This window comes from Canis aureus, chromosome 10 (assembly GCF_053574225.1).
Source record: "Canis aureus isolate CA01 chromosome 10, VMU_Caureus_v.1.0, whole genome shotgun sequence".
NCBI classification, from domain to species: Eukaryota; Metazoa; Chordata; class Mammalia; order Carnivora; family Canidae; genus Canis; species Canis aureus.
The window spans coordinates 20,829,695-21,772,415 of record NC_135620.1 but is presented as its reverse complement, the minus strand read 5'-3'; the positions used below and the strand labels follow the sequence as shown (position 1 = coordinate 21,772,415).

At 37.9% G+C, this 942,721-nt stretch overlaps 8 protein-coding genes, 2 long non-coding RNA genes, 2 other non-coding genes and 4 pseudogenes across 52 annotated transcripts; 9 read left to right on the top strand and 7 right to left on the bottom strand.

Moving 5' to 3' along the window:
• The first annotated feature begins 35,065 nt into the window (after window positions 1–35,065).
• ACSL6 (acyl-CoA synthetase long chain family member 6) lies at window positions 35,066–92,749 on the top strand. Of its 6 annotated transcripts, XM_077911583.1 has the most exons (22): window positions 35,066–35,203; window positions 36,532–36,642; window positions 52,273–52,493; window positions 54,646–54,760; window positions 55,452–55,516; window positions 55,795–55,896; window positions 56,405–56,504; window positions 57,057–57,235; window positions 58,257–58,289; window positions 59,638–59,689; window positions 67,659–67,732; window positions 69,297–69,374; window positions 70,781–70,915; window positions 71,323–71,457; window positions 72,500–72,595; window positions 73,828–73,900; window positions 75,878–75,966; window positions 76,962–77,078; window positions 79,975–80,118; window positions 81,314–81,415; window positions 82,500–82,571; window positions 92,281–92,749. In XM_077911583.1, exons 3-22 carry the CDS (start codon window positions 52,299–52,301, stop codon window positions 92,416–92,418), a joined length of 2,094 nt encoding a protein of 697 aa, XP_077767709.1. In that variant the 5' UTR covers window positions 35,066–35,203; window positions 36,532–36,642; window positions 52,273–52,298; the 3' UTR covers window positions 92,419–92,749. The 6 variants fall into 6 exon arrangements, with proteins under 6 accessions (XP_077767709.1, XP_077767707.1, XP_077767708.1 ...); XM_077911581.1 differs by lacking the exons at window positions 36,532–36,642; window positions 69,297–69,374 and adding an exon at window positions 69,432–69,509 and having other exon boundaries at window positions 35,073–35,203; XM_077911582.1 differs by lacking the exon at window positions 36,532–36,642 and having other exon boundaries at window positions 35,073–35,203; window positions 69,318–69,374.
• A 5,405-nt stretch (window positions 92,750–98,154) lies between these two features.
• Window positions 98,155–175,656, top strand: MEIKIN (meiotic kinetochore factor). 6 transcript variants are annotated; one of them, XM_077911578.1, is made up of 15 exons: window positions 98,155–98,422; window positions 98,764–98,858; window positions 99,881–99,968; window positions 100,528–100,615; window positions 102,301–102,361; window positions 110,737–110,871; window positions 117,404–117,523; window positions 125,878–125,917; window positions 133,891–133,955; window positions 137,502–137,572; window positions 152,750–152,914; window positions 154,934–155,014; window positions 157,194–157,313; window positions 166,251–166,374; window positions 175,331–175,656. In XM_077911578.1, the coding sequence occupies exons 3-15, from the start codon at window positions 99,895–99,897 to the stop codon at window positions 175,360–175,362; spliced, it is 1,176 nt and encodes a 391-aa protein (XP_077767704.1). In that variant the 5' UTR covers window positions 98,155–98,422; window positions 98,764–98,858; window positions 99,881–99,894; the 3' UTR covers window positions 175,363–175,656. The 6 variants fall into 6 exon arrangements, 3 of the variants coding, with proteins under 3 accessions (XP_077767704.1, XP_077767705.1, XP_077767703.1); XR_013387620.1 differs by lacking the exons at window positions 98,155–98,422; window positions 98,764–98,858; window positions 175,331–175,656 and adding exons at window positions 99,412–99,775; window positions 156,152–156,281; window positions 156,674–156,731 and having other exon boundaries at window positions 157,210–157,313; XR_013387621.1 differs by lacking the exons at window positions 98,155–98,422; window positions 98,764–98,858; window positions 175,331–175,656 and adding exons at window positions 99,413–99,775; window positions 156,152–156,281; window positions 156,674–156,731 and having other exon boundaries at window positions 166,251–166,269.
• Window positions 175,657–185,281: 9,625 nt separating this feature from the next.
• FNIP1 (folliculin interacting protein 1) lies at window positions 185,282–340,663 on the top strand. 7 transcript variants are annotated; one of them, XM_077911561.1, is made up of 19 exons: window positions 185,283–185,477; window positions 256,908–257,034; window positions 274,912–275,046; window positions 278,007–278,107; window positions 278,523–278,597; window positions 283,974–284,065; window positions 289,609–289,692; window positions 290,844–290,915; window positions 295,767–295,902; window positions 297,737–297,938; window positions 302,650–302,735; window positions 313,148–313,294; window positions 314,157–314,326; window positions 317,229–318,654; window positions 319,679–319,847; window positions 330,274–330,471; window positions 334,863–334,978; window positions 337,354–337,439; window positions 340,477–340,663. In XM_077911561.1, the coding sequence occupies exons 1-18, from the start codon at window positions 185,386–185,388 to the stop codon at window positions 337,430–337,432; spliced, it is 3,507 nt and encodes a 1,168-aa protein (XP_077767687.1). In that variant the 5' UTR covers window positions 185,283–185,385; the 3' UTR covers window positions 337,433–337,439; window positions 340,477–340,663. The 7 variants fall into 7 exon arrangements, with proteins under 7 accessions (XP_077767692.1, XP_077767687.1, XP_077767686.1 ...); XM_077911560.1 differs by lacking the exon at window positions 340,477–340,663 and having other exon boundaries at window positions 337,354–340,131; XM_077911564.1 differs by lacking the exons at window positions 185,283–185,477; window positions 340,477–340,663 and adding an exon at window positions 236,899–236,992 and having other exon boundaries at window positions 337,354–340,131.
• Window positions 244,266–244,848, bottom strand: LOC144322057 (ATP synthase F(0) complex subunit f, mitochondrial pseudogene; annotated as a pseudogene).
• On the bottom strand, window positions 319,685–346,003 carry LOC144322062 (uncharacterized). Of its 3 annotated transcripts, none has more exons than XR_013387617.1 (4): window positions 345,573–346,003; window positions 345,016–345,247; window positions 323,764–323,966; window positions 319,685–320,636 (listed from the first exon to the last, which is right to left on the bottom strand). It is a non-coding gene; the product is annotated as an uncharacterized LOC144322062 (long non-coding RNA). The 3 variants fall into 3 exon arrangements; XR_013387618.1 differs by having other exon boundaries at window positions 345,031–345,247; window positions 345,573–346,002; XR_013387619.1 differs by lacking the exons at window positions 345,016–345,247; window positions 345,573–346,003 and adding an exon at window positions 337,176–342,440.
• Window position 346,004: 1 nt separating this feature from the next.
• RAPGEF6 (Rap guanine nucleotide exchange factor 6) lies at window positions 346,005–536,313 on the top strand. Of its 10 annotated transcripts, none has more exons than XM_077911553.1 (29): window positions 346,005–346,298; window positions 374,370–374,440; window positions 375,617–375,673; window positions 380,062–380,145; window positions 397,847–397,916; window positions 418,936–419,079; window positions 445,442–445,573; window positions 452,289–452,466; window positions 454,501–454,637; window positions 456,835–456,993; window positions 457,595–457,747; window positions 462,175–462,339; window positions 465,954–466,061; window positions 468,295–468,498; window positions 471,352–471,460; window positions 479,617–479,857; window positions 486,465–486,622; window positions 494,141–494,381; window positions 496,374–496,757; window positions 504,817–505,028; window positions 509,015–509,138; window positions 511,480–511,503; window positions 515,056–515,276; window positions 519,612–519,803; window positions 522,192–522,326; window positions 527,369–527,483; window positions 529,288–529,790; window positions 531,751–532,065; window positions 532,777–536,313. In XM_077911553.1, exons 1-29 carry the CDS (start codon window positions 346,230–346,232, stop codon window positions 532,800–532,802), a joined length of 4,731 nt encoding a protein of 1,576 aa, XP_077767679.1. In that variant the 5' UTR covers window positions 346,005–346,229; the 3' UTR covers window positions 532,803–536,313. The 10 variants fall into 10 exon arrangements, with proteins under 10 accessions (XP_077767679.1, XP_077767675.1, XP_077767680.1 ...); XM_077911549.1 differs by having other exon boundaries at window positions 527,255–527,483; XM_077911551.1 differs by having other exon boundaries at window positions 346,016–346,164; window positions 527,255–527,483.
• A 147-nt stretch (window positions 536,314–536,460) lies between these two features.
• Window positions 536,461–555,549, top strand: LOC144322060 (uncharacterized). 2 transcript variants are annotated; one of them, XM_077911568.1, is made up of 7 exons: window positions 536,461–540,331; window positions 540,767–540,830; window positions 550,589–550,748; window positions 551,045–551,071; window positions 551,159–551,261; window positions 552,667–552,843; window positions 552,930–555,549. In XM_077911568.1, exons 1-5 carry the CDS (start codon window positions 540,288–540,290, stop codon window positions 551,227–551,229), a joined length of 366 nt encoding a protein of 121 aa, XP_077767694.1. In that variant the 5' UTR covers window positions 536,461–540,287; the 3' UTR covers window positions 551,230–551,261; window positions 552,667–552,843; window positions 552,930–555,549. The 2 variants fall into 2 exon arrangements, 1 of the variants encoding a protein (XP_077767694.1); XR_013387616.1 differs by lacking the exon at window positions 536,461–540,331 and having other exon boundaries at window positions 540,338–540,830; window positions 542,811–550,748; window positions 551,045–551,261.
• Window positions 553,394–666,044, bottom strand: CDC42SE2 (CDC42 small effector 2). Of its 7 annotated transcripts, XM_077911572.1 has the most exons (7): window positions 665,889–666,043; window positions 628,682–628,853; window positions 623,125–623,271; window positions 587,984–588,325; window positions 559,718–559,819; window positions 556,158–556,267; window positions 553,394–555,764 (listed from the first exon to the last, which is right to left on the bottom strand). In XM_077911572.1, the coding sequence occupies exons 4-6, from the start codon at window positions 588,035–588,037 to the stop codon at window positions 556,169–556,171; spliced, it is 255 nt and encodes an 84-aa protein (XP_077767698.1). In that variant the 5' UTR covers window positions 588,038–588,325; window positions 623,125–623,271; window positions 628,682–628,853; window positions 665,889–666,043; the 3' UTR covers window positions 553,394–555,764; window positions 556,158–556,168. The 7 variants fall into 7 exon arrangements, with proteins under 7 accessions (XP_077767698.1, XP_077767696.1, XP_077767695.1 ...); XM_077911570.1 differs by lacking the exon at window positions 623,125–623,271 and having other exon boundaries at window positions 553,394–555,841; window positions 665,889–666,044; XM_077911569.1 differs by lacking the exon at window positions 623,125–623,271.
• On the bottom strand, window positions 571,089–571,193 carry LOC144322897 (U6 spliceosomal RNA). Its single transcript, XR_013388494.1, has one exon. It is a non-coding gene; the product is annotated as a U6 spliceosomal RNA (small nuclear RNA).
• Window positions 621,307–666,564, top strand: LOC144322817 (plakophilin-4-like; annotated as a pseudogene).
• Window positions 666,565–670,046: 3,482 nt separating this feature from the next.
• Window positions 670,047–676,622, bottom strand: LOC144322056 (uncharacterized). Its single transcript, XR_013387615.1, has 2 exons — window positions 675,692–676,622; window positions 670,047–672,111 (listed from the first exon to the last, which is right to left on the bottom strand). It is a non-coding gene; the product is annotated as an uncharacterized LOC144322056 (long non-coding RNA).
• Window positions 676,623–718,744: 42,122 nt separating this feature from the next.
• On the bottom strand, window positions 718,745–746,817 carry LYRM7 (LYR motif containing 7). 6 transcript variants are annotated; one of them, XR_013387613.1, is made up of 6 exons: window positions 746,472–746,817; window positions 738,544–738,616; window positions 736,366–736,436; window positions 732,057–732,138; window positions 723,476–723,640; window positions 718,745–722,881 (listed from the first exon to the last, which is right to left on the bottom strand). XR_013387613.1 is itself a non-coding variant. In XM_077911544.1 (5 exons), exons 1-5 carry the CDS (start codon window positions 746,511–746,513, stop codon window positions 722,811–722,813), a joined length of 336 nt encoding a protein of 111 aa, XP_077767670.1. In that variant the 5' UTR covers window positions 746,514–746,698; the 3' UTR covers window positions 721,689–722,810. The 6 variants fall into 6 exon arrangements, 5 of the variants coding, with proteins under 5 accessions (XP_077767670.1, XP_077767669.1, XP_077767672.1 ...); XM_077911544.1 differs by lacking the exon at window positions 723,476–723,640 and having other exon boundaries at window positions 721,689–722,881; window positions 736,366–736,433; window positions 746,472–746,698; XM_077911543.1 differs by lacking the exon at window positions 723,476–723,640 and having other exon boundaries at window positions 721,689–722,881; window positions 746,472–746,697.
• Window positions 746,818–751,476: 4,659 nt separating this feature from the next.
• On the top strand, window positions 751,477–755,734 carry HINT1 (histidine triad nucleotide binding protein 1). Its single transcript, XM_077911542.1, has 3 exons — window positions 751,477–751,688; window positions 753,701–753,805; window positions 755,415–755,734. Exons 1-3 carry the CDS (start codon window positions 751,578–751,580, stop codon window positions 755,577–755,579), a joined length of 381 nt encoding a protein of 126 aa, XP_077767668.1. The 5' UTR covers window positions 751,477–751,577; the 3' UTR covers window positions 755,580–755,734.
• Window positions 755,735–769,405: 13,671 nt separating this feature from the next.
• Window positions 769,406–781,003, top strand: LOC144322055 (TAR DNA-binding protein 43-like; annotated as a pseudogene). The gene is made up of 3 exons (XR_013387614.1): window positions 769,406–769,862; window positions 771,034–778,551; window positions 778,739–781,003. The product of XR_013387614.1 is annotated as a TAR DNA-binding protein 43-like (transcript).
• Window positions 774,227–774,307, bottom strand: LOC144322852 (small nucleolar RNA SNORD107). Its single transcript, XR_013388466.1, has one exon. It is a non-coding gene; the product is annotated as a small nucleolar RNA SNORD107 (small nucleolar RNA).
• A 1,624-nt stretch (window positions 781,004–782,627) lies between the features above and the next one.
• Window positions 782,628–783,602, top strand: LOC144321608 (glyceraldehyde-3-phosphate dehydrogenase pseudogene; annotated as a pseudogene).
• The last annotated feature ends 159,119 nt before the right edge of the window (window positions 783,603–942,721 follow it).

The window sequence follows — 942,721 nt, the reverse complement described above, 5'->3', positions numbered from 1 at the left end:
TTCTCTTTTTCTTTCTTTCTTTCTTTCTTTTTCTTTCTTTCTTTCTTCTTTCTTTTTTTTTTCTTTCTTTCCTTTTTTTAAGACTTTACTTATTTATTCATGAGAGACACAGAGAGAGAGGTAGAAACACAGGCTGAGGGAGAAGCAAGCTCCCTATGGGAGCCTGATGTGGGACTCAATCCCAGGATCCCGGGATCCCAACCTGAGCCAAAAGGCAGATGCTCAACCACTGAGCCATCCAAGTGCCTCTCTAATGATTGTTTTCTTAACTGAAATTGCCTTAGGTCCTCACTTTGAAACATCTAGTCTGTATTTGTATGCCAGTGTTCATACAGCTGTCTTAGTCCATATAGGCTGCTATAAAAAACTACTATAGGTTCTGTGGCTTAGAAAGCACAGAAATTTATTTCTCACAGTTCTGGAGGCTGGGCAGTCCAATATCAGGATGCTGACAGATTCAGTATCAGATGAGGGACTCTTTCCTTGTTCATAGATGGCTATCTTTTCACTCTAACTTCACTTGCAAGAAGAGGCAAGAGAGTGCTCTGGGGCCTCTTTTATAAGGGCACTAATCCCATTCATGAGAGGTGTGCCTTCATAACCAGCACTTCCCAAAAGCCCCACTTCTAGATCCCCAGTAGGCTGGCAGTCAGATTTCAATGTATGAATGTTGGAGAGATGAAAACATTCAGTCTACAACAGCAGCATTATTTACAGTAGCTAGAGCAGCCCAATTGTCCATCAACAGCTAGATGGATAGATGAAATACAGCCTCTACATACAGTGGAATATTGTTGATATGAGAAGGAGAAAGGGGAAAGAAGGGGATTCTGATACATGCTGCCATATGGATGAACCTTGAAGACATTGTGCTAAGCGAAAAGAACCAGAGACAAAAGGTAAATATTGCACTCTACTTACAGAAGATATTTCTAGTAATAAAATTTTTTAGAAGATTTTTATTTATTTAGAGGGAGAGAGAAAAAGAGAGCATGTATGCACATGAACAATGGGGAGAGGGGCAGAGGGAGAGGGACAAGCAGACACCCCACTGAGTGCAGAGCCTGCTGTGGGGCTCCATCTCACAACCCTGAGATCATAACCTGAGCTGAAATCAGGAGTCAGATGCTTAACCAACTGAGCCATCCAAGTGCCCCAATAGTTATCAAATTAGTAGAGACAGAAAATATAAAGATAGTTGCCAGTAGTTGTGGATAGGGGAGAATGGGGCATATTGTTTAATGGATACAGAGCTTCATTTTGAGATGATGAAAAAATTCTGGAGATGGGTGGGGTGACGGTTGCACTATATGAATGTACTTAATGCCACTATACTGTACCTTAATAGATGGTTAAGATGATAAATTTCATGTTATATATATTTTACTGTAATAAAAAAAAAAGTCTAGTCTGGGTATTTTTTCAGTAGAGCCTGAGAGTCTTCCTGAGTCTTCCATCGCCCAGATTTGCCCAATGCCAGGACATTCTCCACCCTGATCCCTCATCCTTCCTCAGTTTGGGGCCCCTTGGTCTCTTAGCAGCCGGGTAAATGACCCTTTATTTTAAGACTCGGTTCCTGACCACTCCATTGTGCAGCTCTCTGAGCTTCCTTACCCACCCAAAGGGCACTGCTTACCTTTTAGTATAAGAACTTGTTTATGAGAGCATGTGGACCCATGGAAATGGTAAGGCCACATCAGCTTCCTCCCTGTGCCCTAGGAGGCCTATATAGGAAATAGGGGAATGGTCTGGAAGTCCTGGAAGAATGAGCATTCTGAGCTTAGACACTTGGCATAGGCAATCAGGGTAGCAAGCAGAGGGAAGCACCAAATGAAGGTGGCTCTAGCGGTTGGCAGTCTATTGCTCATAGTGGGATCTGGCACAGCCCCAGGTTTCCCTTGCAAATTTCTACTCTACATTTGACATATGGGAATGTCAGGTAAGTAAATTTAGATCTCCCACAGATTACTCTCAGGGTGGGAGGAAGAGAGGCTGGTGGAAAAGACTGCGGTTTTGCCATCTTGCCAAACTCTCTCACTCTGAAAATTTTTCCAGTTCTTTTTGTTTTTCTGGTATTTGAAATGCAAGAAATTTCAATTATTTTATTGTATTTTTTATATCTAAAAATGGAATGTAGAGCACACATACAGAAAAGGGTATAAAACGTGTATAACGTTTAACAAATAATTATAAAGCAGTCACCCATATCACCAGCGCTCGTCAAATGAAATAACATTGCCCAAACTCCAAAATTCTCCCCACATTTGCCTTCTGATCATGGTTTCCTCCCTTTTGGGGATGAAAACTGATTAGCCTATCTCTCTTTTTAAAATAATGTATTTATTTATTCACGAGAGACAGAGGGAAAGGCAGAGACATAGACAGAGGGAGAAACAGGCCCCTGCAGGCATCCTGATGTAGGACATGATCCCAGGACCCCAGGATCTTGACCTGAACTGAAGGCAGATGCTCAACTGCCCAGGCGTCTCTGATTAGCCTATCTTATGATGATCGGTTTCTTGGTTTTCTTTTAGCTTTGTCAACTTCAAATGCATTTCTAAACAATATAATTTAGCTTTGGCTGCTTTTAAACATTAAGTGAATGGAGTTGAGTTGTTTCCAGTTTTTATTGCAAATGAATCTGCTGCAAATATTATCCTGGAGCACATACACATGTACTTATTAGGCAGAATAGATGAACTCCCAACACCACCACCACCAAGATGTCCATGTCCTAATCCCTGGAACCTGTGAATTTGTTATCTTACTTTTGCAGAGATGATTAAGGATTTTGAGATGTGAAGATTATCCTGGATTATCTGAGTAGGCCCAATGAAATCATCAGGGTTATAACAGGGATTCAGGAGGGTAAGATACAGGGAAGGAGAGGAGATAGTGGAAGCAGAAGTCAGAGAAAGAGAGATGGATTTGAAAAGCCTTCCTCAGTGGCCTTAAAGATAGATGAAGTAGTCATAGGCAAAATGCCTGTGGGACTCAGTGGTTGAGCCTTTGGCTTAGGTCATGATCCCAGGGTCTGGGATTGAGTACTGCATCAGGCTCCTTGCAGGGAGCCTGCTTCTCCCTTACCTGTTTTTCTACCTCTCTCTCTTTCTTTCTCTGTCTCTCTCTCTCATGAATAAATAAATAGAATCTTAAAAAAAAAAAAAAAAAGAAGTCATAGGCAAGGAATACAGGAGGCCTCTAGAAGCTGAAAAAGTTGAAGAAACAGATTCTTCCAGAAAGAATGCAGCCCTACAGTACATTGATTTCAAGACTTCTCACCTCTAGGACTGTCAACTAATAAAATCTATGTAACTTTAAACCATAAAGTGTGTGGTTATATATGTGTATACACACACCCAGGAGTGGAATTGCTGGGTCTCAGAATATATTCAACTTCACCGATAATGATAAATAAGTAATTTCACAATGTCATACAATTTACATTCCCACCAGCAGTATTTGAGAATTCCTGCTGCTCCACATCCATGCCAACATGTGATATTGTCTGAAATTGTCAGGCTTTGTGAAGTTGTACCAATCTGAGAGACATCAATACCATCTTACTGTGGTTTAAATTTGCCTTGTCCCAATTGCTAATGAAGGTGAGAAACTTTTCATGTTTATTGACCTTTTGGATTCTTTGTATTATAAAGTGCCTATTGAACATTTTGCCCATTTTTTTCCTGGGACTTTCTACAATTTTCTTATTTGCCGGATTTCTTCAAATATCCTGGATACTGGGATGCCTGAGTGGCACAACAGTTGAGCGTCTACCATTGGCTCAGGGTGTGATCCCAGGATCCGGGATTGAGTCCCACATTGGGCTCCCTGCAGGCAGCCTGCTTCTCCCTCTGCCTGTGTCTCTGCCTCTCTCTCTCTCTCTCTCTGTGTGACTATCATAAATAAATAAAAAAAATTTTTTTAAAAAGAATCTTTAAAAAAAAAAAAAAAAAATAAATATCCTGCATACTAAAGCTTTGTGGATTATACATGTTGCAAATATCTTCTCTCACTCTGTTTTGTATCTCATCACTCCATGGTATCTTTTGAAGAACCAAAGTTCTTTGTTTTTTGTTTTTTTTTAATTTATGATAGTCACAGAGAGAGAGAGAGAGAGGCAGAGACACAGGCAGAAGGAGAAGCAGGCTCCATGCACCGGGAGCCCGACGTGGGATTCGATCCCGGGTCTCCAGGATCGCGCCCTGGGCCAAAGGCAGGCGCTAAACCACTGCGCCACCCAGGGATCCCAGTTCTTTGTTTTTATGCACACATCTTCCTCAACCTACGATGGGGTTATGTCCCAATAAACCCATAATAAATTGAAAATATCATAAGTTGAAAATGCATTTAATACACCTAACCTACTAAATGTTGCAGCTTTGCCTAGCCTACCTTAAACATGCTCAAAACACGTTAACATACAGTTAGGCAAAATCATCTAACAAAAAGCCTATCTTATAAAAGCCTATCTTATAATAAAGTGTTGAATATCTCACATAATTTATTGAATACTGTACTGAAAATGAAAAACAAAATGGCAATATGTGTATTAGTTGTTTACCCTTGTGATAGGGTAGCTGAGGAGCTGCCACTCCCCAGCATCAGGGGAGTGTATCCTGCTGTACATCACTATCCTGGGAAAAGATAAAAAATCAAAATTTGAAGTATGATTTCTACTGAGTGCATATCACGTTCCCACCATCATAATGTGGAGAAATCACAAGTCAAACTATTGCAAATTCGAGACTGTAGTCAAATCTTTTCTTTATGGGTAATGGTCTTTGCATCTTTGGGAATTCCTTCCTTTCTTACCTCAAGGCCCTGAGATTTTCTTGTATACTATGTAAGAACTTTCTAATTTTTCTTTCCACATTGATCTCTTCCTGGGTGCTCTCTGCTATTCCATTGGTCTATTTGTCTCCTCTTGCCCCAATATCACACTGTCTTAAATATTATGACTTTATAATACATCTTGGTATCTGGTAAGAACAAGTTCTTCCTCTTGTCTTTTCCTTAAGAGAGTCTTGGCTATTCTTTATCCACATCAATTTTAAATTGGCTTGTCAATTTTTCCTGCCACCCGCACCGCACAACCAAAAATGCTGGAACTTTAGGATTGCATTAATTCTATAAATCAACTTAAGTAAAGTGGCATCCTTAAAGATATAGAGACTTCTAATCTGTGAATATAGTATATCTATTTTTATTTCGTCACTATCTTTCAGTAAAATTTAAAATTTTCTCAGTAGAAAACTTACACAACTTTTGTTAAATTTAGTCCTAGGAATTTAGTATTTTGGTGTAGTATTAAAAATGATATCTTTTTAAAAAATTATATTAATGTATTTTTCTTGTATAGAGAAAATATGATTGATTTTTATAGATTAATTTTGTCTCTAGAAAATTTGAAAATTCTATCAGTATTAAAACTTTATAGCTTTTATTGGATTTTTAAAAATATTTTATTTATTTATTTGACAGCAAGAAAGAGAACAAGAAGGAAAGCAGCAAGCAGAGGGAGAAGGAGAAGCAGACTCCATGTTGAGCAGGGAGCCCATTGTGGGACTTGATCTCCAGACCTGGGGATCATGACCTGAGCGGAAGACAGATGCTTAACTGACTGAGCCACCCAGGTACTCTGCTCTTACTGGATTTTGCATATATACAAGTTTACCATCTGTGAATAGGGACATTTTGTTGCTACTTACTTTTATGTCTTCTATTTTTATTTGTTTACTGTGCAGGCTAGGACACTCTGTACAATGTTAAATAGAAGCAATGATAGGCATCATTGTGTTTTACAGATATGAAAAGGAAAGATTTCATCGTTCTACCATTGAGTATGTAGTTTCCTTTCAGTATACAGCAGTTATCATTATCAGATTAAGAAAGTTTCCTTGTATTCCTAGGTTTGCTGAGAGTTTTTATCATGAAGTGGATTTTATCAAATAAAGTTTTCCACATATTTTGAGATGAACATTTGTATTTTCTCTTTTAATCTATGCAGTGAATCACATTAATTTACTTTCTAATTTTTTTAAAGATTTTATTTATTTATTCATGAGAGACACAGAGAGAGGTAGAGATAGGCAGAGGAAGAAGTAGGCTCCATGCAGGAACCTGATGCGGAACTCGATCCCAGAACTCCGGGACCATGTCCTGAGCCGAAGACAGATGCTCAACCGTGGAGCCATCCAGGCATCCCTACCTTCTAATGTTAAAATAATTCATATTCCAGGGATGCCTGGGTGGCTTTGTGGTTGAGCATCTGACTTCGGCTCAAGGCATCCCCAGAGTCCTAGAATGAAGTCCTGTATCTGGCTCCCCTCAGGGAGTCTGCTTCCTCTGCCTATGTCTCTGCCTCTCATGAATAAATTAAAAAAAGAATTCATATTCTAGTCAAACCCAACATGGTCTTCATATATTCTTACCATTTTTATATATTGTTAGTATATCCTAATTTTTTATTTTTATTTTATTTTGTTTTTTTTTTTTTTTTAGGATTTTTGCCTCTATGTTTAAGAGTGAGATTTAAGGAAATGTATGTCCTGATTTGCCTGGGATAACCTTGGTACCATTATTGATAGTATTGCCTTTCACTCTCAAAAGTGCCTGTTCTGGATGATAAAGGAAATGATCAGTCTAGTGAGAATGACTCTGATACTGCCTTCTCATACTGTCTGGTTTTGGTATCACAGCAGTGTTTCCTCATTTTATATTTTCTGTAAGATTTTGTTTAAGATTGGAACTCTGTCTTTCTTGAATGTTTGGTAGAATTCACTGCTGAAGCCATTTGGGGTCAGAGATTTCTTACTGAATCTGTTATTTTATTCTTTTTTAAGATTTTATTTATTTATTTATTTGAGAGAGAGAGAGAGCACAAACGAAAGGAAGGGTAGAGGGAGACAGAGAAGCAGACTCCCTGCTGAGTGGGGAGCACAACTCAGGACTTGATCCCAGGAACCTGAGATTCCTGGGGCCTGAGCTGAAGTCAGATGCTTAATCAGCTGAGCCACCTGAGTACCCCTGAATCTTTTATAGGTTATAGAATTATTAATGTTTTCTATTTCTCCTTGAGTCAATTTTGAGGTTAAAATTTTATGCTAATTTGTCAACTTTTTCTAAATTTTGTTAACATATGGCTTTTCAAAATATGTCCTTATCTTTTTAATGTCTGCAGCATCAGTAGCCCTGATGTTGGTTATTAATTCTTTTCTCTACTTTCTTAACTATCTCACTAAAGTTTGTGAATTGTTTTAGCCTTTTCAAAAAACCAGCTTTGAGTTTTGTTAATCCTTTCTATTGTATGCTCATTTTCTGTTTCATTACTGTTTGCTCTCTACTATTTCCTTTCATGCATTTTCTTCAGGTTATTTTGCCATTCTTTGTTGAACTTCTTGAGATGGATGCTTTACTTGCTATTTGTTGCTCTTTAATCTTTTCTAATATGTGTACTAAGGCCCTAAACCAGAACTTTTTGTTTGTTTGTTTGTTTGTTTGTTTGTTTTTGGTTTTTTCTTGATTTTATTTTATTTTTTATTTATTTTTTATTCCTGTTCAATTTGCCAACATATAGAATAACACCCAGTGCTCATCCCATCAAGTGCCACCCTCAGTGCCCAGTCACCCTCACCCCCCACCCACCTCCCTTTCTACTACCCCTAGCTTGTTTCCCAGAGTTAGGAGTCTCTCATGTTCTGTCTCCCTTTCTGATATTTCCCACTCATTTTTTTCTCCTTTCCCCTTTATTCCCTTTCACTATTTTTTATATTCCCCAAATGAATGAGACCATATAATGTTTGTCCTTCTCCGATTGACTTATTTCATTCAGCATAATACCCTCCAGTTCCATCCACGTCGAAGCAAATGGTGGGTATTTGTCGTTTCTAATGGCTGAGTAATATTCCATTGTATACATAGACCACATCTTCTTTATCCATTCATCTTTCGATGGACACCGAGGCTCCTTCCACAGTTTGGCTATTGTGGACATTGCTGCTAGAAACATCGGGGTACAGGTGTCCCGGCGTTTCATTGCATCTGTATCTTTGGGGTAAATCCCCAGCAGTGCAATTGCTGGGTCTTAGGGCAGGTCTATTTTTATCTCTTTGAGGAACCTCTACACAGTTTTCCAGAGTGGCTGCACCAGTTCACATTCCCACCAACAGTGCAAGAGGGTTCCCCTTTCTCCACATCCTCTCCAACATTTGTTGTTTCTTGCCTTGTTAATTTTCCCCATTCTCACTGGTGTGAGGTGGTATCTCATTGTGGTTTTGATTTGTATTTGCCTGATGGCAAGTGATGTGGAGCATTTTCTCATGTGCTTGTTGGCCATGTGTATGTCTTCCTCTGTGAGATTTCTGTTCATGTCTTTTGCCTATTTCATGATTGGATTGTTTGTTTCTTTGGTGTTGAGTTTAAGAAGTTCTTTATAGATCTTGGAAACTAGCCCTTTATCTGATAGGTCATTTGCAAATATCTTCTCCCATTCTGTAGGTTGTCTTTTAGTTTTGTTGACTGTTTCTTTTGCTGTGCAAAAGCTTTTTATCTTGATGGAGTCCCAATAGTTCATTATTGCTTTTGTTTCTCTTGCCTTCATGGATGTATCTTGCGAGAAGTTACTGTGGCCAAGTTCAAAAAGGCTGTTGCTTGTGTTCTTCTCTAGGAATTTGATGGAATCTCGTCTCACATTAAGATCTTTCATCCATTTTGAGTTTATCTTTGTGTCTGGTGTAAGAGAGTGGTCTAGTTTCTTTCTTCTGCATGTGGCTGTCCAATTTTCCCAGCACCATTTATTGAAGAGACTGTCCTTTTTCCAGTGGATAGTCTTTCTTCTTTTGTCGAATATTAGTTGACCATAAAGTTGAGGATCCACTTCTGGATTCTCTATTCTGTTCCATTGATCTATGTGTCTGTTTTTGTGTCAGTACCACACTGTCTTGATGACCACAGCTTTGTAGTACAACCTGAAATCTGGCATTGTGATGCCCCCAGCTCTGGTTTTCTTTTTTCATATTCCCCTGGCTATTTGGGGTCTTTTCTGATTCCACACAAATCTTAAGATGATTTGTTCCAACTCTCTGAAGAAAGTCCATGGAGTTTTGATAGAGATTGCATTAAACGTGTAAATTGCCCTGGGTAACATTGACATTTTCACAATATTAATTCTTCCAATTCATGAGCATGGAATATTTTTCCATCTCTTTGTGTCTTCCTCAATTTCTTTCAGAAGTGTTCTGTAGTTTTTAGGGTATAGGGTCTTTGGTTAGGTTTATTCCTAGGTATCTTATGCTTTTGGGTGCAATTGTAAATGGGATTGATTCCTTAATTTCTCTTTCTTCAGTCTCATTGTTAGTGTATAGAAATGCCACTGACTTCTGGACATTGATTTTGTATCCTGCCATACTGCCAAATTGCTGTATGAGTTCTAGCAATATTGGGGTGGAATCTTTTGAGTTTTCCATGTACAGTATCATGTCATCTGCAAAGAGGGAGAGTTTGACTTCTTCTTTGCCAATTTGAATGCCTTTTATTTCTTTTTTGTTGTCTGATTGCTGAGGCTAAGACTTCTAATACTATGTTGAATAGCAGTGGTGAGAGTGGACATCCCTGTCTTGTTCCTGATCTTAGGGGAAAGGCTCTCAGTGTTTCCCCATTGAGAATGATATTTGCTGTGGGCTTTTCGTAGATGGCTTTTAAGATGTTGAGGAATGTTCCCTCTATCCCTACACTCTGAAGAGTTTTGACCAGGAATGGATACTGTATTTTGTCAAATGCTTTCTCTGCATCTATTGAGAGGATCATATGGTTCTTGTTTTTTCTCTCGCTGATATGATGAATCACATTCATTGTTTTACGAGTGTTGAACCAGCCTTGCATCCCGGGGATAAATCCCACTTGGTCATGGTGAATAATCTTCTTAATGTATTGTTGGATCCTATTGGCTAGTATCTTGTTGAGAATTTTTGCATCCATGTTCATCAGGGATATTGGTCTATAATTCTCCTTTTTGGTGGGGTCTTTGTCTGGTTTTGGAATTAAGGTGATGCTGGCCTCGTAGAACGAGTTTGGAAGTATTCCATCTCTTTCTATCTTTCTGAACAGCTTTAGTAGAATAGGTATGATTTCTTCTTTAAACGTTTGATAGAATTCCCCCGGGAAGCCATCTGGCCCTAGACTTTTGTATGTTGAGAGGTTTTTGATGACTGCTTCAATTTCCTCCCTGGTTATTGGCCTGTTCAGGTTTTCTATGTCTTCCTGTTCCAGTTTTGGTAGTTTGTGGTTTTCCAGAAATGCGTCCATGTCTTCTAGATTGCCTAATTTATTGGCGTGTAGCTGCTCATAATATGTTTTTAAAATTGTTTGTATTTCCTTGGTGTTGGTAGTGATCTCTCCTTTCTCATTCATGATTTTATTAATTTGAGTCTTTTCTCTCTTCTTTTTAATAAGGCTGGCTAATGGTTTATCTATCTTACTAATTCTTTCAAAGAACCAACTCCTGGTTTTGTTGATCTGTTCTACAGTTCTTCTGGTCTCTATTTCATTGAGTTCTGCTCAAATCTTTATTAACTCTCTTCTTCTGCTGGCTGTAGGATCTATTTGCTGTTTTTTCTCTAGCTCCTTTACGTGCATGGTTAGCTTTTGTATTTGAGTTCTTTCCAGTTTTTGGATGGATGCTTGTATTGCAATGTATTTCCCCCTCAGGACTGCTTTTGCCTTAGCCCAAAGATTTTGAATGGTTGTATCTTCATTCTCATTAATTTCCATGAATCTTTTTAATTCTTCTCTAATTTCCTTGTTGATCCTTTCATCTTTTAGCAGGATGGTCCTTAACCTCCACGTGTTTGAAATCCTCCGAAACTTCTTCTTGTGATTTAGTTCTAATTTCTAAGCATTATGGTCTGAAAATACACAGGGGATGATCCCAGTCTTTTGGTATCAGTTAAGACCTGATTTGTGACCCAGTATGTAGTCTATTCTGGAGAAAGTTCCATGTGCACTTGAGAAGTATGTGTATTCAGTTGCGTTTGGATGTAAAGTTCTATAAATATCTGTGAAATCCATCTGGTCCAGTGTATCATTTAAAGCTCTTGTTTCTTTGGAGATGTTATGCTTAGAAGACCTGTCAATTGTAGAAAGTGCTACATTGAAGTCACCAAGTATAAGTGTATTATTATCTAAGTATGTCTTGACTTTGGTTATTAATTGATTGATATACTTGGCAGCTCCCACATTCGGGTCATATATATTGATGATTGTTAAGGTCTCTTGTTGGATAGATCCTTTAAGTATGAGATAGTGTCCCTCTTCATCTCTCACTACAGTCTTTGGGATAAACTTCAGTTTATCTGATATAAGGATGGCTACCCCTGCTTTCTTTTGAGGACCATTTGAATGGTAAATGGTTCTCCAACCTTTTATTTTCAGGCTATAGGTGTCCTTATGTCTAAAATGAGTCTCTTGTAGACAGCAAATAGAAGGGTCTTGCCTTTTTATCCAGTCTGAAACCCTGCGCCTTTTGATGGGGTCATTATGCCCATTCACATTCAGAGTTACTATTGAAAGATATGAGTTTAGTGTCATCAGGATACCTATTCAGTCCCTGTTTTTGTGGATTGTTCCATTGGACTTCCTCTTTCTTTTACAGAGTCCCCCTTAAAATTTCTTGCAGAGCTGGCTTCGTGGTCACATATTCTTTCTTTTTCTGCCTATCTTGGAAGCTCTTTATCTCATCTTCTATTCTGAATGAGAGCCTTGCTGGATAAAGTATTCTTGGCTGCATGTTCTTCTCATTTAGGACCCTGAATATATCCTTTCTGGCCTGCCAGGTCTCTGTGGAGAGGTCTGCTGTTAATCTAATATTTCTCCCCATAAAAGTTAGAGATTTCTTGTCTCTTGCTGCCTTAAGGATCTTCTCTTTATCTTTGGAATTTGCAAGCTTCACTATTAAATGTCGAGTTGTTGAGTGGTTTTTATTGATTTTAGGGGGGATCTCTCTATCTCCTGGATCTGAATGCCTGTTTCCCTTCCCAAGTTAGGGAATTTCTCAGCTATGATTTGTTCAAATACACTTTCTGGTCCTCTGTCCCTCTCGGTGCCCTCTGGAACCCCAATTAAATGTAGATTTTTCCTTCTGAGGCTGTCATTTATTTCCCTTAACCTATCCTCATGATCTTTTAATTGTTTTTCTCTTTTTTCCTCAGTTTCCCTCTTTGCCATCAACTTGTCTTCTATGTCACTCACTGGTTCTTCTACTTTGTTAACCCTCGTCTTAGGACCTCCAGTTTGGATTTCATCTCATTTAATTGATTTTTAATTTCTGCCTGATTAAATCTAAATTATGCAGTCATGAAGTCTCTTGAGTCCTTTATGCTTTTTTCTAGAGCCACCAGTAGCTTTATAATTGTGCTTCTGAATTGGCTTTTTGACATTGAATTGGAATCCAAATTTTGTAATTCTGTGGGAGAGAGGACTGTTTCTGATTCTTTCTTTTCAGGTAAATTTTTCCTTCTAGTCATTTTGCTCAGTGCAGAGTGGCCAAAAACAAGTTGTATTGGGAAAAGGGGAAAAAAGAGATAAGAGAAAGAAGAAAAGAAAAAAGAAAAAAAAGAAGAAAAAAAAAGAGAAGAGAAGGAAAAAAAGGGGGGGAGCAAACAGAAAACAAGGGGGGAGTATCCTCTGATTCTGTATACTGTAAATCCCTCGTCTTCCCCTGGAACTTTCCAGTGCTGCTTGGTCAATAATTTGTTTTTCCCCTGTCGGTCTAGCTGGTCTTCTGGGGGAGGGGCCTGCTATGCTGATTCTCAGGTGTGAGCACTTGGGGGCGCTGCTCAGCCCCCTGCCTGGTGTATGGCTCAGTGGGAGCTGTTTTTCTTGTGAGGCCACTATGAAGCTCAGCGGGGTTTTTTTTATCCTGTGAGGCTTCAAGAGGAACAACAACAGTGGCGGTGGCCAGCTCTCCAGCCCTAGAGTCAGCTCCTGCAGTAACTACCGGAGCTCTCAGTCTGCAGGGGCCTGGATGCTCCGGGGGCGAGTGCCTCCCCAATCTGCACAGCTCGGGGCCGCCTGGCGGCAGGAGCGTCTTTGCTGTCCTGTGCCCTCCTGGATTCTGCCTGTCCCTGGGGGAGCGCCGGATCTTGGGCTGTGCCCCCAGCGCCCTGGGCTCCCGGGCCTGAGCTGTTGGAATCGCGTTCCCAGCTGCGCAGCCCCCTCCGCGGGGAGCCGCCGCCGGAGCCGCCCCGGAGCTGCTCCTGGGTCCAGCCCCACACGCGCTGCAGCCCTTTAGGGAGCTCGGCCGCAGGGTGTGGCACGCTCTCCCTGGGGCGCAGGTCTTCTGTTAGTGTCCCTGGGAGTCTGAGGGCATCCCCTTCTGTCCTGGGATCCTGCTCCAACTCCCTGCGAGCACCTGTCCATCCGGGAAAGATCGGTGAAGCTCCTGCTTCTCTAGGGAGGGGGCTCTCCTGTCCTGGGGGCGCTTGCCCCGGCCTTAGCCCGGCTCCTCGCGGGGCCCCTCCCCCTTGGCTGCCTTTTGTTTCTTTAATTCTTTTTTCCCCGTCTTCCTACCTTGATAGAAGCGTGAACTCTTCTCACTGTAGCATTCCAGCTGTTCTTTCTTTAAATCTTAAGCCGAATTTGTAGGTTTTCAGGATGATTTGAAAGTTATCTAGGTAAGTTGGTGGGGACAGGTGACTTGGGAACCCTACTCCTCCGCCTTCCTGCCCCGCCTTCTCTAAACCAGAACTTTTCCTGTGAAAGACCAAATAGTAAGTATAGTTGGCTCGGCATATTTCTTTCAGAGCTACTTGATTCTGCCATTATAGCACAAAAGCAGCAACAGGCAATAAATAAACAAATGGAAACAACTATGTTCCAATAAAACTTTATTTACAAAATTAGGCTGTGGGCTGCTTTTGGCTTGTGGGCTGGACTTTGTCAACCCCTGCTGTAAACTGCTCCATGTACTGCTTTAGCAACATCTCATAAATTTTTATATGATATTTTGTTACTCAGTTCAAATATTTTATTTCTATTCTGAATTCCTTGACATGGGGGTTATTTTTGAAGTGTATTTCTTAATGCCCAGGTATTTAAGGATTTCTAGTTTTCCTTCTCTTTTTTTGTGCTACTAACTTCTTAATTGTAGTCAGAGAATATGCTATCAGTGCTGTGCAATAGAAATATAACGCAAGACACATAATTTAAAATTTTCTAGAAATCACATTTTAAGAAGTAAAAAGAAGCACATGGAGATTAATATTTTATTTAGCCTTTTATATCCAAAATAGTATTCTTTTAACATATAATCAATATAAAAATTATTATGCCATATTTCAGTCTTCAAAATATTGTGTGTATTTTATATGAGCAGCACATCTTAATTAGGACTAGCCACCCACTTCAAGTGCTCAGCATATGCCTAGTAGCTACCATATTAGGCAGTGTTGTTTTAGATGATGTCATCCTTGGAAATTTGTTAAGACTTACTTTTTGATCTAGTATATGGTCAGTTTTTATAAATGTCCTATGTATATTTGAAAATAATCTGTATTACAGTTATTGAGTATAGCATTTTGTATAAAATGCATTTATCAAAATATTCACTTGTCAGATTTCTCACTACGTTATTCAAATCTGTATCTTTACTGAATTTTTTGAATTTTTGGAATTCTTCTTATGTTATTTGGTCAGTCACAGAGTGGAATGTGAAAATTTTCCACCATCATTGTGAATTTGTCTAATTATCCTTGCAGTTCTGTCAGTTTTTCTTTACATACTTGGAGATAATGCATGTAATACTTAAACTGAATCTTCTTAATAGTCCCATTTTTGTAAAGTGACAATGAGCATTAAAAATTCTTTTGTTTCTAGAAGGATAAACTTTCTAGAAGGATAAACTTCAAGTCTATTTTGTCTTACTTTACTTTCTTTTGGTGACTGCTTGCATGGTGTATCTTTCTCCAGTCTTTTACTTCCAACTTCTCGTAGGTTTTAGGTGTTTCTCATCCTGTTTTTTAATTCAGTCTGATAATCTTTATCTTTTGCCTGGAGTCTTGTTCTTTATTTGAATGTGACATTACTGTTATATTTTGAATAAACTTACTATCTTATAGAATGACTTCCATTTTTCCTGCCTATTCTGTTTCTTTTTGTTGTTGTTATTTTGGGTTAGTTAGTTTTTACAATTTTTTATGTGTTCGTTTTAATGATTTTCTCCTCCTTCACTAGTTTGGAAGACTCTAGCTAAACCAGAAAAGGGAGTAGCCTTCTATACTAAGATCCCTTAAATCCTCTGGCCAAATCCAAGGAAGGGACAGGACTTTGGCTCCCATTTTCCTAAGGATCCTGACTCTCCTCTTGGCTGACCCTATTCCAGATACTCCGTCCCACCAGTGAGCAAATGGACCTTCATCAAGTTGGACAAGAGATTTGGTCCTAAGTCTCTTGCAATCACTTCCGGTGTCCTGAATCTGTTACGAGTCTAGGCTTTTGAAAGCTGAGTTCTCAAACAGCCTTTTCTGCCTTTTGAAGTTAACATCCTTCCCTGGAAAGTCCTCTATGCTTCATATTCCAGCTGCAGGAATTGAGAACAGCTTATGAGGCAAAGAATTTGCCAGGATTCTTTTAGTATTTCCCAATATTTTCCTTTTATGTAATTGTCATCCAATCTTCGATCCTTGGCTTCTTGGTAATTAAAAAAGTTGATATGGACAGCAAGAGTCCAAGGACCACAAGTGACAAGGAAGGTGGTTGAGATCTGGGTGGCAGTTCTGTTCTCTCCCCCTTTACTTTTGCTCTAGTGTGGGCTGCCAGCCTAGTATCCAAGGTATGGCCCTCAAGGGGACACTGCTGGAGCCCTTCCTCTAATTGAAGCACAGGGGCATTTAGTTTTAGGAGGCACATACCCCTGGGATCTCAGTGAATCCTTTTAGAATCCATAGCCTGTCACAGCCACATTGCTAGTCCTTAACCTCCTAGGGACAAGCCTTCCTGATTATCCTCCAGACAACTTTTTCTAGCCTCTATAACTGTTCCTTTGCCTCTGTCTGTGCCCAAAACAGCCTTCCTTAGGCTTAGTCTTGGAACTCTACTACTTAGACCAGGATGGCTGCCATCTCACAAGCTCTTTTAACCCTCTCTAAGCCAACATCTCTTGTAGATGCTCCATAAGACCTGAAGCTTATGTCACTATAAGCCAGATCATCCTCCTCTGGAAGAGCCTTCTCTTCCCAGTGTTTCCATCCCAGTGACTGACTGGTACCCCAATCCACCCAGACATCCAAGCCAGGTGGTCATCCTCACCTCCCTGTGCTCCTCACCTGCACATTGCCCACTCATGTCCAGGCTTGCCCTCAGTACTGTAGAGGAATCTCTTCCTGCCCCTTCCCCCTGCTCCTTTCCTATGACCTCTCACCTGATGTCTGCACAGCCCCTTCCCTAGAGTCCTGTGCTCCAGTCCTGCCCAGCCAATTACTCCTCTACCCAGAAACCAGATGCTGTCTTTCTAAAATTTAAATCTAGTCATTTCGGTCCCCTAACCCCTCAAACTTCTTCAGAGTTTCTCTGTCGCCTGGTGTTCAAGGTCTGGTTTCTCATTCCTGCAGCCTCGTTGCCAGTCACTCCCCATAGCCTTGTACCCTGGGTTCACCCAGGCTGAACAGGTCATGCCCTTTCTCTCCCTTCTAGGCCTCTACACAAGTTGTTCTTTCACTCCAGAATGCTGGCACCCTCCTCTTCCACTTCCACACACCCCCTCTTTTCTCTCCTTGGGCTTCAGCTCAGACATCTTCCTCTGAAAAACCTCCACAGCTGAGTCAGACACCTGCTCTGGGCTCAGACTGCCTTTGTGCTTCCCCAGTGGACTGAAGACTCTCCTCCTCCCCTTTTAATTGCTGTTGCCACGCCTTTCTCATGATACCATGAGGACTGTGTCTTAGTTCCTTTTATAATCTCAGCACCTAGTTCGATGCCTAGATGATAGCAATCTTGCCATAAATGCTTGTTGAGTGACTGAATGATTGAATCTCTCCTTTCATTTCTCTCTCTCTGGCCTTCCTCCCTCTCTCCATCCCTTCCTTCTCCTGTGACTTGTTCAGTCATGTCCTTCACTCATTTTTCCATTAAGGTATCAAGTATTTTCCTAACAAGAGTCTTCTATATATTAAGATTAGTAGCACTTGCTCATATTTGTGGAAAATATTTTCTCTAGCACATTACTTGTTATTATAACTCATGGTGGTTTTCACACAGAGAAGTTTTAAATATGAATGCTAACAAATATACTGGCCTGTTCCAAGTTACTTTTTGAGGGGATAACAAATAGGAGGGGATATAAGGAAGCCTTCTGGCATACTGGAAATGTGCCAGGTCCTGATCTGAGTGTTACGAACTCAAGTTTATGCATGTATAAAAATTTACCGAATTGGACACATCATACCTGTGCATGTTACTATGTATATGATATACTTCTGTAAAAAGTTTTTAAAAATCCATATTCCTTTTGTGTTTTCTTTCACCAATTTTTAAAAAGTTTTCTTGAGATATAACTGAAGTATAATAAATGGCACATTTTAAAATTGTACAATTTGGTAAGTTTTTAAAAATGTATACAAGCATAAGACTATCACTACAATCAAGATAGTGAAGTCATGCATAACCACCCAAAATTTCCTCATACTCCTCTCCAGTCAATTCTTCCTACCCCTTCACCATGCTGCTTTACATTTCCTAGAATTTCATATAAATGGAATCATACAGTTTGTACTCTTTTTTATCTGGCTTCTTCTAGTGGGTGTAATAATTTTGAGATTAATCAAAATATGTTGGTGCATGTTTCAATAGTTCCTTATTTTTTGTTGCTGAGTAGTATTTCATTGTGTGGCCCATTCCCAATTTGCGTAACCATTTATCTATCAATGGAAATGGGGGGTGTTTCCAGTTTGGGGCTTCTACAAATAAATCTATTAATTCAGTACAAGTCTTTAAATGGACATACACTTTGATTTCTCTTGGATAAGTTCTTCCAATGATTTTTTTCTTAGAAAATCCTCTCCTACCTAATGAGAGGAAAGTATTTAAATTTTTCTTCTGTTTTGTTTTGTTTTTTTACATTTAACATTTTTTTAAAAGATTTTATTTATTTATTCATGAGAGACACAGAGAGGCAGAGACGTAGGCAGAGGGGGAAGCAGGCTCCCTGTGGGGATATGATGTGGGATTCAATCCCAAGACCCCAAGATCACACCCTGAGCTGAAGGCAGATGCTCAATCAATGGGCCACTCAGGCATTACACTTAAAATTTTTTTTAATTTAAAAAATTATACTTAACTTAAAAATTTTTTTTAATTTATTCATTTAGGACAGAGAGAGATGGAGAGAGAGAGAGAGAGAGAGAGAGAGAGCACAAGCAGGGGGAGAGGCAGAGGGAGAAGCAGACTCCCCACTAAATAGGGAGCCCAATGTGGGGCTCAATACCAGGACTCCAGGATCATGACCTGAGCCAAAGGCAGACGTTTAACCATCTGAGCCACACAGGGGCCCCTACACTTAACTAATTAGCTGGATTTAATTTTGTTGTGTAGCATGAGGTAGGGATTTTAACTGACTTTTCCTTTTTTCTAAATAGCCATTTTCTCCATCACCATCTAATGAAGAATTGGTCCCCGCCTCCTTGATTTGTAATCTCCCTCCCCCACTATAGTTTTAGAAATTGAGACAATTGCAGGAAATACCCCCTACCCACAAACACTCAGGTTCCAACAATATCCCTCAATTATTTCCTAGTGCTTCCAGAGCAGTATCCTGTGGTCACACACAGCTCAAGCTGATGCCCACACACTTGCTCGGAGGTTAGAATCACTCACATTCCAATACAATTGTCCAATGATGGTTGGCAGGAGATTTTGGCAGTATCTGTCCCATTCGTGCAGTGATCCAGGCATTAACAGAGTGGGTAGCCAGGAGTCACCCACAGCGAGGAGGGCAAAGCCAACCCAAGTGCCACACTTTCAGCCAAAACCTCTTCTCACTCTACTTTATTGAATGAGGCCAGCAAGAAAGCTTAGTTGTAGATGATGAAAGCCTTGAATGCTAGGCCAAGGGCTGTAATTTATTCATGCCAGTTCTGTACAGAATCCTATGCTGAATGCTGAGTGTAGAAAGATGATTTATTTTCAGACCCTGCCCTCAAGAAGTTCACCAAAAAGTAAGCAGACAGTTATTATTCATTCATTTGTTCATTCATTGAACTAATATTTATTGATCTCCCACTAATTGCCAGGGACTGTTCTAAGGGCTTAGGATACATAATGAAAAAACAGCCAATAATCCTTGCCTTTGCAAGCTCAGAGAGAGAAAGAGGGACAATACAAAAATTAAGCCCTAATAAAAAACATGATATTGTACATTAGAAGGTGATAAATGTTTTGGAAAAAGTAGAGCAAATTAAGGGAATCAAGAACGTTGAGAAGAGGAAGGAGGGATTTCACACATGGTAGTCAATGTGGCTCTCTAGGAAGTTGGTGGCAGCCTCCTTGAGAAGTATAGGGCACTTCAGAGACTGTGGGAGCAGAGAAGGGTACCCTCCACCCAGCCAATGAGGGTTTATGAAGGGCTTCCAGGAGGAGAGTCTCATGAACTGACTTTTGAAGAATAAGCTGAGAATTTTGCTGAGAGAAGACAATAAAGGGAGGTGTTCCAGCATGGGCAACAGCCTAGAAGTATAAGAGAGAATGACTTCATGGAGACTACCAGACAGGTGACTTTGGTGAGAGAGTGTGAAGAAGAGGTGTCTATCCTGGAGCCAGTGAGAGTGAGGATCATAGCCCAAGGATGTTGGACCACAGATGGTCATCTGTACCCTTTGCCCAGCAGATCATTGAGATTTTCCAGAACGTGGAGCTGGAGTCATAAGGGTACTCTGCCCTGCCTAAATGGAGTACAGGTCTGCGCAGTGCTGTCTGGTCCATCCAGAGCCAGATCTGCCCCTCCTCAGAACAGCAAGCTGGCTGCCACTAAGCATGCCTCCAGATCATAGAGCACCTATCTTGTGAGAGCCTGGGAGTGAAGACAGTGTGCCTAGCCCTGTGTCTCTGAAGCCAAGCCTAGTCTGGCAGGGCAGTCACTAAGACAGTGGCTGTGGCTTCTGATCTCAGAAGGAGGCAGGAAGCTGTGGCCAAGGCTTCAACAACAACGTATGCTCATCTAAAAGGAGAAAGGAAGTGTATGCCAGGAAATGTGTACAGTCCTCCCTCTCCAGCTTGGGCCTGAATGGCCTCAGTCCAGCGAAGTCCTGGATCTGACCCAAGTCCCACGATGGCAGCAATGCCCACTCTTTCTCAGATGGCATCTTCTGCCCATGGAGCTGCAGTGGTCAATGTGGTTGCTGGCACCCGGACCTTGGGCCCCACCCAACACATGCAGAATCTGTGACCAAAGGCCTCAGGATGACTTGAGACCTCCCCCCCACACACATCACCCCCCAACCTCTCTGACTTGGGACTTCCCATGACTGAAGCCACAGAGGTTTCTTGGGCTCTTTTTCTCTGACACTTTTTCCATAGTGCAACAGGGAGCCCTGGTTCCTGAAAGCTTCACAGATTCTCTTCTGCATTCTCTCATCTGCTTCCAAATCACCGTTCCATCCAGAGGCCTGACAGAGAACTCTGGCCTTCTACTGAAGTGAGGCAGACCATCCCACGTGAGTGACGCTTGACTATCTTGTGCTTCTGTGATGGCCACACGTGTTGCTGGAATTCATGCTCTATCCAAATGCAATGAATGTTAGGTCTTATGACACACCAATGAGCAAGACTGGGTCTGCCCTTAAGGAGCTCCCAGGAAGGGAACAGAGATGAACAATTAAGGAATGAACACAAACAGGATAATTGCAGACAGTGATAAGTGTTATTCATAAAATAAAACAAGGAACTATGATCAAGTTTGACTGGGTGGGCATCATGAGACTGGATCCTCCAATAAGGCTTCCTTGAAAAGGGACATCTGAGTTTCAGACATAAGTGACAAGAGACAGATAACTTTAGGAAGAATGCAGGTACAAAAGAGCAGTTGCCAAGGCCTTTCACAGGTTTCAGGGAATCTTTAAGGAAGAGGAGACCAGTGTAGGTGGGGAGGGGACAGTGGAAGGAAAAGATTCAGAAAAGTAGGCAGGGCTGGATCACATATAGCCTTAGACCTGGATTCTATTCCAAGTTGAAGGATTTTAAGGCAAGCTAATGACATGATCTAATTTAGATTTTTCAAAAATTAGTCTGGCTGCTGTGACAGAGTGGACAGCAATGGGTCAAGAGTAGGCATGGATGGGCTCCATATGTAATTTGAAAGTAGAGCTGAAAGAAGTTGCTGACAGGATATGGGATGTGAGAGTATTAAAGGAGTCAGAGATGAGCTGAAGGATTTTGGCCAAGATGCTAAATGGAATGGGTTCCATTAACTGCACTAGAGAAGACCATGGGAAAGCAGGTTGATAGTGTGGGGGGAATGTGAGAGTTCTGTTTCCTCTTATATGGATCATGATGCTCCAATTGCCAAATAATAGAAAGTACATGTAAAACTGGCTTAAACACCAAGGGAAAGGTATTGACTCTGACGATGGAAAGTCCAGAATTTAGGCATGGTTTGATCAAAGCTTCTCCATGGGTCCTCAAATCTTGCTTTTTCTCAATCTGGCTCCCCTCGGTGGAGCAAAATAGCTTCATTGATTTCATTCCTGACACCCACCAGAAGAAGCTTCTGCTCAACCACTAAACAAAAGTCTTGAACTTCTTCTGTTCAGTTTGACTGGACCAATTTAAATCACCAATCAGTATGGCAAATAGAGATGGCATTATACTAATCTTCTTTGGCAATCAGAGACTACCTCTGCAGCTATGGGTAGGTAAGAAGGATCTGCTTACGAAAACAACGGGAATGGACTGGATGCCGAGAAAGCAGCCCTAACATCCACACTGGTGGTGTGGACCCACCACTGGGTCACTGGTGATGCCACTTAGGTGTCCAGTGGGAGCTACGGGGCGGGGGTGGGAGGCTGGATGTAGGAGTCTGAAGCTCAGCAGACAGATCAAACTGTGAAATGAACATTTAGTTGTCACTGGTGTATAGGTAGTACTCACAGCATGAGGCTGAAAGAGGACATATGAGGAGTCAGTGTAAATGGTGACCTGCAGATTCACCCCTGGGGCCCTGCAATATTTGGAGGTAGGACTGCGACTAAAGAGAAGCCATCAAAGGAGTATACAACGGTAAGATGAAGTGGAAAGAAAGCCTAGGGAGCATGTTGTCATGGAAGAGAAAGAGAAAAACGTTTCCTTTCAGCTAAGTTGAAACTGATGAGTGAAAAAAGTAAGACAAGGACAAGGATGTGGATTCTGGGCTCAGCAACACACTGTGACTACCCACAGCCACCTCTTGTTTGCAGCCCAGTCTGGCCCAGGGAAGGACACAGTGTGGAGAAGAGGAAGAAGCCCATTCATTGTGGGATCAGCACAGACAGGAAGTCCTGTGCACTAAGCAAAGTGATTGATGGGAGAATGGGCAGCAGTGGGTTTGGGGCTGGACGGGAATGGAAGTGAAGGATAAAGGACAGTAGAGTGCCAAGAGCTGGCATAGTGGGAAGAACAGCACAAATGCCAGAAAGTCAGGTGTTTGTGTAAGATGTGTGAGGCTAATGGCGATGGAAGAGGAGTCACAGAAGCTATTGACTGGAAGGAGAGGGCTGGAACAGGGTCCCAACAGTCCAGGTCACCCTTGGAGGCTACCCTAGAATGATGGTGGGACCTGGCCTAGGAGAAGCCTTATAAGCTGGGGCCAACCCATTGCACATGTCATGATCATGTTTTGAAGGATTAACCTCCTTTTGAGCCGTTTTGTTTCTTAGCTGGTGCCACAACGAGAAAACACCAAACTCCAGCCCAGAGCTCTATCCACACCAGTGAAAGCAGCCTCATGAGGGATGGCCAGCATGCACAGACCACCTCTGTAATTCCTAAGGGCAAGATCTGGACTTGGCTGGACTGATTGTTGAGGGTGGGATGAGGGGGTCCAGCTCATGGATGGAAAGGGATCTCAGCCACCCACTGCCTGGAAGGGATCACAATGACAACGTTTGATGAATAAAAGTGAACAACAAGTGGTCAAATAATTAATGATCAAGTCTGAAACCCAATTTCCAAGAAGGCAGCAGAGGTTTAAAAAAAAAAAAAAAAAGCCAGATAGGGAGGATTGAGTCAAGGCAGTGAGCAACCTGTCTATGTGTCCTGGATGTTCAGGGGAGGCCTGGGTCTCAGTGGTGCCTGGTGATGAAAGGACACTGACTCATGGGAAAGAAGCTGTAATCAGGACCAGTATGATTCTGTGGGGGAGGATAGTAGAGTAAGACTTTTAAGATGTTCCTTTGCCTGGACTTTTCTTTCCTCCCACTGCTCATTCTGTGTTATCTGGATTCTACATGCATTTCTGCTGATGAAACCCTCCCCACTGCCCCTCATCTCCATCCCCACAACAGCCAGCCCCCCACCCCCACACCAGCCTATCTTGTCCACAGCGCCAGATGATGTGTCTACGACTAATTCCAGTTTTGAAAAGCCACCCACTACATAGGTCTCCACTTGAATTCTTTGAAAAAATATGACAGTTAAGGTTTGTTTGGGTTTTTTTCTAGCTACAAATGTGGTATGTGTTCATTACAAAAAGTCTGGAAAACTCAGAAAAGCACCAAGAAAGAGAACAAAAACAAACCTCAATCCCAAATTCAGAGGCAATCCCTTACTTTGTATCTTTCCTGACATCCTTCTAACTACATCTTCTTTTTGTTAATTGGAATCATATCTTATGTTCCAGTTTATAGATTTTGTAAGGGAGCATAAGCTTCTATGAGAGTATGAGTTTTATCTTTGTTCACTAGTATGTGGTAGCCACTCCATAAATATTTGTCATTAGAGTGAATTTCCTGATTCGTTTTCAGTTAATGCGATGTAAACATTTTATGGCATCATTATGTATCCTCTTATGCCATTATGTTTAATGGCTGGAAAATATTTTGTGCTATGTGTATACAATAATTGATTATCTAACCTACTACTGTTAGATATTGAAGTTGCCTCGAATTTTTTATACTATACATAACATCATGCTGAACATCTTTGAATATTCATATATAGCTATTTCTGCACATTATTTTCTGATGATAAATTCCTAGAAGTAGAATTGTGGATTGAATGTGATTTACTTAAAATTTCTACATTTTGCCAAATTGCCCTCCCATCCAAAACAGGCTGATCCAAATCCATGTCCTAAACTCTTTCCAGAACTAAGTTTGAGGACACCAAAGCAGGAGTACAGATCAGCATGCATGCCTGTCCTCAGAGGGATATGAATGCTCTTCCTCAGCAAGATTATTTGCTCTTGTCTTGGAAAGACAAGTCTGCTCTTAATGCATAGATGTTCAGGGTGAAACAAGAGGGACAGGACCTCCTGGCTAGGGACCATGGAAACAGGTCTCCTGGGAGGAACACAAACCTGGTGGAACAGAGAACATGTGGAGGGAGTTGGGAGTTAATATGGCAGGAGGCTCAGCAGAAGCAGGCATTGGGTGCTTGCGGCTGGGTCGAGGCCCTGAACGTCGTGCTCTAGCTGGAGGACTCACCCATGAGGAACATGGGAATGAGAATGTTAGGACCTGAGGAAAAGGGGCGGGGTGGTGCTGAATGTGTGTGTATGTTGGGGGCAGGGTCCTGGGAATGGGTCCAGAGGGAGCAGAGGTCCCAGGAAGGAGGACCTGTCTCCCCAATGATCTTGTCTCCCTTCAATTGCTCTCTCACCACCTGAAGAAATCCTTCCTGATCTTTCCTAAATTAGGCAGAGTTTAGAGGTCCATTCTCCCTGCTTCCAAAAGGCTCATGCTGACTCTGACATAAACCCTGTGGTACATTGTTTCCAATTCTCCACCACGACTCATCCTATCTGTGTTTACATCTGCTTAATGATTTCTCTTTCTAAAATTCTACACCACCAAACTTTCCTTGACTGTCTCCTGAATGCCAAATGGCTGAGCATGATGGCAGCACACATGCTAAGGGGAAGGGGTGATGCTGACCTGGGTGGAGGGAGTGGCAGTGTGCAACATCCCCAGGTGTTGGTGGCTGAGTCCCCCGCCTCATTCTTTACCCCAAGGTCTGTGAGAATTCACCTTGTGAAACTCCTCTTCATCACACGCTTGGCCCAGCAGCTCCATCCTGGGTGTTTCACATCTCGTTATCTTTTCCTCTTTTGGGAACTTTCATTCTATAGATTTAAAATAGTTTTTAAAGATTTTATTTATTTATATTCATTCATTCATTCATTCATTCATTCATTCATTCATTCATGAGAGACACACACAGAGAAAGAGAGAGGCAGAGACACAGGCAGAGGGAGAAGCAGGCTCCATCCAGGGAGTCCAGTGTGGGACTCGATTCCAGGACCCCAGGATCATGGCCTGAGCCAATGTCAGGCGCTAAACCGCTGAGCCACCCAAGGATCCCCGATTCAAAATATTTTTGAGGGACGCTTGGGTGGCTCAGTCGGTTAAGAGTCTGCCTTCAGCTCAAGTCATGATCTCAGGGTCCTGGGATTGAGCCCTACATGGGGCTCCCTGCTCAGTGAGCAGTCTGCTTCTCCCTCTCCCTCTGCTCCCCACCCCTCCCACCCTTACTGGTGTGCACGGAGGCATACCCTCTCTCTCTTTCAAATAAATACATAAAATCTTTAACATGAATAAAAAATATTTTAAAAAATTATTTTGAATGGGGTTGGAATTGTACAGCACATGTATGCAGGATGCCCTGGTATTTTGGGTGAATTCCCTGCTGCTCTGTCATCATGGAGAGCTGAGTTAGTGGTTGGCCCTGGTATTTCTACAATGTAGGGGATATTCTCTTTCCTTCCATCTGGGGTTTGCCCAGACATAAACCACATCACGGCTTTAGGGGTGAGAGCAACGCCTGTGATTACTGGGGTTGCTGAGGTTACACTTGCCATCTTTTCCCACTGAAAAATATATTGACTCCTGAATTCAAATTTCCTCTTTCCAAGAACTTACCTTTTTCCTTATTTTACATTAAAAAACACCCCTCTATTCCTAATTTTAAGATGTGTAATTCTTGTGGATTCCTCTTTCTTTAGGTGACTTTTGCCAATTTTCCTGTTTGTAAGTATAATGTACAGAACACAGGTGTGGGCGCTGAATGGCTTTGAATTCAAATCTCAGGCTGCCTTGGATTGTAGGTAAGTTACTTCAGCTCCCTAAGCTTCGATATCTTCATCTACAAAACCAACTGTATTAGCACAGGGGACTGCAAGGGTCACTGGGAAGTGCCTCACATGTTTCAAATGCAGGGGTGCAGCTGGGCTTACAGGGGGCACTGAAATCAGGGATGCAGGTAGAGCCAGAAATTAGGGCCACTGAAAACTCCAGCTCCATCACTGACAGGCTGGAAATCTTTACCTGGGATTTGTTTTGAGATGCAACACGGTTGGTTCTTCTAGTCTGCTATCTTATACTGAATCTCCCCACCCTCACTGGCCCCTCGGAGAACTCAACAGTGAATTCCTTTCTGCTGTTTTGGGCACATTTGCTTCATTTTTCACATTCTCTACAGAATGTGTGGCTTTGCAGAGAAGGACTAAAATTCCAATCCCAAACTCCCAGGGAAGAACTAGGATGGGTCCAGCTATTAGACCAGTTACCAGTGACCAGGGAACAGAGTCACATTGTATGAACTTGGTAGCCCCTGTTGTAAAGTAGTAGATGGAATGAAGGATATAATGAGAGCAATATTTTCTAAAGAACCTGGTGCAGGGATAATCCCAACATCCTTGTATTTTAGAGTTGGAGCAGAACTTGAGCTCATGATGCAATTGCACCTGGATGACACTCAACACATCTCTGGGTACTGCCCCTGCCTGCTTGTTCCGCATCAGCCTGGCACCCTGCAGCTAGGGTCTATCTTAGTGAAAAGTCAAATAATGTATTTAATCTGTCTGTTAAAATTTCATCTAGGATTCTTGTGCCTATATTTATATCTGACAGTGGCCTATTTTTAGTTTAAAATTTTTTAAAATTTTATTTATTTGACAGAGAGAGAGAGAGAGAAAACAAGTGGGAGAACAGCAGAGGGAAAGGAAGAAGCAGGCTCCTCAAGGAGCAGGGAGCCTGATGCAGGGCTCAATCCGAGGCCCCCTGGATCGTGGCCCAAGCCAAAGGCAAACACTTAACAAAGTGAGCTACCCAGGCACACCTATTTTTAGTTGTTTAAAATCAAGTTTTGGAATTCTGTCTATATTTACCTCATAAATTGAAGTGGGTGACAAATAATATTTTTATATAGTTCCAAATAATTTATATAATATACTGATTACTTATATTATCAAATTTAAAAAAAATTCTTGCCAGTGGGTAATGGATGATACATTAGCCTGGGAGTTAGAATGCCTCATGTTTGGTTTGGTCCTCATCTTAATTTTCTGTGTGACTGTAAGCAAGTCCTTGTGCCTCCCTGGGCCTCTACAGGACAGCTGGCTCAAATGTCTTGGGCCCTCACCCAGCTGGCCTTTCTGTCTTTTGCGGGGAGGGTTGTTTTCTTTTGGCAGGGGCCACTGGCACCTTTCTGGCACCCTCTAGCAGATTTCTAGCCAGTGGTTTTCCTCACACCTTTGAAGAGCTTTGTGTTGTGTTCTTGGTTTTCTCCTGGCCCTGACAATGCACACCCCACCACCACCCCCCACCCCTGCCAAAGCACTGTTTTTGTTTTCCTTGGATCTGAGCTCACGTGGTCAATGACTGAAGCATTGATTTTTTTGGTTCCCTATGATGAGCTCTGAGATGGGAAGCATCCTGCTTGCCTCCAGGAGTGCACCATCCTCTTCTGGAAATTTGCATCCCTTTGGACTTCCCTGGTACCTGGCCCCTCTTTGATGACATCTTCTCCTTCCACAACCTCTAAAAGAGTCTGCTTCTGCCTGCCTCCTCTTCCTCTATAACATCTTCTTGGGCTGATATGAGCCTCTGAAGGTCCTCATGGCCACCTCCAACCCTGATCTCCCTCCCCTGCCCCAGCTTAGTGTCGACTTCTAATGGCTGCCAGAGAAAAGGAAGCCAGGAGCATATGCCTACTGACCCCAAGGTCAGGAGGTGAGGAGTCTTACAGCACTGACTCTCTCCTCACATCCTGTGGTTCCTGTCATTTGGGAGGAACATCCTTCTGATTTATCTAAAGATCTTCCCATGGCCTGCTTTCATTCTCTAGTCTCCCAGCCCTTTCTGAACTGAGAGAGGGCTCTGGCAATGGCTTCTTCTTATATTAGATTTTTCCTTGTTACAAAAATGTCTATTCATTGTAGAAAATTTGGAAAATACAGATGAATTCAAAGAAAAGACCGTATAATCCCACCACACAGCAATAACAACTATTAATCTTTTTTCCCATTTTTTCTATGAATTTATAAATGCTTTCAAACATAAATGGAATTGTACTGAATATAATGTTTTTATAAACTTCATTCTTCAGTTGGCCACATGCCATGAGCATCACTCTGTGTCATTGTGCAGTGTTCTGCATTATCATTTTTATGGGCAGCAGTGCATATATATCATCTTATAGATGTACACAAACGAATTCAGCTTTGTGATTGAATACTTGGGCAGTTTCCAATCTGGCACTGTTGTAAATAATATTGCAACAACAATCCTTGTGAACAAATAATTCCTCATTTTTCCCCTTTGTCCTAATTCCTAGGCAACCCGCTGGTGGTGGTCAGAGGTTAAGAGTTTTTGAGGTTTGTGACACAACTTGCCAAACTGCCTTTCAGAAGGAGACCTTCAGACGATCATATTTTCTCCTGATCTCTATTTTCTTTTTATTATTGAGATTATCATGTGTGGCCAGTGGGCTGAGCTGCCTAGAGAGTCACCAGGAAGAAAGGTCTGAATTCTTGTTATGTGGAAATAGTGAAGGGAACAGGGGGAGATCCTTCCAGATGAGTGAGGTAGAGCTTATGGAATACTGGTTTTCTGAGAGCCCCTGTGACGTGACTAGGTGAGGGGACTCCACCAGTTTTTGGCAGAAGCACACAAGAAAAGGGATGGTGACCTTCAGGCAGTAGCTCACTAATAATGGCCAGCTCTGCAGAGAAGGGCAGTGTTTCTTCTTTCTTCAATTCCCTGACTATGTCCTTTGCTTATTTGTCTTTTTCTTCTTGATTTAGGTAACATGTCAAAACCTTTTCCTGTTGCCTGTGGTATAAATATTATTTTGCAAGTTATCTATTTATCTGTTAGATTTTTTAATGGTGGTTTTTAAGATGCAGACATTTAAAATTTGCATGTAGCCAGATCTTCAAATCTATCAGTGTTTTCCTTCGTGGTTTCTGCCTTTTTTCTTGTACTTAAAGAGATTTCTCCTACCCCCCAGATGGTGTAAACCATTCATTTATATTTCCTTCAAATTTTTTTGTTTGCTTTATCTTCAATCTTAAAAATGTGATTTATTTCCCATCAAATCCTGACCTTGTGTGAGTGAGAAACACAGTTGTCTCCTCAGGATCTGGCGCTAGTGGCTTGATTAGCCCTGACTTCCAGGCGTATGACTCAAGACAAATTCCAAGGCCCTCATCTTTGTCCTTCTATGACTCTGGGGAAATCCCAGGATCCCTCTAGTCATTTAATTGGCCTTTTTAAAAGTAAAGAATATGGTTGCTTGTGTCTGTCTAGTTGGCTTATCAGAGAACTTTCAATCAAAAGAAAGCTTCCCAAATAAGTGAGTTAATTAATGTCTGAAAGCTAGACAGTGGGATTTCCATGGTGCAAGTGCACCCCACGTGGGCAGGGACTTTTTTGTTTGTTTACTGCTATGTCCCCAGTACCTATACAATGCCTTGCACATAGTGGGGCTCAACATATACTTGTTAACTGAATAAATGTGTGAATGATTATCATGTATCCATTTTTTATATTTAAAGAATAACATGGAGAAGATACTCATGTGGTTAAGTTTAAAAAAGAAACATATGGTACTGAATAAACTGTATCTATCATTCATTCATTTAACAAATATTTATTGACCTCTGCTATGAGGGGAAAAGGCAGGACTGATATAAAGATTAAGTGACTTAACATACTGTATCAGTCTTCTAGATATTCCATAACAAAATACCACAAACTGAGTGGCTTAAACAACAGAAATTTATTTTCTCACAGCTCTGGAGGCTGGAAGTCCAAGATCATGATGTCGGCAGGGTTGGTATCTGGTGAAGAGACCTCTCTAATTGGCTTGTAGATGGCTTTCTTCTTACTGCATCCTCAACACAATCTTTCTCTGTGTGTGTTCCCTTCTGATGTCTCTTTGTCTTCTTATAAGGACACTAGACCTATTAGATCGGAACTCCACCCTTATAACCTCATTTAACCTTAATTATTTCCTTAAAGGACCTGTCTCCAAATACAATCACATTGAAGGTTAGGGCTTCAACATAGAAATTGGGGATTTGGAGGATACAATTCAGCCTGTAACATATATGTAAAATACTTATAAAAAAATGCCTGGTTGGGGGTGTCTGACTGGCTTATTCAGTAGAACTTAGCACTCTTGATCTCAGAGTTGAGTTTGAGTCCCACGTTGGGTGTAGACTACTTAAAAATAAAATCTTTAAAAAACGAAAAAAAGGGATCCCTGGGTGGCGCAGTGGTTTGGCGCCTGCCTTTGGCCCAGGGCGCGATCCTGGAGACCCGGGATCGAGTCCCACGTCAGGCTCCCAGTGCATGGAGCCTGCTTCTCCCTCTGCCTGTGTCTCTGCCCCTCTCTCTCTCAATCTGTGTGACTATCATAAATAAATAAAAATTAAAAAAAAATAAAAATAAAAATAAAAAACGAAAAAAAGAATGCCTGAAACATAATAAGCACTATATGAATATTTGATATTATTATTACTATTATTATTATTAGGAAATACACAAAACCACATTGGTCATTATCCTCAGGGAATGAGATTACAAATGATGTTAGTTTATTCTTTTCTGTATTTTCTAAAATTTCTACATTGAACAGTTTTATTAATCTGGTGGAGGGACTACTACTATTCAATAAAAGACATGGGTTGAAGCTTGTTTGTAGTTCTACAACTATTTTATCATATAGTCCAAGCCTTTGATCCGGATAGAGTTTCAAGTTCTGGCTCAGCTTTTGAGAATTGTAATTGTCAGAGTGAAGAGAAACAAAAATCAGGCTCAGCTTCCCACAGGCCCTCCAGCTAGAGCTTTTCATTTCCTCATGTATGCAGGGATAGGAGTGTGGGAACATCATGCTGTAAGGTCTAGAAAGATCTTTAGCAGTGGGATAGTCAGTAGGTCAGTCTGAGTTCTTGACTATTCAAGCAACAAAATCCATATTGACTATTTTAAGCAGAAAAAGAACACATTAAAGAATGTTAGGTAGCTCACAGAATTTGGGGGAAGCTTCAAGAAAAAGAGTCAGATTCCTCAGTTTAATTGGCCTACATATAGGACTTCCTCTTGCTTATTGCTGGCTTTTGAATCCAAAGCTTTACAAGGGTATATATCTCATTGTCATGGTCTAAGTCACTTATCTACCCTTTCCTGCAAAGGAGGCTAAAAAAGAGCCTTTTTTGGATTCTACCTTGGGGAAGAGGTACTTACTATGTGGGAGACTATCAAAATAAAAAGAGAGTGTTAATGGGATCCCTGGGTGGCGCAGCGGTTTGGCGCCTGCCTTTGGCCCAGGGCGTGATCCTGGAGACCCGGGATCGAATCCCACGCCGGGCTCCCGGTGCATGGAGCCTGCTTCTCCCTCTGCCTGTGTCTCTGCCCCTCTCTCTCTCTCTCTGTGTGACTATCATGAATAAATAAAAATTAAAAAAAAGAGAGAGTGTTAAAAAATGTTGGAGATTAAAAAACAAAAACAGAGGGTCCATTACTGTCAGAGAAGCATGGCTCAGATGTCCCAGCTTCAGGAAAACCCGAGCTCAGAGTGGCTGAGCCCACCCTTCACTTGCTCTTAGGGCCACTTCAGGCTAGCCACAGAGTGTTGGGCACTGGGCCTCACAGACCAGATGGTAGCCATTTGTGATGATAAAGAGGCAACAGAGTCATGGCTAGTTAGTCCTGAAGCTCAGAAACCTCTACATAAGCCATTCTTTGTGCCAAGGGACACAGAGAGGGACAAAAGCTTGCCCAAGGCTGCACAGCATGACAGAACTACAGCCAAGACTGGGAATGGTGTCTTTTGCTCCACTTTGGTGCCTGGCAAGATTTAAGGCCCCACTCAAATAATTCCTCCTTCAGGATGTCTCCCCTGGGTTAGGCTAGGATCAAATGTGTGTCTTCCTACTCACCTCCTGTACTGCTTATTACCCCTGTTTCCTATTTGCCTTTTTCCTCCTTGGTTCCCAGCAGGGGGCCAAACATGTTAGTGAACATTAGCTGAATGAGTGAATGAATGAAAGAATGAAAGAATGGGAGTCTAAAGGTCAGAACTGCTGTATGACCTGAGGCAGATGTTCTGTTCACTAGTCATAGGTCTCCTAGTCTATTGAAGAAGATAATGTTCTCTGCATTCTCTGGACCAGGGTTTGAAAACTTGATCAGAATCCTACCTGCCTGCTCTTTCAGAGGTGTTGAGTCAAGAGGAGACAGATGTGAACAGAATTGGCCACTAATGTGACTGATCTTGCTAAGAAAGAAGTCCAAGGGCCCTCCGGCCTGGCCTATGTATCTCTGGGCCCTGGGTCCCCTCTTGTTGGGTTCCATGTCTGCCATAACCACGCAGTCTGGATGCCTTACAGTCGCAATTGCTGAGGCCTAATGAAGGTCCATAAATGGACACCCACAGAGGTGGAAAGAAGCCTCTGGAGCCAAGGATAGAAAAGAGAAAGTCCCTATAGCCAGAGGTAGGAATAGGCCCAAAGAGGAAGGATACCTGGCCCATGATCCCACAGCCAGGCCCACATACTCAGGGAGTAGGGGGAAGTAAGCCATGCTCAAAGAAAACAGAAAACTACTCAGTTAAGCTGTAATTTATCACAGCTACAGCTCTTTTTTTTTTTTTAATCGAATTATTCACAAGTAGCAGAGACATCTGTAGGAAGAGTAACTGGATGCAACATCCTGCAGGAGGCCAGGCTAAATGTGTCCCATGACATCACTCTGGAGAGGAGGCTGCCAGGAGCCACGCAAGGGCCTGGAGCATTTCTGCACCTGAGTGTTATAGAGGACGGCAGGGCCTGGGGCTAGCAGCATGGTTTCTGGGCCACCTGCTCCATGGAGAAATTCTTTGTTGGCCCTCTGCCCTATGGAGAGATTGTCTGCCCATCTCTCTAGACTAATCTGATCTGGAAAGATACCTTCTTTCTGCCCAGCCTTCTGGTTTCCCCTGGGTCTCCTTTTGAGAACCAGTAGGTCTTCAGTTAACCTGCTGCCAGTGGGAGTTGGTGGGGTGGGGGGGATTCTGACAGACAAACATGTGACACCCTTTTGGAGGAGCCTTCCAAGCCTGGAGCATGAGAGATTCCATCAAAGTCCCTGCTAGGCTGTGCCTGAGTTCTGGCAGGAGCATCTCTCCCAAAGAGTCCAAATCCTGCGATGGGAAAGAAGGTGGAAGGTCCTATTGTAAACATGGGAAATGTCTCAGAGGCACACGTCTGCACGTCTGCACCTACAGGATGTATATGGATAGGGCAGGGCACACATATGCCATATACTAGTACTGCAGGCACAAGCCCCGGCAGAAACTCACACCCTAACTGCTAAGTTGTTGAGCACATGTCCACAAAGGGAAGGTGGTCTCTGGTGGGTCTGAATAGACCTTTGGCTCTTCCACTCTCTGTTCTCTGGTTTCCTACTCTTTTCTTCCTGGGTCTGCTAGTGCCTGGCCTGGGAGAGTTGCATAGACTCTTGGTTGGGCTGCTTGAGCGCTGTCCTCGGTGCTGGATGCCTGGTGGGACATAGGCAACCCAGGCGAGGGTGTTGGGAGGAAGTGACCTTGAAATCCCACTAGGGCCCACCAGGAGATCTACATTTATTCTACACTTATTCTTTTGGAAGAATGTACAACTGGGCTTTCTCCTTCCATCCCAGACACTGAAACAGAAAGTGTCCAACCGCTCAGCCAGCAGTGTGGCCATATGCGGTTGTGGGTGGCTGCGTAGCCATTCACTGTAGCTATGAGGGGCTTCTTAAGGCCTCGTGTGCTACAAATAGCTATGCATCTAGACCGTGATGGCCCGTGTCCTCAAGAAACACCTGTGATTCCAAGTGGCCTCATGTGGGAGGCTGTGACTACACGGAGCCTCCTGTGACCTTGGTGGCCTCAGATCCAACTTTCCCAGAAGGGGAGATCTGAGGTCTGGGGTCCCCAGGGAATGTGGGCACTCATCCTGCTTGGTAGTCCGTTTGTTTGCCAGGGCCTCCACAGACCCTCACCACTTCTCTCCTCACTGTGCTGCGGACTTGGCACCCAGAGGCTCCCGGTGGCTGCAAACGTGGGTCCTAGGGGTGTCCGCGTCACCGAGAACCGGCCCGCAGACACGTGTGCCTCCTAGACCCGGGGCTCGCCGCGCCCCGCCCCCCGCCCCCCGCCCCCGGCCTGCCCGGCGGTCAAAGGCAGGGTCACGCGGGGCGAGGGGCGCGCAGCGGAGGGGTGGGCGCGGCGCCGCGTCCCCGCGCGTCTCGGTCTCGGTGCGCCCCCCTCCTGCCCGTTTCCCCAGAACGCCGGGTCCTGACGTTGGGGCGGGGGCGCCGCGGGAGGCGGGTCGGCGCGGCGCCGGCCCCTCCCCCCGGCCTCGGCGGTTCCGACGCGGCTCGCAGCGCGGGGGCCCCGGACCGGGCGGGCTGCGCGGCTGGCGCGGGGCTCGGGTGCGAGGCGCGCGCCGCGCCCTCCCCCTCCTGCCCGGACTCCGCAGCGGCGCGGGGCGGGGGGGCGCTGCGGAGCGGGCGGCGGCGGCGGCGGCGGGCGGGGGCTAAAAATACCCGGCGGCGGCGGCGCGGCGACTGCTGGGGCTGCGGGGTGCGGGCGCGGGTGCGGGCGCGGGCGCGGGCGCGGGTGCGGGCCGGGGGGCCGTGCGGGCCAGGCCGAGCCCCGCTGACCGACATGCTGACCTTCTTCCTCGTCTCTGGGGGGTCCCTCTGGCTGTTCGCGGGTAAGTGCCCGTCCTGTCCTCGTCCCGGACTCCCCTCCCCGGCGCGCCGTGGGGTCTCGGCCCGGGTGGAAAAGAGCCCCCCGGTCCCCGCAAAGCCTCCAGCCCTGGCCCCCCCGGAGGAGCAGCTCGGTGTGCGGGAATGAGGGGCCTTGCTCTCAGGACCCCACGACCACCTAGCTCCGGTTCTCGCACCCTCGCCCCTGGGAGCCAGCACCGTCCCAACAGTGATCAGACTAGGCCGAGCCCACCCGTCCCCCAAAGGACGGACATGGTGCATCCTTGTCCATCCATCCCCAGTATCCAGAAACGTAGGGTGTTGGTCCCGGACGATCTGCTGCGGGTCCGAGGCGTAACCAGTACTGACCTGGGGCTTCCTGTCAGGGGTCTCCTCAAGACCCCTCACTGCCCACCCTTGAGCCAGAAATTTTCACCAGGTTTCTGTAAAAAGGTGTTCACCTGACTCCTTAGCTCTGCACAGTGCTTGTGTCCCCACTGCTCCCAGCCTGCTCCCCTCCCCCTCGCGGGAGTCAGCGACTCGCCCCTGCATTCTCTTAGGGCGCTATGGGGACCCTCTCTGAATCCCCGCCCAGCACTCCTCCCTCCTCCTCCCCAGCCACACACACACACACACACACACACACACACACACCTGGGGTCTCACCACAGGCCCATTCATCGACCAGTTCTGCTGCCTGCACCAGCCAGTCCCCTCTGAGAGACTCGGGTTCCTCCAGGGTATAATACCACTAAAGGGTCTCCACTTCCGGCTGCCCATGTGCAGATTTAAGGCTGATAAGGTATGTGAAATGTTTCGGAACCTTAAACCGGCCTCCAAAGGGCCCTAGTCCAGAGCAAAGACTATGAATGTTAATGTTTATAATTATTTCACATTCAAACTGCAGCATCAGAGAAAGTAATAAGGGTTCTTTTTGAGCCAAAGAGGGGAAGCCGACCCTTTTGAGATCCTTACCTGAAACTTTAAATATATTATTCAAAATTCACAGCAAATAGTAGGAGTTTCGTGGTGCTTTCCCTTTCTAACTGAGGTTCAGAGGTTAATTGACTTGCCCAGTGTGACATGGGTAGTATCTGGCAGAGTGGGATCTAATGTGAGGTTTTAATTGATCAATCATTGCTAAGTGCATGGGGGTATCAGGCCTGAACCTTGAGAATTGGTGGGCCAGGTAATCACCATCACCACCACCACCACCACCACCACCACCACCACCCCTACCTCCAACGCCCCCCTCCCCACACTGCCCTGAGTTGGGCCACAGGGACACTTCCCCTGAGCAGGGGAGTGAGTGAGGCCTCTCTAATCCCTTCAGCTCCCTAAGCTCCTTCTGTCTGCTGGTGTCTGAGGACAGGCTGTGCAGGGCCACTCTGGGCCTGACGTGCTCATCCAGCAGGCAAGATCTGGACTAGAGCTGGGATCACAGGTAAGAGGCAGAAGTTACCAAAATAATGATAAGGTTGATGATGGTGATAGGAACAGCCCCCATTTATTGGGTGGTGGTCTCAGGGCCTTTCCCTAGTGCCAGGACGCTTTGCTCTACCTGTAGTCAGCCCTCACCTGGCCATGGGTCCAAGGGCAGCTCTTTGGAACCCTGGAACCTTGGTCTTCTGCAGCTACAGGGAGTTAGTTGTCTGGAGACTGCAGGGCCACATGTGCCAGGCATAATCAGCAGCCTTTGAGAAAAAGCCTCTCACAGTATTGGGTCCTTGTCTGAAATTGGGCTTTGGCAGACCCTGACTCAAAGTGGCCTTCTGTCCTGCTTCCTTGTGGAACAATTCCCAAAGTGATCATATGCCTCCCCGAATGGGATGGTACAGAGGCCTTGGAGTGGTCAGGGAAGGAGACTCTTGGTGCAGGTGGCAGCTGTTTCCATACAGGGCAAGCTTCTCAGTGCAAATAGGAAATTACTCAAAGATGCCACACTTAGTGCAAAAGTTAGAGACTGAGTAGTGATCATTTGATGGAATACCCCATACATGTATGGGGGCATTCCCAGATTGTGTGTCCACCTTGTTTGGGACTTTGCCCAGACCTCAGCCTTTCTCTGGGGAGAAAGAGAACCCTAGGCTAAGACTGACAACACATTCGGCCTGGTAATTTCCAGGGTCCCTAGGCAGCTGTCAGATAAATACCTTTGGCTCAGCTAGAAACAGGACATGGCCCTCAAGGTGATGTCACTCTTTAGTAGAGTTATGTGCTTTTCCCACCCATTCTGGCCTTAAGGAGACAAGGGCTGCCCCGCAAGGGACTGCCGGGAGAGGTTGATATGAAGGGTAGGAGGAAGCTACCTGGAGGAAGAACTGTCTGTCTGGGGGAGGTAGCCATGTGCTCTGAGCCCTAGAAGAACAAGAGCTGCATCTGTCCTATTCCCCACTGAAGAGGCCATCACTGAATCCTGGGCCAACCCAGATTCCACCTGTGTGCTGCATAGTAAGCAAAGGAACAAAGAAAATAGATCTGAGTCAGATGCTGAACCTGGCCTGGGGAAAATATGGTTGGTCTCAGTGCCATGAGCATTCAGAGGACTGTGGGAGCAATGGACTGGCACTCCTGCCTGGCCATATGGCACCGTAGGGCAAAGTAGAAAGAGGCACTGCCCTTAGTGGATGAATTTCTGAAAGGGCGTCGTTCCTTGAGGGTTGGACAGCCCCATGACCTTGGACAATATCCATTCTGCTCAACCATATACCTGACCATTGGTGTCATCTTGATAAGGTTTCTGCAGCATACAGGGATGTTTGTCAGAAGCAGATAGGCCAAACTCCAGGTAGAGAAAGTCAGGCCAGAAAAGGTGTACAGGATGAATTGTGGGGAGTGGGTCTTCAGAGTCTTGTGCTCCTGGAGCCTAGGTTGTGGGAGAAGGATGGAGTCTGGATAGCAGAGGATTCTGGAGGAAAGGGTGTTCTGCAGAGGAGCTCTCCGTTTACCTGCAGTAGCCAGGCTGCGCCAGCAGGGGGAGACTGGTAGAGCGCAGAGAGGCTGTTGATGTTTTGGATAAGATTTAGATGTGCCTGTGGTCGAGGCTGGGCTCCTGGAAGGGAAAGTAGGAGGCCCAAGCTGTGACCCTGGGGAATGGGAGCTGGCCCGGGTGGCAGAGACTGGTGTGGCAGCCATCTGGCTGTAAGTGTCTTGAGACAGGTGCAGACTTGTACAGCCTGGTTTAGTTCAGCCCTGTCAAATCTTCACCTGATTCCAGGCTCCCATTAGGGTGGAAGACTAGTGTGAGATCTGGAGCCATTTCAGGGGACCCAAGAAAGCACTTATGGTCCTGACACATTGTGGAGCTGCAGGCAGAACACCTGAGGGCATGCCTTACAAAAGAAAATTTAGATTTGTACCTAGTGCACTGCCCCATGGGAGAATTCTGACCTCAGCACCTTATCTTCTTCCCCAGCCTGTGGTAGGGTACTTGGGTCCTACCAGTGACAGCACACAGACACCAGAGGGCGTCAGAACCTGGCCATTGAGCTATCTGGCTGGTTTTCTGTCCCACGTGATTATAAGGGCTCTTAGGTTGACCTTCAGAAGACTGACTTAGGCTTGGCTACAGGCCCCAATGGGACCCAGGGCTGTCCCATACACATAGCAAGCAGGATAAGTGAGCATAAGGTTCTGACTTGTTTGCAAAAAGGCAAAAATTACTGGTGTTTGTGTAGCACAGCTGTACTTTGTAATTAGCCATGTAATTAGCCTGGTACATAGTAGGCGCTCAAATATTCATTGAATGAACTACTGTGGGAGGGGGGTTGTTTTAAGGGCGGGGGGAATCTTGTTATAAATGTACTGATTTGACTGCTGTTTCTCTGAGCACCTACCAGGCCAAGCACAATATTCTACAATTCCCTAAGCTTTCATTTAATCTTTCCCACAACACTGTGGTGCTGTTAATGATCCCCATTTAATAGATGAGTCATTGAGACTCAGGGATGTTCAGAGGGAAAGCAGCTCCTAAGAGTTATGAGCCAGACCATGCTCTCAGACTTTCAGTCCAGGGAGGGACCACCAGTATGAGCAGCCAGGGCCTGAGCCCTCCAGCAGGCTTGTCAGTGGGCACAAGCAAGGGAGTGGTCTTTTCAAATGGAGAGGGTTTAAAGAGAGGACAGGCATAAAGTGCCAAGGGCAGGGCTAGCACACAGGAAGGGTCCTCTTAATTGTTAACTTGAGCTAGGTTTTCCTTAAAGTAGCTTCAGGGTTCTGACATGCAGAAAGGGAGTAGGGAAACAAGGCATTCCAGGCAGAAGGACCAGTATAAGGAACGATTGGTTGTAGGAGTGAAGGAAATCTAGAGACACTCTGCTTGACCAGTGAGGTCACCAGGGCTGGATTCTGCAGGCCCTAGGATACCAGCCCGGGCAGCCTGGGCTTTGTTCCATCTAGTGGCTACGTCAAAGAAACAGCCCAAACTGGGCATGTGGGTGACCAAGGTGACACTACCCCTATGCTCCATATACCACATGCATTGCCTAGTGGCACCTTATCCACTGACTGCAGTTGTTGGCTTCCTATACTGTGATCTCCTAGAGGGCGGGACCAGAGTTTCTCCCATGTGCTCCCCAGTCCAGGCCAGGCACAGTGTGTACCAGTATTTATTGCATAAATTAATGAAATGAAGAATTCTGTGAGAACAATTTATTTTAATAATGATGTGTTTTATAAGCTGTTTTCTTATAAAAAGCTAATCACAAATTGATTAGCAAATAACAGAATTTGAATGTGCTCCTACTAGATGCCAGGCTCTATGGCCAGCTGGGGGTGATGGCAATGTGGTAGATGCAGTGTGTGTGTTGGGGGGGAAGCAGATGTGAACTCCTTGCAGGCAGGACAGGTTATGCCTTCCCTGGGGAACCTTAGTGCTAAGACCCCAGAACAGAAGGAGGTACTCCAAAAGTATTTGCTGAAAGAAGAAGGAAAGCAAGAAGGAAAGAAGATGAAACCCATCACTACTGGTGATTGGTTTTGTAGAAGATATTCTATTCTGGGGGCAAGGTCCTTTTGTATCCTTAGAGCTCCGGTAGGCTGGGAGCTCTGGCCTAGCAGAGCAGGGAGCAGGTCCCAGCCTGAGTCCCCAGCTCACTGGATGGGCCGGTGTGATGACCCCATTTTCTGCCTTGGTCTGACCAGAGTCCTCACTACTCACTCATTGAGCCTCACGGGTGCCACTTTGGGCCGTTAGGGTGTCCTTCAGGATGCCCAGGCTGGTCTCCCACCATTGTTTGCCTGCTCTGGAAGCCAGTAGTGGGTGAGTCATTCCCAGAATTGGTTCCTTTTTGTGGCTTCTGATTCGTTTGAGGCTTGGGGGTTTGTGACAGGCAGAAGTAGAAAGATGGGAAGTGGGTTGGGACAAATTCTGAACCAAGCTGAGCTGTGTGTTCTGAGGGAAGTTACTATCCTAGAGCCTGTAATCTCAGAGCCTGAAGGATTTTGAATCCCAAGAAGTCCCACCTGTGCTTACTCACCTGCTCTGCCTGGAGACATCTTTCCTCTCCCGACAGCTAGTCCAGGCATTTAGCTGGGAGTGTCTGTGGAGAATCGAGAAAGCTAGCCTCTGATTTCCTATCTGCCCATTCAGGCCTGCGTTCTGAGAGAGCTATCTTCTGAGGGCTTTAGAGCAAGAAGCGAGGTCAGGATGGTGCCAGTGAGGGAATAGTCAGCATCTCCACTTTCTGACCCCGGGATAAGCAAATCCGAATGATACCCATTGGAGCCAGGAACAGACCCAGTGATAGACGGCTGTTGGAGAGAAGGGAGATGACAGGCAGGCCCAGGTGGAATGGGCAGCTCTGGGGCCAAGATCATTAACCGACCCCAGGAACCCTGCCCTGTTCCCAGCACACAGTATCTGCCTGGACCACCAGCACAGCAGGTGGATCTCAAGGAACCAAACAGGACTCAGCCCTAATACAAAGCCCTGTGTTTCCCTCCAACTTGTGGATTGTTGTTGGGGCTGAGTATCTCCAATCAGACGCCTGACCTCTGCCTTAGCCTTGGCTATAGACCACTGTAGGCTGTGACTGCAGATCCTGTCAAGTAGGTAGAAGGGTCACTGGGAGGGACAGTGAGGTCAATCAGAGATTGGATGGCAAGGCGACACAGCAAGGACAGTCAGAGGTCAGGGAAGGTAGTTGGAGGTGGGGCGGCAGGGTGGAATACGGGCCTCCCAGGGAGATTAGATAGGGAGGTTAGCTGGCCAGAGGCTGGATATTGAGGCTCCAGAGGCCAGTGAGAGGAAGGCAGTTACCAACATGGAGAGGAGGGCCTCACTGAGACCCATCTTAGCCTGCAGTGACCCCTGAACTTTGGAAGGAGCCATGCTTCTGGCACCTCTGCTATGGTCCCTAGAAGTGGGACTGTCTGAAGCCACTAACCCCAGGACCCTGCTTAGTGTCTGGCAAACTTCAGTGTTAATGGTGATAGTAACTTCCAGCAGATGATTTGGATGTGGCTCTCTAGGGGACACCCTCAGCTCACCCATACTTAGCACCCCTCCCTCCCTGCCTGCAGGCTCTCTCCACAAGCCTTGCTGTACCTGGAGTGGTAGAAAGAAAGGGAGGACAGAGCTTCTGGCCAGCGAGCTGGTGGGAGGTGGGGGTATGTATGTCCCTGATCTCCTTACCACAGGTCTGATATCAGGAGAGGCTGTGACCCGGGAAGCACCCTTTCCATCTGTACTGAGGTGTCCTTTTGCCTCCCCTTCCTCCTCCTCCTCCTCTGCATCCTGTTCCTCCCAGAAGGAACTCCATTAAACACTCTCAGACATGCCTTGGCTGTCTGGGTGCACCCTGTAGCCCCAGTCTATAGAAGGGAGACCTGTGGTGGGACCAGCAGTGGATGCTCATCCAAGATGGGCATTTTCTTTGGGCTGAGAAGCTGACTGGGCCTGTTTCCCTTGGATAGCAGGGAATCTGCAGAGCATCCTCTAGACCTCCGATTGGTTCTGAATCAGTTCCTGAACTGGTTTTGTTCTAGCTTTCTCCTCAGGCTAAACCATCATGTGTGTGTTTGAGATCTCCCAGTGTCACTATCTCCAGTTAATGGGAGTCTGAGTAGCATCCATACTTCATAGGGTACAAGATCTGTGCTGTAGATAAAAGACAACTTTTGGTGATGTTCAGGTGTCAGAAAAGCAGCATTTCTGGTCTCTGGAAGTCTGAACAAAATTGAAGTCTGATCTTGTCGTGGGGCCTGCTTTGAGGATGGAATCCAAACCCTGGAGTGTCCCAGAAGCTTGTGATTTCGCACACTGGGTCTGGGTTACCAGGAACCCCACCCACAGCTTGAGGGCGCTTTTAGCAGCAGCAGCAGCAGCACCAACACCCTGCAAGCCAGGCTGAGGATGCTCGCGGTCTCCGTTCTTACAAGCCCTCTCTGTGTGCTGCAAGGTCTTTTGTTTACCATCACATTTTTCTTCCTTTTTCTTTCTCCATATTTAACCACCATCAACACCATGAGAATTACCAGCGGTGTTCCCTCATATTTAAAAGATGGTGACCTCAGACCCAGCCATTTCTATTTTGGCAACGGGCAGAAAACCAGCAGAGCCTCAGAATCACTGGGTTGATCACTATCAACCAGTTCCACTTCTTGATACCACCCACCCTGACCTGACATACTGTTCTCCTGGGGGCCACAGAGGCCTCTGGCTCCTTCTGGAAAGGTGGTGGGTTCAGGAAGAATCCAAGTGATGGGTGCTCTCGGTGGGTCAGTGTGAACAACGTCCAACAGCCTTGCCAGGCCAGCCAGGACCTCGTTTTGCTTGAGTCTGAAAGAGATTTTTGTTTTCTGGTGAGAACAGCCCCAGTCTGGCGCCGGAGCCAGCAGCAGGAATACAAACCCTTTCATGTGACAGCCCCAGAGTGGAAAGATACAGCACCAGGCCCTCCCCTGCACTCCTCGGGAGGCGGGTATTTGCATATTCCCCATTCATCCTGGCCTTGAAAAGGAGGCCTGAGTTCTCAATGCTCCCTGCCCAGCTGAGGGCTGGGCTGCTTGAGCCTGGCATTAACCCTGTGGACACCATAGCCCCTCATGGGCCAGAGAACAGGACTTGGCAGGTGCAGGGCAGCAAGAGACAGCTGCTGTGTGGCCCTGGCCTCCAGAGGGATGATTCGGGAGGTGGCAGGGTCCCACTGACAAGCATGGCCTTCTGCTGAACTGAGTGAAACTCAGATTTGTTTCTTTTTGTGGCATTCAGAAAAGGAACATTGTCAGAGTACAAGGAAGCCAGGAAATTAAGCTGTTTATCAAATTTTCCAGAAAATTTACCTCTAACCAAAAGCCAAACTTTCTTCTCTGCTCATTGTCTATCCTGTGGGGGGGAAGAAAACAAAAACAAAAACAAAAAAACATAAAAAAAAACAAACAGTGGCACTTAGAATGGTTGGGAGGGAGACTTGTGGGCTCCTGGCTGTAGCCCCAGTCCCTTGGTTAGGGATCTAGAGGCACAGCTTGCCCAGGGCACTTTTGCTTCTTAAAACCCCAGGTGCTAGGAGCTGGTGGGTTCTTGTAGCCTATGGCTGTGACCCCGAAGGCACGAGGCCTATACACAGTCCCATGACAGTCTTTTCTCTTCAGCAGCCACGTGCTGTCCCTCCAGCCTCAGCTCACTGCCCCTTTCCTCAATGCAGCCAGACTCCTGCCTCTTTCCTAAGAGCCTCAACATCTTACAAGTTCTTCCTACGGCTTACCAACCCACTTCCATCACTGTGTCCCCTTCTCAGAACACTCCTTCCCATCCGATTCTGCTTCCCTCCTTGCTCCGCATCCCTGTCTCAGGATGCATCTTGGGTTCTGTCTTTTGTGTGTTTGTTTTTCTTGGGCAAGGTGTCCTCGGATGCTCCAGAGTGAACAGGCAGGCAAGCAAAACCCTCTCTTTTTCCCCCTACCTCCATGACCACAACCATATCTTAGCAGGACCCACATCTGGTGCAGCAGCCGCCGCAGTGAGCTCTAAGACCCTGGTCCTGCCAGGAGTGGCCTGTAGGCCCTTGGGCTTGAGCCTGTAAGTTTTGCTGTGTGTTCTCAGTTGGGGCTGGTGACGGAAACAAATCACTGGTTCTGAGGCCAGGACACTGACAGTCCTAAAACGTACTGGCTGGGAGGGGAAAGGATCAAGTTGCAGCCACAGGATTTGGCTCCCTGCACAGTGGGGCCTGGCCAGGGGTGTCCCTCTGTTCTTGTGGCACTGGTGACCCTCACCAGCATCCCCAAGTCCTCCTGCTGTCCTCGGACTTGGTGAAAGGAAGGACAGTGAGCCTCATCCTCACCATCACCCTGGCTGTTGCATTCTGTAAATATTGCCAAAGGGAGTGCTGCCTCTGATGCACCTCTTTGCTCTGAAATTTTAGTTGGGCCTGATTTGTGGTGAGGACAACATTTATCTCCAAGCTTATGAAAGACACTGTGTTTCTGTTTGCTCCTCTGTCCTCAAGGTTACTTGTATTTTTAAAGTTCCTGAAAGTGTCCTTTGAGCCTGGCTTCCCAGTGTTATCAGGAGTGTGGGCCCATGTTCCCTGACTGGGGCTTTGGGTGAGTAGGGTTCTTTAGAGGTGCTGGTGTGGTAGGGGGGTAAGCAGGGAGGTATCAGAGGGCAGTGAGGCTGCTTCCTGGATGAAACGAATTACTAAAGGGAGGCATGTGCAGGGTGAGTCCAGGCTAGTTGGTACAGGTGGCCCTGTACAGGGTTCAGGCACAGCCAACCGTAGGTGGGCTTTTCCACATTGAAGAGGCTTAATTGAACTCTCAGAGCGATCGTCAGGCTTCTTGGGGAAGCTCGGCAGGTGAGTCGCTGTGTAACCCAGCAACCTGCATCCCAGCCTCTCAGGGGATGTGCCGTGGGTCTCACCTGGCAGTTCCCCAGTTGGGGAGGCCCTAGGCCCCATGTCTGCCCCAATCATCTGTGGTTCTGTGACTAATTAAAACCCAAGAGGACGGTGGAAAGAAAACCTCTCTCTCACAGTAGAGACGAGCATGATTATCGGTGAGCATGGGGTGGATAGTGGACCAGTGGTGGGCTGCCGTGTTTGCGTGTCTACATGTCAGGGTCACACAGGGATGATGATGAGAGCTGGCCTTTTCTTGACCTAGGGACCGAGCCACACCCTTCCCGGGACAGAGTGGCTGCTGAGGCTCTGTGTCCCCGGCACCCTGTGTGGTTTTCCATCAGCCAGGATCTTGGTTGTGGCTGTTGAATTTCCTGCTCTAAAAGCTGCCCTGAGAAGCAATAAAGGAAGATTTTTGTCTTATTTTAAAACATTTCTGAAGATGCCTAGGGAAAAGTAAGGGTCCTGCCAAGAAGGAAGAGGTAGGAGCTTTGTGAGCTGGAGGTGGGTCCTTAGGCATTCGTGTATTTTAAAGCCTCCTTGGGTGGATTGGAGGAGGCTATGGCCCCGGGGCCCAGGTAAGCTCCTGCTAAATTCCAGGAAAGGGCTGCTGAGGCAGGAAGCTCTCCTCCTGGCCTGCCCCCAGGTGAGGAGCTGAGCAGGCGAGGCTACATACATCAGCCCCAGGGAAAGTATTGAAAGGCCTCTTGGGCTCCAGACTCGCCAAGCAGGTTGTGCACATGACCCCTTAAGAGGGAGTCAGAGCCCTGGACTGTGGTGTGGGACAGTCCTGCTGCTGAGGAGGTAGGTCGGATTTGGGCGGATGGTGGCCCCGGTATTGGCCAACTTGGAAGCACCAGTTGTGGGTAGGGCCTGGAGGGTGGTTAGCTGACTACTGTGGCCTGGATTTGCGTTTTACTCTTCAGTAGTGGCCACCATGTTCTCACTGTGTGCTCAGCCACATGCTGGTCACAAAAATAGGAGTATGACATGGCCATATCTGATGCCCACCCCCACGCCTTATCCTCTGGAGACAGACCTTGCAGGAGTGAGGCCCTGGGAATTCCTGGGACCTCTGATCTTGGTATATCTCCCAGAGGTGCTAAGAGAGTTCAGAGCTCAGCTTTGATCCCAACAGGCCAGGATGTGGATTCTGGGTTCAAGATGGCCAGTCTCTGGTAAGCCAGGAAACAGTATCTCTAACGGCAGACATTAGGGACGGGCTGGTGTGCTAGCCTAGGGTCTTACAGGGGAGACAAGCCAATGTCTTCCACCTGCCAACCCTGATCCTTATTCTGGAGTGTCCAGAGCATCTCTAAGCAGATGTTTTATCGGGGACTGTGTCCAGTTTCCTTCCTCTCCCCAAGTAGACAGGTTGTGACCTTGTGGTGAGGAGTCGAGGGGTAGAGGCAGCCCCTGAGAGGGGGGTACAGGTGGAGTCTCCTGGGCCTCCAAATGCCTTGCTCAAGCCAGAGAGCTGGCATCCCTACCCCCACTCCCTACTACTTCCTACCACTTCCACCACTCACGCCTGCTGCAGGTCCCCAGCCCCTGCCTGAAGCTCTGGCTTCTCATCGGTGTCGCAGATGGACGTGTAAAGAGGCTTTGTCCTTAAGCAACCCATTTGGCAAACCCTGTCCTGAAATGAAGACAGGATGGGGGTGGGGGGAGAAGCAGCGAACGGAGCTCGGAGCTCCGCGGCCGGCAGAGTGGGGGTTAAGGCGGGTTGCTGGCTCTAAGCTGATCTGAGCCAGAGCTACCCCGCGTGCAGATGGAGGGGGGGCCGGCAACTCCTCATAGAGCTGTTCTGTGCTCAGGTCCTGGCCAGACCTGCTCCCACGGCCGCCAGGGAGCCTCCGCCACCTCCGCTAACGCCTCCACCGCCACCCGGCTTCTCGGAGCAGGCGGCTGTTGCCATCCGCTGTCCCCAGGGGCAGACTTGGGGCAGGGCCTTCGCCACTTTTGTGCTTTGCTCAAGATGTGGTAAGCTCTCTCCCTGAGCCCCACACGCCCTTTATAAAGGGAGGCTGGTACTGGTGGGGTCAGTTCAGCCGCCTCCCCAGTGCCAGGAGCCCTCTGGAAAGGTAGGGTGTCACTGCATGTACTTTGGCAAGTGAACTTTGAGCCCTTTTGGCTGGCAAAGAGATGGAGTAACTGCTTTAGCTAACTACCGCCTACCGAGTGTTTCACTTACTGTGTGATTGGCACCACATTCTCTGTCCATGAGCTTCTTGGAGGAGAGGCCCAGAGGGGTAAAGTGACTTGTCCAAGGTCATACGGCTCTCAAGAGTCTGAGTCAAGATTGACACCAGGTCAATGCAGCACCAGAACTCACCTTTGGGCCCTCTCCCTAGCTTCTTTGCTGGGGACCCTGGTCCCTGGGAGAGGGGGTGATTTTCTTTTTGAAGCTTATCATTGGGAGTTGAGGATGGTCTTTAATGATCTGGTGGCTTGCCTTGCACCTGCCTACCATTTCTGAACTCCTCAGAGATTTTCAGAGACTCAGAACCTCACTGCAAGAAGCCCCACCCCGCTCCAGGCTGATATACAAGGAACCTGGGTGATTTTAAACGACGGTAAGGATCTGAGGGTCGTGGAGTCTTCTGGTACCAGCAGGATGAGTTGGACTTTTGTCCTAAGGTAGTACGGAGCTAGATAAGGTCTTTGTGTAGTTGCATGACATGGTCATGTCTGTGTGCCAGGAAAATAACCTTGGTATCAGCGTAAGCACCAGTTAGTGCAGAGATGCCAGTGAGGAGGCGGGTGTGGGAGATTGGACTGCACCTGGTGGTGGCTGGACCAGGCTGGGAGCTGTGGGGGTGAAGAGGAATAGTTTCTTTTGAGAGATATTTAGGAGGTGGCCCTTGCAGAGCCATCTAGCTAGGTTGTGAAGGTCTAAGGCGCTGCGGTTAGGAGGCTGGGTCAGCAGAGTGTTCTTGGAGCCAAGCTCCAGGCCTGTGCTCTGGGGCTCTACCTCCGCCACCCTGCTACCGTGGTGCCAGTGTGCTTCCCGCCAGGGTCTCTTTCCTCCCATTCTCTCCCTTCTTACGCTCTGACAGCTCTGCCTCTCATCAACTACCTTCCCTGTGTGCCCTGACTCAGTGGAAGACATAGTATGGTGGGGGAACCCCAGGCTCCTAGCCTGTACCACCAGGTGGTATTCTGAACTGTTCTGTGTGGGAGGAGAAAAAGGCAAGGGATATGCCAGAGGAGAGACTAGTTCGGCTGAGGGTGGCGTCCTCCTTCGAGGTGGATATTTACAAACACTGCAGCTCACTTGGCAACAGGGCACCACTGATCCCCTTGGGCACTGCCCACCCCCCCCACCCATGTCCCATGCCACTGCAACCAGGAGAGCCCCCTGGGGCTTGGGAGGAGGCAGCTATTGGTGGCACCCCAGGGACCCCTGAGCATCACCCTAGTTCAACAGAGAGGGAGTGAAGGTCAAAGTAGGCCAAGGCCCTGGGAAATAATGAAGTGAGACCAGACTCCCAGGCCTAGGCTCTACTTTGCCCCTTGCCAAGGGTTTGGTGGCCTCGGTTGGCTCTCAGGCCCATGTCCTCAGAAGACCTGAGTTTGTAGCTCTGCCCTGCAGTGGCTCCCAGGTCTGAAGGGAACCTCGGGGTATATGCAGGCAGCCCTGACTATGTCTGAGAAGACTGGCAAGATAGAGGCGTGATGCAGCATACTACTGATTCTTTTGGTTGCTGCCCACTAGGCAGAGGTGCAGGCCCAACCTGAGGGGAAGAATAGTCAAGCCCTTTCTGGAGAGAATGAGCCAGCCAGACAAGTGGGCTTTCTGGAGAGAAGGAGCCAGCCAGGAGAAGTTGGTGAGAGGGAGCCCACCCCTAGGATGTACATGGGGAAAAACAAGTGACAGGCCTGATGCTACATCATGGGCTCTGGTGGACAGCCCAGTGTCGGCAGGGGTGGGGTGGTGGTAGGTAGTAGGTGAGGTAGTGGTTTGGGAGGCTGCAGTCTGGGGTCTGGATTCTGCTCTCTGACTTGCTCCCAGTGTACCTGTGACTGGCAGGTACCTTCCTCAGTGGAGTCTGTGTTTCCACCTTGCAAGGGCTTCCCAGACACCAGGAATTGAGGAAGTTGAGACGGACCAGTTCTGTTCCTCCCTCTCCTGGGCACTATGATGCTTTGGTGACTTCTGAGAGCTCATGTACCTAGTAAACCAGCCTCTCAGACTTGTGGCACTGACCTTTGTACAAGATTTCCTGGGCTCGGACTTAATTTCCTGAGTGGAATTTCAGCTGGTGAAGTGCTCCCTGCTCTCTCTCTCTCTCTCTCTCAGCTCTAGCCTTTGTGTGATTCTTCCCTCTGCTCAGGACACTCCTTTCCTCTTTGTCTTCTGTCTCAGCATCAGTATGACTCCCTGCCAGCAGCCTGTCCTGACTCCCCATACCTGAGTCAGGTACCTTCTTCTGCTCCCCATGCTTGATCACAGCCCAGACCGCACAGCACAGCACTGCCCCCTCCTTCATGTGTCTTTTTCATGGGACTGAGGGCAGACCCTCATCTGGCTTATCCCAGGGGCCAGCCCTGGGCCAGACGAGAGCAGTGACCATGTGAGGGTTTGCCCAGTGAATGGGGTTTGGGTAGGTGGATGGATGGCTTGACCCTTCTGGGCTGTGCTCTGTGAAAAACCCAGCACTGCAGCAAAGGCTGCAAATGGCCATGCTCTGCTGCAGGGTAGCACCCAGGAGCAACTGCCAAGGGCTAGGGACTGCTGGTAGTGACGTATCTTTCCAGGGTTCTCTCTAAAATTTTTGGGACCATATAGCCGAGCTCTTGGGCTTGTCAGAGGCTTCTCAGCCCATTGACTCAGTTCAGCCCATTAGAGGAAACATCAGGAGCCCACCCCAAAGACTGATGAGTATATCTGGATTTTCTATTATGTGTATACAAAGTCATTTACCTGATAGACACGGCGGTGACTTGGTCTCCATATCTGCGGCTGAGGGAAATAAATGTCCCAAGGAAGCTAGCTGGTGGCCTGCTGGGGGTCTTCCCCAGAGTGGTTTTCATTGGTGAATTCACTGGGGTCCATAGTTGGGCCTCTTCTCTGCTGGTACCTTAATGTGATCGGTATGCCAGGAGTGATTTGTTCCTATGGGATGGCCTCAAAACTGATCTAGCTCAAGGAGGCTGCCAGTAAAACTGGGTCTCCAGCTCAGGAACTCAGTGAAAATGATCAGGCTGGCTGGGGGCTTACTTTCTCTGCTCCCCAGGGAGCACCCAGAGTCTATGGGTGGTTCATGAGTGTTACCAGGATTCAGACAGCAAGTTGTGCCACTCCCCAGGGACCACCTTTGCCTGGTGCTTAGACTTGCCTGGACTGAGCAGCCTCCCCGGTCTGACAGCACCTCTTAGCTATCTGTTTAATCGTGGCATGCCTCTGTGCCAGCCAGATACAGTATGAGTACATGGCTGAGTGATACTATCCCCACTCTAAAGATAGACAAGGGGAGGTCCAGAGAGATGGGTTATGTGCAACCTTGTGTAGTTTATAGGTAAAGGAGAAGGAATTTGAACCAATATTTGCCTGTTTTCTCTGCAATGACTTTGCACATCACTGACCTCATCTCTGGTGTGGTGCTATTACAGTTTAGTACAAATATTATTGTCAGAATTTCAGTAGATGTCTCCTCTCTCAGAGGTCAGGCAATTGCTGCTTGGTTCATCTCCTGTGGCTGTAGAGTGGCTGCTGTTGGGATTCTCACTGTTTTCCAAGAAGGGAAACCACAACCATGCTTCCAAAGGTAGAAGGCCAGTAAGGAGAGCAGCTGTAGATAGTGCAGGGCAGCTGGGAGCCTACCCAGCCCCTCATCAGGCTGGCAGACCTGGAGATGTTATGTGGCGCTGGTAGCCTCAGATCCTAGTGGGCAGTGACTCTGAGGAAGCCGTAGTGAGGATAAATCATCCAATGCCTGGTCAGTCTTGGGAGAAGTACAGACCCCTGAGCCCAGCTGGCCCTGTCTGCCCTGCTAACACTGTTTCACTTAGCGGCCATCAGGAGGACGTGGTAGCCCCTGGGACCTACTCTCTGAACCAAAGTTAGTCACTAGTGCTTCCTACAGAAATGCTTCCCCTGCCCACCCTAGGGCATCCACTCTGTCTCCTCATAGGCTCACTGTGTCCACTTGGGCTGTGGTAGGCAAGCACAGCACCCTGAGTACACACAGCACTCTGCTGAGCCCTTTCTCTCTGCACTTTGGTTCCTTTCCCTTCCCATCAGTTTAACACGTGCTCCTTATGCTGCTTCTGTTTGTTCGGGACATTAGCAGACGGGTTCACAGGGAAGACAGCTTAGGGCCCAGTTCATGATGGGGCTACCCGTGCTTCTTGGTACTTGGTCAGTGGCAGTGCGGAGCTACAGTGCACAGCGGTCAGCAATCTGGGACCAGGGAGCTGTATTTGACCTCACTCCCGTTGCTGTTGGTAACCCTGCTGTTCCCTCAGAAAGTTGGCCCCAGCATCACCTCTGGCCCTGGCAAAACTTTGGCTCCAACTTTTCTTTAAGGAGAGCCTGTGGTAGATCAGGATGTGGACCTGGGGGACCCCTGCTGTATCACTCACTGGACCCTTGCCAGATAGATCACCGCCCTCATATCATGAGGGCCAGAGGTGTCTGTCAGGATGGGTTGGGGGCTCCACTCTCCTTCCCTTCTCTGTCTCCCTCATGGTTGGAGCCTGGGGCCAGGAGCTTTGAGATGGAGTGGGGGGACCAGGCACCCCTTCACCCCACTCATTCTGGTCACTGTGCTCTTCATACTCTGGGAGCAAAGATAAGCCAAATGGTATGACTACATAGGAGAGGCAGAGCACCCTGACCCTGGGGCTCAGGAGGCTTTACGTACAGAGCTGTCAGAGCACATGCTGACCTCTGCAAGATACGGAAGCATCTGTCAGTCATGGCCTGGGGCCTGAGCCTGTGGGTCTCAGGAAAACTGGTTGGATGTCTGACTGTCAAATGTGACTCCTAAGCGCTCTGGCCTGTCACCTGGAAAGGCCCTTCTAGGAGGCCAGCTTCTGGGATATGCTGTGTTGCACCAGGAGATGGTACACCCCAGCTAGCCCAGGGCCTGCCCAACAGTGTATTTGGCCAGGGCTTGGCCAAGGTCACGGTGTCGCTTGTGATCCAAGATAGATGGAACGACAGGGGAGGGACTCCTCCCTAGTCTGCCATCAGCTCTTCTCTCTCACCTGCCTCTTGTTTCCTACAGAGTTCATCCTCTCACTTCTGGAGAAAATGCAGACACAGGAGATCTTGAGGTTGCTGCGGCTGCCCGAGCTGGGTGACTTGGGCCAATTTTTCCGCAGCCTCTCAGCCACTACCCTCGTGAGTGTGGGTGCGCTGGCTGCCATCCTCGCCTACTGGTTCACTCACCGGCCAAAGGCCTTACAACCACCATGCAACCTCCTGATGCAGTCAGAGGAAGTGGAGGTGAGCAGTGTGGAAGCAGCAGGGCTGTGGGACGTAGTGGACAGAGGCATCTTGAAGGTAGAAGCCAAACTTGTAGCTGATTTGACCTCAAATGGTGCAGAGAACTCGTTTTCCCCTGGCAGCTAGCAGTAAGCACCCCACCACCACCACCACCACCGCCGCCACCAGGGGCCTTGAACAGGGTCTCCTACAAGATGCTCCTCTGGCTTTCCTAGGAACTGAGCCCTGGGCAGAGCCTGACCGTGGCCTTACACCAGACCTCTAGTTTGCCAACTTCTTGGGAAGCCTTAGATCATTGGTTCCTCAGTAGAAAACCTAAGGTTCTCAGGGGGCTGCCAGGTAACTCCCCTCTTGGTCTCCCTGTGCCCACTCTGGGCTCATCCTGTGCCCAGCCTTGGTCTACAGCTGGGACTCAGAGCTGAGCCTGCCCCATGGCCCCGTCTTCCCAGAGCACATGAACTTACAGGGAGGGTAACCTAGAAGAAGAGGTGCTGTGGCCCAGCCTGGACAAGGGCATCCCAGGCTAACTCTAGAAGGACTAGTGAGATTTCTTTTTTTCTTAAGCTTATGAAATTTAAAAATTGTCTTTTTCTTAAACTTTATTCATTTTGAATATATGCATGCTTCAGAAGAATAAAAGGTCACAGACTGAAAAGCTTCTACCTTCTTCCCCTTGCCTGCAAGTTTTCTGTCCTAGAGAACCGTCCATGAGCAAATGGATAGTATCTGCCCCCCCACCCTTTTCTTCTTCTTCTTTTTTTTTTTTTTTAAGATTTTATGTATTTCTTTGGGGGGGTGCAAGGCAGAGGCAAGGGGAGAGAGACTCTCGAGCATACTCCCCGCTGAGCATGGAGCCCTTTAGGAGGGCTCGATCTCACAAGATCACAACCTGAGCCCAAATCAAGAGTCAGATGCTTAACCCCCTGAGCTACCCAGGTGTCCTTGCCCCTCTTTCTAAATGCTGTCATGCTGCACACACAGTTCGGCATCCTGTTTTTTTGTTATTGATGGTGCATCTTGGCAACCATGAGCATACCAGACTTTTGCCTGGTAGGAGAGGATGCAGGTCTAGATAGGATGAGCATCTTCAGGGCACTTTTCCAGTAATGATGTGTGCAAAGGTGGGGGTATGTAAAATTGTACCTGGTGGCTTTGGGAAATGGTGATTCACATGGGGTGTCTAGATGGCAGAAGGGATACCCATGGGCTAGCAGAGTGGTTTCCAGAATGGCCTTTGGTGACCAGCAGCCCTGAAGGGCTGGCCATGCCTTTTACCAGTTATATGGTCCTTGGCAGTTTCTTAACTCTCTGAGCCTCAGTTGTTCTCAACTGCCAGGTGGGTAATAAAAAGAGCACCCATTTCCTAAGGTTGTGGTAGGGATTTGGTAAGATGACACAGAGAAAGTACTAGACTGTTTTGGTAAACTTATAATTATAACTCACTTGAAGAGGCTAATAAAGACAAAGGTCCATGGGCCAGGACCCTGGAGAAGGGCAGCATGGATTTATTTTGGGTTTTTAGTAGTATAGAGACACAGTGCCAATTTGTGCTATGGAAGGATCAAGTGGCATGGGCAAGAGCGTGCCTAGACAGGTATCTTCAGCCAGTACACACACTAATTCATGCTATTATGTGAATGATGGTTGACACCCAAATGATTCTTAACCTAGGGGCACAGCAGCAGCAGCAAATGAGATGAAAGCCACCTTGGCAGGCTGATCCTGATGCCAGAGGGTAGCCTGACTGTAGCCAACACTCCCCATTCCATTGAATGAGTGAACCAGAGGTGCATATGAACAGTAACTAAAATTCTGTACATTTTGTGTGTGCTAACCTGGTGTTGAGGTACTGTGTGCCTATATGGGAGATCAGTGTACTGGGCTGTGTGTGTGAGCCAACTGTGTTTGAGTGTGGGTGCATACAGGCCTAGTGTAGACAAGCTGGCTGTATGTGAACATGTGTAGAGGTTGTGTGTGTACAGTCCAGGTGTTATGTATAGGCTGTGTATGAATGCATACAGAGCATGTCACAGCCCCAGCCATGTGGCCCTGGTGTGCATCCAAGCTATGTGCAGCCTGATGCATCCTGGTGCCCTCTCCTGATGCCTCTGCCTGCCTCAGCCAGCTTCCCTGGCCTGTGCTTGGCTCGTAGGACAGTGGTGGGGCCCGGCGATCTGTGATCGGGGATGGCCCTCAATTGCTCACCCACTACTATGATGATGCCAGAACCATGTACCAGGTGTTCCGCCGTGGGCTTAGCATCTCAGGTGAGAGGGACTGTGGGGATGTGGAGGCACTGTGGCAGGGAGTGATCGGGTGCAAAGGTAGTGGTGGGCAAACAAGGCACCAGGGGCCTGGGAGGTGAGTGGTGCCCAGGATCAGAGGAGAAAAGCCACTCTTGGCCCTTCTCTCACCCCATCAGATAAATAGCTGCATTATGTGGCCAAAAGGCTGACCTCAGCTTTGTTCTAGAACTTCAGACTGCCTGACCTTAAGCTGTCTCTCAGCCCATACTTTATATCTCCTGTGGGCAGCCCCTGATAAACCTCAAACTGTCAGGCCACTGGTTGGCATGATTCAGAACCTGAGCCTCTAAGATGTCTGGGTGAGACAGTGTATGGGGCAAAAGAAAATGGTTCCAGAGAGACAATTTTCTGCTTCTGCCTCATGGCCAGGTCTCTGTGTCCTCTTGGGGCTGCATCACACAGGTCATGGTGGGAACTGGTAATGTGTCATCCCACATTTCTGGGCCTCCCTAATTCCTGAGTATGTGTCATGCTTGTGTACTTTAGGCCTTCTTGGGCTTCTGCAGGTTACACAGGCAGCTAAGGGGCAGTTCACTTGACTCATGGGCTACCTCACAGCATGGGATGTCCATTCAGGAGTCTGATGAGCAGGTGCAGGTGACACCCCACCCTACCATCTTCCCTGGTACAAGGCCTGCTTATCTCTCTGCAGGGAATGGACCCTGTCTTGGCTTCAGGAAGCCCAAACAACCTTATCAGTGGCTGTCCTACCAGGAGGTGAGTGATGGAGGACAGGCCCCACCCTGTCGACTCATGTAGATCTGGCCCTTGGGGGCTTGTGGGTACAAGCCCCCAAGGGCCCCCTGAGGTCTCAGAGGGTCATTTTTTCTTTGCCTGGCCTCTTTGCCAGACTCCCGGCAGCAACCTCATAGGGCTTCCAGCAGACCTGGGCAGAGACTTGGGGAGGTCTCAGACCTGTAGGAATCCACACCTGGGGATCTCCCTCCCCTGCCAAAAGTCCTTGCTTTCTATCACTTCCTCATGTCTGTGTGCAGGTGGCCGACAGGGCTGAATTTCTAGGGTCTGGACTTCTCCAACACAATTGTAAACCGTGTACGGATCAGTTTATTGGCGTTTTTGCACAAAATCGGCCAGAGGTAAGCATCTGCCTTAAAGTTTTGGAGGTATCAGTGGAGTAGGGGGATTGAATATCATAAAACAGCCCTGCTCCCACTGTTTGTAGGGCCTGGGATAAGAGGAAAAATGGATCTAGTTAGTCCATGCCACCCCTCATTCGCTTGGCTTTGCCCCTAATCAGGAGTGGAAATCCCAGCCAAGCTCCATCCATACCACCCAGTCCCACAAAAAGCTGTGTTCTGAGCCATGGGGGAAGAATGACCCAGGGCAGAAGGCCATGCAAGCCTATTATATACACTTGGGCTGTTTGGAGTCCTAGAATTCCTTGGGGATATGCATGATCCAAAGGTTGTGGGTAAGCAGGCACAACTAGTTAGCCTCATGGATTCCTTGCCACACAGAGAGGGCCAGAACAGAACCTTCTCAGTAGGACCCAGAACAAGTTCCCTGGTTGCCTGGGCATAAGGGCAGTATAGCCCTCCTATCTGCTCTGTGCTCTCCCAACCCCAGACCTGTGTGTCTCCACAGTGGATCATTGCAGAGCTTGCCTGCTACACGTATTCTATGGTGGTGGTCCCACTCTATGACACCCTGGGCCCTGGTGCTATCCGCTACATCATCAGCACAGGTGAGCCACCACTGCCCCCTCTTGCCACTGGCAGCCAGCCCCTAGAATCCCCTCCCCTCCCCCCATCAGGTTATACTAATTGTCTGACACTAGTAAGTACTTCACTTCCATCCTCAAAGAACGTTCTCCACTTTGGCCCTTGAGGTAGCTTTCCCTGGTTGGACTTCCCAGAAAGACACCTTACACAGGGCCTGGCTACTATGAAGGGGCTACCAGTCCCCACATGGGCTTCCAAGTCTCTGAGGCTTAGTATAGCTGGGGGCAGTTGCCTGAGGTGGGGGTGCAGCAAATATCTCAAGCAGATCTGAGATTATGGAGCCTGATCCTGGAGCAAAGGAATGCTTGGAATCTGCTCTAGGAAATTCCCTGGTCTTTTGCCCTTGGTTTCTCCCAAGTTCCCTGCTCTTTCCTCTCTATACAGCACTCCATATGGCCCACATGGCCTCTCTTATGCATTTTTATACACAAGCTTTGGCACACACAGTCCATAGTTCTGCTGCCTGGCACATGTACCCACAGTCACAGCCTGACTTTCCCTGATGGTCCCTTCAGCTGACATCAGCACCGTGGTGGTGGATAAACCTCAGAAGGCCGTGCTTCTGCTAGAACATGTGGAGAGGAAGGAGACTCCGGGGCTCAAGCTCATCATCATCATGGAACCGTTCGAGGAGGCTCTGAAAGAAAGAGGGCAGGAGTGCGGGGTGATCATTAAGTCCATGCAAGCTGTGGAGGTGAGGATCTGCTCCTGGGCTATTTACTGGGCCACAGCTACTTGGGCCAATGAGCCAGAGCTGCTGGTTATCTGCCCCTCTCATGCCCTGGGGTGGATGTCTTAGGCCATCAGAGTTCTTCAGGGTCAAAACAGAGCAAGCTTCACAAGGGCTGGCAGAGGGTGGTAGAGTTGGTGCTCATAGGCATCCTCTCAGCCACAGGCTCAGTTTGTTGGCCCAGCTAATGACACAGCTCCAACACGTGGGTGATGGTACCAGCCTGCCCCAGAGTTATGTCGTGTCTGGGGCTTCCTTTTTTCCATCTAACCATCAGCCTGTCTGAACCTGAGGACTATAGAGATGAGGTCCCAGAGTCTTTGAGAGGTTCTTCCAATGTGTCTGAGACTCCCAGCGGCCAGCAGAACCAGTTTTTCTGTGTGTGACCTCTCTGGAGGTGTGGGTTTGATGGCAGCTTGCCTGCTGGAGTGACACAGGCCATCCTGGCCTCCCAGAACTCACACTCTGCTCAGTAGCAGTTGACCCCAACCATACCTTACTGGATGTAGGCCCCTGGGCTCTCCATTTGTCCTCCTACATGCCTGTACATTTCTAACTATGCTTGTAATGCCTGTATACTTGTACCCTTTCATGGCTTTTGGGGCCTCATATACAGTGGCAACTCCCATCTGCCCCTCTAGCCCTGACCATTTATCTAGAAGTCCAGGTCACCCAGCCACTCTGTCCAGGTGGGCACCTCAAGCTGTCTCCCCAACTATGCATGTGCACAGTGCCTAGGCTTGCCCTGGGCCTTGAGCACCTTGGCTGTAATGTGCAGGATGGCCTAGGCCTGGATGTGTATTTGAGGAGACCACTCAGGTGGTTTCTCCACATGGGCTATGTCTGAATAGGGAATCCTGAACTCTAGGCTGGGTACAAGGGCAGGGCATAGTATGCTGAGTTTATTTTGATTTTTTTAGGTTTTTTGCTTGTGTTGATTGATAAGAGCTTTTGAGCATTTAAAAATAGGATTTTTCTCTTCCAGGAATGTGGCCAACAGAATCATCATGCTCCTGTGGTAAGCTCATCTGCCAGTGGGTCTTTCTTGAGCAAGATGCTGAGCAGGGCTTATCCTCATAGACTCCCTGCCAGGGGCTTGATAGGAGGTCAGAGCAGCCCCCTTGTGTTAATAAGCAGCCACTGTGAGCAGCTTGGGAAATGTACCAGGACTTCTCCGGGGGGGGGGGGGGGGGGGGGGCGGGGAGGGTATGGGGAGTGGTCTAGAAAGGGGCCTGCAACAAGAGTCTGACATTTAGGAGTGAGAAAAAAGGGAGCCAATCCTGGCCAGTCTAGGTTCTCTAGGAAGGCTTCTTTGGGAAGGCTTCTTTTTTTCTCTGAAGGTAGTGAACTCTGTCAGGATGGGGTGAGCAGAAGCAGCAACACAACCAGAAATGAACTCTGGGGCTGAGTGGCCTTTTGATGTCTGCTGTCTTTGTTCATCTCTGCTCTGTGAATTTTTCTGTGTGTCACCCCAAAGTGATACTGCCTGGGCTTAAGTCACCAGTGACAGTCACTGGCCCTGGGAGGGCCCTGTGGGGGTTTTAAGCTTGCTTACAAGGCTTCTCGCCTCCAGCTCAGTTCTTCCCACTCTTCTTACCTGTCCCTGAGCTTTGTCCTACGTAGGCCGGCCCTTCACGGGTAGCCCTGGAATGTACCCACCTCCTCCATACAAGGCCTTAGAGCACTATTCTCCGACTCCTTGGCATGCTCTTGCTTCTTTGACCTCTGCCAATGGCCAGGCTAGTTCCTCTCCCAGAGCCCACCCTCCATTTATCTGGAGAGATCTGGCCTGTCCCTCATTCTCAGCTCATGTCACCTCCTCTGCATATAAGCAGACACGATAGGTTCCTCCCAGTGACCCCAGGACTGTGTGCCCAGTGCCAGGGGCAAGGGCCTGACGCAGAGCAGTCTTGGTGACACAGTGGGAAGCTCAGTTCCTGGGCCATGTGTTCTCCTCCCAAGCCTAACCCCAGACATTTGGAAGAAAGTGGGAAGGAAGGGTGGAACCAGATCACATCCACTAGAAAGGTGTGGTCTCTTTTAGAGGCCTGAATGTGGCCACTACAGCCTGATCCCATCTAGAATTCAGCTCAGATTCAAGTTGAGGAAGCAGCAGAACCAGGTAAGAGGTTAGTGGGACAGATGGATGTCCAGGCGTCCAGTAGGTCTCTTCAGCCTCTTTCCCCCTTTCCTGGGGACTTGCCAGCCCGCCTCTCTGACTGCAGCACACAGGGGTGTGCACATGTACCCACACAGACCCCCATACCTACACATGGCCAGTGGGGCTAGTAGAGGGGCCCAGGGCTCTTGGGCCCTGGCTGGCCATACTGGGTCTATTTAACGCACACTTCTTCTCAACTCTGCAGCCCCCGAAGCCCAGCGACCTCTCCATTGTGTGTTTTACAAGCGGCACAACAGGTGAGCACAGGCACCCAGATCATCAGCCAGGGCCACCTACAGCCTTTTCCCCACAGCCTTGGTGGGGCAGATGCAGGGGTCTCTGGTGCACTCCATAGCCTGGGCTGAGCCTTGTCCTGTGCTTGGCTACAGATGACGGGCCCCTCCTGCTGCCCCCAGTGCTCGGCAGGAGGCAGTACAGGTGGCTGGACATGGATGGACAGTGTGGACCGGGAGGTACAAGGTGGGGATGCCATCCCCCAGCGCTGGAGCCACAGAAGAGCTGGGTAGCTGAGTTCCATCACTCCCCTCTGAGAGGCAGCTCTCACCCCTCCACTTCCTGCCTCTGCCTGGCCTTTGTGTCGGGGACTAGGGAACAAGTGTGGGATTTGGTGTCCGAGAGCCTCAAAGTCCCACTTCCACCACTGGCTGGGCAGCTACAAGCCAGTCATTTAACCTCGTTGCCACCCACTCTGCCCAGCTCCTCGCCTTGTAATGAGGGTGGTTAAAAGTGCTGAATAGGAGAGGGGATGGCGTGTGAAAAGGTGGTGCCAAAGCTCTGCAGCATGGGGCTGGTTTGCCATGGACATGGCTGTCAGGACAGGGATAAGCAGAAATAACACCACCCCGTGCCTGGTGCTGACAGAGAGTATACATAGTGATGTTTGCAGGGACAGCCAAGGCAGGCTGCCTGGGGCAGGCTGGGGGGCAAGAAGCACACGAGGAACACAGTCAGGGCCATGGCACTTCACAGCCTGCAGTGCCCTGCTCACCCAGTCACTGAGCTGCTAGGGCCTCAGCACCACCTGTGAGGCATGCAGATGTGGGGGCTGGTCCTGTGTGGATGCCACTAGTAGGTGATGGTAGGGGATTTGTGCCCTAGTCCCACAATGCCCAGCCCAGTGCTCTTCCCATGCTAATGCTCCATCTCATCTGCTGACTTGGAAAGTTGCTTGTCTTTTCCCTAAATGGTCAAGGAATTTTCAGCCTTCTTTTTCCAGACTGAGGACTGGCCTGCCTTGATGTTAGCTCTTGGTGGGGCTTACAGCAAACCAGGGCTTCCCATGCTTCCCGCAGACTTAGCCTCTTAGTCATTTGGCAGATCCTGACCAGCCCCACAAGCAGGACTCTCCATGAGGACGGATCATGATAAACATGACCTTATTGGATCAAGATGGATTTTTACCATTAACTAAGTGGGTTTGAGGGTTTCCCCCCACATTGCTAATTTTTGTCAGAAAATAAATAGCATAGCTCTTGCTCCCCAGGAGCTGACATCTAGATTCAACCTGGAATTCAGAAATGCCCTTCAGGTTTACATTGTTTTTTGTCATGAGTTTCATGATGTAAAACTTTGGTGACCTGTCTCTCCAAGGCTGGGGAACAGGTTACTACTGTGGCCTTTAGCTTTGGACCTGTGCCCTTGGAGCACTCCCCTAGGCTTTTAACGAGTCACTTGATGTTGCCCCCATATCTGGAAAAGAACTTCACAGTGCAGAAATGTGCTGTCACCCAGCTGGAGAGGGCAGGCCTCATGTCTAGTGCTTTTCCAGACCATGAAATCACAATTGGAAGCTAAGCCATCCTGCCCAGGCTCTGTGTGGTGGAAGTTGTGGGACGTACAGAACCTGACCAATGAGTGGTGATTTAGTGCCCGAGCTTTCCGTTCTAGAGGTGTTGCTGGTGCCAGGGCAGAACTGGAGGATGTAGTGTACCTCTTATCACCCTGCCCGGCTGTACTTGGATTTCCCTTGCATTAGCCTGAGCTGTGCTTCTGGTAGCCATCCTGTTGTCAAGCACATCAGCCCTACATGTCCTTGGCATCACAGCCTGCATACAGCTTCCTTTCCATACTGAGTGTCCTGGCTCCCAGCTTCATCAAGAGCCATACTGTTCTTTCAGTGAGGAAAGATGGAAAATATGATCTAAACCTGATATTTGGTTCAGGATTCTGGTGGAATCATTCTGGGAAGATTTTTTTGTTGGTATGTGATGGAAACATCTGTGGAAATTCCTAGAATAAGCCAGTGCTTTGGAGCCTATAGTCAGGCCAACAAGGTCCTGGACGAGGTGAGAGCTTGGGGTTTGTCTATACTCAGGGATGGCTACTGGATGGTTATGTGATTCGTTATTCCAAATTCATAAAATGACTTTCAGCTGGACTGGAGTCTGACACCCCCTCCTCCCAAAAAAGACAACTTGTGGGTATAACATAGTCCAGTTAAGGAAATCTGGCCTCAGGAATGATAATTAAGACCTGTCCTATGAGTATATGTACTCTGTCTTCCCAGAGAAGAAAATACAGTGGTCTCAATCTATGTTTTTAGCATTCTTTTTCTAATTTATATAGATTGACTCATTCAGCTTATTTATGGAGCATCCACTATGCATCAGACCTAGTGCTGGGGGCTGAGGTCACAGGGATGGATAAGCCAGAGCCCTGTTTTCTTGAGCTCACAGCTCACATCACCAAGCAGTTCAGTAAAATTTGGTCACTGTCTCGAGGGTCTGCATCCCAGGGTGCATGGAGCACTGGGCCACCAAGAGGTCAGAAGAGCAAAACAGAAAGGATTCTCAGAGGAAGTCCATCTGAGCAGAGTCTTGAAAGAGTGGTAGCTGGAGGAGAATAGAAGGAAGGGCACTCTCAGGGGGAACAGCATATGCAGAGGATTGGCTGCAAGAAAGAAAATGTTGCTTTGAGAGAGAGCTGACTGAGGGACTGGTAGTCTGGGGACAGGATCTGGAAACACTGGCAGGGGAGGAGTGATAGGGGCAGGAGTTTCACATGGAGACAGCTGGAGATGCTAGAGCAGAATAGAATCTGTCAGCATTGTCCAGTGGCTAAGCTGTTGCCCATAGGATGTTGCTGGTGCTCTTGGCAAAGGCTAATCATAGAGTGGAGGCTGGATGCAGAGGCTGATGCAGTGGAATGAGCAGTGAATGGGAGGTGAGGTTGTGATTTCAACAGGTGTGGACAATTCCTTCAGTTTGGTGGCCATGTCACCAAAAGACATGCTGACACTCACTTGGGCACTTTATTATATGTATGTTAGGCTGTAAGAGACAGTTTAAGTAAAAAAAACAGATTAGCTCCGAAGAAACAATAGAGCAAGAGTGGAGCTGACAGAGGCTTGGAGGGGATGAGGCTCATGTTATTTTCCTGGAAACCCCTGAAAGTGTTCTGTGGCATCGAGAAAAAGCCACTGGAGACAGAGGAAAGGGAGGTGCTGTTCAGTGGAGCCGAGCCCCCAAAGCTTTGGTTTATTTATTTTTTAAGATTTTATTTATTTATTCATGAGAGACACAGAGTGAGAGGCAGAGACACAGGTAGAGGGAGAAACAGACTCCCTGCAAGGAGCCTGATGTGGGACTTGATCCCAGGACCCCGTGTCACGACCTGAGCCGAAGGCAGACGCTCAACCTCTGAGCCACCCAGGTGTCCTACAAAGCTTTGGTTTAGATTAGAGGAGAGAGGAGGCTTCCAGGTACCACTAGGAAAAAGACGTGTCCTGTCTGGAGAAGAAGGGGAGGAAGTATAGGGGGAGGCGTCTCGTCTCTGCTGATTGGGGACACCCATCAAAACTCAGCCATCTGCAGTCCATTAGCTGAGTATGTAGATACCCATCAGCCTTATGTCTGTGGCTGCTCAGAGGTGGGATCTTGGGAAAATGTTCTCCTTGACGTGTTCGCTTTACACCATTCAGTTCAGGACTTATACGACCATATGCATCATACTGACAAAATCTCAGTATTCCTGCTGTGCAGCTTTAGGAGAATTTCTTGACCTCTCTTAAGCCCCCACTTCCTTGGATATTAGATGAAGCTAGCTGATACCTGTAGCATGGGCTATTTTAAGAAATAACTGAGCTGCCATGCATGAGATGCCCACCTAGCACAGTGCCCACATTCGTGGGTGTTCAGTAACTGGCTGCTATTAGAGATATTATTTGTATTCCTACCAGCTCTCAAGTCTGATTGTTTAAAAAAAATTTTTTTTAATGCTGGATATGGGGTTGATGAAAGTAAGACTCAATCCTAAAAGAAGATTTGGGACCCTCTAGCAGGGAGATGAATACTCTGCCTTAGAAAGCTCCCAGAGCATTTCTGTCACTGGCGTCTTTTGTAACCCATCTTTGTGTGAAAGTGGAAACAAGCAGCCAGAGGAACCTCCAGCCAGAGGGCCCGGCACTGCTCCCAGCTCCACTCCCACCCACCCCTGTAGGAGAAACCTTGAGCTTAGCTTCACTCCCATTAACTATTCTCACTTGGAGCCAGTGTCCATCCAGTGTAGACCTTCAGCCAGTGAAATGCCTTTCTGCACATCAGCCACGGATGGCCAGCCCAGGAATGTTGGCTAAAGCCCAAATGACAGTTGCAGAACCTGAAACGAAGAGGTTTTTATCCTTTCAGCAGCTGGAGGGAGGACAAATGGGAGGATGGCCAGCCTATGAGTAGAAGGTAGTAGGCCTCATGCTGCTGAGATGTCGGGGCCCAGGCAGCTGCACCTCCAGCCCATGTTGCACCAGAAGAGGAGAAAGCCAGAGCAAACATTGGTTCTTTAACTTTGCCATGGATCTAGTGAGAAATGCTTACCTGTTCCTCCATATGAGGAGCTTGGAAATTTTTCCATATCACATTTGAAAGAAATACTGCTAGAAGCTTGCACTTGTCCTGGAATCAGAGAAGCAAGTAGAACTTTCCAAAGGCTTACTTACCCCCCACCTCAGACCTTGCATCTTCTCCCAGGATTTGTTGTCCACATGTGCTTCTCCTTCATCCTTTGGGACTGCATCAAGGGCTGACTTGAGGAAATCATTTGAACATTTCTGGGAACATTTTAAAATTCTGTAACTCATTGGAAGTTTATAAAACCTCACTCATACATGTAAGAAAGCTGGAGGAGGACAAAAAACAGCAGAGCGAGAAGGGACAGGCAGACTGCCTGGCCTGCAGCCAGCCCTAGCTGGGGACACAGCAAAGTGGACCAACTTGCACTTTCGACCTACACCTGCAGTTCTGAGTTCAGGCTGTCTATGACCCCCGTGAAACTTACCTGGTGGTGACCAGAAAAGGCGTGAGGTGCCTGTGTTTTCATCCTGGGGGCAGAAAAAGAGCTACTACCCCCCCCTACTGAGCAACTTTAAAGGCACAGATGGAGCTAAAGGTTTGTTTCTAAAAGGTGTAAACTTTTCTCATCATTTTGGAGAGGAAAAAGATTTGTCCAAGCAGACCTGAGTGACTGCTACCCTTATATGTGTTGTGGACTGAACTGAATGGAGGCTTCAGACAATTTTCATTAATGAAGACAACTTTCTCTTGAGGTTCTCAGCCATCCACTCTGAGGTTGTATTAGACATGAGCAAGTCAGCCAGCTTAGCAGATCTAAAGCTCTATAGCATTGGATCATATTTTGTGGGAGCTCTGATTTCATACCTAGCATTTTGGAGGTATTCCTTAGAAGTTTCCAGAACTTGAGAATCCAGAGGTAAGGATCTCCAGGTGATACTCTAAGGATAGTTCATGAGCCCAGAGACTCTGTGGGACTTATACACGAGGGATCGTTCAGGGACACTTCTTAATATGGGCTTGGGTTTGAGGAAGGATGCTGGGATGAAAGGATGACCAGCAGAGGTGCAATGGGTCTTCTTCATTAAAAGAAGAAGGATATTTTAACAGCTACCTATTCAAACCCTGTAACCCTCTGTGTCCCCAAAATCCTCCGTGCAGTCTGCAGTATGGCTGTGTGTGCCAGAGCACTCGTTAAAACCCCCGCCCATTACATACCTGGGTCAGACTGAGATGGGCCCGTCCTGATGCCCCTGCATCTGACAGAATTTTTCTGCCCCGAATGAAAACAGGCACCTCACTTACCTTTTCTGATCACTGCCAGGTCAATTCCCCCTCTAGGGGTGGAGCGGGCTGTGTGTGTGTGTGTGAGGGGGGGGGGGACGTCCCTAAGTCACAGACAGCCTGATCTCAGAACTGCAGGTCCAAAGCACAAGTGGGTCCACTTCGCTGCCATTTCTTGGGCCCCAGCTAGGGCTGGCTGCAGGCGGGGCGGGGTGGGGCAGGCTGCCTGTCCCCTCTCCCTCTGCTGTTTCTCCTCCTCCAGCTCTGAGGCTTTTGGTTCACTCCCACCAGGTGGAAGTGGGGAGGGAGAAAAAGGAAGTGGGAAAGATGAAACCGAGAGATGGCCACTTACAGGAGTTCTCTTGATTATCTGCTCCCTCCTCCCCTTCAGCTTCTGCCTGTGGTGTTCCCAGCTGCTTCCCCGAGTCAGGGGGACACTGACCTGTGGACAAGACGCCTTTTTTTTTCCTGTTAAATTTTATTTAAATTCAGTTTGCCAACACAAAGTACAGCACCCAATGCTCATCTCATTGTGTGCCTTCCTTAATGCCCATCACTCAGTTACCCCATCCCTCCAACCCACTCCCCTTCTGCAACCCTTTGTTTCCCAGAGTTAGGAATCTAATGGTTTTCTTTCTTTTAATCCACCATTCCCACCACCACCCTCTCAGATTGATATTCCCTCTGCACACTCCATATCCAGTCCCTGGGATTTATTATTTATTTGTAGGTACAGTTTTCACATTTCTCACTGGTACCCTCAGCTGCAGGAAACAGATCAAACTTTGAGTTAGCTTGGGTTTTGGGCCCCGAAAGAAGATCCCTCATTCCTCCCCACTTTGACAGGGTCTAGAACTGTGTAGCTCTTTCTGAAGAAATTCTTCTCACAAATCCACTTCTTCCCATCTCTCCTCCTCTTCCTATCCCCCTCCCCTCCCTTCTCCCCCTCCTCAACTCCTCCCTCTCTTCCTCTTCCTCCTTCTCCCTCTTCTTCTTTTCCTCCTTCTTTTCCCTCTCCTCCTCCTCCTCCTTCTTCATTGAACTAAAATTCACCTGGCATAAAATTAAACATTTTAAAGTGAACAATGTGGTAGCATGTACTACAATGCTCTCTTTATCTCTGTTCACTTAGACCTTCTATCACCTCTTTCTGGGTAAGGATTGCAAAGTTAACATATTAGTGTATTTAATATATACCGGGTAAATTCTGCTCATGGCCTGGCCCCTCACGTTTGGAGTTTCACAAATGTTTTATCTGCTGTCTTAGTCGAATCTTCTAATTTAACATCTTTTGCACATGGATTATATCCTTAGACCTTCTGAAAGCCAATGAGGTAGGCATTGTCCTTATTTTACAGGTAAGTGAACAGAGAGGACAGATGGCTTCCCTGTGCTATGCTGGCAGTGACAGGCAAGGCCAGGAGTTGAAGCCAGTTAGTTGTGTCCAGCACATGTTGTGTCCACCCTGACATGAAATGGTGACTAGCTGGCCTCCCTCCCAACCCACTGTGTCCTGGGTCCCCATCTAGCTTCTGTCTTCTGAGTCATTCTAGCAGACTTGGGGTTACTACAAGCAGTAGTGAAAGGTCTTATCAAGACAAAGTGAGAATATCCGTGTCCTGTCTTTGCCGATGAGCTGGCAGGAGGGGCTGCCCCTGTGCTCTGCTCCTCTAGCCTGGCCTGAGCCTAGGGCCTTTCCTGGTGCTGCGTGCAGCAAGGAAGTCCTCTGCCAGCACAGCACAGATGGCTGCTGGATTCTGGGGACTAGACCCACTCAGCCCAGAAAGCAGCACAGGGTACTCAGTATCTGAGGAGACTAGAGCCTGTGCTTCCCCAAGAGGCAGAAGAGGGGAAGGCACAGGCCACAAGTAGCCAGCCTGTCAAGCCTTGGGACAGCCTGGCTGTGTGACTGTCACCTGTCTTCTGGTCCTAAGCTGCTGGGACCTCAAGGTGGGCTTTGAGGGTCTATAGGATGAACGTCTCTGACACAGTATTCATTGTCTAAGACTCTAAAGTGGCTGCAGAGGAAGGCCAGAGGCTTGGATGGGCAGTACAGAGTGGGACTGTCAACTTGGACAGTCTTCTCAAGGAGTGGCCCTTGAGCTTCCAACTAATTTGCCTTTTTGTTTTCTCTTTTCAGGGAACCCAAAAGGTGCGATGCTTACCCATGGGAACGTGGTGGCTGATTTCTCAGGCTTTCTGAAAGTGACAGAGGTGAATAAAGTAGACTCACTAAAGCAGGTGTCTCTTGAGGATACTCTCAAGCCTCAGAGGCTTTTTATTTGTTTTCTTTATATCCCCCCTCCCCAATGTAATCTGAGCTGCCTTTCCCAGGCAGGAGTTTCTGTTGTCATTAGAGCAACACTTTAACCCCCCCCAAACTCTGAAATGATCCATACCTCATAAATAGCCAATTTGAGTTTTAAGAGTGCTAAGATCCCAGAAAGAGAAACATGTGAACCTATTTTTCATTTTTAACTGCAAAAAAGTGAGCTTTCTGTGGTTTTATGTATACCTTTATTTAGAAAGTGATCCTTAATAACTTGTTTTTCAAATAGGCCAGGCTTTAATTCAGTCATTTTGTGTTTAAGGACTACTAGAGTCTGAGAAACAACGGCAACTGCTAATTTGTAAGACTGTACTTTAAAAGGTAAATCTAAAGTAAAAACAAACAAACAAAAAACCCTTAATATCTTGGCTTGACAAAAGCATGTTAGCATTTTATAACTGGCTAAGAAGGAAGGACATTTTTCCTCAAGTGGTGAGTATCCATAAGTCCTGCAAGTTTCCTTCAGGAGAACGGAATGTTCCTTTTCATGTAAGTTAGGCTTTTTCTCCACTGTGGAGAAAGATCATCCTCCACATTCATGCCTGATGGCATTATGGAGTATATGCCCCCGAGTACTGGTAGATTCTGGTAAAAGACTCTGAGAGACTGTTGTGGCTGAACCTAGTCAGGAGCCATAAGCCAGGTTCCTGGGGCTTGTCCAGGCTCGTTCAAAAGCCAGCCCAGGAGGACGAAGGCTCTGTGAAGGGGTCAGGGGCAGGGAAGTCCCATAATGCAGAGCCCCTGAGTGCTGGCCTTGTGCACATCCCCCTGGCCAGAGCAGCCTCTGTCCCTGAGGTCAGTCCCTTCTGTGTATAGTGGGCTGGGGGGCACAGCAGGCCTTCCTCTGAGCCTCCCCCACGGGCCCTGTCCCCAGGCCATGGCTTGTGAGGCCTGGCTCTGCCATCTGTTTGTCTGGGACTCATACCCCAGCCACAACTGGTGTAGACCTAGGGTTCCCTGGGTCCCTTTTCTGGAACAAGGACCAGAAAGTGCCAACGAGCCGAGACCCTCAAACTCCCTGCCCAGGTGGCCCAGGAAGATGGCGAAGTGGGGCCTGGCCCCCCGAGGAGACTTCCCTGCGGAGCTGGGCTCTGCTGGTTTATGTGTGCTTCACTGGGCTTTTTGCTTCTGCAGATAACCTAGACCTACTGGCTGCGCCCTAACACTCCGCCTCCTACGCTGCCCTGTCTCTCTCTCCCTCTTTTCTTCCTGCGTCTTTCATATACCTCTCCCTCTCCCTCTCCCTCTCTCTCTCTCTCACACACACACTTTTTCTCTCTCTTTCATCTCGCCCCTCTCTCTGCCCCCTTCCCTCCACCCCCCTTGCCCCCCTCCCCCTCTTCCTATTTGCCCCTCCAGGACCATTTTCTCTGTATTGTTTTATGACTCTCTTGTCGTCTTCCTGTCAGTGTTTCTTTCCTTTCTGTCTCCCATGCCCGTCACCTGCAGAAAGTGATCTTTCCGAGACAGGACGATGTGCTCATCTCCTTCCTGCCTCTGGCTCACATGTTTGAGAGAGTAATCCAGGTAAGACGCCCACCTGACTGACCGGGCCTTGCCTGGGCTCCTTCTGTTTTCTTACAGAGTCAGTGGGCTCCCACTTGTGCGGATGTGCACATTTCCTATTTGCCTTTAGCACACATGTTTGAGCGAATGGTGCAGGTAAGGCCCGGCTCCAGGGAGGCACAATCTGTGCCCAGAACCCAGGACCCTAGCAGGGTGTCACTTGTCACTGGTGCCATGAAGTAGAACTAAACTGCCCTGTCCTCAGAAGGTACCACAGGGGTCAGGGGACCTTGGCCACCGGACTTGTCCCTTCTGGTATGACTCCAGGGAAGACCCCAGGCCTGCCTTGTCTTACCTGTGGATATGCCTCAGCTGACAGAGGCCCCAGCAGATGGCCTCTGCTCAGAGAGGATTTACTATTCACACTCTGTGCAGTATGATGGCCAAGACACTTATATACCATAACTTCCAAAACTCATGAACTCCTGGAGAGGAAAACAAGACAGTGAAGTTGGGGGATCCAACTGTCATGACTCCTCACTCCGGCTATGGGACTGGCGTTATGATTGGCCCTGAGACCGGCCTTGTGGGAGGTGGGGGTGGGGGTGGGGGTGGTCCACATAAGGTTGTGGGAACAAAGAATTTTCCACGCATGTGTCACTCAAGGACCAGCCTGTGAATGAGCCGTGTCTTCTAAGCCTCTCCCGTCTCACTTGGGGGAGAGCTGGTATATTAGGGCATGCTTTCCAGCTTTTCAGACCTGGATTAGAATGCCATAGTTCATTACTATGAGCTAGTTTTGTGACTCTGGGCAAGTCCCTTTACCTCTCTGAGTTTTGCATTCCTCGCCTGTGAAATGGAGATATAAATGCTGCCTCACTCGTAGAGTTGCTGTGAACATTAAAGAAAAGAGCATGTTTTCAGCCCCTGGCATATTCCTAAACCCACTAAGAATCAGCCCGGCCCCCCCTTTGGCCCTCCATCAAGTAACACCCACAGCCAACATAAACAGTGTCTGATAGTACTCATGGGCACTGTACAGCCTTCCAGGTATCCCTGAGGGAAATCCACAGACCTGGAGTGGACCCATCGATAGGGTGCGGTACAGCTCAAAGACCTGAGTTCCCAGGGAGGTCCTTGCCCAGGGCTTGGGAATTGAGTGTGAGGGAGTAGGCTCCACTTAGCCTTGCTGCTCTGCATCTTCCAAAGACTCAGGATTCCCCTCTGTCTCTTGCTACTTCACCCCCATGCCGAGTGGGTCTTAATGGGAAGGGAGAGCATCTCAGATGGTATTCTTGAGTGTCTCATGGCAGCAGCCAGAGCTGGGTTAGGGGGTTATGGGTGCCCTCCATGTAGGGCAGAGCTTTGGACTACAACCAGGAGTGACTACCCTGAGGGACTTCTCTCTTCCTGTCCTCTCCCTCCAGTCTGTTGTCTACTGCCATGGGGGACGTGTCGGCTTCTTCCAGGGAGACATCCGTCTCCTCTCAGATGACATGAAGGCTCTGTGCCCCACTATCTTCCCTGTGGTCCCTCGATTGCTGAACCGGATGTATGACAAGGTAAGCCCTATAGGGAGTCTCTGGCCAGACTAAGCTGCTGTGCATCTGCTTGTCTGGACAGGATCTGGAGCCCCAGGCAGGCTTTCCATGCTTCCTGGGGCATGAGGTCCTAGAATTTGCCTCTTCTCTTCCTTCACTCTCACCTTCCTTCTCCTGTTTTCTTCCAATTCTCTAAAACCTTATTTAAGGAGATTTTTCTTCAGGAATGTCTATCCCCACAATGTGACCAGATGCTGATTAACCTTTAGCTGGGTGTCGCATACCCACTGACCTCCCGCAGAGGCAAAATGGAGCATGGCTTCTCTGTTGGTCAGGCTTGCCTTCTTCGTGGGTTAGGTGGGCGAGGAGTGTCTGTCTAAAGGTAGTACACACAGGCCTGACAGCTGCTTCTTACTTCTGTTCCTCAGATCTTCAGCCAGGCAGACACACGACTAAAGCGCTGGCTCCTGGAGTTTGCAGCAAAACGTAAGCAGGCTGAGGTCCGGAGTGGAATCATCAGGAATGATAGTATCTGGGATGAACTCTTCTTTAATAAGATTCAGGTAAGAAAATGAACAAGTGACACCCAGGTGGTCTTAGGGAAGAATTTGGGAGGCTTATTCCAGTGGCCTGTAATCTTATAAAATAACTCATTTGCTCATGAAATCAAAGCTTAAGCTACCATTGAAGTATTAAAGGACTCCTTTTTATTATTTGGGTGTGTGTGATATTTGCCAAAAAGCAACCAGCAAGGACTCCTGGAAAGTAGGCCCCCTGGCCTCCACAGGCAACTTTGCCCTTTAGTGGCCAGGTCCATCAGGTATTCCTATGGCCTGAAGGTTCTCTTGCCCCTCCCTGTAGCCTTGGCTATGCTGGCTTTCCAACAGCACTAGGTTCTACCCAGTGTCCAAGAATCTTCCTTTCCTTTCCTATTTCCTATTCCTTCAACCCCTCCTGGACTGGGCCAATCATGAATTACTCACTGCTGTATCCCCATATAAGTTTTCAGGCTCTACAAATACCCAAGGAATTTGTAGCTAATTAGTAGCATTACTCGTTTTTTTCTTACTACTCTATTTTTAGCTAAGACAATTAATATTTAAACTCCCTTGGCTCAACTTACAGAAACAAAGTGTTTAAAGAATCCGTTGTCCTCTGCAGTGCATAGTAAACAGAGTAGAGCATGGTATTGATTTAAAAATGAGAAAAGGCTGTGCCATTACAATGGAAGTGGGAAGAAATTGTCCTAAGTAATTGTTTTGGCTACTTGCAAATGATGGGAGAGTGAGGAAAAAGCTGTGTACTTTAAAGAAGGGAAAGCCAAAGTTATAGAATAGTACGCAGATTAATGGTACTTACCTCCAAAGACACAGAGGAGTTGGCCATATTGCGGGTCAAGTTGCAAAGCTGATTGGATTGATTCATTTGAAAGGAGATAAGATTCCTTCAGCTCATGTGGTATGCAGCCTCAGACCTTCTCTTTTATCCCTACCGTATGGCCAGGTAAAGTCCAACTGTTGAATGTTGACCTTGGATAGGGCCTACATGGGCTATACGCCATCTCCAGCAGCACAAACTGTGGCAGATTCTTTTCTCTTCCCACAGGCCAGTCTTGGAGGATGCGTGAGGATGATTGTCACCGGAGCAGCCCCTGCATCACCGACAGTCCTGGGATTCCTCCGGGCTGCTCTAGGATGCCAGGTAAAGTCTCCATGTGGCTTTCCGTAGGGGCAATGGGATGTGTGTCAGGGCAGAGCCCATTACAGTCTCTACTGGAGAAAGATCCTGGGGGCAGGAATTGAGTGGGACAAAAGCTCCCTCCTCTGAGGATGAAAAAGGCTCAGAGTCAGTGAAAGCCAAGATGCTCTTGTGACATTCTGCAAAGTCCAAGTGTACCCACTCTGAGAAAAAGGGTAGTTAAACTATATATGGATCATCATTGTGCTAGAGAACCCATACTGCACTTGAGCCAGCATCTCTGCATTCTCCAACCTGCAAAATATCTCCCAACCCAGGGATCCCTGAGTGGCGCAGCAGTATGGCGCCTGCCTTTGGCCCAGGGCGCGATCCTGGAGACCCTGGATCGAATCCCACGTCGAGCTCCCGGTGCATGGAGCCTGCTTCTCCCTCTGCCTGTGTCTCTGCCCCCCTCTCTCTCTCTGTGACTATCATAAATAAATAAAAATTAAAAAAAAATATCTCCCAATCCAGAAAAGGAGCCGTCGAGATGGGGGATGAACTCCATTGGTGTTTTGTTATTTGATTAAATAGGTTTTGTCATCTCTAAAATATTCATTCCTTCATTTATCCATTCAATTAATATTTATTAAATTCCTGCATACGCAGGGCTATGACTCATATATTTTATGCAAAGTAGGTGTATCTGTTTCATAAATGTGCATGCTTAAGTTTATATACCTTAGAAACCAGTGCTCCTTTCACTGTCATCCTATTCTGTACCAACATAGTCCGACCACTCCTAAAGTCAGACTCTCACACATGGTGTATTCCTACAAGCACATGGGGCTCTAGAAAGGAATATTTTACAGAGCCAAAGGGAAACGTACAGTAAGTTTTAAAATACTTGTCTTAAAAAAATAAAATAAAATACTTCTCTTTCATAATGTTATCCAAATGAAAAATAAAGTCAGTAGTTGAAAATAGGTCAGAAATCTTCACCCCCAAACCAAATAACCTTCTCTACTAAGTGTCTGCAAAAAAAATAGCCCTTCTTCCAAGCCAAGGAACCACACGTGTTGTCTGCATTCAATTTCCCCTAGAGGAGCTTCCCTCCCCGCACCCCCCCCACCCCCACCACACTCCCCAGCGTGGAACAGCCACATGCTCCATGGGAGGTTCACTGGCTGCAAAGGGCAGCCAGTCAGATGTAGGAGCACATATACTTACAGTGTAGTTTTGTTTTTTGTTTGAAGGTTTATGAAGGTTATGGCCAAACTGAGTGCACCGCTGGATGTACCTTCACCACACCTGGGGATTGGACCTCAGGTAGGATGGGCTAGAGATCATGTGGGAAAGACTCATGCTGATCTCAAACTTCCTTACAGAAAGCTAACTTATGTGGGCACTTAGGAAAATAGTGACAGAAAAGAAAGAAAAACACTGATGGTGGTTATGTCTGGGTCGTGGCATACTGGGTGTTGTTCTCTTTGGTACATATTCTTTTCCAAATATATTTAGTATTTTCCCACTTCTTTTATAGATAACTAGAAGTCATTAAAAAAGAAGCAATAGATCACAGTATATAATTCCAGGTAGAAAAATGCTTTTAATACCAGTAAATAACAGCATGTTGGATTTTGTAGATGGGAACCTATTTTAGAATAAAGGGAGCAGCCATGAATTGGATATGATTTAGGAAAGAAGGGCAAGTTCATAGTGACCGAGCACTATTTCTTAAAGGGCCATTTCTGAGATTCTTTGGGGTCTCCTATAATGTTAATGTCTAAAAGGCAACAGCATCCTCAGGAAGGAGCAGCTCCTTTCCATGCCCTCATTCTGAACAGACTCATCTTCCAGGGCAAGGAGGAAGCAATATGTAGCCCCTGTATTGTCCATCACCAAATTTAGACCAGGCACTGGAAGAATCTAAAAAACACTGAGCAAAATCCTTCAGGATACCAACTTCCTCTGTGAGTCTGGGGCCACTCTTCAACCTCAAATTTGCTCAACTACACACTAGAAAACTCAAGGTGATGCATGTGGAAAAGAAATATGCATAGTAATGCAATACTATTTTCAGTATATTGAGGCAGTCAGCAGAAACATGATAGGTGGATTCCAAATTGGAATCATATTTGATCACATCAAAGACAGAAGCATTTTTCTCTGAGGTTTATCTCTCCAAATTCTAGCTAAATTAAACCTCTCTTGTATATAGATTCTTTGATGTCTCTGTCTCTCAAAAATTTACTACAAAAATGATATTCTGAAGTCCTGGATCAGTAACTTTTTTCTTACTGCTGCCATCATATTTACTGACCACTCAATACGTATCCCCATCTTTCTGGGTACTTTCTTCCCTCTTATTGTCATCTTCCTCATTTTCCTATGTAAGATTTTTGAGATTTTGCCTTTTTAAGTCATCCTTATCATCAAACTTGCAAAATATGTTGCATATGAGAGGATAGATTTTTTTGTACAATATTATAAAAGTTGGCAGCCTCTTGTTGAAAAAGAAACCAGTGTCACAACCTCAGTTTTCATCTGCATGGCTCACTTTTCTTTCAGGACCTTGGCCAGCACCTACTTAACCATCTTCCACCTCGCTAGTGAATTGTGCTAACAACCATAATTTCTATAAAATGACTTAGATGTAATTGTGCAGTTGGATTATATATGAGCAGGAATATATGAAGTCATATTTTTCAGGGACGAGTTATCTCATCCTTGTCTTCTATTTCTTTTTTACTCTTAAGTATAGTATGTGGACTAGAAGCATCAGTATCTCCTGGGTGTCTGTAAGACATGTAGACTCTCAGGCCTCATCAGAAATCTAAATCTTAACAAGATTTCTAGGTGGTTACTATGCACATTAGCCAACATTCTGGTGACTGGCAGAAAAGTAATGATGACAGTATTTTATGATCCAAATCAAGGGTCTGACAGAGGGGGAAAAGCATTTAATATGGACTCTATTGTAAAAAGAATCCTGATTTTGCGATTGATGTGGGTATGAACCAACCCCTCCCCCCAGCTCCTGCAGACTTTGTGCAGGGTGCTGGGCCAGGAGTGCCTGTTTAGCTTTTAAAAGAATCAGATGCAAAACAAAGGCCCAGCAGAGGTTGGCCTGACTTTTCTCCAGAACTTTTTTTCAAATCATCAGTGCTTGCTTGTGACAAATGCCTGTCTAAAGGTATACTGCTCCCCTTCTGTATTGTTCCCCCATTTTTATATGGCCTGGAACAGTTTAGTGCTGAAATTGATCTGAACACTGACAAATGCCATATTGTTTTGGTGTTCTAGGGCATGTAGGGGCACCTCTGCCCTGCAATCATATCAAGCTCATCGATGTTGAGGAACTGAACTATTGGACCTGCAAAGGAGAGGGAGAGGTAAATTTAGAAACATAGCCATTTATGCCTCTGGATGCCACATATAGTGAGTAAAAGAAAACAAAAAACAAACAAACAAAAAAAGAAAATGGAATTGTTTTCCTTTCACCCTCCATGTAAAGTCACTTTAGATTACTGATTAATTTGACTCCATTGAATTCAGAATTTCCTCTCTTGCTTATGAAGCAACTGACCCCCAGGGTTTGAACAGGGCTAGTCTAAATCAAGATTTGAAATTCCCAAATTTCTGTAGCGGCACCTGGGTGCCTCTGTCGGTTAAGTGTCCAACTCCTGATTTTGGCTCAGTTTATGATCTCAGGGCCCTGAGATTGAGCCCTGAATTGGGCTCTGTGCTCAGTGGGGAGTCTGCTTGAGATTCTCTCTCCCTCTCTGTCTGCCCTTCCCCCCACTCATGCTCTCTAAAATAAATAAATCTTTAAAAAAAAAAAAGAAATTTCCAAACTTTAAATTTAAAAAATCCATTTTTTCCCCTAACTGACGTGGCCTGTTAACTTTCCTGTGTCTCAGCAAAAATGGGACCATTTGCAACCCGGCCAGAAGGGGGAGATAGAGCTGGCCTATACCTGTTCACTCCATGAGAATAGATGGGCAAGTGACTGCCTTGTCATGAAGCAGGGGGCTCGAGCATCCCTGGTGGAATCAACCAGCCGTCAGTAACCGAGGAGACCCCATCCAGTGTCACAAAGCAGCACACGCTGAAGGGAGGGGGAAGGCAGGAGGCTAGGGGGTGAGGTGGGGTAGAGGGGCAGGACAGGGAGAAAACATGGAAGACAGATGATGCTATTTGAGGGAAGTGGGAGACCATTCAGTCTGCTGGTGGCTGTTCCTGTGCTCTTTCTCCATCCTAGCTGTTTCCACAGTGAACTTCCTGGGGGATAGGATACCTTATCCTATACAGACCTCATGACAGCCCTACTGTTGAGTGAGATTCCTCATGCTATGGGCTGACAAAAACCTGGTGTTTGTCCCTACAGATATGTGTGAGAGGACCAAATGTGTTCAAAGGTTACTTGAAAGATCCAGACAGGACAAAGGAAGCCCTGGACAGCGACGGCTGGCTTCACACTGGGGACATTGGCAAGTGGCTGCCAGTACGTACGTTTGCAGCTGTGGCTCTCCACACACTCTCGAGATGGGAGGGTGTAAAATCTGACTCACTTCTGAGGCAAAATTTTCCTCCCTATCTTCCCTGATAATTAGCCATTCAGGAACAACTGCAGAGGGATAGGGAGGTCCTTCCTTATTTTGTCCCCAAAGCATTCTTGTCCATCCTTCTGATAAAGGTGATAGAGATCTTTATGCGGGGACAGAGCTGGAGTGTGAGACCCACTCCCGACCTGACCTGTTTTCCGATAGAGATCTGTCAGTGCTGTGGAATCGAATGGGTGGAGTGCAAGGTACAGGAAGTTCATAGCCCTGGGGGATCTGAGAATGGCAGGGCCTAGGGACCCAAAGACACTGGCCCCTAACTGAGAGTTGACATTGAGCAGTGGGAAAAGCTTGAAGCCAGCTAGGAGGGTGTCTGAGTTCCTTTGGCTCTGCCAGCAGTTGCTTTGAGTCCTTGTCCAAAGCCTCATACGTCTTTGGGGCTCCGTTTTTACTTTCTTGTAGAGTAAGAGAGTAAGGCTATGTGATATCCTTTGGCTGTGGCTCCCAGCTTTTAACCAGACCGTGTTATTGTGCCTCACTCTGTCACTTGTAAAATGGGGATGATAACACTGATTACCTCTATGGTTGTTTGGAAGAATAAATGAGTTATACCTGTAAAGTGCTTGGCACAATGCCTGGCACACGGGATATGCTTAGATAAAAACTATGACCAGAAAATGGCTCTGTTGCTGGAACCAAGAGCCCCTTGCCTGATGCAGCCCACCCCAGGAACTTCCCTGTGTCTTTGTGAAGTTGCTAAGGTTTAGGGTGGCCATTGTGAAATGTAGAGTTTATTAGGCATGTGAATGATGCTGAACCTTCCAGAGGTCCTATGGACTGGTGAGCTGGTTCACCCCTGCTTGAATCTGTGTCCCTCCTTGAGAAGCCCTCATTCCTGTAGCAGGAATCCCTGGTATATGCCCTAGGCCAGGGACTCTGCTCAGGAAAGAGATACCAATGTGATGTCCAATGTGATGGGCGTAAGTGGAGGGCCACGCTTGCCTGGTGAGAGGCAGAGGAAGACAGGCACCTACAGGAGACTTAGGATGTGAGTCATGTTCCAAAGGGAGAGGAGAGAGTGGGAAGTGTGGTCAGGACAGGAGTAATAGCACATGCTGAGTAGAGAGAAAGAGGTGTGAGGTAGGCTGTTCTCCCTTGAGGCTCCCAGGTGTGGAGGAGGGAGGCGTGCGAGGCAGCAGGCCCTGCAGGCTGGCAGAAGGCAGATTGTCCCCTGAAGCCCAAGCTCAGAGCCCCTCACTGGTGTAGGCCCCTTCCAAGCCTCTGTGCTTCATTTTTCTTAAAGAGGGAGGGCCTCCAAATTGAAAAAGCTTGAAGTTCCATAGAACCTTCAATCTGGTACTAAATCCTGATAACTTGAGTGCAACCAGCCACCTTGCAGGATGTTGGGAGAAGCAAGTAAACTAATTCTTATGGAGATGTAGTGCTGTGCTTACACTAAGAGCCTAAGACAGCAGCAAGTGATCTGTAGGCATCCATTTTTTTTTTAACTGATAATTTTTTGAAATAGTATTAGGTTGATTAGGGAAAGATATACACTTCTGATCTAGAAACACCTAATTCAAGTCCTGGTTCCCCTGCCTTCTAGTATGTGGCTTTCTAGGAATTAATCAGATGCTCTAATCCTCATTTTCATCTTCTGTGGAATGGAGGTGATGACACCCAGCTCAGAGGGTACCATGAGGGTCAAAAAGATGCCAGTGTGGGGAAAGTGCCTGAGGTCCAGCCTGGGTTTTGAACAAAGCAGGGCTTATTCATTTTTCTTTTCTGGAGACTTTGCTCTACTTTGGCCAATCACATAGATGGAGAAGGGACAGAGTGTATGCAGAAGCCTGGTCAGGAAGTGGTTTTGATGGTTGAAGGAGGTGGGTGTGGGAGGGTTTTTTGTTTGAGGACAATGAGCTTGACTGCTAGAAGTTCCAGGAGAAGAAAACAGCAAGGTCATCTCCAAGTTTGTGGCTTGTGGGGCTGGGACAGGTGTGAGGAGGCCTGTGATGGGCTTCCTTAGTGGCCTGTTGCATCCTGTAGGGCAAACAATCTGGTTTCTGAAGCATTCTGACTGTTAGGTTCTGAATATGGAATTCAGTGAAGAGGTTTGGCTGGAAGCTTAGGCAGACATGGAAGTGACCAATGAAGAAATAAATGGAGGCTATTTCAAGGAACATTATCAGTGGAGGTGAAGAAAGTGCAACATTCAAGGGTTGAGCCAAAGGAGACACACCAGGTCCCCTGAGAAACTCAAAAAAACTTAAACGGAGTCAGGGAGATGTGTGTGGGGGTGGTTCTAGAGGCCAGGAATACAAGCACACACTGCCCAAGGGGTGGCCTGCCTGCCCCAGAGGTCCTGGAGCAGTGAGGACTCCTAATGCCATCTGGTCTGTGAGGTGGGCGTCATTGGGGGCCTCTGCCAAGGTGTGCTGTATGCTGGGGGATGGAGAGGCCACTCTTTGGGAGTGGAGGCAGTAGCTGGCTAGAGAGGCTTAGCATTGTTTAACAGAGTAAATTTGAAGATGGTGGTGAGAAAAGGGACAGCTGGAGTAAGGGCCTGGGTAAGAGGGGAACCAGGACTTCTGAGGAGGAGGACCCCTGTTTCTGGGCATGAGGGTGTCAGCTGTGGGAGCAGGTAAACGCCAAGGAGAGATGACAGTGGGCACTCCAGGTCCAGCAGATCTTCGAGCTGTCAACCTCAGTGCAGGGCGGCCCGCTCCGGCCATGCAGAGGCTAAGAACAGCCTCTGCAGCTGAGGAACAAATCCAGGTGGGGTTTGCCGAGTGGGACAGGGCAGGGGTCTTTTCATGAAGCTGCTGTCTCCCTCCACAGGCAGGAACTCTTAAAATTATCGATCGGAAAAAGCACATATTTAAACTCGCTCAGGGAGAATATATTGCACCCGAGAAGATTGAAAACATCTACATACGGAGTGAGCCCGTGGCACAAGTCTATGTCCATGGGAACAGCCTAAAGGTGAGTGTCCTGTGCTTCAGCCCTTCTGCACATATTGGGCCTGCTGAAAAATCTAGAGTTATTTGGGAATCATTTCCTGAGTATTTGGTATTTGATTGTAGTGGTAAAAATGAATCTCCATTCAGACACCGATATTCTTCTGCATATTAGATCATGAGGGAAAATGCCTTTAGAAGGAGAAATCTTACATGCTTATAGTTTGGTAAATTGCAGTTAGGTAAATAAGTTGCTTAAAGTAGTGATAATGAACATTCTCACTACTTTTAACTTAGGCTGTACCTACTACCAAGAGGGATTTGAGGTAAGATGCTAAAGCAAGATTCAGGGTTTCTGCTATTTGGATTTTGAAACATTTAAATAAACTCTACAGATAAATGGGTACAGTATTCCAAGTAATGGTACTGATGATAACATAGCTTAACATATATATATTATATGTTAAACTAGTAATATTAAGTTAATATGTTAGCATAGTTTAGGATTAAATTATTGGAGAGGATTTATATTTATTCTGCTTTCAACATCATTAAGACTTGAAGTCAGCAAGATCACTGTGAATATATTCTGTGCTGTCATTGCACTCATTAAGCAAATATTATTAGATTTTTTAAAAGATATATTTATTTATTCATGAGAGACACAGAGAGGCAGAGACACAGGAAGAGGGAGAAGCAGGCTCCCCGCAGGGAGCCCAGTGTGGGATCCCGGATCCCAGGATCACACCCTGAGCCGAAGGCAGACACTCAACCGCTGAGCCACGTACGCATCCCGTATTAAATTTTTCTTTTAAAAATGCTTTAAAATTTTTAAATAGACTTCTTCATGAATGGGGACCATCTTAATATGCAATTTCAAAATGGTCTGGGAAACCTTGAGAAATATATGTGTTTGGGTTCATTGAGTGTCTTAAAGGTGTACTCATTTAAGATTGACATGAGAACCAAACTTTACTGATTCTTTACTTCCTTAAGCTTACCCTTTATTAATTTTCTTTTATGAAGTTGAGGAAATATACCAGAAAACAGTCAAGAATGTATGCTATATTGATGGAAATGTTTCATAACATAAGCATATACTTATTTTTAGAAAAGGATGGAGTCTGAGAATACCAGGAGATTATTTTTAATGCTGGACCACAAATAACCACTTTAAAAGCTTTTGTCTTGACTGTGTTTTCCTTTGGTTGGGATTGCAGGCCTATTTGGTGGGTATTGTTGTGCCTGACCCTGAGGTCATGCCCACATGGGCCCAGAAGAGAGGAATTGAAGGCTCATACACAGAGCTCTGTGCGAATAAGGTACCTTGGTTACTGGACTTCCTATGATACTGTGTAATGGGAGGGCAGAGACACAGTAAAGCAGTGGAACTTGAACATGTAGGGAAATATATTTTTTTAAGATTTTATTTATTCCTGAGAGACACACAGAGAGAGGCAGAGACATAGGCAGAGGGAGAAGCAGGTTCCCTATGGGGACCCAGATACAGAACTGAATCCCAGGGCCCTGGGATCACACCCTGAGCTGAAGGCAGACGCCCAACTGCTAAGCCACCCAGGCATACCTGTAGGGAAATTTCTAACGTTATTTTATAATGGTAGAAATCCTGAACTAGAGATTTGTCTTTTTGTTATTGTTGTTGAAGGAATGCAGATATCTCCTTAGGAATTTTGATGAACTATTGAATCACAGAAAGTTTGTCCAGCCCTGCTATCCTACAGCTTGCTATAGAGTCCAGAGAGGGTGGTGGCATACCCAAGGCCACACGGCTGACACCAGTTGGTTAACAGCAGTGTCAGGTGTGAGTATAGGCCTTCTGACACATCGATCTCATTCTTTCCAAATATGAGGTGGCTTTTATATATACTGGACTTAAATAGTCATGGAATTGAAAAAAATAACTCAATTCTTCCTACTTAGAGCTTTAGCCACTCACATCTGCCTGAAACTTTTCAGGCAGGTGTAGGTTCCTTTGGAACAGATCTCTGCAGTCTGGCTCAACATCACCTTCTCCAGGCACATGGTTCATTTTTCAGCAGCATCCATGGACCCTAGCTCCTCTGGGGGTGACAGGGTCCCTGGGACTCTAACCAGAGTCCCAAATATAGTGTTAGTGTTAGGCTGACCAGAAAGCCACTTTAAAAAGTAAAATAGTCCCTTAGCCTGTTCATGGTCACTCCTTTGGCCATTCCTGGCACACACTTACCTAATGAGAGGTGGTGACAGTGTGCTGCCAGGGAGTGTCAGCCCCAGTGAGGGGAGTGGGGGTTGGGGTGGATGTTGGCACGACCACCAGTTGTACTTTGCTCAAAACTCACTGTTTCCTCTACTTCCATTTTGAAATGTGTTTTTGCCTTGTAATTTTTCCTATATGGTTCAATTCAGGAGCTGAAAAAAGCCATTTTGGAAGATATGGTGAGGTTAGGAAAAGAGAGCGGACTCCATTCATTTGAACAGGTAACTATTACTTTCCCCATACTTGTTACAACCCCTTGTGAGTGACAAAAATTAAACTCACCCATGGTGACCCTGACCTAGATTCTCCACCCTCCATGCTGCGGCCAGCGGACAGCCTGTGTACTGACAGACCCCTGAAGGCCTGTTCCAAGCTGACTTTGCAGCAGCCTGCCTGTATCCTGAACTAAAATAGGTCGTATGTTGAGTGAGACTGTGTTGTCCTCGTAATCACAGACGTTCATAAAGCTGAAATACTACCCTAGCTGTCACAAGCAGAGTATGTACACAAGCTGCCTGCAATACTCAAGACTAGTGTCCTCTCTTATTTTTATTTTTATGGGAACTGTCTTCTTGGCTGCAGCAGGCAAGCTTACTTGCTAGGACATCGGAAAGATCGTGCTCCTTGGGCCAGTGATCTGTCAGCCCAGCATGTCTACCACAAAGAGGAGGAAACACAGAATGTATTATATGACACAGCAAGCAGTTCTCTAAGGCTTTTTGTCTTTTCAAGTTTGGGGTTCCTACTGTAATTGAGTTCATAAGCACACTTGGTCCTACCTACCTACACCATTTATATGTCCTCTTTAGTCAAAAACTCAAAAAAAGGAAAATTCTTCAAGTAGAGAAATAACAACACTCTGATTTTCTAAAATTTCTAGCCTGTCTTTAACTTAATGGCTTTTAATAAAATTGTGTTTCTCCAGTAGGGTTCCCAAATATAGTGTTAGTGTTAGGGATCTACAGGGTTTCTGAGAATTTTAAATTTTGTATGTTCACTTTGATGATAACCTAAAAACATTTTAAAACCAGTTTCAAATTTAAACTCTTAAAGCATTTGCAATTAAAAACCATTTCCACAGATTCAGACTTTAATTTCTTAAGTTTCAAACTGATGAAATCTAAACATAGTTTCAGAATTGTTTTCTTTTGAGATCATATTTTGAGATTATATTTTGAGATATATTTTGAGATTATATTAATCTAGTTTGAGAAGCACTGCTTTACCCTTATCTGTCAGCATTTACAGCACAGAAGGCTTGGATGAACAAAATCTTCATCATAAAAAAATTATAAAATCAGAGGCATTCAAGCAAATTATATTTATCTTTCTGAATGAAAGGTCATTCCTGGCATAATAATTCAAATTTCTAGGGCAGCCCCGGTGGCACAGCGGTTTAGCGCCACCTGCAGCCCGGGGCGTGATCTGGAGACCCTGGATCGAGTCCCACGTCAGGCTCTCTGCATGGAGCCTGCTTCTCTCTCTGCCTGTGTCTCTGCCTCTCTCTCTCTCTGCATCTCTATGAATAAATAAATAAAATCTTTAAAAAAAAAAAATTCAAATTTCTAAATTTGCCAGGACTGACTTCATTGTCCTTCCATTAAGGGGAGCTGTGTGACTGGATCATATGATGATGATGTAGACCCAGTGGTCCAAGACATTTGTTCTGGGCCTGCGTGTTCCTCTGAATGGGGAGCCATAAGGGCACTAAGTGCATTGCTTAAGCCGATTAGTTCCAGCCAATACCTTGTGATTCCCAGGGGTGGCACGCCTCCTGCTGGGTTCGGGAGGCATGACCTGCCCCAGAACCTGGAAAATCTTCACATTTAGATTCTTCTTCATGGAAAAGACCATCAACTCATAAGATTACTCTGAAAGGGGGCCTTTGGTAAAGTTTCAGGTGTTAACCAGTGCTCAGATTAGACCTTGACTGAGTGGAGAGGTGTTCTTGTCTTCCCATACCCCTTAAGCAGTTTCTGCGCTAATAATCTGCCCTCACCATGGTAACCTGAAATATAGGGAAGCCATGCAGGTATCCCAAAGGACTGAGTTGTTGTTGTTTTTTAAAGATTTAAATTATTTATTTGAGAGAGAGAGAGAGAGAGTGCACACAGGCAGGGGGAGCAGCAGGCAGAGGGAGAGGGAGCAGCAGGTTCCCACTGAGCAGGGAGCCCCATGCCTTGAGATGGGTGTGCTCCCGGTTGTGTTCCAAAGATCAACATAGATTATTTGAATTAATCTACAATCCATTGTCAGCCTGTCCTTTTCTCTTTTCCTGAAAAATGAGCCATTAGTTAAGGTTTAACACTAATTTTCTGAAAACCATGCAAACACAAATAGATAATCTAAGCCTGAGGCTTAAACCATTCACCAGAAGCTTTAGGAGTTCAGGTTTACTGGTCAGGGTTGAATTTGAATTAACATTTAAATTAGTCTTCAAAAAATTAATATAATTTAATGTCCATTAACCAATCATTGTTAATTTATAGAGATCTTTGAAAGGTAAATTTGAATGAGTAGATAGGAAACATTTAAAATAACTCTATCAATAATTAAAATACGTAAGTACCTGGGAAGTTTTTGAGCATACTTAGCCATGATTTAACCATTTTCTTGATATTTATATAAGCTTTATTAGTTTGTATAGACAATACAAAGTGAATTTTGACACTTGATAGATTATTTAAATTCTGATGCAAAACTCTCAGTAAAAATGTTATTGTGTTTCTGTCACTGAAATGAATACTTACCTAACCAGTTTGCCTTAAAATCAGAAAGGGGAAAAAAAAATTGAGCATTTCCCTAATTCAAGTGTTGTTGTTTTTTTTTTTTTACTTTACCTCTAATGTCCTAATTATTCTTTCTGTGTTTATTATCTTCAAGCAATTGTGTTTCATTCAGTAGTACCATTGAAATTTAAAATATTATGTTTCTTCAAAATTATGAAGAGTTTTGTGCTTTAATGAGTTGGCATAAATTGACACTTTTGAAGTATTTTACTCCAACACAATATTTAAATGTTACAGTATTTCTAAACAAACAAACAAACAAACAAAAAAAACCCTGGAATCACTTTTCCATGATAAGAGTATAGTTTCAGAAAGGAAGCTAACATTTAACATTTCCTTCTTTCCTTAACAGAAAGTTTGGTTATGGGAGCACCTGTGTGGCTCAGTCAGTTGAGCAGCTGACTCTTGGTTTTGGCTCAGATCATGATCTCAGGGTCCTGGGATCAAGCCTTGAGCTCAGCAGGAATCTGCTTGGGAACTCTCTCCCTTTCTCTTTGCCCCTCCCCCCACTCACGTGTGTGCACATGCACATCCTCTCTCTCAAATAAATGGATAAATCATTAAAACTTTTTTTTTTTTTTTTGCCCATTTCAAATTGGGAAACGAGTTTCACATTGTGTTAGATGTATAGAGAGAAGATTCTCATTCCTTTTTTCTTTTTTTTTTTCACAAATTGACAGTTTGTTTTTATTAGAAAATACATAAAGAAATGAAAATTGGTTTTAATATTGGTTTACTTTTTTAAAAAAACTGTAAGTTTGGGACCCACAGTTAAGGTCGGTATTAAAGAACTGGTTTGATTCATTTTCCCCCCACTTACTGACTAGATTTTTAGCCACTCAGGCTGTATCTATAGGTATTTTCCTGGAAGAATTCAAACAGACCCAGAGCTGTAGGTCAGACTGGAGCAGGGACTGGCAGCCTGGCAGCAGAGCCACTCTAATGCACTCACTAAGAGTGTTAAAGATAAGCTGGGTGCCAAATGCCTTGGCTTCCTGTAAAGTTGTATTTAGGGATTGATACTCCCTCTCCTCAAACTGAGACTATTTTGTAGTGAGCCACGCCAAATGCAAATGCCCCAGTCAGCCTTTAGGCTTGCTGTGAAATCTACCCCTTGGTTCAGTCCCTTATTCCTAAAATCAGGGCATTTTCTTTTATTGTCTACTAAGCATCTAAATAGCATTACATAGCTCTCCCTATGAGATTTATCTTCCCTGTTGTTTATTGTCTGTAGCTTCTAAATTTTCAGAGGTGCTCACCCTAAGTCCCTATACTGAACATATATCTCATCCCAGTTACAGTGTTCTGCACCAGCTGTGAGGTGCTCAGATGAGTTGAAACCCAGGCTGCACAGATACCGCAGATATTATATATCTTGGCATTTGCTCCTCCTTTTAAAATTATATTGTTTTATTCATTTACAAAAGAAGGTTGGAGAGATCATTTGCACTTACCCAAAGTCTTTACATGATACCATTTCTATCAGAAGAGAATTAAAAAAAAAAGTTAAGGAAACTACGATAATAAACATGAGTTAGTTACTAAGTTAATTCACAGTATCTAAGATTAAGTTTGATTCAGATTGTGTTCATATTTTCTTCAAGCTAATTAGTTTTGTTGTCACGTGGTGATTTCCAAATTTCTTTAAGCAGCACAACTTAGATGGTGTCTTATCTGAAAAGACCAGCTCATGCAAACATCAGAGCACTGCTGTGCCAGTCGGATAGGGACTTGAACCAGAGCTTCTATTCCCCCTCCCAACCCAACCACCTCACTTCATCCCTCCTCCTCCACTCCACCTCTGCTTCTCCCCAACTTCATCCCATCCCCACCTATCTACATCCACCTCCACCACCACACCACCCCTAGCAGAACCCCTACTTCTCAGTGTACTGTGTCTGTGAATGTCTCCCTTGGGACCAGTTTCCAGTGAGTTTTGTTTAAATAGAATGGTTTGTGTTTAATAAGAACAAATTAGGAAAGAAAGAATATTTCAGAGGGTCCAAAAAAGGGCAGTCCTATTCCTTACCAAATCCTTGCTTCTTTGAATATCAAGAACACTGAATTTTCAAACAAAACATTTTTTTACAAGAAACTTAACTAATTTTGAAACATTTGACAGTACCTCTTTTTAGCCAAGAGCCTCAGATTTCCAGCTATTTTAATCCCTTGTGTGTGAAGTAGAAATCCCTTGTGTGTGAAGTAAAGTTGAGGCAGCTACCTATCATGCTAGCTCTAGTTTTAGCCTAACATTCCCTCCTCAACTCTCCCTTACACACTCAAATCCCTTAAAGTGTTGTTCTTTTAGAGCAAAGTGAGTCCTTCATCGGAACAAAATCTAAGAATCAGAGTGAACCTGATTTATTAATGTTGTGCTCATTTGAAAACTTTCACATTTTTAAATTACAAGCATGGGTTTAAAAATGCCAGAAGTTGTGAGAATTTTTCTTTAAGGATTTTTAGGAAATTGATAGTATAGCTGTTTTAGGAGTCTTCCTTGTATATTGAGTTTTCTATCTGAATAATGCAGTTTTCTCAGCAAAGAATTCTTTGCCATCTCAAAAGGCCCACCTCCCAGGACACAGGACTGTTAACATCAGAGATTTTGAAAACAATCATGGACATACTCAACATTTTGCAACTATTTGCATACACTGAATTTTTTTCTTTTTTCTTTTTTTTATTGTGGTAATATACACATAAGATTTAACAGCTTACCCGTTTTAAGTGTACAAGTCTAGTACTATTAGATATATTTGTAATGTACAGTCATCACTACCATCCATCTCCATAACTCTTCTCATCTTGTAAAACCGAAACTACCTGTTAAACAATAACTCCCAATTTTTCCCACACTACCCTAGCCTCTGGCAACCACCATTTTACTTTCTGTCTCTATGACTTTGATTATTCTAAGTACTTCATATAAGTGGAATCATACCATATTTATCTTTTTGTGACTGGCTTATTTCACTTAGCATAATTTTGTAGCACATATCAGAACTTCCTTCCTTTTTAGAGCAAATAATATTCCACTGTATGCCTATAACCACATTTTGCTTATCTATCTGTCAGGGGACATTTGGATTGCTTCCATGTTTTAGCTACTATGAATAATGCTGCTATGGATGTGGATGTACCAGTAGCTTTTCCATATCTTGCTTTCAATTCTTTTGGGTATATACCCAGGAGTGGAATTGCTGGGTCATGTGGTAATTCTATTTTCTATTTTTTGAGCAACTTCCATATTGTTTTCCACAGTGACCACACCATTTTATATTCCCATCAACGGTGTGCAAAGGTTCAAATTTCTCCACATCTGTTACTTTCTGTTTTTTTGGATAATAGCTATCCTAAGGGTATTGAGGTGGTACATAAATTGATTTTTGAAATAAGTCATTTCCTGATTGTGCCCGATTTTATGAACAGTTCTTTTTTTTTTTTTTTAAGATTTAATTTATTTATTCATGAGAGACAGAGAGAGAGGCAGAGACATAGAGGGAGAAGCAGGCTTCTCGCTAGGAGCCTGATGAGGGACTCAATCCCTGGACCTGGGATCACGCCCTGAGCTGCAGGCAGAAGCTCAACCCCTGAGCCACCCCCATCCCTAAGGAACAGTTCTTATATGACAGTAGCATCTAACAGAGTGACCTCTCATTTTTGTTCTCCTGGCTTTTGTAACCCACACTCCAATTCCTTTCTACTCATCATGTCGCTCCTCTGTCTCAAGCCCAGGCTGCTGCTCTGTCCTACATACTGATAACTGATATCCAGTATCCAAAAACCACTTGGTTGTCTCAGAAGCATTCCAGACTTTAACACAAATACTTGATCTTCCCTCCTCCAAAGAATTATCTCGTTCCTCCAGTTTTTCTTCTCAAGCAGAAACCTAGAGTCATTATTATTTCTCTTTCTTTACCACTTACCCAAGTAAATTGCAAGTCCTGTCCTTTCTCTCCTCAAAATCTGTTTTTATCTCCACAGCCAACTTTTATAGCCCAGGTCACTCTTATTCTTGCCTTTTGGCTGGTCTTACAGTTTCCACTTTTACCTCACTTCAGTCCACCATTAGCACAATAGTTTTTCTAAAGAGCCATTCTTTCTCTCACTCCTTAAAACTGTTGAAAGAATCATGTCCAAACTCCCTTCTTTGGTGTATTAACCTTTATAACTTGGCCCTAGTGTATCTCTCCAGCCCGATTGTCTTCTTCTTCTCCACCTGTATCATTTGCTTCAGCCTACACATGGAATGCCCCAAATGTGCTTTGGCACCTGTAGCTTCTACCTAGAGCACCCTACTTTCCTTGGGCTACGTAGCAACCACTCCTTTTTCCCCTTGCTATCTTCATTGGGCTAAAGCTGACTTATCCTTCAGAGTCAACTCAGGCATCTCTTTTCAATGAACCCTCCCCAAGTCTGGGTTGGGTGCTATATCAGAAATGCATTCAGCTCTAACAGAAAAGCCACAATGTCTTAAACACTTGGGTGTGTTTTTGTATTTTTTCTCACATAAGAGTGATGATAGGTGGTCCAAGGAAGGTGCAGGTCCTCAGAGACCTAGGCTCTACCTGTCTTTCCACTCTCCTTTCTTGGTATGTTGACTTATCATAGGGTGGCTTCTACAGCTTTAGACATTGTCCATATTTAAGGAAGGAAAAAAGGAGAGTGGTGGAGATGGCTATGGCTGAACCTTTTATTAGGAAAGCAAAAAGTTTCCTTTCTCACTAGCCAAAAATAGATCTCATGGCTGTCCCCTAGATGCCAGGGTGGCTGGGAAATTAGGGAAGGTGATTGTCATGGTTGACTTAGATGCTTTTGGCCCCAAACAAAATTAGAGTTTCATTAGCATGGAAAAAGTCAAGATTGGGTATTGGCAGGGCAACCGATTCTGCCTGAGAAAGGTGGCCTTCTCTGTGCTTGTCCCTATAGTAGCAATATCATACTGTCACCACAATGTCATATAGCAGTATTTATCATTAGATTATAAATTCATGTGGCTAGTAACTGTGTCTTATTATTCTTTTATCCCTAATGCCTGACACATACCTAATACAAAGGAGTTGCTCAATAAATGTCAATTACAGAAAACAACAAATGAACGTATATGTGTATTTAACATATATGTTTTGAATTAATTTTCTAAATGTCTATGACAGTCGACCATTGAACAACACAAGTTTGAACTGGAGGGGTCCACTTAGATGTGGCTTTTTTTTCTTCCAATAAATATAGTATAGTACTGTAAATGTGTTTTCTCTTCCTTATGTTTTTTTTTCTTTTTTTCTTATGATTTTCTTTCTAACATTTTCTTTTCTTTAGCTTACCTCATTGTAAGAATATGGTGTATAATATGTGTAACATATAAAATATGTGTTAACCAACCATTTATGTCATCGATAAAGCTTCCAATCAGTATAGGCTATTAATAGTTAGGTTTTGGGGGGTCAAAAGTTAAACATGAATTTTCATTTGTGCAGGGGGTCAGCTACCCTAACCCCATTGTTGTTCAAGGGTCAGCGGTACAAACCTAGGGAGCACTTAGGATTTGGTACACTTCTTGCTGGGCTTCTCTTCCACAAGATTCTGAGAGGTTTGTTGTTTCAGTTTCAAAATTTCATTTTGGACTTTGAATAACATGCATGTAAGGACAAATGACATGAATGTTTAGCAAATGGTATTTGTAGTCCCATTGTGTGTCTGTGCTTCAGGTCCATGACAATTTTATTTTTTAGAACTGTGATAAAAAATTTTTATTAGAAAGTCTACCGCAGCAATTCATAACCCTATTTGCTATCTAATGATTTGGGTCTATTATCTTAATAAGAATCACTTAATTTAGACCCAGCTATCAGTCAGGACACAATTTCTTGGAAGCAGTATCATTCAAGGATTAAGCTCAAGCCCAGATCACAAAATTATCATGGAACTGTCAGTGACCCTTGATGGAACATTACGTGGTACAAGTCTACCCAGGCCCTCCTAGTTAGTTCACCTGTCTCTGGCCCTAATTCAGCAATGCAAAGGGACTTTGCACAAGGAGGCCTAGGATCTGTCTCATAGGAATAGAAAGTATGCAACTCTAAACCTAATCCCTCCATGCATGCCTCCTCCCAGTAGATATGATAAAATGCCATGGCAGGACTTTTTTTTTTTTTTTTTTAAGTATAGACTCATCATGTCCCCCCAAGACTTTATATTCGTCCTGTGAATTGCATCACCCCTCATGTATCCATCCAGATCAGAAATCCGGGAGTCCTGGAGGCTGCTTTCCTCTTTACTACCTCTTGCCCACTGAATGGTTCTTCGAGCTGCTTGCTTGTGTCTGTCTCTGTCACTGCTCTAAGCATAGTTAGGTCCTTATCTTGTCTCCCATGGATTGACTAGATCCCTCAGATTGGTTTCCCTGTTTCTTACCTTCATGTTCTCAAAAACCATTTTCACATTTCTCTTGGAGAGGTCTTTCTAAAATGTATATTCAGCCATATCAGTGCCATCTCTAAAAACCTTTAGTGCCTTCCTACTGACTCTAGCACGAAGTTGGGGCTCCTCTATAAACTGTCATATTACCCACTTCAGCTGTATCTCTTACCCCCTTTTCCTCCTACTTCATATAGCTACATCCAGAAACCACTTAGATTTCCTTTCTCACTCCCATAGCTTTGTTGTTGGGGTTGCTTCTGCCTAGAATGCCCTCCACCACCCACCTTGCCTCCTTTGCTGGTTAACTCTCACTCATTCTTTAACATTCATCTACTTTGGGAAGGCTTCCCTGACCACTCCTCCTTCGCCCCCACTGGTGCGTTTGGCACCTGTCACTCTGTGCCTGCCCTGCTGGATGCCAGTGTGCACCCATTAAGGGCAAGGACACTCATGATTCTTCTTTGTGTCCTCAGCCTGGCACAGAATAAGCAGCCAGTTCATTTCTGTTGACTGGCTAAATGAAGAAATAGGAAGGGAAAGAGGTGGCTTGCAGATGTGTTAAATAGGTTGAAATGTTATTAACATAATTTTGACTTTTTAAATGAGCATAGTGTTTTTGTATCAATATATCTATTCTTGTATGCCTGTTTACTTTTATCATGTGTGCTATAAATGCTATGTTATATTCCTGATAAAGACATATTCTGCATTTGGTTTTTAGGTTAAAGCCATTCACATCCACTCTGACATGTTCTCAGTTCAGAATGGCTTGCTGACACCAACACTAAAGGCTAAGAGACCTGAGCTGAGAGAGTACTTCAAAAAACAAATAGAAGAGCTTTACTCAATCTCCATGTGAAGTTCAAGGAAAGTTCTTCTCAGTATAATGGACTGTGTAGCAATATTATAGTTACTCTTGAAAGTAATGAATCAGAATGATGCAGCCGAAAACGAATAAGCACGTGACCTTATGATTGAGCCTTTTCCTGTCCCAAGAGGTCTTTAACAATATTTTCTCTATCATCACTGAGTACACTTTATTTTTATTAAAATGATATTGTAACAAGCTGCTAAAAATATCACAAATGGCAATGTAAAAATCAAGACTTTTCTCAAGGACTGTGTACCACTAAAAGTAATATATTCTCAATGTTCACAGAACTCCTATTAAACATAAAGGAAAAATATAACTGATATATTGTACTTAATTATTTGTGGAATAGTAACCAGATACAGCAACTATCTAGGCAATGTGGACTACCTCATTCAATAACTGTCAGAATCACAGTTAAATCAGACTTAAAAAATTAAAACCATGTGTACACAATCATGCTAAAACGAGACATAATGAATGCACATTCTACATAACTTCAGATTCCTTATACATGACAATTCTTACTGGTGTAAACAAGTTTTCCCTCTCATTTATACTTTTATTCATGAAAAATGCAAAGTCAGATATTCTTGAAACAAATGTCTTATTTACAATAACATTTTACAGTGATCTTTCAATACATTTTTTCATTTATTAAGCTCATTAAAATATTCAGGAACTACCCAGAAAAAAAAAAGTATGACTTCAAGGATACTATGTGTATATCCATGGACTTCTTACACATGAATTCTAAAAGATGTCTGTCGACTGTACAATGAATAGACCTTTGGGGAAGACTTGGGAAAAGAAACCCAGAAGTATTTCTCAGGATAGGCAGCAATTAATGTACCTATGTTCCTTGCTGGGTTCTTCAGGCCTTCCATTCTCAATAAGTCCATGCCAGGCCTGGAAAACCCAATATGGCTATAGTCCTGAACAATGGGAAGAGGCGATGTTATTTCCAAAGAAAATAGTTTTTCAACAACTTAATTTTGAAGAACCTCTTCAAAATACCCTTAGAAAACTTAAGTTCATCATAGATAGATAAATATCTCATAGTGTATAATTCCATTCATAAAATCTTTAAATGGCTTCTAAGCTTAACCATGGAAACCTCCTTTCTTGCATTATGTATTTCGATACTTCTTGCACCTGAGTGCCAACAGTTTCATATAACTAAAGCCCAGCATGGACAGCAGTTAGGTTCCAAGCTATAGACTGTGCATCTGCAGAAGGAACTATCCCTAGACAAGTGTTTTCTTCTATAGAGACAGGACTCTGCAAGCAGACGTGGGAGTAGTGTTCACAGTCCAGAAGTTCCTCTCTGCTGGAGCAAATCCAAGCTGTAAATAAATGCTATTGGTTAAAAAAAAAATAAAAAGCATTATCACACAGGCCGATGGTGAATTTGAATAAGTGATTATACACTTATATTTCAGTCTTGGCAAAAATGGATCACACCTTCATTTGATGCATTTATCCAATTTTTACATATTCCTTTGGCATATTCTTTCTGCAGACCTTCTACTTACACTTATAAATCTGACTTTGAGTATATGTGCTAGTCTTTGCATATTAACTTTTAAAGGCAGTTCTGAAAATAACAAATTAAAAAAATGTCCAAGGCCATGTCTATACGGCACTAATTTTTTATGTTTAGTGTCTGACTAATTAAAAGAGAAAATCATTACCTGAATTACTCATACTATTTTAAATAAGGCAAATAGCTTCACATCTGAAAAAAATGAAGCTGCTTCCCATTTTCTTTCTACTCAACCAAAATTTCATAATTGTTGTTCGTTTCCAAAAGGATTTTGGACAATGTAACATAAGCAAATAATTTAAAACTTACATTGATTCTATTTATACCTCACTGTCTGTAGTTAGATATGATTGATTATAGACAGCTTAAGCATTTCTTCTTTTTCTCACTTTAAAGATCTTCATGTGTCTTCTGGCCTTCCTGATCTGTGTGAAAAGCATCACACTTGGGCCAATAAATAGGTTACAGCAGATGTGCTGAAAAAAGTAGACAGTGGGCGCTAAATATACTGCAGGTACATTTATCTATTCCTCTGTTTAACTCTGCTGAATTTTTTAATAAAGGAGAAATAAAACAATATATGTTAATGGAAAAATCCCTTTTGCTTCAGATTTCTCAACTTCATTTTGGGGGGAAATTTTTGTATTTCTCTTCAATGAATATGGGAAAAGGTTATGTCCTTAACATGTTCACATATACAGTAGACATCAGATTGGATATAAATCTAGAGGTATAACAGAGATCAATTATAGAAAACATGTTCTTTGGCCTTTTATCTGTTTTTCATTCAAATGTAAATTGATAATATAATTAGTAAGATAAATTAGGAATTTTCACATTTTACAAACTAATCCTGTGTATTTTTTAAAATAGAATATATGCCAATTTTTTTTCCTTTTCCATAAAAGACATCTTTATATTGTGATTCCCCTCCAGTGAGAGAAAATGAGGTATGGTGTGGAGGTCTAGTTCCACATTTTAGGAACTCACAAACTCACAAGTCCGAGGAATAAACATACCGTGTCTCCCTCATATATGCTAGTCAAACTTTCATTCTAAATTTAAGTAAAACTGGATGCATGAGGAAAAATAGAATTTCCCATTGCAATTTTTATAGTCAGGTAATGTTTCAGCAACTTGAAGGTAGCACTTAATTTGGTTGTATTACCCATCAATGAACTGATCATCTTTTATTTTTTCTGCAGTAAAGAAAATGAATTATTCTTTATTTTCCAAATGTATAAAGCACAAAGTGATATAATTATTTAGAATACAAAATACTATGAAATGAATGTAAACAATGGAAAAATGTATTTTTTGCATGAAAACAGATTGCTTACAAACTTGCTTAATATCTCAGGAAAAAAAAGAATGAATAACCATATATAAGATTGATACATTGATATTGATAAATTGATAAATTATATGTTGAACTAAGTTGCTATATTTTCTTGCCTGTTTTTATTTTAAGGAAGCATAAACATGAAAAGGAAAACAATCCTGATAGTCTGAATTTTTTAAGTATGGGCACAGTCCTTTCTGTGATTCTACAATTAACGGCAGGAAGAATGGGATTAACATTCAAGCGAGGACAAAGCCCTAAATGAGGAACTCTTGACTTAGAACAATGAATGGTTATAACCTAGAGGCAATAGATAAATACCTGGAATATAAGCATTTCTAAACCTTGTCCCAAACTGAAAAGGTTTTGATGAGGTTGACAGTGGCTTCTAGGCATTCATTTGACTAATTTTCCTTATTAAGTCATTGCAACAATTGCATGGGGTGGGAGTTGGGGAAGGAAATTGATATTTTTTGAAGAATTGCTTATCCTACTTTCAATTTCTAAAAACTGAGGAGATTAAAATATTACCTTTTAAATACGCATTAAAGTATCTTAACTGTAATTATATTTTTAGTTGCTTTGTTATAATAGCATGCCTATCAAATATAAAATGCATTTATGAAAACTTTTGTAAAAAATAAAGATTTTTCATTTCTCAAAGTTGCTTATAATTACTATTTTATATATTTATATAGCATAATCCCCTGATGTTAGTATATTAGTCATCATTGATCATAGTGCCGATGGTAAATATTATGTCCAGCTTTCTCACACTAGTCAGCATACTCTGCATCCTTTGTAGGGATCCCCAAACTCCAAAGATTTACAGTCCCCACCCAGAGATGCTCTCCTTTGCTTTGCACATTTGCTTTTATCACGTGTCCTGGATTTAAGTCATTTTTATACTTTTGAAAGAATAACTGTATTCAAATTTTCCATTGTGATGCCCCTGAAATAGTATTTCTATAATGTCTTCTACCCATATCCAAGCTAATGGTCAGACTTTCTTAAAATGGTCCATTCTGCCATGCTAAGTGACGCAGGTTCTTTCTTTGTATATTTGCTGTCACCCACGCCTTCGTTCTCACAGCTGTTAGTAGAGTTGGGGCAACTCTCATCTCTGGTCCGGAATATTACCATCCTTTCTTAATTAGTCTTCTCGTTTCCACCGCAGCTTTCTTAAATTTCACCATCCACATTTTAGTCAGTGTGATCTTTCTAAATTGAAAATTTGGTCATGCCGCTTTCCTGATTAGTATTCCTTCAATGACTTCCCCATAGTTCTCAGGATGAAGTTCAAACTCCCTGGTTCAGCGCACAAGGCCTCGCATCTTCTCCTGCCCTTCCCCCACGGAGCCTTGGCTCCAGTCATACCATCTACTTTATGCAGTCCCCTAAAAGCATCACGCTTTTCTGTGCCTCCACATGGCACATATGGTCCCCTTTTCATAGAATGCCATAGCCTTTTAACTCCCTGCTAACTTCTATCATGCCGGTCTTATAACAGCTCAACTATCCTTTTGTCTTAGAAGATTCCCTCTGCCACACCCCCACTCAACTGAGTAGCTTGAGATTGTAGCCTCAGCGCAGAAGGTCTGGTCTATAAGTGGATGCTCAAGAAATATCCATTTAATGAAAAATCCCCTTGGCTCTTTTTCATGTATTCATGCATGATGTTCATGTCCATTATGATTGCACTTCCTGAAAATACATTTCATCTATCATTGTGGTTGTTTGTTTCATTCTTGTCAAATAAGCAAAACTAAACTGGTTTTTCAATTGCACCTTGAAACCTGTGGACAGTACCACAAATAAAACTGATCAGTGGGTTGGATCACTCCATAAGAAAGCCTACGGAAAGATTTCTTCTGGGCTCCAAGGAATCCTAAAGCCACAAGCTGGCTGTTTTCAAAAAAAACTTTCTTGAGAAATCTCTTCAAAATTTGGAATTTGTTTTCCCATGGAAATTAGTAACTGCATTAACTGCTCCAAACCTAGTCAAACCAATCACATGACTGAACTGAAACAGTGATAACAGAATTCTGAGTGTAGATATGGAAGGAGTGCCAAGGGAAGTGGGAGAGGTTCAATTTAACACTCTTGGATACTTGCACTGGCATTTGTGGATTTGGGGACAGAATGTGGGGAGACAAAGAGATAACTGAATTGAGATGTGTCTGCCCTACCTCATCCTTTTGTAAGGGACACATCTTCCCTTTTATAGGCTGGTTCTGGGTGAAGTTTTAAACAGACCAAATCTGTCTGTAGTCTCTTTCATTCCCTTGCTACTAAGGGGTTCAAACTCCTTTCCTTGTCCTCCCTACCCCCTCCCCAGCTATGTGTTAGGAGGAACAGGGTCATGACAAACACACTAGCCAAAAGCCCAGAGAGATTCATACCACCTATGCCAATCATCTGTCATAAGGAGCCTCCTCCCTAGGCTGTGGTTCTCTCAGCTGCAAAATGAAGAGGCAACTAGATTATCTCCAAGGACCTCTTTTGTTTCAAGAAATCATTCCAGTTTTGAAACCCTATGCATCAACTCCCATAAATCTTTACTTGATGGCATTTCAGTAAATGCAGATCAGTAGAGTGAGACAGACCTGTAGGGCATAGGGTCACCAAAGCACAGATCAGCTTTTGCTTTAAGCTGCTTTCTTTTTTCATTGTTTCTTCCATTTCTAGGTGTAGGGCATGGAAGGACCCAGACCTCCCACAGTAGAGTGAGACAGACCTGTAGGGCATAGGGTCACCAAAGCACAGATCAGCTTTTGCTTTAAGCTGCTTTCCTTTTTCATTGTTTCTTCCATTTCTAGGTGTAGGGCATGGAAGGACCCAGACCTCCCACAGGTCATTTAAGAACTCCAAGTTTTTTTCACAACAGCCCCTCAAAGGGAAAAAGGAGAGCCTGGAGACCTGACTTGTAAACTAGAGACTGTCTGTGAGCATATTATGGATGTGACTCAAGAAAAGGAGGTTGAAATATGATAATTGCTTTGCACTGCAACACCACTATGAGATCCTAGACCGGAGGACTGTTTCTAACACACCTCTGTATCCCCAGGACCTACCACAACGTCTAATACAGAGTAAGGTGCTGGGTAAGTATTGATGCAGGGATTCAAAGCATTATATCTAATTAGGTAAGGATAATCACCTTCTGCTCTTTACAAAGCTAAGTTTTAATGATTAATTACATATTGAATCAACTGTCATGACTTTCTATGAGCATATTGTAAATTTAAAAAAATCCAGAGTGATTTCATTATGAAAATATTGTGGCTGCATGTGTGCTATAGTCACACATACAATAGTGGAATATCACAAAAAAAGTCCTTTAAGTTTTTGTAATTTTATTTCTACAAATGTATTTTTTTAATGTTGTGAAATGTCATTTTTAAAAATAGGAAAATGGTTATTATGTGCACAATATGTTTATCAGATGCAGCCAGATGGTTCATCCAGGGTGTATGGAGAGAGCGAGGCCATTCCTACTTCCCTGCAATGAGGCAGAGCAAACTAGCTGAGCCCCAAGAGGTAAGAAATTCTCTCCCTTGGTCATAAGGCTGCCCCGATGTCCAGGAGATAGCTCCTGGGCAGGGGCTAAGGGATTCTGCTTTCCTTAAAAAGAAATATCGTGGAACCAAGATCTTTGAATGCTCAGCGCCCCCCTCCCGTCGTATATTGGTGGCCCTGCGACTGAAGCTGATTGCTCAGGATATTCCCCATTGGACTAATGTGCTTTCGTTCCCGGCTGACCTTTGGGCACTGAGTCCGGTGACAGCCTCCATCCTTCTCCCCAGTCCCTCTCCCTCGGCTCGAGGCCCTACACTGCAATGTTACGAGGGGCCGGGCCACCACTAGCGTACGCGTGACGGGCCCATCACACTAAGGAAAGAATGAGAAAGGAGCAACCTTCTGGAGAATTAAATGGCTTCTCCGCACACGCTTCCCTTCCACACAGAGAGGACGGAGCCTGCGCCCCTGGTCCTGCAACCACTCGAGCCCACCCTCAAACCCCCGAACGCCGCGTCTCCGAGGGGGCGGGGCGGCCTCCAGGGGGGCGGAGTCTCCTCCTCGTTACGCCGTTTCCCAGAAGCCATCGCGCGGTTTGGTAGCGATTAAAAAAAGGGCGGGAGTCCTGCGAGCGGCTTCAGTCAGTCGGGCACCGGCGCTGTGGGCTCTCTGCCTCTCCTATTGCTCCGCAGGCAGCGACACTGCCTGGACGGTGGCGCACTCTGACTGTAGCTCGTGTCCTCAGGAAGGCGAAGGGACAGGCTGTGGGGGGCCAAGGTCCCGAGGCCTTGGGGGCGAGGTGGCAATGTGGTCGCTGCAGGTCTATACCCGCAAGAAGCGGGCCGGCCAGAGGCTCAACCTAACCCCAACACCGGACCAAGGCCCCACCGCGAAGGCAGAGCCTCCCCCGGTTCCAGGCAGAAGGCACTCCGCGCGCCGTAAGCCCCAGCTGGGAGGCCGGTGACGAGGTCTTGGCCCACAGACACTCAAGGGCGGCAAGCGCGCCTCCAGGCTTTGCCCTGAAATATGTCGTCTTTTCTCAGGCCTGAAGGGGAAAATGCACCGTTTGCAGAAGATCTCGGAGAAGGCCGAGTGCAGTGGGCGGGGAGGTGGCGGCCCTAGGCCGTGGAGGTGCGTAGCCGCTAGTGCCAGGCCCAGGCCTTCTGCCTCCTCGAAACTTACGTCCTCATTTTCTGCCTGGAGCCTCTCATTCTAAGAGTCAAGGAAGAAGATAGGTGGAACGCTCTTGACGAGTTGGCTCCTCTCAGAACATAGACCCAGAAATTATTTGAGACAGAAGGCGAGCGAGAGAGCAGGCCCAGGGAGAGCGAATCCCAAGCCGACGCCCTGGGGAATGCGGCTTGATCTCAGGACCTCATGAGATCACGACCTCAGCCGAAATCTCTAGTGGGAGCTCAACTGACTGAGCCACCCAGGTGCCCTCGGAAAGATTTATTAATTTTTCTTAAGAGCAGTTTTGCCAAGTTACTTAAAAGCAAGTGAGATAAAACCTTCAGGAAAGCATTCATACCATCAGCAAGTACTGGGTACAAGTTAGTCCACTGGGGTCTTTACTTTTTCTTAATGATGTCCCCAAATAGCCTTTAAGGTTCCAGTGTGAACTGTGAACAGAGACGCGGAGAGCCAAGTCCACACCATGAAAAATTAATTGTGTTGTTTGTTTGCCTAGCACTCCGTTAGGAGTTACAGGACAGAAAAGCCTGCAAGAAAATATCACTAATGAAGAGCCCGCGGATGAGAAGACTGCACTATTGAGTGTATGTATGTTCCTTGTATGGACCTTTGATATACGTAAAGCAGAGACCAACCGGTAACCAATGTGCCTTCAAATTAAAGTACAATAAGGTTTTTGTTCATAAAGACTACATAGCTTCCTAGCGTTTTTATAAACGTTGGTGTTTTCTCTTTAGATAGGGCCTTGAATTTCTGATTCTGTGGATTCATAGCCATATATATACATATATATATATTTCTTTTTTAGTTTCCCTCGACAAAAATTTGAGAAATGCCCATTAGTGACTAATTTTCTATGAAACAGGTATATTTAAGTTTTCTTGGTAACTCCCCAATGTTTAATAGCACTTAAACCATTTAAAAACCATTTTCATTCTCATTTGACTTTCCATTAACAACTAGAAACTGTTTATTATCATCAGAATATTATAGAACTTCCTGGTCTACTGTATGTAATATGGATTCCATATAATATTTTAAAGATATATAGCAGTAGTTTGGAGAAACTCAGATTTTAAAAATTGCTTGTGACTCATCTATCATTAGCATTAAATAGTCGTGTTCCAGTGCTTTAGCTTACATATCTCTCTAAAACATGTGTTTTGGGGGTGGGCAGTTCCAACAAAAGGCATTTATTCAAAAGGATTTTACTCCAGATTTTTAACAGTGTTAAGTGTTCCTTGTAGATGATTCAGAATATGCAAAAAAAAAAAAAAAAGTTTAAAAAGTTTCTTCTAGTTTTTATGTATTTCTTTACATTGCTTTTTTCTGTGCCTTTTTTTCAATTTAGAAAATTTTATCTTTATTGTATATTCCTCTAACATTAAATGGTCTTCAAAAATATGATTTTTAATGTCTGCATAGTGCTTTTTGTCTTAAAGATAGATATACGGTAATTTATATAACTATTTTCCTGGGGTTGGAGGATTGAGATTGTTTCCCAGGTTTTGCCATTTTAGATATCAGTGGACATTGTACCACAGAAGTTTTTGTGTACCTTAAAATTGTTATCCTAAGGCAAATAACTTTGTAGTGAATCAGGGGTTGGATCGTGTTTAAAGTTTCTGATTTGTGTTGGCCACTTGGCACCATTTTACCTGATACTTAAAAAATACATATATTTGAAAGATGAAAAGTAGCCTGTTATTTGATATTTCATTTCTCTGAATGTTAGTAAACACTTCCTTCCCTCATTTTATTAGCCATTTGTTTCTTTTTCTGTGAACTGCTTATTCATTATATGTTGAAGATAATTACTCTTTTACACACATGTATAACGAATATTTTTATATTTTTGTGTTTGCCTTTGATCATATTTCTGGTATTTTAGACTTATCAGTCTTGTGATTTCTTTTGCTTTCATATTTAGAGAAAGAAAAGCCCTTTTTACCTAGGAGATCAGAAGAATATTCACTTTTAACTTCTGGTTGCTGGTTTATCCCACAGTAGGTAGTTGATAGCATATTGCTGACTCTGTAGATATGTCCACATTATTATATTTTAGTATTTACTTTTTAATTTAATATTAAATATCAGATCATGTCTGTGATCAGTAGGCTGAAAGAATCTATTGCATATGAAACTGACACACAAAGTTGATATTAGTTTTTCTCTATCAAAATAACCAAATCAACATGATAAAACAGTATAATATGAAAATATTCAGTCCCATAATTTGTGTTATATTTTTAATTCTTATTTCCCTTAGGAGTCAGTGCCTGATGACCTCCAGGTTGACAGTAGTTCATCCAATAGTGAGCTAATATCAGGTAAGACTGTCAGATGTGAACTCCCTCAGCTTTGTTTCTTACAAATATAAGCGTCCATCTAGATTTTTGCCTCATCTTCCCATCTCAGTGGAAGAGGGGTCTTTCTTCTAGTTCAAGGTGAATCCTTCTGCCTTTACAATGGACCTCATCCTCAAAGCCTTCAAGAACACACCAGTAAATCAAAATTGAGATAAATACTACAAAAGAGATTGAGTTGAGTATAACTAATTGGGTTTAATTGGAGAATTTAGAGAAGGCTTCCATGAGAGAACAGCAAATGAATTGAGATAGGAAGAAAAGGAGAAAATACCTTGCAAATTAACTGAGTTAAGAACCATCCAGACAGAGGGAACGGCATGTGCAAAGACCCTAATATGGGACTAAGACTTATGTGTTCAGTGAACTGAAAGAAAGCCAGTGTGGCTGTGGTACAGAGAGGAGGGGGAAATGCCAAAGATATTGGTGTTTGTATTTGGAGCAGCAAGAAGCCACTGAAGTCTTTTACTTAGGAAAATATATGATCACCTTGGCTGTGGTGTGGAAAGAAGCATGAATGGATGCAAATAGACCAGATGGGAGGTTATTACAGTAGTTTAGGGGAGAATTGATGGCACTTTGTACTAAAATAAGACATAGGATATATATGGAAAGAAGTGGGCATAGCTCATGACTATTTTAGGAACTGAAACTGCCAGAATATGGCAAATGAAGAATGAAGGAGATGGAGGGATCAAAATCAAAGAGATCTGTTTCAGGCTTGTGTAACTGGATGTAAGGTGGTATCATTTAAAAAAAAAAATCTTGCTTGAGGGAAGGATCATAAGTTATGTCTTTAATATATTATGAGTACTTTTAAGATGACTAAGTAGAATGCCAAATAGGCAGTTGGATATGGAGGGCTGCTGATAGAAATTTATGAGCCATTTACATATTGGTGTAATTGAAGTTATATTTAAAAACAAGAAAGGATTCCATCAGCACACCAGAAATACTGAGGGATTCTTAAAACCAGATGAAATCAGGGATCCCTGGGTGGCTTGGCGGTTTAGTGCTGCCTTCGGTCCAGGGCGTGATCCTGGGGACTTGGGATCAAGTCCCTCATCAGGCTCCCTGCCGGGAGCCTGCTTCTCCCTCTGCCTGTATCTCTGTCTCTCTCTGTGTCTCTCATGAATAAATAAATAAAATCTAAAAAAAAAACCCAGATGAGATCAGATTGCTGAATATTTGAAGAGCAGAGAAAAACCACTGCGGAGTTAAGAATAGCTCTAGAGACATTTGAAACAGTTGTTCAATAAATACAAACACACACACACACACTCCATACACATGCACACACAAACTACTATAATAAAAGGACCCTGAAGGAATTGTCAAGGTTATGAATTAAACACTACATTCTGCCACTACGTGGCCTGGTTCCTTCTCATCCCTTTCTTACATTGGAAATGTTGACAGCTACAATACTTGCTGCCAGGATAAACCCTGGGAACTACTCCTAAACAAAGTGAACTAAGGGTTTGGCTCATAAGTGTCGATTTTGGGGCTGGAGTGAGAAGCAGAAGAGAGTCTGAAGTAGATACAGATTGCCACAAGGGTAGCAGAGGGAGAAAAAGGTAAAAGAGATAGATTATGCTTATGCTTGTTAACCCCAGGATAGAGATATAGTATGGCTCTCTGAAGTGGGATTTCTGATAATGGAATCTTGTAGTATATACATTAGCCAATTAGGACAGTGCCCCAAGTAACCTACAGTACTCAGAAAATACAAGAAGATATCATCATGCAGAACATAGGTTCTCAGAATGTCTCATCACTCTTCTAAAAATCTCCAGAAGTAGGCTGCTGTTTCAGAATTTATATGCACTGCTATACAAGTAAAGCTTCTTAAGTAGAGAACAACCAGGAGCAGCCAAACCTTTGAATAAAGCAGTGGCATGGAAGAGAGGCAACAAATGGAGCAAACAATAACAAATGGAGAAATAGTGAAAAACTTTAAATATCTCTTTAAAGACAAGAGGCCACTGGATCTATAATATAACTGTCTGCTTTAACAAAAATTATAGTCCCCAGAAACTAAAAATATCATCAAATTTAAAACCTCATTAAATGATCTGAATGTTAAAATGAGTTCAGCTCAAAATCAAATTAAATAGCTAGAAAATAGAATATAGGAACATTTCTTAGAATATAGTACAAAAGAATAAGAGATGTGCTCAACAAATGTGTCTCCTGCCCTCTCCCCTCTTTACCTGTTTAACTTCTACTTGTTCTTTAAGAAAAAAAAATCAGATGCTCTCTCTACTGGGAAGTTCTCCTAAGCAGAGTTTTCTCTTCCTACATGAATTTGTTCTTTCCTGGGAATTCTGTGGTACTCTTCGTATACTTCTGTTAGGACTCAAAACAACAGTATTATTGCTTTTGTTACTCTTGGCTCTACAGCCATTGAGAATAAGCCTTACCTTTTATGCCCATGTTTGGGACATGATATAATTTCAAATGCTTGTTGAATGAGTTTTATATGCTGTTTAGAGAAAATAACCTATTTAACCATAATTATTATTTTCTTAAATTATAGTTTAAATACATAATATATGTCCTTGGTTACTAGATTTATCAAGTTGATGTGTAAAAGATAGAAGGAAATAGAAAATGGACTGTGTCCAATTTGCAAACTGGTTGTATTCTAAGGTGTCATTTGTTGATTGATATTTGAAACCTGGAATTCTTTTTTTCCCATAATAAAATGTAGATGATTAGGTTTTTAAAAGCCTACAGAATTCCATTTAATATGTAAGTAACTGTTTTAATTCTGCCTTGGAATGTAATAATTTTGCAACATGATGAAAATTAATTCAGGACTTTATATTTAGGATGGAAGATTGAACATAGACATTTACTTCTCCCTTTTGAAACATCACTAAATTATCAATTAAAGGATAAAAAGAGCATGAAGCCACAAGGTAGAGAAAAAGAGAAGACACCTTGGCTGACAAGAAGTAACCAACAAAATTTAGAATATGGAAGGTAGATGAGTAAGTTATATTTGGCCTAACAGAAAAAAGAAAAGAAAAGAAAGAAGAGGAAGAAAGAAAGAAAGAAAAGAAAAGAAAAGAAAAGAAAAGAAAAGAAAAGAAAAGAAAAAAAATTGAAAGCTAGATGACTAGAGTAAGGACCAGCAAAGAAATAAACTGATTGAGGCTATAGTTTCAGGAATTAGAGTCATCATACATTCCTGAAGAAATGAGTACAGATAGTGTTGAAAATAGGAGGATTTTTGGAAGTCTTTAAATTAATGATTAGATGCTCTGATCCCTTCCCCAACACTGTGTTGTCAAGCAACGACTTTTTCCCACGCTGGCAGTCCAGATACTTTGAAGCAGAGGATCTGGACTCAGCACTGCTGTATTGATAAGTAGAAGGGTGCAGAGGTGAGGGAAGGGAATTAAGTTTGTATACCTGGGTAACTTTCAGGCCCCTTATCCCACCTTACCCCACTCAGGAAAATACTCCCCAACTAGGAGAGTGGAGGATTCTCTTTTGTAGTCTTCTCTGCACAGAAGGAGACCTATATTCTAGCAGTAATGCCCTGCTCCCTATCTAAATACCCATCAGTGAAGCCCAATATTTCCTAAACCCCACTCATGAATTTAGAATTTCCAATTGCTGTTTAGTGCCTCATTCTTGAACATTCAAGAATTACAGGGCATTTAATGAAAGCTTTTAAATGATCATTAAATAAATGATACCTAAACAAAAGAAGCTTGAAGGACATAGACATTGCAAAGAAACGAAAAATTTTAAAAACCATGTTTTCATTATCCTCGGGATAATAAAATAATAATAATCCTGAACATAATGAAACTATGTATCCATGAAATGAGTACAAGGTACTATGAAAAGGAGCACTTAGAGAACAGAACGTATTCTTAAAAAATAAAAATACGAAGTCAGAAATAAAACATTCTAGGATGTTTAGGATTGAATGATGAATTTAAGGAAATATTCCAAAAATTGAATAAACATTAAAAGATAAAAATAATGGCAGTGGTGACATAATTCTGTGAGTATACTAAAAATAGCTAAATTGTATACTTTAAAAGGTGGAGATTTATGGAATATGAATTGTATTGTATGCAATGTATTATATGCTGTTTTAAAAAGAAAAATGAGTTCAGACATTCTAACATCTGAGAAATTGTAGTTCTAGACATTATAAACAGAAAGGAAATTATTAAACACATAAAGCTAGAAATTTTTCTAGAATAAAAAATGATCATGCGTATATATAACAAAAGAACCTATCAACTGCCCATTACAACGAATGAAAAAAGACCCATATCAAGGCACAATACAATGTGACTTAAAATCCTCAGGATAAAGAGAGAAATCCTTCAGTCTTCCAGAAAAAAAATTGTTGATTACAAATAAACAATGAACAATATGAATAACATTGAGTTTCTAAAAGCAACTCCAGAAGCTAGAACATGGTAGGAAAATGCATTTAAAACTCTGAAGCAAACTGATTTCAGAGATAGAATGGATCTGCAGCCAAAATTTGGTTCATATTTCAAGATTGGTGATGTCATCCATATAAGCAAGAGGGTAGGGAAAGGTTTGTTGCTCATATAATGAAGCTTTCTAAAGAGAAGAGCATCTCTTGAATAGGACTGAAAATGGCTTGAGAGAGCAGGGAGAAGAAACCGGGTGGGGTAGGGGGTGGTTAAGTGGAGCCAGAATGAGGTTTCCTAGACATGGTTTTTACCTTGTAGCCATTGCCAAAAGATGGAATATCAGGACTTTCTTATCAGCTTGCCCAGATGTGGGACAGAAGGGGAAGAGACAGCAGTGAAGTTTAAATTTGTTAAATATTATAAAATGGGATAATTTTGTTTTATTTTTATTTTTTTATTTTATTTTATTTTTTTTAATTTATTTTTTATTGGTGTTCAATTTACTAACATACAGAATAACCCCCAGTGCCCGTCACCCATTCACTCCCACCCCCTGCCCTCCTCCCCTTCTACCACCCCTAGTTCGTTTCCCAGAGTTAGCAGTCTTTACGTTCTGTCTCCCTTTCTGATATTTCCCACACATTTCTTCCCCCTTCCCTTATATTCCCTTTCACTATTATTTATATTCCCCAAATGAATGAGAACATATAATGTTTGTCCTTCTCCGACTGGCTTACTTCACTCAGCGATAATTTGTTTTAATACATTAATCTAGAATACTCTGCCAAAACACTCGAGTGTGAAGATAGTATAAAGACATTTTTAGACAGATCTTCTACCTTTTCCCAGGAAACAAAGGAGATACTCCAACAAAACTAGAGAAGAAATAAGAAATTAGAGTATCTTGAAATCAGAGGCTCCAATACAAGCAATATGTGAAAGAATTTCTTAGGCTAATTCCAAGAAGACACTTGTGCAGCTCATCTAGAGGACAAGAAGTCTGAATTTGAGCAAGCATATTGAGATCTCCAATAGCAATACTTCTTTAGAAAAAAAGAAGGAAAGAAGAGAAAGAGGGAATGAGAATTTGAAGAAAGAAGAAAAAAAAGGAACTGATAACTTGGAATTTTTATTGAGAAGAGATCGATACTTTAGCAAGTATTTGGGATAAAATTCTGATAGGTACTTGGAAAACTAATTTTAAAATGGGATAATCAATAACTGAAATAAACCAACTTGTAGCAAAAAGGTCTGAATATAGCTCATAGTACATAGCTTAGGTATAAATTATTTGAGCATTCATAATAATAGAATTGCTGAATAAATTTTAATTTAGAAATATAAAGGGGGGTATTAGAAGAAACAATAAAGTTGAAAGTAGTTGTTTCTGTATATTAGGGAATTATTGGGGTGGTATTAGACAAGATGTTGCTGTTTTTATTACCAGCCTTGTAGAACAATTTGATTTTATAAAAGTATATAGTATAATTTGATATAAATATAACTTTATTTTTTGTATATTTTTTATTGGAGTTTGATTTGCCAACATATAGCATAACACCCAGTGCTCATCCCGTCAATTACCCCCCTCAGTGCCCGTCATCCAGTCACCCTAACCCCCTCGCCCACCTCCCCTTCCACTACACCTTGCTTGTTTCCCAGAGTTAGGAATCTCTCATGTTCTGTCACCCTCTCTGATATTTCCCACTCATTTTCTCTCCTTTCCCCTTTAATCTCTTTCACTATATTTTATATGCCCTGAATGAATGAGACCATATAATGTGGTATGAATATAACTTTAAATGCATTTACATTTCTAACTTGTGGCTCTAGGAACAACCTTCCACTGCTATAATCATGAATATTTATTTATTCTTTTCTCTACCCTACTATCCAGATGGTGAGTATGGGATTTTCCTAATTTCCTTTTTTAAAAAAATTTTATTTATTTAGTCATGAGAGAGAGAGAGAGAGAGAGAGGCAGAGACACAGGCAGAGGGAGAAGCAGGCTCCATGCAGGGAGCTTGATGTGGGACTCGATCCTGGATCCCCAGGATCAGGCCCTGGGCTGAAGGCAGCGCTAAATCACTGAGCCACCCGGACTGCCCAATTTTCCTAATTTCTGAGCCTGACTTGAATTCTGGGATTTGGTGTAAGGGATGGCTCTACAGTAGTGTGTGGTATTCATGGAATTTTGAAAGCTAGAAGGCAAGAGAGATGTAACCACACATGGTGGTGGGAGGATGAAAAAGTGAGAAGACTAAAAAGTAGTAAGGACGAGGCCAAGACACTGTAGGGTGCTTGGAGTAGGGGAAGGAAAAGAACTCAGAGGGATAACCTACCTCTGACATCTGATGTGGTGAAGAGGAGGTTAGATTGGGTTAATCAATTTAAGTGCTGAGTGGTGGCTAGAAGATGAGGCCAGATAGGAAATCATTGTCAACTTTAAGGATAGGATTGGAGTGGAAGAGAAAGATGGGGTGAGGTCAGAGTGAGAAGGACAGAGTTGTGCCTCAGGTAGGTAATGGATGAGGAGAGATAGGCTGTAAGTCAGCCCCTGGGCAGGAGAAATAAATTTATCAGAGTCATGCTCTCCTTTTATCCCTTAACCCCCACCCTGTCAATTTTTATTTAGTGTTAACATATATTTTTTCAGTTGAAAGTGTTTAATAAATGCTGACTGGAGCAGGCTATGTTTTCCCTTTTCTTATTAAACCTGTTTCTTAACTTTTGGTATTAATTTCTATCCCTGTCATTTATTTGAAAGTTCTTCACTGTAGTTCATTCTCAGAGGGATAACTTTCGGACCCCTTAGTCTGAGAGATTCTCTGTTCAAATATTTTGCCTCTTATTGAGAGGTTTTTTTATTATTATTATTGAATTTTCAGGGTTATTTATTTATTTAATTTATGATAGTCACACAGAGAGAGAGAGAGAGAGGCAGAGACACAGGCAGAGGGAGAAGCAGGCTCCATGCACCGGGAGCCAGACGTGGGATTCGATCCCGGGTCTCCAGGATCGCGCCCTGGGCCAAAGGCAGGTGCCATACCCCTGCGCCACCCAGGGATCCCTCAGGGTTATTTATATTCTAGATGCCAACCCATTTGCAAATATTTTCTCTTAATCTGTGGCTTATCCTTTCATCTTAACAGTGTCTTTCAAAATGAAGTTTTAAAATTTGATCAAGTCTAATTATCACTACTATTATATTATGAATCATCCTCTTAGTATTATAAGAAATCTTTGCCTACCTCAGTGTCGTGAAGATTTTCTCCTTTTTTTTCCTAGGACCTTTGTAGTTTTATGATTTACATTTATGTCAATGACTCATTTAGAGTTAATTTTTTATGTGATGGAAGATATGAGTGCAAATTTTTTGTTTTGCGTTTGCATAATAGATATGTAGTTGCTTCAAGATAATTTGTTTAAAACAGTGTCCTTTCTCCACTGAATTGCCTTTGCATCTTGGTAAAAAAATCAGTTGCTCATATAAGTTTGAGGGCTATTTCTGGGCTTTCTCTTGAATTCCTTTGATCTATTTGTCTATGTTTAAACTCGTTTTTTAAATGGAATAACTAGAAGACTTTTTCTTCTTAGCTAGTTAGTTTACTATTAGTGGGTTACTTATATATAAAACTTGAGTTTGGGGGTAAAAAATCACAATTGAACCAAAGAAGGGAAGGAATAAATTACAAACTTAGGAAAGCAATGGAAAAAGATTATAATGCTTCCTTTACATCAAAATCAGAATTATTTTCTAAGGTTGAAGTTACAGTGGTATATAGTAGTATGCGTTTTCAGTTGTTTGTATAAATAGTTTTACATTCTCTCTATATAACTGCATGTATGTTACTACAAATAGGAATTTCTAGGATTTTGAATCTGTTTACTATTGAAACATTTCACTTTCTGTTTATTCTATAGGACTAACTTCGCAGCATATTTCTAGTTCTTTTCCAAGCTATTCATTGACAGACTCTTACACAGAATACAAGAGTTTTGAAGAGAGTTTAAGTAGTTTTCCATCACCTGAACTCTTCAGAGGATCAGATTATTTAGGTAAGAAAATAATTTCAACCTAAAGCTGACTCATATAGAAATTGTTCCTTTTTCCACAAATCCTCCAATGAGTAATGTTCCTTTTGAGAAGGTGTGCTTGTTTTCTTCACCAAAACCTCCTCCCCTGCCCATTACTATACTCTGTGCTTAATCACATAGGACTATACATCAAAAGCTACCAGAGAGATCCCTGGGTGGCGCAGCGGTTTGGCGCCTGCCTTTGGCCCAGGGTGCGATCCTGGAGTCCCGGATCGAATCCCGCGTCGGGCTCCCAGCATGGAGCCTGCTTCTCCCTCTGCCTGTGTGTGTCTTTCTCTCTCTCTTTTTAATTTTTATTTATTTATGATAGTCACAGAGAGAGAGAGAGAGAGAGAGAGAGAGGCAGAGACACAGGCAGAGGGAGAAGCAGGCTCCATGCTGGGAGCCCGATGCGGGACTCGATCCCGGGACTCCAGGATCGCGCCCTGGGCCAAAGGCAGGCGCCAAACCGCTGCGCCACCCAGGGATCCCTTTCTCTCTCTCTCTATGTCTATCATGAATAAATAAAAGATAAAAATAAATAAAAGCTACCAGATAAGAAAAGGATGAAGATATTAGGAGAATGCCCCAGAAACAAGCCAGTTTGCATGATAGTATCCCAGAGATGCTCACGATTTGGCTGTACTGATACTTGTAAAAAGATATGTCTGAAATGTGAAAGATGTATTGACTACTTTTTACTCAAATTAAACATGGAGATTTATTCTTTGGGATGTTTTAAAACACAGGAACTCTGGACTGTAGGATACTAGGCACTGTTAATAGCAAGGATATGTGATATTTTGAAACAAAAGAGTTTGAAGAAACAAACTCTTAACTATAGAGAATAAACTGATGGTTACCAGAGGGAAGGTGGGTGGGTGGATGGGTTAAATAGGTGATGGGGATTAAGGAGTGCACTTGTCCTGATGAGCACCAGGTATTTGAAATAAAAGCTTGAAGAAAAAAATAATAAAAAAATAAATTAAAAAAAAAAAAGAGAGTTTCCTAGACAAACAAAAGGTGAAGAATTTAATTACTAGACCCACCTTACAAAAAAAAAATTGGTAAAGGGAGTTCTTCAAGTTGAAACAAAGGACTAAATAGCAACACAAAACATATGAAAGTATAAAACTTACCAATAAGTTTATAGACAAGTACAAAATACCTAATACTGCAACAGTGGTATTTAAATCACTTAATTCCAGAATAAAAGTTAAAAGACTAAAGTATTAAAACAACTATAATAGAAATATGTTAATGGATACACAATATAAAAAGATGTAAATTATAACATTAGTAACAAAGTGTGTAAAGGGAGAAGTAAAAGTATAGAGTTTTTGTATATGATTGAAGTTTCTATGAGCTTAAAATACATTGTTAAAATTTTATATAAGCACCATGGTAACTATATAGAAGATAATTATAGAAGATATACAAAAGATTGGGGTGCCTGGGTGGTGCAGTTAGTTGGTTAAGCATCTGACTCTTGATTTCAGCTTAGGTCATGATCTCAGGGTCCTGAGATCAAGCCCCACATTGGGCTTTGTACTGAGCACGGGGTCTGTTTTCTGTGCCCTTTCTCCCCTGCTGTCTCTAAAAAATAAATTAATTAAAAAAAAACACAAAAGAGAAATAGGAATAAAAGCCTATCAGTATCAAAAGAAATAAATGAAACACAAAGGAAGATGACGAGAGGAAAAGGGCAATAGAACTAAAAGATAGGAAATAATTAACAAAATAGTAATAGTCTTTCCCTATCAGCAATTAGTTTAAATGTGAATGGTTTAAATTCCCCAAAGACAACGAATGGCTGAGTGGATTAAAAAAAACAAGGTCCAACTATATGCTGTCTATAAAAGACTCCTTTTACATTGCAGGACAAATGTAGTCTGAAAATGGAGCAATGGGAAAAGCTATAATGTGCAAATGGTAACCAAAAGAGAGCAGAATTGGTTCTATTTATATCAGATAAAACAGACTTTAAGTCAAAAACTATCATAATAGACAAACACGTATAATGATGAAAGGGTCAATTAATCTGGAACATATAATGATAATAAATAAGCATGCACTTGACATCAGAGTACCTGACATATCAACACTGATAGACCTAAAGTCAGAAATAGGCATCCATATGGTAATGGAGGATTCATTACTCCCACTTTCAATAATGAATAGAACATCCACACAAAAAATCAACAATTTTTGATTTCAAAATATATTGCAAAGCTACAGTAATTATAACAATATGGTACTGACATTAAGATAGACCTATAGATGAATAGAATGAAGAGCCCAGAAATGAATCCATGCTTATGTGGACACTTGATTTTAGATAAGAGTGGCAAGGATAAACAATGGGGAAGGAGTAGTCTCTTCGATAAAGTGGGAAAACTGGACTTCCACATATGAAAGGATGAAATCAAACCATTATGTTACATTATACAGAAAAACTAACCTAAATGGATTAAAGACTTAAACATAAGACCAGAAACCTTAAAACCCCTGGAAGAAAACACAGGGGGAAATCTTGATGATAGTGGTCTTGACAGTCATTTCTTGGATATGACACCAAAAGCAGTCAGCAAAACCTAAAATAGTTAATTAAGTGGGAGTACATAAAACTAAGATGTTGCACAGAAAAAAAAAAAAAAACAGAGCAAAAAGGCAAAGTACAAAAAGGGAGAAATATTTGCAAACCACATATCTGATAAGAGATTGATATTTAAAATGTAAAAGAAACCCCTGCAACTTAGTAGGAAAAAACCACGAATAACCCAATTTCATAATGGACTGAAGGACTTGAACAGATATTTCCCCCAAAGGAGACATACAAATGGCCAACAGATACATGAAAAGATGCTCATCATCACTAATTTTCTGGAGTATGCAAATTAAAACCACAATGAGATCTCACAATTGTTAGGATGATAATAAAAAAAGGTAAGTATTGACAAGAGTGGATAAATTAGAAACCTTGTACACCGTTGTTGGGATTGTAAATGGTGTAGCTATTATGAAAAACTGTTTGGTGGTTCCTCAAAAAATTTAAAAAATAGAGCTACAATATGATACACCAATCCTACTTCTGGTTATTTATCCCAAGAAATTGCCATCAGGGTCTTAGGTGTTTGCACTCCTATGTCTATTGCAGCATTATTCACAGTAGCCAAATGTGGAAATAATCAATGTGTTCAGTGTGTGATGAATGGATAAAGTAAATATAGTATATACATATGATGGAATAGTATTCAACCTTCAGAAAAAGTGAAATCCTGCCATATGCCGCAACATGGACGAATCTTGAGAATGTTATGCTAAGTGAAATAAGCCAGTCACAGAAAGATAAACACTGTACCATTCCACTTGCATGAGATGTCTAAAATAGTCAAATTCGTAGTAGAGTGTAGACTGTTTGTTGGTTGTCAGGACCTAGGGTGAGATGGATACGGGAAATTGCTATTCAACAGGTATCAGGTGTCAGTTTTGTTAGGTGAATAGATTCTAGAAACTTCCTATACATACTATGTTATATAGTTAACAATATTCAATTATAAACTTACAAATTTGAGAGGGTAGATTCCTGTTGAGTGGTCCTACCATAATAAAATTAAAAATTAAAAAATAAGAAAAGGAAGCAAGCAGAAATAGAAACACAAGGAGGAAAAAAATATTGAAAAAATAGTCAATTGACGTAGAATATATATTGTATCTGTTAAAAAAATAGAATGCTATAAAAAGGGGATATTCAGATAGCAAATGCAATAGCAGTGAAAAACTCAGTAGAAGGATTAGAAGTTAGGGTTTAGAAGAAAAAAGTCAGAAGGAAAATGAAGAAAATTGGTCTCAATTTGAGGGAAAAATCAGAGGAGGAGTATATGAAATCCAATATTAAATAAAAGGAGTTTTAGATAAGGATAATGAAATAAACAAAGGGAAGAAAATTATCAATGTTATAATTCAAAAATATTTCCTAGAGCTAAAGAGTATGATTTCTGCATTAAAAGGGCCATAGTGTGCCTAGCGTAGTAGATGAAAAACACCAATATAGAGCATTATGCAACTTTAGAAGACCGGAGAATGGAATTAAAATAATTGATTTAGGGATCCCTGGGTGGCGCAGCGGTTTGGCGCCTGCCTTTGGCCCAGGGCACAATCCTGGAGACCCGGGATGGAATCCTACGTCGGGCTCCCGGTGCATGGAGCCTGCTGCTTCTCCCTCTGCCTGTGTCTCTGCCTCTCTCTCTCTCTCTCTCTCTGTGTGACTATCATAAATAAATAAAATTTAAAAAAAAGAATGGATTTATAGAATTTGGTAGAGTTTGGGATTAAATAGGTGAAAAATACAGAGAAAACTAAAGCAGAAAAGACTTACTGACTTCGTGGGGGATAAATGGTTGTCATGGTATACCACAAGAGTAAAAAGCATTTTTATAGCAATTTATTATCATAATGTCTATACTGAATATTGATTTAACTAGATATTCAATATAATAATATCATACCAATGGGAATTGTGGAAAGGGGGACGGAGATGTTAGAATAACCTCATTGTAAAGGATCTATACCCTAAAAACTATAGAACACTTCTGAAAAAAATTGAGGAAGACACAAAGAGATGAAAAAATATTCCATGCTCATGGATTAGGAGACAATATTGTGAAAATGTCAATGTTACCCAGGGCAATTTACACGTTTAATGCAATCCCTATCAAAATACCATGGACTTTCTTCAGAGAGTTAGAACAAATTATTTTAAGATTTGTGTGGAATCAGAAAAGACCCCGAATAGCCAGGGGAATTTTAAAAAAGAAAACCGTAGCTGGGGGCATCACAATGCCAGATTTCAGGTTCTACTACAAAGCTGTGGTCATCAAAACAGTGTGATACTGGCACAAAAACAGACACATAGATCAATGGAACAGAATAGAGAATCCAGAAGTGGATCCTCAACTTTATGGTCAACTAATATTCGATAAAGGAAGAAAGACTATCCACTGGAAGAAAGACAGTCTCTTCAATAAATGGTGCTGGGAAAATTGGACATCCACATGCAGAAGAATGAAACTAGACCACTCTCTTTCACCATACACAAAGATAAACTCAAAATGGATGAAAGATCTAAATGTGAGACAAGATTCCATCAAAATCATAGAGGAGAACACAGGCAACACCCTTTTTGAACTCAGCCACAATAACTTCTTGCAAGATACATCCACAAAGGCAAAAGAAAGAAAAGCAAAAATGAACTATTGGGACTCCATCAAGATAAGAAGCTTTTTCACAGCAAAGGATACAGTCAACAAAACTCAAAGACAACCTACAGAATGGGAGAAGATATTTGCAAATGACGTATCAGATAAAGGGCTAGTTTCCAAGATCTATAAAGAACTTATTAAACTCAACACCAAAGAAACAAACAATCCAATCATGAAATGGGCAAAAGACATGAAGAGAAATCTCACAGAGGAAGACATAGACATGGCCAACAAGCACATGAGAAAATGCTCTGCATCACTTGCCATCAGGGAAATACAAATCAAAACTACAATGAGATACCACCTCAAACCAGTGAGAATGGGGAAAATTAACAAGGCAGGAAACCACAAATGTTGGAGAGGATGCGGAGAAAAGGGAACCCTCTTGCACTGTTGGTGGGAATGTGAACTGGTGCAGCCACTCTGGAAAACTGTGTGGAGGTTTCTCAAAGAGTAAAAAATAGACCTGCCCCACGACCCAGCAATTGCACTGTTGGGGATTTACCCCAAAGATACAGATGCAATGAAACGCAGGGACACCTGCACCCCGATGTTTCTAGCAGCAATGTCCGCAATAGCCAAACTGTGGAAGGAGCCTCGGTGTTCATTGAAAGATGAATGGATAAAGAAGATGTGGTTTATGTATACAATGGAATATTACTCAGCTATTAGAAATGACAAATACCCACCAATTACTTCAACGTGGATGGAACTGGAGGGTATTATGCTGAGTTAAATAAGTCAATTGGAGAAGGACAAACATTATATGGTCTCATTCATTTGGGGAATATAAATGATAGTGAAAGGGAATAGAAGGGAAGGAAGAAGAAATGGGTAGGAAGTATCAGAAAGGGAGACAGAACATGAAGACTCCTAACTCTGGGAAATGAACTAGGGGTGGTGGAAGGGGAGGAGGGCGGGAGGTGAGGGTGAATGGGTGACGGGCACTGAGGGAGGCACTTGACGGGATGAGCACTGGATGTTATTCTGTCTGACCGTTAGGTTAATAATTTTTATGGGGCAAGAATCTAGGAAAGAAAGTAGTTTAGAGCCCTGAAATAGGTCAAAGATTATTTACTGTCCTAAATGCCATCAAGTCTTGTCTTTTTTATCTGTTTTACCCAAATTCCTTAATTACTACAGCTTGGTATGAGGACCTAAGCTGTTATGGGGACTTAAGTTGGGCCTGGGGGATGTAACCTCCTACTTATGTGCTATTAAAAGTTGTGTGCCATTCCTCCCTGCTATTTTAGATTGGGAATGTCCCAAGTTGGAAGAACACATGCGATGCAAGAATTCCACTCTTCTGGATACCAGTAAAGCAGTAGCAATAGAGAAGGTACCACAGTTTTCAAACCTCTCTGCAATTTTAGGTGAGTTTTCACAATCTTTTTTTCTCATGTCACAGGGGAAACACCTCATCTATGTTGGAAAAAACAAAGTAATTTTTAAAATGATTTATAAGCGAAGTTCATCAATTAGGATTACATTGGCTATGAATAATATTTGATTAGTAGCAGCTCAAGCACATATAGGTCTCCTTTCTTAAAACTTTTATTTTGAACTAATTTTAGACTTGCATAAAAGATGCAAAAATAGTATGGAGAGTTCCTATGTGTCTCTCACCCAGCCTTCCCTAATGCTTGTCTTATATAACATTATTAGTACAATGATCAGAATCAGAAAATGAACAATGGTATAAAACTACTAATTAAATTGCAGACCTTATTCACATTTTACCAGCTTTTCTACCGGTCTCTTATCTTGCATTTCAGGATCCAACATTGCATTTGATTGTTATTTCTCCTTTAATCTACTATAATCTGTAACAGTTTCTCAGTCTTTCTTTGTCTTTCATAGTCTTGATACTTTTGAAGATTACTGATCAGTTATTTTGTACAATGTCCCTCAATTTGAATTTGTCTCATGTTTTCTCATGATTGGAATGAATTTATTCAATTTTTTTGAGAATGCTGCAGAAATGATGTTATGCCCTTTTTAGTACATTGTATGAAGTTCTTGATGTCAGTATATCTTATTACTGGTGATATTAAACTTTGTCATTTGATTAACATGGTATCTGTGGGTTTTTTGCATGGTTTAAGTTACTAGTTTCCCCTTGTCTTAATAAATATATGGAATGATAGTTTGAGACCCTGTAAATCCTGTTTCTCCCCAACTTTCATTCACTGGTAGTCATCAGAGGGCTTTGACTTTGACATTTATTACTCTGGCGTTTCCCTAATGGTGATTTTCTATTTCATACTTTGCTGCTACATTTATTGGAATGCTGCTGTAAAAGAACTGTCCTGTTTCTGCCACTTATTTTTTTCAGTTGTTTATATCAGTATGAAGTCATGAATATCTATTTTATGTGTTAAAATCCAATACTTTCATTTTTTATTTACTTATTTATATAACTTTAGTATACACAAAAAGAAGTTCCAGAATTATTAACTCAGATCCCTTTGAGAAATACATTTAGCAAATAAATTACATTTATGTACAGTTCTGCTTATTACTATTACTATTATCAATCAAAATGCTGTTTTTCATAGTTATATAAGTTAGTTCTTTTCTTCCCCTTCCCTTACAATGCAGTTAGTATTCACTTGGAATATACTCAGATTCATCTGTTAGTGTTTGATTCAGTATTTGTTTCCCTAACCTGTTTGGATTTTTGTTTGTTTGTTTGTTTCCTTATTCAGGGAGAAGGTGCTATGTGAAGGTGTGTGAAACATTGTTATGGTTCTGAGAATCAAAGCTATAAGAAATACATTGCTTTTTTAAAAAAATCACTTCCTCTTTCCTAGTACCCTGATATTATTCCCCTCTTTTTTCTACCCCTTTCCCACTCAACTCTTATAAGTAACTAGTCTCTTTAGATTATGTTTTTTTCTTCTATATTCTATGATATATTTTCTTATATCCTCTTCTTTCTTGCTTATAGATACTCTTTTTGTTTTTCTCCACATAATATAATAGTATATACTAGAAATAACTCTGGCTGGTTTTATAGAGATCTTCCTCATGTATTTTTTATTTTCTTTGTGTGTGTGTGTGTGTGTGTGTGGGTGTGTGTGTGAATTTTCTTTTCATACTTTTTCCCCAATTTTATCTGTTTATCACCTTTACCCTCCATTTCTAGATTCATTAGATATTAAGAATATTAGCCTTTCCCTAAATGCCCTAATCAAAATACACAGGGTGACAGGATGGAATTTAAAAAAAAGACCTATCCATATGCTGCCTATAAGAGACTCATCTCCTATCTAAAGATGCAAACAGACTGAAAATGAAAGGATGGAGAAACACTTACATGCACATAGAAGTGAAAAAAAGGGCCGAGGTAGCTATGCTTATATCAGACAAAATAGATATAAAACAAAGACTGTAATAAGAAAGGTATTACATAATGATAAAGGGATCAATCCAATGAGAGAATATAACAGTTGTAAATATCCATGCACCCAGTATTGGAACATCTAAATACATAAAGCAAATATTAATGGACATAAAGAGAGAAACTGATGGTAACACAATAGTAGTATGGGATTTTAACACCCCACTTACCTCAGTGGATAAATCATCCAGGCAGAAAATCAATAAGGAAACAGTGTCTTTGAATGACACATTATACCAGATGGACATAACAGATATATACAAAAACATTTCATCCAAACAGCAAAATATGCATTCTTTTGAAGTATACATGGAATGTTCTTTGGGATAGATTGCATGGTAGACCAGAAAGCAAGTCTTAGTAAATTTAAGAAGATTGAAATTATACCATGTGTCTTTCCTGACCACAATATAAAACTAGAAATGAATCACAAGAAAAATAAACTGGAAAAAGACAAACATGTGGAGACTAAACAGCATAATACAAAACAGCCAATGAGTCAAAGAGAAGTCAAAGGGGAAATCAAAAATTACATGGAGATATGAGAAAATGAAAACATAAAAGTCCAAAACCTTTAAGACAAGCAGTTCTAAGAGGGAAATATATAGTGATACAGATCTACTTCAAGAAGCAAGAAAAAGCTCCAATAAATTAGCTTTACCTTAAACCTAAAATAATTAACAAAAGAATAAACAAAGCCCAAGGAGAGTAGAAAGAAGGAAAAAATGGAGTTCAGAGCAGAAATAAATGTTATACAGATGAAAACAAAAACATAAAACCAATAGAACAGATCAATAAAAGCAGGAGCTGGTTCTTTGAAAAGAAACAAAATTCATAAGCCCTTAGCCAGATTCATCAAGAAAAAAAGAGAAATGACTCATAAATAAAATCAGAAATGAAAGAGAACAACTGACACCAGAAATTTAAAGATTATAAGAGAACATGTGAAAAATCATGCCAAAAGATTGGACATCCTAGAAGAAATGGGTAAATTCCCAGAAACATATAATCTTCCAAAGTGAATCAGAAAGAAATAGAAAATCTTAACAGACCAATTTCTAGTAACAAAATTGAATCATTACTTTAAACTACGAAAAAATAGAAGTCTATGACTGGATGGATTCACAGGTAACTTCTACCCAACATTTTAAGAAGAGTTAATACTTATTCTTCCCAAACTATTCCAAAAAAATAGAGGAAGAAAAGCTCCCAAATTCATTCCACAAGGCCAGTATTACCATGATACCAAAACCAGACAAATTCACAAAAAAGAAAGGAAGGGAGGAGGGAAGGAAAGAGGAAAGGAAGAAGGGAAAAGAAAAGAAGGATGGAAACTATAGGTCAAAATCCTGGATGAACATAGTTGCAAAAATCACCAATAAAATATTAGCAAACCACGTTCAACAATACATTGAAAGGATCACTCACTGTTTCCAAATGGGATTTATTCTGGGGATGCAGGATGGTTCAGTATTTGCAAATCAATCAACATGATAAACCATATCAACAAAATATAAGATAAAAATCATATGATTACCTCAGTACATGCAGAAAAAACATTAACAAAATTCAACATCAATTCATGTTAAAAAGGGAACATACCTCAACATAATAAAGGCCATCTATGAAAAAAAAAGTCAATATCATATTCAATGGTGAAAAACTGAGAGCTTTTCCTCTGAGACCAGGAACAAGACAAGGATGTCCTTTCTTAATACTTTTCTAGTACTACAGCATAGTTCTAGATAGACATCCTAGCCACAGCAATCAAACAAGAAAAATAAATGAGGCATCAATATCAGTAAGAAAGAAATTAAACTGTCATTATTTGCAGATGACATGATACTGTACATAGAAGACCCTAAAGACCTTACCAAAAAACTATTAGAAGTAATAAATAAATGCAATAAAGTTTAAGGATACAAATTAATACCCAGAAACCAATAACATTTCTATACACTGATAATGAAGTAGCTGAAAGAGAAAATAAGAAAAAAAAAAACTCTATAATCACACAAAAAAGAATAAAATACCCAGGAATAAACTTAACCAAGGAGATGAAAGACATGTATTCTGAAAACTATAAAACATTGATGAAAAAAATTAAAGGTGACACAAACAAATGGGAAGATATTCCATGCTCATGGATTGGAAGAATTAATATTTTTAAAATGCCCATACTTGCAAATACAATCTAAATAGTCAATGCAGTCCCTATCAAAATACCAATAGCATTTTTCACAGAATTAGAACAAATAATCTTAAAATTTGTGTGGAAGCACAAAAGACCCCAAATAGCTAAAACAATATTGAGAAAGCAAAGCTGGAGGTGTTATACTTCCAGACTTCAAGATATACTACAAAACTATAGTCAAAATGGCATGGTTCTGGCACAAAAACAGATACATAGATCAGTGGAACAGAATAAAGAGCCCAGAAATAAACCCATGCTTATATAGTCACTTAATCTGTGACAGAGGAGGCAAGAATATACGATAGAGAAAAGACCACCTCTTCAATAAATGATGCTGGGAAAACTGGACAGCTACATGCAGAAGAATGAAACTGAACCACTTTCTTATATCATACACAAAATAAACTCAAAATGGATTATGGACCAGGGGTCCCTGGGTGGCTCAGCGGTTTAGTGCCTGCCTTCGGCCCTGGGCGTGATCCTGGAGTCCCGGGATTGAGTCCCACATCAGGCTTCCTGCATGGAGCCTGCTTCTCCCTCTGCCTGTGTCTCTGCCTCTCTCTCTCTCTCTCTCTCTCTGTCTGTCTTTCATGAATGAATACATAAATAAAATATTTAAAAAAATGGATTGTGGACCTAATGTGAGACCTGAAACCATAGGAGAGAATACAGGCAGTACTTTCTCTTACTTCAGCCATAGCAGCATTTTTCTAGATATGCCCCCTGAGAAAAGGGAAACAAAAGCAAAATTAAACTATTGGAACTACATTAAAAAGCTTTTGTACAGTGAAGGGAACCATAAATAAAACAAAAAGGCAACCTATTGAATGGGAGAAGCTATTTGCAAATGATATATCTAATAAGGAGTTAATATCCAAAATATATAAAGAATTTATACGACTCAACATTAAAATTCCAAACAATCCAATTTTAAAAATGGACAGAGTAGCTGAATAGACATGTTTCCAAAGAAGACATACAGATGGCCCACAGACAAATGAAAAGATTCTCCACATCACTAATCATCAGGGAAATGGTAATCAATAGCACACATACTTGTCAGAATGACTAAAATAAAAAGACAAGAAAGAACAGTTGTTGCCAAGGATATGGGGAAAAAGGAACAGTCATAAATACAAATCAAAACCACAATGTGATACCACCTCACACTGGAAAGAATGGCCAAAATTAACAACTCCGGAAACAATGGAGGTTGGGAAGTATGTGGAGAAAGGGGAACCCTCTCACATTGTTGGTAGGAATGCAAACTAGTGTAGCTACTCTGGAAGATAGTATGGAGGTTCTTCAAAAAGTTAAAAATAGAGCTACCCTACAACCCAAAAATTGCACTACGAGGTATTTATCCAAAGGATACAAACATTGTGATTGAAAGGGGCACATGAATCACAATATTTATAGCAGCCATGTCCATAATAGCCAAACTATGGAATGAGCCCAGATGTCCAAGGACAGATGAATGGATAAGGAGAGGTGGTATCTCTCTCTCTCTCTCTCTCTCTCTGTGTGTGTGTCTCTCTCTCTCTCTCTCTCTCTCTCTCACACACACACAGGAATATTATTCAGCCATCAAAAATAATGAAATCTTGCCATTTGCCACAATGTGGAAAGAACTAGAGAGTATAATGCTAAGCAAAATAAGTCAGAGAAAGATAAATACCATATGATTTCACTTATTGTGAAATTTAAGAAACAAAACAGGTAAACGTAGGGGAAGAGAAGGAAAAATCTAAAGTTCAGGAAACAAACTGAGGGTTGCTGGAGGATGGGTGGGTATTGTATGGAACTGATGAATCACTAAATTCTTTTTTTTTTACGATTTTATTTATTTATTCATGAGAGAGACAGAGAGAAAGAGAGGCAGAGACACAGGCAGAGGGAGAAGCAGGCTCCTCGCAGGGAGCCCGATGTGGGACTCGATCCTCGGTCTCCAGGGTCACACCCTGGGCCAAAGGTGGTGCTAAACCACTGAGCCACCTGGGCTGCCCAAATCACTAAATTCTGTCTCTGAAACTAGTAATACAGTATATGTTAAATTGAATTTAAATACAAAAATTTTTAAAGATTTTATTTGACAGAAAGAGAGAGAGAAGGCACAAGCAAGGGCAAGGGGCAGAGGGAGTAGCAGGATCTCCACTGAGCAGGGAACCCAACATAGGACTCAATCCCAGGACCCTAGGATTATGACTGGAGCTGAAGGCAGATGCTAACTGACTAAGCCACTCAGGTTCCCCTTAAATACAAAATTGTTTTTTAAAAAATGACTCATCCATTTTTTAAAAAAGATTTTATTTATTTATTCATGAGTGACACAGAGAGAAAGAGGCAGAGACATAGGCAGAGAGAGAAGCAGGCTCCCTCTAGGGAGCCTGATACAGGACTTGATCTCAGAACCCCAGGATCATGCCCTGAGCCGAAAGCAGATGCTCAACCACTGAGCCACCCAGGCCTCCCTCTTATCCACTTTTGATGGGAATGTGAATTGGTATCGCCACTGTGGAAAATAGTGTGGATATGCCTCAAAAAATTAAAAATAGAAATACCATATGATCCAATAATTCCCCTAGTGGGTATTTACCCACAGATAATAAAAACACTGATTTGAAAAGATATATGTAGCCCTATGTATTGCAGCATATTTACAATAGCCAAGATATGGAAGCAATCTAAGTATACACTGATGGATGAATGGATAAGGAAGATATGGTGTGTACACACACACACACACACACACACACATATACACATGAATATTATGCAGCCATGTGAAAGGTTGAGATCTTGCCATTTGCGATAACATGAATGGACATAGCAGGTCATATGCTGAGGGAATAGGTGAGATTGAGAAAGACAAAAACAATATGATTTCACATGTGTGGAATCTAAAAAAAAAAAAAGCAAATAAAAAAAAACAAAATACAGGGGCACCTGGCTGACTCAGTTGGAAGAGCATGCAACTCTTGATCTCAGAGAGTCATGAGCTTGAGCACCATGTTGGGTATAGAGATTACTTAAATAAATGAAACTTAAATTTTAAAACAAAAAACAGAATCAGACCTGTAAATACAGAGAACAAACTAATGGTTCCCAGAGGGAAAGGGGATAGGGGTGTGGGAAAATGGGTGAAGAGGAGTAGGAAACACAAGCTTCCAGTTATGGAATGAATAAGTCAAGGGAATAAAAATCACAGCATAGGAAATAATAATCAATGGTATTGTAATAGCATTGTGTGGTGACAAATGGTAGCTATGCTTGTGGTGAGCATAATATAATGTATAGAGAACTGAAGTCATTATGTTGTACACATAAAACTAATTTAATATGTGTTACCTATACTCAATCCAAAAAAAATTTACATCAGAAGAAAAAGCAAGAGACTATTATCAGCAAAAGCAGAGAGTAGATGTTGTTCACTCCTTTATATTTTGGGAACCTCCTTTTCAGGGAAATGCTTCTCCATGATTAGTAGATACCATTCACTTCACTTCTTTTTAACTGTAAAATTCTAATTAAACACAAGCAGAGTTCTGTGGGGATTAGAGTCATAACTTCTTCAGAAGACTATTCTCATGGTTCTTAAGTAATATCATAGTGAACCTAGACAGCAAATGTTAACTAGTAGGCATTTTCTTGGCTAAGCAGTCTACTAATATGCATATCTATATACTTGGTACCGGATTAAGAATCATGAGATCTGAGTTTAGGTTCCAAGTATGCAGCTGTTAGTTTTATAATTCAACCAGTTATTTTTTTCACATATGTAGCTATGTAGCATATGAATAGTAAATTGTTATATTCGCCTCACATGCCTGTTTTAAGAATCAAGTAAAAGATTGGAAAGCATTTCAAAAATTATAACTAACTATAAATATAGGCTGATAGATTCCTGCATCTCTTAAAATTTCCTAATAATTTTGTTTTATTTTGGTAACTTTGAGAATACTTCTACCTAATTTAAGTGGTGCATAAAAGCAATATAAAACAATAAAATTATAGAAAATAAATTGCATTATCACCACATATTTTAGAGAAAAATATTTCTTTTTTCCTAATTTTGGCCTCTGGTCTGTGTTTGAATTGTATTTCTAATAGATAGTTTTTTTCTTTCCTAGGTACCTCTTCAGGAGACTCTCAAAAATGCCATAGAGAAATGTAAGAACTAATATTTTAAAGTTATGCTTTTCAAAACCCCGTGTTCTAATAGTTATGTAGCTAGAATGATTGTTAGCCCACAAATTCATGTGTTCATTTATTCATTGTTGGTTGAGGAATCATTTTGTGGCCAACATATTCTAATTGCTAGTGATATATTGTAATGAACGAAATTGATTAAAAACAAAATCTCTGCCTTCATCAAGTCCACATTCTAATTGGAAGGGGTGGACAATAAATAAAACAAAATCTCTGCCTTCATCAAGTCCACATTCCATTTGGAAGGGTGGACAATAAATAAGTGAGTAAATTTATAGTATTCTGTATGGTAATGAATGTTATGGAAAAAAGCAAGATGGGGGCAAGAGAGTATTGGAATGGAGGTTCACTATTTTAAGTAGTGTGGTCAGTGAGGTCATAATTGAAATTTGAGCAGAGACTTAAAGAAGGAGACAGAGCAAGATATGTGACTCACAGGAGAAAAAAAAAGTATTCCAGGTAGAGGGAATGGCTGGAGCAAGGCCCTGAAGCAAGAATGCCTAGATTCTAGGAGTGGAGTGTGGGAAGAGGAGAAAGGAGAAGTGACAGAAGAACCAGAGGACATATCACAGAAGATATTCCAGGTGAATATGAGTGGATTGGAAAGCCTTTAAAGATTTAGAAGGGTGACGATATAACTTAGGTTTTAAAAGAATCACCCTGGCTACTGTGTTGAGAATAGATTATGAAGAGACAAGGCGTTAGGGAAATTGTAGGAGACTATTGTCCTAATATTGGACCAGAGTGGTAAGAGTAAAGGTAGAGAGATCAGATTTTGGATATATTTTGAAAGCAGGACTAACAGGATGGATTCTTATTCACTGATGGACTGAATGAGCATGAAAGTAGTCAAGACTGATTCCACAGTTTTGGCTTGAGCAACTAGAAGGATGGTGTTGCCATATATTAAGATGAGAGAAATTGAGAAATATTATGGGGCAAAGATCAAGAATTTGGATTGGGGCATGTAGACTGAAGGTTGAGGCATATGTGAGAGAGAGAGTATCTTAATTGAAGGAGATGGTCACAGTCTGGATCATGAATGGTCTTAAGGGCTGGCATTCTTATTTTCTTGAATGTGATGAGAGTCTGAAAGATTTTCAGTAGGACTATAAAATATAACAAAAATTTAAAACATTTTAATATTCAAAATTTGAAAGAAATTTGCAAAAAATTCATACAAGTTTAAGAGCAAAGTCAGGAGACACCATCAAGAAAATGAAAAGACAATCCATAGAATGGGATAAAATATTTGCAGATTATATATCTGACAGGGACTTGTATCCAGAATATGTAAAGAATTCTTAACAACCCATAATAAAAGGAAAAATAATTCAATTTAAAAATGAGCAAAGGATCCAAACAGGCATTTCTCCATAGAAGATATGTAAGTGACCAATGAACACATGAAACGATGCTCATATCATTATCCATTAGGGAGATGCAAGTCAACTTGAATGAGAATCACTTCACACCCACTAGGATGGCTATAATTAAAAATACTGGTAATAACTGTCATGTGAGGCATGGAAAAATTGAGACTCCAGTACATTGCTGGTGGAAATTTAAAATGAAGGTGCTTTGAAAAATAGTTTGGCAGTCCCACATAATGTTACATGTGACCCAGCAATCAACTCCTGGGTATGCATACCTGAGAAAAATAGAAATGCATGTCCACACAAAAACTTGTGCATGAATGTTGACTGAAACTTTACTCATGATAGCCAAAAAAGTAGTAACAGTCCAAATGTCCATCTACTAATGAATGGACAAATAAAATGTGGTATATCTATATGGAATATTATTCCATAATAAAAAATTAAATTCTGATATATGCTACAATGTGGATGAACCCTGGACATATTCTAAATGAAAGAAGCTGGTCACATAAGATCACATATTTTATGGTTGTGTCTGTGTGAGGTATCCGGAATAGATAAATCTGAACAGACAGCAGGTTAGTGATTGCTTAAGACTAGGGTGGTTGGGGAGAAATAAGAACTGACTGCTTGATGGGTACAGGGTTTCTTTTTGAGGTGATGAAATTGTTCTAAAATTAATTGTGATGACAGTTACACAACTCTCTGAATATACTAAAAGCCATTGAATGTACACTTTATATGGGTTAATTGTGTGATATGTGAATTATATCAGTAAAACTTAAGAAAGTTTTTTTTTTTTTTTAATTTTATTTATTTATGATAGTCACAGAGAGAGAGAGAGAGAGAGAGGCAGAGACACAGGCAGAGGGAGAAGCAGGCTCCATGCACCGGGAGCCTGATGTGGGATTTGATCCCAGGTCTCCAGGATCGCGCCCTGGGCCAAAGGCAGGCGCCAAACCACTGCGCCACCCAGGGATCCCCAAAACTTAAGAAAGTTATGACTAAGGAAACCAAAGAAATATAATTTTTAATAGAAAATATAGGCAGGAAAGATAATAGACCAAAAATAAATAAGCCATGAGGGTAAAAGAATATTTTGCTCTCAGCTTTTTGAGATAGAAGGATAGATTTTTTGTCTGTCAAATAATCATCTGCAAGTCTTACTCTCTTATAAATTGATTTTTCTCACCAGCGTTAAATAGTAGATGGTACAATATGTTATCTTCCTTGGTGGGGATTAATGGTTTAGGTATTCTGTGCTGATGAGTTTGTGGGGGTAAGGATTGCTATACTTTTGAATGTAGATTTCTATAGAACTTATACATTGTCCAACTAAAATTCTTGCCTGTTACCCACCTCTTCACAGACATATACATGATAATATTTCTTAGAATAATCACTTTTGCAACAAAGAAAAAGATGGATTGGAAGAAGTGATTAGGTTGAAGGAATGTCTATTGTAGCATTTCAAGTGAGGCATAATTAGGACCTGAACTTTATCAGCAAGGACAGCAAAAAGGAAAAACTTCAGAACAATTCAGAAGGGATAATCAGTAATTTTTCATGTTTATTTGTTAAGGGAGGTAGAGTCCAACTCAGCCCCCAGCCCTCTGATTTGAGAAACTGGATGAATGATGACTAATTTGTTGGACGAAGGTACAAATAGAAAAGCAGGAGTGAGTTGGGGTGACAGATAATTCTAGTTTGGAAAACAATGAAATACCTACAGCACTTTGAAGAGGATATATCAGGTGCGTAGTTGGATATTCCAGCCTAGATAGCAAGGGAAAGATCCTGGACTGAAGGGATAGTTGTCACCCTAGGAAATGTGTAGAGTGAGAAAAGAATACCATTAGTGTGAAAGCCTCCTTATAAATATGCTTGTGTCTAAGAGGTAAAAAAAATTTCTGAAGCAAAGGAAATCTCTTAAAGGCATACCTCATTTTATTTGTACTTTATTGTGCTTCACTGATTTTGAGTTTTGTTTTGTTTGTTTTTTTTACAAATTGAAGGTAACAGTGAAAATTCTGAAGGTAAATCATTAATGTCAGTAGAGAGAAATGATGATTGATGATTTTTAAATCCCTTTAACAATCTGCAATGCAATATATTCTTAAGAAGGAAGGAGAAATGTTTGGATAATAATGACACCGTTTTTGAACAGCTGTTAACTATTAGCTTTTTTGACATTCTCTTTAATTAGCACATTCACAAAATTAAAATCCTATAATTTTGACATAGTATCTAATAAAGAAAGGGAGTTTTGTTTATATTGTTGAAAGATGCATGTAAACGCTGTTCAATGAGTATTGCCTATATATTGCATGGAGCAAATGTAATACAGTACTTGATTATGTGTATCTAATCTTATTTCCTGTCTCCCTTAAATGTTGCACTATCTTTAAAAAATAAAATGTACCAGTTGGATATGCAAAGAAAATATAGTTCATCTTTTTCTTTCCCTTTCTTTCTTTCTTTCTTTCTTTCTTTCTTTCTTCTTTCTTTCTTCTTTCTTTTCTTCTTTCTTTCTTTCTTTCTTTCTTTCTTTCTTTCTTTCTTTCTTTCTTTCTTTCTTTCTATTTTTAAAGTATTTATTTATTGATTTAGATATATTTATTTAAGAGTGAGAGCACAAACAGGGGGAAGAGCAGAGGGAGGGGTAAACAAACAGATTCTCCACTGAGTGGGGAGCCTGACATGGCGCTCAATCCCAGGACCCTAAGATCATGACCTGGGCTGAAATCAAGGGTAGGACACTTAACAGACTGAGCCCCTTACAGTTTTTACTTAAATTCCAGTTAGTGGGGAATCCCTGGGTGGCTCAGCGGTTTAGCGCCTGCCTTCGGTCCAGGGCGTGATCCTGGAGTCCTGGGATCAAGTCCCACATCAGGCTGCCTGCACGGGGCCTGCTTCTGCCTCTGCCTGTATCTCTCTCTCTCTCTCTCTGTCTCTCATGAATAAATAAATAAAATCTTTAAAAAAATAAAATTAATTCCAGTTAGTGAACATAGAGTGTAATATTACTTTTGTGTGTAATTTATTTATTTTTTTAAAATAACTGACCTCAGCTTCTCATAGGGTCTCCTCTCTGTTCTCTCCTATTTAGCTGGGAAATGATGAGTTAAACTTATTAATGCCATCTATTTACTTCCAGTTCAGAGTCTCTTTTGGGTGAATGCTAAATTTTACAGTTTTTCTCTCCATTTCATATTCCTGAGGATGGCATATAAGTAGATTATCATACCTCTTGATTTGCCTGGGACAGTCCTGGTATGTGTCTATTGTTCTGATATAAATTTTAGTAGAACTCCCTTTTATTCTTGGAAAGGTGCCTATATGGATAAATGGTCACCCTAAATATAGGTGTATAGTAATAGGAGTAAGCTAGAACTGGGGGAGGGGTGAAGTTGGGGCTTTGAGTTTGTCTGGGATCTAAAAGTTGTCTTTGGACTTGTACTAATTTATGCTGCAGGTTTAAAGACTGGTTCTATACCTAGGCTGGACTCTGCTAATAAAGCCTTTGGTAAACTTATAGCCTTATTTAGGGCCTGAGATCCTCCATTGCTGATTTTTTCTCACCTTAGCTTTTGTTGCTACCCAAAACTCCTTGAGTGTCATTGAAGTCCTCCATGCAGACTTTGACTTGATTACCTTTCTGCAACCTTTGTGGTAGAGTCACCAGCAGAGCAGCCCTATGCCAGGTATTTTGGTTCTAATTTGAGCACCTTCTGCATTGCCCTAGGTATTTGGAACCTTGAGAACTCATTCACAATCTACAGGAATTAAGGGACTCTCAAGGAGGGCTAACTGAGGTCTCCTCTCTGAGTAGTCCAGACTCTTATTTTGATGTTGCGTTTCCACCCTGTGTGGATATTTCTACCTAGAGTGAGTTTGGCACATGCCCCCTCTGCTTTTGGCTTTCTCTGCACTTCTTCTAATGTCATTTTCCTACCTAGTACCCCCACCTCCAGATTTAGGACTTGATGGAGAAGTCACTTCCCTCTGTCAAACTGCTTATTTCCCAAGGCTCTGTCCCCTTTTTCTTAGTAATAATCCTCTAGTATGGAAGGCATGGAGCAGGAATCTATGTTTGGTCACATCCTGAATTTTTTCTACATTCTGTAGCTAATAGTAAAACTCTGTGTTTTTCATCTACATGTTAAGAGGAACTCTAGGAATGTAGTAGGATGCTACATGTGCCTTTCAGGTAGCCTTAGAGTTTGAACTGTGATGAAAATAGATGAAAACAAAATAAAATGACAATTACTCCCATCCCCATCAGTGTAGATTTATCTATGTGCAGTTTGTAAAAGGTGGGATCAAAAATCAATTCCTCATGGTTTTGCTCATCACCAAGCTCCAAACTATATAGAAAATAGCTAAGAATGTGCTGAAGGGATGAAATGACCAAACATATATTTCTTTGATAAGAATTATTGGTATTATACGCAAGGAGAGGGGTTGGCTTATTCCTTCACCTCAACATAAAAGAGGAAGCTCCAAGAGAACCATTTGAGAAGTTTGACATATGTTTCCTAGAACTTGGTTTCTAACTCTGAAAAGTCTAAAGGCAAGATCAGTTAGCAGTCTGTTAGATGCTTTGGAATGGGTGAATAAAGAGGAAGCTAGATGTACTTTCGGAGTTTGGGACAACAAAATTTGTGCATAATACCTATAGGTCAGGTATAGATCCCACACAAGAGGGTCAGTTATGGATCATCTTGGAAAGGATCATGCCCAGTATGACTTCTTGCAAAGGACAAGGTAAACTCAATTGAAAGAGGCTGAAAGTTCTATCATCAAATTCAAAAACTGAGATCATAAATAGCAGCAAGTGAGAGAGCCCCAAGCGTAGGTAAACCTTATCACTGAATCCTTCAAAATACTTCAGATTTGAAAGTCAACATTTTGTTATCTGTCACACCCAGAAAGTAACCAATGGCATCTTATAATAGTATCAGTCAAGATAAAGAAAGATTCTTTCTGTCCCTTTTTATAATTCCTTTCCCCTATTCCAATGGCAGAAGATCCCAAAGAGTAGTTATCAAACTGGGGAGGAAAAAGAACAAGAAATGAAGAAGAAACCAATCATGGCTGATTTCCTCACTGCAGCTTTTGAGTCTAACTCTGTCCTAAGTTGAGAAAAGGAAGAAATTTAAATCAGATAATAAGAGTTTGGTGTTGCGGTATTATGCTGGGCTCTTTATTACCCCAAAATGACTGTTAACAGAAATGATGGAATACACCGAAAAGTTCATTCAAGGGTAAGAAAATACTATTTTTGGCAGGGCGAATTTAGAGAGGAATTAGGAAAGAATAAAATTGGTTTTTGCTTACTGAATTCAATTGTTCAATAAATCAGCAAAGGAATTTAGAAAATCTTCTCACATTTGACTTTCAACGCCATTGTCTTGGTAGGGACTCAGAAATCTCATTTTAGTTGTCAAAGGCTGAGCTTTGACCCTTTTGTATTCTTCTTGTAATTCTCTAATACACATTTCAGTAGAATTGGGGGTGGTGTCATTCGTAAAAGAGAAAAGGATAGGGCTGTCTGGGTGGCTCAGTCAGTTAAGGGGTTAAGGGTCTGCCTTCAGCTCAGGTCATGATCCCAGTGTCCTGAGACTGAGCCCTGTGTCGGGCTCCCTGCTGAGCAGGGAGTCTGCTTCTTCCCCTCTCTCTCTTCCTGCCCCTCCCCCTACTCATGCTCACACTCTCTCAAATAAATAAATAAAATCTTTAGATCCTGGAGACCTGGGATCGAATCCCACATCAGGCTCCCAGTGCATGGAGCCTGCTTCTCCCTCTGCCTGTGTCTCTGCTTCTCTCTCTCTCTCTCTGTGACTATCATAAAAAATAAATAAATAAATAAATAAATAAAATAAATAAATAAATAAATAAATAAATAAATAAAATCTTTAAAAAAGAGAGAAAAGGATATTAATTTTTTAAAAGTATTATCTTTCATGTTACTTGAAATCATGACCACAACCCTAGGAAACAAGATTGCCATTCTTTTTACATGAATGAGGCAACCAAGAATCAGGTCAGGTTGAGTGAATCTTCCAAGGCCACTCAAGTGTGAGTAGCAGAACTGGACTTTTTTTTTTTTTTTTTTTAATTTATGATAGTCACACACAGAGAGAGAGAGAGAGAGGCAGTGACATAGGCAGAGGGAGAAGCAGGCTCCATGCACCGGGAGCCCGACGTGGGATTCGATCCCGGGTCTCCAGGATCGTGCCCTGGGCCAAAGGCAGGTGCCAAACCGCCGCACCACCCAAGGATCCCAGAACTGGACTTTAAACCCAGGTCGGTCTGATTGTAAACATATACCTTGTCCTCTATATGTATTGTTTCACACTGAAAAATGTATGAATATATTGCCTTTTATTATTAAACTATTTTTTCATATACGTATGGAAACTTTTTTTAATGAGTTACATTTTTCCTGCAGGATATTTGATAGCTTATAAATGCTTTTATAAGTATTATTTGAGGATTCTCAAAAGTTACTGGAAGATTAAGAGAATAACCATTAATTTGTTCTTGTTATAGAGCGATGACATTAGCAGACCAAAATATATCTCCAAAACCAAAGAATACTTCACATTCAGAATCAGGTAATAAATAGTGAAACTAATCATTTTCATAATTCTGTATTTCTTTATTTTTGTGACAGTGCAGTATATTTTGAGAAAATTGGTAGCCCGGGAAATTGAGCGCTTTTTAGCTTGGTTGTATTTTAAGAATTGAAGATATGTGAAGTTAGAATGCGGGTCTTAGCTATCCCTACAATACCCATCATTAATTCATTTCATAAACATTTACTGAGTATACACTCTGTATTAGGCATTGTTATATATACTGGTGAGAAGTAATATAAATTCCTTGCCTCCCAAGTTTCTGTTGTGGGAAAAGTATAATTAATAAATAAATATATTGGAATTATGTGTAATGATTAAAAATAAAAGGGTCAACACAATGCCTTGCATTATAGACACTCAATAATTTAGTTTATTATTAGGATAACTTAGCCAAACATTTCCAACCTTATTAATCCATGTTATATCTCAGATTCCTATTTTTATTTCCCAAATCAAGTTTTATAGCATCTGTTTTTGGGTAAACTGGAAGAATGACTGGTTTTACTCTTAATAGATATTTTAATATAAACTTTAGAAAGTTTTTTTTTGCATAATCTTCACTTTAAGAAATTATCTTAATGAGTATTTCCCTACATACCGGGTCTTATGTTAGGAATTCTAAGTAAAAATGATTAAAATAATTGCTATTCTGAGGTAAATTAAATAAGTGATAAAAACTAAACTTGTAAAAGCACACATCTTTTTAAGGAGCGGCTAGCATCTACTACTCTGGAGGGTGAACATTAGAAGGGAGATTTGTTTTATAGCAAGAGTAAAGGGCATTTGTGAACAAGAGGAGAGGTTATGAAAAGAAAAGTGGTAAGGGTACTAAAAACAATCATGATTTTACTTAGGTCTTGCCCAATAAAAAGTTGCTTTGGCTGTAGAAAATATTATTTATAAGGCCTGATAGTAAGGGAGAATAGTGATTCTGGAATTATGTATGCTTTTGTATTATTTTTATGTGGTTGATTGACTTGAAATTTAAAATTAAATCACATCTTGCTCAGGAGGTATTTTTTACCTCCTTAATTCAACAAATCCCTCTTTATTCCAGTTGTGTGTCACGTTCTTTACTAAATGTTAAAAAATAGTCTAATCATACAAACAAATAAGAAATTACTTTTCAGGTACCTCCTGCTCCTTTTCAATCTTATCTACCACTATTAGCAATTACATAGGGGAGTTCTTCAAGGCTGGTTCCTAGATTTAAATCTTTTTAAAATTTACTCCCAGGAATCTCTGGGTGGCTCAGCGGTTTAGCGCCTGCCTTCGGCCCAGGACGTGATCCTGGAGTCCTGGGATCAAGTCCCACATCAGGCCCCCTGCATAGAGCCTGCTTCTCTCTCAGCCTGTGTCTCTGCCTCTCTCTCTCTCTGTGTGTCTTTCATGAATAAATAAAATCTTAAAAAAAATTTACTCCCTGATATGTATAGTGTCCTACAAAAAGCAAAGTTTCCAAGTTTTCTCTCAATGCAGACTCTTCTCTGAGACTACAACCCTTATATGCAGCTGCTGTCTCAACATCTCCTCTTGGTTGTTTCAGAGACACCTCATCACACCATTCATTAATTCCATTCATTCAACAAGTATTTATTAATCACCTATAGTGTGACATAAAGTATTTTAGTTGCTGGGGAAAATGACAGAGTCATTACCCTAACAGAGTTATGTTATAGTAGAGAAAGAAAGACACTAAACAGTTAAACAAATACATATACAACAACATCAGAAATATGAGTATTGGGGATCCCTGGGTGGTGCAGCGGTTTATCGCCTGCCTTTGGCCCAGGGCGCGATCCTGGAGACCCGGGATCGAGTCCCACGTCGGGCTCCCGGTGCATGGAGCCTGCTTCTCCCTCTGCCTGTGTCTCTGCCTCTCTCTCTCTCTCTCTCTCTCTCTCTCTCTCTCTGTGTGACTATCATAAATAAATAAAAATTAAAAAAAAAAAAAGAAATATGAGTATTGAAGGAAGGTAAAGTGGGTAAAAACAGAGTGTGACTATGGATGCTATTTTAGACAAGGTAATAGGATAGGCCTTTCTGAGATTACATTTGTATAGAGCTTGAATGAAGTGAGAGAGTGGGTCATGTGAAAATCTGTGACAGACCATGCTGGGCAAAGGGAACAACAAGAGAAAAGGCCAGGAGATGGGAAAGAGCTCTGCGTGTTTGAAGAATAGAAAAGAGATTAGTATGACTGGAGCAAAATGAGTAAAAAAAAAAAAAAAAAAAAAAAGACTACATTTGTGTTTAGGGGGTAATCAAGTGGTATAATGTAGTCTCCTATGCTATCATAAGAAGTAGGGATTTTATTCTAAGTGTGACAAGAAACACATCTCAGAGCAAAGGGATAACTTAATTAGATACATATTTTAGAATTATCACTGTGGCTACCATATGGAGAATAGACGAAGAGGGCAAGTGAAAGCAGAGACCCTGTTAAACTATTGTGGTGGTCAGGAAATAGTATATGAGAGTAAAGTGGTAGCAGTTGTCTGATTTGGAATACAACTTAAAGCAGATGTGCCGGGATTTTCTGATGATGCTGGATATTGGATAAAAGAGAAAAATGGAAGTCAAAGATGAGTCTAAAATAATTGGTTTAAGCAAGTGGATGAATGTTGGTATTTCTTGCAATAGGAACACTAGAGTACAGAGCAAGTTGGGAGAATGATTAAGAGAATTTGGTTTCAACATTAATAGCTGAATTGAAAAGCTATTGAAATAATTCAAAGGGAATTCTCATGTTGACTTAAAGCAAGGTACCAGTGTTAAAAATAAAGAAAAGCCAAATTTGTGGTATTTAGTAACATTGGCACATAGCAGACTAGATATTAGTTGCTTGGATAGAGCCTGGAGAGTGAAAAAAAAAAAAGAGTCAGGACTGAAGAGGAGCCATAGAAGGGACCAGAGGGGAAAATGTTCATGTTTGTTGTACTAGTGTCCAGTAAGTTAGGACAAAAGGTTTTGTTCATAATGGTGGGCCCTGAAACTAGATTGCTATGGGTCTGGGAATAAACAGGAGGAGAGGAAGTTATGTTAGTATATGTGGACAGCTCTTTGAAGAAACATGCCTATGGAGAAGAGGGAGAGAGAGGATGTAGCAGGAAGGCGTATGGGATGCAGATAAAGTTTTTGATAAGATAAAGGAGTTCTGACCATATTGTATATACTGATCGAAATTTTGCAGTATAAAGGGAGAGCCTGAAAATATAGGAGAGTGGAAATGGAAGGATAATTAATGAAGAATTTTAATCACATGCAACTATCTGTGCTAATTAAAAAGTAAATATTTGACATAGAGCTTATTTACTCCTGTGAAACTTGGAGCTCTTGTAAAGCTCTGTCTATAGCAACAGGTTATTCAAGACATATATGTTTTTCTTCTAAAACTATTTCAAAGACACAGTCATTAAAATCAGGGTGAGTTTTTTTTCCCAAATTTGAGTTCTGTTTTCTGTACTTGTAGTTAATGGAGGTTAGATAATTAAAATATTGAAACATCTTTTTTCTTTACAGATAATGCAGCTTGTGAAGTTTTACTTGCTGAGAAAACTTATCCTTCAGCCCCTGAAAAAACAAAGAAAAAAGCAAGTGTTGAAGTGGAATAACTACATAAATCATAAATTTCATTAATACAGGACATATTTTAACCAACAATTTTATAGGAATTATTTTCCAGCTATTTGAGTCAATAATTTCAAACAGTTTTTAGATTTACTAATTATATTATATTACTGTTGCATGAATATATACTCTATATAAGTTTAATGAAAGAGAATTAAAGTTTACAGTTTTTCCAAATTCCTTTTGGATAATTGGATGTCTATTAAACATTAATTTAAGGTAAAAATAAGACACTTGCTATGTAACCAGAGCAGTGTTTTATACTGAGGAGAATTTGTGATTTAATACTTTAGACCTAGAATCTAGAGGTCTTTGGGGAAAAATTTGAGCTTTATTTTGTATGTACCAGGAGCTACTCTTTGAGTAACTAGTCAATGCTAACCATTATTCTAAGCACTTTTTATAAATTATATCTTTTCCTTATAGCATTCCTACCAGCTGAATTTTGGGTTTGCTTTGCTTTGTTTTCACCTACTTTAGAGCTGAAAAAAATGAGATTTAGATATTAATTAGTATATTTGAGGAGTTTGTGGCCAGTGTTTCTGGATCAAATGCCTGTATTCTTTCCACTACACTTTACTGTCATTATATACATTGGGTAAAAAAAAATTGAAAAGGTCTAGAATCCAGTAGGAAGTTTCAGATATTTTAGGTGCAAGATTGTGGTGGCTTTGACGAAGATTTTTTGTAGGAGAGATGGTAAATATGCATGAATTCAAAGTAATTCTGCCTGTAGAGTCCATCAATTAGAGATAGAAGATGTAGCAGTGAGATGTCAAAAAAGACTTCTGAGTTTCTGTCTTAAGCAGCTTTGGTGGGTAAAAGTGCTATTTAGAGTGATAGGAGAGGCAGGAGGTCTGAGAGTATACAAAAATGAAAATGGTGGAAGAACTATTGGCTATAAATCTGCAAATTAAGGACACCTGGGTGGCTCAGTGGTTGAGCATCTGCTTTTGACTTAGGGCGTGATCCCTAGGTCTGGGATCGAGTCCCGTATTGGGCTTCTGTAGAGAGCCTGCTTCTCCCTCTGGCTACGTCTCTGCCACTCTCTCTCTGTCTCTTGTGAATAAATAAATAAAATCTAAAATAAAAATCTGCAAATTAGGAAAGCAGAAGAGGAGTATACAGTGTTAACAGATACTTTTAAGTTTATAGAAATACATGAAAGCACCAGAGAAAGAATGAGTATCTACAGAGTGAGGAAGAGAAAAGGGTCCAGGATCATTCCTTGGAATACTCTATATTCAGGTAGAAAAGAGTGGACAGAGAAAAGGAGGAAAATAAACAGAATGTAGTATCATAGAAGCCAAGAGACAAGAACATTTACTTCTAAAAGGGGGAGTGGTTAACAATCCTGAATGTTGCTTGGAATCCCAGTGTTATAAAGAACTTTGCAAAATTGGAGGGCATCCAATTTCTGGTCTAGCATGTAAGGAACTTAGAAGTCACCACTCTGGCCTAACAAGTAAAAATCTGAACATAGGGGCACCTGGGTGGTACACTTGGTTGAGTGTCTGACTTTTGGTTTCAGCTTGGGTAGTGATCTTGGGATTGTGGATCAGCCCTGATTTGGGCTCTGGGATCCATGTGATGTCTGCTTGATATTCTCTCTCCCTCTGCTCTCATCCTCTGTTTGCATACTCTCTCTCTAAAATAAATGAATACATCTTAAAAAAAAAAAAAACCTGAACAAAGTTAAAAACCAACAAGACTTTCTAGATATGTCAGATAAAAAAAGGTCATAGGTCACAGTGCTGAACTAATACTTGGAAAAACAGACAGGTGGATACAGAGAATCATTACTTATCAGAGCCAAAACACTTGAACAAAAACCTCCCAGAGAACCAGCGCTGGGATGGGAAAGCCAGTGCTGGTGTGTTTGATGAGTTGCTGGAGGCTCAGTGAGGACACCACTCAGGGTTAAAAACAAGACAGACACAGTCATCAGGGGGCCTTGACACTTTTGTGAGTTTTTTATCTTTAGGAAGGACCTTTACCAGATCTCACAGTCATGTCTGAGAAAAATCCCCTTATGCTTTTGGTAGTGGGAAGGGGAAAAGAACTGTTCTGAAATATACTAGAATATTCTGTTCTTAACAAAGTCTTCCCTCAGAAGAAAATGTTTCACTAGAGTCTAACTTGTTGGGGTTTTAGTAGAGTCTAACCTACCTTGGGGAAGGGAAATATTCAACTTCAGCCACCTCTGTTTTTTCAAATGAGGAAAGGAAAATACTCTGATTCCAGCTCCCTCTAGCCTTACACATGGGGGAATGGAAATACCCATATACAGCTCTGTCTAGTTGTCCTGTCCCACCTAAGGAGGTGTGTGGACTAGGAAATACTGCTGAATTTTACCTTCCAACGGCACAGGCTCAACAAAAAAGACCTAATCATAGCACTATGACTTACACCTTGCCAATATATTACTAATGGCCGGTTCAGCACAGTTCCCATTACCCAGTACATCTTGTCTACCTTTTAGTAAAAAATTACAAGGCTTATTAAAAGGCAAGAAACACAGTTTGAGGAGACTGAATAGATATCGGAACCAGAGTCAAATGTGATGGTAGTATTAGAATGATCAAACCAGAATTTTAAATAACTATTATTTTTTATAAAGATCTTAATTATTTGAGAGAGAGAGAGAACATGAGCAGGGGGAGGGGCATAGGGAGAGAGAGAGAAGCAGACTCCCTGCTGACCAGGAAGCCCAATGCAGGGATCTATCCCAGGACCCTGAGATGATGACCTGAGCCAAAGGCAGATGCTCAACCAACTGAGCCACCCAGGTGCCCTTAAATAACTATTATTAATATGCTAAATGCATTATAGGAAAAAGTAGACAACATGCAAGAACAAGTAGATAATATAGACAGAGAATTGAAAATTCTTAGAAAGATAAAAAAAGAAATGCTAGAGATAAAAAATACTATAGCAAGAATGAAGAATGCCTTTGATGGATTTATTAGTAGACTGGACATAGCTGAAGAAAGAATACCTGAGTTTGAGGATATGACACTAGAAGCTTCCAAATCTGAAAAGCAAAGAGAAAAAAGACTGAAAAAAAGAGAACAGAATATTAAAAAAATGTGGAACAACTACAAAAAGTATGACATACACATAATTGAAATTCCAGAAAGAGAAGAAATAGAGAAAGGAACAGAAACAATGTTTGAAGCAATAATGACTGAGAATTTCCTAAAATTAATGTTAGATACCAAACAATGGATTCAGGAAATTCAGAGAACACCAAGCAGGATAAATGCTTTCAAAACTATACCTAGATTTATCATATTCAAACATAAAGAAAAAAATCTTGAAAGAAGCCAGAGGGAAAAAAACACCTTGTTTATAGAAATAGAGCAGAGGTAAAAATTACAGATCTCTCCATAGAAACCATCATGCAAGAAGAGTGAAGAGAAATATTTAAAGTCCTGAGAGAAGAACCCACCAATGTAGAATTCTATACCCATGAAATTGTGAAGTAGAATTAATGACTTTCTAATGTGAACAAAAATTATAATTTGTTGCCAGTAGGCTTGCCTTTAAAAAATATTAAAGGAAGTTTTTCAGGGAGAAGGAAAATAACATGTCAGTATAGGTTTAACTATCTTAATAAATGTAGCACTGTGGTACATTATGTTAAATAAGGGAGGTTGTACATGTAGGGTCAAGTGCTATATGGGAACTCTACATTTTGCTCAATTTTGCTGTGAAACTCAAACTTCTATTAAAGAATTCATTAAATTTTAAAAAGTCAGTTGCATTCAGAGTCAAGAAGGAAACCGACTTTAGTAAGAATTTTAGTGGACTGCTGAGAGGCAAGCCAGATTGGAATAGATTGAAAAGTTAACAGAAAAGAAGGAAATATAAAATATAAAAAGAACTAAATTTGGATACCAACTACATAAAACATATGTGGAGATGGGGAGTAAATATGTAGGACATTTTTATGCAATTGAAATTATCACCTTAAAATAGACCATCCTAACTATTTTGAAAGCCCTATGGCAATCCAAAGCACAAGTCTTAAAGAGACGTACACATGGTAAAGAGAAAAAAGGCAAAGCACACCACTACAAAAAAAAAAAAAAAATCAATTCACAAAGACAGCAAGAAAGGAAGATAAGAATAAAGCATGTACAGAACAACCAGAAAGCAATTAAAAAATGATGATAGTCCTTACTATCAATAAGTTCTTATCTATCAAGAATTACTTTAAGTTAAATGATTTAAATTTGCCATTTAAAAGACAAAAAGTGGGAGAATAAGAAAATAGCCCAACTATATGCCTATATGCTGCCTACAAGAGATTCATTTAAGTTTTGTTTTATTTTGTGAGCAGCAGCCTTGAACTCATGATGTTGAGATCAAGAATCATACACTTAACCAACTGAGCCACCCTGGTGTCTTATAGATTTGCTTAAGGTTTAAAGACAATTAAGCTAAAAGTGAAGGTATGGAAAAAATTATTCCATGGTAGTGGAAAATAGAAGAGATAGATCAGGAGTAGTTATACTTAATATATCAGACAAAATAGGTTTTAAGTTAAAAGCTATAATAAGAGACAATGTTATTACATAATGATAAAGGGGCCAATTCATCAACAGGGTATAACAGTTGTAAATATATAAACATCCAATACCGAAGCACCTAAATATATTAAATAGTCATTAACAAGTCTGAAGGCAGAAATAGACAACAGTGCAATAGTAGTAGAATACTTTAATACCTTACTATTCAACAATACATAGAATATCCATACAGAAAATCATCGAGGAGATAATGGATTTGAACAATTTAGACCAAGTGGACCTAACACACATATAACGAACGTTTCATTCAACAACAGTGGAATCCACATTCTTGTCAGTGTACATGGAACATGCTCCAGGATAGATCACATGTTGCATCACCAAACAAGTTTTAACAAAGTTAAGAAGATTGAAATTATGTCATGTATCTTTTCTGACATATGGTGTGATAATAGAAATTTATAACAAGGAAAGGAGAAAAATTCACAAATACGTGAAAATTAAACAGTACATTTGTGAACAACTAATGAGTCAAAGAAGAAATCAAGAGCTATCAAAAAAAAATCTTGAGACAAATGAAAATGGAAATACAACATACCAAAACTTATGGGATGCTGCAAAAGTAACCTAAGAGGGAACTTTGTTGTGACAAATATCCATATTAAGAAAAATTTAGGATCTCAAACATGCAACCTAACCTTATATGGGAAGGAATTAGAAAAAGAACAAAGTCCAAAGCAGAAGAAAACAAGAATAAGAAATAAATGAAATAGAGATTAAAAAGACAAAAAGAATCATTAACAAAACTAAGAGTTGGGGTTTTTTTTATTCATAAATTTATTTTTTATTGGTGTTCAATTTGCCAACATATAGAATAACACCCAGTGCTCATCCCGTCAAGTGCCCACCTCAGTAAGAGTTGGTTTTATTAAAAGATAAACAATTGAAAAACTTTTATCTAGTCTAAAAAAGAAAGAATTGGCTCATTAACAAAATTATAAATGAAAGAGGAGACATTATGGTTCATACCACAGAAATACAAAGAAACATATCAGGCTACTATAAATAATTATATACCAACAAATTAGACAACTTAGAAGATATGGATAAATTCCTAGAAACAGAAACTTACCAAGACTAAATCATGAAGTAATAGAAAATTTGAACAGACAATAAAAAGCAAGGAAATTGAATCAGTAATAATAAACCACCCAGCAAATAAAAGGGACCAGATGACTTCGCTGGTGAAGTCTACCAAATGTTTAAAGAAGAATTAATTCCAATCCTTCTTTAACTTTTCTAAGAAATTGAAGAGGAAGGAACACTTCCAAACTCATTTTACAAGGCCAGAATTACTGTGACGCCAAATCCAGGCAACAACACTGAAAGAAGGACACCTTGGTGGCTCTGTGGTTGAGCGTCTGCCTTCGGCTCAGGTCATGATCCTTGAGTCCTGGGATCGAGTCCTGCATCGGACTCCCTGCATGGAGCCTGCTTCTCCCTCTCTGTCTGTGTCTCTGCCTCATTCTCTCTCTCTCTCTTTGAGTCTTTCATGAATAAATAAATAAAATTTTAAAAAAACACTGAAAGAAAAGAAAATCACAGACCAATATCCCTAATAAACAATAGATGTAAATATCCTCAACAAAATACTAGCAAACCAAATTCAAGAGCATGATGAAAAGATTATATGCCATGATCAAATAGGATTTATCCCTGAGATACAAGGATAGTTCAACATAAAGTCAATTAATATAATAACCCACATTAACAGAATGAAGGATAAAAATCATATGATCATTTCAATAGGTGCAGAAGAGCATTGGACAAAGTTCATCCTTTCATGATAGAACTGTTCAACATATTGGGTGTAGAAGGAATGTACATCAACATAATAAAGCCTATATATGACAAGTGTACGGCTTACATCATACTCAACAGTGAAAAGCTGAAAACCATTTGCCTAAGATTAGGAATAAGAAAAGATGTTCACTTTTGCCACTTCTATTCAACATGGTACTTACTGCAAGTTTAACCGGAGCAATTAGGTAATTGCTCTGAGAGAAATAAAAATCATCCATATAAGAAATGAAGAAACAAAATTATCTGTTTGTAGATGGCATGATCTTGTTTAATGAAAACCCTAAAGGCTTCACTGAAAAACTGCCAGAATAAATAAATTTAGTAAAGTTCTAGAATACAAAATCAACATACAAAAATCTGTTGTGTTTCTATACACTAGCATGAAACTGTTTGAAACAAATTATGAAGCAATTCTGTGAGATAAGAGAAAAAATATACATTGGTTTCTGTCCCCATTTCCTGGCATAGGGCTCTTAAACACTTGTAATTTCCTAAGTGATAAGAACACCAGGAGCATCTCTTGTTTTATTATTTAGTGTTTTTTGCCTCATCCCTCACACAGGGCTCCTAAAATCCTTCCAATTCCTAATTGATAAGAATACTAGAGGATCTTTTTGGGGTACCTGGGTGGCACAGTCCGTTTGGTGCCCACTCTTGGTTTTGGCTCAGGTCTTGATCTTGGGATTGTGAGATCAAGCCCCACATCAGCTCCATGCTCAGTGTGAAGTCTGCTTGGGACTCTCTGTCCCTGCCTGCTCTCTCTCTCTCTCTTTAATAAATAAATAAATCTTTAAAAAAATACTAGAGGATCTTTTGGTCATGCAACAACTCTGAGTGGACTCCTAGTTGGCTCCTGGGTAGAGGTTGGTCATCAGAAAGATCAAGCCATAATTAGATGCTTGAAAATTTCAACCCAGCCACCCCCTTCTCTAAAGAGGGGAAAGGGACTGGGATAAAGTTAGTTACTGATTATGCCTACATGAGGAAACCTCCATACAAATTCCAATAATAGGGGATTTAGAGAGCTTCTAGATTGAGGAACACAACCATTTTGGGAGGGTGACAGAGCAGAACTCCATGGTGGCAAATGTTCCTAACTCAAGACCCTCGCAAACCTCATTCTATGTATCCTTTATCATATCCTTTAATAAATTAGTAAATGTAAGTAAGTGTTTCCCTGGGCTATATGAGCTGTTCTAGCAAATTATTTGAACCTGAGGATGGGGTGATGGAGGCTTCCAATTTTTAGCAAATTGTACAGAAGTTGAGGATAATCTAGGGACCTACTACTTGTGATTGGCATCTGAAGCAGGGTGGGAGCAGTCTTGTGGGACTGAACCCCTAACCTATGGGATCTGACCCCATCTCCAGGTAGACAGTGTTAGAGTTGAGTTGAATTGTAGGACACCTAGCTGGTGTTGCCGAAATTTTCTGGTTGTGGGGAAACTGCCAAACACATTTAGTAACCAGAAGTACTGAAGTGTGAGTAGTAAAGGACACTCACAAGAGAAAAATTCACCAGAGGGAAGACTGTGGTTTTTCCTTTAAAACTCCCATCCAGAATCTCATCAAAAACAGTAAAATACTTAGATATAAATTTAACCAAGAAGATAAAAGACCTGTATACTGTAAACTCTAATCATTGATGAAAGAATTGAGGAAGATACAAATAAATGGAAAGATATCCCACGTTTTTAGATTGGATGAATTAATATTATGAAAATGTCCATCCTACTCAAAGCAATCTACAGAGCCAGTGTAATCTCTTTCAAAGTTCCAATCACATTTTTCTCAGAAATAGAAAAAGAATCCTAAAATTTGTATGGAACCACATAAGACTCTAAATAGCCAAACCAATCTTGAGAAAGAACAAAGCTGAAAAGTATCACATTTCTTGGTTTCAAAATATGTTTCAGAGCTGCAGAAATGGAAACATATGGTACTGGCATAAAAAGAGGCACTTAGACCAGTAGAACAGAATAGAGAGAACAGAAATAAATCCATGTGTATACAGCCAACTGATTTTTGACAAAGGAGCCAAGAACACAAACTGGGGAAGGGATAATTTCTTCAATAAATGCTAATGGGAAAGTTGGATATCTAAATGCAAAAAAATGATACAGGACCCCATTTTTATACCACTCAAAAAATTAAGTCAAAATGGATTAAGAACTTAAATGTAAGATCTGAAACCATAAAACTCCTAGAAGAAAACATAGGGAGAATCCTTCTTGACATTGGTCTTGGCAATGATTTCTTTGATAAGATACCAAAAGAACATGCAAGAAGAACTAAAATAAACAAGTGAGACTACATTAAACTAAAGAGCTTCTGCATAGCAAAGGAATTAATTATTAAGTTGAAAAAGCAAGCTACAAAATGGAAGAAAATATTTGTAAATCACTTATCTTATAAGGAGTTAATATTCAAAATAGTTAAAGAACCTGCCTGTACAACTCAGTGCCAAAAGAAGCAAATAATACCATTAAAAAACAGGCAAAATGCCTGAATAGACAGTCTCCTGAAGAAGATTTACACACTGTCAAAAAGTACATGAAAAGGTGCAGAATATCATTAGTAATCAGACAAATGCAAATGCAAACCACAAATGACACCTGTAAAGATAACTACTATCAGAAAGACAAGAGATAACAGATGTTGGCAAAGATGTGCAGAAAAGGGAATCCTTAAATACTGTTAGTGGACTGTAAATTGGTACAAATATTATGGAGAACCATATGGTGTCTCCTCAAAAAAAAAAAAAAAAAATAGAACTACCATGTGATCCTGTAGTCTTACTTCCAAAGGAAAAAGGAAATGAAATCAGTATCTCAAGCAGATAGATATCTGCTTTCCCATGTTTACTACAGCATTATTCACAATAACCAAAATATGGAAACAGCCTAAATGTCCTTCAATGGATGAATGGATAAAGAAAGTATGGTATAGATATAGATAAAGATAATGGAATATTAAGTCACAAAGAAGAGAATCTTCCATTTACAACCACAAATATGAACCTGGAGGACATTATGTTAAATGAAATAAACCAGAGAAAGACAAATATTGCATGGCATCACTTATATGTGTAATCCTAAAAAACAAAAGACAAAACAAAGCCAATTTCATAGAAACAGGGAATAGAAAATAGAATGGTAGTTGCCAGGGTCTTGGGGTCTTGGGAAGTGGAGAGATGTAGGTCAAAAAGTACAAATTTTCAAAAAAAAACAACAAATTTTCTGTTATAAGGAAAATAAGTTCTGAAGATCTAAAATGTACAGCATTGTGATGATAACAATACAGTATTATATACTTGAAAGTTACTGAGAGTAGATCTTAAGCTTTCTCGCCATATACACACAAAACTAATATGTCAGATGGTAGATATGTTAATTATCTTGGTTTTGATTATCATTTGGCATTTTTATGTATATCATATCATTACTTTTACACTTAAAATATATACAATTATATTTGTCAATTTTCCCTCAATAAAGGTGGGGGAAAAGAAAGTGAGGAAGTAATGACTATACATAGAGCTTGACTCTGAAACGAAATTAAGAAAAAGCACAATAACTAGAAGGAGAGGCAGGGTCAGAGGAAATATTTTTTGCGTGTTTTAAATACAGAATATACTAAATCATTTTTTAGGGCTAATGGAATAATGGAAGTGAGGAAGAGGGGATAGCTGAATGTAACCCACTAGGCAACTGGAGCTCCTGCAACCTAGAGATCTAGTTGAAATTGACCTTAATTTCACTTCTTTTGCCTAAAACAATAAAACATCTTCCCCATACATTCTGTTTATTTTTTCCATGCTTCTTCACTTTGTCTAAGTGACTCCTAGTTAGCCGTTAGTTACACTTCCCTTTCCTGCTTATGTGCAAACTTCCTCAGTTTCACTCTCCATGAATTCATGTACACATGTACAACACACACACACACACACACACACACACACACAGATGTCTATACAAATCAAGGATCCTGTAATTTAAATATGTCGCATCTTGCAGTTAATGTCATTTCTTATGCGCTTGTATGACCTGTTTCTTCTCAAAAGCTGTGTTTCTAGCAAGTATTTCTTCCTGACTAGTTTTATCATCTTCAGGATGCTGGTGTGTAAGAACTTCCCTATATTTCTCCAGACAAGATATACAAATGGCTAATAAGCACATGAAAAGATGCTTAGTATTATTTGTCATTAGGGAAATGCAAATCAAAACCGTAATGAGATATTACTTCATATCCATTATGACTATAATTGACAGGATAGACAGTAACAAATTATAATAATAACAACTATTGCATCCTACAACTTCCATGAACCTTGAAAACAAAACTAGTCAGAAAAGACCACGTATTATATAATTCCAGGGTAGGCAAATAAAGAAAAACACAGATTAGTGGTTATGTAAGTCTGCTGGGGTGAAATTGAGATTTACTTCTACAGGTTATGAAGTTTCTTTTAGAGGGAACAAAATATTCTAAAATTAGGCTGTGGTGGAGGAGGAGTTAAGATGGCAGAGGATTAGGGGGACTCTAACCTTGTCTTGTTCCTCTAATATAGCTAGGTAGTTATCAAATGTTTCTGAGCACCCAAGAAATCAGTCCTTCAAGAACAAAACCTGCAAGTCTACAAGTAGGAAAGCGACCACTCTTCATGTTCATGGATTGGGAAAACACACATTGTTTAAATGTGTATATCACCCAAAGGAATCTACACATTTACTCCAATCCCTATCAATATACCACCAGCATTTTTCACAGAGCTAGAACAATCCTAAAATATGTATGGAACTGCAAAAGTCCTGGAATAGCCAAAGCAATTCTGAAAAAGAAAAACAGGGATCCCTGCGTGGCTCAGCGGTTGGGCACCTGCCTTTGACTCAGGTTGTGATCCCAGGATCCGGGATCAGGTCCTGCATCGGGCTCCCTGTGAGGAGCCTGCTTCTCCCTCTGCCTATGTCTCTGCCTCTCTCTCTCAGTCTGTGTCTCTCATGAATAAATAAATAAAATCTTAAAAAAAAAAAAAGAAAAACATCATGGAGGCATCATGATTCTATATTTTAAGCTGTATTAGAAAGCTGTAGTCATAAAGACAGTATGGTACTGGCACAAAAACAGACATATAGATGAATAGAAGAGAATAGAGAACTCAGAAATGGATCCACAACTATATGGTCAACTAATCTTCAACAAAGCAGGAAAGAATATCCAATGGAAACAAGACAGTCTCTTCAACAAATGGTGTTGGGAAGACAAGACAGTGACATGCAAAAGAATGAAACTGGACCACTTTTTTACACTATACAGAAAAATAAATTCAAAATGGATGAAAGACCTAAATGTGAGATAGGAAAGCATCAAAATCCTAGAGGAGAACACAGGCAGAAATCTCTTTGAGCTTGGCTGTAGTAGCAACTTCTTACTTGAGTTCACTGGAGGCAAGGGAAACAAAAGCAAAAATGAACTATTGGGACTTCATCAAGGTAAAAAGCTTTTGCACAGCGGGGTTTAAAAAATGGGAAAAGATATTTGCAAATGACATATCTTATAAAGGGTTAGTATCCAAAATCTATAAAGAACTTATTAAACACCCAGAAAACAAATAATCCAATTAAGAAATGGGCAAAAGACATGAATAGACACTTTTCCAAAGAAGACATCCAGGTGGCTGATAGACACAGGAAAAGACACTCAACATCACTCATCATCAGGGAAATACAAATCAAAACCATGATGAGATATCATCTGACACCTGTCAGAATGGCTAAAATTAGTACAAGAAACAACAGGTGTTGGCAAGGATGCAAAGAAAGGGGAATCCTTGTGCACTGTTCATGGGAATGCAAACTGGTGCAGCCACACTGGACAACAGTTTGAAGGTTCCTAAAAAAGTTAAAAGTAGAACTACTCAATGATCCAGCAAGTGCATTACCAGGTATTTTCCCAGAGGATACAAAAATACAGATTTAAGGGAGTACGTGCACTCCAGTGTTTTTAGCAGTGTTATCAACAAGTCAAATTATGGAAAGAGACTAAACATCCATCGACTGATGAATGCATAAAGAAGATTTGGTACACACACACACGCACACACAAAATGGAATATTAGCCATCATAAAGGATGAAATCTTGCCATTTGCAATCACATGGATGGAACTAGAGTGTATCATGCTAAACAAAATAAGTCAGGGAAAGAAATACTATATGATCTCACTCATATGTGGAATTTAAGTAAGAAATCAGATGAATATATGGGAAGGGGGAAACGAAGAAAAAAGGAGAGAAGGAAACAAGCTGTTAGTGACTCTTAACAATAGAGAACAAACAGAGGGTTGATGGAGGGAAGGGGTGGAGGATGGGCTAGATGTCTGATGGGTATTAAAGAGGGCACTTCTTTTGATGAGCACTGGGTGATATAGGTAATTGATGAATCGTGGAATTCTACTCCAGAAACCAATATTGCATTGTATGTTAACTAGAATTTAAATAAAAAAGATAAATAAAAATTAAAAATGAATATACTAAAAACTGTTGAATTTTACTTTTAAAAATGGGTGAGCTTTATGGTATGTGAATTATATCTCAATAAAGCAGTTTAAGAAAATCTCAACAAATTCCATATACTATTATGTGGAAGAGGGAAGTCTTTGAAAAGATGAGGAAAGATGGGATCCAAAATACAAGGACTTTTTAAAGGACTGGCCTTTAAAAGAGGAGTGATTGGGACGCCTGGATGGCTTAGCAATTGCCCTTTGGCTCAGGGCATGATCCTGGAGTCTTAGGATCCTGGAGTCTGAGTCCCACATCGAGCTCCCTGCACGGAGCCTACTTCTCCTCCCTCTGCCTATGTCTCTGCCTCTCTGTGTCTCTTGTGAATAAATAAATAAAGTCTTTAAAAAAAGTAAAAGAGGAGTGATATTACCATTGTGCTGTATTTGTAAATGTAGTGGTAGCACATGACTTTGTGCTTAGAAGGATCTCACACTTCATTTAATGCTCTTCTGTTGCCTTGACAGTTTTTTTTTTGCCTTGACAGTTTTAATAGTTTTTTATTTTATTTTATTTTTATTTTTATTTTTATTTTCTTTTTAGTTTTTAGTTTTTTTTTTTTTTTAAACAAAAGGCCCCACATTTTTAGTTTGTACCAGGCACCCAAAATTGAGTCCTAAGTGGTCACATCTGTTTGATTGCTTCTATTGTTGTGGGGCAGTGTGAGGTAAGACTGTCAGTTGAGAATGGTAGAGGGAAGGAGGCTAGAGGTTTAAGGAAAATGGGATGAGAATGAAATAATCATGAGAAGCTAGAGAAGTGTAGAAGAATTGCCACTCTGTGGTTGCTCCTTTTGAGTTTGTGGTGACTTTGATATGCCTGACTGCATGATTTTCCCAGCACTTAGTTGCAGTGGACATATAGAGGATATTGATATGAGGAGTCATCTGGCATTGGGGATTTGTCAGACACCTGTGATAGAAGGAGAAAGAGATAATGACAATGATGGATGGTGGTAGATGAGGAAGGAATTACAGGAGAAGGATAATGTATGAAGATAAATGGTAGGCTCAGTCAGTTGGAGATTTCATTGAGGGATGAGTTTAGATCATGAATATAATTGAACAGGGATTGGAAGGATATAAGAAACTATCCAGATTAGTGATTCTGTAATTTCTGTTGATGATAAAAAGCTATATTGATTACAGAGTGACTAAAATCCCATGAGGGGAAAATGTTATTGAAAATGCAGAAGTCAAGCAACTAGTCCAGTTGGCTAGATGGATTATCAACTTGTGTAATGAAATTACTGAGCATAATGACAGGAGTGAGAGAAATAGCTGTGTGCAAGGCACACATGAGAGAAATGGACCAGTAGATGCCCATAAGTACTTTGCTCTTTGCTGTATACCTTTACTCTTTTCTTTGCTTAGAATGAACCTGATAGTTCCTTGGCTGGCTGCCTCCCTTCCTTCCTTCTATCCTTCTTTCCTTCTTTTCCTTCCTTCCTCTACCTCCCTTCTTTCTACCTTCTCTTTATACCCTCAGCCGCAACTCAAAATACTGTCATTCTTTCAGGACTCAACTCAAATCACGTCTTCTCAGTTATATTGAATATATGTAAACTGGGAATACTATTATAAATACATCTCAGAAGCCCTGAGCAAGGTACATAGGACAAGTAGTCACTCAGCAGTCTGCAATTTTCAGTGCAGGGATTAATTGGTAAAGCAGCACACTTTCTTGTAGTTGCAGCTTCCCAATGTCTTAGAGAGTACTTTTGGTCTCTTAAATGAAGATTATTACATAATAAATACATTTACAAATGTATTTGCAAATGTATTTGATGTTTTTTTCTAAAATTTAGTTTTAACTAATGACAGATAGATCTCTATCAAATTTTTTTACAGAACACTGGGAGATACTACTTTAAACGTGGTAGGGAAATTTTTTGAGTTGTGTGTATTTTAAGTTGTTTTGTCTTTCAATAGATTTTATTTTTTAATGTATAGAAAGCCTTACGTTTTTTACAAAAATATTTATCTTTAAGTTGAAAACTTTTTCAAGTTGAGGGAATAATGATAGAATTATATATATAAATTTATATGTGTATATGATTTATATATGCCCTATTTTAATTATAATTATAACATTTTTATCACAATAAAATAAGACATCTGAGAAGTGCAACAAATGTTTTTATAGTATTGTAGAGTGCATTTCATGATTATGAATTTATTTCAGCCTGAAAAAGGTCCTGAACCTAGAGATACAAATTTTCAAACAAAGTTAAGTTTTCATCATCTAAAAATCAAGATTCCTTCATCTCACCAGAGGTCTGTTATTGAAACCAACGCAGGTAGATCAATTACCAAAGTTCCATTTTCTCAACCCCTGGAACCTGCATTGGTAAGCACTGACCTTCTATTAACTAATTCTTGATGAGCCTATATCAAGAAAATGTACTTATTGGGAAGATATAGATATACATAACTTCTTAACAAATCAAGGAAAAAATGCAGAGAACTTTATATTTACAGCTGTATACAGGCAGATTATTTTTAATGGATTGTCAGTTAACAACTGTGTCTCTTGGGATCACTGGGGAGAAGATATTCAGACAGAATTGAGTTCAAGTAGTATACTGGAGGGACTAATACCAGAGAAAGGAACAAGAAGAAAGCAGCATTGGGCAGGAATAGTCTCAGCCCTTTGCCAAAAGCACTCCCACTGTGAGATCTGGAGCAAAGATGATCCATTACAGGATTCTTACATTGATTCCTATGCTCAAACGTTGGCTGAGGGTTGCCTAGAAGATGATGGCCTCAACCTGAAAGCTGAAGCAGATTCCAGAAAAGCTGCAATGCGGGGCAGGGGCTAGGGGGTGGAGGGGGCAAGTAGCTGTCAGCTAACAGCAGCTTCTTTGTTCAAGGAGGTCTGACCAGAGCACCTCCATGGCAGCCACAATGGTAAATAATAGCAATCACTGTGTATCTCCTACTCTATAGGCACCGTAGGTTCTCTTTACATATATTATTTGTAATCTTTGGACAATAATCCCTAGGGGTAGAATAATCCCCATTGTTCAGATGAAGAAGTTAAAAGATTAAATAACTAATATATTAGACAGCTGACATATTCAGTGTACTAGGTAAATATACCCATAACATTTTTTTTGATACAAATTTTCCTAATAATCCCATATTACATCTTGAACAAACAACTAGTTTAAGAGACATTAAGCTGGAAAGGAAAGGAAATGTGAAAGAAATGAAGAAAGAAAGAAAAAAGAAACCTAACATAAACTTTCCTATGATGTTGAAGTTCTGAGTTTTGTTCCAAAGTTGCCAGCATATAATAAATACCTATTCAAAGAGATTTATCAGAGGGACTGGTTGTTTCTTGGAATCTAAAAGTTGAAGAGACCGCTGATTTCTAGAAATAGTTATCTGTCTTCTCTCTTTTTGAGTATCTCCGTCACTCTGTTTCACTGCTCTGCCTGTTTGACTTGTTCTCTGATTTTTGTCTCTCTGCCTCAAGCTCTGTCTCTCTTCTGTCTTGATCTCCATCTTTCCTTCTCTGTCTTTGTTTCTCTGCCAGTCTCTTTCTGTTCATAGTCTGTTGGTCTCCATCGTCTCCATCTGTCTTCTCCTTTCTTCTCTCTTGTCAGTCTTTCTCTCTTTTGTCTCCTTATCCTCCCTCTCTCCCTTTCTTTCTGTTTCCTTCCTTTCTCCCTTCCCCTTCCCTCCCTCTAACTTTTAGGTTTCTGATCCTGTCTTTCTCTTGCTCTCTCACTCTTTCTTGATCCATCTGTCTCTCTCTCTGCCTCTTTGCATCTTCAAGAAATAGAAAATGAATGTTGGCAAAATGAATTTAAATAAAAAAATTAAAAAAAATTAAAAAAAATAGAAAATGAATCTTTATAATTTCTCTAACTTTGATATTGCATAAATGGAAGTATATATATTTAAATGTATGTATTTTAAACCAATTACCCTTATTATATATGTTTTAACAGCTTCACAAATAACTTAAAATCCCTTTCCATAAAAAGTATAATAATATATTAGCAATTAAACAAATGCTAAAATTAAAATACTTTTCTTAATAGTTAAGAAAGATAATTGAAGCACCATTTCCTAGTTCAAAACTTTAATTAGCTTATCTTACTATTAAGAGTGATTTCACCCAAAGTATTCTTGTATAATTCTTGTGCTATGCAGAACTCTTAGGAGTTGCTTGACCTAGCTCAAGCCAGAAAATTCTTTAGATACTTGTCTAATGATTTAAAATTTAATTGGCACATTAAAATTGTATTAGTATGGCACATTATGACCTAGTCTACTAATTTGATGTTGTGTTTTTACTGTATTGAATTAGTTTATTTATTTCTGCTATTGAATCCCCTATTTCACAAAACATTGATAGAGAACAAATTCTAGTACTCCTGGTAAGAAAAGCAGAGGCCTCTTAACAAGTACTCCATCTTCGAAAACTGCTGGTTTGGTGGTAAGTATTAGCCTTTGGTACTTGTAGCATCTATGTTTTGGTTCCCCCTCCTCCTTGTTATTCTGTTTCTATCACACCAGGGGAATATTCTACAAAGGGAATAATGTCTGTGTTTTTCTGTTGTATAGACATGCTTTCATTGGAAGTACTCTATATATTGCTGTACATTAAAGAAAGAGTAGAATACTGCAGTACCAACCAGGGTTTGGTTTGTTTGGTTTCATTCATTTGTTGTTGTTGTTGTTGTTGTTGTGGCAAAATGTATGTGATGTAAAATACACCATTTTTAACAGTGTTTTTGGTTTTTTTTGAGAGAAAGTGCATGTGCGCAAGTGGGGTGGGGGAGGGGTAGAGAGAGAGGAAGAGAGAATCTTAAGCAGGCTCTGCTCTCAATGCAGAGCCTGACTTGGGGCTCCATCTCGCAACCGTGGGATCGTGACCTGAGCCAAAATCAAGAATGGGACACTTAACCTACTGAGATATCCAGGCTCCCCTAAAATTTACCATTTTAACTCTTTTGTACTGTACAGTTCAAGTACATTCACATGTTATGGAACCATCACTTTTTTTTTTTTTTTAAGAGTTAAGTTGGTTTGGTTTTATTTATTTATTTATTTATTTATTTATTTATTTATTTATTTATTTATTTATTTTAAAAATAAATTTATTTTTTATTGGTGTTCAATTTGCTAACATATAGAATAACACCCAGTGCTCATCCCGTCAAGTGCCCACCTCAGTGCCCTGCCGAATTTCTTGCAAAGTTTTTCTTCTTGCAAAACTGAAACTCTATACAATTAAACACTAAGTCCCCATTTCTCCATACCTCAGTCCTTATCAACTACAATTCTACCTTCCTCTTGTGAATCTGGCTGCTTTAGATACTTCATATAAATAGAATCATACAGTATTTGTCCTTTTGTGATAGATTTCTTTTAGCATAGTGTCTTCATGCTGTAGCATGTGTCAGAATTTTTTTCCTTTTCAAAGGCTGAATATATTTCATTGTGTGTATATATATTTTTTATCTATTCATCTGTCTGTCGACATTTGGGTTACTTCCACCTTTTGGCCAGTGCAAAAAATGCTGCTTTGTAATGGTTTAAATATTTCTCACCCAACCAGAATTCTTCTTAGGTTCAAGTAAACAAAAGGAATACAACTCACAAGCAGGGCAGAAACAGGTGTTCCTCTTCAGTGGGATTAGTCTTCACAGAAGTCCATGGAGCAGTTTATTTAGCAGCTAGATATAAGAAGATGAGGTCCAGTATCCTTTGTAATAGCACACAGACATAGTTTCCAGGGTCCCCACAAGAGACTCTCCAAATTATAAGTCAGGGAAATCCAAACTATGGTGCTTTTTGTAGAGTTTATTTACATATAGCGTGTTTATCATTGATTCATAGTGCATTTATAGTTCTTCCTAGTCTACCTAGAGTTTATCATTCAGACATCATTTTTACCACTAGCAATGTTGGCATTGTTAACTTTATCAGGTTCCTAGTGAAAAAGAGAATGAGAATTAACCAAAGATCTGTTTTTCAAGCTGGGAAAAAGGGTTCTTTACAAGTTTCCTTATTCTGGCTATTTCATATAAATGGAATTGTATAATACATGGCCTTTGTGTCTGGCTTCTTTCACTTAACAATGTTTTCAAAGTTCATCCATTTTATAATATGTACTTTCTCGCTTATTTATGGCTGAATAATATCCCATGGTAAGGATATACCATATTTTGTTTCCTGATTTATCAGTTTGGGGGCATTTGAAAGAATAATATTGCTATGAATGTTCATGTACAAGTTTTTGTGTGAATATGTGTTTTCATTTGTATTGGGTATATGCCTAGAAGAGGAAGTAGAATTGCTGAGTCACATGGTAACTGCATGTTTAACACTTTTTTTGTAGTGGGCTTTTAAAAAACAACTTTATTGAAATGTAATTAACATACCATACAATTCACCTATTTAGAGTGTGAAGTTCGGTGTTTTTTAGTATATTCACTATTATGTGTAACCATCACCACAGTCAATTTTAGATCTTTTTATCACCTCAGAAAGAAACTCTGAACTTTTTTGCAAGAAAATGCTTCTAATGAGATAGTATTTCAACTTTAATTATGTAAAAATAATTGTTTCTGCCACATTTGACTTCTATAAGAGTAACATTTTTTTTATAGATTGATTTGTCCTCAGTGCAGAAAGCATCTTTTGAAGAACTACTTCCAAATGTCAGCAATTATGTTAATTCAAATGAAATTGTTCCTGTTTCAAATTTGCAAGAAAACTCTTCAAATGAGGTATTTTCTATTTCTTCTTTAATTACTAACATAAATGATTACTGTTATATTAAATACTTTGTGTATGGGATACTTTAAGAAGTCTGTAATTTGAGGCTGACATCATCCACATGAGGAGGCAGCCATCAGTTCAATTCTAAATAAAGGCTATTAGGCTGCCACAGCCTGAACACTACATTGTCAGGACTTGGGGCTATGTTTTTTTAATTTTATTTATTTATTTGAGAGAGAGATTGAGAGAACAAGCAGGATAAGGGGTAGAGGGAGAAACAGACTCTTGACTGAGCAGGGAGCCTGACGCACACAGGACTCGATTCCAGGACTCGATCATGACCTGAGCCAAAGGCAGACAGTTAACTGACTGAGCCACCCAGATGCCCCAGAACTTGAGGCTATTAAACAACTAGAGGAAACATTGTTAGCCTCCTTTGATCCAAAACTCTGTTTTCATCTGTATATTTAAATTGTGATCACCAATTTCATTGTTAGGATAAATACATGGAAGTACATTGCTCGATTAAAAAAGAAGAAATAAAATTCATAAAACTAAGAGCCATAGAGGATGAGCAGTAAAAGAGAGAACAGGAAGTGGGGTGGAAAGAAAGAAAGAGCCAGAAAGATGGGTTGTGGGAGCAGAGAGAGTAACAGAAGGATAGAGTAAAAGAAAAAGGCATAACTTGAGGGAGTTGCCATACCTCCAGCAAGTAATATGTTTGACATCAGCTGGGTTTCCTAGAATTCAACACAATTCTGACACTATCTAACTGAAGATAGCATCAGATTCCACAGGTAAAGGGCTAGTTCCACAAGACCATCCTCCACTTCAGATTCCACTTGCACATTTAAATTGTTACCTTTACTTCTGACTAACTGCCTATAAATCAGAGGTTCCCATGATCCCCTGTTTGGATTCTATTTGTTTATTAGAGAACTCAGAAAACCTTTTACTTACTATATTACTGGTATATTATAAAAAATAGAACTCAGGAATAGCCACATGAAAGAGATGTATAGGGCAAGGTATAAAGAAAGGGCAAAGAGCTTTCATGCTTTCTTGCAGGTAACCATTCTCCTTGAATCTCCTTGTTTTCATCAACCCAGATACTCTCTGAACCCTATTCTTTTGGGATTTTATGGAAGCTTTGTAACCAAACTAACATAGGTTCTCTTCTTGAAAGTCACATGTAGAAACTATACCAGGTAGAGTTGTCCCACAAAGAAAACTATTTGCAGCGAATAAGGAGATTGTGAAGTATAACTTACAAAGCTGTGACTCCCCAGCAAGGGTGAATGGGTTAATTTTATTTAGGGTTAGGATGAATATTTAGATAGGAGAGTCTTGTCATCATATGTAGAGGGAGGCACAAGGTGGCACATGTGGCTTAAGGGGACATGCCTATATATACATTGTATGTTATGTAAATGAGGCTAGTGCTCCTCCTTGGGCAGGGATTTTAGCATTATAACGAGGTAAAGGTAACTGTCCATCATTACATTGGTCATTCCACAGTTTATCTGTGTAGACATGAGTCATGAAGGGAGCTAAGCCCAAACTGGTCTGGGTGGCTTGGGCCATGGAAGCTTTTCTTCCAGGCAGTCATTATTGTTGGAGGGGTAGTTTGGGTTTCCATCTCAGGATCCTGTGCCCCTTAGGTCTTTGCCTGGGTTAAGAGATAAACTGGAAAAAGAGCTTAAGGAAGAATGTGAAACAAAGGTTGGTGACTACAAGCAGGTGGGCAGTAAAGGTCGTGTCTTGGAGTCTAGCTGGTGACAGCTTTATTACATAGGTACAGTTGATTAAATCATTGGCCATTGGCAACTGAGTAAGTCTCTGGCCCCTCTACCCTACCTGGAGGTTATGAGGTTGGCCTGAAAGTTTCAATCCTCTAATCCAGGATTGATTCGCCTAGCAACCAATCCCCACCCTTAGGTGCATTCCAAAAGTTCTATCACATTAACAGAAACACCTTTATTGCTCTTATCACTTAGGAAATTCCCAGGGTTTTAGGAGCTCCGTGCTGTCAATGGAAGTGAAAACAAAATCTATTTTTCTTATTAAAAATCACAATATCAGGGCCCTGGATGACTGATTCAGTTGAGTGGCTGACTCTTGATTTCAGCTTGGGTCCTGAGATCAGGCTCTGTATTGGGCTTAAGCTCAGTGGGGAGTCTGCTGGAGATTCTCTCTCTCTCTTTCTCCCCCACCCCTGGCTCATGCTCTCCCTCTCTCAAATAAAAATAGATGAATAAATCTTTTTTTAAAAATCACGATATCACAAGGTCAGTCTAACAGGAATCTCCTTACATTTGATGTCTTCTCATAGTAATTTTTAACCATTGAGACCTCCATTCTTTTCATCTGCTGTAAATCCCTAGCTGTATTTGCTGTATTTGGATTTGAGCCCAATTTCTCTCCCCTATTATAATACCCTATTATAGTGTCTTTTTAAAAAAAGTATGGTTGACATGCAATCTTACATTAGTTTCAGCTATAACAACATAATGAATGAACTCTATTGCAAAATTTTGAATAAAATCTTACTGTATAATTTCTTCTTTAACTGTATGGATGTATATTTCCTTTCTTATTGGGTAATGTGCCTAGGATATTTCCAAACTGTTTTCTAAAGTGGTATTACCATTTTACATTTCCACCAACAATATTTGAGACTTGTAGTTTCTCTACATCAACATTTCATCTGCATTTAGTTTGGTCAATCTTTTAATGTGAACCTTTAGTTAAATTAATCTTAACCTTTAGTATGGTCAGTCTTTTAACTTTAACCTCTCCAATTAGTATAAAGTGATATTTTACCGTGGTTTTAATTTGCATTTCCCTAATGACCAATAATGTTGATCACATTTTTATGTGCTTATTTGTCATCTATATATTTACTTTGGTGACATACCTGTTCATATCTTTTGCACATTAAAAAAATGATTTTCTTATTTGTAGAATTTGAAGTGTTCCTTATATATTCTTGATGTAAATCCTTTATCTGATATATGCTTTGAAAGATATTCTCCCAGTCCATACCTTGTCTTTTTATCCATTCCACTTTTTTTTAAAGATTTTATTTTTAAAGATTTTATTTATTTGTTTGTTTGAGAGAGAGACAGAGATAGTGACAGAGATAGCAAGAGAGAGAGGACAAGCAGGGAGGAGAGGGAGAAGCAGGCTCCCCACTGATCAGGGAGCCTGATGCAGAGCTCGATCTCAAGACCTTGGGATCATGATCTGAGCCAAAGGCAGATATGTAACCAACTGAGCCACCCAGGTGCCCCTCCACTATCTTTTTTTTTTTTAAATGAAAAAGCAGACTTTTTGTGTTTTTTACATATCATAAGATTCACCCATTTCAAGTTTACAGTTCTGTGATTCTTAGTATATTTATGGCGTAGTGCAACAATTACATATGTCAGTTTTAGAACACTTCAAATCCTTCACACTTATTTACAGTTAAGCCCTGTTCTCATGCTCAGTATTTAGGCAAATACTAATCTACTTTCTGTGTCTAGAGTAAACTTTCCTGGACATTTGTTATAAATGGAATCATATAAGATGTAGTTTCTTGCAAAAGAGCGTCCCTTAAGGAACATAATTTTTAACTTTGATGAAGTCCAACTTGTCAATTTTTTCGTTTATTTTTTTTTTTTATGAGTATGCCTTTGTTGTCATATCTAAGAAATCTTTGCCTAAACCAGTGTCACAGAGATTTTTTCCTAGGTTTTCTTCTGGAAGTTTTAAAGTTTTACACTAATGCCTTTGAGTTAATTTTTTGCTTATGGTGTGAGGTACAGATTCAAGTTTGTTTATGTATTTGCATACAGACATTCAATTATTCTAACAACATTTGTTGAGTATTCTTTTTCCACTATATTGCCTTTCCACATTTGTTGAAAAATGGTTATCCATGGATTTGTATGAGTTTGTATGAGATTATACTGTTGTCTATCTTTGTGTAAGTCCCACAGAGCATTGGATAATGAGGTACTATAATAATTCTTGAAATTAATGTTAGCCTCTAACTTTGTTCTTCTTTTTCAATTGTTTTGGTTACTTTAGGTCCTTTGCTTGTCTATATGAATTTTAGAATCAGCTTGTTGATTTCTACCAAAACAAAAAAAAATCCTGTGGAATTCTGATTAGAATTGCCTTGAATCTACAGATTAATTTGGGGATAATTGATATCATGGCAATATTGAATCTTCCAACTCAAGAACAATGTATAGCCATCCATTTTTTAGGACTTCTTTAATTAATTTCTCTCCAAATTATTCTGTAATTTTTACTGTTTTGGTCTTTATTCCTACTTGATGTCATTATTTCCTACCCGATGACAGTATTTTATATTTTTGATACTATTATAAATGGTATTCTTTTTCAATATCTGACTATTAATTCCTAGCATATAGAAATACTTTGTGTGTGTATGTACTGATCATTATTATTAGTCTGTTTGGGTCGCGATAATAAGATACCATAGACTGGGCGGCTTAAACAACAGAAATTTATTTTGTCACAATCCTGGAGTCTGGAAAGTCCAAGACCAAGATGTTAACTTATAACTTATGCAAGTCCTGGAAAGGCTTTCTTCTGACTTGTAGATGTTCATCTTCTTGCTATGATTTCACATGGCCTTTCTCTCTGTGTGTGAAGTTTAAAAGAGCTCTTATATCTCTTCCTCCTCTTAAAAGGGCACCAGCACTCTCAGATTAGGACTTTGCCCTTCTTAATTCAATTAACCTTTATCACCTTCTCACAGAGCCTATCTCTAAAATCAGTTTCATTGGGAATTAGGGATTCAACATATGAGTTTTGTGGGGACAGAAACATTCCACTCATAACAAGTGTACTGCAAAGTTGCTAAACTTAATTATTATTTCTAGTAGTTCTCACCCCTACAAGTTTCCATGATGCCATAGGCAATTATGTTGTCTGTGGGGGAAAAAAGGATTTTTTAAATTATTTATTTATTTATTTATTATTTATTTATTATAGTCACACAGAGAGAGAGAGAGAGAGGCAGAGACATAGGCAGAGGGAGAAGCAGGCTCCATGCACCGGGAGCCGGACGTGGGATTTGATACCGGGTCTCCAGGATCGCGCCCTGGGCCAAAGGCAGGCGCTAAACTGCTGCGCCACCCAGGGATCCCCGAAAAAAGGATTTTTTAAAAGATTTTATTTATTTAATTATTTTAGAGAAATGGAGACAAAGAGTAGGGAGAGGTGCAGTGGGAAAGGGAGAGAATCTCAAGCAGACTCTGTGATCAGCGTGGAGCCCAGCACAGGGCTCAATCTCACCACTCTGTGATCATGGCTTCAGCCAAGATCAAGAGTTGGACCCTTAACCACTTGAGCCACCCAGGCACCCCTACCTCTGCCTTTTAATCTGGATGCTTTTTTTTTTTTCTTGCCTAATTTCACTGACTAGGTTTTCCTGTCCAATGCTGGGAGATAGTGGGGAGAGCAGAAACCCTTGTCTTGTTTCTATGCTTTAGTGGGGAGCATTCAGTAGTTCACCATTAAATATGATCTTAGCTATAAGGTTTTCTTAGGATGAGGAGGTTCCCATCTATTCCTATTACGCTTAAAAGTTTTTATCAGGAATGGATGTTGGATTTTTGCTGAATGCACTTTTTGTAACTATTGAGGTGGTAATAGGATTTTTCTTTTCTTTAAAAAAAAAAAAGATTTTATTTATTTATTCATGAGAGACACACAGAGAGAAAGAAGCAGAGACACAGGCAAAGAGAACCAGGCTCCATGCAGGGAGCCCGAAATGGGACTCAATCCTGGGTCTCCAGGATCACACCCTGGACTAACGGCAGTGCTAAACTGCTAAGCCACCCGGGCTGCCCAGGATTTTTCTTTTTTAGTTTGTTAATATGGCGAATTGATGATGATTATGAATTGAATATAATATGCTGATTTATGTTCTAATGTTAAATCAACTCTGCATCCCAGGATAAATCCCACTTAGTTAAGGTGTATTTTTCTTTTTATGTATTGATGTATTTGATTTGCTAAAAATATTTTAGAATTTTTCCATCAGTGTTCATGAGAGTCTGTAGTTCTATCTATCTATCTATCTATCTATCTATCTATCTATCTAATATTTAACATGCTGAGTTTAGCATGAGAGTAATGCTAGCCTCATAGAACAAGTTGGGAAGTACTCCTTCATCTTCAATTTTCTGGAAAAGAATTAGTATTATTTCTGCCTTAAATGTTTAGTGAAGCCATCTAGGCCTGGAGTTCTCTCTTTTGGAAGGAAGTAAGCTGCAGTTAAAAATCTCTTTAGGGCTATTCAGCTTACCTATTTCTTCTTGAGTGAGCTTTGTTAGTTTGTGTATTTCAAGAAAGTTGTCCGTTTTCTATTAGTTGTCAAATTTATTGCCAAATGTTGTTTATATTATTCCCTGATTATACTTTTAATATGTTGGTATCTGTAGTGATATAGCCTTTCTCATTCCTGATATTGGTAATTTGTGTCTTCTTTTTTCTTTCCACATTAATCTGGCTAGAAGTTTGTTTTCATTGATTTTTATCTATTGTTTTTCTTTTCTTTTTTTTTTTTTTAAGATTTTGCTTATTTAGTTATTTAGAGAGAGCATGAGCAGGGAGAGCGGCTGAGGGAGAGAGAAAGAGAGCATCTCAAACTGACTCCATGCTGAGTGCAGAGCCCAATGTGGGGCTTGATCTCATGACCCTGCAATCATGACTTGAGCTGAAATCAAGAGTCAGATGCTTAACCAGGTGCCCCGCTTTATTGTTTTTCTATTTTATATTTCATTGATTTTTGCTTTCATATTATTTTCTTTTGTCTGCTTATTTTGGGTTTAAATTTGGTTTTGTTACTTTTACTTTCTTAATGTGGAAGCTGAGTTCTTTTCTACGGTAGATACTTAATGTTACTTATTCTCTTCAACTACTGCTTTAGCAGCATCCCAAAAGTTTTTATATGCTGTAGTTTCATTTTCATGCAGTTTAAATACTTTCCACTTGCCATATCTGTTTATTCTTGGATCCATGGCCTTTGGAAGTATGCTATTTTTTGTCTACATATTTGGAAAATTTTCAGAGATCTTTCAGTTACTAATTGCTAAATTTAATCCCATTGCAGTCTAAGACCATTCTTTGTATGCTTTGTATGTATGCCTTTATTGAGATATGTTTTATAATCTATTTGGTTTATTTTGGTATATGCTCTACAACACTTGAGAATAATGCATATTCTTTTTTTAGTAGAATGATCTACAGTATCAGTTGCATCAGGTTGAGTGGTAGTACTGTTCAAATCAATTGTACCTTTGCTGATTTTTTGCCTATTTATTCTATCAATTATTAAGAGGTATTAAAATATTAGACTATGATGGTGGATTTGTCTATTTTTCCTTTTATTTCTACCCTTTTTGTTTTATATATTTTGAGGCTGTATTACTAGGTATGTAAACAATTAAAATTGCTTATGGTTGTTAGGTTTTCTTGATTAATTCACCCTTTTATCATTATGAAGGATCTTCTTTATTCCTGGTAATATTCTTTGCATATAAATCTACTTTTTCTGATATTAATATAGCTATTATATCTAGCTTTCTTTTGACTGTCGTTAACATGGTATATATATATATATATATATATATATATATATATATATATATTTGTATACGTTTACTTTTCCTTAAAAAATGTTTTTTTAATTTTTAAATAAGTTTCAGGTTTGCAGCAAAATTGAGAGACATGCAGAGATTTCTTATATATCACTGCTTCAATACATACATAGCCACCACCATTATCAACCATGTACCAAGTGACATTTTTTTTAATCCAAGGATGAATCTACATTGGCATATTATAATCACCCACAGTCCATAGTTTAACTTAGGTTCCACTCTTGGTGTTGTGCATTCTATGAGTTTGAATAAAGGTTTACTATTGTCAGTATTTTAGATATTGGCCATTCTAATAGGTGTGTGGTAGTATCTAATTGCTGTTTTAATTAGCGTCTCCCTGATGAGGAAATATGATATGGAACATCCTTTAATATGCTTACTTGCCATCTGTACATCTTTGGTAGATTCTCCCAAGAAAACTCTGGTTCTGTTCAGAAGAACAGAAATGATGCTGGGCAGGAAAATAGCAGATGCCCACCACAGAAAATGATATAAATTTTATAGTAGAAGTTGTTTCTATATAGGCTTTACTTACAATGGGAAGAGCCCTTGGTAAATACATATGTCTATTTCTGAGTTCTAAGAAACTAGATATGTCACTTTTGGAAAATACACTATTTCTTTATTCTAGAGTCTTTCTGTTTAATGGGCAGTTTTCAAAATTAATTGAGTTGGGGGCAGCCTTGGTGGCACAGCGGTTTAGCGCCGCCTGCAGCCCGGGGTATCGAGTCCCACATCGAGTTCCCTGCGTGGAGCCTGCTTCTCCCTCTGCCTGTGTCTCTGCCTCTCTCTCTCTCTGTGTCTCTATGAGTAAATAAATAAAAACCTTTTTAAAAAAATTCATTGAGTTGGGAAATCAAGGAATCTAGTATTTGGCTCAGAATTAAAATAAATTTGTGTGTTAATTCAGTAAATCATGTAAATTTGCTCTCTTGCACTTTGGAGTGCTTGAATCTCAACTCTATCATTACTTTCTCTGTGTCCTTTGATAAGGTATGTAAATTCTCTGAACCTACATTTCCTCATTTTACAAGTGAGGATGATATAATCTGCTGTTTCTGGTTCTTGTGAGTATTAAATAAGCAAATGCTTAAAAACCAATTCATGAATGTCTAGAGTGGAGTAAGCATTTCACAAATGCTTCCTATCATTAATTTGTATGAAATATGGATGTTGAAACGATTTGCTTTGAAATAAAACAATGTATACCTATAGTACCTAAAAGAATTATGCACTATCTGCTTTTTTTTCTTTTTTTAGTTTCCTTCAAATACATCAGAAATGTGTTGTATTATTAGAGCAACACCAGGAACTAGACAAGTGAAAAGTAAAGATGTTATTGTAAAGAAGAAGAAATATTCTCCACCTAAAGATATTCCCCAAGGTACTATTGTGTGAATGATATAAAACATTTTTTCATTGTAAATTCTTTATGCACACAGGAATTACACTTATAAACTGTATTCTAAAAGTTCTTGTACAAAGTGAAAATGGTAAAATTACAAAAAGTTTGGTGAGATTTTAGAACTTGAGTAAAATATTTTTTTGAATGTCAGATATTTAATCTTGAAAAATTAGCTTATGCCATTGATTGAAATGGATTTATCTAGGATTACTTTTTCTTACAACTGTTTGAAATTTAGTGTTGTTGGGTCTCACTTTTAGTGAAAAGTGAAAATACTTTGTGAAAATTCTTTGTGAAAATACTTTTCAAATATTTTTGTGTTCACTTATCATTGGTTGAGAACTTCCTCTGTAAAAGGTACTGAGAGCTAAATATCTTATTATATCTCATTTATTTCTTACTATGGCTTTATAATAGTCAGATGTGTACTATTACCCTCATTTTATATGTGAAGAATCCGTGGCTTAAAGTGGTATGCAATTTGTCTAAGATCATACTGCTGGTAGTTGCAAGGAATTCAATCTTTCAAGGCTTTTAAACTCCAAGTTTATATTTTTCTGTTCTCCTAACTGTATATCAGACAGGATGTCTGATTAGTCATTGGAGCCTGGGAACTTTTATGAGTAAGAAAGCAGTTAAACAATAGAAATTTAATGGATTATGTACAACTTCAGTCCAACTAAACTGTCTTTTGCTCCTTGTCCCCATTTCTGCCACAGAGCCTTCCCTCAGCATTCCTTAAGTTCACAGAGGTCTTCTCTTTTTCCCTAAGTTCCTTGAATACTTTATTCAGTGCTACTCATTTGAGACTTACTAACATATTACCACGTCACATAGTTCACAATGCTAATTTTCCTATTCTTCAGGTTAGGAAATTTTCAAAGACAGAAACCACATAATAGATTTTGTTTTAATCTGTGTCTCTGATGACATTAGAATGATGATAAGGAATAGTAGATGCCATGTCAGTTAGGGTTTTCCCAAAGAAGCAGAAGATTAGAATATATCTGCACATATATATATATATATATATATATATATATATATTCATATATATACACATATACATATGTGTTATTTTAAGGAATTGACTTAGGCAGTTGTAGAGTCTGGCTGAAAACTGTAGGGTGGGTTAGAAAGTCTTGAGTAGGAGCTGATGATGCAGTCCTTAGGAATTTCTTTTTTCTCAGAGAAACCTCAGTTTTGCTCTTAAGGCCTTTTAACTGATTGGATGAGGTCTACCTAATTTCCTTTACTTAAAGTCCATTATTATAGATGTTAACCTTATCTACAAATTACCCTCACAGCAACACCAAAATTAATATTTAATTTAATTGGTTAATATAGCCTAACCAAGTTGACACATACAATTAACTATCACAGTCTACTTCATGTCAACTTTGTAATCATATACCTCTCCTTAAACCATATTTAATCTGTAATAAAGTAACAAAGTCATACTTCTCCCTAACATAATGCAGTTGTCCTACAAACAACCCAAAATGTGTCAATTCCTTTCCTAGAAGAGGATGCAAAATCCTTGGGTAGTGTTTACTCCTCTTCTTGATATCCTGTAACTCAAGTACTATAACATAGAGTTAACTTTTAATACATTTTATGTTAGACGATATAGGAATAAGATAGGGAAGAAAACAAAGATATTTTCTTAAACAACTTAGGTGGACATAACTGTTATTTATAATTCTTCCTCCACTAGCATTTCACATTTCCTCTTCCCTCAGCAAGCACCTCAGCTGGTCATAGTTCTTAAAGTAGTGGGGTAATATAAAACTCATTTAGTAGGGTCTGGGCCATTAGTCCTGCTTGGATAAAGTTGTTGTAATTTTCCATTGACCTTAATCACAGGGCATGGTAAGAGATGCCTTAAAGAATCTCCTGTATTCCAGACTTACTCTTCCTTGCCTCCATTGTGGAGGAAATTTCACTTTAGTGGTCAGGATCATTCACCCTGGCTAGCACAGTAATTCCCTTCTTTGCTTGTTGATTCAGAGGCCAAAGGAGCCCAAAGCAGCCAGATGGCAATCTTAGCTTCCAGTTTAATGGAATCATTGTTGTGTCTCGTGGTGAAAGCATCCCTCCCTTTGGAACTAAGACCTCTAGGCCAGCAGAGCATGGTCTGTCATGGGAGCAGGAAGCAGAAAATTTTGCTAGTGGGCTCTAAGGGTAATATTGAGTGATCTCACTTCTACCTCCATTTCTTGGTTCCTGGACCTATGAATCCTGGCTGTGGGAGAAATAGCACCATATATTAGATGCTGATTCAGAGCATATACAACATTCTGGAAAATCTTGTCTCAGCCCTGCAAAATATTGCTGCCTAAAGGTTACTTCAACTGAGTCTTCAAAAGGCCATTCCAGGGATCCCTGGGTGGCGCAGTGGTTTGGTGCCTGCCTTTGGCCCAGGGCGCGATCCTGGAAACCCGGGATCAAATCCTACATTGGGCTCCCGGTGCATGGAGCCTGCTTCTCCCTCTGCCTGTGTCTCTGCCTCTCTCTCTCTCTCTGTGACTATCATAAATAAATAAAAATTTAAAAAAAAATTCAAAAGGCCATTCCACTAGTCTGTCAAGCCAACTGCTTCAAGATGGTGGGGGACATGGAAAGACCAGTAAATTCCATGAGCTTGGGCCTTTTGCCATACTTCTTGTGCTGTGAAGTGAGTTCTTTGATCAAAACAATGCTATGTGGGGTACCATGATGGTGGATAAAGTATTTTTTCAGTCCTTGGATGGTTGTTTTGGCAGTAGCATTGCATGCAGGACAGGCAAATTCATATCCAGAATAAGTGTCTATTCCAGTAAGAATAAAATGCTGTGCCTTCAGTAATGGAAATGGTTCAAGGTAATCAACCTGCCACCCAGTAGCTGGTTGATCACTGCAGTGAATGGTGCCATGGTGCCATACTGTGGATTCATTGTTAATCTCTGCTGCTAACAATTGAATATTCATCAGTGGCTATAGCCAAGTTAATATCAGTGAGTTTCTGGGCCCATGAATAACCACCATCCCTGCCACCATGGCCACTTTGTTTTTTAGTTTATTGGGTGATGACGGAGGTGGCTAGAGAAAGAGGCTGACTGGTATCCACAGAGTGGTTCATCTTATGATTCTTAAAGTCTTTGTCTGCTGAGATCACCCTTTGGTAGTATTCATAGGGGACACATATACCTACCTTCATGTTTTTGCCCATTAAGAGAGGTCTATCCACATACTTCTCTAAATTTCCTTGTCATCAGTTTTCCAAGCATGTCCCTTTTAGGTCCCTAACTATCCCGCCAAACTATTGGCCATAATCTGTGAATCAGTATATAACCATATATCTGGCTATTTCTCCTTCCAACAGAGTGAATAGTGAGATGTATTTCTTGAAGTTCTACCCACTGGAAAGATTTACCTTCACCAATTTCCTTCAGGGATGTCCCAGAAAGGAACTATAGGTCCTATAGATGACCCTTTTAGGTGTTGTCTGCATATCATGCAGAACCATCTGTAACCAAGTCTGAGGGTTTTTTCTCTCAATCAGCGGGTTGTGGAGAACTCCCCATGATGCCAAAAGTGCAGGCCGGGAGACAGAAGATAGCATAACAGCAGTGGCAACCATGGGCATTTGGGCCATTTCCTCATCTAACTTACTTGTGCCTTTGGGGCTTGAGCTCAATTTCATATATATACCATTTCTATTTGACAATGCAGTGCTGTTCTGCACAGCCAGCTTTGTGGCTCGATATATCAGACTATGTATAATTCATGGTGGCCAGCTCAGCTCTCATTTTAACTTGGCATCCCATGGTTAAGTATTCAGGCTCTACTAAGGCCCAGTAGCAGACCAAAAGCTGTTTTGTAAAAAGGAAAGTAGTTATTAACAGAAAATGCTAGAGATTTTCTCCAAAATCTTAAGGACTTGTGCTGTGATTCACCTACAATATCCAAACATGTTTCACTAACCCTTCAGGCACCATTGGATTTGCCTGATATTATGGTACAAGTGGCAGAGCATCTTGCATAGTAGCCTGGATCTATTGTAAAACCTTCTTTTATTCTGAGGCTCCCTCAAAACCAGTAGCTTTCAGGCTCTTAGTAAATGGGTTGGAGTAGTACACTTAAATGAGAAATATGTTGACTCTAAAAGCTAAAAAGGCTTACTAGGCATTGTGCCTCTTTTTTTTTTTTTTTTTTTTTTTTTTGGTTGTAGGAGGACCCAGATTCAACAACTTATTCTTTACCTTAGGAAGTTTATCTCTCATATCACTGGGCCCCTAGACATTTAACTGAGGTGGAAAGAGACCCAGCTATTCCATTTCCCTAGGCCAAGGAGACCCAGCAATTCACTCCCAAGAGTACATCCAACTGAAATATGTACATATGTTCATCAAAAGATGTTTGCTAGAATGTTCATAGCAGGGTTTAGATAATAGCCCTAAACAAGAAATAATCCAAATGCCCATCAGCAGTTGAATGGATTAATAAACTGTGGTACCTTCATTTGTTGGGAGTGCTATACAGCAGTGAGAATAAAAAATATGCAGTTACATGCAACAGTATTGATAAATCTCACATAAGGAGTCAGACACAGTAGAGTACATTTAGCATTACTTATGTTTAGTACAAAGCTAGGCAAAACTAAACTATGATGAAAATCACCATTGTGGGCTATTAACTAGAAAGCGTTATGAAAGGAAGTTCTAGGGTATCATTAGTGTTCTGTTTCATTATCTGAATGCTGGTTACATGGGTATAGTAAGTCTGTGAAAACCCATCAAGCTTTACAGTACATATATGCATACTTTCTTCGTAAATGCTATACTTCAATAAAAAGTTAAAAATAAAAATAGAGAAACTTCTCTTAATTTGATCTTTTTGGCCAGCCATATTAATTTATGACATGAGGTAATGTCACAATTCTGGGTGTAAGAATGCAACAAATCAAAACTAAAATGAGTCTGGAAAGTTTTCCTGAAAGTTTAGACTGAAATTTTTAGTTTAATTCGGAGACCCCTCTGAAGAATGTTGAACCAATTATGCCACCTCCTGGCTTCTTTCAAGACTCTCACCTCATTTGGCAGCCTCTTCATTTAAGTAATTCCCTTTCAACTTCTGGCCACTTGTCTCTGCCTTTCCTTTAGTAAAAATAGCAAAGCCCCAAGCTAACTAGTGATCCTGTTATTTTAAACATGTAACAGCCTATTTTTAGTCCTGGCATTTAACATTTAGCTAGTTTGGCAGTTATCTAATCAGGACTGCAGGATGAAGCTCCCTTTTGATGACCTAGGACCCCTGTTCATTATGATGCTTGTTTATTAATAATGCTGATTTGAGAAAAAATGTGGTAAAAATGAACTACTAGAAGAGTCCAAAAGAGATGTGGTATGGGTAAGTAGAAGTTTGAGAACAGTGACAGCCCAACGAAAGAGGCCTTAGAAAACATCCAGTCCACAGTTTCTCAATGTGTGGTCCTCTGACCACCTACACCAGAATTATTGTAGACCTGACAAATTACATTCCCTAGAGCTATGGCACAGGGATCTGCAATTTGAAGAACTCTCACAGTGATTCCAATAAGCACTAAAATTTCAAAGCCATTTATTTTTTTAAAAAAGATTTTATTAATTTATTCATTCATGAGAGACGGAGAGAGAGAGAGAGACAGAGGCAGAGGCACAGGCAGAAGGAGAAGCAGGCTCCATGTGGGACTCGATCCCGAGTCTCCAGGACCATGCCCTGGGCCCAAGGCAGGCACTAAACTGCTGAGCCACCCAGGGATCTCATCAAAGCCATTCAATGAGCTAGTCTATTTTGTTCATTTTACATAATAAAAATGACCTAGCCAGATCAATAAATGACTCATCCGAATTAACACAACTTATTACTGGTAGAATCAGAATTAGAACTTAGCTTTCTTGGTTTGCAATATTTTGGCTGGGTAGTTGTCAAACAAGGCATGGGGAGTGGAGTAGGTAAGTCTGAGTTTCTCAGCTCATCCATACAGAGTAGTTTTGCTTCTCTTTGTTTTATACATTGAACTTCTGTATTCTATTTAAAGAGAGACTTTTTTTGTTTGTTTGTTTTTGGCTGAGAAGAAGCTTGGGAAATCATTTCTTTGTACTTCTTACAATTACAGCAAGAGATGTCTAATACATTATTACTTCTATTTGGCCAACAAGCTTGTATTACACACTGTGCTATTAGCTGCAGATAGGAGTACAGCCTCAGCCCTCCAGGGCTTACAGCCTAGTGATGAGACAGATCTCACAGTCTTCTGTCCAACATGATAAAACTGGAACAAGGCACTGCAGGAATCCAGGAGGGGATACTTTTAACTTTGCTTTGGAAGACTTCGAAACTAACAGTACCTTTTGGAAAATCAGACAAAACTTGAAGCTATCCTTATAATAAGGTTTTTTTATTTCTCTTTTATTTTGATCTTTAGAATGCATGATGAATAATGTGTTAAAAGTTCATATCTCAAGCTTGTAGTACAATAAGAGCCTTTAACTGGATACACATACATCTTTAGTGAGAAATTTGAGTTTTTAGATAATAAGATCAGGCAGAAATATGACAAATGAGATGGAAAAGGGTTTGAGTATCCTAGGAATGGTAGTAGAAATCACTTAAGAGTAAGACATCCCTAAGTTCAAAACCTAGCTCTGTCACATGAGTAAGTTTCTTAAATTCTCTGACCTTTAGCCTCCTATCTGTAAAATTGGCATAATAGTAGTACTTATCTCAGAGAGTTGTTGTAAGGATTAGAGGTAATCTATGTAAGGCATCTGAAATCTAATAGTCACTCATTATGCAAGAAGTATTACTTATTTCTGTAGACTAGGTTAATTCCTCAAGACTAAGTTTTTCTTTTTCTCTTTGGAAATTATTCTTTATTAAATTGGAAAAAGCCTTAAATATATGGTATGGTTGTTATATTTGATGATACATTTGGTTGTGCCATCATGTGTAAAGAATATAGCAGGTAATTGGGCAGCCCCGGTGGCTCAGCGGTTTAGCACTGCCTTCATTTAGCCCAGGGTCTGATCCTGGAGACCTGGGATCGAGTCCCACGTTGGACTCCCTGCATTGAGCCTGCTTCTCCCTCTGCTTGTGTCTCTGCCTCTCACGCTCTCTCGCTCTCTCTCTGTGTCTCATGAATAAATAAATAAAATCTTAAAAAAATGAAAGTAGTTATGCTTGGCTGGAGTGGAGATTGGACTCTGAGAATTGAGTCTTGAGTAGTTGTCAGAGGACAAACTGTGGAGAGCCTCCTATGTCACACTGACTTTTGACTTTTCTGGTCAAATTGATTTTTAATTAATTCATTCTGGTTAGAAGTTTTTCAATGACTTGAAAAGAAAGTGAGCTTAGAAATAGAAAGATTGGGTGGGAGCTTTACAAAAGTCCTGAAGAACAGAGTTGAGAGTATCTGAGTGTATCTCAAAGTGTAGTGCTCAAACCAGCTAGGTAATTTATAAATAATGCATTGGTTCAGTGATCTGATTCAGTACTTCTGAGGTTTGAGAAGCAGTTTAAACTAAAAATGTGTATTGGTATAATTGCCAGGGCTTAGTGACTGATTAGGTACTGGTCCAGGGTGGTGAGAGAAAAGGACAGTTAAAGGATGACTCCTATCTCTCCACTATTGTAAAGTTTCAGGAATGATATGTTCTAGGTGATGTCCATCCTTGGATAATGTGTGAAGCCTGAGTAGGGGTAGGTGAGACTAAGTAGTTGAGTGGGCCAATTACCAACTTGGGAAGTTACTACAAACTGGTATGGAGCAGATTACTGGGGCCAGTTTTCAAAGTTTTTAATAAATGAGCAGATACTGTCTGAGGTCAGTAAAGAAAACAATAGGGAAGAGTAGAGGGTAGAACAGGCAGTGCTTCCCAAATTTTAATGTGCTTGTGAATTGCTTGTAGACCTTGTTAAAGTGGAGATTTGATTCATTGGATCTAGAATGGAGAGACCAACATTCTACTTTTCTTTTAATTTCTTTTTTTTTAATTTACTCATGAGAGACACAGAGAGAGAGAGAGGCAGAGACACAGGCAGAGAGAGAAACGGGCTTCACGCAGGGAGCCCGATGTGGGACTTGATCCCGGGTCTCCAGGATCATGCCCTGGACTAAAGGCGGCACTAAACCACTGAGCCACCCCAGCTGCCCCAGATTCTACATTTCTAATGAATGTGATGATGAAATTATTGGTCCATGGACCACAGTTTGAACAGTTGAAGATAGAAGTCTCTGGTATTCAAACTTATCTGCATATCAGACTTTCCTGGATATTTGAGTCCTTTGTCAAGAGATTCTAATCTAATTGGTATGAAGTTTGACCTGTATGAAGGTACAATGAAGTTTTAGAATGATTGATAAAGGCCAGGGGCTGAAGTATGTCATAGTATGAAAGTGGCAGTGGGAATAGATAAAACTGGCTCCACTTGGAGTCTCCTGGAACCAAATGTTAGGGGCAAAGTCCTCAGAATCCTGTATTGGGAAGAACCTGGGTTTAGCTACAGCAAAGAGTAGGAGAATACAAAGGAAGGGTGGGTAGGAAAATGTGGGAGGCTTCTTCCTGAGTAGTGGCTGAGGATGAGAAGCACAACTGGGTTACATGGCTGGAGTTAGAGGCCTTGTTAAGGCCACTGACGGCCATCTTTGCTGGGCTTCCTATTGGAATGTTATTGAGTAGGTCTTTTTGTGTCTTCAAAGAGATATTCTCAGCATGTCCAGGAAGGAGTGAGCCAGCTATTCCCTTTTTAAAAATTATTTTTTAATGGCCTCTGGATTTCTAAGGCTTGACAGGATGAAACTAGATTGGCTGGGTGTCACGAGTTCTTGCCCCCAAGGATTGGTTATTAATAATTATTGGACACCTTCTTGTGATGTATCTGAAATAATCTATTGTTATATATTTTTCTCCAGATATTATAATAAAAACAAATGGCAGAATGTAGCAGCCATCTGAATTTTCACCACTTTGAAGATCTGCATGAATGTGAAGTCAAAGTCCATAAAACAGAATATCTGCCTAAAAGTAGAGTAATTCAAAGATCAAAATTCTCTTAATTATTTGTGATATATTCTGGTGATGGAATTCTACTGAGATTACTTTTAATCAGTAAAGAAACATTCTTCTGAATGCCTCTTCAATATATGTATTTGTACTGTAAAATAAGAACAAATAACTTGTATACTAAACAGATGATTTCAGCTATTTATAGAGAGCAAAATACCAGGTTACTATGTAACTTCCTTTGTATTTTTTTCCCCAAAGTTTGTCCTCTGTATGCAGTAAAAGTAGTAAAGTTTTTGAAGTACTAAAAATGAAAATGCTTATATTACGAGCTATTTTTAACAGAACTTAATTGAAACCACATGAGTGAGAGACCTAATTCCAGGTCTGGCTGAAAGAAACTCTATACTCAAGTTTGCTGAAGCAGGGAATGTGGAATATGGACAATCAATCATACACTAAGTTTTTGATATATCACCTCATCCTCAAACCTCCTTTAGCTAATACTGTCTGTAAGATTCTGTGCGTTTGTGTGTGTGTGATATTATTTGTTACAGCATCTCCACACTGCCCTTTCTAAAAAGAAGCAGTCCTGTTGTCAGTGAACATAGTACAGTCATAAAACTGTTGGTAAAATTTTAGTTCTTGATCATTTACTAATATTATCCTACATAAAAGTAAATAAGATTACATTTTTCAAAGCTGCTTCAATAAGAAAGAAAATTTTAAAATCGATGAACCAATTTGAGTTTATGTAGACTATTTAGCATTCATTTTTAAAGAGGGGTTCCATGAATATATTTTTATAAATGATTTGATAAGGTCTTTAACAGACCTATTTGTGATTTCTATTTCACATTTCCATCTAGAGGTGAACTACAGGAAAGTTGTTAGGAAATGTTGAAGAGACCATTAAAGATGAATGCTAAAACCAAATTTAGATCTGAATTTTTAAATTTATTTTTACTTTTTAAAAGATTTTATTTATTTATTCATGAGAAACACACAGACACAGGCAGAGGGAGAAGCAGGCTCCATGTAGGGAGCCCGACGTGGGACTCGATCCCAGGTCTCCAGGATCAGGCCCTGGGCTGAAGGCAGCGCTAAACCACCAAGCCACCCAGGCTGCCCATTGTGATGGTTTTAAAAGCAGAAATATGACAAGCAGTGTGGGGAAGAAGAAATGAAATAAAAGGCCTATTCTCTACTTTCAAGGAGTTTATCATCCAAGTGGGAAGTGAGAGAACAAATTACTTGATAGTTTCTAATCAGGTGGTGGGTTCCTGTGAGAAAGAATGACACCTGATTCTTAGGCTGGACCTGATAGGGCTGGGGGAAATAAATACTTATTACTTCATATCGCTGATAAGGAACATAGAGCTATCTCAGAAAGTGATAAATACTAAGACCAGGCTGATGTGATTTAGAAAGTGACAGAGCCTGGATTTGAAGGCAAGACTATTTAAGCCCAAATTTTTTTTTTTTTTTTTTTTTTTTTTTAATCAGCTAGAGCATAGGGAAAAGTGGGAGGGGAAAAGGAGTTGCAACTGGCATTTAGGAGGCTTAGGGGTAGAGGGTATGAGTTCAATTATGATTAAGAGGAAGGAAAGTAAAATAAGCTTGATGGCTATCTAGAAGGCATGAGAAGTCCAAAGAAGATTACTGCTGGCCAATCCTATGAGAAGGTTGTACTCTTAATTTCCTATCTGTGGGGAGGCCTCAGAGATCTTTCAGTGAAACTCCCTAGAAGAGCATCAAAGAAAGAGTTCTTTTCTTCTGGAGAGAGGGTGTTCATAGTTTTCATCACATTTTCAAAGTGTCTTAAAAAAAAAAAAGTGTCTGTGATCTAAAAACGGTTAACAATGGGACTGGACCCCTTTACTTCAATATATAACTGATTAATTTTTAAGCATTTAAAAATTTCAAATTATACTTCATGAAAAAAATTTCAGGTCATATGTACCCAGAAAATCCAGTTGCAAATGCATGAAGGGGCAGACGTGATGTCATTTCCATTTAAAAATTTGTAACTGGAGTGTTTTTTCACCTCTCCAAGGAATAATTCATCATGGTTTGTTCAGTTGTGAATAGCCTCTTTATCTCATATCACGTTTATATGAAGGTATAAGACTTTCAGATCAAAGTGATCTACAATCTCTTCTACTCTAATGTTGATTTCTAACCTGTATTTTAAAATGTTGACCCATCTTACAGCTTAAATCCTCCCTTGACTCCATATATTCTTCAATGTACCCATTCTTCACTCTTTTACACCCAGATTTCCTAAAAAGAGTGCTGTCTACTTTTGCACTAGTCCCTCACTCCTCAGCCCTTCCTCCTCCTCCACCTACTCCCAACACACACGCAGTCTGGCTTCAGCTCTGGTTCTCCACTGACACTGCTCCACTCAAGGTTACCGCCAATCTCCTTGATGCTAATCTAAGGGGTATTTTTCAGTTCTCATCTTACCCAACCTCTCTCTCCCAGATAATGATATTGCAGACTATTGCTCTCTTCTTGAAAGCCTCCAGTAAGGAATGACCTCTTGGAAACATTACTCTCCAGGCTTTCATCCAATCTCCAGCTCTTTCTCTTCCATTTCTTCTGAAGGCTCTTTCTCCTCTGTCCAGTCTTTAAATTTTGGTGCTTCCTGGTGTCCTCTCTAGGGCCTCTTCTCATGTTACATAGTTTCCCTGAGTGATCTCATCTCTCTCTGACTTCAGTTAGAGACCCCAGTGCAGTTGACCCCAAGCTTTTGTAACTGCCATGGATTTATGTAGTGGACATAAGTGGTGGTCATCTCTGCATCTGTCCCCCAGGAGACTAGTTGTCTTTCTTTGTATTCCCATAGCATTCTGTACTTGCCTACATCATAGTATTTATCATAATGTTAATTATAATTATTACAATTAATTGCCTATCACATTCTTTTTTTTTCTTCCTAGACTGTCAGGTCCTTGAGTGAAGGAACTACACTTGTTCATTATTGTGTTTCAATTTCCTTCTGCCTCCATATTAATTGGGTTTTGAATTTCTAAGCCATATGATTTAGGTGGGATTGATCCCATCCTTAGTTCCAGGGGTGGGCCATAAATAGTTTTAATAAATTTTGTTTTGTTTTGTTTTAATAAATTAACATATCTCTCCCAACTCTGGCACAATGATTGGCTTAGGAATGAGGCCAAGGCCTAATATGATCCTATTGCTATAAAGCTTAGAGATTTTTTCTGGGACAGATTTTTCCTTTTTCTCTTGGATTTTTATCCAAACAGATTTTACCAGAAAGGAAAGTTGCTGGCAGCCACCTGTGTCCACAAATGGAGACCTGGGAATGGAGTTCATGCAGCCAAATTAGAACTGTATTAGAGAAACTGGATTCTCGATATCGTTGCAGTCCCTGGATGCATCTGTGTCTGAATTTTCCATCTACTTTAGGTCCAGTTCTGAGAGCTAATCAGTTTCTTTTTAGAACTATGCTAGTTTAGTTTGGTTTTCTATCATGTGTAACATAGAACATCCTGACTGATGAACTAAACCAAGGCCTGCCTAGACTTCTAGATTGGTATAGCCAGATGCTTACTTGTCATTACTAGGTTCTCATGGCATCTCCTTTTCAACACAACCTAACAAGAAGTTATTTTCCCCATTAAATAGTTCTTCCATTTTCTGTTTCAGTGTTAGATATTTTCAGCCATCCATGTTACTTGAGCCAGAAATTTGGCTATCATCCGTGACTCCTTCCTTTCTCTTATTTTCTCATAGGCAGTCATTCATGGAGTCCTGTTGGTTCTGAATCCCAAACAGCCCTCAGTATTTTCTACTTCTCTCTATTCCTTTGGCTTTTCTCTGAATTCATGCCAGTATTTTCCTCTGTGGTTTGGTGTAACAACCTTACCACTAGATTCTCAACTTTTATTCTTTTGTACCCTATACTTAATTTTCCACAATGCATCCAGAAGGAGCTTTCTAAAATGTTCATCTCATCATGTTTTCTGCTGAAAATCCAATATGTTCTGAATAAAGTATGATCTTTTAAATTTATTTTACATAGTTTTCTTATTTTAGTTCAATGTTACCACTAGATTATATTATAGGTCACTGAATTTTTATACTTTCTCTTGCCTCCAGCCTTGCATGTGCTCTTCCATCTGCCTGAAACACAACTCCTCTGCCCACATCCTCTTTTCTTCAGCTTCTCCTATTTTTATTTTTAATCCCTATTCATTACTTCCTTCAGAAAACTCTCCTTAATTCCCCCAAAAGGCTAATATTTCTCTTTGTATCCCCATGGTATCCTGTAATTGGCCACTTCATAGCATTTGTCACAGTGCACTAAAATTGCCTGTCAAAACTCTTTTTTTTTTTTTTTACCCCTAGGCTGTAAGTTCTTCAAGTGTAAAAATCACATCTTGTTCTTCAGTGTATTTCTAAGTTCTAGCATAGCTGCCAGACACATTAAATATATTCAGTATTTGAAAAATATTTGTTGAAAAAATGTTATTCATACAAGTGTGTCATTATATAAAAGACCTTCTTTTGTATACATCTAATAGAATTCAAGGTGAGGATTTCAAACCAATTTATTTTATATTGAAGGTAAAAGTTTGAGTTCTTAAAACCACTTCTCGCAATGTATAATAACTTTTTGTCTACTTGCTGGTTTCTTAAGGGCCAGGCTATACCTGTCTTATTTGTTATTGAACTCTTAGCACCTAGAGCATAGTGAGTACTTGATATCACCATCTCTCTCTCTTTTTTTGAGATTATATATATCTATATGTGTGTGTGTGTGTGTGTATAATATATATTTATTTATATTTGGGACAGAGAGAGAGCACAAGCAGGGGGAGGAACAGAGGGGAAGGGAAAAGGAGGGGGAAAGAATCTCAAGCAGACTGCATGCTGAGGATGGAGCCCAATGTGGGGCTCAATCTCATGACTCTAAGATCATGACCTGAGCTGAAATCAAGAGTCAGGCACTTAACTGACTGAGCCACCCAGGTGCCCCTTCTTCTTTTGATTAATTGTTAGCATACAAAATTCTCTAATATCTTCCATTTTTTTAAAAAAGAAAAAACCAATTTTTACCTCCTCCCATCTCCTTTTACCCCTCATTTCTCTGTTCTGTATCTCAACAAAGCAGAGGTATTGTCTCTCCTTGCTTTACCACTTCCTTTCTACCTTTTTTGTTTTTAAACACACTCCTTTCAGGTTTTGCTCACATGACTCCACTGAAACTACTCTGTCAAGGTGTCCAGGTTGGGAAATCTAATGGACACTTAGATTTTCAGCAACATTCAACACAGTTGACCCTTCCTCCTTTTGGGCATGTTTTCTTCTCTCCTTATTCTTCTTTGCTGGATCCTTTTCTTCAAGACCTACAAGTGTTGTCCCTGTTGAGTCTTAGTCCTGGACCCCCTTCTACACGTACACATTCTCCCTAGGTAAACTCATCCATTCCATTCTTTCCAGTGCCTCCAAAATTTATCATTCCAGTCCTGTCTTCTCCCCATATGTTCTACTCAGGATCTCTACATGGATATCTAGAAGACAATTAAAACTCAATATATCCATTCTTAATATGCTTGATTTTCTTTTTCTAACCTGTATTTTCCCTGGTCATTCTATTGGGAAATGACTTCCATTTAGATGCTTAAGGGAAAAACCAAGAAATTAATCCTTGGTTTTTCTTTCCTTCACTTCTATCACAAGTCCTGTTGGCTGTAACTCCAGAATAACTCCAGTTAGCCATCATTCACTTTCACTGAAAATACACAATAGCCTCCTATATAGTTTCTCTGCTTCCATTCTCATTCTTTATAATCCTTTCTCCTCAAAGCAAGCCGGAGTAATCTTCCAGAGTCATTAATGCAGCATGTCCCTCTCCTGTTTTAAACTCCTGCAGTAACTCCCATCACATTTAATTTAACTGCTTTGTTGTGATTTACAAGGTACCTACATAATGTGGCTCTTTGTGTCTTTGTAACCACCTCTCAAACATCTTCCTCTTCCCAGAGTGCACTCAGCTTCTCTGGTCTCTTTCTTATTCTTCAAACAACTCAAACCCATTTCTGCCTCAGAGCCTTTGTACTTTTTCTTCTCTTTGCCGGAATGTTCATTACCTTCTTTGCACAGCTGTTTCCTTTTCATTGTTTAGACCTCAGTTTAAATCCCACATCTTTGGAGAGGACTTCCTGACCACTGTATCTATATTTGGCTCCCTCCAGATGCCTGCTATCAACTATTTTATTCCTAGCTCCTAGCACAATATGCACACATATCCTTTATTTTGCCTGTCCCACTGAGAACAGGAGTAGGGACTTCTGTTCAGCCCTATGTCCTCAGCTCCTGCAACAGAATCTGAGACCTTGGAGGTCCTCAAGAAATATTGGTTGAATAAATGAATGTTTAGGTTTTCTGGTGTCTTAAACTATTGCCATTCCTTTATTGTATAGTAGTAAATCATCAGTTGGTTTAAGAGTTTTTTAAAAATGAGGTACCAGGGTATCTGGGTGGTTCAGTAGGTTAAGTGCCTGCCTTTGCCTTAGGTCGTGATCCCAGAGTCCTGGGATCAAGCCCCACATCAGGCTCTCTGCTTATCTGGGAGTCTGCTTCTCCCTTTCTCTCTGCTCCTCCCCTTGCTTATGCTCTCTCTCTCTCTCGAATAAATAAAAAATCTTAAAAACAACAACAAAACTGAGGTACCCTGAGTCCATCAGTTTTACTTGACCATCTAGATTCTGAATGTTTTATTCTGTGACATTCTCAGTGAAAATTTAATTTGTTTCAGGAAAATTCAGCACAATCGAGACATGCTTACTAACAGGTGCTTAAGGGAGCAAAATTTGTTTTTTTTTTTTTTTGCCACTTTTTCCATATCTGTAACCAGAAGAGAGTGCCCTTCCTTGTCTTTTATATTATTGGAAGCAGGTGGACACAGACCCATAGGCTGTTGGAGTTTTGGAGAGGCTCAATCACCTACTTGAGTGAAAGTGCAGGGCTTATGCCTAATCTAACACAATATTTACACATTCATACAATATTAACCAAACAGATAACAATAACTTTATTTCTCACATTTCCTCCTTGCTGACTCCCTAAAGTAAAAGAGGCTACTTTAAGATACCTCAGTCTCTTTGTGGGAAGAGGTAGTGTTAAGTAAAAGAGAAAAAAGACAATGTACACTGTTACTGAATTTGAAATTATTTTCAATGTGGTCTGCATAATTAAGTATAGTTACATGTCTTCTTTTATAACAAACCTATATCATTTCAGTCTTATTCTGTAATTTGAATATTACCCTGCAACATAAAGGAAATACTGTAAATTTTTTTCTGTACATTCAAGAATAAGGCTAAATGAGGCTACAGAAATGAAGTTATTACATATTAGAGAATACTAAAACAAAGTATCTCTTATGCAAGCAGTAATGTTCTTTCCCTTACTATTAATATCTATAATTATCTTGTGAAGTAACTTTTTCCCAAGATGAAACCACACCATGTTATTGTATTTAGAAACTTACTTCTGAGGGGACAAGGAAATACTATTCTCTGTGCCAGCCATGGACCAGCTATGAGTCTTCAGTGTCAATGGTTCTATATACATTTGAGCCTATTTCCACTTGAGCTCATTTAGTGTACTTGCTATTATAAAAGCAAAATAAAATGTCCCCAAATGAGTGATTAATTGACTTATAGGATGTGCATTTTCTCACTTTTAAAAATTGCACTGACTTCATTTTTTGTTTACAAAAATTTTATTCCTTGTTCACATTTTTTGGGGAGTGGGGTGGGAAATACAGTTAATCTTTGAGAAACATAAGTTTGAACTGTGCAGTTCCTCTTGTATGTAAATTTTTACAGTTCAGTACTATAGATGTATTTCCCTTATGATTTTAGTATTTTTTTTCTCTAGCTTACTTTATCATAAGAAACACTATATAATACATGCTTTGTGTTAGTCGACTGTTTATGTTATTGATAAGGCTTATATTTAACTAGCTATTAGTAGTTAAGTTTTTTTTTTTGGGGGGGGGTCTAAGTTATACTTGAATTTTTGACCTTACGGGGGTTGGGGCTCCTTGTGCCCACCTTGCTGAAGTGTCAACTGTATACATAGTTCCTTTTATCTTATTAGAAATCTTTCTCTGTTTGGTGCCAGAATCCAGAGGATTATCTTTACACGTGACATAGTCCTGCTGTTTTGTATTGCCTAGTAAGTTCCGGAGTTTGGGAAATGTACAGAGGAGCTTTGAATGAATCTTAACCTGACAACCTCAAACGTCACTTTCTCAGAGAGACCTACCCCATTCCCTCATCTCATTGCTTAATTCATTCAGAAGCTAGTCCTAAAATTACCTTGTTTACTTATTTATTATCTCCTTATATGGAAAGTTAGCTTTGATTTGTGCTTACTTTGAATCCCCAGCACCTGGACCAAAGGCACTTAAGCATTTGCCGAATTAATAAATTAATTTCTTGGGGTACCTAGGTGGCTCAGGTCCTGATCTCAAGGTCCTGGGATTAAGCCCCATTGGGCTCTTGGCCCAGCAGGTAGTCTGCTTCTCATCTCTGCCTCTCCCCTACTCAAATAAATACATAGATAAAATCTTGAAAAAATAAATTTCTTAATCGTCTATAAGTAGTGCTTTAAAAAATCTGACCTCATCAAGTTGGGTGAAACTTACCATGTTGGTTGCTGAAATTCTCAGATACACAGTCTATTTGTTTTCTCTTTTCTGTATTACACCACTTATTTTAAAGTTTAAACTCTAGCTTCAAATTAGTGTGGGTCAGTAGCCACTCAAGGAAAATAGAATTTGGTTTGTCTGCCTAATTAAATGAAAATTTCAAAATTAAAAAAAAAAATTTCCTGACATCCATATATGCCGAGAATTTTATCCCCCGATAACAAATTCCTAATTCTGTAGGGGGAGTGTGTGAATAAATGGTGAAAATTTACAACATCACTTTGATGGGAACCCTGATAAAATTGGGGGTCCTGGGTTTACTAAGACTGTAAAATCATTTTTGAGCAATGTTTTTTTTTCTTTTTTTCCTTTGGAAAGCAGTCTTCCTCGTATCAGACCCGTTTGTTTACAGTTCCATTGTCGAATTCCTCTCTCCCTGTACACCCAGACGTTGAGATACAGCTTAAGTGTTAAATCTAAACCCCCTATCCTCAGTTCTCAGAAAAGGCCAATTTCTGTTGTCGGGGCTCGAGGAGCCAGTGGCAAACACTGAAGGCGGCGGCCCGAAGTCCCCAGCCCAGGCCTTCCCTGCCGGAGCGCAGAGCAGTGGCGAGTGCCTGGGCCGGGCTCTGCACCCGCCCCGCGCCGTCCAGCCCCGCGCCGTCCAGCCCCGCGCCCGCATCCGTGGCGGCCCGCACTGAGCGCGGCCTTAGGTCTGCTGGGGGCGGGGCTCGGCCCTGCGCCCGCCGAGGGGATGGCGGGGACGGCCGGCTGCCAGTGGAGCCCTGAGCATCTCTTTGTCGTGGGTGCAGGAAGACGGACGAAGCCGCCTGCATTCCTGCAAAGTACCGGGCGTCGTTCCCGCGCCACCACGCTGTAGCCTCGGATAGCAGCAGACAACGTCACGAAGAACTGCGACCCCAGCGCGCTGCCCCCCTCCGCTTCCCAGCCACCTCGCCTCCCCCCGCCTTCTTTCCGCGCACACCCCGCCCCGTGAGCTGCCACGTGAGGGAATCCACTAGTCAGCCTATGGGGGCCGGCTCCGCCCTCCGCCCCCGCCTTGCCCCCGCTCCGCGCGCCGCCACGTGATGCGGCTCACGGCCAGCCAATGGGCGCCGGCCTTGCCTCGCGCCCCGCCCCGCGCGCCGTGGCCGTTTGAAGTGACTAATTTCTGTCATATGACTGAGGCGCTCATGGGGGTGGCGGGGCGGCTCTAGGAGCGGGGGCCTAGCAAGCGCCCAAAGGAGCGAGCCTGGTCTGGCCGTGGTCAGCATGGCCCCTACGCTGTTCCAGAAGCTCTTCAGCAAGAGGAGCGGGCTGGGCGCGCCCGGTCGGGACGCGCGGGACCCGGACTGCGCGTTCAGGTAGGGCGCCGCGGGGCGGCGGGGCGGCGGGGCGCGGCGGCGGGGCGGGGGGAGGTGCGCGGAGCCGAGGGCCTTGTGGGCTCCGGGCTCCAGATGTGCAGGGGCCTCGGGTGTGGTGCCCGCGCGGCAGCGCAGCGCAGGACCGGGACCTCGGGACCTGGGCCTCGGCGGGGAGGGGCTGGGCAGCGGGGGACCTGCGCTGGAGGCTGGAGCGCCGCCTCCTCGCCCCACTACCCCCATCCCTGCAGCGGCCCCTTCCCCCTCCTCGCCGTCGGTTTGTTTACGTCCTGCCCCGCTGCCACGCGCGGCTTTGCCTTCCCCCGAGCCCCGCGGCCTGAGCTGGGGTCCACACGCCTTCCTGGCAGCGAGTAGAGTTGCGAGCGGGCTGCCTTGGACCTCAGCCCCGGTCCTGGAGAGGGGCCCAGAAGTTCTCCCCTCTTCCCTGAGACCCGTCGCCCTCCGGGTGCTCCCTTCCAGCTCGCTTGCTGTCGTGGGGGGAGAGCTGCACGTTTTGGCCAACCTTCGGAGGGTGGAAGACTGGAGGAGCGAGTAGGCAAGGTGCCGTTCTTTCAGGTTTCTTGGAAGCTAATATTGGAGGTGTGCAGTTACCGGAGCGAGCGGTCTTACTGAGAAAGGCGAAACCCAAGAGGTTATGGTTACTACCGACTAGACTGGAGCAGGACCGAACCAAACGGAACACGGCCTTAGAATTGACCATTGGAATCCTCCCGTTACAACTGTTACCAGAAGGGAGTCTCTAAAAATTGAAAACGATAGCACAACAGGCTTTATTAATTTTTGTTTGCGGTACCTGTTGCTGGTAGAAAAACTTAGAATTGTAAGAAAATGTAGTAGAACCATGAATTTAAGGTGGATTTAGTCGCCAAAACGCATTTGAACAAGAGATGATGTCTTTCACATAGCTCTCATACTTGCTGCGGTGTGGAAACTTGTATATATAACTAGGCTAAATGTCACATATCACTCAAACCTGGTAGGAGCCCAGTTCAGTAGTAGTAGGAAAAAATGAGAGTCTGTTAAATTTTGCAACAGGCAAAAGTTTGAAATGACTGTGCCACACTGGTAAAAGGTTTTCATATTCTTAAAATTATTCACTCTCTCTCCGTAATGCAGGTCATATTACTAAACATTCAATAATACATGTGGAATCGCAGTGGTAAGTGGAGAGAAAACTGGCGATTAGAGGAAGAAAAATCTCACTGTAAACATCTTGGAAAGATGTTTAGTAAAACAGATTTTCTAGGTTTAGGTCTTTTCCCCTGGGAAATAAATGTCTTGCTATGCTCATCTAACGATGACTTTTAAAAAAAAATATTTCTTTACTGATTTTCTTCTGAAAAATGAAAGTGTAGTCTGGATAATACTACATTGAGACATCCAGTAAATCCAGAGTCAGTAGAAAGCAGGTTTAGGATATTGAAAAGGTGACATTTGATTAGGCTTTCTATTTCTGGGCAAAGATGGACTTTGAGGTACTCAAGTTTCCAAGGGTCTCAAGTCGCTCATATGAGAAAACATTTTCATGTCTGTTTTTTTAAAATGTAAAGCCTACTATATTGTTGTGTAACACTATTTTAGAGTTGTCAAAACACTTTCTCATTAGTTATCGCATGTGGTATTTCGCAACCTTGAGAGATAGAGCAAGTAGCAGTGTAGATAACTATTTGATCCTTTTTCCAGTGGAAGTAAGAATTATGTATAAGCCCAGTAAGTGCAGTACCATTTAGAAGTGATTGCTTAAAAAAAAAAAAATGATTAAAAAAAAAAATGGGGATCCCTGGGTGGCGCAGTGGTTTAGCGCCTGCCTTTGGCCCAGGGCGCGATCCTGGAGACCCGGGATCGAATCCCATGTCGGGCTCCCAGTGCATGGAGCCTGCTTCTCCCTCTGCCTGTGTCTCTGCCTCTCTCTCTCTCTCTGTGTGTGACTATCATAAAAAAAAAAAAAGAAAAAAATGTGTACAAATGTACATGTGAGAAAATGAAAACCGATTAACATCATGCAGCTAGTAATTTGCAAATCTTGGTAACTCAGGTATTTTTTTTTTTAAACTTCATTGAGGTATAATTTACATACAATAAAATTAAGCCATTATAAGTGCATAGTTCTGTGAATTTTGTTATATGTGTATACAGTTTTGTACTCACCACCCCAGTGAAGTTTTAGAACACTTACCCCCACAAGAACTTGTTTTATTTATTTACTCATTCATTCATTCATTCATTCATGAGAGACAGAGAGGCAGAGACACAGGCAGAGGGAGAAGCAGGCTCCACGCAGGGAGCCTGATGCGGGACTCGATCCTGGGCCCAAGGCAGGTGCTAAACCGCTGAGCCACCCAGGTATCCCAAGAACTTGTTTTAAAACACAGCATTCCCCCAGAAGCTTCCTTAAGCCCCTCTGTAGTCAGTTCTTCACCCATTTCACTGAGGGCGGGCACCAATCTGCTCTAATGACTGAACTTTTGACTTTTCTAGTATTTCCTATAGATGTTATCATATTGTTTATAGTCTTTTCCATCTGGCTTATCACTCAGAGTGACAATTTTTGAGATTTATCTAAGTTGCGCTTACCAGTAATCCCTTCCATTTTACTGCTGAGTAGATGCCCTTGTATGGGTATACCACAACTTCTTTATCCATTCATTACCAATCAGTAGACATTTGAGTGTTCTTAGATTTGGGTAATGATGAACAATGGTGCTGTGAACATTTGTGTACAAATCTTTATGCAGATATGTGTTTTCATTTTCTTCAGTGGTTACCTAGGAGTGAGATTGCTGGGTCACATGGTAAGTATATGCTTAGCTTAAAAAAAAAATTGCCCAACTTTTCTGAAGTAGTTGTACCATTTTGTATTCCCATGAGCACTGTCTGAAGGGTACAGTTGCTCCGTATCCTCTCCAATACCTGGTATCTGTTAGTCTATTTTTTTAATAAAGATTTTTTTTTGATATTGTGAAGAACACCTAACAACATTTACCATGTTGAACGTTTTTGAGTCTTTTGGATTATAGCCATTCTAGTGGATATAGTGGAATCTTACCATGTGTGTAGATTTTTTAGATTTATTTTAGAAAGAGAGCACGCATGAGCGGGTAGGGGTGGAGAGAGGGGGAGAGAGAATCCCAAGCAGATTCTGCACTGAACATGGAGCTGGATACAGGGCTGGATATCACGACACCAAGATCATGACCTGAGCTGAAACTGAGAGCCCATTGTTTAACAGACTAAGCTACACAGGCACACCTCTTATTATGATTTTAATTTGTATTTCCCTAATAACAAATGATGTAACTGGTTTTAGAGTTGATTAAAATTTCATTCCAGTGTACCATGCTCTCCTTTCTAGAATCCTTTTTTGGTTTGCTTTGGTTTTAGTCAGTTTAAGTTGTTAAATCTGACTTGGACATGGCCATTGGCAACTCCTAGCTGGGTGTCTAAGAGTCAGTTCCTAGAGTTAGCACTATATACAGGCCCAGTGATAATAAGTCACAGTAGGGCTCTAGAGTAGGAGAGACTTTTGATACGAATGAAGCTTTAGAAGCCTTAAAATAATGTCTTTCTTGGTTACCCCATTGGAAAAGAAGGTCAGGAATCACCCCCTTCCCTTCAGTTTTCACTTTTAAGACCGTTACCATCTAGATTTCTGTGTGCTTGTCTAACCTAAGCTTCTTGAACTGGAGATGAATATGAAGGATATCACAGGGGGTATCATTTCAGTAATTTATAGAATTAAAACAGTAATTTGTTTTCATATTTTTGAGGATTTGGGAAAGAAGGTGCTTTCTAGAAGAACATACTGTTTTATGTTTTCTCTATCAGGCTATTTTGGAAGAAAGAATTAAGTGTAAGTCCAGTAACTGCAATACATATAAAATGATTGCTTTAAAAATAAAATTCTTGGGGAAAAGTTTAATTTGATGAAGAAGTTTGTTTTAGAGTTAAATGTCTATAGGACATAATTCATGTTTTGTTAAAAAGATGCTGTATGTTTGTTTTATTCATAATGCACGAGCATTTGCTTTTACTGTCTGTACCAGAAATTCTTACCCTGTTGTAACAAACTCTTAATTGTTTTTTTTTCTGTTACTTTTGTCTTGCTCCAAATTATTATCAACTTTATCCTTTTAAAAAAAGTGAATTCTGATTATGATCAGCATGCAAAATGGTATAGAATTTAATATATGCATTACAGAGTAATTTTAAGGATTCAGAGAGAAATCATGTTAAGTACTTAATGCAGTGCTTAGCATATGGCATTCAGGAACCAAAAGTTGTACTATGATGATTCCATGCCTATGTGTAAAACCATTTTGTTTAGGCCCAAACTCCTTAAAGTGCTACTGTATTGTGTGGCTTTTGCAAAGTGTCTAGCCTTTTCCTTTCTTTTTAAATTAGTATAAGGGCATTTCTGAAAACAGAGCTATTATTCTATTATTATACTTAACAGAAATTCCTTAAGATCATTTTAGACTATATTAATATTTTCTCAGTTGTTTCAAGATGTCTTTTTATACCAGATTTGTTGACTTAGAGTCTTTGGGGGGGGGGGGGCGCGAGGAGGAAAGAGAGAATGGTAGGGGAGGAGGGATTAGGGAAGGAGCAGAGGGAGAGAATCTTAAGCAGGCTGCATTCCTGGCATGGAGCCTGACATGGGGCTCCAGCTCATGACCCTGAGATCATGATCTGAGCTGAAATCAAGGGTCAGATGCTTAACACCCTGAGCCACCCAGGAGCCCAGGTTTGAATTAGAGTCTTTAAAGAGTCTGCATATTATATTTGTGATTATGTTGCTTAAGTAATTTTTATTCTGTAACAGTTTCTCTCCCCCACCCTCCTTTAAAATATGACTTCTTGTTGAAACTGGGTTATTTTCTTTACAAATTTCTCACATTCTTTATGCGGTTATTTGCTTCATAATGGTTTCTAATTCAGTGCTTCCCAGTATTCTGTGTTTTATTTTTATTTTTATTTATTTATTTATTTTTATTTTTATTTTTTTGTATTCTGTGTTTTAACAAGCCTTGTCTAGGTTATTCTAATGCTCAAGTTTGAGAACCAGTCCTATAACTTACTCTATTTCCAGAAAGTTGGTAGTTATTGTATTAGATTCAGGTTTAGGTTTTTTTTGTTTTTTTTTTTTTGATAAAAATATCCCATAGATATTTGTTGTATATATCCTACCCATTAGAGTTACATGGTGTCTCGTTCTCCCTGTAGTGATGCTAGGTTTGGTAACTTGTATCAGCTTTATTCTTATAAGATTACCCTTTCCCTAATGGCGTAAGCATGTTTTGTTGATTATTGTCTGAATCCATTATTTTGTTAGGGGTTGTAAAATACTAATATTCTGGTTGTTTAATTCTTCCTGCATTTATTTCCTGGAAGGAATTTTTCTTACCACCCATTTGGCTACTCTTTGCTATAGGAAATGTAGCATATAAGTTTCATTGTTTACCTTTGTAGTGTGTCAGAATATTTTATAATGAGTTGTTTAGTGAGGGTTTTCACTTTGTCATTTTTTAGTATCATCACAAGCTTCTGGATTTTAATGTGTTTTAATACATTATAGTCAAATTGTCCCATGTTTGGCCAGTAGAAGACTTTTCAAGTTGATATTTGTGGCATTGTGACATGATCTCTTTAATCTTTGATAACTTCTGCTTTCTTTTGGCCTTTTATTAATCCTCTCTTTCTCTTCTATGATTTTATTGCCCTGGACATGGTTTAGATTCTGTGATGTGCCATGCTGTGCTGTTCTCTGTTCTTGGCATAGTCTTCTGTACTTTTTTGGTTTAGCTTTCTGTAGTGATCATCTGGACTTATTCTAATTATCTTTCCTCCAGGAAGCCTTTTTTTATTTCTCTCAGAGTGAGTTAGGTTTCACTGCACTGGAATTTTCTTCCATAGCTTGATGCATTTCCTTCTGTGACATCTATTACAGTTATCATTATTTGTCCATATCTCTCTTCTTTGCTTGCTTGAGTTCTCTTTAACTTCAAGGTGGATTTTGGAGTTAGAACCCAGTAGATCCACCTGTTGGATTGTTTGCAGGAAATGGATATGTAGGTTTCTAGCTGAAACTAGATAGATGCCATTTTTTTGAGGGAGAGAATATAAGACTGAAAACATGTCTTGACTAGCCTAACAAAAGTAGCAGCCTTCTCTTCTGTTCTGTATCACACACGTTTTATATTCTTCATAGCTCATTTTATAATTTACCATCTGTCTCCCCCAAGTTCACATTGTGCCGGTATACTGTGCAGTGCCTGAACATATGCTCAGTAAATATTTATAGAATGAATATATGAAATAATTTCAAGCACAGAGGGAGAGAGTCAAAAAGTTCTCTTTTGGGATTTGGTCTAGATTTATTTGCTAGTTAGAGATACCCACTTAGAGATGTCCAGTTGATGGTTTAACAAAGTAAATGTAGATTTCATAGCTGAGGTTGATTCACAGTAGAGTTGGGACTGGAGATAGCTTATGGTCAGTATTAAAACTAAGGGAAGGGATGAGATCAGTCTAAGAAAAGGTGTATATAGGGTATTGGAAAGAACAAGGCTTTGCTCTGAGGAAACTTAAAATGTACAGATGTAGGACAGGAAAGTCTAAAAAGAAGAAAATGGCAAGAGAAACACTGGGAAAGCCAGGGATGTGTGGTGTTAGGAAAGTTCCAAAGGGAAAGTGTTTAAAAAATGATGGTGTAATTAACTGTTTTCTGTATGCTGGTTGCTGACAGGTCTTGTGAGATGACAGAAAAGTACCTATTGATTTGTCAAGTTGGAGATAAGTAGTAACCTTAATTTGTATGTTAGTGTGTATATGTGGGGGGGGGGCATGTTTAGGGGAGAACATGAGATAGATGTGGAATAAATGCGAGGTGATAAATGGCTTCACTGCTAAAGCTCTTTTTTCCCCATAGGAGAAATAGTGTGTAGTACTGTGTTATTTTTTCACTTTCAGTATTCTGATTCTTTATCACATTTTACAATTCTGAAGTTCTTTTTTCTCCTTAAAGATTTTATCTCAGTGGTTCAGTTGGTTAAGTGTCTGTCTTCAGCTCAGGTTATGATCCTGGGGTCCTGGAATTGAGCCTCATGTTGGGCTCCCTGCTCACTTGGCAGGGAGACTGCTTCTCCCTCTCCCTCTGCCTGCTTCTCCTCTTGCTTGTGCCCTCTCTCTGCCAAATAAACATGTAAAAAAAAAAAAAAAAAGATTTTATCCATTCATTTTGAGAGAGAGAGAGCATACAAGCGTGAGTGCAAGTAGGGGGTCGGGCAGAGGAAGACAGGAAGAGAGTCCCCCATCTAGACTCCACACTGAGTGCAGAGCCCAACATGGGGCTCAATCCCAGAACCCTGAGATCATGACCCAAGCTGAAATCAAGAGTCAGATGCTTGACTGACTGGGCCACCCAGGGGCCCCAAGCTTCTGAATTTCTTAAGCTGGCTTTTTAATATTTTCAATGTTGGTAAGGATTGTATTTCAGAAATTTTGTTTTTTCAGTGTTAATTTTAAAGATTTATTGCATTCTCAAGGACATTTTTTATTTAAAAATACCACCTCTTCTTTAACTCTATATTAGAAATAGTAGAAGGTTCTAATATTTTTTTTACAGAGAGTTCTGAGGAATCATATTTTTCTTATTAAAGTGAAAAGCTGAGAATTGTAAGTAATTGCATATTAATGCTTTTTGGTAGCAGTGTTTGGTCCTAAGAGTCTGATTTTGCAGTAAGAAATGCAAATATGTTTTATTGTTAATTTGTTTTGCTTTTCTATCTCTAAGTAGTATTAGATTTGTGTTTCAGAACCACGTTTATTTAAAGAAAATAGGTGACTGAAAAATATAACTTTAATATTTATAAAACTTGGACTTCAAAGGGACAGTTTAAGATAGGTGTAGTAAGATCCTGAACTCATCTTCTCTTATGGACACAACAAATCTGCAGCTACAATTGGAATAATTTCCTCTGAAAAAGTTCTGAAGACTACATGAACAGTGCCTCCACAACAAAGGAAAAAAGGACCACATTGAGACAAGGAGAAACAGGGCTATTCTCTTGCCAGAAACTGCACCTAGGTATGGTGACCCACAATCAGGAGGGATCTTAAAAATCTTTCCCCTGAGGAGCAAGACTTTTGTGCCCTACATCAGGTACCGTAACCCTTGGATCCTGCACCATAGAAACAAGCCCCCAGTATGTAAGACCAGTGGGGCCTATGTTCAGGAGAACCAAAGAATGGAGAACCTGCTCTTCAAGGGCATGTGCGCAGACTTACTTGCCCTAGGACCTAGCAAAAAATGAACAGATTGAAAAGTGCCTAGATCATATATGAAGGAGAAAGCCTTAATGTTTAATCTTAAAAGGACCACCAGAAAGACAGGGACCTGTTGAGACTCTCTGGGAACACAATTGCTGGTGGGGGCTACTTTTGTCCTCTACCTTGCTCATGCCAGCACTGGTGGGCACCATTTTGGCAATTTCCTTCTAACGTGCTAGCACAGGGTGGTGCACCCCACTCCCATGTGCCATGTCACAGCCAGCCTCTAAGCATCTTTCACCCCCTTGAGCTGCAGTTACATTACAGCTGGTTGGAAAAGTACCCTGCCCCTCTGTGCCATAGCCAGCTGAGCAAGTGCACCTCAGTCCCCACATTGCAGCTGCAGCTTTGTCATAGCTGGCTGTTTTGCTCAGCCCACACTAGGGGTGCCCGTTGAGTGCCTAGCTCTGGTTGCTGGGAGATTGTACTTCAGGGCCCCACGGGTCATCTACAAAAGGCCACTCACTCCTTCAAGACTTTGAGAGGTAGCTGTTTTGCTGAATACAATGAAATAAACAGAACCAGGTAAAATGAGTAGATTTAAAAATATGTTCTAAACAAAAGAACAAGATAAAACCTCAGGAAAACACTTCACTGGACTCCATGTTTAGTGTGGAGCCAACTAAAACAACAAAAAGGATTTCACTGAAATGGAGGTGAGTAATCTGGAGGTTCAAAGTAATGGTTATAAAGATGCTCACTGAAGTCAGGAAGGAAATGAATGCAGTGAGAACTTAAAAAAATGGAGAAAACATAAAGTACCAAATGGAAGTCACAGAGTTGAAGAATACAGTAACTGAACTGGAAAATATATTAGAGGGTTTCAGTGGCAGACTGTATGAAGCAGAAGAATGGGTCAGTGAACTGGAAGACCAAGCAATGAAACTCACCTAGACAGCAGCAAAAATAATTTTAAAAAGGAAAGATTGCTTAAGGACTTTTGTGTCAACATCAAGCAGGATAACATCCACATTATGGGGGTCCTAGAAGGAGAGGGAGAGAAAGGGGCAAAAAACTTACTTGAAGAAATAATGATGAAAACTTCCTTAGTGTTGGAAAGGAAACAGCTATCCAGGTCCAGGAATCCTAGAGAGTTCCAAGTAAGATAAAGAGACACACCAAAACACATTATAATTAAAATGTCAAAATTTAAAAATACTTTAAAGCAGCAAGAGAAAACAACTTTTTATATACAAGGGAAACCCCGTAACACTATTAGCAGATTTTTCAGCAGAACTTTCTAGGCCAGAAGAGAGTAATGTGACATATTCAAAAGTACTGAAAGGAATAAACTTGCAACCAAGAATACTCTACCTGGCAAGTTATCTTTTAGAATAGTAATTTTTCAGATAAGGAAAAACTAATGCAGTTCATCACCACTAAATCAACTCTGCAAGACATATTGGAGGAATTTCTTTAAGCTGACAATGGCACTAATTAATGATAAAAAAAAAGCATAGCAAAGTAAAAATCTTACTGGAAAAGGTAAATATACAGTAAAGGTAGTGGTTTAATCACTTATAAAAGCATGAAAGTCAAGAGACAAAACTAAAACTACAATAACTTACCTAAAGATTAAAGTAAAAATATATAAACTACAACACCCAAAACAAAACATTGTGGGGAGAATAAAATGTATAGTTTTGGAATATATCAACTTAAAATAGACTTATATTCAGAGGATGTTATATGTGAACCTCATGGTAACCACAAAGCAAAACTTATAGTAAAATACAAAATAAAATGAAAAAGGAGTCTAAACATAACACTAAAGAAAGTTATCAAGAAAGTTACCACAAGTGAAGAGGAAAAGAGGAGAAAGGAACAGAGGGGAACTACAAAATAGCCAAAAAACAATTAATGAAATGGCAACAAGCCACATACCTATTAGTAATTTCTTTAAATGTAAATGAACTAATTCTCCAGTCAGAACACAGAGTGACTGAATGGATTTTAAAAAAAGGACTTATCTGTATGCTGCCTATAACAGACTCACTTCAGAATAAGGATACACACAGACTGTGAGTAGAGGGATGCAAAAGATATTCCTGCAAATGGAAATGAAAAGAAAGCTGATGTACATATACTCTTACCAAAGTGGATTTTAAAACAAGAATGTAATAGGAATGCCTGGGTGGCTCAGTTGGTTGTCTGCCTTCAGCTTGGGTCATGATCCCTAGGTTCTAGGATTGAGTCCCACGTCTGGCTCCTTGCTCATTGGGGAGCCTGCTTCTCCCTCCGCCTGCTGACCTCCCTGCTTGTGTGCTCGTGTGCCCGCGCGCTGTCTCTCTCAAGTAAATAAATAATGTAATAGTAGACAAAGAAGGGCAATACATGTTAAAGTGGTCAATTTATGAAGAAGACAGAGCGTTTGTAATATATATGCACTTAGCTTAGAAGCCCTAAAATATATATCGCAAATATTGAATGACCTAATGAGAGAAATTGACAATACAATAATAGTAGGAGATGTTAATACCTCACTCACATCAGTGGATAGGTCAGACAAAATAGGGAAACATTGGTCTTAAATGATACATTAGACCAGATAGACTTAAGAGAGATAAAGAGAACATTTCATCCAAAAGTAGCAGAATACATATTCTTCTCCGGTCCATATGAAACATTGTCTGGGATAGATCACATTAGGCCACAAAACAATTCTCAATGAGTTTAAGAAGATTGAAAGCTTATCAACTTTTTTCCAACCACAGTATAAAACCAGAAATCAATTACAGGAAGAAAAATGGAAAAACCACAAAATGTGGAGGTTAAACAGCATGCCACTCAATAGCCAGTTGGTCATTGAGGAAATCAGAGAAGAAATGAAAGAATGTCTAGAAACAAATGAAAACACAAATTATATACCAAAATATTTGGGATGCAACAAAAGTGGTTATAGAAGGGAAGTTTATGGCAATAAAGCTCATGTTTCTACCTCAAGAAACATGAAAAATCTTAAACCATCTAATTTTACACCTAAACAAAGTAGGAGAAAAAGAATGTGATACCCAATTTAGTAGAAGGAAGGAAATAAAGATCTGAGTGGAAATCGAGGAAATAGAGGCAAAAAGACAATAGAAAAAAATCAGTGATACTAAAGAGCTGGTTCTTTGGAAAGATAAAAATGACAAACCTTTAGCTAGACTCACTAAGAAAAAGAGAGAGTGCTCACATGAATAAAAAAAAAATGAGATGTGGGATCCCTGGGTGGCGCAGCGGTTTGGCGCCTGCCTTTGGCCCAGGGCACGATCCTGGAGACCCGGGATCGAATCCCACGTTGGGCTCCCGGTGCACGGAGCCTGCTTCTCCCTCTGCCTGTGTCTCTGCCTCTCTCTCTCTCTCTCTGTGACTCTCATAAAAAAAAAAAAAAATGAGATGTTACAACTGATAATACAGAATACAAAAAAATCATAAAAGGCTACTATGAACAATTATATACCAATGAGTCAAACAAGCTAGAAGAAGTGGAGAAATTCCTAGAAGTATACAAACTTCAGGACTGATTCATGAATAAATAGACAAGCTGAATAGACTCATTGATAGTTAAGGACATTGAATCAGTAATCAAAAACCTACCAACAAACAAAAGTCCAGGATCAGACAGCTTTACCTGAATTCTAGCTAACTTTATAGGTTTTAATATCTGTCTTTCTTAAATGATTCTAAAATGATGAAGTGGAGGGAATGCTTCCAAACTCATTTTATGAAGCCAGCTCACCCTCATACCAAACCAGAGAAAGATACCACAGAAAAAGAAAATTACAGGCCAGTATCCTCAGCAAAAAATTAGCAAACTAAATTCAGCAATATATAAAAAGAATCATACACCATGATCAAGTGGGATTTATTCTAGGAATGCAAGGATAGTTCAGCATCTGCAAATTTATCAACATAATAACAAAATGAAAGATAAAAATGTCATTTCAATAGATGCAGGGGAAAAAATCGATAGATTTTAACATCCATTTGATGAAAACTCAGCAAATTGGGTATGGAGAGAATATACCTCACCAGAACAAAGGTCATATATGACAAACTCACAGCTAATACCATATCCAGTGGCAAAAAGCTGAGAGTCTTTCCTGTAAGATCAGGACCAAGACAATGATACCCGTTCTCCACAGTTTTATTTAACGTAGTATTGGAAGGCCTACACATAATAATTAGTCAAAAAAGAAATTATGTATACACAAATTGGAAAGGAATAAGTAAAATTGTCACTATTTGCAGATGGCTTATATTATATATAGAAAATCATAAAGATTTTACCAAAAAAAGTTAATAAATGAATTCAGTAGAGTTGTAGGATACAAAATTAATATGCAATCTATTGCATTTTATTTTATTTTTTCTATTGCATTTTATACACTAATAATGAGCTATCAGAAAGAAAAATTAGATAATCCATTTACAGTTGCATCAAAAAAGGGATCCCTGGGTGGCGCAGCGGTTTGGCGCCTGCCTTTGGCCCAGGGCGCGATCCTGGAGACCCGGGATCGAATCCCACGTCAGGCTCCCGGTGCATGGAGCCTGCTTCTCCCTCTGCCTGTGTCTCTGCCTCTCTCTCTCTCACTGTGTGCCTATCATAAATAAATAAAAAAATTAAAAAAAAAAAACAGTTGCATCAAAAAAGAATAAAATACCTAGGAATAAATTTAACCAAGGTGGTGAAAGCCCTATACCCTGAAAACTATAAGGCACTGATGAAAGAAATTAAAGAAGATGTAAGTAAATGGGAAGATATTCCATGCTCCATGGATTAGAATTAATATTGCTAAAATATCCATACTACCCTAAGTAATCTATGGATTTGATACAGTCTCTACCAAAATACAAGCGGCATTTTTCATACAACTGGAACAAATAATTCTGAAAATTGTATGGAACCATAAAAGACCCCTAACAGCCAAAGCAATCTTGGGAAAGGAGAAAGCTAGAAGCATCACACTCCCTGATTTCAAACAATATTACAAAGCTTTTGTAATCAAAACAGTATAGTATCAGCATGAAAACAGACACATAGATCAATGGAGCAGAATAGAAATTTCAGAAATAATCCCACACATATATGGCCAATTAATTTACAAAAGGGCAGGAATATGCAATGGGGAAAAGACAGTCTCTTCAATAAATGGTGGTGGGAAAACTGTGCAGCTACAAGCAAAAGAATAAAACTGGACCACGGTCTTACACCACCTACAAAATTTAACTGAAAATGTATTAAAGACTTAAATGTAAAACCTGAAACCATAAAACTCCTAGCAGAAGACTGATGGTAAGCTTCTTGACTTTGATTGTAGCAGTGCCTTTTGGGATCCGACTCCAAGGGCAAGGGCTATAAAAGCAAAAGTAATCAAATGGTACTACATCAAACTAAAAAGCTTTTTTAAAAAAAAAATTTTTTTTCTGTGTGATTATCATAAATAAATAAAAAAAATATTTTTATTATTCATGAGAGAGACAGAGAGAGGCAGAGACACAGGCAGAGGAAGAAGCAGGCTCCATGCAGGGAACCTGATGTGGGATTCAATCCATCCTGGGACTCCAGGATCACGCCCTTGGCCAAAGACAGGCGCTGAACTGCTGAGCCACCCAGGGATCCCCAAACTAAAAAGCTTTTGCACAGAGAAGGAAACTTTATACAATGAAAAGGCAACCTACAGAATGGAAGAAGATACAGATATTCAATAGGGGTTAATACCAAAAACATATAAAGTACTCATACAGCTCAACACCAAAAAAACCCCCCAAACAATCCAGTTTAAGGATCTGCATAGGCACTTTCCTAAAGAAGATATGCACATGGCAAACAGGCATATAAAAAGATGCTTAACGTCACTCAGTAATACTTGGGAAATGCTAATCAAAACCATGGTGAGTGGGGTGCCTGGGTGACTTACTTGGTTAAGCACTGACTCTTGATTTTGGCTCAGGTTGTGATCTCAGGATCATGAGATCAAGTCCTGTGTCAGGCTCCACACTGAGCATGGAGCCTGCATAAGGTTCTCTGTCTCCTCCCACTCTCACATACATACTCACTCTCTCTGTCTCCAAAAAAACAAAACAAAGCAAAGAAACCATACTGAGGTGTCACCTCACACCTGTCAGAATGACTGTTCTAAAATAAAGATAAGAGTATCGGAGAGGATGTGGAGAAAAGAGAATCCTTGTGCATTGTTGGAATGTAAATTAGTACAATCACTAAGGAAAACAGTGTAGAGGTTTCTCAAAAGATCAGAAAATAAAAACACTAATTTGAAAAGATACATATACCCCTGTTTCCACTGCAGCATTATTTACAGTAGTGAAGGTTTGAAAACAAATAGTGTCTTTCGGTAGCTGAATGGATAAAGATGGGTGTGTGTGTGGGCATGTGTGCATGCGTGTATGGTGGAATCTGTACCCATAAAAAATAATGCAGTTTTGCTATTTGCAACAACCCTGATGGACTTTCAGAGTACACTGCTATGTGAAATAAGTTAGGTAGGGAAAGACAAATACTACATGGTTTCACTTGTAAATTGAATCTAAAAAACAAATACAAACCAAACAAAACAAAACCAAACCCAGATTCATAGATAAAGAGAACAGAGTAGTGATTGCCAGAGGGAAGGGGGGTTGAGAGCATGAAGCAAAATGTGTGAAGAGGAACAAGAGGTATAAACTTCTAGTTATAAAATAAGTAATGGGAATGTTATGTACAGTGTGGGAAATATATCCAATAATATTGTATTCACTTTGTATGGTGACAGATGGTAACAACTTATGGCAGTGATCAGTTTGCAGGGTGTAAAAATTTCAAGTCACTGTTGAGCATAGGAAACTGATACAATATTGTATGTCAGTTATACTTCAAGAATAAAAAAGCATGGTTAAGCTGTGGGACAAACTCCGGTAACTTAATAGATGGTAAGTGAAGTCTGATAAGGAAATGGGAGGATATTTGAAACACTTATGGTCAAAAAATTTTCCAGATTTGATTAAAAGTAGAAACGCAAAGGTCCAAGAATTTAAACAAACATAAGCATGGGAAACATGAAGAGAAGTACATGAAGGTACATGATAATAGAATTATTCAAAGTTATTGGAAAAGAGGGGCACCTGGGTGGCTCACTTGAGTAAGCAGCTGCCTTTGACTCAGGTCATGATCTCAGCGTCCTGGGATAAAGCCCAGCATCGGGCTCCCTACTCAGTGGGGAGTCTGCTTCTCTCTATTCTCTAGGCCTGCACTTGTGCTCGCTCTCTATCTCAAATAAATAAAATCTTTAAAAAAATGAAGTTAGTGAAAAGGAAATTCTAAAACCAGAGATAGGAGAAGGATAACAACAGATTTCTTATAAGAACCATTGTGAGCCAAAAGAGATGGGGCAATATCTTTAAAGTACTGAAAGAAGAGAACTGCCAACCCGTAATTCTATACCCAGCAAAATTATTTTCCAAAATGAAAGTAAAGAGCTTTTCAGACAAACAAAAGCTGAAAGAATTCAATACAGCCAGGTCTCACATATAAGAAATAGGAAAGAAAACCATTCTAGCATAAAGGAAATGATATCATAAAGAAGCTAAGATCTGCACAAAAAAAGAGCTTATATAAAAGATAATTGTTTAAAACAAAAATAATCACAATATATAATAGGGGCTGTAACATAGAAATAAAAATGTATAACAACAATAGTTCCAAGGCCTGGAGAGGAGAAAGGAAATATATTGTTTTAAACTTCTTATACCATATTTAAAATGGTATCATTTCAAATGGAGGTAGACTATAATAATGTGATGATGCGTACTACAAATCCTTTTGAAACCCTATTTGCAGGAGTGCCTGGGTGGCACAGTCAGTTAAGCATCTGACTCTTGCTTTCAGCTCAGGTCATGATCTCATGATGTCAAACTCCACATCAGGCTCTGTGCTCGGTGAGGACTTGATGTTCTCTCTCCCTCTCTCCCCGTCCCCCACTCAATGTGCATGTACACTCTCACTCTCTAAAGAATTTTTTTAAAAGATTTTATTTATTCATGAGAGACAGAGAGAGAGAGGGAGAGAGACAGGCAGAGGGAGAAGCAGGCTCCATGCAGGGAGCCCGATGTGGGATTCTATCCTGGGTCTCCAGGATCAGGCCTTGGGCTGAAGGTGGCGCTAAACTGCTGAGCCACCTGGGCTGCCCTAAAATAAAGAAATTTTAAAGAAAAAGAAACCGGGATCCCTGGGTGGCGCAGCGGTTTGGCGCCTGCCTTTGGCCCAGGGCGTGATCCTGGAGACCCGGGATCGAATCCCACGTCGGGCTCCCGGCATGGAGCCTGCTTCTCCCTCTGCCTGTGTCTCTGCCTCTCTCTCTCTCTGTGTGACTATCATAAATAAATAAAAATTTATTAAAAAAAAATAAAGAAAAAGAAACCCTATTTGCAAGACTAAAACAATGAAATAATTAAAGAGATATAGTGAATAAGCCAACAGAGATAAAGAGAATTATCAAGGGGTACAGGGAAACTTTTGGGCATGATGGCATGATGTATATGTTTATAATGTTGATTTGTATGGTTAATTTCATGGTGTATTTATGTGCCAAAACTTAGCAGCTTGGCTGGCTTTCTCAGAAACGCGTGCAACTCTTGATTTTGGGGATGTGAGTTTGAGCCCCTTGTTGGATGTAGAGATTATTTAAAAAAAAAAAAAACTTAAAAAAATTATCACACTGTCACTTTAATATGTATAGCTTGTTGTATCTCAATTATATCTCTGTAAAGCTGTTTAAAAGGCAGTAGAACACCATGAAGAGAGTTGGAGAGCCAATGGAACAAAATGAGATCTATCATAGTATCTTTATAGAACTAATAAATCATAAAATACTAAGAACAAAAAAAGACTTGGATTCCATTTCTTATTGATATAGTAATTATTGTTTTAAATTCTTCTGACTTGATCTTTTAGGAAAGTCTTGTATAAAAAAACCCCAATGTAAAATGTAGCAGAATCTCTTTTATTTAAAGAAGTCCTAAACCATCTTCACATGATCTTCTGTTACTGGTATCACCATTCTTTCTCTTAGTCTACCAAATTGAAAATCAGAGAATCATGCTTTACTCTTTTCTGTGTCTGATTGCTATGTTTGGTTAAGTCCTTTTTATTCAAATTCTGCAGTATTGTTCTGCATTTTCCATGGTCATCATCTCAGACCTTTAATGCTTTTCAGAAAGACTTGCTAGAACTGCCCTTTTTTTGTATTGCCTTCTGTGCCATTCTGCTACATTGATTTTCCTAAACCATAATTCTGATCAAATCACTCAGTAATTTTCATTGTCTCCCTGTTGCTTACTTAATAGGGGATTGTTCTGTGCCAACTACTGTTTTAGTATTAATTCTCACATTAGTTTTATAAAGTAGGTCTGATTATTCCTATTTTATAGATGAGGTAATGAAGGCACAGAGAAATGAAAAAACCTTGCCCCAGGTCACACAGTAAGTGATGAAATTAATATTTGAATTCAGACATGTGAATTCCACTGCCTCTATTTTTAACGAAGTTAAAACTCCTCAACTTGGCATATACAGTCTATTCTTGAGTTAGAGCTTGGATCTGAGTTCAGATTCCTGCCCCAGTGGTTTTTGTGTATATAATATTGAGAAGAGTTAAAGGTGGGGTGTGTGTGCACATGTCTGAGTTGGAGAGTGAATGGTACAGAGATAACCCCAGATTCCATGGCACCTATGGTATTAGAGTTGTTTTGAGGGTGAAATGGCATGAGAGGCACTCAAATGTTAGAATTCTTTCCCACACCTCCTCACCCTTCAGTTTCTCCTTCTAGTCTTTGTAATTTTTTCCTCTTGCTGTAGGTTCCAAATTAGATTGCTTGATATTTCCTGAGAATAATCTGGTTCGTGTGTTTGGACATTACTTAGAGTAATAAAACTATAATATAATTGTCTTGAAAGCTCCGGTAGAACCTGTATGTTTCCTATCAGGACAGTAATTTTCTTGTGTTGTGATTGCTGGTTTATGTATATATATTCTTCACTAGAATGTAAGTTCAGTAAAGGTACAACTTTTGCCTGACTTGTTGAGTGCTCTGTTCCTGGTGCTTGGCTAATGGAAGACATTCAATAAATATTTGATGAGTAAACAAATGAATAAAAATAGTCACTGAGTTGAAAGAATTCTAATTCATTTAACACATATTTCTGTTTTGGGTTATTTATCTAAAGTAGTCATACATCTAATGAGTAATGGCAGGTTTTTCTCTGAGATCAATGTTTACCAATTTAAAGGAAAATTTCATTGTTTTGACTTTTTTTTAAAACAATTTGTTATTTTTTATTCTTTTGTTTTTTTAGTGGCAGAAATGGTCTGATTTTCAAGAAATAGGTTAGATCCATTTATTTCTTTAACACCTCATACTTTGCCCCCTTGCCACTTAACACATTCATAATATGTAAGTGTGTGCATGTGGGTGTGCAGAGGTTTTCCCTGACATAACTCACTATTTAAAAGTGATGGCTTTTTTGTTTCAATTTTTAAAACTTTACCCAAAACATGATTTTAAAGTTAAAACTATAAAATGAAGTCATCTATATAATTCTAGTCTCCATTCCTATCTCTTTTTTCTATTTTATTCCTTCTATATAGCCATTTTATATAGTTTTCATTTCATTCCATTATTTCTTTTTGAAAATGTTAGTTAACGTATATGTATATATAATATCTTCTCATTCTTCTGAAAAAGATTTGTGCTATTACACGCTATTTGGCACCTTTTTTCATTTGGAAATCACTGTATATTGCTTTACAGAGATCTTCTTCATTCTTTTTAACAGCTGTGGTGTAATCTATTGAATATGTATAATGGTTTATTTAACCAATCTCCCATTGATGAATGTTTGGATTGTTTCCCATCCTTAACTGTTAGAAATAATACTGCAGTGAATGGCCATTTACATATTTTCCCTCCTGAATACCTCCCGGTTATCATACCCATAATTTATTTTTTTATTTTTAAAGATTTTATTTATTTATTCATAGAGACACAGGCAGAGGGAGAAGCAGGCTCCATGCAGGGAGCCCGACGTGGGACTTGATCCTGGGTCTCCGGGATCACGCCCTGGACCGAAGGCGGCGCTAAACCGCTGAGCCACCCGGGCTGCCCCCATACCCATAATTTAATGGTACTTTTCAGTAGCAGCATATTTTAAATAGTTCTTAGAATTATATTTGGGTTTTTATTTTACTTTTGTGTTGTAAAGCTTAAGCTAACATAATGTAATATGTGCAACATCATGAAAACTGAATATTGTAGAGGTGATTACTTTGATAAGGTTCGGGGTCTTTTAGGTGTAGAATTTAGAGGGGTTATAATTGGCAAATTCAACTGACAGTAGGAGGCTCCAAACAGTTGAGTTTTCTTTTAATTTATCCCATTGCTGTCATCTTGTTCCTCCACTTTTAAAAGTACAATGTACTGAAGTTTAACATGTATACAGAAAAATCTGTAGATCATAAAACAACTCAGTAAGTTTTCTCAAAGTGACTACACTTCTCTAACCGTCAAGGTGCAAAAACAGAATTTTACCAGTATCCTAGAAGCCTGCTTCACTCCCCCCTTACTTTTTTTGAGGTTAACCACTATCCTGACTTCTAATATTGTAGATTAGTTTTTTCTGTTTAACTTTATGAAATACAGCCATGTTGTACTCACAAATCTTGTGCCTGGCTTGTGTTAGATTTATTTAATAATTTTGTTGCATGTGGCAGTAGTTGTTGCTGTGTAGTATTTCATTGTGTGAGTATGCAATAATTGATTTGTCCATTCTCTTATTGATAGGGAATTGTTTCCAACCAAAGGGTTGTTTCTAATTTTTTACTTCTAAGAATAATGCTGCTATGATTATTCTTCTGTATGTTTTTTGGTGTACAGATGCTGAATACCTTAACTAATAGTTTCTCTTCAGCATTTTTGTGTGTGGAGTATAATTTTTTTTTTTAAGATTTTATATATTTATTCATGAGAGAGACAGAGAGAGAGAGGCACAGACACAGGCAGAGGGATAAGCAGACTCCATGCGGGGAGCCCTACGTGGGACTCAATCCCGGGTCTTCAGGACCACACTCCGGGCTGAAGGCGGCACTAAACCGCCGAGCCACCCGGGCTGCCCCTAAATTTTATAACATTACCCAGATTACACAGATTGCATTCCTGAATGTGTTATGTCACACAAATTGCACAGATGTCAGAATTGCATATTTAACCCCAATATAATTGTGCAATATATTTATCCTCTAACACATAGTGGATATAGATGAAACCAGGCATTTTCATGTAAAATATGCAAAGTACACCAGTGATACCAGTTTTGCTGATGGCAGCAAGTACTGCAGTTATGCAGATATGCCATTTTAATAAAGTATTTGTTTAAAAGATTGTATTTTTTTATTTGAGGGAGAGAGAGCCGCGTGCACAAGCAGGGAGAGCAATAGAGGGAGAGGGAGAAGCAGGCTCCCTGCCGAGCATCCCGAAGCAAACCTTGATCTCAGGACCCCAGGACTTTGATCTGACGAGAATGCAGACACTTAACTGACTTAGCCACCCAGGCACCCCCAGATATGCCATTTTATTATTTTATTATTATTTTCTAAAAGATTTTATTTACTTATTAATGAGAGACACACAGAGAGAGGCAGAGACATAGGCAGAGGGAGTAGCAGGCTCCCTGTGGGAAGCAGGGATGTGGGACTCGATCCCAGGACCCCGGGATCACGACCTGAGCCAGAGGCAGATGCTTAACCACTGAGCCACCCAAGTACTCTTATTTTTATTTTCTTTTTAGGATCTAAATTTTTTGAGAGAGGGAGGGAGAGCAAGTACAAGTAGATGAGGGGCACTGAAGGAGAGGAAGGAGCAGGCTCCCTGCTGAGAAGGGAGCCCGACATGGGGCTTGATCCCAGGACTTTGGGATCATGTCCTGAGCTGAAGGCAGATGCTTAACCAACTGAGCCACCCAGGCGCCCCAGATAACCCCATCTTAAAAGCAGTATGTTAAACCTCCTGTATACAAAGATGAAGAAAATAGCTGTCAGGGAACTCACAACCTAATAGATGAAGTATGATGTGAAAACAACTTCTTTTGCATTGTGTTGCAGTCATTCAAATGTCTTAAAGAATGTGTGAAGTACTATAGTAACTAGAAGCAGGATAGATTTCCTTTAGCTGGAGGATTTAGATAAATACAGTTAGGGAAAGGATTCCAGGTAATATAAACAACATGAGCAGAGAGTCCCAAAGCTAGAAGATCACAAGTATATTCAAGGGACTTGGAGGAGTACAGGTTTGCTTGACCATAGGTTTATGAAAAGTAAATTAGGTCCAGATAATAAAAAATGCAATATCAAGAATTATTGTAAACGTTGAAAGCCCCTGAAATTTAAGGAGTGATGTTGATGTTTGAATGCTTGAAGTGGTTCTTGGTACCATAACTGTGATCTTGAATTTTATTTTATTTTTATTTTTTAAAGATTTTATTTATTCATGAGAGGCACAGAGAGAGAGAGAGGCAGAGACACAGGCAGAGGGAGAAGCAGGCTCCATGCAGGGAGCCTGATGCAGGACTCAATCCCGGGACTCCAGGATCACACCCTGGGCTGAAGGCAGGCGCTAAACCACTGAGCCACCCAGGGATCCCAGATCTTGAATTTTAGAAGCATTTAATAAAACTGGTTAATACAGGCTGTTTCATATCACCCATTTCTTATACCTGCATCCAGCAAATTTGTCTGCTTTTTAAACCACGTAACAGCTTCATTGATAGAAGACTCACATACCATACAATTCAGCCATTTACAGTATTTAATTCAGTTAGTTTTTTCACAAAAGTGCATGAGCATCACCACAATCAATTTTAGAACATTTTCATCATCTAAAAAGAAACCCTGTACCCATTAGAGTAACTCTCAGTTACCCCACCCTCTATCACCCACCTTCTTGAAGCCTTAGACAACCATTAATCTACTTTTTGTCTCTATAGAATTGCCTGTTCTGGACATTTCTCATAAATGCAGTCATGCAGTATGTGGTCTCTTGTGACAGTCTTCTTTGACTAGCATAATATTTTCAAAGTTCGTCCATGTTGTAGCATGAATCAGTACTTCATTCCCTTTTATTGATGAACAATATTTCATCATATGGATGTAACAATTTATCCATTCATTGGTTAATGGGTATTTGGGTGGTTTCCACTTTTTAGCTGGCTATTATGAGTAATTTTCTATATTTTTTTATTTTTTTATTATTTTTTTATGAGTAATTTTCCTGTGAGCTTTTGTGTATAAGTTTTGGTGTGAACATGTTTTTATTTCACTTGGGTATATATTAGGAATGAAATTTTTGGGTCATACGGTAGGTAAGTCCATGTTTAAAATTTTAAAGAATGGCCATCCTGTTTTCCATAGAACCCACTGATACATCTCTGTGGTGCTGTGAGACAAAGTAACTTTAACCTAAAATCAGTATCTATTAAAACTTGTTTGACATTGAAAGCAAAATATATATGTTCTTTAGACAAACAAAAAGTGAGGGAATATCACTAATAAAGAATGTTATCAGGACAAGAATATATGGAGCAAGAAATGAACAGCAGCATAAAACGGTACACATGGGTAAATCTACGCAGTTTTTGGCAGTATAAAAACAACAAACATATTGGACATAGAGCTCAAATACTGGAAAGTAGTGCCATGAGTGAAGGGGGTTTTTTGGTTGAGATAGAGCAAATGAAGTTCAGTTAAAATATTCTAAGGTTCTTTTATCTTTTTTATGCATATATAAAATTTATATGAAATTCTGAAAAATGTAAACTAGTCCCAAGTGACAAGAAGCAGAACAGCTGCCTGGAAATGGGGTGTGGGGGCAGTGTGGGTTGGGGAGGACAGAGGTAGAGAAGGATTATAAACGGAAGTGAAGAAACATTTGGACCTAATGTGATGAATTCACAATTATATACATACATCAAAACCTACTAGATTTTATACTTTAAATAGGTACAGTTTAGATATATCAGTTGTACTTCAGTAATGCTTTTTTTGATCTTCAAGAAAAATGTCCTGTTTCTTTTGAAATAATTTTCTGTTCACATGGTTTTCAGCAGTATTTACGTTTTAAACATACAGTGTTATATTTTTTTATTTATTTATGATAGTCACACAGAGAGAGAGAGGCAGAGACACAGGCAGAGGGAGAAGCAGGCTCCATGCACCGGGAGCCTGAAGTGGGACTTGATCCCGGGTCTCCAGGACCGTGCCCTGGGCCAAAGGCAGGCGCTAAACCGCTGCGCCACCCAGGGATCCCCATACAGTGTTATATTAGTTTCAGATGTACATATAGTAATTTGACAGTTCCATATGTCATCCTGTGCTCATCACAGGTGCACTTCTTAACTTAATCCCCATCACTTATTTTAACCCATCCCACCAACCCCCTCCCCTCTGTTAGTCATCAGATTGTTTTCTGTGTTCTTTATAAGAATTTGTTCCTTGCTTTGACTCTGGTTTTTCCCTTGTTTTGTTTCTGAAATTCTCCTTGAGTGAAATCATATGGTATTTGTCTTTGTCTGACTTACTTCACTTAGTATTATATGTTCTAACTCCATGTCGTTGCAAATGGCAAGATTTCATTCTTTTTTTTTTTTTGTGACTGAATGATGATACTCCATTGTTTACATATATCACATTTTTTTAATCCATTCATTTATCAGTGGACACTTGGGTTGCTTCCATATCTTGGCTATTGTAAGTAATGGTGCTCTAAACACAGGGGTACAGGGGATCCCTGGGTGGCTCAGGGGTTTAGCACCTGCCTTTGGCCAAGGGCACGATCCTGGAGTCCCGGGATCGAGTTCCGCTCGGGCTTCCGGCATGGAGCCTGCTTCTCTCTTCTCCTGTGTCTCTGCCCGCCCCCCTCTAGTCTATTATAAATAAATAAATCTTTAAAAAATAAAACATAAAAAAAAAACACAGGGGTACATGTATCCTTTTGAATTAATATGTTTTTTATTCTTTGGGTAAATGGCCAGTAGTGCAATTGCGGGATCATAGGGTAGTTCTGTTTTTATTTATAAATTTTTATTTTAGAGAGAAGGCATGAGCAAAATAGGGAGGAGAAGAAGAGGAGAGGAGAGAGAAAATCTTAAGTGCTCTGAGCCCACTGTCTCACCACCTTGAGATCATGACCTGAGCCGAAATCAAGAATCAGTTGCTTAACCAACTAAGCCACTTAGGCGCCTCTCTATTTTTAACTTTTTGAGGAACCTCCATACTGTTTTCCAGAGTGGCTGCACCACTTTGCATTCACACCAACAGTGCAAGAGGGTTTCTGTATAATTTTCCACATCCTGGCCAACACTTTCTGTTTCTTGTATTGTTGATTTTAGCCATTCTGACAGTTGTGAGGTGATACCTCATTGTGGCTTTGATTTTTATTTCCATAATGATGAGTGATGTTGAGCATCTTTTCATGTGTCTGTTGGCCATCTGGATGTCTTTTTTGGAAAAATGCTGATTGATGTCTTTTTGCCCATTTTTAAATTGGATTATTAATTTTTGGAGTTTTATAACCTCTTCATGTATTTTGGATGTTAAGCCTTTATTGGATTTGTCATTTACATATATCTTCTCCCATTCTGTAGGTTGCCTTTTTTGTTGTTTCCTTCACTGTGCAGAAGATTTTTGTTTTGATGTAGTGCCAATAGTTTATTTTTGTTTTTCTTCCCCTTGCCTCAGGAGACCTATCTAGAAAGAAGTTGCTATAGCTAATGTCAAAGAATTTACTGCCTGTGTTCTTTTCTAGGACTTTTATGATTTCAGGTCTCCCATTTAGGTCTTTAATCCATTTTGAGTGTGTTTTTGTGTATGATTTAAGAAAGTGGTCCAGTTTCATTCTTTTCCATGTTACTGTCCAGTTTTCTCGACACCATTTGTTGAAGAGACTGTCTTTTCCCCACTGGATATTCTTTCCTGCTTTGTTCAAGATTAATTGACTATATAATCATGGATTTATTTCTGTCCTCTGTTCTTTTCCATTGATCTATATGTCTCTTTTTGTGCCAGTACCATAGTGTTTTGATTATTACCACTTTGTAATATAACTTGAAATCTGGAATTGTGATGCTTCCAGCTTTGCTTTTCTTTTTCAAGGTTGCTGTGGCTATTTGGAGTCTTCTGTGGTTCCATACAAATTTTAGGGTTGATTGTTCTAGTTCTGTGAAAAATGCTGTTGGTTATTTTGATAGGGATTGCATTAAATCTATAGATTGCTTTGAGTAGTGTAGACATTTTAATATTTATTCTTTCAGTTCATGGACATGAAATGTCTTTCCATTTCTTTGTGTCATCTTGAATTTCTTTCATCAGTTTTTTTTTTTCATCAGTTTTTTATAGTTTTTGTTGTACAGATCTTTCACCTCTTTGGTTAGATTTATTTCTAGGTATCTTATTATTTTGAGTGCAGTTGCAAATCAGATTGTTTTCCTAATTTCTCTTAATGCTGCTTCATTAATGGTGTATAGAAATACAATAGATGTCCATATATTGATTTTGTATACCGTGACTTTACTGAATTTGTTTATCAGTTATAGCAGTTTTCTGGTGGAATTTTTAGGTTTTTTTATGTAGTAGTATCATGTCATCTGCAAATGGTCTGAGTTTTACTTCTTCCTTACTAGTTTGGGTTCCTTTTATTTCCTTTTGTTGTCTAATTGCTGTAGCTAGGATTTCTAGTACTGTGTTGAATAAATGTGAGAGTGGACATCCTTGTCTTGTTCCTGACATTAAGGAAAATACCTAATTTTTTCCCCATTAAGGATAATATTAGCCCTGGGTTTTTCATAGATGGCCTTTATTATGTTGAGGTATTTTCCCTCTGAACCTATTTTGTTGAGGGTTTTTATCTTAAATGGATGTTGTACTTTGTTAAATGCTTTTTCTGCCTGTATTGAAATGATCAAATGGTATTTATTTATTATTATTTTTGAAGATTTTCATTTATTTATTTATGAGAAACACACAAAGAGAGAGGCAGAGACACAGGCAGAGGGAGAAGCAGGCTCCATGCAGGGAGCCCGACATGGGACTCAATCCCAGGTCTCCAGGATCACACCCTGGGCTGAAGGCAGCGCTAAACTGCTGAGCCACCTGGGCTGCCCTAAATGGTTTTTATTCTTCTCCTATATTGAAATGATATATCACGCCGATTGATTTGCAAATACTGAACCATCCTTGCAACTCAGGAATAAATCCCACTTAATTGTAATGATTTTTTAAATGTATTATTGATTTAGTTTGCTAGTATTTTATTGAGAGTTTTTGCATCCATGTTCATCAGGGATATTGGTGTGTAATTTTCATTTTTAATGATGTCTTTATCTGGTTTTAGTATCAGGATAAGGCTGACTTCATAGAATGGATTTGGATGTTTTCCTTCCTCTTCCTTTTTTGGAATAGTTTAAGAAGAATGAGGTATTCAGTCTTCTTAATAGCCATTTGGTCCTAGACATTTCTTTGTTGATATTGACTCATTTGTTTTCTGGCATCAGTCTGTTCAAATTTTCTGTTTCCTACTATTTCAGTTTTGGTAGTTTACATGTTTCTAGGAATTTATCCATTTCTTTTAGATTGTTCCACTTATTGGCATAGGGCTTTTCACCATATTCTCTTACGATTGTTTGTATTTCTGTAGTGTTGGTTGTTATTTCTCCTCTCTCATTTGTGATTTTATTGACTCCTTTCTCTTTTTTTTCCTGATAAGTCTGGCCAGAGGTTTATCAGTTTTCTTGATTTTTCTTTTTTTTTCAAGGAACCAGCTCCTCATTTCATTGATCTGTTGTATTGTTATACTAGTTTCTATATTATTTATTTCTGCTCTCATCTTTATTATTTCTTTCCTTCTGGTTTTAGGTTTGGTTTTTAAGATTTTATTTCTTTATTTGAGAGACAGAGAGAGAAAGGGAGAGAGAGCATGATGGGGTGCGGGAGGGACAGAGAAAGAGAGAGAAGCAGACTCCTTGTTGAGCAGGGAGCCCCATATGGGACTGGATTTTAGGACCCTGGGATCATGACCTAAGCTGAAGGCAGACACTTAACTGACTGAGCCACCCAGATGCTTCTGGATTTAGGTTTGTTTGTTATTTTTCTAGCTCCTTTAGGTCTGAGATTAAGTTGTTTACTTGAGATTTTTCTTGCTTCCTAATGTAGGCCTGTATTGCTATCAACTGCCCTCTTAGAACCACTTTTTCTGTGTTGTGGAGGTTTTGGAACTGTTGTATTTTTATTTTATTTGTTTCCTTTAATTTTTAATTTTTTCTTTGATTTCTCGGTAGGCCCATTCAGTAGCATGTTCTTTAATCTCTGAGTGGTTTTGATCTTTGTAGATTTTTTTCTTGTAGATGACTTCTAGTTTCATAGCATTGTGGTCAGAAAATATGCACAGTATGATTTCAGTCTTCTTGAATTTGTTTTGGGGGCTAATATGTGCTCTATTCTGGAGAATGTTCCACGTGCACTTGAAAAGAATGTGTATTCTGCAGTTTTAGAATGGACGGTTTTGAAGATATTTGTTAAATTTATCTGTTCCAGTGTATCATTCAAAGCCCTTGTTTCCTTGTTGATGTTTTCTTCAGATGATCTATTGATGTAAGTGGGGTGTTAAAGTCCCCTATTAGTGTATTATTATCAGTTAATTCCTGTATTTTTGTTATTAACTGTTTTATGTATTTAGGTGCTCCTGTGTTAGGTGCATAAATATTTACAGTTGTTAGATCTTTTTGTTGGATTGTCTCACTTCTTATATAGTATTCTTCTTTGTTACTTGTTACAGTCTTTTTTGGGGGGTGGATTAGGCGGCGGGGGGAGAGAGAGAGAGAGAGAGAGAGAGAGAATGAATCTTAATCAGGCTTCATAGCCAGCACGGAGCCCACTGTGGGGCTTGATGTTGCAACCCTGAGATCATGATCTGAGCTGAAATCAAGAGTCAGACACTTAACTGACTGAGCCATTGAAGCTCCTCATCATCTTTGTTTTAAAGTCTATTTTGTTTGATACAGTTATTGCTACTCTGATTTTCTTTTGACATCCATTTCTGTGATGTTTGTCTCCTCTCACTTTGTCTCCATCCTCTCACTTTTCACCAGCAATTTAGATCTAAAATGGGTCTCTTGTAGGCAGCATGTAGATGGTCTTGTTTTTTTTTAATCCATTCAGTCACCCTTTGTCTTTTGATGGGAACATATGGTCCATTTACATTCAAAGTAATTATTGCTAGATATGCATTTATTGCCACTTTATTACTTGTTTTGTGGTCGTTTCTGTAGATACTCTCTTATCCTTTCTTGTCTTTCTCATGGTTTGCTGATTTTCTTTAGTGATACATTTTGATTCCTTTCTCTTCTTTGCATACTTATTAATGGTTTTTGATACATGGTTACCATTAGATTTTTATATCATTTCTTCTGTATATAATAGTCTAAATTAAGTTGATGGTCCTTTAAGTTTTAACCCATTCTTTTCTCCCCACGGTTTAGATATATGTTATTTTATATCTTTTTTTTTTTGTTGTTGTTCTTGACTGATTCTTTACAGAAATAGTCAATTTTTAAAAAGATTTATTAAGAGAATGAGAGCATGCACACACAGGTGGAAGGGGCAGAGGGTGAGGGAGAGAATCTTAAAGAGACTCCACACTGACTGTGGAGCTCAACCCAGGGCTCAAGTCTCAGGACCCTGAGATCATGATCCTGAGCCAAAACTGAGAGTCATACACTTAATTGAATGTACCACCCAGGGACCCCCAGAAATAGTAATTTTTAATGTGTTTTTAGAGGTGTTTCCTCTGTGTTGTCACTTTTGGTCTCTCCTTTCCATTCAAAGAATCCCTTTTAGTATTTATGGTTGGGTTGTCATGAAGTACTTTAGTTTTTGTCTGTGAAACTCTTTATCTCTTGTTCTATTCTGAATGATATAGCCTTGCTAGATAGAATATTCTTAGCTGCAGATTTTTCCCATTTGGCTCTTTAAATATGTCATGTCCCTTCTGGCTTGCCAAGTTTCTGTTGAAAAATCTCCTGCTTGTCTTACGGGTTTTCTCTTGTAAGTTAAGGACTTCTTTTGCTGCTTTAAAATTTTTTTCTTTATCGCTATATTTTGCAAACTTACTTAAAATATGTCTTGGTGTGGGTCTCCTTTTGTTGATTCTGTTGAGAGTTCTCTGTGTCTCCTGTATCTGGATCTGTTTTCTTCTCCAAATTAGGGAAGTTTTCAGCTTTTATCTCTTCAAATACATTTTCTGCCCCCCTTTCTCTTCTGGGACTTCTATAATATGAATGTTATAACATTTGATGCCGTCACTGAGTTCCCTAAGTCTGTTCTCATTTTGCATAATTCTTTTCTTTCCCTTTTGTTTAGATTACTTTCCATTACCTTGTCTTCTTGGTTACTAATTTGTTCTGCTTCTTTAATCCTGCTGTTCATTCCATCAAGTGTTTTTCTAATTTCATTTATTGTGCCCCCTATCTCTACCTGTTATTCCTTATCTCTGTGTTAAGAGTCTCAGTCATGTGTTCCATTCTTTTCTGAAGTCCAGTGAGTATCCTTATGATCATTGCTTTAAATACTTTATCAGGCTTGTTACTTATATCTATTTCACTTAGATCTCTGGCTGTGGCCTTGTTCTGTTCTTTCATTTGGAATAAAGTTCTGTCTCCTCATTTTGTCTCTATTTTTCTGTGTTAGGAAAGTCAGCTGTTTCTTCTGCTCTTGAAAGTAATAAGTTTATGATGAAGAGGTCCTGGAGTACCCAGCAGTGCAGTGTCCCTTGTTTAATAGAACCTGGCCCTTCAGGAGAGTGTCCTATGTTTGTTGCTTACCCCCTGCTGTTGTGTTCCAGTCACTTTTCCTTTCAGTGCACTCATTTGCACTGACTCTCTGGCTGTTTTGGGCATTGCTTGCTTTCTGTGGTATTAGTGGTATCTAGGCAGGTCAGCTTTGGGGTAGCATGCTCATCAGGGAACTTGGGAGCAGGGCATCAGTGTTAGCAAAATTTACATTGGTCCACTAGTGTTATGCCGGATCTCCTGAAGTACTGCAGCAGCTGGGAGCACTATGCCAGGGTGACCAGGGGTATGTGGTTGGGCAAGACACTGGAGGGTGGTGGGGTGCACACAACTAGGGGCTGTGCCCCAGCAGGCTTGGAGGGGCACCCCTGTGGCTTTAACAAAATTTTCCCTGAGTCCAGGGCTGAGGCCGCCCAGGCTTGGAGTGGGTGGGTGAGTTCTCTAGAGAACTCAATGAGCATGGTGCACAGCTAGCAGGTTAGGTAGCAAGTGTCTGAGCAGCCCTGTCTCCTGCAGATGTTTCTATGCGTATATTATGGGTCAGAGGAGGAAAATGGCATTTGCCAGCTCCCTTGTTTTCAGAGAAGTCCCTACCACACTCAGAAATCTGTGAACAGATCCATCTCCTGTTTGCCTCCAGTATTGTGTAAACTGCCATTTTTATGTTGCCTCTCTGCATAGGCTGCTGTCTCTTTAAGGGTGATGGCTGGGCTATCACTTGCCCTCCCAGGTGGCCCAATGCTGAGTCACCTGACCTCTAGAGCTCCAGGTTCCAAGCCTCACTGGTTTTACAAACTCACAGAATTCAGCTCCTCTTGTTTTTAAAGCCAAACATTATGGAGATTAATTCCTGTGTGAGCTCCCTGGTGTGAGGGCCCATTTCTCTGCCCTCTTTGCTCCTGCAGCTCCCTGCCTCTTTTGGGCAGTAGCCTTCCTCTGCCTTTCTGATCTTCCTAAACTTTCAGATGCAGCTTCTTCTCTATATTTAGTTGTGGAGTTTGTTCTGCTAGTCTTCCATTGGTCTCTGGTTTATTGATTTGGATGTGGATGGTATCTAGTTGAAAATGTGGGGGAGGGTGAGCTCAGGGTCCTCCTACTTAGCCATTTTCCCAGGTCCCCTTTCTAAATTTTTTTTTTTAATCTTTTGAGAATGAAGTTGTTAACTTACATGTTAAATTGCAAGGTTACATACCTAAATGAATAGAAGTAGAGTATGTAATTTCCAAATTATATGGGAGGAAATGGAATATACAAAGAAAATTAAAAATGTAAGAAAGGGTAGGAAAAACAAGTTACAGAACAAGCATAAAGCAAAAAGAATAATGTAGTGGAAATAAATTCCAGCATATTATAAAGACTACATTGGGTGTTTGAGTGGCTCAGTGGTTGAGTGTCTGCCTTTGGCCCAGGGTGTGGTCCTGGGGTCCTGGGATCAAGTCCCATCTTGAGCTCTCCTCGAGGAGACTGCTTCATCCTCTGCCTATGTTTCTGCCTCTCTCTCTGTGCCTTTCACTAATAAATAAATAAAATCTTAAAAAAAAAATAAAAAGACCATGTTAAGCAGAAGTAGACTAATGCAGGGAAGACAAAAAATTTGTTGGACTGGAAAAAAAAATCAAAATCTAGCTTTATACTGCTGTTTAAAAAGCATAAGCCCAAGATACACAAATATAGAAAGATTGAAAGCAAAAGGATAGAAAAAGATAGCTAGACAAATAAAAGAAAGCTGGTTAGCTGCAGCCATATCAGATAAAATAGACACAAAAGTTACTAATGATAAATGTAATGATATAAAAGGTTAACTCACCAGGAAGATATGATATATTTATGAAAATATGTGAAGAAGAAATGTCAAGGAGAAATGGACACAAATCTTATAGTAGGAAAGATCTTTTATAGTAGGTGATTTGTAGTTACTGAAGGACAAGTAGCAGAAAAAAAAAAGTAAAAAAGATTTTGGTGGCATCTGACTGGGGTAGTTAGTGGACCATGCAACTCTTAATCTCTGGGTTGGTAGTTTGAGACCCACATTGGGAGTAGAGATTACTTTAAAATCTTAAAAAAAAGATTTTGAAAACAGAGTCAACATGAAACTAACAATTAGGGTAAAGACATTTTTTTCCCCCGAAAAATTGTAGAACAGTTATGGAAACAACTTATGAGTCAGGGTAAAGAAATCCTAAATGGAATTTTAAAATAATTAAAACTGAATGATAATACCATATTACAAAATTTGGATGTAGCTAAAGCCTTACTGACAGTAAATTTATAATATTTGCATAAGAGAAGAAGTAATGATTCAAAGTGTGAGTTAAGTGTTCTACTTAAGGAGTTAGAAAAGAGAAAACAATAAACTTGATAAAGAAATAATAAAGAGCCAAATTAATCAAATAGAAAACAAATGTACAATGAGAAAAAAGACTGAAAGTTTTTTGAAATAGGCAAAACCTGCTAAAAATAAAAAAGAAATGAGGCATAGATAAATAATTCTAAGAATAATAAATGGAGCCTATCTATAGATAGGTGGAGATAAGTGGAGATGATAAGTTAATAGAGTATTATTAATTTTTAGAGCAAAGCAGTATAGTGCTTTATGATGTTCCAGGCAGTATAAGGACTTCAGATGTATTACTTCATTTAATTGTCAAAACAGCTCTATGAGGTAACATCATCCTTCTTTTATAGTTGAGAAAACTGACACACCAGGAGGTTAGATAATTTGCTCAAAACCTAATAGTTGACAAGAGAATTAAGAACCCAGACTATATAACCTGATGCGTCTCTGTTGTTTGGTGGTGAGACCTGCGAGAAGTAATTAGATCTTTGTGTCTAAGTTCCATTATCTGTTAAATGTAGCTAATACTTCACTAATACTAGAATATTAGTATTTATATAGGAGTATAAATTGGACAACTTTGGAAACCAATATGGTATTGCTTAATAAAGCAGAAAATACGTTATGACCGAGCAGTTCCATTCTGTGACAGATTCATTTACTTCTCTCAAAATTTATATACCCTTCCATGTTTCACAGCTCTTGTAGTAGTCAGGGCCATTAGACTATCGTAGCCAATTTGGTGTAAATAGTATTTACTTGTGTAATTTCTGTCCTGAAGGTTGAGGATGGTGTAAGTCCATACTATCACCTGCCATGGAAACAAATAGCCCATTTCCCTAAACTCTCTCTCTTGGGAGGAGGCTTCCCTAGAGAGCATATCAGCTCATAGTGGATGTTAAGCCAGAAAAAACTTATTTATATGTTATATTTATAAGCATAAGTGAGCAGGGGATGGACATATACATGCATGTTAAGAGGAACTGGAATAATAAAGTTTCTGGGATGTAGTGTGGATGCTGCAGAGTAGGAGAGTCCTTGTTTCTAGGAAGAGTCATAGACCAGTCAAGTGGCTGTGAGAATGATTTTGGCAGATAAGCAATTTCTTCTTTTCAGATTAATTGGTTGGGAGCCTGTCATTTAAGGTTTGAATTTATATTTACTTTTGGTAATTAAAAGGTAGAAATTTAGTTTCTAATTTTATGATCTATAGTTTTTTGTTTTGTTTTGTTTTGTTTTACGTTGATATTGGATTTGTGAGAGCCAGCATGCTTTACAAAATGCAGAGAAAGTACACAAAGCAACATAACTAAGTCAGTAGATTTCCACTGTGAATGTTTATATTATTGATGTTTCCTATACTTTGCCTTGATATGCTTGCATTAAGATACCAATTTTTTAGGTTATGTCCAAATTAAATCTGACGTCTAGTAGCAAGTATTCAGCTCTAGCTATTCATCAGGGAAGTTTTATAAAATTCTGATGTCAAGGTCCTCCTCCATACCAGTGTTTTTATCCTAATGTACAGCTGGGGTTGAAAATCGGTGGACAAGAAAAAAAGATAGGGATGCCTGGGTGGCTCAGTGGTTGAGCATCTGCCTTTGGCTCAGGTTGTGATTCCAGGGTTCTGGGATCAAGTTCTCATCAGGCTCTCTGCAGGGAGCCTGCTTCTCCTTCTGCCTGTGTCTCTGCCTTTCTGTGTCTCTCATGAATAAATAAATAAAACCTTAAAAAAAAAGATAAGAAAGGTAGGTGTTACTGGCTCGATACTTCTGGACTATAGGGTCCAGTGATGGTAATATACACCTTAGAAAAACAACCAGAAAAAAAAAAAGGTAAAAAGAAAAATAATTGATCATGTCTGAGTAAGTATAGACTTACTTAATTGGTCAAATCCATATTCTAGAGTAATTCCAGATTTAAGTCATGCTGCCATTATAGAAAATTAGCATTGTTTTTGATTCTTTTTCTTTTCAAGGAAATATTTTTGGTGCTGACAACCTTTTTAATGAATTAGCCACTTTGATGTTTTATTCTTAAAATTAATTTTTCCTTTTACATCAACTGTATTGAAATATTCAGTAAAATGCACCATTATAAGTATGTCTTTATTAGTCATTCCTTTCTATTGTCTGTATTTTTCTAGTGCTTGACATCTAGGGCCTTCTTGAACTAGGAGAGACTGACCTTCCCAGGGCTAGCTAATTCCTAGAGATAGCAAAGGATTCCCCTTCTAGCAGTGCATCTTTCATGTGCAAACCAACCAATCCAGAGCCTGCCCTAACTGCCTCCTTTGTTTAGCTGTCATACTCCTGGGCCACCAGTCCCCTGGTCTAATCACCCCAGCGATACCAGTCAGTTAGGAGTAGTTCCTATACTGTGGAGACCACTGAAATAATTCAGATGAGCCAAACCTGAACCCATTTACCTTGCTTATCCCATCTTGCCCACCTTCTCCCTGGTGAAAACCACAATAAAGATCTTGGCACATTTTTCTCTCTCTCCCTCTGCCTGCTGACCATCCTGGTGCTTCCCTGTTGGGCCTCATGTGGTGTGGCATGCCTCCTGTTTTTAGGGAACTGTGAGTATAAACTTATTCCTTCATGACAGTCATTACCATGTCAGTATCTTACTATATATCTAATGAAAACAAATCCTGGGTTCATTTTAAAATAGCATGGTTCTGAGTTTTGACAAATGTAGGTGTGTGTAACAACTATTATCAAGGTGTAGAACTTTGTGTCACTCTTAAAAGTTCCCTTGTATCCCTTTATAGTCAGTAACCCACCCTCACTTCTCCCAACACCCCAATTTCTGTTATGCTTTCTGTCACCATAGGTCAGTTTTGCCTCTTCTAAAATTTCATCTGAATGACATTCTACAGTATGTGCTTTTTTTTTTGTATCTGGTTTCTTTCACTCAGCAGAATGTTTCTTAGATTAATCCCGTGTTCCTGCTTGTTTAAGTTGATCATCAATTTTCATTGAAGACCAGTATTGTGTTATATTGATATAGTAAAATTTGTTTACCCATAAGGCAATTGATAGATTTTAGATTATTTTCACTTTGGGGGAATGTTTGTATAAAGCTTCTATAACCATTCATGTGTTGATCTTTCTTTGAACATGTTTTCATTTCTGTTGGGTAGATATCTAGGAGTAGAATTGTTGGGCTGTAAGCAAGTATATGTTTAACTTTATAAGAAATTGCCAAACTATGCTCCAAAATGGTTGGACCATTTTACTCACTTTTACTCACTCACTCACTCATTTTACTCATTTTGCTCACCAGCAGTGTGTGACGATATCTTTATAACCAACACTTGCTATCATTTTATTTAAATTTCAGTAATTCTGGTGATGTGTACTGGCATCTCATTAGTTAATTTGTGTTTCCCTCATTCCTAGTGATATTGAGCAATTCTTTTGAGCTTATTGGCTATTTATGTATCTTCTTTTCTAAAGTGTCCAAATATTTGCCTATTTTAAAATTGGATAATTTGCCTCTGATTATGGGTTGTAAGACTTCTTTATATACCCTGGATAAAAGTTCTTTGTTAGATATATACATTGCTAATTTTCTCCAGACTCTGGGTTGGTTCTTTTTTTCTTTTTTTTTTTTAAATTTATTTTTTATTGGTGTTCAATTTACTAACATACAGAATAACCCCCAGTGCCCGTCACCCATTCACTCCCACCCCCCGCCCTCCGGGTTGGTTCTATATTAATGGTGTCTCTCAAAGATCAGAAATCTGTAATTTGATGAAGTATAGTTTATGATATTTTAAATTTTTTATGGCTGTGTGTGTGTTGTAAGACATTTTTGCCCTCCTCTAAGATTAAAAAATGTTCTGATTTGTTTGGTAGAGATTTTATAATTTTTAAGCTTTCATGTTTAACTTTATGATTCATTTTGAGTTAGTTTTTATATACAGAGTGAGATAGGGTGGAGCTTTATTCTAAAGACTAGTTTATTGGAGCACCTGGATGGCTCAGCGGTTGAGCATCTACCTTTGGCTCCAGTCATGATCCCAGAGTCCTGGGATTGAGTCGTGCATCAGGCTCCTCTCAGGGAGCCTGCCTCTCCCTTTGCCTATGTCTCTGCCCCTCTCTGCGTCTCTCCTGAATAGATAAATCTTGGGGAAAAAAAAAAAAGAAAACCGAAGACTAGTATATCTAGCACCATTTGTTTAGATGTTATCTTTTGAGTTTTGTCTAATTAGAATGTGTTTATCATAAATAAATAAAAATTAAAAAAAAATGATACAAATATGAAAAATACAACTTGCTCAAGATCAGTACAACTGGTAATTGGTAGTGCTAGGACTTGGGATTATCAGATTTAAAGGAAGAAATTTTTCAGAGAAATATTTACCAACATGATAAGAATTTTAACTGATTTATAGTAGAAAAAGATTTAAAAGTTTTTTTTTTTTTTTTTTTTTTTTTTTATTCATGATAGGCACACAGAGAGAGAGAGAGAGGCAGAGACATAGGCAGAGGGAGAAGCAGGCTCCATGCACCGGGAGCCTGACGCGGGATTCGATCCCGGGTCTCCAGGATCGCGCCCTGGGCCAAAGGCAGGCGCTAAACTGCTGCGCCACCCAGGGATCCCCCAAAAGGTTTTATATTTAGAATTTACATACAGTAAAATTCCCTTTTTGTAATGCACAGTCCTATGAGGTTTTTTTAAATGAAATTTTTATTGAAGAATAGTATATTTAAGAGAAGTTACATATAAACTTGTATTATCACCATCATGCTGCTTATGTATGAAGCTTCATATATATGTTTTTATGTGTATAATTTATTGAGGTGAAATTAATATAAAATTAGCCATTTTAAAGTGAACAATTCGGTGGAATTTAGTACATTCATAGGGTTGTGCAACCACTACCTTTATCTATTTATAGCTAGTTCTAAAACATTTCCACGAGTCCAAGGTAAACTTACCTCTTATCCTGTAAGCAAGCAGTTTCTCCTTCCTTTCCCTCTTAATCCCTTGCAGCCTCCAATTTGTATTTGTTCTCTGTGGATTTATCTCTTTTGGATATCTCATATAAATAGAATCATATAATAATATGACATTTGATATCTGCCTTCTTTCGCTTAGCATAAAGTTTCCAAGGTTTATCCATGTTGTATGTTTCTGTATTCCATTCCTTTCTATGGCTGAATAATCTTCCATTGTATTTATATGCCATGATTTATTTATTCATTCACTCATTGATGGACATTTGGACTGTTTTCCATTTATTAACTACAGTAAATATATTTTGCTGCTAAGAACATGCATATACATATACTTACTTTCATTCCTAACACATGACTAGGATATTACAGCTGCCACCACTGATACTGAACAATCTCAATGACTCTAGAATTCCCTCATGCTACCTTTCTGTAGTCAGACTCTTTTCTTCCCCCAACTGCTGGCAACCGCTTATCACTTATCTATCTGGCTTTATAGCAGTGAGATATTTAAGTTGTATCTCAACTATGTAGTCTGGCTTTCTTAAAGTATAGAATAGATTTTTCATGAGTTAAGTTTTTAGAATTAGAGAAAGTGTTTTAGAAGTCAGTAATTAGCAATATCTTATATGTATTTCCTAAGTTCAGTTTCTCCAACTTGCTAATTATGATAATTCTTATTTACCTACACAGCACAGATAACTGTCAAAAATATTATCTTACAGTATTTTATGAATTGAACATGCAGTTATTAGATTAGTTTTTTTAAATAAATTTTTTATTTGTTTACAAAAGATGTGTTGGGATTTTACATTTTCTTCCTGCCAAAATCTTCACTGAATTATATACTGGTATGTTTACATGTTGATTTTAAAAGCTCAGAGGAAAGATTATTCAGCTTTCTGAAAACATAGCATGCACAATAAAATAACTGTTTGCCAGGAAAAAAAAATCCCTGTTGTCTTCTAGTACCAGTTGGTATTACGTAGGTTTGTTTCGTGTTTCATATCTTATTTATAGTAGTTTGGAACTAGAAACTAGATACTAAGCAAACACTGATGTACACTGAAGCTTAACTATGCATTGGAGTGTTTCTTTGATCATATATATCGGTTTTTACTTGTGCGTATAATTCGAAACTCAGAACTTCTGAGAAACTGGCAACTTGCTTGAGTCCAGTCCATGTCTATGTTAAAGACAGGAATTATTAATTAACTTATTAATGTTACAAAGCTTTTATAAATATCATCTGAATAACTGTATTTAGATATGTTATATAATAAGTTACAAATTAATAGGTATTTAGTGATTATCTCTAGAGAGAGCATGAAGAAACATTTATTAGTATTGTTTGTTGGGCTGTAGAAACTTTCCAGACTCCTTCTCTCAAGAAAAGAGCTTTTGTTGGGAGGAATTTCAAATCCGATGACTATGTTTCTTAAAATACTTCAGATATACACTAAACATTCTAGGCCTCTAAGAAGTTGCAAGTCTTGAATATCATATTACTAGATAATTTTAATTGTGTATTTATTGTTTTCTTGGTATTGTCTAACCTTGCTTACCTCTCATATGCAGACCTATGCTTTGGGATCGCTTTGTTTTATACTGGGAGTGACCTTTAGTAGTTGGCTTGATTACTTTTTCATAATAACAAAGAGCCTTTGTAAATAAATTTTCCAAAATCTTACAGAACCGGGATGCCTGGGTGGCTCAGTGGTTGAGCATCTTGCCTTCGGCTAGGACATTACCCTAGTCTGGGGATCGGAGTTTTGCATCCCACATTGGGCTTCCTGCAGGAGGCGTGCTTCTCCCTCTGTCTGTGTCTCTGCCTCTCTCCCTATGTGTCTCATGAATAAATAAATATAATCTTAAAAAAAATTGTACAGAACATAGTGGAAAAGTATGAAATGAAAAAAACAGGCATCAGTGTTGTGACTTTTGAGTGTTGATTTTAGGATGTAAGGGCAGTGTGGTTGTGACATCTGTTACCACATTGATCACCAGGTTTGATTTGGTGATCTGGCAGGCTGCAGTGTCCTCTTCTTGCCTTAAGTCTGTTCCTTCTGTATCCTTATCACAGCTGCATGGTTGGTTGAAAAGGATGACCTTCCTGGATAGAGAATGATTGGTCTTTCTTTGGTCAAGATTATACAAGTAGCTGCTCTTCCCTGCTGGAACCTCCAAATAAGCTCCTAAAGTTAGAGCTCTTAAAAATTCATCACCCACAGGGTGCCTGAGTGGGTCATTTGGTTAAGATTCAACTCTTGGGATCCCTGGGTGGCGCAGCGGTTCGGCGCCTGCCTTTGGCCCAGGGCGTGATCCTGGAGACCCGGGATCGAATCCCACGTCGGGCTCCTGGTGCATGGAGCCTGCTTCTCCCTCTGCCTGTGTCTCTGCCTCTCTCTCTCTCTCTCTCTCTCTCTCTCTGTGACTATCATAAATAAAAATTAAAAAAAAAAAAAAAAGATTCAACTCTTGATTTTGGCTCAGGTCATGATCTCAGGATGAGATCCAGCCTCCTATGGGGCTGTGCACAGGAGTGTGGGGCCTGCTTGAGATTCTCTCGCCTTCACTCTTCCTCTGCCACCCTCTTCATGTGAGCATGTGCTCGCGCTCTCTCTCTCAGAAAAAAAAAAAGGAAATCCATCACCCAAGACTAGCTAAATGTGTTGCTCATTTAGTGGCAACTTAAGATGCTATATCTGATACATTGCCTTTATACTATTTAGAAAATACAGACTGTTTTAAAAATGAAAAGGAGTTAAAAAATTGGCTTCAAACACATATTCATTTAGTAAGCACATTTTTGATTTTGTTGTTGTTGCTTTTATGCTGGATACCTGATGAGTCTTTGGAAAAGAGTCACATCCTGTAAGGCAGCCTTAGCCTTTTGTAGCCTGCCTGATAAAGTTCAGAGATCTTTTTTTTTTTCAGAGAAATGTTTATAAAACCTTAAAATTTGTAGGATTTTGAAGGAAACTCATTACTTTGAAATAGTTGTCAAGATGCTAAGTTTGTAATATGGAAGCATGTACTATGTATTAACTTATTAAATATTAAGAATTGGTGAATCTAATAAGTATTATAATTTTGAAGTAATGATGAGCATAAACTTTTTTTCTAGAATATCTGCATCAACTGTGTAGTCTGATGAAACTATGATTCCTAACAGTGACCAAAGTTATAGGAACTGCTAATACTACTGAGATTTGTTGCCTACGTCTTAGCTGAAAAATGTGGTTGGTAAAAGTGAATATATCATTTTTTCCCCTATCCAAGTTCATTTTCCACACTGAACCATAGACCCCATGTTGGTCCTTAGACTTGACTGTAAACTCTCTTTTAGGATATGTGAGACTGGCACTTAAATAGTTGGTTATAGCTGAAGTCTGAGCAGAGATTTCATCTCTTTCATTTTTGCATTTTCATAATTCCACAATGCCTGGTAGACAGTAAGCAGATGAGATTCATTTATGTTACTGCCTTTATCAGTAATTTGTTTTTGTTGCTGTGTAGTATTCCATTGTATGAAGGTTTTTAAAAATAAATATATTTGGGCTCCAAATCCTGAATTCAGAAATATAATCAGGAAATGGTATCGTGTTAGAAATTGGATGTGATGAATGTTGTTGAATAGAGTGCAAGAATGACAGTGTCAGACGTTGTGCACAGGTTGAATGCAGCGTTAAGAAGCTGTGTTAGGTAACTTTTTCAGCTTTTGTTTAGAAGGGAGGAAAATGTGCCAGGAACCTGGAGATTTTTAGAGATAAATGAGTGGAAGAAACATTGGAGTTGTAAGAAACAGGCAAGATTGAACCAGAAACCAGAAGGGATGAGATCAACTTCGTAGATTTGGAAATGGAGAGGAGCACTTTTCCCTTTAAGGTAAAATGGAGGTATATGTGTGATATGTTAGTTCTCTTGTAGGTAAATCTGAGGATGATGGAGGAATGGTTATCTTAAAAAATTAGTGAACATTGATGTGAAAGGAAATGAGGAGTCATTGATGGTTTTGTAGTAGTGGGATGGCCTGATGAAGCATTACATTCCTAGAAAGTGAGTCTGGAATGAGTTGGAATAAGAGAGCCTTAAGTTGAAAAGATGGTTATATTTACTTAAAATGATTTGAGGGCTTGAACTTCAGGATTGTCATGAGAAATGGTAGTGATATGACAGATATATGTTTTGTGGTTCAGAGGTTATTTTGGCAGTTAGCAATTTAAACTATTAGCTAAAAAATTATATTAAAAAGATTGAATAACCTAATGGAATTGGTGTTATTGAGATGTTTAATTTTCTGTTTCTGCTTTTATTATATGTGCCTGTAGAATCACTACTATGATTCTGAATTAACTTTTTTAGTTCTTGTGAAATTTTCTCTGAATAACCTATAATACGTAGACTTCTCTAAAACCTATTTCTGTATTTTAGACTACCTCCCAATTTTCAGGTGTTAATTTAGGCTGATAGTGAAAAAAGATACCTTATAATTTTCCTTTTTCGGAATTCAGAATACATTAATATGTTGATTAAGCAGTGTTTGCTTTCTTTCAGATAACTTCTTGATTCTCATATTCCAGAAGCATTTTGTGAATTAAATAATCATTTTCAAAACATTGGCCTTCAGGTTGATTATTAAATATATAAAATACTTGAAGGCTGGTTGTAAACTTCTTTTCCTTCTGTAACTTAGAAGCTTAAGTTACTGGCAAGTCACTAGCTAAAAACAGGGACGTTTGTAGGCTGTCTGGATATTTTGTTCAGTTTTTCATATCCTCAAGAAAACTGAGATTATTTTCACTTAAAAATAGATCAATTTATTAATATGGAGATCATTTCAGAAGGGAAAAAAGATTTTACTCTAGAAGCTGTCAGTTCTCTGCTGCTGATTTTCCAAATTATATCTCTCTTCTTTTTTTTTTTTTATTTTTTATTTTTTTATGATAGTCACACAGAGAGAGAGAGAGAGAGAGGCAGAGACATAGGCAGAGGGAGAAGCAGGCTCCATGCACCGGGAGCCCAACGTGGGATTCGATCCCTGGTCTCCAGGATCGCGCCCTGGGCCAAAGGCAGGCGCCAAACCGCTGCGCCACCCAGGGATCCCTATATCTCTCTTCTGACTTTTCAGCAGGCACACACATTTTAACTTCCTTTGGGACATCTTCATCTTGACATCCCTCCAGTGCATTAGGATAATTATAAAATCAAATAGTTGAGGCTTCTTATTTCCAAGCTAGATTATTTTGAGGAATAGTTTGCTCTGCTCTAGTACTATATTTAATTATTTACTAAATCTTTTTCATTTTTGCTTTTTAAAATCCTTTTACCACCCTTGCCATTTTCACCATCCTAGGCCTAGTACCAGTAGTTTCAGGTTGGTTCTTTCTGTTACATTTTTAATTGCACCTAAATTGTGTTACTCCTTTGCTAAAGAATGTGTGATATTTCTGGGTTTTGTGTTTTCTAGTTTTTATCGCTCATATCTGAAAGCTTTAGAATTCTTATATGTAAGAATTTTAGTGGGTGAATTTTACCTTTCCATCCTTATTTTCTGAATCATATACCACCCTTGGTATTAGTAAGCCTGTGAACCTGCTTCTTCTATTTTACTCATTCTATAAGTTCTAGTCAATGTTATGCTTGTCTCCTCAAGTATATGGATTTACTTTTTTAGGTTTTTATTTATTTATTTTTGAGAGCGAGCGAGAGAGAGCATGAGTGGAAGTGAGGAGAAGCAGATTCCCCCCTGATGGGGGAGCCCAACTTGAGGCTCGATCTCAGGATCCTGGGATCATGACTTGAACCAAAAGAAGATGTTTAACCATCTGAGTCACTCAGGCACCCCTCAAGTATATGAATTTCTAAAGAATTTAGAATATGCTTAGTGTTGTGCCTAGTACAAAATAGGTCTGTAATGTTAGGTGTTTTCAGTGAGTAAAATGCAGTTTAGCAATTAATGATAGCTACCTTTTATTGTATATTTACAGTATCCCAGGAATTTTGCCAATGCGTTGTACTAAATTAAGCTTTTGTAAATCCTTACTATTGTATGAAATAAGTATTGTTATTTACATTGATAATTGTAATATTTACCAATACGATAATAAATGACAGAACTGGGATTTTTGTATCTTGGTCTCTACTTTAAGTTTTTAAATTATTTTTTGTTTTTTAAAGATTTATTTATTCATGAGAGACACACACGAGAGAGGCAGAGACACAGGCAGAGGGAGAAGGAGGCTCCCACAGGGAACCCAATATGGGACTCCATCCCGGGACTCTTGGGCTCATGCCCTGAGTTGAAGGCAGATGCTCAACCGCTAAGCCACCCAGCCATCTCTGGTCTCTACTTTTAAAGTCACTTAATTACTATACTGTGCTCCTTCCCATAAAGTGTATTTATTTTAATTTATGTGTTTAAGATTTCTAAATTTATATTAAGCATCCTAAGACTATCTCATTTTTAATGCATGGTTATAAATATGATACTTGCTCTGTAAATTTATGTTCCTGCAGTATAATGTAGTGGTCTGTCCTATTCATTGCACTGTTAATAAAAAGTCTGGTTGATCAAAGGTCAGAGGGAAGTGTATAAATTCCAAGTTGAAGATGGTCTCCTATGGACTATGACCTCAGAAAGGGAAAACAGTTTACCTAAGAAGTGAGACTCAAACCCAGACTGATGTAGCTATGTATCAGGGTACAAACTCAGCTTTGTAACAGAGACTGCAAGATACAATAAAATAAGATAAAACCTTTTCTCTTATATTTAAAAAAAAGTTGGTAGGTAATTCTTGGCAAGTAAATAGTGTAGTTGCATGAAATCATCTAGTGTTGCATACTGATAGGTCAGCTAGGATAGCTCTGCCATCCTTAACATGTGGCTTCCCTTCCTGAGTCCAAAGAGACTGTGCTAGTTATTGTTATTTCCTAGCTATCAGGAAAGGGGTAAGGAGAGAAGGAAAAGCATTTTGTATTTCCAAAGATGACCTAGAAATTGCACATGCCAGTTCCTGTTATATTCCACTAACTTGAATATAGTAATATGACCACACTTATATATGCAATGGAAATTGGGAAATAAGTCTCTAGGTAGGTAGCCATGTACCCCAGAAAACTCTAGGAGTTTTGTAATTAATAGGAAGGGAGAAGGCAAATTCCAGGGAACAGTTGGTAGTCTTAACCATAGTCTTAGTTTAATTTTCAATTTGAATGGCTGCAGAGATTTTGGGATATAATGAATTCTTAATGCTGTATGATAACAATGATAGTACTAAATGTGGAATGTTTACTACATAATGAGTAAGAGATAAATTAGAGGTGTGCTTTGCAACAGCAGTGATTCATTAAGTCACTTTACAGTTTCTATTTTCCTAAGCAAGTATCTTTAATTGAGAAGTAAGTTTATGGTGGGGATTCAGGATTGGGAAATAACCAAGATAGAAGTTTGGAATTTGGGAAAAGGTAGTAGTAAAGGGAACATTGAAGTGCTTGGCTACAGAGAGTCTAGCTCAGCTAGAAGGCATGTGCACTAGAACTAGTACAGTAGAACTAGAGGCCATATGACTTTGACCCCTTCCTTCCCAGTATGATCATGGAGAATATAGCCAGTCTATATTATTTTTACAATGATTATTCTCCTCTTTGAGGATATAGAGTTGAGAGGAATAGTGAATACATTACTACATGAAATAACTGTCTATTCAGAGTGAGAATTGAGCAAGTAGGCACTAGAAGGGATATTTTTATTTCATTTTGATAAAGAAACCTACTAAGATCCTATGTAGTTTTGTTAGCATTAAACTGATACCAAGATAAGTGTCATCAGAGTTCCTGCAAAAATTAGTTTCAACTTATTGGTAAGCTACTAAATGTCATCTGTGGTGCTAGACACTAGAATACACCTGTGTATGAGAGAAGTTTGGTCCCATTGTCACACAGCTTATGGTCCAGTAGAAATGGGAGATAATAAATAGATAATTACAACAGTAGTCTGTTGAGCACCAGGATAGGAGATGTACAGTGGGGTAGTTTAGGGCTTTTTATTGGGGAAAAGAGAGAGAAATATGCTATAGAGGATTATCCCTCTTCGGCTACATTGTGGAGAGTAGATTGGAGGGGAGCAGGAGAGGTTGTGAGACTAATTTAAGTAGTTAAATATGGTAGCCCATACAAGGATGATGGCAGTGTGGTCATGCTGATAGTCTGACAGATATTTTGGTAGTAGAATAAATAGTGACTTGGTGACTTCTAGATTTTTGGTTTGAGCTATCAAACTTTTCTCTGGCTGGTTCTTCAGTGCAAAAATGGATCAAGTCCTGGTGTAAGATTATGATGTTTCTGAAGGTATTTTGTATTCTTTGGACAAGAGAGGATCCAAAACCTCGGGAGTCAAAGAGGTGCTTATTGAAATGAATGCAAAGTTTTGGTACAGACTAGAGGTAAGGAATGTAGTTGGAAAAAAAGTGTTTCCCTTCCTTTCTCTAGTTCCTAGTTTTGTTTTCTAGGGGTTGTTTCTTAGAATATTACTAATCTGTCTTTGTGTTAAGTTTCTTATTTATCTTACTTGAAAATCTTTTTTACTTTGAAGTATATATGAGAATATTATGGTATTCACTCTGATGGTATACATACTGTTTTGAACCTTGTTTTTCTTCATGAAGTAATAATCTTGGAGATCTTTGTGTAGCTCTATCTCATCCTTTTACAGGCTTGCACAGTATTCTATATAAATGTAATTTATATATCAAGAGTTTATCAAGTCTCCTATTAGTGAGCATTTGGTTGTTTTAGTTTTCACCCCTTTGATACATTTAATGCTGAAGTAAATGGCTTGTATTATATAGGATTATAATTAACCTAGATTTGTATCATAGGCCTATCATGAATGAGCTCTGAAAGCTTAGATCTGTTAGACCTTGTGAAATCATTCAGTTTAGTTTTGTGTGTGTATGCAGGCTTCTAACTTAATCAAAGATTTTTTTTAATTAATTATTTTTTCATTTGAGTGTAGTTGACACAATGTGTTAGTTTCAGGTGTATAACATGGTGATTTGACATTGTTTTTTGTTTTTGTTTTTGTTTTTTTAAAGTAGGGCAGCCAGTATGGAGCCCAGTGCAGGGCTTGAACTCATGACCCTGAGATCAAGATGTAAGCTGAGACTGAGAGTTGGATGTTTAACCGACTGAACCACCTAGGCAGCCCTCAATATCTTTGTACATTATTGCTGTGCTGTAGGTTCCCAGTAAAATTGAGCAGATTTTAAAATAGAGATTGCCCATATATCCTTTGACCCCACAGATGAAAGATGGATTTTAAAAGTTTCTGCCTAATGAATTGTGGAGGAATTGCTAGTGTGCCAACACAATTGCTAGTGTATATATCTCAACAAGTACCAGGATTATTGGAATTAAGTATTACAATTAAAATAAAGGTTATAGTTTTTAAAACTGGGACAAGAAGGCAATGTACTTGGAAGAGACAGGTAATTCCAGCAGCATTGTCAGTAATTCACCAAATTTTTATTGAGTTCTGGGTATGTGTGACAGACACACTGTTTTAAGTGTTAAAGAGATAAAACACAATGCCTGTACTAAACATAGAGGTAAGTCCTGTCTTACAGATGAGAAATCTGAGTCAGACTAGAGAAGTTAAGGCATTTTTCTAAAATCACATTCAGTCTTTATGTGGCAGAATTAAGTTTTAAATCTAATTTAGGCTGATTCAGAGCCCATTCTTTTGTTTTGGTCATGTTGGGTATGGGGAATGATTCTTGATCTTTTAGCATATTGTCCATTAGGTTGTGGATTAATAGCCTTTTGTATTAAGGCATTTCTGTTACTGCAGTAGTCATATCAGCATAATACACAGATGCACTCTTTACCTCTTCTGAAAGAACATGTTGATATGTGTTAAAATACAAACCCAGTGAAAGACTCAGTTTTTAAAGCAAGTTGAAATGTCTCTGTTTCAGAACCAAACCAAGTAATGTGACGTGGTAGTTTTATTGAAGTATGTAAATAAATACATTTTTATTTTTACATTTTAATATGTTTGTATAACATAAATATAATTTTTTAAGTTCAAAGGTTGTATTTTGTGCTACACTTGTCTGTGGGAGTTCATTACAGAGTTCAGATTAGTGAGCCAGTTTACATATGACTGCTGTGGGTCCTATGATCATCAGGGCTTGTTGCTTTTCCAGTTGCTTGTCATCTGGGTAGACTACAAGCTTGCTGTGGCTTCCAAGAATGTGTGTGTGTGTACTTGTCTGAAATGGCAGAGTTGGGACACAGTGAAGTTGAGAAAGGAGCTCTTCTGTTTTCTTGCTTATTAGATGAACCTAAGTTCCTTATAGATGGGGATTGTTGAATTGCTGAAATGTAGCCATGGTTCCCTCTGTGCAGACTAGCCATTGTTGAGTTAAAGTGTCCTTAAAAAAAATTGGGATTCCTAGTCTGCAGTAGCTACTAGGGCAGTTTAGGTTGATTTTCTTAGGTTGATTTTCTTTAAAAAATATATTTATAGTAGAAGAGATAAAGGAAATGTAGTCATAATTGGCTTCAGTAAAAATTCCAAAGTCTTCAGTGAAACAAAAGAATAGGATTCTGCTTGTGAAATGGTAGGACTGAATAGACGGAGCCTTTTGTAAAAAATAGATTTTGTCACGGGCAGTAATTTCCCAAAGGCTCCCAGTCTCCCATGGTTCCGTTGCTAGGATTAAGCCTTTTTCATTGCAGCATGGAGAGGCTTTTATTTGAATTAAATTCAGACTTCTTGGTATGTCACCTGACAGTCTTGTGGTTTCAGATGAATATGATTCATTGCTATTATTAACCTGAGTTGGCAGTTGTGTGTAACTGGAGTTTTTAGGGATTTTGAAAAGTGGAGCTGCATTAAGACAACTAGAGATGCCACTAATGTACAGTTTAACTCAAGATGTTATTTTCAAATGTTGTTAACATCAGATTCAGCCCAAATGTAGTTATAAATTTGGTGATAAGTTTGCTTTACAATATCTGAAACAAAAATTTAAATGGTGAGACTTTTAGATATACTTATTTTTGAAAAGTAGTTTAAAGTTGCAATGATAAATTAGAAGGACTTCTGAGAATGTTTTAAGCAAGCGATAATCATTAGTTTAAACGTGTAATTTCTAAATACTGTGTATTAGTCATTAGTGTTGTGTCTTATTCTGTTTCTGTCATTCACTGTTCTTCTTTCTCATGTTTACATAAGAACACTGCACATATTTGGAAAGCAGTGGGCTTTTGTGTTTGTATCTCACATACACATTCATAAGTAAAATTTACATTAAAAACGACATTATTTTAGTTTGTTGATCAAAATATAATTATTTTTATAGTTAATGTTATTCTTTAATGACATGGGGCTGAATTTTTCTGGTAACATTTTTGATGCTTTCTGAACATCTTAACTATGTGTCCCAATTAGTCATTTATAGTTTGAATTAAATAATCTGAATTAGCAGTGACTTTAGACTAAGGTACTTTGTTCTTGTATTTTAAGTAAATCCCACTGTGGAGTCTAAAAATATTTTTTCAATGTGTGTAACCCAGTGGAACAATTTGGATGGATACTGGCCCTTCGAATTGTTTTAACATTCTTCTAGGGTTCCATTGCAATTTCTTTCTATATACCTAAGTTCTTAGGCATATAGAATTAATGTCTGAAAGTTAAAGACTATATAGGTCAGGTGTATTTCAATTAGGTGTGTGTGATGCTGAAAAATACTAAGCAACTATGGTAGTAGATACGATACGTGATATCCTCTCATGGTTTAGAAATTTATCTTACTGATGTTCTAGTTCAACAAGAATTCATATGGTAGATTATTAATTTTTGAAAATACTTTTTGTAAAATTTTAACTTCATACATATGCCTTTATATATGTTAAATTAGGGGATAGGTATAAATAGATTTGGTTGGTATAAATAGGGGATAAGTATAAATAGACTTGGTTGGTATAAATAGGGGATAAGTATAAATAGATTTAATGTTGGTAACAGTTTATATTTTGCTTTATATTGTTTTCTTTTGTGAAATATCTAGTTTGATTAAATGGTGATATTACTACAGCCAAGTAGCTGATTATACTTGTGTTTAAAATGTAAATGACAGTCATTAGGGTTTCATCAGTATTCTGGATATAATGGAGTTCAGTATGACTAAAGATAAACAGGCTAAAGGTTATCTAGTGTTATATTTAGTTTATTAATATGTAGCTGGAGAAAAAGAATTGGATAAAACAGCTTATATAAAAATCAAGACTTTTTGGATAGGAAAAGGCCTAAACTAATAACACATTTCTTTGGAACTGAGATTAACAAATAAATCATGGGATTATTTTTCTGTCAGGTTAGAGAATTTTCTCTCCTTGGAGAGAGAAATAATTAGAAATATGTAACTTCCTGGGTGAAATGGGTGATGGGCATTAAGGAATGCGATTGTGGTGAACACTGGTGATATATGGAATTGTTGAATCACTTTCTTGTCCACCTGAAACTAGTATAACACTGTGGGTTAAGTATATTGGAATTTAAAAAAGACAGAGAGAGAGAGACATATAAGCTTCCTGAATTAAAATGATAACCTCATTCACTCATTCAGGAAATTAATTGAGGTTCCATTATATTCCTTATCTTTCTTAGTTGCTTCTTTTAGTATTTAGTAAGATACTGAAACATGAAATACCAAAACAAAATATAAACTAAAATTTGTGGTGAAAAAGTTGTCAATCTGGGAGGAATTTCCATTATTTACAAAACCAGTTTGAATTCTTTTGAAAAGGAAAATTAGTACCATAATGGTACCTTGTCACCGATGATCCTGTTTGCTAAAGAAAAATTTATTTTAAGCAGTTCTTTAATGAGTGACTCCTAGCAGAAATGCAGTGATACTCTGAATAGTGGTCTGTATTTTATCTTAATTATTTTTTGTATTTTAAAAACTTCCTACAATGTAATTTTCACATGTATTTTATGGTTCCCATATATTTTATACATGATTCCTCTAATTTTGTATATATCTTTACACTAGGTCTTTCAAACCCTGAGTTGTAGTAGTTATTGAATTAGGTCCTTGACTTTATAAAAACATATTTTATAAACTGAGTAAATAATTGATGAATATGTAGTTCTCTTTTTCACAAGTATATAGAGGTTCTTTTGATTAATACTGTATTGAATTCATAGTAGCGTTCAGTCATATTTTCTGTTACTGGTTACCACATTTTTCTAAATATTAAAAAGGTGTCCTTTTACTAGAAATTATTGGGAATTGCTGATACAGCCCATATGTTCTCTTTTGTCTGATACAGTTGGGATTTCCAGCTTAATAGAAAAAGTTAATTGAAATGAGGAACTTAAAAAATTGTACATGTTGTTACATTTTATTTTTAGCTTAAGACCTAAATATGCACTCAATTGCTGTTTCTTTCCTGGTCACTGTGTTTTAGAGGGAATGGTGAATATTATGTCATTATGTCATACCAGGAAATTTTTCTAAAGCACAGTCTGTCTATAGGTTTTTAAAATACTCAGATTACTTGCCCCATGTACAGGATATATTTCTCCAATTGAATGTGGTGCTTTTAGCTGTTATGCTTTGGGGTTCTATTGGTGACCTCTTCTTGGCGTGTTGTTATGTTGAGAAGGCTTTCTGCTTATCTTTTGGAGCCTAATCTAGCATTCTTCTCTCTCTACTGCCTTGCCTTCATCCTTTACTTTCTTCTTCTTTTTTTTAATTTAACCAAACTCAATGTTTTCTAGTACTGGGGGCAGTTTCTAGTACTGGGGGCAGTTTCTACATGCATAGGTTTTGAAATTTGGCTGCCCTCTCTCTCTATTTCTTGCAGGAGCATAAGATTTTTATTGTTTCCCAGTATTAGTTTGCATCACCTTGCATGCTTCCATTTCAGTGAGATGACATTGATGTGAATAAGGCTCAAGAAAGAACAACTAATATAGTACCAGGTATATAGTAGTCATTGCAAATAATTATTCCATAAATGAATTTAAAATCTTCATGTTTGGTAAATATACTCTACACTAAGAGATTATCTCAGATCTTTGTTGCTAACTAAGTAAAAGTGAAAAATGTCTGGATGATCAATTGAAAGTAGGAGTAAAGGAAGAGAAGAGGTCTGTTCATGTTTCTCTACAAGTCTATGAAACTCAATTCTTGAGGCGAAAGAATTGGTTAAATAGAAAAAAAAAGGTGAGTTATTTAGGTATTACATTTAAGTGTGACAATCATTAAATGTGTTGAAATACAAACTAGCATTTAGTCTTGTGCTTCTCAACCTTTTGTATTTTCCTTTTTTTACATTATTGTACCCCTACGAAGCCTTTTTTGGACATCTTTTTCCTTAATTGCCATCTCATCAAATGAAGTTTTAATACCACAGATATACTTGGTATTTGCTTGTATATTGTGGCCCTTTGAAAGGCCACATCCATTGTAATATCTAATATTGTTTTGTCTCCTTCCCCCAACCCTCTTTGGAAGCCATCTTGCTCTCATTGAGAATATATGATTTACCCCTGATTTAAAAGCCAGTAATGGGACGCCTGGGTGGCTTAGCAGTTGGGCACCTCCTTTCATGCCCAGGGAGTGATCCTAGAGTCCCGGGATCGAGTCCCACATCAGGCTTCCTGCATGGAGCCTGCTTCTCTCTCTGCCTGTGTCTCTGCCTATCTCTCTCTCTCTCTGTCTCTCATGAATAAATAAATAAAATCTTAAAAAAAAAAAAAAAAAAAAAGCCAGTAATGTGTTACAGGAATTTACATGGTCTCTGAACTGCAGTGTCAGTGTGTTAAGGGAAGTGTCTATTCCAGTATGTTTATTTTCTATTAGCATTCTTTGAAGGTATCAGATAAAAAACATGCAGAGCAGATAAGCTGACATAAACTATAAATAACATCTGTGTAGAGTTAAAATAGTTTATGGTTCATCACTGAGTATTCTTACTAATGTATATATTTTTTAAAGGTTTCATTTATTTATTTGAGAGAAGGAGAGAGAGCGACAGAGCATGAGCAGGGAGGAATGGGAGAAACAGGCTTCCTGTTTAGCAGGGAGCCTGTCTTGGAGCTCAGGGCTCGATCCCAGGACCTTGAGATTATGACCTGAGCTGAAGGCAGATGCTTTACTGTGACTGAGCCACCCAGCTGTCTCCTTACTAATGTGTAAGTTAATATTAAGCTGACCAAGTAGCTTAATACTAAGGAAGGTTTGCTGTAGTATATAATTTTTGTGAATGGTGATGCTGTCCTTACCACTGTTAATGATTTGGCTTAGTTATGTCCTCAATTTTGACAAAAAGAGGCAACCCAATGAAGTAGAAAGCATGGTGGATTAGATATCAGAAGATTAGGTTTTGGTATAATAATGCATTATGCTATACTTTTTGTGTGCTGAGTGAAAAGTGAATACCAGTGGAAAATAGAGATGGGAGTGAAAGAAAGAGGCACAATCAACCAGCCTAACCAGAACATTGACTTTAGGTAGGTCATTTTTGCTTTTCTTTCTCTTCTTTCATTTGAAAAATGAATAAATTTAGGGTTATTATTACCATTTAAAATTGCCTATTAAAGGAGTCACTTGGGATTATTCTTGTTGTTTAATATCATGTTCCCTAGTATACTTCTTTTTTCCCTAGATTTTATTAATTTATTTGAGAGAGAGACAGAACACAAGTGGGGGGAGGAGCAGAAGGAGAGGGAGAAGCAGACTCCATGCTGAGTGGGGAACCTGATGTGGGGCTGTATCCCAGGATGGTGAGATCATGACCTGAGCCGTTAACTGACTCAGCCACCCAGGCACAACTTCAAGTATATTTCAAACAGAATTAGTTTGTTAGGCAACTTTTTGCTAACAGATTTATCTAGTAAATTTCAATTAATTGTGTCTTTAAGTTTCAAGATTCACAACTTTTTTCCATGGCAAGATAAAGGGAATCAAAGCTTTATCAGTAACCTCCCTCCATTTTAGAGATACTCCTCAGAAGTATAGATCCCTTCCCAGATAACTTTTTTTTTTTTAAAGATTTTATTTATTCATTCATGAGAGACACACAGAGAGAGAGAGAGAGAGGCAGAGACACAGCAGAGGGAGAAGCAGGCTCCATGCAGGGAGCCCGATGTGGGACTAGATCCCAGGTCTCCAGGATCACGCCCTGGGCCAAAGGCAGGTGCCAAACTGCTGAGCCACCCGGGCTGCCCCCCAGATAACTTTTGACTAGCTTTTTCTTCTTTTTTTCTTTCTTCCTTTTCCTTTTTCCTTTTTCCTTTTTCTTTTTCTTTTTCTTTTTCTTTTTCTTTTTCTAACGGTGATTGGTGGTAAGAACCTCTCTAGTCAGACCAAGTCAACTTCACACACGATTTCTATTTAAATATAAAGCTGTGTTGTTCTGTCTCTGTTCTTAATAAGGCATATCCCACAATCTGAGCCCTGCAAGTCTTGAGCCTTCTTTATGTCTCCAACCTTGCCTTCTCCATCTAATAATGCTTATGGTGCCTTTTCTCTGCACAATTTAGAATTCCTTATGTTTTCACTTTCTTCACAATTTTCCACCTTTCTGCCTTTACAGTCCATAATTCCTTCTTTTGCCCTTTCAGTACAGTATGCTGCTTTTTCCACGCTCTACTGCACACTAACTGTAGAAACTTGGCCCCTACTATTGCTTGGAGACTGTTCTTGCCTCTCATTAAAACCTCTTCTGAGGCCTTTGCCATAGTACAACAGTTTGCTCTATTTTTTTGTTGCCATCCACTGAGGATCTTCTACCAGATGGTTCCCTAGTATTCTTGAAGAACTTTGACATTTAGGTGATAGTGTTTCTTTCCAGATTATTTTGTATCACCATCTTATGCAACCCACACATCTAACATTCTGACTTCACAGTGCCTTCTCTTGCTCTCTACCTTGATCTGTTCTTGACTAGACCTTGAGTCTAACTATGAGCTCACTCTGCTCTCTTTCTGGGATCCTCCCATTCTGACCATAACTTCATATCCTTTGATCTTTCATATAAACTTGATCTCTAACTTAAGATGTCTGTTTTTTTGTTTTTTCCCCCTTCCTTTTCTCCCATCACCTCCATTCTGACCGTGTTTCCTGTGCTAGTAAGTCCAGACCTTCTTTCTTGATATCACTCTTGACAGCCTTGTTCCTATTTTTCTATTGCAGTTACTCAGAAAATCTCCTCTTAAATACACTGTCTACTTTTGTCCCTTCCAGGCCTAGCCTCCCTTGTGATAGTACAGAAAATCAGTCCTATCACAGATTGATGATTTTCATCCCGGCTGGCTTGACAGTACTTTAGCTTATGCTTTCCCTCAGGTTAGCATCTTCCCACATTGTCTTTGATGACTCTGTCAGACCTTTATCTCTCACAACCAACTTGTACCTGAGTTCAGGTCATACATTTCATATATATTTAGGTAGTACATGCTTGATTTCTACTTTTTAGAAAAAATAGAAGTGATCAAGTGTAAGGTGCTAAGGCACCTGCCTTAGCAAGTGCATTTCATAGTTCGTTAGCCTTTCCCAGGGTACTGTGTCCTAACTTGTCTGGGCTCTTAGTCCAACAATTCTTTTTGGTTGTTTTATACTGTTTCTCTGACACTTTCCCATCAGTTTATAAATAGATACATTTAAGTATATGCCCTTTTTTGGATAGATAGGTAGATAAATGAAAGGATATATACATATAAAAATATGTATGAAGATATATCTGTATATCTTTTATCTGTGTATGCTTTTCTTTTTCCTTTAGAGAAAGCTTCCTGTAGCTTCTTCTACCTGTCTGGGATGACCATAGACCTTGGTTGTCCAAGAAAATTTCAATTTACCCCTGTGTGTTTAGGGTCCCCCTTTACTTTCAAAACTCTGCAATGTAGATGGATTATATGATCACATTGTTTCTTTCTTTTTTTTTTTTTTTTGATCACATTATTTCTTTTTCTCCCCATTTCACAGGGAAATTTTTCCAAATAGCACTGTTTCACTCTCTCAGCTCTTTTCCCTTCATTCCATTGCCATTGCCTCTGAAATGGTTCTTGCAAGAGTACCAAGGATTGCCACATTGTCAAATCCCTTGGACACTTTTAGTGTTTATAAATTTTGGCTTTTGGCACTGCACAGTATTCCTTTCTTCATTTTTTCTTGCTTACCTTTTTTTTACTTATTTTTATTATTCTTTTATTTTTTAAAGATTTTTTATTTATTCATAAGAGACAGAGAGAGAGAGAGACAGAGAGAGAGAGGCAGAGACATAGGCAGACTGAGGAGCCAGCTCCATGCAGGGAGCCTGACATGGGACTCGATCCCGGATCTCCAGGATCAGGCCCTGGGCTGAAGGCGGCACTAAACCACTGAGCCACTGGGGCTGCCCTTTTACTTATTTTTAAAAAAGTCTTCCTTGACTTTTGAAGTAACATTTTACCATAGGTTTTCTCTTTTCTTTCTTATGGTCTATCTCTACTAATCTTCCTTGGTTTCTCTGTTTCTTTTCTCTCTGTCCTGGAAATATTACCATGTCCTAAGATTCTAGTTTATTGGTTCTTCACTTTGTTTTCTTTTCTTTTTTTTTTTTTTTTAAGATTTGATTTATTTATTTGAGAGAGAGAGAGAGAGCCAGCATGAGTGTGAGGGGCAGAGGGAGAGGGAGAAAGAGAGAATCCTAAGCTGACTCCATGTAGAGCTTGAAGGCCAACATGGGGCTCAACCCCAGGACCCTGAGATCATGACCTGAGCCGAAAACAAGAGTTGGAGTCCAGCCGACTGTGCCACCCAGCACCCCTCTTTTCTCTCTTTATCTGTTTTCCATGAATGATTTCACTGCCAACTATGTGTCAATAACTCTGTGTCTAATAACTCTACTCTCAACTTTTCTCATGTGCTGCAGACAAATTTTTCATCAATCTTTAGGATATTTTTCTGCAGCTGTGTTTCAGGCCCCTTAAACTGTTAACACCCCTATCTCAAATTTGCTTCCCTCCTTTATTCTCTACCTTGGTTAATGGTATATATTTTCATTATATTGGAAAGCTGGGAGTCTGCCATCCTCTTCCCTCATTCCCAGTATACAGTCTCTCAGATGCTCTCTCTCTCTTGTAAGTAATATCTAGCTCTGTCCCGTTCTTTCTGTTTTCAGAGCTGTTCTTTGGTTCAGTTTATAACATTATTCTTACCTCTGAACTTCCCACTCTTGTCGCTCCTCCAAATTTCTGTCAACATGATTTTCTAAAATGCGTAAATGATCTTGTCACCTATTGTTCAACACTCTTGTTTACTGATTACCTGAATGAATGATGATGTTCCTTTGTGTTTGTGCCAAATGCTTTTGAGTTTTGATCTGGCACCAGCCTGCCTTTGTAACTCTGCTTGTTACTTCACTGCACACTCCTGAGCTGGAGTCAGTAAGAATTACAACACATGCTGTTTTCTTCTTTTGGGGAAGAGAATGATTGGCTTTAAGTAGTACTTCCTGCTTAATTAATAGTACAGAATAAGCATTAAAATCCTGGGCTCTAGAGACATATAATCTGGAATCTAAACCCAGCTTCGCCATTTTTGGTAGGTAGCACTGTTATTTTGGGCAGGTTTACTTAATCTCTCCCCGTCTTAGTTTTCTCACCTATGAAAGAGAAATGGAGTTGTTACGAAGATCAGATGAATTAATATTTTGAAGAATAAATGAATCAACACATATAAGCGAGTGCACTTAGAACAGTAACTGGTACACAATAGATAATGTGTATTAACTTTTGTTATTTATCGTGTATCATTTATTATTACTCCTTAGTGAATCCTTATAGACCTCCCTCTGTAAACCTCCTGTTTAGATTGTGTTATTTGGCCATAGTCTATATCACATTGAGAAATTGCTTATTTTCTATTAGACTCAGTCTTCTCATGGCATAGTGCTGTTTTCTTTTCATGCTGAATGAATGCTTTTAAGTCAGAGAATATATAGATAAAGAGTGTGATGACAGAAATATTCCCAACACCTGGCATTGTGCTTTGAGTGTGGTAAATGTTTAATATGTTTTAATGAGATGTCTATAATCTAAATACATAGTTTGTTTACATGCAGTGTTATTTTTTCCCTACAGTTCTCTCCTTTTTAATTTTAAAGATTTTATTTATTTATTCATGAGAGACACAGAGAGAGAGAGAAGCGGAGAACACAGGCAGAGGGAGAAGCAGGCTCCATGCAGGGAGCCTGATGTGGGACTCCATTCCTGGTCTCTAGGATCACACCCCAGGCTGAAGGCGGCGCTAAACCGCTGAGCCACTGGGGCTGCCCTCCTTTTTAATTTTTAAATTTATTTTTGTTATTTTTAAATGGTCTCCTTTTTAAAAATTGAGGAACAATTTACATAAAATGCATATTTGAAGTGTACAATTTAATGAATTTTGAAAAATGTATACATACACCAATTTAACTAAAACCCAATAAAGATCCAGAATATTTCAGTTACTCCAGAAATTTCCTTTATACATGTTCCTAGTCCATTCCCCTCACCTCTGACTAATCACTGTTTTGATTTCTATCAGCATAGAAAGTTTTACCTGTTCTAGAACTACATATACATGAAATTAATGATGTGTAAGCTTTTGTGTTTGGATTTTTTTTCTCTTAAGATTTTCGAGTTCATCTTTGTTATTGTGTTTTCAGTAGTTCATTCCTTGAAATTTTTTAGTTGTAGTTCGGTATTGAAGTGTATATAGTTTATCTATTCTCCCATTAATGGACATTTAAGCTGTCCCAATTTTTTTCCTTTGATGAATAAAGCTGGAGAAGACATTTCTATGAATATTTATTTATTTATTTCTGTTGTCAGCTATCTATGAGAATAATTGCTGGGTCATAGCTGCCAAATAATTTTACAAAATGATTGTATTCCTTTTACACTCCTACCATCAATGTATGAGAATTCCAAGTGCTTCATATTCTTGCCATCAACTGGTGTATTCTTTTAAATTTTAGTTATTATAGTGGTTGTGGAAGGGTTTTAATTTGCATTTCTCTGATGGTTGATACTGATAGCATCTTTTCCTTGTGCTTTTGATCATTTATTATTCACTTATATCCATATGTGAAATGCTCCTGTCTTTTAATCACATTTTAAAATTGCATTATTTTTTTGCTTTGTAGGAGTTCTTTGTACAGGCTGTTTACAAATCCTTTTGTCAGTTATATATGTTTCAGATATTTTTTCCAGTTTTTGGCTGGCCTTTTTTTTTTTTTTTAAAGACCTTTTCTTTTATTATTTATTTATTTATTTTTTACCAGTCAACTTTTATTGGATATTAATTGTGAATTAAGCAATGGAAGGATTCAAGGATGTCAGGCAAAAGTCATGGTCAGGAATGCCAAATGTGCTTCCACGCTGGGCCCTCTTCAGTGGTACTTGCGTAGCCGTTCATGTTTGAGCTCCTTGTAAGAATGACAGTAGTTGAAAAGCACATAAGCAGCCAGCACCATAGAAATCCCAGCAACGCCCCCTTTCTTCACATTGATATACTTGTTGTAATACCGGTAGTAACCTCTTTGAAATGCTCCAGCAATGCCCTTAGGGGTGAAATCCTGCATCAGTATCCAGCCTGGCAGCTCTCCTAGTTTCACCTCCATGAGCTTCTTTTCCTTCACTGGTACGGGCGAAGCCATCTTGGAGTCCTGGGTGTCCGCTCTCGACCTTTTCTTTTATATACAGGTTTTAAATTGTGATATAGTTCAGTGTACCAATTTTTTTCTTTTATGATTAGTAACTTTTGTGTCTTATTTAAGAAATCTTTGTATACCACAAGGTTGCATAGAGATACTCTCCTACTTTTTTGTAGAAACTTTAGGATTTAATTTTTACATACAATCTTACTTTGAATTAAAGAGAATGCTTTACAAATGTTTAAATCTGGACACCTGGGTGGCTCAGTGGGTTGCCTTCAGCTCAGGGCATGATCCCTGGGTCCCAGGATCGAGTCCCTAATTGGGCTTCCCATGGGGAGCCTGCTTTTCCCTCTGTGTATGTCTCTTCTCTGCCTCTCTCTCTGTGTCTCTCATGAATAAATAAATAAAATCTTTATAAAAAAAAAGGACAAAACAAAAAACCCCAAATGCTTAAATAACTATGGGAGAAACATGCTATAAAATTCACCTTTTTAAAATTTCCAACTCAGTGGTTTTTCAGTAGAGTCACAAAATTCTGCAGCCATCACCACAGCCTAATTCCAGAACGTTTTATCACCCTTAAAAGAAACCCAGTACTTACTGCTGTAAATGCCCTCTCCAATTTCCCAGCCTCTCCTGGGCAGCCACTAATTTGCTTTCTGTCACAATGGATTTGTTTATTCCGGATAGGTCATATAAATGGGGTCATATGGTAATGTGTTGTTTTGTATCTGGCTTTTTTCACTTAGCATTATGTTGTCAGAGTTCATCCGTGTTGTAGTTTCTATCCTTTTCATAGCCATATAATATTTGCTTTATGGCTTTATATATATATATATATATGTGTATATAATGTAAACCCAAAAATTAAGTAACCAGCTTTTTTTTTGGTATTTTTTTTTTTTTTTATTGGAGTTCGATTTGCCAACATATAGCATAACACCCAGTGCTCATCCCGTCAAGTGCCCCCTTCGGTGCCTGTTATGCAGTCACTCCAATCCCCCACTACCTCCTTTTTCCACCACCCCTTGTTCTTTTCCCAGAGTTAGGTGTCTCTCATGTTCTGTCACCCTCACTGATATTTCCCACTCATTTTCTCTGCTTTCCCCTCTATTCCCTTTCACTATTTTTTATATTCCCCAAATGAATGAGATCATATAATGTTTGTACTTCAGCATGATGCCTCCAGTTCCATCCACATTGAAGCAAATGGTGAGTATTTCCATTGTATACATACACCACAGCTTCTTTATCCATTCATCTTTTGATGGACACCGAGGCTCCTTCCACAGTTTGGCTATTGTGGACATTGCTCCTGTCAACATCGGGGTGCAGGTGTCCTACCGTTTCACTGCATCTGATCTTTGGGGTAAATCTCCAACAGTGCAATTGCTGGGATGTAGGGCAGTTCTATTTTTAACTCTTTGAGGAACCTCCACAGTTTTCCAGAGTGGCTGTACAAGTTCACATTCCTACCAACAGTGCAAGAGGGTTCTTCCCCTTTCTCCACATCCTCTCCAACATTTGTTGTTTCCCGTCTTGTTAATTTTCACCATTCTTACTGGTGTGAGATGGTATCTCATTGTGGTTTTGATTTGTATTTCCCTGATGGCAAGGGATGCGGAGCATTTTCTCATGTGCTTGTTGGCCGTGTCTATGTCTTCCTCTGTGAAATTTTTGTTCGTCTTTTGCCCATTTCATGATTGGATTGTTTGATTCTTTGCTGTTGAGTTTAATAAGTTCTTTATAGATCTTGGATACTAGCCCTTTATCTGATATGCCATTTGCAAATATCTTTTCCCATTCTGTAGGTTGTCTTTTAGTTTTGTTGACTGTTGCTTTTGCTATGCAGGAGCTTTTTATCTTAAGTCTCAATAGTTCATTTTTGCTTTTGTTTCCCTTGCCTTCATAGATGTTTTTTGCAAGAAGTTGCTGTGGCCAAGTTCAAAAAGGGTGTTGCCTGTGTTCTCCTCTAGGATTTTGATGGATTCTTGTCTTACATTAGGTCTTTCATCCATTTTGAGTTTATCTTTGTGTTTGGTGTAAGAGAATGGTCTAGTTTCATTCTTCTGCATGTGACTGTCCAATTTTCCCAGGACCATTTATTGAAGAGACTGTCCTTTTTACAGTGGATAGTCTTTCCTACTTTGTCGAATATTAGTTGACAATAGAGTTGAGGGGCCATTTCTGGGTTCTCTCTTCTGTTCCATTGATCTGTGTGTCTGTTTTTGTGCCAGTACCACACTGTCTTGATGATCACAGCTTTGTAGTACAACTTGAAATCTGGCATTGTGATGCCCCCGGCTCTGGTTTTCTTTTTCAATATTCCCCTGGCTATTCAGGGTCTTTTCTGATTCCACACAAATCGTAAAATAATTTGTTCCAATTCTCTGAACAAAGTCCATGGTATTTTGATAGAGATTGCATTAAATGTGTAAATTGCCCTGGGTAGCATTGACATTTTCATAATATTCTTCCAATCCATGAGCATGGAATATTTTTCCATCTCTTTGTGTCTTCCTCAATTTCTTTCAGAAGTGTTCTGTAGTTTTTAGGGTATAGATCCTTTACCTCTTTTAGGTTTATTGCTAGGTATCTTATGCTTTTGGGTGCAACTGTAAATGGAATTGACTCCTTAATTTCTCTTTCTTCAGTCTCATTGTTAGTGTGTAGAAATGCCACTGATTTCTGTGCATTGATTTTGTATCCTGCCACACTGCTGAATTGCTGTATGAGTTCTAGCAATCTTGGGGTGGAGTCTTTTGGGTTTTCTATGTAGAGTATCATGTCATCTGCAAAGAGGGAGAGTTTGACCTCTTCTTTGCCAATTTGAATGCCTTTATTTCTTTTTGTTGCCTGATTGCTGAGGCTGGCACTTCTAATACAATGTTGAATAGCAGTGGTGAGAGTGGATATCCATGTCGTGTTCCTGATCTTAGAGGAAAGGCTCCCAGTGCTTCCCCATTGAGAATGATATTTGCTGTGGGCTTTTCATAGATGGTTTTTAAGATGATGTGGAATGTTTCTTCTGTCCCTACACTCTGAATAGTTTTGATCAGGAATGGATACTGTATTTTGTTAAATGCTTTCTCTGCATCTGTTGAGAAGATCATATGGTTCTTGTTTTTTCTCTTGTTGGTGTGATCTATCACGTTGATTGCTTTACAGGTGTTGAACCAGCCTTGTATCCTGGGGCTAAATCCCACTTGCTCATGGTGAATAATCTTCTTAATGTATACTATTGGATCCTCTTGGCTAGTATCTTGTTTAGAATTTTTGCATCTTTGTTCATCAGGGATATTGGCCTATAATTCTCCTTTTTGGTGGAGACTTTGTCTGGTTCTGGAATTGAGGTGATTGTTTCTTCTTTAAATGATTAATAGAATTCCCCTGCGAAGCCATCTGGCCCTGGACTTTTGTGTCTTGGGAGGTTTTTGATGACTGCTTCAATTTCCTCCCTGGTGTTTGGTCTGTTCAGATTTTCTGTTTCTTCCTGTTCCAGTTTTGGTAGTTTGTGGTTTTCCAGAAATCTGTCAATTTTCCTAATTTATTGGCATAGAGTGCTCATAATATGTTTTTAAAATCGTTTGTATTTCCTTGGTATTGGTTGTGATCTCTCCTTTTTTCATTCGTGATTTTATTAATTAGAGTCTTTTCTCTTTTGTTTTTAATAAGGGTGGCTAATGGTTTATCTATCTTATTCTTTCAAAGAACCAACTCCTGGTTTTGTTGATCTGTTCTACAGTTCTGGTCTCTATTTCATTGAGTTCTGCTCGAATCTTTATTAACCCTCTTCTTCTGTTTGGTGTAGGTTTTATTTGCTGTTCTTTCTCCAGTTCCTTTAGGTGCGAGGTTCGCTTGTGTATTTGAGTTTTTTCCAATTTTTTGAGGGATGCTTGTATTGCAATGTATTTCCTTCTTAGGACTGCTTTTGCTGTATCCCAAAGATTTTGAACGGTTGTATCTTCATTCTCATTAGTTTCCATGAATCTTTTTAATTCTTCTCTAATTTCCTGGTTGACTCTTTCATTTTTTAGCAGGATGCTCTTTAACCTCCACGTGTTTGAGTTTCTTCCATATTTCTTCTTGTGACTGAGTTCCAAGTTCCAAAGCATTATGGTCTGGAAATATGCAGGGGACAATCCCAGTCTTTTGGTATCAGTTGAGACCTGATTTGTGACCCAGGTTGTGGTCTATTCTGGAGAAAGTTCCATGTGCACTTGAGAAGAATGTGTATTCAGTTGCGTTCGGATGTAAAGTTCTGTAAATATATGTGAAAACCATTTGGTCCAGTGTATCATTTAAAGGTCTTGTTTCTTTGGTGATGTTGTGCTTAGAAGATCTGTCATTTGCAGAAAGCTCCGTGTTGAAGTCTCCCAGTATTAGTGTATTATTATCTAAGTATGTCTTTACTTTGGTTATTGATTGATTGATATATTTGACAGTTCCCACATTAGGGGCATAAATATTCATGATTGTTAGGTCCTCTTGTTGGATAGATCCTTTAAGTATGATATAGTGTCCCTCTTCTTCTCTTACTACAGTCTTTGGCATAAACTTTAATTTATCTGATACGAGGATTGCTATCCCTGCTTTCTTTTGAGGACCATTTGAGTGGTAAATGGTTCTCCAACCTTTCATTTTCAGGCTGGAGGTGTCCTTAGGTCTAAAATGAGTCTCTTGTAGACAGCAAATAGATGGGTCTTGCTTTTTTTATCCAGTCTGAAACCCTGCGCCTTTTGATGGGGTCATTAAGTCCACTCACGTTCAGAATTAACTATTGAAAGATATGAATTTAGTGTCATCGTAATTCCTATTCAGTCCCTGTTTTTGTGGATTATTTTTTTGGACTTCCTCTTTTTTTACAGAGACCCCCTTAATATTTCTTGCAAAGCTGGTTTGGTGGTCACATATTCTTTCAGTTTCTTCCTATCTTGGAAGCTCTTTATCTCTCCTTCTCTTCTGAATGAGCCTTGCTAGATAGAATATTCTTGGCTGCATGTTCTTCTCATTTAGGACCCTGAATATATCCTGCCAGCCCTTTCTGGCCTGCCAGGTCTCTGTGGAGAGGTCTGCTGTTAATCTAATATTTCTCCCCATATAAGTTAGGGATCTCTTGTCTCTTGCTGCTTTAAGGATTTTCTGTGTCTCTTTGGAATTTGCAAGTTTCATTATTAAATGTCCAGGTGTTGAACGGTTTTTATTGATTTTAGCGGGGGACCTCTGTATCTCCTGGATCTCAGTATCTGTTTCCCTCCCCAAATTAGGGAAGTTCTCAGCTGTGATTTGTTCAACTATGCTTTCTGGTCCTCTGTCCTCTCGGCACCCTCTGGAACCCCAATTAAATGTAGATTTTCCCTTCTGAGACTGTCATTTATTTCTCTTAACCTTTCCTCATGGTCTTTTAATTGTTTTTCTCTTTTTTCCTCAGCTTCTTTCCTTGCCATCAACTTGTCTTCTATGTTACTCATTCTTTCTTCTTCCTCATTAACCCTCATCATTAGGACCTCCGGTTTGGATTGCTTCTCATTTAATTGATTTTTAATTTCAGCCTGATTAGATCAAAATTCTGTAGTCATGAAGTCTCTTGAATCCTTTATGTTTTCCAGAGCTACCAGTAGCTTTATAATTGTGCTTCTGAATTGGCTTTCTGACATCGAATTGTAATCCAAATTCTGTAACTCTGTGGGAGAGAGTACTGTTTCTGATTCTTTGTTTTGTGGTGAGTCTTTCTAGTCATTTTTCTCAGTGCAGAGTGGCTAAAGACAAGTTGTACTGGAAAAAGGAAAGAAAAAGAAAAAACAGGGGTATTCTTTCTATATACTGTAAATCCCTTGACTTCCCTTGGAGCTTTCCAGTGCTGCTGGGTCAAGAACTTGCTCTTTTCCCCGTCCTTCCAGCTGGTCTTTGGGGCAGGGGCTTGCTGTGCTGATTCTCAGGTGTGTGTACCTGGGGGAGCTCTCCCGCCCCCTGCCAGGTGCATGGCTCAGTGGGAGCTGTTTTCCCCGTGAGGCCCCTGTTCCATGGCGTCCCTGCTCCGTCCCAGGCACAGGGTGACACCAGGAGAAACAACCGCACTGGCGGGGGACCAGCCTTCCAGCTCTAGAGTCAGCTCCTGCAGTATCTACCACAGCTCCCTGTCAGCACTGGCCTGGATGCTCCGGGGGCGGAGGGCACTTACCTGCACAGCTTGGGGGTGCCGGTGGTGGCAGGAGCATCCTCGTCCTAGCTGTCCTGGGCCCTCCCCTCCTCCCTGTCCCGGGGGGGAGCGCAGGATCCTGGGGTGTGTCCCCGGCGCCCTGGGCTCCGGGGCCTGCACTGCTGGAATCATGCTCCCGGGCCGCAGCTCCCGAAGGCGGCAGGGCGCAGCCCCCTCTGCCTAGAACCCCTGCCTGACCGACCAGCTTCTCCCCGCTGGGCGCACTCCAGCCCTTTAACCAAGCTCGGCCCACCGGGGTGTGGGGCGCTCTCCCCCCACGTGCACGTCCTCTGCTTCTCCGGACTGGCTTTCCTGTCCTGGGGGCCTGTTTCTCCGGGACTCCTCCTCCACTTGATTCTTTTTTATTGTTTTCCACCTCCCTACCTTGTTTGAAGTGCAAACTCTTCTCTCCGTAGCGTTCCAGCTGTTCTCTCTTTAAATCTCAGGTCAGATTCGTAGGTTTTCAGGATTGTTTGAAAGTTACCTAGGGAAGTTGGTGGGGACAGGTGACTTGGGGACCCTACTCCTCTGCCATCTTGCCCCGCCCCCGTCTTTATATTTTTTTTTGCCATTTTTTAAAATTTATTCATCAGTTGATGGACATGCATTTTTAGTTTTTTAAGTAAAGTTTACTTGTTTCATATTGTGGACTGTGATAATTCAATTTATATACTCATGAAACAATTTGTCTAGTTCCTGTAGTGTTAACCTTTATTTGGGGTTATATAGTTTTACTTCTTTAATGTACTCAGATCTAGGAATTCAAAGAGGAGTAAGCTTTGCCTACTTTCTTTATAGTGGAAGAAACTGGCATGTAAACAGATAAAGTACAGTGTGAAAAATATTATTAGATTTAGAATGTAAAGTAAGTCTAATCTCAGAAGTGAGCAACTAACTCCTGGCAGAATTAAAGGCTTCCACGGAGGTGAGATTTAAACTAGATCTTTAAGAATGAATAGGAGTTTTGCCATGGTGTTTGGGGCTATTTTGGTAGAAGTATTAGCTTGTACAAAGGTGTAGAATTGTGAAATTGTCTACTATATCTTTGCATCTTTGAGAAGATCACTGTGTTGATATTATAGGTAATGTGACATAAGCTGGAAAGGTAGATTAGGGCTGAATTGTGAATATTTCTGCTTTGATGCAAAAGGATTTAGCTGTTACTCTTTGTGTCTTGGCGATCACAGGGTGTTGGATGAATGAGATGACAGCCACTACTTGCTCAATGTCCGTTGAAATACATCACATCCAGCAGATCCTATGTTTTCAGGTTTTTTTTTTCTTTTTTGGAAAATTTTGTGCAATCAATGCACAAAATGAATATACCTCACTCACACACCATCCCCTTCCTACCATATCTCACACAGTTTATTGATTCCCTATTTTGCTTGCTTTATTTTATCAGCTATTTTTCTGGAATTATCATGTCTGTTTATTTCTTACCTTTACTACTAGTGTTTCTTGCTTCCAGAGGAGGTTTTTACTTATCTTGTCCTAAGCAGTGCTTGGCACATAGTAGGTATTTATCTGTATTGAATAAATGAATAAAGAAACTATTCTGCTTCTAATCTCTTAAATCTTGTATTCTACTTATGGTTATGATTTTATCTTTCTTATCTCCCTGCCTCCCCACTATAGCTCTTCATGTTATTTCAGCACTTTGACCTCACTGCTTCCATTGTCTTCTGATCTGCTACCTTCCCCCCTTCACTTTCTCACCTGAATAGCTTAGATACTGCTGTCATTCCAGCTGTATTTTTGTCAGTCTTTTTGCTTTATTTCCAAGACTCCCATTTGCTTTTGTCCCATCTCCCTATCAAAATCCTTACCTTGGAAGAAAGGGGAACCCTCTTGCACTGTTGGTGGGAATGCAAGATGGTACAGCCACTCTGGAAAACAGTGTGGAGGTTCCTTAAGAAGTAAAAAATAGAGCTACCCCATGACCCAGGAATTGCACTACTGGGTATTTACCCCAAAGACACAGATGTAGTAAAACATCTGCACGCCAGTATTTACAGCAGCAATGTCCACAGTAGCCAAAGTGTGGAAGGAGCTATGATGTCCTTTGACAGATGAATGGATAAAGAAGATGTGGTATATATATATATATTTACTCAGCCATCAGAAAGGACGAATACCCACCATTTGCTTTGATGTGGATGGAACTGGAGGACATTATGCTGAGTGAAATAAGTCAATCAGAGAAAGACAATCATGTGGTTTCACTCATAAGTGGAATATAAGAAATAGTGAAAGGGACTATACAGGAAAGGAAGGGAACTGAGAGGGGAAAAATTAGACAAACCATGAGACTTCTAACTCTGGGAAACAAAGGGTTGCAGAAGGGGAGAAGGTTGGGGGGCTGGAGTGACTGAGTGATGGGCACTAAGGAGGGCACTTGATGGGATGAGCACTGGGTGTTATATGTTGGATCGTTGAATTTAAATAAATATTTAAAAGAAATAAAATATACGGGCAGCCCTGGTAGCTCAGCGGTTTGGCGCAGCCTACAGCCCAGGGTGTGATCCTGGAGACCTGGGATCGAGTCCCACATCAGGCTCCCTGCGTGGAGCCTGCTTCTCCCTCTGCCTGGGTCTCTGCCTCTCTCTCTCTCTGTGTATCTCTCATGAATAAATAAATAAAATCCTTTTTAAAAAAAGAAATAAAATATACAAAATGAAAAGAATAAAAAAACAGCAAAAAGTAAAATCCTTACCTTGGTTCAGTCTGTTCCAAGTTCAAGAGTGGGAGTGTTCGCTAGAGCAAATAACCTAACTGTGTAGTTTGTGGCAGGTACATGTTTATAGTCTTTTAAACCTTTAGACTTCCAGCATCACCCAGAAACCTTATGTTTCCTAGTCAGTGTATTTTTCCCCTTACCACTGTTCTTTTTTACTCTCTACTATTCCCCATTTTACAACCTTTCCTTCATTTCTCTCAATCTACTTTAAGGGCTTTTAGAATGAATTTTCTCAGTATTTTACCTTAATATCTACACCTCCTTCTGTATCCATGTCCATCTTTGCCTCATTTCTTTCCATCCTAGTGCAGGGATTGTCCTCTCTTTTCTTTGGAGACTTATCCTTTCACCTGTACTCTATAGCTATCCAACTCCACTTCTTCAGAGGCTTTGCTTTGTCCTTCACCATCTCCCTTCTTCAAAATCTTTGTCATCAATATGTAAATATATTCAGATGTATCCTTTTTTTTTAAAGTAGAAAACTATTTAATAAAAACTGCAAGTAATTTTTAAAAACATGAGGTAGAAGCAACAATTTTAACATATTTAACATTCATTTAAACAAAGAAAAAACAACTTTGAAAGAGATGACCCCTCCCAAAGACTGATACACTGAGGTAAAATTGGTCAGGAAGGGAGGGAGGGAGGGAAGGAGTGAGGAAGGGAGGAAAAGAGAAGGAAGGAAGGAAGGAAAGAAGGGAGGGAAAGATGAAAGAGAGAGAGAGAGAGAGAGAAAGAAAGAAAGAAAGAAAGAAAGAAAGAAAGAAAGAAAGAAAGATAGATGTATCCTTTTTAATAAAATAGCTGTCACTCCATGATTCCTTTCTTTCCTTGACACTTACCTTAAATTCACTATTTTCTCTGTTCCCATTCACTCTTCAATCCTCTGCAGTCTGACCCGTTGTATTTTTTTATTCCTTAGAAGTGTCCTTGCCATGGTCACCAATGATTTCTTTGTTTCTGAAACTAGTGGATGCTTCTTAGTGACTGCCATGGTATTTCTTTCTCCCTAAAATGCTCGTCTTTCTGGTTTCTATAAGACCTCTTTCCTAGTTTTCATTCTATGTTGGTGTATTCTTTTATAGTTTCCTTCACATAATGGCAAACTACAGTTCAGTAAATCAATTCCTAACACAGACATTTACTAAAAATTAGACGGGAGAAAACTAGGATGGTATTTACTGTCAAGAATTTGGGATGAAGGGGGCACCTGGGTGGCACAGTGGTTGAGCATCTGCCTTTGACTCAGATTGCGATCCGGGGGTCCTGGGATCGAGTCCTACATCAGGTTCCCTGCAGGGAGCCTGCTTCTCCCTCTGCCTGTGTTCTGCCTCTCTCTCTGTATCTTTCATGAATAAATAAATAAAATCCAAAAAAAAAATTTGGAATGAAGATGTTTTATGTTGCCAGTTATGGGGTGAGATGCACCGATGAAGTTAGGTTTAAGATTCTCTTAAGGAGATGAAGGAACCCAATCAAGAGTTGTAAGTGATGGATTGTGGGCAGCCCCGGTGGCCCAGCAGTTTAGCGCCGCCTTTGGCCGGGGGTGTGATCATGGAGACCTGGGATCGAATCCCACATCAGGCTCCCGACATGGAGCCTACTTCTCCCTCTGCCTGTGTCTCTGCCTCTCTCTCTCTCTCTCTCTCTCTCTCTCTCTCTCTTTCTCTGTGTGTGTCTGTCATGAATAAATAAATAAAATCTTAAAAAAAAATAAGTGATGGATTGTGAGGAGTTGACCATTCATCCTGGCATAACTAATCCAAACAGCTTCTTTTATGGCCGTTGTCCTATTTGTTAACACCTGTCCAATCAGTTGTAGTCTATTCAGCTCACTAAGTTAGTATCTCCAGCTGTAAGTTCATTGTTCTCTCTATTTCTCTCTTCACTTATCTGACTCACTTCATTAATTTTTTAATTGTGACAATGCATATATAAAAGTACATAAAACAACTGCAGTGGCTTTTTTTTGTACTCTAAAGTAAATATTGATTTAAGCATGGTCCAGTCTAAAAATAGAACACAATTAGTGCCCCCAGTCTATCTACTATATTCCCTCCTTTATTTATTTATTTATTTATTCATTCATTCATTCATTTATTTATGATAGTCATGGGGGGGGGGGGCAGAGACACAGGCAGAGAGAGAAGCAGGCTCCATGCACCGGGAGCCTGACGTGGGATTCGATCCCGGGTCTCCAGGATCGCGCCCTGGGCCAAAGGCAGGCGCTAAACCGCTGCGCCACCCAGGGATCCCCTATTCCCTCCTGATTATACCACTACCACCTCTAACCTTATCCCCAGAGATAACCACTCTCCAGACTTTTGAAGCCATCACTTCGTTTGTTTTCCTTAGAGTTTTAAAAACTAAATATGCATCTCTGCCTAAAACTTTACATGATTTAAACCTTTGTATAAATAGAAAAATACAGTAACTCTGTGTTCATGTGTGTATTGTGTGTATGGGAGTATGACATTGTCTGATTTCTTTTGTTCAGGGTCAGTCTGTGTTTTGCCTATAGTTGAAGTTCATTCATTGTATTTGTTGTGTCTGAATATATGTATTTGTAAGTTTGAATATACCATAATATATTTATCCATTCTACTCTTAATGGACCATTTGTATTATTTCCATAGCAGTACTTCTATGAAGATTCTTGTATAATGGAATGGAATGGAAATGCTGGTAAAACTTAAAATCAGTTATATTAGATTTTGTCTATTTATTATATATATTACAAAAATACTATTCTCTAAGGAAGTTGAGCCAGTTTTTACTCACACTAGCTTTATATGAGAATGTCTACTGCTTTTGGTCATCACTTTTTTTTTTTTTTACTTGTTTTCATTTTATAAGTACTTAGCTGCTATTAATCTGAAACTCTGTTTTTACATTTCCATATAAAGAATAAAAATAAAACTTTAAACATATGGATTAACGTTATGCCATCTGGGTTCATGCCATGAAGCAATGTGTATTTTCATTATATTAAATATAGTCATATATTTTTGTTAGGTTAACCATTTTTAAAGTCATATGGGATGACTATATTGTATACGCTTGCTGCAACTTTTATTTTTACTTTTCAATCTACAATATCATTGCTGTATGAGTTTTTAGTCTTAAACGATGGTATTTAATAAAAAGTACTTCTATATATAGTCTTTAGAAATTATACAACTTAGGGTTTTATAATACAAGTTTTTTTTTCTAGCAATTTATGTGGAATATTTATTAGAGTAACTAATGGACCTTTATTTTTCTTTAAAGTTGGCCTTTGTCAGAGTTTGATCCAAGCCAAATTCGACTGATTGTATATCAAGACTGTGAAAGACGAGGGAGAAATGTCTTGTTTGACTCCAGTGTTAAGAGAAAAAGTGAGGACATATCAGTATCGGTGAGCATCATTATTGATTTGGTTGAAATTTAATGTCAAATATTTTAATTTGAGAAAGAATGAATAGATTTGAATTATAGCACTTTTGTTTGTCAGTACGAAACATCTTTATCATGTTTTTAATATTTAGAGCCTTGATTTTGAAAAAATTTAAAGGAAAAAACATTTGCTTTATATATTATCATTCTAGCACCAGAGAGCATTTTGTTTTCATGTTTATTTTCCTACATAATTGTATTATGAGATATGACTAGAGTTCTAGAGATCCTTATGGAGGATATAGTCCAAACCTCTCATCTTACAGTTGTGAGAAATGTGACTAGTTAGAGAGATGAAATTATTTGTGTGAAAGGGGCAAAGCAAGTTAAATCTCTTAGTCCTTCTGCTTTACAGTGTACAAAGAGCATCTATTTTGTTAACTTCCAGTGTTATATTTTGACTAGTTTATTAATAGTGCATGGTCATTCGCTTGGTTGTCCAAGTTAATGTTAACCTTAAAATAAACATGCCAGTTATTTTACCAGCCAAAGATGGGTTTATCTGGGAATAAAAAAGAATTGCAATTGGGGACAAACAAGCTTGGCAAAACCATAAACTAGTCTGAGAAACAAAGGAGAGGCATGCTTTTTTAAGGAGAAAAAGAGTAAGTTGAGTAGGTTGTTAGGAACTAAAAATCCAAGGGTAAACTTGAAGTGTCATGGTTTCTCATTGGTGGAGCTGCTGAGGGTGGGTATGAACTGAGAGAGATGAAAAAAGTGTTCTTCAGCTGGAGTGGTAGAGTGGTATCCACATGTCTGTGTAAGGTGAATCTGTTTCTTCCTGTTGGGTCTACAGTTAGTTAAGAGTGGTGGGGCATGAGAGCTACCCTTGCAGAATCTCCTGACTCCATTTTAGAGAGGTTTCCCATTACTAACTTTCACAAAAACCTAAGTGATGGTCATTACCTTTGCTTCTGCTACTGTTATTATATTTTCTGGCATAAAAACTCATTCCTTTATCTCTAATCTGGAAACAGAAGCTTGGAATCATGTTTTCTTCCTTTCAGTAAATTAATAATTTTCAATAACATTTGGTGAACAATTGAAAACACAGTACTTTAGGAAAGCTTTTCCTGCCAATAGAATTGTCTGTTGAAGGAAACATATATTTATTTTTTGAGCTTGAAGAGTTTGTATTTGAGATTTTGTGTTCTTAAATAGTTTTGATATATTGGGCATAATCTGTTGTTTTATTTCTAATTGCATCCTCAGCATCCACTATGGTGGTATATAATAGGTACTTGACTAATTTTTGAGTTAATTTGATTGCCAAGTTTTACAGTATCCCTTCTAATTACGAATACATTTCTCAGTTTTCTGGAGATGGGGCTCTGTTTAGATTTCTTATCCATTTTTTGGATACTTTTTTCAATCTGGTTAGGAAGAAGCACTGCAGGATGTTCTTAAAGTGTTTGTACAAATAACTAAGTATCTACAAGTACTAGGCCCTTGGAAATGTAACCATCTGTGTCCTTCTGTTGCCTACAATAAGATCCCCTTTTTAAAGGAGTTAAATGTTGAACAAAAAAGTACGCAAATAAATAATACCAAGTTACGATTAAAGGCTGTCAATGAAACACAAAAATGTGGGACACTTTGGTGGCTCAGTGGTTGAATGACTCAGGGCATGAGGGGATTAAGTCTCACATCAGGCTCCCTGTGGGGAGCCTGCTTCTCCCTCCCTCATGTCTCTGCCTCTCTCTCTTTGTCTCTCATGAATAAATAAAATCTTAAAAAAAAACAATTCTGTGGTGAATTACGTGAATGCTTTGCTTTTGTGTTAGAAATTAAAGTACTTTGTGTGCCTAATACTGTCCTATAATACCAAAATGAAACTATATTGGTCACTGTATAGCTTTTCAGAACATGTATGTACCAGCTCTATTATATTTAATGAAAAATAACTGTTTAACTATAAAACCTGATTAAGGATAGCCCTTGTGGCTCAGCGGTTTAACGCCACCTTCAATCCAGGGCCTGATTCTGGAGACCTGGGATCGAGTCCCGCATCCGGCTTCCTGCATGGAGCCTGCTTCTCCTTCTGCCTGTGTCTCTGCCTCTCTCTCTCTGTGTCTCTCATGAATAAATACATAAAATCTTTAAAAAAAATAAAATAAAACCTGATTAAAGTGAATACATTCAATGATTTTATTAAAATAACTTCCCTTGTTTGTAAAAATATATTTTTATTTTTTTACATTTAGTCCTCAGAGCTTACTCATTTTATAGCTGAACTGTAAAAATTACTGAGATGTTGTTTCTTTAAACATGGATGTAGCCAGATGTATTCTCTGTGATTTTATCACATGATACTATCCTTATCCTGGACATTGTTTTTGTTTTAATGATAATGTAATTCTATTTCATGGGTTCCTGGTGAAGTTATATGATCATTCACATACTTCAGCCTTCATATATTACATACAAGTATAAATTTGAACATCAGTAAATTCAAATAACTTTGGAAAGGTGAATACAAAGTATAATATGTGAGTTTTATACACTATGAAACATTGAACAAGTGCTAATAGTTGAATCTTAATTATGATACCCAATTTGGAACATTGGATTTCAGGTAATTGGAGCTGCATAAAAGTTAATATATGGAAATCAGTAAGCTCAATATATACTTAAAGCTTTCAACTAGACGATATGAAGAAAGCTAAGACTTTATTTAAAATAGCAATTTGAAAAAGTGCTTTTATATATAATGTTTAAAAGAACTATGTTTCCAGAACTTTAAAAGTCACCAAAAGTACATGAAATCTTTTTTCCCCCCAAAAGCACATAAAATCTTAATCGAGCAAAAGGAGAGTCAAAATATTTTCTTGGATAATACTGTCCTAAAGTTGTTCATTCTAAGTTGCTTTATAGAATAATGCAATCCCAATAAAAAATGACACTCATTATTTTGTTTTTGGTTTAAAAACAGTGTGTGGAAGTAGATAGCCGAACTTGAAGTTCAAATGGAAAAAAATGAGAAATCACTGGTTGGAAAACTGAAAGAGGACAATGAGGTCCTATCAGAGTTGCTAAAATACTGTAAAGTTTCAGTAATTAAAACTGTGTTATTGACACATAAATAGATAAAAATGATTAACAAGAGTAAAATAAGGAATCAGAAATAGATCCATGTACACACAGGAATTTAGTGTATGCTAAAGACATCATCTTAAATCAATAAAGATTAATAAAATGGTACTGAGACAACTATTTAAAGATAAATCTGGATTTATATATCAAGTATATTTGACATAATAATGTAGAAAGTAAAGCTACAACATTACCCAAGAAACATGAATGAGTTCCTATATATATTTGTGGAGAAGATGTTTCTAGCTATGATTTAAAATCTAGGAGCCATAAAGTTAAAAGACTTTTAAATTTGACAACCAAACCAAACAAATCTCTAATAAACTCTTGTGGTAAACAAAACAAAACAAAATAAAAAAACAAACACCACCATCATAAAGTGTTCTTAGGAGTCAAGTTAGGAGAACCAGTTAGGAAATTGGGTGAAGGATGAGAACACTCACATTCACATTCAGAAGGCCATTACACATTTATTTTTTTTTTTTTTTTATTTTTTATTTTTTTCTTTATTTATTTATGATAGTCACACAGAGAGAGAGAGAGAGAGGCAGAGGGAGAAGCAGGCTCCATGCACCGGGAGCCCGACGTGGGATTCGATCCCGGGTCTCCAGGATCGCGCCCTGGGCCAAAGGCAGGCGCCAAACCGCTGCGCCACCCAGGGATCCCGGCCATTACACATTTAATAGGATTCATGTTCTCATTCCTAATAAAGGGAATGAAAATTAAAACTATACTGAGATTTTATTCTTTCCTTTTAGATTGGAAAAAACTCAAATGTCTAATGATAATACTTTGCTATTAAACTGAGTGAAATGGTAGTCTCCATGGGGGTTAATCTGGCAGTGACTACCAAAATTATATATATTTTTGTGTTTTTTGTTTGTTCTATTTATATCTGATTGACTCCCTACTACACATAAAGGATTTAAATTGCCTTACAAAATCTCTAAAATACAAGAGTAAATCTTAAATAGGTAAGGAAAATAAGTTGAAGAGTCCTTACGATGAAGTTTATTAATTTTGGAGGTTTTTTCCTTTTTTTTTTTTTTAAAGATTTGTTTTTTTATTTTAGAGAGAGAGAGAGAGCAAGAGAGTGCAAGAGAGTGCTGGTGGGGGGAAGTGCAGAGGGAGAGGAAGAGACGATCCCAAGCCCACTCACCACTGAGTGGGGCTTGGTCTCACACTCTGAAAGATTACAACCTGAGTTGAAACCAAGAGTCAGATGCTTAACTGACTGAGCCACCCAGGCTCCCCTTATTGTTTTTATATTATCATCATAACATCAGGTAATTAATGTTCATAGTAGGTAAAACTCAGTGATTCAATCAGGATGAAGAAACAGTTCCTAAAATAGTAATTTCTTGTATGAAGATAAGGTATTGCGCAATAGTAGCAACTTTTCCCCCCAGCTGTATTGAAGTACAGTAGACATATAACATTGTGTAAATTTAAGGTATACAATATAGTTATTTTATCTATGTATATATGGAAAAGGGATTACCACAATATAGTGATCACATCTATCAAGTCACAAAGTCATAATTTTTCTGTATGTTTTTGATGAGAATTTTTATTTTATTTATTTATTTTTAAAGATTTATTTATTTGTTTTTAGAGAGAGAGAGAGATACTCAGAGAGCCAGGGGTGGAAAGAGGCAGAGGGAGAGGAAAAGAATCTCTAGCAGACTGCCCACTGAGCAAGGAGCCCGATTCAGGGCTTGATCCCACAACTCTTAGGTCATGACTTGAGCCAAAATCAAGAGTCCAGTGCTTAGCCAGCTAAGCCACCCAGGCACCCCTATTATGAGAACATTTAAAATCTACTCTCTTGGCAACTTTGATGCTGTTAACTGTAGTCACCATGCTGTGCATTACATCCTCAGAACTTACTCATCCTATAGATGGAAGCTTGTACAAAGTTCCAGCTTGGAATCTCTGCATACTGTGGTAAGAATAATACCTACCTCAAAGGATTTTTTTGCAGGAAAATAAGGCAGGGTGTGTAAGACCCCAAACAGCATCAGGCAAATTGTAGGTTCTTAGGCAATATCATCGCCTTTCTTATTTAGTGCTGTTCACAGAAGAATAGAGCTAACTAAAATTCACATCATGAGAATGAACAGGATTTTAGACTTGGAAGAAATCCTACTGATGGTTCCATCCAGTGAATCTTGTATGTGTGACATTGGCCTGGAGCACTTGTTAAAAATATGATTTTGGGTCCTCATCCCCAGAGAGTCTTTCAGTATAGTTAACATATGGTGTCGTATTAGTTTCAAGTGTACAAAATAGTTATTCACCAATTCTCTACATTACTCAGTCCTCATCATGATAAATATATTTTTAATCCCCTTCATTTATTTCACCCGTTCCCCTGACCTCCCTTCTGGTGATAGTGTGCTCTGTAGTTTAGACTCTGCTTTTTGATTTGTCTGTTTTTTTTTTCTTTACTCATTAGTTTTTTTCTTAAGTTCCACATATGAGTGAAGTCATATGGTATTTGTCTCTGACTTATTTCACTTAGCATTATACTCTGTAGCTCCAGTGTTGCAAGATTTCATTCTTTTTTATGGCTCAGTAATATTGCATTAGCTGTGTGTGTGTGTGTGTGTGTGTGTGTGTGTATTCTCCTCACATCTTCTTTATCAATTCACCTATCAGTTGTCCATTGGATACTGGGCTGCTTCCATAATTTGGCTATTATAAATAATGCTGCAGTAAACATAGGGGTACATACATCTTTTTGAGTTACTATTTTGTATTTTTTGATTAAAAAATGGTGGTGGTGGAGTTACTGGATCATATGATAATTCTATTTTTAATTTTTTGGGGAACCTCCATACTCTTTTCCACCATGGATGTACTAGTTGACATTCCCACCAACAGTGCACAAGGTTCCCTTTCTTGACATCTTTGCCAACAGTTGTTTTTTGGTGTTTTTGATTTTAGCCATTTCGACATGTGTGAAAGATATCTCAATATGCTTTTAATTTGCATTTCCCTGATGATTAGCAACGTGGAACATCTTTTCATGTCTTTTAGCCATCTGTATCTCTTCTCTGGAGAACTGTCTTTTCATGTATTCTGCTGATTTTTAACTGAATTATTTGTGCTTTTTGTGTGTGTGTGTTGAGCTGTATATGTTCTTTGTATATTTTGAATACTAGCCCTTTGTCAATTGTATCATTGGCAAGTATCTTCTCCCATTCAATAGGCTGGTTTTAAATTTTAATTGTTTCCTTTGCTGTGCAGATTTTTAGTTTGATATAATCACAGTACTTTATTTTTGCTTTTTTTTATCCCTTTGCCTTAGGAGACATATCTAGGAAAATGTTGCTACGGTTCATGTCAGAGAGATTTACTGCCTAAACTCTCTTCTAGGATTTTTATGACTTCAAGTCTTATATTGGTATCTTTAATCCATTTTGAGTTTATTTTTGTGTATTGTATAAGAAAGTGGTCTAGTTTTATTCTTTTGCCTATAGCTGTCCAATTTTCCCAACACTATTTGTTGAAGAGACTTTTTCCCATTGTTTATTTTTGCATCCTTTGTTGAAGATTAAACAACCGTATCATTGTGAGCTTATTTCTGGCCTCTCTGTTCTGTTCCATTGATCTATGTGTCTGTTTTTGTGCCAGTACCATACTGTTTTGAATATTAAAGTTTTGGAGTGGATGTTAAAATCTGAGATTGTGATACCTTCAGTTTTGTGTTTCTTTTTCAAGATTGCTTTGGAAATTTGGGGTCTTTGGGGTTCCATACAAATTTTAGGATTGTTCTAGTTCTGTGAAAAATACTGTTGATATTTTGATAGGGATTGTATTAAATCTGTAGATTGCTTTGGGTAGTATGGATCTTTTAACAATATTTGTTCTTACAATCCGTGAGCACAGAATATCTTTCCATTTGTTTGTGTCCTCTTCGATATCTTTAATCATTGTGTCAGTTTTCACAGGTCTTTTACCTCCTTGGTGAAGTTTATTCTTAGGTATTTTATCCTTTTTGGTGTAATTGTAAATGGGATTTTTTCTTTTGGTTGCTTTATTATTAGTGTATAGAGATACAGTGAATTTCTGTATATTGATTTTGTGTCCTGCAGCTTTACTGAATTCGATTATCAGTGCTAGTAGTTTTTTTTTGCGAGGCTTTAGGGTTTTCTATATATATAGTATCATGTCACCTGCAGTTACTGAAAGTTTTATTTCTTCCTTATCAGTTTGGATGCTGTTCATTTCTTTTTGTTGTCTCCTGTGGCTAGGACTTCCAGTGTGTTGAATAATAGTGGTGAGAGTGGACATCCTTGTCTTGTTCCTGATCTTAGGGAAAAAGCTCTCAGGTTTTTACCATTGAGCGTGCTGTTAGTTGTGGATTTTTCATATATAGCTTTTATTATGTTGGGCTATGTTTCCGTTAAATCTACCTTGTTGAGGGTTTTTATCATTAATCGATATTGTACTTTGTCAAATGCTTTTTCTGCATCTCTTGAAATCATCATAGGGTTTTAATCCTTTCTCTTGCTAATGTGATATGTCGTGTTGGTTGATTTGTGAATATTAAACCACCTTTGCAACCCAGTTGATTGTGGTGAATAACCTTTTTACTGTATTGTTGAATTTGGTTTGCTAGTATTTAATTGAGAATTTCTGCGTCTATGTTCATCAGGAATGTTGGCCAGTTATTTTCTCCTTTTTAGTGGTGTCTTTATGTAGCCTTGGTATCAGGGTAATGCTGGCCTCATAAATGAATCTGGAAACTTTCCTTCCTCTTATTTTTTGTAATAGTTTAAGAATGGATATTAACTCTTCTATAAATATTTGGTGGAATTCTTCTTTGAAGTCATCTGGCCCTGGACTTTTGTTTATTTGGAGATTTTTGAATACTGATTCAATTTTGTTGCTCGTATTGGTCTATTCAAATTTTCTATTTCTTTCAGATTCAGTTTTGGGAGATTATATGTACCTATGGATTTTTCCATTTCTTCTAAGGTGTCTAGTTTTTGTTGGTATGTAATTTTTCATAATCTCTTATAATTGTTTATATTTCTGTCATTTGGTCATTTCTCTTTTTTCTTTTTTCAAACTTCAAATATAGAATATTTATTTATTTATTTATTTTTTTTTTAATTTATTTTTTATTGGTGTTCAATTTACCAACATACAATAACCCCCAGTGCCCGTCACCCATTCACTCCCACCCCCCGCCCTCCTCCCCTTCTACCACCCCTAGTTCGTTTCCCAGAGTTAGCAGTCTTTATGTTCTGTCTCCCTTTCTGATATTTCCCACACATTTCTTCTCCCTTCCCTTCTATTCCCTTTCACTATTATTTATATTCCCCAAATGAATGAGAACATAAAATGTTTGTCCTTCTCTGACTGACTTACTTCACTCAGCATAATACCCTCCAGTTCCATCCACGTTGAAGCAAATGGTGGGTATTTGTCATTTCTAATAGCTGAGTAATATTCCATTGTATACATAAACCACATCTTCTTTATCCATTCATCTTTCAATGGACACCGAGGCTCCTTCCACAGTTTGGCTATTGTGGACATTGCTGCTAGAAACATCGGGGTGCAGGTGTCCCGGCGTTTCATTGCATCTGTATCTTTGGGGTAAATCCCCAACAGTGCAATTGCTGGGTCGTAGGGCAGGTCTATTTTTAACTCTTTGAGGAACCTCCACACAGTTTTCCAGAGTGGCTGCACCAGTTCACATTCCCACCAACAGTGTAAGAGGGTTCCCTTTTCTCCGCATCCTCTCCAACATTTGTGGTTTCCTGCCTTGTTAATTTGCCCCATTCTCACTGGTGTGAGGTGGTATCTCATTGTGGTTTTGATTTGTATTTCCCTGATGGCAAGTTATGCAGAGCATTTTCTCATGTGCATGTTGGCCATGTCTATGTCTTCCTCTGTGAGATTTCTCTTCATGTCTTTTGCCCATTTCATGATGGGATTGTTTGTTTCTTTGGTGTTGAGTTTAAGAAGTTCTTTATAGATCTTGGAAACTAGCCCTTTTTCTGATATGTCATTTGCAAATATCTTCTCCCATTCTGTAGGTTGTCTTTGAGTTTTGTTGACTGTATCCTTTGCTGTGCAAAAGCTTCTTATCTTGATGAAGTCCCAATAGTTCATTTTTGCTTTTGTTTCTTTTGCCTTCGTGGATGTATCTTGCAAGAAGTTTCTGTGACCGAGTTCAAAAAGGGTGTTGCCTGTGTTCTCCTCTAGGATTTTGATGGACTCTTGTCTCACATTTAGATCTTTCATCCATTTTGAGTTTATCTTTGTGTATGGTGAAAGAGAGTGGTCTAGTTTCATTCTTCTGCATGTGGATGTCCAATTTTCCCAGCACCATTTATTGAAGAGACTGTCTTTCTTCCAATAGATAGTCTTTCCTCCTTTATTGAATATTAGTTGACCATAAAGTTCAGGGTCCACTTCTGGGTTCTCTTTCTGTTCCATTGATCTATGTGTCTGTTTTTGTGCCAGTACCACACTGTCTTGATGACCACAGCTTTGTAGTACAACCTGAAATCTGGCATTGTGATGCCCCCAGCTACGGTTTTCTTTTTTAAAATTCCCCTGGCTATTCGGGTCTTTTCTGATTCCACACAAATCTTAAAATAATTTGTTGTAACTTGCTGAAGAAAGTCCATGGTATTTTGATAGGGATTGCATTAAACGTGTAAATTGCCCTGGGTAACATTGACATTTTCACAATATTAATTCTGCCAATTCATGAGCATGGAATATTTTTCCATCTCTCTGTGTCTTCCTCAATTTCTTTCAGAAGTGTTCTATAGTTTTGAGGGTATAGATCCTTTACCTCTTTGGTTAGGTTTAAACCTAGGTATCTTATGCTTTTGGGTGCAATTGTAAATGGGATTGACTCCTTAATTTCTCTTTCTTCAGTCTCATTGTTAGTGTATAGAAATGCCACTGATTTCTGGGCATTGATTTTGTATCCTGCCACGCTACCAAATTGCTGTATGAGTTCTAGCAATCTTGGGGTGGCGTCTTTTGGGTTTTCTATGTAGAGTATCATGTCATCAACGAAGAGGGAGAGTTTGACTTCTTCTTTGCCATTTTGAATGCCTTTAATGTCTTTTTGTTGTCTGATTGCTGAGGCTAGGACTTCCAGTACTATGTTGAATAGTAGTGGTGAGAGTGGACATCCCTGTCTTGTTCCTGATCTTAGGGGAAAGGCTCCCAGTGCTTCCCCATTGAGAATGATATTTGCTGTGGGCTTTTCGTAGATGGCTTTTAAGATGTTGAGGAATGTTCCCTCTATCCCTATACTCTGAAGAGTTTTGATCAGGAATGGATGCTGTATTTTGTCAAATGCTTTCTCTGCATCTAATGAGAGGATTATATGGTTCTTGATTTTTCTCTTGCTGATATGATGAATCACATTGATTGTTTTACGGGTATTGACATTTTTCTTTTTTTATTTATGGTTTTGTTTGAGTTCTCTCTCTGTCTTTGATGAGTTTGGCCAAGGGTTATCAATTTCTTGATTTTTTTTCAAATAAGCAGCTCATGGTTTCATTGACGTGTTCTGTTGTTTTTTCAATTTCTATTTCGTTTATTCTCTGATCTTTTTTATTTCCTTTCTTTTACTGGTTTCTTCTAGCTCTTTTTAGATATTAGGTTCGATTGTTTATTTGAGATTTTTCTACTTGTGGTAGGCCCATATTCTTATAAACTTCCTTCCTTCTTAGAACCTCTTCTGCTGCATCCCAAAGGTTTAGACCATTGTGTTTTCATTTTTATTTGTCTCCATGTATTTTTCATTTTCTCTTTGATTTTTCAGTTGATCCATTCATTGTTTAGTGACATGTTATTTAACCTCCATGTATTTGTGTTCTTTCCAGATTTTTTTTTTTTGTCATTGATTTCTAGTTTCATAGTGTTGTGATCTGAAAAGATGCATGGTAATGTCTCTCATCTTTTTGAATTTGTTGATACTTGTTTTGTCATCTAATGTACAATCTCTTTTGGAGAATGTTCCATGTACAGTTGAAAAGAATGTGTATTCTACTGTTTTAAGATGGAATATTCTAAATACATCTGTTACATTTCTCTGGTCCATTGTGTCATTCAAAGCCACTGTTTCCATGCTGATTTTCTGTCTGGTTGATCTGTCCATTGATGTAAGTGGGGCATTAAAGTCCCTTACTCTTATTGTATTACTGTGTTACTTTCCTTATATGCCTGTTATTAGCTGCTTTATGTATTTGGATGCTCCCATATTGGGTGCATACATATTTATAATTATTATATCTTTTTGTTAGATTCTCTTTTTTATTATATAGTGTCCTTCTTTGTCTCTTGTTACAGTGTTTGCTTTAACATCTATTTTGTCTGATATTAAGTATTGCTATACCAGGGGACAGGGGATACTGGCCTTCTCCAGTTGATTTTGTTGGGGTTCTCTGTGCCTCCTAGATCTGGATTTCCATTTCCTTCCCTAGATTTGGGGATTTTTCAGCTATTATTTCTTCAAATTTTCTACATCTTTTTCTCTTTCTTCTCCTTCTGGGATCCCTATAATGTAAATGTTATTATGCTTGATGGTATTTCTGAGTTCCCTCAGTTTATTTTAATTTATAATTATTTTTTTCTCTCTCCTGTTCAGCTTAATTGCTTTCCATTATTCTGTCTTCCAGGTCATCCATCTGTTTTTCCATTTCCTCTACTCTGTTCTTCCATCTGGTTTGTTTTTAATTTCAGTTATTGATTTCTTCATTTTTGATTGGTTCTTTTTATGTTTTTAGTCTCTTTGTCAGGAGTGTCACTAAGGTCCTCTATTCTTTTCTCAAGTTCAATGAGTATTTGTATAACCATTACTTGAAATTTTCTTTCAGGCATGTTATTTATCTCCATTATTTTAGGTGCCTTGCTGTGATTTTTTTTTTTCCTCTTCCTTCATTTGGCATATTTCTCTGTCTCTTCATTGTCTCTGTTTTTATGTGTTAGGGAAGTCAGCTATGTCTCCTGCTCTTGAAAGTAGTGGCCTTAATGAAGAAGAGGTCCTGGAGTATCCTGGAGTGCAATGCCCCTTGTTCACCAGAACCTGGAGCTTCAGGGATGTTTCCTATGTGCATTGCATGTACTCCATTGTTGTGGCTGAACCGCATTTGCCTTTAGTCCAGTTGTGTACTATGACTCTCTTTGCCTGTTGTTGGCAGAGTTTGGTTCCTGTGTTAGTGGGCCAACCTGAGGCTGCTATGTGCGTGATGAGTCAGACCAGCCATTTTCTGGAGATGTGGTAGCGTGGAACTGCAAGGGTGCTTTGCCTCTGCCATCGTCAGAAGCTAACGTCGGTGGATGGGGCCTGCAGTCAGACCGGATGTCTGCCCTCTGCCCACTGCTGGTACCTCAGTTGAACTGATGTGTATGGTTGTCTTAACCTCTCTCTTTGTAGGAATCACTTTGAAGTGATCCTGGCCCCTATTAAGGCCGCTTGCATATTGCCAGGTTTGTGCACCACTTTGGATGTGCTCTGGCCAAGGGAATATTGGAGGAGGCAGGTCTGCAGGAGAAAGCAAGGGCAGGTTTCCTGCTAGTAGCCAGGTTTGGATAGGTCTGTGGTGTGTGTGTGGGGATCTGAAACCAGGTCTGGTTGGAGAGGGGCATGTACGGAGGAGAACACAGGGGTGGGGTGCTGTCTTATGAGTTGCAGTTTGTTGGCCCTGGGCTATTTCCCCCAGGTGTCTGCATGTCTAAGCTGGGGGGCGAAGGGGGGCAGTGATGCTGGAATGGCGCCTGCCAGCTCCTTTGTTCCTGGAGAAGTCTTCCAGGGAATCCTTGCCCCTCCCACACATGCTCTGAGATTAGTAAACAACTCTCCCTCCCATCTACCCTAGGCATTTTTTAGACTGCTGTATCTCCATGTGTGTGGTGCTGTTTCTTTAAGAGCAGAGGCTCAGTTTCCTCTGCCCTTCACTCTCCCAGAGCTGAGCCTGCTGAATTTTGAAGTTCTAGGTGTGAGGTTCCACTGACTATAGTAATCTGCGAGATTAGGTCACTGGTTTTTAAAAGCCAAATATTATGGAGACTTGTCTTCCTGTGCGGGCTCCCTGTGCTTGGGGTGCCACACCTAAAGGTCTTTTTTTCTTATACCTCTTTGAGCCCACAGTGTCCCTCCTTCATGTGGACAGTCCTGTGGTCCATACTATATAAGTGCTGATTATTTATTTGAATTTCAGTTGTGGTATAGAATCATGAAATAACATAGGAACATGAAATAACAGTTATGTACCCCCATATCTTCCCTCCTCCCATCCGCTTCCCCTTTCAGAAAATTTAGTCCTAAAACCATTTGGTAGGGCTGAACACTAATGTCAGTTGTTGGAGGTATGGTGGCCCAGAGTAGAGTATTGAGCTCAAGTAAGTTGAAGAGGGCATCTCCATAAGGTGCTACTTGATACAGGATTGGATAGGGAAGATACCCATCTTGGCTGTCTGAGCCAGAGGAAAATGTCCAAGCACGTGAGGGAGTGAATATGAAGAACTGGTTTCATATGAGGCACTTGATTAAATAAATATATAGAAAGGATAATGAGAGGCATGTTTTTTTGAATCTTAGAAAAGGGAGTTGTCAAAGGAACACAAAAGCCAGCTTGAAGGGGCTGTCACTGGCTTAATAGGGAAAACTCTAGCATAAAAACAAATAATGATAGCAACAGATTATAACCTGTTGAATGAAATAGGCAACCATGAGTTTATATAAACAAATTGAAATTTTGATGAGAAAAAGTATATATAAGGCATATAAACAGCATATGAATTTCACAATCCTCTCCCTAACCAAAATATTATTAATGACGAAGAAGAGTTTGTTTACAGTGATCACTAGATACTGATCACTAGTATCAAGAATATTATCATTAATGGGCATTGAGATCATATGTCACATGAAAAGTGGCTGTGTTGTGGTTGTGTTGAGAATGTCCTTGTTTGTAGGAACTACACATTTCAGGTATTGATATTTTAAGAGTTCATAGTACATCAGGTAGTCAACTTCCATTTGGTTCAGAAAAAAAATTTTAGAACAAAAGTTGCAAATTGTGATTATGTGTAAAAAAGTTAATAAAAATTATAATCCATTTATAGAAAGCCAGGTTTTTTTCAGTGATATTTATAGCTTATTTTTATGCATTATTAGAGTGTGTTGTTTTTGTGGGTTAAGTATGGCATCATTCCTTTAGGAATGAAAGTAAGATAAAGAAGGAAAACAGAGTCCTTTTTGTTCTACAGTGGTGCTCATAGAAGGCCTGTCTACCTGAAAGTTACTGATTGTGCCCTGTCCCCTCATAAGACCATATTTCACTGAAGTTGTTGCTGTTTGGATTCAGAAAAGCCTTGACTTCAGAATGGGAGAGAGAAAAGACACTGGACAGCTGGGGAGTTGGTAGGAGAGAAGAAGGGTGTGTGTGCGTGTGTATGTGTAGTAAGAACTTTTATGTACACTTTTATGGACATGTTTATGCTTTAGTCCTGAAACTGATGTATGTTTGTCCCTTTCCTTCCTATAGCAAATTGCTTCATGGTTCAGAGATGGATATACAGAATTCCCTCAGCCTGGAATATCTTTCTAGCCCTCCTACTTTTCTTTTCACCTTAACTCCTTTGCTTTTTTCTTTTTTTTGTAGTCCCAGCTTAGATGTCACTTCCTTGGTCTCCCTAGACTAAGTTCTCTCTTGAGTGGTTCAATTAAACATCATTGATCCTTAACCTCTTCATTTTTTTAATATGGGGATAATAATAATACTTCATTGAATTGTGAGAAGTAAAGGAGTAACTATATGTAAAATGGAATAGTACCTGAGTAAATAGTAAGTGCTATATGAGTTAGCTGTTGCTAGCATAATTGGACATATTTGTAATGTATATTTCATTATACATATTTGTCTAATTATTTGTTGAATGTCTCTTCCTCCCATAGAGATTGTTAGTTCCATGAGGAAAAAGACTATTTCATTCAACTCTGTTTCTTAGTTACTGATACACATAGTACTGATACACATAGTACCACGCTTTGTTAACTTACAAAATGGTGGTCTACAATAGGGGATAATTCAGGCCCACTGAGTTTGGGTTTTTCCCCCAGTTTTATGGAGAAATAATTGATATTGCTCCATAGGTTTTAAATGCACAGCCTTATGGTTTTATTTACATATACTGTGAAGTTATTATCACCATAGGTTCAGCTAACATTTATCTTCTCATATAAATAGAATAAAAAGAAAAGGAAAAAATTGTTTATGATGAAAACTGTTAGAATTTACTCTCTTTAACAACTTTCCTACGCTATCATATGGCATTGTTATCTATAGTTATTGTGTCGTACATTACTATCCTTTAGTACTTATTTATCTTATTACTGGATATTTGTACTCTTTTTTTTTTAAGATTTTATTTATTTACTCATGAGAGAGAGAGAGAGAGGCAGAGACACAGGCAGAGGGAGAAAAGCAGGCTCCGTGCAGGGAGCCTGATGTGGGACTAGATCCTGGGTCTCCAGGATCACGCCCTGGACTGAAGGCGGCGCTAAACCGCTGAGCCACCTGGGCTGCCCATATTTGTACCCTTTGACCATCTTTCTCCAATTCCCCTCCCCCTGCTCTCCACTTCTGGTAACCACAAGTCTGAACAATATTTGTTTCTCTCTGTCTGAGGTTTTGATTAGCATAATGCCTTCAGGGTCTGTCCATCCTGTTACAAATGGTAGGATTTCCTCATTTTTTTACAGCTGAATAATACTATGTGTGTATATATATATATATATATCACAACTGTTTTATCCATTTATATGTTCAGATAAGAACTTAGGTTCTTTCTATGTCTTGACTATTGTAAATAATGCCATGAACATGGGGATGCAGATGTATTTTTCAATGAGTGTTTTTATTTCCTCTGAATGTGTATTCCCAGATATGGAATTACTGGATTGTAATGTAGTTCAAGTTTTAATTTTTGGAGGATCTTCCATGCCATTTTTCATAGTGCTGTACCAATTTACAATAGTGCACAAAGTATCCCTTTTCTCCACATCCATGCCAGTATTTGTTATCTCTTGATTTATTGATGATGACCATTCTAATAGGCATGAAGTGATATCTCATTGTGGTTTTAGTTTCCATTTCCCTAATTATTAGTAATACTGAGTGTCTTTCATGTAAACCCAGCTAGGTTTTGCCTTTTAGTATATTATAGAACCTACTAGTTCTTATAACCTTGGTGAAGTTACTTAACCTCTCTAGGCTTCAGGTTTCTTATCAGTTAAACTGGGTTATAATATCTACTATCCTGAGTTTTATAGAAAATCTGCTTAAAGGCCTATCATTTTGATGGTGATCATTAAGTGGAAATTTATTAAGTTGTGGCCACAAATATCAGTACTAAGAATATAAATATTTTTAATAAATCTCTAAATGAATTAATATAAATGGAAATATCTAGTAAGATTCCTGACTCCAAAGTAGGCATTGAGTTATTTCAGTAGGCATTCAGTAAGCATGTGCTAGTTCTAGACACTGTGTAGGGCACTTTATTTATTTATTTATATGTAAGTATGTAATGAGAATACACACACACACACATACATGTCCTTTAAGTGTCACAAATACTCTATACTCATTAGGTAGGGTTTTTGTCTCCATTAAATACATAAGCTTAGAGAGGTCAGGTAAATTCCTAGGAGCCAGGATTTAAATACGTGTCTATTTAGTTGTAAAGTCCTTCTTTTTAGTTTATCATGCTGTCTCTTTACATTTTTGGTTAGAGATAATTTTGGAATTATCATGTGTTCTCTTTTACAATGCCATTGGTGATGGTGGCAAGTATAAAATTAATTGGTCTTCAAAAATTGTGATTTTAGTCAGATTACTACTACTGAAAACCTACCTGAGTTCTTTTTATGTGGAAGAGTGTATATACTCGTAACTGTGATAAAGCACCGGAATACTTTTAGGAGTATCAGAGTCTTTGGTGGATTGCATCTTTAATAATTGTGAGCAGTGGAAGCTTTAGAACCTTTTGGGGAATAAGAGGAAAGCAAGACTTTAAAGAAAAAGGAATAGAAATACATGATTCTTTCATACTACACTTTTGTACAACCTTCTGGTCCTAAACTCAGCTATTACTAAAAATTTAACTGTTCAATACATTAATACATTCTTATCTCAAAACAATAAACATATGTTCATATATGTTAAGACACCCCACACACATTTAGTAAAATATGAAAGCTTCATTTGCATTTCTTCTCCCATCCCTACATCTCTCCATAGAAGTTTTTTTTCATAAAAATGTGTTACTTAATGTTAACTTGTAATGAGTGTATTATTATATTTAAATGAATTAATGTTTTAAAGTTTCTCAGTTTTAATTTCTTATTTGGAAAAATATTGATATAATTCACACAAAGACCTGAATGTGGTTTGAGACCAAATAATTCCAAAACTGCTACAGTATATTAAGTCACTAGTAATGAATATTGTACGCCATAATAATGTAGAAAAACCATCACTTGATAATGTTGGTGAGAAGAGCACAATATAACATCCACAAGAATAGAAAACAGTCCTGGAGAAAATGCAGTAAAATGCACTCACTCTATCAAATCACTCTATTTTGAGTTATTTCATACTTGGCTTTTTCAAAAGTTTTTAATACTATAATTAAACTTATATATGATGAAAAGTGTATTAAAATATGAACGGGCATAATATCTCTATTTCAGAAACTCTGTAGTGATGCTCAAGTAAAAGTCTTTGGGAAATGCTGCCAACTGAAACCTGGAGGAGACAGTTCTTCCTCATTGGATAGTTCTATGACTTCATCTTCTGATGTAAAAGACCAGTGTCCTAAGTACCAAGTAAGATCATTGATGTCATTTATTTTTCATTCATTCACAAATATCTTTGAGTACCTACAGTGTGTTGTGTACTATCCTAGAGACTGAGGATACAACAGGAGCTAGTCTTTATCCTCCTGGGGAGGCAGGTAGTTAAACAAGTAAGTTGATACATTTTGATAAATCTTAGGAGAAGTTCAGAGAACTATAGCATAGATAGCAAGGAGAAATTTCTCCCTTTCCCAATTCAGATTTTTGGGGCTACCAGAATAATTAATTTTAGATAATTTTAAATTATTGAAATATGAATATAAACATAAAATAATACAATTTGGCTGTAGTGTGAAATTAAAGTATGATTGGAAGTATACACATGCAGAAATGGGCATTTATTTATATTTTTCAGAAGTAATGTGACCCTTCTTTTTAAAATACAAAATTAAACAAATTAGTACTTAATGGGAACTTCTGTATAAACTTGTTATATTTTATGTAAGATTGTTTTCAGACAATGTCATCTATATGAATTTATTTGTCTCATCCAGCTTGCATGAATGAATCACAAGTATTTTATATTTAGCAATACCAACATAGAATTCTGGGCCTTTAAATTATTTGTAATTAGGTAATTACGTTTGGATGGGAAGAGACCCTTCTATCATGTCAATGTGACAGTGTATGTGAAAGATCTCCAAAGTTTTTCAAAATCTAGATACTACTAGACTTTTCTCCTGTCTTCCCCGTTTCTCCTCCAGCTTAAGCATGATACTTTAGTAAATTCCTAATAGTGTTATGCTGTGTGACTTCATCATATTTATACCAGTTTGGATGTTTGCTGATTTGATGAATTGTGTAAACTTGTATTTCAATATGGTCCTGGAAATACGCTTTTTTTTTTTAGCAAGAGACATTGAATTATTATAGCATATAGTTCACTACACTTGATAAAATGTGATTTCGGATAGCTAGAACATGATCTTTGATTTATACAGATTATTACAGATTAATAGCATCCAGCAATAAGTAATTTTTAAAAATTGGCCTTTTATATAAGGGCCTTATAAGGCATAAAGGTAATAATAGCACTTTTTAAATGAGAACTTTTATTACAGATTATGTCACATTAAAATATATAACATGCTAGTGACATGATAATTATTTCATATGTATTAGAGCAGGCAAGGAGAATCTTTACTGGCAAACTATATGGTTTTATATAATTCAAATACCAATTTATTTTTACTGTATTTTGCTTCCTGAGAGCTTGTTTCTAGTTTTTGTAGTAAAATCTATAAATTCTGTGATACTTAAATTCATAATAATTTTGAAGATAGGCATTGATCTTTTTAAAAAAACAACAAACCTTCACACTTCATCGCTAAAAAAATTATTTGGCACTGTTTCTAAAATGTTGTTCTTAGTACCCAAACCTTTGTGTTTTGAAATAAAAATTTTATCTTAACCAGATACATGGATGAGTTCTTTCAGTAACTAGGTATATAAAAGGTGATTTTTGTCTTAAACACTAGCTTTGTGTCTTTATTAAAACAAAATAAAGACTACATGGCACCTTAAGAGAGAAAAAATAATATGTAAATGAGTATATATAAAAACTAATACAAAATAGTTCTGTATAATGAAATAGATTGCTATTTGAAGATGCTGAAGAGAGATAACAAAGGTAAATGTAGGTTTTTTCTAGCCCAGGTGGGCAATAAATAAGCAGAAGAGTGGAAAAATCCCATAAAAATAAAAATAGTATGCAGATGTATTCCCTGGCCTCCCATGTAAAATGGAGGTCTTCATCACTTTATTGTTATCACCAGAACAGTCTTTTTTAAAGTATTTTTTTTAAACTCCTACTAATTTTTTTTTTATGATGGAATGGCTTAGTGAAATTCGCGAATAATACTCAATTACTGACTTCTATAGTTTAGGTCCTATTCCTCATCACTTATTGTATAACTGTGTAAATTAGGAATCGCTATTCCTAGGGATTATTTTGTTCTTGTGACAAGAAGTCTGAAAGGCCCTCTGAGTATGAGACATGGGCCTCGAGATGGCTTTAGAACCCAAGGCATCCTTATCTTTCTACTTAGCCAGAGTTAATGTGTAATCTCATTGACTGGGCTTTTGTTGAATGCATATAAACACATGAATTCTGAAAGCTGCTACTCCAACCATTAGTTTAACCCTTTGGATGTAGAAACCAACTGTCAATTCGTCTACAAGGGAGGCTATGAAATCCACTTTTTTATTGTTGTTGTTAGGTACATTGTTGCCCTGAAACATATGAGACCTCAAAAAATAAGGAATAAGATATATTGTGGGTAGTTAGTGTTATTGATCACAGTATCTAATTAGTAAGTAAATGTATGAGTTCAATTTCACCCTTTTTTCTGACTCCTAAATGATGACAAAGAGGAATGGAAAGGAATAACTTCTAATTGGATTTCTTTGAGAACAAGACATTCTAATGTTTTAAATAAGTCCTTATAAAAAATAGCAAAATAAATTACCGTGTTTGTAGATAGCTCTTTTGCACAGTAGGAGCGGTAAAAGCTGTACTGCATGTTCACTGAATTGAATTTCTTATTTTCTGTCCTGGAAAAACATTGCATATGTATGCACGAGATGTAGTTAACAGTCAGTGTTCATTTAGGCATTAAGCATTATTATAGTAGCAAAAACCTGGAAGTAACCTAAATGTCCATTAGTAAGGGAAACTGTAATTTTCATACTGTAGAATACTATGCAGCTCTTCAAAAGGAGTCTTTGTATAACGATATGGTTAAGTCTGTAACACATTGTGCAATGAAGAAACTCAAGCTATAGAACATTGTATACAATGTAGAATCACTTTTTTAAAGAGTATATAGAATTATAAAGAATAACTACAGCAAAGGAATTTTCAGTAGAACTCAGGATTTGAAATAGGTTGTAAATTCTGCAGTTCTATTAATGTTACAATTATTTTTTAGGGTTCTCGGTGCTCTTCTGATGCCAATATGCTTGGAGAGATGATGTTTGGCTCTGTAGCAATGAGCTACAAAGGGTCCACCTTAAAAATTCATCAGATCCGGTGAGGGCTTTTCTGATTTTTCATAATCCATTTTAGAACATGTAATTTTTGAAGATGAGAGAATTCCCTGTAGTCTTCACATAGATTGAACATGTCAGACTTACAGTGTTTTATGGGGTTCATGCTGCTTCATGACTGTTGTAACTATGGAGTGAAATCTCTGTGATTTATGTCTTTTTGTGGGGGAGAGGGGCATAGAGAGAGGGGGAGAGAGAATCTTCAGCAGACTCCATACCATAGCATGAAGCCTGACACGGAGCTCAATCTCCCAACCCTGAGACCATGACCATAGCCGAAATCAGAAGTCAGATACTTAACTGACTAAGCCACCCAAGTGTCCCTAATTTGTAATAAATTGAGAAGTTCCTTGTGTTTTAGTTTTGATCTCTCTCTGTCCATTTCTTTTCCTTTGTAGTTCCCCTCCACAACTTATGCTCAGCAAAGTTTTTACTGCACGAACTGGCAGCAGTATCTGTGGAAGTCTCAATACGTAAGTGATTATGAATGCTGAGAAAAATGTATTATTTAGGACATGCAAAGCATGAAAACTAACAAACTATTCTCAGGGTTGCAGTTTCAATTGAATTTTCTTCCATTGCTTAAATCTGAAAGTTTGTGGAGGCTAGACTTTTTTCTTTTAGCTTTATTGAGATATAATTGACATGCAACACTGTAAATTTAATGTGAGCAACACATTTATTTAATATGTTGCAAAATGATTACCACCATATAATTAGCTAACTAATACCTCCATCTTGTCAAAATTATCGTTTCTCTTTTGTGGTAAGATCAGCTAAGATTTACTCTCTTAGCAACATTTTTTTTTTAAGATTTTATTTATTTATTCATGAGCGACACAGAGAGAAAAGCAGAGACACAGGCAGAGGGAGAAGCAGGCTCCATGCAGGAAGCCTGATGTGGGACTCGATTCCAGGACTCCAGGATCACGCCCTGGGCCGAAGGCAGTCGCCAAACCGCTAAGCCACCCAGGGATCCCCATCTCAGCAACTTTCAAGTATATAAAATAACAGTATTATTAGCTATCGATAGCATGCTATACATTAGATCCCAGAACTTACTAATTTTATAACTGAAGTTTATACACTTTGACTGTTACCTCCCCATTTCCCCTACTCTCAGCCCCTGGTAACCACCACCCTGCTTTCTGTTTTTCTATGTTCAATTTTTTATATTACACATGTGAGTGATACTATACAGTATTTATATTTCTCTGACTTATTTCACTTAGCATGATGCCCTTAATGTTCATTCAGGTTGTCTCAAATGGCAGGATTTCCTTTTCTCATGGCTGTGTGTGTGTGTATGACATTTTTATCCATTCATCTTTTGATAGACATTTAGTTTGTCTCCATTTATTGACAGTTGTCACTAATGCTATAGTGAACACCTGAGTGCAGATATCTCTATGAGATCCTTATTTCAGTTCCTTTGGATATATATCTAGAAGTGGGATTCCTGGATCATATGGTAGTTTCTATTTTTAATTTTTTGAAGAACCTTCATACTGTTTTCACAGTGGCTGTATCAATTTATATTCCCACCAGCAGTGCCCAAGGTTTCCTTCTTCTCCATACCCTGTCCACCACTTGATATCATTTCTTGTCTTTTTGATGTTAACTATTAAAAAAGGTGTGAAGTAATACCTTTTTGTGGTATGATTTGCATTTCCCTGATGATTAGTGATGTTGAGCATCTTTTCATGTACCTCTTGGTCATTTGCATATCTTCTTTGGAAAATTGTCTATTCAGTTCTTCTGAATATTCAGAAGTATTAATTTTTTTAGATTTTTTTTTGCCGTTGATTTTTGTGGATTATTTATATATTTTGGATATTAACCCTTCATCAGATAAAGGATTTGCATTTTTTTTACCATTCCATAGATTGCTTTTTCATTTTGTCAGTTATTTGCAGTATAGAAGCTTTTTGTGTGATGTATTCCCATTTACTTATTTTTGCTTTTGTTGCTTGTGCTGTTTATGTCATATGTAGAAATTGTTGCTATGACCAGTGTCAAAGAGCTTTCCCTTATGGTTTCTTCTAGAAGATACGCAGTTTTGGAGTCTTTTGTTTATGTCTTTAATCAATTTTGAGTTCATTTTTGTGAGTGGTATAAGATAATTTAAATTTCATTCATCTGCATGTGGTTATTCAGTTTTTCTGTCATAATTTTTTGAAGGTACTATCTTTTCCCTGTTAAATGTTCTTGGGTCCCTTATCAAATACTAGTTGACTGTATATGCAGGGTTTTTTTCCTGGGCTCTTGATTCTGTTCCATTGGTTTGTGTGTCTATTTTTATGCCAGTACTATACTGTTTTGATTACCTGAACTTTGTAGTATAGTTTGAAATCAAAAAGTGTGATCTCTCCAGCTTTGTTCTTTTTGTCAGGATTGCTTTGGCTATTCAGAGTCTTTTTGTAGCTTCATACAGATTTTAGGATTTTTTTCTTATTTCTATGAAGAATGCCATTGGAACTTTGATAAGAATTGCATTGAATCTATAGATGACTTTGGGTAATATGAACATTTTAACAATATTTGTTCTTTCAACCTCTTTTTGGAGGATTTTTTTCGTGGAAAGATGTTGTATTTTGTCCTATGCTTTTTTGCATCTATTGACATGATGGTATGATTTTTATCTTTCATTCTTTTAATGTGGTAATTATCATTTATTGCTTGCATCCTTGCATCCCAGTGATAAATCTTACTTGATCATATTAAATGATCCTTTTAATATTCTTTTGAATTTGGTTTGCTAATATTTTGTGGAGAATCTTTGCATTTATAATAATCAGGAGAAGTGGTGAAAATTTTCTTGGTGTCAGGGCAATGCTGGCTTTGTAAGATGTGTTTTGTAGTGTTCCTTCTTTTATTTATTGAACAGTTTGAGTAGAATTGGCATTAATTCTTCTTTAAATATTTGGTAGAATCTACCAAGGAAACCATCTGGTCCCTTTGGCTTTTCTGTGTTGGGAGGTTTTCTTTTTTCTTTTCTTTTCTTTTCTTTTCTTTTCTTTTCTTTTCTTTTCTTTTCTTTTCTTTTCTTTTCTTTTCTTTTCTTTTTTCTTTTCTTTTCTTTCTTTCTTTTTTTTTTTCTTAAGAGTTTATTCATGAGAGACACACAGAGAGAGGTGGAGACATAGGCAGAGGGAGAAGCAGGCTCCCTGTGGGAAGCCCGATACGGAACTCGATCTCAGGACCCCAGGATCACGCTCTGAACCAAAGGCAGATGCTCAACCGCTGAGCCACCCAGGCGTCCCAGCGTTGGGAGGTTTTTGATTAATGATTCATTCTCCTTACTTATTATTGGTCTGTTTCGATTTTTTATTTCTTTATGACTCATTCCTGGTAGGTTGTATGTTTCTAGGAATTTATCCCTTTCTTATAGGTTATCCACTTTATTGCTGTATAACTGCATATAGTAGTGTAATATAAAGTTTTAATTTCACTCATTTGCATGTGGTTATCCAGTTTTCCTATCATCATTTATTCCTAAAATGTTCCATGCACACTTGAGAAGAATGGCATTCTGCTGCTGTTGGATCTATCTATCTGTTAATTCCATTTGGCCTAAGGTATGGTTCAAGTTCAACATTTCTTTGTTGACTTCCTGTCTGGTTGATCTATTCATTGTTGGAAGTAGAGTATTAAAGTCCCAGGGACGCCTGGGTGGCTCAGCGGTTGAGTGTCTGCCTTTGGCTCAGGGTGTGATACTGGAGTCTGGGATTGAGTCCCATATTGGGCTTCCTGCATGGAGCCTGCTTCTCCCTCTGTCTATGTCTCTGCCTCTTTCTCTTTTTCCATGTCTCTCATGAATAAATAAAATCTTTTAAAAAACAACAAAAAAATAAAGCCCTTTACTAATTATCGCAGTCTTGTCTCTTTAGATCCGTTAGTTATTTGCTTAACATGTTTAGGTGCTCTAATGTTGAGTGCATTTGTATTTATGCTATATCTTCTTGATGAATTGCTCCTCTTTTGTATGACCATTTCTGTCTCTTGTTACTATTTTTGGCTTGAAGTCCATTTTTTCTGATATAAGTGTAGCTTTCTTTGCTCTTTTTCGATTTCCACTTATATGGATTCTTTTCCTATCCCTTCACATTGAGCCTATATGCGTTCTCAAAGCTGAAGTGAGTCTCTTGTAGGCAGCATATTGTTGGGTGTTATTTTTTTAATTCATTCAGCCACTTTGTGTTTGGAGTCCAGATTACTTCTCATTTGAGTTTAGTTGAAGAATAGGGAATGTGCTTTCTCTTTCCTAATTTGCTTCTAGAAGCTATAGCTAGAAGTAAAATGTTGAGAACATTCCCATGTTAAGATGAGATACTTATTTTACATTTTGTAGTGCCATGCCAAGTTAGCATCTATATATGTGCTCTTCAGTTTTCAGATCACTTCAGAATTAACTCTACAGGGCAGCCCGGGTGGCTCAGTGGTTTAGCGCTGCATTCAGTCCAGGATGTGATCCTGGAGACCCGGGATTGAATCCCGCGTCGGGCTCCCTGAATGGAGCCTGCTTCTCCCTCTGCCTGTGTCTGTGCCTCTCTCTCTCTCTCTCTCTATGTCTCTCATGAATAAATAAATAAAATCTTTTTTTTTTTAAATAAATAAAATCTTAAAAAAAAATTTACCTTTGCAGTCAGGAGTAGTCTAGATCACCCATCGTGGGGCATAAGAATACCCCAAGGTATTAATGCCAAGATTAGAAAAGTGAAGCTGAAACAAAGGCAGGCCTGATAATTGGAATCCGGTGCTACATGCCGGAACCTAGTAAATGAAAGACTGAGGCTAGGGTGAGGTGTTAGTGGATTCCAGCGATGGATTCTGCAGGGACCAGATTAGAATGCCAGCTAGCCAGAATCTCTGGGGTTACCCAAAGTCAAAAGCAGCAGGAGGTAGCAAGGAGCCTACTCAAAACTAGAAAAATTCTCAAAAGTTCCATTAATTGTAAATGCTCCAAGAAGACCTCTCAGGAGTTCTATTAGCTGAGGTTCTAATACTTGTAGCTGCTTATTAACTTTTCTGTTAGGAAGGAAGAAAAGGGAGAGATGTTTTTTCCACAGTGTTAGAGATGCTTAAAATATACTGACGCTAAAAGTGCTAATTTTTAAGAGTTTAATACTAAAGTAGAAATTAGAGATCCTCACGTTGGAATCACTGATTTTACCTCGGATCCTTTCAGTTTCTTCATCTTTTCTAAATTTTTTATAGGTTCTTAAAATCCCTAGGAAGGATACTTTGTACTAAGAACATAAAGTAGTTTAATTTTTGTTATTCAGATAATTTACTAACAGGAGTGATCATTTATAATGTGTGAACAAATGACACTATTTTGATATTTGGTTGATTTTTGTTCTTCTCTTTTCTTTTCTTTTCTCCTTTTCTTTTCTTTTTTCTTTTTTTTTCTTCTTTTTTCCCTGCTAGAAGTTTAGAAAATAACATCAGGTCCAAAATATGAGGGAAAAGCTTTACAATTTAAACTAGGGTCAGTAATTCTGTAAAGGTCTAGATAGTAAATAATTTTGGCTTTGTGGGCCAGACAATATGGTTTCTCAGCTGTAGCATTAAAGCAGCCATATGCAGTACATATGTGAAAGGGCATATCTATGTTCCATTAAAACTTTATTTATAAAAACAGGCAGCAGGCTATATTTAGCCCTCCAAGTGTAGTTTACCAACCTCTTATTTAAAAGATTAGGTAGTTTATGGTACTAACAAGAATACTTAAAACTTAAAAAAAAAAAAAAGCTGTTTTACACTTAAGATTTCATTGAGATATGCAAAGAGTTGCCAAAAAGAGCATAAGATGAATTTGCAATTTATTGTTTCTTTTCCTCCTTTAGGCTTCAAGACAGTCTTGAATTCATCAATCAGGACAACAGTACATTAAAGGCTGATAATAACACAGTTATTAATGGACTACTTGGAAATATAGGTAAATGGTTCCTTTGGTTTTATAAGTTTTAAATAGGTTAACAGTATAACAAAGATTTGCAGTTCTTTCTTAATAATATAGATCTTTTATAAGACCACAGATTTTGACATACTAGAAGTAGAAAAGGGATTTAAATTGGAAGTATGTATAATGTTTATATTATTTGAAAAACATAATTTTTGTATATTTGAACATAATATTCATTTTTGTATCTGAAAAAGAACTGCTGAAGATATATCTGGTTTGTTTTTTGTTTTTAACTTTATGCATCTTTAAAAGGCTCATTGATATAAAAAGTCCTTCTCAGCTTTTTACAATATTTCAGCTGAGGAAGACCGGTATTACACTTTTTCCTTTGTCTCTTCCCTAACCATAAAAGTAATTTTAAAATGGTGCTCATTTTTGTGACCTGAATTCAGATAGATGAGCAGATACTCAGATTTGATGTTCTTTAAAATAGTCATTAAAATAACAGCTTATTTAGTAATTTGAATAGTTGATTGTTACTATTTAAGTTCAACTTCTGAAATGACAAACTGTTCCTAAAATTTCTGGTCATTTGTTTTACCCTACAAAGTTCAACTGAATTGTTGCTTCCATGTTCCTGGTGTGTAAATAACTATAGCATGCCAGAATGTGGACAGGAATTAGACTAGGATAAATATTTCTTTTATTCTTTATTTAGTGAGAATTTTCATTTGGAATTGATTTGAATAAATATTAGTTAAATATATAAGTAGGAAACAGTTTTTCTTCCAGCTTGAATCATATTGTATTCTATTATTTTTTATAGTTCATGTTTATTCAAACAAGCAACCATTTATTCAGCAAGTAGTGTGGGCTAGTTATAGTGTCAGGCATGTAATTTTAAAAGTTTGCACATTTGGGGTACCTGGGTGGCTCAGTTGGTTAAGTGAAATCAAGTGACTCTTGATTTGTGGCTCAGGTCATGATCTCAGGGATGTGAGATCAAGCCCCGTGTCAGGCTCTGTGCTCAGTGGTGAATTTGCTTGAGATTCTTTCTTTCCCTCTGTCCTTCCCCCTACTTTTAGATTCTCTCTCTCTCTCTCTGTCTCTCTCTCTCTCTCTCAAAATAAATAAATTAAAAAAAAAAGAAAGTTTGCACATTTTTTAGAAAAATTAGAGGGGTTCTGCTTTTTCTTAACTCACTTGATTATTTCATTGGTTTAATGAAGTAAAAATGTGACAGGGAGACAACTGAATCTTTTCAGATTCTCCTGAAAGATTTTCTGAATCTTCTGAAAAGATTCACTTGTCTCTTTTTCCGTTATAATGTGATACTTTTCAAAGCTCAATAAGTTAATTAAAAGCTATTTATTTTAATAATACAAATCCATTATCGCTTATAACAGTAAATCACCTTATGGATGCTAGGTATACCCATCTTTGTTTTAATATAGGTTAGGAAGTGAATCCATTTAACAAAGTATAGACTTAAATAATGAGTGGCTTTTACTTGTATGTTTGTAATTGTGAATCAAGGATATTTGAGTACCATTTCTTATTTTCTTTACATTTCCAATTTATCAGCAAATACTTACCAAGTACGTGTTGTATGCTAAGCACTCTGCTAGGCCCTGAGGGTACATGCAGTGGTAAACCAGACACATTTCCTGCCTCAATAGATTTATAGTTAGTGGGAGTCATACAAATAATGCAACAATTACAGTAGAGTGCAGTTAATGTTAAAGAGCATGGTGTGATACAAATGAGGAAGAGTACCTAATTCAGTCCTAGAGAGTCTCAGACTTTCTTAAAGAAGGGAAGCCTAATCTTGAAGGATTAGCCCTGTGTTTGGGGACTAGAAATGTTTTAGGAAAAAGCAGTAGTATGTGCACAGACCTAGGAGTTAAGAGATCATAGCATGAGTAAATAATGTGAATAAATCAGCGTTGATGGAGTCAAGAATAGGAGTAATGAAAGTTAAAAGAAATGAAAAAGTTTGTGGGAGGTTGATGACAAAGGGCACCTTGGGCCATAGTGAGGAATTTGAACTTAGGCTTTAAGAAGTTGGGTAGTAATGAGGGTGTGTTAGTTTGGGTCCTTTACCTGTTTTTTAACAGGTGCCAAGACAGGATTAAATATGCAAGGATATTATTAGGGGAAATGACTGTGTGAGAGAAAATGAGGAGGAAACTGGGAAAGGTCATGAGAGCCCTCAGATTGTGTTGCAAGTCTGACCCCAAATGAAAGAGAAAAATAGAAAATTGAATGGAAGTGTCCTTTCCTATCATGCAACCCATGGAAGGTTTGATAAGGCCACTGACAAGTCCTTAGGTCAAAGTATGTTGTCACAGGTGAGCCGTATGTTGCCAGAAATGTACCTGACTTACTCTTCTGGCTACGTTCAGTCACTGGTTAGGAACTCTGCCTATGGGATATGTGGCCTTAGAAAACATCACATGTCAGAAAACAGCAATTTGAGGTATGTAGTCAATTACAGTCCTTATAGCTGGAGATCTTTGCAGTGCATTCTGAAGGCCACACAGAGGAGTTGTCAGAATATAGAAATATGATCAGATTAGATTTTTATCTGCAGAATTATGTTTTGATTGCAATGGGAAAGGATTCAAGTAAACCAGTAGGATCGAGGAAAAGATCTCTGTTAGAAGGCTGCTGGTGGTAATTCGCATGACAGGTAATGGAGACCTAGAGCTGGATTGTGTCAAGGGTAGAGAGCTGTTGAGAGGTTCATTATGGGAAATAGAGTGGATGGGACTTTGTAATTAGATGAAAGAAGGGAGGAAAAAGGAGGAAATAAGTGTGTCCCTTTGCTGTCTGGTTGTATAATTGCTTGGATATTGGTGCCATCCATTGGGAGGAGCAGAAGAAATTAGGAATTGGTGATTTGGGGTTTATGTATGTTAGAATGGAAGTATTGGTTGGTTATTCAAGTAAAGATATCCATTATAGTTAGTAGATATAGGGGTAGGTGCTACAACATAAAAATTAGTGAACATATAATAATTTCAAAGCAACATAGGGTTATTTTTTTCCAGTCATGTGAAGTTTAAAAAGTGTTTCCTCGTTGATTAACAGTTTTTCTCCAAGCACTGTTTCAGAGGTCCAATTTCCTTCCTTCTTGAAGTTCTACCTTCTTCATTATGTGGTTTCCAAGGTTGAGCTCAGCTGCATGAAGCCAGTGAAAAGGAATTGAGTATGGAAAAGTCGCATCCATTTCATAACCAACCTTAATACATCAGTTTTATTCACATTCCATTAGTGGTAACTAGTCACATGGCTTTACCTATATATAAGGAGATTTGAGAAATAAGATCCCTAGATGGGCAGCTTCCTAGAAACTACTTGATAAAATAGAAGGGAGAATACAGTTGTTAGTTAGCTGTATCTATGTGGATTTGTAAAGCATTAGCATGTAAATGATAAGTGAAAGCTTAAGAATGAATGAGATGACCTAGGAAATGTTAAAGAGTGAGAAAGATTGTTGAGGATAAAATCCTGGGGAATGATGGTTTAAAGATGGAAAGAGTAGGTGAAGAGAAACACATATAGAGCATTAAGGAAAAAAACCTTAGTGTATAATATTTGGAAACTGGGGAAATGTTCAAAGGCAATTTAGTCAGCGTCAAATATGCGATAAAGTAATATAAAATAGTATGGACTGCATTAACCTGTAGGAAGGCTTTTGGTAGCTTACGTGAACAATTTCATGGAGATAATAGAAGCCACAGTTGAGGAGAGCTCTGCTCAGAGGTCAGTCTTTTTTTCCAGGATTTAAGCAGCAGTTCTTTCTGCCTCAGAAAAGAGACCAGAAAAGTTCTCTAAGTTTTATACACTTAGAAATTATGGAGGACCACAGAGAACTTTTGTTTATGTGTATTACCTTTATTGATATATACTGTATTAAAATTTAAAACAAAAAAATTAAAAATATTTATTCCTTAAAATATAACACAACCTTTTTCATGTTAGTATAAATAACATGCTATGAAATGACTACTATTCTCCAAGACGAGAACTTAATGAAGAAGAGTGACGTTGTTTTACATTTTTGCAAAACACATTAATTTATGGCTTAGTAGACTACAACTCAATTCTTATATCTACTTCTGTGTTTATTCTCTTGTAATAAGTTGTTTTGATTAAATTTATTAAGAAAATAGAATATTACACAGATCTCTGAAAGGCTTGCAAGAACCCCGAGGAATCTTTAGAATACATTTTAATTATTGAACTATGTAGGATTAAGTATATGGAAAGAATAGTTTTGACTGTGCTTTCTTTATAATAATTTTTTTAGAGAGAGTAGGGGACGGGCAGGGAGAGAAACAGTCTTAAGAGGCTTAATCTCAGGGTTTTAAGATAGAGTTCTGTATTGGGCTGCCTGCTGAGGATGGAGTCTCTTAAGATGAACATAAAATGACCTGAGTTGAAATAAAGAGTTGGAGGTTTAAATGACTGAGTCATCCAGGTGCCGCTAGCTTTGTTTATGTTTAAATGTTGATGAATAGGAGGTTATAAGGAGGGGTAAAGTTAGAGATAGAAGTGGTAAAGTGAGATTTTTGAAGGTCCTAACTGACATAAAAGAATTAGGTTTGGGAAGGAGGGAGGAGCCGCTCAGCATTTTTCACTGAGTAGGTTCCTAGGACATACTAAGGCTTGAATATTGTTACCTGTTATTACTCTGCCAGGAAGGAGGCAGGTGGGCCCGAATGTGATTTAGTTTGGAGACAAGGTGCTAGGAAATGGAGAGTTCCTAACTGGTAAATTATATGTGTGTGCACACATGTATATGTGGGAGACAGTTACATCCTGAGAATAAGGAAGGAGATGGGTAGGGAAGGAATTTAAAGAGGGTAGGTAAGTTTTGAAGTAACTAGAGAGAATTGAATAAAGAGCTGAAGAGGTAAAACATGGAAGGATTGCTGCAAATGCAGTATAATTCTAGAAATTCTTGTTACAGAAAGATATCCATTAACAATCTGAAAAATATATTTTAAAACAGAAAGCCCCCTATTCTATCTTAGGTAACTTCCTAGGTGACTCTTTAGGCTATCTTGATGAAGTGTAACAGGCAACTCAGCTTCTTGCTTTCTCTCATTCTCTCTCTCTCTCTCTCTCTTTCTCTCTTGTGCTCTCTCGTGCACACTCTCTCCCTCAAATAAATAAATAAAATAGTTTTTAAAAACTCTTTTTAAAGGATCAATTTATTTGGCAAATGTCAAATAAATTTTGTGCTTTTTTGAATCTTTAAAAGCATTGTTTTATGTTAGAAAGGATTAAAACTTTTACCTTGTATAGTGGAAGGGTTTTTTTATAATTATATAAATATTTATTAGTAAATAGGCATGAAATTGTTGTTTGACATAAGCTATCCCCAGAGAGAAACCATCCTGTTTCAAAGAAGAGAAACCAGCTTGAATTATTCTTACTTAGTTTAAAAGTTCCATCAGTATCTGTTGGTCTGCATTTGTGCTGCCTAAGCTCACCCTTTATTCCAGACTCTTTGTGGCTTCTCTAACAGCCCTCTTTCATATATATTTTACATTTTTGCCATGTAGGTCTATCACAGTTCTGCAGCCCCAGGCGGGCATTCTCTGAACAGGGTCCGCTCCGCCTGATCAGGAGCGCCTCTTTCTTTGCAGGTTTGCGATGTGCTGTGTGGGTAGACTAGTTGGTGTGCTCCAGTGGCTAGAATCTGTAGTTAAGCCGTGGAAACAAGAGAGTAGATATAAATGTATTTGGGGAGGGTGTAGTTAAGAAAACATTACTTAGCAAGTGTAAGAACTGAATTCCTGTCTACTGAGTTATGTTCTTCAACATTTCCAGAAATTTTCATTTATCAGTAGAATTGATATTTTCATGAAATTTCAGTTTGTTACTTATTTCATTATGTAATAACTTAACTTTAGAATCTTAACCCAAATTTTAGTATGAACATTATTTCTTTAAATACCAGCTAGAATTTCTCATGGGACACTCTCTTGTTTCCATGGCTAAGTAGAGTTTGTACTTAGTTCACCAATTGAAGAAAATATCCTATCTTATTATTTTAAAATTTCTGATCTGTGTTATTTCATAAGAATGATTTCTTTTGGAGCTAAGATTTAGATGAACAAGCACCATTATATTGATCTGTAAAAGTCATATGTGAGTATGTTTGTTTATATCATTTAATTTATGATTGTAGAATATGTTTATGCCTCTGTATCCAGGGAGTTGTATCTATCTTATTGTTTTAATTAATATTTATTTTTCTTACAAATGTGAGATCGGAACAATACATATTTATTAGAGAAAATTTGAAAAATGGGCAAAAAGTATGTATTAGCCATTTGGGTCATCTAGAATTAACCTTTCTAAAAAATAATTTAATTGGCATCATACTGTTCAAACTGTTTTCTTAAAATTTTTATTGTGAAGAGTTTTTAAACCTATGTTATTGGCAGAATAGTAAAGTGAACCATCATATACCCGTTATTTACTTCCAGGAATCATTCTTACTGTTTAGTATAGCATGCTTTTTAGTCATTTAGTAATGTATTTTGAGTATCTTCCTTTTAGCCATCCCTTGCTTCTTTAGATATTATATTTTCACATTATATGTCAATCTTCACATAGCTCTCAAAGCTTGTTCAACTGAGTAATAGCTCTTGGTGTTGGGTTTGTGCCATGCTATTGAAAAAAATAAAGGAATGCAATGAGATGAGCATGATTTCATTTGCAATGTAACAGAAGAAACGTCACCCTGAATAGCATTATATGTTATAACTGACAATTTTGTCTTAATTCACAGTTCACAGCAACCCAATGGACATGCCTGGAAGAGACCTGAATGAGGACAGAGACAGTGGAATAGCACGCTCTGGTAATGTCAGGTTTATGTATTAATCTAGTTTTCTTATGAGATCACTGTTAGCCAACAATGATTTTTATTTTTTCCTTTATCATCCAATTTCATGTACACAGTTTTTTAGTGTTGATGTTATTAGCCTTATAAGAGAATTATATCAACAGAGAGAAATAGTTCAAATTTAAAATTTTCATATTTACTGTTACATGTGCCTAGTGGAACATGGCCTAGATGAGTGCACATTGGCTTAGACTTAGCCAATACAAGAAAAAAATATTGCTCAAGAGACTGCTTAAATGGCACAGTAAAAAAAAAAAAAAAAAAAAAAAAGGAAAGAAAACCCCCACATTTGCTTATATCTGCTTACTCTTAACTAGAGTTTTTAGTTGTCAGACTGTCGCTTGCCCAGAAAAACCTAGGCATTTTGAACCAATGCCATTCATATTGTTTTCAAATATGGGCTCCCAAAATTTGTCTAACAAACCTTTATTGAAATGTGTGAGAGATTAAAGAAAAAGAAAAGCCCACATTTTACATTCAAGCAGAGAGTCTACAGAGGAAACAGTCGGGAAAATTGTCCTGCATCATATGATGTGTTCTCTGATAGAAATGTGGAGAGAGGTTTAGGGAAAGAAAACCTAACTTAGCTTGGGCCAGGAACAGGGGCCAGTAGTACTTTACAAGGGATAAGACTTGAGTTGTGTTTTAAGAAGTCAGTAGGAGTTATCCAGGTGAAAGCATGGAAGAAGGGCCTTCCAGTATAAAGAAAATGTATTTCTTAGGACTCAGAGATAGCATAAACGAAAGGAGTATCTTAGGCTTGTATTATTGTTACGTATGAGAAACTTTATCCACTGTGGTTTATCCATATGAATTGTCACATTATATGGCTCTGGTGTCTAAATTGTTTATAATTCATTTTTGAGTATTGATGGGAAGTCCCAATTTATCAGTATTGTAATCCGTACGTATGCATTAGAATAACAAGAGGTTTCAAAATAAAAGTTTCACATGCCTGAAATGTACTCCAAGACTGTCATGTAGTCTAGGGAAAGGCTGATGAAACTATTTGAAAACAAAACAAAATGAAAAATTTAATACCTCGTTCTGATGGACAGTTAGAATTGAGAACCAGCTCTCTAATATGAAAAATCTTGATCTTTCAAATAATCTCACCCTTCTTTTCTAACTGAATTTTTTATTCTTGTTCTTAGGATAATCTAGTGTATATTTCTTTTATTACTTGTTGCTTCTATGTAACCTAGGGATTTAGTTTTCTCTTCTGTGACAGGAATCTAGTTATTATTTCAGATTTCAGAGGTGATAAATTCATATCTATACTTCACTTTCTTTAGGTATAAATTGAAGGACCTGACTGCATTGATCTGTAAGGCTTTTTTAAGCCATTAAATTCATATACTCCTTTTAAATTAATTGTGTATTTTCTTCTTTTTTCCAGTAGGGTTATTTTTAATACCAGAATTTGTTACCACATAGTTTTTCCAAATTTAGATTAACATTTGAGTTTTCATTGAAAATTACACCCAGGTTAGTTATACATATCTAGTCTTAGACTACAAAGTTTTACAGTAGTTACTTATAATATTGAGAAAAATGTGGTCTTTTTAAGGAAGTAGTTTAGAATTAATTCATTGATGTTAATTAATTAATTGATATTAGTGATAGTTGTATGGCACATAAAGCTCTTCCCTTTATTACTGAATTTGTTAGCGAGAATTGAATAGATCTTCATAATGACAGTCTCTTAGTTCTCACTCCTGATGTCCAAAATCATGTGATACGTATCTTTTTATAGATGATAATAATGCTTCCCTGTTTTTGATTACATCACAAATTTTTGGTATATGGTTGTAATCAGAAAGATGGAAATATTGCCAAACAAAAGCAAACCCTTAATGTCTTTTCCTCTCTAGATCCAGTACAGAAAAGGAGAGGATTCCTAGTCTGAGGAAAAACAAAGGGTTGTAGCTTTTGACACTCCAGGCAAGAGTTTCTGGAGAGAGGGGTTTTGGGAAGAGAATAATCCTCACAATTAGGGGATTGCAGCAATTATAATCATAATGGGTTCTAATGGAATGTGTCTGTCACCCCTTAGAGTTCTCCAGAGAGCAATCTATAGGATTTTCTCTTTTTGGAGCTCAGTAGGTATAATCATGATTATTACTGAAAGTGATTAAACATTCAGAGGCTTGACTACCTATGCAGAAGCAATTCATGATTACAGTTTACCCTTCAATAACCCAGGGGTTGGGGCGCAAACCTCCCCTCACCCTGGGCAGTAAGAAAAATCTGTATGTAACTTTTGACTCCCTAAAAACTCAACTACTAATAGCCTACAGTTGACAGGAAGCCTTACTCATAGCAAGAACAGTTGATTAACATATATTTTATATATGAATTGTATACTGTATTTTTGCAATAAAATAAGCAAAAAATGTTAGGAAAATCATAAGAAGATAAAATACATTTACAATGCTATACTGTATTTATCAAAGAAAAACATATAAGTGGATCTGCAGATTTCAAACTCTTGTTCAAGGGTCAGTGGTACTTTTATTCTTTTTATTGAAGCATAGTTGTAAATATAGTTGTTTACACACAGTGTTACATCTGTTTTATTTTATTTTTTTATTTTTTTATTTTTTAATTTTATTTATTTATGATAGTCACAGAGAGAGAGAGAGAGGCAGAGACACAGGCAGAGGGAGAAGCAGGCTCCATGCACCCGGAGCCTGACGTGGGATTCGATCCCGGGTCTCCAGGATCGCGCCCTGGGCCAAAGGCAGGCGCCAAACCGCTGCGCCACCCAGGGATCCCTACATCTGTTTTAGATGTAAACATAGTGACTTGACAAATTCTATACATTATGCTATGTGTTCCAGAAGTGTAGCTACTACCATCTACCACCATACAACACTTTTACAGTACCACTGACTCTTTATACTGTCTTTTTTATCCCTGTGACTTACTCATTCCATAACTGGAAACTTGTATCTCCTGCTCCCCCTCACCCATTTTTGCCCTTCCCATCAAACTCTGTCCTCTTTGGCAACCATCAGTTTGATCTCTGTGTTAATGAATCTTTTTCTTTCTGTTGGTTTTGTTTTTTAGATTCCACATATAAGTGAAATTGTATGGTATTTGTCTTTCTCTGTCTGGCTTACTGTACTTGGCACCATATCCTTAGGTCCGTCCATGTTGTCTCAGATGACAAGATCTCATTCTTTTATATGTTTGAATAATATTGTATACATCTTCCTTATTTGTTCATCTATCAGTAGACATTTCAGTTGCTTCCATTTCTTGCCTCTTTGTAAGTAATGCTGTAGTAAACTTAGGAGTACATTTATCTTTTTAGATGAGTGTTCTTGTTTTCTTTGAGTGAATAGCCAGTAGTGGAATTATTGGGTCATGTGATATTTCTGTTTTTAGTTTTTGGAGGAACCTCCATACTATACTAATTTGCATAGTGGCTTTCCATAGTAGCTGTACTAGTTTGCATTCCCACCAACAGTGTGTGAGGGTTCCTTTCTCTTCATATCCTTCTCAATACTCTTTTTGTTTTTTTTGATTCTACCATTGTGAAAGGTGTAAGATGTGCTTTTAAATGACATGTTTACATGACATTCAAACACTTATTTTCAAATATAGCTTCCGTTCTTAAAATATAGCTGTTGCATTAAAACGGAATCTCATCAGTCCAGCAACTGTACTACTGTTTACTCCAAGAATAGAGAAGTACTAATTCAGAGAGATACATGCACATTTATATAGTTTACAGTACATGTTTATAGCAGCATTATCTACAATAACCAAATTATGGAAATAGCCCAAGTATCCATCAGCTGATGAGTGGGTCAAGATTTGGTATGTTTATATAATGGAATAGTACTCAGCCATAAAAAGAATGAAGTCGTCTTCCATTTGCAACAAGATAGAACCAGAGTATTAAGCTAATAAGCAAAATAAGACAGTGAGAGAAAGACAAACACCATATGATTTCACTCATGTGGAATTAAGGAAACAAAACAAACGAGCAAGGGGGAGAAAAGGGAGAGAAGCAAACCAAGAAACACACTCTTGAGAACTGATGATTACCAGAAGGGAGGGGGGTGGGTGGGATGGGTTAAATAGGCAATGGGGATTATTAAGGCATTCATTTGTTATGAGCAAGGGATGTTTTGTGAAAGCTCTGAATGACTATATTGTGCACCTGAAACTAATATTACACTGTATGTTAACTAACTGGAATTTAAAGACAAACTTAACATTTTTTTTAAAAAACCTGAATCACATCATATATCTTTTAAAGACTAAGTGTTCAACTAAGCTAGGGGCAATCTCATGGCCAAAGAGATAATGCTTTGTTTCAAATTAGCCCTTTCTTCTGAAGTGGGGGTTAGGGTAAGAATATAAAAAGGGGAATGTCTACAAGTCTCTTGCCAATGCACTGTTAGTATATGATTTTTCTCCTCTGGGACTTTGCTCCAGCAATGATGTTAAGTTTTTAAATGAAAATTTTAGAAGCTCATGAAGCAAAATGGAAAATTTGAGTCACTACTGTTAAATTTCTTAAAGAGAAATTTATCTTGGGGTGCCTAGGTGGCTAAGTTGGTTAAGTGCCTGCCTTTGGCTCAGGTCAAGATCTCAGGGTTCTGGGATCAAGCCCTGCAGGGGGGCTCCCTGCTCTGTGAGAAGCCTCATTCTCTTTCTCCCTCTTCCTCTCCCTCCCTCTTGCTATCTCTCTCTCTCTCAAATAAAATCTTAAAAAAAGAAATTTATCTTTATGCTTATTGACATATTTTTAAATGCTTACATATACTTGCATTTATTTCGACTTGACAGCATCTCTCAGCAGTTTGCTTATTACGCCGTTTCCCTCTCCAAACTCCTCACTTACCCGAAGTTGTGCCAGCAGTTACCAGCGACGTTGGCGACGCAGCCAAACAACAAGTTTGGAGAATGGGGTATTTCCAAGATGGTAAGTTGGAACCTTCACTTTATAATAAAATTGAATGGTTCCCTTAAACACAATTCTGAATGATTTTTTTAGAGCCTTGGGCTTGTATTTCTGTGTATTTTAAGTCTTGAAACTTTTTAAATGTGTTACATTTTAAAAATTATTGGTAGTTTTAGCCAATATTAGACGTACAGTTCAGTGGCATTAGAAGTACCTTCCCATTGTTATGCAACCATCATCATTATGCATGTCCAGAACTTTTTTATCTCCCCAAACTGAAGCTATATCCGTTAAACAGTAACTCCCCATTCCTACCCTTAGTTCCTGGCATTCACCATTCAAAAAAATTTTCTTTTGTCTCTCTGAATTTGACTACTCTAGAAACCTCATCTAGGTGGAATCCTACAATATTTGTCCTTTTACGTGTAGCTTATTTCATTTAGCAGGTCTTTAAGGTCCATCCATGTCATAGCATGTATCAGGATTTTATCCCTTTTTAGGGTTGAATGATATTCCATTTTATGTATATGTCACATTTTGTTTTTCCACTTATCTGTTGATGGACATTTGGAGTGCTTTGACCTTTTGGCTTTTGCAAATAATGCTCATGTCTACATAGATGTAAAAATACCCTGTTTGAGTTCCTCCTTTCAATTTTTTTGGGTATATACCCAGAAGTGGAATCGCTGAATGATATGGTAATTTTGTGATTAAGTTTTTCAGCACATTCCAAACTGTTTTTTACAGTGGCTGTTTCATTTTTACATTCTTAACAGAAATGCACAAGAATTCTCATTTCTCCACCTTCTTTCCAACAGTAATTTTCTGGTTTTTAAATTTTTTTAATTTTTTTATTTTTTATAATAGCCATCCTACTGGGTGTGAAGTATTGTCTCATTGTGCTTTTGATTTGCATTTTCCGAATGGCTAGTGATACTATGTTTTTATGTGCTGTTCGCCATGTGTCTATATAATAGTTTTGCCCATTTTTTATTTAGATTTTTTTTTTGTTGTTGTTGATGTAAAGGAGTTCCTTATATATTTGATGTATTAATCCTGTACCACATATGCTTGGCAGTATTTTTTCCCATTCCATGTGTGGCCTTTTCATTCTGTTGACAGTGTTCTTTGATACACAACAGTTTTTAATTTTATGTAGTCCAGTTTATCTCTTTTTTCTTTTGTTATCTGTACTTTTGGGTGTCATATCCAGGAAACCATTGCTAAATTCAGTGTTTTTTCCTAAAAGTTTTATAGTTTTATTTAACTCTTTTGTGCAGGTGTTTGATTAATATACTGCATGTTTTGTTATTTCAGTTTTTCATGTTTGTAATTAGGCAAGTTAATTCATTCTTGAAAGATTTTTTTTTTTAAGCCTGTGTTAAGCAACTATAGATAATGAAGCTTCTTGTTCCTCTTTTACGTACTCCCTTTAGTCTTTGATTTTTTTTTTTTTTTAAGTCTTTGCTTTTTAAAACTTTACTTCTGGAATCAGAAGAAGAGATACAAGTAGATCATATAACAATAAATTCTAACAGACTCATCTGTAAATCTTAAAATTCAGACATTTTTAGATTGGTTATGATTTGGAGGTTATCTCTTTTTTCAGTGACTTCTAATTGAACAAAAATGTTCGCAATCTGACTCTGTTAAAATTTCTTATAGAAATGTGAGCATGAAGGAATAGCTAGTAGATTTCTCAAAGAGCTAAGAGTTGATACACTTTTTTAGATTTACTTGATAAAACAGGAAAAGATCTTTAATTAGTTTACATTTAATTAGCAAGGAGGTTAAATTGTGAATTTAATTATTTTTGTGTTTTTTTTTTTAATTTAAAAAAACATTTATTTTTAAGGTCTATAGAAGAAAGCTTTAATCTGTCAGATGAAAGCTGTGGCCCTAACCCAGGAATTGTGAGGAAAAAGAAGATTGCAATTGGGGTAATCTTTTCATTATCCAAAGATGAAGATGAAAATAACAAATTTAATGAATTCTTTTTTTCACATTTTCCTCTCTTTGAAAGCCACATGAACAAACTAAAGAGTGCAATAGAACAGGTAAGCACAGTCATGTTGTGGATTTATGTCTTTTATTTTCCTCTGAGTCTTACCTAGTCTCCTACTTTAATATCATGTTTATTCATTTGGCAGAAAAATTAACAGCCACAGTGCAAGTACCCTGCAAAGTGTTCTGGAGATGGAAAATAGACTTCAGCTCTTTTTAAGGAGCTTACTACCTAATAAATGTTATAAAGTCATTCATCATTCATTCAATAAATGTCTGAGGGCCTATAATGTGGCAAGCACTAATCTAGCAACTGAGGATAATATGCAAAAAAAACAGCATTCTGGATATCATGAGACAGCAAATGACTAAATGAATATATAAGGTTGGGCAGCCCGGGTGGCGCAGCGGTTTAGCGCCACCTTCCGCCCAGGGCGTGATCCTGGGGACCCGGGATTGAGTCCCACGTCAGGCTCCCCGCATGGAGCCTGCTTCTCCCTCCGCCTGTGTCTCTGCCTCTCTCTCTGTCTCTCATGAATAAATTAATAAAATCTTTAAAAAAAAAATAAAGAATATAGAAGGTGGTTTTTTTTTTAATTTTTTTTTTGAGAGAGAACAAGTATGCATGCCAAACAGGGAGGGGGCAGAGGGAGAAGGAGAGAGAGAATCTTAAGCAGGCTCCATGTCCAGTGTAGTGCCCGAACTAAGGCTCTGTCTCATGACCCTGAGGTCATTACCTCAGCCACAATCAAGAGTCAGACACTTAACCTATTAAGCCAACCAGGCACCCCAAATATATGATTTTTGATTATGGTAAATGCTGTGGGGAAAAATAAAACAGATTTATAAGGAATGCTGAAGTTACTGCTAATATTTATTGTCTAGCCATGAAGGCTTCTGATAAAATGACGTTTGATACAGAATATGGAGGAAGTGAGCCACAACTATATGAGGGAAAAATTCTCCAGGTAGGGGCAAAGACCTTGTGTTAGGAGTAACCCTGATGCTTGAGCAAAGTAAGGAAACCAAAGGGCTGGGTTAGAAGTAACTTCAGATTATGTAAGGACTTTTAGGATACCATTGTAAGAGCACTAGCATTTACTCTTAAGAAAAATGGGAAATCATTGGAGAGTTTCAAGCAGAGGAATGACATTATTTATGAGGATCAATCTTTCTGCTTGTGAAGAACAGATTTCTAGGGGCAAAGGTGGATGTTATGGGAACCAGTTAGGAGGCTGTGGTGTAGTGATTCAGTGAGAGATGGTGGCTGGCTACTCAAACCAACTTATTTTGGAAGTGATGAGCAATGGTTAGATTGTGGATATGTTTTGAAAATAGAGCTAATGAGATTAGTTGATGGACTGAATTGGGGTGTATGAGAAAGAGAACAGTACAAGTAGGCTTGAAATTTTTCACTTGAGTACTTAGAAGGATAGAGTTGCCAGTACTGAAATGGGAAAGATTAAGATGGAATATGTTCGGTGGAGGAAAGTCTGGTGTTTGTTTGAAATGCCTCTTGGACATTGATAAGTGGGTTATGTGAGTCTAGAGTTTAGGGGAAAGGTCCAGATTAGGTAGTCATCAGCATATTGATGGTATTAGAGCCTTGAAACTGAGAGAAGAAAGGAGAGGAGATCCTAGGCTTGATTTGTGGAGCATTTCAGCAGTTAAAATTTGAAGAGTTAAGGAAGAACTGCAGAGGGAAGTGAGATTTGGCCATTCAAGTAAAAGGAAAAACAAGATAGGATACTTTTTTAAGGGGAGCCAAGTGAAGGAAGCGTTTTAAGAAGGTAGGAGTGTTAAGTTGTGTCTCATGTTGCTGATAGTATATAAAATAAATTTATATACAAGAAAGAAAATTGTGAATATAAGATAGAACATAGAACAACTGAAAAAGGGGTGCATGTATGGCTCAGTTGGTTAAGTGTCTGCCTTCTGCATAGATCATGATCCCAGGATCCTAGGATCGAGCCTTGTGTTGGAGCAGGGGGCCGCCTTCTCCCTCTCTCACTCTCCCTGCTTATGCTTGCTCTCTCTCTGTGTCAAGTAAATATTAAGTAAAATCTTAAAAAAAAAAGAAAAGAAAAAAGATAAGCAAAGTTCATAGGAAAGGAAAATGACTTCCTTTTGAGAAGATGTTTCATTTGGACTGCATCTTAAAGGGGTATATAGGATTTTTTAAATACAAAGCTTTGAAAATTGGATATAGCAAGAAACTAGAAAAATTGATATACTTCCCACCCAAAAATAACTGTAACATTTTGCTGAAAGTCTTTCCAGGTCTTTTCCTTTGTATATTGTATTTTCACTTGATTGGAATTGTTTTGTGTCCATATTATTTTAATTATATGCCTATTTTAAAAAATTCATCATTGCAACATACAGATTTCTAGGGTCATTGTAAATTGTTCTTAAATATATTTGAGAGGATTTTCTCAAATCAGGTAACAGTTTTCCTATTAGGTCATTTTTACATTTTCACTATTATAGCTACACTATAGTTAAGATCCTGGTGAATTTTCCATATTATTTTTTAGAAAAGATTCCCAGGAAGTTAAAGTAATGAATCAGTGGGGTAAAATCTTAATCCCTTTGACAGTATATGGAAGGGAAAGGATACAAGAGGGGGGTAGTGGGTGGTATGGCTGGCAGAATTAATGGGAACTAGACCACAAAGAATCTAGAATGCTTGCCAGAAGTTTTGAGTTTGTTGTTAAAACTGTCTCCGAATTGTGCTTTAGGAAGACTAATATAGCAGTACATTTTTTAGAAGACAGTGGAATAGGAGGCTAGAGAGAGGAAGACCAATTTGAATGATCTAGAAAGCAGAGGATAAGTCAGCAGTGACTGAGGCTCATCCACCTCTAGAGAATACACTGATGTTTGTTATTCACATTAAATCCATCAGAGGACAAATAGATCATTAGCAATGCGTTTTTACCAAACAAATGAGTGAAGGCCATTTTCACTTACTTTTTCAGAAGTTAGAACTTGTTGACGTTTTCTTCAGTTGGCTGCTGTTCCTTTTTGTAATCTGATATTGTCAAAGTCAATACACATAATGTTTAGCTGCCACTGAACTGACCTTTTGAGTTACGGGGAGAATTTTTTGAAATATTGTATAAGACTTGAAATATTCAGGGATCCCTGGGTGGCGCAGCGATTTAGCGCCTGCCTTTGGCCCAGGGTGCGATCCTGGAGACCCGGGATCGAATCCCACGTCGGGCTCCTCCCGGTGCATGGAGCCTGCTTCTCCCTCTGCCTGTGTCTCTGACTCTCTCTCTCTCACTGTGTGCCTATCATAAAAAAAAAAAAAAAAAAAAAGACTTGAAATATTCAGGCATAAAACTCATACTACTTTTTAAATGTTTTAATTCTTTGACATTTTATTTTATTTTATTTATTTTTTAAAAAGATTTTATTTATTCATGAGAGACACAGAGAGAGAGAGAGAGAGGCAGAGACACAAGCAGAGGGAGAGCAGGCTCCATGCAGGGAGCCCAATGAGGGACTCGATTCTGGGATTCTAGGATCATGCACTGGGCCAAAGGCAGGCGCTAAACCGCTGAGCCAGCCACCCAGGGATCCCCCCATCTTTGACATTTTATAACCTAAAAGCATACATTGCAGTACTTAGAGTTGTTTGGATATTTGTTCAATAAGTTTAACATCTCGTTTTTTATTATAGCTGAAAGATAAAGCTTAATGAATGAATACCTTTATATAAATAAATGGGACTTAATTTAAAAAGTTTTATAGCTGTTAATTAATGATGAAATATAGTAAATACCAGACCACCCAAAGAAGTTTTCTTTTAGGGCCAGTTTTCACAGTTATCACTTATTTGTTGTTTTTGTTGTTGTTGTTTTAATCAAAATAAATGGATTTTATTTCTGGGTGCCTTGGGAATTATTTTGAAGCGTGTGCTACCTTTTGAGACTTATACTCTAAATTTAATTTTTTACTGCTGGTAAAATTAAGAATAGTGTTTAATTCTAGCTAAAGAATATTCACTTTTTTAATAAATTGGGAATCTCAACAGTTTGTAAAAACAAAATAAGTTTCATTTTTACCTTATGAAGCTGTTGGATGTGCATGAACATGAATTCTGGCCTTAAAGTCTGACTTCTTATATGTATATTTAAAATATTTTTAATTACATAAGGAATACAGAAGTCCATTCTCTTTGAAAAAGTCTAAAAAACTACAAAGTTCTTTTTGACATTCATAATGCTAATCCTGATTCCCTTTTTTCTGCCTAAACCAAGGCCTCTCAACCTTGGCTAAATATGTTTTTAGGAAAGCAAATATTATTAATAACTTGAGATATCTTTCCTTAGAATCCTTATGTTTTAGATTTTAAAAAATGTTTACTTGACAAGGCTTACTTGACTTCATCTGTGAAATACTGGAGGAAGCCATGAGCTGTTATTACTGAGATATCATTGTGTCTTGCTCTGTATGTGTAAAAAAAAAAACAAAACAAGTTTTACGTAACCCAGAAACTCTCGACATCAGTTTATTTTTGTGTTGATATTGTCATTTGACAGTTACAGTAAGAGATTTAACATTTGAAAAATTTGGATTTTGTTATAATTGTTAATGATAAAAAATGCAAAGAAGAAAGCCACTATAAATATAATGTGCTGCCTTTATATGATGGTAGAATGTTGTAGAAAAAAGTGACTTTGTCTTTCACTTTTTTTCTTCCTTTTTTTTTTGTCTGTGATCATTGTAAGAGTTAACTATTTCTTTGCTTTAAAGGCTATGAAAATGAGCCGGAGATCAGCTGATGCCAGTCAGAGGAGTTTGGCATATAATCGAATAGTTGATGCCCTAAATGAATTCAGGTACATATTCTCCAGCTTTTCATGATTTAGACTTGTCTCCAGTGTGCACAGGAAGATTTATTTATTTTCTTTAGCTTACTCTAATAAAATTTAATTCTTAAAATTTCCTGTCCCATGGTCAAAAGAGGGTGTAATTCAGTAGACCACTTCTATGTTATTAAATATTGAATGTCCTAGGGACCCAGGCACATTGGGGATTCATCAGTGGTATGGTTTTTAGTACCAAACCATTACAGAAGCAAATATGACTAGAGGAGGTCTTGTTTCCCCAGAAACGTGCTTTGTCCTCTCTCTTGGGCTCCTAGAGACTGGTTAAGTGCACTAATTAAGGTTTATTATTACCTGTAGTTTATGTATCTCATTTTTAGAAAAACAGATTACGTATTTGTTTACTGACAACTGTGTGGTCACATATTGGGGCAGGGATCTTCCTGTTTGGTTTAAATGGATTATTATGTTTTGAAGTGAGAGCCTGCTTTAGCTTGTGCTGTTTGAGGATTATTACATTGAAACTTTAGGGATGTCATACACACATACACACATTCACACACATACCGACACACATACCTTTTGTTAATGGAGATAACTATGGAGTGGTGTATTTAGTAAATTTGACAGAGAAAACTCATGTATGTTTTCAACTTTGCTTATTTTTTATTTTTGTTTTTCTTATATTGTGTTAAAAGTAAACCACAGTGAAAGTAAACCTGGTGTCTTTTTTACCTTCTCTAAAAACGAGAGACTTCATTGCCTCAACAATAGTCTATGTAATTTTTGAAATTGAGTTATAGGTAAGCATTAAATGGAAATTGCATGGTAAAGATAACCAATATGGAGTGTTCTGTCATGTTTTTAATTTATTTAAATTTAAAGAGTTTACTTTATAGCTGTTGTGTAATAGTCATCCACTGAACTCAATTATGGAGAAAGATGAAATTTACTGAAATTTACTAGTCCTTCATCTTTTATTTATAATTATTAGGATAAAAGGCATTAAAAGTAAGCTTAAAAATCTTCCATTTTTGTTCATTAAACTCATGTTTAGGGGAAATTTAAAGAAAAACAAATTAGAGAAAAATTTCAACCTATATTCTCTCTTTTTTTTGTCTTGAAAGGGGGAAATAATTTGTACAAATGAAAATTATATTGAAGCTGATACTTCTATTATTTTTATATGTTAGCATATTAACTTCAGGCCTTTCCTAAGTTACTGAATGAAGCATGCTAACAAATACTATAATAAAGTATTAACATTTTGTAGTTGTAAAGAAACCCCATATAACATTAACTGGAACATCTTAATCATTAACTATACAGTTCAATGGTGTTAAGTATGTATAGCAAAACTCTAGAACTTTTGCATCTTACAACACTGAAACTATATACACTAAACACTAATTCAGTAATATATTTTTAATCAGTGTGTTTCTTTAGTTCATTGGCATCTTTGCTCTTTATATATGAACTATATGTAGAATTATTTATAATTTTATTTGTTCATACCTGTATCTTGAGAATTCAGATTATTATATTTGAGGTGCCATTTATAATTAAATCAGAGCATAATAATGTTTCTTACAGATGAAGTAAATGGAAAATAAAAATGTATTCCCTCAGCATTTCTAGAGGCAATTTAGAACAATTTTTTTAAGATTAATTTTTTTTTAAAGAGAAGTCACATGCATGTGTGTATATATGCAATTGGGAGGAGGGGCAGAGGGAGAGGGATAGAGAGAATTTCAAGCAGACTCTGTGCTGAGCACCGAGCCAGACACAGGGCTTGATCTCACCACTCTGAGATCATGACCGGAGTCAAAATCAAGAGTCAGATACTTCACTGAGCAGCCCCACGTGCCCCTAGATTAATTCTTAAAGTTAAGTAAGAGCCTACAAACTTTGTTCTTTCCTTTCAATGTTCTGTTGGTTATTCTGGGTCTTTCGCCTCTTCATATAAAAGTCAGAATAATTTTGTTGATATCTGCAAAGTAACTTGTTATTTTGATTGAGATTGTATTGAATTTCTAGATCGTATTGGGAAAAATTGGCATCTTAGTGACAGTGAGTCTTCTATCCATGAAGATGAAATATCTCTCTGTTTATTTAGATATTCTTTCTTAGAGTTTGGTAGGCCCTTTAGATCTTGTACTTTTGAGAGGAAGAGGAGAGGGACAGTGGGAGAGAGAGAATCTTAAGCTCCACACCCAGTGCCTATCCTGATGTGGGGCTTGATCTCATGACCCTGAGATCATGACCTGAGCCAGTATCAAGAATTGGATGCTTAGGGATGCCTGTGTGGCTCAGTGGTTGAGTGTCTGCCTTTGGCTCAGGGCATGATCCCAGAGTCCCGGGATGGAGTCCGGCATCGGGCTTCCTGCATGGAGCTGCTTCTCCCTCTGCCTATTCATATCTCTGCCCCTCTCTGTGTCTCTCAAGAATAAATAAATAAAATCTTCAAAAAAAAAAAAAATTGGATGCTTAACTGGCTGAACCAACCAGGCACCCCAGATCTTGTATATTTTAAAATATTAATACCTAAATATTTCAGGGTGGGGGATTTTTTGATATTTATCTTGGTTGGTGCTTCATAGGCTTCTTGAATCTTTGGTTTGTTTGCTGTTATTATTTGTTCAAAATTCTCAGTCATTATCCTATATTTTATCTGTTTCTCTGTTCATTTGGTATTTCCATTATATGTATGGGAAATTGTAATTTTCCCACAATTCTTTGATATTCTGTTCCAATTTTTTTCATCCTTTATTCTCTTTGCTTTTTAATTTGGGAAATTCCCACTGACATATATTTAAACTCAGTGATTTTTTCCCTCAGATGTGTTCTGTCTGCTGATGAGCCTATGGAGGACATATTTCATTCCTGTTACAGTGTTTTTGATTTCCAACATTCTCTTTGGAGTCAGTTTCCATCTCTTTGCTCTTTCATGTTATCTACTTTATTCATAAGAGCCATTTACATAATAATCATGATTATTTTCAGTTCCCTGATAATAACAAAATCTGTACATTAGATCTGAGTTTGATTCTGATGCTTTCTTTGTCTCTTCAGACTGTGTTTTTGTCTTTTAGCAATTTTTTGTTGAAATGGTCTGGTGGTGAGGTGGTGGGAATGGGGGAGGAAGTGTTCTATAATTTTGTGATTAAATATTCTTTTTAGTGAGCTTGAATTCCTGGGTTTTGACCTTCAGAAGTGTTTCTTGGCCTTTATTTTGTTCTTCATGGATGAGTGAGGAAGGCTAGTAGCAATTGGAGTTGTCTAATTGCCCGTTTCTTAGGTCAGACAAGACTAGTTTATATGGACTTGGACCCTTGGAGAGTAGATGTTTGTTTTGGAGGATGCCCTAGGTGCACTTAAGAATTGTTATGCTTCCTCTATCTGAAACACAAAAGGATGTTTCTTTGATCTTCATTATGGAAATCTGATGGTATGGCCTGATTCTGAAAATGTGGCAGTCTTCCTAAGACTGACACCCAAGGAGTTTTTTAATCACTCAGTGGTAGTTCATATTCATTGTGACACCAATTAGTCAATTGCTATTTAAGCATTCCTACCAGTTATTGGCCCTAGAAGCATCTGCTTCAGGAAAGGTGGTCTCAGCTGTGATTGTTGTTTAGTTTTCAGGGTGATGATTTATCCTCTGACCTAAATTTTGTGAAAAGTCATTGATTTTCAATTTGTTCAGCCTTTTTCTTGTGAGGATTAAAGTGATGACTTCCAAGCTCTTTACTCAGATATTTTTTAATCAATATTTTTATGTAAAAACATGCTGAATTGAAATATAATTGCAAAACCTCATTTGGTTAATACTCAAATTGATTTAGTTAAAACTCAAATTGAATTTATTTGGAACTTAAATTACATTAAAAACCTCTGATTAAAAAAGAAAAATATGGTGGCTTAGCTAATAACTAGACAAACGTAACAAGAACTGTTTCCCAAACTCCTAGATTTCAAATCAGTAGGTCTAGAGCCTAGCATTTTTATTTCACAGTCTCTTTGGGAATTACTTGTTGAAACTGTTTTTAAGGAGAAAAATGACCAAACCTCTACCACTACAATGCTAGTTACATTTGCAGTCCTGCATTGTACAGTTGCAGCTGTACAACCCTGAGAGAGGATGTCAGAGTTAACGTTTGAGAATATTTTTACTTTGAAATAAAGAGGTTCTGGGCTTGGAAATTCTTGAGAGAGAATGGGAGAAGTTCTTTTTTTTTTTTTTTTTTTTGGGGGGGGGGGAGGGGGAGAAGTTCTTATGCTTTATTGAAACCAAGACATGTTGAACCTAATACCATAATTTAAAACATTATTAGCTGGGTATAATGGTTATTTATGTATTTCTCATGGTTTACGACAGTTTTGACCTTCATACATTCTCTTGTAGCCCAGTCATTTCTATTTACATAGTTGGAAAATTTTACTTTACATAATTTGGAAAAAAGAATTCTAGAGTGATTTCTCTGAGAAACCTATAAAATATGCCTTTGTCATGGATATAAGTGGTTTTTGAAAAGTATGAAAAGTTTTCATCTTTCGAATTTCTAAATGTAATCTGTAGTTGCTTTAAAGTTCAACCAAGGATTCTTAAGAGTTCTGCTTTTCCTGAAGTGGATAATAAAACTTTAAGAGAAATGTGTTAAAAAAAAAAAATGTGTTACGAATGATTGGGTATTTTGTTAATAATTCTTAAAAGTTTTATTTTATTCAAATCATTCTGTTGAGTTTAGACTGTAATTATTACAAATATATGTTTGAACAATTCTTTTTGCTTACATGCCTAAAAGAATCTTGCTGTATTCTGAGTTTATCACATTTTGCAGTATTACAAAGTAGTGAGTCTTTGCCCTTGTACTTGGAACAGTTATTTACATTAATGGATTGATGGTTTCTTCTACAGTCACTAGCTTTGTGGAAAAAGGCCAAGAGTCCCTATTTGAGGTCTGAGGAAACTGTCATTATAGACCTAGCTGAAGTTATCAGAATAGTAAAGATTGTCAGAAAATTAATTCCTAATAGAATGCTGATCTTGCTCTTACGTTATAAAGTTTTTTTTTAAATTTTACTTATTTATTCATAGAGAGAGAGAGAGAGAGAGAGAGAGAGAGAGAGAGGGACAGAGACACAGGCAGAGGGAGAAGCAGGCTCTATACAAGGAGCCCGACGTGGGACTCGATCCTCGGTCTCCAGGATCACGCCCTGGGCTGAAGGCGGCGCTAAACTGCTGAGCCACCCAGGCTGCCCCGGTTATAAAGTTTTTATTCAAAAGAATTTTGAATACCTATGAGTTAATTGGTTTGTTATTAGAGAATATATATGGCTTAGCATTAGAATTTTAGTATTGCCTAGAATTTACAATATGTATGAGTCATAAAATCATTGAAAATGCATGTCATGTTTGTGTACCTTTTCTTTTTTGTTAGATTTTTTTAAAATTTTATTTATTTATTCATGAGAGACACAGAGAAAGAGGCAGAGGGACAGAGGTAAAGGGAGAAGCAGGCTTCCTGCGGGGAGCCTGATGTGGGACTCGATCTCGGGACCCCAGGATCACACCCTGGGCTGAAGGCAGGCTCTCAATTGCTGAGCCACCCAGGCGTCCCTTTTTATTACTTTCTTTCACTTCAGTCATTGTACAAATATGAAAGGCCTATGTAAGTCAGTTAAACATTGTTACAAATTCTTAAGAATACTTTATAAGGGGCGCATGAGTGGCTCAGGTGTTTTCTGACTTCAGGTCATGATATCAGGGTCTTGGGATCCGGCTCCGTGTTAAGCTCCATGCTTAGCAGGAAGTCTGCTTCTCCCTTGCCTCCTGCTTCCCCCTCAAATAAATAAAACTTAAAGTACTTTATAAGCTTCTAAATTTTTATTAAGAAGTTTGTCAGAAGTACTTTTTTTAAGAAGTACTTTAATATATATGTTTAATTTTCATTAATTGTGAATTCACGTACTTGCTGAAATTTATTTATAGCCTCATATTATACTCACAGTGCTTTTATGATCAATTGTAACATGTGCAAACCTTAGCTGTGATGTAGCTAAGCAAAGTCATTGATTTTCAATTTGTTCAGCCTTTTTCTTGTGAGGATTAAAGTGATGACTTCCAAGCTCTTTACAAGTCAGCTGGAATTGGATGTTCAGTGAAAAATTTGAGTAGCATGATAACATTCCTTAATGAGGTTGAAAAAGACAGTGATTTGCCTTTTTGTTTCAGCTCTTATTCTGTAAACACATACCCTACTTGACATCTTTTTAGAGGCAGTTTTGTGGTTTGTCTTTTTTTTTTTTTTTTTTTTTTTGGCATTTTGTGCTTTTTGTTAGTGATTTTGCTGTTAAAAATCACCCCCAGTGCACACCTGGGTGGCTCAGTGGTTGTATATCTTTGGCTTGGGTTGTGGTCTCAGTGTCCTGGAATCAAGTCCTGTATCAGGCTGCCCACGGGGGGCCTGCTTCTCCTACTGCCTGTGTCTGCCTTTCTTTCTGTGGCTCTCATGAATAAATGAGTAAAGGCTTTTTTAAAAACATAAGTAAAAATAAAAGAATCCCCAGTGATTTGGCAGTATACTGCTGAAATGCTGTAATATTCCAAAGTACAAGCAAGCCATAATGTGCCCTCAGAGAAAATACATGTAAGGTTCATGCAGGCATGAGTCATAGTGCTATTGGCTATGAATTCAGTGTTAATGAATCAGTAGTGTACTACATAAGGTGTCTTTAAACAGAAACTCACAATAAAACAAGGTTATGTATTGAAAGGCTGACAGAAATGTTGATGAGAGACTCACAGGAACCTAACCATAGGTTAGGAACCCTAGGAACCCTAGGAACATGATTCAGTGTTCGCTAATTCTTTGCGTCAGCTTTGTAGAACCTTACTGTAAATAATGAAAATCTGTCATACTAAATTTTTAAATTATTATTAAAAATTAGCAATTGTATCATTTTTAAAGTATGTGATTATCTGAGACCAGATGAATAAATGAGTTTGGGGTAGTTGAGAGGAGGAAGGAAATGATTCACATGCATGCAGAAACCATGAAACTAGAGAAACAGGAAGCATGTTTAATTAGGAGCCATCTGGCAAAGATGAGGTTCTTGGACTCTAACTTCATGCATATCAAAGAAAACTAAATCAGGTCCACTGTTCTCTTCCAACTAAAGGAATCTTTCATTCTTTAGGGTCAGTCAGGAACAATAAAGGGATGACTAAAAATTCATATTTACCATGAATTAGGGAATAATCATTAGGGGAGAAGAGAGCCCTGTTAGTTCTATATTGCTAATGACAACGTAAAATTGTATATGATGAGAAGCATTATTGCATAATTAATTTCTTTACCTTCTTTGCATTTGATACTCTGAGGTCATATACATAGCCTTAGACACCAAAACTCTAAAGCTAATGTCTTCAGCTGACCACTATACTAATGATAGTGAATTGTCTCTGACCCATGACACATGAACTTGTAGTAGTCACAAATATACTTAAGAAATTCATGAAAAACTAATTGATCAGCTCATTCATTCATGTATATGGTGTTTCTTTTAATCCGAAAAGTACATTTACATACATGGTTAAGAAACAAAACGTGCCAAGAAATCTAATAACGAAAAGAAGTGAACTCCATCCTATCACTCTCGTCCCTGTTCTTATTTCCCAAGAATATTGTTTTAACTCTTACCTATTTCTTTTGTTATGTATCTGCACATTATTAAGCAGTATACTTAATGCAGCTATTTCTTGATTTATCAATTTTGGAGCATATTTATCTCCTGCCGTGAGTTTATACCTGCCCATTGGTCCTTGAACTTTAGTATAGCTAAACTTTAGTATAGCTCTAGCACTAGCTTGTCTTTCAGTTCTGGTAAATTTTCTGCTTTCTCTGATTCTCTGTTTTTCTCTGTCCTCTCTCTCTTGAATTCTTTTTGTTAGTAACTGGCATTTCTTGATTGATCTTTTATGTCTCTTTCATGTTTTCCCTTTTCCTGAATGTATTATTTACTATTTTCTCTGGAGTCATTTTGTATATTTGTGTGTTTCTGTTTTTCTCTTTGTGTGCCTCTGTCCTTGAAGGTATTATGGGTTGCCTATCCATAGTTGAGGGCAAAGCACTAAAATACAGGTTGGGAGTTCCGTGCATAATTAGGCACAAACTGGAGAACTTCACTTAGTGCTTAGAACTCACTTAGAACTTCACTTTCCTAAAGTGAAGGACAATGTTTCTCAATCTGTTTTCATTATCACTTCTTGAAAAGGCATATTTAAGACATTTTTTTTCCTCCTCATTGCCGTCCCTTCTTCCCATAACATTTTAAAGCCACAACATTTATTGTATATGTTTATGTATTGTGAAAGATTCAAATACCAGAAAGGGTTTGGGCAATGTTACTTCTTTGGACTAGTCAGTTACTACATCTGCTCTTCTGTCTATAGTCATTCTTTGGGAAAATAGGGTATAGAAGAGGGTCACCAACCATTTACAGATCTTGAATTAGTCTCCCAGTTTATAGTCCTGTTTAACTACTGCCCTCAACTTTTCCAGGCCCTTGTGAGTCCTGGGCGTCTTTTTCAGATTAGCTCCTTTATGTACATGTCCCCTACCTTGAACACTATAAACCCATATGTTTATCTACCTTACCACTTCACTTAACATTCCTCTCTATGCTTTGGGTTGCAGAATTTTATTAAGTCTATAATTTGAATTTTAAGTAAGATTACTCTCCATTTTTATTTGTTATAGTAATTTGTTTTCAAATCCTTCGCCAATGTTCATTTGAAACATCAGAACTGAAAGGTATAACACTGGTGATTGCTTTTCCATCTTATCTGGACATGTTTAATAGACTTTAGCATTTAGCATTTTCACATATTCCTAGTTGATATTCAGATCACATCTTCCTCTGTAAATTCCTTTACCTCTTTCCATTTATTTTAAATAAATTTAAATAAAATTTCCATTTTATTTTAAAGTTCTCAACTGTGATATTATGTCCTACCAAGAACTTTTTAATGTCATCTGTGTCACTTTTCTCCCTTATATTGTGTTCATACTGGGTCAAGGTTCAATAAAACTTGTACAGGCAAGAGAATTCTTTTCCTTTTTTTGGATTCTAGGTGTTAGAGAATTATGCTGAAGTAGGTATTAGAGCTTGCAGAGATCTCAGAGAACTTCTAGAGCTATACTTTCTAAGATAGTAGCCATTGGCCACATGTGGGTACTTAATTTAAATAAAAATAAATAAAATTTAAAATTGAATTCATCAGTCAAACGGACCACATTTCATGTGAAGGCTAGGGGATGCCATCTTGGATAGTGTAGATAGAGAGTATTCCCATCTTTGCCAGAAGTTTTGTCATATAGCACTGTTCTAGAGAGTAGAAAGTACAGCACCATTCTGTATCTTCCAAGAGATCAGCTAGTTTCTTAAGACTCAACTTTGTAGGAGTTGCTTAATCTAGTGAGTGTATAGGACTTGGCTGAATAGATATTAATGTAGAAGGAAAATGATTGATATCTTAAAGATATCCTTGAAGCCTTAAGGAGAGAATGCAAGTCATGGGACTAGCTATTGTCTAAGTAAATGCAAGAGACAGCCAGGAAATCATCATCATAATTGTGCAATAATGCTCTCTTGTGTTGATTCAAGGAAAAATTTCAGGAGGTTGAAAGTCATAAAATACAGTATGCAGATTTAGTATCCTCATCATCCTTTAGAAATTTACTAAAGAGTCTCAACATAGTCAACAAAATGATGCTGATAAACTATTGTTTTGAGTGAGTATATGGATAAGCTATTATCTAAATCAGAATATTTTTCTTTTCTAGGTTGTTGATAATTTACATTATATTTAAGTATGTCATACCTTAGAAATGTAGAGCAGGAAAGGCTTTAGAAATTATCCAGTCCTATGCTTTCATTTTACAGGTGGAGGAAACTGATGCTTAAAATAGGGAAGTGGGCAGCCCGGGTGGCTCAGCGGTTTAGCACCGCCTTCAGCCCAGGGTGTGATCCTGGAGACCCCGGATCAAGTCCCACAACGGGCTCCCTGCATGGAGCCTGCTTCTCCCTCTGCCTGTATCTCTGCCTCTGTGTGTGTGTGTGTCTCTCATGAATAAATAAAATCTTTAAAAAATAAAAATAAAAACTAAAATAGGGAGGTAATTTACCCCAGGGCACACAATCTTTGAGAGTAGAGCCAGCACCAGAAGCAACATATTTTGAGTTCATGTGCAGACTATTTCCTGTGGTACTATGCTGGTGACAAAGAAGGAATGACTTTGATTCAGTGTGTCCTTTTGAAAGCTTGAATAATCTCTGTGAGGCCCAAGCTGGTAACATAAAATTTAAGAGTATGTAATTCTGGGAACTATGAATTTAATAATGGGTTTTCTTCTTTTTAGAACAACAATTTGTAATCTTTACACAATGCCACGAATTGGAGAGCCTGTCTGGCTTACAATGATGTCGGGGACTCCAGAAAAGAACCAGCTTTGTCATCGTTTCATGAAGGAGTTCACTTTTCTAATGGAAAATGCTTCCAAAAATCAGTATGGCTTTCTCTTTATATCTTAGATATATTATTATTTATTATAACTTGATACCTAGATTGTGATCAAACCCAATTATAAAAGCTAAATAATCAACTGTTTTCTTTGGAATTATTTTATATTATTAATAACCAAAACAGAATTCTGAAGGATGTTTAAGAGAAAGGACATGGAAGAAGGCCACAGAAAATAGTAAAATGAATGAAATGAATGAAAAACAGCCAAAAGGTCTTTATGTGTTAAGTTAAAATTCCTGACAACTTAGAGAACTCTCTGAGCCTTCCCATTTTTTGAATTGTTTCTACTTACACAGTTTCATTCTATAGAAAATGAGTTAAAAAAAAAAAGGGCCAGGATTTCAATGATACATATTTAATGTGATATTTTATCATACTGTTACTTGTAACCATTTATCAAATTCCTAGAATCTAGATGAGTAATTTAGATGTTTTCTTCTTTTTGATGGTAGACAAAGCTTGCTAAATACTTTCCTTCAATTTCCCATTCAGTAATTTGGAAATGTATAGACCTATTGGTTGACTCATTAATTTTTCAGATTAAACGCTGAAGAGAAACCAGTTTTTCAAGTAAAATGTTATTTTTGTTTTGTAATTATGATCAGATATAGCTCTGTGTGAATACTATTTTTATTTTAAAGATTCCTTTTTAACTCTCACCCAACTGCAAACTTCATTTTCATCCAGCTGATATGCCTGTCTTTTATTCTTTCCTTTCCTTTCCTTTTCAAATGCTCTTTGGCCACATGAGAGTATGTACTCTCTTTGCTCTATTCTGTTGCTGCATTTTACATTAGATTTAATGAAGACAGACTAGAATCTGATAGGATGTGTTTTGTTTTCAGATTCCTGCCAGCACTCATTACTGCAGTTCTGACCAATCATCTTGCCTGGGTTCCAACGGTCATGCCAAATGGACAGCCACCTATAAAAATATTTTTAGAAAAGCATTCCTCCCAGAGTGTGGACATGTTAGCAAAAACTCATCCGTATAACCCACTTTGGGCACAACTAGGTATGTAGTCTGAAAACCCTTACATTATGCATGGCACTTAGACTTTTCTATAACTATGCGGATTATTTTATAGCAAAAACATAAATAAAATGTTTTGCCTCCTCCATTTTTTTTAAGGATTTTATTTATTTATTAATGAGAGACACAGAGAGAAAGGCAGAGACATAGGCAGAGGGAGAAGCAGACTCCCCGCTGGGAGCCTGATGTAGGGCTCGATTCCAGGACCCCAGGATCACATCCTGAGCCAAAGGCAGACCAGTGAACCATCCAGGTGCCCCTTTCTCCATTCTAAAGCACTTCTTCTTTCCTTGTCCTTTTCATGTCTGCTGAATTGTAAAATCTCCATCTTAAGTCTAATACCAATTTCTTATAGCTACAGAACTTGAATTAGAGCAAGAGAAGCAGGATCATGACTGGTTTTCTTATAACATCAGTCTTCAGGGTGTTTTATGTTATGTACTTTGCCTAGAAAGAATGAATCAAAGTTACCTATGATAGCTAGAATAAATTTGGTTAACTGAGAAGCAGTCATTGAGGTTTCTGTGTGCCACTTCTATTTGTTGAGTAATTTTGGACAATGTTTCCCTAGTGTGAGACCCCATTAAATAAATGGGTAACCAAGGAGAAAGGGGTAGTTTATAAGTTGACAATCATTAAGAAGGCATTATAGCATGGTGCTTAAAAGTTTAGGATGTAAGTCAGGCAGACCACATATGGGTCACAGTCTGTTTATAAATTAGGGATAATTGTATATATAGTACATACCTCATAAAGTTGTGACAGTTAAATGAGAAAATACTTGTAAAGTGCTTAGAACAGTGTCTGGTAAATGTGACTGCTATTATTCCTACTCTTACTCTATTGCTGTTAGGTCATGGAGGAGGAGTCCAAAGAGAACATTTTGATGACTTGATAGAAACTCCCCTTAGGTTGTGCTGATGAGTGAGCTTGCCAGGCAGGTTGTCATGTAGCTTATTCATGTAACTTCCCTCCCTTTCTCTTTCTCTTCTTTCTCCATCCTTCCTTTACTTTCTGCTACTTAATCGAGGAGTAACTGACACATAGCAAACACATATATAAAGTATACAATTTTGTAAGTATTAATATTTATGTCAAAACATAAATACCTCTGAAACCATCACCAAAATCAAGGTGATAAACATTCTCATCAGTTCCAAAAGTTTCCTCATGCCCTTCTATAATCCCTCCTTCCTGTTCTCCTCACTCTGCCTGTTCATGTTCCACTGCTCCCACATACACAGCCAGCCACTGGGTGGCTCAGTAGGTTAAGTGTCTGCCTTTGGCTCAGGTCATGATCTTGGAGTCCTGGGATTGAGCCTCTTGTTGGGCTCCCTGCTTAGCACAGAATCTGCTTTTCCCTCTCCCTCGGCCCCTGCCTTCCTGCTCATATGCGTCTGTGCATGCTCTCTCTCTTTCTCTCTCTCAAATAAATAAAAATCTTTAAAAAAAAAAAAAAGGTAGTTTATTACTAATGGTAATAAATACGAGGACAATAATGATAATTCAAAAAGGAACTGTAAGAGAAATGGTAAAATTAATGAAATTTCAGTTAGGGAAGCTTACTTTTTCTCAAGGGAGGATGCTTAAGTCGGAAGACTTGGACTGACAGAGAATCAGAGGAGAAGGCAAGTATGTAGCATGAGGAAAGGTGCCTAGGTGTTAAAAGTGCTGAGTAGATTCAGTGTTCCAGTTTAAGTAGTCTGCTTTATGTGGGACTTTTTGCAAATAATGGTGAAAAAGTGTAATTATAAGAAGATAAACCTGGAAAAATAAAGTGGAACCAGTCAGGAAAGACTCACTTGCCATGCCAAAGCAGTTCAGTTTATTTGTTAATTCATGAGAACCTTAGCAGTAGTTTTGAACAGTGGCATGATAGCAATAGAGCCATTGTATTAATCAGAGAAGAATTGTCATAATACTGTTTATAGCATATATTTACCTGAGATCTTTTTATGTTTGTTCCTTTAAAAAGTGTAGGAGTTATGCTTTAAAGTATGTATACAGACAATTTAACTAAAAATTAGATTTAAATTAATGATGTATTCTCTATTTTAAGAGTACTTTGGCACCTGTTTCTTCATCTGATTTAAGCTATAGCATAAATACAGAAATTACATTGATAACTCTTAGGTCCCCCCCCCCCCCTTTTGTAATGGCTGTTTGCACCTGGTGTGGATACAGAAGTGAAAATGAATCATGTGGCTGAATGTGTTGCCCTTTCTCTTCCTCTTAGGATAGATCTCACTCTTCCTTTCCTTTGTGGTTTTTTATAAGTACGCAATCCTCTAGGAATTAGAAGGGGACATAGACTTTTAAAAACATGGGAGCTAGTTTGGGGTCCTGGGTAGGGCAACAACAGTTAAGCTTTAGGGATGTGATTCACATCAAGAAAGGTTAGGTGTGTGATGTGACTACTCCAGTTCTGCTCCATTCTACCATAACCCCCTTCTCTCCTTGCCCCCCAATAGATATTATGCTTTCTCTTCTCTGCATAGAATCCTTCTGAGCATAATCCTTTAGATAGTACTTTTCTGCCCCAGTGAAGTGCTCTGCATGAGGCCTGGCACAGAGAATGTTCTTGGTCAATGTGACTTTCACAATTGACTCTCCGGTTGAGATTTCAGAACCACAGGAGCTGTTTAAAGAGGAAACTAGAAAGTCCCTCTATTCACTTTTCTCTTTGGTTAACACCATTTATCTGATCTTATCCTCCTGAATTGTCCTCATCTTATCCTCCTGAATTATATCTATCACCTATTAAAGAACTAAGAGTAAAACCTGAACTAGCAATCTTGCTATAAGAGTAGGTATCTGATCATTGAAATAGCCTGCTTGGCTACATGAGGAGAGGATGTGTCCATTAACTGTTTTTCCATTGCAGGGGACTTGTATGGCGCTATTGGTTCTCCTGTACGATTAGCGAGGACTGTGGTGGTTGGCAAACGACAAGACATGGTCCAGAGGCTGCTTTATTTTCTTACTTATTTTATAAGATGCTCTGAACTTCAAGAAACTCATCTTTTAGAAAATGGAGAAGATGAAGCCATCGTTATGCCAGGCACAGTAATTACTACAACTTTAGAGAAAGGTGAAATCGAAGAATCTGAGTATGTGCTTATCACAATGCATAGAAACAAAAGCAGTTTGCTTTTTAAAGACCCAGAAGAAACAAGGACTCCTAACTGTAACTGTAAATATTGCAGTCGTCCACTCCTTGGGCAAAATATAGAGAATGTTTCACAACAAGAGAGAGAAGATATTCAAAACAGCTCTAAGGAGCTGCTAGGAATTTCAGATGAGTGTCAAATGATTTCTCCCTCTGACTGCCAAGATGAAAATGCTGTTGATGTTAAACAGTTCAGAGATAAATTAAGAACTTGCCTTGACACTAAGTTAGAGACAGTTGTTTGCACAGGATCTGCTCCAGTAGACAAATGTGCCTTGTCAAAATCAGGCTTAGAGCCAGCAGAGGAAACATGGCATAGTGAGGAATTGCTGAGTTCAGGTAATCACACAGGCAAAGTGTTGAGATCCACAGGAATGGTTGTGGAAAAAAAACCTCCAGATAAGCTTGTGACTGCTGCGTTTTCTTGTGAAGCATCACAGACAAAGGTTACCTTCCTGATTGGAGATTCTATGTCACCTGACTCCGATACTGAACTCAGGAGTCAGGCTGTGGTGGATCAGATTACCAGGCACCACACCAAACCACTGAAGGAAGGAGGGGCTAATGATCAGCAGCATCAAGAAACTAAACAAACAACTGTTAAGGACCAATCCGGAGAGTCTGATATACCAAACATGGTTTCTGGAGAGACCTGTGAACTTCCCTGTTGGAATCATTCAGATCCAGAAAGCATGAGCTTATTTGATGAATATTTTAATGATGATTCAATTGAAACCAGGACTATTGATGATATTATTGCAGTTAAAACAAGTACAGACATTAAGGAACACTGCTGTATGTTAGAATTTTCAAAAGGATTGTGTACAAAAAATAGCCAACAGAACAGTGAATTTTGTAAATGTGTAGAAAAAGTTCACCAGGATTCATGTAAAACCTGCTTTCCTCAGCAGGACCAAAGAGATACACTCTCCATTCTTGTCCCCCATGGGGATAAAGAGAGTTCAGAGAAAAAAATTGCTGTAGGAACTGAATGGGACATTCCAAGAAATGAAAGTTCAGATAGTGCCCTTGGGGATAGTGAAAGTGAAGATACAGGTCATGATATGACTAGACAAGTAAGCAGTTACTATGGAGGAGAGCAAGAAGATTGGGCAGAAGAGGATGAGATACCTTTTCCTGGGTAAGTAGAAGTTTTAACTTTAATAGACCCTGTATAAACATGTACCATTCTTCTGTTTAGATGGTCTCTGGAGGTTGGTGATAACTAATATGAAAGAAGAAATTATTGTCCTGGACAGATTCTCTTCTATTACTGTGTGCTCTTAATGATAAAAAAAACTTAAAAGTTAAGCTCCATAGGCACCCCAGAAAGGCTCTGTGAAGGCATTAAAGAAAAGTATGTATGTAGGAAATTCCTTACTGCTTAGGAGTTCTCAGGTCATTTAGGAGTGAATTTGCGCCCAGGTATGGACCTGTGCTGAGCTCAACAACTAGAGAAAGGTAATCACGCAGAAGGTGGGAAATGGCTGTTAGAAGTGAATTTGGCCAAGACTAAAAGGAAAACAGGAAATATATATACTCTAGGTCAAGTACAAGATTCATATGAGAAATGTTATATTCCAAGCTTTGGGTTTGTGATGAATTTAATATTTAACTACTTTGTTTTGGATGATGGTTTTCATTTTCTGATTGTATTAAGAATATAATACATACACAAGGGATAGCATTCTTTTTTTTTTTTTTTTTTTAAGATTTTATTTATTCATGAGAGACACTGAGAGGGAGAGAGAGAGAGGCAGAGACACAGGCAGAGGGAGAAGCAGGCTCCATGCAGGGAGCCCGATGTCTTCAGGATCAGGCCTTGGGCTGAAGGCGGCGCTAAACCGCTGAGCCACCGGGGCTGCCCATTCTTAACGTCTGTTATGAAAGATTTATACTCATATTACATAGTTGTTCATCCACCCTCTTTTCTGGATAAGATGGAGTGTTTTATGGTTTGTTTTTTTCTTTTTTTTTTTTTTTTTGTTTTATGGTTTGATTGGTTACTTAGGCCAGTTTTTACTTAAGGATGATTGTACCCTGAGGATATTTTACAGAAAATGATGATACTAGAAATATAGACTAGTAGAGTCCAAAAATTTTTTTATTGATAAAATATGTTTATTACTGATTGGGTATGCATTCTTTTGGGACTTTTTTTCCAGGTCAAAGTTAATTGAAGTGAGTGCTGTTCAGCCCAACATTGCCAACTTTGGGAGGTCCTTGTTGGGTGGCTACTGCTCCTCTTATGTGCCTGACTTTGTTCTTCAAGGAATTGGGAGTGATGAGAGGCTCCGTCAGTGTCTGGTATCAGATTTGTCTCATGCTGTGCAGGTGAGTTGCCTTCACTGCTATTGAATTTATTTAGAATAAACTTTGTTAACTGGTAGAACTCCCAAGTTACCTTATATTTTTGGTTATACTTCAAACACAGTCATTGTTCTCTGAATCTTGTCACTTTTGCACTTGCATGAGTGGTACCTGTCACCATGAAAGCAAGTAGAGAGTTTCAGGAATCTGTGCAATCAGAAATCTGAAATACAGAACTTACTGTGCATATTCATAGATGTTCATTATTAGATCATTTATATCAAAAAAATTGCAAGTGCTTAAATGTGAATGCAATTATTTTCTCTATTGCATTTTCAGATGGTTCATTGCTTATATATAGAAGTACAATAGCTTTTTGTATATTGATCTTATATTCTTCTACCTTGCTGAGCTTTCTTTTTTATTTATTTTAGAGAGAGAGAGGGAGCATGTAGGGGAGGGGCAGAGGGAGGGGGAAAAAGAGTCTTAAGCAGACTCTGTACTGAGTGTAGAGTCTGACTCGGGGCTCTGTCTCATGACCCTTAGATCAAGACCTGAGCCAGTACCGAAAGTCAGATACTTAACTGTGCCACCTAGGTGCCCCAACCTTGCTTTTATTAGTTCTTGTAGGTTTTCTTGGTGTAAATTCCTTAAGTTTTTCTACATACAGGTTCATGTCATTGATGAATAGATAGTCTTCTATCTTCCTTTCTAGTGTGGATGCCTTTTGTCTTTCTTGCCTGGTTGTATGGGCTAGAATGTTCAGTACAGTGTTGCATAGAAATGCTGATAGTGGACATCCTTGTCTTCTTCCTGATATTAGGAGAAAACATTGACTCTCATTATTAAGTATGTTGTTAGCTGCGGGGTTCTTATAGATGTCCTTTATCAAATGGAGAAAGTTTCCTTCTTTGTTGCCTCCACTTTTAAATCATGAATGGATGTGGCATTTTGTCTTAATATTTTTTCTGTACCTATTGATATGATCATTTGGGTTTTCTTCCTTAATCTGTTAATGTGTTAGATTATATTAGATATGGTAGATTTTTAGATGTTAACCGACTCTTGTATTCCTAGGGAAAAAAATTGCACTTGATCATGGTATATGGGTTTTTTTATATATTACTAGATGTGATTTGCTAATATTTTGTTATGAATTTTAGAATCTGTATTCAAAGGGATATTAGTCTTTAGTTTTCTTGTGATATGTTTGTCTGTCTTTAATAGTAGAATAATACTTTCCTCATAGAATGAAATGTGATTCATTCTCTATTTTCTGGAAGAGTTTCTGGAAGATTAGTATTATTTTTTTCTCCAAATGTTTGATACAATTTGCCTGTGAAGTCATTTGGACCTGGACTTTTAAAAAGAGTATTTTAAATTGGTGATTCAATTTCTTATTCTAGATTTATTCCAATTTTCTATTTCTTCTGAGTCAATTTTGATTATTTTCATCTTTCTAGGAATTAGTTTCATTTAAGTGACCTCATTTATTTGTTGGAATAAAATGGTTCATGGCATACATTTATAATCGTTTTAATTGCTATAAGTTCACTGGTTATGTCCCCTCTTTCATTCCTGATTATTGTAATCTGTGTTTTTTCTTTTTTCCCCAACCTTCTAAAAATGGGATATTCCAAAGAAGAAGTAATTCAAGGCTTGACTTCATTAAAGTTATTTTTGGCACATAGGCATCAAAGATGAGTAGTCTGTGGCCCATGGGATCAATACCTGCTTTTTGTAAATTCATTTTTATTGGAACATGATTACCCACTTATTTATGTACTTTGTGACTGTTCAGGAGCCAAATTGAGTTATTGAGACAGAAACCTTATAGCCCCTAGGCCTAAAATATTTTCTCTATAGCTCTTTATAGAAGAAGTTTGCTGATTCCTGTCCTAGCTGAAGGTGTGTTAGTTTTATCTTTTCAAGGAAACAACTTTTGTTTTCACTGATTTTATCTATTTTTCTGTCTTTCATTAATTTCTATTCTCGTCTTTATTATTTCTTCCATGGGATGTAGTTTGCTCTTTTTTGCTAAGGTGGAAGATTAGCTTTTTAATTTGAAGTATTTTTTTCTTTTTACATTAGGCATTTAGCTCTAAATTGTCCTCTAAGCACTGCTTTCACTGAAGCTCATACATTTTAATCTTTTGATTTCATTTTCATTCACTTTATAATATTTTCTAATTTCCCTTGCCATTTCTTTGACCCATGGGTTATATAGAATTATGTTTTTGATCTCCAAATATTAGTGGAATTCTTAAATTTCCTTTTCTTGATTTCTGAATTAGTTTCATTGTGGTCAGAGAACAGACTTTGTATAATTTTAGTCCTTTTAAATTTATTGAGTCTTGTTCTATGGCTTAGCATGTGGTGTGTCCTGGAGAATGTTCTGTGTGCAGTTGAAAAAAATAGTCAGCTGTTGTTGGGCAGAATGTACTATAGATGTCAGGTTGAGTTGGTTGATAGCCTTTAGGTTCCCATGTTCATGCCGATTGTTCTGTGTAGTTGTTCCATGGTTTATTGAGCACGGAGTATTGAAGTTTCCAGCTTTTCTTGAATTTTCTGGTTTTTCCTTCATTTCCATGTGTCATTCTAATAATTTTTTTTCAACAAAACCTTCCCTTTTCTTTCTGTAACAACAGTTACATTAAAAAGGAATGGAGAAAGCCAACTGGGAAATCATTGGTGAGAAAATATGGCTCAGTGAGCAAGCAGTCTCTTAATTATTAGTCAGAAAGGTTAAAAGCTCCTGTGTTTGATCTTAAGTTGTGAAGTCTGGTGTTTTGTTTTATAGTAGGGAAATTATGAAAAATCTAAATAAAAACAAAGTTTGAAAGAAAACTTATCAAAACTCAAGTTCTTTACTTTCAAAAGCCATTTTGCTCAATCCTTTAACACCAATCAGATAAATGCTTACTGACATAGTGTATTCTGATACTCTAATAGTCCAAGAGATATATAGATGAAAAAGAAATAGCTTCCGATCTGGAGTTATTTACTTGGTAATGGAGGAAGTAAGGGAAGTATATGGATAAATGTAATACACATAAAAAACTAAATGCCTGAGGAAGATACTAATAAGTAATGCTTCACAGGAAAGAATTTATATCAGTTAATGGTATTTGTCCTTCAGAGTACAGCAGCTTTTTCTATATTTTTCAGTTCTGTCCTCCCAGTGCCTAACAGAGTACTCTCAGTAAGTATTTTTTGAAATATTTGGCTAGGAAATCCGATGTGCGTTCTTAAAATGCTTTGTATTCTCTTGTTTTCCTTTATGTCTGACCTCAGTCTTTCAGTCTCTTTTTTCCCTCCATCTATACCCATTAGCACACACACTGTGTTCTTTGATGTTGTCTCTAGAAGCCGGGAATTGGAAGGGGTAACTGTCTCCTATTGAAGACAAAACATTTCAGTTTTGAAAATTTTAACCTTAGGAGTAGGAGGAATAGTAATAATAATAATCATTTAGTTTTTATTATAGCATTAATGTTTGCCAGGTGCTTAAACATAATGCTTCACTTAATTTTATGGTGCTTATTACTGTCATTCCTGTATTTCAGATGTAGCACAGAGAAGTGTTTGAAGTTATATTAGATAGGGAATGGCAGAGCTAGAAATCAATACTGATCTACCTCTTCCTCAGTGATGCTCTTAAGCTTCTGTGCTTAATATATTCAAAACATTGTCCCTAAAACATACTGTCTCTAAAACAGATGAACAAAGGTCAATACAAATAAAATAGCAAAATTGGCATTAAAGAGCTTATAAGACTTTTATATTAGTGGTCCTACTTCTCTTGCTCTTAGAATCATTCCACTATGGCAAAAAGTAAGAGCTTTCTGTCTTCTCTGTGTTTTAGTAGCTGGGTTTCTAGTCTTTCCCTCTTATATTTTCATTTAATTATATAAAATATTTTATTATCAAAGATGCTTACAGAAAATTTTGAAGAAGTGAAAACTAAAATACCAAACTTGGGACATCTGGGTGGCTCAGCGGTTGAGTGTCTGTCTTCGGCTCAGGGTGTGATCCCGGGATCCGGAATTGAGTCCCACATCGGGCTCCCTGCATGGAGCCTGCTTCTCTCTCTGTGTCTCTGCCTTTCTCTTTCTGTGTCTCTCATGAATAAATAGGTAAAATCTTAAAAAAAAAAAGATCAAATTTCATCTTAGCTTTAACAGGTTGGATTTTTATCATTCATTTTTCTCTTTCAGTTATAAAGTTTATATTTAATGGTTTTAATTATTGTGTGCTTATAATGTCCCACATTATATTAAACATGAGAACTATTTCTTATACACCTACATGGAAAACCATGTAGGAGCTTTTTAATAAATAAATCATTAGCACAGTACTTTCTTAAAAAAATACAGTCTTATTCTTCTGAACTGTATTAGTAGAGTGTCTTTTCTTTTTCTCCTCAGTTTCTAAGAAAGTGGTATTTTTCTTATTACCAAATTAAATATATATTTACTATAGAAATACTGAAATATGTAGAAAGCTAAGCACAAGTTTTCCCAACTCTAACATTCATTGGTAGCCATTCTTAATATAAAACCTCTTCCAGTCATTATGCAGTATGTGGCATCTGATAAAACCCAGACTTAGCCACTTCCTGTATATCCTAAGATATTTAACCTTGGTGTCCTTGGCTGTAATGAAAGTGATATTAATGTTATACCAGAGTTATACTGTGTGGTGTCTTGTACATATTAGGTACTCTCTGTCTTAAATCTTGTCATCATTCTTATTCTATGTTTTTATGTATATATAGGTATGTATGTGTGTATATACACACTTCATATACATATATAACTGGGACCTTTTGTGTGTGTGTGTGTGTGTATATATGCACATTTTTTACAGATATACATTTTTTCCTGTGTACATATGTATATATAGGGTTTTTTTTTTTTTTTTTTTTTTTTTTTTTAAAGATTTTATTTATTTATTCATGATAGTCACACAGAGGGAGACAGAGAGGCAGAGACACAGGCAGAGGGAGAAGCAGGCTCCATGCATCGGGAGCCCGACGTGGGACTCGATCCGGGGTCTCCAGGATCATGCCCCGGGCCAAAGGCAGGCGCCAAACCGCTGCGCCACCCAGGGATCCCTGTATATATAGGGTTTTGATAATTTTTTCCACACTTTGTTTTTATGTAGATTCGCCATATAGTCTGCTATAGAGAACACTATAATTTATATTTTTATGTATAAATATGTATTTTATGTTACACATGTATATGAAATGTATGTATATGTAGCCACTGTGTGTGTGTGTGTGTGTGTATGTGTATTTTTATATATGGTATTATCTTTGATGTTTTGAATTCTGCTTTTATTACCTAACAGTTGATTTCAGGGAATTTCCCCATATCATTAACATACTTTGTAAACATTGTAATGTTTATTCGTTACTCCATGGTTTTGTCATAGGCTTAGGTTTTTTAACCTTTCTCCTATTGCTCAACTCTTTTCCCCCAGTTTTATTTTGATATATAATTGATATATTAATCATGTTGTACTCCTTCAACTAATATATTACATATGTATATATTGCAAATGACTACTATGGTAAGTTTAGTTACCATCCATCACCTCATATGGTTACACATTTTTTTCATCACTTCATATGGTTACACATTTTTTTCTTGTGATGAAAACTTTTTTAAAAAGATTTATTTATTTATTACAGAGTGTGTACACGAGTGGGGGGGAGGGACAGTGGGAGAGGAAGAGAGAGAATCTTCAGCAGACTCCCACTGACTGAGGAACCCAACATGGGGCTGGATCTCGAAGACCCTGAAATGATCAACTGAGCTGAAATCAAGAGTCTGATGCTTAACTGACTGAGCCACCCAGGCATTCCTCTTGTGATGAGAACTTTTAAGATCTATTCCCTTAGCAACTTTCAGATATACAATACAATGTTAAGTATAGTCTCCATGCTGTACATGTCCAGAACTTCCTTAAAGCTGGAAGTTTGTACCTTTTGACCAGCTTCACCCATTTCTTCCATCTGCATCGCTCCTACCCCTCTCACCCACCAATCTGTTCTCTGTTTCTGTGAGTTTGGATTTTTTAGATTCTCTGTGTGTAAGATAGTACAGTATTTGCTTTTCTCTGTCTCACTTCACTTAGCATAATGCCTTTAAGGTTCATATGTATTGTTGCAAATGGCAGGATTTCCATCTTTCTCATGGCTGAATACTATTTGTGTGTGTGTGTGTGTATCACATCTTTATTCATTGATGGAAAGTTTGGTGTGTCTTTCTGGCTGTTGTGAATAATGGTACAATGGACATGGGAGTGCAGATACTTCTTTGATAGCCTGTTTTCATATCTACTGAATATATGTATACCTAGAAGTGATATTGCTGGAGGATATGGTAGTTCTGTTTTTAATTTTTTGGGAACCTCCATACCGTTCTCCATAGTGGCTGCACCAATTTACATTCCCACCAGCAGTGCACAAGTGTTCTCTTTCTTCACACCCTCTCCAGTACTTGTTATCCTCTTGTCTTGATAACAACCATCCTGTCAGGTGTGAAGTGATACCTCATGTGGCTTAGATTTGCATTTCCCTCATAATGAGTGATGTTGAGTACTTTTTATGTCCATTTTGGTTAAATGCAGGTCTTCTTTGGAAAAAAATGTTCAGTTTCTCTGCCCATTTTTTAAATCAAATTATTAGCCCCCCCCCTTGCTGTTGAGATATATGAATTCCTTATGTATTTTGGATATTAACCTTTCAGCTGATAAATGGTTTGCAAATATTTTCCCCCATTCGGTAGGCTGCTTTTTCATTTTGCTGTTGGTTTCTTTTGCTGTGCAAGAGCATTTTAGTCTAGTTTGCTTTCATTGTCTTTGCTTTTGGTGTCAAATCTAAAAAATCATTGTCAAGACTAATACCAGAGATCTTACTCTGATATTTTTATGCTTTTGGGTTTTATGTTCAAGGCTTTAATCAGTTTCAGTTGAATTTTGTGTATGGTGTACAGTACGGATCTACATTCATCCTTTGGCCTATGGCTGTCTAATTTTTTCCAGCACCATCTATTGAAGAGACTATCCTTTCTCCATCCTATATTCTTGGCTCCTTTGTTATATGTTAATAGAGCACTAAGCATGAGTTTATTTCTGGGTTCTCTGTTTTTTATTGCTCATCTTTTTCTTTCTTTTACTGTCGATATTGATACTTCTGTGTTTTAAGAACATAGGACAATTTTTTTAGGCTAGATCACCAGAAATGGGGTTGTTGGCCAGTGTTAAAGGCTAGGATTATTTTCATATTCTTGATGTATGTTTGTTAGTTTCTTCTCCAAAAGGCAATGCCAATTTGAACAGCAGTTTGCAGTATCTTTAAGGCCTGTTCCCTCTGCTACATTGAGGGTCTCATTATAATTTTGAAAGGTGATTGAAGAAACTTGCTAGTTTTGTAGAGAGTACACTGAAATTGATTTGGAACATTTTTAGTTCAAATGTGCAGTTTACGAGGCCATGTTTGAATACCTAGCAGGCAATTGAAAAATCAGGTTTTGTTATGAGATGGAGATATGGAAGTATCTGATAGAGAAAAGATTAGAGATTTTATGTATTGACATTCTGGAAATGCCTGAGAGAGAAAAAAGGCTGGTAAGATTGTGGATGAATTTGTATTATAGAAGTCATGAAACTCAGAAAAGAAGGTTAAGAAAAATAAAGCATTGTATTTATTGTTTCTTACATAAATTACTTCCATTTTATGACTAGGAATTATCTAAGGCTGGATACAAAGATTGTGGGAGAAGCTACTACAAGGTCTTACTTGAGAATATACTATCATCTGCTGTAGGCTTTCTTTTCCAGAAGTTGATGATGAAGGGAAAGACTGGGATTGTCTAAATTGAAATTTTATCAGATAAGGACATTGCATATGACAGTCCACTAAGTGAAAATGAGCAATAAAAATGAATGGTATTGCCCTCCACTTTGTTTTTTAAACAACTTCTAAAGTGATTTTGATTTGAATTATTTCTGATCATAAGCTTGGTATTTAGGCTCTTCTCACTTGGAAAGCTACTGACTTGGAACCATTTTTCTTTCCTTTACCAAAACATAGTTTTTGTAAGTTTTGGTTAGATAAACCATTTAACAAACCAACAAAAGAGAGAGGCAAACCAAGAAATAGATTCAATAGAACAAACTGATGGTTACTGGAAGGGAAGTAGGCAGAGGTGGGAGGATGAAATAGGTGATGAGGAATAAGGAGGGCAAGTGTTGTGATGAGCATCAGGTGCTGCATGGAAGTGTCGAATCACTAAATTCCACACTTGAAACTAATACTACACTGTATGTTAACTAACGAATTTAAATAAAAACTTGTGGTGGGGGAAGAAAAATCTTAGCCACATGCCTTTTGATTGAAGGGCTATAAAGTTAATTTCTAAAGTGGTTTGTAACCTTTTTAAACAAGGTATATTTTGTAGCTGCTTCCTCATTATCTGTTTAGGCATTTCCTTGTGAAGATAATGGTTGTACCTCCCCCCCAATCATAATTTTCATCTCCTAAAGATGCCCACTGCTTGTGAAAGTATCTGCCTTTAACAGTTTGTTACTCCATTTTGGTTATTTGAGCATGCTTCTTGCCTTATTTTTCTTTTATAACTGTAGAAATACATTAAAATATATTAACTGTTACCTTGTTTCTTAAAAATGCAAGGAATACCTTACATCTTTAGATGTATGTAACATTTCCAAAATTATATTTCAGTAATTAAGTTGATTAATTAAAACATGTTATATTCTTGGTAAGAGTTGAATAAGAAATATTTGAGTACTATTTTATAAAAACAAATATAAAGTTCAGAGTTTCATGGAAAGTTTTCGCAGTGTGTCTTTCCAAGCCATTCTCCTCTTCCCCACTTCTCAGTATCACATTTCACTAATTTAGTCATAGGCATTTACTTATGTCTCTGAGTCTTCTCATGATATTCTCACTTACAGAATTATCCATATTCCTCTTTTGTTTTGCACCAGCAGTCCAATCCATACTTAAATTTATAGCCCTGTGTCAGTTCTACTGTGAAACTCCCAATCACACAAAACCCATTATTGTCCTCTTCTGCTACCCCAGCACTTGATGCCTGTTTTGTCTGTTAAACATATGTCTTTTTATAGCCATTTGTATTTATTTTTATCTCCCATACAGGACTGTGAACTCCATTGTCTTTGTTTACTTAGCTTCAAGCCAAAAGCCTTATTCATAGTGGTTGTTCATTTACTGGGCAAAGGGATATCCTTTGGGCATGCCAAACCTGGGTTTACCAGGGAGCAAACATTCTTTGTTATAAAATTGTACTAACAGTACAACTTTGAAAGAAAAAAGGCCATTGGGTTCATGTATTTCAAATACTAGGTTTTTTAAAGGTTTTATTTATTTATTAATGAGAGACAGGTAGAGAGAGGCAGAGACATAGAGGGAGAAGCAGGCTCCCTCCGGGGAGCCTGATGTGGGACTTGAACCCAGAACCCCGGGATCATGCCCCAAGCCAAAGGCAGACACTCAACCACTGAGCCACTCAGGCGTCAGTAAATTCATTGAATGATCAAAAGACTGGTGACAATTAACTTCTGGATTAAAGAATACAGAGTTCTGCAAACTGATGGCTGTCAGAATGGAGGCGGGAGGTGAGGGATGGGTAAAATAGGTAATGGGGATTAAGGAGTGCATTTGCTGTGATGAGCCCCAGGTAATGTATGGAATTGTTGAATTACTATATCATATACCTGAAACTAATATTACACTGTATGTTAACTTACTGAATTTAAACAAAAACTTTTTAAAAAGAGTTCTGGGGATACCTGGGTGGCTCATTGTTGAGCATCTGCCTTCGGCTCGGCCTGATCCCAGATCCAGGATTGAGTCCCGCATCGGGCTCCCTGCATGGAGCCTGCTTCTCCCTCTGCCTGTGTCTCTGCCTCTTTCTGTGTGCATATCTCATGAATAAATAAATCTTTAAAAAATTAAAAACAAAAAGAGTTCTGGTAATGAATCTCTACAGTGATTATTTCTTTCTTTTTTTTTTTTTTTTGAGATTTACTTATTTGAAAGAAAGAGAGTGAGGGGGGCAGAGGGAAAAGAGAGAGAATCTCAAGTAGACTCCCTGCTGAGCATGGAGCCCAGCTGAGTCTTGATCTCATGAGCCTGAGATCATGACCTGTGTTGGATGCTTAACTAACTGAACCACCCAGATTCCCCTAGGGATGGTTTCTATAAGATGTCTCAGGGTATTTGTTACTGAGCTAATTAAATATTCCATTTTCCACTGTTAAGAATTCTTTGGCAATAGCTGTCAGAATTTAATATTCTTTTATTCTGTTTTTGATATCTCTTCCTTGCCTTATTTTCATTAACATTTATTTGAAAACTTCATTTGCTCATTATAAGATGAATTCTTCTTTCCAGCATCCAGTGTTGGATGAACCAATAGCAGAAGCTGTCTGTATTATAGCAGATATGGATAAATGGACTGTTCAAGTGGCCAGTAGCCAGAGACGGATGACAGATAATAAATTGGGAAAGGAAGTATTGGTTTCCAGTCTTGTGTCCAACCTGCTTCATTCCACTCTTCAGCTTTATAAACATAACTTGTCTCCAAATTTTGTAAGTATGTATAAGGCTTGAATTATTTAGCACTCTGAGAGCTGACAATTTTATTTAGTATATGCCTACATTGAATACTGCTGTTAGCTTCATCACTGTTTCTTGGAAAAAAGTGGTTATAGACTGAAGGTTTGTGTTCCTTTAAAATCCATGTGTTGATGCCCTAACACTCAGTATGATGGTATTTCGAGATGGGCCTTTGGCAGATAATTAGGGTTAGATGAGGTGACGAGGGTGAAGCCCTTATGCTGGGATTCATGACCTTCTATGAAAAGGGAACACAAGCAGAGGCAGTCATCTCTGTGCCCAGGTGAGCTCTCGCCAGAACTGGACTATGCTAGCACCCTGACCTTTATACTTCCAATCTCCAGAACTATGAGAAAATAATTCTCTTTTTTTAAGTCATTTAATCTGTGCCATTTTATAATGGCAGCCCAACCTGACTAAGACAGAGGGGGATCTCTACATGTCTATTTATTGTATGGTTTCAGCAGCTAGAATTTAGTGCCTGACTAGTTTAATGTAAGATATAGACATGTAGTGTCCTCACGTTTTGTGCAGAATGCCAGTGCTTTCTAGAGCCTCATTGTCATGTCAGGACTTTGAATGATCCCTCTTCATAATACTGAATAACTTCTTACTGAAGACACTATTTTCCAACTTTCAAATTTCTTTTTTTTTTTTCTTGTTAGGACAGATACAATACAGCTTATTTAAAAACCTCTGTAGAGCAACATGATAAAGTCCACATTTCACAAAACCACAGCTAACATTATTCTCATTGGTGAAATATTAAAAGTTTTACCCTTATGATCATGGACAAGACATGGGTAGCCCACTGTCACCACTTCTAGTCAACATAATACTGGAAAGCCCTAGTCAGAGCAGTTTCACCACTTCTATTCAACCTAATACTGGAAAGCCCTAGTCAGAGCAGTTGAGCAAGAAAAAGAAATGAAAGGCATCCAAATTGGAAAGGAAGAAGTAAAATTATCCCTGCAGATGATATAATCTTTAATGTAGAAAACTTAAAGATTCCACAAAAAAAAACTGTTAGAGCTAAAAATGAGCAAAATAATTGCAAGATACAAAATCAGTGTGCAAATATAGTTCGATTTACATACACTATGTATGTACAGTAGACTGTACTGTATTGTGAGTCTGAGCCTGTATAGCAATGAACAGTCTAAAATGGAAGTTAAGAAAGCAATTAAAATAGCATCAAAAGAATAAATTACTTAGTAATAAATTAGACCATGCACAAAAGACTTGTATACTGAAAACTAGAAAACATCGCTGAGAGAAATTAAAGAAATGGAAAGACATTTTGTGTTCATAGATTGGAAGACCCAATATTATTAAGATCACAGTACTATTCAAAGTAATCTACAGGTTCAATGCAATCCTTATAAAAAATCCCAATGACTTCCTTTTTTTATTTTTATTTTTATTTATTTTTTTTAAATTTTTTTTTTTGAAGAAATAGATGCATCCTAAAAATTTGCATGAACTCTCAAGGCACCTGAAGAGCCAAAATAATCTTTAAAAAAAGAACAAAGATGGAGGACTCACACCTCCCAGTTTCAAAACTCATTACAAAGTGATAGTAATCAAAACAGTGTGACACTGGCATAAGGACAAACATATAGGCCAATAGAATTTAATAGTCCAAAAATAAACCCTTACTTATATGGCCATTTGGTTTTAGACAAGGGAAACAGGACCATTCAAAGAGGAAAGGGACCTTTGCAATAAATCATGCTGAGAAAATTGGATATCCACATGGCAAGTACCCTTACCTTATGCCTTGTACAGAAATGAACTCAAACTTGAATCTGACTTAAATCGAAACCTAAGTGCTTAAACTATCTGTAAAACTGTTCAAAGAAAACATAGGGGATAATCTTTATGGCATTTGATTTGGCAAATATTTCTTGGATTTAACACCAAAAGCATAGGCAACAAAAGTAAGAGGTAGATACATGGGATTTTGTCAAATTGAAATCTTTGTTTACCAAAAGACACCATCAAATGAAAAGACAATATGCAGAGCAGGAGAAAATATTTGTAAATCATATATCTTCAGAGATTGATATCCAGAGTAACAAAGAAAAACTCAGTTTAAAAATAGGCAAATAGGGCAGCCTGGATGGCTCAGCGGTTCAGCGCTGCCTTCAGCCCATGGCCTGATCTGGAGACCTGGGATCAAGTCTCATGTCAGGCTCCCTGCATGGAGCCTGCTTCTCCCTCTGCCTGTGTTTCTGCCTCTCTCTCTCTCTCTCTCTCTCTCTCGTGTGTGTGTGTCTCATGAGTAAATAAATAAATCTTTTAAAAAAATTAAAGAATAAAAATAGGCAAATAGACATTTCTCTAAAGAAGATGCATAAATGGTCATTGAGCATATGAAATGATCTTTAGGAAAGTACAAATTAAAACCAAAGTAAGATACTCCTTCACACTCATAGTGTGGCTATGATCAAAAACATAAAAGCATCAAGTATCCTAAATGTGGAGAAATTGGAACCCTTGTACGTCACTGGTGGGAATGTAAAATGCCCCAGCTGCTGTGGAAAACACCTTGGCAGTTCCTCAAGAAGGTTAACATTGTATTTGTCCTGTAATCCAGAAGTTCTGCCTTTGAGGTTTTACTCAAAACATTTGAAAGCAGGGACTCAAATAATTGTACCATCATGTTTACGGCAGCATTATTTACAATAGCCAAAAGTTGAAACAACTTGGGTCCATTAACAAATGAATGGATAAGCAGAATGTGTATTAATACATAGAATGGAATATTTCAGCCATGAAAAGGAATGACATTCTGATACAATATGGATGAACCTTGAATACATTATGCTAAGTAGAATAAGTAGAAAGGACAGATTAATTACAGGATTCTACTTAAATGAGGTATCTAGAATAGGCAAATTCAGAGAGAGAGAGGAAGTAGAGATTACCAAGGGCTTGGGGGAGGAGGGTATGAGGATTTATTATATAATGGGTACAGAGTTAATGTTCAAGAAAATGAAAAAAGTTCTGGACATGGAAAGCGATGATGGTTATACAACACTGTGACTGTACTTAATGCCACTGAATTGTATACTTAAAAATGGGTAATATGGGACATCCCCTATGTGGCTCAGTTAGGTGTCCGACTCTTGATCACATCTCAGGTCTTGATCTCAGGGTCGTGAGTGCATGCCGTGTGGTGGATAATATGGTAAATTCACAAATATATGTAAATTACATACAAAGTTTGTGTGTTTGTGTGTGTGTATTATATACATACATAGTTTCTATTTTGTTTTGCCAAGAAGAAAGTGGGTTTTTATTAGCAGTTTGGTTTTTTGTTTTTTTTTTTTTTTAAGTAAGCTCCATGTCTAATTGAGGCTTAGACTCACAGCCCTGAGTACTAGAGTCCCACACAGTACCAACTGTGCCATCCAGGTTACCCCTATTAGTAGTTTTAATAGTTGAATTTCATTGGAAAGGAACACCCTGCAAGAATTTAGTGCTTTAACACACCTGAAATTCATATTTTTTCCTCAAATGTATAGTTTCAATTCACATGCAAAACCACCTGTTTTATTAAATTGAGCAACTTAGTTGATAATAAATGAAGTGTATATATTTTAGTTTTTGATGTTCTAGCCTAAAAATGTCTTTTTTCTAGTAAGGACTACTGAGCATTCTCTGTGGGCTACTGCCAACTTTTTTCTTTAACTCTCCATGGGATAATAACTCTCCATGGGATAATGTATTTCCTATAGACATACATTTGAAATGCATCAATTTATGAGTGTTACATTTATCAAATTTGGAATAAAAACATCTTCTAAGTCCTGGAAATGTGTAGTGGTGGGATCCCTGTGTGGCGCAGCGGTTTGGCGCCTGCTTTTGGCCCAGGGCGCAATCCTGGAGACCTGGGATCAAGTCCCACATCGGGCTTCCAGCGCATGGAGCCTGCTTCTCCCTCTGCCTGTGTCTCTGCCTCTCTCGCTCTCTCTCTCTCTCTCTCTGTGACTATCATTAAAAAAAAAAAAAAATGTGTAGTGGTGATAATTTCATATCTTTTTAAATGTACTTAATGCTTCTCACTTTCACACTTAAAAATGGTAGAATGGTAAATTTTATGTTATGTTTAATTTACTGCATTTAAACAAAAACTCTATAGGATCTAAATCTATAGGATCTAAACTCTATAGGATGAATTAGAGAAAAATTTACACTCCTTTTAGCTAAAATTATGTGCTTTAAAAATGTGCTCCAAGTTTTAATTTATATAGGAGTAACTAAACTGAATTGTCATAAACATGTTGCTTTGGAATTTGCCATCACTTTGAATTAGAAAATGTTTTCTGACCTGATCTTTGTTTCCCCCTTAACTGCAGTGTGTAATGCATCTAGAAGACCGATTACAGGAGTTATACTTCAAGAGCAAAATGCTATCTGAGTACCTGAGGGGACAGATGCGTGTTCACGTCAAGGAACTAGGAGTGGTTCTAGGGTATGTTTATGGTTTCTTTTTGGCTGTGTTTTCTCATTGCACTTTCTTTAGGCAAAGAATATTCCCCAGAATTGCCTTTTTTCCTTTAAAGTCCTTTTCCTATTAGAAATTGGATACTGTTGTCAGTTGGGTTGCTCTATACCATATAAAAGCAGATTCCTAGCTTCCACTGATCTGAAAAGCATCATCTCTTGTACTATTACAATAAGTTGAGAAACTTGTAATTTACAAATATTGTAAACTCATCATTTCCAGCATCTGCCCTGCCATCCAGATGAGCTGATTGAAGTAACACTATTCTGTGGGTGGTAGTACATTACCTACATATTATTACTCCTACCCCATTATCTTTATACCCCATTATCTTTATACCATGTCTGTCTATTTTGCAGTTATCCCTGGGAAGAATATACTTTTCTAAAATGCTAACTGAAGGAGGAACAGGAAATTAGTGGGAGACATTGTCTAGCCTTTTTCATCATATTCTGTAGTCACTTTGCCTGTATTCTATGGCTACTTCCTGTGCATGTGTGTATGTATGTGTGTGAATTATTTCCTGAAATCCTAATTGCACAAATTAAAACAAACTAAAAATCTTTGAAATTAAGCTTTTTAGAAGGGAGAGCCAACATCAAGTAGCAACTGTGTGTCAGAAACCAAATTAAATATTACTATTTAATATTATTTCTTATCTTGATTGGAATAGATGATTCTGTGTCATGCCTTTATTTTTTTATTTTTTATGCCTTTATTTTTAAAAAATTTAAACTAGTTTTTAATGTAGTTTGCATATAACCAAATTTTACAGTACATTTTGGCATAAAATGAAAATTGTCAGTGACTTTTCCCCAACTTCTGACTCTCACCCAAACACAATTAATGGATTGTGTCTTCTTACAGAATTTTTAAATATATAGGATAAAAAGTATAATTTGGTTTACTTTCTGTATATCATCATGCAACTTGCCTTTTAATATATTGTGAATGTTTGTTCATATAAGTAAAAACTGATTTATCTCCATACTTTTAATGGTTGTATAGCATTTCATTATGTGGTAGAATTTAGATTATTTTCAGGTTTTGTACTGTTACAAATCAATGCTAGAATGAATATAAATCTTTGCAGTTTGTAGGATAAATTCTTAAAATTTTTTAGTTAAAGGATAGATGTATTAAATTTTTGATGGATATTGTTATTGTGATAGGTAAAACTAAATAAAGGTCATCAGAAAAGTATCAGAATAAATTCTCACAGACAATAGGAAGCATATTCTTCCTACTGCTGGCTATTGCCAGAGTTTTCCATCTTTGTCAAGCTACTAGCTGAAAAAAATATATAATATGATTTTATTCAGATTAATTCTCTGTGAATGAGTCTACATAACTTTTTTTTTTTTTTTAACATAACCTTTTCTATGTTTTTGGCCACTTTTTTCCCTATAAAAAGGGAAAGGATGTATTTTTTAAGAAGCTCCCCACCCCCCAAAAAAAAGCTTCCCTTACTTCTTCCTAGTACTTTTTTTTTTTTTTTTTAAGATTTTATTTATTTGAGAAAGAGCAAGAAAGTGAGCACATGTGAGCAGAGGAAGGGGCATAGGGAGAAGGAGAGAATCTCAAGCAGTATCCACTTGTTCTGAGTGCAAAGCCCAATGTGGGGCTTGATCTCATGACCCTGAAATTATAACCAGAGCTGAAACCAAGAGTTGGACACTTCACTGACTGAGCCACCCAGGCACCCCTAGGTACTTCTATAAAAACTTTTTTTTTTAAAGTACGTTGGGGATCTTTTTTTTTTTTTTTTTAAGATTTTGTTTATTCATGAGAGACACAGAGAGAGAGAGAGGCAGAGAGAGAGAGAGAGGCAGAGACACACAGGCAGAGGGAGAAACGGGCTCCATGCAGGGAGCCCGACGTGGGACTTGATCCCAGGTCTCTAGAATCACACGCTGGGCTGGAGGTGGCTCTAAACCACTGAGCCACTGGGGCTGCCCTATAAAAACATTTATATCCAAAACAGTATAGGTGGACACAGTCACTCTATTATTATACTTTGTTGTATTTGTTAGATACTATCCCTTGCCCTAATGCCTAGTCTATTAGATCAGTGAGATGCCTTCCTACATCCATGACTTGTTACTTACTCTTGGGTTTCAGTAGCTTCTGTTTAAAAAAATCTTTTGTTCTAGTTTTTACTTACTGAAACATTTCCAGTTTGTGTAATCTTCAACTCTCTTCTTACCCTTTCTTTTCCTTTTCGCCAAAGTGGCCTAGGTTCTTGAATGCTGAAACATGGTACATAGATAGCAGTCATTGCCTGTAAGACACATGTCCTGGTACAGAGAGCCTAAACTGAGATTTTTTTTTCTTTATTTCAGGATTGAATCCAGTGATCTTCCTCTTCTGGCTGCTGTAGCAAGCACTCATTCTCCATATGTTGCTCAGATACTCCTTTAACATAAAGGTTGTTAGGAATTAACTTCAGTATAAAGTTAAATAGAAACCAAGGAAGCAGATACAACATTTGTTTATGGCAGTTTTTTGTTTTTTTGTTTTTTTTTCCCTGTTAGACTTCCATCTGAATGAGTCAAATGCCTGGGTATCCTGTGTTGCAGTACATATTGTGTGATCATTGGATTATTCTTCCTTTTGGCTGGACTTTGGGTGGTGGTGTATTTTAAACCAAGTTAAACGAAAACAGCATAAATAATTTTGAGGGAAAGCATTTGAAAAAGCCAAAGTGTAGAAATTTCTAAATGAATAACATCAAGGAATTTCATATGATCACTCCCGTGTTGCCACACTCATAAATAGCAATGGATGTCTCCAATTAAATGGCTCAGAAATAGTCATTTCATTAGTTTTAATTCCTTATTTCTAAGGTATAGATAGATCTATAAAAGCTTATTTGTTCTTTTGTTTTTCAATTCAAAATAGCTAATTTTGGGGGTATTTCTTAAAGTATTTTAAACAGCCTGTTAATTATAATAAATCCAGAATAATGAGTGTAAATGTGTGTATGTTATCCATCCAAGTGTACATATGTATCTATTTTTTAAAAAAGCAGAGGTAAGAAATACAAGATTGATTGGTAAACTTGCCTTTTTTAAAAATAATATTTTCAACTAGTATCAATTGTAAATAGTGTTTAAATGTTACTCTGTGGTGAATTTTCTGTTCATACACCCTAAAATAAACTAAAGCCGATCTTTTTTTAAGGCTGAGGAATGTAGATTCCCCAAATAAGAATACAACTTTATACTATTTGTTTTGTTTATAAGTATAAGCTAATTCTTATAAATGTTAATATTTACATATTTGCATCTAATTTAATAAATGAAAATTAGGATTAAAAATTACACCAAAGCATTGGGAAAAATAATACTATTTTCTTTAAAAGTGCTCAGGTAGCCAAGGCCTTTGCTTTCAGTATCAGCCCTTCTTAAACCCACAGGAACTGAATATTTTTCTCAGTCCTTCATAATTTCAGTTTACACTAATAGAGCTCGTTAACTCTTAAAATTCTTCTCTTTTAATAGTCTGTCCCTTCCAAAATCTAATTTTTTCAAATATTTTCACTTTTCAATTGTTAATGTTTTTGTATATATTGCCGAGTGTTGCTTATGAGAAAGGCTAATATGGAACCAAACTCTTGTAAGTAATGTAAATAGAAAGATAGGTAGATAAAGTTTTCAATATACTCTACTACCTCAGTTTACTTGAATACTACATTATAGTTTATTCTTATCTGATCTAAGATATGTTTAATGCTAGAAGTGAAATTGGTTTCTGCTTTCATGGACTATTTTCATCATAATTGATTAGCTTAAAAAACCCACTTGCTTATTCTCTTACTAAGTACAATTACTGTATGATATATTCATTCTTGCTGTTTGAATTTTCAGTAATTAAGGAAAATTCCTGTGGTTCGTTTAGTCTTTGGCCTTGAATTTATAGTGTTGGGTCACATTTTGCCTTGTTCTTTATGTATTCAAGAAATCTCCAACTAGGCAAGAAATGGTTGTTTTGATGGAGTGTAAACCTGAAATTGTTGTGCCTGCAATCACTTGCCCCTGTGTCCTATCAGCTGATCCCAGTTAGTACTTGAGTCTCCTATGGATGACTTGCTGCCAAAGAGTGTTTATGATTCTGTTTTCTTTGGCTTAATTTCCGTATTCCATTAATTATTGAAATTCTTCCCTCTTATTGCTTGGAGTTCTATGAATCAATCTCTTTGGCAGAATTCGGAATATAGGCAGATTCATATGTGGGCCATTGTACATTATTTTTTTATTGTAGTTCAGAATGATATGTAGCAGGTAGATAATGTCTGTTTTTGCTTGTTTCCTTAATTAATCATCAAACTATTCACAGTCCTGTTTGAAATCTCTTAATTATCATTTAGGAAATCTAGCCTTCAATAAATGGATGGCCCATGCTACTGTTCTTTTTAAAGCTAAGCTTTGCTCAGAAGGAAGAGGCCTATAGTTTCTCATAGAATCATTAATCCTTATAGGATTCCTGAGTTTTATAATTCCTAACCCACTGTAATTTCTACCTTCATCATAGTCTTGTTTTTCTTACACAAAGCCCAAGGAATGAGCTGCTACTTCTTTAAAGTGTGATCATTATGATGAATGTGAAGAGTTTTGGCCTGTTCAAAATAATTTTTTCAACTTCTTATGGTACAGATAGATGTGTTACATATTTTAAAAACCTGTTTATTGCAATAGGAAAAAAACCTGTTGCAACAGGACATGAAAAAGGGATATTTTACATTATAGATTTAAAACTAATTTTTCCTTGTATATAAACTAATTGGTTTGATTTGAAATATTCCTGGCTTTTATTAATATGTCTTAATTTTGAGTTTGAAAATGTTAAGTGCAATAAACATTCTAGCACAGATTTCATTTTGTTGCAATTGGCATACACTGGGGATGATCACTTTTAAAAAAAAGTAGGCATACACAATGCCTACTTCTGGTGGATGTCTTATGAGATTGTTCTGCTTTCTCTAAGTTATTTAGATGGTGGGATATGTAAAATGTACATACTTGTTCCTTGTTCTGTATACATTTCTCAAATGTACACCTGTATTATAATAACCTCCCAGTTCTAGGGGAAATTTGTGCAATAAATACACGTCAATTTGATGGACGATATTGGTCTTTTATTTCATATTTGATCAGGTATATTCAATATTGTAGACTCTGGTGTCTGTTGACTTGTATTCTTTTCACAAGTGTGGCACTTCTAGATATGTGACTTTGCTCATAATGTCATTCTTTAATCCCAAATTTCTTTACTGGTATTTAGTAGAATCTGCTTTCTGAAGCGGTTGTGCGAATCAAGTGAAATAATCAAATTTTATCAATTTATCTCAATGCATTCTTGGCTGCTGCTATTATTGAGTAAACTGTCCAGCCTCCCCACTATTCTCCCAGTGGTTGTGGGGAGAATTTAACATTATGTTTTCTTTTTCTTTTTCTTTTTTTAAGGTTTTATTTATTCGTGAAAGACACAGACAGGCAAAAACATAGTATGCAGAGGGAGAAGCAGGCTCCCTGTGGGGAGCCCAATGTGAAACTTGATCCCAGGACCTCAGGATCACACCCTGAGCTGAAAGGTGCTAAACAATTGAGCCACCCAGGCGTCCCTAACATTATGTTCTTATAAATGAAAGTATAGTCATAAAAAATATACTGGTATGTTATTTTTGACCTGTTCTTCATGATGACAAACAGAAAATTTCTTTAACTGCTTTTTTGAAAACAAAATCATTTAAAACCTAGAAGCCATGTAAACCTATTAAAAACATTGTATCCAATACAGATTACCACTGAGTTTATAATTAAACATCCCCCCGCCCCCCCCAAAAATTGGCCAATTGGTTTGTATTCTAATCCTGGTTTGTTCACTGATTTGCATGTGCCTTTGAGCATGTCTGTCCTCTTCATCTTCATTATAGGGTAAGTAAGCTCTTTCATCAGCCTAGAGAGCCTGCTCTGCAGCCGTGATTCAGCCCTGAGTAGGCTGTTGGGATGCTGCCTTATCTTACTCAGGCCAGTTGATTTGGGCAGAGTTAATGTCGGGGGGCAGAATTAGACCAGTGGATTTTTGTAGTGACGATGGTCTTATTTTATATTTATCACTCTTACATTAGACAAAAGAAAATAAGTGCACTATTTTAAAGCAGAGAGGAAGTATCCAGTATTTGGGAAGCATCCATCAGATATTTTAGAGGTTTATAATTGGTATCTGTGTCACTTTGTGCTATTCCCGCATATAAATTTAGAGAAAATTTAATAAATTTAGAGAAATCTTTCTGAGAACCATAGAGGAATGATTTTGGCAGTAAGAATCTGAAACATGGAATCTAATCTGAGATCATACAGTCTTTCTTATGAGGGTTCATTTTGTTTCTCAGACCAGAGTGGTTTCCACCCAGTATGTGGTGACAAATGTATTGTAAAAGATTATCTGTATTCATTTGCTTTTGCCAATGTAGAATGTAGAGTGGAATGACACGTGGGACAAAACCTGAGGTGAAGGTGCAGTGGGAGCTGAAGAATTGTAGCTTTGAGTAGGAAGGACTTAGCTAAAAAGGCAAAGGTTGGAGAATGTAGTGCTTCTTATCCTTGCTTTGGAGTGTAAACCATGGACTTGGTTATGTTTGTTCTAGGTTTAACCTTTCAAATGCATCCACCAACCAAAAGAAAAAAATATAAGCAGCCCAAAAGATATTTTTAAAGAATATGTGAAATTCCCACCCATTATTTGTCAGGAGAACTTTGGTGATTGTCTTCAAGCATAGGCTGAGCTTCCCCAACTTCCACTGCCTCCTGAATCTTGGTCCCTTGTAATTCTTTTAAAAGGGACTGATCAGTGTGAGACTAGATCAGTCCCTTCATTAGATTACAGACAGGTCTCTGGGTTAACACTGATCAGATCTCCGATAAATCTGCATTTACTCTAAGGAGCAGACTACGTTGAAGAGGCTTGAGCTTCCTTATTTCCAACTGACTTTTTAAATAACAGTCCAAAATAGGTCTCTCTATTCACCTCAGTGCTCATATTCAGATTCTTGGTAAAGGCAACATTACCTAAATGGTCTCAAGGGGACTCACATTTTTGAAATGTGTAGGTATAAGGGAGATGCTATTTTCTCAAGAAATTTGGGATGCTGCTTTTGTATCACAGCCCAGCACTCACAAGTCCGTATCCTTCACTGTGTGAAGGGACTGGAATTAAGTCTGGTAAGACTAGTCCAGAACCTGAGTTAGTAGTTTTTAAACTACTAAAAACTAAAAGTAGTTTTTAAACCTGATTGCATATTAGAAACACCTACGTAGCTTTTTTTTTTTTTTTTTTAACCTACGTAGCTTTTGAGAAATACTAATTCCTAGACACCTCCCCCTCAGATTCTGATTTAACAACTATAATTGCCTTTATGAATTTAGGCCAGAACATGGGTTGTTTCCCACCCACCCCCCCTCTGGTAGTGACTCAATTTCCCAGCATACTCCAAATCTTAAGTCTTTACTTCATTCCAGGTGCTATTAAAACCAGTGCTCTTTACTCCCATATTTTTGTTGGTTTGCTTTTTTTGTTTTGTTAAGATAGCCATTATGAGTGTCTGCCTAATAAGGTTTTGGTTTTGCATAAAACATTTACCTCTTTCTTTGCCATTAGACAAGTCAAGTGCTTATCTTTTTTTTTTTATACATCAAAATCCCCTCTTCATTACTTAATCCTTAGATAGTTCCATTTGTTCATTCAACAGACTCATTGAAAACCTGTTATATGCTGGACACAAGTCTGAGTGCCAGCGACATGCCAGTAAATAATACAAACCTTCTTCTGTGTCCTTAGGGAGTTTACTTATTTCCCACTAGTTGGGTAGAGAGATGAAAATATGGAGTCAGGGGCGCCTGGGTGGCTCATTGGTTTGGCGCCGCCTTCGGCCCAGGGTGTGATCCTGGAGTCCTGGGACCAAGTCCCATGTCAGGCTCCCTGCATGGAGCCTGCTTCTCCCTCTGCCTGTGTCTCTGCCTCTGTCTCTCATGAATAAATAAATAAATAATCTTTAATAAAAAATATGGAGTCAGGTTGTGGTAAGTATAATGAAGAAAATAAGAGAGTAGGGAGTTAAGCCATATATATATTTATATATTTTTAAAGATTTAATCATGTTTTGTTTTTCCTAGAATTTAATAGACTACTTGCATTCAGAACCATTATTTTTCCTTTCAGATACCAGCTAGTCCTGGTGAATCCTTAGAGGTTGCCTTTTCTCTGAAAAGTTACTAGAGTTTTCATTGTCTATTCACTTTTTTCAGCATACTAGAGCACAATACAGAGTAGTAAGGACAAGAAAGATTTTGAAAATGCGCTTACGTTCATCTTTGTATAGTTATCATGGACATTTATTGTTTTTACTATTGCTGTCTTAGGATAAAAGCCTAATAGGTTATTTTTGTGTAATTTTTGCCATGAAATATATACACAAAAATCAATATACAGTAATGCAACCATAACTTAGGTCAAGAAGATTATTTTTAGTAACCTAGAAGTCCCTTACTCCATGTGCCCTGTCCTGATCATAATAGTCTCATCATTTTTTGTAACTACCAACATGATTTTTGTGAACATCTCCCTTTTTCTTTATAATTTTATCTGTCTATGCATCCTTGTGTGACATAATTTAATTTTGCCTGTATTTGAGCTCTAGGTTTTAGTTATACTTCATATTTTGTTTTTTTTTTTCTCTCAACATTATGGTGGAGATTCTATCCACTGAATCTAATGATACCATAATACACTTATTCTATTATTGATGGGCATTGGTGTTATTTTTAGTTTTTGGCTAATATGAACAATGAACATTTTTGTTCATCTTTTCTGGTGTACATGGGTATTCTTCAGCACATATTATCAAGCACTGGACTTACTGTGAAAGGGTATGTTTCAGTGTTACTAGAAGATTTTTCTGCCAAAGCAGTTTCCTAGTTTACACATAACCTGCAGTTTGACAGTTCTTGCTCCACATTTTCAAGAATGCCTAAATGTGTTTCTACAAGTTACTAATGAAAAAAAATTAGGGGTTAAAAAAATACTTTCTAGTTCTTCAAACGTTTATTTCAGCTTTAGAGAAATTACTTTTCAGAGGTAAAGTGTGCCTGCGTTGTGCAGACAACAGCCAAAGTACTTCACATAAATTATCTCATATAAGCAATGGGTCCTTTACTATTCCCATTTTACTGATAAACTGAATTTAAGAGATATTAACTTAAAGTGGTTTCCTTTTTTTTTTTTTTTTAAGATTTTATTTATTCATGAGAGAGAGGCAGAGACACAGGCAGAGGGAGAAGCAGGCTGCATGTGGGGAGCCTGATGCAGGACTTGATCCCGGGACCTGGGGATCACACTCTGAGCCAAAGGCAGATCTCAACCACTGAGCCAACCAGGTGCCCCACTTCAAGTGGTTTAAATAGAAATAGCCTATTAAAGACAAATTCAGATGTTTATCCTAACGTCTAAGCTCATGGTTATCATACTTTAATTCCTTTACCTTCTTTCAAATATGTGGCCCTAGAAACTGATCCTTGAAGAATGGAAGGGCTAACCTTTGTGAGTCTAGGCAGACCTTTGGCAGCATGTTTATATAGACACAACATGACGAAAATGGGTCATTGCAATTCCTTGGGATCTCTCTACAATTAATTTCCAGGATGGCTGAGCCACAACTTCCCTGGTTTGGTTTTTGGCCTATACTCAAAAAAGAGATGTGCTAATGGTATGTTGTAAACTACAAGTTTGAGCAAGCCCAACGACCAACAGAAAACAAAGCTATTATTTAATATCAGCCATCGTTACCAAGTCCCAGAAATACCAATGTTGCAGCCTGAATTCTCCTTTTCCTTTTGTTACTCTCAAATACAATTCTTATCACGTCATTAAAAAACTGATAATCATAAAACACTGAGTTCTTTAGTGAACTATGGTAATTGCTGTGAGAAATACTAAGATATACCTACATGTGGTATACAGACCTCAGGACGCTTAAAATCCAGTGAAAATATGTCGATGATGGCTAAGAAGAATTTTGAGACCAGTGCAGCCAAAAGAACAGTGAAAAACACTATTGATGAACGACGGATTCTGGAATTCCGTCAGTCGTCTCACAGTGAAAACCTCATTTGCAGGTGCTGGCTAGCCTCAAGGGTGGTCTTTCTTTTTCTTACCAAGGGACCAGTAAATAAATGGAAACTGTTGGGAAAACAGGCTAGTATGTAAATGCAGTGCGGAATTGATCACTCCTGAGTCTAGGGGGCCCTATATCCTCCCGACACCCGCCCCCTCGCCCCTAGGAAAGGGCTGCCCTGGGTACGGGTTCCGCGCACGCAGTACACACGTGACTTCGCGGGCCAGCACTCACTGGGAGCTGGCCGCAGGACCAGCGCCCGCCAACCCCTGCTCAAGGCCACGAGACTTCGAATTTCTCTGCCCTGATCTCCGGACGTCCATAATGGTCCGTTAAAGTACTTCCTGACGGCCTCCTCCCACAAGATTCGTTTTATTGAAAGAAACGCACGGAAGAGAGTGAACGAACTTCCTTGTTCGCCGAACTGCAGTGGAGACTTCTGCGCTTACTCCAAGGGAGGGGCGTCGGCGTTGCAGAACTGGAGTTTGGCCCGGGGCGTGGCCACGCCCTGAGCTTCCGGATTGAGGCACAAACAAAACCCTCCCCCCCAGAGCGTTTACCCTGACGGTTCTGCCCCAACAGCCTACTTTTGCTCAGTCCCTCACAGCTAGTTTCCGGCCCTTGCACCGGAAGTTGGAATGGCCGTAACCGCAAATCCGAGGCGGATGTCGTGACGGGTTTAGGTAAGATCTCGCGACGTGTCTTCAAATCTCACGAAGAGGAGTCGAAAGAGGCCTAACTGCACCGCCCCAGTTTTTACGTCACCGCGGAGGCACGCCCTTGGGCGCTCGTTTGCGTGCTCTCCCTGCTGCGCACGCGCACTGCTCCTCCTTCCGCCCCCGTGCGGGCTTCCCTCTGGCCAGTCGCGCGTGGGCTGAGGCCCTGGGCGGGCGTTGCGAAGGCTTGTTTCCTCGAACACTGACCCCGGGACAGTCCGGAGTTCTCTACCTCGGGCGTGGAGAGTACAGTCCCCCTACTTAAGGTGAATGTGCCGTCTCGTGGACTGCTAAGGGCAGGCTGGGGAGCACGGGGGCCGGGGCCGCGGCCATGAACTCACCCGTGGACCCCGGCGCTAGGCAGGCGCTGAAGAAGAAGCCTCCCGAGCGGACCCCCGAGGTAAGGCTGGCCGACCATAGCCCGCGTCCCGCTGTCCAACGGACAGCATCCTTCTGTCGGTCCGAAACCTGCGGCGACTGTCCCCTTGCCAGAGCCTCGCACCTGCTGCCAGTATATCTGTTCTCTGTCTCTCCTCCGCCCTCACCCAGGCCCTTCTCGCAGGGGTGATGACCGCCTTTCCTGCTTGGGGTGCAGACTTCCCGCACACCCGTCTTTGCCGGTGACTTCCTAGTGTTTTCGGTAAGAAGGTACCGTAACAAAATCGTATTTTCTCAGGGCAAACTGTAGGTCTCGGAGTGAGATTTTCCCTGGGTAGATGGACAGGAAAACGAGGTAGAAACTGTAAAGTCATCTGTAATAGTCATGTTATGAAAAAGTAACTTTTCTTTAAAGGCCTCTTGAAGTTGCCTCGGAAAGAAAGTTTTCAAAATCAGTTTAAAACTTTGCATCCAGTCAGGTGACGAATCCTGCTGGTGGATGATGCATATTTAAAGATCGGTTTTGGTGGTACTTTCTCAGAGTGTCAGCGGGAAATTTTTTAGTATTTTGTACTTGGATCCAAAATTTGCTGTAGTGGGTTAGCATCAGTGGCATTAGCTAAAATGATTTTATTTATTTGTTTGTTTATTTATTTTTTGCTAAAATGATTTTAATGGGACTTCAAGGCTAATTTTCAGTCAAGTAAGTGAAACCTTCTAACTCTGCGTAGCCCCATAGAGTGTTTAGATCTTGGAGAAGGTTTTCCTTGATTTGGAGAAGTTTCTGTAAAATGGTATATTTTCTTAAAGCAAAAACTGACAAGAGTGTGAAGGATTGTTAGACTGTCATGTATATAGTTTGCAATAAATGAAATTAAATGTTCATTCCTACCAAGTCACTCTTGGTGGTGTTTTGTTTTTTTGTTTGTTTGTTTTCAGATTTATAGTACTTTACATAGTCTCAGTAACTTGGGGCTGATATTTTGTGATATGACACTAGTAAAGCCATAGCTGTAGCTGTGGTAAATCAAAACTTTGTTTTTGGGGATTCTGATCTTTTAATGGAAACAAGGCAAATTCTGCCTCTTTCCAGTGTCCTCGTTTTGAGACCTACATTTATAATCCCTTGTGTTTTAATTTCCTTGTGATGATTCTTAAAGTCGTGAGCTAATTGAAAGCGTTCACCTTCACACAGGTGAATCTGCTATAGTTTTTATATAACCAAACTATTACGCAACTCTTGCAATCTATAATGTAGCTTTTACTTTTAAATAATATTTATGATAAATTCACATTATATTTTTTAAAAAGATTTTTATTGATTTGAGAGAAAGACTGCAAGAGGGAGCATGAGCAGGGAGGAGAGGGAGAAGCAGGCTTCCCTCGGAGCAGGGAGGCGGACTCAGAGCTTGATTCCAGGACCCCAAGGACCATGACCTAAGCTGAAGGCAGATGCTTAACCGACTGAGCCACCTAGGCACCCCATAAATTCAAACTTTAATGGGAAAATCTCCTCTTTAATAGCGTAATTAGCTTATCTTGAAATGGCCTATTTTTGAGCCTTAGGAGATTTTTCCTTCCTTCCTTCCTTCCTTGTTTGTTTGTTTTAGATTTTCTAAACTACTCACAAAATTATGTTGGCCAGTGTGTGCCGCTTTAAATACTTTATCTTGTTTTACTGGAATAGCAGCATTGTTTGAGGGAATGCTGACCAACTATACAGTCTAGAGTCCTGACATCTAGCAGCATAACATGGTTAACTGCTTGATTCATGGCGGTGCTTTGGAGTGAGTATAGAATTTGTTTGCAGTACAAAAGTATGAGTAAAGAAGTGGTAACCTGAACCCAAGTGATGATTTATTTGTGAGGATTTGATGAAATCCTCACAAGTATGTTTCTCTTTTCAGGAGATCTTTATTCTTTTAGTGGAGTCTTAAAATTTTATTATAAGTATATTCATTTATCAATTATTGATTGAAATCTTGTAAGTTCAAGGCACTGTTCTGTGCACTGGGATGTATCAGTGAGCGAAACAGGCCTGCCCTACTGGTTCTTGGAATTCTTATGAAAGGAGGAAGGGAGGAAATGGATAAATACAACCAAGTTAAATAATATGTGATAATGACTAATTTGAGAAGGAATAAAGGGATTGGAAGCAAGGGGCAAGGGCTGGGTTACAGTTTAAATAAGATGGTCAGTGTTGTGATTTTTGAGATGACTTTTGAGTGAAGGCTTGATACATGTGATGGAATTAGCTCTGGAGATATATGGGGAAAGATCTTTCAAAGTAGAGGGAATAGTCATTGCACTTCCAAGATGAGAGTATGTCTGGTGCCTTCAAAGGAATAGCAAGGAGCTCCTAGTGACTGGAGGAGAGTAAACAAAGGTGAGAATTGTAAGAGATGAAGTCAGAGAGACAGTAATAGTATGGAAGGGAGTATTTCATTAGAGTCTTTGTAAGTCCTAAGAAATTCCTTAACTTTTCTTTTGTGTGAGAGAGCCGCCAGAGGATTTTGAAGTAGAGGAGTGATATTATCCTCCTTAACTTTTTAAAGAGCCCCCCTGGTTGCTTGCTGGGTTGAGATTATAGAATATGGTAGTAACAGTAGGAAGAAGCAGATTCATCAGTTAGAGGCTATCATGTTGCAGTTGGGAAGAACTGATTGTAACTCAGACTAAAGTGATAGTAATGCAGGTGGTAGGAAGTAATCAAGTACGGAAATATTTTGAAGGTTTAGCCAACAGAAGATTCGTTAATGAATTAGCTGTATGCTTTGAGGGGGGAAAAAGAATTGAGCAAGGTTTCAAGTGTTTTGGCCTGAAAACTGGTGTTGGAGTTACCATCATAGAGTTTCAGGTGGCATCAAAGAGATGGGAGAAAGCTGCAGGAGGAGCAGGTTTTGGGAGGGAGTTCAGTTTTGTTTTGTTTTGTTTTTTAAAGAGTTTATTTATTTATTCATGGGAGACAGAGAAAGAGAGAAAGAGGCAGAGACATAGGCAAGGGAGATGCAGGCTCCCTATGGGGAGCCTGATGCGGGACTCGGTCCCAGAACCCTGGGATCACGACCTGAGCCAAAGGCAGACTCTTAACCACTGAACTACCCAGGTGCCCAAGAATTCAATTTTGAATGTGTCACATGTGAAATTATTAGAAATGTTGAGTAAGGAGTTGCATATACAAATTTCTATTTCTATGGAGAGGGCTGGGCTGGAGATAAAAACTTTATACTCATTAGCTAGTAGGTACTATTTAAAGTCACGAGACTGGATGAAATTACAACAGCAGCGAGTGTACATAGAGAATAGAAGAGGACCACAGCCCCGTGACATGGTTGATTACTACTATATCAGGGGTAAAGAGCAGAGACCAGCAAAAGAGAATGAGTGGGAGCAAACAGTGCAGGAGAACAGCAGCCAAAACAAATGAAATGTGTAATAGAAGGGGATAAAATTCATTCAACCTATTTTTTTTAATGCTTAGTGTGTACAAAGTATTATGAAAAAAATAGACAAATAGGTAAGAATCACTGTCTTATAATCTTGTAATCAGATGTTTGCATTGTGTAATGAGTAAAGAAGTCTTCTGTTTGTTTCTGGGACAAAACTAATAGTCTGTTTATTTTGAACCATCTGTTGCCCTTATGTGAAATTATCATCTCAGACTTAATCTTAGTTAGCCAGACATGGAATGTGAAAATATGTTGTACAGTATACCACTTAAAACTGTTCTAACACAGTTTTTTCTTTCTGGCTTATTTGTCCTACTTTGTAGACCCAGCTTCACAGCCCATTGTCCTTTCCTGAGGTAGTTCTTTGATTTCCTTTTCCACTTCGCAAAGATTTTTTTTTTTAAGTGGAAAATTTTAGACTTAAGTACTCTGAGAAGCTTAGCGCTCTAAATCCATGGAAGCTGTTAAGGTACTCATTTTTAGTTCTACGAAAATTTAATATATTACAGTCAAAATTATAGTCTTGATTTTGTCTCTTCCTCAACTTAATGCCCATGAAACACCATTCTTTGTCAATAACCTTTCTTTTTTACCTCAGACCTCCTTCTCTCTCTTAGGGTTTATTTCCGTGATTAATATCATGATTTTTATGTACTTAATAATGAATAAATGTTCTAAAACAAAATTGAGAACTCATTTTGTGATCCTCATGTTAAAAAGCTAATAGTTTCTATTGGTATAACTTGATTTTGTACCTCCTGGGAAGCCTCATTCAGCCCCTTTGCCTTCAGTTTATATTTAGAGGCTGACAGCTGGCCCTTCTTACCGCCCCCCCTTTCATGTGCTTTAGATCCATATATCTATTAAATTGTCCTCCAGGTTCTTTAATCACCTTTCCTAAGTTGAAGTCTCATCATTCCCTCTTAGTATTCTGTTGGTGACTGTCCCAGTTGCTCACTTTAGAAATTCATGTTTAGACTCATGATTCTCCCTGTTAGTCTTCTCTCTATCCAACTGGCTGCTAAGCCTTCTTGATTTTATGTCCTGAATCTTTCTACCTTTTTTCCTCCCATGCTTGCTACCCTACTTCAGGCCCTTATATCATTTTTACCTTTGATTATTTTGCTTGAGTCATCTTATTTTTTGTTATTTTACTGCTACAGTGTTCTTTTTAATACCCATATCTCATCATGTTTCTCTTTATTTTTTTTTCTTCTGTTTGTGACACTTTATTGATGCTGGGGAACATGTTTCACTCTTGATCAGAATTGTCCACTGTCTAGATAAGTTAGCTATATAAGTCATAATCTACATAGTTTTTTGCAAGTTAAAAGAGGCGCTATTAATATTTATGTCAGGATAACAGGTTAAAGAGGGACTATCTGAGGTAAACTGAGTTGTAGGGTTATCGCAACTGCATAATAACATTAGTATGTCCTTTCATTTAATAAATATGTAAGACACAATACTAAAATTGAATGTTGTAGAAAGAACTTGGATATGGTCCCTATTTATGAGTCAGGGGACAGTCATGGAAACAGTAAAATGTTAAGGTTATCATTGACAAATGTATGGATAGGATACTTTGGACTGCAAGTGGGAAAAGGAAAAGCTTTGAGGAGCAATTAATTGAATCTTAAACGTTGTGAATAGCTGTCTGGATGACCTCTAAAGGGAAGTCATTCCAAGCAGAGAGCAAAAAGAGCAAAGGAAAAATAGATGTGTAGAACAAGAAGCCACTTTGTAAGCGTGCATTCCCAGTTGGGGTGATATCATCCCCAAAGGGACAAAAATTATTTTTTAAAGGTTTATTTATTTGAGAGAGAGCATGTGTATGCATGTGCTCACACAGGGGGAAGAGCGGGGGTGGGTGGGAGAGGGATAAGCAGATTCTGTGCTGACTGGGGTGCCCAGCACTGGGTTGGATCCCATGACCATGAGATCATGACCTGAGCCAAAATTAAGAGTTAACTGATCAACTGGCTGAGCCACCCAGGTACCTAACAAAAATTGTGTTTTAGGGGAGTAGTGGAGGAAAATCTTAGACCTTACTATGGTTTGTAGCCTTACAAAAGTCAATTCTACCTAGCAGAATCTTATTCCTTAGTATTTAATTGGGGATGAGGCAGCATTTAGGGAAAAAATGTCTAAAAAGGCTGTTTGAGAGGGATGTGATAATGAATAAAGGTTGCAAAACATTGTGTACGGGGTGTTGGGGGTTAAATGTTAAAGCTGGATATACTAGCAGGGTTAAATCATTTCAAGGATTTGTACTTGATTTTATGAATAAAGGAGAAACATGGGAGGGTTTGAAGCCTGAAAATAACATCAGCTTTTACAAAGATCACTCTGGGCATTGTTGAAGATGTATTGGGGAGGAAGGATGGTGCTGTAATAAAGGCAAGAAGGCTTATAGGTAGGGTGAACATTTTGTCCAAACCAGGGCACATTTCTGAATGAAAGAGAAGACTATTAATGGTTATATCAGGATGACAAACCAGGAGATAGGGTCCTGGTTATAGGACACAAATGAGTAGCTCAGGTGTGAGACAAGGTAGTGGCATATGGGAAACTGAGTTATTGAGGAGCTGGAACTGGCCCTAGTGGTACTCACTGGAATTGGGAGTATTCTGCCTCCCACCAGGTTTTTTCTTAAAAGTTTGAAATTGACTATAGTATACATACAATAAAGTCCACACCCCCTAAGTGGATGGCCAGCTTAACTTTTACAGATACATCTAGTTACCATCCAAATTGAGGTATGGAATATTACCACCACTCTAGAAGCTCCCCCTTTTGCCTCTCCCAGTCAGTACCCTTTCCAAGAGGAAAGCACTTTTTTTGGACATCTTTTACTGTAAATTTGTTCTGCCTACTTTTGAACTTCATTTGAGTACAATCATAAAATGTGTATTCTTTGCAGCAACCAAGAAGGCTTGGTTTTTTTGTGTTTAACCCTTGGATTGGACTTGGAACCTTCTCTCTTGGTGATTTCCTTGATCTTCATTTGCCTATCCTTTTTATCCCAACCCACCCTTTTAGCTACCCTTTTGAATTGTCTACTTCACTCTGAAGTGAAAAGTACAAACCTACTTTTCCGGTAATTGCTTCTCAGCTCCAGAAGCTGCATTTGAGACCAAGATATGCTCTGCCCTTTTGTTCCTCTCAAAATTCTCTAATACACAAGATTAGGCCTGGCTATCTGTCTTTTGCTTGTTGGAAACAGATTTGGACTGGGTGCAAGAGCAAGTTTAAATGATTTGGGTAACTGCCTGTTTAAGAGTGCACTAGTAAGCAGAATTAGGATGGAAAGAGATTAAGTCTTGGAAGCTGTTTTCAGACTCCATCCAGGGGATACAGGTAGGTGGATGTTCAGTCAGAATTTGCAGCTTCAGGTTAAACCAGGCTCTGGGTCTGATTCGATGTGAGAGTCTACAGCATATGGGTTATAGGTGAAGTCATGAGGTTGGTAGGAATGACCAGGGTGAAAAGCAAAATGAGAGTAGGACTCTTCTCTTTGGTAGAGTCTTCTCTTTGGGTGCTCTTCTATTAAAGGGATGGGACGAGGGAAAGAGAACTGCAAAAGAGACTGAAAATAGTTAAAGAAGTAGGATGAGAATAGAAGAGTGCTGCTACAAGAGGGCATTTCAGACAGAAATCCCTAAGCACTAATGTCAGATACTTTTGAGAGTTCAAGAAAAGGAGAATTGGTAAGTTCTTTGGATTGTGTCTATTAGAATGATTTCACTGGACTAATGAATCTTTATCAGGATCTTTATCCTGATTGCAATGGGTTGAAGAGAGAATAAGACCAGAGAAAGTGAAGGCAGAATAAGATCCAAGAAAGTGAAGTGAACTTGTTTAGAGAGGTAGAGTCCTCCATGATCTTCTGCATGGCATTCTAGCCTTATCGTCCCAAACACATGTATTTTAACAACTTAAAATTTCAAAACACCTTACTTCTCTATCTAGGCTATGTCTATTTCTCACTGTAGGGAACTTTTTTTATTATTATTACCTGTGCTCACCCTTTATTTCTTGAGTTAGAACATTTGGAATGGAGTGGGGTTTTTTTCTTAAGATTTTATCTATTCATGAGAGACACAGAGAGAGGAGCAGAGACATAGGCGGAGGGAGAAGCAGGCTCCATAGGCAGGGAGCCTGATGTGGGACTCAGTCCCCAGACCCAGGATCAGGCCCTGAACTGCAGGCAGACACTGAACCACTGAGCTACCCAGGCATCCCTGGAATGGAGTGTTAAGCCTTAGTATTTACAAAAAGCTTCTTAAGTGGTTCTGATACACAGGTGAGAAGCATTGTCCATTGTGTCATATTCTCCTCTGTGTGCTTTATGCAGGATGGAAAGTATGCTTATAGCAGTGTTTACAGCCCTGGAATTTTGCATTTGGGCAAGTCTACTTTAAATGTAGGCTCCAGCACTGAGATTTTGAGTGATCCTGGGCAAGTTGCCTAACTTCTCTAAGACTGAATATCATTTTGGGATTGTTGTGTAGACCAAATGAGATAATAAATGTCAAGTATTTAGCAAGTACTTGTCATAATAAACAATAAATGACAGCATATATATTAGCTTGCCTTTCTTCTAACTGGAAAGCTATCCTCTGACTTGGCAAGTTCAGTCTCCGCACTGAAGTGTCAGCTCCAGTACTCATCTGCAAAATTGCAAATTTCCTTACTTTTCCACTCCTTCTCAGTGTTCCCAGGATACTTCACACTTTGCTCCACCACAGTAATTACTGTGTTAGGATTACTTGCATGTTTGTCTCTGTGGCTGGAATATGATCTCCTTGAAGACAAAGTATCCTTATGTCCCAGTGCAGAGTATGTAATACTTGGTAAAAATAGGTATCCAGATGTTTGTAATTGACTTTAAGAAGTAAAGAATGTGAAAAATACTGTTCCCCTCTTATTGTGGTGATTTCTATTGGTCTAATATTTGAAGTCCTAGGATTAAGACTGATGAAGCTTGGCAAAAATGGCAAAATTTCCTGTTAGTATTCTCTAATTAAAATGTGAAAAAAGTGCAGTTGCCATAAAGACACTGTGTTTTACCTGGCAATTCTTCATAAATAGTACTGAGTGGAGAAACATAGTCATACCTTGAAACAGGAACTCCTTTTTTGTATGGTATTAAAACACACAAAAAACATATGTGCAGGAAACTTCACAGGGAAATTTAGATAAATATCGGTTTTAATTTCGCATACGATTTTAACCAGATGACTTAAAACTTTTTCCTGGGCAAAAATAACATGCTCAGCAAGGTGCTAATATAATTACCTTCCCACAGAAAAAGGTTAAAAAACGAGCTTATATTTGTTATAAAAGGTTGAAGAGGGAGCTAGGACTGTAAGAATGTAAAATTTAATATTCTTGTAGTTATTAATCCATTTCAGAATTTAGAGTAATCCTTAAATATAGACTTGTAGAGGTATTTTCTGAATTGACGAAAGCATACCATTGTACTTGGAGTCATTTTTGAGTGAGTCACTGTGCACATCCCTGAGGGTGGCAGAACAAAGATTCTCTTGTGCTTTTCTATGGCAGATGCACATTCAGAGGGTTTTTGGAAAGTACAAGAACTTATTTATGCTTTGGGGCCCTATAGCCTTCATTTGTAAACTTAACTGGGTAGAAAGAGAACATAGATCTGGATGGGGTCTTTATTAGACAACATTCCTTCCAGGCACCTCATTTTACATGTATTGGAGAGTCCCATCTTGAGAAAAAACTGTAGCCATTCCGGAACTTGGACACCATAAGATTTTGCTTTGGAGAGACTAAGAGGCTTCCCCAAGAGAATTTGACAGAATTGAGGAGCAGCCAGGCATGATGAGCTTGACTATGTGACAAAGTCCTGTTCTTTGAAAAGGATGGAGTGATTGTGAGCTCTGTGACATTGTGGTTATTATTTGGTTTGACCTTGGACCAGCCTGTGTAAACTGAGATCTTACTGTAAATAAGAAGTGAACAAGCCACTTTATTGAGAACATGGAATTATGGAGGCATAAGCAGCCCCTATTTGATGCTCTCCACTATAAGACACTCTGCACTACTTTGTCATAAACTAAAACTTTGGCAGACGGGGGCTTTAGGCTTTGTCATGTGGCAGAGATAGTGGGGTTCATCGGACAAGACACTTAGCACTGCCAGCATGTATTTGTGAATGTATATTTAGCACTTCTAGAAATACTTTAGCTGGTGAGGTCAAGAGCTAGTGACAAGAGTTGTGTATAGATAAAGGAACTGCACTCCTGAGAGATACGATGGCATGTTCGAGGTCACATGATTCATTGGTAACTTCCTCAGTCCAGTAGCACCCTACTGCTTTGTCTGCATCAGAACAGTGAAGTTTAGGCCATATTTTAAGTTTTGAACTTTTGTCATCTGTATCGATATCTATTATTTTCCTGAGTAAATTCCCCTTGTTTTATCTTGCCTGTGCTATCTGTAGTACTTTAAGGTGCTGTGTAGATTTAATGGAAAATATCAGTGTAATGGAAATTTAGAATTGTCAAGTTTTATGTAGGATGAAAACAGGTGTTGCTTGATATCTGTGTCAGTGATTTCTTACAGCATTCTATTTTATAACTTATTGTTTTCAAAGGTTGGTAGTATATTCCATTTTTGCCTTTTAAAAGCATTCAGCTAATATGAAAAGGCTTCATCACAGAAGGTTTTTTTGTTTTTGTTTTTGTATTTTACAAAGAGTTGTGTCACAACTGCCAGCTGGAGTTTGGAGAATTTATAATAAGCTCCTTAATGAGACAGATTTGAATACATATATTTTTTTGAGAAAGAGTGCCTATTGTATATTTGTGTGGTAAATATTTTTTATGTACCATTTCTAAGTGCCAGGGATAAAAGATTAAAGTTTGTTCTTTATGGAAGGAGATTGGCAAATACACAGTTAAAATACAGCCTGCTAAAGTACTGTAATAGCTGTAAAATGAGGCCCCCTCTCTTGGGAGAGATGAGTAAAGAGTAGGCAGGTGTCATTCATGCTGTTTTAGAAAAGGGAATCCTGACTTGAGTATAGATTACAATATGTAAATATTAGGTAAAGAAAGGATAGTGGGTGTTTCCTGAAAAGGAAACAGTATTTGTCAAAGCCACAAGATGAGCTTAGCATGAACATGCATGTTGCCTGGGCAGATGAGTAGTACAAGAGATGACGCTGGAGACATGGCCAGGATCTGGATCGTGAAGGACTGTTTTCTCTTTGTTGAGTTTATGTTTGATTTTTGGAAAGATAACTCTGGCAGGACTATGAAGAATGGATTACAGGTCAGACTTAGATGCAGGAAGGCTGTTTTCTGTTACCAGTGAGAAATAATAAATCCCTAAATTGCTACAGGTGGGATGTTGAACAGAGATATTTATGAAATAGAATTGATAATTTTCTGGCCAGAACCATTGAAGAAGAGTGTATCACGTAAATCAGGGAACCTAGGAGGAAGACACAGCCAGGAGTATAAATAATGAGTTTAGCTTTGCAATTTATTGCACTGGAGATGCTGATGGATCTCCCAGGTGAAAGTGTTCATTATGCTCTAGAACATGTAGGTTGTTGTAAGTTTTTTTTTTGTTTTGTTTTGTTTTGTTTTGTTTTTGTTTTTTTATGATAGGCACACAGTGAGAGAGAGAGGCAGAGACACAGGCAGAGGGAGAAGCAGGCTCCATGCACCGGGAGCCCGACATGGGATTCAATCCCGGGTCCCCAGGATCGCGCCCTGGGCCAAAGGCAGGCGCCAAACCGCTGTGCCACCCAGGGATCCCGGTTGTTGTAAGTTTTACTAGAGAGCTCTAGACTAGAAATACAAATATGAGTGTCATTAGCATGTATATGGTAGTTGAAACTATGGATGTAGAGGATTTTACAAATGGTAGAGTGTCTCTAGTGAAGAAAGGGTGGATGTCACAGGACGACATTTATAAATGTTTAAGGGAGAAAGGCAAAGCCTGTAAAGGAGACTCAGGAGCATCTCGAGCAGAAAAGTAATAATGGCCATAAGAATGGCTAAGATTTATATACTATGATGCTTATTGTCACTGTTTAAAAAAAACAAACCTTTATACACATTTCCAAAAACACTGAAAGAAGGTGTCATGCCCATTTTACACATAGGGAAACAGAATCACAGACTAACTTGTCTAAGTTCACACAACTAGAAAACCGTGGAGTCAAGATTCAAAGCTAGGTATTCTAATTTCACATTCTGTGCATGTAGTTGTTACTAAATGTTTTCTATCGGAATGAGAACCATATTACAGAAGGGAGAGGGGAAGGGAGTTCTAGGACAGAGGAGTGAATGAGTGATGAATGTATCAGCAAGTATTATAAAAAAATACAGAGAGAAAGATTGATTAAAAGTGCATGTGAAACTTGAAATTAGCGTATCTTGGATGACTGTGTAATACCTTGTAGGATCAGAAAGGTGAAGTTCAGCCTAAACTTTGAACTTAGAAGTAATTAGATGCTTGATCTTTTGATGCATTATTTCACAGACTAATTTTTGGAGTTCCAGTGTTTCAGCATAACATTTGGGAGTTTCATCTCTAAAAATCTCAGGTTATAACTTTTTAATGTTAGAGTTTTTATTGATAAAATTTAATGTTCAAGTAATTATTTTTAATCTACAATTAAAAAGTTCTAGTTTACTATAGAAACATATACCCAGGGGCACCTGGGTGGTTCAGTGATTGAGCCTCTGCTTGTAGGCTTGGGTTGTGATCCCAGGGTCCTGGGATGAGGCATGTATTAGGCTCCCCACAGGGAGCCTGTTTCTCCCTCTGCCCATGTCTCTGCCTCTCAGTGTGTGTCCCTCATGAATAAATAAATAAAATCTTAAAAAAAAAAAAAGGTATACCCAAATGTATAGTGAGATAAGACTAAATTCTAATTCACTGATAGAATGAGATGAGCTTTTCCAGAGAACATTCCTGTGAGCAGTGTGTCATGGACACAGGTTAACATATGGTGATGATTGGGGATATATAGGAAAAGATAATGAAAAAAAGAATGGAGATCATTGAATGAGACTTGAAATTTCAGGAAAGCTAGAAATTTCTGTCACCCTGTGGAGTAAACAGAAAACAGTCATGCATTCCCATCTTTCTGTTTTGAGAAATTCAAAACTACAGAAACATGGGAAGAATAATATCCTTTTTTTTTTTTTTTTTGGTCCTTTATTACATACTCTTACCTCGATGCGATATTTTGCCATTTTTATCTTATGTCCGTCTCTCTAGCATATACTTTATTTTGCTAAACCATTTGAAAGTAAACTGCAGACCTGATAACAATTTACCACTCACCATATTTTTTAAATGTCTCCTATATTTGTTATATTTCACAATATAGGATCCAGTCAGGGTACATTACATTTGGTTGTTAAGACTCTTTAGCCTTCATTTCTTAATTATATATTTTTAGGTTTATTTCAAGCCCCATGATCCTGAGATTGAGGGTCACATGCTTTTCTGACTAACCCACCCAGGTGCCCCTAGTCGTCTTTAATAGGGAACAGGTCTTTTGCCTTTTTCTTACTTTCATAAACATAGCTTTTTTTTTTTTTTTTTTTTTTAAAGATTTTATTATTTGAGAGAGCAAGTACAAGCGGAGGGAGAAGCAGCCAACTCCCGGCTGAGCAGGGAGCCCAATACAGGACTCCATGCAGAGCTTGATCCCAGGACTCTGGGAATAACTTTCCCATCTTTCCCTGTCCTCCTCCTCCTCCTCCTCCTCTTTTTTTAAAAAAATGACTGTTCTTTCAAGGATTATTTTTGTATTTTTAATATTTTCATTATTCCTTTTGATTATCAGATGACTCCAAATTTAGCCATTGGAGTCCTTTCAAAGTCATCTCCTATGTCCTTTTGACATGACCCCATTGGTCTTATTTATTTATTTATTTTTTCCCATTGGTCTTTAATTTCTTATTTTCTGGTACAAAAAGATGTTTTAGGCTTATACTTTCCTTGCCCTAGTTAAAATCAGATACTTATCCAAGGAACCCTTGTTCTATTAGTAGGAAATAGTATTTAGAAACTGGGGGTTGGGCTCCAGGTGTGGTAAATATTGTGAGGCTCTTTACTGCCATTTTGCAGAATATATTTACCCCTCATGCATGAGAAAACCAGTGGAATAAAATTCTGTGTTTAATGTATGGTATTGTTAACTTGTAGCCATTGTCAGAAACATTCAAAATAGCATTAGTAGTGTGAGTGTAATTTAATCCTTGTTTTGTAATTTTATACATGTGTATATATTAAACATGCAGTACTAACATGTTACTTATTTACCATGTGATAGTCTCTGTACTACACACTTAACATTTTATGTTTAAAGGGAGGTAGTTTATTTGTTCCTCTTGATAATAAACATTAAGCAAATAATCCAAGATTACATGGTTAGTAACTGATAGAGGCATAATTTGAACCTGAGGCTGTCTCTAGATTCCCAGCTTTTTAACTACACTTTTATTCTATCTTCAGCCTAACGTTGATTTGTAGAGGATTCTTCACTATAAGTTTTTATGTATAGACCTGTAGCTATAGGATCGATCGATCTATCTATATTTGGAATTGAATCTATAGTGCTTTTAGGATCCACCCTGGGAGATTTTTCATTGTTAAAAATCTAGGAATGTACTTGCTTTCCGGGGGGAAAAAAAGATACTGCGTAAAATATCTTCGTTAATGGGTGTTTTAGGTAATTAATGCTATATTGAAAGTTGCATATAATGAGTGAATCATAGGATAAGAAATTCACTAGTTTTAGAGTTGAAGAAACTGAAAAATATCCTTTAAGCATTCCAGTCTGTGTTTTCCAAGTTTTGGTTGGATTTGTAAGCCTGTGTAGAATGGCCATCAGTAGAACGGAAAGATGGGATTTACTCCAGGAGTAGCACACTGCTTGGCACAACATTGAAGAAGGCATACTTAATGAGAATGTATACTTAAAAGGGTTGTTAATTCCTCATACAGAGCTGCAAATAAAAATTTAATATTTTAATTTAAAAAATGAAATTGAAAACCAACAGGATGTATCTACAGTGGATGTATTAGGTTTGGAGTGTTTGAAAGATATAAAAAAACTGCTTTGTTGTAGGATGACAGTGTTAACACCTCAGCTTGCCCATCTTTACTGACATGACTGGCTGAGATGGTATTGTTGATCTGTTTTAGGAAGCTGAGTCATCACCATTCCTCACCATTTTTTTGCTTATCCAAAAGCAAAAAAAATTATTTTATTCCTTAATCCAGAGTATTTTTTTTAAATAGTTCTGGTTAATTTCTGCAGTATGTTGTAGTTACAGAACAGGTGGCTCATTCTGGTGTTGCTGATCTGGAATGTCATGACTTCTAGTTTTACCATCTTCATCATGACTTCCCTCATTGAGGCTTAATAGAGCAGCTTTCAAGTGCACACTGTAATTGATTATACCTCCTTGAATCTAGTATTTAAATTTTTTACTACCAAGAATTATCTAGAAGACTTCTGGCCTGTCTCTGTCAAGTTTTTGTTGTTGTTGTTGTTTGTTTCTTTTGGCTTTCTATAATAGCTATTATTGATCTTGGGTGCACTAAGCCTAATAATAATAATAACTCAAGCCTATCTCAAAGATAGTTGGTACAAAACTACAAGAAACCAGGGTGCGTAGCTAGTGAGTAGAGGATTCAACTCTTGGTCTCAGAGTTGTGAGTTTGAGCCCCACATTGGGCATGGTGCCTACTTAAAAAAACCTACAAGAGGAGGAGGGGCAAGATGGCGGAAGAGTAGGGGCCCCAAATCACCTGTCCCCACCAGATTGCCTAGATAACATTCAAATTATCCTAAAAATCTATGAATTCGGCCTGAGATTTAAAGAGAGAACAGCTGGAATGCTACAGTGAGAAGAGTTCATGCTTCTATCAAGGTAGGAAGACGGAGAAAAAGAAATAAACAAAAGGCCTCCAAGGGGGAGGGGCCCCGCGAGGAGCCGGGCTGAGGCCGGGGCGAGTGCCCCCAGGACAGGAGAGCCCCGTCCCGGAGAAGCAGGAGCTGCACCAACCTTCCCGGGCGGAAAGGCTCCCGCAGGGAGTTAGAGCAGGACCCAGGAGGGCGGGGATGCCCTCAGGCTCCCTGAGACAGTAACAGAGGAACTGAGCCCCGGGAGAGTGTGCCGAGCTCCCTAAGGGCTGCAGCCTGCACGGCTGGACCCGGAGCAGCTCGGAGGGGCTCGGGCGGCGGCTCCGCGGAGGGGGCTGCGCGGCTCCGGGAGCAGCTCGGAGGGGCTCGGGCGGAGGAAGAGGCTCCGCGGAGGGGGCTGCGCGTCCGGGAGCGCAAATCCGACAGCGCAGACCGGGAGCACAGGGCGCCGGAACACAGCCCAGGATCTGGCCTCCCAACCGGGACATGCAGAGGCCGGGAGGGCCCAGGACAGCAAGGACGCTCCTGCTCCGAGCTGAGCAGATTAGCGGCCCCGCCCCGGAGCCTCCAGGCCCCTGCAGATGGAGTAGTTCCTGCGGGAGCTGAATACAGGTTTCCAGAGCTGCAGCAACCACTGGGGCTGGGGTTGTTCCTCCTGGGGCCTCACGGGGTAAACAACCCCCACTGAGCCCTGCACCAGGCAGGGGGCAGAGCAGCTCCCCCAAGTGCTAACACCTGAAAATCAGCACCACAGCCCTCCCCCAGAAGACCAGCTAGACGGACAAGTTCCAGGGGAAGTCAGAGACTTAAAGTATACAGAATCAGAAGATACTCCCCCGTGTTTTTTTTTTTTTTCTTTTTGATTTCTGATTGCTTCCCCCACCCTTTTTTTCACCTTTTTTTCTTTTTCTTTCTCATTTTCTTCTTTTTTCCTTTTTTTTTTCTCTTTTCTTTCCTTCTCTCTCTCTCTCTTTTTCTCCTTTTCCCAATACAACTTGTTTTTGGCCACTCTGCACTGAGCAAAATGACTAGAAGGAAAACCTCACCTCAAAAGAAAGAATCAGAAACAGTCCTCTCTCCCACAGAGTTACAAAATCTGGATTACAATTCAATGTCAGAAAGCCAATTCAGAGGCACTATTATACAGCTACTGGTGGCTCTAGAAAAAAGCATAAAGGACTCAAGAGACTTCGTGACTGCATAATTTAGATCCAATCAGGCAGAAATTAAAAATCAATTGAATGAGATGCAATCCAAACTAGAAGTCCTAACGACGAGGGTTAACGAGGTGGAAGAACGGGTGAGTGACATAGAAGACAAGTTGACGGCAAAGAGGGAAACTGAGGAAAAAAGAGACAATTAAAAGACCATGAAGACAGATTAAGGGAAATAAACGACGGCCTGAGGAAGAAAAACTAACTTTTAATTGGGGTTTCCGAGGGCGCCGAAAGGGACAGAGGGCCAGAATATGTATTTGAACATATCCTAGGAAAACTTTCCTAATCTGAGAAGGGAAACAGGCATTCAGATCCAGGAAATAGAGAGATCCCCCCCTAGAATCAATAAAAACCGTTCAACACCTCGACATTTAATAGTGAAGCTTGCAAATTCCAAAGATAAAGAGAAGATCCTTAAAGCAGCAAGAGACAAGAAAGCCCTGACTTTTATGGGGAGGAATATTACGGTAACAGCAGACCTCTCCACAGAGACCTGGCAGGCCAGAAAGGGCTGGCAGGATATATTCAGGGTCCTAAACGAGAAGAACATGCAACCAAGAATACTTTATCCAGCAAGGCTCTCATTCAAAATGGAAGGAGAGATAAAGAGCTTTCAAGACAGGAAGGAACTGAAAGAATATGTGACCTCCAAACCAGCTCTGCAAGAAATTTTAAGGGGGACTCTTAAAATTCCCCTTTAAGAAGAAGTTCAGTGGAACAATCCACAAAAACAAGGACTGAATAGATATCATGATGACACTAAATTCATATCTGTCAATAGTAACTCTGAATGTGAACGGGCTTAATGACCCCATCAAAAGGCGCAGGGTGTCAGACTGGATAAAAAAGCAGGACCCATCTATTTGCTGTCTCCATTTTAGACAGAAGGACACCTACAACCTGAAAATAAAAGGTTGGAGAACCATTTACCATTCGAATGTCCTCAAAAGAAAGCAGGGGTAGCCATCCTTATATCAGATAAACTAAAATTTACCCCGAAGACTGTAGTGAGAGATGAAGAGGGACACTATCTCATACTTAAAGGATCTATCCAACAAGAGGACTTAACAATCCTCAATATATATGCCCCGAATGTGGGAGCTGCCAAATATTTAAACCAATTAATAACCAAACTGAAGAAATACTTAGATAATAATACACTTGGTGACTTCACTCTCTTTCTACCCTCGATAGGTCTTCTAAGCACAACATCTCCAAAGAAACGAGAGCTTTAAATGATACACTGGACCAGATGGATTTCACAGATATCTACAGTACTTTACATCCAAACTCAACTGAATACACATTCTTCTCAAGTGCACATGGAACTTTCTCCAGAATAGACCACATACTGGGTCACAAATCAGGTCTGAACCCATACCAAAAGATTGGGATCGTCCCCTGCATATTCTCAGACCATAATGCCTTGAAATTAGAACTAAATCACAACAAGAAGTTTGGAAGGACCTCAAACACGTAGAGGTTAAGGACCATCCTGCTAAAAGATGAAAGGGTCAATCAGGAAATTAAGGAAGAATTAAAAAGATTCATGGAAACTAATGAGAATGAAGATATAACTGTTCAAAATCTTTGGGATGCAGCAAAAGCAGTCCTAAAGGGAAAATACATTGCAATACAAGCATCCATTCAAAAACTAGAAAGAACTCAAATACAAAAGCTAACCTAACACATAAAGGAGCTAGAGAAAAAACAGCAGATTGACCCCACGCCCAGCAGAAGAAGAGAGTTAATAAAGATTCGAGCAGAACTCAACGAAATCGAGACCAGAAGAACTGTGGAACAGATCAACAGAACCAGGAGTTGGTTCTTTGAAAGAATTAATAAGATAGATAAGCCATTAGCCAACCTTATTAAAAAGAAGAGAGAGGAGACTCAAATTAATAAAATCATGAATGAGAAAGGAGAGATCACTACCAACACCAAGGAAATACAAACGATTTTAAAAACATATTATGAACAGCTATACGCCAATAAATTAGGCAATCTAGAAGAAATGGACGCATTCTTGGAAAGCCACAAACTACCAAAACTGGAACAGGAAGACATAGAAAACCTGAATAGGCCAATAACCAGGGAGGAAATTGAAGCAGTCATCAAAAACCTCCCAAGACACAAGAGTCCAGGGCCAGATGGCTTCCCAGGGGAATTCTATCAAACGTTTAAAGAAGAAATCATACCTATTCTCCTAAAGCTGTTTGGAAAGATAGAAAGAGATGGAGTACTTCCAAATTCGTTCTATGAGGCCAGCATCACCTTAATTCCAAAACCAGACAAAGACCCCACCAAAAAGGAGAATTACAGACCAATATCTCTGATGAACATGGATGCAAGAATTCTCAACAAGATACTAGCCAATAGGATCCAACAGCACATTAAGAATAGTATTCACCACGACCAAGTAGGATTTATCCCCGGGACACAAGGCTGGTTCAACACTCATAAAACAATCAATGTGATTCATCATATCAGCAAGAGAAAAACCAAGAACCATATGATTCTTTCATTAGATGCAGAGAAAGCATTTGACAAAATACAGCATCCATTCCTGATCTAAACTCTTCAGAGTGTAGGGATAGAGGGAACTTTCCTCGACATCTTAAAAGCCATCTACGAAAAGCCCACAGCAAATATCATTCTCAGTGGGGAAGCACTGGGAGCCTTTCCCCTAAGATCAGGAACAAGACAGAGATGTCCACTCTCACCACTGCTCACATAGTATTGGAATTCCTAGCCTCAGCAATCAGGCAACAAAAAGACACTAAAGGCATTCAAATTGGCAAAGAAGAAGTCAAACTCTCCCTCTTCGCCGATGACATGATACTCTACATAGAAAACCCAAAAGCCTCCACCCCAAGATTGCTAGAACTCATACAGCAATTTGGTAGCGTGGCAGGATACAAAATCAGTGCCCAGAAATCAGTGGCCTTTCTATACACTAACAATGAGACTGAAGAAAGAGAAATTAAGGAGTCAATCCCATTTACAATTGCACCCAAAAGCATAAGATACCTAGGAATAAACCTGACCAAAGAGGTAAAGGATCTATACCCTCAAAACTATAGAACACTTCTGAAAGAAATTGAGGAAGACACAAAGAGATGGAAAAATATTCCATGCTCATGGATTGGCAGAATTAATATTGTGAAAATGTCAATGTTACCCAGGGCAATTTACACATTTAATGCAATCCCTATCAAAATACCATGGACTTTCTTCAGCGAGTTAGAACAAATTATTTTAAGATTTGTGTGGAATCAGAAAAGACCCGAATAGCCAGGGGAATTTTAAAAAAGAAAACCATATCTGGGGGCATCACAATGCCAGATTTCAGGTTGTACTACAAAGCTGTGGTCATCAAGACAGTGTGGTACTGGCACAAAAACAGACACATAGATCAATGGAACAGAATAGAGAACCCAGAAGTGGACCCTGAACTTTATGGCCAACTAATATTCGATAAAGGAGGAAAGACTATCCATTGGAAGAAAGACAGTCTCTTCAATAAATGGTGCTGGGAAAATTGGACATCCACATGCAGAAGAATGAAACTAGATCATTCTCTTTCACCATACACAAAGATAAATTCAAAATGGATGAAAGATCTAAATGTGAGACAAGATTCCATCAAAATCCTAGAGGAGAACACAGGCAACACCCTTTTTGAACTTGGCCACAGTAACTTCTCGCAAGATACATCCACGAAGGCAAAGGAAACAAAAGCAAAAATGAACTATTGGGACTTCATCAAGATAAGAAGCTTTTGCACAGCAAAGGATACAGTCAACAAAACTAAAAGACAACCTACAGAATGAGAGAAGATATTTGCAAATGACATATCAGAAAAAGGGCTAGTTTCCAAGATCTATGAAGAACTTCTTAAACTCAACACCAAAGAAACAAACAATCCAACCATGAAATGGGCAAAAGACATGAAGAGAAATCTCACAGAGGAAGACATAGACATGGCCAATATGCACATGAGAAAATTCTCTGCATCACTTGCCATCAGGGAAATACAAATCAAAACCACAATGAGATACCACCTCACACCAGTAAGAATGGGGCAAATTAACAAGGCAGGAAACCACAAATGTTGGAGAGGATGCGGAGAAAAGGGAACCCTCTTGCACTGTTGGTGGGAATGTGAACTGGTGCAGCCACTCTGGAAAACTGTGTGGAGGTTCCTCAAAGAGTTAAAAATAGACCTGCCCTACGACCCAGCAATTGCACTGTTGGGGATTTACCCCAAAGATTCAGATGCAATGAAACGCCGGGGCACCTGCACCCCGATGTTTATAGCAGCAATGTCCACCATAGCCAAACTGTGGAAGGAGTCTCGGTGTCTATCGAAAGATGAATGGATAAAGAAGATGTGGTTTATGTATACAATGGAATATTCCTCAGCCATTAGAAACGACAAATACCCACCATTTTCTTCAACATGGATGGAACTGGAGGGTATTATGCTGAGTGAAGTAAGTCATTCGGGAAGGACAAACATTTTATGTTCTCATTCATTTGGGGAATATAAATAATAGTGAAAGGGAATTTAGTGGAAGGGAGAAGAAATGTGTGGGAAATATCAGAAAGGGAGACAGAACATAAAGACTCCTAATTCTGGGAAACGAACTGGGGGTGGTGGAAGGGGAGGAGGGCGGGGGGTGGGGGTGAGTGGGTGACGGGCGCTGAGGGGGACACTTGACGGGATGAGCACTGGGTGTTATTCTGTATGTTGGTAAATTGAACACCAATAAAATTTATTTTATTAAAAAAAAAACCTACAAGAAATCCCTAAGCCCAACTTTACACAGTCAGCAACTGCTTGCTATCCCATTTAAACAAAATACCATAACCACACATCATGTGGGAAAATTAACTAGCTTGGTACTACAACCATCCTTTGTTTTGGGAGCATCTTTTCTATTGTTTTATGAGTGCTTAGCATCTTACGACCCTCAAACCAGGTGTATCATAGGGAGTAGGATTTACTAGACATCTCCGTGCTTAAGTCCCTTTCTCATTAATAGGTTATCAGCCAAATAACACAGAATGGCATGCATCCTACCTGTCAACCAGTGGTTGTCAAATTTTAGTTTACATCAGAACCATTTGTAGTCCTGATTAAACCACAAATTGCTGGGGCCTATACCAGAGATTCTGATTCACTAAGTCTAGAATGGGGCCTGAGAATTTGCATTTTTACCAAGTTCCCAAGTGAGGCTGATGGTGCCAGTCTAAGCGTCTATCAGGTTTGTAAACTTAAATGCAAGAGAACCCAGTTCTGTCTACTTTAAAGAAAAGGAATAAAATGATACTGGATAGCTACAGAATTGCTGGGACTATTGGAGAAGTAGACTTGGGGCTAGGCAACCATGTCATACTGCTACCAGAAGCAGTCCACTACTTGGATTCAATAAGCTGTATACTGCATGTGTTGATTGACCCGGCTGCTGCCACTAACCGCCAGCATGGATTCTGTGCAGTTCTTGCTTGTGGATATCACTGTATTCTAAATTTGGGACATGTATGTCTGATTAGTAGCACTTAGATTATTTGCCAATGCTCTAGTTTTATGTGAGGTTAGAAGAATGAGAATCTGGTGTTTTCAGCTTCTACCAAAATTCATAAGCTGAAGTATTTTCCAAAGAGGAGTTCATTCATGGATTGACTTCCTTGTTAGGTATTTTTGATCGTATGCATTTTAGTAGTTGGCAAAGTATGGCCTGGGGACCAAATTAGCCTACCAACTATTCTGTAACTAAGATTTTATTGATGAATTCGGCCACACCCATTCATTTACCTACAATTATATGGTTGTTTTCATGCTACAAAGGCAAAATTTAAATAGTTGTGACAAAAAACATATGACAAAGCCTGGAATTTGTCTCATCCTTTATAGAAAAAGTTTGCCACCCTCAATAGGAATACTACTAATATTTCTATTTGAGTCCACGCAACCAGCATTTATAGATGCTATTGGAGAACTGCATTTCCTTTGGCCAAATTGTCCCCTCTGAAATAAGATTGAAGGCAACTAACAGTGAAAACTTCCAGCTATTTGAAGAAGGGCTTTTAGATTCTAAAATTGTTAAATTTTGTCAGCCTGTCTTTAAGCAGAGAACTGAAGAACCGCACATATATTTCAAAATTTGTGAATTCCTGCATAGTTTAAAATTGAGAAGTGACTTCCTAATTCTTTGTCAGCTATTAATGGCATCATCGATCTTGTTCCCAAAAGGTCTTCTGATTTAAGAACAGAAATTATGGGATGCCTGGTTGGCTCAGCAGTTAAGCGTCTGCTTTTGGCTCAGGGCATGATCCCGGAGTCCCAGGATTGAGTCCCATATCGGGCTCCTTGCATGGAGCCTATTTCTCCTGTCTCTTCCTCTCCCTCTGCCTCTCTTTGTGTCTCTCATGAATAAGTAAATATAATCTTTAAAAAACAAAAAACAAATTATATGACATAAATTCAGTTGAAAATCTCCGAAAATTCTGGTGCTTTTTGACACTAGCCTATCTTCATTTGGCAGGTCAAATTATGAGAGTTCTAACTTGTTTTGCCACTAAAACAAAGTTAGCTTCATTTCAGAAGTAAATTGCACATTTCCTTGGGATAGACATTTTGTAGGTGTTTGGCCAGGTTATGATGACTCTTTAACGTAAAGGGCGGGGCCCTAGCAGGTATGTGTGTATGGACACACCTATTAAAAAAAAGAAAAAGACCCAGACTGGGAAAGAATTAATATTGTTGAGATATAAAATATATAAATATAAATATAAAGAGAGAATACAAGAAAATCTACAGCTATGAGGTTTATTAAGGTTTAAATATATGTCTTACATTTATCTCAGTCTCTCTTCAAGTGAGATTATACTATTTCACGTGTATTGTAAGAACCTTACAACAGTTTATTTCCATTTTTACCTCCTGTCCTTTGTGCTGTGATTGAGATACACTTGTATGTATAGTTTAAACCCACAGTGTTCTTGTCATCGTTGTTAAGGCTTTATTTTTTAGAATTTTATTTAAATTAAATTAACATATAATGTATTATTGGTTTCAGAGGTAGAGGTCATTGATTTTTTAAATTTTTTTAAAAAGATTTTATTTATTTAGAGCCCATGAGTGCTCAGGAGCAGGGGAAGGGGCAGTGGTAAAGGGAGAAGGGAGACAGAGAATCCCAAGTAGAATCCATGCTAAGTGCAGAGCCCAGCATTGGGATTTCTTGTCCTTGGGGTTTGTTAAACATTCTAGATGTGTAGGTTGATAGTTTTTTTTTTTTGGTTGGTTTATTTATTTATTTATTTATTTATTTATTTATGTTAGTCACAGAGAGAGAGAGAGAGAGAGGCAAAGACATAGGCAGAGGGAGAAGCAGGCTCCATGCACCGGGAGCCCAATGTGGGATTCGATCCCGGGTCTCCAGGATTGCGCCCTGGGCCAAAGGCAGGCGCCAAACCGCTGCGCCACCCAGGGATCCCAGGTTGATAGTTTTTATCAAATAGGGAATATTTTCCGTAACTCCATTCTCTTCCCGTTGTTCTCCCTTTCCTTTGAGTTGACTCTAGTGACACTTCTGTTAGGCTGCTTGAAGTTGTTTCACAACTCACTAGTGCTCTGTTCAAAGTTTTTCCATCCTTTTGTTTTTGCTTTCTATTCTTCTGTCTTCAGGTTTATAATCTCATCTGCAAAGTCTGGACTGCTATTCATCCCATCCAGTGTATTCCACCCTCAAATATTGTTTTCATCTCTGAAATTTTTTTAATGTTCCTTCTTACATGCTTAATCCCTTCTGTATCTTCCTGAATATATGGAATATAATTCTAGTACATTTTTAAATGTTTTCCTTCTACTAATTCTATTATCTGTGTAATTACTGAGTTGGTTTTAATTGATTTTTCTCCTCTTTGTGTGTCATTTTTTCCTCCTCCTTTGCATGTCTGGTAATGTTTGATTGAACAACAGAGATTGTGATTTTTACCTTTATGTGTCCTGGGTGTTTTCATATTTCCTGTAAATATTACTCAGCTTTGTTCTGGGACACAGTTAAGAGACGTGGAAATTATATGATCCTTTTTGGGCCTTTTTTTGAGCTGTATTACATAGTGCCAGAGTAGAGTTTAATCTAGGTTTAATTTTGCCCCAGTACTGAGTTCAAAGCCTTCTGAGTACTCCACTAACTGCACTGTGAATTACAAGATTTTCTGCTCTTTCTGATGGAAATAGGAAGCCTTACTGTCCTTCTATGAGTTTTATGTATTGTTCCCTCCTTCCCAGGGTATTTAAACCTCTGCACTCTTGACATTTTGGCTCTGGTAATCCTTTATCCTGGGTCCTTGTCCCATGTGTTGGAGGATTTTTACCAGCATCTCTGGCTTCTAGTCACCTAATGCTAGTAGCACCACTCCCAACTTGCATGCTAAATTTTGACAACCCAAAATGTCTTCAGATGCTGCTTTTGTTATCTAGGGGCCAAAACTCATCCCTGGTTGAGGACTTACTACTTTAAATCTTTACAGTTGTTCTTTCCCTGACTTCTTTGTATGATTTTTCCCCCTTGCATGACAGGATGATCAATATTCAACCTAAGACTTGAGGGACACCGTATGTTGGTCTCCAGAACATACTTTTTATCTCTGTGTAACATGCCCTCTCGTGTTCTGCAAACTCTAGCCACTTTATATTCCCTAAACTGCCAGCTCCTTCTCCTCAACTACAGGTACTGTCAGGCAGTAAAGTATCATCATGTAAATCACTTCATTTGTTTCTCCTCTTTCAGGCGTTGTTAAACTGTTTTTGTTTCCTGATGTCCTAGCTCATGAAAAACCTTATTTCCTACATTTATTTTTTAGTTGCTTATGGTGGAAGGTAACTCCAATCCTCCTTACTCTGTCTTGACCTAAGGTTGAAGTCCCAGTAATTTGTCAACAGGCGAAGTCCTGAAATGCCCCTGATGACTGTACCCCTAAAAACATGAAAGTAATGAGTCTTTGATTCCTCATATAGTTTTATTGCTCACATTCCAAAGTATGATTGTATTGCCATCTGGGGTCCCAGCCTTCTCTTGGTCATTCTCTTGTTCATCCTGTCCATTCAGCAAGAAATTATCTATATAATGGGTCAGAAAGTCTAGATGTTTTCATGTTGTTTTATGGTAGAGAGTTAAAATAGCGCTATGGAGAAACTGTAAGTTAATATTGTCCTGTGTGAATGGAAACTTTTTCCAATGACCTTTTGTAATGGAAATAGAAAAAATATATTCACCAAATCAATACCTGAGGCTTAATCAGTTCCAGCAACCGTGTTATGTTGAGACTGTTGGATTGGAATTTAAGTCTGTGGCAGTCTGCAGTTGTTTTTTAGGATATATTTGCTTTCTGAGGACAATATAAAATGGAGACCCTCAGCCCTGAATATTGTCTTTACTGGTGGCACTAGTCTTTGCTGTCCTTTGCTTCTCTGGGAGCAATATTATCTTTTATTTACTGTCTTATCCTGGGGAATGGTTAATTTCAGAGGTTTCCACTTGGCTTTTTCCACTATTACAGCTTTTACCACATAGGTCATGGACCCATTGTGGGGGTTATTCTAAAAGTGTATACATTCTAATTATAATATATTCAGGAATTTGAGAGGGACTATAGGATGGGTTTGCAGGCTCACTATGAGCCAGAGTTTGGCAAGAACTTTTTTTTTTTTAAGATTTTTTATTTATTTATTCATGAAAGAGAGAGAGAGAGAAGAGGCAGAGACACAGGCAGAGGGAGAAGCAGGCTCCATGAGGGAGCCCGACGTGGGACTTGATCCCGGGACTCCAGGATTGCGCCCTGGGCCAAAGGCAGGTGCCAAACCGCCGAGCTACCCAGGGATCCCCAGGAACTTTTGTTTATTACTTTAATCCAGAAGGTTTTGCTTGGGAGATTGATTCTTTTGCTCCACAGAACCTCAACGAAGATCAGTCTCTTGAGTTCCATTCATCTGCTTGTCTTAGAAGAGGTCACTTATGTATCTGATGCCTTGGTGCTGACCCACGTGGTCTTTCTCTCTCCATGAGCCTAGTGGGCTTCCTCATGACATTGGTGGTCTCAGGGTACTTGAATCTTAGAAGTTACACATCCTTACTTCTGCCACACTCTTTTGATCAGAACAAATCACAGAACCAACCAGGTTCTTGGGCAAGGCACATAATATTCCAGTTTTTGATAGCAGAGTGGTAAGGTTCTATTGAAAAAGAGCATATAGGGTAAGAAATACCATTGTAGCCATCTTAGGAAATACTAATTTTTCACATCACTACTACATCTGCTGTCTTCAAAAATTTTATAGACCATTCTCATTTGTTACGGTTTCCTCTTTTAGTTTATTCTTTGTATATGTATATAGAAAAATCTTTCTCATTCCCATTTTCCTATGGGTTTAGCAAAGATGGTGTGGTCATTGAGTCTATCATAGTTAATTGGTAGTTGTAATTTTTGGAATCACAGATTATTGCTGTTTTTCCTTTTTTTTTTTTTTTTTTTTTTTTTTTGCTGTTTTTCCTAGTGGCTCCATATTTTCTATTTAATCTGTTAAAACGAGTTGTCTTAGGTGTCTTTTTTTCTGTCCTCTGATAATTATCTTGGCCAATTAGATATGAAAGCAGGAGGACAGTGTTTGGGAGCTGTTTGTCCTCGTATAAAAGCATTGTTCTCTTAGAATAAGGAGGTATCTTTTATATAGATAATGTAAGCTTGTGTACTAGCATTCTACATAAGTGGTAAAGTAGACTATTCTGTCAGGAATTTGGACTACTCCTGCATTCTCCCTTTTACTCTGCCACTCCTGTAGGCTTAGGTTATACTATATCATACTGGGATTTTTAAGACCTAGTTATCTGAATGAGAGCTAGAGAAAAGTTCCCTACCTCTTTCCAAAGTGAATAATAGGATTGTCCCACTGGGCTTTTTTTGTTTAGTGGTTGATTAATATCACTCTGGGTTTCTTTAGAAAGAGATTTTTTTAGAAAGTCATATTTTTAGAGGAATATTGACAAATTGGGTTATGTCCAAAATAGGTCAGCCAGGATGCTATTAAAGGTCTGCAACGTGCAAATACTGAGACTATATAATCTGGAGAAAATAATAATTAAAAAACTTAAGATGATATGATAGTCCTTATTGAATAGCTGAATGTCACTAAGGAAGAAGAGTTATATCTGTTCAGAAATGAAATAGATTTTCATATGAAATAATAAGTTTTTTATTTCTGGCGTTGCTTGAGTAGAGGCCATCTGCCATCCTGAAGAGGAATTCCTATATGAGTGGAGGTAGCTCTTCTCTACGTTTTCAGATTTCTTTTAATTCAGATATTTTATTAGTCTTCCATAGTTAATAGCTCTGCCATAAAACAATTGTTGGCTTAAAGTAAAAATTTGAGGTGCTATTTTGAAAAATACATTTGAATAATAATCTAATTTTTTTCTGTTCTTTAGGATTTAAATACTATTTATTCTTATCTTCATGGGATGGAAATACTATCAAATCTCAGGGAGCATCAGCTTAGGTAAGTGTGATGCTCTGTTTAAGAGCTTGTGTGATGGACTTGCAAATAAGTTTGGATAGATAATTGCAGGGCCAAATCATTTGGGGGCTTATTGTAGGATAAGCATATCATAGTTTTCCTTAGTTGTAGGGCCTTGAGCAAAACTTAACATCTAAGTTGCAATTTTATCTTCCCTAGAATAGAGACAATGTGATTATCTTTGTTACACTGTTTCGAGGGTTACATGAGAATATAGGAAGCAAAGCACAGTATTCAGTATTGTCTAGCCAGTGGAAAAAAAAAACTATTTACTTTCTGTAATTCTTTTCAATATTTATGATGTCAGATGCTTAAGATGGGCAAGGTATAATGTAATGTTAAAGTGCTAGTTTTACGACTCTTGATTTGATATGAGCTTCTTGTGAACAAGACCCATAAAGCTTTCCAAACCCCATTTTCCTATTCTGTAAAATGAGTTTTCTTTCTGTAAAATGAGCTACCTTATGTCATTGTAATTACATTTATAAAAACACTTTTCAGTGTTATGAAGCACTTACTGTTGTAGCTTTGCATAATGTTTTAATTAAAAGTGTGTGCTCGTTCCATGACCAGTTCATCCATTACTTTTTCTGATCTTTAAGTTTCTGGTTAGGGACCAGACCAGGTTGCTCAAATATGATTATTAGAGTCAATTATTTTCTGTTTTCTGTGTAACATAATTCAGATATCAGCAAATGTCTGGAAGAAGAAGAAAGCTGAAAGCTAGAGCATTTAGTAATACTAAAAGCATCTTTTAAATGCAAACATATATATATTCAACAGACTTTGGGGTATGTGTGTGTGTGTGTGTGTGTGTGTGTGTGTGTGTGCCTCTGCCAGTAATTTCTTAGCAGAAGGATTCACTAGTGAATCAGACAAATGTATATTTTTCCATAACAGGAAAGGAACATTGCTCTGTGTGAATTGGCAGGTTATAGAATATACATAAAAGTATTGTGTTTGTTGCCTCTTAATATTATTTAGTTGATTTTTTAAGAATAACTGCATTTGATACATGTATTTCTAAACTCTTAGAGTTCAGTGAAGCTAGTGGTAGATTTTCTGTTGAAGTAATTATAACAGTATTTTTAAAACAAAATTGAAGATAAGAGCTTTACATTTTTTACCCTTTTTTTTTTTTTTTTTTTACTATGTTAGATTAATGTCTGCAAGAGCACGCTATGAGAGATACAGTGGTAATCAAATTCTTTTTTGGTAAGTATTTCCTTAATTAGCTTAAACTAATAGCTTAAATGTTTAAATTTTGACATTTAGCATTGAAATTCATTTTATTTGGAAGGAATATCTTTAGAGCAGATTGAAATATACTCATAAACTGAAATAGTACACAAAAAGTTTAATGAATAAAATAGTATGTATTAGTAACTGTTACCCAGCTGAACATATAGAACATAACAGCTCTCTTGAGGCTCTAGTCATCTCTTTTGGGAAGGTAATCCAGTTCTTACTTCCATCACCATAGATTAGTTTTACCTCTTTTTGAACTCCACATAGATAAAAATTTATTTGGTCAGGCTTTTTCTTTTTACTTGATAAATGTCTAAGGTTCTTCCATGTTTTGCATTAATTCTTTTTCACTGTTTTACTGTATGTGTGAAAATAGCACAATTCACTTATCCTTTCCACTGTTGATAGAGACTAGGGTTATTTTCATTTTTTTTCCTATTGTGAATAATAAAGTTTCTGTGAACATTTTGTTCATGTGTTTTGTGCCCTTTATTTATTTTTAAAGACTTCTATTTATTCATGAGAGACAGAGAGAGAGAGGCAGAGACACAGGCAGAGGGAGAAGCAGGCTCCATGCAGGGAGCCCGATGTGGGACTCAGTCCCGGGACCCCAGGACCACGACCTGAGCTGAAGGTGGCATTAAACCGCTGAGCCACCCAGGCTGCCCTGTTTTGTGCCCTATTGGAAATGCATGTGATCAGATTGAGGAGAGTCTGACATTAGAATCTGTCTTACATTTTCATTTTGTTATCTCACTGTGATTTTATTTTGCATTTCCCTGCTTATTGATGATGCTGAATGATTTTCATGTTTTTGTAGGCTATTTGGATAACTCTTTTATGAAATCAGATTTGTTTTTAACCATTTTTTAATTGAATTTTGTATAGTATTTCTGTCAATTAGTAGAAATGTTACTGTGAATTCTGTATCCATGTCCTTTGTTGGGATACTTACATTGCATGTATCTTCTGCTTTGTGGCTTGCCTTTACACTCTATTAAAGGCATCCTTTGGAGATGAGAAATTTCTAGCTCTCAATTTTTCTCTTGTGATTAGTGCTTTTCATGTCCTCTTTAAAAAGCAAAGTCTTTGCCTTTCTAAAGATGATGAAAATACTTTAACCTGTGTTTTTTCTAAAAATTTTGGCAGCGGTGCCCTCTTTTATTATATAGATTGCCTGGTAGTTGGGATGGTATTGACTTTTATGTTTCATTACCAGCCCAATACATTCATCGTTTTTTTAAAGCATTAAACTGGATTCATAAGGATTTTAGTAGCTATCTTCATTCATTTGTTGATCCATTAATTTATTATTAAATGTTTGGTATACATTATGCTTACCTTGGTAGTACCTTCATCAAGCTTATTGTTGAATGGACTAGAGAAAATTAATTAAAAGCTAAACATTTAAGTGCTATCAAGGAAAAGAATAGATAAATAGATCATTGGAACAGAATTGAGAGCCTAGAAGTAAACCCTTGTATTTATGAACAGTTTTTTTTTTTTTTTTCAAATGACTTCCAGCTATAGTATGGCTATAACACAATTGAGGATTAAAAAGGAACCACCAGTGAACAATTGATTTATGTTGAGGGTGCTAAAGCATTTCAGGGAGGACAGCATAGTTTTTTCAGCAAATGATGCTGGGTTAATTGAGTATATACTTGCAGAAAGTTAATTTAGATCTTTACCTTACTCTATACAAAATTGATACATATAAAAATTAATGAGATGTTACTTTATAGCCATTAGAATAGGCACAGTAAAAAATGTAGACAGTAGCAAGTATTGGCACCAATATGGTAACACCTGGAATCCTCATGTGTTGGTGGTACAGATGTTAAATGTCAGAGTTACTATAGGAAACAGTGGTACTTTATCAAAAAGTTAAACAGTTTTGCCACGTGACCCAGTAATTCCACTTTTACATCATTAGAGAAATGAAAACATGTGCATACAGAGACTATACATAGATGTTCTTAGTAGCGCTATTTGTATTTCCAGCCTAAAACCAGAAATAGTCAAAATATTCAATGAATGGATAGATAAAATGCCACATATCTGTATAGTGGAATACTATATGGCAATAAAAAGGAATAAACTATTAATGTATATGCAGCATGGCTAAACCTCAAAAACATGCTAAGTGGAAGAGGCAAGAAAAAAACACCATATATTATATGATCCCATTTATATGAGCTGTCCAGGAAAGCCACATTTATAGAGACAGAGCATGTTATTGGTTAGGAACAGAAAGAAGTGTTCTAAAACTGGACTGTGGTGATCTTGCACAGTTCTTTTAAATTTCATGAAAACTGAATTGTGTGCTTACAATGGGTGCATTTATGATATTTAAATTATACCTCAATAAACTATTTTAAAAATATTAAGAGTTACATTCTTTAAAAAGAACGTGGAAGTTAACTGGAGAATTTAGGTTCAAGAGATTGGGGGAGGCAGAGAAAAGAGTATGTATAGTTGATCTGAACTGTGAAGCAGCATGGTAGAAAAAGGGAAAGTAAACCCATGTGTTCAAGCACCATGAGGAAAGAAGAGGAAACAGCAGGTGAGGAATCTGGAGAAGCAGGTGGAGGCTATCTTAAGATTTTTTTTTTTGGTCTTAGGAGCATCTGAAGCTTTTGAATGAATAAGATATCACAAGATTAAGTTTGCTTTTCTTCTCTGGGCTAGAGGTGTTTACCCAGAGAAAGATAGAATGGCCCACACGAAAGCATTTTACCTTCCTTGGGTTTACGTAGCCAGATGTGTTGCCAAACCATGCTCTGAGGGAGATTTTTTTTTTTTTTTCAAGGTCTGAACAGTTTCTTATTCATGGACTGGCATGGTTCTTTTTGTGGTGAAAGTGAACTTCAGAATTTTTCCTACACTTAGAATACTGACAACTTTGTGACCACTTCAGCTGAGTAGGATAAAAATTGGAGGCTTGTGGTGACATCCAATTACAACTTTCTTCTGTCTTAATTTTTTGCAAATTGTTTCTTTGATTTTATTCCTCCTTTTAAGTTATATTTCACAAAAATAAGAAAGTCGGATTTCTAAACAAAGAACCTTAAGTAGATGTGCAGCCATTTACATATTCCTTCAATGAAGATTTGAAGAAATTTAAAAAACTTCAAAGTACCTATTGGAGAGGCACTTGGGTGGCTCAGTTGGGTAACTGGCTGACTTTTGACTTTGGCTCAGGTCATGATCTCAGGGTCCTGGGATCCAGACTCATGTTGGTCTCCCTGCTTGATGGGGAGTCTACTTCTCCCCCTTTCCTTCCCCCTGCTCATGCACGCTCCCTCTTTCAAATAGATAAATAAAATCTTTTTTTAAAAAATGAATAAATAAAGTACCTACTGGAAAGTTGACAATTTTTCCTTTTCATGGTGAATAATAGGATTGACCTAGAAAGCTTACCCTGGGTGCTATGGTGGAATGTTTTAGAAGCCTAGGTTTCTGGATCAATGGTGGTGGTATTCAATGAAAACAGAGAATACTGGAAAAGATACAAACTTGAAGGAAATGATAGGTAGACTGTGAATTTGTTGAGTTTGAGTTCTCTGTTAGATATTCAAGTTGACATGTCAGATAAACAGCTAGATAGATAAAAAGTTCTCCAGGTCACAGAAATGATTTGTTTTATATTACTAGAACCCTTTACATACTGGAATTAATTAAAGCCTTGGGTTCAGTAAATAAAAATATTTGTGAGAAAGATCAGTTTATATACTAACAACTAACAAGATTCTGGGTTTCCAGTAGAGATTTAACTCACTGCAAATGCTAATAGATTAAGTCATCTGGTATCCTTTTATTTTTCAAACACATAAAAAGGAAATATTTGGTAGGCATTTTATGTCAGAATAAAATTTAAAAGAAATAAATAGATCATAATTAACATTATAGTTGTCAGTGAAGATAGAACATAGATGAACTTGTGATTTCTGAATAATATCTGTAATACATATAAAAGTTATCAAAATAGGATTTTATGATATGTAGATGTAGTACAATATTTAAGTTGCCGTCTTCATCAAATGTTATGATCCACTACACAAAAATGAAGAATGTGAAGCTAATGATATAATTAATGAAATTGAGCTAATAACCATATACTTTTGAAGTCTGTATCTTAAAGTGGTGATTACAATTTTCTCATGGGAACATGGTCTGTAAAAACCTTTGGCAGCAGTCAATATATCCTAAAATAACATTGATCTTTAATGATTTATGATATTAGAATATATTTCATGTTACATATTTTATATTGAATCATGTTACATATTTTTTATTTTGAGTCCTATACATGTGAATGCTTACATTGATTTACTCATTAATTTATTTAACAGTTCAGAAACTGTTGCCAGATGTTGGTATATTCTGCTTTCTGGATCTGTGCTTATGAAAGACTCCATGGTCTTGCCTCCATGCAGGTACGTTTACATTTACTGCCTTAGAGTATGTGGCAGGCAAAGTTAAAATTACAACTATTTATCTTCTCTCTTATGTTAAACTTTTTTCTGTAGGATGTATATTTTCTCTCAGTAGGTGATATATTTTATAAATGTGTTTGTTTGCTGGTATTACTGGAAATAGGATAGAGATGATATTTCATATTTCTGAGGGTGTAATCTTTAAGTTTACGTCATGACATAGTATCTTTTATTTGATCTTTAGTTTTATATGGGATTTTATCTGATGGTTTCTGGGTGTGTTGCTATTAATAGCGGTTATAGAGAGGGTGATGTATTTTAATATAAGAAAATGGTTTTTAGAGTAAGGTAAACTAGATCAAAGTCCTGATTTCTCACTTAACTATTTATATGATTTTGTACAAAATTTAATTGTAAAATGAGTATAATAGTACCTACTTGAAATATCTCTGTAAGGTTTTAGCAATCTACCACTCAAAGCTCTCAACAGAAGTCTGTAAACCTTAACAGTTGAGAGCCAGACTGCATGAGTTCATGTCTGTATTCTACTCTTTCTTGGGCAACTTACTTAAATTCCCCATTTGTGAAATGGGGACACTAATAGAATCTATTTCATAGACTAGTTTTGAGGAATAAAAGAGTTAATATATATATAAAAAACTCTTAGACCAGTGCCTGGCTGTTATAAGTAATTGTTAATTATCACCATCATAATTATTTTGTAAAACAAGAAGAGTGGTTGGAAAAATGGTCAGATGTAGCATTCTTTGAGAATTTGTTCTCTAATTCTTTTTGTTGTTGTTGTTCTCTAATTCTTAAGATTTTTGGGGCCTCATATTAAAATTTGGTGACATAAAAATGTAATTTTTTACCGACTTTTTCCAATAATGTTGAGATTTTTAGACTTTTAAAGTAGGGCTTTTAATTGCAGCTATTAGTTAACAAAACTGCTAAATTTAAATATCCAGTTATAGTCTTGGTAGATGGTATGGGCATCTCATTTTTGATGACATTTTTAAAATCCTATTTGGGGTCCTGAAACTTTCTATGGTTGGCCTTTGATTAAGAAGTCTGTGCTTCAGGGCACCTGGGTGACTCAGTGTTTTGAGTGTCTGCCTTTGGCTCAGGTCATGATCACCCCGCATCAGGCTCTTCCTTGGTGAGGAAGAGCTTTTCCTTCTTTTTTTTTTTTTTAAACAATGACAATCTTTTTTTAATATTTTATTTATTTATTCATGAGAGACATACAGACAGAGAGAGAGAGAGACAGAGAGAGAGGCAGAGACACAGGCGGAGGGAGAAGCAGGCTCCATGCAGGGAGCCCGATGTGGGACTCGATCCCGGGTCTCCAGGATCACGCCCTGGGCTGAAGACGGCACTAAACCGCTGAGCCACCCAAGCTGCCCAAGCTTTTCCTTCTTGCCTATGTTTCTGTCTCTCTCTCTCTGTTGTCTCTCATGAATAAATAAATACAATCTTTAAAAAAGAAGAAGTCTGTGCTTCTTGCACCTGGGTGGCTCAGGTGGTTAAGCTTCTGCCTTTGGCTCAGGTCATGATCCTAGAGTTCTGAGATCAAGCCCCAGGTTGTCAGGCTCCCACTGAGCAGGGACTCTGCCTCTCCCTCTGCCTTTGCCCTTCTCCTTGGTCCTGTTCTTTTTCTCTCTCTCTCACTCTCTCAAATAAATGAATATTAAAAAAAAATCTGTGCTTCTTGACTAGTAGAATAAAACATGTCTCCTATTTTTACAAATAAAATACATAGTAGTTCTTGGTTGTAAGCCTTTTGGCTCTTGTTTTTTCTCTCTGTTTTTCTTTTCTTTTTTTTTTTTAATTTTTTTTTTTTAATTTTTTTATTTATGATAGTCACAGAGAGAGAGGCAGAGACACAGGCAGAGGGAGAAGCAGGCTCCACGCACCGGGAGCCCGATGTGGGACTCGATCCCGGGTTTCCGGGATCGCGCCCTGGGCCAAAGGCAGGCGCCAAACCGCTGCGCCACCCAGGGATCCCTCTCTCTGTTTTTCTAAAGTCCACATTAATGGATTTATAGTAAGTTAGCCACTGAAACAGTAAGTTGGAATGAAAGAGTATAGTAAAATTTTAGAAATATTAGTATTATTCTTTTAAATATTTTCTCATTCTTGTCTGCTGTGATGGATGGTCAACACTTAAGACTTTCTTTAGCCATTAATCAGCCATAATAATTCATCACTATTTAGTGATCGAGACAGTGAAGCTTAATTTTTAAATAATAGAAACGTATGAGTTTTATATCTTTATGTATTTATCTTTAAAGATTTTATTTATTTATACATGAGAGACACAGAGAGAGATAGAGGCAGAGACACAGGCAGAGGGAGAAGCAGGCTCCATGCAGTAGCCTGAAGTGGGACTCAATCCCAGGACTCTAGGATCACGCCCTGGGCCAAAGGCAGGCGCCAAACTGCTGAGCCATCCAGGGATCCCCTCATTATTTAAAGAAAAGTTTTGGGACACCTGGTTGGCTCCGTTGGTTGAGCATGCAACTCTTGATCTCCAGCCCCATGTTGGGTGTAGAGATTACTTAAAAAGTGAAAATTTAAAACTTAAAGAGCAATTCTGAGTAGAGCATTTACATTTTACATTCGGCATATATTTGTAATAGGTCATTGTAAGATGATTGTTAGACTTAATCACTTCAAATAAACTTAGAATAATGCTTAGCATATATTAAATAATTTTGGGTGTCTGTTAATATTAATTATTATAGTATAATGGCATTGGGATATGATCATTATGATCCCAACAGAAAATGAACACTACTAAGTATAGAAGGAGTGATATAGTATTGTAGTTCATAAAAATATAGTCTGTTTCTCTAAATTTAAAAATATTTATTCCCCTTACTGGGGCACCTAGGTGGTTCAGTCAGTTAAGCATCTGCATTAGGCTCAGGTCATGATCTTGGGATCCTGGAATTGAGCCCCATGGAGGGCTCTCTGCTTATTGGGGAAGTCTGCTTTTCTGTTCTTCCTGCCCCTACCCCCTCTTGTGCTCACTGTCTCCCATAAATAACAAGTAAATACAATCTTTAGAAAAACATACTTACACCCTTTAAGATAGAAACCACACAGTAATTTGAACAGGGACAGTTTAATTTTTTAAAAAATTGTTATTTTAAGAAATTAGGCATTGAGAAAGATAAAAGAGCTAAGGGAGAATATCCAGGGAAAGAACAAACCTGAAAGAGGGGCCCTATCCCCAAAACTGGTTTTTAGATCTTGTTGGAAATGTGCCCGCTGTAGCCCAGTAGATAGTGGAGAAATTAACTTTGTTGCCTTGGGCCAGAGCTGGTACACAGTCAGAGTCAAGGCTAGCAGGAAGGGAACTGCTGACCAGGACTGAACCTCCCCTCCCCCTACTGGGTGTGGCTGAGCCCTGAGGCTGAGGACAGGACCTACCTTTGTCCCCCCTCCCCCACAAATGCACATGCTTCCTCCTTTCTTCACCCCCCCCCCCAAGATGATTTTTCAATTGCATTGTTCTACTAGCACCCTCTACTGACAAAGCTTTAACATTTTCAGCAGGCAGAAGGAGAACATTGAATCTAGATCCTTAATTACAAAGTAGATTTTGAAACTGAGAGTGAATAGTGATGCCTGTGTGGCTCAGTTGATTAAGCTTCTGACTCTTGTTTTCAACTCAGGTCATGATCTCAGGGTTATGACATGGAGCCTGAATGGGACTCTGAGATCACAGGAGAGTCTGCTTGGGAGTCTCTCTCTCCCTCTCCCCTCCCCACACTTGCATGTGCACAGACACATGCTCTTTAAATTAAATAAATCTTTTTTTAAGAGAAACAATATATTTGCAATTGAAAGGCAGTCAGTAATTGGCATAGTCTACTCCCTTGGCTACTTAGCTTCCATATGAATGCTTCTAAACATGTTTGAACTTCCATCCCACAACAAAATTGTTTCCGCCTTACAAGAGATAGCTGTCCTTTGTACAAGTGAAGAATTTCTTACCCTCTCCCCAGAATAAGAAGATGCACAGTTCTAATAGTCGTCACTAGCTATATGAATTACAACTTGATCACAGTGCTTCTGAATATTTTGCTAACTAAAGACAACCTTTTAAAGTTTACTTCAAACAAAAGATCTATGAAATAAATACAGGGAAGAGAGAAGAAGAAGAAAATGACTAGTATTTACACACAAATACAGACATATACAGTAAGCAAAGGGAAAATATGAAAAGTTCTTATATTCCTTGTTTCTGTAAATGACCACAAGGCTGTTGTAGTTGGTACCTCTGACTTCCTTCTTCTACTACCCATTCGGTACTTTTGCCCTAAGCCAGATTTTGATCTGTTCTGAGTCCTTTCCTGATGATATGAACAAAAATTTTATTTCTGAGAGGTCCTTAAATGTCCTGGCCTGTTGTAGTGGTGGTGGTTGTGGTGGTGGCAGTTTTCCATTGATTTTATTTTTTTAAGATTTTATTTATTCATAAGAGTTAGAGAGAGAGAGAGGCAGAGACACAGGCAGAGGGAGAAGCAGGCTCCATGCAGTAAGCCCGACGTGGGACTCGATCCCGGGACTCCAGGATCACGCCCTGGGCCAAAGGCAGGTGCCAAACTGCTGAGCCACCTAGGGATCCCTCTCCGTTGATTTTAAGTAGTGGACATGGAAGTAAAACAAGAAACCTAAGAAATTCTCCTGGGCTTCAGATGTCATTCTGGTCCCCATTTTGTGCAGCAATTCAATTACCCCTGTGATTGTAATTAGTCACTCAGGCCATTACAGTAACCCCTTTCCCTGCGTTTTGGTTCAGCGGCCAGGTGAAAGTATTTAATTCAGTGGAATCATTGTGTTTCCTGGTAGAAGCAATATTCTGTCGGGCACTAAGTCTCAAACCAGGAGAAGTTTTTTGGCTGGGAAGTGAAAAATCTGTGAACAACTTACTAGGTGTAACAGTGAAAAAAGCCACTCTTATTTCCATGCCTTGAATGTCAGGCCTATGTATTCTGGCTGTTGGGGAAGACAGAAACCAGTTCTGTATTTAGTCTGCTGTGAAATGAGTGCCTTGATAAAAAATAATGTTGTCTAGAGTGCCAAGATGGTAGATTAGGCATATAGTGAGCCCATGGATAGTAGTGCTGGCAGAAGCATGGACATAGAAGGCAAATCATTTCCAGAATACATATTTATTCCAGTGAGGACAAATATCTGTCTCCTTCATGACAGAAAAAAATCCATTGCACGTAATCTGCCTCCAGGGTGGCTGACTGGTCCCCCCAAGGAGTGGTGCCATATCAGAGACTCAGTGTTGATCTCTAAGGTTCACAGATTAGCTTCCCAGCAATAACATTAGCAGTTGAACCCCTGCATGTTCTCCGTCTCTGCCACTATGGCTACTTGATTCATTGTCTCATTGAACAAGCACTGGTGTAGCTGGGAAAGGAGTTTGATTGACTTCCATAGAGCATGCCATTTTGTTCACTTGATTTTATTAAAAATCTACTTCACAGTGCATGCCCTTTAGACATTCATAGGAGACACAGACATCTTTAGAGTCTGTGCCCATTCTGAAAGAAGTCCTTCCACATACCTCTTCCCAGACTTCTTGTTACCAGTCTTCCAATCCTGTTCCTTCCAGATCCCTGGCCATTCAACCACACCATTAGTAACTGCCCATGAATCTGTTTCAGTCAACAATTTTGGCTATCTCTCAATCCAGACACAGTGGACATCTGAATGTACTGTTTGAAGTTCTGTTCCATAGGAGGATTTTCCTTTACTTACCATCTTCTTTCACTGTCACCCCTGAGTGACTTGGGCTGTCCACTTTTGAGTGGTACCAATGTGTGCAGACTCACTGATGAAACAGGCTCAAGGTTGTTCTTCCTGAGTTAACTGGTCATAAGGAGCTCCCCAGGTAGGCATAGGCATGGATTGAGTTAGAGGAAATGCTGCAAGAGGAGTTGATGTTGAAGGAGTCTGATCTACCTGTTTGCTCCTGGGTAAACTCAGTCTCTTACATACCATATTTATTTGATAATAGATTGCTACTGCCCCTGCTCAACAGTTGTGGCTAATTACAGCAGTTCATAATAGGGAGTTCATGCGGTATTGTCGCCTGGTGTCCTGTAGTTTGGCATTCAGCATCTATGAAGGCCCACTCGCAAGGCATAACTTGTTTCTCAAAAGTATGATAAATATTTGCAGAAGATGGCATAAATGTAAGAGAAATTATAGACATCACTGTCATTCTCATATTAGTGCTTGGGAGATGCTCTACAGAGCATCTGTATTTGTAGCAGACACAGGGGGTACCATTGGATATGCTGGTTCATAAGACCCAGATGGCACAGTGGCTTATACTCCATTTTGGATTTGCTAGCCCTTGTGGGTGATTTTGAATATGGGTCAAAGTAGCACACTTAATGTATGTTACCTCTAGAATACAAAAAAACTAACCAAGCATTGTGCCTCTCTCTTTGTGGTAGGTGGCATAAAGTGCAGGAACTTGTATGTCCTCTTGGAGGGGATATCTTGTCACAACCTCAAAGTATGAAACTCCAGGAAACTTCACGGAGAGCAGGCCATTTGAGTTTGTTTATTTATTTTAAAGATTTTGTTTATTTATTTGACAGCATAAGCAGGGGGAGCAGAAGAGGGAGAGGGAGAAGCAGGCTCTTCACTGACCAGGGAGTCTGCTGCAGGGCTTGATTCCAGGACGCTGGGATCATGACCTGAGCTGAAGGCAAACACTTAACTGACTGAGCCACTTAAGTGCTCCTTATATGTAATTTATCAATACAAGTTTTTTTACATTTTACTATAGGTAGATAAGTAATTAATGAAATCTGAAATTTCAATGTCTTCTGAAAGAATTTAGTTTTTTTCTGGTATTGACTTCACTTTTTTGTTGCCACAGTAAAATCTGATTATAGCTCAACAAAGCAAGGACTTTATTGTGTGTGATTTTCAAATAAAATATAAGTGTTTCATTTATTCATTCAAATATTCATTTATGGAGCAAATAAGTATTGATTATCATTTTACAAGACAGTAGCATCAAGACAAAAAAGACTGATTTACTTTGGGATGACTGCTTTGTTTGGAAAGGGCCACACGGTTGTTTGACAAGTAAAGAAAACTTGGAGAGTCAGTTGTGAAAATGGATTCTACAGATGAAGAAGGAAACAGACATTGAAGTTAGAATATCTCTAGTACTGAGGTATTAATTGGTCTAGTAAACATATAGTGCCTGCATGTGTCGGGCACTCTGCTAGTCTTGGGGTTGGTAAGGTTATCATCTTTAAATAGCCCTGTAAATAGCATTGTTCTTTTTCTGAAGATGTACTTTTTTAAAAAAAAAAATTTATTTATTCATGAGAGAGAGAGAGAAAACGACAGGCAGAGGGAGAAGCCGGCTCTATGCCGGGAGCCCAACGTGGAACTCGATCCCCGGTCTCCAGGATCACGCCCTGGGCCGAAGGCAGAGCTAAACCGCTGAGCTACCCGGGCTACCCTGAAGATGTACTTTTTAAAATAATCTTTTGACAAGTAAATTTGTACCATCCAAAAGTCAAAATGGTATTACAAATGGTGCTTTAAATATTACCATTCCCACTTTTATTGTCATCCCCACCATTTAACCCATCTGCATAGATAGCTAACCACTTTTATTAAGGTCTTTGTGTGATTTTTTTTTTTAATACATATGTGAAAATTTTTTTTCCTGTATTTTTGACCAAAAGAGGAACATTGTTCCTTGGTTTGAACTCTTTTATTTTGAAACAAATGGCAACAGTGCAGATGACCTAAATTTGCAAATCAGTGAGGTTACTGTAGATGGAAAAGTTCTGTGATTGCTACCCAGATCAAGAAGTTGGACATTGTCAGTACTATGGAGGCAGCCTACGGTTTTTTCTCAAATCAGCTTTTCTACTTTCCCCCATTCCCACCAAAAATAACATTTAAAAAAATTTAATTAGTCTTTAATATCTGTAGACTTTTAGCTGGACTGTATCCACACCTTAACACTATAGTTTGTTTGTTTGTTTTTTTTACTTTTTAACTTGATATGAGTGTAATCATACACTGTTCTTTTGTGTATAGCTTCTTTGGCCCACTGTTCATGAAATTCATCCATGTAGTTAGAGTTAATAAATTCTTACATATTAGTATTACATTGTTTATGTAGTGGAGGGCTCTTAGAAGTAAAGCATCTGTGAACATTCTTGTACATCAGATGCGCATGGGCATGCATTTATGTAGCAGAGAATTGTTGGTTCACAGGATGTGCCTGTATCCTATATTGCTGACTGCAACACTATCATACTCAGTTTTCCATATGGTTTCCTATATATCCTTTTCTCATTCTCATTCAGTCCCACATTTTTTTTAAAAAACAAATATCCACATATTGTGCTTATTTCTGGGCTCCTAATCTGTTCAGTTAGATTTTGTTTGTCCCTGCTTGAATACCACACTGTTGTAATTACAGTAGCTTTATAGTGTGTCTTGAAGTTTAATAGAGAAACTATTTACAAGAAACTACTAAACTGCATTCCACAGCGTTGTACCATTTTAAACTCCCACAAGCAACATATAAAAGTTCTGTTTCTCTTCCTACCCAGTCACCAACATGTGATTATCGTCTTTTAGTTTAGCTATTCTTGTCACTGTGAAGTGGTTTTCATTTTAATTTTCCTGCTTAATGAAATTGAGTGCTTTTTCTTGTGTTTATTGGTTGCTATTTCCATATTCTTTCACGAAGTATCTGTAAAATTTTTTTTGCCTGTTTTAAAGTTGAGCTGTTTGTCTTGATTTTTTTTTTTTTTTTTTGTGGGAATCTTTAATACATTCCATGATACGAAGTGACAGGTTTTTGCACATACTGTGTCTCATTTTTGGCTTGCGTTTTCACATTCTTAATTATTTTAAAAGTAACTTTATTAAGGTATAATTGATGTAGAGCACACTGCACTTACTTAAAATACACAGTTTGATAAATTTTGGTGTGAGTGTACACCTGTAAAACCATTGCTCTAATAAAGGTAATGAACATATCCATCACCCCCCAAAAATTGCTCATGCCCTTTTGTAAACATTCTCCTTCATCCATCCTTGCTCCCTCCATTGGTCCCCAGGGATTAATTTTTTTTGCGGGGGGAGCATCACCGTAGATGACATTTTCTAAAGTTTTATTTAAGGTGAAGCACAAAATATATATAGTCTTTTCTTGGCTCGCTTCTCACACTTGTTAAATTCTTGTTAAAATTACTAAGGTTTATCCCTGTTGTAGAATGTATCAATATTTCATTTCTTTTTTTTTTTTTTAAGACACTATCCTGTACATTAGATCACCAGAACTTACTCTTGTTGCATCTGAAAATTGGTTCCCCTTGACCTTAATCACTGTAATTTCCTTTACCCTGAGTACCTGGCAACCGCCATTTTAGTCAATGTTTCTATGAAATCAGGTTTTAAAAAAAAGGTTTTGGGACTCTGCATGTGATACCATATAGTATTTGTCTTTCTGTGTATGGTTTATTTCATTCAACATAATGCCCTCAATGTTCATCCATCTTCATCCATGAAATGGCAGGATTTCTTTTTGCATCACATTATCCTGATCCATTCATATTTCATATGTTTCATTGCTTTTTATTGCGGTATTCTTTTGTATGGATATACCATTCTTTGTTTGCAATTTACCTACTGATGGACGTTTGGGTTATTTCCTGTTTTTGATTATTTTTGACTTGTGATGCTATCAGCATTTGTGTACAAGTCTTTAGATGGACATATGGTTTCATACCTTCTGAGTAAAATACATGGGAAGATAATGGATTTTAAGTCTTCATGTGGACACATACTTTATTTTGGATATGTAAGTATATATGTATATTTATTTTGGAATAGCTTGGTTATGTGGCAGAGGAATATTTAACCTTTTAAGTGCCATGCTATTTCCCAAAGTTGTCATTTTACATTCCCACCAGCAGTATGTGAGAATGCTAGTTGTTCCACTACGTCTCCTCACATCCTCACAAACACTTGGTAAGGTCAGTCTTTTTTGAGAGAGAGAGAAAGAGCATATGAGGGGGAGGTGGGGTAGGGAAGGGCAGAGGTAGAGGGAGAGAGAGAATCTGAGGCAGACTCCCTGCTGAGTGAGGAGGCAGTCTCCCGAGTTTGATCCCCTGACTGTGAGATGATGACCTAAACTGAAATCAAGAATCTGATTCTTAACCGAACTGACTGATCCACCTGGCATCCTCAAGGTCAATCTTTTTAAGTTCCATACTCTCATGGGTATGTGATAGTAGCTGATTATAGTTTAAATTTGCATTTCACTAAATATTAGTGATGGTGAGCATCTTTTCATTATAGTTACCTGTCAGTAACATGGCTTTTATGAAGTGTCTCTGAATCATTTGCCTATTTGGGCAGGATGGTAAAGTTGTATGATTTCTTATTTTTTAATTCCAGAAGTTCTTCATGCCCTACACAGTTCCTTCAACAGATGTATACCTGACAAATATTTTCCAGTCTGTGGATTGTTTTCCATCTATTAATTGCTTTTCAGAGAACAGAAGAACTTGATTTTGATGAAGTTCAGTTTATCAGGTTTTTTTCTTTAAGGACTGTACTTTTGTTGTATGTAGGAAATCTTTGGTTAACCCAATGTCACAAATAATTTTTTCTATAATTTCTTCCAGAACCTGTATAGTTTCAGATTTTGCTATGATATATTTAGGTCTGTGAGCTATTTGTAGCTAGCTGGTTTTCTTACACAGCATGGTATGTGGATCTAATTTCATCTTTTTACCTGTGGATATTCAATTGCTCTAGCACCATTTGTTGACAAAACTATCCTTTCTCTGAATTACCTTTGCATCTTTGTTGAAGTTGTATTGACCATTTGGGTATATTTCCCAACTATTTAATTTATTTCATTGATTTTTTTTTCTATTGATGTATTTTTCTGTGTAGTACCACTGCTTACATTATCCTGATGACTTTAGCTTTATGATAAATCACAAAATGTCTGAGTCCTCCTGGCTTTGTCAAATTGTTTGGGTTATTATAAGTTCTTTACAATTTCAGACAAATTTTAGAATCAGTTTATTAATTACAAAAAGAGAAAAGCCTGGGATTTTGATTGGAAATGCACTGAAATCTGTACACCATTTTGAGTAATATTGATATCTTAATGGTTGATTCTTATAGACCATGAACAAGGTACATCACTCAGTTTATTTAGGTCAACAATTTTGTGTAATATTCTCTCAGCAGTCTTCTGTAGTCTTCAGTATTAAGGTGTTGTATGTGTTGATTTTATATCTTGTAACCTTACTAACTTCACATGTTAATTCCAATAGCTGTCTTACAGATTCTATAGGATTTTCTATCTGTTGTCTACTGATTTGATGGTTTTCTTTTTTTCTAATTAAAACATACCCTCCCCCCCTTTTCTGCTTTACTCCCCTGGGAAGAAAGGACAGTGTTGAAGAGAAGTACTGAGAGCAGACATCCTTTATTGTTCTGTCTAGAAGGGGATTTTAGGATGGGAAGGTAGAAGCATTCACTTTTTCACCAAGTATATCCATAGATCTAAATTTTTTATAGATGACATTTACCTAGTTGTCAGTTTTTATCTACACTTTATTGCATCCTCATCATCAGCCAACCACTGTTGTACTTTCTGGTATATAGATATCATTTACTACTATTTTACATAAATGGAACAATATGTTGTACAGTTTTTGTTTTTTAAAATATTTCACTTAGCATAATGTTTTAGAGATGCCTTCATGTTGCTGTGTATACTGATGATTCATTTTGTAAAATTGCTCATTAGTATCCCATTGTATGTATATAGCACAGTGTGTTTATACATTCTACTTTTGAAAGAAATTAAGATTGGTTCTAATTTTTTTCTCTAACAAATAAAGTACTTACAATCTTTTCTGTATAAGTCTTTATATGGACTTGTGGTTTTTTTTTTTTTTTTTTTTTTTTTTCCCAGTAAATACCTAGAGTTCAGTGGCTGAGCTGCACGGTAGTCATGCTTAACTTCTAAAAAGAACTGCCAAATATTTTGTCGAATTTTGTGCCATTTATAATGCCACCACCAGTTTGTAGAATTCACATTGCTCAATATCCTCTTCAGTGCTTGATGTGGTTAGTCTTTGATTTTAGCTATTCTGGTCTGTATAAAATGGATCTGTATAAAATGGACCTCACTGTGGTGTTAATTTACATTTTTGTGATAATGCTGTCAGCTTTTTTGCATGTAGTTATTAACCTTTCATGAATCTTCCTTTGTGAAAAGTTGGTTCAATCCTTTAGAGGTTTTCTCTTTTGAGTTAAATGAGTTATTTATCAATCATGCATAAAAATTCACTATAAGATAGATACTTTTGTATCTGTTGTTCCAAATACGTTTCCTGAACTGTTTCTTGCCTTTCCAGTTTTCAGTAGTGACTTCTTTAATTGTTAAAAAGTTCTAAGGATTTATTTGTAGTACTTATATGTTCCAACAAATCTTTCCCTACTCCAAGTTTGTAAAGATTTTCTTCTGTTTCTTAGACAGTTTTCTTAAAATAGCTTTATTGGAGTATAATTTGCATACCATAAAATTCACCCATCTTAACTTCACAGTTGAATAATTTATAGTAAATGTATACATTGGTGCATCACGGTTACAGATGACTTTCATTGCCTGAAAAAGTTCCCTCATGCTCTTTTGCAGTTAACATGATCTGCTTTCTGCATTATTTAGAAGTAATGGCTTTTGGTTTTTGGCTTTTGTCAGAGTAACGTTTTTAAGATGTATCCATGTTTGGGCACATGCCAGTTGTAACACACTCATTTTTTTTTTTTTAAGTATTAAATTGTACTGGATTCTAGAAAGATACCACATTTTGTCTAGCCATTTACCAAAAGATGAAAATTTTGAAAAATTAGAAATTATTTATTGTTCCAGTTTTGGAGTTTTTATAAGTAATGACGTTAAGATTCGCTCACAAGTCTTTATATGGACCATGTGTTTACATTTGTAGATATCCAAATATAGTGGAATTGTTCTGTTGTATAACAAGCATACAAAATTAGCTTAGCTTTTGAAAAGGACAAAATTGTTTAAAAGAGGATATACTTTTACATTCTGACAAGCATTGTATAATGGATCTAGTTTCTCCGTAGTCTATCTATCACTTGCTGTTGACGGTATTTGATTATTACAGTTTCAGTGTGTGCTTAATAGCATCTTAGTGTGATTTTAATGTGCATTTCAGTAGTGACTGGTCCCTTTGTGTATCTCTCCATGTGCTTATTAGGCTTATTAGTAGTGACTGGTCCCTTTGTGTATCTCTCCGTGTGCTTATTAGGCATTCCTATACTTTGTTGAATTATCTGCTCAGTGCTTTTGTCTATTTTCGATTCTATGTTTGTCTTATTATTAGTTGTAAAAATTTACCGTTGACTCTTGAATAGCTGATATGAACATCCATGTGCATGTGTTAGTGTAGACATAACGTTTTCAGCTCCTTTGGTTAAATACCAAGTAACATGATTACTAGGCCATATAATAAGAGTATTTTTAGTTTTGTAAGAAATTGCCAAACTCTACCAAAGTGTTCCATTTCATTTCCCTACAGCAATGAATGAGAGTTTCTTTTATTCCACAACCATATTAAGCGTTTGGTCTTGTCAGTACTGGATGTTAGCCATTCCTATAGGGTGTAGTGATGTCTCGTTACTTTAATTTGCATTTCCCTGATGACTTCTGATGTTGAGCTTTTCATGTGCTTGTCATCTTTGTATCTTCTTTTGTGGGCTGTTAAGGTCTTGGGCCCATTTTCTAATTGTTTTCTTGTTGAGTTTTAAGAATTCTTTGTGTCTTTCTGTCTTAGATAACAAACCTTTCTCAGAAGGACTGTTTGCAAATATTTTCTTGGTCTGCGGCTTATCTTCTCATTCTCTTGACTTTGTCTTTTGTAGAGGAGTTTTCAATTGCAGTGAAGTTCAACGTACCACTTTCATGTATCATGCCTTTGATGTTTTAGCTAAAAGGTCACTGCCATTCCTAGAATCATTTAGATTTTCCCTGTATTTTTTAGGAGTCGAATGGTTTTATGTTTTACATTTAGGTATATAGTTCATTTTAGTGAAGATGTGATATAAGATCTGTATCTAGATTCTTTTTTTTTTTTTTTTTTAAGATTTTATGTATTTATTCATGAGAGACACAGAGAGAGGCAAAGACACAGGCAGAGAGAGAAGCAGGTTCTATGCAGGGAGCCCGATGTGGGACTCAATCCCGGTACTCCAGATCATGCTCTGGGCCAAAGGGAGGCGCTCAACCGCTGAGTCACGCAGGTGTCCTAGATTCATTTTTTGACATGTAGTTGTCCAGCACTACTTGTTGAAGAGAACTGTCTTTGCTGCATTGTGTTATTTTTGCTTCTTTGTCAAAATCAGTTGAACATATTCATGGGACTCTAATTCTGGGCTCTGTGTTCTGTTTTATTGATACCTTTGTTTATTTTTTTAGTCAGCATCACAGTGTCCTGTTTCCTGAACCTGTGTGGTACATTTTAAAGTCAGTTAGTGTCAGTCTTCTTACTTAGTTCTTGTCCTTTGATGTGTTAGCTATTCTAGATCTTTTTGCCTGTCCATATAAACTTTAGAATTGGTGTTTAAATATCTGTGTATTGGGAAGCCTGATCAATCAAAATCTCCTATAAAACCCAAAATGTTACTGGAGACTAAGAGTAAATTTTCATAGTTCTAAAAGGATGAATCTATTAGGAACCTAAAACAGTTTTAACTATGATAGAACCCTAAAATACTAGAAGTAAAAACTGACAGAATTGGAAAGATGAATAGAAATTGAACTCTTATGGCTGGAGATTTCAAAACTGTCTATAATCGGTAGAACCACTAGATTGAAAAATTAGTAAAGATAAATAGCTTAAGAAGTACTACTACCACTTTGATCTTATACATTTTTTTTCTGGCTTATAGATGATTCTCCAGGATAGAGCATATTCTAGGCTGTGAAACAAGTTTCAGTAAATTTAAAAAGGTTGAAATTACTCAGGGTTTATTCTCTGAATTATATTGGAATTAAATTATAAATCAGTTCCAGGAATAAATGTGAGAATTTAAACAACACTTTTGTAAATGACCGTAGGTCAAGGAAGAGTTGACAGCAGAAATTAGAAAATGTTTTGAAATGAATGAAAATGAATATGTAACAAATACGGAGGTTCCCCTAAAAGGGGAATTTAGAGGGAAATTTACAACGCTAAGTATTTATAGCACCTTCATGAGAAAAGAAGAATGGTCTCAATTCAGTCACCTTGAGTTTTCATATTAATAAGAATAGCACAGTAAATTTGAAATAGAAGTGAAGTTTGAGTGGAAATCAATGAAAGAAAAACCAGAAAAACAATAGAAAATAATCGGAGAAATGAAAAATTTGTTCTTGGAAAAGGTCAGCAACACTAATAATGTTTGGGATAGACTGACCATTTAAAAAAGAGAAAACATGGACACTGGGTGCCTCAGAGGTTGAGTGTCTGCCTTTGGCTCGGCATGATCCTTTAGTCCGGGGATCAAGTCCCACATCAGGCTCCCTGCAAGGAGCCTGATTCTTTCCCTCTGCCTATGTCTCTGCCTCTTTCTGTGTCTCTCAGAAATAAATAAATAAATAAATAAATAAATAAATAAATAAATAAATAAATAAATAAATATTAAAAAAAGAGAAAACACATATTACCAAAATCAGTTATGAAAGAAGAGATATTAATACAAAAATTAAAAGCATTTGAAAATTTTATGAGCCACTTTATAACAAATTGGGCAGATCTTACAAAAACATACATTACCATAAGTAGACTGAAAAACTTTGAATGTATTTATAAAAAGTAAAGAAATTAAATTGATAATGATATTTATTACCACAAAGAAAAGCTAGGCCCAGATGGCATTACTATTAAGTGTTTTCAAGTATTTAAGAAAGCATTGCTACTTATCCTGAGCAAACTCTTTGGGAAAATGGAGAAAGGAGGAGCACTTACAACCTATTCTGAATCCAATATTAACCGGACACTAATACAGACAAAAACATCACAAGAAAAGCAAATCACACGTTTTTATCTCTCATGAACATACATGCAGCAGTTGTTAACAAGATTACAGCAAACTCAATCCAGGTATATATTAATAAAGTATTAGAAACTGAATAAGTTGGGGTTATCTTGAGAATGCAAGAAGGTTTAAACATTTGTAAATCAACTAATACAGTATAGTGTATAAGTAAAATAATGGACAAAAACCATATTGCAGTAAAAAAAGAAAACAAAACATTTGAAAAAATCCAAAACCTGTTCATGATAAAACTTTTGAACATACTAGACATAGAGAAGGAAATCTGCTAATTCTGATCTAGGGTATGTACCTAAATGGCCTAGAGATTTCCTGTAGGTGGTAAAATGGAATACTGTGTGGGGAGGGGGGGGTCATCCTAGTTTTTTTATTTTCTCTCTTAGTGATCACAGCCCTGTCCTTCCTGTTTTCCAGTGTCTTGTAACTGTGCTGTTTATGTATTTTGATTTTCTTGCTTTTTTAGCTAAGAGAATAAATCTAGTATCTGTTACTCTATCTTCAGTGAAAGAAATTTAAACAAATTTACTTTAATTTTTTATGCATTAGATGCTGTCAAGAGTTTTGGGGGAAAATAGTTGTACTGCTTAAGAAAAAAGAAAAGTGATTTTTTTTTCATCTTCAGAAGTAATTTATTATATGTAGACATTAAAATTTTGTTAAAAGACTAACATACTGCCTTCTGCACTAAGGAGGCACCTTAGGATCTTGTTATGAACTAATATTTGTATGTAACATTATACTTTGTGAAGAATTGACATTTTTAAAATACGAAACCTTCTCATAAAAGTAGATAATAGGTCACTTACTTTATTCATTCACTTTTTCCAGTCTATAAAATTGCATAGTGTTTTTTAAATGACTTGTATTTCCTTATGTTTACTTTTTGGCAAAGTTTCTTCAATTTGATTAGTTTATAGTAATATTTTAGATATTGGCCATGGTACTTCATTTTCATTGATGTAATATTTTAGATTGCTTTTATAATTTTCTTTTAAGTGTGGTTTGCAAATAAAGTATGTTAAAATTTTGTCTAATATATAATTAGCGAGTATTCTACCCCAATCCCTTTTAAAACATTTTGTTTCTCTTTTAAAATGAAGACCTTATGTTTTTCCTTTAAGTTCTTTTTATCTTTTGTTGATTACCGCTTCCAAAATATAATAGTTTATTTTCATAAAATATTCTATAGTTGTAGCTTCATTTTTTATTAGATGTTTTTACACTAGTTCAACATTATATACCAAATTCAAAATTTGAGACTAGGCAATATCTTTTATAATTTTAGAGACTAAAAGCATGTATTTTTAAAAGATTTTTCGCAAAGAATTGTGTTGATCATTTCTGTTAGGGCAAATAAGAGGAAAGGTATTTTGGGTTGTTTTTAAGAAAATCTTAATTAACATAAATGATAGAATTATAATTTCTTGGTTTAACATTTAGGGTTTGGGGAGGGGGTTCTTTTTTATTTTTCCTATATTGATATATTTTATCTATAATCTTTGCTAAAGAAATTGTTCTTTTGTTTTTATAGTTTTGGTAAGCAGTTTGGAGGAAAAAGAGGATGTGATTGTCTTGTATTAGAGCCTTCAGAAATGATTGTGGTAAGAATTTTAAAGAATGCTGCATTGTTTTTTTGAAATGCTTCAATTTCAACTTTAAATGTAGTAAGATTTTAAACACTTAAGGAGGTTCCATTACTGTGACTTAACATATTGGGTAGCATCAGACCTATATATCAAATTTGATATGGTTTTATCTACTTTAAATTTTTTCTGATTCTTGAGAGGATTTGAAAAATTATACAATTATATTTACCATGTTCCAAATTTGATAGTTTCTTTTACTACTTCTAACTAGAAATTTTAAATGAAGGCCTTATAAAGGAACCCTGACCTTTCAAGTGTTTTCTCTTTTCCTGCTTAATTTAGTTAATAATCTTTGAATATCCATATTCTGTGCTCTGGACATGAGGGAGAAAGCTAGAGAAAAAGAGACAACACAGTTATATCCAAGTAAGAAATGGTTTAGATCTTAATATTATTACTTTAAGAGTATAATTAAGGAATAATTCTTATTCCTAAGAAATCCAGGTAGTTGATAAAATATTAGAAAATCTCACTTTGTTTTTTAGCATTAAAAGAACCAAGAACACAACTTTGATTTACCTTGTTCTGAGATGACCTTACTAGAAAAGAATTATATTGAATGGACTCATTGTACTGCTAGCATTTCCTGTAGATGATCATGTCATATGATTTGATTTTAAATTTTTAAGAAGTGAAGTTGCGTTCTTAACGAAGCATTTTAATGTCAGAGTTCAAACTTCACATCTTCCTAGTTTCTTGTTACCTCTTCCCCAAACTGGATCATCTACATTATCATGCACTCAGTGTCCTAAATTTCATAAACAAATGAATTTTTAGCTCCTAAAAGGCAAAAATTATATCTTACCCGCTTTGTGTCTTCCATTGTATTGCAGAGTGCTGCCTGCACTAGTGAGTATTCAGTGAATGTTAATTAAATTGAAGATTATTCAAGGCTTGGACTGTGCATTATGTTTATTTTTTTCAAGTGTTAGTATAAGTAGCATATATAAGGCCTCAGAATTCTTTATCTTTTAAATAAATATATTGAGAGACACGTCAAGAAAACTGCCTCAGGCAGTACCGATTTTCTCATTTATTTGTCAGTTCACATAATTTGTATTTCTTCTGCTTTATCAGGAAAGAATAGTGCTTTTTACCTCAGTGTTCTCATATACTTTTTTTTTGTTTGCTTAGTTTTATCGCATTAAAATACACAACATAAAATTTACTATGAACCATTTTAAGTATTCACTGTTAAGTATTCAGTGTTATTAAATTACAGAGAGATTAATCACTTATAAATTATTAAGTTAATTTTCCCTGTAAGTTAAAGGGAGGGCTGTTTTTCTGCCCAGACCAGTCTCTAAGAAGATCTGCTTGTTCAGTGGGGTATAGAATTTAAAGCCAAGATAAGGCTGCCAGTGTTTTTCATTGCTCCCGGTGCCTTTTTGCTTAAAGGGTCTGTCTGTGAACAGAGCTAGAAAAAACACTGTGAGTGTATATGTACCCATACACATATATATACATGTGTCTGTATTTATTTCTTTGTATCTGTGTTTAAAACCCAGAGTTTATTCTGGCCTTTATTCTTTGCTTGTTACCTTCTTTCTGTAAGGGTAAGAAACTTGATTTCCATATTCAGTATTTAGTTGAACAGAGTAGTTTAAGAATTCCTTGCCTTTAACGTTGTAGAAAGTGCTGCTAGCTAGAGGATTAGCATGCACAAATACACATATTTTAAATACATATAATTTGTTGAGATGTTACAAATGTATGATCCTTATAACTTAACTATATCAAAGTATAAAATGTTTCAAGGACCCATTCTAAAATTAAGAAAACACTCAGAGAAGCATTAGGGACCTGGCAAAAGGACAGAAGAACCAGATTAAAGGGACTCCTGTTGCCCAAATCTGGGACAATTTGAGAATCCACATAAAAATTCATAGTAGGGATCCCTGGGTGGCGCAGCGGTTTGGCGCCTGCCTTTGGCCCAGGGCGCGATCCTGGAGACCCGGGATCGAATCCCACGTCGGGCTCCCGGTGCATGGAGCCTGCCTCTCCCTCTGCCTGTGTCTCTGCCTCTCTCTCTCTCTCTCTCTCTCTATCTGTGACTATCAAAATAAAATAAAATAAAATAATAAAATAAAATAAAATAAAATAATAAAATGTAATTACTGGTATCCCTATATATAATATAAGAATTTATAAATTCTCCTGATACGAGTGAGTGAATAAGGGAGAAGGGGACGTTCTTCCCTATAACTGAAATACTAACAAATAGAGAAAAAATGATTTTATAAAATCATTAATGAGTGCTGAAACTTGAGGGCTAGTGTTTGAGAAAACAGTACTTACAGTCTCAATATATCTCCCCACAAATCATTATGAAGAGAAAAATTAGCAAATTTCTATTGGGAAAAACATGGAGGATACCACTATAATAAAATCATTGCTATCACCATCAATATGGGCACAAACTGATAAACTACTATTCCTAATAGGATGAAATGAGGACAAAAATACCACTTTTGTGATAATTTCCTGTGTGAAATGCATACCTGAATCTAGTCATTAGAAAATACCATACAAAATAAAATGAAAACATTCTACTAATTGACCATTACGCAGAATATTCCAGTGTCAGAAAATATAGAGAAAGACTAAGGAACTATTTCAGATTAAAGGCAGAAAGACATAAACACAATACTTGATCTTACATTAAATCCTGGAGGTGGAAGGGCTTATGGCTATGAATGATGCTTTTGGCACAATTGATGAAATTTGAATATATACTTGTAGAGTAGATAGTACTGAATTTCCTGGTTTTTTGTTTTGTTTTGTTTTTTAAGATTTTTATTTATTTATTCATGAGAGACACACAGAGAGAGGCAGAGACTTAGGCAGAGGGAGAAGCAGGCTACCCGCAGGAAGCCTGATCCCAGGACCCCAGGGTCATGACCCGAGCCAAAGGCAGACTCTCAACCACTGAGTCACCCAGATGCCCTGGAATTTCCTGATTTTAAGAACTATACTAGGATTATGTGAAACCAAGTCTTCGTTCTTAGGAAATTCATGTTGATATATTTTGAGGTCAATTTATATGTAGATGTTTAAGAAAAAATTTGCGTGTGTACATATAAAATCTTAGAAAATCACCAAAGAATCACATAAATTTTTTTTTTTTTTAAGTGATGTTTATGCCCAATATGGGGCTTGAACTCATGACTTTGAACATCAAGTATTTGCTGATTGGTTGGTAATTTTTAATTCCAAACCACATTTCATTGATGAGCAGCATAGTGAAAAAAGCTTTTATAAGTTATGAGAAAATAATACAAAATAGTTTTAAGATTTTTATTTTTGAGATTTATGAAAGATTTTATCAAAATATTGTATGAATTTTTTCTTTTAAGTTTTTCACCATGACATCTTTTTTAAGTAGATCCCATGTCTAACATTGGACTCATAACCCTGAGATTAAGAGTCACACGTTCTACTGACTGAGCCAGCCAGGCACCCTGATACTACATGTTTTGACTTCTTAAAATGTATTAAATATTTTGTACAAGTATAAATCTTTGGTACGTCAGTATTTTTTAGCTGAAATTATTTAAAATTCATGAAAGAATTTAGTCTGAGTGCATGAATGTTAGAAATACATGTTTCTTGTTTTCATAAGTTGTTTTAAATGGTTTCTGTGTACAAATTTTAATAACTCCACTAATGATTGGGAATTTGTGTTACTGAGCATCTTTCTGATCACCTGATAGTCATCTTAATCTGACATGCTATACGGAAATTTCCTTATTTTAACTTGTGCATATTTTCATATGCCTTCAGGGGGATTTGTTTTTCTTAATAGTCATATGTCATGCTCATTTTTCTAATTGGATTCTTTTTTTAGTAAGGTTTATTTATGTTAGAGAACACCGTGGGGGAGGGGAGAGAGAGAGAGAAAGTGAGGGAGAACCCTAAGCAGACTACCTGCTGAGTGTTGAGCCCACCTCAGGTCTCTATCTCAGTGTCTTACAATCATGACCTGAAGTGAAATCGAGTCTGATGCTCAACTGACTGAGTTACCCAAGTGACCCAGATTATTATTTTTTTATTCTTTCTTATTCTTAAGAGCTTTTTGTTAATAAATGAGCTTATACAAGGCTGTAAATATATCATTTATTCTTTAAAATAAATTTTGCATTAGGGTTTTTTTGTTTGTTTTTATCTGTAGAGTTTTCCTCTTAAAAGTTTCTGGTTAACGTCATGCTTATTATTAGAAAAACCTTCCCCATGACAATATTACTGAACTTTTATCCTGTATTGCTTTATAAAATTTTTTTTAATTTTTTTAATTTATTTATGATAGTCACAGAGAGAGAGAGAGAGAGAGAGAGGCAGAGACACAGGCAGAGGGAGAAGCAGGCTCCATGCACCGGGAGCCCGATGTGGGATTCGATCCCGGGTCTCCAGGATCGCGCCCTGGGCCAAAGGCAGGCGCCATACCACTGTGCCACCCAGGGATCCCTAGAATTTTTTTTTTTAAAGATTTATTTGTTTTAGAGAAAGAGAGCACCACTGGGGGAAAGCACAGAGGGAGAGGGAGAATCTCAAGTAGAACCCCTGCTGAATGTGGAGCTAGACAAAAGGCTTGATCTCTAGACCCTGAGATCATGTACCTGAGTTTTAGTCACCAAACACTTAACTGACTAGGCTATCCAGGTGCCCTGCTTTATAGAATTTGTTTTTGTTCCTTATTTTAACTTTTAGGTCTCATTCCTCTGGGTAGCCGAAGACAACAGTAATCACTTAACTATCTGTCTTCCAACATTTCCTCCAGAGGCAGTGCAGAGCTACAAGAAGAGTAAGAGAAATCTATATATAAACCATATTCATGCATAGATTGAAGGCAGAGAAGGCCAGATTTAGAAAATAATTGTAAGGAGAGAAAACCCACCAATTCTCAGCATATTATCTTTCACACACTGTCTTTTCCCAACTCTCACCAAGGCTTTGTGGTGAGCAAAGGCCGACCAAGCAGATTTGCAGAAAACACACAAGATAGAAGCTACCAAGTGGACCTAAGCTTAATCTGCACTGCCACTGCACCCTGACTTTAAAATTGTGGGTGTGTATGTATGATAGAACAGAACATGTTTTACAGGGTAGTCATTTAAAATGTAGTGATTTACAAAAGTCATCTTCTAAATGTTTATCTTCAGGGTTAAGATAAAAGGTAAAAAGAAGGCAAACCCCCTTAGTAGTTAAGTGTTGAAGAAGAAAAACATGTCAGAAGTTTTAGGTTCCTGCAAGACAAGGTGAGCATAAAATCAGAGTCTCATAATGCTTTTTCCCCTCACCAAGACAAAAAAGAAAAAATATCCTAAAATACCTGGACCTCAGAGTATTTGGTAATTTCCTATTAAACTAGAAGTCTTTTAAAAAAAAAATAAAATCCCAGTACCACAAAAAGATAAGACAGGAAGATTAATAAAAGTATATATAGTTACCAAAAAAGAAGAGATTCATTACATACCAACTGAAGGAAATTCATCCATACTCCAGAAAAAAAAAAACAACAAATAACAAACACACAGATGAAACTGACCTTACTATAGAGACAAACATTTTTAATCATTTGAGGACATTTTTTTTTTTTAATATTCATGATAGAGACAGAGAGAGAGGCAGAGACACAGGCAAAGGGAGAAGCAGGCTCCATGCAGGGAGCCTGACGTGGGACTCGATCCCGGGACACCAGGGTCACACCCTGGGCCGAAGGCAGGCACTTAAACCACTGAGCCACCCAGGCTGCTCGATGACATTTTTTTTAATGTAAAATTAGAAAGTCAAAAACCAAGAAAAGAAATTATTAAGAAAAATGGAATAAAAGAGTATATACTCGGTAAAGAAATGGAAGACATAGAAAATAATTATTTTAGAAATAAATAAATTGCAGGATGCCCCAGGGAGAACACACTCAAACTTTAATAAGGTGCATTGAACAAATCAAAACTACAGTAAGATATCACCTGTCAAAATGGCTAAAATCAAAGGTAATAAATTAAGGGGGGGGTTAATGAAGATGTGGAGTAAAAGGAATTCTCATACACTGTTGGTGGGAATGTGGATTAGTACAACCAATGTGAAGAACAGTGTGGAGGTTCCTCAAAAAATTTAGAAACAAAATATCTTATGATCCAATAACTCTCCTACTTGGTATTTACCCAAAGAAAACAAAAACACTAATTTGAGAAGATACATGACTGCCTATGTTTATTGCAGTACTATTTACAATAATCAAGAGTTGGAAGCAACCTAAGTGTTCATTGGTAGACAATAGACAAATGGATAAGGAATATAAGGTATATATGCAATGGAATATTAAAAAGGATGAGATCTTGCCATTTGTGATAATGTGGATGGATCTTGAGGGTATTATGTTAATAATGTTTGGTGACAGATGATAGCTACATTTGAGCATAGCAAAATGTATAAACTTGTCAAATGATTGTGTTGTATACTTGAAACTAATAAAACCTTGTGTGTCAACTAAAAACTAAGAATCAAATAAAGGTAGGGAAAAAACTGAGTAAAAGAAAATGACAAAAAGAAGAAAGAAAAAATGTGTCAGAGATACTATGTACTTGAAAGTTGCTGAGAGAAATGGTAAAGGTGTGATGTGATAGAGGTACTAGCTGAGGCAGTGGTCATAATCATTTTGTAATATAGAAATTTATCAAACCAGCCCATTAAATATCTTGAACTTGCACAGTCTTATAGTGAATTATATCTCAAAGCTGGAATAAAACAAATGTTAGAGAAAATACTGGAAATTGAAGATAGGCAGTGAATGGATAACATTCCTAATTTTAAGAACCTCAGGAGAGAATAATCCATAGAAAGCAACTATGTTTAAAGTAGTATTTAACAAAAATTGTTTATAAATTAAAAAAGATTCAAATCTACACATCTGAAGGCTCTCCTGGGGACTGGGTAAATTGGTCCAGAATGATCATTTCCAAGACATTTCCTTATAAAACTATTTGATTTCAAAGATTAAAAAAAATCCTTAATGTCTGCAGGCAAAAATACGACATAATTTCCAAAGGCAAATGAATTGCATTGGTTCAGACATTTAAAAATCCACTGCAAGGGAGCACCTGGGTGGCTCAGTCAATTAAGCATCTGACTTGTGATTTCAGCTCGGTTTATGATCCAATGTCGATGTAGAGCTTCATGCTTAAAGGGAAGTCTGCTAGGGATTCTCTCCCTCTACTCACCCTCCTCCCCCACTTGGACTTGCTCTTTCTCTAAAAGACTCTTTTTTAAAAAAAAATACTAAAAATCCATTGGGACAACCAAAATAAGGCACAAGTGAAACAGCCTTTAAAAAATAAAAAGAGAGCAGCCCCGGTGGCGCGCCTGTTTGGTGCGCCTGCAGCCCAGGGTGTGACCCTGGAGACCCAGGATCAGGTCCCACATCGGGCTCCCTGCATGGTGCCTGCTTCTCCCTCTGCCTGTGTCTCTGCCTCTCTCTCTAGCTGTGTCTCTATGAATAAATAAATAAAATCTTTAAAAAAAATAAAAAAGAAAAAGTATGAACTAAGGATTTTGTGTCAGCCACATTTGTCTTTTCAAGGTTATGGAAAAACAGTTTTCAACATAAAAGAACTTAAGGAATTAGGTACCCATGAGTTGTTTTTAAGGAATCACTAGAGGATATTTTACCCAACTGAGAAATAACCAGGGAAACCTCACCGAAAGGAACAGTGATGAATGTTTAAAATACATAAATGTGTTGGTAAGACTCAAAGGTAGAGATGTGAGAGAAAGACTACTATATTACCTATTGTGACAGAATCTAATAAAACGGGAAAACAAAATGAAATAGGAAAAAAAAATAAGCTTATTGATGTTTGTTGCATAAAGAATAGGTGAGAGTGTTAAAATAATAAATTACTGTTAAACTAGATTATTATAAGGTTTGGGGTTTGATTACTATATAATCTAATAGTTTACTTATTTCATGGATGTTGACAGAAGACATAAGACTTGTGAGTCAGAAGCAACTTCTTTACTCATGCTGTAGCAAGCAGCATATCATTAGCATATTTCTGTAGATTCTCCTGCTTCCCAGGTCCCATGGAGGCAGTTCTGGGTGGCCCACAGTGATGGCACCCACATAGTAGGTTTACATTGCAACTAAGAACCCCTGAGCTTGGGGGAATGTACTGCTTTTATAGTGCATGCATGCTCTTTTCTCAGCAGGAAACATTACCTCATCCTTCAGGATTGCTCATTACAAGCACAACTCTGAGAAATGACCCAGTTAATGAGTGGTTAGGACTGTGCATTCTTTGTTAACTTAGTAAAATGTGTAGAAGCACAACAGGCCCAGGGAAGACTGTGCTTCCCCACAGATAGTAAGAAAGGAGTAAAAAAAAAAACACATGGACTATAACAAGTATTGGCAAGGGTACAGAGAAACAAAAGCCCTCATACATGGCTGGTAGAAAAATAGAGATACAGCATCTCTGGAAAAGAATTTGACAGTTCATGAAATAGTTGAAAATGAAATACTGTATGACGATCAGTTCCATTCCCACATGTATGGATACCCTAGAGAATTGAAAATGTGTCCACATTAAGTCTTATACATTGACGTTTATAACATTCATAATAACTGAAAAGTGAAAACATGCCACATGTTATGTCCTTTAACGTGATAAACATTAAACAAAATGTTTTATGTTCACATGATGGCATATTATGCTGCAATGAAAAGTAATTGAATATTGATACATCCTGTAATATAGATAGATGAATCTTGAAAACATTGTTCTAAGAAATCCAACACAAACCACGTATTGTGTGATTGCATGTACATGAAATAACCAGAATGTGGAAATTTTGAGAGATGAAAAGCTGAGGCCAGTGGGCATAGAGTTTCTCTTTGGAATGATAAAAATGTTCTGGAATTAGGTAATAGTGATGGCTGCACAACTTGTGACTATATTAAAAACTGATGAATTATATACTTAAAAGAGGAGGATTAATGGTATGTGAATTATATCTCAGGAAAAAATGTATGAGAAAAGAATATAGAGACAAACCTTTAAAAAAGGTTTAAGTACAAAAGTAACCAGTAGAACAAAAATACAGGTCTTCCTGAGTAGCCAAAAATTTTTTTTTATTGAAGCAAAGAATATACATTTCCTAGAGAAATGCAGTAAAGTACACATAATTATAAAAGATTTAAAAATTGTGACCTGGGGGCACCGTGGTGGCTCAGTGGTTGAGTGTCTCCCTTTGGCTCAGGGCATGTTTCCGGGGTCCTGGGATTGAGTCCCACATCAGGCTCTCCCTGCAGGGAGCCAGCTTCATCCTCTGCCTATGTCTCTGCCTCTCTCTCTGTGTTTCTCATGAATAAATAAATAAAATCTTAAAAATTGTGACCTATAATATTAGTCATACCAGTAAATGTGAATGGCTTCATGTTCCCTTTTATAAGCAAAAGATTTTTAGTTTGGCTCACTTAAGAAGACCCAGCTATGTAGTTTTTTTTTTTAATACTTTTTAAAAATATTTATTAATTTAGGGGTACCTGGGTGGCTCAGTGAGTGTCCGCCTTAGCTTCAAGGTGTGATCTTGGGGTCCTAGGATAGGGTCTCACATCGCACTCCCCACAGGGAGCCTGCTTCTCCCTCTGCCTGTGTCTCTGCCTCTCTCTCTGTCTCTCTCATGAATAAATGAAATCTTTAAAAAAAATGTATTTATCTTAGAGTGTGCACAAAAGCAGAGGCAGGGTCAGAGAGAGAAAGAAAATCTCCAGTAGACTGTATGCTGAGCTCAGAGCCTGAAGGTGGAGCTTGAACTCAGGATACATGAGATGATGACCTGATCTGAAATCAGGAGTCAGACATTTAACTGACTGAGCCACCTGGGTGCCCCTTTTTGCTTTTTAAGAGAGACACTCCTATGATTGTTGTATCAAATGATTCAGGAAGGCTAAAAATAAAGCAGTAGGTAATGGCATACTAGACCAATGAAAATTAGAATTCAAAGTAGAATTCAAGCCAAAGTAGAATGAACTGTGACTTAAAAGGACAATTTTTAGAACACATGAATATCTTTGCAGCAAATTACACAGAAACCTTCTATATAAAACAGACACTCCAGAGGATTGATTGAGACCTAGAAATGCACTACTAGAGAATTTAATCCTCTGTTATTAGCACAGAGTAGATGGAGTTGAGAAAAAAATGAAATAGAAGACCTAAACAATATAAACTGTAAGGTGAATCTTACGGAGATAAGTCAAATTCTACAACATCAACATATATTGTTTAACTGTATCAGGTGCCTGTGCCACATTCACAGAAATTGAGCCTATATTTACAAAATTCAGTAATTTTCATAAATTATAGTAATACCTTCTGATAGCATGCAATGAAATTCTAAATTACTATTAACAGAAAATTAATTGGCTCTTTGACCTGAGAAAATGTTGAGCCTACCATATAACTTTTCATCAAAGGATAAATTCATACTGAAATTACAGAGTTTTGCAAAATAATGATAGTGAAAATATACTGCATAGCCGAATATGTGGAAAAAGTGTTCAGAAACCAGAGGGAAAACAGCCAAAAGGAGCAAATTCACATAGGAGATGCAAATACTTGAGTTAACATATGCATATTTTAAAACAGCTGATTAGTAAGTATTTCAAGGATTTAGTGGAGAATTTTAGAAGATTGGAAACTATAAAATGAAATAATGAAATCATGGTTTCCAAATTCTACAACTAGAAATACCTACAAATGAAAATGATGCTCAGTAGGTGGATTTTTACAGACAGTAAAACTTGACTGAAGAGTGAGTTAGGGAACTGAATGACAAGCTGGAAGAAAAACAGATGAAGAAAATATTTAAAAGTGCATAGTAGAGTGTAGGAAACAAATAATAGGAAAGATCTAATGTAAGTAATTAGAATCCTAGAAGGAAACGAAAGAAGTGTTGGAAGAGCTGATGGTTGAGAATTTTCCAAAACTGTCAAAAGAAATCAACTCACAGATTGGAGAACTCTACAATCTCAAAGCAGGACAAATACAAAGAAACTTACATGTAAGTACATTACAGTGAAACTACTGAAAATCAAAAAGTTATAAAATCAGTCAGAGGAAAAAACACATTACTTTTAAACCACCACAACTTGTAAAATACCCACTCTCAACAAAAACTGAAGCTTCATTTGTTAAGTAAACAATTTTCACACAAAAGTGAAGAAATTTTTCAGCAATCATTAGGCAGTCAGTTTACCAAGTGGGAGTTTCTCAGGGAAAAGGGAATCACAGATGGAAGCATAGACATGTGGATAGAAATAAAGACAAAGTAAAGCATTTAGGTATATGTATATTTTTTTAAAAAGATTTTATTTTTTCATGAGAGACAGAGAGAGAGGCAGAGCAGGGTCCCTGCAGGGAGCCTGATGTGAGACTCAATCCCGGGACTCCAGGATCACACCCTGCCTAAGCCAGGTGCCAAACCTCTTAGCCCCCCAGGGATCCCCTAGGTATATGTATATTGACTAGAAAACAATGATAAGAGTATCTTTTGTATTTTAAAATACATGCCAAATGTAAACACATGACATAAGAAAAGGAGGTATGAAGTGAAAAATTTCTAGGATTTTTGCATTTTCTAAAACTGGTAAATACAATAGATTTAATAAGCATATATATCATCTCTAAGTATACAGCTTTGTAATTAGAGGGGAAATGGAATAATGAAGGCACAGAGGAGAGAGAAAACAACATGGGAGGAAAGAACGTGAGATGATAGATTTCCTTGCAAGTATATCAGAAATTACAAGAAATATAAATATTCCAATAAAGAGCACATACAGGATTAAATTCTTTTAACACAATTACATGCCATATCAAAAACTGTAATCATAAGGTTTGAGAAGAAATCTCACTTCTTGATCAAGAGAAGATTTAAAAGTACAGAAGAAGTTGTGTGTTCTAAGCAATAACCAAAATAGAGCTGGCGTGTCTCCAATTTTCAAAGTATAATTTAAGGCAAGAAGCATTATTTAATGTAAATACGGTGTTTCATCATGGTAAACATGTATCAAGCTTAACCAATCCTGGAATTTTATGAGCCTTATTATATGACTAAAAAATAAGTTGTCATTAGTAAAATGAAAACTTGACAAATCCACAACGATAGCAAGAGATTTAAACATTCCTCTAAATGTGACAAAGCAAATATCAGGAATCAGTAAGGATTTTGAAGATTTGAACCTCTGCTCAGTGTTATATAGAGAATTCTGCACCCATCAACAACTGAATGCATGTACTTTACAAATGCACATGGAATGTTTTTAAATGTGACTGTACTCTGGACACTTGAGTGGCTCAGTGGGTTGAGCTCCAGCCCTTGGTTTTGGCTCAGGTCATGATCTCAGTCATGGAATCAAGCTCTGCATCCTAGCCTCTCTGCTCAGGAGGTACTGTGCTTGAGATCTCTCCCTCTTCCAGCCCCCCATCCCTGTCCCCCCCTAGAGCATGCACTCTCTCTAAAATCTTATAAATAAATGTGACTGTACTCTGGAATATAAATCTCAAGAAAGAATTTAGTTTTTTTCTTTTTTTAGAGATTTTATTTATTCATGAGAGACACAGAGAGAAAGGCAGAGACAGGGCAGAGAGAGAAGCAGGCTCCATGTAGGGAGCCCGATGTGGGACTTGATCCCGGGACTCCAGGATCATGCACTGGGCCAAAGGCAGGCGCTAAACTGCTGAGCCACCCAGGGATCCCAAATTTAATTTTTGGTTTGTGTTTTGGCCATCGTGGAATTAACTTCGAAACCAATTACATAAATAACTACAACAAAATATAACTTGACGTTCAGGAGTAAAGCACTTGTCAGTCACTCTAAAAATGAGAAAATATCTTGAGCTGAATAAAGATGATATATCAAAATGTATGAAATTTTTCTTGAGCCCTTGGTGAACAATTTAAACCTTACTGCTTTAAGAGAAAGACTGACATTCAGTGAAGAATTACATCAAGAAATTAGAGGTCAGCAAACTATATACCTACAGAAATTAGAAGCCAAGAAACAATAAAGATAAATATAAAAGTCAGTGGCATGTAAAGCAGACTTAAAGAGGAAGTGGGGTTGCCTGGATGCTCAGTCAGTTAAGTGTCTGCCTATGGCTCATGTGCTGATCCCAGGGTCCTGGGATGGAGTCATGAGTCAGGCTCCTTGCTAATCTCCCTCACCCTGTCCCCCTCGCCCTGCTCCTGTGCCCTGAATCAATTGATCAATCACCATCCCTTAAAATATATATATATATAATACTCTACTAAACAGATGAAATGATTTGCATGTAGGAAATTAAAAAATACTTTCATATAAACTTTTAGAATTAATAGTCCTTTTAGCAAAGTCACTGGATACTTATGTACAGAAATTAATTGTATTTATATTTAGGAACAACAGATAATTTAAAAATTAGTGAATATACGATTTGTGAACATCAGAAGGTCCGTATATGTCAGAATAAATCTAACAAAAATTATAGGAAGCGTCAACACAGAAAACCATAAATGATTTTGAAATCTTTAGATCTAAATTGAGAGAATATCTTTAAGATAAGAATATTTCCAAATTCCTATAAAAATGAGTGCAGTCCTCATCAGAATCCTAGCAGATTTTTTAATGGAAATCAAGAAATTGACCTGTGAGATATATATATCATATATATATATATGTATCGTATAAGAATATGTTTATAATAACCATATAAAAGACTTCATTATAAACAAATTTGCAGACTTTAAATACTCCCCAAAAGCAGAAAATTAAATTTGAACATAAACCAAAATAACCAGGTTCTTAAACAAGGAGTTACCATCATAAACTTACTAATTTTCCTTCAGTTACCTTGTACATTTGATGAAATCCCAATGGAAAATGCTTGAGATATGATGGTGGTTTTGTGCAAAATAGGCATGGAAAGTTTTTTAAAAGCCAAGAACTAGAAGAAACATAAGAAAGGAGACCTATTTAGTGGAGCTATGTAAATGTTTCTTATATACTTAAAATAATTCAAAAAGGAGGGAAAAGTATAATCTCTAATCAAAAACAAAAACAAGTAAGTTTAATATATGTAAAATTGTTGATATAATTCCACCAGGATTTATCATTTCTGATGAGTTTAGAAGACAGTATTTTGGTAATGTTGGGCTTTCCTTACTCATTCCCAAAGGCCAGGAGAAAGTTTTCAATGTTGGTTATAGGCATAATGCAGATAACTTTAATAAGTTTATGAAAGTTTTCTTCTTTTCCTAGTTTGCAGAAAGTTTCAAAAATCATCATGAGTTTTGAGTTACTATCAAATGCTTTTTCTATATCTATACGGTATACGTAATATTTTTGTCTGCATTTCTAATGGGATAAGTCTTAAGGGCAGAAAGCTTGTAGTCTTTTTAGTAGTAATGACATTAAAGTTTTTGTTAATTTTTTTGTGTGTATGTATACACATTATTAGATATAAACACATATTCCATATATGTGAGGGTATGTAATTTTAATCATTGTAATATATACATAAATCATTAGGAAGGAAGATTATGTAGTACCAGGATGTTGGTGGTAATGTTGATAATGTTAAAAGCTGTTATGTATGTATCGATAACATGTATGTGTATATTTACTTCTACTTCACTAATTTTGTTGTGCTGTTTTATGCAATCACTGTGTGCTCAGGTATTATCATGTATTTACCATTTATTTACTTTTAATTTCTTCCATCTGAGACCTTACTTATGGGAGCACTTGTGTTACATCTAAGATACAAGGTTTAAAATTTTCTTTAATATTTATTGATAAACATCTCAGTTGAGTGTATTTTTTTCTTTTTTATGGCTGAAACAATATTTTATATTTCCTTTTTTAAGATTTTATTTATTTATTCATGACAGACACAGAGGGAGGCAGAGACATAGGCAGAGGGAGAAGCAGGCCGCCTGCAGAGAACCCGATCTGGGACTCAATCCTGGGCCCCAATATCACACCCTGAGCCAAGGGCAGCTCAACCACTGAGCACCCTGGTGCCCCTATTTTGTATCATTTTTTAGGATTGTTTTGCCATGAATGCAATTTGAGGAGGAGAGTCATTTTTCTTAGCACAGTCAGTATAGTCCATTGTTTTCTGACATTTATTCTTTTTAAAGAAGTCTGTTAGATTAAGAACGGACAGCCCTTCCATCATAGCTGATCTGCGTTTTCCTTGTGGGAGCATTAAAAGTCTTCTTTTTGGGATCCCTGGGTGGTGCAGCGGTTTGGCGCCTGCCTTTGGCCCAGGGCACGATCCTGGAGACTCGGGATCGAATCCCACGTCGGGCACCCGGTGCATGGAGCCTGCTTCTCCCTCTGCCTGTGTCTCTGCCTCTCTCTCTCTCTCTGTGACTATCATAAATAAATAAAAATTTAAAAATAAATAAATAAATAAATAAATAAATAAATAAATAAATAAATAAATAAATAAAAGTCTTCTTTTTATCTTTACAATGTGAATTTGTAGTTGTATTTTTGGATTTGTTGGACTGCTTTGGGCTTTTGTTTTAATCAAAAAGTCTGATTTTCTCTTTGGATGTTACCTCCTTTTTCTGTCATCTTGTTCTTGATCTTTAAGTATATGTTAAATCTTTTCAGTCTATATCTTATATGCTTATTTTTCATCTCATCTTGACTTTCTGCTGCATACTGTATAATTTTTTTAGCTTTATCTTGCCAGTTCCTTTTAGTTACATCTCTCTATGCTCTTTAATTCCTTTTTTCTTTACTTTTTTTGCTCTCTTTTGTTTTCTTTTTCCTCTATTTCAGTATGGGTAATTTCTTCTGATCTGTGTTTAAGTTCATTAATTTCTTAATTCACTGGCATCAAGTTTACTGATGAGTTTATCAAAGGCATTTTTCATCTTTGATACCATGATTTTTGTTTCTAAGATTCTTTTTACTCCCTCATATTTTCCTTATGTCTGCTGAAATTTTTCATCTGTTCATATTGTCCACCTTTTCTACCTTTCTGCCACCTTTACTGTATTGATCATAGTTGTTTTAAATTCTCATAGTTACAGCGTGTGGATCATGTGTGAGTTTGGTGGATTGTGCTATTGGTTGCTTTGTGTTTTGGCAATGGATTGGCTTTTTGTTTGTTTTTGCTGTTTGTTTTTTAACTCTTTCTATTTTTATGTGAGTCATTATTTTGGATTTAATGTTATGTAATGTGTGTATGGGGCAGTAGAGAATGAGGATAGATCATGTATAGGCCTGGAGCTGAACACACCTCTTCTTCTGCTAGAGTTGAGCTAGGTTTGCATTATTGTGTTATGGTTACCTTTAGCTCACCAGTGCTTCAAATTCTAGTTTTACTTTGTCCTTAGGATTGGGATTGGTTTGTTGGAAGGTCTTTCTGAATGATCTTGTTTCACCCCCATTTTTAGGTCTTGCTTGTGCTCTTATATTTTGTACAGGGTCTCTCCCTATGTTCTTGTCCCTCTGGCAAATGTAGACTGCTTTTGCTTATTACACAGTGCTTGGTAGCCAGCCTGGCATTGTGGAGGAAGGGCACTGGGATTTATTGTGGGTTTTTTTGGCATGATCGATCCTTACCTACTGAGTTGCTATTTATAATCTCTGGCTTATTTTCAAGTTTCTCTTTGAAAGTTTTTTATTATAATTTTATAATATTTTCTTTTCTTTTTTTTTTTTAAAGATTTTATTTATTTATTCATGAGAGACAGAGAGAGAGAGAGAGAGAGGCAGAGACACAGGCAGAGGGAGAAGCAGGCTCCATGCAGAGAACCGGACGTGGGACTCGATCTGGGGTCTCCAGGATCACGCCCTAGGCTGAAGGCGGCGTTAAACCGCTGAGCCACCCAGGCTGCCCATAGTTTCCTTTTTTCTTTTTTTTTTTTTAATAATAAATTTATTTTTTATTGGTGTTCAATTTACCAGCATACAGAATAATACCCAGTGCTCATCCCGTCAATTGCCCCCCTCAGTGCCCGTCACCCATTCACCCCCACCCCCCGCCCTCCTCCCCTTCCACCACCCCTAGTTCGTTTCCCAGAGTTAGGAGTCTTTACGTTCTGTCTCCCTTTCTGATATTTCCCACACATTTCTTCTCCCTTCCCTTATATTCCCTTTCACTATTATTTATATTCCCCAAATGAATGAGAACATACAATGTTTGTCCTTCTCCGATACATTGGAGTATTTGCAAGTGTGAGTCTGTTGTTCTTCTGTCCCTGTTGCTCATCACGTCTATCATTTGTTCACATGTTTGGTTTTTGTTACAGTTAGGGGTTTTTTCCTTGGTTCTTTTTTGGGGAAAGGTATGTTTTTACAGGAAGTCCTAGGTCTTGTACATTAGGTGTAGGAATTCTTTGAGTTTGGTTTAAATTTATATTCTTGCAGAGAGGTTTTTAGATTTGTTTTTGCCCGTTGTATATATACATTATCAGTCCTGAATGTCTTAAATTTACCTAAGTAAATTTACTTAAATTTGCATAAGGTAGTATTACTAATTCAAACTACTGACCTGCATGAGGGATAGCTTATGTTTTAAGTTCTTAGGGAAAATGTTTTTTTTCTGTTTCATTGTTTGCTTTTTACCTTCCTCTTCTCTCAGTGCCAAGCAAGTTTTCCTTCCTATCTCCTGCAGGGTAGGCTTATATTCTCGCAATAAGGATTCAACTAGTTGGGTTAAGCTTTATGAATAAGTCTACTATTGGATTCCCCGTCTTTGATGGATTCTTTGTTCTTGTACTTCTCACTCCCTACAACCAACAAAGTAGAGGGTCTAGTCTCTAGAGTTGGGAAATCTTTCTTTTGGTAGGTCAAGAGCTTTGTTGTTAGCCTGTCTCCTTGTATTTTTGCTTTCACTTCAGTCTTGGCCTTTTGATTTCTTACTTTCATGACATAAGGCATGCATTTGCAGTTTTTTTTTTTTTAATTTTTATTTATTTATGATAGTCACAGAGAGAGAGAGAGAGAGGCAGAGACACAGGCAGAGGGAGAAGCAGGCTCCATGCACCGGGAGCCCAACGTGGGAATCGATCCCGGGTCTCCAGGATCGTGCCCTGGGCCAAAGGCAGGCGCCAAACCGCTGCGCCACCCAGGGATCCCGCATTTGCAGTTTTGTTCAATCTCACATTGCAGTAGTATTTGACAGGAGGTTTGTTAAGAGTACTTAATCCTTCATACATTATTAGGTTTTTGTTTTCATTTGGTACTTTTCTTAAAATTTTGAGACTTAGAAACTCCTAGAAACTCCTTTCCTCAACTTAATTTACTATTTGTATTTTGGAAAGCCTTTATTGTTTATCTCTACTTTTGCTCAATAAATGATAGGTATTAGAATTCTGGATTATATAATACTGAAATTTCACCTAAAGTGGATAATCGAATTCATCCCTTGGGATATAGGGCAGTGTGAAGGAGATGAACTTTAGTAATCACACTTGGGTATTGAGTCATTACCCACCTGTATGAATTACTGAAGTTTTATGAGACTGTACCATCTGTTGAAACAGAAAGAGCAGCTGTGTTATAGGGACGTTGTGAGCCTTAAGTAATATAACTTGCAGTTTCTGGTACAGGCTCTGGTGTAGTGATTTAGTGAATACTGTGGTTCTCCCATCATTTTTTAGAAGAGCAAATTAAATCTCAAGGAGGTAGCATATATTGCTACCTATTCAAAATTCTGTAATTGTTGAGGTGAAAATTGTTCTCATGTCTCTCCTGATTTTACCTTTCAGAAGAATAATGGTAACTTATTCTGCCTACCCTTATATTTTTTTAGTGCCTTATATGTATTTCCAAGGACCTACCATATATGAAGAGAAAAAGAGAATCTAATGTATTGCCCATTTTGGCAAACTTTTCGAATGTTAAATGAACAAAGACTAATACATAATGCAGTTCCTGTCTTAGGGAACTTGTTAGTGAGATGGACTTATATGTGGTAATTATGGGTGATATGCCTAGTGTAGTAGGGGTAGTAGTTTCCTGGGGCAGAGGAGGGAGGGTCATGAAGTATGGAAAGGATGCCATGATACTGGCAAAGGAGGAATGGGGTTTGTGGTAGTAGCAGCAGCAGCATATACAAAGGCCTGAAGGCAATGGAGAGTATGTCCTATTTATGAGAAGTTTGGGTTGTGTACACAGAATAAAGTAGTCATGGTCTGAGGAGAGGAATGTCTTCTGTGGTTATAGAAGAGAGATGGTAATTGAGATGTGTCTTAAATGACTGGTAGTATATCAGCAAGTAAAGATAGAATGGGTAGGATAACACAAAGTTATTTAGTAGAATATAAGTTACTATATTATAGGGACCTATGAATAGTCATATTGACTTGGCTACTTCTTACTCTTAAACTCTTGTACCACTCATAACTGAAACAGACAGACATCAACTCTTTCTGATAAATCATCAGGAAATTTTACGCATCTCATTAGAGGTTTTATGTAACAGGTATTTGTGTGTATGTGTGGGGGAGAAAAGGATAAGGGGGCAGTTTTTCCAGGCTTACCCTTGTAAGATACAATAATTTAAAATGGGAGGAATGGGTCATAAGTGGCTTTGAATATCACATATAATAGTTTAAAATTCATTCAGTAACTATTAGAGGTCCATCGTAACATTTTTGAACAAGAAACATGATACAGTGATGATTTATCTAGCTGATTTATTTAACCATTATAGGATAGAATTGGAGAGGAATGTGTCTGAAGCAACAGGATCACCTTTTTGTATAATTAGGACTGAAGTGATTAACACTTGAATAAGGAATGATGGTAATGGGAATGAAAGAAAGGGCAATGTGAGAGGAATTTATTAAAAAAGGATTGACAAGTTCTGAGAAGTGATTGAAGATAAGATTTGGAAAACAAGCAGGGCAATTAGGAATATTCATGAAATTTCATAGTTGAGTAACTGGAAATTCTTGATATTAGCAAAGGATAGGACATTTGAAGGAGAACTTGGGGGAGAAACAGAATACTGTTTATGTGATGTGATGTGAATTATATGATATACTTTAGAACATCAACGTGCCTTTTTAAAAATAATTTTTAAAATTATGGTTTCGTCTGTTATGAGACAGGAAACATGGTCTTGTATCAGTGCCATGAATAGTGGAGACAGACTTGTATTCCAACTCACCTTTAATAATAAATATCATAAAGTGAGACTGGAAAGTAATCTTTTGGGATTTTGCTTTTGCTCATCCATAAGCTACAGATAGTAATACTTGCTTGCAGGACTGCTGTGTGAACTAAATAATATAATGTTTATGCATGCTGGCCCATTTTAGTCCTCAGTATATGTTAGATTTCACTTCTTTAATAAAAGATGCTAGCCTTGGCTGGCACCTGGCACCTGGCTGGCTCAGTCAGTGGAGCATGCAACCCTTGATCTCAGGGTTGAGTTCAAACCCCACATTGGATGTAGAGATTACTTAAAAACAGAATCTTTAAAAAAAAAAAATGCCATTCTTACTCTGTTGTCCTACATTAAGATGGACACCACAGAATAATGCCTAAAACATTTTTGTTTTGCTGTTGAGCATTTCACTGAAATCATAGCCATGAGTATTGGCTGACTAAATACATGTATGATCAGCTTATAATTGGACTTAACTCAGAAGTCATAATTATTGCATGTGTAGGTGTAGTTAACAGCCTTCATTTCTGGTAAGTGACTTTACTTAGAGGGTATATGTTTATGTGAGCAAGACAGACTATTTCCTGGAAGGAAACTGTGGTCTCTAGCTCTTTATAATAATGTCACCTTTAATCTTGAACTCATGAGTGATGTCCTATACAGACTATTTTCTTGATGCAGTTACTTACAAGAAGTAAATGAATTCTCCTTTGAACTTGTTAAGACACCATAGACTGTCAGTAATATGGAAAAACTGGATATTGAATCAGGAATGTGAACATGTGTTTCAGGTAGAGAATTCCAAAGATAATGAAGATAGTATTCTACAAAGAGAAATTCCTGCCAGACAGTCTCGGCGAAGGTTTCGGAAAATTAATTATAAAGGAGAACGCCAGACTATTACTGATGATGTGGACATTAACAGCTATCTTTCTGTGAGTATATTTAGGGACATTTCATGGATCTTCTTTAATTTTTATTTATAGTATCTTTAATTTACACGTATTTTTAGTAATATCAATACTTACGGCTTAACATATAAAATTTTAGAGCAGGTAAATATATATAATTTTTTAAAATACTTGTGCTCAGTTGAGCTTGGTAGAAATGCTCTTCCAGTGGGAGTTTTGTTTTGGCTTTGGTTTTGTTTTAAATAATGTAAAAAAAATTCTTTCCATATCTTTTTAGACCTTATTTGTGGATTTTCTTGCCTTTTTATTGTCTGAATGAAATATAGGTAAGAGTTCTGAGAATTCAGGCAATAGACTTATTGGGAGATTTTTTTTCCTGATATGCTCTAAGGGATACAAAAGAAATGCATCAATTTTTTCCTTGTGGTGTGGGAGAAATACAAATATTCTGTGTCAGTGCAGAAACAAGCAAGTGTTAGTGATATGTTTTTACATGCAAATATTGAAGAAGGAGAAGCAGATGAAATAATTAGCTTTAGGTTTTGTAACACTAGAAGAAACATCAGCTGTTTCTCCAGAAGTCTTCAGTTTTGTAATTATAGTGAACTTCACTTTAAACTAAAAAACTTGAATCGAGAAGAAAGGCTAGGGGTTCCTGGGTGGTTCAGTAGATTAATAAGCATCTGCCTTCGTCTCAGGTCATGATCTCAGAGTCATGGGATTGAGCCTCTTGGGCTCCCTTCTTAGCGGGGAGTCTGCTTCTCCCTCTCCCCCTTAGCTTTCTCCCCTGTTTTCTATTTCTCTCCCTCTCTCTCTCAAATAAATAAAAAAATAAAAATCATTAGATTTGAGCTCTTAATTAGGAACAGTGCTCTCAGGTAGCTGATGTAATCTGTGAACATCTTACATCCTATTATATCTTGCAGGCTATTGCCCAGGATCTTTGAGTACATAACTTGGACCTTACATTCTCTTCTTCTTCTAATGCCCTTGTGTTTTCAAAGCATATATTAAAATAGAAAACAGCCTTTATAGCACAACTGTGTACTTTCTGAACTTTATCTCTTTCCATGGGAAGTCCCTTACGCTTAGGAAGTATGGTTTTGTATAATTCTTTCAGATCAGAGTTTCACTGGGAACATGGCAGACTTGCTGAAATTTGCGCTCATTAACATTCCAGTTGTAGTTTCTATATTCAGATCTTAACAGAAAAAAAAAAGATAAGAATAAGTCTAGGAGTATTTTATCAATTTTCAAAGAAGTCATGATCCCCCCAAAATATAAAAACAGTTTAAAGATTAATTGCAACAAAATTCCCAAAAGTATGTTTAATTCATTTGGTTGTCAAAACAGAAATTTCTCCTTCCATGTCAAGGAGTAAGGAGGATTATGTAGGAAGTTGTGTATAGTGAATAAGTGCTAAATTTAAGGCAACTCTAAGGATTTAGTTACATTTGCCTTATGTCATTGGTTCCATACATTCTGTTTCTAACAACAAAGAATAACATGAAATAGTCTCCTAATTTTTTTTTTACCACATCTAGAGGCACATAAACATCATTTCCTGTTCCTATTATGAAATAATTTCTTTTTATATAATAAATTCCCCTATAATAAATTGATTTAAACTAACAAGTTTACAGTATTATACAAGTAATATGTGTCTGTTTTGGAAAGATTAAAAGTTAACTGACTAGTCATTCTGCCCAGTTATGTAACCATTGATGACATTTTATATATTCTTGGTAAAGGTTTTTTCACATAGATACAAATGTAAGCTTTTTGGCTAGCTTTTTAAGACTTAAATATATGATAACATTATAAAACTTAGTTGTGTAATGTGAGCATGTTTGAATGCTATTAAAAAATTTTGAGGGGGATGCCTGGGTGGCTCAGCAGTTAAGCATCTGCCTACGGCTCAGGGTGTGATCCTGGAGTCCTGGGATGGAGTCCCACATTGGGCTCCCTGCATGGAGCCTGTTTCTCCCTCTGCCTATGTCTCTGCCTCTGTTTCTCTGTGTCTCTCATGAATAAATAAATAAATAAACTCTTAAAAAATTTTTTTTACATTTCTCTTGAGAGTGTCATGGTACTCCTTTATAATAATTGCCATAATTTATTTACTCCCCAGTATTTGATCATTTAGATTTTTTTAGTTTTTATTTCTTTAAACTAACATGCTAATTATCTTTGTGGTTACAGATGGACAGATATTGGTTTCTTTAGAAAAATTCTGGGAAGTAGAATTATTAAATTATTTTTAATTGTATTATTTGGTTTTCCTTATCCGAGCTAGAGTGCATAGTCTGTGTGTGTATTTTGATCATTTACTCTAGTCTCAGCTATGGTGTGTTCTTAGATTTTTTTGGTGTCATGTCATGAAGCCTAGGCAAATTCTGAATTTTCTGTACGTAACTGTGGCTTATGCTCCTGAGTCATTTACTTCTGATTCCCATGTGTACTGAAAGTTATCCTCTTAAGGATATGCTGGTTTCTTGTGTAGACCAGAAAGTGCAACAGGCACACTGCTTGATGATTGTAAGTGAAGTGTGGCATTGTTGAATTTAAAGTCTTGCATAGCTAGTTTTAAGTACTTAACCTACTAAGTACTGTCAGGAATTTGGCAGAGGGGAGAGCTCAAGCTGATTCAGGGTAGTTTATTTAACTATAAGACTGGGTTGAAAAAAAAAAAAAAAAGACTGCGTTGAAAAAGGATTTTTGTTGATGTTACATAAATTCGCTATTTCTTGAAATAATAGTTTCTGCTTGCTTTTTTTTCTAACATGGATGTATTTCCGGAAATTTGGAAAGCATTTTAAGAGGTTTTCATTTACTTTTCATTAATGTTAGCAGTAGGTAAAAACTTGTATGTCTGACCAAATACCTACATATTGGGAGTTTGCTATATAAAGGATACTGTGTAGCAAAAATTTTAATTAGTATTTGTTAAAACATCCAGTAGAAAATTGGTTTTATGGCTACCTTAGAGTCTTTGAATTCTTTTGTTTTACTGTCAGCAATTTAGAGAGAAAGATCAAAAATCATTTCTTCTAAACAGCAGTGCAGATTTGATAGTTTCTTTTTTCATTTCCTCACCATCGTCAACTTTTCCTTGCTAAAATGCTGAAGATCAGAAATTCTTAAAGATGTACAGAATTTTTTGTTACTGTTGTCTTTGTCACAATTATTACTAGTACACAATCTGTACATCAAAGTTTTAGGAAGACAAAATTTGCATATTTTATTCTCTAATCGAATGCTTAGGAGGATTGAAAAAGATGGTTTATTTTTATGAATTATTTTCATAGTTTTGTCATACATTGCTTTATATAAAGATGAGAGCCATAATTTTAATGTGCAAGTGAATGTTTTTTTTTCCTTAATGTTAAAAAGAGCATGTCTATAACAGTAACGTTTTTGAAACTCCATTGGGTATTGCTCTCATAGTTTTTAACAGATTTAAATGCTTTTGAATATTCTCAGTAAGAATATTTTAGATATTTGAGGAAGGTGTATTTCATATTTCTAAATAGCAAAATGGTAATTGGAGTAATATTCAGTGAGTAAAATGGGTAATTATGCCAACTGAAAATAGTTTAGCATTTATATGAGCCATCTGTCTTGAATTCTTCCTTACGTACTGTATAATTGGGGCATTTCATCTAAACCCTCCATGATTTGGTTGCTGTACCTCAAAAAACGAAGATGGTAATATTAGGTCTGCCTATCTTATGGGGGGGTTGCTGAAGAACATGAAACATGTTATACACCCTTATAGTTTAATAAGTCAATAATATCTGTAGTCGCTTCCTCTCAAATGTTTCAAGATTTATATACTCCTCTCCTTTCAGTTTCCCTGTGTCATTGCCTTAGTGTTCACTGCCATTCTTTTTAGAACTGTTGTATTAGCATTAGGGTGCCTGGCTGTCTCAGTGGGTTAAGCGTCCAACTCTTAATTTCCATTCAGGTCATGATCTCAGGGTCCTGAGATAGAGAGGCACATTGGGTTCTGTGCTCAGTAGGGAGTCTCCTTGGGGTTCTCCCCCTCTCCCTCTGTGCCTCCCCCTGCTTGCAGTCACTCTCTAAAATCAATAAATAAAAACTTAAAAAAAAAAAAACTTCCCACAGTGATAGAAATAATTTATATCGGTTTCCAAATTGGTGATAGTAACTAGCGCCAAGTGGCTATTGAGGACATAAGATGTAGCTAGTATGACTGAGACTTTTAATTTAAAATTTTAATTGCAAATAATTGACATCTAAGTAACCACATGTGGCTACTAGTTACCATATTGGACAGCACAGATCTGAACTTTGTCCCCCTCTTCAACTTTATGTTTTTCTCTGTTCCTATGTATTCTCTGCTTTTTAGTCAAGCTGAACAAATTTGCTGACCCTTAATGGAACCATGTTTTTATTTATTTTCAGCTTTATTGAGATAAAATTTGCATATAACACTGTAAGTTTAAGGTGTACAACATGATTTGATATACAAACTATATTGCAAGGTGATAACTGTGTGTGTGTGTGTGTGTGTGTGTGTGTGTGTGTGTGTGTTGAGAGGTGAGAAACCTGTTTGTTTATACATCTCTTACATCTACTGTTCCTGTTACTTAGGATGATCTTTTATTCTTAGTTGTCTTGGCAAAATCCTAATCATCTACAAGACTCAGTTCCATGTTCTTGCATGGGAGAACTCCATGATTTTCTCCTGGGAAGGGGTAAGGTACACATCTCTGCATTCCCACAGTATTCCATATATATGCTTGTGACCATGCATTAGACTGCATTCTAATGGTTTCTTCAGATGTCCACTTCTCCCATCAGGGTATAACCTGCCTTGAAAATGGGAACCATCATCATTTTACCTTCCAAGCTTATTGCCTATCAAGGAAAGTAAGAGTGTCTTTTTTTCTATCAGATTGTTTAGGTTCCTGTGTTACTTTGGGCACATTGTATAACCTTCCTACTTCTCTTTTGATAATTAACCTATAGATTTGTCAAAGGATTAAATGAGAGATTTTATATAGAAGGTTCTGCCTAGTGTTTGGGGCTGTGAAAACCATTCATTATGTCAGCAGCTTCTATTCCTATTGTAAAACTCGGTCTTTATTGTTGCATATAAAATAGCTTTCCTATTTATCTGTTTCATACATTAATGTAAAAATTGTGTTTACCAAAATGTTTAAGTATATTAATACATTGAAAAACAAGCTAAAGAATTACAACAAAGGGAAAAAGAAAATCAATCTGGTTTGAAGTTAGGACAACCAGTGTTCAGCCTACTATTGCTCCTACCCCCACCCAGTTTTTTTTTTTTTTTTTTGTAGTGTTTATTCACAGTAGCTCACTTCAAACAAGGCATTTTCATTGTCCAACCTTAAAAGATAAAGTGGTTATTAAATGCATATGAAAGTAATTGAAGTTGCTTTACTGTACACAACAAGTGGCTAGAATCCAGTTAAATGATGACAGGGCTGTCTAGCCAAAACTGATGACTGGTTTTGGAATTAACTGATTTGGAGGTCTTTTTTCTGTCAGTAGCTAGCAAGGCCAGTAGGTTAGTCCATATGTCTTAAGACATGGATCACAAAGTAGTCCCCAGGATAGAGGAAGAAAATAGAGTTTATATTTATATGTAGTATTATCTTATCCTTTTAAATTTCTGGGAATGAGGTGCATGGGGGGCTCAGGTGGTTGGGTGTCTGCCTTTGTTTCAGGTCATGATCTTGTGGTCCTGGGAATGAGCCCCCACATCGGGTTCCCTGCTCTTCAGGGAGCCTTCTCCTCCCTCTCTCCTATGCCCATGCCCTCTTTTACTCTCTTCCTCTTTTTTTTTTCTTTTAAAGATTTTATTTATTTGTTCATGAGAGAGAGAGAGAGAGAGAGAGAGGCAGAAACACAAGCCAAGGGAGAATCAGTCTCCCTGCAAGGAACATGATGTGGGACTCAATCCCGGATCTCAAGGTCATGCCCTGGGCCAAAGTCAGACGTTCAACCACTGAGCCACCGAGGCATCCCAGCTGTCTTCCTTTTAAATAAATAAATAAAATCTTTAAAAAATAAAAAATTAAATTTCTGGGGATTTGTGTGTATTTCATAATGAACTCAAAATATTTTTGCTAGGAATACATATGTTAGTTTATAAATAATATGTTAGAAATGTATCTCAAAATTTTTTTATTTTAAAAAGTTTCAAGATCAGGTTGTTTTTAAATTTCTTCTTCATTTGGCACCAGTTAGTCCTTTTAGCTTTCTGGCCTCATTATCCCTTCATTTTTTCTCTCCCCCCTGGGAGGTTCTTAGAGACTTCTTTACCTAAGGTAATTCTGTCCTTTAACAAATCATTTTGAATTTTAATGTTTGCTCCTTTTATTCAGAATGGTCTACTATGTCCTACTGACAAGTCCTGCTCAGTTCCCAAGACATCATTTATTGATCTCTTTGGAGAGAAGTCTTTCTTAACATTTTCTATTCATAGAGTGCACTTCTCATTGGACCCATAGGGTGTTATATTTACATGCAGTGTGCTCATATAATTCCTCTGTTCCAAAGATAACAGAAAACAAAATGAATAACTTTAAGAATTTCTCAAATGTCTGTTTTTTACATAAAGCTGATTGCTCTGTTTTAAATAGTCTATAGTGGTAAACGTTTTTCAAATGTAATGATTCAAATTTTTAATGTTGATATTTATGTGAAGTTAAACGGTAAAATTAAGGCAGGACGAATAGGGAGGAAGTATCTTGGTTTCACTGAATTCAAGCATCAAGTATGACTTTATTTAACTTGAAATCGATCTCCAAAATATCAAAACATTTTCACTCACTTTTTTGGAAACATTATTGACCCACATATAAACAAGGACATTCTTTAAAGGTTTGAAAACTCTTGTTGGTATTTGGGTACTTCATTTATGAAATTAGAGTCTTTTTTATTCATTTTCCATTTCTTCTGTATTTTTGAATAATGAAGTGTATGTATGTAGTGTGTGTTAACTTCCTCTTGATCCCATATTCCAGAGTAGACTACAGAATAATTTTTTCTCTCTTGTTCCCTATATTGCTTAGGGTGCTTTTTATATTCTTAGGTACAGCATAAGCTACTGGCCTTGTTTTTCTCTTTGTCCATCATAGCGCTTTCATATGAATGGAGCCATTGGACTCTTCCCAAAAAGACACCTAGAAAGAGGATTTCATGGCAACCTCATGCATCGTGGTTTTAAATTTAGAGGGCTTCCTTTTGCTCACCTTTCTTTACATATATATTTTTTTCTACCCAGTCCATTGTTCTAGGGAAATATAGCAGATGGTAGGCATGGTATGATACTCTAGAAGGTACTGTATGATTTTAGACATACAAATTATAATGGAGCAGCTCTTGCTCATTTGCTCCCTCTCTGATTGCACCTTACATTCCCTGCTTTTCTGCAGTGCTCATTGTTTTGTTTGGATTCAGAGCATATTTAGCAAGATTAAGACGTAATTGTCAGTACAACTGATTATTAGGACCAGATCATTTAACCGCCTTTTTGTTGGTGCACTGAATAGTGGGTATATTCTTCTACTTTCCCATGCATGTGACATCTTAAGTTTTTTAGCAGAATGTGTTTGGCTTTGTAGAGTCTGTACATGTTTTTTTTTTTTTTCTTTTTTAATATTTTGTTTATTCATGAGAGACACACAGAGAGAGGCAGAGACATAGGCAGAGAGAAGCAGGCTCCATGCAGGGAGACCTTTGTGAGACTCAGCCCCAGGACTCCAGGATCCCACCCTGAGCCCAAGGCAGTTGCTCAACCACTGAGCCACCCAGGCATCCCTGTGTGTATTTTATATATATATATATATATATATATATATTTTTTTTTTTTTTTTTTTTTTTAAGATTTTGTTTATTTATTCATGAGCGAGAGAGACACAGAGAGAGGCAGAGTCATAGGCAGAGGAGAAGCAGGCTCCCTGCGGGGACTCCATCCCAGGATCAAGCCCTGAGCTGAAGGCAGACACTCAACTGCTAAGCCATTCAGGTGCCCCTGTGCGTGTCTTACTGATCAAGCCATTCCTGTGGTAAGAACTAGGATCCTGCCCCCTGACAAGTTCATTAGAAATTATAGGACTTTGGTCTAAACATGTGATTGCTGAAATTTCCTCTTTAGTCTGTTCATGCTGCTGTAACAAAATACTACAGACTGAGTGGTTCATAAATAACACATATTTATTTCTTAAAATTCTAGAGGCTGGAATTTTAAGACGAGAGTTCAGACATGTTTGGGTTCTGCTGAAGGCTCTCTGAGCTTACAGACTGCTGACCACTCATTGTCAGCTCACATTATGGAAATGGCTGTGGAGTTTTGGGAGGCCTCTTTTATAAGTGTACTTGTATACTAGAGCCATACTACCTTATACTAGAGCTCTGGACAGTGTATTCTCTATGATGCTCTGAATCTTAATTACAGAAGAGGACTTTTCTCTCTTATTCATGAGTATCTAACCTTTCCCAGGAAATTTCTGCATCCCATTTGCCTTCTAGGAAGTAATAAAGAATTCTTGATAGGAAGTTCTTGTACCTACTTACAGGATCCTGAGTCCACAAAAAGAGAAAAAGCAAAGGGGTGATAATATATAATCAAGCTAAGGTCAAATGCTTGCCTGGGGCAGATTTTTTTTTTTAATTGTGAAAAAAAATGCTCATTGTAGAAATGTAAAAACAAAGGAGAACATTAAGAAAGAAATTTGCTGTCATCCTCAATCCAGAGGTAGCTGCTGTTGCTAGCGACTTTTAAAAGTATCTTGATTAATTCACATCTTCTAATTTAGATAATGTTGAATATTTACATATCCTACATTTCTACTTCTCAGGCAACTAAATTTTTCGCCAAACATTATTTTTTTAGTAATATTTTACTGTTTTTTAGTAAAATTTAGCAATATTTTACTATTTTACTAATATTTTTAACAGCAATATTACATTATTTGAGTGTAACAATATTCTCATGTAGCTTCTGCTTTTTTTCCTGTTGGAGACAACTCATGAATAAATGGACCCTGATTATTTTAGGATTTATTTGTGAAAGTTAAATTCCTAGATTAAGGATATAAAAATTATTTTTAAGGCTCTGCATTAGTATTGCAACTTAGTCATTTTAAGGACGTCTGGGTAGCTCAGGTGTTTAGCGCCTCCCTTCAGCCCAGAGCGTGATCCTGGAGTCCCAGGATCAAGTCCCACTTCGGGCTCCCTGCATGGAGCCTGCTTCTCCCTCTGGCTATGTCTCTGCCTCTCTCTCTCTCTCTCTCTCTCTCTCTCTCTGTCTCTCATGAATAAATAAATAAAATCATTAAAAAAAAAGAAATTGTCTTTATCATTCACTTTTTATGAACTTCAATAGTGTTGGGAGCTCAAGGAGGGCAGGGCATGCTGTTTTATTGGCCTGGGGTACCTCTTCCTCTCTTAAAGGTGACACTAATTCTTATGGACCTGCCCAGGGAACCAGAATTGGAAACATTTTTTAACATACTTGAAGCACTTTATACAATAGTTGCTAAAGAAAGCTCTTTTGAAGATTTTTTTGAAGCATCTCTGTTATTAATGTATACCAGTGGTCCAAGGTAACGATTTTTAAGAGCATTCCAATTGGAAGAGATAATAAGTACTGAGACATAGCAAACAGATAAATGCTGATTGTTCTTGCCATTTTGTTTGATTTGTTACCTGTTCAGAAAACTGTGCTGATTCAGCATTTGGCTTTTATTGTACTAGAAAATGTAGTATTTAAAATTAGAGAAGTGATTTCAAGTTGATCTCAGATATATTCTGGGAATCTATAGATGGAGACAGTATTCTCAGTAGTTTCATTTTTTAAATAAGATTTGTTTTTTCAGTTATGTTTATATAGTGCTCTATTGTAATTATTGGGTAGACCTCATATTTTGAAGAAAATAATACTATTTTAAAACTTCACATTAGGTTTGCATATGGTAGGTAGCACACTTGACTGATTACATGTAGAGTGTATTCTTTATTTACCTATATGTGTATGTGAGTGAATGAGTGAAAAATACTTTCTGTGACTGTTTAGTGTAGGGGAAAGTGGAAGCATGGTGTGCCTTTTTATTGTTCCTTCGGTTTCACTGATTCTAATTATAGAAGCTTACATCACCTAAGTTGATGATGAAGGCTTCCCTCTCCTTTGCTTTTTCTTCCTCAATCACTCCCTAAGGAAGGGTCATATTTCATAGTGCTGATGTGTCCTGCTGGTAGCTGTAGCAGGATTTTCATCACCATGGTGCTGACCATTTAGTGGACATGTATGATAGTGTGCTGAAGCACACTCTTTCTTACAGAAGAACAGGAGGAGAATATTGATACTCTGGCTTCCCTTTTTTCAGAAAGGCTGAGCAATAGATAGAATGCAGTTTAAAAGCAAGAATTCCTGAGGGGCACCAGTAATTAGAATTAACCGTGTCTGATAACTTAATGAAGATTCATTTCAAATGTTCAAGTTAAGCAAGGGGTGATGAAGAGATGGGAAAGCTTGCTATGATCCTTTCAAAGGGCTTGTATGTTACCTCTCTGACATTTCAGTAAAGGGTCATTCATTCTCCAAGAGGATTAAAGTGTTTTTACTGTATATATCAGCACATTTAGCATTTTGTATTTTAAAGACTAAATACTTAAAACTAAAATGCAGAAATGAGTGGCCTGTTTATGTTGTTTTGTGAAACTACATAATTTTTCTTTTGTTCTTCACCTGCTTTTGAGTTTGGTTTCTCTAAGTTGTGATTATAGTATTTAATTGTGTAGATGAAGAATAAACAGTAACACTCTGCCTGATATTACTATAAATTTGGTTTTTATTATTGTTGGTTGGTTGTTTTTATAATGTCTAGAATGTATATCCTCTGATAAGTTACCTTTATCCTGAATGACCTTTATTTCCCTCCTTTTCAGTGTTTTGGCTTATTAAGTAAAAACTCTATTTATAGTTTAATAACTATCAAACCTCGTTTATGGCTTTCTGTGCATTTTCTCAGATGCTTTGGGTTTTATTTTTGTTGAGAGATTGTTTATACAGTTAACATAAATTTTAATTATTAACTACACAGCATTACCTTTTTATAAAAAATATTTTGTAATGGTTTGAAGCTTTGCAGAGCCAACATATGTGGATTGCTTTATTTTATGAAGCCAAAGATTTCATCTTATGTGGCCTAGCATCATGGTGTTTCATATGCAGGGGAAATGTACTCTTAAATGGCTATCCTGTGGTGATGGTTCCTAGATAATGTGTAGATCAGGGCACTCTCCCTTGCTGTGATTACTTCATTTGAATTGGTAAGTTAATGGAATGAGATCACAGTAAAATTCTAAAAATGATAGAAGTGAAAAAGTGCTTATTCACCTAATCATATTTTTAGTTATTCGACAAATTACTATTCTCTTCAAAATATGTTAATTCTTTCATTAATTAGAAGCCTATGTCTTTTTTTTTTTTTTTTTTAAGAAATCATGTGGTCCAGCATATCCTCAGAATGCTGGTGGATTCATAGGCTGAATGTAGGATTTGACCCGTGTTTCTTTCATGGTATTGTTGACACAGGGGGATTCTGCATGCAATGTTCACCATACAGTTCCCCAGAATGACAGATACTATGAGATGATTGGTAGAACAAGGAAAAGGATGATGTCATCTTCACTTAACAGTGCACACTAAAAGAAAAGAGAGTTGTTCTTTTACTGAGTTCGTATTTACTACAGTAGTTTCCAACATATGGCATTTAGTGGATTGAATTTCACATACAGGGCAGCAGTTTCTTAAAGCAGCTAAGAGATGGCTCTCCCTTTCTCAGCTTGAGGCCCTCCTTTGTGTGCAATCAGCATGATTTATTATAAAATGGGAGGGAAATGACCATTATGATTTTGTTTTTGATTTGGTTGTAGTTTATCCTGTTGGTACCATACGTGGATGTAATTATTATCTGCCATTGAAACTGAAATACTCTTGAGCCATGTTACTAATGTATAAAAGACTTGTCTTAAAAATTATCTTTAAGAATTGTTTGGCTTCATTTACATAGAATATCTGCTATCATTTTTATATTTAAAAAAAATGAATGATTGCAATTAGACTTAATTTGTTCTTGAATGCTTACCATCGAGTTGAAACTCCGAGCCATTGTAGTTTATTTAAAATAATTAAATTGAAAAAAATACATTGGTGTCTGAAAATCAACCTATATATGTTTTCCATGATTTATGTTTGGAAAGCTAGTCATGCTTATTTGTATTTTTGAGACTTAATTTTACATTTAAATGAAAATTTTTTTGCGTGTATTCTTTTGAAGTTTTTGCCAAAAATATAATTCTTAGATCTTATGGAAACCTAAGTTCATAAATGATCATGTATTTTGAAAACATGACTTGTTTTTGTCCAGAATAATATTTAGCTTTACTGAAGTTAACTGTAGTTTTATTAGTAAATTATGCTGCCATAATTCAGATTGTCAGCATACTGTTTTTCAGAAAGTGAGTCATACTTTGCCCAGAGGTGTATTGAAGAACTCTTCTTTTTTTTGGCTGGGGCTAATGACAAGATGTTTCTTTGACAGTGGAATTTTTTCTAATAACACCCATCTTTCAGGTAATAATTTCCCCTCCGAAGTTGCATATCTCTTGTCCTCAAAATAATGTTAAGTGAATGAAGCAAAATAGTTATGTTACTCTGCCTTGTTCTCTGATTGTGACTCATAATTTTGCTGTCTGGAGACATACTAAGCATTTTATCATTGGAAGCTATGTATTTTTTGGCCATTGGGAGGCACCGTTATAACCTTAAGTGCAAACTCTTGATGGGAGTATCTGCAATAGATTCCTTGTGGCAGATGTGTGAAGAATAAGGGTCAATACTAGAAGACTTGTGTTTTTAGATTGAACTGGGTGTGGCAAAATTTAATTTTTCTCTGGAATTTTTATAGAAAAATGATTGCTTTTTAGAACCAAGCTCAATTTTTAAATCAAGTGTAATAATTTTCATTTCTAATTCCTTTTAAGTTTTACTGGCATCCTGTGTCTTTCTAGGAATTGAGCGTCAGAGTGCAGGAAAATACCATGTTGCATAGGTTATTCTTCCTCAGAGGAGTTGGTACAGGCTGCATGCAGGTCGGCTATTATGCCTGGTGATGATTTTCAGCTTTCCTTTGCAAAATGAAATTCTATTGTTTCCAATTAAATATACTATTTACATAAAAATCTTAGTAGCAGTTTTGATATTTTTAATGTTAATTTAAAGTATCCTGAAGGTTGTACCTTTTCAGAACAGTTATTTGATAAATAGGAAGTTTTGCAAGCAGAAACCCCTGAATTAGTAGTGTTACAAACACATATATGATGTCTGAGAAGAAGGCTGCCTTATGTATTTGTAATGCAAGTGTCTTACCAGAGCTAATTATTTTCCCTTGGGAGGACAATACTGTGTTAAATTTGAATAATAATAGGAAATATAGCTTCCCAAATAAAGCTCAGTATTAGTGCACAGAATAAAAAATCAAGATGGATTTTTAAAAACTGAAATAGAGAGGTGCTCTAAGCCATTTTTTTTCTTAAAGAATTTAGCTTGCTGACATGTCTCATGGAAGGGAGTATGTGTGCGTGCGTGTGTGTGTGTGTGTGTGTGTGTTTTCAGTAAATTGCTTTTTGGGCTACATCTGCAGATACAGTAGCCAATTGATCTAATGCAGTTTCTGAAGGCTTTCTATACAGGTGATGTCATCCTTTTAGCTCTATTCTCCTCCCACTCTCTTTCCTTCTTATTAGATATTTCATCTTACTGCAGAGCATGGAATCAATAGGAGCTTCTCCTTAGGGAGCTGCTGTGAAACTGGCAAGGACAGTAGGAATTAAGACACTAACATATAGTCTTGTTTTATAGAAGATGTAGTGTTTTTGTATCACCATCTATAAATTTTCAACCAGAAAAGCCAGACTTAGATCAACATTACTGTCTTACTGATGCATTGAACAGGAAGCATTACTGCAGAGCTGTAAATAGTGCATGTGGAAAGAGAAAATTTTAATTTTGGAGATTTTCAGGCATTTCTCCAGGACAGACCTGTTAGAGCATATATATCTTCCAACTACCATCGGTTCATTTTTTTTTTTTTTAACCTTTGGTGATTAAGAAGATGAAGAAACTTTCATTTTAAGGATACAGTGTTCTGGTTTGCTTCTGATGCAGAAGAATTACTGCAGTGCTTGCTCTACAGAATGAAATAAGTTGAAGAAGAGACAAAGCTGCATTACAGAGAGGAAAGGTTTCTCAGATCCAGGAACACAGATTTGGTGCATGTTGCCTTATTTACTTTGACTGATACTGTATTAACTGTTATGTTACCACTGTGCATGTCTGTGCCAGGTGCCTGAGGAAGCATGTATATGTCTGTATATACTGAGCCAGAAATGTAAACATCTTGATTTACTGTGATTTGCCTGTTAAAAGTGAATGTTGTGATGAAAACTGTTGCAGTTATTTAGAACAATACTCTGAGCTACTGAAAGCTCCTGATTTCAGTTTGAAAGGGATTTGGAGAAGCTGCCTTTATATAACACTGCAAATGGCGTATGATATGTAAAAAAGAAACTTAACAGAATTTTGTCAACATACTCATCCGTGTGGCTCTGGTTTGAAAAGGAAACTACCCTTTCCAGCCCAGGAAATGGCTTTTCTTGTTCGGTGTTATGCCAATTGTCTTCAGCCATGGGCCTCCAAAGTAAGTAATGTTTATTATTTCCTTGGAGATGGGTATAGTTATTAAATTTAAATTCTACTACTTTGAATTGTAAATTAGCTTTATTGCGCTGTTATATTTTCTAAACTTTAAAAATAAGAATTCAAAAGCAATCTAAAAAGCTCAATCTCATGGCCATTTTGTTTTTCAATTTAAGGGAATCTGTAAAATATCCTAATGTACCTCCAAGAGGATTTGAAAAAATACCTTCATAATAATCTATAGACTTAAAATGTAATGCATCTGAGGTGGACTGTCTTCAGACTGAATCATTTGGTTATGGCTATTTCTGTACTTGTCTCTGAGTATGCTCTTTAACTTGACTGTATTATAATGCCTCCTTATCTTAAATGGTTGATGTATTGAGCAGTGTTAGTCTGATCTCTAGTTTATACTATACAAGTTTTTATTATACAAAAATTTTAGGAAGACAGGGTAATAACTCCATCAGTGAAGTAATATGAAGAAAATACTATGAAAAGTATATGAAAAAAATTTTATGACGTTCTTAAGCATTTTAAAAATAGTAGTAAGTGAATCATTAGCTTGAGACTTTTTAAGATAGCATTTGTTACATTTGTCATTTTTTTAAAGCAAACTAATCACAGAAAAGCAAAATGCTACATAACAGGACATGCTAGGTTTTAAGAAAATATACAATATAATTTAATAAATTGTATTGTTTATAGTGGCTGTTTATATAAATATGAAATTCGATGCCACTCAAGTTATGTTTCCTGTTATGTAAATTTCAAGACAAAAATAGGAAAGTATGAATTTTTAGTTTTTTGTAAAGCTGTTTTCGTAAACACTTTAATTGTAACATAGACTGTGTTAAGATTTCTTTATGGTTCTGTTGAATAGAGACAGGCACAATAGAGGCATTTCCTAGGATGGAATCATGTCTTTGTTTAAAGGTAGTCCGTCCTAGTGATGGTGACTAAGGGAGAAATACTGTGGTAGTGTCGTAGTGTACTGTTTTATCTGAAAGATAGCTCACTGTATATCTTTCTAAACACAGCTCTGGAAAGACATTTAAATTCACTATTCATTTAGCAACAACTGATTGACATGGAAAGAGATAGAAATATAGGTATATGCTTCATTTGTACTATCCAATAAGGCATGGGTAGCCTCCATAGTACAAATGCCACCTGTGGGGCCCATGCTTTGCTGATGCTTGATAGTGACACTACTAAGATTTAAAACCTGTAGAAAGGAAATGGATGAGACCAAGTGAAAAAGCTTCAAAGAAAATAAAGAATGAGATACAGGGGTTGTTTAGAATACCAATCAAAAACAGCCTTTGGTGGTATTAGTAACCAGCTTTTGATTTAAGATTTAACAAGTATAGAAGAGCCAAGGGGGATTTAAAAAATCAGATTCTAAGGTTTGATCAAATGCCAGCAAATACTATCTGAGCAGAATTCTGTGACTGGTGCTTGAATATGTAAATTAAGTATTTGTAAAAGAGTATGTATGGCTCCTTTTCCTCCCTCCCCCATCTCTCATGTTACTACTGATGGAATTTTCACTCTGCATTATGATTATAAACACATTAAACCTGTTATTAATTTTTCAAACTTGGTACTTTTGGTTTTCCAGTACATCTTACTGATTTTATTTATTCATGTATTTGCCCACGGTACTACATGGATTCATTACTTCTGAATTTATTTTCTTGATGGATTAAGTAGTTCTAGGAGCAAGAGGAGGATGGAAGAGGAGGAGATGCACTTTAAGTGCTTGTATGTTCAAAACTGCTTTACTCAATATTTACTTTTAAATATAATTGTTTCGTTGTATATAAAATAATAAATCTAAGGTCTTTTCCTTTTAGCACAATGAAAAAGTTAATGCACTGTCTCTGGCATCCTGTTGGTGTTGAGAAGTCTGGGCTCCTTATAATTCCTGATTCCTTTGTTAAGTAGTCTGTTTTTCTTCTTTTCAGTGATTAATTGTGTTTTGTTTTGTTTTGTTTGGGTTTTACTTTTTATTCTTGATGTCTTGAAGTTTTCCTATGGATTATTTTTTTTGTTTTGTTTTGTTTTTGCTACTTGAAAGTTTCTCTCCAGCTAAAGATTCCAATTGGTCTTCAGTTATGGGAAATTTATTTTTTGAAAACCTCAACTCTTTTCTTACTATTCCAGATGTGGACAGATATGGACAGATCCATATCTGTCCACATTATCTCTAAACATTTCTTTATTTTTACTCCATAAATTTCCAGTTGGATCATCTAGCTCACTGACTGATTCTCCCTTTGTGACCAGTTGCCATAAATGTAATCACTATTAATCATTTTTGAAATCTCAAGTGATGCTTTTTCACAGCCACTCTTGTTTAATAATTTGTTCTCATTTCATAGATGCCATTCATTTCCCTCATTGCTTAGCTCTTTCTTCATATTTCAAATCTTAGTTGAATGTGTTGGAATTTTTTTAAAGAGATTGATACTCCTGGAGTGATTGAGAGCTCACCTTCCTCATCTGTTTAAGTTGCTTACCCAAAGTGACTGTTTACTGGATGGGAGAGGTATCAACACTGTGCCTTCTTTTAGGTGCTCCTATGGTTACTGGTCAAGGAAGTGTGTTCTTTTTCATTTTTTCCACACAGCTAAATCTATGGGTCATTTTTTGGCCCTTATTACACTACCTGTCTGTGGCATTTGACACAGCTCATCACTCCCTTCCGGATACACTTTATTCACACCAAAAGTCAAAGTCTTAGCTGTGACTCACTAGACAGTATGTGACTCTCTTCCCATTACCTTCTTATACACTCCTCCCCATTAAGTGCAGCAAATCTAGTTTCCTTGCTTGTCCTCAAAGTTGACAGCACTCTTTAAACTGATTTCATCTTTTCTCAACAAGTGTATCTACGCTTTTAAAAAACTTAATGTTAAGTGCAAATATTGATTGAAAGCCACTCTTTGGTTTTAAAAATGTGATGATGAGGAGATACATGTGTCATTGTCCCTTTAACCCTCATCTTCTAGTAAAAATAATGAATTAGGAATGCATGCTTATGCCGTAGTTCCACTTGCCTGACGCAGGGTGCCGGTGTCATATACCCAAAGCTACTGTGGTTAGATACAGCTATTTCCTTCAGGACTTTGGAGACATTTTAAATTGTCTTCATAAAACAGGCTCCAAACTACGTTTTTTGGGCCTTGGAATCTATTTTTAGTTCTCTTTCATTGTCAAGTGACACATGTCACCCTGTCTAGCCCCAGAAGCTCCTTTATACATCTGCTTTTAATTTCATAAGACCTCTGTCTTTGATTAGTGTTTCCTGTCTCCCATATGTATGATTGTCTTCCATTTCATCTACGATGCTAGAATAAGCTTTTTATTTATTTTTTGTTGTTGTTGTTGTTGTTGTTGTTGTTTTTAGAATAAGCTTTTTAAAAAGCAGATCTCTTCCAGTCATTCATTTTCTTGCTTCAGGCCCTGTAAGTAGCTTTTTTCTAATACAGGAAACCTAAAGCACCCAAAATACTACTTTTGGCCCTTTATTTCCTGTATCCCCTGTATACATCCCTACCTAAGCTTCACTGATTGGCCTGTTTCTTTTTTTTTTTTTTAATTTTTATTTATTTATGATAGTCACAGAGAGAGAGAGAGAGAGGCAGAGACACAGGCAGAGGGAGAAGTAGGCTCCATGCACCGGGAGCCCGATGTGGGATTCGATCTCGGGTCTCCAGGATCGCACCCTGGGCCAAAGGCAGGCGCCAAACCGCTGCGCCACCCAGGGATCCCTGATTGGCCTGTTTCTTGATTGCATCTTACTCATTCAAGTTTATACACACACAATGAAATTTAAAGAGCATGAATGCCACATTCAAAGGAGTAAGAACACAGAAGAACTTCCTTTTTTTTTTTTTTTTTTTTTTTTTTGAGAAGGGAGAGTTGCGGGGAGAGGTGAGGGAGTTGGAAAGGGAGAATCTCAAGCAGGCCCCATGCCTAGCATGGAGACCAACATGGGGCTCCATCTCACAACCCTGAGATCATAACTTGAGCCAAAACCAAGAGTCAATGCTTAACCACTTGGGCCACCCAAGTGTTCTAAAGTACTTCACTTTCAGTTTGTTTTTCAGCTTTCCATACAGGCTCTTATGTAGGGAGTTTTTGTTTTTCCCTAATTTATATCACTTTCTGCTCCGTTTCCTTCCGTTATAGGTTAAATGCTTATTCTCAGTTCCACTTTATATACTAAGTATATAAGTACTTAATATATACTTATATATATATATAACTATACTTATATATATACTTATATATATGTATACTTATATATAAGTATATACTCATAAGGCATTCTAATAAAACTCATCTTTGAATCTTGCTTTTTTATCATAAAATGCCAGAATGTATACAGTGTGTATAGCTACCCTTAGTTGCTAAGAGCTCCAGAATTTCACCACATTCCAGTGTTATGGTCATTTTTTAAATGAAAAGGTAAGAGAAAATTACCCTTACATACATATATATATTTATTTGTTTTCAGTTTTGAGAATACTACAAATAACTTATTTATAGAAATAGTAGAGGAATGTTTTCTCCATACAAAAATAAAACATTTCAGCTGGATATTGCAGATCACGCTGAAACTTCTTTTGGACTACCAGCCTTGATTCTTCTCATTCACTAGACAGTACTACTCTTGATTGTGTGGTATATATTCCTTCAAATCTTTTCTCCCAAACCTAGATGAGTATGTACCCAGAAAACATGTAATGATGTTTTTATGCTTTTTAAAAAATGAGTCTTCTATTTATCATGAAAGTTACTTTTTAGTCAGTATAGCTAGGTTTTCTTGTACCTTGAACTGTAGCACAGTATTCCATTAACAGGCTATAATAATTTAGCCATTCTCCTTGTGACAATTATTTTTCTTTTCTTTAAATTATTACAGTTTGTTTGTAATGAATGTTCTTGTACATCCTCCTTGCACACCTGTGTGCTTTTTTAGGATAGATATCCAAAGAGGAATTTTAAATGTAAAAAATCTTAATATTTGCTCTCCAAAGTGGCTACTCCTTGAATCACTCTTAAGAGTGGCTACACCAATTCATAACTCCCATTACCATTTATGAGAATATTGGTTTTCTCCTTAGCCTTGCCCGTATTATGTATTCTCAGGCTTTCTTTTTGCCAGTCTGATGAAAAGTTATTTAAATTTTTATTTCTCTGGTTCCTGGCAAGGTTTAGTAATCTCTTTTAACGGCTTTTTTCTCCTGCTGCTGTGACTTAAGTGGTCCTGTGTTGAGATGGCAGAGCCAAAAGACCAAAGCAGTATCTGAGTTTGCATATAAAGCAGTTGCCCCAGAGTGTTGCCTAGACCTGCAGAGAAATTTGAGTCAGAAAAATAAACACTTGGATGGGTTAAGTCTGTGTAAGACCTACAGCACCTCTTCTGTCATTGCCCTTCCCAAAAACCTGTAGCAGCTCTCTTATAACCTATAGGAATCAAAATCAAAATGCTTGACATTCAAGATTATTTTCTACCTCTAGCCTCTGCTTAATACATCTTTTTTCCTTTATATATATAGAATCTTCAACAGACTGTACTTTCTCATAATCTCTGTCTATATTCAAGCTCTTACCTAAGGAATCTGTCCATCCCCCAAATAGAACTTTGACATTGGGCCTCATGGACATGTGAATTCCAAATGTGAGTTCCAGCAGAGCTTGGAAGTTCAGGTATGGGAAATGGATAAAGGAACTGTGGAAAATAGGAAATTTTGCCAGACCTGTGATGTGGTAAGTGAATTGACATTGCTCATGAGAAGTCAGCTAGTAAGTCCCTGTTGGGGTCAGGAAGAAAAGGAAAAGAGGCAGATAAGCTGAGACACAGGAGAGATGGTTTAAGACATAAAGGATTCCTATTGGAGGAAAACTTTCACCTTTCTTCTGCTTCTTTTGTTAGGAATAGAAGGAATTGTTGGATGTTAGGAACTCAGACCTTAATGTCAGGAAACAATTTACTAGGAAAGAACAACTGATTTATAGTCAGACGGCCTGGATTTTAAAGTAATTTTCCCTGCTTCCTAGAGATGTGATTATGGGTAACCTGTGTGGCTCCTAAGGGCCTTGGTTTTCCTAATATGAAGTTTGGGTATAATAATAGCATCTTCCTTGTCTGGTTATATGATGATTAAATGAGATAATCTATGAAAAAGTCTGTAAAATGATGTATTTACTAGTTTACCTATTTGGTGCATGTAGTGAGCACTCAAACATTAGCTGTAGTCCCTATCATTATTTTCGTAAGATTAAGAAGTTGAGAGGATTCCTATATATTGATCTAAGTTTTCTTCATGGGGTAGAAAGGAGATGCTGTACACTTGTACATCTTTGGCCACTCTTCACTGTTATACTGCGATCCTTGAAGATGGGATCCATCTGTTTTCATCTTCATGTTACCAGCAGAATTCCTGGTACAAAGCAGAGTACTAGAATCAGATACCTCTTGGGTTTGAATTCCAACTCGAGTGAGAGATCTATGGCCAGCAGCTTAATTTTATTGTCTCAGTTCCTCATTAGTAAAGTAGGGATAAAAATGCTTGTCTTTTAGGGTCTAGTGAGGATGAAGATGGCTTAAAAGTATTGCTACGCACCCAATTTGCAGTCTTGCTTTTCTGGCTTTGGTTCATTGTGTTACTTTGATGGATGACCTCTTTCTCCTTGGTCTTCTGTAGGAATCTTGGAATACGGATTATCTTCTACTCCTGACAGCTCAACCAAACATCTGGACTTTTAAAACTATTTTCAGTCTTTGTCTTTTCATCCGCTTAATTACTAGATGAATTCTGCCTAAACAATAGAAACTAAGTAGGAGCAAGGTCTTTGAGCTGAGATACACTCCCATCACTGTTTCTGTATTATTGTAACCACTTACGGTTAGCTCATTGATTTTTCTACCTTTTAAAAAATTTATTTGAGAGGGAGAGTGCATACACATATGAGGATAGGGGCACAGGAGAGAGAGAGAAAGTCTCAAGCAAACTCCAAGCTGAGTGCAGAGCCTGACGCCAAGCTCGACTTCACAGCCCCTAGATCACTACCTGAGTGAAAATCAAGAGTCAGACACTTAGCCCGCTGCACCATGCAGGCGTTCCTCTCTGTCTTTTTTAGTACACATAATAGAGCTATAAAATGGCCTCTAAGCATAGTGTTAGCTTTTCCCACAGGTTTTGGTAGGTGGCATTTTAATTTTTATTCTGAGTATTTTCTAATTTGCAATGTGCCTTAATTGAGCTTTTCACTATTTAGGTTTGTTTAATAATTTCCCAGTCCGTGATAATTTTTATTAGTTATCTTTTTGTTAGTATTTCTGCCTTATTTGCTTTGTATCGTAAGATATCTCTCTATGTTTTCATTCTTTTGAAACTTTGACCACCTGCCTTATTGTCAATTTTTTTTAATGTTTTTATGTGTACCCTAAAATAATTCTGAAGTTTTTGGTTGCATTCTTCTATGTTCATGCACGTTAGGTCAGGTTTTTTATAATTGTTCCCATCTTCCCTATCTTTACATATTTTTTATTTTCTTAATCTGTCAGTGAGAAATTTGTGGTATAATTTGGCAGCATAATTGTGGATTCATGTAGGTCTTTTGTTGCCGTTTTTTGCCTTCTATATTTAGAGGATGTGTGCCTACGTACGTATTTAGTGTTGAACCTTTTATTATAAAAATGTCCCCTTTTGTCTCTAATGCTTTCCCCCTCAAGATGGACTTCATTTGAAATATAACTACATAATCTTTCTTTTGGTTTGTGTTTGCATGGTATATATTTTTCTATCCTTTTTTTTTTTTAATGTTTTCCCCTAAGTAAGCTTCATAGTTACACAGTTTTACTAGTCTTAAATCAGATTACAGAAATGTATCCATCTATGAAGTCTGTTGCTACAGTTTCATGGACATTGCAAAGTACTTTTATTAACTTCATTTACTTTTCTCCAGACTTAATTCTATTGTAATATATTTTAATTCTTATTTATGTGTCGGGACATTAACGTCCCTATTTTATGTAGTTAGTATTCACACAAACTTACCCACACATTTCCTGTTTTCATTGGTTTTCCTTTTCTGCATCTGGAAGCTTCCACTTGGAATTGTATTGTTCTCCTAGTAAATTTTCTTTATTCACTGGATCTGCTGGAGAATCTGCTGGAGATCTGCTGGAAAACATTTGTCTTCATTTTTGTTTTTCTGAAAATGTCTTTATTTTACCCTTTTTGGGGGACTTCTTGATGGATTTTATTTTATTATTATTATTTTTTCTTGATGGATTTTAGCACTTGGAGATACCACTCCCATTCTCTTCTGGCTTCCAAATCTTTTTTTTTTTTTTTAATTTAATTTTATTTTATTTATTTACTCATGAAAGACAGAGAGAGGGAAGCAGAGGGAGAGGTAGGCTCCCTGCAGAGGAGGGAGCCTGATGTGAGGATCAGGACCCTGGGATCACAACCTCAGCTGAGCCAAAGGCAGACGGATGCTCAACCTATTGAGCCACTCAGGTGCCCCTGGCTTCCAAATTTTTATTGAGAGTTCAGCTGTCAGTTTAATTTTGCTCTTGTCCAAGTAATCTCTTTTTTCTGTTTTAAGATTTCTCTTTCTCTTTTTTCCCCCATACTAGTTTCACCCTCGTGTGCATAGGTATGGTTTTGTTATTTATCTTGCTGGTAATTCTTGCTTGATCCTTGTGTGACTTTGTATTTTTGTCAGTTTGGGAAAATGCTTAGCCATTATCTCCTATGTCTTAATCTTTTTTTTTTTTTCTTTGACTCAGGTTGTTCAGATGTTACTTCTTACACTATCCCCTGTGATTCTTTCCCCCTCTCTCCCAGCTTCATTCTGGATATTTTTTCAGGCCAATCTTTACTTTTCTAATTTTCTTCTTAGCTCTGCCAAATCTAATGAGTCCATGTTTGACTTTTTAATTTCCATAACTTCACTTTTCAGCTGTAGAATTTGTATTTTATTCTTTGTTAATTATTTGCTATAATTCTTAGTTTTTTTTCCTCTGTAGGGTTGACCCTTGAACAACACAGGGATTAGGGCTGCTGACCCCTGTGCAGTCAGAAATCCATGTATAACTTTTGAGTTAAGTACTAATAGCCTACTATTACCTGGAAGCCTTACCAATAATAACGTAGTCAATTAAGATTTATTTTGTAAAATATTTTTAAAAAGACATTTTGTATATGTATTATACACTATATTATAAAGTAAGCTAGAGAAAAAATATTATAAATAAAATCATAAGGAAAATATGTTTAAAGTACTGTAGTATATTGAAAAATAATCCACATGTAAGTGGACCCATGCATAAGTGGAGCCATATAGTTCAAACCTGTGTTTTTCAGGGTTCATTTGTCAGTATCATCTTTTGCTATAATGGAAAACATGGCCACTGAACTTTTCGACATGTGAGCTAAGAATGACCTTTACATTCTTAAAGGATTATTTATAAAAAAAAAAAAGTCAAAAGTATCCACAGAGATTGATTATATGTCACCTGCACAAGTCTCAATATTCTTTGGTCCCTTAAAGAAAATGTTTGCCGACCCTTGCTATATATATTCAAAACAGATATTTTGTAATCTGATTATTCCATTAGTTGAAAGTTCTTCATTTCTAAAGTCTATTATATTTTGTAGTTTTCATCAGTGCTATCTTGTCTTCTCATGTGCCTGGTTTTATTTGAGCTTTGGATGTTGTATATGCAAAATATTTTAAATAATTTGATACTAGTATGATTTTTTCATTTGGCAAAGATTTGTGTTTGCTTCCAATAATTGACTGGAAGAGACTAGTAACCCTGTATAACATCTTAATACAAACAACATCAGAGATTGAGATGATTCTAAAATGGGCATCAATTTACTTGTGGATCACATTTATTCATAGAGTATAATGTTCTTTCCAGAGTCCCAGTCCAAAGGGTGGCCCTTCCATGCTAGGCCTTGAAATATAACTTCTATCTCTATAACTAAGACTGTTGAACTGCTTCTGAGTCTCTTGATTGCCCTCTTTAAGAATCAGGAAAACCTACCAGGCCGGATTACATATGTATATCCAGTTTTTCTGTTTATCTTAGTTAATAGAATTCATCTGAGTTAGATAACACACTGTTATCAGCAGAGGAATATGTGATATCATTTCTATGTGTAGTTTGTTTGGTTTTAGTGGGGGAGGGGCAGAGGGAGAGACAGTTTATTTAAATTTTATTTAAATTCAGTTAATTAACATATAATATATTACTGATTTCAGAAGTAGAAGTCAGTGATTCATCAATTTTATATAATGCCCAGAGCTCTTACATCACATGCTAGTGGAAGAGAGAATTTAAGGAGCCTGGCGAGGGCTCATTCTCGTGACCCTGAGATCATGACCTGAACCAAAATCATGAGTCAGACACCTAACTGACTGAGCCACCCAGGCCCCCTTCTGTGTGTAGTTTTTATAATTATAGTGACTACTCTTAAGATGATAGAATTTAGACTTGGCCATTTTTCCTTTAGGGTTTATTCAGTTTTTACTACTCTGTGCATGTTTAACATTTTCCTGCCCTAAAGCAATGAGAACTTCTGTTTTAAAAAGTAAGTAGATTTCTCTTAATGTTCCTGAATAGGGGGTTGCAGAGAAATTATTTGGAAAATATATCACCATGCCTCCTTTGTAAAACTTTCTCTCATTACTCTGGAGCAGTCATTTGTTTATTTTAATTCTTATTACATTGATTTTGTGAGGGTTTTTTGTTGTTACTGCTGTTCTGTTTTGTTTTTGGTATATTATACAGCCTGCATACCTATAAAAGTGTGACCATACTAAAGATGATATGATAGTATCATTTCCTTTATCTTGTGTCTCTTGTATCCCTGCACCTAGCATAGATGTTCATTAAATCATCATGATTATTAACAAATTTTTAGGGGCCAACTACAAACTACTACAATATTAGATGAAAAGAGGTCTACAAAATTTTTGAAATTTGGAATGCAATCAACTCCCCCCCCCCCCCAATCTTGGTGCCAGATGCTGTACTTTAACACAAGATGTTGTGGGGTTTTTTGTTTGTTGTTATATTTTTCATATTAATGACCATTTTGTGTGAGTGGTTTGTTGATAGCATTCTGAACACTTGAAGGTAACAATAGCTGATAGTATTATTAGGAGAAAAAGAGGGGCCCAAGTGCTTACTCTGAAATATCATTACCAATGGTAATGTCTTCTGAAGCCTATACAGTGGGATTCCATTCTATTCTAGGCTTGACTGACAGTATCAGAGTACTGATTTGGTTTTTATCATTTCCTAAGGTTTTTCCAAAAAGTGGAAAAATTAGTTTAGAATTGAAATTGCACAGTGATGTATATAATGTCCAGAAACTGTTCAGAAATTAACAACATGTCAAGAACTCTTACTTTTTACTTAAGAAATTTTTTAACTTTTTAATTGCAGTATAGTTCATATACAGTGTTATAGTAGTTTCAGGTGTACAGTATAGTGATTGAATAATTGTATACATTCCTCAATAACGCTTACAGAGGTAATGTTTGATGTTTAGAATATCTTAAATTATTTTTCTTTTTCAGCTTCCAGCCGATCTTACCAAGATGCACATCACAGACAACCCTCATCCACAGGTGACTCATGTGTCTTCTAGTCAGTCTGGTTGTAGCATCGCCAGTGACTCTGGGAGCAGCAGTTTATCTGATATCTATCAGGTAGTATCTTAGGAGTTTGTGTGCTGTGCATATGGCTTTGTTATTCTGCCATATATCCCATGCTTGTGCTTTAGGTGGTCACATATCTTTTAATTAAAGTGTATGAAATTCAGGTAGAATGTCTTTGGGAAAATAAGCTTTATTGTTTCAAATTTGCAAGCTTAATTAAAGAAACAATCTTTTGAGAGTGATTAAATATGATTCAGGAGTGTATGAATATAATATTATTTTTAAAGACTTTAATTCAGGGAATTCATTATGAGTAATGCTTGCTTTGTTAAAAAATAGTTCTTGAAACAACTGAGCTTTAAACTTATACAAAGGCTGATTTTTATTATAGACTGTTCAATAAGTAGTCTTGAAGAAAATTAGAGTTGTTTTTTCTTCTTTTATTTAAATTCTAGATAGTGATAGAGTTGCTTTTTATTGTAAAGGGTCTATTAAATTTTCTAGTAGCCCTCTTAAAGTAGCCCTCTTAAAGGCCTTTCCTTTATTTATTTATTTATTTATTTTTTTTTTTTTTTTTTTTTTTTTTTAAGGCCTTTCCTCTTAAAAGGAAACAGGTGCAGTTAATTTGAATAGTATATTTTATTTAGCATAAATATATCCAAATACTATCATTTCAGCACATAATCACAGTTTAAAATTATGAGTTAAATTTTTAAAATTCTGACTTCTGTAGACAGTATAAAAATACTTTAATATAAATTAAAAATAAACATGTACATGTAAAAATTAACATCAGAAAGTTAATTTACTAGCTGTTTTTTATTAATAATATTTGCTACATAACTTTGAGCTTGTGTAGTATTGGATTTTAGAGAAGTAGAGGGACTTTTCAGGATGACTTCCACAGATGTGATTTTGAGTTATTTAGAATGTCTTTCTTCCACAAGTGATTGAAGACCTAAACACCAGTTGTTTAAACAATAAGGATTGGATATCAGCCAATATTGGCAGAGTAGAGAACTGCAAAATCTGTCCTTCCAAAAAAGTAAATAAGCTTTGGCTGACTTTCAGGTCACTCCAGCAGAAAGTAAGGCTAAGGCAGAGTTGTAAACTACCTGACTGAATGTTAAAGGCTTGCTCCAACACGCAGAAAGCCTAACTACCATTCTAGGCTGCCAGTTGCTAGTGAAGTTCCAGGTGGAATGTTGGGAGGTTCTTTGGGTTTGTTGTGGCTAGTGGTTGCTTGGTGACTGGGCAGACTGAATCATCAATCAGTGCCATGGAGGAGCTGACATCGTCTTTAAAGCTTGGCTTTGGACTCATCCTTGGGAAGCTGGATGAGGTGGTGGAATTGCCCAATGACCTGAGTCCACAGCCGACTTTCCAGAGCCACTTGGACTGCAGCACTCTTACTGCCTGCTTTGGTGACTCTGCAACAGCCCAGGCAGGGCACCAGATGGAGCAGCGAGGCTCTGCCAGCCCAGGCTGTGGCACCACTGGCCCCAAGGTGCCAGGCAGAGGAGTATGAGGGTGTATGCACAGTATGGGGATGTGGGAGTCTCCCAAAGCCAGAATTTAATAAAACCTTACTATACATCTCCGTTCTGACCAGCCACAGTTCAAGTGACCAATAGTCACATATGGCAAGTGGCTACCATATATTACTTGTCTTTTGAAATGGAGTTGTTGCTTGAGGAAAACATTTTAGACTGTGGGTCCACTGAGTTGTTTTCAGATGTTTTAGGAAAACCATCATTCTTAAGGGAAACTTGTAGGCAGAGACAAAATGGAAAGAAGCCTCCGTTTTTGGATTATGCATAGCTTTTCTCCACAAAGGTCATTGCTCTGGCCATCTGCATCTCCCTGTTTAGCATTTTATCGTAGACAGAACAAGGAATTCTCCCTGTTCATCATTTTGTAGGAGATGGAACAAGTATTTTTTAAAAGTACACTTAAAAAATGCAGTGACTCTGGAGCCTCTCGCAGTATTTGCATTCCAGGCATTCTGCCCTTCCCCCAAAGGAATTATCATGTGCACACCTAAAGTCAACGTAGAGCTGTAGCTCCTCTGGATTCTGTGTTTTTCCTAGAGAAGATTGACCCTGGATTAATGAAGTTTAGGAATATGGCTATAGATTTCTTGTAGGGTAAGTGGGAATGTCTAGACCTTACTAGGAGAAATCATACAGCAGAGTTGTGGTGTTGTTGAGCTCTAGGTACCTGATCTCATTAGTATATCCATTTCTTTTTTTTTTTTTTAATTTTTATTTATTTATGATAGTCACACAGAGAGAGGGAGAGAGAAGCATAGACACAGGCAGAGGGAGAAGCAGGCTCCATGCAGGGAGCCCGACGTGGGATTCGATCCCGGGTCTCCAGGATCGTGCCCTGGGCCAAAGGCAGGCGCCAAACCACTGCGCCACCCAGGGATCCCAGTATATCCATTTCTAAACCAGATGTTATCACCTTTTTGGAGCAAGGAAGGGAGCCTTAGATGATTGTAAGAAAAAGGACAAAAGGTTAGTGCATAGACTGAGATCAGAGTCACTTGGAAAGGCCAATGCTTTGCTCCGCACTAGCAGATGAGCTGTACACAGCAGGGTCCTCTATCTTTGGCAGGATTCTGGGGGAGCTTCTGAAGCATTGCACTTATGTAATATCTACAGGATGTCTACCTACTGGTGTGCCTACCTGAGGCTATGGCTGAGGCATGCCTACTGATAGTTGGAGGTCTTCTGCTGTAGAATTACAGGCTTGAATGTGGTGTTTTTTTATTCTGTATGTTTTTTTATTCTTCACTAAGCACTCTATTTTTTTTTAATCTTTTTGGTATGAATATGTTTATAATCAGATTAGCTTAAAATTTAGACAAATTTATACATTAAGATGTTAGATTGTTCTTGGATCAAGTATTTTATGTGTCCTCAAAGAATACTCAAGATAAATAAGGAGTGCTTCTTTCTGACTCTTTTTTCCTATTTATTTCAATCTGTATATATCAGCAAGAGCTGGAATGTTGTGAAGTAAAGCATTGGTCTTTTCATTAACTTATTTTTAGAAACCTGAGGTATACATTCATCCCCCATCTTTTTTGGTTTCTATGTGGGAAGTAAAACACGGTGCTAAAAATCCCAGTGCTTCAGTTATTATCTCTATGGCAGCATGAGTTCTTATTAATTCATAGCTTTACTGCCAGTCTCTCAAAAACTGGTGCTACATTTCCTCTATGCTGTTCGACACCTCAGCTAGCTTTGTTATACCACGTTTCATTCTATTTGAATATTTCTGTTAAAAATATGTGTCCCTGGTTAAAATCTCACTTATCTTAACTACTACCATTTTACACAGGGCTGGATCCCATGACCCCCTGAGATCATGACCTGAACCAAAATCAAGTCCGTCGCTTAATGGACTGAGCCACCCAGGCGCTCCTACTCCTATTTTTTAAACTCCCACATGAGATAAAGCATAGTGTGACTTTACTCATATATTTTAAAAGTTTAAGTGCTACACCATTATCTAATTTATACTCTTCATTTCTTGCTGAGAAGTCACATTCTCAGCCTTCCACTTCTAACCACAGTCTGCAAGTCTGTTTTTATGTTACACTGTTCCCCACTTGAACATTCTAGGATCTAGTCCACGACAAAATATACGTGTTATTCCCCGAACATGTTGCTTTGTTCTAGCTCTGTGTTTTGGCTCTGCTCTTCTATCTGCAGTTTCACCTTAATGACATGTTCATATCATCTCTCATGTCTTGGAACCCCACAGCAGTTTTTCTGCAGATCATGAGAGGAAAATTTGTGGAGGCAGTGTTTGTTTTTTACTTTTATATTCCATGCTGAGTTAAGCACACCATTGGTACTTAGGAAGTAATCTAGATGTTTTTTAGTTGAGTTATACTTGAAAGTAGAAACTAATATTTTTCCCAAGGAAAGTGCAGAGGATTATTACAAATTAAAGCTTGATTATATCCAGGGCAAAGGAGAATTTACTTGAACTGGCTGACCTGTTGTAGAGACCATAGAAGGATTAGTTTTACAGTGTTCTTGCCTTAACCAGTGAGATGAAGAGGAAACATAAGGACTAAGTGGTACATATAAAAGGTTGAATGAAGTACTCACAATGGCAATGCAAGAAAGAGAAGGTTAATGTTAGGTTTAATATTTGTTCTGAATTTGAAAATGTGGTTTTTGTAAGTTGGTGTAACTTTTCATTCCAACCTGTAGTTCCCCTCATTCTTTATCTAGATGAAAACAGGAAAAGGATATCCTCTGGTGGTTTATTTGGGGAAGCCAAAGTCATCAGAAAATCACCTCAGACTGTCTGCCTCACCAAATTATATTTACACGTATACACAGAGATACATTAATACTGCAGGGAAGGAAAAACACAAGAAGTTTAATGAATTTACCTTATTAGCTGTTTGACAAAAATACCTTTTTTCTCCCTAAACTTAATTCACTTATTACAATCTTCTGGAGGGTCTGCTATAATCCAAGTGCTAGGATAAAGTAGTTGAAAGGCAGGGGCTGATCTTCACTATACCCTGTCTTAACAAATGTGACATATCTTTCAACCTACATTTTTTTGGTAACAACTGTTGATATTATGTTATTAGTCTCTTAGACTCTTAAATTTTCTTTATAGCCTTATTCTTTACTTTGCTTCACTTGGGGTAATTTTTATTGCCTTTCTTCAAATTTCCCCTTACAGTTTACATTTCTTTACTTAGATTTCCCATTTTCACTCTACTTGTTTATATTTTGTTTTAAATCTTAGAACTTGCTATAATGTTGGCAGTTCATGTCTCCTAATTCCATCATCTCTGTCATTCCTGGGTCTCTTTATATTGATTGATTTTCCTCCTGGTTATGTATCACATTTCCCTCCATCTTCCTAGTAAGTTTTTATTGTATTCTGGGCATTTTGAATACTACACTTTAAAAAAAAAATCATCTAGTTATTTGAGAACTAAACTCTACCAACAAACTACGTTCTCAGAAATGTCATGCAGTGACTTCTAGTTTTGATGATTTATTATATCTACCTTCACCTTAAAAGACCTACCTTGCCTTTGCTTAGTCAGTGAATTAGACCTTGCATTCTGCATAGCTCATTTTATTTACTTTTAAAATATAAAGTCCTTTTTTTAATTTCCTAGCAAATTTTTGGCTATTCTTGGCTATGTTTTTGGCTATTCTTTCTTTATTATTTTTAATTTTTATTTTGCCACATTATCCTTCTTGTGTACTTTTAACAGTTTAATATGTTCCTTTAAATTATATTATTCATCCTTTTTCTTTTTATCATACTTTGAACAAAGGACAGTTAAGACATTTGTGAGGAAAGATTATGTTCTTTCCTTTGCAGATGTCCTTAAAAGCTCTAAGAGTTCTGTTAATACCATTCTTACAATCCCTACCCGTGATTTCCATTCTGCCTAAAGAATTTTCCTGTTAAGTATCTTCATTTCTCACACAGATGACTACAAGCCTTGCCTGTTGTCCATATAACCAAATTGAATCTTGCTTATTTTTGCTGTGAACCATCTTTTTATCAGATACAATCTAAAAGGTTAGGAGACTATGTTGAAATAGTCTAGGTCATATGATGAAAACCTGAAATTGTGATGAAGACAGTGGTTTAAGAACCCAAACGTATAAAGTAGATGGTCCTTATAATTTGATAAAGTGGAAGAAGGCTACTCTGGGGGTGAGCTTCTGTATTCTGAAAAATTAAATAAACTATAGAGAATATTGCTTTAGGGGTTTTTAGCGCACTAGTTTATTGAATTAAAATTGGTATATGTAAATAGGTTTTTGAAAATCATTTTAGCATGTATACATTTAAATTAAAACTATATTTTTAAAAGAAATTATAACCTGCTAGCAAGTTTGTGGTTCCAAGGATATATTATTCAGAAATGACTCTACTTAAACCCTAAGGTTCTAGAGTCAGAAAGCAGAGGCAGTTTTGGCCTCAGGGAACCTGGTTATTTGTGGATGTATGCCCATGTTTTGTCTGTCTGTCTAGTCTATGGGCACCTTATAGGTTGCTTCAATATGTCCCAATTATTTATTATTTCATTATTTCTACATTATTTTCTGCATTTCTAAATTTACAGTTTTTAAGAAATTTGCTAGTTCTTTACAAATATCTGAGACTAATATATTTCCAAAGTTGAGGTTCTAAGTTCAAGCCTATTTTAAACATTGGTTACAATAATCTCAAATCTTCTTTGCAATTAGATTCAATAAAAAGATATTGGGACATTATGATTATGTTTTCATTACTTCACAATTGGCCTACTTTAGCACTTTTCAGTTTTACATTTCTGTTCTTAATTTACATGGCTGCCTACGTTACTGGATTATAAATCTTTGTGGTGAAAGAATATGTTATTTGCAATACTCAACACAGACTAGTAACTCATAAAATGATTGTTGATAAACTGTATCTCTCCTGCACATCATGTTTTAGGAAATGTTATACTTGTAAGCAATATATGTGTTATTTGGAAAACAGGTATTAGTCCAGGTGGTTATATCTCTTGACCATTTTATACTTACTGGCTCAGATTTATCACCTGGATGTCACAGTGTGGAACAATGAGCCTATATTTTTGGGCAGAGAGAAACCTTTAATAAAAAATAGTGTTTTGTTTTTGATTCTTCAGAGTGTTAGGAAAGGGTAGCTTGGGTTAATTCAGGCTGTGACATACAATTTTTATAAAATAATCGATCGAGATTTCTTTCTGTAGGCTACGGAAAGTGAGGTAGGAGATGTAGATTTAACACGTCTTCCAGAAGGACCTGTTGATTCTGAAGATGAAGAAGAGGAAGATGAAGAAATTGATCGAACGGATCCACTACAGGGGCGAGATCTTGTTCGAGAATGTCTTGAGAAAGAACCTGCAGACAAAACTGATGATGACATTGGTAAGAAATACATGTATTCACAATAAGAATTTTATAGTTTAATTTATACATATAGTTTATACCTCTTGCTGCATAACAAAATACTTGAAGCATAGGCTTAAAACAATACACGTTTGTTTTCTTATAGCTTTTGTGGGTCAAGAATTCATGAACAGCCTAGCTGAATAGTTCTGGAACAGTGTTTCATGAAGCTTCAGTCAGGATATCAGCAGGGGTCACAGATACCTGAGGCTTCACTGGACTGCTGCGCTAGAGTATATACTTCCAAGGTGGCTACTTACAGGGTTTTTAGTACAAGACCTCAGTTACTGCTATGTGGGCCTCTCTCATAGGCTCTTGAATATTCTCCCAATGTGGCAGTTGGTTTCCCCCAAATCAAGTAATCCAAAGGAGAGTTTTTTATTATTTAGTTTATCTTTTATTACCTGGCCTCAGGAGTGTCACACAGAGTAAGTGTGATATAATATGGGAGGGAACTGCACAAGATCATGAATAACAAGAGGTTTAGAGCCATCTTGGAGGCTGGCTGCCCCAATTTGAGAGTTTGTTTGGAAGATGTAGCTGGGAAGTACAGCTATTGGTATACCCTTGACCAAAGAACGGTCATCCTTTATCAGGAAAGTTCAAACTCTTCAACTGAGCGAGTGCACAGCTTACAGCGGGATGCGCATGGACAGTCAGAGAGAAAGGGAACACCTGCCTAGCCAGGCAGGTCACCTGAGTCGGCCCCAGTGATTACTGGGGTGATAGACGTCACAACCAGATAGCCCTCATATTCTGGCTGCTCCCAGTTTACAAAACAAAAGCTCAACTGCATTAAAGTAATTTCCCTTCTCGTGTCCATGAGATAGGTAAGCTACAGTACAATAGTGTCTGATGTCTAGTTTTCTAAAAATGTTTCAAATGTTATCAAAGGTCATCTTTTTATTTGTCTGCCTGAAAAAAATATATATAATTTTTGGATAACAGTTTATGAATTTTCTTTTTTGTATTTCTTACAGAACTGATAAGTTTAGAAGGTTGAATAATACTAAAGATGCTCATGTTTTCTTTGAGAACAAAGATTACTTAGAGTCATTATATATTGTTATGATTCAATTAAGATTTTAGCCTAGATTTCCCTTTTATAATAGCCATATTGCTGTCATTCAGATCAGAAGATGTTACTAAGAATCATAATCTATGTGAGTAATGATCAGTACATTTGAACATTCCTTGCCATTCTAATGACACAACATAGTTAATTAACTTGCAGTTTAGACTCATGTTATGAACAGTATCTGCACAGAAACTAAAAGTGCATTTTTAATGATAAAAGTTTGTATACTGTGCTCCTTTCACAGTTTTTAAAAAATTGAAATATAATTATCTCCCAGTTATCCAGATAGATAGTACCTTATCCTTATTTCTTTTTCATCCCTTAGCTGACTGCTTGTTTCTCCCTTATATTTATCTTTTTTACTTTTGTATCTGTACCAGTAATGTTAGCCAAAGGCCCGTACTCATAAACATTTGTTGGTTATAAAGAGACTTACCTTGCAGTTACTTCACAAGTTTGGCACTAGAACTCAAATTTGTTATCCTTCATTGCTTAATTACTTGTTGACATAACATTCTTTTGAACTCTATCCAGATAAGAACTAGACAAAAGACTTTTTTGCTAATCTGTTAGATTGAAGGACATCACTAACTGAACTACCATGGAATGACATCTCAGGCTAGGAAAATTAGCCTCATTTGAATCTCTGGGTTTCCAATTCCCTCTGGAGGTTATGAATTCTGGGTATCTTCCAATATGTGTATTTTTTTGTGTGATTGTGAAAGGTCGATTAAACAAAGCATTGATTTTTTTTTTTTTAAATCAGCAATCATCTTGTACCTTGGTTGCTCAGCATTAGCAGCCTAAATTCATAAGTTGATTTAGAAAATTGGGAATTCAATTGTAGATTTTATTGGATCTTTAAAGTATAGTCTTTGATGGTCTCTCTACTAAAATATCTTCTTCTTCCTTTTTTTTTTTTTTTTTTTAAACAGAACAATTACTGGAGTTTATGCACCAGCTCCCAGCTTTTGCAAACATGACCATGTCTGTAAGAAGAGAACTCTGCTCAGTGATGATTTTTGAAGTGGTAGAGCAGGCTGGAGCTATTATTCTTGAAGATGGGCAAGAGGTAGACTAGCAAATGTTACATATTATTTAGTGTGGGAGCTGATTTTTAGAATGATTTCATTTCCATAAATTCCTGTAAATCTTGACTTTTGAAATTTATACAATTTTTTGCGTGACTGCTGTGTTTGGGTTTATTATAATTTCTAAAGATAGAAGTTTTTTTTATTTTTGCTTTTGCTTTATTTTGTCTGTCTTAATTTTTATTTCCCAGCAGTGAGCCTAGCATAAATATTCAATAAATAACATTCATTGAAACAAATTTGTTTTTACTTCTCAGTGGACTGCTGTCAGTTGAGACATTTCTATGGTGGCAGTACTATGTTGAGAAATGTTTGGCTAGTGACTTTCAACGGGTAAAGGAAGGATGCAGAGGCATTGGAAGGATACAGAGGAATTACTGCTGTTAGGAGTTACTTCAGTTTTTCTTACCAAACTGATGGAAATTAATGCTGACATATCAAGTCAATGAAAATCGTCTTATACTGCTAGCAAGGATATAAATAGCATTTCTGGAAAGTCATTTAGAAATTTTTAACATGGGCCTTGAAGAATTAACAGTCCTCTATCCTGTTTCACTCACTATGAGTCTTTGTTTAGTACATAACATAAAACTGAGTTAGACCAAAAGATGTTCTTGCAGCATTTTTATAGTAGTAAAAATTGGAAATGGCTAAAATGTCATTCAGGAATAAAGAAGTAATTATTATATTGTCTACAGGATATAATATGTAGATATTCAGGGTATTTTAAAATTTGATGGAAGCTCTTTGAAGGCCAGGGCCTATGTCTAGCTTTATTTACTTGTTTACTTCCCATGTCCTAAATATCTGACACTATCATAGGATAATCTCAAGAAAAAAAGTTTCATGAACAAATTTTAGTATTAAATTTTCTTAAAAGGCAGGACAGTTGAATGACTATTTCAGGAGTATAAAGTAATATAGACACAGGAGAGAAATTAAACTTCTAACAACAACTGTATAAACACTGGAATTTTGAAGAACTTTTCTTTTCCACAAATTTTTATGTTCTCTTAATTTTCCACAGTTCTGTCAGCAAAAATTTTGTTACGTGCGTTCTTTGTGCTAGGTACTATTCTAGACACAGGGAGTGTAGTGGTGGAAAAACTAGACACAGTCCCTGTCCTCAAGTAATTTATGTTATCCATAAATTGCACAGTGAGTGAATTTCATACTTGAAATAACCAAAAAAGCACGCTTTTAAAAAAATAATTTTGTTTTGCTACTGATTCTCCTTCAGAACCGATGACCCACATTTCCCTTAAATTACCTTTAAACTGTTGATAGTTGAGGTTGTTAAGAATTATACTAAAGGAGAATAAGTGACCTTTCACTAATACATACCAGGTTAACTTCTAGGAGCATCATATGTTTCTGTATAAATGAAGACAATATTTTCTTTTTTTTTTTTAAAGATTTTATTTATTTATTCATGAGAGGCACAGAGAGAGAGAGAGAGAGAAAGAGAGAGGCAGAGACACAGGCAGAGGGAGAAGCAGGCTTCATACAAGGAGCCCGACATGGGACTCAATCCCAGGTCTCCAAGATCACGCCCTGGGCTGAAGGCGGCGCTAAACCGCTGAGCCGCCCGGGCTGCCCGAAGGCAGTATTTTCTTAACATTAAGAGAAATTTTTAATATTTTGTCAACCTGCTTTAAAATTCAGGGCCATAGTAGTCTTTCTGAATTAGTTACTAGCAACTTTTTTTTCTTTAGAGTGCTTGCTATATGCCAGGCACTGTTCTAAGGAGTTAGTGTGTGTAAACTGATTTCATTAAGACAAAGGTCCTGTGATAGTACTTTGGTTAAGTCCACTCAGAAATCAAGAATCTGGGGCACTGAGAGGTTAAATAACTTGCCAGGAGTCATCCAGTTAGTGTCAGTGTGTGGATTCAGGATTTAGGAGCTTGTGGTTTAACCCATTTGTTTTTCTCCAAGTATTTGGTCAATTACGGAAGGTTCCCCTGGTGTCATTTGGTGACTAAAAGAAGAAAATGTAAAATAAGCTTTATCAGTTTGTGTAGACAGGCATAGGGTGTTTTTTGACAGAGTACAAAATAATGTAACTGGATCTTTTTCTTTTTTAAATTATAAAAGTTCAATGTATTCATTATTTTGCAAAGTTAACATGTAACTATTTTTTAAAAGAGATTCTTAAAACCTGTCTTTTTCTCTATAGCTTGACTCATGGTATGTTATTTTAAACGGCACTGTAGAAATCACTCATCCAGATGGAAAAGTTGAAAATCTCTTTATGGGAAATAGTTTTGGAATTACTCCCACTCTGGACAAACAGTACATGCATGGAGTTGTTAGGACGAAAGTAGATGATTGTCAGGTAAGTTTATCTCTTTGGTGTCTTGTAGTATTCTTTGTTGATTTCAAATAGCCGAGCCTGTTTTTTTTCTTCCTTAAAATAAAATAGCTTGATTTGAGAATTAGGAATTTTCAGAAGTTCACAGTTAATAAAGGAAATTAGATTTTGTGTCTAACTCAAAGATTTGTGGAATTAAACTATAAATTTTTAGAAGAGATTATACGAAATGTTGGTTCATTAAATTTCTATTGAGTAATAGCCAGCTTAGTCCTTTTTTTTGGTTTTTTGTTTTGTTTTGTTTTTTTTAAATAAAGGAAAGAAATAGGAACTTCTGAGTTGTTTTTAACTTACTCCTGCTTCATGTTTTCTTTCCCTAGCGTCAATTTTAAGAGAACTAGATGTTCACTTCTCCTTTTAGAGCAGAATTTGAACGGATTTAACCTCTTTGGTCTCTTTGTATGTCAGTTATTTATTTCACCTTGATTTTTGTTGATGGTTAAAGGGATTGAATAAAAAAGAACTGATGCCACTCGATTTCTTACCTTTGTGCTCTGCCTTGGTGCATAGTGATATATTTATGTACTATAGGTTTATTAACTGTCCCCATGTTGTTCTCGGACAGTTTGTCTGCATAGCACAGCAGGATTATTGGAGAATTTTAAATCATGTGGAGAAAAACACCCATAAAGTTGAGGAAGAGGGAGAAATTGTCATGGTACATGAGCATCGTGAACTAGATCGGAGTGGAACCAGGAAAGGACACATTGTAATCAAGGTGGGTGTCTTTATTTATTATTCTAGTCATTGATAGAATATAGCTTTCTTCTTGCTAGAAAGGCTTTGAATCACTTTTTGTGCAGTGTAAGGTAATTCACTAATTTTAGAATATAAACAAATGTATTGGTTCTGCTTTTTTCCACATTGATTTTTACACATTTTAATAATGAAGCATGACATTGCCATTTAATATCAATGTGGGTTGGATATTATTTTAGAATACACTGGTAAGAGTTTTCCTTTTCAAATTTATTTCATGATCCATTGATAATGGAGGTGAATTTCATCAAACAGCCGTGTAAGTCAGAAATACAGACACCCTATGATTTCATTCCTATGTGAACTTAAACAAAAGAAATGGACTTGGATGGGTGGGTGGCGGTGGGGAGCAAACCAAGAAACAGACTTTTAACTGTAAAGAATAGACAGGGTTGCTGGAGGAGAGGTAGTTGGAGGGATGGGCTAAATGGGTGGTGGGTATTAAGGTGGGCACTCATACAATTGGGTGTTGTATGGATGAATCACTGAATTGTACACCTAAAACTAATATTACACGTATGTTAACTAACCAGAATTTAAGTAAAACTTTTGAACTTAAAAAAACAATATATAGAAATAAAACAAAAGGACTGATAATGAAAGTTTGAAGAATGGTAGTAGATGAAGGTGCAGTGTTTACTGGATATTTATGGCATTGAAAAGGCATTATCTTCCCTCTGTTTTCTGATCTGAAAATAGTGATATGACAGAGCTTTATTAGGGCTAAATGAGGTAAATCAAAGGCTTTATTTAGCACATTGTAGAGCCTGAATATTAATCCTCATACTGTTTCTCTAGTTTTCTCTCTCTCCCCTCCCCTTTGTCTGCTTGACCCCTTGTCTCCCTCCCACCTCCCCCCACTTTGAAGAAGGTTTCTTTGAAGACCTCCAGATTGTAAAATAGAGAAATTATAGTTGAAATAGAGGAAAACATATAACCATTTCTCTTTTCAGCCTAGTCTTGGTTGTAAAATAAGTAAGTGTGTTATTCATTACAAATACATGAGCCTATTTAATAATGTGAAGGGACTGATGTTAGATCCATTTTTCCTCAGGAGTCAGGATATTTAGCAACACTTTATCTTTTCCTAAACTGGTAAGTACAAGCTTTGTTTTATAGAAAAGGTAAACATGGGTGGATTGCCATAGGCTGTCTTTTTATGGGAGCTCATATTTTTTAATTCTTTATTTTTAAATAATTACAGACTCAGAGAATAGTTGCCAGAACAGTATTGAACACTCCTTCATTCAGATTCCCCAACTATTAACATTTCACTGCATTTTCTCCATTATCACCAGTCTTTCTCTGAATCATTTGAGACCAGTCTGCAAGTGTGATGCTTCATCACTCCTGAATATTCCATTGTGTATTTCCTAAAAACAACACTTTCCTACATAAACACCATAGAAACCTTTAAATTGAGAAATGAAAATTGATACAATACCACCATTCAGGCCCACAGATCATATTTAGTTTTTCACTGACTAGCCCAGCAGTGGCACTTTGTCTTTTCTCATCCAGCATCTCATCTAGGAACACAGTAGCATTTAGTTGTCCTGTCACTTGAGTCTACTCCAGGAACAGTCTTTATCTGTTCATATTCTTAGCAGTTTTAAAGAATACACACCTTTTGTTCTGTAGTCACCCTCAGTGTGGATCTTTACAATGTTTCCTCATGACCAGACAAATCATGTTCTTCTGGCAGGAATTCCACAGAAATGATGTAGTATTCTTCTCTCTGCATCATATCAAGGAGCATGTAATGTCAGCCTGTTCCACCATTGTTGAAACCTACTTTAATCATCTGGTCATGTTTATGTCTGTCAGATTTCTTATGCTCTTTGTAATTGATAAATGTTTGAGGCAGAGATGTTTTGGAGTAGTGTCAATATATCCTACAAACTTCTGTCCACCAGTCGTCTTTTGATTCCTGCCTGAAACAATGATTCATTATGCCCTTTGTAATTGATAAGTGTTTGGGGGAGAGTTGGTTTGAAGTAGTGTCAGTATAGCCTACAAACTTCTGTCTACCAGTCTTCTTTTGATTCCTGCCGATACGGTGATTCCTCTCCCCCTTTTTTTAAACATTTATTATCTTTATCTGTAAGGATGAACATTCTTTTTTTCTCCCAGTAATGCAGTTCTATTGGCATGGACTTGTGTGTTTTACACTCTCACCATCATTATTGTTCCAGGAGACAAGTCCAGTTTTGGCCCGTGGGACCATAATAATGCCAACTCCTTTATCCTTTTGAGATATCCTCATCATTTTTTTTAAAGTTTTCCTGTTATCTGACAAAACAAGATGTTCAGACTCATTTTGTACTTTCCCTGTTCCGGCTTTGGAATCAGCCATTTCTCCAGAGCCTTACATCCTACTAGTGGAGAATAGCATTTAAAAACTGAGATCTACGGAGCACCTGGCTGGCTCAGTTGGTGAAGCCTGCGACTCTTAATCGTAGAATTGTAGGTTTGAGCCTCACATTGGGTGGATAGATTACTTAAAAATAAAATCTTTTAGGGGTGCCTGGGTGGCTTAGTCAGTTAAGTGTCTGCCTTTGGCTCAGGTCCTAATCCCAAGGGTCCTGGGATTGACCCCTGAGTCGGGCACCGTGCTCAATGGGAAGCCTGCTTCTCCCCATCCATTTGCCCCTTCCTTCTCTGGTGCTCTCTGTCCTGTGCTCTCTCTCACTCTCTCAAATAAATAAAATCTTTGTAAAAAAAAAAAAAAAAAAAAATTCAAAAAACAAAACCCCAAGATCTTAGCACTTTTTTCATTGCTACTTAGATATCATTGCTTTTAGTGCCTCTGATTAGACACAGCTAGGAAAGTTGTATAAATATTTACTATAATATATAGTATATTTATACTAAATAAGTATTTATAGTAAATGCATATACACCACAACTTTGTCTCCATCTATTTGTAATAATCATGAGTTCATACTAGTATTCCCAGTTTTGGTGCTATACCGCAGTTTTTCCTGTCCTTTCTCTTTTCATATTTGTAAATATCTTCTCCAGCAGTGTCTCTTGTTATGCTCTGTTTATTTACTTACTTGCTCATTGTAACCAGTCTCCGTGATGCCAGTGTCACCATTCCAGTCATCCCCTTTGCCTGCCAACTCTGCTCACTCTCTCTCCCAGAACCCCACCTTATTGGATACTAGTGAGACCTTTGGTGACATGCTTCTGCATGGCTATGGGGCTCATCTTTAAATATAGTTTTGAGTATATGGCTTAGTCTCTGCAGGTGTCTGACCCCAGTGACTTAGCTGGTCAGAATAATGGCCTTTCTTAAAGTTGATCTGTTCCTTCCCTGACTTAACTATACATGATCTAAGAACCATATTGAAAGACCTCAACTCAAGATTGGCCTGGGAAAGTTAAGCCCAATTTGGTATTCTTTGACTTAGATTGTTTTGGAGGGTGAAAGAAGAATAGGAATGACCTGAGTTTGCCTTGGGTCCCTCAAATATGTTATACGAAGAACCTTACTTGATTTCCTTCTAGAAAAATAATTTATATACCTTTTCTTTAAGTAAATTCTTAGATTAACATTGTTAGTATTGATGTATGTTTACCATGCAGTTATGCTCACTAGTGAAATTGCTTGGGTAAATGCAACAAATGGAAATTTGTCTTGATTTTTGTATTTGGTTTAACATCTGGCTTATCTCTGCATTTGTTCTGTGTATACACTTTTGAAAAGGCTGCAAAGGTAATAAATTTTAGCACTGGTTCAGAAGCTTAGAGCAGTAGATCAATGTTGTTTACATTTCTTTTTATAAATTTGGAGACAGGCAAGCAGTTAAAACTCTGAATTAATGTAAAAACTATATATAGATTTTCTTGTTCCTCTCAAGATGGTGAACTAGCATGGAGAAACTATAGAAGAAGAAACTTCTTTTCTAGGAAGTTAAAAACAACAAAACTCACTATCTTGAACTGGTGTGTTGTTCCTATAGCCTGAGGCAGGAGAGATTTGAAGATGATTAAATTTTTTAAGTTTTACTTTTTCCTTTTGTTGACTTAAGACCATCCTCTCCCCAACTCTACCAATTGTAGAAAAATGGCAGAAACAGGCCACACCAGAGATAAATCATTGAGTTCAAAAGCCCTACTAGGATAAAATGCCAGTTAAAACAGCTACAACTAAGAAAATGCTATTAGGTATTGTCATTCCTTTACCTTTTATCCCTTTCCATCCCTGAGTGCTGGTGGATAACCTGTAAAGACTACCTTCTCCCACTATTGAGTATTTTAACAATGAAAATCTCCTTTGAGGACTGATGTAATAGAGTGACTACAAAGGGAAGTAATCAGTAGAATTATTTCCTGTGATGTTTGTTTATTTTATAATCTTTCCTATCCTTGGATTTTTAGGCAACACCTGAGCGTCTCATCATGCATTTAATAGAAGAGCATTCCATTGTGGACCCGACTTATATAGAAGATTTCCTGCTAACTTACAGGACATTTCTTGAAAGTCCTTTGGATGTTGGGATCAAACTATTGGAATGGTTTAAAATTGACAGCTTAAGGGATAAGGTTGGTTTTATAAGTATGAAGGGGATGGAAGTAATTTTAACCTATAACTTTTATTCATAAAACCTTTTACAGTTGATAAATATTTATTTTAATAACAAAATTCAGTTCAACTAAAAAATAGCTCTACTTAGTTACTTTTGTGGATAAAATTCATGTTAAGAAGTGAATATGAGCCTTTACAGTTAAAAACTGAAATAGGCTGTGGTACAGCTATAATTTCAGAAAACATGATAGCTGCATAAGAGTATTTTTGAATTTTATCAAAATCTTTCTGAAGGAGATAGTAAAACATTTTAAAAAGTTATTTAGTAGGGTTTTTTTTAAGATTTTATTTATTTATTCATGAGAAACACAGAAAGAGAGGCAGAGACATAGGCAGAGGGAGAAGCAGGCTCCATGCAGGGAGCCCGACGCAGGACTCAATCCCGGGACCATGGGATCATGCCCTGAGCCAAAGGCAGATGCTCAACCGCTGAGCCACCCGATGCCCCTATTTAGTAATTTAGAAAGAATATTCACCAAGTAAATTATTTTCAGGGGAGCTTACATTATTTGTAAGCCCCGAAATAGAAATATGTTGATTTTTGAGTTAAAGACTTTATAATCATTTTTAAACAATTAGTCTTTTTGACCTTTAAAATAGGTCTCTTTTGTGACTTATTTTAAATCTGTATTTGAAAATTTTTTTGCATTAAACGTTGTTTGCTATTTTAAATTATCTTACCTTATTTTATGGTATTTGTACATTCAGTGAAAAGACTAGCAGTACCTCAGCAAATTTGTAGGAAGTTCGTTATTTTATTTTTTTATTTATTTTTTTTACTTTCTTTTTTTTTTTTAATTTATTTTTTATTGGTGTTCAATTTACTAACATACAGAATAACCCCCAGTGCCCGTCACCCATTCACTCCCACCCCCCGCCCTCCTCCCCTTCCACCACCCCTAGTTCGTTTCCCAGAGTTAGGAGTCTTTACGTTCTGTCTCCCTTTCTGATATTTCCCACACATTTCTTCCCCCTTCCCTTATATTCCCTTTCACTATTATTTATATTCCCCAAATGAATGAGAACATATAATGTTTGTCCTTCTCCGACTGGCTTACTTCACTCAGCATAATACCCTCCAGGGAAGTTAGTTATTTTAAGAAAAATAAAAGTAGGGTCATAATTGCTTGATATATCTTTCTGAGTTGTGTTTTAAAAAAAATAAATTAGATGTACCTGGACTGTGGAATTCCATTGTTTAGGAAACTCATGTGTTTCAAACTACAGGATTGCCTCCCCACCTCTTTTGGAATTATGTGTAGTTGCTGAGAAGATAAAAGCATGTTGAGATAAAGGCATGCTGAAGAATGAGCAGAAATAGAGTGAGGGACAACTCGATATACACATGCAAAAGAATGAAATTGAACCCTTACTTTACCCTATGTACAAAATTAACTCAAAGTGAGTCAGAGACCCTAAATACGGGAGCTGACACTATAAAACTATTAAAAGAAGAGATTAGTAGTTATGACATTATTAAACTTATGAATGAAACTTACTAAACAGATGAATACAGATGCATTGTTTAAATCTTTTACAATGACAACTTTTTTTTTTAATAAAACCTTTTATTTATTTATTTATTTATTTATTTATTTATTTATTTATTTATTTTTTAAGTTTATTTATGATAGTCACACAGAGAGAGAGAGGCAGAGACACAGGCAGAGGGAGAAGCAGGCTCCATGCACTGGGAGCCCGACATGGGATTCAATCCCGGGTCTCCAGGATCATGCCCTGGGCCAAAGGTAGGCACCAAACTGCTGCGCCACCCAGGGATCATCCCCCTTTTCTTTTAAAACTTAAAAAAAAAACATGACCTTAGATTTGGCAGTAGTTTCTTAGATACGATATTCAAAGCACTAAAGCAGATAAATTGAACTTCATCAAAATTAGAGCCTTAAATTGAAAGAAAAGACAACATGTGGAATGGGAAAATATATTTGCAAATCTTATATCTGATAAAAGTCTCTTATCTTGAATGTATAGAGAACCCTTACAGTTCAACAACAAAAAGACAACACAACTTAAAAATGGACAAAAGGCTTGAATAGACATTTTTCCAAAAAGGATATCTAAATTGCTAGCAAACACATGAAAAGGATGTTCAGCGCTATTACTCATAGGGAAATGCAAATCAAAACCACCGTGAGATTCTACTTCACAGCCACTAGGATGAGGTGTATGGCTTTTAAAAAAGAAAGGAGGGGGATCCCTGGGTGGCTCAGTGGTCTAATGCCTGCCTTCGGCTCAGGGCGTGATCTTGGAGACCCGGGATCCAGTCCCATGTTGGGCTCCTTGCATGGAGCCTGCTTCTGCCTCTGCCTGTGTCTCTGCCTCTGTGTGTGTGTCTCTTATGAATAAATAAATAAATCTTAAAAAAAAAAAAAAGGAAAGGAAATAACAAGCATCACCATGGATATGGATGTGGAGAAAACGGAATTTCCATACATTATGGGTAGTAATGTAAAATGTTACAACTGCTCTGGAAAACAGTCGGCATTTCTTCAAAAAGTAAAACTTAAAATTACCAGATAACCCAGCAGTTCTCCTCTCTTGGTATTTATCTGTAAGAACTGAAAACAGGTATGCAAACAAAAACTTGCATAAGATGTTCATAACACTGTTGACAATAACCAAAAGGTAGAGACAACCCAAATGTCCATCAACTGCTGGATGGATAAACAAAATGTGGTATAGCCATATAATGAAACAATATTCAGCCATAAAAGGGAAGGTAGTACATGCTACTGCATGGATGAACCTTGAAAACATCATGCTAAGTGAAAGAAACTAGACATGAAATTTTATTGTATGAAATATCTGGAGTAGGCAAAATACACAGAGAGGGAAAAGCATATTAGTGGCTGCTTGGAGAGAGGGCAGAAAGTGAGGAGACTATATAATGGGAATGAGGTTTTCTTTTGGGGTGATAAAAATGCTCTGGAAGTAGGTAGTGGTAATAGTTGCTATCATTTTGAATGTGTTAAATGCCACTGAACTGTACACCTTAAAGTGGTTTAAATGGTGGCTTTTGTGTGTATCCTACCACAGTTTAAAAAATATATAACTTCCATTGTTAGGTACATGATTCAGTTCAGCTTCCATTAATTTTTCTGTTAATCAGTGGCTCGAAGTAAGCAAATCACTTTACAACTTTGAAAAGTCACAGTATTTATAATGAAGTAAGTTCAGATTTGACTGTTAGAATTTTGGTTCAGCATGTTTTTGGCTGTATAAACATTTTTGGTATGGTTGCCTATCCTTAAAAACTTATGTTTTAGGATTTATCTGAGGTATACATCCTATATACTGAACAGCTTTGCATACAGGCTTGTATATTTTCACTGTGGGTATAGACTTGGCACTCTTTATTGATTGTGTACCCAAGAAAGCAAAAGCTCAGACTAAGCCATGCCTTTCTGTTTGAATGAACCTTTTGCACACAGGACAGAGGGTAAAGGGATTAGTCCTAAAGCTCAGTTACTCTTCGGTTTTGGACATGCTTTTTGAATATACTTCTGCGGAAAGAATGCCTCTCATAACTGGTGCCTCTTTCATGTTTCCACAGGTAACAAGGATTGTGTTATTATGGGTAAATAATCATTTTAATGATTTTGAAGGTGATCCTGCTATGACTCGATTTCTGGAGGAATTTGAAAAAAATCTGGAAGATACGGTAAGACTCAAAAGAATTTATCTTCACGGATTAGGGATTTTCCTCATCCCCAAATAACAGCAACTCAGAACAACTTTCATCTTCTCCTGTGCTATGAGAACTTCCAAATTTATATTCTAGATTCTGTTCATTCTCTGCCACTAACCCAAACAAAAACATGTTTCCTCCTGATTCTCCTACTTTGATTTGGAGACTAATGAGAATGCTCTCTCCAGTCACTTAGGCTTACGAAGTCTGGTGTATATGTGGGTCCCCTCTCTTCCTTGAATTCCCTGGCCAAGATGTCCATTCATTGCTGAGGTCACCTGGGTCACTAATTGTGACAGTACACATATTTCCTGTAGTTCCTCTCTTGCCATTCCTTTTTCACTCCCCAGACAGGGCCTCATATCATATGCCTCATCTATTGTAATAGCTCGCTAATTTTAGTTCTAATATTTCTTCCAGTCCATTTTTGTGTGGCCAGAGATTGTTTTTAAACTATAAATGAGATGAATATTTCTCTGTCAGTAAATTGAAGTATTTCCTACCAAAGTAATTCCTCTGTGTATTCAGGTCCCTCACCTATAATTTCAGTCTTTTTTTCTGTGCCCCCTTAATTTTAGCCAACCAGATTATTTTATATTCTTAACTGGTTGTCAAGCTTGAATTTTTTTCTTCTAGTCTGCTATTGAACTCTGTGCTCACATTAGACTGAGTCTCCCTTCTGCATGTGATTTCATTTGTTCTAAGTATACAACACCTAAGATAATCCCCTCAAGATCTTGTTAACTTTCACAGTAGCTATTTATAATTCCATTTACTCTCTCTGTCAGATGCTTTCAACTGCAACTGGATTATGTGCTCTAAGCAACTTGAAATTTTAGGAAGTAAATTAATTATGCAGCTCAGGAGTTAGTTTGCCTAAATTAACATTCAAACTGTACCACTTGTTAGACATGTAAACTTGGACAAGTTGCCCAGCCTTTTATGCAATTTATAGGTAGTAGTCATCCTTAGTTTCTGGGGATTCTTATGAGGATTATAATGAGCTAATGAATGCAACAATCTGGAAGGACAAAAAAAAAAACTCTTATATAGCAAATGCCCAAGAACCATTGCTGTTACTCGGGTTGTAAGTGGATTGAGTTGAACAAAGAGACAAATAGGTAGATTTCTGTCCATTCCCTTACCTCTTAGTTCCTGTAGACTTCTCAGCACACTTCAGCTCTATGAAAAATAGGAATAATGAACAGAGACTCGGGAACTTGATTAAGTGGCCATAGAAGCTTACCACCATCATTTGGGTAATGGAAAGTAGAAATTGCCTTACAATCATAGGATTTCTTTTTTTTTTTTTTTTTTTTCTGTAATCATCCAGTCATCAGGTAAAATTTACTCAGTTCTACTCTGTATTCCCAGAGTATCACATAGGATCAGAACAGGTGTAAGGCTTGGCCTCTGTCCTGAAGAAACTTTAGCTACTTTTTATGGGCGAGAGATTTACACATACTATGCTATTTGAGAATAGTTGGATATTGAATTGGTATTAAAATCTGAAAGTGAGGGATCCCTGGGTGGCGCAGCGGTTTAGCACCTGCCTTTGGCCCAGGGCGCGATCCTGGAGACCCGGGATCGAATCCCACGTCGGGCTCCCAGCATGGAGCCTGCTTCTCCCTCTGCCTATGTCTCTGCCTCTCTCTCTCTCTCTCTCTCTCTCTGACTATCATAAATAAATAAATTTTAAAAAATCTGAAAGTGAGAGTATTACTAAGTTTAAGAAAGATCTAATAAATACAGGAATAATATACTCAGAAGAGGTAGGAACTTGAATGTGTCTTTGAATATCAGACAGTATTCGGAAAAGTGGTTCAGATTCTTTAAGGTTTTAAATGAAGGTGTAGAAAGATTCTGGATTTATGTACCAGCCAGGAGATAAGTAAGATAGTAGTGGAGTATGTATTAGGAGGGTTCAGGCCATGAGAAGTAAGGTTTTGTCTTCCTTCTCTAAATGAGACTACATTTTGAAATCTTTTCTAATCTGTGCTTATCTAGCAATTTTTAAAAATCGTAAGATCATGACAGTGCTCCGGGGTTGAAGCTTTCCCTCCTTCAGTTTTATTTACCCTGGCTTATGTGTCCTTTACTTTGTATTTCAAGGTAACTGTAATTGTAATAAGTAGGTGATTCCCTAAAAGCCCATAGGAATAGATGCATAAATTTATATACAGTATACCCTTTTTCACTTTTTTAGAAAATGAATGGTCATCTCCGGTTATTGAATATTGCCTGTGCTGCAAAGGCCAAGTGGAGACAGGTGGTGCTGCAAAAGGCTTCCCGGGAGTCCCCTCTGCATTTCAGCCTTAATGGAGGGAGTGAGAAGGGCTTTGGTATTTTTGTTGAAGGAGTAGAACCTAGTAGCAAAGCTGCTGATGCTGGACTGAAACGTGGTGATCAGGTAAGTAAATTACCAACTATGTGAATTAAAGCCTTCTTTCAAGTGAGCATCTACTGCTTTTTTTCTCATGTGATACTTCTTCAAGTAAGCATGATCGGTTTAAGGAAATTTAATTAAAAAAATTTAAAAAAAAAAAAAGGAAATTTAATTAAAAATTAAAATGAGGGGTGCCTCGGTGGCTCAGTCAGTTAAGCTTCTGCCTTTTGGTTAGTTCATGATCTCAGGGTCCTGGAATTGAGCCCCATGGCAGGTTCCCTTGCTCAGCAGGGAGCCATCTTCTTCCTCTGCTCCCTACTTGTGCTCGCTTTCTCTTTCTCAAATAAATAAAATCTTTATAAATGAATGAATGAATGAATAAAAATTAAAACGTAAGTGGCCAAAGATTGCCATAAATTATGGCGTCAGCTTAAATAGTGTTCATATGGTAACAAAACTATATCCATAAGTAGAGGAAGCCAGGTGAGGGACTAGGAAAAAGGAGACCCTGGGAGGAAGTTGGTGGGGATTTAGTCTCTCCATTAAGGCTTTGGGTTGCTGTAGAGCAATGAATGTGTTCCCAGATGTGATTCTTGACAACCTTAAAAAATGCAATGCCTAAGCCCACCTCAGTTTTATTAATCATACTAGTCACATTCTCCAGAGATCCCCTCCAGGAATCTGTATTTTTAACAGAACTCTCTAGGTGATTCTTAGGCACAGCAAAGAGTAGTTTTTCAAATTCAGGTGAATCACTTGAGAAGGTTATGTTTTCCCATTTTAAAATTCTGCTTGTTCATTTATATGCATTTAGAATGTAGCTGTGTTGTACTTTTAACTAAACCATGCTAATGAATTCATGTTATAAAAAGTGCTGCACTGCAGAGCCAGGAGTGATTTTCTCCCTCGGGAAACATTTGACATGTCTGGAGATATTTTTGATTCTCATGACCTGGGGGTTACTGCTAGCATCTAGAGGCCAGGGATATTTTGCTAATACGCAGCATACATAAAACACACTGCAGCAGCACATCCCCCACAACAAAGAGTTATCCAGCTCAAATATCAAAGGGTTAAGAAAAAAACTCATTTAGAGTGAAAATGATCCCCTTCTTCCCCTAAGGAAACTTTTTAAAAATAGAGATTTCTAGGCCTAACCCCACTCTTGTCATTGAGAATATCTAGTAGCTAGAATTCTAGAGTCAGTGTTTTATTGTTCTAGTATTTTATTTTATTTTATTTTATTTTATTTTTAAAAAATTTTATTTACTTACTCATGATAGAGAGAGAGAGGCAGAGACACAGGCAGAGGGAGAAGCAGGCTTCATGCCGGGAGCCCAACTCGGGACTCGATTCTGGGACTCTAGGGTCGCGCCCTGGGCCAAAGGCAGGCACTAAACCACTGAGCCACCCAGGAATCCTCCGTAGTATTTTATTTTGGACACATTTAAACATATTCACAAAAGAACAGTGAAATCAGATAATTTCATTCTTTTTTTTTTTTTTAATAATTTCATTCTTGAGAGAAAATTTATCAGCTTTTTACTTCTTCCCTCAGTCCTTCCAGTTATTGTTAAAATTATCTGAAGTTTTATGTCTAGCTATTGTCATTTTTAGCATTGTTTATCTTCTCTTTTAAGAATACTTTTGACATTTGTATCAACTTAGTTTCATAAGTTTATCACTAACAACCCTGTAGACATTTATACCTATCTTACTGATTTCATTGATCACCTCCATGTCATCTATATCTCCATTATTGTGATTCATTTCACAGATGTCTTCTAGTACTTGGTACCTTTTCTAGTACTTTACTAAAAAAGGGCAATAGGTACTATAGTTCTTTTTGTCCTTGCATGTCTGATAAGGCTTTTGTGGAGCTTAATATTCTTAGGTCACAGTTATTTTTCCTTGAGAACTTTGATGTTACAGAAGAATGTCATATCATCCTAGTATGGTCCAAGAAAGGTCCAAACCAATGTTTATTTTTCTTTTCTAGCTAGCTGTCCCACTACCTGCCACTGCACAGTGAAGCTTATAGATTCTTTGTTTTCTGTCCTTGGAATTCAAAATTTTCATTGAGATATGTTAAGTGTCTTTATTATCTTTTCATGGTACTAGATGAGCCATTTTAGTATGTAGACTCAAGACTTTTTTTTTTCAACTCTGAATTTTACTTCCATGTTTTTTTCCCTTTTCATAATATTTTACTTCGTAATCTTTTATCCTGTTGGAATCATTGTGTCAATCCCTGACATCTGTCCTCTATGATCCTTTTTTTCTCATTATGTTTATTTCTTTATCCTTTTTTGTTAGAATTAGTAATTTTTAAGGGAACTTTTGTATGGTTTTGAGGTACAGCCAAGTTTGGGAACCCCTGCTGTGAAGGTTCAGCTGTGTCACCTGGAAGAACCCGTTAACAGTGGTGCTTGTTGCTTGAGTTGCTGGTTCATTCAGTACCAGGGAAATGATGTTAGATGTATTCAGAGTATCACTTTTGAATGAGTTATCTCTCTTTTAAATGCAGTAAATTTGCATTTAGAAAATTTCAATAAAATTTACACATATATACATATGCACTAATTGTAGGAGTTGATCTGACATGAAAATGTTTCCTGTGGTGATTTGTTTTGTTTTGTTTTTTTTTAACAAATGCCTTTAATATGATCTCAGAGGGAATGAACTTTGAAAAAATAGATATTTGGCAAATACAATATAGAGAAAGTTGTGACCCCACTTCTCATAGAGATAACTGTTGTTCATACAAGGGTGCATTTTGTTTAGTTTTCTTCTTTTTTCCACCATGAAACTTAAGGTTGCAGAAGTAATTAATATTGTTTCTCTCTTAATTTATATTTTTCAAATACTTTTCTCAAGATAATGGAAGTAAATGGACAAAACTTTGAAAATATTACATTTGTGAAAGCCCTTGAAATTTTAAGGAATAATACTCATCTTGCACTTACTGTGAAGACCAACATTTTTGGTGAGTTTTGTTGTATAAATTGAAGCATTTTGTTTGTTTTTTGGTTTTGTTTGGTAATAAAAAAAAAGAGAAAAGTCATTATAATGAGAAAAAAGTAGTAAAATGTAACATGTTTATGTCTAAGCTCTTTGAACATTTTTAGGATTCTTAGTGTTGAGATATGGTAGTATGTATTCTAGAATTTTCATTTTTATTTGTATTTTTTTGTATTTTAGAAATAAGATTTAAAATAGGTGTACGAGTCTATTAGTCATGTATGAAATGTCTACTGAGGAGATATTACGTACTATACTTTGCTAGGCAGCACCAAACGACACTTAGAAGGATCTGAAAGAAGCATAAAAGTCAGTCAGCCTCTTAATTCCCCTTGCTAATGTACAAATCAAAGTACTGCTAAAGTTAGAATTGCTTTTCTGAAATAATAATATGAATGCCAGATTAGCTGGTTCATGAAAATAAATTGAGTAAAACAATCAGTGAATTCCAAATTTGTAATAACAGTGTAATCTTTCTGTGTAAAAATGCTGGTTACTGTGTTTGCAGTGTGTTTTCATCATGTTTCTGTTTGAATGAAACAAAGACTAAACTTGTAGTTGCATTTTTTTTTTCTTTTAGGGAAAACTTACTGTAACTTTGTTTCATTAGATACCAGAGAATATTCTCTGAAACTTGTGAAGGGCAATAATAAAAACAGTATAATAATTTGAAAATTATCAAAGAAAATTACCAAAGAAAGCATTTTTTTGTGAATAAGGGCAAGAAATTCCTCTAGGTCATTTGGGTTGCAATTTGAAAACTAGGAGTTGAATTTAAAAGCTATGCCTATGGAAAAGGAAGTGTTTTTTATTTTTTTCACTTTGACTCCTTATGCTGCACTTAGTCATAGTGAAAAATGAAACATTTGGTATTTTTCCTCTTTTCACTTGTGTCCTTTCTACTGAATTAAGTCCTTTTAAATCTGATATGTAACTGTCTACTGGCAATTTTCTAATATTATATTTTTTAGTATAAAATAAGTTAGCCTTCACAGTTTCTGGATTTCCTGAGTTTGGACTAGTATCTAGAAACAAAACTTTGGAGTTAAATTAAAAAGATTCTGATTTTGAAAAATAAAACAGAGCTTGTTCTGTCACTTAGAGCAAATGATTTAGTCACTCCAAGCTTGACTTTCTCCAGCTGTATTTCATAAGATCCTTATAAGGATCTTCACTCTATCTATCTGTAACTTTTTACACCAGCACATAATAATTACTAGCTAGTATCAAATACTATTATGTCTAAAAATACAGAGATAGTAAATTTGGTGGATAGTAACATGGCCCCTGGAAGACAGAAAAAGATCTGAAGAATATAAAAGGCAGGGAAGCCTCAGAACTACTTGCCTGGTGAGAAATAATTGCCCAACAGAACTCTAGATTGGATGTGGCAGAGAGTAGGCATTATGTGGTACTGCACAAGGGGTCCCGTGTCCTCAATACCTCATTCCTTATCCTATGCAGAGTATGATCAGTAACTTTTACCCCAAATAAAACACCAAAGAGTATCTCAAAGGAATATTAGTAAAACATTTGTCTGGATATTGTACTTGGAATAAAACCCCTAGTACCTCTGACATTACAGTGAAGAAAAGTTGCACAGTTAGGTCCTGTATAGAACTCACAGTCAGAATACCTACAGGTAGGAAAACTGACCAGAAGACAAATTTGTTTAGATGATACCAGAGCAAACTAGATTTGTTCATTTTGTGTTAATTAAAACTGATGGCCATGCATAGGAAACCAGGATCATTGAGGAGGCATGGTGGGGAACTCAATAAGTAAGCTTACAGATTCTGGAGAAAAATAGTTAATTTAAGGCAGAGAAGAAAAACATTTCCAGAACTGTGCTCAGATTTAAAAATTTACCTCTTAAAACCAGAACAGGGTTTTGAGGAAAAAGAAATAGTCACTGAGAAAGAAATAACTCCAAGTGACTTAAAATATGGTAGCAAAGACAAAAACATTGAGTAGAGGGAGTAGGTAGTATATTTCAGGAAATCTCCCAGAGTATAGAACAAAAGAAGGAGGGAGGGAGGGAGGGAGGGAAGGAAGGAAGGAAGGAAGGAAGGAAGGAAGGAAGGAAGGAAGGAAGGAAGGAAGGAGGGAGAAAGAAGGAAAGAGAGAGAGAGAGAGAGAGAAAGAAAGAAAGAAAAGAAAGAAAGAAAGAAAGAAAGAAAGAAAGAAAGAAAGAAAGAAAGAAAGAGAGAAAGAAAAGAAAAGAAAAGAAAAGAATTGAGCATTATTCCGGGAAATCCAAAAGAAAATATGAAGAATAAAGTATTCATGAAACAATAGCGGGGACCATCCCAAAGTGAAAGAAGAATGTGTGACTCTTCTAATTCAAAGGGCCACCTAAAATCTGAGCAAAATGAATTAAAGAAACTTGTTTTAGCATTCTCTTTCCAGTATTGAAAACAACCAGGAAAGTTAGCATAAATATAAAAAGTAGCTACAAAGAAATATAAAAATCCAAAAAGAGAGCTAAGAACTACCTGACACACCAGAAAGAAGTGTACTGGAGGCCTGGGACATTCACCAGTACAGAAAAGCACCTGAGACACAGCCTCTTTGGGCAGTAGACTCCCAGGAGAAGGCTAAAGAGTTGGAATCCTGCAGTTGTTAGGAGCATGAAGTCTGCATGTGTCATATCCCTTCCCCCTCTCTGGAAACTATACCCCAAAAAGATGTCTTTTTTTTTCCCTCATGGACATTTTCAGTCCATAGAATGTAGCTGAAAAAAGGAACTGCTGGGTAAAATCACAGGTTTCTAGTTTAGGGAGCCCACTAGGGCCGGAACACTCTACCATTGCAACCTTTACTGAGTACCTTGAATGGCTAACTCTGAAGTGGGTGTGGGCTCTACTCTAAGCAGCTCAGAAGGACCTCAATTTTTGGTCCTGGCTCTGGCCAGGCTCTGGCTCTTGTACCTTTTTTTTAAAGGTACAAGGTACCTTTAAAAAAAGGTTTGTTTTTTAAAACATAAAAATTCTTTTTTGAGGATTCTACCAGTAACCTCTGACTTATAAAAATAGTTTTTCAAACAGAAAGTCGAGCAAACAGTCAAGGATTATGAGGCTCCCTTAAAAGTCAGTGTAATGCAACCAACAGAAACAGAACCAAGGGCGGTCCAGAATATCAAACATAGACTATGAGATAATTGTCTTATATCTGTGAAGATAAAAATCAAATAAAGAGTTCCATTCCCAAGTGAGATGGTGTGAATACATGCCACCCTTTATTTCCCACTAAGCTCAACTATAAAACCTGGCCAGAAGCATGATCCTCCCATTCAAGAACTTGGAAAATTCAAAGTCCCACTACGAGCAGTGAATGAATCTATGAAATTTTTATTCTCCTCCTCCCCCCCCCCCCCATTCCAGTATCTCCTGAGCTGCACTCAAGGCTAGCTGAAACCTGGATATGTGCAGACAACAAGGATTCAGGAGAAACAAAAAGGATTCAGGAGAAAGCTTGAATGGGAAAGGGAATTCCACAGTTTTTTCCCCTCCTTTTCTCCGTTCTGTCAGGCATCAGCCTCCAAGTAATCCAGTAGCATTGACAACAGCCTGAAACACAAGGCTGCACAAGCCAGAACTCAGAGGAGAACCTTTTGGACCCTTTAGTGGAGCTGTGGCTTCAAGAAGCCAAGGGCACCTCCATTGTTTTCCCTGGCACACCAGTAGACCTCTGCTCAGGTCCCAGACTGAGGGGTGGCACAAAGGCAACAGATGGAGATAGTTCTCAAAGCTTTTGAAACTGAACATCAGAACCACAGCCCACAGAAGGCTAAACAAAAAGGGGGACATTTTCCATGGCTTATAAACAGAACTCAGAGCAATTGTAACTGTAACAAGGATCCTTTGTTATAAGTCTCTGTATTTATCTTGTTTCGGGCTTTGCTCAACTTTGGAACTTATGCATTGATGTCTCTTTGCTTGAAGAAATATTGTGGCCATTATGACTTGAGATACTGCCTTTGCTACTCTGTCTGACTCCTTTCCATGTGAGATCAGTGACTTAGATGTTAAAAGATCTGTGTCCCATACATCTCTTACATTCTGTTCTGTTCTTTCCATTTGTTCCTCTCCTTGTGCTTCAATTTGGGTATTTTCTAATGACCTGTTATTAGGTGTTTAAGCTGAGTTTTCCTGTTTTCTTCTGTATCCAGTCTGCTGTTGAACACATGCAGTGAGCTTACTGTTAGATAATTATTTTTCTAGTCCTAGAATTCCCCTTTGAGGGACACCTGGGTATCTCAGGGTGTGGTCCCAGAGTCCCAGGATCAAATCCCACATCAGACTGCCTTGAGGAGCCTGCTTTGCCCTCTGCCCTATGTCTCTGCCTCTCTCTGTCTCTCATGAATAAATAAATAAAATCTTTAAATAAAAAAAAGAATTCCCCCTTTGAATACCTTTTATAAATTCCAGTGGTCTTTTGCATCATGTTTTCACCCATTTTTCTCTCTTCCCCTGCATTTTCTTTAATATATTTATAATGGTTATTATAAAACTCTTGTGTGTTCATTACAAAGTTTGGATTATCTTTTCTTCTCTGTATTCCCCCCTCCTCCAGGTTATCTTATTTTGTGTGTCTTACAATGTTTTTTGGTATGTGGTACTTAGTATGTGAAGAAATCTTAGCAAATAGGGAAATTAATATTTTCTCATAGAAAGGGTTTGCCGTTTCCTCTGTTTAAACACATAAGGTAAGGAGAATTGGGCTGGGTGAGGCTGGGTTACAGAATTGCTTAGACTGTCTCCAGGTTTCAGACTGAGGGTGAGATTTGTCATGTACTTGATCCAGGGACCTTCTCTAATGGTACTTTGTCTCTGAGTGCAGAGAGATTGTGGGAAATTGTATTCTGCTTTCTCGGCCTTGTACTTGTGCCCTCACCCCCACTCTCTACCTAAGGCATGGCTTTTGGTTCAGAGTCTGGTAGCTTTTTGTCTTTTTGTTCAAGTTCAGCCCTTCACAGATTTTGAACTTAACTTTTGAGCAAAATGTAGCAGGTAAATATGTCACATGTTTGTTGCACATCCTTCTCTCTTATGTAGCTTTGTCCCCTCAGTACTGTGAGACTGTACGAAATTTTCAGCCAGTCCCCAGCCTCCTGCATTGTGCTAAGAGTAGATAGGTCCCATTGAAATACAGCACTACTTTGGGGCTTCTTTGTATTCCAGTTTTTTATGCCAGTTCTTGAAGCCATCAAAAATTATTTTTCCTCTAGTAGGGTTCCTCTACCTGATTGCTATTTCATGTTTAGACTTTGTACTTAGAGAAGAAAAAGCAGGCAATCTTAGTTTACCATCTTCTTGCTCTAGAATTTTAGCTTGTCTGTCCTCTTAGCTTTCACAGCTTTCTAACGCCTTTGAAAATCTCCCCACTCAGATCATTTAATATTAGCATTTTAATGTTTTAATAAAACTAATACATGTGTAAGTTTTAGAAAATAAAACATTAAAGAAAGGTATAGTGGAACCACATTGTACATTATTCTGGATCTTTGCACAAGAGTTGATACAGATTTACTTGTGTAATTGTTGACTAGAAATCTATTGCAGTATTATTATCTATTGAGCTAATGTCATATTGATGGATATTTTAGGTTGTTTTCTAGTTTTTGCTATTTATATTTTTGAAATAAAAATCCTTTGTACTTCTATGCTTAAACAGATATACTGATAAGGTGGGTTAATCTCCATCTACCTCCACTTTTATTTATCATTGTGTAAGAATGCCTCTGCAGTAGATATAATCAACTTTTGGGTTATTGGATGTACATCATTTAATGATGAGGGAAATTGAGCACCTTTTTTACATGTTACCATTTCTTTTCCACAAGGTCATTTCATTTTCCATTTTTATACGGAGTTTCTTATTTTTTATTGTTTGTGTTATTTTAAAAAAGGACAGTATCTTTTAGTCTTAAAGGTTGCAAATATTTCCACAAGTTGTCTTTTGACTTTGCTTGCTTGTGGTGTGTTGTGTGTGTATGTGTATGTGTGTGTCAGAAAAGTCAGACCTCACCAGAGCATTTTTAGGCCCAATCTACCTGGTTTCCCAGTCATCTTAATTTTCTTGAAGTTTCCTTTTGCAACAGGGACTTGAAACTTGAGATTTCCTCTACCTAGAGTAATTCCTCCTTCCCCTCCCTTTGTCTAGTTAAAGTCTACTCACCTTACTGAACTCTTCTTACACAGTGACTTAATTAGGGAGGATTTTCCCTTTCCTGCTACATTCCTTTGGTTATATTCTTTCTGTACCATGCATGTATCTTAGACTTACTGTTCCATAATAGGGGAAATCTGCAGACATTTGGTAGAGTTCCTGGCATGTGTTTGTAGGTCAGTAAATATTTTTTGCATAAGTGCATATAGATTTTAGCTCTAAACAGCATCTTTACCTTTACCACTAGGCTTAAAATAAAGCAAAATTTTCCGAAGGAACTAAAAGGAATTTATTGCTTTTTAATCAAGCAAAATATCTTTAAAAGGTGACTCCTAAAGATTTCTGTTATTTTAAAGACAGAAAATGTGCTTTTCATAAACTTCCTATATGCTTTGATAATATATCATCCTGGTTGAAATTTTTAAGATGGTCCACTTGTACAACTGATTATCAAGCTGTTTTATGTTCCAGTACATTAATCTTTAAGTCTTTGTCTGTTGGAATCTGACTTGTAATTCATTTGATATCGAAGGAAACTTTTGATTTATCTCTGAAACAACAACAACAACAAAAAGATCACAGTTTTCTGTTTTCAGTGCACATTTATACAGTTTAAAGCTTTTCTTCTCTAAAGGTACCAAATAGTACCATTAAAAGCTGTACCTTCTGAAGGCCTGCATATTCAACAATATATAGCTTCATTTTTCTTTTATTCAGACCTTCCCAGACAGCATGAGTTTTTAGGTTACCTTCTACATTGGCATTTATCTTTTTAGGTTTTTCTTCCCCTTAGTAGTTGATTTGTCTTATTTAAGGATACATATTTGAAACAACCAAAAATAATTCTTTCATGACATTGGTTAGTGAAACATAGGTTATATAGGTTATCCTAACTGGAATAGGTGACTCTAATTCCTAATTATAGTTACTAGTCTTATACAGATTAGTCTTTTTTTCACCTGATTCCAAAGAAGTATAGCTCCCACTGACAAGGTGAAAAATCTGATCTAGGCAGAGATTGCAAGACAGGCACAACTTCCAGTGTGCTTTCACTTTCCTTAAGGATGAAATAACTCTTCAGACTTTGAGTTAACATGAAGTTACCTAACAATGATAGGTCATTTGCTTCAGACCCCTGTAGTGAATTTTTATTAGCTTCTTTACTCAGTGATAGAACTCTCATAAATGTGATCTCGAGGAAATTGTCATTTATTATGAAATTTAGTGCTGTTGATTTCTGGTAAAAACTGGTCCAGCAAAACTTTTTTTTTTTTAAATGGCTAAATTTTACAAAACTGAGCCTCACTACAGTATTTCTATCTCGTCTCAAATTATATATACTTTAAGGAATAACATGTAAATAATAAAATCTAAATACTTGTTTCTATAAAATTTCAGTTGACTAGCAATTATGTTGCTTATTATTATTATGTAGCAGTTCTTGCTAAATAGGAAGCCCTGGGCTTTTCAAATATTCTGCCTGCCCACTTCCATGTTTGCCAGTGACCCTTTTATCACTTTTGGACAATATCAGAAGTATGGTCGTTTATACTGAAGCGAGGGACACCTGGCTGGCTCACTTGGTAGAACACACAACTCTAGATCTAAGGGTCATGAGTTCGAGCCCTAATTTGGGCAGGAAGCCTACTTTTTAAAAACAATTGGAATATGTTCTTATGGGTGCCTGGCAGGTTCATTTGGTGGAGCATATGACTCTTGATATTGGGGTCATGGGTGTGAACCCCAGGTTGGGTATCAAGATTACTTAAAAATCTTAAAAAACTGAAAAGTGGGATATGGCTGATGAAGGATTAGTATAAATTTTCTAATGTTTAATGAATGAGACTAAAAGGCCACGTAATAGAAAGTGACTTTATCTTTCAAATTTGTTGTTCCTATGAAATCTTGCTAATGAAAAGAAATGACAAGTTTATTTATTTATTTCCACAGTGTTCAAAGAATTACTTAGTAGGACTGAACAAGAAAAATCTGGTGTTCCTCATATTCCTAAAATTGCTGAAAAAAAAAGTAATCGCCATTCAATCCAGGATGTACCGGGAGATATTGAACACACATCACAGGAGAAAGGAAATAAGAAAATAAAAGCAAACACTGTTTCAGGTGGAAGAAACAAAATTAGGAAAATTTTGGATAAAACACGGTTTAGTATCTTACCTCCAAAACTGTTTAGGTAGGTAATGCTAATCTCAGTGATGTAATAAACATTTTCCAATTGACTGTAAAATTTTATTTGGGGGATGGGAATTTGGGGTCAGCGTTGGTTTTTATAAAACTAACGCATCATAAAATCTGTAAGTAATCCACAAATAAGAAAATAAATTCCCAATATGTTTCCATTGTTTCTATGATATTACCACTGCTAGATTATATATTCTTCCAGTAGCTTTGTTTTGAATTTTAGGAATGACTACCCGTTTTAGTTTTTGAAATCTTGTGTATTTTTGGTCTAATTTCAGTCCTTTGATGTACAAATTGGAACATCTTAAAACTTAGGGATACCTTTGCTGATACTAGTTTTTTGTCCTTTAAATCATCTTTTTCTTATTGCACTATTTATTCCTTCCTGAATTCTAAGTGACCTTTTTAATCAAAATGTTTCTATTTCTAAATTGAGAGGTCATCAAAACTGAATAAAACCTTGAGATTTTAAATAGAAGTCTCTAAAATACTTAGGGAATCAGTGACACTTAGGAATTCAGTGACACTGAAGTGTCACTATTGGGAATGAGTCTAGCATATATATTATATCTATATATTTTATATTAGCTACTTAAAAGAATCACAAAAGTTCTAATCAAGTTCAGTACTTAGCACGTAGAAGGCACTTAGTATTTGTAGAATAATTTAAGACAGTGAATGAGAAAAAAAGAAAAGGAAAAGAAAGCATATTCAAGTACAACATACTTACAGAGAATATTTGACTCCTGGTAGTTCCCAGCACTATGCTCAGTGAGAATTAAAGAGCTTAAAAGAGGTAGTTCCTACCTCTCAGGAATTCATATCATGAACCCTTTATTCTCCACACAGTATACACTAGTCATAGTGTCCAACTATAGAACTGTAGAAAGAGCAAGTTTTTTATTCTCCAAGAGTTGATGATCTAAAAAAGGGAGAGCAAACATTACAGGATGATAAATGTTTTGATACATACAAAGGCAAGAACAAGCTTGGTAGGTTAGGTAGAGTGTATTTGTGTGTGTGCATATAGTGATGAAGCAGGAGAGATAGATAAGTGGTACATTATGATGAACTTTGAATATTTTACTGAAGATATGGACTCCCATCATGTCATCGGAGGGAGCCATAGAGGCTCTGTTAGTTGTGTTTGGTGGTTTGGGGTTGACAGTGCAGGATGATGTAGTGTAGTAATAGCAAGGACACTAATTAGGAGGCAACCTGGAAGTAGGTAGATATCAACTCCCAACTTTTCAGAGTTCAAGATCTCAAAGAGTGCCTGATCAGAAAATGCTCTTCTTCCTGAGTTCTTATTTCCAGTTGGAAACATATTTGTTTTTTATTTAATTTGGGGCTCACAGAGAATTGACACATCCTGAGCTCTGCTCTTAAATGTCATTCATTTCTACAGTCTGTTACTTATTGTTTCTTAGCGACTGCCCTCCTTGAGGCAAGTTTATAAAAATGATAACTTTAAAATAGCAAAGTTCTTTTAATATTGAGCATACTGTAGTATGATAGCAGGATAGCAAACCCTGGAAGAATAGTCTTATTCTTATGAATGAGAATTAAGTAAGGAGAATATAAGAGGGGCTAGCTCACAATATAAAGATAGAAGACTATTTTGGATGACCAGAAGCTTTTATAAGGGCAATGAGCAAAAGGGAAAACAGGACCAGAAGGCAGAGAAGAGTTCACAAAGGGAGTTCTCAGGAGGTAATGCCTTGTGTGTGTGCATATAGTAATGAAGCAGGAGAGATAGTTAAGTGCTATCCATTGCTGGAAGAGATAGATAAGTGCTTTTCCATGTCTGGAAATCCTGGTGGATTTGGTGTGGAATACATACTGTCTTTCTTAACTGGTTTTTATTTGAACAGGGGCATAATTGTGACATGTTCTGTAGAATCAGAGAACAGTGGTTTAACTGACTTTTGCTTGTTTAGTGTCAGATTCCAGTCAGCTCTGTCTGAAGGTCAGGCAGCTCATCTCTACAGTATCTCCTTTAGGGCATGGGAATTGGTTTTACTGCTGGATTCTATCTTCAGTTGCAGTAGAAGTCATAGAAATTAATGAGGCCAGGAGCAGTCATTTGAGTATTTTAAGCATTATTTCTTTATATTGGTACCCCACAGAATGAAAAATCTAGTAGAAATAGTTCACTCAGAAGGGAATTTTTTTTTTTCCATTTAGTGTTGTATTGAGTCTCTTGTGCCAATAGGCTATTGGCTATGAATGCAAACATTAATAAAATACTGCACTTCAGGAGTTAATATTAAACTATCTCTTCTAAACATGTTTCAGTGAAGTAAAATGCTAATAATTTCAGCCATATAAATCCCCACAAAATAGGTTATTTTAGTAGAAATCATAAAGGTTTTCTCCTGGAGCCTGTTTTACAGAGAAAACTAATTTGTCAGACTGGTTGCTTTGCAGTTTTGAGAATGAATGTATGTCCTATTTCTTGGCACTTGATCATTACAAATGAATTAGGGTAGCTTTTAATAGATACACACAAAAAAATCACTAAAACTTCAGTGGAAAATTAGGCAGAGGATGTGAATCACGTATGCTGTATCAATAGTAATCAAGGATACACAATTTATTTTTAAAACATTTGTTTCTTCACAGATCGACAAGAGAATAGTCAGGGCCTGAATTGATAATATCAGACAAATAATAAGCTCAGACTGCTGTGGAATTATGAAACCATGCAATCTTTCCATTAAGCATTTGGGCATTTTTTAATTGAGAGTTTTAAAAACATTCATGCCTTTGAGTCAGTAATTCCATTTCTAATAATTAGGTGAAGATCTATATACAGATGTTCTTGGTAGTATTATCTGTAATGAAACAAAACTGGAAATACCCTAGATGTCTAGCTACAAGGGATTGGTTAACTAGATTGTGCTATATATTGTAAAAATAACTGAAAGGAAAAATATTACATATTTTTATTATTTATCTATAGGGTGTGGTGTTACAATTTTCTCTTCTTGTTCGCTGTATTTTTTAAATTTTCTACTATGAATATTTTTTAAGTGAGAAAAAACTTTAAATGAATTTAGTTCCACAATCCTGAGTATCTCCTATGTGTCAGGGTTCTTTGAAAGGAGGCCCTTGAACTCTGCCTTTTGCAGCGCTCAGTTCTCTTAAGAGTTGTCATAGAAATACTGGAAGAAAAAGTACCTACATCTGTACCTACATATGAAAGGAAGGAAGGAACAAATAGTTGAGATAAGAATAGATAATACCCAAAGTCCCTAACCATGACATAATTTTAAAATGAAAGAATTCTCCTAAAAATTGTAAGTGGAAAAAATTTACTCATTTTCAGGAACCTCTGTGAATGACCTAGCAATGGGTATTTATTGACTTGAGAATATTTCGAAATTTAGGAAAACCAATGTTCTATTTTTTTAAATCACTCAGCTTTTAGTTTTTTTTTTTAAATAGCCTTTTCAGTTTCATAATATGAAACTAAAATACAATTTTTATTCTACATTGATTTAGTGTTGGGGGCTATCGAGGAATTTTTCAAAACTATCTTTGTTTCTGTTACTGCATCATCTTCTCAGGAGACTGTTTTGGTAAGAAATGACATAATTGCAAATGGACTTTATCAGTTCAGCTTCCAAACAAGCATGGATATTTTGCCAATTAGATACTGTTTCATTCATGTCATAGCATGAGTTGTACATAACATTAGTGTAGTTTTCATTTATACATGCTCACACCTTAATTACTGTGAATTTATAACCAGCTTTACATTATTATATCTGTACAGTGTCCTGTTTTTGCTTATTAAAAAGCAGAGGTAATGTTAAATAACATCAGTAAAAGAGAGAAGGACTTTTTAGTGTTTCATGCACTTTTCTCAGTCTCCATTGTGAATTCCATCTTACTGCAACTACTGCAGCCAATTCCCTTTAATAGAAAATTATAACTTTTTAACCTTGTTAAATTGCTTCTACTGTGGTTATTGATAGGACTGGCTAACTTTTTTAATAGTTTGCTTCTTTGGATTCAGTTACTTGACCCTCTGTGTTCAAAGATTGGCAGATTGTTTTTGTAAATAAATTAAATTAGAAAGCTTGTTATGTTTTTAAATATTTATTTTCCATATAATTTAAATTGTTGGAGATTACTTACAAAGCTGTAAGTACAATTTCCTCTGAAAGCCACCTTCCATTTTCTCTCATACCTAACCTTGAAACATTTAGCTCTGATCTTTAGCAACACACACCAAATTATAAGGAACTAATTTAGCATAAGCACAAATTCCTATCAGATATTGTATTTTCTTAGCCTTATTTCTGTCAAGTTAGACTGCTTTCTCTCCCCAGGTAAACACTTCCTGTTTCTATAGTCCCTGTTGTATTCACCTGCGTTCTCTGTTTTTCAGTATGAATTCCTTAAAAATTCTTTCTAGGTGTGTACCGTTTTATTTTAACTTGAGTAAAAGTACTTCACTATTTTCTTAAAAGTTGGAATTGTATGTTCCTCTCTTCCAAAATCTTCACCTACATAACCTAATTTAATCCTTAAGGCAGCTCTGGGAGAGAGATAGTATCAGTCACATTTTTAGATGAGGAAACCAAGGTCCAGAAACAAATTTCTCTGAGGTCATATAGCTAATAACTCAAATTTATATATATATGTATGTGTGTGTATATATATATACACACACACACACACACACACACATAGCTGGCTCTTGAGACACTTGCTTTCTTCCATGTCTTCATGCTTTTCCCTGACTCCTTTGCAGTCTTGCTTGTCCTAGCTCTCTCTTCCTTGTCTGGCTGTTAGTAGTCCTTTAGTTGTTTATTTAACTGTCCTCTGCACTTCATCTGGCATAGTTTCCTAATCTGCCTAAATCCTATTTTTTACTTCTAACATATTCTAGATGTATCTCCTACCACTCATTTAATCCATTCCATGGTAACAGGTAAGTATTCTGTGATACTTCTGTATGTGTAACAAGTACTGGGTAGAACACTACATTGAATAAAACATAGATGAGAATTAATGTGGGATCCCTGGGTGGCGCAGCGGCTCTGCGCCTGCCTTTGGCCCAGGGCGCGATCCGGGAGACCCTGGATCTAATCCCATGTCGGGCTTCCGGTGCATGGAGCCTGCTTCTCCCTCTGCCTGTGTCTCTGCCTCTCTCTCTCTCTCTCTCTCTCTCTCTCTCTCTCTCTGTGTGACTATCATAAGTAAATAAAATTTAAAAAAAAGAGAATTAATGTTAACCTAAACGATTGGTTTAACCCTTTAACGTATTTTTCCTGTTAAGTATAAATGTAACAAATATTATTAAAAGCGGCAATTCAAAACCATAAATCCTTTAGAAGGTGCCTGGGTTATTATAAGGTCATTTGGCAGTAATGCACCTATTATCTAATGAATGAAATGCTGGGGTGTGGAGTCAGGGTGGCCTTGCTAGGTCTTATGCTGACTTCCCAAGTGAGGAAGACATTCTGTCCGCCCCCGTCCATGTCTCCCCCCCCCCCACACACACACACACACACCCAGCTTTCCCCTCTTCAAGCCCAGAGCCTCTCTGGAGTCTGAGAAGGTACCAGGTGCACTGTGGGAGGCCTTGCTCATGTTGTGCTTTCTCAGGAACTTAGAAAGGCCTGGAAGGTTGCTGTACCCTCTGAAGCCAGGCAGGAAGCCACAGGTTGGATCCCAGGTCCCACACCCATGCCGGGTTAGGGGCTGGCTTCTCAACTTTTAAAGTATTTTAAAAGAGGAGTGTTTTATTTTCCTAAATATGACCATTTAATTGATATTTTGGAAACCTTTAAAGGGAATTAACTTTAGAGGACTTGCTTTCTGCTGTGGTCTGGGTGTTCTCATCTAGGGAACAGGTAAATAATTAGACTTGAGGTAACACACAAAAAATAATGTGTCCTTAGAATAAACTTTAGAGACTATATGATTAGACTATATGATTCTTTTTCCTCTATTTTGACTTCTGGTCCTCTTTGTTCCTCTTTCTACTTGTCACATGTACCCAGTGTTCACTGTTTTTCTGTGTGCTGTCTCCCCTAATTTCCCCATTTTCACTGGTTTGGGCAATTCTCAGGTTATTCATACATTTAAAGACTTCTCTTGTTTTTTGCTTGGACCTGGCCCCTTTGTTTTCTACAACCTGCTGTTTTTGGTTCAGATTTAGATCCATTTCTGTCCTTTGCCTAGAAGATCACCAACCTATTAGGTTGAGAGTGCACACTTTGCTGTAGTGTTGTACATTGTTGGATACATGCATTAGTGTTCACCAAACTAGCTGATCTTAAAGGCTCCCTGAATGTTCAAGTTTAATTTCTCTACCAAAACCAACAGAAATGCAGTATGACTGTTTCTTTATGAGGTAGTAGAATTACTTAGATGTATAGGTTAAATGTTTAGTATATAAGTAAATTTTATTTTAGTGTATTCGTTATTATAGTTCTGTTTTTTAAATTGCTGTAATTATATAATTTTTTTAAGTCACCACTTTGAATTGGTCTTCATGCCTTAGTGTACAAAGTAAAGAAATGTTTACCCCATTAAGAATTCTCAAATACTTTAAAGTGATATGTGACATTCTTTTGAAGTGATGGAGGCCTGAGCCAGTCACAAGATGACAGCATTGTGGGAACAAGACACTGCAGGCACAGTCTGGCTATCATGCCTATTCCTGGAACACTCTCATCCAGCAGCCCTGATCTCTTGCAGCCTACCACCAGCATGTTGGATTTTTCTAATCCTTCAGGTAATTTTTATTTGTGATTTCATATAGCCATTTTGTTGCCAAAGTGACAAATTAGGTGGTGGAGCCTTGTGTATCAAATAGTATATTTGCTTGCATCCCTCTTATGTCAAGGTTATGACTTATTGCAAAAGTCTAAAGAGAACATTGTGTGTTTTTGTATAAGCTGGAATGGAATGGTGCTTACTCCAATATGAAGTAGAAGTAAATAGAAAAGACATTACATTTAGGTGTCTTTTGGTAACCCTTATCAGAGCAGTGAAATGAAAGCAGTTATGAAATGCTTCGCAGTCAAGAAACAAATTATCCAGGGTGTGGAAAAGGGGAAGGGAATTTATTGTAGGCTCAGTGGCCTCATCTGTGATGTACTGAAATGTGTTAGTAATTTTCTAGAAACACATTTTTCTCCCAGCACCTGAAGCTAGAGTTTTATTGTCATGTGTTGTTAATTAAATATACTACTAGCATCTTTTCATTACTGTTTTTGGGTTTAAACATCATGTGGGACATCAAGTTAATTTTTCTGCATCTATTCATGCCCCGAGGCAGAAATTGTTACTTACCGGTATAATATAAAATGTCATTACAAGAAAGAAAAACTTAAGAATTATTAGTATATCCATCAGGATATATACAAAGGATTTGAGATTGCTTTCGGTAGAAGACACATACAACTAAAACTGAAATGTATAATTGGGTCCAAGAAGAGAGAAAAAAGGTAGGTCTACAGAGATTAGTGTAGTTGTGATTCAGCTTCAGTTTTCATGCTGAAGTTTCTAACAGCTATTGTCACAAGGGAGGAAACTCAATTATGTATTAGAAAGGAGGGAATATAAGTATAATAGTAAAGTTTATAGCAGCTTGAATAAAAACTGGACATAACATAAAAACACAGTTTGGTGAAATTCATTCTATACATTGGGTTTTGTTTTTGTTTTTTTAATTTCAATTGCCTCTTAAATATTAGAGAGTACTAAACCCAATAATCTGTCTTTGACACATCCTTCTCTTGATATGACTACCACTGTTCTTTATGGAGCAAAGATTTTAATGAATCATTACTTTGTTTTAGGAATTTCTAGTGCTTCTTGTATTAGTCAAGCTTCAGTCATAAGGAGATACTTAATCAATTTAATAAAAGGAATTGTTGTTAAGGTATACAGTTAACTATTTACCTAAAATGATAAAGAAGCAAGTACTAAGAAGAAACATAAAGCAGCAATTCTTTCCATTCTCTAACCTGACAGTTGCTTTTGATGCCTCTTTTTTGGCATAATCTAAGAGGTGGCCAGTTGGCAAAGAAGAATGTGGTTTTACACAGTCTGAGCCCCATCATGACAAGGCAGAGTGGATTTGTAACCTTACAGTAACATAATAATTGTCAAAGTCCAGTTTTTACAGCATGATTGTAAACCCCCTTGGGGTTTAATGGCCTGCTGTTCCTGCCATTATCCCCACTCTAACCTCATCTGTCTTTCCTGAGTGTGGCACATATCTTCACAACTGTGATTTCTTTGCTCATGCTTTATGCTGCCTGTGGTGTTCTCTGCTTACATATCCTGAGAACTTTTTCTTGTTCCATGATGCTGACCTCAAATGTTACCTTATCTAGGAAGGCAGTCCCTCTTTTCCCAGAAATCTTTAGCACATTTTCATTGTCTTACATTGCTTTCAAGTAGGAGCATGGGAATTTATTTTCATGAATTTGTCTATTTCCTGTAGCAGTACTTCTTACATAACACTCACAAATAAGATATTTTACACTACCAAAGCACATACTAAGTGCATACTTCCGTAAGATGTTATTTAGGGACAGATGATTTTTAAATTAAATGATTTTTATGGCTGCATTTTTGTCAGTGGCATATCTAGAAGTGGGAGTGAGGAAATAAGGTATGGTTATAAAGAGAGCACAGAGCGGTTATTTCGGGATTTAGCTGGGAGAACGAAGGGAAGAAGTTGGAATTACTAAAATTTAGACACTGTAAGCCCCATTGAACTGAAATACAGATTTTTGAAGAGGAAGTGCTACTCAATTTAATTGATTGCATAGTTTGGTCATTGAAAACATGATGAAAGAGCCAAAGATGCTCTTATAAAATCTGTTCAGAAAAGGTCCATCTACAAAGCTCAGTCTTCAGCCTGTGTCCATACCAGCAATATAATGAACACATACAAGATAAGTATTTAACTTATAAATTATGCTTTTAAACTCCAAAATGTGCAACTTTATGAAACTGCTTTCGTGGTGCTATTAAATCTGTGTTGAGTAAAATACTCATTACCACTTGTTTCTAAATCAGTTCCTTGAATTATAGAGTACAGCACCGGATTTTAGGTTAGCTGTGTATGTCACGTGTGTATATATTACAGAACATGTGTGACATCAGCCAGGTCTGATTAACTTGCTGTTCATCTCAGCTATGTTTATGCTACTTGTTTAAAGTTGTTGTTAGAGAGTAGGGTTAAAGCCACAGAACTGTTAATAGTTTGCTTTTGATTTCTGACTTTTCTGTGATTTTGCTTTGTTTTGCTGCCCTAAGCTATTGGTTTTTACTGTAAGTATCATGAAGACTGTGGTATTCCATTGCTTATGTTTCTGTGTAGTGTTTTTTTATTTTTATTTTTATTTAAGATTTTAATTGATCTCTTCATGAAAAACAGAGAGAGAGAAGCAGAGAACACAGGCAGAGGGAGAAGCAAGGTTCTCTGCAGGGAGCCTGATGTGGGATTCTATGCCCAAACCCTGGGATCATGCCCTGAGCCTGAAGGCAGACGCTCAACCACTGAGCCACCCAGGCATCCCTGCTGCTTTATTTTAAAAAAGTCCTATGGTACAGAGTTGAATAAAGTAGCTTTATTCTGCAAGCTTGCCAGTGTAAACTGGTGTGTATTCTTTTCATCAGTTTCCTTGAATAGATAGATCTTTATAGTTATAGAATCAGAGTATGCATGCTGTTCTATAACTTATATGCTTTTTTAAAATTTTTGACCTAATACCAGATGAAGCCTTAAAGAACTCAGGGTGTGGTCAAAAGGATTCTAAAACTGGAAATTTTTTTTCTGAATCTACTTTTTGTTTACATCTTTTTCATTTAGTAGCACAAACCTTTTATTTGATTTCTTTTAATATTTAGTAATCTTTCAGATTCAGTATTACAAGTCTGAGTTATTTTAAGTTTTTATTTTTCTTATTTTTTAAAGATTTTATTTATTCATTAATGAGAGACACAAAAAGAGAGAGGCAGAGACACAGGCAGAGGAAGAAGCAGGCTCCATGCAGGGAGCCTGATGCGGGACTCGATCCCAGAACTCCAGGATCACTCCATGAGCCAAAGACAGACATTTCAACTGCTGAGCCACTCAGGCATCCCTAATTTTTTATTTTAAAAGAACATAATTTTTAAAACATCAAACTGCAGAGAAAGGATAGAATATAAGTCTCCACTCCTCTGAATTAACTATTCTTTCTTTTTCATATATCCTTCCAGACAGTTCAGTGCACATAAAATGTGTTCACTACTCTCTTCACCCCAAATTATATGCTATACTTTTCTTCTACATAGCCCATATCCCCTGGCAGTATACCTTAAATACTTTCCTGCTTCAGAATGTATTGTTGTTCTACCACAGTTTTCTAAACAGATGACAGCATTTCATTTCACCAGTCCCCTTTTGAGTGTTTACAGTGTTGCCTAAATCTGTGGTTATATATAACTTTCCATATTTTATGTTTATATTGTCAGATTTTGAATTTTTGTGAAAACTCTTGTGGAAATTTATTTTTTATTATATATGTACCTACAGAATATCACTTCTTTTGCCTCTTGTCCAGCAAAGCTTAAAATATTTACTGTTTGGCCCTTTATAGAACAAATGTATCAATCCTTTATCTCTACTATTATACCACTGCCTTGTTTTCTTAGTGAAACTTCTCACCATATGGATTGTCTTTCTATGAACCAACACTTACTCTCTTGACTATAAGCAAGTCCCTGAGAGCTGAGACTGTTCCATCTCATTTAGTACTATATCTTCATGACTTGGAACATTGTTGACATATAACCAGCACCCCATAAATACTTATTCTTCGATTAACAACTTATTGTCTATGATCAATAGACAGTCTTTGGTTTTGTCCTTACCATCTTATTTAAAAAGTCCCCATCTTTATTGTGATATCAGGGTCAATCAATACATGAATCCTTCGAGTATGTTATTTATTTTATTCAGGAGGATTATAGTTAGCATTCTAGAAATTCTGCCTTTGGGTTGAAAGTTCAGATATTGGAGATTCCTTTTCTTAAATTCATTTACCTGTTACATAAGATTTTTAAATAAAATATGAATTATATTATGAATGAAAATATGAATTATATTATAATATGGTTATATTTTTATGTGCATTTGTTTCATGCCTAAAATTTGAAATGATCATTTTTCTTGATTCACCTTTACTCTAACCTCATGTCTACCATTCATCTGATCACATGACATTAAAATATCTTCCCTGCGTTAAATATTACTTGACACATATGCTGTCCCTCTAACAACAAACATGTTAGTGAAGAATATGTATGTTATATATGTCACAGTTTTAAAACAGAAGAAGTTTTACTGGGACAATGATAATAGTGCAAAAAAATGTTTTCTTCTAATGTTTTTCCAAATCATTTTCTGGTTTGGTATTTAACACCTTGACAGATTTATCAGGGTTTAGATAATAAGGTGCCCTTAGATAATCCCTTTTATGGATCTATTTTAGACGTACCCATTCATGGTGTCCAGATCCCTCTTATGTGATGTGATTATGTAACAGTTTGGCCTTCACGTGGGAAACAAATAGCTTTAACAGAGTATGACTTTTTAAATACTGTTTAACAAGATATACAAGTCTGAGTTCCTTCCCAGAAGATGTTAATAGTATTTGGATATAAAAGAAGAGAAAATGAGATGTGTGCAAATTCCTAGTGTGTCTTTGTGAAAGCTTTTTTTTTTTTTAATTTTATTTATTTTATTTATTTATTATGATAGACACAGAGAGAGAGGCAGAGACATAGGCAGAAGGAGAATCAAGCTCTCTGCAGGGAACATGATGCAGCACTCGATCCCCAGGACCCCAAGATCATCCCCTGAGCCAAAGGCAAACGCTCAACCACTGAGCCACCCAGGCGTCCCTCTTTGTGAATAGCTTTATCTGGAGAAATTAATAAAAGGGATCAGAGCATTTCCACTTTCCCTCAAGGTCAACCAGTCCTGCTGGCAAAGACCTAGTAAACTAATCCAATTCTAGAGCCCCAGACAACTGAGGCCTATTTTTATAGAGAGGCTAGGAACAGTACAGATAGCAATAGTCAGTTGTTTGACCTTTTTTATGGAGTTCAGGGGGATAATGAAACCCTTTTGTCTACTCTTTTTCTCTTGACAAACTGTAATTTCCCTCTGCTTGAAAACATTTTCAAGCATCTCTGACTGGGGTGGATTGTAAAACAGTCTAACCTTAAGACTTGAAGGTTTAGAAACCTGATGTCAGCAAGCACCCTAAAGATTGACTCACTGCAAAAAATTATGAACAAGAGGCTTTTGGTGACTCAAATATTTGCATACATCAAGAAAGCATGTTTGGTGCATACATCTTAGGACAGGGACTTGACTGAATACATGAAGCCTTCTGCTTCAACTTGACAGTGAACCTAGAACACTTAAGACTCCATTTTCCTGGCATTCATATATGTTTAGTTGGATTTTCCAGTCTTGGGCGTCTGTCTCTTTTTGCGCTGTGAACCTCAGAGTAGTACCTTATTCTGCGGAATTATCTTCTGCCACGTCTCTTTTGTTACTCTTTTCTTTGCTCTAGTCAGAATTGTACTTGAGATGGCTTTGAGACAAATTGGTCATTTTTCTTCATCTCTAAAAGTTAATCATGTATGTAGAGATGGTAAGATAGTGCTACACAAACCATATATAATTACTTGAGCCATCAAAATCTCCCAATCCAATTGTAGTCCTTACCAAAAAAAAACCACAAATAATACATTTTTCCCAATTTAAAAAGCAAAAAAAAATTTTTTTTCAAGATTTTATTTATTCATGAGAGAGAGAGAGAGAGAGGCAGAGACACAGGCAGAGGGAGAAGCAGGCTCTATGCAGGGAGCCTGATGCAGGACTCGATCCTGGGACTCTAGGATCACAACCTGAGCCAAAGCCAGACGCTCAACCACTGAGCCACCTGGGTGTCCCAAGAACAAAATCTTTTAACGATTTGTTATCAGGAAGTTGGTGAATATTAGATATTAACATTCAGTATATTTATAATTAATATAAGAAATATTGGGAAATATACCATGTGTTCATGCTGTCAAATCACTTTTTACTTACATTGAATAATACTAAAAATTAGCCCAGTGTCATCATAGTGAACGTTGTTTTGGGAGTTTAGCCAATGCAATACGACAAAATAAGGTAGAATAGGAGGAAAGAGATATCATTATTTACTTGTGTATATACTGAATTAGGATTTGTCTACTAATAGCAGAAATCACAAAGATAAAGTCTAAGGTTTAACTCCATGAATATTTAAAATTTTCCTGTGTTAAAATATAACAATAGGAAAACCTGTGCCACTGTATAGTAGACTGGGTGTTGATATCTAGTATAATTCAATAAGAAAAATGATAAAGAATACCAAAGAGTATTTTTAAAAAGTAGCAATATTAATCACTTATTAAACTAGTGAATCTTACTGGTAATCAAAGAAATAAAGTAAGATAATGACATATTTTTAGAGAAGGAAAAACACAGAAATTTCAAAATGAAAAAATCCTAATGAACACTTTGATAAGAATGTGATTAAAATTACTCTTTATAGTCTAGCATTATAAAATATCATAACCTCTCTTGAGAATGTTTTGGCAATATATTTCAAAAACCTTTAAAATATGCATGCCCTCCCTCAACCCAGCAAATTCTGTCTCTTTTTTCCCTCCCATTTCCTCACTCCTTTCTGTATTTTCTGAGAAAATAATCAGATTGCCTGCAACTGCAATATTGTGTTAGTTTCAAATGTACAGCATGTTGGATAGTTCTGGTTTATCTACCAGGAAGGAGAAGGGGGTATTATTCATCACAGTGTTATTCTAAAAGATATGCAACCTAAATGTCTGTCATTAAAGGTTTGGATAATTTAAAAATACACATGTTATGGAATCCTATCCCTCTATTAAAAATTATTTTGTCAAAGAGTATTTAATGACATCAGAATGTTTGTGATAAATAGAAATTATTGTGGCTTCCAAATCATAATTTTTATCTTTTTGTGTTTTTCTATGAACACATGTTAGTACTTTGTCACCTGAAACGGTAGATACATTTATTTATCAATAAATGCAGCAGTGATTTTTGTTAACTTCCTGAAATAAATATGTGTATATCTCTGTCCTGAGGGATCTTTTTGTTCTAAATTGCTTTTTGAACAATTTAATTGTCTTGAAAATAACAAGGCACACTTTTGTATTTATATAGATATTCCTGATCAAGTTATAAGAGTTTTCAAAGCAGATCAACAAAGTTGCTACATTATCATCAGTAAAGACACTACAGCTAAAGAAGTTGTCTGTCATGCTGTTCATGAATTTGGTTTGACTGGTGCATCCGACACGTATTCTCTCTGTGAAGTTTCTGTTACTCCTGAGGGTGTCATAAAACAAAGAAGACTTCCAGACCAATTCTCCAAATTAGCTGATAGAATTCAGCTCAATGGAAGGTGAATGTGTTTATTAGTGAATGTACTTATTTCTAGATTTGTTTAAATTGTAGTTTAATTAGCTACAATATTGTGTTAGTTTCAGATGTACAGCATGTTGGATAGTTCTGTGTGTTACTCAGTGCTCAGCATGAAAAGTGTAGTCATCATACAATGTTATTACAGTATTATTGACTATATTTCCTATGCTGTAGTTTTCATCTCCATGAGTTATTATATAACTGGAAGTTTTATACCTCTTAATCCCTTTCATCTAGATGTTTTTTTGAAGATTATGTGTAAAAAACAGATATTTTAAAATAGAAACATCATGCCTTAGGGTCACTGAATTTTCTCTAAAATTAAAGGAGGATTCCTCTTTTTTTCCACTTTGTCTCCATAATTGTGTAAATGGGATCTCAGAGTGTTAGCACTCATAAGGACTACCCAAAAGTGGGAGAAGGAAAGGGAGGGTAATTTGCTAAAATATTTTAGCTCTCCTTTTGAAATAAATTCTTAGAACCACTGGCATAGTCCTATCCGTTTTTTAGAGAGGAAACCAAATAGTATTTATCTTTATATGTATCTGAGTATGTATGTGTTAAATTACAAATTTGTTTTTAGTATGGCTAAAATGTACTCTGGGCAAGAGAAGGCAGAATTTTTATAGTTATTTTTCTAAGTAGTTTTCCTACCATGAATATGCAGGAACATTTTAAAACTTTAAACAATGTGCAGTGTAAATTATTTGATCAGCCAGAACATTGTTTCTATAGTACATTTATTGTTTACTCTGGTGATTTTCTGAGAGAATAATATGTACTTTTTAGTGAGCCTAAATTCATATATAGAGTTAAGATCCTTAGAAACCTTAAAATGACTCACCCCTCACGGTTGCTGGTAAGAGAGGAGGTTAATTCTGCCTTGCTGCTATACATAGTGCTTAAGAGCATAAGCCCTTGAGCCAGAGTGTTCAGCAGTGTGGGTAAGTCCCAGTTCTGGCTGTGTAATCAAAGGACGTTATTTGGTTTCCTCTTTGCTTGAATTTTCTCATCAAAAAATGGGAATGATGATAATACAACCTACCGCATAGGAATGTTAGAAGAATGAATGAGTTAACCTACCCTATAAATGTTAGATAGAATTTTATTAACTACTGTAATGGGTCTCAACACATTTATAGTGTTCTTTTAGGCATGTGAAGAGTATAAGAACGGAAGAAAAAGAGGTATAGTTCCTTGATAATCAAAAATAGATGGACACAAACTTAGGCTGGGATCAAGTTGTATTTTAGTATATAATGAACTAAATGAACTAAAATGAATTAAATGAACTAAAAACCATACGTGACACAGAATATTACATCTTTGTCACCAGCACTAGCCCTATACAAGATATTTCCCAACTCTGAAATGTATCTGTTAACTGTTAAGTGGTACAGGATTGTCAATGTAAAAAGAAGAAAATGAAGATCTTTTTACGGAGTGAGGTTTTCAACAAGGGAGAACTTGTTAGTGGAAGGGTTTCCTCTCCTTTACCTGTTTTATTCTTCTTTGTTTCTCTCGGGGATTCAGAAATGAAGAAGAAAATGAGTGTAAGAACAGTTTCTGAATAGAAATGTAACAGTCTTGATTCAGATGTTCATTCATGCGGTCCATGAAAAAAAATACAGTACCTACTCTGCATCACCTCCCTTCATCCAGGCCTCTCAGAGATTTTTTTTCCTCAAGAACACACAATTGTTGACACATTGAGTAGTTTCATAAAATGATTAAATTCACAGGATTATCAGCATTTTTACTCTCTAAAGTAATAGATGTCAAATGGCATAGTAACAGGACAATCTCTTTAAAGTCTTCTTATTTACAATGTTAATTTACCATTTCATCCTTAAATGAATAATGTTTTTAACAAAATGTTACTATCCGTATAATGACATTTTGACAATCGTCATGAGGAAAGTGCTCTTTATAAATGTGAAATCACTTATAAAAACAATTTATTTTCTTTTAGATATTATTTAAAAAATAACATGGAAACAGAAACCCTATGTTCAGATGAAGATGCTCAAGAACTAGTTAAGGAAAGCCAACTATCCATGCTGCAGCTCAGTACCATTGAGGTGGCCACTCAGCTGTCAATGAGGGACTTTGATTTGTTTCGTAATATTGAGCCTACTGAATACATTGATGACCTTTTTAAGTTAGATTCCAAAACAGGAAATACTCACTTGAAAGAGTTTGAGGACATTGTTAACCAGGAGACATTCTGGGTTGCCTCAGAGATTTTAACGGAATCAAATCAGTTGAAACGAATGAAGATTATTAAGCATTTTATTAAAATTGCACTTCATTGTCGAGAATGTAAGAACTTCAATTCCATGTTTGCAATAATAAGGTAAGTTTGTACAAATATTTGTGTATAGTTTAGACATGAAGCTGATTTTTTCCATAGGTGTTAAGTGACTAGGAGAAAAAAAGCCCAGCTAATAGGTTTTTAGAGTATTTAGGTTTAATATATTTTCCATCCTAGTGATAGTGACTTCTTCATTTTGTTTCTTCCATCTGTTGTTTAAAGTTTCCAAAAAAAGAAAAAAAATTTCCTATGTGGGACACCTGGGTAGCTCAGTTGGTTGTCTTCCTTTGGCCCAGGGCATGATCCTGGAGTCCCAGGATTGAGTCCCACATCAGACGTCCTGCATGGAGCCTGCTTCTCTCTCTGCCTATGTCTCTGCCTCTCTCTCTCTCTCTCTGTCTTATGAATAAATAAATAAAATCTTAACACACACACACACATTTCTTTTGCTGAATAGGGTAGATTGCCTTTCCATTTTTCTTCCTTGCTTCCCCCCTGATGGGTTATATCCTTTTTGGATGTATGGCCAACAGTTGGGCTTTATCAAGACTCCTGTACTGTGCATCTTTCCATATATGACTCACTGTGATTTGGCACTGAAATATCACAGTTTGGTATCAGGGCTCTAACCTAAAATTGCTGTTTTTGGAATGATAACACTGACGTAATAAGAATGGCAACCATTTGGTGAGCACTGATACCTCTGTCAAGCATTGCATGGGGTATCACAGAATGTTGTTGCTCAAGCACGGTAGGCCTTAGAATTAGAATTATAAAAATTCATAGTATCTGAGCCCAGGATGTATGGATGGTTATATGTCCTGGGAATCTTCCTTCTCCTCACTCATTATGATTAGCTAGATTGGCTAATGTAGGTAATGTATTTTCTGACCCTCCCATAATATAGTGCTGATCACTAAAGAGATTCCTCTCTAAGGAAGTCTAATTTTAAAGGTGGAGGGTAGTTGTAGTTTTGTCCATTTATAAGGCCATGTGCTTCTATATAGCAACATAATTACGTCCTAATCCCATCTATGATGCCCCCCACAGATTTTAATTATGACTCGTTCTAGACTCCCATGAGATGGAATTGGAATCTTTATAGTCATAAATCTGTCATGGTAGTAAGAAACTCCTTTATGAAAATAACCGGTGGATGCACTTGAATTAGATGCTTTGGGAGTTTTTGTTTGTTTTTTATTTTTAGGAGGAGTATTGAACAGAAATTAGCATTAACCTTTAGAATCAGCTGACCTGTGTCTGAGTCCTGCCTCTTCAGTGTAGTAGTGGTGTGTCAGTAGAAAATTGAAGACCCTTTTTTTTCATCTGTAAAATGCAAGAATCACACCACCTGCTTCAGCTTTTGACAGCTGAGTCCAAAACAAGGGAACAAAGATGCAATTGTTGAACACTTGGAATGGTAGAAATTGAAACTATGTAGGAAGCACAGAGTTAGAGAATTTGAGACTTACAGGTTCAGTTTTGGAGTAGTCTGTGACAAAAACCTGATTGACACCAAGAGAGATCTCTGTAAAAAAATAAATGGCAAAAGGTTTAAGAACCATAACTAGTGACCATCCTGAGTATAGGGGTAAAGAAGAGAGTCAAGCCAAAGAGAGAACGAATACAAGAAATAATAGAACAGCAGAGTTACAATCATGTCATTAAAGCCAAGGAAAGTGATTTGAAAGAATGTGGTAGACAGTAGCTCCAAGATGAGTATTAAGAGGTTTGTTTTGTTTTAAAGAACATTTTATTGTACGTATTACATGTATTTAGTAGTTCCTATAAAATTAATTGCTTTGTTTTCTCATATTGTATATTAAAGTATATTAAAGAATATAAAGCACATACTAACTGTACAGCAGGGATGACACAAGTGAATCCATCAATTCTGCTTGGAATTAGATAGTAATAAATATTCTTTATTTGACATGTTTTTCTTAGTCTAGCTAAAGGTTTGTCAATTTTGTTAATCATTCCAAAAAACATTTCTTAATTTCATTGATCTTTTTAATTTTTCTGGTTTCTATTTGATACCTTTCTGCTCTGATCTTTATTTTCCTTCCTTTTCCTAACTTGTTGCTGAGTTTCTTCTTTTGCTAGTTCTTTGATGTGAAAAGTTGGGTAATTTCTGTTGCTTAATAAAGAAAACTACCACTAAAATTCTGTCTTGGAAAGTTTTTGTACCATCCCATAGGTTTTGGTACATTATGTATCCAGTTTCATTTGTTGAGAGATAGTTACATCCCTTTTGAGTTTTTGTTTTTTGACCCACTGATTGTTCAAGGGAGTGTTGTTTAATATCCCTGTATTAGTATATTTTCCCACTTTTCTCTTGTTAATTCCGAGTTCCACACCATTGTGGTCATAAAAAATAGAGAAAAATCAGAAGAGTGTGTATTCTGCTAATGATGAAAGGACTGTCCTGTTATGTCCATTTGGTCTAAAGTGTGGTTCAAGTCAATTTATTGATTTTCTGTCTAGATAATTCATCCATTGCTGAAAGTGGTGTATTGAAGTCCCCAGCTGATGTATGGCTGTCTATTTCTCCCTTCAGATCTGTTACTGTTTGTTTAATACAGTTAGGTGCTGAAATGTTGAGTGTGTGTATATTTGTGATTTTTATGTTTTCTCGATGAGTTGACCCTTTACCATTATATAATGACCTACTTTGTCTCTTCTTACCGTTTTTGGCTTAAAGTCCATTTTGTCTGAGACAAATACAGCTACCCCTGTGCTCTCCTGGTTTCTACTTGCATGAATTATTTTTTCCGTCTTTTCACTTGGAGCTTATGTGTGTCCTTTAAGCTGAAGTTAGTCTTCTGTAGGCAGCATATAGTTGAGTCTTGTTTTTTTATTCATCCACCCATTCTGTGCCTTTTCACAGGAGAATTCAATCCATTTACATTGAGAATGATTATTGGTATTGTAAGGACTTTATATTACTGCCATGTTACTGTTTTCTTGCTAGTTTGCAGTTCCTTGTTTCATCTTTACTCCCTTATTATGTTCTTTTGTGAATTGATGATCATGTGTGCTGATGTGCTGATTCTCTTCTTTGTCTTTTGTGAGTCTACTATAGGTTTTTGCTTTGTGATTACCATGAACAGATGAAACAAAACTATGTCATGCTGATACAAACTTTAGTCACATGCAAAACTCTACCCTTTTACTCCCCACTTTTTTTTCATGCTAGAGTTTGCCTTTTTATATTGTGTGTTCCTTTTACTCTTGTCCTTTAAGCTTTATTCTATAGTATACTGGCTAAGATACCATCATACCTACACTTTTTTTTTAAGATTTTATTTATTTACTCAGACACACACACACACACAGAGAGAGAGAGGGGCAGAGACATAAGCAGAGGGAGAAGCAGGCTCCCCGCAAGGAGCCCAATGTGAGACTCGATCCCAGATCCCAGGATCACACCCTAGACCAAAAGCAGACACTGAACCACTGAGCCACCCAGGCATCCCCATACCTACATTTTTAAGAGTTACCTGAATTTAACTATGTATTTAACTTTATCAGAGTGGTGTTATATTTTTATATGTTTTCATGTTACTGTTTAATATCATTTCATTTCAGTTTGAAGAACTCCTTTTAGTGTTTCTTGTAAGACAGGTGTAATGATGATAAATTCCCTCAACTTTTGTTTCCTGGGATGGTCCTTCATTTCTCTGGGATAACTTTGCCAGAAAGAGTGTCCTCAGTTGAGAGTTTTTTCTTTCGGGATTTTGAGTATGTTATCCCACTCTCTCCTGGCCTGTAAATTTTCTGCCGAGGAAACCTGCTGACAGCCTCATGGATGTTCCTTTGCAGATTATCGTCTTTTTTCTTTTGCTGCCTTGAGAATTCTGTCTTTAATTTTTGACTGTTTTATTATAATGAGTCTTGGAAAAAGTGGTTTCAAATTGAAGTAATAGGATAATCTGTTAGCTTCATAAACTTGAATGTTCAGATCTCTTCTCAGGCTTGGGAAGTTCTCAGCCATATTCCTTTAAATAAGCTTTCTGCCCCCTTCTCTGTCTCTTTCCTTTCTAGAACTTCAGTGATTTGGATATTTGGGCTTTTTGGTAGTCCAGTGAACCATGTAGGCTTCTTTCACTCTTGTTCATTCTTTTTTTCTTCCCCACCCCACCCCCCTCATATACTGAGTTATTTCAAAGTTCCTATCCTCTTTCTCACTGATCCTTCTCTTTCATTTACTCTGATGTCGATGTTCACTATGACATTTTATTTTCTTTTGGTCATTGAATCTTCTGTTCCGTAATATCCATATGGTTCTTTTCTGTGATTTCTGTATCTTTGTTATATTTCTCATTTTGATCATGTATTGTATTCCTGTTTTCATTGAGTCATCTTTCTGAATTTTCTTGTAGCTCATTGAATTTCATTCAGATAGTTAATTTAAATTCTTTTTTAAGTAAATTGTAGATCTCTATGTCTTTGGGTTTGGTTAGTAGAGGATTGTTGTAAACTTTTGGTGATGTCATGTTTCCCTATCTTCTTTTCATTTGAAGTAGCAGTCATCCCCTCACAGTTTTTACTAACAGTCTCTAGAGAAAAACACCACAGCCTTTTATCAATCTTGCTGTAGATTCTAAGGCTTTATTAGACATTGCATGGATATACCTGCTCCATGCTTCTTGCTCCCTCTGTGAGAGAATTCTCAAGTATCCACCAGTATACCCTGTTAGCGGCTGATGGCCTCTCTTCTGTTTTCCTGAAGGTGGTGTTACACTTCAAGTTTGTGGTTTCTCCTTTGCCCACAGACTCTGGCCTTTTTTCTGCGTTCTTTCTTTACCTGAGCTTGTTCTCAGGACCTTAGACAGGGAGCCAGCAGCACAGTGGAAGCGAGGTGTAGGGGTATGAGTTGGGTGCATGGTGCAGTGCAGCTGCCATTTGGTCATTTGAGGTCATCTGCAGATGAAATGTTCCCTTTGGCTCCTGGGCTGACTTCCTGCTGGAGTCCAGAAGCAGTCAGCAGGACCTGCGTTCCTTTAATGTCCTCTAGAAATCTTACATGCTACTCTACAGATCTGCTCCCTCACCCTAGTCATGGAGCTCCCACTTTAATGGGTGTTCTGGATCTGGATGATGCAAGAGTGAAATTAGTGTCTCTGATAGCATCCTACAACAATTAGAGAAACCAGGCATGTACTTACCAGCTCTTCTTCTCCCCTGTGGAAGAAATCACCAGCTGTCTAGTTTAGCTTTGAGCTATGCTGCCTTGGGGGGAAGAATGATGCCAGCAAAATCAAACTATTCCTTTTACCTACTTGAGGGCATCCAAACTTGTTATTGTTGTTTTATTCTAGCTAAGTGCTAGAACTTCTCTTCTGGAAACCTGGACTTCTGCAAGTGGTCTCTTTTCTTTAGGTGACTAAGTCCTTGTTCTGCAAGCATTCCCAGATCACAGCCAATAGGGGCAAGAACCACTTCAGTTTCTTGTAGGTTCCAGAAGCAGTACCAGAGTCTATCTGCCTATTACCCAGTGCACTTATAGGCAAGGCTTTTTATCCCCAGGTCACCTGGCATATGGTCCTGGGTCCCACAGCTTCCACAGAGGCACTGTTCATGGATAAATGCCAGATTTTTGTTGTTGGGATTGGGGGATAAAAGAGCAGATGTTTTAGGCTGCCATGATGCTAACATCAGTCACTCTCTCCAATCAGATCTTGGTTAAAATTTGTTTTCTGGTCATTTCATGAAGGTCTTGTGGAAATTCTGTTTGCTGAATATATTCAGTGTCTCTTTGTTATCTTTGAACTTCAGTGACAGTTTGGCTTTAAAATTCTTGTCTTGGGTATTATTTCTTGGTAATTTCATAGACAGTGGCTCCATAACTAGCACTTTATGTACCTGTTTTAGTTTCTCAGATTACTCCCATACTCTGTCGTTGTCTCTGTAGTCATTTACGTTTACATCTGTGTTTCTACGTCTCTTTTGGTGCTGTATCTGGCTTTCTGGAACTGTGGTGCCTAGTCAGTTTATAAATTGATTAGTTTCTGTAGTTTTCTCAAGTTATACTTCTGCATATTTTTTCAGTTCTATTATTTTTGTTACCTTCTTCAAGGATACCCATTATTGAACATTTTTGCTCTCCTCTGTCTTCCATATCCATTATTTTCTCTCCAGTCCTTTATAACTCTGTGCATTTCTCCTGACTACTTTTGTTAATCCTTTACTCACCGTCACTTGTGCCAGTTTGTAACAGTGTCTTTTTTGTTTTTTTTCCTTTTTCTTTTATAGGTTCCAGTGTGGCCTTCATTTCCGTGTTGATTTTATATTTTTTCCATTTATTTTCTTTACTAGTTAATTTCTTTTTATCAACTTCTACCATATTTTTCTTAAGCTCTTATATCAGCCCATTAAGTTCTTCATTTTACTAATTCATTTGAAATCATGGCTAGGTCATTGTACAGTCCCAAATGTTGGTGGCAACATTTTTCTTTGTGTTCTTTATTCGTTTTTCCTTGTAGCAGCTTATTCTACATTTTTTGTTTTTCTTTTTGAATGACAAGAGATTTCCTCTACCAAGTATTTACAGAAGGTTCATGTGGGAGAGGATCCAGCGCATTATTCCAGGCTAGCAAGAATTGAGCTTGAATGTGAATTGTTTTACCCTTTCTTTCCATCACATGGAGATTGGTAGCTTAAGCTCTGCTTACCACTCAGAGTTTCTACCTTCTGTCCAATCTCACTGTTAAACTGCTTCACATCAAGGTAATCTGTCACCCTATGTACTTTCTCTGGCCCTCCCTGGTAAAGAACACAGTCCAGCCCCTGCCTCATTGTATCAGCCTATGGATTCTGTCGTGTTGTTTCAGATAGGAGGTTGCTATTCTTGCCTTCAGGGTAAGTTACCTGCTTTGGAGAACTTTACGCTCAGCTTTCATGGAGCTCTTCAGTTGTGGACATTCTTTTCCAGCATTTGCCATTCTCCTATTTGACCTTGACTATTTTTTGGCAATCTTTTAATATGTTAAGAGTTACAGATATCTCTTACTTGAAGTGGAGATGAAATTTTCATTTCTGTTACTCATCCTTATGGTCATTTGGGATGATCTCTGAGAGGCAATGGGAAGAAAGATATCTTAACTTTATACCTTAAAATCAGAAGCCAAGAAAACATTTTAACAGTGGTGTCCCTAAAAGTCAGGTGGCCAAGTATAAAAGAGGGATTAGGGGCACCTGGGTGGCTCAGTCTGTTGAGCATCTGCCTTCTGCTCACATCATGATCCTGGGTCCCAGGATCGAGCCCCATATCAGGCTCCCTGCACTTTGAAGAGCCTGGTTCTCCCTCTCTCCTTGCATGTGCATGCGTTCTCTCTCTCTCTCTCTCTCTCTCTCTCTCTGATAGATAGAGGGATTAACTGGTAAGAAAATGGAGGCATTGTATATGCACTGTTCATTTGGCAGCCTATCTGGGAGGTGGTAGTATAGACAAAAAGGGATAGGTAGGAGTTGCAGCCTAATGGGCATGAATGTTTTTTCAAGTGAGAGCTGAGTTTAAAATCCTGTAGAAAGAAGACATCAAATATATGGAGGTTTTGGGGGAACAGATTAGAACCTAGAGATAAGTATTTGAATTAGGGATGTGAGAGAACAAAATCTCAGGAAAAGAAGGCTGCCTCAGCCCTAGAACTTGACTCAGTTATTATAGCAGTTATGTTCAGCATTACTTAAAACTTTTTCAAATAGATAATGTCTCTATAAAGTTATTTCTAAATAAAACAAGCAAAACTATGATATTTGAAGTTTTTTTTACATTAAATATCTCTTTTATGGAAGTGCTATGTCTCATATATGCAAGCTGTAAAATAAAGGCTACATATATACAATTAAAGACAAGTAATGTAAAAAAAAAACAAAAACAAACAAAAAAAGACAAGTAATGTAGTTCCTCTGAAAGAAGTTTGCCTTATTGTCTGATCAAAGAATCTTTTTTTTTTCTACTCCATTCATTTCAACATATTAAAAATATGTTCTTATTGTAGCTTTATTAGAGAAACTTGGTGTATATGCTTTACTGTCCTGAGTTTTCTCTCTCCTCCAAGTCTCTTACTAATGTTTTTATTCCCATCTTTGGCAGTGGCTTGAACCTGGCATCTGTAGCACGACTCAGAGGTACTTGGGAAAAATTACCAAGCAAGTATGAGAAACACCTTCAAGATCTACAGGACCTTTTTGATCCATCTAGAAACATGGCAAAATATAGAAATATTCTTAGTAGTCAAAGCATGCAGCCTCCAATTATTCCACTCTTCCCTGTTGTCAAGAAAGATATGACATTTCTACATGAAGGTATTTAAAAGTTACTTGTTTAGTTTTAGCTAACTCCACAGAATTGTGATTTATTATATTTCATATATTTTGCAGCCTTTTATGTTACTAAAGCTTTACCTAATTATAAATGCAGCAACTTTTTGGAATTAAAACCCACGTTTATTGACAAAAACAAATTTAGGTGTTAACTATATGCAATCAGACATAAATTTGGCTTACACTCGTATCAGACTGCTGATCATATTTGTTACTTTGTTCAGTAATATTTTTCCTTCCAACTTTTTAAAAAATGAATTACTCAACACTTAGTTGAGTAATTGGGCACGGAAAAGTGCCCAAAACAAGTGAACAAATAAATGAATTATGACAGAACAAACACCCATGTAACCAACACCCTGGCCAAAACCAAAATGCCTTAACTACCACCCTCATTCTCTTCTCCCAAAAGTAATGACTATTCTGACTCCTCATACTGGGATTTAGTTTTATCTGTTGTTGCACTTTATCTAAGTGGAATTGCAGAGTATTTTGTTTTGATTTGGTTTGGTTTTGGTTTCTGACTTTTATTGGTCAACATTAGATTTGTGAGGTTTTTCCATGTTTTTGAATGTACCTGTACTTGATTTTCAAAACTGTTTCCTTACCTGAATGCAGCACAGTGGATTTTTCCATTCTCCTGATAAGCATTTGATAGTTTTCCACTGTTCAACTATTATGAATAATGCTGCTTTGAGTACTCATATCATTCAAGGTGGGATTTATGGATCTGATATTCATACAGTAAACTTTAGGAAAGGGTTTGGCATTATGTACTAAAGTGCAACACCTGGTAAATTCATTCTTCTTTGCCCATTTCAATAGTGGTGTGGTTTCCTTTGTATTTCCCCAATTACTAATGAATTTGAGCACCCTTTCATATATTTATGTGGTTATCAGTTCAGGTTTCTTCTGTATTTTTTTAATCAGGTTGTCTCTTTTGTTGAAAATATTTTTAAGTATTTCTTATAAATCCTGGGTGTAATATGACTTACCTTTGGAGTCAAGGCTAGCTTTTGAGGAACAGCACATTCTTAGTTTTAAAAGCCTAAGTTACTGATTTTTTACTGTTTTATCTACAATCTTCTTGAATTAATTTTTGTCTATGGTATTTGTTCTAGTAAAGTAAATTAATTCCGTGGGGTTGGGTTTTTTTCTTCCTGTAGAACTCTATTTATAATTTATTTAAGTGCAAGTGTGCTCATGATGAAATATCTTAATTTCTTTTATCTAAAAATGTCTTCATATTAATTTTTAAGGCACAATTTTGATGGGCAGTTGTCTTCTTTGAACAGTGTAAGAGACTATTCCTTTGTGTCGTGGCTTTCATTGTTGATACTAAGTCAATCATCAGTCTTACCTGCTGTTCCTGTGACTGTAGTCTGCCCTTTTTCCAAAAGCTGCCTTATAACTTTCTCTTCTCTTTGTCTCTCTTTTTCCCTCTAGTTTTGCTATGACGTAACTAGGTGTGGCATTTTGGGTTTTCTCTTAGTCCTGATTTGTTGGTAAGATGTTTTGAAAGCTCTGTTTTGTAATTTTTCATGAGTTCTGAAAATTCTTTCATTTCACCTTCAGATTTTTCACCTTTTGTCTTCCAACTTCTGCTTTAGGGATTTTGATTTCATCTCTGTTAGACCTAATGACTGACTGTATTGTCTTACACCCTCTTCTCTGTTTCTTATCTTTTTACCAAGTTTCATTCTGGATATTTTTTTCCAATTTATTAGTTCTTTCTTTAAGTATATGTAATTTACTATTCAAAATATCAGTGACTTCCTAGTTACAGTTCTTGTGCTTTATGAGGTTTTTATTTTTTCTTTTTGGTCACGCTTATAATTTACATCTTTTTATCTTTATATTCTCTGCCAGAGTTCTCAATGCTGTTTCCTGTATCTTTGTACATACTTAACATAAAGTCTCTAAAATGATGTTCCATTCCTCCAGAGAGAATTAAAGCTTACTTTTGTCAGACAGCTAGGTATGCTAGCAACCCAAAAGTCACCTTAATCCCTTTTCACATTTGGAGATAACTTAATGCTGAACTTGTATCCTAGTCACATTTAGTTCATCCTAAATCCCAGGATAGCTCTTCAGATCCCAACCTAAAGCATTGGAGGTTTACCAGGACTTAAGTTGTTTTCCTCTAACCTTATAAGTTGAGGTGGCACTGCTTAGTTTTTTAAGCTTGTCATCTGCCTTTTCTGAATCAGTAGATGCCCCTAGGATCAAGCACCAGGAAATGGTAAACCTTCCCCTGATCTTTATTCCTTTTCAAAATCTACACAGCCTCGATAGCTTTTTTATGCCTTTAAAATACTTGTTTTTTCTGGTTTTGCTCAAATTTTCTAATTATTCTTAGCCCAAGGCTTGTTCTAATTACTTAATCTTACTGGCCCTTCTCATTACCACTCCTTTTTCATAAGGAAGTACTGTGATAGGCTTCAGATAATATCTTTCTAACTTGCTCCCTCAGAATATGTTTATGTGACTTGAAAAGTACTTTTGGTGATTATTTTGTTTCCAGCTCACATATTGAGAACCTGAACAATTCATATGTTCAATGTATAGGTTCTGTTTACTATGAGGAGGGAGACCATGCTGTGTTTCAGACTCACTAGGTTCTCAAACTTGTCTTTAGGGACTTGGAGTTCCACAGAGGCATTTCAGGGGCTACCACAGTAGATAAGTGGGGTAACACTAACTATTGAAGTCAGGCATGAAAAAGAAACACTTCTATAGACAGTCACATTGCCTTTTGAACATACTTTTTTTTTTTCTTTTTTTTGCCTTGTAGTCTGAACTTGGTAAGCCATCAGATGGGCTAAGTTTGGTCTCATACCTACTCTCTTCAAAGAAAAGTAGACCATTTTGCAATTCCTGTGAATTTTCCCTCAGAGCCCTACTTAACAGACGTAAAAATTAAAGAAGGACTTTTGAGCAAGGAAATTTGTGTTAGTTGATGCAAGTAAGAATTGTAAATTTAGATTTTGGAAAGAGAAGGTGGATGAATGGCAGGCTAGAAAGTTTACTCTGTGAGTCAGCTACCTCTTAATTTAACTAATAATTGCTATTCCTAAATCAACAACTAGAACCCTTCCTTTTTTTAAGAGCAGTCAGAAGTTTTCAATGTTGACAACTTATTTAGCAATTTTTTAAAGTATTTTTTTTTAAAGATTTTATTTATTCATGAGAGACACAGAGAGAGAGAGAGATGCAGAGACACAGGCAGAGGGAGAAGCAGGCTCCATGCAAGGAGCCTGATGTGGGACTCAATCCCCGGTCTCCAGGATCACACCCCGGACTGCAGGCGGCACTAAACCGCTGCGCCACCGGAGCTGCCCTTATAAGTATTTCAGATCAAGAAAACTTAATGGATTAATTAAGCCTGTAGGTCACTCTTTGTGACCCCTGGCTAAAACCTAAGTTTTCTGGTGCTATATGCTGCTGCCCAAAAGAGCAGATGCAGGTACCTGCCTGAGAGTGGGCTGAGCATCTGGAGAGTAAGATTTAAGGAGGTGCACATTTTATAGGTGTGCCTATAACATCATGAAATTGATTTTAGAAACTAAGTAGCTTATTACCTTCCAGTATTCATAATCACTGCTCCCATAGGAATAGAATAGAATTCCTCTCAATAGTTCATTCCTTGACAGCAGTGTTAAATCATATATATATGATTCACTCAATTGATAGTCTGACTCTTGTTTTTAGCTCGGGTCATGAGTTGTGGGATCAAGCCCCACATCAGGCTCTTTGCTGGGCATGGAGCCTGCTTGAGATTCTTTCTCTTACTCTGCCCCTCCCAAACTCCCCCTTCCTTCTCTTAAAAACAAAAACAAAAACAAACAAAAAAAAGAAAACAGAAGTGGCAGTTTGATAAAGAATGTTCTAATTTGTGCCCTCAAGGAAAACTTGACTTCTGTTACCTTTCTATAGTTTTTTGACAAAGAGTTGCTTTTATCCCATAGGAAATGACTCCAAAGTAGATGGTTTAGTGAATTTTGAGAAGCTAAGAATGATTGCCAAGGAGATCCGTCAGGTTGTTCGAATGACTTCTGCTAACATGGACCCAGCTATGATGTTTCGACAGAGGTATGGCATTGAAGTGTATAAAAGTATTAGAGTGGCATTAAGTGATACAACAATAATATTTGTCATTTAGTAACCATCTCCCATTTGTTATACACAAGTCAGTTACAAGTGATAATTTATCATGGTACCCCTTAAAGGTAAGTGGTATGAAGTTTCCTTTTTACATCTGAAGAAACTGATGCTCAGGGTAGTTAGGTAACTTGCCCAGGATTATGTAATTTGCTGAGATTTGAACCCTGGTTCTGTATTACTTTTTTGCAATATGTAGATAATTCTGTATTGTTATTGTTATGTTAAATAACTAACTTAAATATAAGAAAATTGCTGACCCTTACTGAAATTATCACAGAGGACATATGCTTTTCTGGTTTTCAACTTAATTTGTAAAGTAGTAGTCTGCACATGTCTTTTATTTTTACTGAATATTTTTAAAGTTCTATTTCTGTGTAAGTCTTCTTTATTCTTTTAAGATGTATTCTTTTCCTCAAGCTATGTTTATTTGAATGTAAGTACTTTAACAGAATTTAGAAAGTGCAAATTTAAGCATGTTCCATCATTAATAAAAATAGAAGATGTTATTTGTATTCCATATTAACTTCTAAGGATGCTTTTTAAAATTGATTTTTAAGGTAGTAACAAAGTCTTCTGAAACTATATAAAACTTACAGAAAGTGTGTTATCAGGCTGTTCTCAGTAATTTTTATATTTTCAGGGTCATTATATTCTAGGGATTTTACCTAGGGGGCCTATTTGCTTCTTGGCCTATGTATATAGTTTCAGTGTATAGCTTGTGTATAGCTTCAGTACATAAGACTTTTCAAAATGAAATAACGAAGGCAAGAGCAGTTCCTTTGGCTTAAAAAAATATGGTCTACAAAGAAAACAAAAAAACACTTTAAAAATCATAGGTGGAGTTTTTGTAATCAATCAGTGTGTGTCAGGATAAGTTTTTTGTTTTGTCTTATTTAAATTAGTGTTTAGGAGTCATTGTTTTTGTAAGTAGTTGATCCGATGGTTGCTCTAGTGTAGAGATCCTCTGAATATGGATGAAGGGAGTGTGTCAGCTGTTCTCTTGGGTAATCCCACTCTGCCCTTACGAATCACTACATGTAATGAGACATTTCATTGCTCAACAGTGTGGAAGCAGAATACACTAAGAACCAGGGACCAAAGCAAACCTGGAGGAGGGTTTGTTGGTTTTTTTGTTCTTTTAAGTTTTTGCTTTTGTTGCATGTTTCTGTATAGTGGCCCCACCATTCCCTGTTGTCTTACGTGGACCCACCTCCATTTGTATGTTAGCACTCTCCTTCCTGAAGACAGAATGAATTTGTGCCCTTACCAGACCAGTAAATAATGAGTACCACCTGTGCTTCAAAAATGAACAAAGGAGGAAAATCCTAAGGAGCAAATGAATAAACTTGGCTATTTTCTGGGGAACGGCCTAAGTAGAATATAGTTTAGGGGAAAAGGAAACATTTAGAATTAGATTGGACAAATTGAAATAGACTGAATTTTCCTGAATCTGTTTTCTTTGTCAGCCAGTACTGAAATGTACTCTTTCTTTAAGTAGGTAATTGTCCATTTTGTGGTGTGTATTATCTAGTATAAACAAAGTAACCTCTTCATTCTAAAACCAGTTTGCTAACTGAAAACATAGTCTTGGGCCACCTTGCCACTGGAGCTTGGTGGGTGCAAGCCTGGTGCACTGAGGCCAGTGGGGAACAAAGACAGATAAAAATAAAAACCAGAATCTTTGTTCAGTCTAAATTGTAGTATAAGGAAATGCAGTATCTTATTCTGATGATACATTTTACTTAAATTTTACATAGATTTGCTGGTCAAAATTCTTGTAAAGTACATCATCAAGAGAAATTTCTGCCCTTAGAAATCACATGAATCTTCATGATCTTTGTCATTTCATTCTATCACTTAAATGAGTGGCTTAAAAATCCTTTCAAAAAAATATTTAAAAATTCTCTCCTTTAATTTAAGGTTTCCTTCCCTAAAAACTTTAAATTCACAATTTATAGTAAGTACATGTTTTTTCTTAAGTTTCTTATGAACGTAAGCCTGTGATACAGATTAGATATTAGAAATACAATTAGTCTAAAAGCATATTTTAAAGAATATTGTGGGTTTGTTGACCTTCGGTACATACCATAATTCATTTTACCCCTCTGCATTCCATTAAAGTCATTTTACTGTTAACTTCCATTTTTTTCTTAGTAATATTTTTCTGTTCTATTCTGTCTCCATAGTTTCCCTGACTCTCAACTGTTGTCTTTTTTCTGTGCTTTCCTATTCAAACCCATGCTTCAATGTTTGTGGCTCTTGCTTACAGGAAGAAGAGGTGGCGGAGTCTGGGGTAAGTGTAGAGATGAATGCAACTGAAATGAAGATTGTACGACTCTTAACATATACTGCATCCTGTTCATTAATGCACGCACATAAAAGAGCATGCGTTCTATTAACCCTGTCAACCTACATTCCTGACAAATGCCTTTTGCTAACAAGGAGAAGGTAGTGTTAGAACTAGCTTCCCCCACCCCTTTACTTTGCTATTGTTGATGTCCCATAAGTCCCTTGTAGATTTTAATTTAGCAGGGTCAGTTAAATGATGATGATTATAGTGAATATTTGGTGTGTGCTTGCTCTGTGCCATATATTTTTCTAAGCACTTTAAATGAATTACTGAATTCTACATCCATCCTGTGAGATAAATACTGTTGTTGCCATGGTGCAGACAGGGAAGATAGACTTGTCTAAATTCTTACAGCTCCCTAATGGTGGATAAGAGACCGAGAGAGTCTGATTCCAGAGTCCATGCTATTTTCTTTTTCTCAAATGCTGTATGTGGGGATGCCTGGCTGGTTCAGTCAGTAGAGCATGTGACTCTTGATCTCAGGGACATGAATTCAAGCCCCATGTTGGACATGGAGCCTGCTTTAAAAAAAGCTTCTTCAAATGACGTATTTTATAAAAAATAAATATGTAAGAAGATAAAAATGGATGAAGTTTGTTTATTAAGGTTATGTTTTCATGTTTTTCAAAAAGAGGCAGCCCTTATCCAAACTATACTATAAAATTCAGTTAGAAATAATTGAAATAAAAAAAAAAAAAAAGAAAGAATTGAAATAGAAGATGGTTTTAATTCCTCAGATCCACTAACACCATGAAAGACAATATAATATTGGTTGAATTTCTACCATTTTTAATAAGAAGCTCCCTTACCTCTTTTAACTGTAATACAATCAGGAGTACCTAGCAAGCTCAGTCTGTAAAGCAAGCAACTCTTGGTTTTGGAGCTGTGAGTTCAAGCCCCAAGTTGGGGGGTAGAGTTTACATTAAAAAAAAACTAACACATCAGAAACTGCCACTTTTTGTTGTTCAGGTCTTTTCAGATCTCTGCTTTTATGTGGTTATCTATTTAGAATCATAGACTGTTTAGGACCTTATAAATCATCTATGTAGTCCTTTTATTTTTAGATGAAGAAAGAAATGGTTTTTGTGAATGAAGAGATTACCTATGAAGGATTTTGTTATTTTAAGACTATATATAGTGAAACATGAAGTTAGATGCTTTTATTACATGAAAGAAGGAATTTTTTTTTTTTTTTTTTTTTTGTGAGCCACTCACTTGAACTTGAGTTTGTCTTATTTGTGATCTTATTTTCTGTTGAAGTTTGGTGAACTTGAATTTCCCTTCTATGTTCTTCCTTCTCTTTGTGTTTCTCATGCGTTTTCTTCTGTATTTCACATTTATGTCTTGGTCTTTTCTGGTTTTTCTCACCAAATATAGAAATTGATTCCTGACATTACTGTTACAAAGAATACTTGGTCAGTACATCCTAGTGGGAATTTGGGGTGTTGAATGACTTAAGTAACATTCGTTGTTCAGTTTTAGGGTTGTATTGAATGATGGTTGCAGATGCTATGTATTTTTATTCTTACATCTTGGTGTGTTCTGTTTTGGAAAGTAGTTTAGAAGACATTTTTTGTCACTTATTAAAATGTCTTTAGTTATTAGAATTTTGTATGTATTCTAGATTTGTGGACGCGTTTTTGGGGGGATGTCGTTAGAGGAAAACTTATTAAAATATTTGTATTAAACTTTGCTCGTAAATGTTGGCACTTGATTTTACTGCATTTGTTTGAATCTAAGATATCTTCATTTGTTGGATACATTATTATTTGATGTACCACTAGGAAAATCACTTCAGTGCCTTCTTACCACTGAATATTTTTACTTTATGCTTATTAAAAGAGCTCTTATGTAAACTTAGATATTTTTATAATACCCTTTTGCATTCATTAAAAGAAATATGTGAGCATATTAAATTGGTTTATTTAGATCTCAGACTTCTTCATATTTAGAATATGAATCTTCTCAGTGAGTAGTTTCTGAGGATTTTTTCCCTGCACAGTATTCTCATTTGTGCTATCAACTGTATTGATGATGCATGATTTCTTAAAACAAGCCATTAAGGAAGTAAAAGCTTCTGGTGCTGGACTCTTAGCTTGGGTTTGTGGATATTTAGAGCTAGTCTCCTTTTGACAGCTGCTTGAGAAATGTTGTTGAACTTGTTAGATTTACTACCTTCTTATGATCATTTGGTTACTGGAGATTAAAAGGGTAATTCACTCATGTCATTGGATTTTCTTCCCAACCATTCTGTAAGTTTTGAAGTTACTGTATGTGAAGCTAGTGATAACCATGTCACGGTTTCTGCCTGACAAGTAGCAGTCGAAAGTTGCTTTCAAATGTGGAGCCATATCCTATTCCAAAGATCTTAACATGGTGAAAGAAAAAAATACTATAACACTTTTACAACTTTGTTTCACTTAATTTACAAAGAAAACATTAGGATTTTAATGTCTGTTTTCAATAGTATGTGAGCACCGAAGAACAAATTGTTCTAGGGTTGTGGTGTATGCATTTAGAATATTTAGGAATAAAAATGAAAGCAGTTTAGAAAAACCCATAGATAGCTTTATTATTTTAGAATGGGAACTTCATTTAGAATAAAAATCATTTAAGAACCTTATGTTTCTAGCCTTATTAGAAAGGACTAATAACATCGTCCTATTTTTCCATTGGTTCTAGATGTGGTCATTATAGAATGAGGTTTGCCAAAAAGAGGAGAGTCGGGTGAAGCTATAGCTTGCTTGAACTGTCATTGTTTCTTCCTGGCTTGTAGTTCCATCACAGAGGTGTTGCAAAGAAAGATCCCAAGTCTCAGATCATCAGTTCTAGAACCACATATTGCCTAACCATTCCATGCATGAGGAGGAGAGTAGCTTTCTATTACCTCTGGTCTCCGACTTTATTGAATTGAGTATAAATGCTTATTTTTCCTATCAATTGTTCTGTTTGAAGTTTGACCAAAATCTGCTTACCAGTAAAATTGGTTAGCATACTCATAGTGGGCCTGCTGCAGACAGAAATGGTAATGGCTGTGGTATACCCAACGCAGCACAAAAAAGCAGAGCTGCTCTAGAAACTCCCTTGCTGAAGAATCCTTGATTCAGAGATCTGGCTAAGGATGCACTTGTTGTGACCCAGTCTCTTGCCATATTTTCAGAGTGCGGATGGCCTCTGGGTCACAGTTTACTTATCACAGTTTTGCCATGGGTTGTGTAGGTGCAAACACAGATCTGATGGAATTTATTGCTTGGGTGGGGACTGGGTAGAGGGGAGATTGTTATCTTATTCTTTTAAATTCTGCACTTTGCCGAATCTTAAAACTCAGAACATAGCCATGTGTGCCATATTACTTTGCATTAATGCTCTTCATCTTTTAACTCATTTACATCAGCATGCAATAGCATTAACAGAACAAAATTCTTTTAATCTTCATTCTGCCATGTGTAATTCTCATCTTTACTGCTCCTCATTTTGATGTCCATCTTCCTACAGGTCACTGAGTCAAGGCAGCACAAACTCAAACATGCTGGATGTTCAAGGAGGTGCACACAAGAAAAGGGCACGTCGCAGCTCTCTACTTAATGCCAAGAAGTTATACGAGGATGCCCAGATGGCAAGGAAAGTGAAGCAGTATCTTTCCAGTCTGGATGTCGACACAGATGAGGAAAAGTTTCAGATGATGTCTTTGCAGTGGGAGCCTGCCTATGGTACCTGTAAGTACAGGTTTTCACTTAATGTAAAAGAATAGAAATTTATTTCTCTGGAGTTAACCTGAAGTCCCATGAAAATTAACTTTCACTCACAAAAGATTTCTGACATATCCCAAACATCAAGCGATCCTTTTTACCAGATACCGAATTCCATCCATTCTTAATGATTACAGGCAATTGAGGGATAAAGAATTCTTCTTTAAAAATCATTATAAAGTCTACTTATAAAAACTGAAACAGTATAGAGGAGTCCTTCTGTTAGAGAATGTTTTTACCTTCATTCCTAAATGAAGAATAAAATAAGTGAAATTTTTACCTTTTTTAAAAATCTTAGAGATATTACTTACCTACATAAAATGCAAGAAATTTAATTGAAATCCTTAGAGATCATAGAGGTCAGTAGTAAAACAAGAAAACTCCGGCACATTCTGATACTGTTAAAATACAGGAAATGGGATGGACAGAAGAAGAGCTTATTCTCAAGTTTTTTTGTTTTTTTGTTTTGTTTTGTTTTTTGGGGTTTTTTTATTGCATGCAGTTTCCCCCATTATTAGTAAGTGGAGTGTTCCTATAAAACCTTTCATCAGCCAAAATGACAGAGGGAAGAAGTGATTACCATTAATTTATATGGAAAAAAATTTTGAGTATTCCCAGACCCCCGAAAAATAACCTCTTTTAGGCTTTTCTTATACCTTAGGACATATCTTGCTAATGGATACACAAAATAAATCTGGATAAAGCACAGATGCACACAGACCCAGTTGAAAGCTATGGCAATTTGATATTCAGGTGCTGAATATAGTTTCTGGGAAAACATCTTGTTGGTTCTACTCTGCTTAGGGTTCACACTGCCTCTATAAGCAAGAATCCTCTTCAAATTTCTTGTGGCTAGTGAAAATGTATTGAAATAGATGTTTTGTAAAAACGAAATGGCATATCGTAAACTTATAAAAGCTGAGAATACATGTATTCAACAACAGAACGTATATGTGTCTGGGTCAAGGAAATGATGATTATAAAAACAGAAATCCAAAATGGGAAAATACACTGTGTAGTGACAACCAAAATTGATGATTAAATTATAAGTGGATGTTATTTTATGTATATGTGTGTGTGTATATATATGTATTATATATATGTATATGTACACATATACACTTAAATGTTATGTCAATAAAAATTCCAGCAGGATGCCTAGAACTTGATAAACTGTTGAGAGAATATAGTTGGGGGAGGATCACATTTTCTATTTCAGTATTCCTAATTGATAGGAGGAAATAGTAGTCATCATGGGGCTGACCCTGAGATTAACAAATAGCATATAACAGAAAAAGTTTGTCAATGGAGTAGAAAAGAGAAAATTGGCATACTACCACATACTGATTTAAAATTTTCAGATACGAGGGCGCCTGGGTGTCTCTGTCAATTGAGCATCTGCCTTCGGCTCAGGTCATAATCCTGAGATCCTGGGATCAACCCCCACATCATCAGGCTCCCTGTTCAGTGGAGAGCCTGCTTTTCCCTCCCTTGCTGCTGCTCCCCGCCCACCCCTGCCATCTTGTGCATGAGCACTGTCAAATAAATAAAATCTTTAAAAAAAAAAATAAAAATTTCAGATAATGACAATGGATTTTAAAGTTCAGGATAACAAGCCATTCATTAAATGTTGTTACAAAAACATTTCTACCCATAGGAATAGAGTATGATGGAATGAACATCTACTGAAGGATAAAGACAGAATTGAAAGTCATTTGTTACTTTTTGAGAAAGGTTCTCTTCATCTTAGATCTGCTTGCCCAAGCATGTAAAGCTGAAGGATAGTATGTTTTAGCTCTTTGATTCTTTATACATCCATCCCATTAAATTAGGAGAAAGAAATAATAAAATCTAACAGTTATTGAGAGATTTCTATGTGCAGCAGGCCATGCTAGGTAGGCACTTAACAAACCTTACCATTTACTCCTTACAGCAATGTGTCAGGTGTCCAGTATTGGGGTTGTATTCCATTGAGATAATGCACCTGAAAATCGTGTTTATACAAAGATGTTGCAGAATATATTATAGTGAAAATGAAATCATGGAGATACTAAAATGCTGGTGAATAGTCAAGTACACTGTTTATCAATACAAGGAATAATAGCTATTAAAAATAATAAACATATATAGACTTTGAAGGTATCTAGGAAAATATTTTACCAGATGTGACCTATTAAGAATAGTGTCAGCCATATGAAAATGGTATATGTCAGAGGTAAAGACTGAAAAATGTGCAGAATCTTAAGATTCAATTATGTTTTATGGTTCAAAGTCCCATATACATGATTTATTAAAGTACTCAGGACCTCCTTTGCATGATCATCAAATTATTTTTTCCCCAAGTAATTCAGCATATACCTTGTCATCTTACGGTTATGGAACACAGTTTAACCTTTGATCAGACAAAAACAGAAATAATATTTATCTTTTGTTTTCATTATCTGCTTTTTTTTTTGGTCCCTAAATCTGATTTGAGATATTCAAGAGCATGGAAATCTCTTCTGTGACTGACTCATTGTTAAAATGCTGGGCCCAGAATGATTCTATGTACTTACCTCGGCATCCATTCTCCCTCTTGACCTCCCTTCCTCACACACACAAACAACACCTGCGTACTTTTCCTTCACCCACTTTACTTGCCTGTCTTTTCTCATAACATTAAGTATGTCCTTTACTACATATTTAATATTGATTTAAAATGAGTAAACCTGTGGGATCAAGGTAAGTTTTATGACAGTTTAATATGATATGTATTCCTTTCGTTTGAGAGTCTTTACTTGATTGCTGTCGCATAAATGATTTTTTAAGCATGTAAATATTTTTTATCACTTTCCAAATGATTTTTAAATCCCAGGTCTTTACAATAATTGCTGAGCATTTTAGAATTTGGCTCTTCCTAATCAGTATATATGTGAGTTTTGGCAGGCATCTATATTTAGGCTTGATAGTTTTTTCTTTGTACTATAGCAAGACATCAGTTGAGAATTGGTTAATATTGAGAGAAAGGGGAAAAAGTTTCATGGCTCTAACCCAAAGGTGAGATAACTACTTAGATTGAAGCATTTGAGGAGCCACTGCACATTATCCCACAGAAGTCCCTTTGTTTTGACTTCTGAAATGTTTCCTAATTCTTTTTTTTTTTAAGATTTATTTATTTATTTATGATAGAGAGAGAGAGAGAGAGGCAGAGACACAGGAGGAGGGAGAAGCAGGCTCCACACCGGGAGCCTGACGTGGGACTCGATCCTGGGACTCCAGGATCGCGCCCTGGGCCAAAGGCAGGCGCCAAACCTCTGAGCCACCCAGGGATCCCTGTTTCCTAATTCTTAATGCTCAAAATATTTGCTAGGCCCTCATAGTAAAAACATAGTATATAACTATTCTAGCTGTGCTAGGACTGGTTAAGTGTGCTAATTTTGCTTTTATTTTGATGTTTAATACAATTACATCATGGCAGCACCTGGGTGGCTCAGTAGTTGAGCATCTGCCTTTGGCTCAGGTCATGATCCCAGGGTCCTGGGATCAAGTCCTGCATCAGGCTCCCCACAGGGAATCTGCTTCTCGCTCTGCCTATGTCTTTGGCTCTCTGTGTGTCTCTCCTTTAATAAATAAAATTTTAAAAACAACAGTAACAAATACATCATGGAGTACTGAGATTGGACCTGTGTTGAAACCACCCTGAATAATAAAGAATTAAAAGTACTACTTGAAGGAAGTTCTTTCCTCTGGACTACCATAATGAGTCATAGTTCTCCGTTTTTAATTCTGATGTTTATTGTCAAATATTCTAACCATGAATTTATAAAACTATTCTCTGGTATTCCTGTATATAACTGTTAAAATAATTTCATTTGTTCTTCACATACCCATGAAGCACCTTTTTTGTGTCATTCACTGCATACACAGGGATATATAAGGTGAGCATGATATACAGTCCTTACTCTCATGTTAGTTAAGGGCCTGATCAGGGGGACATACTAATTGACAATTTGCACACATAATTGAATTGTTACAAACAATTATCAGTGCTGTGAAGAAAAGATAAAGGATGCCTTGAGAAAATAAGGGATCTCATCTAGTTGCTGCAGAGCATGTGGTACTAGGGAGGCAAATATTGGCCTGATGCTAGATCATGAAGGGTTTAATAGGCCATAATACTTACATGGAATCATTTTTAGGAAGATAAATCTGTTGTATTTTGCGGTTTAAGAAATAGATGGTTTTAATGCATTCATTTATTATTATCATTGGCAAAAACCTTGCCTCAAAAAGTGTGCAATTACATATTTCTTACTCTATTAGTGACCAAGAATTTAAGTGAGAAAAGATCAGCCAAATCATCAGAAATGTCTCCAGTGCCTATGAGATCGGCAGGCCAAACGGCTAAAGCACATTTGCATCAGCCCCACCGAGTAAGCCAGGTGCTTCAAGTGCCAGCTGTTAATTTGCACCCCATCAGGAAGAAGGGACAAGCCAAAGACCCTGCCACGTTGAGTGAGTATTCAGTTATTATTGCATTGATCTAGTTAAAATTTCCAGGGAGTTAGACTGAAAAAAATAATCACAGGTGTAAATGCTCAGAAGACGAGCTACTGAAACCTTTTTAAATTCATGAGTGATGATTAAATTATACACAGATTTCAGTTTGCCTGTAGGTATGTGATGACAGCATATGTATTTTAAATGCCAGTGTTGGAATTTCTATGGTCATATCAACAGAAAGCTTACAGTAGTACACAGAGGTACCAGGAGTTCACTGCGTTCAGAGGTGCATAAGTCATCTAATGCACATGTACTCTGTGAGAATAAGATTGCTTATTATAAAGTATATTTTTCCATTAATGATCACTTCTGAAAAACCTAGTTAGGAGACAAGAAGAGATTGTAAAATAAATAAAGTACAGGCCATGCTTTTTCCTCCCTTCTGTTAGGCCATGTGGAAGGGAAGCTAGATTCCATGTGGTTCCTAACATTATTACTTAACCCATGTGTTATATTTAGGACATATTCAGTAGAACTCTGTGAATTTAATTCAATTTTGTTTTGAGATCCAAAGTTGAATAAGAAACCACCGCTGCCCTTGCCAGATTTTCGCTCCAGTGCTTATAGACACACAAACCAGTAACTTAAGTATAATGTGTTTACTATTTTACCAGAGGTATGTGCATGTAAAAACATAATAAAAAGATCGGAAGTTTTTAGGGCACACAGAGCTAAGTAAAAAGTAGAGCTTCAGAGGTGACTTTTGGAGATAATGCCTCGGCAGAGTTTTAAGGGTTAATTAGGAAGGAGGTAATTAGGCAAAGATTGCAGAGAAATTGCTTAGGGCAAAGGAAAAGCTTGGTGTCTACAAGGAGCTACAGCAGTGTGCTGCCTCTGAGTGCAGAGCTGCAGAAAGAGTGTTAAGAGACAATAATAAAATCTGCTACCTACAGACCACCCCCTGAACACAGACACAATTCTGAGTGCTTTACTAGATTTATTATATTCGTTTAATCTTCATAATAACCCTATAAGATGCGTAATACTCTCCTACTCCAGAAGGAACCTAGAGAGTCTTGGTAACTTACACACTACCAATGAGTAATGGAGCTGGGAGTTGAAGCCAGACTAACTGGCTCTAACATCCTTGCTTTTAACTGTCATACTACACAGCCTCCCAGGATGATGAGAAGTAAAGTCCTAGGTGTGCTGGCATTATATAACATGGCATGCCAAAGGAGAGTTGTCAGTGAGTAGCTGTTGCAGAGATTTGAGCAGGGAAAGTCTGTGGTCTTTTTTATAGTAGAGTCGGACTGTGGTAGGGAGCACAGTGAGAGAGCAGACCAAGAGTCCAAATTGAAAGCTGATGTGGTACTTAACTGGAAGTTGCTCAGAGCCTGAACTAGTTTAACAGTTGTGGAAATAAAGAGGTAATTAGATACAAAATTGGTGAAGTTGATCAAGTTGCTGGGAGGAGTAAGAAATGAGACAGGTCTTTATCTAGCTTCTTACTTGGATGTCATCACCCAAGAGGCATTATTACTTGTTCCAAGTAGCCCTTTTTTCACTTGTTATAATATGGCTGTTATTTATATGATAAATTCATTTATATTAAAATAGTACTTAAGAGCAGTGTGAGTATTCTGTGATTTAAATTTTTTCAGTGTGAAAAGGCTGCTCGTTACTATGACAAATGCCCATCAAAGTTGGGCTTACTTCACTGATTAAAATAGTGTCAGTAGCTCTTGGACATTTCTTAAAAAAGATATATGTAAACAGGACCAGCTGTTGGATAAGAGTAAAGATAGAACTTGTAGCATGTTTTCAGGGAGCTCCATACTATTTTTCTATAAATCCACAATTGTTTCTATTGTCTACTTTTATCCTGTAGTATGAATTTAGTGCTCTTGAAAAGGGCTGGCCTTGTAGTCCTGCAACCTCTTCTGTACACTCAACAGCATAGATGCACATCAGGTAGAGTCAGTGCCAACACCCCTACACTGCCCCTGCCGCATACCCACCCTGACTCAGAGAGGCTATCTCTCTAGAGGGGAGAGAAGATTTGGAATCTATCCCTTCTCTGTTAAGATTTCCAACAAGTGTGTCAGTTGTGGGGGCTAGGACACTACACTCAGACCTTTAAATCAGTTTCCCTTTCATCACAAAACAACAAAGAACTCTTTTAGTCTAATTCGTGCTGACTAGCTGAATTGGAACAAATGACCTAGAGGTCAGAGTCTCTGTATGCCATTACCTAGTTGTTTCGTACCTGTTTGTCATTTATACATTTGACCACACTAGCCATTGTGCATCATGGCTTTAGTAATGTAGTACTTTAGGCCACTACAGATAGGTTAATTGTGAAGTGATGTTTATTTGCTTCTTGGGTTTAATTTTTAGGTACAAATTTACCTCAGAAAGTTTTAGGAACAACTGAAGAAGTAAGTGGTAAGAAACATCCAGAAGACACTATCTCTGTGGCATCATCCTTACATTCTAGCCCTCCTGCATCTCCTCAAGGTTCCCCTCGCAAAGGTAAGATGTAACTGTCTCAGCTAGTTCATATTACACCAAACAATACTTGTTGCCACTTAAGTTGCTTTTCAATCTATAATGATAATAGAAAGTGAAGAAACCTTTAACTCCTAATACTTTCTGGACTTTCATGTTTTAGATTGAATTATCCAGATGCTTTCCAGGTATTGTGCATCATATAACCAGGATTCCTGTGTTGGAAGGGTGGCCCTTTGTCAGCAAACATAGATAAGAATGAAAGCAGAAGTCACAGTTGTTTCATTCTGTGCAGATTCTTGATGTTGTTGCACAAATTTCCAAATATTTAAATGTTTCTATGGAGTATTTCAAAGAATTTCTACAAGAAATTGGTTTTAAGCAACTACAGAATTTAGGGAAAGAAACATATTTAAGTTGATACATTCCCCCTTTTTTAGTAATGGGAATATTACTACCTTTTTAGTAATCAGGATTTAAAGTGACCTATACCCCTAAGGATTTTACATCATACATAGAACCTCTTGAGGTAAAATACCTGACATTGGTCTAGTTCATTGACCCATGTTTTCATAAATCAAAGTGAAGCTTTTTGTCTTGCCTGAGTAGTGTGCATGCAAATGCTATTTCATGGTAGCTGCACATGTAGCATTTTAAATGGTGTATTTCCTACATTGGCCCCTCCACACTCTTCATTACCTTGGTTAAAAAAAAAAACAATAAAACCTTAGCTCTGGCCTCATCTTCACAGATGTAAAACAATTACTGTTTAATCACAGTACAAGAGGGCGCATGGGGTTGGTTAAGACAACCTTATGAATTCTAGCAGGAAGGAGAAGCTTCCAGAGCTTTCTTTAGCTCCCATGTTTTCGATTTTTGTCTCACTTCTAGGGGCTCCTTTTTATTCACATTTGTGCCAGCAATGTGGTAAGTGATGTCAGACCTGAGTTCAATTTGACTCTTTTCCCCACTATAGCTGGATAACTATGCCCAACTGATTTATAAGGTCAAATTTCTTGTCCATAAGATGGAACAAAGACCATCTATTTTAAGGGCCTCATACAAGGTTAAAGGAAATAATATTTATAAAAGCTGATAGATGATTACATGTTTAGTAAATTAAGGTGTTCTTTTTCCCTGCTGCCACCCCAGGATAACATAGCTTCACTGCTAAGCTACCATATCCCCCTTCACATAGCTGAGACTAGCTAGTTTTCATTCAGATTTTACTAAGAAAAGATTAGTAAAAATTAAGTAGGACATATAAACAGTATATATTAATAGGTATGTTTGTAAAACACAGGTTTCTGATCTTGTAGTATAGCTCCTATATGATTTTATGAGGCATGCAGATCTGTTTCATCTCTCTATTGGCTACATGGTCCAATCTAAAGTGCTCCTTACCAGATCTCAAAGAGGGGGATCCATCACATACAAGAAATTGGTTTTTCATACATGGTCCTAATGAACACACATACATCACATACATGGTCCTAATGAACAGTGGCCACATGCTCTTAATGCTTTTTCTAGAACAACTTTACACACTCCACCCCTTTTGGAGGCTGTTTTGAGATCCCATTAACAGATAGTTCTCTAACCAGGAAACTAGTTGGATTGGATAGGGTGTTCTTACCTGAATGTGACTTGTGGGAAGAAGAATTTCCACATCGCTCTCATTCCCAAAAGAAAATCCACTCTTGCGACTACAATAGAGAAGTCTTTTCACCATTTTGGCTTTTGTTCTGTGGCCAGCAGTTGACATTGACATTCATAGCTTTGGGAGACTATCATCGGCATGTTTAGAATCCTTAGAAACCTGAAGAAATTATTTTCTTTGAAACTGTTTAAATTTCTCTTTCTGTAGATATTTAAAAAATGAGACATCAGGCAGCCTTCATCTTCTCCTGTGCTGATGGAAAGCAACCTTTTCCACCGTGGAGAGTTCAGGATCAGAAATTGTGCTTTATAAACACCTACATTGTTTATATGTCCTATCTGGGTTTTACCAAGCCTTTTTTTTAGTAGAATCTGCCTGAAAATCCTAGACATAGTTATTCTTGAGAAATAATTCTGGTTACCTGATACTCTTGTCATGTTTTTCCTTAAGATTTATGAATTTTGCTTACTTTCAACAGTATTTTATTACCAGCTTTTTCTGATTAAAGTAATTTTTTTCCTGTGTTCTGTCTTGGAATGACTACAGTGTTTATGCTATATAGTAGACTCTCTGTACTTTAAAAAATACATTACTAGATTTCAATTTTTCCAATACTGTCAAAATGTTTGAATTTTTTAATAGTGAAATGTTCTGTAATAGAAACCAGGCTAATTGTGATTAACTGGAAAGAATTAATTGACCATGACAGGGTTTTTGCATCTCTCCCTCCAGTTGGCAGTATCCTATCTGATCTCAGCATCCTGCTGCGCCTCTCAGGGTCTTCCTCATCCCCTCCCCGTGAGTCCAGCACCAAGATCAGTGGCCAGAGCTGCCCCGGAATAGGTGGGGTTTACTTGCAAAAGAAAATCCTTCAGATTACCAGGAGCACAGCCAAAAGAACAGACAGGACCGAGAAGGCCACTGAGGAGAATAGAGACAGGACAAGTTGTGAGAACACAGCCAGAAAAAGAATGACGTCCCCGTTTAGAAGATTTAGGGAAAGAACTCTTTCAAGGGAGAGACTAGCCAACAGCAAAAAAGAGGACGCAGATCACCATCAAGCTACAGAAAGCTGTGAGAAAGTGAAGGATGTTGGGAGCAACATCAAAGATGAGAAAGGGAGTGACATCTTCAATTCAAATAGCCGAGGCAACCGTAACACTTTAAACTGCTTCTATACGCGATTCAAGTCTAAGAGGAGAAAGACAATCTGACGGAGTTCCTTACCTAATTTTAGTGTTAAATTTGTTTTCATTTATTAATGTACATGTAGCTTAAATTAATTTATCAAAGTTTAGGCAGACAATTTAGTGTAAAATACGATTTACAGACATTTCATGATTAGTATTAAATATACTCTAGCAACAAAGTCGTATTTATTTAAAGTGCCTTATTTGTACATGTTATTTTACTAATGTTAGTAAAATTTATACTCTTGTTTTCTGTAGTTGGCTTTATTTCCTGCTGATAGCGGCTGGGTCTGTGAATGAAATAAATAGAGGTACTTTCACATTAGAACCCCCAGTAATGATCTGATCACCACCTTTGCTTTAGAGAATTTTACTGCCCTATTACTACAATTACTTTACAAGCTAAAGGGAAAAGAAGGCAAGAAATTGTACCTTGTCCACGTACACTTTTTATTTCATTTGCTTTTCATATAAATCTGTGATCCAGAGGAGAAAGAGGAGATAGTTTGACATAGCAAGTGAAAAATCATTTGGAAACTTGTTAAAAATAAAGTTACTGTGTCCTACCGCAAACCTCCTATGCGAATTGCCCAGAAAGAGGCCCAAGGATATGTATATTTAATAACTTTTCCAGGTAATTCTTAGAATTGATTGTATTTGAGAAGTACTGATCTAAGAGACATAGGGATGTAATTACTTCTAAGACAGTAATGCTTTTCTATCGAAGAATTTTTATATTTTATTTTTTTAATTTACTGCATCCATTTTCTTGATCCTCTTGAAAATTGGCCAATCACTTCATAAAGCACACTGGGAAATGGCAGTGTTCAGAAGATCAAGACTGGCTTATTTCAACTTATCCTGTGCCTGGTGGCACTGTAAGCCACATAAAAATCGCCCATATTCTGGGTCTTAATTTCTCTCTTGGAAATAGTTACTGGAACTCCTTAATATGGTCAGTGTTCAACAAATTTTTTCTTTAGTGACTTGAGTTATATGCATATATAAAACCTATAGTTTTTCTTGCTGAGATTTCTCAGGATTGTCCTGAAGGTCATGTACCCATTGACCCTCATTTTCCCAATGAACAAGAAAATAATTGTTTGATTCTTTGAGACCTACTCCTTGTTGAGATTACTATGGCATTTCCTTTTATTTCTAAGTAACTTTGTTTACTTTTCTAACAGTTACCAAAATAGACGTTATGTACATTGAATTGTCATTGCTGTAGATTTATTTTTGGATGCTTCCACCTCATTCCATCTCCACCCCTTTATTCCAGAGAATGCAAAAGCTGTTGCTGTATCTGCTGTGCAGTAAATCATGGAACAATTTTCAAAAAGGCAGATGCCATCTTTTTCATAACACATTTTTATAAAATTGTCAGTTTTCTGTTTAATGCAATATTGTGTAAAGTTGGTGAAGAAAAAGGAAACAAGGTATAAACTTGTAATACCTTGTAAACAAGGTATTGTTTATAGCTAAAACAATTTATTTAAAAATAAGAAAATATTGCTTTCAACTTGGGGCAAGACTCCTTAGGTGACATAAGCAGAATATCTGGGGTAAGTATATATAGTTTAAAAAAGCAAAAATAAAATTCCTTCTCTTGAGTCTTGACTCCCCTCACCACCACCACCTTACCTCAAGGTGGTATTCTAGACAATCAGATCAAGCCAAGAAATATTTATGTTAATCAAAGAAGGGGACAAAGGGTTTAAAAAGAAGTTGAGAAACTCAAGATGTCTGCTTTTTAATATTTTGAAATACATCTGATGCCTTCTTATTTTATTAAATGCTTGTAGCTTTGTGAGAGCCCAGGGCAGGTACACATTTGGACTAGTTTCTTCAGTAATACTGGGTTTCGACTTCATATTTCTTGAATTTGGAATCGGGTTGGTATAGTGTAGGTAGGTAGATAAATGGATATGTAGGGGAATGTATCTAGGAAATTGGCATCCTTACATCTACACAGATGGAAACTAAGATGCTGCTTACTCTGTCCTTTGTTGTTTCTTTGTTTTTCTTCGTCTTCTCCCTGACCACATACCCCTCCCTGTTTCCTTGTTTTGTAGTTTAATCACTTGTTTTCTCTCATTTAGGTTATACACTTACACCATCAGCTAAATCTGACAACTTGTCTGACTCCAGCCATAGTGAAATTTCTTCACGATCCAGCATTGTGAGCAATTGTTCTGTTGACTCCATGTCTACAGCTCTACAGGATGAACGGTGTTCTTCACAGGCTGTGGCGGTCCCTGAATCCACTGGGCCTTTGGAAAAGACAGAACACTCCTCAGGGATAGGAGACCATAGTCAGCTTGGCCCCGGGTAAATATAGTTGCCCATGTTCATGTTACAAAATCCAAGCCAAGTGGCCACTGCAAGCAGTGCTCCCCAATGTGCCCTTAGAGATAGCCCTGTCTTGGTGGGGTGGTTGCAGGGGAATCCATAAAATAATGAGGGCTAAGCATGCATTCTCTGTATTGAATATATAAATAAGTACTATTTTGAAACCTGTAGGGGTGCTTATTTTTAAAGAGTTACTGAATTCATGTAACTTTCCAGTTAATAAGAGCTCACAGTGAAGCTGCTGTTGCTAGGGGGATGTGGTGTGGTTCTTGTGTTGGGGCTATTACGATAGAGAATGTTCAGAAGATTGTGTAATGCTGTATATGTGTAGACAGCCCTTGATCTGAAAGTATGATTTAGGGAGTAAGAATTATCAGCTAGTAGAAGTCCAAAGTTGTCTTGGGTTTTGGGGGTTTTTTTGAAGTTAACTAAATTTCTATTTAGATAGTTCTATTTAGTTCTAAACTGATTGATAAATCTGATATTCTTTAATATTAAAACTTAAGATATAGTAAAGTATTTGCATATTTATAAAGCCTTTTTAACCAAGACTTTCTAGGCCAGGGGTCAGCAGACCTCTCTGTAAAAGTTAAATAGTAAATAATATCAGACTTTTCAGGTCATGAATTCTGTGTCACATCTGCTTGGCAGGGCCATCTTTGCTCCGAAACAGCCTTAAACAATACAATTCATATACAAATGGGCATACTGTGTGTCCCAGTAAAACTGTATTTACAAAAATAGGCTAAGGATCAGATTTAGCCTTGGACTGTAGTTTACCCCCACCTGCTCCACACTGTGAATCAAGAGTTCACAAGCCTTTTTTTTTTTTTTTTGGCCAGGCTGGGGAGAAAGTGAAGGGGAGCAGAGACAAGGAGGATAAAGGGCCTGATAGTAAACATTTTAGGCTTTGCAGACTACATTTTTCTCTGTCTCAAATTCTTTGGAATATTTTGTTTTATTTAAACTCTTTTAAATGTAAAAAAAAAAAAAACATGCTTTGCTCCAGACCATACATACCATTGCTCCAAAAACATGCCATTGGCTGGATTTGGCCCCAGAGCCCAAATTTGGGAACCCCTGCTATTCTATTCTAAATAATAGAATTCATTTTACAGTTGTTGGTTGGAGAAATTACTCTTAGTACTTGGTGCTGTATTAGTCTAGCCTCGGGGTTATATTGAAAAACCAAACATAGTTGAAAACATGTAGTTTAGAATTCTTTATTTTGTATCCACATAGAGTGTTTAGCATTATGTTGACAAAGAATGAAAGTGTATACTTGATTTTATTCATTTTATTTTTTTTTTAATTTTTATTTATTTATGATAGTTACAGAGAGAGAGAGAGGCAGAGACACAGGCAGAGGGAGAAGCAGGCTCCATGCACCGGGATGCACCATCGATGTGGGATTCGATCCCGGGTCTCCAGGATCGCGCCCTGGGCCAAAGGCAGGCGCCAAACCGCTGCGCCACCCAGGGATCCCGATTTTATTCATTTTAAACCTTATTTTTCATTTTTATTTAAAATCAACTCAAAAATTTCTGAGATACTTTGCTAAGTATTTGAGTTTCTTCCATGTATGTTTCTAGCTGGGTATGAACATTAATGGGAATAGAGATTAACTGATGATTGATTACAGTGTTGTTTTTTTCACAAGATTATTTTGGCATTGAACACATGCATTGTGCATGTTCTGTAATCTCTTATAGGCAGTAACACTTGGACAGAAGGTTTTCCCGATAAGCCAATAAATTTTAATTGTGTATCCCCAATTTTTTAGGTGGACGCTGTCAAAGCCATCTCTAGTCAAGAGCTTAGCTGGCTCATTTTCTGTGAGTAATGAGGAGATTTCTCATGAGCATGTTATTTTAGAAGCAGCGGATAGCGGTCGTGGAAGTTGGACTTCTTGTTCAAGCAGCTCCCATGACAACTTCCAAAGCCTTCCAAACCCAAAAGGCTGGGATTTTTTGAACTCTTATCGACATACTCATTTGGATGGCCCCATTGCTGAAGTGGAACCCCCCGACTGTGAGCCCTATTCTTGCCCTAAAGGCTGCTCTAGAACTTGTGGTCAGTGTAAAGGAAACCTGGAGACTAATCAGATGAGACAGAGTTGGGCATCCTCTAGTTCTCTGTCTGACACATACGAACCAAACTATGGGACAGTTAAACGGAGAGTGTTAGAGAGCATCACACCCGAGTCCTCTGAAAGCTTGGATCCCAAGGATGGCACTGACCCAGTTTACAAAACTGTTACTTCAAGTACAGAAAAGGGCTTGATTGGTAAGTTTTGTGTTCTCTGTTGTATCTGTGGCATTTAGAGATTAAGCGGCAAAAAATGGCATTGGGATATCTTGGCCTAGACTTTTATTCTTGGAAATATTCCTTCTTTCACTCCAGCCTCTCTTCCTGCCCTCTACAAAGTACTTCCAAAAAGTTCATGATTTCTCAAGGGCTTGGAGGCAAGTATTCAGGCTTATTAAAACAAAAGGGCTGGTGTAATTAAGTTGATAATTTCGTTTGTGTTTTGTTTTTGAGATTTCTTTGGTTTCATTGAGAAGAGATTGTGTTTTACCATGGAGTAGTAACAAAGGGATTATTCTCTTTGTCACTTCATAAATTGTTTGGACCACAATTGCTATACATGCATGGTAGAAATTTTGAATCTGGTATTATTTTTAGGTAGTAAAAGTGAGGAAAATTCTGATAAAGGAGTCCCAAATATTTTTCATTATAGTCTCCTAGCACATGTCAGGGGTATGCGAATTCCTGTTGTGGGTTCCATTCCAACCGCACACAGCTTTTTTGGTATATGTATTCTTCTAGTATTTAGCTATCAAATATTTTTTTTTTCACTTCCTCCTTGAATTACACAAATATTTGGATATAATAGCCCCTGCTTTTTTATGTATATGAAATGACTATACTTTGAATCAACTTTATAACATATTCATGAAGTCAATTTAAATTACGAAAAATGTGAAAAATGTGCTGATTTTTATAGCACATTCCTAGTACATTTTTACTTGTCAAGTTGCAATATAGATTGGGATTTTCAGTTCGTTCATTTTTTTTCCCAAGGATTTTATATTAAACCTTTTTGGGTAACCGCTATATGGATATCTAAATGTTTGTGTGCAACGATATAAAAGTAATCTCTTGTCCATTTAAGTAACTATATTTTTAAAAATCTTTTATTTCTAGGGGACTCTGGGAAAATTATTCATTCTTGCCTTATTGGTCTTGATGACTTCACCCCACCCTCTCTCCCTGCCCCATCCTTTTGGGTGGGAATTAAAATCCTTTAAGACCTTGATACTACATGCAGATTCTGCTGGTACAGTTGTAGAAGTTTCAGTATGGACAAACACCATCGTCTAAAAGAGGAGTTAATATTAGAATTATCAGATGGTCCTTCTTCATTCTGTTTAATATGTAGGTAGTGTTTGTGTTTTAAAAGTTACATCAGTAATATAGAGCCATTTGTCCTTCAGGTCCTGTGAATTGGTCTTAATTTCATGGAACCTCCTCTTTTATTTAACCAATTTCTGAAGCTTCTTGAAACTTTGCCTTACACAGACTTAGGGAAAAGGATTTTAAGTCACAATTATTTTGAACATGCACCAAAAATCAGGGAAATTTAAGATGGGTTTCCTAAAATAATGCCTTTCTTTTTACTTAGTCATAGATCAGAAGTTAGAAGTAAGGTCCTCAAAGGAATTGGGTCCTCTGTACTCGGAAAGTTCAAGTTGTTGATATGCCAGGACTGACGAGTAGTCTACCCATAAGTGCCATACATACAACAGTGGTTTGTGTCTCAAGGACAGGGTAGGAAAGCCCTGAAATAGAGGGCCCCAACGTCATTTCTCTGAAATTCTTCCCAGTCAGCAGAGCATAGGTGTTCAGGGTAAACCATTGAATGTTTCTGGGGTTGGTGTCCCCTGGGAGCCAGGCAGTCATCTATGAATTGCCAGGGCTTCACCCTAGAGGAGGGTTTGTCATTGTGTCACTTCTTTCAAATCTGTCACTGTAGTTATAAGACCTAGTGTGATTTATATGTTTGAATAACAGGTTTAAATATTAAGTTTTAGGTGTTATGTTTTTAATCTGTCACTGTATTCAAATATATTCATTTAGTCTGTTTTTGAGTTTTGTTTTTATCATTGTAATAAGTTTCAGTATGTCTTTTTTTTCATTTCTTGCATTTTTCATTAACGTTTCCATTGCTTGTTTTTCATGCCAGTGTACTGTGTCACTTCACCCAAGAAGGAGGATAGGTATAGGGAGCCACCTCCCACTCCTCCAGGATACATGGGGATTTCTTTAGCGGACCTAAAGGAAGGACCCCACCTACACCTAAAACCTCCAGATTATAGCGTGGCAGTGCAGAGGTCAAAGATGATGCATGACAGCCTCTCTAGACTGCCACCCACTTCTCTCGGTAGCAGCCCCGTGGCCTGTGTTCCATCGAGGATTGTAACTCAGCCTCAGAGGCATATTTTGCAGCCATCCCATCCTAAACTAGCAGATGTGACTGACGCAGATAGCGAAGCAGATGGTATGTTGACAAACTACCTTAATGGATCTTGAATGAATTGCTGAATACATTAATTGGTCTTTACCCTGTGTTATTTCATATAATCGTTAATTTAAGTTATTTCATATAATCGTACATTTAAATACCTTAGCAATCTGGTTTTTTTGTTTTGCTTTTTAAAAAAGAAAAAAAAGAAAGAAAGAAATCCGTAAATATAGCGGTGTATTTTTTTAATGGACAGAGTAACCGGCATGTTTCTGTATGCCCCATACCCTTCTTCCAGAATTGACAAATAGCAGCTCAGTCTGATAGGATAATTTTGATAGTGGTGGAGTTGTGTCTTACATGGATGCCTGAAAACTTCAGAGTACCTAATTACCTGAAGTTGTGCTGATGATGTTCCCTCTCACTAGCAGAACTTTTGACTGACTGCAACTGGGGCAGCATTTTGATTATTGGCTTGCTTTATTAAAAATAAATGAAATGTTATCGATTCCTACAGTAGAGTGATGAAGTGGTAAAGATCAGTTATAGCATTGCTGTCTGTCAGCCCGCTGTGCCATTAGCACCCATAACCTCCTTGTAATAAAATCTGGGCCTTGATGGGATATTTGAGAGAAAAACAGTTTCTTTGTTGAAAGTGACTAATTTTCTAAACAGGTGACTAGACTGTAAGTTGATCTTCTTTAATATGCCTCATCTACCACTTAATGGTGTTTTTACTGTTTTCAGAAAATGAACAGGTCTCAGCAGTGTAGCCTTTGGAGGACCCTCTTGAAGTTTACCAAAAGCCGTCGAGGAAGGAGTGGGCAGTACCACCTCATGATTCCGCAGGCCATTGTTGCCAACGAACAGCTTGCTGCTGCTACTAACCCAGAGGTCTCGTTCCCTGTACTCTGAGCGATGACCTAGCCCTGAATCATGCTTCCTTTTATTGAATCCTTGCAGATGCAGAGTTTCCTCAGCTATGGATGTTGTGCCTGGAAACCAGTCTTCACTTCGACACCAGTACTGCCTTGGGACCACAGTTACTAGAACAGATTCAAACTCAGAGTCCTCCCTATGTATATCAGTATAGATTTTTCTTTAACAAGTTATTTTTAATATAGTAATTTAGTAGTATTTCCAAGCCATAGCTTGGGTTAACGGACAAATTCAAAATGTCTGCCAATACCAAGGATATTCATGTATTTGAGAAGTAACTTATTATTTGATGTTTTGTGGTTTTCTTTGTATTGGGGAGTTATCATTAGCAGATGTTTATGTTTAAGGCCATAAAACTGTCTCTGGTCTGACCAAACTGAAGTCATCTTTACAGGATGATACATTTAATCTGTATACAGATATGAACTTGATCTGTAGCACCAGTGCAATGAAGGGTCTCCATTTGAGTGGGATAGGAAACCCTTTGTGGTTGAAGTGTTAGGAAGGAAGATACTGCCGTCTGCAGATTTGGAAGGCCAAATGAAGCTGCCATGGGGTTTCTTGTCAGTCCTTTGGGAAAGGGAAGCTTTGATTGGGTGGGCTGCCACCTTCCTCTCCAAAGAATGAAATTTTTTTCTTAAAAAATCATGTATACCAATCCTTTCTGACATGGAAGTCAGGCTACATCTAACTAAAAGTATAAATTCATTAAATAGAGAATGGGTTCTGGAGAGTTCTGCAGAAACCCAAAACAAAAGTTTTTTCACTGCTCAAATGTGGAGTTATTTTTTTAAAAGCAAATGTAATCATTGGTGTGTAACCATGGAGATGAATTCAGCTATATGTATATTCTGCAGCCGCCCCTCCACCCCATCTCTCAGCATGAGGCTGTGTTCAACCCTGATAAACTCTGCAGCCCCCAGGTGCCTGCAAGAAAGCTTGTTAGCACACCAAGCTAATAATTGGTTGAAAAGTTTATGGGGAACAGAGGAGCTAGAATTGTGGAAATAATTCTCTCTAGGTTCTCAGTTTAGCCCTTGAGAGGAAGGAGATACATATTTTTAACAGCCTGTTGGGCATGGCATTCCTAAGTATTTGATTAAAATTTCAGTGACTGTTTACTGGATGACCTAGACTTTCCACATTTTTACAAATCAAATAACAGTGTTTTCTATATCTTAAGTTTAAATTTCACCATTTGTTTTTAGTGTCAATGTGAGTGCTTAATAAACTATTGTGACTACCAAAAAAAAAAAAGCCAAAGCCATTCATGTGCACTACCCAGATTAACATGGAGCCAAAATGGGTTTACTTCTGAGTGGTTTTCCATATGTGAATTTATAGGTTTTAGCTGATTTGTGATTTCCCTTTTCAAGAGTTTGTTCTCATTTTATCCTAGCTATCTCTTCCTCTTTCTTTCTTCTTGTCCCCTTCATTTTTTTTTTTAAATAGGCTCCATGCCCTACATGGGGCTTGAACTTGTGACCCTGAGATAAAGAGTTACATGCTCTACTGACTGAGCCAGCTAGGCACCCACCCTACCCCCATCACCTTCACTTCAAAATCATAAATCCCTTCCAAGTGGTAAATGGCAGTAATCTATTTTTTCCACCAAAATGATTGTTTCTCCATTTTAGGAACAATAGCTTATCTGAAAAATTCCTTTGGGCAAAGAAACATGAATCTGAAACTTAAAGCCTTAAAAATCCACTCCCCAGGTGTAGTAGAATGAGGCTAATTGGCTCTATAGCTTTCTTAGTCCATTGACATGGAATGTGGCCTGGATCAAAAATCCTGGTTTGAAAGTCACACTGTAGTGATTTAACCTGTAAACACTGGTCCTCTAATCACAAAAAAATGTTCCTTTACTGGTTTACCTATTACTGTGTCATGTCCAGAGCAAAACAAAGAAAAGGAAAGATACCTTTGTTATAATCATCTTTTTGTCAAGTTTGGGTATTTATTCTCATTATTTTATATCCATTACCCCAGAAAAAAATGTGCTGTTTGCACAATATTTGTTTATTTGCAGGTGTTTGAAATCAAAACGGGCGCCTTACCTGTCCTGTGTCCTTAATGGTGTTGATAATATCTTGCACAGAGAGTCAGAGGCTGTGATTTTGGACTGCACCTTGTAGCTGCCTTTGTTTTCATCCAGCTCCAACTGTGAGTGTCTGGGTCAGCCAATCACAGTGATCAGGAACTAAAGCCAAATGCATTGTAGTTTGATCTGTGTGTATCCCCTAAAAACCCATGGAGTTGTGATTTTTATATTTTAATTCTAACTTAGGGTACATTTTGGCCTTCTCTTACTTTGTTACATGACAAGAACAAGAGAAGCCTTAACTTGTATTTGCTCCAATTCTAAACCCCCATTTTTGTTTTTATTTTATAAATTTATAACTTCAGTGAAGAGAGGAGTACCCTCATCCCACCTTAGCTCTGAATCTGTCAGGACTTACTGAAGCAGTAAATCCACAGTGCAAGGTTTTGCCAAATAAGTTTCAACAGAACAGTTTTTTCATAATAAAGATTTGGACAATTAGTAATTCCACTATATACTTCCATAAAGGTTTATTTTAAATAGTAGATTCTTAACTTCCTCTAAATGATTACTTTGAATCTGATCTTTGGGCAGAAAAAGACTTCACTGGTTTCTCTTGAGGGTGAAAAGTCACGCTGTCGTCATCTGTATGACCTCCTTGAGATGTGGCAGTAATCATGAGGATTTCCAAGAACAAACCTAGTTTTTCTAAAATTTTTTTCCCTATAAAACGAAAAGGAAAACAAGTTTCCTTGTATACTAAAACAGTGATAATGATCGTTAATCCTGATATATTTTGTTTCTAAAAAATGTGATATTAAAGTAGATGTATCCCTTTAGCATTACCTTAAAGGCTAGAACAAAGGGATGAATCTTCAAAAAGTGTCATAGTACATTTTCAAATTTAGACTTGAACCCCAGTTCCATCTTTAGCTTTTGTTGTGCTTTTTTAAGGCTTCTTTATTTTTGATACACAGAATGTAGTTGTACTTGATCTTTTAAAATTGAAACCATGTGAGCTTATCAGAAAAAGACAAAACTGCACAGTTGTCATAATCAAATGCAATTATACTGCACAATTCAGTGATTGTAAAGTATCCTGTAATGAGCAATGTTTGTCTCCTATTTTTTGATACCTCCTAAACTTATGTCTTTTAGAAAGACAGTGCCTCTGTATGCTTTTTGTATTTTTACTGAGTGTAAATATTTGTTATATTTTTGGTTAAGAGAATGTAAAAGTACCATTTATTATTATCATATCTACTAATACATTGGTGGAATCAATAAAGAGTCTACGTTAACCTTCTTTGCACTTTATTACATATGTCTGGACACAGATAAAATAATTACACCCAGTCACTCAGGGGGGCCAGTCTGGGGCTAGCATTGGTATAAAGGCCTTATTTTTTTAGGTCCCCAGAGAAATTGGAATGATCCAATTACTGTTGACTTTGTGGTGTCTATAAAATATCTACTTCTTGTTTAGGTTTTAAAAAGTGTGTTTGATTACAAACCAAATAACACTGGTTAATCCCCATTTGGGCTTGTTTGTCTCTTATAATAGGAAAGTCTACAGGAAGACTGTCCAGAGCTAATTCAGTGAGTGCACTGTACTGTCAGAGACTTGGGGCCCTGACATTTAAACCACTCAACCTCACCTCTGCTTCACAGGAAGAGCTTAGGAGGAAAGGTGTAAATGCATGTCCCTTTTTATTAGCAAAACAGCAGCTTTTCCAGAAGCTGTACTTGATATTTCTGCTTTTATGTCGCTAGACAGAAATGTGTCACATGACCAGTGGTTTCAAGAAACTTGGGACATGAACCTTTTTTTAGCTGAGCCATCCATGGCCTCAAATAAAAGTGGGATTCCTTTCAGTGAAGAAGGAAAGAGTGGGTGTTGAACAGGCATGTAGCTTGGTCAGTCAGAGCATGCCTGTTGCCCACTACTGAATTTATTGCCACTGCATTTAGTAATTTAGTGGCAATAAATGCAGTAGTTTCTTGGACGGGATCAGACGCTGGGACCTTGACAAGAAGGAAATTTTGCTTTAGCCTTCATTCCCCTGACACAATGGTCATTCCTTTACTTAGATATTCATTCCTTTACTTAGAAATATTACATAGAAATATTACATACAAATACAAGAGGTTGAGTGATGGCTACCTAAAAATATCAAGCTGTTAATCCCTAGAATTTGTAAATGTTACTGTATTTGAGAAAAGGGTCTTTGCAGATGTAATTAAGCATTCTGAGGTGAGATTACTTCGGATTACCTGGTTGAGCCGTATCTGCCAAGACAAGTGTCAGAATTTCTAAATAGAAATAGACCTAGTGGAGAAGGCAGTGTGAAGATAGCAGAGAGCTGTGGCCACAAGTGAAAGAATGCCGGTGGCCTCCAGGAACTAGAAGAGACAAGATTCTTCACTCCTCTGGAGGACACCTTGATTGGACTTCTGGCCTGTTTTAATTAAGACACCTGAGTTTTGGTAATTTGTTATGGTAGCCCTAGGAAAGTACACATTACTATATCTGTCTCTTGTTGGGGACCCAGAACCAGTAATTAAAACATGTGCTAGTCCACAAATATACCTCAGGAACACTTCCTCCCAGCCCCCAGAAGCATTTGATAAACCGAGACAAGGAGTATTGGCCACCCCAGAGGCATCCTCTGCAGCACCCTAGTGACCTGTTATTTTTCCAACTTTATAGAAGGGACCTTCTGATCATCTTGGCCAAACTAGTAATGTCCATTTCTCTCATTTAAGACATTGTGACGAGTGTGTACTGGTACCTTACTGTGGTTTCAATTTTAATTTCTTCAATGACTAATAATACTAATGAGAACCTTTTGGAATTCTTACTGGACATTTGGATATTCTCTTTTGTGAAGTGTCTTTTTAAGTTCTTTTTAAAAATGTGTTGCTGGAGTATTGAAATATATTTGATTTATAATGACTTTGTATGTAGCAATCTAAATTCATTTATTCTAGTTATGTGATTCTTTTGGGTTTTCCTAGCATATATCATGTGCTTGTAATGACATTTATTTACTTCCAATCATTTTGCATTTCATTTCTCACCTCTTTGCACTGGTCACAATGCTAGTACAATATTGAATAGAAGTGGTCAGGGTAGAATATTTTGTTCCTGATCTGAGAGGAAAAACTGATTCACCATTAATCGTAATGATTGCTATAGGATTTTTATAAGCATTCTTTATGAATTTAAATGTTTTATTTATAATTTGCTTGTGTGTGACTTATCAAATTTTGTCAAAGGCTTTTCTTAAATCTGTCGAGATGATAGGATTATTTTTTTATCTACGTTATTAATGATTTCCTAATGTCAACCCCTTCTCCCCACTTCACCTTCCTCTTTGCTAGAATAAACCCTAATTGACTATGACATGTTATTTTTACATATTTCTGGATTTACTTTGCAATATTTGTTTAGGATTGGATATCTATATTCAAAAGAGAGATGGTCTGTAATATCCTTTTCTTGTAATATCCTTGTTAGGTTTGGGTCCTAATGTTAAACTGGACACACAGAAAGAGCTGGAAATTATCCTTTTTTTTTTTTTTTTTTTTTGTTATTCTTGAAGTTTATAGAAGATTGAACTCTAGCCATTTGCACCTCTCTGGACTCTCACCTGTGTTTTCAGTTTTGGAACACTGATGAGTTCCACTTCATTTCCCCTCCTTTGTATTATGGCCTGTAAATTCTCTTCAGGTGGTCAACTGGGGCAGTGGTAAGGCTCAGGTCTTGTTTCTTGTACTTTCAAGGATTATTGTCCTTCAGTGCCTGATGTCCAGGGTCTTAAGTAGCATTGTTGTATATGGTTTGTCTGTTTTTTTTAGTCACTAAAGGCATGAGGGTAAAGTGCCAGTTACTGCATCTTGACCAGAAGTGGAAGTCCATATACAAAAACTGAATATAACTCTCAGTAAATAACAAGCAGACACACACTTACCCTCCCTCTGACAAAAAAAAAATCGTTAAGGATATAGAAGACAAGAACAACACATTTAGCAAACAATAATGGACTACAGAACACTGAATCAGTAACGACAAAGTATTTATTTCTAGGTGAACATGAGCATTGATCAAAATTGGCTCTGTGTTAAGCTATAAAGATACTAACAATTTGCAAAAAGTTGAACTCATGAAGGCTCTCTGTACAGAATGAGAAGTTAGTAACAAAAACTATAAAAATTGGATGTTAAATGTTTCCCCTAGTAACCCAGTAGAAAGTAGAAAGTTTTTTTATGAATGAAGATGGAGATACGAATATCAAAACCTTTTGATTTGAGATTAAGGCCATATTAAATGGGACGTTTATAGCCTTCAATGCATATATTAAAAAGTAGAAAGGCTACAAATGACTTCTCATTCTCAAAAAACCAGAAAAGTAACAGCAAAATAAATTCATATACGTGGAAGAAGATAATGAATTAACAAATTAATGAAATAAATAACATGCTCCAAAAAGGATTGACAAAAGCACTGAGTTCTTTAAAAAGACTAATAAAATTGCTAATCTCTTGGTGGGGATAACCAACAACAACAAAAAAAAAATAGCACAACTATCACTAGGAATGAAAAAGAATCGTGATTAATGCCATTAAAGACATGAGACTTTTAATATCTAAGGTGTAAAAGAAATAAATTTACAGAACACAATTTCACAAAACTTTGACAGGAAGGAAAATCCAGTAGTCCTGTAGTTGTTAGGGGAGTTGAATCTCATTTTACAAGCCTTTCTGCAAAGAAAACTGAAGCCCTGGATGGCTTTATCAAAAAGTTGTGCCAGATGCTTACAGAAGAAATACTGCTGATCTTAACAAAATCTCCCAAGTGGGAAAGATTTCTTAAGATCCCGGTAGGACAACTCTAAAGAAAATGACAGGTCTGTCCTAAAATACCGTTTTTTAAAAGGCCATAGAGTTGGAAGATGACATTGTAATTCACAAAACCTTCAAAGGACCAGTATCCAGAATACATAAAGTACTTCTGTAGGCTCAAAGAACATTCAGTGGAAAATGGGCAAGACTTAAATGCTATGTAAAAGAGGGAAAATTGTCCATTAGCATGGAAAGTTGTTCAGTCCCATTATGAAGAAATTCGTAGGTTTAGATTTGATGATATGAAAGTGTTAGCTTTGCTCATTTTACTTGGATTGTGGTGGCAGATAATCACGGGCAGAAACTATCCTTTGGAAGAGCAACATGGACTCTAACAGGGAGCTGTGGTAAAGTACATCGGAGCCACCAGATGGCGCCACACTACCATGTGTCCCTTGTGGTCTGTCTAGAAAGGTAAGAGCAAGGTAATTTTATTTTTCTAAAGATTTTATTTATTAGAGTGCTTGGGGTGTGGAGGGTCAAAGGGAGAAGCTGACTCCCCATTGAGCAGGGAGCCCATCATGGAGCTTTCCCAGGAGCCCACAGATCATGACCTGAGCCCAAGGCAGACATTTAACCAGCTGAGCCACACAGGTGCCCCTAATTTCTTAGCCATCTTTCCAGATAGGTCTGCAGTCTGCAGTGAAATATTTTGGGAGAGTTTACCTTCACAGAGGTAATGAAACTAAAACATTTCCAACCAGAATATAAAGAATTTTAGGCAGACTGTACTTGGATGCAGTTGGGACACTAATGAGTAGACAGTATGGATACAACTATTTCCTTATGCATCATTTGTACTTTTGGATATGGGATCTAGAATACTAAATGAGTATTGGTCTTTTCCAGAGCTCCTAAGGGAGATCTTCCAGAAAACACAAATGGTCCAACTCTGAACAGGAATGAAAAGCAGGTAATATACTAACCAGTCAGACTTCCAACAGTCTACACTAAACAACTGCCTACTCCATAGGCTCCTGGCAGCTGTCCATCTGTTCTGACCACTTGGTATTTTTGGTGGGTTTGATTTTCTTTTTTGGCCATTTTGGTAGACAGGTAATGGTATTTTGTTATGATTTTATTTTTCATTTCCCTGGTTAGTAGTATGGTTGAGCTCCTTTCCCTATTTGTATGAGCCATTTGATTTTTGCTTTTATGAAGTGCCTTTTTGAGTCTTTTTTGTTTTTATCAATTTGTAGAATCTTCTTATATCTTACGACTCGTTTATCAGTTATATCTGTGGTAGATAACTTTTCCCACTCCGTGGCTTGTGTCGTCATAACGAAGTTCTTAATTTTAAACTAGAGGAATTTATTACTCTTTTCCTTTATGGTGTTTTTGTTTGTGCTCTAAAATCTCTTTTTACCCTTGAGGTTCATGAACATATTTGTGTTACCTTTCAAATACTTCACCAGTATGCCTTTTAAATTTAGTTCTTCAATATATCTGGAATAAAATTTTGTGTGCAGTATAAGGTAAGGAAAGGTTTCATTCTCCCAATTATTGATTATTGTTTCTATACCATTTGTTGAAAAGATAAATCCTTAGTTCTGCTGCATTACGTAGTGTGTCATCTGTGCTGTGAGTAGCTGTCCGTAACATGTGTGAGTTTATTCAGGGGTCTGTATTCTGTTTAATCAGTCTGTTTTTCCACTCCTCAAGACCACATTGTTTTAAATGCTCTTGCATTATACCACACTCTGGTACCTGGTAGAGAAAGTTGGCTGACCCTGTTCTTTTTCGAGAATATACTAGCTGTTCTCATATCATTTGCATTTCCAGATAAATCTCATGACCAATTTATCAACTTACACAATTGCAATTTTGAATGGGATTTTTGTGATTATATAATACCTTGAAGGAAATTATAACTTCATAAAATTATAGTTTTCCAGTCAGTGTATATTTCTCCAATTATTTAGATATTTTTCACTCTTCATTACTTAATTGTTCTGGTTTAAGGTCTTTAATATTTTTCATATAAGAGTTATGTTTTTAAGTGATGTGTTTTAGGACTTTTTTTCCCCCTGCTTTATTGAGGTATATATACTTGACAATTAAAAATTGTATATATTTGAGGTGTCTGTCTTACTCCATTTGGGCTGCCATAGGCTGGGTAGTTATAAACAGCAGAACTTATTTCTCACAATTGTGAAAGCTGGGAAGTTCAAGATCAAGATGCCAGCAGATTCACTGTTCTTTGAGGACTGCTGTCCTAGTTCATAGATGGTGCCCTCTTGCTGTGTCCTCACAGAGAAGAAGGGGCTTCTATTAAAAGGGAATAATCCCACCTGGTGGGACTTTCCCTTCTTGACCTAAATCACCTGCCACAGTTCTCACTTCCTGATACCCCTACCTTTAGGGATTAGGATTTCAGCCCACAAATGGGGACATAAAGATTTGGTGGGTGAAAAAAAAAAAAAAAAAGATTTGGTGGGTGGCCGCATACAATGATACAACATGATGATTAAACATATGTTTACATTGTGAAATGGTTACAATTAAGATAGTTGACATACCTAACATTTGTGTGTAGTGGTAAGAACACTTAACATCCACCTACCTGAGCATGTTTCATGTATGCAATCTAGTACCAATCTAGTTACTCTGCTACACAGTACCACTTCAGAACTTTCTGATCCTGCAATAATCTTCATACCTTTCGATCAACATCTTCCCATTCTCCCCACCCCTGAATGCCTGGTAGCCACCAGATTCCACAGGTAAGGGAGATCATGTAGTCTTTCTGTGCCTGGATTATTTCACTTAGTATAATGTTCTCCAGGTTCATCCATGTTGTCACGAAAGACTAGGTGGTTTTGTTTTTTTCTTTTTAAAGACTGAATAATATTCCTGTGCACATGCCACATCTTGCTTATCCATTCGTTAACAGACCATGGTTTCCAAATCTTGGCAGTTGCAAATAACCAGGCAGTGAATGTGCAGGTGCAGACATGTCTCCAGCCAATGGTCAGGAAGGAACTGGAGCCTTCACCACCTCAAGGGGTGAATTCTACCCAAATCTGAGTGAGCTTGGAAGTGGCTTCTTCCCTAGTAAAGCCTTCAGATTAGAGCACTGCCCAGCTAACATTTTCATCTCCAGCCATGTGAGACCCTAAGTAGAAGATCCAGTCAACCTGGGCCCAAACTTCTGACCCATTAAAATTGTGCTATTTTGAGCCATTAAGTTTGTGATACTTTATAACAGGTAACATATATTACATATTAGCTGTGTATTCCCTGTGCCTTAGTCTTCTTATCATCAAACTGGTCACCAGCGATAACCTATCTCACTTTTATTGTTGCTCTAAGGATAAAGTGAGTTAATCCATGTATAATCCTTTGGTGGTGTTCAGCCACCGGGCAAGTGCTCAGTAGTTGCAGGCTGTGTTACTACTATCCCTCTCTCTCCCTGCCTCTTTCCTTTCCTCACACATCTGTACTGCTGTACCTTATTTGTTCCATTTCATCATCTTTTCTAGAATTTCATTTCTTTGCCCAGTCTTAGCTGGCCAGAAACTCCTTTATCTGGTCATTTATCTGTCAACTGCAACTATTCAAAATATCAAGATGCTTCCAAAACTAAAGTCCTTTCCATGTAGAAAATGCACTTGCACTAAAGTTCTATTTTTGAGTTGGTGAGACTGACCACTACCTTGTTTTCTAAGTTAAAACACATTAGGAGTCAGAATTTCACCTAGAAGGAGACATAGCAGTAAGAATGTGATTAAGACACTCTAAGAGGGAATGGGCCTCAAAACTCTCAAAGACACAGAAGAGCTTACCAGGCAAGGTAAGACAGAGACAAGCTGTGCTTCAGGTTTCACTCAACAGATCCAATGTCATGTTGGCTTTGATATTCATGCTCCATGTATTTTCACACTTGAAATATATAGGAAATGTATTTTAAAAGATTTCTTTTAAATGTATTAAATAAAAGATCTCTTGTTCAACTACAGCAAAAACAACTTTAGCATGGGCAAAGGACCTAAAAGACATTTCTCTAAAAAAGATACACAAATGGCCAGTAAGTGCATGAAAAGATATTCCACATCAATCATGAGGGATATGCAAATCAAAATCATGACATATCACCTCTCACCCAATAGGATGGCTACTATTAAAAAAAAATAGCAAAAAAAAAAAAAAAAAAAGTGTTGGTGGAGAGGTGGATAAATTAGAACCCTGTACCCTGAAGTTTCCTCAAAAAAATTAAATATCATAAAATCCAGCAACCTCACTTGTAGGTGTAGATCCCAAGGAGCTGAGAGCAGATTCTCAAAAAGATATTTGTATACTCATGCATTATTCACAGTGTTCGTCAATGGATGCATGGAAAACTAAAATGTGGTATGTACATAAAGTGGAATAATTCTTTGACCTTTGAAAGGAAGGAAATTCTAACAGCTACTACAACATGAATGAACTTTGAGAAAAGATATGCTAAGTGAATGAAGTCAGTAACAAAAAGATACTGTTTGAGTCTGCTTATGTGAGGTACTTAGTATAGTCAAATTCATAGGCAAAGAAAGTAGAATAGTGGTTTCCACGATCTGGGCAGGAGGGAAAAATGGAGAGTGTAGTTTAATGAGGTATAGAATTTCCAGTTTGCAAAATGAGAAAGTTCTGGAGATTGGTTGTAGGACAGTGCAAAAGTATGTAACTCTCCTGAAATGTATACTTCAAAATGGTCAGGATGGTAGCTTTTGTGTTTGTATATTTTACCACAATTTTTTTAATTGCAAAAAAAAATATTCAACCCAAGAAAAATAAACAAACGAAATATTTGTGGTGGGCTGCAGCTGGACAGGGCAAGGAATCAACAGGCAGTGATGAAGGGTTTCAACTCCTGTGAGACCAGAAATATGTTTAGGGCAGTTGCACATACCTAATAAACCCAAACTCCGAATGATTCCTCCTCCTGTGTTTCATCTGTAAAATTCCATTAGGGCACCAGAGGTCAAGTAGCCCGTCAACACTGAAATTGCACCAAGGGCAAACATTCACAGGGAAACTTGACCTTGGGTTTTAGTTCCAGCTTGTCAAGCACTTCATTTTGCTAAAACTCTAGGGCTTCATCATGCTAAGGAGCAAAGAAACTTTACAAGTAGTTACTCTGTCATCAATGTTAGACATTTAAATCTTAATTGAGCTCATGGTTTCCTTTGAGAGGCAGAGCAACAGACAAGACAAGATGAGCCCAAGCGCTCTTTCTGTTCCAGAAGCCCCATGGAAGGGCCAGGTGTTGGGCTGTGGTCCAGAGATCAGCAGGGACCCAGGTGCTCAGGATGGCATGAGTTCCAAAATCCCATGTGGACTGCTTGGAGCAGCACGTGGAACCCTCCTTTCTGGCCGCACACGTCCCCAAAGCCGGTAGCCTGCTATGGCCTGGATCTCAGGGCAGATGCTACTGATGAGCTGTTAGTGGCATCCTGGGTTACTGCTGAATTTCTTTCCACTATTTTTTATCTTCCAATTTAAAAAATGTTTTGCCCTCATTCCTCCTGTTTCTACTTTTTGTTTAAAAGAACAGAATCCTCTCATGTCCACTGGGCCTGGAATGTTACTGCATTTGGGCTCCTGACAAGCACTGAGGTTTAAGGCTTTGGAGCCACATGCCTCCCCGCCCCCCAAATTCCAGGTGATGGGGAAGGAGAGTTAAGTCTAGCAGAGGGGCATAGATGACTCTTTTACCTGTTGTCTTTCCTGTAGAAAACTGTTCCCTGGGAGGTGAGTGCTGGCAGGTGCTTACCCCTTGTTCGTGGTCCCTGTTCTGTCCTGCAACCTTCCCTGCCTTCCTTCGTCTTAGAACAACTGGTGAAATCCCTTAAAGCAACTGTTCCTTCCCCGAGCCATGGTATTCTGGTGGGACTTCAAGTCCTCTGCACACACACCGCACACACACGTGTGTATACAATGATGGCAGGTGGGCCAGTCTTCCCTGGATTTCCTAGGGTATAGGTAGAGGTCAATTTCTATATGTCTCCGTGGCATTCCGTGTCAACTACATACCTGATATACCCGGTTATATTAGCTGTTGACCTTGAGCAAGTTTCATGCCTTCTCTAACCATCGGTTCTATCACCTGTGAAATAGGGAGGAAAAGCTCTTTTACAGATGGTTGTGGGAATGAGCACAGCCCATTCCTAGTACAAGACTGGTGTTTCCTAACCATCTCTTCATCCCCTCTGTCCAGTGGCCCGACCAACCCTCAAGCAGCCCCACAGCCAAGCACTTCCACTGAGCTCCCTGTCCCCTCTGCCATTAGGCCAGGTCTGTAAAGTGCTTTCGGCAGTCTAGAACTAATAAAAATCTAATAAATAAACCAGTCATTGAACCTGAGCTGGAAATTTGCCTTCTGTTTATTTCTTAGGTGGGAAAGAAAATAGAGGTCATAATTAATTTTGGTACTACCTATTTCAGTAGGATCCTATGCCGGTGATTTTTCTCCTTTACTAGTCCTATAAATCCTTGTTTTTAGGGACTAGGGAAGGCGTGAGGACCTTGCCCGAGAACAGCTTCAAGCTACACTGGAACACCTGCCAGTTCTCTGGTTAGCTGTTATCATCTGAGAGTTGCCAATGGCTAACAAGACAGGAGAGAAACCTCCACTGATTTTACAAACCACCGAGCAGAAGAAGGAGGGTGCCTGCATCATGAAAGGCAAAGAACGGCCCTGCTTTCTGAAATCCAAGAAGATCATGGGGCAGTTTCTTTAGTTCAAGGGAACACATACTTACATTCATTGATTTCCTGGACTATTGGCCTCCCCCTTCCTCTGTGCCTAGCGTGCCAGGAAAGCCCCGTGGCCATGTCCGAGTTTGGCACATGGGGCCTTTCATGTGGGGTGCTCTGACAAGATCTGTGTCTGACCAGGTGTGTGCTGTCTGAGGCTTCATTTTGAAGACATCAAATAGTTGGTGATCGGTTCATCCCCAGAGTCTGTGCTCCCTGCCGGCGCAGTGAGGATGCTCTGTGTACACAGTGGGCGTTGGTCTCGGCATCTGGCAAAGACCTTGTATTGGGTTGGACAGTCTGTGCAGAACTCCTGCCGCCTGAAGAACAGACGAAGCTTCGTCCTGGGGTTTCGGGCAGTTGGTGAATAATCTGAGCTTCTGACGTGGCCTCTTTGGGGGTCTCTGGTGCTTGTGAAGGGCATGTCCCCATGCACCTTGTCACAGAAGATCTAAGTCGCGAAGGCATCCCTTCTGCCAGCGTGTGGCAGAGACCAGAGGGTGGGAGGAACGGTGTCAGGCAACTGAAGCGCGACTGGTGTTTGTCAGTGGGCTGGCTGAGTCTACCCCAAGCTGGCTCTCGTTGTACACCTGATCCTACTCTGAATATCGTACTTGCTTTCCCTTGTTTTCCTACCCTGCCACTGCCTTTGAATAAGCTCACCTGACCTGTTTGTCTTTCTGTTTACCTGGGCTTGACTACCTTAGAGAATTTAGATTTCACAAACTCATATTAACATATACAATATTGGTCTTTTTGTGCTGGGCATGTTTCACCTGGTATGATGTCTGTCGTCAGGTTTCATTCATCCATGTCATGGCAGGTCAGAACTTCCATTTTGGTTAAGGCTGAGTAATATTCCTGGTGGTGTGTGTGCACATGTACATGCACAGGCTGTATTTTTCCATTCAGCCACCGGTGGTTACCTTGGGTTGCTTCTACCTTTTGGCTCTTGTGAAGAATGCTGTTGTGAACACCAGTATGCAAATATCTCTGAGACTGTGCTTTCAATTCTCTCAGATATGCACCCAGAAATGGGATTGCTGGATCATATGATTGTAATAGTTTTAATTTTTTGAGGGACCGCCGTACCATTCTCCAGGGTAGTTGCACCGTTTTTTATTTCCACCAACAGTGGCACAGGGTTCCAATTTCTACACATCTTTACCAACACCTGTTACTTTCTGGGTTCAGGGTATGTGTGTGTGGGGGGGTCTTTAACAGTAGCTCTCCTAATGGGTGTGAGGGGTGGTATCTCATTGTGGTTTTGGTTTGCATTTCATTCACAATTAGTGATGCTAGCATCTTTTCATGTGCGTATTAGCTGTCTATCTTCTTTGGAGAAATGTCTACTTAAGTCCTGTGCCCCTTTCTTAATGGTGGTGTTTGTTGTTGAGTTGTAGGGGTTCTTTATATATTCTGGATATATGCCCTTATCAGATGTATGACTGCAAATATATATTCTCCCATCACACAGGTTACATTTTCATTCCACTGTATTTTTTATTTATAGTTTTTAATTTTGATATAGTTCACTTTACGTATTTTTACTTTAGTTGCCTTTAGATTTGGTGTGATATCCAAGACATCATTGCCAAATCCTCCATCAGGAAGCTTTTTCCCAATGTGTTTTCAAGCTTTGTAGTTTTAAGTCTTACATTAATGTCTTTAATCCATTTTAGTTTTAGTATATTATGTAAGGTAAAGATCTGCTATGGTCTGAATGTTTGTGTCTGGGTATCTCTACCCCAAGATACATTGAAAATGTTCTTTTTGATGGTATTAGTAGGTGGAGCCTTTGGGAAGTGCTTAAGTGTGAAGGCAAAAGCCTCACAAGTAGAATCGGTGCTCTTAGAACAGAGACTCCAGAGAGATCCTTTCTGCCCTTCCACCAGATGAGGTAAGAGAAAGAAGACACTGGCTCTAAACTAGGAAGAGGGCCATTGTCAGAGGCAGCCATGCTGCCACTTTAACCTTGGGCTTCCCAGCCTCTAGAACTGTGAGAAAGAATTTTCTGTCGTTTATAAGCTACCCAGTCTGTGGCATTTTTGTTAGAGTAGCCCAAACAGACTATGACAAGATCCAGCTTTATTCTTTTGCATTGTTTATATCCAATTTCCTAGCAGCATTTATTGAAAAGACTGGCCTTAACTTGTCAAGTGGTTTTGCCATGATGTTGAAAATCCCTTGATGAATATGTTGAACATACACAGAAGAGTTTATTTCTGGGATCTCTGTTCTATTCTGTTGGATTCTATGGCTGTATATGCCAGTCCCCCATGGATTTAATTACTGTAATAATCAAGTATGAAACCTCTGGTTTGTCCTTTTATTCAAGATGGCTCTTCAGAGTCCCTTAAGAGTCCATATTAATATTAGGATGGGTATTTTTTTTAAGATTTTATTTATTTATTCATGAGAGGCAGAGAGAGAGAGAGAGAGGGAGAGAGAGAGACAGACAGACAGGCAGAGGGAGAAGCAGGCTCCATGCAAGGAGCCCGACATGGGACTCGATCCTGGGTCTCCAGGATCAGGCCCTGGGCTAAAGGCAGCGCTAAACCGCTGAGGCACCCAGGCTGCCCAGGATGGGTATTTTTATTGATAAAGAAAAATGCCATTGGGATTTTCATAGATTGCATTAAATCTGTAGATCATCGTGTATAGAACTTGACATCTTGAGATTAAGTCTTAGAATCCATGAACCCAGGATGCCTTTCCCTCTTCTTGTATCTTTAATTTCTTTCACTAATGTTTTATAGTTTCCAATGCACAGGTCTTTGACCACTCTGGTTAAATTTATTCCTAAATATTTAATTTTTTGATGCTATCATAAATGGAACTGTTTTCTTTATTTCCTTTTGGAATGTTAGTATTAGCATATAGAAACATAACTGATTTCTGTGTGCTGATTTTGAATTTGCAGCTTTGTGGAGTTTATGTTGTTTTTTCATTTGTGGAATCTTCAGGACCTTCTACATATCAGATCATGCTGTCTGTGAACAGAGATGATATTACTTCTTCCTTCCTAGTATGGATACCTGCATTTCCTTTGCTTGCCTAACTGCTGTGGCTAGCACTTCTAGTATTTTGTTCAATAGGTGGGAGAAAGTAGGCAACCAAGTCTTGTTCCTGATCTTAGAAGAGCTTTCAGTTTTTTACCAATGAGTATGATGTTATATATTGTATGAGTATGATGTTAAATACTCTCTTTTCTACTAACAGTTTGTTAAAGTTTACCCTTGAACATTGTGGGGCTTAGGGGCGCTGACCAGTCAACCCCCACCCCATGTAGTCAAAAGCCTACATACAACTTTTGACTGCCCAAAAGCTTAACTACTAATAGTCTTTGACTAGAAACCTTACCAACATACGAAGTAAAACTTATTTTGTATAGATATTCTAAACTTTAGTCTTACAATAAAGTAAGCTAGAAAGAAGAAAATGTAATTTCTCTTCCTGGTACTTTTAATAGCATTTATATTTGTCCATGTTCATTTCGCTCACTGAGCATACGTAAGACCTTTGTTTTAAATTCATCAAGTCAAAGGTCTGCATTTTTTAAGGATTGGTTTCTAGTGATGTATTTTGTTCCTTTGAATGAGCCATGTCATTTCTCCCTGTCTTGTGATCTTTTGTTGAGATTGGGGATTTTGTTGAAATTTGAAAATTTGTTGAGATTTGAAAAAGCAGACACCTCTCCCACTTGGAAAACCGGGTTCACACGGGGCCTTCACTAATCAGCCCAACTTAAAGGCTCAGGGTCCTCTCAGATCTCTCCTGGAGGTGCATCTTGCCTGGGACTGCATGTGTGCTTTTGTTCCACCTCACCACATATCAACTGCTGTTAACAGTTTCATTTCCATGAGCGTTTCATTCCTGCCCATTCTCAGAAGACATGAACGTCTGGTCTTTTCTTCTGTGATCTCTTGTCCCCAGACATCCATGGGTCTTCAGATCACCTGCAGTTCAAACCTGCTACTGCATCCATGCCTACCGTCAGCAGTCTCCCAACTGCCTTCCACATTATGCCACCATTTTCAACGACGTTCTGAGTCAAGGAAGACAAACCAGTCTGCAGCAAGCCAGAAAGTTGCAAGCAAGTTTCATTATTTACCTTGAGTCCTGAGGGAGAAACCAGGATTGGGTGGTTTCCTCACAACTGAGGTGTATGGCATGAGGGTGCGGCAGAGGCCAACTAGAGGTAGGGCGATGCAGGGGTTTGGTGGGTGAGGGGACAGCTTGTTCCTGGTTCTCAGTTGCAGTAGAGCCTGATTCTGAGAGGCTCCTGGCTACCTGTAGCCTTAGCTCCGTTGTGCAGAAGCTGGAGGTGGCTGCAGTTACTTGGGTTTTGTAGCTGCGTACTATGGTCTGAATGTTTGCGTCTTCCCACAGTTCATGATGAAATCCTGACTCCCAAAGGTATGGCAGTAGGAGGCTGAGGTGATCGGGAGGTGTGTGTGAGTAGAGTGTCACTCATGAAGAGATGCCATGTAAAGACATTCCTAGCCCCTACAGCATCTGAGAAGTCTGCAACTGGAAGAGGACCCTCACTTGACCATGCTGGCACCCTACCCTGATCTTGAACTTCCAGCCTCCGGAACTTTGAGAAGTAAACTTTTATTGTTTATAAGCTATCTAGTCTGGGGTATTGTGTTACAACAGCCCTAGCAAAAACACTATCCAAGCAGCAAAAATTAGATATGAGCAAAACCTGCAGAAATTTGTGAAAATTTTTATGTGACAAAATAGATATTAGCAAAAACTAAAAAATCAGTGTTTGGATTTTCTTAAGAGATTTTATTCATTTATTTAACAGAGAGCAACGGCACAAGCAGGGGCAAGGGGCAGAGGGAGATGGAGAAGCAGGTTTCCTGCTGACCCTGGGATCATGACCTGAGCTGAAAGCAGATATTTAACTGACTGAGGCACCCAGGCACCCCAGTGCTTGGAATTTTGAATCTGGGTGGCTTTGCCAAAAGCAGCAACAATCCTTACCTCTTGTCTGCACTAGTTCTCAACAGTGAAACAATGGTGTTTAAAGACACCCAGAACTACAACTAAAATGTCTGCGGACACTGCCCAAGTGTGCTGCTGTGCAGAATGGGGGTGTAATGTTAAGACTTAATGGACTCAAATATTTTAAAGGCCCAGATGTAGAAAGGATGTATAAGGTAGCTGAAAATAATAAATTAAGAAAAAGATGACTAGGTGAAGCTCTGAGGATTTTTCAGTGATTACCTTACTTGCTGTTCCTTTAAAGGAGCAAGACCAAAACAAAAACCCAGAATCCTTTCTGGTCTCCCATAGCAGGCTATCGGTGCATTTATTGATCTAAAGCTTCCACACACATGCGGTTATAAAAGCTCCCGTGAACTGTGGAGTGTGGGTTAGAGTTGGACAGTGTCTGTGATGCCAGGACCACCACCACTCCTCCAGATCAAACATCTGGATCTCCTTATTCTGGTGGTAACTTCCTTCTTTTGAGCATCAAAGGCAGACCAGACAGAAACTGTTAAGATGAGGAGATTGGAGGATGAGGGTATAGGGGTCAAAAGCAGCCCAGAGGCTGTAGCCACCTGGTAGAAAGCATCAAAAACATCACAAAGAAAAAAAAAATCACAAAGATGAAAAGTTAATGTGCTAAAATATAAAGTCAGATCAACGGGAGGTGGTTCAATGGTTTCTTATTAGCCCATGCGGGATGAAGACATGGAGGAAATGTTAACTGGAGGTTAACATTTCACTTGTTTTTGTTTTTTTATTTACTTATTCATGAGAGACACAGAGAGAGAAGCAGGCTCCTCAAGGAGCATTGGGCCTCAAGGCCCAATGAGGGACTCAGTCCTGAGACTCCAGGATCACGCCCTGGGCCAGAGGCAGACACTCAACCACGGAGCCACCCAAGCATCCCTATCACTCACTTTCTTAAGATGCAGGTGTGCTCCAAGCATATTTTAAGCAGAGGATAAATAATTTCCTTCCTGACAGTTTTGTCGATTTTTGCATTTCCACAGGTTTTAGCAAATTCCTGACCATGGCTCTAAAACCATTTTGATAGATTCGTCCTACTTTTTGTGCTTTTCTTATGAACCTTTGAAAACATGCTCAAAATAGGATTCCTGATAAACCACCATCAGTTTCTTCAGATACTTTAATCAGGATGCCTTATTGTTAACTATTTTATCATTGTGGTAAGAACTTCATCTTAACCCAATTTCCTCTTAAAGTCTTGGGCCATGAAATGAAGACAATTTTCTCATTGATTTTTCTTCCTTAGAACAACCTTACTTGGCACATCTCATGATTGAGCCAAACCTAACTGACCTTCTGCACCAGGTCCAATGCAGTGAGGAGTCTCTTATTGGATGTATTTAGTGAGTATAATCTTTGTCCTAAAGCCAGGGCTTCTCAGCTGGCACTTTTGTTGGGGGGGGTGTGTGTGTGTGTGCTGATTCCTACCCCCACCACCCAGATGGCAGTAGCACCCTTTCTGCAGATTGTGACAACCCAAACTGCCTCCAGACATTGGAAGTTTTTCTTAGGAAACAAACCATCAACTGCCCCCTCAAATTGGAAATGGTCCATACCTGCCTAAAAGGGTAGCTCACAGCTTCCTCAGCAGGTTTAATTCCTCTCTTAAAAAGTGAAGGTTTTTGCAGGACAGTAATAACTGAAAGTACAAGAATGCTAGAAAGGTCCTCTGGAGTAAATTCTAGTTGAAATGAAAAAACCACACCAGGATGGAAAGAAAACATTTATTGAATCAAAATCAATACTTTCTTTTAATATCTACAAGCCAACACTGAATGAACACAATGTACAAAAAAAGTATGCTTATATTATAAAAATATGTCAATTTTATCTTCTGGGTGCTGAGCAGAAGTCATTTTAAACAAAATCAAGGCAAACTTGCTCTCTCTAATGAAACTGCTATAATTTAATAACAAAAGTGAAAGCTAATATATACTCACAAAATATTTTAAAGGCCCACTTTAAAGGCGATAATGCTGCATTGGAAATGCTGAACCCAGTCACCATAGTTAACATTTCCGGTCTATACTTATTGGCACCACTTCATGCCTACATCATGGGAAAGCACCTCTGTTACAGAATGCAAATCACTAACAGAATCCATGGCATTGGTTAAACCTTCATTCAGTTTCCCGTGCTAAATGTTTGTTAGCATGTACTTCAGCAAAGTACTAACAATCCTATTTGTTTAGGATTTAATATGAGACACACTGCCCAAGATTTATCCCACTTATGATGTGGGGGAAGCTGCTGCCCTTCACACTCTCTTCAAGCCTCCCTAAAAAATTTGTGTCCAAGGTTAGTATATTAAGATTTTTTGTAATTTTCTTCTTGAATTTATTGGCACCTTCCTTGGTGTGTGGCTACTGTAGGTCAGTTACACACTCAGAGTGTGGCCTCGGAGTTTCCATGGAGGGACACTCTGGTACTCACTGGAGTATTTGGTCCACAGAACAACATATCGATTAGAAAAAATAAAAGTAAAATCATATCATGAGTTCAGGAAAGAGAAGCAGGGCTCCCTGTACTATGAGTTTAAAAGTTCAAAAAAGACTAAAAAGTAGCACTATTGACAAGGCCCAGAAAATCCAATCTGTCTTTTTAAGACCTTGTACAAAGCAGTGTTCCTGGCAGGATACAGAATGACACTGTTACTCAGCAAATTCCAGAATGCAGTATCCACACAGTAAAGTCAACTGCAAAAATGCCTGGTTTTTTTTTTTTTGTTTTTGTTTTACTAAGCATAAATGTTTCCTTGACAGGCTCTCTCTTTGGGACTGCCACTTATTAAGCCTCAAATTGCAGAAACCCAAGCACTGAGTAATCCAGCACCCCACTGCACTGGGTAAATTCAAAAGCACTGATGGAGAAATGCTTTCCTGGTTTGCCTTTATAAGCTGGCTATTTATCTAGTTACCCGGTTCATAAGACCCCGGGACTAAGATGCAGAGAAAACAATTACTCTTTATTCAATTACTTATCTAATTTCTTAGCTCTCTACATTTTCACTTAAGTCCCATTTGCTGCATAAAATGTTAATCCTACTAACACCGTTAGGACTGAATCAGACTAATGAACATACATACACTACACCCTCATAGGGAAGGTACTTACAGAAATACACATAATTTGTGAAGAATCAACATTTTGGAGCCTGAGCAAAGGTTTCTCATCACTGTCCTAGAAAAAAACAGTCTCTCCACAGATTGTTTTCACTGGCAACGATTCAGCGAAGTCACTGTATTGCTCTGGGTTAACTTCCATTGCCCCCACACAGGTCTGACTGTGGAGAAGCCAATGACTCTGCAGGTGGTACTACCGGCCAGGAGTTAACAAACAGATCCCATTGCATTAAAATAAAAACAAGTACAAACAGAATGAGTACACAGTGAGACTGGACAAGGGCATCACCACAACGCTGATATATACCCACACCTGTTCACAGGTCCTTGCTCTCAAAATAAATATACTGAACATTTACAACCAAATGAATGCCTTATGAATGCCAGATTTTGATTCTAAAATAAGCTACAGGTTACCTTTGTGTCTGTGTGTGAAACTGACGCGACTTGGTGCCACAGCTAACCTTTCTCTAACAGTAGCAGCTACCCTCAGCCCACAGCAGCAAAGAAACACTCATTTCTGGCCTCCCGTGGGCTCCCAAAGCAACTTCATAAAGCATGCAGATATCTATTCTCAATGTTTCAAATGAATAAAAATGATCATTGTGCTTGTGGGTGTCATACCTTCCAAAATATACAGAAACAGTAACAAATTAACAATAGCAGGTCCTACCTTACCAACAAACTCATAAGGCAGAGGGTTGGAGATGGAAATAGAAACTTTCAAAATGGGGGGGGGGGGGGGAGCAAAATAGTGCTAGCATTCACAAAAAAAGATCATGCTAAGATCAGATCCATAATTGATAAAAATTAAGCCACGATCCAAAGTCCGTGAGTCCAAAGGCATGCATGCCAGCTGAAGGAAATGCAGGGTTCATCTGACAACAGCTTCTTCAGAGCAGAACAAGAACGTCTCACTGGAGGAATCACAACAGGGTGAACAAGATGCCATCACACTTCTTTTTTGTATTTGAAAAGGAATCACAACAACAAAAAATTAAGAGTGAAAAGAGAAAACACAGAAATTCACAATGACCTACAAAACCAAAAGAAAAATTCAAATTATTTTTACACTTAAAATTAGACAACTTTTCTTAGAGATTTATCAAGAATGTAGTGTAAAACATAAAGGTACTTGGCTATACATGGCATCCCCCAAAGTATCAACACTCAAAATAGTAACTTCACTGATGTTTAAAGGACAGTATCCTTCACTGGATGTCTTAAAGCATTTAGTGTTCTTCCTAAGGGAAAGAGCAACCTAAAACTACTATTCCAAGTGCCTATGACCATCACTTGAAACACTTAGTAAACTATTTTTGCCTTTTTCAGACTATGTCCCAGGTACTCACGGGAGGAGGGGCTATCCAGCCTTTGTGTCCACAAGCTGCATCTGCACGCTGGCAGACATCCCACCCCCGTAGCCCCCCTTGGACTGCATCTGGTTCTGGATGGAGCTAACCTAAAACAAGACAAAAACAAAGCAAAGTCAAGAACTAGGGATGATACAACTGATTCTGGTCTCCATGTTTTAGCTAAAGCAGTTTTAAGGAAGATACTTTTTAGAGCAAAAATTTTTTATAGACTTAAATTTCTGACTGCCCTTAGACAATGGTGAAGCTAGTAAAAAAAAAAAAAAAAAAAACAAAAAACAAAAACAACACTTTTCGGGCCTCAACTTCCTCTCCCCACTTACCTATTTTATAATTCACAATGTACGTGATAACATTTCAAAAACTGAACTACACACATCAACTCAAGTTCTTCATTTACAAACACCTCAAGAGATGATCACCTCAATTACTTAGAATCAAACAAAAAGAATACAAATGAAATTGGACCATCCCAAGATAAATTTTTAAAGTCCCATGTGATACAGCCCTAAAGAATCCAAAGACTTGGATGGTGGTTCAAAATTATTCAGTCATTTTAACTCTGGTTTAAGTATTTATCCTCTCAAATAGTTAATGTGATAATCTCTCCTCCCCTCACCCAAGATGGCTATTTTCTGATGGACTGTATGATACACCGCATCTTCTCTTACTGAGTGGTAACAAAGCCACATGAACTTATGGGCAAGCTGAGAAGTGTCCTTAGTGGATTAACATTATTCCAATCTAAGCTGATACCAATTAGAAGCAGTTTGGAAGCAGACAATCAGGCTAGAATGCTATAAAAAGGAGCAGTGAGGATGTTTTGGAGGTGCCTCCCTAACAGTGAGGAGTCAGAGCACTGGCAATCAGCTCAGTGGGCCTCCTCACCCGCCCAAGGTTCCTCGGAGGGAGAGGGGGGGTTGGTAACAACATCCATTTATCAAATACTGACTATGATGTGTTTTCACTGGTGATCCTGAGTCAGTATGTTTAAACAAAGTAGTTAAGATTTGCCTGTTTTCTAAGCAAGGTAGGTTTAAATATAATAGGAAAAAAAAAGCAAAAAATAAAATGCATAGCTTCTTTAGATCCAAAAGGGTTTCAGTGAGAAAATCTTAATGTGGAACATATTACTCTAGCGATATCACATGTGTTACAGTCTTATCTATATATACATTACTCAAATGACTACTTCAGGTAAGAGTATTAAAAAAAACACCTGAAATCTATCGGCCTGTTTATTTTCAGTCCTTGTGCCGGGTCTAGAGGCTAGAGGCATAAGCTATCAGTTCAAGTTCATTTCCTATTCCTTTAAGGTAACATGTTTTGTGGCACAACCTTTATTTTACCCAGGTACCAAATAATTTCCTCCCTAACATGTTACCTTTCCTAGGTATTTCAGGCCTATTTATAAAAAGTAACATGTTTGTATTTTCACATCATGCATTCATAACGTCATGCTGATTCTAAGCAAGAACACTGTTTTCCTCCAAAAGTCAGTTGTTCAGTTTCACACTACAGATTTTGGATTTTCTAATAGCTTATTTTTGACTGTGTATATATATATATATATTTTTTTTTTAACACAATAAGACTATGTTATTAAAAGAGTTATGGGATCCTTTCTGGTAAGAAGTTAGTATGAAAGGTAATCTTGAGAAGCACAGTGTATTTAAGGGAAAAGAGAAACTCTCCTGTTCAGGAATCCAGTGTGGCAGAGCTGTTCCAAACGCATCAAGCCCTGTACCTCATACATGCTGCACAGTTGTTAGGACAGACTAACTTAAGGCAAGCTATTTCTTTGGATAAACAACATTTTTTGGTTTTGTCTCCCTTGCACTATTGCATAGACACAAAGAATTCTCTTACCGAATCAGGCTCATACAAGTTACGTCTATCCACTGATACAACTTTCAGGAAAACTCGGAGATTACGTAATACTGAACCCAACAGAAGTGTGTGAAGAACCAACCTGGTGCTCTGTGAGTGTCAGAGGCTGCATGTCACATTACAAACAAAAACTAAAGTTAAGTACAAAAAACCTTTCAGAGACACATTAGGTTCTAATGAGCTAAGACACTTCATTAAAAAACATGTATTCTGTAAGCAGAGAAGGCTGCCTTGGACTCAGCAGGTAGACTGACAGCTGGGGGCCTGTCTTGATCCAGCTCTCTCAGCTAAAGAGACAGACCATGGATGCCCTACAAGAGACCATCCTGAAGTTCTAGCTAAACTGATGGCCACAAGAGTCCCCTACATCAACGACAGTCTCCTTGCGCAAACAAAAAGTCAAAAAAGAATTTTAAAGGAAGTTCTGAAATGTACATAAACAGTATTTAAAAAGTGAAATAAACATGAACTAAAATTTAATTCATCCTATAGAGTTTTAAAATATGAAATGCAGAAGAAGACATTTGTTAAGAAATTAAAATTCAGCATGTATAATAAATTTGAAACCATTCACTCTATTTATATGTATTATAATAACTCCATTAACGAAAGTCACAGGTTCCCATTTGGTCTTTTCATTTCATGCTGATCCGGGAAACAAAGCTCTGAATTGTATTTTGACAGCAACCTGACACCTCTTAAATTTCCACAAAAGCAGTTGAACAACAAAGTACTTTTCCTACAGATTTAAAACAAACAAGCTGTTTCCTTTCCAGGAAGCTACAAATGTTATTCGTTTGCTTGCCTAGTAACTGATGTGACCAACTTCTTTGCTGTATCCAGGATATCCATCTACCTATTTTAAAAGTCTCTGTTCTCTTGTTAAATCTTTCGTTCTGTATTCATACAAGTCTAATTGACTTTCTGATTCTGAACGCTTTAGAGATCATTTAGACACATCTGTTTATTTTAGATTTGGGGTTAAGAGGCTCTCGATACTTAATGGCTTATTTACTTTAGGACAAAAATGAAGCAGAGCCCTGACACAAACCCTCATTGGGCAATGCTTCTATTAGAGAGCACTATATTGTCTTAGATGAAAATTAAGGAATAAGTGAGTTCAAGTGAGTAAATCTAAAGTCTGTTGTGAAATTCATGAAAATCTCTAGAATAAAGACTGCAAATACGCACAAAGTATAATCCTCTGCCTAGTACTCAAGTATTCACATTAGTTATGAATAAATCACAAACATTCTGGTATCAAGAAAAAGCTAGTATTTTACAAGGTAAATGCAATAAACATGTTCACAGAAGGCAACTTAATCAAGAGAAAAGAAATTAAATATTACTAAAAGGCTAACATCCCCCCATTCCTCTGCTAGGAGGCAGGAGAGCCAAAGGGCTATTAACTTTCATTCTAAACTCATCTCCTTTTAAGTATTTTTTCAGGACAAAGAAATACATGCATACTTTGGCAAGTTAAGGAGAGATTAATTTTTCATTGTCATTTTCTTCTATGCTCATGTTCTGTACTTACATTCAGTTCCTACAAACTCACTGAGCACTGTATAATCATTAAGAATGGGTGTACATATAATACAGGTGACACAAGTCTATACCCCATCTGCACCTCCCATAAACACACTTACTGAATTCATTCCACTGAACAGGTCTCCCGATCCTACATGAGCCGTGTGCACAAAATTTGTTGGCTCTCCAATCATGCTTCGGTCAATCCGCCGGCGCCTTTTCTAAATTACAGGGAAGAATGTGTTGAGAAAAGATTTTATTAGCAGCATATTGATTCTGATGGATTTATATGGTATGGGTAAATGATTTTAATAACCGTAATACAATTTCCCCCAGGACATCAGGATCCCAACATCTTGGACTACCACAGTTACCTCAAGAGACATAGACACACACACACAAAATGACTGGCAAAGCAAAACAAATAGTTCATTATGTAAAACTTAAAGTAGATTATCTGGCCTAGCTTCGGCCACTGCCTTATTTGTGTAATAACCATTTAGGTTTTATTGTTTTAAAAGAAATAAGGCAAATGCGACTTTATCACCAGTCACTCTTATTGTTAGCAAAGAAGATACAGGGTGATTTGAGTACAACACTGATTTTAACATTACTTTCTAGCTTTCATCATTAACAAACCGACATTATTTTGATAGTTATTACTTAGATTACACCCCACAACCTTCCACACTGGAATCAACCAGGTGGTCTGTTTGGAGATGTGGTCCCAGTTCATTCACTTTTTTGGTCTGAGCTGGCTGGGAATGAAACCCTATCTAAACTCAGCCTACTACACCGGGGTTTACGGACTCCTAATCCCCGACAACCACCTCTTACAGGGTACAGAATCCTGTGTCACAGTAACTTCTGCTACTAGCTATGTTCCTTGCCTGACCAATATGCCCATTCACATCATTAGAGGGATTTCCTTACCCTGTTTCACTGATCATGAGATCCTGCCAGAGACAAAGGTTATCTTAAATCAGTCCCAAGTTTCCCATGATCACTTAGATGCTATGATCTCACTGCAATGGGACACTGCACAGCTGACTCAGTGTCCTAACGCCAGTGCTGCTTTTAACAATATACTCCAGATATTACACCATTTATCTACTGAAATGTTGGTGTTATCCTGATAAATCCTAAAAACTCAGCAAGACAGACCCAAATGACAGCACCTCAGGATTAAAACACGACTTTCTACAAAGCCACAAAAATGGAGAGTTCATACATTAATTTTAGGAGCCAGTATACATTGTTCTACTGTCCTCTAGCTTTTATGGCTGCACTTTAGAATTCCAGAAAAAGCCCGTTTTTCCTTACAAATATTTGTATTCATCCTCACAGTTCAACGGTGACACTGGACTATCTCCCAGTTCACTGGTTTCTCCATCCAGTGCTCTGTATGGTAGGTGGTGGTCCTTGTCTATCTGAACACAGGTTTTACTGGTTTTACTGTATCTTGGAGAAGTTTTCTTCTAGGATGATTTTTTTTTTTTTTTAAGGATGATTTTTTTTTAAAGATTTTTTTTTATTCATTTGTGAGAGATGCAGAGAGATAGAGAGGGAGAGAGAGACAGAGAGACAAGCAGAGGGAGAAGCAGGCTCCCCACAGGGAGCCCAACATGGGACTCGATCCCTGGGTCTCCAGGATCACGGCCAGAGCCAAAGGCAGGCACTCAACCGTTCAGCCACCCAGGTGTCTCGTATGATGATTTTATTATGCTCCTTGTGTTCCTTTCTGCAATTTCTGTTTCGTCAGGTCAACAGTGGATTGTATTTGTGTGTGAGAAAGTGGGTGTGTATAATCTTCCCATTTTCTTGTATTTTCACTCATTTTTATTTCTCTTTGTAGTTTTGCTGCATTGAAAAGTAACTTTACTTGATCCTCTTCCAGAATCCACAATTTTTTTCTTGCAGACCAAGACAGTAAATAGGCCACTGAGTTTGTTATAGCTTCAACTCCACTGTCCTTCGGTGCAGTGGATGTCCTTCGATGCAGCATCGAAGTGGCTACAGACAAAGCATAAAGGGTAGCTCCGTTCCAGTGCACATTTACTCACAGAAACAGGGAGCAGGCTAGATTTGGCCCACAAGTAGTAGTTTGGAGACCCCAGTTCAAGAACAGTTATTTTTTTCAGTAATAGCTATATTGTATTATTTTTCAGTTATGATTATTTCTTCACAAGCTCTATGTTATGAGATGACACTGCAGTGTTTTTCATTTTCCCTTTTAAAATGCTTGACTGTATGAATTACAGTCTCTAACACTAGGAGCAAAATCTCATTTACTTCGAGCCTCCCCCCCTTTTAATTTTATTTATTCAAGAGAGACAGAGAAAGAGAGAGAGAGGCAGAGACTCAGGCAAAAGGGAGAAGCAGGCTCCATGTAGGGAGCCTGACAGACTCGATCCCGAGTCTCCAGGATCACGCCCTGGGCCAAAGGCAGGCGCCAAACCGCTGAGCCACCCAGGGATCCCCTCAAGCCCCCTTTTGATAAGAAATTCAGTCATTCTTTTGGGGCCCTGCTCCCTAGTATTATAGAAAAATCTTCAGGTTAAGAAAGTATCCGAAAACTAAGGGAGGATCTAGATTCTTGGTCAATGTTCTTCAATTTTTCTATTTGTCAGCACAAAGCACTGATGTCCTGCTACATTTTCCTGTATGTCACTACTTCAGGTGCCCTGAAGGTACCTCAGAGTCCATGCCTCTCACCACACACTTGACACCCATAGGATCCTTTGATCGGGGAGGCCTATCCCGGCAATGCACTGGTCCCTCCCATCCGCTATTCCATCTATTGCCCCAGACTCTCACTTTATCTCTTTCTACCTAGTCTATTCAACGTACTTCCCCTCATACTATTCTCTTCTGGAATCATACAGCATAAATGGAGCCTTAAGAAGTAAAGCCACCTTCTCTTTTCTATGATTAAGGTAAAGAAAGAAGATGCTAATAGTTTTGTGACTTTTTTTCTTCTTGGCTATACTGTTACATTCTATTGAATCTGCTTTGTTAGAAAGCTGTTTGTCCAGGCACATCCAAATGTATTTTCACCAATCAGAAGAATTTTCTCAATACCTGGGCAGAACAAATTGTTGGGGTTTCTTCCCCAGTAAGCCCTTTGATGGAGAGGTGGATAGACTTCGAGCTTCTTGGCACTCTCCACCAGCAGGAGAGGGTGGATGGCTCCAGTTGAGGAGAAAAGGATAGCAGTTCAGTTCCATGGGATAATGGCATCTGCAGACCTACTGACTTGTCCCTCTTAGAGCCTGGTGCAGTTTACTGGCAGGTGCAACAACAACTGATGGCAAAGGGTGCCAGGTGGCTCAGCTGGAGGGCCCTCTCAAGCAGGTTAAGGGATGGGCATATTTCAGTGAGTAACCTCTACTCCCAGGACACTGGGAGTCTTGTCCATCCTTTGCCCTGCGAATTCACAGGAACAACTTTTCAAGTTCCATCATCATTTCTTCTGGAAGGGTGTGTTCAGGGCTTAGCAGAAGGCTACACTTGGCCCATGTCTCCACACTGATTTATTCTAACAACTGAATGACTGAAGGAAGATGCTGGGAAAACAGTCACAATGGGGCACTCAGGCCACCACACAACTCCCCAGAAAGGTTTCTTGAAAGGAATAGATCAGCTTATGAATCAAATTCAAATACCATAACAGTCTGGGTACTGAGGGAGGATGTTCAACAGAGACTACTCTCATATTGAAAAGCAAAGGACAGATAACTATAAATCTGATTATAGTGAATACTTTTTAACTTCAACTTTACTGAGTTGGGAGTCAGGCTTTTCCTTTCACTTTGAAAGATTTCTTCAAGCCATTAATTTGACATTGATTTAAGGTATAGAGGTTGAAGCCTTCAGTCCTTCCTTCCCTAATGATATGACACATTAGGGTTGTTTTTAGATTTATTTAAGAGCACGAATGGGGGGCGGGGTAGGGTACAGAGAGAGGGAGAAGCAGACTCCCTGCTGACCAGGGAGCCCAATGTAGGGCTCGATCCCAGGACCCCGGATCATGACCTCAGGCGAAGTTAGCTGCTTAACTGACTGAGTCACTTGGGTGACCCATGACAGGTTGATTTTAAAGGCCAGTCCATAACTAAGGCTGGCAGGTAGGCTGGAGGAGCCAAAGGAGAAGTCATTACAATAATGTTGGTGGGAAAAGATTACTTGGATTTAGCTAACAGCAGCTGAAGTGGAAAGAACTAGATAGATCCAAGTTTTCCACAGATAAAAGAGCATTTGGTTGTTTGAGTGGATTTGAGAAGGGAACCACAGAACTTATGAAAGATGCACAGATTTCCCATCTGAGAAGAATGTACACAATTTGCAGGGTCAGGTAATAGTGGAAGAAGGCCAGAAAGAGTTCAGGAAGAAGATGAAAGAGTTTAAGACCCACTAAATTTGAGTTATGCGTGAGACATCCAGGTGAAGTTAACAGGAGGGCAAGTTGGATACATGGATACAGGACTCTGACTCAGGCTAACAAACTAGATGAAAGAAATCAAGTCTCACCAGCATAATAAAGAGAATGAGAATGCAGAGGGGAAGCTGAAAGTTGAATGTTGGGTGGAGAACAATAAGCCGTAAGGAAGCTAAAAAGAACATGTCTGAAAGGAAGGAGGAAAATCAGGTGTGTCCTCTTCAAGATGTCATGTAGGCATTAAGCAGACACAGTTGAAAGCTGGGGAGAGGTCAGGTAAAGGCTGAAAGCAGGGGTGGCTGTGGAGGGCTTCTGAGGGGCCAGGCTAATGTGTAAGAGACAGGAAATGGAGCACTGAACACAAACACCTGGACAAAGTGGCCGTCTGGACAAGAAAGAATGGGCTGAGCTGAAAGAAGAGGAAAAGAGGACTGAATTTTCCCCTTTAGGATGAGAAACATTTCATTTATGCTTAATATTTGGTAAGATCCAGTGAAAGAGACTGAAAGTAGAAAAAAATCATCAACGTTGTAATGTTCCAGGGAAGGTAGGAAGGATAGATCCAGACACAGGCGGAGATGTTCTTTGGGTTTATATTATAACATTATAAATCAAAAACCTAGATGCTGGGATGCCTGGGTGGCTCAGCAGTTGAGCACCTGCCCTCGGCCCAGGGAGTGATCCTAGAGTCCCAGGATCGAGTCCTTCATCGGGCTCCCTGCATGGCGCCTGCTTCTCCCTCTGCCTGTGTCTCTGCCTCTCTGTGTCTCTCATGAACAAATAAAATCTTAAAAAAAAAAAAAAAAACCTAGATGCTAAGTGTAATTACATATTTCAAACTACAGAAATGTACTATTTTTCAGTCACTACAGACACTTAAAGAATAGGATACTTCTGTGGTGTGCTGTATTAATACAAGACAGAGTATTAATACAAGACAGAGACAAGATTTAAATCATGGGCAAACAAGGGGAATTCCAGAATTGGGCCTCAGCAAAGAAAAACAGGAAATGGTGCACTCACTCTGATGCATATTAGCTGTTGTCAGTAGCAGAGTCATCGTTTTTCCTGGAAACATACTTTATTCTTTATAGGGTACTCTATTAAGAATGTCAACTTTCTGAATAATTATTGCCATCCTTGAAATACTGTTATTCTGCATAAGGTCAAGATTATAGTTGCATTAGGGAGGAGATTAGGGAAAATGTCTCTTCATATTTACTCAATGACAATGCTTCATTATAGCAGTTTAAACTTAGAGATAGATACTGAAATATATATATTTTTTAGATTTCAATTTTAAGTAATCTCTAGACCCAACATGGGGCTCAAACTCATGACCTGGAAATCAAGTCAAGTGCTCTACCAAAGTATCCTGTACTAAAGTATTTTGGGATGAAATGGGATATCCAGAATTTACTTTAAATTCTCCAACTGAGGGCAGCCCCAGTGGTGCAGCAGTTTAGCGCCGCCTGCAACCCAGGGCATGATCCTGGAGATCCTGGATTGAGTCCCACGTCAGGCTCTCTGTATGATGCCTGCTTCTCCCTCTGCCTGTGTCTCTGCCTCTCCCTCTCTCTGTCTCTATGAATAAATAAATAAAATCTTTAAAAATAAATAAATAAATTCTCCAACTGAGAGGGGAAGGAGTCACAGGTGAACAGGATGCCCCTCCACGCCCCCCATGGACAACTTCTGAAGCTGAGTGATACATACATGGGAGAGGGGGTTCTCTTTCCTCTACTTCTGTGTATTTGATAATTTTCCTAATAAGTTTTTCACAAGATTGAGTTTTCTCCTACTCTTACAACTTTACACAGAAAGTTAATTATTGCTTAGTATTAAAACGATGACATACAAATGATCAACACTTAATTTCTTTTCTGATTTCCACCAGAACCTAGTTTGTCTTCATTCTTTCTGATACAATTCTAAAATTATTTCCAGTCTTGTATTCCTCCCAAAAGTATTAGAAGATATATTTTAAGTTTTTGAAAACTATACTGCAGAGCCACCATATAATATAATATTTGGCTAGCAGCTACATCAATTTAGTTTGTGCCATTCATCTGTATCATTCGCACACTCCCATCACATGTTCCTTCTTTGAAACTAAAATTACACCTGAAAAACAAAAATGGCGTAAGCAGTAAGGCCCAGTGGCAAGGTGTTCAGTGTACTCAGAGCTTCCATGGGATTTCTCTGCCCTTTCCTCATCTCTGCCCTCCTGCAGTCTCAGTCTCAGGCTGGTAGCCAACAGTGTTGCAGCAAGTCTAAGGCCTTATGTGTTTAATGACATACAGAAAAACGGCACTTTATTTAAAAAAAAGATGGGGAGGGGCAAATTTCCCGAGGTCTCCACAAAACTTCCTCTGGCATCTGAATTCTATACCCTGTCTTGGACCAATTCCTCTCATCCAGAATGTCTTCCTTGAGCGAAACTCTTGGACCCAATCACTGCTGAAGGACAGCCATTTCCCATGAGCAGCACAGACCTAACGAGGGATCGCCAGGAGCAGGGAGTCAGCTGCTCCAATGATGCTCCTACACAACACAGCAGGGGGAGAACGGATGCTGTGGTTTTAATAATAATATCCACCTAGGCATCTGTTACAAAACTTCAAAGTGGTCAAATATTTATTTCATAAAACCTGGAAAAGCACCCAAGTGGCTCAGTCCATTAGGGGTAGCACTTTTGGTATCAGTGCAGGTCGAGAGATGGAGCCCCATGATAGACTGCAATCTCAGTGGGGAGTCTGCTTGAGATTCTTTCCCTCTGTCCCTCTCCATGTATGCACACATGCACGCACATACACACTCAAATAAATCTCAAAAAAATAAAAACAGCCCTGGAATATACAACCTAGAGAAAGCATTATTCTGAGATAATTCTTTCAACAGATTCCACTTCTCTGGTTTCTCATCTCTTTAATCTACTACTTCCATCTCCCTGCTACTGTTTATCTTGTGTAAGCTGACATTCTTCAGACTATTCTCCATCTCCTTTATTCCCTCTCAAACGTCCTCATCTTACTATGGCCATGCTGATGATCAGTGAGCCTATTTTCTACTTTTGTGGGCTTAAGACTATACATTTGACTGCTAACTGAAAATCCAGAGGACACACAAGTTTCCGGAGTCCAACACTAAACACATAACCTTCTTTGTGAAGCCCATCTCTCCTCTTCAGTCCCTGTTGGGTAAACATTTCTGCCAGGATTTCCAGCCAGGTTTGAAGGCTGTCCTTCGCTCACTGCTCCTTCTCCATGATCACATCCAATTAGCAAAAAATCCTGTGGAGTCAGCCCATTTCCTCTCTCCATCCCCACATTAGTGTCACAGCCTTATTTCAGGTCCCTAAGCCTCTCACCTCCATCACTGCAGGAGAGCCTCACTCATTTGGTTCCAACTTTACATCCCTCTTCCTCCTTCCAATATATAACTTTCTCCAATACAACACTGATCGTGTTACCATTTTAAATCTCTCACCTGCTTCCCAAAACTTCCAACATAAATTCAAAACTCCACAGCTTATGGAAATCCTGTTTTTCTCTCGGACTTCATCTCTAACTACATTCCTTCATGCATTCTAAGCTTTCATCTGCTATTTCAAGTTCCCTACAGACACTATGCTCTTCTAGAACCCTGCCTGGAACAATCTTTCCTATCACTCCTTAATTTCACTATCTCAGGCCTGCCTCCTTTACACCGTTGAGTCTGGGGTTACTCCCATTCGGTATTCCCAGACTGCCTTATGATTCACCTACCAAAGTAAAATTTATACCTCACACTGAATTTTTTTTTTTTTTTTTTTTTTTTTTTTTTTATTTATGATAGTCACAGAGAGAGAGAGAGAGAGGCAGAGACACAGGCAGAGGGAGAAGCAGGCTCCATGCACCGGGAGCCAGACGTGGGACTCGATCCCGGGTCTCCAGGATCGCACCCTGGGCCAAAGGCAGGCGCCAAACCGCTGCGCCACCCAGGGATCCCCTCACACTGAATTTAAATGATCCCCTGGATGGTGGATGTGCTCCTATGCAGGCAGGCATATAAAATGTGAATCCACAAAGGCCAGCACCACACACGGTGTACAGCGTTTATCAATAAACTTTTCTAAATTAATTTATGAAGTAATCGTATTAATAGGGTGGAGCCCAACACAGGACTTGAACTCATGACCCTGAGGGTCAAGACCTGAGCTAAGATCAAGAGCTGGACACTTAACTGACTGACGCACCCAGATGCTTCAACAATTCAACTTTAAGGCATAATTTTTCAAACACATTTCTGCAGCAGTATAAATACTCTCCCCTCAAAAATTAAATACTCCAACTCCCTCACATTTCTTGAGTATTAACTGAGTTTAGCTTCTAGAAAAATAGTGATAACTCAATCACTTAAAAGTTAAAACTTCCTCCAGGACTACTGTTTGGACAATTTAGTGTGCAAATACATGCAACTGAGGAGCAATTTAGGGTCAGGGTCCATAGGTAACAGGAGGCTTTAGGTAAGAGTAGAGGCAGGTACTTCTAGAAATGGACACAGTGAACAGAAAATGATGTGCCAGGGCACCTGGCTGATTCAAAGAGCATATGACTTGATCTTGGAGTTCTGAGTTTGGACCCCATGTTCAGTGTCAAGATTACCAAAAAAAACAAAAACAAAAACAAAAACAAACGTGCCTGTCATCTGCGGCAGTGAAAAAAGCTGGTTCCTTCAGGCTAGAAGATAGTAATCACACCAATGCAGCCTAAGCAAAAGAAGTGAAAATGAAAGATATGCTATTGACTTAACTTGGTGACTTAGACAAAGTATATCCCCCACCTATGTATTTTATCAAATAAACCCATGATTCCCAGCAAAAATCCAAGGGCGCCACACAGTATTTTCAATATGAGGGAAACAAAGGGATACTCAACTTATGTATAATACTGTGTGAACTAGTAAATCAAGATAATTTAAAATTTCAACATTATGAAAGAAAACTTCGGCTACCTCCACTGTGACTTCAGTGTGTATTTTCTGATTAAGTTCTTTGTTCCAGCTTATCTCTTAACTCAAGCAAAAGACCCTGCAGGAAGGCAAAATACTCCCTCAAGCAGTAAGGACTACCCTGAGCAGACACACTGCCCACGTGACTGACTCCAAGACCATGATCGACTGGACTGTCACTGCCCACAGCACGCACTCAATAACCCCTGTCCCACGTTTTCCTTATACAAACCTACAAGTATTTTTGGCACTCTGGACAGTCTTTGAGAGGACAGTCCACTGTCTTCCATACATTATTTGGCTAGCAGCGACAATATCAATTTAGTTTGTGCCATTCATCTGTATCATTCACACACTCCCATTACATGTTCCTTCAGTGTTGTACTCACTGAATTAAATTGTATTCTTTTTTCACCAACACTCGACTATCTGCCTTTGGAATTTTTTTTTTTTTTATTTACGATAGTCACAGAGAGAGAGAGAGAGAGGCAGAGACAAACGGCAGCAAACGGCCAGACCCGGTCTGCCTGGGACTGCTAGAGCCAGGTGCTTTTGCAGTCTTCCACTCCAGCCATGAGAGCATATGCTCTTCTTAATGGCACATCACTGCAAAGCAGTGCTTTCCAGGGTTGCTGTGAAAAGAACCCAAGCACTGCGCAAGAGATAATACAGAACTGGAAAGAGGGGAATGGTCTTCAACTGATTCCATGGTCTGGGGAGTTGTGTAATACGGAACAGGCACCCATCCTGGAAATCATGATGACTATATTAGAATGAAATAAAAATTTATTTTTTCTTTCAATTTTTGTTATTTTTAAAAAATCGACCAAGATGTTAGGACGTAAGTGTTTATTAAGCTGTCTGAACAAAACTAGTTACTAAACCTGTAAAGAATTTCTCTTGGCCTAGAGGTGCCATGAAAAAAGTTTCTCAAGTGGTAAGGGCACCAAAAACAAACTCTGTGAACCTCTGAAATAACTTTGTTTGTTTGTTTTTTTGAAATATTGACAGTATAACTAGGCAACAGGCATTTCTAAGACAAATAGTTATATTTTTCTTTGATACTGCTGACAATCATCCCCTGCCTGTGAGGGGCCTCCTACTATCCTAACCAGTTCATAGGTACAATAAAAATAAAAATAAAAATAAAAATAAAAATAAAAATAAAAATAAAAATAAAAATAAAAATAAAAATAAAAAATCCACAAAACAAAAGCTGTAATACAAAAATGGATTTGACGTTTTTTGTAGCAAAGGAAAAGTGGGTCTTCACTTACACAAAAAATGAAAACAGTAACTTTCATAGTAAGAATGTCAACAAATGCCCTCACCCAAACCTATTCCCACTTAGCACCTGGCCAGCAACTCCTTTAGACCCAGTTCACACTCAAACTTGTAAGTTGTGGCCACTGGTTATTCCTTGATCTGAGCATTCAGAGAATACAGCTCATATTTCTATTATAACACCTAAAACACCATTATAATTTACTTATAGTTTGATTTTCCTACCATAGTAAGCATTCTTCTAGGACCATAGCTGTGCCCAATAATTACTAGACTGCTGAAGAAGTTAAAGGATGGTAAAGAATGTCAGCTCAGTTTTCTAAAATCTACTGGTCTTATCTAATATCCAGACCTAGTATTTCTCAAGGACCTATTTTATACTGAAGATGTTTTAAAAAGGTGTGTGTGGGGGTATCCCTGGGTGGCTCAGCGGTTTAGCGCCTGCCTTTGGCCCAGGGCGCGATCCTGGAGTCCCGGGATCGAGTCTCCCATCGGGCTCAGCATGGAGCCTGCTTCTCCTTCCTCCTGTGTCTCTGCCTCTCTCTCTCTCTCTCTCTCATAGATAGATAGATAGATAGATAGATAGATAGATAGATAGATAGATAGATCTTAAAAAAAAAAAAAGGTGTGTGTGTGGGGGAGGGAATACCAATTCTAGTGGGGTTTAATTCCTCAACAAAAAAATCACTTATCTGATGGCTGTTTCCCCCCTCTGCTTCATAGTGATGCTATGTCCTGTAGAGCTCAACTAGCGCCAGTATTTTGTTTTTGTTCTTTTAAATATGGAATGCTTCACAAATTTTCATGACATTCTTGTGCAGGGGCCATGCTAATCCTCTGTATCGTTCCAATTTTAGAATATGTGCTGCCAAAGTGAGTACCACTATTTTGGTTTTATGTTGGGTAGAATCTCAAAAATAGCAGTTCTCAAACTTTTGTGTACATCTGAATTCCTGGAGAGTTTGTTAAAACACAGGCTGCAGAGCTCTACTTGCAGAACTTCAAAGGGCCAGGAATTTCCACGTCTAACAATAGTTGAAGTGATGCTGATGGCTCAATGGTTTAGAAATACTTGCTCTAAAGACTTACAGCTCAGGGCAGCCCGGGTGGCTCAGCGGTCTAGCTCCGCCTTCACCCCAGGGTCTGATCCTGGAGACCCAGGATCGAGTTCCACGTCGGGCTCCCTGCATGGAGCCTGCTTCTTCCTCTACCTGTGTCTGTGCCTCTCTCTCTCTCTCTGTCTCTCATGAATAAATAAAATAAATTTTAAAATAAAAAAATAAAGACAGCTCAATATTTTAAAATAAATAATGGAGAATATTTAAGACTCTTACAACATGCCACGCACATTTCTAAGCACTATAAACATAAGAACTTAATTGCTAATACCTTGAATAGCAGTATGTGACGTTTGAATTTTGCCTTCAAATCTGTCTCTGGCAAACTCTCACTTAGTATCTTGACCTTTGCTCAAGTCCATGCATTATACTCCCATTTGTTGACCTGTTATATTCTCTGAATAAAATATTACAATTTTTTAAATTACTTAGCCATTAGGTTGAATGGTTTTTCTCATTAAAAATAAACTTTACAACAACCAAGCCACCACCAAACAATGTTTTTTAATCAGTAATTTTTATCAAACAGAGGAGCTGAGCGGTGACTGGCGGGCTCAGGCAGTAGAGTATGCTATGCGCTCTTGATCTCAGGGTCCTGAGGTTCAGTCCTATGTTGGGTGTAGTGATGAGTAAAACAATAAGTGCATGAATAAAAAAAGAGAAGAGCCTAATCACTGTAGCAACACTGAAACACTTCTTACCCAGCTATACCCCAGGGCTCAGCACAGAGGCAGCAGACACCAACTCCCATCTCCAGGTCTCTCCCTGGAAGAGGCCTATTTGCATATTTTAAAAGCTAATGTCTAAGTATCTGGCTTCTAAATGAGGCTGTGCATTTATGTACTAAGATCCTCCCTTTTAGGACACTGACAGGTCTTGGCACATCCTCAAGGACTGGGAACTACCAATAAAGAGGTTACATAATCACAAGGTTTGAGAGAAAACCAAGAACTTGGGCCAGGCTGAAATGCTAGACTTCAATTCCTATACAAGCCAATCCATCAGGACTGGGAGAGGTGGACAGAAATCAATACCAAGTCAAGGAAAATGAGAAAATAGAAGAATATGTCCCAACATAAGAACATGATACCACTCCAAAAACATACCTTAATGAAACTGAGCTCAGTGATTTCTCTGAAATCATTAAAGATTTCAAAATAATGGTGGTAAAGATGCTTGTGATCCTTGGTAGTAAGGTCAGGAGGGCAATACATAAAAAGAGAAACAATTTCAACAAAAAGAAAATATAAGAGCATACCAAAGAGAAATCACAAAGCTAAAGAATAAAATAACTAAACTGAAAAATCCAGAGTTCAACAGAAGACTAGCTCAAGTGGAAGAGAGGACCAGTGAACTCACAAGATATTGCGTGTTTATAGATCAGAATATTGTTAAGTCCTTATTATTCAAAGCAATCTACAGATTCAACACATTCCCCCATAATTCCAGTAGCATTTTTCTCATAAATAGAACAAACCATCTAAAGTTTATATGGAACCCAAAAAAAGAACCCTGAGCAGCCAAAGCAATCATAAAAAAGAACAAAGTTGGAGGCATCACACTTGCTGATTTTGCAATACATAACAAAGCTATTGTAATTAAAACAGCATGGCAGTACTGGCATAAAAACAGATACACAAATCAATGGAACACAAAAGAGAGCCCCCAAATAAACCCATTCCCATATGTAGTCAATTCATTTACATCAAAGGAGCCAAGAATACAGAAGAGGGAAAGAACACGGTCTTCAATAAACAGTGCTGGGAAAACTGGACAGCTATATGCTAAAGAATAAAATTGGATCCCTATCTTATACCCAAAATTTAACTCAAAATGAACTGAAGACTTTTATATTTTTTAAGATTTTATTTATTTATTCATCAGAGACACACAGAGGGAGGCAGAGACATAGACGGAGAAGCAGGCTCCCTGCAGGAGCCTGATGTGGAGCTCAATCCCAGGACCCAGGATCATGACCTGAGCCAAAGGCAGATGCTCAACCACTGAGCCACCCAGGTGCCCCTGAATGAAGACTTGAACATAAAGTGTGAAGCCATAAAACTCCTAGAGAAAAACATAGGAGATAAGCTCTTGGAAATTGGTCCTGGCAGTAAGGCTTGCAGTTGACACCAAAAGCAAAAAAAAAATAAAAACAAACAGTTTGGGGACTGTATGAAACCAAAAAACTTTTGTACAGCAAAGGAAAATATCAACAAAATGAAATGACAATGGGATAAATTATTTGCAAATCACTTATGTAAGAAGCCCATAATCAAAATACATAAAGAACTCATACAACTCAACAGCAAATAAACCAACCACCTGATTAAAAATTGTGTGGAGGATCTGAACACTTTTCCAAACGAGACATACAGATAACCAATGGATACATGGGAAGGTATTCAACATCAGTAATTATCAGGAAAATACAATTCAAACCGCTTCATGCCTGTCAGAATGCCTATCATTAAGAAGACAAGAAATAGCAAATGTTTGCAGGAATGGAGAGAAAAGAAAACCCTTGCACACTACTGGCAGAAATGTAAACTGGTGTAGCTGCTATGGAAAACAGTATAGAGGTTCCTAAAATAAATAAATAAATAAATAAAACTACCAAGTGATCCAGCAGTTCTATTTCTGGGTATATATCCGCAGGAACAATATCACTATATCACCAAGATATGTGCCCTCGTGTTCACTGCAGCACACTGATTAATAGCCAAGAGGCAGGGAAACAACCTAAGCATCCACTAATGGGACTGATGGACAACCTAAGCATCCACTGATGGGACTGATGGACAATACAAAAATGTATTACATGCTCTAACTACATTTGTAGTTAATGTGAGGTGATGGATATTAGCTGGACATATTATGGTAATCATTTTGCAATACAGCTGACCCTTGATTAACAAGTTTGAACTGTACAGGCCACTTATGTGGGATATTGTCCAATAGATACAGTATGGTACTATCAACATATTTTCTCTTCCTAAAGATTTTAATAATACTTTCTTTTCTCTTACTTTATTGTAAGGATATAGTACATAACACATACAACATACGCAGTATGTACTAACCGTTTATGTTATCAGTAAGGCTTCCAGTCAACAGTAGACTATTTGCAGTTAAACTTTAGGGAATCGAAAGTTACATGTGGATTTTCTATTGTGTGTGAGGATCAGCCTCTACCTCTATAATGTCAACTGTAGGGTCAACAGTAAATGGGTACTCAAATCCACTACATTGTATCCTTAAACAAATATAATGTTATATGTCAATTATACCTCAAAACTGCAGGGGAAGAGAAGAGCTTATTCCTACCTCATAGACTAGAAATAGCTCCACTGTTCTCTCATAAGATTTACCTCCAAACATTTTCATTCCTTATCTCTGGACCCTAACCAAGTTTTCACTTGGAGTGTGTCATGGTTTTATTTGAATAATGATCTGATAAATCATAAGCATAACAGAATGATTATACAGAGGTCACGTATACCTACTTAAGGTATCACCAATGATCTGACCTACCCAATCTACTATCTACCATCTGTGCCCATGAGACCTTTTACTGATGAGTCAGACCAACTTTGAAGGTGGTCTGTAAATAACAATACGCTATGCTCTACTAACAGGAAAACATTAAAACAGAGCAAGGAAAGGTTCTGCAAAAATCATTAAAGATAAAAAAGCAAACTTGGAGAAAAAAGGCATTGTTCTCATGACATATAAAAATAAATGATTCATCACAAGATTTTATTACCTATTAATCAACAGTTACCTAATGAGTTTCAATACACTGCTCAAAATGACACATCACAAATTTAAGAGGAAACGGGTGAAAACCTTATAAATTGTGTAATACAGGAAGCCTCTATCTTTTACTCATTATCTTTCATACCAAATTTATTAAATATGGAACAAAAGTCAAAAGAGCCTACAGACCCTACATTTGCCAAAACCCGGCCAAAGGTATATAAGTAGCATTAGGTTTTCAGCCTTCTTTTACTTTTTCACTATAGTTATTCTGCTAATGTGAAATAGCCTCCAAGTTCACTTCGGTACTTGGTAAAGAGATAGAAGCTTCTGACAGGAAAGCTATCATTTACCAAAAGATAAAGATTTGTTTTTACAATTCCATATCCTTAGCTGCTTCTATTTTACTGATTTGGGTTACTTTTTTTTTATGGTAGCTTAGACCTACAACAATAAATTTTTTATTTTTCTTAATGGACTTGAGGCAGCTTTTTAACATGTTTACCAGAATGAGTAACAGATTTCCAAACTGACCAAGTGAGATTTATCCTTATGCATAAATAGACATAAATCTTTATAGTGGACACATGCCATTTCTTTCTGCATATCTTTTGTTCTGGAAACACCAGTCTCCTTCCTTTCCTTTTAGGAAATCACCTCTTCCCAAACCCCACCATATGATTTTGAGAAGCCGCCAACCACAACAGTCTACAACCCTGATTCCAAAGGTGTGCATATGACACCAACTGTGCCAGAATCCCTGGCTGGGAAGGACTAAAGCAGGAGAAGCTCTTTCTTCCTTGTGGTTGTTAAACTGAGATGATGAACATGAAGCTGAGAGAAACCATGTTTCCTATGAAGAAAAAACACCCACCTCCAGTCAGAAACTAAGAAACCAATGTGCCAAGAATCAAGAAAGTGGCAGAGAGGAGTCTCGACAGTGCCCCCGGCCCTGGAGACATAAGTTTAAGAAGCCAGATCCAGCTTCCCATGACTGGTAATATAACCTGAAAAAACCACCTTGTTGAAGTCTGGTTTCTAAGATCAAACCCAAAAACCCAATAAACAGATTAAGGAACAAATGAAGAGAAACCAGGGGTGAGATACTGCAAAGACTGAAGAAGAAAAAAAATTAGCTCTTCAGTAACTAAGTAGCCTACTTTAAATTCCACATTCTCATATTTAGGTCAAAACCTCCAAAAACAAGACTTTTCAGTATCCCAACTTACACTGTATCTTCTACGGCGGGGACGAAAAATGGTAATTCTGTTCCTCTGGCTTCTAGATGTTGGTGTGCTCACTGTAATGCCAGCAGGGGCTGTCAGGTCAAGGGGCTTATTGTAAGGAACCATTTCAATAAAAGAGGAGAGCCACACCATGTATCACCCAACTAGAGTTACAAGTAAGGGATTCTCACAAAATACAGAAAGGCAGGATATTTCATGCTGGAAATATTTACAAATGGTGGGTTGCTAAAAATCCAATCCTAAGTAGAGATGTCTTTATTTTGCCCTTTACAGTTTAGTAGATACTAACCTTTCCTCACGTATAAATTTTGCATTTGAGAAGTTTGCAAGGAGGCCTCAAAATTTGTTTTTAAAAAGAAGCTCTAAGCAAGTTTACAGTAACCTTCCAAGGGCAAAATTGCTAAAAGCAAAACTGAAAGAACTATCTGTTCTCATCTCTCAATGAGAAACCTGAAGCTAACAGGGGGAGTTCTTTTTCTTCTTCTATTTAATGTTAGTATCTGTATTAAGTGACACACTGCAATTTGCAGCATGAAAAACTGAAGCACAAAATGGATTAAAAAAAAAATCTGAAACCAGTTTTTTAAGTTCCAGTGACAGATTTTTCAGTACTTTTGAATATAAAAGCCCTGACAACATTAGGGATTTCTTCCACCACAGATCTGAGATTGTTTCTGTACACTGTATATGCAAGCATGTGCGTGGGCATGCATAACATAGCTAACTTTAGAATGGCAAAACACCTTGTATCTCGTACAAAGAAAATGTGATGTAATATGATGGCTTACAGTGATTTTAGTGAGACCTGTACTGGACTTCCGACCTCTAAGTGTACATAATAAATCTGTGTTGCTTTCATCTACTAAATTTGTGATAGACAATCTGCTACTGCAGCAAGAAAAAACTCATGTGCCTAAGGAGATCATATTACTCCCTAAGGTTCCACAGCTGCTACTAAAGCACATCTGGGAATCTTCTTGTCCACTATTCTTTTCTTTCTACTGTACTGACACCACTGTACTGACAGTTCCTCTAAAATAAACATTGTGGTTTCAAAGTCTGGAATTTCTCCCACACACTATGTGAAATAAAGATCAAATGTTTATATTAACTTTTTGTAAATACTGTTCACAAGTGAGCCAAGCAGTGTTCTATAATTTCTGTTCTTGTACTATGTTGAATTGCTTTTTTTTGCTTCACCTTCTGTGTAACTATCATTAATTGTTCCAACACCGTCCATAAATATCTTGCAGTACAACTGGTTACAGAGCTAAATGGCTAACCCAAATAATCTGAAATTTCACGAAATGGTATGGATTTTTTTTTATTCAACTGACCTTCAACTAAAAAATTTCTTGTTGATGTTGTCTCAGTTCATGAAGTTTTCCTGTATTGTTACTTTGGCAATTTATTCTTGAGGGAATTCTAAAGAACAAGGCAGATAAAGAATGCCAGGCTCCTTCTTATCAGTAGCCTCCTCCTTAGGTAATTAGATTGGCTGCCATTCAGCCAATTCCTACTTGATCATCCACTTTTTTATTACCTCTCATCCATGATTATTCTCTTTCTCTTTGTGAGTTGTATCTTTTCATACATTTTTGTTTTTAAACTTCTTTAATGTCATGTAAAGTGGATTTCAGGAGAACAGAGATGGGGAAAGTATGTATGGGGAAGTCCAACATTCTCTCTTATTTTAGACAACTGGATCTCTCTTCCTGGTAACTGCAAACCAAACCAAAATACTTGTGGTGAGAGACTATTAAAACCTGGAAGAGGGATGCCTGGTTGGCTCAGTGGTTGAGCCTCTGCCTTTGGCTCAGGGTATGATCCTGGAGTCCCAGGATTGAGTCCCATGTCAGGCTCCCTGCATGGAGCCTGCTTCTCCCTCTGCCTGTGTGTCTGCCTCTCTCTCTGTCTCTCATGAATAAATAAATAAAATCTTAAAAAAAAAAAAATTTGGAAGATCCTGTTCATTTCAAATACAATGTACTTAGAAATAATGAATGGAGATAAAAACAAAGAAAAAGCAGAAAAAAATTTTTTTAAATGAGAGGAAATCACAATTTATCAACTCAACATTCGTAAGAGCACTCTGTAAGCCAGGCACTATACAAAGCACTTCATGTTTAATTATCTTATTTAATATACTTAACTTACTATCTAATACATCCAATCCTAGGAGATGGGATCACTATTCTTATTTTTTCCTATTATTACTCCTATTTGTAAATGTTTAATTAATCTGGCTCAAGGTCAAAGACTAAGTAAGTATTGGCACTGGAATTCAAACCCTTTTTTGAACAACTAAACCCCACATAAAACCAGATATTACCTGAAGAAGAGGAGGGGAAAGGAATTTGGTTTTTTATAACTACCATTAATGTTGGGGTTCCTAAAAATGAGATTTCCCAAAGCTAAATACTACTAAAAGCACATATCTCTTCTATTCCTTACTAAGTTTATCTGTTCTTAGAGTAGGCAAGAAAATGGTATCTAGCTTTTCTGTGTTTAATGGAGAAAAGGTTCTGTTTACTTTATATATAGAACTCACTCAGCTAATACTTTTTCCAGTATTTTAATGCCTTTTGAATATATGTGTATATGCATACATGCAGAAGTATTTGTGTACATTAAGATCCTAGTGAGGAAATTAGCCAAGTAGACACTAAAATAACAAATAAAATAAGATCAAAATCAAAACCACACAAAGAGGGACAGAAGGAATGAAAATGACAGGCACGTATATCATTAAGTTAATATAGATGAAAGTATTCGAAATAAGGAGGTCTAAAAATGGTAGATAATAATTAACATTTGGTAGTAAGAAGAGCCTTTTAAAATGTTGAAACTGCTACTTTCACCGTAACTATTATTTTTTAAAATTTATTTATTCATGAGAGACACAGAGAGGCAGAGACATAGGCAGAAGGAGAAGCAGGATCCCTACAGGGAGCCTGATGTGGAACTCATCCTGGGACTGCGGGATCACACCCTGAGCCAAAGGCAGATGCTCAACCGCTGAGCCACCCAGGTGTCCCTCACCTTAACTTATTATTAAAATACTGATGTATATTTGCATAGTTTCATAATTCAATTTCATACCCAATGTAAGTATTCATTTCCATTTAGGTATAAGCTATCAAAACAGAAACAAGGAAACCAATCTTAAAACGCAAAGGCTTTACCATTAACTCATTAGTCTCAATAACTTTACTAGTTAACAGAGTTTCCAAATCTACAAGTTAGCACACACAAGCATCAGACTAGATGTCTGCATGAAAATTATTTTCAGTTCACAAATGTTTTACCTTCTAAAGCAGAGGAATTTAAGTGTAAGGAAATAGCTTTCCAAAAAACTAAAAGTAAGTTCAATCTACAAAGGCAAATGGAACATAAGCACCAGAAATGTCTTATCTAAAAAATCAGAAGAATTTGTACTATGTACAAAGGTGGTAAGAGACCAAACCAACCTTTAGTGTACTCAGTACTTAAAGGAGATACAGCTGAGACCTTAGAATGTGTCTGGGATATGGGAGCTGCTAATAAAACTCATCTGTAAGTTCTACCCATTACAAGTAAGTTTTAGAAGATTTTTATTTATTTACTTGAGAGAAAGCGAAGGGGAGGGGTTGACTGTGCACAGAGGAAGAAGAAGAAGGAGACTCCTACTGAGCACAGAGCCCGATTTGGGGCTCAATTCCCAGATTATGATGTGAGCTGAAGGCAACACTTAACCGACGGAGCCACTCAGGTGCCCTACAGACAAGTTTACAGTAGAGAATAATACAAAATAGAATGGTTTTTCTCAGTGTATTTACATCAGTGATGAACATATTCTTAAGAAGCGCTTCTAACACCACTCTATCATTAGGTTCCAGGAATTACTGAAATTATAGCTTCTCCTTAGTCATAGATTACAAAAAATTTGCACAAATACTTCATTCTCCACAATAATGAACAGTTTGGTGTTTTTTTTTTTTTTTTTTTTGAATACTTTGTTACCTACCTGGTATACTCATTTTATTTTTATTTTTTTTAAAGATTTTATTTTATTTATTCATGACAGACACAAAGAGAGAAAGAGAGAGAGAGAGAGAGGCAGAGACATAGGCAGAAGGAGAAGCAGGCTCCATGCAGGGAGCCCGATGCGAGACTCAATCCCAGGTCTCCAGGATCATACCCCGGGCCGAAGGCGATGCCAAACCGCTGGGCCATCAGGGCTGCCCTGGTATACTCATTTTTTAAAAATTTTTAAAATAGAATTTGTGTTCCTTAACAGTATTACTTTCTTTCCTGTTTGTACATAATACCAAGGCAATATGAGAATCAGAACCCAATCCACACTAACTCTAGACATATAAAGGCTTAATCGTCTTCATCCTTGCTGTTTCTAGGTTTATAACACCTATGAGTCAGGAAAACAAAACTTGCTGATATTTTAGAAGGGCCTTTATTTTAGCCATTATAAGAAATCACCGTGGGGCACCTGGGTGGCTCAGTTGGTTTTGGTTAAGCATCTCCCTTTGGCTCAAGTCATGACCTTGGGGTCCTAGGATAGAGCCCTGAGTCAGGCTCCCTCCTCAGCAGGGAGTGTCTGCTTCTCCTTCTCCCTCCGCTCTTTATCCCCACTTACGCTCTCTCAAATAAATCTTAAAAAAAAAAAAAAAAAAAAAAAGAATTCACCATTTATAAAACGATGCATATTTTCACACTATTTATACAAATGACACAATTTATAATTGGAAATTGTTTTCTCTAAATAAACCTAACATATCCCAGATATGTTCAGATACCTTACAAACAATAGATCTTTTAAGAAATGTTTCAGTATTCATATAAGCAGCCAGTTAATTCAAGCTTGCACTACTTAACATGACCTACAAGAGGGAGACTTTATGAACATAAGGATATGTATTTTCTAACAAGCATAGAGAAAAAAAATTAAGTTGGGGCTTATTTGTCATATGCATACATACTTTTTAATTATTTGACCACAATGGGTTTTCCCCTCCTAACTCATCCAAAAAAATTCTTCTCAAATTTCCTTTCTTTTCCTTTTTAGCAGTATTTTTAATCATAAAGAAGATAATACAATCCTGTTTTTCAACTCCAAAGCTCCATGCTCTGACTTGTCTTCAACAGTCTATACCATGGGATATGCTGAGAGGTACTTAAAATGATCTCCTGGAATGTAAGAGGAAAATAATAGAACTTTGATTTTCATTTATCTTTTTTTTAAATTAAATTCTACTGGGGTGCCTGGCTGGCTCAGTCGGAGGAGCAGATGAGACTCCTCATCTCAGGGCTGTAAGTTCAAGGCCCACACTGGGTACAGAAATAACTAAAAAAAAAAATAAATTAAAAAAAATTAAGCTCTACTAATGTTTGATAGAGAGATTGACATGGACACTTGGTGGCTAATGACTACAGGTACTTCTATAACATTAAAAGACAAAATAGAGGGATCCCTGGGTGGCGCAGCAGTTTAGCACCTGCCTTTGGCCCAGGGCGCGATCCTAGAGACCCAGGATCGAATCCCACGTGAATTCCCACGTGAATTCCCACGTGAATCCCACGTGAATCCCACGTCAGGCTCACGGTGCATGGAGCCTGCTTCTCCCTCTGCCTATGTCTCTGCCTCTCTCTCTCTCTCTCTGTGTGACTATCATAAATAAATAAAAATTTAAAAAAAAAGACAAAATAGAAAGCACTGAATTAATGCTTAACCATACTTGAAACTAATTACAAAAACGGACACTGCTACAGTATAATGTCTTAATGTGCTGCAATTCATCTAAATGTCTTTTCTGTACTATTAAAGAAGTGATCCTATCCTAGAAAATAAATAGAACATGCTGATGAACTAAAGTTTGGAATAGCTGATTTGGGGAACTCTATTTCAAGAAATCTCTGATTTGTGTATAAATACTGAGGTTTACAAATGAAGAGCTGAAAAAAGGTTAATTTTCACTCCCTTATATTAAAATGCAAGATAACGCAAGGTTAAAACTTCAAAGAGGGACGCCTGGGTGGCTCAGCGCTTCTGCTTAGGCTGCCTTCAGCTTAGGGCATGATCCCAGGATCAAGTCCCACCCACATTGGGCTCCCTGAGAGGAGCCTGCTTCTCCCTCTGCCTGTGTCTCTGCCTCTCTCTCTCTCTCTCTCTCTCTCTGTCTCTCATGAATAAATAAATAAAATCTTTAAAAAAAAAAAAAAAAAAAACACCTAAATCTCAAGGCAGCAACCACCCAATTTTAAATTTATAACTTTAGCTATAATTATCAATAGCAACTACAGCATTTATAAAATACAGTAAACTTGAAAAGTTTGGATTGCCATGGCTCAAAAAAATTGGGACTCTATTATACTCTGTACTGCACTGTGCTAAATTGAAGGAGTAGGAAGAAAAAGTATGATTCTTATGCCACTACACAGAAAAATGCATTCTGTTTTCTTCCCATATTGGGTTGTTTCTTTTTCATACGTGGAATGTGCAAGAGCAGGGGGTGGCAAAGAACAAGTGGGAGGGTTGGCATGCAGCACTTAATTTCAGTAAATACTTTAGAAAACTTTAGAGATGACCAAGCATCTTTCAAAAGAGGCACTCCTGATACTGTCTCACAGAACTGCAAGGATATGTTTTTGTAAACCGTAAACATACATAAAATTATTAGTGCATCCTTTAAATGTTTTTCTGATGCCAAAAAGCAAGCTATTCTTGTACTATAATAACCACATGGCCCTGTTAAGCTTTGTGTTATTTTCCCCAGCAAGCCAAAAAAAAAACCTGGGAAATCATATGCCCATGGAATTCTTATGGAATCTTTCACACAAATATGTATTATGAAACAATAACACAATACTGACATGCTATATGTATGCAAAAAACTCAGGTTGCAAATCCTTTGTGTAGTAGAAAATGTATTTCTGAAGTCTCATGTTTGTAATTCTAAGGCCTTCTGCTCCTGTTGTTTACACGCCTAACTTGTGTTTTTCTATTTTAGCTATTGGTGACTATACCTACATCACATACTAGAACAGCACTCACTGTATTATACACATTATGAATACTGGCAATGAAGAAAATCTATCTTAAAGAATATGCCAATATTGGGGTACCTAAGTGGCTTAGTCGGTTGAACATCTGACTCTTTAGTATCAGCTCATGTCATCATCTCAGTGTTGTGAGATAGAGGTCCACATTGCTTGATATTCTCTTTCCCTTTCCTTCTGCCCTTCCCCCTGCTCTCACACATGCACTTGTTTTCTCTCTCAAACAAACAGATCTTTAAAAACAAACAAAAACAAAAAACAAAAAACCCCAACGACTTTTGGTTTCCAGTGTGGCACATTAAGAGCCTGGAAAGCTTCACTCCCATCCACACACAAAAGAAAAGTTGAACAAACTGAAAACCAGCAACTCTTCTTAGATCCATAAGAGAACCAAGTTCATAGTGAGAATCACTGCCCCCAAAACTGGATACACAGATATGGAAAATCTCAACTTATCAGAGCAGAAACCCATGACGAGAAACTTCCAGGTATCCAGGACTAGTGTAGGAAAACCTAAAGTGTTATCTGATGAATTACAAGATGAATGTATAGGAGTTTGAGAGTTAAAAACTTCAGGGCTGCCCAGTCTTAGTTTTACCTCCAGAACTCCACCATATCCTCTAAGTGAAGATCAGAGAAACATCGCCTTGTGCTTCACTAAAGAGAAAGGAAGAATAGACATTTTTCGGCAAGGTAGGGTATTCTGTTCATCTTAACAAAGCCAACCCTCAAGATTTACTCTTTCACAGAGCTAATGGACTGGGGTTTTACTATAAACTAACCAACTCCAGGGAAGGGAAACAGCCAATCCCCAGACACCCTAGCCTTCTACATAGAGTAAGAGAAATACCCAATTCCAGTCCCTTCTAAGGTTTTTGCTTAAACCAGGGAGTTCAAAACAAAACTAAGAAGCACTTCCGTGAGTTAACAGATCAGGGGCACAGACTCACTAAGAAACTGAAACCTAACCACAGCAGCCCATAATGTTTCCCCTCCCCCGACACCGTACCAATAAGGCTTCCAAATAAGAGAATATAACTGAAATAAGGAGACATCTCAGATCTTATTTAGCAAGTCTCCAAGTAAACCCAAACCAAGTAAACCCAAAGAAAATAAGGCACAAAAACAAGGACATCAGAGGTAATTTTATCCTCTGACACCTACAGCTACAGTAAACATGGCCCACCATGCAGACATATAAACATAAAATCTCATGCTAGAGGCCTGTTCCTTTACTTGCTGTTATTCTATATCTGACTTTCAGCAAAATATTACAAGGCAACTAAAACATAATGGCAACAGAATTTAAAAATTCCCTAATTTAAAAACTGTTGAAAATTTAATCCTTGGTAGTATCACTGATAACAAATTACACACAATAACTCAAAAGTACAGGTAAACACACACTCACTAAAATATATACTCATAATATACTTTAATTAGAACCTTTCCCATTTCCTTTCTCCCTTTCCCACACACCACTGGCACTATTCAACATCATGCTGGAGATCTTAGTCAATGCAATAAGGTATCAACAGGAGGGTGCCTGGGTGGCTCAGTGGGTTAAGCGTCTGCCTTCAGCTCAAGTCTGATCCCAAGATCCTGTGATCAAGCCCCACATCGGGGCTCCCTAAGCGGGGAGTCTGCTTCTCCTTCTCCCTCCCCCTGCCTGTACGCTTGCATGCACTTGCTCTCTCTCAAATGAATAATATCTTTAAAAAAAAAAGATACCAACTGGATAAAACATTTACTTATTAGAAAGAGACTTAAAAAGCCTATCACCATACAAAGTTATTTTAAAAATAAGTGTTCAATAAGATGTCTGGCTAAAAGACTGGTGGATAAATATTCATTATTAATTTCCTATACACTATTATAATTCTATTAGGAAATGTGATAGAAAAACAGATTTTGATTTACAACAGTAAGAAAAAAACCCTACCATATTTAGAACAAATCTAGTAAAAAAAATGTGTAAAATTTTGATGAAATTTTTAAGCTTTATTAAAAGAATATGAAAATGACTATATAAATGAAAATATATGCCATGTTTCTTAAAGGGACTGGCTCAGAATTTTGAAGACATCAATTCTCACTCAATTACATCCTATATGCAATGCAATCCTAAAGTAAACACCTATAGGATTAAATATATGCATTATGAAATACTTCATATAAAGAAAAAAGAAAAAAACCTAATAACCACTGAACAACAATCCAGCTCACAAAACAAGACATTATCAATATAGTTGAAAAAGATCTACGAAATAGATTTCCTCTATGATACAGCAACTGGGTGGCTCAGTGGTGGAGTGTCTGCCTTTGGCTCAGATCATGATCCTGGGATCTTGCGATAGAGTCCCGCATCAGGCTCCCCGCAGGGAGCCTGCTTCTCCCATGCCTATGTCTCTGCCTCTCTCTCTCATGAATAAACAAAATCTTTAAAAATAATAAAAATAAAACAGTATGGTAGTGGTACAGGTGTAAACTTATGTACCAAAAGAATAAAGCAGACTTCAAGAAAGGTCTGTTAAGTATGTGAAAACAGGGGCATCCCAGGTGGCTCAGCGGTTTAACGCTGCCTTCAGCCCACGGTGTGGTCCTGGAGACCCGAGATCAAGCCCACATTGGGCTCCCTGCATGGAGCCTGCTTCTCCCTCTGCTTGTGTCTCTGCCTCTCTATCATGAATAAATAATCTTTAAAAAAAAAAAAAAAGTGAAAACATAGTAAAAGTGACATTCCAAATTACTAACAAAAACATTATTCAATAAAATGTATTTAGGTAGCTGATTAGCATGAAGGAATAGGCCCCTACCTCACACCACACAAAACAATCTTCCATACTTCATGGACCAAAAGAGCCAAATATAGAAAACAAAATTATAAAAGTTGTAAAAGGGGAAATGGCAGAGTAAGTAGCACAAGGATTCTGTATCTTACCACAGTAAATGCAGTAAATGCACTAGTAGAATCTATCTGATAGAACTATTTTATAACTCTGGAGTCTGTTCTTCCCCTCTAGGGGAAGACTTGGAAAATAAATTATAGTTAATTTCAGCTCTTACTACAGTAGCAGCTACCCATTCCCAACTCCTAGCTATTTCCCAGAGCAGCTTACCCACATCTTGTAGAACCAGGATGAGCAAAGAAATGGGCAGCCCCTGTACCTCCCCCTCTGGTTCAGTCACTTGTAAAGGATTAAAAACCAACATCCTTTCTCCTCTCTCCCCAACCCCCTTCACTTTTCATTTTTTTCCCCTTTTGGGAGCCAGGCATGAAAGACTAGGACGTTCAAAAAATCCTGCATGTCTGTGGAAAATGAGCAAGTGACTGCACATGCCCAGGAAAGACTCAGGAAAGATCTGAGAAGACTTCAAGATTACACCTCATTCTTCCTTTTATGTTCTTACAAATGTAAATCAAACAATATGAATTCACTTATTCAGCCAGCCAGCCAGCCAGCCAGCCAACCAACAGTCATGTAAAGCTACACTGTCCAAGGTAATAGATTTGATCCTAAAAATACTACATAAAAATGGTCAGGGCCCCAAAGAATTAAAAATGAGGAGAGACTACAGTACAATTATTTACCATACAGAAGTTCCACACTATAATAGAAAAATGAAGTAATGAGCTAGTGGGAATATGCATGAGGTAACGGCTAAGTCAAGAAAAAGCTGGTAAAGATTTTACAGAGGTGGTATTTGATCTAGGCAGCTTAAAAGATGAAAAGAAAATTAGGCTTTGTAGGGCAAGATTTGGGAAGAGGCAACAATATAAGTGCACAGGTTAGAAGGCATAAAAGTGGGGCATGCACCGAAAATTACTATCTATAGGACTTTGAGCAAAAACTAAATCTACTTCAATTGAACAATATCGGTAATGGTATCTTCCTCAGATGGTTGCTGAGAGGAAAAAGAAGTGGTAGATCAAAAAGGATGTGAGCAGAGTCTGGCTGCCACATCTTCTACCCACTGACTTTCCAAGGCTGACTCTACTGTTTTACCTCAAAAAGTTGGGTTATCAACCTCCACTATTCCTCTAGAAGCCATCTACTTGGTAGAGGAGCACAACCTGCTCAGTAACATACAATGGCCTCGCACAGCTCTTGACATATAGTATTTACTCAAAAAAAGTGTTTTCTCGGGATCCCTGGGTGGCGCAGCGGTTTGGCGCCTGCCTTTGGCCCAGGGCGCGATCCTGGAGACCCGGGATCGAATCCCACATCGGGCTCCCGGTGCATGGAGCCTGCTTCTCCCTCTGCCTGTGTCTCTGCCTCTCTCTCTCTGTGACTATCATAAATAAATAAAAATTTAAAAAAAAAAAAAAAAGTGTTTTCTCTTTTTAAGCAGATTCAGAGTTCCATGGACTACTTTCTGACCCTCCTTAGATCTGCCCTGCAATTACTACTAGGGTCCTGACTTTCAGCTCGAGAGCCAGTGGTATGTTTAATAAGCACCTCCCCCCAATCTGTACACATATTACTTTATACTTACAGGCTGAGGCTGTTCTGCAATACAGCAGTTGAAACACAACCAGAATTCACTCATGCTTATAGTCCACAGTATAAATGAGCACCAGTAAAGTTTTCAAATCTTAGCTCAGGAAGCTTCACAAAGCACGCTCCTTGATAGGCTGAATGTTCAATGATGCCAAAAAAAAAAATAATTTTATTACTTCTGTTTTTGTTCTTGGAAGTCAAGTATCTTATACAGTCAATTTAATGAAGAAGTCAAACTGTTTTCCTTTCTCTGTTTCTCGTTCTACAGAGATTCGTTTCCCAACCACCAGGAAGGTATAAAAATTGTTGTCTTGACTCAGGGCGTCTAACAGGCAGTCTAAAAAAAAAAGGGAAAAATAGAAGAAAACAAGTTACTTTACTTATCCTTAGGTGCTTTTATTTTTTTTTTTTTTAGATCTGTGATTAAATTAAAAATATTTCTCCAAAAAGCAAGCATTGGGGAAAAAAATCAAGATTTTAATAAATCGATATCCAACAAAATTTTCTGAACACTTTGAGCAGCAGGTATCAGGAATATAGCAGTGAAATAAGACAGAAATCCTTGACTTCGTAGTGCATCCTATTTTTTAACAATAAAACCCTAAATTATTTTAGTAAGTTAATTTTTTTAAATCACTAACTAAAACACCATGACTGCCACACAAAAGTCTCAAATTCCAAGAAGATCATTTCATACATTTCAGATCATTTTCATACAGGTTTCTGCACTTGAACTTGTTCTCAAAGGCAATCCCGAAAGTAAATGATACAGCAATCAACCGTTCTTAGATAATTAAGCAGCTGTAATTCATTAGTAACCATAAACAAAACTAGCAACTTTTCCACTGAATTTGAAATTGAACATAAAAGATAGACAGGTTCTAATTTTGGCTTCCTTTTGTGAGTTAAGATATTAGAGTCCTGCCACCACCAGCACCAGAACTACTGTCGGTAAAAAGTTTATTTCCCACCAGTGGCCAACCAAGCTGAGACGTTCAGAATCCATGTTAGGCAATTTTCTGTGGAGCTGGACAAAGAGTGAACCTGTATTTTCTTCCTGGCTGCCAAGTTGTTGACTGTAAGAAAGGCTTTAGCCAAGTGAATTCCAAACTTCATGTAGATGATTGTTCTGAGATAATAATACTGACAAGCACAGACAAGAGAGAAGAGGAAGTCTAGAGGACATAAATCTCTGCTTCCAGTCATCCCTAAGATCAGTTTGAACCTGAGCATAGGTTTTGTGAGGCAGTGTTTCTCTCTCAGTAGCTTGAAGCTGCACTGAAGTGGATTTCTATCACCTGCAGCCTAGTACAATCACCAAGTAAATATGTCCACTAGACCTCTGGAAGTACAGCTTGGAAGCCAAGGAAAAGTCCTAGAATTACCAGCATATTATAAATGAGGCAATGAATCCTAAATTTTTTTTAATATTTATTTTAGAGAAAAAGTAAGTGAGCAGGGAAAGGGCAAAGGGAGAGGGAGAGAGAGACCCAAGCGGACTCTGTGGGCTCAATCCCACACCCCAAGCCCAAACCAAGAGTCAGGCACTCAACTGACTGAGTCATCCAAGCACCCCTGAATCCTAAATTCTAAAGAAAGCAGCATCATGAAAAGCAAAGAGCGTCTAAGAACTCTAAGTAACAGCATCATTTAACTATGGGTAGAGGAAGAAAAGTCTACAAAGAGTATTTGGGTATTACTAAAAAGAGAGAGGAGGAAAAGCAGTTAATGTGACACTGGAGCCTGTTTCAAGAAGGAAGCTGATAACAGTATTACCTGACACAAGGATACCAAAGACAGAGAATTGTCCATTAGAATACACAGAAGACACTTGGTGGCCCTGGTTTACATCAGTTCCCTTGAAGTAGTACGGGCAGAAATCAGATTAGAATGAGTTAAGAAGTGAGTGAAGGGAGAGCAGAGTCAATAAATGTAGGAAATATTTCCTGGAAGAGCAGATAGGAACTCTTAAAAGACGTGGTAGGGTGGTAGCTTCAGTGAAGAAAAGAGCCATCCTGGAAACAAAAAGATCAAAGACCAAAGATACATTAACAAGATTACTTAGGTATTAACATTTTTGTCCAAGTAATCAAAGATTATCCATACTTATAAATTTCTGGGGATGCCTGGGTGGCTCAGCGGTTGAGCATCTGCCTTCGGCTCAGAATGTGATCCCTGGGGTCTGGGATCGAGTCCCACATCAGGCTCCTTGCATGGAGCCTGCTTCTCCCTCTGCGTGTGTCTCTGCCTCTCTCTCTCTCTGTGTCTCTCATGAATAAATAAATAATCTTAAAAATCAATAAATTTCTGAAAAAGACAACATACATTTATAAGCTATGCAACTATAAATCAGTAAAAGACAGCTACATTATAGGATCATGGACCCCAAACATTAAGTGAAATAACATTCCCCCCTTTTGTGATCTCCAAAGTCATGACTGGAAACCTGGTAAGACATGAATGATAGTAATTTTTATATTTGCATAGATGAAACTCTTCACTAAAGATAAATGCATATATGTTTAATGTCAAAAATGTAGGACTCTGATTCTAGTATCCAGAGGACAAGTCCTCTAACATAACATACTACAGGAAAATGACAGGTTAAGATTTAAGCGTATGTTCAAGGAGGACGATCAGAAGGAAGAAAATTTACATCCTGCCATAGTTAAAATTCAGAACCTGGGAGATTTATTTTCAAGCAGGGATGAACATTCCTATCTCACCCAAACTTCCAAAACAAAGAAGAGGCAATACTGTAATTGACTTTGTCCAGTGAACTAGGTAAATACTGTGAAGATTTAGAAGCTCAAGAGAACATTATGTTCCACTTACTTCCAAGAGGAAGATTCCAAGAGGAAAGGGTTAAATCCACAGTAACAGGAAGGAATATTATTTTAGTGTTGCATTTGAGAAATTTGATTCCACCCTGATCAAAGATCTCAGCCATTAAGAAGTCATTGTGCCAGTTGTAAAACAAGTCATGCAAATGAAAAATATGCAGCATAGGGAATACAGTCAATAACAGAGTAATAACTTTGTGTGGTGACTCATGGTAACACTTCTCTCATGAGAAGCACTTAATAATTGTTGAATCACTATGCTACAAGCCAGAAACTACATCTACTATACTTCAATTACAAATAAAAAAATTTTAGATGATAAAAGAAGTCACTGTGAAATGAAATCTCTTTTAACCAATTCTATGACAACAAATATACCTTTGTTTGAAATAGGAAATTCTTTATGCTCATCGCTATTGCAACAGAGACATGGGAAAACTTCACATCTATGGTTTAATTTATTCTATCATCTTTTCTTAACTACATATAAAGCCAGGGAAATTGCCTTTTATTTGGAAGTTATGTTTTCCAGAAACCATTTTCAAATACTAATTTTCGATTGGGAGGGGTTGTAGTTTCTTCTCTTTTTAACTAAGTGTTCTTTCTGTTTAATACTTAAAATTAATGGCATCCTAATACACAATCTATAATACTTTATTACCCTGCATTTTCCCAAATTCAAACCTCCCTTCCATTTAGAGTAAAGCTAATTTAATCCATTAATTTGTGAATTTTAAAATACAGAATTTCCCACTCACATGTACTACTTTGAAAACGACATTCACAAGACTTCTTCCTCCTTCATGTTTAGTTGAAGAATGATTTTTAAAACTGCAATAATTTGTACTTCATTTTTGTAAATAAGACAGACAGGATATATACAGCTTAAGTTATTTCCACCTAGATAATCAATCTGGTGAAATGTACTTTCAAACCAAGCAGATGTTGTTCTATATTTGTTAAGTAAATATATAAATCTAAAAAGGTTTCAAACATGCCAATACATTTCCATCTTCTTGCTTTTCTAAGCAAACTTCCTTTTCAGAATTATTTTTCAAAAAGCGTATAGACTTAAAACATTTACATATAAACACCTTGAGAGAAATATTAAGTTTATCAAAAAAATTCCCTAGTAATAGATATATTATAGTTACTTTCGTTTCTTGAGCTGACAGTTGCTTAAAACATCTCCATTTTGAAAGTCTTATACTTTTTAAAATCTTAAGACAAGGAAAGGAGTATCACTTTGCAACAACGTAAACATCTAAACTGGCCTGAAACAGAGCTCAGCACATTCCACACATATATAAGGGGTTAGATTGGTCTATAGCACCAGAGAGTATTCACAAATGGATAGATTCACAAGACATAAAATTTTAGAAAAGCTTGAAGTGAACTCCCTGGCCATCTGACTGGCAGAGTCTGAATTACAACTGAATTAAAAGCTCAGTCTCCTGGGTTTTAAAAAGAGTGGTAATAAAAATAATAAAAAGTGTAGTAGTACTCTCCACCATCAGCTTCCTCTCCTCACATTCTGCACTTACATCAAATACTGCAGACATTTGCTTTAACAAATTAAAAATTTATGTTCCAACATTCTACCCATAGGAAAACTGTTTTTTAGGTCAACTTCCAAAGAAACAATACTAAAGCCTTGATTTAAGAAACAGGACAATGAGGCACATCTTTAGCTAAACAGTTTTCTTCTGAAATACTTTAACTCAGTTGAGGTATTGAGCATGCTCAGTTTGTATGGAATGGAATCAGAAGTTTAGAATTTAGACTGAAATATAATACCTATGGCAGTTGTTAGTACTTCACTAATTTCTAGAAATGTTAGCTTGGACAAGTAATATAATGGAATGCTGCACTGCCAATGTCACAGGTCTGAAATGAATGCTAAATTAGATGATGCTAATGAAGACACTGTATAAATTATAAAAAGCCATACTGCTATAAGATTCCTTTGTCATCAGAATAAAAATAACAAATAGCAAAATAAAGTAGCAAAAACAAGTACTGTGATTTATAACAGCTACAAACTTTTAGCAAACAACCTAAAATTCTATCAGGAAAAAAATAAGATTAAAAAATGAATTGTGGGTCAACTAATATTCGATAAAGGAGGAAAGACTATCCATTGGAAGAAAGACAGTCTCTTCAATAAATGGTGCTGGGAAAATTGGACATCCACATGCAGAAGAATGAAACTAGACCACTCTCTTTCACCATACACAAAGATAAACTCAAAATGGATGAAAGATCTAAATGTGAGACAAGATTCCATGAAAATCCTAGAGAAGAACACAGGCAACACCCTTTTTGAACTCGGCCATAGTAACTTCTTGCAAGATACATCCACGAAGGCAAAAGAAACAAAAGCAAAAATGAACTATTGGGACTTCATCAAGATAAGAAGCTTTTGCACAGCAAAGGATACAGTCAACAAAACTCAAAGACAACCTACAGAATGGGAGAAGATATTTGCAAATGACATATCAGATAAAGGGCTAGTTTCCAAGATCTATAAAGAACTTATTAAACTCAACACCAAAGAAACAAACAATCCAATCATGAAATGGGCAAAAGACATGAACAGAAATCTCACAGAGGAAGACATAGACATGGCCAACATGCATATGAGAAAATGCTCTGCATCACTTGCCATCAGGGAAATACAAATCAAAACCACAATGAGATACCACCTCACACCAGTGAGAATGGGGCAAATTAACAAGGCAGGAAACCACAAATGTTGGAGAGGATGCGGAGAAAAGGGGACCCTCTTACACTGTTGGTGGGAATGTGAACTGGTGCAGCCACTCTGGAAAACTGTGTGGAGGTTCCTCAAACAGTTAAAAATATACCTGCCCTACGACCCAGCAATTGCACTGCTGGGGATTTACCCCAAAGATACAGATGCAATGAAACGCCGGGACACCAGCACCCCGATGTTTATAGCAGCAATGGCCACGATAGCCAAACTGTGGAAGAAGCCTCGGTGTCCAACGAAAGATGAGTGGATAAAGAAGATGTGGTTTATGTATACAATGGAATATTACTCAGCTATTAGAAATGACAAATGCCCACCATTTGCTTCAACGTGGATGGAACTGGAGGGTATTATGCTGAGTGAAGTAAGTCAGTCGGTGAAGGACAAACATTATATGTTCTCATTCATTTGGGGAATATAAATAATAGTGAAAGGGAATATAAGGGAAGGGAGAAGAAATGTGTGGGAAATATCAGAAAGGGAGACAGAACGTAAAGACTGCTAACTCTGGGAAATGAACTAGGGGTGGTGGAAGGGGAGAAGGGCGGGGGGTGGGAGTGAATGGGTGACGGGCACGGGGGGTTATTCTGTATGTTAGTAAATTGAACACCAATAAAAAATAAATTAAAAAATAAAATAAAATAAAATAAAATAAAATAAAATAAAATAAAATAAAATAAAATAAAATAAAATAAAATAAAATGAATTGTGGTATAGATATTCGTACAAAAGAATACGGTACAAAAGGAAAACTATGGCTTCACGTACTACATTGGATAATTCTGACGTGTTACTGAGGGAAAGCAGCAAAGTACAAAATAATATACATGGAATGATTTTATTTACATGAACTTCAAAAAGGTTAAATTGAACTATTTTGTTTGGAAATATATACACTGGTATAAAAGGAAAGCAAGGAAATTATTATAATAAATGTCAGGAGAGTAGTTACCTGTAAAGTTGAGAGCAGAGACTAAGAACAAGCTTATGCATAAAGTAACTCCTGGAATGCTGCCAGTATTCTACCTCTTGACCTGGGTGATATAGGTTTATAGGTATTTGCTTTCTAATTATTTACTAAATAGTACATTTATGGTCTCTACTATTTTCTATATATTTTTAAATAACAATTTAAATGAAATACAAGTAAAAGAAGCAAATACTAACAACTGCCACTTGATCATAATAGAATGATAAAAACAGGGAAGAGAAATGCAAAACATGGGGATCCCTGGATGGCTCGGCGGTTTAGCACCTGCCTTCAGCCCAGGGTGTGATCCACATCCCACATCGGGCTCCCTGCGTGGAGCCTACTTCTCCCTCTCTCTGTCTCTCATGAATAAATAAATAATAAAATATTTTTTAAAAATGCGAAACATAGAATCAAGTAAAAACGAACACCCTTGCTACAGACTTTGAAGGACCTGGTGAACCCAATGGGGTTGGGGTAGAGGTGAGGTCTCAAGTTCTACCAAATTATATGTTAGTCTTTCCTATAGTTTCCTATAAATGTAATCACATGGTATGTACTCTTTTGTGTGTGTGTGTATGTATATACACACACACACACGCACACACACACATATGTATATAATATATACATATCTGGCTTCTTTCATTCAGCGTATTTTTGACATTTATCTGTGTTACCTCTTTTAATTATTTTTTCTAAGTACTTTTCCATCGTAGAGATACAGTACAATTTGTTTAACCACTCATCTGTTGTTATTACTGCTTTTCCAGCTTTTTGGTTATTAAAAATAAAGCTGTTATGAATTTGTACAAGTGTTTGTGTGAACATCAGTTTTCATCTCTCCAGAGTAAACATTTAGGGATAGAAACGCTGGATCTTACTGTAAGTTTAATTTTTAACTTTGTAAGAAACTGTTCATCAGTCTTCCAAATCCATTGTACCATTCTGCACTTGTGCCAGCAATGTATGAGAGTTCCCGCTGTTCCACAATCTACCAACTCTTTGAATTGTCAGTCTTTTCAATGTTGGTCATTCCAGTGGGTATGAAGTAGTATATTGCTGTGGTTTTAATCTCCACTTTGATAACTAATGATGGTCTTTTCTTAAGTTTGTTGGCAATGCACCTATCTTCTTTTGGTACATATCTTGAGATCTTTTGCTCACTTTTTATTTGTCTTATTCAGTTGTGTTCTTCATAGATCTAGATCAAGTTTATTGTCCAAAATATGTACTGTGAATATTTCTCTCTGGGCTTTCTCTTTTTTAAAACAACTTCTTTCAACTAGTTTTTTAATGTGATAAAGTCTGGTTGGTAGATTTTGTCTTTTATAATTTATGCTTTTTGTGGATTGTCAAGGTTCTTTGCATTTCTATATACATTAAATTTAGTTTGTGTCAATGTCTACAAAAAAAGTCTCCTGCATTTCTGAATGGGACTGCATTTATAGTAACAATTACATAATGGAGAATTATATTTTAACAATATTGGAGTATTTTAACCTGTTAACACATGACATACTCAATAATTTGTAGCTTTCAGTGTACAGGCTTTATATGTGTTTTTTCCATCAATTTTTTTTCTTAAAGATTTTATTTATTTGAGAGAGCATATGAGAGAGAGAGCGCAAGCACAAACAGGGCAGAGGGGCGAAGAATCTCCCTGCTGAGTGGGGAGCACAATGCAGGGCTTGATCCCAGAATCATCACCTGAGCCAAAGGCAGACGCTTAATCCACAGCCACCCAGGCACCCCTCCATCAGGTTTTGTTTTTTAACACTGTTTACACTTTTCATATGAAAGCTTTAAAATCTTATGTAGTCAAATATCAATTTTCATCCTAGATTAGAGGTTTATTTCACTTAATAAGCCATACTGTCTTCCAGGATTATAACCCTATCATTCCATACAGTATTGCTTAGGTTTACTTTTATAAATTGACTTGGACATTAATCATTGATATTTTATGTTTCATGGTAGTATTTTGACAGCCTACTCAGGCTTTTCCCCCCTCACATCTTCCTTTTTCTCTCTTAATTAAAACTCAAGTATTTAACACCAAACACATACTTATCATTATGTTTAGGGAGATAACAGAATTTTTTTTTTTTTTTTTGGCTCAATAGTGCAAGAGTTTGCAATACCAACATAGAGGAAAGTAATGTTCATAAACACCATTCTTTCAAGCTCTACTCCCCACACTTCTCCCCCTTGTATGAGAATGATTGCCATGTTTATCCTTCCCTCTCCTTAATAAAGTTTTTCCCTTTTCCCTTCCTGCTACTTTTCTTCTTTCTGCTTTTCATTTTCTCTCTTCCCCTTTTTCTTTCTCCCATTTCCATTGTACTATTCCCTCTCTTTAAACACTTCTTTAGTGGCCCAGATTAGGAGTAACAATTATGTGATACATAACTTCTCAATATATTAGGTTATGGACTTAAGTCTCTATTAACATTCTGAACTTTTCTCCTGAGTCCAGTCAGTCATTTACATACACTTGCAAATGAACATCTCATTTAATCTCTTATTTACCTGAAACCCAATATCTGAAAAATAAAATTCACTGCTCTTTCCCCTATATCTATTTTCATGTTACCTTTCTTGGTAGGTGGTACCACCACACAGTTTACCAAAGAACATACTTTTGATTTCTATCCTATCAGCAGTTCTCTGAATAAAACAATATTTATACAATGCTTTCTTACATTTAAACAAATCTTCACTGTTATTCAAAATAATTAAAGCACATAGCTTTTTAAAATTCAAGAAATAAAAAACTATCAAAAATGGCAAATCTCAAAAAAAAAAAAAGACCAATCTCTAATCTATCCCTCCTTCATCTGTTGGTGGCCATCATTTTTAACATACTAACATGTTTCTTCTGATACTTTTAATTATAAATAAGATACTTACTGCTACTTCTTAAATAGTCAAATTGTAGATAATTTAATCTGACTTTCTGTTAAAATAGATTAGGATAGGTCTAGGTCTTTTTTTTTTTTCTTCTTTTTTTTTCCACATCACCCCTTACCCTTCAACTCTGTCACTGTCACCATCATCACTAGATAATTTTTTGTTGGATCATATTCAATGTTTCTATTATTATAATTGCTACTGCTGAAACAAGTAACTTCTTAGAATCACCTATCCTTTTCTTTTTTAAAAGATTTATTTATTTATTCATGAGAGACACAGAGAGAGACAGGGGCAGAGACATAGGCAGAGGGAGAAGCAGGCTCCCCGCAGGGAGCCTGATGTGGGACTCAATTCTGGATCCTGGCATCACACCCTAAGCTGAAGGCAGAGGCTCAACAACTGAGCCACCCAGGCGTCCCAGCTATCCCTTTTTGAATCATCTTTCGCTTTCCCTGAGTTTATTAAGTGCTGAGCTTTTTTATTTGCTTAGTTTCTCTATGTACCTGTATCAGAACTGTAAAATAGGGATCCCTGGGTGGCGCAGCGGTTTGGCGCCTGCCTTTGGCCCAGGGAGCGATCCTGGAGACCCGGGATCGAGTCCCACGTCGGGCTCCCGGTGCATGGAGCCTGCTTCTCCCTCTGCCTGTGTCTCTGCCTCTCTCTCTCTCTCTCTCTCTGTGTGTGACTATCATAAATTAAAAAAAAAAAAAGGAACTGTAAAATACTTTAGAGTTGTAAAAGACCTGTAATTTACAAATACCTAATCATGTGTGGAGATGTGCTGATTCTTTGTGTTTTTTTGTTTGTTTTTGCTTTCGGTTTCTTCACAAAACCTGGCCTCTTGCTTCAAGTCTGACTAGGGGCTCTTTAGGCATGTCCCCTCAGTTCCTTTCCTATTTCTAGTAATTATGTATTCCTTTTTCTTCGTCCTCCTCAGCTTATTTTGTAAAATCACATACTCCAGTGGCTTTCTGTAGGTGAAAATACTTGATTCACTTACACCTTCCAAGTCCAGTAGCTTCTTAAGAGATAGTACATAGGAAAGAAAATGTTTTAAATCTTTTCATTTAACATTTGACAGACTACAGAGTATCAAGTTAAAAATCTTTTCCTTAGGATTTTAGAGGCACTGTTTCAGTCTTCTTCCTTCCAGAGTTGCTGCTGAGAAGTCTGGTGACATTCTAATTTGCTTTTTAGGTAAAAAATTTTCCCTTCTCTCAAAGGTTTAAAGATTTTCTCTTTACTCAAAATTCTCAAATTTCACAGAGACAGAACTTGGTTTCCTCCTTTTTCACTCAATGTGCCAGAGAGTGAATGAGTGAGCTCCTTCAAAAAGGAAAATGTTGTTCTTTAGTTCAGAAAAATGATAAGTACCTATACCATAGGACAGTTTTGTGAATTGGACAAAATACTTAACACTTGGCACATGTAAATACAGAATGATGATGATAATCAATGGTTATGACATTTACCAATTTGATAACCACGGTTTCTTGTTTTTCAAACCTTCCTTTAAAGATGAACTTCCATCTTCATAAAGTACATTAAAAGTTTTTTCAATTCATGCTTTTAATGATTATCTGCAAGTGCTAAGTGATGTTTGCATTTGTTTCTCTAAAACAGTGAGGGTTTTTTAAATTTCAATTTTGAAACAATTTATAAAAGATTAGTAAAACAGAAATCTCCCATCTAACCTTTGTTCAGACACATTAACACAATTTCTATATTGTGCCCTTATTGTGCATGACAGTTTAACAGCTAAGTATGAAATTCTCGGTTGACAGTCTTTTGCAGGACTTTTCCTTCAGTCCTTTGCAGATATTGTTCTGACCTTTCTTGTTGCTAATGGGAAGCTCACAATTGATCTTTTGGTCCTTTGAGTGTAAACTTTTGTTTTTTCCTATGGATGCTTTGAAGATTGTCTTTCCATTTGGCTCCAATTTCATAGAATCTCTAGCTTAGATTCATTTCTACTTATTTAGGATTCTTTCACCTGTTTGTCAACTGCTATTTAATTTTCATTATCAATATTTTCACCCAACTATTGACTTAATTCTATAATCAAAATTTGCATTTTAACAAATTCTATGTGGTTCTTTTGCAAATTCACCTACTTCAGTCTCTTAATCTTTTAAACTTAGACATTTAGCTAGACTCAATTTACATGGTTTTCTTGATTATTCTGTTAAATCAATTCCTATCTTCTAATTAGCTTTCTTGTGTTGTCTGCTAACTCTCCTTCATGTTGGACTACTTCCTTGTAATTATATTATGAGCTCATCTTCACTGGGAAGTTGTTTTTCCTGTGAAAATCTAGTGCTCCTTGGTTGAGGAAGAAGCCCTCCAAAGAGTTGCATTTCCTAATACTTAGATACCCACACAAAGTGAAGTTCACAAAATCAAGTTTTAATTCCTTCATTTGGAATTCTCATACCACATGGATGCTACACATTTATACTGCACATTTCTGTGGAGGTGCAAGCTTCAAAGACAGTATGATACAGTGGTTGAGAACTTAGACCCTGAAACTAGACAGCTTAGTAAATTCAATCCTGGATTCTTCCATCTACAAGCTAAATGATCTTGGGGAAGTTAGTTAACCTCTGTGTGTTTCAGTTTTCTGTTCTATAAAATGGAGTTTACAATTTTAACTATCTCCAAGATTAATGTGACGGTTAGATAAGTAAAAGTTAAGTTGCTAAGTACAGAGGGTGGCAAACAATAGTTTAAACAAATAAATACATGGTATTGTTTTTACTCTGTTACCATTATCACCATCATTATTACATCATTATTTTTCTTTCCACCCAGAGAAATGAGCAGAGATAAACCTTCTTGATGATTACCAAAGCAGGTAGACAAGAATTTTTCTAGTCTCCCTTCTTAGATGGAGTAGCTCACATACAAAAACACACAAGTCTATTTATTATCATTTATGTTTAACAGGGAAAGTGAACAGGACCAGTATTATGGTAAAGAAAAACAAAAGTTACTTATGCCAATTAAATTAATCCCTTTGACAGCAATGACATATTTTCCACAAAAGCTAATTTAAATGTATACATTATTTGTATGACTATGCCACACAGGGTTAATAATATAAAGGATATTCAGTATGTATTTTTTTTTAAAGATTTTATTTATTCATGAAAGACACAGAGAGAGGCAGAGACATAGGCAGAGGGAGGAGCAGGCTACTCTCAAGGAGCCTGATGTGGGACTCGATCCCTGAACTCCAGGTCCAGGCCCTGAGCTGAAAGCAGAGCTTAACTGCATCCAGGTATTCCTCAGTATGTATTTTAAATAAGCGATTCTAACTTACTTCATCTATCGGTTATTAATTATTTAAAAACACATTCATATAGTAAATTGTATTTAGTCAGGTCTTCTCTTCTTGGTATAAAAGGTCTCGCTAGGTATGAGGGTTTTTTTTTTTTTTTAAAGTTTTATTTATTCATGAGAGACACAGAGAGAGAGAGAGAGAGAGAGGCAGAGACACAGGCAGAGGGAGAAGCAGGCTCCATGCAAGGAGCCTGATGTGGGACTCAATCCCGGACCCCAGAGATCACATACTGAGCCAAAGGCAGACACTCAACCACTGAGCCAACCAGGCATCCTGGTATGAGAGATTTAAACTCTCAGAAGGGAATGCTTGTTTATTACCTAGTTACTGCCTCAACTGGCTGCCAAATCTGTTTTGCAAAATCAGGGCTGAGGGAAGGTAATTAAAAGGCTTGAAGAATGAAAAGTATGTGCAATTCTAGCTTCTTAGGCATGGAGTCTCCTATCAATTCCCTGAGGAGGTCAAAGTCAAATGAGCGCAAACTGCAGTCATTTATCTGGGTGTAGAACTAGGTAAGGCAGAGAGACCAGTCTTTAATATTGTGTTCCAGATACATCCCAGATAGAAAAGACCACTGTGGTTTACGTTTGATTCCTACTTGCTTTGTGATAATTGCCTGAGGACTTTTCGTTAATTGGTATTCTCCCTAAATAAATGAGATACTCAGCTATCAATGGTCCTTTGGCTGAGACAAACTTTCACAAGATTTGCTATGACGAGAACTCTGTCACACTCATTACCTGTTTTAAATATCTCCACCCCAACATCATCATAAAAATTAACATTGAATTGTATTATCAAAGTGACTAACACCTTATCTAGCACATGGTAAATAAGGACTGACTCATGTTATTAGGTTATCAAATTTCCTCTCGTCAAACATCAAACAATATCAACAAAAGGTCTAGCACGAGACACCGTACATCCTCTAAGTTTAAAATGGTTCAAAGATTTTCTTGTTAGACCAATAATATCTACCAAAATTTTTTTTCTAAGAATTACATATGTACATAGTATCTTTTTAGTTCCAGATGGAAGTTATGAGCACAAACAAGAAAGCTATATATACATCACAACTTACTTACATATTTTACATCATTAATAAGTTAAAGATGAATGACAACACCTGCAAAAAATGTATGCCCACTGCTAAAGACTAACCAGACTACAATTTATTTACAGTTCTCAAACTAATCATTAATTATTATTTTTCAACAGTTGCTTAGGACTTCATACAGTTGTCACTAAGGTGGAATAGGTTTTCCTATTCTTAGCGTAGACAGGGAGGAGAAAAGAAACTAGTGTAGAAAAAATATGCCTTTCATGATGTTATACAGAGGTGGAGGTGGAAAAACCTAAAAGATTGCAAAAAATACACCATTAGTTTTATTACAAATCAAAACAATCAAGACATATCAAGTTTATTATAAATAAAAACCATAGGAATCCTTACAAAATAATGTGTAACTGAACTATTAGTAACTAAGAAGATAAAATTGGGGCAGCCCCGGTGGCGCAGAGGTTTGGCGCCGCCTGCAGCCTGGGGTGTGATCCAGGAGACCGGGGATCGAGTCCCACATTGGGCTCCCTGCATGGAGCCTGCTTCTCCCTCTGCCTGTGTCTCTGCCCCTCTCTCTCTCTATAAATAAATAAATAAAATCTTAAAAAAAAAAAAACCTGCAAGATGTATGACCTTGGTCAAATAATACAGTTAAAAAAAAATAAGATAAAATTTACAGAAAAAGTTCATTTTGGGGGCACCTAAGGGCTCAGTGGTTGAGGTCCGCCTTTGGCTCAGGACATGATCCCAGGATTCTGGGATCAAGTCCTGCACCAGGCTCCCCACAAGGAACCTACTTCTCCCTCTATGTCTCTGCCTCTGTGTGTGTGTGTGTGTGTGTGTGTGTGTCTCATGAATAAATAAAATCTTAAAAAAAAAAAAAGGAAAAGCTGATTTTTCTCACCCTTACCAAAGAGACTGTTTTTAATCTACAGATATGCAGAACTATTTCCACAGTCAGCCACATTGTAGGCCAACCATATATACCAGGGCACCTACAGCAGTCATGATTGGGCCTCTTAGCCAGATAAGCCGCAGGCCAGCCTTGTTCACCATCATGCATGCAGCACTTAGTGGCTAGACCTCAAGAGATAGACCAGGGCAAAGTCCTGAACATCAGCAAGTCCACACCAATCATAACCCATCCACAACAGGAGAGTAAATGCAAACCATACAGGAAACATTCCTGGAGCACATGCCTCAGGTGACCAGGGGGAATTTGTGCTACAGGGACCCACAGGCACCTTCTGCATGAAGACACTCCTAAGGATCAGGAGATGTAACTGACTACCTAATTAACAGAAACAAGCGGAGACTAAAGCAAATGAGGAGGCAGGGGGTGTATGTTCCAAATGAAAGAACAAGACAAAATCTCAGAAAATGAATAAAATGAAACAGAAATAAGCAATCAATTGGATAAAGAGTTGAAAGTAACTAACCAAAGATGCTTACCAAACTCAAGAAAAGAATGAACACAGTAAAAAGCCATAGAAAAATACTTGGAAAAAAAAATTAAAGCTGAAGAATACAGTAAGTAAAATGTAAAATACACTAGAGAAATGAAAAGCAGATTGAATGATGTAGAATCGATCATCAATCTGGAAGACAGGAGAATGCTAACACCCAATGAAAATAACAAAAAGAGAGGGGCATCTGGGTAGCTCAGTCCCTTAGGCATCGGTCTTTGGCTCAGGTTATTATCCCAGGGTCCTGGATTAGAGCCCTGAGTCGGGCTCCCTCCTCAGCAGGGAGGTCAGCTTCTTCCTCTCCCTCTGCTTCACCTCTTGCCCCCAACCCCGGCTCTGGCATTCTAAGACAAAAAAAAAAACAGTGAAAAGAGAAAAAAAAGTAATCCCCAAACCGAAGATACCTTAAGGCACCACTAGGACATCAAGTATACTAATGTTCACATTATAGGGGTCCAAAAAGGAACAAAGAGAAAAGGACAGAAAACCTATTTGAAGAAAAAAGGTGAAAACTTCCCTAACCTGACGAAGGAAACGGATATCCAAGTCTGAGAAGCAGACAAGTCCCAAAGAAACCCACTCCAAAACACACCATAATCAAAGTCTGAGTAGTTAGAGAATCTTAAAAGCAGGGCCCCTGGGTGGATCAGTTGGTTATGTGTCTGCCTTTGGCTTGGGACATGCCAGGGTCCTGGGATCGAGCCCTGCACTGGGCTCCCTGCTCAGCAAAGAGCCTGCTTCTCCATCTCCCTCTGCTGTTCCCCCTGCTTGTGCATCCTCTCTCTCTCTTTCTGTCAAATAAACAAAATTTTAAAAAATCAAAAAAATCAAAAAAGCAGCAAGAGGGAAAAAAAATAGTAACATACAAGGGAAGTCCCATAAGACTGTAAATTGATTTTCAGCAGAAACTTTGAGAGCCAGGCAAGAAAAGCAGAATATATTTAAAGTGTTGAAAGGAAAAAACTTAAAATCAAAAATACACTGCACAGCAAAGTTAACACTTAGAACGGTGGGAGAGATAAGTAGTCTTCCAGGCAAGCAAAATCTAAAGAAGTTCAGCACTCCCAGGGATGCCTGGGTGGCTCAGCAGTTGAACACCTGCCTTCAGCTGAGGGCATGATCCCAAGGTCTGGGACTGAATTCCACATTGGGCTCCCCACGGAGAGCCAGCTTCTCTCTCTGCCTATGTCTCTGCCTCTCTCTGTCTCTCATGAATAAATAAATAAAATAAAATAAATAAAATCTTAAAAAAAAAAAGTTCAGCACTCCCAAACTAGCCTTACAAAAAAGTCTTAGAGGGACTTCTTAAAGAGAAAAGACTACAACTTCAAATAAGAAAACTACGAAATAAAATCCCACTGGTATGGGATGCCTGGGTGGCTCAGCAGTTGAGTGGCTGCCTTTGGCTCAGGGCATGATCCCAGTCCTGGGATCAGTCCCACATCAGGCTCCACGCAAGGAGCCTGCTTCTCCCTCTATGTCTTTGCCTCTCTGTGTCTCTCATGAATAAATAAAATCTTTTAAAAAATTCCACTGGTAGGGATCCCTGGGTGGCGCAGCGGTTTGGCCCAGGGCGTGATCCTGGAGACCCGGGATCGAATCCCACATCAGGCTCCTGGTGCATGGAGCCTGCTTCTCCCTCTGCCTGTGTCTCTGCCTCTGTGTGTGTGTGTGTGTGTGTGACTATCATAAATAAATAAAAATTAAAAAAAAAATCCCACTGGTAAAAGCAAACATATGTAAGTATGCCTCAAAAATATTTTGAGTTGTTTCTGACCACCATCATAAAGCAAAGGAAAAAATGGAAAAAACACATGGAGTTTAAACAACATGCTACAAAACCACCAAAGGGTCAAGAAAATAAATCAAAGAGGAAATAAAAAACTACATGGAGACAGGTGAAAATGAACACAATGATACAAAATCTTTGCAACACAATGAAAACAGCTCTAATAATGTAATTTATAGCAATACAGGCCTACCTCAAGAAAAATCTCAATCTAACCTTACCCTAAGGCAACTAGAAAAAGAGCAAAACAGAAGGTTAGTAGAAGGAAGTAATAAATATTAGAGCAAAAGTAAATGAAATTGATACTAAGAAACAATAGGCAAGATCAACAAAACTAAGAGCTTGTTCCATGAAAAGATAAACAAAACTAATAAACCTGTAGCCAGACTCATCAAGAAAAGCAGAGGGAACTCAAAGTCAGAAGGAGAAATTACAATCTATATCACACAAATACAGAGGATCATAAGACACTACTATGAACAATTAAATGCCAACAAATGGACCACGAAGAAGAAATGGACAAATTCCTAGAAACATACACTCTTCCAAGACTGACTCAACAAGGGACACATAGGTGGCTCAGTTAGGCATCAGACTCTTGATTTCAAATCATGATCTCAGTTTCCTGAGATCAAGCCCAGCATCGGGCTCTGTGCTTATTAGCAGTCTGCTTGAGGATTTTCTCCCCCTGGCCTCCTATTACTGGTACTCATGTATACATGCACTCTCTAAAATAAATAAATCTGAAAAAAAATTTACAAAAAAGGACTGATTCAAGGACAAAATCTGAACAGACCAATTACTATTAAGAAAATTGAATCAGTAATTAAGTAATTCCCAACAAACAAAGGCCCAGGACCAGAAAGCTTCAAAGTTGAATTTTATGGAACAGTTCAAGAAGAGTTAGTTACCTATCCTTCTCAAACTTTTTCAAAAAAAATGAAAAAGGGACAATACTCCAAAACTCACTGTATAAGGCCAGCTCTGACACCAAAACAAGACAAAAACACCCAAGAACAAAATTACAGCCCAATATTCCTGATGAATACTGAAGTAAAAATCCTCAACAAAACATTAGTGAACTCAATTCTATGATACACTGGAAGAATCGCATAGTGATCAAGTGGGATTATTCCAGGGATGCAAGATGGTTCAATATCCTCAAATCCATCAACATAATAAACCACACAAACAAAAGGGATAAGAATCACGTTATTATCTCAAGAAATACAGAAAAAAACCTGATAAAATTCAACCACCATTTATGATAAAAACTGTCAACAAAATGGGTACAGAACAATCATACCTGAGCTTAATAAAGGCCGTATATGACAAACGCACAATTAACATCATACTCAAAAAAATAATAAATAAATAAAAAATAAATAAATAAATAAAAATCATACTCAAGGGTAAAAAGCTGAAAACTTTTCTCTAAAATCAGAAACAAGACAAGGGTGTCCATTCTCACTGCTTTTATTTAACACAGTATTGGAAATCATAGCCATAGTAATCAGATGAGAAATAAATAAATAAATAATAAAATAAAACAAATAAAATAAAATATATCCAAATAAAAAAGAGTTAAATTGTCACTATTGGCACATGACATATTATATACAGAAAACTATAGATTCTACACAAAAAACTATTAGAAATAAATTCAAAAAGTTGCAGATACAAAATTAATGTACACAAATCTGTTGCATTTCTATACCCTAATAATGAACTTTGAGAAAGAGAAATTTAGAAAACAATCCCATTCATAATCACATCAAAAAGAATATCTAGGAATAAACTTAACCAATGAGGTTAAAAGACCTGTACTCTGAAAACTGTAAGACGAAGATATAAATAGAAAGCTATTCTGTGCTCATGGGTGGCATAAATTAATATTGTTAAAATGTTCATCCTACCCAAAGAAAGATATAGATTCAATGCAATCCATATGAAAATACCAATGGCATTTTACAAAGAACTAGAACAAAGAATCCTGAAATTTGTATGAAATGACAGAAGAATACAAATAGCCAAAGCACTCTGGAGAAAGAACAAAGTTGAATATACCATGATCCCTCATTTCACTATACTACAAAGCTATAGAAATCAAAACAGTACAGTACTAACACAAAAGGACACAGAGATCAATGGAAGAGAATAGAGTTCTGCAATAAACCCACACAGATACAGTAAATTAATTTTCAACAATGAAGGCAAGAACATCAACGGGAAAAACATAGTCTATTGAATAAATGGTGTTGGGGAAATGGACAATTACAAATAAAACGACTGAAAGTGGACCATTTTTATTTATTTATTTATTTATTTATTTATTTATTTATTTATTTATTTATTTATTTAAATTTTTTTACTGAGTAATCTCCACATCCAACGCAGGGGTCAAACTCACAACCCTGAGATCAAGATCAAGAGCCACATGCTCTACTGACTGAGCCAGCCAGTCATCCTGTAAGTGGACCACTTTCTTACATCATATGCAAAAATAATCTCAAAATGAATGACTTAAAATTACAAAAAATCCTTGGTAAATCAGACTGAAAAAAAAAACAATCCACATGACTTCACTTTTATGTAGAATCTAAAAAAAAACCAAAGGAATGAATAAAGTTACAAAACAAAAATAAGGGATACCTGGGTGGCGCAGCGGTTTAGCGCCTGCCTTTGGCCCAGGGCGCGATCCTGGAGACCCAGGATCGAATCCCACGTCGGGGTCCAGGTGCGTGGAGCCTGCTTCTCCCTCTGCCTGTGTCTCTGCCTCTCTCTCTCTCTCTGTGACTATCATAAATAAATAAAAATTAAACAAAACAAAAATAAACTCAAATATACTTAAGAATCTGGTGCTTGCTAGAGGGTAGGAATAGAGAAATAGGTAAAATAAGGGAAGGAGATTAAAAGGTACAAACTATAGGTATACAAAGTACAGCACAAAGGAATATAGTTACTAATATGTAGCAACTCTGTGACACATAGTAGCTAAATGTATTGCTGTGATCACTTCTAAATATATATAACATGCTGGATCACTCTGTCATACCTAAGAAACTAATACAATAATGGTGTGTTCACTCCACTTCAATTAAAAGAAATCTCAGCATATATTTTTGAACCAGGATTTCACTCTACAGGTGTGTATGTATGTATATGCATGTATTTTGACAGATACTATTTTTTTTATTTTGTATACCATAATTTCAGAAAATAAACAAAAAAAGTACAATATGCATCCAAACCCCTTCACAGATATTATTGAGCAATAACCATGTATGAAGTCTCAGCAATATAGCAATTATCAACAGAGTAATTGAAATAGATTTGAACACTTTTTAAGATTTTATTTATTTATTCATGGGAGACAGAGAGAGAGAGAGAGAGACAGGCAGAGACACAGGCAGAGGGAGAAGCAAGCTCCATGTGGGGAGCCAGATGTGGGACTCGATCCTAGGTCTCCAGGATCAGGCCCTGGGCTGAAGGCGGCGCTAAACCACTGAGCCACCCGGGCTGCCCAGATTTGAACACTTTGAAAATGTATTATTAACTAGGTTAAATATAAATATGTAGTATGCACAAAACTATAGAGTCACCCTCTATTTTATTTGTCTACTGAAGATGCAATTCACTTCGGGGTCCCATTCAGTCAAATCTCCCCACCACACCACCAAAACCCTCTAGATCTGGTAGTGAATTAAAATCTTAAGGAAATTATCTCTTTAGAATATTATTTCTTATTTCTAACAAATATTAAGTATTCATCTCCTGTAAGTATTACTACTTATTTAGAGTTTAAAAAATAAACCCTGATCAGAAGTTGCCTGATGTAGTAGCTAACAACAGGAAAACTTAATTAAGAGCAATTTAGTGGTGCTGGATGGCTATCTGAACTGAGACTCAACTCCTCCCACTCCTTAAAATCACCTGGACTGACACAAACTAATACCTGGCTGTTGGTCTTTCCCACTACATATTATTAATTCAGCATATAATAGTCCTCCACCCCCACCTGTAGGGGATCATTACCTTACTAAACAAAATAAAGAGGCATCTGGAACAGAAGACTACTGTAAAATAAAGACAAACATTCAACAACTTACACTATCTGAAACAGAATGCCCAGACTGGACAACCCAGGAGTGCACACTGAGTGACTGTAGAATTGAATGAAGAAAAGCTCATTAAAATTGGATTTGGGACACCAGAGGCGGAAGCTCTCCTATCCTATTATTCATAGTCACTTGCATTCCCACTTGAGCAGAAAGAATTTCACCCTGCCTAGCAACAAGCTCAGCCAATAAGAAAATATACCCCAACCAGTAAGAAGCCATCAGCACCCTCAACTCTAGCTTTCTTCCAATGCACTTTCCTTCAGAGCAGCCCCTCCCAGCTTTCTCCTTTTCTCAATAAAGTAATGTTCCTCTCTTCTCATCTCCATCTTTTTGCCTATGGTTTGCCATAGCTCGCATATTCCATTAACCTTGAATAAACTCATTTTGCTGATAAAATCACGAGCTGTTGGGGATCCCTGGGTGGCTCAGCGGTTTGGTGCCTGCCTTTGGCCCAGGGTGTGATCCTGGGGTCCTGGGATTGAGTCCCGCATCGGGCTCCCTGAGTGGAACCTGATTCTGCCTGTGTCTCTGCCTCTTTCTGTCTCTCATAAGACAGAATAAGACAAGAATAAATAAAATCTTAAAAAAAAAAAAATCACGAGCTGTTTTACTTTTAAAGCCGACAGGAGCTAACAGTACCATATTGGGGTATTAGTACTATAAAGTTACAATAAGAAACCATAAAAAGAACGAAGTGAAAATAATTATTAAAAAAAAAAAAAGACATCCAGATAAGAAGTTTCAGAAAGAGGGAAAAAGTAAAAACATTTCAAGATAAAAACATGTCAAGAAATGATGGGAATAAATTTTCCCAGAATTAACGATAAAAGAAGTCAACATTTAAAAGCCAAAAGAGCCAAGTAAGACTTAAAAGAAAAAACTCATTCCAAAAAAAAAATTCGGATTATGTAAATTGGTAGGACATTTAGAAAATATCAAAAATTTTTAGAGGTAGTTTGTTAGAATGACTTCTGAAAAATCAAAAGTAACGGACAGTAATCCAGAAAAAGAAGCAACAAAAATATTTTACTGGAATACTTATGAAAGGAGGGAAAACCCCAGACACAAACTAATATCAATAATAATGAAATTATGGTTTAATGACAGATTCTACAGCCACTGTCAAAGTGTTGAAAGAAAAGAATATTTTTCCAAATTTTGTTTGAGGGAACTTAGAGTTCAACAACTGCAAGAAATTCACAACTACTGTGAGCATTTATTTCTTAAATTATTAAAAATTAAAATCTTGTTTTTAAAAATCCAACAAACTTGGTACATTGTGTTGTCAATATTTTACCAAGAATGGGCCAGCAACAATTACTTATTTTAGATATAATGCACAGAAATATTAGTTTCCCAGAATCCATATTTTTATACTAAAGAACAATATAATGCAGCTACTCTTATTGAGTAAGCAACTGATGATAGCTTTTTGATTAAATAACAAAATATAGTATGTAAAATTTCAACATCCACCATGCCAAAGAAAGGCCTGGTCTTATTTCTTCTAAGTGTTTTGTATTTTTATCAGTTTTCATTAGCTCAGCTCCACATGAGACCATTGCCTGCCTTGATTTCTGGAATTCTGCCCCAATTCTTTTCTAGTAGTCTGTGTTGCCAGGGTTGCAGCTGCACAACCAATTCTTATTAAAATGTAAGTCTTTGAAATGCATGTCTATGGAAAGGGATATAAAGGATTTCATTATCTTTTCTCAAAACCCACAGTGAGGATTAAACCCCCACCCTTCCCAAGCCATACTACCACTGAGCACCCTTTTTTACCAACTCATACATCAAATAGAGTAAATGCAACTGCTCAGTTTAAATATTTAAATAAAAAGTCATAAAGAAGTTAATTGCACAGTAGTGAAACAAAGTCTAGCAAAAATTATTTTTAAATGACTTCTAATGCTTACGATGTAATTGTAGGTTATAGCTAGATATTCACACTACTATGTAATACTTTAAAATACTATTACTAAATACTTCTGAAGAATAAATACTTGCAAGGTAGAACAGGTGATTCTGTGATGATAATGCCAGAATAAAAATTTCTTCAGAAACTTCAAGTCAGGAAAAGAAAACTGTGATTAATTTACTTAAAATGGAAAACATTTAACCAGGTATTAATTTTGTTGTAGAACACTAATGACCCTAAATTTTTCTTGGAAAAGAAGGGAAAAAAAAATCGAAGAGAATTTATACCCCCTTTTCCATTTTTCACTAGGGTATCATGTACTTTTGTTCTCTGGATAAAATCCTTAAACGCTGCTTGACCTTGCTCTTTAAAGACAACTTGTGACTGAATTCATTTTGTGAGAAGAGTTAATACAAAACTGTCAAAAGACTATGAAGGCAAAACTTTTCAATTAAAAATAAACAGAGGTCAGGACACCTGGGTGGCTCAGTGGTTGGGTGTCTGCTTTTGGTTCAGGTCATGATCCCAGGGTCCTGGGATCGAGTCCCACATCAGGCTTCCTGCAGGGAGCCTGCTTCTTCCTCTGCCTGTATCTCTGCCTCCCTCTGTGTCTCTCATGAATAAATAAAATCTTTAAAAAATAAAAATAAATAAAATAAACAGAGGTCAAATACTACATTGCAAAGTGAAAAGACATACAGTGTTCTATTAAAACATAGTATTTTTAATGCTGGTACATGCTTGGAATTCTTGTAACATATAGAACCTTAGAATTTAAACTATGTAAGTGAAAATAAAGTTGATAAAATTCATTGGGGTTAAATATAGTCTACTCTGTTCTGGGGTCATTCAATCCTGGTTAAATTAAAGTAAAAAGATAGGGGTATCTGATTATACAACACACACCTCAAGTTACAACAACGAAGTATACTGAGAAAAAATTCTAAAAAGTGACTACGTGTCATATTTGAAGTGATCAAACTGAAATTAGGTCAAACGTACTTGATGAACTTTTTAAATAAACGAGAAATAAAAAAAAAAAAAAACCGAGAAATATATGATTATGATGCCTGTTAAAAGCATGCATTGGGATCACCTCACATCCATTATGATGGCTAGTAACAACAACAAAAAAGATAAACAATTAAGTACTGGTGAGAATGTGGATAATTCGGAACTCATGCACTGTTTGTAGAATTGTAAAATAGTGCAACTCCTATGGTAAACAATATGAAGATTCCTCAAAAACTGAAAAATAATACCACCAAATGATCTAGGATTCTCACTTGAGTACCTTTAAATAAAATGAAGGCAGAGACTGGAAGAATAGTTACACGCTCATGTTCATAGCAGTACTACTTACAACTGCCAAAAGGTAGAAGGGAGCCTAACGTCTATCAGCCAATTAATACATAAATAAAATGTGATATATACATATAATGGAATACTATTCAGTCTTTAAAAAGGCAGGAATTCCTGTCACATGTTATTGGGATGATCCTTGAAAACATTATGCTAAATGAAATAAGCCAGTCACAAAGAGACAAATACCATATGATTCCACTTATAAGAGTAATTCTACTTATATTTGAAATACTCAAATTCAAAGAAACATAACATAAAATGATGGTACCTGGGGCTGGCAAGAGAAAGTAAAAGAACTTTTTGTTTAATGAGTATTAGAGTTTCATTTTTGCAAGATGAAAAAGTTATGATGATCTGTTCAGAACAATGTGAAATATTACTAAAATTTAAAAATGGTTAAGATGGGAATTTTTATGTTATGTATTTTATACCACAATAAAAAAAATTTAATGTAATTGGAAACGGGTCTTACCCTTAGAGATTCTGGTAATTTGATAAAGATGAAAATTAGGATAAATAGGTTTTGTTTTGTTCCTCAGTACTACACATTAATTTGTGTGTGTGTTTCTTTTTAGTTAGATAATATAGCAATATATTACCTTAAACGCTGAATGGGGCAGCAATTTACCATTACCATGGTGTACAACTCAAAATATGTAAAAGTAAATCATGAATAAATCTTCTCACCATTATCCTTAGCCATCCAGCTCTCCTCCAGAGACACAGTCACTAGTATTAGCTTCTTGTATTCTTGTGCAGCCTTTCACAGATATTCTATACACATTTAAGAATGCACTTAAATATTTTTCCTTTTAAAAATATTTTCATGTGACTGCATATATCATTTGGCACCTTTCTTTTTCACTTAATACTTTATCTTGGAAATCAGGCAGTATCTGTAAATTTTTAAAAACTGCCTCGATTTATAAAGGCTCTATTTTATTGTAAGTATAATTGGTCTCCAACAGATGAAAGTTGACTTGTTTACTTCTACAACTATGATGCACAGAATAATACTGTATATTCACACATAGAATATGATGGAGTAAACCCAAAACCTGTAATATTTATCTGTGAGATAAATTACAAGATGTTTCTGGAAGTGATCGATCAAAGAGCTTATAGATTTAAATTTTTGTAGGTATTTTAGATTTTCACAAATTTCCTTCTAATAGAATATATCAAAATATACATTCATTAACAATATATTAAAATATCTGTACTTCCAATCTATGAAAAAAAATCTTGAAAAAATGCCTCCTTGACTCCAGTAATAAAAGGCAGAAAAATTTGTTTTCCAAGGTAAGGATCTATTTTGTTTGTTGTGGACCACTACACAGCTATAATATTTCAATTTAGAAAAAAAATTTTTTTAAGATTTTATTTGAGAGAGAGAGAGAGAGAGAGAGACAAAGAGCACAAGCAAGGGAAAAAAGGGAGAAGCAGGCTCCCCGCTGAGCAGGGCTTGATTCCATGACCAGGAGACCATGACCTGAGCTGAAACCAAGAGTTTCAAAACCAAGAGTTGAATGCTCAATCGGCTGAGCCACCAAGGAACGTTCATCATTATAGTCGTAGAATATATTTTTAATACATGAGAGAACTAGTTCCTTTTCTCTTATAATTTTTCTGTGTAATCTTATTTTTTTCCACTTAAATTGTAGATTCACCTAGCCTAATTCTTTAAAACCTTTCTGGTATTTTTACTGGTATCATTCTATATTATAAATTAAAAGAGAACAGTATTTTTCAGATACTGAATTCTAATGATGAGTCCCTATCTAAGCCTCTTTTGAGTCCAAGGTGATTCTACTACAAGTGATCTACTTTTTGAGAAATAATACTGTATCCAACTAAAAATTTGTACTGGTTAAGGGACAAGAGGAGCCATTACACAGTGTGGCTGTTTCTAGAAGGGAAACTACAGCCTTTATGTTTCATCTCAATACAGATTTCTCATTGTTCGTGAGACAAAAAGTTTTTCTTGCCAGAGGCAGAAACTGTTCTCCAAATCACTTTCTGTGGACCGAGCGTAAGAGAACAAACACAGCTGAACTAAGTGGTTCAGAATTCCATCCTATATAAAGAACTTAAAATGAGTGGTTTATATAGGCTTAGAGTACCAGGATGAAGTGGGAGCCTGAATGGGGGGGGAGGGCGGGGATTAAGAGTGAGTCCCAGAATGATGTTTGTTACACCCCCCTATTCCCAACCCATTTAAAAGACCCATACAGAGAGTTGCATCAAACTAAAAACCTATGTGTTCTAGTATGTAGATGAAAGGAATGGTCTTCAAAGGTTCTAATGAGTGACAGGCAGGACTTCAGCCTAAGAAAAGCATCCATCCTAACCACGGCCAGCTCAGCCTTGGCAGGTACATCTAGGTCCAAGCCTCTATCAGTCTCAAGTTTCTTTGCCCAGAAATGCATTTGAAATCTATAGTTTTTGACCCTAAGAGTTTTACTAATAACAGCAATACAGTCATGATTTTTAACCAAATTACTACCTCAACTGGCCTAGACAGTAATTGTTTCCTTTTGTGTGGATAATTCTCTAACTCTGGAAAAATAAAGAAGTAATATAGAAACGAGGAAGTTAACCAAAACCTACAGTATTAATATTTTTGCCACTAAATATATCCATAATAAGTTATTATTTTGTTATATTAGTATTTTATGTTCTATTTATGAAGATATTTAAAAGATATGAAATTTGATATGCTAAATTTACAAGTTTAATTTATTAGACATTTAAAAATTATTTAAGTTATGGGGTGCCTGGGTGGCTCAGTCAGATAAGTGCCTGCCTTCAGCTCAGGTCATGATCCCAGGGACCTGGGATCAAGTTCCACATTGGGCTCCCTCCTCCATGAGGAGCCTGCTTCTCCCTCCACCTCTACATCCCTCCCTCTTTCTCTCTCTCTCTCTCATGAATAGATAAATAATCTTTAAAAAATATAAGAGACATGAAATTTTGATATACTAAACTTGCAAGTTTAATATATTGGACATTTAAAAATTATTTAAGTTTTGAGGTGTCTGGGTGGCTCAGTGGATTAAGCATCTGACTCAGGTCATGATCTCAGGGTCCTAAGATCAATTTATTTATTTCACAGAGACAGAGAGAGCATGCATGAGCAGGGGGAGTGGCAGGCAGAGGGAGAGGGAGGAGACCCTCTGCTGTGAGCAGGAAGCCCTTTGCAAGACTCCATCCCAGGACCCCAAGATCATCACCTGAGCCGAAGGCAGACACTTAACTGACTGAGCCACCCAGGCATCCTGGACCTTGGGTTTTGGCTCAGATCATAACCTCATGGGTCATGGGATTGAGTCCCACATGGGCATCTGTGCTCAGCAAGGAGCCAGCGTGAAGATTCTCTCCCTCTTTCCCTGTCTTGGCTCATATGCGCCTTCTCTAAATAAAGCTTAAAAAGATAATAATAATAATAATAATAATAATAATAATAATAATAATAATAATACCACAGCAATCAGACAAAAGAAAGAAATAAAAGACATCCAAATTGGTAAAGAAGTAAAACTTTCACCATTTGCAGATGATATGATACTGTATATAGAAAACCCTAAAGGGATGCCTGGGTAGCTTGGTCAGTTAAGCCTCCAACTCTTGATTTTGGCTCAGGTAATGATCTCAGAGTTGTGAGACTGAGCCCCTTGTCAGACTGCACAGTCAGCTGGGAGTCTGCCTAAGGTTCTCTCTCTCCCTCTACCTCTTCCTTTCCTCCTTCCCCACTCACTCATGCATGTGTTCCCTCTCTCCTTGCTAAAGTGAATAAATAAATTTTTTAAAAAAGAAAAACCCTAAAGACTCCACCAAAAACAAAACAATAACACACCTAGAACTGATAAATGAATTCAGTAAAGTCACAGAATACAAAACCAATGTAGAGAAATCCATAGCATTTCTATTCACAAGCAATGAAGTAGCAAGATGAGAAATTAAGAAAACAATCCCAACTACAACTGTACCAAAAATAATAAAATAAGTAGGAATAAACTTAACCAAAGAAGTGAAAAGACCTGTACTCTGAAAACTGTAACACCTTAGAGAAAGAAAATGAAAACAAAGAAATGAGAAGCCTTTCCATGTTCCTGGGCTGGAAGAACGAATATTGTTAAAACATCTATACTATCTAAAGCAATCTACACACTTAATGCAATCCCTATCAAAATAGCAAAAGCAGGGATCCCTGGGTGGCGCAGCGGTTTGGCGCCTGCCTTTGGCCCAGGGCGCGATCCTGGAGACCTGGGATCGAATCCCACATCGGGCTCCCGGTGCATGGAGCCTGCTTCTCCCTCTGCCTGTGTCTCTGCCTCTCTCTCACTGTGTGCCTATCATAAATAAATTAAAAAAAAAAAAAAGAAAAATATATTTAAAATAGCAAAAGCATTTTTCACAGAACTAGAACAAAAAATTCTATAATTTATAAGAAACCACCATAGCCAAAGCAAACATGAAAAACAAAATTAGACATACAATTCCAGACTTCAAGTTATATTACAAAGCTGTAGTAATCAAAACGGTATGCTGCTGATACAAAAAAAAAAAAAAAAAAAAAAGACACATAGATCAATAGAACAGAGTAGAAAGCAAGAATATGCAATGGGAGAAAGTCTCTTCAGCAAATAGTGTTGGGAAAACTAAACAGTTACATGCAAAAGAACAAAACTGTACCACTTTCTTACCCCATACACAAAAATAAACTCAAAATGGATTAAGAACCTGAATGTGGGGGGATCCCCAGGTGGCTCAGCGGTTTAGCGCCTGCCTTCGGCCCAGGGCGTGATCCTGGAGTCCCAGGATCAAGTCCCACGTCGGGCTCCTTGCATGGAGCCTCCTTCTCCCTCTGCCTGTGTCTCTGCCTCTCTCTTTCTGGGTCTCTCATGAATAAATAAATAAAATCTTAAAAAAAAAAAAAAAAAAAAAAGAACCTGAATGTGAGACCTGAAACCATAAAAATCCTACAGGAGAGCACAGGCAGTAATTTACCAGACATCAACGCTAATAGCATCTTTTTAGATATGTCCTTAGGAAAAGGAAGTAAAAACAAAAATACACTACTGGGACTACATCAATAAAAAGCACCTGCACAGCAGAGGAAACAACCCACAAAACTAAAATACAACCTACTAAAGGGAGAAAATATCTGCAAATGACATATCCAATATAGGTCAGTATTCAAAATATATGAAGAACCTACACAACTCAACACCAAACAAAATAATTCAATTTAAAAATGGGCAAGAGACATGAACAGACACTTCCACAGACAGAGACGGCCAACAGACACATGAAAAAATGTTCATCATTCACCATTATAGCGAAATGCAAATCAAAACCTAATGAGATCTTAACTTCATACCTGTCAGAATAACTAATATCCAAAACAAAAACAAGTGTAGACCAGGATGTGGAGAAAAAAAAGGAACCTTCATGCCCTGTTAGTGGAACTGCAAACTGGTACAGTTACTGTGAAAGACAGCATGGAGATTCCTCAGAAAATTAAAAATCAGAGTAGCCTATTATCCAGTAATCACACTACTGGTTATTTAATCAAAGAATACAACACTACTAAATACACACCCCTATTTTATTACAGGATTATTTACAATAGCCAAACTATGGAAGCAGTCCAAGTGTCCATCAATAGATGAATGGATAAAGAGGGGTAGTATACACACACACACACACACACACAGGAATATCACTCAGCCATAAAAGTAAAATCTTGCCATTTTTAATGACATGGATGGAGCTAGAGAGTTTAATACTAAGCCAAATAAAAAAAAAAAAATACTAAGCCAAATAAGCCAGAGAAAGACAAATACCTTATGATCTCACTCAAATATATAATTTAAGAAATAAAACAAACAAGCAAAAAAAAAAAAAAAAAGAAAGAAAGAAAGAAAAACAAACCAAAAAACAAATTATGAACTATAGAAAACAAATGGGGTTACCAGAAGGGTATGAGGGTGACTGAAATAGGTAAAGAGGATTAAGAGAATGCTTATTTTGAAAAGCAATGAATGATGTATGGAAGTGTTGAATCACTATACTGTACATCTGAAACAAAAATAACTCAGTATGTTAACTACACTGTAATTAAAATAAATTAAAATACCCAATGACAATATACATAGCAGTCAACTTGTGGTAAGTTTTACAGTCAACCATTTTTTTAAAAAAAATTTTTATTTATTTATGATAGTCACACACACACAGAGAGAGAGAGAGAGAGGCAGAGACATAGGCAGAGGGAGAAGCAGGCTCCATGCACCGGGAGCCCGATGTGGGATTGGATCCTGGGTCTCCAGGATCGCGCCCTGGGCCAAAGGCAGGCACTAAACCGCTGCGCCACCCAGGGATCCCTACAGTCAACCATTTTTAAAGCAAACTACAGAAAAAGATGGTCTCGAGTGGAAAATTTCTATATCTATCATAAGAGCAACACATTTCCTTCATTTAGTATCATTCCCTAAAGCATTTTTTCACTGAACCATGTACATTAAAACCATTCACAAATACTGTTAGATGGTAATAAGAAATGAAAATAGGTTATCTTGCATGTGACTACTTTTCAAAGAAGTAATGGCTTCTTTTATAAAAGCATGTCTTATATCCACATAGCACAAAACAAGCACAGCAATTTTCTCTTGCTGCCCAGAAAACACTCTGTAATCAAAACCACAAAAGGGCTGCTTTTATGATTTCCTCACGGAAATCATGGCCTTTACAGTGAGAACATACAGCAACAGCTACAATAAATTCCAGCTGCTGTGGTAAGGATTATTATACTATTGTTAGCTGCTGAGCGGGCCCAAAGCTGAGCCATGAATTCTATTTACTTAAGTAAAGCATAGCCCCTCAAATGGCAATTATTTCCAGACACTTAAATCCTGGACCATTAACCAAAGTAACTAGAAACTTAATATCAGTTTCATTGCCATAAACTATAACACTATTATCAGACTTTCAAAAATATCTTCTAGCTATAGATAGAGACTGATATTTTGGATCGTATCGACAAAACTAAAGAGCTATGCCAATTAGGCCTTTCCCTAAAAATCTCCAAAACTACTTCTTTGTAGATATTTACAAGTTTAACAGGAGAAACTCTGAACCATTCAGGTGCAATTCCATTCTAACTCTTTAATAATTTTTTTTATGCACAATTCCTCACTATCTCACATTTGGTGAATGAATTATTCCTCGTGTGTGTGTGTGTGAGAGAGAGAGAGAGAAAGAGAGAGAGAGAAAGAGAGGAGAGAAAAGAGGGGAGGGGAGGGGAGGGGAGGGGAGGGGAGGGGAGGGGAGGGGAGGGGAGGGGAGGGGAGGGGAGGGGAGGGGAGGGGAGGGGAGGGGAGGGGAGGGGAGGGGAGGGGAGGGGAGGGGAGGGGAGGGGAGGGAAGGGAAGGGAAGGGAAGGGAAGGGAAGGGAAGGGAAGGGAAGGGAAGGGAAGGGAAGGGAAGGGAAGGGAAGGGGAGAGAGAAATACCTGAGAGAGAGACAGACAGACAGAGACACACCTAAATCCACCAGAGAGCTTCTAAAAGATTTGTAACCACAGCAAGATGCTATCAAGTCAGGGAAAATGGCAGATCAGAAATCAGCCACATGACCATGAAACCAAAAACTAAATATGTATTTTCTGAGTTTTTTCCATCTCTAAAATTGATGGAGTATTTTCCTATCATTAGCCAAAGCAGATTTATCAAGATGCTTCAGTAATCAGATTAATTCTAAAAATTAACATATATTCACTGAGCTCCTACTACATATTAGCCTCACACAAAAAATTTTAAATACATATCTAAAATAAATATAACTCAGCAAGTTATAATGTATAATAAACATATTTTTAAATGTATAAAATTGAACATACTAAAGAGGTAAAAGTCAAATGGACTATCAGAGATTAAAAATGAAGTGCAGTATGGGGTGCCTGGGTGGCTCAGTTGGTTAAGGGTTGGACTTTGGCTCAGATGATGATCTCAGGGTCCTGGGATCCAATCCCACATCAAGCTTCCCACTTAGTGGGGAGTCTCCTTCTCCCTCTTGTCTGCCCCTCCTCCTATCCATGCTTTTGTTCCTCTCAAATAAATAAAATCTTGGATTTTATTGCAATATAAGTATGTAGAAGTAACAATAATTTTAGTTTGTAGCAATTCTGACACTGCAACAAATAAGAATTTAAAATCTGGCCTATAAATTTGTCCAAATAGAATTTTTAAAAACACTTAAGAAAACAAAAGTATCTCAATCCCTTTTATATTTTATTTATAAAGAATACTAATAACATCTGACTTCAACTCAGGGGTAAAATTTATCAACTTTCCAAATAATCGTAAATTAATCTAGTGAAACATCAGATACATTAAAGTAATTAACAAGACAAGATGTTCACTGTAATCACAATGTTCTAGAAGTTCTAGCCAATGCAACTAGTAAGTGAACCAATATGATATAAAATTTGAAAAGGATAAGCAAAATTGAAAATTATGTTTAGTTACAAAATTAGATACTTCCAAATACAAAATTATGGGAATATGTTTATATTCCCAGAAAAGCCAAGTGAACCAGTTGCAAGACTATTAGAAATACTAAGTGAATTCGTCAGGGTGGCTGATTAAACTTAACAAAGAATAATCATCTTACTAATGTTAACAACAGCAACAAAAAAATGAATTTAGGCTGTAGAGCACCATAAAGAGGCAGTGCAACAGAGATTAAGCAAATGGACCTCAGAGCCAAACAGGTAAGGAATATAATCTCAAATCTATTACTTCCTAGCTGCATAAGCCTCCATAAAATCACCTAACATCTCTAAGTTTTCTCAAGTATAAAAATAACTTCTTGTCAACACTGTCCACAGAGGTGACACACCTTAGAGGGGTAAGTTAGCCACCACTGCTGTGGGTGGTGGGAGGGCTGCTTCAGAGGAGGAGGTAATTGGAGGAGGAAGAGTCAGGCAGCCCTGCATCCACTTTTTACTTTTTTTCCAATGTCACATCGGCAACCCCCTCAGTGCAAACATACCTGACTCCTGGAGTGACGGTAGCTGCTACCTAACCTCGAAGGAGGAAGACCCATTCCTGAGCAGGGCTCACTGGTGGAGGAAGGACAACCACAGAAAGGAAGCTGTCTCCACTGGCCCAGGCAAGAAACCCAACACCACAGCCACCACTATTCTAGCTTTCCTGAAGGAGAAAGTCAACTGAGAAGTCATTTCCTTGGAGATCAACAGATGTGCCAAATACTGGTATAAAGGAACCTGGAGTTTCTGACACTGTCCATTCCAACAAAAATCTCATCAAGCCAGAGTAGCACAAGGAACCCGTTCTATTCACCAGCAGAGACATCTCTCCTTGAAAGATAATGGTAACTCAAGAAGTTCAACACAAAAGAATTCTTATTCTGAGAGAGGATACCAAAAAGCAAGGAGTTTCCACAACAGCCAGAATTTGACCACAGCATTCATTCAGAGGATCAGCCAATCACCATTCGGTAAGAAACTCAAGAGCTAAAGGACAAACACTAGTTCAGCCATCAGTAGCCAATAAGGCCATGAGAAGAGTTATATTATAGTTCAGCTCCATCTAGAGAACAGTCATTCTTTTGTTATCAGGAGGCATGTCTCCTCCAAAGGGGTTACAGAGAACTTTTCTGGAGAGTAGTTTCAGCTGTCACTGAGTGACTCCCGACCACCGAACCCCAGTGGATATTCCTTTACCCCATTACCTGTTCAGTGGGGAGGCTCTCCATACTCTGCATAGTCACCTCCCCAGTAGTTGTATATCAGTCCACTTCCAATCCTAACGGACCAACCTCTCAGTACCAAACCACCACCAAAGTAGGGTCCCCACTGATCCTGATGGGGGGAAAAGACTCAAGTAGCTTCCCATCCCAAGGGCAAGTGGGGTCATTGTCCCCCAAACACTCAGGGATGACCACCGCACCACAACATCTATGACCTTCACTGTAAAGGACTGTTCATGACACAGAACAACTCGGAGAGCAGCCATTTATGAGAGTGTGGTTCCACATCAGCCAGACAGTCTGAGAGGCTTATCATTTCTACACTAGTCAGCCCAACCAGCTTGAGAAAGACCTAATTTAGCTGTCTCCCAATTTACTCATCACTCCTATATAGGAGGGGAAGACCTATTACGGTCTGTGGTAATCACAGATCAAACCACAAAACTGTGGAACTCCAAGGATCATAGCACTGTATCAAACGGGTACAGTAGGTGTTGGAAATGTGCAAAGAAGTCCAGTTAACAAAGCACCCTTACATACCAAAGAAATAATTATGCTCTGAACACAACAGCTACCTACACAGAGCCCTACAGGCCAATACAGCACCAAGTGCAGAAATGCAATTATAACAGGCTTCAGCATGCAACACCTGCTGATGCTGGCACCACAAGATCTCCCTCAAAAGAAAGTATTTGGAAAGACCCCAGGGAGTTTGCCTGGTATGATCCCAAATTGCCTGAAGTCATTCACATGCTGCAGCACCCTTCCCATCATTGAGGCAGATGCAGTGGCCTACCTGCAGCACCTGTGCTTTGGCAACAACAAAGTACTTCCAGAAGTGCATAGGTTAGGAAGAATCAAGTTTCCAGTCAACTTTTTGGACAACAGTTTTGAAGATTGGAGGAATGTTGTGGTGCTCTCCGAAACCTTGTTTTTGGCAAGTCTACAGATGAAAATACAATAGCAATAAAGAACGTTGGTAGGATACCTGCCTTATTGCAACTGATAAGAAAATCTACAGAAGCAGAAGGGAATTTGTTATAGGAGTTCTTAGGGATTTATCTCCATGTGATGTTACAAAGACAGCAATCAATCAAGATGCTCTCTCAAACTTAACAAGCACCGTAAATTTTCCAGTTATTCTGAATGGAATAACTCTTTTCATGATGATCCCAAAATTAAATTACAGACTTCACCTGTCCTGCCTAGTAAGACATGTTGCCAGCTCCCCAGGGGAAGAAGTGAAGAAACAAACATGACCCTGTGTGGAGCTGGTAAACTCACTTTTATATGTGATCCATATGTGTGTGCATACATGTGATCACAAAAGCAAGACTGTGGTAAACTGTGTTTACACCCCACAGAACCTGTCCAATAGCTCCAACTGGAGACCTCTAAGGCCCAGCTGCTGGGGCTGAATTAACTGGACTATTTACCAGGAAAAGAGTCTCCCAGCAAGGACTTGGAGCCCATCTGTTGGAGGAGGGAGGCAGGGGAGGGGGGGAGAAAAGGATACAAGAGGATCAACAGGATGGAGTTGGTCATATCCCAAGACTGCCAAAGTCTTCCAAAGGGAGTGAGATGCTGTGGCATCCATCAGGAGTAAAATTATATCTATTGTTCTATCAGAAAATTCCTCCAGAGCATTTCTTTTTTTTTTTTATTTTTTTTTTATTTTTATTTATGATAGTCACACAGAGAGAGAGAGGCAGAGACACAGGCAGAGGGAGAAGCAGGCTCCACGCACTGAGAGCCCGATGTGGGATTCGATCCCAGGTCTCCAGGATCGCGCCCTGGGCCAAAGGCAGGCACCAAACCATTGCGCCACCCAGGGATCCCCCTCCAGAGCATTTCTAAAAAGGAGGAGTGCAATCAAAACCATTTTATTATACCTTTATTACACATTAGAGAGAGACCAATTCAATTTGCATCCTTCCTTGTCTACCACTGACCAACAGATGTCTGCCATCATTTGTCAGCAGCATCTCCTCCTCACCAGCACTGTTAGGAATCAGAAACCCTCACTCTGAATACGACAGGACCCAGTCACCTATGCAATAGATACCATACAATAGCAAAAGAAAACCAAACATAAAGGCTTTACTCTGGCTCCAGCAAAGCTTCACTCATTTACATCAGTTCCTATTCCTCACCATCAAGAGAACACAACAGATGGCTACAGCACCAACAGCTGTACTGTAGTCAAAATGATTGAAAGAACCCTGATATACACAGATGCATTTGCTGTCTCCTCGTAGCTATAAAGATCCTTATTTTGATGACCAAGTTCACTTCTCAGCTATTACTAATTATTCAACACAGTATGGACTGAAATCAATAATCACAAATTATACAAGCTTTTATTCCACAAAACCACCTTCTTATAGAGCAGAACAGTATCCAGGGTTCCCAGACTTGTGGGTTGCAGCATCAAGATGCTCAGTAGAAGAACTCTCTCTAATCTTGTTTAGAATGAGAAGACTGGCTTGATTTGCTAATGAAATGTGAAAGTAAAATGAAAGGTATGAGTGAAGAGCATTTTTTTTTTCTTTTTTGAAGAGTTATCAGTGAAGAGGAAACCTTTGAGAGAGAAGACCTTAAATTTCTAAACTCTATTTAGGTGTCAGATGTAATTACTTGTAGATTCTGTAGCTTGGTAAAGGTGTAGGTAATGCAATAAAAAGGTTTAAGAAATGAGTGAAATGAGATGGGGAAGTCAAAGTAAAGGGGATTCTTAAAATGTGAATTAAGATATGTTCTGGTTAGTCTGAACAGAAAAAGAAATAAAATGAATGTCCTTCATGTTTTATTGCTATTACTAAAAAACAAAATTGTTAAATAGTTAAGTATACAGAATATATCATTTAGCAGTTCAACTCATGTAAGGTATTATTATTTGTATTATTAATACCAAAACCAGCTTGTCCTTAAGTAAAAAAAAGATACAGTGTGTGCACTTTATTAACCTTTCTAAAATCCAAAGAATTCTGAAACCTCCAGTACCTCCTGAGGTTCTGAAACCTCAAGATTCTGAATAAGGAAAATAAAAAAAATTTAAATAAGGGATTGAGGACTGTACATTTTCTAATGCTTTATTATGAAAATAAATGAGTAATAATTCATATGTTTTTAAAAATTCCAATCATGAGTTCCCCACAATTGTTTTACCAACTTCAAAGAAAACATGGATTCAGCAGGAGTTTCCACCAAGAAGCTAATTACAAGATATGATGGATACTCCTTTTCTTCAACAATTCTAACCTTGTTAATAAGAGATTTTCTATCTCAGTTAATAATCCTACTAGTATATAGTAGGATTATTCATATAATGTCAATTTACTCCATTAACAATAAAATCCTTAGCAATGGTATAGACCATGTATTTATTTACCATCTTAACTCTTCTATTTAATGCTTGAATCCTTGTAATCAATCAATGAATAGCCTTATCTGCCACCTTACACATGATATGGACTGCATCATCAGAGACTTACTTGACTAATTTGCAATTAAAGTTTCATTAAGTCCCTTGAGTTATCATTATATAGTCTAGAATGGGTGATGATAAAAGATGTATCAGTTAAGATGTTTTCATATACATGAAACATAAAACCCAAAGACAACTGGATTAAACCAGAACTTACTGGCTCATATAAACTAAAAAGTCTATAGGTATACTATCTACAGGGAAGTCCTGATCTAGTGGCCAGGGCCTGGGTTTTCTCTGTTCTACTCCTTCAGTGTTTACTTCTTATTCAACTGGTTTCCTTTTATGGTCAGAAGATAGCTGCCAGGAGTTTACTGACTGTACATTTTGATTTCTGTTGAAATTCAGCAACCCCCCCAAAAAAAAAAATACACACACACACACACACAATATATTAAGTGCCTCTACCCCAGCATTCCTAGCAAATATCCTAAGATCATTCTGATTCATCTAGCTTAGATCACATGCCTGCTGTGATTGCCTTGGGTTAAGGCACATGTTCCATTCTGACAAACTCCTCATATTATTTATGAAGTACAGTACATTATAGTTGACCTTAGTAATTTCAAGTTCTAATATTACTGAATGTTATTAATGAATTAAAATGGATAGGTCAAGCATATCATACAACTTTCACTACCTTCTTAAAAAGTTGGGATCCAAAAAAAAAAAAAAAAAAAAAAGTTGGAATCCCTGGGTGGCGCAGCGGTTTGGCGCCTGCCTTTGGCCCAGGGCGCGATCCTGGAGACCCAGGATCGAATCCCACATTGGGCTCCCGGTGCATGGAGCCTGCTTCTCCCTCTGCCTGTATCTCTGCCTCTCTCTCTCTCACTCTGTGTGTGACTATCATAAATAAATAAAAAAAAATTTAAAAAATTAAAAAAAAAGTTATTCCCTCAAAAAAAAAGTTATTCCCTCAAATTTTATAAGCAGCCCATCAAGGAAAATAAAAGTAAACTCTTCACTGAATAAAAATCACATTTTCAAGGATTCAAAATGTATTACAAGACTGCCCACAGGTTTTATGATTTTCCTTCTTACCACAACAGAAACAAACACTATATATTTTCTCAAAGCAAAAGAGGTTTACATCCAATAAGAGTGAAGAGTACATGAGTATCTTGAGTTAAGAGAAAAAAGTGTTATTGTTTCTTAGAGCCTTAAAATAAAGGCAACTAAATAATCCATCCTGTAACTCAAAACTCCTCTTACAAGGTACTAGATTCACCATGAAACCTACCCCCACCCACACCCACACAGAACTAGGTCCTAAGAACAGAGATCTCACTTTAGGGAGCCTTTTTGTCCATTGCATTTCAAAGCCAAATGCTAATTGTTCCTGAATTACTAGGTTTCTTATGTGAAACCTAAGTTCCTTATTCCTATAATTAGCACAGAAAATAGAAATAAACTCTTCTGTTTTTATAACAGAGAAGACAGTGAAATTTATTATACTGAAAGCGAGTAGGAAATATGTAGGAAAAGATCGGATATTGACAGTAAAGCTGAAGAAAAACAAAATGCAAAATACAAGCAACACTTTTTGAGAACTAACCACTTGAAAATGTGTTACATACTCATCATCTTAAAAGCCAAACTTCATTTATAATCCTGCAGGGAAGTAGTGTGATTAAAAACCAGGATATGAATTAAAAGAAAATCTCTGTAGGGACGCCTAGGTGGCTCAGTCAGTCAAGCATCTGACTCTTAGTTTTGGCTCAGGTCATGAGTGGGAGTCCACCTAAGAATCTCTTGTCTCCCTCTCTGGCCCTCCCCCAGCTCTAACACACACACTCTCTCTTAAATAAATACATCTTAAAAAAAAGAAAAGAAAAAGAAAATCTCTGTAATTATTCAATTCTGTAGATTGGTTTTTCAAGTACTCAACTGTTCAAATAATTCAATTCAGTAAATATACACTGATGGCTTTATTAAGAAGCTAGTACTGGTGTTAGACACAGCAGGGATATAAACATAGCCCTTAGATTCACAAAGTTTACAATGTGCCTCAAAAGCAACACAAAGGAACGTTACTGGATAGCACAGAACATATTCAAGGAGAAATAAATGCATGAGACACTAAAGACAGTCATCAGAAAGAGGAGAAATCAAATGAGTGGATTTCTACAGTAAGTAACAGAAAATCTAAGGGCAAAACTGCTTAACATTATGGAAATTTATTATCTCACATAACAAGGAATCCAGTTAGGGTGATTCTAGGCATATTACATGGAGCTCCAGTTCCACTTCTCTACAATTCTCTTGCCTCTGCCTTCCTTTACTTAAGGACATCACTCTCAGGCTAGTAGCAAAATGGCTAAGCAGTTCCAGATGTCACATCCAGATAAAACCACCTCTACAGAGAAAAGGGATCATCGCTTTCCTTCTTTCTGAAAACCAAGAAAGCCTTTCCCAGCAACCTCTTATAGACTTCCCTTCTATTAGTCAGTGGCCAAAACTGGATCTATTCCTAAGATGATTCCAAAGGCAAGGACATCTACCATTAATCAAGATCAGAGACGATGCTGTTAATTATCATGACCATCATTTTAGTGTCAGCTGAATATTTTAAGACAACAGGCCTTGGAGGATGGCATAATTAGGCAAAAAAAAAAAAAAAAGAAAGAGAGAGAAATACAATGCAAAGGAAGGGATGTTCCTAAATGAATAAAAAAGTCAAACTGCAATCACGCACTAACTCCACTGTTAGGGACAAGGAACTTTCCTAAGCTGCACCATTGTCATTCTCCATAATATAAAAATTAATTTACTATTCAACAGTGAGCAAATGCTAAGAATGTAAGAGGAGGACTACTCTTTTTACAGAAAGGATTTAGTTATTATCAGTGGGGACAGTCAGACTCACCACTCCTTGTCAACGGAGTCACCCAGTTAGCTATCTCTGGGTTGAGAACATTCCATATTATGCATACAGATGACTGCAGACTCACTGTCAATAGAAGTTGTTCCTTGAAGGTTTCTTCTCATTTGGGTTCCAGGTTTCAGTCAAACACCCACAAACTCGCAACTGGCCCTATCTGCAAATGAAAGCATGTAATTAGAAGGCAAAAGGCTACAGAGAGCAATTCCCTCTGTTCGACATCTATAATTAACAGATCCATAAGAAGACTGAACTTAAATACCCACCAGATTCAATAAGCATCGTGTTCAAACTAAGCAACTTGCATTTCAAAGGCTGTGGTGTGCTTCTTACAGTTACCATCCTTTTACATTAGGTAAACATATTGTTGTGTCCACAATATACCAGGTACAACTCTTAACAAAAGTTGCCCACTGGGTAGAATCCAACATACATTTATGTGTGGTGGACCCAAGTGAGGATGACCTACACAGCATGTTCACGGACAGCTGCATACATTTATAAATCAGAAGACCACCTGATGTGAAAATCAAGATTTCTGACCTCTCTTGGGGAAAAAAAAAAAAAAAAAAAATCAGAAGATCTAGCAATATGGAGCCCACATTCCTACATGGTAACAACCTGTTGGAGCTGATTAGCAGCTAATCCTTCAGATGGGTCAAAGGCTTTGCAGTTGCCTAAAGATGTCGTCACTCTCTTATAACACGACTCAGTTATCTGTCTTGGTCCAGTTGGCAACTGACTTTGTAAATTCTGCTATATATTTATAATAGCTCACAGGGAACTGTATTACTGTCACAGCCAAGCACGTTTTTCTGCTTGACAATATAGTACAGGGCTAATAACTACACTGGCTTTGGAGTTAGCAGGCCCTAGGTTTGGGTTCTAATTCTGCATGTAACTAGCTGTGTGACCTCAGACCTATTTTTAACATAGGATATATTTCTTCATTTACAAGCCTCCAAATAAAAGTATAAGCACTTAGCAAAGTCAACAAACAACAGGCCTAAAATCTACCACGTCCAAGTTAAACTGATAATCCTAAATCCATTACTTCCTCAGTTTTCTGCATCTTGATAAACTGCAATGTGATTCATGTGCCTAAGCCTCAAACCTCAAAGACCTTATCACATACATTCCTTCATTCTCCCAAAACCAGTACCTGATTCTCTAAAATATGTAATTTGAATGAAATCTCAGAATCCCACAAAAACAAATAATAACCCCTCCTTCAGAATCAATTACTTTCCTGAAATCGCCTATAAATTAAGCTCATTAAGTAATGGTAGTTTCAAGTTTCAAGTCTCCATATTATGAGTAATATTAATATTTCATTTAAAAAACTGAGGATGGGGGGGTGCCTGGCTGGGTCAGTAGGTAGAGCATGTGACTCTTGATCTCGGGGTTTTAGGTTCAAGCCCCACGGTGGGTGTAGAGATTACTTTTTTAAAAATGGGATGCCTGGGTGGATCTGACTTTTGATTTTGGCTCAGCTCATGATCTCAGAGTCATGAGATCCAGTGACACACTGGGCTGCACTAAGCAGGGTGTCTGCTTGAGATTCTTTCCCTCTGCCCCTACACCCATACTCTCTCTCAAATAAATGTTAAAAAAAAAATTTTAAAACAAAACACTAGGGATAATACCTATCACTCCTTGCAAGATATTGACCAATTACATTTTGTAAGCCTATACATTTTTCCATCTAAACTAATAATGAACTAGGACACTATGCTTCATCTGCAAACAAAACTAAAAACACAGATGGCTAGAAGTTAAAAATCAACTGTTTCTATAAAATTGTTCAAAGAATAGTCAGAAAGTCACTTTTGAAAATATTCAGTATCAATGGAAAATATGAATTACAAATTGTCAAATGATGTGTAAAGATGACAAATAGAGACACACTACGTTCAAAGATTCAGGGATGCTAACATGTCAATGCTCTCTAATCTGAGCAAAATAATTCCATGCATTTCTAATCAAATTCCCAGCAGTTTTTATAGAAGTTATAAAGCTAATTCTAAAATTCACATGGAAATGCAAATGAGCTAGAATGGACAAAACAACTTCAAAGATCATTAATATTAGAAGCCTTATACTACCTGACTTCAAAATTTGTTAAAACTGCAAATATCAAGACATTGTGGTACTGAAGAGACACAAATAGATCATAAAACAAAACTGACAGTCCAGAAATAAACTTACATATATATACAGTCAATTGATTTTCTACAAAGGCAGTTCAGTGGAGAAAGGGACAGCGTTCTCAACAAATAGAGCTGGAAAGACTATGTCCATACCTTGTGCCAAATATAAAAATTAACTTAAATCAATCATAGACTTAAAGGTAAAACCTAAAACTACAAAATTCCAAGAAGAAAACATAGTGGAAATTTTTTGTGGTCTTAACTTAGGAAAAAATTTCTTAGATAAAACACAAAAGCATGATATATAAAAGACAGAAGTGACAAATAGGATTTCATCAAAATTACTAATTTCTGCTTTCTGCAAGACACTTAACAAAATGAAAGAGAAGCCACATGTTGGGGGAAAAAAAATGATGCAAATCACAGTATCTGAAAATGGTCTTGCTTCCAGAAAGAATACAAGAAAGAATGCTAAAAACCCATTAAGAAAACCCAATATTAAAAAGGGACAAATGATCTTAACATACTCCTCTTCAAAGATGTATACATAGCAGATAAGTACATGAAAATATACCTTAACATCATCATTCATTATGAAAATACAAGTGCTGGCAAGGATATGCAGCAAGTGCTATCATATGCTATTGATGAGAATGTGAAATGGTAAAACCTCTTTAGAATATAGTTTGGCAGTTTCTTAAAAAATTAAACACATACCATACAACCCAGCTATTCCACACCTAGTACTTACTTTACTTAATAGAAATGAAAGTCTATGTCCACAAAAAACTGTTTTTAGCATCTTTATTTTTGATACCCATAAATGGAAACAATCTAACTATCCATCAAGAAATGGATACATACACTAAGTTTGGTAGAGCCATTCAGTACATTACTAATTCTGACAAAAAATAATGAACTAGTATATGCTGTTTAACATGGATGTATCTCATAACAATTAAGCCAAGAAGCCACACCAAGAGTATATCCTATAGAATCCATATACATAAAATTCTAGAATCTCTGGGGATAGAAAGTAATTCCAGGGCAGCCCCGGTGGCTTAGCGGTTTGGCACCGCCTTCAGCCCGGGGCCTGATCCTGGAGACCCAGGATCGAGTCCCACATCGGGCTCCCTGCATGGAGGCTGCTTCTCCCTCTGCCTGTGTCTCTGCCTCTCTCTCTCTCTCTCTCTCTCTCTAACGAATAAATAAAATCTTAAAAAAAAAAAAAAGTAATTCCACTGATTGCCTAGGAATACAGGACAGTGGACAAGAAGGCCTATTCATGACTGGAAAAAAAACTTCCGGAGGTGACAGATATTTTCATGATTTTGAGTGTAGTGATAATTTCACAAGTACAAAAACTTCAAAATTTATTAAACTGAACACTTAAATATGTGCAGTTAATTTTAAGTTTAAAACAAATTCACTGCATATTAATAACTGATAGCAAAACTGATTAATACCAAAAGCAAAACCCTTTCAATCCATTAACTATAAAAATCATGGCCACCATCTTTCTTTTTGGAAAATAATTCCACTGAGAAGTATATTACCTCAATGCTAAAGATCAAAATCATAATTACTGAACACAAAGAAAGCAAATGCCAAAAATAGCACTCTAGCTAACCCCACATAATGTGGCATGGGCAAAAAGAAAATTTAGTGGATCTCAATATTACTTATTCAAGTGCAGCCCAAGAGTTTCAAGCTTTCATTGTATTTGGTCGGAATTAGATAAAAAATACATTTTTTCAATGTAAACCAAAAACATTTAATGTAGTCATTTTAGTAGCATTCACTACTAAAATGTATTTCACATTCTGCTTAGAATTAATGAAGAAATCATGAAATCAGATCCATTTTAATTGTTAACTGCTGGCACGGCTTGGTGCTTTTTATACCTCATTAAATGGCATCTGTTATTTATACTGAAAACAGAGCAAATTACATTATTTCTTTAGCTGAATTTAATCATTAAATTTTATTTTAGACAATACCAAAGGTATGTAAACCCATCTCTATCCAGGGATATCTATTCTGCAAGTTAATCAGTCTCAGTTCCATCACACTGCTATGAAAAAAGGGCTTCACCTTTAGAGAAATGAGTTAATAGTGCTACCTTAGACTACTTTTAGGGCAGTCACAGAGAAAAATTATGCTAGTTCTGCATCAGCACAAATGGCACGATTAGAATGAATGACTGGAGGCTCCATTTTCCACATATTAAAACATCCTTCTGAGTCACTGCTGCCTCAAGGAAAATGTTTTACCTTGGGACATCCTACCATCAGCACTCAGGATATTACCGGTAGTGATTCAAAAATACAGAATCAACTTTATGATTCCTTGCCACCCTCAGAACCTCTTATGAATTTAAAAATAACAATATTTTTAAGTGCCCAAATCCACTGCAATTCAAAAGTCTTAAATTTAAGCTAGTTAAACTACAAGAAGCTAAAGCCCTCTTACAGTAGCATTTATTTTTAGTTTCCACTTTTCCCCCAATGAAGAATGACTTAAATAATAAGGCCTTGACCCTATTAAATTACTCTGATACTGAAAGAAAAATATGTACTAACTATGTGTTCCATCTTCTTGCTCATTTAATGTCAAATGTTAATTCCTCTTTTTTCCTCCCAAAGAAATAACAGACCTGGCAAGACAATAAAAATCTATGAGAAATCTAGCTCAGTTTCTTAATTTTACACACTCAGGTAAAAAAAAATTTGCCCCAAAGCTCTTAACTAATCAGTAAACTATAATACCTATTAGCACTACAATAAATCACTACGATTTATTTCCTCAAGTACACTGTAAAGAAAAGCATATAACCATTTACTTACACAGTTTAAGTGAAAAGTTATCTGGGCAACAATCTCATAGCCAGTAGTGATACCATTAAAGGCTCAAGACATTTTGCCTCTTACTACTGTTTGCTAGTGCTGTTAGCATTCCTGGACCCTAAAAGTATAGGACATGGTAGGGTTACAGAAATGAATAAAAGTGACAGTATATATGCGAGTAGCTATGAATGACGCAAAACTTTTAAACAAGGAGAAAGAATGTATTTCTATCTACTGGAGTTTCAGAACTAGTGGAAAAGGCTGCATAAGCCTTAATAAAAAATAGAAAAGGAGGGATGAGATAATAAAGACGGACTATCCATGAGAAGGTGAAGTTGTACAACCACTTTAGTGACACTGTGGAAACTTTCTTATATTGGTATACATATACTTACCAGGCACCAAAACAAATCCACTCCCAAGATAAATGAAAACAGGTCCAATCAAAGAATATGGACTAGAGGAGGCAGTAGAGGATAGCAGTTAAGAAAACAGGTTCTGGAGTCAAAATGCCCGGATATGAATTCTGGCTCTGCCACTTACTAAATGTATTGAGTTTAGCCAAGTTAATTCACCATGCTTCACTCTCCTGAGCTATAAAAAGGAAATAATTCAGAAGACCACTGTGAGGTTTAAATTAAGTTCATATATGTAAAGTACCTAGAACGTAGTCTGGCACAAAGTAAGCCTTCAGATAAATGGCTATCAGAAGGGGAATGGGATTTAATACATGATGTAACACGACGAGAGTAATTTTCTGAGCAAGTCAAAGAGCATTTTTAAATACGAATGCACACACACAGCCACTGCAGTACAATGTAGTGTTTAAAAGTTTACTTGGATTTTGTTTATATTATTTCATTGTTTCCAAGTCTGACTGCCATCGAGAACTGTAGGCAAACTTCCTTGAGATTTGGTTTCATCAACTATAAATAAAAACAACAGCCACTTACCTCAGAAGATTATTTTAAGAATGTAATTAAGATGTATAAAGCGCTTAGTTAGTACAATGCTTGGCACATGGCAGCTAAAAACTGATATTTTATTGCACTATACCGAAATAAGCACATTATAACTACACTGACCATTTGTCCTTATTTGCTAACCACAGCCCCATTTTATTGCAAGTTTTCACAATGTAATTACTCTGAAGTCATTCCCCTTTATATCTCAGTATGTCCCAGTTTAGATACAAAATTTCTCAGTATGTCCTAGTTTAGATAATAAATTATATGGTTACCCTAATTTATAACTGAAATATTTTCAGAATTTTCCATCTATTTAGTTATCTTCTCAAATGTTCTCTTATCTCTTTTTAATCACATTACCTCTTTGCTCTCCAATTTACCATCCCCATTTTACACACACACACACACACACACACACACACAGTCTCTGGCTCTCAGTCTACTGATCTCTTTATTCATGTGCTTAGTAACTTCAATGCTCAAATCCAGGTTTCTCAACAAATACTCAACAATATACTCAACAATGTCATGTTTCCCAAACCTGATCTTTTCCTAATTCCTAGCCATCCTTTCTGTCTGAATTCCAGAAAAACACTAACTGACCTAAAAATATCACCACCATCAATTTATATTTTAGTTGTCTTTAGGGATATCTACATTTCAGCATGTAACTCCTTGAGAAACAATGCTTTATCCCAAAGTAGAGAAGCTCTAAGAACATGAATTTCAGATAGGGAGCTGACTAGGGGAGATATTTTAAGAACCATTTTCACTCCTCAAAATCAAACAATTTTGATGGGTTTCTACTAAATAAATAAATTGGAGCAGCCTTGATATCTTTCTTTTTTGCTGGCTCCCAAATAATGCCATCAAAAACACCAAAGGCATTTAGCTCAAATACAGTCTAAGGTCATAGTTCTTCAAGGGTTTTGGCCTGTACCTTCCTCTTACACTGTACAAATGCTCCTCTAAATTACTTCAGATCACTCTCCTGAGTTCAATTACTATATACATACTAACGACAGAGAAACCTACTTTCCCATAGTTCTCCAGCCTAGGTGTCTTTTAGTTCAACCTCACATAACAAACTGCATACAGTGTATCCCATCTGCATGTGCTATCTCCAGCTTAAGTGAACATCAGTTCTTCCCTAGCACTCCTCTACTCCAAGCCCACTCAAATGATATTCATTAAATTCTCATCTACCCAGTTTCTCAAATCAAATCCTTGACTCCTACCTTTCCATATTTTCCCCCTATAGCCAAACAACAATAGAATTCTCTTAACTATTTTTTTCAATCTGTTTCTTCCCAACCCAAGAGCCACTGGTTAAGGTCTGGGCACCATTACACCTTAAAAATACCACTATAGCTGTTAACTGATCTCCTGGCACATTTTAGGCCCCCAAATTCATTGCTATTTGGGACAGAATGATCCTTCTAAAATGAATGTTTAGTGAGTGTTGTTTATTACTTTTTTTTTTTTTTTACTTGAAACTGCCAGTAATGACTATTATCCTCAGGAAAAGTCCAGCTAATATAATTTCTAAGGGCCTTTATGATATGGTCCCCAGTTTTCCTGTCAAAATCATTTACTGGCCCTTCCACTCAATGCCATCCAACCATTTTCAATTTTGTCCTGTTCCACGAAACACCAGGTTCTCTAATTTGTGACTATAGAGTATATTTGCTGTTCACCTCTACCTGGCCTATCTTCAGGATTTTATATGGCCATCACTGCCTTTAGGAAGCTTTCCCCAATCCCCAAATCTACATTAGGTGCTCTTGCAGTGTATCAGGTACCTTCTCTTTAGGGCACTTATATTAAAGAAGTTATCGATCCTGCTTGTACCTCCACATCATGAAAAGAAACTTATGCATAGAATATCGAATTCACAAGTTCAGGAATATGGCATCTTGTTTTGGTATCATATCTTAAAAGACATTGTAATAAACCAGAACATATCCAGAAAAACAAATCTGGTGGTATCACAATCCCAGATTTTAAGATATACTACAATGCTATAGTAATCAAAATAGTATAGTATTGACATAAACACTGACACAAAGATCAATGGTACAGAATACAGAGCCCAGAAATAAGCCTACACCTATATGGTCAATTAATCTATGTTATGACAAAGGAGGCAAGAATATACAAAGGGAAAAAGATGGCCGCCTTCAATAAATGGTGCTGGGAAAATCTGACAGCTATGTGCTAAAAAATGAAATTGGACCACTTTCTTACACCATACACAAAAGTAACGTCAAAATGGATTAAAAACCTAATATGAGACATGAATCCATAAAAATCCTAGAAGAGAACACAAGCAGTAGTTTCTCTGACATTGGCCATAGTAACATTTTTCTAGATATGTCTCCTCAGGCAATGGAAACTAAAACAAAAATATACTACTGGGACTACATCAAAATAAAAAGCTTTTGCATACTTAAGGAAACTATCAACAAAACAAAAAGGCAAACTATTGAAAGAAGATATTTATACACCCTTAAAAAAGAATGAGATTGTGCCATTTGTAACAACATGGATGGACTCAGAAAGTAGTATGCTAAGTAAAATAAGTCAGAGTGGAAAGACAAATACCATGTGATTTCACTAATGTGTAATATAAAAAAACAAATGAATAAACAAAACGCAGAATTAGACCTATAGATGCAGAGAACTGATGGTTGTTGTCAGAGGGGAGGCAAGGTAACAGGGACGGCAATGGGCAAAGTGGGTGAAGGGTAGTGGGTGATACAGGGATATAGTCATGGGATGAGTCACAGAAATAAAACCATAGCATCGAGAATACAGGCAATGATATTGTAATAGTATTGTATGGTGACAGTAGCTAGCCTTGTGGGGAGTACACCATAATGTACAGAAAGTCAATCGCTTTGCTGTATACCTCAGACTAGTATTAATGTTGTATGTCAACTATATAAAAATTTTTTAAACATTAGAAAAAGAATATATCCAAAGAAGAGTTGAATGATGAGGAATCTGAAAAATATTTCATCTAAGAGTTAAGGAAACTAGAGATTTTAGCCCAGCAAAAAATACTTTAGACAGAACAGCCTTCAAATATGTTTAGGCATGAGAAAGAGGAAGCATTATTGTGGGTTATCAAAGAGGATGGAACCAAAGCCACTATGCAGAAGTTTCAGAAAGGCAATTTCTGGTTTAAAAAAAGGAAGAACCATATAAAGTATAACTGCCCTCCAAAAGATACTGGGTTGGCTAGAAAATGGTGAATTCGGGATCCCTGGGTGGCGCAGCAGTTTGGCGCCTGCCTTTGGCCCAGGGCGCGATCCTGGAGACCCGGGATCGAATCCCACGTCGGGCTCCTGGTGCATGGAGCCTGCTTCTCCCTCTGCCTGTGTTTCTGCCTCTCTCTCTCTCTCACTGTGTGCCTATCATAAATAAATAAAAAATAAAAAATAAAAAAGAAAAAGAAAATGGTGAATTCATACTCCCTAAGGTTTTAGCAATTAGAAACACTAAAAAGATCCCTACATTTGATAGGTGATAGGTATTAAGAAGGGCATTTGCGGTGAGAGCACTTGGTGTGACATGTAAGTGATGACATTACTAAATTCTATTCTTGAAACCAATATTACACTCGCTATACATTAACTAACTAGAATTTTAAAAATTGAAACAAAGATTCCTGCATTTGAGAGAGAATGTCAGGCTAAATAATTACTGACAAACCAAACCAATTCTAACATTCTATGACACCCAAATTTATAAAATATTTGAAATGACTAGTGGCAGCTGAATTAAACCACATTACCCTACCCTATTAAGAACATAATAACCTAAGATGTAAGATTTAACTGCCTGTTTCACAAAGAAATCAGAATTACTCATTAAAAAAGCTGAATACACATTTTTCCTCTATTAATGAACATTTCAAAGGAAAAAAATGCATTTTCAGTAAGACTACAAATAAGACTGTTCAACCACTAAGCCACCTAGGCATCCCGGGAGTAACTTTTAAAAAGACTTTGTAGGGGCATCTAGGTGGCTCAATGGTTGAGCTCTACGTTTGGCTCAGGTTGTGATCCCAAGGTCCTGGGATGGAGTTCCACAGGAGCCCACTTCTCCTTCTGTCTATATCTCTGCCTCTCTCTCTGTATCTCTCATGAATAAATAAAATCTTAATATAAAAAAATAAATAGGGATGCCTGGGTGGCTCAGTGGTTGAGCATCTGCCTTCAGCCCAGGGTGTGATCCTGGAGTCCTGGGATCGAGTCCCACATCGGGCTCTCTGCATGGAGCCTGCTTCTCCCTCTGCCTATGTCTCTGCCTCTCTCTGGGTCTCTCATAAACAAATAAATAAAATATTTTAAAATAAACAAAGACTTTGTAGACTAACAAATATTTGGCTTCTGATTTATACATGAAGAGAGAAAGGCAAGAAAGAATTTTGAAAGTTTTCCTAATGTTCCATAGAATTATAATGGAATGGTCATTGGTACAAAAGAAAGAATAAGGGGACTATGGGATCCCTGGGTGGCGCAGCGGTTTGGCGCCTGCCTTTGGCCCAGGGCGCGATCCTGGAGACCCGGGATCGAATCCCACATCGGGCTCCCTGTGCATGGAGCCTGCTTCTCCCTCTGCCTGTGTCTCTGCCTATCTCTCTCTCTCTCTCTCTGTGTGTGACTATCATGAATAAATAAATTTAAAAAAAAAAAAAAAAAAAAGAATAAGGGGACTAAATACTCTGTACTCTCTGCTGCCATATTTAATTTTATCTTTAGGTCAAACCAATCTGGAAAGAAGCCATTTTTATATGAGTGAGAACAAAAGCACAAGAAAATAGGAAGTATTTATCTTCATGGTATAACTTTATTAACAAGCACAAGGTCTAAATTAGTCATTCAATGTCATATCTCACTACTATTTACAATCCCTATACTTTTATTTTACAACACTAAAAAATATCCTATTTTCATTAAAACATAACTTTTAATAAATAGACTTAACTCTTAAGTTTGATTTGCTTCAGAGATGGGATCTCTTCTCCTTATAGGAAAACCTTTTCTATTAAGAGTCTTTAAAAATAAGCTTGAGAAATATTATTTATCTTTCCATACAACTCTACAAAACATTTTTGTATATATGGAAGGCTGTAACAGGAAAGAAACAAGCCTCTATTTTGAGTTGAATTGTGTCCAATTCCCCCCTACAATCTCCCCCAAGACAGTTGAAGTCCTAACAACATCCAGTACCTCTGAATACGACCTTACGTGGAAAGAGGACCGTCACCTATGTAATTAGTTAAAATGAAGTCATACTGTAGTAGTAGGGTGGGTCCCTAATCCACTGTAATTGATGTCTTTATAAGAAGGCAGCCATGGGAATATACAAAGAGGGAGAATACTATGTGATGAGGAAGACAGAGATTATGGAGCTATGCAATTGCAAGCCTAGGAATGCCAAAGATTGCTGGCAAACCATCAGAAGCTAGGAAGAGTCAAGGAAGGATTCCCCTACAGGTTTCTGAGGGAACAGGGGTTTAATGACACCTTAATTTTGGATTGCTAGCCTCCAGAATGGTTAGATAGCAAATTTCAATTGATGGTACCTCATTGTGGCAGCACTAGAAAATGAATACAGCTTTCATTTGATTAGAAGAGTAAAAAAAAAAAAATATCACATGAATCTAAATGTTACCATCATGATCACTACAATCTAAGATCTAATGAAAACAGTCCTTGGCCTTGCTTTGCAACTGTGACTGTCAACAAGGTCTTCAGCTCAACAGAACTGAGTCCCCATGTTTCTATTAACTACCCATTTTATTCACTATCCAGACTATACTGCTATCTAAGCCACTATTATAAATATGTGTGTGTTTTCCATCACTCTCTAATTGGGCAAACAGTCCTTATGTTCTTACATCTTATTAGTCATTTTTACTAAGTAGTATAAATACAAAGTAAATGGGATGTGAATTTTTTTTAATGAACTCAGTTTTTTGGTTTGTGGTTTTTTTCAGTATTTTATTTTAAATTCAGTATTGTTAACATACAGTGTTATATTAGTTTTATGTGTACAATATAGTGATTCAACAATTCTAGACATAACTGAGTGCTCAGCAGGGTAAGTGATAAGTGTACTCTTAATCCCCTTCACCTATTTCACCCATCCCCCCCTACCCAGTTCCCCTCTGGTAACCATCAGTTTGTTCTCTAGAGTTAAGAGTCTGTTTTTTGGTTTGTCTCTTTTCTTTGCTCATTTGTTTTTCATAAATTCCACAGAAGTGATATCATACAGTATATGTCATTCTCTGACTTATTTCACTTAGCATAATACTCTAGCTCCATTCATGTTGCTGCAATGGCAAGACTTCATTCTTTTTAAGGCTGAGTAATATTCCATGGGGGTATATCCACCATATCTTTTTTCTCCATTCATGTATTGATGGACACTTGGGTGGAATGTGAACTATTACATCCTCACTCTACCAATCACTCTGTTCTCCATGCCAAGATAAGTACTATTAACATTTCCTTATGTATCTTTCCAATGATATTACATGCATTTATAAAATTACATATATAAAATAGACATATCATTTTTGTGGTAGATATAACGATAGCATATTACATTTATCATTCCATACCTAATTTTTATTACTTCCTATATCTGAGATTTTATTTGCTATACAGTACTATACAGATGTATTACAATATATTTAACTAATCCTCTGTAGATGGATATCTAGGTTGCTGCCAACATTTATCTTTATCATAAATGATGCTCTAAGAGCTGTCTTTTTGTCTTCTCACTGAGCTCTTCCTTTGCCATCCTTTTTATAACTGCAATCTCCTATTTCCTACCTTAACAGTCCCCACCTTGCTCCCATGCTTTATTTTTCCTCATAGCACTTAAAGTTATCTGGCATTCTATAAATTTCACTCATTCACTGATTGTCTTCACCAACTAGAAAGTAAGCTCTGTGAAGACAACAATTTTCGTCTCTTTAGTTTGCAAAGAACTCCTACTATGTAAGTACCTGGCACATAGCTAGTGCTCAGTAAGCATTTACTGAATAACTCAATATTTTTATTCAATCCCACAAAAGAAAAACACACACGATAACGCAAAGACAATAAATCTTCCCTTTAAAGCAAAGTAAGTCATAGTTCCCAAAATAATCAGTTATTTGTCCTCTTTGTCCTGTATTAATTTTCTATATTACCTCAAATGAGGTTGTTACATTTTAATTTTTTTTTAAAGATTTTAGTTATTTATTGAGTGAGAGAGAGAGAGAGAGGCAGAGACATAGGCAGAGGGAGAAGTAGGCTCCATGCAGGGAGCCTGATGTGTGACTGGATCCCCCGTCTCCAGGATCACACCCTGGGCTGCAGGCGGCGCTAAACTGCTGTGCCTCCAGGGCTGCCCATTACATTTTAATTTGATATACTCCATGAACCCAGGAGACTCTCCATTTAGTTCAGCCTATCTTCCCAAAGATAATACTTCCTGATCTTTCTAAATATTACTTAAAGGATGAGTCTCTGTATCTTTTATGTAGTGGCCCGCCTGCAATCAACAGTATCATTGACATGAAATTTCTTCTACCAGCTGTACATTTTCAATCACCAGAAAAGTGACTCAATGTGGTATTATTTCTGGTAAATGCAGAGGGTGCAGAAATCTCAACTTATTTTGAGAATGTCAATACATATTTAATTTGTCCCAACTGCCTTCCTAAGGACTTAAGATGTGGTAAACGGTGTCATTCTCTTCCAGAACATTCAGTATATATTTCAATCAAGCCCTGGCACAAGGGGCCTAAAAGTGGCCAATGATGAATTGTTCAGTGGAAGGGAAGGGGGGGATATACTTGATGAAAGAAAGAAAGAAAAGAAAGAAAAGAAAGAAAAGAAAGAAAAGAAAGAAAAGAAAGAAAAGAAAGAAAAGAAAGAAAAGAAAGAAAGAAAGAAAGAAAGAAAGAAAGAAAGAAAGAAAAGGAAAAAAAAAGAACAGGGTCTCCTGGGTGGCTCAGTTGGTTAAGTGCCTGCCTCTGGCTCAGGTCATGATACCAGGGTTCTGGACTGAGCCCCATGTTGGACTCCCTACTCAGTGGAAAGTCTGCTTCTCCCTCTCCCTCTGCTGGTGCTCTGTCAAATATATAAATCTTAAAATTAGAAACAAAAGAAAATTAAGTTCTCACTAAGTTTTATATTATCAAAATTTAACAAATCTATATACCATAAAAATAAGTCTATGTTCAACCATTAAAATTTCCAATTAACGGTGTGTGTATACACACACACACATATTCAATATCAAGATCCTCATCTTAAAACAGCTTAGTATTCAATACAGACAGTCCCTGACTTAAAGATTTTTCAACTGTACTATGGTGAAAAAACTATATATATTCAGTAAAAACTGTACTTCACCAATTCTGAATTGTGGTATTATCTTGGGCTACCGATATGGGATACAATACTTTGTGATGTTGGGCAGCAGCAGTGAGCCACAGCTCCCAGTCAGCCATGCTATCTTGAGGGTAAATGACAGATAACGTTGTTTTTCATTTTCAGCATTCAATAAATTACATGAAACATTCAACACTTTATTATAAAATAGGCTTTGTCTTAGACCTTTTTTACCCAACTGTAGGTGAATGCAAGTGTTCAGAGAACCTGGCAGGCTAAGGTGATGATGTTTGGTAGGTTAAGTGTTTTAAATGCCTTTTAGTTTCTGGATATTCTTAAGATGTAACCCCATTCTAAGTTGAGGAAGATCTGTACTTTATTCCAAGAGAACACAAGAGACAATTTCCCTAACAATTTCAATTCCACCCACTCCTGTGTATGTACAACCTTGTCTGTTACCAAGAGCCAAATAACCCCTAAACTTAGCAAAGGAATCATCAGGAAGGTTTATTGGTACTGGGTTATGCTTGTAACAACTTCACTTTGAAAGATTTCTCTAAACTCAAAAGCAAAAGGGATAATAGATGAAAATTGCAAGATAACTTAGATGTAAATTAGAATCGTGACCTTTTATATGTATTTTTAAAGTTGTTATTTCTGAAACAGGGAAGAATCTGCATTTTTAAAAATTTAACATGATAAAAAAAAAAATTTAACATGATAATATGAGCACTGGGTGTTATACTATATGTTGGCAAATTGAATTTAAATAAAATATTTAAAAATTTATGGCCATAAAACAACTTTGAGGTTTACTTTTTTTTCTTTTTTTTTTTAAGTGGGGTAAGGGGCAGAGGGAGAGAGAGAGAATCTTAAGCAGTTCTACACCCAGCAAGGAGCCAAACATGGGGCTCAACCTCACAATCCTGAGATCATGACTTAAGCCAAATTCAAAAGTCGGGTGCTCAATCAACAGAGTCACCCAGGCTCCTCAGGCATTTACTTTTTTAATGAAGCATACAGTACTCTTCCCCTTATTCCTGGTTTCAGTTACCCACTATCAACCACAGTCACAAGCACGGGATCCTCCTTTTGAAATACGGTCAAGAGTAGCCTAATATTACTTCACAATGCCTACGTCAGTCATCTCACTTCAATCCGTCACAGAGGCATTTTTTCATCTCACATCATCACAAGAAAGAGGAGTATAGTACACTAAGATATACTGAGAGGGGTTGCTGGCTGGCTCACTTGGAAGAGCACATGACTCTTGATCTTGAGATCATGAGTTCAAGCCCTACACTACACAGTATAAAGATTACTTAAAAAAATAAATAAATGAGGGCTCCTCAGTGGCTTGATTTGTTAAACCACTTGACTCTTGGTTTTGGCTCAGGTCATGATCTCAGGATCACGGGATCCAGCCCAGTCTTGGGCTGCACACTCTCTGTGGGGTCTTCTTGTCCCTTTCCCTCTTCTCCTTCCCCTGCTCTATTTATTTCATTAAATAAAATCTTTAAAATTAATATACTTTTTTAAAAAGCTATTTTGATATAAAAAGCCCACATTCTACATAACTTTTATTAGAGTATATTGTTATAATTGTTCTATTTTATTATTAGATACTGTTATCAAACTCCTACTGTGCCTAATACATCAACCTCTATCATAGGTATTTACATAGTAAAAAAAACTATAGTAACTAAGGGTTCTGGGCTATCTATCCATGATTTCAGACATTTACTAGGGTCTTGGAAATATTTACCCCACAGATACAGGGGATTGTTATATGCTGGATGGCTTGTGAAGATTTCCCCACACCCAATAGTTTTTATAATGATTCATGTTTTCTTCCATTATTTGTAAGGTTTTCTTTTGTATACTCAACTCTGGAAAATCAAGAATTTATTGTGGTATAAAGTGTAAGGTAGGGATGCCTGGGTGGCTTAGTGGTTGAGCGTCTGCCTTTGGCTCAGGACGTGATCCCGGAGTCCTGGAATCGAGTCCCACATCGGGCTTCCTGCATGGAGCCTGCTTCTCCCTCTGCCTGTCTCTGCCTCTGTCTCTCTCATGAATAAATAAATAAAATCTTAAAAAAAAAAAAAAAAAGTGTCTGACTACTATGTTCACTGGGCTATAGAGCACTACGAAAACCACAATGGTTTCATCACAAAGGTCAGTTTTACAGTTTTTCAAAACAAAGCTTTCAAGGCAAAATTAAAAAGGAGGTAATTTACTTAAAAAGATAAATACACAATACCAATTAAAGCAGAAGATTAACTATTCCCTTCAACCCGGTGTAAGGTCTGATACTTTCCAGTACTACATAAGATAGGTCTGGACAGTTGTAAGGAAATCCACTTTGAGGTCTCTAAATTCCTTCTATGCTCTTTTTAAAACGGACGTGCCTTGGATCATATGGCTAGTTCTGTCGGTGGAGTGTGCCATTCTTGGTCTAAGGGTCATGGGTGCAAATCCCAGGTTGAGCATAGAGATTGCTCAAAAAAATGATTTAAATAACTTTTTAAGTAAAGTAAAATTGATGTGCCTAGGCATCATTCATTCTTTTTCCACTTTCCCTTTCACTATAACCCTTCTATGTTGTAGAAGAAAGCCCAACTTCTTAACTCATCTCAAGCCTTAGTACTGATTTCTAAGAAGTCTACAGTGCACCAAAGGCATAACTGGCAGAGATGGAGCTTCATGTAAGCAAACCAAAAAATATTCAAAGAAATTCATGGCAAGACTCCTTGTCTAATCAATATGTTAGAATTTGGTAATGAAAATAGTTATCCAGTAGTTGTTCAGTGCAGGTGTTGTTATTTCTATTAGCATTGCAAATGTCAGGCCACATCTGACAAGAAAACATACACAGTCTGGCTTGACAAGGAGGACTAACAAATTTTACAGTATTTCTTTCCTTTAAAGTGAATAAGCAGAACACACAGGGTCAAGGTGTTTGGAAATACATTCTTTAAAAACATTAGACAACATACAACACTCCAGAAATTACATCTTTGGAAATTTCATAAACTTAAGGTTGTAATGTCATTTCTAAAATTTATGAGGAAGTACAAAGTTTTCCAAAAAAGTTTTAGAAAGTACATACACAAGAAAGTTCAAAGATACATGAACTTGCAGACACAGAGTAACATTGCCCTAGAACTAACTAGGATAGCAACAGAATACTATCAGCTCTTTAAAAATAATCAATTTAGGGATCCCTGGGTGGCGCAGCAGTTTAGTGCCTGCCTTTGGCCCAGGGCGCGATCCCGGAGACCCGGTATCGAATCCCACGTTGGGCTCCCGGTGCATGGAGCCTGCTTCTCCCTCTGCCTGTGTCTCTGCCTCTCTCTCTCTCTCTCTCTCTCTCTGTGTGTGTGTGTGACTATCATAAATAAATAAAAATTTTAAAAAATGAAAAAAAAATAAAAATAATAAAAATAATCAATTTAGAAAATAGTTGGGAGGAAAAAATGGGCACTGACCCTTCAATTTCAGTGCCCAAAAATGCTTATACCAACACCTAATCCCATGCTCCTTGCAAGCAGTCAACAGGCATCTCTAAAGCAGACTTAGGCAGCACTGAGTGGCTGTCACATGAGTGCTGAACTCTTGTTTTTGGCTCAGGTCATGATCTCAGGGTTGTAATATCCAGCCTGTGTCAAGCTTCACCATCAGTCCTCTCAAGATTCTCCTGCTGTCTACCCCAATCGTGCCGGACAGGACAGGACAGGACAGGACAGGACAGGAAAGGAAAAGCAAGCAGAGTTAGGTTTCCAGGTCAACTTAATACTGTCTTGCAAACAACAGATGCCAAATGAAGCTACACAGTAATATATTCTCAAATACTTAACAGTGAAGAGCCCAAGATACAACATTTCGAAGTTGTTTGGCAAAAGGCTATTTAATGACATGCTCAACATACTAAAAATACTAAATACAAAATATGACAGCTATAAAATACTTTCTTTTTTTTTTATAAAATACTTTCTAATACAAAAGCACACTAACTTGTAATATTCTCAAAATTTTATAAGGAAATAAAAATTTCTTTAAAAAAAATTCACTATCTGGAGCACCTGGATAAGTCAGTTGTTAAATGTCCGACTCTTAATTTCAGCTCCAATCAGGATTTTGTTTATTCACTTTTGTTTTATTTTTGTGAGAGAGAAACAAAGCATGTACGCACAAGCTGGGAGATACGTAGAGGGAGAGGAAGAAGCAGACTCCCCACTGAGTGAGAAGTCCTAAGCGAGACTTGATCCCAGGACCCTGAGATCATGACCTGAGCAGAAATCAGACACCTGACTGGGCAACCCAGATGCCTCAATCAATCAATCAATCAATCAGCAAGCTCAATATCAGAAAAGCATACATGTTTTCATTCTAAATTTTAAGGGGAAAAGCTACTTTTGCTTGCACATTCTTTTTAAAGATTACGCAGCTTCTCCTATGTTGACAAATTAATGAACAGAGAGGTAGCACTAAATGATTTTTAAAAAGAAACATTTTAAATTACATTATTACCTTAATCCTGTGAAAAACAGGAATTAGGGAAAGGCAAGATTTTCTTTTTCTTTTTTAGATTTATTTTAGAGAGAGTGAGCAACAGAGAGTGTGAGCAGGGGGAGGATAGTGGAAGAGGAAGAGAGAGAGAATCCCAAGCAAACCCCCTGCTGAGCTTGGAGTCTGACACAGGGCTCAATCTCAGGACCCTGACATCATGATCTGAAATGAAATCAAGAGTTGAACCACCCAGGCACCCCCCAAAATAGAGTATTTTATAATCATATTCTCTGGAAATATTATACCTATTCAACCCAGAGGTAAACACAGTATAAAAGAACTTTCTACAAACACTGGTTTATTTCCAAATGGAAATATTACAATAGACATGCTGCTTTATGAAAATAACAGAAGGGTAAGGGCTCACATTATAAGAAAATGTCCTGAACATATCAAATCTAAGGTGGATTTTTTTTATCTCACCATCTTCAAAATACACTGGATGTAAAGACATAAAGCCTTATCACCAAAAAATATGAAGGCTTCTGCTGAATGTTAGGTTACTCAAGTTGCACTTGACATTCATTCTTTCCTACCACTCCTTATATGTGCCTTCCTGTGCCTCAGGTGCAGGGAAGTTAAAACAAAATAAAACCAATAAACCACATTTCCCAGACTTCATGTTATAGTTAGCACTGGGAATCTAAGAAGGCCTCTTTTGAGATTTGGAAAGCAAACGTGAAGGAAAGAAAATTATGAAGCTATCCTTCTATATTGCTCATTTAAGTGGTTAGCAGTAACACAATGAAATCAATGTGATTAGAAGCAATTACAATAACTTTAGTAGCCAGAGCAAGCAAGCAGCAGTCATATCACATATTCAGCATACCTATGATGGTTACCTTCCTGACCCTTCAGCTATGGCCTTACGTTCTTAAACATATAATCCAGTGATGGTTCTCTAACTCCAACTCTTCCAAACCATCCAATGATTTTTTTAAGTATCAAATGGCCTGTATAATATTCTTCTATTTGAAAATCCCAGATACTATCTGTATCTTGCAAAGAACTCTCACAGATACACTAGGAAGAAGTTTAAAATGTATACTGAGAGGGTGCTAGGTGGCTCAGTCAGTTAAGCACCTGACTCCTGATTTCGGCTCAGGCCATGATCTCAACACCTGTAAGATCCTGCCCAGGGACTGGCTCTGCACTCAGAGGGGAATCTGCTTGACATTCTTTCTCTCTCTTCCATCTTCCTGCTCAAGTGATACTGACTGTCATAAAAGCACATTGATTGCTGGCCTTTTCTGTCCAATGTAGCATAAAGTGATTCTCTTAAACTGTAGTCTGATTTCTTTTTTTACTTTATGTTTATTTATAATATAAGACAAATGTTAGGTCAACATAAAAAAGTAACATTACAACAGTGAGTGATCTTGGCTGGATAAATTTATCAGTAATACACAATGAGGAGTATGCTTACCTCTCCCCCTGCCCCATCCCCTACTTGTGCTCTCTTCTACAATAAGTAAATAAATTTTACAAAAAAATAATACATATCCACACAAAAAGTTGCAGATTAATACTCACAGCAATATTCTTAATAGCCAAAATATGGAAACAAACCAAATACCTACTAACTGATGAAGGGATAAATGAAATGTGGTGTATCCATACAACTGAATAATATTCATATACAACAACCAAGGGCTGATACATGCTACAACATAGAAGAACCCTGAAACATGCTAAGTAGAAAAAAACCACTCACAAAAAAACAAAGTGTATGGTCCCATTTATATAAAATGTCCAAAGGAGGCAAATCTAGAGACAGACACAGATTAGTGGTTGCCAGGAGCTGGAGGAGATGGAGGAATGGGGAATGACTGTTAATTTATTTTCGGAGTAACGAAAATATTCTATAATTACACAAGGCTGGGGCACCTGGGTGGCTCACTCAGTTAAACGTTTGCCTTAGGCTCAGGTCATAATCCTAGGGTCCTGGGATGGAGTCCCATGTTGGGTTCCCTGCTTAGCAGGGAGCCTGCTTCTCCCTCTCCCTGCCACTCCCCCTTGCTTGTGTGCGCGCTCCTTGTCTCTGTCAAACAAAATCTTTTAAAAAAATAAAGTAAAATTACACAGTGCTGATGGTTGCACAACACTGACTTAAATACTTTAAAAGGTAGATTAGAATAGGTAAGTAACAATCCTGACACCAATTCTGAAGTGAACATACCAACACCAAGCAATTCTCCAACACCAACTGGCCATCAATCCTAACATACCTAGAGAGCTCTAGACCAGATCCCACAGGCAGGTAAAGGGGCTCGGTCCTACAAGACTGCTCCACCCTCCAGAGGTCAAGCTTAAGTCCAGACTGTCATCTGTGCTTCTGAACTTTAGAAGTTCCATGACCCCTTCTCAGGTTTGATTAATATGCTAGAGCAGCTCACAAAAGTCTGAGAAATGTTTCAGTCACAAGATTACCAGTTTATTATGAAAGGATGTACTTCTGGAACAGCCAAATGGAAGAGCTACACAGGGATAGGAAAAGGGCCTGTAGCTTCCCTGCTCTCTGAGCATGCCACTCCCCCCCAGCACCTCCATGTGTTCACTACGAGGAAGTTATCCTACCCCATCCTTTAAATTTTACGGAGGCTCCATTACGCAGTCATGATTGATTAAATCACTGGTCACTGGCAATTCAACTTTCAGATCAGAGAGGTAGGATTGAAAATTCCAACCCTCTCATCACAGGGTTGGTTCCCCTAGCAACCAGCGGCCATCTTTAGAGCCTCCCAAAACCCACCTCATTAACATAACAAAAGACACCTTTATAGCTCTCTTAGAAAATTCCAAGAGATTTAGGAGCTCTACACCAAAAACAGGGAAGACCAAATAGATTATTTCTTATTCTAACTCACAGTGTCACATGTATTATCTCGATAAAGCTGCCACAAAAAGAAAAAAAAAAAGCACCTCCTCTCTCAAAAAAAGAGCAAGGATTATTTCCTTGGAGCCTCAGGGAAAAAAACACTAGTCTTTGATATACATCAAAATGCTTTTGGGAGAAAAAAAAAAAAAAGGTTATACACATTTACACTTCTTCCAGCAATAAATTTAGTACCTGTATCACTGTGATCAAGTGAATTGGCAACAGTTCTTAAATCTTAAATCTAGTAAGAGAAACTTGGTTTTTTTCCATATTTTAGTCCCTTTTTTTTCTTCTGCAACGTGTCAGTTCTTAGCCTTTAAAATAGACATCGTTGGGGTACCTGGCTGGCTCAGTTGGATGAGCATGCAACTTGATCTCAGGGTCCCAAGTTTGGGGCCCATGTTGGGTGTAGAGATTACTTAAAAATAAATTAATAAGTAAACAATCAGATATCTTTATGCCCATAACTGTTATACTATATACTATAAATCAAGAGTTTAGTTACTTTCTTACCATTTTCAATCTGTTCTACTTAGGCTTTTAACTTTAACACTCTTCTTAAAGTTAAAATACTTTTTAAAATAGTCTCAAGACCCACTCTCCTACAATAGGCAAATTAAAAGAACATTACAATACGAGTTCACCTGGCCTACATGAATTTCCAGTTTCCTGACTGCAATTCACTTTCAAGTAAAATGTTCAACTGACTCTGAAGAGGTTTTAAAATAATATGCAGTAGCAAAACGAAATGAAATATTAATACTTTCTGCAAGCCAAATACTTAATGTATACCTCATTTAATCCTCCCAAAACTATTACCCTCACTTAATAGAGAAAAAATTAAAATCAAGGACACCTGGGTGGCTCAGAGGTTTAGTGTCTGCCTTCCACTCAGGCTGTGATCCCGGAGTTCCAGGATCTAGTCCCACATCGGGCTCCAGCAGGGAGCCTGCTTCTCCCTCTGCCTATGCCTCTCCTGAATGAATGAACAAATGAACAAATGAACGAATAAACGAACAGAAAGGAAGAGAAAAGAAAAGAAAAAGAAAAAGAAAAAATTAAGATCACCAAGATTCAGGGTTTGGCTATGAAGCAAATACATGGTGAAGTTATGGATCAAACAAAGGTGTGCCTAATTCCAAAGTCCATGTTCTTTCTGCCACTTTACAATGCTTCCCAAGTCACTGACTCTGAAAATCAGACAAGATTTTGAACAGTGGTGCTGCCCTTTACTATGTGACTAATTTCTGAGCTTTAGTTTGTATCATTCTTACAAAAACAAGGTCTTATTCACAAAACAAATACAAAACTGGGGAGACTAAAAATTCACTGTGAAATTAAAGTTTGAAAAATACCTATTTCTCAGTCACAAGACCCACTCTCCTCCTACAATAGGCAAATTAAAAGGACATTACAATACGAGTCCACCTGGGTTACATGAATTTCTAAACACTTTTCTTGAATTCATATCAAGATTCACTGAACCTTCCAACATTTACAAATATTACAAACTCACTGAAAAACATTTTTTTAGGAATTGCTAATCTCCCCTTTTTGCAACAAATGCATCATTTCTCAATAGAAAAGGCTACATTAATTATAATGCCTTTTATCCTTCTTTATGACATGAGACATGTTTACAGGATTATATGCATCACCCATGAGGTAGCACTACGTTAAGAGAAATGGCTACTTTAGCTACTCAGGAAAAGAGTACAGGAGCTTGTAAGTAAGCAATAATACAATAAAAAAAAATATGAGATAAAAAATAAAAACAAGTAGGAAACCAACTTTCTACTCTTCTATAGGTAATGAATACAGCTGTCATAGAGGAAAAGTCATTTAAATTATACAACCCTTAAAGGACCCTTCATATAGCTTTAAAAACTGCTACTTTATTTTTTTTAAGATTTTATTTATTTATTCATGAGGGAGAGAGAGAGAGACACAGAGAGAGACACAGAGAGAGAGAGGCAGAGACACAGGCCAAGGGAGAAGCAGGCTCCATGCAGGGAGTCTGACGTGGGACTCAATCCCGGGTCTCCAGGATCAGGCCCCGGGCTGAAGGCGGCGCTAAATCGCTGAGCCACCTGGGCTGCCCAAAAACTGCTACTTTTAGTACAAAAGTACTTTTAGCTACTTGATAAGATTAGGACTGATTTACAAAGCATGGAATATACCAATATATATGAGGGATTCTTCCACAGGATCTGCACATCCACAAAAACAAAAATCAACTCAAACATTAATACAAGAATTCTTAAATTAAAACTTTTTTTCCAAGAACTCCCTGACTCCTCTTTCTGGCATATTAAAAAAAAAGTAAAAATATAAATAAATAAATAAAAATTAAAAAATAAATAAATAAATAAATAATAAAAAATAAAAAAAAAGTAGCAATATCTAATGAAACTTTTACAAACTGGATAAAAACCTTTAAAAAACACCTTCTTTTCCCCTGAAATTATCTCAATATTAAGGCATTGGTAGAAGTTGGGGCAGAACAAAAAATATGAACCTATCTACACTGCCCCTTATTTTACCCTAGGGCTATTATTAAAAGAAGTCTACTGTACACAGAATCATGTACTGTTTTACTTAGCTGGTATAACACAATCAAGCTATTGTGCAATGGTAAAAGAGCCCTTAAGAAAAAAATTACTGCTGAAGTAATTTTTGAGTCGAGGTGACTTACCACAATTCTACTCTCCATAAACACCATTGTTTTTAATCACAACTTTACTTACAGCTTTACCCACTGTCAAACAAAATTTTCACTTTCCAATGAGATCCTTTCAAACTAAAGTAATAAAAAGTCATGCTTTTATGATCACAGTATTTGCTCAACTGTTACTAAGATCTGACTTCGGTAAAAAAAACAGGCAACTTATTCATTGATTTGCCTGGAAAGACATTCAACAAAACATTACCAGTTTGGTTATCTGACGATGAGAGAATTATGGATGTGATTTTTTTCTTTAGCTTACACGTATACTCTGATTCTCTGCATCAAACACGTGTTTAGTGCTTGTGCATGAGAGAGAACAACTTGAGTTAAAGGGTAAGAAATACAGGTGCCATATTTTAATTCAATATCACCAATTCAAATCCACTTATTCAGAGTTTGTGTAATGCTAATGTCACTCAAGAGCTGTCAGTAAATTAACCAAGTTCAATTTTTAAATTAATTTCCTCAAGAAAATCTTAAATAGATTTCCTCAGATGCCTATAAGAAAATAATCTCTTTATTGAATGGGGGGAAGAGGGTGAAAATAGCATGGAATGTGCAGGTGGATCATAAGAGAGACGAGAGAATAACTACTGAAACCTGAGAAATAGAACATTATTTCACTGATTTAGAGATAATGATTCAGAGAAGAAATCAGAGTAGCAGGAAGTAGATAGATAATCAGAGACAGCAAGTAAGCACTCAGAGGTAGACGGGCAAAAGAAGAAAACAAAAAAGTCAGAAAAAAAAAGAAAAACTGAACACAGGTGTATTTATGTAAATCATTCTGAAAAGCAAATTTTAAAATAAAAGTTACCGAATAATTTATGACTCAGATTGAATCAGCTCTATTTTCTTTGCCAGGAAAAGAACACCTTACAATGGGCACAGCAACTCAGAAGCAAACCAAAAACACCTTCAAAGGCATCTCAAGATCTTTTGTGCCTGCTCTGAAATGAACTAGTCAAAATAAGATGTACAGTTAAACAATTAAGATACAAACATACAAATAACCAGTTTTTACACAATAAAAGAATCTACAAATCATCATCAGATGTGAAAGGAATGCAACTTTGAAAAACAGAAAAGTACAGCACTGAGGTAAATCACTGACGGAACTGACTACACAGACTAAAATAAATTATCTTCAAACCAAAATAACTAACTCTGCTCGGTTAAACCATAAGAAAAAATGCTTGTCAATATTCAAGCATTTTTTATCCATAAAAACAGCAATTTTGTGAGATTCCATCCAGTGGTCTCCTGATAAATATTTAACAGCTACCTCTCTGAAAAAAAAAAGGCCCTGATTTATAGCTTTTGCAGATTCCCATGTTGTAAATAGTCCTACCATAGCCGGTTTCAAGCTGCCATAATGATGTCACTGAACATGAAGCTGGAAAGATGCACAAGATCATCACCAGCTTCCACACAACACTAGTTCCACCCAAGACTGTTCTAAGGATCATCACAGCAGTTCCTAAATTTTTTCATACTTAAATCAGGCTTTTGACTGAATAATCCCATTTCCTACTCACCCAAGTTAGAAGGAATACATTTTCAACACTTTAAGATGTCAGTATACTAATTAAATTCACTCACAATAAAAAAATAGATGAGATTACTACCTTATTCATTCAACACTTTACTAAACATTTTTTTTAATATTTTATTTATTGATTCATAGACACAGAGAGAAAGAGGCAGAGACACAGGCAGAGAGAGAGGGAGAAGCAGGCTCCATGCAGGGAGCCCGATGTGGGACTCGATCCCAGGTCCCCAGGATCACACCCCATGCTGCAGGCGGCACCAAATTGCTGCACCACCGGGGCTGCCCACTTTACTAAACACTTACCAGTGGCAGGTATTGTTCTGAGCATTGTTGACAGCAAGGAACAAGAAAAAGGAGTTCCTTGCTCTCATAAAGCTTAATCTATTTTAGGACACGCTTTAAAAAGTTAAAAGCATGGGACTCCCAGGTGGCTCAGCAGTTGGCGTCTGCCTTCGGCCCAGGGCATGATCCTGGAGTTCCGGGATCAAGTCCCACATCAGGCTCCCTACATGGAGCCTACTTCTCTCTCTGCCTATGTCTCTGCCTCTCTCTCTCTCTCTCTCTCTCTCTGTCTCTCATGAATAAATAAATATTTTTTTTTTAAAGTTAAAAACATTAAGATCTGATAAGTGCTCTAAGGCAAGTGTAACAGTGATGGGAAGGTGCTGTTTTAAAGTGGTGAGGAAATGAGGTGATCTTTAAGCTGAGATCTAAAAGATAAGAGCCCAGCCTTGCAAAGATCTGGGAACCATCATTTCAAACAGAGGAAACAACTAGTATAAAAACCCTAAGGCAAGAACAAGCAAAGCCTATCTGAAAAATTATTTAGTGGCTAAACGCAGTGAGCAAAGGTGAGCTACCCTGGGAAGTTGTCAGGTCCCTATTATATAGACAGAGTGTGAGTGAGTTTGTATTTTTCGGTGAGTACAGTTTGTATTTTATCCTTAGCAGATCGGGAAGAGTAGTTTGATAAATTTGTTGAATGAATGAATGCATATTATAGGGAGAGAGAGAGTATGCATGCATATATGGGGGAGAGAGGTAGAGGGAGGAGAAAGAATCTTAAGCAGACTCCATGCCCAGCACAGAGCCTGCTGCCCAGGGCAGAGGCGGACGCAGAGCTCAATCTCACAACCCTGAGATCATGACCTGAGTTAAAATCAAGACTGGTACGCTAATCTAACTGAGCCACTCAGGTGTCCAGAAATAAGGATTTTATTAATCCAAGATGGGTATTTCTTATGTGAAATGTAACCTATGAGTTCATATAGGCCAATGAGAAATTCTTGACCTTTTTAAATTTTATTTAATTCAGGGGGGGGGGCGGCAGAGACACGGGCAGAAGCAGAAGCAGGCTCCATGCAGGGAGCCCGACGTGGGACTCAATCCCGGGTCTCCAGGATCACACCCCGGGCTGCAGGCAGCGCTAAACCACTGTGCCACTGGGGCTGCCCACAATGAGAAATTCTAATGAAGATTACATAATTACCCTACAAAACAGAACAATTAATTCAAAACTGTAGACAAACACTTGTTAGTATGTCATCCAAAATAATTTTACAAGATACAAAAACTTTTAAAAAACTGTGTCACAGGATCCCTGGGTGGCGCAGCGGTTTGGCGCCTGCCTTTGGCCCAGGGCGCGATCCTGGAGACCCGGGATCAAATCCCACGTCGGGCTCCTGGTGCATGGAGCCTGCTTCTCCCTCTGCCTGTGTCTCTGCCTCTCTCTCTCTCTCTCTGTGTGACTATCATAAATAAATAAAAATTTTTAAAAAACCTGTGTCACATTTTAGTAAGAAAATTTTTATATTTTAATTTCCTATTTAATATGAAAGAAAAATATACCACACCTGACTTATAGGTATTATTGCTTAGGAGTTAAAGTATCAAGCATACACAAGTTTATATGACATCTACGTATTACATCTACGTATATGACATATACGTATTACATTACGTATTATAGTATGAACTATAAATACAAACCAACACATACGTACCCATACCTCTATGACCATGAAAATTAAGTCCACCTTTTGGCCATATAAAAGTCCATCAGACAAGTCAATCAAGACAAATTTATTGCATATTACATAAAAATAGGGAAGTCTTTAGATTGGTTTATGGAGAGTAACTTATACCTAATGCATAAAAAGTTATTCAGGAACTTCTAAGCCACCTCTTTTCACTATTTAAAGGATTTTTAAAGGGATGCCTGGGTGGCTCAGTGTTGAGCGTCTGCCTTTGGCTTGGGTTGTGGTCCTGGGGTCCTGGGATTGGTCCCCCATGGGGCTTCCCAAGAGAAGCCTGCTTCTCTGTGTCTCTCATGAATAAAATCTTTTTTGAAAAGGGGAGTTTTAAGTTTATTTTTTTATTTTTCTTAAGATTTTATTTATCCGGGCATCCTTGGATGGCTCAGTGGTTTAGCACCTGCCTTCAGCCCAGGGCGGGATCCTGGAGACCAGGGATCAGGTCACATCGGGCTCCCTGCGTGGAGCCTGCTTCTCCCTTTGCCTGTGTCTCTGCCTCTCTCCCTCTCTCTCTGTGTCTCTCATGCATAAATAAATAAAAATCTTTATTAAAAAAAAGATTTTATCCATTTGAGAGGGAGAGAGAGAGCAAGAGAGCGAGCAAGAGAGAGCGCGCACTAATGCAACAGCAGAAGGGGGAGATAAGAAGAAAAGGAGAAATAGGCTCCCAGGACCCCAGGATCATAACCACAGTCAAAGGCAATGTTTAACCGACTGAGCCACCCAGGTACCCCTAGAAGTTTTTTTTTAATTAACAGGAAATAAGGCATAACTCAGAAAAAAAGAGTTTAAAAATAAATAAATTTTAGGGGTACATGGCTGGCTCAGTCAGTGGAGCATGTGACTCCTAGTCTCAGGGTTGTGGATTTGAGCCCCACACTGGGTGTAGAGATTCTTAAAAATAAAATCTCCAAAAGTAATTAATTAATTAATTAATTTTTAAAAGGGTTTAAAAAATCTTGTCTCAGCATAATGAAATACTGGAAGCTTGCATTATCATTAATTTCCCTCACACTCCCATTTTCCACCTGAGTATTACTTAAACTACAGTTTTAAAAATGCACATATATACATTCAAGTATTTTTCATTTAAGAGCACAAATATGCTTATAAACATTACTCAATAAAATTGTGCACATTAATGTAGCTATCTGCTAGCTTACCACAGAACTACAATAAAACTACTTACAGACCCCCCTTTCCTGAGAGAGCAGTAAATAGGCAGTGCAATACTAAGCACAAAGCATACTAAGAAATTTGTGTACACTCAAAATCTTTAAAACTATGACACCTCGGGATCCCTGGGTGGCGCAGCGGTTTGGCGCCTGCCTTTGGCCCAGGGCGCGATCCTGGAGACCCGGGATCGAATCCCACATCGGGCTCCAGGTGCATGGAGCCTGCTTCTCCCTCTGCCTATGTCTCTGCCTCTCTCTCTCTCTCTGTGACTATCATAAATAAATAAAAATTTAAAAAAAAAAAAAAAAAACTATGACACCTCTGCTTGAGCTCTCTGCAAAAAAAATTGAGAAGTGCTAAGAATATAGTCAGATAAAGCGGTTTCTTGTAACATTAACTTTAACAAAAGGAGTTTGGCAATAGAAAAGCAACCAAGTTTTGGCTCTCAATTTCACCTGAACCAATATCCCTGATAAAAGCAAGGTGTAATACAGCCCAACCTGCAGAGCCTAAGCCCATGTAAATCACCAACACTCAGAATTCAAGAAACAGCCCAAAAGAAGTATGGAGCAAGACAAAAATAGTGTAAGTGTTATCACCCTACTTCCAAATCAGGCTTTTCTTTTCTTTATTCCATTTACCTTACCTCTCTGTTCTTTCCTATCTGTCCCTAACCATTTTCCTGTGTATTTTCACTTTCCATACACAAAAATTGATTTGAACATACTTTTTGTCTTTTTATCTAAATATTTTTACTTAATTCTTCTAGTACTACATGATTTTAAAGAGTCAAAATACTTTTAGTTATACAAACATACATAAAAGCTGTTTTCAAAGACATGAATAACAAGATAAGCAGTCACTCATATAACAAATGTGAATACCCATCATGTGCGTAGTATCACTGTTCTGAATACTGGGGATTCTGCAGTGAATAAAAGAAAGCTCTCTCCCTAAGGACACTACAGCAAAACTGTGCTTGGCAGGTTCAAGAAAGTTTAAGGAAATCCATCTGCCTCATGTGGAATAAACCAAGGAGAGAGTAATAGGACACATCATCAAAGAAGGAGGTACAGATGATGGAGGGCCTTTGTAGGCCCTGTTATATTGTGGCTTTTAGTCTAAGGAAAGCCACTGAAGGGTTCTGAACATAGAAGTAGCATAATTAAACTTTCATTTCAAAAGGATCACCCTGACTACTGTCTTGAGAACAGAAACAGCAAAGAGACCAGGAAAGAGACAACTAAAATAAGATAGGCAAGAGACGATGGTTGCTTAGATGGAGTGGCAGGAGTTGAGAATAACTAAGTTATGGCTGTATTTAGTCTTATAGTAGATTTTAAGATAAGTACAGGACATATTTTCATGATACATTATTTTGAATTAGACGTAGGGGTGTGAGAAAGTGAAGTCAAGAATGTCTCCAGGTTTCAGCCACAAAAAACTAAAAAATGAGGTTGACACCTAGTAAGATGAGGGAGATGGAATAAGAACAATCATTGGGGTAAAAGAAAGAAAGATGAAGAGGTTAGTTTTGACTTACGAAATATGGGATGTCTAGTTGGGAATGCTGACTTGGCAGTTGGGTACAAAAGTCTGGAGGTTAGGAAAAAAGATCTAAGCTGAGGATAACATTTTTAGTTTGAACTATATGATAATTCTAGCTGGAGAATAGGATGAGATTACAAAAGACTACATATAAATATAGAAGAGGTTTAAACATAGAGCTCTAGGACACTGCCTTATTTTTTAGGAGTTGGGGGTTACAAAAAAAAAAAAAGAAAGAAAGAAACTAAAAGTAAGTAGTAGTGTCCCAGAAGCAAAGGGAAAAAGGTTTCAAAGAGAAGAAAATTATCAACTATGTCAAATGCTGCTGCTTCATCCAAAGGATTAGGACTGAGAACCGACTACGGAATATATCACCAAGGAGGTCATTAGTAAACTCAACAAGAGTAGAGTGAAAAAGAAAAAAAAAAAAAACTGAATGTTATGGATCCAAAGAGATATGGAGCACTGATGACCACAAATAACTTTCAGAAAATAGTAGTTAAAAGAAAAATGTGTTGGGAGAGGTATGTTTGTTTTAAAGATGGGAGATATTCAGCACATCTCTACTCTGGTAAGAATGATCCTGTAGAAATGGAGAACAGTGATGACACAGCTCACTGGAAGCCAGGAGCCTGGGATGAATCCTGAGGCAATGCCATGTCCTTGACAAGGAGAAGAGTATAGAACCAGGGGCAAGAATGGAACCCATGGTCATAGCAAAATAGAAAATGCAGAGAGTGTGGGTACAGATGCAAAGAGAGATGAAAAAGTTTTCTTCTGATTGCTTTCGTTTTTAATACACAGGAAGCAAAGTCATCAGATGAAAATGCAAAAAGGTGAAGTTTTAAGGAGAGATATAGGGTGATGGGCATTAAGGGGGGGCACATGATTAGATGAGCACTGGGTTTTATATATTGGCAAACTGAGGTTAAATAAAATATGTATTTAAAAATGGAGAGATGTAAAATAGTAATTTAGGAGAGTGGGAGAGTAATTCAACTAGGGAAATATATACTAAGATTACAAAACTGGGGCAACTGGCTGGCTTGCTCAGGGGAAGATGCGATTCATAATCTTGGGTTCCTGAGTTTGAGCACCATTTTGGATGTAGAGATTAATTTAAAAAAATACAATCTTTAAGATTACAGAACTGTGGACAGTACGAAAAACCCTCCTGAATTTACAGGGAGAACAGATCAGTATCGGTGTTTTTTGGTTTTTTTCCTCAAGCCACAATCAACTGCCACATATCGGCTAGACTAGATGGAGAACTGGAGGTGGGGGAGGCAGATGGCCAGCTGAGTACAGTGAAGAAGTGCTACAGGGAACTGAGGGTGTACGCAGGTAAAATTTCAAACAGTGGACCATGGATTCAAAGCATGAACGTGGAGGAAGGAGGGCTTGGGGCAGGTCCCAGACACAGAATTACTGTTTAAGTGGCATAATTAACAGAAGGAGCTGGAAAGGTACAATGAGGAGGTTCTGGTGGAATGCATGAAACTGCGAGGTATGAAATAACCTTAGCAAAGGGCAGATCTGGTTAAAAAGTTATAGAACTATTATAAAGACAAGTAAAACCTCTCCTTGGGCGTTGTGAGGCTGCAGTTGAAGGAAACTGAAAGGTGAAGGGACTGTAATAGAAGAATTATATCACAAGAATTGTAGCTGGGAGGTTCCCACACATGGAATTTCCAAGAAAACCATTTCTAGCACTTCTGGAGAAAGTCCACTTTTGAACAACCTGCCTGATTCAGAAAGCACCAATGCCAGAGCGAAACAGGATGAGTCACATTAAAATCATACCTTTCTCACCCCAATTCTATTCCCCACTGAGGTGGACCCTGGACAAGATGAATCTGGACAGCAGTGAAGAAGAGGAGCTGGTAAAACAACACACACCTACCAGGACTCTTGCTCCAAAGCAGGCTTCTAGGGCTCAAGAAGCTCTGAGCTAGAAAGAGAAGTTCTAAATTGTCTAAGAGTTTTAACACTGAATGTGATCCTGAGCTATGCCTTCTACTGACTAAAATAACACTATCATTGACAAGTAAGCACAAGAATTTTTATTACCTAAAACTAACTAGAAAAGCAACCTGATCTTCCTAAAAGCTCATCCAGAGCAGGGAAATACTCAACCTACAGGAATGGTTTGAAGGTACAGAGAGAGTTGTTTCCTGCTTAAGCTTTATGAAGTCCCATCCATTGCACATACCAGTTCCACAAATACGGGTTCCCACCACAAATAAGTGCAAAATATACACAATGCAGAATGTACAAAAAATTCATTTTTGCTTTATTAAGCAAAAAGTGAAAGTGTATTACCAAGCTAAATGGAACAAAATTATATGTTTTACTAAAAGATGTTTACAATAATTCAAAGATTTAACAAGAAATCTTAACATGAATTTCTAATTGGGTAAGCTATAAAATGGAAATATCGGTGCTCATCATTTAGTCATTTTCAAAAACACCTAAATTTAACATGGAGTTACCTAATGCTTTCTAGGAAAAAAAGAGGGAGTTTGTTTTACTATAATCCATTTTGACTAAAACACATTTGCAGGTATTTTGTGTTGTCATGATAAAGACAACTTATTACCAAGTCTTTTGGCTTTCAGTTCAGAAACTCCCTTTGGATGGATTCCCACAACTCTTTCAGCTAAATCCTGCTCTGTTCATGATTTGTCAGTATTATAGAAAAGTTCAAGTATTCTTAAGCTTTGAAGTGAGGTAGCAGGATGCGTAAAGTTAATTATTAATAAGCTAAATTCCAAGTTTTTCCACGTGGTATGGAAGAAAAATCAAGATAAATTCCCTCACCTAAGTATTAAGGATAAGCACACACACTCAGTTCTTCTCAAGAATACACAGGGAACCCATAATGTTCCTCTCAAAAGCACTACTAACATTTTCAATAAAATATTAAAATATTTCATGAGAACTGAGATTAAGAACACTGTAACAGATGAAAACTAACATGCATTTCCAATTGTGAGAAAAAACCTTAATATAAAGCATTAACAAAAGTACGCCAGACTCCTAAAGCAGATGAAAACCTCAATACTTCCAAAAAATGACACCTAGGACATAAAAATGTAATAGCAACCTGTCCTAGGGAATAAATGTGAGAAATTATTTGCAAATTGATACTCTCTAACAACCTATACAAACAAGAGCACAGCTGCAATGCTTTTTAAGGGCATCATTCTTTTTTTTTTTTTTTAAGATTTTATTTATTTATTCATGATAGACATAGAGAGAGAGAGAGAGAGGCAGAGACACAGGCAGAGGGAGAAGCAGGCTCCTTGCCGGAAGCCCCACAGGGGACTCGATCCTGGAACTCCAGGATCACACCTCAGGCCAAAGGCAGGCGCTGAACCGCTGAGCCACACAGGGATCCCCAAGGGCATCATTCTTAATCCCTTCATTAACCACATCTGATAAAGAAAACACTTCGTAAACCATTCTCAAGGGTCTTTAAAAAAAATATTTTTTTAACAAACTACCTACTCCCATCGTTTAACACACACATAAACCCCGAGGAAAAAAGCATCAACATTTCAAATACTCCAACAATTATAAAATGGAATGATCCTGGAATTTATTTAGACTCAAAGCATTATAAACTACTCCAAAGGAGAATTAATACTTCTAAAACACAGTATTTTTTAAGGTACAAAAACCTAACCATGGGTTCTTATTTCTTGAAAAAAATTTAACACGTCTCAATGCTGTTGACAGTCACGAACTCTGGTGACAAAATACACCAAGCATTTTTTACTCAACATATCACAGCTTGCTGACACTATTCTTTAAACATCGCTATTAACACCTACTATATTAGGTTTCTCATCAGCCCAGACTACCAGCAGTATATTGTCAAAGTAACTCTTCCTATAAGAAATATACATTTTAAAATACATCTACCACTAAAATTTAAGGGATTATTTTCCATATTACTCCCAAGCACAACCACCACAAAAAGCAAGCAGCCAATCTAAAAATCTGAAAGTTCTAACTGAAAGTACTTATTATCTTCAACAATGTATAAGGTGTTAACAAGTTAAAAAGGTTCACTGAAACTGAAATGCCATTTATGAAAAAGTTAATTTACATTATTTTGTAATGATCATAAAATGACATTGGAACCTTCTAATGAGGCCAAATAAAACAAGCACTTAAAAAAAAAAAATCCTATGTGTATAAAGACAAAAGCAGGCAATGCAACCTTATGGTCAGAACTACTACAAACCACATTCTCTTTTTACTAAGCAGAGTTCCATCACAGTCGCAATACTAGTGGGGAAAGTCCAAATACGGAACCACAAATTATTACTAGTAGTCCTTCCCTTTTCAGCATGATCAAGTCAATATCATATTTACCTGTAAACAGTGACTAAAAGGTTAAAATAAAGCATCCAAATAGGTGGTTTATTTAAAACATTTTTTTAAGGAATCCAGTGTTTCTCCTTGGGCATTTTTTTTTAAATAGAAAATGTTGTATAACAAAGATTATTTACAGGAAACAACCACAAATATATTACTCTTCAATAAATACAGTACCAAAATCATCCACTATGGAAGGAGGAAACAAAAAAATAGTTGTTAAACCTCTCCCTCCCTTCATTTTAAAATGTAGACTGATTTTACTAAAACCAGCAAAATGCAACCCAATCATCTCAGCCCTATGTAGTTATTTACTAACCTTTAAATAGACTTATGGATCTGCACTTCCTGCAGTCCACCTGCCAGCTTTCCCAACTTTAAGTCTACAGTGGGGGGTGTAAGTAAGACAGTCCTTACTTGCAACATCGATAATGAGGAAAGAACTTCACGCTCAGGTTAAAGCGATAATTGTGGGTTTTGTTTGCTTCTAGAAACTCAGCAACCAACACAGGTGCCAGTCCATAATGGGTGCTTAATGAATACCGGTTGAATAAACGGTAGAGTTTAATTAGTACATCAGTTTTCTTTTCCCCCTAACTTTAGACACCTCTAGCTCAAAAAAGCAAATGAAGACCAGGCCACCATGGTCCGCCAAAAGCACACTGCCTGCTTTATTCACAATGAAATAGACTTTGGCAGTCTCAGAAGAACAAAACACAATCCAAGCACCTCTTCTTTAGTTCCTCAGTCTTTCACAAGAAATCAGAAATAACACTTAATTTCAAATAACAGAAAATGTCTACCTCCTCTTCCTCAAAATGAAAAATCCCACATTTCAACTACGTTTTCTACACTCCCAACACTGAGCACAGCTGATCAACACCATGTATACGTGTGTGTGTGTGTGTGTGTGTGTGTGTACAGTGGGTGAAAACAAGCATATAAACAGTAACTACATGTTGTTTCTGAACGCTTCTTCCTGGAGTCCAGAAGGTTTGTGTCTACGTTTTCCTACCTGTGAAATCAGTTCTGTGGTTTCAGGATCCGTTGGTTCATTCATTCAAATGTTTTACTGAGCACCTACGGTAAGCCCGGCTCTCTAACAACATGTGTCAATTCTGGAAACTGAACATCGTCACACCCAGTCCCCGTACAAAAAGCTTATCCTTTAAAATCATAGCCACTAAAAAGAAATCCCAATGTTGTTTCAAGTACACACGAAGTCAGCCCATCGGGGCTTTTCGGCTCTGAAGGCGGCATCGGCGAGCCGCTACCTACCACACCCGTTACCCCCCACCCCCCGCCAAAAAAAAAAAGAAAAAGAAAATCACAACCGAAGCGGCAAGCGCGGGGTAAGACAACCTGTACGAGTCGCACGGGCTCCTGCGAGGAGGTGGTCAGCCAGGCTTTCTGTCCGCGGCCCAGGGAGAAGCGCGGCGAGACCCGCTGCACGCCTCGGGCGACAGTCCCGACTCGGAGGCAGGGGTCCAGCGCCCCCACCTCACCTCACCCCACCCCGAAACCCTCACCCTGGAAAACCCCGGCTCTCTCCGCCCGCCCTCCGCGCCCCCCAGACCTGCGCAGTTGGGGGGAGAGGGGGGGTCTCTTCATGTCCATTTTACTGCAAGCTGGCCGTTGGCTCCCTCAGCCGCCCGCCCGTCCACGATTTTGAACTGAGCGTGTAAACCGGGTCTCGGAAGGACTGGGCAGAAAAACCCCGAGGGCAGGGTCCGCAGGAAGACCTCGCCCAGACCTGAAAAATGGAGCCGCAGGCTCAGCCCACAGCCCGCAGCCCGCAGCGCGCGGGGGGCAGGGCCCGGCCGCGCTTCCCCAGCGAGCCGGCGGCGGCGGCGGCGGCGGCGGCGGCGGGGGTTCGAGGCTGCGGGCCCCCGCCCAGGAGGCCGCGAGGGAGGGGGGGCGGCGCGCGACCCAGGCCGGCGCCCCTGCACTCACCCGCGCCTTTGTCTCGGCCGCCCGCTCCAGCCGCAGCCTCTCCCGGTGCCGGCTCCGCGGCTCCTGCCGCCCCCACGCCCGCAGCTGCGCTCCCCGGCGCGCTCGCCGCTTCCTGGCCCCTCCCTCCCCTGCCCAGGCTCGCGCGCGGGCGGAGCGAGAGGCGGCGCGCGCCCCGAGAGCCGCGGGAGGCCTGCGCCGCCGCGCAGCTGCCGCCGTCGCCGCGCCGGCCCCGCCCCCGGACCCGCCCCCGGACCCGCCCCCGGACCCGCCCCCCGGCCCCGCCTGGGCGTCGCGCTCCGCCGCGCGACCCCGCGACGCCCAGCGCCCCCCAGCTGCGCCGCCTGGGAAGCCCCGCTCCGAGGCGAGAGGAGGGCGGAGAGCCGGGGCTGCCGCCCCACGCGGGGAAGGACGCGCCGGAAGATGGCGACCACGGCCACGCGAGCCCCTCCTGGCCCCCCGCCCCGCGGCTGGCGCGGAGGGGCGGTGCCTGCGGCGGGAGGGGGACCGCGGCGGCTGCCGGGCGGGCGGGGGTCGGCGCGGAGCCCTGGGGCACGCCCCCGGCCTGTGGGGGGCGCCGCCGAGGAAGATGCCCTGGAATCCGCGGCCCCCGCTTTTTACTAGCGGAAACGTCAGGATCGGCGAATCTGCCCTAACTGGCCGGCTTCTTACGGCCTAGAACTTCCAGCTGACATTTCTAGAGTGTGAGATTACTGGTCTCCCGGATCTCTGAGCCTTCTTTAGCTGTATCTTTTATATATCCCAGAATCCAGAAACACCTCTAGTAAGAGTGCCCGTGCGGCAGTCAACATTCCACCGACGCCGACAGTAAGTTTTAAGGCCTGCAACACTCGGAATGCGACGGCAGTGACAGAGACGTCCCCTCCATCTGGATTGACTGTATTAGTGCATATTAGTTTTCTTTTTTCCCCTAAGTTTACCATTCTCCCTTGCTTGGGTGACTGCGTGACTAAGTGCCTCAGCGTCTGCCGTGGGCTCAGGTGGGGTCCTGGCTGGGGTCCTGGCATCCAGTACCTCGTTGGGCTCCCTACCCCGCGGGGAGCCGGCTCCTCCCTCTGCCTCTGCCTCTGCCTCTGCCCCTCTTTCTCTGTGTCTCTCATGAATAAATAAAATACAAAATCTTTTTTTTTTTTTTTTAATTCTCCCTTGCTCAAAAAGCAGTTCATGACCTAGCCACAGTCCTTCTACCTAGTTGCTCAGAACAAATGCTTTATGGAGTCCTTGGCTCCCTTTCTTCTCTGATCTTCGCCCCCAGCCTGTCAGGCAAGCCTGACAAAATAAATCAGAATCAGACCAATCGGTGCATTACTTCCATCTTCTCTGACTTGGATCATACTTCAGTGACCTGCTAAATGGTCTCTCTGCCCATTAACTCAGTCTATTGTCAGAGCAACAACCAGAATATTCTCTTACAAGAAAAAGTCAGCTCCTGTCTCATCTGGCCAAAATCAGAGTCAGTGGCTCCCTTTTTCATTGTGTATAAAAGCCAAGGTCTTTACAGTGATCTACAAAGCCCTGGGTTTTGCCTTTTCCCTTCACCTGTCTCACTGTAGCTCCAATCACCCTTTCTTGCTTGAAAATTCCAGACACACTACTGCTTAGGTACATTTTTCCTCAGTGTCCACTCTCCTTTTAACTCCTTGCTCAAATCTCACCCTAACAGTGATGTTTAGCCGGACCACACTACTCATTTTTTAAAAGATTATATTTATTCATGAGAGACATACACAGAGAGACGAAGACACAGGCAGAGGGAGAAGCAGGCTCCCTGAGGGGGGCCTGGTGGGACTCCATCCAGGATGCCAGGGTCACGCCCTGGGCCAAACCCGCTGAGCCACCATCCCCCAGGACCACACCATTTAAAATTGAAACCACCCCAACCCTTTTTCTTTTCTTTCCATGACGCTTTAAACCTTACAACGATCTTTATTATTTATTTATATTGTATGTTTATCTTTTAATGCATGTCTTCCCCAATACAAGATGGAATTCCCTCTGTTCTGTTCAGCTGAGGTACCCCAGCGCATAGGGTAAATGAAAAAAAAAAAAAAAAAAAAAGCTTAAATCCACTGAGATGATAAAAAGTGCAAGAAAAAAGACCAATTTTTTATTTTAAATTTGTTCTTGGTCCCAACCTATCAGTTAACCATAGATCCTTATCTACATTATAATATAAGCATTTTAATTTTATAGTTACCCTGAGTACAGTGAAAACTTGACTTTAATACAGTTTTTCTGACCAGGGATATCCTGGTATCCTAGTTCACTAAATAGGAATAACCTAATAAAGTAGAGGAAGCTTTCTGGCTTGAAATTCAAAGCCATATTGATTCTGAAAATTTCCTAGGGAAAAAAACAAACAAACAAAAAAAAAAAACAGGAAATCCCTACAACTGCATGTGAATCTATAATTACCTCAAAATTAAAAGAAATGTAGGATGCTAAAACAAAACAAAACAAAACAAAAAACCCCCCAGAAAATCCCTAAACTTAATATATGTTTGTAACCCTTCATTTGAATCACAAATGTAGTCATTTTGTGTGAATGCCTTAAAAGTAACATTTCCTATCATTTATTCATAAAGGTTAACATTCATTATATAAACATTTTGTTTTCAGGTTTCCCCTATGTTTATAATACATCATATGCAATTGAATACCCTGATAATATCTAATTCAGTTGCTACAGCTCTCTTGCCACTAGAAAAAAAATTAATTAAGAATACAATTCTTGGGATCCCTGGGTGGCGCAGCGGTTTAGCGCCTGCCTTTGGTCCAGGGCCCGATCCTGGAGACTCAGGATCGAATCCCACGTCGGGCTCCCAGCATGGAGCCTGCTTCTCCCTCTGCCTGTGTCTCTGCCTCTCTCTCTCTCTCTCTCACTGTGTGCCTATCATAAATAAATAAAAATTAAAAAAAAAAAAGAATACAATTCTTGGGGATCCCTGGGTGGCTCAGCAGTTTAGCGCCTGCCTTCTGCCCTGGGCGTGATCCTGGAGTCCCAGGATAGAGTCCCACATCAGGTTGCCTACATGGAGCCTGCTTCTCCCTCTGCCTGTGTCTCTGCCTCTCTCTCTCTTATGCATAAATAAATAAAAATCTTTACCAAGAAATGATCCCCAACAAAACTAAGGGTACATTTGTGTCATAACAGATGGAAACATTAACACCAAGAACAATAAGCTTATGTTTGTCTATCCTTACTCATGACCTTACATAGTTGCCACATTGACCTGGTTCTGCAATCTTTACTTCGTTAAATATATTTTCCTTTCAACACATAAAAGCACATGAATTTTTCCTGGAAGTATGGTATTAATATTTTAAAATAACTTTCCAAAATGTAGTACCAGCTGTTTCTCACATGTAGGAGAGATGGTGTCTGGCATCAGAGTCTGGAGTTGAAACTCTGCTACATAATTAGCTGGGTGACCTTGAGCAAGGTTCTTGATCTTTCAAATTGTGTCTTTTCTTCTAATTTAATGGGACCATAGTAGTACTTACCTCCAAGAATTGTTGTGAGAAATCCACAAGAGAACTCAACCAAAGTTCTTAGCCTTGGGCCTTGCACAAGCTAAATGCTGGTAAATGCCAGCTACTATCATTACACAAGCATATAATTAAGCTCATTGCCCTATATTTTTATGCTGAGAAAATGGCTCATAATAGGACGCAAATGGGATGGTTTGAGCTCTACATCAAGATAGTATAATATGCAATTAAATGAACATTCTTAAAGAGGCACTAACATGTCTTCTACCACCACCATGTGCCAGGCACTGTTCTAGGTAAAAAGGAAGCTAAGAGAAATAAGGCCCAGACCTAGAATAGCTTTACAGTTGAATGACAAAAGACATATGGTTAGCAAATAACTACTTTCAAAGTAGTATAACCATACATCCTGGTTTGTCTGGGACACCCCTTATCCTGTCTTAATAGATTTTTGTGCCTACTTTCATTCTCATTGTGTCCTGGTTTTGGCAATAAATTATGTGATCACCCCTAACCAGAAGTACGTATGGTGTGCTCAGAATACAGAGAAGGAATCATCAGTTCTGTGTAAAGCTATTGAGACTTACATTGCTCCTTGAAAGGAACATTTAAAGTGGCCAAGTGGACCAAAAGGAGGAAAGGCAGAAGGAAGATTTCATTTTTATTATTTCAAGTCAAAACCACAAAGCATTTATATACTTATTAATAAAGTTAGTAAATCATCTTGACCAATGTTACATGAAATAGTGATTTTGTACTTTTTCCTAAAGATAGCAACACTACAAGACACAAACAATATAACATGTACTCATTTATTTATACAATAAATATCAATTAAGCATCTATTATGTACACCTGGTCTGTCTTGGATGTGATAGAAGATAAAAAATTTTATAAGACACAGTTAAGCAGCATAAAACCTACTGGCAAACACCAAATACCTTAGCTGACAGTCAACATGATAATGAGATATAGAACACATGAAGTGTGATTTGGGGAGATCGAGAAAAATCAAGAAACATCTGAAACTTATTGAGAAAGGAGAAAATTACTAATTCAGAGGAGTATAATCTATGGTCCTTTCTGTGACAGAGCAGTCAAAGGTAGAAGAACATAGGTCAAACTTGGCTTCACACTTTTACCCAGAGCTGCCCCTTGCTGTTCATCAAACCACAAATATTCACTGAATGCCTGCTGTTTGCCAGGTAGCATACCAAGTGCTGTGGGAAAACTTGGTATAAAGCATGGTCTTTGTCCTTAATGAAATGTCATACAGCAACATTTGAATAATTAGACACCATTTAAAATTGAAACCACCCCAACCTTATGAATGCAGTGGAGGGGATCACTGAGGTCTGTATTGTCAGAGAAGTTCTCTTAGAGGGAAAAGAATTTGAGGTGGGTCTCTGGGAAAGAGGGAGTAGATCAGTGTTTTCTGTTTATTGCATACCTATGGTGGTATGGGGGATGATTTTAGGTGATACACTTAACAGGAGCAGGGGTGGAGTGGGCAAGCATGTGGAGAGGTAGTTTGGGGTACATGCAGCTCCAACACATAGCCTGAGATGTCTAGTTGACCATTGCACAATGCAGGGTTAAAGGCACAGTTGAAAATCCATGTTTAATTTTTGACTCTCCACAAAATTAACTAATAGCCTACTGTTGACCAGAAGTCTTACCTATAGCATTAACGGTCAACTAACACATATTTGTTTGGTTTTTATATATAGAGAGAGCATGAGCAGGGGAAAAAGGGGCAGAGGGAAAGGGAGAGAGGGAATCTTAAGGAGGCTCCACACTCAGCTCAGAGGCTGACACGGGGCTTGAGATCATGACCAAGAGTCCAAAGCTTAACCGACTGAGCCACCCAGGCACCCCATAAAACATTTATTTTGTATGTCACATGTATTTATAATGTATTCTTAGACTTCAGTAAGCTTGCGAAAAGAAAATGTTATTATGAAAACCCTAAGGAAGAAAAAAAAATCCTAAGGAAGAGAAAATATATTTGTAGTACTGTACTATATTTATTGAAAACAATCCATCAATAAGCAGACCCACACAGTTCAATCCCATGATGTTCAAAGGTCAACTGTAATTGCATTAAAGCCCCTCAGCTCAAAACAAAAACCAAAAATAAAACAAAACAAAAATAAAAACAAATATTTGGAATTGTAATAAAAATGCCTGCCCCTGGGGACAACTAGAAAAGAAGAAAGGATCTTTCTGAGAATCATTATGCTATTTCAGGTTAGAGATTACCAATGATTAAGAATTTCTTTTTCTTTTTTCTTTTTTCTTTTCTTACAGTTAACATCTATATATGGCAGGTAATTCAGATTTTTCACATAGGATAGTGAGAAGAGTTCCCTTGGTACATTTTTTAATGTTAAAATGTAATGAAAATGTTAAAAATGACTCAGCTGTAAGAAACCTCTCAAGTAAACAATAGTAGCAATAAAGAAAAACGGGATGTGGCACTTAGGAGAGCACAAAGTTTGACCAACAAAACTTCAGTAACTAGCACTTAATGAAAGGTGAGTTCAGGGGATCCTTGGGTGGTGCAGCGGTTTAGCGCCTGCCTTTGGCCCAGGGAGACCCGGGATTGAGTCCCATGTCGGGCTCCCATGTCGGGCTCCCACGTCGGGCTCCCGGTGCATGGAGCCTGCTTCTCCCTCTGCCTGTGTCTCTGCCTCTCTCTCTATCTCTGTGACTATCATAAATAAAAATTAAAAAAAAAAAAAAAAGAAAGAAAGAAAGGTGAGTTCTCAGGAAGAGCAAGGGCCACAGTGGATTTTGAGCTTAGTACTGGCAGACTGGTATATGAGAGTGGGGAAAGAATCCAAGAGGCAGGAACAGAGAGACTGAGGTCCACACTGTGCTGGGAGGAACCTGCACCTTGAGGAAGCTCCTTGGCTCAGAGAAATCATTATAATTTGCCCCAGTGACCTGTTAGGAAGCCATTCTTTGCAATTTACTAGGGCTTCAGCAAGAGGAGACATGGAAGCTCCAACATACCTCAAAATGTCTGGACACTGCTACCCTTCAAACAGGTGGGACAGAAATGTTACAGTTTCACCTAACCATACTTAACCTTAGTGTTGCTTTCACAAAGAAAGTTTATGATGAGTAAGATTTGAGGGTAAAATCGGAAGAAAGAGAAAGCAGCACAAAGTAATCTTTCATGTCCCACCCTCCATTCCTTCCCTGGCAAGTGTTACTACCTGAGAGTAATACAGCTCTTGCTTTTGTCCCTGTGACTACCAAAGCTAAGTAGCTGGGAGACTTCTGATATTTTGCTTTGTGCCATTGTGGTGGGGTACATGCCCTACATAATCCCCAGGACTACAGTGGGCAGATTGCCGAAAATGTACCACCCACGCCCCCCGACCCCCCATATGCTATTCCTGGAACCTGTGACTGGGACAAGATACTCCCATGATTATGTTATGTTATATTTCATAGTTGACCTTAAAATATTATTATTTAGGTAAGCCCCATTTCATTTAAGTGCAAGAGCACTTAAAGTAGAGACTCATCTACCACTAGTGGCAGAGGGAGAATTCAAAGAAAATCAAAGCAAAAAGAAATTAAATCAAATCGATTTGAATTGAATTCAAATTTAAAAAGACTTGATAAGCCATTGCCAGCTTGAAAATGGGGTATGCAACACCTGACAAGGAATACAGTCTGTCTCCAGAAGCAGGGAATGGCCCCTGGTGGACAGCCACAAGGAAACAGGGACGTAAATCCTATACCCACAAGGAGCATGAATACTAAGAACAACAATAATGTACTTGAAAGCAGATTTTTCTCTCATAGTCTCCAGATGAGAGCTCAGGCTTACTGGCACCTTGATTTCAGCCATGTGATAACTGTGAGCAGAGAATTCAGCAATGACATGCTGGACTTCTGACCTACAGATTATAGGAGCTAATAAATGGGTGTTGTTTTAAGCCACTAATGGTAATGTGTCACACAGCATTAGCAAAGAAACCACCTTTGCTGAATTAACCCTTTTCTAGACAGGCTGTGAGGTGGCCTTCCGGGTTAAGAGTGTATCTTAGTTTCCATTCTACTGTCAATCCATAAGACAAATGGATCAATACTCAGGCATCAGTAAACAACTGTTGGTCATTTATGATTACATGGGGGTGTGGATAACCATGGGAAGACTGGAATTCCTGATAATTTGGCATATGAGAGACTTAAATGTTATTTTCATTTAGGTGACAAAGAACATAGAAACTTATTTTGAAGTAACAGGCTGGTAAGACCTCACAACTGTGCGTGTTATTAGAGTTTCTGGTAGCATATGGTGCCAGTCTCTGAAAAGGAAAGGTAGACAAGAGTGTTGTCTAGTAGAAAGAGAATGACCTCTAAAGTCAGGTACATATGAGTAAGTTTCATTGATAGTAGCTGTCTGATCATGGGCTTTGAGCCCCAATCTACCTATATTAGGATAGGAATAACACCTATCTAGTAAGATTTGGGGAGAATTAAATGAAACAGGCCATGTAAAATCTCAGTGCCTGCAGCACAGTAGACTATGAATTAATTTGTCTCCTCTATTAGAGTGGAAATTTTTTCACATCTTCCTTGCGGTGTTTTTAAAGTACAAGAAACTAAATTATAGCATATACCAGAGTAATGCTATCTTACAGAAATATAATGCATGCCACACATGTAATTTTAAACTTCCTAGTCGCTACATGAAAAAAAGTCAAAGTAAGCATATAAAATTAGTTTTAATAATATACTACCTATGTACATAAAATATGTTAAAAGATACTGTCATTCCAACATGCAACCAACATAAAATTATATTAATAATGTATCACACTTTTCAAACTAAGCCTTCAAAGTTGTTTATTTTTATACTTATAGCACAACTCGTGTTACTTTTTTTTTTAAGATTTTATTTATTTTATTCAAGAGACACAGAGAGAGAGAGAGAGAGAGAGAGAGAAAGAGACACAGGCAGAAGGAGAAGCAGGCTCCACACAGGAAGCCCGATGCGGGACTCCAGGATCACGCCCTGAGCCAAAGGCAGATAGATGCTCAACCACTGAGCCACCCAGGCATCCCTATAGCCATGTTTCAAATGCTCAATAGTAACACATAGCTAATGGTTACAATACTGAGGAGCTCAGTACTAGATCTCTAAACAAATATCTCAAAATATGCTACTTTATTCTTTGTTCATTCTAAAATAAACATGAATAGGTGATAAACAGATAATTATAAATACATGAGGACACACATGCATATATATCACACCCTGGTACATATCAAACCCATATTTTTTTTCTTTTTTCTTTTTTTAACCATTAGTTCTTAGTTACAGTGAGCTACACTTCAATCAGAGGATTAAGGTAGAAGTGGTACATGGCTTTCTAATTTCAAATTCCAAAAATACTACAAATCCCAACTATATAGCCAATGTAAAGTAAGACCAGGCAACCAGGATAGCTAGATTAAAACAAAATTCTATCTTGCACAAAAGAATACAGGTTGGTTCTTATAGTAACTTTAGTCAAGGATTACATATTTATTTTCTTCACTTTTCCTTTGAAGAGGCTGGACTAGACCTTTGGATTCCACATAAGCTTGTTTTTTCTTTCTACCATTTCTTTCAATATCTCCATTACTGAGAATGAAGACTAAAGCATATTAGAAATGGTGGGAAATAAGAGTCACACACAGCAGCCACCTAAAGTCGCATAGAAAATCTGTAATACTTCTACTAGGATCTTCAATCTTCTACTTGGATCTTCAATCCACTAGAGTGGATACACTTAGAAACACACACACACACATCCAAATACACTTAACATGTGTAATAATACAAGATGGAATGCTGAAAGGGACCGAGAAATTCCAAAAAACACATCATGAATATATGTAAGAATAAAATCCCTATCAGTGGGGATGAGGGAAGGTTTCCTAGATAAGTATCCAACATGAGAGGTTTTAAAAAATGGTCTTTAAAGAATGGTTAATAGAGCTCGATGTAATTCAACAGATAATATGCTGCTACCAACTGTGCAGCAGGTCCCATAGTGGAAATTGAGTAATGAACTCTGCACTTAAGCTGGTGGGATGGGGATTGAGAATTGTGGAAGACAAAGAAAAATCAGCTATGGATTCTAACAGCTCTTTGCACTGTCCATCTCTTCTGACTGCATGCTACCTCTGAAGTCTTCCCAAGTTCTACCTCTTATACCCACAAACAACTTTTTGCTTCTTCTCTGTTTCTGACCCTGCACGTATAATATAACTCTTGGTCTTACCTTGTTCTGGCTGTGAGATGAGCGTTTCATCTCTGACCTCTGCCCTGTAGCCACATGCAGACCCTGCCTACCCTTGGTCTGGCTCTAGCTCTAACCAGGAAGCTGCTGAATTAAGAAGCTGCCACCACAGCTTCCGGCTCCAGCATTACTATAGTGTGAAGAGGAAGTTGGGCACAGTTGCTAAGTATTATCATAGAGATATCTCTGGCAGAGGGCATTTGATTTAGCCTGTAAGGATCCAGAAAGGATTCCAAAAGGAGCAGATGCTTGAGAGGGATTATCCAAAAATGAGAGGAAGGATCAGATTGTTTTGCAATAGAACAAAATGTATGAAATCAGGGAGAGATGGGAGCGTGACGCCTTTATACAATGAGGGAATGAATGCAGGGTCAGAGAATGGTGCTTGTGGGCATGGAGAGGAAATGATGCTGTACCTACAGAAAGATACTATGTAGTACTAAGGAGTTTGGCTTTATATAGGAGATGATAATAATTAGCACAAAAGGGCAAAATGCATGAATCATATTAAGAATAAAGTTTATGTATATGGCCATATCATTAAAGTATCACATATAACCTTTGAACTTTAAAATATTCCTGCTTCAATTACTTCCTTGATAAACTCCATACAGCATTTGTTCATAAAGGATGGTATGTGAAAACTTGAAATGGAATTTATAGTATCTATATGGTTATTTTATGCTCATCTGTGTGCTTCTAATAAATCATCAGTATATTGTGGAGGTTGACTTATTCCTGGTTTATTTTCCATTAATATGAACAATTTTGTATTAACTAGAGTTATCTCCTTAGGAACAATTGCTCACATGTGGGCTTCAATGGGCACTGTCAATTATATGAGTTATTCTGCTATTCATGTATCATCCCCAAGACAATTTTTTTTATTTTTCTCTTTTCTCACAATGAAGCATTACACATTCTGGTCTACTAAAAAGTAGGTTAAATGCAAAGAGGAATACTATAAAAATATCTTAAAAGAGGTTGATGCCTTAAAGGAGAAAGGAAATTAACTTTTTTTGAAGGGGGGATATTAACATTTTGACCATTTGACAATTTCATGGTAATTTCTTAAATGGAAAAAAGATGAAAGATTTTTTTTTAAAGAAATGACTATCTTTAGTAAAAAGAATGATCTCCACGGTGATTTCTTGCTATAGAAAAGTAAAAAGAACTAAAGGGGGCTTATTATAGCTTTTTGCTCCAGGTAAGACCTGCCCACCAAGAAATAATTTCAGTCCTACTTCCATATGCCATTAACTAATAAACTGTCAATCAATCAGACAAATATATAAAGCATTAAAATAAGTCATCTATTTGTTAAGAATTCTGATAAATGGCTATAGTGCTATTCATCATTTCTTCACTTGTTTTTAATAGTTTTATTGCATCTGTATATTCTTTAAAAGCACATTTAAAAAAAATTAATGGACTTCTTTTTAGTAGTTTTAAGTTTACAGAAAAATTGAGTGGATCCTACAGAGAGTTCCCACACAGCCCTCATCCTCCCAACCTATTATTAACATCTTTCGTTGGTGTAGAATGTTGTTACGATAGGTTTTTTTTTTTTTTTTTAAGATTTCTTATTTATTCATGAAAGACACAGAGAGGCAGAGACATAGGCAGAGGGAGAAGCAACCTCCATGCAGGAAGCCCAATGTGGGACTCAATCCTAGGACTCCAGGATCACACCTAGAGCCAAATGCAGACACTCAACCACTGAGCCATGCAGGTGTCCCATGATAGGTAATTTTTTTTTTCATGATAGGTATTTTTTAAACAAAGTTTTAAACTTCTCTCTACAGCTCTTGGATATTTTCTGTTAGGTTTATTCCTACAGACTTGATATTCTTTTTTTTTTTTTTTTAAGATTTATTTACTTGGGAGAGAGAGAGAGAGCATGTGAGTGCACACACATGCAGGCGTGAGATAGGGGACGGACAGAGGGAGAGAATCTTAAGCAGACTCCTTACTGAGCACTGAGCCCCACCAGGGCTCAATCTGAGGACCCATGAGATTGTGACATGGGCGAAAACCAAGAGTCAGAGCTTAACTGACTAAGCAACTCAGGTGTCTCTGATATTCTATAATATTACTGCAAATAGTTTCTTCTTTTTAATTACATTTTCTAGATGTTTGGTGCCAGCATATAGGAATGAAACTTTTGTCTTACATCTGACATCATATTAATTTGTGGATTATTTGGGGTTTTCCATGTAAATAGAATCAACTGCAAATATTGACCATCTTACTTCCTTCTTGCCAAACCTTATGCCACCACAGCAGTTAGGACATCCAATGTAAGATTTAATAGAAAAGATTACCTTTCTCTCATTCTCATTTTTAAAGAGAATACTTCTAATATTTTCTCACTTAGTATAATGTTTGCTCTAGGTTATGTATAAATATCATTTATCACATAAAGGAAAATGAGGAAGTAGACCCAACATATATGTAATTGGTATAGTACTGGTATTCTCAAAAGTATGCATCCCCCATAAAAAGGAGCAACTTAAGTATTTAAGAACATAAATCAGGAAAACTTTTTCTCCATATTAAACGTAATTTACCTTTGACTCTACTATGAACCAACCAACATGAGACATAACCTAGCAAAAAAGTTACTGAGTATCAAAGATAAAGAAAGAAAACTGGTGTGCCAGATAAAAGTTTAAGTCACAATGACTGTTTCAGATTCCTTCCTAACCTTGCTTAGAAGACAGTAAAATAGTGTCCTCAAATAACTCAAAGTCCTCAAGGAAAGAAAGTGTGACTCAAGAATTTTATGCCCAGTAATTACTACTCGGAATTATACTTCTGAACATGGCGGAATCCAGGGAATTCTTCAACAAACTACTTGAGGATTTACTTTCAGACAACTGAGAGATAAATGGAAACACTTTGGCAAAAGGACAAAGTATGCAATATTGAATTCATTTAGCTATGAAAATAGAACAAAAGTTTACGGTTAAAGAAAAACATAAATGTCACAAACTAATGTTAAAGTAATGCTACCTTTAACAAAAGTCAGCACAGGAAATTTTTAAAAAGGTATAGGTTCAAATAATACATATGAGAAAATTCATCTGGCATTAGTATTTTTAAAAATCTTTTCAGGTGGGACACCTGGGTGGCTCAGCGGTTGAGCATCTGCCTTGGGCCTAGGGTGTGATCCCAGGATCCGGGATGGAGTCCCACATCGGGCTCCTTGCAGGGAGACTGCTTCTCCCTCGGTCTATGTCTCTGCCTCTCCCTGTGTGTGTCTTTCGTGAATAAATAAGTAAAATATGTATTTTTTAAATCCTTCCAGGAGATTCTACTATGCAGCAAAATTTAGGAACAACTACCCGATAGAAATCTGACAGTCACTTTCCTGTTTAAGCTTCCATGGTAAATACAGAAAACACGGTTAACTTCCACCAGTCTCAGGACTATTGAACAAGGAGATAGCAGTGGTAACAATCTTTATGTTAAATTGTCTATGAGAAAAAAGTATTTTTTTTCTTCTTGTTATGACACATTGTTTTAACATACAGTCTCAGCAAGAACAGGCTGTTCTTGACTATGAATGTTGCCAATTGTTATAGAAGTCATTAACAAAGTTTACATTGAATAAATCCAGCCAGGATACTCTGAACCCAGAACATCCATAACAATGATGGAGACTGACAAAAGAACAGTCAGCATGGTACAGACTCAAAACAAATACATTAAAAAACAAAACACAAAACAAAACAAAACAACTCAGAAATAATCACCTGTAAGCTCTGGTATCCAGAAATATCCACCAAATTCAAGAATATTTTGGAGGAACAGGGGACTAATAGAGCCTTGACTTTTCTTTCCTGTACCTAAAATTTTCTTATTCCATGGTGGGTTTGCTCATCAGCCTATTTGCTTGTCTGGGGTTTTGCTCTATAGAAGCAGCAAGATCTATTCCAAATATTTGTTGTTGTTGTTGTTGTTGTTGTTGTTGTTGTTGTTTTTAATTTTTTTAAATTTATTCATTCATGAGAGACATGCAGAGAGAGAGAGGCAGAGACACAGGCAGAGGGAGAAGCAGGCTCCATGCAGGGAGCCCTGATGTGGGACTCAAGCCCAGATCCCCAGGATCAGGCCCTGGGCTGAAGGCGGCGCTAAACCGCTGAGCCACCCTAGCTGCCCCTATTCCAAATATTTGTATCAACCCACCAGGCTGGCTACAATTCTGAGCCATTGGTACTCAATAACTTTGTTTTTCTCCTACATTTTCTCTGTATACTATTGGAATAGCTCCTACCATCCGTTATGACGGCTGCCCCTGTAATTCTAAATCATCAGCTTTAGCCATAAAGAATACACATTCACATGTATGTTTGTTTTTCTAGTAGAAAAACTACCCAGTTTACTTTCTGGAGTGAATCTATCTTTTCAGAGTGACTTGCATACTTTCACATTTTGAGGACTAGTGGATCCTGCTGCTGTGACCTAACCCCTTAGGACTTGCATTTCTCAGCAGCCCCTCTTGCTCCTGGGATCATGGAAACCTGTGGCCACTCACTCACCCTGAGGTTAGCAGACAACTTGGGCTTCTGCCTCCCTGGGGCTTAAGACACCAGGCCCAGTACAATTTCCATTTTTAAAAATGTTTTGGGGCACCTGTGTGGCATGCTCTGTTAAGCAGCTTACTCTTGGTTTCAGCTTAGATCATGATCTCAGGGTCCTGAGATCCAGCCCCACAGAGGGAGTCGGCTTGAGATTCTCTCCCTCTGCCTCTTCCTTCATTCTCTCTCTCTCTCATAAATAAATAAATAAATAAATAAATAAATAAATAAATAAATAAATAAATTAGTTTTAAAAAGAGATAACATCCTTTCTGTGCTTAAAATGAATGTTTTCTGTAGTTGTAAGTGCAGCCTTTTCTATTTTGCATTAAGTCAAGCTTGCAAATTATATTGCTTAAATTTCCTTACCCTTCTGTTTTTTATATCTATTTATTTTATCAATTTCAAAAGAAATCCAATCATGAAATGGGCAGAAGATATAAACAGAAATTTCTCCAAAGAACATATACGCATGGACAACAAGCATGTGAGAAAACGCTCTGCATCACTTGCCATCAGGGAAATACACATCAAACCCACAATGAGATACCACCTCACACCAGTGAGAATGGGGAAAATTAACAAGGCAGGAAACTACAAATGTTGAAGAGGTTGTGGAGAAGGGGGAACCCTCTTGCACTGTTGGTGGGAATGCAAACTGGTATAGCCACTCTGGAAAACAGTGTGGAGGTTCCTCAAAAAGTTAAAAATAGAGCTACCCTATGACTCAGCAATTGTACTACTGGGTATTTACCCCAAAGATACTGATGTAGTGAAATGCCAGGACACCTGCACCCCAATGTTTATAGCATCAATGTCCACAATAGCCAAACTGTGGAAGGATCCACAATGTCCTTCGACAGATGAATGGATAAAGAAGAGATGGTATATATATACACACACACACACAATGGAATATTACTCAGCCATTAGAAAGGACGAATACCCACCATTTGCTTCGACGTGGATGGAACTGGAGGGTATCATGCTGAGTGAAATAAGTCAATCGGAAAAGGACAATCATCATATGCTTTCACTCATACATGGAATATAAGAAGTAGTGAAGGGGACTATAAGGGAAAGGAGAGGAACTGAGTGGGAAAAATTAGAGAGGGAGACAAATCATGAGAGACTCCTAACTCTGGAAAACAAACAGAGGGTTGCGGAAGGGGAGGTGGGTAGGTGGATGGGGTAACTGGGTGATGGGCACTGAGGAGGGCACTTGATGGGATGAGCACTAGGTGTTATACTATATGTTGGCAAATCGAACTTAAATAAAAACATACTTAAAAAAATATCAAAAGAGGTGGTTTAATATCACCAACTATGGTTTTGATTTAGTGTAATGTCAGTTTTATCTCTTAAGTCTATACATACTTGGAATTTTATATCTTCCTAGTGAACTAGACCTGGACCTTTTGTTATTATTATTAATTATTATTATTATTATTATTACTTTAAGATTTTATTTTTAAGTGATCTCTATACCCAATGTGAGGCTTGAATGCACAAGCCAGAGATCAAGAGTCACATACCCTACCAACTAGGCCAGCCAGGTGCCCCTGGACCTTTTATTATTATTAAGTGTTTTTCTATCCCTAATAGTAACTTTTCACTTTAAATCTTGATAATTCTTGTTTTTTTTTAATTTTTTTATTTATTTATGATAGTCACAGAGAGAGAGAGAGAGAGAGAGAGGCAGAGACATAGGCAGAGGGAGAAGCAGGCTCCATGCACCGGGAGCCCGACGTGGGATTCGGTCCCAGGTGTCCAGGATCGCGCCCTGGGCCAAAGGCAGGCGCCAAACCGCTGCGCCACCCAGGGATCCCCAATCCTGATCACTCTTAAAGCTACATCAGTTTTTGGTTAGTATTTGTGTGGTTTAATTTCTGCCATTCTTTTGCAGAGAGAGAACTTCAAGATCTCCACTCAAAACAATGAGAGTTTACTGAATTCCAATTTGACAGCCACTTTAGTCAGCACATTGAAACTCAGGTCCAGGGATGCCTGAGTGGCTCAGTGGTTGAGTGTATGCCTTAGGCTCAGGGTGTGATTCCGGGGTCCTGGAATCAAGTCCTACATCAAGCTCCCCAAGGGAACCTGTTTCTCCCTCTGCCTGTGTCTCTGCCTCTCTCTTGTGTCTCTCATGAATAAATTAAAAAATAAAAAACAAAAAACTATCAAGTCCACTGTTATCTGGCTTCCATTGTTGTTGTTGGGATCTAACTGTGGCTCCTTTAAAGGTATGCACTTCAGATATGAGCTCGAGAAACAGGAAGTCCAGCTCAGACAATCCAGAGCAACTGTTCCTAGATCAAAGTCCTCTTTCTCATGGACTGAGATTATGAACCTCCTGGGCTAACCGAGAAACACAAACTTGATCTATAAGCAACTTTAACTTTTTTGGACATCAGAACCTCTTCATTTTCACCAAGAATTTTTGCTTCAGAAATGAAAAAGTACTGAGATCAAGATTGGTTACCTAATTCATATGCCCTGTACAAAATGAAACCGTGAGGCTACTTATTAAAAATCGTAAGAGGGATCCCTGGGTGGCGCAGTGGTTTGGCGCCTGCCTTTGGCCCAGGGCGCGATCCTGGAGACCTGGGATCGAATCCCACATCGGGCTCCCTGCATGGAGCCTGCTTCTCCCTCTGCCTGTGTCTCTGCTTCTCTCTCTCTCTCTGTGACTATCATGAATAAATAAATAAAATCTTTAAAATAAATAAAAAATAAAAATCGTAAGAAAAAATAAACTCACAATTATATGCAGTGGGAAAAAGACAGTCTCTTCAACAAAATGGCATTAGGAAAGCTGGAAAGCTATGTGTAAAAGAATGAAACTGAACCACTCTCTTACACCATACATAAAAATAAACGCAAAATAGATTAAGGATCTGAATGTGAGACCTGAAAACATAAACATTTTATTTTTTTAATTTTTTATATATTTTTTTATTTATGATAGTCACAGAGAGAGAGAGAGAGAGACAGAGACAGAGACAGAGACAGGCAGAGGGAGAAGCAGGCTCCATGCACCGGGAGCCCGATGTGGGATTCGATCCCGGGTCTCCGGGATCACGCCCTGGGCCAAAGGCAGGCGCCAAACCGCTGCGCCACCCAGGGATCCCCATAAAAATTTTAGAAGAGCGCACAGGCAGCAATTTCTCTGACGTTGGCAACACTTTTGTAGATATGTCTCTTGAGGCAAGAGAAACAAAAGCAAAACACTACTGGGATTTCATAAAAATAAAAAGCTTCTGCACAGCAAAGGAAATAATCAACAAAACTAAAAGGCAACCTAAGAAATGGAAAAAGATATTTGCAAATGACATATCCAATCAACAGTATCCAAGATATATACAGAACTTGGGATCCCTGGGTGGCGCAGTGGTTTAGCGCCTGCCTTTGGCCCAGGGCGCGATCCTGGAGACCCGGGATGGAATCCCACGTCGGGCTCCCGGTGCATGGAGCCTGCTTCTCCCTCTGCCTGTGTCACTGCCTCTCTCTCTGTGTGTGACTATCAAAAAAAAAAAAAAAAAAAAAGAACTTATATAACTCAACACCAAACAAAATAAATAATTCAATTAAAAATGGGGCAGAAGACATACAAAACAACAACAACAAAACAAAACAAAGAAGATATACAGATGGCCAATAGACACATGAAAAGATGCTCAACGTCACTTATCAGGGAAATGCAAATCAAAACCACAATGAGGGCACCACGGGTGGCTCAGCGGTTTAGCGCCACCTTCGGACCAGGGCCTGGTCCTGGAGACCCAGGATCGAGTCCCACGTCGGGCTCCCTGAATGGAGCCTGCTTCTCCCTCTGCCTGTGTCTCTCTCTCTGTGTGTCTCTCATGAATAAATAAATAAAATCTTAAAAAAAAAAAAAAAGCCTCAATGAGATGTCACCTCATACCTGTCACAATGGCTAAAATAAAAAAGACAAGAAACAAGTGTAGGAAAGGACGTGAAGAAAAAGAAACCCTCATGCATTGTTAATGGGCATGCAAACTGGTACAGCTACTAGGGAAAATAGTATGTAAGTTCCTGAAAAAAGTAAAAATAGAACTGCTCTATGAGCCAGTAGAGTATTGTAGAGCCAGTAAATACTACTGAGTATTTACTCAAAGAATATGAAAATAACTAATTTGAAAAGATACATGTGCCCCTATGTTTCCTGCAGCATTATCTATAATAGCCAAATTACAGAAATAGCCCAATGTCCACCAACTAATAAATTGATAAAGAAGATGTTGTATATATATAAATAAATACAATGGAAAAATATATACAGTGGAATATTACTCAGCCATAAAAAGAATAAAATCTTGCCATTTGTCACAACATGGATGGAGTCAGAGTATACTACTAAGTGAAATAAGCCAGTCAGAGAAAGACGAGTGCCATATGATCTCACTCATATGTGGAATTTAAGAAACAAAACAAATAAGCAAAGGTAAAAAATAAAAGAGAGAGAGAAACAAAAAAAAAACAGACTCTTAACTATAGAGAACAAACAGATGGTTGCCAGAGGGAAGGTAGGTGGAGAGATGGATGAAATAGTTAATGGGGATTGAGAGTACACTTAATCACGATGAGTGCTGAGTAATGTACAGAATTATTGAATCACTATATTGTACAACTGAAACGAACACTGTATTTTAACAACACTGGAAAATAAACAAATAAACAAACAAATAAGAATATCAAGACAGCAGTAGCAAAATGTTAAACCAAGTTTAGGATTTTTCTGAACCTGCAAACCTGTGTGACTTCACAAGTTGCACATCCATGATGCTGGCCTGAGTGAGACAGACTCTGCTTGCTGATGTGCTCTATTACTCTTTGGCACAAACAGAGCCATTTGTTGCATTACGACTTCAATGAAATTCAAAGGAAAAGAAAGCTGACCACAAGAAAGGAATCCTAAAACTTTAGAAAGAAATTGATAACCTTCTTGCAAACATACACAGACTTTTTCTAGAAAGTATATATAAACAAATGAATTGTTACAACTCTCAGCTATTGATTTCGGAAGTTAACTCATCCCTAATTGTACTAAATAAGCAGAAGTGTGACAGTGAAAAGACTCATTTACTACAACTATGAATTTAGAAGAGGGTGTACCGAGGCAGAAGGAAGAAAGAATCCAGAATTCAATTCTGTTTTCTGAACATTTATCTATAACTAACATCCATCCTTTAGATTTCAGTGTGAAAACAGTAACTTAGAGGAAATAAATGCATTCTAGCAAGAAAACTGTAGTGGTGAGATCTGTGGAATGTTGGAGTATCAAAGCGAATTAAAATTCAGATATCTAATAAGATACCACGCTTTCAGTAGGTTAGACAAATAAAAAGCAATATCATTCATTCATTCATTCGTTCATTCAACAAATGTTTATTGAGTGCCTACTACGTGTCAAGTAGAGAGATAGTAAAAAATAAGATTGTATATATATGCACTGGAGATTAGTGCTAAAGAGAAAAAAAGTGGGTAAAAGAAATATGGAGCAAAGAGGAATTGAAATATTATTTTATAAATTTTAAAGATTTTATTTATTTGAGTTGTGCCAAGAGGTAGATGACATGCTGCTTGTGAAGGGACTGGCATTACACCTCGCTGCTGGACACAGATGAGAACTTCTGCCAAGATTCAGCAGTTCAGCTATGATCTGTGACTTTGGGGATGTCCTCAGGGGCAGGTCCCCTGTCCCTGAGGGTCATAAGGGATAGGGAGGAAGACAGTTATGCAGAAAGGGCAGGTGATACTGTCGAGGAAGGATGTATGGACTCTCTCTCTCTCTCAAATAAATAAAATTTTTAAAAACAAAAAAAGAAATCAGATGTACAGTTTGAGAGATAATCAGGCAAAAATATAGATAAAAAGAAAGGTAAGAAGTAGAGAAACTCAATACTGCTATGTTTATGAAGGAACAGAATGGAAAAGTAGTTTATATACTCTGCTAAGCATAACATAATAAAAATCCCTAAGATAGGGATGCCTGGGTGGCTCAGTGGTTGAGCATTCTGTCTTCTGCTCAGGGCGTGATCCCAAGGTTTGGGATCAAGTCCCACATCGGGCTCCTTGTAGGAAGCTTGCTTCTCCCTCTTCCTCTGCCTATGTCTCTGTCTCTGTGTGTCTTTTGTGAATAAATAAATAAAATATTTTTAAAAATCCATAAGATAAATTTTGAAATTCAGAAAAATGTTGCATAAAACAGAGAAAAGTTTAAAGTCTGTAACTAAGCCTATAAGAAAGAAAAATTCATAGGTGCCAGAAATAAAAGATAATTCATTTCTGGAGTGGGAAATGTATTAAATGCTACTAAGGCAAATTACTGGATACAACTGTTAACACTAAGAGCTGGAGGCTGGGGTGTAATAATCTTAGGAGAACATAACAGCTTTGGCCCTTTCAAAGAAGAGATATGGAACTGATACTTCCTATAATAAGAAATGACCTGTGGGAGAGTTTCCCCTCTGGGTAGACAAACTGTCAAATCAGAGAAACATCAAGGAAGTTTGCTCTGAACAGGACTCTGGGATAGAGATCTCCACTCCCCCACTGAAAAACAAAATGTTAAGTTAAGCTTTCCTCAGATGTGGAATCTGATTTTATTCTATCCCTATGGTGAGAGAACTCTCAGTCTAGTCATTAATATTAATACTGGTGCTGGACGCCAGTGAAAAACACTTAGCGTGCGGGGCAGTAGCAAATCCGAAACTGCTCTATAGGGATACTTCTTCAAAAACGATCACATGAATTTTGTACTTGAGGTTCCCAATAAAAAAGGCAAATCTGCTCAAGATACTCAATAAAAAATGACAAAACATCTACATTATGTCCACGAAAACCCAAAAAACAGGAGAATAATAAAAAAAAAAAAACAGGAGAATAAGGAGCTCTGAGAACTTAGTTACAAAGAAATATTTCTGCAAAATATTTTTTCAAATTATTAAAAAGATGAAATAAAATAAATTTTAAAATTATTATTAATAGTAATAATGAATTTTTAAAAGAAAAATATTAAAGAAAAACAGGAAACAAAATTACAGGATAATACATATGAAAGACAGCACAAAATTTTGATTTAAAAATACATAATTTCTGTGCTCTCTTCGGCAGCACATATACTAAAAATATGTAATTTCCAAAAGCACCTGACTGGCTCAGTCAGTGGAGCATGTGACTCGATCTTTGGGTTGTGAGTTCAAGCCCCATATTGGGTGTGGAGATTACTTAAAAATAAAATCTGAAATATATATCTTTCTAGAAAATAGAAAAAATATATTTTTTCTATATATAATTTCTAGAAATGAAAAGCAGTGATTTGAATTGAAAAATTCAATGACCTTATTAAAGATTATACACAGCCAAAAAATACCCCAGTAAAATGGATGATGAATCAGAGAAAATTATTCAGAATATATCATGAAATGATAATAAGATGGAAAATAAGGATGAGTGAAGGATGAAGGAATGAAGGATGAAGGATAAATGAAGAATACGACACCTGGCTGGCTCAGTCAGTGGATTGTGACTTCTGATCATGAGTTTAAAACTCACGGTTGTGAGTTTGAACCCCATATTGGGTATAAAGATTACTTTAAAAAGTAAAGTAAAATTTAATTTAAAAAGAGAGAGAGAGAGAGAGACATGATAGACTGAAATGCCCAATATAGTCTGAAAGGATCTTTTAAATTAATTACTTTTTATAGGGCAGCCCCTCTGCCTGTGTCTCTGCCTCTCTCTCTCTCTCTGTCTCTCATAAATAAATAAATAAATAAATAAATAAATAATATTAAAAAAAGAAAGTTGGTAAGAGAGTAAGTCTTAAAAGTTCTCATTAAAAGGAAAGAAAATTTGTAATTTTGATGGTGTACATTGTATACAGTATATATAAATATCCAATCACATTATATACCTGAAACTGATGTAATGTTAAATGGCAACTATAACCTCATTTTCTAAAAAGTTTTCTCATAGTATTTCGTTAAAGTTTCTCAAGCTAAGATATTTACCCTATGCAGTTCTCTAAGTTCTTTCTGCTTTTGTTTACTGGATGTTGTTACTCAGGGCAACTTTGAAAACTACTTGAAGACAGAATTACCCTCAACCTAGATCCCTGAGTGAGTTCACAGATCAGACTCCCTTTACCTGTTGCCACTACTAGGAAATCCTGTGGTGGACTATTTCATGTACAAAAATTCACTTCTGTTATGTAAATGAAATTGTAAGGTTTATTTGAAGCAGCAACTAACGTTTACCTATATGTTATCACCTTCAAGTTCATCAAATATATTTTTACCAGTGATTAATATTTTTAAAAAAATATTTCTCCATACCCTTAATAGTGTGTTAGAAACTCTTGTGTTGTTTACAAATCAGATAGGTAAGGAATCCATCTTACTGGAGTCTTAAGTTGCATTTCCTTTAATGTGACTCAAGTCAAGTCTTTCTATATGTTTTCATACATTAAGAACCATTGGTATTTCCTTCTCTGTGAACTGTCAGTTCACATCCTACGCTCACTTTTCCATACAATTGTTGGGTTTTTTCTTTTGTTTATAATATTAATTGTAAGATCTTTTCCCCCAGATTGTCATTTGTCTTTTAATGTTTTTATGGGATTTGCAGGGAGTTTTTGGGTTGTTTTTTGTTTGGCTTGGTTTCTGTTTTGCTGTGCAGGAATTTTTGGGTTTATATATAATAAGTTTATTAATATTTTCTTTTACAGTTTCTGGGTTTTTCATCACACTTAGGAAAAAGTCTTTCCCACTTCAAGATTTTTAATAAATAATTCCTGAGACCCCTGGGTGGCTCAGCGGTTGAGACTCTGCCTTCTGCTCAGGGCATGGTCTTGGGATTGAGTCCTACATGGGGCTCCCCTTGAGGAGCCTGCTTCTCCTTCAGCCTATATTGCTGCCTCTCTCTCTGTGTCTCATGAATAAATAAATAAAATCTTAAAAATTTTTAAAATAAATATTCTATTATATTTTCTTATAGTATGTTTATAGTTTTAATTTTTTTACATTTAAGTTTTTTATCCCCCTAGATTTTATTTTGGTGTGAGGTTTTAGTTAGGTAAAGATTAAATTTATTTTTTTCCCGGATATCTGTCAGTTATTTTAACACACTATTTGCCTAATCTATCTTTGCTTCAAGACTTGAAGTGCTATCTTTGTCAGATACAGATCTTCCCTGACTTATGATGGATGGGTTTATATCCCAATAAACCCAAAGTAAATTGAAAATTATGTAAATTGAAAATGCATGTAATCTGCCTAACCTACTGAGCCTCATACCTTAGCCTAGCGTAGCTTAAATGTGCTCAGAACACTTACATTAGCCTACAGTTGTACAAAATCATCTAGCATAAAGCCAATTTTATAATAAAGTGCTAAATGTCTCATAATTTATTGAATACTGTGCCGAAATTGAGAAATGGAATGCTTTTAAGTTGTTTACTTTCATGATTGCATGAGTGACTGGCAGCTGTGGCTCCCTGCCACTGCCCAGCATCACTAGAAAGTACACATGCCTATCCTGAGAAAAGATCAAAATTGAAAAATCAAACTATGATTTCTACTGAATGTGTAATACACTTGCACCATCATAAGTCAAAAAAATGTAAGTTGAACTGTCATAAGTTGGGGATCATTTACACTGAATTCCAACACGTTACAGCAATTTTCATGTTTTCTATCCTGTTCTACTGATATGTCTGTGTGTTCAAATGCCAGGCTATTTTATCCTAATTATAATCTTGATAAAAATTTTTGAATATCCTGCAGAGAGAGTCCCATTCATTACTTGCCTATATCATAATTTTCCCAACTATTTGGATTTATTTTTTCATGTAAACTTTACAATAAGCTTATCAAATTCTAAATAATATGTAGCCTATTTTTGGAGGAAAGAGGGGGAAAGTACCTATTTTAAACACCAAATCAGTCATTTTTGCTGTTGTTTTACTAGATCAGTATTTTCTAATCATGTGATCACCATTGTTTCTTGCATCTCACTCTGCTTTAGTTGAAATTTCTTTTCATTCAGGAAGTTCTTTTCCTGAAGGTCTGTGAGAAACTGACTCCCCTAATCAGTTTATCTAAAATGTCTTTATTTCTCTTTGCTTGTGAATGATGGTTTCACTTGATACAGAATTCTGTTCTGGGGGTGCCTGGGTGGCTCAGTCTGTTAAGCACCTGCCTTCAGCTCAGGTCATGATCCCAGCGTCCTGCGATGAAGCCCCACATCCGGCTCCTTGCTCAGCAGAGGGTCTGTTTCTCCCTCTCCCTCTGCTCCTCCTCCTTGCCTGTGTTCTCTCAAATACAGTCTTAAAAAAAATTCTGTTCTGACAGGTCTTTTCCTTCAGCACTTTGAAAGTATTATTTATTGCTTTCTGGTTTCTGTAGTTGTTGATTCAAGTGTTATCAATGAAATTGTTTTTTCAGGTTATCTTTCAGATTTTTCTTTCTTTCTAAAGTTTTTTTTTAAAAGATTTTATTTAAAAAAAAAAGATTTTATTTATTTATTGATGAGAGAACCAGAAAAAGGCAGAGACATAGGCAGAGGGAGAAGCAAGCTCCCCGTGGGGTGCCCGATGTGGGACTCAATCCTAGGACCCTAGGCTCATGCCCTGAGCCAAAGGCAGATGCTCAACCACTGAGCCACCCAGGCGTCCTCTAAAGTATTTTGTAGTATCCATCTTTTCCCAAGGTTGCCATAACAGTTTCCTTTTAATCTGTACATTTTGTGGTATCACTGCAGTGTGTCTGGATGTAGACTTATTTTTTAATTATTCTTCTCCAGTCTTTCTCCATTCTCCTGACTTGGGAATTTATCACATTCATCATTTCCAGAAAATTCTTAGCTATTCTATTTTCATATATAGCCTCTCCTATATTCTCTCTATTCACTCTAAAAATCATTTCAGGGGCACCTGGTTGGCTCAGTTGGTTAAGTGTCCAACTCTGGATTTTGACTCAGGTCAAAATTTTGATCTCAGGGTTATGAGATCGAGCCCTATGATAGACTCTGTGCTGTCCATAGAATCTGCTTAAGATTCACTCTCTCCCTCTCATCCTTCTAAAAAAAGTAATTATTATTATTATTATTTTTTAAAGATTTTATTTATTCATGAGAGACACAGAGAGAGAGAGAGAGAGAGGCAGAGACACAGGCAGAAGGACAGGCAGAGAGAGAAGCAGGCTCCATGCAGGGAGCCAGACGTGGGACTCGATCCCAGGACTCAAGGATCAGGCCCTGGGCTGAAGGCAGTGCTAACTGCTGAGCCACCCAGGCTGGCCCTCTTACCAATGTTCAAATATGTCATGTCATATTACTGACTATAGTCACCATGGTATACATTATATCCCTATATCTTTATTTATTGTATAACTGGAAGTTTGTACCTCATGACCCCATTCATCCAGCTGCCTCCCCTCTGGCAACCACCAGTCTATTCTCTGTATCTATGAGCTTCATTTTGTTTGTTCATTTGTTTTTTAGATTCCAAATATAAGTGACATCATATAGTATTTGTGTCTTTCTGTATAAATTATTTCACTTAGCATAATACCCTCAAGGTACATCCATGTTATCACAAATGGCAAGCTTTAATTTTTTTCATGGCTGAGTGGCTCTATCTATCTACCTACATAGGTATATGTCTATATATATATATATATATATATATATATATATATATCAGATTTTCTTTATCCATTCATCCATTTAGCCATTCATTTCTGTATCTTTGTAAATAATGCTGCTAATAAACATAGAGGTGCATATCTTTTCAAATTGGTGTTGTTATTTTCTTCAGACAAATACCCAGAAGTGGAATTGTTGGATCATATGGTAGTTCTATTTTTAATTTTTTGAGGAACCTCCATACTGCTTTCCATAGCAGCTGCACCAATTTGCATTCCTACCAATAGTGCACAAAGGTTTCCTTTTCTCCACATCCTTTTCCACACGTGCTCACCAACACTTTTGTAACAGGAAGTTTAAATGGGACAGCTATAGGAAATCAGTGAAATTCATTTGGAGAATAATATGCTGAAGTTAAAACACACATGCCCTGTGATGTATGCTCCGTGAGGAATTTATACTACAGATATATATACATATATGTAAAATGAGTTTTATACAAATATGCTCAGTTCGGGGATCCCTGGGTGGCGCAGCGGTTTGGCGCCTGCCTTTGGCCCAGGGCGTGACCCTGGAGACCCGGGATCGAGTCCCACGTTGGGCTCCCAGTGCATGGAGCCTGCTTCTCCCTCTGCCTATGTCTCTGCCTCTCTCTCTCTCTCTGTGACTATTATAAATTAAAAAAAAAAAAAAAATTAAAAAAACAAAAAACAAATATGCTCAGTTCAATATTGTTTTTACTAGAAAAACATTAAACTACCTAAATACCCATAGTAGGTGTTTTTAAAAATATTTTATGACATATGCATGAAAAGACTATTATAGAAAGAATGATAAAGCTATTATGTTATTCTCTTATTTTTATTTATTTATTTTATTTTTAAGATTTATTTATTTATTTATTTATTTATTTATTTATTTATTTATTTATTCATGAGAGACACAGAGAGAGAGAGAGGCAGAGACACAGGCAGAGGGAGAAGCAGGCTCCATGCAGGGAGCCTGACGTGGGACTCGATCCTGGATCCCAGGATCACACCTTGAGCTGAAGGCAGATGCTCAACCACTGAGCCACCCAAGCATCCCCCTCTTTTTATATGTATAATATAAAGTATATATATTTATGTATTATCAATATATAAATTATTACAACTAATGAGAAAGCTCTATACATACTGGTATGAAATAATCTTGAAGAAGTATTTTTGGATGAAAAAACAACGGGTAGAACAGGATAGGGTCATATACCAACATTTACATGAAAAAAGAATATTATGTACACATCTTCTACATTTGTATATGCATATCATGTCACTGGATGAATATACAAGAAACTAGTAGTAATGGTTGTCTCTGTGGAGGGGGCCTTAAAAGCAAGACACAAAGATGGGGGAAAAAAATCTTTCACCATACAGCTTTTCTTAGCTTTGAAAAAAATTGTTTTTACTATGTACAGTACATAAGATATTAAAAAATAAACCAAAATATAAGAGAACAATAACATGAAGGATGCTAGAAGTTGGGTAGAAACAACTTGAGATATTTTATTTGTTTTCAAATAAACAACTTGAGATATTTTATTTGTTTTCAACTTGAGATATTTTATTTGTTTAAAGATTTTATTTTAGAGAGAGAAAAAACACAAGCAGGAAGGGGCAGAGGGAAAAGCAGACTCCCCGCTGAGCAGGAAGCCATGGACTCTGTCCAGGGACTCAAGGATCATGACCTGAGCTGAGGGCAGATGCTTAACCAAATGAGCCACCCAGGTGCCCCTATACTTAAGCTATTTTAAAGACATCTATGCAGGATAAAAATCCAAGTAACCATTGACAGAATAGATATAAAATGTATAATTCTGAAATAGAGTAGAGGTAAAGAAAAGTTAATTACTTTAGCAGAAGGCAAAAAAGTTAGAAACAAATGGAAAGCACAAAACAAGGTATGTAGTAATAATTAAAATATGTGAGAAATTGTCTTTTTTTTTTTTTTAATATGTGAGAAATTGTGATGAATAGGAGCTCACTAGTAAAAGGAAATGTCAGAGAGGTCCTTTTAGATTGTCCAGCCTGCCAACCAGCAGAGATGTGAGAAAAGCCACGTTAAACCATTCAGTCCCCAAACTGGCCCAGACCAGGAGAGATCATCCAGTCAACCCACACAATCATAACAATAATAAATGTTAAGCCACTATGTTTTGCAGCAAAAGCTAATTGACAGTGTTGGAATTTTAAAAATTATAATAAAGTATCTCAAGAATTTTATGTCATTAAATTTAAAAACCTTAAGATAATTTTCCAGAAAAAGATTAATTCCAGAAACAGATTAAAACTGGAGAAAATGCAAATGAACATAAACCATTAATCAAAATACACCCTAATTTAAAACACCAGGTTTAAAGTTTATATGAGACTTGAAAAAACCTCAAATAGTTAATTTCTAGAGAATATTGAAGGAGTTACAAGGCACCTCTGGTATGACTTTGATACAGTATTACACAAGAATAGATGGAGAGGGATGCCTGGGTGGCTCAGCAGTTTAGCACCTGCCTTCGGCCCAGGGCGTGATCCTAGAGTCCCAGGATCGAGTCCTGCATCGGGCTCCCCTCAGGGAGCCTGCTTCTCCCTCTGCCTGTGTCTCTGCCTCTCTCTCTCTCTGTGTCTCTCATGAACAAATAAATAAAATCTTTAAAAAAGAGAGAGAGAATGGAGAAATGAAAATGAAAGTTCAGTCCTGCTGATAAACACAGATGAAAAGGCCCAAACAAAAATTGATAGCAAATACTCACACAATATTATATGTCAATTATATCCCAATAAAAGGAGAGGAAATGTTAGCAAATAAAATCTAGCATATACACATTCATACACAGAAAACACTTATGTGTATATGTATGTTTATAAATACATTATGATCAGCAAGATTTTATAGCAGGAATGCAAAGCACATTTAACAATGAGAAAATCTTTAACATAATTTCCTTATTGTATTCATTAAAAGGTTTAAAAAGGAAAGCCGTTAAACCATCTCATTAGGTACAAGCAAACAGAAAAAAAAAAAACCTCTCAGATGACAATCAATGGACAAAAGCTTTCCTAATCTGAAGGAGGATACTGTGCAGCTTTTTGACTTTTAGCTGTCAGCTTTATTCCTGCACTTGCTTTTTCTCTTCTATCACATGGGGGCTGGAAGCCTGACAATTCTATTTCCCTTGCTCCCTTGCTGTGGTTTGGTTGGGTTCTGCCAAGGGCAGACAATGGTGAGGATTTGAAAGGTGGCAGAGGGAAAGAAGCCATTTGTTCCTTCTGCTCCCAGCCCCAGCAGCAGGAGCAGCTGAGCCAGCTGTGCCCCAGCCGCCCAGAAATACAGCGTTCCTGGGCTCTGAGAACCACTTCCACCTTTTAGCTCCTTCATCTTTTCAACAACTTTGTAGTCAGTTCCCTGTGTTAATTACCCTTTGATATTCCTAAAATGGTTTCTGTTTTTCAAACTGGTTAATAACTGATACAGACAGCAACAAACATCATTAATATTGGTGAAACATTAAAAGATTTTCCTGTGAAGTCAAAAATAGGACAAAGATGACTGCCCTTACCCCTTCCAAGGAATAGTGTACTGGAAGCCTCAGTCTGAGCAACAGGATAATTACAAGGAAATGAATTATAAGGAATTAAAAGAAGACCAGAAAACTGTCAATAGAAAAAATAGGATGTTTGGCAATACTTCATGGTGCTATATTAAATCAAAATTGATTGCATATTTATAAATGATATCTGAATGATTTTCAGAGAGGGCTCTTTGGTGTCTTTGCATAAGGATCATAACGTGTTTTAAAGGATCAGGGTACCACCCTATGACCTCATTCAACTTCAATTACTTCCTTTGAGTGCCCTCTCCAAATACAGCTGCACTGGGGGTTAGAGCCTGAAAATGGATTTGGTGGGGGGTAGGGGGGCAGACATTCAGTCCATAATGAAATGTCTACCCTGAAAGAAGGTGAGAAGCTAGGCTGCTTATGCTTGCATTCTAGAAAAACTGAGGTATTCTTAATTGCTTTTAAAGTCAAATGTCTTCTATTAAAGAGAATAACTTTGAATAACTCAGATAAAGGGCATAAGTCTCACGGAAACCAGAGACTGAAGCCAAAATTCCAAAGGATTTCATGGGAACTAGAAAGCCACCAGGGACCAAGACTGCTCTATGTTTATAGTCTATGGGCAGATTCTTTATATGGTGCTGTAGGTTGGGCAGACAATGAAAGACATGTCTCATACAATTACTAAGCTGAAGTTAGGGCCCACTTCTAACAAATACTCCATTCATTCATGCATTTAGTGTGTATGTGTATATATATATACACATATATACATATATATCCATACATTCACTCTCTACTTAACAAGAAAATTTGCCAAAGGATATTGAAATGTAAAAGTCCAAAATAACATTTATAAATTAATGTTTAATTTAGTTTTATAAAACTGTACCCAACCTGACACTGAGTCATGAGTTACCAAATATAGAAGTTATATTTTGGGGATCCTTTAGTGGCTCAGCGGTTTAGTGCCTGCCTTTGGCCCAGGGCGTGATCCTGGAGTCCCGGGATCGAGTCCTGCATCGGGCTCCCTGCATGGAGCCTGCTTCTCCCTCTGCCTGTGTCTCTGCCTCTCTCTCTCTCTCTGTGTCTCTCATGAATAAATAAATAAAATCTTAAAAAAAAAGAAGTTATATTTCATAACTATAAAGTCTTACTTTTTATAAGGCCACATCTTGTAAAGGGATCCTCATTATATCATTATTTTTTAAAATTTTGCTTCCAGGGTAGTTAACATACAGTGCGATATTCGTTTCAGGTGTACGATATAGGGATTCAACATTTCCATTTATTAATCACTACTCATCAAGATAAGTGTACTCTTAATCCCCATCGCCTATGTCACCCATACTCCCACTAACCTACCCTCTGGTAACCATCTGTTTGTTCTCTATAGTTAAGACTCTTGTTTCTTTGGTTTGCCTCCCTTCCCCCAACCCCCCACCTTTGTTCACTTATTTTGTTTCTTTAATTCCACACATGAGTGAAATCGTATGGTATTTGTTTTTCTCTGACTGGCTTATTTCGCTTAGCTGAGGGGACACCACAGCTCTACTGCCACTCTGTGCTCTAACCAAGCCACTGTTCACATATGAGCCACTGCTTCACACTCCATGCCTGTTGTGTCTGTCACAGCTGCTTCACCTGGGCCCCCATCCCCTTTCCCTCAGGCTGCTGCTTATGCTGGTACTGCTGCCCTACATGCCCATCTTGGCCCTAACACTTGGGCTGGGGCTGGCCCAGAAGCTGTCACTCTACCTGGGTAATACTTATTGCTCTGCTGCTCTGCCCTACCGTACTGTTGGACCTTGTGCTTTAGCTTCTGCTTTCAACCACAGTTATCCTCTCTGCCAGTCAGCATTACCTCACTGTTACTGCCACTCTCCCCAGGTTTCTAGTGCTCATCTTTTGTTTCTAAAATAGGTAGGGAAACAGTTACCTCTTCCCTGTTTTCTGTCCTCCTATAAGATCCTATGTCAGGACTGCTTGGGGTCTAAGGTGTTACACAGTTTAAAAAAAATTTTTTTTAACTTTTATTTATTTATGATAGTCACAGAGAGAGAGAGAGAGGCGCAGAGACACAGGCAGAGGGAGAAGCAGGCTCCATGCACCAGGAGCCCGATGTGGGATTCGATCCCGGGTCTCCAGGATCGCGCCCCGGGCCAAAGGCAGGCGCCAAACCGCTGCGCCACCCAGGGATCCCTGTTACACAGTTTTAAAGAGTCTTTAGTATTATCTGCACACTTCCCTGCCCTTATACATACTCCAACTGGTGCTTAGGATGGTGACAGAGCTTATGGGGAGGTTGCGCCAGAGGCATTGCACTGTTCCCAGCAAACCTCTTAAAATCGCAGGCCTTGTTACTTAGTTTATGCTGTCGGGCTTCCTTCCCTGAGATTGTGCCATACTTTTCCCAGGAGCTGCATAATCCACTTTTCTTTTACCCAGTTCTTCAATCAATTTGAATTCCTATCATGAACACAATTTAAATATTATCCTAGAAGATGCATTAACTTGTGGCTCAGTGAATATGAATAGATCCAGTGGTAACTGTGGGCCTCACCCCACACTAAAATATGGAGGACAGTCATGCCGCATGCAGGATTTAAAAATTCTCATTTGGCTTTATCAGAGAGAAATAACTTTTCTATAATACCAACTATTCACCAAATACATACACTGTACAGATGCTTCTAGTACGTTGAGAATAAAACAAGGATTTTTCACCTTCAAGCAGCTTACATCTTAGTGAGAATACAGACAATAAGTAACAAATAGAATAAGTAAATTATATATTAGCAGGTGATGACTACAGAAAAATGGGAACAGAACAGGATAATCAGAAATGGCAGTGGTATATGTGTTGCACCTGTGTGAGGGTATGCATGCAGGAATGGGCACAGCTGTAGTAGTAAACCAGGTGGGTAGAGCAAGTCTCATTGAGAAAGACCTCTCAGCGGCCGAGATAGCTCAGTTGGGAGAGCGTTAGACTGGAGAAAGACCTCTCACTAAGGGAAGACATGGAGGAAGAAAGGAAGTCAGCGAAAGAAAAGAACATTTCAGGTAGAGGGCACAGCCAGAGCAAGAGTGTGCCTGTGGTAATGGAGTAATGTGGTAAAAGAGGCAAATGACTGAAGGGGAGAGTAGAAAGAGATAAAGAGATAAATTATCAGATCCATACTCTGTTGGAGTATCTCAGAGAGATAATGGGATGTCAGATTAAGTAGGACCTTCAGCCTGTTGTTAGAATTTTGCTTTTACTCCAAGTAAAATGGGAAGGTTATTGGAGGATTCTGAACAAATGATATGGTCTATCTTACCTTTTAAAAACTCATTCTGCCTCTTAACATGGGGTTTAGGATAGAGAAAGAGAGATCATGAATAAGTTACTGGGTTAGTTCAGGTAAGAGAGAATGGTGGCTAAATCAGGGTAGTAACCAAGGAGGTGGTGAGTAGTCTGATTCTGGTAATAACTGATGGGAAAGTCAAATAGGTATTCCTGACAAACTGGATGTGAGAGATACACAACAGTCAAAGAGCTAACTCTAAGATTTTTTTTTTTAAGATTTTATTTATTTATTTATTCATGAGAGACACAGAAAGAGAGACAGACAGAGAGAGAGAGAGAGAGAGAGGCAGAGACACAGGGAGAGGGAGAAGCAGGCTCCATGCAAGGAGTCCGATGTGGGACTCGATCCCAGATCCTGGGATCACGCCCTGAGCTAAAGGCAAATTCTCAATCGCTGAGCCATCCAGGCGTCCCAAACTCTAAGATTTTTGACTTGAGCAGATAGAAGGCCAGAGTTGTTCAGGATGCCACAATACCAGGATGGAGAAGGCTGCAGTTGGGTCAGGTTTGAAGAGCAAGATCTGGAGCTCTGTTTGAGACCTGTAAAGTTTGAGATTTCTATTAGATATTCAACTGGAGATGCTAAATAGGCAGTTGGATATCTAAGTCAGAAATTCAAAACAAAGGTCTAAGCTAGAGAGAAACCTTTGAGAGTTGTCAGATTAGAGGTGACATTTATAGCCCAGAGAACAGATGATATCATCAATGGAGTGAATGTGAACACAGAAGAAGAGAAGGCCCAGGACTGATCCTGAGGTACTCCAAAACTAAGAAGGTAGAGAGAGAGAGAGAGAGACAAGACCAGGTTAGCCAGAGGCTGAAAACAAACAGCTAGGGAAGTAGGAGGAAAACCAAGAGCGTGGGATCATAGAAGTCCAGTGAAGAAAGTACATTAAGGAGGAGGGAGTAATCAGTGTCATAAATGCTGCTGGTCAGGTTAGATGAAGACTGAGAACTGATGATGGGAATAATACAGTGAGGTCTTTTGATGGCCTTAACACAAACAGATTTGGTGGAGCATTGTGGGCAAAGCCTCATTGGAGTATATTCAAGAGAGGGGAAGGGGGGGATCCCTGGGTGGCTCAGCTGTTTAGCACCTGTCTTTGGCCCAGGGCATGATCCTAGAGTCCCGGGATCAAGCCCCATGTCAGGCTCCCTGCATGGGGCCTACTTCTCCTGCCTGTGTCTCTGCCTCTCTCTCTCTCTCTCTGTCTCTCATGAATAAATAAATAAAATCTTTATTTTAAAAAAAGAGAGAGTGGGAAGGGAAACATTGGAGAAAGAGTTTACAGATGGCCATTAAAAAATTTAACTGTAAAGAAAATGGCCAATACATGGAGGGGAAAGTAGGTCAAAAGAAGGCTTTTGTTCATTTTATTACAGACGATAGAAATAATGGCATGTTTGTAGGCTGATGGAAATGATTTGGTGGAGAGGGAAGAATTGCTAACATGAGCCAAGGAGCAGGTATGACTGCAGCAATGTCTGTTACTAAGTGAGAGGGGATAAGATCTAGTGCATATGTTTAAACAGAATAGAACGAGTTCATCAATGATAACAAGCCACTTTGGAGGATTTTATGTTTTATGTAGAAAATTGCATTTTTCGGGGATCCCTGGGTGGCTCAGCGGTTTAGCGCCTGCCTTTGGCCCAGAGCTCAATCCTGGAGTTCCAGGATCGAGTCCCGAGTCGGGCTCCCTGCATGGAGCCTGCTTCTCCCTCTGCCTGTGCCTCTGCCTCTCTCTATGTCTATCATGAATAAATAAATAAAATCTTTAAAAAAAAAAAAGAAAATTGCATTTTTCAATCTAACTTATATTGATTGTAAGAAAGCACAGTGTTTGTCAGATTAATGGAAAGTCACCTTTCTAGGTTGGTAGTTGTGCCCCCAGACATCTTCCTCCCAGTACTCATCCTGCAAATACATGTCTAATTCCAAGAGTGGAGTTCATGCCCCAGATATATTTGGGGAAAGTCAAAGAAGGCCAAAGACTATCTTTTTGATGGTCATTAACATTCAATTCTGGTTGAAGATGTTCCAGTTAGATTAAAACATCAGAAGGAAAGAATCACATTTTATAATCTATTGAGTTCCACTTAGGACTAGAAAGAAAGAAGAAAGAAGCAATTTTCTATTTTGAGCAAATGCACAGGGTGACGATGAGTCAAGTAAATTAGCTAAGAAACAGTGCTAGGAAGAAGGAGAGAAAATAATTTGCTATTTTTTTTAAAAAATGGCTGGGGTGACAATGATTTAATTACTTTAGCTAAGAAATGAGTCGTGCTTATGGTATCTTTTAGGGGAGAGGTCTGGAGACTTGAATCTAGGACAAATCTGGAAGCTTGACAGCAAGCAGAGAAAGAAACAAAGATTTGATAAATGGTACAAAATGATATTGTCATCTGTATCTGTCTTTCTGGGGAATCATTGGGAATGGTAATGAAAAGTTCAGGGGGCAGCCCAGGTGGCTCAGCGGTTTAGCACCGCCTTCAGCCCAGGGCCTGATCCTGGAGAGCTGTGATCGAGTCCCATGTCAGGCTCCCTGCATGGAGCCTGCTTCTCCCTTGGCCTGTGTCTCTGCCTCTCTCTCTCTCTCTCTGTTTCTCGTGAATAAATAAATAAAATCTTAAATTAAAAAAAAAAAAAAGTTCAGGGTGCTATGTCCCACATTCATGTCTTCCTGTATCCATGTCAGTCTGTTAAAGAAGTCTGCTGAGATAAAACCAATGGACAAGAAGCAGAGAGTGTATCATCTCAGGCCAAAATAGGATTGGAGGGGATTCATTTGGAATAGACACAGTAGAAACGCAAAGGAAGGGACGCCTGAGTGGCTCAGCGGTTGAGTGCTTGCCTCTGGCTCAGGGTGTGATCCTGGGGTCCTGGGATCAAGTCCCACATCGGGCTCCCTGCATGGAGCTTGCTTCTCCCTCTGTATGTCTCTGCCTTCTCTCTGTAAAAAACACACACACACAAAGGCAAGTTCAGTGATATGTAAGTCTTCATCTCTATTCATTTTGTTTGTTTTTAAAAAGATTTTGAGAGAGAGAATGGATTGAGAGCAAGAGCAAGAGTGAGACCAAAAGAGTATACAAGCAGGGGAGGGAGCCAGGCAGAGGGAGAGGGAGAAGTAGGCTCCCTGTTAAGCAGAAAGCCGGATGCAGGGCTCGATTCCAGGACACTTAAGGATCTTAAGGCAGGTCCTTAACCCACTGAGCCACCCAGGCACCCCCCATTTTGTTTATGTTTCATTTAGCAATAGCTCTAGTTTATTTTGATTCAGTGTCATTATCAAATAATGCAAATAATAGGTGATATGTAAAGAATTTACAAGGTGCCAGGCACTATGCTAAGTAGTTAAAATTTATTAATTAATCTCAAGAAGGGACTATTATTTTCCCTTTATAGATGAGGAAATTAAGATACAGGAGAGGTTGGATAACCTAAACCTGCACACAAAGCTAGTAACAAAACTTGTGTTATTGTCTACTCTGGAATATTCTCAGGACTTTTAGAGTGCTAAGCACTTTTTATTGTATCTGTGTGTTTGTGAAAAACGTTTTTTGAATTATGAGATTCTATCCTAATACTGAAAACTGAGGGGCACCTGGGTGGCTCAGTTGGTTGGGTGTCGGACTTTTGGTTTCAGCCGGGCTCATGATCTCAGGGTTGTGGGATCCAGACCGGATCAGGATCCATGTTTAGTGGGGAGCCTGCTTAAGATTCTCTCTTTCGGTCCCTCCCCCACTTGTGCTTGCTCTTTCTGAAAAATCTGTAAATCTTAAAAATAGAAAAAAAAGAACGAAAAGAATAAGGGGTGCCTGGATGGCTCAGTTGGTTAAGTGCTCAACTCTTGGTTTCATCTCAGGGTCTTGGAATCAAGCCCTGGGTCAGGCGCCACACTTGGCAGAGTCAGCTTGTCCCTTTCCGTCTGCTCCTTCCCACCCCTGCTACTCTCCCCAATAAATAAATAAAATCTTTAAAAAAAAACAATTAAAAAAAAGAAAACTGAGCAGAACTTTCTGGTCTTCACAGAGATTTTAAGGTAGAAAAACGTAGCTACTCTTTCTTGTGAATTCAAACAATTTCTGGGAGCATTCATCCATGTGAGCATTAAGTAATTGTTGAATCAGAGCTGTCTGGAAGGTTTGGGGAATGATATATTATTCATATTACTAATTGCCTTATCACTAAAATTATGACTTTACACAATGTTTATTGTGATATTCTTTAGGTAGAGTTTAGTTATTAAATGATTTCTGACTTTAGGTATACATATGAATCAAGGATAGCTTGCCATGTTCTTTTCAATACTGATATTTAACAACTAATAAAATATTAAATTTACACAATTCACCTACAGAAAAGAGCTGATGGGAAGTATGAAAAGAGATGGCTGCAAATAGATTAAAAAAGTGTGAGAGAAAAATTTATTTATATAAGTTAGCAGAAGCTTGTCCCCCTCTTTAGAATTGTAAAGGATGAAAAGTGAAACAAAGAAGTCAGAAGATATTCTTGTTAGGCATAAGGTCTCTCCATCCTATAATATAAGTAGTTCATAAGAGCACTACTCCATCCTCTGGAAAAACAGAGTGGGTATTCTGGGGTTGCTTGCTTCCCCTCCTTCTTTTTTTCCTCAATGATAGTGTGCTCACACGAGAATACTATTATACTTTAAACTCTGAGGGTGGAGTCAAATTTCTTCATTTGTATTTTAGCTACTATCTAGTGCTATGCTTTGCATAGTGGAGGGTGTTAATATTGATTTAGCTGGGTGTGCCGGTTAATTTTATGTGCCAGCTTCACTGAGCTCAAGGATGTTGGTAAAACATTATTTTTGGAGAGCTGGTGGTAGATTTCAGCTTGTAAAACATTTCTGGATGTATCTGTAAGGATGTCTCTGGAAGATTAGGATTTAAACAGCAGACTGAGTAAAGATCTCTCTTATCAATGTGGTTAGGCGTCATCTAATCCACTGAGGGCCTAAATAGAACAAAAATGTTGAGGAAAGGCAAATTCATTCTTTTTGTTTGAGACATCCACCTTCACCTATCCTCAGACACTGACACTCCTGGCCTTTGTGGTCTCAGATTCAGGACTGGGAGTCTCAGGCTTTCAGATCAGGATGGACACCCCTGGGCTCCCCAACCCCCAACCCTCTTCCCGAGTCTTTAGTTTGGACTGATTATACCAGTGGCCTTCCTGATTCTCCGGTTTGGAGATGGCAGATAGTGGTTGACCTCCATGACAGTGTGAAACTATTAGTTATATATATTGGTTCTGTTTCTCTGGAAAATACTAACTACTACACAAGGAGATAGAATGGATGAGCAGATATTTAGTTTCAGGTGAGAGACACCCAAACATTTGGCCTTCAAGACACACAAAGAAGTGTGTATAACTTGGGAGATTAAAGTCAAATATACACAGGCACCAATAATGCAGAACTGTGCCCTAGTAATTAGTCCATAGCACCTGCTTCACAAAAATACCACTTGACAAATGGCTCATCCTGAGAAAAATTCCAGGAATAGTTCTGTCCTGATTTGCTTTGTGATCTTAAATAATTTATTACCTTCTATCATTCTACCTCATTTTCTACATCTATAATAGGATATTCTATCAAGGTGCCACAAGAGTCCATTAACTAAATGTGCTGTTGCAGATGGAATTAGGTGTTATGTGCTGCCTGCTTGGAAATATTTTCTGAGAAACAAGTCAAAAGTATTTTTAAAATAGAGTTATTCCTAAAACAAATGACATAATTAAATGCAAGTGTATGGGCAGAGCATTATGTGCTGACAGCTTACACTTATAGAAACTCAGTACAAAAAAAAAAAAAAAAGAAAGAAACTCAGTACATCTAAGTATTTCCTGTATCAACCATTACTCATCCAAACTGATATAAAATATAGAGGAATTCGTGATCATAAGCAGATATAATCAAAACCTTATTTTGATAGATACCTACATTACAGTTACTGTGGCAACCCACAACTTTTCTTTTCCTGCATCACATATTAAAGCCACATGATGTTTTGGCAAATGACATTTTAGCAGCCCAGGTTCCAAATACAAAAGTTAATGACCCATCTCGGTGAACTGTATTATTTTTCAGTCTTACTTGTTCAGTATTATGGAGGGAAGTAATAAAGTGCTACAGTTCCTGGAAAAAAATGGCCAAACTTTATTTTTAGTGTAAATAGTCAGAATTGAGGTATATTCACAATAAGTAACAAATATATAAAAGCTTTTAGGGAGCTTCCTAGTGCCAGACTTATTTAAATGGTAATTGATAATTTTTGAATCTATAATTTTTAAATCTTTTGAATCTTGAGCTTCACTTATTGGTTTAATTTATACCATTATTAAATAACAAAAATGTTTTTTGTTTTTCAGATATGTGTTGTGTTCAGGTCACCACACCAAGATCACAGGTAGGGGCTAACAATCTAACGTAAACTGCACTTTTTTTTGGAACTTCCTTTTTAAATAAAAGTCTTTTTTGTTAGCATAATACACACATATACAGAAAGGCACATAAACTGCATGTAAGCTCAGTGAATTTTCAAAGTGAACACTGTGTAATCCCCACTTTGATCAAAATACAAGAGCATTAGTAATACTCCAATAATTTGTTTCCAGTTTGAGCTAATATATTAGTGACCACTTTTGTATATCTTTGGTAAACATAGTTCCATAGCTCAGAGTGCAAATACTGGATCATAGGGTATACATACGTCTAGCTTTTGTAAATACAGCCAAACAGGATTCCAAAGTTGGACCAATATGCATTCCTGTCAGCAACATATGAGAGCCCCAGATGCTCCACATCCTTATCAACTCTTGTTATTATCTGTCATTTACATTTTAGTCATTCCAGTAGGCATGTAGTGATGTTGCCTTCCACTTATATTTTCCATTTCCATGATGAGTAATACAGTCGAATACCTTTTGCATAGATTCATTGACTAATTAAAAAATCCCCTGTTGGAGAGGTCTGCTCAAGTCTTATGCCCATTTTTTCTAATGTTAGATCTTTAATATACTGATTTGGGAGAATTATTTACATAATTTGGATATGAATCAGATATATGTATTACAAATATCATATTCCACTCTGCAGTCTGCCTATTCATTTTCTTAATGTATCCTTGGCAAAAGGTTCTTAAGTTTAATGTAGCCTAAATGATCATTTTTTTTCCTTATGGTTAATTATTTTTTGTGCTTAAGAAATTCCTTACCCAAAGTCATAAAGGCTTTATTGTTTTCTTTTTCATATTTAAATCTACACAACATTCAGAATGGATTTTTTTTTTAAGATTTTTTTTATTTATTCATGAGAGACACAGAGAAAGGCAGAAACACAGGCACGAGCAGAAGCAGGCTCCCTGCTGGGAGCCCCATGCAGGACTCGATTCCAGGACCCTAGGACCCCAGGATCATGCCCTGAGCCGAAGGCAGACACTCAACCACTTAGCCACTCAAGCATTCCCAGAATAGATTTTTTAGTATGGTGTGAGATATGGTCCAATATATTTTTTTCATATTAATATCCTATTCACTCACTACCATTTGTGGAAAAGAACATATTTTCTAAATCACGTTTTTGAGACAAACCTATATGAGAAGGCACATTCAGAAAACATTAAGTCTTTAAAAGCAGAACTGTATATAATCATGTGACTAATTTGGAATGCTTTAGATTGCCAATATAGATGTAAGAAATTTGATTTATCTTTTTTTTTTTTTAAGATTTTACTTATTTATTCATGAAAGACATAGAGAGAGAGGCAGAGACACAGGTAGAGGGAGAAGCAGGCTTCATGCAGGTAGCCCAACATGGGACTCAATCCTGGGTCTCCAGGATCCCGCCCTGGGCTGAAGGCGGCGTTAAACCGCTGAGCCATCGGGGCTGCCCTTGATTTATCTTTAGAGTTGGCAAACTTCTTATGTAAGGAAGGAGGCAGTAGGAACACCTGACTGGCTCAGTCAGTTCAGCATGCAACTCTTGATTTTGGGGTAATGAGTTCAAGCCCCACGTTGGGGGTGGAGCTTACTTAAAAAAAAAAAAAAGAATGAGTAAATATTTTAGGCTTTGGGGTCATATAATTTCTGTCCTGACTACTCACTGTTCCTACAGTGTGCTACTGTAGCAAAAAGAATAGCTATAGACAACATGTAAATAAACGGGCATGGTAGTATTCCAATCAAAATTTATTTACAAAACTAAGTAGAAGGTTTGATTTGGCCTGATGGCTATGGTTTGTCAACTCCTGCTCTACATTGTCAAAAAATGACCAATAATTATGTATTTCTCTATTTCTTTGTATCAGTGAAAACCTGTTACAGGAATAGGCCTTTGGCAGACAGATGGTCTGATCCCTCTTAGGAATGGTTCACAGGAGATATTGATTCATCCAGTCTAAGCTACCTTAGCTGTTTCATGTGTATTTAAGTTAAGACTGAGTGGATCAATATTACTTCTCCAGTGAATCATCCCTAGGCAGTCCTTTAGTGAGACTTTTCAGAATGGTTTGGAAGGAAGGATTAATGTGGTATAAAGTTCCCTGAGAGGAAAGGGAATGGAATTCTTGAGGACCTGATTGGATCATCCTCCCAAGTCAGGCTATTTTATTGGCAGCTTGATAACTCTTGTGGGGACCTGAAGATCCGGGAAGTTTGCACCTAGCACTGGAAACACTGCTGGGTTCCTTGTTTTAGTGCAAATGAACTGTGTTCTCTACCTAAACTAAAGACTGTATCCTCACCCTGTGTCCATAGCCTGTTTTCGTCAATCACTTCAGAAACTCTGAGAATAGGGGCACCTGGGTGGCTCAGAGGTTGAGTGTCTGCCTTCAGCTCGGGTCATGATCCTGGGGTTCTCCTCATGAGGAGCCTGCTTCTCCCTCTGCCTATATATCTGCCTTTCTTTGTGTGTCTCTCATGAATAAATAAATAAAATCTTGAAAAAAAAATTAGAAACTCTTATGATAGTTACTTTTCTTGTTACAGAAAATAACCTTCATTGTAAGTGAATATCAGAAACTGATTTAAAAGCCACACACCAATCACAAATCAAGAAAAAACATCTTTAATCCATTTACATTTACATTTAAACATTTACATTTTCCCCTTCTGAAAATGTTCTTTTTTTGCACTTCATGATATTTTATTATCAGCTTAATGAACACTGTCAGTTTTGTATGGGTCTAAACAGAAAAGTGAAGTTGTCAATGCATTTTGCTGAGGGATTTAAGCTTCAACCTCTCGTTTAATTGTCAAATTTCCATTCACAATTTATGTATTTTAATCAACCACTATAAGTTTTAAATGGCATCATTTAAGGCTCAGTGAAGAGATCCCTGGGTGGTGCAGTGGTTTAGTGCCTGCCTTTGGCCCAGGGCGCGATCCTGGAGCCCCGGGATCGAATCCCATGTCGGGCTCCCAGTGCATGGAGCCTGCTTCTTCCTCTGCCTATGTCTCTGCCTCCCTCTCTCTCTCTCTCTATGTGACTATCATAAATAAATAAAGATGAAAAAAAAAAAGAATCGGTGAAAAGTGAATCAAATTTTATTTAAGTAGCTGCTTAATCAAATCATAGGATTTTAGAGATAACAGCAGTGGACAAGTTAGCTGCCACAGAGCATTGTCCTAAATGTTTTCTGGAAACTTCTCTCCCACTAGGTTCCTCAACTAGACACAGCTGTTTGAATCAGAAGTTGTTCCCTTCACACACATTTGGCCAACAAGCACTGTTCCTAGACAATCTGGAACTGAGACCAAGGGATTTTTAGCCTGGGTGTGGCTGCTGTCTTGAATACAGGAAATGAAAACTCAAGAGCTGCTGTTTGTGTTATTTTCCACATGTGACCTGAAAATCATAGTGAGCTGGACTACAGCAATAGTGAAAAATAAAACGAGTGCAGAGGTTGGGGTAGAGGGCGTCCCTGCATGGCTTAGAGCACACCAGTCTATTCCTGAAGCTCAGCTTCAACCCAGCTTCTGTGAAATGCACATTTATTCGTTAAACCAATTCCTTCTTCTCTCTTTCTCTCTCAAGCTAGGTAAAGGGGGTTTCTGTTAGTCATAACTAAAAATATTTCTAACTAATACATCATGTAGTCCACACTTCTCATTGTACAGAAAGAGAAACACAAGTTCAGGAATGATAAATGATTTGCTCAAAGACCCCCTTTCAATGACAGACTAGAACCTAGCCTTCTCCCTCTTTGCCAGGTTTTGCTCCAGGTGATGCTAGATAGACATTTATTGAATGAATGAATGAATGAATGACCCCATGAATGAATTAATCTTGAATCTCAGCTTGCAATTAGCTTTTCCTAATGGGTTTGCTCTCTTCTTTTGGCCCGAATAAGGGACAAACTGCCTCTGGACTACTTACATCCAGAAGGGAAAACACTCAGCTTTAGAGTTGTGCTTCTCCTGCTTAGTTTGAGCTAATTATGGAAAGGCCTTATTTGGTATAGTAGATTCTGTGCACTGCCCAGGTGTCCCCTTCAGAAGGAGGCATTCATTTCTCTAGCTCCTGGCTGCTGAAGGTTTGTAACTGTTGCTCCTTCTAGTTGTCCCACTGAAGGGAATTGCCTTGGCAAGGTTATGCAGGTTATGCCTCTTCCTTGGGGTCTGTCCTCAATGATTGCTGATGCCAGGAAACAAAAGTCCGGTCCCCTTGCCTCAGCTCAGCACAATTCTGAAGGTCATTTCATCTCCAGGCTTCCTTTGCAGCTGTGTGGCAGTTCAACAACTCCCTCTGCCCAATCTTCCTTACTCCCTCACAGGGGCTTATTCCTGAGCACACTCCTTAATTTAAAACTTCTGCATGCACAAAGTTGGTTTCTGTGGGAATCTTATCTAAGACAGTACTACTTGCACTCTGTTACCAGAGTAAAAGATAAGTGGAGCAGAAAAGCTACATAAAGCAATTTGTGTCAGAAAGTTTAAGATCCCCCAAAGTTCTTCTATCTCACAAATGAAACTCTATTTTTTTTCATTCTAATTGATATTTTTAAAATAGTGTTAGCTGTGAATTATTTTAAACTGTTTACTTAAGACATGAAAAGTATAGCATCTTGGGCACCTGAGTGGCTTAGTTGGTCAAAACATCTGCCTTCTGCTCAGGTTAGAGTTAGATTTGGGCTCCGGGGTCCTCGGGCTGAATCCCGTGTTTGCCTCCCTGTTTAGTGGGGAGTCTGCTTCTCTCTCTGCCCCTCCCCACCTGCCATTCTCTCTCGCTCAAACGATAAGTAAAATCTTAAAAAAAATTTTTAAGTAAAAAAAAAAAAACCAACACATCTTGTATCTTGTATTCTATTAACCACTTTCTAATAAATTACTTTTATATTCTTAAAACTGCTTAATCCCTGGTAATCCCTATATAACAGTAATTACACTACAGCTGTCTCCTTTGCTGGTCTTTCCTGCTAGATTGTCTTGTCTTTGAATCTCTAGCACCTAACTTTCAGACTGTCTCTGAGCAATTCAGGTAATGTTGGTTGAATAAATAGGTTGCATTCAGTTGAAAATCAGAAAAAGATTATAGCAGGAAAAGAATTCTTAAACTGAAGGCCTGAATCACATTTCATTACATAAACTTTTAAAAAAAATTTCTTAAGTTTTTATTTATTTTAAAGATTCTATTCATTTCTTTGAAAGAGTGACAGCACAGTGGTGGGGAGGGTGGGAGAGGGAGAGGGAAGAGCAGACTCCCCACTGAGCCTGGGGAGGGACCCAGGTGCCCCTGAATAAGATTTCTTAAACTCAGAAGCCTTGAGATATTAACAATGGATTGTCAGAAAGACATTTTAGAAACTTGTTTGTCTCTAAAAGAATTAGTATCTGGAATTCCGAGTTTGGCAACATGTGAACTAAACTAATGTAGAACCATTCCCTCAACAAAATGCTGAGAGATTCAGTTTTGATTTCCTTCAATTTTTACTTCGAAAAATTTCAAAGCTACAGAAATTTTTTTCAGTTTGGGGCCATTACACTCAAAGTCTGTAAACAAACAAAAAACACTTGCCCTTTTTTTTCTTTCTCTGAGTGTCTTTATGAACTCATGGGTTATTTTTTAATTAAATTTATTAGTCCATGAGAGTCTTACTATTTTTGATCCATAAATTGTCACAAATTTGACTGAAGAGTTCTTTTGATCTGACTTCTGTATCTCTTTACATTATATTAGTCTTTTAGTATTTCTTTGCATTCTCGCTCATATTACACGGCTGACCTCACAAGAAAACAAAGGAAATTCCTATTTGCTAGAAAGAAAAGATAACTGAAAGCCAAAGCAGATTATAATTATAAACTGACACTGAGGTAGCCTGGGAGGCTGTGAGGGGACCTGGAACTGGATCTTAACAGCTAGGGTGATGAGCCCCTCAACCTGGGTGTAGCATGGAATAGAACTGAGATCTCTGTATAAAGCAACTTCAAAGAGCTGCAAGTACCATGAAAGGGGACTGAAAACTGTTCATAAGGCCAGAGAGACAGCAAAGATCCAGAAACTCTATGTGGAGGAAAAAAAAAAAAAATCCCTGGTGAGAGAAGAAAATCATTACACCATTCAGTGATTCAGGATGAATTTTAAATTACCTGAGTGGGCAGTCTGGGTGGTTCAGCGGTTTAGCCCCGCCTTCAGCCTAGGGCGTGATCCTGGAGACCCAGGATCGAATCCCAAGTCAGGGTCCCTGCATGAAACCAGCTTCTCCCTCTGCCTGTCTCTCTCTTTCTCTCTCTCATGAATAAATAAATAAAATCTTTAAAAAAAATTACCTGAGTGTTATGGACATCTCCAAGGTACTCTTGGCATACCTGGCAAAGGCATTCATAAAATCTCTTTGGAGGGACACTGTAATAATCTACAATTCCACATTAGATTTTCAGAGAAATAACAACTGCCATCCAAGATATACACACATAATCGAGACGTTAAAAGACATGAGTAATGACTGTCATGAACATAGGAGTACTGAAAATCTAGACAGTTGATAAAATAGAATATTCGGAGAGATACTATAAAATTAGTATCTTTTCTTAGAGTATGTAAGTGAGCTAGGGAGTTGGGGGGGAAGGAAGAGGAGCAGACTCCACACCCAGCATGGAGCCATTACCCTGAGATGGTAACCTGAGCTGAAATCAAGAGTTAGATGCTTAAATGACTGAGCCACCCAGGCACCCCTAAAATTAGTATCTTTTTTTTAAAATTAGTATCTTTAAATGATGAAACATATAAGGAACTATGACTAGAGATTAAATCACTGTGCAAAAGTGTATTTGATATAAAACCCAAACACAATGACCAGAAATGAAAAATAAAGTCAATGAAATTATAAGAGAAACCATGGTGTGAATAAACAGATCAGATACAGATGAATAAAGCGGTAATGAATTAGAGCAGATACTAAACCAGTAAAATTGAGCAAAGTACCGGAATGAAAAGATAGATGTCTAAGAAAAGCTCTACTAGAAAAAAACTGTAGAGAATGTTTGTGAGGTAGATAAGAAATTTCCAAAATTGAAACATGGCATGAATCCTCAGAAAAATGAAATACACAAAGTTTGAGCAGGATAAACAAAAATAAAATCCCTATCTAGAATACCAAAGAAAACACAATAATCTTAAAACCAATCATAAAGAGAGGGCAGATTAGGCAAAAGGGATTAGAATTAGACTGCTAATAAATATCTAAGCAGTAAAACAAGGTTAAAAGACAATGTAACAGTGTCTGTGAAGTGCTAAGAGCAAAAAATGCAACATAGAATTCTGTACCTAGTAAGTAAACTATTATTTAAGAGAAAGGGTGAAAATTAATATTTTCAGATACAGATAACCGCTGAAAGAGATATTAAGAATGTATAGAATAGTCAACTGCTACTATTTTTCAGTTTTTGACCAATACTACACTTAAAAAGAAAACCACTGGCTTTGTAGAATTTTTAAATAGCTTTATTGTATTACAATTAACATATTAGTTAACTATATAGAAGTAAAGGATACATATGCATTTTGTACATTTTTTGACATGTGCATACACCCATGAAACCATCGCCACAATCAAGGTAATGAACGTCTATACATCAACCTCCAAAATTTCCTCATGCAGCTCTTTATTTTTATTTTTTAAAGATTTTATTTATTTATTCTTGAGAGATACAGAGACCGAGAGAGGCAGAGACACAGGTAGAGGGAGAAGCAGGCTCCATGCAGGGGTCCTGACATGGGACTCAATCCCGGGTCTCCAGGATCAGGCCCTGGGCCAAAGGCAGTGCTAAACTGCTGAGCCACCGGGCTGCCCCTCATGCACCTTCTTAATCCCACCGTCCATCTCATCCCCTGGAAACTACTGATATGCTTCCTATCCTTATGAAATTAGTTTGCAGTTTCTAAGATTTTATATAAACAGAATCATAAAATACATACTTGTTTTTATCTGGTTTCTTTCACAGAGGTTAAGTATTTTGAGATTCATCTATGTGGCTGCATGCAGCAATAATTCATTTTCTTTTTTTTTATTCCAGAGAGGTATTTCCTTTGTATGAATATACTAAAATCTCTTTATTCATTCATCTGCTGATGAATATCTGGGTTGTTTCCAGTTTGGGGCCATTACAAAGAAAGTTGCCAGAAATAAGTCTTTTTTATTGAGATATAATTGACAATAAAACATTGTATCAGTTTCAGATGTACAATGTAATGACTCAGTATTTGTATGTATTATGAAATAATCACAATAACAATAATTAAAATAAAAGTAAGTCTAGTTAAAATCCATCATAGCACATAGTTGCAATATCTTTTCTTGGGAAGAGAACTTTAAAAATTTACTCTTAGCATCTTTCAAATATACAATATTACTAACTATAGTCACTATGTTGTACATTACATCCCCATGATTCATTTTTTTTTACAACTGGAAGTTTATACCTTTTGACCACCTTTGATCACCTATTTTGCCCATCCCCCACTCCTTGTCTCTGGTAGCTACCAATCTGTTCTCTGTACCTATATGTTCAGTCTTTTTGTTTTCAGAGTCCACATATAAATGAGATCATACAATATTTGTCTTTCTCTGACTTATTTCACTTAGCATAATGTCCTCAAGGGCCATTCATGTTGTTGCAAGTGGCAAGATTTTATTCTTTTTTATAACTGAATAATATTCCTATGTATGTATGATACACACACATTTCCTTTATCCATTCATCCATCGATGACACTTAGGTTACTTCCATGTCTTGGCTCCTGTAAACTTGCTGCATTGAACACAGGGGTGCATATATCTTTTCCAGTTAGTGTTTTCATTTTCTTTGGATAAATACTTAGAAGTGATGGATCATATGGTAGTTTTATTTTTAATATTTTGAAAAACTTCCATACTGTTTTTCCATCATGACTGCACCAATTTATATTCTACCAACAGTGTTCAAATATTCCCTTTTGTCCAGTCACACCAAAACTTGTCTTTTAGATAGATAATAGTTATTCTAACAGATATGAGGTGGTATCTCATCGTGGCTTTATTTGCATTTCATTGATAGTGATTGTGAACATCTTTTCATGTACTTATTGTCCATTTGTATCTCCTCTTTGGAAAAATGTCTATTCAGATCCTCTAGTCATTTATTAAACTGAATTGTTTTTTGCTATTGAGTTGTATAGATTTTTTATATTTTTTTAATATTAGCCCCTAATCAGATATGATCTGCAAATATTTTCTCCAAGTCCACAGGTTGCCTTTTCATCTGGTTGACAGTTTCCTTTGCTGTGCAATAAAAATAAGTCTTTGCATGGATAAATACTTTTATTTCTCTTAGGTAAAAACCAAGGAGTGGAAAGTGTGGATTATATGGGGAGTATATGTTTAACTTCTTAATAGTTTTTAAAAGTTGTTATTTTGCATTGCATTCAGTGATGAGTGGGAATTTCAGTTCCCCTAGATTTTTGCCAACCCTTGGTATGGTTACTCATATTAATTTTAGCCACCAGAAAAGGTATGTAGCAGCATCCAATTGTGATTTTAATTTCTAATGACTAAAGATGTTGAATATCTTTTCATGTGTCTATTTCCCCTTTGTACATCTTTTTGATAATTTGATAACTTGAAAATTCTTTCAAATATTGATTTATTTTATTTTTAAAGATTTTATTTATTTATTCATAGAGACAGAGAGAGAGAGGCAGAGGAGAAGCAGGCATCATACAGAGAGAGCCTGATGTGGGACTTGATCCAGGGTCTCCAGGATCACACCCTGGGCTGCAGGCGGCGCTAAACCGCTGCGCCACCAGGGCTGCCCTATTGATCTATTTTAAAAGTTAGGTCATCTCCTTATTGTAAAAGTTTTTTTATATATATATTTGGGATATAAGTTCTTTATCAGTTTACTATTTGTGAATATTTTCTCCCAGTCTGTGGCTTTCTTTCTTTTTTCATTCTCTTTACAAGTTGCCTTTGACAGAGCAAAGGTTTTTAATTTTGATAAAATCGAGTTTATTAATTTTTTTCTTTAATGTATGGTGCATTCTGTGCCATATCTAAGAAATCTGTGCCTAACCCAAAGTCACAAATATTCTCCCATTGCTTCAAGGTTTAAGATTTAGGTTTTACATTTAAGTCTATGATCGATTTTGAATTAATTTTTATATATTGTGTGAGGTAGGATTAAAGTTCCATTTTTTGCATATGGGTATCTAATTTTACTCTTTTGTCATAGCTGATTTAGCTATTTATGGACCTTTATTTTTCCTCATAAATTTCTGAGTAAATTTTAGTAGTTCCTCAAAAATTCTACCACAATTTTAACTGAGATTACAATGAATTTAAAAGTCAATTTGGGTAGAATCAATATGAGCTTAAGTTTCCCCAATTACATCACAAATTCTCTTGCCTTAGTCGTCAAAACCACCTTCATATTTCTAAATCCTACTGAAATTTTCATTGTGATTACACTATAACACTGCCTCTCCAATGAAACACTTTTTTTCACTTTGCTTCCAGGACCCTACACCAGGGGTCAACAAACTTTTTCTACATGGGGACCAGATAGCAATTTTAGAGTTTGTGGACCAAACAGTTTCTCTTACAGTTACTCAACTATGCCATTACAGTATGAAAGCAGCTATAGAAAATATGTAAATGAACAAATGTGGTAGTATATTCCAATAAAATTTTTTAAAAATTTTTTTAAATTTTTAAATTTATTTATGATAGTCACACACACACAGAGAGAGAGAGAGGCAGAGACATAGGCAGAGGGAGAAGCAGGCTCCATGCACCGGGAGCCCGACGTGGGATTCGATCTCAAGTCTCCAGGATCGCGCCCTGGGCCAAAGGCAGGCGCTAAACTGCTGCGCCACCCAGGGATCCCCAATAAAATTTTATTTATAAAAAAAAGGCAGTGGGTCAGATTTAGTATCTGTGAGCCACGGTCTGCCAATCTCTTTTTGTTTTCATCCCACCTTACTGAAAACTTCTCTGTCTCTTGTGCTTATTGTTCCTCATCTCCTTAACCTCTGAACACCAAATTCCAGGACTCAACTTTCCTTCTGTAGGTATAATCAATTTCTTGGTGATTTCATCCAATATTAGGATTTTAAATACTTTATCTATATTAATGGCTGCCAAATAGGTAGGTCCAGTCCAGACAACTTCCTGAAATCCAGCTGTTACATTCTATGTCTTATTTCTTGTGCCCAAGATTGCGAATCCGAGAAACCACCATGGAGCCGACACCGATGCAAGCGCACGACAGTTTATTAGCAAGCTCAAGCTTGGGTCCAAGTATACCCGACACAGAGGAGCAGGGACTTGGACCCCGAAGTGGGTTACAGTTGGGTTTTTTATAGGCTGGTCTAGGGGATTTCCAGAAGGGATGGAAGAATTCTAAAATGGGACTTTCTACCATGGGCGTGGGCTCTGTTGTCTTTCTGATATGGGGTTCTCTGCCGAGGGCAATTCTGAGCTCTGTTGTCTTTCTGATATGGGATTACCTGCCGAGGACATTGAGGACATTCTGTAGTTTTTCCCCTTAAAGTTCAGCTCTTATTCACAGGGAACTAAGATGGATGTACTTGTGCTAATGCTAAACTTTAGGTGGGATGGTCTTAATTTTTCTCAGCCTCCACATTATTAATATCTCCACCTGGATAACTAATAGGCATTTCAATCAATACATGTTCAAAACTAAACTCCCAATCTTTTTTCATAAACCTAGTCTGCTTTCACCATAATAATTGATGACAACAATATATTTCCAGTTGCTCAGACCAAAACCCTTGGGAATCACCCCTTCCTTTTTTTTTTTTTTTTAAGATTTTATTTTATTTATTCATGACAGATCGAGAGAGAGAGAGAGAGAGAGAGAGAGAGAGAGAGGCAGAGACACAGGCAGAGGGAGAAGCAGGCTCCATGCAGGGAGCCTGATAAGGGACTGATCCCGGGACCCCAGGATCATGCCCTGGGCCGAAGGTAGGCACTAAACCACTGAGCCACCCAGGCACTCCCATCTTTTCAAAACCATCTAATAGCTCTGCATTTTATTAAGAGTGAAAACCACAGTCCTTGTAATAGCCCATGTAAACTGGCACCCACTCCCCACCTTGCACCACTGTATCATTTCTATGATTTCATCTCCTACTATTCACCCACTTTGCTCTGGTCACTGCATTATCTTTAAAGAGCAGCCATGAATCAGTCTTACAACACTGCACTAGCAGTTTGCTGTTTGGAAAGCTCTCCCCTTGGATATATGCATGGTTAGATGCCTTATTTCCTTGTCTTTGCTCAACTATCACTTTTTTCCTGAGATGTTCCCTGATCACAACATCACCCTATAGTTCCTGGCTTCCCTCCCTTTTCTTCCTTACCTTTCTTCAACTTACTTATCACCTTCTAATTTACTTGTTAATTTTGTTTACTATCTATCACCTCCAGAAGTAAGTTCCCCTAGGGCAGTGAATTAGTGAGACTCCCAAAAGGAAATAGATGGTACATTTAAAACAGTTTGAGAATGATTTACTTGTAAAGAGACTATTTACAAAACTATGAGTGTAGGGGAACCCACATGGATAGTAGCAGATGAGCTGTTGCAACCCAGGCCTGAAGAGGAAAGGGAAGCTCTTACCCAAACCGAAAGGAGAGAACTATACAGAACTCACCGTGAGAAAAGCTTTGAAGGGTTGTGCAGCCTGAGGCAACCTCCCAGGGATTTTGGAATGTTGAATGCTGTGAAAACAATCCAGTGGAGAGATGGGGGAAAAAAAGATTTGGTGGAGGAGAGGGATAATAATTTTAAGAAAAATGTCCTTAAATGATTCTAATATACAGTAACTTGGGATATGATCAAAGTTGTCTTATATGTAATCAGGAAAAGAATGGGCTATCTAGGGCAGCCCTGGTGGCTCAGCAGTTTAGCGCTGTCTTTGGCCCAGGGTGTGATCCTGGAGACCAGGGATTGAGTCCCATGTTGGGCTCCTTGCATGGAGCCTGCTTCTCCCTCTGACTGTGTCTCTGCCTTTCTCTCTGTGTATCTCTCATGAATAAATAAAATCTTAAAAAAAAAAAAAAAAAAAAGAATGGGCTATCTAATAAATGATGTTGAGGCAAACTTTTTCCCTAAAAATATAAAATTAAACCCCACCCTCATATTACAAACAAAAATAAATTCTAGATGGCATAAAGGACCAAACATAAAAAGCACAACTTAAATGCTCAAAGGAAAATGTATTATAACATCTTTATGACAACAGAGTAGAAAAGAACTACTTAAAAAGGGACAAAAGCAAAATAAATAAAGGATCTTTTAAAATGGATACACTAAAATAAACTTCCATACTACTTTCAGGTTTATTATAAATAGTGTTAAAAGACAAGTCACATTATGGAAGAAGACATTTACATCACAGATAACAGGATTAGCACCAAAAATATATAAAAAGGAATCAGTAAGAAAAAGCCAGACAATCCAAGAGAAAAAAGTGGACAAAGGATATGAACACATTCATAAAGGAAAACTGTAATGACTAATAAACACAAAATGATCTACCTCACCTGTAATTCAGAAATGCATTTAAAACATGATGCCATTTCATATCCATTGATTTGACAAAAATGAGAAACCATATATAAGGATATGGAAAAATGGGACTGCTCTCACAGTGTTGACTAGAATATAAATTGTACAACTACTTTAAAGAACAATTAAAAAATTCCTGAAAGGGGACACCTCGGTAGCTCAGCGGTTTAGCACCTGCCTTCAGCCCAGGGCATAATCCAGGAATCCTGGGATCGAGTCCCACATTGGGCTCCTTGCGTGGAGCCTGCTTCTCCCTCTGCCTGTGTCTCTGCCTCTCTCTGAGTCTCTCATGAATAAATAAATAAAATCTTAAAAAAAAAATATTCCTGAAAGGATTTATGTATATACCTCATGAGTCAATGGTTCTGCTTCCTCATATAAATTCAGATAAACTTTGGGTACAAGAATCCATGTGCTGGAGTTTTTGGTAAATTTGTTTGGAATTTCAAAAAACAAGACAATACTATTGTTCAAGAGACATGGATAAGTTAGTCATTCTTATAATGGATTGAGACATAAAAGACCCAGAAATTTATGCAACAAAATAGATAAATCTCAAATAAAAAAAATAGATCTCTAAAACCTAATGTATGATGAAAATAAATTACAGAATACATGGAACATAACACTATTTTCATTTTAAGATCTCAAAACAACATATTGTTTTGAATATACACATATTTGGTAAAAGTATAAAAATAAGTATGGGAGTGATATCCACCAGTAGTAAAACAGTAATTATACCTGAAAAGAGGAGAAAGAAAAGGAAGTGGGACTTCAGCTTTTTAAGACTTTGTGACTTATAAGGAAGGACATCTTTAAACAAATATGGCAAAATGTAACCTCTGTCAAATGTGGGAATGAGATTCATGAGCATCTGATACTCTAGATGCTAAAATTTGAACTATTTCATAATTAAGTTTTAAATAAATCAGTAGTAGGAACGCCCAGGTGGCTCAGTGGTTGAGTGTCTGCCTTTGGCTCAGGGTGTGACCCCTGTGTCCCTGGGTCCCCACAGGGAGTCTGCTTCACCCTCTGCCAATGTCTCTGCCTTTCTCTGTGTATGTCTCTCATGAATAAATAAATAAAATCTTTAAAAAAATCAATCCCTAGTAGCTTAAGTACTGTACTTTAAAAATTAAACATTGTTTTACTCACTGAAAAAAAATATTTAAACATGTATTAGTTACCATAATAAAAAATCCCCAATTTACCAGTCTTTTCACCAAATCTCATTTTTGTACCTAACTACAATTGGCCCTTGAACAACAATGGGGGTTAGGGGCATTGAACTCCTCACAGTTGAAAATTGACACATAACTTTTAATTGCTCCAAAACCTACTAATAACCTCCTTGTTGGCCCTACTAATAACATAAATAATTAACATATATTTTGTTATATGTATTATACACACAATTTTAATAATAAGGTAAGCCAGAGAAAAGAAATTAAGGAAATCATAAGGACAAGAAAATACATTTATAATACTGTACTCTATAAAAAAAAATAAGGCCCACATAGAAGTGCACCTGTAAATAGTTCAAGTACTTGTTGTTCAAAGGTCAACTGTACTAACATAAAGCATATGTATTTTTTTAAAAGTATGTAGATTTTTATTTATTTGTATGTATGTGTATGTATATGCATAAATGTGGGCAAAAATACTTTTTTTTTAAAGATTTTATTTATTTATTCATAGAGATGCAGAGAGAGAGAGACAGAGGCAGAGACACAGTCAGAGGGAGAAGCAGGCTCCATGCAGGGAGCCCCATGTGGGACTCGATTCCAGGTCTCCAGGATCACACCCTGGGCCGAAGGCAGCGCTAAACCACTGGGCCACTGGGGCTGCCCCAGTTTTTTTTTTTTTTAAGTCTATTGCTATTTTATAGTTTTGTCTGCTAATATAAACAGGATTTTTTTCTTATATATATATAAAAATATATATATCTTGAAGAAAATTTCAAAGCCACTGGTTTTAATAAAATAAACATGTAAATTATTAATCTTTACTGCTCCTAATGGTAAGTTTATTAAAAAAAAATCTGTTGAGATATTCAAATTAATGTGAATAAAGAATGGGACATAGGATTAATAAAATTCAAGGAAAAAAACTAGGAACTGCTAAAAATGTTCAGTGATACTGAAATAATTTAAAAACATTAAGTTAACCTAAGTCAGTCAATTTTCCTCCATATATATAATATAGATACTTAATGAAACAATAGTAAGTCAGGGAATTTACCAGTGACTGCGTTGTGACAACTTTCAGCATTCTATTCTAAGAGCAAATTTCAAATATGAAACAACTTTTTATGTAGGTATAATTTCCACATAAATAAAGCTAAACATGGGAGATGAAAAATTAATGTAGCAAACCTTTTGACATGCATAAACCATTTCACAGACTACTAAATACTTTATATACATATATTTTTTTTATTGGAGTTCGATTTGCCAACATATAACAGCCAGTGCTCATCTCGTCAAGCGCCCCCCTCAGTGCCCATCACCCAGTCCCCCCGTCTCCCCATCCACCCCCCTTTCCACTACCCTTTGTTCGTTTCCCAGAGTTAGAGGAGTCTCTCATGTTCTGTCATCCTCTCTGATCTAAATACTCTTCTTACAAGTATAAGAAGGCATTAAAGATAGTCAATGACTTCATGTCAAGTATAATATGAAGAATTTAGAAAAGTCTTTGATCTCCTAAAATCATTTTATTATTTTTAAATTAAATTATTTTAAAATATGACATTTCATATCCAGTATGGATATACCTATGTTTTGCCAACAAACAAAGCTTGCATTAAGAATCCTGCAAAAATTAAAAACCCTGTATCATCATTGAATGGGAGAAGAAACACAGTCCCAGAGAACACAATGTTCACTAAGAAAAGAGAATGGTAAAGATACACAGATAAAAGAGAAACAAGAAGAATATTAAGTACAATTTTATAGTTCCCACCATTTAGATGGTAGGATGGCAAGCTGTTTTGTGATACTGCCAATCACATCAGGGATGGATGGGACATGTGGAAGAAGAGCCATTTAAGTTTTATTGATGAAAATGGGAAGAATGTAGCCACATAATACATTTTCACAATAAAGTCTAGCTGTGGTCTAAGTACACTATTTCTACTAAGGCTGTATTATATAGTTTGATTAAGGTCATTATTTCCTAAAAAAAATAATAAAGGATTTCTTTATTCTACAGTGATCCTAGGTGATTTTTATATTTTATTCATCTATCCTTGAAAGACTTATTAGAAAAATGTCTTTACAGAAACAGAGAGATATATTCTATTTCTGAGAGGAAACCAAATAATTGTTTCTTAGCTATAGAAAGAATTTCAGTGCTTTAGGAAACAAAGGCCACTTTCTGTTGAGAGTTGGCACACACTATGATTTTTTTTTGACCAATTTAATGTTTGTGGGACTAAACAAATTTAATATAATAATTTCAATCTGTTTCATTTCACATGGGAGGAAAATCTACCAGTTTGTCAAAACACTGCATTCTTAGTTAAGAACAAAATACTCTTCAAGGTCAAAGGGAAATGAATATGACATACCTCCTGAGCATTTATTTTAGTTAATAAAGTTTGATTTTCAAAACAAATGACATGTCTTATCTAATGCTGTTTAGAAATATTTAACTATGTTCTGCAGTTTTCAACAATGTTCTCTTAATGTGAAATTTAATTATGAGACTTTAATTCATTCATTTTCAAGAAGCTAGTTCTGAAATATGTGCATTTATAAAACTTTTGCCAGTGTTATATATTTAAGATTAAAAACTACAAAGACTTGATTTTATACTCATTGCTTCTGAGTTGGTGCATCACAATATGGCACATTTTCTACAAGGAGTTCTTTCCTAGGGACCAATTCTGAAAGAAAAACAAAAAGTAATTGATATCATTAAAATTAAAATTAAATGAATATACACTCTTCCTCCTAACATTTGTAACAGTAAAATAATGAATTTTAAGGTAAATCTTCCAGAAATATTTTATTTCAGTTAACTTCAAAGGTAAAGTCCTTGATTTTAAATGGAGACTGTTAACAGGATTCTCATTTCAGATTCTATTAAAATATATATGATCAACTTAACCCTTTATCATTTATATATTTATTAAATATAACTAATTACTTGAACAGAATTCTGCTAATGCACATTATCACCTATCTGATGACAGATTACTGAGAATTAAAACAATCAACTTGAAAATTTGTTAAACTGCCTACTATATAAAAAGCAAGACCATTTTCCTAATTTAAAGATTCTAAATTTTACTGAATAGTGGTTCTCAAATGGGGGTATTTTCGGTTGTCACACCAAGTGAAGAATGCTGCTGGCATTTAGCGAGCAGGAGCCAGGGATGTATGGGACAATCTGGTGCTGTAAAGAACTATGTTGTTTAAAATGTCAACAGTGCCTTACTGAGAATCCCAGTTAAACAACAACAACAAAAAAATCTTACTGGAGGGATGCCTGAGTGGCTCAGTGGTTGAGTGTCTGCTTTCTGCTCAGGGCGTGATCCCAGGATCCAGGATTGAGTCCCGCATTGGGCTCTTGCAGAGAGCCTGCTTCTCCCTCTGCTTGTGTCTCTGCCTCTGTGTGTCTCTCATGGATAATTAAATAAAATCTTAAAAAAAAATAAAAATTATATAAAAAAGCTTACTGGAGATTGAGATATAGCTAATTAAAATACAAAATTTTGTAAAGATCAATGATTTTTCCTTTTTTTTCCTCTAGAAGAGCTGAATGATTAAAAAAATGCTCATATCACATTCTATGAAATAACTTGGATATAGTCTTCAAAAATATCAGGGTCACGAAAGACAAAGAAAGACTGATTGCTTCAGATTAAGGAAGACTAAAAAACATGGTAACTAAATGCTATTTGTGTGATTCTCAACTGGATCCTAGACCAGAGCGAATTTTTCTTCTTCTTTTACAGAAAACAAGTTAGGACAAATGAAAACATTTGAATGATCGAGTTGTATCTGTATTAATATCCTGGTTTTGGTAATTACATTGTAGTTTTATAAGGGAATATCCTTGCAAATTTAGCAAACATATATGTAGGTATTTTTAAAAAATGCACTCCTTCTCCAAATCCAATCCTAGTGGGCTGTCATGATTTTAAAAATGACCATTTGGGGTAAAGAAGCATTATGTTTACAATTTATCCTCAGACCATTCAGAAAAAAATTGAAGGACGGATAATAAAGCAAATGTGGTAAATGTCAGCATTTATGGAATCTGGGTAAAGAAAATTTCTATACCCTTCAACTTCTCTTACCTCTTTCCTATAAATTTCAATTATTAAAAAATTTTTAAAAGGTATCACTAAAACAAATTCAAAAGGAAAAATAACTTAAAAATAATGTTATGAGGGGATCCCTGGGTGGCGCAGTGGTTTGGCGCCTGCCTTTGGCCCAGGGCGCGATCCTGGAGACCCGGGATCAAATCCCACATCGGGCTCCCGGTGCATGGAGCCTGCTTCTCTCTCTGCCTGTGTCTCTGCCTCTTTCTCTCTCTCTGTGTGACTATCATAAATAAAAATTTAAAAAAAAATCCATATAAAAAAATGTTATGAGCCAGATTATAATTGTGGTTTACCAAAATGAAAATCAGCTAAGTCATTATTATTTAGCCATTGTTTATATCTCCTCTACTACCAATCTTTGGCGATACCACCAGAGAGCAAATTATAGTTTAGGTTTTAACTTATTAGCAATGGCAGTAAATTGTTTCACTTATCAAACACATATGTGCCATTTTATGCTGAACATCACCAAATGAAGATGCAGAGGTGAATATCTAAGGCTCTTCAGCACAGCATAATGACTACAGTCAATAATACTGTATTGCATATCTGAAAGCTGCTAAAAGAGTAGATCTTAAAAGTTCCCAAGAGAAATAATTTGTAACTATGTACCTAAATAGGCATTAACTAGACTTACTGTGGTAATCCTTTTGCAATATATATATTGAACAGAGGGGACTCGAACCTCCCCTGCTGAGGGCTGCATGCTACTGCATTTAAATTGCTACGTTGGCTATGGGGTTAACAGCTGTTGTCCTGGCAGCACTTGGAGAGCAAGTCTAATAGGCCCACGTGTAATCTGCTGTGAAAAACCATTTGTATAGTGTGTTTCATTTTTTAATGTGTGAAAATGAAGAAAATTAAAGGGAAAAAAAAGGAATCATGTACAAATGAAACTATTATTTTCAATTATACCTCAATTTTAAAAGTAAGAGATTTAATTTTCTCAAATATCAAGAAATAAAGATTAAGGCAGTCCTGGGCTACTTCATACCTCAGGTCTTTGCTACCACTAAGAAGCAAGGCTCTTTTTACTTTTTTCCTAATCATTGTTATGTACAGGTAGTCACAGGCAAACATCCTGATAGTTTTTAAGCATGAAGATTTTCATCCTTTGGTAATGGTCTCTGTGTTCTGCCCATTCCCCCAACTCTAAGATTAATGGATACTTCTTAAAGTAATGAAAAATTACAGGCCTCAGTAAGTAAATGAATTGTATGTATATCTGATCTTTTTCTGGCAAATGGAAATTGCTTGAGGCACTGATTTTATTTCATGTCAGAACTCAAAAGCCACCTGTCTGTACTGGCTATAGGGTGAGTGGGTAAGAGCAATTCTCATTTTCAACACTGCAAGACTGTAAATCTCAAGTATAGGACTCTCAATCAGATAGAAAAGTGCCCTTAGCAAAATAGTACTTCCTTCCATATTTGCTTTGCACCAACTAGCTTAATCTGCATTCATCCTCTTTTTCAATGTTTTGCTGAAGGCAGGAAGAAATAACCAGAACATCTTGCCATTCTGGTTATTTCTCTTATTTCTGTAGCCTCAGCTGGTCTTTGGTCTGTGTCTCAAGAAACACAATGAGCCACTGACCTTATGTTTCATTACTACATAATGAGGACCATCAGCCTAAAGGTTGTAAAGGTCAGGTCCACATAGTCCTATCCCCTCTCTAGTTTTTTGCCTTCCATTCAACTAATTCCACATTTTAGGTTATGTAATTTTCTGTATCCTACTTCTGATAACAACTTCTATTGTTCTTAGTTAAAAGAAACAGAAGCTGACTCTGGCTGATGAAGCAGAAAAGTCATTTATTAAAAAGGTTATTAGTCTAACTCATGCAAAGATTTTAAGGGCTTAAGCATCAGGCAAGCTTAAGGCTAAGCTTCCAGGAACAATGTATAAAAGTTATACTGCAAAACTGGCCTGATAATGAAAGCTGCTGGTGCCTACTGGGCACTAAAAGAAACTGCCACCACTTATACTACCATGGAAAACAAGATGTTACATTTCAGACGCTGCTGGAAACTCAATTTTACTACATCTACTCCTGCCACCACACCTATGCCACTTCTCAATCAGTAACTTGACTCTGCAACCACTGATGCTACTTCTGCCTGCAATAGAGATTCTAAGCCAACCCTCTTTTCTCAAGTTCATTTCTGAATATAAGTAAGTATACTGCACCTATATCAAATTCTATGCCTGAGGTATAAAGAAAACTGAGGAACTGAATTTCCTAGATTTTATAATGGGAATTTAGAACTCAGCAAGATGGATATCCCTGAAACAAAATTATCAATTCAAAGAGTGGTAAATAACCAGAAAACTTGCCAAAATTCACTACTCCATCCCTTTATCCAATTCACTTTAAATGATTTTTGAAATCAAAACCGCCTTACAATTGAATTTTTCTAAATTAACTCCTAGCACTTTCATTAGGCTAAATATATCATAGGCATATTTACATGCTGTTATGCTATTTTCATTGTAATACTGCTTTATGGATTATAAAATCCCTGATTTTGCTCTCTGTATTAGACATCAACGTATCATAACAACATAAGTTTACTGAAGTTGTCAAATCTTGAAAAAGAAGTATACTGAGATCATGATTTATTTCCTCTACTTTAGGCCCCGGAAAAACCTTATCTATTATGGTCATATGAAATATAACAATTAAAAAGTAATTTCGTCAAATAAAAAGCCTTTAATTCACTTGTGGCCCAAATCAAAATATAGGTCAAAATTAAAAATAAATAAATAAAAGAGGAAGGAGTATTTCTTTTTCTTGAAAAGATTTTATTTGTTTATTTGAGAGAGAGAGAGAGAGAGAGAGAAGAGAGAGCATGAGCTGGGTGAGGGGCAGAGGGAGAAGTGGACTTCCCGCTGAGCAGGGAGGTGGACTGGGGTTTGATCCCAGAACTCCAGGATTATGCATAACCTGAGCTGCAGGCAGATGCTCAACCAACTGACCCACCCAGGTGTGTGAGGAACGAATATGTCCAAACTCTTTATGAAGCCAGAATTACTCTGATACCAAAACCAGACAAAGACACTATAAGAAAAGAAAACCAGAGGCCTAGATTTATTTATGCAACCAACGTTTGTCGAATCACATGAACTTGTCTTAGAACAAAAACCATAAGATAGTTTTAGGCATAGGCATATATGAAAAACCACAGAACAGAAGTTTAAAAATGCACCTGAAATAAAGAATAGTTTCCTGGAACTTTTTTTTTAATGTAACACCCATGTATTTTGTTTGTCTCAATATATGTAAGAGAAGAAGTTAAAAAATGTGGATAATGCTGTTTAGAAATGAAGTATGATTAATATATAGCCACCCGAAGTCCTAAGTTTTCTTTTCTTTTTTCTTTTTAATATTTTATTTATTTATTCATGATAGACATAGAAAGAGAGGGAGAGAGGCAGAGACACAGGCGGAAGGAGAAGCAGGCTCCATGCCGGGAGCCCAACGTGGGACTCGATTCTGGGGCTTCAGGATCACGCCCTGGGCCAAAGGCAGGCACCAAACTGCTGAGCCACCCAGGGATCCCAGTCCTAAGTTTTCTTGTTCACAATTTGTTCAGTATACATTTTCTTATTCATAATTTTTCTAATTCACAAATTTGGTGACTGTCTATAAAATACATGTTTGATAAAGGTCAACAATGAAACCAGCTGCCAATGTTCATATGAGAAAGAGGGCTTTCACAAATGTCAATAATCAATGAACAGTGTAAATCAAGGGGATAAATTCAATATTTTTATAAGACATAGTTATTATTTTTCTATGCACTATCTAGGAAGGATAGGCTAAGACCAATGATGAAAATGATATGAATCAAAGATTATGATCAATCCAAATGCATGTACTTGAGATACCAAAAACAAATACACAAACAAGCTACACACAGAAAAAAGTAGGGGATAAATGGAAAGAAGAGTTTCCCTAACATTTTTTCTTTGTCCTGCCCCCAGTTTCCCCAATATTTTAAAAAAGATTTTAGAAATAATGAATCAACAAAACTAAAATTCAACCTATGGAATGGGAGAAGATATGTGCAAGTGACATATCCAATAAAGGGTTAGTATCCAAAATATATAAAGAATTGATACAACTCAACAGCAAAAAATCCAATTAAAAATGGGCAGAAGATATGAACAGACTTATCTCCGAAGATATACAGATGGCCAATAGAAATGAAAAAGATGCTCAACATTACTCATCATCAGGAAAATGCAAATCAAAACCACAATGAGATCTCACCACATGCCTGTCAGAAGGGCTAAAATAAAAAAGACAGGAAACAAAAAGTGTTGAGGATGTGGAGAAAACAGAACCTTCAATCATTATTGGTGAGAATGCAAACTGGTGCAGTCATTGAGGAAAATATGGACATTTCTCAAAACATTAAAAATAGAACTACTCCATGAGCCAGTAATTCCAATAGTGGGCTTTTACCCAAAGAATAAGAAAACAATAATTCAAAAAGATATATGCACCCCTGTGTTTAGTGCAGCATTATTTACAATAGTACATAGGCAGAGGGAGAAGCAGGCTCCCTGCGGGGAACCCAATGCAGGACTGGATCCCAGGACCCCGGGATCATGACCTGAGCCAAAGGCAAACACTCAATCACTGAGCCACCCAGGCACCACTGTTTACTGCTCTTATAAATACAACTCAGATCTAATAATTTCTGATATATTCTCATGAACTAAAATTAAAGCTCTGTAGGACTTACACTATTAAATATGAAGATTTATTATGAGGTTGCAATTATCAAGACATTATGACATATGATTCATGGATAGAAACACTAATTAGATTATAAAGTTCAGAAACAGATATATGCATATATAGTTATCTGATTTTACAACAAGAGTGATCCTGCAGTGCAGTGGGGAAAAAGTGTTCTTCTCAATAAATGAGGCTGGATTATTAACTGGACAGTCACATGTAAAAAAGTAATTTTTGACAAATAGCTTATGATTTCACTTCTATGTGTGACCAATAAACAACAAAAACAATGCATTAAAAAAAAAAGCAGAAAGAGACCTAGAGATACAGAGAACAAACTGGTAGTTGCCAGAGGGGACAGTGGTGGGGGAGTGGGCAAAAGGGGGCTAAAGGGGAGTAGGAGCTACAGGCTTCCAGTTTTGGAATAACTAAGTCACAGGGAAAAGGTACAGAATAGGGAATATAGTCAATGATTATCATATTACACAAAGTGCCGTCTGATGACTAATGGAAGCTACACTTGGGATTAGCATAGCATGTACAGTGTTGTTGTATCACTATGCTGTATACCAGAACCTAACATAACATTTTGTCAACTATACTTCATTTCAAAAAAAAAAATCTTGACTATGTCACACCATATACAAAAATCAATTCTAGTTGATATGAACAACCACGTGAAAAGATCAAACAATAAAGCTTTGGGAAGAAAGTATAGGAGAATCTCTTTATGACCTTGCTTGAGATAGACAAAGATTTCTTAAACAGGACTCAAAAGTATCTACAATAAATGAAAAAACTGACAAAGATTACATTAAAATTAAGAACTTCTTAGCAAAAGATAACATTACCAAAACAAAAGGCAAGTCACCAAATAGAAGATTCTTGCATATCCAACAAAGAATATGTATTCAGAACATACAAAGAATTTATTCAAGTCAAAAATAAAAAGGCAGATAAGCCCTTGGAAAAATGGGGAAAAGACTTGAACAGACATTTTATAAAAGAGAGTATCAAAATGGCCTTTTAACAACTGAAAAGGTGCTAATACTTCATAGGTTACCAAAGAAATGCAAATTAAAATCACAATGCACTAACATTACACAACCACCAGAAAGGCTAACATTTCAGAGATAAAGAGTACCAAGTGTTGGTGAGGGTGTCAAGCAACTGGAGCCAGACACTGCTGCTGGAAGTGTAAATTAGTCTAACCACTTTGGAAAACTGGTTAGCAGTATCATACATTAATTTTGATAATTACAGTGGAGTATTACAAATGTATTTTTCTCTTATGATTTTAATACTTTTCCCTAGCTTACTTTACTGTAAGACTATAGTATATAATATATATACAAAACATGTGTTAATGTACTGTTTATGTTCTTGGTAAGGCTTCTCATTAATAGTTGGCTAACAGGGGCTAAGTTTTTGGGTAGTTAAAAGTTAAATAAGAATTCTTTTTTTTTTTTTTTTTTTAAGAGAGAGCGAGCAATTAAGCAGGGGGTAGGGACAGAGAGAGAATCTTAAGTAGGTTCCATGTCCAACTCAGAGCCTGATGTGGGGCTCTTGTCCAAGACTCTAAGATCATGACCTGAGCCAAAATCATCAGATGCTTAACTAGTTGAGCTACCCATGTGCTCCTATACATTAATTTTCTAATGTGCAGGATAGCAACTCTAGCCCCTGCGCTGTTCAAGGGTCAACTGTACACACACACACACACACGTAAATGTATATGTAAATATATGTAGAAAATTTTATTTTTCATATATGTATAAATTTTAAACCAAAAGGCACATTCAATAATGTTCAAGGAATCCATATTCATTATAGTCCAAAACTAGGAATAACCCAAACAAACAACAGGAAGGATAAACTGTGGTATATTTAATCAGTATTTTTTTTTAAAGATTTTATTTATTTATTCATGAGACACAGAGAGAGGCAGAGACATAGGACAGGCTCCATGCAGAGAGCCTGATGTGGGACTCAACCCCAGGACCCTGGATTCATGACCCGAGCCAAAGGCAGATGCTCAAACGCTGAGCCACCCTGGTGTCCCTATTCAAACAATATTTATAGAATTGTTACTATAGAACAATACAGATGAATCTCCCAAATACAATGTTGAGAGAAAGAAACCAGACAAAACAGTAATCCTATATGATTCCATTTACATGAAGTTCAAACATTTTATTATATTAAATTAAAAATCTACAGTATTAACAGTTAGGATAGTGGTTAGCTTGTTGGAAGGCGGTATCTGGAAGGGACATGAGGGGCTTTGGGGATGTTGGTAATATTATTAAATAGCTTACTATGGATGTTGGTTACATGGATATTTCACTTTGTGAAACAGGATGCATAGTTACAAATTGTGCACTTTTCTGTTTGTATGTTATACTTCAATAGTTTACTTTAAAAAAAGAGAAGGCTTTCAAAAATTTGAGTATCATTTTTGTTGTTGTTGTTGTTGTCTCCAAAGACACTTTAGAGAAATTTTAAAAAATGTAACGTGAAATAAAAATTCTGCTGAAGCCCTATAAACAGTCTGGAGGTATAATGGAGGATCCTCAACTATATTTCCATTTCCTAGAATTATTTTTAAAGTAACTCTAATCATAGAATAAAAGGTAAAGAACTAGATAGTCTAGGCACATGATAAATGGTAAATGTTAAGAACCCCAAATATGATGAAAAACAAGTCATACTGTCTTTTAACTATAGTTCTGTAATGTAACCAGTAGTTAAGATTAAAAAGAAAAAGTAAACTTAAAAAAGAAAAAAAAATCTAGTACAAAAAAAGAAAAGTTTCATAATCTAGCATTTCTAAATAGTAGCCTTACAAAAGTACACAAGATATACTGCATTGTCTGGCAAAATCAAGCTGTTTTACTAATCAGCATTAAAAGTGCTGCAGTTGCTCAATATTTTAAAATGCAATGAAGTCAGAAAACATTTTTCTTTAATTTTACTTACTTAGTGTATTGTGGTCTGTGTGAATACCTTGTATAACAGATGTTCTGAGTAACAATTCAACATCGGAACCTATTTTTATTAGCTGTTAAGAAACCAAACAGAATAAATCCTTTGGGTATTTTTTTCAATGGTCCATATGAATGCACTGTTTTTGAAAATTGTAGATTTACTGTTATTTCTTTTTTGGTAATGCGGCCTTTAACTTACCATTTCAAGCATACAGGAAACTCAGACATGTGTGTACTTTTAACTTTTATCCATCTGTTCTGTATTTTGTTTCAAAATAGATTCAGAGTATTTTTTGTTAGAATATATATTTTATGTTTAAAATTCTGTTTTCTTTTTCTTTTGGAGGAGATTGAATCTTTTTTTTTTTAAGATTTTATTTATTTATTCATGAGCGACAGAGACAGAGAGAGAGAGGCAGAGACATAGGCAGAGGAAGAAGCAGGCTCCATGCAGGAAGCCTGATGTGGGACTCAATCCAGCCATTCCGGGATCACACCCTGAGGTGAAGGCAGGTGCCCACTGCTGAGCCACCCAGGTATCCCTGAATCTTTTTTTTTGTTTGGATATTCTAAACACTAGGAAAAAAAAAAAAAACAACACTAGAAATAATACTGAATCAGGAGTTGGAACAATTGAATTCCATAAATGGCTCTATCATTAAGTATAAGGCTTTGGGTTAATAACTAAGTTTCAGTACTTATATGCAAAATGAAGAAGTGGACTAGAACAAAGATTCTCAAAGCTGAGGATCCCTGAGGGACCCTGAGACCCTTTCAGATATCATGAAGTAAAAATGATTTTCTCAATAGTAGAGCTTTCTGCATTGTTTGAGTTGTAAGCAGAAGTAGAACCTGCTCCATGGAATACCATTTTATATGAATGAACCGCAGAAAAAGTATGATCATTCAGACTTGGGTATATGGCAAACATTTCCTTGAAAATGAACGAGCTGACTCTGTTACTTCAAGAAAACAACTGTATTTGCTAACAATAATGAAATTCAAGTTTTCAAGAAAAAATTAGAATTCTAGGGAAATTGTATCTGCCACTATGAGCTTGATAGTTTCTCAATAATTACAGATTTTTCTGATAAGATATTAATATTAATCAATACAATTTTAAAATATTATATACTGAACTATGTCAACATTTAGAAGATATGTATACTTGGTGAACCTATATTTTCCAAATCAATGGTACAAGACGTTACAAAATCATGCATGGTTAAAAATCTATTCAAAGAGAAAGATAGGGATCCCTGGGTGGTGCAGCGGTTTAGCGCCTGCCTTTGGCCCGGGGCGTGATCCTGGAGACCCAGGATCGAATCCCACGTCGGGCTCCCGGTGCATGGAGCCTGCTTCTCCCTCTGCCTATGTCTCTGCTTCTCTCTCTCTCTCTCTGTGTGACTATCATAAATAAATAAAAAAATATTAAAAAAAAAAAAAAAAACAAAGAGAAAGATAGATTAAATCTATTGGTCTAGTAAATGAAGACTTGAGGGCAGCAGAAGAACATCCTAGGAATAAGCAACAGCATAAATGCCCTGAGATAAGAACATTCTCGGTAAATTCAAGCACCCTCAAAGAACGCACTGAGACTGGAAGAGTAAGAGGGATGGAGTGAGCTAAGGTGGGAAGTTAACAGAAGTCAGATGACAGAGTCTTATAGGTCATATTAGGGACTTTAGATTTTACTTTGGGATGAAGCTAGGGGGTTGTGAGTACAGGAGTAATGTGATATGCCTTCTTATTTTTTTTTTAATTTTTATTTATTTATGATAGTCACACACACAGAGAGAGAGAGAGAGAGAGAGGCAGAGACACAGGCAGAGGGAGAAGCAGGCTCCATGCACCGGGAGCCCGACGTGGGATTCGATCCCGGGTCTCCAGGATCGCGCCCTGGGCCAAAGGCAGGCGCCAAACTGCTGCGCCACCCAGGGATCCCGCCTTCTTATTTAAAAGGCTCAATCTGCCTTTAAAAGTACTGAGAATAAAAAAAAAAAAAGTACTGAGAATAGGATGTAGGGAGTTAGAGAGGAAGATGGGAGACTCACTGGGAGACTGTTGTAACAATCCAGTGAAAGACGATGGTGGCTAACTAGGAGGTAATGATGGGGACGATGAGAAGTGGTTGAATTCTGGATATATTTTGAAGGTTAAGCCAAGAAAATTGGCTGACAGGTTGGATATAAGTTCGAGAGAAAGACAGCAATCAAGAAACAGAACACCAAGTTTTTTGGTCTGAGCATTAAAAAGAGGGAGCTGCCATTAACTGACATGGAGAAGACGTGGAAGAGCAAAGCCTCATCTCCTAACAGGATGTGAGAAGGGACTTAGGAAGAGAAATAAAAATGGGCCTCCTTATCCATTGAAGGTACATAAACTGAATTGACTCATAAGTCAAAGGCAAGAAACAAGGTTAAAAAAAAAAAAAGAAAAGAAACATGGCTAGATGAGGAATAAGGGATAAGGGAAAAGCATAAAGGATGAGCAGGTGATGGTCTATATGAATCCTGGAGCCAAAAAAAAATAAAAACAAAAAACAAAAAAACTCACCAAACAATCTCTTATCTACCTATTTACCTCTCCCCACCCATTCATCTAACAGGTAACGGAGTTCCACAATGCAATTAACCTATAAGGAAGTTTACCATTTGTTGAGGTGTAGTATCAAAGAATATCCACAATTTATTTTAAAGGCTATTATATGTTCCTACCCTTTCCCAACTACTTATCTGTGTGAGCCTCAATTTTCTTCATGTATTGCAAACATTGCACCAGATTGAATAAGGAACTATGTAATGAACTTATTATGTTTAGACAACAAATACGTATTTCAAAAACTTGGTTTAATTTCTACTACAGTAAATATGGAAAGACATACCACATGAACTACACTTTTTGGGGTCTTCAACTTTAAGAAGGTCTGGAGACCAAACAGTTTGAGAACTGCTGGTGAAAAAGATGCCTAAGATTCTTTTTAGTGTCAAGATTTCATGAACCCTACAATACACAACAATGTAATTATCTAAAACCTACTAAATATTTAATCTATGCAGAATTATAAAACATACAAAATACACATTTGTATATAACAAATACCTCATTTCTAGACTGCTTAAGGTTAAATTAGTGCTTTACAAGTAAAAGGAATTTAGAAGACTGTAGTTCATTTCCCAGTTTAGTTGATACAAAGACATGTCAATTAAAAAATTTGTTATGATTTCAAAATTTTAAAAAAATTACCATAGTTATTAATCAGCCTACTGAGTAGCAAATTATACAAACTTTTGTATACGTCTTTTAATTTCTCTTCAAGTTATGACTTGATTATGATGTCTCTTAACTTTTCCTGTGAATAAAAATTACACCACCCGTTTGCCTTATCAAATGGTTATACAAAATCTTTCCCTTTCATTCTTTTATCACTTAGGCTATCTCATTTTGACTCATTAAATTATTACAGATATTTACTATTCTAAAAATTGCATTTTTCTCTTCTAAAAAATAAATGCATTTTTATCAAAAGTAATTTTAACATGTAGAAATTTTATTAAACATGGAATATTTTCTCTAGTTTGTACTTTCCTCTTTATGAAACCAATTCTTGGAATTATAAAGGCTACTACAAATAATTTTCCATTTTTTGTTTTCTTTCTAAGGGTCCTTTCCCTACATTTACACAAAGCTAGATAAAGGAACACTTAGGAAGCTCAAAACAGAGACAATGTATATGTATATGCAGTATGATTTTATACAAAAAAGGAATCATTATTCATTATTTTAAAAGAACATGTATTAGGAGTATTAGGAAGTTCATATATTAGTGTCAGTAGACAGATTGTCTTCAACTAGAGCAAGTGACCAAAAGCCAAAGCAAGCATAGCTCATAAATTGTGGCAGATTAACTTTTATTGTCAAGATAGGAATTAAAATAAAGTCTGTATAGTTGAGCTAAATGAATAGAAATTCCTTCTGTAGTTCTAATACTTATTCTCCTTAGTTTTAGTCACCTGCCGTAAAGACAGAAATTTTGTGGGTTTCTGGGTTGGTTCAGCTGCTCTTCCTTTGACCACAGCTACATTCATGTTCTTTTCAACCGGCAACTTGCTGTCTTAGAGCAAATGACCCTAAAGAGGTGAGCCATACCAAACAAGTGAAGGTTATCTTATAGTAGTGATGCCTTCAACTATCAAGTAGTAATTTTTATGTCATATAACCCCTCTATTTTCATCATTTCCTCTTAGTGGCTAAGAAAATTATAAGGGCTTTGTAATAATTGAAAGACTCAATTACTATACCTCTTCTATTTTCTTGGGAGAAGTTTCACTCTTATTACTTTTGAATTCTTCATTTATCTTTATTCTGGCTGCTAGAGAAAGAAAAAAATATATAATTATTTCTTTTCTAATTCATAATTCCTATCCCAAGAATGTATATGTTACTTGTTATAAATGACTACTTCTCTAGTAGTCGAAATAGTTTTGCCCCATGTGAAACTAATTCTAAAAAATTAGGTATTTATTTAAAAAGTGTCCTGGAAGCCTTTGACAGGCTGGCAAATTTGTAATTAAACCTAATGTATTCTAATACTTTTGTTTCCTGCTTTTTACTTCCAAGTTCATTTGTATACTTATAGCTATCAGATTCCAATGAATAATTTTCAATGCTTTCTTTCCATGAATCTAAAAATTTAAATTAAATGCCTTAAGATGGCAAAACTCAATACATACAAGCATGTTAAATTTCACACACACACACACACAAATAAAATAAAGACACAGTAGCAAAATATATATATAAGTGGTTTGGGTGGCACGTAAAGTGAATGATAAATAAACCTTTTGTTCCTGTATACCACTGACACTTTAACATCATTATAGCATAATATAGTCTAATCTGAAACTCTTATTGTTGCTGTGAGCATATAATGGAACAACCCATGTAAAGTGCATGGTAATTATGCAATGTTAGTAGTTCTCATATCATTTAATAACACTTAAAATGCTGTTGATGGAGAAGAGCCAGAAAACCTTCCTTCTATGCTTTATATATTTCAGTATAAGGTGGTGAAGATTGGGATTTGGAGTCAAACTGCTTAGGCTAATTCCCAGGTCTACCTCTTACTACTAAGATGTGGGACAAATCCTTTCACATTTTGTCAGTTTTTTCCCATTGGAAAAAAAAACAGAAATTATAACAGTAACTACCTCACATGGATCTATGAAGATTTAAATGGGGCGGTCCCCGCCGGGGACGAAGAAGGGCGGCGGGGAAAAAAAAAAAAAAAAAAAGATTTAAATGAATTTGGTAAAGTATATATAACATGAAATATATACTTTAATGTTCAAGAAATTATTCTTGGTGAATTACAAAAACTTGAATTCCTGATGGGGATACTACCTAGGTGTATCCTAGGTGCCCTCTTAAAGAGCTGCAGAAATCTATGTAGTATTGCACATGACCAACACAGAACCTAAGCTTTAGAGCTATGACTTCCAGATATAATAGAAGCCACTTAAAACGTGAAATAATAAGTCTGTAATCATTTGGAATACATTCTCTTTCATAGCTGCTATCACTTCTAGAATGATATAATATGAAGTATCTGGTCCTAGAGAGTGTGAAAATGTGATTATATAATAGAGAAATAAGTTTAATGACTTGACAAGCAATGGAGCATGCTGAAATTCTGATGTTTCCTGATTCTTTATGAAAACTTGATCTTTGAAAATTTTTCTTTAAGTATATACTCCTCAAACTAGTGTAATGTAAAGTAATCTTTATACAGCGTAACATTACAGGAGAGATGTGAAGATCATTCTCTAAGATGGGTCTTTAAAAAAAAAAGATGTTATTTATTTATTCATGAGAGACACAGAGAGACACAGGCAGAGGGAGAAGCAGGATCCATGCATGCAAGGAGCCCCATGCGGAATTCGATCCAGGGACCCTGGGATCATGCCCTGAGCCGAAGGCAGACGCTCAACCACTGAGCCATCTAGGTGTCCCTCTAAGATGGATCTTTTTTTTTTTTTTTTAAAGATTTTTTATTTATTTATTCATAGAGACAGAGAGAGAGGCAGAGACATAGGCAGAGGGAGAAGCAGGCGCCATGCTGGGAGCCCGACGTGGGACTCGATCCAGGGTCTCCGGATCACGCCCTAGGCTGCAGGCGGCGCTAAACCGCTGCGCCACCGGGCTGCCCCTCTAAGATGGATCTTGATCATACAAGTTCTCTTGGATATATCAGTAGCCATGTGAAGAACTGACTTACTCCAAAGTGGCAAAAAATGAACCTACCTTTTTAATTTTTTTTAAAGATTTGGTTTATTTATTCATGAGAGACACAGGCAGAGGGAGAAGCAGGCTCCATACAGAAGGCCGACATGGGACCTGATCCCTGGACCCCAGGATCACGCTCTGGACCGAAGGCAGGTGCTAAGACGCTGAGCCACCCAGGGATTCCCTAAACCTACCTTCTAATGCTCTGGTATCATTTTTAAAAACCTGTTGTCTGGTCCTGTGTAATGTTTTAAAGAGCTGTAAAACCTGTAAAAAAAAAAAAATCAGAATTCAGACCTTAAAAAAGATTTATATTTTATGTAATTACAAGGATTACAAAGTGTTTCTCTTCTGCTACTTAGACTATTTTTCAAAATAGCTGGTGAAAACCAACGTTTGCCAAAACAACTTTCCATTCGTTATTTACTTTTAGATTGTAAAAAATTAGCTTTATTTACAAAAATAATACCAAATTCTTTGAAAAAGAAAAACAACAAAGGATGGTTAAAAAAACGTTAATAATCTCTCTGCCAAAATCAGACTGCTATAGTAACAAACTTTGTCCGGTATGTATTTGTTCTCACTTTTCTTAACATACTGAGGCCTTTCATCTGCTCTTAAAGTTTACACACAGATACACAAACTCATGAACTTATTATATCTTACGAGAGCCCAGAAGGAAGATGTTTCAGATAATTTAGTAAAATGTAATTGTGATTTCCCAAAGAGAAGTGGAATGCTGATACTTCAGAATATACTAAGACCGTTAAAAAAATAGAAGAGCCTGACATTTTGGTAGAAGACAGATTGTGTAGAGGCTTTGGTGTTAGGCCAAGCCTACCTCATACTTATCAGGTTTAAAAACGTACTCAATATTGTTCCCTCAATATTGCTTTTTCTCCTGTCTTCTCAATTGTAGAGAATAGAAGACACTGAGTTTTTCAAGTTGGAAATCTCTAGGCAATTCTTTAAATCTACATTACTCTTTGTGTAGAAATTTTAGGAATGCTTGTTTTTGATATTCTCCATCCCTGAAAATTATTTAAGTTCAGACCCTCCCATCTCCTGTTTAGACTACTTAACACAGATTTGTCACTCTGCCACTATTCCCTCCTTTCCTTCAATCCATTCACTAGATAAAATAGCTAATATTTATTTACTAAGTATACCCTGTGTGCTAGGCAGTTTTAGGTATTTACATATATTAGAAAATCTGTAACATGAAAGGCAGACATCAAAACAGAAACAGGAAACATGGAGCAAAAAACATAAAAACAAAAATCAAACCACAATGAACTTCCTCAGAAACATAAGTAACTGCAAAGATGGAATAATAACAAAAAGAAATCATAGCAAATTAAAAAAGGAAAGTTCAGAAAACGCCCCAAAGCTCTCAGACATCAAATGAATGATAGCAAATATTAAGGTGAGAAAAAACAGCCAAGAAATAGAATAAAAACACAGAAATTGAGGGGAGAAATGAAAATTAAGAGAGTAGTCTAGATGGACCAACAGTGGGATGCCTGGGTAGCTCAGCGGTTGAGCATCTGCCTTTGGCTCAGGGAGTGATCTTGGGGCCCAGGGATCGAGTCCCACATCAGGCTCTGCACAGAGAACCTGCCTCTCCCTCTGCCTATGTCTCTCTGCATCTCTCATGAATAAATAAGTATCTTAAAAAAAAAAAAAAAGATGGACCAACAGTTACATTAATAGGGTTTATAACAAGAACAGTGGGGGGCCTGGGTGGCTTGGTTAAGCATCCATCTCTTCATTTCAGCTCAGGTCATGATCCCAGCATTCTGGGAAGGAGCTCCTGAGTTGGGATCTGCATTCAGCACGGAGTTTGCTTAAAATTCCCTCTCTCTCAAATAAACAGATCTTAAAAACAAAAAATAAAAAACAAAAACAAGGGATCCCTGGGTGGCGTAGCGGTTTGGCGCCTGCCTTTGGCCCAGGGCGTGATCCTGGAGACCCGGGATCGAATCCCACATCGGGCTCCCGGTGCATGGAGCCTGCTTCTCCCTCTGCCTGTGTCTCTGCCTCTCTCTTTCTCTCTGTGTGACTATCATAAAAAAACAAAAAAAAAAACCAAAAAAAAAAAACAAAAACAAAAACAGAGAAAGAAGACAAAAGAAATTAAAAGGAGAAAAATGTCACCAAGTAAGGTGCAAAAGTTACTTGATTGAAAAAACTCCAAGTGCCAAATCAAAACTTGTACTATAGTACATCATGATAAAAATTCGGCACAATGCTAATAAAAAGAAAAATTTCGAAGATAAAAAAAAGTTCACATACAAAGGACAGAAAATCAGAACATCTAACTTCTAAATAGCATCACTGTGAGAAGACAATAGTCTAATTTCTTCAAGTTTTAAAAAAATACCCAGCTTAGAATACCGTATATAGCCAAATTATCACTTAATGCAGCAGGAAACAGACATTTTTTTAAAATGTGGAGTGTCTTACCTGCCATACATCCTTTCTTGTAAAGCTATAGAATAATGTGCTCCACAAGGGGATGAACTGGTGAGACAGGTGATCCAACACAGAGATGGTGAAGGACAAATACATGTCAGCATTTGTGCAGCCAGCCTAGAAGGCAACTAGTCTGGACTACAGAAAAAGGTTGAACTGCTCCAGAAAAGATGTTCCCAGGAAAAAAAATCAAACTGACACTGATTTTGGGAACAGATAAGTAGGAAACCAACCAATGTTAATAAAATCAAGGCTATTAATTTCAAGAGAAACAGAATTAGAAAAGAAAGGCAATGTAATCATATATTAGAGGACTCAGAGGTGGACAATTTAATACAACCATAACAAAAAAAAAGAAAAAGAAAAAGTGATTCACCAAGATTTGTGTAATGAAAGGACTAAGACATAAGGGGGGAGCTTAGTCATCAACTTTCCTTTTTTATTTTATTTATTTATTTTTATTTTTTAGAGATTTTATTTATTCATGAGAGACACACACACACAGAGGCAAAGACATAGGCAGAGGGAGAAGCAGGCTCCATGAAGGAAGCCCGACATGGGGCTCAATCCTGGGTCTCTAGGATCACACCCTGGGCTGAAGGCGGCGCTAAACTGCTGAGCCACCAGGGCTGCCCAACTTTTCTTGTTAAAAGTCAGTAAATAGCACCTCCAAAGAGAAAAAATTTAATGAATAGCAGTTTAAATATGTTCTTTAGAAACATGGAGGCAAATATGAGAATAGCTAAAAGACTTAAAAGCACTTTTCTCTGGGGAGCCAGAATTGGGAGTATTAGAAGGAAGTACACACCTGTTAGTTTCTATAGTAACACTATTTGATTTCTTAAACCTTACACATTTATCAACTTTATAAAAACTAAAAAAACTTACTTTAGAAAGAGAAAGGGAAAAGACATTACCAAAAAAGAGATTACACAAGCCTTGACTGGAAGAAAATATTTGCGAACCATATATCTGGTAAGGGGCTATTATCTGGAACATTTAAAGAACTTTTACAATCAGTAACTAAAACATAGACAAAGGATTTCAAAAGACATTTCTCTAAAGATAAACAAATGGTCATCAAGGCCATGAAAAGATGTGTAATATGATTTGGTATCTGGGAAATACAAATTAAATCTCAGTGAAGTACACTTAGGCCCAGCAAAATGGCTGTAATGAAAAAGAAAATCAGGAACGAGTATTGGGAAGAATGTGGAAAACCTGGAACTCTTTTGTTATTATCTGATCTAGCAATTCCATACTTAGGTATATACCCAAGAGAAATGAAAACATGTTTACTCAAAAACCTATACATGAATCATCATAGTAGCATTATTCACAAGAGTCAAAAAGTAGAAACAACTCAATTCTATCAATTCATGAACAAACAGATAAAATGTGGTATATCCATACTGTTACCACTTGAACTGTGTTCCCAAAAAGGTCATGTTGTAGTCCTAATTCCTAGTACCTGTAAAATGTGACTTTATTTGGAAAAAGGGTCTCTGCAGATGAATTAGGTTAAGATGAGATCATTAAAATGGGCTCTAATACAATATAAGTAGTATTTTTTTTTAAAGATTTTATTTATTTATTCATGAGAGACACAGAGAGAGAGGCAGAGAGACATAGGCAGAGGGAGAAGCAGGCTCCATGCGGGGAGCCCAATGTGAGACTCAATCCCAGACCCCGGGATCACGCCGAGTCGAAGGCAGATGCTCAACCGCTGAGACATCCATGTGTCCCTATAACTAGTATTCTTAAAAGAAGAAGCAAATGCCATGAGAACACAGACACACACAGACGGCCATGTGAAGACAAAGGGAGGGCTCAGAGTGATGCAAGAATAAGCCAGCAAGCCAATGAGCCGATGGACACCAAGGATTGACCGCCATTATCAGAAGCTGAGAAGAAGCAGGGATTCTACCAAGTTTCAGAGGAAACATGGCTCTGCTGGCACCTTCATTTCAGACTTCCAGCCTCCAGTACTGTGCAGACAATAGCTTTCTGTTGCTTTAAGCCATCTAGTTTGTGGTATTTTGTTAGAACAGCCATAGGAAACTAATACAGATTTTGGTACTGGGAAGCAGGGTACTGCTAATGAGTACCTAAAAATATCAGAAGTGGCTTTGGAATTGAGATGTGTAGAGACTGAAAGAATTCTGAGGTGTCTGACAGTAAAAGACAAGACTGCCTTGAAGATTGTTTGTGGAAATATGGACTTTAAATGTCCACAGAAATCCAGGCAGTTTAATATTACAAGTTAGAAGACAAGTTGCATGGGATTAAGAGTGGAGAGTTAAATAAATCTAATCATTTTACAAGTTTAGGGAAAAAAGAAAGTAATTTCATTAACACAACAGACAGCATCCCTAATTTAAGAACTAGTATACACAAAAATAAATTCAAAATGGATTAATGGGGCAGCCCCAGTGGCACAGCAGTTTAGCGCCACCTGCAGCCCAGGGCGTGATCCTGGAGACCCTGGATCAAGGGTGCTTCTCCCTCTGCCTTTGTCTCTACCTCTCTCTCTCTCTCTCTGTGTCTCTATGAATAAATAAATAAAATCTTTTAAAAAAAATGGATTAAGGACCTTAATATGAAACATGAAACCATAAAAATCCTAGAGAACATAGGCAGTAACCTCTTTGATATTGGCTGTAGCAACTTCTTTCTAGATATGCTTCCTGAGGCAAGAGAAACAAAAATAAACCACTGGGAATACATCACAATAAAAAGCTTCTGTGCAGTGAAGGAAATAATAAAACTAAAAGGCAGCCACAGAATGGGAAAAGATATCTGCAAATGACATATCTGATAAAGGGTTAGTATCTAAAACAAAGAACTTGTAATACTTAATACCCAAAAAATGAATAATCCAGTTAAAAAAGAAGACATGAATAGACATCTTTCCAAACAAGACATACAGATGGCCAACAGACACATGAAAAGATGCTCAACGTCACTCATCAGGGAAATACAAATCAAAACTACAATGATTTGGGATCCCTGGGTGGCGCAGCGGTTTGGCGCCTGCCTTTGGCCCAGGGCGCGATCCTGGAGATCCGGGATCGAATCCCACATCGGGATCCCGGTGCATGGAGCCTGCTTCTCTCTCTGCCTCTCTCTTTCTCTCTCTCTGTGTGACAATCATAAATAAATAAAAATTAAAAAAAAAAAAACTACAATGAGTTATCACCTCACACCTATGAGAATGCCTAAAATCAACACAAGAAGCAACAGGTGTTGGTGTGGATGTGGAGTACAACTGCACCAATAGGTACTTACCCACAGAATACAAAAATACTAATTCAAAGAGTTATATGCACCTTGATGTTTATAGCAGCATTACTTACAATAGCAAAATTATGGAAATAGCCCCACTGTCCAGGGACTGATGAATGGATAAAGAAGACATGACATATAAATATACAATGGAATATTACTCAGCCATAAAAAAGAATGAAAATTTTCCATTTGCAATGTTGTGGATGGAGCTAGAAGGTATTATGTTAAGTGAAATAAGTCAGAGAAAGACAAATATGATGTGATTTCACTCATATGTGGGATTAAAGAAACAAAACAAATGAGTAAAGGGGAAATAAAGGAAGAGAGGCAAACCAAGAAACATACTCTTAACTATAGAGAACAAACAGATGGTTATCTGAGGGGGGATGGATTAAATAGGTGGTGGGGAATAAGGAGTGCACTTGCTGTGATTAGAACCAAGTGTGGTGTGGAAGTGTTGAATTATGATATTGTGACCTGAAACTAAAATTACTCTGTAGGTTAACTAACTGGCATTTAGATAAAAACTTAAAATAACAGAACTAGTATAAGAAAAAGAAAATGTCCTCGGTACTGTCTTGGAACTATTAAGAGCTAATGTTACCTTGGAGTCAATAAATTTTTATTAAAATGCAAAAAACAAGGTCACAGATTATCTTCTCTCCCTCATTTACTTATACTAACTGGATAATTTAGGTAGTGTAAATGGCACGTGGATTCTCTACAGATCAGTTGGAACAAGATATTGTTACTTACTGTAAACTTGGACAAGTTACTCAGCTTTTTTGTCTACATTTTCTTACATAATGTGTTAATATTAAAGATGTATGGGGTAATTTCTGAACTAGGTTTCAATTTAGTTATTACCTACCTATCTCTTCTAAGTCTAGGTTATATGCCCTTCCTGAGTACATCCACAGCACTGAGCACTTACTATACTGTATGGGAATCAAATGTTTACTTGCTGTAGTCCCATACTTCCTCAAAGGCTATGTATTCTTTACACTTACCGTAAGTTATCTTCTATATGTGGTAGACCTCCTCAAAAGGGTTTTTGGAATGAATCTTACTTATTTTGTATTCAGGTTTTCCAAGCAATTTCCCACTTCAAGGACTTTCCATTTACTACTTCCTCTTTCTGAATTACTCTTTCCTCTCTTCTTCTGGCTAATTTCTAACCAAATTTCAGTCCTCAACTTACCTTTTAATTCTAGGAGAGCCTTTTTTTCTTCTTTAGAGTAGGCTCCCTGATGGAGCCTAACCACAGGGCTCCAACTCAGATCCTGAGATGAAGACCTGAGCTAAGATCAAGAGTAGGATGCTAGGATGCTCAACTGAGCAGGCACCCCAAGATTTTTTTTTTTTGCATCCCTCTGGAGAGGTTAAACCCCAGTTATAAGCTCACAAAATACATCATATTTCAATTCAAAATCTCCCTACCTGCTAAATTTCTTGATGAAGGCAAAAGTGGTCTGTTTACCGTTGCATCCACTATGCCTAGACAGTGTAGGCTAAATGCTGGCTGGAAGGTATTATTGGCAGGTATTATGGATAGTCAATAAATTATCTGAATAACTTTGTACAATTGTTTCTACTTGTGTTCTGACAGATACTAAAATGTACTGAGAACACCAAAGTAGTACAGGAGGCACCGCCTGATGGTTCCTTATTACTGACCAACCATAAGCATTGCTTTTTCCTCACTGTACTGTAACAGGCCTTTCCCCCCTCTTTACCATGCTTATATTGCAGCCAGTGACAGGGACAGGACTCGACTGGCCATGCTGATATTTAAAGTTAGGGACGGTCAGTCTCTGAGAAGTGTGCACCAGCCAGGAACGTGCATCAGTTGGACAAGAGCTGAATCTGAGACCAGGTCCTGAGGAAAGCACCCGATGAGGCCATCACTTCCCAAGGTCATTGCGAGTACTCAGGTCTCGTGTTCATTTTTGGCAAGTGATTCTGCCGCGATTTTCCGGTTATCTGACTAAATTTTTCTCCCATCTGACCTTTCATTCATTAGATGGTTGCAAACGCAGGCTGCCTTTGTCGTCTCGTCCACCTCTCAAGGATGTTAAAAAGGTCCCTCAGACAAACACTCGGTGTGGGGATGAAACAGGTGCAGAGTTTGCATGACGGAGAAACAAACTATTTGCACCCTAGGAGGCGAGGAAGGAAGCACTGGTACCACCCTCCCTCCTTGCACCCGCGCAAACCCTCCACTGCCCTTCGACGGTGGTCACCGGGCTCCTCAGCGGCAACGTTCACATGCTCCGTGGGGGATCCTGATCCCCCATCTGCTGAGATTCCAGACAACCTGTGCAAGGCCGTCCATTTCCCCTCCCTGTCCGCAACGCACCCAAGCCCTCCTGGCCCCCGTCACCTTGGCCGCCTGACCCATGGCTCTCCTCACCGCGGCCGCCACCTCTCCTGCGGTCGAGTCGCCCCGCCTCTCGGCGACCAATCACTGCCCGGCGTGGGCCGTCCAACTTCGAAGCCACGTTCCTGAAGTGTCGCAACCAATCACCGCGCAGAATCCCCTTTTTAGCCCCGCCTTCCACGGAGGAACACCGGAGACGAGTATGCTACTGGTAAGACCGCGAGAAGCTGCCAAGCCCAACTACTGGAGAGAGGAGAACGGAAATGACCTGAACGCCATGTTAGTTAGGGGCAGAGCCACTTCCGGTCTTTTCTGACGCGGTCAAGTGGCGGTGGGTGGGTTGAGAGGTAGCGGGTGGCTTTGTCGTCTCTACGTTAATCCTATTGTTTGGGGGTTGGGGTTAACTATTAGAGAACCTTTATGTTAACGTTTCCCAAATGGGATTGTCTCCTTGTGAAAGTGCATAAGAGCCAAGCCGTAACTAGTACAACTGTCGTTAATTGGAATTCGGGCTCCCCAAAGCGCTGTTTGTACATTCTCTCAATTCCCGTTAAAGGTGAGGTAGAGTTACCTGCTCTAGACCTAGGCTAGAGGGGTGCCTGGGTGACTGGGTGAGTTAAGGCTGACAACTCTTGATTTCAGTTTAGGTCGTGAACTCTGGGTGGTGAGATTGAGTCCCCTCCCCCCTCGGACTCCGCGCTCAGCGGGAAGTCTGCTTGTCCCCTTCTTCCTCTCCGCTTTGCTCCTCCTTGCTCAGGTGTTCGCCAGCACACTCTCTCTAAAATAAATAAATCTTAAAACAAAAACAAAACCCATACAGCTGGTAATGGAGGTCTGAGACACAAATCCGTATGCCTGATCTCAAAAACCTAGCGTTAACCTAGCGTTAACACAAGCTCCCTACTCTGGTTTTGCTGCTCAAGAGGTAGAGAAATGTTATTTAAGTATATTTAACTTAGGACCTGGCAAACTTCAAGAAAAATCTCAACCTTTTCCCCCATCGCATAACCATTGCTTTTTTCCCTACTTAACAGGCTTTCAGATTAATTTCTAGGTAAAACTGACTTTTAAGTTTTACCTAGTAGGAGAGAACGATTTGAAGCAATGGATCTTAAAGACCTTTTTCCTTCTCTGTGGTTTATGTCATTTTAAAGAATATTGCAAGTCATCAAAATAGCAAGATAATAGTTGACTTTTTAAGTTATAATTCATTAGATTTGCTAATGAGTGTTTAGCTTAACCAAGTTTTTTTATTTTTATTTTTATTTATTCATGAGAGACACAGCGAGAGAGAGAGAGAGAGAGAGAGAGAGAGAGAGAGAGAGAGAGAGACAGGAAGAGTGAGGGAGAAGCAGGCTCCTTGGAAGGAGCCGGATGCGGGACCCGGGGATCACGCCCCGGGCCGAAGGCAGGCGCTCGACCGCTGAGCCACCCAGGCCTCCCTAGCTTAACCAAGTTAAACCAAATATACTCTGTACTTTTATATAGGAAACAATAGATGATCTCGTGACATTGCATGATGGTGCCTTCTAATTTTTAAAGAATGATTGAAACATGCTTATTTTCATTTCTAATTTAGAATCCTTGCCCAATTTCCTGAAAATTCATAATTTATTGTTATAATTTCTGGCTAACTAGGGTCCTGTATTCAGTTAACTAAAACCCCTCATCTGCCAATACTTGAAAATATAGTTCCCACAGGGCCAGAATCAGTTCAGTACTGAAGCTTCTCTTAGGTAAACCTGTATGGTTCCTTCAGCTGTTGCATAAACAAGATGACTATTTTGGTTATTCTACGAATATGTCCTGGTTTGTTAACATCTCAAAGCATGAGACCCAGAACTGAACAAGAAATTCCAATTTGTTCATCCCATAAGTTCATGGAACTATAAGTAGGCAGAATAAAGCCCTCCAAAAGAGGGCTTTCCTGTTTAAATCCCAGGAATTTTTTTAATGTTACCTTCTATGACAAAAGGGACTTTATAGATGTGATTAAATTAAGACTTTTGAGAAGGGAAAGTTATCCTGAATTATCTGGTGGGCCCAACTGTAAGTAATCAAAAGGCTGCTTTTAAGTGGAAGAAGGAAGCAGAGTCAGGGAGAGATTTAAAGATGCCCTGCTTCTGAAGATGGAGAAAGAGGCCTCAAGCCAAGAAATGCAGGGAGCTTCTAGAAGGTAAGGTAAATGTTCTCCCCTAGAGCCTCTAGAAGAAATGCAGCCCTGCTAACATCATGATTTTAGCCCAGTGTAATTCAGATTTCCAACTTCCAGAATGTTACCTGTTTGTGTCCTCTTCCATCTTGAAAGCCAATAGTAGGGCATCTTCAATCTTTCACCGCCACCTCTGCTTCCATCATCATATCTCCTATCTCTCCCGTGTCCCTCTTTCATTTATGAATGCCCCCATGATTACATTTAGCCTACCTGGACAATCAGGAATCTCATCACTGCAAGATCCTTTAATGACATCTGGAAATCCCCCTTATCATGTAAAGTAACATATTCATAGGCTTCAGAGATTGGAACATGGGCATCCTCTGCCCACCACATGCAGTCTGGTTAACACTGGTCAATAATCTTGAAATGCATGGGCCTGAGATCATGTGAGAACCCTATGCGCCAAGGTAAAGATTTTGGATTTAATTCTGTCATGAAATGCTTAATAAGCAAGACAATGAGATCATGATTTATATTTTACAAAAATCACTTTCTGTGCTGAATGCCAAATTGACTATAGTGGAAGCAGAAGCAAGCTGGAAGGCACTCAAAGTACAATGGTTTGGATTAGGGTGGTGTAGTAGAAGAGGTGAAAAGTGACTGGATTCATAATATATATTCCAAGTGTAAAAGAGAGGAGTTAAGGATGATTTCAAGGCTTTTGACGTGAGCTATTTGGTGGATGGTACTATGGTAGACGTAGAATTTGCAGGAGGAGATTTTATCATTTGTTTATTGTACAAAGAGTAAAAATAAATTTGAAGTGCCTGGTAGACATCCATATGGAGGTGATAAGTAGGCAGTAATATATATACCATAGGCCAATCTAGAATTAAGGGGAAAGGTAGGTCAGGAGATGATACATGCTGGAAAATCATTGTTCTGCAAATGATAAAGCCTTAGTGAAAGGTGACCACATTTATTATCCAAACCAGTATATATCTCTTCTTAATTTTGTATTTTTACAATTTAAGTCTTACAGGAAAGTTGCAAGAATAACAGGATTTGCATATACCTCTCACTTAGATTCCCCAAATGTTAATATTTGACTACAATCACTGTATCCTTTTCTCTCTACATATGAACATTTTTTGGTATTTTTTTATTGTTTGAAAGTGAGCTGCAAATGTGATACTCCTATACTCCTAAATACTTCATTATTTTTTATTCCTGCAAAAAAAAAACAAAAAACAAAAAACAAAAAACAAAAAAAAAACCCCACAGCAGTCTCTTATATCAGTGGCACTCAAAGTATGATTCCAGGGCAAGCAGCAAATGTATCAATTGGAAACATGTTAAAAACCTAAACTCTAAGACCCCCACACCAGATTAACTAATTTTGATAATTTTGCTGTGGTTATGTGAGGAAATTAACACAACTTTCAAAACTATCTAATTTATAGGCATTATTTAGAATTTTGCCAATTGTCCCAGTAATGTCTTTGATAGCAACAGTAGCAAATGGGCCACTTTTGAGATTCAAAGGATCCACTATCAATAATTTTTATTAGCAAGGGACAAGACAAGACAAACTGGTAAAGTATTATCATGTTGAGTACTCCTGGAGCTACAGTTAATTTTTCTTAACAAGGGCATGTGGAAATTAAATGTTGGCTAGAGAAGATGGCTAAGAATGGAACCTATTATGAAGTCTGGAACTGGAGGCTTACTGTGAGGTTGAAATAGCAACCAGGGGGATAGGAAACACTACAAACGTGGAGACTTCCAGAAAAGAGGAAATGATCAACATTAGCAAATGATGCTAAGAGGTCTAGTATGATAAGAAATGGAAATGTTCAGGGACGCCTGGGTGGCTCAGCAGTTGAGCCTCTGCCTTCTGCCCAGGGTGTGATCCTGGAATCACAGGATCAAGTCCTGCATTGGGCTTCGTGCATGGAGCCTGCTTCTCCCTCTGCCTGGGTCTCTGCCTCTCTCTGTGGGTGTGTCTCTCATGAATAAATAAATAAAATCTTAAATAAAAAAAAAAAAAAAAGGAAAGGAAAGAAATGGAAATGTCCACAGAATTTTTTAAGTGGAGGTCCTCAAAAACATTGGCAAGAGCGAAATGGGTTTAGAAAGGATGAGAAAGTAGACACAGAATAAAGAAAAGTTTTAAAAAATCATCAAAGATATGAGGGGGTATGTCAAATTAAGGAAGGTGTTATTTCGTTAAGATGGGGCATGTTGCATTATGCTGATTACTTCTGGGGAGAACTCTTTGTTTTACAGTGGAGGGAGAATTACAAACTACGGATGCCTGAGTCCCGACTCCGGTGTCTGATTTAATTGATCTGGCCAGGTTCAAGAGGATTTTTCAGAAGTCCCCCAAGTGATTTTAACGTGCACCGAAAACAACTGCTCTAGAGAGGAAAAAACAGTGGTGCAAACAGAGCTTACTTCCCGGAGCCAAGCCCTTCTGTAGCCGAGAAGTTAAGTTGTTAGGGTGTCTCAGCACCCATGACCAGCAGCACTTTTTGGATTATCAAATCTTTTCAGTTACAGTACCTAATTTTTCCTACAAGTTCCATAAAGCAAGTGAAGAAGGGCGTATACAATAACTCTACTCCCCAAGACACACTCAAGGAAATTAAAAAAAAAAAAAAAAAAAAAGACCTCAGCGCGGCTGCCTAGAGCCCCAGACCAGGAACCTCCCTTCCGCCGGGTCTCGACCGGCTGCTCCGAGAGGCTCCCGCGCGCTCCCTGCACCCGCGGCGCCCGGGCTAGTGCGCACGCGCAGGACCAGTCCGGGCGCCCGAGCAGCGGTCCCGGCGCAGGCTTGGCCGCGCACTCCCGCCCTCCGCCCGCCGCCCCGGCTCCTCCCTCCTCCCGAGCTTCTCCCCGGGGCGGCCGCGCGGGAGGAGGCCGCGATGGCCGATGAGATCGCCAAGGCTCAGGCCGCCCGGCCTGGAGGCGACACGATCTTCGGGAAGATCATCCGCAAGGAAATCCCAGCCAAAATCATTTTTGAGGATGACCAGGTAGACAGCGGGGTCGGGTCGCCTCGCGGGCAGGCTGACAACGGCAGTCGCCCGAGGACACGGGGGTTCTCGCGGACGCAAGGACGGGAAGGGGTCGGGCGGCGCCGCGAAGGGAAGGGAGTCGGCCGCCCCGCACGGCCTCCGCCGCGGGCCCCCAGCCAGCGGGCAGGGCCCTGCCGCCCCGAGGCCGCCTGCCGGCGCGTGCCGGCGCTCCGGTTACGCGTTATCAGCCCGGGGCGCGGGTCAGGCTGCCGGGCGCGTGCGGGGCCGCGCAGGCTCCTCGGCGTGGGTGCCCGCCTGCTCCGCGGCCGCCTGGGACCCCGCCCGGGTCAGGAATCTCACAATCTCGCCCGCGCTCTGCCCGGCGCGGAGAAATCCGAGCGCGCCCTGAGCCGGGCCCAATCTCCGCGATCTCCCGCGCGCAGCCTGCTGGCCTGGGCTTGCCCGGGCGCCCGCGCGCCCCAGGGCGGGGGTCGCCGGGGCCGCCTCGGCGGGGTGGGGAGGCGACCCGCCCCTCCCTCCCCCAACCCGCTCGGGCCGCCGGCTCCCTGGGTCCGCTTCGGGGATTGGTTTTCCTTCGGTCCCGCCTGGTAGCAAAGGCTCCTTTCCTATTTGACAGGAAGCGGTAGTTTTTGTTGACTTCATCGTCGGTGAAATTCCGTGTCAGGCGGGCCAAGTAGATGTGACATCTTGTGTAAAAGACTTCCTGGGCAGTTGTATTTATGGGTTTGGATCTCAGATAAAGCTGGGCATTGGGCAGGAGGTCGGCCCATCCAGACAAGTAATTTTGTAAACTGTCATATTAACTTTAAGAAATACGGAGCATCGGGGAAGCATTCTCTTCGGACTCCCAGTAGCGGTCCTAGATTCAAAACGTTACCTAAGATTTAATTAGATTCTTCTAGGTGGACTTTAGATAGCTCTATTTAATTATTACCAAGTTCTTTTGTTCTAGAAAAATGCGTATTTCTTTTGTAAGTATTTTCACTTGCTTTTTTTTTTTATTATAAATGATGCCTGAAATAATTGATTTTTTGAGCCACCTGAGACCCAACAGTGCAACTGCATGAAGCAATCTGAATGATACAGCATTTTGTATGGATTACCAAATAGAATTAGTCCTGAGACCTTTGAGCCTGGAAGGTCCTATTATGCAGCTTCCACCTTGAGTAGAGAAGAAGAGATTTAAAAAAATTCATGTGGTTTTATAATTTGTCTAAATGCTACTTCAAAAAAAAAAAAAGAAAGAAAGAAAGAAAGAAAACCAAACAGCTTCATTACTTAAATAGTTGAGTAGGGTGGGAAGAAATAGATGTCAGTCAAAATATCAAATACATAATTACAAAGCCGATCATTGTAGTAAAGAAAAAACAGGAAATTGCACAATCAGGACTCCTAACCTAGGGAAAGTGGGGTCGGAAATCAGATTTCTTTCAGAAATTTTATATATGCCGGGAGCTGAGGAATAAATATCAGGTGAAGACAGAAGTTGGGGTTGAGGGGAGAGAAGACCATTGCAGTAGAGGGAATGGCCTTTGAAAAAAAGCCTGGGAGTGTGGAGAGAGATGAAAGATACTGTGATTTGAGCAGAAGAGTTGCATGAGATCAAACTGAAGAGATAGACAAAGGATTATCATGCCTAATTTCTACTTCACTTTTGGATCTCACTTTAAATGTCCCTACCTCAGAGTGGTTGTCTTTGATTCCCTAGTCAAAATTTGGCTTTTTTCTGTGATAATCATTTATTTCAGTCTTTACTCTTCTTTTGTAATGTGTAGGTAGGATCTTAACTTTTTTATACCTTTATTGGTTTAAGGTCAGCCTTTCCATTTTTTTTTTTTTTTTTTTTCAGCCTTTCCATTAAACTAAGTTCCATGAAACTGACCATGGATCACATGTATTGTGTACACTTCTGATTTCCTAGCAGTGCTTCTCATGGGGCTAGTGTGAAAGAATAAATGTAGCCTATAAGATAATATACTAAAACTGGTTTTTCTCCCCTTTTTCTCTAGTGTCTTGCTTTCCATGACATTTCCCCTCAAGCACCAACTCATTTTCTGGTGATACCCAAGAAGCATATATCCCAGATCTCTGTAGCAGAAGATGATGATGAAAGTGTAAGTAAATTTACTAACACAATTGATTTCCTTGCCTTTTTTTTTTTTTTTTTTTTTTTTTTAATTTGGGAGACTGGGCAGCCTGGGTGGCTCAGCGGTTTAACGCCGCCTTTGGTCCAGGGTGTGATCCTGGAGACCGGAATCAAGTCCCACATCTGGCTCCCTGCATGGAGCCTGCTTCTCCCTCTGCCTGTGTCTCTGCCTCTTTCTCTCTCTCTGTGTCTCTCATGAGTAAATAAATAAAATCTTTAAAATAAATCTATAAATAAATTTGGGAGACTAAATTGTGACCTGAAAGTGATGTCACATTTTCATTTTCTTAAGGGTATTATATATATTTTTTAAATTTTATTTATTTATTCATTATAGTCAGAGAGAGAGAGAGAGAGAGGCAGAGACACAGGCAGAGGGAGAAGCAGGCGCCATGCAGGGAGCCCGACGTGGGATTCGATCCCAGGTCTCCAGGATCACGCCTTGGGCCAAAGGCAGGCGCTAAACCGCTGCGCCACCCAGGGATCCCTCTTAAGGATATTATTGAGGGGGGGAAAACACAATCATTTGGAAGTCAGTGCAATGTAGAAAAAGTTTGATTTCTTAAAATTGATATAGTTGACACAAAATTATGTTTTAGGTGTGCAACATAATGGTTTGATACATGTATATTACAAAATGATCACCACAGTCAACATCCATCACCACAAATTCTTTTTTTTTTTTTTAATTTTATTTATTTATTCATGAGAGACACAGAGAGAGCGAGGCAGAGATACAGGCAGAGGGAGAAGCAGGTTCCATGCAAGGAGCCTGATGTGGGACTCCATCCTGGGTCTCCAGGATCACGCCCTGGGCTGAAGGCAGCACTAAAGCGCAGAGCCACCTGGGCTGCCCCATCACCACAAATTCTTAAACACAATGGTTCCTAACAAGAAATAGTTGGTGAGACCCATTTTTCCTTTTTTTTAAAAGATTATTTATTTGAGAGGAAGAGCGGGAGTACATTTGAGCAGGGGTGGGGCAGAGGGAGAGGGAGAAGCAGGCTCCCCACTGAGCAGGGAGCCCCAGGCTGGGCTTGATTCCAGGACCCTTAGATCATGACCTGAGTCGAAGACGCTTAACCAGCTGAGTCACCTGGGCACCCTTCATTTTTCCTCAGTAAAGAAATAGTACGTCATACAGGGGAGGGTTCAGTGATTCTGTTTAGAGCCTCGTCAACTTGTGATGAGCATGTAGTGAGCACAAGAAATATATCTTTGTTGTAAACCAGTATTTGGTGTTTGTTACCACAGCTTAACCAAATCTAGCCTGATTGATATACTCTCCTGTTAAAAGAAAGGAAGATATATTTAACATTTAAACAACCCACTTGGAAAATGATTTAAAAATTGTTTTAATTGAGCAGATTTATATCTAATTTGTTTATTGGAATTAGTAATGAATAAATAGCTAATCTGTGGGTTTTTAATTATAAATTATGTTGTGTTAGTATTAATGCCCAGTAGGGTACGTTTTAATTTGGTAGTCTTTTAATATATGAACTTGGTAGTATGTTATTTAGTGGCAAGAATTTGTAAATTGCCTATTGCTTAAGAAACTTTTTTTTCTTTTCCAGCTTCTTGGACATTTAATGATTGTTGGCAAGAAATGTGCTGCTGATCTGGGCCTGAAGAAAGGTTATCGAATGGTGGTGAATGAAGGTTCAGATGGGGGACAGTCTGTCTATCATGTTCATCTCCATGTTCTTGGAGGCCGGCAGATGAATTGGCCTCCTGGTTAAGCATGTTTTAGGGATAATTTTCCCTTCTCTAGGCAATGATCAATATTTCTAAGTTCCAGTATGTTAAACAGTATACTTACTTTTGCCTGTGTATGGATAGATTGAGGAAGTAATTTTTAAAACCCATACATAATAAAAGACAATGTTGCATGGTTTATAGTTTCTCTGACTCTTGTATTTGATTTTTTTTTAAAAGATTTTATTTATTTATTCATAGACACAGAGAGAGAGGGAGAGAGGGGCAGAGACACAGGCAGAGGGAGAAGTAGGCTCCATGCAGGGAGCCCGATGTGGGACTCGATCCCGGGTCTCCAGGATCACACCCCAGGCTGCAGGCGGCGCCAAACCACTGCGCCACTGGGGCTGCCCTTGTATTTGATTTATTTAAAAAAAAAATTGTTGGAACATATGAAGGTAGAGTTCATAATTTGGGAGGTTTTTGGGTTTTTCTTCCCAAAAAGGACACTACACATGTACATTGTTAGAATGGTGTGACTGGTTTCTGAAGGCAAATTACAAGATTTCACCAATTTGGTTTTAGCTTTGAAATAATCCTTTTAGGGTAAAATATTAGTCCAGGAGAAGATTTTCTAATCTAATTCTCTGTTTTCTGAGGAACAAAGGAGTATCTGATGTGATTGATCCAGAAAGTGACAGATTTGGGGCTAGAAGGAATGGTTTTTGTCTAGCTCATGTTTCTCCTACAGTATGGGGATAATTTAGAAGGGATTAAAATAGATTTGTCACAGAATCTTTGATGACCATGTGAAGCCATACATTGGTATTTCTTTTGCTATCTAAACTGTCTGAATATTTATTATAATCATATTACTTAGAATTAACTTTCCAAATTGAAAACTCACTGTTTTGAATGTACATGTGCACACTAGCAAAAATATTTAAGTTGTACATGAATCTGGCTTATGTGGAGTTGGGGAGGGCACCTCATGGTATGAGTTCTCCTTATATAGACTGACCAGCCTTTTTTAGTTGTACCATGCACCTTAGCCTTTCTGAGATGCTGTAGGGCAAGTAGTTTTGTCTTTTGGCTTTCCTTCACGTAGGCACTTAACATTTTCCGAAACTTACTTGATATTTCCTGTCTGCCTTACTTTCCTCTTTGATAATCTTTGTGCTTATGGATTACTTCCATTATTAATCTCTTTATAGACCATTTTAGTAAGGTTTGACACTAATTGAAAACTTTTTTCCCTACATTTTAAATTATGTTATTGATTTTTAAATATCTGGGGCTATCAGGAATATTGGCATTTCAGTCTTAAAATAATTTTTTCCTAATTGTCATTTTTAAACTTTTTTATGGTGTTTAAAATATTTGCATAATGTGTCAAGTTTTAATTTATTTCATATTTTAAAAAGCCTTCCCATCCCAGGAAGATTTTTAAAAATCATTATTTTTTCCTCAAGACTTTAATGGGTTTATGTACTTCTAGGACTTTTTTTTTTTTTTTAATTAAAGTGAGCTGTAGCCCAAGATGGGACTTGAATTCATGACCCTGAGATCGAGAGTCAGATGCTCTGTTGACTAGGAGCCAACTAGGCACTCTGACTTTTTTTTCAATGAGGGAAGATGTGGGGAGGAGTTTGGGAAGGATTTGTACCATTATAAAGGATGTAATAATGAGAGAACCATTTGTATTATGTTTAAGAGGGTAGAATCTGCTTTTTTTTTTTTTTTTTTATTTATGATAGTCACAGAGAGAGAGAGAGAGAGAGGCAGAGACATAGGCAGAGGGAGAAGCAGGCTCCATGCTCCGGGAGCCCGACGTGGGATTCGATCCCGGGTCTCCAGGATCGCACCCTGGGCCAAAGGCAGGTGCTAAACCCCTGCGCCACCCAGGGATCCCCTAGAATCTGCTTTCTTGAGGCATATTCTCTTTCCCACCGATTTCTTCAAACCAGTGCTAATAAGTCAGGTAGACAACTACGTTGTCTTGCTGGTTGTGCCTCTGACCTTTCTGCCTTAAACAGGCTTGTGGAAGCTGGTCATCACCGACTCATTTCTGTGAGTACAGTAGGTGCAACTTTTATTCCAAGTTAAAGCTCCTTCTTTGCTGCATTCATTTATGGTGTTTTATTATACTGATAACTTTTTGTTTTGCTGTTCATGTTATGTACGAAATAACACATAATTAAACTTTAAAAAGCCCTTTTCTTATAGCATGGATTTTAGTTAAATAGAATAAAAAGTGGTTAAGCCTTCCTCAAATACGTCCTGCAAGTATCCCAAGAGTTGCTTCAAACTTTGCATATCAGTCCTTTAATTAGTTGGAAAGCAAAATATTTGAGAACACAAGCAGGTAACAGTAATTACTTCTTGAATTGTTGTCCATGATATACAGGATCATTTAATAAAGAGATTTTTGCCTATACTGGCATACCCTGGAGATATTGCAGGTTCTGTTCCAGACCACTGCAATAAGATGAATATCACAAAAGCTAAATCAAATGAATTTTTTGGTGTCCCAGTGCATATAAAAATTATGTTTATACTATACTGTAGTCTGTTAAGTGGTAATAGCATCATGAATAAAAAAACAATGTACATCCTTTATTTCTAAAAAATGTTAACCATCATCTGAGCTTCCAGGGAGACAGTCTTTGCTGTCAGAGGGTCTTGCCTTGATGTTGATGGCTGCTACCTGATAAGATTGGGGTTGCTGTAGCAATTTCATAAGACAACAGTGAAATTTGTTGCAGTGATGGACTCTTCATTTCATGAATGATTTCTGTGTGGCATACAGTGCTGTTTGATAGCATCTGGCCCACAGCAGAACTGCTTTCACAACTGGATTCAATCTTCTCAAACCCTGCCACTGTTTGATCAACTAAGTAATATTCTAAGTCCTTTGTTGTCATTTCAACAGTCTTCACAGCATCTTTCCAGGCACAGATCCTATCAAAAGAAAGCACTTTCTTTGCTTACTCTTAAGCAACTTCTTATCCATTAACATTTTATGAGATTGCAGCAAAGCAGTCGCATCTCAGGCTCCACTTCTAACTCTAGTTCTCTGGCTGTTCCCACTATATCTGCAATTAAACTTTTTGTTTTTTAAGATTTTACTTACTCATTTGAGAGAGAGTGAGAGAGCACGCACACGAGTGGGGTTGGGGAGAGGCAGAGGGACAAGTGAACTCTCCCCACTGAGCATGGAGCCTGTTGTGGGACTCTCATCTCAAGACCCGGGATCATGACCTGAGCCAAAGTCAGACACAACCAACTGAGCCACCTGGGCACCCCATCCCTATGCTATTTTAAAGGGGACAATTTCTAATCTTTTTCTAAAATTTCAGATATTCTCATTTGTGCCACCATTTACTTTTTAGTTTTTATTTATATTAGCACCATTTGGAATTACATATGCTTAAGAGTAGGCAAAGAGAGTGCTTATCTTAGCAGGCATGAAAACAACCTTAATTTCATTGTACATCTCCATCAGAGCTCTTGGGTGACCACGTACATTGTCAGTGAGCAATAATATTTTTAAAGTAATATTTTTAAAGGACTTTATTTCCTCCCTAAGCAGCAAATCTCAATAGTGGGCTTAAAATATTCAGTAAATATTATTGTAAACATATTGTAAACAGATGTGCTGTCATCCAGATTTTGTCCCATTTATAAGGCAAAGGTGGAGCAGATTTAGGATAATTCTTTCTTTATTTTTTTATTCATGAGAGACCGAGAGAGAGGCAGAGATAAGGCAGAGGGAGAAGCAGGCTCCATGCAGGGAGCCCAATGTGGGACTCGAACCCAGGACTCCAGGATCACACCCTGGGCTGAAGGCAGGCGCCAAACTGCTGAGCCACCCAGGGATCCCCAGATTTAAGATAATTCTTAAGGGCCCTAGGAGTTTCAAAATGGTAAATGAACATTGGCTTCAATTTTTAAGTTTCCAGCTGCATTAGCCTGTAACAAGAGAGTCAGCTTGTCCTTTGATGCTTTGAAGCCAGGCAGTGACCTCTCCGCTATGAAAGTCTTAGGATCTTTTTCTGATAGAAGGCTCCCCTGTCTATGTTGAAAATCTGTTTAGTATAGTCACCTTCATTAATTATCTTCACTAGATCTTCTGGAAAATTTGCTCCAGCTTTTACATCAGCACTTGTTGCTTCCCCTTGCAATTATGTTATGGAGATGGCTTCTTAAATTTCCTGAACCAACCTCTGCTAGTTTTAAACTTCTGGACCCTCCTTACCTCTCTCAGCCTTAATAGAATTGAAGAGAGTTAGGATCTTGCTCTGGATTAGGCTTTGGTTTATGGGAATGCGGCCGGTTTGATTCTAGACCATTAAAAATTCTCCGTATCAAGGGTTCCTGGGTGGCTCAGACAGTTAAGTATCTGCCTTTGGCTTGGGTCATGATCTCAGGGTCTGGGATTGAGCCCTGTATCAGGCTACCTGCTTGTTGGGGAATCTGCTTCTCCCTCCTGTCTGCCCATTCCAATCCCCCCTACCCCATCCCTGTGCGCGCTCTCTCTCTCCCCCTCCCTCTCCCCCTTTCAAATAAATAAAATCTTAAAAAAAAAAATTCTCCATTATCAGCAGTAGGGCTGTTTGTTTTCTTATCATTCTCATATCCACTAGAGTAGAACTTTTAATTTCCTTCAAGAACTTTTCCTTGGCATTTACAACTTGGCTAACTTGTTCAAGAGGCCTACCTGTCAACCTGTCATGGCTTTTGACATGCCTTCCTCACTAGGCTTAATCATTTCTATCTTCTGATTTAAGCAGAAGATAGAAATGTGACTCTCTGTGACTCTTTTCACTTGAACACTTAGAGGCCATTATAGGGTTAAGTAGCATTTGCTTGAGTATTATATGTGTAATGGACACTTGTAATTATTGGTGTCCAGCATTTGAACGCTCTTCACATTTGAGGGATTCCATACCTCCCCAAAGAGAAGCTGAAATGAAGAGACATCTAGTTTTCTAGCTCCTCTGCCAGCTGGGATGTAGGCCCTTGACTTAGGCTCTGCCAATCAGATACACTCATCTGGGATTTTGAATTTGAAACTAATGATACAAAGAAACAAGGACAGTGGAGACTTCTTTCTGGTGTCAGTGGCAGCAGCATCCAGTTGGCAGGCACAATAGTACCTGTGTTGCCAGTCGTTGGATCCGGTATTAAATACCAGGGATGACAGCAATGCTGGCCGTGGTTCCTGTGTTCAGCAACAGGGGTAGCAGTGCTCTACTAGACTAGCTCTCAGGTGTTATTTTTGAGTGTGGTATTATCTACATAGCTTCTCTTTATTCCTGCCCATTTTCCTAGTTAATCTGTGACTAGCCATTAAATATTGTTTCAAGAAATGGATGGCTGGAGAAATTTTTACTAGGAATGTTTACAGACTGTAATAGATTCTCAGTTAAAGGTGGGGTGAGGTGCTGGAGAGCTGAGATTAGCTATTTGGCCTGGTTTGGGATGAAGGCAAGAAGGATCCAGTAAACATTAAGAATTATTTTCAAGGCCCATGGTAAATAGTATCAAAGTAGCTAATTAAGTCATTCTGTGGGTCACTTGTACTGTTATGCCAGTTGAAGGCAAGGCTTGGGTTATCAGGTGCTACACCATAGGATAGTATGAAGGATAGGGAGAATTCAGGGACCGTGGAGGTGTTGTGATTGCTTCTAACTGCTGACCATCTTAAAAGATGATGACAAGCTAAGATTTAAATTTTTTTTTGATAAGCTAAGATTTTCTTTTTTTTTTTTTTTTAAAGGTTTGTTTATTTATTTGAGAGAGAGAGCAGGTTCAGGGTGGGGAGGGACGGAGAGAGAGGGAGAATCCCAGGAAGACACCCCAAGAATCAAGGAGCCTAATGGGCTCAATCCCACAACCTCAAGATCAAGATCTGAGCTGAAATCAAGAGTCAGAAGTTCAACCTACTGAGCCATCTAGGTGCCCCAAGCTAAGATTTCTAAATTATTAGTCCAAGTTACCAGATGAAACCCAAGGGCTTTCTATGACAATGCTATTAAAATCTATGAGAGCTTTTTTTTTTTTTTTTTAAAGAAATAAGCTGTTTCAGCTAAAGAACTCAAACAGTTGTAAGCCAAACACATTTGATTCTTAAGGTTGCCAAATTTTATTACTTCAATTCATAGCTTAGTGTCTTATGAGAAAGTTAGAATATCGATAAGCAAAGAATGGTATCTGAATGATTGAAAGGAGCTATATGGGACAATTTGATTGACTCAGAGCATCCCAAATTCCCAACCTACTGAGCCTTTCTTGTCAGCTAATGCAGCATCTCCTCTTGTATAAAAGGTACTGAATGCTTAAAGAAACTTCTTAATTATTTCTCTTATTTATTCCACGCAGCTATTCCTGTGTCCCACTATTTTTTCTAAATTTATTTATTCATGAGAGACACACAGAGAGAGGCAGAGACATAGAGGGAGACATAGACACAGGGAGCCTGATGTGGGACTTGATCCCAGGAGCCTGGGATCATGCCCTGAGCCAAAGGCAGACGTTCAACCACTGAGCCACCCATGCGTCCCTTGTGCCTCACTCTTTTAGGAGAAAAGGAAACTCTCATGCTTAATCTTCCACGCACCTCTTAAATTTATTTCTCTGCAATTATATCAGAAGATCCCAAGAGACCCTCAGTAGTATATTTGGGACCATTCTCAGAACTGAAGAAAAAGAAATCGCCAGCCAAAACGAGCACTTTCTACTACTGACAAGGATGGAGGAAGGCTGAAAACACCCACGAGTTAATAAGCTAAATGTAAATTAAAAAGGTAAAAAGTAGAGCCTAAAATCAAATGCAATTAGAATGAAATGAAATCAACTATATATAAATATTAAAAAACATAAACACACAAAATATAATTCAAGTTGCTTTTTTTTTTTCAAGTTGCTTTTTAACACAACACATGGACTCTAGATCCTAAACCAAATAAATTCTTTTTTTTTTTTCTAAACCAAATAAATAATGAGGACAATAACAACTACAAAGAAATCTTAAATATTATCTCATGATATTGTTTGGAATATAATTTGTAACAGGTTTTTTTTGTAACAGGTTTTGTGTGTATCATAGGATAGAGCAAACGATCAGAGATATTGGTGTGAGTGGGAGTCAGATTTTTATGGTGGAAGAAGGGAGATAAAGATACAGAACGAGGCAAGATGAGAAAGAACCTCATGAAGTTGAGAAATACCAGTATACAGTGATGGTTTAAAAAAAAAAAGCCTCGTTTTATCCACTAGGCCTAGTGACAATAACACTATATAATGCCTAACTTTTGGTCTTTAACTAGCATTCCTCACTAAAAGATTCCTTGAAGAAAATGGCTGATTCCAGGTGTGGGAAGGGAAAGTACCAGGTGAGCATGGAGTATCTTGTTCTTGTAGGCTGGGCAGTGGGAGTGCTCAAAGGCTGAGCAGGTCATGTCCAAAGGACACAGGAATTAGACTGAATGGGCTCCACGTGACCAAATTTGGGATAGTTTGAGCAAAAGAATAATTAATAATGGTTATAATACATGGATAAATAAATATGTGAATATATATTGATATGAGAGAGAACGCTTTTTTTTTTAGCCTAAGTGCCAACTAGTAAATGTAAAAAAAAAAGATCAAATGAAAAAAATCACAATTTTTCCACTCATAAATGACATATATACAACAAGGTAACACAGTATAACAACTGATTCAGTCAAGGATCATCAATGAATGCTAGCACCATTGGGGGATATGGTCTCAAAGCATCACTTTGTTGGTTTGCAACCTCAGAGTTTCTCAGGTGAAATTCAAAAGTGGGTCCCAAATGTGGCAAAGAGAGACTGAAGAAACAAGCAGACCCCTTCAGAGTGGTGGGTAGAAGTTTTAATGAGCACGGGAACTTACATATGAGGATACGAGCCTTACTTGGGACGAGTAGATCTTGAGACAAGTGGATCTCTGGATCTACACAACAGAATCATTAAGTTTTTATTTAGAGGTCTTAGCAAAGCTTAGGCATATTTATTATCCAGATAGTCTCAATAACAGTCCTTTCAAGATTGCATACTTGAAGGGGCTGCTAGTAAAGGAATAATAGGTGAAATATAGATTCCAAGGATAAGGAGAGAGTAAGGAGCCTCTAATTACCCGGGTGCAGTTCGCAAGTCAACCAGTGGTCACATCCTCTCTGTGACCTCCTCCAACACATTTCTAAGTCACTTTTTAGTTACAAAAGAAGAAAGTGTATATACACTGTGAAGAGATCTGATAGCACATTAAGTATATGTACAAAAATAGCATTGCCAGTTGTGGTGTAATGAGTACATGACACTAGCTGGGTAGTATTCTTGCCAGACGAGTTTAGTCTGAATCTAATAAAAGAGGAAACAATCAGATAACTCTTCAAATTCAGAATGTGGGACATTTTATAAGGGTAAAACTCTTTTAAAAAGTCAGTGTCATGAAAAACATCAATGCCACAACTATCAACATCACAAACAATAACCACCAGCAGCAGAAGGTAATTCTAGTCTAGATGAAAAGTGCTTTCAGGGACTTAAATAGACAATGTATTTATAGTGATTGGATCTTGGATTAAAAAAAGGCTACTAAAGACATTCCTGGAACAATTGGGAGATTTGAATATAAACTATAGTATTATTTTTTGAATACAAACTGTATATTAAATAACACTATTGAATTGTTAACTTCCCTAGGTGGGTAACTGTGTTGTAGCATAGGAGAATATCCTTGTTCTTAGGAAATGCATGCTGAAGTATGGAGGGATAAAGTGAAGTGTAAGGATCTCTACAATATACCCATTAGCAATCATGTTCCATTTCCCTCTAAACCCACTAACCCCAGGCCTGGACAACCATTATTTTCTGTCTTTATGGAGTTGCCTATTCTGGACATTTCACATAAATGGAATCATACAGTATTTGGTCTTTTGTGTCCGACTTCTTTAACTTAGCATCCATGTTGTAGCATGTATCAATAATTCATTCCTTTTTATATGCCATGTTTTTCCATTCAACAGTTGATGGACATTTGGATTGTTTCCACATTTGATCTTATGAATAATGTTGCTATAATTATCTGTGGACAAGTTTTTATGTGGATATAGGTTTTATTTCTATTAGGTATTTACCTAAGGAATTGGAATAGGAGTAGAATTGCTTATAAGGTTACAAATTTGGTCACATGATTAGTCTACACGTAACCTTTTGAATATTTGCCAAAGTGGGGGCTGACCCACTTTCCAATTCCATCAGCAGTGTGTAAGGACTCCAATTTCTCTACATCTTGACCAACATTGCCTTTCTTATTATAGTCATCCTAGGGGGTGTGAAGTGGTATTTTGTAGTTTTGATTTGCATTTCTCTGATGGCTGATGATTATCTTGATTATCTATCTATCTATCTTTTCATGTGCTTATTGCCCATTAAATATCGTCTTTGAAGAAATGTCTATTTAGATCATTTGCCCATTTTTAAAATTGTCTTTTGTCTTTTTATTAGACCCTTATTAGATATATGAACTGTGAAAAATTTCCATTTTTTCAGTCATTTTCTTCCTTTCTTCATTGTGTCCTTTGAAGCACACACTTTTTAAAAATTCTTTATTTTTTAAGGATTTTTAAAAAATTTATTCATGAGAGACACACAGAGAGAGGCAGAGACATAGACAGAGGGAGAAGCAGGCTCCATGCAGTAAGCCCGATGTGGGACTTGATCCTGAGACTCTCAGATCATGCCCTGAGTCAAAGGCAGTGCTCAACGGCTGAGCCACCCAGGCATTCCTGTAGATGTTCTTTATTAAGTTGAGGAAGTCCCCCTCTATTCCTAGTTTGCTGAGAACTTTTATCATAAATGAGTGTTAGATTTTGTCAGATACTTCTCCTGCATCTACTAATATTATATAGTAATACATTACTACATTAAATGATTTTCAAATGTTGAACTAATTTTGCAGACCTGGGATAATTCCCACTTGGTTATGGTGTACAATTCTTTTTACACATTGGTGGATTCAATTTGTTTATATTTTGTTGGGTATTTCTGCATCTGTATTCACAAGAGATATTGGTCTGCTTTTTTGTTTTGTTGTTGTTTTTTTACTTTGTAATGTCTTTGTCTGGTTTTGGTATTAGGGCAATGCTGGCCTCACAGAATGAGTTAGGAAGAATCACCTCTGCTTCTGAAAGAGTTTGTATGTATGGTAAAATTTCCTCCTTAAATGTTTGCTAGAATTCATTAGCAAACCCATCTGGGCCTGGTGCTTTTTCTTTTGGAAGGTTATTGATTATTGATTATATTTCTTTAATGTATGTAGGCCTATTCAGATTGTGTATTTCTTCTAGTGTGAGTTTGGTAGATTGTTTCTTTGGAAGAAGTGGTCCATTCCATCTAGGTTATCAAATTTGTGAGCAGAGAATTGTTCAGAGATAGTATTCCTTTATAATCTTTTTTATATTCATGGGGTCTGTAGTGATGTTCACACTTTCATTTTTTTTTCACACTTTCATTTTTGATATTAGTAACTTGTGTCTTCTCTTTTTCTTGGCTAGCTTGGCTAGAAGCTTTTTAGGTTTTAGTGATCTTTTTGAAGAATAAGCTTTTCATTTCAGTGATTTTCAGTATTTAATGGAGAAGTTTAATTTTATCAATTTCTTCTTTAATTTTTATTATATCTTTACTTCTGCTTACTTTGAATGTAATTTACTCTTCTTTTTCCAGTTATAGGTAGAAGCTTAAATTAATGATTTTAAATCTTTCTATTTTAATACATGCATGCATTCAATGCTATAAATTTCCCTCTAAGCATTGTTTTTGCTGTATCCCACAAATTATGATGTTATAGTTTCACTTAGTTCAAAATATCTAAAAATTATTCTTGAGATTTTCTTTTGATCCATATGTCCACATGAATTTTTGAATTAGCTTGTTATTTTCTGCAAAGCAGCCAGTTAGAGTTCTTATTCTTCAATAAGAATAAATGAATTCGAGCTGCCAGGGTAGCTCAGCGGTTTAGCACCGCCTTCAGTCCAGGGCCTCATCCTGGAGACGGGGGATTCAGTCCTATGTCAGGCTCCCTGCATGGAGCGTGCTTCTCCCTCTGCCTGTGTCTCTGCCTCTGTGTGTGTGTGTCTCTCATTAATAAATAAATAAAATCTTAAAAAAAAGAATAAATAATTTCTAATGACTAAAAGTACTTTGGAACCACTGTAATTGAGGTCTACAATTATTACAATTGAGGTCTACAATACTCTCCTCCTTTATCTTTACTCTTGCCTTGAATGCACCACATTAAAACAGGAATAATTTAGAGGCACCTGGCTGGCTCAGTTGGTTAAGTATGTGACTCTTGGTTTTGGCTCAGGTCATGATATCAGGGTGGTAAGACTGAGTCCTGCATCAGGCTCAGTGTGTGTGTGTGTGTGTGTGTGTGTGGGTGAGGTTGGGGGGGCGAGTCTGCTTGAGGTTCTTTCCCTCTCCTTCTACCCCTTCCCCTGCTCCCTCTCTCTCTAAAATGAAATAAATTTTAAACATATTAAAGAAAATAAAACAGGAATAATTACTAAATGATTCACAATTCCTCCTAGTATTTTTTTTAAGATTTTAATTTTTAAGTAATCTCTACACCAAATGTGGGGCTCAAACTTACAACTTTGAGATCAAGAGTCACGTCTTTCACTGACCAAGACAGCCAGGCACCCTCCTCCTTGTATTTTTTATGGCATATTACAAAATGTATTTTGTTACTATTCTATCTCATATTTCCTCTTTTTTGATGTATCTGTCCTGTGGAAAGCATCAACAATTCCTGAAAATAATAGAGCCCAAAGGCCATCACTAGCTAGAAGAATGATAAGAATCTTACTCTTGAGAGCAGCAGTGTATCCTTTTTAAATCTTATTTTTGTCACATTAGACACTTCTATTTGGCAGCATAGTACAGGTTGGGTTCCGGAGAACATTAAGCTTTGCTAAGACTGCATTTCATCATTCAATAAAAGTCTCATGGAGCACATTTTTGTTATTAAAGAAAATAAATTAGGCTCTATTCAATAGATCTTTCTCTGGATTTTAGTTAATGCTGATTTTTAAAAATATCTGGTATAATAAAAGGTGTTGCAATGATTTTCCTTTCTGAGTTCAGGAAATGTCTCATTCAATTATTGGTTTGCTATTAAGTACTGTTAGGCAGAAAACAAAGGAATGAACTCTCTTTCTGGTATAACTAATAGAAAGTTCAGTATATAGTAAATGTTTTGCAGTTTATACTACTTATATTTTACTGAACGTGGCTGTAAGTGATTCAGGGAAAGATGGATATCAGAGAATGCTCATGTCTGCTAAGGGGAGGATATAATTCCTCTTAATATTGATATTGCATGTCTTCAAGAATCAGCTATTTGGTGTGTTTGGGATTCTATAAAAGGTTTTGTTTAAGAGTACTCTTATCATGATAGCACTGACTAGTGTACAGAACTGTCGTTGAATTACTTAACTATATACCTGCAATTAATATAATCACTATATTTTAACTATACTGGAATTATTATTTTTTTAAAGATTTATTTATTTATTTATGATAGGCATAGAGAGAGAGAGAGACACAGAGAGGCAGAGACACAGGAGAGACACAGGGGGAGGGAGAAGCAGGCTCCCTGCCGGGAGCCCGACGCAGGACTCGATCCTGGGACTCCAGGACCATGCCCTGGGCCAAAGGCAGGCGTTAAACTGCTGAGCCACCCAGGGATCCCCACTATACTGGAATTAAAACAAGAAAGAGGTTTTGTTATTTACTCCTCTGAAATTATAATGAATAGCATTTCTCTTTGGAAAATATTAAGTGCCCTGTGTTGGAGTCCCCAGGAGGACCCCCAATAAATAGTACTTCTTTTCCTTTCTTGATTTATAGACAAACTGAGAAAATAAAACAAAGAGTATATATAGAACCCACATTCTGATTACATCTTATTGTTGGTAGAGATGAGGTTGAAGGATATGGCTCTAAGTCTGTAGCCATGTGTTCTTACTAATACTCATCTCACAATTAAGCAGATTTAATCCAGAAGGGGTAAGGGAACTGGGGGATTAGTTTAGGATAGGAGCTTCTTGAGGGCAGCTGGCTTCTAAGAGGAAGAACAGCGGAGCAAAGAATTTGCATTAGTGGTTTTCTTCAGAGATTTACTAAACAGATAAATCACCCCATTCTCTTGGGATGTAGTGGGAAAAAGGGAAGAGTGTGCTTAGGAAGAAGCCTTCCATAAGTAAGCCAGGAGTAGAAGAAAGGAATTCCATTCCTACATTCCCCAGTTCTTTGTTCTTTGGGTTCATTTATTTATCTACTAAGCCTGTGGAGAACCACAGGCTATTCTGTTTAATTGTATTCATAAAACTGCTCTTCCCAATACATACACTTTTCTTTTGGGCATTATTCTAGGACTGTTGGTGGGAATTTAGATTTTGATCCAAGAAGCCTAGAAAATGGGTGAGCAAGTATACTTATTAGTCAATACTAAAGATATTCCACTTCAAAGGCTAGAAACTAATTCTCCACTTTCCATTCCAAACTAAGCACAGTCACAATGCCCAACAGAGTGTATCAGAAGTTCCACATGAGACTGAATGAATATATTGATATATAATAAATAATAAAAACTGAAAATATGGAATTTTATCAAATGTGAATGTAAATCTTTCCTCATTATCAAATTCCCGGAAAGAAATTAAAGTCTAAAGATAAAATCTTTTTGCAAATTTTGTAAACCAGAGACAATTAAGTACAAAGGAATTAAAATTCCAAATTAAAATTTTTTGTTCTTTTGAACTCAAAGTTTGAAGTTAAAAATTTTTCAGGTCCCAAACTCATCCTCTCAAATTTCTATTTTTTTTTTTAGTTTTACCCAGAGACTATGATTGAGTGGGACTGAGTTTCCTTCTATAGCCATGGTTTCAGCTGGCGGTCATGTAGGGTGTATGCTTTCTTTAGAATTTCAGAAATAATACCTGTTCAGAGCCATGTCTTTCCTGGGTCTCTCATTTTAAAAAGTTCAAAGTGTCCACAGACCCTATAACAGCCACAAATTTAGGAAAGGAGATTTCTCTATCCCAAGAGCAAGAGATGAGGGAAAGCCAGACCACTCTGCTTTATCTCCACTCAGGAGATGGGGAGTGCATGAATCCTTGGGCACAGAGCTCCAGGCTGGAGAAACCCACTGTCAAGAAAACCCACATTCACGGCTACATGCAAAAGAATGAGACTGGACACTTCCTTGCATCATTAAGCACCAAATGCTTAAATGTAAGACCTGAAACCATAAAAACTCCAAGAAAATATGTCAGTCTTAGCAATATTTTTCCAGATCTGTCTCCTCAAGCAAGGGAAATGAAAACGAAAATAAACTATTGGGACTATATCAACCTAAAAAGCTTTTTTGCGAAGTGAATGAAACCATGAAAATGAACAGACAATCTACTGAATGGGAAATGTTTGCAAATGACATATACAATAAGGGGTTAACATCTAAAATATATAAAGAACTCATAAAATTCAATGCCAGGGAAAGCAAACAATGATTTTAAAAATGGGCAGAGGACCTAAATAGACATTTTTCTAAAGAAGACATACAGATAGCCAACAGACACATGAAAAGATGCTCAACATCATTAACTATCAGGGGAATGTAAATCAAAACCACAATGAGATTTCTCCTCACACCACTTAGAAGAGCTAGTATCAAAAAGACAGTCACAGACAATAACAAAAAATGATGAGGATATGGAGAAACGGAACTCTTAAACACTATTGGCAGAAATGTAAACTGGTGCTGCTACTATGAAAAACAGCATGGAGGTTCTTCAAAAAGTTAAAAATATAAACCATCCAGTGATTCAACTTCTGGGTATTTACCCCAAGAAAATGAAAGCACTAATTCAAAAAGACATATGCACCCCTATGTTCACTGCAGCATTATACATAGTAGCCAAAATGTGGAATCAAACTAAGTAGTCCATTGATAAATATATGTGATGTAATATTACTCATATAATGTAGAAAAATGAATGAAATCTTTCCATTTCCCACAACATGGATAGGCCTAGAGAGTATAATGCTAAGCAAAACAAGCCAGTCAAAGAAAGATAAATACCATATGATTTCATTTATGGATGGAATCTAAAAACAAATGAGCAAACAACAAAAAAAGAGAAACAGAATGATAAATAAGAGAATAAACTGGTGGCTGCTAGAGGGGATAGGGGATGGGTGAAATAGGTGAAGGAGATTAAGTGGTATAAATTCCAGTTATAAAATAAATGAGTCATGAGAATGAAAACTACACATAGGGAATATAGTTAATAATAATGTAGTAACTTTGTATGGTGACTCATAATAACAACAATTACTGTGGTGAGCATTTTCTAATGTATATAATTGTCAAATCATTAAGTTGTACTCTTTTTTTTTTCCCCAGTATGATCCATGCTCAACGTGGGGCTCAAACTCACAACCCTGGTATCAAGAATCGCATGCTCTACCGATTGATCAAGCCAAGCACCCCACTATGTTGTACTCTCAAAACTAATATTTATGTCGATCATATTTCAATTTAAAAAACTCCCACACTCAATCACCATTCACTTCTCAAAACAGCCCTGGTGGTCAGGTGTTCCCCCTTTGCCTCTGTATTTGTAAGAGTTTTTCCAGGGAAATAGAGCCAACAGAATACAGAGAGATGTAAACAGATATAGATACAGATTTAAATACAGACGAGGAGATTTATAATAGGAATTGGCTCACTGTGGTTATGGAGGCTGTCCCATGATCTGTCACGTGCAAGCTGGAGAACCAGGAAAGCAGTTTATATTTAGTTCGAGGCCTGAGAATCATGGGGCTGCTGATGTAAGTTCCAGAGTCTGAAGGCTGGAGAACCAGGAGTTCCAACATCTGATATCCAGAGGCAGAAGATGGATGTCCTAGCCCCAGATGAGACAGAGAGACTGACAGAGAGACACACACAGAGAAAATTCTCAAAAACAACTGAATGATACCTGCCCACATTATCAAGGTGGAACTTCTTTACTCAGTTCACTGATTCAGATACTAATCTCTTCCTCAAACGGCCTCACAGATGCACCCAGCTACAATGTCTGATCAGCTCTCTGGGTATGCCTTAGCTCAGCCAAGTTGACAAATAAAAATAACTGTCAGAGCCTCCTATGGAGACACAGCATAGAAGGATACTCCTTGGCTGTACTTGCCCAACTCTGAAGTTTCTAAGCATCTGCCCAAGGTCACTTAGTCCCCTTATTTGTCTGCTCCTCTCATATGCACAGGACTTCATCTTAAAATTAACCTAATTTTAATCCTGAGGACACCTGGACACTGGGCTGCTGGTAAAGGCTTAACAACTGGCTGGGGATTATTGGGCGGGGGGCTTGATTTGTAGAGTTGGCTGATCTTTGTGGCATAAGTACTCCCACCAGGGCCAATTTCAAGCTGCCAATTGAAAGTGAAGTTGAGAGGAGATATGCAGTAGCATAATATTATATAATGTTTCCACCATACAAGTATAATATATATAAATAACATAAAGGATATAGAAAATTACAGATTGTAGTAAAATAATCAGGAAGTGTTGACTTTGATGACTTTTGAGTATTATAAAGAAAACTGACCTTTTTAATTTTTACGTTGTTTTAGATTCGCCAGAAGTTGCAAAATAGTACAGGGAGGTTCTAGGTATCCATCACCTAGTTTCCCTCAATGGTATTACCTTTTTTTTTTTTTCTCAATGGTATTATCTTATATGATGATAATATATTATGAAAGTCAGGAAATTGAGATTATAATTCCTTTGATTTTTTTTGAAATTTTACTTTTTTCTTTTCTTTTAAAGAGGGAGAGAGAGCACACATGTGAGCGGGAGAGATGGAGGGAAAAGGAGAGAATCTTAAGCAGGCTCCATGCTCAGCCCGGAGCCCATGGGACTCAATAGCAGGATCCTGAGATTGTGACCTAAGCTGATATCAAGGGTTGAGGTTACCCTAAATTTTACTTTTAACTGTGGTAAAATACATGTAACACAAAATTTACTATCTTAATCATTTTTCAGTGTACAGTTCAGTATTACTGTTTATTTACAATGCTGTGAAAGTAATTCCAGAATTTTTACCTTGCAAAAAACTGGAACTCTATACTTACTAAGTCCCCACTCCTCCTATCCTCAACTCCTGGCAACCACCATTCTATTTCCTGTGTCTATGAATTTGACTACTTTTGGTATCTCATATAAATAGAATCATAGAGTATTTGTCTTTTTGTATCTCACTTATTTTGTGTCTGACTTAGCATAATGTCCTTAAGATTCATGCATGTTTTAGCTTGTGTTAAAATATACTTCTTTTTAAGGCTGAATAGAATTCCAGTGTGTATTTCCAGGGAATCATCCCTGGAAGTTTTGTGGACTGCTTTAGTTTTCCTGAATGCCTAACATACAGTTAGAGAATTTCTGCTTGGATTGCAAATTGGGAGAATGGGCCTTAGGAAGTACTCAAGTGGAGCCAAGAAGGCTTTAACATAGTTATGGTTTGTTAGTACACTGTTAATTTTCCAAAAAAGAGTATTTCTTTTTTGCTGTAAACCATATAATATTTATTTAAAAGCCAAAAACAATATGATGAAGCATGAAAACACACAAATTTCAGAGAGTAGCTTTTTTTTTGTGAATCTGGTCAATTTTACACAATGAAACACTATTAAGAAATATAGAGTTTATAATATGAGCCATAATATAAAAATATAAGACACATAGTAATACTTTTAAGAAAAGTGAAATAATAACTGTAAGAGAATACCACAAAAACTTTAAATGTCATATGTTAAAAGTAACTTTTTTCTTCGTATTATGCAGCAGGTCTTCGGATGTAGGGATATAGGCAAATAAAAAAGGTTTATAGAAATAAACTTTCTCAATACTATTTGTCTGATTTCATATATAAAATGTCAGACAAGGGATCCCTGGGTGGCCTAGCGGTTTAGTGCCTGCCTTTGGCCCAGGGCGTGATCCTGGAGACCCAGGATCGAATCCCACGTCGGGCTCCTGGTGCATGGAGCCTGCTTCTCCCTCTGCCTGTGTCTCTGCCTCTCTCTCTCTCTGTGTGACTATCATAAATAAATAAAAATTAAAAAAAAATGTCAGACATTATAAGAAATAATATAAATGTCTAAGACTAAATGTCTAATTATATTTTCAAATATAAGGTAGTTTTTTAAAAAGCAGAAGTTTTACATTTTTTTAATAAGCTAGTAGTAGCACCCAGAAATAAAAATTGCAAGACACTGAGTAAAACAACTTTACCATGAAAAGATAAATATAATTTGAAGACAAAGCACCTTTCTTTGACTTCAATAGGAACTGTGGGCAAAGGCCCTCATCTCCGAATAATCCCATCTGAGTACACGCAGGCTTGTTTTATTTAACAAGGAGAGGGGATCCCTGGGTGGCGCAGCGGTTTTGCGCCTGCCTTTGGCCCAGGGCGCGATCCTGAAGACCCTAGATCGAATCCCATGTCAGGCTCCCAGTGCATGGAGCCTGCTTCTCCCTCTGCCTATGTCTCTGCCTCTCTCTCTCTCTCTCTCTGTGTGACTATCATAAATAAATAAAAAATTAAAAAAAAAACAAGGAGAATTTAAGCTCAAATTTTGAAATCATTATGTTCAGACAAGGTCATGTGTCATCATGAACCTATTTCTTTTTTGAGGGTGTAGTATTCAATTAGAAGTTGTAGTAAGCCATTTACATGGTACAGTTGTACTTTTGATGAGTGCTATTCATAAACATTAGCCATGTACTTAGGGGACTCATTACATTTCATTTAGGTGACACATTTAAAAATTCATAGTTTTAAAAAAATATTTTATTTATTTATTCATGAGAGACACACACACACACAGAGAGGCAGAGACACAGGCAGAGGGAGAAGCAGGCTCCATGCAGGGAGCCCGACGCGGGAACCCAGGTCTCCGGGATCACATCCTGGGCTGAAGGCGGCGATAAACTGCTGAGCCACCCCGACTGCCCTAAAAATTCATAGATCTGATAGGAAGTTGTAATTAGTCTCCATTTCTCTGCAGGGTAGAAGCTGAGAAATGTGTTTGCTTATGACTTGGTATTTTTGCCAATTATTTAGTAAGATTAAAAGTGTGTGGGTTCCTGTGCTTTTTTTCTTTTTTTTTTTTTTGCCAATTACACAGCACGCACCACCCTGAACATTTACTTATCGAATAAATTTATCTTGAGATTCCTTCCACGTAGTCTGCCAATGTGTTATTTCTCCTTAGGGAATAGACTTTGCTTCCTGTACAATAAGCATCAATTAGGTCTTGGGCAGGAAGTCCTACATGCAAGAATATCATTTTGGTGTATTAGATAAAAACCTTAGAGACATATTTTAGCGATAAATAAAGTGTGTGTGTGTGTGTGTGTGTGTGTGTGTATGTGTGTGTGTGTGTCTGTGGGTTTTTTTCCTTGCACTGTTTGCAAGAGAGTCCAGGTTTCAGGAGTAATGGCTCACTAAATTGAGAGAACAAACCAGTTGTAGCTGAGTATATATGGCAGTCAAAAATTCGACGCAGATGGCATTTAGTTCAGTTTTGATTTAAAAAAAAAGAAAGATGCTTGTGTTTTGACAAAGAAAACCAGGGTGTGCCTGTTATTCTTGGCTTATCACGGAATGCAAGGATTTTAGGAATCTCACTCTTTTTTTTGCAGATAATGTATGTGACAGAGTCTACCCTTGACCACACTTTAGTCAGGTTCATTGGAACTCTTTCTTCACCTGGTCCTGATTTTTGGACTTCTGTGTCTTTCTCTGCATTACCTAATTTTAGCAAGAATCCTGTCAAGTTGGTTTAGGCAGACTCTCCCACCTTCCATAGCTGATCACCCTCGATATCTGTTTGGGTTCCTCATCCTCCACTGTTCCCCAGATGGTCCCATCACTCTGGCCTGCCTCCAGCAAGTATCCTGTTAGATGGGCTTAGCCAGAATCTTCTCTTACCCCTGATATTTTCTCTTAATAATTCTCCATTCACCCAACCCATGTCCTCCCACCCAACCTTGCTCATTGGCAATACATTTCCACTTTTCCTTGCTGTATTTGGAGTTGAGCCTGATTTCTCTCCCCACCTACAGAACTCCTTTGTTGCAGCCCCCTTTGAATAGTTTTCTTTACCATCTTGAAAATGTGATTGCATTTTTTTTTTCTTTTAGCATATGAACACTTGCTTAGCTGAATGATGAACAGAGTTGGGTTAAGGATAGGATGTGTCTTTGTTTCTCAGATGGCTGAAATGTATTACTAAACTTTTGGAGGAAAATGATGATTCTAATTATAAGTGTTTTATAAAGACATGTGTGCACAGGCACACATACCCTGCTTTGACTATGAGAACCTTATCACCTGTGGTAGAATTTGGATTGTCAGTTTATCTCTGGGGTCATAAGAAATAGAGCAGCAGGTGGGAAAAGCAGACAAAGATTGAGGCTCCTGGCCTTAACCATACTTCTAAAAACTCTTAAAGTTCCTCCGATGCCCCATTTTTCTCAGTGTTTTACTTCATTTTTTTAACTGCATGAAATTCCACAAAATGAAAATTAACTTGGGGGCACCTGGGTAGCTCAGTGGTTGAGCCTTTCGCTCAGGTCATAATCCCAGGGTCCTAGGATCGAGTCCGGCATTGGGTTTCCTGCAGGGAGCCTGCTTCTCCCTCTGCCTATGTCTCTGCCTCTCTCTGTGTGTCTCTCATGAATAAATAAAATCTTTAAAAAAATGAAAATTAACTTATATTAGTGAGTATCATCACTAAAAATATGAAAAATCTAGAGGGCTGAATAACTACTCAGTCATTTATAGTTAGGGTGAGTGAATCCTCTTCTTGAGTCACATGGGGGTCTCCTCCTGGGATAATCTATTCAGCTACATCAGAGATTATACGTGAAATTCATGAATTAATGCACATTATAAAAGTGTCAAACAACTGGTGCCTGGGTGGGTTAGCCATTTAGGTGTTTGCTTTTGGCTCAGGTCATGATTCGGAAGTCCGGGGTTGCACCCTGCACCTGTAGGGCTCTCTGCTCAGTGGGGTGGGAGGAGGGTGTCTACCTCTCCCTCTGTCCCTCACCCTGCTCTCATTCTCTCTCACTCTCTTTCTCTTTTTCAAATAAATAAATAAAATATTTTTAAAAGTGTTTACTTGGGTGTATATGGAGTAAAAATACAATCCACTCATCTCAATTCCTTCTCACTCCAAGTTCTAAGCATATATATACACATATGTTTTTCACTGAACAATATATCTTAAAGATCTTTCTATACCAATGTACAATGATTAGTTAAAATTTAAACAAATTTGCTCCGTGGTATCATGTTAGGTGGACAAAAAATTATTCAGCAGAAGTTCAGCTTTGGTTAAAATAAGAAAAAAAAAAAAAGAGAAACTTTCCAAATCTCAATGGTAAAGAAATATCAAGGGGGAAAAAAAAAGAGGAAGAAGCTACTTATCAGGTTAATTTCCAAAAAGAAGGAAGTGCGCTTAGAATTGGTTATCTCAAGAACACAGCAGACAAAACCTGAAGCTAAGACAAAGTTCTTGAAGGTTGATTTTGATGTTCTTTTCCTGCAAACACAATTATACTATGTTTTAAATTTTTGTGATAAAGGTTATAACCTGTAAATTTAAGAAAATACAAAATAGGCTCTTTACAGGAAATTGTAATTTGCTCTAGGGAATTGTATTTGTTCAGGAAATTAAAAATTTTCACGAGCCTCTGATAATCCATTAATATCGTCTCATTCACCTTATTTTTTTTAAAAGATTTATTTATTTATTTGAGAGAGACAGGGAGAGACAGAGAAAGAGAGGAGGCGCAGAGGGAGAGCAGCTTAGGCAGACTTTGCACTGAGTGTGGAGCCTGATGTGGGGTTCAATCTCAAGACCCTGAAATCATGATCTGAGCCAAAATGAAGAGTCAGACGCTTAACCAACTAAGCCACCCAAGCGTCCTACGATCTCACTCATTTTATAGTAATACACTGATCTATAAATTATGTAAATTCTCCTGCTATGTAATGGAAAATAAGTAGGCTCAAAATTGTAGATATCTTTCCTTTCTTGTAGTTGAACAAATTAAAAAATTTGGCATCACGAATAGACATACTTCCCAAAACAAAACAAAGAATTTCATTCTTTAACGGGAGTATGAAAGCACCATAACATACGATGGTATTGTTGTTCTCTAACTGATGACCATTTAGGTTGATTTCTATATTTAACTATTACAACATCTTTGTATAGATCTTTGCAAATATGTGCAAATATGCACCAATAGAAGAGAGGTCTAGATTTGGGATTTCATGTCAAAACATGTGTGCATATTATATTTTGAAAGAAATAATCTTCTTTAAAGGTTGCGTATTTCTAGCAGTATCTAAGAATATCTTCTATGGATTTTGTGGGAGCGAAGCGGTCGCGGGGCTGCTCGCGGGTCGGTGGCTGCTCGGGTTTCCCCGTCGGGCTTCCCAGCCGCGGGCTCGCGGAGAAATAAAGAGATGTCCGAGTCCATTCGGGTGACGGAGGACGAGAACGACGAGCCCACCGAGACCCCGTCGGAGGGTGACCGCACGGTGCTGCTGTCCACCGTCGCCGCCCAGCTGCCCGGGGCGTGCGGGCTGCGCTACCGGAACCGGCGTCCCAGTGCCTGCGGGGCGTGCGGCGGGCGGAGGGGATCCTGCACGGCCCCGCCGCCGGCTGGGGCGACCTGGTGCACGGGGTCAACTACCCCAAAGATAACAAAAGAAAAATGGATGAGACAGATGCTTCTTCAGCAGTGAAAGTGAAAAGAGCTGTCCAGAAAACTTCTGATTTAATAGTGTTGGGTCTTCCATGGAAAACCACTGAACGGGATCTAAAAGAATATTTTAGTACCTTTGTTTTTTTTTTTTAATTTTATTTTTTATTTATTTATGATAGCCACACAGAATGAGAGAGAGAGTCAGAGACACAGGCAGAGGGAGAAGCAGGCTCCATGCACCGGGAGCCCGACGTGGGATTCGATCCCGGGTCTCCAGGATCGCGCCCTGGGCCAAAGGCAGGCGCTAAACCGCTGCACCACCCAGGGATCCCTCTTTGGAGAAGTTCTTATGGTTCAGGTCAAGAAAGAGGTTAAAACTGGTCATTCAAAGGGGTTTGGCTTTGTTCGCTCTACGGAGTATGAAACCCAGGTTAAAGTAATGTCACAGCGACATATGATAGATGGACGGTGGTGGGATTGTAAACTTCCTAATTCCAAGCAAAGCCCAGATGAGCCTCTGAGAAGTAAGAAGGTGTCTGTTGGGCGCTGTACGGAGGACATGACCGCCGAGGAGCTGCGGCAGTTCTTCTGCCAGTACGGAGAAGTGGCAGACGTCTTCATCCTCAAACCCTTCAGGGCCTTTGCCTTTGTCACATTTGCAGATGATCAGGTTGCCCAGTCTCTTTGTGGAGAGGACTTGATCATTAAAGGAATCGGCGTACATATATCCAATGCTGAACCTAAGCACAATAGCAATAGACAGAAGTGGAAGATTTGGTGGTAATCCAGGTGGCTTTGGGAATCAGGGTGGATTTGGTAACAGTAGAGGGGGTGGAGCTGGTTTGGGAAACAATCAAGGTAGTAATATGGGTGGAGGGATGAACTTTGGTGCTTTTAGCATTAATCCAGGTATGACGGCTGCGGCCCAGGCAGCGCTGCAGAGCAGCTGGGGCATGATGGGCATGTTAGCCAGTCAGCAGAACCAGTCAGGCCCATCAGGTAACAACCAAAGCCAAGGCAACATGCAGAGGGGGCCAATTCAGGTCTTTGGTTCTGGAAATAATTCCTATAGCGGTTCTAATTCAGGTGCAGCGATTGGTTGGGGATCCGCATCAAATGCAGGGTCAGGCAGCGGTTTTAATGGAGGCTTTGGCTCAAGCATGGATCCTAAATCCTCTGGCTGGGGGATGTAGACAGTGGGGTTGGTAGAGACTGTTGGGAATTCAAATTTTTCTAAACACGTGGTAAATATGTTGTAAAATACGTATGTACTAAGAATTTTCAAAATTGGTTTGTTCAGTGTGGAGTATATTCAGCAGTATTTTTGACATTTTTTTTTTAGAAAAAGAGGAAAAGCTAAAGGAATTTTATAAGTTTTGTTACATAAAGGGTTGAAATATTGAGTGTTTGAAAGTGAACTGCTGTTTGCCTGATGGGTAAAAACCAACGCACTACAATTGATATCAAAAGGTTTCTCCTGTAATCTTTTATCCCTGGACTTGTCAAGTGAATTCTTTGCATGTTCAAATGGAAACCATTGATTAGAACTACATTCTTTTCTCCTTGTTTTAATTTGAACCCCACCATATGGATTTTTCCCTTAGGAAAATCTCCTTTTTGGAGATCATGGTGTCACAGTGTTTGGTTCTTTTGTTTTTGTTTTTTTAACACCTGTCTCCCTTCACATGCAAAAGTACAATATGAAGCTTTCATTTAATCTCTGCAGTTCATCTCATTTCAAATGTTTATGGAAGAAGCACGTCATTGAAAGTAGTGCTGTAAATGTTCTGCCATAGGAATACTTCTTCTGTCTGCATGCTTTCTCATTCAAGAACCCGTCAGCATGCTGCACAGGCCGCGTCTTTGACGGTGGGTGTCCCATTTTTATCTGCTACTCTTTATTTCATGGAGTCGTATCAACGCTGTGAATGCAAGGCTGTGATATGGATCCAGAAGGCTGTTTGAACTTTTGAAACCTTGTGTGGGATTGATGGTGGTACCGAGGTATGAAAGGCGAGTATGAGCAAGAAAAGGCGACAGCGCGTGCAGAGACTTGGTGGTGCATAATGGATATTTTTTAACTTGGCAAGATGTGTCTCTCAATCCTGTGGCTTTGGTGAGAGAGTGTGCATAGAGCAATGATAGCAAATAATGTACGAATGTTTTTGCATTCAAAGGACATCCACATCTGTTGGAAGACTTTCAGTGAGTTTTGTTCCTAGGTAACCCACGTTAGTTGAATGTGTTAAGTGAACCGATACTTGTACTTCCCCACCCCTTTGTCAACGGCTGTGAATGCTGTATGGTGTGTGTTCTCCTCTGTTACTGATCTATAAGTGTGCTCATGTGACCTGAAGCTGGTGGGTTGAGAACTTGGACTGAGCTGGTGGTGTGCTTTGCAGGAGTACTTGGAAGCAGAGTTCACCAGTGAGCTCGGGGGGTCGCACAGAAGGGTGGAAGTCCTAATGTCTGTTAGCTCCCCTAAGAATGCTGTCTGAGGCAGTTCTGTGTCCTGTGCTTGGATGCTTTTTATAAGAGTTGTCAATGTTGGAAATTCTTAAATAAAACTGATTTAAATTAAAAAAAAGAATATCTTTTATGCAGTATGATCACCAACACTGCATTTTAAAAGATTGTTTTACTGAAATATAAATCACATACTGTAAAATGTGCCAATTTAAAACGTATAATTCAATGGTTTTTAGTGTACTCACAGAGTTGTACAACCGTCACTACAATCTAAATTGAGAATACTGTCTTCACTCCAAAAAGTATCCTTGTTCCCACTAGCAGTCACTCTATTCTCCCCTTACTCCTCGTCTTTCAGCCCTAGGCAGCCATTAATCCTCTGTTTCTACAGATTTGCCCATTCAGGACATTTCACATAAATCAGAATCATAAAATATATGATCTTTTTGTATCTGGCTTTTCATCAATCTTTTAATTACTGTCAATCTGATAAACGGAAAAGTTGTCTCACTGAGTATTTTATATCATTTTCATCAGGTTGAACTCATTTTTTAAAAAGTTTTTTATCTTTAAGTAATCTCTACACCCAACATGGAGCTCAAACTCACAACCCTGAGACCAAGAGTGGCAAGCTCCACTGAAGATCCAGCCAGGCGCCCCAACTCACTTTCATATACTGACTAGCTATTATTAGTGCTTCTAATGTAGGTAGCCTGGTTTTATATTTATCATGTTTTGTTAAAATCTAGCTAATAAAAATGTGAATAAAATATTTGGTTCTAGCCTCCTTCTTTGCGGATACACCATTGTAAGGACTTAGAAGACTAGATTTGAATTTTTCAGACTCTTAGATTTCTGTAGACTGTGGCACTGCAGGGAGGGCTAGTCTTCAGTCCAGCTCTAGGTCCACCCCATTCTTCCCTTTTTTCTGAGGCAGTGCACAAGGTGCTTATACTCTGGCTCTCATGAGCGCATTCCTTCCATCCCCCTACGGAAGACTTGTGTATCCCCACCCCTGCTGAACCAGGGAGTCCAGGTACCAGTAGAAGGGGGCAGACTGTGTGTGTGTGTGAGGGGCATGCTCTTACTGCTCTGTGGACTCCCTACTCCTTGCCTCAGGCAGAGGGGTGAGCTGAATGAGTGTCAAAGCTGGCACAGGGACCCTTGACTCCCCTGTAAATAAAATTTTGTAGCCCACTTATCCCTGTTCTGTCAAGTCCATGTTAATTTGATCCTAAACCTTGCACTTGTTAATTTATGTTTGTAGTTGTGAACTGTCAGGAAGACAGCCTGATGTTGGGAATTTTATTTTTGGAAACATAAAATATATAAAATGTCTTGATCTTGAGGAGCTTCTTTGGGGAAATCAAGCTAAGTTTAGAATGTAGTTTTCAAATACAATTCACCATAAGATTAAAAGTTACAAATCTAAACGATGGCCATTGTTTGCCTCAAAGCAACTAAAAATCAAACCATCGAAACAAAAATATGGGCAGCCTGGGTGGCTCAGCCGTTTAACACTGTCTTCCGCCCAGGGCGTGATCCTGGAGACCCGGGATCCATTCCCACGTCAGGCTCCCTGCATGGAGCCTGCTTCTCCCTCTGCCTGTGTCTCTGCCTCTCTCTGTGTCTCTCATGAATAAATAAATAAAATCTTTAAAAAACAAAAAGAGGCTCTCTGCTCCTCCCCATTAGACAGACAGCCGCATCTTCTGGTGCAGTGTCACCCGCGTTCCCAAGACATGATGGTGAAGGACGGAGTGAGCACATTTGTCTGTATTGGGCGCCTGGTCACCAGGGCTGCTTTTAACTCTGGCAAAGTGGATATTGTCACCATCGATGACCCCTTCACTGACCTCAACCACATGGTGTACATGTTCCATGATTCTACCCACAGCAAATTCCATGGCATGGTCAAGGCTGAGAATGGAAAACTTGTCATCAACGGGAAGTCCATCTCCATCTTCCAGGAGCAAGATCCTGCCAACATCAAATGGGGTGATGCTGTGGAGTCCACTGGGTTCTTCACCACCACTGAGAAGGCTGGGGCTCACTTGAAGGGCAGGGCCAAGAGGGTCATCATCTCTGCTCCTTCTGCTGATGTGCCCATGTTTGTGATGGGCGTGCACCATGAGAAGTATGACAATTCCCTCAAGATTGTCAGTAATGCCTCCTGCACCACCAACTGCTTGGCTCCTCTGGCCAAAGTCATCCATGACCACTTCAGCCTTGTGGAGGGCCTCATGACCACCGTCCATGCCATCACTGCCACCCAAAGACTGGATGGTTCCTCTGGGAAGCTGTGGCGTGAAGGCCGAGGGGCTTCCCAGAACATCATCCCTGCTTCCACTGGCGCCACCAAGGCTGTGGGCAAGGTCATCCCTGAGCTGAACAGGAAGCTCACTGGCATAGCCTTCCGTGTCCCCACCCCCAATGTGTCAGTTGTGGATCTGACCTGCTGCCTGGAGAAAGCTGCCAAATATGACGACATCAAGAAGGTGGTGAAGCAGGAATTGGAGGGCCCCCTCAAGGACATCCTGGGCTACACTGAGGACGAGGTTGTCTCCTGCGACTTCAACAGTGACACCCACTCTTCCACCTTCGACGCTGGGGTTGACATTGGCGTCGATGACCACTAAGCAAGCTCATTTCCTGGTATGACAATGAATTTGGCTACAGCAACTGGGGGGTGGACCTCATGGTCCACATGGCCTCCAAGGAGTAAGAGCCTCCTGGACCACCAGCCCCAGCAAGAACAAAAGGAAGAGAGAGGCCCTAAGCTGCTGGGGAGTCCCTGCCCCACCTTAATCCCCCAACACACACTGAGAATCTCCTGACCTCCAATTTACATCCCAGACCCCAAGGAAGGGAGGGGCTTGGGGGAGCCCTAGCTTGTCATGTACCATCAATAAAGTATACTGTATCCCCAAAACAAAAACAAAAACAAAAACAAAAACAAACAAAAGCCAGAATGAACTGGTGGCCTGTCAAGACCGAGTCATATTAGCTCCTTGAGAAGTCTCATATGAATGCCTAGATGTTAGGAACTGGACATAATGAGGTAGGTCATATCAGTGGGGAGAAAGATGAAAGTTCAAGTTAATTTTGGGTCTTCAGATGGGGCTTAATGCTAATTAACTTATCTTAAACCAAATCTACTTAACATATAATGGAATAAGTAATTATGCCTTATTGTTTTTGTGACTTAGCATTCTTTTCTTCCAATGTTAAAAACAGTGAAGAGAAAACCTGTAATTGTCAGATGCAGTCATAATACTTTCTATTTATTCAGCTTTGATAGGTATTTCTCAACCAAGATTAGTTTGGTTGATGTCTTTTCCTTAGGGCTGTAAAGCAAACATCTTTGTGCCAGTGAAATTAAATACTGCCCTGGGAATCAGGAGACTTGGACTCTGATTCCGTTCCTTGAAGGCTACCTACCTATTCAGCCCCAGGTCTTTGAGGCGTCTTGGGTACCATGAGGTTCCCTGTCTCCCTCACAGCACTGTGTAGGGAACAACAGAAATCACTTCTGTGAAAGTGCTTTGGAAAGTATCCAGGGCTCATATGCCATGTCAGGAGTTTGTTGTGAGGATTAAAGAAATTAATATTTGCCTGGTACCTGATATATAGTAATGGCTCAGTTAATGTTAACTGTTATTATTTTTTTTAAAGATTTTATTTATTTATTCATGACAGACACAGAGAGAGAGGCAGAGAGAGAAGCAGGCTCCATGTGGGGAGCCTGATGTGGGACTTGATCCCGGATCTCCAGGATCACACCCTGGGCCAAAGGCAGGTGCTAAACCGCTGAGCCACCCAGGGATCCCAATGTTAACTGTTATTATAGTTATCCCTGCTTTTCACATTTAAACCCATACCGTGTTTTACACAGCATCGACATCTTACCTTGGAAAAAAGAGAGGTATATAGAAACATTAAATTCAACTTTACAAGTGGATAAATTAAAAAGAAATCTGACTTTCGCCACTTTCCCTCTAGGTCCCTCTAGGTTTATATGTTACTCTTTTTTTCCATAAGACTGTGCTCAGAAATAGGAATATTTAGTGTGGGTTTCTTATTAAAAGAAAAGCCTCTGTTTTTTTTTTTTTTTTTTGTGCTTTGTCTGTTTCTCTGACTGAAGGCATTTACATTAGCTGATTCCAAGTCTTCTCATGCACTTCTCAGCGTTCCCACAGCAGGGCAGAGCAGCACCATAGAATGAACTCGAGTCAAGCTGAGCTGCAATGGAACACAGGGTCTGCGGCCCTTCACCTTGCTTGAATATGCAGTCTCACATGTAACCCTGTGAATGCTCTGTTTGCAGTTATGCTTATCACATTTACCAGGCTGTTCTTCAAGCACTGTTATGCCCTCTTAGCATTTTGTGGGTGTGTATGTTCAGTATAATCAGAAGGGAGACAACTAAATGTATACCCTATAAAACTGCCCTTCCTTTGGTTGGATGCATTCTTCTGTGGAAGGGAAGACAAATTTAACCTGGTGCTTGAGACAACCACTGGTTTTGCTGTTGAGACTGAGTGCAGCCCTTTGAGAAAGCAGGAGCTTGCTGCTGCTGTTGGTGTTTTCACTCCTTACGTGTAGAAGTGAAATTATGAAAGGCTGCATCTGAGGCTTACATGTTGTTTTCACAGCCACCGTTTAACACTTACATGGGGATCCAGACATTTTGTGGAGGCTTTCACTACAGTGAAAGAGTAATCCGTAGATAGGTCTCTGAGTAGACATTGATAAATTTTTGACACACACACACACACACACACACACACACACGAGAGAGAGAGAGAGAGAGAGAGGCAGAGACACAGGCAGAGGGAGAAGCAGGCCCCATGCAGGGAGCCCGACGTGGGACTCGATCCCAGGTCCCCAAGATCAGGCCCCAGGCTGAAGGCCGCGCTAAACCGCTGAGCCACCCGGTCTGCTCTAGACATTGATAAATTAAAAAAAAAAAATACAGTAAATGACCATACCTGGGCAAAATATTCCAATGACTATCTATTTGGATGTAAATCTAATCACTCACTATTAACTTTTCTTTTTCTATCTTGACAATGTTTTCAGAAAAGCACCCATGAAAGAGAGCATTTACTTAGCTACCTTACTCTTCATAAGACCTAGGGCCTTTCATGATACCAATAGTATTTGTTCTATGATTAATTAATGTAGAAAAAAAAAGACTTTATAATATCCCTGTTTTGAGCAGTTATAGTGGTGTGTGTGCATGTGTGCGCATGCACATGCGCTTGTGTGCACTTGCGTGTACTTATTGCTCATTTGATAGATCCACATACAAATCAACAAGTATTTGTTAAACACCATGTATAGAACACTGATAAAATGGGGGATTTCAATCAAGTAAAGAAGTAGACTTTACAAATGTACTCAAGTTTGAGGTTGAGAGGTAAGACCTGTGTTAAATAACTATTGGCATTCTAAATAACTAACTGATGTTAAATAACTAACTGATGTTAAATTTATTTATTATTCTAAATAAATAACTGACGTTAAATAACTATTGGCATTCTAAATTTTTGCCATCGACAATGATAAGTACTGAGATTTTTCTAGTTGTAAAATTTTGCTTCTATGATTTAGAGGACAAAGAAAATGAATATATATAAAGAGATACTAAATTTTATGGCATTGCTCTAAGCACTGCCTTGGAAGATTAATGATGATGATAATGATTTAAAGTTGATTTTATTAAAAAGATTTTTTTATCTATTTATTCATGAGAGACACAGAGAGAGAGGCAGAGACACAGGCAGAGGGAGAAGCAGACTTCCTGCAGGGAACCCAATGTGGGACTCCGTCCTGGGACTCCAGGATCACGCTCTGAGCTGAAGGCAGACGATCAACGGCTGAGCCACCGAGGCATCTCAAAGTTGATTTTTTTCTTTTTTTGATCCAAAAACTGTTACTAGTGATTAAATTAAGACACAAAAGGAAGAATTCTTATTTTTTCATTTTTTTGGGAAAGAAGTAACCAGAGTTTTTCCAACTTCTGTGGGCTTTTTCTATATTCTTAACAATAGGTACTTAGGATAAAAATTGGACTCTTTAAATGCTTCCCAATGTCTTTTTAAGGTATATTAACCATCTCAAAACTAGCTGTCATTTTAATTTAATCAACAAGTATTTTGGGGCCACCAATTGGGTGCAAGACAGGAAATACAAAGACAAATACAAAGACAAATACAAAGACTAAATACAATAGACTTTATTGTTCTGCATGATCTATACTGACTTCATTATATTTATTGTGACTTCTAAAGAAAAGTACTAATTGTGAAACAGAGTCTTCCTACTTTTCTCTCTCTTGGGATTACAAAAACATAGGGAATGATTTTCTTGTGGGTCCACATAAAAGAGCCACAATATCTGTGGCTTTTCAGAAGTCAGTGACTATTCTCAGACTGTAATTTCAACATTGGCAGAACCCTTTACACAGATGACTTCCAAATCCGCATCCCTAGCTTTGAACACTTCTGAATTCCAGTCATAAAACTCCAACCACTTAGTGGAAATACATTTGGATATCCTGCTCACCTCAGTTGAACCTAACTAGAAGAGTCATCATCCACCTCTCCCCCCACCCCCTTTCAACTTCTCCTCATAGTTGTGTTCAGCTAGGGTTGAAGGTCTAGACTTATCTTAGACACCTTCTTCCTTCTATGGCATAATCAGTCACTAAAGCCTGTCAGTTCTTACTTCATAACTTCTCTCAATTAGACTTCTTAACTTGACTTCTGAAGTCATCATTAAAGTATAAGCCCTTATCTCCTGTCTCTTGTCTTTTTGCCTCCAGGCTCTCTGTTCTCTAATCTAGCCAGTGACCATTTTCATATTAATCTTCTGAGAGCACTACTTAGATCTCTAAAGGCATTTCCAGTTCAAAAGTACTACAATTTCATTACCCAAGAACATTTAGAACTTCCCTGTTGTTTAGAAGATTAAGCCCAAATCGGAATTCAAAGATTTTCAGTTCCAACACATTTCTAATGATGTCCTCCAGTACACTAATATCAGGATCCTATATAGCATTCATACCTTGGTACTTTCCACACCTTGTTTATCTGATGTTTCTTCTTTACATTCACATGTTAATTATCTGTCCGAGTTGAGCCCTATTATCATTTTTTTTTTTTTTTTCCAATTGAATCTTCCTTCACTGCTCTATTTGTAGTGATTTCTCCATGGTTAAATCAAAAGTGATGTCTGTGCTCATATATGGCATTGTTGTGTGTATGATGGTCTAATTCTACCACTTAAGGAGGCTATCCATTATTTTCCATATCTCCTATTGCAGATAAAGCTGCTCTCAGAACTTATTTGTCAATCAGCCAACTGAATGAATGATTCAGTAAATAGAGAATGAATAAAAAGTTAGGCCAAGCTGACCGGAACTCAAAGCCTTACATGTGATTTTGACCACTTAAAACTTCAAGACTGCCATTATGTTCTTCCTAAATGCTTTGACTGGACTGTAATCAAGTCAGGAAGAAGATATCATCTGTCCTTCTGGAGGAGCTTACAGGCTTGGGAAGTCAGTCAGGAAGCTTCTGCTGGAATGCCCAAAGGGGACTTGTAGTCCTACATTCTTCTGAGCTTCAGGTCTCTGAATATTCTGTGAAAACTATAGGACACTTGCAGAGAAAGGAGTTCAAGACTTGCTTTTACTCTGTCCAGAATAAACTGAAAGCCACAAATTAATATCCCTGATCCTCTTCCCAGACTTCTGGAAAATGCATCTGCCAAGAAGGCACCAAGCATCCCTTTGCATTAGGTCAGGAGGTTTTGACAAATATCAAGTGACCTCTGTTGGATATTTACCAGTAGAGCTGTCAACTTCTATCCCTAGAGCTAGGTGTCCAATGTCCCAGCTTGATTAGAATTACCTTAGGATTTAAGTCTCAGAGTTTGTCTGCCCAGATTAGCACACACAGAAGTCCACAGAATAGTTAAGGGTCTACTGAATAACTTCCAATGGGTAATGGGATTGAGATGGAAAATTGATTAACCCTCTCTGTATTTTCTTTCTTTTTTTTTTTTTTTTCACTCTGTATTTTCTTTACTGGCAGTACAAATGCTTAGGTTTATAAATTTGTATAGAGTATGATGAAATATTTAAAAGTCTTACTTTTTTATTGAGATTGTTTTATTTTGAGATTGTTTTATTGTGCTTGGTTCAAAAAGTGAAAGAAGAATTTTACTGACACTTGCATTATATCAGTAATCAGTTATCTGAGTGCATGATTCAGATATATCCCCTTGGCTCAATTTCCATGACATCACTGCTTTGAATCTATGAGGTTGTTGCCCAAACAAGTTGACTTGTAGAAGCTCTAATTATGCCACCTTTCTATGATTGGTTTCCTACATGGCAACAGAAAGGGACTTTCTTTCTCCTTTCATATACTTGTTGTTTACAAAGGAAGGAAAGGAACCCTTTATTGACACTGTGATAATGATTTAGTGTAAGGCTGAGCTCTCACAATAATCAAAGCATACCTATACAATTTCTACCTTCTCAACAGCAGATATTCTGAGCCTACAAATATTCCTCTATTTTCCTTTTCCTAGGAAGTTCAATGATGATCAGTCTGTGAGCCTCTGCTTCTTCTTTAAAGCCCAAGCAAAAGCATTGTTCTTGCTTGGATAGTTGCCCCCCCCCCCCCCAAAATTATTTCCTGAAGATCTGTACTACATTTCCTCATCTTTAAGGATTTCTAGGGTGTAGTGATTTCTAGTGACTCTTCATCAGTTTTAAATAGATATCTACTTAATATCAGCCCTACTATGGTGACAGAGCACATTACTAAGAAATCAGTAACATCAATATATGATTGACAGATAGTATGGGATAATGAAGATGACTCTTTCAATCAATAATAATTCATTTTGATCAAGAACCATTCATTCATTCATTCAACAAGTAATTCCTGAGCACCTACTTTGTGTCAAGTGCCATGCTAGTATCTGGGGATACAACAATGAACAAGGTAAGGAAATTCCTTATTTTCAATGATCTTATATTCTAGCAGGTAAGACAGATTGTAGGCAAGTAGACAAGTGAATAAATAACACAAGTGCACTTTATATTATGTGTTATTAAGGAAATAACCAAACATTGCAATTGGGTGGTCATGAAAGACTTCTCTGAGGAGGAGAAGTGTGAGACTTGAGGCCTGTAAAGAAGCTAGACATATGAAAGGTCAGGGAAGAGATTCCCCAAAAGATCAAACAATAAGTGTAAAGACCTTAAGAGAAGAAGTGAAACTACATAGATTAGGGATAGGGGTGGGATCCAAATTATGTTTTGAGAACCTCAGAGGATAATGTATAGAGATTGTTCACTATAAAACTCCAAGTAGAATGGGAAGATCTGAAGGGTTTAATCTGGGTTATGGTAGGAAGTGAATTTTATTTTGAAAGATCATTCTGGATGCTGTGAAGAGGTGGAGATGGGGAAAGGTTACAAGTTCAGTTAGAATATACAAGTGCAGAATGTCTTGTTTGCACCTACATATCTACCTTATACCCTATCCTAGGTGGCTAATCTGAATGGATTACTTCAACAGGGTTCCCATGCCCCGTGTCTTCAACAAGGTTTGACCAAAAGTTAGTTGAAGATTAGAGAAAGAGAATGAGGTTAGGCTAATTATTCACTTGGATTCTTTACTGCAGGAGCTGTTTTACTCAACTAAGACCCTTGCTTCTCTTGATGTGGTCTACTCTTTTATGATTCTTTCTTTTTTTGGGTTCTGGTAACCCTTCCCTCCCTTAATCTTTGTGAGGTTAGATAACAGCTCTGATACTGCTGGCCTGAGTTGCTTCAATCCTTCATTCCCTTAACTTTACTTTGTGTGCTTGTTTGAAGATACACCTTGAATTTCTAGAAATCTGACAGAGTCTTTCAGACTAAAACACTCCCAGGATTTCACCTTTCACTTCTTTAGTTTCTGTAGATTCCTTATTTCCTTGCATCTCAGAAATTCATTCAATATGATGACTGTTATTATTATTTAGCTTTTGTAGTCAATTCTTTGGGAGAATCCTTAGTATATCTAAACAAGAAGCTTACCCTCCATTTATCCTTGTAACAGACCCTGAACTTCCTGATCATGGGATGGACACATGACATAGGCTGAGGCAATCTTAGCCTCTAATTTCTCCAGGACCATGATTGGTCCAGGTGGAGCATGTGACCCAAATGGAGATAATCAGAGAACTTCCCATGGATTCTTTTAGCCAGAGCCAATAGGAGAAAGAGACTTTTTTATCTTCTTGGTTTTGTGCTGTGAGGATACAGGAAACCAGGATTTCCAGCAATCATTTTTCCCGCTGCCATGGAGCAAAAGTCTGTTTGCTATGGGAGAGGTTGAAGACAAGCAGACATCCACAAAGATTAGAGATGGGTTGAAAAAGAGAAAAAAGAGTACTTTGGAAGTATCAGTTTTCTAGTTCCAATTGCTGAGATCCTTGGAACTACATGAGTCTCTGTAGCCCTCCCTTTGATTCTGTGGCAAATTTCAATATCCTTCCTGTAAATTCCTTAAGTCAGTATGGGTAAGCATCCCTATGGAACTCAGGGCCTACATTGTGGGACATTTAGGAGACAGCCCTACAGCAACACTTTTAGCAGTATGACCCTGTTGGAGACTGGCAGTTTTTGAAAATAATCATGTGTTATTCCTTCTAATCCCAAAGTAAGATGACTAAACAGCCTGGCTCTCAGGCTAAGGATTCAGGATCAAACAGTCTAGTTATGAGCTCTGCACAGGGTACCTGATTCAGAAGCCATCAAAGATAGAAGCTATCATTCAGAAGCTATCAAAGATAGCTTAGATGAGGCAATCTTTACCATGACCTCAAAGACAAAATTAAAGCTGTAGCCCCCTAATCTGTCAATCCAGAGCCTTCACCAGCTCTCTGTCAATTCAAATTAACACTTAGGAGAAATTAGCTTTCTTATATTTTCTGTTAAATTTCCAGTCATTGCCAAAATTCTGGCACATAAGATATCGTGAAGCAGGATTGAATATTTAACATATTTTAGAAAGTGAATATGAAGAATTAAGTTCTAGATTAATTTTATTTTTTCTTTTAGAAATAAAACTAACACGAGATTTTACAAAACCGTTTAACATTTACTAAAAAAAAAAAAAAAAAGAGAAGCACATTACATTAGCATTCATGTTCCACTTTTGAACTTTGTCAGATTTGAAGTTTTAAATAGCTGATAGGCAAAACAGAGTCACTGCACTATAATCAAGTTACTTCCCTCTTGATGTCAAGGAGTTTGTCTTGTGATGTTAGATTTATTTGAACTGAAGTCAATAGGTGGGAATGGAGATGTGCAGTTCTTTGTTCTTCAAGATTAATAAACTCAATTTCCCAACAGCTTCCTGAAAGACTCACTAAACTCTCAAGATCAGTCAAGATCCTAGTACATTTATATCACCATTACTGGAGTTCCTGAACTCTAACAGGCAAAACACTTTAAATGATCTACGAGCACATGATGCAAGTGCCTCTACTCCCAACCGTTCTTTTAAAGATCAACAGGATCAAGTGAGATGACACCTGATCAGCCTGGGACATCATCAAAGGGACTAGATGTGCAAATACTACCTAATGGTGTCTCTGTCTCTCTCTCTTCTTCCTTCCCTCACTCTCCCAGCTACTATGCTTTCCTATTGCTGCTATAAGAAATGAGCACAAATATAGTAGCTTAAAATAACGCAAAAACTTTATTTTATTGGTCAGAAGCTGGAAATGATATTCCCTGAACTAAAACCAACATGTCAACAAGGCTCCATGCTTTCTAGTGGCTCTAAGGAAGCCCACCTTTTCCAGCTTCTGAAGGTCACCTACTATATTCCTTGGCTCCTGACCTCTCCAATCATCTTCAAATCAGCAACTGGAATATTTTGACCTCTGCTTCCCTAATCAAATCTCTGACTTCGACAAAGACTCTTCTGATTCCTTCTTTTACATTTAAAGACCATTGTGATTACATTGGATCCACATAGATAATCTGGGATAATCTCCCCATTTCAAGGTCAGCTGATTAGCAAACTTAATGTCATTCACAATCTTAATCTTCCTCTTCTATGTAACCTAACACGTTCACAGGCTCTGGGGATGAGGATGTAGACATTGGGTGTTTGTATATATATATTATTTTGTCTACCACACACTCTCTCTCTTAAACCATTACAAATTAAAATTAATTTTTTAAAATAAAAAATAAGTCTAGGATGATAAAAATGTTCCAGAATGGAACAGTGGTGATGGTGCATATCCTTGTGAATATGCTAGAAAACAACTGAATTGTATACTTTAAAATGGTGGCATATAGATTATATCACAATAAAAAATTTATGTATACATATCCTATGGGCTTACTATATGCTGGTCAAGTGCTTAATCACTAAAAATAATCTTAGTGGATTGGCGCTTGGGTGGCTCAGTCAGTTAAGCATCTGACTCTTGATTTCAGCTCAGGTCATGATCTCAGGTTTGTGAGGTTGAGACCTGTGTTGGGCTCTGTGCTGGATGTGGAATTTGCTTAAGATTCTCCCTTTCCCTCTCCCTCTGCCCCTACCTACTGTCCCTGCTTAAAAAAAATTTCTGTGGAAAGAAAAAGTATATATATATATATATACTTTTAGTATATATATATACTTTTTTATATATATATACTTTTAGTATATATATATCTATATCTATATATCTATAACAAAGTCTTGGTTGACTATATGGGTTCTATCCACTTTGCTTTACTTATCTGTAAACAGGAAATATCACTCACAGTCACTCCTCCGCAACTTCATCCAATTCAATTTTCTTCTGAGTGGGAAAAAGTTAATGAATCCAGACATATCAATTTCAAGAAAGATTAAAGAAGAGATAGATAAGTAATAAAATAGGGTATATTGGGGATCCCTGGGTGGCTCAGCGGTTTGGCGCCTGCCTTTGGCCCAGGGCGCGATCCTGGAGTCCCGGGATCGAGTCCTACGTCAGGCTCCCGGCATGGAGCCTGCTTCTCCCTCTGCCTGTGTCTCTGCCTTTCTCCCTCTCTATGCCTATCATAAATAAATGAATAAAATCTTTAAAAAATAAGGGTATATTGACCCAGAAGTGGACCCTGAACTTTATGATCAACTAATATTCGATAAAGGAGGAAAGACTATCCATTGGAAAAAAGACAGTCTCTTCAATAAATGGTGCTGGGAAAATTGGACATCCACATGCAGAAGAATGAAACTAGACCACTCTCTTTCACCATACACAAAGATAAACTCAAAATGGATGAAAGATCTAAATGTGAGACATGATTCCATCAAAATCCTAGAGGAGAACACAGGCAACACCCTTTTTGAACTCGGCCACAGTAACTTCTTGCAAGATACATCCACGAAAGCAAAAGAAACAAAAGCAAAAATGAACTATTGGGACTTCATCAAGATAAGAAGCTTTTGCACAGCAAAGGATACAGTCAACAAAACTAAAAGACAACCTACAGAATGGGAGAAGATATTTGCAAATGACATATCAGATAAAGGGCTAGTTTCCAAGATCTTTATAGAACTTATTAAACTCAACAGCAAAGAAACAAACAATCCAATCATGAAATGGGCAAAAGACATTAAGAGAAATCTCACAGAGGAAGACACAGACATGGCCAACAAGCACATGAGAAAATGCTCTGCATCACTTGCCATCAGGGAAATACAAATCAAAACCACAATGAGATACCACCTCACACCTGTGAGAATGGGGAAAATTAACAAGGCAGGAAACCACAAATGTTGGAGAGGATGCGGAGAAAAGGGAACCCTCTTACACTGTTGGTGGGAATGTGAACTGGTGCAGCCACTCTGGAAAACTGTGTGGAGGTTCCTCAAAGAGTTAAAAATAGACCTTCCCTACGTCCCAGCAATTGCACTGTTGGGGATTTACCCCAAAGATTCAGATGCAATGAAACGCTGAGACACCTACACCCCAAAGTTTATAGCATCAATGTCCACAATAGCCAAACTGTGGAAGGAGCCTCGGTGTCCATCGAAAGATGAATGGATAAAGAAGATGTGGTCTATGTATACAATGGAATATTACTCAGCCATTAGAAACGACAAATACCCACCATTTGCTTCAACGTGGATGGAACTGGAGGGTATTATGCTGAGTGAAATAAGTCAATCGGAGAAGGACAAACATTGTATGTTCTCATTCATTTGGGGAATATAAATAATAGTGAAAGGGAATATAAGGGAAGGGAGAAAAAATGTGTGGGAAATATCAGAAAGGGAGACAGAACATAAAGACTCCTAACTCTGGGAAATGAACTAGGGGTGGTGGAAGGGGAGGAGGGTGGGGGGGTGGGGGTGAATGAGTGACGGGCACTGAGGGGGTCACTTGACGGGATGAGCACTGAGTGTTATTCTGTATGTTGGTAAATTGAACACCAATAAAAAATAAATTTATTATAAAAAAATAAAATAGGGTATATTGGAGCTTTAAAGATGTTTTAAGATAACTGAGGCTTTCAGCCCCAAGACCACCCTAAGTCACACTCCAGCAGATCTTATTGGGCTCTAGCAGAATTTAGAATAATCCCCAAGTAAAGGGAGTGCGTGCTTAAAAAAGTCCTGGGAAGGGGACACCTGGGTGGCTCAGCGGTTGGGTGTCTGCCTTCAACTCATGGCATGATTGTGGAGTCCCAGGATCGAGTCCCACACTGAGCTCCCTTCATGGAGCCTGCTTCTCCCTCTGGCTGTGTCTCTCCCTCTCTCTCTCTGTGTCTCTCATGAATAAATAAATAAAATCTAAAAAACAAGTCCTGGGAAGGTACATATAGAGAGATGTTTAAATGGTATATGTTAGTACATATCTGAAGGAGGAAATAGAGGTGATGACAAATCAGCTGCAGTGCCCCCCAGAATAAGTAAGTAAAAGTCCCCCATGACTGAAGAGAATCCTAGGCAGGTTTTTATTTTTTGTTTTATTTATTTTCATTTTATTTATTCGTTTATTTTTTAATTTAAATTCATTTTGCCTATATATAGTATAACATCCAGTGCTCATCATTTCATATGCCCTCCTTAATGCCTGTCATCTAGGTCGGTTTTAATGACAATTATGAAGAAAATAAAAGAAGAAAAGAGCTCCAGGGGTCCTTTATGTGAAACCACAGGCTTAAACCACATAGAATTAACCAAGTAAGCCTTATTCTGACAACACAGCCTCAGTAGAGGAGGGAGTGGTAAGGCTCCCAGGGCACAGAGCCTAGAGCACAGGGCACAACCATTATGTGGACCAGTGGTTTGGAAAGCTTCTCTGTGCTATACATCTGAAAAATCGATGTATAGAATATGTGTGAATGTTGCAGCAAGCCTTCCCAGCTTTACTTCTCAAACATCAACTTGGTTAGAAGTGAGAAGATATTAGAAATAGGGAGGGTGGAGATGGAGAAGGTACAGTGTCAGGTAATAACGAAAACTGAACCCTTGAACTGCTGTTCATGTTTGGGAATACCGTAATATAACAACTAACTAGTTACCCTGGCTGTCTCCTTTATCTCTCTACTCACCTTAGGGGAAATTCAAAATTTATGTTGACAAAAATGGTATTTGTATCTATTAAAACTATTTTTATTCTGTCTGAAAAGTGCCTTTATTCTTCAGGAAAAATCTCACAACATTTATTAATCCTCCCACAGTGCTGTCATAAAAGACAAACCTGAGATGAACTTTTTTTTTTTTGCTTTTGAGTTTGCATTTAAAAGAATATGATGCTGGAAGAGAGGTTTCAAGAATTTACAATGAACTCACTGAGTTATTTATTGCTGAACTTTTCCTTCACTCTCACCAAGGGAACACATTTATTATATTTTCTTCCTCTGTGCATTTACATTTCTGAGAAGTCTCCAGAAATGGAAGGAAATGGGGAATCGGTACACTTACTCCGCAGCCAGGGAGACTCTTCATTTTTTAATAGCTCATAATACCAATGGGATGGCTGAATCAAATAAATGTCTTGGCCAGAGACTGTGTCAGTCTAGCTTGATTTTTTAAACTGTAATCAATCCATTTCTATGGTGCTCTTACAGCTGGATGTAGTTTATATTTCAAAGTCTCTGAAAACACAGGTTACAAATTTTCTGGTTTTAGATGAGGTGGGAAAAACTTTTGATGTTTTTGAAGTGAAAATTACCCATCAAAGTAGAGTTAAGCATGTGCACCAGAAAAAAAATTTCCTAGTTCCATACTGGAAAAAAAAGAAGGAAAACAAAAATCAGAGACCTGTAATTCAGCGAATGAATTTTATTAATTTTGGCCTTTCCTAGTAATATTATCCTGATCTCTCATGGGCTCTAAAAGATGTTAAGACAGTCAAACCAAAATTATCAGTAGGTTTATTATCCAAGCCATAACTTATCCAAAACAAATTATGAAACCTCAGATTGATTTTGCATTAAAAAATATTTTTGTATTATTAACCTCAAAATTCTCCCTCCCTCTCCCCCTTTCTCTCTCTCTCTCTCTCACACACACACACACACACACACAGTATCATTTGGTTAGCCTTTATGTATTCCAACAAAGCTTAATGCAGTAAAATTCTATCATAGGACAATTTGCTTTCCCACAGATTCGAAGGACGGTGTGAAATATAGAATTCATTTCTTTCCCAAGCTTAAGCAGTTGGGTTTCAATGCAATTAGCCTAAGGTATATAAACTATCAGGAAAAGTAAACAAATAATCACTTCCTCAAATAGGTTATCTAAAGCAGGGTTTCTCAAGCTTGGCATCATTGACACCTGGGGCCAGATAATGCAATGTTGTGGCTGTTCTGTACACTGTAGGATATTTAGCAGCATCTCTGGCCTCTACCCACTAGATGCCACTGTCACTCCTCCTCCAATTGTGATAACCAAAAATGCCTCCAGACATTTCCATGAATTCCCAGAGGAGTAAAACCATCTCTAATTGAGAAACATTGAATGAAAGTAATTGAGGGGCACCTGGGTGGCTCAGTGGTTGAGTGTCTGCCTTTGGCTCAGGGCATGATCCTGGGGTCCTGGGATTGAGTCCTGCATCAGGCTCCCCAAGGGGAGCCTGCTTCTCCCTCTGCCTATGTCTCTGCCTCTCTCTCTGCATCTCTCATGAATAAATACATAAAATCTTAAAAAAAAAAAAGAAAGTAATTGAGATTTTTGGATACTAGTTTAGGATCATCAGCTCTACTGCTCTTCTTTTATCTCCATGAATTGGGCGTGCATTCTTCTGTAAAGTAGTTTATGTAAAATATGGACATTTATGCAAAATGGGTTACTAGACTTATGCAAAGTCCTATTCCTCACCCAACTGCAATTTCACAGAGCCAACACCTTCTAGATTGATGGTCAAATTGCTTCACTCACAAATTGTTCAGTAGTTCTTTTTTTTTTTTTTTTTCACTTAAACTTTTTCATAAAAATTAGAGAGGGAGACAAACCATGAGAGACTCTTGGTTCTGGGAAACAAAGTGTTGCAGAAGTGGAAGAGGGGGGCATAGTGTGCCTGGGTGATGGGCACTAAGGAGGGCACTTGATGGGATGAGCACTGGTTGTTATACTATATGTTTGACAAATTGAATTTGAATAAAATATTAAACAAGCAAATAAACAAAAATAAACCATGATGATCAAGCCAGTATTTCTCCCTGTGTTGTCAACTGGGAAACCTGCAGACCCCTTGCAAATCACACCTTGCATTATCTCTTGGGTCAATACTACCTCACTTGCCTTGTTCTGTGGGCCTTCCAAATCCTCTCAATTCAGTAGTATAATCACATTTTCTTGAGAGACACTTTCTCAGTAAATGGTGCCTTAGTCATATGCTTTGTCGCAGTTTAACTTTGCTTGGCTGGGCCTTTAAAAAAATATCTGTGTCTTTCATTCTTGAGGGATGTGTGTATGTGTGTGTACACTAAAACTGCAAAAAGAAGTTTTTAAATAATCTCCACTATCCCAAAGCCTTAAAAAAACCTTTTAACTACTTTTTTTCCAGTTTTATTAAGATATAATTGACATATAATAGACATTGTATTATTTTAAGGTGTCCAGTATATGACTATATTGCAAAATTATCACAATAAATTTAGTTAACATCATTACCTCATTGGGATACCAAAAAAAAAAGAGAGAAAGGAATTTTTTTTTTTTTAATGTGATGAGAACTCCCAAGATTTACTCTCATCATCCCTCCTACTTGCATTTTATTGTGTTTTTTCTTCTCTCTTTTTTTCAGATTCTACATTATAAGTGAGATCATACAGTGTTTGTCTTTCTCAATCTGACTTGTCATTTAGCATAATGCCCTCAAGGTCCATTCTATAATCACAAATGGCACGGTTTCTTTTCTTTTCTTTTTTGGCTGAATAATATTTCATTGTGTATTTATACCACACTTTTTTTAATCCATCCATTCATCCATCAATGGATACTTAAGGTTGTTTCTGGGTGTTCTCTATTGTGAATAATGCTGCAATGAGCATGCAGATGCATATATTTCTTTGAGACAGTTTCTTTTTTTTTTTTTTTTTAAGATTTTATTTATTTATTCATGAGAGACACACAGAGAGAGGCAGAGACACAGGCAGAGGGAGAAGCAGGCTCCCTGCGGAGAGCCCGATGCAGGACTCCATCCTGGGACTCCGGGATCACGCCCTGGGCCGAAGGCAAGCGCTAAACCACTGAGCCACCCAGGGATCTTTGAGACAGTTTATTGTCTTAACAGTATCCTTTGCTGTGCAGAAACTTTTAAATTTGATGTAGTCCTGCTTATTTACTTTTGTTTTTGTGGCCTTCTCCTATGGAGTCAAGTACAAAAAATCATTGCAAGACCAATGTCAAGGAGCTTATCCTCTATGTGTTTTTATAGGAGTTCTATGGTTTCAGGTCTTACACTCAACACTTTAATCCTTATACCTCTTATATCTGCTACTACTGTGTTTTTAAAATTTTCTTAACCACTTAGTGGTCCCTGTTACTATAATCTTCTGTTACAGGTTAATAATTCTATTAAACTTTTTCTATTTAATTACTGTGTGGTCTCTGTCTACTGACTAGACCCTAACTGATACAAACTACCACCATTTGACTTTATAAATATTTGCCATCCCATTATTTTAGTTTCAAAAAAGCAGGGTGCTAGGGCACCAGACTGGCTCAGTTGATAGACCATGCAACTTTTTATCTCTGAGTTATAAGTTCAAGCCCCAAGGTAGGTGTAGAGATGACTTAAAAATAAAATCTTAAAAAAAAAAAGCAGGGTACTGATTTAGAACAGGATGAATCAAGAACTCCCATATCAGCTTCGGCTTTGCCAAAAGAGACAACATTTTCATGCTACAGCAGTGTGACCAGTCAGAACCTCATTTGAAAGAGACAGTGGTCTTTAGAAAACAAACAGAGATCCTGGGTATCAGTCAAAGCAGTGAGTGTTTGCAGTATCACATATATTCAAACCAAAAAAATATACTTTATTAGAAGGAGTAGGCTAAAAGTACTAGCAGCCCAACTTATACTAAATTAAGCATATAAAGGGATTTATTAGAATGATATTGGGATTTGTATTAGAATCAAAAGAAGGGACGCAGAAACTCATGCAGCTCCAAGGGTCTTAGCAATTGGAACCAGAAACCCAATATTTCTAAAGTACTCTTTTTTCCCTCTATCATTCTTTTCAAACCATCTGTAATTTTTGTGGATGTCTGCTTGTCTTCAACCTCTCCCACAGCAAACAGACTTTTGCTCCATGGCAGGGGGAAAAATGAGTGCTGGAAATTCTGGTTTCCTACATCCTCACAGCGCAAAACCAAGAAGGGAAAAAGTCTCCCTACTCTATTGGATCTGGTTAAAAGAATCCCTAAGAAGGTCTCTGACTGTCTCCACTTGGGCCACATGCTCCACTCGGACCAATCATGGGCTTGGAGAAATTGGAGCCTAAAATTGCCTCAGTCTGTGTCATGTGTCCATTCCATGATCAGGAAGTTCTGGGTCTGTTACAGTGATGAATGGAAGGCAAACTTGTTGCTTAGATATTCTAAGGATTCTCCCAATGAAATGACTAAAAAGCTACATAATAAGCTTTTTTCTTTTCTTTTTTTTAAGATTCATTTCTTTATTTGAGAAAGAGAGAGACGGACGCACAGTAAGCAAGCTGGGGGAGGACAGAGGGAGAGGAAGAAGCAGATTCTCTGCTGAACAAGAAGCTCAACTCTGGGCTCGATCTCATGAGCCTGAGATCATGACCTGCACCAAAATCAAGAGCTGGTCACTTAACTGACAGCCCCCCAGGTAGCCCCAAATAATATGCTATTAGTAATACATAAACGACCATCATGTTAAATAGTTGCTGAGATGGCAAGAAAGTAAAGAATCCACAGAAGTCAAAAACAAAGTGAAAGGGAATCCTGAGAGTGGTTTAGTCTAAAAGACTGTCCAATGCTGGTTACTGAGAGCTTCTCTCTTGATTGCTACAGCAAGTACGAGAGATAAGATATGTTTTTATTGTAAGGTTTTAAACTCATGGCTGCCTTACTGTTGATGTTTCATTAAAGACTAAAGCGACCTTGTCTTAACAAGAGCTAGCCCTCCAAGATCCTGGAGACCTTGCTTTTAACATGCACACACATTCCTCAGAGACGTAGTTATCTCTAACCCCCACCCACTAAAAAGTGTATAATCAGTTACTCCTCCTGATCCCAGTGCAGCATTTTCTGCTAACAGATCCTGTCCATGTGCTATAATAAAATATCATTTTACACACACACACACACACACACACACACACACACACAGTGTTAAAAAAAATGTGACCTGGGGGATCCCTGGGTGGCGCAGCAGTTTGGCGCCTGCCTTTGGCCCAGGGTGCGATCCTGGAGACCCGGGATTGAGTCCCATGTCGGGCTCCCAGTGCATGGAGCCTGCTTCTCCCTCTGCCTGTGTCTCTGCCTCTCTCTCTCTCTCTCTCTCTCTCTCTGTGACTATCATAAAAAAAAAAATGTGACCTGAAAATATGAGCAAGGAACAAAAGTCTGTAAAAATGATCTAGCAGACTTGAGAAAGAGTCAAATAGAACTTCATGTCAGAGACTGTCTGCCTAGATTTTGTTCCCGAAAGACATAGAATGACCTTAAGCCATCACTCGGACATGCCACTGATCATCTCTGGGGACTGTGAACTGAGACTTTGGGCCTGTGATAAAATTGCCTTCTGTGCTCTAAGTGATCCCCTTTCAGCTTCATTTATTTACTCATTCTACAAATATGCCACCACCAGGCTATGTGTGCCCTGAAGGAGGTCAGAGCATAATATGTACTCGGGTTCACAATCAGATCACAACAATGCTGGGTGACAGGTGCTATAGCAGAAGAAGGCACAAGGGGTGAGAGGAGTTCAAGAGGAAATTCCTATATCTAGCTGGGTAACTAGGAGTAGTTTCAAATTGTGGTCTGAAGCCAGACAGTTGAGATCGGGCATCTTGGACAGTGGGGAGAACGTGTGCAACAATAGCATGTACAATGGGCACCTAGGAAGGAGTGTGGTACATTTGGAGAATTTCCAGAAGTTCAGTATTCCTGACTCACAGGGAGAGTGTGTGTAGAGGAGAAGGATTCAGGGGGCAATCAACAGGGACCAGGCCCCAAAGACCTTGTCTGCCATGCTTAGGAGCTGAGATTATATTCTGTAGGGTAGGGGAGGGGTGTTATAGGATTTTAATTTGGGCAGTGACATGACACTCAGGACTGTGTAGCAGCTTATCCAGACCAGAGGTAGCAAAGGCCTAAACCGGGCAGCGGGAGCCGGGGGATGAATCTGAGATGCTTAGCAGGTCAGAACACCATTATTACTGAGAAAGTACAATAAAAGAGAGAGGCAGGGTTTTTGGGTAAACGGGAGTAGATAAAGTTTGAATAAATGTTGTCTCAAGAAAATGAAAGGTAAATGTAAGTTATAAGAATATACTTTTAAAACTATAGGAAACCTGTAGGAAAAAATCCCAAGGAGAAAAAAAATGGCCTGAATTTATCAGCTGAGCATAAAGAAATGTTATTGGACAAAGTAGAAAGGGCTGGCTTTCAGAAAGGCTCAGGGCTGGTGAAATGAGCCAAAGAGAGGAGGAAGAGGATTTTCTTAGTTTCCTGGTGCCATAAAATGCAGCTGGGATGGATGCCCAGGATCCCAACTTAGCAGTTTTAGCCTCCTCTAGAGACAGAACTTCTGCTTCTTCTTACTTCACCAATGAGACCAAGGAAAATTTTTGGTATTTTACATAGAGTGATTATTTCTCCAAAGGAAAAATAAAATCTTACTTTATCCTGTCAGGCTTATAAATGTTTTAGTTAAAACATCAAGACAATCAAATGTGCATAGGTTACTCCCACCTGCATTTAATGCTGCCACTAACCAACTTGCTAGCTGGCTTTGCTTCTTGCTAAGCATGGAGTGTCTTCAGAACACATACACTGGCATATGTGCTTTCCAAACGGAAGGTGGGAAAAAGAACAATATCCAATCATTGCTGGCCTTGTTAAAACTTGTCATTTGCTGTCTCATTCTGTGTCTGACTTGACCCACGAACCATGAAGCTGAGTCCTATTTTTATATTCTTTGCCTCTGCTACTGCTCATGTCTGCAAGCCTGACTCGCACCCAACTTTTCTGCTCAGTGGCTTCTCCTCACCACACGGTACACCTTCCAGATGTATTGCTCTTATAACCTGAGTGAATCCAAAGGCTCCACGTTGCCCAATGTCCGCATGCTGTCACATTCAAAGAACTGATTAATCAGAAGCAATTAAAATTCATTTGAAACTTTGCTTATGTCTCTCAAAGAACATTGAGGGAGATCCAATTCAAAATTCACAGGAGCACTTTTTAAACTAGCCATTTTCCCATTCTTTTCATTCTCTCTCTCTCTCTCTTTTTTTTTTTTCCTAGCAGCTTGACAGATGCTTCCATGCCATTAGTTTCCTGTCAGATTCCTGGTCCTAACTTATGACTTGTTTCTGCATAGTAGGATTAGGGTGGGGTGGTAGGGGTGGTGGTGGGGAGGGACATGCCAGATGTTCCTTAGTGGGCTGGGGTGGGAGATGCTATTGGTTTTGGTTACACTGTTCTTGAACTTTTAACACTGTATTGTAATTATTTATATTCTTGTCTCTATCACCTAGATCAGCAGGCCTCCACAGAAGTATCCTAGCCCACAGATGTGTTAGAGTCAGGCTAGAGGAAGGGCTGGGGTTATAACTATTGCTCAGGGAATGTGTTTAACTCTCAATCTCTGCCAAACTCTCAGTCTCTGCCAAAGCCTGGAGGGAGTGACCATAAAGATCTGGATGTATTAAGACAGTAAAATCCTAGACAGTAAAAAGGTAGGAAAGCCACTATATTAATTTCTATTCTTTACCTGCAGAAGGAATGAATAAACTCATTTTCACACTGTAGATTAGGATTTACTTAAATGTGTTAAGCTCCAGTGGTTATAAGTCTTAGTCACAAGTTAGTTGCTTTCAACTTGAAGTTATTAACACAAATTTTATGATTCACATATTCCTAAAAGGAATATATGTGTGGTAGGAAGAAAGAAGGCAAAAAGCAATTCTAAATTCATCTGATGGATGTAGATGTTGGGAATTTTTTTCCAGGAGAAAAAAAAAATGAGTCTCACATTATCAGTCCAGATCTCATGATGCTGGATTTGCTTGAAACTCAGTATGATATTTGCTGCTAAAATTTTTATATAACTCTGTATTGATTCTGTACTAAAGGATATAGAAAACTGGTTTTAGGCAAATAGTAAGTGTGTGCTGGACTGTTTTTCTTTTTTTAACTTTGCCTTGTCATATATTATTGCCAAACTCCTCGTGCTTATGTGGCTCATAAGATTTTGCATTTCTGGATAGCATTCCATCTGATTTATCAAAACTGTGAAGCTGTCTCTTTGGTTTGGGGAAAAACAGGAGATAGAGTTTAGGTGCCAGAATATGAAAAACTTGTTCTCTTTCTCTTAATACTTATCAAATAAGCAAATCACCAGTAAATTACATATATATAATAATTATATATATATATATACATATATATATGAAAAAGAGAGAGACTCTCTGAAAATCTAGCCCTTTTCCCCTAAGATACATATTCATACAACCAAGTGTCTAAAAAGCCCTTCAAATAAAATACATCTACAAAAGATTCTTAATTTATTCCCTTCTCAGTTTACGCTTTTCCAGCCTGTTCATCCTTATAATAAATGGTAGCACCATCCACCCAATTCAAGGACTAAAAGCTAGAAGTCATCTTTTTAGTTTCTCCATTTATCACCCTCCACATATAATGCATTAGCAAAGTCTATGGGGTCTACCTTCAAAAGCCTCTTGAATTTGTCCGTTTTTCTCTATGTCCCAAACTACTATCATAATCCAACCTATATTACCTTTTTTCCCCCTAGACCTCTATAATAGCTGCCTAACTCGTCTTCCTGATTGTATTCCCACTCTCCACTCCATCCTTGATATAGTCCATTCTTCACACAGAAAAGTGAACTTTTATCTTTTGGTCATTATATTCGTTTCTCAAAACCGTCTAAATATTTCCTATTATTTAAAATAAATTCCAGACTCTGTACCTTGGCCTGCATGGTGTTGTGTGCCCACCTGCCCGACCTCAACTCATGCCACTGTAATCCTCACCGCCATGCTCTAGCCGTGACAAGTTTACTCCCATTTCTGCACCTTTATAGCCACTGTTTGTTTGTTTCTTTCTTTCTTTTTTAAGATTTTATTTGTTCATCAGAGACACAGAGAGAGAGAGGCAGAGACGCAGGCAGAGGGAGAAGCATGCTCTATGCAGGGAGCCCGATGTAGGACTCGATCTCGGGTCTCCAGGATCATGCCCTGGGCTGAAGGCAGGCGCCAAACCGCTGAGCCACCTAGGCATCCCTCCACTGTGTTTCTAACAGGGCTTTTTTTTCTTACTAATGGAACAACGGTTCACCATTTGTCAGAGATCAGTTTTCCTGGGCACTGACACTGAGATGGAGATTTATGTGCACAAAATACACTGGGAGCTCTTGGGATGGATATCCGTGGGGGGAGTGAACCAAGCAGAATTAGGCAGAGGGAGAAGTTGAACTGCAATATAGTTGCAACATAGGCATCATCCAATTCTAAAAAACTGGCCAAATTCCAAAAAAAAAAAAAAAAAAAAAGAGCTCTGGAATTGGGTCCTGAATTGGGGCAAGGTGGCTGAACCTCTCTAGTCTTTTATCAGTCAGTCATGGGGTAAGAATGCCCTGGGAAAATGGTATAATCTTAGGAGAAAAAGCCTTTTTCAAAGTGAACATTCCCTAGAGAGGGGCTCAGCTGAGGGCTGTCATCAGGCAAGGCTCCTGGGAGCTGAGAGATGAATGATTCATTCCTGATTGAACTGGGTAGCTAGGTGGTGCTCCATGGCAACCACCACAGCTTCAAGGCGGCGGCTGTGCCTCGGCTTGCTCACGTTCTTAGTCACCTTGTGGCCCTTGTTGTGGCTTCTGCTCCTCAGAGAGGACGTCCATGACCATTCCCAAACTGACAATGCCCACCTCTTATCTCCATCTAAAACTATCTTACCTATTTGTGACTTCTCTACTTTCTGACTATACAAACAGTATGTACACATTAGAGAAACAGGGATCTTGGTTATCTTGTTCAATACTACTGCCGCAGTACCCTGAAAAGTGTTTGGTAGGCAAACAATTGATCCAAACGAATAATATCCTGAGTAAGTTTAGTCTCAGACAGGCAAAAGCTTTTTATATTCTATATCCTTCCCCATAGAAATAGAAACTCAAAGTTATGAGTATGAAACCCTCATGAAATAGATTTAGAGGAACTGATTTTGAAAATAAATCCTGACCTGTAAGAGAGAAAAATAAAATCTTCCTGCTCCCTAGCAAATAAACATCCAACCTGGCTTAGGTTGCCTATTTGGACCTCAATGTCATCATGTTAAAAAAGCTTCTATCATCATGCTGATATTGATGATTCTAAGCCTAAGGCATGTGGAATATAAATACATAATTACTGATTTAAAAGGTGAAAGGACTCCACTTCTGTAAATATAACCTCAATTTTGTGTTTACAACAAAAATAAACTTGCCTTATTAAGTAAGACAGTATCACTATTGGACAATTATAGCTCAATGTGATAAATACAAACTTGTTAGGTGTAAATAATATTAATAACCAGAATTTACTCAATTGCTGGTTTACTTAAAAAATATCTGTTTTTTGGGACACCTGGGTGGCTCAGTGGTTAAGCATCTGCCTTTGACGCAGAGCGTAATCCTGGAATCTGGGATCGGAGTCCCGCATCGGGCTCCTCGCGGGGAGCTTGTTTCTCCCTCTGCCTATGTCTCTGCCTCTCTCTCTGGGTGTCTCTCATGAATAAATAAATAAAATCTTTTAAAAAAATCTGTTTTTCAAGTAATTCAATTAAAAATGGGCAGAAGATCTGAACAGCCATTTTTCCACAGAAGACATACAGATGGTCAACAGACACATGAAAAGATGCTCAATACCACTAATCATCAGGGAAATGCAAATCAAAACAACAATGAGATATCACCTTTCATCTGTCAGAATGGCTAAAATAAAAAAGACAAGAAATAACAAGTGTGGGTGAGGATGTAGAGAAAAAAGAACCCTTGAGGGTTGGTGAGAATGCAAACTGGTGTAGCCACTATGAAAAACAGTATGGAGTTTCCTCAAAAAATAAAAAATAGGAATACCATATGATCCAGTAATTCCATTACTTGTATTTACCCAAAGAAAATAGAAATATGCATTCAAAAAGATATATGTACCAATATATTCATAGCAATATTTACAATAGCCAAGAAATGGAAGCAAGCTAAGAATTCATGGACAGATAACAGATAAAGAAGATGCAGCTCTCTCTCTCTCTCTCTAAAAATATATATAATGGAATATTAACTAGCCATAAAAAAGGACATAATTTTGCCATTTTGACATGGATACCTCTAGACGATATTATGCTAAGAGAAATAGGTCAGAGAAAGACAAATACCATATGACTTCACTTTTTTGTGGAATCTGAAAAACAAAACAAATGAATAAACAAATAAACAAAAGCAGAATCAGACCTATAAATATAGAGAACAAACCAATGGTTGCCAGAGAGAACACAGGACAAGAGGAGTGGTAGATACAAGCTCCTAGTTATGGAATGAGTAAGTCATGGGGTTGAAAGGTATAATATAAGAAATATAGAAAATGGTGTTGAAATGGCATTGTAAAGTGACAGATGGTAGCTATACTTGTGGTGAGAATATATAATTTCAAATGATGCTAATAATATAAATAAAAACTAAAAAGTAAATGGTGGCCACAAATGATAATATCTGAAACCTTAATAAAAGGTGAAAATTGTCCCCTTTAAAATTTGTTCCCCTTTAAAAATAGCATAAGGATGGGGCATCCGGGTGGCTCAGTTGGTTGTCTGCCTTCAGCTCAAGTCATGAGCTCAGGGTCCTGGGATCAAGCCCCATGTCGGGGTCCTTGCTCACTGGGGAGTCTGCTTCTCCCTTTCCCTCAGCCCTTCTCTTTGTGCTTGATCTTTCTCCCAAATAAAGAAGTAAATAAATAAAATCTAAAAAAAAAATAAAATAGCATAGGGATCATTAGAATATAGATAATGTATAATATACAATATTAAGATATAGCTAATTTAAATGTCTCTGTAAGCATGATGTAGGTATAACTAGGGTGTTAAATACATCTCAGTAAGAATTAGGAGCATCCTTGAAAACAGAGATATCAAATTCCAAATTAAGATGGCTAACTGAACAGAGACATAGAGTTTCATTACTTCTAAATGTAACTAAAGCTAGAGTAAAGGATTAAAAATATTAATCCACAAAGGCAGTTGAGAACAGAAAAAGGGAAAACATACATGAAATTCTGGAAGCTAGAAAAGAGATGGATACATAGTAAGCAACTAAGAATACGGAACTGAATACTAAGTGAATAATTGGCAAAAACTGAGAAACAACTTGATTTTCACTGAAGAATATTTAAAGATTTGGAAACCAGCAGTACCAAGTACCTCTGAAATGGATGCCAAAGAAAATACTAAATGATATTGATTTGGTGAAAAGTGTATAAAAATGGTATTTCTAGATCCATCTGCACCGTTATATGTTTCTGGTAAATTGACTCTACTCTACCCATGATAATAATTTGGGACTGGAGAAAGTAAAACACAGGGCATTTAGCCTGGGGAACGTAGGCAAAGTTAGAGGTACAGGTACGGAAACAAAAATAGGTTGATTAAATGGTCTTGTGCAGACTACCAGGATCCCCAACTTCCTTCACTTACTTCCCAGAGCTCTGGTAGATGGAGCTTTACCCTCCAAAGAGAAAATAAAAGACTTCTATTTAGAAAACTGATGATCCAAAAAAAAAAAAAAATCTAAAAATATTGTCTGTTGGTTTCTCAGCAAATAACCTACCTGATCACTCTACCAGAGAAGGCTAAACTCAGCAAATCAACCCACTTGTTCAAAACTTCTGATCAGCTTTTTATTTTTATTTATTTATTTATTTATTTATTTATTTATTTATTTATTTTTAAATTTTTATTTATTTATGATAGTCACACAGAGAGAGAGAGAGAGAGGCAGAGACATAGGCAGAGGGAGAAGCAGGCTCCATGCACCGGGAGCCTGATGTGGGATCGCGCCCTGGGCCAAAGGCAGGCACCAAACCGCTGCGCCACCCAGGGATCCCTGATCAGCTTTTTAAATGCTTAATGGGAGACATATAAAATTAAGTAAACAAAAAGAAAAATAAAAACAACTTGCTGGAGACCGAAGTTATGCCATTAAAAATAAAACTATAGAAGACTTAGATGAAGACACCAGGTGTATGAATTGAGAGATTCAATAATGGAAAATGTCAATAACTCTAATTCGATCTACAGATTAAGTGTAACCCCAATAAAAATCAAGGTAAGAACTTTAAAGATAGAAATTAATAAACTCATCCCAAAATGTATATGGAAATGCAAAGGGCCAAAGATAACTAAGATAACTCTAAAAGGGGATGAAACTTGTGAAATTTTGCTTCAAGATGTCAAGACTTATTGCAAAGATACAGAAAATATGACAGTGTGATATTAAACAAGAATTAATAGGTAGATCAATGGGACACAATAAGAAGCCAAATAAAAAAAACAGAGATATAGACAAATGCATATGGAGTTATTTATTCTACATGTAGTGTTATTCTTATGCTGTGAAGAGAGAATGGTCTTTCACCCAAATTTCAGGTATATAATTGACAACCATATAGAAAGATTATCTATCTAGACCACTCCAATCCACATCATATCTATGCCAGGAATGTCTTCCTCTGGCACAGCAGAGTCAGTGTCAGAGAAATATTCACAATGGCAAAGATGTTACCATGACTAGCCAACAAGAAACTTAGAGCTACTCATACTGGCAAGTTGAGAATGATCTGTAGCCCATCTAAGAACTTCTGTCAGAGTTGGTAATAAGTTCCTTTCAGTATTTTATTGTTTTTTAAATATTTATTTATTTGAGAAAGAGAAAGAAAGCATGAGGGCCAGTATGAGTGGAGGGAGTGGAAGAGGGAGAGAAGAAGACTCCACATTTAGCTTGTAGCTTGATGTGGGGCTCAATCCTATGACTCCGAGATGATGACCTGAGCTGAAACCAAGAGTTGGATGCTCAACCACCTGAGCCACCCAGTTGCCCCTATTTTAGTCTTTTTATTTATAACATTCTCACCATTGGGAAAACTGCTCTGATTGTATAAACACCGAGTGAGTAATTCTTCCGGTTAGAGTTACCTAAATAATCCAAGGTAGCCACATTTAGGAGGTCTGTGTAAGTTGGAATTTCCAACTTTAATGCTTTACAGAATTATATTTCAGAATACTATTCCTAAAACACATGACATATTAAGGCAAAATGGACCATGAGTCCTCGAATGTAAATGTAGTAGTAGCTGGTAAGGGCACAGGAAAAAAGAAGGTGTTTAAAAGATCAGTACCAACATCTTGCATTGGCTTGGTTACATATTTGGATTTCTATTAATGTCTTCTAAGTGGCAGTTTTTGGCCCCTTATCTAATGAATGGTGTTGAATTCATATTTAAAATCACCTCTAATTGATCAATTGTAATAATTAGTTTTTTTTCTGGGGAAGGGAGAGCCATCAAAGTCAGACATTAAGGTCACTTGTCCACATAGGTACAATGGAAATGCCATTAGCTACAATTCCCTGTGTCTCGTTTGATGAGAGCTCAACTGCCCAGAGGTTTTTATTATGGAGGTCTGGATGGATGGCATATTCAGCAGCTGGTAAGATTAAGTGTAGTGGCTACTGTTTGGGAAAACCTAAAAATACCATTAGAATAAATGTGCTCTAATCTAACAGTTATCACAGAGAGGAAAGAAAAGAGAAATAGGGTCATTATGGGTGGACAACAACAATGATCAAATATAATTGAAAAGACAAAGGTATATCCTGAGCACTTACCCTTGATTATGAATACAAGAGTCCTTAAGAACTTCTAGAAATATTCTTTTTGGTGGATATATAATGTTACAGACCTATTTTTTACAAAGCAAGTCTCTCTTTGTTAAAGGAATGATGATGTAGGGCAGGGAGAAATATTTTTCAGTCAAGGGCCCAAGAATTACAGTCAAGGACTAGGAAAAAGGGTCTGTGGATTATTTAAAACACCTACAATCTGTGTGGCATGTTTACTTCAAAGAAGAGACTGAATAAAGATGGCAGGGTGTTTTGTTTTGTTTTTTAAGATTTTATTGATTTATTTGACAGAGAAAGAGAGAGCAAGAGAGAGAGAAAGAGAGAGAGAGAGCACAAGCAGGGGGAATAGCAGAAGAAGAGGGAGAGGCAGGCTCCCTGCCAAGCGATGCTAGGCTCAATCCCAGAACCTTGGGATCATGACCTGAGCCAAAGAGAGACGCTTAACCAACTGAGCCATCCAGGTGCCCCAAGACGGCAGGTGTTGTTGATGTTGTTTTGTTTTGTTTTGTTTTTTTGAGCCAATGGTTCTTTTACTTCCACAATTTTATATAAGGGAACATGCACAGAAGTGAGTCTTTCTTTCTTTTTTTTTTTTTGATAAACTTATTTTTATTTTATTTTACAATTATTTTTATTTAAATCCAATTTGCCAAAATATAATATAACACCCAGTGCTCATTCCTCATGCCCATCACCCAGTTACCCCATCCCCCTGCCCATCTCCTCTTCTGCAACCCTTTGTTTGTTTTCCAGAGTTAGGAGTCTCTCATGGTTTGTCTCCCTCTCTAATTTTTCCCACTAAGTTCCCCTCCTTTCTTGTATAATCCCTTTCACTATTTCTTATATTCCACATATGAGTGAAACCATATGATGATTGTCCTTCTTCAATTGACTTATTTTACTCAGCATAATACCCTCCATTTCCATCCATGTTGGAGCAAATGGTGGGTATTCGTCTCTTCTGATGGCTGAGTAATATTCCATTGTATACATAGACCACATCTTTTTTATCCATTCATTTGTTGAAGGACATCGTGGCTCCTTCCACAGTTTGGCTATTGTGGACATTGCTGCTATAAACATTGGGATGCAGGTATCTGGCCATTTCACTGCATCTGTATCTTTGGGATAAATACCCAGTAGTGTAATTGCTGGGTCATAGGATAGCTCTATTTTTAACTTCTTGAGGAACCTCCACACTGTTCTCCAGACTGGCTGTGCCAGTTCACAGTGTAAGAGGGTTCCCCTTCTCCACATCCTCTCCAACATTTGCTGTTTCCGGTCTTGTTAATTTTCACCATTCTCACTTGTGTGAGGTGGTATCTCATCATGGTTTTGATTTGTATTTCCCTGATGGCAAGTGATGGCAAGAGCATTTTCTCATGTGCTTGTTGGCCATGTTGGCCATGTGTATGTCTTCTTTGGAGAAATTTCTTTCTTTCTTTCTTTTTTTTTTTTTTTTTTGGAGAAATTTCTGTTCATGTCTTCTGCCCATTTCATGATTGGATTTTTTGTTTCTTGGGTGTTGAGTTTGATAAGTTCTTTTTTTTTTTTGATAAGTTCTTTATAGATCTTAGATACTAGCCCTTTATCTGAGGTGTCATTTGCAAATACCTTCTCTCATTCTGTAAGTTGTCTTATAGTTTTGTTGACTGTTTCTTTTGCCGTGCAGAAGCTTTTTATCCTGATTAAGTCCCAATAGTTCATTTTTGCTTTTGTTTCCCTTGCCTTCATTGATGTATCTTGCAAGAAGTTACTGTGGCCAAGTTCAAAAAAGTTGTTGACTGTGTTCTCCTCTAGGATTTTGATGGATTCTTGTCTCACATTTAGATTTTTCATCCATTTTGAGTTTATCTTTGTGTCTGGTGTAAGAGAGTGGTCTATTTTCATTCTTCTGCATGTGGCTGTCCAATTTTCCCAATACCATTTATTGAAGAGACTGTCCTTTTCTCCAGTGGATATTCTTTACTGCTTTGTCAAATATTAGTTGACCATAGAGTTGAGTGTCCATTTCTGGGTTCTCTATTCTTTTCCATTGATCTATGTGTCTGTTTTTGTGCTGATACTATACTGTCTTGATGATCACAGCTTTGTAGTTCAGCTTGAAATCTGGCATTGTGATGCTGCCAGCATTGGTTTTCTTTTTCAATATTCCTCTGGCTATTCGGGGTCTTTTCTGATTTGATACAAATCTTAAGATTGTTTGTTCCAACTCTCTGAAGAAAGTCCATGGTATTTTGATAGGGATTGCATTGAACGTGTAAATTGCCCTGGTAGCATTGACATTTTCACAATATTAATTCTTCCAATCCATGAGCATAGAATATTTTTCCATCTTTTTGTGTCTTCCTCGATTTCTTTCAGAAGTGTTCTGTAGTTTTTAGGGTATAGATCCTTTACCTCTTTGATTAGGTTTATTCCTAGATATCTTATGGCTTAGGGTGCAATTGTAAATGGGATTGATTTCTTAATTTCTCTTTCTTCAGTCTCATTGTTAGTGTATAGAAATGCCACTGATTTCTCTGCACTGATTTTGTATCCTGCCACATTGCTGAATTGCTGTATGTGTTCTAGCAATCTTGAGGTGGAGTCTTTTGGGTTTTCTATATACAGTATCATGTCAAGATGGCAGGTTTTAATGTAGAAAGAATAATGGTGATACCTACTGCAAACTGATGAAGATTACCATCTATATTTATAATCAATTCACTTTGAGTGTTTAAGGTGGAGGTAGCAATCTAAAGCATCAATGGGTGCTTTATCCATGCTCAGAGCATTCTCATTGATCTGAATTGAGGGATTTTTTTTCTTTGTCTCAATTTTCTGTAAGATGGATTAATGGTTTTTGCTAGTGTTCTTTTAACTTATAGTATTTACAAGTCTTCTTGTTAATAAGTAGTCCTTTGGGAGGAGGGCTACCCACCTTCTGTATCTGTAAGGCCATTTAAGTTTATTTGTTAAGGCCTTGTTTTGTCCTGGACCCCTTTCAAAATGTCTTGACAGGTATTGCAGGACTAGTTCCCATTCTATTTTCTGTTTTCTAATTAGGTCTCTGATTCAGGTTTCATTCTACTGCTAAAGAGAAAAAAGGTCTGCATTCGTGCCTTCTTTAACTTTCAAATTTTGATAGTTAAAAGTTGTCAGAAGACATTTTCTAGTCTATCCCATAAACATCCTATCATTAAGGAGTCTAACTTTCTCCTGGAAAATCACAGTGCAATCAATGAAATCAAAATCTCTGACAGATCCTTCAAACAGAGAAATTTTCCTATCAGGGATAATGAAACATTGTGGGAAATGTTGTATTATATAAAGTACTTTTATGAGCTAGAGAGATCTATCGTCAGTTAAGATTAGTAAATCATTTCATAAATTGAGATCTCATTAGTTTGGCCAGGTGACTCCTATTCACAGAGCAAGAATACAATTAATGAAATTAAACAACTAAACATGCAAAGTTGAGGTCGTAATTCTGAATTTTCAGGAGCCCAGTAAAGTACAGATGCCCTGAAGTTTCAGTCATAGCTGCAGAAAAAATGCAGTGTGTTCGTCTTTGCTACTTTGCTGTAGTGCTATCATGTGGCATAGAATTTTAAATTTAAATTATATATTTTTAAAATATTTTTAAAGGCCATTCAATTTTTTGATTGAGTCTATCTAATTCACTGTTTCCAGAAATGTGTTCTTTTTATTTTTTACTTTTGTGTCTGCTTATTTACTTATTTATCTATTTTAATTCCAGGGTAGTTAACATACAGTGCTATATTAATTTCAGGTATATAATATAGTGACTCAACACTTCCATATATTACTCACTGCTCATCAAGAGAAGTGCACTCCTAATCCTCATCACCTATGTCAACCATTGCCCACCCACCTCTCCTTTGGTAACCATCAGATTGTTCTCTAGAGTTAAGAGTATGTTTCTTGGTTTCTCTTTCTCTTTTTTCCTTTGTTTTGTTTCTTAAATGTCACATATGAGTGAAATCATACATATTTATCTTTCTGTGATTGACTTATTTTGCTTAGCATTAATCCATCCATGTTGTTGGATGGCAAATGACAGGATTTTCATTCTTTTTTATGGCTGAGTAGCAGTTCATTGTGTGTGTGTGTGTATACACCACATCTTCTTTATTTATTCATCTGTCAAAGGACACTTGAGCTGTTTCCATAATTTGGCTATTGTAAATAATGCTGCAATAAACATGGGGGTAATACACATATCCCTTCAAATTAGCATTTTTGTGTTCTTTGGGTAAATACCCAATAGTGTGATTACTGGATTATAGGGCATTTCTGTTTTTAATTTTTTGACAAAACTCTATATTGTTTTCCACAGTGAGTGTATCACTTTGCATTCCCACCAACAGTGTACGAGGCCGCCATTTTCTCCACATCCTCACCAACACCTGTTGTTTCTTGAGTTTTTTATTTTAACCATTCCAGAAGTGAGTTCTTTAGAATACCCTCACTGCATCTTATAATACCTCACAGGTGTTATAAGAATATAGGAGAGGAGGTAGGGAGAGATTGAGATCAAACGAGTTTAGGAAAAAAGTAATGTAGTAGTCAATGAAAAATCATTTGGTTTTGTCTTTCCCTTTAAATATTTCTCAAAGTATGTCCTTTATTTCAAAATGGAAACATATAGTTTTATTTTTCAGTGTATAAACCACATAAAGCCATTAAAATGCATTAGGTCATGAAATTATCAGACAAGTCAAACTTTTGTGAAGAAAATGGCTACAGGGACGCCTGGGTGGCTCCGTGTTTGAGAGGCTGCCTTTGGCTCAGGGAGTGAGTGATCTGGGGTCCTGGGATAGACCCGCATTGGGTTCCCCACAGGAAGCCTGCTTCTCCCTCTGCCTATGTCTCTGCCTCTCTCTGTGTGTCTCTCATGAATAAATAAATACAATCCTTAAAAAAAAAAAAAAGAAAAGAAAATGGCTGCAAAGAAGCAATGAATAAGTGCTTAAATAGTTTGTGCAGTTTAAGAAATAATGCCACAAGGAACACAAAACTAGACCTTTCAGAATTTTCTCTCTCCAACTGTTGAATCCTGTGAAGAATTCCAGCTTCAGGGGAATGAATCATGGCAGCTGCCTTTCTGTCTTATTAGAATGGCATTTCTGGCCTGATTATGTTGAAATTCTTTCATAGCATTCATCATATGATCTTTCCTATGAAAACCTGTGAGAATACTAAATTTAAATTTATCCTCAATAACATTTAAGAAAAAAGCATCTAAAATTTTAGGATTCAATTAATATAACTAAGAAAAATAAAAAATCTTGCATTCAGAAGATGGACTAGAGTAAGTACAAAATTTAAAAGGGTGTATGTAAGGGTAGAAACATTAAGGATTAAAGAATAGCATGAAACACTAAAAACAGGCAATGAATATTATTATTATTATGGAAGTTTTATAAATAGATTTTTATGGAAAATTGTTCAAATATTATTCATGACACATTTTACCCAAAGCTTCACCCCTAAGGAAGAGAAATTATGCCTTGGTGTTAAGGGAAGGTGGTATAAAACTTAACAGGGAGCGGAAAAAAACTGTAAATTTTTTGAAGCAAACGTATTCCTCTATAGAGTATTATACACACCCCCGCTATTCTCTCTTGTATCATTCTACTTGCTCTCTCCCTTATTCTTTATATTTTGCTGGTGTATGCCATGAAGTTGATTTCATTAATCTTTCTCAGGTTGAGCGTTAAAGATTTTATTTTTATTTATTTTAGAGAGAGAGAGAGAGAGAGAGAGAGAGCATGAGCAGGGGGAATGGCAGAGAGGGGAGGGAGAGAGAATCTGGAGCATACTCCTCACTCAGCATGGAGCCTCATGTGGGGCTTGATTCCTTGATTTCGAGATCATGACCTGAGCTGAAGTCAAGAGTCAGATGCTTAACCGATTGAGACACCCAGGCACCCCAGGTTAAGCCTGAAAATAAAGAATAAAAGGAACATTCAAGGATCATATATATGCCTTTATAACTAGCCAAGACAGGAGTTCAGGTAGGTTATCAAAGCCATAGCTTCAATAACACTTTCAGGCATCCAGGTGGGTGCTGATGCTCATGAGGCAGCAACATTCTGGGTTTCAGAAATCCTGAGGTCATTACCTCAGGAAGAAGGACAGTACAAATATTTTTGGTGAAATTTCAAAGAATCTTGCTTGGATTACAAAACAGCAATCTATCTGGTAATATGGAACCACAGGTATATGAAAAAATATTTGCCTGCTTTGTGAGCCATATTTTTTTAATTAAACATGTTTATTGCCTGGGGTTTGCATAATTTTAAATGTTAGATGTGCAGGTCCAATATAATTTATATATTCGGCATAATATCTAAAGTTATCTGAGGACAATTGAAAGGTTTTGAGGGTTCTATATTGTCAAAGCAAAAACCGACAAAGTTAAAGATGCCAGGAAAACTTTATTCATGGATATTACCAATAGGGGAAAAAGCTCAAAACCGGTCTCAACACTACTGAAACAAAGGGCAGAGGGGTTTTTCAATGCTGGCATAAGAAGGAAAACACAGGCTGTGTTTGCCAACTGACTACCTAAAGAAAGAATAAACTTTCTCTTATCCTTGTGACAGCAGGTAGTTTTATAACTTGGGTCAAGGCACCCACCCAAGTTAGCCATCTATTCTCCCACCCGAACTGAAAGGTTGGGGTACTTTCTTTACTGGTGATTACATTTCATAAGGGATGGTTCTCAGCTCAGCAAGTTGAGAAAATCTCTAGACAATGGGCTTGAAAGGTGTTTAGATGGTGGAGTAAGGATGGCAGTGGTAATCCAATGGATTTCCGGATTTGCAGTCTGAATGTTTTTGATGTAACATAAACCTCAGAGAGGTTTTGGTCAGATTATCCATAGTAATGGCTATTTCCCGCAGCAGAGGATGGAAGTCAAATGAGTGGCCCATAAGGCAGCAGTTTCAGGTATGAAATGTGCCTACATACGATTAGCTCTAGTATAAGCTTCAAGCAATCCAGCGTTAGCTTGCAGGATTTCTTCAGATCTGTGTGTGTATTGGGGGTGGGGGTGGGGGTGGGAAGGCCAGCCATGAAATAATACAGAGTCCCAGAAAGTACCTGGGCAGTCAGATTTTAGTTCTCAGTGATGCCAAGATGTAAGGGCCAGAAAAAGTTGGAAGCATAAATTTGTAGTGTTGTAGTGAAATACTGAAGGAAGTTAAAAACATTTAAAATTTGGAAAGGGTTGCCAATTTGTGCAAGATGACAGGACTGAATGTAACATATAGGTAGGTCACAGAACCAAGTAGTTTATACAGAGGTGAAAAAATCACTCAAAGACAATGAACAAGACTTGAATTTCAAAACCCACAAGGTTGAGCTATAGTTTTCTACTGAAACATAAAATTTCTCTCTACGGTTTATGCTCTTTCAATCAAAGTTAATCAATTAAGATTATGTTAAATCACATAATAAGTCTGGTCTCATTAGATTTGGTTTGATCATTTGTGTTCATACAGAAAGAATGGTAATAGATTATATAGGCCTTTTATAATTTACTTTACTGGAAGTTTTCATAAGAAATCCAAGCCAAGAATTTGCTACCAGATTTCACCCTTAGTATTTACAGATTTGGGTGAATTCCTTTCTTTCTGGGGTCCCCCAAATACACTAAAATACCTGTGTCTACCAGGAAGTGATCTTCCTTACTCATCTATAAGGCTGGGAACCCTATAAGCCATATACCAGACTAGTTTTCCTGAGAGAGCTTTGTACTGACTCCGTAAAGTCAACCTTAGTTCCTTAAAATCTCTGGTCATATCTGATTCTGGGCACATCATTCTCAAATATGGCATGCCAGTTAAAGCCTTATACAGCCAATGTTTCCAATTATGTCTTGTTATAAGGAAGATAGATTCTTATTGAAACTATGAAAATAATGATATTGCAATGATATAAGTATACTCATTTAGAGTTTCTGAATTCTGGAGGAAGCAGGCAGGGAGAAAAAGATAAATGTTTTATTTCTGTTTACAGAAAGTATACTGTACTAAGTTGTTATGAGTTATAGATGGCTTAAGAGAAAAGAAAGGAGTTCCTTATATCCAGAAAATAGAACATTAAAACATCAGCAATATTTCAAACAAAACCCATAATCATCCTTCATCGGTTCATTCAGCTCCATGTAATTATTTCCTGTCTGGTTTGATCATGGGTTAGCAGTCTCATGAACCCATCTGTATCTCCACCAGAGTTAAAGAAATTCTGACTCAATCCAGTGGTATAGTCCTAAAGTCATTAAGCCATTATTATGTCCTCAAAAGTTTGTGCTTCCCAGTACCTTACATAGTCCTTTCCATGGGTTTCATAAAGTCTCTTTACATTGAAGACAAAGTGTTCTGATCTATAGCTAATTGCAAGTGCTTTCCAAGAAGAGTTAGAGTAAAACAAACTATCTCTGGATAACAAAAGAATTAAAATGGCTGTGGTTAAAAATCTGATGAGAGTTCATTACAAAAATAATGCAATTGGGCAAGCAGTTTGGTTGCTGGGAATGTAAATAGGTGCAGCCACTATGGAAAACAGTATGGCGGTTCCTGAAAAAACTAAAAATAGAACTACCATTTGATCAAGCATTCTCACTTCTTGGTATATATTCAAAGAAACTGAAACAGGATTTCTTTTTTTAAAGATTCATTCATTTATTTATTCTAAAGAGGGGAGGCAGAGGGAGGGAGGGAGAGAAAGAGAATCTCAAGCAGACTCCCAAGCTGAGCAAGGAACCTAACATGAGGCTCCATCTCATGACCCTGAGATCATGACCTGAGCTGAAACCAAGAATTTGATGCTCAACTGACTGAGCCACCCAGGTGGCCCTGAAGCAGGATTTCAAAGAGATGTGAACACTGTCATGTTCACTATAATATTATTTGCAATAGCCAAGACATGGAAGCAACCTAAATGTACTCTAACAGATAACTGATGGATAAAGAAAACATATATACATACAATAGAACATTACTCATCCATTAAAAAAGGAAATCCTGTCATTGCAACAATGTGGATGACCTGGAGGACAAATACTACACTATGCCATTTCTATGAGGAATCTAAAACAGTCACTCATAGAAAAAGAGACTCAAAGAGTACAAGGTTATATTTATGCAAAATTAATAAGTCCTATAGATCTACTATATAGCATAATGTCCATGGTTAACAATATTGTATACTTAAAAATTTTCTTTTTCTTTTTTAGATTTATTTATTTATTTATTCATGATAGACACAGAGAGAGAGAGAGAGAGAGGCAGAGACACAGGCAGAGGGAGAAGCAGGCTCCATGCCAGGAGCCTGATGCGGGACTGGATCCGGGGACTCCAGGACTGTGCCCCAGGCCAAAGGCAGGCTCTAAACTGCTGAGCCACCCAGGGATCCCCATACTTAAAATTTTTGTAAGAGGACAGATCTTATATTATTATTATTATTTTTTAAAGATTTTATTTTTATTTATTTATGAGAGTGAGAGAGAGAGAGAGAGAGGCAAAGACACAGGCAGAGGGAAAAGCAAGCTCCATGCTGGGAGCCCGACGCGGGGCTCGATCCCGGAACTCCAGGATTGGGCCCTGGGGCTGAAGGCAGGCGCCAAACCGCTGAGCCACTTAGGGATCCCTTTATATTATTTTTATCATCAAAATAATAATAATAATTAATAATAATAATAGTAATAATAAATAAAGAGCCAGAGGAAACTTTTAGGGGTGATAGATATGTTAATGGCATAGATTGGGTGCTAGTTTCACATATGTATGCTAACCTCCAAATTCATCAAATTGTATATAGTAAATACACAGTTTTTGTATGCCAGTCATACCTCAATAAAATAGGTTAAAAGAAAAAAAGATTTCTTTCAGGATTTTACTTCATTAAAAAATATATCAAAAGTTGTTAAATTTGTTTTTGTTTTTTTTTTAAAGATTTATTTATTTATTCATGAAAGACACAGAGAGAGGCAGAGACATAGGCAGAGGGAGAAGCAGGTTCCATGCAGGAAACCTGATGCAGGACTCCATCCCGCCTGAGCCCAAGGCAGACACTCAACCACTGAGCCACCCAGGCTTCCCAAAAGTTGTCAAATTTGAACACTTGGTAAATAGAATCATGAGTCACTGAGAAACAGTAATTAGCTACTTAGTAATCCAAGGGACAATAAAATATTTAAAAAGTAAATATAAAAGGTAACGTGATTTTAAAAAATACACTTTAACTCATTCAAAACTATGAAGGTTTGATTTTCTTAAATAATCAAGGATATTGAAATGTCAACATAAAGAACAGGAAATAATTCTAAGGCACAGATTGTGTTGTGTCTTACAAATTAATTATTCAAAAGGTAAAGAAAGAGCTTTTACAACCTATTATTAGGAGTAGACCAATAATCCAAGAACATATTTCTCTTTTTAAAAGAGAGAAAACCAAACTCTAGTGTTGCATCCTTGTGCTATTGATACTAAAGCTTTTTAAAAAAGCCTTATAAATAAACCCATCAACTCTGTTCGCCAATGTTTTTCTGAGGTCCACTTACTCATCTGGGAAGATCTCAAGCATACTAAAATGCTGGGGTTCTATGTAAAAAAATGAGAATCACAAAATTGGAATTCACAGGGTTGAAGATATGTATTTCCTGCTAAAAGCAAAGAGCTAACTGTTAATGATCTCTTCCAATTATCATTGGGACCACATTTAATTCCATTTGCTAAGTAAGAATTCCCTTCTTCCCTGACCAAAGCAATGCCCAGCCAACAAGTTTTAAATTGTGAGTTAAATGAATATGAGTCTTTGATCAAAGATACCTACTTCTCTTCCCATCTATCCTTTTGGAAATCCAGTCACTTGTTAGCACTAATTGAGCTTGCCATATGGTACTGCATATGACATTGTTAATCAATCCCTTCTTCAAGGAAGTTTTTCTTCCCTTGTTTTTTCATTTTTCCCTTCTCTCCCGGAAAGCTATCCAAATAAGAACCCAAAAGTTATTCTTATCTTTTATATTCTGTTTATGTTACTTCTCTAATTTTCACTCAGATATGTCCTTCTTTATAGCAGAGTTATTTTAAGAGTGGAAACTTGAACCAAAATTTAAAGTGCAGTTCTGTTGTCTATAAGCTACATGTTCCTGGGACATAATGATACTAATAAAAATAAGGATAGGAATAAGAATAAGGCACTTGTCACAGGCACTATTCTATATCATATTCTATATGATATATGTATATTCTATATACATATATCACCTCAATTATCACAACAATTTATGAGATAGGTCCTTTTATTTCTCTCATTTGAAGATAAGAAAACTGAAAACAGAGGTTAAATAACTCATTGAAGGTCACATAAATAGTAAATGTTCAGCCAGGATTCAAACCCAAATAGTCTAACTAAAGAGTTCATGCTTTTATCCACTTAATTTTTCCTCCTAGGTTTCAGTTTGGTACCTACCAGATAGTAAAGAATAAATATTCTAGAATTTTTATTAATACAAAAGCATGACTTTTACCAAGCTTTCATTATTTCTTACTTGTATTATTGTATTAGTCTAACTGAATATCCCTAATTTAATTGACCTCTCACACTGCTACCAAGGCCATCTTTCAAAAAACAGAGCTAGCCATGTTACTTATTTGTATTAAAAGATTTTAACGGTAGCCATTAAATCTATCAAATAATATTCAAACACAGCATAGTGCCCAAAGATCTTAATGATTCTGATAAATATTCTTATTCCAAATTAATTAATTTTCTTGCCTCATATTTAATCATTCCTCTTTACCACTCATTCCACGTTTGCCTAATCCCTAGCCACATCAACAGCTTACTGGTCAACAATGGCTCTACAGATTTTTGCATCTTTTAAAAAGTTTATTTATTTATTTATTTGGGAGGTGGAGGAGGGGCAGAGGGCAAGAAACTTAATCAGACTCTGAGCTGAACATGGAGCCCCAGGGCTCAATCTCAGGACCTTGAAATCATGATCTGAGCTGAAACCAAGATTTGGACACTTAGCCGACTATGCTACCCAGGCACCTCTACAGATTTTTACATTTTGGGATAAACTTAGTGGCGTCACCTCACTATGTTGGACTGACAGTTGGGTATTACACTTAGGTCCAACTTGGGTTTCAGTTGATAAGTATAAGGTAAGAGGGCCTCTGAGTAGAATCTGTTAGTGTGTGAAAGCCACATAGGAGATAGGGAAGCCAGGGCCATGGAGTAAACCAGTGGGGTGTCCTAGTCCTGAGCACTCTAAGCCCGATTCCCACAGAGAATGCAGCAAGCAGACAATGAAGTGGATTTTTCATAAGAGTCTTAGGTTCTAAGACCTGCTACACTGAAAGTCTGGGACCAAGCTTAACTTTAGCTTGGGAGTAGGTACTCTCCCATCTCTGAAACAAAAGCAAGACAATGCCAGGTACAGAGAGAAAGCAAGAGAGCACATTATTCAGCACCTGGGGAGTGGGAACACTGAGAAAGATATCCTTAGGCAGGTAGCGGGGTGGCTATTGAGAATGCATGAAACTGCTGGTTTTGAGCATATGAAAAGTACTCTTGGGAAAAAAAAGGAAAAGAAAATTATTCTCAAGATCCCCAAAATAATAGAGGAGATAGTGTGGCTACTGGGTAGTTGGGATATAGAGATAAATATTCTGCAGATGGGCTGGAAAGTGGGATGGGTAATGGGGCACAAATCAGTGGAGTAAGGATGGTAATGTGCCTTTTTATATGTAAGTGGGATTACTGAGACACTCAAGTATATTAGTCATAATATATATTTTGTGATATACTCTAAAATTGGATTCAGCTAGACTAGCATATTGTAACATTATGTTCAAGAATTATTCTTCTGGGGATCCCTGGGTGGCGCAGTGGTTTGGCACCTGCCTTTGGCCCAGGGCGCGATCCTGGAGACCCGGGATCGAATCCCACGTCGGGCTCCCGGTGCATGGAGCCTGCTTCTCCCTCTGCCTGTGTCTCTGCCTCTCTCTCTCTCTGTGACTATCATAAATAAATAAAAATTAAAAAAAAAAAAAGAATTATTCTTCTGGAATGCCTGTGTGGTACGCTCGGTTAAGTGTCTGACTCTTGCTTTCGGCTCAGTTCATGATCTCAGAGTTGTGAGACTGATCCTTGTGGCAGACTCTGTGCTCAGCACAAAGTCTGCTTAAGAGTCTCTCTCTCCCCCTCTCCCCCATGCCACTTCTCATTATCTCTCAAAGAAATAAGTAAATCTTAAAAAAAGAAAAAAATTATTATTCTTTATAGCAGCATTATCAACAATAGCCAAACTATGGAAAGAACCCAAATGTCCATCAACTGATGAATGGATAAAGAAGATGTGGTATATATACACAATAGAATATTACCCAGCCATCAAAAAGAATGAAATCTTGCCATTTGCAATGATGTAGATAGAGCTAGAGTGTATTACGTTAAGTGAAATAAATCACTCAGAGAAAGACAAATATATAATCTCAGTCATATGTAGAATTTAAGAAACAAAACAGAAGAACATATGGGAGGGGAAATAAGATAGAGAGGGAAACAAGCCATAAGAGACTTAGAGATAGGGAACAAACAGAGGGTTGATGGAGGGAGGTGGGTGGGGGATGGGCTAGATGGGTGATAGGTAATAAGGAGGGCACTTGTGTTGAGCACTGGGTGTAGTATGTAAGTGATGAGTCACTGAATTCTACTCCTGAAACCAATATTGCACTGTATGTTAATTAACTTGAATTTAAATAAAAATTTAAATTAAAAAAAGAATTACTGGGGAGGGGCAAGATGGCGGAAGAGTAGGGTCCCCAAATCACCTGTCCCCATCAAATTACCTAGATAACCTTCCAATCATCCTGAAAATCTACGAATTTGGCCTGAGATTTAAAGAGAGACCAGCTGAAACGCTACAGTGAGAAGAGTTCACGCTTCTATCAAGGAGGAAGACGGGGAAAAAGAAATAAAGGAACAAAGGCCTCCAAGGGGGAGGGGCCCCGCGAGGAGCCGGGCTGAGGCCGGGGCGAGTGTCCCCAGGACAGGAGAGCCCCGTCCCGGAGGAGCAGGAGCTGCACCAACCTTCCCGGGCGGAAAGGGGCTCCAGGGAGGTGGAGCAGGACCCAGGAGGGCGGGGATGCCCTCGGGCTCCCGGGGACACTAACAGACACCTGCGCCCGGGAGAGTGCGCCGAGCTCCCTAGGGGCTGCAGCGCGCACGGCGGGACCCGGAGCAGCTCGGAGGGGCTCGGGGGCAGCTCCGCGGAGGGGGCTGCACCACTGGGAGAGCGAATCCAACAGCACATGCCCGGGAGCACAGGGCGCCGGGACACAGCCCAGGATCCGGCCTCCCCCCGGGACAGGCAGAGGCCGGGAGGGCCCAGGACAGCAAGGATGCTCCTGCCCCAGCTGAGCAGATCAGCGGCCCCGCCCCGGAGCCTCCAGGCCCTGCAGACGGAGAGCTCCGGAGTTCCTGCGGGGCTGACTCCAGGGCTCCAGAGCTGGTTGTTCCTCCTGGGGCCTCACGGGGTAAACCACCCCCACTGAGCCCTGCACCAGGCAGGGGCAGAGCAGCTCCTCCAAGTGCTAACACCTGAAATTCAGCACAACAGGCCCCTCCCCAGAAGACCAGCTAGACGGACAAGTTCCAGGGGAAGTCAAGGGACTTAAAGTATACAGAATCAGAAGATATTCCCCCGTGTTTTTTTTTGTTTTTGTTTTTTGATTTCTGTTTGCTTCCTCCACCCTTTTTTTCCTTTCTTTCTTTTTCTTCTCTTTTCTTTCTTTTTTCTTCCTCTTTTCTTTTTCTTTTTCTCTTTTCTTTCCTTCTTTCTCTCCTCTCTTTTTCTCCTTTTCCCAATACAACTTGTTTTTGACCACTCTGCACTGAGCAAAATGACTAGAAGGAAAATCTCACCTCAAAAGAAAAATCAGAAACAGTCCTCTCTCCCACAGTTACAAAATCTGGATTACAATTCAATGTCAGCCAATTCAGAAGCACTATTATACGGCTACTGGTGGCTCTAGAAAGAAGCATAAAGGACTCAAGAGACTTCATGACTGCAGAATTTAGATCTAATCAGGCAGAAATTAAAAATCAATTGAATGAGATGTAATCCAAACTAGAAGTCCTAACGACGAGGGTTAATGAGGTGTAAGAACGAGTGAGTGACATAGAAGACAAGTTGATGGCAAGGAGGGAAACTGAGGAAAAAAGAGACAATTAAAAGACCCTGAGGATAGATTAAGGGAAATAAACGACAGCCTGAGGAAGAAAAACCTACGTTTAATTGGGGTTCCCGAGGGCGCCAAAAGGGACAGAGGGCCAGAATATGTATTTGAACAAATCATGGCTGAAAACTTTCCTAATCTGGGAAGGGAAACAGGCATTCAGATCCAGGAAATAGAGAGATCCCCCCCCTAAAATCAATAAAAATCATTCAACACCTCGACATCTAATAGTTAAGCTTGCAAATTCCGAAGATAAAGAGAAGATCCTTAAAGCAGCAAGAGACAAGAAATCCCTGACCTTTATGGGGAGGAATATTAGGGTAAGAGCAGACCTCTCCACAGAGACCTGGCAGGCCAGAAAGGGCTGGCAGGATATATTCAGGGTCCTAAATGAGAAGAACATGCAACCAAGAATACTTTATCCAGCAAGGCTCTCATTCAAAATGGAAGGAGAGATAAAGAGCTTCCAAGACGCACAGGAACTGAAAGCATATGTGACCTTCAAACCAGCTCTGCAAGAAATTTTAAGGGGGACTCTTAAAATTGCCCTTTAAGAAGTTCAGTGGAACAATCCACAAAAACAAGGACTGAAGAGATATCATGATGACACTAAACTCATATCTTTCTATAGTAACTCTGAACATGAACGGGCTTAATGACCCCATCAAAAGGCGCAGGGTGTCAGACTGGATAAAAAAGGAGGACCCATCTATTTGCTGTCTACAAGAGACTCATTTTAGACAGAAGGACACCTACAACCTGAAAATAAAAGGTTGGAGAACCATTTACCATTCAAATGGTCCTCAAAAGAAAGCAGGGGTATCCGTCCTTAATCGGATAAACTAAAATTTACCCCGAAGACTGTAGTGAGAGATGAAGAGGGACACTATCTCATACTTAAAGGATCTATCCAACAAGAGGACTTAACAATCCTCAATATATATGCCCCGAATGTGGGAGCTCCCAAATATTTAAATAAATTAATAAAGTGAAGAAATACTTAGACAATAATACACTTATACTTGGTGACTTCAATCTAGCTCTTTCTATATTAGATAGGTCTTCTAAGCACAACATCTCCAAAGAAACGAGAGCTTTAAATGATACACTGGACCAGATGGATTTCACAGATATCTACAGAACTTTACATCCAAACTCAACTGAATACACATTCTTCTCAAGTGCACATGGAACTTTCTCCAGAATAGACCACATACTGGGTCACAAATCGGGTCTGAATCGATACCAAAAGATTGGGATCGTCCCCTGCATATTCTCAGATCATAATGCCTTGAAATTAGAACTAAATCACAACAAGAAGTTTGGAAGGACCTCAAACACGTGGAGGTTAAGGACCATCCTGCTAAAAGATGAAAGGGTCAACCAGGAAATTAAGGAAGAATTAAAAAGATTCACGGAAACTAATGAGAATGAAGATACAACCGTTCAAAATCTTTGGGATGCAGCAAAAGCAGTCCTAAGGGGGAAATACATCGCAATACAAGCATCCATTCAAAAACTGGAAAGAACTCAAATACAAAAGCTAACCTTACACATAAAGGAGCTAGAGAAAAAACAGCAGATAGATCCTACACCCAGCAGAAGAAGAGAGTTAATAAAGATTTGAGCAGAACTCAACGAAATTGAGACCAGAAGAACTGTGGAACAGATCAACAGAACCAGGAGTTGGTTCTTTGAAAGAATTAATAAGATAGATAAACCATTAGCCAGCCTTATTAAAAAGAAGAGAGAGGAGACTCAAATTAATAAAATCATGAATGAGAAAGGAGAGATCACTACCAACACCAAGGAAATACAAACGATTTTAAAGACATATTATGAACAGCTGTATGCCAATAAGACAATCTAGAAGAAATGGACGCATTCCTGGAAAGCCACAAACTACCAAAACTGGACCAGGAAGAAGTAGAAAACCTGAACAGACCAATAACCAGGGAGGAAATTGAAGCAGTCATCAAAAACCTCCCAAGACACAAAAGTCCAGGGCCAGATGGCTTCCCAGGGGAATTCTATCAAACGTTTAAAGAAGAAACCATACCTATTCTCCTAAAGCTGTTTGGAAAGATAGAAAGAGATGGAGTACTTCCAAATTCGTTCTATGAGGCCAGCATCACCTTAATTCCAAAACCAGACAAAGACCCCACCAAAAAGGAGAATTACAGACCAATATCCCTGATGAACATGGATGCAAAAATTCTCAACAAGATACTATCTAATAGGATCCAAGAGTACATTAAGAAAATTATTCACCATGACCAAGTAGGATTTATCCCTGGGACACAAGGCTGGTTCAACTCTCGTAAAACAATCAATGTGATTCATCATATCAGCAAGAGAAAAAACAAGAACCATATTATTCTCTCATTAGATGGAGAGAAAGCATTTGACAAAATACAGCATCCATTCCTGATCAAAACTCTTCAGAGTGTAGGGATAGAGGGAACATTCCTCGACATCTTAAAAGCTTTCTACGAAAGCCCACAGCAAATATCATTCCAATGGGGAAGCAATGGGAGCCTTTCCCCTAAGATCAGGAACAAGACAGGGATGTCTACTCTCACCACTGCTATTCAACATAGTACTGGAAGTCCTAGCCTCAGCAATCAGACAACAAAAAGACGTTAAAGGCATTCAAATTGGCAAAGAAGAAGTCAAACTCTCCCTCTTCGCCGATGACATGATACTCTACATAGAAAACCCAAAAGCCTCCACCCCAAGATTGCTAGAACTCATACAGCAATTTGGTAGCGTGGCAGGATACAAAATCAATGCCCAGAAATCAGTGGCATTTCTATACAGTAACAATGAGACTGAAGAAAGAGAAATTAAGGAGTCAATCCCATTTACAATTGCACCCAAAAGCATAACATACCTAGGAATAAGCCTAACCAAAGAGGTAAAGGATCTATACTCTAAAAACTACAGAACACTTCTGAAAGAAATTGAGGAAGACACCAAGAGATGGAAAATTATTCCATGCTCATGGATTGGCAGAATTAATATTGTGAAAATGTCAATGTTACCCAGGGCAATATACACGTTTAATGCAATCCCTATCAAAATACCATGGATTTTCTTCAGAGAGTTAGAACAAATTATTTTAAGATTTGTGTGGAATCAGAAAAGCCAGGGGAATTTTAAAAAAGAAAATCATATCTGGGGGCATCACAATGCCAGATTTCAGGTTGTACTACAAAGCTGTGGTCATCAAGACAGTGTGGTACTGGCACAAAAACAGACACCTAGATCAATGGAACAGAAAGAGAACCCAGAAGTGGACCCTGAACTTTATGGTCAACTAATATTCGATAAAGGAGGAAAGACTATCCATTGGAAGAAAAACAGTCTCTTCAATAGATGGTGCTGGGAAAATTGGACATCCACATGCAGAAGAATGAAACTAGACCACTCTCTTTCACCATACGCAAAGATAAACTCAAAATGGATGAAAGATCTAAATGTGAGACAAGATTCTATCAAAATCCTAGAGGAGAACACAGGCAACACCCTTTTTGAACTCGGCCACAGAAACTTCTTGCAAGATACATCCACGAAGGCGAAAGAAACAAAAGCAAAAATGAACTATTGGGACTTCATCAAGATAAGAAGCTTTTGCACAGCCAAGGATACAGTCAACAAAACTCAAAGACAATCTACAGAATGGGAGAAGATAGTTGCAAATGACGTATCAGATAAAGGGCTAGTTTCCAAGATCTATAAAGAACTTCTTAAACTCAACAGCAAAGAAACAAACAATCCAATCATGAAATAGGCAAAAGACATGAAGAGAAATCTCACAGAGGAAGACATAGACATGGCCAACACGCACATGAGAAAATGCTCTGCATCACTTGCCATCAAGGAAATACAAATCAAAACCACAATGAGATACCACCTCACACCAGTGAGAATGGGGAAAATTAACAAGGTAGGAAACCACAAATGTTGGAGAGGATGCGGAGAAAAGGGAACCCTCTTACACTGTTGGTGGGAATGTGAACTGGTGCAGCCACTCTGGAAAACTGTGTGGAGGTTCTTCAAAGAGTTAAAAATAGACCTTCCCTACGTCCCAGCAATTGCACTGTTGGGGATTTACCCCAAAGATATAGATGCAATGAAACGCCAGGACACCTGCACCCCGATGTTTATAACATCAATGTCCACAATAGCCAAACTGTGGAAGGAGTCTCGGTGTCCATCGAAAGATGAATGGATAAAGAAGATGTGGTCTATGTATACAATAGAATATTACTCAGCCATTGGAAACGACAAATACCCACCATTTGCTTCAACGTGGATGGAACTGGAGGGTATTATGCTGAGTGAAGTCAGTCAATCAGAGAAGGACAAACATTGTATGTTCTCATTCATTTGGGGAATATAAGTAATAGTGAAAGGGAATATAAGGGAAGGGGGAAAAAATGTGTGGGAAATATCAGAAAGGGAGACAGAACATAAAGACTCCTAACTCTGGGAAAGGAACTGGGGGTGGTGGAAGGGGATGAGGGCGGGTTTGGGGGAGAATGGGTGACAGGCACTGAGGGGGTCACTTGATGGGATGAGCACTGTTATTCTGTATGTTGGTAAATTGAAAACCAATAAAAAATAAATTTATTAAAAAAAATAGAATTACTACTCCTCCAATTTGTTGCTACCCTCCTGGCAGTACACAGCATTTCTCGGGTTTCCCCCTGCACTTTCCATAAGTGGAAAAAAGAAGGGGTTAGGACCCAGTGGAAGACTGGGTTTGAATCCTGTGTGCCTGAGTGTGAGTCTCAGGATTGAAAATGGATGACTAAATCAATCCTGACTTGTGATAGCCAGCAGTGGTGCACTGTGAATACTAAAAGTTGTCAACATCTGCAGCGGTCAAATTCCAGGTCTCAGAATTAGAATCTCATACAATGTGTGGTGCCTCGTCCAAGACACTCATAGATGATTCATACTCTCACTCCTTCCTCCAAATGGCTCTTCAGTCACTCGTCATCCAGGGATCACTCTGCTACTGTTTATCCTTGAACACATCAGACTGTAGCTATCTTCATATATGTCACACATGTCATAATTTACTTGATGACATATGTTTCCAGAGTGACGCTGGAACACACACTTGTACAGAATTTCTCCCATGTGTGATGTGACATAGGGCCCTAGTTGGGGCTCTGGCATTTAAGCTTAGAGTCCTTCTCTAGGAATCAAAGAGTCCTTAACAGGCACTGTAAATAACCTTTTATTTCCTTTATGCTTTTTTTTTTTTTTTTTGTAGTAAAGAAACATTAGAATTTAGTGGATACAAGTTGTTAGTGAGCAAGGAGAAGGACCAGTGAACCTGTTCCTTTAACTTTACTCTAAGTGCTTCTGGCCTATAATTCCCCACCTGAAACCTCACAGAATTAGATTATTTCTAATTACCAATGAAAAAGTTAGGTACTTCATTCTTTACTATCTCTCTGCTGTCTTACTTATGACAATAAATATTCTGATTTCACATAATCTTAAAAGTAAATATCATTAGTAGAGTATTTATTATTACAATAACACCCCATATAACAATACTCTACTTATTTGTTTGCTTGAACTGTTGCCAAAGATTTCCATTAATACTAATTTTACCACACTTTTTGATGCATCTCACAGACACTTATGCATCTTCTTTGAGGAGATTATAACTGCCTGTATGGTTTATGTTGCAATAAGAACAAAAAGGAAACTAGCAAAGATGATATCTAAGTCAAAATCTTCTAGTTTATAAGGAAAACCATAGAAAAGCATTTCAGCAGTTGATTTAAATGTTTAAAAAAAGTATACTTTTAAACATTAAAAGCAAATAGAAACCATATAGGCAGACTAAAAGTTTCTCACATCCTAGCGTTTGATTCACAGTTGACTTGTAAAATAAACTTTTCAATAGTTCCAGAGAATGATTTAATATGAATGAAGGGAGAAGTTATGTATGTATATACATGTGTATCAAAATCTCCAAATTTGGGATCCCTGGGTGGCGCAGCGGTTTAGCCCCTGCCTTTGGCCCAGGGCGCGATCCTGGAGTCCCGGGATCGGGTCCCGCATCGGGCTCCCGGTGCATGGAGCCTGCTTCTCCCTCTGCCTATGTCTCTGCCTCTCTCTCTCTCTCTCTCTCCCTCTCTCTCTCTGTGTGACTATCATAAATAAAAAAAAAAAAAAAAAAAACAAAAACAAAACCCAAAATCTCCAAATTTGTAAAATGGAGATAAAAGTATATATTCCCAGATATTATTTTCTTGGGATTTTATGTGAATAGATTGAAAAATCCAAGAGATTCCATTAACTTAAAAATACTGTTTTTAGCAAAGAAAGCAATCTTTCCTTTTACATAATAACTAGTATGATCTCACTGATGGACTTAACATACCCTAAGGTTACTTTCTCTGTGGCTGAGCAGGATTCTTATAATGTTCAAGAGGCAGTGCACAGAATCATGATCATAAATTGCAAATTAACACTTCGTGAAATCAAATGGTACCTAAAGCATCAAAGTTATATCCTTAAGTATACTGCATATATTTAGGAAAGGCAATATGGTTTAAAAATGGCCAAAGGAAAGATTTTTTTAAAAAACTTCATTAGAAAAAATTTTTTGACCTGTAGGTGAGGGACTATTTTGTGTTGGGTTGAGTGGCTGAGCCAGTGAGGGGATGGATGTGAGTCCCTGTGGGAGCCTGAAACCTTGTACTCCACCTTCACCCAGCAATGACTGTGTTCTCTAGCCAAGGAGAAGGACCCTTCATCCAGGTCTAGTAGCAAATATAAAAAGATAGCCAAATCTCAACTAACCCAAACTAAACCTTTTGGACACTAGTATGTCCATGTACGGATTGTTGTGGCCACAGTAAACCACTGCAGATGCAAAAATGAAAACAGTATGGATCCTTGAATGCAGGGATTGAGGACTCCTTCATTAACTGCTAAATTACCAGGTCCTGGAATAATAGTGCCTGGTATAGAACAGGTACTCAATAAACATTTGGTGTATAAATCTCTACTTCCTACTTATAACCAATCGGGCCACACTGATAGGCATGACATAATATTTGCTTTATAAAGAGCATGTTTGGTCTGTATATGCCAAAAACCTGAGACATGATGATAACCCAGCAATCTCAGACACACAGACATGTTGGGCATATGTTTCTTTAATTAATTGCTTTAAGAAATTAACCTTAATACAATGGGAAAGGGACAACCTCTTCAATAAATTGTGTGGGGAAAAGTGGACAACCAATGCGAAAGAATGAAACTGAACCACTATCTTATACTATACACAAAAATTAACCTCAAATAGTTTTTTTTTAAATTTTATTTTTGTAGATTTTATTTATTTATTCATAGAGATACAGAGAGAGGCAGAGACACAGGCAGAGGGAGAAGCAGGCTCCATGCAGAGAGCCTGAGGTGGGATTCGATCCAGGGTCTCCAGGATCACACCGTGGGCTGCAGGCGGCGCTAACCTGCTGCACCACCAGGGCTGCCCTAACCTCAAATAGATTAAAGACTTGAATGTAAACTTGAAACCATAAAACTCCTAGAAGAAAACACAGGCAGTCAGCTCCTTGACAGAGGTTTTGGCAATGACTTTCTTTCTTTTTTAAGATTATATTTATTTATTCATGAGAGAACACAGAGAGAGGCAGAGACATAGGCAGAGGGAGAAGCAGACTCCCTGTGAGGAGCCTGATGTGGGACTTAATCCCAGGACCCCAGGATTATAACCTGAGCCAAAGGCAGACACTCAACCACTGAGCCATCCAGGTGCCCCTTGGCAATGACTTTCTGCATTTGACATTCGACCTAAAGAGAACAAAATAAAAAACAAACAAGTGGGACTACATCAAACTAAAAAGCTTCTACACAGCAAACAAAACCATTAACAAAATGAAAACGCCACTTACAGAATAGGAGAAAATAGTTGAAAATCATATATCTGACAAGGGGTTAGTATCCAAAATGTATAAAGAACTCATATAACTTAATAGCAAAAATACAACCAATCTGATTAAAAAATGGGCAGAGTAGATGGACAGACATTTTTCCAAAGAAGACATACAGATGGCTAACACCCATGAAAAGATGCTCAGCATTAGGGCAGCCTCTCTCTCTCTCTGTATCATCCATGAATAAATAAATAAAATCTTAAAAAAAAATAAAATTAAATTAAAAAAAGATGCTCAGCATTACTAGTTGTCATGGAAATGCAAATCAAAACCATAATGAGAGATTACCTCATATCTGTTAGAACAGCTAGCATCAAAAAGACAAGAAATAAGTGTTGGCAAGGATGTGGAGGAAAGAGAACCCTTGTGCACTGTTGATGTGAATGTAAATTGATGCAGCCACTATGGAAAACAGTATGCAAATTCCCTTCCAAAATTAAAAGCAGAACTACTATATAGATCCAGAATTCTCAGTTCTGGGTATTTGTCCAAAGAAAATGAAAACTCTAAATGAAAAAGATATATTTCCTCTCCTTGTTCATTGTAGTATTGTTTATAATAGCCAAAATATGGAAACGGCCTAAGTGTCCATTGATGAATGAATGGAGAAGGAAAGTGTAGTATATATAAAAAATGGAATATGGGCCCTGAAGGCATTTTGCTAAGTGAACTCTTATAGGAAAGACTAATACTGTAAAATCTCACTTATATGTGGAATATAAAATAAATGGATTACGCCCTCCCCCCTGTCCCCAGAGGAAAACACCAAACAAGTTCACAGATAAAGAGAACAGATTTTTGGTTGCCAGAGACAGGGGGTGACAGGTGGGCTAAATGGGTAAAAGAAGTCAAAAGATAAAAATTTCTAGTTATAAAATAAATAAGGTATGGAGATGGAATGTGCAGCACAATGACTATAGTTAATAGTATAGTACGCATATTTGAAAGTTGCTGAGAGTGGTTTGAAAAGTTCTCATTACAAGAAAAAAAATCTGTAACTATGTATGGTGATGGATGTTGACTAGATTTATTGTGCTGAGCATGTGCAATATATACAAATATCTGATGTTGTATATCTGAAACTAATATAATGTTGTATGTTAATTATACCTCAATAAAAAATTAAATTAATTTAAAAAGAGGAATCAATCTTAGAATTTCTACAGTGCGTAATACAGTTTCCATCTAATTTAAACTTCAGGTACTGCATAAACATGCCTATAAAGTTGTTTATATCATTTGAAAATTGTGTTAAGAACATTTACCAGGAAATCTTCCCCCTAAACAAAATTTTAAGTGTACTATAGAGTGTTTTAAACTATGTCATAAAACAGATCTCTAGGCCTTAATCATCTTGCACAACTGGAACTTTATGCTCTTTGAGTAGCAACTCCCCGTTTCCATCTTCTCCCAGTCCATGGTACCCACCATCCTACTCTCTGTTTCTGAGTTTGGCTGCATTAGGACCTCATATAAGTGGGATTGTTCAGTATTTGTCCTTCTGTGACTGGCTTATTTCACTTAGGGGAATGTACTCAAGGTTCATCCATGTTGCTGCAAATGGCAAGGTTATCTTCTTTCTTAAGGTACCTTTAAGTCTTGATAGAACTTGTTCATATCCTCTGAAGCCTGTATCTTGCTATGAGAAACTTTTTATTGATTTCCTAAAGGTTTGTTCAGTGGACTTAAATGTTTATTTTAATCGTATTTATAATTAAATATAATAATAAATAAATATGTTAAAGTTTTATAATTAACTATACATTCTGCTACAATGGCATGCACACATATACATTTAAATAATTTAATAGATACAGTTATTTATATCTGTATAAATAACTTAAATAACAATCACAGGCACCATTTACTTAGAGCTAATATATACCAGGTCCTGGCATTCATTTCAAAATTTTAATCCCTATGAAACATCTATGCAGAATACATAATTATCCTTATTTTATAGATGAAGAAAGTGAGGCTTAAGGAAACTGCACATTCAAGAACATTAAGTCTATATGCAGCAAGGTACAAAATACATATGATATGACCAGTGCTGCTTAAGTAGCAGATCTGAATCATTTGTTATGGGTCCAACATGAGATAAGAGGCTTGTGCTGAAATGTAAATCAAATCAATCACAATTCATTTTTCCATTAACATATCAGCATTGTCAATTAGAAGGTGTCTGTTATCCTTGTATAAAAACAGAACCCCTATTTCAGTATTTGTTAGTGTACTGATGTGTTATTCACTGAGAAAGCCTTGTTTTAAAAAAAATAAAATAAAACCAGTCAGTTGAATTCTATAATGTGCTCAGTGGATAGTTTATTGACATTCTGACGTAAATTCATATCTGGGCAGGGACCACAAGCAAACACTCCATGCTCTTGTCAGGGTCTACAGCCCACTTCTTGAGTAGCACTGTATCTGTGGGGTCTGAACAAATACCTAACACTTCAGTTTAAGCAGAGTTCAAGCTGGACTAAAAAAATAAGAACATTTATATGAAATGCTCAGGGTATCTTTAATGACTTCATTGAAGTATTCAGAACACTAATATTTACTCAGTGTACATAATGGGCAAGGCACTATAATAGAAGGTGGGGGGGGGGATTTAAAAAAATCAAGGTCATCACCCACTTTAAGAAGTTTGCCATCTGGATGCAGAGAAACACTAATGCAAAAACAAAAAACAAAAAAGTCATGATACTTAGGTATTAAAGGCCTAGTCTGCTGACGTAGACCACGAGAGTCAATGCAGGTTGCTGAGGGAGACAGCTCTGGGGTAATCTGCCAAAGCTCTGTGGTAGAGGGAAAGGATAATCAGGTCCTTTAATGATGAAATACTCTATATGGTCTGAGAAAAATGTAGAGGCAGAAAAAATTGTCACATTCTGAAGAAAATAAGAGAAAGTAATCAAGTGGAGTGGAGACTTTGAAGGAAAGAAAGAGAGGGAGAGTGGGAAAGTAAACTTTCCCTCAGGGACATGAGGTGCAGATGCTTAATAAGGATCCTGAGTTTTTGAAGGAAAGCTTTTTATTGCTGAAGGCTGACTGTCTTAATAAGGGAGCAGAGACTTGGGTAGGGACAGTGTTTTCCATTTTTAGTATGCAAGAGTGCACTTTTCTGCATAATTTTTATTTTGCATGAATTGTCATGAATACCCTGCAGGTTTAGTTTTAGTTCAGGTTTATGTATTAAGGATGGGACATTTTATGTATGAACAACTTCTAAAAAGCTCTATCCTGGTAAATAATGCATATATTCATAGCCTTTAGAAGTATCTGATCCAGGGTTTAGGCCTAAATCAAAATGAATTTTCCCAGGAAGCCTTTAGTAAGTAATATCCTGGGATATGTTCCAGGAATAATCAGTTTCTATGATATTTTCCAAGTTTTATGTGGTGAGTTTAAATTGAGAAAGCTCCTTAAACTATATACATTTGTTACAGAGAAGAAAACAGCCAACTTACTAGGGGCAGATATTTCTTTAAGATTCAATATACATTTTCCTCTCTGTTAAGACCTTTTCTCAAACTTGGTTTTTATATTTACAAAATGCTAAACATATGAATCCCTAAATTCAAACCAGTGAAAGATGATGGTTGAATGTGAGGTTTGCTCCTTTCCATTTCCAAGTTCAAATGCCTAACTCTATCCTAATTCATAAGGGAACCATTTGGGAATCCCTATCCTGCTGGTTATATATGTATCTCCATGCAATTTGCATAGTATAAGAAAAGCCTACAGTTCTCTTTAAACCTGTGTAAGTGACCAGCAAACACTTACTGAAAGATTTAATGACCTAGATTATTTCACAGAAAGAGGGAATACCTGCCAGAAAATCCATTAACATGCTAATAATTTCACTTAGTTTTGGCAATGGGAAGGTGAAATCAAGATGGGCTATATTTGCATTTGAGCTTAGAATAATAAACTGACATTTGCTTAACATTTCCAAGTGAGTTTGCACATCTTTCCCACAAGCATTTATTTTCATATTAGTTGCTTCTTATTTCCAGATATACTCTTGTGTAATTAGGGTTAACGTCAAACTAGGCCTGGAAAACTTGTTCAAGAGAGTTAGAGTCAGAGGAAGACAGGAAACTCCAATTCGACATAACCACACAGTGGCCAAATATAACCTGGTCAGAGGCACAGGTTCTGATGATGAGGACTCAGGGAGGATGTGCCCGTGTCAGGTCAGGGTTAAGGAAGCTTCTCAGAAGAAAATACAAAGACCGTGGAGAAAAGAGAACAAGAGAACAATTACTATCCAGGAATCTGAGCAGACTAGAGAGATGCCTTGCCAGTTTTTACCAAGGTTTAAGAGCTGATGGGATCATATGAAAGAAGTCAGGACTTCTGGTATCAATGAGATGAATCTATTCCTTGGGGAGGGCCTGTCCTTGGAGTGGGTCCTGAAAATCAGAATTTCTCACAATGGCACGTAAAGAAAGCTGTTAAAGGTATATTTCCAGGAGTTTTTCAGTTTGCTTGTGCGTGCATTTGTGTTCTCTGCTAGAGAAAGGGCTTACTAGCTAAATTTCCATCTTTTTTTTCCAGCACCCTTCTATTAGTGAACTTCAGACACAAAAATCAGGATTCAGTAGGCTCCTTGGGGTCAAAGTGTGGAAGGAGAAAGTTTTCTAATTTAGAGTTCTGGAATGCTTCCATAAAGCTTATGACACTGTCTTCCGTTCTACCTTTTGCTGTCAATTATGAGTTCCACTTTGCCTGCAGAGAAATTTTTTCATAAGCAGTTACTTTCTTATAAGATGGAATAACACAGTTGACAGCATTCTCTGCTCTATCATTAATTTATGTTATTCATTGTGGTTGCAAAGATTAAAACCAAGTCCCTGCTGCATTTGCAACTCATAGAATTCAATTTGAATTCAGCATTAATTAATGTGCCATTAAGCATGTTCTCTTTTTTTCCCTGACACCGCATGATATTAAATCCTTTAAGCTTTTACTTGTTCTTAGTCATTTATACTATTTGAAAATAATATGTTGTGACACAGCAAGCAGAAGTCAAATCTATAGCTGATTTAAGCCAATGCTTTCCAAATCACAATTCATTTACCAATTAATATATCAGAGTTGTCAAGTATAAAGTGTCTGTTATCCTTATTTTAGTAATAAAATTTCTATTATAGTGTTTGTCATAAAAACTTCATAGAAAATATTTTTTGATGTGCTTAGGTCTCATTCCTTATGAGAGATGGTCTTGCTATGTGTGGAAATAGAAGTAGATGCCTTAGAAATCGTATTGTAGAGAAGAAGCCAGAATAAGAATATGACACTAAGTTATTAATTCTTAGGATGAGAAAGAAAAATAAGTATAATAGAATTGATAAATGACTTTCTAATGTTTAACCAGAGTCTAGTATTTTCGTGTTACCATAAATCACCTGATCTTTAAATTCAGAGCATCCATATGAGGCATTAATTCATAGAAGCTTTTCATGAAGGTCAATTCTGAATATTTATAGCATGTGTTTATGCTTTTGTCTAGGAAATCAGTATTGGAGACAAGTCATTTTATCTCTGTATTTTGTGGAAAGCAGTACTCAGCTAGGTGATATTGGTTCTCATATTCAAACAATATATGCATGCCCACAGCTTAGCTTGAGAACAAGCGGATTAATGGTGGTGGCATGATATGAAGTACCTGGTCAGGTGGCTTCTTTTTCATTCCCACTCAGAAAAAGGAAAAAAAAAAAAAAAAAAAGAGAGACCTTACAAAAACATTTTGTCTGCTCTTTCTCAGCTAGAGCAAATTATCTTTCCTTTTAAAATGACCTTCCTGGGCAGCCCCAGTGGCTCAGCAGTTCAGTGCCACCTCCAGCCCGGGGTGTGATCCTGGAGACCTGGGATCGAGTCCCACGTCGGGTTCCCTGCTTGGAGCCTGCTTCTCCCTCTGCCTGTGTCTCTGCCTCTCTCTCTCTCTCTCTCTCTGTGCCTCTCATGAATAAATAAATCAAATCTTAAAAAAAAATAAAATGACCTTCCTTTTTATAGGATCATAAAACTATAACTGTCACAGCTGAAATTTATCAAACATATTAAATGTAACATCAAACATATTACATGCAAAGCAATATTCCACAGGTGAGGCTACAAAGGTGTGCCAAGTATCCTATAATTCCTTCTATAACAAAGAAATGAAGAGATGCTACAGCAAGTAAGATGGAATTATTACTCAAGCTGGTTTATCTGAGCACCTGTTCTAAATAGAAATTAGTGATCACTACAGTCATTAGGTAAATGAATACACAAATGTAGTTCATTATAAACACAACTGGCAACATAATTCCTCTAAGACATCATGCTTGAGTCCAGTAATAAAAAATTTTGACATAGTTTCATATACTTTTCCATTACTAACTACAAATTATAGAAGGTGATTCTATCAAAGTGTTTAATTCTTATACTTTATGCACTGTTAAGTTTATTTTAAAAATCAATCAACTAATAAATTTGAGAGAGGGGAATGCCTGAGCAGGGGAGTAGCAGTGGGAGAGGGAGAGAGAGAACCATAAGCAGACCCTGTGCCCACCAAGGAGCCTGATGTGGGGCTCAATCTCACAACCCTGAGATCATGACCTGAGCTGAAACCAAGAATCAGATGCTTGACTAACTGAGCCACTCAGGTGCCCTGGCACTGTTAAGTTTAAAATAGCTGACATCTTCTGATGCTTTGGATGTGTGATCCATCCAAGATGGATTACTAAATGATCAATAAATAAATACTCTGAATCATATTCCTATCTCAAGCCAATCACTTACCTGCCAGAGTCCTGTAAACAGTAGCCTTTATTAAGTAGTAGCCTTTATTTTAAAAAAAGAAATATGGACATTATTTTTAAAAAAGATTTTATTTATTTATTCATGAGAGACACACACGCACACACAGAGGCAGAGAACAGGCAGAGGGAGAAGCAGGCTCCATGCAGGGAGACCGACGTGGGACTCGATCCCGCGTCTCCAGGATCACGCCCCGGGCCGAAGACGGCGCTAAACCACTGAGCCACCGGAGCTGCCCTGGACATTATTTTTAATGTGCTTCCTGGATGCTTTTGTATTCAGAGCCTGAAGTAATTAAGTGAGAAGCATACTTTCTTATAACTATAGGAAGAGAGGAGATGAAAACTGTGAGCTAGGATTGGTCAGGGGGATGCAGGGTATACTCAGACCGGCTGCTTGGTATGAACCAGCAGGTCACGCCTATCTGGGTACCTAAATTAGTTAGTGTGGATGAGCTAGAAATCCTTGATGTCAGTCAGTGTGTCTGAACTGACAATGTGTCCAGACCATCAATTTGAACAGATCCCACGTCCAGGTTTTTATATGATTATTGGATGTTGGGTAACCATTTGCTGAAGTTTTAGCTGTAAGTTGCTATCAGCAAAATCTTAGAGGGAGATCTCTAAGTATGCAATGTATACAAACTATTTTAAACATAGTAAGGATTCCTCAGCAGAACACAAGCCTGGATGTCTGACTCTGCAGACGAGGGAATTCTAAGTTCATCATATCATAGATATGACCAAAAAGCATAATTATTTTGAACCTAGATAAAAGGCAGGAAAAGGAGCAGCAGCAGTTTAATCTCTCACTTTATCACTGAATAAAGAAATGCATTTTGTTTTTAGAGTTTCCAAACACAGACGCTGATTCTTGCCAGCATTTTCTGACTTGCCCTGCTCTCCCCTGCTCCAAAGGTAAGTCCTTCCGATGCTGTGTGAAAGATCACAGTACCATAAACTTGCCTTGTCCTTAACAAAGACATCTTTCTTCCTGAAATAACTCAGTGGAACCAAAATCTTCAATAAGTGTCTCTACTGAATTTCAAAGATCTTGAGTTGAAAGTGTTTCTGTCCCTTCTGGGTTTTGGATGATTGGTTCATTGGATGGTGCCAGCCCTGGTTAGTGCAGTTTTCATCCCGTGGCAGAACTCATGGTTCCAAATGGCACAGTGTTATCTTTTGTAGGCCAGACAATACCACAAATTGGTAGAGGAATAATCACATACATGGCTTCATTTTAAATGTATCCAGGCATCCAGCTATACAAAGTATTCCTCTTTACTCGGTCCTGAATGACAAATTGGGGGAAATACAAGGGAGCACTAAAGAAATTTATCTCAAATTATTGCAGGGAATTGAATTTGTGGTTCAACTGAAATAGGTAACCACTTCTATTTAACAGGCTATAAAGAGATATCATATGGCATTGTGATGTATGTTCTTTAGGAAGACCTTTGGCAGGCTATGGTGGGCCTTGAGTCACTTGAGGCCACAATGGATGGTACTACTTTCTTGTGAATTTTTCTCTCAACATTCCCTGTGAATTAGACAAGTCAAGAGGTTGGTGTCTTATCTAATAGATTTTTTTGTGTGTACTTATTTCGCCAATTGCTGTAGGACCATCAGATGAACAAGGGCTTTAGGTGAAAGAAAGGGGGATATTTGAATGCCACAATTTTATAGTAATAATTAATAATAAGGTGTGGACTGCATTTGGTCTTTAGCTTGGCCTGGTACAGTATCTATCACTTTTTATTTTACATACATTAGGTATGTAGCTTGGACTTAGAGTAATTTCAACTGACATATATTAGAAAAGATTATTATTCTCCCAAAATGGTTCTCTGACCATCCTTTATTGTAAGATAGTGATGCTGATTAGTGTAAACAGAACTAGAAAAAAAAAGACTTAGGTAAAGATAAACTCTTAATTGAGATCATATTTATAATCAAATAGTTAAGTATAGAATAATCAAAAAAATAAGTGTAGAATTATTAAATACAATTTAGTTGTTTTCTGTGTCTTCCTTCAGATTTTCCAGAGCTATCATGTTAGAGTTAAACATGCCTCAAACTTCTGAAATTAAATGCTATTTCTATAGAAAATGCCCTTCTTGACCTACAATTAATTTAAAATCAGCAATATTGATTTTTCAATGCTTCCAAGTTTCCACGAGGTACCTAAATTATGTATATTATAAATATAATCATCCTTATCTCAGTCATCTTCTACTAAAGTTTTGCTAAGTATTGTAAAAAACAACATTGAGACACTAGAAGCCTAAAATTCCGCATAAAGTTCACTTACACTTAAATTGAAAGGAGGCAAAAGGGAAAAGAAGAGGTTATTATTAGCAAGTTACTCTAGAAAACAACAAGCAAAGGATAAGATCATTTTACAATACCCACTATTTCAGATTTCATATTATTCTTCCAAGTGGAAACATGAAAGAAATAAGAAAGGGTAAGGAAATCTTATTGAGAATGGAAAGGAAACAAGCTCTTAGATGAGGAATAAAATAAAAGTTAAAAAGGAAAGGGAACGGGGCACCTGAGTGGCTCAGTGATTGAGCATCCTTTGGCTCAGGTCATGATCTCAAGGTCCTGGGATGGAGTTCTGCATCAGGCTCCCTGCAGCGAGTCTGCTTCTCCCTCTGCCTATGTCTCTGCCTCTCTCTGTGTGTCTCTTATGAATAAAATAAATAAAATCTTAAAAAAAAAGGAAGAGGAAGGTAAATGAAAGAGCTAGATGAAAATGTAGACAAAAGCAAACAATTTGCTTAAGAAACGCATTCATGAAACATTCTTAGTAGGATGTTTCTAATCTTCTTAACTTGTTGCCTGGTTTCCAATAGAGGAAACAAGTAAGTGTGCAGAAGAAAGGGAACAAAGAAAAAAATGAACAATTTTTATCCATTATAAGTAATGATATCCAAAATGGAAAATTCAGTAGAAAACAGGGATGATTACATGGAAGATATTCTTCGGCATGTGAAGAAAAAAACTGAGAAAAAGTAAAAATATTAAGAAATAGAGCATCATGAGAAACAGAGCATAATTTCATCTTTCAACTATTAGGAATGCTAAAAGAAAGAAGTGAGAAAATATGGGGAAGGAAATTGTCAAACAAGTAATAGAAGAAAGTATTTGAGAGTAAAAATATTTACATTGAAAGGGCCCACTGAGCAATGTCATCAACAAAGCAATCAGCACCAGAAATACAGTAGGGATGCAGCCTTATCTGGTAGGAAGACTGGCAACAACAGATGCTAAAAAAGTAAGTAATACCTTCAGGCTGTGAGAAAAGAAGATACTTGACCTATGATGCATACCAGGTCAACTACCATTTAAGTATGAGTGTCCAATATCGATTTTCAGAAATGCAAGGACTCTAATTATGTCATCTGTATTTTTTTTAATGAAGAAAAGACTTGAAGTTTATTCTATAAAAACAAGAGGAAAATGAGACAGTGAAATGAAACAGTGACACCTTCCAGGAGGCAAGAAATCAGTAGTTTTTATCAATGTTTCATTATTAATTCTTGACTTTACAAACATCAAATCCCAGTGTGCACTGTAAAGAATGCTGTATTACCTCGATGGCCTAACCAGTAGGTAGCTTCTCAGCTGTTATGACAGAAGGAAGGTCCATCATCAATGGTCATTACAACATCCTAAGACACTGGTCAAAATAACACATTGATGGGCAAATCTATGTTCTAATGGATTTTACTGTTCATTACAGATATTATTTAAAATGGTTTCCTTCTGATACACAAATATTTCATTGTCTTAAAAATGGATGCAGTTGTACTGGTATGTACTGGTTAAATATTAGCCTTGAATGGGGCCATGTTAGAAGAGAAGGTAAAACTCCTCAAAGAATATCTCCAAGAAGAATAAAATTAAGTTAAACACTTAGCAACTCCGAAAAGAAGCTAGAAGATTACATCTTTCAACAAGGAAACAGAAATGCAAGAAACTCAGTCTAAAACTGAATTAAGCTACAAAGATGAATTTTATAAAAGAAAATAGTCCATTTAACTTTGATGCTAGGTACAGGACTCTTTGAGGAGCATAAGGATGATGCTATCAGAACCCAGAAAAGGGAATGTAATGGAGTATAATACCAATGTAAAAAAGAGATAATAATATGAAAACTGTTCATCATAGTTCATCTTTTATTTTTTTTCATAGTTCATCTTTTAAAATACATCTCTGTCTATGACTTTTCTATAAATAAGTAATTATGGAGACAGAGGAGACTGTGAGATGTGTCAACCATAATCATATATATGACAGAAGTTGAGGGTATAGTTAGGAAGGAGTGGTGAGAAGAGGAATAAGCGTGGCTGTGCCTAGAATTGATGAGACAATAAGGTGAGGTATAGGCATGTTATTTAAAGTTAGAAGTAGGAAGAATAAGAAATATCATCTCTGTTAAATATTGGTAAGACAAGAAAGGTGTTCAGTTGGAATTAATCCTCATTTTTAATAGTGGAGAAGCAACTGGTACCATCTCAAATTGATAAACCAATAAACAGAAATATGTTTATGCTATTTAGAGGAAGACAGGCAAATGTGCACACATAAGAAATAAAAACAAAATTCGAGTGGTTACTGACAAAGGGCTAGTGCTCATATGAGGTGAGAATACTGCCAACTCTAAAGTATATGAATTCACTAATATATAAAAATCTTTTAATTATTTAAACACATAGAGATAAAGGAAAGCCACTACAGGAGATTCACAAGATAAGCAGTATGACCAAAGCTGTGCTGGAGAATGGCACCTTATAAAGAATGAATTATAAAGACAGACACTTTACTGGCTGCAAGAATTTTGAAAGGATGGCAGCAGGGCTAATTTTATCCCCAGTTTCCTTATAAGGAAGCTGAGGCTTAGATAGTAAAAAAGATTGCCCAAATATTTGTTGATAGTAAACAGGGAACATGAAGGTATAACCTGATCTCCCAAATTTTATGTATTTTATAGCCTTTGAGATTCACCCTTATTCTAAGCCCTTAATATATTCTTACAAAAGTTAGAGCAATATGTTCCACATACATTTTTACATTCTTTTTGGTACTTATTTTCCTGCAAGATGCAAATTAAAAATATTTGTTCTCAGGATCCCTGTGTGGCTCAGCGGTTTAGTGCCTGCCTTTGGCCCAGGGCGTGATCCTGGAGTCCCAGGATCGAATCCCACATCGGGCTCCCTTCATGGAGCCTGCTTCTCCCTCTGCCTGAGTCTCTGCCTCTTTCTGTGTGTCTCTCATGAATAAATAAATAAATAAATAAAATCTTTAAAAAAAACCTTGCTAAAATAAAAAGGAAACCAGGCTTGACAATCCTGTAAGCAGACAAAACTAGTTTAGGCACATATGCGAAACTTACTCTAGCTTATTTCATGAATGTAAGCAAAATTTAACTTAGGTGATTTCTTGTAAATACCTCTGATAATCACAAATAAAACTTAAAATATCTTCCCAAAATGATACAAGAAAATCGCTTTTAACCAGTGTCCTACTGTCTGGAAATACCCATTGCAATAGCCAATCACTGTAAAAAGTAACTCACCAATTCTCACGTTATAAGCTATCCTGCAATGATATGCCTCTGGGTTTTATATCTCTTTCTGGTTTGAAGTCTTCCTATTCTCAAACAGTTATTTTTTTGCTCAATAAAATATTTACATTAAGTAAAGCTCTTTGAATTTTCTTTTGACATACTAAAAGCCACAATTCACAAAGAAGATATAGTATTTATGAAAATTATGTACCAGAAACAGCACTTTCACAAAACACAAATTATCAAGAAAGAAAGGGGAAACAGAGAGAAACCCACTAAAAAAGGGAAATGCTGTCATAACAATCTTAGTCCAAAAGAGATCATATGGACAAAAAAGATAAGAATATAGAAGACCGGGCAGCCCGGGTGGTTCAGCGGTTTAGCTCCACCTTCAGCCCAGGGTGTGATCCTGGAGAACCGGGATCGATTTCCACGTCAGGCTGCCTGCATGGAGCCTGCTTCTCCCTCTGCTGTGTCTCTGCCTCTCTCTCTCTCTGTGTGTATCTCATGAATAAATAAATAAAATCTTAAAAAAAAAAAAAGAATATAGAAGACCTATACAACAGGACCAATACGGTAAGTATTAAAATATGTATTGTACTCCATAACTTACAAATAGAGAATATTCCTTCTCCAACACAAATACAACTTGCACAAGTACTGACCAAATATCAAGTCATAAAGACAGCCTGGGAAAGTCCCATAAAATAGAAATAACAGAAAAGCGATTCTTTTAAGACAACACAATAAAACAAAAATTAAGAACAAAAATCAGAAGGGTCCTGATAATTTATAAAAAGAAACTGTGTGGAATAATTCTTGAGTGAAAGTGGAAATATAAACTGTAATTCCTATGTTTCTTAAAGAGTAAAGAAATGTAAATGTAGTATATCAAAATACATGGAAAGAACCGAAAGCCATGAATTCATAAACTTTAAACAATCAGGAAGAAATGATCAGTAAAAGAGAAGAAATTAAAACAAAGAGACTACACAATTTATGTAAAAATGTCAATATCTATAAAAAATAATTTATTATTTAGGAAAACACAATTTACCAAAATTGACTCTAATCAAGATGGAAAGTTTGAGTAAACCAATTTCCACAGAAGAAATAATGGTATCAAATTTCTACTCCACAGAAAAAGGCTGAGGTCCAAATGATTTTATAGGGAAGTATCACCAAGTTTTTAAAAAACAGATCTATTAAATGGGTTCCAGAGAATAGAAAGTGAAAGAAAATCTCCAAACTTCTTTTATGAAACAAGTATAACATTAGTACCTAAGCTGAAGCAGGATAGCTCTCTCACACATATGCACATACACATATAGACAGAGACCAAGCTTATGTCAGTAGCCTAACAGTAAAAAACTGAAAACATAAAAGTTTTGGAAGAAAATATATTATGATTTGAGTTTTATAATGTGGGTGTGAGAAACTAAGACTAATGAATACAACTTTAAAACAATACATTGTATGAAAAAATTATAAGGAAAATCAAAAAACAACTGTCAAACTAGAAAAAATATTTTAAAATATATTGCCTGAAAAGGACTAAGATCTACATACAGCTCTCTTAAATATGGAGAAAGAAAGGTAAAAACTTGATAGGAAAAGAGATTAACTTTTAATTATAAGTACACATAAATAGATCTTTCACATATGAAAAAAAAAAGTTGAAGTTCACCCATTATAAAAGATTTATCACTAGTTTAACAACTGAGAAGGGCACCTGGGCTCAGTGGCTGAAAATTTGCCTTTGGCTCAGGTTGTGATCTTAGGGTCCTGGGATAGAGTCCTGCATCAGGCTCTCTCCCTCTGCCTGTGTCTCTGCCTCTCTCTCTGTGTCTCTCATGAATAAATAAATACAATCTTTTAAAAAAACCAACAACATTGAGATCACTTCTCACTTGCCAAATTCACAAAAAATTGTGTAATCCCTATGGAGGTGAACTTGGAAATATCTGACAAACTACATATGTACTTAACCTTTTAAACTAGATACCTCACTGACTTTACCATGAATATGCACTTCCAGTAATATAAAAATACATATGTAGGGCAGCCCCGGTTGCTCAGTGGTTTAGGGTGTGATCCTGGAGACCCGGGATTGAGTTCCACGTCGGACTCCCTGCATGGAGCCTGCTTTTCCCTCTGCCTGTGTCTTTGCCTCTCTCTCTCTCTGTATCTCTCATGAATAAATAAATAAAATCTTTTAAAAAATACATATGTAAATTTTTACTTGGTGTTAATATATTTTTATTTTTTTATTTATTTTTATTTTTTATTTTTTTTGCTGTAATATATTTTTAAACAAAATATGTAAGATAAAAATATCAGATTTTTATTCTACCTCTTGTATAAGAAAGATATGGAAATATATGTATATATTGGATTCTAAATACAATTCCTCACTAAAAGGAATCAGGAAAAAAAAAATAAAAGGAATCAGGACTCTTTTGAGCTAACAACCAGATATGAAATAGGAAACATTCAGAGCAAGTCTAGAAAAATGTGTTTTGCCAGAAACTAAGTGCCAAAATAATTGACGTACAGATGTCAAAGGACACAATAACTCTCCTGTAAGAGCTCTCACTTGGAAAAAAACAAACAAACAAAAACAAACAAACAAACAAGCAAACAAAAAAACTCTCACTTGGCAATCCTACATAGATAATAATAATAAATTATGACACATTGAATAAAAAAAAACCTATGAGTACTTAGTAAGAAGGGAAAGTTCTTCCTGACAGGAGAGTATAAACTAATAAATGTGCAAGAAATGATAAATTATAAAATCACTGTTTTCCAACTACCAATATGTTAATTGATTCAGGAAAGCATCATTAATAAATGCTTATGCCACGGAATGGAAATTTGTTGAAGAACAGGTATTCACACAGTCACAAATGATCGGCCACACAGATTGCTTATAAATTAGAGAAGTGACCTTTAAAAAGCAGATGCACAGTAAAAGACTTAACATTCTCTATTGGAATTGTTGTCAAAAAAAATTTAGCCTGAATCCAATCATAAGGAAATAAACAAATCTAAATCACCAAAAGCTTAAAAAAGAAAAAATTACCACCAGTAATCTAATCTCTTTGCAATAGTCAAAGTCACAAAAACAAAACAAAAGCAGGGGAATTATCCTAGACTAATTTTAGTGTAAGTTATATGTTGTTAATACATATTACTGCATCAGTGTTCAATATAATTAATGTGTTTTGGCTATATATAAGAAAATGGTTTTATTTTTAGAAAGTACTTAGGAGTGAAGTGTTATGACATGGCAATTTATTTTCAAATATTTCAATAAATATATATGTAAATAAGAAAAAGAAAGCAAATTTTGATAAAATGTTAACATTCAGCAACTCTAAGTGAAGGGTAGATAGGTGTTTTTTGTACTATTTCTTCAATCTATCTCTAGGTTTGAAATTATTCAAGATAAAATGTTGGAGGACATAGAATTTTCCAATGCTTTAATATCTTGAATCTTTATGATCTGCCTAAAAAACGATGCTAAGATTCTTCATCTCATTTTTTTTTTTTTTGTCAATTTACTACCTAAATCACAGTGAACTAGCTGAAATGCATGTGCAATATCGCTGCTAAATAGAAGTGGCAGCACAGTGCCATGGAAAAAACAGGGAAAGAGAATCTGATCCACGCTCTGCTGCTTATGTATTTTATGAGTTTAGATAAATTTACTGAGACTCTATGACCCTATCTGTATAATGGAGAGTTTTCGAGTATATTCTTAGGATTTTCCAAAACTATAAATAGACCATCTTCATGTTCTCACAACACTCTTCTATTTTTCAGGAAATAGTTCACATGTATTCTGTTTCTGTGAAGGGGTGGTTACTGAGCAATATTTTGTCCATATAATGCTGGTTTCTCAGAATTGTCAGGTGATTAATGTACAGGGAGAGGAGTTTTGAGTATCAGAGTGAAAACATTCATATTGGCTTATTATTTTTATTTGATTTGAAGTGCATGGAGTGCCTCCGTGGCTTGGTCAGTTAAATGTCGATTTTGGCTCAGGTCGTGGTCTCAGGATAGGGAGACAGAGCCCTAGTTCAGGCTATGCACTCAGTGAGGAGTTTGCTTGAGATTCTCTTTCTCTGTCTTCCATCCCTCCCCCACTCTCTCTCAAATAAATTAATAAATAAAAGATAAACAAATAAATCTTTTAAGTGCAGCTGCCTGGCTCATTTTTCTACTTGCAATTATTTTAGTCTGCAAAATCTAGAGTTGTTCTTCAAGGCAGAAAATGCTGGAGGGAGGAGGAATTCACATTTAAGCACTTTCATGGAGTCACCAACTCTCATGGTGTTCAATGAGGAAACCCAACTTTACATGTGGATATGTTTATATGGAAGGATAGTGTAGAAACTTCCAGATAGCTGCAAGCCACTCAGTCTTTAGGCGTTTGGTTATTCCTCCAATTTTTCACTGGCATCTGAAATCCCACAAGGGTTACTTCACTTTTTGTCACAATGCTGATATTAAGAAGAAATATAGTATGACTTTGTCATTTTAATTATTAGTAACATTAATTTCACAGGTCATTTCTTAGGAAACTCAGGGATGAAGAAATAAGAGTCAGAGGGCATTTGGGGATGTTGGGATAAATGAGAGAAGGGAGAAAAAAGCCCAGAGAAAGGATGATGGGACGCCATGTAGACAAACCAGTCACTCACAGTTTTGTCTCAAGGCCCTCCTATGTGCGTGCAAACCTTAAGAGATGCCTGAGGGAAAAGCCAATCTGAGCAAGAGACAAAGTGAGGTTCTTTAACCAACTCTGGACAACCAAGAAGAGCAGACTATGATGATGAAAAGTATAGGTTATTTTTCTTTTTCATTCCAAACATCACCAGCCTGGAACTAGTCAGAAATTTTCTAAGACTGTTAGAAATAAACTCCACCTGTCACAAATAACCTTGATGTGCTTAAAAGCACAAAGGACTGTGGTAGATATGGGTTAAAATATGTCTCCAAGTGGCATAATTGTTCTTTCTGTGCTCTAAGTATTCTAAATCCCCCATCAAAATGTACTTGGCTCCTGAGAGCAAACAGTCCTTTTGAAGTGTCTTTTATCTCCCTTCAGGGGCCAAGTGGCCAGATCTTCAGGAACAACACTCACAGAAAAGGAAGAGTGACAAAACACAGTATATATTATAGTGGTTTCTACTGAACGACCATACGAATCCCTAATGTAGTTTTAAAAAGAGTTTCATCATGATGAACCATGCTTTGCTGATACTTCACAAGCCTGGAATGAACCTATAAATGGTTCCTCATGTTAGGTTTCTTTGTGCAGAGACATGCCCCCAGAGCCCACTTCAAATATGCCAACAGCTAACACCCTGCAAATGTCAGACGCCCCACCAAGCACATCCGTTAGAAACGATCTTGTTCTGTGTGGGATACTTGGCTTGCAAACTAGAATCTAGATCATTCACTCTCCCTCTCCATCCTGGCAGATGTGACTGATCCTCAGAGAGGTATCAGAATCAGGAAGCAGTGGGATAAGGCTGCTGTTGGAGCTGATGAGTAGTTGGACAGCTGATTATATTGGACCTGAGTGGTAACAATAATAGCCTCTTTACCTCTTAGGCTTTTTAATGGGTTTCAGAAAGTCAGATAATTCTGAATGCCATGGAAACCTCTCATTTGAAAGCTGCAAGGGGATATGGAAAGTTTATTTTCTTCAGTCAGTGATTGAGTGAACTCAGTATGGAATTAAAAAAGAGAAGCACTTTGGGGTCAATACTAAAGTAGACTCAGTTTAGACAAAAGTAGTAGAAATAGATCAAGTTCTCTTTTGCTGGGGTACCTACCGGCATACTTCTTCTGAAAAGGAGGCCAATTAGCAATGAACAGAGAAGGAATTTTCAATATTCTTAAACCTTATTACCATTTTGTCATCTATAGAGGAACTATTGCCTGCAAACAAACCCATTTTCTGAGTTTTGATCCATTTGATTAACTTCTTTTATATCATTTTTGTGTAAATGAGTTTCTGTATGTGGCCAGTTTACTCTTAGGCTTACATTTTTTTTTTTTTTAATTCCAAGAACATGTTTGGCACAAGTTCCATCCTTTAAATAAATGGAATATTAAATAATAGATTCTGAGACTTGCTGAGTTTCATTAGGATTTTATCATCCCTGTTCATAGCATTATTTTGGGCCTAAATTAATTCCCTGAGAGATTATAAGTATTTCTTAATAATGTCCATCAGTTTTCATATTAAAGTTGCATTTTTCTTTTTACAGAAGAATGCATGTAAAGGAATGTAAGTCATTTTAAACCCTCCCTGTTAGTCTAAGAGAAAAATAAAATGACCTATAGAAGCAATCATCAGAGATCTAACTTAAATAGCATTGAAAACACACATGTAAAAAATTTACTCCTTCTTGAAGTAACAATTTCAAATTCAATTTCAAACAAATGTAATCTTTAAAAAGAAAACACCAAAATAAGAGCAACAAAAATATACTAAAATATGGTAGAAAAGTAGCTACTAATTTATTAAATTAAAAAGCCAGATACGTGTATGGCCACTGATAAAGTAGATGTAATCCAACCAAATTCCTTTTAAAAAATTATTATTTATTTTTTATTGGAGTTCGATATTCTAACATATAGTATAACACCCAGTGCTCATCCCCTCAAGTGCCCCCCTCAGTGCCCGTCACCCAGTCACCCCAACCCCCCACCCACCTCACCCTCTACTACCCCTTGTTCGTTTCCCAGAGTTAGGAGTCTCTCATGTTCTGTCACCCTCACTGATATTTCCCACTCATTTTCTCTCCTTTCCCTTTATTCCCTTTCACTAATTTTTATATTCCCCAAATGAATGAGACCATATAATGTTTGTCCTTCTCTGATTGACTTACTTCACTCAGCATAATACCCTCCAGTTCCATCCACATCGAAGCAAATAGTGGGTATTCGACGAATGACTTTCTTCTGTTTTCTCAGTATTGTCTTAGTGAGCTGCTATATGAAATAATGAAATAATTCAAGGACATTTCCCAGGATTAAAGGGCAGATTTAAGAGTCCACTGGGCATCAAACACAATGGATGAGAACAGATTCACACTAAAATACAACAATGAGAAATTTTAGAACCATAATGGAAAAGAGAAGACTAAAACTCTTAATAGAGAGAAAGAAAAAAAATAATAAATAAAAATCAACTATTTGTAGAATAACAAAGAAAATGGAAAAATAACTTCAAAACTCTGAAGGAAAATTATTTCCCAACTAGAATTCCATGCCTAATCAAACTAACCATCAATAGAGATGTTTTGAAACAAGCACAAACACAAAGAATGAAATGATCTCCCACACACTCTTTTGAGGTCAACCAAAATGAGGAAGCAGATTAAGAAAGCAGTCTGCAAGGGACACAACAGGAGACAGAGGAATTGCAAGTTGTCTGCTGAGAACCAGGTATGGAGCTGTGTTAGTTAAAGTATAGGCAAGCTCTGTAATAAACTGGTCTACCAAATACAATGGCTTAAAGAAGGCAGGAATCTATTTTTCTCTCATGTAACACCACAAAGTAAAGCAAGGTTGTCGGCACATCTTTGCTTTATATAATCATTCAGGGACCTAAGTTCCTTTCGTCTATTTGCTTATCCAGATTGTTGGACTATTCTGCACATTCAAAACTTGCAGATATATCTATATATCTGCTTGTGGAGAAATGATGCACATAAATCCAGAGTAAAAATTAAAGTAGTTTATATATTTAACTTCCACTCTGATACCATCATTGATAACTTAGTCACATGATCACACCTACCAGAAGAGAGCTTATGTAATATAGTTTCCATCTATGCAATCATGTGTCCAGCTAAAATTCTCTCATTACAGAAGATAGAAAAAGTAGATTTTGTGAAATAGTACAGTCTCTGCCATAGAGAGCAATGAGTTCAGATTGGATCATGTTTTAAAAACTTGTGGACCAGAACACTGTAGTCCTTTATATCTGTGGCCATCCTTTCCTACAAAGTGAATAGAAAGACAAAGTGAAAATCAGTTGAATCACAAGTTTTAAAAATAGCATCTTCAATAATTCTGATATATGGTGGGCAATGAACAATGAAACAATATAGAAATGTGTTCCTAACATGAACACTGACATAATAGCTAGAGCCTTTGGGCATTTCTAAATGCAATACAGAAGAAAACATAAATATTCCCAGATAAGAGAAATTTCCTATTTTCTAATATATGCATATATTTGTATTTGAATAGAATACCTCTGTTAAGGATTTAAAAGGAGCAGCTAACAGTGGTTGCTTATCAAAAGGAGAACTGGTAACATTTTCACTATTTTCCTTTTGAATTATATCCTATGTCATATGTTTATATCTCATTCAAGAATCAAAGCAGAATTTTTATTCTAAGAATAAAATAAAATGCATTCCCTAAAAAAACCCAAACAAGCACATATACCCTCTGAACCAGCAATGCCAGGAATAAGTTCTAGGAATTTATCCTAAAGATACCAGTACAGCACTTTTTTATAGTTAAAAAAGAAAAGAAACCTAAATATTCAGCAGTAGGAGATAGTGTGGAATTTACTATGCACAGCTACACAACAGAGTACAATATAGCCTCAAAAAGGCATACATTTTGGAAATCAACTAAAACCAAAATATAAATTGTGATCAGCATCTATGTGAATGATTAAATGAATGCAGTCTTTGGCTCTGCCTCACAGCTTGATTTCAAAAACATTTAAAACATTATTTTGAAGAAAGAGACAGTGTAAGATTGAAAATGCATATTATAAAACTTAAAACACATACAAATGCATAGTTGTTCACCTTTATCTGTGAATCAACAACTGTTCAAAATCACCCTTTTGTTTAAAATAAGCAGTGGCAATCATACTGTTGATGCAGAAAACTATTATGGTAAGTCATCAAAAACACTGGATTTGGTGTTTTTGACTTGGTTGCTCAGCTCTTTCACTTATTGTCTTATAGCCAATGCTGTAACAGACGCAAGAGATCCAGATCTAGTGCTCAATGAGGTTGGAGTGGGAGGAAGGAGGAGAGAAGATATAGCACCACAGTCCGTGGTGGCAATGGACTTAGCTGCCATTGGCATTCAGTATGGGGTATCAGAAATACTAGAGATAAAAATTGGGGTCCAGGTCAGAAAAGGATGACAAAACTTAGTGCTGATCCTCTGGTACCTGGTGTTTTCAATAAGATCTCTGGGTACAAGTAGGCTGGCTCTTTTTTTTTATAAGATGTCTCCAAGGTGCTAGTTGATGTCTATGGTCTTGGCAAAGGCACTTCATCCCCAGAAGCCTCAATTGCCTTATGTGTGACCTGTAAATAACAATATATAGCCTGGAATGATGGATGTGAAAGGACTCTTACCAATGTAAAATAGTATAATTTATTTACTACTGTTGTTCAGTGCAACTACATTGAACTAAAATAAGTGACATTTCTCTTAGCTGGACTCAGCCCATCACCATATGCACAGAGCAAATGCGAAATGTAGTCTACTTCCGATTTTCAGCGTTTTACTGTGGTGTCTTCTGAACTGTGCTTCATAGTGTCCTGAAAACTTTCCTATCTCAGGCTTATCTGTGTTGAGAGTTCCCTCAAGATTTTCCCTGCAATAACTTTGTTACTTATTGTCTGACTGTTCCATCCCAAGCTATTAACTTCACAAGACTAACCCAGAGAATGTGTGATAGTTGTAACATCTTAGAATTCTCTTGCAGAAGTTCCTGTGCAATTAAGGAAAAGAATGATTCTTCAAAATTGTCTGTGGTAGGTCCAACTGTAAAATTATTCCACAATTTAGTTAGAAAATCAATCGTTCACTGGCCTATGCTCTGCCTATATTACATCAATGTAATAGCATTCATAATGCCTATTTCTTAAATGACCATAGGTCACCTCCTTTTGTCCTAGTATTATGCAGATGATCTTAAATAAAAACACATAGCTAAATGTCTGTGGTGTGCTACAAAGCGAATTTAAATATCCTGAATAGGAATCACTGTATTTTCCCAACACCATTTGTTGAAGAGATGTATTTTTGCCATTGGATATTCTTTACTGTTTTGTTGAAGATTAGTTGACTATATAGTTATGGGGTCATTTCTGGGGTTTCTATTCTATCCCATTGATCTATGTATATATTTTTGTACCAGTACCATGCTGTTTTGATCACTACAGGTTTGTAATATAACCTGAGGTCCAGAATTGTGATGCCTCCAGCTTTTCTTTAACAAGATTGCTTTACCTATTCAGGGTATTTGTACTTCCATACATATTTTAGGGTTGTTTTTCTATCTCTGTGAAAAATGCCAGTGGTATTTTGATATTGGTTGTATTCAATGTGTAGATTGTTTTGGATACTATAGACATTTTAACAATATTGAGTCTTCCCACTCATGAGGATGCAGTGTCTTTCCATTTCTTTGTGTCATCTTCAATTTCTTTCATCAGTGTTCTATAGTTTTCAGAGTACAGGTCTTTTATCTCTTTGGTTAGGTTTATCCCTAGGTAACTTCTTATTTTTGATGCAATTGTAAATGGGATTGATTCCTTAATTTCTCTTTCTGCTGCTTCATTATTGATGTATGGAAATGCAACAGATTTCTGTACATCGTTTTTGTATTCTGTAACCACTAAATTTGAGTATCAGTTCTAGCAGTCTTTTGGGTTTTCTATAGAGAGTATCATGTCATCTGCAAATAGTGAAAATTTGAATTCTTCATTGCTGATTTGGATGTCTTTTACCTTTTTGTTGTTGCTGTTGTCTGACTGCTATGGCTAGGACTTCCAATACTATTACATAACAGTGGGGAGAGTGGGCTGACTGTAGAAGAAAAGTTCTCAGTTTTTCCCCACTGAGGATGACATTAGCTGTGGGTTTGGGAAAACTGGACAGCAACATGCAAAAGAATGAAACTGGAACACTTTCTTACATCAAACACAAAAATAAATGCAAAATGGATGAAAGACTTAAATGTGAGACAGGGAGCCATCAAAATCCTAGAACAGAACACAGGCTCTAACCTCTTCTACATTGACCATAGCAACTTCTTTCTAGAAATGTTTCTTGAAGTAAGGGAAACAAAAGCAAAAATAAAGTATTGGAACTTCATCAAAATAAAAAGCTTCTGTACAGTGAAGGAAACAGCCAATAAAACTAAAAAGACAACCTATAGAATGGTAAAAGAAATTTGCAAATGACATCTGATAAAGGATTGGTATCTTAAATATATAAAGAACTTATATGACTCAACACCAAAAAACACAAATAATCCAGTTAAAAAAAATGGGCAGAAGTAATAAATAAATATTATTCCAAAAAAATATTTTTCCATCCAGGTGGCCACAAACACATGAAAAGATGCTCAACATCAGTGATCATCAGGGAAATACAGATCAAAACTATAATGAGTTATAACTTCACATATCAGAGTGGAGAAAATCAGTAACACAAGAAACAGCAGGTATTGGTGAAGTTGTGGGGAAAAAAAACCCCTCTTGCACCGTTGATGGGAATGCAAACTGGTGCGGCCACTGTGGAAGACAGTATGGATGTTCCTCAAAAAGTTCAAAACAGAATTACCTTACAATCCAGAAATTGTACTACTAGATATTTCCCAAAGAATATATATATACACACACACATATGTATAATATATATATCCCAGCCATAAAAAATAATGAAATCTTGCCATTTGCAAGGACATGGATCAAACTAGAGTATTATGGTATGAAAAAGAAGTCAGAGAAAGACAAATACTATATGAAATCATTCATATGTGGGATTTAAGAAGCAAAACAGGAGGAGGGGCAGGATGGTGGAAGAGTAGGGTCCCCAAATCACCTGTCCCCACCAAATTACCTAGAAAACCTTCAAATTATCCTGAAAATCTACGAATTCGGCCTGAGGTTTAAAGAGAGACCAGCTGGAATGCTACAGTGAGAAGAGTTCAGGCTTCTATCAAGGTAGGAAGACGGGGAAAAAGAAATAAAGAAACAAAAGGCCTCCAAGGGGGAGGGGCCCCTCGAGGAGCCGGGCTGAGGCCGGGGCGAGTGTCCCCAGGACAGGAGAGCCCCGTCCCAGAGACGCAGGAGCTGCACCAACCTTCCCGGGTGGAAGGGGGCTCGCAGGGAGTTGGAGCAGGACCCAGGAGGGCGGGGATGCCCTCGGGCTCCCCGGGACAGTAACAGACACCTGCGCCCCAGGGAGAGTGCACCGAGCTCCCTAAGGGCTGCAGCGCGCACGGCGGGACCCGGAGCAGCTCGGAGGGGCTCGGGCGGCGGCTCCTCGGAGGGGGCTGCGGGGCGGGAGCCCGAATCCAACAGCGCAGGCCGGGAGCACAGGGCGCAGGGACACAGCCCAGGATCTGGCCTCCCCTCGGGACAGGCAGAGGCCGGGAGGGCCCAGGACAGCAAGGACGCTCCTGCCCCGAGCTGAGCAGATCAGCGGCCCCGCCCCGGAGCCTCCAGGCCCTGCAGACGGAGAGCTCAGTAGTTCTTGCAGGGGCTGAATCCAGGGCTCCAGAGCTGGCCCCACCACTGCGGTTGCTCCTCCTGGGGCCTCACCGGGTAAACAACCCCCACTGAGCCCTGCACCAGGCAGGGGGCAGAGCAGCTCCCCCAAGTGCTAACACCTGAAAATCAGCACAACAGGCCCCTCCCCAGAAGACCAGCTAGACGGACAAGTTCCAGGGGAAGTCAAGGGACTTAAAGTCTACAGAATCAGAAGATACTCCCCAGTGTTTTTTTTTTTTTTTTTTTTTTTTTTTTGCTTTTTGATTTGTTTGCTTCCCCCACCCCCTTTTTTTCCTTTCTTTCTTTTTCTTTCTCTTTTTCTTCTCTTTTCTTTCTTTTTTTCTTCCTTTTTTTCTTTTTCTCTTTTCTTTCCTTCTTTCTCTCCTCTCTTTTTCTCAATACAACTTGTTTTTGCCCACTCTGCACTGAGCAAAATGACTAGAAGGAAAACCTCACCTCAAAAGAAAGAATCAGAAACAGTCCTCTCTCCCACAGAGTTACAAAACCTGGATTACAATTCAATGTCAGAAAGCCAATTCAGAAGCACTATTATAGCTACTGGTGGCTCTAGAAAGAAGCATAAAGGACTCAAGAGACTTCATGACTGCAGAATTTAGATCTAATCAGGCAGAAATTAAAAATCAATTGAATGAGATGCAATCCAAACTAGAAGTCCTAACGACGAGGGTTAACGAGGTGTAAGAATGAGTGAGTGACATAGAAGACAAGTTGATGGCAAGGAGGGAAACAGGAAAAAAGAGACAAACAATTAAAAGACCCTGAGGATAGATTAAGGGAAATAAACGACAGCCTGAGGAAGAAAAACCTACGTTGAATTGGGGTTCCCGAGGGCGCCAAAAGGGACAGAGGGCCAGAATATGTATTTGAACAAATCATGGCTGAAAACTTTCCTAATCTGGGAAGGGAAACAGGCATTCAGATCCAGGAAATAGAGAGATCCCCCCCCTTAAATCAATAAAAACCGTTCAACACCTCGACATCTAATAGTTAAGCTTGCAAATTCCAAAGATAAAGAGAAGATCCTTAAAGCAGCAAGAGACAAGAAATCCCTGACCTTTATGGGGAGGAATATTAGGGTAAGAGCAGACCTCTCCACAGAGACCTGGCAAGCCAGAAAGGGCTGGCAGGATATATTCAGGGTCCTAAATGAGAAGAACATGCAACCAAGAATACTTTATCCAGCAAGGCTCTCATTCAGAGTGGAAGGAGAGGGATCCCTGGGTGGCGCAGCGGTTTGGCGCCTGCCTTTGGCCCAGGGCATGATCCTGGAGACCTGGGATGGAATCCCATGTCGGGCTCCCAGTGCATGGAGCCTGCTTCTCCCTCTGCCTGTGTCTCTGCCTCTCTCTCTCTCCCAGTGTGACTATCATAAATAAATAAAAAATTTAAAAAAAATGGAAGGAGAGATAAAGAGCTTCCAAGACAGGCAGGAACTGAAAGAATATGTGACCTCCAAACCAGCTCTGCAAGAAATTTTAAGGGAGACTCTTAAAATTCCCCTTTAAGAAGAAGTCCAATGGAACAATCCACAAAAACAAGGACTGAATAGATATCATCATGACACTAAACTCATACCTTTCAATAGTAACTCTGAATGTGAACGGGCTTAATGACCCCATCAATAGGCGCAGGGTGTCAGACTGGATAAAAAAGCAGGACCCATCTATTTGCTGTCTCCAAGAGACTCATTTTAGACAGAAGAACACCTACAACCTGAAAATAAAAGGTTGGAGAACCATTTACCATTCAAATGGTCCTCAAAAGAAAGCAGGGGTAGCCATCCTTATATCAGATAAACTAAAATTTACCCTGAAGACTGTAGTGAGAGATGAAGAGGGACACTATCTCATACTTAAAGGATCTATCCAACAAGAGGACTTAAAAATCCTCAATATATATGCCCCGAATGTGGGAGCTGCCAAATATATCAATCAATTAATAACCAAAGTGAAGAAATACTTAGATAATAATACACTTATACTTGGTGACTTCAATCTAGCTCTTTCTATATTAGATAGGTCTTCTAAGCACAACATCTCCAAAGAAACGAGAGCTTTAAATGATACACTGGACAAGATGGATTTCACAGATATCTATAGAACTTTACATCCAAACTCAACTGAATACACATTCTTCTCAAGTGCACATGGAACTTTCTCCAGAATAGACCACATACTGGGTCACAAATCGAGTCTGAACCGATACCAAAAGAATGGGATCATCCCCTGCATATTCTCAGATCATAATGCCTTGAAATTAGAACTAAATCACAACAAGAAGTTTGGAAGGATCCTCTCATTAGGTGCAGAGAAAGAATTTGACAAAATACAGCATCCATTCCTGATCAAAACTCTTCAGAGTGTAGGGATAGAGGGAACATTCCTCAACATCTTAAAAGCCATCTACGAAAAGCCCACAGCAAGTATCATTCTCAATGGGGAAGCACTGGGAGCCTTTCCCCAAAATCAGGAACAAGACAGGGATGTCCACTCTCACCACTGCTATTCAACATAGTACTGGAAGTCCTAGGCTCAGCAATCAGACAACAAAAAGACATTAAAGGCATTCAAATTGGCAAAGAAGAAGTCAAACTCTCCCTCTTCGCCGATGACATGATACTCTACATAGAAAACCCAAAAGCCTCCACCCCAAGATTGCTAGAACTCATACAGCAATTTGGTAGAGTGGCAGGATACAAAATCAATGCCCAGAAATCAGCGGCATTTCTATACACTAACAATGAGACTGAAGAAAGAGAAATTAAGGAGTCAATCCCATTTACAATTGCACCCAAAAGCATAACATACCTAGGAATAAACCTCACCAAAGAGGTAAAGGATCTATACCCTAAAAACTATAGAACACTTCTGAAAGAAATTGAGGAAGACGCAAAGAGATGGAAAAATATTCCATGCTCATGGATTGGCAGAATTAATATTGTGAAAATGTCAATGTTACCCAGGGCAATATACACGTTTAATGCAATCCCTATCAAAATACCATGGACTTTCTTCAGAGAGTTAGAACAAATTATTTTAAGATTTGTGTGGAATCAGAAAAGACCCCGAATAGCCAGGGGAATTTTAAAAAAGAAAATCATATCTGGGGGCATCACAATGCCAGATTTCAGGTTGTACTACAAAGCTGTGGTCATCAAGACAGTGTGGTACTGGCACAAAAACAGACACATAGATCAATGGAACAGAAAGAGAACCCAGAAGTGGACCCTGAACTTTATGGTCAACTAATATTCGATAAAGGAGGAAAGACTATCCATTGGAAAAAAGACAGTCTCTTCAATAAATGGTGCTGGGAAAATTGGACATCCACATGCAGAAGAATGAAACTAGACCACTCTCTTTCACCATACACAAAGATAAACTCAAAATGGATGAAAGATCTAAATATGAGACAAGATTCCATCAAAATCCTAGAGGAGAACACAGGCAACACCCTTTTGAACTCAGCCACAGTAACTTCTTGCAAGGTACATCCACGAAGGCAAAAGAAACAAAAGCAAAAATGAACTATTGGGACTTCATCAAGATAAGAAGCTTTTGCACAGCAAAGGATACAGTCAACAAAACTCAAAGACAATCTACAGAATGGGAGAAGATATTTGCAAATGACGTATCAGATAAAGGGCTAGTTTCCAAGATCTATAAAGAACTTCTTAAACTCAACACCAAAGAAATGGTGAAATGGGCAAAAGACATGAAGAGAAATCTCACAGAGGAAGACATAGACATGGCCAACATGCATATGAGAAAATGCTCTGCATCACTTGGCATCAAGGAAATACAAATCAAAACCACAATGAGATACCACCTCACACCTGTGAGAATGGGGAACATTAACAAGGCAGGAAACCACAAATGTTGGAGAGGATGCGGAGAAAAGGGAACCCTGTTGCACTGTTGGTGGGAATGTGAACTGGTGCAGCCACTCTGGAAAACTGTGTGGAGGTTCCTCAAAGAGTTAAAAATAGACCTGCCCTATGACCCAGCAGTTGCATTGTTGGGGATTTACCCCAAAGATTCAGATGCAATGAAACGCCGGGACACCTGCACCCCGATGTTTATAGCAGCAATGTCCACAATAGCCAAAGTATGGAAGGAGCCTCGGTGTCCATCGAAAGATGAATGGATAAAGAAGATGTGGTTTATGCATACAATGGAATATTACTCAGCCATTAGAAATGACAAATACCCACCATTTTCTTCAACGTGGATGGAAATGGAGGGTGTTATGCTGAGTGAAATGAGTCAATCAGAGAAGGACAAACATTGTATGCTCTCATTCATTTGGGGAATATAAATAATAGTGGAAGGGAATATAAGGGAAGGGAGAAGAAATGTGTGGGAAATATCAGAAAGGGAGACAGAACATAAAGACTCCTAACTCTGGGATTTGAACTAGGGGTGGTGGAAGGGGAGGAGCGCGGGGAGTGGGGGTGAATGAGTGACAGGCCCTGAGGGGGGCAGTTGACCGGATGAGCACTGAGTGTTATTCTGTATGTTGGTAAATTGAACACCAATAAACAATAAATTTATTAAAAAAAAAAAGAAGCAAAACAAGTGAGCAAAGGGGAAATAAAGAAGGAGGGGCAAATCAAGAAACTGATGGCTACCAGAGGGGAAGTGGGTGGGGGGATTGGTGAAATAGGTGATGAGGATTAAGGAAGGCACTTATGATGAGCACTGCGTCTTGTATGGAAGTGGTGAATCACTCTATATTGTATACCTGAAATATTACACTGTATGTTAACTAACTGGAATTTAAAGAAAACTTAAAGAAAAGCTGCAAATAAAAGAAAAGAAATCATTGTATTTTGAACAGGCATGCCTTACAAATGACTAACTTGGCAAGAAGGACCCATGCTGGACAAGTATATAGCACCCTAGGGTGTGTATCTAAAGTAATTGCTATAATCTGAAAAAATGGATATGTTGAATCAGCAGAAATTTAAGTCAGGAAAAAGTAAGCATTTTATAGTGCTATAATTCAGGAGTGAAACAGAGAGATTTATTACCATGGCAGAAATGGTTAATTGCTTCCCAATCCCCATTCTCCCTTTCCACTCATCTATTTGGGCAATTTGCCACCCAGCTAGAGGTCTGTATTCCCCAGTTTCTCTGACTGTGTGGCAATTTCTTGCCTCAAATCCTCTATAAAATATAATGGGGGGGGGATGCATAAATACCCATGAAAAAATTTGTAAACTTACTTATTTGTTACAACAACCCAGGAATATGGTAAATCTTGTTTTTCAGCTAAGCACCTCCCCAGCCTGACCTGTGGAGCAAGGGGATGAGAGTTGGCAAAGTAATTCCATTTGTTTGACCTAAACGTTTGTGTACTTGCCCATTTCTTATTGTAAAGCACAACTGAAAGATGAAAAGGAGCAAACAAATCTGGAACCAGGTACGTAACTCTAATGATGGTCTTCTGCTGCCATAACATACTTGACAAAAGATAAACCATGTTCTTCTGAGACTCAAGAGAAAGAGTTAAGAAAGCATGTGGATTTAGAAAAGGATCAAACATACATTCAGAAAATTGCATCTCTTCTTGCCAATTCGGATCTTACTACAGATACCAAAATGATTTAATCATCTTGGTATCCTCTCAATTCAGTGCCTGCTTTTGGCCCTATCCATTGGGTATTTTATCCCCAGGTCTGCCAATTTCTGCCTCAAAACTCCCATAGTTCAAAATGACACTCATTTTCTATGTACCTATACCAAGTAATAAAGTTGGAGTTAGAGTGTCATTAAATTATGATATGGCTTCTTTTCTTCAAACTGTATATTGTACTAAAAAAAAATCTGGACTTAGATATCAGCAAATCTAAGGACTCAACCTTTAGGTGTCAAAGTATTACTATTTTCAATTTAATCAAAGAAGCACAGAAAGAAGACATAAGACCACTTTGCTTGTTTGTTGGCTAAGAAAAGACCAGAAACCAGGTAATCTCTTGTCTCCTAAAAATTATTCTTTTCTATACTTCATGGAAGGAGGTCACTTAGGCTCCTACCAAAGGAAAGAATACAGTGCAGGAATTTCTTTAATGCTACTTATCACCAAGGGTAGTCATGGTGTATCAGTGAGATAATGCCAAAATAATGTTATGTAACACACTACCAAACATTCCGAGGCTTACAACAATAGTTGTTTATTCTCAAAGACCTGCAGGTCAATTAGGATGGCTCTTTATCAGGCTCTCCTCACTGGGAGAGACTATGCAGCTCTGCTTCACCCCTCTCTCACCCTTTTCCCAGGACCAGTCAATTGAAGAAATAACATGAGGGTCTGTCTCAGGGTAATGATGGAGGCACAAGAGGTCAAGTAACTACATGACTTTTTTTAACGCTTACATTGGCCAAAACAAGTTATATGGTCAATCTCAACATCAGTAGGATAGGGGATTATATTCCACCCATAGTGGGAAGGGGTAGTGCATGCAAACAATATGGCAAAATATATGGAGGTATAATCCTCTCGGGAAGTTGCAGCAGCAGGAGCAGGAGTGGGGGTAATGTTAGGTGAAGAGGTGGAATAGTAATTCAGTCTACCACAGTGTATTGGAAGAAGTGGGAGTTTTTATAAAGGCATATTATTTGCAACCAATGCCTATTACACAATGATGTTCAAAACAAATTGTTTCACACTGTTTAAAACTCCTTTAAGTGATCACATTTTCTAAATGAGCCAAATGTAGACCAGAACACAAATGTTTTTTAGAAAAAGTAGTGAAGAAGACAAAGAACTTGATTGATGAAAATTGACTGCCAGTGCTGTTTTAAAAAATATCTCATTTGAGGGGCTCCTGGGTGGCTTAGTCAGTTAAGCATGTCTGCCTTTGGCTCAGGTCAAGATCCTGGAGTCCCAGGATGGAGCCCCATGGCTTATTGCTCAATGGGAGTCTGCTTCCCTCCTCCCTCTGCCCCTCCCCCCAGCTTGAGCACGTGCATGCTCTCTCTCTAGCTCACTCCCTAATAAATAAGTAAAATCTTAAAAAAAAAAGTCCCATTTGGGTGACCTGGGTGTCTCAGTCGGTTAACTACCTGACTCTTTTTTTTTTTTTTTTTCTGACTCTTGATTATAGCTCTGGTCGTGATCTCAGAGTGGTGAATTGGAGCTGGAATGAGCTGGGTGTGGGACCTGCTTAAGATTCTCTCTCTCTCCCCCTCTCTCTTCCCCCTCCCCTCCCTCACTTAAAAAAAAAACTCATTTAAGTAGCAGATAAATGTTTGTTATGTAAACAAAAAAAGAAAGATGATGTGGGTGAAGTTGGATGAATACTGAAGAGTTTAAAATGTTGGTTCAATTACTAAAATGTGTTCATCACCAAGCTGTATTTATCTGTGGTGTAATAGGTGTTTTTTTCATTCTGTATCATCTAGTTGTTAGTAAAGTATTATGACTCTTTATAAAGTAACTGTTATAAGATACAGGACACAAAATCTATTTCCTCATTATTCTTCAAGAAGTCAACAAGGAAAAAGCAGAGAGGTTTTCTTTTCATTTGTTTTGTATTTGTTTTTTGTCAATGTTGGTGATTTTGAAGAGACACTGATAATGAGGCTAACTTTATTTCAAAATAAACTGTTATATCTTATGATGCTCCTTAAATATCACAATGTAGAGATTCTTTTCTAAATACTATCTGATTTAAATTGACAAGTAACATACCTGCTTGCTTCTACAATCGCAGCTGCATGGTATACTAGTGCTGAGTAAATGAATTTACCATAAAACTGTCAAGAATTTGAATTTATTGTTCAACCTTGCTGGGAAAAGATCTGTGGGCCTCCTCTGGAGTCAACTAGTACTTGACTTACAACTACTTGTTCAGAACATACTAATGCCAGGGGGAAAAAAGTCAAGTCATTTGATTAAAAAAAATTTTTTTTAATTAAAAAAATAAAAGTGAAGCCTGTTCTCTTCTTCATTGTTAGGTGAGGTAATACATGTTAAAGAAATGAATGTTAAGTTTTCACTTCTGAGTACCTCAGTTGTATCAATTCTTAGTGCTTCTTGTCATAGTGCAGAATAAATTTGCAGTCATTCAGGCTTTCCATTTGGAAATTACAGTGAATTTTAAGAATTGACTCAATGAGAAATAACCACTCTTTCAGATTTGATTTATGGAGGTACTCAAATAGGCTAAAGAAGATCACAGTGAAGGTCACTTGCAAACCCTGCAATGAATCAGTCAAGGCAGATGCTTAACTGACTGAGCCACCTAGGCACCCCCTTCTTCTTTTCTTTTCTTTTCTTTTCTTTTCTTTTCTTTTCTTTTCTTTTCTTTTCTTTTCTTTTCTTTTCTTTTCTTTTCTTTTCTTTCTTTTCTTTTCTTTTCTTTTCTTTCTTTTCTTTTCTTTTCTTTTCTTTCCTTTTTCCTTTCCTTTCCTTTCTTTCTTTCTTTCTTTCTTTCTTTCTTTCTTTCTTTCTTTCTTTCTTTCTTTCTCTTTCTTTCTTTCTTTCTCTCTCTCTCTTTCTTTCTTTCTTTCTTTCTTTCTTTCTTTCTTTCTTTCTTTCTTCTTTTCTTCTTTCTTTCTTTTAAGATTGTATTCATCCATGAAAGACAGAGAGAGAGAGAGAGAGAGAGAGGCAGAGACACAGATAGAGGGAGCGCAGGCTCCATGCAGGGAGCCTGATGTGGGATCCGGGACTCCAGGATCATGCCTTGGGTGAAGGCAGGCACTAAACCGCTGAGCCACCCAGGCATCCCAGCCACCCAGGTGTCCCAAGGCACCCCCTTCTTAAGCATTTTTTAAATTTTTTTATTTATTTATGATAGGTACACAGTGAGAGAGAGAGGCAGAGACACAGGCAGAGGGAGAAGCAGGCTCCATGCACCGGGAGCCCGACGTGGGATTCGATCCCGGGTCTCCAGGATCGTGCCCTGGGCCAAAGGCAGGCGCCAAACTGCTGTGCCACCCAGGGATCCCTTAAGCATTTTATTAAAAAAGATTTTATTTATTCATGAGAGAGAGAGAGAGAGAGAGAGAGATTGGCAGAGACACAGGCAGAGGGAGAAGAAGCAGGCTCCATGCAGAGAGCCCAACGTGGGACTCGATTCAAAGTCTCCAGGATCAGACCCTGGACTGAAGGCGGCGCTAAACCACTGAGCCACACGGGCTGCCCCAACTTCTTAAGCATTTTTGAGGAACAACTAAATATGAAAGTAGAGCTTATTAGGAATGTTTACATTTGGTACAGCAGTTCTAAAGAATTCCAAAATGTATAATGTATAGACATTTCTATTTGTATCCTCTTTTATTACAGGTACTTAATACAATATTAGAATATTATATGTGCTCTATTAAGAGTTGTTGAATAAAATGATGAAACAATATTAAAGACAACAGCTTATCTCAACTTAAATTTTTTTTTTTTTTGGTACACGAAGGACATGGATTTTCACAAACGGCCCTAATGATATTACATGAATAAACTAAAGTGTGGCTTGTTATCTATCATATCAATGGAAACCTTTTTTCTTTGTTAAAGTCAAAATAGGCAAAAAACAATGATCAATCTCCATTAATTGCTCTTAAAAACACCATTCTATCCAAATCAATGGAATATTATCCTTATGATTAAAGGGACTTGAATGTTCAACAATACACACATTTTTTTTTTTTTTTTTTTGTAGTTGTTCACAAATTCACAATCCCAGTATGTTCTTCATTTCATGGAGACCTATCAGTGGAAAACACAGACTTAAAGACTTCCAACTGACTCAATGACTACCAAGTATGGGATTTATTTTAATCATTATCTTCTTTATTTCTGATTTTAGTATAATTGTTTCTAGTCCTTTATCTATATATATCTTTATGGAGTGAATATAATATTCTGTATACAAAAGAACTATTATTGCTTTTGAAATTTAAATTTTTTTTTTAGATTTTATTTATTTATTCATGAGAGACAGAGAGAGGGCAGAGGCATAGGTAGAGGGAGCCCTCATGGGGAGCCTGATGTGACACTTGATTCTGGGACTCTTGGATCATGCCCTTAGCCAAAGGCAGACTCTCAACTGCTGAGCCATCCAGGCGTCCCATGAAATTTAAATTTAGAATGCAAATTTTTCCCTAGGCTATCAAAAACTTTTGTAAATTACATTCTTTTTTCTTTTTCCTTTTTTTTTTTAAGTAGGCTCCACACTGGGTGGAGCACTTGAACTTACAACCCTGAAACCAACACCTGAGCTGAGATCAAGAGTCAGATGCATAACAAACTTAGCCCCCCAGGCACCCCTGTGAGTCATGTTCTAATAGTACTTAATAGTCAATTAGATATATATATTCCAAATGCTATATATATATATCTACTCCCTAATTATTAAACTTATTAGACTACTTCCATTTTAAGTCATTAAATACAATACTGTCATGCACATATGTACACATATTATGGTTTTAGGCATTCCAGATGATTTTCTTAGGCTAGATTCCATAAGTAAAATGATTGGGCCAATAATAGGGAAATTTTGAGACATTTTGTTTAAATTCCCAAATCTCTTTCCGAAAAAGTTGATGACAGAGAATTCTACTACTAGTTTCACAATGGAGGGATAGCATCATTTTCAGCTCACCAGTATTTAGTTTGGTCTCATTTTAAAGGAGATCTTGTTAATCTGGAAGATGAAAATGACATTATTATTGTTTTAAATGTACAACTCTTTCATTACTAGTAAAGTTAATTCACTTGATTTAATGATTATTTGTACATGGAGAATGTCCAATCTCTGAATGACTAATTTCCAAATGAGATTTCTTCAAATTAAGACACTGTGGGTCCCATTTAGTTGCCTTTTCCTTTGGTATAGGGTATCTTATTTCCTTTCACTGGGTGAAAATTTGACAGTTAAATATTTACCATGTACCACTATTACCCTGGCAACTGAAGCCAGGTACCATTCCAGCCCTTCTCTCACTGCACCTTTCTCTACAAGTCAAGGAACCCATGGACCAAGGAGACATGTTACCTGAAGTCTGTGGCCCTTGCCACCACAATCTAGGTACCCAGCACCTGGAATACCCTGCATGAATGGCTCCAAGTCTATTTTAGGGGTTGCCTGGGCCCCTTCCATGACCATATCTTCCTGAGGCACCTGTCTGTAGGCTTGCCCTAGAACTGCCAATGTTAAGCATAGGCCCAACATAGCCTCTTCCATATCTTACCTATTGACCATATTGTTTCTGAACTAACTCACAAAATTAATCCCTGGAACTTTTATGTTTATGTTCAACAAGTTGTAGGGCCAAGTTATTAAATACACAGGATTTGAAGTCAGTATGCATTTAAATCCTAACTGCCACTTACTAGTTCTGAGACGTTAAGCAACTTAATAAATCTAATTTCATGGAACCTCAAATCTAGAGTGGAGATAATTTTTAATATTAGCATTACAGAATTCTTTAGTGTATATAGTATTTGGCATATAATAATTGATAAATTACAGTCTTCATTAGGAGAAGAAATAATCAAGTATTAGGAAAAAATTATGCATTCTCTTCATCTTCTGAGTATATATTCAGGCAGAAGATATGCTGGGAACTTCTGAGTATATGTGCATGTGTTCACAAAAATGATCACAGACAAGTAGGTTTAAACTGAAAATTGAATGCTAAAGATTGAATGTGGCTTAAAAGTTGCAGAAGTAGTAAAACCATATTCAATCTACATTGTATGAAGTCACACATGACATATTATAAGGAAAATCAAACAAAATCAGCAAGTCATATTGTATGCTTAGGAAATAAATACCTGAAATACAATTTCCCTCTGTATAAAATACCAATAATGATCTTTCTCTGCCCATATGATGGAACAATTTGATATATTTATGTTTACTTATTTTATATTCATATGAATATATAGATATAAATTATAATATGTTATTCATCTTTAATATTAGTATTAAGGGTAGTACCAGGGTATTTGTATGTGTTTCTGTGCTTGGTTTATGTATTCACTACTCTAGTTAGAATATTTTCACCCAAAAGTACATATGTTCATTTTGGCTTTCATGGTGTATTGTTGAATTAGCATCAAAAAAATTAAATAAAAAATAAACATATTCAACAAGACAAGAAGTGAAATAAGTCTAAAACTTTTAACTCTGGGGATGGGAGATTGAATTTAACCCAATAAATCAATTAACCCAATAAACCCAATTAATCATGGTTAAAAACCTCCAGATAGGAAAATGAAAGTAATTTGTGTGAGTATATGTATGTGTGTGTCAGAAAGGGAGAGAGAAAGAGAGAGAGGAGAGGAAGCCATGCCTTGCAGAAATAGTAGTGAGAAACTAGGCATCATTATGATTCCGTTAAAAAAATAAAAAACTCTAGACCTAAGAAACATGAATAGAGCAATAGGTTAAAAGCAAATTGTACAGGGAGAAGGAAAACTGTCACGATTTGAACTTAATATTAATCCTCTTGGTTTCTTCAAGTATGACTACTGATACCTTACTCTTTACAAGGAAAGCACAATGGCACTGTTGGGTCCATTTTGTCTTCTCCTTCCCTCATCTTATTAATGATGGCTAGAATTTAAGTTTGGAATCGGTGTTGGGCTACGTCTTTATTTTCTTTCAATTAGTTCCAGTTTCTTTCTTTCTCTCTCTTAACAAATATCACCTTTCCCAAGATATATGATATTTAATCACTCTTACCTCATATCTGTCTTGCCTCATCTCATAAAATTGTTTATTGTTTCTCAAAAGTGTTCTTAATGTTATCTTTGTGTGACACCTGGGTGGCTCAGCGGTTGAGCGTCTGCCTTCGGGTCAGGGCGTGGTCCTGGAGTGCCCAGATTGAGTCCCACATCAGGCTCCCTGTATGGAGCCTGCTTCTCCCTCTGCCTGTTTCTCTGCCTCTCTTTCTCTGTCAACCCTTCTGAGATGTTTTGAATTTTTAAAAAATGACTGGGAGTATTTTCATTACAAATCCTCCTCTGAATGGTAATTTGGCTGGACATAAAATTGTAGATCAAAGTTTATTTCCTCTTTTTTTTTTTTTTTTTTTTTGACTGTGGAACTGGATTTTATTGGAGTTCTTTATTGGAGTTTTCCAACATATAGTATAACATCCACTGCTCATCCCGTCAAGTGCCCCGGTCAGTGCCAGTCACCCAGTCACCTCAAGCCCCTGCCCACCTCCCCTTCTACTACCCCTTGTTTGTTTCCCAGAGTTAGGTCTCTCTCTTGTTATGTCACCCTCACTGATATTTCCCACTCATTTTTCTTTCCTTTCCCCTTTATTCTCTTTCACTATTTTTTATATTCCCCAAATGAATAAGACCATATGTTTGTCCTTCTCTGATTGACTTATTTCACTCAGCATAATACCCTCCAGTTCCATCCACGTTGAAGCAAATGGTGGGTATTTGTTGTTTCTAATGGCTGAGTAATATTCCATTGTATATATAGACCACATCTTCTTTATCCATTCATCTTTCGATGGACACCGAGGCTCCTTCCATAGTTTGACTCTTGTGGACATGGCTGCTATAAACATTGGTGTATGGGTGTCCCAGCGTTTAACTGCATCTGTATCTTTGGGGTAAATCCTCAGCAGTGCAATTGCTGGATTGTAGGGCAGTTCTATTTTTAACTATTTGAGGAACCTCCACACAGTTTTCCAGAGTAGCTGTACCAGTTCACATTCCCACCAAGAGTGCAAGAGGGTTCCCCTTTCTCCACATCCTCTCCAACATTTGTTGTTTCCTGTCTTATTAATTTTCCCCATTCTCACTGGTGTGTCGTGGTATCTCATCGTGGTTTTGATTTGTATCTAATGGTCAGTGATGTGGAGACTTTTCTCATGTGCTTGTTGGCCATGTGTATGTCTTCTTTGGAGAAATTTCTGTTCATGTCTTTTGCCCATTTCATGATGGATTGTTTGTTTCTTTGCTGTTGAGTTTAATAAGTTCTTTATAGATCTTGGATACTAGCCCTTTATCTGATAGGTCATTTGCAAATATCTTCTCCCATTCTGTAGGTTGTCTTTTAGTTTTGTTGACTGTTTCTTTTGCTGTGCAGAAGCTTTTTATCTTGATTAGGTCCCAATAGTCCATTTTTGCGTTTGTTTCCCTTGCCTTCATAGATGTATCTTGCAAGAAGTTCCTGTGGCCAAGTTCAGAAAGGGTGTTGCCTGTGTTCTCCTCTATGATTTTGCTGGATTCTTGTCTCACATTTAGATCTTTCATCCATTTTGAGTTTATCTTTCTGTATGGTGTAAGAGAGTGGTCTATTTTCATTCTTCTGCATGTGGCTGTCCAATTTTACCAGCACCATTTATTAAGGAGACTGTCTTTTTTCCAGTGGATAGTCTTTCCTGCTTTGTCAAATATTAGTTGACAGTAGAGTTGAGGGGCCATTTTTGGTTTCTCTATTCTGTTCCATTGAACTATGTGTCTGTTTGTGCCAGTACCACACTGTCTTGATGATCACAGCTTTGTAGTACAGCCTGAAATCTGGCATTGTGATGCCCCCAGATATGGTTTTCTTTTTTAATATTTCCGTGACTATTCAGGGTCTTTTCTGATTCCACACAAATCTTAAGATGATTTGTTCCAACTCTCTGAAGAAAGTCCATAGTATTTTGATAGGGATTGCATTAAATGTGTAAATCCCCCTGGGTAGCATAGACATTTTCACAATTCTTCCAATCCATGAGCATGGAATAATTTTCCATCTCTTTGTGTCTTCCTCAATTTCTTTCAGAAGTGTTCTGTAGTTTTTAGGGTATAGGTCCTTTACCTCTTTCGTTAGGTTTATTCCTAGGTATCTTATGCTTTTGGGTGCAATTGTAAATGGGATTGATTCCTTAATTTCTCTTTCTTCAGTTTCATTGTTAGAGTATAGAAATGCCACTGATTTCTGGTCATTGATTTTGTATCCTGCCACACTGCCGAATTGCTGTATGAGTTTTAGCAATCCTGGGGTGGGGTCTTTGGGTTTTCTATGTATGGTACCATGTCATCTGCAAAGAGGGAGAGTTTGACTTCTTTTTGGCCAATTTGAATGCCTTTTATTTCTTTTTGTGCCTGATTGCTGAGGCTAGGACTTCTAGTACTATGTTGAATAGCAGTGGTGAGAGTGGACATCCCTGTCGTGTTCCTGATCTTAGGGGAAAGGTTCCCTGTGTTTCCCAATTGAAAATGAAATTTGCTGTGGGCTTTTAGGATGCTGAGGAATGTTCCCTCTATCCCTACACTCTGAAGAGTTTTGATCAGGAATGGATGCTGTATTTTGTCAAATGCTCTCTCTGCATCTATTGAGAGGATCATATTGTTCTTGTTTTTCTTCTTGTTGATATGATCTATCACATAGGTTGCTTTACGAGTGTTGAACGAGCCTTGCACCCTGGGGATAAATCCCACTTGGTCATGGTGAATAATCTTCTTAATGTACTGTTGGATCCTATTGGCTAGTATCCTGTTGAGAATTTTTGCATGTGTGTTCATCAGGGATATTGGTCTATAATTCCCCTTTTTGGTGGGGTCTTTGTCTGGTTTTGGAATTAAGGTGATGCTGGCCTCATAGAACGAGTTTGGAAGTATTCCATCTCTTTCTATCTTTCGGAACAGCTTTAGTAGAATAAGTATTGTTTCTTCTTTAAATGTTTGATAGAATTCCCCTGGGAAACCATCTGCCCTGGACTTTTGTGTCTCGGGAGGTTTTTGATGACTGCTTCAATTTCCTCCCTGTTATTGGCCTGTTCAGGTATCTATTTCTTCCTGTTCCAGTTTTGGCAGTTTGTGGTTTTCCAGAAATGCATCCATTTCTTCTAGACTGCCTAATTTATTGGCATATAGCTGCTCATAATATGTTTTTAAAATCGTTTGTATTTCCTTGGTGTTGGTTGTGATGTCTCCTTTTTCATTCGTGATTTTATTAATTTGAGTCTTTTCTCTTTTGTTTTTAATAAGGCTGGATAATGGTTTATCTATCTTATTAATTCTTTCAAAGAACCAACTCCTGGTTTTGTTTATCTGTTCCACAGTTCTTCTGGTCTCTATTTCATTGAGTTCTGCTCAAATCTCTATAACTCTCTTCTTCTGCTGGGTGTAGGTTTTATTTGCTGTTCTTTCTCCAGTTCCTTTAGGTGCAAGGTTAGCTTGTGTATTTGAGTTCTTTCCAGTTTTTTGAGGGATGCTTGTATTGTGAAGTACTTCCTTCTCAGGACTGCTTTTGCTGTCTCCCAAAGATTTTGAATGGTTTTATCTTCATTCTCATTAGTTTCCATGAATCCTTTTAATTCTTTTCTAATTTCCTGGTTGGCCCTTTCATATTTTAGCATGTGTTTGAACTTCTTCCAAATTTCTTCTTGTGATTTAGTTCTAGTTTCAAAGCATTATGGTCTGAAAATATGCAGGGGACAATCCTAGTCTTTTGGTATTGGTTAAGACCTGATTTATGACCCAGTATGTGGTCTATTCTGGAGAAAGTTCCATGTGCACTTGAGAAGAATGTGTATTCAGTTGTGTTTGGATGTAAAGTTCTGTTAATATCTGTGAAATCCATCTGGTCCAGTGTATCATTTAAAGCTCTTGTTTCTTTGGAGATGTTGTGCTTAGAAAATCTGTCATATGCAGAAAGTGTTGTGTTAAAGTCTCCCACTATTAGAGTATTATCTAAATATGTCTTAACTTTGGTTATTAATTGATTGATATACTTGGCAGCTCCCACATTAGGGTATTTCCTCTTATACTTTAAAAATATTACTCCATTATCTTCTTCATTATCTTTCTTCTAGGATTACTAGTGAAAAGCTCAGAGTTACATTTTTTTTCCTTTGTAGGTACTCCTTAAAATTATATGGTATTCTGTCTTTGTTTTGATATTTGTAAATTTCTCTACAATGTTCCTATGTGTGGATTTTTTTCTTTATATTTTTTCTTGATGCTCTATGAACTATTTTATCTGAAACTTACTTTTTAAAATACTGGGATATTTATTTCCATTATTTCTTCAAATATTTTCTTCCCTTAATTTTTATTTTTTTCCTTCTGAAACTGCCATTAGGTCTTCTATTCCTATCCTTCATATATCTCTTTAGACTTTTTATATTTTTAAACTCTTTACTATTTTCTGATGACTCTGAAGGATGTCCCAATGTGATTTTCCATTTCAACTAAATTTGTCTTTGATGCATCCATTAGTTTATTCATCTTATATATTAGGTTCCATATTTCAAATAATTTTCCATATCTAATACTTCCACATGGTTATTTTTGATTCTAGTTGTGTTTCATATTGCTAATATCTTTCCTTATCTCATTAAATTTAGGATGTTTATTTTAATTCATTGATTTAAGTACTAGTCCGAATAGTTATGATGGAGAAACAAAAATTCTCCTAAACTCAGTGGTTTAACTCATGCAAAGTCCACTACACATCCATGTAATCCTTCAGGGCAACACATGTAATATCCTAGGAGTTCAGATGGTTGCAGTTTCTGCCATCGTATTTTCAAGCCATCTTGAACATGCAACATCTATTTGGCCAACACAGCAGGAAAAAAAGCTCTGGAGAATCTTGTATTGGTAATTAAAAGCTTCAGCCAGAAACAATAAATCATAACTTTGATTCATTAAAAAATGAAGTCACATGGTCCTACTTAACTGGAAAGATGGAAAGTGTAACCCTCTTACCTGCCTGGAAAGAATAATATGATATGGATGATGATGATGATTTCCTAATAGAAACAACAGCAATACACACAAACAGAGAAATATAAAGAGCAGAGGGTTAAGTGTGCAGTTGAGTCCAAATGCCGAATGCTGAATTGCTAAAATAGAGAAGCGTCACTAGAATTTATTCTAAAATGAAGCTTTCACAGTGCTTGTCAGTTCTTCTAATAGCAGTTTATCACAACATAGGCTGACAGATCACACCATATTTTTAATATTAACTCATCCACAGCTTCGGACTCAGGTGCTGCAAAAAAGCCCAAAGTCCATGGACGTTGTAAACAGAGTTAGTGAACATTATAAATCACTAGGTATCTCTGTTCTAGTACTTCTGCTTCATGTTACATATACTGTTCTGTTTATTAATTTTCTTTAGAGGTAGCTGAACTGAGGTGTAAAGGAAGAATCACCATGGTAATGGTTAATTTAATGTGTCAACTTGGTAGGCCATGGTACCCAGATATTAGGTCAAACATTATTCTGGACATTTCTGTGAAGATAATTTTTTAGATGAAATTAACATTTAAATCAGTAGACTTTGACTAAAGTAGACCACATTGTGAGTGAACCTCATCCAAGCAGTTGAAGTTCTTATTACAAAAAGACTGACCTCTCTGTGGGAAGATAGAATTTTGCCAGCAGACCTTCTTTGGACTAGAACTACAATACCAGCTCTTCCCCGGGTCTTCCTTGAAGGCTACTCTGCAGATTATGGATTTGCCAACCTCCACTATCAAGTGAGCCACTTCCTTAAAACAAATGTCTATCTATATATATCTATAACCATATGTATTTCCTATAGGTTTTGTTTTTCTGGAGAACCTTATTAAACTATAAAGCTTGAGAGTCATGGACTCTCACTAGCAAATGGTTGTATATTTTTGTACATATACAAAAGCAAGATACTTACATGCAATTAATTAAAATGGCCATATCTTTCCACTCCATTTCCGTTCCAATATATATGATTTGCAATAACTTCTGAGTGTGGTTATTATTAGCTGTACTTGTGTAAAATAGCTTCTAGGAATAGTATACTGTGCCAATTCATCCTGCATCATGACCTCAAACAGGCCATACTGTAATATGAAAACATTCTACAGTGTCCAGCATTGAGAATATGAAGGAATACATAAAGCCAGAAAATAATATGTAGAAAATGATTCCAATTATGGGACATGGGAAACTGTTCAGAGGAGAAGTTGTTTCCCATTTATCCCTACTCAAAATGAAAGTTTTCTCCCTGTAGGAATATAATCAAAATTGAAAATTTACAAAATTTCAAACACACCATAAAATTTTTCCTTTCTGATACAAGTCAGGCAAAATAGGATTGATCAGATGTCCTGTGATTTGTACAAAACAGAAAACTATAGCAATATTAAAAACACATCAGTGTGTGAAGTTGTATATTTTATGCATTCAGATATCAATAATAAAAACAAAATTTGGCCAGTCATATTATAAGAAAAACTAAAATATCTTTCCTTTTTTTAAACTGCAATTATATTTCTTTGATAATAGAATAGTTGGGGCACCTGGGTAGCTCGGTTGGTTAAGCATCCAACTCTTGACCTCAGCTCAGGTCTTGATCTTAGGGTCATGAGTTCAAGTCCCACACTGGTCTCCATATTGAGCATGCAGCCTACTTAAAAAAAAACAAACAAAAAAAAAACAATTGTTGAAAGACAAAGAGGTGACAAAAAAGAATAAAGCCAAAAAAAATATATAGGAAATTTTCCTTTTTCCTTTTTTTTTCTAAAGATTTGTTTATTTATTTGAGAGACAACACAAGCGGGGTGGGGGGGGGGGAGAGGAGCAGAGGGAGAGAGAGAGAAGCAGACTTCCTGCTGAGGAGGGAGTCGGATATGGGACTTGATCTCAGGACCTTGAGGTCATGACCTGAACGAAAATTAAGAGATGGATGCATAACCGACTGAACCATTCATCTGGGTGCCCTGGGAAATAGTTTCCTAAGGATATGTCAGTTGGTAAATAATAAAAGTACTTTTTCTGGATTTAGTGATGTTTGTGATACTTGTCAGTTTTTCAAAATGTGTATTTTATTGTGATTTTTTTTGTCATCCTAACCATTCATTTTCATATCTAATTTTGCATTTGTAATTTTTTTTCTTTTTTATAAGATAAAGAATTATATAATTTTCAGGCCTCAGAATCCTTGGTTTATCCTTCTCAAAGTTTTATTCTCTGCCAGTCAGATTCCCAGTGTTAAGCCCTGCAGATTCTCCTGCAATCCCTCTGGGGTGAGACCAGAGCAGGGGTCCCACAAAATGAACCACAATGCTGGGGTTGCTTGTTGTCTCCCTAGATTCTCTTTTCCTACTGAAGGAACCAACTGGAGGCTCAGCAGAGACCTCTCCATGTGCTGCTCTGCTGGCTCAGGGGAAGGGCAATGTCTTCACCTGTGTAGCTGCTCCTCTTAGCCTTCTAATGCAGTCTGCCTTGGCCTCTGTGGTTCAGAGGGTGCTTCAGCCTAACCCCCAGTGTTCTAGGAATCCCTCCGTAGTCTCTTCTTCATAATAGTTGTTAGTTGTTCTTCTTGTGAGGAAGAGCAAAGTCAGGAACAACTATGTTGCCATCTTGATAACCTTATTCTCCAGAGGTCTCGTTCTCATGTCTGATAAACCCATGTTGTAGGTTTGTCTTGTGGGTTCAGCTGTTCTGTCTCGTTAATGTTTAATGGCACAAGATTAAACACTGATTTAGATCAGTCCAGGTTAGTGGGGGAGGCAGAGATAAGCCCCTAGGGTATAGTATCTCAGGTTCCACAGAATCCTTGGTGACTTTTTGGCTGACCCTCTAGCAGGCAGATATTCTAATCAGTGTCTCCTTAAAGCCTGAGGTGAATCAACAAAGGCGGGTACACTCTATTCCCTAGGCAGTAACCTGAGGGCTTTAGTGGAGAAATAAATGCTGGAGAACAGCTGGTTCTACCTACATTTGAAACTTTCCACCTAAGCAGGATTTTTTTGCGCTGCTGTAATAATCCACATGCTAGCAACAAAATTGGTGCTCTAAGTTTCATTGAGCTATGGGAGAGAGGCAGGTATCTGTAGAAATGCTTGCAGGTCAGGACTGTAACAAGGCAAATCAAGAAAAAGGCAAGTGAGGCTTAAAAACTCTCTTCTTAAACTTCAGCATATATAAGAATTACCAGAACAGCTTATATAACATAGATTGCTGGGTCCTGCCTCAAGTTTCTGATTCAGCAGGTCTGGGATTAGCCAGGAATTTGTATTTTTAATAAATCCTGACATAATAACAAGGCTACTGGTCTGAGGACTGTATTTGAGAGCCACTGTTGTAACCCATCCTTCCATTTGCTGTCTCTGGCTTTGCTCAGTCCCAGGCTACTGCTACCCACCTGTCCTGTACAAACCAATTCTCAGATGGCCTTCTACCTGGAGGAGGGCTGGGGAGAGTTAGAGAGTGGGGTTCTCCTTTGATAGTTCCTTAAAATCACACTTTCCTTTTGCTTCTATAATTTCCCCGGGGTTCATTTTGGAGGAGAGAGCCTGAAACCTGTATATTTCACCATTCTGGCAAAACCAGAACCCAAACCTCCTTTAATCTCCTCCTATCTCCTTAGTTTAATATTTACCTAACATCTTGGTGATGAATTGTCCTGGTTTTACCAGATTAAAACAGAGTAATATAGAAAATGCTTTGTTAAACTGACTATTCTTTTTCAATTAAGTAACAACATGAAGCACACCAATACTGCAGAGCTGTCATCTAAAAGCATATCCAACAATAGATTGCCTCTATTATAGCAAGCTCCCTCTGGAAAACACATTAAAATAAAAGGTCAGCTCGATGAAGAAGGGAGTGGCAAAAGATCATGAAAAGAAAGCAGAGCAGTGCAAAAACTTTCTAAAATCAGGGATTGTGCACCCAAAGTTATAGTTATATGAATTTTAGACCAAGACTTTTCCAACTGTTCAATGTTTGCCTTATGTTGGAAATATAAGTCTTTAGGATCTTGATTATGCAGCTGTATTTTAATTATATACATAGAGGTTTTCTAATCTACTGCCATTTAAGGGATATGTATAATAACTTGTAATAAAATAAAGTAATAGTTTATAGTCAATGACTCACTGCAAAGGAGGAAACTAAACATTTTTTAAATGAAGGAAAATGATTAATAGAAGAAAAAATTATGTACTAAGTAAACTATTGATCTTTACTTGAATATCACACACATACAAATAAATAATACATTTCTTGTCTATAAGTGTCTGATTTGTACTCTGCTTTCCAGTGGAGTCCTTTGATTGCTCTAAGCATGCCAGCTACAGGATGAAGACTAAACTGTAGATTTGTACCCAAACAAAACTAAAGTAAGAAGTGATTTTTTAAAAAAAATTTTATGTTTTTTAGAAGTGATTTAAAACTATTGGAAAAAGTTTTATATATATTTATAGAGTGTATGAGCAATTTCTCATGGAATTATTCCCCTGGGACTTTCTCTTTACTTCCTTCACTATATCAACAAAAAGCAATAAAGAACACTCTGAAAAATCCTGCCCTAGCTGATCAAAAGATCTGAAATCAACAACGGGGCAGATTTTTAAAGTAGGCTTTTTCTTTTTAAACTGGAAAGAGTTGAGGATAATTTCACAGCTCCTCAGAGGCAGCTGTCCCAAGAGCCACAAACACAGGGCTCAGTGCCTGAGCCTGGCTTTCTTACCCCATGCTATCCTCCAAAGGAAGTGGCCCTATTCTCCCTGAAGAATGGCTATGAAAGATGAATACCAAATTACAGTAATTTATGACTTTTTAACAATTTTCTAGTGGAAGAAAATAATCCGCATGCATCTGTGGAGTGCAGTGAGGTTAACAATTCAATCACATTTTGAATCTTTGAAGGAGATCTTACTCTGCTGAAACACACACCACACACACAGTCAATATGTGTTGCTTTTGCAGTGTTAGTGTTCATAGTTCCTAAGGAAAGCATTGTTTTAAGTTAGTCCTTTGCTCACTATGTAAATTATTCCACTTCAGTGATTCAAGGAAAAGTGAGCATGGTATGCTAAATTGCAAATTCCTTACTACAGATTTAGTAAAGTAAAATCTCTCCACTGTGGGATTGACTGCGATAGAACTTTCCTTTGTACATGTCAGAATTGTTCATCAAGGCATTTTGTTTATCAGGAAATGCCTTTAAAAAATTTTTTTTTTATTTATGATAGTCACACAGAGAGAGAGAGAGAGAGGCAGAGACACAGGCAGAGGGAGAAGCAGGCTCCATGCACCGGGAGCCCAACGTGGGATTCAATCCCGGGTCTCCAGGATCACGCCCTGGGCCAAAGGCAGGCGCCAAACCGCTGCGCCACCCAGGGATTCTAGGAAATGCCTTTTTTTAAACCCAAAAAGCCCAAAGAAAGAACCTCAAATCCACAGTGAGCAGTTCTCCTTCTGAGGATATCAGTTTTTATTAGGCATATGGCGACAATTCTCAGCCACAAAAAGAGAAAAGATAGCTTTGGAGGTGCAGCAAGGTGTGGGAAGTATGAGGGCACCAGGGACAATCTCTGGAATATGTCACTTGTCTTACAACTTTCTGTGCCCACCTTTAATTTGCAGGGCTCTGTGTCCTTGAAGGGTATTATTCTTTGTGGGCTCATTTCAAAGTTTTCTCTGAACATGAATGCTTCGGCTCCCCATGGTGTCATGAAGAGAGACTGAATAGGCTGTACTTTCACCTGTATAGGTGCTAGAAATGGCAACAACAAAAACCTCTCTGATGTAAACAGCAAATTGTACAATGCCTGCACTTAAGATGCTACCATTCTCTGAAGTATGGTGTTCTGAATGCTCAAGAACAATTTTCTAACATAAGTAATCTGTTCACTGAGAGAGCAACTATATATATTTTTTACCAAGGCAGGGAATGTGTGAGTGAAAGGGACAGAGCCAGAGTGTGCTTCTCTGCTTCTTCCTCTGGAAAATCTCTAGAGAAAAAGCCCTCTGATGAAACTGCAAATCCAAAGAAAAGCAATGACTACTGTTCTATTCCCTCAAGGCAACAAATCCTCGCTAAATTAAGGATTTCTGAATCCATAGCACCTTTATTCAAAGAATTCTCAGTGTCAGATTTTCTAGCATTGTAAGAAATCAATTGGGAAGATAATTTGTGGGAAAAAACAGAATAGAACATAAGAGTTAGTCCCCATCAGCGTGATCTGAGTTATAATCCCACAAAGATCAATGACGTTCTTGAGCTAATTCTTTCTGTTCTCTGAGGATTGTCTTCCTTGTCTATGAAATGAGGATTGGCAACATTTTCTCTAAGATCCACTTAAGCTTCACCATGGCATCTATGAAATGTTCCTTTAAAAGTGCCCAAGAGGATCACTGTCATCACACATGATCCCACTATTTTTTCCACCTTTGATTTAAGGTTGAGGCAGTATTTCTGTTAGGAGAGCAGAACCGAGTCAGGCTGCCTGTGCTTGGACACTGGTGCTTTCACCTACCAGCTGCATGAACCTAACAGGTTCCCCACCTCAAAAATGGTGAGGAAAAGAATTTACCTGCAAGGGGCGCTTGTGAGGATTAAATGTGCTAATCCAGGTGATGATTTGCAAAGTACTATGATCATATGAATGATCATACAAAACACTCCAAAAAACTCTTTTTTTAAAAAAAATAAAATTTTACTCTTAGAAATGTGTTTACTCTTAAGGAGACCAAAGACAGGCCCAGCCATTTTCATATTTGACTCTCATGTGCTGATCCCTGTGCTTTTAGATCTTCCCAGATCTCAGACCCATGACCATTTCAGTTTACACGACTGTTAGCAATAAAAATCAATTCTGCTCCGTGAAATCTTTTTCTCACAACTACTGCTCTAGATCTTTGTTTCTATCACTTTCTTTCACATTGAAATAACATGGAAAGTACTATTGATTTCACCCATTTTGGTAAAACCAGAGAGACCTTTGATTTTATCAGGCATCCTTCATTTTAAAAAGAACTACTATTCATCAAGGTTTTAATCATTCTTTTTTTCCACTAGGTTTCCAAGATTCTGCATATGCTGTCAGTTTTTTTTTAAATTAAGAAGATAAGAAACATTTCTATAAAAATGTTTTTTTTTGCCAAGAAGAGGAATAGTACAAAAATGTTGGGGGTCAGGTAAGGGAAAGAATAAGCCTGTGAGCAAGATGTCTGTCTAATGTGTCTGAGTCTGAGAAGGAGAAATTGGAAGGAGAACTATAGGCACAGAGAAGGGAACAGATTGAGAAACTAATTTTAAGCACAATCAACTAAAGGGAAATAGAAGATTTGAAAAAAAAAAAATAAGAGAGTAGGCACCAAAAAGAGAAAGTCTGATAAAGAGTAAAGAGAAATTAACAAAAATTATGGCAATTCATGTATATGACAAATTCAGACCACATTTGAATAGAAATGCCAAAAGAAACACCAAAGAAGCACCTGAATGAAAGATTCTCATCACCTACATGAAATGGGGATTCTTTTCCCTACCCTTTATTTTATTTTTGATGTGTATATATTCTCAAATTTCTTTTTTTTTTTTAAATTCTCAAGTTTCTGAAACTCATTACCCTCTGGCACTATTTTCTTATTTCTTTTATAATTATTATTAAGGCTAAATAATTCTTTAAAATATAAATACATATTTTGTTCTTAAGTATTTTTCTCTCTTCCATACCAAGAAGGTAGATCACAATTCAAATAATCTATACAAATTATCTAAAGTGGTGCACTAAAAAAATGTGCTTAGACTTAAGAGTCTATTAGCATGACACTATGTAGCTCGCCCAAATATTATACCGACTGAACACAAATAAAAATTATGGAAAATAAATACTAATCTATGTAAATTCTCCCCCAAGCTGGCAAGAAACTGAGAAACAGGAGTTTTTTGTGACTCTGAAGCTGGGGAGATCCCAGCTGGCCTGAGGACATTGGATCACATGATTCCCCAATCCCTGTGACCCTTCACCCAAGGCCCCTGAATATAATGGTTTGATTCCACCTCCCTCCAAAAGAAGTAGGGGTCAAGAATGAAGTGAAAGAGGGCACTTACAGGGATAGGTGAGTGCTCACCAATTGGCTTTCACCTGGAGGTGACTGTTCACCTTGGTGACCCTAAGTTTGTTTTGCTGCTATTACAGGAAGGGTGGACCAAAGATCAATCCTACTTCTACAAGATGGGAAATGAAGAGGAGACCTTATGTGAAGCTGGGATCCGGGAGGGCTATGCCGTCAGTGCAAAGGTGAATTGGATATACAAGCACATTGCAGATAAAATCTGCCTGTTTTTATGGAGAAGGAACAAAAGGAAATCCCCCTTGATAATATGAACAACAACAACAAAAAACCCTGACCAGAATGGTTTATAATGCAAGTACTGAATGAGATATAAGTAATAAACTGTTATTAGTAGCTGTTAATTTTAAAACATCCATTATCTTGCCAAAATAAGGGGAGAGATGTCAAAATTGTCCAGGAGGCAGGAGTTACTGAAAGAAAATGTGTCTTTTTTATTGAAAACTGAAGAGACTACAAGTTCAGCAGCATGGTATTGGCTGCTTGTATTTGTGTGTGGACAAAACAAAAGGAGACAGGCAGGAAATAAGCATTTCTGGAGGCACCAAAACTAATTTATTTAATAGCTTCACAAAGACAGAGATTGCAGGTTCTTATTCAGGGACCCATTAGAAGCAAGGCTCACTGAAGGGGCAGGCCATTCAATTCTGAGGGGGAAAAAATCATCCTTTCATGAGTTCTCCATGGGAGGCATAGCATCTGAATGCCAGAGAGCCTTTATTCTCTTCTATTCTAACTTCCCTAAACCTGATACTCAATAGAAGAAAAATGGCCATAGGGATTCACACATTGATACAGCATCTCTGGAGTATCTGCTCTGAAGCTGGCACTCAGAGAAAGCAGCAAAGAAATGAATGAGATATGCTCTGAGCCCAGGAGGAGCTCTGTAGGGGAGGAAGAAGAATAACAGGGAAACTGAAATGCTGCAGAGGTTTGGAAGGGCGAACTGTGGTAGGAAACCAGGGCAGAGTAATTAGCTTTGAGGAAGAGCTGGTTGTTCCTCAGCTGAATCAGAGGAAGGAGGCCTTCAGAACAGAAGTAGAAGAGTTTGTTCAGTGTATAAGAACAGAACGGTATTCCAGGCATGAGACATGGCATGGGAAAAGGCAAAAGACATTAAAAGGACTTTATGTATTTATGTAAAGTTAAAATGTGTTACAGAGTAAATTACCAGCCAAGTTACAGTGAGAGCAGCCACCATCCCAAACAATGAGCAGCTGTGCATGGGTTGTAGACTCCTCCAGTCTTGTGTGGTTGGGGCCAAGTTTTCCTCTATAGTAATAAGTGAGATTGAACTAATTCAGGGATAACTAATAAATGACTGGGAATTCCTAGATATATCTGCCTGCAGAAATCATATTATCTGTTAATTTGGGAAGATCAGGAGTGGTACTTGGGGTTGCGATGTTGAAGTGTTGAGAAATTAATTTACTGTTATTAAAGGAATCTACTTATATATGTATACAAAATGAGTTTTTTTTCCTATATAAAGAAATCTGTTAAAGGCCACACACACACACAAGACATGGCTTTTGTTTTAAATTTTCTTACAATCTAGTTGAGGAACTAAGGAATGCATTACTTACTAATTCATTCAACCAATATTTTTGATGACTTAGTATGTATCAACTAACAGTCTAGGTGCTAAAGACATGATCACTGTGCACATGGCACTTATATTCTACTAGTATCACCAAGAACTTACAAGTCTTGATATAATTAGATGCAGTAGTTACAACAGATATGGTATAAAAGATGTTCTAAACCTGATTTTCATCAAGTAACGTGGAGATTTTTTTTTTTAATATACAGAGCTCTGGACCCCAATCACTAAATATCCTATGCTTTTAAGAAGTCCCCTGGAGAAACTTGATATGCAGTCAGGCTTAAGTGGTTCTCAAACCATCAATGATGAAAGTCCAACTTTTTGTTCATAAAAGAAAATTTTAATCTATGGTAGACCAACATTTTTATAAATACAATAAGAGATATTACCAGAAACATGAAATGCTGCTTGGACAGTCCAGCAATAAAAGTTTGTAATTCTTGGGGGGCCTGGGTGGTGCACTCAGTTAAGCATCTGACTCTTGGTTTCTGCTCAGGTCATGATCTCAGTGGTCCATGTCCGCCCTCAGTGAGGAGGGGATCTGCTTGAGATTCTCTTGCTGTCTCCTTTTGCCTCTCCTGTTTGTGTTCTCTCTCTCTCAAATAAATAGATAAATTAAAAAAAAAAACATTTATAAATGTTTACCCTCAATTTCTGCACTGTTCTCATTGTGGTAGACAGGTGAGAGTTTGCATGTCAACACCAGAATATTTTGAGAAGCATTGGTTGAAATTATAAATGGTTTTATAGTTCATAAAGTGACTCCAATGTTGTTTTGTGACCCAGAAAGATAACATGAAGAGAGAGAGAGAGAGAGAGAGAGAGAGAGCAGTTGTCACCAAATATGCAGTACATGCCTGTGGAAGGTATTATCTTAGGAACTGCAGAAATTAACCAAATGAATACTCCCTTTTGCCAGACTGGCTTTTTTTTTTTTTAATATTTTATTTATTTATTTAACAGACAAATAAAGAGCTAGAGAGCACAGCGGGTGGAGGGGAAGAAGGAGAGGAAGCAGGGAGCCCAATGGGGCTCGATCCCAGGACTCTGGGATCATGACCTGAGTCAAAGGCAGACACCCAACTGACTGAGCCACTCAGGCACCCCTTGTCAGACTGGCTTCTAAATCAATCAAATAACTGAACAGAGCTCATGCTGGAACAGAGTAATTTAAATATATGTACAAAATAAGACAGATCAGTATTATATATATAGAGAGACAATACATATTTTATATATGCCTGCATATGTGTACATGTGTGCTTCTGCACTTGCTTATCTTTTTTAGTATAGTGTGTCTGGGACTAATTATTATTGCTTCTACACAACCATACCAATATTGTATCTTCTACAGAACTCTATGTAGATGGTGAAGGATGTGATGTAGGAAAGGTAATTTAGAGTTGATCTATATTAAACTTTAGCTAGCTAGCTAGCTAACTTAGCTTAGTGACTATGCCTTCCTTATCTAATGGGCTGTTCACCTCAAAAAATCCCTTGGTGAGTTATTTGGCGTCAAGTAAACATCTCAATGGCTCATGTAATGAAAAACATATCAACAATGCATTTCATTAGTTTATTCAATAGGCATATTGAACCTTAATTCTGTTTGCAATAAGACCTTAAAAACAGCTGGGGTGAGGTGAAGGTTGATTTCCTTTTGTGCTTTATTTCCTTTCCCAAACTCTCATTGTCATAAAAGATGACTAACCCAATGTGTAAAACTGGCTGTATTTTTCTTCCTTTAGGTCATTTGATTAAATCCTCCCCAAAAGCATCTTGTTATAAATTTAAAACTTCTGATTAAATTTAAACTCCATAAAGAATACTCCAAATGGAGACATTTAGGTAAGAAAGATAAGCTTAATTCCTTTAGAAAATAAAATGCCTTCTGCAAAAATTTTCATTTACATTTTTAGATTTCCATTTACTCTACTCATAGACTGAAGGGCAAAATTTCTTGCATGCCAATGGAAAAAGGATTTGTATCTGAATCACCTGAATACTGAAATACTGATGATGGTTTAAATATTTTCTTCTTGGTTTCACAAAGATGTTCATTCCAGAATCTTCTAATGGCTTACTTTAATGTGCAAATAATTAATATAATAGTATTTACATAGGGTTTAACATTCTTAGAATAACATGACAGAAAACAATGATAATCTGTCTCAGTGGGAATAGTTTAGAAGCCATTTTGGGATATTTATGGCCAACAGTCAAGAAGTCAGAGGGATGATTTCTCATAGAAGTGATGGTGGTTTAGAGAAATAAAGAATGTGTCAACACATTGGAAAAGACATGGATTTGTGATTTATAAGCGTTGCTTGTGGGCTATGATCAGAATCTGGACACAAAAGTATGACAGAGAGATTCAAGTGATAGGCAAAATCAAGGAAAATCCATGTGGAAAAATAATTTTTATTTTTAGGATTAAAATAACCTAACATGTGACTTTCATCAGGTTTCAGGTTGAGGAAGAGAGCCTTTTATGCTTTACAAATCAGTGATTTTTTAATTTTATTTTTATTTATTTTTATTTTTTAAAAGATTTTATTTATTTATTCATGAGAGACACACACAGAGAGAGAGGCAGAGACACAGGCAGAGGGAAAAAGCAGGTTCCATGCAGGGATCCTGACATGGAACTCGATCCCGGAACTCCAGGATCATGTCCTGGGCCAAGGGCAGGTACTAAACCACTGAGCTACCTGGGCTGCCCAGTGATTTTTTTTTAAATAAGCATTTTCTTATATCTAACAGTAAAGCAACTTGAATATTTCTATGTTAGAAGTTAAGGAACACTCTTGCTTTCATTACTATATTGTTTTGTTCTACTCCTGCATTGCTTCATTACTTTAAAAAGACTGAATTTTCATTCATTCTCTTACTAATCTAAATGTCTCTTGGGTGGGGATTCATTCCTACAGGCAATAAAAATTTCATTCGATTCATAATGGAAGAATTGGTTGTGAATTACATTACCACAGCTGTTCTTGAGATGCCTGTCCATTAAAAATAACACAGAATTGCAAAGAAACTCCCATTAAATCACAAAAGGATTTTTTTAAAGGATTTTTTTAAAGTTACCATTTTGAAGGATTGACTTTGTTATTATGTCATTCAATATTCCTAAGCAATAGGTCCGTTTTTTCTAAATTCTGAATACATAACCCATTCAAAAATCATGGCAAAGTATTCTTAAACTAGAAACAGTAGTTCTAGGTAATGTAAAAACCAACTAAATGAATGAAGAGCTTAAATTCAACAGTTTAAAAACACTGAACAAAATATCTCATGCTTTCTAAAAAAAAATTATTTATGTACTTGAGAGAGAGAGCACACAAGAAGGGGAGCAGCAGAAGGAGAGGGAGAAGCAGGCTCTCCATTGAGCAGGGAGCCTAATGCAGAACTTGATTCTAGGACCCTAGGATCATGACCTGAGCCAAAGGCAGATGCTTAACTGACTGAGCCTCCCAGTTACCCTTCTCATGCTTTCTTCCACAAAAATCTTCTCTAATGTCTATACACATAATTTCCAAATCATAAGTACTATTATTGCAGATAAAAAGTGTCAATAGTAGGAATATTCATGTGTATAACAAATTTTGACTTACAAATTATGTGCACAACGAATTACAAATTCTTTTGTTTCTAAATGGAACCTTTGATATGGAACTAGATTTAGTGAAGGGCCAGATGAATCGACAGTAGAAACTCCAAATTTCTACCTATAAAGGGTTGAGGTGTTAATAATATGGTTGGAATGGGTCTTTGAAGCAAAGCTTTCAAAACACTCTGTGATCCATCAAGAATTCATGACTTGCCCACATCAAAGAAGAAGAAATGGATGATAGAAAGTGGGGGTGGGTGTAAGGGAGGCATTAAGACATAGGTACCCCTGAGGACAAACTGATCCAAGTAACAGGGTTCTCTATACAAATTAAATTCCTTTTTTTTAATAATAAATTTATTTTTTAATAGTGTTCAATTTGCCAACATACAGAACAACACCCAGTGCTCATCCCGTCAAGTGCCCCCCTCAGTGCCCGTCACCCATTCACCCCCACTCCCCGCCCTCCTCCTCTTCCACCACCCCTAGTTCGTTTCCCAGAGTTAGGAGTCTTCATGTTCTGTCTCCCTTTCTGATATTTCCTACCCATTTCTTCTCCCTTCCCTTCTATTCCCTTTCACTTTTATTTATATTCCCCAAGTGAATGAGACCATATAATGTTTGTCCTTCTCTGATTGACTTATTTCACTCAGCATAATACCCTCCAGTACAAATTAAATTCTTTATTAAATTTCTTAACCATTACTACTTCTCACCTAAAGAGAGAAAAATCCTCAGGGAGCATTTGAAAGAACAGTCCTAGATTTGGATTCTATTTCTCTACTTACTAGTTGTGCAATTTTGAGCAAGTTGCTTAACCTCTCTTAGATTCTTTCTCCTCATCTTTAAATTAGGAATATTAACAGTTAGGGCACCTGGGTGGCTCAGTTGGTTGGGGACCTGCCTTCAGCTTGGGTAATGATCCCAGGGTCCTGTGATCGAGTCCTACAGCGGGATCCCTGCTCAGTGGGGAGCCTGCTTCTTCCTCCTCTCCCTCTGCTGTTCTTCCTGCTTGTGCTCTCTCTTGCTATCAAATAAATAAATAAAATCTTTAAAAAAAGGAATATTAAACATTAGCCTCTAGAATGGTGCCTAGTACATAAGAGGTACTCAACACATGTGAATGAGTGGAGGGTTGAATGACTGCTTGCTTCCCTTGCATGAGTTATATAAGACCTACATGAGAGGGCATGCAAAATGCCTGACAGCTAGAAGGGATACCACAGAGATTGATTTCCCTCCCATTCCACACCTCCCACCACTCACCACTGTAACCTTCCTCCTATTCTCTAATGGATCAAAAGAAAAAAAAAGTCAATTGTTTAAGGCAAATCTCTACTTAATTCAGTTCCCAGAGAGGAAGGAAGGAAGAGATAGTGCTGAGGAAGGAAGGAGAGAGATGGTGCTAGAAGAGGTTCCTTCCCTTTCCTCCCTATTTCCCCCACAGGGAAGTAGCAAGCACAGCACTGGGCAGAGCTATTTTCCTGGCAGCCCAGCCTCTCCGGATCTCTAGCTATCTTTCATGGCCAGTGCTGACCCGAGGTTTGGACTGAGGCTCCAGCTGCACCAAGGTACACTCAGGCCTGTGCAGTGACCAGTGATGATGCTGTGACTTTGCTGGTAGGGCCTGGAATCAAGTTGGCAGAGGTCAACTCCTAGCTCTAGGCTTCCCTTGTCCTGTCATTCTCAAGAATGACACCCCAGAGGACTTTCAAGTCCTAAAAATCACATTAAGAGATAACTCATCACTACACAGTAATACTTCTGGCACAGTAATACTCCTGGCCCCGGGCAACCTGGGTGGCTCAGCGGTTTAGCACCACCTTCAGCCTGGGGTGTGATCCTGGAGACCTGGGATCGAGTCCCACATTGGGCTTCCTGCATGGAGCCTACTTCTACCTCTACCTGAGTCTCTGTCTCTCTCTCTCTCTGTGTCTCTCATGAATAAATAAATAAAACATTAAAAAAACATACTCTTGGCCCTATGTGACCATGAGTGGCAAAGAGTCTGCTGGGAAAGAGGATTCTGTAGGCTCCTGATAAATATGGGTCTTGCTTAAAGTTCTGTGAAAACCAGGTTTTAAACACATGATTGTATACTAGAATATCTTGACATTGTCACCAATTTTGTCTCTTTAACTGTCGCAAAACTGTAAACCAAGAATAAAAAATATTTTAGCATATCGATAGCACATATTTACCTCGATGACAAAGGATTAAGCTCAAGTAACTGAAACCAAGATCCCTTTCTCAAAGATACTGTCATCTACAGATGATACGGAGCAAAAATTGGCAAAAGGCATGCTTTCTTTCTTTCATGGGAATTGATTACAAAACACGATCTTATCTCCCTTCTGCCTGTATAAAATTTATCTCCTATGGAAGTTAGGTTTTAATGCTAGTTCCACAAAAAGAAACATAGCACTAGATTTTTTGCATCTTCGTAACACCCATGAGCAGTATCTGATGTGATATTGGCTGCAAGCATATTCTGAGCATATATCAAAATAATACAAATAGAAGAAAACCCTTCTGCATTGGAATGGGGAGAAAGCAAAGTCTGTGCAGAGAAAAAGAATTTTCCCGATATCAGAGGGAACTCGTTAGCAACAAATTAATAGAACAGGATGGTAGAAAATGAAAAAACAAAAAACAAAAAACAAAAAACAAAAAACCCCCATCTCATGTTTCTTCTTAAATTCCAAACTCCTTTTCCTAACTCTTCTCGTCCATCTGTTTTCTTCTTCCTCTTCCATTATGTCTATAAGTGGTTAACTGTGTCTAATCTCAGAAAAACCTTAGAACAGGAAGATGGTAATATCCTCAGGGTCACTCAGGTGTAGATCTGCTGAAAAGTAAAGTGTGAAATATGTACTCCTGAAATTTATCTTTCAGATCAGCATTTTGGCCACCGAAAAGCTTTCACAACAGACAAACTTCAATTTTAATCATAAATTTTCTCCTGGCTAGTTATGTGGGCTTTAAAAAATTTACTTAAACCTTCTAACCATCAATTCCCCTTCTGGAAAAGAAATATGGGGATAAAACAGTGTTGTGTGAGTTTAAGTTTAATCATATATATCTAGGGCTGCGGAGAACATATTTTTATGTTTCAGCACAGATAGGGCTCTCTTTGAGCAAATTTTACTCAAACTTGGCCTTGGCTGAAAGCAACCTATGGAGGTTAACTTAGGACTGATTTACATGGTAAGAGAACTCTACAGTGTGAGACTGAAGCCATCCTCTAGGTTGTAAAGTTAGACCTTGTGCAAGTTTCACATGTTTTCTTTTAGGTGGTACTCATTATATGCTTCTCAGTTACATGTCCTCTGTATTGCAAATGAGGAAAATGAATTTTGATGAGGCTAAGTAATCTGTCCAATATTATACAGCCATTAAGTAGTAGAGGTGCTAGATGGAGATGTAGTAGGCAAAGGACTCTGCCTTCCTGATATCATCTTTAAGGCTAAACTAAACAACCACAGAAAGACTTGTAATTACTGTAAATTATCAGAAGGAGAAAGGAATCACTCACAATCATAAATGGATCGTCTATGATTCTTCTGAGATAAAATAAACTCTCCAGATAACGGGTTAGTTATGTGGGTCTGTGCACAAGTTGAGTCATATATCCACACATACTCCTTCATACACTTTTATAGACAGGTGCGTGTATGTACACACTTGCATACAGGTATACATAAGTTCATATAAACACATATTCAAGTACTTAATCTGGATATTCAAGGGAAAAAAAACCTCATGTCTACAAAAGCAGAATCTTACATCTGATTCTCTCAGGATCTTATTTTAGTGTTTTTTTTTTTTTATTTTTTATTTTAAATTTCCCCTAGTAATTCTAAGCATCTTGTCTAGGAACACCCGCATCCAGCTCTGGTATTTGTGATCTATGTGAATAATATCAGCTGTTAAGTGGAAACTTCTGGTTTCAAGTGATAGGCCAGCTTATCTGACTCGTTCAAATGATGAACAGTGTGAGCTCTTCTGCTGTGGTTCACTGGATGTGGGGCCTGCCTGAAATAGGAGTTGGGGGTCTGATAGAAATGAATTCTTCTCTAGAATCATGCTAAGCCAAGATGACTTTATCATAGTTTTCCAAATGACAGCTAAATGAGAATAAAACATTTAAAGAATTATATTTCAAGAAAGGGGCTGTGTGAGGGTCAGATGATAGAAGAATAGAAAAGGCAAAATGTTGAAAGCAGTTAGGAGATGAATTAGCCTACCTCTCTTACTTAGAACCATCCTTTTCAAGAGCCACCTTGTTAATTACAGTACACTCACTCAGTCAGAGATAGCAGAATAACAGAGAGGAGCTAAAGACCATTTCATTAGAGTTGCATCTAAACTGGTGCTTTGATAGGCATGACTTTAAAGTTACTGGGATATCATGAAAAAACTCTGGTTTTGTATTAATTTGTTAGTACATGAGTCATAAAGACTTCTAATCCAACACATGATATGAAAAGCAGTCTGAACATCTGTTCTATGTAGGGGCCAAGGGTAGGCCACTCCAAAATGCGCCACTTTGGCATACCAATTATTTAAAATAAAAATTATTTAAGGTACTACCTGTGCAAGAAGGACACTCATGACCTCCTTTGTCCCCCTGAAATAGGGAAATAAATCTCCCATGTGAGAGGAACCCTTCATGTACTAGGAAGTAAACGGGCATTCTTATCACCGTGGAAAGGAAATTTAGAGCCAAGAAGGCTATATATAAACAACTCTTGTAACTTTTTATTACTTAACTACTACAGTCCAAAATCTATTTAAAATTCCTTATTAATTGAAGCTCCCAAAGTTAAGTTTTCTTTGTCCTGTCAATTCCTCACAGAATTATTGTCTCTTCGTTTAAAATGTATAAAAACTGCACATCTTCATGATTGGGCCTCCATGTGCATGTAATAAAACTTTGTTTTTTTTCACCTCTTAATTGGTCTTATGTAAATGTAATACTTAGTTTAAATTTGTGGAGGTGGAAAACCTTAAAGGTAGAAAATAACCTTAAAGGTAGAAAATAATTTTTCCTCTCCTTCACCTATGTATGAAAAATACATTTGTGAAGACAAACTTACCAAAAAATGGAGGTAAGTGTAAGTCCAAGAACTGTTCTCCAATTCCAGCTCAACTGGAAAAATCCAGTTCTCCAGCTAATCTTGATAACTGCTTATTTGTCTTGCATTCAACTTTCTTCCAGAATTAGCTCCTATAAATATCTCTAATTTAAAAAACAAGCACTAACTGGAAAGAACCATTCAAGTTATCTCCAATGCATGGCTAATATCTGAAATATTAGCTTGCCTTAGGAGAGCAAAGCATGTTCTTCCCCTCAGCAAATCTTCACGGGATTTATTATAAGAGGCAAGACTCTAATTACGCAATATCTAATGTGGTTGGAGACTACAAATACAAACACATATATACATATATATGTATATATACACACATATACACATACATATACATTATTATAACTATCAAATAATTGTATTAATATAATTATTCTATGGATTATAAATTAATATAATATATGCAATTCCTTGAAATTCTTGCCATAACCTGATGAGATAGGTACTACAGTTCTCATTACAGGGAGGAAACCTAGGCCCAGTTAATTGCCTAGCATCATTCACTGGAGTGGGAGAACTAGTATTTGAAGCGAACACTCTTCCTTCCATTTAAGCCCCTTGGAATCTTGTAATTTCAAATATGACAAAATGTTCATTTAAGTAATAAGCAGCACCTAGAGCACCCCAGGTTTTCTCACATGAGTCTTTTCAGAACAGAAAACCCCAGGCACCTGGGAAAGGAAAGCATTGTAAAATAACCTTAAGGGCTTGATGCTTATTTAAATAGCAAGATGTTTCAGGAAAAGAAGCTAATGCTGCCAAGAAGTCAGATTTTCTCCAAAGCTTCAAGGGGAAGACAAATAAAGCTCTCAGCAGCATTACAGATAATGAAAATAATCAACAATTTCCTGCCTCCACTGTTTCTTGTTAATACTTTTGTTATGCAGATTGTCCTAATTTGATTGCAGGATTTTTTCCCCCTGTTGTTTCCAAGAGCTATAAACACAATGGGGTGTAATAAAGTGGTGTTCTGGGTCTTTTATTGTCATTATTATTCTCATTTGGTTTTGGAAATTAGATGTGACTACTGGCTAAGAGTAGAACTCTCCATCTTTTCACATAAGGTGTGCCAGTCAGAAATCTCATACCGTGTCACTTCCTATTCATCAACTTTGCAAAGCTGCCTTGGAGGAAAAGCCTTGGAAAGGAGACAAACACCTGTAAAATGCATTAAAATCTCCGAGAATGATTTTTCTCTGGGACTGCACCACATTTATTAGGTGACAAACACACCCTTCTGGCCATACTTTACTGGTAAAGTATGCTCACTAGTCTCCCACAACCCTCAGTAACTGCCATCCCACCTTTTAATTTAATTTAATTTTTTATCTTTTCATTTTAAACAGTGTCAGAATGAGCTGAGTGGTCCCTGTCCTAAGGAAAGGGCCAATGTTGGGTATCTGAAAAGCAGTAAGGCATCCTCAAAAGATACAGTCTGCTTTCAAGCCAGGGAACCTAAAGTAAATTAGAGCTCTGTCCTGAATATTAGCTAAATATTTTATAGAAATTACTAAGGCTCTGCTTAATTTCCTCCTATCAAATGAAGCTTATAATACCTCACAGGGTGATTGTAAGTATAAAATAAGAGAATGGCCCTAAATACTTGGTATAATACTTGTTACTTAGTGCAAGTTTAGAATGTGGTTCGTTGCTAAGTATATATTTGTATCTGTATATAAAATTCAGCAATATTGGCAAAATGAAAAAAGATGCCTTTGCCATCAAAAAGAAGAATCTTATGGCTAAGTAAATTTAAGAAATAAAGATTTAAACAAAGTGAAACAGACTTTTTACTGAAGATTTCTTAAACCTTGTATTATGCTAATATGCATTAGGAACCTACTAGAGAAAGCTGTAATAAAAATCATAATTAAAAAACATGGAGCTTCACAGATGCCAACCTGTCAGCAGAAAAGAGACACTCAATGGTAAAACAACACTCAGAAAAACTGTCCCAGAGAGGGTTTCAAGGAAGGTCAGGCCATTTTCACCTTAACCTGAAAGAAAAACACACCCAAAAGAAGCAGAACAAGCTCCTAAGAGTATACAACAGAATCAGAGAAAAAGTGTTCTAGAGCTAATTACCTAAATTGAAGTTGACATCTAGCCCTGCACACCTCCTCAATCCTTTTGGAAAACATTTGGTATGGATATATGTGACAGAAAAATCAAGATTGAGAATTGTCTGGGCTACGCCACTGTGTACTGGGGCTTACTTTTTTCAGCATGGAAACCAGATTTTCAGATTTATTGGTGATGATGAAGTGAGGATTAAATAAGATACAGTATTTTTTCAGGCACCAAACTATTGGACAATATTATAGTAAAGAAAAACTGTGACCACTTAAGCAAGAAACAGGTGACTTAAAGTCAAAATTTACTCAGGAACTACTGAAATAATAAAATGGGACCTTTTATTCAACATGTGGTTCATGGACCAGAAATAGCACACTAGCATTATCTGAGAATCTGCTAGAAAGCTATCTAGACCTACTGAGAAATGATCTGCATTTTAACAAGATAATCTACATGATTTGGATACACATTAAACTCTGGAAAGTATAGTAACTTTATGGAAGGAAAGCACTGAAAATCTGGTAGAAGCTGAGCATAAGGAAATAAAGCCAAAAGTAAAATAAAACATGGAAACTCAAAAACCCATCCACACAGAATTTTAAAAACTGTCTCTTAAATTCTTCTCTTAATAAAAGAGGAAATACAAATACAAAATACAGAATATTTAGAAATGATTAAGCACCATGCAGTCAGACCCTCTGAAATACAGAAGTGCTTAAAAAAAAAAAAAAAAAAAAAGGGCCAACATGCTTAAAGCCAATAGAGATAAATATGAATCAAGTCTGTAAAGAAATTCTAGATGGACTTCAGATTTTGTTTAGTTCAAAAACTATAACCTTAGGGATAGAATTTAACTCCAAAGATATTCAAGTTAAGATTAAACAGTTGTTCCCCAGATGACACAGGGACTGGAGGTATATCCTTTGCAAAATATTGAATGAAAAATAAACTCTGTCCTCAGAAAGCACAAGAAAAATCTCCTTTATTGGTCTTGATATTAGCCGAAACAACAACTAACTAAATAAAAACGTGAAATAAATATAAAGTAAAAATAACTCAAAATATGTTAGTAATCATTTTGGATATAAATAAACTACCTGCTCATGTAAAATGTAAAGAATATTTTGGACTGGATTGTTTATAAAATATCAAAATATATGCGTGTGATTTAAAAATTACATGAGTAAAACATGAAGACCACAAAAGATAAAAAATAAATATCTTGCTGATAGGTACCCTTTCACAGAGACTAAGAGATAGGGGTGCTATCTTTCTTGATGATTATATTTTAAAGGGGCAGTTCGCAGGTTCTTGAGAAAGACATTTTTTGGTTGTAAATTGGCAAAAGCTTAAAAATTTATGTCACAAAGGAGAGGAGCAAGAAATTACAACGACAAGATTTCTAAAGTAAGTGTTCTAGGCAAAGGGGTAACAAGGTCCTAGAGTAGGGAGAATCTTGTGTAAGGTTTAGGCCTTCTCAGTCAATGGTAAGAAAGTGACAGCTGGAGTAATAAAAAATAGTCATTAAAAACACAGAATACTTAAATGACAGGCTTAAAAATTTAATTTAATGATTATATATAAAATATTGCATGGGCCAATGAGAGACTAAACCTTTTCAAGCACTCTCAACACACTAATAAAGTTCGACTTTTTTTTTCTAGGCCATAATGCAAGTCTTTTATTTTTTTATTATTTTATTTTATTTTTTTCATAATGCAAGTATTAAAACATATCAAAGGAATGGTAAAACATGCAACAGATTCTCTGGCCACACATGATTAACTTAGGTATCAATAACAAAATGACAACTAGAAGAACCCAAACATATAAAAACTTTAAAACACAATTTCTAAATAACTCATGAATTAGAAAGAAGTCATAATAATAAGTAAAAAGTGTTTAAAATGAGATCATTATTAGTTTTTTTTTTTTTTCTTCCAAATGAACGGCAGAGAAATAAAAAAAAAACGGCAGAGCCAGGCAGTAGCCCCAAGAACGCTCTAATGGGGAGCGCTCCCAGCCAGGTTCCGTGACTCGGAGAGGTGGTGGCGGGAGTCAGGGAAGTGGTGCCGGGGTTGGGGAGTGCGGGGGTGTTTAAGCCTTGTTGGTTCCGGTCTGCATCTGGGTGGGTCCCTTGCCAAGTAAGGCAAGGGAACACGTGTCCTTAGGTGATTGGCTGGGGGTGGGGATAGTACAGACAATGGGGGGTGGTCCCTGGCTGGTAAGTCCCAGATGGAAAGTTTGTTTTCCCATCTAGGCTTCGATTTATTGGAGATGAGGTGGTGGTCATGGCTGCTTTGGCGGGAAGATCAGCCATTTTGACCCAGTTTGAGATGTCGGCCATTTTGCGTGCCCCTGTCTCTCAGCCAGCCCAACAATCATAATGTTTTTAAGTTGTGGGAAAGAGCTAAGCAATATTTAGAGATAAACGTATACTTGAATGCATACATGATTAAAGAATAAAGGCTTAATATGAATAAAAGCATTATCTAACTTAAGAAATGAGAAATAAATAAAAAATAAACCAAATAAAGCAGAAGAAAAAAGGTAATAGATTAAAATACAGACTTAGTAAAATTGAAAACCAACAAGACACAGAAAGGATAAAAGTTGCTTTTTAAAAAGGCAAATAAAACATGTAAAAATCTTGGCCATATTAATAAAAAAGAGAGAAAGAGAGAAATCACAAAGAAACAATGAAAAAGAGACATGACCACAGATACCATAGGGTTTAGACAGATGTGAAGAGATATTATGACCGACTTTGTTCCATTTGAGACATACTAAATTGTCAAAAATTAAAGTTTTGTATAATACTGTATTTAAATATATGAAGCAACAGACAATTTTCATAGTTTGGAAATGTTAACTCATTCAGTCACATTGCCAAATACTTTTTCTATTAAGCACATTGAAATTGAACATGTATACCATGTAACAATTCCCTCACTGGATATAAAATTAAAAAAAAAAAAAGAAAACATTTGAAATTGTATAAAGATACATGTAAAAGAGTGCTCAGAGGAACCTGTTCCAAACAGGGGAAGAAGGGGTGGGATTTAATCCAAATGTTTTTTCAGAGTGAAATGGACATATTTTGGTATATTTGTAAAAAATATTTCTTTTTTTGCCCACTGGGAATCGTATTCTAGTAGCTAAAAATGTGAAAGAATGTGACTTCACCCATAGTTAAATGTGTCAGAGTGGAAATTTTTTTCTTATGCCCTCGTAGGTTCTTTGGTATAATAATTAAATTGATTTAAGACAGGTTATTAAGAGAAAAACAAATTTAATTTCATAGGCACAGAAGCCCCATAAAAATAGGAGACCCAAAGGCAATCAGGCAATTAAGGCTTGTAAGCCATCCTGAGCTAAGAAATGAGACAGGGGCCTGGGGCTCAAAGGGGAAGATGGCAAACCACAGGAAGATAAGTGGAGCAGACATTTGTTAATCAGATGTTTGCTCTGTCGTGCAGGTATGATTTTCAGATTAAAAAAAAAAAAAAGAACTCTCTTTTGTAAAAGTTCTCTTTCTGATCTAGGCCCCTAGATCAGAATTATTTCTGATTATTTTCAGGAAGTTAAGAGAGAGGTAGGGTCTTGATTGCCTTCAGTTCAAAATAATCCTTGGGTCAAAGTAGTATATTTTGGGGTGGCTTATTCTGCTCCTATTTGAGTGAATACATTCTGGTATACTCATTCTTAGGGAAACATACAGCTGTGAAAACAAGTGAACCTCAAAAATATACTAAACAAAAGAACCATGTTTTAGAAAAATACAACATGATTTCATTCTTATTATGTATAAATGCAGGCAAAATTTACCACTATCTTAAGGATAAATATATAGGTAGTAAAACTATCAAGCAGAGGAGCCTTGTGGCTCAGTGGGTTAAAGTTACTGACTATTGATTTCAACTCAGGTCATGATCTCAGGGTCCTGGATCTAACCCTGTGTTGGGCTCTGCACTGAGTGTGTAATTTGCTTGAGATTCTCTCTCTCCATCTCACTGCCTCTCCTCCTTGCACATGCACACTCTCTCTCTGAAAAAGAAAGCCAAACAAACCCAAAACACAACTATCAAGCAAAGCTAGGGAATGGGTAACAAACTTCAGGACCGTGGATTTTGTTGGGGGAAAGGAAGGAGAAAAGCACCAGAGAGGTTTATTCGGTGCCTTTCTAAGATACTAGTAAAATTCTATTTCTTAACCTGTGTAATAAGTACATGTGTGTTTATTATTATTGCTTAAATTTTACATGTACATTTATACTATTTATATATATGTTTAGCATACAAAAAGAAAAACATAGTTTTAATATACAAATAAGAAAATAAAGATGTATATTACCAGTCCTTTTTTTTTTTTTTTTTAAATTTTTATTTATTTATGATAGTCACAGAAAGAGAGAGAGAGGCAGAGACACAGGCAGAGGGAGAAGCAGGCTCCATGCACTGGGAGCTCGACGTGGGATTCGATCCCGGGTCTCCAGGATCGCGCCCTGGGCCAAAGGCAGGCGCCAAACCGCTGCGCCACCCAGGGATCCCACCAGTCCTTTTTAAGAGAAAAAGATTTCTGAATCTAAGAAAAGAAAAAGATAGAAGTTGAAAATATTTAGAAAGAATAAATCAATATATCCTTATAGCTTATAAATAAATAAATATGTTACAACTTAATCCAGATGAAAAAGGTGGAAAGATCAAATACACGAATTTAAAAAATTTTAAAAAGCGAGTAGGAAAATCACTAAAGAGATAGTTAGGGGTTTTCCTAGACATCACCATCTGGATGTTCCTCTAATTCTCATTTGTATTTGCTTACTTGACATGAACAAGACAGCTTTCATCTTCAGCACAGAAAAAGAGGAAAGGCATTCCTTATACGCCAACGACCACTCACTTTCACAGAAACAATATACGCGGGTGGGTACGTGGAAGGTAATTTGACAATGGATTGGCTCTTCCTGACCTCAACAAGATAATATTTTTTTCTAGTTTAGTTTTATAGTATCTACAGAACCAGAAAACTGATATTCAAAGTGGTATCTGGATTTTTTTTTTTTTTTGTAAAAATGGTAGATACATGTCATTATATATTTGTCAAGACACATGTAACACAGAACATGAAAGTGAACCCCAAGGTAAACTATGGACATTAGTTAATAATAATGTCTCTGCATCGTCTCATCAATGTAACAAACATGTCACACTTATGCAGATGCTAATAAAAGGGAACACCAAGGCCAGTGCTGCAACAATATATGGGTGCTCTCTCTTTTGCTCATGATTCTGAAAATCTCAAACTGCTCAACAAAAAGTCCATTTATTATTTTTTAAATTGTATGGAGTAAATTAATCAGAGTTGGAGGTGGGAGAAAAAATGGAAAAGGATTCTCAGAAAAAGATGCTAATATAATGATAGAGTTGGAGGCTTAAATACCAGGCTGATTTAGGAGGTCATCATTGGGCTTGTTCCCTTCATTTGACATTTATGAAGAAAGAAGTATTTCGTTAACATCAAGGAAAGACAATTATTTGGACCCAATGTAAATATGCATACTTTGTAGTTATAGTCCAAAGAGTAAAGATGGAAGTTTATTTCATAATATATTCTGATTCACGCAATCATAGCAGTGATGGCAAGTAAATACCTAAACAAAGTCCTTTTCAACACTGTTAGCTCACGGAACTAGCCAAAGATGCCAACAGAAGAAAAGCTTACTTAAAAATATACATTAAGAAACCAAGGCATTTCCTCCTGGGACTCAAGATGCACCGCGCTGGAGGCAATCTGAGAAGCCTAACCAAGCCAGGACCTGGGATGTTCTATGCATCTTTACAATCCTAGAAGGCAGGGAAAGGGAACATTAAAATCAGGGTAGTAGTTCTCTACTTGCTATGCCAATTCTGAAATGAAGTTGTTTTGTCAGCCTTGTCTTCCCAAGTTGACTGACATCATGTTGTCTCTAATGTGATCTCTGATCACATCTCTGATTATCTCTGATTTGTTATGCAAACATTAGCATTTAGGTACTTAGATTCATTAGTCTGATTTTATTTTTTATTCATATTACAATACTGTTGCTTCCCAAATGGTTTGACGTGCTATGCGCTAGTCCGCAAATTTCCTCCTGACTGAAGGAGTACAGGGAAACCACAGGGACAGGTTGGCAAAGAACTTTTACTTGCTAAAAAAAAAAAAAAAAAAAGAACTTTTACTTGCTGCAAATTGCATTAAATTTAGTACGGAGTAATCGACTTATTTACTTCACAGGTTACTAAAGAGACCCGTTCTTTGTCTCTGCTCACACACCACAGATTGGGAAGGAAACAGAAAGAGTTGTTAAAAGCTCTCCAATAACAAAAGGGGACTTGTTTCTAAAGATCTTGTTCTGCTCCATTAGCTCTCTTTGGTGCAGCTTCATTTCTGACTACAAGGCTCATGTATTATCAGATGCCCTGCTTTGGGAAGAGCAGTATCTTTTTTCCCTTCACAGAGAAAGGCTGTGTCACAGGATCACTTGGGTTGCTGTTTTTCTAATGAGAGGGTTACAATGTACTCAGGCCAGTTAACTTTTTTCAAATCCTAACAATGAATGAAAGTGAAACACACCTCCTAGAGTCTCCTCATATGTTTTAACACAGGTAGCTACAGACTGAAAAATCCTTGCAATATTACAAACAAGTAGCATACTGTTTTGTCTTTAATTGACCCCCTCAAATTCCTTTGCTGACAATGTGGAATCATTCCTAAGCATTTCCCCTCCTACCCCTGAGAGATTTTCTGAGCAGTTGCTGTCATACTGCACTGCACTTTGGGGCACTAGATTTTGTAAGATTTTTGCCACTTCTTGGCAAGAAATGGAATTGGAGAGAAAGAAGTACAGATATTCACATATAAACTATATATGCTTGGCCACTCCATTTGCTAGCTTTTCTCCTAAGCAACCTCACAACAGATGGAGAAGATTCTTCTCAACTCCATGTCATTATTGTAAATTTCTAAAATAAAACATTATATTCATCCGTACTAATCTAAATATACCATTTCCACCAATTGATTACAGAGATTTGTTTAATTTTGTATCGTCAGAAATTCACTGGCCCTTAAGAGGATATAAATGTCAGAGGAAGTTGGATTCCTATGAACTCCTTTATTCCCTAACGGAAAAATTGTTTTCTTTAACACACAAAATGAATTGAAATCAAAATAAGGGAATATTCTTTTATTAAATATATAATTGATTGCTAATCTTCCAATGGATTCTGAGTAGAAGAGCACAGATTAAATGAAGCCTATTAAAAACAAACAAACAAAACCAAACCAACACTCACTGTAAAAGTGAAAGAGTATGGTACCAAATGTTTTGAATGGTTCTTTCTGAAGCACATGATTCCTCTTTTTTCTTTATCAGTGCTAAGAATTTGTGCCCATATCCAACTTTTCCAACATCCATCTTAGATTTGCCTGCAGCGCTAATTAGAAAATATTAAGACATTTATTTTTGCTCCCTTCAATAACAATGACTTATTGTGAGTAGAAAAAGCCAGGTGAGACTACTGGGAATATAATTAGAGGAATGTGGATGTCAGTCTTTGATAAAAGAAGAGCCAGTCTGACATAAAGCTTCTAGTTTCAAATTTAATAAATAGAAAATACTGCTATGTATTTGAACACCTTCTAGTCAATAGCCATAGGCAAAATGCTGTAAAACTAAGCAAGAAGAAAATGGCCTTAAAAAAACTAGCTCAAGAAGGCTCTTCTCAAGTTTTTAGAATAATGGACTAGACATAAGCAAATGGGATAATCACATAGGTCAAATATTTTCCCAAATGATTCAAATTGATGTGGTTTGAAGTGCTAGGGTACAAAGCTGATGGCCAAGAAAGAATTCTTGTTAAGTGTTTGGTACAAAAAGGTGGTTTGCTTATAGCAAGGGGACAGGACGCTTGGGCAGAAAGCTGCACTGCGGTTTTGAGGAGTGACTGATTCTGCAAGATTTTCTATCCTATGGAGAAGAAGGTGATGGTAGGGTCCCAGGAAACTCAGTCTATAGTTTTCAGGGAGGTGTCAATTTGCAGGGTGTTACCTTGTGCTTTGTCCTCAGCTTGTGTTTTGCTCCCTCATCACCAGTCATTGTGATATCTTTCCTTAGAAACCTGGCTAGATATTTTGATGCCCTAAGCAAAGATTTTGAAAGAGATCTTGATTAGTTTTTGATTGCTGCAGAACAAATTACCACAAAGAAAATGCTTTAAAACAATACAAATTTACTATTTCAGTTTCCTTGGGTCAGGAGTCTGAGCATGGCCTAGTGTTCCTAATCTGTGTGTTACAAGCCCACAATCAAAGTGTTGGCTAGGGTGCATTTTCATCTGGAGCTCAGAGTCCTCTTCTAAGTTTTTTCAGATTGTTAGTAGAATTCAGTCTCAAAGGACTGAAGCCCTCTGCTCTAAGAGACGTCCACTTCCTTAGGTGGTTCATGACATGACTGTTACCTCTTCTTTAAGGCCAGGAGAGCTTTTTGCTTTTAAAGAGATCAATTGATAAAGCCAGCCTCATTTGCAAAATCCCTTCACCTTTGCCTTATACTGCAACATAACCATAGGAGTGATGTCCCTTCATATATACAGGTTCCATCCACAGTCAAAGGGAGAGGATCCTTACTTATAGAACATCATTTTGGGTTATCTAGGTCTATGACAGACCCCTTTCAATGAACTTGCTACTGATTTCTATGCCCTTCCTCAAACACAAGATTTCAACATACTGTAGACCTCCTTTCTTCTGAGGTCCCCATCCATCTTTTCAGCCAAGTTAATCTGTCACAGAGTGACTTCAAATCCTTCTCCTACCTTCCTACTTTCTCTGGTTCCGAACTCAGGTCTTTTAAAAGTTACTCTCAACTTTATCATATACTCCTCTGTTGTTCCATTCACTTCCTGAAATAATAACCCATCTTTCCTGAACTGCTATTCATTCTGGGTAACCATCACCCGCCACTTTCCTATATTAGTATTGCTATGTCTAGGCCTCAAATGTTCATGCAGAGTGGGATTTACTAGGTTTGGATGGAGAGAGATGCACATTCACACTCTATAGTGTTTTATCATGGCAGTGTAACTCCAGGAAACGAGAATCAACATTCCTTGAACCACTTTACAATCTAGATATAATTACCAATTAGTAGGATTTCATGTCATTTCTGATATTTTTACAAAACAATGAGGTGATTTTTTTCTAAATCACAAAAATGAATTTTAAAGCTACTTTCTGCTAATATTCATGTGTTTATTGATGGTTTTCAAGCAAGAGCTAAATTTCTTTTATTTATGAAACATGCTCTCTGTCTTAAAATTTGTCTTATTGTGTACCTGAAGGAATTGTGTTTCCTCAAAAGCAAAAATGAACTATTGGGACTTCATCAAGATAAGAAGATTTTGCACAGCAAAGGATACAGTCAACAAAACTAAAAGACAACCTACAGAATGGGAGAAGATATTTGCAAAATGACATATCAGATAAAGGGCTAGTTTCCAAGATCTATAAAGAACTTATTAAACTCAACAGCAAAGAAACAAACAATCCAATCATGAAATGGGCAAAAGACATGAACAGAAATCTCACAGAGGAAGACATAGACATGGCCAACATGCATATGAGAAAATGCTCTGCATCACTTGCCATCAGAGAAATACAAATCAAAACCACAATGAGATACCACCTCACACCAGTGAGAATGGGGCAAATTAACAAGGCAGGAAACCACAAATGTTGGAGAGGATGCGGAGAAAAGGGAACCCTCTTACACTGTTGGTGGGAATGTGAACTGGTGCAGCCACTCTGGAAAACTGTGTGGAGGTTCCTCAAAGAGTTAAAAATAGACCTGCCCTATGACCCAGCAATTGCACTGTTGGGGATTTACCCCAAAGATATAGATGCAATGAAACGCCGCAACACCTGCACCCCGATGTTTATAGCAGTAATGTCCACAATAGCCAAACTGTGGAAGGAGCCTCGGTGTCCATCGAAAGATGAGTGGATAAAGAAGATGTGGTTTATGTATACAATGGAATATTACTCAGCTATTAGAAATGACAAATACCCACCATTTGCTTCAACGTGGATGGAACTGGAGGGTATGATGCTGAGTGAAGTAAGTCAATCGGAGAAGGACAAACATTATATGTTCTCATTCATTTGGGGAATATAAATAATAGTGAAAGGGAATATAAGGGAAGGGAGAAGAAATGTGTGGGAAATATCAGAAAGGGAGACAGAATGTAAAGACTGCTAACTCTGGGAAACGAACTAGGGGTGGTAGAAGGGGAGGAGGGCGGGGGGTGGGAGTGAATGGGTGACGGGCACTGGGGGTTATTCTGTATGTTAGTAAATTGAACACCAATAAAAAATAAATTAAAAATAAATAAATAAAATGGGTAAGAATCCTATATGCTGAAAAGTTTTATCATCATGAGTCAGGAGTTTCTTCAGAAAAGCTTTTGAATCTCTTGTCTAATTTCTGCTGGGCAGGGGGGTGGGGAAACTCTACCAAAAATAAATTTAAAAAAATAATAATAAAGTTCAAATGGAAATGAAAAAAAAAAAAAAGGAATTGTGTTTCCTGTTTCAGAATACATACATATGTAATAAATTATAAAAATATGATAGAAATGTGGAATGTTACTTATGGAGAAAGATTGGGAGATGGTAAGAAGATTACAGGAAGCAGAAAACAGAGGGCTATGATTGCCTCTATAATGTTTTATTTCTTAGGCTTTTCATTGTTTAATATATTATTGAAGTCATTTTAAAAAAACCATTTAAAGTTTCTGGAAATGATCCTAAAGATAAATAGCAAAAGAAAAAAAAAAACACTTCTTTAAGAAAATCTACTAGAATAAAGAACAACAGTAATCTGTGTTATTTTAATCACAACCCATTCCCTTCTCCTTGCTTCCTTGGCCAATGTGACAGAACTGCAATCCGGGCAAAGAACACAGGGCTACCTTTTGTTCAAACTTCCCATCAAAGGCTATACTGTCTTCTCAAGGGGGGCAGAACATTCATATTTCTCATTGCACTCCACACTACTCGCTGCATAGCTAGGTTCCTAGTCAGTGCCATCGAGTTTGTGCGCTCCCTTTTTCTGCCCAGCCCCCATTTGTGGAAAGAAGCTCTACATTTATGTGTGTATGACTCTAAGAATACTGGGCATCAGCTCCAGCTCGTTCATAGGTCTGAGATTCCAGACTACAGAGGCAAGAAAAGAAGACCAGATGGGGATACCACTTCCACCCACTGCCCAGTAACCAAAGCAGAAGTCACTCAGAGAAAATCATACCACTATTTCTAGCTCCAGCTCTAGATTCTTGTCTCAGAGATTTTGCCCAGGAAAAGAGGCAGCTGTAAATGAGAGAGCTCTGAAGTTCTACCCAAGAGAATTGACTTTATTTGAAGCAAAATGTAAGTAAGTTCAGGACTAAGGACATTCAAAAACAATGGAGGTTTTGGTGGAAAGCAATTGAGAGCTTTGTATCTGTAATGAAGATAGTAGCTTCATTACAGATATAAAGTAATCCAGAGATCAGCTAATTTACCAGAGGGAACCATTGAAAAGGAAAGCTAAGAAGAGCCATTTTGGGGTCAGAACAAATCTCAGAAACTGGCCTCAAACACTATCTCTGCAAGGGAATCTGAATTTAACTACATCAGTCTATGGCACAGAACATTACTGAAAACAATGGAAATTAGTGGAGCTTAACCAAAGGATGCAGTAAGGGAAAGAAACAGTCAAAAAAAGAGCCTTGCTAAAACAACGTACTATAAGCATGCCCAAAGCTCTACACTCTGAGGAGCAATACCTGAGAATTTAACTGGGGGGTGGGGACAGATGAAGAGGTAGGGGAGGCGGAATAGACAAAAATTATCCAACCAGTCACTAAACAAATTAACTAACAAGCAAACAACAGTAACAATCTTCAAAGAAGAATGTGGGGGACCAGCATGCAGAGTTGCTAAAGTATCCCATTTTTAAACAAAATTAAAGACATACAGAGAACAGGAGAATGTAAACTATACATAGGGGAGAAAAAAGCAAGCAATGCAAACTGCCTGCAAGAGCAAGCCAAAGTCAGATTTAAATGACAAGTACTTCAAATTAGTCATTATAAATATGTTCAGAGAAACAAAGTAAATCATGATTAAGGAAGAGTATGAAGACAATGTCTCATAGAGCTAGAAATTACAAGAAAGAATCAAATGGGGATCCCTGGGTGGCGCAGCGGTTTGGCGCCTGCCTTTGGCCCGGGGCGTGATCCTGGAGACCCGGGATCGAGTCCCACGTCGGGCTCCCGGTGCATGGAGCCTGCTTCTCCCTCTGCCTGTGTCTCTGCCTCTTTCTCTCTCTCTCTGTATCTGTCATAAATAAATAAAATATTTAAAAAAAAAAAAAAAAAAAGAATCAAATGGAAATTTTGGAGCTGAAAAGAACAATAAAAATAGTGAAATGAAAAATTCACTAGAGGTTCTCAACAGTAGGTCTGAATTGGCAAAATAATGAATTAGAAAATTTTAAGACGAATTGACAGAGATTATGCAATCCAAAGAAGAGAGAGAAAAAAGAATTAAGAGAAATGATGTGGGACATCATTAAACTCAACAGCATATACAAAATCAAGTGTTAGAAGAGAAAAAAGAAGAAAAAATATTTGAAGAAATAATGACTGCAAATGTCTCAAATTTAATGAAAATCCTATACTATAAGCATGCCCAAAGCTCTACACTCTGAGGAGCAATACCTGAGACTTTAACTGGTGGTTAGGAAGCTTTCATTGAACTTTCTCTTATCTGAGAAGCTCAATGAAATCTAAGTAGAGTAAACAGAGAGACAATTCCTAATAAAAAAGCAGAAAGCCAAAGACATGAAGAAAATCTTGAAATCAATAAGGGAAAAAATGCCTTGTCATTTACAAAGGAACTTCAATGAAATTAATAGTTGATTTCTCATCAGAAACAATGAAGGCCAAAAAATAATGAGAATATAGCCAAAGTGCTCAAAGGAAAAAACTGTTAAGTTTTTTTTAAGTTAAGTTTTTTAAGTTTTTTAAGAATCATAAATCCAGAAAAATCAAAATTTCAAAAATAAGAGAACATAAAAACATTTCAAATAACTAAAAACTGAAAGAATGTGTGTAGTGGACAGACCTGTATTACAAGAAATACTGAAGGAAGTTTTTCAGCCTGAAAGCAAGTAACACTATAGAGTAATTCAAACATACAAGAAAAAAAAAAACAAAAAGCACTGGCAAAGGTAATCGCATAATTGTAAAAGACAGTTAAGATGCATATTTATCTTTTTTTCTTTTAATAGACTTACAAAGTAGTTGTATAAAACAATGGTAAAATAAATAAGTCACAGAGACTTAAAGAACAGCACAGGGAATATAGTCAATAATATTGAAATGATGTATCATGACTCATTGATCACCATAAGTGTAATCACCATTTGTCATCATAGAATATCATCATAATAGAATTATTGTACATAAAAGAATTACTGATTGACTATATTGTACACCTGAAACTAATTATACTACAATTTAAAAGTTGAAAAAAGGGATCCCTGGGTAGTGCAGCGGTTTAGCGCCTGCCTTTGGCCCAGGGTGCTATCCTGGAGACCTGGGATTGAATCCCACGTCGGGCTCCCGGTGCATGGAGCCTGCTTCTCCCTCTGCCCATGTCTCTGCCTCTCTCTCTCTCTCTCTCTCTTTGTGTGACTATCATAAAAAAAAAAAAAGTTGAAAAAAATAAAGGGTCACAAAAATGAAAAAAAAGTTACTATAAGGTAAATGTTCTCTTAATCAAAAGAAAATTTTCAGTATAAACATCATTTAATTTACATGATTTTAACTGATTAATGAAATCATAAAGTTCTATAATTTAAAAAATTAAGAGTTAAGAAAAACAAAAAACCCTCAACAACCCAAAACAAACCCTAAATGTATACACTTACATTGCTGGATCTATCATATATAGAAATGTAATATATTTGCCCAAAACAGCAAAAAGGAGAAGATGAAAATAAAACTGTATTGGACTAAGGAAATGACACTAGATGGTAACTTGAATTTATAGGCGCAAATAAAAAGAACCAGAAATTAAGATAATTACTGGTAAATAAGATATAATAAATGCTACAAATATATACTTGCTTTCTTTTCTCTCTTAGCTTCCTGAAAAGATGCAAAATTGCTTAAAATAACTGCAACAATGCATTCTTGAGTTTGTGACATGTAGAGATGTAGTATGTATAACTACAATAGGATAAAACAGAGGAAAATGGAGTAGAGCTACATAGAATGAACATTTCTATCTCTCTCTGGAATTAAGTTGATGTAAATCTGATGTAGATTCCTTTATTTTTTTTTTTTTAAGATTTCATTTATTTATTCATGAGAGACACAGAGAGAGAAGGCAGAGACACAGGCAGAGGGAGAAGCAAGCTCCATGCAGGGAGCCCAATGCGGGAATTGATCCCAGGACTCCAGGATCACGCCCTGGGCTGAAGGCAGGTGTTAAACCGCTGAGCCACCCAGGGATCCCCAATCTGATGTAGATTCTGATAAATTAAAATGTATATGTTAAGCCCTGTAACAAAAAATAAGAAAAAGACTCAACAAAAAATTTTGAAAAATCATTAAAGGCTTAAAATATTACTTTAGAAAATGCTTTGCTTAAAAGAAAGCATTAAAGGAAGAATACAAAGACAAAAAATAAACAAAACATATAGAAGACAAAAAGTAACACAATAAATGTAAATCCAACATCAATAATAACATTAAGCATGTGTGGGTTAAACAAACCAAGCAAAAACCAAAGATTGTAAATTGAATAAAAAGACAAGCTCTGGGGCGCCTGGGTGGCTCAGTTGGTAAGCTTCTGACTCTTGATTTTGCTTCAAGTCATGATCTCATGGTTATGGGATTGAGCTCCACATCAGGCTCCATGCTCAGTGCATAGTCTGCTTGAGGTTCTCTCTCCCTCCCTCTGCCTTCCCATGCTAGGGTGCTCTCTCTCTGAATAAACAAATAAATCTTAACAACAACAACAACAACAACAACAACAACAAAAAACCAAGCTCCAACATGTGCTGTGTGTAAGAGATGCCCTTTATATTCAAAGATATAAATAGATTAAAAGTAAAAGGATGGAAAAAGATGTATCATGCTAATAGCAACCATAACAAAGCTAGGGTGAAAAAAAATAACAAAGCTAGGGTGGCTACACTAATATCAGAGAAAATAGACTTTAAAATGAAAAATATTACTAGAGACAAAGACAGACAATTTATAAAGAGTAACTTTTTATGAAAGGGTAAATTCATTAGGAATAAATAGTAAGTAATAAACCTAATAACTGACACATGTACCTAATGACTAAAAGTCATGAAGCAAAAACTTACAGAAAGGGGAAAACAAGCAATTCAACAATGCTATTGGAGACTTCAGTACTTCACTTTAAAATATTTATTTGTTAGAGAGAGAGAGCATGAGTGGGAGGAGGGGCAGAGAGGCAGGGAGAGAGAAAACCTCAAGTGGACTTTGTTCTGAGTGTGGAGCCTGATGTGGGGTTCGATCCCACAACCCTGAGATCATGACCTGAGCCAAAATCAAGCCTCACTCATTTAATTGACTCGATTAAACTGAGTGACTCAATTAAACTGATGGTGCCCCATCAGTACTTCACTTTGTTTGGGATCACGCCCTGAGCCGAAGACAGATGCTCAACCCCTGAGCCACCCAGGTGTCCCCAGTACTTCACTGTGAATAATGTATAGAACAAATGGCAGAAGAACAAGGAAATGAAGACTTCAACATCACTATAAACCACTGAGACTTATTGGACATTTATAGAACTCTCTATCCAACATCAGCAGGGGAGTATACATTCTTTTGCAGTGGACATGGCACATTTTCTGGGATAGATCCCATGCTAAACTGTAAGACAAAGCAGATAATATTCTCTAAACATAATGAAATAAAATTAGAAATGAATCAGAGCGAGAAATTTGGGAAACATACAAATATATGGAAATGAAGCAAAACACTTCTAAATAATCAGTAAGTCAAAGAAAAAATTAGAAATGAATTAGAAAATACAGTGAGATGAATGAAAACTGAGACACAAAACACCAAAATTTATGAAATGCAGCTATAAAAGTAGGGCTTACAGGGAAATTTATAATTATAAATACCTATAATAAAAAATAAGAAAAATCCCAAATCAGTGGAATAAATAACCTTCTACTTTAACACACTAAAGGGAAAGGACAAACTAAACCCAAACCAAACAGAAAGAAAGGAATAATAAAGATTAGAGCAGATATAAAAGAAATAAGAGTAGAAAAACAATAGAGAATATTAATGAAACTAAAAATGGGTTCTTTGGAAAGATAAACAAAATTGAGAAATCTTTAAAAGAGTACAAACTTCCAGCTCTAAGATGAATAAGTTCTGGAGATCTAATTTACAGCATAGTGATTATACTTAGAATACTGTTTTATATACTTGAAAGTTGCCTAAACAGATCTTAAATGTTCTTACCTCAAAAAAGAAAGCAATAGTTATGTGATGTGATAGAGGCATAGCTAATGCTATGCTGGTGGTTATTTTGCAATATATAAGTGCATCAAATCAACACATTATATACCCTAAACTTACTCAATGCCATATGTCAGTTATATCTCAATAAACTTTGAAAAAAGGGGAGTAAACCTTTACCTACACTTACCAATGAAAGAAGAGAGAAAACTCAAATTATTAAAATCAGGAGTGAAAGAGAAGGACATTACTACTAACCTTACAGAAATAAAAATGATTATTAAGAAATACTATGAACTATGGATGCCAATAAGTTAGATAATATATTGAAATGGACAAATTATTGAAGAGACAGAACTACCCAAACTGATTCAAGAAGAAATAGACAAAAAGAATAGATCTTTAACAAGTAAAAAGACTGAATTAGTAATCAAAAGACTATCCACAAAGGAAAGCACAAGCCCAGATGTCTTCATTGCTAAATTCTGCCTAATATTTAAGGAGAAATTAATACCAGTTGTTTACAAAAAATAAAAAGGAAAGAACAATTCCTAATGCATTTTATGAGGCTCTAATAACTCAAACCTCATAAAGACATCATAAGAAACTACATACCAACATCTCTTAAGAATATAGGTGCAAAACTCCTCAACAAAATACCAGGAAACCAAATCCAACAATATATATATATATAAAAGGATTATACATCATGATCAAGATTGAATGCTTTCTTCCTAATATCAGGAATAAGACAAGCATGTCCACTTTTTACCACTTCTATTTAACATTGTACAGAAGGTTCTAGCAAGGTCAATTAGGCAAGAGAATGAAATCAATGACATCTAGATTGGAAAAGAAGAAATAAAATGATTTTACCAGATGACACATGATTGTGGATGCATTAAGCACACATATCTTAGCCTTTCATTAAATCAAACTTAAGTGTATTCATTTATGATTATCTCTCAACAGGATTACAGAAAAGCTTCACACAGACTATCCATCTGAAACACCCATAATACTCCTTTTCAGGGATAGTGCAAAAAGCCTTTCATCACCTTAGAAATCACATGTGGAGATACTAGTGAGTGTAGATAATGGCTTCTCTTATTAGTCCAAGGTTCACAAGATTTCCAAATTGCCTAACCACTCCCAAGGAAGTAACTAATACACTAAAACATCAGTAATCAGCAAAACTTAGAGTGTAGGATTACTACAGATCAAAGGACCTGGGTTAGTCAATGAATGAAGAGCAAGGACATAACAAGAGATGTGAGGGAACATTTAGATTAAGACAGACTTTAAAAATGGGCAAAATTAATTACAATGTTTAGAAAGATACTAGTGATTCACACTTGGGTGAGAATATTTAAAGAGATACAAGGAGGGGCTCCTGGTTAGCTCAGTCGGTTAGGTGTTGGACTCTTGATTTTGGCTCAGGACATGATCTCAGGGTCCTGGGATGGAGTCCCATGTCAGCCTCCACACTCAGTAGTGCATGTGTTTTCTCTCTCTCTCTCTCTCTCTCTCAAATAAGTAAATAAATCTTAAAAAAAAAAAAAGAAATGCAAATAAATCATTACTATGAAAATTAGAAGAGTGGTTACCTTTACAAAGGAAATAAGGGCTTTTGATTGAGATAGGGAATGTGGTGAGCTTCCGGAGTGGCTGGTAAAACTCTCTTTCTTGAGCTTTGAGCTTTGTGACGGTTCACCTTTTAATAATTCATTATAATATATCGTTCTTTATGCTGCATTAAGTAATCCATGTGTTTCTTTTTTTACAAGTAGTTTTCTTAATCTGTGCTTTATTTTATAAATAAGAATGTTTTTATTAAGAAGTATGCATCAAAGGGTATATATCCCTATCATTTCTGCAGGAAATTAACTGTCAGAAAAGGGGTAGATCTCAGCATGCTTTCTCCTGATATTCAATACCTAAGGTTACCACATTAAGGCATATAACATTTCCAGATTCACCAAAAGATGTGTATATACTCCTCTGAACACTGCTTTCTGGCTTTTGTTCTTTACATAGAGCACTCAAGTATTCATATATTGTGTTTTTCAAAAAATTATTCTAAGTAGTTCTTTATGGAAGTCATAAAAATTTATCACAAGGTTATTCATTTTTTCAGTGCAATAAGACATTCATAATATGCTCCTCATGAGGTATGCTATTCAATTTTACCTTGTAAAATAATTAAATTGAATTTCTGACATTGTGAATAATTAAGTACTAGGATTCAACAGTTGACGGGAATGATTTAAAATATCACCAGTATTGAAAAATGTGTTGCAAAATATTAAAAAATAAAGACACTTTTATTATACCCACTATAATAAAATGTGACTTGATCTAACTATTATCATATACACTCAAAAATTCTTAAATTCTGTTAAGTACAACTGAACACAAGGTTTAAACTGTACAGGAACTGAAGAGAAATAAACAAAATATGCTAAGCTATAAAGCACATAATTACCAACCTTCTTGCTAGTTCTTAGATATATATGATGGACTGATTGATGGTATGATTAAGTATTTACCACCTGGGTAGCCCTGGTGGCTCAGCAGTTTATTTTATTTTTAATTTTTATTTATTTATGATAGTCACACAGAGAGAGAGGGAGAGAGAGAGAGGCAGAGTACAGGCAGAAGGAGAAGCAAGCTCCATGCACCAGGAGCCCGACGTGGGATTCGATTCCGGGTCTCCAGGATAGCGCCCTGGGCCAAAGGCAGGTGCCAAACCACTGTACCACCCAGGGATCCCGGCTCAGCAGTTTAGTGCCACCTTCAGCCCGGGACCTGATCCTGGAGAACCGGGATGGAGTCCCACGTCAGGCTCCCTGCATGGAGCCTGCTTCTCCCTCTGCCTATGTCTCTGCCTCTCTCTCTGTGTCTCTCATGAATAAATAAATAAAATCTTAAAAAAAAAAAAGTATTTACCACCCAAATTCAGCCTAAAGCCTCTATTATCCCCACCAGTATGCAGGCTAAAATCAGATAATGTGAAAGTCATTCCTTTCTACTAGAAAATTTTCAATAACCACTGAAACTTTTTAAAAATGAAAACTATATTGAGAAGAGTAATACATTAACTTTTTAAGATTACACTTTATATTATCTATAGAATTTAAACTTCTAGTCATTGGCAAACAAGACCCAAATGACAGATAGGAACAGGTGGAGGGGAAAGGAAGAGAGTTAATGTAAAGGTCTAGAGCATGGAATACTGTGCTAGGAAGACCTAAGGAAGATACTTTGAAGAAAGTCCTAGCACAGGACCACACTGTATGATTGCAAAAGTCCCCCTCATTTATAATATAATCTATGTAACTCGTATCTGTTGGGAAAACTCTCTCTATATTAAAATGTTAACATGTCTTTTGAGATTCAACACTAGAGTCATGCCCTGGAAGGTAAATTTGGAAAGGATGACGTTGTGCTAATTTGGTAAAGGGAAGCAGAGAAAGTAGAGAGAAGTTTGTCTTTTGCAACTTCCTAAGTTAGGAAGAGAGGAAGTTGCAAAGACAAACTTCTTCTCTTTGCCTATGTCACAAGGCAACAGGGGACTTCCTTCTATGCCTTTCCATTTCCATAAGTGCACTCTTGAGTAGTATCTGCAACTAGGGGCTTAGTTTCACAAAAAAAAAAAAAAAAAAAAAAAGATTGATTCTTACTGTTGGAAAAATATTTAGAATCCTGAGGTCTGGAGTGTTTAAGCAACAATAAAATCTTCAGAACTCAATGGTTAACTGAATGAAGCAAGCATACAAAAGAAAAGGTAATCACGCAGATATCAGCTTTTGGCTTGGAGATATGGCTTGCAGAAGGCCAACGCTCCCACTGAATTAGAAAAACTGGACATAACACAAAAATAAACTATTTGAAAGAATAGGCCTGATAATGAACCAGTCAGGAGATGAGGGTCTACACTGCAGGAAGATGAGAAGCAAATTGATATACGCACGATTTCCTTCATGTGGCTTTTCCTCTTGGGGGATTTGGCAGTACTCAGAAACATGCATTAGGCTTACAAAACAAAGGGTGGTCAGAGAAGTCATCAGAGTTTAAGCAAACTCAGGGAAAGAGAGACAGAATTTGAGGTTTGAGGCTGCTAAGGGAGGTAGGATGTGAGCCAGGATGTAAGGCAGACAATATTCCTGGGATGCAAGGACAGAGCAGAGTGTGGCCAATAACAAACATTAATCCTCTCAGAGCACTGGCTGACTAAGCTCTGTAGGGCAAAAGGTTAACAAGGAGGGCTAAAAGCAGCTTAAAAATACAGTGAAAGTAGTGACAATCTCAGGGTATTGGAGATATAAAAATTAGAGTTCATATGAGGCTTATAGAAAAAAAGGTCTTGGGGAGCACATTAGGTACTTAGTTGGAACCTTGAAGGTCTTCACCCTTGGAGTCAGGGAAGAAATGAAGACTTATACAAAGAGTGCAAAAGAACTTCACATTGGCTCAGGTTTTCACTGAGTTGAGATAACATGCTATTCTGCTACTCCACAAGGACAGAAGTCATCTTCTGGGAGGAAGAAAACATGCATTTTACATCACATATGTAAAATGTACATATGCAATGCTCACATTTATTCAAACTTATCAAGTGCAGTAAGAAGCAAGACCAAGAAAAAAAATAGATAATAGAACCAGATAATGGTTGATCCAACTATTGGAGTTATGAGTCACTGACTTCAAGATAATTACAATTATTAAATTAAAAAAAATTTAAAAAGATTTTGTTTATTTGAGAGAGAGAGAGCATGAGAATGGGGAGAGGCAGAGGGAGAAGCAGATCCCCCACTGAACAGGGACCCCACATAGGGCTCCATGCCAGGACTCTTAGATCATGACCTGAGCCAAAGGTAGACACTAAAGGGACTGAGCCACCAGGTGCCCCAAGATCATTATGATTATTGATGTATTCAAAATATATCTCAAGATAAAGAGTTTCAAGTGGAAACTGCAGAACAGAAAAACATGACTAAATGACTAAAATTTAAAAACTCAATCTAATGGCTTTAATGGCACTAGGAACTCAACTCAAAAGAGACAATTTTGTGTTCTGAGAGATAGGTAGAAAATATCAAAATTTATACACAAGATAAAAGAAAAGCAAAACTAGAGCATTAAAGACATATAGAATATGATACAAATTTTTTTTTTATGATACAAATTTTTAAAAAAGATTTATTTACTTATTCTAGAGAGAGAATGGGAGAGAGAGTGAGGGGAGAGGCAGAGGGAGAGGGAGAGAATCTCAGGTAGATTCCCTGCTGAGCATGGAACCTGATAGAGCTCTATCCTATGACCCTGAGATTATGACCTGAGCCAAAATCAAGAGTTGGATGCTTAACTGACTGAACCACCCAGGTGACCCATGGTACAACTTTTAATAATATATAATTGGAGTCCAGATGAGGAGGAGTGAAAGTAAAAGCAGTAAGTGAAGAGACTTTGCCTGAGATTTTTCCAAAACTGAAAACAGACATTAGGTTAGGGATTTAAGAAGCCACATGACCTCATGCAGTAGCTTATATAACAACAAAGGAAACTCAACTAGTACCTTGTAAGAAACTGCTGAACACTAAAAATAAGAGTTAGTTTTAAAATCAGCCACAGAGTAAAAGACACATTTCCTTCAACAGGAATGATGGAAGCCACAGGATGTTGCAAATTTCTCTAAAGTGCTCAAAGAGAATAAACTGCCAACTTAGATTTCTGTACAAAGCAGAAATATCTTTTAAAAGTGAAAGTGAAATGAAGGCATTTCCAGACAGAAAAAGAAAATAGAGAATTTGTCAATGCAGAAATGTAGTAAAAGAGTTACTATAGGGAGCTCTTCAGGGGGGAAAAACCTGTTCCTGATCCAAGAGAAATATAAAATTGTAGGAAGAAATGAAGACCAAAAGAATGGGCAACAATATGCATAAATCTAAATGAATACTGATCATATAAAACAGTAATAATATTTGGTAGTATTTAAAAAAATATAGAACTAAAATCCCATACAATTATAATTTTAAAAGGCAGGAGCTGTAAATGGTGACAGAGAGAGCTGAGGTTCTAGTATAATTCATGAAGTGGTAAAAAGTATTAATTTCTATTAGATTCTAAGTTAGAGATGAATTATATTAGATTCTAAAGTTAAATATTTGTGTTGTAACCTTGAGTATTAGAAAAGAAATAAGAAAAGGTAAAGTAAAGCAAAACAATCTTTTAAAATAATGTAGAACAGGAGTGGGGAATTAAGAAAAATGTAATAAAAGCAAGGTTGAAAAGGAATCAAAAAAGGAACATGAAAGGTGGAACAACAGAAATCAAATTGTTAGGCAATAGTCTTACAGCAACATATAGGAATTACAGGAATACAGGAATTACATCAATTGTAAGTGGTCTGAAAGGTCTAATTATTTTTTTTTTAAGATTTTATTTATTTATTCACGAGAGACAGAGAGAGAGAGGCAGAGACACAGGCAGAGGGAGAAGCAGGCTCCACGCAGGGTGCCCAACGTGGGACTTGATCCCAGGACCCCAAGATTATGCCCTGAGCCAAAGGCAGATGCTCAACCACTGAGCCACCCAGGCGTCCCTACTTTTTTAATTTTAATTTTTATTTATTTTATTTATTTATTTTTATTTTATTTTATTTTTATTTTTATTATTTATTTATTTATTTATTTATTTATTTATATTATTTATTTTTATTTTTTTATTTAAAAAATTTTTTTTTATGAAAAGTCTAATTAAAAGATTTTTAGACCAGCCTAAAAACAAACAACTGTGTGTTGCTTAGAAAGAACAATAAGAAAAAAAAAACAAAGGTAAAGAGGAAAATATACACAGACACTAATGTAAGAAGCCAGAAGAAAGTTGTAGCATTTGTAAAAATAAGGAATCAAAAAGCATTTCTAGAAATAAAAAGTATCATTTCATAATGATGAAAAGGCCAAATCACCCAGAAGATATAGTAATTGTAAATTTCAAAACATGAAGATAGATTGTACCATAGTAAAACCTGACAGAACTACAATCAGAAATAGACAAATACACAGACTTAAAAAGGAAATTTTAACATATCTCTCTCAGAAAGCAATAGAACAAGGCAAACACTGGTAAAGATAAAATGAGTTTGAATAATAGGACTAAGAAATTTAACCTTCATAACTAACATAAATGAAACATTATAGTTGATAATAAAGGAATAGACATTCTTTCCAAGTGCGTTTGGAAAGCTTGCCAATACTGATAATGTGCTGGGCCACAGGAAAGATGTCACTCTTTCAAAGAGCTGAAATAATTCAGAGTATTTTCTGACCACTGTGGTATTAAGCCAAAATTAATGCCAAAAAATAAAATCTTCTATATACCTCTACAGTTTTCAAAATAATTCTAAACCACATTTTAGAATTAATAAGTCAAAGAGGAAATCATAATAAAAATAGACAATACTTTAAACAGAATGATGATGAAATATTTTGTATTACTTTTTGTGGGGTGCAGCTAATACTATGTTTAGAAAAAAATTATGACACCAAACGTCTAGAGGAGAAAAAGTCTAAAAATCAATAATTTAAGAATCCTATATGAAGAAGTTTGAAAGGAAATGAAATTTTATTTATTCAAAGAAATTAAAGGAAGGAGATAATAATAAGAGCAGAGATGAATAAAATAGAAAAAAATGCACAAAAGAAAAAAATCAACAAAATCACAAGCTGTTTTTTTTTTTTTTTTGGAAAAGACTAATGAAATTGATATTACTATTAACACATCAAAAGAGAATGAAAGAACATAAATATTACCAAAATTAGAAATGAAAAAAAGACATCATTATAGATCTTGTAAACATTAAAAGGATTTTAAAAAGACATTTATCTTTAACTTTATTCACAAAATTTAAAAATTCACATGAAAAGGACAAATGGCTTAAAAAGTACAACTTATCAAACCCTACACGAGAAGATATAGAAAATCTAAATTGTCCAATATTTGCTTTAAAAGTTGAATCTGTAATAAAAAATGAAACCTCTACTCCTGAAATTTAATGATTTCACTGGTAAAATTTTCCAAATATTTAAAAACAATGGTGTTCTTCAGGGAACAGAAAAGACAGAAATGCTTCCTAACTTACTGTATGAAGTAAGGGTAATCTTGTTACAAAAACCAGTCCAAGGACATTATGAGAAAAGAAAACTAAAGGACATCTGTCTAGGAGCATAAATATAAATATTAGAAAAAACGATATCAAACCCAGGAACAAAATTATTTTAAAATGTATATCACAATCAAGCAGGGCTCATTCTAGAAATGCAAAGTTGGTTTAACAAAAAGCCAGGGTGCCTGGGTGGCGAGGTTAAACAGCTCAGGTCATGATCACATGGTTGTGAAATCAAGTCCCCTGTCGGGCTCCCTCAGTTTGAGACTTTCTTTCTCTCTCACACTGCTCCTCCCCCATGCTCTCTCTCTCAAATAAATTTAAAAAAACAAACAAGGGGGATCCCTGGGTGGTGCAGCTGTTTGGCGCCTGCCTTTGGCCCAGGGCGCGATCCTGGAGACCCAGGATCGAATCCCACGTCAGGCTCCCGGTGCATGGAGCCTGCTTCTCCCTCTGCCTATGTCTCTGCCTCTCTCTCTCTCTCTCTGTATGACTATCATAAATAAAATAAAAAAAAAATAAAAAAAAAATAAAAAAACAAACAAGTCAGTGCAATTTACCACCTGAACAGAATAGAGAAAAATCATGTGATCAATTCAATAGATATGGAAAAAAGCATTAAAAAAATTGAGTATCTATTCATGACTAAATAAATTTAAAAATTCTTATCCAATTACAAGTAAAATGGTAATTTTCTTAAACTAATGAGTAGTACCAACATAAAATCTATGGAGAACATTAATGGTGAAATATTAAAAGCTTTCTCTCTGAAAGTGGGAATGAGATCATGATGCTTGATGATATCACCACTTCCATTAAAAATTGTGCTGGAGGTCTAAGAAATGATATGAGCTAGAAAAAGTAAAAATTATAAAGGTTTGAAAAGGAGTAAGTATAACATATAAATTATATATTTTTTATGCAGAAGAACCAAAAAATTCAAGATATGGAATTAATAGGTGAAGTCAGCGAATAAACTCGATGAAAGGCTAATATAAAATACTAATTTTTTTGAACAATTAGAAAATAGAACTTTAAAAGATACACTACTTATAGTAGCACTAAAACTTTTAAACATCTAGGAATGAACTTAACAAAAGATTTACAAAACCTGTGCTGAGAGAATTCAATGAAGACCTAAATAAATAGAAGATTATGTATTCTATGCATGTATGACCATGCCTTAGAGATCTTAATATAGTAAATATGCCATTTCTGCATAAACTGACCTATACATTCAAAGTGATTTCAATCAAAAGTCGCAGGAGATAATTTTATATACATTGATGAAAATTCTAAGATTTGCATAAATCTTATCATAAATGCATAAAACAGAAATAACCAATAGTTATTTATAATTTTTAAATTTGAGTACAGTTGATACAGAATGTTGCATTAGTTTCAAGTGTACAACATAGTGTGATTCACCTTCTCTATACTTTATGCTATGCTCACTATGAGTGTGCCCACTATCTGTCACCATACAAAATGCTATTACAGTATCAGTGACTATTTCCTATGCTGTGCCCATGACGTACTCATTTTGCCCATCCCCGCACTCCCTTTCCCACTGGCAACCATGAGTTGTTTTTTAGAATACACACATGAGTGAAATCATATGGTGTTTGTCTTTCTCTGGCTGACTTATTTCACTTAGCATTATACTCTCTAGGTCCATCCATCTTGTCCCAAATGGCAAGCTCTCATTCTTTTTTATGGCTTTGTAAGATTAAAAATAGCCAATATTTAAAAGAAAACATGTAGAGCATTATTTTTATTTTATATTTATTATATTTATACAGTTTTATTTATTTATTTTTTTTACAACAATTGGCAAGGTTTAATTCCTTGCCATCTGCATCTAATGTAGGAACATAGGCATAACTAAAATCTCAAGAAAATGGTTGGAAGAAACCAAAAGTCCTAATCTATGGGTTTACTTTTTCAGACTCTGTTAACTCATTTTAGGAATCATACAGAGTATAAGCAAAGGAACAAATAAATTTAAGATTTCATAAAACAACCAAAGTCCTTGTAGACAGCTGTAAATTTGTTTGGATTATGGGTCTGCCACTTAAGGGCTACACGACTTGAGCTAGTAATTCAATCCTACAGGGTTTCATTTCCTCAATGGTAAACATGAGACTTATTATTCCTCCCTAGAAGGACTGTTCTGAGGTAAAAAGATAACATTTTTAAAAATATAGAAGATCTTCATGTTGACAAATGGAAGATATTTAATGTCACATTTCTTCTCAGTTCAGATCACCAATGACTTTGTTGAAAATGATCAACTAAATATAAATGCATTATTCAGGTTGAATGGCAATTAAATTCAGTTTCAAGTTGGATGGAAAAAAGTGAAAAAAAAAAAAAGTAAAGGAACACACAAAAAAGTTGTTTTCCTTTACTGCAAATTCTGCCAAGTAGTTTTTGAATTTTTAGGGAAAGGGAAATCTGTGTGCTTTAAAATTTTATCAATTTTGTTAGGAGTGTATTCTAGTCTAGAATGTACATCTTTGGATTTTAGATGCTGAGTTTCATTCTTAAGAAAATGAAGCCTTGAACCAAAGTGCAAAAGGCTACCTGGAGCATGTATGAAGGTATATGAGACTGAGTCTGAATTCAACCAATAAAAGAAGCTCTATCTGCTATGAGTATGGGAAGGTAGGAATATTGCTGAGAATCTACCCTACCCCCATGGTATATAGCATTTCAGAGTATGAGAAATCCTTCTACTATAAAAAGTGTTTTCAAGCTTCCTCATGATGGGAAGTACTTTGCATGCTCATTTAACAGGCAAAGAAATGATAACCAGAAGTCGGATTTTGGTAACCTATATGTTGTAAAATGTTCTCCATGCAATAATTTTTCAAAACTAGGAAAGCCTGTGGATTTTTAATGGATAAATAAAGTGAGGAAGTCTAAAAAAAGGACACAGCATGATTATGTACAATGTTTTTTTTTTTTTAAATTCAATATAGCCCACAGACTTATTCACTGAACAATTTATTTCACAATAGAGGAGTTGGTTCCCTGTGATAGAAAATGCATAGAATGGACATCACTAGAGGTGTATAACTGATTGCAAAGTACAAGTAACTTAAATTCCTACTTTCCTTCTTTTCACAAAACACATAAATGACTCCTTTTCATTCAGTCCAAGGCATTCACACCCTGAAAGCATTGATACAGCAACACCAGACTTTCAGGAAGTTGATGAGGTACATTGTATCAAACCACACAAAATCAGGGCACAGATCAAAAGAGGTACCAAATGCCAACCTATAGAATCATGCTGTGTTACCAAGTTCATCTGCATCTCGACTAGTAACTTCCAGAAAATGAAGTCAATTAAGTCAATATGGATAGTTGATCCTTCCTTCAGTGCTTATAAATATCTTGGCTTCATGTTAAGATGACGAATATAACACATTTCTTCATATATTGTAGGAGTTTTTGTGTTAACACGTCAGCACATTTTTAGTTCTCAGATGTATCCATGAAATATCTTTTTTCCCTGTTAGTTGGCAATTCAGGGTAGAATTTTTTAAAACACTCCTCAATATCGTGACTCCTTGCACACCAGCCCAACTTTAACTAAAACATAAAAGAACACTGCCAAAGCTAATAAACCATGACTATGGGAGATATTGACCAATGAACACTTCAGTAGTTTATGTTAAGAATCCACAAATCCTCTGGTTTTGGGGGTGGGTGGGTAGAAATGAGTCCATGTCTTTGCTCTTACTTCTTTTTTATTTATTTATTTATTTATTTTTTTGCTCTTACTTCTTTATAATCATTCTACTCTTTGCCTGCACAATGAGGCCCAAAACCTGATAAAAGTCTTGGTGCCATTATCCAGCTATAATTTCATCTTAACGTATTTTATTTTAGTATCAACTTGGACTGTAACCTATTTCATTTCCTTGTTGCTATTTTAAATGTAGCACTGTGCAATTTCCAGACCTCAGTGCAAGACTTCTGATTTTAAGATCATTAGCCAGGAATTTCTTTTTCTTAGATTTATAAATCATTTAGAAAGCTCAAACACTTTGGAGTTGAATAAGTTAATGCACCTGAGAACTTCTAGGTATACCCTACTTCCTAACTATATGTAAGGCCTTGCTCAAGATGCAAAGGATGTACACAGATATGACAGAGTTCCTGCCCTTGGAAGCCTCTGTATGCCTATCAAATTATATCATTAAATTCAACAATGACTCAATGAGCATTTATTATGAATCGGACATCTTACAAGATAGCATGAGATTCTCTGTCCTTGCTCTCAAGATGAATACTATCTTTTCTCCCCCCAACAGTTTGAGATTTCTAGTGAAATAAAAATATGCATAGAATATTACAAGTGTTTGTAGTTCTAAATGAGTACACTAGTGTACATTCTTGTCTCATCTTCTCAAATGGAAAGTTTTCTAAGGCAAAGACTATACGATGCTTATTTTTTATATTTACAGTACCAAGCCTAATTCATAGGTATATATATTTAAGGAGACTATATGACTATTGTGAAAAATAGACATGAAATTTTTTTTCAATAAACTGTGATAAGTGCTATAATAGAGGTATTATCAGGTACCAAAGAAGGATAAAGGACTAATAACTCATCTGGAAAGAGTAATAAACGCCAGTTGAATAAATGAATACAAATATTAAAGTGAAATTGCTTAAAATTTAGGAGGTTAAATTATTAGTTTTCATTACACCTTATAAAGTTGCCTGGATATCCAAGTGCCATTGCTTTTTGGAGCTAAGATTGTTATTTTTATCTATACTCACTACAATGTTTTAATAGTTTTATTTTGTTTTTCTTCAATCACAACAATGATCATTTGTCCTCAAATCGAAGAAAGCATAAAATGATCCATGTAAACAAAGACATGATCTCTTTGAGTCATTCTTTTGAACTGAAACTTGGAGAATTTTGTGTTGGTAGAATTGTCTTAGATTGAAATGTTTTGAGAATTTGAATCAGGCATCAATGGAGCCATGAGAGGGTGCCAATGGAGGGTGGGTTATTCAGTAAATATGTACTGTCTATTTATATGCCAGGCATTCTAGTAGCCCTGGTGAAGACTAGAAATGAATACATTGGTTCTGGCCTGAAGATGCTCATAATAAATAGATCTATGAATGAGCAGGGAAAGAAGAGACTTAAAATCTGGGCTACATTTTGGTTTGTTGTTATGTAATCATGCACTCCTTACTGTAAGCTAGTGGTTCCCAAACTATAGACCCTGAACCATAAGCATTAGTATCATTGGCAAACTTGTCAAAATGCAAATATTCAGGCTCCAGGTCAGGTTTACTGTTCATAAATCTAGGGGTGGGCCTCAGCAACCTGTGTTTTAACAAGTCCTATAGTTCATGCTAAAGCTTGAGAACCACTCACATAGCCCAGCTCCTTGCCCTTTCACCCCAGATATCAGTATCACAACTATCATGTCTTCCTACTCATTATGTAAATTAAGAAAGCAATGACATGGTTATTATGTACATTAAACATGAGCCCTGTAATTTCACATTTATTAGTCACTTAAACACCAATATTTCTTCCCGTCAATTTATGGTCTTGGTATATTTTCTGTGGCAGCCCTTTTTTCCTCCCTCGCTTTCTGTAATATCAGTTACAGTATTTCATACCAGGCGAAAATATAAAAGAAAGTGCTTTTAAAATCTTCAGAGATCTCTTATATATTCTTTGCTAATAAATTTAGTTTTAGTCCAAAGGAATTATGACCATAGAACAAAATTCTGGCTTCCTGTAGACTGGTAAATGTCAACATGAAGAGGAGACAGACATAAGCAGTAGAGAGTCAACTAAATCTAAGACTATTCTCCTACAGAGTAAAGGATATTAAGAGATGCCATGTTATTCCATAATCGGTAGTGATGGTAGTACCTCTGTTTATTTGAACCTTTTTAAAGAAGAAAAGTGGCTCTCCATTAGGACTAATCAGACTTCAGTTTATTTTTTGAAGTCTTTTAGGGTATTTTATGAAATGGTTGTGCCTATTGTAATTTGGTCCACTCCACTAGTCTGTCTAGCATAAATACCTGTCTTAGAGAAGAGAACCAAGAGGCACGATAGCAACCTCTGTGCATTTGCTGAGTTTTCAGTTATAATCTTGCTGGTGAAACTAAAAAAATAACCTCCTCTGATTTCCTTTGAGGAAAAAGTGAAGAAAAGTTGCTGGGGATACATTAAACAGGAGATGCCCCCACTGAACCTCATCAATTCTACCCAGGAGTTCAGAGGTGATTAGAAAGGTAAAGAATTTGGGATTGGAGATTTGGCCTTTTCTTTCTAGTCTCCTTTCTTGACATTAATTCATCAGTCACATGGAACTCTCAGACAGGAAGGCATGAACACAATAAACTAGCCTAAAGAGGAATTTTACTCTACAAATACAAATATAAGTAATCAAAATTTAAACACATAGTTTGTTACAACACCCTCTACTTAGGAATTATTTATATTTTGGGTTATTGTTACCTTTCCTAACTTCCTATTTTATGTGATTTTACTTACTATCCCTTCACATCTAGTCCAAGAATTAAACATTTTGCGGGATACACCTGTGGCACAGCCAGTTTGTTGGCTACTCAATGAACCACCTTCTTCTTTATAAACAGAGCTCTAGTGAACAAGTAGTCTCAGGAGGAGTCCCCACCCACAGTTCATGAGGATGAATCATAACTGGTCTATGTTAGTCATGGAGATTTCATTTGATTTGCCAGTAATTGTTCTGGACTCAACACAAGATCCATTTCTGACTAATGCATGAGAGAGTTTAAGAAAGAGCTTCCTTTTTGAGAAGACAAAGAGCTGTCTTCTTTGTTAGGATACTGGTGTGAGGATATGTATATGAGATGACAAGGGCAAGAACTAAAGGCAATGGCTATGGATAGAATAAAGGAAGCATAACAAGACCCTGGGGTTTTGGTAGTATCTTTAAGCAGTTGGACCAATATGTTCAACTACCCACATCTGACTTCTTGCTTGGGGAACAAAACAAACCCCTATCTGTTGAAGACATCATTGGTGAGGTTTCCAGTTATATGCAGCTCAACAAGTTTCTGGCAGCATGAAGCATATATTTCAAAAATATTTCAAGGCTGACTTCATTTGAAGTCCAAAAGCAATAGCCACATTGCCAGGATATATGTCTTATGGAACTGGGACATCTTTCCACTAACCAGAGAAAGTGAAGTATGAGCCTCCTCTTAGAATTCAAAAATGAGATTCTAGGTAGTTTTGCCATAAGTATCTTTGCCACAGGCATTTTTGTCATATACATTTTTGCTATATATCTAAATGGTTATAATGTGGTTTTGCTATAAAAGATAAAATCATGAAAAGTATAAGAAAGACATAATAAAACATGATTAACAAAATTAAAAAGACTTTATTGCTAATTATGAAATATTCAAATACATCTAAAAGGTGTGTAGGTTGGTCAAGACTGCTGAAATAATTGATTTAATCTTGTGGCTTACATCTAAGTACTTGTGTTCAATGAAGTCTTCCATTAATAGTATTATACACATTTTGCTTGTTGGTTTGTCTCTTTGGCATCATACTTTTTCTTTTTTCATTAAAATTTTTTCCTGCATTAAGACAAGTATCAGTTTCTACATACTAGGGTGTATATTTGTAAGTGAGCTTCTACATCGCTTTCTAAAAACTTTTTACACTATTATTTGTTCTTGGCATGTGGTCACGAATCTGTTGATAGAGGTTCCAAAGCTGTATGAGAAATGTGGGTTCAAAACTATGTGCCACTATAAAAGCCATTATGACAGCTAAGATGTATATCATATAAAAATGGGAGTACCACATCAACATAGAAGTGAAACTGAACCGTCAACCGGGTTTTTTTTTTTTTTTTTTTTTTTTTTTTTATGACAAAACTGCTTTATGGCCAATTAGTCATGTGGTGAAAATGCTTGTGGCAAATGTACTTGAGGTGAAAATTATGTATACACAAAAATGGGTCCATTTTGGAAGAATGTGGATATTCATTAATCATGAGGTAAAAACTAATTTCCATTTCACCAATTCTCAATGAGGATTTTCAAACTTTTCAACATGGTAAGCACATATCACTATATAGGTTTGTATTCTTTTCATTCTACAACTTCAGAAATTGTCTTAACTGTGTCTCCAAGCTCTTTTTATGTCGTATTTTAGTAATTTTATTTTAATTTCTAAGATATTCTTTCCCTTTGTTTTAATCTCTTCCTTTATTTTTCTTTTTTTAAAAAGATTTTTAAAATTTATATATTCATGATAGACACACACACAGAGAGAGAGAGAGAGAGAAGCAGAGACATAGGCATTGGGAGAAGCAAGCTCCATGCCTGGAGCCCGAAGCAGGACGATCTGGTGATTCCAGAATAATGCCCTGGGCCAAAGGCAGGTGCTAAACCACTGAGCCACCCAGGGATCCCCTGTATTTTTCTTTCTTTTTTTTTCACTTTGGTTCTTCCTAGATCCAGAATGTCTTAAAAAGTTGTTTCCTCTCTCTTCCCTAAAGCATTCTTGTTTCTCCTTGGTTAGTTTTTAAACTCATAGAACTGGTGCACCTTCTCCTCTTTTGATCATGACCTTGGGTGTATATTTTTATTTAAAAAAGAGTGACTATAAGTCTAAGAATAGCAAGAATGGGTTTCTTCTGCTGCTTCCTAAGATCTTTTTATTCTCCATTGCTCTTTCCCTAAGAGAATTATAAGAAATTCAAAGCATATAAGTGTCCACTAATAGGTTGGATTTAGAGTTTTAGCTGTCAGAAGGCGGGCCTTTAAAAGCCTGAAGCAAGAGGGCTTTATTTTGGAGCATCTACACTAAGGGCTAGAAGCCTAAGTTCTCTACAGACAGTTCATTCTATGTCTTTAGAGCACAATTCTCTCTTTTTTTGCTTTAGGGTAAGCACTGTGTTCCAGTAACTCTGTAGATAGAGACTGGGGAGGAATGAGGCAAAGATACCCGAATTTATCCCACACAAACACATACATCATGTTAACTCCTCACCTCACCTTTGCTTCTCATGCTCCTACTGCTTCTGATCCCAGGATCTGTCCAGGTTCCACCTTGTACATTAACTCATGTTTCCTCCAGCTCTTCAGAGGGTACTTTGGGCTGATTCCATCACTAATTTTTATCGTTCCATAGCAACCTCCTGTTCACTTTCCATCTCCCAGAAGTTTGTTGAAATCCCTCAGTTTCTGGTACATCCCCTTCCATTTCTCTTCATTATACTTTGAGTTTACTCTCTCTTTTACTTTTTTTTTTTTTTAAGATTTTATTCATTTATTCATGAGAGACACACAGAGAGAGGCAGAGACACAGGCAGAGGGAGAAGTAGGCTCCATGCAGGGAGCCTGACGTGGGCCTTGATTCTGAGTCTCCAGGATCAGACCCTGGGCTGAAGGCCACCGCTGAGCCACCCGGGCTGCCCTCTCTTTTACTTCTAACTTCTCTTTTAGTGGAGCCTCAGGCAAGAGAGAAGGCATGGCTGTTATCAGTCCACAATTTCTACCATGATTCTGTTATTTTAAGTGTCATTTATTTCTCCTATCTTCTTACTTTACTTTCTTCCTGGCAGTTCCCTCCAGATCTGCTCAACCCTGATCTATGGTATTCCTGTATCCTCTTCCTTCTGCTCTATTCCCCTGCTTCTTTATTACAGAAGCTCAAAATAATCACTTTTGTAATATTACAGGCTTCTTCTGACAGTGGATGGAAATATTCGGAGGAAGAAATGAAGAATTAAGCTTTAAAGCCAAGAGTACTCTTTAGCCATCAGGGGAAAGACAAAGACTGGTAACACTCATATATTACCCTTTTATACCTATTTTCTTTTCTATTTTCCTTCATTAGTTTATAAGATTCTTAAAATACTTGCATGCAATTGCAAATCTGCAGAATTGCAAACAAGGAGAAAATGAATTATAATATTTATCTGATATAACTATAAAACGACATCTGAAGGGTAAAGCAATTGGTGTGCTAGAACACAGATTTCATGTGGCGGATCCAGGGCAATGATTAGCTGAGAGGGATACTGAAGGCTCTTAAAACACATGTTTTTGCTTGTTTGTTTGTTTGTTTAGTTTTTAGTACATAGATCGGACTGCCACTGGCTTGAAGCTATAAAGTAGGTTAAAGACTTCAAAATATAAAGGAATCTTTTATGACTCCTATAGTTTTAAGCTTTTCAAGGAAGAGAATAAAAGGACCAGACACACTGTGCACAGGACTAGAAAGCAGAGGGTTTGGGTGACTGGGAAGACCTGTAGCCTTTCTTCTGAAGGCCTAAAACAATATCCAGGAAAGCCACAGTACAGCTGGCCAGCCTGAGGCTGTACAGTGGACATGGAGGAACTCTGGAACCTTCAGTCTATAACTGAACAGGAGCGATCATTTTTCTCCTCTGTGCTAGACAACTCCCTTGTTTCTACCTACCCTGAACACTCCTGAAGCTGTACATTGCAAGTGAATGAACGAGGCTTTCTGGAGTGAATCTTTCTGGGGTTGCTCAGAGGCAATCACTGCTGTATCGTGCTACTTGTGGACAGAGTGAAGAGGTAGGGAGTGAAATCATTGTAAAGTTCACAGTAGCAGGCAGATCAGCACCTGCAGTCATTCCATGAGCAATCCACTCTCTCAAACACTGACACAAGTATGAGGTCTTTGTTTTGCAGAGAAGTTACAACTCAGATCAGATAAACTCCCTGACTTATGATTAGTAATATAGGTAGGTAATGCCTACTAGATGCGTCTATTTTAGGAAACTCTGGCCTTTCCTTTTAGAAATAGTTTTTATTTTATTTTTTTAAAGATTTTATTTATTTACTCATAAGAGACACTCATGGAGAAGCAGGCTCCATGCATGGAGCCGGACGTGGGACTCAATCCCGAGTCTCCGGGATCATGCCCTGGACTGAAGGTGGTGCTAAACCGCTGAGCTACCCAGGCTGCCCCAGAAATAGTTTTTAAAAAATAAGTTGATTTCTTTTTCAAAACAATCACTACTTCACCAAATTTAATTTTTGTTTTGGTTCTGGTATATAACCACAGCATAAGGAAAAACACTGCAATAACATTTACTGAATATATAATTTATACTAATCATGGTAGATATAAATATAAGTACAGGGACTTTTCTGAATAATGGGTACTGAGCTTATTTTCTGTAGCTAAAAGGACCACTACAGGTCATTCAGGTCAAATTGTCTTGGAGATTTAGATTTAAGAATGCCTAAAATCTGTTTCTAAACAGAATTTTGTATATAGTAACATCACCTTAAGTTTCACCAATTTTTCTTTTCACCTTTTACCAATTCTCCAAAGTCCTTTAATTTCCATTAGAGAAAAATCTGGTGATTTATTCTTAACCTGTTTTTTTTCAATAAATTATTTCTAGCAGTGCCACATAGCAAGAGTTACACATCAGAGAGTCGATAATTAAAGAAACGTACATGTTCAAAAATAATCTATACAATGGAATCTTAAAACTCAACAAGAAAATGAACAACTTGATTAAAAAATAGGCCAAAGATCTTAACAGAAACTCCCAAAAAAGACATACGGGTAGCAAATAAGCACATGGAAGATGCTCAATGTCATATGTCATTAGAAAAATGCAAATTAAAATAACAATACCACTACACCATTATTATAATGGTTGAAATCCAGAACACTAAAACACCATATTCTGGCAAGGATGTGAAGCCACAGGAACTCTCATTTATTGCTGGTGAGAATACAAAATCATACAGCTATTGTGGAAGACAGTTTGCTGGTTTCTCACAAAACTAAACATGCTCAGTGGTGCCTGGGTGGCTCAGTCAGTTAAGCATCTAAATTTGGCTCAGGTCATGATCCCAGGGTCTCGGGATTGAGCACTGGCAGGCTCCATGATCCCAGGGTCTCGGGACTGAGCACTGGCAGGTCTTGGGATTGAGCACTGGAAGTCTGCTTCTCCCTTGGCCTATCTGCCCCACTCCCCAACTGTACTCTCTCTGACTCTCAAATGAATAAAATCTTTAAACAAAACAAAATTAAACATACTTTTACCATACTATTCAGCAACTGTGCTCCTTGGTATTTACTCAAAGGAGCTGAAGACTTATGTGCACACAAAAACCTGCACATGGATGCTTATAGCTGCTTTATTTATAGTTGCCAAAACTTAGAAGGCAATCAAGATGTCTTGGCTGAATGGACCAAAAAAAAAAAATACTGTGGTATATCCAGACAATGGAATATATTCAGCACTAAAAAGAAATGACCTATCAAGTTATGAAAAGACACAGTGGAACCTTAAATGAGTATTATTACTAAGTGAAAGAAGCCAATCTGAAAAGGCTACATACTATATGTTTCCAATTATATGACATTCTGGAAAAAGTAAAAAGGTCAGTGAATTCCAGGGGTTAGTGGGATAGGAAGGTGGAACAAAGGGTTTTTAAGGTAGTGAATGTACTATTTATAATAATATTATGGTGGATATATGTCATCATAAATTTTGTGAACAAAATTTTAAACAGTGAACTCTAATGTAAATGATGGACTCTGAGTGATAATGATGTGCCCTGTAGATTCATCAGTTGTATAACAAATGTGCCACTCTGGTGGGCAATGTCAATAATGGGGAAGTCTGAGCATATGTGGGATATGGGGGCATATGGTAAATTTCTGTACCTTCTACTCAATTTTGCTGTGAACCTAAAAAGGCTCTAGAGAATAAAACATACTAAAAAAATTAAATAACTTGTTCACCATGACAACTGAGTAGCTTTCAAATATGAAAAATAAAGCTGCTCCTGAAATTAGGATAAAATGATTCAAACTCTCCTTTGAATACATCATTTGTAATGTTCTGAAGATTAGTGGATTATCTCATCAAGCCTCTGGAAATAGAAAACTGTCAATAGAAAAAGACACCTTGTTCTACTCCTATTCTGTGTAATAACTAGTCCTCCAGGGTGGTAAGGTAAGGAAAGGAAACTAGTAAACAGCAAGAGTGGTTCCAATTCTGGGCAAACTTACCTAGGGCCCCAGATGATGAGCTTCAACCATTCTCCAGTCTAAAGCTCTTCTAGGGAGATGCCAATGAGTGGAAAAGAAAAAACAATGTAGAAAGGCAATTACATGATACATTACTTACAGAGAATTCAAAACGATGCTAGAGCCCTCAAGAGTTTCTCTTGATTGGCTTTTGGGTAATAACACTCTTTTTTTTATGAGATCAAGTCCTTTCCTTTTTGGGCTCACCACTTTGTTTTTACAACACCTGTCAAACTCCTCCCCATGTACTTAAAAATTTGTGAAAAAGGTAGATCTTATGCTAAGTATTTTATCATAATCAAACTCATTAATAAATAAATAGGATGGGAGTAAAGGTTTGCAGGTGATAGATATATTTAAGGCATTGATTGTAGTGACTGTTTCATGATGTACCCTTACGTCTAAACTCATCAAGTTATATATATTATATAGAGAGCTTTTTGTAGATTAATTGTAATTTTTTAAAAAAAATTTCAGAACAAAACAAAAACTCCCCAAACCACATTTAATTCTGCCTCTCATTACTATTACCATTCATATTGTTTACAAATAGTTTCTCATTTTTCTAAGAGATTAATTAATTTATTTGAGAGAGAGGGTGTGCATTCACATGCCCATGAATTAGGGTAGAGGCAGAATGAGAGAGTCTCAAGCAGATTCCCCGCTGAGCATGGAGCCCACCAGGGAGCTTGATCTCAGGACTCTGAGATCATGACCTGCCTGAAATAAAGAGTTGGATGTCCAAGTGACTAAGCCACTCAGGTGTCCCAAGTTTTTCATTTTTATCTCACTATTATAATATATATCCCATCAGGAGTGGTACATTCTAAATTTTCGTCTTTATTGACGGGCTTGATTACTACTGACTAAACTACTGTGTTTTAAATGAGCTCAATTTTGTGACTGCATTAAAGCAAAGCATGTCACTGTCCTGACTATATGCATTCATACTTTATTTTCCCTCTCCTACTCCCTCCCTCTCTGGCCCTAATACCACTTCTTCCTTCTTTAAAATATCTCCCCCCAACTCTTTTTAAAAAATAGATTCTCCTTTTGATCAGTACAATCTATCTCAACTATTTTTTTGTCAGCTTTAGAAAGGTATAATTTATATGCAAAATTCAACAATATTAAGTGTACACTGAAATAAATTTTGATAAGTGTATGTAATGGTAACTGCCATTACAATCATGATAGGGAATATTTCCATCACTCTAAAAAGTTCCTTTGGGCCCCTCTGTGGTCAATCCATTCCTCTCACCTGAACCAGTAACAAGTACTAATCATTCTTTCACTATACTTTAGTCTTTTCTAAGAGTTTATATAAATAGAATTGTATTGTGTATAGTTTTTATGTATGGTTTCCTTCACTTAGCATAGTACTTTCAAGGCTCATCCATGTTGCTGCATGCACCAATTGTTAGTGTCTTTATGTTGTTGAGAGTATTACGTTGTATGAATGTATCAAAGTATGTTTATTCATTTATCAATTGATGACATTTGAATTATATCCAGTTTGGGGCTGTTATTAATAAAGCTGCTAAAACATTTGAGTACCAGTCTTTGTGTTGAAATGCTTTGATTTTCTTAGGTAAACAGAAAGGGGTAGAACTGCTGAGTCATATGGTAAGTACACGTTTAACATTTGAACAAACTGTCAAATGTCTCTAAGTGGCTCCAATGATCCTTCTTCAAGTGTCATTTTTTTTTCAAGTGTCATTTTGTACTCTGACTAGCAATGTATGAGAGCTTCAGTTGTCCCATATCCTTGCCAATACTTTGGATTGTCAGTCCTTTAGATGTTGACCATTCAAGTGGGTGTGCAGTGGCAATTCAAAGTGGGCTTAAATCTACTATCTTGCTATTTGCTTTCCAGTTGTCCTATTTTTGTTTCCTTTCCCTTATACTTGTCTTATGTTTCTATCTTCTTTTGGATTTACTGATTTATTATTATTTATTATATATTATTTACTGATTTATCATTTTATGATAACCTCAACATATCTCAAATGACCAGTGATCAAGGCTTATGACACTAGAGATTTTATTAACTCAGTGGGAACTCACTTTATCTCATAATCCATTATCCTAAAATGGATCTGTGAACTTGAACAAACATGCTCAACTTAAAGAAGAGATGTTGGAATTTGCATTAAGGAAGGAGTAACAATTAGTGGAGTGGGGGTAGGAAAGCACATATGTGAAAACCAAGCTGCAAATTCAGTTGTTTGTAAAGCTATTACATAGTCTTGAAACTGTTTCATTTTAAGAAAACTAGGTAGGCAAAAGGGGGAAAACAATTTATTATATTTTCAAGTATATTCCCTATTTATGTGATGGATTTTATTAAGGGTAGGTGAAAAGGAAATAATCTTTAAATAAAATAAAATACAAAGAATGGTGTCCTGATTCTTGGTAAGTATGGTATAAATCCAGAGATTATATTTAGAGGATAATTGAACATGAAGAACCTATGAGTTGCACCTGGAGGCATAACAGTAGAAACACCCAGAAATTCAATATGAAAAAGAGAGTGGTGGACAGAGACATGGTGCCTCCTCCTACTGAGATAGGTGAATTGGGGAAACATCACTTAATGGCTTGGGAGTGAAGCCAATGAAGCATAGGAAATGACAAGAGAGAAAAAAAGGAAACAGTGAGCCTACTGAAGGAGAAGGATGGGGATCTGTGCTTTTTGCAAAGCAGGAGACAGTTTTCCAACACTGATAATAACACATCTATACCTTTCCAAATAGCTCAGTTGTAGGCATATTAACAAATAAAATCTGTCAGAGAACAACATGGAGAGGTTAAATGGCAATATTTATATTCTTACAGGGTCGGAAAACGTGTTATATTTTATCTGAGTGTTTATAGTGAATAGATCAAAGAAATGAAGTCACTGGGATTGGAACAACTCCTGGCAGGGAAAGGACTCAGCATGAGTGAATTCCTTTTACTCTGTTAAGTTTTTCTTAGTGATTTTTCTTTTTTAAGTCATGTCTACACCCAGTGTGGGGCTTGAACTCATGAACCCAAAATTAAGAGTTATCTGTTCCACCAACTGAGTCAGCCAGGTGCCACCTTTTTTTTCTTTTCTTCCTCTCCCTACTATGACCCCCATCATCCTTGTCTCTTGTTCTTTCCAGAAACATTGCACTGGTCCTCAGTAGTATGTAATTGAGGCAAATACAATCAGCTAAATTCAATTAAAGTATGCATGTCTCATATATGTTAAAATAAAGCAATTTCTGTAAAATAGTCGATCATTTCCTCTGCTTTTGTTTCTTGACAGACTTCTCTGGAGATATGTAAATTATTGATTCCATCTGGTTTATTGCTATCAGGGCTGCTTGAGTGTTTATTTTCTGAAGGCAGGTGTAAATAAAGCAAAGTTACTTTCCGGAAAAGCTGGAAAGTAAGGTTATAAACCTGAAGTATAATTCTCCTTTTCCAGATGCCACCCCAGACATAGAAATTTACAGAGAAATATACTACCTTTTAGGGTCTGCTAAAATGAGGAGCTCGGGAGAATATTACAATTACAGCTGTAATCAACTACTCTAAAATGCTCTTTCTGAATGGCAAAGAAAAGTTGAAGGTCTTATAATTTTTGGGGATTTCTCTATCCTTTTTCTTTCTTTCTCAGAGCAGGGTAGGTGGAGATATGTCTGATAATGTTGCTCCAATATAAAGTGGTTTTTCTCAGTCTGAGGTAGGAATGATTTTGAGGTGTATTTCTTCTCATACTATTCTCATTTTCTTTCTCTACCTACTTTTTGCCCCCATGATGTTCTGACATGAAGTTTATCTGCCTAAATACATGATTTCCAAACTAAATGGCAAATGATGAGGAGGAAAAATCTTTTTTTTTTTTTAATCCTCTTAAGGTTACATTTCCAAATTAGCCCTAACTAAATTCTAAATCAGATCTAAATAAAAGAATTATGGACAAGACTCAAATTCTACTCACTTTCCCAGGCATGTGGCATCTCTCTGTTCTAATAAGATAATGTACCATTTATGAATTAATGGTTTACTCATTGCTTATTGAATTAGTGGGTTATAAATCATATTTAGACACTGAAATTGAAAATAATATTGAGATGTGGAAATAATCATCTCTGTTAGTACATTTAAGGCACATCTATAGTTTTTACATTGCCAATCCATATAAAAAAAAAAACAAGTTTGTGCTAGGCAATGGTCCAGGCATAATAAGCTCTGAGTATGGCTAATTAGCGAGCACAAAATAGATAATATACTGTGTAAAATATCAAAGATTGTCAGACGTGCCATAATAATCTAGAGGAAAAAAAAGTAAATCCTTGTACTTGCGTTAAGCTTTTAAGATTTCCTAGTTAGTTATTAGTTGCAATTCTCTAGGACTTTATTCTGGGGATTTTAAGTTCCTATTCTTAGGTAGTCTCTCTACATGTTCTGTCAACAAACCATCTTGGTTCTTCCTTGAACTATGGAATCATCCTCATTAACTGACCTGTTAGGGAAAAAAAAAATCCCAATAGAGCCAAAATGAGAAAAGGCAAATGCATGTTTATATTCATTTTGGTGTAATGTAAAAGGCCAGAGATTTAGAACCAAATGGATTTGGGTTTCGGTCCTATTCTAAGCTAGTTACCACCAATGTGGTCCTGGGAAAGTCTTTTAACTCTTATCGTTCCAGTTTGCTCATGTGGAAAATGAGATTGTTCTGGTATTGCTTTAAGGATTAAATAATAGAAGGTAGGCATAGCACCTGTATAGTAGATCCTCAAATAATAAGTGATAGCTATGATAGCTCTCTCTGTCCATTCCATTTGCATTTTGAGCCTCCAGGAAAAAAGGATACTTGGTCTTTAAGGTTTTGCAAAATTTTTCTCTCTCTTTTCTGAAAGTATTTAGCTGATAGGAGGTGCTCAGAAAATGTGAGCTCTTTGTCAAATGTTTATTTGCCTCGCCAGACTGCAGGCATCCACTGGGCCATAACCCTCCTCATATTACCTGATTCTATCCATAAAGTAACTGTGAAGCAGACCAATTCTGACTTCCTCATTTCTCATTCCAAAAGCAGTTGAGTTGGGCTGAAATAAATAGTGGAGTGCAAAAGTATTTGCAAATCTGGGATAAACAACCTAATTTCTGGGGTAGATGAACATGAAAGTACTGATGCAGATGTACAGAGGATGCAATTTTAGAATTTGTGCCCTCTTGTTTTTTAATTGAACCTCTTGTTTTGATCAAAACTAGAGAGTTTCCATTATAATTGTGGGTGAAGGTACGGATCATAAAAATGATGTTCTTCTAATTTTTCAAGGTTGAACTTGAATGAATTTGTGTGTTACACACTTTCAGCAGTAATAAAGCTAAGATAAGCAGAAGGGAATATAATTTTGCATCCCATATTCAGAAAATTTATTTGCTGTATAACCCTATAAAGTTAAGTATCATCAGCCTCACATACTCTGCTTTATTTGGGTTATTCATCAATGCATATGTGAATAACAGTCTATTTTAATGCACAGTGTTCAAAGTAACATTTTAAAAGGGATAATATTTTTGAAAATATTAAACCAATGTATTTTTTATTCATCATAAATCCTCTTCTCTATGACTCCCCACCCATTAGATGAGTAATATTCAGTACTTCAGATATTTCCTAGAATAATAAGTCATTATTCAACTTTGAGCTTCAAAATTAAATTATTCCTGAATCCACAGCTAGAAGATAGTTCTGTGAACCAAGCTTTGCTGGGAGTAATGCGTTTTCTAAATTTCAAAATCTTTTTACACAGAGAAAGCAAAACATGAGAGTCAGAGCCTGGGTTTTTACTATTTGCCTCAGTGTATAGAGAAGGAAGGCTGTCAGGGAAGGCTCTGACACAGGAAGAAGAAACCATCCTATTGTGGAAAAGACTTTGAGAGCTCTGGAGGAGATGTAATTAGGGCAACTCTGCCTGGATTCTGGAGATCCTACCACCCTGAACCAAAGATAGAGGGAGAGAGAACAAGACAGTAGTAGGTGAAGAGCAGTGGGAACATATACTTCTTTCCCATTTCAGCTATAACCAGAGAATGCTTCAGAGGTATCTTGCATCCACTCGAAAGGAGAGTAGAGCAGACACAGTCTGTGTGACATGTTTATACAGAGGTAGCCTCCATACCCCTGCCTCTATGTAGTATGGAAGAAATTTAGACCTAAAAGGCTCTTTTGGTGGATTGGGAGTGGGGCAAGGTAGTTAAAAATTAAGAAGAAAAAATTTAGACCTAAAAGGCTCTTTTTGGTGGATTGGGAGTGGCAGGTAGTTAAAAATTAAGAAGCAACTTCCCTTTCAGGGACTGGGGGAGTGGTGGCAGGGAGAAGAAATGGAGAGCAGCTGGAAGGCAGATGGAAAATGTACTGTCTCAGAGGTAAAGCCATTCAAACACACACTAAACTGCTACACCCCAGTCCAAAGTTGGTGAAAGCCAACATGAGGTCTAGATACTTCCCTGCCTATCATCACAATGTTGCCTAAGCTTTACCTTGTGTCAAGATACCTTTCAGGGAGAAGGGGAAAAATGAGGGAAATATGCCCTTGAAAGACTACGTACCCTCCTCCTAAGAGAAAGTATTCTACATTAGGGGCACCTGGATGGCTCAGCCAGTTAAATGGTCAACTAGATTTCAGCTCAGGTCATGATCTCAGGGTCCTGAGATTGAGTCCTGCATGAGGCTGAGCCCTGCATGGGGCTCCATCCTCAGTGTGAAGTTAGGTTTCAGATTCTCTCCCTCTCTCTCTGCCCCTCCCTGCCTTGTGTGCA

Bases quoted from the DNA above. Each gene is read 5' to 3' on its own strand.
- CDC42SE2 (XM_077911570.1), bottom strand. From the start codon at position 588,037: ATGAGTGAATTCTGGTTGTGTTTCAACTGCTGTATTGCAGAACAGCCT. The intron at 559,820-587,983 runs GTAAGTATAAAG...CCTGTAATTTAG, and splicing joins TTGCAGAACAGCCTCAGCCT to AAAAGGCGCCGGCGGATTGA. The intron at 556,268-559,717 runs GTAAGTGTGTTT...GTCTTGTTTTAG, and splicing joins TGTTCAGTGGAATGAATTCA to GTTAGCTCCATCCAGAACCA.
- FNIP1 (XM_077911561.1), top strand. From the start codon at position 185,386: ATGGCCCCTACGCTGTTCCAGAAGCTCTTCAGCAAGAGGAGCGGGCTG. The intron at 275,047-278,006 runs GTAAGATCATTG...ATTATTTTTTAG, and splicing joins ACCAGTGTCCTAAGTACCAA to GGTTCTCGGTGCTCTTCTGA. The intron at 278,108-278,522 runs GTGAGGGCTTTT...TTTCCTTTGTAG, and splicing joins TTAAAAATTCATCAGATCCG to TTCCCCTCCACAACTTATGC.
- RAPGEF6 (XM_077911549.1), top strand. From the start codon at position 346,230: ATGAACTCACCCGTGGACCCCGGCGCTAGGCAGGCGCTGAAGAAGAAG. The intron at 466,062-468,294 runs GTAAGACTCAAA...TCACTTTTTTAG, and splicing joins AAAAAAATCTGGAAGATACG to AAAATGAATGGTCATCTCCG. The intron at 527,484-529,287 runs GTAAATATAGTT...CCAATTTTTTAG, and splicing joins CATAGTCAGCTTGGCCCCGG to GTGGACGCTGTCAAAGCCAT.
- ACSL6 (XM_077911581.1), top strand. From the start codon at position 35,155: ATGCTGACCTTCTTCCTCGTCTCTGGGGGGTCCCTCTGGCTGTTCGCG. The intron at 55,897-56,404 runs GTAAGCATCTGC...GTGTCTCCACAG, and splicing joins TTGCACAAAATCGGCCAGAG to TGGATCATTGCAGAGCTTGC. The intron at 81,416-82,499 runs GTACCTTGGTTA...GGTTCAATTCAG, and splicing joins CAGAGCTCTGTGCGAATAAG to GAGCTGAAAAAAGCCATTTT.
- LOC144322060 (XM_077911568.1), top strand. From the start codon at position 540,288: ATGGCGCCACACTACCATGTGTCCCTTGTGGTCTGTCTAGAAAG. The intron at 540,332-540,766 runs GTAAGAGCAAGG...GGTCTTTTCCAG, and splicing joins CTTGTGGTCTGTCTAGAAAG to AGCTCCTAAGGGAGATCTTC. The intron at 550,749-551,044 runs GCAAGTTTCATT...GTCTTCCCACAG, and splicing joins AGCAAGCCAGAAAGTTGCAA to TTCATGATGAAATCCTGACT.
- HINT1 (XM_077911542.1), top strand. From the start codon at position 751,578: ATGGCCGATGAGATCGCCAAGGCTCAGGCCGCCCGGCCTGGAGGCGAC. The intron at 751,689-753,700 runs GTAGACAGCGGG...CTTTTTCTCTAG, and splicing joins TCATTTTTGAGGATGACCAG to TGTCTTGCTTTCCATGACAT. The intron at 753,806-755,414 runs GTAAGTAAATTT...TTTCTTTTCCAG, and splicing joins CAGAAGATGATGATGAAAGT to CTTCTTGGACATTTAATGAT.
- MEIKIN (XM_077911577.1), top strand. From the start codon at position 99,643: ATGTGGTCGCTGCAGGTCTATACCCGCAAGAAGCGGGCCGGCCAGAGG. The intron at 125,918-133,890 runs GTAAGAACTAAT...TTCTTGTTATAG, and splicing joins CAAAAATGCCATAGAGAAAT to AGCGATGACATTAGCAGACC. The intron at 155,015-157,193 runs GTAAGTATTAGC...TTTTTTTTATAG, and splicing joins CGAAAACTGCTGGTTTGGTG to ATTGATTTGTCCTCAGTGCA.
- LYRM7 (XM_077911543.1), bottom strand. From the start codon at position 746,513: ATGGGTCAGGCGGCCAAGGTGACGGGGGCCAGGAGGGCTTGG. The intron at 738,617-746,471 runs GTGCGTTGCGGA...TTTTTTTTACAG, and splicing joins CGGGGGCCAGGAGGGCTTGG to GTTTTACAGCTCTTTAAAAC. The intron at 736,437-738,543 runs GTAGGTTTAGGG...TTCTTTCTCTAG, and splicing joins TGATACCAGAGCATTAGAAG to CAGCCAGAATAAAGATAAAT.